This window comes from Lissotriton helveticus, chromosome 7, assembly GCF_964261635.1.
Source record: "Lissotriton helveticus chromosome 7, aLisHel1.1, whole genome shotgun sequence".
NCBI lineage: Eukaryota > Metazoa > Chordata > Amphibia > Caudata > Salamandridae > Lissotriton > Lissotriton helveticus.
Window position 1 is genome coordinate 75,187,183 of NC_136068.1, and position 1,101,037 is coordinate 76,288,219.

General features: G+C 46.7%; 4 protein-coding genes and 3 pseudogenes across 12 annotated transcripts; 1 reads left to right on the plus strand and 6 right to left on the minus strand.

Moving 5' to 3' along the window:
* Positions 1-63,366: 63,366 nt before the first annotated feature.
* Positions 63,367-333,076, minus strand: LOC144768104 (tyrosine-protein phosphatase non-receptor type 6-like). 7 transcript variants are annotated; one of them, XM_078651506.1, is made up of 17 exons: positions 332,994-333,076; positions 312,826-312,903; positions 222,671-222,793; positions 222,392-222,586; positions 203,514-203,694; positions 199,615-199,731; positions 197,163-197,276; positions 195,103-195,199; positions 184,835-184,914; positions 184,352-184,501; positions 97,030-97,161; positions 86,266-86,420; positions 69,670-69,737; positions 68,342-68,493; positions 65,557-65,642; positions 65,229-65,374; positions 63,367-64,163 (listed from the first exon to the last, which is right to left on the minus strand). In XM_078651506.1, the coding sequence occupies exons 2-16, from the start codon at positions 312,858-312,860 to the stop codon at positions 65,251-65,253; spliced, it is 1,809 nt and encodes a 602-aa protein (XP_078507632.1). In that variant the 5' UTR covers positions 312,861-312,903; positions 332,994-333,076; the 3' UTR covers positions 63,367-64,163; positions 65,229-65,250. The 7 variants fall into 7 exon arrangements, with proteins under 7 accessions (XP_078507632.1, XP_078507636.1, XP_078507635.1 ...); XM_078651510.1 differs by lacking the exon at positions 332,994-333,076 and adding an exon at positions 308,266-308,357 and having other exon boundaries at positions 312,826-312,869; XM_078651509.1 differs by lacking the exons at positions 312,826-312,903; positions 332,994-333,076 and adding an exon at positions 308,266-308,462 and having other exon boundaries at positions 222,671-222,808.
* Positions 63,367-912,207, minus strand: LOC144768106 (tyrosine-protein phosphatase non-receptor type 6-like). Of its 3 annotated transcripts, none has more exons than XM_078651512.1 (19): positions 911,757-911,859; positions 831,553-831,603; positions 828,986-829,063; positions 794,370-794,474; positions 731,995-732,117; positions 730,597-730,791; positions 677,789-677,969; positions 661,682-661,798; positions 659,493-659,606; positions 651,271-651,367; positions 639,995-640,074; positions 639,489-639,638; positions 606,746-606,877; positions 573,307-573,461; positions 559,710-559,777; positions 558,670-558,821; positions 557,019-557,104; positions 556,676-556,816; positions 63,367-64,163 (listed from the first exon to the last, which is right to left on the minus strand). In XM_078651512.1, exons 4-18 carry the CDS (start codon positions 794,375-794,377, stop codon positions 556,714-556,716), a joined length of 1,761 nt encoding a protein of 586 aa, XP_078507638.1. In that variant the 5' UTR covers positions 794,378-794,474; positions 828,986-829,063; positions 831,553-831,603; positions 911,757-911,859; the 3' UTR covers positions 63,367-64,163; positions 556,676-556,713. The 3 variants fall into 3 exon arrangements, with proteins under 3 accessions (XP_078507638.1, XP_078507640.1, XP_078507639.1); XM_078651514.1 differs by lacking the exons at positions 63,367-64,163; positions 911,757-911,859 and adding exons at positions 537,898-541,814; positions 911,911-912,061; XM_078651513.1 differs by lacking the exons at positions 63,367-64,163; positions 831,553-831,603; positions 911,757-911,859 and adding exons at positions 537,898-541,814; positions 911,911-912,207.
* Positions 434,511-442,701, minus strand: LOC144768107 (uncharacterized). Its single transcript, XM_078651515.1, has 2 exons — positions 441,065-442,701; positions 434,511-434,829 (listed from the first exon to the last, which is right to left on the minus strand). Exons 1-2 carry the CDS (start codon positions 442,404-442,406, stop codon positions 434,807-434,809), a joined length of 1,365 nt encoding a protein of 454 aa, XP_078507641.1. The 5' UTR covers positions 442,407-442,701; the 3' UTR covers positions 434,511-434,806.
* LOC144771082 (28S ribosomal RNA) lies at positions 857,468-858,452 on the minus strand (annotated as a pseudogene).
* LOC144771042 (28S ribosomal RNA) lies at positions 874,614-877,309 on the minus strand (annotated as a pseudogene).
* A 78,211-nt stretch (positions 912,208-990,418) lies between the features above and the next one.
* Positions 990,419-990,873, plus strand: LOC144766621 (adenosine 5'-monophosphoramidase HINT1 pseudogene; annotated as a pseudogene).
* Positions 990,874-1,023,279: 32,406 nt separating this feature from the next.
* On the minus strand, positions 1,023,280-1,046,048 carry C7H12orf57 (chromosome 7 C12orf57 homolog). The gene is made up of 3 exons (XM_078651516.1): positions 1,045,915-1,046,048; positions 1,028,653-1,028,829; positions 1,023,280-1,023,674 (listed from the first exon to the last, which is right to left on the minus strand). The coding sequence occupies exons 1-3, from the start codon at positions 1,045,988-1,045,990 to the stop codon at positions 1,023,532-1,023,534; spliced, it is 396 nt and encodes a 131-aa protein (XP_078507642.1). The 5' UTR covers positions 1,045,991-1,046,048; the 3' UTR covers positions 1,023,280-1,023,531.
* Positions 1,046,049-1,101,037: the final 54,989 nt, after the last annotated feature.

A 1,101,037-nucleotide genomic window follows, 5' to 3' on the forward strand; every position in this document is an offset into this window, starting at 1 on the left:
CACAAACGTGTTTCTGGTTTTCTCTTCTCCTGGGCCTACGGCTAATACGACCCGGCGGATGCTGCGAACGTTAATCGATTGTTTTGACTTTGCCCAGAGTTTGAGATCGGCATGGTCGTATTTTGGCTGGAAGACGGCAGGTGTCATGGCGGCTGTGGATCGTGACGGACTGCGGTGCTTGATCGGACTCCTTATGCAGGTTCACAGACTGGCTGGGACTTTGACTTTTCCGGGATACGTGCTGGTGCAGTTGGCTGTACTCACTGTGAACATTCGAAGGGGTCAAGGGTGAGACTGCTGTGGATTTCGACTTTAGGGGTGCATGAAGATCGGGGGATCCGCCATTTTGTTGTGGTGGGGCGGTGTCGGACGCCTTCCCTGGGTTTTATTTTCAGTAACTCGCTTCTATAATCGCTAGGCTTAGGACTGGGGCTGTGCGTCGCAGGGGGGGTAAGGGGACCGAGGGCAATTGTGATTATTCTCCTCCTCCGTCTTTTTTCTTTTTCTTATTTTTTCCTTTTTCTATCTTTATATGTTTCCCTTTTCTTGCTATATTTCGGGTTTTTGGAAACTGGGCGATAGGCACGCTGCTAGGGGGGTAGGCCATGGCCATCTGCAGAGGTGCAGGGTGGGGGGGAGGATGGGGTATTATTGTTTTTCCGTTTCTTGTTTCTATGGCCTCTTTTTTCTTCATTAGTTTAACTGGATAGTCTGTTTCTTTTCCTTCTTTCTGGGTTCTGGGATCGGTACAGTAAATTGCCTGATTTGGAATTCTCGACGTTGGACCGTGGGTTTCGCTTATAAGTGTTCCTCGTTATGCCGCTCCGTGTACGGGCAATAGCCGGGTGTGCTTAGGGATTGATTGCATGCGTATACTGACTGCCCGCCTCAAAGATGCCGATAGATATGTTATGTTTGCTTGCTCACACGCCTGATTGTTTTCTATGATCTAGATTCTGTGACTGATCCCACCTTTCTTTCTCGTTTTCTGCTCTTTTTTGTTATTATATTGAAATTCATTCCTTCTAACGGTCAATATCCTGTTTTAAAACTTTTAAATTAACCTCATTCATCCTGTGCAAAGATTCGCGTGTACTGAAACAGTCCTGGTCTCTAATCCTGCTGCCGTGCCTCCGGGATGTTCGGCTGAATAGCTGTGTGCACCCTGTTTATAAATAAAGGTTTTCCCAAAAAAATAAAAAATAAAATAATGGTATTCCATGAAATCGTTTATCTATGAAATCACATACAGCCGTGAAATAGTAAAAATAATGCTAATTATTTACTAATTACTTTAAAATGACAGCTTGTATTTTTAAGTTGTTGAGTTACTCTTAGTCCACAGTGACACAATCATTGGATAATGTCCAATCATCAATCAATCATGGTATTTGTAAAGCGCGCTACTCACCCGTGAGGGTCTAAAAGCGCTGAGAGGGGGGCAGGGGGGGGGGGGGGGTTCGCTACTGCTCGAAGAGCCAGGTCTTGAGGAGTCTTCTGAAGGCGAGTAGGTCTTCGGTCTGCTGTATGTGGGTAGGGAGGGTGTTCCAGGTCTTGGCGGCGAGGTAGGAGAAGGATCTGCCGCCGGAGGTTGTTCGTTGGATGCGGGGTACGGCGGCGAGGGCGAGGCTGGCGGAGCGGAGCTGGTGGGTGGGGGTGTGGAAGCTGAGTCTGCTGTTCAGGTAGGCTGGTCCGGTGTTGTGGATCATCAATTATGTCATTTGAGGAGTCATCAGTGATGACATCAATAATGGCATTTAGCATGTCATGAGTGATGTAGTATGTGAGCCGATAAGAAGAGCATGATGGGGCACTATTATAGTTAATTCATGAAACTATAAATGGCAAATTTCTATGTTTTTTTATTTTTTAAACAGTATTTCTCATCTCATTTCAACACTTAACTATAACAAAACCTTAAGCTTTGATTTTTTTAAGTGCATTTCTGTGAACTCACCTGATTCTTTAAGTCTGAGAGACCAGAAGGGAGCTCTTGCAGTATATCAAATGCATTTCTGCCAGTAGCCTCCTATCCTATTGAGGAACCTCCCCTTCTTCGTGCTTTTCCTCAGAATCTTTGTCTTATTGTGTGTCTATTTTAGGTGTGTCGAGGGAGAAGTTAGCTGATTTCACGTTGCACAAGCGGAATTTTCCTTGAAATTAGATGGGTCTTTACGGTAGACACAATTGTGACCTCATTGTGTAACATTTATAATGAAGGATAGAATTTGGTAACATTTTTTATTAAATATGTGCATCCCCATTGTAGGCCTGGGAGATATATGGTATAATTATAGAAAGAGGAACAATTCCATAAAGGTTTCAGCCCTTCCACACACACCAAGGCCTTTCATGGCAACAAAGGGGCAGATTTACAAGCCCCTTGCGCCACCAGTACATCACTTTTTGTGACATATTGGAGGCGAATTTCCCTTCTCCATAGTTACAAGGAGAGGAAAAGCCACCTGCATGACTTTTCCTGTCCTTGTAAATATGGCCCCTTCACGCGCAGCACTTTGCGTGGAAGGGGCGTTCTATGTGTGTTGCTTTGGGTGTTCCCACACAACACCCATGGAACGAGACACATTTCCAGATTTACAAGGGATCATAAATCTGGAAATGTGTGGCGCAACGAGGAGAAATGTTTTAAGTTCTCCTTTTTTTCCTCTTTCAATGTGTGCTGCATTCTACAGCACGCATTGAAAGAAGAAAATGCCTGTCGTGATTGTTTTTGTGCAGAAAAGGGCTCCTTCCTGCACAAAAACAATCTCCCCACGACGCAGGCATCTTTGCTCCATGGTGCAAGTGTGCCTGCGCTGACGCATGGCTGCAGTTTATGCGCCAGCGCAGGGGTAAGCACAGAGATGCGACATATTGTTGTAAATATGTTACATCCCTGTGCTTCAGAAGTGCCGCAGCGTGGCGCAGCCAAAGAGCTTGCGTTGCCACGCTGCGGCACTTCCTTGTAGATTTGCCCCATAGGGCACTATGAGACACAAGCTCAACACGTCTCGTTTGCCTTTAATCTTAGCACAGGGTAATGCCATGGAGACATGCATGTGAAATTCCAAAGCAGAAAATCGTTGTGTCTGTTTCATCCATGACATAATGTTGTCTCCATTCGCGACATGCCTTACCTCTATCATTAAGTAACGTATTAGCGATGAAGCGGTCTGCGGTCAGATGCTATAAATGGACGATAATGACAATAACAATGACAGCACTAACAACCTGAAGGGCTTGTTGGTAACCTGCATGAGGGATCAGCAGTTTGAAGCAAGATTTATGCACAGACTTTATGAAATCTAATTTGATATCAAATGCCGGTGTCCTGATGAAGCATTTGTCCTTAAGAAGGATCTGTGGGCTCCATTGCTTTTTGAGATCTTGAATTATGGGGTGCAGTCCCAACTTGCCCACGTGGCCATGTTTTGTGATCCTAGGAAAAATTACTTCAGCTCTCCATGGCTCAGTCTATATTGCCTGAAATGAGTGTTTAGAAATTGGATGCTGCTATTAAGTGCTACATCAAACACTACATTAATATTTATTTCTCTTGTCATGTAATGCTTAATTAATGATTTTTAGGGGCTAAAGAGAGCAACAAGGCCCCTGGTGGTGCAGCAGACCCCTTTGGCGTTTGTTTACTGCATGCACTGAACAAGCTGTTTTCCCCCTGTTTTGACCCAGATTTTGTCCCCAAACCCTTACCTCTTTTCAGAACCCCAAGACCTTTGGCAGCTGTGGGAGCCAGCAGCACCTAAGGATTACTGACTAGGGGGCCGACCCTAATCTGATCAATCTTGGGGGCCTTTCACCAACAAGCACCCTGAAAAATGACTTCTTCCTGCCCTGCCTTTCTGTGTCCCTTAAGAGCTCTCTCCAGACCTTTAACAAGCCCTCATATAGCTCACTGAAAACCAGACTTATAGCAAGCCCTATATTCAACCAACAGCAATCTGCTCACACTGTGTACATTCTGACCTAGTATGATTTGATTTGAATAAAATTTATAGAGTGCAACAAATCCCTGTAGGCATCAAGGCGCTGTAATCATGACTGTCCAGTCTACTGGAGACAACTCCAAGTTTTATATAGCCCTTTCTAGCTCTCATTACTGTGTTATAAATGACAGATGTTTCTGTTAGCCAATAAATGGGTGCCGTCATGCAGCCATTTGCACGCCCCCATTGGCACCCTGATGCTCCAATTTAGCAAAACACTGATACTTGCTTTCAACATTTTGTGTCACTCTAATAGCTCCTTGCATCCACCTTGCACTCAGTGCTCCTTGCATCTCCATCTCCATGTCCACTTGTGATCCTGTATGCTGCCCTGGCTTCTCCTCTGAGAAGAAGAGACGGGGCGAGAGAGACCCAAAACCCCAGGCACACATCAACGGCAACGAGAACCGACATATGAGCCATCACACGGCAATCAACCACATGGACTCATTACACGTCTTAATCCGCAAATAAGTTCACAGAGTCCAGAAAGCGGTCATTGTTTGCATGTTTTTTGCATTTCCAAAAGGCACTTCATGTGGCACACAGGACTCTTCCTAAAAGCAGTCTAGCGTGGATGAGTGTGATGAAATCAAGGCAATGTGTTCACAATGCAATGGAAAACAACGCTTCCAGGCAATGTGGAATAAAGTGCAATGTGTAGAATGAGTTCAAGAAGAAAAAATTATTAAAAAACAGTACATTTTAATTATCTTCGTAGATACATTTGTATTTATAGAAACATTAATCCTATGGTACACATTGTGAAATTCCTTAAAAAGACATATTTTTAAACGATTTGATATTGATGAGGATGGTTTCTTCGACACACGTTTCGGCACTGGAGGTGCCTTCGTCAGGAAATACCACCAAACAATTTGAAACTTTGGATGTCACTGGATATATTTAGTAACTGGCGTCAAAATACCGAACCTATACTTGGCAGGTCTATTCTGCTATAAGTATTAAAATCGGGAAGGGAACCGACTCTGAAAAGTGTTTCTGCCGTCTGGGTCCGTGGGTGCTAATTCTTTGGAACCGGCGGCAAACTTGTGGGGCAAGAGAAGCCTCTTATTTTCTATCTTTGTCAGGCTGATTTAACGCCATTCTCAAAAGATGGATGTATGAAACAGGAACCCACATAAGGAAAACCAACGGCACTCTTATTGGACAGGAAAAGCCTCTTATTTTCTATCTATGTGGAGCAAGTTTGGCGGCGCTTTCAAAAAATGGATCCGCAGAACGGGAACCCATGTAAGGGAAAAGGTCCTACGGTCAGGATCTATGGATATTAGATGCTCAAGCGGGGCAGCTAATGTTGGCTCCTGAGATAATCGAGCAAGCTTGAGGTGCAGTGGAAGCTTCCTATTTTCCGTCGACGCAGAGTAGATTTGACACAGGTATTACGATGCCGCATACAACTAAACACCTCTAAGCTGGGTACCTTCAAGCACGAACACCAGTTGAGGTAGGGAAGATGCTTTAGGGCGTGCAGGTGCAGCATGCACATGAACAACCTGGCAGTCACTTTACCAAAATCACCTCCACCAGCACTACTACTAGAAGATGCAAAACATCATCGGCCTGTTGTACACCGATGAGCTGGTCCACCAGTCACTTACAGAACAAGTCCTACGGCAAAGTCTGGCTGCAGACTGGCGCCTGAAAACAAACTATACAAAAACCAAAGTTATGGCCTTCAAGACATCTCCAAAGTAAGGTCCAACCAGTGCCAACTTATGATAAATGCTCAAAGTATCGAACCGAGAACCAACGCCACTGCTTTGGTACTAACATTGAGCAGATCTGAAAAGCCCGGACAAGCCATGATGTACCTTGAGAAGGTAAAGCAGGAGGTTTATGCTCAAGGTCAAGCTCCAAGCTATGAATCTCGAGATGAAGCTTTGGGGATAAACTTTGATTTGTTTGTCACAACAATACTCCAATAGGCCAGTAACAGTATGGGCTCTGAGTGCAGACACAGATGCTTTACATGGCAGGAAACCCGCTCAGGAGAAAACATGCACCCTCAGTTCTGCAAAAAACGTACTGAGGCGCACAAGGATGATCCCAACAATGACAAAGGAAAACAGACATGCATTCCTAGATATCACTGTCGAGAAGTGCACTGAAAATCCTTCCAGTGCAAAGCTCAATAAACCCTAAAATAGGGGACTACAAACCCCCTGATAGTGGAAGATTAGTCTCACCTCAAGAGAAGATGTGAACCTTCCAAAGAAACTGGAAAAGAAGTAGAAGCTTAGCACTTACATCTGCTACCAAAATAAATTAAAAATATGCAACACACTAGGAAATGCAAACACAAGCATAGTACAACATGAGATGTTTTAAACGACTACATAGAAAGTACACCTTAGCACATTATTTATTTACTCTGAAGAACTTAAAAACAGTCAGACATTGATCAAATAGAAGATCAGCAATCGTATGACAGAGTTTGAAGATGGGTGAAATTTACTAACTTGTGGAGGAGTAAAAGACAATGAAGTCTGGGCCTCTCTGGTAACAACGTGCTTACCTCTCACACTACCCCAGATGCGAGGAAACTATGAATTGCCACCAAAGAGCCTTCCCTCCCAGACCAATAACATCCCAAAGCTGACTGACAATGTCCTCCTTGGAGAAGAACCAGAGATAACAGAAGAGTGAGCGACCTACCTGCAACCCTGTGACACCAAGAGAGACAAAAAACTATAATAAATCTAAAAGTGTGATACCAATGAGCCTTCCAAGCTTTGGCAATAATTGTAAACTAATAGGTAACTTCAATAATGCATCCGAAGTATTTTTTGTGTGCAATTTAAGGATAGTGAAGCATGTTGAGGCCACTTTCACGACCTGCTGCTTCATTGATAGATGTTCATCAATTATAAAGCCTAGGTTGTGGACCTGATGCGTGGGCTGGCGTAGTGGACCCATTTCTGTGGGCCAATGTTGAGGACCCCAGAGATCCTTGTTCCTCCCCAGAATTAGCACTTCAGTCTTTTCTCCATTAAGTTTTAGCAGGTTGGCTTGCATCAATCCTGCAATATTCCTTAACCCAGTCTGAAAAGGAGATGATTTGGAGGCCTGTTCTGCACAGAAGGAAAAGATAATCTGGGTGTCATCGGCGAAAAAAAATAGACAACCCAGCTTCCTCTGCAATATCGCCCAAAGACCTGACATAGATATTGAACAATAGAGGGCTAAGAATAGAGCACTGCGGGACACCATAAGGTGATATATGCGTTGTGGAGCTGGCCGTGGAAGAAAAGACTTGGAACGTGCAATCTGTCAAAAAATCGTCCAGCTAACTAAGTGCCAGACCATTAACGCCTATGGACTGTAGAGCATTCAGTAATACGGAATGAGATATTGTGTCGAAAGCGGCACTTAAGTCAAGCAATATAAGGGCCACTATCTCACTTGCATCCAAACGGCTACGCATCATTTCAGTCACTCCAAGAAGAGTCGTTTCTGTTGAATAGCCTGCTCTGAATCCAGACTGTGAAGGGTGCAGAAACGCTTGAGATTCCACGAAGTGCGTTAGTTGTAGGTTAGTATGTTTTTCCAAAATCTTGGAACAAAACTGTAGTAAGGAAATAGGCCGAAAATTGGTTGGTTGTGCCAGGTCCGCATTGGCTTTTTTCAGAAGTGGTAGAACCATGGCATGCTTCCATTCCGATGGAACAGTTGCTTCCTGTAAGGAAGCATTAAGTAGCTTCATATTTAACTTCAGTGACGACAGTTTATTTTTTTTTTTTTTTTTTTTTTTTTAAAAAACCTTTATTGGTCATTAGTATAAAGTACATTGCCTACTACTCCCATCCTCCTCTACAAAGTCAGAAGCAGTGTCATACCAAATAATGATGCTTATGCATATCTAGCAAGGGGTGGACATTTAACACAGCATGCCGCCTACAACCCGTTCGGGCCGGCCGCGTTGCAACTAACCGTGGTCTATTTGGGAGTCCATATTTAATCAGCATAATTACATTGCAGTAGTGTAGGCAAAGGAATCTTGAGGTTACTTTTTCACTTAACTTTCAACTTTCATAACGTCTAAATCACATTAACTTCCCCTGATAGGCCCACCATACACAGTATGTGGTGTGAAGGATCATACAGTATGGAGTACCAGTAAAGTATAACGCAGCAGGATGAAGTGCTAAGTTCTCTTAACGGTATAGAGGCGTACTCCATAGATGTTGTGTATTCTTAGGGGGCGTGTACTTCTTGCCGTCCGAAAAGTTCAATGTTGTGTCGTGCCATAGGTATGTTGTAGGTAGTGTGTCATGTAGTCATACAGGATGTGGAGCAACAGAACTGGGGGGTGTCTGGGAGCATCACGGTCCATGTCTCCCTTGCAGGTTCCGGCTTTAGTGCATGGGTATCATGAAAGGTGTGCTATGTGCTCAGTCATGGGGGGTGGTGAGGGTCGCAGTTTTGAGGAGGGGGGGGACAGGTTTAGCGGGAATGCGCTGGGGTTAGTCTACCGCATTACGCAGGGAAGCGCCACCGAGAGGGGGGGTGACGGCGCGGGCTTTATCATTTGTTCCACCGGCACATTCCTCCTCGGATTCCTCAGTATGTCGTGTGTGGAGTAGATACGCAACCAGGGGGCCCCACAGGTCCTTAGGACGCGAGTTACGTGGTAGCAGCTCAGCGTAGTACTGGAGTTGCTCCTGCCACGTGGTCATGTTATGTAGCCAGTCCTTAAATTTAGGAGCTCTCCCCCTACCCCATCGACATGCCACCTGCCGTTTAGCCAACAGGAGGCTCAGTGCGAAAAAAAGTTTATGCGTTTTTAATGTTGGAATAGCGTGTCCTAGCAGAGCTAATTTGGGACAGGGGTCTGTGGGTATGCCGATCATCGCAGAGACAGCTTCAAACACCTCTATCCAGTAGAGGGCCACAGCACGGCACCTCCATGCTAAGTGCATGAAGTCCGCACCAGGTCTGCCACATCTGAGACAGCGATCATTGTCTCTGAGCCCCAGGCGGTGCAACTTAGCAGGGGTGAAGTAGAGTCTATGCAGGAATTTATAATGTACTAACCGAAGACGAGCGTTTCCTGTCACTGCTTGGGTATGAGAGCAGCTCAGTTCCCATTGTCCGTCCGTCATGGAGCAATCAAGATCCTCATCCCAGTCACGTCTAGCCCTGAGCGGAGGAGGGGATGGAGCTACCCGAACATGTTTATATAGCATAGAGACCACGTGTTTTGGAGCATCCGTCTGAAGTAGGGAATGAAGTGGGGCCATGGTCTCTGGTTCGTCTGGAAAGTTGGGTGTAATGGATTTAATGCTTTGCCGAAGCCGAACATACAGGAAGGTGTCCATGATTGCAGGAGTGTGAACTCCAAAGAACTGCTGTGCAGTGCGAAAGGTACCCTGGAGGTACAGTTCACCCCAGGTATGGATAGCTAGTTTCGCTAGGAGCTTGCGCCCTATTTCTTCCTGTGCAACACTCACACGGGGATCGTTCGCTAGGGCCATCAATGGTGAGTAGAAGAAGTGTACTACCATATGTTTTGCTATACGATTCCAGGCCATGACAGTGCAGTCTACAGTAGTGGGGTCTTTTTCTCCCTTACTGACAGTAGTGTAAAGGTATCCTGAAGGCTGACCCGGTCTCATGTAACCGTCTTCAACCGCCAGGTGGGCCATGAATGGTGGGGGGTGGAACCAATATGACGCAAAGTGCCCCTGGGCACAGTCATAGTATTTGCGTAGGTCGGGGACCTCGAATCCCCCCCTGGTGATAGGGTAGCATCAGCGTCTTCAAACTTAGCCTGGCCTGTTTGCCGCCCCAGATGAGGCGAGACAGTTGTGAGTCGAGGGCGCGGAAAAAACACGAGCCAGGGTGATAGGGTATGTTGGTGAAGAGGTACAATAATTTGGGGAGGACCACCATTTTAATCAGGGATATGCGACCCGCCATGGACAGCGGGAGGTGTATCCATTTAGTTATGGAATCTGTCAGTTTATCTAAGGTAGTTCCATAATTGGCCCTGATAAGAGCCTCGCGGTTTCGGGAGATGGTGATTCCTAAGTATTTGACTTCTTCGGATTCCCACACCAGAGGGTAGTCTAGGGGAAATTTCGTAGTCTTGTCAGTCAAGGGGAACAAGGCCGATTTCGCCCAGTTTATTTGCACTCCCGCTATTGCCCCAAACTTAGTTATCTCCCGAAGCAAGGGATTTAGATTTTCCTGAGGTTTGTTGACATAAAGGGTTATGTCATCTGCGTATAACGCAACCAGCAGTTGTCGTGTCGGGTAAATAAGGGAGCGATGGTTGTGGTGCTGGCGGAGTTTAGCAGCTAGGGGTTCGATGGCAATCGCAAAAAGTATTGGGGACAAGGGGCAGCCCTGCCTGGTTCCCCTACGAATTTCAAATGGAGCAGAACGGGCCCCATTAAGGAGCACCGTTGCTTGGGGTTTATGATACAATAACCGAATCCAGTCAATAAAGTTAAAAGGGACTCCCATCCGTGCGAGTAGTGCAAAAAGGTAGTCCCATTCCAGGGAGTCGAACGCCTTTGTGGCGTCTAGGAATACGGCAGCTGCCTCGCACCGGGGGTTGATATCCTGCAACACTGCGTGGAGGGTGCGTAAGTTATGTGATGTGGAACGGTTAGGAACGAACCCTGCCTGATCTGGTAGTACGAGCCTTTCCATTAGGAGATTGAGACGCGTTGCGAGTATTTTTGCTAAGATCTTACAATCTGTGTTTAACAGGGATAGGGGCCTGTAGGAATCACAGTGTTCTGATGGTTTGCCTGGTTTCAGCAGTGATGTTATTAATGCCTCCCGCATCGTGTGCGGGAGTGAGCCTTCCTCCAGTGCTGCATAGAAGAGTTGTTTCAGTATGGGCGCTAGTATGTGTATGAAGTGTTTATAAAATTCGATCGGCAGGCCATCCGATCCGGGCGCCTTACCAGACTTCATGGCCATGATCGCATCCCTAATCTCATCGAGTTCCAGCTCATGGTGGAGGAATTTCTGTTGGGATGGCCCTAACCAGGCAATGGCGGTATCTTCCAGGTAGTCCTGGAGGTTAATCGTGCCAGTGCTGTGTGAGGCGTAGAGCGATGTGTAGTGGTCAGTTAACACTCGGAGCTGTTCCGGGAGGTCCCTTTGTGGTATGTCATGCCTGTCTAGTAACAAGGGGACATAGTTTCGGTACCGAGGGGTCCTAGTCGCAGCCGCCAGCGCTTTGCCAGGTCTGTCCCCCTCCCCAAAGATCCTAGCAGTGAAGGGCCTCCCCAGGAATTTACATTCTTTCTCTGCCGCCTCCGAGTATTCATTCAGTTTTCCCCTAAGCTGGGCCTGGGTAGCGCCATCCCCACCCCCTCGCGCCAAGTCCCGTTCTAGCAGTTTAATCTCAGTTTCCAGTGTGCGTATGTCTTGTCGCAGTGTCTTTAGAACTCCCCCCCCTTTGGCTATGCATGTCCCCCTAATCGTTACCTTAAAGGCCTCCCACACAGTAGTGAGACTAGAGACTGAGTTGATATTACGTTCGAAGAACTCAGTGACCTCTTGCTCTAGTTCAGCAGCAAAGGCGGTATCAGTGAGGTGTGCGGGGTTAAGGCGCCAGTTTAGGTAAGGGGCTACAGTGATGGGCACTTGCAGTGAGAGAAGGACCGGCGAATGGTCCGAAAATGTTCTCGCCAGGTGTTGTGCTCTGATTAACCATGGGGCCAGTCCTATTGACAAGAATATATAGTCCAATCGGGCCCATGTGGAGTGGAAAGCTGAGTGGTGAGTACCTTGCCTGGCAGAGGGGTGCAGGTGTCGCCACCCATCTACCAAACGGTGATCTCTCACTATTCCCAACAGTGAACGTTGGGTATTCGTGTAATGAGAGGAATGCGGACATGACCTATCCATCTCAGGAATTAAGGCAGTATTGAAGTCTCCTCCTAGCATCACGTGATCAATCCCCAGGGCCTGTATTTTCCCCCACATCGTGAGAAGAGCATTAGGATCATCAGTGTTAGGACCATAATAACATGCAATCAATATCGTATGTGCGTGAAGTTTCCCCCATATCATACAGTAACGACCCTCAGAATCCATCTCAGTCCCGGCAAGAGTGAAATTAGTCCCCCTCCGAACCAGGACCGCCACCCCTCTTGCATAGTTAGAATAGGATGAAAACGCCTTGCACGAGGACCACTTTGAGGCGAACGAAGGGGAACCTTGCGGGAGTAGATGTGTCTCTTGTAGCATGGCAATGGCAATCCCATGTCTGTCCAAATACCCCAGAATCTGTCTTTTCTTCCTCGGGTTATTCAATCCACGTATGTTCCAGGAGACCACATTGAACTGCATGGCTGGTTGCGTTGCAGTTAAATCTCCCATGGTACAATCAGAAAATGTAAATACCTATGGTCTACAACATCTGTGTGTGTATAACGTACGGCAACGAGTGTGTGATACGATCCCGAACTTCTACCGTGACTTGCCCAACATCTAGAATGACTGTCAATGAGCACGTTCAAGTATGCAACATGTTGAAACATTATCCCACCCACACCGGCATCCCCAACCCGCCGGGTATACAGAAACCCTCCCGTTAGAGACATCCCTCCCTCTCCCCAACTCGGTAACAAAAAAAAAGACAAAGTCTCCCCTAGTCTGCAAGCAGAAGGGGTATTTGGGGGTTCGCCCATCGGGGATCTGCTCTAGGGGGCGCCCAACCTGTCCTCCACCTCCTTACTTGCACCCACACGGAGCCAGGCATGCCCCCGGGCTCACTACGTGGGACGGAGGTGGGTGACCGAGCACCAAAAGTTATTTAAACCGGGTCATGTAATTGCCTGAAAGTGTACCTCACCAGGTTACTGAAGTCTTGGTCGTTCTTACTCATCTTGGATGCGGTAGACGCCATTGCAACAGTTCAGTCTTGGTGGTTCATAGGCGATGCGGATCTGGAACGTTGTTTTTCAGCACTTCTCTTTTCTTTGTCTTTCTTGTGCTGCTTGAGGAAATCTTCCACTTGCTGAGGGTTGTGAAAGAAAAGTTGCTTGCCTTGGTAAGAGATTTTTAGTTTCGCCGGATAAAGCATAGCGTATGGCATCTCTTGTTCCTGAAGTTTTTTCTTCACTCCCGCGAACTTCTTTCTAGCCTCCTGTACTGCCGGGGTGAAGTCTGGGAAGAAGGAGAGTGTGGTATTGCCGTATCCCACAGTGCCGATCTCCCTCGCCCGCCTGAGCACCGCATCCCGGTCCCTATAGTTTAGGAATCTCGCGATGATGGGGCGCGGAGGGGCCCCCGTTGGAGGACGCGCGGCCAGGGACCTGTGAGCTCGTTCAACTATTAGGTGCGGGGAGAACGACTCTTTACCAAAGAGCTCGATAACCAGATTCTCGATAAAGACCTCCATTCTTCCTGTGTTTGTGGTCTCCGCCAGGCCCGTGATGCGAACGTTGTTGCGGCGGGACCTCGCTTCTAAATCCTCATTCTTCTCAGCAATGATTTTCAGGAGCTTGTCCATTTGGGACGTATGTCTGCCCGCCGCAGTGGCCCCATCCTCCAGCACAGAGATCCTTTCCTCCGCTTCGTTGAGTCTGGAGTCATGGCTGTCCAATTTGGAGACCACGCTGTCCATTCGGGTGTTGATGTTGTCAATCTTGGAGTCAATCTTGGACAGACTCTGTTGCATATTAATCAGCAAGGTTTTCCATTCTTCGTCTGGGGGGCTACAGGCCCCAGGACTGCCCTCCGGGTCCTGTGTGTTTTTGGAGGGTCGCTTAGTCTCAAAAGGTATTTTGGATTGCTTGGCGTCGTTGCGCCCCATGTCGCGTCTAGGTGTCCGTGAGGTCGACGTGGCGGCTGGGGCCCGGGCGCCTGGAGGAAGCCGCTGGGTCGCTGGCCTTAAAGTTGCTGGAGTTGGGTGGTGTAGCGGCCCCTGCGTGTCCCGCAAGGGTGAGCTCGGGCCTATGCTGCGCGTGGCCCCGAAGTCAGAGCGCGAGTCCGACTGCGGCAGCGGCAATGAGCGCGGATCAGCTTTAGTCTTCCTCGCTACCAGCAACCCAGGCAGGGAAAGGCCGCAGTTTAAAATATGGCGCGAGCTGATACTGTGCACTGTGAGTGGAGGTAGGGTGCAGGCTGCAGCAGTCAATGGTCACAGAAGAGAGGGTAGTGACACAACTGTCTCGTGGCGGATTCCAGTTGGGGAGAGAAGCAAGGCCGCCGGCCGGAGCAGTCACCCGCAGTCCCCGGTCCCAGCGACAATCCGGCAACTCCGCAGGCGGCTAGGGGCTAGTGTACCAGCTGTTCACGTCCTGCGGGCGACACTCTACTAGATAGGGTGTACTTGCGCCTCCTACCTCACAGGTTCAGTCACCCCGTCCGCAGGCTCCGAGAGGCGGGAAGGCCGCAGTTGAAGGGCGGGTAAGCTCCTCTCTCCGTTGGGTGATGCGCCGGCCTCTTCACGAGGGCAGCGAGCCGCGGGGAGGGCAGCGAGTTGTTCGGGGGGGCCGCGATCCAGCAGCGGGAGGGCCGGCACCAAGGCGCAAGTCTCTGGGGCGCTCGGGAACTATGAGGCCGGCCGCGCAGTCCGCTGTGTGATAGGGCTTCAGCCGGTGTACAGTCTCGTTGTCGGGCTGGACAGGCCCCGCAGCCGTTCCCGCCAAGGGATTCAAAAGACGCGCTGCAAAGCTGCCGTCTCCGCACAGGCAGGGCTCACCTCGATCACGCAGGGGTTGGCCAGCTCCGCTGTCGTCTCCCCAGGATGTCCAGTTATGCCAGTAGCCTCCGCAGAGCGCGGGGAATGCCGCCACGACCAGGCCTCAAAGCCCCGGAGTTTCCTGGCTCACGCAGCCGACCAGCCAGCAGGTTGCGGTCCAGCGCCGCAGTCCGGTCCCAGAAGATGGGTCGGTATCTCCTCACCCGCTCAGGCGTTTCGTACGTGTGTACCACCGCCGAGATCAGGGGGCCACAGCGATCCCGGTTCCGAGGTGTCTGGGCAAGTTTTTCCGGTCAGGAAGGTCTGAAGGATGGATTAACGGCTCGTTCCGACGAGAGCCTCACTACAGTGCGGCCATCTTGGTTTGGCGCCACCTAGCGCCCCCCAACTTCAGTGACGACAGTTCTAATTTCTGCAGCAGGGTGACAGGAAGAAGATCTCTGGGAGAGCCAGATTTAAGGCTATCTAGAAGCCGTTTGAAAGATATTATGTCTATAGGTGACCAATTTTCAAATGTATCAATGGGTTCGACAGTGATAATCGAGTTACAGTATTTCTTGATGTGAACAGCTAGTTCTTACTTTGCTGTATTCTGTTGGCTTGCTCCAAATCCAATTTCAAGTGTATTTTTTCCACTTTACTAAGGAAAAATTTAGCAATATCCTCGCATTGTAATTCAGTAAGCTGCGGGGGGGGGGGGCGGATTGACTAGTTGCATCTGACAGTTCTTTAACCCCTTGTGTGCTGTTGACGAGCTCAGCTCGTCATGAGGGACGGTTGAGCTGCCCTCATAATGAGCTGAGCTCGTCACAGCCGTTGGAACGTTCACACGCGGGGATAATTTCCCCGCTGTGCTGAACGTTCTAAAAACGGGTGTGATGTGACAAGCTCAGCTCATCACGAGGGCAGCTCCGCTGTGCCTCATGACGAGCCGAGTTCGTCAACAGCACAGCATCGCCGCGCGTGCCCCCCCCCCCACCCGAAAAGCGGGGGGGAAATACCTCGCAGCCAAGGGGTTAACTAGCTTGAACAGGGTTTTTGAGCTATTCTGGTCATTCATGTTCAAATTGTGCTGCTTAAAATAAGATGTTCTAGTGAACACCTATATCATTAATAATTAGTGCACACCCTTTATCCTACAAACCAGGGAAGTGGCATTGCACACCAAACAATTAGGAATTTTAAAATGCACGAAATACAGTTGTGGGATGGGCAGTAGCAAGCCTTGAATACTGCAACAGACAGAACATCTCGACATGGCTTCGTCCTCAGCTACGCAAATAAATACAGTTTATGCAGTACACGAAAACAAAACCATGAAATAAATCCAATTTAAACTATTTTATGGAAAGGAAAAACACAAGAGAAACATGCATGTAGTAAACTTGTCCATGTAAAAAGCCATATTTTCTTTAGCATCTTTAAAATGAATCTCAGTCTAAGCAGGCTGAGGCCCAGTAAATTAAGTTTGCGGAATAGTTATTTGCATTAAAACACGTGTAAATAAACATTACGTTCCAATCAATAAGAACTCTATGTCAATAGTAACTCTTTCTGCTTAACATTTACTTGTTAATAACCGTTCAGCAGCACAGCATGTGGCATTCATTTGTAGTGAGAATATTATCATAAATTGGGCTCTGGAGGAGAAGAAAAGAAGACCGGAAGAACGAGGAAGGTATACGTTAGACCAGGTCAGAACTATTAGAAAACAGATGAACTCAAAACAATGTAGGGCCTATTTGCAAAGAAGTCACACAGAGCAGCAAGTCACCTTGCTAAATTGCGTAACAGGGAAAGGACAAGAAACTGCCATATTTAAAAGAATATGACGCGTTCCTGTCCTTTCCCATGTGCTGGCGCACAATGGGCTGCCTTGCACCAACGTAGGCACCCTTGCCATGGACGTCTGCAGAAATTGTTTCCCAAGGAGAGGGGGGCATCATATTCTAACGTTATCCATTCTCCAACCCTGTTTGACAATGTCAAAACACGGATAAAGAACCTAGCAGTGAAAATTGATTTTCGCTCAGTATGAGATAGAAAATCTGGCAAATGAAAGGAAAAATGTCCTTTCTTGAGTCCCCTCACCCACAGAAGTTTCCCCAAGGTGAATGCGCAGGGCTGGACCCTGTGTCGTCCTGAAGAAGAGCATTGGGGAAGCTCGAAACATGTTGACTTCTACTAGGGATCCCTGACTCATTGAAACCAGGCACCCTAGAGACCCACCCCGTTTTTAACATATCAACTAGGAGCAAGAATAAAGTTATTTCGCCCACTAGTTAGATATTTTTAACTCACTCCACTCCATATACACCACTGCACCGCACATAGTTCCTCACAAACAGTGCTCCTACGTAATTCCGCAAGTCGTAGCACTCCTCAACCCGCAGCGGGTTGAGATGGCCCCTATGATGAAGCATGTCACCGTGAGGAAACCCCGGTGAGTGAGGGGACTCAAGAAAGGACAATTTTCCTTTCATTTGCCAGATTTTCTGTCTCATACTGAGCGAAAATCAATTTTCATTGCTAGGTTCTTTATCCGAGATTGCGGATTTTGTAGGTCTACATTTAGAACAGGAGGGTGGACCTAGCATATCCTTCTACCTCCCCCCGTTTTTTGATCTTGACAATGTCAAAAGGCAGGGGCACAGTCATTAAAGAGCAAGTGAAAAATCCAGCCCCACCTCCCTTATAGACACCCATGACCAAGGGTGCCAGGGTTGCATGCAGGATTGTTTTTCTGCGGGGAGGGGCACCTTCCTGCACAAAAACAACCCTGAGACGTTTTAATACAGCACACATAGAAAGAGGAAAAAACTAGAAGAAATAGTTATATCTCCTCGTTCTGCCTCTTTTGGGGAGGCTTATCTTTCTGGTGCATTCCCTGATTTACCTGTTCTTGTAAATCTGGGAATGCGTCAAAATCTATGGATGTTGCGTGGGAACACCCATGCAACACCCAAGGTAACACCTTCCAGGCGCAGAGTAATGCAACGCAGACATTTGCGCTGTGTTACATTACTCGAGGTTTATGAAGCCGTGCAGGGCCACGCAAGATGGCTTTGCGTGGCTTCATAGTTCTCTTTTTTATGTTGCATCGCTCTTGCACAACTTTGCATGAAGCAAGAGCAACGCACCTTGGCTTGTAAATATGCAACTAACTGTTCACACTTCTGCCATTTTTGAAATCACAGACTTCCTGTCCCAGCTAAAGATCAACTTTTAATTGGGGGCTCAGAAATCCAAGGGTTCTGTTGCTTCTGCTTATGAGGTGAAAATACACCCCTTTACTAAAATCGCAAAAGTGACCTGTGGAATGTCCTAAGGCTCACCCCTACTCTTATTCAAAACCTACACGGCAGCCCTTTTAACAAACATCAGTAACCACAACATTGAGTCCCACCTATACACCAATGGCAGCCAGATCCAGGTCAAAATGCAGAGAAATCTGGTGTCATGGATAGCCTCATCCATGGGCTAGAATGGATGTGTTTAACCCGGTTATGCCTCAATTATGCAATATTTTGCTATCGGGCCTCACCATGTATATCATCCCCCAACCCTAAACTGCAGAATAAAATCCGGGGATCCTTTTGAACTCTGAGCTCTCATTCATCCCACAAGTTAACAAAAATGTATTTTACAACCTTTGATGTCTCCATGGGATCCCCACTGTCAACACACCATCAATGTGGTCTGACCCTCTGCTCCTTCTAGTGGGTTTATCATTCATAGATTACTGTAATGGACCATATGAAGGACTATAAGCCTACACAACTGTCTTAATCTATAGTGCTAAAAACTAGGCTTTGGTCATCTACAAGTCGGCTCAAAAAGATCACTTCACATCTCCTGCACTGAGCTCACTTAAGTTTCTTCCAGTTAAAAAAGGGATTTGATTGCAAACCTTGTGCTTTGTGCACCCGGCCTTCCACAGTGGGACTTTCTAAAATCAGTCCCACCTGTTAGAGCCCTAACGTCCGACTCCTAGACCCCTCTCTCTGCACAGCCGGGGTTGAGTGGTTTCGCAGAGATCCCTGCATTCACATGGTTCTTCCTTATGCTACCTCTTTGTCTCCTGATATACGTCTAGATACTTTAGTTTAAACGCTTCTGAAGACCCATCTCTTCTGCCAAGCTTATGGACTTGAGTTTTGTCAACCTTTTGGCTGCCCAGCTCCACCTCCCCAGTCCCTTCAACCTGTCCCCAAGCACACAGTAGAAACCACCTGGCACATCGGTAGACACAAAAATAGACCAAACTAGATCAACATTAATGAGACAAAGAGGAAAGTGGACAAAATTGAAGGAAAATTGGAAGTCTGGTTGAGAAAGGGCGGTCTTGAGAGAAGGCAATTGAAGCAGAAACAGAAGGGAGGTGATCCAGTGGAGCGCGGAGAGCAGGACATGCAGAGAGTTAATGTGCACAGTGAGTATTTGCAAACCACAAAGTCTGCTTGTATAGTGATTCTTGGTTGAGAGTGTCACGCGGAGGGCTGGGTATATGCTGCAAGGTGTATGGATTACACTGGGGAGGTATATGTTATCTGTTGCAGTGCCTGTGCCATAGAAGGCCCTGTTCTTGGTCAGCATGGGGGGGTGGGGGTGTTGTCGATTCACTACTGAGAACTCTAGAAGACTCCGCTCTCCAAGCTCTTTCAGGAATGTGATGCCTTATGTGATTTCAGATGTTTCTTCCTGTGGTTGGAGCTACTTTGCATCAAGATTTCCTTAGTCATAATCGTGTCATACGTCAAACTCATACTTTCCATAGAGTGTTGTTCTTGCGCTGGACTCGGGCAGATTCCTCCTCTCCACAGCAGAGGCTGCTCCTTGTCCCTTGCTGTTGAGACCTTTGGACCTTCATCTCTTCCAAGCCGAGACCATCCTCTGTCTCCTGCTGCTTCTGCCCTGGAGGCTCCTGGTGTCCTTCCATGGACATGTCTCTCCAGAGATGACCTCTTGGGGCGCAGTCTTTGCTATTCTTGCGGCCTCCAGCCTCCTGCTCTGCACCTGCCTCCTTAGCAATGTCTTCATCCTGGAGGCTGTCCTCCGCCGGAAGCCGGCCTCACCCCGGGGCATTCCGACCAATGAGTTGGTCATCGGTACTCTCGCCCTGGTCAGCCTCCTCAACGGAGTGGCCAACTTCCTTTGGCTGGTGGTCTACCTCCTTGAACTCTGCCAGCACACCGGAGGATGGATCTACCAAGTTCTGGACTTTGCCAGCATGACTGCCGCCAGTACCAGCTTCTGGTTCACGGCCTGCCTCTCGGCCTTTTACACCCTCAGGATCTCCAGCTTCAGCCCAACCTGCCTCGCCCGCGTCCGGCTACGGGCACCTGCTGCCATGCCGTTCATACTGCTTTTTCTGTTCGTGGCCTGCAGTGCCCTTAGTGGCCCAACTATTGCCTTTGTAAACCTGACACCAGCCAATGGCTCAGACTTGCACTGCGGAGACTACTATGAAATATCTGAAGGCTACGAGGCTTACGTCCTTTCTTTCGCTATCCTGGGCTTCATGCTTCCTCTGGCCGCACTGACTACCTGCAGCATTCTGCTGGTGGTGTCATTATGCCTACACTCCCGTCGCATGGGGGGCCGTCTTGGTGGTTCACGGAATACTGTACACCTTCGTGTTGCCAAAATGGTGCTGGTGCTTCTGGTCTTTTACGCCCTCTGCGTAGTCCTTGTCCAGGTCAGCGACCACCTCTATGTGGCCAGCGGGGGTGGGAGTGTTTGGTTTGTGACCTACAGCTTTGTCCTGCTGGCTTACTCGGCTGGTTGCCCTGTCGCCCTGACCTGGGGGACCGTCCGGCTGCACCACCGCTTCCTGGATCTCTGCAGCCTTTTGGGATGTTGCAAGACCCGGGGACTTCAAGATGGCGTCGTCATCAGTGTTCAGCCCACCCCGCCAAAAGGAGCCGGCAGCCGCAGCACCTGTGATGGCAAACCCATTTTTGTGATGTCTGTGGACTGAAAACCTTGATGATGGTGGCAGATTTTGAAATGTGGTCCCAAGCCCACAACCCGACCCCCACCCCAGGCCTCTGCCAGCATACGAGTAGAGATTGTAGAACCAACCAGGCAAGCCGGGGTTGGGGGGTACTCAGGACCCACCAGTTCCTTGCTAGTATCACGGTTAATGGCAAACTCAACAAGCTGGTGGCAACACAGGGGGGAACAGGAGGACTCCCAAGGCCCCGAAGGCCCTTTCCCGCCTCATCATCAGGTGATCCACGAAAAAATAAAGAAATCATTATGGGAAAATACTTTGAAACAAATTACAAAAAAAATAGTGAAAATTGTTTCTATTAACATTCGGCTGAACCGATGACCCCTTAATTAAGTGGACAATGAAGAAGCTACAGGTCAGCACCCCCAGCCTGACCCTCAACCCAAGCTTATCCTACATCTACATTAGCCCTGGACCCATCCATAATCCTAATGGTTTTTTTTTGTATTCATTATTACTTACAGAAAACAAACCATCATTTTCACTTTGCTTCCTTTTTGGTTCATCTTTATAATCTGTGTTCATTATGGTGTCTTTATTTCGGCATCGAGGTAATTTTACAGGACACAGAAAGCTCTGCAGGCCAGTCAGGGGTGCGTGTGTGTGCGTGGGGGGTGGGGGGGCTGGGGGTTAAGAGGTGGACTCTCTGACCTAGGCCTCAAGCTTAAAGCTGGTCTCAGATCTAGGCGCTCGCAAAATATGTAGCCAATTCACAAAGGTAAACATTTTAGTGTAGCCTGGGGCCTCAACGGCTGGGCATGATCTGGGGTTTTGTGGACTTTTGAGGCGAGCCTGGGCCACTCCTGGGCCCACCTGCCTAGTGCAGTTCTTTCTCCCAATCCTTTTATTATAGTGGACTTGAGGTTTCTGATTGATCCAAATCTGAGCCATGCAGAGACGAAGTGGTCCACTTAATAAAATCAAATCTAAATATGCCGTATAAAGCATGCATGTCTACTGCCTGGCAAGATCCGACCTCTAGTTGCTGTTTGAAGATTCTGCAATTGTAATGTTATGGGGGTGGAAAGCTGCCCAGATGAAAATCGGGGTGGCACGGAATGGGAGTGGAGTCAGAAAAAGCAGACTCCTGAGGGGCAGATCTTTTAGGGTGCAGAGTTAATAATACCCAGTCGATAGACCGCAACTACCTATGTAGAGTTTTTACTGAGCCTCTTCCTAAATAAACTGACGACAAAGAAAATGTGATAGTTAAACTGCTCTACCGTGTTTAATTAGTAACTAAGATACCTTCGTTTAAGATGGTGTAAGACATCTGTATGCAAGTCTGGGACTATAATAATGGTAATATAGCTCGGGGGGTTAATGCACTTGCTACAGAGATCCCTATGGAATCTCTGGTCCCAGGTTTGAAGCCTCATCAGGTCCCTTTAAGGGTGTCCCCTGGCCCATCGAAGGCGACGGGCCAAGCAGAAAGCCACCCTTTGCTCTCTTTTTGTGATGCTTCATTCGGGGTCTAGCTTTCATGTTAGTGGGCAAGGAATTGGCTGCGTTAAGATCCTGGGGGCACTGTGAAATCAGCAGGGGTTGAAGCTGCTGTTCATTAGGGGGCATATGTATCAAGGCCTCACACAGCACAGCAAGTCACTTTGCTGCACTGCGTAACAGAGAAAGGACAGGAATGCGCCCTATCTAACAATGTACAGCGCATTCCTGTCTTTTCGCTGCGCTGGCGCACAATGGGCTGCCTAGTGCCAAAGCAGGTATCCTTGCATCATGCTGCAAGGGGGCCTGCGTTGTAAGCAGGATTGTTTTTGTGCAGGAAAGGACACATTCTTGCATAAAAACAATCCCTGAGGCATTTTCCTATTTCTACCCATAGAAAGAGAAAGTAAGGAGGAAAAATTAAGATATTTCTCCTCGTTACGCCTCCCCTGGAAAGTTGGATAATTTTGAAGCATCCCAGGTCTAGCAGTAATGGTAAATCTGGGAATAAACCAAAATCCATGGGTGGATGTGTGGTTCCACCCATGTTCCACCCACGGAACGCCTCCCTGGGGCAGAGTAATGCAACGCAGCGATTTGCGCTGCGTTGTATTACTCGGGATTTATCAAACCAATGAGGCCCACGCAAGGCGGCCTAGCGTTGCTTGATAAATCCAACTTAGGTTTTGCGTGCCTTGTACCGCTGTGCGTGGAGCACAGGTGACGCAAAACCTACGTAAATATGCCCCTTGATGCACAAATGAGCTGCAGGGGATTCCCGCAGTACTCTATATAACAAGTTATATAGAGTACTGCAGTATAAAAGCTACCCCACATAGTACTTAGAAGAAAAACACAGATGTCATAGAAGCATGCTCGGAACAAATGGTGCCTTCCAAACCGAACAAATTAAAATGCTAAAACAATTAGAACATTAGCAGGCACATGCATCAATATTGCTTTTTGCGATTCCTTAATTGCGAAAAATAAGGAATCGCAATTAAGCAATCGCAAAATGCAATGCATCAAGAAATCGCTAAAAAAATTGCGATTTCTTAATATTCCTTAATTGCGACTCGCAAATTGCGAGTCGCAATTAAGGAATACCTCCCCATTCATTCCTATGGGCCTAGAGGCCCATAGGAATGAATGCGAAGACATTCTCAATTTGCGATTAGCAATTAGCGAATTGCAAATTGAGAATGCGATTTCAAGGGTGCAGGGGTGTACAAAGGACACCCTGTTGCACCCCTGAAATCAATCTGTGCACATATGTTGTGCACACACATGCCCTAAGGGCATGTGTGTGCACAATATGAAACTTTGAAAAATGCACAAAAGTGCATTTTTCAAAGTTTTCGCAAATTACCATGAGGTTCAACCTCATGGTAATTTGCTCCCCCTAATTGCGGAATCGTAATTAGTTTCATGCATTGCATTTAAGGAATCGCAAAATGCGATTCCTTAAATGCAATCGTAATTTGAGAATGTACAAATATTTGCGAATTCTCAAATTGCAAGGGCCTTCACCCTTCATGCATTCCAAAAGCAGATTTTGCAATCGCAAACGGACGATTTTTGCGATTCGCACCGTTTGCGATCGCAAAATCCTTTGATGCATGTGCCTGTAAGATCTTAATAGGTTTCTTTTATTTTCTTTCTGCTGTAAGGCTACTTCCAACTTACTGCACAACATGCAAAGCAAGTTATACAATGATAATGTTTTTTACATACATTTAGCTCTAAATACCACACAGCAGCCCTTTTTATAGGATGCCAATAGTGATGTTATCATTAACCAATTTGGAAGGATGGAAGGCTGAGTCTGCCTGAAAATCGAAAAAGAGATGTTGTATTTTGATTTTGGGTTAATGAAGGAACATTCTTTGAATCATTCAACTTAATTTACATGATCTCCATATGCATGTAGAAGGGGAGCTGCACATCGTCATATAGACCAACACTGCACCTGCTCATGTGATCTATATGTAACATGGAGGATACTGACCTGAACCCCTGCAAGAGCATCTCAGCATTTCATCCTTCTGAGACTGATAAAAAATGTATCACTGGGTCAACTAACAAGAACACTAGTCATTTATATAAGTACAAACAGCTAAATACACTGTAGCATGCACCATATAACCAAACTTTATTATGTATTTGTTTAAAAAAAAAGTCAACGCAAGTTAATGTTACAATGAGCGAATGCTTCAACACAGATTAAAACAAGTCTCAAAAGTACTGAACACATTAGGTAGTGTGCTTTTTAAAAAGAAAACTCATCACAGCGCAAAATATACGTACCTTACCTATTCTTGAATAATCTACAAATCCGTGTGAGGGATGTTGATCATTCAGATTTAGTTAAGGTTGTTGCAGTAGTAGCACTATTATTTGTTTTAATTGTTTTATTTCACTTCATTTGAGATATATATTTAAGTGCTGTAGTATGCAGCCACAGTGCCCTTAACTCCTCTTCGGTTCAGCGAACAATGGCATTTAGGCAGATCTATGAAGCTATGTTTTCCTGAATGAATGCAGTTTCTGTTATGGACAGTTCACTTGATATATTTTAGTTGAATCCAGTAAATGTGACATTGCGCTGTAAATCTACGTTTGTGGCATCAGCAAGGACTCTCCAACCAGCTCTGTCCTGGGCTTTTCTTTCAATCTGACCCCAGGTGTAACCCATCCCATTGAAGTCAGCCTCGAGGCCTCTGCGCTGGGTGTTTCTTGGCCGTGCTCACCTCTTTTTCCTTCTAGGGTTCCAGGTGAGGGCCTGACTGGTGGTGTTTGATGTGGGTTTGTGGTGCGTGTGACCTATCCAGCCCTAATGTTGTTTCATGATTTCTTCATGAGCAGGGAGTTGGAAAGTTTGCTGCCACAGGTCATTGTTGATGATGGTGTTTGGCCAGCGGATTTAAGGATTTTTCTCAGACAAGTGATGATGAAGGTCTGGACTTTGTTGGTGGTGGTCACTGTTGTCCTCCAAGTTTCTGGTCCATTCAGAAGGACCAATTTGATGTTGGTGTTAAAAGGCCTGAGCTTGGTTTGCAGGATTGGAGCACCAGATAGCTGAATGAAAGCAGCGCTTGCGTTGAGGATTCTTGCCTTGACCTCGGCATCTATACCGCCCTGCTTGTCTATGAAACTTCCCAGGTAGGTGAAGGCCTCAACCTCCTCCAGTGCATGGCCTTCAAGAGTGAATGCAGTTGTGCTGGCCATGTTAGCCTTCAGGATCTTAGTGTTTCCCCTATGGACATTGAGGCCACATTTTGCTGATATGGCTGCCACATTGTTGGTCTTCTCTTGCATCTGTAGATGGGTATGGGAGAGCAGGACCAGGTCGTCTGCAAAGTCCAAGTCATTGAGCTGCGTCCAAGATGTCTACTGGAACCCATTTCTTCTCCTTACTGTGGATTTGTTCATGATCCAGTCAATAGCCAGCAGAGAGAGAAAAGGTGAGAGCAACCAACCGTGGCGGACTCCGGTCCTCACTTGGAAGGCTTCCATGAGTTGTCCTCCATGGATTATCTTGCAAGTCATTCCGTCGTAATAGTACCTGATGATTCTTATGAGTTTATCTGGCACACCGTAGTGGCGGAGGAGTTTCCAAAGGGCCTCTGTCCACACTGTTGAATGCCTTCTCATAGTCGATGGAGTTGACATAGAGGGGTGAGTTCCATTCTATTCACTGTTCAATGATGATGAGCAGTGTTGCAATCTTGTCTGTGCAGGATAATCTTTGCAGAATCCAGCTTGTGGGTCTCAAGGCTGAGCATCAACTTGTTCCTTCATTCTGTAAAATCGTAGGTTCAGCTATACTTTGGGCATGATTCACAAAGGTAAACTTGCACTCTTGTGTAAGTTTTCCATTGTTTGCTATTCACAAAGGTATTATACGAGTAGTATCTTTATGACTGCGGAGTCTCAGCACTTAAAAAGATAGGGCTGTCCCAGGAGAATATTTACCAATGTATGATACTAGACCTTAGTGGGGTAATATTTTGTGTGCGGAAATCACTTTATGAGTGCCGATTCATGTTTTGTCAATTACAAAATTGAGTTTACACATGTAAATACAACCATTTATACAAGTTGGTTACATGAAAAGACCTTTGTGACTCTGGACCTCAGTTTGTGTATCTCGGTAAGGTTGCTAATAATGGTAGAAATCGTAATCGCAGAATGCCCGTAAACGAACTCTGGGGAAAAAGCAATCAGAAATGCAACAAAAAAAGTATATTTGTACTCATTTCCCAAAATGGGGTAATGGCATTTTGCGTTTACCCATAGCTGTCTCATTGCTCTGAAGTGCATGCATGAGGGCCGTTGAGGAGGGGGTGAAAGGACTTCATGGGAGAATGATTTACTATTCTTACTCCAACACTCGAAAATGTGGGAAAGGTGTATTTTTGGTCTCTGTGAGTAGAAGCAAGAGTAAAAATAAGAGTGCATCAGTGAGCATGGGCGAGATGCTTCTGAGCATGCAGCAGAGGCTGCAGGGCTTTGATTGGATGGGGAGTTTCAGCAGATGAAAAACCGACCAGTGGTATGTAAAACGTGCAAACACCAGGCCACGTGTGTGTCAAACCCGCATGGCCTGAATAGTGTGCAAGCAGCAGATGGACAAACAGTGACTAGTCAAATACTCCAACCACCAGCCCTGGCTGCCATGTCATGCAAATGGACAATTAATGAGAAAACCATGAAAATGAGAGGAAGGGAAGAGGCGAGTGGCGCTGGCAAACAAATGAGGTCCTATGACACTCCGAAGATGGAGGGGAAGACCACTCAGGGTGTTTTTTGTCTGCCAAGTTTTGTCTGGATTCAAGCAAGGCTGGCTGAAGACGGCTGAAATGCCAGAAACCGGTCCCAGGATGCTTGTTTCCGGTCCAGGGAAGGCGCTGTTCGGGCTGGACTGTTCCCATGAGGCACAGGGTCAGACTGATTTGCATATGGCCATGTCTGAACTGGGGTGGCAGAGTGGACTAAAGAACGGTGATGGATTAAACCCAGATCTGTTGACTGGGTGTGAGTGTTTGATTGGTTCAGATGCTCCATCCATCACCACCCCCCTTTTGTACCGCAAAGTTTTGTCTGATGGCACAAGTGCCAACCTCAGTAAACACTTACGCAGAGGTCTGTGCTAGCCTGATATTTACAGGCTCTGCCAGTAAGATAGATCAGTGGGATAATGTGTTTGTTGAGAGCGCCTGCTGGTCCCTGGCTCTATTCACAGATCGTATCATAAGTAGACACAACTGCCATTTACATGGCTTCTTGGCGCTGTGGGCTATGTCCAGTGCCAGAGTGCTCCCTGTCTCAGTGTTACTGTGCGCCTATACAAGTATTCAGCTCACTCAGAGTGTCTAGTACTCCCTACTTCAATTGCTTCAGAAAAGTGTTGATGAGATGGGGTGTGTCTCCATGACCAAGCTCCTGGCAGTGTGGCCCGGTCCTGATCTATTTGTCTAGCTGGGTTAGATTGGGACCACAATTAGGCCAGGGCAGCACAAAAAATTGGCCCACATTTGCAGGTCACCACATTTCACAAAGCACTGCTTGGTTAGGATCATGGAGTTAATGTTGGCAAACATTTGCAGCAGTAAAAGTATTTAAAGCATATAGGGCCAGTAACTTTTGTCCAGACTGGAAAAAAAGTATTTCACTGCAGCACACCCACATGTGTCCTTTTCTTCAGGGCTATACATGTCTTTCTCACCCTTAGGTCCTGAATATACATCTAAGCTTTAGTTCCGATGGCCCATGCTCAATCTTAGATCCTTGAATGTCCTGTCTACCATCAGGATCTAACGTTTCTGTTTATTTTTAAGGATCCTTACTGCCCTGTGACCAGCAGGTCTCCAGAGGATCATACTCACTCTTAGGTCTTCAGACCTGTCTGCACCCTCCGGGATTAGTGGCCCCTGCTTATAGTAAATCAGCACCAAACCAAGAGACCCTTTGGGGTAGTGGATGAAATCTTGATGCTGTGACACACTAATGCCTCAAGCCTCTAGCTCATCATCAGTTAGATCCCAAATAACCCAGTTACCCTCAGAACCATAAAGTTCATCCTACTGGTGGGTCCAATTGGGCTCTTAATCACACTCAGATCTGTGAGGCTCCTATCCACAGAGAAGTCCTCAGAGGTTACTGCTTTCTCTGATGCGCTTGGGATAAATCTCCCGCTATGGCCCCATGATCGCCCTCCTCCTCCTTAGGCCTTGCAGCTCTTGCTCACTCTGACCCGGACCATTGAGTGCTTTGTAGTCCGGTGAGACCTCTTTTTACCCTGAGCTTCACAGTGGTGCTCTTGTCACCCCAATGCCCTGAGGCACCCGCTCACCACCCGAACTTTAAAACTCCTGGTCCTCACCAAGACCCAACGGCTCCTACTCATGCACACGGGCCCCAGCAAGGGCCATGTTTAAGTTAAGTCCTCAAGACTGCTGCGCAAATCCAATTCTTTGAGGCTTCTACTAACCTTCACTCCCCTGCTTGCTCAACTCATTCTTCGGTCCCCAGCACTCATACAAGGCAAGAGCTGTGATTTTAAGACTGAATAGCAATAGTAAACCTGTGGGTACATATATTACATGCACTGGATGACTGAGGTGCACTGCTAAGGTTATGTGTGAACATTGTTCTTGCAGGTTAAGCGTGAGTGCACTGGTCGTGCAAGATGTACAGGGTAAGGATGAGGTACACTGACACAGTTCTGAGCACATAGTGTACAAACAGGTCATGATGAGGTGTGCTGGTGGAGCTGTGGGTAAGTGCAGGTCACATTTGAGGTGCAATAGAGCTCTGTGTGCACATTGTAGTTAGAGATCAGAGTTGAGGCCCAGTCACAGTGCGGGGTGTGCATGTTATACAAGTGTATCAAGGTTAAGTTGCAGAGGTTGAGCTGGATGAACACAGGGAATGTGCAGGTCAATGTTAATTTACACTGGCACCGCTGTGTGTACTCAGGATGCGTGCTGGTCAGGGACGAGATAGACTGGCACCGCTGTGTGTACTCAGGATATGTGCGGGTCAGGGATCAGGTAGACTGGCACCGCTGTGTGTACTCAGGATTCGTGCTGGTCAGGTAGGAGATAGACTGGCACCGCTGTGCCAGTCAGCTCAGGAGCTGGTCAGGTAGGAGATATTCTGGCACCGCTGTATGTACTCAGGATTCGTGCTGGTCAGGTATGAGATAGACTGGCACCGCTGTGCCAGTCAGCTCAGGTGCTGGTCAGGTATGAGATAGACTGGCAGAGCTGTGTGTACTCAGGATATGTGCGGGTCAGGCATGAGGTAGACTGGCACCGCTGTGTGTACTCAGGATACGTGCGGGTCAGGGATAAGGTAGACTGGCACAGTTGTGTGTACTCAGGATATGTGCGGGTCAGGGATGAGGTAGACTGGCACCACTGTGTGTACTCAGGATATATGCGGGTCAGGGATGAGGTAGACTGGCACCGCTGTGTGTCCTCAGGATATGTGCGGGTCAGGTATGAGATAGACTGGCAGAGCTGTGTGTACTCAGAATATATGCGGGTTAGGGATGAGGTAGACTGGCAGAGCTCTGTGTACTCAGAATACGTGCGGGTCAGGGATGAGGTAGACTGGCACAGCTCTGTGTACTCAGAATACGTGCGGGTCAGGGATGAGGTAGACTGGCACAGCTGTGTGTACTCAGGATATGTGCGGGTCAGGGATGAGGTAGACTGGCACCGCTCTGTGTACTCAGGATATGTGCGGGTCAGGGATGAGGTAGACTGGCAGAGCTGTGTGTACTCAGGATATGTGCGGGTCAGGGATGAGGTAGACTGGCAGAGCTGTGTGTACTCAGGATATGTGCGGGTCAGGGATGAGGTAGACTGGCAGAGCTGTGTGTACTCAGGATATGTGCGGGTCAGGGATGAGGTAGACTGGCAGAGCTGTGTGTACTAAGGATATGTGCGGGTCGGGGATGAGGTAGACTGGCACCGCTCTGTGTACTCAGGATATGTGCGGGTCAGGGATGAGGTAGACTGGCACCGCTCTGTGTACTCAGGATATGTGCGGGTCAGGGATGAGGTAGACTGGCAGAGCTGTGTGTACTCAGGATATGTGCGGGTCAGGGATGAGGTAGACTGGCAGAGCTGTGTGTACTCAGGATATGTGCGGGTCAGGGATGAGGTAGACTGGCAGAGCTGTGTGTACTAAGGATATGTGCGGGTCGGGGATGAGGTAGAATGGCAGAGCTGTGTGTACTCCGGATATGTGCGGGTCAGGTATGAGATAGACTGGCAGAGCTGTGTGTACTCAGGAGACGTGCGGGTCAAGCATGAGGTAGACTGGCACCGCCGTGTGTACTCAGGATATGTGCAGGTCAGGTATGAGCTAGACTGGCATAGTTGCCTGTACTCAGGATATGTGCGGGTCAGGTATGAGATAGACTGGCACAGCTGTGTGTACTCAGGATATGTGCGGGTCAGGTATGAGTTAGACTGGCACAGCTGTGTGTACTCAGGATACCTGCTGGTCAGGTATGAGCTAGACTGGCATAGTTGCAAGTACTCAGGATATGTGCGGGTCAGGTATGAGATAGACTGGCACAGCTGTGTGTACTCAGGATATGTGCGGGTCGGGGATGAGGTAGACTGGCACAGCTGTGTGTACTCAGGATATGTGCGGGTCAGGTATGAGTTAGACTGGCACAGCTGTGTGTACTCAGGATACCTGCTGGTCAGGTATGAGCTAGACTGGCATAGTTGCAAGTACTCAGGATATGTGCGGGTCAGGTATGAGATAGACTGGCACAGCTGTGTGTACTCAGGATACCTGCTGGTCAGGTATGAGCTAGACTGGCATAGTTGCGTGTACTCAGGATACCTGCTGGTCAGGTATGAGATAGACTGGCACAGCTGTGTGTACTCAGGATATGTGCGGGTCGGGGATGAGGTAGACTGGCAGAGCTGTGTGTACTCAGGATACCTGCTGGTCAGGTATGAGATAGACTGGCATAGTTGCGTGTACTCAGGATACCTGCTGGTCAGGTATGAGATAGACTGGCAGAGCTGTGTGTACTCAGGATATGTGCGGGTCGGGGATGAGGTAGACTGGCAGAGCTCTGTGTACTCAGGATACGTGCGAGTCAAGCATGAGGTAGACTGGCACCGCTGTGTGTACTCAGGATATGTGCGGGTCAGGGATGAGGTAGACTGGCACAGCTGTGTGTACTCAGGATACGTGCGGGTCAGGGATAAGGTAGACTGGCACAGCTGTGTGTACTCAGGATACGTGCGGGTCAGGGATGAGGTAGACTGGCACAGCTGTAGGATATGTGCGGGTCAGGGATGAGGTAGACTGGCACCGCTCTGTGTACTCAGGATATGTGCGGGTCAGGTATGAGATAGACTGGCACAGCTGTGTGTACTCAGGATACGTGCGGGTCAGGGATAAGGTAGACTGGCACAGCTGTGTGTACTCAGGATACGTGCGGGTCAGGTATGAGCTAGACTGGCACAGCTGTGTGTACTCAGGATACCTGCTGGTCAGGTATGAGCTAGACTGGCATAGTTGCGTGTACTCAGGATACCTGCTGGTCAGGTATGAGATAGACTGGCAGAGCTGTGTGTACTCAGGATATGTGCGGGTCGGGGATGAGGTAGACTGGCAGAGCTCTGTGTACTCAGGATACGTGCGAGTCAAGCATGAGGTAGACTGGCACCGCTGTGTGTACTCAGGATATGTGCGGGTCAGGGATGAGGTAGACTGGCACAGCTGTGTGTACTCAGGATACGTGCGGGTCAGGGATAAGGTAGACTGGCACAGCTGTGTGTACTCAGGATACGTGCGGGTCAGGGATGAGGTAGACTGGCAGAGCTGTGTGTACTCAGGATACGTGCGGGTCAGGGATGAGGTAGACTGGCACAGCTGTAGGATATGTGCGGGTCAGGGATGAGGTAGACTGGCACAGCTGTGTGTACTCAGGATATGTGCGGGTCAGGGATGAGGTAGACTGGCACAGCTGTGTGTACTCAGGATACGTGCGGGTCAGGGATAAGGTAGACTGGCACAGCTGTGTGTACTCAGGATACCTGCTGGTCAGGTATGAGATAGACTGGCACAGCTGTGTGTACTCAGGATACGTGCGGGTCAGGTATGTGGTAGACTGGCACAGCTGTGTGTACTCAGGATACGTGCGGGTCAGGGATGAGGTAGACTGGCACAGCTGTGTGTACTCAGGATACGTGCGGGTCAGGGATAAGGTAGACTGGCACAGCTGTGTGTACTCAGGATATGTGCGGGTCAGGGATGAGGTAGACTGGCACAGCTGTGTGTACTCAGGATACGTGCGGGTCAGGGATGAGGTAGACTGGCACAGCTGTGTGTACTCAGGATACGTGCGGGTCAGGGATAAGGTAGACTGGCACAGCTGTGTGTACTCAGGATATGTGCGGGTCAGGCATGAGGTAGACTGGCAGAGCTGTGTGTACTCAGGATACGTGCGGGTCAGGGATAAGGTAGACTGGCACAGCTGTGTGTACTCAGGATATGTGCGGGTCAGGGATGAGGTAGACTGGCACAGCTGTGTGTACTCAGGATATGTGCGGGTCAGGGATGAGGTAGACTGGAACCGCTCTGTGTACTCAGGATACATGCTGGTCAGGTATGAGGTAGACTGGCACAGCTGTGTGTACTCAGGATACGTGCGGGTCAGGGATGAGGTAGACTGGCACAGCTGTAGGATATGTGCGGGTCAGGGATGAGGTAGACTGGCAGAGCTGTGTGTACTCAGGATATGTGCGGGTCAGGGATGAGGTAGACTGGAACCGCTCTGTGTACTCAGGATACATGCTGGTCAGGTATGAGGTAGACTGGCACATCTGTATATGCACAAGGGTGTTGCATGTCAGTGGTAAAGGGCACTGGCAAAGGGTACATACTGGATCTAGCTGCATGCCATGTGCACAGGCTTGGCAGAGTTTAGGGTTCCAGGTCAATATAAATGTAAGAGAAGTAGTGCCAATACGGTAATTTGTTAAGAGCATTTGCTCAAACCCATCAATGAAAAAACAGCTCCGAGGACATGTCCTTAACACCCTTATGTTTGTAAACGGTACACAACCCTGCTAACTCTCCCTGGATGCCTCACAAACTGAGATTATACCTAAAATGAGCGCAAGTAGCTGAGCCAGAACCTGCCAAGAGTGAAGTGACTGGGTAGGGTGATCACTTTGACACAGCATTTCACTGTCTCCACATGTCATGGAGAAGGGCTGTAGATGCCTGGCCTCCACCTTGGGGGTGCCCAGGAGTGGACACCTCACAGGGAAAGCCAGGATGGGTTCCACAGCGGTATTCGTACAAGCGCCTTGAGACCCTTGCGGGTGAGTAGTGCGCTATACAAGTATCAATTTACATAGTTTTGCTAAGCAAAATACATTGACCTTAGGAGTAAATCATTTTTTTTATTGTAACACCCTGTATACTTAAACACTTAAACTAAGGGCTCCAAAAATGCACAGAGAGATGAACATAACCAAAGTAAAGAAATACAGAGTGTTATCTCTGAGTTCTCTGTATTGACTTCCCAAAGCAATTGAGATAGTCGAGTGGTGGGAGTGCATGGGCGGGTTGGAAAAAAAAGCAGACCCCGTCACAACCAGGGATCACACTCAGGGGCATATTATCAAGGGCCTTTTTCCCGCGAAAGCGGCAATAATTTCATCGCCCTATTAGCAAGCTGTCGCTAACAACAGTTAGCGACAGTTTGTAGGCGATAGCGAGCGGTTTGGGGCCCGCTTTGCATGTCAGTGATATTTATCGCTAATGACATGCAAAGTGGGTGTACCCAACCTGTTAGCGACTGACAGCAGTCGCTAACGTTGCTATCGCTTATTATCAACGCAGGCACAGCGATAAAAAAATGTGCGCTAAGCGCGAATATCGCCAAAAACTAACGCCTGCTCAGACCACTTCTTAACCTGTATATCCAATGGGAGTTGGATATTCAGGTTAAGTCCCTATTGGCGATAATGCCTGAATATCGCTGGATTCCCAGCGATATTCACGCATTGAGCCGTTATTGCCGGATATTTTATCGCATTTGAGATAAACGTTGCTAATAGCACGTTATCTCTGCGATAAAATTCGGTGATGGGCGGTGCTAAAAAAAATATCGCTAAGCTCATTTAGCGATAAATATCGCTAGTTGTTGATAATATGCCCCTCAGTCTCAAACTGAAAGAATTCCCTCACTCTCTGCTCAATGGACATAATACAATCATGCCAATCCCAGTGGCACCTCGCGTCTGGTCCGGTGTAACAGCACCTAGTTCATATCCTGCAAAGGTATTCACGATCTGATGTCTTCGCTTTTGGGAAGGACCCTGCTGGTTCAATCTGTATGAAAACATGGTATTCACCCTCAGGGGTTACGTTCATCTTGGCAGGATACCAATGAGAAGTCTCCAGGCTTAAATTGATTATGCAGGTCCTTCTTTGTAACCTCCATTCTCTCTCTCCTGTTCTCTGCCGCCTGCTCTTTCGGCTGTAATCCAGAAAAATCTAAATTGGGTCACCACCAAGAATGGTTGTCTTGCCTGGATGACCTTCTGAAAATATGTTCTTTCTCATGGAGTGGAAGTTATTGTTTTTTAAAAGCCTTTATTTAAATAACAGAAAAAACATCAAAGAGTTTAAAGAGGTGTAATAATGCATGGATGTGATACAATTGAAAAAATAAATTCAAAATAAACGACGAAATGCTTTTATGATTTCTAGGGGGAGGAAGTAAAAGGGAGGGGGGAATAAATAAGAGAAACATTACATGTATACCTATAAGAAAACTGTCCTCACAAATTGTAAATAGATACAAATGACCTAGAGATATTATGAACATTAAATCAATAGTAAAATTAGACAATAATAATCTGTAAAAATGAGGAGCAACAGAGAGATAAATATTCATGGTGGTTGGAAATTTTCAGACAATGTACAAACCCTAGATGACATTCAATTCTCAGTATTGTTAGGAAAAGAGGTGAATGGAACCGTCAAAAACGTGCATTAGGAGAAGTAAAGCATTGAGATGTATAGGGATCATCCTATTTATGATGGAATTAGATGCAATCCCACCGAATTTTATATGACAATTTGGATTAACATTTCCAGGTAAAAGCAATTTGTTGAAAGGCAATAGCGAAGAAAAAGGGGTTGAAAGTTCTGCTATGACAGTTCTACGGGATTGCTTACTGCCTCCTGTTTTCTTTTTGGCGAGAAAGGATGTCTTCTTTACTGTATCTCTAGACCCATCCTCTGCAGCACAGTCCTAACAATTTTAAATCCTCTCAATTCTAGTCTTAGTGGTTTCCTTGCCATATTTCTCAGAACCGCACAAACAACTAGGAGGTTTTTAGATGTTCCAGAATTACTAGGCGCACAACCTGGGTGACCGCAAGGTGATGGTGACAATAAGTGATCAGTATAGGCAATGAGGCGAACGGTAACCCTCACAACCGCTCTAGGCAGGACCCCGAGGGATCCACACAGTAACAACAGACAGCAAAGCCCCTGCACTATACAGTTACAATTAATACTTAGTAATAATGGTATCAAATGAAAGTAGTGAAAGTAATTTGAGCACATCAATATAAAGTCTTGGACTTCGAGAATAGATAAGCATGAGTTTGACATATATCAGTACAGAAACGTTCTTTTCTTGATGTAGTATTCCTGTTTATTGTTCCTTTGCATAGGCCAACACGTGTTTCATCGCAGGGAACAGACTGCGAATCTTCAGGGCCTCATATGTGATAGGCACATTGCAGTAAAGAGAGAGCACCCGGTATGGGCATTTCCTGGAAACCAGTATTCAGAGTTCCAAGGAGTATGGGTTCGAGGTTAGCGGGATTCTGGTGAATCAAAATTATTACGTATTCAAATGGTTACCGGGAGGAGAAATAAATGATGGTACCGATTCATCGGCGGATACACCTGGCTGGTACCGGTCTCCCTCTTGTGGTTCCCGGTGCCGTTCACCAAGGAACAATAAACAGGAATACTACATCAAGAAAAGAACGTTTCTGTACTGATATATGTCAAACTCATGCTTATCTATTCTCGAAGTCCAAGATTTTATATTGATGTGCTCAAATTACTTTCACTACTTTCATTTGATACCATTATTACTAAGTATTAATTGTAACTGTATAGTGCAGGGGCTTTGCTGTCTGTTAGAACGAGAACCGCGCAGTCCTTGAATCGCCAGCGTTGCCAGGTCCTCCAGGATTAGCGGTCACGCAGAGGCATTCATTCACTCTCTCCTTGGATGCTGCTGACTCCTAGGGCCTCTCCCACTCCTCCAGTCCTGGGCCACAGAGTTCTGCAGCCACTGGGAGGTGGAGTTCTGGACTTTTTGGTTCCGTCCAGAGGTGTCAGGGACAACACCCGAAGACCCCGGAGTTCAACCTGTCTCGGTGCACAAACAAACAGAAACACGGGCTTCTCGATGGTGGCGTCAAAGACCAAAGGTTTATTACTGCAGGGACACAGAAGTCACAGAAACTACACATGGGCAGTATCTAGGAGCCTGTTCAATTTGTACAAAGAGGGTTGTTCCTTATATACTGAATATTGGGCTTCAGGCAAATTTCTTTACATGTTAGCACATTCCAAAACCTTTGTATCTTAAACAATAAATATTTGGCGTTGCACAGGAATCGTCATCAATATCTGATGTCAAAACATTACGAACGAGGGGTTCCCACTATTCCATCATAATCCCATGTCAACTTCTCATTCAAGACCCGGACCGCCTCATCGTAAATTTCGTTACCTCCCCCTAATAAAGGCCCAGAAGGAAAGGAGCAGAGCCAGGTGCAGAAGATAGAAAAGTAGGATAAGAGATGTTTGTGGGTCGTAAATGGGCACGGCTACCAGTTTCGGCCGCCTAATCATGATCAGACCAACGAACACGAGAACCAGTATAGCAGGACTGGCCTCAGGCTGGGGAGGCAGCTCTTGCCGAGTCATGCTGCCACAGCGTTGCTGGCCTAAGGTGCACGTGTCACTAGCAAGGTGAATTGCCGGCTAAAGCCTACGTGTCCTTAAATGAAAAAGAGGTCATTGCGTGTCCATTGACTATGTGAGGGCAAGGAATACAAAATGGCTTCCTTGTTCTAAGATGGATGCCACGGGTAGAACAGAAATGTGTTCATAACAGGAGTGCTCTTGCTCGTAGCATAGCGAAAACACCAGGATATACTAAATGGATCATTTGCGGTTCATTGATACCAAAATTATGTATTTGCGACTATGTTACAAACACGGGTTAAATCGTCACGGAACCTCAGACCCTCCTTTTGCCCTTACATAGGCAATTACTCAGTCTATGTCAGAATCTAACTCTATGCTCATTAGGTCAGTGACATGTTGTTGCATCATCATCCTGTCTCGTGCCTTTTCTCCTAATGCAGGTGGTTTTCTGAAACAGGTTGCAGCACAGAGGCTACACAAAGCGGGACCACATTGGATAATAAGGCAGCATGAGAACAGAAATACTAGGATGACACCAATGACCATCAGAACCTTCCATCCCCACGCTGATACCAGAGTCCAAAACCACTCCATGAAGGACCAGTTTCCCTTGTCTACGTGTATAGAGTCGGAAATCTTGTGTAGCTTAGAGATCGCTTCATAGACGGTTGGAGCATTATTGGGAATAAAAACACAGCAGCTCGATTGGATCATTCTGCATACCCCACCTCGATCTGCAAGTATTACGTCTAGAACCATACGGTTCTGCAACGTCATGAGACGATCCGCCTGAAGCTCAGCTGTTAAGTTACTAAGGGCACCAGCAGTTTCTGTAATAGTAGATTCAACTACCCGTGTTAGTTGACGTAGATTTCTACTATTGGCCATAGGCCCCCAAAACGGAAGGAAACCTTTGAAGAAGTCTCCAGCTTCCTGACCAGCGGTATCTTCCTTGCTGAAGACACCCCTTGCTACTCTGGTCTTGTGATAATCAGAGGAAGCAGTGTATGTCGGAGGTAACAATCGAGCAATATAACATGAATCTGAGAAGTCAGCAGGCAGCCATGTATACGCTCTGTCTTGACAGATGAAGTAAGTACCCCTAGCAGTAAGGAAGGCAGGGGAGGAGTTAGACGGAAATACGTAAGTCTCAACGCACTCACTCCTCCCTAGCTGAGCTCTCAGATTTCTCCCATTTCCTTGCAAACAGACCTGACCTCGGTGAGGCACGACCCAGACTGAAGTGGAGCTTTTACGCTTGCTTTCTCCCAAACTAAGGCGATACTCGGTAGAGTTCCAACTCAAATACACCCGTAATTCATCTCTAGGGTAAGATGGAGTATTATTGACGTCTTTAATCATGTCAATAATTCCCTGGACTAAAGCTTTGTTGGCTGAGTTGTATTTAGTGGACCGTGGTGGACGCGGAGGATAGGTCTCAAGGGCATATGAAAAAATGGTCTGAAAGGCCTGAAATGATCCATTGTAGCTAAAAGGCAAGACTAGATAGGGAATGCCTTTATCCATAGTGTGAGGTATCAAGCCACACACCCAGCAGTCTGTAGTATTAACTACCAGTTGGTGTTGATGCAAGAGCTGTACAAATGTATTGTTAATAAATTCTGAGCGTCGAGCTTGTTCGTGTTCAGGAAACGAGTGAAAAGAATGCATAGAAGAAACCGTAGAAGTAGTAGGATCAAGGGGAGGTACTGTAGTTACCGGCATAAAAATCAAATGTACACCAAAGATGATTCCACCCACCAACATTATTAAAACAATTAAAAATGTAACTGCACATTGCATTAGAAAGCATTTGCTGTGAAGTATTCTGTACAGTCTATTTCTGCGCACATAAATTACATTCTTTCGTTGCGGCTCAGGAAGCTCCATCTTCTACAATCCGCTCGTGACCACTGATGATGTGTACGTAGATGAAAATGCCTCTATCAGCCCTGGGAGTTCCCAGAACTAACAGAAAGATCGACCTTGTGTCTGACCCCCGCAGATTCAACTAGGCACACAGCCACGACCCTACGGCTACCCAGACGGCAAGGCAAACATTTTTAAAACAACAAAAAATAATAGTAAACTTCCTGGCTGAAGGCAATGTATAGAAAATTCAAATCTGAAAATAGGCAGTTTCCTGCTTTATTTGTCCATATTGCGAGGTCGCAAGTTGTATCTCAGTTTTGCAGGAGCTGTCTGATCTGGAAATAATATATTTTCAGCCGACGCTGCAATGTTCGCGTTTGCAGATGACAAATGTTATTTTGGTGCAGATGGCAAGTGTTCAGGGTTCAAAAGAGCACTTTCAGGAGGAGAGTCAGAGTTTGATGTATCAGTGATCAGTTCTGCATCACTGAAAGGTATGAACCTGGGGACTTGTTCTGTTTCAGATGCACCGATTCCTTTCTTTACCCAGTTGTCGTAAGGAAGTGGCAGAGGCACACGTTTGACATATGTCGTATGGATCCAGTTCTTCCGTCCGGCCACACGAATAGCAGTTCTCGTTGCCAATAAGACTTGGAAAGGGCCGATGAATCTGGGCTGAAGATTTTTCGTTCTTGCAAAATTTCTAATGACTACTTGATCCCCAGGTTTCAGCTGATGACCTGGACTCTCCGGTGGCTTTGGCAATGCATCGAAAACCTGTTGGTGAATAAGGCTCAATTTAGCAGTCAAGTCGAAAAGATAATCAATTAACATTGGGTATTCCAGCTGCTTAAATTCTTTCGGTCTAGGTACCCCCCAAACATTTGCAGGACGACCAAAAATTATTTCATATGGACTAAGCCCTACTCTAGAATGTACAGTTGCTCTTGTTGATAACAAAGCCAAAGGCAGTGCATCTGGCCAGGGCAAACCCGTGGATGCTTGTATCTTAGCAAGTTTCAGTTTAAGGGTGCCATTGTAACCCTCAACTAAACCCGCGGACTGGGGATGATTCGCACTATGAAACTTCTGTCTAATCCCTAGGCCGGCACACACACTCTGCATAACTTTCCCTACGAACTCACTTCCGTTATCTGACCATACAATCCGTGGCATTCCGAATCTGGGGAAGTATTCTTTAAGGAGAATTTTGGCAGTGGACAAAGCAGTATTGTCCTTTAGCGGGTATGCTTCGATCCATCTGGAGAAAGCACAAACTACCACCAGGACGTATTTCAGATTATTACAACGATCCATGTGAATGAAGTCTAGCTGGATCACTTCAAAGGGGCAGGAAGGAGGAGCGAAGTGACCTGCAGGTGTGGGGATTCCCTTGCCAGGATTATGCATCAAGCATACCATACAATTTCTCACCACTCTCTCTGCACACTTACTAATCCCATCATTCTTCCAAACTGAAGCCAACATCTTACAAATCCCTTTAGAACTGATATGCGCTGCTCCATGTGCCATCGTTACTACTGCAAGCACATACGCATCAGGCAACATCCAACGCTGTTGTTCCGACAAGTCAATCCAACACCCACTCAAGTCCAATTTACCCGTGCTCTCTTTCCATGCACGCTTTTCCTCCTCAGTCGCCTCTTTCTGAATTTCTTTCACGCTTTCCACTGTGTCCTCACACATTCCAGACTCAGAAATCCATCTTGCAGACGTTGCAACATACATTCTACTCATCATATTTCTAGCTGTCTGTTTTGCAGTCTCATCAGCAAAAGCATTCCCACGACCAACATCATCCGTGATTGCTTTATGAGCACTGCATTTCACAATCGCAACTTCAGTCGGCAAGGTTAGAGATTCCAACAAGTCATTAACTAGCTGGCCATGTTGAATCTTAGTCCCATGGGACGTAATGAAACCTCTCTCTTTCCACAAACGGCCAAAACTATGGGCCACGCCGAACGCGTACTGACTATCTGTGAACACATTCACTCTCTTTCCCTTAGCTAAAACGCACGCTCTTGTCAGCGCGATCAATTCTGCAGCCTGGGCAGAATTCTGACTCACTCTCGCAGTCCCCACAATCGTACTCAAAGTCGTTACTGCATAGGCAGCAGTCACATCACCATTCTCCAATTTGAAGCAAGACCCGTCAACATACAACGTGCCATCTGGATCTGATAATGGAGTGTCTTTTAAATCAATACGTCCTTTGGTTTCTTCCTCAGTTCTGAAATAACAGTCATGTGGTTCAGAATCACTCGACTCTTGACTAGTCGGCAACAATGTTGCTGGATTCAATACATTGCATCTTTTGATCTGAATATGACTCGCTAACAATGTCAGTTCGTAACCTGATAATCTAGCACTGGTAAGGTGTTGCGTCTTGGTTCGATTCATGAGTGTATCCACAGCATGAGGAACCATAACCACTAGCATGTTGTTCATTACTAAACCAGCAGATTGCCGAATGGAGGCTGCAGCTGCGGCTGTAGCTCTCAAGCAACTAGGCAACGCTCTAGCTACCGGATCTAATGTTGATGAAAAATACGCACAAGGGCGTTGTTTATCACCAAATTTCTGTGTCAAAACACTCAACGCGCAACCTTCTCTCTCATGGACATAGAGCGTGAATGGTTTACTGTAATCGGGTGTACCCAATACAGGAGCTGAACACAGTGCATTTCGTAACTTAGAAAAACTCTCCTGACATTCGGCAGACCATGGCACTGGACTCGGAACATTTTTCCCAGTCAAAGCTACCAATGGTTTCGCCAAAAGAGAAAAATTTGGGATCCATTGCCTACAATATGAGGTAATACCCAAAAAGGCACGTACTTCTCTCTGCGTGCTAGGAACATTCATCTGTGTAATTGCTTTTATTCTCTCTGGGGTCAACTTCCTTCCCTCCTTTGACAAGAGATGACCTAGGTAGGTCACTTCTTGGCAACAGTATTGCATTTTTGAAGGTGACACCTTGTGATTCAAATTTGACAAGTGATGCAATAAGGAAATTGTAGCTGTTTTGCAAGTTTCCTTGTTATCGGCAGCCACTAGAAGATCATCGACATATTGTATTAAAGCAGAACCAGGAGGAAGTACAAATGAGTCTAACTGGCTTTTTAATGCTTGACTGTAGATGGATGGGCTTTCACAATAACCTTGTGGAGCGCGTTTAAACCTGAAGCTTCGTCCTCCTAGAGAGAAACCGAAGATATCTCTGCTTTCCTCGGCTATCGCAATGCTGAAAAAGGCATTTTTCAAGTCGATAACTGAAAACCATGCTGCTGTAGCAGGAATCAACGTTAACAATGCAGTAATGTCTGGAACCACAGGAAACTGTGGAATCACAATTTTATTAACCTCTCTAAGATCAATTACAAATCTATATACTGGAGGTTTTGTTGGGTCAGTTCGTTTCAGAATGGGCAGTACAGGACTATTGCAGACATTACCTCTAGTTTCTTCTATAACGCCTTTCTTGATCAGATCTTGTACTATCAGTAGGAGCGCACGCTCACCTTCACTAGATATTCTGTATTGTGGAATTCGTGGAAATTTTACATTCGCTTTCAAAGTTACTACATATGGTGGAATTTCTAAAAGACCTACATCATTAGGACCAGTCGCCCAAAGAGTATCAGGGAGGGAACGCAGCTCTGGTGGGAGTGCATCCATCGACAAGTACATTGGAGAGATGATTCTTTTACCCAACGTAAGCTGTACTCCTTCTGGAGAACAGTACAATGTCGCATATAGGCGTTTTAACAAGTCTAAACCAAGCAGATTTTCATTACAACCTGTCGTCAAAATCAGGGGTGCTTTCAATTTTCGAGGTCCAACAGAAATAGACAAAGGACCAGAAACAGGGTTGTGAACAGGGGCGCCTGAAAAACCTACTGAAACGTTTGTTGAGCCAGACAAAGGTGCGCCAGGGAGTTTCGCATGTATGATAGAACTTTTTGCTGCACCAGTATCCAACAGAAACGGTTCGACTATACCTGATGTTGCTACTGCGACATAAGGCCCACTCTGATCTACTGGAACTGATACTACTCCCTCTCTTTGTCCATGGCTGTCCTAGTACTCCCTTGGCTGACCTTCCTCACTAGCTTCATAGTAATCTTCAACATGATACTGTTGAGACCTATTCTGTTGGGCAGATTGTCCATTTCGTTGGTCGAAATAATTAGAAGGGCGATCACTTGTCTGTGGAGGCATAGCACCTCTTCCTCGACCTCTAGAGTTCTGCATATAACCACCACAACCTCTTTGAGCTGCCGCAGTATTATTTTGTGCCCGTACCGGACACTCAGTCTTATAATGGCCTTCCATTTTGCAATAAGCACACTGATTCCATTGGTACTGTGGCCTCTGAGAATTATACTCCGTTCTTTGATATGACCCTTGCTGTGTATTGGTCTGATTGGTGCGAGGCGGATATGCTTGCTGTAAAAGAACTTTAGTTTTTAACTCTTTCGTCTTTTTATCTGATTTTTCTTTCTCCTCTTTGTCCCTATTTTCATAGTACTGGGCAGTAGCAAGTATTTGCGCAGTCGTAGAGACAGCCCACGCACTTTCAGAATTCTTTAATTTACCACTAAGTTCTGGCAACAGATTGTGCACAAATTTATCAACAAATAATCTCTGGCATCCTTCTGTGCTCATATCCTGACCACTATGATCCACAAAAGTCTCCTCGAATCTTGTAAAAAAGTCGGAGACGCTTTCGTCTTTCTTCTGTTTGCACGCGGACAATTTGTCCCAGTTAACGCGTAATGCTGGCATTAGGGTTTTCATTAAATCGATTATTCTACCAGGTAAATTAGCAATTAAGGGTTCAGGTTTAGAACCACCTATTTGTTGACCATCCGCTGCAATTATAGCTGCCCAATCACCACCTAGGGCAACTGGATGATTCTCTTTACGAATTTTAGCCCAAATTGGTTGCGGTACTACATTACCAAATAGCAGATCTATGTCAGCTAGATTTAATACACAAGCGTCAACTGTCTGAGCCAACTCTTTGTAATACCCTGCAGGATTTTTACGCGGATCTGGTAAGGCCTGTTTCACTGCTAATACTTCAGCTCGCTTCCATGGAATATGTATCCATACTCTCTGGAATTGGGCCGGAGCGGCTGCAATACCAAGGTTGACATTAGCTTGCACAGCTTCACGCCAAATTGGTGGAACCTCTCTCATTGGATATTGACGATTTTGTTTCGTACTACGTTTCTCTGACTCCCTCGGAGAACGAAGGGATGGGTCAATCCTGTAACTCAAAATCAGTTCCATCGCTTCTTTTATATTTTGTCCAACTATCATACCTGCAGCAAACTCTTTCTGAACATTAATTAATTCTTCTAGATTTGATTCAGGGTCATCCTCTTCCAATTCCTCACGTAGAAGGAAACACATTTCATCGAACACATATCGTTGTGTCGGTTCATTCCATTGCATAAACGTATCTAATACATCTTGTACATTATATCTTCCTACTTTCGAAATCCATCTAAGAGCAGTGGAATCTAATATCCCTCTTTCTTCAGTACTGGGAAGCTGACTACGTCTCTGCACAGAGTCAGAGGTAGGAGTCTTAATCAGAGTTTTATAGAAGGGAGATAGAATGTTAGAGACAGAATCAGTGATTCTTCGACGAACAGAAAGTGGAGTCATAATATTAGCAGAAGCAGTAAATAGAGTAGCAGTTGGAACAGATAGATTAGGAACAGTAGGAGTAGCGGGCAAAACAGCTTGTGAACTAGCAGGTGTGAGCGATACAGGTATAGGTAAAGAAGCCGGCAACCCTGAAAGAGGGGGTGCCGAAGGAACATTAATAGTGACCACAGGAGGTACAGGAACTTGATTCAGAGGAGCGGGAACACCAGGTTGTCCAGCAACCGGTAATTGAACATTCGGTATAGGTGGAGCCGTAGCACCCTGTGCATACGGTGGGGGTGATCGTAACAAGTAAGACAACAGGGGATCCTTTTCAGGGTCCTCTACTATCTTAGCTGTACTTGATGGCAAAGCAGGATAGCACTTGTCTATTGCTAAATTATGCTCTCTATTGGCCACCTCCATCGCTTTCTCAGACTCGTTGAGTTGCAGCTGCTTAGCAGACTGTTCTAAAGTCAACTCTTGCTCTTTCTGTTCTTTCTTCAACTTTTTAATTTCTCTCTGTTTAGATTCTTTTCGCCAATAACGGAAAGAATCAAACATTGCCGGCCGGGCTTTCTTCTTGAACAATTTCGTTTCTAAATTATCAAGAACTTGAGGTTCAAAACTACCATGTAGTGGCCAACTAAGGACACCATCTTTCTTAGTGTAGTGGATCCATACCTCGTTATAAGAGATAGGGCCCACACCAAATTTGCAATATAGATCATAAAGGGGAGTTCCAATCGGAGGAACCAAACACGAGTCCTCCAACTGGGAATCACTGTTGCAACTAAAACAAGACAACATACAATTTTTCCGACTCACCATTTTATAACCCGGAACACAAAACAGACGAAACACAAATTAAAGAAAGGTGCGCACTTGAACCAAGAACTTAGGCCTACCAGAACTGACAAACGTATCGATACCCGAACTGAACTGAATGATTATCGTAACCAGAATAACCAGCGACAATCTTATAAAACCGAACCAAACCAAGAACTAAAAGGATTAGCAAAACAGAAACAACCCTTACGAAGTAACCAACTATCAACCACTTAATACTTAACTGAGGCACTGAAGACGTCACCAAGGAGAAACCCGTCACGTCTCGCCGTACTAAGGACTGCACCTCGGGTCCAAGACAGGGCGACGGTCAAGGCAACGAACCACTGCAGCCGTCTGAACGGGAACCCTCGTGGAAGAGAACGTCGGGCCACTTTTGCGATATGCCGGGATCGATGAAGTGGGGCGCCTCCCTCTGAAATCTTCACACGAAGCTTCTCGAACTCTTCAGGCTTTTGGACCGGTACCGAATGACGTCGCCCCACGTTGGGCGCCAATTGGAGTTCTGGACTTTTTGGTTCCGTCCAGAGGTGTCAGGGACAACACCCGAAGACCCCGGAGTTCAACCTGTCTCGGTGCACAAACAAACAGAAACACGGGCTTCTCGATGGTGGCGTCAAAGACCAAAGGTTTATTACTGCAGGGACACAGAAGTCACAGAAACTACACATGGGCAGTATCTAGGAGCCTGTTCAATTTGTACAAAGAGGGTTGTTCCTTATATACTGAATATTGGGCTTCAGGCAAATTTCTTTACATGTTAGCACATTCCAAAACCTTTGTATCTTAAACAATAAATATTTGGCGTTGCACAGGAATCGTCATCAATATCTGATGTCAAAACATTACGAACGAGGGGTTCCCACTATTCCATCATAATCCCATGTCAACTTCTCATTCAAGACCCGGACCGCCTCATCGTAAATTTCGTTACCTCCCCCTAATAAAGGCCCAGAAGGAAAGGAGCAGAGCCAGGTGCAGAAGATAGAAAAGTAGGATAAGAGATGTTTGTGGGTCGTAAATGGGCACGGCTACCAGTTTCGGCCGCCTAATCATGATCAGACCAACGAACACGAGAACCAGTATAGCAGGACTGGCCTCAGGCTGGGGAGGCAGCTCTTGCCGAGTCATGCTGCCACAGCGTTGCTGGCCTAAGGTGCACGTGTCACTAGCAAGGTGAATTGCCGGCTAAAGCCTACGTGTCCTTAAATGAAAAAGAGGTAATTGCGTGTCCATTGACTATGTGAGTGCAAGGAATACAAAATGGCTTCCTTGTTCTAAGATGGATGCCACGGGTAGAACAGAAATGTGTTCATAACAGGAGTGCTCTTGCTCGTAGCATAGCGAAAACACCAGGATATACTAAATGGATCATTTGCGGTTCATTGATACCAAAATTATGTATTTGCGACTATGTTACAAACACGGGTTAAATCGTCACGGAACCTCAGAGGCGCTGGTGTGCGGTTCCGGGATACCACCTGTCCCTCTTAATTCTAGGTGTAGGTCACTTTTAAGTCAGCCCGGCCCAATGGAGGTCCTCTCTTGTACCCACGCTGGCCCAGCATACTCACTCCTAGGGCCCAGGAGTGCTGGTGCCAGGTTCACAGAGGTTGTTCTCCTCCTGTGTCCAGCAGGTAGGGGGTAGAAAAGCTCATAAAGAGGAATCCCCCAGCACACCTCAACGAGAGCATCTCCTGCCCTCTGAACTCCAGTGGCTTTGGTGGCCCTGGAAAAAGAGGAGTCTGGCCAGACCAATGGGCTGCCAGTGTTTCCTCCGGCGCTTGGCCACCCTGGCCCCCAATATGTTGATTGAAAAGTACATTTGGTGCAATGGGGTCTATGAAAATCTGGTCTGACTGGCAGATGCACAAGTATATCTTGGTGTCATGTGACTCGGCATCTCTCACCCTTAAGAAACTTTTCAGAGGTATCTTTCTTTCAGTAAATGTTTGCACTTCACTTCACACTTTGGTTCATTGTATAGCTCTTCATGCCATTTGTTTCAGTAAAAAAAATTGGAATTAAATATATACCTGCAGTCAGTAAAAGTGTTCCAATGTTTACAAAAAAGTGATATAATTATATACGCACAGATTGTTAAAGAAGCGTGTTTGAGAGGGACTTAAATTGGAAATCAACCTTCCAATTAAAAATAACGAATTTGTTTGAAGATCAAAATTATCAAAAAATACAAGGAAGTCACTTTTATTTGTTTTTCCCCCCCATAAGTGTGCTGTAGATGGTTTGATTAATGTCCGCTGGGAAGCAGGACATGGCACACACCTAGGTCGATCTTACGCTCACCCTGAGCTTTTAAGATTTTCACAGCATATTTTTATTATACTTCAGAGAAGCTCTTCAATCTCAGAGACTGGTGAACGGTGCATTTGCTTAAGTGTCACCTATCCCACCCACATGCAGTTTTATATAGCACGAACTCGGCCCAAAGGCATTGGAGTGCTTTACATGAGCACCAGTTACATTACATACGGTCAGATTCATGTTTTTAGACACAGGGAAATTACGCGATTTGCCTAGAATCACAGGATGTTGAGCTGATGCTGGGACGTGAAAAAAAAATGTCGGCTAAAGCCACGTCCTCCTCCCATCCTCTCCCTGTTCACTGCAGTAATTGACAACTGGCAGGGAAAGGAGACCAGCAGAGACTAATGTATCCCTGCCTGTTCAAGGGAGAGGAGGAGGGCACAAATAAACTGATAAACTTTGCAAGAGTAATCAGTGCACCTAAACTCACAATGTTCGCAACAAAAAGAGACAGAATGTCAGTATTGGTGCAGTTGTGGCTGGCATGGGTGGAGGGGTGCAGGCAAGGGGGGGGGCGGGCGCAGGGTTGCGCAGGAGGGATTATAATTATGAACAAACAAAAAAATCGTACCTTGAGCCCGGGTCCCTCGTCGTCTCTGCTCCTGCTCTCCTGCCTCCGACTCAGGCAGGAAGCCAGGCTCCATCCCCTAAGCCAATCACAATGCTGCAATGCGCTCAGCCAGGGGCTGGAGGGGTGGGCATGTTCTCTAGGCAGGCTGTAATGCACCCTGCATGGAGAAGGGCAGAGTGCGCATGGCTGGCTTGGGTGGCGCGAGAGGGAGGACCAAACAGTCATTGTGCACTTAGGAGTGGTTTAACTTAAGACAAAATCCTAACTTAAGACTACTAAATGCCTTCTGTGATTACCAGAAGTAGTAGGTTTAGGATTTTGTTGTAAGTTAGTTCTGTGAATCAGGCCCACAGTGTTCTGTGTCCCAGTATCAGCGTGTTCTATGTCCCATTATCGGCGTGTTCTATGTCCCGGTATCAGCGTGTTCCATGTCCCAGTATTAGTGATCTATGTCCCAGTATCAGAGTGTTCTATGTCCCAGTATCAGCGTGTTCCATGTCCCAGTATCCGCGTGTTCCTTGTCTCAGTTTCAGCGTGTTCCATGTCCCAGTATCAGCGTGTTACATGTCCCAGTATCAGCGTGTTCCATGTCCCAGTATTAGCGTCTTCCATGTCCCTGTATCAGCGTTCTACTGCCCAGTATCAGTGTATTCCATGTCCCAGTATCAGTGTGTTCCGTGTCCCACTATCAGTGTGTTCCGTGTCCCGGTATCAGCGTGTTCCATGTCCCAGTTTTGGAGTGTTCCGCGTCCCGGTATTAGTGTTCCATGTCCCGGTAGCAGCGTGTTCCACGTCCCGGTATTAGTGTTCCATGTCCCGGTATTCGTGTTCCATGTCCCGGTATCAGCGTGTTCCACGTCCCGGTATCCGCTTGTTCCATGTCCCAGTATCGGCGTGTTCTAATTCCCAGTATCAGAGTGTTCCATGTCCCGGTATCAGTGTGATCCATGTCCCAGTTTCCCTTTTCCCCAAGTTAAAGCAAGTGTGTTTCCTGACTTAATTTGCAGTTATCCCTTTCCCAGTTCTGGTGTATTCCATTTGCCAGTGTTTTCTTTTCTATTGTAGGTCAGATCACTTTCCACAGATCTAAAGAAACCTTCTGGTGAAAGGAAACATCCAGACTTCCCAGAACCAATTTTAACTCAAGGAAATATACACTCACACAGGAAGAAGCACAAACTGCAGGGCCTCTACTGGCAGGAATGACTCCTAAGTAGACTATCTACTGCTATATGCAGGATAGCACCCATGAAGGACAAGGTGGGACTGCCTGGTGCCAAGACCAGACCTGTCCCAGGAAGACACACACAAGTAGCTCACGATTGTCTTAGGATCGATCTCTCGGGCTCTAGCCCTGCCAAGCGTCCTAGGTTCACACGTCACTAGTCGCTTCAGTCCAGGATTTTTCATTGCATTCTTCTGATACCTGTGGGCTGATTTGTGTCCATATAAAAAGCCAGTACTACATGTGCCAGAATGCAAAGTAATCCCTGGCCTGGACCACCTACCCAAGCATAGGCCAGGGGAACTTGACAGCACCCGACCGGCTGGTCTGACAGGTCAGCGCGCAGGCCGATCGTCTGCTGAAACGGTGTTCACTGCTGATTTTCCCGATAATAAAACAAACTTTGCCTGCGGTAAGCTCAAACACAAGCAGTCTTTCAAATGTGCAAGACACTTATACTGCGTGTTTTTACACATTAAAACTGTTCTAATTTGGAAACATGGGGCACATATTATCTTAGCTTTCTAATTCATTGGTGGGGCCCACTTTGGTGCCCGGGTTTATTTTTTTTACCAGTCCGATCCTGACTGCTGCTGTCTGAGGTCTTACGTAAACCGCATAAGTCAGACTAGAACGCCTATGTTACGCAAGGGCGGCACCCATTTACAATCAGCTATATATAATGACACTACTATTAAAACTAAGGATTTTGGGGGCTGGAAAGGGGTTGTATAAGGCAAGGACATGGTTTAGTTAAAGGTGCCTGGAATCTTACAGACATACAGGGCTTACTTTTTTCGCGAGTCACAAGGTCAAAGTAAAAGATTGGCCGGACCTAATGAAGTTAGTCAAGTATGTGTTTTGATGTAAACGCAGCCTTTTTTCGCCATAATTTAGTATTTGTCAATGAAATGCTCGAATAGCAGCCTTTTCACTTGCTAAGACCTTGCTCACATTTTTGTCAATTCATTTGGCAAGAATACGGTTTGTGTTTACATTGGCAGATGCCAGAGCAATCAGGGGGTGTTGGAAGAATTGCATTGCACCCTTGTAATGGAATACCTTTTCCTTTATAGCGCATGTTATAAACGTATTTGACAAAATCGAATTACAATGGCCTTTCAATAAGGAAACAGAGGCGGGAGAAAGAGGGAGGCAGTGAAAAGTGGAGGCATGAGAAAGCAAGGTTGTGTAAGAGCTTTGGAGTCCCTGGCAGAGAATGATGCCAAAACTGAGAAAAACAAGCACGCGTGCACACCTCGCGCTAAAAATAAACAAATTTAAATTGTTTGACGAGGAGAGGAGGAGGCAGCAGGGGGAGGGGAGAGAGGAGGGGGCCTTTACTGGTTTCCCTTGCGGGAGCGAGCAGGAACCATCTGTTAATTACAAACAGATGGTTTCAAAGCACGCTCCGGCAAGGGAATCGCCAAATGTGCACGCGTTGCCATTGAAAGCAATGCAAAGAGTGCACGTTTGTGGGCCAAAAACTAAATCAATTCCTAAAGGTCTCCTCCTATGCAGCGCATGCGCGCTGCGTAGGCGGGACCTAAAAATAGCTTCATCTGTGATGTAAGCAAAATGAAAAGTAGACCTGTGTGATTTCAAATCTCTTTACCCACACAACAAATTTGGGAGAGCGATATTGTAATGTGTTTGTGGTGGAACAACAGCAAAAGAGTAACACAGGAAAAGTGCTAAAGAGAAATAACTAATTTGTACCAGGCCTATGAGGGCATATAGTAGGGTGTCTTTTCTGCCATACAGACAATGCAAAAACATAAATCCAAGTATGCAAGTACACATAAAACTTCAAAACCATAATAACGAGGCTCTACCTCCCACACACAAATCCTGGTGTAGATGGTATGCAGATTCACTCTGATCCAACCGAATGGGTCCCTTCAAGGTTCACAGAAACATTCACGACAACAGCAAAGAACATTGGTCTCCTCCATATCAGTTAAACTTGTAAGATGGTGGATCAATTAAAACCCACCTGGCCATCTTGCAGATACCATCTTGCGGCCACTTGCATCATCAAAAAAGGTTAATTTCCATATCTATATCACCGATACTGAGAATTAGTAAAAAAAACTATGAGGAATATATAAAAAACAGATTCCTTCAAGTGTGCCCTGTGTCCCTTCACCAAACCAATGTAATAACCTAACATGCTTCTGCAACAAAATCACCTCCATAAGAGAAAAGCTAGTTCTATAACTAACATCATTCTGGATAAAGTTTTCTAGTGGAGTAAAGATGACAGCCACCATCCTGTGAGTTTCCACTTGTTGACGACTTGGACAACACCAAAATGTTCTCATGCTTAAAGAATCTGAGAGACTCATCAACCTATGACAATCCATTTTTGCTCCCAGCATTAAACACATCAATGCCTCATTAAACAGGAACTGAAAAATGCTGTCACTGTCACACAGACAAAATGAACTCTGACTCAGAAACTCTATCCAACTACTAAGGCATACAGGCAATGCCAAGTGAAACAGCGATGACTGTGTACCTCGCCTGCATTTGGAAACAACCTTTTCAATCCCCTATAGCTCCTGGCCGACCTAGGCAGTAGAAAGAACCCTAAAAACATCTGAGAGAAACTTCTAGTTCTTGTTAGCCTAAGCTGGCAACGGAGTAAGGTTTATGACATTTGGTCAATATAATGTAAAGTAATACATACAAACATAATGTAATACAAATATAATGTGTTAAAACTTTTTGTTTTGAATTGCAATACAGTATTTGAGATGTCCAGACCTTCAAATCAAATCAAATCTGATGTTTCTGTTAAGCGCGACTACTCACCCGTAAGGGTCTCAAGGCGCTGGGGGTGGGGTGGGGTGGGGGAAGTTTCGTAGGTTCCAGTCCATCAAGAAGGGGGTCTGTCGAAGAGCCAGGTTTTGAGATTTCTTGCGAAGATGGGGAGCAATGTTATCTGTCTGAGCTGGAGCGGAAGGTCGTTCCAGGCACTGGCCGCGAAGAAGGAGAAGGAGCGGCCTCCCGATCTGGTCTTTCTGGTGCGGGGGACCACGGCGGAGGAGAGCTGGGCTGATCGGGGGGTCCTTTGGGGTGCATGGAATTTGAGTCGGCTGTTCGGGTATGCTGGTCCCGTGTTGTGGAGGGAATTGTGAGAGTGGGTTAGAATCTTTAAGGTGACTCTAGCTTCGATGGGGAGCCAGTGGAGTGTGCGCAGGTGCTGGGAGATGTGGCAGTGGCTAGGCAGGTTGAGGACCAGTCTTGCGGCGGCGTTTTTGATGTTCTGTAGCTTGCTTGAGGTTTTTGTTTATTCCGGCATGGTGTGCATTGCCGTAGACGAGCCTGCTGGTGACCAGGGCATGGGTGACGGTCTTTCTGTGTTCGAGTGGGATCCATTTGAAGGTCTTACGTAGGAGGCGGAGGGTGTGAAAGCAGGAGGACAAGACGGAGTTGATCTGGCGGTCCATTTTAAGCTCTGAGTCCAGCATGATTCCCAGGTTGCGTGCGTGGTCCGTGGGGGTGGGCAGGCTTCCGAGGGCGGGGGGCCACCAGGTGTCATTCCAGGTGTCTGGGTTTGGGCCCATGATGAGTACTTCCGTTTTGTTTGTGTTTAGTTGTAGGCAGCTGTTTTTTATCCATTTGGCGACGGCTTCCATGTCTTGTTGAATGTTGTGTCTGGCGGTGTTGGGTTTGTTGGATAGGGGGAGGATGAGTTGGGTGTTGCCTGTGTATGACACAATGTTGAGTCCGTAGGTTCTGACGATGGGGGAGAGCGGAGCCATGTAGACGTTGAAGAGCATAGAGCTGAGTGAGGACCCCTGGGGGACTCCGCAGGTGGTAGGTGTAGGGTCTGAGAGGAAAGGAGGGAGTCTGACCCGCTGCGTTCTGCCGGAGAGGAAGGAGCGGATCCAGTCGAGGGCCTCATCTTGGATCCCTGCTTCGTGGGGTCTGCGTATTAGGGTGCAGTGAGAGACTGTGTCGAACACCGCTGAGAGGTCGAGGACTGCTGTTTCTCCTTTGTCCAGTAAGGTACGGATGTCATCTGTTGTGGCAAGGAGGGCGGTTTCCGTACTGTTGTATTTTCTGAAGCCAGATTGGGAGGAGTCGAGGATGTTGTGCTCTTCGATGAATGTGGCGACTTGGCTGTTGATGGCTTTCTCAATGACTTTCGCTGGGAACGGGAGCAGGGAGATGGGTCTGTAGTTTTTGAGGTCGGTGGGGTCTGCCGAGGGTTTCTTCAGGAGGGGGTTGATCTCAGCGAGTTTCCAGTTGTCAGGGAACGAGGCGGTTGCCATGGATCGGTTGATGGTGGAGCAGAGCATGGGTGCGATGGTGTCGGCGGCTCTGATGAAAATGTGGTGCTGGCAGGGGTCTGTGGGAGCCCCGGAGTGGATTGACTTCATCGTCTTCAGTGTGTCTTCGGTGGTGAGGGCTGTCCAGTTGTCGATCGCTGGCTTCAGGATGTCGGGGGTGGTTGGTGAGGGTTCAGTGTGTTGGTTATCTTCGTCGAAGTTGTCGTAAATGCTCTTGATTTTGTGGTGGAAAAGGGTGCTGAGTTTGTCGCAGAGGTATTGTGAGACCTTGCATTGTATATGCATTTATTTACCTATTAGGCATAAGTCCCATTTCTTAGAGCAGTCCAAATCACTATTCGTACGTCTCACATCTTGGAGCACAACCTCACTTATTTGGTGTGAGTCTCCCCCACACAGTCTCAAAATATATTTGGTGTAACTCCCAGACCTTGAGTGTGAGTTTCAACTCTTGGAGCACATGGTCACTTATTGAGGCCCTCATTACGAGTGGCCAGGTAAATGGTGTGATATTTTCATTGTGAGTAGCCCGGTAAATGGTGTGATAGTTTCATTATGAGTGGCCCGGTAACTGTTGTGATATTTTCATTACGAGTGGCCCAGTAACTGGTTTGATATTTTCATTACGAGTGGCCCAGTAACTGGTGTGATATTTTCATTACGAGTGGCCCAGTAACTGGTGTGATATTTTCATTACGAGTGGCCCAGTAACTGGTGTGATATTTAGCGCATCTAATAAAATCAGATTCCGCTGATTCAGAATTTTAAGGCACATTAAATATCACTGAGTTATGAGTTTTGGGGAATATTATGCAGATTTTGATGCTTACTGCTCCAAAATCCACATGTTCCGATAAATACTAGACATATTTTCCCATATCCCTATCAAGGTAAAAGCTCATGGTAGTGATATGTGCAGTAACAGCAGTTACTACATAGATATATTGCAATTAATAGAGCCTCTAGTAATGGTAGCCCGAGTGGCTGTCTTACATATTGAGCAAAGTCATACTTCTTTAGACTCCTGTAGCTTGGTTTCAGTCACTTAAAGTCCCACGCCTTAGAGCAGACTCTTGCTTATTTTGTGTGAATCCCGTGCTGCGAGTATAGCCTCTCTTACTTTGCGTCAGTCTCACTTCTTGCAGCAGTGTCACCCCTTGTAGTTCTCCGTTGTTCTACTGACTTTCACAGAGTGGTGACTCTGGGACTTTCGTCCAAACCCCCTCACATCTCCCGGATATCTTTGCTGAGAGGTTGCCTTAGTCAGGGGGGCAATGAATGTATCTGTAGAGTGAGGCGAAAGGACAGCTGTAGGATTTCAAGGGACACTTCAGCTTGAAGCCCTCCTAGGAAAAATATAGAATGAATATAGATACTATGGAGTGGTAAAACTCCGATTCTACTGGACTTCTTTGTGATTTTTCACTGACTGACTAAACTTTGTTGGCCAATTGCCTGGTTATGCCATTGAATTCAGGGAGGAATAACATACACTCAATATTACAGATATATATATCTCAGAATTAATTTGAAGTTGTAATGTTAACCACATCAGTGTTTCATCACTAACAGGCACATGCATCAAAAGAAAACCAGTCGCAAACGGGCAGATTCCGGGAATCTGCCGCTTGTGACCCGTATTTTTGCATTTGGGATGCATCATCCCAAATGCAACAAGCATTTGCAATGCAATAGGTCTCGCATTTGTTAAAAGTTAGAGTTGTTGGCATTGAAAATGACAAGGTGTTTTACTTTTTTTTTGCAGTGTAGTAATTATATTTGCATAGTGCTATTGCCATTGGTATAAAAAACAAAAGTAAAAAACAATGTAAAAGGGAAGGAGAAACACCAGGGTTTCTATGGGTTAAGAAACACTATAGGTGCCAGGGGAGGGTAAAGACCAGCCTGTGAAAGAGCAGTTGACATTCCACAGGTGGCACCTGACATGGGGTACGAGAAGCCCCACTGGCTGGAGCTGGTGAAAAAGGCACAAGTCCCTTGGATGGCAGGGGTACTCGCAAATTGCGCATGCAATTTCCCTTTCATTCTATGGGCCTGTAGGCCCTTAGGAATGAATGGGAAGCCATTCCTTATTTGCGACTCGCAATTTGCGAGTCGCAAATAAGGAATGTGTAGGAGTCTCTATTTTTGATTCCTACATGCATAGGCTTTTGCGAGTCCTTAATTGCGATCCCTTAATTATCGCAATTAAGGACTCGCAAAATCCTACCTTGATGCATGTGCCTGCAAGTACCGAAAGCAGGTGATGGTTAATAAGCATCAGTACTGGAAGGACAACTGCTTTGAATGGTAGTCCCTGAGGAAGTCCATCCTAGGTTCCAAATTTCAATATGTTGAGAGTTTGAGGATCTTCAATCATATCAAGCAAGTGACTGAGGGCTAGATGTAGGTAATAGCAAATTACCGAATGGTAAATACCGAATTTTACCGATTCGGTATTTACTAATCGGTAATTGCTATGTAGGAAAAAAATAAATCGGTAAAAATACCGAATCTTACCGAATCAGTATTTGCCATTGATTCCTATGGGCCTTGAAGCCCGTAGGAATCAATAGCAAATACAGATTCGGTAATTACCGAATTGGTAAAAATACCGAATTTCCAAGGGGGACAGGGTGTCACTTTGACACCCTGTTGCACCCCTGTTTCTGGCTTGTGTGCCATGTGACACACATACATGCCTTTAGGGCATGTATGTGTGCCACATGGCATAGGTGTACATGCACAGATGTGCATGTACACAGAGATTCGTAATTTACCACCCAATAGTTTTGGGTGGTAAATAATGAATTTCTAAGGGCCTGTGGCACTGTAAACTGTGCCACCTACATGTTGAATTACAGAATCGGTAAATTTACTGATTCGGTATTTTACCAGTTGTAGCTTGTCCTTTGCAATGCTGTGCGTCACTTTGCAATGTGTCCGATGATGCTTCCAGCTGTGAAGCGAGGCTTCATGTTGCACGGCATTGATTACAATGAAGCACTCAGCAATGTGGTGAGGCCTTGTGGAGATTTGCGGCGACCGTGTTTGGTACTGATTAAGCTTTTGGCTGTGCAGCGAGGTGGAACTGCTGCAGCTTGCAGATGGGATCTGTGTGTCCTGGCCCTGCGAAGATTTGCGTCACTTGGTGTCAGTTCCAATGAAGCCTTCTGTTCATACCGATTCAGAAAAGGGGGTGGTGATGAACAGAGTGCCTGAATTAAGCAGACCACTCTTACCCAGTCCAAAGATCAGGGCTAGATCCATCACCGTTTTTTAGCTCACTGCACCATCCCAGCTCAGAACTTGGCTATATGCAAATTAGTCTGTTCCTGTCCCAGTGCATGATGGGAACAGGGCAAACCAAACTACCAAGCCAATTCTTATACTGGGAAGGAAACAAGCTTCCGGGGACCGGTTTCTGTCCATCACCACCCCCTTGTAGAAATTATTCTGTTCATACCAGCACAGCTGTGTGGGGCCCTGCCACCTGATGGAACCTTCAGTTAGATAGGAAGGATGCCAGCCAAGAGTCCAGGACCTGGGAAAATCTCTTGGGGATCAGCATCTTCTCCAGCACAGGCCAGAAGCAGGGCCAGAAGCAGGGCGCAGGCAGGTCCAATTGGAGTCGTCATATGGGCAGTTGCAGGGCTGGGCTTTAGAATCTTGTTGTGTCCCTGAAGGCCAAAGAGAAGGTCAGCCATCTGACCCTTGAAGTCCTTCTTGGTAGCCTGGGATCAAGGCACACAGGTCCATTCTTCCTACTTTAGACAGCAGGGCCGTCCTTCAAGAAGCAGGACAGTCATTCTTCTGAATCTTCCACAGGACCAGGAGTGTCCTGATTAGTGGCTCTGGAGGTTTAATATTTATACCTGCGCCAGCCTTTATGTAGGGCGTCTCCCTGTCCTTCCTTCAACACTGGTTCTGGAAAGTTCTTCACCTTTGCCCTGTGAGGCTCCAAACTGTTTGGAGTGACAAAAGGCAGGGCAGGCCCAAAAGGCAGGGCAGGCCTGATGTCAGGTTCCTTTGTGTGTGATGTAGGCAAAGCCCTTTGAAGTGTTAGTGAGGATGGGTTTAGCTCCTCCCCAGACATCCTATCAGGATGCCCTATTCTGTTGGTACCTAAACCCCCTTTTGTTTCACTTTCTGGAAGTAATACACAAACCCCAACAGCAGAGCCATTCACAGTCATTTGATCCGAGACACTTGAAGAAAGGCACAGTTAGTTCGTAAAAGTGGCATTTTCAGAATTGCAACTTAAAATCCGATTTTTACCTGCTCCCAATCTAAAGTTAGCACTTATTAAATGTTATAAGGCATCTCAGTATTAGTCATTGGGAGAGACAGGCCTTGTAACAGTGAAAAAACTGTTTAGGGGGTTTTCACTGATAGGACATATAAAACTTAAATACACATGTACTACTTTTTAAATACAATGTAGCCTGCCCTATGAGCCTTCAGGGCCTACCTTAGGGTTTACTTATAAGTATTAGAAAGTAAAAGTTCTGCCTGGCAAAAGGTTTATTTTGCCAGGTTGAAATAGCAGTTTAAAAGTGCACACAGTGGCGGCAGCTGCAGGCCTGAGATGTCTTACAGAGGGTTTCACAAGGAGTTCTGCGGCTCACTAGTAGCACTTAATTTATGGTCCTTAACTACTGGTAGTATCATTTACTAGGGACTTACAAGTAAATTAGATGTGCCAATTCGATGTAGTCCAATCTTTTCATGTTTGAAGGAGAGAGCACAAGCACTTCAACACTTGTTAGCAGTGGGAACATGTTCAGAGTCCTAAAGCCAACATAAATGAATTCAGCAAATAGTAGGGGTGGGGAAGGCAATACGTTTGGGTGGAATACCATGGGAAGAATGTCTGGTATAGCAATCCCTCACCTTTACCCTTTACATGACCCAATTCTAGCACAAATGTTTGTCTGTTTTCAGTATGAACTTTGAAAAATTCCAAATGTCGTTTTCAGCATGCAAATAAACACCCACGACTGCAAGAGATGAACTTGAAAAAGGGGAATGAGTACAGTGGGTCTTTGATTTGATCTTGTGCTCTCCCGCCTGCATTTCTTTAGCCTCCCGCATGGCTTCACAGAACACAATATGATTTCCATGCTTGCTCACACAATTCACTCTTGCTTACCTCTTGCTGCAGATGCAACATGCAAGACACGTCATAGAACACCTTTACATGGGCTGACCACAGGACAAATACAACATATTATCAATGACAGTGAGGGTGCACTAATGAATCTGTTACAAGTGAAGTGATCATTTTTCTTCAATAAATGTCTCTTCTAAACTTTATAAGTATTCTGTATTTCATAAGTAAATAGATTGAATCCAGTGCTGTGAACTGTATACAAATCTTTTTTTTCTTCCCTTCATTAAAAATATTATCTAAAACAGAGTGTGCCCTTGATCCATATTGCCTTACGACATTGATTCTATTGCTTCATCAGGGCACATACTTTAATTAAAATCACTAGGAAGCGTTATTTACGCACTTGAAGGAAAGAAAATAATAATTTCCTTGTTTAAAATGCAAATAATATGAACTGTAACCTTTGAAGATACATTCCTGATATATATTCAAAACAGCAGCCTTAAGTCCTATGAAAGGTAGATAATCAGAATCTCAAAGTTGTGAACACTAATTGGTTGGCGACAAGTGAAACTATAAGAGGTGGCAAATCGGGATTCCCAAAAATGTACATGTATGTTTTGCTTAGTATTTTCATAAATTCTCTTATGTATAAGAGCAAAGGTAATACAACATTAATTGTTGTCTAAAGCAATACTATAAGATGAAAAACTATTAGTGTGATAGCAGCAATGAGTAAAAGATATACTTGCATGCTTATTCAAGTGATATTTTACGTATCTGAAGAGCTCAGATTAAAAATTCTAGAAAATAAAGTATACTTTAAGAAATAATAAACATACCTCTTGTGAGTTTTAGAATTAAAGATGCACAGGTTAAGCATGTCTAAAATAGCCCTGTCACACAGTTCCTGATAAATGTACAGAATGAAATCGTGACTAAATCTATATATAATACCATGAGTACTAATGCATATATTCAGTGAGTATGTATTACTATTGCATAAAATGGTGCGGAAAAGTGGCATAGTAACCTTTCGAGAATAGGGCTCAGCTTAAGTAGTGAATGTGTTCACTATTTATTAGAAATATCTAAAGATGCCGGCCTTCAAAAATACTGCATACAACCAGCCCACACTATGGCATTACTATATACTGAAGAAGAGCTATTACCATTGTGGAAACATGTCTCAAGATGGCAGCCATGATCACCACAATTAGCACATACAGATTTCATAAGGACACCTACCACAAATACCAATACATTTCCTCCAATCATATTTAGTTACGTAAATTAGTGTTGTGCACAATATATCTTTGAAGTCAATACTGTAACTTACTTGGGGAATACTATCACTTACATATTGAAACATCCTTAAGAGGCGGTCCACTTGAGTGATGGATGGTGAAAACTAGTATAAAATCTCATCATAGTTAGAGAAACCTACATGTCTCATCTAATGTGGGTGGATTAAATAATGTCATTATTAGAATTAAAGATCCATATAGGAAACATGTTTAAAATAATCCTATCATATATAAACAGTTCCTGTAGTAGAGAACTACATTATACGTAAATTGATATGTAATATCCATAAGTAGTAAGGGAGATATACACTGGAGTATACAATATTAAAGCATAAAATGGCACAGAAACTCGGCATAGTAACCTTTCAAAGATAGGGCTCAGCCTAAATAGTGAATGTGTTCAATATTTTTGATAAATATCTAAAGATGCTGGCCTTCAAAAATACTGCACAGTATACCCAACACTATAGTACTGGAAAAGTAGAATGTAAACTAAGACAAATGATAATGGTGGGCAAAAGTATTGCAAAAACAAAACAAAACGAAAGTATCTAGAATTGTCAGCCCTCAAAAGTTTGAGGTTTCAAGACAATGATGATAATGTGATGTCAGTATTAAAGGTTAACACATACTCAGTAGCACAATAAAAGAAAGCATCATGATCATCTCAAACGTAAATCAAAAGATACCAGCTCCCGAAATAGGTGGTGTCCTTAATCAATAAATTCAGTATTAGAGAACTAAAATGTGAGTGTAGTCACGTACGAAGAGGAATGGCAAAGTATTGTTGGAAAACGAAGGTTTCAGAACTGACAGTCGTCAAAAGTAAAGGCTCCTTAAACCGAACCCACTGTGTGAAATGTCTAAAAGAGAGCACGATCATGTGAGGTGAAATATAAAAAAAAGCCTTGGTTAGAAGCTGGAATGTACACAGATGGCAGCCATTAAGACAGAAGCATCACTAAATAAATCTCTATGATAAACAAAAGCTGTTTAAATCTAGTCATATACTGAAATTAAAAAAAGTCGAGCCAGTATTTAGGGATGTGTAAGCCAAGGGACGTTTAGCCCACTAGGCAGAAACATGTCGGCCCTATTAGCGACAGTCATTCTTTCCATACTGTCTTTTGCACTGTTCCTGTTGTTTTAGTTAGGGGATGTGCCTTGATTTCAATAAAAAGTAGTTTTGACATATCACCCTATTTTAGATTGACCACGTTTGTGTTATGTTGCACTGTTTTTCACCACTTTCAACCATCACTAACTGGCCAACAACTGGTGGCTCACAACACAATGTGGACCTGATCCAGTACTAACATCTTACTGTGTGGCATGGGGTCTAGATGATCTAAAGACCGGCCTGGTCACAGTGTGGACGATCAAATGATATGACTGATCACTTGGTTTGTTTGATGGTTATCCACAACAAGTTGCTCTAGATTTTGTTGACCAGTCCGTGATTACATTTGCTTCTCACATATGTGGTTCACACTCTGTTACCCTGTTTAGTGGCAATTATAGCACTCACTGACATAGTGTATTTCATGCCAGTTTGGCTAATTTATTTGGCCGTCAGACCTTACTAGTTTTGTTTTGTTTTTCATTTGCTCTTCTCTGTCTGCCCCAAAATGGGCAGCTTTACCTAAAGGATACTAAGCTTCTTAGTAAACCCAGCAGGCCCCATTAGGAAATCAGGATTAGGCTCCCACAAGTCTGTGAATATGACATAGTTACCCTACCGACGATATAGACAGAAGCACCATCAACCTGACTCTGGTCTGCGATGGGTTTCTGTGAAAGAAATCTGGAAGGCACCCAAACCTGCAATAGCTCACAAGGTCATACCAGAAGCAGAATTAGCATTGTACAAATGTCTTTTAACAGAAAATAACATAACATGGACCATTGCACAGCTACACACCAGCATATCTCTCAAATGTTGTCCAGTCATACCAGCCCTCCAACAGCCAACATCCTCCTGAGGTATTGGAGAGGCCTGCCAGAGTCTCCGGACTATGCCATGGACACCTACGGTACAGTGTCATCCGTTAAGTTCACACCCACCACCCTCAATCCAGACACAGTAGCAATCTGTCCTGTTCTGGGCTGATGCACTGTTTCTTCTGTAGCGTCTTCGAGTACACTACGGTCATCAAGGAGCACAACCGCATGTTTCTCTTCGAGAACTGCTCGAGCGCCTGTGCTCGCCTCTCTGTTCCACGCATGGCACTCTGGGGGGCCTGATGTGCTTTACAAATGTAACAAATAGAAAATAAACACACTCAGCCGTCTTCGTTCACTATAGAACAATTCCGAGTACAACCATGAATAAAAACAACTTTTCATAAAAATAAAAAAAATGGCACAAATATGACTTAATGTAGTCATTTCACTTTGCTTTTAAAAAAAAATCTTTGGTAGGCAAGTGCCAACATCACTGTCTCAACCATCTTACATTGCATTCTCCCTTGACCAGTGTAGTTGGTCAGAGCTGCTCAAAACTACATAATTGTGGCCTTATTTTCAGAATGTGCTGTGGAGTGGCTTAAGTCTGACCCCCTATGTCCACCTCAAGAGCTATGTGGTGTGCACACGCTTTTAAGTCTACAAATGTGCTATCTGGCAGTGTGTGGATTCTGGTGCATGGACGCTTGACAAGCCTGAGGTCCTCCTGAGGGTCACCTTCCAGTTTCTATCAACAGCAGCTAATACAATACAATTTTAAAAAACTCAAGTGTCAGCTGGAGGTACGGGTTCTCTAACTTTAATTCAGAGGGACCTTTTGACTTATGGAAGACAACATCTTGACTTGATGGTAAGATGCATGTGTGGGGAGATGGAGAAATGCTACGGCGTCAGTGAATGACCCGGAATCCATACAAAGAAAGGTACTTTGCTATAAAGATGTATTAAGGAACTGGGAGGCAGACCCTACTTTTCTTTTCTGTTACAAAACAAACCAAACTTTATTTAAATTACAGCAAATTGGCCAACGCGCGCAAATTGCGCTTGCACATTGAATGATTACACAGAGATGCAGGTTTTCCTTCCACACATGGGTGATGAGAAGGGCATGTCATTCCAGTGTACTCTGAGAAGATTACCAGGGCATGAGATACTGAGGGGTGTGAGCAGAGAGGTACTCACCATTGGAGGAGGGGATCCCTCATTCAGGGGCAGACTGTAAACATTCTGACAATGGTGCAACCAGTGTGGAAATGGCAAGTATGAAAAACGTTGTGCAATTACATAGAGAGCCACACTGGCTGCAAATGTTGCCAGACAGAAAAAACAACGGTTGTCACCAGTGGTATAAACAAACTGGCCAGCCATTGGTTCGCGCTCTACAAGTCCCATGACTTGGTGATCATCGTTGGGGGCTGCAAGGAGAGCACCATGTTAGGCTCAAAGTGCACAATCGGTCACTGTGAGGCCCATTGATGGCCTGAGGTCCATACAGTCTGAGGGCCTCAGCCCCGAAAGGGGAAGAACGATTGCAGATGGGTGCTGGGGATTCGTAGGGAGCCAGAAGCGCCCTTAGTGGGATGCGTACAGTACATAAGGGCCTTCTCCTGGGGAGAGTGGGGAGGCAGCAGTTTTCCAGGCACAGTTGCTTAGCCAGGAGAAGGAAATATGCGCCAGGGGTATCTGGTATCAAGCCGCTTGGTCAGACAGGAAACACCCAATAGTACTCCGATTCTCCAGAGGCCAGGGCGACTCCTTCACGCCAAGCTGAAAGAAGAGTGGGAGAGGAGAGCCATTACAGATGTGTAGAAGACCAGTATTCAACAGTCCCAATTGGATTACACAAAATTGCTTTACCTAGCAGCTACAGCAAAAATATGAAACCACTTGTAGCATATTAAAACACGGCAGCCCGGCTGATTAACAATATCCCCAGACGACATAACATCTCACCTGTGCCGAATGTGTTGTGTTGGCTTTACATTCCCCAAATTTTTTTTTTTTTTAAGCAATTGAGATATTCCACACAACAGTTTATCAGAACCCTCCAGATTTGTGTCTGCTAAATCTACCTGTGTACGGTCAGACATCTATGTTCCAATGCACGGGATCTTCTTGCTAACCAAATTTAAGGTGACCATGTGTAACAAATTGAAGTCTTTATGTCCAGTATATGTAACAGATTAGATTTATTGAAGATAAGATTCAGGTCAGGTAGATAAAATAGAATAAAGTAGATCCAATAATAGAACACCATGCCTTCTCTTTTACAGCGGAAAAGACTTGGAATGTGTTGTCAGTTTCTTTGCAACAATAGTCATCAATAATTTGCATTAAAAATCTTTCAAAAGCTCCTCTATTTTGCCAATAGTTATGTTGTAGTGCTTCAGGAAATCTATGTTCGATCTTTTTACTTTCTGATGTTATTGTTGCTCCTTTAGCGAAATTAAACTTCGATACCAGTGCAGTTAACAAATAAGATATATCATAACCCAATATCCACATTCAAAAGCCAACTATCAGACTATTTTGGCATACAAGTGGAAGTTTTGCTAGAAATGTCTGGATATGTTTTTTTAAACTCAACAATTAATGGTAAGGAGAAGATTCAGTATATATTCTTTAAACAATGCAAATCAAGCACACAGGCTTACTCTACAAACTCTAGTATGCTCCGCAGAAACCTCTGAAGGTGCACATCAGATTGGGAGATTTGGTCTTTGAGAATCATATATCCCCTTTAGTCAATACTATGTCTTTCTTTATCTTTTCTCCAAATCACCGTCACCATGTGGAGATCAGAATTAAACATTTTCAGAGGAGTGTCCCCACCTTACTTTCTGTTTCTTTGGTGTTATTTCCTCTTCAGTGATCCTTTTTGCTTCTCCTGCTCCGTCGGTTTCTGCTTCTTTGACTTGTCATCTTTCTTCCCCCGCGTGGCATGAAGGTTCTCATAGATCGTGGCCTCATCTTTCTGCCTAAAAATAGGAAAGAGAAGTGGTAGGAACAATCTTAGTGAGAGAAGAGTTGTGATAAATACTGTTGGTGCACAAAGAACCAACATAGAGATACTGAAGAGAAAGTGGGTCATGGGAGAGGGGTACCGGTGTCAGAAGATACCCAAATACGTAATGTGGATAGCGATGCAGCAGTTACTTACTTCGAGGACTTGCGTGTAGCTTTTGTGTGTGTGTTCTTAGCCCCTTGAATTCGCTGGATGTTACCGTACTGAGATTCTGGAGTTTTCTGCAAAACAAAACCATATGAGAAGAGTAAAATTCCAAGGATCATTAAAGCTCCAAAATATGCCCTCTATCATCATGCACAGAGATGGAGGTATGTCTATCTCTCTGTGGAGTTTCATATTGGTTTTGAATGACTATATGCATGCAACAGAATCGTCTCCAATTGCTTTTCACTATACATATCTCAGCGTTTCTCACCATCTGTTTGCACCTCACTGTGATACTGCCTGTGCCCATGTCCCAGTGGTCCCCTCTGTACCCAGTGCTGCTGCTGCCTGTATCCCTCTCACAGGAATGTTTTGTCAGCACCCATCTTGTAGTGGTCCTATTTGTGCCAACATCACGGTAGTTCTGTCATTTCTTTTTCTTTGTGGTTTTATCGTTGCCCATTCTATAATTATTCTTTTGGTGCCCGTCTAACACATATCTTGTCTGAGTCCACCTTGCATGAGTTCTGTTGGCACTGCCTCGCTGTGGTTCGACATTTGCCCTTCTCAGGTTTGTTTTGTCTGCGCGGTCATATAGTGGTCATGAATGTAGATGCCTAGAAGCCTTTCCCTCTGCCGCTACCAATCCCCCAGTAGTTCGCTTAGTATCCATCTCACTGTGTTCTGTCTTTATCCATCTCTCATTGCTCCACTCTGTATCCCTCTACTTCACTGACCTTAGTCATGTCACAGTGCCTCTGGTGGTACCCATCTCTGCACTTCTGGACATCAGCGCCCATCTCATAGTGGTTCTGTCTGCACCAGTCTCAAAGAAGCTCTCTCTATATCCATTTCCCAGTGGTTCACTCTGAACCCACTTCGCAGTGACTCTGTCAGCACCTGGTTCGAAGTGGTTTTCACTGCCCATACTTACCGTACAGAGTTAAATTTATTCCAAGCTCACTGTGAGGCGTGTGCACGTATCAGTCCTGAGATGGTTATGCCTCCAACTAGCTCACATAAGTTTAGCCCATTACCTAGGGGTTAAGTCCATTTAAAGCCATCGCCTAGTAGCTGAGTGTGTCTGTATCAATCTCACAATGGTTTAGGCTGCCTGTACTCATCTCCCAGAGTCTGTTTATCCATAACCATCTCCCAGAGTTTCGGTTTTCTATATTCATCTCCTAGACTCTCAGTTCATCTATACCCATCTTACAGAGTTTCAGTCTATATGTACCCCTCTCTCAGAGCTTCAGTCTATCTATACCCAAAACATAGACTCTCAGTCTATCTATATCCGTCTCCCAGAGTTTGTTTATCTAAACCCATCTCTCAGAGTGTCAGTTTATCTATACCCATATCCCGGAGTTTCAGTCATATGTACCCCTTTCCCAGAGTCTCAGTTTATCCATACCAATCTCCCAGTTTGTTTATATATACCCCTCTCCCAGAGTTTCAGTCTATCTATACCCAAACTCCCAGAGTTTAAGTTTATCTAAACCCATCTCCCAGAGTTTCAGTTGATCTATGCACATATCCCAGAGTTTGAGTCTATCTGTACCCCTTTCCCAGAGTCTCATGTTATCCATACCCTACTCCCAGAGTTTCAGTCCATCTATACCCAAACTCCCAGAGCTTCAGCCTATCTATACCCAAACTCCCAGAGTTTACGTTTATCTAAACTCATCTCCCAGAGTTTCAGTTTATCAATACCCATATCCCAGAGTTTCAGTCTATCTGTACTCCTTTCCCAGAGTTTCCGTTTATCCATACCCTTCTCCTAGAGTTTGTCTATCTATACCCAAACCCCCAGAATTTCAGTCTATCTGTACCCCTCTCCCAGAGATTACGTTTATCTAAACTCATCTCCGAGTTTCAGTTTATCTATACCCATCTCCCAGAGTTTCAGTCTATCTATACCCATCTCCCAGAGTTTCAGTCTGTCTATACCCAAACTCCCAGCGTTTAAGAGTATCTAAACTCATCTCCCAGAGTTTCAGTTTATCTATACCCCTATCCCAGAGTTTCAGTCTATCTGTACCCCTTTCCCAGAGTCTCAGTTTATCAATACCCCTCTCCCAGAGTTTAAGTCTATCTATACCCAAACTCCAAGAGTCTCAGTTTATCCATACCCATCTCCCAGAGTTTGTCTATCAATACCCAAACTCCAAGAGTCTCAGTTTATCCATACCCATCTCCTAGAGTTTCAGTCTATCTATACCCAAACTCCCAGAGTTTCAGTCTATCTGTACCCCTTTCCCAGAGTCTCTGTTTATCCATACCCATCTCCCAGAGTTTCAGTCCATCTATACCCCTCTCCCAGAGTTTCAGTCCATCTATACCCCTCTCCTAGAGTTTCAGTCTATCTATACCCAAACTCCAAGAGTCTGTTTATCCATACCCATCTCCCAGAGTTTCAGTCTATCTATACCCAAACTACAAGAGTATCAGTTTATCCATACCCATCTCCTAGAGTTTCAGTCTCTCTATACCCAAACTCCCAGAGTTTCAGTCTATCTGTACCCCTTTCCCAGAGTCTCAGTTTATCCATACCCATCTCCCAGAGTTTCAGTCTATCTATACCCAAACTCCCAGAGTTTCAGTCTGTTTATACCCATCTCCCAGAGTTTCAGTCTTTCTATAACCATCTCCCAGAGTTTGTCTGTTTATACACATCTCCCAGTGGTTCATTGTCTGAACTCATCTCTCATTGGTTCTGCTGTCACCCAGTCTGCCTCAGAAGTGAATTCTGCTCACTTCACCCCCATGGTACCTGCATGGCCTCGAACTTCTGCTTTTCTGTATCGATGAACTGACTGATCGCCATGTAGATGAACCGGTACTGAGCCTCGGTCTGCACCATTCCAGAACGCTGCTCCCGGACCATCTGGATTGTCTTCTGGATGTCAATGTCACAGTCCAGGCCTGGACGCGGACAGGCAGTATGGAGGAGGCAAAGAAGAAAATAATGAAGTGGGTATCAGGTGTGTGAAACACAGAGATTGGCAATTTTGTTATTTGCAACCTTTGTGAAGTTCTATGAAAAACTTCAACTTCAAGAAAGTTGCAAAGTTTTATGCTTTGCCACATCTGGGTGAAAATTATAACTTTTCCAACAATTTATGTTACAAAACGTAAACTTGCACAAAAAAATTCTGAATGAATTTTTCATCTTGGCTGGATTTGATTAGAGTGAACATTATCTTGCCAAAGATTGATGACAATTATCTCACAAAGTGGAAAAACCTTTACTTGGATGAAGGTGAAGATAAATCAGGACAACTGGCAAAATTTGTGAAGGGCAAAAAATGTGAACTTACTTGCAGGCGGAAAAAATGGGCACTACCGTACTTTAGATCACCTGCTACGTTTATCTTTCCTCATTCTGTGGTCTTAGCAGGGCCGGAATGGCCATAGCGGGCACCGGGCAATCCCCCGGTGCGCCGAATGGGTGGGGGCCGTTTTTGTTACAGGGCCGTTTTTGCAGCATAACTGCAAAATCGGCCGAGCACTTTGCCAGGGCCGGTTGTGGTTCAACCTGGCCTATTATCATAACTTGTGTCCATGAATATGAACCCTTGTATTCAGCCTGAAACAAAAAGTACACACTGCACGACTGTACTGATCATTTATATTGCGCACACAGTTGATTAAGTTGTCCATTTTGGCACTAAATAACATGCATTATTATTAAATAAGTCAATGGTAGTCATTTAATATACTTCTGAAACGATGAATAGTATGTTACATTCTTATCTTTGTGGTAGGTACTCAAACCCCTGAGTTACTATGGAGAAGCAGTTTAAGAGAACATGTCTAGGAGTCCCTTGTCAGTAAAGTATGAAATATTGGTCTTAAGTTAAATGCTATGTTAGTGTAAGCTTCATAGCACAATACATTTTGACTGATAGTGCTGCACAATTTGGAATTTACACTGGCCTATAACACAGCGTTGAAAACTGCTTTAAGAAAAGCAAACCGTGCTGAAAACACAACTCTCGTCTGGCAAGGGTCTCTCAAAATGGTTAAGCAGCACACTTGGACTGATGAGCTTCTCCACTCCTGATGCAGTCTGATTACAGGCAGAAACATGTCAGTTACCTGTGGTGTTGATCATATCCATCAGCATGTCAATCACAATGATGGTGCCCGTCCGGCCAATCCCGGCGCTGCAGGGGAGGGAGTCAAAAGTCAGGGTGTGATGGGAAAGCATTTCAGGTGTAGAGAGGCATAAGAAACAAGCATTTGCAATGCAATAGGTCTCGCATTAATTACGTTTGAGCTATTGGCATTGCTAAATATTGCAACACCAATTGCAACAAAAGTCTATAAATTGTAGGCCAAAAAAATGTGTATTTATTTTTTTAGCAATGGTGGCATGCTGCACTTTAGATGAATATGTTTAAAAGTAAAGTGCGCCATACTGCGATTGCTACAATAGTTAATTGTGGATGCGTTAACAATTGATGTGTGCACTGATGGCTAGTGGTGTGTGTGCCTGTAGAAATTGTGCACTGATGGTTGGTGGTGTGTGTGCCTGGTGGAAGCGTGCACTGACGGCTGGTGGTGTGTGTGCCTGGTGAAAGCGTGCACTGACGGCTGGTTGTGTGTGCCTGGTGAAAGTGTGCACTGGTGGCGTGTGTGCCTGGTGAAAGCGTGCATGGACGGCTGGTGGTGTGTGTGTGCCTGGTGAAAGCGTGCACTGACGTCTGGTGGTGTGTGCCTGGTGGAAGCATGCACTGATGTCTGGTGGTGTTTGTGCCCGGTGAAAGCGTGCACTGACGACTGATGGTGTCTGTGCCTGGTGAAAGTATGCACTGACGGTGTGGTTGTGTGTGTGTTTGTGTGGTTGTATGTGTGGTTGTATATGTGGTTGTGTGTGTGGTTGGTGTGTGTGGTTGTATGTGTGTGTGGTTGTGTGTGTGGTTGTGTGTCTGGTTGTGTGTCTGGTTGTGTGTCTGGTTGTGTGTCTGGTTGTGTGTCTGGTTGTGTGTCTGGTTGTGTGTCTGGTTGTGTGTCTGGTTGTGTGTCTGGTTGTGTGTCTGGTTGTGGTGTGTCTGGTTGTGGTTGTGTGTGTGGTTGTGTGTGTGGTTGTGTGTGTGGTTGTGTGTGGTTGTGTTTGTGGTTGTGTGTGTGGTGTTGTGTGTGTTTGTGTGTGTGGTTGTGTGTGTGGTTGTGTGTGTGGTTGTGTGGTTGTGTGTATGTGTGTGGTTGTGTGTATGTGTGTGGTTGTGTGTGTGGTTGTGTGTGTGTGGTTTTGTGTGTGTGGTTTTGTGTGTGTGGTTTTGTGTGTGTGTGGTTGTGTGTGTGTGTGGTTGTGTGTGTGGTTGTGTGTGTGTGGTTGTGGTTGTGTGTTTGGTTGTGTGTGTGGTTGTGTGTGTGTGTGGTTGTGTGTGTGGCTGTGTGGGGTTGTGGTTGTGTGTGTTGTGTTTGTGTGTGTGGTTGTGTGGGTGTGTGTGTGGTTGTGGGTGTTTGCGGTTGTGTGTGTGGTTGTGTGTGGTTGTGTGTGTGTGGTTGTGTGTGTGTGTGTGTGTGGTTATGTGTGTGCTTTGGTTGTGTGTGCTTGTGTGTGTGTGTGTGGTTGTGTGTGTGTGCGCGTGTGGTTGTGTGTGTGCTTGTGGTTGTGTGTGTGCTTGTGGTTGTGTGTGTGCTTGTGTGTGTGTGTGTGCTTGTGTGTGGTTGTGTGGTTGTGTGTGTGTGGCTGTGTGTGTGTGAGGCAGCCAGCCAGCCTGCACCAGCTGCTGAAGGCAGCTAGTCACTCTGCTTCACTGCACTGGCACGATGAGATGCCATTTGCTGAAGGCAGCCAGTCACCCTGCCTCGTTGCACTGGCATGAGATGCCAGCTGGTGAAGGCAGCCAGTCACCTTGCTTCTCTGCACTGGAATGATGTAGGTTCACAAATGTTATCACTTTATTGCTCCCTGGTGTCCCCTCAAGTCTTTCTTCCATCCCCATCCTCACCATGAGAGACTGAAAGACTGAGATGAAATGAGTGACTGGCTGAGAAAAGGATAGCCTCTGCTGAAAGGAGGGACAGAATGACGAGGGGAGAGATAGCCCGTGTAGTACAGGATGGCAGTACCACTAGAAGACAGTGGCAGGAGGAGTCCACTAAGAAGCCGAAAGCTTCTGGTGAAAGGAGGAACGGAGTGACTCGGATATGGAGACACAGCCCATGGGGAGGGAAATTAGGAGAGACTGAAGGGGTGAAGTGAATGGAGGAGACCGGTAAGAAGCAGAGACTCTAGTGAAGGAAGGGGAAGGGTGACTAGGAGAGCGCAGAGACAGTCTAGAGTGGTGGTGGGGAGTGCCACAAGGATAGACTGAAAGGCTGAGATGAAATAAGTGACCGGGTTAGAAACAGAGAGCCTCTGGTGAAAGGAGGGGCAGGGTTACAAGGAGACAGGAGAGACAGCTGCGAATAACCGGTGGGCAGCATCCCCAAATGCCACCCCCAGCTTCCGAGCCACAGATCATAGAGCTATTGCATTGACATTGTGAACCCACTTTAGCAGCTAGAGCGGGGTGAGGCTCTATATGTACCTCTTCCGTCTGCAACTTGGCAGATAAACGGGTAACATTAACGCAATAAAGGTGAAAAAAGATGGCCTAGTAGTAGAAAAGGGGAAAAAGGATGGATGGCTGAGCTGGTGAAAGAATGGGTTGATAAATGGGTATATGGATGAGTGGGTGCATACAATCATGGATACATTTGTGAGAGGAGGGGTGTATGAGTGGGTGAAAAAATGGATGGATGGATGAATGGGTGGAAGGATGAACACTGAGTGGGCGAAAGATGAATGGGTGGCTAGAAGGATGCATGTGTGGGTGGGTGAAAAATGGATGGTTGGGTGGATAGAATAATGAATGAGTGAGAGGATGGTTGAATAAGTGGGCGAAAGGATGGATAAATGGATGAGAGGATGGTGATATGAGTGGATAAGAGAGTGATTATATGAGTGGGTAAGAGGATGGGTAGATGTGTGGGTGAGAGATGCTTTGCCCTGGACGGTCTGAGCGCGCTGTGGGCCATTAGCAGGAAAGTGGTATTCTGTATTCAGACATTCCAGCAATAAGGAAGCCCGACTCTCCTATGACAACTCGCTGAGAGATGCGTTTCACACATTTTCTTTAAAAACAGTAAAAACGCAGAGGAACAGAAATGGTGACAGGAATAATTTGCTTTTAGTTTGACTTTGACTTGGTATGAAGGCAGGAGGCAATGAATTCTCGGTTTCCGCATCAGTGCTAAAACTCTGGCCCGGCTTCTGGTGGGGAAGGCAGGAAAGTGGCACGCGCTGCGTGGGCACTGCTTGGAGGGGGGGAGGTGGGGGGGGGCACGGTTAGATCAGAAAATCCTATTTTAAAGCCGCTGCTCCAGATAGTACAGCGCAGCGCCGGGTTGTCAGCTGTAAGTAAAACAAGCCTTTGTTGATCACAAACAGTAAATATGTTGGCTCAACACTTCTACCGTGGCAGCAGATGCAGCTTGCGTCTGCAAAACGTTCCTAAGCAAACGGACGGAGGGGTCATAAAACACCCGCCCGCCTCCACTTCAAAAGCAAACCCAAGGAATCTTCTGGTCGAGCAAGGGGAGCCCCAAAACACTTATCTCAAGGAAGCACATTCCTCAAACGCTCGCAAAACAAGTGCACTTTTATCAGAAACTAAAGGTGTTTTGTAAAGTTAAAAAAACAAGCCAGATAGCTGCGCTGCAACTCAAATGGTATCTTGGATGCAGGCTTTGGTAACACTGCAAGACGGCTGTGCTTCTACCTTGCAAAGTTAAATGACTCCTTCCTCCACCGAGACACTGTGCCGTGACCTTTACACTGCCATGGTGAAAGGCTCACGCTTCGAGGCATCTGTTACGCGGGCTAGGTGGTGCTGCTTCCAAAAACTAACATGACGGCATCCAGCAGAGTAGAGGTAAAATCGGGAAAACGCTCCCCCCTCCCCCCCTCCCTCTCTACAAGACAGGGAAACAGAGAGTGAAGCTGTAAGCCCGCACACGTCTGAATGCAGCCAGCAAGTTGCTTGTAAGGTACTCACAGCTGTGAGGCTCCCAGGCTGCTAGTCCGATTCTGTAGTGAACAGAGTACTAGAGACGCTTTTTTGTTTTGAAATTGAAAGGACATGCTTTGAGACATGGGGGAGGGTGAGGGGAGGACTCTATGTGTGTTACTAAAATAACCAGCGCAGCATAGGCAGAGTGCTGTGCTGCTTACGAAAATTTGAAAAATTAGAGTTTGCGAGCGACGCCGAAGAAAACAAAGATGCAGCTCGGCAAACATCAGAGCAAACCCTTTAAGGCAAACACAGGGATTTACAGAGTGGGAGCTCGTCAGTGGCACAGCAGTTAGAGCTGACAACTTGAGAGCTGGGGATCTGTGTTCGAGCCTCTGCACATCCTGCTGATTATGGACAAATCACTTATTCTTTCCCCCTGGCTGCCCTAAATGCACTGTAACCTGGTGTATATTACTCAATCCACTCACTTGTGGAGTAGGGAATGCTGAGTCTGCCTTACTAGATTTGTACCCGTGGCCGAATGAATACTGTATTGTGCCAGCGGCGAGCATTTGCTGGCTGAACCATAGCACATGAGTCTATGTCAGGGATACTGTGTTCTAGTCCTGATTTTCTTTCTACAAAATATTATAACCTAGAGATTTTGTTGAGTTCCATGCATTAAGGTGCGGCGGGAGTTCATGTCCCAGTTTGCCTTCTACTATTAAAGGACATTACATTACAAGGGGGCTGGCAGAGAGAAAGCAAACCAAAGAAACAAGCAGGCACAGCGAGTACATAATTAGGGGGGGAGGAGAAATGCGAGACACGGTCTGGCGGCCGTGAAAAGTGTGAAGCAGGGGGCGGGGGAGCGGATCCCTTTGAAGTGAAGCTTTCGGAGGCAGGCGGCTCGGGGAGAAAATGGTAAGCGCGTGCACGAGCACATGTACCCGATGTAATCCACCTGGTGGTTTCAGAGCTTGGTTTGCCCTCAATACTCTCGTCTATTTATCACTTACGTGATAGAATAGTCGAGACCTAAAAAAGAATGGTGGGGATTAACAGAGAGGCAGAGAAGTAGGAGATGAGAGAAGGCTCAAACCAGAGTTACAAACCAGTTCCGTACTTGCCACTGTCAGCAGCTTTGGGTATCTGCAGTCGAGGCATCATGACAAAGGGACAAAATGGGATCTTCCTTATGCATGGGCATAGAAGGTCATCACAGTGGAACAGGATAGGTTAGTGGTGCAAAGAGTTGCCAAAGGACATAAGATGCTGGCCAGGAAGTTGACTAAAGTTACGTCTACCCCTTTACAAGAAGACTCAAGACTGGTATTTAATAACTCTATGGGGCCACCAGACAAGCTTCGAGCTGATAAACAAATCTGGGATTGGTGAAAGGTAAGAGAGGGGTCCCAGCTTCTCTCAATTGCTGCATCAGTGAGTCCTTTGATCAGAGGTGTGTTCTCACTGGGAGTAGGTGTTACAAGTCAAAGGAAAGAAGAGCTGGGCTCTATACACATGATAGTACATCAGGGGAAACAAGGAAACATTTTCTCATATCACTCACTAGTTTACCTTAAATCAAATTTAAAGTAAGACATTGTTTAGCTGTTAGTTACAACAGTGCGTTAAAGCCAAATGGAGGTTTAATTCCATTAACTCATTATTTTTTTTTGCAGCAAATACTTTTCTGACGCATGATGGTCTTTCCAGGAGAAATGATACTCCCGATACAGTTTTGGAGCCATATCCATTAGCGTATTGTCCCAGTTTGTATTTTTGCATTTGGGATGCATCATCCCAAATGGAAAAATCGCAAATAGAGAATTCGCTAAATTGCGATTGTTTGCATTTAAGGAATCTCAAATTGAGATTCCTTAAATGCAATGCATGAAAGTTACAAAAATAGCGAATTCGCTAATAAGGCACGCAAATTACCACGAAGTACAACTTCATGGTAATTTGCAAAAACTTTGAAAAATGCACTTTTGTGCATATTTCAAAGTTTCATATTGCGCACACACATGCCCTAGGGGCATGTGTGTGCGCAACATATGTGCACAGATCAAAATCAGGGGTGCAACAGGGTGTCCTTTGGACACCCCTGCACCCTTGAACTCGCAATCTCAATTTGCGAATCGCTAATTGCGATTCGCAAATTGAGATTGTCTTCCCATTCATTCCTATGGGCCTCTGGGCCCATAGGAATGAATGGGGAGGTATTCATTAATTGCGACTCGCAATTTGCGAGTCGCAATTAAGGAATTCTAAGGAATCGCTATTTTTGTAGTGATTGCTTGATGCATTCCATTTTGCTATTCCTTATTAGCGATTCCTTATTTTTCGCTAATAAGGAATCGCAAAATGGATGCTTGATGCATCTGGCCCATTGCCTCTAAAATACACTATTTGCTCCAATTTATGAACACATTTTCAAATATTGGCTAAACTGCTTTAGCATTTCACCAATGCACTCAATTATGCTTTTTAAAATGGAGAGTGGACAGAACTGAATTAATCCGGTGAGGTTTTGAAATGATCAATATGTTACAGTCAATTTTTGGGGAGGATATATACCCCAGTCCTATGGAGCCTATTCCACATTTTGGCTGCTTTGCTCACATTATTTTCCTAAGTTCACATATTGGATTTATTGTAGGAAAATTGAGCACAGAACATAGTGCATGTGTTTTTTCTTTAAATAATTGTCAGAACTAAAATATTGCTAACATAAATATTAAGACCTAGATTTCAGTAATATACCTCCACTGGATATATATTTTCTATTATTAACTTCAACGGGGCAAACGTTTTGTAAACTATATTTAGATAACAATATTTTTGTCAGGCTATGGGGCAAAAGTTTTGTAAACCATACTTAGGAAACAATATTTTTGTCAGGCTACATTTAGGCCATGATTGTCTAGTTCTAGACCTCTTTGAATTATCCCCCGCTCAAATCTCAAGTGAAATGTTGGACTTGCATGCTTTGAATTCGTGTATTGTGATAAACAGAAAAGCACTACAGAATACCAGTTTTCGGTCTAAGTTTCTTGGAAGATAACCCCTCAATAATGTACTCTATTAATAAGGTAGCTTGCTTTATTTATCAATTCATGACAGTATTTTTAAGCAGTGCTTAATTTGTAAAAAATAAATAAGTGCCAGGGCTACCGTAAGGAGGTCACTGCAGCTTGCACCACACATTGCCCTGGCATGCTGCTAATGATAGTCACAAAACAGGTACTAACCAACACACTGTGTCACTGTGTGACAATTCCGACTATTTCAGGCCTCCAAAGCTGTAAGAATGGCTTGGGAGGCAGGTGATAGTCATTTTTAATGTATATTGCATTAATAATTAACTGTTGTTATGGTCATCTCTAAATTAGCCAGAAAGCACCACTTTGTGGCAAACTGTCGCAAACTCCGGTGTTGACAATCAAGTCAAGTGCCGAGCACCGGAAACCTCAGGCTCAAATTAAGCACTGTTTTTAAGATTGTTTTATACGAGGGTAGGCATCACACTAAAGAGCTTGAAGACCACTTGGATAACTTGTTACACACTCCATGAACTTGAGAGCTGATAGGTATAAAGGGAAACCGGTGCTGGTGCTTGCAGGTGTCACTTACTTTTGGGGACCGGAACTTATCTTTAATCATCAGATTTTAGCACATAGCAAGTGAGAGAAAGACAGAAAATGGAGAAAGAACAAGGGAGATAAAGATGGAAAGCAGTGACAAAAGCAGAGAGTAGGGTTGAAAAGAACCTGCAGTAGTGAGATAAAACAACAAGAGTTGTAGGGTGGAGGAAGAAAGAGGCATGAGGTCGATTCAAGACTGGGCAGCCTTAGTATTACACAACTACAGCATTTGGCAACGCCAGCGGCAGAGTCCTAATAACATGTTTGGGACCCTATATTTACTATTTTACAAGTTAAGCACCGAAAACAATAAAAGACATAGCTGTCTTGCAGTAATCTTGTGGTTAGCTCCCAGAGGTCGGTGAAGGATTCAATTTTAACCAAACATCTGGTGAAAGCACTATTTCTCTCTATATACAGTAAGCAGTAGTACATACAAACAGAATGGCTGTCAACATAAGCAGTAGATGAACATATAGGGTGAGAGGCAGGAGACACTTTTTAGCCCTGTGTTTCATTAGACAAGAGCAGGCTTGAGTGGCTTATTGCCAGAAGAAAACTTACTGTGCAAGGAAATAAGAGTAAAGATCAAGACTTTAGGGTCATGAAAGGTAAATTATGTACAACTAAAAGACCTAATTTCTGTTAAATTCAGAGAAGAAATGCAAAGGTTGCGAGAAAAATACGTGGGTAGTTGAAGGAGAGACGTAGACAAGAGACTCTCACCCGTGAGGGACGAGAGAGCAGATGTTCAGAAGTTAATGGAAGAGTGGCACATTGGCAAGTTTGTGGGATAGGGAGACATAAAGGAATCTTGTACCAAATGTAGGATGTAAAGAGAAGGAAGATGCGGAAAAAAAGGCGACAGTGAAAGTATGGCATGACCTTTGAGAGAATGTCTGGGCAAGTGCAGGTCCAGAGAGCAGAAGATGACCTGGGGAAACAGCCTTTGCAAAGAAGGCAGAGACACGCATGCCGTTTCCCCCAAGCGGCACAAGGCTTGCCTTAACCACATATATGCCTTAACCACGCTTATACGTGGTTAAGGAACTACACGGTCTATATTCGTGGGCACAGGAAGAGGAAGGATCGGGAGAGGATGCGGACTGGTAAGTGGAACCAGATTTATCCAGTATTATGTGTGTCTTTCATAGATTCACATGCCTGAATCATTCCCCGTCGTCGGAATGGGAGTCCCCGGTATATAAATAACGTAATGTCCTATAGACATATAGAGAAATAGGCCTAGAGGCTTCACATTAGTAACATATCCATGTCCTTTTGTAAAAGGGACCAAACTCTAGAAAAGAGCAAATCAGCTGCCACCTTCCTCTAGAACCCTCCTGGAAGGAGCCTCAGTCCCTCAGATTTTCTACCGCACGTTGTGCTAAGGGAGTCTCCTCTGAGCTCTGCTCAGGTTTGTTTCTTAACAACTGGTTTCCAGTGTTTTGGGATATTTTTCTCCTGTTTCTTCAGTGACTACTTGAGAGTATGGCTGAAACACCAAAAAGGGTCTTTTTAGATCCTGTGGTTCTTGTGGAAAGAAAAGGCTACATATTGATGACCAGCATAAAGACTGCCTGTATTGCCTGTCTCCAGACCATTATGCTAAGGACTGCAAGGTATGTCGTACCTTTTCCACTAAAACCCTCAAGGACAGTGAAGGACGCCTCTTAATTTGGCTCCAGAGGATGAAGGACAGAGACCACCTTGATTCCTCTGAGGAGAGTGAAGGTTCTTCAGTCTCTTCAAAATTATCTCTGAAGAGACCAAGGGTGGCTTCTCCTAGCCCTACGGCTTCTCCTCAAAAGAAGACATCAAAAAAGGCTTCAGAGGTTCTGGCTAAGACAACTTCTGTGAAGGAAGTTCACATCTTCAAGAAGCCGGTTTCGACATCGTCGACGACATCTTCATCGTCGAAGAAAACTGTGTCTGCAGCTTCTTATGTTTCTACATCGACGACGACAGTTTCTACATCAACGGCATCGTCGTCATTATCATCGTCGACGACTACGACCCCATCGTCAACGGCAGGTAAAGCTTTGTCATCGACGATAGCCATCAAGAAAACACCGTCGACGCCGAAGACCCCGTCGACGCTGACCTTGCCATCGACAGCATCGGCGACAACCTCGACGACGATATCGTCGACGTCGACTCCATTGACGAAAGCATCGTCGACGAAGGGCTCGTCGACAAAGACATTGTCGACGAAGGAACCGTCGTCGAAGACATGACTCCACCGACTATGTCAACTGTCGACGCTCCACCGTCGACTATCATACCGTTGACGGGCTCGTCGACGATGATGGATTCTGGCCTACAAGCAACATGCATACGCCTTAAAATCACAAAAAGGGTGCTGACGCCGGCGATAACATCACCGAGCCGGGTCCAACCAATTCCTCCAGCATGTCTCCTCCAGGAGGAAGACTCAGACTAGAGTGACCTGTTCCAAATGGCAACAAGTCCTTCGGAGCTCAACGTGAAGTGTCAGAGTTCAGATGAGGAGGAAGATCAGGAGGAGGTATATTATCAGCCACCTACTCCTATGGTTTGTCTTCCAGCATCCTTAGTTACGGATTTGCGATACCTCATTCAGGATTATAAACAGATGTTTCCAGAGTCTCCGGCTCCTCCGCCTGCCACAGTAACTCCGTCTCCAAGACCACGGCCTCCACCCTTAAATATTCAACCAGAGAAAGTTGATGTACCACATCCTCCAACTTCTGATGAAGAAGGAGAAGAGGAAGACCAGCAAGAAGAGGGTGAGCTGCAGGATATTCAATCTGTGCATGATGACTGGGATGACTACGTCATTCCCTCACCCGCATCTCCAGTGCCCGCGCCCGCGGATTCACCACCACGCGACATTGGAGGGGTCCATAATGTGGTTGAGAGTGCTGCTCAACGTTTTAAGATCGCGATGGTCTCTCAAGAACAAGACTGCTTCTTGCATGACTTCAAAGAACCTCTCAAAAAAGCAGTTAGGTCAATACCTATGATCGATTATCTATGGACCCAGGGGGTTAAGATCATGCAAAACCCCGCCTCTGTATCTCCAGTGATTCCTCAGTTGGACAAGAAGTATAGAGCCCCTGATACTGCACCGGCCTGTTTGACGGGACACTTTCCAAACCGGATTCAGTGGTAACGCAGGCGGCCCAGAAAAACTCCAGGAATCCTTCAGCCCCTTTATCGGCTCCTTCTGATAAGGAAGGAAGAAGATTGGACAACATTGGGAAAAAGTTTTCCTCAATGTCTGTGATGACAGTGAAGGCTGCAAATGCCTTAGCGCTCTTGGGGCGCTATAATAGGCAATTATGGGCAGATATAGCCCCATATCTGTCAGAGTTACCAGATACATCCAAGGAGGAGGTGAAGAAGATTCTGCAAGAGGGTGAAACATCGGTGTCAGAAATTATAGACTGTGCGATGGATATCGCTACGACAGGGTTCTGCCAGTTGGCGGCTGCAGCAGTCTTGCGATGTCAGGGGTGGCTGAAAGCAACTTCGTTCCGCCCTGAGGTGCAAACGAAGATATTGGACATGCCTTATGATGGCCAGTTACTATTCGGCTCCAAAATTGAAGAAGCACTACAGAATATTAAAAAGGACACAGACACTGCCAGAGCTTTGGGTGCTCTCCAGTACAAGAACCAGTCCTTTCGTGAAAATAGAGGAAGAGGACAGTCTTCCTATAGAAGAAATTTCCAATACACGTCTTCATACTCGTCAGGCCAGAGTCGACCCCAATATCAACAGTGCCAACAACCGAATCAGCAATCTTCATATGGCAAGTCGTCCTTTCGGGGTAAAGGACAACGAAAAAACAACGGACGTAGACAATGACATGTTTATTCAGCCAGTCCAGTCTTCATTTCATTCAATAAAAATTGGAGGAAAGATTACCCACTTCTTGAAAAATTGGGAAAAGATTACCACGGACCGTTGGGTCCTTCAATTAGTGCAATTCGGCCATTCTATGGAATTCATGCAAATCCCTCTCCAAACTCCTCCCCGCCCAATGCATCACAAAAATCATCGGCTGCTTCTGCAAGAGATCTCTATTATGCTCCAGAAAGGAGCAATAGAGAAGGTACCTCCATCTCAAAGGGGAAAGGGATTTTATTCCCGCTTCTTTTTAATTCAGAAAAAAGAGAAGAAGTAGAGACCGATTTTGGACCTCAGGGCCCTCAACAAATTCCTGAAGAAGCAGTCGTTTTGCATGGTGATGATCCAGGAGGTCCTACAGCTACTGGAAGAGGAAGATTTTATGACGTCCCTAGAACTTCAGGACACTTACTTCCATATCCAGATTCACAGGAATCACAAAAAATTCTTAAGATTTGCAGTAGCAGGCAGACACTTTCAATTTCACGTCCTCCCCTTCGGGCTCAAGTCTGCACCTCGCATCTTCACGAAATGTCTTGCCCCAGTGGCGGCATACCTCAGGCAGCGCCATCACCAAGTCTTTCCGTATCTGGACGACTGGCTGATCAAGGCTCCATCCTTAGAAGATGTGTCCAGATCTTCCAACGCCTGTTTAAGGCTCTTCGATTGTTTGGGTCTCACGCTCAATCAAGAAAAATCAGTCCTGCAACCTTCTCAGTGCATCAATTTCCTAGGTGCAACCCTGGACACGCGTTCGAAGAAAGCTTTCCCATCCCAAGAGAGGAAGAACAAGCTTATGGCACTAGCTGTTCTAGTGGCATCAAAGAAGGCCTTGACGGTCCGCCTTTTCAAGTCCCTTCTGGGGATGATGTTATTGTGTATCCTCCTGATTCCTCACTGTCATCTTCGGATGCGACCTCTACATGAGGCACTCTCAAAGCAGTCGGTACAATGCACAGGGTCATTCGACGACCTCATAAAAGTGAATCCCAGATAGTCCAAGCCCTGCAATGGTGGATGTCATCTCAAAACCTTTCTCAAGGCTTGACATTCCTACTTCCAGCTGCTCCTCATATTATCACAACAGATGCCTCCTTGGACGGTTGGAGAGCTTTTCTGCAAGAACTGCGGATAAGCGGGAAGTGGTCTTCCTAGGGGAGAGGACTTCATATCAATCTCCTCGAACTGCGGACAGTCTTCCTGGCCATTCAGGCTTTTCTTCCAAGAATCAAGGATTCCCTTGTGCTCGTCCGGACAGACAACACCACGACGATGCACTACCTCAACAAGCAGGGAGGGACGCGCTCACTAACACTCTCTCGCGAGTCGCGGAGAATCTGGAACTGGCTAATCACAAACAAGATATCTCTTCGGGCGGAGTACGCCCCAGGCATGGACAATGTACTCGCCGACTCATTGAGCAGACAGAAGACATCTCACGAGTGGGAACTGGATCAGGAGATCCTCAACCAAATCTTCTCGCGATGGGGCACTCCACAGATCGACCTATTCGCCACAAGATCCAACGCCAAATGCCCACACTTTGCAAGATGGCATCCCCAGTCAGGGTCCCTAGGTATTGCATTTTCGATCGCATGGTGCAACGTCTTTGCGTACGCCTTTCCGCCATTCCCGATGCTTCCCAGAGTCCTCAAGAAACTGAAAGCGGAGCCTTGTACTCTCATTTTATTAGCCCCGACTTGGCCACGGCAACATTGGTTCACGGAACTCCACCGCCTATCTCTGGAGCCACCGACCCGCCTGAAACAGTGTCCATCTCTGCTCACGATGAGCAACAAACAAGTCCAACATCCGAATCTGGCATCTCTCATGTTAGCCACCTGGCTCCTGAGTTCAGAGAGCTTCAGAATTTGAATATTCCACCTGATTGTAGAGCCATCCTAGCTCGAGCACAAGCAGATAGCACCAATAAAACATACTCATTGAAATGGAAGAGGTTTTACGTCTGGTGTAAAAATCGAGGAATACACCCTTTCTCTTCATCTCCGAAACAAGTTTTACCTTATCTTCTCCACTTGGCAACATCAGGCCTTGCTCACTCCTCCATCAGGGTCCACTTGGCTGCAATATCCCGTTACAAGAGATCTTCAGCGGGTCCTTCTCTCTGGTCCACAGACTGATCAAACAATTTTTAAAAGGATTATACAGGACTTTCCCTCCAGTGAAAATGTTGCCTCCTACCTGGCACCTTAATACAGTCCTTAATCAGCTCATGAAGCATCCCTTTGAGCCAGTGCACAGGGCTGACCTGAAATATCTATCTTGGAAGACTTGCGCTCACATCCGCGAGGCGGGTGAGTGAGCTGCAAGCTTTCTCGGTTCAAGATCCTTTTCTGCAATTTAAACAAGACAGAGTGATTTTGCGGACAAATCCGAAGTTTATTCCAAAAGTCCCATCGGATTTCCATCTAAATGAGCCTGTGGTTTTGCTTTCCTTCTTTCCAAATCCCAGTACTGCAGCGGAAAGGTCGTTGCATTCATTGGATCTCAAGCGGTGCTTAACATTTTATATCGACAAGACAAAGGCTTTCAGAAAGTCAAATCAGCTATTTGTGGCTTACAGCACGCCCAGGAAAGGTCTTCCGCTCACTAAACAGAGCATTTCCCGCTGGATCTCTGCAGCTATTTCTTTTTGTCATGAACAAGCAGGACATCCCCTACACCCTAAAGTACAAGCTCATTCTACTAGGGCGATGTCCACATCCATGGCACTTTTTGCAGGTGTGCCTGTCATTGACATTTGCAGAGCGGCAACATGGAAGTCGCCACATACCTTCACTAGGCATTACTGCCTGGACACAGAGCTTATGAAGGATGCTGCGGTGGGACAAGCAGTGCTTCTTCATCTGTTTCACTAGAGGTGAGCCTTCTTTCATCCCTCCATCCTTTTCATGTACGCACATTTCTCTTTGTGTAATTCGATGGTGTTTATTGTTTGCAATTATATGCTCCTGTTAGTCGCTTGATATGTTTTTATCTAATGACTTGCATATACTGCACCATCCGAAATGTGCTTTGTGCATTGCTGGCTACTCTGATTCAGGCATGTGAATCTATGAAAGACACCCATAATACTGGATAAGAAATGCGTTACTTACCTGTAACTGCAGTTATCCAGTATTGGTGTCTCTCATAGATTCACATGCAACCCTCCCGCCTCCCCTGGCTTTGTGCGTACGAAAATCTGAGGGACTGAGGCTCCTTCCAGGGTTCTAGAAGGAGGTGGCAGCTGATTGGCTCTTTTCTAGAGTTTGGTCCCTTTTATAAAAGGACATGGATATGTTACTAATGTGAGGCCTATTGGCCTATTTCTCTATATGTATATAGGACATTACTTTATTTGTATACCGGGGACTCCCATTCCGACGACGGGGAATGATTCAGGCATGTGAATCTATGAAAGAGACCAATACTGGATAACTGCAGTTACAGGTAAGTCACGCATTTCTTTTAGGGGATGGGGAAGTAGTTTTAGTGGTGGGGATGTTTTAGGGGTCAAGGGGGGTGGAGTTCATTATAGGGCAGGGGGGCAGTTTTTAGGGCTCAGGGCAGGGGGGTCTGGGTAGTTTTAGATTTTAAGGGGGGGGGTAGTTTTTAGGGCTCAGGAGAGATTAGGTTGTTTTTAGGGTAGTGGCCAGGGTTTTGGGTCTATGGGGAGTCGGTGGTTTTAGAGTGGGGGTAGTTTTTTAAGGCTCAGGGGGATAGGGTTGTTTATAGAGCAGGGGCATGGTTTTAGGATTCAGGGCAGAGAGGTTGGGGCGTGATCTTTACCACACATACCTTTACTAATCATGCCTTTACCACGATCAGGCTGCGTTGTAGAGGCATGTGTGGTTTAACCATAAATGCCTCCGTCATACAAACAATGACCAGGCAACGGCAGATCAAGCCAGGAAGGAATGACCAGGCGAGGGTAAGTTGAGAGAGGAGAGGATGAGCAGAAGATGGCTGCTCCCAAAAATGGTCAAAAAAGGGCAGTTTCAGTGAGCCGCGGATGACCAGATGAGGTAATTTCTAAAGAATGGAGAATGACCAGACTAAAAGCCATTTAAAAGAGGAGAGGTTCAGAAAAGGACCATGCCGGGTGGGTCCAAACAGAAGAAAGAACATGGAAGCATATGTGTGTGGCCTACAGCCCACAATGTAGAACTCACAGAAATACCATAAGATTTTGTAGGAATGTACGTAAAGTGCCTGGGGAACATTAGGGAAGAAAATAAATAGCATGTCCCCAAAAACAGCAGCAAGGAACTGTTACAGAGGGAGACAGGCAGGAATGTTTGGCTAACTTGAGCTTATAGACTTAGGCCCACGGAGAGAAGTATCCAATAGTTCAGGTAAATGACTAGGGGTGAGGGGAATATTTCATTCCACCTGCAGAATTGGCATAATTTGGCAACTCTACATTACTCTAAATGCCAAATTCTGGCAATCGTCGTTTGACAGAATTTTGTGTATGCAAGGCTCCAGAAATGCGAGCAAGATTTGGCAGTTGCGGTCAGAGGGATGCTTCTCAAGTAGATTAGCGGCCGCTCGACTAGACTTTCTACTCAAGTGGCAGCAAAATCAACGCGAATGGCCGCGCACTCCCACACACTGCATGGTGCCATTGTATTGATTTTTCAGCGCTGCTCGTGCTACTGCCACTAAATTGCAGTGCGAACAGCAAGCTATGCATATTTTCTGCCCATTGGCACATGTCCATGGAATTTTTATGTAACTCTGCGAGTTCCGCCCACCCCTAGTAATGGCTTGCTCTACTGTCACTGTGACATGACATGGTATAGTTGTGATGTTGTTGATGGGAGGATAATTTTTGGCAAATGAAAACACTAGTCTTTGTCTAATCCTTGGTTGTGAATCTCTCCTTTGCACACTTACAAAGAATGTTTGATTGCCAGGCTGTGGCCACAAAGTACTCTGGTGGGTTAGACAGTGTATTAAACAGAGCAGACGAACTGGTAGAAGGAACAACAGTAAAGGCAAAGCGAGTGAGAGAACTGGTTAAAAAGAAGTACTGTAGACAGACTCTGTTCATAAGGGGATGGAGGGGCCAATTGTGGGAAGAAGAATCACAGATACATGTGGGATTGCCTCACCACTGATCCACAGCTGATTAATACCTGCAGTGCACAATAATGGGGCCAGCGTTGGGCTCTTGCTCCTGCACTCGGTTGATCTCATCCAGGAAGCTGAGCACTCCACCAGGCTCTCCCGGCACGCCATGGTCCGGCCAGCTGAGAAACTGGTAGTGCCAAATGTCCCGGACTTCATTTTCCTGAAAAAAATACACGAGCTTTTAGCTACACCACTAGGTTTGTCTTAACTCCTTCGATGCTCATGACGAGCTCAGCTCATCGTGAGCCACGGTGCTCATGACGGACTGCGCTCGTCATGACCGTTGGAACGCTCATACGCTGGGCTAATTCCCCTGCTGTGCGAGCATTCTAAAGTAACCGGTGTGGTCATGACGAGCTGAGCTCGGCATGAGCACACGACCCTCGTGCTGCATGACGAGCTGAGCTCGTCATGAGCAACGGGGCGCTGTGTGCACCCCCCCCCCCCCTCCAGCACAGCGGGGGAATGTGCCCCGCAGAGAAGGGGTTAATACCTCAATGTACATACTCTCTGTCACTCATCTTTGCACTCATGCAACCATTCATCCACTTGCTGACTCAGGGCCTGATTTAGATCTTGGCGGATGGGTTACACCATCACAACAGTGATGGACATCCAGTCATCTGAAATATAAATCCCATTATATCCTATGGGATTTATATATTGGGGCAGGATATCTGTAACCGTTGTGACGGAGTAACCCGTCTGCCGAGATCTAAATCAGGCTCTCGGTCTTGCATTAATCTCCACACACAAAAACTCATACACACAATCTCAACAAGCATATTAAAGAAAAAGTAAAAAGAATAAAAATGGAGAAAAAAAATTATACAGCATAAATATGGTAGAGATGTTCTTGCAATTAACAAAAAGTATAACAAAATGAACATAGCAGACAACGGCAACCTTTGAATGACATTGTGTATAATGATTAATTGGTGTATCAATATATGATGGCTAAAAAATTTAAAAAGAGAAGGAAAGAAAAAAAGGGGACCTATACAAGCAGAAAATACAATACTAAAGGCCTAGCATTGAAGCACACTCAATTTCAAGCCGACGCGCATATGTGATGAGGCAAAAAAAGTCACTCAGATGGCAACCGTGCCAAAGGCTGAAGTGGGCTGACCTACTGCTCCATGCTCTATGCTGTCATTAGCGGAATCAGAATGTGAATGAAACTCAAGCAGACCAATGGCTGAAGAGGGAAGACACAGAGTCCCTCTATGTATTTATATCTATGCATATATTTTAATTATCTTTTTATTACATATCCTGGCATACAGGTATACCCGTCAGGCCTGATCTAAAAGTTCTTTTAATACAAGTACTGCTAAATGCTTCACAAAAAATTACAAATATTATACAACTATAATTGGCAAAACAATACATACCCCCTCCTAACAAGTGTAACACAGATTCTCAAATGCAAAACTGCTATCCCCAGGGCTTGCCAGGGGGGGTGTAACAAACAGAAACATTTGCCTACTATACTAATGTATCAGATTCCATGTAAAAAAAATCCAGTGTACAGTTTTTAATCCAGTGTAATAACAATCCAGCCTTAAAGGTGTACTGTCTTTAGCATCTGTTTTCACTATACAAAGGACAGCCCAACTGGTCTGTAGCCTTAATCAATCACTTGCCACCAACAACAAGCATAATCTTTGCCACCAGACATACGATGAACATGATGAACAAGAGTATAGGGCGGGCAGATGCTCCTAGGAGTGTCATATAATTACAATTATGTACAAAATGACAGATGGCGAAACATTATGCAACCCCTCCTAAGCAGGCCTTGAAAGGAATCTCACAGTGCAGATCTTCTGCTGTGATTGCTTGTCAGAGGGGGCAACCAGGAACAAAACCCATATGGTAATCTTGAGGATTACCTGTAATAAAATACATGCGTGCAGGCTTTACCACGGTTAATCACAACCCACCTTAAACAGACTATTGACTTGATTTTCACAATAAATAAGCCAGGCCTACTGACTGTTTTCACAATGAGCCAATTATTATTATTATTGCAACACAGGGGACAACAGAAGAGAGACTGCTTAGGACTCGAGGCGCAGCGAGTAGGTAAGTGTTTCTTTAAATTTATTTTGGAACCCCCTCACCACCACCCCCCGTAATAACCACCAGCCTCCCCACTCTCGTTCCCTGCCAGCCGCTACTGCGAAGCCCTCTCGAGTAGAACCTGTTAAAGCACCTGTTCTGCTGGCCACATGAGGTCGTCAGCAGCCGCCATGTCAAGCCAGACCTAAAAATACGCTAAAATCAATCGATTCTCTTTATCTTGATCACCATGTCAGTGCCTCGCTTAAATACCATATGTGGCGCAGGCTGACTAATCTGAAGGAGGGGATGTTACGTAAAACAGGTCCAGATGTTACAACAGAAAACTGCTTACAAAGTAGCAAATGTTGGTCCAGTGAATAAAACAAACATCTGCAATCTTTCAAAGATATTTAACATAATTCATAACCCTTTGGGCCACCATACATTGATGTGTGAATGTTAGACTTAAGAGCTTGGTTGGGGAAAAAATAAGCTTGCCTGGTAAGTTTGTTTCTAAACAAACATCTGTAATGCTTGGGAACTTTTTGGGTACAGAAAAGGCAGTTTACGTTGCAGGCTGGTGGTAGCTTTGATTTTCTTGTGAACACCTAGGCCGAACTTGCTGTGTGCTGACATCGAAGCGAGACCCGAGTCGCCTGCCTTTGTTTCTGTCAGCTTTTACCCCAGACTACAGTCATGTGAGATCAGCCCCATGGAGTATTATTCTTTCACCTAATGATATTGACTAGTTGAGTGTAGCCTGCAGCTCCCACCACCGGAACTACTTTAGAACTAGAGCTCCTTTTGTCCATTCCTGCTGGTTTCCTCTGTTGCGTCTCGCTCTAATGCGTGCATGCTGCATGAATTGGCAAATGAATCACAGGCCTATTGGCTTTGCCAAATCCGGTGTAACCAGTAAAACAGCCCAAAGCACTATTAAGCTTTAGTATATATTACCCAACAATTTCTTATAGACCTCTTGTGAAATCCTTTACAGGTAGACAGGTCTTTCAGCCCATTTAGGTTTGGGTTTGTTTTTAAATGTCAATCCCACACAAAGGTCCAGAAAGTTTCCACAGCCCAACTTACAAAAAGCTGGTTATTTTCAACTGCACTGTAGCAAAACTCTGCCTCCAAAGCACTTTAGCCGCAAACTCTACCGTAATCTCCTATGGTATGGTACAACTTTTATACCATATGTACTCGCATCAATAGTTATGTTCTGGGTGACTGAGTAAACATTGCTAAATCAGTTTCCTGCGTTTGTTTCATCTTAAAACTACAAATCTCTTCAAAACTTCCCCATCACTCCTATAACTACCTAAATATTACTACTATATTGTCCAACCATCTCATAATAACAGCCCCATCTTCAGACAAAAAAAATCGCAATCTGTTAATTAAATTCTGCCATACTAGGGGTGTGGCCGGCAGCCGAAGGAAATGGCCGCCGACTAGAGAAGCTCCGGGCTCCGCAGGCTTCCTCTACCATCCGTGCACTTATCTGTAGACGAACCCTTTCACAAAATGGCAGGACAGTGTTGGAATGTGATGGGCTTTGATTAAGCTGTCCACGATTCCGAAGGTCCGAGAATGAATGAAGTTATGTCGTGAGAAGTGACCGAGGCCTACACGACACGCCGAGACCAGGGCCTCGAGTGATCCTTGGGCCCGGAAAGCTGGAAGCGAGCATCTCCCCCCGCTAAGCGCAGCCAAGGTGGTGATAGAGGCGGCAACTATATATGCAGCCCGCCGACGCGACAGGCAGAATAGCTCGCACCTGGTGAAGTTCCGGCCTGATCTGAGAAGGCACCTGGAGCCATGACTGAGACGCTGTGCACCGATCTCAGACAGCGAGGACGTGGCCCGGTTGCAATGCACCGCCAAAGGTATTTCACTGCGCAGGCTTGCGTGGTGGTGAAAGACAGACCCTGACAGCCGGCAATACCATAGACTGCCCAGCTGCGAGTGGGAAAGGCAGCGCGACTCCTGTCGAGGGCAGAGACCCGACGCCAGGCATACTGCAGCTCGTTATCGGCGAGGAGTGGACCCAGTCAGAGCACAGCCTTAATTTTAAATGGGAAACAGGCTAGACTACTAATTGGAACAAGTACAGTGGTTTCCCATACCCCGTGAAGCCAGTATTCACCACTACTAGGCAAGAGTAAATAGTCAACACAAACGTACTCGTGGAGGGTGATATCCACACAATCCCCGAGCAGCGGAGGAGGGGTGCAAGCTTGCCCACAATAGAAGCCAATTAATTACAGCAACCTGGTGATGCAGCCCTTATAAGGAACATATTGACATACAGAGTGGACAGTGGTATAACCTGGGTGTAGGAAACCCGAAAAGCCATGTGTGACTGCTCCTCACACTGGCAGGCAGCAGTGAGTACTACCACCGGCAGATCCACCATCACATTAATTCACTGCACACCGGGGGAAAAATGGGAGGGCGAGGATAGCGCGTCACACACCAAACTAAACTGGACAAATACGCCCGCAATAAATCCAATCAGGACCCAATGGATCACACCACAACTCCTGAAGAAGAACGCAATGCAACAGAGGGGAAGGAAGTCATGCTACAAGATATAATGACTACGCTAAATAAACTGCACACATCCTTAGAGTCCAGAATAGACACTGTCACTACAAAACTTACACTAATCCGTGCAGATTTAAATAAACTGAGCATGAGGGTGGCGGGCGTAGAACAAACAACAACGTCTCTCTGTGCTGACACTACCGCTCTCAATGGGCAAATGAAACACCTAGAAACGGAAAACAAAGTTATGGCTGCAAAACTGGACGATTATGAAGGCTGTTCTCGGTGCAATAACGTTTGAATTGTGGGTGTACCAGAAGGAACAGGAGGGCCTATTCGTAGAGGACCTTATCAAGAACTACTTGCAACCTCTTGGTCTCTCCAATTACTGTTCAGTGGAAAGAGCGCACCGTGTCCTAGGAGGTAGACCTAAGCCAGGTGCGCCCCCCAGGCCCATACTGGCCCGGATTTTTGATTTCGGAGATCGGGACCTCATTCTTTAGACAGCCAGAGTGGCCCCACCGGTACGATACGAACAAAGCACAATCTCCTTCTTCCCTGACTACACAGCCTCAGTAGCAAAACAAAGGCAAAGCTTATTTGCTATAAAGAAATAGCTGCGGAATTGTGAACTCAAATACTCAATGATGTTCCCTGCGAAGTTAAGAGTGGAGGCAGACGGGAAAGTACGGTTCTTTACAACACCGGAGGAGGCACAAGAATGGCTGGAGGGCTGGCGTCAAGTCGCGAACCATGGACGACTAGGGACGGCAAGCCTCAGGTAAGGCACACTCAGAACTGTGAGGGACACTGCACATGAAGGCCCCGACAAAGAGTACTGTACAGATGGAGGCCTACCTCTATTCAGAGGCGAACTGCCTCGGGCACAGCCCGTCGAGATGCAGGACTTACATATGGAACAATACTGAGACGGTCTAACCATTAAACAAAAGGCCTGGAAAACAACGACCAACGGCCAGATGATTGTTGACATCTGATGCTACCCCAGAAACACCTAAAGACACATGCGGGATAGCCGTTATAGGTGAACAATGTAGAGCTGTGGTGTTTTTGACTATACTTCTAGATTGAGGGACAGTTACAAAGATACTATATAACGTAAGAGGATGTCCGGGGAGGGTACTGACGAAGTTTCCCCCCCCTACGAAGATACTGGGAAATGGGTATTTAGACACTCTGCAATGTTGGGGAGGCAGTAGTTCTTAAACCGTCATGCAGGGAGGGGGTTGGGACAAATGTTTAAATTTAACAGTTCTAGTTTAATCTTTCTTTATTCATTGATACGGTTCATGGTACGACTTACGGATACTGAAACGAGACCTATGTCTCGCCACCAGAATCAGGACTCCAATATAGACCAGTCTAATGCCGCACACAGCTACATACCCTAACCAGGCCGCATCCGCACCCACACATTTTCAGCATTTACCACTGATCTCATGGAACGTGAATGGTCTCAGAGATAAATTAAAGAGGGGATTGGTATTACAATATCTTAGGCGTAAGGTGCCTGCGGTAGCTCTGCTACAGACGACCCACCTAGTTGGGACAACTTGTAAAGCCCTCGACAGATGGGGCTTTAAACTGGTAGTCCATTTCAAAGTCACATCAGGATCGCGAGGGATGGAGATCTTAATTAAGAAACAATGCCAACTTATCATCACACATATGCAAACAGAGGAACAGGGTTGGTTTGCGGTCATCACATACCAATGGGAGGGACGCACAATCAACATTGTGATAGTATATATCCCCCCAGCACTTCACTCGCTTGCATTCCCAGCACTTAGTGGGTTTTTACTCCGACTTCCAGAGGGAGAACTAATAATAGGGGGCGACTTTAACGCGACCCTTGATGACACTTTAGACCGAACACCACCCAGGCAACAACATCGAATGCATTCTAATTTGGTGGACTTCCTAGAAACGATAGGCTTAGTCGACATTTGACGTTCACCATTCCCACAAACGCAACAGTATACTTATCACTCCGGCGCACACAACAGCCTCTGGCACCAGCGGACTGTGTGGGGAGATTTGTAGAAATTACATATTTGCCATGGGGCATATTGGATCACTCCCCCCATATCTGTTAAGTATACGCAGAACCCATTCGACACAATGTCGTATATTCCCGATATACCCAGGCTACCTCAAAAACCCCAAGATATGCAAGGGACTGACCGCTGCCACAAAACACTATTTAAGGAAAAACGAACCCTCGCTCTGCTCGCAGATCAGTTTGTGGTAGGCATACAAGACTGTTCTTCGTAGACAGGCCATCTCCTTGATCACAGATCACAAAAGAGAAAAAGCAAGAACAGCGTTTATGCTTGAGCAGGAGATAAGCACATTAGAATCACTCCAGTTTCAAGACCCTTCAGACATAAACACACACCTTCAACTAAAAAAACTAGAATATAAGGAATACCTATGGGAGGAGGCAAAACCCTGATTGACTGCCACAATACATACCATATATGACGTAGGGGATAAAGCCGGCAGGCTCCTGGCCTGGCTTGATAAGTAGGAACGAGCAGACCAATGGGTCGAAGAACTACAACTTGCCACTGGAGAAATTGTAACAGACCCCCAAACAATAGCTGACACACTAGCGCTTCACTGTGCAAGGGTATACACCCCAGTGACCACAGTACAGCAGGAAGAAGCGGAGGCATTCCTCTGAGGCATCCAGCTCCCCACACTCACAGAGGAAGAGACGCTATTACTAGAAACTGAACTCTCAACTGAAAAATTAAAAATAGCAATAGGAAACATAGTCAGGAAAAGCCCTAGGACCTAATGGTATCCCCATAGAGCTAAATAAAAGAAGTGCAACCGCAGTCACCCCACACCTATTAAACATGTATAATGCCTGCCTCGAAACTGGAGTTTCTGGAAAACTACTGCCAATCACTCCAGATCAAATGGCGTGGGATAACATCTCAATATAACCTGGGGCGTGATAAAACTGGCCTACATGCGTCATCCAGGATGCAGGCTCATCTGAGGATAGGTCAAAGAAGTGAGCAGCAAAGCGGACATAAAAAGGTAGAAGATCTCCTTCATGTCCACTAGAGGATGTCCAAGCTACTTTTCCCCATCAGCTTGCACTAAATGTGACTGTGGGGCACAGTACTCAGATATTAACTCAAGTACTGCCCACAAACCTCCACATGACACCTGTGAGAAGTTGGCCTGGTATATGATGTTCACTATTCTAGTGAGCACCTTGCACCAGTCCAAACAACCCTTATGGTGATGGTTGTAAAGTCAACCTTATAGACCAGCTATCCTAGTGGTAGCATGGACAAAAGCAGTCTTAGGCTAAACTCAAGAGGGCATGTGAAGCCAGATGTTTTACCATATGCAAACCTTTTAATACCAAATGAAAGGACACCACACAGGTTATATATTCAAAATATATGTATTTAAATAAATCCCCTTAACTCTTTATGAGCACAGGAGCACATGCGTATAACAAATAACGTATTATAACATACAAAAGTTGCACAAATATGGATAGGCCCTGGTGGCCCCTAAAACCATATACTAAAATAGTGGTATAAGAACCACGTCACGAACAATGGTAAGGCCTAGGGCCTTGGGAATCACTGGGGCTACACTGGACTAACAGCAGTTAGGGAACAGGAGGCCCACAGGATGCGGGTGCAGTGTCTAAATGCACACGCGTGCACCCATAGAAGTCAATGGGTGCGTAAAGTTAGAAAGTTGCAGATTTGGAAGTCTTCCGACTGGACTAGAACTTAACCACTAAAAACTAGGACACTAGGGGTGTAAACCTCTACAGGAGCACCACAGTACTCGCGTTACCTCACCCACGGGAAGCGGGTGCATAGGTGTCAAAGTGCGTCGGGTTTCTTCGTGGAGTTCTATGGAGCCTTGGAGAAAAGATGCTGCAGGCGACCAGGAGAGAAGAGTCCGGTTGGATCCAAGGGTGGATTGAAGATGTAGAGTACCTGAAAGCAGAGGGGACAGAGTCTGGGTCACTAGCCAGTGACCAGGAAGGAACCAGGAAGGAACCAGGCGATGTCGGGTTGCGATCAGGTGATGTCATGAAGCTTGTCTCTGCTGCCACGTGAACCAGGAGGTGTCGTCGACAACCAGGTGGTGGACACGGACTGTCCCACAAAGGCTCTCGCTGTCGGCGGTGTCGGTTCTCGGTTCGGAGTCAACATGCCTTGGCAAATGCAACCCACGCAGGAATCGAAGATGGCTTCTGGATCAGACCAGCAAGGTCTGATGGGCTGCTCCTTTTCAGGGGAGCAAGGGCCAGTCTGGAGCAACCAGACCAGCATTGAAAATTCGAAGGTTCGTCATCACAGAGGCCACTAGCCAACGGGCAAGTGACCAGACAGACGCGTCGAGCAGGAAAATGCAAAAGGGCCCCACGCAGCACTCGGTGAGTACGGAGAGGTGATCTTCGGTGCAAAAGCTGCTCGGGGCTGGGGCTTCTCAATCGCCAATGCAAAGCTTCGAGGGTGCCTCAGGATCTGCACAGAAAGCACTTCGCTGGCTTTCCAAGATGGCCGGTCCCACGTCTCACGTCGCCTCCACGGGTCTCAACTTTGCGGTGGCTGTGGATCGGGCTGTTGGATGTCTGGAAGTCCGGTTCTTGTCGGGCTCTGCCGTTCGAGCTCCGGCAGGAGCAACGATAAAGAAAACCGTTGAGCGCTTGATGGTGCCTGCTTGCACAGGGTGGTCACTCCTTGACCACAAGGGAGATTCTTCAGTCTTCTACGTCGAGTAGGATGTCGAAGGGTCCAGAGTTACGTTTCAAAGTTTCAGTCAGGATTATCTAAAGTCTATGGACACAGCTCCTACCTTTATTCCAAATCAAGGGGCTGGATTACCTGCTAGGTCCCTCCTATGGGTGGGACCCAGGAAGGGGGTGGTTACACCCCTTTCCCTTTGTCCAGTTTCGCACCAGAGCTGGGGCTGGAGTGCCCCAGCACCGGTTTGAACTGGGCTATGCATAGGACACCTTGTGTGCCCCAGGCAGTGTCTGGTTTCATTCAGCCCTCCCTGCCCCAATCCACTATCTCCTGTCTGGGGTGGTGCTAGCACCTCCCTGTGACAGGAAACCTATTGTCCAGGCCTCCCCTGCCGGAGTTTCGGTCAACAGCAGGAGGCCAGACTTGTGTCTGTGGCAGCAGCATCCATTTTGTGATGCTGAGGCTCTGGTTAACTTTAACCAGGATTAAGGTTAGTAACATGTCTTCTCCCTCTAGAAGGGTGGAATGCCACCCCCGTCGCCAGAACTGGCGAGGGGGTAGTATTCCAAAGCATATGACACCTTACACGACATGTTTTGATAAAGCCAAACCAAAGATAGCATCTAACCGCGAGGATTATAATGCACTTAAGAGTATATTGTATGGCAATATCCCAGAACAGCTATAAGGACATGGTTCCGAAAGTTGCAGACAGGCTCAGCTCATGCTAGAGCACCATCTCACATAAAACCAAGCACTCTGCCTTCAGGATTGTTAAGGCCTGCCATAGGAGTGACTTATAGGTGTTTATGTGTCCAGATATAAGGTTAGACATAGGTATACTATATCTAAGCAAGGGGTGATTACACGACCTTGCCCCAGCTGAGTGATCAGCCAGTTGTGTCATTTTGGATGGCCAGCCAGGGGTGGCAAAAGATATGCTGCAGCCCCTGGTAGGCCTTGGATGCACCTATGCCCTGGGTACCTATAGTACTGTACAGGGGCTCATAAGGTGACCCAATCCCAATTGGTGATGTACCTAAAGTACATGGTTGTGAATTTAGAGAGAGAACAGCAGGTCTGTGGGTCTGATTAGCAGGCCCACAGCAACATTAAGTCGAAAACCAGTGAAGCAAAAAGTAAAAAAAGGGGGTGACCATAGGATAGCAGACCCTACTCTCCTACAACACCCCAAACTGAAAACAATATTGGAGATGTGGCTTATGTGCAGAATTGTCCTCTGGAACTTTAACAACTAAGATGAGGTCTCCAGAAGAGGACACTATACCCCAGATTATATCTGCAGATCAAAACACAGGATTGTAGATGGTTCTTTCAGCGATTCATACAAGAGACAGGGTGTACTTTCTTTTGTGAGGCAGGAAGCACACTTACGTCATATAGCAGTGACAGCCGAAGAAGTCGGGTCTTGCAGTCGATGGTTGTGTGTTCTTTCACGTTCTCTACAAGATATGGTCCAAACTCTTTAGTAGTGTCCAGGTCTGGCCAGTAAGGGACACACTTGTTCTGAGAAAAAGAAAAGAGGTAGTCATTAGGAGAAAGTTGGAGGGCTAACAATTAAGTAAGAGAGAGTGAGAGTGTGTGTGTGAGAAGAAAGAGAGGGACAGACAAGAGTGAGGAAGTAAGCGATCAGAAGAGGCATAAATAAAGAGAAGTGTGAAATAAAGAAAAAAAGAAAGTGGGAAAGAGATAAATAGATAAATAAGACAAAAGTGGAGAAAGAAGGAATGAAAGAAAATAATTAAAACGTTTTAAAAAGGACAAATGAAAGTAGAAAAAAAGAGGAAGGTACAACTACAAAAACAGCTGGGTGACCCTTCCATAAAGTGGCCTGCTGCCATGAATGTGGGCAGAAAGAATGTAATTCTACCTAAAGTGCCAGGTTGAGTTCTTCACCAGTGGCACTGTGGTGGGTTTGAAAAAGTGTGACAACAAACAGTACAATAACAAATTACTTATGGGAGTACAGCCCTCAATTGAAATATGTATTTACTCTGCCTGGCGCTTGCATCCTGCATTCTATCCTTAGTGGGTGGAGTGTTCTAATAGCATTGTAGCCCTTCTGCCTTGGGCCACATTGAGGGTAAAGACCTTATCCCTCGTTATAGGGCCTTGTCTGACGACTGAGCCTATAACTCAGGAAGAGGGCCTTTAAGAACTGTTTCAGCCTTGGCGATGGGGAAATAGCACTGAAAGGTCTTTTGCCTTACCAAGTATGGAGCCCGTTTAGTGTCTTTGCCACCATGGCTTGCATGGTGTTGGAAGAGGCAGTTAGGTTTCTGGCTGAAGTAACTGTGTTTGGGCCGGTGAGGGAGGAGATAGCTTGGTTTAGAGCTAACAGAAATCAGTGATGCAGGAACAATTTTCAGAGTGGGTATGCTGCCATCAATGTTACATCACTGAAGTCCTAGCCAAATCCAAGCTTCACACCTTGCATAATTTATTAATTTGAGAGTTTTTTATAGCGCTAGCTAGACCCAAAGGTATCAGAGCGATTTACAACAGTAAATGTTCACATCAAAAAATAACAAGTCTATACAGAGCATCTGAGTAAGACAGCTTTAAAACAGTAAACGTTCACAACATAGATTACTAGTCTATACAGAGCATACGCGTATAGTATAGTAGACATTCATTATAGCGCTAGGTAGGTACATGAGGGAACTCATAAGAGTCATAGTTGAACAATACAACATCAAGTGGTTACAAAGTCAAACAAGTATAACACAAGGACGCATTGAGGAATGGCATTGGGGACAGAACAGGAGACTGAAAGATTCATGTGTCCGCCCTGAAGGAACCGGTCAAACTCCGCAATGTAGTTTTGCCCACGCTTGAGCTGAAGTAGTTGTTGAGGAGTAGAAATTTGAGGTCCCGTGGACAATGCCTGTTAAGGTGTAGCATATGAGCCAGACCCGTCCAGCAGGAGAGTGGCATTGGTGTGGTATGGAGCCAGTGACGCATTTTGAAGAATACTTCCGCAAATCTATTACTTTTACAGACAGCACATTTTATATTGAAATGCTGCCATAATTCGTACAAATGTGCAGTTTTACTGATAATACCACAGTGCGCACACGATAACAAATATCTATTATTTCTATATCACTAAGCGTCTTGATTTGTTTGAATTCTATTAAAATCACACTTCAGGATTACAAAAATTTGAGAATTTCATTTGTGCTTTTCAAACTGCTGATATATTTAGAAATAGTTGTACATTTTATTTGATGGTATTCCCAGCCTACACCCCTTCTTTTTACTCTTCCTGAACCCCAGCGAGGTTATCAAATAGTTTGCCTTACAGAATGTTCTAACTTTGAAGTAAGAAGGAAAAGTGAACACCAATCTCCATGTTAAAAGAAAAAGCAGCAATCTGTCAGAAGACATAGCCGGACATTTGATCTGTCTTTTTAAAATAAAAAGAAAGTTTTTATTGGCATTTCAATCAGCGTACATTTGACATAAATGAATGTTGAAGGGATTTCGTATAGCATGATTGATCTCTGTCTTTGAACACACCACGAGTGGGTTAAGATAAAAACAAAACTTAAAATCTTCTCTATTTTCATTCACTTTTAAAACTCCCACATGGTTATTTTGGGGATGTGCAGCACCTCCAGTAACCCAAATTCCAGCAGCTATGATGGAAATGTCAATCAAAGGTACGCTATAATGTTGTTCAAGGGCAGTTAGTCCAGCGAGTGAACTGTTCTGTCACAAAGTCTGATCGCTAGGGGATTATCCAATGCATGACTTGGGCTCCAGTGTTAAGCGGGAGGTAACAATTAGGCCTGGGCTGAAAACTATGCCACGCTCGCGGAGTGTGTGTAGTTTGCGCAACTACGCGCTATACGAATTGCACATAGCACAGTGCAAAAACGGGTAGCGTAGCTGGCATTTTTTTGCTCGCTCGCGGACCTCAACTTCAAGTTGGCGACCGCGAGCGAGCAAAACCAACATCCCGGCAAGACTTTTTTCTCGTTCGCGATCGGCAACATCAAGATGCCGATCGCGAGCGTGGAAAATAAACCTCCCGACGAGATTCTCAACACGGGGAAGTCAGGTTTCTCATTGCGAGTGGTCGCGTATGCTCGTGACTGCTCGCGATGAGAAACTACCAGTCCGCGTTGAGAAAGCTGCTGCTAGAGTACAAATCTACTCGAGTGGCAGAAAACGACCGCTCGCACTGTGCATGATGCAGTTTGCAATGATTGCACAGTGCGGACCAACATCCGGCACTGTGCAATCATTGCTAACTGCATTTTCCCTACTGCACTACGCACTTCGCGTAGCGTGTGCAGCGCAAAGTGCACTTAGAGTAGCTACGCGTAGCGCTACTACGCGAACTATGCCCAAGGTTAGTGACAATCACCAAAGCATCTGACCTGAAAATTTACGAACACCTTTCCAGATGTCAAAGTATGTCTGCCGATACGTAGCGCCTCCAAGCGGTCTTCTGGAGCCCGGGATGGACTGTACTGCTGAATACCGACCCCCAGAATATCATGGGACAAGAATATTGAGGACAGAATATCGAGGGACAAATATTGAAAGGTAAGTGCATACAGAGAAGCAGAGATATACTATACCTAGCTCCACTTCTACGTACCTTGAAAATATAGGTACTGCGTAGGTACATATATGTGGACTTAGGTATAATAAATCTACACTTACTTTCCAATCTTTTTAGATAGTTTCTTGTTAAAATTGTGCCTCTTTGATAGTCTGGGATGGATATTTAGGGTTCACACTCTAGTGTTGCACAGGTAGGCTGACCTGTGTTCTGAGGCTCACAAAGGTGCAAGGCGGGGAATCCATGACCGGCAAGCCGGATGGAAGGTTCTCCTTACAGGGTAGTCCCTGGCCAGTCTTCTTGAAAAAATGTGCTTTCATCTTAGCTCAAACCTTATAAGGTGAGTCGATCTGGACCAAGGGTTCCGTTTGGTCTTTGCGAATCATCTCATCCACTCCCTTTACTAAAAACGCAGCAAGTGCCCAGTCTCATTTACTTTGAGGGAAATAGCCAGGCACTTCTAGCTGGGCATTATTAAAGAAGCGTTCCCATTCCGAGGCTGTTACATCCTGTCACCTGGCTGGACATGTGCAGTCTCTTGGTTTTCGGAGCCTCAACTAAAATACTATTTACCTTACCAAGCGCGTTTGTTGGCGTTTGGTGCCCTCTTGTGGCCATTTATAGCGCTGACACAAATCTCGGCATATGGTGAGCCTGTTTGATTAATAAATCGAGGGAAAAAACACACACCTGATTCTCAGATCGATTGTTTATTTCCGCGGGATGTCTGTTCACATGATTTTACGTTAAAGGGCTAAGGGTCTGATTAGGAGCTTCGCGGGCAGGGTACTTTGCCAGAAATGTGCTGTGTAAGCATGGCACAAGTCTTATAAAAAGAAGTGGGGGGACTGACAATATGCAAATGACCTCATGACGTCACGTGATGAACGTGTCACGGTGTCTGAAAATTACATGAATGAGTGAAGGTGTGTGTAGACGTAGGAATCAGTGAGTGCGTATGTAGTAACTAGTATTGGTGTGTCAATGGTTTCAGAAATTATACTCTGTATTTAACACTGGGTGAAACAGAGGTTATATTAAAATGTGAGGAGATGCATTGTATTGTCACATGAATGATATCATCAGTGATGTGGTCATTGATGTCAAATGAGATGTCATCAGTGATGTCATCAGTGATGTCATTTGAGATGTCATCAGTGATGTCATCAGTGATGTCACTGACCATGTCATGAATGATGTAATATGTGACATCATCAGCAGTGGATTGCGAGTGCGCGATATATAGTTAGTGCAACTAACTATATATGGAATTTCAATGGTTTTGTGTGGGTAAAATAAGGTTTTTTAAATGCTAATTCCTAACGATATATGGTCTATAACCTATGGTTTTTTCAGTGAATTTTCAAGGTTTTGTAAATGCTAATTCCTAACTATATATGGTCTATAACCTATGGTTTTTTCAGTGAATTTTCAAGGTTTTGTAAATGCTAATTCCTAACTATATATGGTCTATAACCTATGGTTTTTTCAGTGAATTTCAATGGTTTTTTAATAGCAAATATCATAAGCTGTCGAATGTCAAGTACGTGGTAAGTAAAAACATTTTCGTGTTTATGCACACTGATCTGCTTTGAATGCTGCCCCCCCCCCTCATTTCTATTAGGAGTACTCTCTCTTTGCAGATAGTGAAAGGTAGTTAACGCAGGCCTTTGCCCCCGTTGTAATACGTCGTGCCTGCTTCTCTCTCCATTTGATTGATTGTTATCCAAGCATTTACTGTTTTAGAATTGGTTCTCTTTGGTTCATTCTCTATTTACAAACAAACACAGAGTCGCAATACTCTGTTTAGTCTTTGCAGATAACGAAAAATCGTGTAAAAAAACAAAAGGAATCAAGCAAAATCAGCAGGCCACTAATGGGATCTCTTTTTGACCTCGCTAAAATAGAAACATTAAGATCAACCCCTCATGACAAATACGAAACTAGTGAGATGAACTGAACTCCACACCATGATGGCTGCAATACAGCTCGGCTCCGCCACCCACCCCGCCCAAAATAACGATAAAGAGCGGCTGCCATGATTGCTCGCGGAATGGCCACGACGGAGCTACGAAATGGTGGTGCTCTCATGCTAACGCCAGCTTCAGTCTGAAACATCCAGAAACACTGTAGACTACCAATTCGATCAGTTCCAGTAGCGCCCCAATGTAACCCGGTAGAGAAGAACTAGCCCTCCCCTCTTTGACTGATGGTTCTTGTTGCCTGTCCCTTCTGTTGTCATTTAACAGAACTATTTAGCCTGCTGAAAGGGGTTGTGTTCCGACCGCTGGTTGGTGGAGACATTTTGACTATATTCTGGACCTGCGTTGTCGCGTAATGCGTCATATGACGCGCCGCGTTAGCGCATCCGGAAGTCATCCGGGGCGCGACGCGCAGCGCGTAACGTAAGCATAACAGGTCATGTGACTTGTTAATAAAACTTTTCATTGGTTCATTTTACTTTTCTTATTCTAATGATGAAAGGCTTGGTCATATGACCTAAAAATTACGCTTTTTATTACTTCCGAACATTATTTTTTCTTAAATATATGTTATAATGTTCCAGGCTAATGTACTTTCCTGGAAAATTTACAACTGTCCTGCAAGTAAAATATATTCTTTTTTCGAGAAAAAGGGCGTTTCTTCGTCCCATGACGGAGCCGTTGAGCAAAAGAGGGTCGATCTGCTGTCTTAGTCGCCGATACGCCTGAATATGAGATTCTTATCGATCACTTTATGTTGCAGGAGTAGAAAACACAACAGCCCTTGACCATTTATCTTTACTGCGTTCCTGCGTATTATACCTTTTACCCTTCATGTGATTGGTCTGCTTTATTTCACTTGCCTTTTAATGATTCTAAAACAGTGACTATTATTAAAAACTTTACCAATGTATATACTACTACCATGTTTTCTTTTAAAAACCTTTATTGTGAAAATTTCATTATACAAATACGAGCCTATAACCACGTGGGCCGGCCACGGAGCAAACTGTAATCGTATATGATGAGTAGACATTTACACTGTAGAGGAACGTAACGGGCGGGCCATTAGGTTGCAAGAACTAAGGTGTCTAACAGTTGCGGAATCGGTGGACGTACATTTTATAATTAAAATACGACAGGGCCAGTTACAATAAAATTATCTAGATATACATTTGCGGGCAAGTACCATGCGTGACGTTAATTCGAACTTTCAATAGTACAGTAATCAATAACACATCAGAACTTAATATCAATAGGGATGTCGAAATACTCAATCAATTCTCATCCCCGCCCGCCATGTGCTTCAAAATTGCATACGTATCTCGTGATTTCAAGGTTCTGCAACCAGTACACAACAAGGAGTTACGAGTCCCATTTATTCCGGCGCCATTTTGGGCGAGGACGGGCAGGTCCAGGATATAGTCAAAATGTCTCTACCAACCATCGACTATGATGATGTTCATATGCTGTATTTATAGAGTAACACTCATCTGTCCACATGAAATTAATTTGCCACAATCTAAACATGTCATTTTAATCTTTGCAAAGTTCTTCTAAATATTTGGGATCGTTTCCCTTGCCTCTGATGCTGTCAGTGCCACTTCTTTGATGAATGTACTGGCAGGTCGGGGGTTCTCCTCCAAATCTCTCTTTTATGCAGCACTATAATTAATTGGTGCCACCTCTCCATATGGCGATGCATGGTATAGTTACCATAACTATATTTTTTTTCGGTTCCTCTGGAGAGTACATCGTGGCAGATGAAGCGTATAACGTACCGGGCATTTACCTTTTTTTGCATGTAGAGGAAAGGAAAAAAAAATCGAGCGTCCGAGTTCTAAGGTGTCCCAGGGCCATTTTAGTGGACCAGGCCCAAATCCAAAGAACAGGCCGCCATTTTGAGAGTCCTGTTGCAGCCGCCTGTCGCTGTAGCATCAAGAGCGGCCAAAACTCAGCTGAATGGCAACTGAAACGGTAAAGGGGCGCCCCACTACAGCAGACGAGCGTCCACCTAGGAAGGCCCGTTCACGCCGCCTCCCCCCCCCCCTTCGGGCACCCCACGCCGTTATTCGGAGCAGTATTGTAGGATGGCCACACCAGTGCAGCAACTTGCTAGACACCACCTCGGTGGTAACCGAATCTCAGCGCCTTGTGGTGTCTTCTATTCAGAAAACATTGTTGTGCTGCCTTCGACCTATTCGCCGCAAGTGCACACGCAACTCAGCTGCATAGCTTGCTAGACACCACCTCGGTGCTAACCGAATCTCAGCGCCTTGTGGTGTCTTCTATTCCAAAAATATTGTTGCGCTGCCTTTGGCCCCATTCGCACATCGGTCCGCTACTGCCGCCATCTCACAGGCCAACGGGGCGCCCCACGCCGACTTTCAGCATTGTAGGATGGCCACACCAGTGCACCTTACTAGACACCACCTCGGTGCCATCCGGATCTTGGCATCTCAGCGCCTTGTGGTGTCTTCTATTCAGAAAATATTGTTGCGCTGCCTTTGGCCCCATTCGCACATCGGTCCGCTACTGACGCCATCTCACAGGCTAATGGGGCGCCCCACGCCGACTTTTACCATTGTAGGATGGCCACACCAGTGCCACAACTTGCTAGACACCACCTCGGTGCCATCCGGATGTTGGCATCTCAGCGCCTTGTGGTGTCTTCTATTCCGAAAATATTGTTGCGCTGCCTTTGGCCCCATTCGCACATCGGTCCGCTACTGACGCCATCTCACAGGCCAACGGGGCGCCCCACGCCGACTTTCAACATTGTAGGATGGCCACACCAGTGCGGCAACTTACTAGACACCACCTCGGTGCCATCCGGATCTTGGCGCGTTGTGCTGCCTTCGGCCTATTCGCACATCGGTCCGCTACTGACGCGAACTCACAGGCCAACGGGGCGCCCCACGCCGACTTTCAGCATTGTAGGATGGCCACACCAGTGCTGCAACTTGCTGGACACCACCTCGGTGCCATCCGGATCTTGGCGCGTTGTGTTGCCTTCGGCCTATTCACACATCGGTCCGCTACTGACGCCGCCTCACGTGCCAAAACGGGGCGCCCCACGCCGACTTTCAACATTGTAGGATGGCCACACCAGTGCGGCAACTTACTAGACACCACCTCGGTGCCATCCGAATCTTGGCGCGTTGTGCTGCCTTCGGCCTATTCGCACATCGGTCCGCTACTGACGCGAACTCACAGGCCAACGGGGCGCCCCACGCCGACTTTCAGCATTGTAGGATGGCCACACCAGTGCTGCAACTTGCTGGACACCACCTCGGTGCCATCCGGATCTTGGCGCGTTGTGTTGCCTTCGGCCTATTCGCACATCGGTCCGCTACTGACGCCGCCTCACGTGCCAACGTATTTTCTCCGCATTTTATACCCTATGCCGCATAACAGGTCATGTGACTTGTTTATAAAACTTTTCATTGGTTCATTTTACTTTTGGTTTCCTAATGATGGAAGGCTTGATCATATGACCTAAAAATAACACTTTTCATTGGATGAAAACTTTTTTTTTTCCCAAACGATGAAAGCCCCACCTTGTTTCTGGATGTTTCTGACTGAAGCTGGCGTCAGCATGAAAGCACCACCATCTCGTGGCTCCGTCGTGGTCATTCCGCGAGCAATCATGGCAGCCGCTCCCCACCAGAAGCCTGCAGGAGTCGGGGGCCCCCAAAACTTTTGTTGAATCCTCAAGGCGGAGGGGACGCTTTCGAGAATGGGGTCCAAGACCTAGCAGACAGTCGTCCGATTTCCAAGGTGTCCCAGGGCCATTTCAGTGGACCAGGCCCAAAAAGAAAAGAGCCTGCCGCCATTTTGAGAGTCCTGTGGCAGCCGCCTATCGCTGCACCGCAAGAGTGGGCGCAACTCAGCTGAATTGCGGCTTTTCACACAGTGGACCAAAAGCGGACGGAATGGCAACTGAAACGGTAAAGGGGCGCCCCACTACAACAGACGAGACTCCACCTGGAGAGGCCCGTTCACGCCGCCTCCCCCCCCCCCCCCCCCCCGGGGCGCCCCACGCCGTTATTCGGAGCAGCATTGTAGGATACCAAAACCAGTGCGGCAACTTACTGGACATCACCTTGGTGCCATCGTTCTGCTGCCTTGGAACTATTCGCACAACAGTTTGCTACTGATGACCCACCCCCCGCGACGCCCCACGCCGGATGCCGAAATCAGTGCGGCACCCAGGCAACATCACCTGGGTGCCGTCCAGAAATCTGGACATTGTGCTGCGTTGGGACTATTCGCACAGCCGACCGCTACTTCGTTGTTTTTCCCTAAAAATGTTTATATGTTTTTACTGTTTTTGTTTTGTTGTATATATTTATAAGTTATTAAAGTTTTATAATCTTACTACTTTGTTGGAGTGCTATATATTTTTAATGTGACACATAATTGTAAAAACTTTGATGTACAAAGAGTCATCCCTGGAATCTTCCGCTTCAGGCTCGGTCCCCTCCCCAATCACAATACAGGATGGTTTTCAGATAGTAGGAACGCGTGTGCTGTGACGGATCTCATCGAGTGTGGGCCTTGATCTACTATAACTCCTTTGAAGAGGGGTGATTCTTTACAGCTGGGGCCATAAACTACATCTGCAGGGCTAGCTGATAGCCTAGGACCGGCCTGGACAATCGGACACAGAGGAAAAGGAGTGTCAGAGGGTGCGGTAGTGAATAGGGCGAAAGGGAGGTGTCGGGCGGGCACAGGGTGTGATTCTCAGGGAAGAACAGCGCAGATGGGGGGAGGTTTATTACCCATGCATAAGACAGAGAGCGGGGGTGACCAGTGCCTGGGGGAGATGCTTGCGAGGGTGGGGAGCCATGCTAAGGATCGACAGCGTGCAGAGAGTGGGTCTGGTCAAGTCATCTAAAATGGCTGCCGTGCACGACAAAAGTGTGGCATTTGAAAAAAGGCAAGATGGCGCAGACAATGTTTTTCAACACTTCCTGATTTCCTTCGAATCGAACGTTAACAGACGTTGGGGCATATTACCAAAGTTAAGCGATATTTATCCCTAACGATGCTTAGCAACGAATTTTTTACCGCTAAGCATCGTCAGAAATTATCGCAGATAAACCTTGCTATTATCAAGGTTTATCGCAAATGCCATAAAAAACGACCGCAATGCATTAATATCGCTGAAAACTCAGCGATATTCATGCATTACCGACCTAATGCTCTTAGCCATGTTATCCACCTCCCATTGGATAACATGGCTAAGAACTGCTCAGGGCAGGTGGTAGCTTTTGGAGATATTCGCGCTTAGCGCGAATATCTCCAAAAGTTGGTAATAGGAGATAGCGATGTTAGCGACTGTTTCAAGTCGCTAACATCTTGGCATGCCCACTTTGCATGTCATTAGTGATAAATATCACTGACATGCAAAGTGGGGCCCAAGATGGTCGCTATCTCCTACTAGCGGTCGCTAACTGGTGTTAGCAACAGCTAGGTAATACAGAGATAATTTTATCTCCGCGAAGCGGAGCGCTGTTAGATATATATCTTTTTTTGAACGTTAATTTCTCAAAATCCACTGAAGCACATATATTGAGACCTAGCAAAGGCACATCGAGCTACCAGTCCCTACAATTTTGCCAAGTTTCGTGCAAATCCATTCAGCCGTTCGATTATTATTATTATTATTTTTTTTGCCCCGCGGGCCCTTTTAAAACCTCCACATCAAACCTAGGGGGTCAGGGAGGATCTACTATGCCCCCTTATGGTCATTTGCCCCTTCGCTTTGGCCTCCTCTTGTCTCTCGATCCTACCGAGAGACAAGATGGCGGCCGCTACGGACTGTTTGGAATGTTTACAGACGCCGGAGAACCAATCAGCTTCGCAAAGCTCCGTTACGCGAAAAGTACGCGAAGCGGAGCGCTGTTACAGATATATATCTTTTTTTGAACGTTAATTTCTCAAAATCCACTGGAGCACATATATTGAGACCTAGCAAAGGCACATCGGGCTACCAGTCCCTACAATTTTGCCAAGTTTCGTGCAAATCCATTCAGCCGTTCGATTATTATTATTTTTTTTTTTTTTGCCCCGCGGGGCCCTTTTAAAACCTCCACATCAAACCTAGAGGGTCAGGGAGGATCTACTATGCCCCCTTATGGTCATTTGCCCCTTCGCTTTGGCCTCCTCTTGTCTCTCGATCCTACCGAGAGACAAGATGGCGGCCGCTACGGACTGTTTGGAATGTTTACAGACGCCGGAGAACCAATCAGCTTCGCTTCACAAAGCTCCGTAACGCGTAAAGTCCGCGAACCGGAGCGCTGCCTGGTCCGCTGTTACAGATATATATCTTTTTTTGAACGTTAATTTCTCAAAATCCACTGGAGCACATATATTGAGACCTAGCAAAGGCACATCGGGCTACCAGTCCCTACAATTTTGCCAAGTTTCGTGCAAATCCATTCAGCCGTTCGGGCTAAAAGTGATGCCAACCGCCCTATGGAAAACTCAATGTTAAAAACACGTTTTGGGACCCCCCTTTTTTCTCGGCCCCCCCCTTGACGAACCCCCCCCAAATTTTCAGGGGCTGCTCAGAAACAAAATGTTCAATGTTCCTGAAAATTTCAGCCAATTCCGTCCACAAACGCCAAACTTATTAGACATAGAATTTTCAAAAATCCCATAGAGAAAAAATCCTAACTATATATACCTACTGGCTACCGCCAGTAGGTAATATATATATATATATATATATATCTGCAATACCTCGCAGCGCTCCACCAGTGCAGTGAATAACAAGGCATGGACCATCTCTTGTGCAGTATGCTATTTATTATCCAACAAACAGCTCAGTCATGACGCGTTTCGGCCGTCCCTGCGGCCTTGGTCACATGACGATACATAATTTTCAGCCCATTTTTAAAGTGCTAGTGCATCACATGTCAGGAATAGACAATGAAAAAATACTGACGGTTTTAATACCCTTAATGTCTTTGAATTATATTGCCACAATTTCTATCTGTATGAATACAGTAAATCCTTTGTGCAAAAAACATTTCATAATTCACCTCCATTGAGATAAGCTCATTATTACGGGCAGTACCATTGCAAAGTTTATAGAATTCTTATTCTTCTTACATATCCAGTCTATATCCCGTAGCTTAATAGTTCATACTAAATGTGTTTGACATGTGTTTACATAAAAGATGCCTAAATGCAAAACAAAGTGCTCACCACAAAGTGTCTAAGTTATACAAAAACTTTTTAAAAAAAGAGAATTATTTGCTCTTAGTCAATTGCACAGGAGTTTGTATATGCATGCTATAGGTCACGTGCTATCAAACCAACAAGTTTTACTCACATATATAAGAACAAACACATCCCCATATATACAGTCGCCTTACTATCACCTAGAGGTGCCATGTATCCGATTGGAAAACATACACATTGTATCATACATAGAAGGATCCCCTTCTATGATCAAGTTAAAGTGACTTGGTGCAACAGTACAATGAGGGTAAAGTGACTCATGCTTAATGCTTACTAAAAGATTTAATTAATGAAACCTCCAAAAGTATTATACTACTACTGGTGGAGTTTCTACTGATAATTCAATTTCATTGGGGACTTTCGGGGAAGAGGAGTCAGGTATTTCCTAATCTTACAAAAAGGGCAGTATTTCAACAGGAAAAAATCAGTGCAATATACGAATCAATTAATTACATATCACTATTCTATTCATCTGTAAAAACCATGTTTAATGATAAAAACAGATAAAAGAATACTAGCACAATACAAGAACAAATTCAATATATCAGACGAGGATATCGGTGACATAATAAAACCAAACAATCTAAAATACATATGGATAAAACTACCCTAATGTTTAGAGGTCGGCTTATATTAACTGTAGGTCACCTATTGTGAAATGTTGTACACCAGCATATATTCCTAATCCTCTAATAAAAAGGAAAAAGGGGGAAATAAATATACAGTTGGTACAGAATATGTGCAAAATACGCAATTCAATATCCTAATCTAAAAACTTGTTCTAAAAAGGCTTACAGAGTGATACATATCTAATTATTCCATTCTGACAACCCCCGTGGCCTCTGTTTATAAATATGTGTGGAGGTCCTCTGTAGTATTAAGGCCTCCGGGCCACTTAGAGTCGAATTCCAGAATGTAATTTGTTTCAGTTCTTCGCATGTTGGCCTCCCTATCCCCTCCTCTCTTTGTTATCGGGATAGATTCAATTGCATAATATTTTAATCCTTGGGTCTTACTGTTATGACATGCCTCAAAGTGTCTGGCAACTGGATAATTTTGATCTTTGTTCGTTATAGCACGCAAATGTTGCAGGATTCTTTTATGAACCGGCAACTTGGTGCTGCCAACATACTTAAAATGACATTCACATTCTAAAACATATATACAATATTCGGTTTTACATGTAAGCAATTGTTTGATTTCTCGAGTTGCCTTTGGGATGACTGTAGTATATTGCTTAGTGTTCACCCCATGTTGGCATGCCTTACATGCAAAGCATTTGTAGAATCCCCTACTAACAGGTCGGCTGGGCTCTTTTTTCAGGCATTCCTGACTTTTCTTAGTTAAAATTGAGCCCAGGCTCATACCTTTACGATATGTTATTGATGGATTGGCGGGCATCAATTCCCCAATAGTAGGGTCATCTTGTATAAAATGCCAATTGCGTCTAACTATATTCCTTAATTCCCTCTCTTGTTTGGAATAAGTCAGAACTAACCGAACTGTATTGGTGTCTACACTCTGGATTCTTTTATCTTTGGGGGTATATTTGAGGAGATCACTTCTAGCTTTTTGTCGGGACTTTCTAATGGCTGTTTCAACTGTTCTTGTGCTGTAGCCTCTTTCCACAAATCTATTTAAGCTCTCTTGCTGTTTCTTGATCATATCCCTATCATCACTACAAATACGGCGAATGCGAAGCATTTCGCCGTATGGGATTGATTTGATCAGGTGTTGCGGATGGGCGCTTGTCGCATGTAACAGTGTGTTACCAGCTGTCGGTTTTCTAAAAAGGGTAGTACTAAGAACATTACTTTTTTTAAAAACCTGCACATCTAAAAATGTCACCGATTCCTTGCTAATACTAGAAGTAAAATTCAAATTAAGATCATTTGCATTTATTTCCTGTATAAAATTTAAAACACTGTCCTCAGATCCATGCCACACAATAAAAAGATCATCAATAAAACGAAGCCAAGAGACTATGTTGGATGTGCAATAGTGCAAATACTTTCGCCTGAGGACCAGTTCCTCCCACCACCCCATAAAGAGGCACGCATAGCTAGGGGAGAAACTGGCCCCCATGGCTACACCCTGAACCTGTTGGAAAAATTGATCATTAAACATAAAATAATTGTTTTCCAAACAGAATGTAAGCATTTCCAGAAGCATTTTTGTGTGATTAGAGAGTTCCATAGGCCTTCTGCTAAGATAGTATTCACATGCTCGAAGGCCATCCCTATGTTTAATACATGTATATAGGGAACTTACATCCAATGTTACCAGAAGATAGTCCGATTTCCACTCTATGTCGTTTAGTTTCCGCAAAAAATCACTCGTGTCCTGGACATATGAATTTAATGATTTCATGTGTGCCTGTAGAAAATAGTCTATATACTTTGATAAATTTTCCAAAGGTCCACCACATGCCGAGATAATTGGTCTTCCCGGCGGTTCAGTTAAACTCTTGTGGACCTTTGGGATGAAGTATATATATGGGGTCAGTGGGTGATCTTGTTTTATGTACTTGAATTCATCACCACTTAACATCCCTACTCCTTTCCAGGCTACCAGGTTTTTGTTCAGATGCTCCAACATTGTTCTATATTTTTGCGGATTACTTCTTCTGTAACAATTCATATCATTTAACTGTCTATATGCTTCATGGAGGTAACTCGCAATTGGCCATAGCACGATATTTCCTCCCTTGTCAGAGTTGCGAATTACCAGCTCAGCATTCTGTAGTTTTTTTACCAATTGGTTCAGTTTTCTCTCTTGGCTAGTATATTTTTTCTCTCTTTCATTATTTACACGGGCCAGTTTCTTTATTTTCTTCACCACAGCTTCACTGAATGCATCGAGCCCATCACGTGTTGCCAGTGGAATATATTTTGATTTTGGTTTAAACGGAGTGATGGGTTTTCTTTGATCACTTAGGTTCACTCTTTCTTGCGTTCCCATGTTGTCTTCACTCCCCAACTGGCACATATCGTGATACAGTCCCATGTCACTTACTGTCAATTCCCCCTCACCCCCACCTGATATTGGGGGCTCACTAGTTATGCTGGATTGTTTGTGCACAAATTGCTTTTTAAGTTTCAATTTTCGTATATATTGGTATACGTCAGCCCTTGTCCTTGTGTAGCAGAAGTTTGATTCTGGGCAGAAACTAAGGCCTAAACTGAGGAGTTGTTCTTCCGCTCTTGTTAGTGTCACAGAGCTCAAGTTTATTATGGACTTGGATTCCGTTAATTCCGTTGCCGGTGCCTTATTGACCCAATCCCAAAACTCATCCCCCTAAACCCTAAAAACACCCTTGCCACACAAATACCTCTACCCATCCTAAAAACACCCTTGCCACCCAAATACCCTTACCCACCCTAAACCCTAAAAATAGCCTTGCCACCCAAATACCCTTTCCTACCCACCCTAAAAACACCCTTGACCTAAATATGTTACCCACCCTAAACCCTAAAAACACCCTTGCCACCCGCAAACTCCTACCCACCTTAAACTCTAAAAATACCCTTGCAATCTAAATACTCGTACCCACCCTATGCCCTAAAAAATACCCTTGCTACCCAAAATCCCTACCCACCCTACACCCTAAAAATACCTTGCCACCCAAATACCCCTACCCTCCCTAAACCCTAAAAATAACCTGCTACCCAAATACCTTCACCCACTCTAAATGCTAACCATACCCTTGCCACCCGATACCCTCACCCATCCCTAAAACCTAAAAACGCCCTTGCCCTAATATATATACACATATATGCACACATATATATATGTAGTTGGACATCAACCATCAACAGTCAGACGATCCAGCCATACCCCCCCCCCCCCCCGCCACTCCAAAGACAGGCGCAGCCTGAAATCCGGGTGCTAGTGAATATTTACATTTTTATATTTCTCATAGCAACACCTAACATGGAACGCCTACGCGTTTTGGCTTGTGCCTGCAACCGGATATAGATATATATATATATATATAGATATATATATATATCTATATATATATATATATATATACACACACACACAACATATATATTTATATATTATACACTTCCCTGCGAAATACTTACATTTTTGTTGCAAAGGCATAAGTGTAGTAAAAATTTGCAGGGCAAAGACAGGCCTGGTAAAGTCATGTGTGGTAATAAATGCGTGGTAATGGTAATGCGAGGTATTGACCGCGTTGTAAATGCTGTTTCCGCTTGTATGTAGATTTTTCTTAGGTACTTATCGTGCAATTCTGACATGATCCAGATCTCCCAAACCTTCGGTGACCACTCCAAGTCTGTCAACCTGTACTATCATTGAGACAGCCTCAGTCCTGAAGGAACAGAGTGAATGTCCAGGCCCCTGTAAAACAGTTTTTTGACAACTTACATGTTTACTGTCACTAAGCGGGAGGAGTTAGCCGTCGACATCTTTAGGCAGGGAACTGGATGAGGGAATAGTAACCCCAAAGGTCCTAATGTAACAACAACCTCTCCGAGCAATCTTATAATTCAGTACCAATCATTGGAAAAAACCCACAAAAAAGAAATTCGAGAATGGTGGGAAGCGACCTTGTTGCAGAGGTATTTAGAATGCGATAGAATACCCAGAGGTTTCCACATTTTCACAGTCCCATCCTAGGAAAACCCAGACCCGCAACTATTAAAGGAATGGTCAGAACGGGAAACGTCCTTTACAACGGAACTTATACAACAAAGTACCGTTACGACGCAGGTTTAACAACGAAAGTCATTACAACGACTTTCGCTAATAGTTTAATTTACTATCCAACACCTTCCCTACTATCCACGGGAACTGGAGTTGGAATAGTAAATTAAACTATTCACTATCCAGCGCCCCCCAACGCAAGTCGTTGTAACGACTTGCGTTGTAAAACCTGCGTCGTAACGGTACGCGTTGTAAAAGCACGCGTTGTACCGTCATACATCCGGTCGGAACACACTTCAGAGTCAGCAAACGGGATGATAAGAATCCTAATCAAATATGCCTGGAGCGATCGAGACAAACTACTAGAAGAGATAAAAAACGTGAAGAAATGATCAGCAAGGACAAAGATACAAAGCAGAGTGAAGAACTTACGAATTCTATGATGAAACGCTTGAAAGACTATGAAGCCATCATTCGCCGACATAAGCAGACTAAATTGCAAAGAGACGAGCAAGATTATGCTACAGGTCGTATCTTGACTTTTGAACGGAAATCTGATGCCCCCAGAAAATAGATGAGCCAGCAAGGTGCTACCACCGCCTCCAATTGGGAACACATCCACCACAACAACAACAAAGAAACGAAAAACAAGGCGTGGTAAGAAAGGAAGGAGGAGAAGAACGTACTCCGAGTATTACCCCCAGCAGGGGGAGAAGGGGCAAATGGTAGAACCCAGAGAAAAAATGACTATAATTAATCTCTCGAACAGAATACTCACTCGGGATGAAACAAAAGTCTTACAACTGGGCTTAACCGTTTGCCCCAGTTCGGAGTTTGACTATGCACAAACTTGCATTGATCTCTTCAAGTATATCAGTAAATTGAAATTACAAAAGATTTTTGCTACACCCTAAAAAAACAACAGATGGGTTAACCTATGACACGGATGATACAGACCTTCTAAGTGGGCATGACTTGGAAACCTTAATGACACTACAAGCGTTAAAGATTCCTCGAATACCACGGAGGGTGGTGAGGAGAATGCCAATATGGATGCATGTCTAACAGAAGCAGGGATTACACAATCTAGTGGAAAAAGCAACTTGAAACGAAAATCAAGTGTAATTCTACAGATCCCATTTGATGCCATCGACGTTTTCAATGAAGCCATTATCACCAATTTAAAGAATCTGGCGAAGGAAAATGATCATCACAAACGCCATTATAATATCCCGAAAAAGCAATGGCAAGCGATCCAATCACTAAAAGAAGATGACACTCTGGAGATCAAACCCTCCGATAAAGGGGAAATGTTGTGATTTTCAATAAAAATCATTATTACAAGGAAGCCATGAGACAACTTAATGACAGGGAATGCTATTTGCCCATTAAAAGAGTGGAGTATGTGGAGTGTATTAAAACATTTCATCAACACCTGTTAAATTGGAGGGACGAAGGAATGCTGGATCAAGATAAATATTTATTCCTGAACAACCTGTCCTCCAGACCTTTTACCACCTCCCTAAAATCCATAACGACTTGGGTAATCCACCGGGGAGACCAATTGTGGCTTTTATAAACAGTCTTTTGGAGAATACATCAACATATATTGACTCTTTTTTATCGCCCTTGGGCAAAGATTTGTCCTCATATGTACGGGACACTCAGGATTTTCTGAGACTGATTTAGTGCATTGTATGGGAGAAAGATATGTTACTCATCACTCTTGATATAACTAGTTTATATATGTGCATAAATCATGAGCAAGGTATCATCACAGTCAAATGGTTTCTCAATAAGAGATCTCTCAAATTTCAAAAACATAATCTCATACTCTATACTACCCTACTATATTTATATATTATTGTGAGAAGGGACCCGGCGGAGCTTACTCTAGGGCTGGACTACGAGACCCAGACTTCCCTTCGCGAGCAGGACGCTGTCCAATCAGCCACATCCCACAGGAACACCGGACGGCGATACATGCCTCTCCTCTCTTTCCACAGCGAGGGTCAAGGTCAAGAGGAGGAGCTACGGAAGAAGGACCAATGAAAACGGACGCCAACCAGGAAGAGGGGTCGCAGAACGTCGTGGAGGCGGATCCTGAGACGGACCACGCGGAGGACGCCGAATCTCGGAGACGGGTACCGGAGCTGAACGCCGAGAGTCAAGACAGCGTTCCTGAGCGTGACGAAGAGGCGGGGGAGACCGAAGACCGCTGGACGGAGGAGTGGTGGTGTCCCCCGGAGGAGGCTGGAGAGCGTGCCGTGACTCAGGAGAGTTACGGCGGGGCCGGTGAGTGAAACTGGTCCTGGGTACATTGTGGGTTGCTCGCTGTTACGGGAGGTGGGTGGTGGAGCGTATATCGTGGGAGGAGGGTGGAAGTGATTTAAGGGGAAGAAGTGCACAACCGCATGCCTACACGAAACGGACACTAAAAGCAGCAACTTGGTTTTCTCTTAGACTAGTAATTTTGGTCTACCCAGTTGTCTCTGCTACCTTATCTCCTGGAACTTATCCAAGACCTACCCTCCCTCCTTCTCACCGACCATCACGCCCAGACCCTATTCACAACCTGAAACCCCCACTTTTCCCATCTCTTGAGCACTACCCAGATGTAGGAAAAGGGCTAATACCGAACAGACGTACTGACAGCTCCTTTTCTCCTTTCCTCTCGGTACCTCCGGGTAAACCAACGCCACGGAGCCCCCATCGCCCCAGGAGCCACATCCTCAGGCTGAAGAGGGAGAAACAACGCTGAGTACCACGGCCAACCCTTCCAAAAGTAAAGAGACAGCTGCTGCGGGAGGAACATTAGAGCCTATTGTGCAACCTAAGACTGTGACCACTGATAATAAAGGCGCTGTTCGACAATATATTCAGCCTCCGCGTCTGTATATCCGACCTGCCCTCCCACAATTATGCACTGCCCTGTGAAATACTTACATTTTTGTAGTAAAGGCATATGTGTAGTAAAAGTTTGCATGGTAAAGACAGGAGTTGTAAAGTCATATGTGCTGTAATAAATGAGTGGTAATGGTAATGAGAGGTATTGACTGCGTTGTAAATACGGTTTCCCCTTGTATGTCGATTTTTCTTACGTACCTATCGTGAAATTCTGGCATAGATCCAGATCTCCTGAAGCTTGTGAACACTCCTAGTCTGAATGACCCCATATCTAAGCAGACAAGAAAAATCTCACACAGGTGTTTATTCTCAAAGGTCAGCACGGCGACCATATAAATCCTCAGACCGAACATGTGAAGCAAAGGGTAGAAGCATCCTATCTTTGTCAGACATGCTGGTTCAGGCAACACAACAATTGTCAGACATCATCAGAAATCAGTCAGATTGACGTGAATAGTCATAAAAAGATGAATGTACTGCAGTATCCTTTCCCCCGGAATGGCTAGGTGTTCCGGTGCATGGAATGTTGTCGGTCTGTAGAACATGCCTTTTCCTGTATCCCACTAGCATCCGAAGGAAGGATGGGAGGGGACCTGGAGGCTGAGCTGGAATCATCAGTAATTCCTTGTAGGGTTTAGTGTTACATAGGTACTTGAACTGTGTATGTAACTTTTAACACTAATACACTCACTCTATGCTATAACAAAATATGTGAAGAACACTTCTTTCTACCAGCGCAACATACACTAACACTATTAAAAGACAGCCCAGCCCTAATGCAGAGACAATGGTCTGGTGAGCATGTGCTTGTCATGGCCATGCCGCACGCTCATCCCTAGCAGATAGGGCACTCTCTGCGCTTCCTGGCGCTCTCTCAGCCCTGTACCCATAAAATTAGGAAAGGGAGGAAATGTGAGTGTTCTGTAAAGACAAGTTTTTTAAAAATGCCCTCACCCACTAATAGTGGCATGCTTCATCATAGGGCTGCTACAACATCCCTGTGTAGACCAATGTCTGGGATGAGCAAGGGGAAGGGTGAAGACAGTACAACCAAATAAGTTGGGATCCTTGCAGCAAAACACAAAGAGAAAAATAGTAAAGGTGGAACGATAAAACTATCTTAAGGATGTCCTAAACTGTCTTTATTCATGGACTCCCCGGACAGGATTTAAAAGCATTCTACAGACGACAACAACATGCAATCATCCGAGCCCAACACCATATGTCGATCTAATGCTAAGTGTAGTATCTGCAGCTCATATGCCTCGAACATAAAGTTTCCTTAGGAAATATTAATCCAAGTTACAATGACGTTTAAAGTCACACTCTATGTGCATTCACACGGAATTCCAAATTTTACCATGTTTATCACTGAGACTGGCATGCAAGTGGGAGCATCCCTTTGTAGTGTCTGCAATGGAAGGACGCCACCTTCTAATGCCTCTCGCTGCTCCATGTATCCCTGTCAGATAAGTCACTCTCTGCACTTCCTGCTGCTCTCTTATGTCTACTAGATACGTCACTCTCTGACCTTCCTGGCACTCTTTCATCCCTTGTAGATAGAGGACTCTCTGCACTTTCTGCCGCTCTCTTATCCCTAGCAGATAGGTCACTCTCTGAACTTCCTGGCACTCTCTCATCCCTGTCAGATAGGGCACTCTCTGCAATTCCCGCTACTCACGCCTCTCTAGCAGATAAGGCACTCTGTAATTCCTGCTACTCTCTCATCCCTTTTCATATAGGGCACTCTGTAATTGATGCAGCTCTCTCATCCCTTGCAGATCGGACACTCTCTGCAATCCCTGCTGCTCTCTCATCCCTTGCAGATAGGGCACTCTCTGCAATCCCTGCTGCTCTCTCATTCCTTGCAGATAAGGCACTCTCTGCAATTCCTGCTGCTCTCATCCCTTTTCATATAGGGCACTCTGAAATTGATGCAGCTCTCTCATTCCTTGCAGATAGGGCACTCTCTGCAATTCCTGCTGCTCTCATCCCTTTTCATATAGGGCACTCTGAAATTCTTGCTGCTCTCTCATCCCTTTTCATATAGGGCACTCTGTAATTGATGCAGTTCTCTCATTCCTTGCAGATAGGGCACTCTCTGCAATTCCTGCAGCTCTCTCATCCCATGCAGATAGGGCACTCTCTGCAATTCCTGCAGCTCTCATCCCTTGCAGATAGGGCACTCTCTGCAATTCATGCAGCTCTCATCCCTTGCAGATAGGGCACTCTCTGCAATCCCTGCTGCTCTCTCATCCCTTGCAGATAGGGCACTCTCTGCAATTCCCGCTGCTCTCATCCCTTGCAGATAGGGCACTCTCTGCAATTCCTGCTGCTCTCATCCCTTTTCAGATAAGACACTCTCTGCAATTACTGCTGCTCTCTCACCCCTTGCAGATAGGGCACTCTCTGCAATCCCTGCTGCTCTCATCCCTTTTCAGATAGGGCACTCTCTGCAATTCCTGCTGCTCTCTCATCCCTTTTCAGATAGGGCACTCGCTGCAATTCCTGCTGCTCTCTCATCCCATGCAGATAGGGCACTCTCTGCAATCCCTGCTGCTCTCTCACCCCTTGCAGATAGGGCACTCTCTGCAATTCCTGCTGCTCTCTCATCCCTTTTCAGATAGGGTACTCGCTGCAATTCCTGCTGCTCTCTCATCCCTTGCAGATAGGACACTCTCTGCAATTCCTGCTGCTCTCTCGTCTCTAGAAGATAGGACACTCTGCAATCCCTGCTGCTCTCTCATTCCTTGCAGATAGGGCACTCTCTGCAATTCCTGCAGCTCTCATCCCTTGCAGATAGGGCACTCTCTGCAATCCCTGCAGCTCTCTCCTCCCCTGCAGATAGGGCACTCTCTGCAATTCCTGCTTCTCTCTCATCCCTTGCAGATATGGCACTCTCTGCAATTCCTGCAGCTCTCATCCCTTGCAGATATGGCACTCTCTGCAATTCCTGCAGCTCTCATCCCTTGCAGATATGGCACTCTCTGCAATTCCTGCAGCTCTCATCCCTTGCAGATAGGGCACTCTCTGCAATCCCTGCAGCTCTCTCCTCCCCTGCAGATAGGACACTCTCTGCAATTCCTGCTGCTCTCTCATTCCTTGCAGATAGGACACTCTCTGCAATCCCTGCAGCTCTCTCATCCCTTGCAGGTAGGACACTCTCTGCAATTCCTGCAGCTCTCATCCCTTGCAGATATGGCACTCTCTGCAATTCCTGCAGCTCTCATCCCTTGCAGATAGGGCACTCTCTGCAATCCCTGCAGCTCTCTCATCCCCTGCAGATAGGACACTCTCTGCAATTCCTGCTGCTCTCTCATTCCTTGCAGATAGGACACTCTCTGCAATTCCTGCTGCTCTCTCATCCCTTTTCAGATAGGGCACTCGCTGCAATTCCTGCTGCTCTCTCATCCCTTGCAGATAGGACACTCTCTGCAATTCCTGCTGCTCTCTCGTCTCTAGAAGATAGGACACTCTGCAATCCCTGCTGCTCTCTCATTCCTTGCAGATAGGGCACTCTCTGCAATTCCTGCAGCTCTCATCCCTTGCAGATAGGGCACTCTCTGCAATCCCTGCAGCTCTCTCCTCCCCTGCAGATAGGGCACTCTCTGCAATTCCTGCTTCTCTCTCATCCCTTGCAGATATGGCACTCTCTGCAATTCCTGCAGCTCTCATCCCTTGCAGATATGGCACTCTCTGCAATTCCTGCAGCTCTCATCCCTTGCAGATATGGCACTCTCTGCAATTCCTGCAGCTCTCATCCCTTGCAGATAGGGCACTCTCTGCAATCCCTGCAGCTCTCTCATCCCCTGCAGATAGGACACTCTCTGCAATTCCTGCTGCTCTCTCATTCCTTGCAGATAGGACACTCTCTGCAATCCCTGCAGCTCTCTCATCCCTTGCAGGTAGGACACTCTCTGCAATCCCTGCTGCTCTCTCATCCCTTGCAGATAGGACACTCTCTGCAATCCCTGCAGCTCTCTCATCCCCTGCAGATAGGACACTCTCTGCAATCCCTGCAGCTCTCTCATCCCCTGCAGATAGGACACTCTCTGCAATCCCTGCAGCTCTCTTATCCCTTGCAGGTAGGACACTCTCTGCAATCCCTGCAGCTCTCTCATCCCTTGCAGATAGGACACTCTCTGCAATCCCTGCAGCTCTCTCATCCCCTGCAGATAGGACACTCTCTGCAATTCCTGCTGCTCTCTCATCCCCTGCAGATAGGACACTCTCTGCAATCCCTGCAGCTCTCTCATCCCCTGCAGATAGGACACTCTCTGCAATTCCTGCAGCTCTCATCCCCTGCAGACAGGGCACTCTCTGCAATCCCTGCAGCTCTCTCATCCCCTGCAGATAGGACACTCTCTGCAATTCCTGCTGCTCTCTCATTCCTGGCAGATAGACACTCTCTGCAATCCCTGCAGCTCTCTCATCCCCTGCAGATAGGACACTCTCTGCAATTCCTGCAGCTCTCATCCCCTGCAGATAGGACACTCTCTGCAATCCCTGCTGATCTCTCATTCCTTGCAGACAGGGCACTCTCTGCAATCCCTGCTGATCTCTCATCCCCTGCAGATAGGACACTCTCTGCAATTCCTGCTGCTCTCTCATTCCTGGCAGATAGACACTCTCTGCAATCCCTGCAGCTCTCTCATCCCCTGCAGATAGGACACTCTCTGCAATTCCTGCAGCTCTCATCCCCTGCAGATAGGACACTCTCTGCAATCCCTGCTGATCTCTCATTCCTTGCAGATAGGGCACTCTCTGCAATCCCTGCAGCTCTCTCATTCCTTGCAGACAGGGCACTCTCTGCAATCCCTGCTGATCTCTCATTCCTTGCAGATAGGACACTCTCTGCAATTCCTGCTGCTCTCTGATCTCTTGCAGATAGGACACTCTCTGCAATCCCTGCTGATCTCATCCCTTGCAGATAGACACTCTCTGCAATCCCTGCTGCTCTCTCATCCCTTGCAGATAGGACACTCTCTGCAATCCCTGCTGCTCTCTCATCCCATGCAGATAGGGCACTCTCTGCAATTCCTGCTGCTCTCATCCCTTCCAGATAGGACACTCTTCAATTCCTGCTGCTCTCATCCCTTGCAGATAGGACACTCTCTGCAATCCCTGCTGCTCTCTCATCCCTTGCAGATAGGACACTCTCTGCAATCCCTGCTGCTCTCTCATCCCATGCAGATAGGGCACTCTCTGCAATTCCTGCTGCTCTCATCCCTTGCAGATAGGACACTCTCTGCAATTCCTGCTGCTCTCATCCCTTTTCAGATAAGACACTCTCTGCAATTACTGCTGCTCTCTCACCCCTTGCAGATAGGGCACTCTCTGCAATCCCTGCTGCTCTCATCCCTTTTCAGATAGGGCACTCTCTGCAATTCCTGCTGCTCTCTCATCCCTTTTCAGATAGGGCACTCGCTGCAATTCCTGCTGCTCTCTCATCCCATGCAGATAGGGCACTCTCTGCAATCCCTGCTGCTCTCTCACCCCTTGCAGATAGGGCACTCTCTGCAATTCCTGCTGCTCTCTCATCCCTTTTCAGATAGGGCACTCGCTGCAATTCCTGCTGCTCTCTCATCCCTTGCAGATAGGACACTCTCTGCAATTCCTGCTGCTCTCTCGTCTCTAGAAGATAGGACACTCTGCAATCCCTGCTGCTCTCTCATTCCTTGCAGATAGGGCACTCTCTGCAATTCCTGCAGCTCTCATCCCTTGCAGATAGGGCACTCTCTGCAATCCCTGCAGCTCTCTCCTCCCCTGCAGATAGGGCACTCTCTGCAATTCCTGCTTCTCTCTCATCCCTTGCAGATATGGCACTCTCTGCAATTCCTGCAGCTCTCATCCCTTGCAGATATGGCACTCTCTGCAATTCCTGCAGCTCTCATCCCTTGCAGATATGGCACTCTCTGCAATTCCTGCAGCTCTCATCCCTTGCAGATAGGGCACTCTCTGCAATCCCTGCAGCTCTCTCCTCCCCTGCAGATAGGACACTCTCTGCAATTCCTGCTGCTCTCTCATTCCTTGCAGATAGGACACTCTCTGCAATCCCTGCAGCTCTCTCATCCCTTGCAGGTAGGACACTCTCTGCAATTCCTGCAGCTCTCATCCCTTGCAGATATGGCACTCTCTGCAATTCCTGCAGCTCTCATCCCTTGCAGATAGGGCACTCTCTGCAATCCCTGCAGCTCTCTCATCCCCTGCAGATAGGACACTCTCTGCAATTCCTGCTGCTCTCTCATTCCTTGCAGATAGGACACTCTCTGCAATTCCTGCTGCTCTCTCATCCCTTTTCAGATAGGGCACTCGCTGCAATTCCTGCTGCTCTCTCATCCCTTGCAGATAGGACACTCTCTGCAATTCCTGCTGCTCTCTCGTCTCTAGAAGATAGGACACTCTGCAATCCCTGCTGCTCTCTCATTCCTTGCAGATAGGGCACTCTCTGCAATTCCTGCAGCTCTCATCCCTTGCAGATAGGGCACTCTCTGCAATCCCTGCAGCTCTCTCCTCCCCTGCAGATAGGGCACTCTCTGCAATTCCTGCTTCTCTCTCATCCCTTGCAGATATGGCACTCTCTGCAATTCCTGCAGCTCTCATCCCTTGCAGATATGGCACTCTCTGCAATTCCTGCAGCTCTCATCCCTTGCAGATATGGCACTCTCTGCAATTCCTGCAGCTCTCATCCCTTGCAGATAGGGCACTCTCTGCAATCCCTGCAGCTCTCTCATCCCCTGCAGATAGGACACTCTCTGCAATTCCTGCTGCTCTCTCATTCCTTGCAGATAGGACACTCTCTGCAATCCCTGCAGCTCTCTCATCCCTTGCAGGTAGGACACTCTCTGCAATCCCTGCTGCTCTCTCATCCCTTGCAGATAGGACACTCTCTGCACTTCCTGCTGCTCTCTCATCCCCTGCAGATAGGACACTCTCTGCAATCCCTGCAGCTCTCTTATCCCTTGCAGGTAGGACACTCTCTGCAATCCCTGCAGCTCTCTCATCCCCTGCAGATAGGACACTCTCTGCAATCCCTGCAGCTCTCTCATCCCCTGCAGATAGGACACTCTCTGCAATTCCTGCAGCTCTCATCCCCTGCAGATAGGACACTCTCTGCAATCCCTGCTGATCTCTCATTCCTTGCAGATAGGACACTCTCTGCAATTCCTGCTGCTCTCTGATCTCTTGCAGATAGGACACTCTCTGCAATCCCTGCTGATCTCATCCCTTGCAGATAGACACTCTCTGCAATCCCTGCTGCTCTCTCATCCCTTGCAGATAGGACACTCTCTGCAATCCCTGCTGCTCTCTCATCCCATGCAGATAGGGCACTCTCTGCAATCCCTGCTGCTCTCTCATCCCTTGCAGATAGGACACTCTCTGCAATCCCTGCTGCTCTCTCATCCCATGCAGATAGGACACTCTCTGCAATTCCTGCTGCTCTCATCCCTTCCAGATAGGACACTCTTCAATTCCTGCTGCTCTCATCCCTTGCAGATAGGACACTCTCTGCAATCCCTGCTGCTCTCTCATCCCTTGCAGATAGGACACTCTCTGCAATCCCTGCTGCTCTCTCATCCCATGCAGATAGGGCACTCTCTGCAATTCCTGCTGCTCTCATCCCTTGCAGATAGGACACTCTCTGCAATCCCTGCTGCTCTCTCATCCCTTGCAGATAGGACACTCTCTGCAATCCCTGCTGCTCTCTCATCCCTTGCAGATAGGACACTCTCTGCAATCCCTGCTGCTCTCTCATCCCTTGCAGATAGGACACTCTCTGCAATCCCTGCTGCTCTCATCCCATGCAGATAGGGCACTCTCTGCAATTCCTGCTGATCTCTCATCCCTTGCCGATAGGGCACTCTCTGCAATCCCTGCTGCTCTCTCATCCCTTGCAGATAGGACACTCTCTGCAATCCCTGCTGCTCTCATCCCATGCAGATAGGGCACTCTCTGCAATTCCTGCTGATCTCTCATCCCTTGCAGATAGGACACTCTCTGCAATCCCTGCTGCTCTCATTCCTTGCAGATAGGACACTCTCTGCAATCCCTGCTGCTCTCATTCCTTGCAGATAGGACACTCTCTGCAATTCCTGCTGATCTCTCATCCCTTGCAGATAGGACACTCTCTGCAATCCCTGCTGTTCTCTCATCCCTTGCAGATAGGGCACTCTCTGCAAATCCTGCTGTTCTCTCATCCCATGCAGATAGGGCACTCTCTGCAATTCCTGCTGATCTCTCATCCCGTGCAGATAGGGCACTCTCTGCAAATCCTGCTGTTCTCTCATCCCATGCAGATAGGACACTCTCTGCAATTCCTGCTGCTCTCTCATCCCTTGCAGATAGGACACTCTCTGCAAATCCTGCTGTTCTCTCATCCCTTGCAGATAGGGCACTCTCTGTAATCCCTGCTGCTCTCTCATCCCTTGCAGATAGGACACTCTCTGCAATTCCAGCTGATCTCATCCCTTGCCGATAGGACACTCTCTGCAATCCCTGCTGCTCTCATCCCTTGCAGATAGGGCACTCTCTGCAATCCCTGCTGATCTCTCATTCATTGCAGATAGGGCACTCTCTGCAATCCCTGCTGATCTCTCATTCATTGCAGATAAGGCACTCTCTGCAATCCCTGCTGCTCTCTCATCCCTTGCAGATAGGACACTCTCTGCAATCCCTGCTGCTCTCTCATCCCTTGCAGATAAACACTCTCAGCAATTCCTGCTGCTCTCTCATCCCTTGCAGATAGGACACTCTCTGCAATTCCAGCTGATCTCATCCCTTGCAGATAGGACACTCTCTGCAATCCCTGCTGATCTCATCCCTTGCAGATAGGACACTCTCTGCAATCCCTGCTGCTCTCTCATCCCTTGCAGATAGGGCACTCTCTGCAATCCCTGCAGCTCTCTCATCCCCTGCAGATAGGACACTCTCTGCAATCCCTGCTGCTCTTATCCCTTGCAGATAGGACACTCTCTGCAATCCCTGCTGCTCTCATCCCTTGCAGATAGGACACTCTCTGCAATCCCTGCTGCTCTCTCATTCCTTGCAGATAGGAAACTCTCTGCAATCCCAGCTGCTCTCATCCCTTGCAGATAGGACACTCTCTGCAAATCCTGCTGCTCTCTCATCCCTTGCAGGTAGGACACTCTCTGCAATCCCTGCAGCTCTCATCCCCTGCAGACACTCTCTGCAATCCCTGCAGCTCTCTCATCCCCTGCAGATAGGACACTCTCTGCAATCCCTGCAGCTCTCTCATCCCCTGCAGACACTCTCTGCAATTCCTGCTGCTCTCTCATTCCTTGCAGATAGGACACTCTCTGCAATCCCTGCAGCTCTCTCATCCCTTGCAGGTAGGACACTCTCTGCAATCCCTGCAGCTCTCTCATCCCCTGCAGATAGGGCACTCTCTGCAATCCCTGCTGATCTCATCCCTTGCAGATAGGACACTCTCTGCAATCCCTGCTGCTCTCATCCCCTGCAGATAGGACACTCTCTGCAATCCCTGCTGATCTCATCCCTTGCAGATAGGACACTCTCTGCAATTCCTGCAGCTCTCATCCCCTGCAGATAGGACACTCTCTGCAATCCCTGCAGCTCTCATCCCCTGCAGATAGGACACTCTCTGCAATTCCTGCTGCTCTCTCATCCCCTGCAGATAGGGCACTCTCTGCAATTCCTGCAGCTCTCATCCCCTGAAGATAGGACACTCTCTGCAATCCCTGCTGATCTCATTCCTTGCAGACAGGGCACTCTCTGCAATCCCTGCTGATCTCTCATTCCTTGCAGACAGGGCACTCTCTGCAATCCCTGCTGATCTCATCCCTTGCAGATAGGACACTCTCTGCAATCCCTGCTGCTCTTATCCCTTGCAGATAGGACACTCTCTGCAATCCCTGCTGCTCTCATCCCTTGCAGATAGGACACTCTCTGCAATCCCTGCTGCTCTCTCATTCCTTGCAGATAGGAAACTCTCTGCAATCCCAGCTGCTCTCATCCCTTGCAGATAGGACACTCTCTGCAAATCCTGCTGCTCTCTCATCCCTTGCAGGTAGGACACTCTCTGCAATCCCTGCAGCTCTCTCATCCCCTGCAGACACTCTCTGCAATCCCTGCAGCTCTCTCATCCCCTGCAGATAGGACACTCTCTGCAATCCCTGCAGCTCTCTCATCCCCTGCAGACACTCTCTGCAATTCCTGCTGCTCTCTCATTCCTTGCAGATAGGACACTCTCTGCAATCCCTGCAGCTCTCTCATCCCTTGCAGGTAGGACACTCTCTGCAATCCCTGCAGCTCTCTCATCCCCTGCAGATAGGGCACTCTCTGCAATTCCTGCAGCTCTCATCCCCTGCAGATAGGACACTCTCTGCAATCCCTGCAGCTCTCATCCCCTGCAGATAGGACACTCTCTGCAATTCCTGCTGCTCTCTCATCCCCTGCAGATAGGGCACTCTCTGCAATTCCTGCAGCTCTCATCCCCTGAAGATAGGACACTCTCTGCAATCCCTGCTGCTCTCATTCCTTGCAGACAGGGCACTCTCTGCAATCCCTGCTGATCTCTCATTCCTTGCAGACAGGGCACTCTCTGCAATCCCTGCTGATCTCTCATTCCTTGCAGATAGGACACTCTCTGCAATTGCTGCTGCTCTCATCCCTTGCAGATAGGACACTCCATGCAATCCCTGCTGATCTCATCCCTTGCAGATAGACACTCTCTGCAATCCCTGCTGCTCTCTCATCTCTTGCAGATAGGACACTCTCTGCAATCCCTGCTGCTCTCTCATCTCTTGCAGATAGGACACTCTCTGCAATCCCTGCTGCTCTCTCATCCCATGCAGATAGGACACTCTCTGCAATCCCTGCTGCTCTCTCATCCCTTTTCAGATAGGACACTCTCTGCAATCCCTGCTGCTCTCTCATCCCTTGCAGATAGGACACTCTCTGCAATCCCTGCTGCTCTCCCATCCCATGCCGATAGGACACTCTCTGCAATTCCTGCTGCTCTCTCATCTCTTGCAGATAGGACACTCTCTGCAATCCCTGCTGCTCTCTCACCCCATGCAGATAGGACACTCTCTGCAATCCCTGCAGCTCTCTCATCCCCTGCAGGTAGGACACTCTCTGCAATCCCTGCTGCTCTCTCATCCCTTGCAGATAGGACACTCTCTGCAATCCCTGCTGCTCTCTCACCCCTTGCAGATAGGGCACTCTCTGCAATTCATGCTGCTCTCTCATCCCTTGCAGATAGGACACTCTCTGCAATTCCTGCTGATCTCTCATCCTTTGCAGATAGGACACTCTCTGCAATCCCTGCTGCTCTCATCCCTTGCAGATAGGGCACTCTCTGCAATCACTGCTGCTCTCTCATCCCCTGCAGGTAGGACACTCTCTGCAATCCCTGCTGCTCTCTCATCTCTTGCAGATAGGGCACTCTCTGCAATTCCTGCTGCTCTCTCATCCCTTGCAGATAGGACACTCTCTGCAATTCCTGCTGATCTCTCATCCCTTGCAGATAGGGCACTCTCTGCAATTCCTGCAGCTCTCATCCCTTGCAGATAGGGCACTCTCTGCAATCCCTGCTGCTCTCTCATCCTTGCAGATAGGGCACTCTCTGCAGTCCTTGCTGCTCTCATCCCATGCAGATAGGGCACTCTCTGCAATCCCTGCTGCTCTCTCATCCCTTGCAGATAGGGCACTCTCTGCAATCCCTGCAGCTCTCTCATCCCTTGCAGGTAGGACACTCTCTGCAATCCCTGCAGCTCTCATCCCCTGCAGATAGGACACTCTCTGCAATTCCTGCTGCTCTCTCATCCCCTGCAGATAGGACACTCTCTGCAATTCCTGCTGCTCTCTCATTCCTTGCAGACAGGGCACTCTCTGCAATCCCTGCTGATCTCTCATTCCTTGCAGACAGGGCACTCTCTGCAATCCCTGCTGCTCTCATTCCTTGCAGACAGGGCACTCTCTGCAATCCCTGCTGATCTCTCATTCCTTGCAGATAGGGCACTCTCTGCAATCCCTGCTGATCTCTCATTCCTTGCAGATAGGACACTCTCTGCAATTCCTGCTGCTCTCATCCCTTGCAGATAGGACACTCTCTGCAATTCCTGCTGCTCTCTCATCCCTTGCAGATAGGACACTCTCTGCAATTGCTGCTGCTCTCATCCCTTGCAGATAGGACACTCTCTGCAATTGCTGCTGCTCTCATCCCTTGCAGATAGGACACTCTATGCAATCCCTGCTGCTCTCTCATCCCATGCAGATAGGACACTCTCTGCAATCCCTGCTGCTCTCTCATCCCTTGCAGATAGGGCACTCTCTGCAATTCATGCTGCTCTCTCATCCCTTGCAGATAGGACACTCTCTGCAAATCCTGCTGATCTCTCATCCCTTGCAGATAGGGCACTCTATGCAATTCCTGCTGCTCTCTCATCCCTTGCAGATAGGACACTCTATGCAATTCCTGCTGCTCTCTCATCCCTTGCAGATAGGACACTCTCTGCAAATCCTGCTGATCTCTCATCCCTTGCAGATAGGACACTCTCTGCAATCCCTGCTGATCTCATCCCTTGCAGATAGGACACTCCATGCAATCCCTGCTGATCTCATCCCTTGCAGATAGACACTCTCTGCAATCCCTGCTGCTCTCTCATCTCTTGCAGATAGGACACTCTCTGCAATCCCTGCTGCTCTCTCATCCCATGCAGATAGGACACTCTCTGCAATCCCTGCTGCTCTCTCATCCCTTTTCAGATAGGACACTCTCTGCAATTCCTGCTGCTCTCTCATCTCTTGCAGATAGGACACTCTCTGCAATCCCTGCTGCTCTCTCATCCCATGCAGATAGGACACTCTCTGCAATCCCTGCAGCTCTCTCATCCCCTGCAGGTAGGACACTCTCTGCAATCCCTGCTGCTCTCTCATCCCATGCAGATAGGACACTCTCTGCAATCCCTGCCGCTCTCTCATTCCTTGCAGATAGGACACTCTCTGCAATCCCTGCTGCTCTCTCATTCCTTGCAGATAGGACACTCTCTGCAATCCCTGCTGCTCTCTCATCCCGTGCAGGTAGGACACTCTCTGCAATCCCTGCTGCTCTCTCATCCCTTGCAGGTAGGGCACTCTCTGCAATTCATGCTGCTCTCTCATCCCTTGCAGATAGGACACTCTCTGCAATCCCTGCTGCTCTCTCACCCCTTGCAGATAGGGCACTCTCTGCAATTCATGCTGCTCTCTCATCCCTTGCAGATAGGACACTCTCTGCAAATCCTGCTGATCTCTCATCCCTTGCAGATAGGGCACTCTCTGCAATTCATGCTGCTCTCTCATCCCTTGCAGATAGGACACTCTCTGCAAATCCTGCTGATCTCTCATCCCTTGCAGATAGGACACTCTCTGCAATCCCTGCTGATCTCATCCCTTGCAGATAGGACACTCCATGCAATCCCTGCTGCTCTCTCCTCCCTTGCAGGTAGGACACTCTCTGCAATCCCTGCTGCTCTCATCCCTTGCAGATAGGACACTCTCTGCAATTCCTGCTGATCTCTCATCCTTTGCAGATAGGACACTCTCTGCAATCCCTGCTGCTCTCTCGTCCCTTGCAGCTAGGACACTCTCTGCAATCCCTGCTGATCTCATCCCTTGCAGATAGGACACTCTCTGCAATCCCTGCTGCTCTCTCATCCCTTGCAGATAGGACACTCTCTGCAATTGCTGCTGCTCTCATCCCTTGCAGATAGGACACTCTATGCAATCCCTGCTGATCTCATCCCTTGCAGATAGACACTCTCTGCAATCCCTGCTGCTCTCTCATCTCTTGCAGATAGGACACTCTCTGCAATCCCTGCTGCTCTCTCATCCCATGCAGATAGGACACTCTCTGCAATCCCTGCTGCTCTCTCATCCCTTTTCAGATAGGACACTCTCTGCAATTCCTGCTGCTCTCTCATCTCTTGCAGATAGGACACTCTCTGCAATCCCTGCTGCTCTCTCATCCCATGCAGATAGGACACTCTCTGCAATCCCTGCAGCTCTCTCATCCCCTGCAGGTAGGACACTCTCTGCAATTCCTGCTGCTCTCTCATCCCTTGCAGATAGGGCACTCTCTGCAATCCCTGCTGCTCTCTCACCCCTTGCAGATAGGGCACTCTCTGCAATTCATGCTGCTCTCTCATCCCTTGCAGATAGGACACTCTCTGCAATCCCTGCTGATCTCATCCCTTGCAGATAGGACACTCTCTGCAATCCCTGCTGCTCTCATCCCTTGCAGATAGGACACTCTCTGCAATTCCTGCTGATCTCTCATCCTTTGCAGATAGGACACTCTCTGCAATCCCTGCTGCTCTCTCATCCCTTGCAGATAGGACACTCTCTGCAATTCCTGCTGCTCTCTCATCCCTTGCAGATAGGGCACTCTCTGCAATTCCTGCAGCTCTCATCCCCTGCAGATAGGGCACTCTCTGCAATTCCTGCTGATCTCTCATCCCTTGCAGATAGGACACTCTCTGCAATCCCTGCGGCTCTCTCATCTCTAGAAGATAGGACACTCTCTGCAATCCCTGCAGCTCTCTCATCCCCTGCAGATAGGACACTCTCTGCAATCCCTGCTGCTCTCTCATCCCTTGCAGGTAGGACACTCTCTGCAATCCCTGCTGCTCTCTCATCCCTTGCAGATAGGACACTCTCTGCAAATCCTGCTGTTCTCTCATCCCTTGCAGATAGGACACTCTCTGCAAATCCTGCTGATCTCTCATCCCTTGCAGATAGGGCACTCTCTGCAATCCCTGCTGCTCTCTCATCCCTTGCAGATAGGACACTCTCTGCAATCCCTGCTGCTCTCTCATCCCTTGCAGATAGGACACTCTCTGCAATCCCTGCAGCTCTCATTCCTTGCAGACAGGGCACTCTCTGCAATCCCTGCTGATCTCTCATTCCTTGCAGACAGGGCACTCTCTGCAATCCCTGCTGATCTCTCATTCCTTGCAGACAGGGCACTCTCTGCAATCCCTGCTGATCTCTCATTCCTTGCAGATAGGGCACTCTCTGCAATTCCTGCTGCTCTCTGATGTCTTGCAGATAGGACACTCTCTGCAATTGCTGCTGCTCTCATCCCTTGCAGATAGACACTCTCTGCAATCCCTGCTGCTCTCTCATTCCTGGCAGATAGACACTCTCTGCAATCCCTGCTGCTCTCTCATCCCTTGCAGATAGACACTCTCTGCAATTCCTGCTGCTCTCTCATCTCTTGCAGATAGGACACTCTCTGCAATCCCTTCTGCTCTCTCATCCCATGCAGATAGGGCACTCTCTGCAATTCCTGCTGCTCTCTCATCTCTTGCAGATAGGACACTCTCTGCAATCCCTTCTGCTCTCTCATCCCATGCAGATAGGGCACTCTCTGCAATTCCTGCTGCTCTCTCATCTCTTGCAGATAGGACACTCTCTGCAATCCCTGCTGCTCTCTCATCCCTTTTCAGATAGGACACTCTCTGCAATTCCTGCTGCTCTCTCTTCTCTTGCAGATAGGACACTCTCTGCAATCCCTGCTGCTCTCTCATTCCTTGCAGATAGGGCACTCTCTGCAATTCCTGCTGCTCTCTCATCCCTTGCAGATAGGACACTCTCTGCAATCCCTGCTGCTCTCTCATCCCTTGCAGATAGGGCACTCTCTGCAATTCCTGCTGCTCTCTCATTCCTTGCAGATAGGGCACTCTCTGCAATTCCTGCTGCTCTCTCATCCCTTGCAGATAGGACACTCTCTGCAATTCCAGCTGATCTCATCCCTTGCAGATAGGACACTCTCTGCAATCCCTGCTGATCTCATCCCTTTTCAGATAGGGCACTCTCTGCACTTCCTGCTGCTCTCATCCCTTGCAGATAGGACACTCTCTGCAATTCCTGCAGCTCTCTCATCCCTTGCAGATAGGACACTCTCTGCAAATCCTGCTGATCTCTCATCCCTTGCAGATAGGGCACTCTCTGCAATCCCTGCTGCTCTCTCATCCCTTGCAGATAGGACACTCTCTGCAATTCCTGCTGCTCTCTCATCCCTTGCAGATAGGACACTCTCTGCAAATCCTGCTGATCTCCCATCCCTTGCAGATAGGGCACTCTCTGCAATTCCTGCTGCTCTCTCATCCCTTGCAGATAGGACACTCTCTGCAATCCCTGCTGCTCTCATCCCTTGCAGATAGGGCACTCTCTGCAATCCCTGCTGTTCTCTCATCCCTTTTCAGATAGGACACTCTCTGCAATCCCTGCTGTTCTCTCATCCCTTTTCAGATAGGACACTCTCTGCAATCCCTGCTGCTCTCTCATCCCATGCAGATAGGGCACTCTCTGCAAATCCTGCTGATCTCTCATCCCTTGCAGATAGGGCACTCTCTGCAATCCCTGCTGCTCTCTCATCTCTTGCAGATAGGGCACTCTCTGCAATTCCTGCTGCTCTCTCATCCCTTGCAGGTAGGACACTCTCTGCAATCCCTGCTGCTCTCTCATCCCTTGCAGATAGGGCACTCTCTGCAAATCCTGCTGATCTCTCATCCCTTGCAGATAGGGCACTCTCTGCAATCCCTGCTGCTCTCTCATCCCTTGCAGATAGGACACTCTCTGCAATCCCTGCTGCTCTCTCATCCCTTGCAGATAGGGCACTCTCTGCAATCCCTGCTGCTCTCTCATCCCTTGCAGATAGGGCACTCTCTGCAATCCCTGCTGCTCTCTCATCCCATGCAGGTAGGACACTCTCTGCAATCCCTGCTGATCTCTCATTCCTTGCAGATAGGACACTCTCTGCACTTCCTGCTGCTCTCTCATCCCTTGCAGGTAGGACACTCTCTGCAATCCCTGCTGATCTCTCATTCCTTGCAGATAGGACACTCTCTGCAATCCCTGCAGCTCTCTCATCCCCTGCAGATAGGACACTCTCTGCAATCCCTGCAGCTCTCTCATCCCCTGCAGATAGGACACTCTCTGCAATCCCTGCTGCTCTCTCATCCCTTGCAGATAGGACACTCTCTGCAATTCCTGCAGCTCTCATCCCCTGCAGATAGGACACTCTCTGCAATCCCTGCCGCTCTCTCATTCCTTGCAGATAGGACACTCTCTGCAATCCCTGCTGCTCTCTCATTCCTTGCAGATAGGACACTCTCTGCAATCCCTGCTGCTCTCTCATCCCGTGCAGGTAGGACACTCTCTGCAATCCCTGCTGCTCTCTCATCTCTTGCAGATAGGACACTCTCTGCAATTCCTGCTGCTCTCTCATCCCTTGCAGGTAGGACACTCTCTGCAATCCCTGCTGCTCTCTCATCTCTTGCAGATAGGACACTCTCTGCAATCCCTGCTGCTCTCTCATCTCTTGCAGATAGGACACTCTCTGCAATTCCTGCTGCTCTCTCATCCCTTGCAGGTAGGACACTCTCTGCAATCCCTGCTGATCTCTCATTCCTTGCAGATAGGGCACTCTCTGCAATCCCTGCTGCTCTCTCATCTCTTGCAGATAGGGCACTCTCTGCAATCCCTGCTGATCTCTCATTCCTTGCAGATAGGACACTCTCTGCAATTCCTGCAGCTCTCATCCCTTGCAGATAGGGCACTCTCTGCAATCCCTGCTGCTCTCATCACTTGCAGATAGGGCACTCTCTGCACTTCCTGCTGCTCTCTCATCCCTTGCAGATAGGACACTCTCTGCAATCCCTGCAGCTCTCTCATTCCTTGCAGATAGGGCACTCTCTGCAATCCCTGCTGCTCTCTCATTCATTGCAGATAGGGCACTCTCTGCAATCCCTGCTGCTCTCTCATCCCTTGCAGATAGGGCACTCTCTGCAATTCCTGCTGCTCTCCCATCCCTTGCAGATAGGGCACTCTCTGCAATCCCTGCTGCTCTCTCATCCCTTGCAGATAGGACACTCTCTGCAAATCCTGCTGATCTCTCATCCCTTGCAGATAGGGCACTCTCTGCAATCCCTGCTGCTCTCTCATCCCTTGCAGATAGGACACTCTCTGCAATTCCTGCTGCTCTCTCATCCCTTGCAGATAGGACACTCTCTGCAAATCCTGTTGATCTCTCATCCCTTGCAGATAGGGCACTCTCTGCAATTCCTGCTGCTCTCTCATCCCTTGCAGATAGGACACTCTCTGCAATCCCTGCTGCTCTCATCCCTTGCAGAGAGGACACTCTCTGCAATCCCTGCTGCTCTCTCATCCCTTTTCAGATAGGACACTCTCTGCAATCCCTGCTGCTCTCTCATCCCATGCAGATAGGGCACTCTCTGCAAATCCTGCTGATCTCTCATCCCTTGCAGATAGGACACTCCCTGCAATCCCTGCTGCTCTCTCATCCCATGCAGATAGGGCACTCTCTGCAAATCCTGCTGATCTCTCATTCCTTGCAGACAGGGCACTCTCTGTAATCCCTGCTGCTCTCTCATCCCTTGCAGATAGGACACTCTCTGCAAATCCTGCTGCTCTCTCATCCCTTGCAGATAGGACACTCTCTGCAATCCCTGCTGCTCTCTCATCCCTTGCAGATAGGACACTCTCTGCAATTCCTGCTGCTCTCTCATCCCTTGCAGATAGGACACTCTCTGCAAATCCTGTTGATCTCTCATCCCTTGCAGATAGGGCACTCTCTGCAATTCCTGCTGCTCTCTCATCCCTTGCAGATAGGACACTCTCTGCAATCCCTGCTGCTCTCATCCCTTGCAGAGAGGACACTCTCTGCAATCCCTGCTGCTCTCTCATCCCTTTTCAGATAGGACACTCTCTGCAATCCCTGCTGCTCTCTCATCCCATGCAGATAGGGCACTCTCTGCAAATCCTGCTGATCTCTCATCCCTTGCAGATAGGACACTCTCTGCAATCCCTGCTGCTCTCTCATCCCATGCAGATAGGGCACTCTCTGCAAATCCTGCTGATCTCTCATTCCTTGCAGACAGGGCACTCTCTGTAATCCCTGCTGCTCTCTCATCCCTTCCAGATGGGACACTCTCTGCAAATCCTGCTGATCTCTCATCCCTTGCAGATAGGACACTCTCTGCAAATCCTGCTGCTCTCTCATCCCTTGCAGATAGGACACTCTCTGCAATTCCTGCTGCTCTCTCATCCCTTGCAGATAGGGCACTCTCTGCAAATCCTGCTGATCTCTCATCCCTTGCAGATCGGGCACTCTCTGCAATCCCTGCTGCTCTCTCATCCCTTGCAGATAGGGCACTCTCTGCAATCCCTGCTGCTCTCTCATCCCATGCAGTTAGGGCACTCTCTGCAATTCCTGCTGCTCTCTCATCTCTTGCAGATAGGACACTCTCTGCAATTCCTGCTGCTCTCTCATCCCATGCAGATAGGGCACTCTCTGCAATCCCTGCTGCTCTCTCATCCCTTGCAGATAGGGCACTCTCTGCAATCCCTGCTGCTCTCTCATTCATTGCAGATAGGGCACTCTCTGCAATCCCTGCTGCTCTCTCATCCCTTGCAGATAGGACACTCTCTGCAATTCATGCTGCTCTCTCATCCCTTGCAGATAGGACACTCTCTGCAATCCCTGCTGCTCTCTCATCCCTTGCAGATAGGACACTCTCTGCAATCCCTGCTGCTCTCATCCCTTGCAGATAGGACACTCTCTGCAATTCATGCTGCTCTCTCATCCCTTGCAGATAGGGCACTCTCTGCAATCCCTGCTGCTCGCTCATCCCTTGCAGATAGGGCACTCTCTGCAATCCCTGCTGCTCTCTCATCCCTTGCAGATAGGGCACTCTCTGCAATCCCTGCTGCTCTCATCCCTTCCAGATAGGACACTCTCTGCAATTCCTGCTGATCTCTCATCCCTTGCAGATAGGAGACACTCTGCAATCCCTGCAGCTCTCATCCCTTGCAGATAGGACACTCTCTGCAATTCCTGCTGATCTCTCATCCCTTGCAGATAGGACACTCTCTGCAAATCCTGCTGTTCTCTCATCCCTTGCAGATAGGACACTCTCTGCAATTACTGCTGCTCTCATCCCTTGCAGATAGGACACTCTCTGCATTTCCTGCTGCTCTCTCATCCCTTGCAGATAGGACACTCTCTGCAAATCCTGCTGTTCTCTCATCCCTTGCAGATAGGACACTCTCTGCAATTCCTGCTGCTCTCTCATCCCTTGCAGATAGGACACTCTCTGCAATTCCAGCTGTTCTCATCCCTTGCCGATAGGACACTCTCTGCAATCCCTGCTGCTCTCATCCCTTGCAGATAGGGCACTCTCTGCACTTCCTGCTGCTCTCTCATCCCTTGCAGATAGGGCACTCTCTACAATTCCTGCTGCTCTCTCATCTCTTGCAGATAGGACACTCTCTGCAATCCCTGCTGCTCTCTCATCCCTTGCAGATAGACACTCTCAGCAATTCCTGCTGCTCTCTCATCCCTTGCAGATAGGACACTCTCTGCAATTCCTGCTGCTCTCTCATCCCTTGCAGATAGGACACTCTCTGCAATTCCAGCTGATCTCATCCCTTGCCGATAGGACACTCTCTGCAATCCCTGCTGCTCTCATCCCTTGCAGATAGGGCACTCTCTGCACTTCCTGCTGCTCTCTCATCCCTTGCAGATAGGGCACTCTCTACAATTCCTGCTGCTCTCTCATCTCTTGCAGATAGGACACTCTCTGCAATCCCTGCTGATCTCATCCCTTGCAGATAGGACACTCTCTGCAATCCCTGCTGCTCTTATCCCTTGCAGATAGGACACTCTCTGCAATCCCTGCTGCTCTCATCCCTTGCAGATAGGACACTCTCTACAATTCCTGCTGCTCTCTCATCTCTTGCAGATAGGACACTCTCTGCAATCCCTGCTGATCTCATCCCTTGCAGATAGGACACTCTCTGCAATCCCTGCTGCTCTTATCCCTTGCAGATAGGACACCCTCTGCAATCCCTGCTGCTCTCTCATTCCTTGCAGATAGGAAACTCTCTGCAATCCCAGCTGCTCTCATCCCTTGCAGATAGGACACTCTCTGCAAATCCTGCTGCTCTCTCATCCCTTGCAGGTAGGACACTCTCTGCAATCCCTGCAGCTCTCTCATCCCTTGCAGATAGGACACTCTCTGCAATCCCTGCTGCTCTCATCCCTTGCAGATAGGACACTCTCTGCAATCCCTGCTGCTCTCTCATCCCCTGCAGACACTCTCTGCAATTCCTGCTGCTCTCTCATTCCTTGCAGATAGGACACTCTCTGCAATCCCTGCAGCTCTCTCATCCCTTGCAGGTAGGACACTCTCTGCAATCCCTGCAGCTCTCTCATCCCCTGCAGATAGGGCACTCTCTGCAATCCCTGCAGCTCTCATCCCCTGCAGATAGGACACTCTATGCAATCCCTGCAGCTCTCATCCCCTGCAGATAGGACACTCTCTGCAATTCCTGCTGCTCTCTCATCCCCTGCAGATAGGGCACTCTCTGCAATTCCTGCAGCTCTCATCCCCTGCAGATAGGACACTCTCTGCAATTCCTGCTGCTCTCTCATTCCTTGCACACAGGGCACTCTCTGCAATCCCTGCTGATCTCTCATTCCTTGCAGATAGGGCACTCTCTGCAATCCCTGCTGCTCTCATCCCTTGCAGATAGGACACTCTCTGCAATTCCTGCTGCTCTCTCATCTCTTGCAGATAGGACACTCTCTGCAATCCCTGCTGCTCTCTCATCCCTTGCAGCTAGGACACTCTCTGCAATCCCTGCTGCTCTCTCGTCCCTTGCAGCTAGGACACTCTCTGCAATCCCTGCTGCTCTCTCATCCCTTGCAGATAGGACACTCTCTGCAATTGCTGCTGCTCTCATCCCTTGCAGATAGGACACTCTATGCAATCCCTGCTGATCTCATCCCTTGCAGATAGACACTCTCTGCAATCCCTGCTGCTCTCTCATCCCATGCAGATAGGACACTCTCTGCAATCCCTGCTGCTCTCTCATCCCTTTTCAGATAGGACACTCTCTGCAATTCCTGCTGCTCTCTCATCTCTTGCAGATAGGACACTCTCTGCAATCCCTGCTGCTCTCTCATCCCATGCAGATAGGACACTCTCTGCAATCCCTGCAGCTCTCTCATCCCCTGCAGGTAGGACACTCTCTGCAATTCCTGCTGCTCTCTCATCCCTTGCAGATAGGGCACTCTCTGCAATCCCTGCTGCTCTCTCACCCCTTGCAGATAGGGCACTCTCTGCAATTCATGCTGCTCTCTCATCCCTTGCAGATAGGACACTCTCTGCAATCCCTGCTGCTCTCATCCCTTGCAGATAGGACACTCTCTGCAATCCCTGCTGATCTCATCCCTTGCAGATAGCACACTCTCTGCAATCCCTGCTGCTCTCATCCCTTGCAGATAGGACACTCTCTGCAATTCCTGCTGATCTCTCATCCTTTGCAGATAGGACACTCTCTGCAATCCCTGCTGCTCTCATCCCTTGCAGATAGGACACTCTCTGCAATTCCTGCTGATCTCTCATCCCTTGCAGATAGGGCACTCTCTGCAATTCCTGCAGCTCTCATCCCTTGCAGATAGGGCACTCTCTGCAATCCCTGCTGCTCTCTCATCCTTGCAGATAGGGCACTCTCTGCAGTCCCTGCTGCTCTCATCCCATGCAGATAGGGCACTCTCTGCAATTCCTGCTGCTCTCTCATCCCATGCAGATAGGGCACTCTCTGCAATTCCTGCTGCTCTCTCATCCCATGCAGATAGGGCACTCTCTGCAATTCCTGCTGCTCTCTCATCCCTTGCAGATAGGACACTCTCTGCAATCCCTGCTGCTCTCTCATCCCTTTTCAGATAGGACACTCTCTGCAATTCCTGCTGCTCTCTCATCTCTTGCAGATAGGACACTCTCTGCAATCCCTGCGGCTCTCTCATCCCTTGCAGATAGGACACTCTCTGCAATCCCTGCTGCTCTCTCATCTCTAGAAGATAGGACACTCTCTGCAATCCCTGCGGCTCTCTCATCCCTTGCAGATAGGACACTCTCTGCAATCCCTGCTGCTCTCTCATCCCATGCAGATAGGGCACTCTCTGCAATTCCTGCTGCTCTCTCATCTCTTGCAGATAGGACACTCTCTGCAATTCCTGCTGCTCTCTCATCCCTTGCAGATAGGGCACTCTCTGCAAATCCTGCTGCTCTCATCCCTTCCAGATAGGACACTCTCTGCAATCCCTGCTGATCTCATCCCTTGCAGATAGGACACTCTCTGCAATCCCTGCGGCTCTCTCATCCCTTGCAGATAGGACACTCTCTGCAATCCCTGCTGCTCTCTCATCTCTAGAAGATAGGACACTCTCTGCAATCCCTGCGGCTCTCTCATCCCTTGCAGATAGGACACTCTCTGCAATCCCTGCTGCTCTCTCATCCCATGCAGTTAGGGCACTCTCTGCAATTCCTGCTGCTCTCTCATCTCTTGCAGATAGGACACTCTCTGCAATTCCTGCTGCTCTCTCATCCCTTGCAGATAGGGCACTCTCTGCAAATCCTGCTGCTCTCATCCCTTCCAGATAGGACACTCTCTGCAATCCCTGCTGATCTCATCCCTTGCAGATAGGACACTCTCTGCAATCCCTGCGGCTCTCTCATCTCTAGAAGATAGGACACTCTCTGCAATCCCTGCAGCTCTCTCATCCCCTGCAGATAGGACACTCTCTGCAATCCCTGCTGCTCTCTCCTCCCTTGCAGGTAGGACACTCTCTGCAATCCCTGCTGCTCTCTCATCCCTTGCAGATAGGACACTCTCTGCAAATCCTGCTGTTCTCTCATCCCTTGCAGATAGGACACTCTCTGCAATCCCTGCGGCTCTCTCATCTCTAGAAGATAGGACACTCTCTGCAATCCCTGCAGCTCTCTCATCCCCTGCAGATAGGACACTCTCTGCAATCCCTGCTGCTCTCTCATCCCTTGCAGATAGGACACTCTCTGCAAATCCTGCTGTTCTCTCATCCCTTGCAGATAGGACACTCTCTGCAAATCCTGCTGATCTCTCATCCCTTGCAGATAGGGCACTCTCTGCAATCCCTGCTGCTCTCTCATCCCTTGCAGATAGGACACTCTCTGCAATCCCTGCAGCTCTCATTCCTTGCAGACAGGGCACTCTCTGCAATCCCTGCTGATCTCTCATTCCTTGCAGACAGGGCACTCTCTGCAATCCCTGCTGATCTCTCATTCCTTGCAGACAGGGCACTCTCTGCAATCCCTGCTGATCTCTCATTCCTTGCAGATAGGGCACTCTCTGCAATCCCTGCTGCTCTCATCCCTTTTCAGATAGGACACTCTCTGCAATTCCTGCTGCTCTCTGATGTCTTGCAGATAGGACACTCTCTGCAATTGCTGCTGCTCTCCTCCCTTGCAGATAGACACTCTCTGCAATCCCTGCTGCTCTCTCATTCCTGGCAGATAGACACTCTCTGCAATCCCTGCTGCTCTCTCATCCCTTGCAGATAGACACTCTCTGCAATTCCTGCTACTCTCTCATCTCTTGCAGATAGGACACTCTCTGCAATCCCTGCTGCTCTCTCATCCCTTTTCAGATAGGACACTCTCTGCAATTCCTGCTGCTCTCTCGTCTCTTGCAGATAGGACACTCTCTGCAATCCCTGCTGCTCTCTCATCCCATGCAGATAGGGCACTCTCTGCAATTCCTGCTGCTCTCTCATCTCTTGCAGATAGGACACTGTCTGCAATCCCTGCAGCTCTCTCATCCCCTGCAGATAGGACACTCTCTGCAATCCCTGCTGCTCTCTCATCCCTTTTCAGATAGGACACTCTCTGCAATTCCTGCTGCTCTCTCATCTCTTGCAGATGGGACACTCTCTGCAATCCCTGCTGCTCTCTCATCCCATGCAGATAGGGCACTCTCTGCAATTCCTGCTGCTCTCTCATCTCTTGCAGATAGGACACTCTCTGCAATCCCTGCTGCTCTCTCATCCCTTGCAGATAGGACACGCTCTGCAATCCCTGCTGCTCTCCCATCCCATGCCGATAGGGCACTCTCTGCAATTCCTGCTGCTCTCTCATCCCTTTTCAGATAGGACACTCTCTGCAATTCCTGCTGCTCTCTCATCTCTTGCAGATAGGACACTCTCTGCAATCCCTGCTGCTCTCTCATCCCATGCAGATAGGGCACTCTCTGCAATTGCTGCTGCCCTCTCATCTCTTGCAGATAGGACACTCTCTGCAATCCCTGCTGCTCTCTCATCCCTTGCAGATAGGACACTCTCTGCAATCCCTGCTGCTCTCTCATCCCATGCCGATAGGGCACTCTCTGCAATTCCTGCTGCTCTCTCATCTCTTGCAGATAGGACACTCTCTGCAATCCCTGCTGCTCTCTCATCCCTTGCAGATAGGACACTCTCTGCAATCCCTGCTGCTCTCTCATCCCTTGCAGATAGGGCACTCTCTGCAATTCCTGCTGCTCTCTCATTCCTTGTAGATAGGGCACTCTCTGCAATTCCTGCTGCTCTCTCATCCCTTGCAGATAGGACACTCTCTGCAATTCCAGCTGATCTCATCCCTTGCAGATAGGACACTCTCTGCAATTCCTGCAGCTCTCTCATCCCTTGCAGATAGGACACTCTCTGCAAATCCTGCTGATCTCTCATCCCTTGCAGATAGGGCACTCTCTGCAATCCCTGCTGCTCTCTCATCCCTTGCAGATAGGACACTCTCTGCAATTCCTGCTGCTCTCTCATCCCTTGCAGATAGGACACTCTCTGCAAATCCTGCTGATCTCTCATCCCTTGCAGATAGGGCACTCTCTGCAATTCCTGCTGCTCTCTCATCCCTTGCAGATAGGACACTCTCTGCAATCCCTGCTGCTCTCATCCCTTGCAGATAGGACACTCTCTGCAATCCCTGCTGCTCTCTCATCCCTTTTCAGATAGGACACTCTCTGCAATTCCTGCTGCTCTCTCATCTCTTGCAGATAGGGCACTCTCTGCAATTCCTGCTGCTCTCTCATCCCTTGCAGGTAGGACACTCTCTGCAATCCCTGCTGCTCTCTCATCTCTTGCAGATAGGACACTCTCTGCAATCACTGCTGCTCTCTCATCCCTTGCAGATAGGACACTCTCTGCAATCCCTGCTGCTCTCTCATCCCTTGCAGATAGGGCACTCTCTGCAATTCCTGCTGCTCTCTCATTCCTTGCAGATAGGGCACTCTCTGCAATTCCTGCTGCTCTCTCATCCCTTGCAGATAGGACACTCTCTGCAATTCCAGCTGATCTCATCCCTTGCAGATAGGGCACTCTCTGCACTTCCTGCTGCTCTCATCCCTTGCAGATAGGACACTCTCTGCAATTCCTGCAGCTCTCTCATCCCCTGCAGATAGGACACTCTCTGCAAATCCTGCTGTTCTCTCATCCCTTGCAGATAGGACACTCTCTGCAATCCCTGCGGCTCTCTCATCTCTAGAAGATAGGACACTCTCTGCAATCCCTGCAGCTCTCTCATCCCCTGCAGATAGGACACTCTCTGCAATCCCTGCTGCTCTCTCATCCCTTGCAGGTAGGACACTCTCTGCAATCCCTGCTGCTCTCTCATCCCTTGCAGATAGGACACTCTATGCAAATCCTGCTGTTCTCTCATCCCTTGCAGATAGGACACTCTCTGCAATCCCTGCTGCTCTCTCATCCCTTGCAGATAGGACACTCTCTGCAATCCATGCAGCTCTCATTCCTTGCAGACAGGGCACTCTCTGCAATCCCTGCTGATCTCTCATTCCTTGCAGACAGGGCACTCTCTGCAATCCCTGCTGATCTCTCATTCCTTGCAGACAGGGCACTCTCTGCAATCCCTGCTGATCTCTCATTCCTTGCAGATAGGGCACTCTCTGCAATCCCTGCTGCTCTCATCCCTTTTCAGATAGGACACTCTCTGCAATTCCTGCTGCTCTCTGATGTCTTGCAGATAGGACACTCTCTGCAATTGCTGCTGCTCTCCTCCCTTGCAGATAGACACTCTCTGCAATCCCTGCTGCTCTCTCATTCCTGGCAGATAGACACTCTCTGCAATCCCTGCTGCTCTCTCATCCCTTGCAGATAGACACTCTCTGCAATTCCTGCTGCTCTCTCATCTCTTGCAGATAGGACACTCTCTGCAATCCCTTCTGCTCTCTCATCCCATGCAGATAGGACACTCTCTGCAATCCCTGCTGATCTCATCCCTTTTCAGATAGGGCACTCTCTGCACTTCCTGCTGCTCTCATCCCTTGCAGATAGGACACTCTCTGCAATTCCTGCAGCTCTCTCATCCCTTGCAGATAGGACACTCTCTGCAAATCCTGCTGATCTCTCATCCCTTGCAGATAGGGCACTCTCTGCAATCCCTGCTGCTCTCTCATCCCTTGCAGATAGGACACTTTCTGCAATTCCTGCTGCTCTCTCATCCCTTGCAGATAGGACACTCTCTGCAAATCCTGCTGATCTCTCATCCCTTGCAGATAGGGCACTCTCTGCAATTCCTGCTGCTCTCTCATCCCTTGCAGATAGGACACTCTCTGCAATCCCTGCTGCTCTCATCCCTTGCAGATAGGACACTCTCTGCAATCCCTGCTGCTCTCTCATCCCTTTTCAGATAGGACACTCTCTGCAATTCCTGCTGCTCTCTCATCTCTTGCAGATAGGGCACTCTCTGCAATCACTGCTGCTCTCTCATCCCTTGCAGATAGGACACTCTCTGCAATCCCTGCTGCTCTCTCATCCCTTGCAGATAGGGCACTCTCTGCAATTCCTGCTGCTCTCTCATTCCTTGCAGATAGGGCACTCTCTGCAAATCCTGCTGCTCTCTCATCCCTTGCAGATAGGACACTCTCTGCAATTCCAGCTGATCTCATCCCTTGCAGATAGGGCACTCTCTGCACTTCCTGCTGCTCTCATCCCTTGCAGATAGGACACTCTCTGCAATTCCTGCAGCTCTCTCATCCCCTGCAGATAGGACACTCTCTGCAAATCCTGCTGTTCTCTCATCCCTTGCAGATAGGACACTCTCTGCAATCCCTGCGGCTCTCTCATCTCTAGAAGATAGGACACTCTCTGCAATCCCTGCAGCTCTCTCATCCCCTGCAGATAGGACACTCTCTGCAATCCCTGCTGCTCTCTCATCCCTTGCAGGTAGGACACTCTCTGCAATCCCTGCTGATCTCTCATTCCTTGCAGACAGGGCACTCTCTGCAATCCCTGCTGATCTCTCATTCCTTGCAGATAGGGCACTCTCTGCAATCCCTGCTGCTCTCATCCCTTTTCAGATAGGACACTCTCTGCAATTCCTGCTGCTCTCTTATGTCTTGCAGATAGGACACTCTCTGCAATTGCTGCTGCTCTCCTCCCTTGCAGATAGACACTCTCTGCAATCCCTGCTGCTCTCTCATTCCTGGCAGATAGACACTCTCTGCAATCCCTGCTGCTCTCTCATCCCTTGCAGATAGACACTCTCTGCAATTCCTGCTGCTCTCTCATCTCTTGCAGATAGGACACTCTCTGCAATCCCTTCTGCTCTCTCATCCCATGCAGATAGGGCACTCTCTGCAATTCCTGCTGCTCTCATCTCTTGCAGATAGGGCACTCTCTGCAATTCCTGCTGCTCTCTCATCTCTTGCAGATAGGACACTCTCTGCAATCCCTGCTGCTCTCTCATCCCTTTTCAGATAGGACACTCTCTGCAATTCCTGCTGCTCTCTCGTCTCTTGCAGATAGGACACTCTCTGCAATCCCTGCTGCTCTCTCATCCCATGCAGATAGGGCACTCTCTGCAATTCCTGCTGCTCTCTCATCTCTTGCAGATAGGACACTGTCTGCAATCCCTGCAGCTCTCTCATCCCCTGCAGATAGGACACTCTCTGCAATCCCTGCTGCTCTCTCATCCCTTTTCAGATAGGACACTCTCTGCAATTCCTGCTGCTCTCTCATCTCTTGCAGATGGGACACTCTCTGCAATCCCTGCTGCTCTCTCATCCCATGCAGATAGGGCACTCTCTGCAATTCCTGCTGCTCTCTCATCTCTTGCAGATAGGACACTCTCTGCAATCCCTGCTGCTCTCTCATCCCTTGCAGATAGGACACTCTCTGCAATCCCTGCTGCTCTCCCATCCCATGCCGATAGGGCACTCTCTGCAATTCCTGCTGCTCTCTCATCCCTTTTCAGATAGGACACTCTCTGCAATTCCTGCTGCTCTCTCATCTCTTGCAGATAGGACACTCTCTGCAATCCCTGCTGCTCTCTCATCCCATGCAGATAGGGCACTCTCTGCAATTGCTGCTGCCCTCTCATCTCTTGCAGATAGGACACTCTCTGCAATCCCTGCTGCTCTCTCATCCCTTGCAGATAGGACACTCTCTGCAATCCCTGCTGCTCTCTCATCCCATGCCGATAGGGCACTCTCTGCAATTCCTGCTGCTCTCTCATCTCTTGCAGATAGGACACTCTCTGCAATCCCTGCTGCTCTCTCATCCCTTGCAGATAGGACACTCTCTGCAATCCCTGCTGCTCTCTCATCCCTTGCAGATAGGGCACTCTCTGCAATTCCTGCTGCTCTCTCATTCCTTGCAGATAGGGCACTCTCTGCAATTCCTGCTGCTCTCTCATCCCTTGCAGATAGGACACTCTCTGCAATTCCAGCTGATCTCATCCCTTGCAGATAGGACACTCTCTGCAATCCCTGCTGATCTCATCCCTTTTCAGATAGGGCACTCTCTGCACTTCCTGCTGCTCTCATCCCTTGCAGATAGGACACTCTCTGCAATTCCTGCAGCTCTCTCATCCCTTGCAGATAGGACACTCTCTGCAAATCCTGCTGATCTCTCATCCCTTGCAGATAGGGCACTCTCTGCAATCCCTGCTGCTCTCTCATCCCTTGCAGATAGGACACTCTCTGCAATTCCTGCTGCTCTCTCATCCCTTGCAGATAGGACACTCTCTGCAAATCCTGCTGATCTCTCATCCCTTGCAGATAGGGCACTCTCTGCAATTCCTGCTGCTCTCTCATCCCTTGCAGATAGGACACTCTCTGCAATCCCTGCTGCTCTCATCCCTTGCAGATAGGACACTCTCTGCAATCCCTGCTGCTCTCTCATCCCTTTTCAGATAGGACACTCTCTGCAATTCCTGCTGCTCTCTCATCTCTTGCAGATAGGACACTCTCTGCAATCACTGCTGCTCTCTCATCCCTTGCAGATAGGACACTCTCTGCAATCCCTGCTGCTCTCTCATCCCTTGCAGATAGGGCACTCTCTGCAATTCCTGTTGCTCTCTCATTCCTTGCAGATAGGGCACTCTCTGCAATTCCTGCTGCTCTCTCATCCCTTGCAGATAGGACACTCTCTGCAATTCCAGCTGATCTCATCCCTTGCAGATAGGACACTCTCTGCAATCCCTGCTGATCTCATCCCTTTTCAGATAGGGCACTCTCTGCACTTCCTGCTGCTCTCATCCCTTGCAGATAGGACACTCTCTGCAATTCCTGCAGCTCTCTCATCCCTTGCAGATAGGACACTCTCTGCAAATCCTGCTGATCTCTCATCCCTTGCAGATAGGGCACTCTCTGCAATCCCTGCTGCTCTCTCATCCCTTGCAGATAGGACACTCTCTGCAATTCCTGCTGCTCTCTCATCCCTTGCAGATAGGACACTCTCTGCAAATCCTGCTGATCTCCCATCCCTTGCAGATAGGGCACTCTCTGCAATTCCTGCTGCTCTCTCATCCCTTGCAGATAGGACACTCTCTGCAATCCCTGCTGCTCTCATCCCTTGCAGATAGGACACTCTCTGCAATCCCTGCTGTTCTCTCATCCCTTTTCAGATAGGACACTCTCTGCAATCCCTGCTGCTCTCTCATCCCATGCAGATAGGGCACTCTCTGCAAATCCTGCTGATCTCTCATCCCTTGCAGATAGGGCACTCTCTGCAATCCCTGCTGCTCTCTCATCTCTTGCAGATAGGACACTCTCTGCAATTCCTGCTGCTCTCTCATCCCTTGCAGGTAGGACACTCTCTGCAATCCCTGCTGCTCTCTCATCCCTTGCAGATAGGGCACTCTCTGCAAATCCTGCTGATCTCTCATCCCTTGCAGATAGGGCACTCTCTGCAATCCCTGCTGCTCTCTCATCCCTTGCAGATAGGGCACTCTCTGCAATCCCTGCTGCTCTCTCATCCCATGCAGATAGGACACTCTCTGCAATCCCTGCTGATCTCTCATTCCTTGCAGATAGGACACTCTCTGCAATCCCTGCAGCTCTCTCATCCCCTGCAGATAGGACACTCTCTGCAATCCCTGCCGCTCTCTCATTCCTTGCAGATAGGACACTATCTGCAATCCCTGCTGCTCTCTCATTCCTTGCAGATAGGACACTCTCTGCAATCCCTGCTGCTCTCTCATCCCGTGCAGGTAGGACACTCTCTGCAATCCCTGCTGCTCTCTCATCTCTTGCAGATAGGGCACTCTCTGCAATCCCTGCTGCTCTCATCCCTTGCAGATAGGGCACTCTCTGCACTTCCTGCTGCTCTCTCATCCCTTGCAGATAGGACATTCTCTGCAATCCCTGCAGCTCTCTCATTCCTTGCAGATAGGGCACTCTCTGCAATCCCTGCTGCTCTCTCATTCATTGCAGATAGGGCACTCTCTGCAATCCCTGCTGCTCTCTCATCCCTTGCAGATAAGGCACTCTCTGCAATTCCTGCTGCTCTCTCATCCCTTGCAGATAGGGCACTCTCTGCAATCCCTGCTGCTCTCTCATCCCTTTGCAGATAGGGCACTCTCTGCAATCCCTGCTGTTCTCTCATCCCTTGCAGATAGGACACTCTCTGCAATTCCTGCTGTTCTCTCATCCCTTGCAGATAGGACACTCTCTGCAAATCCTGCTGATCTCTCATCCCTTGCAGATAGGGCACTCTCTGCAATCCCTGCTGCTCTCTCATCCCTTGCAGATAGGACACTCTCTGCAATTCCTGCTGCTCTCTCATCCCTTGCAGATAGGACACTCTCTGCAAATCCTGCTGCTCTCTCATCCCTTGCAGATAGGACACTCTCTGCAATCCCTGCTGCTCTCATCCCTTGCAGATAGGACACTCTCTGCAATTCCTGCTGCTCTCTCATCCCCTGCAGATAGGACACTCTCTGCAATCCCTGCTGCTCTCATCCCTTGCAGATAGGACACTCTCTGCAATCCCTGCTGATCTCATCCCTTGCAGATAGGACACTCTCTGCAATTCCTGCTGCTCTCTCATTCCTTGCAGATAGGGCACTCTCTGCAATCCCTGCTGCTCTCATTCCTTGCAGACAGGGCACTCTCTGCAATCCCTGCTGATCTCTCATTCCTTGCAGACAGGGCACTCTCTGCAATCCCTGCTGATCTCTCATTCCTTGCAGATAGGACACTCTCTGCAATCCCTGCTGCTCTCTCATCCCTTGCAGATAGGACACTCTCTGCAATCCCTGCAGCTCTCTCATCTCTTGCAGATAGGGCACTCTCTGCAATCCCTGCTGCTCTCATCCCTTGCAGATAGGACACTCTCTGCAATTCCTGCTGCTCTCTCATCTCTTGCAGATAGGACACTCTCTGCAATCCCTGCTGCTCTCTAATCCCTTGCAGCTAGGACACTCTCTGCAATCCCTGCTGCTCTCTCATCCCTTGCAGATAGGACACTCTCTGCAATTGCTGCTGCTCTCATCCCTTGCAGATAGGACACTCTATGCAATCCCTGCTGATCTCATCCCTTGCAGATAGACACTCTCTGCAATCCCTGCTGCTCTCTCATCTCTTGCAGATAGGACACTCTCTGCAATCCCTGCTGCTCTCTCATCCCATGCAGATAGGACACTCTCTGCAATCCCTGCTGCTCTCTCATCCCTTTTCAGATAGGACACTCTCTGCAATTCCTGCTGCTCTCTCATCTCTTGCAGATAGGACACTCTCTGCAATCCCTGCTGCTCTCTCATCCCATGCAGATAGGACACTCTCTGCAATCCCTGCAGCTCTCTCATCCCCTGCAGGTAGGACACTCTCTGCAATCCCTGCTGCTCTCTCATCCCATGCAGATAGGACACTCTCTGCAATCCCTGCAGCTCTCTCATCCCCTGCAGGTAGGACACTCTCTGCAATTCCTGCTGCTCTCTCATCCCTTGCAGATAGGGCACTCTCTGCAATCCCTGCTGCTCTCTCACCCCTTGCAGATAGGGCACTCTCTGCAATTAATGCTGCTCTCTCATCCCTTGCAGATAGGACACTCTCTGCAATCCCTGCTGATCTCATCCCTTGCAGATAGGACCCTCTCTGCAATCCCTGCTGCTCTCATCCCTTTTCAGATAGGACACTCTCTGCAATCCCTGCTGCTCTCATCCCTTGCAGATAGGACACTCTCTGCAATTCCTGCTGATCTCTCATCCCTTGCAGATAGGGCACTCTCTGCAATTCCTGCAGCTCTCATCCCTTGCAGATAGGGCACTCTCTGCAATCCCTGCTGCTCTCTCATCCCTTGCAGATAGGGCACTCTCTGCAATCCCTGCTGCTCTCTCATCCTTTGCAGATAGGACACTCTCTGCAATCCCTGCTGCTCTCATCCCTTGCAGATAGGACACTCTCTGCAGTTCCTGCTGATCTCTCATCCCTTGCAGATAGGGCACTCTCTGCAATTCCTGCAGCTCTCATCCCTTGCAGATAGGGCACTCTCTGCAATCCCTGCTGCTCTCTCATCCCTTGCAGATAGGGCACTCTCTGCAATCCCTGCTGCTCTCTCATCCCTTGCAGATAGGGCACTCTCTGCAATTCCTGCTGCTCTCTCATCCCATGCAGATAGGGCACTCTCTGCAATTCCTGCTGCTCTCCCATCCCTTGCAGATAGGACACTCTCTGCAATCCCTGCTGCTCTCTCATCTCTTGCAGATAGGACACTCTCTGCAATTCCTGCTGCTCTCTCATCCCTTGCAGATAGGGCACTCTCTGCAAATCCTGCTGCTCTCATCCCTTCCAGATAGGACACTCTCTGCAATCCCTGCGGCTCTCTCATCCCTTGCAGATAGGACACTCTCTGCAATCCCTGCTGCTCTCTCATCCCTTGCAGATAGGACACTCTCTGCAATCCCTGCTGCTCTCTCATCTCTAGAAGATAGGACACTCTCTGCAATCCCTGCGGCTCTCTCATCCCTTGCAGATAGGACACTCTCTGCAATCCCTGCTGCTCTCTCATCCCATGCAGTTAGGGCACTCTCTGCAATTCCTGCTGCTCTCTCATCTCTTGCAGATAGGACACACTCTGCAATTCCTGCTGCTCTCTCATCCCTTGCAGATAGGGCACTCTCTGCAAATCCTGCTGCTCTCATCCCTTCCAGATAGGACACTCTCTGCAATCCCTGCTGATCTCATCCCTTGCAGATAGGACACTCTCTGCAATCCCTGCGGCTCTCTCATCTCTAGAAGATAGGACACTCTCTGCAATCCCTGCAGCTCTCTCATCCCCTGCAGATAGGACACTCTCTGCAATCCCTGCTGCTCTCTCATCCCATGCAGATAGGGCACTCTCTGCAATTCCTGCTGCTCTCTCATCCCTTGCAGATAGGACACTCTCTGCAATCCCTGCTGCTCTCTCATCCCATGCAGATAGGGCACTCTCTGCAATTCCTGCTGCTCTCTCATCTCTTGCAGATAGGACACTGTCTGCAATCCCTGCAGCTCTCTCATCCCCTGCAGATAGGACACTCTCTGCAATTCCTGCTGCTCTCTCATCTCTTGCAGATAGGACACTCTCTGCAATCCCTGCTGCTCTCTCATCCCATGCAGATAGGGCACTCTCTGCAATCCCTGCTGCTCTCTCCTCCCTTGCAGGTAGGACACTCTCTGCAATCCCTGCTGCTCTCTCATCCCTTGCAGATAGGACACTCTCTGCAAATCCTGCTGTTCTCTCATCCCTTGCAGATAGGACACTCTCTGCAATCCCTGCGGCTCTCTCATCTCTAGAAGATAGGACACTCTCTGCAATCCCTGCAGCTCTCTCATCCCCTGCAGATAGGACACTCTCTGCAATCCCTGCTGCTCTCTCATCCCTTGCAGGTAGGACACTCTCTGCAATCCCTGCTGCTCTCTCATCCCTTGCAGATAGGACACTCTCTGCAATCCCTGCTGATCTCATCCCTTGCAGATAGGACACTCTCTGCAATCCCTGCGGCTCTCTCATCCCTTGCAGATAGGACACTCTCTGCAATCCCTGCTGCTCTCTCATCTCTAGAAGATAGGACACTCCTTGCAATCCCTGCGGCTCTCTCATCCCTTGCAGATAGGACACTCTCTGCAATCCCTGCTGCTCTCTCATCTCTAGAAGATAGGACACTCTCTGCAATCCCTGCGGCTCTCTCATCCCTTGCAGATAGGACACTCTCTGCAATCCCTGCTGCTCTCTCATCCCATGCAGATAGGGCACTCTCTGCAATTCCTGCTGCTCTCTCATCTCTTGCAGATAGGACACTCTCTGCAAATCCTGCTGCTCTCATCCCTTGCAGATAGGGCACTCTCTGCAATCCCTGCAGCTCTCTCATCCCCTGCAGATAGGACACTCTCTGCAATCCCTGCTGCTCTCTCCTCCCTTGCAGGTAGGACACTCTCTGCAATCCCTGCTGCTCTCTCATCCCTTGCAGATAGGACACTCTCTGCAAATCCTGCTGTTCTCTCATCCCTTGCAGATAGGACACTCTCTGCAATCCCTGCGGCTCTCTCATCTCTAGAAGATAGGACACTCTCTGCAATCCCTGCAGCTCTCTCATCCCCTGCAGATAGGACACTCTCTGCAATCCCTGCTGCTCTCTCATCCCTTGCAGGTAGGACACTCTCTGCAATCCCTGCTGCTCTCTCATCCCTTGCAGATAGGACACTCTCTGCAAATCCTGCTGTTCTCTCATCCCTTGCAGATAGGACACTCTCTGCAATCCCTGCGGCTCTCTCATCTCTAGAAGATAGGACACTCTCTGCAATCCCTGCAGCTCTCTCATCCCCTGCAGATAGGACACTCTCTGCAATCCCTGCTGCTCTCTCATCCCTTGCAGGTAGGACACTCTCTGCAATCCCTGCTGCTCTCTCATCCCTTGCAGATAGGACACTCTCTGCAAATCCTGCTGTTCTCTCATCCCTTGCAGATAGGACACACTCTGCAAATCCTGCTGATCTCTCATCCCTTGCAGATAGGGCACTCTCTGCAATCCCTGCTGCTCTCTCATCCCTTGCAGATAGGACACTCTCTGCAATCCCTGCTGCTCTCTCATCCCTTGCAGATAGGACACTCTCTGCAATCCCTGCAGCTCTCATTCCTTGCAGACAGGGCACTCTCTGCAATCCCTGCTGATCTCTCATTCCTTGCAGACAGGGCACTCTCTGCAATCCCTGCTGATCTCTCATTCCTTGCAGACAGGGCACTCTCTGCAATCCCTGCTGATCTCTCATTCCTTGCAGATAGGGCACTCTCTGCAATCCCTGCTGCTCTCATCCCTTTTCAGATAGGACACTCTCTGCAATTCCTGCTGCTCTCTGATGTCTTGCAGATAGGACACTCTCTGCAATTGCTGCTGCTCTCATCCCTTGCAGATAGACACTCTCTGCAATCCCTGCTGCTCTCTCATTCCTGGCAGATAGACACTCTCTGCAATCCCTGCTGCTCTCTCATCCCTTGCAGATAGACACTCTCTGCAATTCCTGCTGCTCTCTCATCTCTTGCAGATAGGACACTCTCTGCAATCCCTTCTGCTCTCTCATCCCATGCAGATAGGGCACTCTCTGCAATTCCTGCTGCTCTCTCATCTCTTGCAGATAGGACACTCTCTGCAATCCCTTCTGCTCTCTCATCCCATGCAGATAGGGCACTCTCTGCAATTCCTGCTGCTCTCTCATCTCTTGCAGATAGGACACTCTCTGCAATCCCTGCTGCTCTCTCATCCCTTTTCAGATAGGACACTCTCTGCAATTCCTGCTGCTCTCTCTTCTCTTGCAGATAGGACACTCTCTGCAATCCCTGCTGCTCTCTCATCCCATGCAGATAGGGCACTCTCTGCAATTCCTGCTGCTCTCTCATCTCTTGCAGATAGGACACTGTCTGCAATCCCTGCAGCTCTCTCATCCCCTGCAGATAGGACACTCTCTGCAATTCCTGCTGCTCTCTCATCTCTTGCAGATAGGACACTCTCTGCAATCCCTGCTGCTCTCTCATCCCATGCAGATAGGGCACTCTCTGCAATTCCTGCTGCTCTCTCATCTCTTGCAGATAGGACACTCTCTGCAATCCCTGCTGCTCTCTCATCCCTTGCAGATAGGACACTCTCTGCAATCCCTGCTGCTCTCCCATCCCATGCCGATAGGGCATTCTCTGCAATTCCTGCTGCTCTCTCATCCCTTTTCAGATAGGACACTCTCTGCAATTCCTGCTGCTCTCTCATCTCTTGCAGATAGGACACTCTCTGCAATCCCTGCTGCTCTCTCATCCCATGCATATAGGGCACTCTCTGCAATTGCTGCTGCTCTCTCATCCCTTGCAGATAGGGCACTCTCTGCAATCCCTGCTGCTCTCTCATCCCTTGCAGATAGGGCACTCTCTGCAATTGCTGCTGCTCTCTCATCCCTTGCAGATAGGGCACTCTCTGCAATCCCTGCTGCTCTCTCATCCCTTGCAGATAGGGCACTCTCTGCAATTCCTGCTGCTCTCTCATTCCTTGCAGATAGGGCACTCTCTGCAATTCCTGCTGCTCTCTCATCCCTTGCAGATAGGACACTCTCTGCAATTCCAGCTGATCTCATCCCTTGCAGATAGGGCACTCTCTGCAATCCCTGCTGATCTCATCCCTTTTCAGATAGGGCACTCTCTGCACTTCCTGCTGCTCTCATCCCTTGCAGATAGGACACTCTCTGCAATTCCTGCAGCTCTCTCATCCCTTGCAGATCGGACACTCTCTGCAAATCCTGCTGATCTCTCATCCCTTGCAGATAGGGCACTCTCTGCAATCCCTGCTGCTCTCTCATCCCTTGCAGATAGGACACTCTCTGCAATTCCTGCTGCTCTCTCATCCCTTGCAGATAGGACACTCTCTGCAAATCCTGCTGATCTCTCATCCCTTGCAGATAGGGCACTCTCTGCAATTCCTGCTGCTCTCTCATCCCTTGCAGATAGGACACTCTCTGCAATCCCTGCTGCTCTCATCCCTTGCAGATAGGACACTCTCTGCAATCCCTGCTGCTCTCTCATCCCTTTTCAGATAGGACACTCTCTGCAATTCCTGCTGCTCTCTCATCTCTTGCAGATAGGACACTTTCTGCAATCCCTGCTGCTCTCTCATCCCTTGCAGATAGGACACTCTCTGCAATCCCTGCTGCTCTCTCATCCCTTGCAGATAGGGCACTCTCTGCAATTCCTGCTGCTCTCTCATTCCTTGCAGATAGGGCACTCTCTGCAATTCCTGCTGCTCTCTCATCCCTTGCAGATAGGACACTCTCTGCAATTCCAGCTGATCTCATCCCTTGCAGATAGGACACTCTCTGCAATCCCTGCTGATCTCATCCCTTTTCAGATAGGGCACTCTCTGCACTTCCTGCTGCTCTCATCCCTTGCAGATAGGACACTCTCTGCAATTCCTGCAGCTCTCTCATCCCTTGCAGATAGGACACTCTCTGCAAATCCTGCTGATCTCTCATCCCTTGCAGATAGGGCACTCTCTGCAATCCCTGCTGCTCTCTCATCCCTTGCAGATAGGACACTCTCTGCAATTCCTGCTGCTCTCTCATCCCTTGCAGATAGGACACTCTCTGCAAATCCTGCTGATCTCCCATCCCTTGCAGATAGGGCACTCTCTGCAATTCCTGCTGCTCTCTCATCCCTTGCAGATAGGACACTCTCTGCAATCCATGCTGCTCTCATCCCTTGCAGATAGGACACTCTCTGCAATCCCTGCTGTTCTCTCATCCCTTTTCAGATAGGACACTCTCTGCAATCCCTGCTGCTCTCTCATCCCATGCAGATAGGGCACTCTCTGCAAATCCTGCTGATCTCTCATCCCTTGCAGATAGGGCACTCTCTGCAATCCCTGCTGCTCTCTCATCTCTTGCAGATAGGGCACTCTCTGCAATTCCTGCTGCTCTCTCATCCCTTGCAGGTAGGACACTCTCTGCAATCCCTGCTGCTCTCTCATCCCTTGCAGATAGGGCACTCTCTGCAAATCCTGCTGATCTCTCATCCCTTGCAGATAGGACACTCTCTGCAATCCCTGCTGATCTCTCATTCCTTGCAGACAGGGCACTCTCTGCAATCCCTGCTGATCTCTCATTCCTTGCAGACAGGGCACTCTCTGCAATCCCTGCTGCTCTCTCATCCCTTGCAGATAGGACACTCTCTGCAATCCCTGCTGCTCTCTCATCCCTTGCAGATAGGGCACTCTCTGCAATCCCTGCTGCTCTCTCATCCCTTGCAGATAGGGCACTCTCTGCAATCCCTGCTGCTCTCTCATCCCATGCAGGTAGGACACTCTCTGCAATCCCTGCTGATCTCTCATTCCTTGCAGATAGGACACTCTCTGCAATCCCTGCAGCTCTCTCATCCCTTGCAGATAGGACACTCTCTGCAATCCCTGCTGCTCTCTCATCCCTTGCAGATAGGGCACTCTCTGCAATCCCTGCTGCTCTCTCATCCCTTGCAGATAGGGCACTCTCTGCAATCCCTGCTGCTCTCTCATTCCTTGCAGACAGGGCACTCTCTGCAATCCCTGCTGATCTCTCATTCCTTGCAGACAGGGCACTCTCTGCAATCCCTGCTGCTCTCTCATCCCTTGCAGATAGGACACTCTCTGCAATCCCTGCTGCTCTCTCATCCCTTGCAGATAGGGCACTCTCTGCAATCCCTGCTGCTCTCTCATCCCTTGCAGATAGGGCACTCTCTGCAATCCCTGCTGCTCTCTCATCCCATGCAGGTAGGACACTCTCTGCAATCCCTGCTGATCTCTCATTCCTTGCAGATAGGACACTCTCTGCAATCCCTGCAGCTCTCTCATCCCCTGCAGATAGGACACTCTCTGCAATCCCTGCAGCTCTCTCATCCCCTGCAGATAGGACACTCTCTGCAATCCCTGCTGCTCTCTCATCCCTTGCAGATAGGACACTCTCTGCAATTCCTGCAGCTCTCATCCCCTGCAGATAGGACACTCTCTGCAATCCCTGCCGCTCTCTCATTCCTTGCAGATAGGACACTCTCTGCAATCCCTGCTGCTCTCTCATCCCGTGCAGGTAGGACACTCTCTGCAATCCCTGCTGCTCTCTCATCTCTTGCAGATAGGGCACTCTCTGCAATCCCTGCTGCTCTCATCACTTGCAGATAGGGCACTCTCTGCACTTCCTGCTGCTCTCTCATCCCTTGCAGATAGGACACTCTCTGCAATCCCTGCAGCTCTCTCATTCCTTGCAGATAGGGCACTCTCTGCAATCCCTGCTGCTCTCTCATTCATTGCAGATAGGGCACTCTCTGCAATCCCTGCTGCTCTCTCATCCCTTGCAGATAGGGCACTCTCTGCAATTCCTGCTGCTCTCCCATCCCTTGCAGATAGGGCACTCTCTGCAATCCCTGCTGCTCTCTCATCCCTTGCAGATAGGACACTCTCTGCAAATCCTGCTGATCTCTCATCCCTTGCAGATAGGGCACTCTCTGCAATCCCTGCTGCTCTCTCATCCCTTGCAGATAGGACACTCTCTGCAATTCCTGCTGCTCTCTCATCCCTTGCAGATAGGACACTCTCTGCAAATCCTGTTGATCTCTCATCCCTTGCAGATAGGGCACTCTCTGCAATTCCTGCTGCTCTCTCATCCCTTGCAGATAGGACACTCTCTGCAATCCCTGCTGCTCTCATCCCTTGCAGATAGAACACTCTCTGCAATCCCTGCTGCTCTCTCATCCCTTTTCAGATAGGACACTCTCTGCAATCTCTGCTGCTCTCTCATCCCATGCAGATAGGACACTCTCTGCAAATCCTGCTGATCTCTCATCCCTTGCAGATAGGACACTCTCTGCAATCCCTGCAGCTCTCTCATCTCTTGCAGATAGGGCACTCTCTGTAATCCCTGCTGCTCTCTCATCCCTTGCAGATAGGGCACTCTCTGCAATTCCTGCTGCTCTCTCATCCCTTGCAGGTAGGACACTCTCTGCAATCCCTGCTGCTCTCTCATCCCTTGCAGATAGGGCACTCTCTGCAAATCCTGCTGATCTCTCATCCCTTGCAGATCGGGCACTCTCTGCAATCCCTGCTGCTCTCTCATCCCTTGCAGATAGGGCACTCTCTGCAATCCCTGCTGCTCTCTCATCCCATGCAGTTAGGGCACTCTCTGCAATTCCTGCTGCTCTCTCATCTCTTGCAGATAGGACACTCTCTGCAATTCCTGCTGCTCTCTCATCCCATGCAGATAGGGCACTCTCTGCAATCCCTGCTGCTCTCTCATCCCTTGCAGATAGGGCACTCTCTGCAATCCCTGCTGCTCTCTCATTCATTGCAGATAGGGCACTCTCTGCAATCCCTGCTGCTCTCTCATCCCTTGCAGATAGGACACTCTCTGCAATTCATGCTGCTCTCTCATCCCTTGCAGATAGGACACTCTCTGCAATCCCTGCTGCTCTCTCATCCCTTGCAGATAGGACACTCTCTGCAATCCCTGCTGCTCTCATCCCTTGCAGATAGGACACTCTCTGCAATTCATGCTGCTCTCTCATCCCTTGCAGATAGGGCACTCTCTGCAATCCCTGCTGCTCGCTCATCCCTTGCAGATAGGGCACTCTCTGCAATCCCTGCTGCTCTCTCATCCCTTGCAGATAGGGCACTCTCTGCAATCCCTGCTGCTCTCATCCCTTCCAGATAGGACACTCTCTGCAATCCCTGCAGCTCTCATCCCTTGCAGATAGGACACTCTCTGCAATTCCTGCTGATCTCTCATCCCTTGCAGATAGGACACTCTCTGCAAATCCTGCTGTTCTCTCATCCCTTGCAGATAGGACACTCTCTGCAATTACTGCTGCTCTCATCCCTTGCAGATAGGACACTCTCTGCAATTCCTGCTGCTCTCTCATCCCTTGCAGATAGGACACTCTCTGCAAATCCTGCTGTTCTCTCATCCCTTGCAGATAGGACACTCTCTGCAATTCCTGCTGCTCTCTCATCCCTTGCAGATAGGACACTCTCTGCAATTCCAGCTGTTCTCATCCCTTGCCGATAGGACACTCTCTGCAATCCCTGCTGCTCTCATCCCTTGCAGATAGGGCACTCTCTGCACTTCCTGCTGCTCTCTCATCCCTTGCAGATAGGACACTCTCTGCAATCCCTGCTGCTCTCTCATCCCTTGCAGATAGACACTCTCAGCAATTCCTGCTGCTCTCTCATCCCTTGCAGATAGGACACTCTCTGCAATTCCTGCTGCTCTCTCATCCCTTGCAGATAGGGCACTCTCTGCAATTCCAGCTGTTCTCATTCCTTGCAGATAGGACACTCTCTGCAATTCCAGCTGATCTCATCCCTTGCCGATAGGACACTCTCTGCAATCCCTGCTGCTCTCATCCCTTGCAGATAGGGCACTCTCTGCACTTCCTGCTGCTCTCTCATCCCTTGCAGATAGGACACTCTCTACAATTCCTGCTGCTCTCTCATCTCTTGCAGATAGGACACTCTCTGCAATCCCTGCTGATCTCATCCCTTGCAGATAGGACACTCTCTGCAATCCCTGCTGCTCTTATCCCTTGCAGATAGGACACTCTCTGCAATCCCTGCTGCTCTCATCCCTTGCAGATAGGACACTCTCTGCAATCCCTGCTGCTCTCTCATTCCTTGCAGATAGGAAACTCTCTGCAATCCCAGCTGCTCTCATCCCTTGCAGATAGGACACTCTCTGCAAATCCTGCTGCTCTCTCATCCCTTGCAGGTAGGACACTCTCTGCAATCCCTGCAGCTCTCATCCCTTGCAGATAGGACACTCTCTGCAAATCCTGCTGCTCTCTCATCCCTTGCAGATAGGACCCTCTCTGCAATCCCTGCTGCTCTCATCCCTTGCAGATAGGACACTCTCTGCAATCCCTGCTGATCTCTCATTCCTTGCTGATAGGACACTCTCTGCAATCCCTGCTGATCTCTCATTCCTTGCAGATAGGACACTCTCTGCAATCCCTGCTGCTCTCTCATCCCCTGCAGACACTCTCTGCAATTCCTGCTGCTCTCTCATCCCCTGCAGATAGGGCACTCTCTGCAATTCCTGCAGCTCTCATCCCCTGCAGATAGGACACTCTCTGCAATTCCTGCTGCTCTCTCATTCCTTGCACACAGGGCACTCTCTGCAATCACTGCTGATCTCTCATTCCTTGCAGACAGGGCACTCTCTGCAATCCCTGCTGCTCTCATTCCTTGCAGACAGGGCACTCTCTGCAATCCCTGCTGCTCTCTCATCTCTTGCAGATAGGACACTCTCTGCAATCCCTGCTGCTCTCTCATCCCTTGCAGCTAGGACACTCTCTGCAATCCCTGCTGCTCTCTCGTCCCTTGCAGCTAGGACACTCTCTGCAATCCCTGCTGCTCTCTCATCCCTTGCAGATAGGACACTCTCTGCAATTGCTGCTGCTCTCATCCCTTGCAGATAGGACACTCTATGCAATCCCTGCTGATCTCATCCCTTGCAGATAGACACTCTCTGCAATCCCTGCTGCTCTCTCATCTCTTGCAGATAGGACACTCTCTGCAATCCCTGCTGCTCTCTCATCCCATGCAGATAGGACACTCTCTGCAATCCCTGCTGCTCTCTCATCCCTTTTCAGATAGGACACTCTCTGCAATTCCTGCTGCTCTCTCATCTCTTGCAGATAGGACACTCTCTGCAATCCCTGCTGCTCTCTCATCCCATGCAGATAGGACACTCTCTGCAATCCCTGCAGCTCTCTCATCCCCTGCAGGTAGGACACTCTCTGCAATTCCTGCTGCTCTCTCATCCCTTGCAGATAGGGCACTCTCTGCAATCCCTGCTGCTCTCTCACCCCTTGCAGATAGGGCACTCTCTGCAATTCATGCTGCTCTCTCATCCCTTGCAGATAGGACACTCTCTGCAATCCCTGCTGATCTCATCCCTTGCAGATAGCACACTCTCTGCAATCCCTGCTGCTCTCATCCCTTGCAGATAGGACACTCTCTGCAATTCCTGCTGATCTCTCATCCTTTGCAGATAGGACACTCTCTGCAATCCCTGCTGCTCTCATCCCTTGCAGATAGGACACTCTCTGCAATTCCTGCAGCTCTCATCCCTTGCAGATAGGGCACTCTCTGCAATCCCTGCTGCTCTCTCATCCTTGCAGATAGGGCACTCTCTGCAGTCCCTGCTGCTCTCATCCCATGCAGATAGGGCACTCTCTGCAATTCCTGCTGCTCTCTCATCCCATGCAGATAGGGCACTCTCTGCAATTCCTGCTGCTCTCTCATCCCTTGCAGATAGGACACTCTCTGCAATCCCTGCTGCTCTCTCATCCCTTTTCAGATAGGACACTCTCTGCAATTCCTGCTGCTCTCTCATCTCTTGCAGATAGGACACTCTCTGCAATCCCTGCGGCTCTCTCATCCCTTGCAGATAGGACACTCTCTGCAATCCCTGCTGCTCTCTCATCTCTAGAAGATAGGACACTCTCTGCAATCCCTGCGGCTCTCTCATCCCTTGCAGATAGGACACTCTCTGCAATCCCTGCTGCTCTCTCATCCCATGCAGATAGGGCACTCTCTGCAATTCCTGCTGCTCTCTCATCTCTTGCAGATAGGACACTCTCTGCAATTCCTGCTGCTCTCTCATCCCTTGCAGATAGGGCACTCTCTGCAAATCCTGCTGCTCTCATCCCTTCCAGATAGGACACTCTCTGCAATCCCTGCTGATCTCATCCCTTGCAGATAGGACACTCTCTGCAATCCCTGCGGCTCTCTCATCCCTTGCAGATAGGACACTCTCTGCAATCCCTGCTGCTCTCTCATCTCTAGAAGATAGGACACTCTCTGCAATCCCTGTGGCTCTCTCATCCCTTGCAGATAGGACACTCTCTGCAATCCCTGCTGCTCTCTCATCCCATGCAGTTAGGGCACTCTCTGCAATTCCTGCTGCTCTCTCATCTCTTGCAGATAGGACACTCTCTGCAATTCCTGCTGCTCTCTCATCCCTTGCAGATAGGGCACTCTCTGCAAATCCTGCTGCTCTCATCCCTTCCAGATAGGACACTCTCTGCAATCCCTGCTGATCTCATCCCTTGCAGATAGGACACTCTCTGCAATCCCTGCGGCTCTCTCATCTCTAGAAGATAGGACACTCTCTGCAATCCCTGCAGCTCTCTCATCCCCTGCAGATAGGACACTCTCTGCAATCCCTGCTGCTCTCTCATCCCTTGCAGGTAGGACACTCTCTGCAATCCCTGCTGCTCTCTCATCCCTTGCAGATAGGACACTCTCTGCAAATCCTGCTGTTCTCTCATCCCTTGCAGATAGGACACTCTCTGCAAATCCTGCTGATCTCTCATCCCTTGCAGATAGGGCACTCTCTGCAATCCCTGCTGCTCTCTCATCCCTTGCAGATAGGACACTCTCTGCAATCCCTGCTGCTCTCTCATCCCTTGCAGATAGGACACTCTCTGCAATCCCTGCAGCTCTCATTCCTTGCAGACAGGGCACTCTCTGCAATCCCTGCTGATCTCTCATTCCTTGCAGACAGGGCACTCTCTGCAATCCCTGCTGATCTCTCATTCCTTGCAGACAGGGCACTCTCTGCAATCCCTGCTGATCTCTCATTCCTTGCAGACAGGGCACTCTCTGCAATCCCTGCTGATCTCTCATTCCTTGCAGACAGGGCACTCTCTGCAATCCCTGCTGCTCTCATCCCTTTTCAGATAGGACACTCTCTGCAATTCCTGCTGCTCTCTGATGTCTTGCAGATAGGACACTCTCTGCAATTGCTGCTGCTCTCCTCCCTTGCAGATAGACACTCTCTGCAATCCCTGCTGCTCTCTCATTCCTGGCAGATAGACACTCTCTGCAATCCCTGCTGCTCTCTCATCCCTTGCAGATAGACACTCTCTGCAATTCCTGCTACTCTCTCATCTCTTGCAGATAGGACACTCTCTGCAATCCCTTCTGCTCTCTCATCCCATGCAGATAGGGCACTCTCTGCAATTCCTGCTGCTCTCTCATCTCTTGCAGATAGGACACTCTCTGCAATCCCTTCTGCTCTCTCATCCCATGCAGATAGGGCACTCTCTGCAATTCCTGCTGCTCTCTCATCTCTTGCAGATAGGACACTCTCTGCAATCCCTGCTGCTCTCTCATCCCTTTTCAGATAGGACACTCTCTGCAATTCCTGCTGCTCTCTCGTCTCTTGCAGATAGGACACTCTCTGCAATCCCTGCTGCTCTCTCATCCCATGCAGATAGGGCACTCTCTGCAATTCCTGCTGCTCTCTCATCTCTTGCAGATAGGACACTGTCTGCAATCCCTGCAGCTCTCTCATCCCCTGCAGATAGGACACTCTCTGCAATCCCTGCTGCTCTCTCATCCCTTTTCAGATAGGACACTCTCTGCAATTCCTGCTGCTCTCTCATCTCTTGCAGATGGGACACTCTCTGCAATCCCTGCTGCTCTCTCATCCCATGCAGATAGGGCACTCTCTGCAATTCCTGCTGCTCTCTCATCTCTTGCAGATAGGACACTCTCTGCAATCCCTGCTGCTCTCTCATCCCTTGCAGATAGGACACGCTCTGCAATCCCTGCTGCTCTCCCATCCCATGCCGATAGGGCACTCTCTGCAATTCCTGCTGCTCTCTCATCCCTTTTCAGATAGGACACTCTCTGCAATTCCTGCTGCTCTCTCATCTCTTGCAGATAGGACACTCTCTGCAATCCCTGCTGCTCTCTCATCCCATGCAGATAGGGCACTCTCTGCAATTGCTGCTGCCCTCTCATCTCTTGCAGATAGGACACTCTCTGCAATCCCTGCTGCTCTCTCATCCCTTGCAGATAGGACACTCTCTGCAATCCCTGCTGCTCTCTCATCCCATGCCGATAGGGCACTCTCTGCAATTCCTGCTGCTCTCTCATCTCTTGCAGATAGGACACTCTCTGCAATCCCTGCTGCTCTCTCATCCCTTGCAGATAGGACACTCTCTGCAATCCCTGCTGCTCTCTCATCCCTTGCAGATAGGGCACTCTCTGCAATTCCTGCTGCTCTCTCATTCCTTGCAGATAGGGCACTCTCTGCAATTCCTGCTGCTCTCTCATCCCTTGCAGATAGGACACTCTCTGCAATTCCAGCTGATCTCATCCCTTGCAGATAGGACACTCTCTGCAATCCCTGCTGATCTCATCCCTTTTCAGATAGGGCACTCTCTGCACTTCCTGCTGCTCTCATCCCTTGCAGATAGGACACTCTCTGCAATTCCTGCAGCTCTCTCATCCCTTGCAGATAGGACACTCTCTGCAATTCCTGCTGCTCTCTCATCCCTTGCAGATAGGGCACTCTCTGCAATCCCTGCTGCTCTCTCATCCCTTGCAGATAGGGCACTCTCTGCAATCCCTGCTGCTCTCTCATCCCTTGCAGATAGGGCACTCTCTGCACTTCCTGCTGCTCTCATCCCTTGCAGATAGGACACTCTCTGCAATTCCTGCAGCTCTCTCATCCCTTGCAGATAGGACACTCTCTGCAATTCCTGCTGCTCTCTCATCCCTTGCAGATAGGGCACTCTCTGCAAATCCTGCTGATCTCTCATCCCTTGCAGATAGGGCACTCTCTGCAATCCCTGCTGCTCTCTCATCCCTTGCAGATAGGACACTCTCTGCAATTCCTGCTGCTCTCTCATCCCTTGCAGATAGGGCACTCTCTGCAATCCCTGCTGCTCTCTCATCCCTTGCAGATAGGGCACTCTCTGCAATCCCTGCTGATCTCATCCCTTTTCAGATAGGGCACTCTCTGCACTTCCTGCTGCTCTCATCCCTTGCAGATAGGACACTCTCTGCAATTCCTGCTGCTCTCTCATCCCTTGCAGATAGGACACTCTCTGCAAATCCTGCTGATCTCTCATCCCTTGCAGATAGGGCACTCTCTGCAATTCCTGCTGCTCTCTCATCCCTTGCAGATAGGACACTCTCTGCAATCCCTGCTGCTCTCATCCCTTGCAGATAGGACACTCTCTGCAATCCCTGCTGCTCTCTCATCCCTTTTCAGATAGGACACTCTCTGCAATTCCTGCTGCTCTCTCATCTCTTGCAGATAGGACACTCTCTGCAATCACTGCTGCTCTCTCATCCCTTGCAGATAGGACACTCTCTGCAATCCCTGCTGCTCTCTCATCCCTTGCAGATAGGGCACTCTCTGCAATTCCTGCTGCTCTCTCATTCCTTGCAGATAGGGCACTCTCTGCAATTCCTGCTGCTCTCTCATCCCTTGCAGATAGGACACTCTCTGCAATTCCAGCTGATCTCATCCCTTGCAGATAGGACACTCTCTGCAATCCCTGCTGATCTCATCCCTTTTCAGATAGGGCACTCTCTGCACTTCCTGCTGCTCTCATCCCTTGCAGATAGGACACTCTCTGCAATTCCTGCAGCTCTCTCATCCCCTGCAGATAGGACACTCTCTGCAAATCCTGCTGTTCTCTCATCCCTTGCAGATAGGACACTCTCTGCAATCCCTGCGGCTCTCTCATCTCTAGAAGATAGGACACTCTCTGCAATCCCTGCAGCTCTCTCATCCCCTGCAGATAGGACACTCTCTGCAATCCCTGCTGCTCTCTCATCCCTTGCAGATAGGGCACTCTCTGCAATCCCTGCTGCTCTCTCATCCCTTGCAGATAGGACACTCTCTGCAATCCATGCAGCTCTCATTCCTTGCAGACAGGGCACTCTCTGCAATCCCTGCTGATCTCTCATTCCTTGCAGACAGGGCACTCTCTGCAATCCCTGCTGATCTCTCATTCCTTGCAGACAGGGCACTCTCTGCAATCCCTGCTGATCTCTCATTCCTTGCAGATAGGGCACTCTCTGCAATCCCTGCTGCTCTCATCCCTTTTCAGATAGGACACTCTCTGCAATTCCTGCTGCTCTCTGATGTCTTGCAGATAGGACACTCTCTGCAATTGCTGCTGCTCTCCTCCCTTGCAGATAGACACTCTCTGCAATCCCTGCTGCTCTCTCATTCCTGGCAGATAGACACTCTCTGCAATCCCTGCTGCTCTCTCATCCCTTGCAGATAGACACTCTCTGCAATTCCTGCTGCTCTCTCATCTCTTGCAGATAGGACACTCTCTGCAATCCCTTCTGCTCTCTCATCCCATGCAGATAGGGCACTCTCTGCAATTCCTGCTGCTCTCATCTCTTGCAGATAGGGCACTCTCTGCAATTCCTGCTGCTCTCTCATCTCTTGCAGATAGGACACTCTCTGCAATCCCTGCTGCTCTCTCATCCCTTTTCAGATAGGACACTCTCTGCAATTCCTGCTGCTCTCTCGTCTCTTGCAGATAGGACACTCTCTGCAATCCCTGCTGCTCTCTCATCCCATGCAGATAGGGCACTCTCTGCAATTCCTGCTGCTCTCTCATCTCTTGCAGATAGGACACTGTCTGCAATCCCTGCAGCTCTCTCATCCCCTGCAGATAGGACACTCTCTGCAATCCCTGCTGCTCTCTCATCCCTTTTCAGATAGGACACTCTCTGCAATTCCTGCTGCTCTCTCATCTCTTGCAGATGGGACACTCTCTGCAATCCCTGCTGCTCTCTCATCCCATGCAGATAGGGCACTCTCTGCAATTCCTGCTGCTCTCTCATCTCTTGCAGATAGGACACTCTCTGCAATCCCTGCTGCTCTCTCATCCCTTGCAGATAGGACACTCTCTGCAATCCCTGCTGCTCTCCCATCCCATGCCGATAGGGCACTCTCTGCAATTCCTGCTGCTCTCTCATCCCTTTTCAGATAGGACACTCTCTGCAATTCCTGCTGCTCTCTCATCTCTTGCAGATAGGACACTCTCTGCAATCCCTGCTGCTCTCTCATCCCATGCAGATAGGGCACTCTCTGCAATTGCTGCTGCCCTCTCATCTCTTGCAGATAGGACACTCTCTGCAATCCCTGCTGCTCTCTCATCCCTTGCAGATAGGACACTCTCTGCAATCCCTGCTGCTCTCTCATCCCATGCCGATAGGGCACTCTCTGCAATTCCTGCTGCTCTCTCATCTCTTGCAGATAGGACACTCTCTGCAATCCCTGCTGCTCTCTCATCCCTTGCAGATAGGACACTCTCTGCAATCCCTGCTGCTCTCTCATCCCTTGCAGATAGGGCACTCTCTGCAATTCCTGCTGCTCTCTCATTCCTTGCAGATAGGGCACTCTCTGCAATTCCTGCTGCTCTCTCATTCCTTGCAGATAGGGCACTCTCTGCAATTCCTGCTGCTCTCTCATCCCTTGCAGATAGGACACTCTCTGCAATTCCAGCTGATCTCATCCCTTGCAGATAGGACACTCTCTGCAATCCCTGCTGATCTCATCCCTTTTCAGATAGGGCACTCTCTGCACTTCCTGCTGCTCTCATCCCTTGCAGATAGGACACTCTCTGCAATTCCTGCAGCTCTCTCATCCCTTGCAGATAGGACACTCTCTGCAAATCCTGCTGATCTCTCATCCCTTGCAGATAGGGCACTCTCTGCAATCCCTGCTGCTCTCTCATCCCTTGCAGATAGGACACTCTCTGCAATTCCTGCTGCTCTCTCATCCCTTGCAGATAGGACACTCTCTGCAAATCCTGCTGCTCTCTCATCCCTTTTCAGATAGGACACTCTCTGCAATTCCTGCTGCTCTCTCATCTCTTGCAGATAGGACACTCTCTGCAATCACTGCTGCTCTCTCATCCCTTGCAGATAGGACACTCTCTGCAATCCCTGCTGCTCTCTCATCCCTTGCAGATAGGGCACTCTCTGCAATTCCTGCTGCTCTCTCATTCCTTGCAGATAGGGCACTCTCTGCAATTCCTGCTGCTCTCTCATCCCTTGCAGATAGGACACTCTCTGCAATTCCAGCTGATCTCATCCCTTGCAGATAGGACACTCTCTGCAATCCCTGCTGATCTCATCCCTTTTCAGATAGGGCACTCTCTGCACTTCCTGCTGCTCTCATCCCTTGCAGATAGGACACTCTCTGCAATTCCTGCAGCTCTCTCATCCCTTGCAGATAGGACACTCTCTGCAAATCCTGCTGATCTCTCATCCCTTGCAGATAGGGCACTCTCTGCAATCCCTGCAGCTCTCTCATCCCTTGCAGATAGGACACTCTCTGCAAATCCTGCTGATCTCCCATCCCTTGCAGATAGGGCACTCTCTGCAATTCCTGCTGCTCTCTCATCCCTTGCAGATAGGACACTCTCTGCAATCCCTGCTGCTCTCATCCCTTGCAGATAGGACACTCTCTGCAATCCCTGCTGTTCTCTCATCCCTTTTCAGATAGGACACTCTCTGCAATCCCTGCTGCTCTCTCATCCCATGCAGATAGGGCACTCTCTGCAAATCCTGCTGATCTCTCATCCCTTGCAGATAGGGCACTCTCTGCAATCCCTGCTGCTCTCTCATCTCTTGCAGATAGGACACTCTCTGCAATTCCTGCTGCTCTCTCATCCCTTGCAGGTAGGACACTCTCTGCAATCCCTGCTGCTCTCTCATCCCTTGCAGATAGGGCACTCTCTGCAAATCCTGCTGATCTCTCATCCCTTGCAGATAGGGCACTCTCTGCAATCCCTGCTGCTCTCTCATCCCTTGCAGATAGGGCACTCTCTGCAATCCCTGCTGCTCTCTCATCCCATGCAGATAGGACACTCTCTGCACTTCCTGCTGCTCTCATCCCTTGCAGATAGGACACTCTCTGCAATTCCTGCAGCTCTCTCATCCCTTGCAGATAGGACACTCTCTGCAAATCCTGCTGATCTCTCATCCCTTGCAGATAGGGCACTCTCTGCAATCCCTGCAGCTCTCTCATCCCTTGCAGATAGGACACTCTCTGCAAATCCTGCTGATCTCCCATCCCTTGCAGATAGGGCACTCTCTGCAATTCCTGCTGCTCTCTCATCCCTTGCAGATAGGACACTCTCTGCAATCCCTGCTGCTCTCATCCCTTGCAGATAGGACACTCTCTGCAATCCCTGCTGTTCTCTCATCCCTTTTCAGATAGGACACTCTCTGCAATCCCTGCTGCTCTCTCATCCCATGCAGATAGGGCACTCTCTGCAAATTCTGCTGATCTCTCATCCCTTGCAGATAGGGCACTCTCTGCAATCCCTGCTGCTCTCTCATCTCTTGCAGATAGGACACTCTCTGCAATTCCTGCTGCTCTCTCATCCCTTGCAGGTAGGACACTCTCTGCAATCCCTGCTGCTCTCTCATCCCTTGCAGATAGGGCACTCTCTGCAAATCCTGCTGATCTCTCATCCCTTGCAGATAGGGCACTCTCTGCAATCCCTGCTGCTCTCTCATCCCTTGCAGATAGGGCACTCTCTGCAATCCCTGCTGCTCTCTCATCCCATGCAGATAGGACACTCTCTGCAATCCCTGCTGATCTCTCATTCCTTGCAGATAGGACACTCTCTGCAATCCCTGCAGCTCTCTCATCCCCTGCAGATAGGACACTCTCTGCAATCCCTGCTGCTCTCTCATCCCTTGCAGATAGGACACTCTCTGCAATCCCTGCCGCTCTCTCATTCCTTGCAGATAGGACACTATCTGCAATCCCTGCTGCTCTCTCATTCCTTGCAGATAGGACACTCTCTGCAATCCCTGCTGCTCTCTCATCCCGTGCAGGTAGGACACTCTCTGCAATTCCTGCTGCTCTCTCATTCCTTGCAGATAGGACACTCTCTGCAATCCCTGCTGCTCTCTCATCCCGTGCAGGTAGGACACTCTCTGCAATCCCTGCTGCTCTCTCATCTCTTGCAGATAGGGCACTCTCTGCAATCCCTGCTGCTCTCATCACTTGCAGATAGGGCACTCTCTGCACTTCCTGCTGCTCTCTCATCCCTTGCAGATAGGACACTCTCTGCAATCCCTGCAGCTCTCTCATTCCTTGCAGATAGGGCACTCTCTGCAATCCCTGCTGCTCTCTCATTCATTGCAGATAGGGCACTCTCTGCAATCCCTGCTGCTCTCTCATCCCTTGCAGATAGGGCACTCTCTGCAATTCCTGCTGCTCTCTCATCCCTTGCAGATAGGGCACTCTCTGCAATCCCTGCTGCTCTCTCATCCCTTGCAGATAGGACACTCTCTGCAAATCCTGCTGATCTCTCATCCCTTGCAGATAGGGCACTCTCTGCAATCCCTGCTGCTCTCTCATCCCTTGCAGATAGGACACTCTCTGCAATTCCTGCTGCTCTCTCATCCCTTGCAGATAGGACACTCTCTGCAAATCCTGCTGCTCTCTCATCCCTTGCAGATAGGACACTCTCTGCAATCCCTGCTGCTCTCATCCCTTGCAGATAGGACACTCTCTGCAAATCCTGCTGCTCTCTCATCCCTTGCAGATAGGACACTCTCTGCAAATCCTGCTGCTCTCTCATCCCTTGCAGATAGGACACTCTCTGCAATCCCTGCTGCTCTCATCCCTTGCAGATAGGACACTCTCTGCAATCCCTGCTGCTCTCTCATCCCTTTTCAGAAAGGACACTCTCTGCAATTCCTGCTGCTCTCATCCCTTGCAGATAGGACACTCTCTGCAATCCCTGCTGCTCTCTCATCCCTTTTCAGAAAGGACACTCTCTGCAATTCCTGCTGCTCTCTCATCCCTTGCAGATAGGACACTCTCTGCAATCCCTGCTGATCTCATCCCTTGCAGATAGGGCACTCTCTGCAATCCCTGCTGCTCTCTCATCCCTTGCAGATAGGACACTCTCTGCAATCCCTGCTGCTCTCTCATCCCATGCAGATAGGGCACTCTATGCAATCCCTGCTGCTCTCTCATCCCTTGCAGATAGGACACTCTCTGCAAATCCTGCTGATCTCTCATCTCTTGCAGATAGGACACTCTCTGCAATCCCTGCTGCTCTCTCATCCCTTGCAGATAGGACACTGTCTGCAATCCCTGCAGCTCTCTCATCCCCTGCAGATAGGACACTCTCTGCAATCCCTGCTGCTCTCTCATCCCTTTTCAGATAGGACACTCTCTGCAATTCCTGCTGCTCTCTCATCTCTTGCAGATGGGACACTCTCTGCAATCCCTGCTGCTCTCTCATCCCATGCAGATAGGGCACTCTCTGCAATTCCTGCTGCTCTCTCATCTCTTGCAGATAGGACACTCTCTGCAATCCCTGCTGCTCTCTCATCCCTTGCAGATAGGACACTCTCTGCAATCCCTGCTGCTCTCCCATCCCATGCCGATAGGGCACTCTCTGCAATTCCTGCTGCTCTCTCATCCCTTTTCAGATAGGACACTCTCTGCAATTCCTGCTGCTCTCTCATCTCTTGCAGATAGGACACTCTCTGCAATCCCTGCTGCTCTCTCATCCCATGCAGATAGGGCACTCTCTGCAATTGCTGCTGCCCTCTCATCTCTTGCAGATAGGACACTCTCTGCAATCCCTGCTGCTCTCTCATCCCTTGCAGATAGGACACTCTCTGCAATCCCTGCTGCTCTCTCATCCCATGCCGATAGGGCACTCTCTGCAATTCCTGCTGCTCTCTCATCTCTTGCAGATAGGACACTCTCTGCAATCCCTGCTGCTCTCTCATCCCTTGCAGATAGGACACTCTCTGCAATCCCTGCTGCTCTCTCATCCCTTGCAGATAGGGCACTCTCTGCAATTCCTGCTGCTCTCTCATTCCTTGCAGATAGGGCACTCTCTGCAATTCCTGCTGCTCTCTCATTCCTTGCAGATAGGGCACTCTCTGCAATTCCTGCTGCTCTCTCATCCCTTGCAGATAGGACACTCTCTGCAATTCCAGCTGATCTCATCCCTTGCAGATAGGACACTCTCTGCAATCCCTGCTGATCTCATCCCTTTTCAGATAGGGCACTCTCTGCACTTCCTGCTGCTCTCATCCCTTGCAGATAGGACACTCTCTGCAATTCCTGCAGCTCTCTCATCCCTTGCAGATAGGACACTCTCTGCAAATCCTGCTGATCTCTCATCCCTTGCAGATAGGGCACTCTCTGCAATCCCTGCTGCTCTCTCATCCCTTGCAGATAGGACACTCTCTGCAATTCCTGCTGCTCTCTCATCCCTTGCAGATAGGACACTCTCTGCAAATCCTGCTGCTCTCTCATCCCTTTTCAGATAGGACACTCTCTGCAATTCCTGCTGCTCTCTCATCTCTTGCAGATAGGACACTCTCTGCAATCACTGCTGCTCTCTCATCCCTTGCAGATAGGACACTCTCTGCAATCCCTGCTGCTCTCTCATCCCTTGCAGATAGGGCACTCTCTGCAATTCCTGCTGCTCTCTCATTCCTTGCAGATAGGGCACTCTCTGCAATTCCTGCTGCTCTCTCATCCCTTGCAGATAGGACACTCTCTGCAATTCCAGCTGATCTCATCCCTTGCAGATAGGACACTCTCTGCAATCCCTGCTGATCTCATCCCTTTTCAGATAGGGCACTCTCTGCACTTCCTGCTGCTCTCATCCCTTGCAGATAGGACACTCTCTGCAATTCCTGCAGCTCTCTCATCCCTTGCAGATAGGACACTCTCTGCAAATCCTGCTGATCTCTCATCCCTTGCAGATAGGGCACTCTCTGCAATCCCTGCAGCTCTCTCATCCCTTGCAGATAGGACACTCTCTGCAAATCCTGCTGATCTCCCATCCCTTGCAGATAGGGCACTCTCTGCAATTCCTGCTGCTCTCTCATCCCTTGCAGATAGGACACTCTCTGCAATCCCTGCTGCTCTCATCCCTTGCAGATAGGACACTCTCTGCAATCCCTGCTGTTCTCTCATCCCTTTTCAGATAGGACACTCTCTGCAATCCCTGCTGCTCTCTCATCCCATGCAGATAGGGCACTCTCTGCAAATCCTGCTGATCTCTCATCCCTTGCAGATAGGGCACTCTCTGCAATCCCTGCTGCTCTCTCATCTCTTGCAGATAGGACACTCTCTGCAATTCCTGCTGCTCTCTCATCCCTTGCAGGTAGGACACTCTCTGCAATCCCTGCTGCTCTCTCATCCCTTGCAGATAGGGCACTCTCTGCAAATCCTGCTGATCTCTCATCCCTTGCAGATAGGGCACTCTCTGCAATCCCTGCTGCTCTCTCATCCCTTGCAGATAGGGCACTCTCTGCAATCCCTGCTGCTCTCTCATCCCATGCAGATAGGACACTCTCTGCACTTCCTGCTGCTCTCATCCCTTGCAGATAGGACACTCTCTGCAATTCCTGCAGCTCTCTCATCCCTTGCAGATAGGACACTCTCTGCAAATCCTGCTGATCTCTCATCCCTTGCAGATAGGGCACTCTCTGCAATCCCTGCAGCTCTCTCATCCCTTGCAGATAGGACACTCTCTGCAAATCCTGCTGATCTCCCATCCCTTGCAGATAGGGCACTCTCTGCAATTCCTGCTGCTCTCTCATCCCTTGCAGATAGGACACTCTCTGCAATCCCTGCTGCTCTCATCCCTTGCAGATAGGACACTCTCTGCAATCCCTGCTGTTCTCTCATCCCTTTTCAGATAGGACACTCTCTGCAATCCCTGCTGCTCTCTCATCCCATGCAGATAGGGCACTCTCTGCAAATTCTGCTGATCTCTCATCCCTTGCAGATAGGGCACTCTCTGCAATCCCTGCTGCTCTCTCATCTCTTGCAGATAGGACACTCTCTGCAATTCCTGCTGCTCTCTCATCCCTTGCAGGTAGGACACTCTCTGCAATCCCTGCTGCTCTCTCATCCCTTGCAGATAGGGCACTCTCTGCAAATCCTGCTGATCTCTCATCCCTTGCAGATAGGGCACTCTCTGCAATCCCTGCTGCTCTCTCATCCCTTGCAGATAGGGCACTCTCTGCAATCCCTGCTGCTCTCTCATCCCATGCAGATAGGACACTCTCTGCAATCCCTGCTGATCTCTCATTCCTTGCAGATAGGACACTCTCTGCAATCCCTGCAGCTCTCTCATCCCCTGCAGATAGGACACTCTCTGCAATCCCTGCTGCTCTCTCATCCCTTGCAGATAGGACACTCTCTGCAATCCCTGCCGCTCTCTCATTCCTTGCAGATAGGACACTATCTGCAATCCCTGCTGCTCTCTCATTCCTTGCAGATAGGACACTCTCTGCAATCCCTGCTGCTCTCTCATCCCGTGCAGGTAGGACACTCTCTGCAATCCCTGCTGCTCTCTCATCTCTTGCAGATAGGGCACTCTCTGCAATCCCTGCTGCTCTCATCCCTTGCAGATAGGGCACTCTCTGCACTTCCTGCTGCTCTCTCATCCCTTGCAGATAGGACACTCTCTGCAATCCCTGCAGCTCTCTCATTCCTTGCAGATAGGGCACTCTCTGCAATCCCTGCTGCTCTCTCATTCATTGCAGATAGGGCACTCTCTGCAATCCCTGCTGCTCTCTCATCCCTTGCAGATAGGGCACTCTCTGCAATTCCTGCTGCTCTCTCATCCCTTGCAGATAGGGCACTCTCTGCAATCCCTGCTGCTCTCTCATCCCTTGCAGATAGGACACTCTCTGCAAATCCTGCTGATCTCTCATCCCTTGCAGATAGGGCACTCTCTGCAATCCCTGCTGCTCTCTCATCCCTTGCAGATAGGACACTCTCTGCAATTCCTGCTGCTCTCTCATCCCTTGCAGATAGGACACTCTCTGCAAATCCTGCTGCTCTCTCATCCCTTGCAGATAGGACACTCTCTGCAATCCCTGCTGCTCTCATCCCTTGCAGATAGGACACTCTCTGCAAATCCTGCTGCTCTCTCATCCCTTGCAGATAGGACACTCTCTGCAAATCCTGCTGCTCTCTCATCCCTTGCAGATAGGACACTCTCTGCAATCCCTGCTGCTCTCATCCCTTGCAGATAGGACACTCTCTGCAATCCCTGCTGCTCTCTCATCCCTTTTCAGAAAGGACACTCTCTGCAATTCCTGCTGCTCTCATCCCTTGCAGATAGGACACTCTCTGCAATCCCTGCTGCTCTCTCATCCCTTTTCAGAAAGGACACTCTCTGCAATTCCTGCTGCTCTCTCATCCCTTGCAGATAGGACACTCTCTGCAATCCCTGCTGATCTCATCCCTTGCAGATAGGGCACTCTCTGCAATCCCTGCTGCTCTCTCATCCCTTGCAGATAGGACACTCTCTGCAATCCCTGCTGCTCTCTCATCCCATGCAGATAGGGCACTCTATGCAATCCCTGCTGCTCTCTCATCCCTTGCAGATAGGACACTCTCTGCAAATCCTGCTGATCTCTCATCCCTTGCAGATAGGACACTCTCTGCAATCACTGCAGCTCTCTCATCTCTTGCAGGTAGGGCACTCTCTGTAATCCCTGCTGCTCTCTCATCCCTTGCAGATAGGGCACTCTCTGCAATTCCTGCTGCTCTCTCATCCCTTGCAGGTAGGACACTCTCTGCAATACCTGCTGCTCTCTCATCCCTTGCAGATAGGGCACTCTCTGCAAATCCTGCTGATCTCTCATCCCTTGCAGATAGGGCACTCTCTGCAATCCCTGCTGCTCTCTCATCCCTTGCAGATAGGGCACTCTCTGCAATCCCTGCTGCTCTCTCATCCCATGCAGATAGGACACTCTCTGCAATCCCTGCTGATCTCTCATTCCTTGCAGATAGGACACTCTCTGCAATCCCTGCAGCTCTCTCATCCCCTGCAGATAGGACACTCTCTGCAATCCCTGCTGCTCTCTCATCCCTTGCAGATAGGGCACTCTCTGCAATCCCTGCTGCTCTCTCATCTCTTGCAGATAGGGCACTCTCTGCAATCCCTGCAGCTCTCTCATTCCTTGCAGATAGGACACTCTCTGCAATCCCTGCTGCTCTCTCATTCCTTGCAGATAGGACACTCTCTGCAATCCCTGCTGCTCTCTCATCCCGTGCAGGTAGGACACTCTCTGCAATCCCTGCTGCTCTCTCATCTCTTGCAGATAGGGCACTCTCTGCAATCCCTGCTGCTCTCATCCCTTGCAGATAGGGCACTCTCTGCACTTCCTGCTGCTCTCTCATCCCTTGCAGATAGGACACTCTCTGCAATCCCTGCAGCTCTCTCATTCCTTGCAGATAGGGCACTCTCTGCAATCCCTGCTGCTCTCTCATTCATTGCAGATAGGGCACTCTCTGCAATCCCTGCTGCTCTCTCATCCCTTGCAGATAGGACACTCTCTGCAATCCCTGCTGCTCTCTCATCCCATGCAGATAGGGCACTCTCTGCAATCCCTGCGGCTCTCTCATCCCTTGCAGATAGGGCACTCTCTGCAATCCCTGCTGCTCTCTCATTCATTGCAGATAGGGCACTCTCTGCAATCCCTGCTGCTCTCTCATCCCTTGCAGATAGGACACTCTCTGCAATTCATGCTGCTCTCTCATCCCTTGCAGATAGGACACTCTCTGCAATCCCTGCTGCTCTCTCATCCCTTGCAGATAGGACACTCTCTGCAATCCCTGCTCTCTCATCCCTTGCAGATAGGACACTCTCTGCAAATCCTGCTGATCTCCCATCCCTTGCAGATAGGGCACTCTCTGCAATTCCTGCTGCTCTCTCATCCCTTGCAGATAGGACACTCTCTGCAATCCCTGCTGCTCTCATCCCTTGCAGATAGGACACTCTCTGCAATCCCTGCTGCTCTCTCATCCCTTGCAGATAGGACACTCTCTGCAATCCCTGCTGCTCTCATCCCTTGCAGATAGGACACTCTCTGCAATCCCTGCTGTTCTCTCATCCCTTTTCAGATAGGACACTCTCTGCAATCCCTGCTGCTCTCTCATCCCATGCAGATAGGGCACTCTCTGCAAATCCTGCTGATCTCTCATCCCTTGCAGATAGGGCACTCTCTGCAATCCCTGCTGCTCTCTCATCTCTTGCAGATAGGACACTCTCTGCAATTCCTGCTGCTCTCTCATCCCTTGCAGGTAGGACACTCTCTGCAATCCCTGCTGCTCTCTCATCCCTTGCAGATAGGACACTCTCTGCAATCCCTGCTGATCTCTCATTCCTTGCAGATAGGACACTCTCTGCAATCCCTGCAGCTCTCTCATCCCCTGCAGATAGGACACTCTCTGCAATCCCTGCTGCTCTCTCATCCCTTGCAGATAGGACACTCTCTGCAATCCCTGCCGCTCTCTCATTCCTTGCAGATAGGACACTCTCTGCAATCCCTGCTGCTCTCTCATTCCTTGCAGATAGGACACTCTCTGCAATCCCTGCTGCTCTCTCATCCCGTGCAGGTAGGACACTCTCTGCAATCCCTGCTGCTCTCTCATCTCTTGCAGATAGGGCACTCTCTGCAATCCCTGCTGCTCTCATCCCTTGCAGATAGGGCACTCTCTGCACTTCCTGCTGCTCTCTCATCCCTTGCAGATAGGACACTCTCTGCAATCCCTGCAGCTCTCTCATTCCTTGCAGATAGGGCACTCTCTGCAATCCCTGCTGCTCTCTCATTCATTGCAGATAGGGCACTCTCTGCAATCCCTGCTGCTCTCTCATCCCTTGCAGATAGGGCACTCTCTGCAATTCCTGCTGCTCTCTCATCCCTTGCAGATAGGGCACTCTCTGCAATCCCTGCTGCTCTCTCATCCCTTGCAGATAGGACACTCTCTGCAAATCCTGCTGATCTCTCATCCCTTGCAGATAGGGCACTCTCTGCAATCCCTGCTGCTCTCTCATCCCTTGCAGATAGGACACTCTCTGCAATTCCTGCTGCTCTCTCATCCCTTGCAGATAGGACACTCTCTGCAAATCCTGCTGATCTCTCATCCCTTGCAGATAGGACACTCTCTGCAATCCCTGCTGCTCTCTCATTCATTGCAGATAGGGCACTCTCTGCAATCCCTGCTGCTCTCTCATCCCTTGCAGATAGGGCACTCTCTGCAATTCCTGCTGCTCTCTCATCCCTTGCAGATAGGACACTCTCTGCAATCCCTGCTGCTCTCATCCCTTGCAGATAGGACACTCTCTGCAATCCCTGCTGCTCTCTAATCCCATGCAGATAGGACACTCTCTGCAATCCCTGCTGCTCTCTCATCTCTTGCAGATAGGACACTCTCTGCAATCCCTGCTGATCTCATCCCTTTTCAGAAAGGACACTCTCTGCAATCCCTGCTGCTCTCTCATCCCTTTTCAGAAAGGACACTCTCTGCAATCCCTGCTGCTCTCTCATCCCATGCAGATAGGGCACTCTCTGCAAATCCTGCTGATCTCTCATCCCTTGCAGATAGGACACTCTCTGCAATCACTGCAGCTCTCTCATCTCTTGCAGGTAGGGCACTCTCTGCAATTCCTGCTGCTCTCTCATCCCTTGCAGATAGGACACTCTCTGCAATTCCTGCTGCTCTCTCATCCCTTGCAGATAGGGCACTCTCTGCAATTCCTGCTGCTCTCTCATCCCTTGCAGATAGGACACTCTATGCAATTCCTGCTGCTCTCTCATCCCTTGCAGATAGGACACTCTATGCAATTCCTGCTGCTCTCTCATCTCTTGCAGGTAGGGCACTCTCTGTAATCCCTGCTGCTCTCTCATCCCTTGCAGATAGGGCACTCTCTGCAATTCCTGCTGCTCTCTCATCTCTTGCAGGTAGGACACTCTCTGCAATCCCTGCTGCTCTCTCATCCCTTGCAGATAGGGCACTCTCTGCAAATCCTGCTGATCTCTCATTCATTGCAGATAGGGCACTCTCTGCAATCCCTGCTGCTCTCTCATCCCTTGCAGATAGGACACTCTCTGCAATTCCTGCTGCTCTCTCATCTCTTGCAGATAGGACACTCTCTGCAATCACTGCTGCTCTCTCATCCCTTGCAGATAGGGCACTCTCTGCAATCCCTGCTGCTCTCTCATCCCTTGCAGATAGGGCACTCTCTGCAATCCCTGCTGCTCTCTCATCCCTTGCAGATAGGACACTCTCTGCAATCCCTGCTGCTCTCTCATCCCTTGCAGATAGGGCACTCTCTGCAATCCCTGCTGCTCTCTCATCCCTTGCAGATAGGGCACTCTCTGCAATCCCTGCTGCTCTCTCATCCCTTGCAGATAGGGCACTCTCTGCAATCCCTGCTGCTCTCTCATCCCTTGCAGATAGGACACTCTCTGCAATCCCTGCTGATCTCTCATTCCTTGCAGATAGGACACTCTCTGCAATCCCTGCAGCTCTCTCATACCCTGCAGATAGGACACTCTCTGCAATCCCTGCTGCTCTCTCATCCCTTGCAGATAGGGCACTCTCTGCAATCCCTGCTGCTCTCTCATCTTTTGCAGATAGGGCACTCTCTGCAATCCCTGCAGCTCTCTCATTCCTTGCAGATAGGACACTCTCTGCAATCCCTGCTGCTCTCTCATTCCTTGCAGATAGGACACTCTCTGCAATCCCTGCTGCTCTCTCATCCCATGCAGATAGGACACTCTCTGCAATCCCTGCTGCTCTCTCATCCCTTGCAGGTAGGACACTCTCTGCAATCCCTGCTGCTCTCTCATCTCCTGCAGATAGGACACTCTCTGCAATTCATGCTGCTCTCTCATCCCATGCAGATAGGGCACTCTCTGCAATCCCTGCTGCTCTCTCATCCCTTGCAGATAGGACACTCTCTGCAAATCCTGCTGATCTCTCATCCCTTGCAGATAGGGCACTCTCTGCAATCCCTGCTGCTCTCATCCCTTGCAGATAGGGCACTCTCTGCACTTCCTGCTGCTCTCTCATCCCTTGCAGATAGGACACTCTCTGCAATCCCTGCAGCTCTCTCATTCCTTGCAGATAGGGCACTCTCTGCAATCCCTGCTGCTCTCATCCCTTGCAGATAGGACACTCTCTGCAATCCCTGCAGCTCTCTCATTCCTTGCAGACAGGGCACTCTCTGCAATCCCTGCTGCTCTCTCATTCATTGCAGATAGGGCACTCTCTGCAATCCCTGCTGCTCTCATCCCTTGCAGATAGGGCACTCTCTGCACTTCCTGCTGCTCTCTCATCCCTTGCAGATAGGACACTCTCTGCAATCCCTGCAGCTCTCTCATTCCTTGCAGATAGGGCACTCTCTGCAATCCCTGCTGCTCTCTCATTCATTGCAGATAGGGCACTCTCTGCAATCCCTGCTGCTCTCTCATCCCTTGCAGATAGGACACTCTCTGCAATCCCTGCTGCTCTCTCATCCCTTGCAGATAGGGCACTCTCTGCAATTCCTGCAGCTCTCATCCCCTGCAGATAGGACACTCTCTGCAATCCCTGCAGCTCTCATCCCCTGCAGATAGGACACTCTCTGCAATTCCTGCTGCTCTCTCATCCCCTGCAGATAGGACACTCTCTGCAATTCATGCTGCTCTCTCATCCCTTGCAGATAGGGCACTCTCTGCAATCCCTGCTACTCTCTCATTCATTGCAGATAGGGCACTCTCTGCAATCCCTGCTGCTCTCTCATCCCTTGCAGATAGGACACTCTCTGCAATCCCTGCTGCTCTCTCATCCCTTGCAGATAGGGCACTCTCTGCAATCCCTGCTGCTCTCTCATTCATTGCAGATAGGGCACTCTCTGCAATCCCTGCTGCTCTCTCATCCCTTGCAGATAGGACACTCTCTGCAATTCATGCTGCTCTCTCATCCCTTGCAGATAGGACACTCTCTGCAATCCCTGCTGCTCTCATCCCTTGCAGATAGGACACTCTCTGCAATCCCTGCTGCTCTCTCATCCCTTGCAGATAGGACACTCTCTGCAATCCCTGCTGCTCTCATCCCTTGCAGATAGGACACTCTCTGCAATCCCTGCTGCTCGCTCATCCCTTGCAGATAGGACACTCTCTGCAATCCCTGCTGCTCTCATCCCTTGCAGATAGGACACTCTCTGCAATCCCTGCTGCTCGCTCATCCCTTGCAGATAGGACACTCTCTGCACTTCCTGCTGCTCTCACCCCTTGGAGATAGGGCACTCTCTGCAATCCCTGCTGCTCTCTCATCCCTTGCAGATAGGGCACTCTCTGCAATCCCTGCTGCTCTCTCATTCATTGCAGATAGGGCACTCTCTGCAATCCCTGCTGCTCTCTCATCCCTTGCAGATAGGACACTCTCTGCAATTCATGCTGCTCTCTCATCCCTTGCAGATAGGACACTCTCTGCAATCCCTGCTGCTCTCATCCCTTGCAGATAGGACACTCTCTGCAATCCCTGCTGCTCTCTCATCCCTTGCAGATAGGACACTCTCTGCAATCCCTGCTGCTCTCATCCCTTGCAGATAGGACACTCTCTGCAATCCCTGCTGCTCGCTCATCCCTTGCAGATAGGACACTCTCTGCAATCCCTGCTGCTCGCTCATCCCTTGCAGATAGGACACTCTCTGCAATCCCTGCTGCTCTCATCCCTTGCAGATAGGACACTCTCTGCAATCCCTGCTGCTCTCTCATCCCTTGCAGATAGGACACTCTCTGCAATCCCTGCTGCTCTCATCCCTTGCAGATAGGACACTCTCTGCAATCCCTGCTGCTCGCTCATCCCTTGCAGATAGGACACTCTCTGCAATCCCTGCTGCTCGCTCATCCCTTGCAGATAGGACACTCTCTGCAATTCCTGCTGCTCTCTCATCCCTTGCAGGTAGGACACTCTCTGCATTTCCTGCTGCTCTCTCATCCCGTGCAGATAGGGCACTCTCTGCAATTCCTGCTGCTCTCTCATCCCTTGCAGGTAGGACACTCTCTGCATTTCCTGCTGCTCTCTCATCCCGTGCAGATAGGACACTCTCTGCAATCCCTGCTGCTCTCTCATCCCTTGCAGATAGGACACTCTCTGCAATCCCTGCTGCTCGCTCATCCCTTGCAGATAGGACACTCTCTGCAATCCCTGCTGCTCGCTCATCCCTTGCAGATAGGACACTCTCTGCAATCCCTGCTGCTCTCATCCCTTGCAGATAGGACACTCTCTGCAATCCCTGCTGCTCGCTCATCCCTTGCAGATAGGACACTCTCTGCACTTCCTGCTGCTCTCACCCCTTGGAGATAGGGCACTCTCTGCAATCCCTGCTGCTCTCTCATCCCTTGCAGATAGGGCACTCTCTGCAATCCCTGCTGCTCTCTCATTCATTGCAGATAGGGCACTCTCTGCAATCCCTGCTGCTCTCTCATCCCTTGCAGATAGGACACTCTCTGCAATTCATGCTGCTCTCTCATCCCTTGCAGATAGGACACTCTCTGCAATCCCTGCTGCTCTCATCCCTTGCAGATAGGACACTCTCTGCAATCCCTGCTGCTCTCTCATCCCTTGCAGATAGGACACTCTCTGCAATCCCTGCTGCTCTCATCCCTTGCAGATAGGACACTCTCTGCAATCCCTGCTGCTCGCTCATCCCTTGCAGATAGGACACTCTCTGCAATCCCTGCTGCTCGCTCATCCCTTGCAGATAGGACACTCTCTGCAATCCCTGCTGCTCTCATCCCTTGCAGATAGGACACTCTCTGCAATCCCTGCTGCTCTCTCATCCCTTGCAGATAGGACACTCTCTGCAATCCCTGCTGCTCTCATCCCTTGCAGATAGGACACTCTCTGCAATCCCTGCTGCTCGCTCATCCCTTGCAGATAGGACACTCTCTGCAATCCCTGCTGCTCGCTCATCCCTTGCAGATAGGACACTCTCTGCAATTCCTGCTGCTCTCTCATCCCTTGCAGGTAGGACACTCTCTGCATTTCCTGCTGCTCTCTCATCCCGTGCAGATAGGGCACTCTCTGCAATTCCTGCTGCTCTCTCATCCCTTGCAGGTAGGACACTCTCTGCATTTCCTGCTGCTCTCTCATCCCGTGCAGATAGACACTCATTGTACTTTCTGCCGTTCTCTCATTCCTGGCAGATAGAGCACTCGCTGCACTTCCTGCCGCTCTGCCATAACCTCGGATGAGAGCGTACAATCTGATCACTTACTGTGGGGCGTATGTTGTGAGGGCAGCTCAAGACTGAAATGTGATTTTATTTTGGTATCTGTATCTTTGCACGGAAGTCGAATTTTAAGAAGTTTAAAATAAATGAAACTGTATTTGGGACACAGCATGCGAAAAGAGTCAGAAGCGAGAGAGGGAAGAGACAGAGACACCCACAAGGAGGAAGTGAGGGCGGTGAGAGAGAGAAAGATCCAGAAAGGGGAAGTGAGAGAGAGAGAGTGCGCAATAGACAGGAAGAGAGTACAGGGGCTTTGGACAGGGCAGGAGGCAGGAATAAAGATCTTTTCACAGGAGGTGTAAGACTTACAAATGTAATTATTAATTGATTCACTCAGCCAAAGTGTACAGTAAGAACGAAGGGCCAGCGGGTCAATAAATGATGGGTGGAAGATCAGTCAATGAACCAAATGAATGGATGGTTCAATAGGAGACTGACTGCTATATATGTGGACGGGGTGCTGGCTGGAGACTGCAGGGATATGCAGGTAAAGGAACAGAGGGACAAAGGTATGCAAGGATAGCTGGAAGAAGAAATGCTAGAGGGTTCAGTGGCTGAACGTGCAGATGGGGGTCAGGTCAGCGGGGGTGGAGGGATAGGCAAATAGAGGGAGGGAATATGTAGCTGGGTGAATGAAAGCCAATTTATTGACTCTGCGGGTGAAATAATGATGGTGTGGATGGATGAGTGAATGGATAAATGGATGGATAGAGGGACCGATGGAAGGATGGAACAAGTGAAAACATGAGGGATGAATAGATGGGTGGGTAAAAATATTGATGGAGCAGATAGATAACTAGAAGACAGGATGCACTGTGGGTGGATAGATCTGGTGCTTGATAAGATGGGTAGAGGGTTGACACGTGGTAAGTGGGAGGTGAATAAGGGGTGTGGATATAAGCCTGTGTGAAGGAATAGAGCGAGACATAAATAAATTAATGGAGGGACTGAGAAGCTCGTACATGATCCCATAGATGAATGGAAGAATAAATGGTATGATTGATTGGTGACCAGTGGGCTAGTAGAATGGACAGACGTATTAGTGAATGAATGAATGATTCCACAAAATTACAATGGTTCCAGGTGCTGACTCCCTAGTATCCTAATATTACATATATCTATACCCTTTCTGATAGATATATCTATATCTACATATATATCTATATCTATATCTATATATATATATATATATATGAAATTATCTCAAAGTCTGTATAGTGCAGTGGAGTGAAAGGGATACTTAAGACTGGGGCTCACCCTTCCTTTCTCCACTTCTCGCGTAGTCATTACGATGAGCCGGGAGTTCTCTTGCCATATCATCTGCCAGAAGTCATTGACTGTGGCCAGGAGGCACCCTTGGCAAGCGATGAAGGTCTTGGCATTCTCGTTTGGACTCACCAACCGGTTCTGCAGACACACAAAGACAGAAAGATGTGGATTAATGTCCACTATTGTTTCACCGGTTTCTAAGTGCCTCAAATATTTGAGACGGATAACAAAACGAGGTACTAGATGACAAAGCCCAGGATCACACACAATTGGTCAGGTGGGAAAAATGCATTTAGAATACAATCTGTTGGCCACATCTCGTCCTGAGACTGAGACAGGCGGAGGAAAGCTGAATGTGCTGACACAGGACACCAACAAATGCCTGTTGGACCAGATGGTGTACCTGGTGGGATCAGTTCTTTCTAATCCAGAAGTCGCAATGTCTCAAAGTCGAATATGATCTTCCCTTACCTTGACATAGTTGGCATTGATGTAATCGGATCCTGGAACATTGGGGTCTCCGGATTCAAGGGTAACTCTGGTTTCATCAACTGGGAAAGAAGAATAATAAAAGAAGGGTACAAAGTGAGGAGGAAAGTGTCATCAAAGAGCTGAGGCAACTGGGGCGATCGGTACCTTCTTCCATACACTCTGGGACTGCCCCGCAATAATGTCATACTGGAAGTCAGTCATGAGCACCATCACAAGAGTTAGCGGGAAACCGGTCCCTCCAGAGCCAAAACACTGCATCTTAAATATTTGGGAGGCGACAGATCTTAACTCCACAGCACAGACGTGTGCAACACTGGGAATGATGCTAGCTAAAAGAAACATTGCCCACCTTTGGGGTGGGGCCGCCACACCTACACACATGGAATGGTGTAAAGATATGGACAGGGCCATGGTGGCGGAAAAGACTGTGTATGCACGTAGAGGTTATCCTAAAAAGTGGATCAAATTGTGGGGAGGATGGAAAACTTACAGGGGGGGAATATGTGCATTACCGACAGTGCCTCGTGATCCGGATCTGCCTTAATGTAAAGGACGTTAAACTATAGGCTGCCACAAAAGCACGAAGCAGCATGTGTGAGATGTTATAATAATCTTAACACACGATCTGTACTTTATATGACTGTATGTGTTCAATATTTGCAATGTATACGAACGATGTAACTGTGACTCTTCTGTTCAATAGAAAGAATTTTTAAAAAAAAGAGCTGAGGCAACTGGAAGTAGGATATAGGTTGGACAGAGCCATCGGAAAGAACACAGGACACACACTGTTAACAGGGACCTTTCCTGGAGTCCCTTCCAATATGTTTAGGAGCCCTCCTCAAAGCAGATGAGACATGAATAGGAAGTCTCATTGGTTCAGCTCTAAAGCTGGATAGAGAGTGTCCTATGCATTTTTATGAATATTGATAGACATCCTCAATGTTCATATCAGCATCCTCCGTGGTACTGATGTAGGGGTATGTCAGAGGTCTCCACATTGCTCCTACAACACACATCTGAACTCTCCTCAAGCTCCAATACATATGTATGAGACCTCCTTAATGCTCCAATCAGCTGCGGCCCATCTATACAGGCAGATGTGCCACACCTGCTCACCATTTTGTAGATAATAACAGTGTCTGTCAGACTAAGCAAAGGTCAGTCTGACAGACACTCTTCTTGTTCAGTCAGCCATGAGGAAGACATGCGCTCACTGTGCAGGCTCCTGCTGCCTGTGCTGAACTTCGCCATGTTGAGGATTTCACAGCTCTGTTGGCGTGACCTCCTCAGCTTGGCAAAAGTGCTTTGAGGCCCATCCCTCGTGACGAGGGGGAGTCACTGATTGCCTTGCCAGTCTTAACCCATAAAGTGCCCAGGGCTGATTGTCAATCAGTGATACCTCGTCACATAGTGGGGTGAGGTCAGCATGTCTCACTGACCCCATCCCACTTTGTGACGAGTGAGGGACTGCTGCCTCGTCTCATTGGCTGACCTAAAGTGAGCCAATGAGAGAAGGCAGCAGTCCCAACCCTCCTGGGACCTCAGAGGATGTTCTCTCCAGGAGCTGCAGGGTAGGTACATTGAATGTTTGGTGAGTGTGTGTATACATACATGTATGAATTTGTTGCGAGTGTTGTCAATGCGTGTGTTTGTGACAGCATGGGTGTGAGTGAGTGTATATGTATGTGTGGCCCTCCCGCTTCCCCCTTGCCAAAATTACCGTCCGCCACTGGCTCTAATGCAAAGTCCTCAAATCTGATTACTTGTGTGAGGGTTCATGGCAGGGTCAGACTAGCCTTAAGGCAACATGGCAGTGCATGAAGGGCTGGTCTGACAAGTCAGTTTGTGGGCCACTTTCTGTCTGCTTGAGGGCCATTCTCCAAACCCTGAACTCTGTGCAGTTCTGTCTCCACTTTTTCCCCAGGACCAGTGGATACCAGTGCTTACCAGTACCTTTGGCATGACACTTTCAGAGAACAATGCAGGCCAACCTAAGTGTAATCTTAGAGGTTGCAGGCAGATTGGTGGATGAAGTTATGGGGGTGGGGGGGGTCACAAAAGGTTTACTTCATTAAAAATTAATGCATGGAATCAATGTTAAATAAGAGAACAAAAAGGTTTGGTGAAGGGCCATACCTTATCAGCCCTGGAAGTGTGGAAGGGAAGCAGTAGGCTTTTGATGTTGTTGGCTACATCGAAAGGCTGTCCCCAGGGCACAATGGAGCGGGACACTGGACAAAGGGCACAATCAAAGGCCCTGTCCCTCGCCCAATATTTCTCAAGCACTGTATTAGCACAAACGCTCAAAATCCATCTAGATTTGCTGTTAGAGTTTGCTCTGGGTGTGTTATGGTTTGGTAGTGACAATATCCTGCCAGTTTCAGAGGGTTTTTAACTTGTTATAAGGTTGCTTAACCATAACATTATTTAATACACATTTTATATCGGAATGCTGCATGTTTTCTTAGAATATAGTTTGGCAAATCTGCATAATTTGCTTTTCATCTTTTAGATTTGCCTTTTCTCTTTTAGAGATATGAGAGACGTTTTTTCTGCATATTAAACGCATCATAAATTGGGCTTACTCTAACCTAGGCTTGTTGACTCACCCTAATAACAAAGAGTGTTCCCAGAGACTTTTCACACTCTGGACCTAACCAAGGACATTCCAACTGTCCCAGGCTACTGCTATGCAATGTATCAATTGAACTGCCTGAACAAACGATGAGAACGTGTGCAGACCCAATGTAGTACTACCATGAGAGAAAATACGATGGCATTCTGTAGTAAAATGTTTCTTCTTGCTTGTTCCCTATTGGGGCACATCCTGAAAACCATGCACTCGTGTAGAACACATGAATGACTTTCTCTAAAGTCCTATAAAAGGATATGTAGATTTCTATGTACAGGAGACCCCTTACCCCCAGCTTTAGAAGGCTAATCTTTGCCGGATATCACTTAGAACTGTACTGAGGTCTTTGTACTTATGATTTGGATGCTTTGCCGCTGAACCTACTTATGGCATGTTTGATGTAAACTGCCTATTAATTCTTTATCACTTGCTACCAAGCTTAATCAATTGTCTGAAGGTGAAGGATCCAGTCGGGAAGCACCAAAGTCCGTATCTGGGCAACTCCGCTCCCAGTCCTAGCGTTGGTTCGCCCCATGAGTTGGGATTGCAGGAAAAGTTTACGGGCTGACAGAGGTTACAAAAATACATTTTGTTTGAGAAACAGCATTTCAGAGTTGATGGTTTCTCAAGCCTCTTACAGTTTTCCTGTTGAGGGCAGTTTGTAACGTTCTCGGGTGTGTTCTCAAAGCCCTTGGTGTCGTCTCTGTGCCCATCTAAGTCACAATAACATCTTTTTAGGTCTCGCTGGCGTTGCAGGGCGAAGCCCTGCCGCCAACGAGACTTATAGCCGCCTTCATCCCTGTCAAGGGAGTAACAGCTGTGAACGAGCCCGATACAGACCTGGGCACGAGCCGACCCAGGTCTGTGAACGCGCTTCAAGGTTGAGCAGCTTGTGCACGTTTGTTGGACGTCAGGCGCCGCCAGACCAATTATCCCAGCATGAAACTCTACTTCCTGAGGCCACAAAACCAATTATCCCAGCAGGAGTCTCCACTTCCTCAGGCACTGCAACAATTATCACAGCATGAGACCCACTTATCACAGCATGTCAACAGGCGCCCCAGGCTGCTGGAGCACTCAACTATAATTAATGTGCAGTTGAGTGCTCCAGCAGTGTGGGGTGGCTCTCTGCATGCTGTGATAATTATCACTTTGGGGCCTCATGCTGTGATAATTAGGGCGGCATGCTCTATTTGCAGCACTGAACATTTTCAAAGAAGGCGAAGCAGCGACATTCATTGGAGACACTCACCCTCACTAACCCTCACGCCCTCATCCCCCTCACTCGCCCTCACCCCCTCACACCCCCTGACCCCTCACACACCTCCTCACCCTCACACCCCCTCACTCTCACACACCCTCACATACCCTCACACACCCTCACACACCCTCACACACCCTCACTGACCCTCACTGACCCTCACACACCCTCACACACCCTCACCCTCACACCCCCTCACACCCTCACACCCCCTCACCTTCACACGCCCTCACTCACCCCCTCACCCTCACACCCCTCACCCTCACACCCTCACACCCCTCACACCCTCACACACTCTCACCCTCACACACTCTCACCCTCACACACTCTCACCCTCACACACTCTCACCCTCACACACTCTCACCCTCACACCCCTCACATACCCTCACACACCCTCACACACCCTCACTCACCCTCACTCACCCTCACTCACCCTCACTCACCCTCACTCCCCCTCACTCACCCTCACTCACCCTCACCCTCACACCCTCACCCTCACACCCCCTCACCCTCACACCCTCACCCCCCCTCACCCTCACACCCTCACCCTCACACCCCCTCACCCTCACACCCCCTCACCCTCTCACCCCCTCACCCTCACACACCCTCACTCACCCTCACACACACACACACACACACACCCTCACATACCCTTACCAACATAGCATAACAAAACATAGCATAGCATAACGAAACACAGCATAGCATAGCATAACAAACAAAACCATAGGATAGCAAAAGCACAGCGTAACAAAACAAAGCATAGGATAGCAAAACACAACAAAACATAGCATAGCAAAACACAACAACGCATAGCATAACAAAACAAAGCATAGCAAAACAAAGCATATCATAGTAAAACAACAAAACATAGCATAACATAACACAACAAAACATAGAACAAAACATAGCAGAACAAAACATAGCATAACAAAACATAGCATAACAAAACATAGCATAACAAAACATACCATAACAAAACATAGCATAACAAAACATAGCATAACAAAACAAAACATAGAATAGCATAACAAAACAAACCATAGCATAACATAACATAAAGAATAGCAAAACAAAACATAGCATAGTAAAACAAACCATAGCATAACATAACAAAGAATAGCAAAACAAAACATAGCATAGTAAAACAAAACATAGCATAACATAACACAACAAAACAGCAGAACAAAACAGCAGAACATAAAACATATCAAAGCATAGGATAGCAAAACAAAACATAGCATAGCAAAACATAGCATATCATAGTAAAACAACAAAACATAGCATAACATAACACAACAAACCATAGCATAACAAAACATAGCATAACAAATCATAGCATAACAAATCATAGCATAACAAATCATAGCATAACAAAACATAGCATAACAAAACAGCAGAACATAACAAAACATAGCAAAGCAAAACATAGAATAGCATAACAAAACAAACCATAGCATAACATAGAATAGCATAACAAAACAAAACATAACATAACAAAGAATAGCAAAACATAGCATAGTAAAACAAAAGGAACCATAGCATAGCATAACATAACACAACAAAACAGCAGAACAAAACAGCAGAAAATAACAAAACATAGCAAAACAAAGGATATCATAGCAAAACATAGCATAACATAACTTAAAACATAACATAGCATAGCAAAACATAGAATAGCATAGCATAGGAAAACATAGAATAGCATAACACAACAAAACAGCAGAACATAACAAAACATAGCAAAACAAAGCATAGGATAGCAAAACAAAAAATAGCATAGCAAACCATAGCATATCATAGTAAAACATAGCATAACAAAACACAGCAAAGCATAACACAGCAAAGCATAGGATAGCAAAACACAGCAAAGCATAGGATAGCAAAACACAGCAAAGCATAGGATAGCAAAACACAGCAAAGCATAGGATAGCAAAACACAGCAAAGCGTAGGATAGCAAACCACAGCAAAGCGTAGGATAGCAAAACACAGCAAAGCGTAGGATAGCAAAACACAGCATAACATAGCGCATAACATAGCGCATAACATAGCGCATATAATTAGCGCAACATAGCGCATAACATAGCGCATAACATAGCGCATAACAGCGCATAACATAGCGCATAACATAGCGCATAGCGCATAACATAGCGCGTAACATAGCGCATAGCGCATAACATAGCGCAACACATAGCGCAACACATAGCGCATAGCATAGCGCATAACATAGCGCATAACATAGCGCATAACATAGCGCATAACATAGCGCATAACATAGCGCATAACATAGCGCATAGCCTAGCGCATAGCATAGCGCATAGCATAGCGCATAACATAGCGCATAGCGCAACACATAGCGCATAACATAGCGTATAGTGCATAACATAGCGCATAGCGCATAACATAGCGCATAACATAGCTCATAACATAGCGCATAACTTAGCGCATAACTTAGCGCATAACTTAGCGCATAACTTAGCGCATAACTTAGCGCATAACTTAGCGCATAACTTAGCGCATAACATAGCGCATAACATAGCACAACATAGCGCATAACATAGCGCAACATAGCGCATAACATAGCGCAACATAGCGCATAGCATAGCGCAACATAGCGCATAGCATAGCGCATGACATAGCGCATAGTGCATGACAATGCGCATAACATAGCACATAGCGCATAACATAGCGCATAACATAGCGCATAACATAGCGCATAGCATAGCGCATAGCATAGCGCATAACATAGCGCATAGCACAGCGCATAGCACAGCGCATAGCATAGCGCATAGCATAGCGCATAACATAGCGCATAACAGCGCATAACATAGCGCATAACATAGCGCATAACATAGCGCATAGCGCATAACATAGCGCATAGCGCATAACATAGCGCAACACAGCGGATAACATAGTGTATAGTGCATAACATAGCGCATAGCGCATAACATAGCGCATAACATAGCGCATAACATAGCGCATAACATAGCGCATAACATAGCGCATAGCGCATCACATAGCGCATAGCGCATCACATAGCGCATAGCGCATCACATAGCACATAGCGCATCACATAGCACAACATAGCGCATAACATAGCGCATAACATAGCGCATAACATAGCGCATAACATAGCGCATAACATAGCGCATAACATAGTGCATAACATAGCGCATAACATAGCGCATAGAGCATAGCGCATAGAGCATAACATAGCGCATAACATAGCGCATAGCATAGCGCAACATAGCGCATAGCATAGCGCAACATAGCGCATAGCATAGCGCAACATAGCGCATAGCATAGCGCAACATAGCGCATAGCATAGCGCATAGCGCATAACATAGCGCATAGCGCATGACATAGCGCATAACATAGCGCATACCTAAGCTAACCAAGCATAGCGCATAACCTAACCTAACCAAGCATAGCGCATAACCTAACCTAACCAAGCATAGCGCATAACCTAACCTAACCAAGCATAGCGCATAACCTAACCAAGCATAGCGCATAACCTAACCAAGCATAGAGCATAACCTAACCAAGCATAGAGCATAACCTAACCAAGCATAGAGCATAACCTAACCAAGCATAGAGCATAACCTAACCAAGCATAGAGCATAACCTAACCAAGCATAGAGCATAACCTAACCAAGCATAGCATAGCCTAACCTAACCTAACCAAACATAGCATAACCAAGCATAGCATAGCTTAACAAAACACAACAAAACATAGCATAACATAACAAAACACAACAAAACATAGCATAACAAAACAAAACAAAACATAGCATAACAAAACATAGCATAGCATACCAAACACAACAAAACATAGCATAGCATAACAAAACATAGCAAAACAAAGCATAACACACACCACACACACACAACCACGCACACACAACCACACACAACTATCTGTCTATCGCCCTCACTCTATCTATCGGCCTCACTCTATCTATCGCCCTCACTCTATCTATCGCCCTCACTCTATCTATCGCCCTCACTCTATCTATCGCCCTCACTCTATCTATCGCCCTCACTCTATCGCCCTCACTCTATCTATCGCCCTCACTCTATCTATCACCCTCACTCTATCTATCTATTGCCCTCACTCTATATCTATCTATTGTCCTCACTCTATATCTATCTATTGCCCTCACTCTATCTATCACCCTAACTCTATCTATCTATCGCCCTAACTCTATCTATCTATCGCCCTAACTCTATCTATCTATCGCCCTAACTCTATCTATCTATCGCCCTAACTCTATCTATCTATCGCCCTAACTCTATCTATCGCCCTAACTCTATCTATCTATCGCCCTAACTCTATCTATCTATCGCCCTAACTCTATCTATCTATCGCCCTAACTCTATCTATCTATCGCCCTAACTCTATCTATCAATCTATCAATCTATCGGCCTCACTCTATCTATCGGCCTCACTCTATCTATCGCCCTCACTCTATCTATCGCCCTCACTCTATCTATCGCCCTCACTCTATCTATCGCCCTCACTCTATCTATCGCCCTCTATCTATCTATCTCTATCTATCTAACACCCTCACTCTATCTATCTAACACCCTCACTCTATCTATCTAACACCCTCACTCTATCTATCTAACACCCTCACTCTATCTATCTATCGCCCTCACTCTATCGCCCTCACTCTATCTATCGCAATCACGCTATCTATCGTCCTCACGCTATCTATCGCCCTCACGCTATCTATCTATCGCCCTCACTCTATCTATCTATCGCCCTCACTCTATCTACCCATCGCCCTCACTCTATCTCTATCTATCTATCTATCTATCTATCTATCTATCTATCGCCCTCATTCTATCTATTTATTTAGATACTGATTGCCATCACTCTATCTGTCTAGCTATCTATCGCCCTCACTCCTATCTATCGCCCTCCCTCTATCTATCTATCGCCCTCACTCTATCTATCGCCCTCACTCACTCTATCTATCGCATCACCACAGCATCACTCAGCACCACCACAGCATCACTAAGGGGCACAACAACATCACTATGCGCTACCACAGGATCATTGAATACCACAGCATCACTCAGCACCACCACAGCATCACTAAGGGGCACAACAACATCACTATGCGCTACCACAGGATCATTGAATGCCACAGCATCACTAGTCGCCACCACAACATCACTCAGCGCCACCACAGCATCAATCTGTGCAACCATTCAACAACAACTGGGTCAAATATGATCTCTCAATGTTTCAAGCTTTATTACAAATGTCACAAAAAGAGGTTAGTATTTCACTTCTGTTCTTGGATTTTCGTCACAATAAAATACACTGAACATATTCTTCACAAAAGTTATTTACAAAAGTTTAAGCTATTGCCATTATAAATTACAATAACTTTTATTTAAGTATTAATTATTAAAAAAATTCAAAGCCATTGTTATTTGTAATATCAATACATCTAAGTCACGTGAATACAACACATATTGCATTACAAATGCTATAGGTGTCACGAGTTATAACTATTGGCATTGTAAATGACAAAGCTATTATTTTTGCTATTTTCAAAACCAACACATATATAAAAAATGTGTCATTTACAATACCAATAGCTCAAACTTTCCTAATGCGAGACCTTATGCATTGCAAATGCTTGTTAACTAAATAGTTTCTGAAATGTAGCTTATCCATTCGAGAAACAAGTAATGGAGGCCACAGTGAAAAATCACATGTATTCTCAGCTAGTCAGGTGATTCAGTTCTCGCACCGACATTGCCAATTTGAAAATCACAAAAAGCACTTGATCAATAAAGGGAAAGTTTATGTTTCAAGTTAAGACGCCAACCCTCTATTTTACTTATGTACTCTGTAAGTAGCCCAAAAATGACTGCCCAGGTTTACATCAAACCACAGAAGGATCCCAGGTGGACCGAGCCCTTCGTCTCTGCCACTCTGTGCAGGTTTTGTTGCACTCTTGAGCAAAACTTGTTCTTATTGTTATGAGGCAAAACATCTACTTTTGTCATACCTGCATCCCTTTAACTTCATCCCTCACTGATCAATCTGTTGGAAATGTTAAAAAAAACAACCGGCGTTGGGGTTAAAGTGTACTTTGTAGAACTTAAGTGTACTTTGTAGAACTTAAGTGTACTTTGTAGAACTCCTTGGAGACTCAAAACAAAGGGGACCAAAGTTATAAGGCATTAAAAAATGCTTTTAGCTGATCCATAACTAAAGATCAGCTCTCTGATAGGCACAGGTACATTCAGAGGTCTTACACAGACTCAGATCTCCTACGGGCATAGGTTCAGAGCTCCTCCATGTCTCATAGGTGCCGTCCATACTCACACGGTAGGATGTTCTTGTACCGGTTCTTGCTCTTGTTCTCCGGCCGCTGTCCTTCAGAGCGGTCTCGCAGCTGCTTGGCCTCCTGCTTCTGTAAGGCCTGGAAGCCACCAAGATAAGACAGAATGTGAATTAACTAAGGAGCAAGATGTGATTGGGAAGAGAAGAAGGAAGCAGGATGATAAGAGTGCAGACCAGAGGACAAGAAGTGGATATAGTGAAGGACAGGAAGCAAAAAAATGGAAAGAGGAAGAAATAGCAAAAATACCATCAAAGAACGAAAGGTCAAAAGACACACACACCATGGGCAACCAAAGAAGAGTAAACATAAACCAAAGCTTTAGACAGTCATGGTGTGGATGACGCAGGTGCTGAACCTCAAATCACATCTATTAGAAATGCTGATGTATCTGCAACTTATAGGAAGGATACCTTCTTAACAGATTTCGTTTAGGTTAAAAATGATAGGGCGAAGAGTGGAAAGTTCAGACTGACATGAGAGGGCCAAACAAAAAGAGACAGAGATGAGATCAAGGAGTACTAGATTCGGACAAGGGAGAAGATGGACAAAGAGAGGGAAAAGGTAGGAATGACAGACGAGAGACAGAGTGAGAGAGAGAGTTTGATGAAGAGATTTAGTAAGAGAGCAAGAGCAGTGATATAAAGTCTCTAAGGCCGGACTCCATTTTAAGTAGGTGCTGGCTCCATCTTGGGTAATGGAAGGGGACATTTTCTCAATTTTAGGAAATAGGAGTCACCATTTCTTTCTCAATTCATGCAGAATCATTATCATGTCTGCCCTTAACGCAGATGTTGCCTGGCCTTATCATTACAAGGACCGTGAAAGTGTCAAGGCATTCATACAATGACAGAGGTATCACCTGTTGCGACATCAGTCAGGGACAAGTGTCTAGTTATCACAATGTCAAAGTCAAATCAGAGCAAGCACAGGGATATAGTCAAAACAGTTTAGTCTGAATTATCGTCCATATACCTTATATGTTCTTCAGGTTATCGGTCTGGAATGTACACCTTGAAGCAAATAGCCTATATCAGAAACTCCTGAACTTATGTCAGAAATTCAAATCCTTTATAAGAGATAGTGTAAAAGGACTGCCACTTGAACACTTACCAGCAGAGGTTCTTTGCCCAGATTATCACACCAGATACTGCTGGAGACGGTCTTGACTACCAGCACACAAAGAAGATGCTATATCGCAGCTGATGAAGATAACGAGCTGAGGCCAAGACAAAGAAGGCTGCTGCGGTATGTGCTTTCCTTTTGCAAGCAACACAGCCTTTACACCTCTTTGATAACCACAGTGTTTGCGGTCAACAGGGTATGAAATGTGTTGCTTCTCCCCAATAAAGTCTAGATTACAAGTTCTATTTTCCATGCTCTCCTAAGGTAGAGAGTAGGAGTAGGGTTTACAGTGTTAGTTTTGAAATGGCATTTTAACTATGTTAGAAATGTTCATTTTATGTGCGTTATTCGCAACATGTTTATTTGCTGTTATTATGATATTCTGTGCAGTGATTTTAGATGTGATGAGGAACAGGCTCACCCAGTTGGAATAAATGCTTTTAGTTAAAAGACTATTCTTCTTAGTGCTATTTGTGTGTGTGTGATATTGTAAAGAGTGAAATAGGTTTGTTTACGGTACCAGTGTCCCAGATCCCGGTTTAGGGATTGTAAACAATCCTAAAGCAATGATTTCACATCAACAGTGTATCGGGTGGGGTTCTGCAAGGCTACAATAATCTGTCTTTCACATTCAGCATTGGCGCATTGAACCAAAGTTCACCTGTGTCACCATTGGGTGGGAAAGCAAACCTTGTAGAACCATGTCAGAGTCGTTGTTTAAGCAACAGCAAAAGTTTGGTGGAGTGAGAGAGAATAGGGAAGAGTGTAGAAGGGTAGATGGGGTGAAAAGGGTCAGAGGGAGAGGAAAATGGAGGATAAACAGAGAATGAAGCAAGAGAGAGACAGAGATAGAGAAAAATAGAGCCTGAGAGAGATATTTAGAGACAGAAAGAGAGAGCAAACAGACACTCCAACTTACATCAAACTCTTCCCAGAACCCAGCTTTGGCTGTGTCCGCCACATCAGATTTCTTGTCTAGTACCTTCATCCGGTTCTCAATGTCAGCAGCGTGGATCCTGGTTGCAAAATACGGCTGGAAAGACCCAAGGAGCATGATAGAAGACACAAACCAAACAAAGAGTACTCAGCATTAGAGACAGTGGGCGCGTCTGGATGCTGGCAGTGTTGAATACTGAAAACATCTACAGTAGAGTACAGTAAGGGACACCCATGCACCGACTAGGATTTGGACTATTAAAAGCACACTACCATTATTCAAGAAGGCGAGTGTAAAGGAAAACACATTCACAAGTGGCATAGAATGAACACAATTTAGTAACACCCCAAATTGTGGGTATGTGCAGCAGAACTACCATCCACAAGGAAGTCCTGCCCTATTTGAAGAAGTCCTTCATAACGGTCCTATTTTCCCCTCACACTGGCTACCATTGTCATGAGAAGTGTCATTATAGGGGTAAACCATTGATAAACTCCACCTCACCCATGTGGACACAGTGAAAGTACCTCTCAAAGTGGGTGTTTGTTGTCAGAACCCACACTTGATGGTTGTGATTTTGCGGCATGTTTTATAAATAGGCTATCTGTTTCAATGACACATTGAAATCCGGTCAGCAGCGTCATTCACGGTGACAACATCGCCACGCGAAGGTGGACCAACTATACGGTATTAAGCCACAAGCATGCCTCCATTTTTGAGCTGCGGTCTCATTTTAACCCACCGCAGAATAACAAACAAGTTATTTAGGACCTATAAAGTTTAAAATGTATGCCTTGCAGGTTACTTGAAGCTCTATTGACATGGTTGTAAAATTAAACTAGCTATTTTACCAGGACTGGAGCTTGTGACCTGCAGGTAACAGAATGATACCTGCAACAATATCATGGAATCACCAAACTTTTGTATATAATAGAAATGTGTCACCTGCGCTTGAATGATATTCTGTGCAGCAGAAGCATTAAGCCTCTGAGCTATTTATTTAGAATTCAAAACTGTAGCCAGAGTGCACAGAGATCGCTCTAGCAAATGCCTTAACTTCCAAAGTTATCCTACCACTAGTATACCATGAAGCTTACTGGATACACATAGATCTGATAGCATAGAAAGAAATAGATTAAAATGAGGTCTGTTGTGACCAATTCAGCACACCAGAATGCCTTTACTATTCAAATTTACCCTGGCGTTTTAACAGGTAAAAACATTGCAAAAAAACCATAATGCACAGGCTGTCATGAACGCTGATCCTCACGATGCCACCGCCCTTGACTTGGGCATTCATGACTTCAACCAGGTTCTGCTGCCACCCTCAATTTGTGGGTTTGCAGTAAATTTTTCCATTCCCTGCAGTGACTGTGGTTTTCTCGGATCAGTATGCTGAAAACATTTGCTTTTCTTCTGAGAGATTTCACCGCTCAACCTGAACTGCTCATGACTTAACATAACTGCTATAAATTGATATTTTGCTTTTTATTTTAACTGCACATTAATTTTTCCCAGATTTGGGTCAACTTTCATGGGTAGGAGAGGGGAATCTTCAGAGAAGCAGGAGCAGGGACCTTTGGATTGAAAAGCACATTAGTACTAGAGGAAACCCGATCTACCGGCAAACTCAAACTCTGCTCCATAGTTTTTTTTCAATCTGGTAGTCAAAGACTGAGTCAGAAAAACAATAATTCTATCAGCCCTTGTATCTCTCACGCAACTTCTTCTCAGACTCCATTATGCAACAAGAGATCGATAAATGAGCAAGATGTTGAGGGATGGGAGGTGTGGGGTCTGACCACCTTTGTCTCCTGGATCTTGTCCATCTGAGGAATCCTAAGGCACAGAAAGGGATGACTGCTCTGGGAGTGGAGGGCTAAGTGCGCTCTCAAGACAAGGAAAGGACTGACCATGCTGGGAGTGTATTCCCAAGACATGGAAAGGGCTGGATCTGCTGGGTCTAAAGCCCTCCATCTAAACATAGGAAGGGCTGACTGTGCTGGGACGGTCCCCAACTGTGTATTCCCAAGACATGGAAAGGGCTAAACACCCTGAGAGTGAGAGCTAAGTGTGTTCCCAAGACATGGAAAGGGCTAAACACCCTGAGAGTGAGAGCTAAGTGTGTTCCCAAGACATGGAAAGGGCTAAACACCCAGAGAGTGAGAGCTAAGTGTGTTCCCAAGACATGGAAAGGGCTAAACACCCAGAGAGTGAGAGCTAAGTGTGTTCCCAAGACATGGAAAGGGCTAAACACCCAGAGAGTGAGAGCTAAGTGTGTTCCCAAGACATGGAAAGGGCTAAACACCCTGAGAGTGAGAGCTAAGTGTGTTCCCAAGACATGGAAAGGGCTAAACACCCTGAGAGTGAGAGCTAAGTGTGTTCCCAGGTCATGACGGATTCGGCTTAGCATCATTAACAGCAAAAGTCTTACCTGCTTTATGTAAACCAAAGATCCCGACAACTCCTCAATGTGCGTCTTCTTATAGTGTTCAATGAGGTCGGCCAAAGAATCAAACTTCTCTTTCCCTCCTAGTGTGTATTTTCCATTCTAGGGTAAGAAATAAGATAAGATCACCAAGGGAGCAGATTCCAGTATCCGGCCTGACAGGTGCAAGATTTCTGCCTGGATCCGATGGGGCAGGTAGACAGTAAAGGCAAACCTCTTGGGTCCACCTTTGAATGTGACTGATGTAAGACCTAAAGACCCAGATTTACGGGGGGCTCTCCTGCAATGCAACGTGGCGGTAACTGCATCGTGGATCAACTTTCATGCACAAAAGCTATTGTATGTCTAAATTTGAGGTAAGTGCAGTGTCACAGAGCTCTAACTCTCTGATCACAAATGCCTGGAGGTGTAACTGGGAGAGAACAGAGCACAAACCCATAGCAGTCCACATAAAGCCAAAACTAGCACAACCTGTCTTTGAATAAAATCCTAGTGCTAAAACCAACCAGGCCTCAGCTATGGGAAAGCAAAATATGACATGATATTCCCACATATAACATATAATATCTGCAACATTATGCATTTTACATGGCTTATCCTATGCCTGTTTTCATCAAGAAAGAAGTTGTTTAAGGGAAGTACCACAAGTACAAATCTCATGAAAAATAATGCGGGCTCACTCAGGCTCCTCAACATTCTTGTGCATTTTTGGCTGGGTGAGTGTATGGCACTTAATATCTTTTTAATGTTTGCACAGGTTTTCATGCAGTGCTGTGCAAATATTAGTACAACTGAGCCTCTAAATGAAATCTTTGTGTCTCTGATCACCTGTTCTGTCTCAGCCAGGATCACCTCACAGTCAAGCGTGGGAGTCAAGAGATGCTCAAGTTTTCCAGTAACCGGACTGGCTCTTGGGGAAAGGACAATCGAGACAGGAACAACCTCGGTCTCAACCCTCTAGTCCACTTCCAACTACTGCTGTTAATGGACTATCGCCCATTCCCAACCCAAGAGACGCCGAACCTTTATGGATTACCCCCACAGAGGATTTCCCAAAGACAGAAGGTCGGATTAGAAACAGGACTGGGTGGATTCACCAAACTGATTTCATGGAATTTAGGGCCAGATGTACGACCAAACAGGTTAGCGACACGTTTGCGAATGCTAAAATTGTCATGGCCATGAACCAATACAATTTTGCGAGTCGCACATAAATTGCGACTCGCAAAAAAGTGTTTACAGACTCGCTATTTGGAAGGGGTGTTCCCTTCCAAATAGCGAGTCTCAAACCCATGTAATAATGACTCCTTCCCCTTTGCAAATGCATGCAAAATTATTTTTTAAGGGCAGGGAGTGATCCCAGGGACTATTGCCTGCTCTTAAAAAATTAAACGAAAACGTTTCATTTTTAAAAAAAAAATGCATCCCGTTTTCCTTTAAGGAAAACGGGCTGCATTTAAAAAGGAAAATACTGCTTTATTTAAAAGCAGTCCCATGCATGGTGGTCTGCTAAGCCCAGCAGGCCACCATCCCTGGGAGGGCCTCTCATTCCCAATGGGCTTGCAAACTGCGAGACGCTCATTAATATTAATGAGCCTCGCAATTTGCTACCCCATTGGGAATCGCAAACAGTGTTAAACACACTGTTGTGCATTTGACTTTGTGCCTCTTAATTTGCGACTCGTAATTTGTCGCAAATTGCGAGGCGCAAAATCAAATGGTCATAAATCTGGCACATAGTTTTTTTTATTTTTTTTTTTTATTTCTTTAATGCGCTTTCATGAAGTACAGCAATAACTAACAACAGTCCCACTCAAAGACCCCCACCTCCCCCCGATCTGACCTTGCCGACTTTTGACAAATAAAGTTACATTGCATCTTCTTAACGCCTTCGACGCTCATGACGAGCTCAGCTCGTCATGAGGTACACCTCTCGTACGCTCATGACGAGCTGAGCTCGTCATGAACCGTGGGTTTTTAAAAACTTCAGCGCACAGCGGGAAAATGCGCCGCACGCATGGAGTTAAAAAGGGGTATACACAGCCATTTAGCCAACAACCCGTACCAGGGCAGGCGGCACTTCACCACATCTGTAAATTGTACATTCATTGAGAGACGTTCTGCAAAGTTCGCCACAGCAATACAAAGGCACTTCTTGGGGTCCTATCCCAGCCGCTCCTGCTTGCGGGCTAACCCATAGTCTAGTCTCGTGCGGCTACATCTGAGCCCTCTTTGCCTGCCAAGTAATTTTGATATAAACCCTAGAAGTTCTTAGGTCTACTAGTGGGGGGCTGCAGTTCGCTATAAATTTCTGATTGAGTGCAGCAGTAGAGCATGTCATGCGCCCAGCGTTTTGGTGTTGGCAGCGGGCCTCTCATCCAGCAACAAGCCAGCACTCGGCGGGCCACAAGCAAGCCCATGTCTACTAGTCGTCTAATCGCTCTCGGCATCCCTTAAGCCATACCTGTATAGTCGGGCTGGGGTGTAGTGGTGTAGTACACCCGATTTAGGAATTTAAAATGGACCAGCCTGTGCAGGCTCTTGAGCGATACTTTCTTAGTGTTAGTGCAGCAGTATCGACACGTGTCATCGTCCAGTGCAGTGTCTAAGTCTGTCTGCCAGGCTAATCGAGCCTTAGTGTACGATTGTCGTGTGCTTGCCTGTGTCAGCTTGTATAGGTTGGACAGCAGCTTCCGGGGAGAAGCAGTTTTAATGACATGTGTAAGTTCAGGGACCTCAGCTGGCTCCGCCATGTCACCGCCCAGCAGGTCACGCGGAGCGCACCCTGTGAAATTGGAATCGTGTCAGAAGTGGGGGCGTGTCGCAGGTTCCCAGTGCTTGTGCTTGTTCCCATGTCTTTGTAACTCCATCTACGAATAGATCTCCTGCCGTTTTTATGTTCAATTTATGTAGGGCAGTGACTACTCCCTTTTCCTCAATCGGGGGCAACCATCTGGCCCAGTCCACCCGCATCTCCGGCGAATACAGTAATACTCCGTTTTGCATCTGTAAGAGGCTGTGCCATGCATGATTAGTGGCGGTTATGGAGTCCAGTATGCCTGTTCTGCGATCGGGGGGGCGGAAAATTGTGTGTTGGAGTGAGTCAGGGCTTGCAAAGAGAGTCTCCATGCGAACATGTGGTATGTTCCGGTCCCCATGCAGCCAGGTGTGCAGATTGAACGCCTGGGCTACCCGGTAGTATGCCTCCAGGTCCGGGGATCCAAGCCCCCCAATTGAGTATGGCAAAGTGAGTGTCGTTCACCGGACCCGTGGTTGTCCGCCCGCCCAAGCCAGCTTAGTCATCTGCTGCTTAGCCGTACAAAAAATGATTTGGGAAGGACCATTGGTATAGTCATGAACAGAAACAAAAATCTGGGGAGCACGACCATTTTCATTATTGATATGCGTCCCATTAAGGACAGAGGGAGTTTGCTCCAGGTAAGCACATCATCTTCTAGTTTGCTGACAGCAGTGCCATAGTTGGCTCTGAAGAGAATTTCCGCGTCCGTGTGCAACTGAATCCCCAGATAGCGGACCGAGTCGGTCGTCCACTGGAGAGGGTATTCCATTGGTGTTGGTTGCGTGATTGGCGTCAGTGGAAAAGCCAGCGACTTGGTCCAGTTGACCCTCAGGCCTGAGAGTGCCCCAAATCGGACAACCTCTCTGAGTACTGATGATAGGTTGTTGTCAGGGTCGCGTATATACAACAGGGTGTCATCTCTGGTCCATAGTTTTTAATGGTATCGGGTTGGCATGGCACCAACCAGAAAGGTGGAACAATTAACGACTATAAAGTTGATTATATCCCTGAACAAATACCTGTAAAAGTGTTCTTTTTAATCCAAAGCATACCACCCCTCAATCTTTGATCTGTGACCTATTACCTCACAGAGGATCTTGATGTGGGTAACTTTTTTCTTGGAGTCCTTCATCTCATCCGTCAGGACCGAAATGACAAAGTCGCCCGGCTTGCTGAGGCTCTCTCGAACCAGGAAGGTCCACGACTCTCCCTTTTGCCCCAGAAGTTCCTCTGCTTTTGTGCCAGAGAGGTGCCCATGGTACCACCTGGGAGGCAAAAAAAAATGTTTACATTTATAAGTACCTGTCAATTGTTTTAGGAAATATATTAGCCTACAAGTGTGTTCAAAATGTTTAAATATGACTTTCTATGTATGTGTGCATACATAAAAAACACAAACATATATTTATAGATATATTCACATACTTAAACACGTGCACACGCGCTGTTCACGGATGCGCTTGGTGGATGAACCCAGCCATTTGTAACTGGGGTCCACTATTTGCCAGCCACCATTTAAAATCATTTCTAGAGGTGCCAATGAGGACACAGAAAACGGTGCTGGGCAGGGGGTGAGTCATATACAATTCCATCTCTGCACAAAGGGGCAGTGGCTTTATTATTTACAATAATTCCTTACATTGTTATGCTTTCTAAGATGTTAATTAAAGGAGACCCACTGCACTTAGGGGAACCTCATTAAGAAGACGGGTGGGGCACCCAAACTGTTTCTGCAAATAGAAGCACAGACATTCTATAATCCTTACTGACACCACTTAATTTGTGCCGGTGGTTGCAGGTAGTGTGCAATGCAGTAGATTTTTGGGGGACAAGACTTATTTTCATCCAACGTTGGCTCAGAGCAGGGGAAAGAAATACAAAAACGGGAGAAAGAGACGGAAGGATATAGAGGAAGAGAAAGATGAGAACAGTGACAAACTGAGTAAGCAGATAAAGACACCGGCAGTGTAGGGTGGTGGGAGAAAGAAGCATGAGGTGGAATCGAGATTAGGCAGCCTTGGTGTTCGGCAGGGACGGCATTCGGCAGCAGAGGCGGCAGGCTCCTAAGAAAGACTTTGGACCCCTGCACTTACTTTTTTATTTATGTATTTATTCACAAATTAAACAATGGCTAACGAGCAAACTCACAACTGGCAGTTTTGGACCTGGGGGCAAGTAAACAAAGAAGATGTACCATCCTGGTTTGCCCATGTAGCCGTCCGAGCAGGGACAGCCATGCGCAAACCTTGGCCATCAAACCCATAAAAGCAAGCACTGGCAAACTCAGTAGCTCTGATGTTGGCTGACAGCCATTTGACTTTGTCAATGCTTGTTTTGTTTAGTCATAGTTTTTGCAAAAATATATTGTTAATATTGAGGGAGCTGTAGGCCCTCATCGAACTAAAAAAAAAAAAAAAAAGAAGAAGAATGGCTTTACCCCTTCCAGGATCGTGACGGAACCACTCAGTCACGAGTCACAGACGCACTGTGCTGGTGACGGAGTGGTTCCGTCACTGCGCGGTTGCCCCGCCCACGCTGCAGCAATTCCGTGTCTGTGCGGCAGTTTTAACGAGCGGGCGGGGCCGTGACGGAACCACTCTGTCACAAGCACAGCGCGCCCGTGGCTCGTGACGGAGTGGTTCCGCGACAAGCATGGCGGCGCCGCGCGGCCCCCCTCCTCCCCAGCGCCGCGGCGGAATTACCGCCGCGGCCAAGGGGTTAAAGCAAAAAAAAATTTATATGGCAGGATGTGCTTCTTGTGGAAGGGCAGAATGCTGCCCCAGTGAAATTAGCCAGTTGCTGTAATGGGCTAACACTGCCCCATGCTGTAGTGGGCAGAATAAATATATGAATGATACAACAGACCAATGGATGAAGAGAGCTGGCTGAAATTCCCTATAAGTAAGTTTATTATACATGTCATTTTAGTAAACTCACACAGTCTTGGGTAAAAAGACAATGGAGTCTCTTGTAAACCCACTTTTGTACTACTGCCGTCCACTTATAAGTCCATTTACTACACAGAAAAAAGGCACAAACAGATAAGAAATTACCCAAAGCTGAGAAGCAAATAGGCAATATATGTTCTGGGTCTATTAGTGAAAAAAGTCATGCTGAGGCAGGTATGTGGGGTCTGACGGAGGAAGGGGAGAGTAGGCACAAGACAAGGATTGAATTGTTCAGCCAATGATTTTGTTCAGTGTTTATTGAGCAGAAAGTGGTTGTGAGACAGGGGAGTTAGTCCACAGTCTACGGTATTAAAACAAGTGGTGGTGGCCGCGCATCAAATAACTCTTTCACTCATCATTTATGGGGCAAACTTTAACAATAGGGCAATAATCTGGGTTCAATGGGCCCCTCAAGCACCAGTACCACTGCACGTGCTGCGCAATTCATAGGCATGCATCTGTGCTTCAAGAATACCTCACCAACTTGAAAAGAAGTGGTCACTGAGGCCTCTGGTCTGGACTGGCTGATTTGCATGTGGCTGGATCTTATCGGAGGGTGCATGGTGGGCAAAAAAAACGATGGGTTGAAATGCGGCCCAGAGTAATTACCAGTGGCTGAGTTTAATTCAAGCATTCCACCCATCGCTTGTTTATTTTCTCCTTCACTTTGTATAGAACTTTGTTCGATGTTACGTCATTTCCTGTTGGTCAACTTAGACTATAAATTGGGTATAAGGGTCATTCCAGGTCCCATTTTGATTCTGTAATACTTAGTTGACTGTCACTCTCGATAGTTACTTGATAGAGGAATCAACTAAAGACTTAGAATATGTTGAGCCCCTCTCGATGTGATTTATAAAGAGTGTATGCACCATACTTCGCTCAGTAATAATTTCTTGTGTATTGCACCTCCATGTTACTTCACAAACTTAAAAGCGAAGTTGACCTATGTCCATTTGTACAAAATATATTTCTATACTGGAGCGTGTATATATTTTTGATTATTTGATGTATATTCAAATTATATAGACGCATATTTTTCTTGACGTCTGACTTATACAGAGTTTTTGTTATGATGAATATATTACATTCTCTGTAGTGCAGGTAGCAAAATGATTTAAATTATCTGTTCACCTCTTCTTAAATCTAATAATTTATTTCTGTTTATGAAGTGGTTTCGACTGTTGCAAGACAAATAAGAAAAGAACTAAAAACAATCTTGTAAAGGTCATTCTCCTTTAATTACCAAGCCTATTGCTTTTATTTTCTTATAAAAACATTGTACTAAAGATTTCTAATAATTTTCAATCATTTTGAATGATTTGACAATGGTTTTACACAATTAAAAAAAATATTTTCCGATTGTAATTGGTAGTATTAAATTAATTGGTTCTTCTTTATTAAGTGACATAGATTTCATTTTTATTTCAACTTTCATAATAATTGTAAAGAATATCCTTCTTTACAAATCATGTATACAATTCTTTTAACCCGCAATATTGACTGGATGGTAAATAGGTCACTAATTATTTCAGATGAAAACCTGTTGCTAAAAAAAGATTATTATAAACCGTAAGGCTAACAAATGGAACTATTTCTAAATGTCTTGACATCCCAAAAATTACTGAAGGATTTAAAATTTCCAATGTGCAACTCATTGTTAAGTGTGTTGATTGCAGCTCTATCCTAAAGCGCGCAAATATTAATTAACATGCCCCAACTCTCAAACACATCATCTATGAAACACCACCGTATTTATTTAATTTCCATTTTATAAAATGTGTTCATTTCCAAATTAATTCATGAATTTGTTTGCAAGGGGGCGGCCACGTCTCTATGCATGATTTGTAGATCATATTCAGGCTCCTATCTGAAATAATTATGGTGTAGCTTCAAACATAATCTCCTTTACAGAATTGTGTTATTAGCTCTGTCTAAGGCATGTTGCTGACATTTTGCTTCCACTGCTCACATTCCTTCCTTCTGTGGTTTGCGCCAACAAAACGTTTATCATTGTAGGTACAGAGAACAATATTTTTAAATTCCTCACCTTCAAAGGACTTTAAGTTCAATAAGCAAAATTTGTCATATCTTTTATTACTTTCAGTGTAAATTATAGCAGTTTATGTAGACAAGTGCATATTTTACATCTGGAACAAATACTGAATTAGTCCCAGATAGCATTTCAGAGATGTGTATGATTTTGGAAATATATGTAATATTGGAGCATTTAGCAAGAAACTGTATACATTTTCTATAGTAATTTTCATAATCTATACTGCTTCTTCAGCTTCACACGATAAATGATTAGTAAACTGCTGTAATTCAAATACTGAGTCCCATTCACAGTGTGATTCCACATACGAACCACTTGGAGAATTTCTCTTATCTGTGCACGGTCCCCTGGTGGGTCCATAACAAACATCGAATGACCCTGGCCCATCGGTTTTATTGTCAACATTTTATCTTTGTACAGTTCTTGTATGTTCTTCCATTCACTCCTTTGCATATTCAAAAAAGTTTTGTTGGTGTCAAATAAAATCTATTCATCTCTTTGTGATATTTATTAAGGATTGAAATATATCTTACACTGAATTTGATATTGAACAATATAAAGGTATTCCCTGTTCTCAGTTTCTGTGCAGTTTCTTACATTCCATTAAACTCTTATTTTAAGTAGATGGACATGTGTCTTATGACTGATGTGCATTTAGGTTTTTGAATATCCCCTATTTTATCCCCAGCTTTTATCTAGGCTTTACATTTCCTGTACATTTACGTAAAATGATCATTGCATACTCCAATCAACCATGCAGTCAAATCATCTAATGTTCTATTTCACAAACACTGCAAAACCCACAAAAGCATAGTTGTTTACAAAACAGTCTGCATCACTACTAAAATATGATAACTTCCATACTCCTACATTTCTTTATATTTTACCATTGAGGCAAAAGAGTCAAGACGCCAAGCCCTCAAAATATAACCTGGCTTTGATATTAATATTTGAGGACCAGTTACATAGCACAGACCATACATTGAGCAGGATCTTTGTGCTTCAACAAAAAGTTGTATTAAACACCCACTGGTTTGACAGAACTCAGAAGGATGAAAGTCTCAGTTAGCCATACACAGTACTTGAAGAATTGCCCTGCAGGATAACACACAGATTTCTGTAGGAGGGGCATTTTACTACTCTTTCACTCATTCATGTGTATGGGGTCCCTGCGGTTAGAGGGGTTGGCACGGGGGCTCTCCGGGGCTAGTTCCTGGTGCTGGCGGTTGGGTGTTGTGTACAGCGGGTCACGTGATGGAAAAAGATTTCTGTGAGCTGTTTCAAAACCTCGACAAGATCTCACCACATTTTCCAACCACAAGAGGAAGTGGTACCTCAGACAGGGACGTTCTAGCTATTAATACCATGTGAAACCAGGGCGTGTGATGAAGGTACTGCCGGAAGAGGAGAAAGGGCAGTGAGGGAGGTAAAGGGTGACGGGCTGGCAAATGCCGGGTGAGAGGGCTTTAGGGAGGTGGAGTGTGGCGAGCCAGAAAGATGGAGATGTAGGGAAGAGTAACAAGCCATAGAGAAAGGGCCACAGTGGGACCAGGGTTTTGAGGAATGATGGAGGTAGTGAGTGGGTGCTCGCATAAATGGCCTCATGCACTTCAGAGGATTAAAACTCATTCCCAACTATGTTGTTCTCAGACACTAACAAAGACCCACTCATTCCCAACGGTTTCCATTCTACACGAGTGAGGTCTCTCTTATGCTCCAAATCGCTCCCTGCCCACGTAGGTCTTCCTCATTCCCTTCATCTCCAGCCTCACAAACCCTAATTATATCTCACAATGTTCTCCCATTGCTGCCCTCACACACTCTGAGGCCTCACATGTCCCTCACATGGCTGATGTCATATTTTCTAGTGAGCTTTCACTCATTCTCCACATACCCATTCTCAGACCCTCAAGTGTATTCTCATTTATCGCATCAAGGTGGCTGTGGTTCGGTTCTGGGAACTGCTCTTGACCTGAAACACCCATTCCCTGATGTGGATGCAGTCCAGACATACTCATGGTGGGGGCGGGAGGTGTGCTGCAGCCGCTGAACACACACCAAAGCCTTGGATGTCTATGCTGGTATAGCTGAAGAGCTGGTAGAGGCATCAAATACTGTAGCACAGAAAGCCGTCCTATCAGTAAGACTGCCACAGAATGCCTGCCCACCAGTGGCATAGAATGCCTGCCCACCAGTGGCATAGAATGCCTGCCCATTAGTAAATTGTCACAGGTTTCCTGAACTCAGAAACTGTGTGTCAGAAAGTCTGCTCATCAGTAACTCTGCCATAGAATGCTCACTGTGCCACTGGATTCAAGCTAGCCTGGCTGATGAGGGGTGATGCCTCGAAACTGGTCCTAGGATGCTTGTTTCCGATCCAGGGAGGACCTGACCTGGCAGATAGGCTGGACAGTTCCTATGAGGGGCAGGGTCAAGGCTGATTTGTGTATGGCTGGGTCCAAACTGGGGTGGCATAGTGAGCAAATGAACTATGGATTAAACCCAGATCTCTTGACTAGGGGTGAGTGGTTGAAATGTTTCAGCACTCCGTCCATCATTTTGTTGTGTTTGCTATTACCGAAGGCCTGCCCAGCAGTAGCTGTGTCAAGAATGCTTGAGAATAAGTAACTGTGCCACAGAATGCCTGCCCATGAGTAACTGTACCATGGAAGGCCAGCCCATCAGCTCTATGCCAGGAAATGCCTGCCCAGAAATCCTGTTTGTTAAGTGTCCATCGATAACTGGCCATGGAATGCTTGCCCTTCCAAGTAAGTGCACCACAAGATGCCTGCCCGTGAATAACTGTGTGACCATATGCCTGTACCTCAGTTTCATGCCACACCACTGCTTAATTTGAGCTGGTGGTTTCCGGTGCTCGCCAATAGCACTTAATTGTTAACACAAGCACTTATGACAGTCTGCCAAGTGGTGGCACTGTTTGTCCAATTTAGAGAGGCGCACAACAACAGTTGTTTATTAATTCATTATAGATTAAAAATGACTAATATCTGCTGCTAAAGCCATCCTTAGAGCTTTGGGGTTTGGAATAGACAGAATTGTCACACTTACAGTGATGGTTAGTAGTTGTGTTGATTGTTGATACTGTTATTGGCAATGCTGACAGCGGCAATGGGGGTTGCAAGAGGCAGTGGCCTCCTGACAAGGGCCCTGGAATTTACTTTTTTATAAATTATGCACTGTGCCACAGTGTACCTGTGCTTTAACCAAGTTATCAAATGTCTGCCCATTAACTACTGTACCAAGAGAGCATGATCATGAATAAATGTGCCACTGAATGTATGCCCACCAGTATCTGTGGCACAGACTACATGAATAGAAAGCACTGTGGCACAATACCAATCACTTCCTTGCCAGTTCCAGCGAGCGGGGGAGGCGACACAAAGCCTCCATTTACCTGTTTTCACAGGGATCAGATACGGTGCCAAAGTGCTTGGCATTTCCACAGCTAGTTCCTGTATTTTCTGCGAATAATACCCGTCTGCCCTTGCCTAAAAATACGTCATCGGATGTGGTAATTTCAATGTTATTTTAGCACAGATCCTGCATAACTAGCTCACAGTGTTCAAAAGGTAACCAAAATGAGTTTGGAAGGGCTGTAGCAACAGAGAGTGACAGTGATCCCTGTGTGATGCCCAGGACAGAAGGTCCAAAATCAACCAAATTAGGGACAGCAGAAATCCAAAATGGCTGAAATTATATATTAATGCATTTATTTAGGTTTTTCTTTCACACAGTGTCTGAAAAGTTTCAGCACTCCGTCCATCATCTCCTTGTGTTTGTCTTGTTCACCCTAAGTTGGCAGGGTATGCCCAGACGTGGGTCCCGTGCTCATTTTGCCACTGGTGTAAAGCTAACCTGGCTGATGAAGGGTGTTACCCAGAAACCGGTCCCAGGATGCTTGTTTCCGGTTCAGGGAGGACCTGGCTTGGCAGCTAGGGCTGGACTGTTCCCATGAATGAATGAATACGCACTTGTATAGCGCATGGCTACCCAAGGGCATCCCAGTGCTTCCTGTGACATCAAATCATCCACCACTGATCAAGGAAAGAGAAAAGTCTTCAGCTGCTTCCTGAATCTAAGATGGTCAGATTCAAGGCAGATGAAATCTGGAAGCTGGTTCCAGGATTTGCCCGCGTTATATGAAAACTGCCGGCCTCCAGTCCGTGACCGTTTAATCCTGGGAACTGCAAGCAGTCGTTTGTTATTAGATCTTAAAGTTCTCTTGGTGCAATATAATTGCACCATGGACTAAATCAAGGAGGGACCATTACCAGAGATGGGCTTGTAGACAATACACATTGCCTTAAACCCGATTCTTTCCTGAACAGGAAGCCAATGCAACCGACTAAGCGCCAACTTAGCAGAATTACGTTTAGGGATATTCATTAAAAGGCGGGCTGCGCAATTCCGGACAATCTGTAATCTCTTAATAGTTCCTTGTGGTGCACCCAAGTAGACTGCATTCGCATAGTCCAACCGCGACAAAATGAGGGCTTGAACCAACATACGCCTGGCATCAAATGGGAGAAGAGGAAGGATCTTCCGTTTCAGCCTAAGAAGACCATAGCAGTTAGCAGCGACTTTGCATGCTTGAACAGTAAAGTTCAAGTTGCAATCAAACCAGAGGCCGGACTCCTAATTTGTTTCTTTGGCACAGGGTCAAGACTGATTTGCATATAGCTGGGTCTGAACTGAGGTGGCGAAGTGAGCTAAAGAACAATGATGATGGATTCAATCCAGATCTGTGACTGAGGGCGAGTGTCTGAAAAGTTTCAGCGCTCCGTCCAACATCTCCTTGTGTTTTCTTACACACAAACCAGGGCAAAGAGTTCGCAGTAGAGGGTGTACTTAGGGTCCATCGCACCCAATACGCTGCCAGACCACTGCATCAGCTCTGCCACATCATGGGGGATTACAAGGTCCTGGTGAATCAGATACGTGTAAGGGTTATTTAATTTAAGAAGAAACTAAATCCAATAAGTAAATAAAGGTAAAACAGGGTGATTGCAAGGGGTCACCCCCATAGCCCAAAACGCTTATTGTGGGACACGGGTTCAAGATGATAATAAGACTGACAGACAAGGCCCAGGACCCTTCTCTGTGGTTTGAGGGAGACACAAGAGTACCCAGAACATGTTCTTAGTGTAAGACACATGTGACGTGTTAATAAGACTGAAAGGCCAGGCCCAGGACCCCTTCTCTGTGGTATGAGTGGGACATCCCACTGCCCAGAAGGTGCTCTCTATGGAAGACAAGGGCAGAGGACATGTTCGCTAGGGACGGATGGAATTTTAAATTTAATTGGGAGGAATTTAGTAATTCGCGAATACTCATTTAACGCAGAATTACTAATAAATTCCGCCGCTCCGCCAGCGGCATTAGTCAGCATTGTAATTGTCTTCTAAACAGGACTGGAAGAGAAAGCAGTCTCTCTATTTTGAGCTGTGGCACACAGCTAACGCTATCTCTCAGCCAGACCTAAATATTGTGGCATTACTACTTTTTACATCTAATAAGGGCATAAAGGTACATGTTTTGTGGCACTGAATGCCAAACAATGTAGCATGTGGCCTGTCGAGCTGCTCCCATGAAGAAGTAGTGGGGTGGTGAGAGAAGGGAGGTGAAAAAATAAAATGTAAAAAGTAAAACGTTCACTCACCTCTCAACCGGCTGGCCCGCCACCGCCTCTTTTCCGTCCTCTCCGTCTTTTCCTGGCTTCTGTTCGAACAGGAAGCAGGATAGGCTCCCCAAGCCAGTCAGCCTTGTGATTGGTCTGAGCGCCGTGGTTCGGCGCTCAGATGGGGAATGGGTGCCTGGGCATGTTGTCCTCCCAGGCTGTAACGCAGCCTGGGTGGAGACCATGCAAAGTGCACATGAATGTATGTCCTGCCCCAGAGGGCCGACCAAACATTCATGCGCACTTAGGAGGGTGCCACCACCCCTCCCCGTGCAGCCCAGCCTCGCCCCACAAAACTGCCCAGCACAGAAAAATAAAATGATAAAAACATTGCGTTATTTTCATTTTCATTTTCCTTTTTTGCTATGCTGAAAGGCAGTGGGGCGACGCTCTTCCGCCATAGCCGAGGAGCCGCCTCTGCATGTAGTATGTGGCAGTGCCATAACTTTGCGATTGCTGTGTACTTGCTTGTGGCCGCTGGCTTGAGGCTTTAACTTTCATTTCCAGCAGCGCCAAGGGGGATTTCTTGATGAGATGATGTTGCAGTGTTTCTCAGTGAAGGCGACAGTGTGAACACTTTGACATTTCCACGAGTAAGAAGAAGTGGACTAAATAAAAATGACTTCTGCCCTTTTATATGAAAAAAAATAATAAAAACGCACATTCACTTCCCTTTTAGGCTCGCAGGGCCTCGTCTCTTCTCTCACTGGTGGTAGAGGGCACTTCCCCATTGGCTCCTGACACCCTGTGGCTCAACAGTCCAGTGACGTCATGGAGGGGAAATATAGTAACCGTTAGCCGAAATATTCGTTTTCTGCTCATAGTTCAGTGGCACCGACGCACAGCAAATGTTTCCTGAGCCCCAATGCTGGCAAAGATGGTGGACCTTTCCCCTTTTTGTGAATTGTAAAACAATCTGTAATTGGTGTGCAGAGTGCCCCTCACAGCCTTAGGCCACGGTGCCACTGCACCTACTGCACCATAGATAGCTATGCCGCTGCACTGGCCTCAGCGATCACTCAAGGGATCGCTGTCCTTGTCTGTGATAGTTTAGATCCAGTAACCTGGCGACTAAAGAGGTCTGTAGGCAGGGCACAAGTCCTAAAAAAAAAGTGGGGGGACGCTGTCACCGGAAGTGACATCATAACAGGAAGTGACGTCACGAAAGGTGGCTTTGGCCGGGGGGACGGTGTCCACCCTGTAAAATAGTGGGTGGACACCCGCGTGGTACCCCGACTCGAGCCCTGTCTGTAGGGAACGTCCGGACAGCGGCTATGCGGGCTGCCTTCTCTTCCTGGGGGATTATACGGGATATCTGCCTGCTTGCATTCAGTGCACTCAGTGGGCTGCGCCTCTGTCACTACTGGGTGGGCCTTAGAGAGACCCGCCTCACCAGGCGCTGTATCCTATAAGAGAACTCACTTTTCAAGCAGAAACAACTGCACGAGGTTTCCCTACACTGCTTAATTTGAAAGAAAAAAAAGAGCCAGGGACCTTGTCAGGAGGCCACCACCGTGTGTACCAGCCATTTCCACTAACTGCGCTGCCAATAGACAGTACCAACACAGCTACTAACCATCACACTGCTGCGAGTGTGACATTTCAGACTGTTTGTGACCCCAAAGCAATAAGAATGGCTTGGGCTGCTGGTATTTGTTGTTTTTAATGTATGTGCTTATTGTTGTTTTAATTGCACAAACAGCGCCACCGTGTGGCAACTGTCAGAAGTGCCAGGGTTGACAATTAAGTGCCAGTGCCGAGCACCGGAAACCACAGGCTCAAATTAAGCACTGGTTTCCCATAGAGGCAATAGTGCCATTCAACACTTTCCGAACAGGTGCCAGCGCATGATAGAGGGTCAACCCCCCTCTGCCTCGCCTATGTGTCAGCGGTACCAAGTGCTGTACAATCCTGGTAGGTTAGCTCAGTTGGCTAATGGCCCTGGTGCTGACAGTTATGTGCAGTCTATAGGCAACAGGATTCAATCCACGTAAGGTAGAATTTCCAGCTGAATTCGAACATTATCAACGCACTGCGAGTGGTTCCTGACTTAATAGCGGCAACTAGCGCATTTTTAAAAATTCCTGATTTGGTATTTGATTTACTTTTTATTTTGCTGCATTACCCCCTGTTTTTAACTCCCAGCCCCCCATCTGCATTTTAAATGATTGAAACCCACCGCTGTTCGGCGGGCCCTCTTCCCGGCTTCTGATCGGTCCGTGGCGGCCATATTGGGCGAACCTGGGGACGCCTGTCGGTGTCATCTGTGATATCGCGCGCTTTAGTCGTCAGAAGGACGCTAGAAGGCTTTAAAAGGAGGGAAAATTAGGCGCTCTTTCTTTCCAGCTGAATTCGAACATTATCCACGCACTGCGAGTGGTTCCTGACTTAATAGCGGCCACTAGCGCATTTTTAAAAATTCCTGATTTTGTATTTGATTTACTTTTTATTTTGCTGCATTACCCCCTGTTTTTAACTCCCAACCCCCCACCTGCATTTTAAATGATTGAAACCCACCGCTGTTCGGCGGGCCCTCTTCCCGGCTTCTGATCGGTCCGTGGCGGCCATATTGGGCGAACCTGGGGACGCCTGCCGGTGTCATCTGTGATATCGCGCGCTCTAGTCGTCAGAAGGACGCTAGAAGGCCTTAAAAGGAGGTCATGCTGACGCGCAGCGGATACGCGCAGCGGGGACGCCGGATTTCCGCCGGAGTTACGCCTGAGTTCAGCCCGTCTGCGCCCGTCTGCGCTGAGGACGAGCAGGACGCAGGACACTCTCGGTTATTACCACAGGTAACCCATCACTATTCCCTTTTTGAGATATTAGCTTTTAAGCCATCTCATTTGCCCTGTACTCACAGGTTTTCTCCGGAGGGGATAATGTACTCCTCTATTTGTCATACTTGTAAATCGGCTTTGCTACCCCCGGTCTTTCCTATAAATAGCTCTATGAATGCCTCCTTATCATCTGGGGACACGACAACTAAAATGGGATTCCTGGTTAACGCCAGGTCTCTCATCAAAAACAATATCGCGTTCCATGAGTTCGTTGCGGACAGACAACCGGAATGGATGTTTGTGACAGAAACATGGGCCTCCGAGTCGTCGGGCCACGATCTACTGTTGGCCATTCCTTGAAGGCTTCAAATTGCTACGACAGGACAGACTTAAACGTAGAGGGGGGGGACTTGCCGTTTTATGTAAATCCTCGCTGCCCTGTAAGATAAAATCCTTGTCAGTGGCTTCGGATCCTTTTGAGGCACTCTACTTCTCTATTCTATGTGCCCCGTCTGTTTCCTTCTCCGGTATACTTGTGTATAGACCCCCCGGTCCTAGAGCTGCTTTCAGTGAGGACCTTTTGAGGATCCTGGAACCTTACTTTGGCAAACCCCATCTGACAATACTAGGGGATTTTAATTTCCATTTGGAAAATTTGACGGACACAGATACAGCTGGGTTGTTGGACTCATTTGGAGCATGTGAGTGTACCCAACTGGTGAAGAGCCCGACTCACCGGGCGGGCCACATCTTAGACGGTATATTTACCAATGATTCTAGACTCTCAGTGGGTACTCCGGTGCCTCTAGTTTGGTCAGATCATATGGCCGTACCTTTTTCGTTTGCCTATGCTCCGGCAGAGTTATCTGTCCTAACCACTAGTATCAGTGGTGCGAAAAGGAGTTTTAGGAATATTACCAACGAGGCCCTTGCTCCTTTTATAGAAATGAGGAATTATTTTCCTCTGAGAGATGTGGACGAGGCAGCCGATGGGCTGATCAATTCCATCACCAAAGCTGTTGAGGAACTGGCCCCTCTATCTTATCGATACTCGGCGCGCCAGAAACCCTCTGCCCCATGGTTCACAGAATCACTAAGACTCCTGAGGCAAAATTGTAGAAGACAAGAAAGAAAATGGAGGAAGACCTGGGATCCTATTGAAAGGGAGGCACATAAGCGTCTGTTAAGAGACTATAAAGCGAGTGTCATCTGGGAAAAACAGAAGTTCTTCTCTGATCTCACCACCTCCCTTACATCTTCTAGGGAGCTCTTCAAGATCGTGGACTCCCTCTGTTCCCTTCAGGTGCCTGATCCTGTCGTGGGCTCGCAGGAGCTATGCGACAATATCTCGGAGTTTTTCCATAAGAAAATTGAAGATATATGTCTTGCTTTGGAAACTCAGAGGAATACCTTAGGGGAGCTTTCTCTTCAAACTCTGGTCAATTTAGAATCTCGGCCAAAAGACGCCCCCAAGAGTCTCATTCATTTCCCGCCACTTACCCTTGAAGGGCTTGAGCTCTTGCTGGATCGGACCAAGTCATCATCGCCTCTTGACCCGTGCCCTCTGAAGACCCTGAAGGAATGTAGGGCTTCTCTTCTTCCGCCTCTCCTGGAAGTGATGAACGGAGCCATAACTCAAGGCATCTTTCCATCAGCTTGGAAAAGGGCGATAGTGAAACCTCTTCTTAAGAAGCCCACGCTCGACCCGGAACAGTTGAAGAATTTTAGACCTATCTCACTGTTACCCGCCCCCGCAAAAATGCTTGAATCTCACCTGAGTCTACATCTATCTACCTTTCTGGATTCGTTTGGGTTTCTTGATAATTCCCAGCATGGATTCAGAAAGGCCCACAGTACGGAGTCAGCTCTGACTATGGTTGTGAATAATATCCACATGAAGGTGGACTCAGGCCAGACCACGGTGTTGGTCCTACTGGACCTCACTGCAGCATTTGATACCCTGTCTCCCTCTATGCTAACATCACGCTTGAGGGAGGCAGGGATCGCGGGCCCGGCCTTGAACCTTCTGCACTCTTTTTTACACCTTAGAGAGCAGAGAGTCATGCTTGGTGAATTCCTCTCCCCTGCTAAATCCCTGCAGTACGGGGTGCCACAAGGGTCAGCCTTGAGCCCGACCCTATTCAACATTTATGTGGCCCCCCTTGCGAGGTTAGTAAAATCGCAGGGGATGGAGGTTGTGTCATACGCCGATGACACTCAAATTATGGTGTCACTGGCCCACTCTGCTTCCACCTCCGCCACCAACTTCAGGATCTGCATGCAGACAGTCTCTGACTGGATGATTCAGAATTCCCTGAAGTTGAATGGTGAAAAAACTGAGATCCTGGTCTTTGGCAAGGACCAGGATATTTGGTCTAGTGAGTGGTGGCCGGCAGCTCTGGGAACTTGTCCTTCTTCTTCCCAATCAGCTAGAAATCTTGGCGTAATCTTTGACACTTCACTGTCCATGACTCTTCAGGTCAATCGAACAGTGGCTACCTGTTGGGGGGTCATTAAAATCCTTAAGAGAATTCTTCACTATCTCTCTCCGTCAGCACGTAAGCAGACGGTGGTTGCATTGGTGGGTTCCAGGTTGGATTACTGCAACGCGCTTTATGCAGACTCCAACAAGGGACTCATCCAACGCCTTCAGGTCGTACAGAACGCGGCTGCTCGATTTGTTCTGGCGCTTCCTTATGTATCTTCTGCAAAAGCGGCCAGAAGGAGCTTGCATTGGCTCCCTATACACCTGAGGATCTCTTTTAAGATCTTATGTCTAGCATACAGAGCTCTTGCAGATGGGCCATTGGATCCCCTGGGTTCCCTTTTGACTCGCTACATACCTAGCAGATCCCTCAGATCATCGGAGATGAATCTGCTGGTGGTCCCCCGTGCCAGAAGGGTACGCTGGGGAAGCAGAGCATTTTCCATTGTGGCCCCTAGACTGTGGAATCCCCTTCCCCGGAGATCATGACTCAACCTTCTCTGCCCCTTTTTAAAAAAGCGCTAAAAACCTGGTGTTTTATCAAGGCCTACCCATTGTGAGAGCACATTTTTAAAAGCTGGTTTCTTTATTTGGTTAGGCGCCTTGATGCCCATTGGGCTTAGTAGCGCTATATAAATCTATTTCATATCATATCATAGATCAGCGGGTTAGGTGCCTTCTGCAATGATCTCTGTGTCACCTGCAATGTATGTGTGCGTGAGAACCATAGTCGATGGGTGTCCACGGGTCAAAGTACAAATCCTAGAAGGGCAGACTCAGCGTTTCCATCCAACCACAGCTGATAAAATGTGCGTTATACTTCTGGCAAATGCAACTCCTATCATTCAAGAGGCAATTCCGGGTTTGAGTGTGATGACGTTTTTGAACTGACCTGCCCAATAATGTTGTCAATCAAAATGTCCGGCTGTGCAGAAGAAGAAAGTGCTGGAAATTAAAACAAGTGAATTCAAAACCCTTCCTGATCTGCCCTCACCCTGGACTCGTGTTGTAGGGTTTCTTGCCAGGATAAGAATATGTATTTCAGTGCCCCTCAGAAACCAGGAGCAGTTCTTGCACTCCGTTTTACAAAGGTGCAAAACAACCGAAGTGAACAGGCCGCAGGAGGAGAGGCAAACCTGTGAATTTGGCATCAACACCAACATTTACTTTTGTTAACTTACTAGATTTAGATGTAGATCTCTGTAAAAAGGCTCTGCACCCCCCTCTCACAGAAGGGTGGTAGGCCGGACCATATGCCTAGCTATCTTTCACTATGCTCTGGGCAGTGGTCGTCACACTTTTTAATGCATCACTCCCCCCCCCCCCCCAACCTCTGTGGGGGAAAAAAATTATTGGAGTCCCCCTCAGAATTTTTCACAATTATTTCTATTAAATTAGCAATGTTTAAATATGTCTAGACTTTAAACATTGCAGTTAAGTTCTGTTACAGTTTTAAAAATGCAATCAAATACATGATTGCCAAACATACTATTCTAGTCAGGCAGGCCTTAAAAATGTGTAAAGGTATCCAGAGGGTGATTATTAGAAATGGGGTGGTGGTTTTGAAGAATATTTGGAGTCCCTTCCCTATTGACACATACTCCTAGCCAGGATATAAATGACAAAAGATGTTAGTGATGGCCAATCACAGAGCGGCTTACTGCCGCTTGTTTTTTTTCTGCTTAAAACAAGGCACAGTTATCAGTATCATGCTTCTTTTGGCCAGAGCCAGTTGCTCCCCCCCTTGCCTCCACCCTCGGAACACTTGAGGCCCCCCTAGGGGGGCACCCCCCAGCTACCCCCAGTTTGAAGACCCTGGAACTAGGGTAAGTACAGGCTCGCCGGACCATGGTGGCAGGGAAAATCCCTCATGACACCAAAACACTTTCCAATGATGCTGCAGTAAGACAGGAGCCGAGGGAATGGCTCTTTAGAAATTACTGAACAGGAGGCCTTTCCATAGAGAGATCAGGAACTCTGTGTGCGCTTGTGGGACTCTCAGATACACAGGTACCATCACCAAGCAACTGTTGTGACTTTATCACCGGATCCTCTTCCTGTACTGTGTCGCTCCAAGAAGTCAACTCATCAAAGATAATACATACCAGAAAACACATCACTCCTACATTTAAGAAATATTTATTTGGCCCAGAAGAAGGTGTCATGGAAACATGCCGTAACCCATGATTCTAGGTCTAGGGGACACAGAACATGTGTGGAAAAGATGCGACATGCGACAATATTTTTATGCAATCTGACATTTCCCCTATGCCGCCTGGTCACGGATCTGCTCTTCATTACAGAAGAAAGTCATGAGAGCTGAAGAGTGAGTAGTATCTCGGTGAGAGTGAGTACTATCTCGATAAGAGTGAGTACTATCTCGATACGAGTGAGTACTATCTCGATACGAGTGAGCACTATCTCGATACGAGTGAGCACTATCTCGATACGAGTGAGTACTATCTCGATAAGAGTGAGTACTATCTCGATATGAGCCAAGAACTGCGTTTATTCACGAACTGGCCTGGGGCAAGGAAGACTGAATCAAGTGATCATGTGAGACAGACTGATGTTACATCTAATGCGGAAGTGACGTATTTACTTACAATTACACTTCACATTTAATGCTATACACAGGCAATCCTCTATCTGCGAAACACTATCGACAATTCATCGGTTAAGCCCTGTCTATTTATAGTGCCAACATATGAAATATTATTTGAAAAAAGGGAGCCTGGGATCACCAGAATTGTGACGTGTTTAAAATAAAACTTCAAGCTGTGCAGGCTCTTGATGGTCTTCTTGCGTCCATATTGGGAGTCTCCCAAATATGATAATCTCTTCTGCATTTGAAAGATTATGGCCACTTGCAGCATTACCCACTGACTGACATTTTTCTTTTGATAAGGAAATTATTTACTCATAAAATGTTAAACGGGTTATTGCATAATAGGGTTTACAACCCAACAAGACATCATCAACACATTCCAGAACACCTATTGTTAGTGATTGTTTTTGCAAGATTGGGTTAAGAGACTAGGGGGTAGATGTAGGTTAACCACATCAGCGCGGCGCAGATTCCTGCGCTGTGCTGAACGTTGTAATGAGCCTATGGGCTCATGACGGAACGGTTCCGTCATGAGCACAGCTCAACCGACGCTCATGACGGAACCGTTCCGTCATGAGCGTCGAAGGGGTTAATAGTATTTACCGATTCGTAAATACCGAATTTTACCGATTCGGTATTTACGAATCTGTAAATGCTATGTAGCTAAAAATTCGGTAAAAATTACCGAATCGTTAAGATTCGGTATTTACCGAGTCGGTAATACCGATTCAGTAATTGCCATTCATTCCTATGGGCCTAAAAATCTGTAAATACCGATTGAGTAAAAGGGGGAAAACATTGAAGGGTGGCAGGGTGTCACTTTGACAACCTGTTGCACCCCTCAATTGTTTATGGGTGCACGTGTTGCAGACATACATGCCCTAAGGGCATGTATGTCTGCAACATGGCACTGAAGCAATTTGCATTAAAGTTCTTTTTTTTTCTTTTCGTTATTTACCACCAACTTGTAGTTGGTGGTAAATAACGAATCCTAACATGGGATAAGCACTCATTTAAGTGCTCCCTACATTAGGAATTCGGTAATTTACCGAATCTGTATTTAAGAAATCGGTAATTTACGGATTCCTTAAATTACCGATTCGGTAAATTACCGAATCCTTAATTTCGGCCCCCTACATAAGAAAAGCCTATAACCAGTCGGTAACGGACGAAATTCGTTAATTTCGGCCGTTACCGACCGGTAATGGGCCACCTTCATCTGGCCCAAAACCTTTTACTTTCCACTGGTTGTCCCCTTGAAGCCTGGCTAGAAATATTTAGACTTGGTAGATCTTCGGCTTGGAATGATATGATCTGCTGCTTAACAAGAGCCATGCAGGTCAGGACTAGAGAAGGATTAGGAGTCCTGACCTCACTCGAAGCCACTTACCGCTCGGAGGTTGGGTCGGAGCAGTTCACGGGGTACTTGAGCTCGATCAGGGTGCCATCCTTGTCCTGCAGGCTCCCATACTCCTTCGTGTAGAACTCTAGCAGCTCGGCGAGGGTGGCAAACGTCTCGCCACCATATAGGTCATAATAGTCCCCCGTGTTCTGAATGCGTATGTGGGTAACTGTGTCGCCCACCCTGGGGAGGTGTAAGGAAAGGGTTAGTGGGGAGAGGACATAGCAGCAGGGGAGGTACTGGATAGGAGAGGGACTCATTCCTCACCTCACAGACAAGGAGAAGTCACCCTGGGTTTTCCGGCTTGGTCTGACCAGGAAGCTGCCATGGACCCCTCGGTTCTTCAGTAGCGCCTCAGCATCCAGGCCGCTGATGTCGCGATGAAACCACCTGGACACAAAAATACTAGGGGGAATCAGAGCTTCCAAGAATAAACACTGGATAATTTACAAAGCACTTCCATCAATATTGTTTTTGCTATACTGTATGCTATACAATAGAGATTTAAATAACTTGACAGGCATTGAGGTGGTTAATTCTGTTGTTTACGTTGTTTACACCATCATTACTATTTTTGGGGTTCCAATCATGCTCTGCTGTACCACCACGGTTGTTCACTATACAACACCTTTTTTTGACATGAGTAGAGAGGGGTTGGTGGTTTGTGATTTTGTCTGCCCTCTATACTAATACTATACATCGAGTCGTAGTGAGGAAGTAAAGTTGTAGGAGGGAGCGGGAGAATTAGAAAGAAAACAGGAGGGGAGGAGAGAGAGGGTAGGGTTAGACGCCACCTACTTGCATTACACCTACACCAGTCACTTTTCTTAAAAACTTCTTCAAAAGGTTCACTTCTCAGGTGCTTCCTGAGAGTAGAATAGTTTGGGTTGTGATCTATAGGGGGGTGGGGGGGGCTAAGGCCATTCCAGAATTTCCGACCTAAGGACTCCACAGCTCCACCCCAAGTTTCCTACTTCTTCACTTCTGTTGGGTAATATAGTGATCTCATCTAACATAAGACAAACTGTTGACAATGGTCTTATCAGAGGTGGGTCATCCTCTTAAAACTCGAGCCAGGCTCGAGCCTCAAGGGTGGCACTGTGTCAGCTCGAGATCCCAGCCTATAAGAAGTCGAGCTTTCATGTGGCTTCTTCCTGCCAAACTTGCTCTACCCTCATGCACAGAGGTAAAACAGAACATTAATATCTGGGGTAAAAAGTGGAAAAAATAGATACCCACCCACCGGTGCTATTACATGTTAGCACGCCAAATACCAAGGCTGTGCAGTTTTCAGTTATCGACTACCAGACATTCCCGGCCACTTAATCTCACTCTTGCAGGTTCCTGCTTTCCCATAGTTATGTTTTTTCCCACGTTCTCCTTATTTCCCCTATGTGTGTTTTTCCTTCTCTTGCTCTCAGGGAATGTCTGATGAAGAAAAATAAGGGCTGGTCCCCAAAGATGAGTGCAGGTGGCCCCGGCTCAAATAAAGCACTATAACACTCCAATGTAGATGTTGCCTGGAAACCAAGGTCAGCCTCATCCCTTTAAAGCCATACTCAAGCAATACTTAGTGCATCTGCAAAAACACAAATTGCGAAGAAAAAATATATAGAGTGACCCTAGCTATCTGAGTACTTTAGGGTCTGTACTTCTCTACTTCTGCTGGGTAATATATTGATCCCATCTAACATAGGAGTTTCTGGTATGCTATCAAGGCTTCTTTGAACTAGCTGATACAGGTTCTTGCACTGTAGAACTTCCTGGAATTGTTTAGATCATTAGTACACAAGTAACAAATATTACTACAAAGCAGAAGGACGTAAGGCAAAAGCCAACAATTACAGAAACAAAAACAGAAAGCATTGGCAAAGCCAACAGGTCTCACCTCTGGGACCTATTGGCTTTGCTGTGCAGCATGGCCAAAAAAAGAGGAATAAAACAATAATGCTGCCGTAACAGCGGCATGATTTTGTATGTGAGTGCGTGCGTTGACGTGTGCTCATTAATGTGTCGTTACGCATGCGTGCCTACAAAATGAAGCAGCTGCCATTTTTTCCATTTACAGAACCAAGATGGTAACATTAGGTAAAAAGCAACCTGGACGTTGGGGGTGAGTTTTTGCTGGAGTAAGGAGGGGATGCACACGAGTGAGAGAGCTGCAACACACCTGCACCCTCATGGAGAGCTTACTCAAAAAGAAAAAAAGAGAGTTCCCTAAAAGTGAACGGTGAAAGGATAGAAGCCAGCCAATGAGAGAGATGGTAAAAAGGCTATGATTCAGGATAGGGACAAACACAAGATGTATAAACCAGAGCAAGAAAAGTCACTGAATATGAAGCAAGCAAGAGAGAGCATCAATAAAGCCAATCCGTGGTACGCAATGGCCGGGGTGTAAACCCATGTAAGTTCTTAGTAATCCCACGAAGGGTCTTTTGCAATATAGGTTTGAAGCATAACTTTGGATATTTTGAGCAGAGTGGATCATTAAGGTAAGAAATGTGCTTACCACAGCCTGTTCTGAAGATTGGAAAGACCACAGAGAAAGAAAATATTTAGTATGACATTTTTTGGAGCATTTCAGGCCTTAAGTTAAGTAATTTGTTTATCTCTGCCTATCTAGAATAGAAATCTGGAAAAGTATAGAAACAAATCAGATATTGCCAAGTGATTCCTCTCATAGTGCTTAGTTGGTTTCATTCAAAGCTACCAAACGACCGAGTCACTCACGCATTCTAGAAATAATCACAATACTTTAAATTGATTTATTCGTCCTAAAAATATATTTTACTTCATGCTACAAGTTTTAACAATTATCATTTTATGAATAAAAATTGACAAACATATTACTAGTGTTGATAATAAATTGAGCGCTCAGAGAAGAACAAAAACGTCACCTATGGATATAATGTGAGAGGTACGTGATCAGTTGCATAATTGGTACTAGATAAAATTGTTTAAGTAGAAAATCAGTCCAAAAACGAGCATAGGTAAAGCCAATACATCACACATAGGCCACCAGTCTTTTGGATTTGTCAATGCTTCTTTTGTTTTTTACAGCTTTGACATAATTTATAGTTTGGGAATGCTGTGGGGCTCGCATCAATCTATAAAAAAAAAACATTGTCTAAAAGCAAAAATCTTTTTGGGTCTCAAAAGTATACATTGTTATAGTAGTTCCTGGCACTTAGGGGAACTACTTGTAGGGATGTCCTCCGTTTGAAAGGGCAGAGAGCCGTCACTCACAGTGAATTTAGCCAATGGGTGAAGTGGGCTGACCCATCGCCCTATGCTGTAGCGGGTGGAAGAACAATGTGACGGACACAAAAACAAAACAATGGATGAAGAGGCCTGGCTGAAAGCCCATATAAGTAAGCATATTCTATATTCAATGTTAGTAAAATCAAAAGGTCTTGGCTTACGCCAGAACTAAGTAAGTTATGTTGGACCAGTATAGCTTGATTCTTTTCAAGCTGTTCCTCTATAATTAACTATGTGCAAAGGGGAAGGGAAACCAAATATTCTTATAAGCACTGGGAGATTCTTCACAGGTTCATATTGTGGCCCAATAGGTTCCTCCTAGATAAACTGGGCACCGGTCCTAAAATACAGATGTAACTCCAAAGAACAGGGTTTCAGATGTGAGGGAAATTCTGGGCGCACTACTAGGTTAACGCACAAATGGATGCTTTAAGGCAGAAGGTGCGTGCAGATGAGAGGCAAAACCCTGTAACCCCTCACAATGTGTTTTGAGGACACATCAAGTAACAGATAAACAAAATTCTGCAGCACACTTGTAGAAAAAATTCAAGTAAAAGTGATGTCTCAATGGACATATAGTTCAAAGTTCATGGGCGAAGAAGTAGTCCATCAAAGTATCGTCCCTTCTTTTATTATTCATACATGAGCCAGCCGACACGTGTTTCGTCGCAAGAAACCACACTGTTTCCGCGACTCCTCAGGGTTGTAGGTGGATGATATGTTACCACAGGTCGCGGTGCCGGTGATAATTCCGACCCGGCTCCGCTCAAGACCGGGTAGTGTTGAAAATCGGAAAAGGATTGCACAAGTATGGATCGTAGTTATCTCCAGCAGTACTTTGTAGAAGAACTTGCTGCAGGTCTTATTTTTAGACTATTGATGATGGTCACTTGGTTCGTATCTTCAGAGCGTGAAAAAAGTAGAGACTTGCTTGGTAATAAGTCCCCGGAGTGCGGGGATGATACCGCGTCCACTCTTTCAAGTGCGCGTTTCTGTTCCGGGTGCGGAATACAGATGTGTTTGACTCCTTGCGTTTAAAGGGATTCCTCACGTCGAGGACCTAGTGTTTCGTGTATGCGTGAAAAAAGGGAAGGTAGTTTTGAGGAAAGGACAGTAATTTATGATAGTAAAAGTGCTCTTATGGAAAGCCTTGTTGAACCATACATCTTGGAAAAGGAAAATAAAGTATTAATCAGGGATAGGAGTGATGATCATTGTGGAGTTTCGAACCCATACTGTGTGGGTAAACCTGTTAGAAAAGGCATTTCAGTTGACAGAGGATTGTCTAGAGAAATAATAAACTGTGTTTTAATCTGGTCTATTTGAGATCCAACTTAAAATGCTAGACATGTAAGGTGGGTGTCAGTGAATTGGAAAATAATTGGGAGAGAAGCCGTTCAGCACTCACGCTGCATAAAAACATAATTGTTAACACCTGTCTTTTTAGGACGAATGAATTGATTTACAGTATTGTGATTGTTTTTCTTTCTGGAAAACTTGATTGACACACTTCATGTTTGATTAACAAACTGGGGGGTATACGTTTTTGTTGGTTTGTATGTTACACTGTCTAACTTCCTTTAGTTTTATAAGTACCCAACCCCATTCTGAACTATGACACCAATTTATATGGCATATTATCTCACAAAACACAATAGACATCTTCTGGCACTGGAAACTGCATAGTCATTCTTTTTTAAATCATCTTCTTACGCCAGTAGAGGTTCATCAAACTTCAAAGGTAAAGTTTTACTCTTTTCTGATAAGCTCTAAAGACTTCAAAAGAGACCTTTAAAACTAACAATTTTTCCCAAGCTAAACCCTATTGAGATATGTAGCACCTAGCAAATTAATGAAAATCCTGGCCCAGGACACCAAAGAGCTTTAGAAATAAATATGGGAAAAAAGAGAGTTGTTAGTTAAGTTGGAAAATCTGTTCCCTCTTACTCCCCTAGGTACAAAACCCAACAGTGTCAAGTTAGTTCTTACGTACACCTCTACTGTCACAGCTGATTATACCTGATGAGGGCCATCGTACAATATGAAAGGGGCCGAAACAGTGTCTGTCTGTCTGAGCTGTATCATTAATGTGGTTTTTATTCTAGTCATTCCGTCATTTGACAGAATGTAAATGTACACAATGACCAAGATAACTCACTGTAGCATGTGACCTTTCATGATTTCTGGCTATTGGTTTGCTCTCTTGGTGTTCTCTTTATTTGGTGTTTTAAATATATCGGTATTTGTTTGATTGTCATTCCATGTTCTGTTGGAACGTGTAGTCTGGTTCTCAGAACTTCAAGGGTCATTCCTTGAAGCATCTGGACACTTCCTCTGCTGTGGGTTATTTTTTTCCTTCAATATAATAATTTCTGTTATTCTGTTACTACAACTGGCTTCTTCATTCATGGATCCTTTCCTCACCATCTTTCAACACTGACATAGGTGTACACCTGTGACACCGTTGTGCTATGACAGAAAAAGTTTAAATCGGGCATCTTCCTCTGCTTATTCTATTTTGGCCAGACTCACTCACCAACCTTCTGTTAAAAATATTTGTGAACTTTTCATTCCAAATCCTTTAGCACATCCACAGTGACTCCTGACAAATACCAAGTACTCAAAATCTGCAAAATCATGAGCCACATTTCCTTCCACACAGATAAAGCACTGCTCTCTGCACTTAACTTGAGGAGCAAGTCAGGTAACTGCAATAGCCTACTTGTCGGTGTACTTGTTTTTAAAAACAAAATATTTATTCGTTTTTGGAATCCACCAAGTAAAGTACAACCACCGTCACATTATAACCAACCATTTGACAAATCACATCCCCAAACCATAGTGTGTCTCTCACTTCCCCCATATCTTATTGTTCTTCTGTGGACAGCCTTGTGCAGAATATACAGACTTTCGAGTTGAGCGCCCCAGTCCACTCCTGCAATCCACTCCACCAGGGACGGGGCCCTGGGGGAGTTCCATCTCCGGGCAACATCGCGCTTAGGAACCAATGTGGCAACGCCCACGAGTGTACGGTCAGCCTGGGAGCCGCCAATCTCATCAACCATGCCAAGCAGGAGCCACCCTGGTGGTTAGGCCAAGGTCCCGCGCCAAGACCTCCGAAAGCTCACTTTGGGGGTCATTAGGATGACGGGCGGACTTAGTCCACCCGCCATCCTATCGGAAATCGGGACCGCCCGCCATAAGGGAGGGGGTCCCATGGGAGGTATTAGGATGTGCCCCCCACAGTGGCGGGCACATCCTGTATTTTTAGCATTGTGGCGGGCGATGCTCTCAGCACCGCCCGCCACAATGCTAAAAATGTGGCGGGGAAAATCTGCCGACATCATAATGGGCCCCTTTGTATTCACTGCCAATATGCAGAGATAACTGGGCAGGCCCAGCCACGTGATCAAATTCAGATGCAGCTGGGGAACAGTGGAAACAGCCAGGATGGGGGATCCTGCCAGCACAGTGTAAGAGTAACGAGGTGAGGTACATTATGTGTAAGAGATTTAATGTAATCAGCCGGAGTTGCGTGGAGATAGCCGATGTGTGCGGAGCCAGCCAGGCCTCCTCCAATTTGCCTGTTGGCTTACTTTAATATTTATTACCACCACAGGACGAAGTGCTAAACTTTGCCTTAAGATCTATGTGTAACCTTTGCAGCCATACATCCTACTGTTGCTCCACAAATGGCTGGGTACGAGCAAAGAAATAGGTATTTAAGCACTAAATGGTATATTTCCCAGCTACCTGTCATGAATGCAGAACAGACATAGCTACTGCACAACCCCCACTACTGTGCTGCCTCTGGATTTCTCTTTCCAGTTATTTAGCCCTCCCCTCTGGAAAAGACTACCTCTGACCTGCACTCTATTCCTGCTATTACCACGTCTGAGTTTATTGTGAAGTCTTACCTAAGCTGGTAAATGGCCTTATCTAATCTTCCTTCACCCACTCATGCACTCCTAATGTCTCCATAGAGTCCCCAGGTAAATATCTTGATAGATAGACTAGTAATACCAATCTGTACAGTATTTTCTTTTTTTTTTTTTACGTAATTGTATTTCTAGCTTGACTGTGGTTCTTTGCCACGTACATCATTCTTTTCAAAATGGTGATTTGTTTCCCAACAAACCTTGCAGAAATTGTATGGCAATCTAGCATTTGCAGAAAATAATCTGTAATATGAAGTTTCAAGAAAAAAAGGCTGCACGAGAATACTACGTCGTGTGGAACAGACAGGACTGCAGGTGGTAGAAGGGAGCAACTCTTATGCATATGTAAAGTTGGGACTTGGTGGGACATCTGTATCCGGTGGACGAGGGTAAAAACCAACCTAGACAGTTGCAAGACAGTTAAAGAATGTCAAGGTCATTAATATAGACCTGCACATATATCACCTCTACAATATAGTCTACCACTATATTGTTAATGTAATCATATATAGGGAAGTTTCTACCTGGGAAGAGGAGTTGGCCTAATGGCTAAGGCGGTCGACCTCATATCTGGGGAACTGGGTTCGAGTCTCGGCAATGACACTGAACATCCTGTGATTCTGGGCAAATCACTTAATCTCACCGTGCCTAACAAAAATGAATGTGCCCTTCTGTAAGGAAACTGGTGCTACGTAAAGCGCTCTTATACCCAATAACTGCGGGTCAAGTTTGCGCTATATAAAATAAATAAATAAATAAATAAATATCTAGTATTCTAACTCAACATCTACTTACCTTGAAGATATATTAGTCAGTATTGCAGAGTCAATGCACATGGGTGTCGATATTAACACCTCAATATCGCAGTCCTGGTAGCTTAAATAAAAGTTCACAGTATAGGAGGGAGTGGGGACTTGGAGGGGGTGGGGCTGCATGCCGAGATCTGTATCAAAGGCACCTCTGCCCCTGCCCCCACCAGTCCTTCTCCACCTCCAAAAAAGAATTGCACAGGCTACCGCCAAAGTCCTGATGTGTACTCACACCCCTTAACCTCTTGAGCGCTCATGACGAGGTCAGCTCGTCATGAGCCACGGCGCTCCGGTGCTCGTTACTTGGAACGCTTGCATGCTCGGCTGATTCCCCTGCTGTGCTGAACGTTCCATTGGACCGGGCGCAGTCATGACGAGCTCAGCTCGTCATGAGCACCGGAGCGCCGTGGCTCATGATGAGCTGACCTCGTCATGAGCATGGGGGCGCAGTACGCGCCCCCACCCCCCAGCACAGCGGGGGAATCCCGCCAGCGGCGAAGGGGTTAATGGACATCAGCTGCTTAGATCCTTGAAAGATGAGCTGGGAGCCCTCTCAGTGCAGAGGTTTCCAGCTCACCTTCCCTTCGACCATGTAACAACGGCGCTTCTCCTGGTGACCATGTGAAGGAAGCGGATACGGTGTGGCACACAGTGGCACTGTGTCATCAAACCCCTTAATGGACAACGGCTGCTCAGATCCTCCAAAGATGAGCTAGGTTTCCAGCTAACCCTCCCTTCCGCCATGTGATAATGGCTCTTCAAATGGTAACTATGTGAAGGAAGCCAATATTGTGTGACTTATGGTGGCACCGTGTGAGGTGGCCGGTCTGATATTGAGGCACCCTCCGCTTGGAAGGACCAGCGTAGAACTGAGAAGCAAAGGTGAAGCAGGGGACCATAGTAGATTTGAGAGTCCATCTTACTGCTGGTAATGAAAAGAGGGACACTTATGTAACCACACGTTACTCAGCCACCCATGCCCAGCTCATTTTTAGATGAGCAAATCTGACATACCCACACATAAAGCGCTCCGTTGCAGTGGTGCTGCTGTAGATCTAGTTTAGGGAAATGTATGGAACTGAACTGAAATGTGAACATTATGGAGTGTTAAAGCCAGCAGGAAAAGGCAGGATCTGTTACTATTGTACAAATCACAATTAAGGCCTTTCCTGCAGTACTTTGTAAAGGCATGAACGCCAAGAGTGGGATATAATGTCAGTGTCTGGAAACCCCATCTAGTATCGTGTGTCGGTTTCTGGGGTTCATGCCTGCGCTGTTGTTACAGCTCCGAAGGACGCTACTGAGGAGTTATGTCCCGGTCTGGCGGCCCATCAATAGGGTTGTGCCCAGTTGTGGAGGAGTTATCTGGGGGACAGTGTGCTGAGCCGGGGTTCAGATCTGGAAGACTGGTTACAGTCCTGATGGCCACATGTGAAATTCACAATCCAGTATTTGAGACCAAGCCTGGGGAATTGGTTCAGTTGTGAAGGCGACATCTGAATCACTGCTGCCAGCTCTCACAGTCAATATGTAATAAGTGGGCAACCCAATATACCCCTGAGGGTTCGGGCAAGAGAATGATAGGGTAAAGGTACCTTCAAGGGATTTCACTGATGGCTTTTTATACTAGTTTGTAAATTCAATTCAAGACCCAAATCAATGGTGGTCTATATTCAAACATAAAAATCGTTATTATTCATTGGCATTTTAAACAATCACAATATGTGATCAAATCAGAAAAAGGCAAAAGAACGGGTGTATGTAGAAAAAATATGTATTTTATATGTATTATTAATCAAATAGGGTACTCAGAAAGTAGATCAACAACGTTACAGGAAGTACATAATACAGAAATAAAACAACGTCATTGTAGCAATTGTATGCGCTTTTCTTTGTTGTAATAAATACAGAAGGTTGAAAGAAAAAGCGTAGGTCAACCTACGCTTTTTCTTTCAACCTTCTGTATTTATTACAACAAAGAAGAAAAGCGCATTTATTTTATTTCTGTATTATGTACTTCTTGTAACATTGTTGATACACTTTCTGAGTACCCTATTTGATTAATAATACATAAAAATACATATTTTTTCTACATACACCCGTTCTTTTGCCTTTTTCTGATTTGATCACATATTGTGATTGTTTAAAATTGGAATGAATAATAACGATTTTTATGTTTGAATATAGTTCACCATTGATTTGGGTCTTGAATTGAATATACAAACTAGTATAAAAAACCATCAGTGAAATCCCTTGAAGGTACCTTTACCCTATCAGTTCTCACAGTCAGCACATATGAAATATTTTGACCAATCCTGGAGGCCACATCCGGAGTCCTGTCTCTAAATCTAGCAGCACTTAATGACACATCTGGATGTGTGTGTCCAGTTCGCCAGGTAACATCTGGAGTCCAGTGTCCCTTTGCCACGACCAAGTCCGGTACTGAGAACGGCATCTTGATACTTTGCCCATGTTTAACTCTCCTTGGGAGCAGAGGGTTCATCTAGTGTTTTGTCCCATGTTTCAAGGGCCACATGAGGGAAGGAAATAAAGGCTGATGATGAAGAGTCCATTATCAGAACCGTATAAAAATAAAATGTATAAAGCGTATAAATACGGGGTGGGAGGAGCAGATTGCAGCAGTGGTGTAGCTCTCCATAAGGGCGAACATGGAAGGCTGCTGTTAAATTCAATCAATCAATCAATCAATCACACATTTCTAAAGCGCGCTACATACCCGTGAGGGTCTCAAGGCACTGGGGGGCGGGGGCGCTACTGGTCGAAGAGCCAGGTCTTTAGGAGTCTTCTGAAGGCGAGCAGGTCTTGGGTCTGTCGTAGGCTGTCAGGGAGGGTGTTCCAGGTCTTGGCGGCGAGGTAGGAGAAGGATCTGCTGCCGATGGTGGCTTTCCGGATACGAGGGACTATGGCGAGGGCGAGGTTGGCTGAGCGGAGGCTTCGGGTGGGGGTGTGGAAGCTGAGTCGGTTGTTGAGGTATGTAGGTCCGGTGTTGTGTAGTGCTTTGTGTGCCTGGATGAGGAGGCAGGATCAAATTAAGCTGAAGGGAGACAGGATCCTTACAGCACTACACGAAGACGAAATATGGCACCAGATTGCTACAAATGGATGGCAGGAGGAAGAGAGGTATCCACAGCATCTAATATAGTATTACCTGGAGCTCTAGAAATCCTTGAACCCCAGATGGGCTCATATGAGCCGCAACCAGGAAGTTCACTGCATTGAAATAGGCAAGAAGAATGAGATGGGGGGATTCTTGTCTGTAGGTAAGGGGCAGAAAGTATGGGCGTGTGTGTTTTTATCTGTACGGCAATCTTCCAAGTGGCCAAATGTTCGATGAAGGTCAGCTCCATAAATGATCCATAATGTAGCATCCAGAGAGAACAAGCTCTCGAGGATGCTTGGCACTAGCTCTCTCTACTAACGACAGCGAAACAGTTAAAGCCAGGGGTCTCCAACCTCTTCTGTAATAAGTGCTACTTATGAAATAGTGACACACCAGACAGGATTAAATTAGTGGTTATCTCATGCAAGGTTGTCCGCAGTGACCACTTCAGGGCATCAGGCAGAATTGCCATGAGTAAACAAAAGTGTTATCAATTTCGACTTGCTCTGCCTGGGTAATAGATAACAGCCATAGTTGCAATGCCTGTGGCAACAAGATCATAATATTAGTTATGAGTCTTTCTAACACTGGATGATTTATTACTCAACTGTCAGCCTTAAATAGAGTTTGATAATTAAGTCATTTTCCTCTAAACATTAAAATGCAATTTTTTTCATCTCAAACATACACTTCCAAGTTTGGTATCCGTATATTAATCTACACAAGCTAAACTTCTAATTTAGAAGAGTGGACTGCACACGGGAGAGCTACTTGCAGGTAGGTTGAGAGTTACTAGTAGCTCACGAGCGACTAGTTGGAGAAGTCTGGTTTAAGCCCTCATGCACTCACATCTGGATGGGGGTAGCATCTTGCTCCATAACGTGGAGAAATATATGTAAATTGCTGTAACAAGTCTAGTCATTGAACATTTTAAAAATACATTACTACAGAGGACCTTTCAGTGTGTGCAAAGCTGGAGCTCTGTCTTCTGAAAGAGCATGATTTTCATTTTGGAAACAGCAGTAGAATCGAGTGGGTGCTGCTGCATTCCTCCTTCCAGCACCACTGGAAGACACGCATCTTTAAAACACACTGTCTTGCAACATGTTAAACAGCCCAAGGCTCTCCAGCTAGGTTCACGCTATACAAATACCACGTATATACTTACTTATATAGTAGCCGGGCATTAAACATCATAGTGGCATACAGCGGGTGATCCCTCCAATCTATATTGGATCAATAAGGAAGTCTTCCCAGAGTTGGATTTTGTCCCGGGAGGTGGGAGGTCAGGCAGCAGGTTGGTTCCTGCAGGGACGGGCCCCTGGGGCTCGCTTCTTCAGCCCCTTGCAGGAGCCGCGCGGGCAGACATTTCGCACAGAGCACGTATAAGGGTCTCGAGACGGCCTGTGTGCTCCCAGAGCCGAGCACCAGCAGCGCCGCCACCGAACCCATGGATAGCAGCGTGACCTTTGCACTCGGCGTGATGTACGTGGGACGTTATCACATCGCGCAGAAAGGTCGAAGGTCGAGTTCTTTTATGTAAGGCTTTCAAAGTCAAATTTAGATAAAGGAGGGAGTGTCTAGTTAACATAATATATGGTCAGTCTTAAAGTACCTCATACAGAACCTTCAATATGAGGTGCCACCTTCCCCCAAGGAAGATTAAGGATGCTAGGATTTTATGCTGGTTGCCTTTGCATAGCGCTTTCTACCATTGTTGCGGCATCACGGCGCTTTCCTACTACAGGACGTGTTGACAACATTTGCAAAGCTTAGTGTGGCAAGAAAACGGCATGTTACTTGCAGACAGATCTCTCCTCAGGGCTCTGACTGTGCGGGGCCAGAGAAAGACCGGTCACAAGGAGGGAATCCGAAAAGCGAGCCCTGGCTCAGACTGAGGGGCCTATTCCGATGTCAGACGGACCTGAGTCCGTCCAACATCGGGCAGGAGCTGTAATCGACCGACCTGAGTCCGTCCAACATCGGGCAGGAGCTGTAATCGACCGACCTGAGTCCGTCCAACATCGGGCTGGAGCTGTAACCAACCGACCTGCTGTCATCGGTTACAGCCCTGCTAGTACAATACCACCGAACAGGGTTCAGTCACATTCGTATACCTTACAATGCAAGCATGCTTTCCGACCAGAAAGCATGCGTGCAATGTAGAAAGCAGGGGTGCAGTTCATCGCTGCACGCACCCTGTGGCCGGCACTCCAATGTGCCTGCCACCGGGTGCAGGGGTCAACGGAGGGGCACCATAGGTGCCCCCAGGCTGCCATCCGGCGCCCTCACACCCATGGGGGCCCTGCCGGGGGCCCCCAGAAACAGCTTCCGACTGCCTTTTCGTGCTGGACAGACCGGCACAAAAAGGCAGTGAAAGCTGCCCTCGGTCACACAGAGGCGACCGGGGGAGTACTGGAGGATTTCCGGACTGCGGACAGGCTCTCCGAGCCTGTCATTTGCAATCCGGTAATCCGAGTCGGATTCCTTCCCGACCGAGCCCATCAGAATGGCTCGGTCGGAAGAAATCCGGCCGGCACCGACCGATTCGGTCAGAAGGGTTCGGAGCCCTTCCGGCCAAAAACAGATTCGGCCCCGTAGTGTGTCATTGCCGATGTTGGGGTCTGCAAGCTTCCTTTAGAAATCAATTCCAGGGCAAGTACTGGTCCTGCGACATTAAAAAGCAAACTCAAGTACAACAGTGACGCTGTTTTCTCCTGAAACGTAAATACTGGTGTCACAAACAAAATTGTCATAAGAAAATAATATTTTTTACACATTGCTGTATGAGATGGGGACAATTCAGTTTTTACAGAACGTTGTCAACCCTTGGATTCAATCATTTAACCTACAGTCCACTCAAGCAAATGTCTCTGCAACAGGCACAGTAACCTACTGAGCTATCGTCTATGACTAAACATGCACTGGCAAGGCTTCACGCAAACCCATGCTGCGGGTACTTTAACCGACCGATCTCTTTTAGTAGGATTAGGACCTCTGACCTCCAGGTTAAACAAAGATCTCTGCAACAGGTGTTTAGCTCACTGAGTTATATCAGTCTCCGCTCAGGCTGACTTCCAGCATAATAGTAGGAAGATCTTTGCATGAAAACACCAAAGGGAATTCCCATTTGAAGACGTTTCAAAAAGTCCACAGAAGTTGTTTGCTTTTGAAACAAGTTCCAGCAGTAAGTGCGATACCTCTCAACAAGGTCTTTAACCAGAGCTTACAAGTATACCAGGACTATGCGCGAGTAGACCATTCAGGCAGGTTTTTATATTGCATTCTGGGACTTGGAGTCCTGACTTTAAAATGGGACAAGCAGGACTTCAAGCAAAGCAAAACAGCCATGCTGGATAAGCTACTCATGCATGAACCTGTGAAACTGGACAGCTTTGGTTTTTAACTTCCCTGGACTGCAATGTCAAAGTTCCAAAGCCATGGCCTTATTTACTTGTCCCATTTGGAAATACCCTAGAATGCACAATCACACCCCCATTTCCCAGCATGAGCACACACGCACAAAACACACAAACCGGTAAGTTATTTATTAAACATATATAATGCACCTCAGGCAAAACCATTAGCAATAATACATTTTGCAAGATGCATACAAACTTATGTGCAAACTTCATAGGTCTTTTAATGTAAAGATATCTTTCCAGACACCCCCTTCACCACGGGTTTGTCATGTAGGAATACAAATTCGTAAAGGTAAGAAGATATTATGAAGACGCACCCGTATAATGTTGTTACCCTTTATATCTCAAAGTCATCAGTGTGATGTCGAGATCCATAAAATATACATAGTATATGAGATTTTTTTAATAGTCTGGCTTGACAGCGTAGCTGTCGGCAGACAATTATGTGAGAATCACCAGAAGATAGCCTTTAGCTGTGTCCAACTATTGGGAGCCAGGAGAGCAGGTTTTGATAGGGCAGAAGTTGTGTGCTTCCACAAAAAAGTGCGTGGCCTTCTCATAGCTGTGATCATTGTGTTTATTTATCCAACTTCCAGTGGTTGAACTTTTGGGGCACACACATGTCATTGCAATGCTATTAAAGTGTCTTAGATATCATTTATGGCATTTCTTTCAAGGATAAGCACAGATGGTAGCAGGGCAGTCAACGCATATGGAATTTTAGGTCTGGCTTAACAGTGCATTCATAAGCCAGTCTCCTGCCGGCTTGAATAATATATAAAATAGGTCCCCTTGATATAAAAAGGTAGAAAAAGCATTTTAATTAACTTTTTACCTACTGTAAACCATGTGTCCGCCTTCACGATTAAAGGGCCTATTATGCTAGGAACTCACATTTCAAAACAAGCAAACACAGTGGGACAAAATCAATCAATTTGGGATTAAATAGTTTCCTTGAGTGAAGAGGGTTTGCTGCCTCTAATCTCCTGCCTCCCCAGTCAAGTCTCTGGGAGCGCCAGGTCATAGAGCCAGCACTGTTCAAAGTGGTTGTATGTCACTCTTCCCCCTACCATAATTTCGGCTTTTTAATTACGAAACACCACTATTTCAGACTTATATGATTATGTAATATAATTTTGGATTTCATCATTTGTTTTTTAAATCTTTTTCCTTAACTATTTTTAATGTTATTATTTTTTAAGTGTAATATATTATAAAGTTTAAGGGTAATCCTGAACCCTTAAAGCTCCTTAATCCTAAACACATGCACCCCCTCTACACCCCCAAATCACCTATAATACAAGTCCAAACCGACCACTAAAATCTAAAAAACTCAGCAGAAAAAACAAACACACCCCCACACCCTAAAACAACCTATCAGAGCTGTGTGTGTGTCTATACAAATATGTAAATATACATATATATACTTGAACCACCAGTGTTTTGTAAGCAAGTCGAACTAACCGCTACTTGTTGGGAATATATACATTTATATATGTATTTATATATATTAGATAGAGAGAGAGAGAGACGGATATGGCGCTTTACTTTCAAGAAAGAAAAGGACCTTAATGCATACTAAAACAGAATACTACATACAAACATAAACAAAGTAAAATTAAGTACCCTTGGTGCTGTGGTAGGGCTGTGTCTCTAGGCACTAGTTCTTCTGGTACCACCCCACCCCACTATCCCAGGCGATTCTTCTCTGTGATTAAGCCAATAGCATAATTATGGCTCAGATGCAGATCTCCCCATTTTGTATTTTTCACTCAGTATCTCAGATTTTACTATGTTCAATTCTCATACAGTTCGGTTGCTGAGTTCTTACCACCCGCGGTGGAACAATCCTTTCGGGCAGCCACCCGGCCCGCTCCTTCTGGCTTCTGGGAGGAAGCATACCAACGGATGGAGCTCCCGTTTGTGCCACCGCCTGCCCAACAGATGCTTCTTCAGTGGTCCTGCTGCTGCAATTGTCTCATGATCTTTGCCGGTGGTCGCACAGGCAGGTAGAGTGATTCCTGCAGAAGACTATCACAGAGTAGAACAGGGGGAAGATATTCCAAGATCAGTTTGGCTCCACACACGCCAATCTCCTCATAAGGGTGAGGGTGCTAAATCACAGATCTCGGTCTGAGTCACTTCTTCTGCAGGGTTGGCCGGCTCCTTCCATCGCTCAGAGCAGACACACAGGATTCTAGGTGCTTTAGGTCAGGTAGCCACCTCTTCCAGCAAGAGGTCATCAGATGTAGATCATGTCCCCTCCTCTTTGGGAAGCTGGCTGTCAGACAGGCACCAGGTCTGGTTGCAGAGCATTCACCTGAGTCCTCTGTAGGATACTCCTTTCCCTGGCTATAGGGGTCTTGGACATGACACAACAAGTGGGGTAGAGAGGTCCAACCTTTATACAGTAAAGCAGTCAGGAGCTGTGCTTCCGCTGTCTGCACTTTCAGAACCGGTTTGGAATGCTTCTGCTTCCGCAGGTCCTTTCCAAGCGGTCAGGGCACAGCCTTTGCGTAGAGTGATGCTTTCACAGTAGGGCCGTCTCCAGCCAGGAACACCCAAAAAAAGAGACAACGAGTTGTGAGGAGAAAGAACACCCAACTTTAAAGATGACCGCAGAGATATTTTCTGTCAGCAATAAGAGAAATAGAGAGGCAACAAAAAAGGAAGAGTGTTTGTACACTCTTTCCCGAAATGAGTAAAAGTCCTTCAGTATTGTGCACAATCCACTTTTATTTCATCCTTGGACATATTATTATTAATGAGTTTTGTATCGCGCGTGGTTACCCTTGGGCATCCCAGCGCTTATCCAGAGAGAGCAACCCTAGCAGAGACAACACATTAAGCAGGGAACAGGTAAGTCTTTAAAAGTTTACGAAATCGTAGGATGCCAGTTTCAGAACGCAGGGCAAGCGGAAGGGAATTCCATAGAACTGCCACATTGACGGAGAATCTTCTACCGCCAGTCCTGGCCTTTTTTACTCTCGCGACTTGCAGGAGATGTTGGTGGTCTGAGCGAAGGGCACGGGGGGCCTTGTAAGATTGAACCATACCCCGAAGGATGGGTGGCCCTTTCCCCTGCAGGATTTTGTGGGCCATGCAGAGTGCCTTGAACTTCACCCTCTCTCTGACTGGTAGCCAGTGAAGCGCCTTCAGCGCCGGACGGGCTGATTGCCACCTGGGAAGGTCTGTCAAAAGCCTGGCAGCGGCATTTTGTACTTGCTGCAGTTTGTTCAAAGTTGATTCTGGCGCCCCCAGAAACAGCGCATTGCTGTAATCCAGCCGGGAGATGATGAGCCCCTGGATTAATAGCCTCCTGGTGGCCATTGGGAGGAGGGGTAGGACCTTCCGGGCTGACCGGAGCATGCCAAAACACACGCCTGCGGTCTTTTTGGCGTGTGACTTAAAGGAAAGGTCCTGCTCCAGCCACACCCCCAAGCTCTTAATCTCCTGTTTAGGGGTAGGTGGCACTCCCAGGCAGCTAGGCCAGCTGTTTAGGGGCAGGGAAGGAGAAGAGTTCCCCAACATCATCAGTTCGGTTTTAGAACCGTTGAGTTTAAGGTCTGAATTGCACATCCAGGTAAAGATCTTGGTCAGGCATGCATGCAGCTGATCGGGTTGGTTCGCCGGCTGGGGGAGCCCTACCACCAACTGGGTATCATCAGCGTAGCTGATGATCTTAATTCCCAGTGGAAGTACCACACTCTCCAGCGGGGCCATATAAATGTTGAACAAAGTAGGGCTCAACGATGAGCCCTGTGGCACACCACACTGGAGAGGGAACAATGTTGACTTCTCGAGGCCTTCCCAAACCTCGAATGATCGCTCTTCTAAAAAGGACGCAAGCCATTTCAGAGCCATCCCGGAGACCCCCACCCCCGACAGTCGCTGGAGTAGCACCTGATGGTTTACGGTGTCAAATGCCGCACTGAGGTCCAGGAGGATCACTGCCACCGATCCCCCTGAATCCAAAATGCTCCTGGCATTCTCCACGACTGCCAGCAGGGCGGAGTCCGTCCCCTGACCGGGGCGGAAGCCCATCTGCGAGTCACCCAGGAGGGAGTTGGATTCCAGAAAACCCGATAGGCGCCTATACACGAGTTTTTCCGCCACCTTACTAAGGCCAGGAAGTAAAGAAATGGGCCTAAAGTTCGCAAGGTCGGCGGGGTCTAGGCTGGGCTTCTTCAGGAGGGCCTTAACTACCGCTACTTTCCAACTGGGGGGCACCACACCTTGAGTGAGGGATAGGTTTATAAGATCCGTCACTGGGCCGCCGATGGTAGGGGCTACCTGCTTCAGATATTTCATCGGGGCCGGGTCTCTCGGAGACCCACTCTTCACCGAAGCCAGAGCCCCAAGAACTTCGTCCACAGTGACTGGTCCAAAGGAGACCAGCTCTGCTGTCCTCACCCCGGGCCAAGACCCTAGGTTACCAACCGAGGGTGGCTCCTGGACTAACCGGGGAGGGATGACAAGATGTTTTCTATCTTGAGTTTGAAGAAAGAGGCCAGTTCTAAACATTTCTCACGTGGGTTGTCATAGGAGACCGGAGGTTCCGGGGTCTTCAAGAGTTCTCTGATGACCTTAAATGACTCTTTAGATGAGTTAGAGGAAAGACCTATCCTCTCCTCAAAGAACCTAGATTTTGCTGCCCGGATGGCGGATTTGTAAACATTAAGGGCCGCCCGATATTCTCTCCGGCTCACTTCGCACCAATCCTTCCTCCAGATCCGCTCCCGCCTCTTGCAGCCCTTCCTCAGTGTTCTAAGCTCTGGCGTGTACCAGGGGGCTGATCCCACTCTCCTACCCCTAGTAAGTAGTCTTTTCTTAGGGAGGATATTCTTTGTACAAGATGATCGGACACACAGCCAATGCGTTTCGCCCAAATTGGGCTTCCTCAGAGCAAATGCTCAAAGTATGTTAGTCTTGTGGCGTTTAGTCTATACTTCAACAGCAATCTTATGTGCTGGTAAATTAGAAATCTCCAACACTTCAAATTGCAGAACGTTGTGTGGCCACGATACATAGAGTTACCACAATATGCGTAAAAGTTCCTTTCATGAGTTCATGATCCTCTGAATATCTTCATTCAATTAAAAAACAGCAGTGTGCACTGTGATATGTGTCACTGGCGATATGGGGTAGAATTTCTAACCACGTCCCACACCGAACGCCATGTCTATCATCCAGCCGTTGGTCGAAAGTTTGGAAACCAACGACATGACCGCCAGACTCTAGAACAAGCAATAAGACGTAAGAATAGATTCAATTGGGGAACCAAGACTCAGGACATTGCTTGCTAACAAGAGGTGGAATACAACTATAAAAGACTTATTAGAGAGATAGTTCTATCAACAGGACACCCACATACGACTAATATCCATTGGAGGGTAACAACCTTATAAACCCTGAGGAAGCCCTAGGCATTCAGCCCGCAGGTGGTGAAACACATGTTGACCAAGAGGCAGGGAACTGAAACAGATGCTGAACATTCACTACCAAGATTTCCATCATCAAAATAAAATAATCAATTTGTTGATGAATATGACCTGTATGAAAAAAACAATAGAAGGATATCACCATGAGGAATTGTTTTAATTAAGGAAGAGGTCATAGGAACGCTCATGAGAAAGCACTCCCGAACAACTATTTACAAGTCTTAGAGGTGTATTTGCCCCACCATCATTCTAAGAATGTCTTTTCACCAAAACTAAAACATAGAAATCAGGGCATTATAAAGCATATCTGAGTTTGCCAGGATTTTCTAATGAGTCACAGTTTTTTTTGCGGTACACCTCTCCTAAAACTTTAGCAAAAGTATTTTATTTTAAATTATTTGCCTTTAGAAAGAAGTGTTAGACCAGTGTGCCCTTTATGCCCACTACTTTTTATTATTGCTCTTGGGCCTGTTATTTCTAGGACTACACAAAATAAAGATATTTTAGGTTTCTTGTATTGTATTGTAATTGCATTTATGTAGCGCTTACTATCCCTGACGAGGCGTCAAAGCGCTTTTTCGGCGACTAGCACGCTACTCCGGAGGCCATAAAGGATTAGTGTTGAATTAGTCCAGTGAAATATGAAAATAATTTCAGTGGATATATCAGTCAGTTATTTGGATTCAGATGGATAGCGGAGGGATAGAAGAGGGAAAAAGGTTCGCATTTACATAGCGCTTGTTACCCCTGATGGGGTGTTGAAGCACTTTTTTGGCAAGTAGCACGCTACTCTGGAACCCATAAAGGATTAGTGTTGAATTAGTATAGTGAAATAGTAAAGTAATTTGAGTAATGGATATTAGTATGTTATTTAGATTGAGAAGGATAGCGGAGGGATAGCAAGGGAAAAAAGGTTTGCATTTTTATAGTGCCTGCTACCCCTGATGGGCCTTTGAAGCATTTTTTTCAGCAATTACCACGCTACTCCGCAATCCATAGAGAGTTAGTGGTGAAATTAGTATAGTGAAATATGAAAGTAATTTGAGTGGTGGATATGTAAGTCAGTTATTTGGATTGAGAAGGGAAACAGAGGGATAGTAGAGGGAAAAGGTTGGCATTTATATGGCGCTTGCTACCCCCGACGAGGTGCTGAAGCGCCCCTTTGGTGAGCAGCACCCTACTCCGGAACCTATAAAGTATTAGTATAGTGAAATATGAGGGGACATGTTAGTCTGTTATTTGAAAAGGATAGTGGAGGGAAGGATATAGACTTTTGTTGGGAGGTCATAGCAGTAGGAGGAGGCTTGGGATGAGTAAAAGGGATGTTGAGGGGAAGAGTCAGAGTGAAGGGTTTAGGTAGGCCTGATTTGGGGAACTGGTATAATACAAGAGGTATGAGATGATGCAAGGAGAGGTAGAGTAGGGAAGAGTCTAGAAAGGGGTATTTTGGGGGTCATAGTGGTGGTATGGGGTATGGAATGAATGAGAGAATGGAGTTAGAGGCTATATTGATAGAGGTATAGGGTGAGAAATAGGGTAGTGTGATTCCAAAATAAATTATCAGTATTTGCAAATTATATCCTTCTTCAAATTTCAAATCCATATGTTTCTTTACCAATTTTATGGAAGAAGCCCAAACGTTTTCTCTTTGTGAGGCTAGAAGTGGATTTTGGACAAATCGGAAATATTACCACCTAATACATTTAGTATAAAACAATCCTTTGATTCCTCAGGGTTCTTTTGGAATCTGAAAAAAATGAAATACTCTAGGTAAGGTTCATAAATTCATTTAGGGAACCAGTTAAAATAAATGATTCTGTCACCTCCCATATTATATAAAGTATCCATGATCTCAGTCCAGATTCCTGCAGTACCTTTTTAAAAAAAGGTCCTCTCCAACATGAGGATGAATAGGCAGGATGAGGAGTGAATTTTTCAAATTTTCAATGACATCATAATGCATTTTGGTAAGACGTGTTGTGCAGTGGCTAACATTTGGAAACAACAAACAAAAACCTTTATGGGTCAATATACACGATTCTTTTCTTTTATTTCACGCTTCTCCTTCAAGGAAAGTCTGTCATTTACAAAGAGAACCTCTCATTTAGCCTTCCTGATTATTGCTTTCGCATGTAGACCTTTGTGACCATTCCTGTTTTCTGACACGGAATTGGAAGATGATTTCAAGAATTATTCTATAAGGTATAATAGAAATGTTAAAATCAGAAACAGTACAGGCTTTTGTAGTTAATGGAGGGACAAGGGTCTTAAGTGGATCCATCAATGAATAGCAAAAGGCAAAAGTCCCTCATTCGCGAAAATTCAAGGAATTTTTAATTTTCTGAATTAATTTGGTAAAAAATATAGCAGGTTAGCAGAAATTATTTCTAGATCTCTCCCTATCATTTCATCCAGGATAAATAGTAATAAAAAAGATGAAACAATGCTATAGTTGCCTTCACATCCAAAAGCCTCTTCAATTTATACATCTCTTGGTGTGTCTAATGTAGTCAGATTGAAACAAAAGGCAAAACTGTAATTCGAAGAGAAGGCAGCAGTTACTTGTTCTACAGAATACTGGAACAAAATATGGGTGAAAAATGAGAATTCATCTTATGCTGCTAAAACCACTCAAACTTTACATTTTGCATATATTGGCAGGCTAATACTGGATAGGTTACAAACATGGCTGGACGAGACCAACACCCTTAGTCCATTACAAGCAGGGTTCAGAAAAGGAGTCTCCACAGTCGACCAAATACTACGATTAAGTATTATTTATTGGAAGACAGCACTGATCGAGGGCGGCACTCTTTATGCGGTCTTCGTGGACCTACGTGCCGCCTTCGATTTGGTCCCTAGGGCAAAACTGTGGGAGGTAATGGTCGAGCCCAACACCCTTAGTCCATTACAAGCAGGGTTCAGAAAAGGAGTCTCCACAGTCGACCAAATACTACGATTAAGTATTATTTATTGGAAGACAGCACTGATCGAGGGCGGCACTCTTTATGCGGTCTTCGTGGACCTACGTGCCACCTTCGATTTGGTCCCTAGGGCAAAACTGTGGGAGGTAATGGTCGAGCTGGGCGTCCCGGGAGATATCCTAGAAATCCTAATTAGACTCCATAAAGACAACTATGCCCGAGTTAGATGCGGGAAAGGTGGCAAGCTGACGGACAGGTTTCCCTTTCACAGAGGGGTACGGCAGGGTTGCGTACTAGCCCCGACCCTGTTTTGCCTCTTTGTGAACGGGGTGATAGATCATTTGAGGAGGATTCCCAACATTGACGCACCAAAATTGAACAGCGGCAGGGTGCCCGCGATCATGTTTGCGGACAACACCCTGCTGCTGTCCAAATCGCCAATGGGGTTACAGAGGGTCTTAGATGGCTTCCTAGGCTTCTGCAACGAAAGGGGGCTTGAAATCAACCCCGCAAAGACAACATTTATGATTCTTAACCCTAAGGCCAACAATCGATTAAATCCCCGCCTGGGCACAACATCTCTGGAAAGGGTTTACACAATAGAATATCTTGGAATAACCTTAAACCAGAACTTAACGTGGTCGGCCCACATAACAAAAGCAAGCTCAAAATTAGCTCAGAGGGCGGGAGGCATTACGAGAATTTCTAGGAAATCCCTACTACGCCCGCTGGCACCTGCCATCCACATCTACAAAGCTCAGGCTCGGGGGGGAATCACCTATGGTAGCGAGTTGTGGGGCCACACGTCAACACACACTATCCAGGCCATAGAAAATAAATGTATTAGACAGCTGGTTGCTCTCCCCCCCAAGTACTCCACTTCTCCCATTAAGATTAGATCTGGCTCTGAGACCTATTACGGAAGAATTGGGCCTCAAACCTCTGACCTACTGGCGTCGCCTGTGGAGCAGCCAGGATCTTGGCAACTACAGAGAGGAGCTCCAGGAATTTCTTAAGTTACCGAATGCCACCAAAATTCCTTGGCTACAATATATAAGGAGAATGTGGGAGACTTTGGGAGTGCATGATCTATGGTCAGATCCGGCAAGTGCGTCTGTAAGGATCTCCAGAAAAGCCTTGTCCACTTTCTTTTACAACTTTATGCTGCAAAAAACACTGAATACCACTCGGGAAGGGTCCCTAACCGACCTTTTTTATCAAAATCAAAGACTCATATATCCATGAATGTGTACTAGATGGCATGGCCCCAGCGTTTACACGGAAGATTTTTTTGCAATGGAGGTATGGGTCCCTCCCTCTGAGGTCCTTTACAAAGGCTTGGGGTGGTGGAACAGACACAGGGGCATGCCCGGCTTGTGCGTATAAACTGGAGAGCGACTTGCATGTGGTTCTGTTTTGTGGAGCATATACCAGAATTAGGAGACACTGGCTGGTCCCTCTTTTAAAAAATTTGGGCTTCAGAACATATGCTCCGGCCTATAGAGTCTTAAAAACGGATCTATCTGCTCCAACAGTGTTTGCTATGGCAAAATTCCTGGCTGCAATGTGGCGTGCGCGAGCACGAATAATTACGGATACTACAACCCCGTGAAATACCTCTTCGGCACTTTTATCTTTCTATAGAACTCTATTTTAAAATAGCATATCTGTATAATGCTTTTAATGTGTTTCATATACATTTTAATGTTAAAATTGTTTGCATATATCTTTTATGATCTTTCATGATCGAAATAAAGATTTTTTGAATTGAATTGCATATAATTTGTTGTTAGTTTGTCTTGTTTGTGAATTGAATATTGAGGTTTAAAGTGAATGCTGGTCTTGTAATGAAACGACACGTGACCTGAAGCACGTTATTTACTTGCCCTCACACATATAATGTTTGGATGAGGGTTTGGAATCAAATTAAAAGGATTTTTCAAATGAATGTTCAATTTCAATGCTCGAATATTTACTTAGGAAGTTTGTCTGCTGATTGGTCTGACAGAACGCAGGCTAGTAAGTTAACTGATCTTTTACTAGCAGTTGTATTTTAGCACATAACTAATTGGAAATAGCTGCTGTTAGTTTTAAAGCTTGGTGATATTTTGTATGCTTTAATCACAGGTTAAATAGAGCAAATGTGACACATATACCCCTTGTTATAGATAGAGAGAGAACCTGTGTCTCCTTGTACACAATTTCTTAACAACTCTGTTGGAGAAAAATAAGACCATCTCTCCTGATATATCTCTCCAATATATGTAATTTACATCATTTGAAGTTTATGTTTGCATATCAATAGGTTTTATTTACACTTACGGTTTGTATAATACTGATGTGTTTTTCTTATGCATATAAAGTATTTACAGTTTTAGAGTGATCATTTTCATATACCCTTTCCCTACCTCCTCCCTTACTTCTCTGTTATCTATTAACCTGTCTCTTGTAAGCTTTCTTGTATTACATTGTATTAGAAATGTTATGTTCTGGTGTACATTCTTGCAGACTTGAGTATTTTTATGATGTGATTATTTACTTAGATCTCATATTTTTATAATATGATTTTTGTGGCAAACCAAGATTATTCTTTGAAGGTGTATGTAGTAATATGGGATGTATGACGTTACAACGCAGGCTATTACAACGCTTGCCTTTACAACGCGGTTTTTACATCGCAATCCATTACAACGCATAGTTATTTTGGGTGTTGGATAGTGAATAGTTTAATTTACTATTCCAACTCCAGTCCCCGTGGACACTAGGGAAGGTTATTGGATAGTAAATTAACCTATTCCCTATCCTAGAGCGCCCCCCAGCGCAATGCGTTGTAATGACCGCGTTGTAATGGTAGTGCGTTGTAAAAGTTTCTGCTGCCCCCAAAGAGTGATCAAGTGGTTAATCTCCCTTCGTGCCCAGGTCTCCTCACGCCTAGAGGACTTGGCTTGCCGCAGGAACTCTGCGGTCTCAAGCCGAAACCTCCTGACTAGAGACTTTTAGTTCTGGCTTGATGTTTCATCAAATAAAACAGACTGTTTCTAGCAGTTTGAGTTGAAAAAGGAAGTCACGAATAGTCTGGGAGATGGGGTAGGAAGTTGATAGCTGCAGTTATCCCTTGCGTGGGTGAAGTCTTCACATGCGAAGCTTTACTTTTCAGTGTATATGGATCAGATAGTGCATGCTCGTTCCACCACCATGTGTTCTCAGTCTAGGTCATACAAGGTTGGTCAGATAAGTCTGTGAACTGCTGGTGCTTATTTGTCCAGAAAAAGGTCCTGGCTGGAATGTATGCCACACCCAACGCGCTGTAGTAATGCACCGGCCTTGCCTAAGACTTTCTCAAGGAGGCCAGTAGGACTACAAAAAATGCAAACAGCTCAACAGACAAGCATCTTCAACCCTGCAGCAGACAAGCATCCCACAGAGGGTCCTATCATGACACCCGTGTGTGGAAGTGCACGGTCACAGAAGGTGGGATTGTGCCTGTTTTACTTTACTTTGACCTGTCTACTTTGCAAATGCTAATTTAGCAATTTTACCAGTTTGTTCATGAGCTATAGACAACACAGCTCAGAACCACAGCCATGAAGGAATCCATCTGCCAGTTTATAATTAGATTCCTGCTGTTTGCTGCCCTGATAAGTTTCCCAGTTCCATGAGTGACTAGCTACTCCAGTCCATGGTTTTTTCCCCTTGTATCCTGTGACTTTTAGTCTTGTTTATTCCATTATAAAATCAAGACTTAAAGTCCCTGGGTTGAAAAAAAACCTGGACTGGAGCAGCTCATCATGCATGGACCCTGGGAAAGTTGGCAGCTATATGTTTAGAGCACAAATACAAACTCAGTTTCTCTACAAGTTTGTGCTTGAGCAACAAACAGCCCAGTTCAGAAACACAGAGCAACACAACTGAAAATGAGAGGGTTTCCTAAGAACAAAAGAAGTATCAAAAGACAGAAAGCAGATGATCGTAAGTGGTAGCTCTGAGGGTAGTGAACATATGTTTTGAAAAGAGGGAAATGTGGACATCTGGGGCACCCATCCTGCAGGCCAGGTCATTGTCCAGACAAGTTGATGCCAAGGGTAGAAGATGAACCTGGAACAGACTAAGAAGAGTCGGAAAATACAAGTAACAGGAGTTGCTGTCACTGCACTCAGTTGAGGACAGAAAAGCTCTTCATCATTGAGAAACTTTGTCTCCCACCCAAAGATCTGACATGACTCTGACTCTCCTGGATCCTAGTCTGGACACCCCTGGTGTGGATTTCTTCCATTAGATGGTAGGCACTCTGAGCCTCTCCCACAGCAATTGACCACTTGAACTTTTCCATTTCAAATCACTGATCACAATAAATTAATCAGTCAATGTTGGAAGGTTAGACTCCTGCACTGATCTCCCCATATGCAATATAACCATGTGGTGATGCTAATTTTAAATCTGATTTATGGTGATATCTTTCAACACGCTATTCTATGCATTGGCGAGGTGTGTAGTTCTGGACTACTGCTGGGCAGTTTAAAGGACCAACATCCTCTTGACGATAGTTGGCACCTGAGCTGACCGATGTACAGGAACAGCTTGGTGTGCAAAGTAATCAGGCAGAGGGTCCTACTGAACAGAGCTGGAGGAGACCTTCCTGAAGTGCCTGGTGCATTCTGCTGCTTCTTCTGGAGGCTGCTGAAGGTGGGAGTTCTTAGTGCACATCCTGGGGTGTGCTAGGACTTGCTGGGACAACTGCTCGTCTGCTGCTGATTCAGCTCCCCTCCCAATCCTCCTTTGAAATGGTCCCTCAGCTTCTCCGGCCAGCCTGCAGCACCCAGGACAGATGGTGCTCTCGATTTCAAGACGCGACTCCTACAGTCTTTGGTCTGGATCGTCACCTGTTCGGCATCACCGGCAGAGGGTGAGCGTTGGTGGCCCTGGTGGAGAATCTGGCAATGGTTGGCTCTGTCTATATACAGACAGAATATTTATCTGCCACATCATCACCCTTCCAGAACTAGACAGCAGTAGCACTCCTCTTCCTGTGGGGACAGGAGAGATGTATGATGGGACAGCAGAGTATCTTAGAGAAGGACATAAATCTTTCTCCACTGAGGCGGTAACCAGTTCCTTCAATTCATAAAAAAAGTGTAGACTACCCTAGACAACGTCATATTGTAAGATGACCTCCTACAAAATCTTGATGGGCCTCCTCTGTGTAGATCTCCCAGCCTGCAGTCTACAGGGAGGCAGAGAGAACTACCTGCGAGTTTATTAGATGAACTACCACAGCGAAACTAAACTTGCATTGATGTAACTTGAAACTTGTTCACAATCTTTTGAAGTGAAATGAAAGACTATTGTTATTTATTTATAAAGTTTAATATAGCGTGAGCATGACCCTTGCGAGGTATGACACTATTCTTATATACGCAAAAGCAACAGTTGATGGACAGAATACAGAACAATGTCATACATTCTCCCCAGTACAGAGATCTGGGCCTAAATCCATCGTTTTTTGCTCCCCATGCCATTCCAGTTTGAACCCAGCAATATGCAAATCAGTCTTGACCCTGTGCCCCATGGGAACAGTCCAGCCCGAACTGCCAAGCCAGGTCCTCCCTGGACTGGAAACAAGCATCCTATGACCGGTTTCGGGCTTTCAGCCCTCATCAGCCAGGATAGCTTGACTCCAGTGGCATGGAGAGCATGGGACTCACGTCTGAGCATACCCGTCCCACTCTACCCTGAGTAGGTGAATAGTCATAAAAGCATCATAAACCTTCTATCTCGGGCTGTTTCAGTTATTAAAGGCCCTCTCATATTATAGGAAGGTGAGGCCCTATAACACCCAGTGCAGGACCCAGCAGGCTGTAATATATATTTTTAAGAACAGACACTGTAATTAACTGGACTCCCTCCCTCCCTCTCAAGCAATAAGTGTGCCAATATTTTTGGGTGTGTTGAATTTTTCTTTACAGAATATCTTTTTAAGAGTCCTGTTTTCACCAGAAGAAACGTACACCGTGTGCTGCAGTGACCCCAGGCCTCGTCTTTCCTCTGGAGCCCGCCTTTTCTCTCTGTCATCCCTTTTGAGGTATATGTTTGTTTTAGGGCTTTGTGGCAGAATTTTCCTTTGTGCTGGCAATCCCTCTTCAGAAATCCGTGTTAACCGAGAAGGCTTTTTGTCCCCTGTTCCTCCCTTACGCTTTCTTTGTTGCAAAGGCCGGGTTTCCCCTCAGGTGGAGCCCTTTTCATTTAGCAGCTCTTACATTTCATTTGAGCACATGGTTTTGCTCTACAGAAACCTCACCCCGATGGATTAATAGTTGCTTTGTGGGACTTCCCAAGCTGGAAAATCAAGGTCCAAGTCTGTAATGTTGAAGGCAAGCCTCCAAGTCCCAGGAAAAATAATAAATGTACTGCTGATTAAAAAAGCCTGGCATGGTGGAAGGTGCCACACGTTGTATGGGGGACACTAAGCAGGTACTCTAGTGCTAGGAGGCCCTACAACTGGCAGAAATGTGCTATACAAATGCTGATAAAATGACTCGTTTATGGTGTGAAGCAAGCTGTGTGCAGAATTACACAACAGTGTGCCTGCCACGCACGTTTCAATAACTAGTCTGCTCCATACAAAGACCCAGCTCCAGATTTGATAGCCGAGATGAATGTATTCCTTCGACGTGCTTGATAATAATAATAATAATAATAATAATAATCTTTATTTGGATATAAAATATCCTTAAAGAGAGCACCAGCAACAGTACACGTTATTAAGACGAGAAAAACTAAAATCAATTAGACAACAGTGGTTAAATGCAAATCTTCCAAATTGCGATATGCATAATCTTGTTACATATAGTGATTAAAAAAAAATAAACAGGGTCAGCATAACTTTAAAACATAACAAGTTTGTGGTACTATCAATTAACAATGTTGGGCTTGTAAAAACAGTCTAATATTCGGCGAATGACTACGGGTTATGATAAAATGAGATCAGATCAAAAATAGCAGCCACAGTTCAATGGCAGCGGGTTATGATAAAATGCGATCTGATAAAAAAAACAAGAAAAAAAAACAGTTTTAGCAGCTTAGAAATGGAGTGCAATTTAATTTAAACTATTGCTTACAAAGGAGAAGCATGCGTAAAATTGCGGTATGCAAAGCGTATGTAGGTTGTAAGGCCTATATTTAAAGCTGTGTTTTCGGGGCTTAGAGCTGCAATGATTGCCTGTCTGCATGTCCGGATACCCAACCTATTCCACTCCGTTTTCAATTTGCGCCTTCGACGTGCTTGTGGCTAAAGTTTAGGTCAAATTGATATCTGATAAACAAGCATTGCCAAAGTCAATAGGTCTCGTCTTTGTGACTATTCTTAGCAATGTGGCTAAATAAGAAAATAAAGTGAATTTTTTAAGCATCGGTGGGGAAGCAACACAGAGGGTGTGGATTGAGGGGGGGCACATGAAGGGTGTGGGAGGGTAACATCGAGGGTGCAGGAAGGGAAAGCAACGTGGGCAGTTGGGAAGAGAAGAAATGGGTGGTAGAGATGGGTTCAGGGGAGTGGGAAGAAACATATAGGCCCACATGCATCAAGCATTTTTGTAGTCGCAAACGGTGCGATTCCTTAAAATCGGCCGTTTGCGAATGCAAAAGTGCTTTTTGGGATGCATGAAGCAATTTTAGAATTCGTAAAATTTTTGCGAGTTCTAAAATTGCGGGTGCTTTTAAGAAGTCACAGATGTGCGATTTCTTAAAAGCAATGCATCATTACTTTTAGAAGTGCAAATTCGCAATTAGAGTGCCAAATTTACCGAGTGGTTGAACCACTCGGTAAATTTGGAAAAAGTGTTTAAAATGCTGAAAATGTTTTTTTTTCAACATTCATGTTCCACACACACATGTCCTTAGGACATGTGTGTGTGAAACATGATGCGAAAAATACATTTCAGGGGTGCATGGGGGGGTCCTTTGGACCCCCCCCTGCACCCATGAAATTTTCAAAGTGCCACTCGCAATCTGCTGATGCCTTCCCATTGACTCCTATGGGCCTTTTGGCCCATAGGAATCAATGGGAATTGCGAAAATTAACTTAAGAAATCGGTATTCATTTGGGATTCGGTAAAAATTGCGATTTTTACCGAATCACAAATGAATACCGAAAATAATGATGCATAGCATTTTGCACTTCTTAATTTGCGATTCCTTATTTTTCGCAAATTAGGAAGTGCAAAATGTAACAATGATGCATGTGGGCCATAGGGCCATATTCACAAAGGTAAACTTACACTTTTGTGTAATTTCCGATTGTTTGGTATTCACGAAGGGATTTACGAGTAGTATCTTTACGAGTGCGGAGTCTCCGCACATAAAAAGACGTATCTTTTTATGTGTGGAGACTCCGCACTCGCAAAGATACTACCCGTAAATCCCTTTATGAACAGCAAACTATCGTATACTTACAGAAAGTGTAAGTTTACCTTTGTGAATAAATCCCAGAGAGTGGGGGTGGGGAACAGAAGCAACACAGAGGGTAGGGGGAACAGAACCAACGCAGAGGGTAGGGGGACAGAAGCAACATAGAGGGTGGGGGGACAGAGGCAACACAGAGGGTAGGGGAACAGAACCAACGCAGAGGGTAGGGGGACAGAAGCAACACAGAGGGTAGGGGGACAGAAGCAAAACAGAGGGTAGGGGGACCGAAGCAACATAGAGGGTGGGGGGACAGAAGCAACACAGAGGGTGGGGGGACAGAAGCAACACAGAGGGTGGGGGGACAGAAGCAACACAGAAGGTGGGGGAACAGAAGCAACACAGAGGGTAGGGGGAACAGACCCAACGCAGAGGGTAGGGGGACAGAAGCAACACAGAGGGTAGGGGGACAGAAGCAACATAGAGGGTGGGGGGACAGAGGCAACACAGAGGGTGGGGGAACAGAAGCAACACAGAGGATAGGGGAACAGAAGCAACATAGAGGGTGGGGGGACAGAGGCAACACAGAGGGTGGGGGGACAGAAGCAACACAGAAGGTGGGGGAACAGAAGCAACACAGAGGGTAGGGGGAACAGAACCAACGCAGAGGGTAGGGGGACAGAAGCAACACAGAGGGTAGGGGGACAGAAGCAACATAGAGGGTGGGGGGACAGAGGCAACACAGAGGGTGGGGGAACAGAAGCAACACAGAGGGTAGGGGAACAGAACCAACGCAGAGGGTAGGGGGACAGAAGCAACACAGAGGGTGGGGGGACAGAAGCAACACAGAGGGTAGGGGGACAGAACCAACGCAGAGGGTAGGGGGACAGAAGCAACACAGAGGGTAGGGGGACAGAAGCAACATAGAGGGTGGGGGGACAGAGACAACACAGAGGGTGGGGGGACAGAAGCAACACAGAGGGTAGGGGGACAGAAGCAACACAGAGGGTAGGGGGACAGAAGCAACACAGAGGGTAGGGGGACAGAAGCAACACAGAGGGTGGGGGGACAGAAGCAACACAGAGGGTGGGGGGACAGAAGCAACACAGAGGGTAGGGGGACAGAAGCAACGCAGAGGGTAGGGGGACAGAAGCAACACAGAGGGTAGGGGGACAGAAGCAACACAGAGGGTAGGGGGACAGAGGCAACACAGAGGGTGGGGGAACAGAAGCAACACAGAAGGTGGGGGAACAGAAGCAACACAGAGGGTAGGGGGAACAGAACCAACACAGAGGGTAGGGGGACAGAAGCAACACAGAGGGTAGGGGGACAGAAGCAACATAGAGGGTGGGGGGACAGAGGCAACACAGAGGGTGGGGGAACAGAAGCAACACAGAGGGTAGGGGAACAGAACCAACGCAGAGGGTAGGGGGACAGAAGCAACACAGAGGGTGTGGGGACAGAAGCAACACAGAGGGTAGGGGGACAGAACCAACGCAGAGGGTAGGGGGACAGAAGCAACACAGAGGGTAGGGGGACAGAAGCAACATAGAGGGTGGGGGGACAGAGGCAACACAGAGGGTGGGGGGACAGAAGCAACACAGAGGGTAGGGGGACAGAAGCAACACAGAGGGTAGGGGGACAGAAGCAACATAGAGGGTGGGGGGACAGAGGCAACACAGAGGGTGGGGGGACAGAAGCAACACAGAGGGTAGGGGGACAGAAGCAACGCAGAGGGTAGGGGGACAGAAGCAACATAGAGGGTGGGGGGACAGAGGCAACACAGAGGGTGGGGGAACAGAAGCAACACAGAGGGTAGGGGAACAGAACCAACGCAGAGGGTAGGGGGACAGAAGCAACACAGAGGGTGGGGGGACAGAAGCAACACAGAGGGTAGGGGGACAGAACCAACGCAGAGGGTAGGGGGACAGAAGCAACACAGAGGGTAGGGGGACAGAAGCAACATAGAGGGTGGGGGGACAGAGGCAACACAGAGGGTGGGGGGACAGAAGCAACACAGAGGGTAGGGGGACAGAAGCAACACAGAGGGTAGGGGGACAGAAGCAACACAGAGGGTAGGGGGACAGAAGCAACATAGAGGGTGGGGGGACAGAGGCAACACAGAGGGTGGGGGGACAGAAGCAACACAGAGGGTAGGGGGACAGAAGCAACGCAGAGGGTAGGGGGACAGAAGCAACACAGAGGGTAGGGGGACAGAAGCAACACAGAGGGTAGGGGGACAGAAGCAACACAGAGGGTAGGGGGGGACAGAAGCAACACAGAGGGTAGGGGGACAGAAGCAACACAGAGGGTGGGGGGACAGAAGCAACGCAGAGGGTAGGGGGACAGAAGCAACACAGAGGGTAGGGGGACAGAAGCAACATAGAGGGTGGGGGGACAGAGGCAACACAGAGGGTGGGGGGACAGAAGCAACACAGAGGGTAGGGGGACAGAAGCAACGCAGAGGGTAGGGGGACAGAACCAACGCAGAGGGTAGGGGGACAGAAGCAACACAGAGGGTAGGGGGACAGAAGCAACACAGAGGGTAGGGGAACAGAAGCAACACAGAGGGTGGGGGGACAGAAGCAACGCAGAGGGTAGGGGGACAGAAGCAACGCAGAGGGTAGGGGGACAGAAGCAACACAGAGGGCAGGGGGGACAGAAGCAACACAGAGGGTAGGGGGACAGAACCAACGCAGAGGGTAGGGGGACAGAAGCAACACAGAGGGTAGGGGGACAGAACCAACGCAGAGGGTAGGGGGACAGAAGCAACACAGAGGGTAGGGGGACAGAAGCAACACAGAGGGTGGGGGGACAGAAGCAACAGAGAGGGTAGGGGGACAGAAGCAACGCAGAGGGTAGGGGGACAGAAGCAACACAGAGGGTAGGGGGACAGAAGCAACATAGAGGGTGGGGGGACAGAGGCAACACAGAGGGTGGGGGGACAGAAGCAACACAGAGGGTAGGGGGACAGAAGCAACACAGAGGGTAGGGGGACAGAAGCAACATAGAGGGTGGGGGGACAGAGGCAACACAGAGGGTGGGGGGACAGAAGCAACACAGAGGGTAGGGGGACAGAAGCAACGCAGAGGGTAGGGGGACAGAAGCAACATAGAGGGTGGGGGGACAGAGGCAACACAGAGGGTGGGGGAACAGAAGCAACACAGAGGGTAGGGGAACAGAACCAACGCAGAGGGTAGGGGGACAGAAGCAACACAGAGGGTGGGGGGACAGAAGCAACACAGAGGGTAGGGGGACAGAACCAACGCAGAGGGTAGGGGGACAGAAGCAACACAGAGGGTAGGGGGACAGAAGCAACATAGAGGGTGGGGGGACAGAGGCAACACAGAGGGTGGGGGGACAGAAGCAACACAGAGGGTAGGGGGACAGAAGCAACACAGAGGGTAGGGGGACAGAAGCAACACAGAGGGTAGGGGGACAGAAGCAACATAGAGGGTGGGGGGACAGAGGCAACACAGAGGGTGGGGGGACAGAAGCAACACAGAGGGTAGGGGGACAGAAGCAACGCAGAGGGTAGGGGGACAGAAGCAACACAGAGGGTAGGGGGACAGAAGCAACACAGAGGGTAGGGGGACAGAAGCAACACAGAGGGTAGGGGGGGACAGAAGCAACACAGAGGGTAGGGGGACAGAAGCAACACAGAGGGTGGGGGGACAGAAGCAACGCAGAGGGTAGGGGGACAGAAGCAACACAGAGGGTAGGGGGACAGAAGCAACATAGAGGGTGGGGGGACAGAGGCAACACAGAGGGTGGGGGGACAGAAGCAACACAGAGGGTAGGGGGACAGAAGCAACGCAGAGGGTAGGGGGACAGAACCAACGCAGAGGGTAGGGGGACAGAAGCAACACAGAGGGTAGGGGGACAGAAGCAACACAGAGGGTAGGGGAACAGAAGCAACACAGAGGGTGGGGGGACAGAAGCAACGCAGAGGGTAGGGGGACAGAAGCAACGCAGAGGGTAGGGGGACAGAAGCAACACAGAGGGCAGGGGGGACAGAAGCAACACAGAGGGTAGGGGGACAGAACCAACGCAGAGGGTAGGGGGACAGAAGCAACACAGAGGGTAGGGGGACAGAACCAACGCAGAGGGTAGGGGGACAGAAGCAACACAGAGGGTAGGGGGACAGAAGCAACACAGAGGGTGGGGGGACAGAAGCAACAGAGAGGGTAGGGGGACAGAAGCAACGCAGAGGGTAGGGGGACAGAAGCAACACAGAGGGTAGGGGGGACAGAAGCAACACAGAGCGTGAGGGGACAGAAGCAACACAGAGGGTAGGGGGGACAGAAGCAACACAGAGGGTGGGGGGACAGAAGCAACACAGAGGGTAGGGGGGACAGAAGCAACACAGAGGGTAGGGGGGACAGAAGCAACGCAGAGGGTAGGGGGACAGAAGCAACACAGAGGGTAGGGGGGACAGAAGCAACACAGAGGGTGAGGGGACAGAAGCAACACAGAGGGTAGGGGGGACAGAAGCAACACAGAGGGTGGGGGGACAGAAGCAACACAGAGCGTGAGGGGACAGAAGCAACACAGAGGGTAGGGGGGACAGAAGCAACACAGAGGGTAGGGGGACAGAAGCAACGCAGAGGGTAGGGGGACAGAAGCAACACAGAGGGTAGGGGGGACAGAAGCAACACAGAGCGTGAGGGGACAGAAGCAACACAGAGGGTAGGGGGGACAGAAGCAACACAGAGGGTGGGGGGACAGAAGCAACACAGAGGGTAGGGGGGGCAGAAGCAACACAGAGGGTAGGGGGGACAGAAGCAACGCAGAGGGTAGGGGGACAGAAGCAACACAGAGGGTAGGGGGGACAGAAGCAACACAGAGGGTGAGGGGACAGAAGCAACGCAGAGGGTAGGGGGGACAGAAGCAACACAGAGGGTGGGGGGACAGAAGCAACACAGAGGGCAGGGATGGGAAATAGAAGCAATTGGTGACAAAGAAGGATGGTGCGGATGGGGGAAGCGACATGGAGGGTTGGGAAATGGAAGCAACACAGTGGGTGGATATCTGAAGGAGAATTAATAGGCAATAGAGCGACTTGGAGTGGGTACGGTAGAAGCACACTGGAGAGAAAGCAACGGGGGAGGACACTAAAGCAAGCGCAACATGGAGGTGGGCAAGGTGAAGCACACAGGCGATTGAGAAAACCCCTGAATGCAAGAAGACAGAAAAACCGAAGGGAGACAACTGGAAAACACATGCATTCTCACTGACTGCTTAACAAAAAAGTACTGGTTGAAAAGCAAGCACTGGATGCAATGAAGCCAGCCTATCAAAAGAGATGTGGTAAAGAGGCTATGCTCCATATGACAAACACAAGATTGACAAGCTGTAACATGAATAAGGAGAAGGCAAATGAGAGTGACAGGAAATCCAACCATTGGGCAGGCTCCAAACCCCTTCATATTCATGGTAAGCCCGCAAATTGTTTTTTGCGGAAACCAGCTGCGCTGTTTGTAGGCGTGATGTAAAAAAAGCGATGCACTGTTGTTTTCATTGTAAACCAAAAATTGCATTTCAGTTTGGTACTAAAAACTAGGCATTATTATCTCTCAATACAGTGGTACACATTTTATCAGCCTCAAACGGATCAAAAATGGGGTTTCCACTGTTCAGATTTGATTGTAGGGCGCAGGATACACATACCTGTGCAGAAGGTGCCTAGCCTACTTAGCTATTATACTGGGATCGGAGTATACGACCTGCATTCTTCACGGTTTTCAGCAGCAGGAGCATTAACCACCCAAACTACCGTAATGCTGTTCAAATCTGCCGCTTACAGAACTATGTAAAGATCTGTGCAGCAAGTGGGAGGAAGATCCTTCTCCTGCTTAGCGGCCAAGACCTGGAACTCCCTCCCCACCCACCTCCGTCTTACACAGAACCACCTCTCCTTCAGAAAGCAACTCAAGACCTGGCTGTTCGATCATTAGCGAACCCCTCTCCCTTAAGCGCCTTGAAACCCTCTGGGTGAGTAGCGCGCTATACAAATTTCTTGACTTGACTTGACTTGTATTGGTACACAGAGCTCTAAAGTAGTCATGTGCAATGACCTCCTTGTACCCTTTTATTTGTACTGAACCCTGCAACTTGGAGGTTCTTAGATGCCATTGCAGAAGGGCTGGAGGATAGGCCTTGATGCTTTGCCAACTTATTTGCTTTATGCAAATCTATTTACTACATATATTTATTTGGGGAAGTTTACATGGGATCAGGCCGGCCCCATCGGCATGTTTTCCAGTATGGAAATACTGAACAGCCGAGAGCGTGATAACGCAGGCAAATAGCGCAACAGAGCACGTATTGTGTGGGGCACGCTCGTGATTCCATGACCGCACGCTGAGTCCCGTGGACCAGGAGTGACTGGGAACCAAAACCAGCTCTGGCAAATGCTGTCAACCAGCCCAGTGGCGTAACACATCTTGCGGGGGCTTCCCTGCGAAGTACATGGAGGGGGCCAGGGCCTCGAGTCGGGGTACCACGCGGGTGGACGGCGTCCCCTCACTTATTTTACAAGGTGGACGCCGTCCCCCCTGCCAAACAGCTGGACTTCACCTTTTTGGCCTCTCTGGGACGAGATCGGAGCCACCTTTCATGACGTCACTTCCTGTCGTGATGTCACTTCCGGTGACAGCGTCCCCCCACTTCTTTTTTTAGGACTTGTGCCCTGGAGCGGGCCCGCCATGCTCCGGACCCCAGTCAGAAGTTCTCGGGCCAGGGCCCGCTGCCTGTGCACAGTGCTGGAGGGGGCCCCCTGGAGCTGGGGGCTGCAGGGGCTAATGTTACACCCCTGAACCAGCACTCATACTGCAAATAGTGGGAAGTCTGACCACTGCAACAGGGGATTGGGGGTGGGGGAGGTGAGGGGGGGGGGTCCGGGGAAATTTGTTCCACCAGCATTTTGAAAAAAATTGCAAACATACGTTTTACAACAAATCTTTCATCATAGAACAGTGTCCAATCATTAGTTGGATGTTCGGAGACATGCCTGTATGATCGAATGAATGAATGAATGAATATTTTAGTGGGTGGATGCATTCATTCACGAATGGATGAGAATAAAGACTTAGCTAAGTGGAGTGAATGGTCTCAATGCACTGACCAAAGTATGGGAAGTGGGGGGGGCTCTGATTTTCATTTTAGCTTCTGCATTAACACATCACCATCCCCAAACACTATGACCGCCAACCCTTATGAATATGCATAGCCGTCGCGGTTCCTCCGCTAAGACAAAGGAGCGTCACCCCACATCTTCAAAGCAGTATAAATAAAGGAAAAATAAAATAACTATGAGTTATTATCATTTTATTTTTCCCTTGTTGCGGCAGCTTTGCAGGCAGGCGTGGTTGCTCTGCTGACAGAGCGGGGTAGGAGTCTGCACTCCCTAAGTGCGCATGAATGTTTGTCTGGTCATCTAGGGCTGGCCAAACTGTCTTGCGCACTTTGCATGTGCTCCACCCAGGCTGCACTACAGTATGGGTGGAGATTATGCCCAGGCTCCCGTTTCCCATCTGAGCGCCGAACCACGGCGCTCAGACCATGCATTGCAGCATTGTGATTGGCTCGAGGGAGCCTGGGTGTTTCCTGGGTGATATGTTAATGTTCCGGGAGACACGATGGTGTAGAGAGCGGCGAGATTTGACGAGCAGGTAAGTTTTCTTTTTTTTTTACCCCCGCTCCTCCCCCTGCACCCTCCGCCCTCCCATCCCCGATCTGTGCCAGTCGCCACTGATCCATAGCCCAAATGTATTCAGCACAGTGCACTCATTTCAAGCCTCAAAGAAATAAACACAAAGCATTAGGCTTTGATCTAAAATGGGATAGCGAAAGGGATAACCAGGGGTTGGCTGAATTGCACAACGTGAAACCAGAAAACCTTGCATTAATCCCTGCTTCCAGTTGACTACATGTGTGATCTTAGGCTTTTAACAATGCCTTCTTTTCCTTCATCGTCATGTGAGCGCACCTTTAAAGACATCATTTCAGGGTGTACACTGCACAAAAACAAAAGACTGCAATGTGACTCAATTTATAGTAACACCCAAGGACACATGAGGGGGCACAGACAACTGACTTTCCTCTTGGTTTACTAACAGCACGGCCGTCAGGGCAGTGGGAGCATGTCTAAGTTCATGATTAGAATAACTTGTGATCATTTTCACTTGTAATATACTAAACTGAAATGCTTTGCAAAGGACACGTTATGGATAAATACACTCTTTTGAATTTTGAAGTGTCATATGTACTGGACTCTCTGAGACAGGTAACAGCAGATCCCTCACCCCACTCCCCTGCAGGGGGCAAACGGGGTGGGTCTTATGAGAGGGAAGGAATAACATGTGGGAGAGGAAATCCTAAGCAAGATAAAAACGAAGGAACTGCTAGTGAAGAAAGAGAACGAAATATAAAAAGAAAAGTTATGATGGGGAATTAGCCACTTGAGAAAACAAGGAAAGACTCGGCCTGTGAAGAGAAAACCAAGAAGAGGAATAAGAAATATAAAGATGGAAACAGAGGAAGGAATAGTGTTGGGGGGGTGAAAGAGACAAGGGACAGAGAGAGACAAATTTCGAGAGGAGAATGAGAAGGAAAAGGAAAGGCAGCAGGGAGTGAGAGAGATAAAATAAAAGGATAGATAGAGATTCTGAGAGCATATGGCAGGGCTGTTGAGGTTGAAGGAATGAGAGGGAAGAAGAGAGCATAAAGGAGTTGGAAAAAAGTGAGAGGAAAGTAGGGGGTATGAAAAGAGAGAGAGTAACTGAGATGGAGGGAAAGAAGAAAGGAAAATAAAATTAGGAGTATGATGCAAAGAGAAATATGGAATTTCATGACACCATCTGGGTCAGAAGCCACATTGTCCTTTGATCTATGTCCCAAGACGGGTAAGGTGAGTTCCTGCGATGCCATCCGCAAGCCGAAGGGTTTGTGATGTCATTTCTGGTGGGACCACCTTTATTTTAATTAGTGGTTCTAGAACATGAAAACAAAGTCCTCCCTGTTTTTGGTCCCAGATTATTGAGTAGTGAGAAGGTATGGACCCTGAAAAGATCCAATTCAGGTCAAACAAAAGCAAGAAAGCTTGTCCAAGTGTTGTGCTCATATTACCTGCCAGCGGGAAGTGTCCTCATGTGTGGGGGTACAATGAGCTTAATAACTCAGACCTGAGTCACAAAGCCAATTGTGCTAGTAAACATATGTTATTAGAGCATATGGCTCAATTTATGAGTGCAATGCATTAACAAAAAGATGCATTACAGTGGTAAATCAATTTGCCCCACACATGTTATCCCACAACAGTGTTATATTACTTGCAAGTAAATCTCACATGGGGGGTGGAGAATGGGTGTGTCAAAGGGGTTTCTACCTTGAAAGTTTGCAAGGTTCCCAAGCATGCAAGTTCGCTGGTATTCCCACATTTCTCTCTGATACTTCCCTACCATGGAAAACACCAGTGTTTTTCGGTAAGCAAGCACTAGAGTTGATAACTTTCCAAGTTCTGAGTGGTAACACAGTACTCACAAGCTTCGCGAATGTCTAGGGGAAGACCTAACAGAATGAATATGTCCTCATGTAACGCAATGGATGCTCGTGTAAAGCGCTCTGATACCCGATTCCTTTGTGTCAAGTTTTCGCTATATAAAACTCCGTACAAAAAAAAGGCAGTGCTTAATTTGAGCCAGTGGTTTCCAGTGCTCAGCACTGGCACTTAATCATAAACACTGGCGCTTTTCATGTGCCCAGAAACATTAATTTATGGGGAAACTAAGTGATTTGCCTAGAATCACAGGATATTGAGCCGATGCCAGCTCTGAAGTCAGAAGCTCTGGCCATTATGCTACATACTCTACCCACTTTCATGGTTAGTAGTTATTTCTGTTTTAGGTGGCGCTAACAGGAGAAATGGGCTGGTGCAAGCTGCCCCCCAACTAGAGCCCCAGTAATTATTTTTTAATTTTACAAATTAACCACTGAGGGAAGGTGGATGAATACTTTAACAGTGGAGAAAAGAAAAGCAAAGAAAAAATGTGCCATGGCGCAGCAGCGCTAGCTTTCTACAATGCAGAATCGTAAAATGCGATCAATACCACATTAAAGAAATGCCAATGCAAAAACAGTCACATAATTGTCAATGAAATAGTAATGGAAAGCTGCAATTTCTGCAGCTTTCCAGAAGTATTTGAATACTTGAAAGGTATGAGAATCCGAACAAATCTATAAGCGCAGAGTCATGACTCTTCTGTGAATCAAGCCCTCGGTGTTTGTGATCTGTGTTGCTGCATCACATTGCGGTATATTGTGTACTTAAAACCAGCCATAGGTCAGGTATACATAAAACTTATAGGGATGTACTATTGCTTCTTAGAGACTTTCTAGCATCACGAGAGAAAGTCTCATTATTGAGTGTTGCAGTAGCTTTCAAACTTATGTTTGTGTTGTTGATTATAGAACCCCAGACATTTTGCTGAAGCACATGACCTTAATATAATTTCAAAAATATTGATGGACACAAATATTGTGTCAAAATTATTTTGATGTCAAGAATATCATCAAACTGAATACTGCAAGTCAGAATATAATTCTTAAGAGTTTCAGTTCTTTGGTTTAGTATATTTGTATATAATATTGTTTATTTAAATTGTTTTGCTAGCTGTTATTACTTTTTCTGTTGTAAGTAATTATTATGTTAATGTTAATTGTATGTAATTATATTTTAGTGCAGTTTATTTTTGCTTTAATAATATATAAGAATATTTTTTTATTTGAATATTTATTGCTGGATGTGTTGCTGAGCTTGTAATGAAGTAGGGTGGACATCATTTCAATAAATATTTTATAAATGGCTTATTTATTTTATACTTTTTAAAATTTGATTATTATTTATGTAAGTTATTTCATTTATAAATTTGAATAGATTTTTAAAAAACTCAAATTATTTTAACTGGTGATTGATGAGTCTATTGATTATGCAAACTATTTGTATTTAATACTTTCAGATATATTAATTGCTTCATGATTTAGTATTTTATATAATTATTTTGAGTATTATTTTTAAATTAGGGCATACTATTAATTCTCTTTTGTATTATATTTGTTTTTGTGTGTGTAAGATTTTTAGGGTAATTTGGTTGAAGTATTTCAAATATATATTTCTTAATGTTTTTAATTGGTAAATTCTTTTTATATTATTGTATTTATAATTTCAAGTTTTAATGTTCTTAATTGTTAATCACTTCTATAAAATATATAATGTTAAAAAAAGTTAATTTTGTATCTATATATGTATATATATATATATATATATTTTTGTTCTTTTTTTTTTTTTTTTTTACTTTAGTAGTGGGAATAGTAAAACTGACCCTTTCCAGAGTAAACCACTTTCCCTACTGTTGCTTACATTAGAGTTGGAATAGTAAATCTGACCCATCCAAAGTTCAACTTTTTCACAATTGTTGTTTATTTTGGAGTGAGAATAGTAAATATAGCCGCTCCAGAGTCCAACACTTTTTTCTACTTTTGCTTAAGCTGGTGTGGGGAAAAGTGAATTTGACCGTCTAAGTATTTTTTATTCAAATTAAAAAGAAATATATATATATATATATATATATATATATATATATATATATATATATATATATATATATATATATATGTTTCAGAAAACCTCCGTATATATATATATATATATATATATATATATATATATATATATATATATATATATATATATATATATATATAAATAACAATTTTTTAATTTGCTATTTTAAATTATTTTAGTCTCAAATGTATTTTTTAATGTATCTTTTTATGTTTTTAGATGGATGTTTGTATTCGTTTACACATTTTCAATTTTAGTAATGTTTTTATGTTTATTTTGTATAATTTGTAATGTACTGTGTTTTAATTATTATTATAAACTATTTAATTTTTCAAGTTTAATACTTTTATATATGTCCATATTATGTGTATTATCTTTTTACATTTATTTTAAAGTATATATTTTATTTAATGTTTTCAAGTTATAAAATATATATAATTTCTATATTACATGTATCTATTTTGTATGTAACATTTTAAGCAAAAATATTATTTGAAGGTAATAACATTAAATATTTCAAATTCGATATACTTACCGATTCAATCACAATAACTGGGTTTACTATATTTTTAGTCAATATGTTTGCACTTTGCATCGAATTTATGTAAAGTCGATTGGTAATTGCCTTGATATTTTGTCAATAATATTTAGTATTGCAATATTTTTGTTGTTGATATTAAAGTCATAAAAGATTTAAGCATCAACATTGAAGTTGTGTTAGAGAACAATCCGGGGGTGCACACTTTCTATGCTTCTGTACTACCGCAGTGCATGAAGACAGGGGATGGTAAAACTAGCTTGGATTCAGATCCCCCTCTGGCTTGGTTTATGAATAACAAACATCTTACGCAGCAATTTACCTCAAAATATACACCGCTCAAACAGGAATCCTTTTCCAACATCTGGCGCTAATTATATTGTTGCACTTGTTGGTCTGTGGAAATGCAAATGTGGGTGCATCATTGTTCTGATTAGTTTTTTGTATAGTCTGGTACAGTTCACTTTGATTTTTGCAACTCAATGTTCCACTATCTTACAACTTTAGGATGTTAACAAGGCAACTGCGTGCAGTTCAAAGTGTAGAATATACACCATGCAAATACATATAATCTAACGTAAAAAGACTTATAACTAGTAATAACAATTCTCAGGCAGACCGGGGCTCCAAAGAAAAGAAATCCCAATTCCTCTTTTGAACTTGAACACTGGATGGAATGAGCTATAAAGCAAGCCCACGTCCAAACACTAATAGCTTCCAATCGCTGTTTGATAACAGCATTTTTATTGTAGCAGAACCATCGTTATCACAGTGTGTTTTAGAACATTTGTGTGTGTATGAATGGTGATCCAAAACGAGTTTTATGCAAACAAACATATGACTGTGATCAATATGGCCACTGGGGGAGTGCACATTGGCTAAGGGCAATAATAGGACAGTTAATGTTTGGCAGAATCTTTTGTCAGACTGCGGACAGCCTTAGCTGTCTTCCAGAGCTCATGTCCTCAACATACACCAACATGCAACAGTGGGTTTTGGGTTAGCCATTCTCAGCCACAGGCTTGTTTAGAACTGCCCCCTTCAGTCATTCTTTATTTCAGGTGTCTTTCAAATGTAGGGTGAGTCCTCTGGAGTACTTACTGCACCGTTTTACACTTGATAGGCGTTTTCTCAGGATAACACTAATGAAGCCTGCTCCTGTACAGACTTTAATTTTGCATAGATTTAATGTCATATTCGGCAGATCCCTATGCTGCTCTCTGCATAAAGCTATATGTTTTGCTCACAGAATCTCTGCTGCTCTCCACATGTAGAAGGCATTTGCATGGAGCTGGCAGTCCACACCATGCTTGCAGCTGCATGGGGTGCTGGCTCCAGGCTGTGACTGCAGAGTCTCTGCCACTGCAGCCTAACCAGAGTCTGTCTTAGCCTCACAGGGCAGCTCCTCCATAGCTTCCAATTCTAACATGAAAAGGAATTAATCTTTAAACAGAAACCTCTGGACTAACTAATCAAGAGCTGTTCTCTGGAATGTTGGCACTCTCCAAGTTTCTGTGATGGGTAATATGTATAAATATTAGTGTTCTTCACCTGCTTCTTCCAGAATAAACAGAAGATGCACTCAGAACAAAATACCAACTAATACCCAGCAATGGCATATTTACTTAGCCAACAGAAATGAAGGACAGATCCTTAGACAGGTAAAAGTGAATTGAAACATTTATGTGTTAAAGGCCTGTCCTCTTTATGACCTACGATGCTCATAACAAAAGCACACCCAAGTTTTTTGCAATTGTTCCATTCTGCTTTCGATACAAAAAAAGACTTTTAATGGGGTCTCATTAGGTAAAACTTTCTAGGATCATGAGACCAAGAGGCCATCTTTGTTAGTTTTCACTCCAGGTGCCAGCTGGACCTCTAGTAACTGCCTAATGTACTAAAGACGTGTACCAGGAGGACCTGTGTCTGCAGCCTGGTACAACAAGATCTGGTGACATCTAGTACTGACTTTCTGTATTGGACGTTTATGGAAGAAACTTCAAAGACTTGTGTAAGACTGTGACTCAGGAGGACATTGGGTAATGGCTTGCAGTAATGCATCTTTATGAAAAATCTTCATTTTCTTATGCCCGACACTAGATTAACGTCCAGTAATGGTCTGTCGTACTGCACTCTTGTGAAAGAATCTTCAAGCACTGTTCGTAAATCGTGAGGACTACCTATTGCAGCTTTTGTTTCTGCACCTTTGCAAAAGAGTATCCAGCTATTTAGCAACGTTTTTGTGACCGGTATCATTTCTGGAATTCAAAACAATGTTCCTTCCGATATTCCATCTGAAATCACACTGCACTGGTAAAACTGCACTTCAGGAGCCCAATGACCTCACTCATCAGGAACAGGATTGGGCCATGCTCGGTATGACCTTTGCTAAACGCAATGTTGCTAAGGTGTGGGGGTCAGGCGACACACCTATACTCCGGAACTGGTGTGCGGACATGAATGAGGCGATGATAACTGAGAAGACATTTTTTTTGCATCGTGGATGTCCACGTAAATGGGAGAGGGTGTGGGGAGCATGGAATAAGTTCCGCGGGTATATCTGTGACCCACCTGAAGTTGAAACGGATGATGTGTCCCCTTGATATGGTTGCTTTCCCCGGGGGTTCAGAACACGAGTCGAAAGTAGCATGTATTGTATATGATGAGATGGGTAAGATAAGCGTTCCAAAGCACTGTTTGCAGCCAATCATGATTATATTTGTCAATGTAATGTCTGCCCTGATTTTCAATTTAATAAAAATAAATTTAAAAAAAACTGCACTTCAGATATATTATTTAGAAGTACCAATACAATTCAAGTGAGCTGGCACGAGTGGAGGAAATGAAAGGGAATACATGATGTACGTTAAACGGGAATATAAATATCATTTAATTAAACTGGTATGCTAAACTTTGTAAATTCAAGCTACAGAGGCATAATTTAAAGATAACAAAACAAAAATATATATATATATATATATATAAAAAAATATATATATGGGAATTGTTAATGGCATCAATAGGCTGATTACCAGCAAGGCAATAAACTTTACTAGTCCACCCAGAAAAATGTTTTAAACTTGCTTTATATTAAATACGGTTATTTTCTGAACTGTAAATTACGTATTCAAAAGTTTCGCAATGGCAAACTCATATTCACAATCTAACCAGTCACAAGCAAACAATATCTGAAATGAGGAGTGAAACTTATCGCAACTGTTTCTCAAATCTGCGGTTAAGCTGATCCTGTCCAGCAAATTTAGAAGAAAACAGAGCGATTCACCGACAAACATACAGTAGGAAGTCACTTACATTAAAAGAACGAATGTGAATCTGAAACCGCAGAACTGCTCAAGAAAAATACCTTTGGTAGAGTTGAAGATATTGTCTGATTTGAAAACTCTGAGCCCTGCCCCTCATAAGTTCGATCGCCTCCTTGTGCTTAATAATGACCTCTTAGTGGTTGAGAAAGATTCAGTTAACATTTATTAGCGGGTAGCATTAATCTCCCACAATTTTTGGCTGGTCATTAGGCTTTTTCTAGTGGACACTATTTCCTATGTTTTTTAATTGCACTGACTTGATTTGAACAATACATGATTAACACTTTGGATGTGCAGGATCATCTCTAACCAAGGACTGGAAAAGCCAGTAGAGCTGGACACTTTACAATGAAAAGCTTTGGGGGGCAAAGCAAGTAAGTGAGAAGATGTATTAAGTTTTCTAAGACTGTGTATCTAAAGAGGATTCTTTAGTTTGTTTACAGTCTCAACTATGAGGGAAGGTGATAAAAATTCAAAATTATATCTGAACTCAGTTTGACCCTGTAGATATGCAATTAAAAGTGGGAAATGTCAGTTCTATGTAAGCGTTGGCTAGCTAGCGTGCAAAGTGGTTAAAGGCGGTTGCACCTGCATCACATTGAAATGATGAAATATAGTTAATAAATAAAAAGGGTCAAGTTGGTTGTTTCCCTGGTAGGCAAAAAAAGTGTAAAATAAAATTGAATAACACAATAGAACTATGCAGGTTAGTGGAACAGCTCTTTATGGTTTTGTTGCTGGAAAGAAAAGAATTACTCTTAAGCAAAACTGTTCGTAAACTCTTGAAGTCATTAGCAAGCATCTTAAGTGTAAATAATCATATGCTTCATATGCTTCAGTCAATGATAAAGAAATAACATCATTGTAAGCAGTCGTTCAACTTATGTTAGGATGTTGAAAGTTATCAACAAGTAAAGTGTAAGAAAGCGCGCAAAGTTGCAAGATCAGCTGTTCATGTGGGGTCTTGTTGACCGTACTTTGTAACAACTAAAAACATAATCTAAAATGCCTTTGTTGCTGAGATGATCACAAGTTTAACTGGAAACTCAGAAACAAAGGTTTAGGTGTTCAATCCGCAGTGTACAAAAGATAAACACCATTTAAGCTGTCGGTCTTACTTGTGCTCAGGGAATGTCATTTGGCACGTAGTGGCCGCCCTCTTGAAGTGCCAAGAGAGAGACAGACAAACGAGAATAATGAGACAGCAAATTCTGCCCAGAAACCATTACAGGGTTTGTTTATTCTGTCTTAATATGAGCTCATAGTTTATGAACAAGTATGCAAGTATCCAGGGAAAACAAAAACCAGGAAGGTGTTGCGTCTTTTTCAGAATAAGGTGTCTCAGGGGAAAAAGAAGTAATATCAATGTTAGCTGTGTCTTTTTGTTGGCAATTTCTAAGTGTACCTGCAATAAATACAACTCCTAGATGAAACCTATCATTCACGGAAGCCAAGTGTGCATTTCACTGTCCTTATTAAATTCATATTGGAGAGTTTGTAATCTTGAAATCCATTTGCTTTCTTTTCTGCAAAGGTGTAATTCCTGAACATGCCATTTCTGTTTTGAAACATCTTTTCAAAAGTATGCAAGGAAAGTGTCTTCTGGTGTTCGTGCTTTGTGATGTGGTGTTCACAAAGAGAGTATTATTGATATAGTTTGCAGAGTATTGTATAGGTGACATAGGAGCTGTGAGAGGCCAACTATTATTTAATCAACAATGTGGAAGAATTTCTATAAATGAAAGATTGTGCTATATTCACCTAAAGGTTAGACATTAAACAGTAATTCCAAGCACGGAATCCTTTAGTATAGTCTTTAAATTCTTCTGAAATCGGAACATAAACTTTTGTTTTCACAGTTCTCCTCTGCCATTTGGGGAGGTTTTCATCCTTAAATTACCACACAAGTACATTCATACATACTTTAAGTTACTTTAAAGTCCACCATAGGTGCCCTTGCCCCTGACATAAATTTAATTAAATTACATGTGTTTAACTAATTAAATTAATTAAAATAATTGGTTACCTTATTCTTACACCAATTCTAACCTCCACCTGGGTAAAATAAACTACATCGATGTATACCTATTTAATTATATTCAAATAAGATAAATGTAATCGTATTCTAAACCAAGCCCTTAAATCTAAACAATGTAAAACAAATGAATTTAAAACTGCCTTAAATGGTCTCTTATCCTAGCAATAAATTATTTTAGATAATTAAAAACCTGATTTCAACCCTAATAGGATTTTATATAAAAAAATATTTTTAAATCTGGGTAACTGAGTTTATGAACTTAACAGCTGTTAATAAAGCTATCCAGAGCACTGCCTCGGGCAATGCCCCAGGCCCTGATGGATTTACCAAATACTGGAATTCTGGGGGCCATTTGTGACTAATGTATTTAAAGCAATTGTGGAGGGGGCCCAAATGAATACATTGAGGGAATCCACTTTAGTGCATATATTCAAGAAAGGGAATAGGAATTATCCTACGGGTTATCACCCAATTTCTTTGTTAGATGCCACAGTAAAACCTAGCAGTCCGGTCATCTTGCAAAAGTTGGAAGCTTGGGCAGAAAATAATTTTCTTTTCAAAGGCTCAATATGGTTTCCATTCAGGATTGGGGACCTACGAGCAGGCACTGAACGTATTGCTTACTTCAGGAAAGTATGTCAAGGACAAGAGAGGTTAATTTCACGTGGCGTTTATGGACCTCTCCTCTGCCTTTGATTTCGTGGATAGGGGTAAGTTGTGGTGTCTGATGGAGGCAGCTGGGATGGACCCACCATTGCTGAACGTCATAAGCCTGTTACACTGGGATACCACTACCTAGGTCCACTACAATCAACAAGGCAACTGTACAAAACCTATAATGGTAGCCAGAGGAGTCTGGCAGGGCTTTCTAATGGCAGCTTTTCTGCCCTGAGTTTATGTAGGGATGATACCCCTAGAATCGCCTCTTGACCAGTCCCAGTTCTTTTATATGCGGATGACACAGTTTTAATCTCACAAACAGTATATGGCATCCAGAAAATGTTAAATGGTTTTAATAGTTTAAAAGTAAATCAGCAGAAATAATAGTTTTTTTTACCTGCAGTCCAAAAAAATGTCAAAACAAAACCTTTCTTTATTGGCAAGACACTGATCACTAAAGTTTTATATTTTAATTATCTAGGTAGCCTGTTTGAAGCAAATTTGTAATGGGGTGGCATGACCAGTCAGAGAATACAGAAAATGGGAGTAGTGTGCGAATCTATTTTTATATTTGCAAACAAAATGGGGCATACGTCAATTAAAGAGACGGTCCAGCTATATAAATCCAAATGTCTGGGCATGGGAACATATGGAGTGGGTGTGTGGAGTCATGAAACACCACCTAGAATGCAGACCTTTGAAAACAAGTTTCTTTTTCGGTTACTGGCCATCCCTACATCAGCCCCAAGTGTCATCTCCCATAGTGAACTGGTTATGGTCTATTTGGAAGGCAAAGTTAAAATGGCGCCCCTTTTACTCTGCGTTAACATCTGGTGTACCACACAAGCAGGGTTTCCAAGAGACAATTTAAGCAACTGTCTGACGTCTGACTGTGGACAATAGATACTCTATCCCTCGGCTGGCATATGTTAGGAAAAGCTTTAATGATATGGGTCTGATTAACCTTTGTGATTTTCCAGGGCCCCAAACTAAGGCTATTGTTAAGGAAACATTTATTAGATGAATGAAAAAAATATGAATTGAAAGGTCAAGGCTTTAACCTCAGTTCTTAATTATTTGCCAACTTTCACTACTCCCAGGATCAACCTGGGTGGAAAAACCTGAACATAGATTTTATCTCACGAGGCTCAGGTTACATTCAATTCATTTCTCCAAACTCTGGCTCATGGTTTGAATCTCTTCTGGGTTGCCCATTTAAATAATTTCTCTCCTCAAACGACAGTGCCTTTTTCTTCTTTTTGCACTTTACGTCCTCGTTGAATGAACAAGCACTTTACTTCGCACCAAGAGTAGCTGATTTTTTTTAAATGTCTAAGTATTTCTACAATTTGTTTCTGTCCTTCATTATATTTTATATTTTGTCTGTAATAAAAATGGGGAGGAGGTATGCTTCCTAAGAATATTCATTTTAGCCTTGATTAGATTGTTAATAGTTTTTAAAGGAATGCGAGTCATCATAGGTGCTCATAAAACAATGTTATACTATTTGCTAAATGCATACATAAATAATATTTTATGATGTTTTAAATTTGTTTTAATTGATGTGTGAAGTTTTCTCAATATTTTTTCAATCTGAAACTCTATAATGTACAATATATTTTTAAATCTGTGTTTTTATGGTCATTTGTTATGACTGAATAAAGACTATTGAACTGAAAATAAATCATATTCAGTATTTTTAACTCAAACCTTCACTCGAACCCCAAAGTTCTATGTTATGTATTTACTGTACAAATATAATATAATAAACCAATAGGTAATGTCGTTCTAGCGTTAAATCAGTGACTGGTATTATGTGACCATGAACAATCAATTAGGAGATCAGATGGCCTAAATTATGCTGCAAGGAAATGCAAATTATGCAGCAAGGAAAGACAAATAATGAGAATTATTAAATGATTAAAAACAAATTATGCAAAGCATTATGTGGCTATTTTGACATACTGAAACATGTCGAAATAGCCATGCAATGATAACACAGTGATCCCAATGCTAAACAGAATTTTCATAGGTGTCTTTATAAAGGGTAATCTACAAAGTCAGCAGTTCCTGTTTAGAAATGTTATTGACATGAATTACATTTGTTAGGGCATGAAAGCTCAAGAAAGTAATTTTATAAACCTGGTCCTTCATGTCTCCCAGAATACAAAAAACTGTCTAAAATATATACAATGTTACACTCAGCAGAAAACAAGCGGTCACGTACACAATCCTTGTAATAAAAGATGTTTCTAATTTCAGCGCATTTCAGTTAAATTCTAAAATCTGTTTTTGGATTTTGGGTTACCCTGTGCTTACACCATAGGGCTCTTGGAAACATTGCTTTCCATCATGAAACTACCATGAAAGACAGAATAGAATTGTTCTAATATGCTATTAGTCTCATTAGCAGGCACTTTAGTATTCAAGATATCAGGAACTAGAAAGAGAGGAAGCATGGTTGGGAGCTACTGAAGCCTGAGAGCCCCCTTACAGTAAATGCTACTTTGAGAACAGAGTTTGTGATGCAAACATGAATTTGCATGCATAGTGAAAAAACATATCCATGACAAAAGAAAAATCATTGTTTCCAACCTGATTGAATACCATTGAATCACTAACGCTGTTTGATTCCTGCTGTGGACTGCAGTCCTTCCCCCAGGTGTTCAAGTAGGATTTTTGCATTATTTCAAAACAATTGTCACCTCTGAGTAAATTAATCAATTACTGGAATCTGGCTAGGTTACTATCATGTTGAGTTGCAACCAATATTATGCGATTTGTATCACTTTTATTCAGTTTGAGCTAGACAGTATTTATTTATTAACATCCATAAATTATGCTGCATATGGTGGATTATGTGCCAAGTGAAGCAAAGTCGTATTTGAGCCTAAAAAAGCCACATATGCAGAAATCTGTTTTTTCCAGTGGCACAGGCCTAAATTAATTTTCTTTAAAATATTTTTCATTTGATTTCAATTATATTTAGTCTAAATATAGTTACAAATCTACATTAATACGAATTATTGACAAATTGTATAATGATTTTTGTAACCTTAGTTCTAAATTAAATTTAGCTTAAAAGCACTTTATCTGATGCTTTGGATGAAGTGTTGGTGTAACTCAGTAAACGCAGACAAACTAAAGGTTCTATCGTAGTAATGGCAGGGAAGTAAACCTCACATGAAATATAGAGGCAGAAGTAAAGTTGGACACTTGCTACCCATGAGAGCAAGTCACCATATCCAGTCTAACCTGATCAGCTTATGTGAAAATCCATACCATGGGAAAAAGTAGAGTGTCGCCGCTAATATTCTGAATAAATAGCTTAAGGAAGAAGGAATTAGACCAACGCTTTGATCCATGAACGCTTGTTAAGGCCTTATTCACCACTGTTTTTTTAAGTTACATTTAAAGACAAGACAATTACATTTGAGGATCCTGCAGAGCTTAAGAAATGTATACATATGCAAAAAGGAGAAGACATGGAACTAACTACACCTTGAATTGTTTATATTTAATTGTTTAACATGTGGTTTATCCCTCCTTTTTTTTGCAGGACCCTAACCTCCACTTGTATGGGTGAAGATGTATCTGTTCATTACAGTTATTCAATGTCCACTTTTTGTTCAGATGTGCTGTCTTCCTATTGTATGGTAAGCTCTTATGGTGCCATGTGTTTTAAGTTTTTCTTTTCATTTACTTTGTCTTTCCACTACTTGTTGTTATCATATTTATTTAATCTTTGTGTCTCTACTCTTAGCGATATCTGTTTTCTCGTTCCCCCCTCTCTCTTTCATTATCTATTTTGTTTCCTACTCTCATGACTAAACCTTTTTGGCTTATTCTCATCTCTCTTTTATATGCATACTTGAGGAGCATGTGTTCTCCCCATGCTCCTCTCGCCCCTTATTCATCTTTTCCTTCCCTTACCCTTATTTCTACTCTTTTTTTTCACTGTTATGCAGTAAACTTTTCTGTAAGCAAAATTATTTTTTTTGGTTCTCTATCACTTTTTACCCGGTCTTGATTGGATGACTAAACTTCTATATTCGTTTGAACTTTTTTTTATTTCTTATCAGAAATTTTCTCTCAAAATCCTTTTCAAAACAGCTTTTCTGTTTTCAGGTATTCCTGTGTTCTTGGTTTTCACTTATTTTTTATCAAAACTGTTGTGGTTGGTTATGTTTTTATAGCTATTTCTAGTTCCTTATGTGCTTTTTAATAGTTTTTTGTTTGTCTCTTCAATGAGTGGTCTACTAAATGTTTCTTGGAATGTCAAGGGTATTCGGAATCCAGTTAAAAAGCAAATAGTGCTGTCTCATTTATCAAAATTGAAGTGTCAAGTAGCTTTATTACAAGAAACACATCTTAAAGAACAGGATTTAAACTCTTTGCGCAAACAATGGGTCGGGAATGTTTTTAGCTCCCTAGCCATCAACAACAAGAATGGAGTTTTAATGTTATTTCATAAATCGTTATGCATTCAATTGCTGAACAAAGTTAAAAATGGCTTTTGTTAGAGGTTAAGATAAATAACACCCAGTTTTCTATTTGTAAAGTTTACTGTCCTAATGGTGTAGGTTTCGTTTTCTGGAATAAATTTTCCGCTCTTCTTTCCTCACATGCATCAGAAAATCTCATTGTGGGTGGTGATTGCAATCAGCTTATGGACTCTTTTTAGATCAGAAATCTCAAACCAAATCTATTCCAAACAAAATGCATAAGACCTTCCATAAAGCCATCTCTTCTAAATGGCTGATAGATGTATGGAGAATCTCTCACCCAAATGTTCTAGAGTTCTGTTTTTTCTCCTGTGCACAGAGCCCACTCTAGAATAGATTACATATTTTGCACACAACCCTTTTTGACTCGCGCTGAAATGGGTTCAATACTTATCTCAGATCATGCTCCAGTCATACTTGATTTGGATTATCCTACTCCTATACTCACTTTGCGCAGATGGAGATTTATAGTGCCCTCTTGCTTGATAATCAATTTATAGAGCAGTTTACAGCATTTTCGCAAGACTTTTTTTAATAATAATCCTTCCTCGGACTCACAGATTAATTTTATTTGGGATTCATTTAAGGCAACTGCCCTGGGTTTCATTATTGATTTTGTTGCAAATAATAATAAGTCACTCAAGGAACCGATGCTACTCATTAAACAAATAAAAATAGAACATGAATACTTTTCTTAAAATCACAACGACTCTCTGTCTAGACTCATCAAGGCAAAAATGCTATATAATAAACAGTACTGGGAAAACGCTTGCGATAGCCTGCTTAAGTTTATTTATTTATTTATTTAATTTTGATTTTTAAAATTTTTATTGACAAACAAGCCAAGGTGATTGACAATCTCATTTTGCGAAAATATAATGCAGATACATATCAATATACAAAAAAAAACAAGCTATTAGCATTTCCTATAATCTTTGTTTAGCCACAAATAAGCCCCCAAATGACAGGACAAAAAAAAAAACTCGTAACCCTAGCTGGTCGGTAAAATCATCGTCCCCCCAAAACCTGCTTAAGTTTAATGCTAAAATGTATAGGGGAAAAGGGTTGGCTAACTACCTTAAATTTAAAAAGCAAAAGTCTAAGATTGTTGCTATAACAGATATAGCTGGGGTCAAGCACGTTAGTGACTCCAAAATATTAGAATGCTTCACAGATTACTAATCCACTTAATTTATATACCCCTGAGTCGTCTCCTTCTGTGTACCAGATAGATGCTTTCTTTCAATCTATTCCGAAGTCCTCTGAAAATACTACTGATATTTCCTCTCTGGATATTCCAATTTCTGAGCAAGAAATTTCAAATCCCAACAATCACTTCCCAAAAGATAAAACCCCTGGGTCCGATCGATTTTCTGTGTGCTTCTTTTTACATTTCAAACAATTGTTGGTTCCTAAGCTGCTGCATCTTATTACTCATTTTTTAACTATGGGAAAGACACAGGGTTCCTTTTCTCAGGCAATGCTTTGTCTAATCCCTAATAAAAGACAAAGAACTTTCTCGGTGCAGTAATTACAGACCTATCTCACTGATTAATCTGGATTGTAAAATTTTTGCCAAATTATTGGCACTTCATATTAAGCAGGTAGTCCCTGACTTAACTAATATACATCAATCAGGGTTCGTGAAGGGTCGTTCCATCACGGACAACTCCTGAACCTTCCTTAACATTAGTCATTTGGCTTCCAAGTTGAATTTCCCAGTGGAGGCCATCTCTCTGGATGCAGAAAAAGGCATTCAATCATGTAAAATGGGAGTTCATTTTTGGAGCATTGAGATGGCACGGATTCAGTCCACATATCCTTCATTACATTACGTCATTATATTTCGATCGCTCCACCTCTATCTGGGTAAATGGTCTTCAAACCAGCTATTTTTTCCTCCACAGGGGGACTAGACAAGGTTGTGCTTTGTCTCCACTTTTATTTATCCTATCTCCAGAACACTTCCTGGAACAAAATTCGTCGTTACTCACAATTCACAGGCTTCTAATTTAAAGATATGGACATTAAATTTACTGCTTATGTGGATGATATTTTACATTATTTAACTATGCCAAGCGCATCTATATCTGAGTTTTTCTCATTATTACACAAATATTCTAGTTTCTGAATGTAGACAAATCAGAGGTCCTTCCCCTAAATAAATATTGTCTTCCAGATATGTTTAAGGACACGGGGTTTACATGGAATTCAAAAAGTATAAAATATTTAGGTATCTTATACATGTACAACATTAAAGAAACCATTAAAATTAACCTTAATGAAATCATCACAAAAATTACAGCGTTGATTGAGGGATGGTGCCCGTTATTTCTGTCCTGGTGGGGTAGATTGGCAACTATCAAAATGATGTTGCTACCAAAATTTAATTTTTACTTTTTTTCTTTAACATTATTAACAGTTTCTTGATAAAAAATTTTAAGGAACAATCGCAAGCCCAGAATTTCACTAGCACGTCTTCAACAAAGGATATTGGAGGGGTTAATTTCCCCAATCTTAGGCGATATCACTCTGCCTTTACACTGAAAAAAATTTGGACTTCCCTTCTGGCAAACCCTCAAGTAGCATTAACAACTTGGGGTCAACTTGAATAGGCCCCAATGTACACCATTCTCTTTAAACGCACGGGTTCATATCTATCAACCCCCCCAGGGCCTTTTTCTCACCAATACTTACCCATTCTGTAGCTGTTTTTAAACCTTTAATTGCCTCCTCTGACTCCCATATGGCCATTATTTCACAAACCTAGATTTGGTACAATAAGCACCTAAAATTGAATAATAGAGTTATCTCATGGAAAGAGTGGATTAACAAAGGAATTATTACCATTGGCCATATATTCATAGATGGCTCTCTTATGGATTTTCTGAGATTCAGGAAAAATACAACATATCTTCTTATCATGCTACTCAATCAATCATGTGTTTATTGAGCGTGACTACTCACCTGTAAGGATCTCAAGGTGCTGGGGAGGTGCAGGTTCCAGTCCATCAAGGAGGGGGGTCTGTCGAAATGCAAAGTAAGTTTTGAGGTTTCTCGTGAAGATGGGGAGTGATGTTGTCTGTTTGAGGTGGAGCGATGAGGCTTTCCAGGCTCTGGCCGCGAGGAAGGAGAAGGAGCGGCCTCCTGATCTGGTCTTTCAGGCACGGGGAACCACGGCGTAGGAGAGCTGGGCTGATCGTAGGGTTCTTTGGGGTGAGTGGAAGTTGAGTTGGCTGTTCAGGTATGCAGGTCTGGTGTTGTGGAGGGCTTGTGTGCGTGGGTGAGGATCTTGAAGGTGATTCTAGTCTTGATGGGGAGAAAGTGGAGTGTGTGCAGGTGCTGGGAGATGTGGCAGTGTCTTGGCAGGTTGAGGACCAGTCTTGCGGCCGCCCTCTGAAAGTTTTGTAGCTTGCGGTGAGGTTTTTGTTGCTTCCGGAGTAGTGTGTGTTGCCGTGGTCGAGTCTGCTGGTGACGAGGGCATGAGTGATGGTTTTCTGTGCTCGAGGGAGATCCATTTGAAGGTCTTACATAGAAGGCGGAGGGTGTGGAAGCAGGAGGATGCAACAGAGTTGATCTGGAGGTCCATTTTGAGCTCAGAGTCCAGGATGATTCCAAGGTTGCGTGCGTGGTCCTTGGGGGTGGGTGGGCTTCTGAGGGCGGGGGGCCACCAGGTGTCGTTCCAGGCGTTGAGGTGTGGGCCCATTATGAGTACTTCAATTTTGTCGGTGTTGAGTTGTAGGCAGCTGCTTTTCATCCATTTGGCTACTGTTTCCATGCCTTCTTGGAAGTTGTGTTTGGCTGCGTTGGGTTAGTTGGATAGACAGAGAATGATATGGGCGTTGTCTGCATATGAAACAATGTTGAGTCCGTAGGTTCTGAAGATGGGGGCGAGCGGAGCCAGGTAGACGTTGAAGAGTGTTGGGCTGAGAGAGGACCCCTGGGGGACTCCGCAGGTGGTTGGTGTAGGGTGCGTTCTGCCAGAGAGGAAAGAGTGGATCCAGTCGAGGGCCTTGTCCCGGTTCCCTGCGGCGTGGAGTCTGTGTATTAGGGTGCGGTGAGATACAGTGCCGAAGGTCGCTGAGAAGTCGAGGAGGATGAGGGCTACTGGTTTTCCTTTGTCCAGTAAATAGTGGATATTGTCTGTTGCAGCAAGGGGGGGGCGGTTTCTGTGCTGTGTTTTTTCTGAAACCAGATTGGGACAGGTCGAGGATGTTGTGCTCTTCGATGAAGGTGGCGAGTTGGCTGTTGATGGCTTTCTCGATGACTTCCACTGGGAACGGGAGCAGGGAGATGGGTCTGTAGTTTTTGAGGTCGGTGGGGTGTGCCGAGGGCTTCTTCAGGGAGGAGGGTTGATCTTGGTGTGTTTCCAGTCATTACTTACATCTCAAAACTCTTCTTCCTCTTCTATCTCAGGACTCTACCTCTGTTCCAGGAGGTCAGCCCCCTCCCTTAATTGTATTTTTCCTCTCACATGAGAGCATCTGCTATTTATAAAATTCTGTCCCGTACCTCCGATTTGAGAACTAAGTCCAAGGCGAAGCTCTTGTGGGAATCGGACCTTCACCAAGAGTTCTCGTTTCAGACATGGGACTCCATTTGGGCTAAAATTCATACTTCATCTTGCTCAGAAAGCGCAACACAAACTTTATATACATTTTACAATAGGTTATTCCTGACCCCTATGGACCTTCACAGATTTAAGCTGACCAATATTACAAAATGCTGGTCTTGCTTGCATGATAAGAGTGATTTTCTACACATTTTTTCCTTTGTCCTTTGGTTCTGAAGCTTTGGCTGCTCATATATATGTTAATTGTTATATATTGATTTGTAACGCGCACTGTTAGTCAAGACTGTCCTGGCGCGGAAGAGAGACATATTGTCAGCTGAGAACAGTGGAGCTATAATGCTTGCTGAAATAGATGAGTTTTGAGAAGTTTTTTTAAACTAGTCAGGTTCTGCGTGTGCCTCAGAGCGTCCGGTAAGTTGTTCCACAAGGAGGCAGCTCTAACCGCCAGAGATTGGCCACCTAGACGAACCCTCTTAAACCTAGGAATCACCACGTGTTTGAGGGTGGCCGATCGCAACTGACGTGTTGGCTGGTAGAAGCTATATGGTAGAAGCTGAACAACATTTTGTCCACAAATCTTTCTTTTTATATTTAGTAATTTTTTTAGGAGGTTCTTTCCCCATTTGGCATTCTCAGGGTATGGTAGGAAAGTTTATAGATTTGACTATTGCTATAGCCCTGCAGATCATCACCACGAACTGGAAGGACACTGCTAAAATTTCCTTAACTGGTTTGTTGAATCTAGAATATCATCATCATAGATTGGACCGGGCACATGCTTCCTCTCTTCCTTTATTAATCAAAAAAGATTTATTATGGTCACCACTTACGTCCTTCTTATCCAGGAAATGTGTTCAATCTACATCCATTTTTATCAGTTATGAACCACCATAAATGTTGGAAAAACTTTAATAGGTTAAAACCATTATTTAACCAATGCTGCTGCTACTGATTTTTATATACTCTCCCATCTTCGCTTTCTCCCTCGATCATTTTTCTTCTTTACACAAAAATTTTAAAATGCACTTAGCTTGGTAAAGTGTTTATATGTTTCAATTCAAGCTCTCTGTTTTTTTTAATCTACCAATGTATGCATTATTAATTTTTGCTGGTTTTTCTCTTTCATACTTGTGCTTTTCTTGTTTATACAACTGATGAGTGTTCTTATTTCATTTTTCTATTCATTTTGCTTGGATTGAATTGCTTGAATATTAAGTTTAATTGTTGTATCTATATAATCTTAATAAAGTATTCTAAACTTAGAAAATACTGGTGAGGTATTCAAATATTGCTATTTTCCTCTTTCTTATGTGCAGCCCTTTCAGGCATATTTGTGGGTTTCAACACACATACTAAATAATGTTTGCACGGTTTTCGTAGAAGAATTAGACCATCAATGAGTGAGGCGCTACAGTGGTTTGAGTTGACCATATCTGGTCATCAACAAAAGATTTATTTCTTTCAGTCATTTTGTTTACTTCTCACTTCTAACCAGATACTGGCATGAGAACATGTGTGAAGTATTGTTAAAGATTTTATGTATTGTGTGTGGTTGTGGTCAATGGCTGTTGTTTAACAAGAGTAAATTCTGAAGGATTACTGATACAGTGGATGCTAGACGTGGGCAGTCTTTAAAATGATCTCTCTGTGAGTCTTGGCACAACACAGGGTCATGATATCTTTAGTCAGTTCATTACCTTCAGAAACATAAACACTTCACAGTGTTTCATTTAAGTGGATAACTAACCACACATGTTTACATCCAATCATTCAAATTTATTTTTTATATCGTTTTATGTAACCATTTAAACATACATTGTTACAACTGATTTAAAAAATACATTTCAGTAACATAAAAGGTAAATGAATAATTAAATATTTATACCTTAAAGAAATTCAAAATATTAGTACAACTAATTTCAGCATATCAGATTGAATTCTATCTTCTGATTAAATGAAATAGATTTTATGAGTGACAATCTAGTAAATCTATTATATCTGACCAATAGTGATCAAAGGTCTCAATATCCTCTTTCCACCGCTTACACAATCATTTCGATAAAAGACACCCTGCCATGATTCTGCTACTCCCAAATCTTCAATTGATTAAAGAGAATATGCAATGATTTAATTTCCTAATTTTATTAGGGCATTTTTTTTAAGTCATATTGCAATCAATTGCGATGCCCATGTAGTAACCCATATAAGTTATATTAATTTTATTCTTGCTCACACTCGGACATCAGTATTTTTAGACATTTGATTAATAATGATTATTGAAAACGGTCTTATTGTTCTTTGGAACAAAGAATGAATGGCCTTATATAGAGTTTGGGAGAGAGGAAGCAACACAGTAAATCGCCGATACTCTTGCCGCGCCAAACTCATGGTTCCCCGCACTAGTTAGAAAAGGGGGAAACACTCTGTTTACACTGTTGCAACCTCTGCATTTTCCCTTCAACATCTTCATAAAATTAAATAAGAGTTTGCATCAAAAGTGAGACCCTATATCCTGACAAAATCATCCTCTTCTCAGCCAGAACTAACAATGCAGTGACACAGGGTATCCCCAAACACAACAGGCTCCACACTTTTGCCCACCATGAATAGATGAAAACATACCACCTGTTCAAGAAAATCTTTCACCTTATGTACATATAGCCACCAGCTGCAACCACCACCACCACACCATGCCATGCCCTCAAAGAAAGGAACCGGCCATCTCCATCCACACCAGCCAACAGACCCTTTGTTGCAGGTCACTACCTATTTACCCCAAATGCTGCAACCAGTTTAATGACTGCTACTTTGAGACAGTGTACCCACATTACCCACCTGGCAAGAGGTGTTAGATATGTGACGCAATAAAATGAAATAAACAGTAATGAATCCTAGTAGGCCTCGCTGATGGGGAAGGGTCACTCATGCAATAACTAGTAATGGATGTGAATGATTATTGATTGAGAGTAATGGCAAGCTGTATCCTGTCTAAACGGCACACCTGGACATTACTGAGCTTTCCTTAATTAAAATGCAGAACACTAGCCATAAATGATATATATATAATACTGATTATAAATGATATTGCATCCAACTCATTATAAATGCATTATATCCTATAATAATAATAATAATCCACATTTGTAAAGCGCGAACAATCACCCGTAAGGGTCTCTAGGCGCTGGGGGCCGTCGGGAAGATTAAGCAAGCTATTGCCCAGAGTCACCTGGTGCTGGGCTGACCTGCCGCCAGAGCCGGGGATCGAACCGTGACCCCCAGATTCCAGCGTCAGTCGCCCTGGCCGCGGCGCCACACCTCTCCCTGTGGAGATATGGCATTTGTAATAAGGTGGATGTGATATTCTTCAGGTTTGTGATGAAATAACACATCAGTAGCATCAAAATCAGACACATAAATAGGAATAACGAACATCAGATGGTTTAGGCAGGTTTGACTTCATGAGTGCTCTTACATTTAGTCAGAAGGACCACTGTGAATAGTCACGTGCTGTCAGATTTGGATGGGAGGAAAGATGCAAGCTTAGGGCTGGCGAAACAAGACTGTTCAACCATAATGGATATCTTCTAAAGAGATGGAAAAGTGGACAAGCAAGATCATGGATGAATGTGCAGATCTTCTATGGATTCTGGTTCACCGAGATTTGAGCCAATGCACGATGTGGAGAAGAAAAGGTCTGGTGCCAAACCAAAACCTACAGCTCTGGTGAGCAGAAGCAGGACAAGTCCTCCTAACCAAGCTGTAGGGTTATTCAAGACATACCAAGATGCAGAATTGACTCTGATTTTGCTGGACTCATGGAGGAAGTGTAAAAAGCAGATATCACGGAGTAGAGGCAGGAAGACGGAATGAACATTGAGGTTGACCCCTATTAGTGAAGTGTTATTGCCGCATGTTGATTAAACGTTCCCTCACTAGAAGACTTCTTCTGTGCCCACTTCTTCTCTCTTTTTCATTGAAGCTTTCATCCTTCCTGCTATGATCTCCGACGCTTCTCCCTTTGAAGATGGATCATGGCGCAACAACCTGATACAGGATCAGAGAGGTTACCACCCAACCTTGAAATGATCAGGGCATGGTTCTGAAGGAATAACAGCTGAATCCCTGAACAGCAGCGTAAGACGCAGTTGTTTCTGTGCAAATGACACCCCACGCTTTGTTGTGTTCTGTTGTTGACTTCTGTTTTTCCAAAATCTGCAGGGCCAGAACATTGCAGCCCTTTAGGTAGTCTAGGGGTAACTTTCCAAAAGGCTCTGTGGTTTCCTTCTAGGACCAGAGCCTGATTTAGCTTGTGTAGATGTCCTATCGGTTGTGTGCATGGATATGTTACAAAGTTATGGGAATCAACTAGATTCAATGAATTTACAAAGTACCCATTTCTCCACAGTACCCTGTGGAGAAGTGTGGCTCACTGGATAGAGCGACAGACTCTGAAGCAGAGATCAGGCCAGGGACCAGGGTTCAAGTTCCGACGCGGCAGGGTCTTGGGCTCAATGTCCGCGGACTCGATAATTCTCGCCTCGGCGCCTACTCTAATCATGGGTCCCACGCTGCAACTCTGGGCAATAGCTTGCTTAATCTCCACAACGGCCCCTACAACACTGGGATGCCTGGCTTCACCTTCGAGGTGCCCAGGAGGGGCATCTCACATGGAGAGCCAGGAAGGGTTCCACAGCGTTATACAGCGCCGGGACGCCCCGTTGGGGCAGCTGTGCGCTTTACAAAATACACTACATTTACATTTACATTTACAAGACGACGCATCGGCAAGAACCGAACATGTTCAAAAGTAATGATAAAAAGCAGCGTCTACTCCATGTCTATCACTCAAAAACAGAAGAATGTCCAACCACTGTAGCACAGGACTTCTATGCATGTGACATTTAAAGAACTAACGCTACTGACCACATGTTCTGCAAAGAACCTGTGTCACTCGAGAGGTGACATGTGCGTGATGTGTCTGAGCATCATTCTTTCCACAGGAAAGGGTCCTTTTTAGCAGGTCAGCCCTCTGTTAGCCAATGCGGTGGGAGTCAAGTAACGGGTGAATGCAAAACCATGCATCTGCTGGATGGGTAATTATAATATGGTGAAAAATATAATTTTACACCAACATACAATTATTTTGAAGAAGGACAGAGCTCATTAGTGGTTGGCTAAATATATAGATGGCCTTAGAGCTGTAATTATCATTTGCCACAGTTTGCAAAGTTTTATTGATGACTTTTAAAAGAGCAGCTAATGATATGTACATGCAATGATATACCTCACGACGAGAATCCTGCAAACTGAAAAAAACAAGCCCGCTCCTCGTTCAGAACGCACAATTTTTTCAAAAAAGACAGGGTTTCTATCAATATTGTGTCTAGTTCTCTCTGTCAGTGAGGTTTCCAGGACTATGCATTTCATCGATACCCCTGACGACACCGATCAGTTGGAAGGGAGCATTTCTGCCAAACTGTTACAGGCACCAGAAATACTAATTGTGATATATTTTTAAATGCAGGTCGCATACTAATTCTGATAATTTAAAATTTAGTTATCAAACAATTCAGGTGTATTTTGAAACTAGGTAAATTACTAATTCTGGTATATTTTAGAACTAGGTAATTTACTAATTTTGGTATATTTTTACAAATTAGTAATTTACAAATCTTGCTATATTTTTAGAAGTAGGTAACATACTAATTCTAGTATATTTCTGGAACTACATAACTTACTAAGGGTCTTATTTAGAGTTTGGCAGACAAGGTACTCAGTCAAAATGCACTTCTAATATAGTAGACGGGACATGGGTCACGTTTGTGATGGATTATCCCGTTCACCGGACTCCAAATAAGGTGGTAAATACGATCTGTTTTTAAAACTAAATCTGATATGTTTTGCAGCTAGGTAACTCCTACCCGAGTGGTATATACAGCAGTTTCAGAGAACATATTTGTTGGATTAAATCAAACTAATCTCATGCACAAAACATGCCATAGTGGACACTATTATCATGTATTCTGTACATTTCAGTGTCTGTGGGGAAGGGCTACAGCACACAAGACTTTTTTTTTGATGGTTCAAAGTTTCAAGCACTGCTGTTGAAATCTGAATGTCACAGACAAGAGGTTTGGCACTTGCTGAGCTGATTTGATTTTTCATTCTCTAGTGATCAATAACATCAAGAGAGCAGTTAAGTCAGATACCTATCACTAAAGAGGCAATAGACGGCTCAGTATGCTATGGGCATTATTGTATCTACTAAATTCCCATATTTTATTTATAAAAAAGCTATGTCACTATGAACATTATTTAAGATTTCTAATAGTACTTTAGCAAAATTATTGTACTCGCCAGCAAAGATAAGGACGAAAGAAAAAGCAGGGAAAAGACTCCAACGACTGTAAATGCTTCAAAAGTAAACAGAGTTCACACATTAAATACATAGGGGTCCAGGTCTGCCCCCCATCCCATCGGTAATCGGGACCGCCCGCCATAAGGGCGGGGGTCCCACGGTGGGTATTACGATGCGTCCGCCACTGTGGCGGGCCCATCCTGTATTTTTCTATGCTAAAAATGCACTTTTACATTTGCATAAACAAAGCGGCAGGCACCACGCAGTGCCTGGCGCTTTGTTAATGCAAATGCAGAGGGGTACCACAGGTACCCCCCTGTGTGCACCCCCCACCTCTCCTTCACTCTGGGGCCCCGCAGGGGGCCCCCAGAGTGAAGACCGCATGCCTTTCCGTCGCCGCCACGGAAAGGCATCTCCCTAATCCCATTGTAATATGGCTGGCGGTGTCTAATAGACACCGCCACCATTTTAATCCTTTTCCGCCCCGGCCGCAAGGCGACCGGGCGGAAAAGCAGCGGACGATCTTTCCGTCCGCCGCGGCCCCCCCCGCCATACTAATATGGCGGGGGGATTCGGGAGAGGATGACGGGGGGATTGTCCCTGCCCCTGGCGGGGGCAATCTGCCCGCCATCCTAATGGGCCCCATAGTGTGGACATCTGTGCTCACAAAGTGTACAAGCTGGTGCATTTTTTTTCTTGATGAACAGTAGTACATGCACAACCTACAGCACAACACAAAGGCAATGTTGCAGTTCTAAGAAACCACAGCAATGGAGCACACACCACTAGCCCTTCCTCCGGATCGCCCCTCGGGATTCTGGTACTTGTAGTTCAATAGTGGATCACCCAGGTGGGTGCAAGTCGGTACTTGTTGGACTGATGAATCTCTAGACCCGATACATGTCCCGGGTTTTTGGGTATCGCCCGAGACATGGCTCGGGTTTCGGGATAACTTCCCTCATCAGTAGAGAAATGGTTAGGGGTGGAGGAGAAGGCCGCCAAACAACCGTCAATGGCCTCGATGCCCGAACCGGCACGCAGGGCAGCATCCAGGAGCCCGTCGGCTCAATGCTCAAGGGAGCCAATTGAAAGAAACCACAGCAATGGAGCGCACACCGCTAGCCCTTCCTCCGGATCGCCCCTCGGGATTCTGGTACTTGTAGTTCAATAGTGGATCACCCAGGTGGGTGCAAGTCGGTACTTGTTGGACTGATGAATCTCTAGACCCGATACATGTCCCGGGTTTTTGGGTATCGCCCGAGACATGGCTCGGGTTTCGGGATAACTTCCCTCATCAGTAGAGAAATGGTTAGGGGTGGAGGAGAAGGCCGCCAAACAACCGTCAATGGCCTCGATGCCCGAACCGGCACGCAGGGCAGCATCCAGGAGCCCGTCGGCTCAATGCTCAAGGGAGCCAATTGAAAGAAACCACAGCAATGGAGCGCACACCGCTAGCCCTTCCTCCGGATCGCCCCTCGGGATTCTGGTACTAGTAGTTCAATAGTGGATCACCCAGGTGGGTGCAAGTCGGTACTTGTTGGACTGATGAATCTCTAGACCCGATACATGTCCCGGGTTTTTGGGTATCGCCCGAGACATGGCTCGGGTTTCGGGATAACTTCCCTCATCAGTAGAGAAATGGTTAGGGGTGGAGGAGAAGGCCGCCAAACAACCGTCAATGGCCTCGATGCCCGAACCGGCACGCAGGGCAGCATCCAGGAGCCCGTCGGCTCAATGCTCAAGGGAGCCAATTGAAAGAAACCACAGCAATGGAGCGCACACCGCTAGCCCTTCCTCCGGATCGCCCCTCGGGATTCTGGTACTTGTAGTTCAATAGTGGATCACCCAGGTGGGTGCAAGTCGGTACTTGTTGGACTGATGAATCTCTAGACCCGATACATGTCCCGGATTTTTGGGTATCGCCCGAGACATGGCTCGGGTTTCGGGATAACTTCCCTCATCAGTAGAGAAATGGTTAGGGGTGGAGGAGAAGGCCGCCAAACAACCGTCAATGGCCTCGATGCCCGAACCGGCACGCAGGGCAGCATCCAGGAGCCCGTCGGCTCAATGCTCAAGGGAGCCAATTGAAAGAAACCACAGCAATGGAGCGCACACCGCTAGCCCTTCCTCCGGATCGCCCCTCGGGATTCTGGTACTTGTAGTTCAATAGTGGATCACCCAGGTGGGTGCAAGTCGGTACTTGTTGGACTGATGAATCTCAGTCCAACAAGTACCGACTTGCACCCACCTGGGTGATCCACTATTGAACTACAAGTACCAGAGTCCCGAGGGGCGATCCGGAGGAGGGGCTAGCGGTGTGCGCTCCATTGCGGTGGTTTCTACTAATTGGCTCCATTGAGCTTTGAGCAGACGGGCTCCTGGATGCTGCCCTGCGTGCCGGTTCGGGCATCGAGGCCATTGACGGTTGTTTGGCGGCCTTCTCCTCCACCCCTAACCATTTCTCTACTGATGAGGGAAGTTATCCCGAAACCCGAGCCATGTCTCGGGTGTTACCCAAAAACCCGGGACATGTATCGGGTCTAGAGATTCATCAGTCCAACAAGTACCGACTTGCACCCACCTGGGTGATCCACTATTGAACTACAAGTACCAGAGTCCCGAGGGGCGATCCGGAGGAGGGGCTAGCGGTGTGCGCTCCATTGCGGTGGTTTCTACTAATTGGCTCCATTGAGCTTTGAGCCGACGGGCTCCTGGATGCTGCCCTGCGTGCCGGTTCGGGCATCGAGGCCATTGACGGTTGTTTGGCGGCCTTCTCCTCCACCCCTAACCATTTCTCTACTGATGAGGGAAGTTATCCCGAAACCCGAGCCATGTCTCGGGTGATACCCAAACACCCGGGACATGTATCGGGTCTAGAGATTCATCAGTCCAACAACTACCGACTTGCACCCACCTGGGTGATCCACTATTGAACTACAAGTACCAGAGTCCCGAGGGGCGATCCGGAGGAGGGGCTAGCGGTGTGCGCTCCATTGCGGTGGTTTCTACTAATTGGCTCCATTGAGCTTTGAGCCGACGGGCTCCTGGATGCAGCCCTGCGTGCCGGTTCGGGCATCGAGGCCATTGACGGTTGTTTGGCGGCCTTCTCCTCCACCCCTAACCATTTCTCTACTGATGAGGGAAGTTATCCCGAAACCCGAGCCATGTCTCGGGTGATACCCAAAAACCCGGGACATGTATCGGGTCTAGAGATTCATCAGTCCAACAAGTACCGACTTGCACCCACCTGGGTGATCCACTATTGAACTACAAGTACCAGAGTCCCGAGGGGCGATCCGGAGGAGGGGCTAGCGGTGTGCGCTCCATTGCGGTGGTTTCTACAAATTGGCTCCATTGAGCTTTGAGCCGACGGGCTCCTGGATGCTGCCCTGCGTGCCGGTTCGGGCATCGAGGCCATTGACGGTTGTTTGGCGGCCTTCTCCTCCACCCCTAACCATTTCTCTACTGATGAGGGAAGTTATCCCGAAACCCGAGCCATGTCTCGGGTGATACCCAAAAACCCGGGACATGTATCGGGTCTAGAGATTCATCAGTCCAACAAGTACCGACTTGCATCCACCTGGGTGATCCACTATTGAACTACAAGTACCAGAGTCCCGAGGGGCGATCCGGAGGAGGGGCTAGCGGTGTGCCCTCCATTGCGGTGGTTTCTACTAATTGGCTCCATTGAGCTTTGAGCCGACGGGCTCCTGGATGCTGCCCTGCGTGCCGGTTCGGGCATCGAGGCCATTGGCGGTTGTTTGGCGGCCTTCTCCTCCACCCCTAACCATTTCTCTACTGATGAGGGAAGTTATCCCGAAACCCGAGCCATGTCTCGGGTGATACCCAAAAACCCGGGACATGTATCGGGTCTAGAGATTCATCAGTCCAACAAGTACCGACTTGCACCCACCTGGGTGATCCACTATTGAACTACAAGTACCAGAGTCCCGAGGGGCGATCCGGAGGAGGGGCTAGCGGTGTGCGCTCCATTGCGGTGGTTTCTACTAATTGGCTCCATTGAGCTTTGAGCCGACGGGCTCCTGGATGCTGCCCTGCGTGCCGGTTCGGGCATCGAGGCCATTGACGGTTGTTTGGCGGCCTTCTCCTCCACCCCTAACCATTTCTCTACTGATGAGGGAAGTTATCCCGAAACCCGAGCCATGTCTCGGGTGATACCCAAAAACCCGGGACATGTATCGGGTCTAGAGATTCATCAGTCCAACAAGTACCGACTTGCACCCACCTGGGTGATCCACTATTGAACTACAAGTACCAGAGTCCCGAGGGGCGATCCGGAGGAGGGGCTAGCGGTGTGCGCTCCATTGCGGTGGTTTCTACTAATTGGCTCCATTGAGCTTTGAGCCGACGGGCTCCTGGATGCTGCCCTGTGTGCCGGTTCGGGCATCGAGGCCATTGACGGTTGTTTGGCGGCCTTCTCCTCCACCCCTAACCATTTCTCTACTGATGAGGGAAGTTATCCCGAAACCCGAGCCATGTCTCGGGTGATACCCAAAAACCCGGGACATGTATCGGGTCTAGAGATTCATCAGTCCAACAAGTACCGACTTGCACCCACCTGGGTGATCCACTATTGAACTACAAGTACCAGAGACCCGAGGGGCGATCCGGAGGAGGGGCTAGCGGTGTGCGCTCCATTGCGGTGGTTTCTACTAATTGGCTCCATTGAGCTTTGAGCCGACGGGCTCCTGGATGCTGCCCTGCGTGCCGGTTCGGGCATCGAGGCCATTGACGGTTGTTTGGCGGCCTTCTCCTCCACCCCTAACCATTTCTCTACTGATGAGGGAAGTTATCCCGAAACCCGAGCCATGTCTCGGGTGATACCCAAAAACCCGGGACATGTATCGGGTCTAGAGATTTATCAGTCCAACAAGTACCGACTTGCACCCACCTGGGTGATCCACTATTGAACTACAAGTACCAGAGTCCCGAGGGGCGATCCGGAGGAGGGGCTAGCGGTGTGCGCTCCATTGCGGTGGTTTCTACTAAATGTTGCAGTTCTAGATTTCAAAGACACCCTATGTAATGCACAATCAAGAAATCTCATCAAAGATAAATCTGCCACTGAACTGAACTAAATTTATCTTTCAAGTCTAAGGGCCTAATTATGAGTTTGGCGGTCCTCCCGCGGAGCGCCATGGCAGTACTGCATAGTAGGATCGCCAAACCAGTAGTCAGACCGCCTGCTGGATTCCGACTGAAATCCCGGCTGACAGTGCTGCGGCGGTCCCACAGCGGTGCCCTTCCAAGGCTCAAAGGAGAGCCTTAGAAAGGCACCATCGTTGGACAGCCGCAGCACGTTCTTGCACGGGAAGAAATGCACCATATCGTGCATTTCTTTCTGTACAGGAACTGGGGGTGCAAAAATTCAGCGGGACAATCATGTGCCCCCTGCATGCACCACCGTGCACAGAGCCGACTGGGGGGCCCTGAAAGGCTGCTCACCGACGTGCAAAGGATGGCGATGTGACTACTCGTAATATGCTTGGTGGTGCCTCTGCCGCAGTGCAAGCATATTGCTGCCTCTCACCACTGCAGGAGGGAAACAACCTCTACAACGCAACTTTTACAACGCACTACCATTACAACTAAACTTTTACAACGCAACATCCATTACATGGCATGCCATTACAACGCAACCTTTACAACGCATGACACTACAATGCATACCACTTCAACGCATGTCATTACAACGCATAGCATTACAACACATAACATTATAACGCATAGTACCCTTACACTATCCAACACTTACCCTACTGTTGCACCCCCTGGAGTTAGAATAGTAATTTTTACCCCTAAACTATCCAATACTTACCCTACTGTTTCACTCACTGGAGTTAGAATAGTAATTTTTACCCCTACACTATCCAAGACTTACCCTACTGTTGCACCCCCCTGGAGTTAGGATAGTAATTTTTACCCCTACACTATCCAATACTTACCATACATGCAATGTAATGTTATGCGTTGTAATGGTATGCGTTGTAATGGTATGCGTTGTAAAGGTAGTATGCGTTGTAATGGAATGCGTTGTAAAGGTAGTTTTTAAAAATTCGTTGTAATGGCATGCGTTGTAATGGAATGCATTGTAATGGATGTTGCGTTGTAAAAAATGCGTTGTAAAGGTATGCGTTGTAAAAGGATGCGTTGTAACGTCATACATCCCTGCAGGATCACGGATCCCTAGGCGTTGCAGTGGTCCTGTGGCGGTCCAACTGCCACACTTAGAATGCAGCGGGTGGTGCCGTAGTATGGTGGTGCTCGGACGACCACCACGACTGTGTAATCATTATCAGACCCTAAATGTTTGAAAGCAGGTGTAAATGAAAACATTTTGTATTTCAAAATGTTCTCATTATCATCCATGTTCTTGTATTTATTTTTTGGACCATCAGTTTACTGCTTTTGACACTTATTGACTAGATAATACATAATTTGTCTTCAGGTCTCACTCTGGAAGATAAACACCACTGATAGGAACTATTTTTAATATTATTTCTCTGTAACTTTTCTTTTCAATTCAAGCATATAAGCATCTCTTCTAGTCCACACGAAAATTCACCCAGTAAAGATTGTGAACTTGGCATATTTATGCCTAAAAATACAGCTTTACAAATTATGACTTTAAAAGGATGACTTTGGTTAATTTTATACGATTTTAAGATGTCAATTTTTCATGTTATATTTTGTTCTGTGATCTGCCACACTCACTACAAGGGACGAACTTTCCAGATTTACATACAAAGTGATATTCCCCCTTAGGGGGCTCTTGAAACTGCCTTTCTCTTGTAGGCCACCAGTAATAAAAACAAGCATAATCTGTAGCCAATCATAAGAAAAAGTTTTGCTATGTACAATTGATTGATATGCAGAAATCAAACGATCCACATGCCCTACAGCTCAATTTAGGAATCCACCAAATATGCTGCATTATAATTTTGTATGAATTGAATACTTCGTGTGAGCTCTCACTTCAGCACCTTAATGCAAAATGAATGTGATTCAAATTAGAAATAATGCAAATTTAGGGCAACTCAAATTGTGTGTTTATATGCATATGTGTGTGTGTATGCATGTGCCCCCTCAATAAACAGATTATTCTTTTTTTTATATATATTTGTATTGGTATATTTTCAACAGTACACATTTTGGCATAGTGAACCATAGGCATTATTTGGTGGTAAATACACACAGAGAAGTCAAACATGGTGCATTCATAGATTGGTGTTGAGATTATCCACCACTCATGGGTCGCTTATAAAGTCCTGATCTTATCCTCAGCATGAGTGTAGGATCTCCCCACCTCCTATGTCCCTGTTGCATAATCAGTACTTGAGTTTCATTGGCTTCTCCCCCTATTTCAAATCCATTGTATCTTAACCATGGGCCCCAGATCTTAGAAAATGTCTTTGGGCATCCTCTCGCTTTATAGGTCACCTTTTCTGCCCCCATATACATGTCCATCCCAGTTCGCCACTCTGTCACTTCTGGGGAGGTCGGGGCACCCCAGTATTTAGCTATATCTCGTTTTGCTTCTATCAACCCAAGATTGCAGAGCAGCAGGGTGTGTCTGGGGAAGTCCACCTCTGAGGGTATGCCCAGAAGAGTGATTTTGTCATCTTTGGGGTGTGAAGACCCCACTATCTTGCTGAGCTTTTTTAATATTTTCCCCCAGTATCTTTATATATGTGGGCATTCCCATAGTGTATGTATATGTTCCTATTGCTGTACCGCAGCGTAGGTACTCCGGGGTTGCAGCTCTGCCGATTTTGTGGAGGCAGGACCTACAGAATTATACCCTATGTACTATTTTAAATTGTATTAATCGTAGCCTCAGTTTGATCGCCACCTCTCTTGGGTGCATGGGGAGGCCTACCAGTCTACATCTTCAAGGTTTACCAGGGTGTTTTCTCATTGAGTTCTAAGACCTTTTAAAGTGTCAGGCATATTATTTATGAGTGTCTTATATGTCCAGGAGATTGCTTTCTCCCATGAGGAGCCTTCCTTCCAGCGGGGCATATTCTTGTATTGTAGCTACAACTACCTTCTCTGCTCTCCATGCATGTTTAACTTGTATATATTTGTATCGTTGGTTGGCGGTGAGTTAAAAGAAATCAGGGTCCCTTTCTCTAAGAGGACAGCCAGCTTGGAAATCCCATTTGCATCCAGTTGTCTAAAACCATTCAGTTTCCCCATCTCGGGTATACGGGTGCCTTCCCATATTGGGGTTTCCTTTGTAAGTTTCTTGCCCCATCCCATCTGTCTCCCTGCCCCTTTCCAAGCTTCTATCATTCTCTGGGTTGCCTGTAAAAGTTTCCTGGTGCCTGTGCCTCCGTAGAGGTAGTAAAGGTAAGTGTGAGGTGCAAATTGGCCTCTTTCTAGTGTATATGTTGGGTGATCAGCTGAAAGGTGTCCCCATTCATTGATTACTCTTAAATGTGCAGCCCTGTAGCATGATCTTATGTCTGGGAAGGCTATCCTTCTGCTGTATTGGTTGCGTTGGAGTGTCTGGAGTGCCACCCTCGGATTTCCCCCATCCCATAATAGTGTGCGTATCTGAGTGTCAATTGATTTGAAGATTTACTCCGGTATCTCATAGTTTATGTTTTGGAGGATATACAATAATTTTGGCAGTGTGGTCATTTTGTACATTGCTGCTCTGCCTAGAAGCATCAGTGGCAGCCTTCGCCATCTTTCTACGTCGCTACAAAACTCTGTTTTCACCCTCTGAAAGTTACGTGTCAAGCTAATAGAGTTATTAGTTGTTATGTATATGCCTAGGTATTGGAACCCTTCAGTCTATACGGAAAGTTGTTGTAGGAGTTCTCTTGTGTCTATGGGCCCCCCTGTTGGGTGTAGACTGGACTTGCCCCAGTTAATGGTATAGCCTGTGTGTCGTCCAAATTCTCCAAATATATGTAGAAGAGTCAGGATGGTCATTCATGGTCTGGTGATATATAGCAGGATATCAACTGCGTATAATGAGATTCGTTCATCTCGGTCCGTCCCCTCGTCTGCTAGAAACCCTCTTATGTTTGGGTGGCTCCTAACATGGCAGGCCAATGGCTAGAATCAATGGGGACAATGGGCATCCCTGCCTAGTCCCCCTTTCCACTGGGAATTCAGCCGATACCGCCCCATTAACTCATACCCTTGCCCTCGGTAGGGTATATAGGAGATCAATTCATGCCATAAATTCAGGGCCATTTCCGAATTTCTTCAGTGCCTGTTTCATGAAGGGCCAATGTATGGCATCAAATGCCTTCTCTGTGTCGAGTGCCAGGAGTATATGTCGGTCAGATCGGTCTTTGACCCTATCTAACCAGTTGGACAATTGGCAAAGGTTAAACCTTTTGGGAATAAAGCCCAACTGGTCCGCATGAATGAGGCATGTGATTATTGGTAGAAACTCATCGCCAATATAGTGGCCAGAATGAACCACACTCCATCTTTGGCTCACCAGCTTTGTGAATGACTACCACTGTAGCCATGTAGATCGGGGGGCGGGAGTATCCCCTCTGTCTGTGCTTCCTGGTACATCTTTAGTAGGTGTGGGCTCAACAGGCCGGAGTTTGCCTTATAGAACTCCTGCGGTATTCCGTTGGGTCCCGCGGTCTTCCCTACTGCCTGTCTATCTATTGCCTTTGTGACTTCCTCTAGTGTTAGCCCTGTTTCAAGTGTCCCTATCCTCTTGTGACAGGGTAGGAAGGTCTATAGTACGGAGGTAGCTTTTTATCTATCTGTGTCTCATTTGCAAGATCCCTGGCCTTATAAAAATCTGCGTACTCTTGTGCAGTGGTCAGGACTGGATCTCACTTCTTTATAGAGGCCACCCATATTGTTTCCCTTTCTTTTCTGCCTAGCCATGCCAGGAGTCTCCCGGCCCTATCCCCAGTTTTGTGGAGTCTGTGTTGCGTGTCCAGGAGAAGTGGTTTCACCTCTTTGCGGGCCAGTGCTATATATTTTGCACGTTTGACTGAGATCTGGTGAAGAAGGAACCGTTCTGGTTTGGGGCACCCTCGATTTTCCAATTGCGGCAGTCTGTTTTCCAGGCCCTCAATATCCTGGGTCTCCTTCTTCCTTTTCTGTGCTATAATGTTTTGTGCTCTGTCACGTAGAACTGGTTTAAAGGCCTCGGAAAGGACCACTGTTGAGGACACAGAGCCCTCGTTCTCATGAAAGTACAGTTCTGAGTCATTTTTAATTTCTCTGGCAATTTCTGTGTCCCTCACCTCAGGTCCCAGGCATTAAGTTTCCAGCCCGTCTGTTTCCTGCTAGTTCGCCCTTCTGTTTTGAGCCATAGGGGGAATTATCTCATAAGCCCTGGGCCAAATACTCCACCGGCTGTATCGTCCCTATCTCCCCGGCTGGAGCCACGAGATAGTCTAACCTTGAGAACACCTTATACACCCCAGAGAAATATCAGTAGGCATGTTTAGTGGGGTGGTGTCTGCGCCAAAGATCTATGAGGCCAAGTGTCTGTATGAATCTGGTCAGTAGTGTGTTCCCCCGCTGTCCTTTATTCGCACTTGTGCGATCCATGTAGGGGTCTACTACCTCTTTAAAGTCGCCACCCACTATATGTGTGGAGGAATCAGTTTCCAGTAGGATTCCCGCTACTTTATCCAGGGTTTGTTGCTGCAGTCGCGGGAGGGCATAGACGCTAATTAGCGTGAGCTCCCTTCGCCCCCATGTTCCTTGTACCGCTGCAAAGGCGCCATATGGGTCTACCCAGGTTTTGTGTATATGGAAGGGTGTTGTCTTTCTGATGAGGATAGCTACCCCCGCGAGCCCGATGAGAACCCTGCGTGGGCAAAAGTGGTGTAAGTGCTTCTCCCCAAGCTGGCACAGTGGGTACCGCGGAGATGTGTCTCCTGGAGGAGGACTATGTCGGGTTTCGGTCTTTTAAGATCATTCGTGACCAATCCCCTCTTGATCTTGTGGCCGAGGCCATTGACGTTCCACGTCATTATAGTATAACCTCCCTCATCCTGGGTCTGTGGCGATGTTCCTGTCATGGCTCCTATATGCAGGGAGTCCAAATTGTGGCGAAATCTCCATGTGTGTGCACCCTATGCCTTTGTGTTCCATAATTGCCCATGTATTGCTTTCCCACTGTGCCCTTATGTTGCGTTCCCTCCCCATCTCCTCACTCCCCCACCTCACTCTCTCCGATTGCCCAAGCACTTCCCTTGAAATGTCAACTTGACAACTGTGTCGTAGGTTAAGCTTGAGAAGTCTGTGTGCTTAAAGATTTTGATAGAAAAGGAGACATTTGAGGTGAGCAGATCTAGAGTGTCGCTGGTGTTGAGAGTGCTCTGTACAGGAGCTGCTTTCCACCTAAACTTGAGAACTACCCAGAGTTCTCTGCTTCTTTTTTGCATAATGTATGCGTCACTCTATGCCTGAAAGCGTATTCTTTTGACTTGTACCAGTTAAATACACTTTCATTTTTGGTGGGCACAGGGAAACTAAGGGATTCGCCCAGAATGACAGGATGTTGAGCCGACACCCAGACTCAAACCTTATTCCCCTGCTCCGAAGTCGGCAGCTCTAGCTGTTAGGCCACATCACCTCCCCACTTGTAGGGTTTGTTGATTCTGTGTTCGGCAGCGCTTACAGGAGAAAAGGTCTGGTCGAAGCTGGCTCCTGATGAAAGCCCCAGTACTTCTTTTTTTTTACAAATTAACCACTGGGGTTCCTAGACCCCAAGGACCCTCAGCATCTTAGGGGACTTCATCCCCCAATCACCACTGCACCAGGAGGTGTATTTTCGGAGTGATAGTGAAGGGGGCATTGGCCTCCGGTGACTTGCTGGAGGGTTTTTTTGCAATAAAAAAACATTTTTTTAAAGTAAGGAGCGTTGCATGTCCCCTGGGCCATTTTTGGCGCCAGGGTCTGCATCGAACGGGCCTGGCCTTTTTTCAATGGGTGAAGGGGGTCGTGCGGTCCCCCTCCCTGGGCTGGTTTCTGCCCCGGGGCCCGGCCTTTTCTTTTTATACTTTTTTTTATTTAAAGGGAGGGGAGCCTCGCGGCCCCCTCCCAGTCCGATATCTGCACTGAGGACCCTATTCCCTGAGGCCATGCTTGAGTGTGGGTGTCCTGGACCCACCCAGGGCATCCACTTTTTAAATCTCTGCCGGCTCCACGCCTCCTGTGGGAGCCGGCATTGCTTCTACACATAGGGAGCTGCAAATCTTTCAGTTCTCTATGCGGTGTACCCCAGGGGTCGTCGCTAAGTCCCACTCTATTTAACCTATACGTGGCATTTCTGGCAGCAATAATAAGGGACTGGAGTTTCCTCCCAGTCTCTTATGCGGACGACACACAAATCGTGGTGTCAATTACAAACAATGTCAAAGAGATAGATTTAAGAAATGTATGGAACAAATTATCCAATGGATGCAGGGTAATTGCCTGAAATTGAATGGGTACAAAAGTGAAGTCATGCTGCTGGGGACAGACATGCAAACTTGGTCCCAGGAATGGTGGCCTGATAGCCTGGGCCAGCATCCATCCCGAGTTAATAAGGTCAGAAACCTAGGAATACTCCTGGACACTAAACTGACATATGAGGCACAAACTAATAAATTAGCCTCTTCCATTTGGTACATTCTGAAAATGATCAGGAAACTTTTACCGTTCATTCCCCAGGAGTCGTGCAAAACAGTGGTAACTGCACTGGCTCTGTCTAGGCTGGATTTCAGAAACGCGCAATATGCTGGGATCCAGGTTAAGCAGTTGGCAACACTACAACGTCTACAAAATGCAGAAGCTAGGCTTGTGTTGGACATTCCCAAGTGTGAACCAATAGCGAACAGACGGAGAGCCCTCCACTGGCTCCCAATAGGAAAAAGTGTAAAATTCAAATCCCTCTGTCTGACATACAAAGCCCTCCATGGAATAGGTTGTCAATTCCTGATAAATCATTTGAAATGGTATGAGCCATCTAGGACCTTGAGATCCAGTCATCAAAAATTGATTCAGGTGCCTAGATTTAAACAGGTCCAGTGGGGAGGGAGGAGCACACAGCTAGGACATGGAATATGCTCCCAACGACAATCAAAAACAGCCCTTCGCTACTCTCATTTAGAAAAGAGATAAAAACCTGCCAGTTCACTGCAGGCCTGTAAATACCTAACTGGAAGCTAGCTGGTCTCCTACGTCTACTCAGCGCCAAGACGCCCATGGGCAATAGCGCGCTTTATAAATCATAAATCAAAATCAAATCTAACATGCACCGATGAAACCATGGCAAAATGAATAATAAAAAGCTTTTAAACCCCGGTGGGGTCCCTATGGCACCCACCCCCACCATGTCTGGGGGGGGGGGGGGGGGTTCAGGGTATTCCTACCCTGCCTCCTTTCCTTTTTTTAAAACTTTTTTCTGTAACTCTACTTCAAGCGGAGTCCCAAGATTACTGCCAACACTTCCTGGTTGACTTGTTGGCAGCCAATCAAATTTCAGTAGGGTTTCAGTAGGCTGTTGGGCTCCCAGATATCTATATTTTTTAACTTAAATGTCTCTGAAACTACTGAACGAATTTACACCAAACTGCAAAAAGCACGCTTTCTGAACCAACATATAGCTTTCTGACAAATTTGGTGTAATTCCATTCAGCGGTTTGGAGGGTAGTCGTGTTAAAAAAATGAAAAATCCCCTTAGACATAACATGGGTAAAACACAGCAGCTGAACCAAAATGGGGAAGTTTTGTGAAAATGTTGTGAAGATTCGTCAAGCGGCACCAAAGTTATTGGAAACAAAAATGCTTTTCCTATGCAAATGTTGTACCTAATTATAACTTTATATTTATATCTATCCAGATAGACAGGTAGACAGATAGACAATCAATGGTTCACTATTTTAAACTCAGAAATAAAATAATAAATTAAAAAACACAGAATCACCAAACGTCTCTCAAGAGCGAGAGAAGTTTATTTAATAACACAACTTGTTTAATACTCCTGTAAACTGGCATAATGTGTATTTTAAAGAGGTTGCAAATTATCCTGCAGTTTTATGTAAACAAACATACGTAATCCAAGAAACCCTGAAAGAACACAGAATACAAACTATATGGGTATTGTTGTAAATCCTGAAGTCATGAAAAGACCTTTGAGCATATAGGGGAGTGTGGGAACTGGCCTTGCTTTTACACAGGGAGCTGCTAACATGCACCGGTGAAACAACTGCAAAATTAATAATAAAAAGCTTTTAAACCACGGTGGGGTCCCTATGGCACCCTCCCAACATGTCTGAGGGGGGGAGGGGTCAGGGTATTCCTACCCTGCCTCCTTTCCTTTCTTTTTACTTTTTTCTGGGACTCTCCTTCAAGCTGAGTCTCAAGATGACTGCCAACACTTCCTGGTTGAAGTGTTGGCAGCCAATCAAATTTCAGTAGGGTTTCAGTAGGCTGTTGGGCTCCCAGATATTATTCTTTTTTAACTTAAATATCTCTGAAACTACTGAACAGATTTACACCAAATTACAAAAAGCCCGCTTTCTGGACCAACATCGAGCTTTATGCCAAATTTGGTGTAATTCCGTTCAGATGTTTGGGCGGTAGTCGTGTGAAAAAAATGAAAAATCCCCTTAGACATAACATGGGTAAAACACAGCAGCTGCACCAAAATGGGGAAGTTTTGTGAAAATGTTGTGAAGATTCGTCAAGCGGCGCCAAAGTTATTGGCAAAACAAAAACATTTTCCTAAGGAAACGTTGTACCTAATTATAACTTTATATTTATATCTATATCTAGATAGATAGATAGATAGATAGATAATCAATGGTTCACAATTTTAAACTCAGAAATAAAATAATAAATTAAAAAACACAGAAACACCAAAAGTCTCCTCAGACCTAGAGAAGTATATTTAATAAAACAGCTTGTTTAATACTCCTGTAAAATGGCATAATGTGCATTTTAAAGAGGGTGCAAATTATCCTGCAGTTTTATGTAAACAAACATACGCAATCCAAGAAACTCTGAAAGAACACAGAATACAAACTATATGGATATCGTTGTAAATAAGGCCTTCGAGCATAAGGGGAGTGGCTATGTAAGCCACGCCGGTCAGAGTTGGCAGGCACTGCCATTCTTGTGGATGAACCTGAAACTCGTAAAAAAGCTTACCTCTAAGAACCTAAAAGTGTCTCTGGGTGCTTTTATCACAGAATATCTAAGAAACAATTCAATTGATAACACAGACCTGGTAGTTGAATCATTGTGGAATTAAACTATTTACACAGTAAATATGGCAATATATACTTTTTGGGAGTGCTTTAATCTATCCTAAAAATCAATATTAGCATTGCTATTGGGAGGGTTATACTTGTGAGATTTTGTGTAACGTTTGCATTGTAAATATAGATAACAGATAATAAACTATTGATTTAATATATAATCGTGTCATATCCGCCAGATTCTAAAATAATACAGAAAGGAAGAAAGGCTGTCAAATAGAACAGATACAAGCATCAACCTGTGGATTTAACCAAAAGATAACAACAAAGAACATGAGCACCATTGAAGAACTGAAGGTCCCTTCGGCTCTTCAACCAGTTGAGCATCTGGGTCAAGGCGGCTTATCAAACTGTAGCCAAGTAGCGGACCGCGTATAGTTTGAGTCCAACCCTCTTCCCCCATTTGCCACAGAATCATTTCTAAAATCAGCATCTTCGGCTTGGGGCTCTGCTACAGGTCGGTTAAGTCAGAGGAAGTGCTGGTTTTACAACCGGGAAATGCTGGTTTTGTAGCTGGTAAAAATAACCAGCGATTTTTTATTTTAGATATTCTTAATGGTAAAAAAAAGGGTTCCATAACTAACAAGTATTAAAGTATCCCTTTTTGGAATTGCAGACTAGAATTTTGTTTTAGATTTAGCTCCAAGATTGAACAATGTAGAGAGAAATGTAAGTCTTGTAAAGTGATTGCCAGACAAGAATTTGTATTTTTGGGGGTATAGCAAGGGTCACATGCAACCCTTGAGCATGGTGTACATTGCATCTTTGCCTCGCTCAGCGCATGTGATAATGACAAATAATCATAGATAACATTACTTAAAATACCATGCGGTGCCAAAATCTGCAATCAATTTGGTATTTCAAGAATTTATTTTTAATTTGTTTTTATACCATCTAAGATCTGTCTATTTTTATAATATGGATTTTTTTCTATATTGTAGAGGTTTTAAATAGCCATTCACAATAAAGATATGATTTTTATTATATTTCCTAGTCTTCTGATTCACCATCTGGACTTTTGTTTTGCTTTTCACAGCTATAGGATATATCTTAATTCAAGGCGCAGTGCCTTTGCTATTTTCCCTTCTTTTAAATTCACTTCTGCTATACTTTTTGAACTACACCATACTCATCAGAAATACCTAAATTGGTTTCCTAGCAGGCGGTACATACAAGCAGCTAAGTTGTTTACTTTGAATCATTAAGGCCTGGGTTCTGAGGCAACTACCCAAAAATACGGCAAATTATTTAATGCCCCTGTGTTTCAAATTATGAATAGTGGGAATTAAGCATATGCAGTGTAAATATGTAGACACTATTGCACAGCATGCTGCCTGGCAATGTTACAAACATGTCTGTTCATCCACTCTACAAATGAATCTTAAAGCCAGATGCACTACAACACTGGTCACAAAAACTGGCTCCAAACCCGACCACTATTTTCATGAGAATTGTGCAATATGATGATCAGACCAATGTATCAATAGGATGGTTTTCAAAATGTGGATCTAAGTGAGTCACAGTCTTCCATACTTCATTAATATTCATACGTAGATTGTAAATTAAGACTCACTCTGATAGATAGGTATGATAAGGATGGTGGCTCGCACGGGTCAGCAGACTAGCCTTTAATGAAAAGAAATGTTTTTTCAAAGCAGCCCGCATTACTTGAAGAAAATGGGGATGGTTTTAAAAAATATATATATATTTTTCGAAAAGTTGCTTAGAAAGTTGAACGTGGTATCCTCCTGAAAACTTTATCGACACTCACATAAGGGAAGTGGACCAAAATGGACCCTTCCCTTTTTCCAAAAGGGCTACTACCCCCAACTTGGGAATCGGTCATTTTTCAATGATTTGCGACCAGAATTCCGCTTGCAGAACACTGATGCATAGGACACCGATTCGCAATTTGGATAGGACAACACGATACTTTAAAACTGCAAATGGATTTACAGTCACAATCCCTTATAAGAGTTAGTCAAAGTTTTCTGACTCAAAAAAATTGGATTTGTACATTAGAAAAACCTATGTGGCTCCTCTTTAAAACTAACCTGGTGCTATGTCAAATATCTAAATAATTATCATTTATTTTTTGCAGAAGCTCACATTTCTTAATGAATGCTTAGACATGAAATGAAGTGAGAACTTAATTGACGCACTGTCAAACATTGTGCAGAAGACAATCCCTTGAACAACTTCATAACACTCGAAGAAGAGGACAACTGCTGAAATTCTCCTCTGTAGGGTGGAGGATGTCACATTGCTCAATGAACACAATTTCACAAGACTTTAACCGTACAATAGTGAGCTTGAAGGCGTGTGTTGGCTGTCGCCAGACTCACTGCATCTCTATATGGCAGCTCCCTGGAGGAAGAGTCGAAAACACAATACCTAGGTTCTCCATATCTATGACAGCATGGCTGAGAGGGGAGACCTGGATCTGTCCTGTATTCCCTTATATCTATACAGTTCAATTTCTGGGTGCAACAGGCTGGATGGGACTTAATCCCCCCAAATCTGTACGGTAGGGTGTTTGAGATGGTCAGGCTTGTTGGGGCCTGCGTGCATTGCCAGTAACTATATGGCAGCAAGTATATTTGTATGGCAGCATGTCTGGCAGGGGCACACTTGCTGTGTCTGCATTCACTATCTCTGTGTTGTTGTAATGTATGCTGAGAACAAGCTGGTTGGACCCTGCACATCGTGGTGCATGCTTTTTACTATACCTCGGAGCTATATCACTCCTCAAATGCCGTAAGAAACATAAAATTGACGACAGTCTATTCTAAAAGGACTCTTCTTAAAGACTTCCATTTACTACAGAATCCAAGACATAAGCTTCTGCCATGAAAATTGATAAAACAAAGTTGAAATCGCTTTCTTCAACAAAAACAGCTCTATAATGAAGCCCTGAAGAAGTTCTTTTGGACGAAACGCGTTGGCTACTGACGTTTTTAATTTTAATGGAAGAAGACTGAGAACGTGACTAAAGAGAAAGAAAAAAATCCACATACACCTGAGGAAGAATTTGCATTATTGAGATTGTTCTTTTAACTTCCTGGGTTCTGTGTAGTATGATTACAATTGAATAATACCATTGTCTTTTAAAAAATAGAGTGCTGAGCCACAATAATAGGACCCTGCATTTGTATGTTAGAATGCTGGAGAGAGATAGGTTCCATACACCTCAGTGGCAACGTGCCTCGGAGGCATATGCCGGGATTGCCTTTGATTCCCTGTATCCGTATGGCAGAATGCCTGAAAGAGGAGGTGTCTTATGTTTCTTGATTCTTTGTATCATTGTTACAGCATGTCAGATAGGAGCCTGCAGGAACAACCTCTGATTTCATGCACCTGTGTGGCACCATGAGTGAGAATAGGAGACTGATACGCCACCGGCTTCCATGTATCGATACAGTTCCAGTCTGGAAGGGACAACGGGTGGGATCCTGGGTCTCCTGTATTTTTATGAGCCTCTTCTCGGGCGTGAGAGGTTGAGTAGAACCTGTGTTCCCAGTCACTACCATGCGTGGGGAAGAAAGGTTGCTTGGGCATTAGATTCCTTGTATCTAGATGGGAGCATGACTGGTAGGGTTACACCCTGTGGGAGCTGGAATCCCTGCATCTGCAGAGAGGGACGGGCTGGTTGTGCACCGTATTCTTTGCATTTGAACGGCAGCATGCCTTGGAAGGACAGGGTGAGAAGACTCAAGTCTCAGAGTAAAAGGCTGCCCGGGCGCTAGATTCCTTGTATCTAGGTGGTAACGTAGCTGGCAAGGACCGGCTGTGTGGGCCTTGGGTTCATGCATATGGAGCGGCTGAGAGGGACGGTCTGGTTGTGCACGGTATGTGTTGCATTGTACGGTAGCATGCCTTGGAAGGACAGGTGAGAGGGCTCTGGGCTTCTCCCTTTGATACATGTCTTAGAGGGGAAGGCTGCCTGGGCCCTGAATTCATGCACCTACATCCTTATGCCCATCCCATACCATGCACTAAGACTAACTGAAGGCAGGGGCAGCATCTCATGTCTCTGAAGTCTGTGCCACGCTGCAAAGGCGACCATCTTCCGTATGGTATTGATCTGTCCAGGCCTGGTTGGGTAATGTCGGACATTTTGGGGCCCTCATACCCTGAAAGTCAACATTCCACGCTGGTGTTTTGCCTGAGAAGGGCCCTTCAGATTGAGGAAAAGAACAGTTCTCTTCCACTTGTCCTGATTTCTAACATTCCTCAACAATAGGCAATCCAAAATGTTTGCTTAAAGAGGTCAGCAGAAGTTTTGAAATCTATTGCGACATGCGTCACTTGACGGCCCCTTCACAGGCAACCCAACTTGAAACGCGCCAGGGTGGCAACATTTCTGATGCTGCCCGTTGCAAAACTATTTCCTTTCGCCCGTTGACAGATCTTCGATGAAACGTCTATGACATGTTTATTGGTTCTTTTTTAGTTCCGGTTCTCCAGGACCAGTTGTATTCGCACTGCATGGATGGCGGAAAGGCGTGTTGGGTCCTGGACGCGGTCTATCACATGCTCACTCTCCCTAAATCAGCTCTGCCCACCTCAAGCACGCTTCCAGAGAGCGGGGACCTCTTGCAGAATATGAGGCAACCATCTGGAGTGTAAAACTGCTGCCCACCTTGGGTTGAGACTGCTTCTCGCCCTGCTAGAGTGCCTTCCACGGAGTGAGACTGTCTACCACTGGAAGATTGCAGGTTCCTACTCCATCATATGTATCGCCTTCATTTTGGAGCGTTGCAATGTAACTTCCGCCTCCGCATATATGTTTCCCTACGTTAGTGGTGACCTTTCAAGTATGAATCCTGGTCATTTATCACTGCTGTGGCTGCTACTGTACATTATGCTCTGTGCATTTCCGGTGTTGTGCTCTTCTTGTTTTCTTTTTTTTTGCGTTGTTTTTAATCCTTACTTAGATAACTTTATTTCGGTTTTTAATCCTTACTTAGATAACTTTATTTCGGTTTTTAATCCTCCTTCTCTGCTCTTCGTGATCCGTCAATTATGTATCTACCTGTACATTGCATATGCTATATTAATGCAAAGTCTGAATAAATAAATACAAAAATAGAAAAAAAGATTGGAAGGGCCCACAGTCCAGAATGGACTACGGCTGCCACCATGGCCAGAGCCGTCTGACCACAGTGAGAAGGCCTACTGGCGGGGAAGACTGTATGTGTGCTTTCTTCAAAGTGCTGTCACCTTCTCAGTCAAGAACCTCATCTCATGACTCAAAACAGTCTCACAACTCATGCACCTGCTGTCTGGCGTCTGTTTCATCCTATGAGGCCGCCACCCTGTCCACTGGACAAACTTCTGATCAAAAAACATTGTAGTGGTGGGAACGAGACAGGCCCTATGGGTCCATAGGCCTACAATTGAACTATGGGTCGATAGGCCTACAATTGAACTATGGGTCGATAGGCCTCCAATTGAGACCAAGGCCTGTCTCTCGGGGATTGGCCAAAGATCAGACAACACTACGTCAGCTCTGATGCCACCACGCAGACGGGGTGTCCCCTATGGCAACCAGAACCTTGCACCTGCGACCTTCACACCAACGTTGTTTCTTCTCCCCACAAACACCAGCAGTGCCCCACAGCCGGGCAAACCCCACAGCCCCCTACTGCACCAGTCTTACCTCACCATCCTGCGAAGGGGAGAGCTTCCGGGGGCGCCTCTGGGATGACGTCGAAAAGCACCAGCCGCTGTCTTCCACCGGCGTGAAGTCACCTTTGAGACGGAAAAGCAAACACCTCTTGATGCAGCTGGCAAGAACTGTGCGTCTCCTTCCCTGGCGCCCCTTTTCTACCCAGCAGTACCCCGGCCCCTCGCGCAGTGAGCCGCCTGCCCTCTTCTAGCCGCTACTTCTGTTTTCTCGCTCCCCTCCTGGCTGGTGCGCCCGAGGCTCACAACAACAAGAAAAGACAGAAGAGAAGGAAGGCACGTACAAACACACCCCGGGTGTCTGCCGACCCAAGCCACAGAAGGGGAAGTGCGGGGCAGGCAAATGTGATGATTGCGCTGCTGCGCCCGGGGAGGAGAGACGGAGGCGGCTCCGTCGGAAACCGACCGCTCGCAGGGGGAGCCGGGCTATTTTAGCATCATCTCGCCCAGGGAGGGTGAGGCCGGCGGGCAGAGCAGGAAGCAGAGAGAGACGTGCATGCGGGAAGGACTTGCGCCATGCTGTCCGACACTTCTGCTTCCTAGAGCGCCTAGAAGCAGAAACAGAAGGGGCTGCGAACGTTACGCCACAAGGGGTATTTGCACATAGCCCCTTCCCTCAGTGGCACGAGGTAAACAGCTGATGGCACCCCCTGCAGAACGTGATGAGAAGCCCCCGAGTCTCCCATGCCCCACATATATTCGTTGACCTTGGGTTCAATGCCCCCCTTGAAGGTTGGGGCCCCCTGGAGGGGGCTTCGTCGCGCCCCTGTCTCCCTCTACTTATGCTTTTTGAGTAAAAGTGGGCCCCAGTGTCGAGTGAATAAGGTGGTCATGGGAGCTGCGGTTGACAAGCCCGGCTACTCAGAGAGCAGAGGTCAGAGGTCACCTCAACATTGTTTGTTTCCAATCCAACAATTTAGGGACGTTTTTGCCCCAGGAGGAGACAGATATGACGTCTGACGTCTCAAACTCTCTGTTGTGCTCAGTATCTTGCCCTGTGTTGATAGAATGCCTTCTGATTGAGCAAGAATTCACCTACAATGAAAAGGAATTTCGCCTGTTCCTCAGAAATGTCCCCTAACTCAGAAATGTCCCCCTAACTCATAAAATAAATCCTCAGTCCTAATTTCTTGCCCCCTTAGTGGTCGTCCCTTGCCATACTTAGCGCTCATGAGGCTTTTTAAGGCATGGGCAAAGTGGGTCCTGGACCGGGCCCCTCCCTTTCAGGGGACCCCCTGATTAGAAGCACCTCTAATCTTGCCGTGATGCCCTTGTAGAATTCTTAAACAGATTGTTTTAAATACAGTTTTCCTTTCATTGATTTTTAAAGGGGGTGATGTGTGTGAGTCTGTTACAGACATTTTGCAGCGAAATGTTGTGTTTATGTTTCATGCAACAAACATTAAAAAGTTTATTTTTGGTCTTAACAGAACCTTGCTTATGAGAAATGGGAGGGTGTCACAGAGATTTTTGTGGTAATATTAGTGACCTGCTTCCGTGTTACAATATTGAAAACATAGGGCCAGATGCTTCAACAATCCATTTTGCGAATTCCTAGTTGTGAATTATTGCGATTCGCAATTGGAAAATTGCAAAATGGAATGCATGAGCGTGTGTTTAACACTTTCTGCAATTCCTAGGGGATTGCAAATGACTTACCTCATGAATATTAATGAGGTAGTTCGCAATTTGCGACCCCCTAGAAATCACAAAAATCACAGGGATGGTGGTCTGCTGGGGTCAGCAGACCACCACGTCCGTGATGGCTTTTAAATAAAGCAATTTTTTTGTGTAAAGAAGTCCGTTTTCCTTAACCCCACCGCTGCTGCCGACGTTCAGCGGACGTCGCGTGCACTACCTCGGTAGTGCTGCGCACGTCAGTTGAACGTCGCGGCCCCGCCCCGCAATAGAACGTTCCGTACTAGCGCGGAACATTCAGCGCAGGCAAGGGGTTAAAGGAAAACGGGATGCTTTATGAAAGAGAAAATGAAAACTTTTCCTTTCATTTTCTAAGAGCTGACAGTGGTCCGTGGGACCACTGCCTGCTCTTAGAAAATGCATTTACAAACATTCACAAAGGGGAAGGGGACCCTTGGGGACCCCTTCCCATTTGCAAATTGGTTACCACTTCCTTGAAGTAGGTGGTAAAATGCGAATGCATACCGATGTGATTCGGTATTAGGAAGGGATGCCCTAAACACGGCCCTTCCTAGTAACGAATCGCAAACCCATTTTGCTAAATAGGGATTGCTGTATCAGCCGTTTGCGAAGGCAAAACATGCTTGCTGCATCTGGCCCATAGTCACTATCCCTGAATATTAGATGTAAAAACATTTAGAATTTAGACCAGTGTGTCTGTGCACTGTCAGTGACCTGGCCATACAGGGCATGAAAGAGCTGAAATTGGCTCATAAATTCAAAACTGTTCCAAACAGGGGCCCCCAAAATACGTTTGGCCCAAGGCCTTCAAAATCCTTAAGAAGTCCCTGCTGCTGGAACCTGATTCTCTGATCCCAAGGCCAGTGCAAGTCCAGCAATGATGGGCGCCTTTATGGCTAGGGAGACTTAGAAATCTTTGGGTGGGGAGCACTGTCTGTACCCTCTATGGTGAAGGGCAGGCCAGGCAGGGGCCAAGCTGTCCCCCTCTTACAGCCCTCTGTACCTGTGGTTTTACCAGGTGCACAGCCGCACCCAGTAAACTGATGCTTCCAGACTCAATACATTTGAGTCCGGAAATAAAATGAAATGAATGGGAAAAATACTTATAGAGCACACTTATACTCATCGCTCTTGGCGCTACATCAAAGATAACTTATAAGGGAATTTGCAACTCAAACCAGACAAGGACGTCTCTAAAGAGAAGAACCAGGTCTTGATATATTTTCTAAAAAAGATGCGACTCTACTGTTTTGATCTCCATTGGCAAAGAGTTCCATAGGTTTGCGGTGCTTAGGGAGAAAGCTCCCTCACCCCATCTACTACTTTTGACTCTGATAACCACAACATTTCCCCCATTGGAAGATTCCAAATGTCATGTGGGAACATACCAAGTAAACTTTGTGGCAGTGAAACCCGGTCCCGTCTTGTGGAACAGCTCTGATGCTCATGGGATGGCTCCCAACACTCCAGAATGTCCCATTTGTGTTAAAGAACTGGTCATGGGATGGCTCCCAACACTCCAGAATGTCCCATTTGTGTTAAAGAACTGGTCATGGGATGGCGCCCAATGCTCCAGAATGTCCCATGTGTGTTAAAGAACTGCCCCAGCAGATCCCATCAATCCCCCCTCAGTAATCATGAATTGCCCTCCTCTTCACATACTGCCCTAGAATGCCTCCTCAACTCTCATGAACTGCCCCAGGTCTACGTACCAATTGTATCCAATTAAGTAGCCCTTTTTTCCAGTACTGGGCACAGTTCACAAGGCCTTGATGATAATATTTAGGGCTCCCGGTTTTATGGTATTTATTTTTTTGCCATTTCCATCTGTGTTTATCCATATTTATTTTTTGCTAACTTTATCTGTATTGGTCCATATTTATTTTATGTTTTGTTGAAAAATTAAGCTGAAATTAGTATATTTTCACATTGATTTAACCGATAAATATGTGCTCATGCTTGAATGTCTCACAGGTTTCAGTGCTGTGAACAACTGCAGAAGATAAATCAGTGCACTTATATCAAAATGTGCAAATTTCAGTATCAACCTTCTGCATAGCTACTGCTGTTAAGCTCTTTACTAAAATTCCTTTCTGTTTTTTAACACCCTTATCTATCAATACAGACATCTATTGGCCTGGCAGTCATGGCAGACAGTATTTAAAATTACTCAAAAAGCAACCCAATTTTCGTTAATATCCACAATTAAAAAATAAATACAGACAATAAAATAAATGTTTTCTGTCTGTATTTATCTGTTAAAATAAGTAAAAACGGAAAACAGGGAGCCTTAATAATATTGTACCTAGTTATGGGGTCTCATCTGGGGCAGTGTGTCTGATACTTATGCAGCTGTGGAACTGGTGGTCACTGTGGGCCACACGGGGCAGGTGTCTGGGTTTATGGCTGGCTGCAGCCGAAAAGTACAAAGGAGGGGACGGAAGGGGCAAATGTGGCCCTAAATGTCCGATTCACAACCTTGGAACTGGGGACCCAGTTTAAAGTCCTGGCCTCGGCTCTACATTCTGTGGGTCTAGGCAAATCACCAAATCTACCCATGCAAAAAACACTAATATATGTGAAATGTAATCTGGTGTTTACGTAAAGCGCTCTAATGTCCTCGGGTGTTCCTATTATAGCAAAACTGCAACAACAAAAAACAAAGGAAGGGTGTATTTATAAATCACACCTGAGAACAGAATTTTTAATAACTAGCAGGAAAAGGTTAGGATTAGAAGGGCAGATCAACAACCTAGGCCGGGCAGTTTTACTACCTTTGAATCACAGTGGTTCTCCTTGGCACCCCGCCCCCCCTCGCTGCAGCAACGCACAAACAAGAAGGAACAAGAAGGTGTTTGTTTGTGGAGATTCTCACCTGCTTAGTAACATGTAGTTCAATGTGGGAGGCATCGCTGCCTCATTCAGAGAGAGGTAGAATGGAGACGAGTAATCTCTAAGGGAAACAAAAGAAAAAATATAAAGTAAATGAACCATACCAAAATAAAATGAATGAAATACCCGGTCCTCAAAACCAAGTGGATAAAAGGAGAATACAGACTCCAGGATGTGCAAAGGCAATACGTGATGTATCATTTTCTATTTTCACTATATTATGTCTATTCAGAATTTTGACTGCTGTAACAACACAGTCACACAATATACCTCTGCCTAGCACTAGTTCAACAAAATGTAATCTTGTTTTTCCAGATAATACAAAATTCACCAGGTCAAGTGTCAGCTATGCCTGGTCAAAACTCTCTCCCTCTATAAGTACACTCACTCATCTTGTGGCCATAATCCGACAAGAAAACAGAGTTGGCTGAAACTAATAATCCTTGTAACCAGCAACATCTCTGGGACAAAAAAAGAGCATAAAATGAACAGATTCTGAGAATAAACTTCTCCAAATTGTGCAGATGTGTTAGATTTCCTAACAAGGACTACAGTGTAACCTCAATACCAAACTTCCCAGTTTCCAGTAAAGCTATTATTGTGCTGTGGAGTTCGTAATGACAAACTCCTAGTACCATATACATATACACTTAATGGCATTACTGCACTTACAATGTTAAAGAATTGGCTTAGACACTGTAGAGGTAAAGGGCTCATGCACCTTTAACCTCACCATTGGTATAGTTTACCCAGCTAGAAGGGTGGCTGACCTATGCCAGGGCAGTGGGTTGTAGCCATGGCACACAGGTGTGCCATGTCGACTCCTCACTTTGTTCTGCACCAAAACATGCAGCCTGCAATGGCAGTGTGTGTATGTGTGTGTGTGTGTAAAAGTGTAACCTAAAGAGACTGGCGAGGGCTAAGAAGTTCTTCTGGACATTTATATAAACCTCTTATTGTGTGCAGTGTGAGCTTTGGTGCCGATCCCGTTAAACCTGATCTCGATAGTTTGAGCCTCTGAGAGTCTTTGTCTTCATTCGGGAAGCGGTGTCAATGGTGCTTCACTTTATTTCGAGGCGCCGACTTAATAGTCCAGTGAAACCTTTTGGTGACAGGTGAACTCACTTCCTCAATCAACCTGCTGTGGATCCAGATTTTGAACTGTCCCTGTAGGAAGCTGGCTCTGTATATACTATACCAAAGTGAGGTATGGTGTGCGCAGAGTCCAGTGGAACCCAAAAGGTAGGAATAGGTAAAAGTAGATAGCACCTTACTCTCTATTTGCGGTAGTGTGTGCGAGTAGTAAGGCTTTATAAGAGTGTAGCATTTGTTGTACATATTCAGGTAGCAAATGATGTCACACACTCAAAGACAGAACTCAGACTAATTTGTTTGTATCAAAAATATTATTTAGTTATTTTATTTCTAGAACCAAGCCAAGCCTGGTGCAGGTAAGTGAAATAAATCCTCTGCAAAATCTTATGCAGTGTTTTATAGTTTAATGCAGGTGGTTGACTTACAGGTAAGTCAACAGTTCAGAATTACTTTTTAGTTACTTTACAGATTACTATGAATGTTACATTTCAGATTACTTTTGCTCATCAGTGTGATATGCCTCGATATCACACTGAGATATCTCCTAGACAAAAGGCAAGTAATTCACTTTTAGGACATAGACAGTTTTTTAATGTTCCATACAAACAAACTCCACACTTCGAACAATTTTCAAGGAAAAACAGTCAATGTATTCCTTTGGAGAAAAATTAAGTTAACGGTTTGCAGGTAAGTACTTGTTTGTGGGAGTTGGTATGCTGGGGTTAGAACCAGGGTTCCACCTGGGTCGAGGATGCACTCCCAGAACACCCTCAGTGGCACTAATGTGGTTGTGTGAAGAGTGCTGAGGTCCAATGTTATACAAAAGAGGATAGGGTGACTCCGGTTGGTGGCTGCTCACAAGCAGGCCACAAGGTTGTGGGAGCAAAGCTCCTGGTGTAAGACTCAGGGCAAAGGGGGATCCGAGTTAGCACCCGCAGCGGCGGAGGGGCGGCTGGGTGCAGGGTGCTGTTTTTGCGTTGGGTGCCCTGTTGTTTTTAGTGGGGATTCTCTGGTTGCAAAAAAAACTGCAGGCTCAGGGACGAAGATCTTCTGGAGGTGACCACTGGTTGGAGAGGTACATTGGAATGCCTCGGGATGCTGGGAAACCATCAGCTGGGCCACCCAAGGCCGTAAGACGTTGGGTGCAGGGGTGTCTTTAGGTGTCTGATTTTCTTACCAGCTCTGGTTGCGGTCGTGGGGGGGTCCTCCAGAAAGAGACTGCAGACATTGTTTGGAGTGTCGTGGCAGGTCAGAGATTACCAGATCTCAGGCCAGGAGGTTCGCTGGGGAGACCTCCTCGTGGTGTTGGGCCACTCAAACTCAGGCCGTAGGCATCGGGTGCAGAGTGGTGTAGACTCGGGGTTTTGGGTGGGGTCAAAGTCTGTTGGTGAGCAAATCCGGTGCTCACGGGAGACAAAGTCTTTGGTTTGGAAGGCAGGCGCGGTCCTTTGGGTTCATGAGGCTGCCGGCGGCACGACATACCTGGATTTCACTGTTGCAGGTTTGAGGTGGGGACAGGCCGGTAGCGCTGGGGCCAAGTGAGTGGGCGTCCTCCTCTTCTTAGTTTCAGCACGGATTCTTCTGTCCTTTTTCTTTTCTTCTTGGTCGGTTCTTGTCTGAGGAGGCAAGGTTCGGGATTGCCCCTAAATACTATATTTAGGTGTGTTACAGGTAAGTAAAGGTTGGGACCAATTGGTCCCTTCCTTGGGGTGGGATCACCCCCTATTATGCCCCCCTCCAGTGGGAGGGGGCATATACCGCTCTCTGGTTGGCTGGGTCCCCCCATCTGCAAGATGGCGGGGACTCAGAGTTGTACTTCACCTCGCCTCCTCCACCTGAGGGGTGGGGTTGGCAAAGGTGGGCACAACTCCCTTCCTCACTTGGTTTTCCCACCGATTCTCCTGCCCAAAGTGGGGGTCAGAACCGGTGGGAGCCAGTTGCTGGAATCAGCAAAGGGGTGGGGTAGCTCACAAAGGTGGCAAGCCTTTGACGCTTCCCCTTCATGGACCCAGCCCATCCTGGGGGAGGAGGCTTGGCACCTCGTCCCAGGATGTGCATTGTTCCAGACCCCGAGAGCAGCAAGCTCTCCACCCAAGGGTCAAGAAACATGTCTCTTGGTGGCATCTGGAAAGCAGCCACTCAGCCAGGATAATAGTGTTAGGTCGTTTCTCAGGCAGCAACTCTAAAATGACCTCTGTGTGCATTTTTCATTAAATCACACACTGGCATCAGTGTGGGTTTAATGTGCTGAGAAGCTTAATACCAAACTTCACAGTTATCAGTAAAGCCATTATGGGGCTGTGGAGTTCGTAATGACAAGCTCCCAGCACCATATACTCTTAATGGCAGCACTGCACTTACAATGTTAAAGAATTGGCTTAGACACTGTAGAGGTACAGGGCCCATGCACCTGTAATCTCACAATTGGCATAGTAAACCCAGCTAGTAGGGTGGCTGACCTATGCCAGGGCAGTGGGTTGTAGCCATGGCACACAGGTGTGCCATGTCGACTCTTCAATTGTTCTGCACCAAAACCTGCAGCCTGCAATGGCAGTGTGTGTGTGTGTAAAAGTCCAGGGCCTCTATGGGTGGCACAATAGGTGCTGCAGCCCTTAGAAACCTTCCCTGGCCACAGTACCCATGGTACCTATGGTACCATTTAAAAGGGACTGAACTGTGGCCAAATAGTCCCAATTGGATTTTGTCTCACTGCAGTTTCGGGGAAGAACATAGGCCCTAGGTACCTGTTTGGCAGGAACCCAGGGCACACTCAGTCAAAGTACATCAGCAGTTTGGCAAAAATTGGGGGCAACCATGAAAAAATAGAGCACTTTCTTACAGTCCCATGTGGGGAATCTAGACAATGTGTCACGAGAGACCAGGATTGGTCCCACCCCAGAGACAAAATAAGACAGAAAAGTGGAATGTCCACCTCAGACACTGCACCCAAGAGGAAAAGGCAAAACCCTAGGCCAGAAACCCATACAGGAAGACAATCTCGTTGATTGGATACCTCATATTAAGAGATGAACCTCATTGGTGGGATACTACATCGGAGGAAGAGAATTTCCCAGACTGGTCACATTATAAGAAGAACGAAAATCCTTCACCAGACAACACAGAAGAAAATGGAAAGTCGGCCAGACTAGACTTCCCATCAGAAGAGGATACGACTCCTGAAATGGACACCCCATTAGAAGAGGGCAAAAAGACCCCATACAGGACACTCAAGAAGACATAAAGGCCATCCCAGGATGGTCGCCCAGAATAAGAAAAGCCACTCTTCCACACTGGTCACCGCACAGCAACAGGGAGTTCACTCCCAGGCTGGTCACCTCACCCAGCATAAGAGAAGTCACATTTCTAGACTGCTCACCCCACAACAGCAGGGAGTTCACTTCCAGACTTGGCACCCAGAATAAGAGAAGCCACACTTCTAAACTGGTGACCCCACAACAACAGGGATCTCACTCCCAGGCTGGTCACCCCTGGAAGCAAAGAACACAAACTCCCAGGCACAGAAACTCACAGTCGAGGAAAATGTCCTTTTGGCTGATCACCTGAGAAAGAGAGAAACAATCCCAGACTGCTATCCATGACCAGTTACCTAGAAAAAGAGGCAATTTTACATTGTGCCACACAGTACATCCGTCTGCTCCCATGTTCACTAAAAATTATACAAGGCTCTTTGCAGTTGCATGATGGACAACATAAACCAGATCAGGACAGATATCACCAACATTAACCGAAAATAACCATAGTCAACGAAAGAAAGCAACCCTTAGAACCAACCACTTCCACAACTCACCTTGTCCTTCGAGCACCATCCCAACTCAACGGAGAAAGACCGTAACCACTAAAGAGTCAGGCAAGAAATTACCCCTACTAATGAGTGTACGATATAACACTCTGCTGGGAAAACCATTTCTTATACCTTCACCAATACTTCAGCCATCATCAACTACAGGTAAAAAAAACCATTCTGGACCCGGAAAACCTGGTCATTGATGGACGAACGTTGAGCATAGCTTTCATTGACAATATCCTCGAAATGCCGAAGGACAGACCCCACGGACACTAGCAATCGAGCTATCAGTCTAGAGCACAGTACAATGCATCCACTCATAGATGTGAATGCCTAATTGCTTATGCTGGCGGAGAAGGATGGCAGCCTCAAACTGGTCATGCTGTCCTTGCCAGCTCCCAAGGGTGACTTTGATCACTGGAATTTACAAAACAGACTCAAACCAAAAGGGAATTTCAGAAGCATCCTTGACCGCCTATGTACCCAGGTGGACATCAGATAATATTACTGGGTGATTAAAACTTCATCAAAACCATCACAACAAGCATCATACTATAATGCTAGCCACATTCACCCATTTTCTTTAATTACGCAACAGTTAGAACCCTCAGAATTACGACATGAGACTAGTTGTATGTGACGTCGAAGGCTTTTTCTTCCTATGCATACTTCGCACAAAAACAAGGAAAAATACTGGCTCAAAGAGCCATGCGAGTTGGGTTTATGCACCAAAATGGAAGCTTTTGCAATACTTTAATGTTGTCTCTCCCGTTTTCCGCACTGTTATTTGACATACCTTTCCCTTGTGAGTACTTAGGCCCAAACTATGAGTTTGGCAGTCCATTAGACCACCAAACTAGCGGTTGAGGTGTGGTGGCAGTGGGGACTGCCCCACTGGTGGTCCAACCACCGTATTACAACTACGACCATCGGACCGACATAGGACCACTGCAAACACCAGGGATCCATGATCCCTGGCAGTGGCGTGGTGGTCAGAGGTTCCAATATGCTAGGCGGTGCTGCTGCAACACTGCCAAGCATATTTGGAGTTTGTGGCAGTGAAGAAAAAAAGGGGTCCCTACAGGGCCCCCTGTTGCCTCAGAGCCATGGAATCCATGCAGGGGGGTGCATGGTGTGCCCCCGTCTGCATGCGCCCCCTTTACTGCAGGCATAGACTGCTCCAATTCCAGTGCCTTTTTAATAGGAACGCCAAAGGACCGCCTGCCAGACCACAAGGTAACTCGTAATCTGTCTGGTGGCCGACGGTGAGGTTTGGCGTTGTGGGAGCGGGTCGGTAGCGTGGAAGCCCACTCCCACACCGCCAAACTCATAATCAGGCACTTAGTCATGCACCAGAAAAAAGCGGATGTATGACGGTACAACGCGTGCTTTACAACACGTACCATTACGACGCAGGTTTTACAACGCAAGTCGTTACAACGACTTGCGTTGGGGGGCACTGGATAGTGAATAGTTTAATTTACTATTCCAACTCCAGTCCCCGTGGATAGTAGGGAAGGAGTTGGATAGTAAATTAAACTATTCCCTATCCTGGAGTGCCCCCCAGCACAAGTCGTTGTAACGACTTGCGTTGTAAAAGCTGCGTGGTAACGGTACCACGTTGTAAAAGTTTCGTGGTAAAGGATGTTCCCCGCAAAAAGCTGAACAAGGTTTTCGTTACTGTACAAAAAGCTTGCTTCTGGAGGCGCGACAAGTTGGCAGTACTTATGAGAAAAAGGCACCACCAGAAGCGAGAGAAAAACTACACTTGGGTGTTGAAGTGGAATCAGGAAACTGCGAACAACGTTAAGGTCAATAATCTATGGAAAAATCTGCTTGCGTAATAAAACTTCCACATAGCCAAATATACGACTTACTCAACCGCCACGTACTTATCAGTACACTTTAGAAGGAGGCAGCGAGCTAACACTCCATAGCAAGAATAGCAAAAAGCGGGGGAGGAGCCAAGATGGCGATCGGAACAGTCGCATAAACGCCTCGCTCCGAGATCCCTTCCTCCCCGCCACCTATCCTGTCTTTCATCCTGTTCGGGGTGTTCCGAATTCGGTTACCAAGGAAGAGCCTTCACTTACCGTCTGTTTCCGGGGCTCTGGCGTGCAGTGGTTTCTGCGCTCTGCCCGTGTCGTCTTGCTGGCCTTCCCGGCCCTGACGCCGGGGCCTCGAGTGCAGTGTCTGCCCGGAGGTGTTCGGAGTGCCGGCGGTCCGGAACCGGTGGAGAGACCCGATGGTAGGAGCCTGAGAGCCGCGAGCCGGAAGCGCCGGAGCGGGCCCACCCCCGATGGTGGACCGCCCCGTATGCCCGATTGCCTGCCGGACCGAAGAAGAGAAGCCGCGCTGTCCGGCACCCCTCGGGTGAGAAGCCCGCTCCTGTTGATTGTCCCGCCTGGGATCCGGTGCAGGGCTCCCCCGAGTGTTGTGGGGAGCACGCCCGTTCTTCTGGTGACTCTCCTTTCTCCGCCGAGCGCCATCCGCCGCGGATCGGCTCTGTGTCCTGGGGCCTCCGGCACTCCTGGTGGACTTTGAGGCGGATGCGACAATGGCGGCGGGTGTTGTGCTCAAGATGGCGGATGGCCCCTCGGAGTGTCTTCCTCCTGGAGACAGGGACGTTGCTGCATTTGCTCTCCCCGGACCTCGTTTGATTTGGGCGGCCCCTACACGAAGTGCTGTCTTGCTTGCCCTGGCGACTCTGCAGATCGACCTGTCCTTGAAATGCCGGGACTTGGAATTGCGGATCTCCGCCATGGTTGCTCCGCCATTTTGTGACGCGGTGTCGTCTCCCCGAGTTGGGATTGCTGAGACTCCTCCAGCCGCTGTGCTGGGATCTCCGGCTGAGTGTTCGATTCTGTGGGATCAAGTGGACCCGGTGCCGATGCTGCAGTGTTTCCTACATCCTGATTTCTTTGCTTCATGCTGTACTGCCTGGATTTTGTGCTTGGCCACGTGGATCTTTGGTGTACTTTTGCATTCTGACTGCTGCCGAATTTTCCTGATTGCTTCTTGTTGGCCGGGACGGTGTTTCGTGCAGATCCCACTTGCTTTCCCTGACTGGTATGGACGCACTGTATCATGCTGTTTCTTGGCCGTGCCGGGGTCTGGCAGCTCTGCTCTTCATAGAAGTGGACAGGGGTGATCATGTCTGGGTGCCTGCGGGACTTTCGTTTTGTTAAATGGCATCTCCGGGCCTCATTGTTTGGACAGTTCCTGTTTCCATCCTCTGTGTAGACTTTTCTCAGTATCCTCTTTGACCTCGATTAGTGATCCGTTGTTGCGGGTGGGGAGGTGTTCTGTATTCGATCGCCGGCTCCTCTCTCCCTTTTCTCTTCTTTTCCTTTCTTTCTCTCTCTTTCTCCTTTTTCTTTCTCCGTTATTACTCCCTTTCTCTTCTTCTATATTTCGGGTGACTCTGGGCGACAGGCACGCTGTTTAGTGGGGTAGGCCATAGCCATTACAGTGATGTAGGGTGGGGGGGGGTGTTTGTTATTTTAGTTTGTTGTATTCTATGGTCCTTTTTCGCTTTCTTTCTCGGGGTGGGCTATGTCCCTTTGTTTTTTCTCCTTCGTCTCGTAAGTGTCTGCACTTTCTCCTGTTTCGGGGCGGGAGGGCTGTCTATGTGGCTCCCATTCAACTGTTTGCTATGATTTGTCTTTTGTATTTGAACCCTTTGATGGGCATGGGATGTCTTTGGGCCTCGCCCTACTGCGGTTATTTGACTGATTGTCCCCCCCCTCTTTTTCTGTATATGTTGCATGACGCCCTGGTAGATATGGCTGCTGCCTCCTCTCTAAATCATAAAATGAAACCTTTTTTATCCTGGCGCTTACTGTGTAGCGATTTTATTCCATGTCGATCCTGTATTCTTTTTACCGTATACATTGCTGTTGCTACTCTTTGACTCTCCTGGTTTTGCGGCCGGCCCCTGTGGTTGTAGGCCTGCGCTTGTGCTGATACGTGTCTTTCAATAAAGGTTTAAAAAAAAAAAAAAAATGGAATAGCAAAAAGCAACTCTACTTCCTCCGCGGTACACGATCACCCAACAATGGTCCTTCCCTTAGATAAAACTCACTTTATCACAACAGGGCTCAAAATACTACTTGTTAAATATAAAAAAAGAATAAAAACAGGTTAACCAACACGGGCACTTCTAAGAGACAACACTTCTGTGTTAGACAGAGAAGTGCCCACACCGGAAGCCTGAACCCATTAGAGACAAGTTGGAAAACTCCAGTACTCTACATGTCGGACACTGTAAGACCTGTCCCTGCAGTTGCAAAAGGGCCAGAAAGTAGAATCCAAACTTATCAAGGACATGGACTTCGATTCTCCAAAATGCTACGGTAGAAGAAATGAAATCATGTACCCTTTAACCCCTGATGACATCAACAGGTTGACCCTCTTAGCCCCTCATCTCCTACTATTTACTGCTGAAAGATTAGGGTAGGGGCAATCGTTGAAGATTACAGAAAGTAACAAGCATTGGCAAATCCAATAGGTCTGGCTTTTTGTGCTATCACTCAGGGACGGCTTTGTAGCTGTCGGCGCCCGGTGCGACAATCATTTTTGCCCCCATGAACATCTCCTCGGATGCCCTCATGACCACCAGGCAAAAGTGCCCCTCACCTCTCCATAGCCACTCTCTCACTTTGTTTTAAGACACTAGTAAAGGCTGGATTTACTAATAAGAATGCATATCTACCCAAACAAACACTTTTCAGCAACATTAGGAATAGATAATGAAAGACTGGGGTGGTATGCGTTTTTTGAGGCCGGCATATTAACCCTCTACGCTTCTTTATGGTGAGTCGCAACTGACCCTAGACAAAACTCTGATCTCTCTCTCTAGCAGGAACATTAATCACTAGAGTTATCATGACAACATTTGTAATGCTGCCTGAAAACTGGACACACAGGGAACTCTGCTAAAGGTGTTCTTAAATCGTAAGTTATTGCTAAACACAGCTCTGCCCCCTCCCCAGGTCAGCGCCCAGTGCGGCTGCCTCAGTCGAGACCAAAGTCTTGAAAACAGTCCCCTTTGGGTAAATATCACAATACATCAATTTGCCTCAAACACCCTTTACACACCGGTCAGATGAAAATGAACAAAGAGTAAATGTAATCAAACAAATAAAAAACATATGTAAGAAAGTACAAATGTATTCAGAAAATCATTAAAACCATTAGGAGCACAGTATACAATGTATTCTATCTAATTCTTGTACTCCTTCCGTGACATATGCAATAATGTTAAAAACAATAGAAATTAGAAGAATACCCCAGTCGCACTGCCCTAAAGCGGGCCCTGCTGTTGCTGGTAAACACAGACATGACCAAATGCTGTTTGCAAGAGTTACATACAGATGTTGTTTAGCAGATTAAAGTCAGACCGCTTGGCTTTTCCAATGCTGGGAGAAAAGAGTAAGAAAAGGGTATCGTTTTGGGAACAGAAGGTATATAGGAGAGAAAGAACTGAGTGGGACAAACACTGTGATAACTGTGTACTTTTCCGATTTGAGGAGAGCCCCTCGTGAATTCCAAGGCATACTTCCTAGATGGTGGAATGAAACACCAAACCGACCATATCATGAGATGAGAGAAAGGCCCCTCTGTGTGCAGCCAATGCTTTCTCTAGGTGTAGGATAAAGAAGTCATTAACAGGTCAAGTGAGACCTAAAAAGGCCTTGAATCCTGTGTACTTCCTTTTGCTGCCACTGGCTTCATAACCTGTGAAGCTAGAAGTGGCAAGACTGTGTTAGGGCTATCAAGGGCAGCTGTTATCAAGGGCGTGCCAGGATACCAGCTTCTACCGTGGCATGTGCGTATCTGATGCCCCCTCGTCTTGGGAGCCACAATTTTTCACATGTTCCTAATACTGAATGAACCCCACCATTTAAAATGTAAATAATCAGCACAGCCAGAAAACTAGCGCGTGAAGCAATAAAGATAAATCGGTATTCGAGCTGCTGAGTTCGGTCTTAGACAAAGCCTTCTTGCCAGACATTCAGGGAGCGATGGACGGAGGGCAATCCTGAGACCTGGACCAGTCAGGAGCCTAGCCAGGGCATCATGGGCCTTAATGCAAGCAGGGAAGCTGGGCCTCCCTGATTTTGTAGTACATGCAGCCACTCATTTTGGTGAAGTGGCTTCTCATGCCCCCTGGTGCCACTGCACCTGCTGCACTATTGCCAGCTACACCCAAGGATTATAGTGTGGAAGGCTGACTGTTTAGGGCTCCGCCCATTCTCTAGATGCTCCACCAAGACCAGACTTGAAAAAATGAGCATTCCTGGAAAAAGTGTTTTCCCACCCTCAGTGAAAGCTGCCCCCCAGCCTGCAGCCCACCAAGAAAATGCAAGTGGCAAAAGGGTCTTTCCTGGCCTGGAAGAAGCTCTCAAACATGAAAATATGTTCCTCACCACTGCAGCTATGACAACTATTTATTGATGTATTTTTATTTGCAGTGTTTTTTTATAGCGCCACTTCACCAAGTGGTATTAGAGCCTTACTTTACAACAACAATGACATATTACAAGTCACGATATGTATGCAAATAACAATGTTTACATCCAAACAAGAATCATGAACTAAGAGTGCTCGGTTTTATTTTCACTGGTAACATTTTGTGAAGCCCCCAATTGACATCTTGGACAACTTTCCAGGATTGGCCACGCGGGGAAATGAAAGCTGTGTTTGTGCTCCTTTATAAGTGTCCCTTTGCAGAACTTATCCATGCACGACGGCAGTGCTGCCCAGAAGGAAGCGGAAATCAGTGACGCACGTCTTACGCAGAACCGTTTTATTTAATGTCAGATACGGATGTATGCTACATTGAGCTTTCAGAAGTCTCGGTTTTCATTTGGAGGAGGCAAAGTTTGAAACTTCACAGGCTGCAAAGTTGTCCATACCGTCTTGAGGGTTTAAACATATAATTTTACATTGCACGTTAAAATGAGATTCGCACCGGAAGCTGAGTCTGGTAGCTTCTGGGTCACATTGAGGGTCACAGGAAGGGGATGACTACGTCACTGGTGGCAGCCCATACTGATCCGGACAAAATTCAAGGAGGTTCTCGGAGCCCTCAACAATCAGTTCTGACTCTTCCGGGTTGAGCTTTATCAAACCTAGTTACAGCCAATTATGTGCATGTTTTACTATACTAATTCAACACTAATGCTCTATGGGTCCCCTAGTAGCGGGCTACTCGCCGAAAAAAGCACTTAGACCCTTGTCAGGGATAGTAAGCGCTATACAAATACAATTACAATGCAATACACTACTGGTCTTGGTGGCGGCGGTACTGGTGGTGGTACTCGTGGTGGTGGTACTGGTGGTGTTACTGGTGGAGTTAGTGGTGGTGGTGGTGGTGGTGGTACTAGTGGTGGGACTGGTGGTGGTGCTGGTGGTACTGGTTGTGCTGTGGTGGTACTAGTGGTGGTGGTAGTGGTGGTATTGGTGGTGGTGTTACTGGTGGTTGTTGTGGTACTGGTAGTGGTGTACTAGTGGTACTGCTGATGGTTGTACTGGTGGTGGTGGTACTGGTGGTGGTGGTACTGGTGGTGGTGGTGGTGGTACTGTGGTGGTGGCAGTACTGGGGGTGGTGGCGTTGTTGGTATTGGTAGTGGTACTGGTAGTGGTGGTGGGGGTGGTACTGATAGTGGTGGTGGTGGTACTGGTAGTGATGGTAGTGGTAGTGATGGTACTGTCGTGGTGGTACTGTCTTGGTGGTACTGGTGATGGTAGTACTGGTGATGGTAGTACTGGTGGTGGTACTGTTACTGGTAGTACTGGTAGTGTTACTGGTGGTGGATGTACTGATACTGGTGGTGTTATTGTTGAGTTAGGGGTACTGGTGGTGAGACTGATAGTGGTACTGGTGGTGGTGGTGGTGGTACTGGTTGTACTGGTGATGCTACTGGTGGTACTGGTGGTGGTTGTACTGGTAGTAGTGGTGGTACTGGTGATGGTGTTACTGGTCGTACTGATGGTGGTGGTACTGATGGTGGTGGTACTGGTGGTGGTGGTGGTGGTGGTGGTACTGGTGGTACTGCTGGTGGTTGGTGTGGTACTGGTAGTGGCAGTGGTGGTAGTCCTGGAAGTGGTGGTACTGATAGTTGTGGTAGTGGTGGCAGTGGTAGTAGTGGTACTGGTAGTGGTAGTAGTGGTACTGGTAGTAGTGGTACTGGTGGTGGTGGGGCTGGTGGTAGTGGTAGTGGTGTTGTTGTTGTTAATAAAATAGGCTTTTGAAAACAACCCGTCAGGTGGCTTTAGTACACATGGCATGTAACACAGATGTGTGAGTTACTCGGTATGAGATGCACTCCTTTCTTTTTCAATTTTTCTTGTACTGTTTCAAAGTCACATATTCAACTTATATGGCGTGCTGGCTTTTACCGCGCTCGTCTCATTGCGCTCAAACAATATCTACAAGTACGGTGGTCCCTGGGTCGGAATCACAAAAGCCGCACATTTTTTAGCCAGATTCTGGATTAAATCCAATGAATCGAGTTCATAAATATCTGTCATTTCTTTACAATTTCTCTTGCGTTTAAACCATACTTTTTCTCCAGTTCAATTCATTTTATTCAATCTATTATTTCCATGTTCAAAAAAACACTCAAAAACACTTTTATTTATGTTTTAAAAACAAAAGTAAAAGGCATTGTTATTTGAAACGTCAATAGGTCAAACTTGCATAAATGCGAGACCTATTGCATTGCAAATGCTTATTAGATTAGTGAGAAGAAACGCTCCTTTCGGCCCACGTGTCAAATTAATTAAATAAACAAGCGCGGCCACTAAAGTGAAAGCGGACCGCTGTGCTGGCCGGCTCATGAAGGAGACCGTGTAACGCCACAAGTAAAAGATCCACTCCTCATGGGAGGTAACAAATGTCGACAAGGCGGTAACAAGGAGGGACTAACAAGCCTCATTATCAATCGGAAGCCGCATCTACCAAGGACAATGACACCAGCCAATCAAAAATATGGGTGGAGAGAAGGCGAGGCTTCCACAGGATACTCAACTACTGCATGCCTCGCAGAACAAGCAGCGCGTGAGCGCTGCCGCTAGGCTCAACCTAAAAAACTGCTTTATTTAAAAGCAGTCCCAGACATGGTGGTCTGCTGAAGCCAGCAGGCCACCATCCCTGGAAGTGCCAGCCATTCCCAATGGGGTAACTAATTGTGACAGCCTCATTAATATGCATGAGGCATGCAATTTGCAACCCCATTGGGAATCGCAAACAGTGTCTCAGACTGGCAAATTGGTGTGTCATACATTTGACCTGGAATGTAATCCTTAAGCTGTCTTGAAATGAGGCATAGGCATGAACACCATTGTTGTTTGGTGGCCTTGCTGTCAGGTCCTTGCTATGACCCAGCTGACTAGAATACTGCCAAAGCAAAACCTCACACAAGAAATGGCAAAGGCCCAGCCCACGGCCTTCACTTGGGGACTACTGACTATGAGGTCCTTCCGTACGGGTTGGGACATCCCCCTTTAGCATGGCTCATTTACACGTGCCAAGCATCAGAGTAGCAACTCATGATCTATAAGAAAAAGGTTGTCCGGAGGTCCAAATACATTCCACTGTAACAACAAGTGATCAGCAGTATTGTGGGCAGCTGAAAGATCAAATAGCACTCCACAGTAACGTCCCATGATCAATAACATTAAAGCCCATCGGTGAGGCCAGTAACATTCCACAGTACTACCTCATAATGAATAGCTTAGAGGGCTGCTGATAGGGCCACTAACACTCAACTATCACACCACCCGACGAATGGTATCGAAGACCGTTTATAGGTACAATAACACTCCAACGCATGATCTGGACATCCAATAACACTCATTTGTAACACTAAGAGATCAACAGTATTGAGGGCTACTGATGGGTCCAATAACGCTTCACAGTAACATCCCATGATAAACAGTGCTTAAGACTATTGATCGGTCCAATACCACTCCAGAGTTGCACCCCATGATGAATGGTTCTGATCACTATTGATAGGTAAAATAACACTCCACTGCTACACCCCATGATCACTCTTATTGAAACCCACGATAGGTCCAATAACCATTGATATGTCCAATAACACTTTACAGTAATAGCATTTAAGACTGCCAATAGGTTCAATAACAATCCAAAGTTTCACGGGAAATGATTAATAGTATTGAAGATTATTGATAAATGCAATATCGTTTAACACTAAAACACTCGTATGGAACAGTTCTGTAGTTCATGAATAGGTCGAACAACACTCCACAGTAACACCATCCAAAATCAATACTCTTGTAGGCCACCCAATGGTCCAATAACACAGCGCACTCACACCTCATTATCAATGGTGTCGAAGACCTCCAGCAGAGGCAATACCATTCAACAGTAAGAACCCCTATAAACAACAGCATCAAAGGCTGCTGACAGGTGCAATGACCCTCCACAGTAACGCCCTTTTACCAATAGTATCAAAGATCACCAATCGATTAGATAACCTTCAATATGAATATATCTTAATGAACACTTTTAAAGACAACAGATAGGTCCAATAACACTCCACAGTAACACTGTCCATGATCAATACTATCATAGACCGCCCATAGGTTCACATGTCCAATAACACGGCACATTAACACCACACAATTAATGGTATTAAATACCTCTAGTAGGTGGAATAACGTGACCAGTATGTGCAACAGCATCAAACACCACCGACTGGTCCGAAATCACTCCACCCAAGCCTACTTATCAAACAAACATCCATCTCCCCTCAGAAGATAAACCCAAGCAAATAAAACAAGCCTTGGCAAAGCCAATAGATCTAGGTTCTAAAAGGCTGATCTATTGTCTTTGGCAATGTATTTGTAAATTACACATGTGCACATGAGTATAGACAAATGCACATACATGGATAGCAATCAGGCATGGGTGGTAGAGCGCTTTACAAATATCACTTTCATTTCAATTTTCATTGAGAGGGGGGAATAAAAAGAAAGTGCTTGTGGGAGACAGGAAAAATAGGAGGCGTGAGCAAGAAAACCGATGGAGTGCTGAAAATAAAATAAAGACAGGGCTCGAGTCAGGGTACCACGCAGGTGGAGGTCGTTTTTTGAGTTTTCCAAACTGCATGTAAGAGATGTGTATGCACTACAAAAAGCTCAGATATACAGCCCATATGTCCACTGAAAGAATCTTGATCAAGCCATTGATCACCCAGGACCTATGCAACTCCCTTAATCAATACTTTCTCGACAAAATTGCCACCATTAAATCCAGCATCCCTGTCATAGATCCCTCATTCTCCCCGCCCGCACTTGCTCCCAGCACCTGTTTCCTAGATCACTTCCCACCCCTACAAGCCCTCCTGACCAGGGTAAAATCTGGCTCTCCCTGAGAATGCTGTCCCCCCCACATCCTAAAAAATATATTTTCAGCACTATCCCCTCCGATCTTGACATTTCTGAAAGTGAAAGTGAAAAAGTTTTTTATTGTTTCAGTTAATTAAAACCATAACAATACATTTTATAAAATCAACTACTCATTAAAAATTTCCTTTTGTATGGATAAATTCTCTATTAATTCATTCTAAAACATTCTGAGTTTGGTACAACGCTTTGTTTTTTGAGAACAATTAAGCAATCCATGTAGTTTATAGTTCCAAGAGTTCTGATATTTACATGTTATTAGGTTCAAAAGAGCCCTCTCACAAAACTACCGCAGTTATGTTTTCCTTATGTGGGCAGGGTGCCTGGTTCTGTTTTAACGCTTGGGCGTGAGCCACGAGGAACTTTAATAATAAACAGTTCAAACGGGTGTCTGTTGGGTTCAAAGTTGACATAATCGCCGATCTACGCGTTCTTATGCCTCGTTCGTTCATTGCCTTTTTTAGGAAGACTGCTCGTGCTTGGGCTAAATTCGGGCAGATGCAAACTAGATGGATAAAGTCCTCCTTGCTGCTCCCACATAGTCTACAGATTTTGGGTCCGTCATGCACCCAAATTGGTTGGTCCATAGTTGATGGAAGATTTCCCAGACGGAGCCCCATTAATTTTTGTTTTCTGTAAGCTGGAAATGTAATTGTTAGGTATGGGGCTGCAGTGAGAGTTTTGTAGTTTGATATGACCATCCAAGCGTGTTTTCTCGTGCTGAACGTGGCTTTGTCAAGTTCAGCACGCGAAAACACACCCTCCGATCTTGACATTTCTCAATGCATCACTATCCCAAGGCGCGGTCCCTAAAACCTTCAAAGAGGCAGTCGTTGTACCCCTCTTAAAAAAGCCAGGGGCCGACCCCTCCACTCTATCCAATTACACGCCAATCTCCCTCCTCCCCTACCTGGCTAAGGTATTTTGAGGCTCACGTTACCTCACATCTCTCAAACTTTATCGAGCAATCCAACTTTCTGGACCCCTTCCAAGCAGGATTTCGACCCGCACACTCTACCGAGACAGTCATCAATGCTGTCTTGGACTCCCTCCGCCACAATGCAGATAGAGGAATTCCCCAGGCCTTGGTCCTATTGGACCTCTCGGCAGCGTTTGACACGGTCGATCATAACATCCTCCTCGACCGTGTCAAACAGGCCGGCATCTGCAACTCAGTATAGCTGGATCAGGTCCTTCTTCAGCAACCGTACCCAAGCCGTCTGCCTGGCCCCTTTCTCAGTCCGCAAATTGCACACTTCCTGCGGGGTCCCCCAGGGCTCCTCACTGTCCCCCCTTTTGTTCAATCTCTACATGCTCCCCCTGATTCAGTCCCTCAAAACATCTAAAGCCGTCACCTTCAACTATGCTGACGACCTCCAACTCATCTTCACCATCGACAACTCTTCTGAATCGATCCAGGCGTTTCAGAGCACTATGCTCTACATCCGTCATTGGATGGACTCCAACCAGCTGAAATTAAACCCCGGCAAGACCGAACTGGTCCTTAATGGTAAAAGCCAACTATCTGGGGCCCGCACTATTGGCCACCAGAGCTTGGCTCTCCTCCCACTCCCTCCATCTCGGTCAAAAGCCTGGGGGTATTCATTGACAAAGACCTGTCATTGAAAACCCAAGTGAGCAAAGTTGTGTCCACTTGTTTCTTCCAGCTCCGTAAGATCAGGAAGATAAGCCGGATGCTCACCCAGCCAGCCCTGATCCAGGTGGTGATAGCTCTCGTACTGTCACACCTCGATTACGCCAACTCTATCTATCTGGGCCTCCCTGTCGCCCTCAGTAAGCGCCTTCAGATGGCTCAAAATCAGGCAGCCAGATTGATCCATCGACTGCCACACTGGCAGTCAGCAAGGCCCCTACTAAAACAACGAGTCACATTTAAAACGGCCTGCATCATCTTCAAATCCCTACACGCCCGCAGCCCCCCATTCATCAACGACCTTTTGCCTAGATATACTCCCTCCCGCAACCTCCGGTCCGCTAATCAAAATCTCCTGACCATCCCCCCTTATAAACTCCAACGCCAGGCCGCAGGTTTGCCACTCTTGCCTCCAAACTATGGAACTCCCTTCCCTCAGAAATCCGCTCCGTGAACCAACCTCCTGATATTTAGAAAACAACTTAAAACCTGGCTGTTCACCCAGGCTCATGCTTAATTTTCCCCTACCTCTTTAGCACCTGTCAGTCAGCGCCATGAAACCTCTGGGTGTACGAGCGCTATACAAAACCTTGTTAACATAACATAACTACTGTCCTGCTGATTGACTCTAGAGACTGAAGCACCACGTGGTATCCAGTTTATTGTAGTTTTGTTTCCACAGGCTGGATGTTGTTTTTCTTTTGGATTTTGGGAGGAAGGTAGTGTCCTGCAGGACATGCCTTGCAGGGGCCGCTACCCAGGAGCTGTGCCAGCACCCATCCAACACAGACGTCACCAGTCAGGTGGCCCTGCTGATAAAAGGGGCCGGGCACACGTGCCCTGGGCCAGTTACACCCACCATAACTGTGTGTCCATGCTCTGGGCCAGTTACACCCACCATAACCTTGTGTCCATGCTCTGGGCCAGTTACACCCACCATAACTGTGTGTCCATGCTGTCTTTTTATCTAGTATGTGGCCCTAGGGCCCACTACTTTACAGTGGGTGCCCTTCTGCACCCAATGTTGGCTTTGTTTTGCTACCCAACTGGTGACAGGACCCGGTTTTCCTTCTCCACATGTAATAATGACCAATGGGTCGACACAAAGTCCAAACCTAAGTACATTATTATTGAAAACAACAGGTCTACCTAAAGCTGTCTGTAGCCAAGACCTAGAGACGAGAAACCTCGGGCCCGCTGCTGGGTTGCGGCCGGGCACCTGAAGAGGGTTGGCACCGATGGACTGACAGGGCACTCACTCCCTCCAGATTCACAAAAAGAGCCGAAACGCACCGCTACGTTTCTTTAAAGGCCCTCCACAACCACCACGGTGCCTACAGAGCCAGTAAATATCTCCAGACATCCCCCACAGGCTCACACGCGAGAAAGCGCTTGGAAGCAGGTGCGTTAAAGCGTTATAAAACAAAGTTTACCCGACAGTGAGAGAGCGGATCCCCGAGTCCTTGCCAAGTCATTCACTCTTTAGAAGTCAGCCTGGCAGCCAGGTGAGGGAGGGAGGGAGGACATCCCAGAATTCCTGTCGGGAACGGGCTGTCTCGCCGGCGAGAGACAGGCGTGCCGGGTCTTGCCAGAACGAGTCAGCAGGCTTTTGAGAGACGCAGCGAGAAGAGCGAGTCAACAAAAGGGAGACGTGACAGACAGAGTGACAGAGAAGGAAGGAGAGAGTGCAGAACTAGAGAGAGAGCGCTCAGGAAAGCGCACGCATGGAAGAGAGACGTGGGGAGGCCAAAAGACAAAATGAGGGCGAGAGGGAGAACAGGAAGGGTGAAAGGGGGAGAGGAAACGCGAGTTGGCTCACAAGAGACGAGGGAAAGACAGACAGATTGCCTCAGTGTACGCGCTGGAAACAGTAAACTCTAGAGTGTTAGAGAGAGCAGGAGAAAGGAGAACTAAACGGGCATGTCCGGCCGTATTAGCTGCCAATTCCCGCACACCTTGGTGCCAAGGTACCGCTGCCACGCCCACCCAGGGGGGAGGACCGCCTGCGCCGGTGCCAGAGAGTGGCTCTCCGTTAGCTCCAGTGGGGGCGGAGCCACCAGCCCACCCCTTCCAAGCCTCCCACGTCACCGCTCCCAGCAGCACAGTGTTACCTGCACACCTCCCACAGCACAGGCCGCGGACTGTCGGAGGTACTCACCTGTTGGGATTTGGAGCACCGGGGGTGGCTCTGCGGCCTGAGCCCCGTCGCCGGGACTCTGGTGACCCTTGCAGGTGCTGCTGACCTGGGCAGTGGTGGGAGCACTGCCGACATCCGGGGCATGCAGGAGCTGTGGCTAACGAGGCACTCACTTCCCGTGGTACCACCGACGCCAGAAGGGCGCCCCGGAGCTCCTGCGTCCACAGCAGGTGATGGGGACCCAGGAGGAGAGGCGCAGGGTGCGTGGACCTGCCGGAACGTGTCCACCCGAGGCAGACGCCCAGGCTCGGGCAGGTCGCTGTCGTTTGAGCCCCTCCTGATGGCGGATGGTTCGCTGTGGTGGTGCACGAGAAGCTTAGTAGAGCACCGGTGCCTTTCGGGCGCACCGGTGTCTGTGGTTGCGCATCAGATACTACGGAGGCGCACTGGTGGATAGGGCACGGTACAGGGCTGTAGCTGGTGCAACGGTTGCTGCTGGCGCGCCCTGGACTGTGTTTGCTGCTGGGGCTGCGGGCACAAGTGATTCTGGTGGCGCACTGTTCACTGTGGTGGCCGTGGCTGCGCTGGTGAGTCTGGAGGCGCACGGTGGCTGCTGGCGCACATGTTGACTGGGTTGGCTCACGTTGTCACTGTGGCGCACCGGTGAGTCTGGTGGCGCACGGCGGCTGCTGGGGCACCGGTGAGTGTGGCGGCTGCTGGGATACAGGTGAGTGTGGTGGCGCCCAGATTTAACTGTGGCGGCTACTGGCGCACCGGTGAGTCTGGTGGCGCACGGTGGCTGCTGGCGCACCGGTGAGTCTGGTGGCGCACGGTGGCTGCTGGCGCACCGGTGAGTCTGGTGGCGCACCGGTGAGTCTGGTGGCGCACGGTGGCTGCTGGCGCACCGGTGAGTCTGGTGGCGCACGGTGGCTGCTGGCGCACCGGTGAGTCTGGTGGCGCACCGGTGAGTCTGGTGGCGCACGGTGGCTGCTGGCGCACCGGTGAGTCTGGTGGCGCACGGTGGCTGCTGGTGCACCGGTGAGTCTGGTGGCGCACCGGTGAGTCTGGTGGCGCACCGGTGAGTCTGGTGGCGCACCGGTGAGTCTGGTGGCGCACCGGTGAGTCTGGTGGCGCACGGTGGCTGCTGCACCGGTGAGTCTGGTGGCGCACGGTGGCTGCTGGCGCACCGGTGAGTCTGGTGGCGCACCGGTGAGTCTGGTGGCGCACTGGTGAGTTTGCTGGTGCACCGCTGACTGTGGCGGCTGCTGGCACACCTCTGAGTCTGGATGTGAACCGCTGACTTCGGTGGCGCACCGCTGTGGCGGCTGCTGGCGCACCGGTGAGTCTGGAGGTGCCCAGCGGCTGCTGGAGGGGCACCGGTGAGTCTGGCGGCGCAGGCACTGCCGAGACGTGCGCTCCGCTGTTTGTCCTCCCAGGCCGAGTCCCGCAGGGATTGCTATGGAGATCGGGGGCGGGGGGAGAAGGAGGAGGAAGTTCTCACACACCTGAAGCGAAAGGATAGATGCTAAACCCCGGGGACAAAGGCAGGCTTCTTTTCAGCCGGCTCCTCTCACGCTCCCAGTTAATGAATGATGGGAGCGGAGCGCCGCCGGCTGAACCATAATTATACGTGGCTCGGGAGAGAGAGGCGATCAGAAACCGGCTCCTCTAGGAACACAAACAACTGGCCTGCCTGCTACAGCTCAGCGGGATAATGTGCCAGCTGCAAAGGTAGTATGTTCATTAACTGTAAGGCGAGAGCGTTGACGCACATAAGGTGCGAACTGGCTAATGTGTAGATGTAGAGGTCAGCGTGTCACCTGCACCCATAGCATCCACTCCCAGTCAGATAGCTTCGCGGGTTTATGCACCTGATGCACAGGTTCGGATGTAACCAGCTAGCCAGCAGGCAGAGAGATATTTGTGTGCCTTGTGCAGAGATCTACGTGATGCCTGAGGCACCAGGGATATTGCACAGGGCATTAAATTGACCAGTTGAAGTCATCTATGCATGCAGCCGGAGGCAGCTTTCAGAGCCAAAGCCAGAAGGGTTCTGCAGCCAGATGCACACATTGTATTCTAATTGCATTTACATAGCGCTTACTAACCCTGACGAGGCGTCAAAGCGCTTTTTTGGCGAGTAACACACCACTCTGTGGTAAATAAATAATTAAATACCGGTTCTATTTTTGAATAATCAATAAACGGGTAGCTCAATAAATAAGAGTCAGGATTCGAGGTATCTTGAGTTTGCAGGTTTTAATATAGCATAAAGGACAGGAACAGGACAACCTGCACAGGGAAAGGATGGCAGCTGCCGGGGGCAGGATCTGGATGAGCGCTAACTTTAATAACAGTGCATAACATATATATACTAAAACAATTGCATTACAGTCAATACAGTAGGCGTAGCAGTGGGCGGGGTTCGTAGCAGTCGCGAAAGATAAGGCAGAAAGTAGGTGTAACAAGAGGCGTGTACAGGGCGTATACATAGACATGTGGTGTAAACGTAACAGAATATGTCATGAGTGGGGCGGAAACATGGAGGGGGCTACCTGAGGAGCCGGGACCTTTAACCTAGTGGTGCGCGCAAGCTGGCAATGACGTGTTACTAGGGAGAACTGGGGGCTAGGACTTCTGCACTAGAAGAGGAGACTAAAGTCTGGAGTGTCAGAGCGACATGTACCTAAAGCCTATCTAGTATCTGATGTTTAGAGAACATGTTGATAGAATCCAAAAGTTATCAGGGTAAAGGCTAACAGACTCTAAGACTGGTGCATGCATTATTCTACATGTAGTGCGGGTGCGAGGAATATTCTATGAACATTAATACAGTATTTCTCTTACATGGAGACATAAAGGCTAGACTATGACGGAAACTATTGATGCGATTCAGTAGCTTAGGAATGCAGAGAAGGAGAGCTGGACTGATAACTGGAAGCATAACATAATCTTGGCAGACTGGGAGGCAGAGCCAGGCCGAGCCGGGCACTGTGAGGCAGGAAGTAAGTGAAGGGTCAGGGATACAGGTGGGGGCTGTATCGCTCCTCGGAGAGGGTTCAGGAGACAGGAGCTGAATCTGAATCCGGGCCCTTTTGAGGCCTAGAAACGGGGACTTTTACTGAATTAACGTGCACACTGTGAAATGTGGCAACATAGGTTTACATAGGCCTAATACTCGTAGCTTTCACGAGAACTGGAAACTGGCATACTAAAGTTGGACACAACTATAATTGCGTCTTTAATCGATCATAGGGGAATACATATGCATATTAATCATGCACGTATAACATAAGATGGGGAACACGTAGGCACATATAACATGGCAAAATTTACTTTTCCACATTCCCTCCTTGTGCCCTACGTTTCCATCAGGAAACCTCAATATTCATGATACCATCTATCATTTCATATAGCATCATTTGCTCGTCTCGAATTGTCTTGGAACGGGATTTAGGACTAGGAATACAAGATGTAGCACAAATGCCGCAAATCGCAGGGCCACATTGTATACATAGGCAGCAACTGAATATAATCATTACTGCAATACCTAGAAATGACAATACTTTCCATCCCCAGGCAGAAATTATACTCCAGAGCCAACCGGACCATGTCCAGGTGCCTGGATTCTGGTGTATCTGATGGGCAATTTTATGAAGTCTGGTTATAGCTGAATAAACAGACGGCGCGTTATTAGGAATGAAAATGCAGCAACTAGATCCGATGACTCTACATGCTCCTCCTCTATCGGCCAGTATGACGTCAAGAACGAGAAGATTTTGGAGCACAACAAATCTCATAGCAGATTGCTCTTCGGTTAAATTACCTAGAGCAGAAGTAGTCTCATTCACTACTGCTTCAAGGGTTCTGGTTAACCTACGGATTAACTTAATATTCTGGATAGGTCCTATAAAGAAGAAGAAACCTTTATTGAAGTCTGTATACTGTTCTAGAGTAGTTTCAGTTTGATCGACAATCGGGGACTCGATCTCCCTTCTATGTCTAATGTGTACTAGATGTGTGTTTCTATAATAATCGGATGGGGCTAGAAAAACTGGTGGCAGTAGGAAGGCAATGTAACAAGTTCCATCCCAATCGAGGGGCAGACGAACATATGCGGTCTGACCACAAACAAAATAAGAATGACGTGAGGCTTTGAAAATAGATTTCCCACTGTCACTATACTTGACAATAGTAGTACAATCACTATGTCCTACATGTGCGGAACCATTCTTTCTGACACATAATTCGCCTTTGACTGGTAGTACTGAAATAGCAGGTAGATCCGGAGTAGTATCGGACTGAACATTCAGGACCATAAAATTCGAGGAATAATTACCCAAATCATATACTTCATTTTCTAGATCTAACCCTATTCTATGGGTGAGACCTTGCTTGTCTGGGAAACATGTACTATTCAGAAGGGACATATCAGTTGAGGATGACGTTAACGTGGACCATGCTCCACACGAACCATTATGTGAAAACGGATAAGGAAAGAGTGGCAGAACTCCCTTCGGTGTCTGGAAAGGGGGGAGTCGACCACACACCCAACACTTAGTGGCATTGCTGGTCTGGTGTGAATAGTGTAACATTCTAATAAACGTGTTATTACGCATAGCGATAGGATAGCTCGTGAGGAGGCAGATCACTAAATGTGTGCTCTACTGTAGCATTAGAAAACTTATTTACATGAGAAATTGGAAAACATAAATGTAATGCATAACTTGTGCAGGTAACCATTAAACTCAAAAACATTAGAAAACATAGAATAATGATACATTTGATAGAGTTTTGACTAACTCTCTCACTATGGGGGTCTATCTCATACATGTCAGAAACCTGTCTAACCGTTTCACCCGAGGGGGACTTAGACAATTAAACTGGCTGACTTATTTTACTAGACCTGAGTTTCTTTTTATACTCCTGCTGCGGAGTTTCCTCTAACAGGGGAGGCTTGGATTCAGAGTCAATTTTTAGGCAGTCCTTAGAAATGGAACAGTCCTTTAAAAATGTTTTTTCACGAACTCCATGGAATTTCTTGACGTGGGACAGGTGCACCCAGCCTTTGCGGCCCTCCAACTTCACGGCCGTGCGGGTGGTCAGAAGAACTAGTCTGGGCTCTTTCCAACGAGGTTCCAGCGGACTTGAACGATCAAAGTTCCTTACAAGGACAAGGTTTCCTGGAACGATTTCATGCGGTTTCACCTCGGTATTGTCTGGAAATGCGGCGGCAACCTGTGAACGACAAGAGTGTAGGGCAGACATCAAGGAAGCTAGGTAATCTGTCAGCATATTACTGGAAACGTCGGTAATACTTCGGGGTCTAGGTGTACCCCACATATTTGGGGGGCGGCCGAATACGACCTCGTACGGGGACAGACCTGATCTGGAATGTGCGACCATACGCATGTAAAACAGAGCGACTGGCAGAGCTACTAGCCAGTCTACACCTTTCTCTTTACATACTTTGGCAATTCGGATTTTTAATGTCTGGTTATGTCTCTCTACAAGACCGGCTGCTTCAGGATGGCGCACACAATGGAACTTCCACTGGTACCCTAACAGAAGGGACACATGCTTCATTAGTTCAGATGAGAATGGCTGGCCGTTGTCTGAATACACGACCCTAGGGAGTCCATAACGAGGAAAGAATTCACGAACCAACTGCTTGGCAGTGGTCGCGGCTGTGTAATCTGGGACTGGATATGCTTCTGTCCACCTGGACAAAGCGCATACAACTACAAGGACATACCTGAAACCTCGACATCGCTCCATCTGAATATAATCCATTTGGAGGACTTCAAAAGGGTGGTCAGGAGGCTGGAATCCCCCTTGTTCCACCGGGACACTTTTACCTGGATTAAACTGGCAACATATCGTACAGGTACGGACTTTCTGCTTGGCTGCAGCTCGTAAATGCTTGTTGAACCAAATGTTCTGGATACTGTCTAACATAGCTTTTTCTCCTAAATGTGCAGGACTATGTGCGGTATTGATAATGACTTGAACCATTGAGTCGGGGAGAAACCATGTGGCTTTTCCCTTCGTCAACCATCCCTGATCTGTTTGGACCCCTCCTTGTTCGGACCATTTCTTGATTTCATCGGGAGTAGCATGTGACTGGATATCTATGACATCTTGTGTAGGGTCCTTAACTGTCATACAAGTAGTCTGTTCTGGAGTGAGTGTCAGTGTCGTGTTAACTGGAATGTCTGGAGTCTGAGCTGTAAGCTTGGCTGTTCGGTCTGCTAGATTGTTACCTTGGGAAATAATGTCAGTGACTTTCGTATGTGCTTTGCACTTCATGATAGCGATAGCTGTCGGTAAATGTATTGCATCTAACAGAGCTTGAATGAGAAGACCATGCTGAATCTTGGTTCCATGAGAAGTCATGAAACCTCTCTCTTGCCAGAGCACTCCAAAGTCGTGTACGACTCCGAATGCATAACGTGAATCTGTGTATATGTTTACTTTCAGGTTCTTGGCACGTATGCAGGCTTGGGTCAGAGCGACTAGCTCTGCTGCTTGAGCGGACAGGGTGTCAATACGATGTGTCTCTATAACTTCAGTTTCAGTAGTCACTGCATACGCGGCTACTAGTTCTCCTGTACTTGTTCTCATACATGAACCATCCACATAAAGTGTCAGGTCGGGATCAGGTAATGGAATGTCTGTCAAGTCTTGTCTTGGCTTTGTCATAGTGTTAACAACTTCCACACAGTCATGTGTGGCAGGATTTGAAGTAACTGACGGTAACAGTGTAGCGGGATTCAGAATGTTGCAGCGTCTGATTTCTATGTGTGGCTGGAACAGTGTCAATTCATAACCTGTTAAACGTGCAATTGTCAAGTGCTGAGTCTGTGTTCGGTTTAAAAGAACTTCCACGGAGTGTGGAACTTGTACTGTCAGGGAGTGTCCTAACACTATGGAATCACTTTGTCTGATAGCTAGTGCTGTGGCTGCAACTGACTTGAGGCACGCAGGCAGAGCCTGGGCTACTGGATCTAATGTGCTCGAAAAATAAGCACAAGGCTTGTATTGTCCTGCTTGATCTTGTGTGAGAACAGATAATGCAGTACCATCACGTTCTGTAACAAAAAGTGTAAAAGGCTTACTGTAGTTCGGTGTAGCTAGAACAGGAGCTTGGCATAAAGCTTTCTTTAATTCATTAAAAGCAAGTGTATGTTCCTGGGTCCAAGGGAGGACAGTCGATACGGCTGCCTCCTGTGTCGTTAACTGTATCAGTGGCTTGGCTAGAAATGCATACTGAGGAATCCATTGTCTGCAGTAAGAAGTGAGGCCGATAAAATCTCGTACCTCTTTCTGGGTCTTGGGCTGAGGAAGACTCGCTATTAACTGAATACGGTCAGGTGTCAACTGCCTACCCCTCTTGGACAGTAAGTGTCCTAAGTAGACCACTTGCTGGACACAGAATTGAAGCTTCGAAGGGGACACCTTGTGCCCCATCTCGGCCAGGAAATACAGAACTGTAAGTGACGCACGCTTGCAGTCACGTTCAGAACGGGCTGTGATCAGTAGATCATGGACATACTGGAGCAGGGCAGTATCAGCTGGCATGTGAATATTGTCTAGTTGTCTCTTAAGTGCTTGACTGTAAATGCTAGGACTTTCTGTGAAACCTTGAGGAGCTCGTGTGAATTTATAGCTCCTTCCATTTAAACAGAATCCGAAAAGGAACTGGCTGTCTGGATGAATGGGAACACTGAAAAATGCATTCTTGAGGTCGATGACAGTGAAAAATGTAGCTTCAGAATCAATGGCTGTCAATAGGGAAGAAATATCTGGGACAACTGGGTACTGGGGAATGATACATTTATTAAGTTCTCGAAGGTCAATCACTAATCGATATACTGGAGGTGCATTTGGATCAGTACGTTTCATGACTGGAATGATAGGAGAATTACATACATTGGAGTCAGTTTCTACAACCACTCCTTGAACAATGAGCTCGTCAATAATTTTGGATAAGGCTGCTACAGCCTCAGGTGGCAATCTGTACTGTCTGATTCGTGGCAAAACTATACCTGGTTTCAGAGTCACACGATGAGGTGTGATGTGCATACAACCAACATCAGTTGGACCTTGTGCCCATAGATGCTGGGGGACATTCAGTAATCTTGGATCAAAATCACGTAATACATAGTGACCTTTAAAGTCACGTAAAAACAGACGTACTCCTTCTGGGGAGCAGCATATAATTGCACCTAATTCTTTTAATGTCTTGATGCCTAACAGATTTTCTGGACATGACTTTGTAAGTAACAAATCAGTAGTTCGGGACAATGGACCTACTTCTAGAGAAACTGGTTTCGAAATCTCGTTAACAATTGGCTTTCCTGAAAATCCAAGGGAAACATTTCTAGAGCCTGAGAGCGGAGCCCCTGGAACCTCGTCATGACTGATAGTAGTCCTACTTGCCCCTGTATCAATCAGAAACTTTCTGTCTTTCCCTAATACTTGACTGTGTACATAGGGACCCTCTTGATCTACAGGTATCTCGATGAGAGGCAAGCCTACCTCCCTCTCTAGGCTGTTTCATGAATACTGCTGGTACTCTGGATACTCGGACTGTGCATACTGGTACATCTGCTGTGTAACATGCTGTGTTGCAGCTATAGGCTGCGGTACTGTAACTGTCTGTTGTGCATTCTGTGGTGACTGAGAAGTCTGTGAAACCTGTTCTTGTCTAGGCGGACGTGGTCTTTCTTTAGTCTTACCGGTAGCTATGTTGTGTTTCAGAACTGCACACTCGTTTATAAAATGACCTGGCTGCTTACAATAATTGCAGGTCCCTTTAACAGGAACTGCAGGATGACTGGCTTGATTCGTACCCCTCTTCTGACTGTCTTGAGGAACAGATTGTGCAACTAATACTTTCATTTTCGTGGCTTTCATACGTTTCCTTTCGTGTTCTTGCTCTTCCCTGATTCTATTCTGGTGATACTGGAGCATCTGAAGCATTTGCGACGGAGTATTAGCTTGCCAGGTACTTTCGACTTTCAGGACTCGGTTTTTAACTTGTGGGCTTGAATTCTCGACTAGTTTAGTAACAAAAAGATGAGGGTATGACTCGCTACTTGTTTTCAAACCACTGTTAATAATAAAACATTTCTCGAATCTAGAATAAAAATCACTAGTATCTTCGTCTGGTTTCTGTTTACAGGCTGAGATTGCATCCCAGTCTTCCTTTTTCGTGGCTAGTAATCTTGGCAAAACTTGTATTAACAGTTCAGGCAATTCTTTACATCTATCTCCTAGACCGGTACCTGGTACACGTGTGTTATCTTCAGCTTCTAGAGCTGTCCAATCTATCTTTTTCTCTCCCACCTCCCATTCTTTTTCCTTGAGTTTTTCATATATGCCCGCAGGCAACAGGACCTTTAACATTTTGATGATATCTGGATACGTGTATTCTCCCATACGGAGCATATCTTTTAATTCACGGTGGAACCCTGCTGGATCTTTATCGTGACAGGGAATTAACTTTTTCATCTCTAAGAGTTCCATCTTTGTAATCGGGGTATAAACAAATACTCGTTCTAGATCGCCACCCGTTGTCCTAACTGGGTGTACTTCTCGTAACGGATGCTGTCTGTCTATATAGAATGGTTTACTTTCGGGGGGACAAAATGCGGATTCAGGAACGTTCGGTATTTGTGGCGCTGTTCTAGAATGACACTAATTAAATCGGTACCTAGACCTTTCCATCTATACTGTAGTAACTCGTTTAATACATCATGTAACGGACCTGGATCAGAATGCTGACCCTCATACAGAGTGATGAGGTGCTGGATCATATACATACCCACCAGTCGCTGCTCGGCTGGGGGCAGTTTCAGAAACGATTGTGCCACTATTTCGTCTGGAAAAGTGGTAGAATCAGTAGTCCATCGGACTGCTGATCGGGCTAGTTCTTGTTCATGCATGGTACTAAGTTCACTATAACCGATTCGTGATTTCAGAATGTGATCGGTAGCTTGAAATACTTGTTCTAGAGAACACTGTTCTGGTACTGGAGAAGAAACAGTTTTCTTGTAGTCTAGACGTGAATGTCGGTCGGAAAGTCTAGTTTTACCTACATACGCTATTCTGGAAGGATTCTCGCTGTCTACCTCTTCAGTAGAAGAGTCATTTTCTTTCTCGGTTGCTTGTGTTGCTTCTCGTTTCTCGTGTAACTTTATTATTTCTTTACGGATTTTCTTGTACATACTCTCTATACTAGCTAGTGTCTTGTGCCTTCCCTCGGCTATATGGTCACTCCACCTGGTCAGGACTTTCATTTCTTCTGGATCTTTTCCTGGATAATCTTGTTCTCTTATTAAACAGTTAATTAGAAACTTTAAAATCATGAGCTGAATCTCGACTTTTCTTTGGACCATGGTGTCGCCAATACTTTCTGGATCTCTTCCTGTACGGATGAAATGATATATTCTGTCTAAATAACCTTTCATATTCGGCAGGGTGTCCAAATACTCGGTCACCCTTCTTACACGCAATGAATACAAGACCATATCATCATCGCCTGGGACTGGATCATAACGGCATTCGGTAAGTGCTCGCTTGATATCTGCAACGGACTGAAATTTGGGTGTACGCTGTACCGCTAGCTCATGTAGCGTCATACGTCTGTGTTGAGGCGGGGTACGAGGAGAACCTCCCCCCGCGGCTCCTAAACTGGAATCGTCGGTATGTACTGTACGGGCTGGGAGAGTGACTGATGTAGCGGGTACTTGTACTGTGGGCTGGACCGGGGGTACCGTAACAGGTGCTGTAACGGGTGCCCCGGTGGCTGGAGGAGCAGGAATTACATTATTTACAGGAGCTGGCGGAACAGGATTTGCATACTCTGGGACTGTGTCGTCCAAATAGGACGAGAGAAAAATATCAGCTGCGGTCGGTTTATGACGTAGCTTGGTTGGAACTAATGGTGGCGGGAAATTACTGGATGCCTCTGGGGTTGCTTTTGGCAAGCCCTCGGCAAGAAGAGGGTACATACCCTTAATAAGGGCATTCCTCTGTCTGTCTGACTGTTCTGTTTTAACTCGTTCACCTATTTCGATTAATTCCCTTTCTTGGGCTCTCTCTGAGGATTCTCTACTCAATTCTGCTTTTCTGATTTCTTTTTCGGTTCTTTTATGAGATTCTTTGCGCCATAACTCGATGGCATCTTTCTGTGACTGTCTGGCTTTCTTTTTCCATAATGCTTCTTCTACTCGCATGATGCACTCGGCATCCCATGTGCCTGATACAGGCCATCTATATTTCTCTTCGAGATGTCTGGTATAATCAGACCATAAATCTAGATATATTATGGCACTTAAGCCATGCTTATGATACATAAAATGACCTGGACTGTCCCTAGGCGGGACAGGGACTGCTTCCTCGAGCAGCCCTTTTCTAGTTTTTAACTGACGTAACTTGGAGAACAGAGGCATGATTTAGGCTAGAATACTGAACACAATACAATATACGATAAACACAATAATGACTGAAAAACAAATCATTCATACCACGACATTGAAAACACATTAAATGACATTAAAATAACAGTTCGGACAGAAACATTACCTGGAATACTTGAGAACAGAACACATGAATTTCTCGAGAACGGAACTTACTAGAATTACTAGATGCACTGCTGAAACAGAACGAAACATACCGGTCCCATAAAGAGACACGTCAGGACCCGCATCCACCTAGGTGGACACTTCGTGTTGGATTTGCGTACCCAAACCCACGGACCAGAGACAAATTAATTGACCCTGTCTAGATACTACCCCAGCAACGGTACTCACCGGGCAGCAAGAACGGAAGGCCTCGGACTGGACTGGACTGCTACGACGACGGACTACGAACTTCGGACTTCAGTTACGGGTGGGCCTCCGGATACCTCGGACCTTGGACTCTCGGCTTGGGCTCTGGTCGGGACTCGCCGCGTTCCTCCACCGCCTCGTCTGGATGCTGGACCGCAAGCTCCGTCTCCTCCGTGGGCCTGAGGGATACTTGAAGCAGAAATATCTGCACGTGCACGGTATGGTTCCGTCACGGCTGCAGAGGGTCAGGAGGCCTGCGTGGCTTCTCCGGCGCGTGGGGAAAGGGCAATTCCCTATTCGGGCGCCATTATGTGGTAAATAAATAATTAAATACCGGTTCTATTTTTGAATAATCAATAAACGGGTAGCTCAATAAATAAGTCAGGATTCGAGGTATCTTGAGTTTGCAGGTTTTAATATAGCATAAAGGACAGGAACAGGACAACCTGCACAGGGAAAGGATGGCAGCTGCCGGGGGCAGGATCTGGATGAGCGCTAACTTTAATAACAGTGCATAACATATATATACTAAAACAATTGCATTACAGTCAATACAGTAGGCGTAGCAGTGGGCGGGGTTCGTAGCAGTCGCGAAAGATAAGGCAGAAAGTAGGTGTAACAAGAGGCGTGTACAGGGCGTATACATAGACATGTGGTGTAAACGTAACAGAATATGTCATGAGTGGGGCGGAAACATGGAGGGGGCTACCTGAGGAGCCGGGACCTTTAACCTAGTGGTGCGCGCAAGCTGGCAATGACGTGTTACTAGGGAGAACTGGGGGCTATGACTTCTGCACTAGAAGAGGAGACTAAAGTCTGGAGTGTCAGAGCGACATGTACCTAAAGCCTATCTAGTATCTGATGTTTAGAGAACATGTTGATAGAATCCAAAAGTTATCAGGGTAAAGGCTAACAGACTCTAAGACTGGTGCATGCATTATTCTACATGTAGTGCGGGTGCGAGGAATATTCTATGAACATTAATACAGTATTTCTCTTACATGGAGACATAAAGGCTAGACTATGACGGAAACTATTGATGCGATTCAGTAGCTTAGGAATGCAGAGAAGGAGAGCTGGACTGATAACTGGAAGCATAACATAATCTTGGCAGACTGGGAGGCAGAGCCAGGCCGAGCCGGGCACTGTGAGGCAGGAAGTAAGTGAAGGGTCAGGGATACAGGTGGGGGCTGTATCGCTCCTCGGAGAGGGTTCAGGAGACAGGAGCTGAATCTGAATCCGGGCCCTTTTGAGGCCTAGAAACGGGAACTTTTACTGAATTAACGTGCACACTGTGAAATGTGGCAACATAGGTTTACATAGGCCTAATACTCGTAGCTTTCACGAGAACTGGAAACTGGCATACTAAAGTTGGACACAACTATAATTGCGTCTTTAATCGATCATAGGGGAATACATATGCATATTAATCATGCACGTATAACATAAGATGGGGAACACGTAGGCACATATAACATGGCAAAATTTACTTTTCCACAACTCCAGAACCCAAAAAGGGTTAGTAGTGAATTAGTACAGTGAAATATGAAATTAATTTGATTGGTGGATATGTTAGTCTGTTATTTGGATTGAGAAGGATAGTGGAGGGGTAGAAGAAAAAAAGGTTTGCATTTATATAGCGCTTGCTACCCCTGATGAGGTGTTAAAGTGCTTTTCAGCGAGTAACACGCTACTCTGGAACAAGAAAAGCATCAATGGTGAATTAGTCTATGGAAATCTGAAATTAATTTGAGATGCGACATGTTAGTAGGTTATTTGGATTGAAAAGGATAGTGGAGCGCTGGGCCCCCATTGAACTGTATAAACTTACGTCGGACAAACCTATTTGAAAGGCATGTTTGAAGAATCTGGGGAGGCGGGAATGCTCCCTCGGGAGCAGAGGATTGCCACCGTTGTCACTATCTATACGGAAGGGAAGGCCAAAACAGACTGTGCCTCATATCAGCCCATATCCCTTCTAAATGCAGAACCGAAGATATTAGCCAAACTACTGGCTAACCGCCTGGTGAAAGTGATCAGTGGCCTAGTGCATCCAGCTCTATCTGGCTTTATGCCCCATAGAAATACGTCCCTCAACCTGCGTAGAGTCCACGGGGTGGTGGATAGAGCCCAAACACCTCAAGAACCGGCTGTGATCATGTCACTAGACGCGACCATGGCCTTTGACACAATTGAGTGGCCCTATTTATGGGCAGTCTTAGCAAAGTTCGGATTTGGTCCGTAATATATTCACTAGGTGCATCTTTTATATTCCGAACCGCTGGCTCAAGTAGTTGTAAACAACAAAGTGTCGTCCACTTTTTCGCTTAGTCGGGGTATTCGACAGGGTTGCCCCCTATCCCCTCTTCTTTTCTCCTTGGCTTTGGAACCCTTTGCTGCTTGGATCCGTTGGGATCCGATGATAAGGGGACAGCGATTGTCTCCCGGATGGGAGGACCACATACCTTTTATACGCAGACAACATTCTACTTTATTTGGCCTCACCCAAGAAATCTCTTACAGTAGTACTAGACATCCTTACAATTGTCAGCAGGTTCTCTGGACTCCATCAGCTGGGGTAAATCCCTACTATTTGTCTTGAGCGGTGATCCCCCTGTTCCACCTCAGGACTGTCAAATACAAATCAATACGGCCGGATTTAAATATCTGGGAATTTTTATCTCACTTGATCCCTCGGTTCGTTATGCCCAAAATCTTCTGTCCCCTCTTCGAAGACTCAAAAGCAACATTATTAGCTGGAAGACACTGCCTATCTCACTTCTGGGCAGGGCCGCCCTTTTCAAAATGATGGCCTTACAGCGATTCCTCTATGCCCTACAAAACACCTTAGACCTAGTTTCAGCACATTACTTTAGGGAAATTGAGAGCCTGCAGAGAGACTTATTGTGGGATGGTAGACCCCGAATTGCCCTTAATAAACGAACGCTAAACTGGTAAGACGGGGGCATTAGCCTCCCGGATATCAAGAAATACTATTGGGCATCTCAACTGGCGGCCATTAATCATTGTACATATGGCCGTGCGGATGATCCGAGATACTCTATGGACAGGTGGCTCCTTCCGGGAGGCACCTACGGCAGAGCCTTGTATTCCCGACCTAAAAGATTTGTGTTAACAGGCCCCACTAAACATTCCGTTCAAATTTGGCAAGCCGCCACCAACTCACTTGGTTGGAGACGTAAATTGACGTTGGCCACCCCTCTTTGGGACTCAGAGCAGTTTGGCGAGCTATGGAAAACGAAGGGCTTCGATAGGTGGGACCTGATCGGTATCACGGCTTTCAAGGATATCTGGTCAAAGGAAGGGATCAAGTCCTTCAATATGCTTCAGAGCGAATATGAGCTTGCAAACACCGAGTACTTTCGCTATGCACAGGTCTGACGAATATGAGCTTGCAAACACAGAGTACTTTCGCTATGCATAGGTCTCACACTCACTCCAATCGTGGCTGCCGATGGGCTCCAACCCACCGGAGGCCTCTCCCCTAGAAGACATAATTCTAGACGGTCACCTGCCTGACAAAACAATTTCACTAATATACAAAAAATTGATAAACCACATGACAGACCCTCTACAGACATTGCAGGATAAGTGGATGCAGGATGGGATAGAATTAGATGACGAGGATTGGCAAGTGGCAATGTCTTCCCCTAAAGAGGTGGCTATTCCGGCACGCTTGCAACTGGTACAGCTTAAAATCCTTCATAGGATCTATATCACAGGGCCCTGGTTGGTACATAAGATGTGGTCTGACACAGGCGACTGTAAAAGGGGTTGCTATTATTTACAACAAGCGGTAGCTTGTCTCCTTTCTGGTGAAGAATTGGCTTGGTAGTTTGGTCTGCCCTGTTCCCATGATGCACTGGGCCAGGGACAGACTAATTTGCATATAGCCAGGTTCTGAGCTGGGATGGGGCAGTGAGCTAAATAACGGTGATGGATCAAGCCCTGATCTTTGGACTGGGTAAGAGTGGTCTGCTTAATTCAGACACTCTGTTCATCACCACCCCCTTTTCTGAATCGTAAAAGGGGTTGCGGCCTCACCGGAACATTCATGCACACCATCTGGGAATGCACACATATTATAGCCTTATAGCCCGCCGTAGAGGGCTATACCGGCTATTAAAGGCCCTCTCCAGCGTTAAAGGCCCCGAGCCGAAGGCGAGGGCCTTTAACAAGGGAGAGGGACTTTAATAGCGTATAGCCCATCTACGAAGGGCTATAAGGCTATTAGAACATTCTGTCACTAGAGGACAGAATGTTCTAACAAAAAAACAAAGCCTTTTGGAAGCGTGAGGGGATTGGAATCCCCTCAGGCTCCCTAAAGCCTTTGTTCACAGCCAGAGCTTTGAACAAAGAAACATTGGAATGTTGGAGCTCCAGGCTTATACCAGCCGTTATAAGCCCAGAGCCCTCCATTGTTTTCAATGGAGCTCCCAACATTCCAATGTTCTAATAGCTCTTACTGGCTCCAAATTCACACCACAATGAATGAGGTGTTATGTGCATCTCTCCGGCCGGAGGCACGACGATGTATTCTAAATATTTGGGAGCCCACAGACCTGAACACTTTCCAGACGCAATGGGTTACTCCGGGGTTCATGTTGGCCAAACAAAACATCGCTCAACTGTGGGGGGCAACACGTCCGCCTACCCTAGACGCCTGGGAGAATGACCTTGATTGGTGCATGTTTAGAGAAAAAACGGTATATCTGGCAAGGGGGTGTGCTAGGAAGTGGTCTCGTATCTGGAATCCATGGAATGCATATAGAGGGTAGATTTGTATACCACCTCCAAGTGTTGAACATGATGATCCCGTGTCACCATGATATTCCTCTCTATGATGAAGTCGGTGTATCCATTCACCCATACATGCTGTAGTGTGTTCTCTGTGCGACCCTCCGCACTGTACTGCGTAGCCGATGTGTGTTTCAATAAAAAGATTTATAAAAAAAAAGAAAAGGATAGTGGAGGGAGGGAAGGGTTTCCATTTATATAGCGCTTGCGTTCTTGATGAGGTGTTGTAGTACTTTTTGGCGAGTAGCATGCTACTCTGGAACCCAAAAGGAATAGTGGGGAATTAGTATAGGGAAATATGAAATTAATTTGATTTGAGTGGTGGACATGTGAGTCTGTTATTTTGATTGTAAAAAGAATAGTGGGGCCACAGATAATGCCAATGCAGGGTAGTGGGCTGGAATCTTTCTAAAATACCTTAGTGGGATAAAGTACCTACGGCAGCAGTTTGACAGCAACCTGCAGATCACTGGTTTGTGTCCAAGTGAGACAACTCATCAAGTCAGAGTTCTGCTGAAGATCCCTGCCAATAACCTGCGTGTACCAGATGACTTTGCCAGTAATGTAGCTGAGTGGGTTAATGTGCCTGCTGCAGAGAGCAACCTGAAAGGTCAGTTTCAAATCTAAGTACATTTAATCTGTGGATTAACTGCTTTGCTGCTGATGGCTGTATCCGACTTGTGCAACAGCTCAGTGAGTTATTGTGACCCCTGCAAAGTTCAGTGAGGTGTCAGTAGGCCACAGGCTCCATTAACAGCAGGACAGATGTGACACGAAGTCATAGGTAGGACTTACCAGCATCACGAGGAGATATACTGCAGATGTTAACTGGGACACCACACACCAGACCTATGGTCGAAAGTTGGTCTCCGAAGCCTTCTTCACATTCTGGGAGACATTGCTCAAAGGAGGTGGTGTGAAGGCTGAACCTATATACAGTTTAGCAGATTTATCAGCAGAGGCCATTGAAATTTTGCGATTTTGCAACTATCCCGTTTCCCCGGATAAATATGAATTTGCCGCAGCTGCCAAATAATCCATCATCTGCTGCAATAATCTGCAGAAAAATGTTTCTAGTTCAAATGGATCAAAAGTGCTAAAACGGGGCAACACGTAGCTGAGCAGTAAAAGGCCCTTCGCAAAGGTTAACTGGTCAACTTTCTATTGGTTATTTCTCTATTTGGGTATCAAAGTGGTACAAATGAGGTAAAACCCTAGCCCAGATAGTGTTTACATGTGTAAGACTGGCAAATACAAAAGCAAAGCATGCTGCATTAGGCTGCATGTTTGCCTTTTCTTGCTGGATAATTTAGTCAACCCTACCACATAATTTGATCTTCCCTTGTCGCATAATTCCAGTGGCTCTGGTTATCGGTCACAATAAGGTTGTAATGTCCTGCCAGGGTTTCTTCTTTGTGAAAAGAACATCACTTAACACATTGACTGCAGTAAATAGTAGAGCGAAGCAATGGAAGTCATCAACATAGAGGCACAATATTCAACAAAATAACAAAGTAGATGAGCCGCAAACATATCACCGAACACCTCCGGAAATTCCACTGGCTCCCAGTCAACAAAATAATCACTTTCAAGCTCCTCACGCAAGCCTACTAAGCCCTGCAAGATGCAGGACCTGCAAACCTCAACCACCGCCTCACATTCCACGTACCCACCAGACACCTCCGCTCCGCGCGGCTGGCCCTGGCCACCGTCCCTCAAATCCACAAGACTAGAACCAGAGGCAGATCATTCTCCCGCCTCGCCTCCAAGACCTGGAACACCCTGCCCATTAACCTCAAGAAATCACCCTCACTGACACAATTCAAGAAGGACCTCAAGATGTGGCTGTTCGATTAAACTCCAACCCTCAGACGGATCAGCAGCCGTCCCCCGAGACCCTCACGGGTGAGTAGCCTCGCTTTACAAACCCTGATTGATTGAATGAATACGAGTAGCAGCCCAGGGCACCCAAATCACAATCAAAATATGATCATCTCGATCACTAGCTAGGGTGGCATCTCTTTCTGGGTCTTTTTTTTTTTTTTTTTTTTCTTTTTCTTCACCTCATATTTGCGAGAGAGTAGATAAAAAGGTTATTTGGGAGAATTGACGGTCCTTCCAGGATGTATGCCTTCAATACTCGATGTGTTGTCAAATCCGAGCTTTTATTTGGAACCAGTCAACATACTCCATTATACCTTTATCCATCACAATAATTCCAACGTTCCTGAAGTGAGCTAGCTGTATAGCTACTCGGCAGATTACCGATCTTGCCTGGAAATTATTGTCTCCGCTTTAATCATTGGTAAACAAAAAGAAAAGAAAAAAAAAAAAGATAAAAGAGAAGAGCAAAAAAGAAAGAAGGAAAAAAGAGGAGAGAGAAGGCGATGATGTGTCTGATGAGTGGAGGAGAAAAAGACAAGGAATCTTGGTCATCAACTAGAGATAATAAAGTTTTCCCATATCTCCCAGAACTGTGATCTTTTAGTACGTTTCCCTTTCCTATCTAGTCTAGATACTTTAATGACAGAATTTAGCCAGTCCTCATGGGACGGAGGTACTGGTTTTACCCAATTTATGCAGATCTCTCTTCGTGCTAATAGTATCAAGACAAAAATTAGGCTTTCTTGAGGTTTACTTAACCTTAGGGCATCTGTTTGAATCCCAAAAATAATTAGAGACGTACTTACAGTTATTGATGTCCCCAATACCGCCGATAAAGTCTTACTAATCTCTTGCCAGTAACATAAGAGAGCCGGGCATCGATGGAACATATGAATGTCATCCGCCTTATTTTCACCACATTTACTGCATGCTTTTACTGCTGCACCTTTAAATTTCGATAGTCTTTTTGGCGTCCAGTACGCTCTATGGATTGAGAGTAGATGATTTCTTTTTAAAGCTGCCGATTTCACAGATGCCCAGCATTTTTCCGAGGATTTTTTCCAAATCACATTCAAGTCAATATCTTTATTAGGGAATTCTTTTCTCCAAATTTTTTCTGATATTGATACATTTTCATCTCCAGCTTCAATTAGCGCCCAATACCATTTTGACACTTCTTTTCTTATTGTGGATTCCTTGACCACCTCTTCCTCAAAGTTCCCCTTATTTGTTGCTTCTTTTGGTATGGTCTTAGCCCAGCTATTCAGTTGATAATATTTAAATTTCGAAATCTTCCCTTCTGTAATTGTGTGCAGATGTTCCCAAGATATTAAGGTGTTTTCAGATAGAAGTTGTCCCCATTTTTCAAATCCTAGTTGTCTGATTGGTCTTGCTAATACATCTTTTAAACACTCCGGTGTCCCAGGTGAATCCCATATTGGGGCCATATTGCTGTAATATGGGATCTTCACTACGTTTCTAATCTGAGTCCACAATTTGACCGCATTATTTAAGATCTTTAGTTTTACTTTCTTGAAAAATTTTGGATGGCCAAATTTAAAAAGAAAATAATCTTCACCATTTGTAAGATGTTGGAAGAAGTTTGGGTATATACAGTGTTTATTTAGCAACATCCTGAAATTTTTAAACTGAAAAGCTCTATAATATTCAAACACATCTGGGCTTGCTATGCCGCCTTGTTCCTTTCTTTTTCTAAGTTTGTTCCAAGCAATTCTTATGCTTTTCTCCGACCAAATAAAGCTGGATATTTCTCCTTGTATTTTTTTAAGAGCTGCTTTTTTAAACTCTAACGGAATGGCATTAAACAAATATGTAAATTTAGGCATGATTGTCATTTTGACTGCGTTTGATTTGCCTAGAAAGTTTAGAGGTAAACCGGACCAGATTTTAAAAAGTCTTCTCATTTCTTTTACTACAATATTTAAGTTTAGTTGTGGTATTTTCTCCAGATCTTTGATTAGCGTAATTCCTAGATATTTTATTTTTTCCTTTGAAAAGACTGGTTTTGAGATGCTGTTCCAACTCATTGCCTCTGTCTTGCTATTATTTATCAAATATCCTGAGACCTTGCCAAAGTTGGTTATTATTTCATTGATGGCCTTTTCTGAGGAGTTGTAATTATCCGTAAACACCATAAGGTCATCTGCATATAGTGCTACTTTCTTTGTCCAATTCCGGTATTTAAATGGTGTTATTTGTCTATGATTTCTGATCGCACAGGCTAGTGGTTCAATATATATATTGAAGAGCAATGGGGAGAGGGGGCAACCTTGCCTCGTGCCCCTCTGGATAATAATATTATTTGTCAATTTTCCATTCACTATTATTTTTGCTCTGGGGTTCGCATAAATTTCCCTCACCATGTGGCTGAACTTACTCCCTAGATTGTTTTTTTCTATGATGTTGTTTAAGAAGGCCCAATTCACACGGTCAAAGGCTTTCGCCGCATCATATGTTATAACTGTAAGAGGTACTTTCTGGGTCTTTCCAGACACAGTCTCTAACTCAGGACTTTCGTTTGAAACCCCATTGCATTCTGGGATTTGATATATTGTATCCATTGGACTTATTATATGATCATCTCGATCACTAGCTAGGGTGGCATCTCTTTCTGGGTCTTTCCAGACACAGTCTCTAACTCAGGACTTTCGTTTGAAACCCCATTGCATTCTGGGATTTGATATATTGTATCCATTGGACTTATTATACTAACACACCCAAAACAAAGATTTGTCGGTCAAAAAAAGTTCATGACTGGAGACAGAGTCCATAATGACCTGTATCACTATCACTAGTTGATCGTGGTCACTGCACCATTTGTATTATTCCTCCAAATTAATGATCTTGCACTATTTAGGGATACATATTACTTCAGATCCAGACCTTTTTCAACAATACAAGACGAGCCCCACTGGAAATCACTCCCATTTTCCCTCCAATCCATGGTGGCCCTTTTTAAAATGATGTCCTTACCCTGAATTCTTTATGTATGGCAAAACACTCCTTTTGAGGTGCCGAGCTCCTACTTTACGGCTATTGAAGCAGAGGTGTGTGCACTGGTATGGATGGGGGCGGGGGGTTGGGTACCATGTATATCCTTCTCCATACTTACTAGAGGATGGTTCGATGGGAGGGATAGCAGTGCCCGACATCCATAAATATTATTGGGTATCTCAACTCACAGTAATCAATGGGTGGGTGTTTCTCTGAATGTTGGAACCGGTGGTCCGAATGGACAGGGCAGTGATGGGGCGACAGAGCTACCTAAGAGCTCTATATTGTGATAAAATGCTAAATGAATGGCCAGATCCTACTCAGTAGATAATACAGATCTGGAGCAAGATAGCGAAGTTCTTAGGGTGGAGAAACACTATCACCCAGACACAGTCCGACACTCTTTGCAGGATCAGCCGGGATTTAAAAAATGGATCTCCAGGGTTGGAGACCTGTGGAAATGAGGGATGATTATTCCATGGCCGAGTTGCAACAAGAATATCAAATGAAACAGACGGAAGTCTACTGCTATTTGCAGATGCAACATGTCCTGCAAGCAGTCCTTCCGGAGGGGGTAGAATTGCCCGAATCCTCACCTCTAGAGGACAGACTTCTCACTGGCTTTATGCCACAGAAGACGATTTCACTCCCCTATAAAAAGCTCATCTACACACCAGATGGTATGCAACAGTTAAAAGGGAATTGGGAGAGTGATGTGGCCGTTGCCCGGTGGAGCTGTCCTATGCAGCTATTGAGGAGTCAGGCTCTGGTTCACCCCCTCGGCTGTCACCTACCCAGCCGGACATCGGACATTGTTTTTAAGGGGTTCTTCACAGCTTTGTCTGTCTTTCACCTCAACCGCTTTGTTACCCCTGAACTACTGTCCCCCTTCTGGTCTGCCTGACTCTATCTACATCTCTTTCCCCTGTTTACCTTTCCCCCTCTACCTGCCATTCCCCATGAGACGCGTTTCTTGGATATGCAACGCACAAATAACGTATGTTACTGTATAATCCCATGTTTTTTCCCCTATGCCTATAGCTGTAACTGAGCTAATTAGTGTAACCGTATCTCACTAATCCTCATGTAAAGTGCTCATATACCTCCGGGTCTAGCCAGCGCTATATAAAACTCTGAAAATAAATAAATGTGGGGATTTTTAATGAAGGTGAATGGGAAGAGGCCAGGGTATTTCCTCATGAGATTGCTATCTGGTCGGGCTTTCGCTTGATTCAGCTGCAAATCTTACACCGTTCGTACTAAGCAAGGACCACTATGGTTCGAATGGAGCAATCAGGAGATGATCAGTGTTTAAAGGGCTGACAGACAAGCACGTTTAACCAGATCCTTTGCAAAGGCACGCATATACGGATGTATGTCAGTACAACGCGATCTTTTAGATCGCGGTACTTAACAACGCGGTTATTACAACGCAAGTCGTTACAACGACTTGCGTTGGAGGGTGCGGATTGAGGAATATTATAATTTTCTATTCCAACACCAGTCCACGTAACAGTAGGGAAGGTGTTGGAATATAAAATTACAATATTCCTTAACCAGCAGCGCCATCCAGCGCAAGTCGTAGTAACGACTTGCGTTGTAATGGCAGTGTGGTAAAGGTCGTGCGGTGTAAACACCGCGTTGTAAATGACGTGTACCGGATATACACACCTATTGGGCTGAGGTAATGGATTGTTTAAGGTCGATTGAGCCACCAGACATCGAGGCCTGGAAACGGGATCTAGATTGGTGCTTGTTAGAGAAAGGGTCATTTAAGAAAGTAGAGGCTGCCCTCGGAAATAGGAGAAAGTCTGAAGAGGCTGAAATGCCCATAGGGGCAACATTTGCGACTATGGACAATCTGGAAATGCGCACGATTCTAATGAATGATGTGTGACTCTGGGACGTGCTCAGCGGTGTGAATGAAGAACAATTTGATATTACAAACTGTACTAGTGCCTGCTAAGAATTTTGTGTTTAATGTTTCTAATAAAAAGATTTAAAAAAAAATATTTTGTGCACCTGCTACTAGCAGCAATTGTTAGGTATTTTCAAGCAGCAAAATTAAAACTTGTGGCTTAGTCTGAACTGACATGGCATGTGGGTGAAAAACTATGGACTCGAGTTCAGTCCAATGATTGCCAGTGGCTGAGATTAATGTAAGCCTTCCATCCATCACCTTGCTGTTGTTGCAGTTGACACCCTAAGTGCGACAGGTATGCCCGTTTTTTGGAGCATTAAGAATTATTCTCAACATTGATAACTTACATTTTTTCACTTTTTGAATTCATTTATGTAAATAGCACCCGTGGGATTTTATAACTGAGCACTCGGTATGTACATGACGGATGAGTTGTGAATAAAGCAAGGAGGATGTCAGAATGGTTCCCGCTTGTTTTAACCCTTTCCGTGCTGATGACGGAACCGCTCTGTCATCAGCTGCGGTTGCGCTGAGCTGATGACGGCGCGGTTCCGTCATGGCCCGCCCAACGCGCCTGCGCGGCGCTGATTTCGTGCCTGCGCAGTGCGTTCTATTAAGCGGGCAGGGCCATGACGGAACCGCTCCGTCATGAGCACAGCTCAACCGCGGCTGGTGACGGAGCGGTTCCGTCACCAGCATGGGCCCGCCGCGCGCCCCCCGCCCCCTTAGCGCAGCGGCGAGCGGTTCCGTCATCCGCATTGAAAGAGTTAAAAAACTGTTGTTCCAGCCTCATGAGGAGATTTTCTCCCCAGCTTTAATTGTACCTAGTTTGGGTTATTATTTGGAGCCACTGTCTTTGCTAGAGTCCTACGGGAATAAAAATAAATGTATCACATATAATAAAATAGAGCAAATGACTGTTTCCAAGAGGAAATGTAGCCATATAAGTGTATTCTTATGTACATTTTATATTTTCAGATTCACAGTTTCCCCACTTTCCCCCCCCCCCCGTGGTTCATCGTCGCCCTGACGAAGGTGTGGCCTGGTTGGATCTGTATACCGAAACGCGTGTCGGCGTGGTTCCTGCGGGCAACAGGATTGTCTATGCATCTTCAATCCCTTCTGTTGTCGTTTGTTGCCCAGCATCCCTTTGTTTTCTGAATTGTATTTCATCTTTATCGATTCATGTAATGGCGTCTATGTATCAGTGGGAGTTTGTCTGTTTTGATTTGTGAAAGAATGATGGTATGTGTGTGTTTAGAGTATGTTGAAGAGTGAATTTGAGAGTGATGTGGGTTGTGTGGGACTGTATATGTAGCATTGAACCATATATGTTTTAATGGACATTTGTAAGATGAATTAATATTTATTTGTATGTTGTGATATCAACTTATGAGACTTTGAAATAATATATATATAAATAAATAATAAATGTGTATATAAAAAGTATACTATTTTTGCTTGTAATTTGGGCTCTAGAAGACAGTTACGGCTCCATTGGTTACCCAGGATCCCTGTGCAGGACCTTATCTTAAATCCCTAGGCAGGGTTTCTTGTTCTAATTTTTCTGATACTTTCTCCCTTGCTAACCTGCCTATATCTCTGCCCGTTGGGAGGCCTACTTCTATTTTGATGCCCAGATGTGGGTCTCGTGCTCACTGGGCCACTGGACCCGAGCTACACCCGACGGAAGAGCTCCAATCAGGGCAAAACCTGTCCTGGGTTGCTTGTGTTCTGTTCTGGGGCGACCTGGCCTGGTAGTACAGGCTGGACTGCTCCCACTGGGGCAAGGTCAAAACTGATTTGCATATGGCTGGTTTCAAACTGAGGTGTTCGGGTGGGAGGAAAACGATGGATTGGGATGCGGCCGAGGGATTGCCAGTGGCTGAGATTAACTGAAGCATCCTATCCATCACTTTGTTGTTGCAGTGCTGCCTGGCCAGCTCATGTTGCATTTCAACAAGAATTTAGCCAACTTTGAACTAGTTCCTGCAAGTTTCTCACTGGATGCCTTATTGGCCGCTGGTTGTGTGGTTTCTATCTAGGTAGGAATAGTTGAGTGTGGATTTTTGCACTAGTAGTTGGTTTTCAAGATCCCTTATCTGTACATTAGGCATTCCCTCTATAATATCGCAGGCATGATTTGTAATCCTTGCTTTCCTCGATTTTAGTTCCAAATTGTGTGTATATATATATATTTTTTTTTTAACCCCTTCCATGCTGATGACGGCCCCAAGCCGTCATGCATCACGGTGCTCGTGTGCTGATGACGGCTGGGGGCCGTCATGAACCTGCCCACTTTTAAAAACGGCCGCAAGGGCGCAGAATCGCGGCCGCGCCCAAGGGGTTAAACAACATTTGGATAATCTGGGTGCTAGCACAGCATTGACTGCTGGTGGAAGTTGATCACATGGGACTCTGAGCTCCACTGGACAGCAGGTAACATGTCTGTGTTGCAGTAAGATAACTCAGTGGGTTGAGGAGCCTGTACAGTGATGGGTCTGTAAACAGTAGGTCAGTAGTTCCAGTCCTAGTAAGAGTCAGATAGTCATTCCCCCTTAGTTGATGAAACGACCACCAATGATGTATGCAGTGTGAACATCCGATATTTGCAGGACTCTAGACCCGCAGAGAGAAGCTCTGGTGCTCCATGGAAACACAGAACTGCAGGTGAGGGGTGGGTGGGGGCGAGGAGGGAAGGGGGGTGAGTCGAAGGGAGGGAAAGCAGAGACACGTGGAAGAGAAGTTATAGAAAGTGAGAAGAGTGACCGCACTGATAAGGTTCTTCAGTGCTGATAGCTGTGCACGTTATACAATATTTATTGTTGCCACTTGATAAGTGCCCTACACAATCTTATCTGTCGCTTGCCACACGCAGAGTTTTTTTTCTTTTTATCACCAAACTCAATGGCAATCATTTGATTGACCTTGGAGGGACAAAGGCGGAAACAGGTGCTTTATTATGCTCCTGAGCGACACCACTGGGACTAGAAGCTGTGACCTACAGTTTACACACAGATCTGAGACAGGTGCATTAACATCTGGAGCTACCATACTGGGATTGGAACCTGAACCTGCACCTGCCCGATACACAGACCTCTGTAGAAGCCCCACTGAGCTTTCTTCCTGGGATTCCAATAGGTGAACTACAGGATGAACATATTTTTGTTCAAGGCGCATTAACCCCCCTGAGCTGCCTTCCTGGGATAGGAACCTGTGGTGAGAAGTGATGGACTACTTCTCTATTAATCTGAGGGACAGTAATCAGTGACTGCATGGCAGAGAAACCTTAGGGCGGATTTAAGGCATCACAGCAAGCTACATTGCAGTTCTGCGGAAGAGAGCAGGACAGCACCATATCTACAAAGCCAGGGGTTCTTAACGTGTGGTCCAGTGACCCCTGGAGTCTCGTGACATCTACTGAGGAGGGGTCCATGACTTTTTCGATAATAAAAGAATATTAGCAGATTGATGAAGTGCATATAACTAAAGAAGCAAAATGTACACTTGAAAATTTTAAAGCTGTGAATGTGAAGGAAGTAGAAATCGGAGACTAAAAAGTAAGTTGGTATCTTCGGACTGATTCATGGAAGCAGTGCACGTGCATCAAACAGAAGACAGTACGGTCAATCTATGGCCTCAATTGAATTTAGAAAAGCTCCAACCTCCTAATTATAATATAACCTTATAGCCTGCCGTAGCGGGCTATACTGGCTATTAAAGGACCGCTCCAGCGTTCAAGGCCAGAGCCGAAGGTGAAGGCCTTTAACAAGGGAGAGGGACTTTAATAGCGGTACAGCCCAACTACGAAGGGCTATAAGGCTATTAGAACATTCTGCCACTAGAGAGCAGAATGTTCTAACAAAAATAACAAAGGCTTCAGGGTAGCCGTTGGCCACAGCTGTGAATAAAGAAACATTGGAATGTTAGAGCTCCGGGCTTATACCGGCCATTATAAGCCCGGAGCACTCCATTGTTTTCAATGGAGTTCCCAACATTCCAATGTTCTAATTATTTTGAAAAAATTTCGCATTTGTTTGATGAATGCTTGTTTCCGTAATTTTATGTATTGTTTTGCAGTTCATATCATCGAAACTGCTGAGGCTAGGGTCTCCGGATTCCAATATGACTCCGCGGGTCTCCGAATTCTAATAATGCCTAAGCGGGGTCCCTGGATTCCAAAAATGATTTAGTAGGGGGCGGGGTCCCAGGATCCCAGTAATGACATAATGGGGGGCCACAGAAATCAAAAGGTTAAGAACCACTGTACTATAGCCTTATAGCCCGCCGTAGAGGGCTATACCAGCTATTAAAGGCCCTCTCCAGCGTTAAAGGCCCCGAACCGAAGGCGAGGGCCTTTAACAAGGGAGAGGGACTTTAAAAGCGGTATAGCCCATCTACGAAGGGCTATAAGGCTATTAGAACATTCTGTCACTAGAGGACAGAATGTTCTAACAAAAAAAACAAAGCCTTTTGGAAGCGTGAGAGGATTGGAATCCCCTCAGGCTCCCTGAAGCCTTTGTTCACAGCCAGAGCTGTGAACAAAGAAACATTGGAATGTTTGAGCTCCAGGCTTATACCAGCCATTATAACCCTGGAGCACTCCATTGTTTTCAATGGAGCTCCCAACATTCGAATGTTCTAATATAGCCTTCTAGCCCGCCGTAGCGGGCTATACCGCTATTAAAGGCCTGCTGAATCGTTAAAGGCCCGAGCCGAAGGCGAGGGACTTTAACGAAACAGCAGGACTTTAATAGCCGTATAGCCCTGCTACGAAGGGCTATAAGGCTATTAGAACATTCTGCCACTAGAGGGCAGAATGTTCTAACAAATTAAACAAAGGGTTCACGAAGCTCGAGGGGATATAAATCCCCTCGAACTTCGAGAAGCCTTTGTAGAACATTGGAATGTTGCTCTGCTGGCCTTTACCGGCCCGTAGGAGCAGGGAGCACTCCATTGTCTGCAATGGAGCTCCCAACATTCCAATGTTCTAATAAGCTATATCGCTGCTGCTCACTTCTGAAGGGCTGACTTTCTGGCCGCCCCGCGCCACGCACACACCTTTCTACGATAGTGCAACAGTGTCTGTGTGAATCTACCATATGTTTTTTACTGGAAGTGGCCCCTTCTAACACAGGCATCCATCCTGTATAAAATACTGTGCCTAGATGTTCTTTAAACTTTTCCCACTTTGTGTGTGTGCTGGACAGTACAGCACACATAAAAAGTTGAAAAGGTTTGGAGAAAAGACAACTTTTCTTCTTAGCGTCTGCTTTGAGAAGGTGTGTTTTTAGGCAAATGTAAGTAGATAGAGCTTAGTATCAAAAACTAAGGTGGTTGCAGGGGAATGCCCATGTACCACTTATAGAACACCCCCTCGATGCAAAGCAGAGCAGCAAAATCCTTTGTGCTACGTTTAGGCACATTTCTGCCAAATAAATCCCAAATCAACACTTTGCGTCGCTTTTGGTGACTATGCACCAGAGCAGAGTTGATTAATCTGGCCCAACGAGTGGGTGGATTCATAATAGCCATCGCGGCAGAGCCATACACCTCAAGGATCTGGTGCAATTAAACGAAGGGCGAGAGTTATCAACACTGCACTGGGGCAAAGTCTCTAAAAGTGCCGCAAACAGGGAAACGGTGTTTATTTGTTAATTACTTTCCAGGGCAAAACCTTATTTGGTGCATGAAATCGGCCAAAAGGTAAGGAGCAGCAGCGCATTATTTTGGGCCAACGGGGCACCCTTGGATAGATGGACATTACCTTCCATGGTTTTTGTCGTAAAGTTCTGTCTCCTGACATTTGTAGATCAGGCTTCGCGCCCAAAAAGTTTTGCCTCCTTGAGGCAGTCATTGAATGTTTTTATTTCTCCAAACTTTTTTAACTTTGTATGTGTGCTGCACTGTAAAACTCATTTAAAATCTTTGAAAAGTTTTAAAGAAAATCTTAGCATAGTTTTTTGAACTAGAAGGCTACCCTTCCAGAACAAAATGAATGTGAGACATCAGGCACACACTTGCATTATTGCGAAAAGGTGTGTTCAAGGCTCTGTGCAGCCTTAAAAAGCATCTTCAGTACTAAGGAAGAGAGACACTGTGTCTTAGCCAAGTAAATCTCCCCAAAGAGTCTTTGAGAAAAGGAAGTCTGCAGAGCTGCCATATTTTCTGTGTCAAGATGTTTGACGTAGAGGAGGCGAGGCAGCGAATGCTCGAGCTTGAAGAATGGCTCAGCTCGAGATTCTGTGGGAATCTCGAGCCTATAACGAGCAGAGCTTTCATGTGGTTTCTGCCTGCCAGCCTGGATGGGGGCGTTACGGCCAGGGCTGCCAACTTTGGAACTGGGGACCCAGAGCGTCGGCGTTGCCTCAACATCCTGCGATTCTGGACATATCACTTAGGGCCATATGTATCAAGATACCCATTTGCGATTCTCAAATAGCGATTTTTAAGAAATCGCTATTTGAGAATCGCAAATGGGTATGTATGTACAAAATCGCATTTTTTTGCGATTCCTTAGATTTCCTTAATTGCGATTAGCAAATTGCGAATCGCAATTAAGGAATACTTTCCCATTCATTTCTATGGGCCAGGAGGCCCATAGGAATGAATGGGAAGTTATTCTCAATTTGCGATTCGCAATTTGCTAATCACAAATTGAGAATAATTTCAAGGGTGCAGGGGTGTCCAAAGGACACCCTGTTGCACCCCTGAAATATGCATGGGTGCACATGTGGCGCACATACATGCCCTAAGGGCATGTATGTGCGTCACATGGCACTTTGAAAAATGCAAAAATGTGCATTTTTCAAGGAATTCGCAACTTACCACCAACTAGAAGTTGGTGGTAATGTGCGATTCCTTAAGGGCATTTTGCTATTTTTTTTTGCTACATACATTGCATTTAAGGAATCGCAAAGTTTGTGATTCCTTAAATGCAATTGCAAAATAAGGAATCGCAAATTTTGCGATTCCTTATTTTGCACCAGTTTTGCTTCATACATTCCATTTAGCAAATTCGCATTCGCAAAGGCCAAAATTCTGCGAATTTCGGCCTTTGCGGTTGCGAATTTGCATGCTACATAGGGCCTTTAATCTCTACATGCCTATAAAAATAATTGTGTGACTCTTTGTGATGTCCAATCCAATCCAAAGATTCTTTATTTCGGTCTTTTAGACCATAAAAGATACAATAAATATTTCCGCATTTAAAACATCACTATTATAAAAACACATTACTTAAAAATACTTTTCATTAGTAGTCCAGACGTGAATAAGAGTTACATTACAGTTCATATCAATGTTCAGGCTTTTAGTAGTTTTTTTCCTTATCTGCCACATGGCCATTATGAATTTAGCAACTGCAAAGACTATGTGGGGCAGAGTACTCGTTTTCAATATTCTGTACGCATACAAGTAACTCCTAAATCCCAAGTTCCTACATAATGGCACTAGCCAATATTTCCTTGGTCTGTTATAAGCTGGGCAAAAAAACAGAACATGTATTTCCTCCTCATCATAATTACTACACCCTGGACAGATTTTGTCGTCCCTCTTTAGCCATTTACAAGTAAAGGTTTTGATAGGCAGAGTGCCTAACCTCCATTGAATAAACAATTTTCTTGCTAAAATGGGAAAAATAATATCCATAAAACCTTCAAATTGGTAAGAATTTATGGATTCCAGAAATTGATCAGTTAAAATGCCGTTGTTGGGTGCAGACACCAAAGAAGCTAGACTTTTCTCCTTGTATATTTCCACCAGTCTTTTGCGAGAAATCCTTTGGCAGCCTTGTTCAGGAGCCTCCCATAACTCAGGGAGTCTCATGCAATACAGTTCTTTCTTTATAAAAGCCAGCCATGGGATTCTATCACGCTGGTTCAAGTTCATTACATGGATGAGGTCTTGTCTATAGTGTGCGAGCTCACTGGTGGTCCAGAGCCTATGCCAAAATCTTAATGGCTTTGACTCCAAATCTTCAGCAATAGAAGGGAGACCCACATCTAATCTTAAAGGGAGCAAGGGTGTGCCACGGGGGAGAGCCAGAAGACGTCTGAGGAAATTATTTTCTACACTGACAAGTTCTGTCCCTGCTTTATACCCCCATAACTCACTACCATAGGATGCAGCCGCTTTGGCTTGAGTTTTATACATTTCTACTGCCGGCCTAATGGGTTTAAAAGTAGAGGTGTGTGCAACCTTCAAAATTGCGCCTGACAGTTGGGACAGCTTTAGCCGGGATCTTGCTATTTGGGGGTCCCAGGATAAATTCTCATGTAGGGTTACCCCCAAATACTGGAAAGTTTTTACCCTTTCCAGACTAGCTGAACCCAATATTGGGTTAGGTCTAGTTTTAGGGGAAGGATTGAATATCATGAATTTGGTCTTCTCTGTATTGATCTCTAGACCATGTTGTCTACAGAAAAGACCAAATCCATCTAGAATCCGTTGGATCCCCATCGGGGATTTGGAAAGCAGGAGGGTATCATCGGCGAACATGATAGCCGGTACCCTCCTGCCTGCCAAGAAGGGAGCGTCATTGTCCCTGACATTGTCGAGATGGGATATGACACTGTTAACAAAAAGGCAAAACAGGGTTGGCGCCAAGACGCAACCCTGCCTTACCCCTCTGAGAACAGGGAACCTTGATGACAACGCTCCATCCCTCCCACACCTAACCTGTGCATAATTACTATCGTGAAGCCTGATTATGGCATGCAGTAGATGGGTAGGAACACCCAGCTCCTTTAAGACCTCCCATAATTTCTTGCGAGGGACCAGGTCAAAGGCTGACCTCAGGTCCAAGAACACCATGTACAGCCTCCCCCCCTCGATCCTCACCGTTTTCCAGTATAGGAGGACGAGGCGGAAAATCTGGTCCATGGTGGACGTGTTTTTCCTGAAGCCAGCCTGGAGGGGACTCAGAATTTCATTAACCTCCATCCACTCTAGAAGGTGGTCCAGGAGAAGGCGAGAAAATAGTTTTTGGGGGACATCTATGAGGCTGATCGGCCTGTAGTTGGCTGGGAGCAGAGGAGAACCCTTTTTAAAAATAGGCACTATCTCCGCCCCCAGCCAAGTACGGGGGATCTCCATACCTCCCGTGATTCTGGACATATCACTTAGAGCCATATGTATCAAGATACCCATTTGCGATTCTCAAATAGCGATTTTTAAGAAATCGCTATTTGAGAATCGCAAATGGGTATGTATGTACAAAATCGCATTTTTTTGCGATTCCTTAGAATTCCTTAATTGCGATTAGCAAATTGCGAATCGCAATTAAGGAATACTTTCCCATTCATTTCTATGGGCCAGGAGGCCCATAGGAATGAATGGGAAGTTATTCCCAATTTGCGATTCGCAATTTGCTAATCACAAACTGAGAATAATTTCAAGGGTGCAGGGGTGTCCAAAGGACACCCTGTTGCACCCCTGAAATATGCATGGGTGCACATGTGGCGCACATACATGCCCTAAGGGCATGTATGTGCGTCACATGGCACTTTGAAAAATGCAAAAATGTGCATTTTTCAAGGAATTCGCAACTTACCACCAACTAGAAGTTGGTGGTAATGTGCGATTCCTTAAGGGCATTTTGCTATTTTTTTTTGCTACATACATTGCATTTAAGGAATCGCAAAGTTTGTGATTCCTTAAATGCAATTGCAAAATAAGGAATCGCAAATTTTGCGATTCCTTATTTTGCACCAGTTTTGCTTCATACATTCCATTTAGCAAATTCGCATTCGCAAAGGCCAAAATTCTGCGAATTTCGGCCTTTGCGGTTGCGAATTTGCATGCTACATAGGGCCTTTAATCTCTACATGCCTATAAAAATAATTGTGTGACTCTTTGTGATGTCATCAGTGCTTAAGTAAAGCGTTCCAATACCTGCAGGTTGAGGTTGCGCTATACGTTTCAGTTCCTTTCCATCTATGCCTGTGTTATTAGCGCCAAGACGCCCCTCAAGGGGAAGGTGTGCTTCATAAATACAATTGTTAATTTATGTTAAGCTGCATAACATCCCGGTGTGGCGAGCCACTCCTACAAACATCTGCCAGGATGGAGAGTCCTCATCAGAAAGCTCCTTTGCTTCTAACAATTCTTTTAGATAGCATTTCAGTTTCTAAGCACTGTATAATGTGTTACTCTTACGCTGTATAATGATACTCACTTCACCGACTTCGAAAGGATAAAAGGCAGAGTTGGTCTCGCTAGGATTCAAACTAGTGACTACTGCAGATGTCAGCTTTTAACTCACTGAGCCATCTTGGCAGCATCCGGTGGACTAGATGTTGTCTGTAGCTGCTTCTTCACATACATCGGCGTGTTTGACCCATGGGCGTCCGCAGGGGGGGGCAAGGAGGGGCGCTTGCCCCCCCCCCCCCCCTGGAGCACCCCTCCTTGCCCCCCTGCCAGGGCCGGCTCTAGAGTGGTGTGACCGGTGCATCACACCGGGTGCTGGCTTCCTGGGGGCGCCTGTTTACAACTTAATTATGATTTAAAAAGCACCTGTTGCATGTTCCTTTCCTCCTGGAATTACAGGGCCTCACAAAAATGTCAAGATAACTCCTGTGATTAATGTTCTTCCTAGCCAGAGATCAGAGTTTTGTGTAGTTGAGTTTTTTGATGTATGTGAAGGTAGTACAGAGGGTTAATATGCCTACTGCAAAGAACGTGTACCAAGTAGATTAAAGAGTGCATTTAATGTAAATAGATCAGCAGGTTACTGCTTTTAAAAGAGCCATCCTTTTCTTACTTGCAATTGATAACTTATAGTCCTAATATAGAATAGTGAGGTATTAACTTTCATCCTAGAAGTGCATACACTCTTGACCTCTTGGTTCTCAAGGTCACCGCTGGTTTATAGCGCACCGGCAGGCTTTCGAGTGAGACGCTGTTGATGCCAGTTTAAGCTGCATTAAACCTGCTTCAAAGAAGGTGGCTCTCACGAGGCACAGCTCATAGAAGGAAACTCCCACAAAAAAGCAATGTGTACAGCACCCGAGGCACCATTCACCCCCCCCTACAGGCTCTTGAAAAACACAACGATGGAAAAATGACTTTCTGCTCGCGCGTGCCGAGGTGGGGTAAATTCAGAGTGCCAGGAAAACCTGTATGCCTCACCAGGGGTGTTAATAACAAATGCGCCTGCAAGGGGATTTGTTTATTAGAAATTAATCACAGAATATAGACCTGGTTTCTTCTTGTAAATTCTGGTCTATTCAACCTAATTGGCATCTGTTAAAGATTCTTGGGGCCAGATGTAGGTAGGCATTTACCGGTCGGTAACGGCCGGATTCGGCCGTTACCGACCGGTAAATGCAATTTGAGATGTAGGGCCCTGTATTTTACAGACTCGGTAAATTTACCGATTATGTAAAATACAGAGTCGGTATTTATACGGAATCGGGAAAATTGATATGTAGGTGGGACTCTTCTGAGTCCCACAAGCATTAAAAAATCGGTATTTTACCATCAAATACTATTTGATGGTAAAATACCGATTCTGGTGTGCTTGCACATGTGTGCATGCACACCTATGCCATATGACAGGCAGACCTGCCCTTAGGGCAGGTATGCCTGCCACATGGCACCCGAGCCTCTTTTGGGGGTGCCAGAGGGTGTCAAAGTGACACCCCCTGCACCCTTGTGACAATCGGTATTTACCGATGCGGTAAATACCGACCGGTAAATGCCCAATCATTCCTATGGGCTTCAAAGCCCATAGGAATGAATGGGCATTTACCGTCGGTATTTACCGCATCGGTAAATACCGAATGTTTCCGAATCGGTAAATGCACATCTGTATTTACCTACATCTCGGTACTTTTATTTTACCACTTCTTAAATACCGAGTCGGTATGATGCGGTATTTAAGAGGTGGTAAAATAAAATTTACCTACATCTGGCCCTTAGTGTCTTAGTATTAAAGACTCAAAAAATTAATTAAATTAGATGCATAAAAGAGCTACACGGGAAATTTGTTTCATAGAAAATTAATTCTTTATATTATTTTCTTAAAGGGTATTGTTCAGCATTAAAAATTAATCATACAAAAAATTACAAATGAATAGGAATCAGATAAATCAATCCATTAATCCATCTGTATTACAGTCCAATCTGTTCAGAATTTTTAACAGCGACTCCTATGTTACAACAAAAAGAGATGTCACTGTTCAAATTTAATCAAAACCAAAAAAAGATATGGACAATAAATATGACAGATTTTGAGTCTTTAATACTAAGACACTAAGAATCTTTAACAGATGCCAATTAGGTTGAATAGACCAAAATGTACAAGAAGAAACCAGGTCTATATTCTGTGATTAATTTCTATTAAACAAATCCCCTTGCAGGCGCATTTGTTATTAACATATATTAGCCCAAGCTCGCAAGGGTTTATTGGGTCACCCACTTCTTTTGACTATATCACCAGAGGTGTGGCATACAAACCTAGGGGACAAACAGGCCATGATCACAGGTTGCCAAAGGGCTATTTAGGTCAAACATACCGCCTTGCCACCACTGACTTAGTACTAGAGTGGTATATTGAATATTTTCCTATCCAAGACCTGCTCCTTGAAGCTTTCCTGAGGGGTATGGCTGTGCAAAAATTTCGTCCGTTTTTAAACAAGCATTGCAACGCAATACGGCTTGCATTTTCTAGAGTTTAAGCTATTGGCATTGTAAATGACAATGCCTTTTATTTATCTGATTTGTTTAAGCCCGGGCGGCGGAGGCGTAGTGCTTCTGCGCGGAGTTCCACGGAGTTGGAAGTCCGTGGAATTCTGCTGTGCTCCGCTCCCTCGCCCCTCCCAAAGTAATTATAATGTTTTTAAAAAGGTACTTACCTACTGTGGCTGCCTCCTCCTCGCCATGCCTGCTCTCCTTCCTCGTCCTCACAGTCCTTCTTCCTAAATAACCCCTACGTTGTACGTCTTGCGCATGAGCACATGCAAGACGTACAACGTAGGGGGTTATCTTAGAAGAAGGATGGCGGGGAAGGAGAGGCAGCCATGGCAGGTAAGTGCCTTTCTTTAAACATAATTTCTTTGCAAGGGTCCAGCTAACGCCGCTCCGCCACAGAGTTGGAGTTTTGCCTAAGCTCCGCATTTACAGCGGGACACAGAGTAGACAAAACTCCGGAAACTCTGCTGGCGGAGTGGAGTTACCCAGCTGGGGTTGGTTTTGATAATTAACACATAAATAAAAGGAATTGCTATTTACAATGCTAATAGCTCAAACTCTTGTAAATGCAAGACCTATTTCACTTCAAAGAAGCAGCCGCCATTGTCCCGGGCTGCTTGGAAAGTGAAAGCGCACATGGCACGCTGAATGTTGCAGGAAAGCATGTCGTGCCTGCAGTAGGGTAAACTCATTAAAGAAAATCGTACTTACAGACTAAATAAGACGTACCGTGTAACAACAGAAGTAAAAGGCACAGTCCTCATAGGAGGTTACAAATAAAGACAAGGCGGTACTAAGGAGGGACTAACAAGCCTATTAACGAATCAGAAGCCAGCATTTACAAAGGACAATGAGACAAGCCAATGATAAATATGGGCGGAGAGTGGGCGGAGCTTCAAGTCCATACTCTAATACAGCATGCCTCGCAGAGCAGTGCATGAGCTGGCCAGACTCGGCCTAAAAACATTTGCTGGGTTGCACTTTTAGGCAAATGCTCTGTATTTCGGGTTCACATTTCTCCTGTATATGTGTGCACTGTTTATATGAATATTATGAAACCAAATCGGGCTGCAACGTGAGCAGATTGGAAGGGCCCTGTAATGTCACATTAGAATGTTCACTGCAGGTTGACAGGAGACTGTGATGTTTCTGCAGAATGCTCATCACAGGCAAACAGACAGGTCTTGTGATGTTACACTGCGGCCAGACAGGAGTCCGTGAAGTCACAACAGAATGCTCTGTCACAGTAAAATGATTAATGCAGGCTCACTGGCAGGAGCTTGTGATGTCACACAGGCTAGCAAGAATCAGCCTATCATGTCACAACAGAATGCCGTGTCACTTAGAATGTTCAATGCAGGCTAGCAGGGGTCTGAGATGTCACAATAGAAAGTTCACTGCAAGCTGACAGGTAAAAGTGATCTCACAACAGAATGCTTACCCAGGTTGAAATGTGGAGCTAATGATGTTATAATAGAATGTTTATCTCGGACTGACAGAGGTGACTTTGTGATGTCACAATAGAATGATCTGTAGGCTGATAGGTCAGAGGAGAAGTCGCAACAGAATGTTCACCACAGGCTGACAGGTACGAATAAGCCTGTAGTGTTACAATAGTAAGTTCCCTGCAGGCTGACAAGATGGGATCCTAATATGGTACAATAGAAAGTTCACTGCAGGTAGCTAGGTAGGAGTGATGTCACAACATAATGCTTACTGCAGGCTGAAAGGAGCAACCAATGATGTCACAATAGAATGTTCACTGCAGGATAAGAGATAGGAGCTGGTGAGCATACAACAGTTTGTTCACCAGAGTGAAAGGTAGAAAGGAGCATGTGGTGTTACAATGGAATGTTCATTGCAGGCTGACTGAGTGTGATGTCACAATGGGATGTTCACTGCAGAATGATAGGTTATAGCTGGTGATGTCACATCATAATATTCACCATAGGCTAACAGGAAGAAACTGGTGATGTCACAATGGAATATTGACTGTAGGCTGATGGGTAGGAGCTGGTGGTGTCACCACAGAATGTTCACCACAGGTTGACCATAGGAGCTGTGGCGTCACAGTGGAATATTCACTGCAGGTTGGCCGGCAGTAGGAAGGAGCCGGTGGTGTCACAAGTAATGCTCACTGTAGGCTGACAGGGACTTGTGATGTCACAATAGAATATTCACCGAGGGAGTGAATGGTAGTTGAAGTCTGGCTATTGAAGTAGTAGGTCATGCAGGGATAGTCAGCTTGGCCGTCAACTCCTGCCCTTGAGGAAAGTTCTGGGCTTTCATTTCATTGCTCAAACTAATCGGGCTGTTTTAAGTTTTAGCGAAAGAAATAGCTGATTAACGAGTGGGAATGGAAGGGCCTGCATAAGTGTAGAAACAGAGGGGGTACCTCCACCAGTTTCTGTTAGACACTCAAAGCGTTTTGAATGACGTCCTGTTTCCTGGAGCACCTTGTGGCTGTGACCTGAGTGGAAGGAGTGAGCGGCTGTTTTCAGTGTGAAGCAGAGATGACCAGATCACCCAATAATAACTCACCCAGGTCATCTGACAAAAGACCTATGTGGAGGTCACTTAAATGTATGGAACCACCAGATATCCTGAGGTTTTAGAAGCCCAACTGTTTGGAATCCAAAGAAAAGTGTGGCTTGGGATAAAGACCCTGCAGAGAATCTTCACCGACAGATCACTTTAGCCAGCCTGTGCCATCCCTGGTCCACCCAATATATTCAGGCTGCCTGTATTTGCCACGTTTCAGATCTGGAGATGCACAGGTCCCCTCTCCACTGGTGGTCTGATTCTTGAACAGTTTTTTAAAATTGTTTTTATTTGTGCTGACATCCACATATATCCTATCTAGCTAAGTTCGCTTATATATACAACATCATATATAAGTACAGCCGTAATGTCGACATCAGTGCTTTCCAAGAACAGAATAACGTACCAGAATACAACATAATGTGCTATCTCCTCACTATACTCCCCAGCATTCACCCACCCACACCTCAATGTCTACAATGCGTTTAAAACATATGGTATTATACACGCTAACATCGCTATCAACCCTCATTTTCTATAGCTATTGTCATCGGGGTAGGAGGCTCTAGATAAAGACCCCGGTAGTCCGCCCATCTCTGCCAGATTTTTTGAGTGTTTCTGTGGGCATCCTCTTGCTTTAAATATAGGTACTTCCATGCCCAATCAAAAAGTCTATAGCCATTTCCATACGCACAGCGGAGGGCGGTAGGAGTAGCCTTCCATAGTCTGACAATGTCGCGTTTCGCCAAAGTGAGGCCCAAGAACAGTAAGTGTTGTTTATATCTATTGCCCCCAATCTCATCTGTGATGTGTAATAAAACTAATCTCAGTGACATGGTGAGATCCCAGTCCAACACTTCAGAGAGGCACGTTATGACCCCCCTCCAAAACCTAGTGAGCGCATCACACAGCCAGATTGTGAGCATAAAGGTAGCGTCACTGTTGCCACATCGTAGACATGTAGGAGATGCTATTAGGCCAGCCCGCCAAAGCGTGCACCTGGTAAAGTATACAAGATGTAAGTATCTGAACTGGATAAGGCGCAGATGTGAGGCGATAGCTGTGCCCCGTGAGGACTCCAGGGCCTCAGTCCAGTTGTCATCATCCAGCGGGCCCAGATCCTCCTGCCAGGTCCCTCGCAGGGTGCCAACAGTGGTGGAGCTATTAGTAACTAGAGATTGGTAAATCTTAGTGATTTTATGGTCACATAGGTCTCCCATAAGCACTTTACCTTGGAATGGGTTAAATTCGGGGAGGGTCTCGAGGTTTGTAATGTATGGGGACAGAGCATGTTGAAATTGAAGGTATTTATAGAGGGTGTGGCATAGCAAATTCTCTTTGTTGCTCCTGAAAAGATTTGAGAGACCGGCCATGCAATACCACTCCCAGTGTGGATATGCCAATAGCGTTCCATCCTCGAAATCCGGTCAGTGTGGCCAACTGAGGCAGGAGGCCATTATGCCACAGAGGAGTTTCTCTTATCCGACAACTCCACTATCCCATGCAACGCAACAACTGCCTCAAGACCCCGAACACCACACCTGTCATGGGCGGTAGGGCCCGAAGCGCCGATCCGGTGTATAAGTATGTATGGAGAGACGTGTCACCCATCAACAAGCGTTCCACTGCACATGCAGAGTCATTTCTGTCACCGTACCATCATTCATTCAGCACCAGGAGATGGGATGCTGCATGCTATGATTGAATATTTGCAGTTGCAATGCCCTCGCAATAAGTAGACTGGAAACCTGTTTGTTGAGCTACTCGGGCAGAGGCTCCACATGAATTGGTAGAATATCGCGTTCATATGCCAGAAACAGGCGGACGCGTGCGGGTATGGGTCATTCTGCAATTGGTACAAAAGATGCAGGAGAGATACCATCTTGAAGATGGCAGACTGTCCAAATATTTACAGTGGCAAATGTGACCAGGACTCCACCTCTTCTTTCACTTGTATCGATAGCGGGGCGAGATTACATTCCCACGATGCAGGCTGGGAAGCGGACAGAAAGACGCCTAGATATTTTGGTCAAGTTTGTGGCCACATGCCCAGATGGCTTACTCCCCAAAACGTAGTGTTTACATATTGCTGATATCAAACGTATATCAGACACAAGATGCAACCACCTCTTGGATGATAAGAAATCATTTTAGTCCATTTTCATTTAGAAGTTTTATTAAGTTCATGTAGGTAAAAACACGGTAACTCCATTGTACAAATGCGTGTATTATGCCGAAGCCTTTAAATACAGCATGTCGAATCCCCGTGCTTCATATAGATGCGTTTAACCCAATGCATTTCGGCCCTACGGCCTTGGTCAGGGGTACATCTGCAGTAAAGAATAAACATTGTATCAAGAATTGATTTTGGTGTCACTAAATACACTAATTCAATTAATACCATTAACGGTGTTAACATAATATGCCATCCCCGAACAAAATAATTGCTCTCCAAATAAAACAATTTTCTCGTTGTACTCGAGCTACAAAATAAACTATTAGTTTGAACCCATCCCATTTAAGCCATTGTGGATTGTTAAACCCTCGTACGGCACAACACGTGTGCTACATTGTAACCAACTCCTACCTTCAGCAGCCACATTCAAAAACATTTGTGTTGCGCTCCCATTGAGCCAATTTGAAAAAAGCTCTTACACACTCTACCTCCCACTACGGCTTATGTTCCCGATGTCACACCCCCTGTTGTCACGTGTTTGTATTTCAGAACATAAACGAAATACTTAAATAAAATACTTAAACGAAATACTTAAATACACAACTCAACCATGCTTGTAAAATAATACATTTGTATCAACATAATTCAATCAGAATTCCCAATATCAGTTCGAGATGTTGCTCATTCGATGTGGGTAAGTGAATGTCCATGCAAATTTTAATCAGGTACATTTCGGTGCTGGGTCGGTTTTGGACATCAAGTTTACAAAACATAAATGAGTGCGACCCGCACACATATTTTCTCAAAGGTTATCCGATGTAATCATTTCGGGTGCTATCCTGATAAGTGCTATGTCCTGAAGCTCTCTGGGAGACGTAGTCTTTACATATTGCTGATATCAAACGTATATCAGACACAAGATGCAACCACCTTTTGGATGATAAGAAATCATCGTAATCCATTTTTAGTCCATTTTCATTTAGAAGTTTTATTAAGTTCATGTAGGTAAAAACACGGTAACTCCATTGTACAAATGCGTGTATCATGCCAAAGCCTTTAAATACAGCATGTCGAATCCCCATGCTTCATATAGAGGCGTTTAACCCAGTGCATTTCGGCCCTATGGCCTTCGTCAGGGGTACATCTGCAGTAAAGAATAAACATTGTATCAAGAATTGATTTTGGTGTCACTAAATACACTAATTCAATTAATACCATTAATGGTGTTAACATAATATGCCATCCCCGAATAAAATAATTGCTCTCCAAATAAAACTATTTTACGGTGCGAATCGCATTTTTCGGCCGTTTGCGAATGCAATTTCCTGATTTGGGATGCACCAACCCTTTTTAGAAATTCGCAATTTAAGAAAGTGCACAATTGCGATTTCTTAAATTGCGAATGCATTTAAGGAATCTCAATTTGAGATTCTTTAAATGCAATTCGTCATACTTTTTTAAATTGCGAATTTTGAAATTAGAAATGCAAATTACCATGAAGTAGACCTTCATGGTAATTTGCGAAAATCTAGAAAAAGGCTTTTAAATGGATTGTCTTTTGGACACCCCTGCACCCTTGAAATTGCATTCTCAATTTGCGAATTCACAATGATGAATTGCAAATTGAGAATGCCCTCCCATTCATTCCTATGGGCCTCTAGGCCCATAGGAATGAATGTGTAGAAATTCCTTAATTGCGATTCTCAATTAGAGAATCGCAATTAAGGAAAATTACCGAATCGCTTAAAAAAAAGCGAATTATTCATGCATTGCCGTTTGCGAATCCTTAATTCCTTAATTTTCGCAATTAAGGATTCGCAAACGGCAACATTGATGCATGTGGCCGTAAGCCTTAGATAAACGAATGGCACAGACCAATAAGGAGTAGTCAGTGCTTAATTTGAAAGAAAAAAATCAAAGTGCCAGGGCCCTTCTCTAAAACCACTGCAGGCAGATCCACCCATATACCCTGCCAGTGCTGCCAATGACAGTACCAACACAACTACTAACCATCTCATTCCTACAAGTGTGACAATTTAGACATTTTCAGGTCACACAAAGCTATAATAATGGCGTGAGAGGTAGGTGCTATTCATTGTCAATGTAAATAAACATGGTTGTTGTGCTTCTTTCAAAATTAAACAGACAGCACCACCATGTGTCAGACTCACTAGTGCCGGTGCTGGCAAATGAAATGCCGATGCTGAGCACCGGGAACCACCGGCTCAAATTAAGCACTGTTGCAGACTATCACATACATGATACTCTTGCCTCCAGTTTCTACACACAGTTCTTATGATCAGCTGAACCTATTGATCCCTTACAGGTGAGGCATGGGCACATAACCTTATCAGCACTTAGACAATAATACTTTTCTTGCATGTGTGCCACCTATAATCAAGATCGGGCTGGGATAGAAAAGAAGCCCAGGCACCAAAATACTAGTGCCCCAAAAAAGTGACCCCAATTGTAAATCGAGCAACTGTGAGCTTTCTAGGACCTGCTGCCTGGGTGCTGCGTCAAGGGGTGGTGTGTTGCATGCATCTGTGCTTGCTGCAGGCAGTGTTTGTGGTGGGAAACATCCTTTACGACGCAACTTTTACCACGCAGTGCCTTTACAACGCAGGTTTTTCAACGCAAGTCATTACAACGAATTGCGCTGGGGGGAGCTCTAGGATAGGTAATAGTTTAATTTACTATCCAACACCTTCCCTACTATCCACGGGGACTGGAGTTGGAATAGTACATTAAACTATTCACTATCCAGCACCCCTCAACGCAAGTCGTTGTAACGACTTGCGTTGAAAAACCTGCGTTGTAAAGGCATGCGTAGTAAAAGCATGCGTTGTAACAACGTACATCCGTTTGTGGTAATAGTCAGGAGTGCAATTCACCATGTCCCTTCCTTATAAAGATAATAATAACATTAACACAGCCCTGATCTTCCACCCACAAAGTGTGACTGCCCACAACATGTCAAGGATGGACGACCACTGTGGCAGAATAGCCAGACGTGTTTCAGGAACACCACAATATGTCAACAATAGGTCACTACTATGGCAAGAGCAGCCAGAAGTTAACACGAACAGCCACACTGTGCCAAGGATGGCCACTTTTATACCATTTATAGCCAGACTGTGGTTCTGAAAATCTGGACCCTGTTGTTATCCCGATATCGAGGTCCAATACCCGTGTCACAAAACATCAACATACCATGACGAATTTAGTATCGACAAACCGATAATGACTAGGACATCATCCCTATGCATTTGCGTCATGATCGGAGGTTGCCAACACCCCTAAATCATAGTTTCCGTTCCGACCCTTTAAGCTCCATTTTGTAAGCAGCATCCATCTTGTGCCTTGCCCTCATGATAAGTCAATTAAAGGTCGAGCTTGATCCAAAAGGACACGTCCACCTTCCCTGACTTCCCCCTGACCTGTCCCAACTGACTCCACTGCCTTCAGCCAGACCTGTTTGGGCAGCTCCTCGCCCAGTGGCCGAATACGATAGCATCAATGCATAACATTCCACAAACCATTCACTACATACAGACCATGCTTTCTGCAAACATGCACCTGTCCACGTTCCTTGTTTATGGCCAGTTTTATGACTAGGAGGTGCCCTTCTTTATTGAGGTTTCATCGATATCTGATGGGAGTTCCGGGCCTAACTGGGTAATCTATCAACGAACTGGACATCTAAAATGTGGGCTTGCTTACATGACTTCGCTCTTTGTATTATTGTAGAAATATGTGTATAGCCATATCATAAACTCAAGAATTCTTGCTCGAAGCTATTATTTTTGTATATAAGGAGAAGGCTGGTTCTGTAAAAACGAACAGTCTCCCGAGAACCTACTATCCGTGTGGTGTACTTCTGGGACACGTGTTACTTGGTAGCTACCAATAAAACTTGATCTTTGACTGCGACTAGAAGACTCCGTGTTTCTGTGGTCCGGAACAAGGGAGAACTCAGAGGTCTTCGGGTGTTATCCCCTGGCACCAACGGGTTCCTAAAAACCCGTTACCTCAGTTGGCGCCCAACTCGGGGCGATATCAAGCGGCGACGGTCCAAGCCAGATGTTCGTGAGGAGCTTCGTGTGAAAATTCCAGAGGACGGCCAGCCACTCCAGCGACCCCTGTATGTCGACGTGGTTCCGAAGGTCTTTGCTGCGAGGTTCCCCACGTCCCGACGGCTACGAAGGACTGCTGCCCTGACTATCGCCTTGTTTTGGACCCAGTGATCCTTGGTAGAGCGAAACGATAGACGAGTCTTCTAGCGACGTCACAGATCTTCAAATACTTCAGTTAAGTATAAGTGGAGCGTCTCCCAGTCCTTAGTTTGTCCTTAGTTTTTGGTATCCTTGAGATACGCTTTGATTTGGTACTTGCAAGCCCCAAAGCCGAAGGACTCGTGTATTCACGAGAAGTATCGTAATAGATCATCCCTTGAAGTTTGAAGCTAGACTAGTGAGCAAAGATGCCTGGTTTTAGCAGACTTGGAAACTTGTTTTGTCTTGGTTGTAGTAAGGACTCCCGATTAGAGGATTCTTGTCCGGTTCCTCCAATTGGAACTCCAACATATGAGCTCTATGTAAAGCACGGCGTAGGTCCTATCACATATAATGAAGCATGGATAAAATACACCCGCAAGGATGGTGTTTTAAAATGGCCCCAATATGGTAGTTTTGATCCAGAAATATTAGATCACCTAGAGGTCAAATTGTTCAAGAAGAAAGCCCGGCCGGCGATGTTTGACTCTTTTCGCTTATGGCGCAAAGAAGCCAAACAGAAAGAAATAAAATTAGCAAAAAAGAATAAAAGAGGAATGTCAATGGTACAAGCTGCCATTGCATACAGAGATAACGAGGAAGAGCAGGAAAGCGAACAAACACTTAGGAGAAAGAAACTAGCAGTAGATAAATGTTACCCGATGCTACCAAATAAGGGACAAGGTCAAGAGGAAAGATCCGAGAAAGATCCATTAATGTCCCACTTATTAAATTCGCCACCACCCTATGCACAAAATGCCACAGCACCTCCGCAACCTTTAGTTGCACCTCTGGTAGCTGTTATACCGGCTCCTTCACAGCACCCACCAGCTGTTCTTCAGCTGGCTCCTGTTTCTCTGGTGCAGCCTCCTCAAGGCTCACCGATCACATCTACTTCTCCTACTGTTCCTTCTACAACTTCGCCTAGCGCACCTTCTATTTTCTCTGATACTCGTTCTACGAATGTTTCTGTTTCTGCTCTGCGTGACTCTGTTCTACCACCAGTTATTCCTCCACTTTCGCCTTCCGTCTGGCATAAAATGGCCAGCATTGTTACTAACTTTCCTTCACCACTTTTTCGGTCGCCTAAAACGACCCCTAATACGGAACGAAGACAATTACGAAGCCAAATGCCTGATTATCAGGAAAGGGAGTCATTGAATAAGTTAGCACGGAATTGGGCTATGGATACAGCGAGATATGATGTAGAGTCTGTCATGAACGTCTTCCGTCAATGGGATGAACCAACGCAAAGATACGTCTTTGAGCAGATGTGTGTTTTTCTGTGTGAGGATTTGGAAGATAATGGTCAGAAGAGCAACCAGCAAGAGTTGTGTAGTGTACGATTTAAATTTGGGGAGGGTATGATCGTAGGTCCCGATGTTGAAAAAGCAGTTGAGATATTATTATCACATCGAAGTACGGGTGGTAATTCTGGGTCATCATCTGAATGTGGTACATCTAGTAGGAAAAGAGCGAGACAGTACCCCATGAGAGAGGTTCCTCCGGTTTGGAGGGAAGGCGATGCAAATGCAGTACCGCCAATTCCGCCTCATTTCCAGCGTGTATGGGTACATGTCCCCTGGAAAAGATCCGAAGTTTTAGCACTCAAGCAGACACTACCCGATCCCCGTAAAAACCCGACTGGGTATTATAAGGAGTTGTCGCAAACTGCAAGCTCATGTATAATGAATTTAGCGGATGTAGACATGTTGTTTGGGAACGTTGTTCCCCATCCTTTATGTAGTAAAATCCGTCATACGGATCATGACCAAGAATTAGGTGACTCGTGGGCGAACATTACAACTACAGATGCTAGACAAGTCAGTGGTTTTAAACCTGAGCCGTTAATAGCTGAACTTCCCAGTAGAATTATAGTGTACATGAAGACAATAATGCCTGAAGTACGCGTAAACTGGGACAAACTCTCTGCGTGCAAGCAAAAGAAAGATGAGAATGTGTCTGACTTTTTCACAAGATTTGAGGAAACTTTCACCGACCATAGTGGTCAGGATATGGCTACCGAGGGTGGCCAAAGATTGTTCGTAGACAAATTTGTACATAATTTGCTTCCTGAACTGTGTACTAAACTAAAAGATTCAGAAAGTGCTTGGGCTGTCTCTACGTCAGCGCAGATTTTAGCAACAGCCCAGTACTATGAAAATAGGCGCAAAGACGAGCTAGATAAGGCAGACAAAAAGACGAAAGATTTAAAAACTAAAGTTCTTCTCCAGCAGGCCTATCCGCCTCGTATGGCTAGTCAGCCCAATTATCAGCAACAACAGCAGTATTCGAGAAACGCGCAAGGAAACGAGTTTCCCCATCAGCGTGTTCCGTATGGCCCGAATCAATGTGCGTATTGCAAGGAAGAGGGTCACTTCAAAAGTAATGGTCCGGCTCTTGCGCGACGCTTGAACGGTGTTTCAGGTGTAAGGGGAAGAGGTGTTCAACATGCCCCTAGAGGTAGGGGTCGTGGAAATTTCTCCCAGAACACAGTTTCTTTTCCGCCTCAGAATTCCATGAATAGCTTTGACCAACAGAATAATGCATCGTCTAAGTCAGCTCAGTACTATGCTGACGACTATTACACCGAACACGAAAATGAGGGTAACGATTGCTAGGACAGCCATGGACAAAGAGAGGGAGTTGTTTCAGTTCCAGTAGATCAGAATGGACCTTATGTCGAGGTAATTACATCAGGAGTGTCAGAGCCATTTCTGCTGGATACTGGTGCTACAAAAAGTTCTATTATGCACTCGAAACTTCCTGGCGCACCTTTGTCTGGCGAAATGAATGTCTCAGTAGGTTTCTCTGGCGCCCCTGTTAGAAATCCGATCTCTAGTCCTATATTACTTTCTGTTGGCCCATGCGAGTTGGAAGCACCCCTCATTCTTACGACAGGTTGCGGTGAAAATTTGTTAGGTTTGGATTTGCTAAAAAGGTTATATGCGACTCTATACTCTTCCCCCTTGGGAGTACAACTTACTTTAGGTAAGAAAGCCATTTCTCCAATGTATTTGTCAAAGGAAAATATTCCAACTGAATTGTTATCACTTCCTGATATACTTTGGGCTAATGGTTCTAATGATGTCGGTCGTTTGGAGATAGCACCGTATGTCATAACTTTGAAAGCCAACGTTAGGTTGCCACGTATTCCCCAATACAAAATATCTAGCGAATGCGAAAAGGCGTTGTTAACGATCGTTTATGATCTGATCGATAAAGATGTTATCGAAGAAACAACAGGTAACGTTTGTAACAGTCCAGTTTTGCCAGTCTTAAAACGTACTGATCCTTCACAGCCCCCTGTGTATAGGTTTGTGATTGACCTCAGAGAAGTAAATAAGGTAGTTATCCCACAGTTTCCAGTTGTCCCCGACATTACTGCTTTATTGACAATGGTTCCAGCTTCAGCAGCTTGGTTCTCGGTGATTGACCTGAAGAACGCTTTCTTCAGCATCCCGATTGCTGAAGAGAGTAGAGACCTTTTCGGCTTCAATTTAGGAGGACGAAGCTTCCGCTTCAAGTGCGCTCCTCAAGGCTACTGCGAAAGCCCATCAATATTCAGTCAGGCTCTGAAAACACAACTAGACACAATTGTGCTGCCAGATGGGTCAACTCTGATTCAGTACGTAGACGATCTGCTGATCGCTGCAGACACTGAAGAAATTTGCAAGCAAGCCACGTTGTCATTATTGCATCACTTATGTGACATGAAGCACAAAGTCTCTCTTTCCAAACTACAATTTTGTCGACAAGACGTAACCTACTTAGGTCATATCTTATCGAAGGAGGGAAGGAGACTGACACCAGAAAGAATACAGGCAATCGCAGAACTAAGTGCCCCAAGGACACAGAGAGAGGTTCGAGCCTTCTTGGGCATTACATCGTACTGTAGACAATGGATACCGAATTTCTCACTACTAGCTAAACCCTTGCTGGCACTACTCTGCAAAGACACACCCAATCCTATGCCCTGGTCTGAAGATTGTCAGACGAGTTTCCACGAGTTGCGTGATGCATTATGTTCGGCTCCTGTGTTGGGAAACCCCAACTACAGTAAGCCTTTTACATTATATGTCCACGAAAAGGAAGGTTGTGCATTATCAGTCTTAACGCAATACTTTGGGGACAAACAGCGCCCATGCGCGTATTTTTCAGCAACTCTAGATCCTGTGGCTAAAGCCCTTCCAAGTTGTCTGAGAGCAACCGCAGCAGCAGCTGTCTGCATTCGACAGTCTGCTGGATTAGTCATGAATAATACTCTGATCGTTATGGTTCCGCATGCAGTAGACATTTTGCTAAACAGGACAAAGACACAACATCTTACTAGCGCTCGACTATCCAGTTACGAACTTACACTGCTAGCAAGTCACATCCACATAAAGAGGTGTGATACACTCAACCCCGCTACGCTACTTCCCATCCCGACAGAAACAGACACAGACAAGATTGATAACCATGACTGCTGCTGTAGGACAGAAGAAGAGACAAAAGGGAGAGTAGACTTACAGGACACTCCCCTTCCCGAATGCAACGATACTTTATGGGTTGATGGTTCATACTTCAAGTTGCCGAATGGTGATACGACTACAGCATATGCCGTAACGACATTACACACCATTATAGAGACCGCGCGTATTTCCCACAATTCTGCACAAGCCGCAGAACTTATTGCACTTACCAGAGCATGTGTGTTGGCGAAAGGAAAGCGAGTGAATGTGTACACTGACAGCCAATACGCCTTTGGTGTGGCTCACAGTTTTGGGAGATTGTGGCGTGAACGTGGGTTCTTTACGTCACATGGTGCGAAGATACAACATGGTCAGCTAGTTAATGAGCTCCTTGAGTCACTGACCTTGCCACTACAAGTTACCATCATAAAATGCAGTGCACACAAACAGATTCAAGATGATGTTGGCCGCGGGAATGCATTTGCAGACGAGGTTGCGAAAGAAACTGCAAGGAACACAATGAGTCGAATGTATGTTGTGGGTCCCGCTAGATGGATTGCTGATGTGGGAATGTGTGAGGACACCATTGACAGCGTGAAATCGATACAAGCCGAGGCCACTGAGAACGAGGTGAATGAATGGAGAGAAAGCACAGGTAGATTAGAAGCGAATGGTTGTTGGGTCGAACTATCAGAACACCAGCGATGGCTATTACCTAATGCATACGTACTTGCAGTAGTAACGATGGCTCACGGAATTGCGCACATCAGTTCGAAAGGAATATGTAAACTATTGGCCCCAGTATGGCAGAATAGTAATATCCCAAAATATGCAGAGAATGTGGTCAGAAAGTGTATGGTGTGTTTGAAGTACAATCCCGGTAGGGGAACCCCAACTCCAGCTGGTCATTTTGCGCCTCCAACGTACCCGTTCGAGGTTTTGCAGCTCGATTTCATCCACATGGAGAGGTGCAACAATCTGAAGTATGTGCTCGTCGTTGTTTGCGCCTTCTCCAGGTGGGTGGAAGCGTACCCCCTTAAGGACAATACCGCCTTATCAACTGCCAAAGCCCTTGTCAAAGAGTTCTTCCCGAGATTCGGTATGCCTAGAATTGTCTGGAGTGATAACGGAAGTGAATTCGTAGGATACGTGATGAAGAGAGTGTGTGAGTGTCTAGGCATACACCAAAAATTCCACGCTGCAAATCACCCCCAATCAGCTGGATTAGTAGAGTGCTACAATGGCACTTTAAAACTCAAACTAGCCAAGATCCAAGCCAGTACAGGTCTTAAATGGCCCGACGCCTTGCCTCTAGCACTCTTGTCAACCAGAATGACTGTGCATTCCAGATTAGGACTTAGCCCCCACGAAATAGTGTTTGGCCGCCCAGCCAACGTCTGGGGCGTGCCAAGGCCAAAGAAACTCAGCGAAATAGAACACCCCGTACTGCTTGACTATTTGTGCGAATTAACAACTAAATTACGTGTTTTACACCAACAGGTTCACAGTTCCTCTCCGCCAGCCTCTGACGATCCAGGCCACCTCATCGAACCCGGCACGTGGGTCCTGGTGCGGAATTTCCAGCGCACCAACAACGGACAGCCGAGGTGGACCGGACCACACCTGGTGCTTCTTTCCACGAGATCAACTGTTCGGGTGGAAGGCAAAAAGAACTGGGTACATGGGACCCATTGTAAACGGGTCCCTCTACCCCTTCCATACGACCGGTGGGTCAATAAAGGACTTGCCGACTCCGAGACAGAATCGGTACCTCGCTTCATCCCTTTCAGCGATGCACGTTTGAAAGAAACTAGTACCGAAAAGGAGAGTGATCATATTTTACAAGGACTTGTGTCACCGTCTATGCAATTAGACACTACCGAACCCGAGACATTGTTTGAAGACCACACCGTACCTGGGAAACGACGGTACAACCTAAGGTCTAGACAAAGAGACTAATAAAAATGCAAACTAATGTGAATTTCTTTTCCCCTAAGAACTATTTTTGATTTTTCAACTCTCTCGTCCCAGGGAACTTGCTCATTTTTGATTTTCGAACCGCCATCCGGTTCTGCTGCTAGGGTCGCGGTTGAAGTCTGGGGAGTGCAACTGGGGAAGTTTTAGGTCCACGGTTCTGGTTGGTCCACGGGAGTTACCCCGGACTGAACAGAGCGCGCTCCCTGGCAGAATCAATCTACCACCGCGGGCAGCAACTAGAGGATGGAGTTTCCTAGGGTAGAGAGACCTATCAGACTCACGAACTTTGAAAAACAGTTATGCACGATACTGTCCAAAAGAAGATTCCTGATAATATGTGTTTTAATGTCATGTAGCATAGTTGTGTTTTTGACTGGTTATACTCTATTCGTATTTAAAGTTACCTTTTTGAATGACACCCAGCCACCACCTCCTCCTACTATTTCTCCACACTACTTTCACCCTCTACCTGAACACGAGTCTGCCCGAAGACTCGAATTTGTAAATAACTCTTTCATTCAACTTCTACACCAACACCAGTCCATAATGAACACCTCGAACTGTTGGATATGCGGACTCATGCCACACACAACCGATAAGGGGATCCCATACTTCATTCTGCCATTCAGTTATTATGGTTCTCTGTGGGCTTTCCAGACCATGTTCCTATTCGCCCTAGAACCATACCCGACCCATTCCATTGAAAGCGATTCCAGTAACAAGGCACTAATTGCAGGGATAAGAAATATGAGTAGGGATATCGACACATATCTGACAATCCCCAAAGATGAACTCAGTCCCTACCCCCGTTGGAACGTGACCAAACATGGGGTTTACCTGATCAAGAGCCAGGCAGCAAAGAAATCCCGCCCAGTTTGGGTAGTGCCCCACCGAGGTCATTTATGTTTACAGGGTATTGGTAGGGATCCCACGGCACAGTTAGGAAAGAGCATTTGCACAGAAACATATGTGTTCGCTTCCCGAACTTCCCCTATATTCTTAGCAGCCAAAGGCACGTATTTCGTCTGCCACGACCAAGCCTACACATGGTTGCCCCCTGAATTCTCAGGTACATGTTTCATCTCATTTCTGCTGCCTCTCACCTACACGGCCAGAGCAGATTACCATCGGACAAGGACAGCTAGGGGTGTCGTGAGTAAAGACGACACCGCAGGTCAGGAATTCGCTGACTTCGCCAAAGGTTTTCTGCCATTTTGGGGTCCTATGGTGAACAGCAGGAATATTCGTCAGTTATCGAGGATAGTTGAATCCACCGTGATTACAACGGCCGAAGCCCTTGGCAATTTGACAACCGAGCTTCAGTGGGATCGACTTATGACCCTTCAGAACCGAATTGCCCTAGATATCATACTCGCCGATCGTGGTGGTGTGTGTAGAGTCATCCAATCCAGTTGTTGTATATTCATCCCTGATAATGCGCCGACAGTATACCAGGCCATCTCTAAACTACATGAAATATCTGGTTCCCTTCACGTTGAGAAAGGGGATTGGTCCTTGCTGGGGTGGTTCTGGGAACTGATCACCGGCTGGGGATGGAAAACACTGATCTTCATTGGGATGATCTTAGCACTTCTGTTTATGTTCTGCCTATGTGTACAGTGCGCTCCTGCACTATGTGGCCTCTGTGCTACTTCGTGTGTATGGAAGCCTGTGTCAAGGGACGAACGGAGTAACAGAATGATGCTACAGCAGCATCTCCACGAATTTCTTCATACCGATTTGGACTCAGATTAACGTGAGTTATTGCCTTACATAAGGGCAAAAGGAGGGTCTGTGGTTCTGAAAATCTGGACCCTGTTGTTATCCCGGTATCGAGGTCCAATACCCGTGTCACAAAACATCAACATACCATGACGAATTTAGTATCGACGAACCGATAATGACTAGGACATCATCCCTATGCATTTGCGTCATGATCGGAGGTTGCCAACACCCCTAAATCATAGTTTCCGTTCCGACCCTTTAAGCTCCATTTTGTAAGCAGCATCCATCTTGTGCCTTGCCCTCATGATAAGTCAATTAAAGGTCGAGCTTGATCCAAAAGGACACGTCCACCTTCCCTGACTTCCCCCTGACCTGTCCCAACTGACTCCACTGCCTTCAGCCAGACCTGTTTGGGCAGCTCCTCGCCCAGTGGCCGAATACGATAGCATCAATGCATAACATTCCACAAACCATTCACTACATACAGACCATGCTTTCTGCAAACATGCACCTGTCCACGTTCCTTGTTTATGGCCAGTTTTATGACTAGGAGGTGCCCTTCTTTATTGAGGTTTCATCGATATCTGATGGGAGTTCCGGGCCTAACTGGGTAATCTATCAACGAACTGGACATCTAAAATGTGGGCTTGCTTACATGACTTCGCTCTTTGTATTATTGTAGAAATATGTGTATAGCCATATCATAAACTCAAGAATTCTTGCTCGAAGCTATTATTTTTGTATATAAGGAGAAGGCTGGTTCTGTAAAAACTAACAGTCTCCCGAGAACCTACTATCCGTGTGGTGTACTTCTGGGACACGTGTTACTTGGTAGCTACCAATAAAACTTGATCTTTGACTGCGACTAGAAGACTCCGTGTTTCTGTGGTCCGGAACAAGGGAGAACTCAGAGGTCTTCGGGTGTTATCCCCTGGCACCAACGGGTTCCTAAAAACCCGTTACCTCAAGACATTCACCAACAGTACCCATAATACATCAAGGACCAGCCCCTATTTTGACAGGAAAAGCCAGAATGTGGTCAGAAACAGCCAAAACATGTCACACATGGGCAATATGATGCCAGCTACAGCTAGGCATGTATTTCACAAGTTAGCTTGCAACAGGCGTGTCCCAATTGTCAATGCTGAATTATAATGGAAATGAACAACATGCCTTTGGCAGTTTTGTATCTCAAGAAACCAAAAAAGAACAGGAATTTAAAACTGAGGAAACTGACGGGAGAACGGGTTTATTCCACCGAAACTATTGAAAAAGTGCACACAATTGCCACTACTGGAAAAAAACTATCACTGAAAGAGCTAAAAGCGGTGTTTTCCCAACTTAGCATAAGTTCACGTAAAGCAGGAACGTGATAGATAGTGCCTCTCGGTCTCTACTGATCACATCGAACAAATCGAATATACCAAGTGACAAATTTTGTACATTTACAATGCCGAGACTTTGGTTCTGTTGCCATTCAAAAAGCGTTGATTTTCTAGGCATTTTTAACAAAAGCACACAGCGCTCAGACACATCACCTATGTAATCACTCATTAAATGTAGTCGGATTGTATTGGCCAACTAGAGCCAGTTGTTTGAGGTGAGTAACAAAAGTTAACTACAACATTACAATAAATCCTAAATGAGAAAAGTCTCTAATGTATCAGATGGCTGCTGAGAATTTGAGAAATACTTTAAGGTTTACATTTTTTAAAACACATTTTATTAGGGTTTTATAAAAATACAACCAGTTTCCAAGGTCATCAATTAACAATTTGCTGTTCAACAAAGTCCAGCCAGATATACAGAGCAGAAGATGGAACACATGCACCAGGGTGTCTCTAGCTCATCACAAATAGAGTGGTGAATGAAGTGCACCAAAAGTGAAATATTAACAAATAAATCAAACAACAGAACAGAAATCAAGGCTAAGAGAGTAGGGGTAATGGGAGTACACAAACTGAGGGAGGGAGACAAGGAACAATCATCTTCTGGCGCTTCCCACATGTATTCCAATTGACATAAGCATTGGCATAGCCAATAGGTCTCGCCTTTGGGACCTTATAAGCTTTTAGGTATGCAGCACATTATCCTATGTATTGTGTTGCTAGGTATTCAATACAAATAAAAATCACTTTTTTTTTAAACTCTTTTTATTAAGGAAAACAAGAGGAGGCATTACATATATAAGGTGTCATACAGTACAGTAATAGGCGAGGGGATGCAGCCATGCAGATAAACAACTTTAAAGGAACATGTGACGTCATCGTAGTTACGCATATGAAGAAGGATAAACAATGTGATAGACGATCTAGTCCAACTCCCATCCGCAAGACCCATCCACCCAAGATATAGGATATAGAGCCAATGTAGACACCCAGATGAATAAGGAATCAGTGAAGGATAAACAACCCGCCTCTCGTAAAAAGAAGAAAGAAAGAAAAAGGCCATAGAACAAAACAAAGCCAAAATAATAAACCCCCCTTAACCCCCCACCCTGCACCCCTGCAATGGCTACGGCCTAACCCCACTAGCAGCGTGCCTGTCGCCCAAGAACTTACCCTAAAAGAAGGAAAAGAAGCGGAGGAGGAGAAATCAAACACACCCCCGGTCTCCCTTACCCCCCGCCAGAAGCGACCACCCCGAAACATAGTCAAGACAGTATGTAGCAAAATATACAGACCAACCGGGGGAGTTTAGCAAAAACCACCCAACTCCCACAACGTTATAGGTTACAATCCCGGCATCGAATCAAGGTATTTTATCAAACCCAAGCAGTCAAGTTCAACCCTGGCCAGTCCGGTTTTTCGTGAGAGCCCTTTTCACCCGAACCACCATCTCAATGGAAAAATCAGAGCGTTCATAAAAGTCCAAGTCAGTGCAGTAGGATCGAAAACAGGATAAAAGTTCACGATGTCCACAAATCAAGCGAGGAAAGGTGTCCAAGGATAGCGAATCTCTCCAATAGTCACTGAGGAACTTGTTACGGCACATAAGACTGTCCATGTCTATATTGGGCGGCATCAGGATCGAGCAGGAGAAGCTGGCGATAGTCACAGGCTTGCTAGCTGTTATTTGGGAACCGACAAAGCACATTAAATATGGCTTCCGCACGGGGTCCTCAACCTCAAGCGTACACTGCTCCGCGGGTACCACAGCTTGCTGAAAACCTACCGGAGGGTCGTCGTCCGGTCTCAGACAGATATCGTCCACTGTTACAGTCAGTTTCTGGAATATGGCGGTGACCTGCGAGTGGAGCGCCCCAATGGCGGCCATTACGGCCTGCAGCGATGGCGTGCCTTCCGTCCGCTCCATCCCCTCTCGCGAAGTGACAGAGCAGGACTTGAACCCTGGAGGTCGACTACTCCGGGGTAACAGGCCCACGCGAAGCCGATGACAACAGTGGGCGTTCTCCGTCTTGCAATATCGACACCCCCGCCGCTAGCGAGGGCCCAAGCCCGTCCACCCCGGGAGGCTAGCAGAGTCTCCGGCCGTCGGACCCCCGACCACAGCAACCGGTGCGTCACGCTGCTGTGTCCTCGGTGTAAACCGTACACAGTGTCGCCATCCAAAACAAGCAGATTATGTCACACTTCGGGAGACCGGACGCCGCCCAGGTCCCGCGGCCGATGTTGTTCAACTCTAACCCGGATGGGCTAGAAATCGAGGCCCCGGCTTCCACGCCGAGTTAGGCCGAGAATGGAAACACGGCGTATCTTCATCATCCGATAAGATGAAAATCTCGGGATTGCACCTTTAGAATCAGAAACACCTCATGAACATGGGAGTCTGGTGCGAGTTCAGGATCGATGTCAGGATATACGAGCTGCTGGCGGAGGTCGGCGGAGCCGGGAGCTTACGCGGCCATATTGATTGCTAGCGTAGCTCCTCCAATAAAAATCACTTTTAAATATGTGCTAGAGCTGACCCATTTACTAATACTTAAGTAAACAAATACAGAAATTGCCCGTTACAAAAGAATAAATATAATTTTGTCTCCAGTTAATTTCATAACATTAAGCCCCAGGACTTTACAGACTCTTGACAACAACAAAGGGGAAGAGCACTAGTACTTCAGCATGGGTCAGCGGTGGTAAAGTGTACAGAATCCTAAGGCGAGCAAAAACAAAGTCAGCAAAAACAGGAGGGTGGGAGGCAAAAAGTCTGAGGAAACCACGCCAAGAATGACAGGTCTAACAACTATAAGCATGGAAAATTAGAACAATTGAATGGTTGTGCATTCTTCGCTAAGTTCTTGAGCAAATTTAGCTGATCCTTTGAGCAAACAGGTAATTAAAATTGATGCAATACAATTCTCCGCTATTTGAAACTGTGCCTCTATCTATCTGAATTTCAATCAGTCTGATAATGCGCAGGTTAAAGTACCATCTGAGATAAGACATCATTTTTAAAGCAGCGCCACTCCCGCTATCCTTGACAGGCTCAGCAAACAATGCAAAGTGAACTCACCTGCACACAGGGCAGCTGCTTCTAGCCTGAACCATGCCGGCCACACCTTGGGAGAGATCGTCCATGAAGGCGCCACCTGCTCCATCTGGTTGGATTTCTTCACAGAGCCTGTGACCCTGGACAGTGGCCACAACTTCTGCCATCCATGTATCTCAAAATGCGCGGCCGATCCGTTTGCAAACTTCTTGTGTCCGCAGTGCAAGCGACCCCCGACCAGGCGACGCTGAGACCCAACGTACAGCTGGGCACCCTGGTGGACCGGCTGAAGCGCCTCAGCCTCCAGCAGGCCCCAGAGGGCAGCCACTTCCGGTGCCACAAGCACAAGAGGCTGAAGCTCTTCTGAAGGGACGACCAGAGGGCAATCTGCGTGGTGTGCAGCCTGTCTCGCGAGCACAGGTCCTACACGGCTGTGCCCGTGGCGGAAGCGGCGCAGGAGTTCAAGGTACACCGCAATGCACTGGTATTGTCTGGGTGTTGACAAAAGGAAAATGCTCACCAAGCTTGCACCAGACACTTCGTTTACACATATAAATTAAAAAATGAAAGATAATGAAGGCGTCAGCAAGCGCGGTCCCTAAAGTGAAAGCGGACCACGCTGCAAATAACAAACAAAGACATGGTGAACATGGTGGGAAGGGGGGTGGGAGCGAAGTGAACTCGGCGGGAAGGGGGCAGGAACAAAGTACAACAGGAAATTAGGAAACAAGCCCACACAAACCAACAGTGCGGCCACTAAAGTGAAAGTGACTGCGCTGTGTTTAATTAGTAACCTGATCCACGACGAGGGAGGAATGCAGTTGCCAGCCTGTGCGACGCTGCTCGCTCCCAAGAGCAAAAGCAGTGGGAGTGGACCTTTGGAGGAGAGGTGGGACATGCACCCGCCTTTGGCCGTTTGCGCACTTCCATTATTACAAGACACGAGCAAAGGCCACTCCAATATGTGGGAGGAGTCCGACCCACACAGAGTTTGGAGTTGTCACAAGAAGCCTCCCATAGAGTAGCGCATGCGCGCTGCGCTAGGCTCGACCTAAAAATGACTTTTAATCAACCAGTATTATGTAGTGTGGGAAGAAGTAAAGATTAGGCCTGTGGGATCACCATTGTGTCAAGTGGGGAAGTAAGGAGTAGGTCTAAGATATCCCGTCAGTCATGACATTATCTAGGTAAGGGTGCACACCTCATTGTATTAGAGGCTGGGATCAAATACATTGTGTGCATCCCTACAAAGGTGGGGGATTAGTATTCGCTTATGGTAAAACCTGTGTAGGGTGTGGGGCATTTGTGAGCTAATCAGTAGATCTCACTGATTTCACATCATGGTCTTGGTACTGGCACTGTGGATTTTCGAAGCAGTGACGGAGAGATGCAACAAGAAAGTGCATGCTTGAAGAGTGTCCAATGGCTCATGGTGTCTGGGATCAGCTAAGCTCCCTAGCCTCTTCCGAGAGCATAAGAGGTTTCCAAATGGGTCTGAAAACTGCCCACTTGGTACACATCTTTTAAATCATGCGTTCAAGTAGGGCTATCTACATGCTTTCAGACCGCCATTCATCATGTGTGGCACCATGGGTATCTCCAGTGCATCAGCATACAGGTTTTAGCGATAGCTAGTGATATTGCAAGCCACCTATGTACTGGTAAGCTTTTTATGTCAGATATACCATGCAAGAGTGTCAAATGGGTCGCATAGGGTACCTGAAAGTCGCAATAGCAAACATAGAATTCCCTACAACAGTCCAGTACAGCATCATGGTGTGGCACCTCCACATTATATGACACGCGATAAGCCCTTTTGAGAACACCTCCAACACTTTTAGTGTCGCGAGGGGCCGGCCCAATGCAATTGTGAAGAGACCAATACAAACTGTAACGTATCATCAAGAGAAATTGAGCCTGGCTTCCTTGGACAATTTGTCATGTGAGAAATGAGAAGGTCTATTCCTCTTTCGAGCCGTCACTTTGTGGCATTGCTTGCCAGAACAATATACTACTTTTCCCACATTTCTAGTGAAGTAGATGACAATGAGCACCCCACATAGGCCAAAGACTACTCCAGCTATTAACCCCCCCACTAAGTACTGACATATTGTAAAATAGGTAGTGTGTAAGGTAATAGGCTCCAGCCCAAACCTTTATTTTGCTCTCCAAGAATGGTTTTCAAGGAACTCACTTGTGGAACTCAATTGTGATGTTGTTCCTGGTCTCGGAAATTAGAGGGCACTGGTTGTCTTTCACCGTTTTCTCAAGTCCCCTATCAGCCATTATTCCAAAGTATTTCAACCCCTTAGGTCCCAAAGGCATGGAGTGGTCCTATCAGTCTTGTGTCATGGGCAATACTTCAGGCGTACTGAAGTTTATTTTAAACCCCAAGTAGGACGAGGAGCGTACAATGAGTGGGAAGTGGTCAGTGGGTATATCTGAGGCGGAGACTGTAAGTAGTGTAGTGTCGTGTGATCATATACAGCAGGACTCTTCTGGTTCTCGACGGACTCCTTACAAAGTTACGTAATCAGTTGGGAGGTATTTGGGTGTGGTCAATAAAGTTTGACGTATTTCGTTCAGTTAATGGTTGCATGCCGAAGAATAAAGACGTGTGCTACAGAGCTCAGTGTGTGGCGTAATCATTTGTGTGCTCCAGAGCTGGAGTGGATGCGACAAGTAGGATATAGTCTGCATAAAGAATAGGTTGTATTTGACCGTCCCCCAGCTCTGCCCTCTCAAGTGTGCGACAGAGGTATCCTCCCTCCACCTGCTTTATCTGAACCAACATAAATATCCAGTATATCATTCATCCAGTCTTTGGCCTGCCCAAGAAGGTCTGACAATTAGGAAAGACACAAGTGGTCCCTGTGGGGGCCTTGACTTCTAAGCAATAGGTACAAAAACTCTAGCAAGAGAGAGACTGTATTTCATTGCACCGACCTACTGACGGTGAACTCAAAAACATACTTGATTCATTTTGCGGCACCACTCATGGCTCAAGGGTGTTTTCGCTCTATAGCACTTTGTCGCTGTACCAATCTACTGACGGTGAACTCAAAAACATACTTGATTCATTTTGCGGCACCACTCATGGCTCAAGGGTGTTTTCGGTCTATAGCACTTTGTCGCTGTACCAATCTACTGACAGCGAACTCAAAGATGCATGATTGATTCAATTGGCGACACCACTAAAGCTACAAGGGTATTTCTCCGCCTAACTCAACTTGTCGGTGATTGATTTTTTCAGTTATAGCTTGTTTCTATAGAGGTATTACGATACCATGTAAACAACTGGGGTGGCTCTCCGCCTACAACACTTTGCGGTGTTTCGTAGTAGATGAATGATGGATCACTACCACTAGAAAGAACTCTTCTAACTTCACAAAGGATTTGACAGTGTTGAAGCCATACCGTATTGGAATTTAGCTCAGTAGAAGCACCGTACCACACCGGATAATTTTTTTGAGGCAATCCGAGCCACATGGATCTCCAGATAGTGTTGGTCTATTACTGCAGCCGCTTTACAATTCAGACCCCAGCCATGATGATGTTTTCTCAAAAAACCATTGAGCACATCTTCGTTGTGGGAATTTGTGTCACAATTTTCTGGTGCCTCCTTTGTATACTTCTGTCCTGACGATGACCCTTATCTAAATAATTTGGGGCAGATTTATGAAGGCCTTGCGCCGCCGGTGCGTCATTTTTAACATGGGAAAAAGTGACGCACCGGCGGCGCAAGGCCTTCATAAATCTGCCCCTATGTATTTTGGGTCGAAATGGCGGCATCTATCACAGAGGACAGTTTTTTAATTTGTCTTAGAATTTCAACACTCCTACACGCAGTGTCGATTGTTGCATCGTGTTACCCTTATTACCTGTATATATCTGCATTCTGCATAGCACTTGCACAGTCCATTCACTTCATCACTTGCACTGCGCTGTCACATGATTAGGAGCACCTGGTGTGTTTGATTAATTTTCTGTACTAGAAACCAAGTTCTTGTTACAAATAAGAGAGTTTATTTGTGACTTACTAAATGTGTAAATCTCAGTCTAAACATATCAACTGAAGGTTTTTCTCCATATTGCCATGGAAGTCCTATGCCGTTTTAACACATACCCAGTCAGTCAATTTCTACTCATGGTGGTATTACTACCATTGGTGTATAGATCCAGACCAGTCTTAGCTTTTTCATTGTTCATTTTTATTTCTCCATGGTATGTGAGGTTGTTTTGCCCCTTCCCTTCGGAATCCAGGGGTCCTTTTGTTTCCAACACACCACCCACGACAGGGTATTATTTAACAGTTTTTCTGATTGGTCATTAATTGGTTGGCTAGATTGTTTACTTACTAGTTCTATTACACATATATAGTGGGTGACTACAGGGGAGACACCTCCCAACCCCACTCTGAACCTTGAAGCTAATATGCACCCCACAATAGGCTTCGTGGTCACCGATTTTATTAGCCAACAGTACTTTCACTTGCATGTAAATTTACACTGCTGTTATCTTACAGTTACTGTTAATATACATGGATCATCCACTTTTTATAGAGGTTTGTAATGCCCACGAGTGGGGTGAGATGGTTTGTTGGTACAAGGGAAAACACAAATTGTGTTAGGTTTTGTTTTAATCCTCTAAGGTTTTAAAATGCTACTCCCTAAAAGGCTCAGGGCTGGTGATTATTAACAAACATGTATGAGAGTGTTAAGCCTAATTTTTCAGCATGCCACACATTCATAGGTTAGACTATATTGCGGCCTGAAACGGCAGAGCTATTCTCGGCTCACATCCAGACGTCATTAAAGAGTTGGACACCATCTTTTGGGTCTGGGGGGCCAGATGCAGAAGCATTTTCACTGGTGGTCGTTGGGCCCTAGACTAATTAAATCTCAACATAACTTGTCCAGAGCTATTGGCGGGATCGTTCGCAATCAAAACACTTGCACTTCACAAGTTGTACTGCTGCATTTTACTCTGGATGGACAACATTTCATCCAGTCCGCTACATAAACAAGCTGGACGGTACCAAGTCCTAATAGACAAAGCAAAGAGCTTCCAGCAGAATTGCCTCAAACACCGCATTTCGGTGAGAGCAGAGTATATCACAGTATGGAGCAATGTAGTAGCCAACTTGAACTCGAGACACCTTTGGGACTTAAGCTATTGAAAACGGAATCCCTCCATCTTACGAACTCTCCGAACTCGATAGGATTTATGCAACACAGATCTGTTTGCGTCTCGCATAACCAAACTGTTGAAGAAGTTCTTCTTTTGAAGGCCAGACCCGATGGGCGTTGCCAAGGATGCGTTTCTCAAGAATTGGCACGGCCCTATACAGTAGGCCTTTTCTCTCTTCCTGAGGATTTCCAGGGTGTCGGCTCAGGTCTGAAACCAGAGAGCCAGATTGATACTGGCGATACTACTCTGAAGAGCACTTCCTGAGACTCTCCTATCCACCTTCTCATGCTGCCGGATCTTTTGGCAGATTCAGCAGGACTTCAACATCCTCTGATCTTGTAGAACCTCTTGCACCTCCTGGCCTGAGAAACTTCTGGAGATGCTGGCTCCTGCCAGGCTTATCAGAACAACCTGAGGGTTTCGTCACTTAATCCTGGTTTGCCTCCACTCACAAGAGATACTCTTCAGCTTGGCGAAGATGGCTGGGTTGGTGTGACAAATGAAGTCTGGATCCCTTGGGGCTCCTGGTTACCTTTGTTATTAACGTTCTAGTGAAACTAGCTTCTAGTGGGCTGGCTTACACCTAGGTGAACAACTAACGATCAACTTTTTCAGCCGGTCACACATTAGTAAGTGGGAAGCATCCTCTGGTAAGTAGAAATGTAAGGTATATGGCTTGCTAACTCCCCTCAACCCAAATATAGTCATTTGTGGGACGTGAACATTGTGTTAAATTTCCTTTAGAAGTGACCTGCTAATGTAGAGCTAAACAAGAAACAACGTTCTGCGAAGGTAACTATGCTTCTTTGCCTATTCTCCTGCAGGAGGGTATCAGATGTTTAAGCCCTGGACTTAGCAAGTAGGCATTGTATTCCAGAAGGGGTTATGTTTCAACCGTGAAAGAGAACTAAAACATTTTCGAAGCAAATCTCATTTCCTAGCTTCCCTGACAACCCAAAATTGTGTATTAACCAAGGCTTAAAAGAGTGCGATGATCACACTAGAGAGTTCAGGCAATACACTGGTGTCTAACTGCTTATCGCTCTTCAAAACCTGTTTCATGCAGTTTCTTCCGCCACACTAGCAAGATGACCATTAGTTGTAATTGGGTAACCCAGTGACCCTCAGAACCTGGGTCCTAAAGCTTAAACAAAAACAGTGGTTCTGTGGGGGGTGAAGCAATTTCTTTGTTTTTATGTACTTAAAGTAAATTCTGTATCCGCATTGAATGTACAGTACACAATGACACACTACCTATGTGCTGTGCTGAACTCCTCTGGATAGTCGTGCAAACAGTTCTGACTCTTGGGCATCGTTTCGGGAGGACATTTTGCTTGGCTCAGTTTAGACTGTTCAAGTCCAATTGAGACATATGGTTACGTTTCAGCATGGAAGCAGATGATGCAAAGAAAGAGGGATCAAAATGGTGTCAAGACGATGATGTAATAAACTGTCCCTTCTGTTGTCCTTCGGCACCCTTAGGCTGGCAGTTTCTGCTTTGATCCTGTCGTGTCTCGATTATGGTAACGCTCTATATCACGGTCTACCAAAAAATCTTCTGGACAGGCTTCGGGTGGTAATGAACGATGGGGCGAGATTAATCTTCAAAAAACCCGGACATACACCAGCCACGCCCTTATTGCAGAACTTACATTGGCTCCCGATCTTACAGAGAACTACATTTAAAAGTCTTTGTATTGTGCATAAGGCTGTTCATGGCTCAGCCCCTAGTTACATTAAGGATCGATTGACTAATTATTGCCCGAGTAGGGCCCTCCGGTCGGCTGATGCCTGTAACTTGGCCTGCCACTGGTACAACCGTTTGTCCTTGGGTGGGCGAGCCTTCTCGACCAAACCCCCTCAGGCATGGAACCGCCTCCCCATCGAACTTCGTAAGGAAACGAATCTCCTCCGCTTTAGGAAGAGTTTGAAAACTGTACTGTTCTTAGCGGCATGGGGATCACTCTGAACAACTCACTTCGTTCTCAACCAGTACTGGACGTCAGCTGATAGCGCTTAGAGACCTCTGGGTGATAACGCGCTTTATAAATCCATATTAACATAACAAGGAATGATGAGAAATGTAGTTTATGTTAAAAGTTTAATTTGATTGGCTACTGTGAGAAACTACTTTATTAAACAGCAAAGAAAGAAAGCATTATACTTGCCTCCGAGTCCTAATAAAATTGAAAATTCTAGAGTAGATAGCTAGAATTTTTATTTATTGAGTATACCATAGTAAATGTTGAATAATATTTATATTGGGCTGATATATTGATTTTTAGCACAAAAAGTCAATGACCCATACAGCTCTCTTCTCTTTTAAATCTTTATTCGGTAAATAAAATCACCATAAAAGAATACAAATGCAAAATGATAAAATCAATTTCATGAATAACAATAAAAACAGACAATAAAATTACTCATAAGAACAAGGAACACATAAAACAATTATTCGGGTCTTGTTTGCCTAGACGCCCAGATAGGTCGTAAAAAAGATAAAACAGTACAAGTCACATGCTCGGTGGGAAGCATCTGAAGATACAAGGCAGGCCTGGCTTGTTTAAAGTGTAATGATTTCAGCAAGGGGATTAAAAAAACGCTTCCTCTGCCAACTGAAGTAAGAGCAAAGCATTATAAAATGGAGCAAATCCTGCGGAAACACGTTGTCGGGTGCCCTTTCCTCACCCACCCATGCCTGGAAGCCAAAAAATAATGCAATTGATTAAACCTGAACCTGACAAATAAAAACCTGTCGTGCTGTGAGTGAACTAAGCTCAGGTATGACTCCATCCCCTGTACACATTTTAGAAGCATATGGACTCTGACTGCTGGCTTCTGGAGTTCTAAACTTTCTCTCTCCAAACGGGGAACTTACCCCCAGATTCATCAAAGTCATGTTTTGCGAGTCCTTAATAGCGAATTTTAAGGATTCGCTATTAAAGACTCGCAAAACAGGATGCATGTAGAAATCACAATATTTTTAGCGATTTCTTCTGATTCCTTATTTGCGATTCGCTAATTGCTAATCGCAAATAAGGAATGGCTTACCCATTCATTCCTATGGGCCTAAAGGCCCATAGGAATGAATGGGGAGTCATTCCTTATTTGCGATTAGCAATTAGCGAATCGCAAATAAGGAAGCAATATCAAGGGTGCTAGGGTGTCCAAAGGATGTGATGACATAAAAGCAGGCCAGAGTCCTCAGAAAAAAAGGCCAGTTTCAACGCACCACAAAAGGGAGCTGTCCCCGTTTCACAGGCTTGACAAAGCTCCTCCCAGGCTGTAAGTTAGGTCTACCCACCTTTAACTCGTTGCATGCTGCAGCGATTCTGCGCCTGTGCGGCAAAATTGCGAGTGGGCGGGTTTATGACGGCCCCCAGCCATCATCAGCACACAAGTGCCGTAGTGCATAACGGATGGGGGCCATCATCAGCATGCAAGGGGTTAGAGACAACTTGTAAGCCCGCCTGCAATTTCTAATCAACTGCCCGTCCCTCGGGGACTGCTTCAGGGCTGCCTTCAAATAAAGCAGAGTTCTCAAACAGTCCCCGTCAACCATTTTGGAATTTGTGACACCCGAGTACTAGTGATTGTGACCGCCAATGTTTACAAACCCTCCAAACTATGCTTACATAAGCTTCCAACACCTCCCCCCACCCGCATCGCTATCTAGACAGGTATTAAAATCATGCAGGCATGAAGAAAAAAAGAGATGTCGGTAGATGCTGATGGTCCACCGGACCCCCATTCAACCATCTCTCTTTGTCAACAACGGACAAGCTCATGAGGGCATCCCTTGACTGTGGTTTTGGGCCCAAGGCAATGTCCGGGGTTAGAGATAATGGATTGTGGTCACTGAAAGGGCTAAAATAAAAAGTATATTTAAATGAGAGATGAGCATGTATAATGGAGCAGAAACAAATACAAAAATCTATAAGCGAACCACTGCCCCTCCCTTCACAAGATGGGCAAATTGCGGGGTTCAGGAATTCACCAATTTCTCCCTAGTGAAGACCAGGTTGTGAGTATCTAAGAGCTCATTTAAATCCTGCCCCGCCTGTGAGTGAACAAAATGTAAACCTTCGTTCAGCCAACAACTACCAGTGGAGGCACCACCCTCTGGGGAAGATTACATAAATGACAATTAAAATTGCTAACAAGGGCGATTTGCGGTTGGCCATCACCCATCGCTGATATGGAGCTCAATGCGCAATCCAGGGGAGGGACTCCGGAGGGCTCAGAGCGTCCTCCCTTGATGTTATTGAAAATTAATTAAAACCATTGGAGAAAAATGCACTGAGGCTGAGAGTCGTAGACCCAGCAATGTGCGACTTTGCCAATTGAAGTCCAAGATATGCCCACCAACTCTAGTTTAACAAAGCGTAATTTAGCGCCCCTTGGCTTTACCGGCCGTTGATGGCACTGCAGGTACAAAATACATAGTGTATACCTCCAAAAAAAAGCTATTATGAATTGCCCAGGTTTCTTGAAGACAGATTATGTTGAAGGGTTCGACGTAAATCACCCACCTAGGGTCACTAAACTTAGAAGCAAGGCCTGCAATCTTATAGGACAGCAACATAAGACCCTTCGGTTGCTGAGAGGAAACTGTTGGAAGGGCACCATGGATTTCTTGAGACTGGGAAGATTAAGATTGGTCCAGTCAATCGAAGTACTCCAATCCACTCAAGGGGCAAAATCTATTGGCAATGGATATCGGGGGGTGGCCTAGAAGCATGAAGGTTATTAACTGGCAGGACCTCCTAAACGATCAGAGAAGGTGTGACGCTCAAGCGAAACTGTCTCGTCAGTAGAAAAATCCCAGGGGCGACTATCCTTAGTTGGCCTAATGACAATCCATCATAGGAATGAATGGCAATTACCGAATCACTAAATACCGATTCGGTAATTACCGAAACTTACCGATTCGGTAATTTTTTAAGAAAAATTACCTACATCCCATTTGCCTGTTCTTAAATACCGAATCGGTATGATTCGGTATTTAAGAATCGGTAATCTGGGATAACCTACATCTGGCCCCTAGTCTTAAAAATGCAGGGCACAGTGCTATGGCAGACATGACAACCACTGTCATCCCCAAGCTCACTCGGGAGAACTCCAAGGCCAAAACGTTTGCACAGAGAAGGAATTTGGCTGTGTACTGAAAAGGAAGGGCTCATTAAAATTCTGAAACTTTAACCAAGAAGAGACCTAAGAAGAACTGAAAGAGGAAGCGTGTTTAACCCATGTGGTTTGATTCTGATATTCAGAGATAGCACGTGGATATCAGTAAACTGTACAGAACTCTGGGAAAGCTCAATAAATATTCGCCATAGGGCTTTTCAGAAATACAAGACACAGACAAAGAAAATAATCAAAATGTAGAAACAATCATTCTAAAGTTGCATGCAGCAACTAAATCATGACGAACAATACAACAAAGTTTTGGACAGCGGTTACACTGGATAGAAGCGGTTCAACCGAAGGTAATGTTACCAGGTCTATTACTGGCAAAGAATGGTACACTTGTATTTCAGACGTTTATAAGATCTCTCGTAACTATTCTTTAGATGCCCACTGATTTGCTCCATTTAAAATAATAAGACCTACGACCATTGATTATGTACTTGAAGTAATTAATACAAAATAAATCTACTACTACTACGAGTCCATGTGACATTTTAGCTTACTCAAACGCTTTATAGTGAGCGAAGATTCTCCGCTGTTTAAAATATGTATGTACAATCAGAATATTCCCAAAGCTAGGAGAGGATTTCGTGCATTATCAACGTTATGTCCAGAAACAAATCTTTTTAAATGAACTAATGTTTTGGGTTGATGGTAAGGGTGAAACCATAAATCCGATTCCATCTGGTATTGCCCACGAAGCACAATGCAATGATTAGCACTCGTGGTAAAGTCATTGCATAGGTCTGTGCATTGTTTTTTCGTGAACTTTATCAAGGCTATCGAATGCCTGGTCAATGAAAGATGTTGGTTCCCCTTTACGCTTGTATAAAGCTATGCTTCAGTGGTGAGCTCGAACAAGACTTGAACATGAGCCAGAAGCTGCCTTACTTTCTCCAGGTTAGCTTGGGCGGTATTTTAGCCAATCCAAAGCTGTGATATAGGCTTGGAATGATACAATGACATTACTTAGCTTGGCATCGATAGCAGTTACCAAACCTAAATGGTGAATGGATTTGCCAGTCTTCTAGGTCAGGGTGCATAGCATTGGGCAATTCCCGACATTACACATTCTTTGAGAAAAACAGACATTTGAGGTGGACAATTCTGGTACAAAAATAGAAGTTTGAGGTGGCAGTTTTGGATTGTTGGTGGCGTTCATTCTACGTGTGCTCATATACAGGAGCCGCTCTCCTCCTAATGGCTCGATAAAACCCTGAGCTCTTTGTTGGTCTTCTGCATAATTTAAGTGAGACTCTAAGCTTGGGGTGAGCAGCCATCACAATGCGGGTATTACCATGCGCTGCCATTACGACGCTGCTTTTACAACGCAAGTCGTATCAATGACTTGCGCTGGAGGGCGCTGTTGGAAAAGGAATAGTTTAATTTTCTATTCCAACACCTTCTCTACTGTAACGTGGGCTGGAGTTGGAATAGAAAATTAAACTATTCCACTATCCAGCGCTTACAGCACAAGTCGTTGTAACGACTTGCGTTGTAAAAACAGCGTCGTAATCGCACGCGGGGTAAAAGCCCGCGTTGTAATGTCATACAACCAAGCTTAGGTTTGGCTAAGGACAGCACACTGGTGAGATCCCCCAACATTGTTTCCCCAGTCAGTGGTTCTTTACCTGTTTTGAGGAACAGAGGAAGACAACCTGTGTACGATTATGGGAGGGGCCATGAAGTCATGGAGGAAGGACTAATCCCAGAAGCAAAGCTGTATTGGCCTTCATTGGTACACCTACAACACGCAGGCCTTTATCCTATATCTTATTAGGTCTCTCCTACCAGACAGCGCGATCTACAGCCCACCTGTTCAACGTTCAAAAATACTTTATTTGGATAGGACAATATCCCTAAAGCACATCACATATGACAAATTAAAAGCACATATTCATATTCACAGTCAGACAATTTCAATAACATTGGTCAGAAATACACAATATTTTAAAACATGTGCAGCAGGTTTTTAAGAGTCCATGCGATCAAGACAATCTTCATGGGTTACGCATCGTTTTACGAGCCCATACAGCAGTCCTCAAAAAGGTGCCAAAGCGAAAGACTAACTTATCTTCCAATTTGAGTATGCTCCTGTATGCATTTACTAAATGAATAGGCAGGGTTTAAAAAAAAAAAAAACGGTATTAACGGTATTAAAAGCCATTTTGCATATTTTGTATAAAACCTGCACAACAATAAGAAATGTAAAATTGTTTGACCACTCTGTCCATCGCACGGACAAGGCAGAGAGTCAAGATTTGCATTATACCAACGAGGGAAACAGAGCAAGAATTTTACAGTGCTGGCCCTTAAATGGAAGGGAAGACCCCTCTTCCAGTGGCATATGGGCAAAGTGAGCTAACTAGGCAGGGGTACCCGGTGTGCTTGATGGTCATTGTAGTGTTGTTGCGCAGGAAACACGACACTTATTTATCTTTGGTTTGGACGTTATTCTCCTTCCTTCAGCTCTCCTGCTCATGCTCTGACTGACTCCCCGCGCCTTCACTCCTCCTCTTCCCTTCTAGTTCGCCTGTCTGAGTATCCCTTCATCTTCTCCTTTTTCAGTCAGTCTCTTGCTGCTAATTCTTAGTGCTCAGAGTCTTGAGACATGTCACTGACTGTGTCTTCCCAAGATGGTATTCTTGTGCACATTGTGTGACCCAGCATTAGTGTTGCCGGACATTTGCCTGTGGTAGTATGCTGTGTGGTTCGATATGCTCGTAATACCTCATTTAAAGCCACTTGCACATCAAATTTGGGCAGTTCTGCCTGTTGGACAGTCTTCTTTAGAGTGGCCATAAATCTTTCCACCATTCCATTGGCCTGTGGCCACAAGGGAGTAAGCTTCCGGTGTCTGAAGTTCAGGTGATTGGCAATCGCAGCAAATTCTTGCCCATTGAATGGTGGGCCATTATCTGTTTTAACTATCTTTGGTATGCCCCATGCTGCGAAAACCTCATCCAGTACAGGTATAGTGGAGGCAGCTTTGGTTGACGCTATGATATGCGCAATTGGGAACCGTGAGTATTCGTCCATTATGACCAGGATATACTTGCCAGATTGTAACGGACCAAAGAAGTCCACTGCGACATGATGCCACACACCATCCGGCAGTTCAGACATTTGGAGAGGCGCAGGTGGATCCTCTTGACTCACTAGCTGACACTGTGGGCAGTCTTTCAGTGTAAGTTCAACCATCTGAGAAAGCGTTGGGAACCAGACACGCTCCCGCAGCGCCCTCTTCGTGGCAACAACACCTCTGTGCCCTTCATGCGGTTGAAGATTCCTTGACTCAGCTGTTTCGGAATGATGATTCGTTTGTCCCTTAGTATAAGACCATCTGAGGTGATGGACAGTTCATCCTTTACATGTCTGAAAGAGGACAGCTCATGACTGTCGATATGTTAACTCTGTCCGGATTCCTCCAGATGTCTCCAGCTGTTTGTCTGAATGCGCTGTTTTATATTTCATAGTGTGGCATCTTCATGGGTAGCGTCAAGGATGGCCTCCAAAGGGACTGCGGGTGGTCTGGCTTGAGTCACCACAAAATGGATGTATTCCTCAGCTACCGAGGGGTTGGATGTGGACGTTGCCTTGGGATGTCTGGACATATAGTCAGCTGGATTTGCAGCTTTTCCCGGTTTGTGGATGATGGTGTAAGATTGCTATTGAATGCGGAAACCCGAACGCTCTATTCTGGGTGGAATCTTGGCTCGGGGATTTCCGAAGATGGTTATCAGGGCCTGGTGGTCCGTGATAAGTGTTTTCCGTAAATAAAGATGTGAAAATATTCGCAGGCACAGACTACCGCCAGGCTTTCCTTTTCAGGCGGAGAGTATGCTCTCTCTGTGATTGTGAGACTCAAACTGGCATATGCTACAATATACCTCTGATCACTCTCTCTGTCATATTGAGCTAATATAGCTCCAAGTCCTACTGGAATCGCATCCACAGTGATTTCAGTTTTCCTTCTAGGATTGAAATATGCAAGGTTGTTGGCAGATTCAACCGCGGCTTTGATGGCGTGAAAGGCTTGATCACATCTCGTGGTCCATTGAAAAGGGTGTCCTTGTTTGGTCAGCTTTCTCAGAGGGTAATGATGGTGACATAATCCTTGATGCACCGTGCACAGTAGCTTGCCATGCCTAAAAATGAACGCACATCTCCAGCGTCTCACGGCCTGGGGGTATCATTCAAAGCAGCAATTTTTTCCAGATGAGGTTTCATTCCTGTGCCTGAGAAGATGTGTCTGAAGAATTTCAGTGTGGATTTGAGAAATTCGCATTTGTCTTTGATTAAAGTGAGAGTGGCATCCAACAGAGCATGACAGACTCGGTCGAGCGCCGTGTCATGTTCTTGCAGTGTTGCTCCATAGACGAGGATGTCATCACTGTAGTGTAGAGTGTTGAGAATGTGGTGAATTACCTCCCTGATGGCCTCCTGAAAAATCTCAGTGGCAGATGAAACCCCAAAACTGAGTCTTTTGTACCTGAACAGGCCTTGATGAGTCGAGAATGTGGTGATATATCTCGATTTCTCGTGGAGTTCCAGCTGGTGATAGCCCTTGTTAAGGTCTAGTTTGGAGAATATTTGCGCACCATTGAGTGACGCAATCATGTTGCTAATGTGAGGCCCTGGGTGCCGTTCTCTTTCAATGGCGGTGTTGGGTGCTCTTATATCTACACAGAGACGCACTTTGCCAGGTGAGCCATTTTTGGGAACTACGACCACTGAAGAGACCCAGGGAGTGGGTCCTGATGTCCTCTCAATGATGTCAGTCTGGATAAGATCCTGCAGTTCCTCCTCTACAGACTGTTGAAGGTGAAACAACATTTTTCTGTGATGTTGTGCTATGGGAGTCACATGTTCATTTATATGCAGTCGAACCTGACAATGAGCCATCTTTCCAAGTCCGGTGAATAACTTTTGAAACTTGTGAACTATGTCAGGTTCATCATCAACTTTATACAAAATGTCAACTAGTCGAAGTCGTTCCTCCGTGGGCAAGTTAAGAAGACAATCTGCTTCAGGACCATTAATGACATGAATGCGGGCCGGAATAGTCCTGTCTTTGTATGTGAGATTAGTCGGAAATTGTCCCAAACACGGAAGAGGTTCCTTTGACATCCATGTGTACACTCGCATGGCAGCTTTATGCAAGTATGGTGGTGAATTAAATTTCTTGTATTCTGCAACTGAAATATAGTTGAGAGATGCTCCACTGTGCAGAACAAACTTGGCTAAGTGTGTGTCCATTTTATGGTCTAATCGCGGGTATTTCTTCAGCCGGTCCGGATCCGTGACCATGCAGACATACTCATCACTGTCTTGTGATATTGGTGACAGCGACCTTGACTCACGCGATTGAGATCAACGGGATTGATATGTCCCATGAGAATGACGGCTGGACTGTGAAGAACCAGTGGAAGAATCTCTGCGGTCCCACACCGCTTTGGCATGATAGTGAGTGGTGGATTGTCTGTAAATGTCTCGGTGAGTGTCTTTGCAAGGTGCTCCGCAAACGTTCTCAAAGTGGTTGTCCCTGCCATACTTCCTGCATTTTTGGCATAATGCAGGGCAGGTCTCCGTGTGAGGGAAGTCATATCCACAGCGATAGCATTTAAGTTGGTGCTCCTGTCTTTTGTCAGTCCGACTAGTACTGCGATGACGATGACTTGTATAATGAGACTGCACTTTGGATCTGTATGATCGTTGTTTGCAGAGGAAGACCTTTTGGTGTTGCGAGATTGGAGCCTAAATGCTTGTTCACATTTTTCGCCTCTTCCAGCTTCCATTCTCTTGGCATGTTCTTCTGCCTGATCATGTACTCGCGCCATTTCTTTGATCTCATCCAGAGAGTAGCTTTTCTTTAGTAGACGTCTGCGTAATGACTCAGACTGGCATCCTTCTATGATTCGCAGGCGAAGGGTGTCTTCCATCGTGAAGGAGTCAAATTCACAGTAGCGAGCCAAGCGTCGAAGTCGCGTAATGAAAGTACTCATGGGCTAATCTTTTTCTTGAGATGCCAGGTTGAATGTGTACCTTTCATAATCAATGTTCCGTTTGTGAAGACATTTTTTGTTTATTGCGTCACGCATATGACGAAGCAGCGTCAGCCGGAAGTTCCTTTATAATCTGACCAACGTCTTTCCCAATTAAATTGCGTACTGCAATCATTTGCTGCTCCTCCTCAGTCACATGTGACCCTTTCATGAAATCTTCAAAGTCCTCTAGCCATTCGTGCCAGCAAAGGCCCATGCCTCCCCACGATATGAGAACTAGGGGTTCCGGCGGGCGTAGACAAGGGACTCCAAGCATGCCAAGTCTGTGCCAACCCATTTATGCTGTGGACGTAGGTGACTCTGGCCTGGTGCTGGCACTAGCAGAGGCATGACTCTGTCTTGATGTGGGCGATTCAGACATCGTATGTGAATATGCAAAAGACGGTTAAACAACTACTTTGTAGTGAACAGTCTAACTGTTGCAAATTTCATGGCTGTAATGTTGTGAAACGTGCCTTCACTCCTCCTCTTCCGTCCTAGTTCTCCTCCCACCTCCTGTGCTGGTCCTAGCGCCCAGCACGTTTCACAACATTACAGCCATGAAATTTGCAACAGTTAACTTCTTAGATTCCCTCTTCAGTCTTTCTGTGCTATAAATCATGTATAGTGCCATCCTAAGGGCAGTCTCAGTTGTATTTGGACTTGAAAGCAGCCTGCCATGATTAACACTACTTAGGCTCTGGTTCGCCCTGGCAAGCCACGGGATATCCATCCCTTTCTCACAACTAATGCAGTCGACTATTATCTCTCTTGTGAGGGAAGCTGCTGGATTTTTCCACGCCAGACTAAAGCGTGGCGGGCCCTTATGAAATACCGAATGTAGCTTAATTTCAATTCACTATGGCACACATACTGAGAGGTGGAGATCGGTGCACCCTATAGTTTCCGACAGAATCTATTTTCCTCTCGCTGGATGCTGTGGCTTTAAACAATGCCCCACACCTCTGCGCCATAGGTAACTGTGGGTATGCACTGGGATTTAAAAAAATAAGTAAAATGCTAAAATAGCCCCGGTTTCTTTGGCCGAGGGAGGCTAAGAATAGAGATGGGGGCCCTTGAGAACTTGTTCTCACAAAACACATTTTCAGACCAGGTGCCGTTCGCAGCAAAAACCAACCCAAGATATGAAACAGTGCTAGTGCATTTTAATTTTTGGTTGCCCACAGATATGGAATTTAATCAATATTTTCTTGGCCCGCAAGACATTATAAAGGATTTCTTAAAATCGGTGCATAATTCTAAACTGGCCATAAAATCAACAAATCCCTGCACTAAAGTGCATAGAGCATTGGGTGTGCGACCCATTAAAACTGCGTCATTGGCATATAATAACACAGGAAGTATTTTGCCATTCACTCTGGGAACATCATTAGTGAGTGTAATCAATGATTTGTGCAAATTATTAATATAAATATTAAAAAGAAGAGGGGCTAAGACGCACCCATGCCCAACCGCTCTGCTTACTTTGATATTGTTGGAAACCTCACCCCCGCCACTGATCCTAATCTGGGCCTTTAAGTCTTTGTGCAGGTATGCCAAAAAATGCACCAATGCCTCATCCAAGCCATACGCTAAAAGAATGAACCATAAGCGTGACCTGTTAACAAAATCAAAAGCAGAGGTTAGGTCCACAAAGGCCAGATATATTGGCGATCGCTGAGCTATGGTGTATTGTCCAATGATTAAATTAAGATTTATGCATTGTGTCAGGGGTGTGGAATTTTCTAAAATATCTACTTGTCCATGGGGCAGGTTGCTTCATAAATCTACTTGTCCTGTAACAAAATCCACTTGTCCCTTTGGTGCCATGTTGTGCGGCGACAAATTATGGCAGCAATCTCATTATATAAGAACTCTTATGCAGCCTCTCTGATTATGCCAGGGCTCATACCATACTAGTGTTTCAATACTAGCAATCCCTTTATGTTTCTACGTTTCCGCAGATCTACATACTGGGACTGAAGGTAGTGGTAAACAATAGTTCCAGGGTTTAAATGTCCTTTTGAGTCTATGCAAACCTACTAACTTGCATGTTTTAAGGGTTTTCAACAACTCTTCTCTAATCTTTTCCTATACTGAGAAATGTTGAAAATTTACTCCTGACAATGGCAGATGTAAACCTTCTTCCAGAGTTGGGAAAAAATTGGTTCGAGTGAAAATAAACTTGCAAACAGTCAGGTGTTCGCATGAGTAAATCTATACATGCATATTTGCTCAGGCTAAAATGCAGTTCACAAATATTTTCTAGGAGTACTATTTCTTGCCCTACTGCTGTAAATTCTTGTGAATTCACAAAAGCCATATAGCTGCCCTTAATGCAATGACATATACCAAGGGTGCACTTTTGAGACTTTCTTTGATAATTGGGCCCCTAATTTGGTCTGGCTTTACCCATGACCTTTTGTGTTTATTAAAATTCTCTCTCTGTATCGGCTGGCTTCACGTGAGTGACAGCATTGTGCTCTTTCACAAGGAGCATATCGGCACACAAAGTAGTTTTGTTCAGTGCCAGTAACTAATGTGGCAGTGTGTGCTTTTTTTGAGACCAAAAACAATTTTTGCTTTTGCCAATGTTTGTTATATTGGTGAGGGTCTGGCAGCTCTCACATCAATAAGGTTTTACAAAAACCATGCCAAAACAAGTCACTTATTGCCAAAACTAAAAAGCTGACTACCATTTCAGACCAACTGGCTTTGCCAATGCTTGTTTATTTTTTTCCCCAAAATCTTATTGAAACTGGTTACACTGATTTTCTAATATGAATATTTTGGGGAAATACTAGCATGTATCAACACATTTTACAACATGATGCTGAAAAGAACTGGTAATTGAAATTTTACACTAGTTTAGGAAAAACATTTTTTTCCTACTTTCATTTTTTAGGAACATTTTATATTAAAAGCAAATAATCATTAATCTTGCTTTCAAGCTTCTGCAACTATTTGCATCTAATCAGAGAGCATTCTGGGAGCATTATGCATAGCCTCATATTGCTAAACTTTGAAACCTTGTGTCCACAATTTTATACTGGAACCATTGTCAGTAGTGCAGTCAGAACTTACATTTACTGAGAGCGCTCAGCCTAATAATAAAGGCTCTCAATTAATGAACCATAAATACAAGTTTGAACAGCATGAACATATGTACACAAATATTAACTTAACTGCACACATTGCCCTTCCATGAGCCTTTATGTGGTACTGCAAACTGGCAGCCAAAGGGTTTGAGCAGCTGGGGGTTGGGCCTGCTTGTCCCAAGGACAAAATGCACATTAAAACGTGTTGCCCTTGACCCCAAACAATATGTCCTGGGCGTCGGGCTATAGGAATTCCACATCCCTGATTGTTCATTTGTGCCTACTTTGCTCCTAAATCCCAGCTGACATGATTCTAAAATACGATTTTCCTCGGTCCAATTTAGGATCTTATTATATAAAACTCTGCCTAAAATTTTCAAGGGATTGTCAACTGGGTTGAGAGCGATCACCATTTTTAAAAATCGGAACAATGAGCTTGGTAGCGGAAATTAGTTAAATTATTAAAAACGTTTAACAAGAGTGGCGCCCAAAAGTCAGGTTTATGTTGATGAAAGGAGGAGTCACCTACCTCGTGACTGGAAAAGACTTCTTCGGAAAAAAAAAAAGTGCAAACATCCAGACCCAACCACTAGATGGCGATCTATGCATAGCATATGATCTACAGCTCATATGCCTCGAACATGATTTTCCCATGTTTTATTTGTTTTGTTGCAGCTTATCTGGGTTAGTAACTGTCCTGTTGCCCTCAAATCTTTATCAGCAGCCCAAAATGTGTTCCCATTTTTTAGGCAAGCGGCATTGGCTAATGCATCCCAGCGATCTTTTAGTATTTCTTCCATCCTTTTAGCAATCGCTAGCTTATACTTCTGCCTTAACAATGTAACAAGTGGATCACACCTCGGACTGGTCAACAGGGCTTTGCGTAGCTGTCTATTGGCCTCCGAGCACTCACGGTTAAACCATCTGGGTCCGCGTTGTGCAACAGTGGTAGGATTCAATAGTAAGGATTTATTAGCCTCACAAAGTTTAATAAAAGTGCTAATTGCCTCACAGTGGAGATCCTGTGCTAATAAACAAGAATTGCTAAGGTTCAAGTTGTCCTTTGCCATCATGCAGAACAATTCAGTGTTGTTGACACCCCACCAGGCCAGTCTTAAATAGTCAGTGGAGGGTAATAGGTTCCTGGCACCACATTCTGTATTAAATGTTGGCCTGGGAGATAGTCTCAGCACTGTTTTAATCGGATTATGATCCCCAAGGGTTGTGGCGATAACTTCAGCTTTCCATAAACAATCCTCTCGGGCAGGGGAAAAAAAAACATTCAATGGTGGAAGCACAACCCCTCCCTCTAAACGTCGGCTCAGGGGGGTTGTTATCATTTGTTATGGAAGCAATTTCCATAGCATTGATTAAATTGTGATTATTCAAATGTTCCACTAATTCCTCACCCCTACGGCAGATTTGTCCTCTGCTACATGGCCATTCGCTGGTCCTATTGTAGGGTAATTTGGCATTGAAGTCGCCTCCCAAGCAGATACCTGCTATTTTGGTAAATTTGTTGTGATGCTTTAGGGTGGCAAAAAATTCAAATAGATTAATAACATTTCCATTGGTGCCGAGTGGAAGTCATTGTTGTAAAAATTAATTAGGTAATGAGAAACACCGCTTTTATACAACAAAACCTGAAAATTGTCACTTTTGGTACATAAGGCCGTAACGCTACCACCTGTTGCGATGTTTACCCAGATCGATAAGCTTTGCGCGCCAGAACGGCAAACGTTAACTGAATTCGAGCTTCGTAAGGCAACCATTTGAGAGGCTTAAGGATTGGGGATATGAGCTAATTTCATTTGGGACCTTGGACCAGTCTGGCCGCAGCGTTCAGTGATGCCCTTGGTGGAGCCAGGGTGTATTTGGGAAGGCCACAGAGCGTAGAGCTGCCGTAGTCTAGCCTCGGCAGGACCAATGCTTGTACCACCTGTTTGAAGTCCTTTTAAAGAAGGAATGGCTTGATATTTCTAAGTGTCCTCATCAAATGGTTAGCTTGATATGTAGTTCTTAGGTTGCCCAGGTCTCTTGAAACATGAGGATATTTTGCTGTCTTATCAATTTTAGCCAATCCGGTTGCTGCAACGTGGACTGAAGGCCAGCCACATTCCAGCCCAAGATACTCAGATCTGAATTGGCTAAAACCTTAGTTGGAGCATGTGGGCCATCGGTCTCAATGACAGGTGGGGGGAATACAAGCCCATGGACAGTATTAAGAGATTCCAGTGGTGACAGAAGTCATTTCTTGGTGTCTAATTCAGACAAGGCCAAAAACATGTTGTGTGTGGTAGGGAAGGGAGACTCATTTATAGAAGGACCAAAGCTCGGTTTATAAAAATAGCCCAGCGATAGTGAGCAGATATTGGTGCTGTTAGTTGTTCTCAATAGGGATCTCACCATAGATAGTCTACGAAAATTAATCACAATGCAATCTCCTATGTTCTTAGGAGCTGTGCCAACCACCCGACTGAGTGCCATAATGATCTCATTCATATCTGACATGTGAAACCTCCTATTCTTTGATAGTCAATCCACGCATTTACTGCGCAGAGGGACCCAGGACTCCTTCTGATCCCTCTTAAGAGTTGGTACACCTGCCAGCACCAACACATAAGGACAAGCGGCCGGTGGGAAGCCCAAAACGTCTGGGTTTGGCCTCTGGGGATTTCTACTCAAAGTGTCCGATACGTTGCTACTTGGTTTAACTGGCATTAACTCTGATTGTACACCATCTGGTTTATTAATGCAACCTGCAGTAAAATTGGAAGGCACGATTGTGACGGATTCATCTGTAGATGATAAACCATTACTATTTGGGAGAAGATGTAGTGCTACATTCACCTTGGGTTGAAAACATTCCTTAACTTGTCTCCAAGTGGTGCGTGTACCACTAGCCAGAAGACTAGTGGGGGAAGGGGGTGGCAGTAGCAGTAGGAAGTTGGTTATCAATGGGAGAAGTACTAGGGATAACAATGGGCCACAATTTGTACAGTTTCCAACGGTTGACTAGACTTTTCCATGGATGTGTCCAGGTGATCTAAGTGTTCCAAAAGTGATGTAAGTTTTGTATCAAACAACTTGTTGATTCGCTTTGACACAGTATCAGTGACAATTTTAACAAAGGAGTCCCCCAAAACCCCCATGGTCAGATGCCCCCTCAGTCTGTGTGCAGATGGAGAGGCACGGCTTCCCATTTAACACTGCCTCAGGGATACCGGTACTTGAAGATGGCTGCATCCATGCAGACATACAGGTGCAGGAAGAGCCAGTTCAGTGGGGGTTGTTTTCTTTTGGTGCAAACGGGCCTCCCACTCTTCCTCTTGCATTTAACGGCCGGGATTCCCATGGTTGTTGGTGTCTGTACTTTGCTTAGGCTCAACTGTGTCACACCCACTTCGGCTCCCACTAGCTGGCAGGGTTTTATTAGAGCCAATCCTATGGAGCTGTGGGGAATGCAATACAGTAACAGGTCCTGGTTCAGATGCAGGGTCGGTTGGGGCCCCTCTAGGATGGACACTGTTCAGTAAGCCCTCGTTACCCAGAGACAAGCGGTGCTCCGTCAATTCAATCTCGCCTGATACAATGTTAACCACTGTTTCAAGCATACTATTAATGCTGCTGGCAATAGGGCGTGCGGATGATGTCCCAATACGCTTTCCCATTGTGAGTGTTCGAGGTCAGTTCTTAGCAGTTATAATTACTTTGATGGTCCCAATAAATTGATGCTGACAAACACTCACCTCATGCTTTTTGATGGATGTCGCTTGTAACTTGAAAGGGGGGTGGCCCTACCCTGCCTTTTGCTGTCGCAGACCGGCCCGCCCTTCGCCCAGGCACGGCCTGGCACGCCCGCGTACCGCGCAGTGAGAGCCCCGCAGTGCTTTATGCGCCTCCAGCGTGAGAAAGGCTTGTCGGCGCCTCCTGGCACATTGTGCTCTGGGAGCTGTAGTCCCCCGGGACCAGTGGCAGGCTGGCTATGTGGCTCTGCGGACTCCCACCTGTTACTTAACATTGATAGGCTTTACATTCACTCTTGCTTCTTGTTCAGTGGTTCTTCTTGCCCTGTCTTGTGTTTTCCCTCCTCTGGGGCATGGCCTCTATCCCAGCTCTCTGGTAGGTTGTCCTTTCTATACTTTCACTGCTCTCTTTTAGGTAACTCCTTTTTTAGGTCTCACCTGAGCCAGCGCATGCGCTACCCTGGCGAGACATTTAGTGAGTGGGCTTTAAAAAGTCGACCACAGCTTTTTGTGTGGACTAGAGCGTGCGGTTACGCACACAGTTACGAGCAGTGGCGTCATCTGGCTTTCCTCTCTCGTCATGGCTCATTAAGTTCATCGCTTGCAGGCACTCTTACAGCCCGCGATCGCTTTCACTTTGGCGGCCGCGTCACTTTCATGGCCGTGCAGCTAATGCTTGTTTTTCCTTTGCATTCAAGTGTCTGTGGTCCTGTTTACTGCCAAACTTTAATTACCAAAATTCAAAGGCAAAAACCTGCCAGGATCAGATACTCACGCATGGACTAGGAACAATTGAGAGCTCTGGGAAATTAAATCTAGGGAATTTACATACACAAATGTGTATAACAAACATGGTGTGCTCCAAAAGTACATCAGCTGTGAAGAATGATGCTTTAATAAGTTGTAGTGTTGTTGTTAGCTTCAAAGTCTACCCTGTTCGGCCTCTCCGGCGCCTTCAGCAGCGGCTGTTACTCCATTCCACTCTCAGGCTCTCGCAGGGCTGCTCTCCTTAAGCGGTAGTGTATGTCCGAGTACACTATGGACTGCAGCCGAAGGCCGTGAAATATCAGTGTGCTGTCCCTTTCTTTTAAAACTCGAGCTGGGCTAAAGTGAAGACAATAGAGGTCATTATAGGCCTTCCACTTCCCTGCGATTCATCACATGAGGCCACACATTTTACAACACATTTAGCAAGCTCTGTTTATTCGCTTTAGAGCAAAGTGTAGCTCCACGTTTGTCATGGGGCTTGAGCAAAGTTCCTAGAAAAATAGGGCCCTGAGGTTAGACAGCTGCTCACTGGGATTTGATTTAATAGAATCATTCAACAGGGTGGAGCTGTTATATAAATTACTTTAAGAATGTTTTGTATTAGTGGGAAGTGCAGGCACTATTGAATCCCGAACGGCTTTTTTTTTTAATTATACAGCACAAACTCGACTTGAATGTATTGGAGTGCTTACAAGAGCACCAGTTAGATTACACAAGGACACATTGTTTTTATTTTAGTTCTCGCATTAATGAAAGTTTGAGCTATTGGCATTGCATTATTTTCTGCAACACCAAGAGCTCAAACTTTCAGTAATGCGAGACCTATTGCATCGCAAATGCTTGTTCTTTTTGGTGAAGCATTCCATGAGAGTGCATGTGTTTTCTAGCTTTCTCCTTTTTGTGCCTCCCTCTGCTCTCCCACACCATGCTAATGCTCCCTCCCTAATCTGCTTCTCCCCTCGCAAACAACCCCCAATGCTACTGTTCCTTTCTTCCTTATATGCATCGCCTTCTGCAACCCCCAGCAATCTGTGTTGCTCTCGCAGTCATGTGCTTTTCTGCCCCGAGTTGCTCTCCCTCACAAGATTCTCCTGCTCATGTGCTTCCCACACCTGCAAAACACGCCTCTCCTGGTGCTCTCACCCTCATGCGCTTGCACTCCTGCTAGCCCCCTGAGCTCCATGTCTCTAGTGTGCTTCTCCCCCTGCCCCTGCGCTCTGTGTTGCTCTCTCTGTTATTTCCCCCTCCACAAACTCTACTCCGTTCCCCTTGCTCCATAATACTCTCTCCCTTGAGTGCTTCTGCCGCCAAAAAGCACCCATATTTGGCGCATTGCTCTATCCCTTATGTACTTCCCCCGTCCAATGATCCGAGTTGCTCTCTCCCTTGTATGCTTCCCCGCTTTTGCAACACACCAGTGATCCTGGCTGCTCTCGCCATCGTTTTCACTCCCCGCATCCTGTTGCTCTGTCCCTCATGTGCTCTGACCCCGCCCCAAAAGAGCACAGGCAACAGGACTAGATACAAAAGGCGAGACCTATTGACTTTGCCATTTGTTTTTTATGGTTTTTTTTAATGTGCAAACACATTTTATTCACTGGGGTGGATTCCAGAGCTCCTATTTATCCACCCCCCCCTGTTTTTGTTTTTACAACAGTGGCTCCTCCACCTTTTTACCCCGCTTGCTACCTCCTATTTTATATAATGAGAGGATGCCCTTCAACCACCACCCCCTTTTGTACCGCTTTTGCCCTTCAACCACCCCCACTCCTCATGACACTATTTTGTTCCTTTGCTTTTTATTGCTTTAATCCCAGCTGCACAAGCTGCGATAACTTCCTGCGTCAACGTGCAGTAAGAGAAGACCGCAGTGCGGAAGAATTTGTGTAAAAAAGTCAGCATGCCCACACAAAGTCTTCTGGAATGTATGCAACGTATGCCACACGTTGTACATACTAGGATGTCTAGTGACACCTAATCGCACTGAAAAGTGAAACATACTTGGGTATCAGCCTGCTTATTTTTCAACAGGTTACCCACAATCATGTCAGCATTTCTACGATATTTGATGGCAATGCAGTACTATGCAAATCTCTGATATCATAAAATATTAGGACCAAGCAGGATACAAACTGTATTATTACTGCGAAATGTCAAAGTCATACAATCAGTATGAGATTATCTATTGGTTTCAAGATTTGTATTGGGTTTACTCCTATTACCAGCCATCACAGTTCAGCACAGCAGTGGGAATGAATAGCAATGGCATTTAAAGTAATAGTTTAATTCTTGTATTTCTTGAAGGAATTTTGAAAATAAGCTACTCCCATAAACTTGTGCAATGTGTCATAATCTCTGTCCACAGGATGAGTCTTACAGGGCTGGTTGGCTCACTGTATTTACACTTACAATGACCGGTCCAAATTAGTTACAGCAATGGGCAATGCAGAGCACTTTTGGACAAATCAAGGACATGTGATGCACCAGCTACTCCTTTCTCTGCAATTCACATCTCATAAAACCAACCTTATAATGTTCTCATAGTTTACAGCCAAGATTTAAAGGGGTGCAGTCTTGCGGCCTTGAGTTCCAAAAGTCAATCCATAAAGCATGCAAGACCGGGGGGGCACATCTATGTGAACAATGCTGATATAAAAGTGCTAACACTCATTGATTAAATGCATGCAGGTAATCTCCTACAATATGTCAAGCGACTCATTTAATTCTTCTATATCAACATCCTTAGTGACGAGGCCTTGTCAGGCAGTTGGGAACCACTCAAGTCTGGCAGTCCTCAGCCCGAGGGCCTCTGCCCACCTAGTATGTCTCCTGCTAAGGACATGGGGCCATATGTATGAAGCTCAAATGGGTTCGCAAACGCCGAAATTCGCAGAATTTTGGCGTTTGCGAACTCATTTTCGCTAAATGGAATGTATGTAGCAAATTTGGGTGTAAAATAAGGAATCGCAAATTTGCGATTCTTATTTTGCGATTGCATTTAACCCCTTGCATGCTCATGACGGAACGGTTCCGTCATCAGCGTCGGTGCTCCGGTGCTGATGACGGAACATTTCCGTCATGAGCCAATACGGTTTTAAACCCTTCAGCACTGCAGCGAAATTCGCGCAGCACTGAAGGGGTTAAGGAATCGCAAACTTTGCGATTCCTTAAATGCAATGTATGAAGCACCCAAGTTGTGCACCTTCTCATTAAGAAATCGCAAATTACCACCAACTTAAAGTTGGTGGTAATTTGCGATTTCAAACACAAAAGCACTTTTTTGCCCCTAGGGCATGTATGTGCGCCATATGCGCACACATGTGACTTTCAGGGGTGCATCAGGGTGTCCTTATGACACCCTTACACCCTTGAAATTATTCTCAAATTGCGAATCGTAAATTGAGAATACCTTCACATTCATTCCTATGGGCCTCCTGGCCCATAGTAATGAATGGGAAATTATTCCTTAATTGCGATTCGCAATTTGCTAATCGCAAATAAGAAATTTTAAGAAATTGCAAAAACAAATGCGAATTTCTACAAACATACCAATTTGCAAATCTCAAATAGCTATTTGAGATTCGCAAATCTGGATGTTGATACATCTGCCCCTAAATGATGTCCAAACTAATTTACCTGTTAACAGTTGACAGGCTTTCAGAGACTCACTTTTGCACCTTCTGCCACCTGCCTGGATCTGTAGGCAGTTGACCAAGTAGACACGCATATGAATATATAAAAGCCATTCTGCAGAACGCCTCCCAAATTGATTAAGAACTGCCCCTGAACACCTAATGATGCATGATAACAGACAGCCTAGCTGGTTAATAGCACTAGGCCTATGCGGCCAACTCTCCCCTTTAACGTCATTGTGGTTGGTCACCAACAATCCCGACACGGCTTCTGGTTTGAAGATCATACTTTGGACTTGAATGAACCAAGGAACTATCTTGACTGAGGTGCACAGCTGACTAACAGGTAGATGCATCAAGCATTTTTGCGAGCGCAAACGGTGCGAATCACAAAATTCGGCCGTTTGTGCCCGCAAAATGGCATTTGAGAGGCATCAATGGTTTATGCACTCGCAATTCAAGAAATCGCAAATAATTGGGATTTCTCAAATTGCGATTGCATTTAAGGAATCGCAATTTGCGATTCCTTAAATGCAATGCATGAACCATTCCTAGATTGCGAATTCGCAATCTGGGGCCGCTATTTACCGCTAAGTCAAACTTCGTGGTAAACAGCGAAAACTTAGAAATATGCACTTTAGTGCATTTTTCTAAGTTGTATGTTACACACACACACATGTCCTTGGGACATGTGTGTGCGCAACACCAGTGAACATTAGCAACCCTGGCACCCTTGAAATTGCGGCACATTTGCGATTAGCTAATTGCAAATAAGGAATGACTCCCTATTCATTCCTATGGGCCTTTAGGCCCATAGGAATGAATGGGAAAGCTTTCCTTATTTGCGATTAGCAATTAGCTAATCGCAAATTAGGAATCAGTAGGAATCGCAAATAATATTGCGATTCCTACATGCATCCCGTTTTGCGAGTCTTTAATAGCGAATCCTTAAAATTCGCTATTAAGGACTCGCAAAACATTACTTTGATGAATCTGGGGGATAATGTTTTAATATATTAGAATATTACATAAAAAGTAAGAATATAAAACCACAGCATAACAAAAAACAGACAAACACTCCAAGTTTAGCCCCATGCTAAAAGATTGGGCCAATTCCAGCTCAGACAGATCAAAGTAGTTCGATAGGAGCACAGTTAGAGTTCATGTGACAGTTCTGAGTACATATCACGTCCACTTTTCAGTACTAGGACATAAGTGTTAGCAGTCCGTTGTTTCATGGTGTAGAAATGGCAGTACCTCCTTGAGGGGGTATTGTCATGGGTGACAGGAACAATGGGGCATATGTAGGTAATTTCCATTTTGCGATTCCCAAATAGCGATTTTTAAGGAATTGCTATTTGAGAATAGCAAAATGGAATGTAGGTAAAAATTCAATTTTTTTTGCGAATATTTAACATTCCTTAAATGCGATTAGCAAATTGCGAATCGCAATTAAGGAATGAGTGTCCCATTCATTCCTATGGGCCCCATTCATTGAATGGGGATACATTCTCAAATTGCGATTTTCTGTGTGAAAATCGCAATTTGAGAATCGCAATTCCAAGGGTGGCAGGGTGTCCAAAGGACACCTGTTGCACCCCTGGAATGTGCTTGTAAGCACATGTGGCACAAATACATGCCCTAAGGGCATGTCTGTGCGCCACATGGCACTTTGAATTTAAAACAAAAATGCATTTTTGAAGGAAATCGCAAAATACCATCTACTTGAAGTAGGTGGTATTTTGCGAATCCCTATGCAAAAATCGCAATTTTTAAAGCACCCCTACATAGCATTTAAGGAATCGCAAAATTGCGATTCCTTAAATGCTATAAGCAAAATAAGGAATCGCAATTTTTGCGATTCCTTATTTTGCTAAGTGGCACTTACATATCAAAACGCGGTTTGCGATTCGCAAACGCCGGAATTCGCTGAATTTCGGCGTTTTACGAATCGCAAACGGCTACCTACATATGCCCCATAGACTTTAGTTTGACGGACATAGCTGAGATCTCTGGGTCCTGTGACTCATAGGACTTGATCAAAGGAGCAAACTTCAAGACGCCTACAAAAGGAAAAGAGAAACAAAGGAGCCAGTGAGGGTGCTTGGAGGTGGAAATAACAGAGCATTTTCAATTGACCGAGCTATCTCTTGTTCCTTCTGGTGTTGCAGAGGCAGAAAACTAAATTCACAAGTACACAATAGGTACAGTACAGGTAACAGGAGTGTTCACAAATAAACAGGTACAACATTGGCAGCAGGGGTGCACGGTTTCCCAAAAACACAAAGTAAGCACAGTACGAACAGCAGCACGGCAAACCTCCCTCACGTACAAGGAAAAATAGATCTGTACTTTTAATTGCCAAACCCAGGCAAATCCGATTCGTACATCTCTCAGAACTTGAATAAATTACCATTCTAAAACATATACTACAATACTGGAAGCATCAGCTTGATACTAAGATTAGGATCAGACTATATTGTTTGTGGGGAGATAGCTATGACGGAAGAAATGTTGGTTATGGGTTTTTTTTAGTTTTTATTTCCACAATCTATGTTTAGGCATGGAGGGGCCTCTCAAGCTTCCCACAAGAACGGTTTTCTTGTTCAGTAACCTAGAGGTTGCATCCAATACTCATGGTGGGGAACATCGTTTACAACGCGGTATTTACACCGCGTTGCCCTTACAACGATGCCATTACAACGCAAGTCGTTACTACGACTTGCGCTGGATGGTGCTGTTGTATAAGGAATATTGTAATTTTATATTCCAACACCTTCCCTACTGTTACGTGGACTGGTGTTGGAATATAAAATTATAATATTCCACAATCCACGCCCTCCAATAATGGCAGCGTTGTCATGTACCGCGAGCTAAAAGATCGCGTTGTACTGACATACATCCCTCATGGTGTCCGCCAACAGACAGTGCTGGTCCAATCACCTACCTGCTCCCGGTGTAAACCCTTCTGTACAGGTCACTGTCTACGTGACTTCAAGTGAGTCCATTAACCCGTCTGTACATTAGTTAAAATACAGCTACTTCGTTTCTGACCACAGAAAAACCCCTTCTTCCTTAACAGTCTTCCAGTGCCTTGGTTTAGATACATTTCTAACCTCAATTATGATTGGGGCTCCCGGTTTTATGGCATTTGTTTTTTTAACATTTCCGTCTGTATTTATCCATATTTATTTTTTGGCCATCTTATTGGTATTTATCCATATTTATTTTGTGCTTTGAGAATAAACAAGTCATAAAAAGGTATATTTCCACATTTACTTAACTAAAAAACTTGCAGCCACATTTTGCTGGTTGTCGCGTTTTAACAAATTTACCGGCCAAATATAGTGAAGTATTACACCCACTGGTAAATATAACCATTATAATACAAATATATATTAACATAGGCAGGTATTTAGGGGGGCGTGGCTAAGGCACCAATGGCGGAGGTCGCCTGAGCGCTCGGCTCCGCGATCGAGCCGCATTAATCCTGCCTAAAGGCTCCAGGGGCTCCCCGATCCTACACCGGGAGACAGAGTGGGGGCACCGAGCGGAGAGCCGCGACCGGAGAGCTGCGGCGACGTGAGAGGAGAAGGAGCGGAGCCTGATTGAGCGGTCGTGGAGCGAGCTGCGCCGATTCCATCATGGCGCCCGCTCTGATCCGGAGGTATTCGAGTGCCCGGCGGCCCTCGTGGGTTGAAGATCGGGGGAATCCTGCTCTCCACTCCGCGTTCCTTGCGGGGCACAACGGGAGCCGGCCGCCTGGATTGCCGACGGCCCAGAGCGCTCTGAGGACATCACCGATTGCGGTGGCCGACCGGCGGGACCCCCGGGGCACTGCGGGACGAAGGAGCTGGGAAAACCCTACTGCGCCCCCGCGGGGCCTGGGATGGCTCTGATCCCGCTGCCTGAAACCCTGCGCCCGCTAAAGAACTAGCGACCAGGCCTGGGCTGGAGTGCGGTGAGAGAGAGAGTGGAGGGCTCGAGCTGATCGCCGAGAGCACGTGGACCGGCGGGGCTGGAGAGAGTGGCCCGCGTTCTAGGATGGCGGCGGAGGTGGCTTGAGGCTGAGGTGGTGCCTGACGGCGAAGGGAGTCCTGTGAGGAGCCCGTCTCCCATTCACGGCTGCATCTTACCTTGGTGGGGGCCAGGTTCTGACCCCTGCATGGCTGGACGTTGCGGAGACAGTTCTATACACGGATACAGAGAGCCCTGAGCCACGTGGACATAGAGGTGGCTTCACTCTTGGCGTCCCTGTAGAAGCTGATTGCTGGCGGGCCCCCTGTCCTGAATGATGAGACCCGAACGGGATGCCCATTGATTGCTCGGCCTGAGCCAGAAAAAGGCCGTGTTGCTCCTGGCTGCTGCGTAGGCGCTGGCTGGAGGTTCGCGCCGGTGTTGGTCCTGGGACGTGAGCCGGCAGGGAGCCGACCGAGTGCTGGGCGGCGCCACTTCTTGAGACACCAGTCTGTCTTGCGGCTGGTACTTGGGACCGCCATGGGTAAACCGAGGGGCGCTAAGGGGAATGCGCAGGCCACCTCCGACACGGAACTTTCGGACAGGGGTGACCAGCTTGACCCGGAGAGGCCGACTGACCCGCATCTTCAGCGGCAATTGGACAAGATCTTGGCGGCCATAACGGATACGAGGTCGGCACTCCAACAAGACATTGCCCAGGTGGTGACGGGCCTGGGCTTACTTAGGGCTGACCATGGCAAGCTCTCGGACAGGGTCAAGGAAGTAGAGGACTCGGTTGGAACCTTAGAACCGGCGCAAAAGACATTGGCTGTTGTCATGAAGGATGCACTGACTCGAATAGATGCTCTGGAGAGGAGGGCGGAGGACGCAGAGGGGCGTAATAGGAGGAACAACATCCGCGTAGTGGGCCTACCGGAAAAAGTTGAAGATGGCGACATGGTGACCTATCTAGAAAACTGGCTCAAGACGGAAGTGGCGCCCGAGGGGCTTTCCTCCTTCTACACTCTGGAGCGGGCGCACAGAGTTCCGTCCAGGCCGCCTCAACAGGGACGCCCGCCGCGCCCAGTGGTGGCGAGATTGTTGCATTTCCGCGACAGGGACCTGCTCCTCAATAACGCCAGAAGGAACGGGCCATACCAGGTGGACAACAGCAAGGTGAATATTTTCCCGGATTACACCTATGAGACTCAGCACCAGCGGTCCTCCTTCTTGGCAATTAAACGCGAACTGCGCAACGAGAGTATTCAATATTCATTGCTCTCCCAGCGAGGCTCCGCATCATCCTTAATGGCAAGACCAAATTCTTTGACACCCCTGATGAGGCGTGTAGCTGGCTGGAACTATATAGGGCTGGCAAGGATGGACCTGGTTCTTCTTTCCAAGCTGTCTCAGAGGTTGGACTGCAACGGAGATCTAAGAGGGTCCGCAATCGTCGAGGTGGTTTTGGCTGTCCTTCGAATGTGGTGACAACGGCGGAACGGCGTGGAGTGCTCGAGATGTTATCCAGCATATCGGGTTCTCAGGGAGGACCAGTGACCGAAGAACCGGAGCCTGGAGGTGGTGGAGAACACTTAGACACGGAGGACTCTCAGGCTGATAGTGTGACCCTTCCTGTGGTCACCCCAAATACAGCGGAAGAACTGCTTGATGGCCGGGGTGAGCTTGGGTGAGTCATTCCTGGCGGGGTTGGGAGAGCTGTGCTACGTAGAGTTAAAACCCCGGATGAGACTGTTGGACAATTGGTTGATACTTGGGTTGGGGACAAGCCCAGAATTTGCGCATGTACCTTATGGCTTGATCGCTACTAGGTGGCCTGAGTACGGGAGGGCCCTCCAGTCGGTGCTTGGCCCCTCCTTTGCCCCTAAGGCATACCTGCGGTGGCTACCGTCAGGTTAGTTCTCTAGTTCTTGAACACGGTTTGGATGGGAACTGGGGGGCAATCTCTGGGTCCTGTTCTGGGGGGGGGGGGGAAGTCATGGTTGGGGGTTCAATTGTTCTGTTGAAGGGGGGGGACGTCATCGGTGCAGAGCGATTATTGTATCTTATCCTGTTCGAGCGAGTTGGGGGGGGACACACCGCAACGCAATGGGGCAATGGCTGAACTATCTAATCTGAAATGCATTACTTGGAATGTACGCGGGCTGCACACTATGTCCAGGCGTCACAAGGTACACGCTTACCTGAAGCGTAGGGGTGTTCAGATTGCGCTGTTACAGGAAACGCACCTCACGAAGGCGGAGGGTTTGGCCCTACAGCGTAGATGGAGGGGACAAATCTATAACACCACATAGTCGGCTTATGCTAGGGGCGCGCTGATTTGGGTGCGGGCCGGGGTTCCCCTTCAGGTGACGAAACACACGGTTGACCCAGAGGGGAGGTTTGTCGCTATTGCGGGTAAATTAGGGGGGAGGGAGCTGAACATTTGTAGCATTTATGCGCCCAATGTGGACCAAGTAGCCTTCTTCGCAACGCTTTCGGGATCACTGGCCCATTACCTGACGCGGCCGCTTCTGATTGGGGGCGACTTCAATTCGGTGGTGGATGTGGATCTCAATAGATCTCATCCTTCCCTGGTGAATTCGCCTACATACCGAGTGGCCAAGGGTAGATTGGACTGGCAGACTAAATGGGGACTGACAGACATATGGCGAGCCCAACACCCATACGCCCAGGACTACTCCCACTTCTCTGGAATGCACGAGCTGCATGTGCGGCTGGATGCTCTGTTGGGGTCGGTGGACCTGGTGTCCGCGGCTGTGAGATCCGAGTATTTAACAAGGACTATCTCCGACCACAACCCTCTGCTGGCCGACCTTCGGTGGCTCCCGGGAGGTTGCGCCCTGAGCTGTTAGAGGACCAGGTATTTCGGACTGAACTATAGGACAGGATCACTACCTACTTCGCGGAAAATGAGGGTACGACTGCGGCTAGGGCCACCGAGTGGGACGCCTTCAAGGTGGTTATGAGGGGCTACTGCATAGCTAAGAAGGTGGGGATACGCCGAGTCCTCTTAGAGGACCTTGACAAAGCAGACCAGACTCTTCAAGAGCTGGAGCTGAGACGCCCCGGCAGACCGGAGCTCCAGGAGCGGGTAGCGGCCGCGAGGGAGGCGGTTGCAGTGGAGGTTGAAAGGCTGCGCAGTTTTGATTACAAGGCCTACCTCACTAGATCGCTCGCGGAGGGCGACAAATCGGGAGCGCTCTTGGCCTGGCTGTCTAACCCCACGAGACGAACCTCTCCCACGGTAGCCATGCGCGACGCAGTGGGAGTGGAGGTCTACACCCAGCCGGAGATCCTGGACTGCCTCACGAACTACTATGGGGAATTGTATCAGAGTAGGGAGGACGGGGATGCTGACCCCATTAACACCTTCCTGCGGGATCTGCCTATCCCTACCCTGGAGCCCGAACACGCTAAGGCGTTGGGGAGAGAGGTGGAGCTGGGGGAGATCCGCAGCGCCATCAAGCGGATGGCACGCAACAAAACTCCGGGTCTCGATGGACTCCCGGTTGAGTTTTACGCTACCTACATGGACCTCCTAGCCCCGTGCCTGCTGCTGATCTACAAAGAGGCGAAGCACCTGGGATACCTCCCGAGCTCGATGCGCGAAGCCCTAGTGGTACCCCTGCTTAAACAGGGAGGCCAATGATCCGGCGTCCTATAGGCCGCTATCGATGCTCATGGTAGATTATAAGATACTGAGCAGCATCCTAGCGTCGAGATTGTTGGGGCACATGGGCTCCTTGGTACACAGAGACCAAGCGGAGTTTATCCCCAAGCGTAACACCACCATGAACATCCGTCGTCTGCTTCGCCTGCTTGAGGATAGCCACGAGGAGGCTTCCCAGCCCATGATTCTATCGATAGACCTGGAGAAGGCTTTTGATAGCTTGGAATGGGACTACCTCCATAGAGTGCTTGGTTCGTTTGGATTGGGGGAATGTTTCTTGCGCTGAACCGCGGTGCTCTATGCCTCGGCGGTGGCGAGAGTGAGATCGGGTCCGCTGATCTCCCGGCAATACTCGGTGGAGCGCGGCACGAGACAGGGTTGTTCACTGTCTCCTCTACTGTTCGCACTGGCAGTGGAGCCCCTGGCGCTATCGCTTCGCACCGGGGCCCACTACAGAGGACTGCGCACCATATTGGGGCAACAGTTCATTTCCCTTTATGCTGATGACCTGCTGTTGTTCCTGGAAGATGCTGGGGAAGCACTGGCAGCCGCCGATGCGGTACTCACGTCTTTTGGTGCGTTGTCGGGTCTAAGGGTGAACTGGTCGAAGACTTGCTTGTTCCCGGTTCGTAATGGAGAACCCCAGCCTGACACGACTAGGGCGATTCGTTGGGCGCCCAGTTGTTTTAAATATCTGGGAGTCTATATTTACCACTCCCCCGCTGCTGTCCTAGAGGGCAACATATCTCGTTGCGTCCGGGCATTGAAGGGCAGCATGTCATTCTGGGCTACTCTACCGCTGTCGGTGGCGGGACGAATAGCGCTGCTCAAGATGGTGGCGCTTCCCCGACTCCTTTATTATTTCAGAACGTTACCGATATGGATTCCACCGGCTGAATTCAGGAACTTAAAATCACTCATAGTTGCATTCCTCTGGGGATCAGGCCGCCGCAGGGTGGCGCTTCAGACGCTTATGAGGCCAAAAGCGGAGGGGGGATTGGCAGTCCCAGATTTTGAGACGTACTACCTAGCTGCCCAACTACAGATTTACACTCAGGAGGTGGCGAGGGAATTCCGAGGACCGGAGGAGGAGAGAGGCCTGGGTGTACCCCGACACGTTCTCTCTTACATCGCGTTGCGGCAGAAGATAGCAGTGAGGGACCTTACGCAGGAGGAACGCACTATTAGAATGTGTTGGAATCGTGCTCAGCGCAAGCTGGGAATAGGCCACCCATACGCCCCCGAGATCCCACTGGGAATGCTTACTGCGCTCCCCCACGGCGGCGATTGGTCCCAATTGCGTACCTGGGAGGAAGCGGGTATACAGGTCATGGGAGACCTATATGAGGATGGAGTACTCTTACCCTTCCAGACACTGTTGGACCGCTTCGACATCTCCCGAGGTGACTTCCTACTGCACGCGGCGGTCACGAGAGCGCTGAAAACACATTGGCCGACCGGCCTTGAGGAACCGCCGTTGTCCTTGACATGCCAATATGTGATGATGGCAGCCGGAACGGTCAAAGCCGTAACGTGCTTATACACTAGGATGACCCAGGAGCAGATGACTCCACTGGAGGCGCTTAAGGTCAAATGGGAGACGGACATAGGGAGGCACATTCCGGAGTCCACATGGGTTCAGCTGATGCGCCGGGCCTGGAAGAGCATGCGCAACGCTAGGTTCCAATTGGTCCACTTTTACATTCTGCACCGTGCATACCTCACCCCGGAGAAGATACGGAAGTACTTCGCCTCTGACACTGCGGCTTGCCCGAGGTGCCGGACAATCGGAGCGGACCTGGCCCACATGTTATGGTCTTGCTCTGCCTTGTCCTCTTACTGGACGATGGTGGGGGACACCCTCAAAGAGGTAACGGGCGAACTAGATACAGCCTAGTTCCCCTTTCTCAATGTTCTTCTACCCTCAAAGCTGCATTCCCCGATAATTAGAAAACTACATTAAACCCACAAATCACTCCCATCTCAAAACCATACAATACAAGGCCATCCAGCTAGCTATAGACTGAATTCGCAATAGCCATATCTACAATCAGAGTTTACAAAATTCCACTAAACCACATCAGAACAATCGAATCCACTGCCACAAGAGAACACCAAAGAACACCCGCGTAGCTAGGGGGGTGCGGTCCGCCCCAGGCGGCACATTTTTGGAGGCGGCCGGCACTGACTGACTGGAGGCCGAGGCCCGTTGCGGCCGCGGCGGGCTCTAGCACAGACTGGTGCCTTGTCATTTGGCTGTGTACCGTCACCGTGCACCCGGCCGATCCGGGCCCCAGGCAGCACAAAGTTTTCTTGCCAGGCTCAGACTAGTAAGAGAAAGTAAAAGATCTCAGTGCCTTGGTGCTCTGCTACAATGTAACAAATCTGCAGTGACTCGTTGCGTGTGCAGATGGGCAGCTCTGTGGCGCCACCGGGGTCGGATGTGACCTCACGTCCGTTCTGGAACTGAAAGTGAGGCTGGAGAAGAAGTGGCGGGGCCGGGGTCGGACTAGATGTGCCGCCTGTGTCGTCGGTCCGACCACTGACTGGTCAGCATCATGGCCTCGCGGCATCATGTTAGTGTGCTTGAGGGCGAGGCATGAATGATCATCGCCGAGTCTGCTGGCGTTCCGTCCGCCGCGGCCGCCGACCGGGCCCCTGCGCACAGAGACTTAGTTACCGGTCATGTAAGTTGCGAGTTTCATTTTAGTATGAATTAAACCCTAATTTATTTGGAGCCTATCTGTACTGCTCACTGTACTCAGGATTCCGGCATTCCTGCAGTTTTACTTTTGCTCATTTTCCTAGCCGAGCAGATATAGCATGACGAGATAAAAGTAGAAGTAGTGGGGGGGCGCAAGGGGGGGTCGGGTCTCCAGTGGGCAATGATGGCAGGAGGGAGGCACAGTGTTGCCTTCGCTGTGCTTCAGGGAGCCGATGGAAAGGAGGACGCAGTCAGACCTCAGCTGTGGGCCGATCTGCACCAGCCGCGTTGTATCGGGGCAGATGCTGCAAGAAGCATTCCCAGGCAGCAATGCCATTCGCCCCCCAGCTGAGTGAGTCCTAGGTGGTATGAGAGGGGGGTGGGGTGGGTTGCACTCGCTGGCTGTCCAGCAGGGTTGGCGGCAGAAGCCGATGACTCAAAGGTCAAGGCGTAACCCGATAGCTCCATAGTGCGGTGAGTGGTGTTCGCTGCAGGCAGGCACAATGAGAATAGCAGCCGAGGGTTCCAGTACAGTACTGCAATGTGGGGCACACTTCTGGTGCTTGAGTGTCTCTAGCATATATTGCAGTATTACACCTCTAATTGTACTTTGTACTCTTTTGTAACCTGCACACTTGTCACTTTTTCCTCCTGTAATGCACTGTTTGCTGCCTCATGAATTTTGTTTGCTCACAATTGTCACTTTTACCTCGTAACTTAAAGTCAGCATTTGTAATTTGTTCACTTTTAATTTTCTCCTCATGTATCATTACTGGTCCTATTGTGAAGCGCTCTGATGCTTCGGGTAAAGTCCGCGCTATATAAAAACCGCATAAATAAATAAATAGCCTCTGCCTCAGGCTCACTTGCGGCCCCTGTCGCCATGAGGCCTCCGAGGTGTTGCCGAGCAGTGCGTGCTTCCCTTGATGTAACAGGGCTGTCAGGACAGCCAGGAAGTGAGGTGGACCGGCATCGACTTAATCCCACGGTGCAGATGGGATCCGATAGCATGTGAATCAAGCATTTAGCATGCAGGGCCACCAGAGTTTACAGACAGTCTTTTAAAGCATTATCAACCAAATTCTATAATCACTGAAAACTTGAAACACAGACAGAAGACACACCAAATATTCTTTAAGTTGTCCAGCAATACTCTGTCATGAATACAGAGCAAATTAATGAAATTACAAAATCCACCGTGGGAATATCGGCCTTAATTTCAACCTGGGCTACCCTGGACACTTTGATGAATACGTTGTGTAGCTAACGAGCCAATACATCATTTTAATTAGGTCTGCCTACTGAAGTTCCAAACTTTCTCAAGGTTATGCATCTCTGCAAAGTTTTTGTCAGGCAGCCAGCCTGCCACTGACTTTAGTAGTGTTGTTACCTTTGTCAGGTTAAAGGAGGGAGCACTAGTGTTAATGCCCTTCCATTTCTGGTGCTCTGCGGCAGTTTCAAGAACTTCTTGGAGTTTCTTGTTGCTCAAATTGCTATAATTTCTCATATTTATAAGTTTCCCTCGTTTTCATTGCATGATTTTGCTCGCCAGAAAGTGTCACTCATAGTCGTTGAAATGTCACCCATAATTTCACTAAAATTATGAAAATGTCACACATGGCAATCTGAAACCTTGGCAGCTATGTACAGATAATAGTATTTAGGGAATATTCTCCACTTCCAGCTAATCTAGTCTCACTTGGACTCACTCTTCGTTCTGTAGACCCTGTTATAGTAGATGATAGAAAACATTCCCTTTAGTAAATTACACTGCTGCTGTTTTTCCGCGACGCAGTTGAATTGCTGAGCTAAATTCTCCTGGTATTTTCACTCCTGGAATTCTATAGGAACCCCACCACTTTTATATATTAGCAGCTTGCCAGTGGTTGCAATTAACATCCTGTGATTCTGGGCAAATCATTTGATCTCACAGTGCCTATAAAAAGCAAAACAACCATTGGCATAGCCAATAGGTCACGTATTTCGCCAGAGCTATTGGCTTTGCCAATGACCGTGTCATGTATGTGCATGTAACTTGCATGATCGAGGTAACTGTTAGCAGCAATACTACGTGTCTCTCGGAGACTCGGCATCTTTCAAGTGCGCACCGTCCTTTTTCCCCAGCAAAGGAGGGGGCGGCAATCTGAGGGGTAGCCCCGGACGCCACAAGCTCTAGCTACGCCCCTGCCAAAGAAGCAGCAAAACCATACTCTCTCAGTTTTGCAAACACACAGTACAAACGGTAACGTATCATTTATCTGGCTCAAGTATCCATGCATAGGGATACTTGGGCCAGATTGCCCCTCAGATTACGGTTTGCAGGCATCCCAAACTATACCCAAAGCAGTAGTGTCTTCAGTGCTAGAACTAAAATGCGTAATTGTGTGCATACATCCACAATATTGTCGATCAAAAAGCAGACTCCATCCAAATATCGATTACCAACTGGGAACTCTCTGACCTAAGGAAAAGCTTGAGTTACTTGTAATACAAGTGGGTTATGATGTGAAACAAGGCGAAGATGTAAGGGCATGGGCAGCTAGGAGCAAAGGTGTTAAGCAATCAATAACATCCGGAAACACTAATTATGAGGTGCTGAGTAGCACGTATAACAGGCAGGGCTCGAAAATTCCACTCGACCGCTCGCATAGTCGAGATAAATGTAACTAGGTCGAGCTGTTTTTAGGTCCTACTCGCCCTTTCTGGCAATTAGGAAAATAAACCAACTTTTGTCCTCTGTCTGTGAAAACTGAGCAAATGTGACAAGATAACAAGATTTAAAGGCATTTTATTGCTCACAAAGTTAATGAGCAATAAAGATGCCTTTAAATATTGTTATCTTGTCACATTTGCTCCGCTTTCAGAGACGGCGGTCAAGTAGGTTGCAGTTAGGTCGAGGACATTTTTTAAGGTACTAGTACTGCAGGACTAGTACCATTTTTGGGATTTTTCAAGCCCTGACAGGTGCAAGGGTTTGATAAGTATGCCAATCATCCACTAATCTCTAGGCTTCCATTAAATGTAAACTAGCAGATCAGGGCGCATTCTACTTCTAATACACCTGCTTGATGTGCCTCGCGGGTGGGTTGTCCCTGGGTAGCTTTAACAAAGCATGATCATAAGGCAGCCAAACATAGCTGCATATCATCATTTCATAGCTGAAAGATCCTAGATTCAGGACATCACAAGGCAGCATTAACTGAATTCAAAGACAACAAAAGCAACATTTAACAATGCTCACTGTCAACTTTAACAGCCTTGTGACATTGCAATGCAGCTTTGCTAGAGTTCGAAGACCTCACAGGGTACAGCTATCCCTGCTCGGTGACATCAGCACACACCATTAATAATACATTGACATCAAAATGGAGTTTCAATAAAGTTCGATTACATTACAAGAAAACTTTTACAGCTTTGGATGACATTAAAACAGAGTTTATGACACATCAAAGAGGTTTTAACTATATTTAATTAAATCAGAGTACGTATTTTAACATTGCACAGAGACAAAAGTGGGCAGTATTAATTGTGCAGTAAAATCTAATGTGTGGTTACCAGGGCAAACCATCATCAGTATATAACAATAAAAATAATAACCTGGTTAAACAAAGCGTGTGGCATCCCCACAGAGCACATCCAACATTGGGATCATTTACTGAAGTGTAATAAAGTATCACAAAGTCGTACCGTAATACAACTGCGAGGGTACCACTTAAGGGCAGTGTTCATTAAGAGAGAGAGATGTTAAGCAAGCATACTGAATACCATAAACTGCTCACCTGTCTCTCATACTTCATCATTCAACCCGCTGCTTCCATAACGCAATGATCCTACCTCGGTGCTCATCATTCATGGCAGGGAACCATTTCTCACATCAAATCAAATCAAAGGCAACTTACTTCCAACCACACACCATGCAAGGTGTAGTGTGCCTAGCAAACTCAAGATGATGGACGGAGCGCTGAAACTTTTCAGACACTCACCCCGAGTCACAGATCTGGGTTGAATCCATCATTGTTCTTTAGCTCACTTCACTACCCCAGTTCAGACACAGCTATATGCAAATCAGTCTTGACCCTGTGCCTCATGGGAGCAGTCCAACCCGAACTGCCAAGCCAGGTCATCCCTGGACCGGAAACAAGCATCCTAGGACCGGTTTCGGGGCAAAACAGAGTGCCATCTGTTGAAAATGGAAGATACACAGGCCAGGTGTATAAACAGGATATCTTTATTGTAGCTTAGTTCCAGGATAGATGAGTAGTATAAGATAAGAAGGTAAAGTGTAGCTCCACCAGGAGCAGCCTCCCTGCTGCTCAGCCTGCATGAACAGTAGGGAAGAGACCAGAACTAGTTTATGACACCATCCATGAAGGCCAGCGCTTCAGCCCCCCATATAGAAGCGCGAAACAAATGCTGCAATAAAATACAATGACCCATGACATCTCAACAAGTGGGCCACACCGAAAGAGAAAGGGGCGTATTTTCCTGCTACCTCGTCCATTCAGATTTCAAGAAAAGATCTCAATAAGGTGAGAATATTCTGGAAAACTTGCGAATTTATAATTAATGTTGGATAGTTTTAAATGTGGCAGCAGTAGCAGGCCCTAGACCTACCCCTGTGTGCCTTACACACACCCAGACCTACCTTTCGCCTGCTCCACAGTCAGCGACACCGTCTGCGCCGAGCCCGTGGATGTCATCTGCCTCTGCAAGCTGGACATGCTGCTGCCTTGGTGGGACCCCGCTCTAGAGAACAGCCTTCTCTCTTCGGTAACACACGCGTGGGTGTCTCTCTCGGTTTCTCCCCCTCGCCCTCGGCCTTCTTTTTCGTGTCACAGTTGTACCGTATGACGTGTCTCCCCCTCGCGGATGGTATGCCCCAACGGTCGTTATTCAGTGTATTGTTGTGGGCTGGGCACACCTCTCTTTCTACAGAGCCCAATACTTTTGTTTTCGCTGATTGGCTGTTCTCCCGCTGCCGACGATCGGCGTCGCAGGGTTCATAAAGGGGCGGCCGGTGCGTGAGGTGGAAACATGCTGACAATTCTGCAAACTCAATTGACCGCTACCCGCGGCACATCACTGAGCTGACCTTGTGATACACCCTCAACTGTCACAAAGCGTCACACATCAATAAGACAACCTAAACAGCGACTAAATAATTCAAAATGAATGTGGAGTAATGAGGCTACTGCCTCGGTATCCAAAAACTCACCACTGTAACAAGGAATCTGACAGACGAAAACAAGACAGACGACGAGGCGGCTCCTTCACACTGCCCCATGCAGGCTGGAATTCCTCTGCGATGTGTCGCGCAAACACACCCAGAAGCTTCCAGTTCCGTGGCATTTCACCGTGCAACTATTATTATTGCATACTAATTCACAAAAAATAGAAAATTTGAGTAGGAGGGTAATATCTCCTCTTTGAAAAAAACTGTAGTTTCTTACAACGGAAATATTTCTCAGTGAAGGAGACCACTACATACCAAAAACTATGATTTCCGAGGTGTAATTCGTTGTCTCATACTGCAAAGGCCAAATAAATAGTAACCGAGCAACGGATCCTTACAAGATGGTCACCAGGTTCGTTCTGTCTCGGAGACAGCGACGCCATGTCAGTCTATAATTATAGTTCTCCCTTTGTTTCCATTACACCGCACCCAACCAGTCCTACGTCTTTGAAGAATCAAAAATTTGCCAGCATTCGCGCCAAGAATTTTCAATTCTATTAAGGACACGGAGGCAAGGATGATGCTTTCTCTCTCTTTACTGCACAAAACAGCAGCCAATAAAAACATTTTTTACAACAACAGTAACATTCCCAGAATGCTTAGCATGCCTTCCATAACAACCATAGAAACTAGCCCTATATAAGTCTCTTGCCCAGCGAGCACTTCCTCTTTCTTTGCCCAGCGAGCAGAGTCCAAACTTAAATGATCATATCCACAGAAGCGAAGTAGAATAAAGTTGAACAGGAATCATGAAACCAAAACTTCCATCTTGAGCTCGGACACCGATGACCAAGTCGTCCAAGAAACACTCTGCTTGTAATCACTCGCCTTTCTGATCAGCACCTGAAATAGAAGCGAGACTCGTAATATTTGTCACACCCACAGTGAGGGTAACATGGCATTAACAATATTACATGCAATGTGGGCGGGATAATCCTCGCCTCTTTGTCCTTAATAGAATTGAAAATTCTTGGTGCGAATGCTGGCAAATTTTTGATTCTATTACAGGACCGGAGGCTTCGGATTATGCTAGTTTAGCGCTTATCCAACACCACAGAAGCAACATCGCCCACAGGTTTGTAGTAAAACTGTTTAAATGTCGAACTAGACGACCAATCAGCCGCTCTCATGATATCATGGATACTAGTTCCAAGCATAAAAGATTTGGAGGCCATAGCGCCTCTGACAGAATGCCAGCCAAACAAAGCTATGTCAATGCCCGCCTCTGACATAACAAATCTGAGCCACCTGGCAATCGTAGCAGAGGTAACAGGCTTGAAGGGCTTTTGTAAAGATATCAACAGCGTTGAGCAACCCACCGGTCTGAGAGGCCGGGTACATTCTTCATATGCCTTGAGGCACTTCACCACACATAGTTTAGAATTTGAAGGAAAAGCATTGTAATCAATGGGCCTAAAGAAAGTTTTTGTATGAGCCGTGATAACAAAGGAAACACCCTCCGGAGAGAAAATTCTGCCCTCCAGGTCCAAGACTCTAATGTCAGAAACCCGTCTGCAAGACGACAAACACAGGAGCATAGCTAATTTAGCAGATAATTGTTTTCTAGACAATAATGCATTCTCAGGCCATGTATCAAACAGAGTCAATACCTTAGAAACATCCCATAAAGATGAATACTTAGCCTTAGGTGGGTTTGCGACACGAATTCCTATGAGAAGTTTACAAACCATCGGCTGCATGCCTACCGGTCTGCCATCGATCTGTGTATGTCCTGCTGAGATGGCAGACCGGAAGTTATTGACCGACCTGTAGGACAAACCGTCAGCTGCCTTACTGGAAAGAAAATTCACTATGCGGGAAAGGCCTGCCTCCACCGGATCCAGATGCCTCTCCAGGCACCAACCATACCAAGCCCACCATGCGGAGGAATAACGTTTCCTTGTGGAAGGGGCTCATGCTTGCTGGATGAACTCCGCAGCTTCCTTCGAAAATCCCGGCAACGACCATTGTTGCCGGAAAGCCTCCAAGCCATCAGGTGCAGTTGCCCCTCTAGCACTAGAGGGTGACGCTCGCCTTGAGGGTCCTTGAGCATCGTCGGAAAAGACGGAAGAAGGAGAGGAAGGTCGCACGCCAGTTACAGGAGAACCGGGAACCAAGGTTGCGACTTCCAGATCGAAGTTATCAATACCAACTCCGCCGATTGTAGGGAGATCTGATTGGCCACTCTGGGAATCAGAAGAAAGGGTGGAAAGGCATAGTTGAGGGACGTTGACCAATCCTGAGAAAATGCATCCGTGGCCCTCGCCAGCGGGTCCGGTCTCCAACTGAAGAACGCCTCCAGTTGACTGTTCAGTCTGGACGCAAACAGGTCTATGTGGCATGGACCCCAAATCGATTGAGTCATTTGGAAGAGCGATGGAGGAAGTTTCCAATCGCTGGAGTCTTTTAAATGACGAGAATTCCAGTCCGCAATCGTATTTTCCTTGCCCGGGAGATACTCTGCCACCACTGTTATCTGATGAGCCAGGCAATAGTGCCAGATGTCCTTGGCTATCTCCGCCAAGATCGGAGATCTAGTGCCCCCCCAGCTTGTTTATATAACGTACCACGGAGATGTTGTCCATCCGCAGTAGAATACAGCAGGAAACCCTCTTGGGGGGAAACGTGCGGATCGCAAATGATCCCGCAAGAAGTTCGAGACAGTTGATATGTAATTCTAGTTCTTGAGATGACCATCTGCCCCCTGTCGTCATCGTCCCACACCGGGTTCCCTAGCCCGACTGACTGGCATCCGATTCTATCACGATCTCCGGGTAAGACCCGAAGATTGCTCGCCCGTTCCAAGCTTTTACATGGGCTAACCACCATATGATCTCCTCTCGGGCGTCCTCCGTAAGGGGAATCATGTCCGAGTAAGAGAGCCCTTTCTGGAGATGCCGTATTTTCAGGCGCTGCAGGGCCCAGTAATGAAGGGGGTCTGGGAATATCGCCTGTATGGAGGAGGCCAGAAGGCCCAACAATCGCGCAATCGCTCTGAGAGACATCTGTTGAGATTCTAGCGTCTTCCGAAGTTCTCTTTTGAGATCCTTCAGCTTGTGCTTGGGCAGGAGCAACTGCGCCGACTGAGAATCGATCACAAACCCCAGAAATTCTAAGGATTGGGTTGGGGTTAACACCGATTTCTTCCTGTTGATCACGAATCCCAAATTCTCGAACAGAGACATCGTTTTGCGAAGATGTTGGGAGGCTAGTTCCTCGGAAGCCGCCATGATCAGGATATCGTCAAGATATATTATCAGACGAATTCCCTGCTCCTTGAGGAGTGCCATGACCGGTTTCATCAGCTTGGTGAAACACCAAGGAGCTGAGGAAAGACCGAAAGGCAGGACCAAATATTCCAGTTGTAAGAAATGGGGTTACCCAAATCTTCAAGGGGGTAGCATGGAACCAAGCAGGCAGGCCAAACTTCGAGGACATGTGAAGCACTCACGCAGTACCTACAGAGGACACACCAGGCACACCACAAAAGAGGCAGGACACCAGTTTGAGTTGGAAAATTAAGAAGTTTAGTATCTCCAACCTGCAAAGCAAAAAATGCATAACAGTGGTATCATCACATGGCGCCAACTGGCACCAGTGCCAAGTGTATCAAGGGGGATTATTTAACATGGGAAATAAGGGCTGAGTCTGTAAGTCCATATCTGAAAATAAAGATGATTAAATTAACATTCAACATGGGGCCAATTTGGCGGGGCCCACTCAGGCTCTCATCCTTAGAGGTAGGCTGAAATTGTAAAATCCAACATTAGCATACATACATAACCTGTATTATAACTCCAACACGACCCCTGTAAGGGAAAACATCAGGGCATCATAGCACATAATAGACAGGAGCACCTGTAACACATCCGCAAGGCTTGCTCCTTAACAGGGGATGAGACTAGGGGCCTGGAACAGCATGTCAGGCCAGCCTCGGGGCACACCTGCAATAAAGGGCACCACCCGGTCTACTCCATCATCCCTGTGGGTATATCACAACAGCCTAAATGCATTTAACATTCGGCACACACCTTAGCAGGTTAATCCGCCTACAAGGAACACTAGGCACAGAAGCGCATCGCACCTGGGCAGGTAACCAGAAAATACCAGGCCGGAATAAAACTACTTATGCCAGGGTAAAACACTTCCTTCAGCAGGAATAAGCAGTGAATTACATGGAGAAATAACACTTCGGTCAATGTAAAGCATTTCATCAGATGTAGAACATTACCCATTTTACATGACGGCAGGCATAGGCCTAAATCATGGGCCAGGACACCTGCAATACAACATCAAGGCTCACTCTATAGCCTGGAGCCTAACCCTGGGCCTGGAACATCACGTCAGGCAGGAGCTCCTGTCACTTAAGCACCTTAGGAGAAACAACAACGTAGGGGGCAAAACACGGGCCCGGAATAGCATATCTGGCCAGCACCGGGTCACATCGGGCACACACCTGTAAAGGAAAAGTCACATTCACCTGCCCGGTGGGCACAAAAGCCTTATCTATAAAATCACCTTGGCAGTACATAACAGTAGTATCCATCATAGGCAGGGGCGCAGTAACCTAAGCACCCAGCATTGACATAAGGTGTGGCCGTGACTCGGGGGGGCATCGATAATTCCTTGGGGGACCCTATGGGCTAGTTATCGGCCTCCTACAACTGGCACCGTCTACTAGGGCCACTGACTCCACTGGGGCCCAACGTTGCAGGTGCCCACTGCCAGACGGGGCACCTGGGAAGTTAGTATGGTCCTTGGGGCGGGCACCGACCATATGCCCCGACACACCCCCAACCCACGATGCGGCTGAGTCCCCACTCACCGGAAGACCTGCGGTGGATGGTGAGGCTCCGGCTCCTCTGGGGTCTCACTAGATTCGGGGGTGGGGCCAGGCACCGATTCTGTGCCTCGACGCTCCCTCTCCCTCTGCAGCTGCTCTGTGCGGGTCTTTACCTGGGCCCCTATTCGACACAGGGGGCCCAGGGTTTCCAAACGGCCTCCGCGCTGCACAATCGGGGCTCCCTCTTCCTCACGGGAGCCCCGCAGGCACTCTACTCCTCCGGCCGGCTTCACTTCCTCTGTGGCCGCGGGGCTGGCACCGACAGTGTGCCCCGGCCCCGCCTCTTCCACCGGCCCCTCTCTCCGGGGGCACAGACCGGCGGGGTGGGCTCCCGCTCCAGTCACTCTTGCTTCGGGGCTCCCCCTCGATCACGGGGGCCCCGCACCGGCGCTTCACCTGGGTCCCCCTCCTACCTCACGAGGACCCGGGGCTTTGATTCCGCTTCCTCCTGCCTTCCCGGCCGACAGCCAATCCCTGCACGGCGTTGGCGGGCCGATGACGCGGCCTGGCCCCCGTCACGTGATGCGGGTCAGGAAGGCTTCAGGGCCTAACGCGGCCCCCTCTTCACTTCGGCGGCCCTCTCCTGGCACCGGGGGCCGCCGCAACGGTATTCACGACAAAGGGGGTCCCATCAAGGCGGCGCCGGGCCGCGGCGGTGATTTTCGCCAAATTACAACCGGCGCAAGGCAGCGCCAACACTCCTCGGGCTGCGGCGGTGATATCGGCGGCTATAAGGGGTAGGCTCCCTTTTTAATTAATTAATTATATGGCGGACAGCGCGCCAAAACAAGGGTAGGCTCCTCAGCGCGATTCTCCTCAGCAGGATGGCGCTATTCACAGCGCACTGCTCCTCCCTCTGCCCACAACCTCAGCTCCTTCCTCAGGCCACGCAGAAGGGGCAGGAAATTAACTCTTCCTCAGCGCTTCGCCAGTATAGCGCTTGACAGGCAGGCTTTACAGCACTAGGGGGCCACAACAGTCCCAGGGCCCAGCGCTTTCACAGGGCCTCACAGCACCTCAGTCAGCAACAGTTCTTTTGGGGGCACAATCTTCCCCATGGTGCTTCAAAGGGGCCACAGCTTCTCAAGGGGGTAGACAGTCCCACTCCTCACCTCCTGGGCGCTTCTTCCTCGCAGCGCTGCCGTAATTCCCGGGCCCCACAGTGTCAGGGACCTGGGTAGGGGCCCTCCCTTGTCAGGGGCCCAGGGGACAGCAGAGTAGGGGGTTTTAGGGGTGCAGGGCCCAGCTCACAGGCCCATGTGGCGGTAGCTCCTCGCAGCAGGCCCCCTCTCTTCCTTGTCCCAGCGCTGACTGACTCTCTGGTGGCACATCCCCCTTACTTATACCCTCCTCCCAGGCAGTGCCAGAACCTTCTAGAATGTTGGCAAAGCTGGCCTAAACTGGCTCAAGGGGAGGGGTTGAGCACCCTGGGTGCCAGGCTTTCCCTCCAAAAGCTAGGGGTAGCTGGGTAATAATAACTAGACCGCTGACCTATGGCAGTTTAGTGGCAAAACCCATGGCCATGGCATCCATTTTAAACATAGGACATTTCAGCCAGGTGCATTTTACAATGGAGGGTATTTACAAGTGCTCACACCATTACATAGCATTACAATTTAACAACATCACACCACTCATGGCCTATACAGGTTTAATCCCATGGGGGAGACATTCCAAATTAGGGGGGCAAAAGCGAAAAATTTCAGGGGGAAAAGGCCAAGTCCAACACCAGTCGTCTGCCTTGCCAGAGGAATTGCAAGAATCGCCGATGAGGGGGAAAAATCGGAACTGCCAAGTAGGCGTCCTTGAGGTCCAGGCGGGCAAGCCAGTCCCCTTGCCTCAAAATGTCCGCCAAAAGGTGGATCCACTTCATCTTGAAATGCCTATAGAGGACGAAGCCGGTGAACCCTTTCAGATTGAGAACTAAGCGATAGCCGCCGCCTCTTTTCTGGACCAAGAAGACGTTGCTGCAGAAACCGCCTGGTTTGCCTTCACAGTAGGCTACCGCGTGATTTTTCAGCAATTCTTCTATCTCTTGATCTATAAAATTCATGTCTAGTTGGGAAAAATACAAGGGAGGGGAGGAGTGTCCTGCACTGGGTTTTGATAAAACTCTATGTGGAATCCCGCCACTGTCTGCAGAACCCAAGAATCCTGTGTAATTTGAGACCAATTGTGTAGAAAGTGCCGGATGCGACCCCCCAGAGGATAGGAGAACAAAGGTGTTGGACTCACCTGCAGTAAGTTGTGGCTGGAAGTTATCCCTTTGGCCGCCACGACGAAATCTGCCTCTGAATTGGCGCCTGGAGGGGTAGAAGGTTCCGCCTCTGGTGGTGTCCTGAAAGTCCCCTCTGCCGCTGCCATATCCACCTCTCTGTGGGCCCTGGGAATAGGAAAGGCCTGGCGAGCGGCCCCTGCCTCGCCAGGCCCTTCCAGAAAGGCCAGTCTGGAAAACCTTCCGAAGATTGGTTTGGGCCTTATCAAGTGAAGTAAAGGTCCCCACGTACTTGGAGACGTCCTTCACGAACTTGTCCCCGAACAGCAAACCCTCAGCCAAAGGGCCTGGCTCGGCAGATGCCAGCTCCGCAAGGTTGCTGTCCATCCTCATGAGTAAGGAATTCCTACGCTCGGATGAAATAGCACAGTTGGCATTCCCTACGAAACAAATGGAGCGTTGAGCCCATCCCGCCAGGATGTCGGGGTCTATGAGCGCACCCGTTTCCTTGGCAACCAGAGCCAATTCCAGGATCTTCGCCAGCGGACCAACGGTGTCCAAGAGCTTATCTTGGCACCTGCGCCAAGCTCTGTCGATCCCCTTCTTCGGGTCTTTGTGAAATTTCTTAAGGAACGCCAGCATGTTCGGATCTATCTTCGGCGTCTCCGCCACCCTGTTTGGGACATCCGGGCGAGGACACTCCGAGAGTAGCCTGCTCCTGACCTCCCTATCAAAGCTACGCCTGAGGTTCTGCTGGAGGTAGCCGGCAACCTCAGGGGGAGGGGCCCAATCGGAGGAACGCGGGTGGACAATGTCCGCCGAGTTGAAATCAAAAGGTGATGTAGATTGGTACGCCGGCGCTACCTGGGAACCCCCACAGCGCTTTTTGGCTTTCTTCTTCTTGGGGGACTCTGTCTTACTAGTGGAGTCTGTGTCAGTGTCTGTGTCCGTGTCTGTGGTGGTATACACCATGGTGGAAGACGATTGACTAGGGCCCGCCACCATGTATTGATGGTCACTAGCGGGCGGAGGGGGCAACTTAGTCAACGCCGGAGCGTGAGGCCAATTAGAAGAAGAGATGCTAGCAGAGGTTGTAGCAGAGGTAGCACCAGAAGAGGCTGGGGAAGGCTCAGGTAGCATGCCATGCCTCTTCGCAAATTGCTCAAGTTGCGCTATAATCGGTCTTAGTGCGACAGCCAGCGCCTTGTTCACCATCTTGGGGACCGCCACCTCAACTGCCCTACTTACAGACTGCTGCACAGATGCGTCCAACGCATCCACTAGGTTATCCTCCAGAGGCGTAACTTGCGTCTCCTCGTAGTACCCGTATTGATCTTCCTCGCAGTAGGCCCAGTTTTCCATCGTGCAATTGAAAAGGCAGTGCCAGATATATAGAAAGCTTGAACCAATCCAAGCAATCCCAAAGGGATTAATCAAGGGGGAACCACCCTACGTGCAAGAATATGGGTAGATCAGAAAAATGCTCCTCAGCAAAGCTGCAGACAGTCACCAGCCAAATATCATTTTAAAAGCTTGCCCCCAGCTTTGGCCTGACTCCAATATTATAACCAGCCCTTGGAAGGCGTCAGCAACGGGACCGCAGGACAACCTGTCACCTAAACTACTGGTCACCTTGAAGCTCGTTTGAAAAACGAGCGCGAGGAAAAGAAATCGGGGCTTGGGCTGCACGCAGCCCAAAAGGAGCCCAAAAGAAGCCCAAAAGGAGCCCAATTGGGCTGCGTGCACCCGGCTGGTGATCGGCAATCAGCAACGCGGGCCTGAATGAGGGGAGGGGACTGGAGAAACGGGGAAAACCGCCGTCGGGCGGAGGCGCGCGGGGACAGGGATTCTCGCGCTGACCTTGCCGCGCGCCACCGCTCGAGGGCAGGCCAGCGCGGGGAAGTTAAACGCTCTGAAGCGTTCCTCACACGAACCCACGGTCAGTTCACAAGCTGCACGGCAGCGCAATAGCGCGGACAGTCACCAGAGATCAAATAACATTAAAATACACCAAGCATAAGCAGCGCTCCATGACCAGACAGAACAAAAGAAGCCCTTAATATTGGCTGCGAGCAGCAAAGAAAGAGGAAGTGCTCGCTGGGCAGGAGACTGCTATAGGGCTAGTCTCTATGATTGTTATGGAAGGCATGCTAAGCATTCTGGGTAAAACTAGCTTGCATTTATATCCGAGAAAACACTCAAAACTCACTTCTGCAATAGTCTTCGCATGCATGCTTTGCTTCTGGATAAACCCATTGACTATTCGTCTTGTGAGTATTCTGGTGTTCAGTCCTACTTTTATGAGTAATGTTTAGCTACGTTACTGTCCAGTACTCTGACATTATTAGTATCGGGAACTCACGAATTCATTATTAGGTGATATGAAGCCTGTGTGTGTTAGAGGTGTGATTATTGTCATTAACCACTTATGTGAGTAATTTTTTTTGTTATGAGTTAATAATACTGTCTCTGAGTTTTAGTGCCGTGATTCACATTTAATGAACGAGTTCTATGGCAGAGGTTATCGCTGCTGTGGGTATTTCTGTCATTGAGCACTGGAGTATTGTGCACTGTAATACAGCATAGTTATAATGGTAGTTGTCTATCATTGAACAGTTGTGGGGACACTGCCTTTTTGTTGTGCTGAGAAATTATCTGAGATTTAATTTCAGAATAGTAAACGCATAACTATCTGCTATCCCGTATTGCCCTTTTCCTAATTGTGTGATCTTGTGCATGGTTTATTATGTCACAGAGTGGAATGCTCCTCCTCTGGCTTCCACGTTCACTTTTGCCAGGGTATTAGACTGCGAGGCTGAGCAAGAAAGTCACTAGCCTCGCAGTGGGGCATATACAGGTCTCTACCTATATTTGAAGTAAAGAAACTGAAGCAACCTGCTATCTGCGTGACACAGAATTGAACCCTGGTTGATGCATTGGAGATTAGTGACATGTATTTGAAGTGCTACGAAGTCTCGGCCTCTTGCAGCACTATAAATATGCATGTCATTATTTTTAACTTGTATAACACAAGGTGAAAGAAAGGCTGTAATAACAATGTGCACTAATATCTAGGGACTATTTAGGGGTTGGCAGGGGCATAACTACACCCCCTCTACCCTCGGAGTGCTACTGGGCTCCTGGCTCCCAGTATGGAAAGTGGCGCCTTAGCAGATACATGCATTTACGATTGTGTCTGCTGTGTTAAATGTTCAGCATTTTCTCTAGTCAGTGAGTTCTCGAACAGAAATGAAAAACAAAGTTATCTTCTCTTTCAGTTTGACCAGTCTCAGAGAATCCCGATTTAGGGTATAATCTCTTAGTTGCACTTGCTATGCTATGAGCTTTGTTTTTTAGGCTATTGCGTGCTCATGAATGATCAAATCAATGACATCTTCAGAGCAGCATCAGTGCCTGCCTGCCTTTTGCTTCTGAAACTGCAGGCACACAGTCTGTTAGTGCCCTTCCATTTCTGGTGCTTTGTAGTCATTTAAGATCTTTTTAGAGGTCCTCGTTACTCAAATGAGTGTAATTATTGATATTTATATGTAGTTTCCCTCATGTTCACTGCATGATTTTGCGTGCGAGAAAGTGTCACTCATAGTTGTTGAAATGTCACTCATAATTGCAATGAAATTATGAAAATGTCACACACAGCAATCTGAAACCTTGGCAGCTATGAATCCCGAAACGCAATTTCAGTAGAACAAAAAGGCAGCAGCCACGGACTCACCTTTAAATCCTGTTCTACGGACAGAATCAGACACAACATCACTACTGTAAAACTCCAGACTGAAAAGGCGAGAAAGTGAACAGAAGAGTTCAAGCTTCAAAATACTCTCACTTTCGGTTTTGAGAGCAACCAATGACAGCAGTCAGGATGATGTTAACCTTTTAGGAAATGGGTATTTATATTTGCGAGAGAGCACGTAGGCAACGGTTCTTGGCGCTACACTAAACCACAACGCAGCTCAAATATAATGGCATGCTAATGCAGCCAGGGGAAAGAGAATATGTATTAAAGAGGCGCGTTTCAAACTTCAGCTCGTTCCTAACATGGAGATGATGTTTTCAGGGGCTTAGTCTGGTCAGTAAGATCATTTGGGGGAACAATACAGTGTAAAAGCTCACAACAGACATACGTATTGCAAACCCACATAGGTCGACAATCTCGTCACTGTAATTGTGACATTAACAATCTACAGAGTATTTAATCCTGGCCCCCTGGTGCCACGGTCGGTGATCAGCAGCTGTAGTAATCGAGTAATCGAGTGAGAGGGCAGCTGGCCCCCCCTGCAGTGATGCTTAAGTCTGAGAGCCGCGCTGGCGCCGCACCATTCCTGGCAGAGTGCAGAGAGAGATACATTGTAGCGCTCTCAGCCACAGAGCTGAGAGCAGTCTGCCTGTTACCGGTTTAGGAACTCGAAGCAGGCGCACCTCTCTCGGAGCAGCAGAGAGAGCCCGGGCACAGCCTGGCGCCGCTGGTGGCGCGCCTGGCAGCAGGTGGCAATTATGCGTGACAATGCATTTCAGTGCGGTGATGCGGATCACCGCACTGAAATGCGTGAGTGTCACACCTGTTGCAAATGTTTTTATTGGCTCCTGTTTTGTGCAGTAAAGAGAGAGAAAGCATAATCCGAAACCTCCGGTCCTGTAATGGAATTCACACTGAGCCAAAGTCCTGTCTCCAGCCGTTCACAGCCTTGGGCAGTGGGAGTCTAGTGCTCTCTAAAGGCTCCAACCCTAGTTAACCCCTTCGATGCTCATGACGGAACGGTTCCGTCATGAGCGTCGGTTGGCCTGTGCTCATGACAGAACTGTTCCGTAATGAGCCCGTTGGCTCATTAGAACCTTCAGCACAGCGCGAAAATTCGCGCCGCGCTGAAGCGGTTAATCACAGCCCCAACTTTAATAAGTGATCCCCACCTCTTGCTATACCTGCTTATTGTCTTTGGGAATCTGACTGAATAAAAACATTTCCAGCTAGTGCATGAAGAATTTCAGATTCTATTAAGGATACAGAAGCTAGGATTTACATCTCTTTATTTACTGCTGAAAAGCACAGCAGCCAATCAAATCATTAAAAGAAATAATAACTACATTTTCCATGAATCTCTGCTCATTATCCTTACCGTTCCACCAATCACGATCTATCCGACCGTATAAATCCTCATGGGACCTCAGTCCTTCCTCTTTGAAAAGCCAGAACAGCTTCAACACCTGACACCAACATGGAAACCAGGAACAACTCCAAACCATCGAACAACAGACAAAATCGAATTTGGCTTCCAGGAAAAACCGATCCCTCAGCTGCCATTCTGTAATTCAAAATCCATAACGGTCTGTGCCCAGAAGTTCCTCACTCTGGTTTGTTATCCATGCCTATCAACAAGAAAACCATAGTGGTAAAATCCCATCTCTATCATAGACAATCATAAACATAGAATGGGCTAAGAAATGTTATGTTATCTATACTACTATTATAAAGGAAGAACTTTGAACCTTTGAGGCGGGTAAACTCGGGAACCACAGCGCCAATCCACACACCCGATACATCGTAGAAATTTTCAGGGTGTGCAGATGGACATAGGCTATATAAATTAAAAAAATATACGTTATTTAAAAAATTTACGAGAAAAAAAAGTAGTCCCATGGAAGTAGCGCCGGCCGTGACGTGCGTGCTGACGTCAGTGCTGTGCCTCTGCTGTGCCTCTGCGCCGTAATTATTAATGACGTGTTGTTGGTTCCTGCAGAGACCGGGAGCTCCGTTTGAATGTATGCAGTACTCATGGCGCAAGAAGAATGTGTAGGACACGTTAATGATTTGTAGATCCAGTCATCTAACCACTCATTGCTCTTACCTGACCCAACACTACAAGAATGGGAGTAGAGCACATGAGTTTTGCTTCTAGGAAAAGACGTGCTTCGCTGTTCTTTTTCCAAAACTCGGGTACGGTTCGTAGCTAGGCCTCCCTCTGCACACCTCTTTTCGCGTTTTGGGGGGTCTGAGGAGAGTCTTCCTGTGCAAGTGCTTATAATCATGGTCACTGCACTCATGCTATTTTCGTGTCGTTTGCCACATTTGCCACATTATCCATCAACTGCTGCATAATCTGAAGATTTTAACAAAAAGAATGTTTTGTTTGTAGCTCACACCGATCAACAGTGACTAAAAGTGTGGTTACAAGTTGCAGTAATGGAAGGCCCCTCACAAAGTTTGACTGGTCACCTTTCTCTTGAATATTGCTATATCAGGGTGTTAAACTTTTATTAATGAAGTAAAACCGACGCGCAGACAGTGTTAAGAATTGTAATAACGAAGTAATACTATCACAAAATGCGATGCATTATGCTGCATAGTTTGCCTTTTCTTGCCATCAAATGAAGTCAACTCTGAGGCATGATCGTCCCCGCCACATAGTTCAATTAACCCATATTATAATTAACTGGTTCTGCCCTGGGCCTAATGAATTAGTACCCCTCAGGCAGCTGTGCGCATGTTTAAATGTATGAACATTTATGTCCCACTTGCTCCCCGGACATTTTGATTTCCAGCAGCAATCGGGGCGAAGAAAACATTTTCATGGTCGAAATTCACTGTCCAGGTGTACACTATAGCACTGTGTGATCTTCATAATGCCCGTCTGTAGCAGCAGAGGTGTTACCGCTCTTTCCTGTCACTTTTCTGTGTGTCGGGGTTATACTGCAAACCACAGACTCTAACATGCAGTCACAGCTGTTGCTCGCCCCCCTGCTGCAACTGAGCAGGAAGGACTAATCTCTTTAGCCCACAACACAATTACACCGAGAGGAAAGCCAGTGGCGTAGTGCAAAATGATTGCCCCCCCTACAGAATGTGATATGGTACACCCGAGTCTCCCATATCGATATCGAGATCGTCATTAGTCTTTAGGCTGCATGGGGCCACCCATTGAAGAATTTTTGGCACACTGGAAGTGACAGTCGCTCATTCCCAAAGCATTATTATATATGGCACTCAGTTGAGGGCCTTTGGAGAATCTGCTCAACCCCTTACAGGAGATTGTGGGAGAGAAAATAATGCCAACTTATTTTTATTTAGCTATCCATACCACCATTTTGTCATTTTAAAGTGCTGTTATCAATGAGTTCTTCTTTCCACAGATTTGATGGTTCTCAGTTGACTGTCCTCGGAAGGATGGAAGGTTGTGTTGGCCTTGGTAGGATTCAAACTTATGGCGTGTAGTCTGGAACAGGCATTAGCAGTGATTATTTAACTAATAGAGACAAATTTCCTACTAAATGAGGTAGAAAACAGAGGAAGGGGAAGCAAGATTTCAAAGAATACTGGCGTGGAAATCTATACTACTATTATAAAGGAAGAACTTTAAACCTTTGAGGTGGGTAAACTCGGGAACCACAGCGCCAATCCACACACCCGATACATCGTTGAAATTGTCAGGGTGTGCAGATGGACATAGGCGATATAAATGTAAAAAATATACGTTATTTAAAAAATTTACGAGAGAAAAAAAGTAGTCCCATGGAAGTAGCGCCGGCCGCGACGTGCGTGCTGACATCAGGAGCGCGGGGAGGAGCGACGTCCAGGAGCGCGAGGAGGAGCGGCGGACATGAGCGCGGGGAGGAGCAGCGGACAGGCGGGGAGGAGAGGTGAGGAGCGGCGGACAGGCTGGGAGGAGCGGCGGACAGGCGGGGAGGAGAGGGGAGGAGCGGCGGACCGGTGAACTCAGGAGCGCGGGGAGGTGCGGCGGATGAGGTAAGGCTCCCGGGGACCCACGGACAATGTCGGGGCGGGCGGGGGCCCTGAAGCCAAGGTCGGGACGGGCTGACACTCCGAGGGACCCACGGACAATGTCGGGGCAGGCGGGGGCCGGGGCCAGGGGGGGCCCTGAAGCCTGATTGCTCCCGGACAAGGTCGGGACGGGCTGCTAGTATGTTATAATGACTGATAGAGAAACAGAGAAGGTTTAAGATCCTACATCTGCCCAGCCCGGATCTTGGCAACATGAAAAACAGAAACAGTTGGCTGGACAGGACTATTAACGCACAAACTATTAATTTGCAGGCACGTAATCAATTTGTACCACGTGGCCACTGGATTTGTATTCCAAACACATTTATTTGTCTTTTTAAACTAGAATTCCCAAGAGTTTCAAAAACAAGGGCACAAACAAGAAATCATCAGAACAGTTGGTTCATGTACACAGTATCTACAAATATACAAATATACAACAGTGCAACATATCCAGCGATGAATCAAGCAAAACTAATCATGACACACCAAAGGGATAATGAACAATCTACAGTGAAACAATTAAATTGCAATTATTTACAGTGCATAATTAGTGCATAAACAAAGAAAAGACAACCAGTCCTAAGAACTCAAAAACCAGGGGACAGGCGGTAAGCAGGTGGAAAGTGGTGCCTGCCTGTCTCCCAAAGCCTGTGGCCGAATAGGTCTGTGGGGTTGCACTGCTAGGGTCCAAAGTCAGGAAATAATTTATATCCTAGCGGCACCCTTTAAGAATTGCCACAGGGTGGAAGTGTCGACGCGTTTCGAACCTGGGTGTTGTAGGTTCTCTTCAGGACAGGGACTGGGGACGGTGATTCTGCACAGGGGCACAAAGACTGCCGGAGTGTTGGTAACTCTCAACGCACAATTAATTCTGTGGAGGGCATGTTCACAAGCTGAAACCTCAGTGCCCGCCGCGCGGTGCACACTCGTGATGATGGGCGACTCACATAATTTTAGCGCAGGTTACGTGAACTGAGTGAGAGGTTAAATCACGTGAGCGCCCGGTAGCTGAATCGAATTCAAGTCAGACCGGCGGTATCATTTACACCGCGGTCGGTCGTGTAAAGGGAATCAATCGGTCACTCCTGCCTGGAGTCTTTACAGCAGGACCCTGGATGAAAACATTGGCGCCCCGCTAGTCCTTCGGGCAGTTGTAAGCCTGAGCAACCGGGGGCTGGCTTTGCAACGCTCCGTCCCTAAAAAGGCGTGAGTAAAGGTATGGACTGGTGGTACATGGTATTTAAGGGGGATAATCCACACATAAATGGTAGCACCAATTGGGTAGGCCGCTGTGCAGTTTGGCCTAATTAGGCGGCAGGGCACATTAGGTTAGTCACTTTGAATGTGAGAAATCTAGCGCTGGGAAACCTGACTAGGTAGCCATGTGCTCTATCAGTCATTATGAAAAACAGTTGGCTGGACAGGACTATTAACGCACAAACTATTAATTTGCAGGCACGTAATCAATTTGTACCACGTGGCCACTGGATTTGTATTCCAAACACATTTATTTGTCTTTTTAAACTAGAATTCCCAAGAGTTTCAAAAACAAGGGCACAAGAAATCATCAGAACAGTTGGTTCATGTACACAGTATCTACAAATATACAAATATACAACAGTGCAACATATCCAGCGATGAATCAAGCAAAACTAATCATGACACACCAAAGGGATAATGAACAATCTACAGTGAAACAATTAAATTGCAATTATTTACAGTGCATAATTAGTGCATAAACAAAGAAAAGACAACCAGTCCTAAGAACTCAAAAACCAGGGGACAGGCGGTAAGCAGGTGGAAAGTGGTGCCTGCCTGTCTCCCAAAGCCTGTGGCCGAATAGGTCTGTGGGGTTGCACTGCTAGGGTCCAAAGTCAGGAAATAATTTATATCCTAGCGGCACCCTTTAAGAATTGCCACAGGGTGGAAGTGTCGACGCGTTTCGAACCTGGGTGTTGTAGGTTCTCTTCAGGACAGGAACTGGGGACGGTGATTCTGCACAGGGGCACAAAGACTGCTGGAGTGTTGGTAACTCTCAACGCACATAATTTTAGCGCAGGTTATGTGAACTGAGTGAGAGGTTAAATCATGTGAGCGCCCGGTAGCTGAATCGAATTCAAGTCAGACCGGCGGTATCATTTACACCGCGGTCGGTCGTGTAAAGGGAATCAATCGGTCACTCCTGCCTGGAGTGACCGATTGATTCCCTTTACACGACCGACCGCGGTGTAAATGATACCGCTGGTCTGACTTGAATTCGATTCAGCTACCGGGCGCTCACGTGATTTAACCTCTCACTCAGTTCACGTAACCTGCGCTAAAATTATGTGAGTCGCCCATCATCACGAGTGTGCACCGCGCGGCGGGCACTGAGGTTTCAGCTTGTGAACATGCCCTCCACAGAATTAATTGTGCGTTGAGAGTTACCAACACTCCGGCAGTCTTTGTGCCCCTGTGCAGAATCACCGTCCCCAGTCCCTGTCCTGAAGAGAACCTACAACACCCAGGTTCGAAACGCGTCGACACTTCCACCCTGTGGCAATTCTTAAAGGGTGCCGCTAGGATATAAATTATTTCCTGACTTTGGACCCTAGCAGTGCAACCCCACAGACCTATTCGGCCACAGGCTTTGGGAGACAGGCAGGCACCACTTTCCACCTGCTTACCGCCTGTCCCCTGGTTTTTGAGTTCTTAGGACTGGTTGTCTTTTCTTTGTTTATGCACTAATTATGCACTGTAAATAATTGCAATTTAATTGTTTCACTGTAGATTGTTCATTATCCCTTTGGTGTGTCATGATTAGTTTTGCTTGATTCATCGCTGGATATGTTGCACTGTTGTATATTTGTATATTTGTAGATACTGTGTACATGAACCAACTGTTCTGATGATTTCTTGTTTGTGCCCTTGTTTTTGAAACTCTTGAGAATTCTAGTTTAAAAAGACAAATAAATGTGTTTGGAATACAAATCCAGTGGCCACGTGGTACAAATTGATTACGTGCCTGCAAATTAATAGTTTGTGCGTTAATAGTCCTGTCCAGCCAACTGTTTTTCATAATGACTGATAGAGCACATGGCTACCTAGTCAGGTTTCCCAGCGCTAGATTTCTCACATTCAAAGTGACTAACCTAATGTGCCCTGCCGCCTAATTAGGCCAAACTGCATAGCGGCTTACCCAATTGGTGCTACCATTTATGTGTGGATTATCCCCCTTAAATACCATGTACCACCAGTCCATACCTTTACTCACGCCTTTTTTAGGGACGGAGCGTTGCAAAGCCAGCACCCGGTTGCTCAGGCTTACAACTGCCCGAAGGACTAGCGGGGCGCCAATGTTTTCATCCAGGGTCCTGCTGTAAAGACTCATGGGGTTTGGCATAAGGCACCCCTCTGTGCTCCTGAAAGGGTACCCCCCCCCCCTTTGTACTAACCAGCCTCCGGATCGCCCTGTAATTCCGCCAATGCCCAGGATGTGGCCGGCGTGATATCCTGGGCCCCCCCACCATGGCATGTTCCACCAATCGCGATCTATCCGACTGCAACCTGCTGCTAGTCCTTCTACGTAGACCATTTCCTTCTCCACATCTGACAGGTGTGCCCTGTCCCTTTCGGGGTACCATGTGGTGTTACACGAAAGAGGCCAGCCCTTATTTTATATTGAATTTGAGTTGAATCATGCTTCTTGAATTGTCAGCCTTTGAGCTCCAAACCCATATTTCTCAACAGTATAGGAGCCACTGCACACTTCTGGCATGACAAATTAACGCAACCCACCCGGCTGAATGGCTTTTGAAAGTTTTTTTTTTTTTGCTTAAATGCAGGATCCGTTACCCATACTCTCATGTCTACGGGTGCACATCTTTTATAGGAATGGCTAAGGGACAGCTTCTTTAAAACCCCACTCTATTTACACCGTTTCCTGCCAATGCACCCTTCTGCTCCTATATGGGCAAATGAAACGCCAGTAGCAATTCGAATCCCACCGCCCTACCATCCTAATGCGATTGGGGGAGTGGAGGGGGGAGTTGTCTGTACCCCTAGATGCTGCTTTATTACATGGCCATATTGACTGCAAACAGTGAAAGTGGCCTAACCCCATAATCTGGCAGCTAGGACTACAGCATGCAACTACCTAAATAATATTTTGAACAATCGAAAAACAATTTACAAATAGTTTCATTAACTCATTTAATATGTTTTTAGACCATCAACATATTTTATGTATTTTTCATTAACCATGAATATACATATATCAATCACTATTTTACATTCATTCTACAAATGACCACATTTCTTTGAGCACCCAATGCATTTCGGGACACACTTGTCCCTTCGTCAGGGGTTCCTGTGTAACAGAAATGAAAAAGGAAACAATTTTATAAGATGCCAAATACTTTTCCGGATATTGCAATGAGGACTTTTTATATTTTTAGATTTGTTAGTGAGGGCTCACAAGGCTCCAAAAATATTGAGTCATCGAGAGTCATCATGGTGAGAATCATTGAATATATTCAAACAAACTTGATGTTTGTGATTATTAGGTAACTGTAAACATAGGTGTGTACTGTGTACATTTAAACCATTAATCTTTGCAATGAATTTCTCAAAGATATGATCCTTGAAAGATGATTAATGAACTCAGTTTTATGGAATTTGTATTAAATTCTTCTCAAAAAAGTGTTTGGCATCTTATAAAATTGTTTCCTTTTTCATTTCTGTTACACAGGAACCCCTGACGAAGGGACAAGAGTGTCCCGAAATGCATTGGGTGCTCAAAGAAATGTGGTCATTTGTAGAATGAATGTAAAATAGTGATTGATATATGTATATTCATGGTTAATGAAAAATACATAAAATATGTTGATGGTCTAAAAACATATTAAATGAGTTAATGAAAACTATTTGTAAATTGTTTTTCGATTGTTCAAAATATTATTTAGGTAGTTGCATGCTGTAGTCCTAGCTGCCAGATTATGGGGTTAGGCCACTTTCACTGTTTACTTCAATGCTTAGCAGGCATTAATACAGCATAGCACACATAGCGCTTTAAAACAGATTAAATTGATCAACCGAGTGCGACCTCCACCCACATTCATTGACATATTGACTGCAAGCCTGTCATCATCTGAATGCGATCTTTCGATGCAGTGTCGCCATGCTAAATGTACCCACCCTGGCGCGATTCATCCAGTTCCATACCTCTGCTAATGTATCCCCTAATGCAGACAGTGGATGGAAAAGCTTTAGGGATGGGGGCAGGAGGAGAACAATATGTACAGATACCTGTTCTTTCTTGGTTAATGGGAATGGCAACGTATTTGAATGGTTGTAACCTTTGTGCTCTAACCCGGTGTTTCCCAGCTTTGAAACCACAGCACACAAGTTAGGTAACAAACTTGGGCAGCTCACCTAGCTGCAATTGCGATAAGGCGAGCAAAATTCAGCTTAAACGAAGCAACTAGTCACACGCACTGGTTTACGGAGTGCACAATTTCTGCTGACCTGACCAGATCTTTGCACAGACAGTTTTATAGGTAAAACTATGTCAAACAAATGAATAGTCAGGCCACGTCAGTGATGGCGGGAACCAGAAGGTGCTAGACAGAACAAGGTAGCGAGTGTTTGTCTAGGAATAGCTCCACTAAGGAGCAAGGGCCCTCACACACCCAGAGGGGTGTCATGCTCCATCATAGGGCAGCTCCTTGTTGGGCTGGCGCTGCAATGCCCAACGGGCCCTGCAGGGGGCTCTTTGCCAGCGGTCTTCTCGGTTTTGCCATCCTGAAGCTTGATGGTGTTATATAAGGGTGCCTATGTGTAGTGAGTAGAGATGGGATTGTGTGGTGTGATTTAAAAATGGCTCCTGGATTCTCCAAAACAGTTTATTCGAGGAGTACCTGGACCAAGAGTAAAAACAGAGTAGAAAGTCATGAACTGAAAGGGAAGAATTAAACCTGTCCCTCTCTATTTACAATATTGCTGGGCCGGGGATATGGGATCCCCAGGGCCGAAATCAGACCGTGGAGGGTGGGGTATGCATGCCCCCCCATAAAACAGTGGTGGGCCTCAGGGGATGACTCTCACGGCCTAAAACGGTCCGGGAAGCGGGGGTCACATACCCCACTCCACTTAAAAAAATGCAGAGGGATCGGATCAGGGGCCAAAATCAGCCCAGGGAGGGGGACACAATCCCCCCTCGACTGCAAAATGGGCTTGGCCCATGAAAATTGTGTCCCTGGTGGCAGGGCTTGTGGCCAACCCCCCGCTGTGCATGGCCAAAGGCTGTGCACGGTGTGGGGTTGGCTGTATGCAGTGGGTTGGCCGCAGGCAACCCCTCGTACCACACAGCCAAAGGCCGTGCACGGGCAGCGGTTGGGTCAATGTATGGTAATTAAATATTACTTCACGTTTATTAAACCCTAGAAATTCACTGACAAAAACAAAGGTTACAGGGATGTTACAGTTAGGAAACATCATTAAAAAAACATAGAAATTCACTAAAAAAAACAAAGGTTACAGGGACGTTACAGTTAGGAAATAACATTTTAAAAAACCTTAGAAATTCACTTAAAACCAAAGGTTACAGAGAAGTTATAGTTAGGTTCAGATTTTACACACACAAATCATAGAAACTCAGAAGCTATAGTTAGAGTAATGTCAAGTAACTATAACTTGTGAAATAAGGTAACTATAATTCGTGCCCTCGCCATGCACTGCTAATTACCCCACATATTACATCACTCGTGGCATCTTCTCGGACATCATTGATATTATCACTGCACCATTTGCTGCAAAACTAGATGAGAAAACTGTGCATGGCGGGGGCGCGAGTTATGGTTACCTTAGGGCATGAGTTGAATTTACTTGAGATAAGTCTAACTATAACTGCTGAACACAAGGTGATTCAGTCTAATGCTGATCTTTAGAGCCCATGCTTTGACAGATGGCCAATCAGCGAGGGATGGGTGACAGTATCAAAAGCCGCAGATAAATCATACAAGATGAGGGTGACAACAAATTGTCACCCGCCACATGATGACGCTCATGGCCAGATCCATATATATTGACACCATCGCACCCTATGCCGTAAACCAGCTTGAGAAGGGTCCAAAGAGAAAACATAAATGCCCAAATTGCATTTAAAAAAGCAGACGCCTAATGATCTTTAGCAACAAAAAAAGTAATAAATAGCCTCATCAGTGAGGTATGTAAAATGTGAAGTAGACCTGTGTCATTTCAAATCTATTTACCCACATAACAAACATGGGAGAGCGATATTGTAATGTATTTGTGGTGAAACAACAGTGAAAGAGTAACACAAGAAAAGTTCTAAAGAGAAATAACTAATTCATAAATGTGTTCAGTATTTTGGTGACACCCCTTGCAAGCACAATTAACATCTAGAGGGCAAATTTCCTGTAAGCCAGGGGACATTCATGCCTTTTTTTTCAACAGTATACTGGGCCAAGAAAACCCATGAAAATTAACATTCTGCTTCTTTTTGGCAAACGTTATTTTAAGAAAAACAAAATCAATCAATCTAACATGAAGACCGGTAAGTATGCCAACATAGACAGTAACTGAACGCAGCATGGCTTTGTAAACACAATCAAACAGCACCTGTTCCCTCATTGAGCCTAGATCAGCTAAGTCTTCAGCATGGCACCCCTGAATTTAACACCTGCTATAAGGAATTCTACCTGTGACTTGATCACAAATGACTACCCGCAGTCGAACACTCACAGTCCAGGTTTACCGGTGCCTCTTCTTCAATCATTTTTTTTTTCAAAATAATTTTTATTGCGGAACTGACACTCAGCCATTTAGCCCACAACCCGGGGGTCGGGCGGCAATTTAGACACTTCGTATACATGCAGGCCCAGCAAAGCCCAATGCGGATAGTTATTGCCCTGTGGCCAGTCGCGCTTTTACTTTATTATGAGTAAGAAAAACCTAAGATATACTAACCCCTGAAATCAAAGCAGCCTCCCTCCCCCCTCTCCCCTGATGCAGCCTAGTCCACCCAACAAGTCAAGGGCAAGATGATACAAATGTAGGATCAAGTGTTCATGATATGAGCAGTGTGTGTTGTCCGTGCATCAACCCCCACCCCCCACCCCCCCGCCATTAGCGCAGCAGCAGTTCAGCTATACATGTAGGAGGAAACTACCTGGAGTGTGAAGGAGTACACGATTAGTCTATCACATTACTGGGGCGCAGGAAGTTCTGCAGCGTCGCTGTCCGTGTCGCTGGGGGAATTGTGATCCCGCAGGGCTTGTACCAGTGTTTCCTATGCCTGCGCAGCGTCCAGCGCCTTTTCATTCTGTTGTCGCCTCGCCAGCTGATAACGCAGGGTGCTCTCTCCCTCTGCCCATTTAAGGAACTCAGCGCGCCATTTAGTGCCCGTTGGACCAACCCGTGCCTTCCAGCGACGCGTTATTTCCTGTTTCGCCAGGATGAGACCCATATCTATAAACTTGCTGGTCACCCGCGTCTTAGGGGTATGCGGGAACCAGTGCAGAAGCGCCACTGCAATGTCGAACTGGAGGGTACGTCCCGTTACCTCTGTAAGGGTGTCCCCAATCGTCGTCCAGTAAGAGGCCAAGGCAGAACAAGACCACAACATGTGGGCCAGGTCCGCTCCGATCGTCCAACATCTAGGGCAAGCCGCGGTGTCAGATGCAAAGTATTTCCGGATTTTCTCCGGGGTGAGATATGCTCGGTGCAGAATATAAAAGTGAACCAATTGGAACCTAGCGTTCCGCGAGCTCTTCCAGGCCCGACGCAGCAGCTGGGCCCATGTGGTCTCCGGGATGGGTTTCCCTATGTCCGTCTCCCATTTATCCTTAAGCGCCTCCAAGGGAGTCAGCTGCTCCTGGGTCATCCTAGAATATAAGCACGTTACGGCTTTGACCGTCCCAGCTGCCATCATCACATATTGGCATGTCAAGGACAACGGTGGCTCCTCCAACCGGGACCGCCAGTGCGCCTGCAGCGCCCTTATGACCGCCGCATGAAGCAGGAAGTCCCCTCTGGAGATGTCAAATCGATCCAATAGCGTCTGGAAGGGTAGGAGCGTTCCATCTTCATACAGGTCCCCCATGACCTGAATACCCGCCTCCTCCCAGGTGCGTAACTGGGACCAATCGCCACCATGGGGGAGCGCGGTAAGCATTCCCAGTGGGATCTCGGGGGCGTATGGGTGGACTACTCCCAACCTGCGCTGAACACGATTCCAACACAGTCTAATGGTGCGCTCCTCCTGCGTGAGGTCCCCCACCGCCAGCCTCTGCCGTAACGCAATATAGGAGAGGACGTGCCGGGGGACACCTAGGCCTCTCCTCTCCTCCGGTCCCCGAAACTCTCTCGCCACCTCTTGAGTGTAAACCTGTAGCTGGGCAGCTAAGTAATACGTCTCAAAATCTGGGACCGCCAGCCCACCTTCCGCCTTTGGCCTCATAAGGGTCTGAAGCGCCACCCTGCGGCGGCCCAACCCCCAAAGGAACGTGATCACAAGTGATTTCAAGTGCCGTAATTCAGCTGGCGGAATCCATATCGGTAACGTTCTGAAGTAATAAAGGAGTCGGGGGAGCGCCACCATTTTGAGCAGCGCAATTCGTCCTGCCACCGACAGCGGCAGGGTAGCCCAGAAGGACATGTTGCCCTTCAATGCCCGGATGCAACAAGATATGTTGCCCTCCAGGACATCTGCGGGTGAGTGATAAATATGGACTCCCAGGTACTTGAAGCAGCTGGGCGCCCATCGGATCTCCCTCTTCGTGGTAGGCCGGGGCTCTCCGTTACGCACCGGAAACAAGCAAGTTTTCGACCAGTTCACCCGCAGGCCCAATAACACCCCGAAAGACGTGAGTACTGCATCGGCGGCGGCCAATGCCTCTTCAGCATCTTCCAAAAATAACAATAGGTCATCCGCATAGAGGGAAATGAACTGCTGCCCCATCACGGTACGTAGCCCTCCGTAGTGGGCACCGGTGCGAAACGACATCGCCAGGGGCTCCACTGCCAGTGCAAACAGCAGAGGAGACAGCGAACAACCCTGTCTCGTGCCGCGCTCTACCGAGTATTGCCGGGAGACCAACGGACCCGATTTCACTCTCGCCACCGCCGAGGCGTAAAGCACCGCGGTCCAGCGCAAGAACCCCTCCCCCAATCCGAACGCCCCTAACACCCTATGGAGGTAGACCCATTCTAGGCTATCAAAAGCCTTCTCCAGGTCTATCGAGAGAATCATGGGTTGGGAGGCCTCAACATGGCTATCCTCAAGCAGGCGAAGCAGACGGCGGATGTTCATGGTGGTGTTGCGCTTGGGGATAAACCCCGCTTGGTCGTCGTGTACCAAGGAGCCCATGTGCCCCAACAATCTCGACGCCAGTATGCTACTCAGTATCTTGTAATCTACCGTGAGCATCGATAGCGGTCTATAGGATGCCGGGTCATTAGTCTCCCTGCCTGGTTTGGGCAGAGGTACCACCAGGGCTTCTCGCATCGATCCCGGGAGGTATCCCAGGTGCATTGCCTCTTTGTAGATCAGCAGCAAGGGCGGGGCGAGGAGGTCCAGGTAGGTGGCATAAAACTCAACCGGGAGTCCGTCCAGGCCTGGGGTTTTGTTGCGTGCCATGGCGCTGCGGATCTCTCCCAGCTCCACCTCCCTCCCCAATGCCTTGGCACTCTCGGGTTCTAGGACAGGGATAGGTAATTCCTGTAGGAAAGTGTCAATGAGGTCAACATCCCCGTCTGCCCTACTTCGGTATAGTACCTCGTAGTAGTTCGTAAAACAGTCCATGATCTCCGGTTGGGAGTAGACCTCCACTCCCGCCGCTTTGCGCATGGCCACCGTGGGAGAGGAACGCCTCGTAGGATTAGCCAGCCAGGCCAAGAGCGCCCCCGATTTATCGCCCTCCGCTAACGATCTAGTGAGAAAGGTCTTGTAATCGAAGCTACGCAGCCTTTCAACCTCCACTGCTACCGCCTCTCTCGCGGCCGCCATCTGCTCCCCGAGTTCGGGTCTGCCGGGGCGCCTTAGCTCCAGATCTCGAAGGGTCCGGTCTGCCTTGTCTAGGTCCTCTAAGAGGACCCGGCGCACTCCCACCTTCGTAGCTATGCAGTTGCCCCTGACAACCACCTTGAAGGCATCCCATTCGGTGGCCCTAGCATCAGTCGAACCCTCGTTGTCTCCGAAGTAAGTGGTGATCCTATCCTCCAGTCCAGTCCGAAATACCTGATCCTCTAATAATTCGGGCCTCAATCTCCACGTAGGGACACATGGTGTGCTCGGGAGCCACCTAAGGTCGGCCAGCAGAGGGTTGTGGTCGGAGATGGTCCTCGTCAGATATTCGGATCTTACAGCCGCGGACATCACGGCCGCCGACCCCAACAGAGCGTCCAGTCGCACATGCAACTCGTGCAGTCCAGAGTAATAAGAATAGTCCCGGGCATGGGGGTGGTGGGCGCGCCATATGTTTGACAGTCCCCATTCAGCCTGCCATTTCAGCCTACCCTTAGCCACTCGATGTGTGGGCGAGGTATCCAGGGGGGATGGGATCTATCGAGATCCACATCCGCCACCGAATTGAAGTCACCCCCAATCAAGAGCGGTCCCGTCATGTAGTGGGCCAGCGATCCCGAGAGCGACGCAAAGAAGGCCAGCTGGTCCGTATTGGGCGCATAGACACTGCAAATGTTCAGCTCTCTACCCCCCAATTTACCCGTAATAGCGACAAACCTCCCCTCGGGATCTATCGTGTGTTTCGTCACCTGCAGTGGAACCCCAGCACGCACCCTGCCTCTTCTCCAATCATTGTGGACTTTTGTACCCTAAGAGTACCTGAAGAGGGTAAATCCTCGGTGCACTTATCTATCATCCCTAAAACACCTTGGGCCAGATGTATCAAGCAAATTCGCATTCACAAAGGCCAACATTCGAAGAATTTCGGCCTTTGCGAATGCGAATTTGCTAAATGGAATGTATGAAGCAAAATCTGGTGCAAAATAAGGAATCGCAAAATTTGCGATTCCTTATTTTGCAATTGCATTTAAGGAATCGCAAATTTAGCGATTCCTTAAATGCAATGTATGTAGCAAAAAAAATTAGCAAAATGCTCTTGAGGAATCGCAAATTACCACCAACTTCTAGTTGGTGGTAAGTTGCGAATTCCTGGAAAAATGCACATTTTTGCATTTTTCAAAGTGCCATGTGACGCACATACATGCCCTTGGGGCATATATGTGCGCCACATTTGCACCCATGCATATTTCAGGGTGCAACAGGGTGTCCTTTGGACACCCCTGCACCCTTGAAATTATTCTCAATTTGCGATTAGCAAATTGCGAATCGCAAATTGAGAATAACTTCCCATTCATTCCTATGGGCCTCCTGGCCCATAGAAATGAATGGGAAATTATTCCTTAATTGCGATTAGCAATTTGCTAATCGCAATGAAGGAATTTTCAGTAATCGCAAACAAATAGTGAATTTCTACATACATCCCAATTTCCAATTCCCAAATACCGATTTCTAAAAAATCGCTATTTGGGAATCGCAAATGATGGTAATGATACATCTGTCCCTGAGTTACCTTGGAGGGAGACCTCCCGGACCTCACCAACACACCCTTCCAAGCTCAAAACGGGATATCAATTGGAACAGATTTGACAGGCGGGCTGATAACCATTCCAGACACATAAAAAGGATATTCTTTCATAATATGGACTGCCTGTGCTTGACTGCCTCAACCACCCTGTCCTCCTGATCCCAGAAACTCCATATCACAAACTATCAGTCCATTTCCTGGTCAGATCTCATCCTGGTCAACTTCCATATCAGACCAGTACCAGGCCTCTGAGGGTATATAGTAGGGTTTCTTTTCTGCCATACAGACATTGCAAAAACATAAATACAGATACACACAAAACTTCAAAAACATAATAACTGGGCTCTTCCCCCTCCACACAAATGCTGGTATAGATGGTATCTAGATTCACTCTGACTCCCAACCAAATGGGTCCCTTCAAGGGTCACAGAAACATTGCTGACAACAGAGAAGAACATTGGTCTCCTCCCTATGAGTCAACTAGGTGGGGGCATGAAAGATGGTGGATCAATTAATATTCACCCAGCTATCTTGCAGATACCATCTTGCGGCCACTTGCATTAGAGCAAAAAAGGTTAATTTCCATATTTTAATTACCAATACTGAGAATTAGTCAAAAACTATTCAGAATCTATAACATACTAGATTCCTCCAAGCCTATTTAATAACTTAACATGCTTCTGCAACAAAATCACCTTCATAAGAAAAAACCTAGTTCTATAACTAATATTATTCTTGATCAAGTATTGTAGTGGAGTAAAGAGGACAGCCATTATCCTGTGAGTTTACACTTGTTGAAGACAATTTCTCATGCTTCAAAAAATCTGAGAGACTCTTCAACCTATGCCAATCCATCTTTGCTCCCATCATTAAACACATTTGTGCCTCACTAATCAGGACCTGAAAAATGCTGTCACTGTCACACAGGCAAAAAGAAATCTCTGACTCAGAAACTTTATCCAACTACTAAGACATTCAGGCTATGCCAAGCATTGTAGGGGCCCTAGAAACAGGGATGGCCATGTACCTCCCCTGGATTTGGAAACAACCGTTTCAATCATTTCTAGCTGCCTCTCCTACCTCAGCGGCAGATAAAACCCTAAAAACATCTGAGATCTAGTTGTTGTTGACCTAGGCTGGCAAAGACGTAAGGTTTAAGACATTCTGGAAAACATGTTTTGTTAAAACATTTAATTATACATTGCAATATAGTATTTGAGATGCCAACCTCATGCAATGTATATGCACTTATTTACTTACCAGGCATAAGTCCCACTTCTTTGAGCCCAGTCTAAATCACTATTCTTAAGTCTCACATCTTGCAACGCAGTCTCATTTTTTTGGTGCGAGCCTTCCCCTCACACCCACCAAAATATCACTCATTTGGTGTGACTCTCAGACCCTGGGAAAGAGTCACACTCATTAAGTGTGAGTTTCAATTCTTGGAGCACATGGTCACTTATTGAGGCCCTCATTACGAGTGGCCCGGTAACTGGTGTGATATTTTCATTATGAGTGGCCCGGTAACTGGTGTGCTATTTATTGCATCTGATAAATTCCAATTCTGCTGAGGCAGAATTTTGAGGTACAATTAATCCCACACAGTTATGAGTTTTGGGGAATAATATGAAGATATTGATGCTTACTGCTCCAAAATCCATGTTTCGGTAAATACTGGACATTTTTCTCCATATCCCTATCAAGGTAAAAGCTCCTAATTGTGATATGTGCAGTAACAGCAGTTACTACATATATTGCAATGAACAGAGCCACTCATGATGGGGTCTTGAGTGGCTGGCTTACATCTTGACATACCTCTTTAGACTCCTGTAGCTTAGTTTCAGTCACTTAAAGTCCCACACCTTAGAGCAGACTCTTGATTATTTTGTGTGAATCTCGTGCCAGGAGTGTAGTATTTCCACTTTGTGTGAATCTCATTCCCTGGAGCAGTGTCACTCCTTGCAGTGGTTGTATGTTGCAACCACGCAATCCCCAACCATGTGTGCATTTACAACAAATTTAGTGGTAATGGCATATTTGGTAAATGCATATGCATGATTAAGGTTTTGCCCTAGCTCCGCCCTAAGTCCTAAAATGCAGCCACCTGCCCCGAGTACGACCCCAGGCCTAAAACACCCCAGCCCCCCACCCTGAATCCTAAAAGGGAACCCCAGCCGTAGATATGAACCCCACCCCAGCCCTAAAAACACCACAGCACCCCCCGTCCTGAGCCCTAAAACAAGGCCCCAGCCTTTTTCAATCCACCCTGACCCCTCCCCCTGAGGACTAAAACCTTCACCTCCAGACCTAAAAACACCTCAACCCGCCTTCCTAAAACCATCCCCCCCACCCATATGCTACGGAATGGGCAAGTGAGTTCCAGCATACGGTTCCTGCAAAGAAGAGGTCCGGAGTGAGGACGTTGCGTTAGGTAAGTTTTATATATTTATTTATATATATATATATATATATATATATATATATATATATATATATATATACGAATGTATGTCTGTCTGGCCCTTATGCATTACTACACCATTCATCCAATTGCCATGAAACTTTGGGAAATTGTTGAGTACACTCCTGCGAAGGTTTCTGGCATAAAAAGTTTTTAAATATCTGCCCCCCAGGGCCCTCATAATCTTACGAACACTGATAAAGGTTTACAGTTTCCAGTGCAACTCGCTTTTGCAATGACCATCAACAAAGCATAAGGACAATCGCTGCAAGTGTGTGGACTAGATTTGGAGAATCCGTGCTTCTCACATGGACAACTGTATGTCCAGCTCACGCGTCGGAAAACCTTCTGATTTATTCGTGTACGCACCAGACGGAAAAACAAAAAATATTGTGTATCCACAAGCACTCGAATAAATAAATAGAATTAAAACGACACTTTGAAATGCAATAAAAATAACACAATGTAAATTGAATGTTATCATAACAAGTTTCCTTGAATTTCCTTTCTTCTGAGATCGCAGCAACGCGCGACGGGTAAGCTAGTTGTTTATAATATTTAGCGCATGTTCCCTCCTCGTAGAAGCCAGCCATCACTGATTATTAAAGTTATATATCAGAATTCATTTGGACTTGTAATGTTAACTCTGTTTCATCACTGAGTGCCAAATGCAGTTGATGGTTATAAGCATTAGAACTGGAAAGACAACCACTATGAATGGTAGTCCCCGAGAAGCCCCATCCTAGCCTCCAAATGTCATTATTTTGAGAGTTTGAGGATCTTCAATCATATCCATCAAGTGTCTGTGCATAAGGTAAATGGCAGAACCATCTATTCCTGGTTCACATCCTACCTAACATGTCTAGTTTGACTTTTCTATCTTTCTGACTTCCCTTCCATTGAGTGTGAGATCCTACAGCGCTCAGCCCCTCAACAATCCTTTTTAACATCCACATGATTCCGCTAATGTGCTTCTTGGATAGGACCATCGCGTGCCCCATCTATGCTGATGACCCCAGACCTACTTCAAATAGAGGAGGGATCCTCATGGAGCAGCAAACTGCCTAAAATATGTCCAACATTAGATGAAGCTCTGTTGGTTCTCCTTCGAAGAGCAGAAAACAGAGATCCTGCTCTGCAGCATAGTTGATCCCAGTAAGAAATTGGGTTATTGGTTGAGAGGGATGGAAGCTCCACTCAGACAACAGCCACAATCCTTGTCAAGGTGAACCACAAAATGTCGCAAAAATAGCCTGTGCTTAAACCTCTGGTAGCTTGGTACAAAAGCAGTCAAGCAATGTGTAACGTATTTATGCAGCTCAGAAACAGTAAGAATGTGAAAACACAACATAACGAAAATTCCACAACAATATAAAAAAATAGAATACATTTTAATAAATACAATGATACCAGAATGACAAAAATCTAAATAGTAGAATAGGAGATATTGAACTTTCAAATGTTAGGTCAAAATAGAGCCAAAAGTCACCAAGCGCCAGCTGTGGGTCTCTGGCTGTGCTGGACAGGGACAAAGTCACAAGTTCAGGCCGACTGCAATGGAGTGCAGGCTGGCAAAAGACTGAGTTTGGCCCACTCAGAGTTATACCTTGTCCTTTGCGAGGCTGTGTGTCATTCTACATTGGTTCAGATAGGGCTTCTGTGTTGCACGGCATTGATTACAATAAAGCTCTCAGCTGTGCGGTGAGGCTTTGTGGGGATTTGCAGCGACCGTCTTCGGTTCTGATTAAGCTTTCGGCTGGGCAGCAAGCCTTCGCGTTCCTCAGTGTTGGAACCGGTGCACCTTGCAGATGGGATCTGTGTGGTCTGGCCCTGCTAGAACTGGAGTCACTTGGTGTCAGTTCTAATTAAGCCTTCTATTCATATTTGCCCAGCTGTGTGGGGCCCTGCAAACCGATGGAACCTTCAGTTAGACAGGAAGACGTTCTGATGCCAGCCTAGAGTCCAGGGCCTGGGGGAAACTCTTGGGAATCAGGACTCTCTCCAGCAAAGGGCCAGAAGCAGGGCTCAGGCAGGTCCAGTTGGAGTCATCATCCGGGCAGTTGCAGGGCTGGCTTCTACAATCTTGTTGTGTCTCTTAAGGCCAAAGAGAAGGTCAGTCATCTGACCCTTGAAGTCCTTCTTGGTAGCCTGGGATCAAGGCAAGCAGGTCCATTCTTCCTCCATTAGACAGCAGGGCCGTCCTTCAAGAAGCAGGGCAGTCATTCTCCTGAATCTTCCACAGGCCCAGGAGTGTTCTGATGAGTGGCTCTTGTGGTCCAATATTTATACCTGTGCAAGCCTTATGTAGGGCGTCTCCTTGTCCTTCCCCAACACTGCTTCTTTAAAGTTCTTCCCCTTTGCCTTGTGAGGGCTCCAAACGGTGTGGGGAGACAAAAGGCAGGGCAGGCCTCGTGCTAGGTTCTTTTGTGTGTGACGTAGGCAAAGCCCTTGGAAGTGTATGTAAGGATGGGTACAGCTCCTCCCTAGACATCCTATCAGGATGCCCCATTCTGTTCACACCTAAGCCCACTTTGTGTCACTTTCTGGAAGTAATACACAAACCCCAACAGCAGAGCCATTCACAGTAATTTGATCCAAGGTCAGATAAGTGACAATTAAAAACTCCATTGATATCAGCAAGGCACAAACTGTTTTCAGGGGTATAAACCGTGCATGGGGAGCATATACGTAAAAAAAGTGTTACAGGCCATGACAGACACAATGTTGGGACTCGTTTAATAAAGAATGGGCAATAGAAGCATGTGTAGCCATTTTGGGGAATAGTAGTTTCCATGACTGGGGCAGGAATATGAGCAGCTCTCTCTCTAGCTGTGGGGCAAGAAAAGTTCAGATTATGTAAAGATTCGATATGCGCTGGGGCTAGCTTCTGCCCCCTCACCAATTGTTCCCATTACATATTTAAGGCGAAAGGCACTCTGCATGTTGGGGAGGTGGGGGGTTACTACTACCCTAGCAGGGTCGCAGGGAAGGGGGTGTTGGGTAATTTGTTTAAGCTGTTTACATTTTTTGTTTATATGTACGTTGTTGCTCAAGCTGAATATAGTCGGTGCATGACGCATGCCAGTGAGAGTCGGATGAGGGTGGGGGGATGGTTTGGGGCCAACGATCTCAACCATGATTGAATCAGGGGGTGACGCTAATATCTGTGTTTGGATCTGGAATATCTATGGCTTGGAAACAAGATCAAAAGAACATTGATCCTCCAGTACATAAAGGGACACTCCCCAGATATAGTAATGATACAGAAGCGCATCTTGGAGGTAGCCGTTACAAGGCTCTTGACCGTTTTGGATATCGTTTGATAGCACACTCTGGGTACACATCCTACCCAAGGGGAGTGGGAATTCTGATGTGAAACACGCTGCCCTTTACGATTGACAATATCTGGTCTGATGACGGAGGCTGCTGTGTGGCGGCAGTGGGCAAATGGGAGGGAAGAACATCTGTGTTGTGCTCGTTCTATGTCCCGTCGAGGCTGCAGGCGGTGATCTTCCCCAAGGTAAATGCCATTCTGGCTGGGCTTCCCATGGGCACTCTCCTGATCAGGGGAGACGCAAATGCGGTCTTGGACCTAGACCTGGACCGGTCCACTGCACAGGCGAACCAGAAAAGAGCAGGCTCTCACAGGATTCGCGACGGGCATGGGTCTGACCGACCTCTGGCGGACGTATAATCCTCCAGCTAGACAATATACTTATTATTCAGCAAGTCATGCCTCCTTCTCGAGAATCAATTACTTGTTCACGTGATTGCAGTGTGAGTGACTGTGCTTCCCCAGTAATCGAGGCGAGGGGCATTTTTGATCATTCACCGGTGAGTATCCAGTTTCAGGGGCCAACGACTAACAGAGCACAGTTCCCTAAGATAGATCCCTGGAAATTTCGAGATCCCCAAATCAAAGATAAACTCCGTGAGTGAATGGATCTATATTTCTGTGAAAATGCAGGCTCGGTGGAGTCCCATCAAACCCGTAGGAGGTGTACAAGGCTGTACTTAGGGGTCAGAGCCAGGCAATTATAGGAGGCCAGAAAATAGAGGAAGCTTTACAAATAAAGACGCTGGAATGTAAAATAAAGCGCATAGAAAGGGAGGCTACGTCAGGTGGGAACCTAGTCAGGCACCACGAACTGACCTGACGTCAAAGAGAATTGAGGGCATTGGCAGACAGCGAGGCGAGAGCCTATGCGTTGGCGACGCAGCACCAGCTGTACGACGTGGGCGATAAAGCAACTAAACTGCTGGCCTGGCTTGATAAGCGGGATCGGGAGAGGTCATGGGTGGTCAACATCTGAGATGAAGCTGATTCATTGCATACGTCCAATCTAGAGGTAGCGGAAGCCAATGCTTCATATTATGAGGGCCTATATGCACCGGTATGCACTAGATCGGAGAGGGACTGCGATCTATTGCGGGAAATTAGGCTGCCGACCCTCTCGGAGGAATCAAGAAAGGCCTTAGACGCTGACCTTACGGCTGAGGAGCTGTCGGAGGCGCCGGGCTCCCTGAAACCAGGGAAAGCGGTTAGTCCAAATGGCCTTCCACTCGAACTGTATAAATGCCTTGTGTCTAGAATAACAGCACCATTACACAACATGTTCGTAGAGGCGCAAGAAGAGGGCCAGCTGCCCGTAGATCAGCGAGCTGCATCCATTACAGTCATACATAAGGCGGGTAAGCCGCTGGACAAATGCAACTCATACAGGCCAATTTCTCTGCTCAATGTGGAAGCAAAATTCCTGGCCAAAGTCTTGACCAAGCAGTTAGTGCCAATCATAACACATATGGTCCACATAGACCAATCCAAATTTATGCCACTCAGAAGCACTCACCACAACCTATGACGGTTGTATGGCGTCCTCCATCTGACTAAAGACCCAGCCTTACAGCAGATGTTGTTGATGGCGCTGGATGCCTCAATGGCCTTTGACAGCATAGTGTGGCCATATTTGTTTGAGGTCCTTACAAAATTGGGTTTCGGTCCCATTTTTTGCAGTTGGGTAAAGCTCCTATACCGCAGCCCGCTGGCTCAAGTTCAAGTTAACGGAGTGTTGTCTAGAACGTTCCAGGTGACAAGAGGCACAAACCAGGGCTGGCCCTTGTCGCCCCTTCTATTCGCTTTGACTCTGGAGCCATTGGCACATTGGCTCAAAATGGACCCGATGATCTTGGGCATACCAACGCCAGGGGGCTGGGGGAGCGAATATCGTTATATGCTTACAATATTATCCTATATCTATCACAACTGTACTTCTCGATAGCGCGAGTACTACATATATTCAAATTGTTTGGCAGCTTCGGGGTTCCCCATAAATTGGGCGAAGTCAGTGATCTTCCCTATGTGAGGCCCCCGCGATTGCTAGTGAAATGTCGGGCCCGATCGTGACAGATGGTTTTAAATACATAGGAGTGTACATTACCCTGAGATCGCCAGGCTTTTCAGGCAAGGAATCTTACTCCCCAATTGGAGAAGCTTCACACTGATGTACAGCATTCGGGAGCTTTGCCGCTGTCCCTGATGGGCAGAGCGGCGATGTACAAGATGATGGCTCTGCCACATCTCCTATACATCATACAGAACTCCCCTGATCCAATTCCCTCGACAAATTTTCCCCGAGTGGTGCAAGAAGTTCGGACACTGTTGTGGCAGGGTGGCGCACCTGGAATAGCACTATGCAAGCTGCAGAAAGGAGTTTATGACGACGGTCTCCCTGTTCCGGACATTAAGCTATATTATTTAGCCTCACAACTATTGGTCATAAACAACTGGGTGTTCGCGGATCGAGGCGAGCCTGTCTACAGAGTGGATAGAGAAGCAATGCTATGAGGGAACTGCAAGTCACATATCTATGCCAAGAAGGTGTGACCCACATGGCCTTGTCACACTGCAACAGTTGTGGCATGTTGGAAGGAAGCAAACAAAATGCTGGGATGGCGGGGCAGATTGACAAGCATGACACCCATGTGGGTTGGGGATCAGTTAAAAGAGATGGCAACATTGAGGAGCTTCAGGAGCTGGCAGACAATAGGAATAGAGAGGTTAGGAGATGTGTGGCGAATTGATGAGCCTCTGTTGTCCAAAGACATACAGAAGGAAAACAGCCTAACCATGGCCCATAAATTCCCGTACTTGATGCTCATGCATGCTTTGCGAAGTCACATACAGTGAGGTGAGGTCCTTCCAGATCACTTCCCCCTAGAAGACAGACTCCTGGCAGACCCCATCCCTGAAAAAGCTACATCCACAATTTATCGTAAACTCATGAATAATATGCCAGACCCTCTGACTGCCCTCGGACAGCCTTTGTCGATGATCTGGACAATATAGATGAGGAGGAGTGGACGGAGGCCCTCCAGGGCTCCAGAGAAATAGCAATACGGTCAAGATTCCGGTTGGTACAACTCAAGGTGCTGCATCGTACATATTATCCTCTCACCAAGTTGTTCAAATGGAGGAGGGTGCTGACGCCGCTTTGCGCCAGGGGAGGGCTCATTCTTCCATATCCTATGGGAATGTCCCAAGATGTGCCTTTCTGGCATGAGATCACAAGCACAATGGCAAAAGTATGCAATGTAGAGGTTGCTCTAGAAGCACAGGGGCGTCTTCTATTGATTAAAGGGGAAGTGGAAAGACCCAAGTATATTAATATTTGGCTGACATTGGCGTCTGGCTTTGTGAAGCAAAATATTGCTAGTCTTTGGGGAGCGTCTCAGCCGCCATCGGTGGCCAAGTGGGGAAAAGATTTGGACTGGTGCCAGCGACCAGAAGAAACTGTGTACAAGAGTAGGGGCTGCATTAAGAAATGGGAGAAGGTTTGGTCGCAATTGCACAAATATAGAGGGAGATAAGACACTTAAGAGCCCAGGTTACATTTATGTGTTCATAGATAAATCTACTGATTTAATATATGTGTAAAGTTGATGCTATGGGCATAAGCCTTTACTGTGGACCTTCGAGTGTTTGGGAGCACAGATTGCTGCCCAAGCACCCACTGGATGTATCACCGGTGTGCGAGCTGTGTTGACATGCATGGTTAATCATGCAAAGTATGTATTTATCTTGAGCTTGTTTAATAATAAAAAAAAGATTTAAAAAAAAAGAATTGCAACTTAAAATCCGACTTCACCATTTAAAAGGGTTTTAAATGACAATTAATTTGAATGAAAACAGTATATTTGTACCTACCCCCAATCTAAAGTTAGCACTTTTTAAATGCTATAAGGCAACTTAGTGTTAGTCAATGGGAGAGACAAGCCTTGCAACTGTGAAAAACCTGCTTAGGGTTTTTTTACTGCCTGGACATGTAAAACTTAAATACACATGTTCTACTTTTTAAATACAATGTACCCTGCCCTAGGAGCATTTAGGGACTACATTAGCGTTGACTTGTAAGTATTAAAAAGTAAAGTTTTGGCCTGGCAAACGGTTTATTTTGCAAGGTCGAAATGGCAGTTTAAAACTGCACACACAGGGTGCAGCAGCAGGCCTGAGATGTCTTATAGTGGGTGGCACAATAAGTCCTGCGGCTCACTAGTAGCATTTCATTTATGGGCCTTGGGTACTAGTAGTACCATTTACTAGGGACTTACAAGTAAATTAAATGTGCCAATTAGGTGTAATCCGATTGTATCATGTTTGAAGGAGAGAGCAAAAGAACTTCAGCACTTCTTAGCAGTGGGAACATGTGCAGAGTCCTTAAGCCAACATAAACAAATTCAGCAAATAGCAGGAGTGGGCGTGGCAAAACGTTGACCTGAATACCATGCCAAGAATGTCTGGTATAACAATCCCTCACCTTTACCATTTACATGACCCAATTCTAGCACAAATGTTTGTCTGTTCTCAGTATGACCTTTGCAAAAATCCAAATGTTGTGTTCAGCGTGCAAATAAGCACCTAGGACTGGAAGAGATGAACTTGAAAAAGAGAAATGAGTACAGTGGGTCTTTGAATTGATCTTGTTCTGTCCCTCCTGCATTCTTTTAGCCTCCCACGTGGCTTCATAGAACACAATATTAATTTCCAAGCTTGCTCACAGAATTCACTCTTCCTTACCTCTTGCTACAGATGCAACATACAAGACGCATGACACAGAACACCTTTACATGCACTGATCAGAGGACAAATATGACATTATCAACGACATTGAGGGTGCACTAATGAATTTGTTACAAGTGAAGTGATACATTCTTTTCAACAAATGTCCCTTCTAAACTTTAGATGCACTCAGTCTTTCAAAAATAAATAAATTGAAGCTAGTGCTGTGAACTATATACGATTCTTTATTTTATTTTCGTCCCTTCGTTAAAAATATTATCTAAACTAGAGTGTGCCTTTGATCCATATTGCATTATGACATTGATTCTATTGCCTCATCAGGGCATATACTTTAATTAAAATCACTAGAAAGGGTTCTTTACACACTAGAGAGAAAGCAAATAATAATTTCCTTAAAAATGCAAATATTAGGAATTGTAACCCTATGAAGATACACACTTGATATATATTCTAAACGGCAGTCGCAAGTCCTATGAAATGTAGTTAATCAGAATCTCTAAGTTGTCAACACTAATTTGTTGGCAACAAGTGAAACTGTAAGGTAGGAAATCTTGATTCCCAAAAATGTACATGTATGTTATGCACAGTATTTGCATAGATTACCTTATGTATAAGAGAAAACGTAATCCAACATTAATTGATATCTAAAGCAATACTATAAGATGAAAACTATTAGTGTGATAGCAGCAATGAGTATATTGTATAAAGGTATGCTCATTCAAGTAATATTTTTCTTAACTGAAGAGATCTGATTTAAATTTTTTGAAAATAAAGTATATATTAAGAAATAACAAACATACCTCTTGAGGGTTTTTAGAATTAAAGATGCACAGGTTAATCATGTCTAAAATAACCCTGTCACACATAAGCACTTCCTGATAAAAGTACAGAAAGAAATTATGACCAAATCTATATGTAATATTCGTGAGCAGTAATGGATATATAAAGTGAGTACATATTACTAATGTATAAAATGGTGTGGAAAAGCGGCATAGTAACTTTCAAGAATAGGGCTCAGTTTAAGAAGTAAATGTGTTTAATATTTATTAGAAATATCTAAAGTTACCGGCCTTCAAAAATACTGCATTGAAAGCTTGCAATGTGGCATTACCATATACCGAATGAGTAAGCATAGCTATTACCATTATGGAAACATGTTTCAAGATGGCAGCTATGATCGCCACAATCAGCAAATACAGATTCTATGATTTTGTGAATCCAGAAATACAGCAGAAACAATATGAAGTGGTGAAGAATGGCATACGTATTGCCAGGAGGTTGTAAGTGTCTACAGATGGAGATCAGTGAGGCTGCATTTTCCTTCCAAAGAGGACTCAATCATAGACAAGCACTAAGTGATGGTTATTCAGTAAGATTGAAATGATTTAACAAGGCTAATATCAAGGACGTCTACCACAACTACCCATACATTTCCTCATATCACACCTTTGGTTATAAAAACTAGTGTTGTGCATAATACATCTTTGAAGACAATACAGTGACTTACTTGGTAATACTATAAGTTATAAGTTGGAACATCCTTAAGAGGCGGTCCACCTGAGTGATGGATGATGAAAACTAGTATACAATCTCATCATAGTTAGAGAAATCTAAATGTCTCACCTAATAAGACTTGATTAAATAGTGAGTATTAGAATTAAAGATGCATATAGTAAGCATGTTTAAAATTATCCTCTCTTATATAAACAGTTCTTGTAGTAGAGAAAGAACTTTTAAATAAATTGATATATAATATCCATAAGTAGTAATGGAGATATCCAATGAGTACATAATATTAAAGAATACACTGGTGCAGAAAATTGGCATAGTAACCTTACAAGAAAAGAGCTCAGCCTAAATAGTGAATGTGTTCAATAATTATTAAAAATATCTAAAGATGCTGGCCTTCGAAAATACAGCACAGAATACCCGGCACTATAGTACTGGAAAACTAGAATGTAAACTAACACACAAACGATGATGGTGGGTAAAAGTATTGCAAAAAAAACCTAAGCTATCTTAAAATGTCAGCCCTCAAAAGTGTGAGGTTTCCAGACAAAGATGATAATGTGATGTCAGCATTAAAGGTTAACACATACTCTGTAGCACAATAAAAGAAAAGAGTCATGATAATCCCAAACGTAAATCCAAAGTTTACAACCGTACCGACAGAGAAGCGCTTCAACATCCATCAGGGGTAACACGTGCTTTATGAATGCAAACCTTTCTTCCCCTTTTATCCCTCCTCTATGCTTCTCACTCCAAATAACTGACTAATATCCACCAATGAAATTACTTTCATATTTCACCATATTAATTCACCACTAATCCTTTATGGGCTTCCTGAATAGCGTGTTTCAACACCCCATCAGGGGTAACAAGTGCTATATAAATACAAACCTTTTTTTTCCTCTATCCTTCTGCTATCACTCCAAACCCAAATAACTGACTAACCTATCCACAAGTTAGAATGTATTTGCATGTTTCACTATACTAATTCAACAGTAACCCTCCATGGGTCCCGGAGTAGCGTGCTACCCGCCGAAAAAGCGCTTTGACGCCTCGTCAGGGGTAGTAAGCGTGATATAAATACAATACAATACAATACCTGAATGGCCATACTTGGTCTGCAACCAGTACAAGAGGGCTGTAGGGAACACTGAGATAATACCCAAAAGCACTGCACATTACCCCTTGAGAAAGACAACTCACAAGTGGCAGAAGATGCAGCTGAACTGCTGATCCATGCCAAAACATAGAGCAGAACTGTTTATATAATTAGATGGCAAAAAACCAGATGTACTTTTGATCGCAGAGACTTGGCTGCCGGAGGACTCCATGCCAGATGTGGCCATGGCACTCCCACAAGGCTATGTTATCGCAAGATGCGACCGCGAAGACTGGAGGGGTGAAAGGGGTAGTGTAGGAACTGGGGTCACCGAGTCTGCAGCAGGTGCCAATATTCTTAGCACCCACCCATTCTTCAATGTTACAGCCGTGTGGGAGGCATACTTTCAGCCATATATACCTGGCCCCGTATAATCGGGTATTTTGGCCAAATCGTATCTGCCAGGACTTTGCAATGGCTCCAGCTGAAGCGAATGTCTCACGAGGGGCACGTGGAGCCCGAAGGGCAGTAAAGACCCGTGCTGAGCATGGACCAGAAGCGGATAAGGCAACAACTGGGGAACCTGCATCTGTGCCTTCGACAGTCTCACAAGTTGGTCACCCTATCCTGAAGCTGCTAAGAACCGGCGCAGCCCGAGACCTTGTTGAAGCTATCTCTAAGGAACTGGCACCAGGGGAAGAGTCCCATTTGGTGGAAATGTTTATTTATTTATTTGTTGGAATTATAAGGCGCTCAGCTACCCAACAAGGGTTTCCTGGCGCCATAGCGGACAGGGCGCAAAAACACATGCAGCAGAAATAGGGGTTATTGGTCAAAAAGCCAGGTCTTAAGGCTTCTGCGAAAGTGGATATAGTCAGTTTCATTATGGATGTTCAAAGGCAGGGAATTCCAGAGGGAAGGGCCTAGGTAGGAAAACGATTTACCCCCAATTCTGGAGAGTTTAACCCTGGGTACAACAAAGTAGCCCTGGTTTCTTGATCTTAGATGACGAGAAGGCAGCAGCCCAACCATAGTGCCTACTACATCTCTTCCGCCTACGTCTTGGCCACAGGACCAGTGCCAGTGTCAGGACCACGAGCAAGCACCCTTTACTATTGTGCGGCCGCTGGAGGTCATACCGCTTTCTGACTTGGTTCCAGCGTTCCCCATTCTGACATCGGCTGATGAATTACCCGGGGGCAGCTCTGTACCAACTATTTAAGATGCTTCCGCAGAGGGTGTGCAGGACAACTGACAACCTATAAATGTAACCACTGTCCCTGAAATACCACATCTGTCTTGGTTGCATAACAATGATGCAGACTTGCCAAGCTATGCTCCCAGAGAGATCTCAGACGAGGACTCACCAGGTGAATCTAATCCTGGAATGCTAAGTGGCAATCCTAAGCCAGGGATGACCTTAAAAGATGCAGCTTCAAGTGACCACCTACTTGCTCATGACTGCTCTCAGACTGCAACTGTGCAACCTGGTCAGCCCATGGACAATGTGTTGCCTACTGTACAAGGAGTGGTGACTTTGGCTCTAGGGGTCTGTCTTCTATTAATCAGGACAAAACAATGTTGTCCGGGGGGGGGGAAAGAAAAGGTCCATGGATCAGGTTACTCCCACTGTACATGCAGTAGGTAAACAGTTGAGAGAGCGTCAGCATGGCAAATCAGGTGAACAGCTCGCCAAGAGCAGTAAGCTGAGCAAATGGGTAACTTCTAAGGGAGGAGTCAAATTGATTATATCCCGGCTGTCTCCTACGCTCCCTAGGGCAGAAGTTGAAAAATACGGCTCTCAACAACAAGCACCACAGGTTCCTTACTCGGTAAACAGTCAAAATATCGACTACAAAATATCGAATGGACATAATATCGAGTTTTAAATATAGAATGGACAAAATATCGACTAGACAGAATATAGACATCAAAAATGTCGTTTTTAAGGTAAGTAATGTAATATCAAATGTTAAAAATATAGACAGTTAAAATATCGAAGTTTATAATATAGGTTATTAAAATTATCGCATTTTTAATAATATCGAATTTTTTATAGTTTTTTATGTTATTATATGTGTGGAAAGTGTGTATTTATGTTATAATTTCTTTTAATTAATGACATTTGTTTTTTTAATTTTTGCGTAATTTAATTCTGTAGCGGGTTGTTGGTTTATAGGGGAATAGGGTGGGAAGTAATTTAATTATAATTAATTAAATATGTAAATTTATTTATTGGTATTCATTTTTAATTAATTGTTAATTAATTTATATTTGTTAATAATTAAATGTTAATTGGCAATTAATTTTAATTAATTGATTATTGCTAATTATGTTAATTTTACTAATTTATTTTCTGTAGTGGTTGTGGGTTTATAGGGGAATTGGGTGGGAGGTAATTCATTTATAATTAATTAAATAAATCAATTTATTTAATTGTATTTAATTTGAATTAATTGCTAATTAATTTTTAAATGTTAAATTATTATTTGTTAATTTGTAATTAATTTGTATTAATAGGTAAATAATTGTAATAATTAATTTTAATTTGTAATTTTAAGTGATTAATTATTATATTATATTACATTGGTAATTACTTTTAATTAATTTTTTTATAGATATTAATTTATATTTATTGAAATAATATATGAAGTATTTAATTTTCCTACTATTGCACTCTCTGGAGTGGGAATAGTAATTTTTACCACTATGCTATCCAACGCTTTCCCTACTGTTGCACTCATTGGAGTGGGAATAGTAATTTTCACCCCTACGCTATCCAACGCTTTCTCTACTGTTGCACTCACTGGAGTGGGAATAGTAATTTTTACCCCTACGCTAATCAACGCTTTCCCTACTGTTGCACTCTTTAGAGTGGGAATAGTAGTTTTAACCCCTACGCTATCCAATGCTTTCCCAACTGTTGCACTATTTGGAGTGGGAATAGTAATTTTTACCCCTACGCTATCCAACGCTTTCCCTACTGTTGCACTCTTTGGAGTTGGAATAGTAATTTTTACCCCTACGCTATCCAAGGCTTTCCCTACTGTTGCACCCACTGGAGTGGGAATATTAATTTTTACCCCTACGCTATCCAACGCTTTCCCTACTGTTGCAACCACTGGAGTGGGAATAGTAAATTTTACCCCTACGCTATCCAACGCTTTCTCTTCTGTTGCACCCACAGGAGTGGGAATAGTAAATTTTACCCCTACGCTATCCAACGCTTTCCCTACTGTTGCGCCCACTGGAGTGGGAATAGTAATTTTAACCCCTACGCTATCCAACGCTTTCCCTACTATTGCACCCACTGGAGTGGGAATAGTAATTTTAACCCCTATGCTATCCAACGCTTTCCCTACTGTTGCACCCACTGGAGTGGGAATAGTAATTTTTACCCCTACGCTATCCAATGCTTTCCCTACTGTTGCACTCACTGGAGTGGGAATAGTAATTTTTACCCCTACGCTATCCAACGCTTTCCCTACTGTTGCACTCTTTGGAGTGGGAATAGTAATTTTAACCCCTCGCTATCCAACACTTTCCCTACTGTTGCACTATTTGGAGTGGGAATAGTAATTTTTACCCCTACGCTATCCAACGGTTTCCCTACTGTTGCACTCACTGGAGTGGGAATAGTAATTTTAACCCCTACGCTATCTAACGCTTTCCCTACTGTTGCACTATTTTGATTGGGAATAGTAATTTTTACCCCTACGCTATCCAACGCTTTCCCTACTGTTGCACTCTTTGGAGTTGGAATAGTAATTTTTACCCCTACACTATCCAACGCTTTCCCCACTGTTGCACCCACTGGAGTGGGAATAGTAATTTTTACCTCTACGATATCCAACGCTTTCCCTACTGTTGCACACACTGGAGTGGGAATAGTAATTTTTAACCCTACACTATCCAACACTTTCCCTACTGTTGCACTCTCTGGATTGGGAATAGTATTTTTTACACTTCTGCTATCGTACGGTAATAATATTGGATATTTTTTAATTATATTATGTTACTATATATATATATATATATGTTTTAACAAATATGATTGTAACATTTTTTTATAACTTTCATTAATTATTTAATTATTATAAGTTAATTTAAGTATTTTTAAGTATATTTTAGTATTTAATTTTTACTAATAATTTAATTTAACACTGTTTTGAATAAAGTCGATATTTTTATAAACTATATTTTTGTAAACGATATTTTGTACTCGATATTTTTGTACTTACCTGTTTGTAGATACAAACTCGATATTCTGTCTGTCGATATTTTGTCATAGATATATTTGTTAGTCGATATTCTGTCCGTCGATATTATGTCAGTGATCCTCCTTACTCCTGGCATATATTCTCCACTCTCATCTCCAGCTCTCCTTCAGATAATTTGTCGGAGAATTTATCTAATCAATCTCTTCCGCTTATGACTAAGGGGGTGCATATGGAGGAGAGCCATCTTGAAGATCAGTTATGTAGGTCCTACAATCTCAAAGTGCTGAGGCACAAGCCTATTACAGCCATGCAAGGCCCAGGCAAGAGCAGATAACTTACAGATGCAAACGTCACTTGAAGAGATTGCTGGGCAGATTAACAACCTCACAACCGATGTCGCAGACTTGCAGTAGAGGATTGTTCGCAATGAGGAATTAGTAACGACAACAGCTGAGTCTATCGAGAATCATGAGGGTTTCCTGAAATCTCTTCAAGTTAAGATGGAGAATATAGGGGCGTGACTTACACCCCAAACAAGATGGCTGTGTAGCTACTGAGCTCCGCGCCACCGTTCCTAACGTGATTTCTCTTCAGGAAGAAAATCCTTATTACAAGAAATGGACGCTGGATATCTTTTCTACATAAAGCGGTGAGCCCTTCAATCACTTTAAATGCCGCTTTCACCGAATTTTGACTATTTTTGACGGCGCGACTCTGCTTAACGGCCACCATTTTGTTTTCTTTTCATCGCGCACACCGTGCTTCAAGATGGCTCCTCTTGGCTCAGTTTTCCTCTCATGAGTCATAACTACTGTTTACTTCATTGTGCACAACAAATGAGACTCTTTATCTATGGAAGCATTGTACTTTTGCTTTGTCTCTTGGCATGTGAATACTGCAGTTTGCCTTCTTTGAGAACAGCCACCATTTTGTGCTCCACTCGATGCATTCTATGAGGTGAATACTCACTAAACATAATACTGCTTTTCATGTTTTTGTGGTTCCATGGCTTTTTTGAGCTACATCACATTTCCATGAAGGAGGCTTTCTAAATTTCAACGGTTTTGGAACTTGTGTATAGTATGACTATTACAGTAATTTAAGGTTTTAAAGAATCAGTCCTTAAGAGTTTAGTTTGATATTCACTAAACTCCACCATACTTTTATGGGGAGATTGAGGAATCTTAAGCTTACTGCTTCTGCCAAAGTTACCGAATGTTCAGATTTAGACTCCAACTCCAACTTTATTGAAATGGAGGACCTTTCTGCTCAGAAACCTTTTCATTCTTAAGACACCATTCCAAAAACGCAGCTTTCAAGAAAATAACCTGCAATTTCTACCAAACGGCCAAAAAAGAACTCCTTCTTCAGTGCATCCTTTTTCAGACTCCAGGGATATAATCCTTGAAGAGATTTGTGCCCTGAAACCCTACATAGAGGAAACTAATAACACTATAGAATTTCTAAATGATAAATGACCTTAATTCAATTTACAAGTGCTCATTGTGGAACAAAGAACAGAGTCTCTTGAAGCTTCTTGCTCTCGTATTTCAGTTCTAGAGTCAGAAATATCTCTACTCAAGAAACAGGCGGAGGATTTGAAAAATCAAAATCGCAGGAACAATCTTAGACTTTATGGTCTCCCTGAAAATATTGAAGGTTCCAACCCAACCGTCTTTTTTCACTAATTTTTGCCTAAGCTCCTGGACTTACCTGCTACTCCTTCTCTTAACATTCAAAGGGCTCATAGACTTGATCCTGAATTTTCTGCAAACCATGTGGTGTCATCATGCATTTTCTGCAATACACCGACCTTCTTCGAGTCCTGTCTGCTGTCAAGTCCAAAACATTTTTGGGGGGGAATGTCACCTTCTATTTGTTTCTCAAGATGTAGCTAAAATTACAGCAGATCATCGGAAGAAGTTTCTTGATCTATGTCCTCAACTACGTTCAATTAACGCCAGATTTGGACTTCTTCATCCTTGTCTCTTCAAGGTTACATATAAGGAGAAGACTACAAAATTTTAAGATCAAGCGGTGCTTCAAGATTTCCTTCATCATCATGAATCTAATGTCATGCATACTTCAAAACCTGCATAATTATTATATTTGCCTCATGTTGTGTAGTTGTTTTCTTGTCTTGGTTACATATTGAGTGTTGTTTCGCTTATATTTTCGTAATGCTCTAGTACTGTTTTTCGTTCCATATATTTCTCATATATCTCTTTCTCTCCAATGGTATTACTTTTTTCATTATTAATTTTGCTTCCTTTCATATGCAGGTGTTTTATTCCTACAATTTCGTTACTTATCTGATCTTCCTGTTCGCTGAAGTTTTTGATTGTGGTCCCTTGGGAGTGCGGTGGAGCTTCGCTGCTGTCGCCGTCACCTTGTGGTGTAGTCACTCCCCATTCGTTTTGTATCTGTAGGTATGTTTTTCAGTCGTCTTTTGTATGACTTGTAATGTCTCTTTGTTCTCTATCTTCTCCTTTCTCTTTTTGTTTTCTCTTACATGGTTCCTTTGTTACAATTTTTTCTCTTTTTTACTTTATTTATTTATCTCTTTCATCTCCCATGTCCTCTTTTCTAAAACAATTGCCCTATCTCTTTTGCCTTTTTTCCCTACATATTTCTCAATCAATTTTAATTCCTGTTCTTGTAAACATAATGCCTGTTCATACTTTTCTATTTAAGTTACATTTCGGGTCACAACCTGGAATATTAAAGGATTAAACAATCAAGGCACAGGAGTAATCTCACCTAGCTAAGTTAAAAAACTGATATTGCTTTACTCCTAGAATCTCATATTACTGAAGATGAAGCTTCAAACCTGAAGAGATGTTGGGTGGGACATGTGTTTAACTCTTCAACTATGGGTAAGAAAAACTGAGTTTTGATTTTATGTCACAAAAAATGACATGTTTGCATTGTTCAACAAGAAGCTGATACTGAAGGTCATTGGGTTATTGTTAAAATTTGTATGGATAAGATTCCTTTAGTTATTTTTAATGTAAATGCCCCTACTTTCGTCAATAAGGTTTTTTGGACTAATGTATCTGATAAATTACTTACATTTGATGATGACTATATTATATTTGACGGTGATTGTAATCAAGTCTTTGACCCCATTTTAGATAGACAGTCTAGAAATACATTTCTTCCCTCTACAATGCATTCACAATTTACATCCACAATATGTCTCAAAGCATTGGTGGACATTTGGAGACTCTGCCATCCAGACCTTAGATAATATAGTTGTTATTCGGCCTCACATCATTCACAATCCCGTATTGATTATCTTTTCCTGAGTAAGTCCCTGGCCCAACATGCCATTCAATCTTAAATTGGTTCTATCGTCATCTCAGACCACGCCCCTGTATGTACTTGTAGATATTGATCTTATCCCTTTTTTCTTTACCCAGGAAGATGGCGTTTCAATCATTCCCTACTCCTTGATCCTATTTTTTGTCAAAACTTCAATTCCTTTGCCTCTGAGTTCGTTACTATCAATAATACCCCCAGATTCTCCCTTTGTTATGGTGTGGGATTCCGTTAAGGCTGCTGCCAGAGATGTTTTCATAAATTTTGTTTCACAAAAAATCCATAGAAGCCCAATCCTCTCAACTACTTAATAAAATTAAAGAATTAGAATATACATATTATCTTTCAAATAATGAGTCCTCTTTGATACATTTTATTGACGCTAAACTTACATTTAATATACTATCTACTGATGCTGCCTCTAATTATTTATTGAAAAGTAGTTCCTTCTACTATGGAGGCCAAAACAAAATAGGAAAACTACAGGCTAACTATTTAAAAGTAAGGAAAGAAAGGAAATAGAATCTCTGCAAGGTCGTGCCGGTACTCCTATCTTCAAAGATAAAGATGTTTTGAATAAATTTGTCTAATTTTATAATGATTTATACACTCCTGAAGCACTGCCAGAACAGGCCGATCTTCTCTCCTATTTTCAATCCATTCCTTCTCCTCCATCGAGTCACATTGATTTTGAACCTTTGGAAATTTCTTTAGCAGACATTTCCCACACTGTTTCGGTGTTGCGTCGTCGGAAAGCACCTGGTCCAGATGGTTTTACCATTGAATTTTATATTCACTTTACGAAAATCCTTTTGCCAAATCTTTTACTTCAATTTCAAACTTTTTCTGACAATGGCTCTTCTCAGAGCACGTTTCAAGAGGCATTCATTTGCTTAATTCATAAGGAAAATAAGGATCATTCTCTTTGTAAGAACTATCATCCTATTTCTTTGGTCAACACAGATTATAAGATCTTTGCAAAGATTCTGGTACTTCGTATTGATCCTAGTCTACCCGACCCCATTGGCCCTGAACAATCAGGTTTCGTTAAGGGGAGACTTGCATCTGACAACTCGCGAGTCCTTTTTAATGTTTTAAGCAAAGCTTCTTCCTTGGATCACCCTATTGCCTCGATTACCTTAGACTCTGAGAAAGCTTTTGATAGAATTGGTTGGGATTTTATGTTTCCATGCTTTAAAATGGGCTGGTTTTCCTTCTAAATTAATTGATTAATGGCTTTAATTTCTTTATTATACTCAGGTCCCCAAGCTTCAATATTTGTCAACTGTATGACTTCAGACTACTTTTCATTGCGTAGGGGAGTACAACAGGGATGTCCCTTATCTCCTTTATTATTTGTTATAGTTTTGGAACCTTTTTTAACTAAAATTAGACAGGATGATCATATTTCTGGATTTAATTTTGGTCCTCATCAGGTTAAAATGTCAGTTTACGCTGATGACATTCTTTTATACTGTTCTAATCCTGAATACTCTCTTACTCCTTTTTTCAACAGGTGACCTTCTTCTCTAAAATCTCTGGTTATCGTCTCAACGCTGAAAAATTTGAAATTTTCCTTTAAATGTTTTGTGTCTAAAACATCTTTTTGAGTATTCTGGGTTGTCTTGGCAACCACTTAAAATCAAATATCTGGGTTTATGGTTCGCTCCTTTATTATCTGAAATGTTAAAGCTAAACTTTGATTATATTATTAACAAATTGAACGACACTATTACTTGCTGGCATCACCTCTTTCTATCTTGGTGGGGTTGTTTAGACTCAATTAAGATGATGCTCTCTTATATTATATATTATCTCCATGATTCCTATTCATATTCTTAAGTATTACTTTAATAAAATGGATTCTACTTTAATAAAATTGTTATGGAAGGGTAAACTTTCTTGTATAGCCTTGTCCTCTTTAAAGAAGGACAGACCTAATAGAGGTCTTAGGTTGCCTCACTTTAAAACATACCATTCGACTTTTTCATTAATACAAGTTACTCGATGGATATCTACGGATCTTCTTTTATATCCCCCTCTTTGGTTTAAAATGGAGAACTTTTTTATTGCTCCTTTTGACTTTCAGGAAATCTTAACCTTCACTTCCAACACTGCTTTTTTGCACTCTCCTATCATTTCCCATTCCCATAAACATTTGGTCCCTATACAACTTTCATCATATCCCTCTAATAGTTCCTTTCATCAACAATCTATTTGGCATAATAAATCATTACGGATTTGTAATCGTACTATATACAGGAAATCTTGTCATTCTAGAGGTTTAAGTTTAAGTTAGATAACCAACCCCCTACTTTTTCTAATCTCCAATTTCAATTTTCCCTACCTCGTCCTCTAGATCACAATATACCAATCTTTATCCTTCTCTCAACCAATATCTCAAAAATCTACATAGTACTAATGATCTTTCCTATTTTGTACAGAAACGTATTCACAATATTTGACAATTCCCCCTCAGCATCCACTATATACAAATCATTGCAGCTTCCCCCGGACAGACACAAAACAAAGGTTGAAGTGAAAAGGGTTTTTCATAGGAGTTGCCAATTACTACTTGGGATAGAATGTGGTCCCAAATTCATAAAACCTCTCGGGCTACAAACACCACACAAACCCTTTTCTTTCATTTATCATCAAGTATTATTTTCCCCTCTGTCTTTAGCATCTTTTTCATCAAAAATCCCCTCTACCCTACTGCTGACTTAAAACATATGTTGTTTGAATGTCCTCCAATTCATCAATTTTGGAAACTAGTCTGGTCCCAAATTAAGAACTTTACATAATATGCCTATTATCTTTAATTGTTCTACATTAATTACATTTTGCTTTATCCCCCTTCCCCTTTTTCCTCATTGCTTTATATAATGCATTTTATCTTTTGTATACAGCGTGATAATTATATCATTATATATTTCTACTTTATTTAATCAGCTTTATGTTAAACAGGTTTCGTTATATCATTATATTGCTGTTCTTGCTTTTTTGTTATTCTTTAATAAACTCAAACTTAAAAAAAAAAAAGATGGAAGATATGGAAAATTGACATAGGCGAAACAATCAGAGAATCTTTGGGATACCGGAAGGCAAAGAGGGCTCTGACCCTCGGCAATATATGGTTCAATTGTGCATGAAGGCTTTTCCTGATTTAAGTGACTTGGATTGAGATTCACAAATACAACATGCTCATTGGCTTCCTCTTAATCGTAATGTCTTCGGTACTAAAATAACACAACCCGACCTATGTTGATATACATTGGGAACATCCTCCTCATTCAAGCCATCTATCTTACTGCTCGACCTAAGTCACCAGTGGTAATCGATAATTTGTCTATTTTTGCTCGCTCTGACTTATGTAGATCCACAATGGACCGGAGATGGAAGCTGCAGCAGTTTATTGGTTCATTTAAAGCAGCAGGTGCTCAAGCCTTTTTTCAGGAACCTGCCCGCTTCAAAATTATGAAAGACGGTCGATCCCGAATGTGTTATTCTGAAGAGGATGGGCCCAGGTCTTAGCCTGGGTCAAAAGGGCGAATACTCATATGTCACTATCTAATAATGTATGAAATGATAATATAATATAATGGCACTAAAGTTCTGCTCTGTCTCTTTCATCTCTATTTTTACTTCCTTGTTTTTCTGGCTTATGCCGTTCTACTATTCTGTTATTTTTCAAACTATGATTTTTGATGTATGGGTGGGTGGGGGTCACGGAGTGGACAGGGTTGGGGCTCTTCTGGGTTGTTTTCCATCAACGGCTCTAGAACAGGGGGATTTCTTCCCTATGGCACAAGGGGGTGTGGTTTTTTTTGTGGGTGGTGGTACTTGCAGTGGGCATTAGCCTCCAAATTAATGCCACAGATGGCTCCATCCAGTTCATTCAGGCTAATCAGCCCACATGCACAGGGTGGGTGAGAGAATTAGGTCATGATAGGTTGAATTGAAACCTGATTTATATTGATGTTTTTGTATATCTGGGGCTCACAATAGAATATCCAAATACAGGAACTCAGATTCTGTTATTTTTTTTAGATGGCTAAGATTAAATGTATGTGTTGGAATGTGTCAGGGATCAATGCAGGGTCCAAGCAACAACTGGTAGGGGAAGAAATTACACATCATTTGCTTGGCGTACAAAGACAGGGCCCTACTTAAGGATCTAGGGTACGATATGATTGCTTGTACAGCACAGTCTGTAGCTATTCGAAGGGTGGCAATGCTCTTTCCCCTAAAAAGTTTCAGGGCCGGGTATTAAAGACTGCAGCGGATTCTAGGGGGGATGGCGTTTAGTACAGCTGCTGTTATATTCTGTTACATTAGTATTTTGTGTTGTTTATGGTCCAAATATTGATGACCCTGAAATATTTGATACACTTTCTCTGGAATTATTGAGCTGGGCGGGGGAATTGGTTTAAATGGGTGACTTTAATTATGTGATGAATTATAGCATAGATTCTACTAATCATAGGGCCACTTTGCGTAAACCCAGAATTAGGCTTTCCTTGAATGACCTAACTAATCTATATGGCATCTGTGATGCCTGGCAGACTCTATAGCCAATAGATCCTGGTTATACATATTATTCACATCCTCACAAACAATACTCAAGAATTGATATGGTCTTTATTAAGCATATGTGGCTTGAAACTATGGAAATATCAGTATGTCCAAGGATAGTCTCATACCACAACCCAATTTATTTCCAATTCTCTCTGGATGGAAATTGTGATGGGCCTAGTATTCCTAGGTTTATGTTTCCCTGCCACTCACTGACTAACAAGAATTCTATTAATCTTATTTCGGGGACTCTTCAGTAGTTTTTTTTACTACTAATAGAGGGTCAGCCTTGCCATCAATAGTATGGGACACTAAAACACAGAACTGGGGGAAGAGATTTCTCCTACATCGCGGCCAAGACCAGAAATGATCTCCCTGTGAACATCAGACGCGCCCGACCCTGCACACGTTCAGGAAGGACCTCAAGACCTGGCTCTTTGACTGATCCGGAGCTGCCCCCCCAATGCCTTGAGACCCTCATGGGTGAGTAGCAAGCTTTACAAACCCATGATTGATTGATTGATTGTGCTGGGAGTTTGTCATTACGAACTCCATAACACCATAATGGCTACACTGAAAACTGAGAAGTTTTGTATCAAACTTCTCAGCACATTAAACCCACACTGATGCCAGTGTGGGATTTAATGAAAAATGCACACAGAGGGCATCTTAGAGATGCCCCATGAAAACTAACCTACCACTAGTGTCCAGGCTGTGTGGCTGCTTTCAGCTGCCACCAGCAGACATGTTTCTGGATCCCTGGGTCAAGAGCCTGCTCCTCTCTGGGGCCTGAAACAATGCACATCCTGCGACGAGGTGCCAAACCTCCTCCACCAGGATGGGCAGTGTTCACAAAGGGGAAGCTTCAAAGGCTTGCCACCTTTGTGAGCTTCCCCAGGCCACTTGCTGCTTTCAGCAACTGGTCCCCACTGGTTCTGACCCCCACTTTGGGCGGGAGAACCGGCGAGAAAAACAAGTGAGGAAGAGGTGCGCCTACCTCTGCAACAAGAAAAGAAGAAGGACCGAACAGTCTTGCAGCAGCTAACAAGAGGAAGACGCGCACTGACTTGGTCCCAGCCCTATCGGCCTGTCTCCCCCTTGAACCTGCTCCTGCAAAATCCTGGTGTGTCCTGTAGCCAGCAACCTCGAAAACCCGGAGGACCTGCCTACCTTCACCTACAAAGACCCTGTCTCCTGTGTTTATCTGCAACTTCTGGCTCAGGCCGGACATCGCAGATCCGCCCCACCCTGCACCAGCTGTCCACGACCCGACCTCTAGTGGGCAAACACCACGAGTAGGTCACCCCGGCGATACTGACCCTAGATCCAGCAACCCCTGACTTGCCTCAAACCTCTAGCTAACGCCTGCAGTCTAAATCCAGAAGGTCCCCTAACCGCGACCAGGAGCTGGTAAGAAGTTCTGACCCCAAAAGGTACCTGTTCACCCCACAGCCTTGTGTGCCCAAACCAATGGTGCCTAACTATCCCCTAACTTCGCAACTCGAATGCAGAAGACCTTCGTCCCCGAGCCTGCATTGCCTTTGCAAACCGGAGGTTCCCCATTGAAACCAACAGGGCGCCCGACGACGAAACAGTACCCTGCACCCGGCCGCCCTAGTGCCGCTGAGGGTGCACCTTTGGTGCTTCTTTGTTTCCCCATTTGCTCCCACAACCCAGTGGCCTCCATGCCAGCATCCACTAACCGGAGGCCTCCTAGCCCCCATTGGATAACATTTGGGCCTCAGCACACTGCACCCGGCCGCCCTAATGCCGCTGAGAGTGTAACGAAAGTGCATCCTTGACCCTGGGGGAATGCTGGTTCTAACTCCAGAAGATCAACTCCAAAGACCGATTACTTACCTGGTAACTGTTCACTTAATTTCTCTCCATAGGAATCCTGACTGTTTTTCTCTGAAAATATTTCTAAGTTTAGAGTTGATTTGTATGGAAATCTGAAAAATAACAATTGTGCAAAACTGATTTTAATTACCTATTCTCTAGGAAATGTCCCAGTGTGATATCTAGGCATATCACACTGAGTAGAAAAAGTAATCTGAAAAATAATCTCAAAATGAACGTAAACGTAATTTACCTGTAATTTTCATTGCAAAATCGATACAAAGTATATATACAGCATTTCACAGTATTGCATTACCAATAATTCAAACTGTAACCATTTCAAAGTACATTTACAATTGCATTTCAAACTGTATATTTACTGCAAAGTATTTATCAACTTACCTGTGCCAGGTTTGCTTGGTTCTAGGAAATAAAATATCTAAAAGAATATTTGTATACAAAACCACTTGGTCTGAAGTTCAGTCTTTGAGTGTGTGAAATCATTTGCTGATTGAGTGGGTACATCAAATGCTTAACATTGTCCTCTGATACTGCCTTACTGCTCGACCACACTACCACAAATAGAGAGTGAGGTGTATCTAACTTTACCTCTGCCTACCTTTGGGGATCCACTGGACTCTGTTCACACTATACCTCACTTTGGTTTAGTATATACAGAGCAAGCTTCCTACACTCTTTCTTTTACTCACACATACATGCACACATATACACACACTCTCAAGCACACACACTCACATATACATACACATTATTTAAAAGCATTTATTACTTACCTTGCTGTCTATGTAGGTCCCTTTTGCTGCTGAGCCTTTCAGCTTCGGACAATTAAAACTGAAACATCAAACCTGCGGAGTCGCAGATTCGAGTTTTCAGTCTATGCTCATTCACCCCACCCTTTCCCAACTCTAGGACAAGCTCGGAAAGGGTGGGATGACTTGCGGATTGATGTGTGGCCTCAGGCACTGCAGGGCTTCAGCCTGCAACACCTGTGTCTAACTTTATCTGTGACGCTTTACCACGTCACAGATTGGGAGGCACTAAGGAATGCCAAGGGCCTCAGGCCAGAGCTGAGGGGTTCAACAGCTGCAGATAATCTCTGATGGCTGGCGCAGGTGCCTTTATGTGCCTGCACCAGGCATGGTCTCTAACAGGCTGCCTTAACCATTTCTTTTTATACCAAAGTGAATAAAAGATTATTATTCACTCTTGGTATAATAAGGGGTGTGGGCATGGCGCTGTAGCCCTAAAGGACCCCCTTTCCTGTTGGGTGCATATAATTAACAGAGGGCACTGTGGAAAGTAGTGTACACTCATCAAGGGCCCTCCAGTGATATCTTTCTTCAGGAGCAACTTAGTAGAAACACTGCCTCAACTGGCAATGGTAAGAGGATGGAAGGCCTGTGACACTCCAGTGGTGCCAGGCAGCAATCTGAGAGGTACTCATACACCCAGTGTGCCTACTAAGAATAAACACCTGATGCTCGGGAGGTACAGAAATTATAGCAAGGTTAGAGCCGGCTAGTAAACAGCTTTGCAGGGAGAGTGTAGGCAGCAGATATGCCTCAGCTATTATTACAGCAGTAAAAATGCATGTAACCCCTACCCAGATGCAGGAGTCATGGAGGCCTCACGGACAGAATCCCGCGGTGAGAGTCCTGCAGAGAAGGTGAACAAGCGACGAGGAGTGTATACTATCGAAGCACTCAGATACATGCCGATATTTTAGAAAAGGAAAGTGGGAGGTTTTTAAAAAAAAAACATGAGAATGTTTTTCTCTCATTGACTTCTAATGAGGCTTGTATCATGTCTATTGTCATGTGTGGGTCTTGCAAGTGTGCTGCTGCAGGATCAGATATCAGAAATGTGAATATACATTTTTTTCTGTACCTGTCAGGAGCACAGAGAAAGTGCTGTGGCAGGCAGAGAGAATGTGGCAAACATGGTATCCGACTCTCACAAGAGCTGTCCCTGGCGGCAGAATCCCTAAGTTTTGCCTTTTTGGACATCCACGCTGAGCATACTGTGATATCTAACGCCATATTTGAATTCTAAAAATAAAATGACAATGATCACAATGTATAGTGTAATAAACAGTTAAGGCTGGCTGAAGGAGTCGCACACGACATTGGACCACTTGGCAGCTTTTTCAAAATTTAGACACCAGACAGAGGGGGCATTATGGTACTTTATCGCTCGAGTACAGTTGACATTTCCTCTGTACCCAAGAACGAAATGGTTATAGACCGGTACAAATGGAATCCCACACGTCCAGGGTTACAGGCCATGTTTCTTCAAGCTCTTAATCCGCACTGACACATACATTCCAACAGACTTGGAGACTCCCAATTTGGAAGCCAAAAATGGGTTTATTTTAGGTGTCGCCATTCTGAAATTGCCTCATATTCATTACAAGTCAATGGGGAAGAAACATTTGCTCGATTTGTGTTTTCAAAATCTCCCTCTTTGCTGTTCTAAAACGTTTGCATGTATGTAACATGCCCATATTTTTACTCTCCCCACTTGTCAAAAGTACTTCGAGGTTGGCAAACACTCACCAAGTATTCGAGGACTACTATAGAGTAGTAAACCCTCATCTCTTCTATTAGTTGGAGAGTATTGCTTATGTGCCGCTCATCAGTTTCGGGAACCAGCACAGACCGGTCCTTTTCTCTGATGTGAGCAGCAGTCACTGCAACAGGTGAAGTATATTCATTTTTGCTCTGGGCAGGCCAGGGATAGCTGGTGTGACTGAGGCTCACACTCAAGGTTTTTTTTAGGACTTGGCTAGACAGTGCATGCGCTGTTTCGAAGAGGCTGCTGTATTGAATAAGTGGGCCTCAGCCCACCCACATGGTTCCCATTTGCTCACTCCATTGTCTGTCTCATGTTCTATGTCACCATTGGTCCCTGGCAAGCATGGTAATAACCTCTTTTAGTGTTTAGCCCTCCCCAGAGCATGGACCAGTACTTAAAAACAACCACTGCTCCCGGTTTTACGAGCACTTTTGGACCTCGTTTTTTTCTTCTTCAGCACTTTACAGAGAGCTCATGCTTTTACAAGCCCTGTCTCTTCCCACCGGCTGTTATGCCCTGTACACTGATAACCCCCTCCCCCAACTCTGTCACTGATTTTCCATTTGTTACACTTTCCCTGTTTCCCGCACCTCCCTCCTTTCACTGCTTGTTCCCTTGCACCTCCTCTAATGCTGGGATCTGTCGAGAGAAGGGAGGTATGTCCAAGCCTAGGAATAATGTATCATTGTTGGTATATTTTCTTTAGATGTGATCCTGGACCAGAATCTGCTTTGGATAATGGACTGCAATGATACTTATTGTGCATTTTTTTAAATATATGCATTGGATTTGAAGGATCTCCATACTCTCTGCTCATTCGAGGTGTGTTAGCAGACATGGAAACTAAACAAGCATTTGCAATGCAATAGGTCTCGCATTTACGCAAGTTTAATCTAGTAGTATTGTAAATTACATGCCTTTCATTTATGTTTTAAAAACAAAAACAAAAATAAAAGGCATTGTCATTTGCAAGGTCAATAGCTCAAACTTGCGTAAATGCGAGACCTATTGCATTGCAAATGCTTGCTTGAAATGGGAGAAAAGTTTTTATTGCATGGCTCAGATTTGGGCTTGCCTTAGGATCAAGTAAAACAAGAAGGAATGAGCCCTTACCCGTCTCGGAGGCCATGGCTGTGTCCAGGGGAAAGCGAAAGCACGGCATGCGCGCGTTGAGGGAGCCAAGTCAGCACACATCTGCTGTCCCTTGTACTAACGCTGCCAGCCGTGCGCGTGCACATGTCCTGTTTCCTTTTGCCCATTTACAAATCAGGCTAGTTTTGAAATTGTAATGGCAAGCTGAATGGGTATTATGTACAGTATGGGAAAGTGCATGCCTTTGTGTTTGCTGCAGGCAATGCTTGTTGTAATATCAGGGGAATCAACAGTAAAAACCAGTCAACCTGGCCTTAAAACAGGCACAAACTTCTAAAAAAAAGAAAAAAAGTCCCATACACTGATCTTTCAGACCAGTCCTAAAGGCCAGTCCGACCCTGTTGTACACTGCTCGTGCACTGTCACAGACTGGGCAATAGTGCACTAGCTCCTTCTACATGTATTGGTGCATTCAACGTAACTTAAGTTGCCACACTACAGTCACACCTGGCATGTAATAGTTGCTGCCTAATAAACCATAATTCAACTCACTGGTGCCCCCACGCGGTTGTCAGCATCGCCTCATGGATTGGGACACCTTGTACATCGTGCTCGTAGTCCTGAATTGGATTTCTACCACTTGTAGATTGGAACTCTTGAACTCTAAAAAGTACACAAACCTATTTTTTTGTTTGAGCCGTACTCCCTCGTTTGTATATCATTTCAAAATAGAAAAGAAAGATGAATATCTAAATTAAGTGCTGTGTGTTAGGCTGTTTAGGAAAGTATTATTTGTATACAATAGGGATATACTGACAGTAAACCCATTTATATAGCTTACTCCAGAACCTATATTTTGTCTTTGGCTGCAAAATAAGTGGCTATTACTTGTTATCTCGATCTGGAATGCAAAGCAAATGTAGTAGCTGCTTACTGAACCATGCTGGAATCCCAATAGCACTTACAAAAGTTTAGAAAGCGCTATGCCATCAAAGGCAATGCAATAGAGTAAATTGCACCGCTAAGCATATGGCTGATGAAAAACTTTAAGCGTCATTTATCCATCTTCTAATAAAATATATATACATACATACTTTCCTTGTGTTGGCAGTCCATTCTAGTTGGAAAACTGAAACATGTTTGGTTTCAGGTGTCAGTAGATCGAGGTGACGAGTGTCACAATACAGGACCTGAACCTACATTTCAGCCCCGGCGCAATTTTGAGAGATGAGCAGAGTGCTGCCGCGTTCGCATGTCACGGACAAACATTCCGAGATATGTCTCATAGGCACGTCTTTGTGTCAGAAGCCAATAGCAAGAGACGGCACGCAGCACGAAAGCATGCCATGCGCGCGTTGAGGGAGCCGAGCAGTATGCATGCACATCTCCTGTCCTGCGCGCTTTGAGGGAGCCGAGCCCGCGCACATCTGCTGTCCCTTGTACTGACACAGGGAGGCGGGGCCTAATGGAGACAAGGTGGACACCAACCCCACTTCCAGAGGACACTGACACAAAACAATAAGTCTTGTGAAGGCGGAGCAACGCATGCGCTGCAACGCAGGCAAGACCTAAATTGAGGTGCAATAAAGCATTTCTCCTCCTTTCACCTGCTTTCCCCAGGTCTTAATTTTGGCACTGCTTTTTTTATATGCCACCCTTGTAAACAGGGGGCAGCGTCAAAATCAATAGGTAGGTGCGTGGAACGCCCACCACAACACCCATTGCCCTCCCCTTTCACGCTAAATACAGTGTGAGGGGTCCCTTAATTACAAAGCAGCGTTAAGCCATGTTAAGTGGCTTAATGCTGCCTTGTAAATAGGGCGAGGCCCTTATCGCCATCACATCATCACTGAAAATTACGCTGTGTGGCGATAGGGGCTTGTAAACATGCCACGTAGTTTGGTGTGCGTGCAAATCATACAATACCTATCCCTGGCACTACTGCTGATAGAACAAGGCCAATGGAAGTACCAATGGGTGAGGCAGACTGGCCTCTAAGATCCTGTGACCTCAGTGACAGAGTCACTGTTGCTCTTGGGTGTGCTGCTTCGGCTCACACACAAGTGTGGGTTGTGGTGGACAGGTCTTAAAGGTTAACCCACACCTGCCACTGCTAGGTTCCACCTGCTGGTGCTAAGACACGAGGGCTTCTGTGGTACAGCGAGGTCTTCTAAAGTCAAGCACGGGAATGTGCTCTCACAAGACAGTGGACTGGTCATAAAGGCTGAACCTGGTTCCTCAGTTTCAAATTCGGCAGCTTTGGCCATAGTGTCACATCCTCTTCCCCACTGAACACCATACTGCCCCACAGAGAGAAACTCATACTGCCTTCAGCTACAACCCAATTGTGCCCCGCTATAAACACCTGGATGCGACTCAATTCAAATTATGCTCTAGGCAAGAGTATTATGCTGCATGAAAAAAAAGTACCACCATCCTGGAAAAAGCAAACATTTAGGGAATGCAAGATTAAGTAAAGCATGTGAAATGTAAGCAGGAACAACATGGTTACCTTTTCCTTTTTACACTCATCATTCAGACATAAATTAGTGTTTTTGCCTGGAAGGGACCCATTTCAATGTCCATTGTTTATATCATTACAAAACATAAGCAGTATGGTTTAAAAAGACCACTTTCCTGAACACAGAGCTGTGGTACACATTTTAGAAACTAAAATAAGGACAACAGCTGATTAGGATCACATTGAACGTTTTTCACTTCACAGACCATTACAAAGGTGGCTGAAAAAGATACCACTACAAGACCGCAAATATAGTTCTTAGGTATCATGTCATTACAGGTTCTATTATTTATTTATTTATAAAAGGCATCAATCATCCCAAGGGATATCACAGCGCTGGATAGCGAGCGGTCGTAGCTGGGCTGCTGGCGGGGAGGAGAATCAAGTGGGTGTTAGTCCTTAGGGATCAGATAAGTTTTTGTTTTTTCTGGAACGCTAGGTAATTGGTCGCTGGATAGCGAGAGGTCTAAGGGGAGTTCATTCCATTTCTTAGCCGCCAGGTATGAGAAAGAGCGCCCTCCTGTCCTCACTTTCTTGATACGCTTTGTCCTGGCCAGTGCTTGATGGAGTGACCATAGGCTCCTTGTGGGGACATAAAATTCAATTTTTTACTGTAGTCTTCTTGGACCACTTTGGGGCAGCGCTTTATGTGCATGGCTGAGTAGTTTGAATACTGCTCTTTGTCGCATAGGTAACCAGTGAAGATTTTTCATGCAAATTGATGCTGAGCCCTGTCTGCTTTTATTGCACACTAGATTGACAGCAGCATTTTGAAGCACTTGTAGCAGCGTGAATAGGAGCTCGGTCATGCCTACAAATAAGGCGTTTCCATAACCCAGCTGACTTATAAGCAGAGCCTGTGTAACAGTTCTTCTGCAGTCCAGTGGGATCCAGGGGAAGAGGCGGGTTAGCAGTTTCAGAGTCACAAAGCCCTTTCAACATAGGGCCCGCACATGGTCCTTCATGGAAAGGGTGTTATCAATGAGGATGCCCAGGTTTCTTGCACATTGCTTGGGAGCTGGAGCTTCTCCAAGAGTTTGGGGCCACCATGTGGTGTCCCAGATTAAGGGCCCGATTAGGATTGCGGTGAATCCGCATCCTCCGGGCCGGCGGAAGCCACCGCCGGACCGGAGGATGCGGATTCACCGCTGCGGTGAGAGAAAAGACCCCCCGCCAGATTAGGATGGCAGGGGGGTCATCTGCAGACGGGGAGACCGTCCGCCACTTTTCCGCCGCGGTCCCGCGGCGAAACAGCTCTAATATGGTGGCGGTGTCTATCAGACACCGCCAGCCATATTAGGATGCATGGGGAAACATGCTTTTCCACGGCGGGTTTTCCCCCGTGGAAAAGCATGTGCTCTTTGGCATTTTGGGGCCCGTTGCGGGCCCCCAGGGTGTCGGGGGGTGGGGGGTGCACATGGGGTGTACCTATGGTACCCCCCAGCATTTACGTGCACAAAGCGGCAGGCACCGCGCGGTGCCTGCCACTTTGTGCATGTAAATGTTAAACATGCATTTTTAACCTTGCGGCGGGTGCTGCTTCAAGCAGCATCCGCCGCAAGGTTAAAGATACAGGATGTGACCGCCAGGATGGCGGTCACATCCTAATTGCACTGGAGGGACCGCCGCTGCCCCTGCGGACGGTCCCTCCACCTCGGGGGTGGCGGACCGACGCAGGTCCGTCCGCCATCTTAATAAGCCCCTAAGTTGGCACCTCCAAAGATCCGGATTTCTGATTTCCCTGCATTCAGTTCCAGTCAATGCTCTGACATCCATTGTGCCATCTCTGAGAGGCAGTTGTGCAGGTTTATTTTGGTAACCTCGGGTCTTTCCTCTAGGGCTACCATCAGCTGTGTGTCATCCGCATAGGAGCAAATGCGGAGTCCTCATTTTCTGCTAATTTTCGCCAAAGATGACACATAGGCGTTGAATAGTGTGAGACTTAGAGATGCCCCCTGCGGGACACCACAGCTGATGGTGCTAGGTTTGGATAGGAAATGGACCTAGTTGAACTGTTTGAGTTCTATTATTTAGAAATGAGCTGAGCCATTCCAAAGCTTTAGAATGGATTCCCTTTTCATAAAGACTGTCCAGCAGTCTGTTGTGTGAGACCGCGTCGAACGCTGCCGACAGGTCCAACAATATCAGGGCTACAGCTCCTCCCTGGTCGGTCCGTGATCTGATATTATCCAGTACTGCCAGCAGCATTGTCTCTGTGCTGTTGGTAGCCCAGAAGCCAGTTTGCTGAGGGGTCTAGTAGATCATTGGACTCTAGGTAGTTTGATAATTGTCTATTCGCCAACCTCTCTAGAACTTTAGAGAGGTATGGGAGTTGAGAGATTAGCCAATAGTTTTCAGGGTTAAGAACGTCTGTTTCTGCTCTTTTCAGCAGGGGGGTCACTACCGCCTGTTTCCAGATATCAGGAAAGGTGGCAGCGTTAAGAGAGTTGTTGAGGAGCTGCGTGACGTGGGGGCATAGGACTGCAGCAATCTGGGTAAAGATAAAGTGGTGGCAAGAGTCTAGAGGGGATCCTGACTTCACTTGACCCAGTGCTTTTAAGACCTCGGTCTCTGTAAGGGGGGAGAAATTACTCATCTTTGTTGGAGCTTCTGGGTGTGAAGTCCAGTGATCCCAGTCATTTGAATCTGTTTTCATAATTGGATTAAAGGTGGAATATATTTTGCTTATTTTCTCTGAGAAGAAGTTGCTAATTTTTTCACAAGCTTCTTCTGAAGGGGGCAGTGTTTGGGACATTGCATCTTTGTTACTGAGTTCCTTAACTATTTTATATAGCTCCTTTGTTGAGTTACAATTGTCATTGATTCGTTGTGCAAAGTACTTCTTCTTTGCCATTCTTATGGTATGGTGGTAGGTCTTAAGTTCAGAATGGTACCGTAATCTGTCTATAAGCTTTGGTGTCAAAGCATCTACTTTTATTTTCTTCAGAAGGTCTCAAAAACGGCTTCCAAATTGCTTATTTATTTGAATAGGTGCACACTACAGGACTCTGCTAGCCTCTCACCACTTTCTGACTATTTAACTCATTAATGGGGGCTGTGGTCTACACTTCTCTAGCTCATAGCTAGTGCTGATTAGCTGGGCTAGTGAGCATCTTTGAAAGAACTGCTAGCCCTCGTTGCTATTGAGCACCAGAGAGCTAATGGCATGTTTTTGGAACTTTCACCCTTATCAGTGTTTCTTCAACACTCTCCGCTCCCTGACTGACTACACTGCTTACCTCCCTTTTCCAGAATCCACTCACTTGTACCCACTAGGCATGACCTATTTGCTTTGCCCAGAGCACGAAGAAAGTGCCATAGCCAGCAGAGAGCGTGACACAAATGTGCACTGGCCTGCAGGAAGAGAAGGTTACTGGCACTGGTAGGGGATACTTTGAGCCACACATAAACTGTGCCTCTCCGGGGAAGCCCACAGAGGAATCGCGGTTTTCTCTGCAGGAATCGGGAGGCAGGAGACTAGCCTTGAAATCGGTGGTCTCCCGCCAGAATCGGGAGGGGTGGCACGGATGCTGGTTCATAGGGTTGGATAGGCTACCGGGCTGGTGGCTGTGCTGCTGGATGTGCTGCCGAGCTGGGGGCTGATTTCACTGCAGTGCGGGCTGATTTTGTTGATGGGGACCTGCGTGTGCTTCGAAATAAACAAAGCAAAACGAATGTTGTTCAGCACACGCAGGTCCCCATCAACGAAATCAGCCCCCAGCTCGGCAGCACACCAAAACGCCCGGTAGCCAGTCCAGCCCTGCTGGTTCAGCTTGCAGCCCCTGTGTTTAGCCAGGATGCAGGCTCAGATGCAAATTGCGCACCACCTTGTTACAGAGCGCTGATCTGATGATGCCGAGGGGTCTATCTGCATCACTTTCAGCATTTAAAGGCACACTACTTTCAGGGCCTTATTAGAAGTGTGGTAACAGCTTGCACGGCTAGGAGCAGGATAGAAATCATGCAGCAATGAAGCCTCGTACAGTCAGCACTTTCCAGAGCGCCAGTAGAGATCCGAAGGGCAGCTCGTACCAACTCCGTACATGGGCCGGCTGACCAACAAGCGAGAAAAAGGAAAAGGGAACCCAACTCACTAAGGAAACTGGGTGGGCAAATTATTGTTAGAAACAGTGGTTCCTGTGGAATAATAGAATCAATATTGCAAGGTGCACAATCGCAATGGAAGGGTTAAAATGATGTCAGAGGGCTTAAGTTTGATACAATCATATTTTTGATTTTACATACAAAATGCTATATACAATGAAAAATAATACTGTGCGTAGTGTCCCCAGTGAGAACCAGGAACCTAAAATATTGGTGACATAATTGTGACAGAATTTTACAAGGTTTCCAAGGCTTTAAAAAAAAGTCTACCATTTAGCAACTCGATACATAATATACACCAGCTATATACAATAATACGCGCTGTTAATGGTTCGCAAGGCTCACAAGGGGAGAGTGGACCCTGCTGGGCACGCTGAGTAGAAGCTCGGTGTTCTCACCATCCGTGCATCCGGGCTCATGGCCGCAGACGCTGTCACCACCGCAGTCTCACTCAACCAAAAATATGCATCCCTGGGGGGGGCAGCAGTGGCTCCTCACTACGATGCAGCAGTGACACTCAGATAGATCTCAGGTGGGTGGCGCCGATGGACACCTAAGAGCATCGCAACCCCTGCTGCAGTACTTCGCAGCCGTGGGAAGTGCAGTTCTCATTACAGTTTATAGGACATGCGCCGAGTCAAAGGGGCAGTAAAAGGCAGCTTTAATGTATTGCAATTTTATATAGCGCAAACATTACCCGAGGGTGTCAGAGCGCTTTACAAAAGAACCAGTTGCGATACATAAGGACTTTGGATTACATGAGTTACATAAGAGATATAAACAGGAAAAATTGCAAATGTATAAGTTGTAAAGTCACTCAAGGAAGAGATACAAACAGATAAACTCTACAATCACTTAGGAATGGTAATGGATGCATCAAACACGGAGCAAGCCTGGCTAGGCCCACCTCACTCCTCCAGCCGCTGATGGCAATGGTCATCAGTGCTCCACACCAAGTGGTGATAATGGGCAAGGACACTCCAGGCTTTCCCTGCCGTTCATAAATGTGAGCGGAGCTCGTGGTATGGGTGAATGCATGGGCTACAGCGCCAAAGGCCTTCAACAGGATCCGCCTCACCCAATAGCACGCCGGAACTCTACCTTCCCTGCGTCAAAAAGTGGCGTCAGAGGAGACCACTCTGATTGGCTGTCAGTGTCATGTGCTTTTCAGTATGTGTTATACACACAATTCATATCCAATTTCAGTGATGCCCATATTCATTACAAGAACAGTGTTATTTGCCTCACTGTTATTTATATCAATTTCAAGAGTTCTCATATTTAAACCATACTGTAATGTTAATATTTTGTATTTATTTTTAAATTAGCTTTTGTGTTATATCAACTCTACATAAAACAGTACACTTGCCTACAGTAAATGACAACACCTTAACACTTGGGGCAGCATATATTTTAATAGGTTAACAGTCCAGCAGTATCCCTCTTTACTCAGATTTTTTTTTACACATCAGGACGGCACCTCCAAAGCACAGTGATATTCATCAAAGCTGAAATGGGGCCGAATTGGCTCTTCGGATACTATTAATTTGGAGCTCATGTCCTGTAATCAGTGTTTACACATTCCCATCATGCCTCCATCCAGCACCCATTTTACTCTTTGGGCTTACACCACTGTTTGGGGACTCCACATCCTAGCTGCCATCGCTCCAGGAGGCGCGCGCCTGCATCTGTGGCCAGGGGAGGTGCTTGTCTAACGCTTAAAGCATCCACAAACTCCCACAGCGCGGGCCACGGTCAGGCATGTCCTTACCCCTGATAGAGCCCGGAGGAGGCTGGGCCCACCCTCAGTCATCGTGATGCTGGGGTCCCTCTATTATTGTACTGGAGAGCTGAATAGCGTGGAGGTGTTATCGTGTTTGGATATAGCTCTACCCTGGTTGCTATACCGTGGATACTGCGTCTCACGATCTTGAGGTTTTGATAACGCCAAATTACAATGGGCAAACGCAAACCCCAGGAGGTTCAGGCAAAAGCACCTTTTCCCTCTAAGACTACCAGCATTGATAAAATGTTGCAGAGGGCTATAGGTATAATTTCCACAGAAATAGCCCTGGCTGAGAGAACATTGTCTCTGGGAGTCCCAAACGATTCAAGCTTGGACAGCTCCTTATCATACAGCCCAACTGGTACAAGTGCAGTGGACCATTTGAGGTTGGGTAACAACCAAGCCAGTGATGAGGAGGCAAATTCAGGCCCTAATCCAACAGGGACATGCCTGAAAGTTACACCTTTGACCTTGTTGAGCCACCAAACCGCTTAAATAGCAGAACACCTCTCAGTCCCCTCTAGCCCCTGCTAGCCCATATGCTGCCTCGAACATTATTGACCCTTATAATTCCAGCCTAGAGGGGGCCATGCTTGCACCTCCTTGGACTGTGGACATCATAGAGTCCTATTTGGGAAAAATTAAAGACTATCTACACAAAGAACTTTCCTCATTGACAGTGCAGTTGGAGGCCATCCAAAAGGTGTATCGATTGCATTTTATCCCAGAAAAAGCAAGTTGTATGTTCAATACCAGTAGCAGGGGATCGTGCCAAGGTTTTGACCTCCAACTGGCAACTCAAACTGGTTAAGGACTCTAGCACCAGCCACACAACCACTTTACCTAGAGATGCTGTAATTAGCCATGGTAAAGGGACTGAGGTTGTGGGTACTTTGCACACATCAAAGCGTTAGGAGTTAATAAGGCCTTGTTGTCCTTTAACACTAGAGCTGCGGGGATACAGCCACCCATGCTAAATACCCCAGTATCCATACAGTGGCAAACAGTGACCGATCTCACCACAGCATCTTGCCCCTATGTACTTGTTTTGTTAGGAGTTCCTAAGTTGAATGTGAATCAATGAATCAGACGGAGGGCCAGGACGAGTTAACTAATAAATGTTTAAATTGGCTGGCCAACAGAGGAAGTTCCCCTATTACATGTCTAATGAGATTTTGCTCACATGGAGAGTGGGATGGTTGGTGTCGGGACCCAAGGATCATTGTAGTGATTGTATGATTATACATTTCAGATCCCCCTGGAGGACAGAGTCTATGGTTGGGTTATTACAGCTGGGGTATGTTTTATAAACCATCTTGTTTTAGGGAATGTGATCATTTTGCAAAAAAAAGGTTATGTCTTCTCATTGGCCCTGTAAGGACTCCCATTAAGCATGTGATGAGGCCTGTTGCTTTTACAGTTCCCGCCTCAAATCGTTTTCATGCCCTGGGTGCAGCGACTATCCCCTGACAAGAACGGTTCTCCCTGATCGGGCTCTCCAATAGGGAAGGGCAGGAGAACTATCCAAGGTGATAGGGCACACAACAATGACAAGGGTGAGTTACGGTTTGATGTCACAAGCTTGGCTCTTGACAACAGGTCGGTCAAATTATGGAGATTTCTGACAAAAAGGCTCCAAATGATCTCAAAGTTATGAATCTTCTTACAAGAAGGTCAAGGTCCTTTTGAGGGATTAGTGCGTCCTTAACAACAATCCAAGGCTACAGAAGCCCTGGACCCTCATCCTTCTTCCCTCATTCTCCCTTCATTCTCCCTCACCGTTTCCCCTAGTTGCTCATTCTATATCTCTTGGATTTCACCTTTTCTTTTCACTTTGCGTGATAAATGCAATTGACAAATGATGATGTCTTAAAATGTTCACCACCCTGTCTATTTTAGGGCAATCAAATACCTCACACCACATGCCTCTGTACTTATTCCTCATTCCTTATCACTCATCCCTATTTCCAATTTCCTTTGTCCTCACAGCTTAGTGATCATCCCTCATTCATCAAACCTCCATTCTTAACCCCAATTCTTCACATGTCACCATTCAATTATTATTTATCAGTTCTAGTTTCTCACTCCTATCCCACTCTCTTCTACCTTTACCCCGCAGACCTCACTCTTTATCTCTCGTTCATCATCTCTCAATACATACATTCTTTTCATTTTCAACTCTTTATTGTTTATGCCTTACTTCAGAATTCTCCTCCCTCAATCTTCATCTCCCATTCCTCAATTCTTATTCTGACCTAATTGCTCTTCATTCCTTGCTTCCTGTCCCTAAGGCCTCATTTCTCATTTTTCACTTCTCTTTCTTCATCCTGAGACCTTCACTTCTCTTCTTTCCTTCCTCATACCTCATCGCTTACACCTTACGTCTCATGCCAGATTCCTTGTCCCACACTCTTTGCATTTTTCACTGCTCGGGCCTTAACCCTCAGTCATCATCTCTCACCTCTTAACCCTCACACCTCATACTTTACCTCTCTTCTCTCACTGCTTGTCCTACACTGCTCTCTCACTGTTCATCCTTTATCATCACTCAATAACCTTTCACAACTCTGTCTAAATTTCTCACTCTTTAACTCTCATCCCTTACTCCTCATTCCTCACCCCTTATCCATCATCCTTGGTGTTGTATTCTTACTCTTCAGTCTTCATTTCATTGCTCAGCCTTCACTATTTACTAATCCCTCACTTCCCACTTTTCACTACTCATCTCTCGCTCCTCATTCCTCATGCAGTACTCCTCATCTCGCATTACTTTCTCTTCACGCCTTAGTCTCATTTCTTATCCCCATCCATCACCCCTTCATTTCTGATTTATCTTTCACCACTCTTCCCTAACATTTCATCCCCAAACTGTGCATATAGTGTCTGTGATGCATTATTGAGTGCTGTATTCCTTTTAACATTTCTAGGTCTTGCATAACGCTTGCACTGACTCTTTGAGACATGCTGTATTCAGAATATGGCTTGACATCCTGCCCATGTTCTGGCTATGTACTTAATTGGCTCCTTTGAGTGTCTTTTTGAATTGTTTTTGTGTTCATTGGTTAATTTGTTTCCAAGTCCCCCCTTATTACCTCCTTTTCTCCTGTTGTAGCCTCCCACGAGGACTGCCCCTGTTGTATGTGTTTTTACTCTGGATGTTGTCTTTACAGTGACAAATGTTTGCTTTCCTATCAAAGTCTTTGATAGAAAAGCAGTCATTTGAGGTGACCAAATTTAGAGTGTCACTGGTATCGAGAGGGCTCTATACAGGAGCTGCTTTCCACCTAAACCTGAGAACTACCTAGAGTTCTCAGCTTCTCTTTTGCATAATTTATGTGTCATACTAAGGCTGACAGGATATTGTTTTGACTTATTCTGGGTGCTCCCTTGTGTCTGGACAAAGCTATACCTCTCCGAAGAGCTCTAATGAGAGCGAAACACGTCAGGGGTTGCTTTTCATTCATTTCAGGTTGGCTTGGTTGGTATTTTACCATTTCAAAGCTGTAATACTGTGCCTGGAGTGGTAAAGGGCTTTTGTCATTTTATTGCTTGGCTTGGATAGCACTGTGCTAGTCCTACGCTTAAAACCTTTGCTGTAGAAATTGCAAAAGACTTTGTCCCTTTCTATCTCGGCGTGGATGGCACTGTGCTAATCCTACGCTTTAAGACTTTGATAGCGAAGCAGACATTTGAGGTGATCAAATTTAGAGTGTTGCTGAGGGTGCTCTATACAGGAGAGAGAGAGAGAGAGAGAGAGAGAGAGAGAGAGAGAGTGTGTGTGTGTGTGTGTGTGTGTGTAAGACCTATAGATATGTGTGTGCACACTCTTATATGTATATATTTATATAAGTATGCACATATATGTGTGTGAGAAACCTATATTGGGTGCTGTCTTGTGTCTGGACGAAGCTATCTCTCTGGAGAGCTCTAATAAGAGCTAAACATTTGTTGAGCCGGCCGGAGGAGCTATTCCATTGCTTATCCGTACTTCCTTGGGGGATTTTTCCTACCTCTCTCCTGGATTTGCTGTGGCTGCAGACAACCTTGATTGGGCTAGTGGGGGGCCTGGGCAGTGTCGCTGAGAGGCTATCTGCTGGGGGGGTCCCGGGGTGTGGTATGCCAGCCGTGCCTCACCCATGTGGCTCTGTCGCTGCTGTTCCGTGCGGCCCCACCCCCCTCCAATGCTACTTACCCACCTATCCTGCCTCTCAGCAGTCCAGCCCTCCCCCTCATGTTGCTTAACAGTTGCCGCACTGCTGCAAGCGGAAGGCGCCTGGACCACGCCCAGCGGCACAGACCCTAGTTCTGGGACCATCCACCGCTATGACACCAACACCCTCCATGCCCTCAACACCAGACTGCCACACTCCTTGCTGCTGGGCATCTCCAATTGACACCCAGGGCCCTTTTACCTGCCACAACTGCAGCTGCAACTTTGCCTGCCACCAGCCCCACCCACCACATGGCAGACTAATACTGGACCTGGCCGCCTCAGCTGTATCCTGTTCAACACACGCTCCCTCCAAAAAAATGCAGAGGAGATCTGAGCCATACTCTACTCCATCGACCCAGACATTACCTTCCTCATGGAAACCTGGGTGAACTCCCTCTCTGCCCTGGACATCGCCATCGCCATCGCCATCCCGGATAAGTACAAGATAATTTACAAGGACTGCATCAATAAACCGGGTGGAGGCGTCCCCATCGTACACAAAAGTACCCTCCGCCTCAACACCCACTCGGACGACCACTTGACTAACATGGAGACCAACCCAACCACCACCCTTTGTTGCACCCTCATCTACAGACCCCCCCGTCCCCTGACTACCCTTCAGCGACTCCATCATTGACTTCATTGCACCACACACTCTGAACTCCACAGACTAAATCCTCCTCGGCGACATCAACATTCACTTGGACAACCCCAACAACAAGAACACATTGTCCCTGCTGGAGGACCTCACCACGGTCAGACTCAAACAACGGGTCACCTCCCCAACCCACTCAGCAAGACACATGCTCAACCCCATCTTCTACGCCAATGGCAACATCACCTTTAGCCACACCTGTGAGATCCTTTGGACCGACCACCGCTGCATCTAAACACACCGTACTCCGCTGCGCCCACTGCTACCCTTGCAGTAATTAGAACAAGGTCACAAAGAAGCTCACCACCTCCCTCAACAAAACCCCTCCTTCGACATCTGCGGACACCAATACCTCAGCACGCAACCACCACCGATGGATCTCCAACTGCGCAGACACACAGGCTCCCCTCAAGAAAAGCCCTGGCAAGTGATACTCCAAAAAGCTAGCTGGTTCTCTCCCGCCCTTCATGAGTCCAGACGCACCTGTAGATGACTTGAGAAGAGACGAAGGAGCAGCAAGACCCCGGAGGACCACTCAGCCTTCAAATCCGCTGTCACCGCCACATCATTAGAACAAATAAAGCTGCCCTACAAGAAAGGATCAACACCAACACACTCAGTAGCAAAGACATTTTCGCCATGGTTAAATAATTCGCCAAACCCAGCACAGAGACAGCAGACATACCACCCTCCCAAGACCTCTGTAATATCCGCAGCACCTTCTTCCACTGCAAGATTAAGTAGATCTACGACAGCTTCAACAGCCTCAATACCCAAGACCCTCTCACCCCTCCGGCAACCACGACACCAGACCCCAGCAGACCCTGCTCTGTTGGACTACCCTTATTGCTGAGAACACCCTCAAGATCATGAAGAGCATTCTTTCTGGAGCCCCCTCGGACCCATGCCTGAACTAAATCTACAACAGATCTGCCACCTTCATTGCCCCGAACTCTGCTGCACTATCAACTGCTCCATCAACTCCGACACTTCCTGAAAGACTGGAAACACTCAGAGATCAACCCCTTGCTGAGGAAACCCTCTGCTGACTCGAAGGACCTCAAGAACGTCGGACTCATCTCTCTGCTCCCTTTCCTAGCTAAGGTCATCCAGAAGGCAATCAATGCCCAACTTTGAGTTCATTGAAGAGAATCACATCCTGGACCTCTCCCAATACGCCTTCCGAAGCAACCACAGCACACAGACCTCACCCTTCGCAGCCACAGATGACGTCTGCACCTTCCTCGAGCTCGGCAAAGCTGCAGCACTGATTCTCCAGGACATCCACCCACCTTCGACACCATCTTCCACTACACCCTATGTACAAGACTCCACAAAGCTGGCATCTGTGACAAATCCCTGGAATGTATCCGCTTCTTCCTCACTGACAAAACACAGAGAGTCAGACTACCACTGTTACACTCTGAATCCACAGAGATCAGCTGCAGAGTGCCTCAGGGCTCCTCCCTGAGCCCCACTCTCTTCAACATCTACATGTGCCTGCTCACAGCCATCGTCAGGAACCATAAACTCAACATCTTTGCCTACGCCCACGATACTCAGCTGATCCTCCCCCTCACCAACAAACTCACAGTCGCCAAGAACAACTTAAATGACAGGATGAAGGATGTTGCCATCTGGATGAAGGACAGCTGCCTCAAGCTCAACTCAGAGAAGACTGAAATCCTCATCCTGGTCTCCGCCCCCTCTGCCTGGGACGAATCGTGGTGGCCCACAGATCTTGGACCCCCCCCTCACCCACAGATCATGCACAAAACCTCGGCATCATTCTGGACTCCTCGCTCACCATGAACCATCAGATCAACGCAGTCTCATCATTCTGCTTCCTCATGCTACACCTGCTCGTCCCCACCGAGTCCAGAAAGATGGTCACTCACACAGTCATTAGCAGCAGACTCGACTACGGCAACACACTCTAAGCCGGCATCAATCAGAAACTCCTCAAGAAACTGCAGAACATTCAGAACGACTCTGCCAGACTCATCCTCAATATCCCCCGCCGCAGCCACATCACCAGGCACCTTAGGGACCTCCACTAGTCCCAGTCAACAAAAGAATCAACTTCAAGCTCCTTACACACACCTATAAAGCCCTACATGACGTGGGACTTGTGTACCTTAGCCATCGCCTCGCATTCCACTCATCCACCAGAGACCTTCTGCTCTGCCCAACTGGCCCAAGCCACGTATCTGTAAGACCACGGCCGGAGGAAGATCCTTCTCCTACCTCGCAGCAAGACCTGAAACGCCCTGCATCTCCACCTCAGGCAATCATCATCACTGCCTCGATTCAGACAAGACCTCAAGACCTGGCTCTTCGACTGAACCACAGTACCTTCGACTGACCCCCCCCCCAGCGCCTTGAGACCCTTATGGGTGAGTTGTTGCGCTTTACAAGTCACATGATTGACTCATCTGTCAAGGGCTGCTTTTATTGAATACAAAGTTGTGATACAGTGCCTGGAGTGGTTAAATGCTTTGGTTATTTTATATCTCGGAATGGATGGCACTAGCTAATCCTATGTTTAAAGACTTTGCTGCAAAAATGACAAAAGGCTTAGGGTTTGATTACGAATTTGGCAGTCTGATGGACCGCCAAACCCGCGGTGGCAGTGTGGCTACCAGTGGTACAACTGCAGTATTGCGAGTTTGATGGTCAGATCGCCATAGGACTGCTTTTACCACAGGGATCCACGATCCCTGGCAGTCTTGCAGCGGTCTGAGGCCCGCAATATGCTGGTGGTGCCGCTGTGGCACTGCCAAGCATATTAAAAATTTCCTCACCACTACAGTTTTCATGGCAGTAAGCCCACCATGAAAAGTGTGGTGATGAGGAAACTAAGGGGGCCAGGGGATGCATGCAGGGGGGCACATGGTTTGCACCCCTGTCTGTATGCATCCCCTGTTCCAGCACAACATGGACTTCAAAGTCCATGTTGTGCTGGAACGCGCTGTGGCGGTTACACATCACTGCCTTTCTAAGGCTCACATATGAGTCTTTGATAGGCATCGCTGTGGGCCGGCCAGCTGCCGCAAGACTCCTGACCTGTATTCCAATCGGAATATGGCAGGCGGCTAGACTACGGGTTTGGCAGTCTTGGAGCGTTGCGCTCGCGTGCAGCCCGCTTCAAGACTGCCAAACTCGTAATCACTTTCTAACTTGGAGTGGATCGAACTGTACAAATCCTATGCTTAAAAATGTTGCTAGATAAAATTGACATTTGAGGTGAGCAGATTCAGTGGTGTTGTAGAGTGCTCCATAGAAAGCAGCTGAACTCCATAAAGACTGTGCCCTGCTTCCTCTTTTGCATAATTTGGACGGCACCCTAATCCTGAAACGATAAAGATATATACATATGTGTGCACACCCATGTACATGGATATATTTTGTAACTATATATAAATTTACGTGTGAGGGTTTTTTATTTTTACAAGAGCCCCTTTTTTATTCCTTACCTCCCTTTACCTCTACACAATTCCTAAACCCTAAAATCACAATTTCCTCTCTTTACCTCTGCCCAACCCTAAAACCAAAAATTATTCTTACCTCCCTTTAACTCTAACCATCTCTAAACCCTAAAATCATCCTTACCTCCCTTTATCTCTATGCGCACGTAAAATAAATTATGTTATTTACAAAAATACTTACCGATGTGATAAGTACAGTGAGACAAATGTAGAGTACTTACCTGCGTTCCAAATGGAAACATGTAATGGATGCATGGTAAAGGCTGGCTCCATGTTTAATATTCTGTTAAATGTGTGTTATATTACGTTTTGTTAATTCACTTTAGTCCTTATCATATTCTTTCAGACTATGTAATATTAATTTCTATATGTAATACTAATTTTAAAGTAAATCAACATATGTTCATTGCAAGCCATATTCATTTCAACAGGGGTCATATTCATTTAAATATGGCTTGTCTTCATTTCGATGTGTGCTTATTAATTTCAAAGCATTCTACATTTATCTCAAATAGTTTCATATTCATTTCATAAAATGCCATATTCATTTTAATAAATGTCATATTCATTTTGTTTCAAAATCTTTTTATTGAGTTTGTAACATTACATAGCAGAATATTGTAATCTCAACAAGTACATTATGTAGGCCAAGAGTTACAGGTATCCTCTAGATATATTTAGCTTGTTGCCAAGGTCTTAGCCCCATACTTGACTGTACTGAAGTATCCCGGTCTACTCCTTTCGCATTATGAATCGCATCATTCGTCAGACTGCCTTGCAATGGGACCTTTGCTACACATCACCTGTGGGTCCAATCTCACCTTGAAGCCCTAAAAGGGGCAAATCTACAATAATCTACAGTAAAAGAAATAGAAAGAACAACTATGTAATAACCAAACTAATGTATCATGGTGTCTATGTTGCAAAGTGGGCGGAGTGGTGGGGTAATTCCGTGGACAGGGCTTTGGGCCAACTCTTTCTCCCTGTGTGCTCTCCTAAAATTCGCCCCCATTAGTTAAATGTGAAAGAGGTGAAGTGGTCGGAGTCTGGGGCCGCATGCAAATAGGGGCAACCCTTCTGACAGATATTCCACTAGTTGAGACCAGATGTAATCGAAACCTTTTCTTGAACCCTCTGTTATATCTGTTAACCGTTCCAGGGCTAACGCTCGCCACAATCTAGCGCGCCATTGCGTGATGGACGGGGCCTCTGCCCTTTTTCATGCTGCAGCAATCGCCATTTTGGCAGCTCCCAGGCACGATCACATGATGGAGCGGTCTCCACATGTTTGCAGCTTCAGGTTTGGGTTTCGGATCCCCAAGAGAGTGTGGTCAATGGGTCCAAGATGGGGGTACTCCAGGATCAGTTTGAGCTGTGAGAAAATCTCCTTCCAGAATGGTTGAATAGAGGGGCAGTCCCACCAGATGTGACGGAAATCTCCCAAGAGCCTACATCTCCTCCAGTACCTATCCGTGGAGTTAGGGAATATTTTATGCAATTTCTGGGGATGCAAGTACTCATAATACGTAATTATATAATGGGCCTCTCTCAAGTGCAAAGAATGGTTGTATTTGGCTACATCTTTGTATAAGGTGGTCCATGGTTTCTCCTCTAGTGGCCTAGAAAGAGAAGAATCCCAGAATGTCTTGTGTCTCAGTGTCGAGTGTGGTCTCAGCGCCCTATGAGGGAGTACCCAAAGGTAATAGTCGCCATAGTGGATGCCCCTGATTGTGCGAATTTCTCTATTTCTCTATTGGGAGCAGGTCTTTGGTCGCGAAAGCCGCACCTGAGGATGTTGTACCCAATGTTTGAGCTGTGTGTAGTGGAAGTCCTCTGTGGATTGTAACTGGAATGTTTTGGTGCACTCTTCAAACACCAAGAGTTCCCCGTGTTTGTAAAGGTGGGAGATCACAAGGCAGCCCCCTACTCTCCATTGTTTAAAGGGACCATCTTGTAATGCCGGAGGGAACTCTGGGTTGAAATGAATGAGAGTGTATGGCGAGGGGAAGGTTGTCAGGGATAATGTTTTTGTGAGAAGGTCCCAGATCCGCAAAGTAGTTGCTGTGGGGTTGCTGACGTGTTTGGGGGTCTACACTGCTTCTTTAGCCATAAAAGATCCCAGATGGTCCTGCCTGTTATTTGACGTCCATGTGGAGCTAGTGTTTTTCGGATTCCCTAAGGGACCATTCTGTCAGCACACTGACCTGGGCCCTATAATATCCCCGGAAGTCCGGGAGGGATAAGCCTCCCTCATCCCTCGAACTGGTCAAAACTCAGTAAGAAAGTCGTGTTCTTTGACCCTGCCATATAAACTTAGTAATCAATTTTTTCAGAGCTGTAAATAGTTCATTGTCCACCGGGATTGGAAGGCCCTGAAAGAGGTAAAGTAGCCTGGGGAGGCATTCATCTTAATTGCATTGATCCTCCCAATCCAGGAGACAAAGGCAGTTCTCCACCTGTTTAGATCTGCTTTAATTTGCAGCAGCTAAGGTGGGTAGTTGGCTTTATAGAGGGCAGCAAGTTTTGGAGTGAGCTTGACCCCCAGGTACGTGATGTCTTTGCCTGTACAGCAGAAAAGGGAAGTCTCCTTTATTCGGCACAGTACTTCACCCTGCAGGGTTAAGTTGAGCACAAATAATTTTGAGAGGTTCACCTTAAAGCCGGAGACTACTTCAAAGCGGTCAAGCTCTGCCCAAATGGCAGGGACCGAGCCCAGCGGGTCGGTAAGGGAAGTAGACATCATCCGCAAAGAGGGAAATCCTATGGTCGTCAGTACCAAATGTGACCTCTTTTATATTTGGGTTTGCCCTGATCCACTCCGCCAGTGGCTTGATGCTGAGAGCAAAGAGCATTGGGGACAGAGGGCAGCCATGGAGAGAAGGGCCGCGGAAATGTCCTTTTTTTGTACCTTCTCTATTATGCAAGTTATTTTTCGAAGATTGTCGTGGGTTTGCCGTCCCTAAATGAACCCCGACTGATTGGGATCAATCACAGAAGGGAGAAGATTTTTAAGATGGTTGGCCAGTATTTTAGAGTACAGTTTTGCACCTAGATTTACGAGAGCTACGGACCTGTAAGAGACGCATGCCTTGGGGTCCTTCCCCGGTTTGGGAATAACAATGACCCCATGGAATCGGTCACCGGTTGAGAACTGGATATGTCGTTAAAAAGGGACTACAGATGAGGAGTCAGCTCAGGAGCAAAGGTATGATAGAATTGAGCATTTAGCCAGTCTAGGCCAGGAGCCTTCTGTAGCTTTAAAGCGTCTATCGCTTTCTGAACCTCTTCCCCGGTGGAGGGGCAACTAAGTTCTTCATTAGAGTGGGAAGAAATCTGAGGCAGGTTGAGAGGTGCCAGGTAGCTCTCCTGGTTCTCCTGGATTGTTTAGGGGGACACTCATTTGTACATATATATTTTTGTGGGTTATGTTATGTGTTTTATTTGTGTATTGATTTCATATATGTGTGAACAATTGTATTGAGTGGTTTGTTTCCACTGTTGATGAACACTACTGCGGTTTCAAAAAATAAGATATATTCATGATGAACAACAGTCATCCGAGAGAGAGTAATTAAATGTACTCAACTCAAGTTCAGTTTGTTGTATTCATTCCTTTGATACCATTTTTTGTGTGTTTATCATGTAGCTCTCCTGGGCCTGGGGTTCTAGGGAATTGGCTGTGTAGAGAGTGCGATAAAAAATTCTAAAGGCATTTGCTTTACCCTCCTTGACAAGATGGGATATGCCCGCATTGTCCACTATTTGTTTGATATATTCTTTTTCTTGCTTCGCCTGCAGCTGCCGCGCCAGGACCGTACCTATTTTGTTGCTGCTTTCGTAGCCATGCACCTGGAGCCTTAGAATAGATTTCTCTGCCCTATTAGTGTATATGGCCTTTAGTTTACCTTTTAGAGACATGACCTTGCAGAGAGTTTGGGTCGACGGATGCTCCTGGTGCGCTTTTTATGCACTTTGTAGTTCCCCTTCTAACAGAAGTCTCTCCCCCCTCTGCTGGTTTCTAAGGGTATTATTTACAACAAGGGGTGGTGATGGACAGAGTCTCTGAATTAAGCAGAGTACTCTCACCCAGTCAAGAGATCAGGGCTAGATCCAACACCGTTTTTTAGCTCATTGCACCATCCCAGTTTCAGAACCTGGCTGTATGCAAATTAGTCTGTCCCTGGCCCAGTGCATCATGGGAACAGGGCAGACCAGACTACAAAAGCCAATTCGGAAGGAAACAAGCTTCCGGGGACCGGTTTCTGGCATTACAGCCGTCTTCGGCCAGGCTTGCTTGACTCCTGATGGTGCAATGAGCAAGGGACTCACATCTGAGTATACCCTTCCACGCTTAGGGTGGACAAAATTATTTACAAGGGGTTGCTAACTCTATGCACTTGCCCCTAATAACCGCCTTAACCCGTTGACCGCGGCGGAATTCTCTATGCACTTGCCCCTAATAACCGCCTTAACCCGTTGACCGCGGCGAAAATTCCGCCATGGTGCGGGTGATTTATTACTGGGCGTGTTTCGAATGGCCCCCGGCCGTCCTCCGCACACACCCACCGTGACGTCGGACGGCCGCAAAGGGTTAAAGGCGTCCCAGTAGTTTGCATACGATGTGAGGGCAGAGTCATAGTTATTAAAATACTCTATAATTGCTTTCCTAAGTTCGTCTCTGAGGAATCTATCGCTGCAGAGGCAGTTGGGGAAGTACCATCTTCTGTGTTTTGACTGTTGGGCTGGCCAGGTTAGGACTACCTCTAGGGGGGCATGATCTGAGAGGCAGACCTAGTGGAACCTACTTTCCGAAATTGTGTGAAGATGGGATTGGCTGAGAAAGATGTTGTCTATTCTAGAGTAGGTTCTATGAGAATGGTAGAAAAGATAATAGTCCCTTGTTGTGGGGTGTGTTTCCCTCCATGAATCTAGTTGTCCAAAACGTTGAAGGGAAGTTTTAAGGGTCTTGCTGAATGTCCCACCTGGAGTACTGTGCGGTTGAGTGGTGTCAAATGTCAGGTCCCAAATGAAGTTGAAGTCCACCATCAGTAAAATGTCCCCATATGCAATCCCCTCTAGTGTAGGTAAAAATGCCTCCAGGAAATCTAGTTGCCCTTAGTTAGGTGCATATATCGTAGCATTGGTCCATGATTGGCCCCTGAGCTCCCCCCGGACCATCAGAAAGCGCCCTGCTGTGTCTGTTTTAGTACCTTGGTGATTAAAGGGGACCAAGGTGTGGAAAAGAAGAGCCACACCGTTCTGTTTCTTGGGGGCCGAGAATCCAAAAATCTGCGGTTAACGTTTGTGTTTCAGCTAAGCCTCTTCACTTTTCTTTAAATGGGTTTATTCTAGTGCAGCTATCGTAATCTGATGATCAGTTAAAAAATTCTATAGGCTTTGCCTTTTGTTAGGGGAGTGAAGACCCCTGACGTTCTAGGAAAGACAGTTAAACGTCAGTTGTCATTTTATGCCCCCCCCCTTCCGTAATGTCTCCCTCAAACTTCCCCTGGCCCAAATATCTCTCCACCCCTCCTCCCCCACCTGCGGCTCCATTAGAGTCATCCATTGTATGAGCACCATGATACAAAAAACCTGGAACAAACGAACAATAACTGTGAGTTGTGGGGACTTCCATCCCAGAGGAAGGCCACACCATGTTGAACTCCAGGGGCGGGCCTATTTACGCTCCCAGGAACCCCTTTACCAATTAGATAGGGCACTTGTGTGTTGGCTGTGTAGCAATATCAATAACCCGTAAACCTTAATTTTTACAGGAGCAAGAAAAGAAGAAAAAAAAATGCAGAGAATCTATCTGAGCAGGGGTCTTGGCACTCAAAATGACAGTCATAGGGCCATTCACCCCTTGATCCACCCATCGAGAGTTCTGACGCCCTCAAGACTTCAGTCGGATGCTTTCTTATTCCCTCGTCCCGTCGTCCACCAAGTGCCGCCACTGCGTCATTCCTTTTGCTGAACTCCTTCGCCATCCCTCAAAGTAGTCGCTCGTGTCAGGGAAGGGAGTCTGATTCCCAGAAGGCCAGTCGCTTCTTCCATTTCTGTGTAGTGGAGATGTTTATTGTCCATTTGGAAGGCGATGCCGAAGGGGTAGGTCCAGCGATATCGTATTTGACGTTCTTACAGAGCTTCTGTGATTGGCCAGAAGAAAACAAGTTACTTACCTGTAACTTTGGTTCCCCAGTATTGGTAACTTTCATAGATTCCCATGCTTTGTATTATTCCCCCATAGTCAGCCTGGGAGCCTTGTTAAATAAAAAATACCATAGCAGTATGTACAAAAGAGAAAGTAAGGCCTAGGCCTCATCTAATTGTGTAGCCTATTTCCTTCTTTGTGTAAAAGAGACCAAAAGTTTGCAACAACCAATCAGATTAGCCTCACCCCATAGAACCCTCAGGAGAGAGCCTCAGAGCCTCAGATTTTCAAACAGTAACCACTCTTGCTGAAGGCTGAGCTTTCCCCAGGTAAGAGGGTGAGCGCATGGGAACCTATGAAAGTTACCAATACTGGGGAACCAAAGTTACAGGTAAGTAACTTGTTTTCTTGCCCCAGTATTGGAACTTTCATAGATTCCCATGCTTTGTATCAGAGTAGCTACCAGTAAAATACTCATACACATTTTGTTACCAGCGTATCACAACATTTCAGCATAAATATACTCATGTATCTTGTAACAGTACATGTAGAAAACGTATGCGATAAAAAATGTGCAATCATAGGAAGGAGGGATAGAAGGGAAAGCTCACCTCTCATTGGAACAGATTCCTCAGTACAGCTTGTCCTACTGCCGCTTCTCTCTTCATGAAAGAGTCTAGGCAGTAATGTTTTGTGAAGGTGTGGGCGCTGCTCCATGTGGCCGCTCTACAAATGTCCTTTATAGGGACACCAGCAAAGAGAGCTGCTGAAGACGAGACGGATCTTGTGGAGTGAGCTCGAACCTGTCTGCGGTGGCTTTCCTGCCGTTTTGTGGCAGTAATCAATTGCACTTGTAATCCAGCGTGAAATGCCTTGCTTCGAGAGAGGAAGTCCTTTCCGGGGTGCACTAAAAGCCACAAATAGTTGAGATGATTTCCTAAAATCTTTTGTTAGTTCAAGATAAAATTTGAGACATCTTTGGACTTCCAAGGAATGAAGAGAACACTCTGCTGGCGTTGTAGGACGAGGAAAAAATTATTTGAGAACTACTGGTTCATTCAAATGGAAATCTGAAGGGACCTTCGGTATACATTTTGCATTGGTCCTTAAAACATAGAGTCCTTCCTAAACTGCAGAAACGGTTCCAGGATGGAGAGAGCTTGCAACTCTCCTACTCTCCTAGCTGAGGTAAGAGCCAGGAGGAGAGCGAATTTCCATGATAAGAATTTTAGATCCACCCTGTGAATTGGCTCGAATGGAGGTCTCAGTAGATGAGCCAGCACCAAATTAAGATTCCAGGATGGAGGTGGCGGCCACATTGGTGGAAAGACTCTGAAAAGACCTTTCAAGGATTGCTTGATAACTCTAGCTGACCAAAGCGATGGACCCGCCGATGACCTTCTGAACCTTGAAATAGCCGCCAGATGAACTTTGATGGAAGAATGAGAAAGGCCTGATTTAGCCAGCGATAGAATGTAAGGCAGTATCTGGTGAGGAGCTGAAGAGAATGGATGGATGTGCTCCCTTTCACACCACAGGCAGAAGCGCTTCCATTTAGCACGGTAAGTCTTATTCGTACTTGGTGCACGAGCTTGAGATAAAATGTCTTTACACTCTTGAGGAATATCTAGAGAGTGAAATTCTCTGTACTCAGGAGCCAGGCTTTCAAATGGAGAGAGCTCGGATCTGGATGAACCACCTGTCCCCGGGACATTGTCCACAGAGATGGGATGAGACAAAGGTGATAAGGATGATCTTGGGACAGTAGGAGGAGTTCCGTGTACCAGAACTGGCGAGGCCTCACCGGTGCTATTAAGATCATCCTGCAAGGTTCTATCTTTAACTTCCTGAGAAGCAGTGGAATTAGGGGAATTGGAGGAAAGGCGTAACAAAATGCGCCTAACCAAGACATCGAAAGTGCATTCCCCAGCGATCCCTGATGGTGATGTCTGCTTGCATAGAATCGGCATTTCCTGTTTTCTGGAGTTGCGAACAAGTCTATTCAGATTTAAATACTTTATTCGACAACATTGTCATAAAAGCATAAATCCCTAATCTAAACAGAATAAATACTACACTAATATTTTTTTAAAAAGCAGGATAAAAAACATATTAAATATCATACATTTTGTACTTTGTTGACGAATAACTCAGTATATAAAATTTGTACTTTGTAATAATCGAGTCACAGCACAGGGTCTTTGCAGGTTACGTTTGTCATTATAGATAATAAATTACAGTTTTAAAGTGCGCATTCGGATTATCCAGGCCCACCCCATATATTTGGCTACAGCGATTGCAAGATTGGGGGCACAGTTTGATTTTAAAATCCTTATCGCCTCTAAATATTTCCTTGTCCCCATATTCCTGCAAACCGGTTTTAACCATCTGCTTCTTGGGGCAGCATATAATGGGCAGACAAACAAAAAATGTGGGATGTCCTCTACATGAGTTTTACAATAAAAGCAAGTATTTACATTACCGGGGGACCATTTAACCGTGAAGGCATTGAGGGGTAAGGAACCAATTCTGAATTGGAAATACAATTTCCTATCTAGGGGTTTAGCGATCAGGTCCCAGTACTGTTCAAGTTTTGGAATAGTTTTAAAATCCAAGAACTGGGATGTCAACACAGACAGTTGGTTGGAAATCAATACAGTATTATTTACCATGTCCCAGTAAATTATTTTCAATACAGTCTTGGATGGAAAGACATATGGGTCTACTGCAGTCCACAAATGCTCAAGATGCAGTTTTTGCAGCAATTTTCTTACTTCTTTGAGCCAGGGTATTTTATGGAACCTGTCAGAATTAACAACATCCATAAGGGCAGCTGCATAGTGACTCAATTCAGGTGTGGTTTTTACACGCCTCCAATATAGGAGGGGACGCAGTCTGGCCGTATCCTCGATCTTTTTCCTCCCGAGATCATATTGAAGCGGGGTCAAGGGAGTACTTTGGGGGACACCAATTATTCGTCGAAGAAATTTATTTTCTGCAACTACTAGTGAGCTGAAATTGGTGAAACCCCATAGTTCTGATCCATAAAGACAGGCGCCCAACACTTTCATACTGTAAATCTCCATTATTGGCTGGATAGGTCTTGTAAATGAAGATTTGTGTTTTTGGGCTATTGCCCCTGCCAGCTGGTTAAACTTTAGCACCACAGAGTCCATATGAGATTTCCAGTTCATGTTGGAATTTAAAGAGATACCTAGATAGGTAAAAGCATTCACTTCCTCTAATGAAGACCCATTATAATTCATTTTCCCCTTAAATTTCTTAGCAGGATTCAGGTTCATGAACTTAGTTTTCGTTGTATTTATTTCCAAGCCCCGAATCCGACAGAAATCACCAAAAGCGTTTATTGTCTTTTGCAATCCGCTGGGGGTCCGCGAGACCAGCAAAGTGTCATCTGCAAACATTAATACTGGAACTCGCTCCCCATCTAGTAAAGTAAAGTAAAGTAAAGTCCACATTTGTAAAGCGCACAATCACCCGTAAGGGTCTCTAGGCGCTGGGGGGCCGTCGGGAAGATTAAGCGAGCTATTGCCCAGAGTCACATGGTGCTGGGCTTACCTGCCGCCGGGGATCGAACCGTGGTCCCCAGATTCCAGCGTCAGTCGCCCTGGCCGCGGCGCCACACCTCTTAGTAATGGGGCATCTGTTTGGAATGGCTTCAAAAAGTCAACTATGCCATTAATATAGAGGGAGAATAAGGTGGGGGCCAGAACACAGCCCTGTCTTACTCCTCTATCCACAAGGAAAGATTCCGTGACATCTCCCTGGGCACCCCATCTAATTCGGGCATAGTTGTTCTCGTGCATCCTCACAAGTAAAGTCAGCAATTCAGGGCTTATTCCTAGATCCCGTAGGACGATCCAAAGCTTTTGTCGGGGAACTAAATCAAACGCTGACTTCAGGTCAACGAAAACAGCAAATAATGGTCCATTTAACAGGGTTACATTTTTCCAGTAGATAGTTAAAAAATGGAATACTTGGTCGACAGAGCTAGTTAATGGGCGAAAACCAGCTTGGTACGGGGAAAGGATATCCTTATCGTCTATCCAGGCTTGTATTTTATTTTGTACCATCCTGCCCATCAGTTTTTGTGCACAGTCAATAAGGCTGATGGGCCTGTAGTTATTTGGTAAAGCCTTGTCCCCTTTTTTAAAGACCGGTATTATTTCCGCTCCTTTCCATGTTGCTGTGATTGCAACTCCTTGTGCAATGGCGTTACCAAGCCATACAAAATATTTGCACCAGTTGGCCCTGTCCGATAAAAACACATCCGCCGGTATTCCATCAATTCCTGGCGCCCTGCCTCTGGTTACTCCATCCATTGCCTCATTTACGTCTTTCAATGTAAATAATTCATGGGTATAAAATATCCTTGCTGGAGGGAATTCAGTTTCGGGAGGCAAATTGTCTGCATATTGTGGTTTAAAAAAGTCCACCCAAGCCTCCTTTGCTACGTGGTTTTTCGGGCAGTCTGCTATTCCCCCAGAGCCCCACTTTAAAATGGACCAAAACTCTTTCTGATGTTTATCAGCACATGCTTTCTTCAGGTCTAGCCATATATTCTCATCCCACAATTTCTTTGCCCTAGTTTGTGTCTTTCTATATTCATCCCTGGCCTTTAGGACTCCTATTTTAGACCTCAGTGCTACACTGAGGTTTTGTCGCGCTATTCTACAGGGATGGTCATACCACCCTTTTTTTATTGGAGGTCTGGTACCCTTCCTTTGCTTAGTTTTTTTAAAGAATAGCTTCTGTATATTAGCAAAAAACTTTGGCTGTGACTCTTCAATCAATTGGTTAAAATTCGTTTCATTAATTAGAATCTGGAGTCTGGTTACCTCTTCAGTAACTATCCCCTCTAGGGCCTGCATATCCCCCGGTTTGTCTACCAAGGTTGCCCATTTAATATGACGGAGATTGTTAGATGTAACAACATCTAATGTCGTGAGATCCCTATCCCGATTGGTTGAGTTTCCACTTTGTTCCAGATTAAAGAGCAAGCACAATGGATTGTGATCGCTCTCCAATCTTGGAATCACCTGCATATCTACCACTTTATACCAGTCTCTGACGTCTATGAGGATATAATCTATCCTACTACTAGACCTTATGTTATCAAAGGTATGCTTACCCTGTAGATCAGAGAAGGTACGTCCATTTAATGCCCTCAGTCCCCTAGACAGACATAAACTCTTGACCTGTATTGCTACTTCCGTCCACTTTTTTACCAGCGGGAGATCCAATTGGGGGATTCCCCATTTGGTGTCTTCCTCTTGGGCCAAATCATTGTCCTCACATCCTAGGGGTTCAAATGTTGTGTTCAGGTCTCCCCCCACCAGGATAGTATACTGCGTAGGTAAAGTCTCTAGGTCATCATCTAATGCGCCTATCACATCGGAGGTTACGCCCCCTTGGGTTCCCCTGGCATAGATGTTATATAAGGCCAGGTTATGGCCATCAGCCCAGGTGAGCACTAAAGAAAGTAGATCGCTGTTAATAATATGACTCTGTCTGATCGTGCATTGTAAGGATTGGCTTATCCATATGATTAGACCCCCAAATGGCCGCCCCTTAATATTCTTTTTCGCCGGTACATAGAAATTTAAAAAGCCCTGGCGAAAGACTGGTGCCAATGACCATGTTTCCTGTAATATAATAACATCATGGCGGTCAATGAATTCGCACCATTCAGGAGTCTCTAGTTTATGGTGGATACCCGCTATGTTCCATGAGATCAATTTGAGACTACCTTTCAATTCAGTAATCCCCTCTTGTAAAAATACGCTCTGGTTAAGGGGGAGCAAGGGGGATGGGGGAGTAATTTCCCCATTGTTATTATTTGCATAGGTAATTAGTGGAGTGTGCACTGCTATGCTAGGTGTGTCATTTCTACGATCGGGATTCTTATCCTCACGGCAATTTATTTCTAAATTCTATGGCAGGACCGGAGGCTCAGATTATGCTTTTCTTTCTTCGCATTTATTACAAATTTGAAAACACAGCAGCCTTAGAAAAGCTCATAATGCAGAGAAATGCTTCAAAACCAACAATAAAGCATTTTTGTCATATAACTCAAGGAAAACAATGTCTCTGGGACTACAACTCCCATTACGATAATATAACAGTCCGAAACGGAGTCCTTCCTCTATGTCCACAATCCATAGATAGGCAGTCCTTTCTCCCTGTTCCTCCTCTTTCTTCGCTGCTTCCGCAGCCAGTTAAGTGTTTTTTCTTTCCCTCTCTCAGTTGTTGCTGTTAAGGGATTTGTACAGTATTTATGCACTGTAATGTTAATTTTTGGGGCTATGGGTCTCTGGTGTTAATACTTTCATTTCAGAGCCCCATTCAGGTCGCGGAAGCGCCGTTTCGCTTCCTTCGCGACTGTCCCCGGTGTGTGTGTTGCGGTGCACAGTCAACCGCTAGGGGGCGCGGCCGCGTCTCGTTGGTCTCCAGCGCGGGTTTCTCCTCACAGAGGAGCCGCGCTGAGGAGACCAACCGCCGCGGAGCCGAGCCCTCTAATCTGCCTCATAAAACGCCCGTATACCGGGTCTGTACCATCTTGCCCCATATGTGAACGCCCCGGTGGGGGTCTGTATTGCGGTGTTCTACCGCGTTAACGCCGACTTGGCAGGTTTGCACTCGTGTTGTATTGGTGTGGCAGTGCGCGGTGAGGCAGTTGACCTGGTCCCCCTGGGGTGGGTCTGCGCACTGGGGGTTGTGAGTGCACCCTAATTTTGCCAGTCCCTGGCAACCAAAACTGTTGCAGTCCTCCTGTCTGCCCTAAATTCTCAGTGACACCCAAGCTATTGGGTAGAGTGTAAACCCCCTAAAGCTTCCTGTGTGCAGCATGGAGGACGACTATTATGGGGGTGATTCTCAATCCTATCTGCAGGATGAGGAATTCTACCAAGCAGTAGACAGCTCCATCTACCGCTGCGTGACAGAGGTGGTAGCCCCTATGGAGGAGCGTCTTTCGGCGCGCATAGTTGAGGAATGCGCCAAGTTAGCTCAGGCGCAGTCGGAAATCCCTTATGCCCTCCCAGGTTCATCAGGTGAGGGCCCCCCTGCTCCTAAGAAACCCTGCAAAGGGGGGTTGTCGGAGGGTGCTCAGGGGGTGGACAAGGGTGCCTTTGAGCATCTGCGTGACGCATTTTTGGCTAAGGCGACCGGGTCCCCACCTGACCAGCCTGCGGCCCCCGCCTCGGTGGTGGCTACTGGGACTGCCCCTTCGTCTCCGAGGGACTCCCAGGATTCGGAAGGGGACGAGGAATCGGTGCGTTCCTGGCGACCTTCGAGCTCGGCCACTGAGTTACCGCGGGACAGCTCAGGTATGCTGGACCCGGATGAAATCATGCATCCGCGGTCCGCGGCCTGGGCCCCGGGTGACAAGGTGGCAAAGTTCGTGGCTAGTCGGTTGCGCAAGCCTCTGGAGCAGGAAGCCAGGGGATGTCTCCGTGGGGAATGTCCTAGGCCCACCTTGGAAGGGAAAGTTGCCATGACACCGGATTTAGATGCAAAGATGGCAACGTTTCTGGCAAAGTTTATGAAGGATCCGCGTAGGGGCATTGACAGATCCTGGCGGTCGTGCCAAGACAAGATGCTCGACGCAGTAGGGCCCATTACTAAGATCCTAGACATGGCGGAGGAGGCTAAAGTTACTGGTTCCGCCATCGACCCCGACGTCTTGTCAAATTGGGCGCAGAGGGTAATTGTTTTCTTGGGCAATGCCAACTGCGCCCTTTCCACCGAACGGCGGAGGTCTTTCCTAATTAAGCTAGATCCTAAGTTAGGAGACTTAGCCTCTTCGGAGGCAGGAGCGGTTGCCCAAGGTGGTCTCTTCGGAGAACCGTTCATTAAAGAGTTAGGGAAGTTCGTGTCTACCTTCACGTCCCTTGACAGAGCTCAGTCCAGTATCAAACGCGTGTTCCAGCAGCGTTTCTCTCAAGGGGCCGGTCGCGGTAGGGGCCGCGGGACCGGCCGTGGCGGGCAGAATGCCGGCAACAGAGGGCAAGGCTCCGGGCGAGGTCAGTACGACACCTCAGCCAACTTCAACTCCTTCTATCCTACAAGAGGGCAGCGTTTCGGAGGTCGAGGCTTCAGAAGGAACTCCAACGCTTCCAACACACACGGTGAGTGTTATCCCCGCAGAGCAGGTTCAGATTGGCGGCCGACTAGCGGCCTTTCGGAGGGCGTGGGTAGAACTTACGGCGGATGCTTGGGTGCTGCAAACTATCCGCGGGTTTCATATCGAATTCTACGATCAACCTTTTCAGGAATACGCCCCGCGCCCTATAACCTTTTCAGTGGCCGATGCCCAGTTGATAGACGAAGAGGTCGCGGAACTTCTCCGCAAAAGGGCCGTTCGCCAATCAACTCGGCACCCGTCGGGCTTCCTCAGCAATCTTTTCCTAGTGGACAAACCAGGCGGAGGTCGTCGTCCGGTGATCAATCTCAAAGAATTCAATGGGTGGTTGGTCTATCATCATTTCAAAATGGAGGGAATTCATCTCCTTCGAGATATCCTCCTTCCACGGGATTGGTTTGTACGGTTGGATCTCAAGGATGCTTATCTTGTGGTTCCAATCTACCCTCCTCATCGTCGCTTCCTCCAGTTCCTTTGGCGGGAACAGGTGTTCGAATTCACGGCTCTTCCGTTCGGCCTATCCTCGGCCCCGTGGTGTTTCACCAAAGTGTTACATCCCGTGGTGGAGTTCTTGCGAGCGCAGGGAATTCGCCTAATCGTCTATCTAGACGACATTTTACTGATGGCGCAATGTCCACGCAGCTTGCTTTCTCAGCTGGACCGGACGGTCGACCTGCTCCAAGAGCTCGGTTTTGTCATCAATGGAGACAAGTCGGTTCTCGTACCCTCTCAGAAGGTAGAATTTTTGGGGTTTGTCATAGACTCCGTCGATGCTTCCCTGAGTCTTCCATCCCGGAAGATGTCCAAGATCAAGCACGTCTTGCGACAGACAATTACGAGGTCTCACACGTCGTTGCGTCAAGTTGCCAGAGTGGTGGGCCTGCTATCGTCCTCGATTCAGGCCATCTTTCCGGGCCCTCTGCACTACAGGGCTCTCCAGCGCCTCAAAGCTTATCATTTACGCAGGGGCGTGTCCTACGACCAAATGGTTCCCCTATCGGAAGAGGTCAAGGAAGAAATGTTGTGGTGGCTTACCCACATGGAAGCCTGGAATGGTCGGGCAATTTTCGGATCTTCCCCAGGCCTCGTCATCGAATCCGATGCCAGCAGAGTCGGTTGGGGAGCGCGCTGTGGGGATTTTTCGACAGGCGGCACTTGGTCCTTGGAGGAACAGAAGTTGCATATCAACTGTCTAGAGCTTCTGGCGGGCTCCTTTGCAGTACGCTGCTGGACCAGGGACTCGGTGAAGTCGTTCGTACTATTGAAAATGGACAATGTTTCGGCAGTGCGGTATGTGAACCACCTGGGGGGCGCGAGGTCCCGTGCACTGGCGAATTTGGCAAAGCAGTTCTGGGATTACTGTCTAGAACATCACGTATCGGTGACGGCGGAGTACCTGCCGGGTCAGGCCAACCAGGTGTCAGACTGGCACTCCAGGTACCTTCGAGATTCAAGTCTGTGGATGTTGGATGTCCAGGTCTTTCGCTGGCTCAACGGGCTGTGGGGTCCTTTCTCACTGGACCTGTTTGCGTCCCGCTTGGATCACCAACTTCCGAGATTCTTCAGTTGGAGGCCGGATCCGCTGGCAGAGGCCACGGATGCGTTTCTCCAGGACTGGAGCAAGGAGAAGCCCTTTGCGTTTCCACCTTTTTCGATGGTGATGCGAACAGCGGCGCAGGTTCGCCGGCAGGAAGTGGAGCTGGTGTTGGTGACGCCGCTCTGGAGGTACCAAGTCTGGTTTCCAGTTCTTCTGGAACTTTCCTGGGATTCTCCAATCCTACTCCCCCGGTTTCCTCACCTGCTCCTCAACCCGGATCGGGATCCTCATCCTCTCATCGTTCAGGGCTCTCTCCGCCTCATGGCATGGAGGCTTTCAGGAGACGTTGGTCGCTCCCGGGCCTTTCGAGATCAGCTGAAGGTCTGTTATCCAAGGCCTGGGCTGCCAGTACAACGAAGCGCTACAAATCCGCTTGGTCTAAGTGGGTGCGTTGGTGTCTTCGACGGAGTTTGGATCCCTTGGTCGCAGGGCTCGTACCCGTGCTGAATTATTTGGCGGAATTGGCCGTGGGTGGTTTTGCCTACCGCACGATTAATGCTGTGCGTTCAGCTATATCGGCGGCGCATCACCCAGTTGACGGTGCTCCGATCGGAGTACACCCTTTTGTATGCCGACTTTTGCGGGGCGTCCGATTAGCGTTGCCACCGGAGCCCCGGTACTCAGTCCTTTGGGACGTCAATTTGGTTTTGAATCTTTTTCTGTCCTGGCAACCTAACAGGTACCTATCGATCAAGGAACTCTCGGCGAAACTGGCTATGTTGCTATGCTTGGTGTCCTGCCGGAGAGTGTCGGATGTGCGTGCTCTAGATGTCTCAGCACGCGTGTTCTCACCAGATGGTGTCACATTCACAATTGGTCGCCGCACAAAGTCGGCTTCTAGAACGATTTCGTATCCGGCTTTCGTGGATGTCCCGAAGCTATGTGTTGTTCAGTGTCTGAAAGCTTATGAAGATATGACTTGGGACATTCGCCCTCCGGGCGAGAGACAATTGTTAATTGCCTTGCGTAAACCACACCATGCGGTCTCTTCCCCCACCATAGCCAGGTGGGTGCGTTGGGTCATGCAAGAGGCAGGTATTGATACTAAACGTTTCGGAGCTCACTCTGCCAGAGGGGCCATGGCCTCTAAGGCTTTCTCTGCAGGATCTCGTTTAGAGGATTTGATGCGGGCCGCGGACTGGTCCTCCGATTCCACCTTTAAGAGGTTTTATTTTAAGCCGGTGGTGGATATTGCAAGTTTGGTGGTAAGTAAGCTTTGAACTAGCATAATCTGAGCCTCCGGTCCTGCCATAGAATCGAAATTTGCCTAGCATTTGTAACGGTAAGTTTCAATTCTATTAAGGACACGGAGGCGAGGATTATCCCACCCGGTATATCGTCAAGCGACACCCCCCCGTATGGCAGTAAGTAACCAGGTTTTGAAGTTTTTCATCATGGTTAAATCTGAACCTTGCATAGTTGATTCAATTGTGAAATCCTGAATTGTCCGTTACGGCGCTGACGCAGTTCTGTTTCTTCTGTTAGGAAATGATGGTTCCAAGCCAGACCAATGAACTGATGGCGTAACTTGCGCAAAGAAAGAGGAGGAACAGGGAGAAAGGACTGCCTATCTATGGATTGTGGACATAGAGGAAGGACTCCGTTTCGGACTGTTATATTATCGTAATGGGAGTTGTAGTCCCAGAGACATTGTTTTCCTTGAGTTATATGACAAAAAATGCTTTATTGTTGGTTTTGAAACATTTCTCTGCATTATGAGCTTTTCTAAGGCTGCTGTGTTTTCAAATTTGTAATAAATGCGAAGAAAGAAAAGCATAATCCTCGCCTCCGTGTCCTTAATAGAATTGAAACTTACCGTTACAAATGCTAGGCAAATTTCGATTCATTTGGACACTATCAATTCCAAAGTTAACTTCTACAACCTTGTCTTTTCCTAAGCTCCTTGGTTCTTCCCGTCAATCACATTCACTTAGACCCGAAAGGGCCGAGAACCTATTTTCAGTCTGGATGCCCCAATTATTTCTATTTCCAGGGATTTTGGTTTTTCTTAGTACAGGGTTCCACTTGGTTTTCAGCATTGTTGGATTTAAGATGTTACCTTTTTTTGTATAAAAGAAATCCAACGTTAGTGGCACTATTTCAGTAGATCTACGCTGAGGGGGGTATATATTAGCTAGAATGTTTGGCAAAACTTCAGGGTCTGAGAAGTGCAGCACCACACAATCCCCCTTAAATTTTTTGATACTACCCCCGATCCATTCAACTCTTCTAGCTTTAACTACTTCCTGTGCCAACTGGTCCCTGCCTCCCGGATTAAAAGCCATGTTCTTTGATAACCAATGGAATGATTTGTTTATCAAAGAAGGAATGTTCTCTACTTGCCCTGGTTCCAGTTGAGGGACATTTGCTAGGACCAGTATTAATGGGGAAGCCTCCACAATTAATTCAACGGGCCCCTTTTCTAGGTTGTCATCTTCTTTTCTACCTCTAAAACTCGGCCCTGCAGGGTCTTCTTTACTGATGTGTAGATCTGGATCTCTCAGATCCCCCCCCCCCCTGGAGCTGGTCTCCTCATGGTGTTCCGGGGAGGGTTTGCAAGTAGGTCTGACCCCAGGACAGTTTGTACAGTTTTTGGATCGGCTCTAGGGGTTTTTGGCAAGGGGGTTTTCGTTTTATCTTCTAATGATTTTTGCAAGAGTGCCCCCAGCCTGTTCACCTCTTCTGTGAGCTGGTCTATTTTGGTTAGGAGCGGTTTGGTTACAGTTTTAATTTTGTTATCTACGGCATTAAGCAACTTCTTAAATTGATCTGCGTCCAAGTAGACCTTCCCTCCTGTATTACCCCTTGTATCATCTCCACTATTTCCTTGCGGAGAAGCATCAATACGCTTTTTACTTGATCGGAGGCCACCCCGTTTAGACATATTCTCCCCCCCCCCCTTTGTTACTCTCGGAGCTGGGACCGGTGTAGGGGCCTCCTCTTCTACAGTAATAGTGTCAATGTCTTGCATGCTCTCAGGAGCTGGTTCGGCGATGACTACTAAAAGCTGTGTCAATGAATTGTTATCTGGGGTCTGAAACACCTCATTACTAATATCAAGAGTGGGGGTAGGTAAGGGCGTATTATCGATAAGCAAGTCTGGCGAGTAACTCAATCCCAGTGAAGATCTCCTGTCATAATTAATTTTGGTAACTTTCTGAACCATATAATTGTCTATGGTATTAATAGGGACTGCAGATGGTTTGGTTTTAGACATGTTTAAAGCAACTTTTCCAGGCCGTGGTGTGGTAGTTCAGTGTAGTATCCCAGGCACATACAGAAATTTTTAGGAGATTATAGCTTACTTGGATATTTTTGCACAGCGTTCTGGGCCCTGCCCCTGCCTCTTCCTGCCGATGAGGGCCGTAAAGGGCCCGCCCTTTGCCCGGGCTTAGCCCCGGTCGTCCCGCTCGCGTCCCGCGAGGCGGGGGTGTCAGGGAATTTATTGCGCCTCCTGGCGCGTTCTCCCCGCGTTTGTCGTCACCTCCTGCGCGCCGCCGCGTGGCCTGCCGGGTGTTGTAGTCCCCGGAGCGGCGGCGCGGTGTTTGTGGGCTTCGTGACTCTTGGCGGTGGCGGCTGGTACCTGTGGCAGCTTTCGTTGACTCTCGGCAGTGGCGGCGGTAAGTTAGGCTCCCCCGCTCTGCCGGGGTGTCAGGGAATTTATTGCGCCTCCTGGCGCGTTCTCCCCACGTTTGTCGTCACCTCCTGCGCGCCGCCGCGTGGCCTGCCGGGTGTTGTAGTCCCCGGAGCGGCGGCGCGGTGTTTGTGGGCTTCGTGACTCTTGGCTGTGGCGGCTGGTACCTGTGGCAGCTTTCGTTGACTCTCGGCAGTGGCGGCGGTAAGTTAGGCTCCCCCGCTCTGCCGGGGTGTCAGGGAATTTATTGCGCCTCCTGGCGCGTTCTCCCCGCGTTTGTCGTCACCTCCTGCGCGCCGCCGCGTGGCCTGCCGGGTGTTGTAGTCCCCGGAGCGGCGGCGCGGTGTTTGTGGGCTTCGTGACTCTTGGCGGTGGTGGCTGGTACCTGTGGCAGCTTTCGTTGACTCTCGGCAGTGGCGGCGGTAAGTTAGGCTCCCCCGCTCTGCCGGGGTGTCAGGGAATTTATTGCGCCTCCTGGCATGTTCTCCCCGCGTTTGTCGTCACCTCCTGCGCGCCGCCGCGTGGCCTGCCGGGTGTTGTAGTCCCCGGAGCGGCGGCGCGGTGTTTGTGGGCTTCGTGACTCTTGGCGGTGGCGGCTGGTACCTGTGGCAGCTTTCGTTGACTCTCGACAGTGGCGGCGGTAAGTTAGTCTATTGTTGGAGTACCCCAACGCCAAAACACTTTTTCCAGGGTGTCCTGATCTAATTCCCACTCGTGACAGGTAGATTTCAGACGACTTAGGGTGTCTGCTGCTGTGTTGAGCGTGCCTGGTAGGTTCTCTGCTGAAAGTACTACATTGTGGAGAATCGCCCATTCCCATATTTCCTGGGCCTCTTTTGAGAGGAGAAGGGATCTTGTTTCTCCCTGTTTGTTTATGTAATGCATGGCCGTAGTGTTGTCCGTCCTGACCAGCACAATTGCATCTTGAATCCTCGGATTGAAAGCCTGCAAGGCCAGGCGAATTGCTCTGAGTTCCAAGAGATTTATATGAAGATGAAGCTCTTCTGTATTCCAGTGATTGCTCACCTGGAGATCTGGTAAGACCGCGCCCCAGCCTTCCATTAAGGCATCTGTGGTTAGAATCAGAGGGGATGGAAGGATCCTGAACGAAAGACCTCTTGAGGTATTTTTCTTGACAGCCCACCAACCTGCTGCTTTTCTTATGAGAGGAGTGTCCTTTATCTTGTCCTCGAAAGAGCCTTCCACCTGGCGCCATTGCATGTCTAATTGCTCCTGCAAGGGACGCATTCTTAGTCTGCAATGCGGAACTAATGGTATGCAGGATGATATCAATCCTAGAAAAGATTTGTAGAGACAAACTGATAGGGATCTTCTCCTCTGTATTGGACTGCAGAGGAGAGTAGTTTGTTCTGCCTTTCCTCTGAGGGGAAGGCTTTGCAATTCTTTGTGTCTAGAATGGAACCCAGGAACTTGACCCTCCTGGATGGAACAGTGACTGACTTGTCCTTGTTGAGACATAGACCCAGGTTTTTGAAAAGATGGATGCAAGTTTCGACTGCTCTTGACGCTGTCTGAGAAGATGGAGCCTTGATTAACCAATCGTCTAGGTAAGGGAAAACCTCCAGCGATTGTTTCCTTAAGAACGCCACTACCGGGGCCAATACCTTTATGAAAATCCACGGAGCAGATCGGAGCCCGAAGGGCAGGACTTTGAACTGAAAGTGGCTCTTGGCTACTGTGAAGCGTAGAAACTTTCTGTGAGCTGGGTGGATCGGAATGTGGAAATATGCGTCCTGGAGATCCAGAGTCGCCATGTAATCCCCAGGATTTAGAAGACGCAAGACGTCCTGAAGAGAGACCATTCGAAAGGAGAGTTTTATGGGAGAGGTGTTGAGCTCCCTCAGGTCTAAGATTGGGCGCCACTTGTCTTCCATCTTCTGAATAAGGAAAAATCTGGAATAGAACCCTTTTCCTTTTTGAGTGGGTGGCACAGGTTCTATCGCTCCAAATTAAAAGTGACTTAATACCAATGTTGTCTATGTACCTCCCCGTGGAGGTACATGTAGTGGTCAATTTATATGAAGGGCGATACCTCTGAGGATACCACTTATATATATAAAATTTCTCTCCACTAATACAGAGCGGGGCCTCCATTTCCTGAGCTGTTGCCAGGAGAGGTGAGGCTTACTCCCAAGAATCTTTGGGTGAGTAAAAATTATTCTTTTTAAATTAATGTTACCCATTATCACTGTTAAGGTAGAGTTTGAAGCGTAACTAACATGGTTTGAACTATAGGCATGTTGTGCTTGTGTTAGATACTGTTATATATGTGTTTTGAATTTTTCAGGAAAGAATCCTTTGAAAAACTGGAAGTACCGACGCAGTGAGTAACTAGCGGGCGGCACAATATCCAGTATTATATTTTGGTAACATTTATTTTGATTCTTTGATCATATGTACGTTATTGCAGTAGTGTATCCTAATAGGTCCTGATGAAAGCCTGGTAGGGGAGATGCCCCTGCATGGCAGAAACATGTTGACCATGATACCAACTATATAGGACAGTCATTATTTCAGACTGCTATACACTTTCTTTTTAATCTTGACACCATGATTTACCCCGAATAAAGATTTCCCCACATCATGGTAGCCAATTTTAACTAGCACTTGTTTTTGATCTTTGATTACACTTTTCTTCACTGCAATTTGTTTTCCCACACCATTATACCCACGCATAGTACTTTGGGTCGGATCCATCTTGGGTGGTCTTGGAGAATTGGGTATAAACACACACAATACCATCAGGTGTGTCTCCTTATCTGGACCATGACCTTACCAAATCCCAGATGATGAGGCTCGGCCATATGGGTGGGCTGATGGGATTCATTTCCTCCTATTCCTACACATGTAGGTTCTAACACTTATACACTTGCTTTTACAAAAATTCTTTTGCTCAATCTTCAGGGTTTAATACAGACTGCCACCAGTCTTTATTTCTTGTGACAGGTTCTATCGCTCCCTTGGTGAGCAGATGAGAGACTTCGAGACGGAGAAGTTGTAGATGTTTTGATTCTGTGGCGCGAGGGACTCTTGGAGGTGGTCAATTTTGGAATTCCAATGTATGGCCAAATTGAATGATCTGTAGGACCCACTGATCTGTTGTTATGATCCTCCAGCAATCGAGAACATTTGTAATCCTTTCCACTATCTTTGAAACAAGAGGAGAAGGAACAGTAGGCAGAGCCTGGAAGCCGCTATTGGCGTTTAGAGGTGTCCCTCCCTTGACGCCCTTGTCTACCTCTAGAAGATTGGCGAGAGAAAGAAGCCGATTGATTTTGCCGCTGAGAATACGGAGGCTTATAAAATTGCGAGGAATGCGAATAGGAGGAGTATCGCTGCTGATAGACTCCCCTGTATGTAGAGAATCCCTTGCCTCTTGCTCCCCGGAAAGGAACTTTTCGGTATTGGAGCGTGCCTAAGGACTTCGCCGTTTCGGTGTCTTTTTTAATGTCCTGTAGGGCATCATCCACATGCTTACCAAATAACATGTCTCCGTCAAATGACAAATCCAGAATTTTGTTCTGCACCTCCGGCCGAAACCAGGTACATCTCAGCCAACCCTGAAGCCTCAAGACTGCTGATCCCGCTAGGGCCCGGAAAGCCATTGTAGCAATAGCCATTGCCCAATCTATAATTTCCGCTGATGACGTTTTACCCTATTTTTCTTGCCTCTAACTTGGCACTCTCTGGAAGTTGATTGATAAAAGGAGAGAGATCGCATCACATTTGGCGGTCGTATCGTCCCAAAATTGCAAGAGCGTTCGAAGCCCGAACCAAGAGGCTAGACATCGAAGAGAATCTCTTGCTAACATTATCTAATCGTCTGCCTTCCTTATCTGGCGGTGCCGTTAGAGGTGCTGCAGGGTTCCTTGACTTCCTTTGTGCTGCTTGGGAAATGACAGAGTCCGGTTTAGGTTGACCAATTAGACATGCAGGACTGGCATCCGGGGCCTTATATTTCTTTTCCAGCCGCGGTAGAACCAGAGTCACAGTAGCAGGAGACTGCATCACCTTCTTGCCCTCATTCCAAACATGCTCCACAATTGGTATGGAACGGATCGACTTTTTATAGGGCTCTTTGAAGTCGTAGAGAAAACAGTCTGACTGCATGACAGGAACTGAAAGGCCAAATCTTTTTGATGCCCTCTCCATAAGATTATGGAAACCCCCTATGTCCACTGGAGGCGAATCTACAGGGTCCGGAGAAGGAGATGCCGGGTCAGGGATAACATAGTCGTCCCATTCAGTGTCAGGGTTTTGAACCTGCACTCTATCTTGGTCTGCATCAGAAGAGTCATCATCATTATCAGGCACTGTGATTACATCATGTCCTTCAGTCCCAGGCTGTTCCCCTTGTTTCTGAGAGGTTGATGCCACAGGAATAGGTAAAGACTGCTGAGGCAGCGGCGGAGGAGGTGGAACGACTTCTGAGGTCTGAGATGGGAACCTCTTTTTATAATCTAGTAACATCAACTGTAAATCGGTTATCAATGAAGATGGCATGGCCACCATATCCTGGCCAGATGCTCGCTGATGCGTATCTTGAGGAGTGAATTGAGACTCTGAATGATGTTGATCCAGAAAATAATCGTCAGAATCTGAGTCCTGGTACTTTACTTGAAGCTGTGAAGGACTATATGCATCCCCATACGGACTTTCGTCTTCATCCGAATATTCCTCATCCAACAGAAGAGGTGGAGGCAAAGGTGTTACCCTACGGGGTGATGCTTTAGAAGACAAGGGTCCTTAGCTTATCAGAATTGAGAGTGTCAATGAAATATAGGCCATAAAAGGAGGCTATATTTATCCTCTGTCCAGCCGGACAGGGTATTTATTTAAACACGATGAAAAACATTTGTATAAATGATTTTTAGCCACAGTCCTGTACCTTACTCAAGAAGGACAAACAACAAATAAAGAAAATTTCACAGGCAAAAAAAGGAGAGAGCAATGCTGGCCACTTTTAAGTCAATGTTCAATTAAAGTATTTGCCAGTCAGCGCTAGACACAACTAGAATAAAACACAATGGCTAGGTTGTGAAAGCACTACAAGAAGTCGACGTTTCGATCCCTTTTCGCTCTAATTACATGGGATCATCATCAGGACTAAGATTGACAACATTTGCCTGCCTGTAATTGTAATACAACCGCCCAATTTTGGGCTCTTAGTTTCAGGGGCGTGTGGCGTGCCCGCCTGTCAGTCCGTGTGCAGTGTGAATCACAGCAGCGGACGGACAGGACATCGCTCCCCCGTCCCCCAGAACACCAACTGCATCGTAGTCATTGCACTATCAAGACGCAGCGTTGGTACTCCATCTCAATCGCAGTTCCCGCGTACTGGGTGTACCTATAGGACATCGCTCCCCCGGCTCCCGGAACACCAACTGCAACGTAGTTAATATACTACTAAGACGCAGCACTGGCAACCCTCAGAAACCTGCAGTTCAATTCTTACTGGTTGTACGCAGGACAGTGTACCACAGAAAAATTGGTGGCATACACAAGGACCTTTCAGTCTAATCTCAATTGTGGGGACCCCTTGATCCGGACAATTCAGGGAGAACAATCAGACCTTGATATCACTATAACCGTGCTGTCAGCCCTCCGTGTAGGCAGGCACGCCACACGCCCCTGAAACTAAGAGCCCAAAATTGGGCGGTTGTATTACAATTACAGGCAGGCAAATGTTGTCAATCTTAGTCCTGATGATGATCCCATGTAATTAGAGCGAAAAGGGATCGAAACGCCGACTTCTTGTAGTGCTTTCACAACCTAGCCATTGTGTTTTATTCTAGTTGTGTCTAGCGCTGACTGGCACATACTTTAATTGAACATTGACTTAAAAGTGGCCAGCATTGCTCTCTCCTTTTTTTGCCTGTGAAATGTTCTTTCTTATTTGTTGTTTGTCCTTCTTGAGTAAGGTACAGGACTGTGCCTAAAAATCATTTATACAAATGTTTTTCATCGTGTTTAAATAAATACCCTGTCCGGCTGGACAGAGGATAAATATAGTCTCCTATTATGGCCTATATTTCATTGACACTCTCGATTCTGATAAGCTAAGGACCCTTGTCTTCTAAAGCATAATTCCCCACGGTCCTCAGCCAACTGTTTGGGTTCCCTTGTTATATTAAGAGAAAGAGAAAGACCCTACGGGGTGATGTCATTTCCAGCGTAATCAGTCTTTTCTTTATACAAATCCTCACTTTCTGGATCGTCGACGGTGTCATCGACGAGGGGATCGTCATCGTCACTGGAGCAAGTACTGTCGTCGACGGAGGAACAGCCGTCCACGGAGGGCTGATCCCTCATAATCGTCGTCCTCGTCGTCGATGCCATCGTCGACAACATTACCATCGACGGCGAGATTGAAGGCCTCGTCAACGAACTCAAAGCAGGAACTGTCGACGTTCAAGTCATCGTCGACGATGTCGTCGGCGAAACTCTCGTCGACGGGCCCATCGACGGAGTTGCAATTGAAGGCAATGGAGATTTTGTCATCGTCGCCGATGTACCTGAGGAGATTGTCGTCGACGGACGGATTTTCTTCTCTCCTTTTGCTTACTGAGGAGTACTTGAAGGTTTTTTGAACACCTTTTCTTTCTCTGAAGGTGAAGAAGCCACAGAAAGGGTTTGACTTGCCTTTTTTACAGATGGCCCCTCAGGAAGAAGTCCCCCTTTCTCCTTTGAATGGTGAGGAGATTTTTTGGGACTAAGCCTTTTAGACCTTTCAGAGGTCTTTTGAGAGGCCTTAGCAGGAGGTTCCGCAGATGTAGAGGGGAAGACCTACCTCTTTTTCTCGACCTCCTTGAAGAAGTAGCTGAGGAGGAGTCCTCACTGTCACTGGACAAAACCTCTTTCCGAGACTTCATTTTCTGCATCCAAGTCAGAAGTCTTCCTTCCCGGTCTCTCAGAGTGTTTGTTGAGAAGGTTCTGCAGATCTTACACTCAGTGGCTATGTGGTCTGGGTATAAGCAATAAATACAATCTTTATGCTTATCTTCCACATAAAGTCTTTTCTTTGAGCAAGTCGCACAGGCTTTGAATAAAGCTTTCTTTTCAGACATCCTGAAGAGAAAAAAGAGTTGTAGAAATCCAACTGAAGAGAAAACTGAGCAGAGCTCAGAGGAGACTCCCTTAGCACAATGTGCAGTAGAAAATCTGAGGCTCTCTCCTGAGGGTTCTATGGGGTGAGGCTAATCTGATTGGTTGTTGCAAACTTTTGGTCTCTTTTACACAAAGAGGGAAATAGGCTACAAAATGAGATGAGGCCTAGGCCTTACTTTCTCTTTTGTACATACTGATATGGTATTTTTTATTTACCGAGGCTCTCAGGCTGATGACGGGGGAATGATACAAAGCATGGGAATCTATGAAAGTTCCAATACTGGGGCAACTGCTGTCATCGCACTAAAATGGCCTGAGCCACGTCCTGGAAGAGTGAGCATGATACATTTTGGAATGATATCTTGTCCATGTTTCTTGCTTTTTGCAGGACCAGTTCTTTCGTTTTGAAGGAGCTGAATTTCGCAAAAACATCTTGTGGTCTACCGCTGTTCTCGGACAGCCTTGGCTCCACGCTATGTACCCACTTAGTTGCACTGCAGGGCTTCCTCTCTGAAAACGGTGGAGAAGAGGCCTATCATGAACGCATCCAGATCGGGCCCTCGCATCCCTCTTCCAGGCCCCTGACCCTTATGTTGTCCCGACGAGAGCGATTCTCTAAGAATTCGCATCTGACGGCAGAAGCTTGTAGCTGACCGCGAAGTGCCACAGTGCACTCCTCAGGGGGCTTCACCTGATCTTCCAGATTCTGGCATTTCGCTTCCAGGTCTAAGGTGCGAGTTCCCACAGAGTCTACATCGGCCTGCAGAGCCACCAACTTCACCCTCATCTCTGCTTCAAACACATCGGAGGAGGCATCTATGTCTGATTAGCTTCTTTCTGGAGTCTCTGAGGGACGCCAGCAATTGTTGGCAGACTTTTTGGGTTGCATATGGGTGCAGGGCGTCTGGTCAGCTCGGAGCCACCCTCCCACCCATGAGCGAACCAAGAGCAAGCAACCCAGCGCAAAGTCCCACCACCGACAATGCATCTGTTGCCCCAGGTGAGATGATTTCTCCCCATGGGGTACCAACCGGGTTCCCAAAGGCCACCTCGAGGGCTTCAATCGTCTGCAATTCTTATTCTTACCTATCTCCTGGGGGCTTCTTAGATGAAGGGATGACTGGGGGGGGGGGGGGTTCGTCCCCACTCACACCAGAAATTACGCAATTCGGGGTCTTTTCCTGCTGCCCCTTATAGTCCCTCATACCTGATCGAGATTGCACTGAGAGATGCCGGCGCCATCTTGAGGTCAGACATTTGAAATGGACAGCCTGACACCCAGCTCTTCTGTCCAAATGATGAGATGGCCGGGAGGGGGGGGGGGAATCAGTGCTCACCACCTTTCCTCGTTGAGCAGATTGGGGATTTTTTCCTTCTGCGCCTTAGGTTCCCCTATGCCCTACCGAGGGCACGCTGTGGGGCGCCGGCGCCAGCTTAAAGTCAGGCACTAGGGATGGAATGCCAGGCGCCCAGTCCATCTTTCCCTGCCCTTGAACTGCTCCTGGGGGCCAGCTACCGGTTAGGGGGAAGCCCAGACGCTTGCCTCCTACTAGCGGTAACCCAGTCTTCACCGCACTGGCCTCCCCTCTCGGTAAATGCTGGGGACAGACTCCTGTCACCCCCAGTGGGGACCGTGTGGGCGGCGCTCTGCTCACCTCCAGTTCTGCTCGCTGTCTCCACCATTCGAACGGGACATCGGTGGGCCTCTCCCACTATTACGGGTGCAGACCACTGGCCGCCGCCATTTTAGGTTGCTCGGCAACACCTCAGGAGCCTCTCGTCTGGCCTTCGGCGCCGGCCATCTACCAGCATCCAGAGGCTCACAACTGCTGTTCAGTGCCCCCGCAGCCCTTGTCGTTGCATAGGCTGGGGCCGGTGCCAGGTATTGTCACTACTTTTGCGAGCCTGGGACGGAGCTGTTCTGAATCACGTTCGAGCTGCCATGCTGTTTGGCCACGCCCCCGTCATATCTATTTTGATGTGGCCATATTAATTTCAACAGGTGTCATATTCATTTCAAAGTGGTTCATAGTCATCTTAACTTGTGTCATATTCCTTTCAATGAATGTCATATTAATTTCAATAGATGTCAGATTCACCTTAACACCGGTCAGAATAATTTTAACATGGGTCACATCCATTTCAACATAGGACATATTAATTTCAATGCATAAAATATTCATTTTGATGTATATCATATTAATTTCAAAGCATAACATTAATTTTGACAAGTTTAATTTTATTTTAGTATTGGTCATATTCATTTTAAGGCATTTTGAATCAATTTCAATGGGGGCTCATGTTCATTTCAATGCATGTCCTATTTATATTAGCATATTCCTTTCAATGGATGTCTCATTTAAAATAATACATTTTACATTCATTTAACATGAATCATATCCATTTCAACACATATCGTAATCATGTCAATGTGTATCAAATTACTTTCAAAGCAAGCTGTATTCCTTTTCATAAATGTCATATTCATTTTGATGTTACTATTATTCATTTTAATACATGTTAAATTTATTTCAATGGACCTCATTCATTTCAACTAATTTCATATTCATTTTAACATGTTTTAGATTTGTTTCAATCAATGTTATATTTATTTCAATAGAAGTTATATTCATATTAACACTTGCCATATTCATGTCAAGATGCAACTTATCCATTTTAACATTTATCCTTAATTTAAATAATACCATATTAATTTCAATGCACGCCATATTAATTTTGACAAATGGCATGTGAATTTCAGCTTTGTTCATACTCATTTTAAGGCATGTCAAATTCAGTTCAATGGGGCTTATATTAATTTCAACACAAGCCATATTCATTTGAAATGATCTCCCAGACATTATTCCTATTGGCAATCGAACCTTTCCTTCACCACATACGAAACAATGAGGGCATCTCGGGAATCCCCTTTAAAGAATGTACAATAAAACTAACTGCCTATGCGGAAGTCGTTCTGGTTGTCTCGGGAAAAGGTGAGGAGGCTATACCGGCCCTCATGTCTACTATTAACGAGTTTTCGAAGGTATCGGGGTATAAATTAAACAATGACAAAACGGAGGTTAAATTGTTAAATAATCTGGGAAATAAGGAAGTACTGGGGGACTCTGGTCTAACTTGGCAGCCGGACTGCTTTAAGTATCTGGGGTTGGACTTTGAAAAGGACTTAATTTCTACATTACGCATTAACGAAAACTTGACCCTAAAGAAAATTTCCAAACTACTAGATGGGTGGTCTCCTAAGTACCTATCATGGTGGGGTAGGGCCGAAACCCCGAAAATAATGGTGACTCTACTGGTAAATTACCTGGCAAGTATGTTGCCGATGACTTTTTCGGATGACTTTTTAAACAGGGTTGACAAGCTTTTTGGTACCTTCCTGTGGCAGGGGATGAAACCCAGTATATCAATGAAGAAGCTACAGCTATCTAAAGAAAAAGGCGGCCTGGGTCTCCCCAGCTTCAGAAATTATCAAACTGCGTTCCTGTGGTTGGATGTTGAGAAATCCCTCATTGATAATGTTCTCCTTCCTGCCCTACTCACTATGGATCTCTCCCACCTTCCTCACTCTAAATACATTTTATTAAACACAAGACGTGCTCTCTTAAGGCTAGATCAATCCCACAAAACCGACTTGAAAATTTAAAAAACTACCTTGGTAGCCTTGTGGCGGAACCCCTCACTTAAGATTGAAGGAAAACCCCTCCAATGGGAATATTGGTCCAAGAAAGGTGTCAATTTGGTGAGTGACCTATATGATGGGATACACCCTTTATCGTTCTCCTCGCTCCAGTCCCTACATAATCTTGCACCAATAGATTTGTATGATTTATTTAAACTAAAAGTCCTCTTATCAACACGCTCTCTTAAACCCTATGATCCCTGGCTTAAGACCCATATAACACGTATCATGGCGGCTGGTCATTTTGTCTCGAAAGCATATAAACTTCTCCTCCCTCTACCTAGAAAGGCCCACAGGCGGAGTGAGATTCGATGGGAGTCGGAACCCAACTCTAAAGGCTTGATGTTTGACTGGGATACTATTCATACCACTGCTTTCTCGAACAAAGTCTCTCCAATATTATCCCAAACCAAATACATGTTACTAAACAGAACGTACTGGACGCCGGATAGGCTTTTTAAACTCCACCTGAGAGATAGCCCTAAGTGTTGGAACTGTGACTCAGCTGTAGGGGATTTGGCCCATATGCTTTTTAACTGTCCCTCCCTGAAAACATACTGGGAGAAAATCTTTGATTGCATAGAACATATTTTCAGTTTCAAACCGGCAAGGGAATTAGTTTATGTCCTACTGGGTGTCCTAGACCCGAACCTAGTTAATGCACATGACCGCCAATTGCTTGACCTACTGCTCACCGTGACCTGTAAAGTAGTCTCATGTAAATGGAAGAGCGCCTCTGAGGTGTCCTTTAAAATATGGCAAGAATTGTTATCCTTTCTAGGAGGAGCTGACAACCCTGCGCTGCATTCCTCCCCATGGCGCGCATCCCATGAGAAGCTTTGGAAATCTCTTGATGCATCATCATTCTCATTTGATCCTCCGTGATGTGCTATGGTTATGTGTAATATTTTTTAGTAAAGTGGAGTTTACGTATTATATACTTTGTAGTGTAAATTGGTGTGGCACATGGGTGGAATCACCATCCCTAACGGAAGTCATTGTCGAATGAGTACACGGAATGTTGGATCCAACTGGAAATTGGAAATCCAGGGACTTGGACAAGGACATATATGTATATGTAGCATTGTATATGTAGCACTTGTTTTAGATTCGGACTTTACATTCGGACCTCATGGTATGAGTTTTTATGTAACGCCACAAAACTGTGTATTACCCTGCCTTAATTTGCTATGATTTTGTTATGATCTTGTATGTAACTCATTTCATGTATTGGAGATCTTGTGTCTTTTATTTTACATTTTCTTTTTTTCTTCCTTTTTTTCTATTCCTTTTTCAATAAAAATGATTTGAATACAAAAAAAAGAAATGATCTATTGATTTCTGTATATCTCATATTCATTGCAATCTACTTGATATTCATTTCAACTCAATTTATATTAATTGCAACATGTGTTATGTTAATTTCAGTTTATGTTATTACAATGTTTTTCAGAATATAACATTCATTTTAGTAGCTTATATTCATTTATATCAGTCTTATTCATTTTAATTTATTTCATATTCGTCTTGGCACATGTCAGTCATTTCAAGGAATGTCCCATTCTTTTTGAAGTATATTGTATTTGTTTCACTGATTGCTATATTTTTTAGTGTGAGGGCCATATTAATTAAAGTATCATTGATGTATATTTCAATATATCTCTTATTCAATTCAGAGTGTATGTTATTCATATTAATCACTAAGTAGTATATTCACTCTGCCAGGTTTCATATTTGTTTTGGTTCAGGTCAGATTCACTCTGCCAGGTATCGTATTTCCCTTGACAGATATTACATTCATTCTGGTGTGTTTAATAATAATTTGCATCACAATATGCATCTCAAAAGGTGTTGTATATGGGGATCTGTAATTTTGACATGAACAGCTTCCCATAGTGGGGATCCCTCATTCAGGGGCAGACTGTAAACATTCTGACAATGGTGCGACCAGTGTGGAAATGGCAAGCATGAAAAACGTTGTGCATCGACAGAGTGCCACACTGGCTGCAAATGATGGGAGAGCGAAAAAACGATTGCCACCAGTGGAATGAATAAATTGGCCAGCCATTGGTCCACGCTCTACAGTTCACATGACTTGGTGATCATCGTTGAAGGATGCAAGGAGAGTACCATGCAAGGCTCGAAGTCCACAATCGGTCACTGTTAGCAGGAGGTCCATACAGACAAAGGGCCTCGGCCCCGAAATGGGAACGAGCATTGCAGAGGGTGCCAGGGATTCTTAAGGAGCCAGAAGTGCCCTTAGTGGGATGGGTACAGTGCATGGGGCCTTCTCCTGTGGAGAGTGGGGATGCAGCAGGTTTCCTGGCGTAGTTGCTTAGCTAGGAGAAGGAAGTGTGCACCAGGAGTATCTGGTAGAGGAAACACCCAATAGTACTCCAATGCTCCAGAGGCCAGGGCGACTCCGTCACGCCAAGCTGAAAGAAGAGTGGGAGAGGAGAGCCATTACAAATGTGTAGAGGACCAGTATTCAACAGTCCCAATTGGATTACGCAAAGTTGCTTAACCTGGTAGCTCCAGTAAAAATATGAAACTACTTTCAGAGTATTCAAAACTCGACAGCCCGGCTGATTAGTAATATCCCCAGATGACATCACATCTCACCTGTGCCGAATGAGTTGCATTGGCTCTCCACTCAGATAATGGTCATTTTTAAAGCAATGGAGATAGTCCACACAACAGTTTATCAGAGCCTTCCAGATTTTTTGTCTGCTAAATCTACCTGCGTAAGGTCAGTCATCTACGTTCCAATGCACCGGATCTTCTTGCTAACCAAATTTAAGGTGACCATGCCTTCTCTGTTACAGCGGCAAAGACTTAGAATGTGTTGTCAGTTTCTTTTCAACAACATTCATCTCTAATTCGCATTAGGAATCTTCCAAAATCTCATCTATTTTACCAGTAGTTATGTTGTAGTGCTTCAGAAAATCTATGTTCACATTTTTTGCTTTCAGATGTTATTGTTGGTTCTTTAGGGAAATTAAACTTCGATAAGGGTGCAATTAACAAATACTCTATAGCATAACCTAATATCCACATTCAAAATCCAATTATCAGACTATTTTGGCATGCAAGTGGAAGTTTTGCTTGAAGTGTCTGGATATGTTTATTTAAACTCAACAGCTGGTGGGAAGGAGAAGATTCAATATATAACAAAACAAATGAAGTACACTCTACACATTCTAGTATGCTCTGCAGAAACCCCTGATGGTGCACAATAGATAGGGAGATTTGGCGTCTGAGAATCATATATCCCCTTTAGTCAATACTTTATCTTTCTTTCCCTTTTCTTCAAATCAGCGTCAACATGTGGAGATCAGAAATGGATTTTTTTAGAGGAAACCACCCACCTTACGTTCAGTTGTTTTGCCGTTATTTCCTCTTCAGTGATCCTTTTTGCTTCTCCTGCTTCAGCCCTGTTCCTGCCGCCACTTTGCAGCCTGTCTGGGGGGACCCCAAGTCCCAGGATTCCTGCTCTCCCAGAAGGGAGGAGCGTGCCTGACATCTCGCGATAAAAATCGCTTCAGACTCCCACAGCGTGGGCCGCTGCTTCAGCCCGGTTCCTGACGCCACTATGCTGCCTGTCTGGGGGACTCCAAGTCCCAGGATTCCTGCTCTCCCAGGAGGGAGGAGCATGCCTGACATCTCACGCTAAAAAGCACTCCAGACTCCCCAGTGAGAGACACGCCCGGGCCAAGGGCGGGCCAGTCCTTACCAGGAAGAGGCAGGGCAGGGCCACCCCCCTTTCATCTGGTCTACAGACTAGGGACTAGGGACTATGTCACTACCTATTTGGTCACACCCTGTCAGGTACTGTTCAATTGTGAGGCTACCCTGCCTAATTAGGACTCCAAACATTGAACTCATTGTCCTAATATATCTTATGGTTGTGGTTGCATGCGAGGAAATTAAGTTTAACTTCTGTCTACTGTTAATATTGAGTCCCTGTATATTCTTGGCTTGGTTGGACGGTCCTTAATTCTTAAAAAACTTAAATCCTTTAAGAATGGGGAAAAGAAAAATCATGGAGGGAAGTGGAGGTGGGGTTGGAGAAAGCATCTGGAAAGATAATAAGGGGGGGAAAGGCCAGGAAGACACAGAAACAGAAACACCCAGGCAGTAACTGCGTTATGGATCGGATAGACACACTTATTAGTGAGTGTGAGGGCATTTTAGAGGGTGATTATATCCACAAAGGCTGATAGTATTGATGTATCCCAACGCCCCGGGCACTCTTCCAACCGCAGCCCAGGATGTCAGCCAACTATTCCAGCCATGTTCCATAAGCCTGCTAGAGGAGGAATCCCTGCAATCCAATTGGATGGTACTTCAGATACAGGGTAGGGAAGTCAGGTTCCCAGCAAGCTCATATGTGATAACTTTCAATCGTTGGGAGCTGATATCGCCAGTACCAATAGATTTTCTCCCCTAGCAGATTCAATCGAGTTTGTTAGGGTGGACACCCAGTTGAACACTTCTCCCTCTCTGCCCCCCAGATGGATGTATGACGTTACAACGCAGGCTATTACAACGCCTGCCTTTACATCGCGGTTTTTAAATCGCAATCCATTACAACGCATAGCGCTTTGGGGTATTGGATAGTGAATAGTTTAATTTACTATTCCAACTCCAGTCCCCGTGGACACTAGGGAAGGTGTTGGATAGTAAATTAAACTTATTCCCTATCCTAGAGCGCCCCCCAGCGCAATTCGTTGTAATGGTTTGCGTTGTAATGACCGCGTTGTAATGGTAGTGGGTTGTAAAAGTTTCGTTGTAAAGGTTGTTCACCCCCCCAGATCCCCTCATTTGCCTAGCTACAATTAGGCACTAGTCTTTCCACCGAACCCCAGGAAATGCATCGTCTTATTAACAGCCTTAGGTTGGAAGTAGTGTCTATGCGAACAATGATTGAGGATCTAACTTCTATGGTCAAACTCTTATTACAAAAGGACTCTGCTCATCCAGAGATTATAAATCCCAATTCAAGAGAGTCAGGTAAATCACCCCACACGCAAGACAGATACTGTAGACAAGGGCTCCTGTAATAAGGTTTCCAACCGGTCCGTCTCCCCTGTCACATCTCAAAAGAAAGCGACCCCTCTTGTGTGGCCAAATCGCCCAAATGAGACTAGTTTAAACCCGGCAGCAGCGCAAACCTGCACCAGACCCTCCCCTTTGCCCAGGACAGTAAATCTCCTACATAGTCCTCATCAGCAAAGGATTAATTTTCCCAGTCTCAACCCGTTTCAGGCTTCTACAATCTATATGGTTAATGTACCTAAATACGATGATAGTAACGGCAAGGAAAGTGCAGATTCCCTGACCAACAAAGCAATACACTGGATTCGTTATGTTAGGGGATGCCATTCAGTCATTCACGAAGATATCATTAGAGCACTTAGGCTTACTTCCCGAGTTCATCCACTAGATTGTATTGAGCTCACGTTAAAGGGACAAGACCACACTGAAAATCTCCTTGCCCTGGAATTTGGTACATCCTCTCCAGATAACTCTTCCATCCAGTAAAGGCATTTTCCACCCATTAACCCTTATGGGGGTTCACCTGGGCAACCACCCTCTTGTTTAGCAGGATCCTCTTCCTTGGAGGCTAATGATTGACTGCTGAACAAGTTTCAAAATCATCTGGGACCCCAGGTCAATTCTCCATCTTGTAGAGAAAGATAAGTTACTTACCTGTAATCCTAGTTCTCTTCCAGGGGTATCCTCATCAAAGTCATAAACACTGAATATTCCCGCCCATGTGCGGGACCCCGGAAACATTATAAAAATATATATGTAAAAAACACATATATCTAACTCCACATATATGTATGTACATATATTATTTTTCTCATACCAATGCATCCCCAAAAAAGAGGCTAACACAATGTAAAACCTTGTACATGTACTGCAATTATAAAGGAAACAAATAACACATTACATCAAATATACTTTGAATTTTGTGTTTTAATGAGTAAAACCACTCATAACTCCTGAAAATTGCTCATAAAAAGACATTGTTAGTCTCAGGCTGCATTGAAAAGCAATAACATAGAAAATGAAAGCATTTTCAACCAAAAAACTGGCACTGTGCCTTTAAGGCAGCCATGAATCCAGGCTTCCCATCATGCCTCAGGGGTGACAGTTAGGTCAGTTGTTCTTTGCATAACCCTGATGTCAGGGCTAAATACACATATGAAAACGTACAGCTCTCATTTACCTGGGGAGGCGGGTGGGTTGCTTATGACTTTGATGAGGATACCCCTGGAAGAGAACTAGGATTACAGGTAAGTAACTTATCCTTCTCTTCCAGGGGATCCTCATCAATAGTCATAAGCACTGAATAGAATAGCAAGCCCAACAACCACCTGCAGGTAAATGAGAAGTACATCTTCTACCTTAAAAGACCCAACATCACAGCCTAGCCTGGCTGCTAAACAGATTCCGCAAGGAGGCTCGGCCTACCTGGGTATCTGCTCTTGTGTCAGAATCAAGACAATAATGTCTGGTAAATGTATGGACGGACCGCCAGGTCGCCGCCTTTCAGCTCTCAGACATGGGCACATTATTGAGAAAAGCCGCAGTCGCAGCTCTTCCCCTGTTGGAATGCGCCTTGGGAGAAAAACCCAGGGGTTTTTGCGCTAGCTGGTAAGCAAGCTTAATACATGAAACGATCCATCTGGAAATGGAACGCTTCGAGGCAGAATGGCCTGTCCTGATCGATCCATAGTTAATGAAAAGATGATCAGAATGACGAATCACTTTAGACCTGTCAAGATAGAATTTTAAAACCCTTTTTAGGTCTAAAGAATGTAGAGCCCTCTCAGCTGGAGTAGAGGGGTTGGGAAAAAAAGTGGGCAGAGAAATGATCTGATTTACATGAAAATCTGACACCACTTTAGGCAGAAAAGATGGATGCGTCCGTAGCACCACCCTATTCAAATGGAACACCGTATAGGGTTCTGATGCACAGAGGGCTTGAATCTCGCTCACTCTGCGAGCCGACGTGATAGCCACCAAAAAAGCCGCTTTCCATGAAAGATGTTGTAAAGTGGCTTTGTGAATGGGTTCAAAGGGAGGACCCATTAACTTTGATAGCACCAAGTTCAACTCCCAGGGTGGAGAAGGAGGACGCACTGGAGGGTATACTTTTTTCAACCCTTGCAGGAAGTCTTTGACAGATGCTAGCTGGAAAAAAGAGGTTTGAGAAGGTGACCGCCTATAAGCCGTTATGGCCGCTAGGTGCACCTTGATGGAATTAAACTTCAAACCTGCTTTATCTAAATACAACAAATAAGGAAGAACTGCTTCTTCTTGACATTTGATAGGATCATGACTATTCTGTATACACCACATATAAAATCTCTTCCACTTGCATGCATACGAATGTCTGGTGGAAGGACGCCTTGCCTCTTTCAGAATGAACATGCAGTCCTCTGGCAACCCTAGATGGCCGTATTGGATGACCTCAGGAGCCATGCTGCCAAGCTCAGCGACGGAAGGTTGGGATGGAAGATCCTCCCGTCCATCTTGGACAACAGGTCCGGCCTGCATGGCAGCCTCTTGTGAGGTGTCACTGACAGATGAAGCAGGTCCGTGTACCACCATTGCCTTGGCCAATCGGGAGCAATCAGAATCATCGTTGTGCACGAGTGCGTTAGCTTGCTCACCACCTTCGGAATCAACGGGAGAGGTGGAAAGGCGTACACAAATTCCTTTGACCAGTCGATCAAAAGAGCATTCCCTCTCGAGCCTGGCCGGTGGAATCTGGAGGCGAAGCTTCGGCATTTGACGTTTTGATCGTCCGCGAACAAGTCTATGGAGGGACGACCCCAGGATTGAAAAAGTTCCTCCACCACTTCGTCGTGAAGAACCCAGTCTTCTTTGTCGTCGAAGTGACGGCTTAGAGCGTCTGCCCTCACGTTTTGTTCTCCTGGAAGGTGAACCGCCGTGACAGATAGCCCTCGAGCTAGAAGCCAATGCCAGATCCTCTGCGCTTCCAACAACAACGTCCGAGAGCGCTTCCCCCCCTGCTTGTTCAAGTAGTACATCGTGGTGGTGTTGTCCGTCTGTACTAGCACCAATGACTCTTGGATCGAGGGGAGGAACGCTTTGAGAGCCAGGTGTACTGCTCTCAGCTCCAGCATGTTGATATGGTAAGTGCTTTCCTTGTGTGACCACTGACCTTGAACCTGCAGGGGACCCATGTGCGCACCCCAGCCCAGAAGGGAGGCGTCCGTGATCAGTGTTTGTGTAGGGGGAGGTTGATGGAACAGGATTCCCACCTGCATATTCTGAGCTTTTGTCCACCACGGAATAGACGCTCGAGCTGCGTCTGAGATAGTGATGTGGTCATCCCAGTGAGCAGATTGCTAATCCCACTTGTCCTCTAGATCCTGTTGAAGAGGACGCATGCGGAGTCTGGCATTCGGAACCAGGAAGATGCAAGACGCCATCGACCCTAGCAGGGAGGCAATACTGCGTACCTTCTGAGTATTGCTGCGAAGAATCAGCTGACATTTCTGGGCGATTGATGATTGTCTCTCCTCCGAAGAAAACACTTTTCCTGTTTCGGAGTCTAGCAGAGCACCAAGGAAGTGAATCCTCTGGGTGGGCTGAATGACTGATTTCCCGAAGTTGACATGTAGCCCTAGTCTCTGGCAGAGCTGTATGCAAGTCTGGAACCGATTCCTTACATTGACTGGGGAAGGACCTTTCACCAGCCAATGATCCAAGTATGGATACACGAAGACCCCTCTGCGACGTAGTGCAGCTGCGACCACCGCCACGCACTTCGTGAACACCCGAGGGGCCGACTTTAATCCAAACGGCAGGACTTTGAACTGAAAGTGAGAGGTCCCCACCCTGAACCGAAGAAATCTTCTGTGACTGGGATGTATTGGGACATGGAAATAAGCATCTTGAAGGTCCAGCGAACACATCCAATCTCCCTTCCTGAGATGTGGATATATTTGGTGAAGCGCCAACATGCGGAATCTTTCCTTTTTGACATGCAGATTTAGCGTTCGCAAGTCCAGTATGGGCCTGTATTCTGCCTTCTGTCCTTTTTTCTTGACCAGAAAATAACGGAAGTACACCCCTTTTCCCCTCTGAGAGACCGGAACTCTCTCGATAGCTGACTTTTCGAGCAGAGTGGTGACTTCTTTTTGCAGCAGGTGAAGTTGATGATTTGATGTTGACATTGGGGGAACTGGTGAAGGCTGACGACTGAAACGAAGACAGTACCCATTCTGAAGCGTAGCAAACACCCATCTGTCTTTTGTGAGGCTTTGCCACTCTTTCAAATGTTTTGACAGGCTTCCCCCCCACTGGAGTGGTCCACGGCGCTGGGGTAAGAGACGACTCATTGCTTGGCTTGAGCCTTGCCGGTGTTGTTGCCTTGGTGCTGATTATTTCCCTTGTAATTGCGCTTGCCTTTATACTGGGACTTTTGCTGCCCCTGCTGATCTTGGTTCTTCTGCCAGTTCGGGGTTTGAACCCGCTGTTTTGTAGAGCCCTTGTTGAAGGAGCGAAATTTCTTCTTGAACTCTTTCTTTTTCTCAAGACCCACCGCCTTGAGAGTTTCCAGCTCTGCCTTCATGCGCTGCATTTCCTCGTCTGCACTTGTGCCAAACATTGAAGCACCTGAAAAAGGTAAGTTCAATATACGTGCTTGGGCTTCTGGTTTTAAAGCCGTTAGGCGCAACCATGATGACCTTCTTGCTGTTACCCCATGAGCATACCCATGAGCTGCTAGGGTAGCTCCATCCGCTGCGGCACTTATCACCTGGTTGGAGACTTGACTGCCTTCCAGGAGGATTTCCACAAAGTCCTTACGGTCCTCTGCTGGGAGTTTCTCCACAAAACTTTGCAGAGAATGCCACAGGGAGCGGTCATAACGCCCCAGGAGGGCTTCCGCATTAGCAACCTTGAGAAAAGACGCCGATGTATTGCAGACCCGCCTTCCCCACGAGTCTTGCATCTTACTGCCTTTATCCGGAGGAACAGTGGAGGATGAGGCAACTGCATTGGACGTCCTCGCCGCCGCAATAATCACTGAGTCCGGGGGAGGATCAGCTCTGAGGAATAGCGGATCGTCCTCTGGAGATTTGTACTTTTTAAGAATCCTTGCCGGAGCCGCTTTGACCGTCGCTGGGGTTAAGAAGACGTCCATAACTGGCTCAATAATCCCCGGCACCGAAGGCAGAAGAGGTTTGGGTGCAGACCTATGTTGCAGTGTTTCAAATATTATAGAGGTCTTGATCTGCGGAGCTTTTAAGGCAACTCCCAGCTTAAGTGCTCCCCTACCCAGTACGTCCTAAAAAGTGAAGATATCATCGATTGGAGATACCCTTGTTGAAGGAGAGTCTGTCAGGGTAGGAGAGTAGTCTCTGTGAGAGCGGGTCGAGGAAGAAGTAGAAGGAGTTCTTCGGTCTCTCCTTGTGCTTCTTGAGCGTGAACTACGCCTGTCGGTTCCCACTCTGGAGCGCGATCGTTCCCTTTGACGAACTGGGGAGCGCGATCTTTCCCTCTGGCGAACTGGAGAGCGTGATCTTTCCCTCTGGTGCGATCTTTCTCTCTGGTGAACTGGGGAACGTGATCTTTCCCTCTGGCGTACTGGAGAGCGTGATCTTTCTCTCTGGCGAACTGGGGAACGTGAGCTTTCTTTCTGGCGAACTGGAGAGTGTGACCTTTCTTTCTGCCTCACCGGAGAGCGTGACCGTTCTCTAGGCCTAGAGAGCGGTTGCTGCAACCGATACGCTGTCTCCTTGTCCGGAGCCCAGTGATGCAGTGGCTTGTACCATCTCGGGGAAAGCCTGACAGTAGGTGATGGAGGCGTTGCATCCTTTTGCGAATGCCTGGATTCCTCGCTGCCCGACTGAAAAATAATCACGTCCGGGCCAGAGTCCGAACCTGAGCCAGCCGCAGACTTTGAGCAACCACGAGAGTCCCTCTGTTCCGGAGACCTCTTCCGCTTGGCAGCGTGACTGTCACTCGCTTGCGAACTGTGGTCATGCTCCGCAGCTGAGGCAGACCCAGACGACCTTATAGACTGCTGTGTCTGAGGTTGGACCACTGGAGTTCCCTGCCTCGAACTCCGAGGAGGTGAAGTCCGCACCGGCTTCTCCAACGTCGAACTTTGCTCAACTTTCGTCGGCGAGTTCCCTGCCGACGCTTGTGAATGCCTCGATGTCGAGCGTCGATGGTGCGACGCCGACGGAGGAAGCTTCGACGTCGAACTACCATGGTCCTTCGACGACTATGTATGCCTCGACGTCGAATGCCGATGGGTCGTCAACGGAGAATCCCTCAACGTCGAACGCCGATGACCTGGCGATGACTAAGGATGCTTCGAGGTCGATCTCTTCCTCGACGTCGAAGGCCGATGACCTGACGACGACGGGTGATGCCTCGACGTCGATCGCCGATGACCTGGCGACGACGGAGGATGCTTCGACATCGAGCGTCTATAGCCAGACGGCGACGGAGGCTGCCTCGACGCCGAGCGCCCATGACTAGGCGTTGGCGGAGGCTTCGACGTCGAAAACTCTACCTGAGCCTTCGACGACGGAAGTCTAGACGTTTAGCCGCCCTGCTTCAACGGAGACCTAGATTCAGAAAAGGGGGTGGTGATGGACAGAGTATTCTGAATTAAGCAGAACACTCCTACCCAGTCAACAGATCAGGGCTTGATCCATCACCGTTTTTTAGCTCACTGCACCATCCCAGTTCAGAACCTGGCTACATGCAAATTAGTCTGTCCCTGGCCCAGTGCATCATGGGAACAGGGCAGACCAAACTACCAAGCCAATTCTTTCCTGGAAAGGAAACAAGCTTCCGGGGACCGGTTTCTGGCATTTCAGCCGTCGTCGGCCCGGCTTGCTTGAATCCTGGTGGTGCAGTGAGCAAGGGACTCATGTCTGAGCATACCCTTCCACACTTGTAGTAGCCAAAACGATTCAGAAACGGGGGTGGTGATGGACAGAGTATTCTGAATTAAGCAGAACACTCTGGGCCAGGGACGGACTAATTTGCATATAGCCAGGTTCTGAACTGGGATGGTGCAGTGAGCTAAAAAACGGTGATGGATCAAGCCCTGATCTGTTGACTGGGTAGGAGTGTTCTGCTTAATTCAGATACTCTGTCCATCACCACCCCCTTTTTGAATCGTTTTGGCCACCACAAGTGTGGAAGGGTATGCTCAGATGTGAGTCCCTTGCTCACTGCACCATCAGGATTCAAGCAAGTCGGGCCGAAGACGGATGTAATGCCAGAAACCGGTCCCCGGAAGCTTGTTTCCTTTCCAGTAAAGAATTGGCTTGGTAGTTTGGTCTGCCCTGTTCCCATGATGCACTGGGCCAGGGACGGACTAATTTGCATATAGCCAGGTTCTGAACTGGGATGGTGCAGTGAGCTAAAAAACCTGATGGATCAAGCCCTGATCTGTTGACTGGGTAGGAGTGTTCTGCTTAATTCAGATACTCTGTCCATCACCACCCCCTTTTTGAATCAACGGAGACCTCGACGTTGCACTCGACGCTGCGCATCGCCCGGTTGACGGCAGCGGAGTCCTGACTTTCGACGCTGAAGACTTCACCTTCTTCGTCGTTGGAGACCTCGACGCCGATCCCGACGCCGAAGGAGAGCAGGTCGGAACTTTCTTCGACGTCGACCGCTTCATAAGTCTCTTTGGAGACCTACCTCTCTCAGAAAGTCCATAAATCCTGCTTCTTTCTCTGTCCTTGAGAGTTCTGGATGACAAGGACTGGCAGCAGACACAAGATGCTACCTCATGAGAGTCAGGTAGACAGCGAATACACACAGGATGTGTATCAGACCAAGCCTTCTTATGCCCACAGGCAGAGCAGGTGTCAAAAAGAGCCTTAGGCATTTCTGACAAAAAATCAACCTTTTTTGAGCCCAAAAAAGGTATAACTATCTCTCTAAGGTAAAAAACCGTCGAGTGAGATCAAAAATTTTAAGAAAACACCAAGTAATTCTGACAGAAAGTCAAAAAAAGGTGAGAGATGTTAACCAGGGTCCTGACAGAAGGAGCCGGAAAGAACAACTGACCTAACTGTCACCCCTGAGGCATGATGGGAAGCCTGGATTCATGGCTGCCTTAAACGCACAGTGCCAGTTTTTTGGTTGAAAATGCTTTCATTTTCTATGTTATTGCTTTTCAATGCAGCCTGAGACTAACAATGTCTTTTTATGAGCAATTTTCAGGAGTTATGAGTGGTTTTACTCATTAAAACACAAAATTCAAAGTATATTTGATTTAATGTGTTATTTGTTTCCTTTATAATTGCAGTACATGTACAAGGTTTTACATTGTGTTAGCCTCTTTTTTGGGGCTGCATTGGTATGAGAAAAATAATATATGTACATACATATATGTGGAGTTAGATATATGTGTTTTTTACATATATATTTTTATATTGTTTCCGGGGTCCCGCACATGGGCGGGAATATTCAGTGCTTATGACTATTGATGAGGATTCCCTGGAAGAGAACCTTCCCCTCATATCTCTTTTACCAGTCAGCTCCCATGTATCACTTGCGATGTGGCTCCAAGAAATATATTGACAAAGTCTCCTTTGCAGAAAGGGTCGGGGTCTCTAGTGGTGATCTACCCAATACCCCTGAGGGGCAAGGACCAGGCTTTAATTCCTCATCTGGGTTATCTATGATGTCTTGGAATATAGTTGGGTTGAGGACAAAGGTCACATCTCCAGATTGGCACACCTTCATCGAGTATTTTGACATCGGTCTTTTACAGGAAACCTGGACGATGGATCCTTTCTAACATACAGGCAACCTAAATTATCATATACCAGCTACTAGTGGGGGAAAAGGCCGACCCTCAGGAGGTTTATTAATCTTGGTTCGTCAAGCTATTGGCTTTGTTGTACAGGTACTCCAGTCTCAGAGCAAGGATATTATAATTCGTTGAAGTGGGGCCAGAAAGAGAGAGTTGACATCAACAATGTTTTCGTGAGGGGGTCGAATGGGAAAAAGTCGGAAGTTATATTGGCTCTCGACTTTTTAATAGACCAGTATTCCAGGGGCTCTAGTGTCATAATTGCTGGTGATTTTAATATGTCTTTTGAGCCTCTTACAAATGAGAAATGTAATTTCTCTGATGAGGAAGATGACCAGTGGGGCATCCCAAAATTAGAACTGGCTCCCATTAAAAAATGGTCAGACGTGGCAATCCAACTAATTTCCTTCTGCTTGGAGAAAGGCCCAAGGACGGCAAACGGTAGGTCTTCGTCCGATAGACACGGGGCTTGTACATTTAACAACGGTCACAGTGCCAGTCGCATTGACTATTTATTGACCAACTTACAGCTATGGTATGCGCTTAGGGACATGGTTGATAGAGAGCAGTTAGAGAGTGACCACAACCCCCTGTGTGCAGTTTTTGATCTATTGTTGCAGATCGAATTATTCTGCCTGGCACTGAATTATTCACTTTGGATTTGGCCCCCACCAATGACATGAGACGATTAAAATGGGTTAATATACTTGAGAAATCTGACGTCCTTCAAAACATCTCCCTAGACACTAATAGTGTAATTGTTGATATGGAAGCACTCGTGGCCAATCCTGTAACTTCTGAGTCTGTAATTGGAATCCATGACAAATTATTTGCCCGGCTCTGCACTTACTTTATAAGCAATAGGAAACTAGGGGTACTCACCCTAAGAAAACCTGCAAATGGTTTAACGATGATTGCAAAGAGGCGCGTAGATCCTTAGGGGACGCAACTAGAGAAGGGGACCCCAGTGAAGTACGACCTGCAAGGCAAACCTACAAGAGATCTCAGTAGAAGGCCTTGAAAATATGGGATGAGAACAGATGGCAGGACCTCAAACAGGCATGCGAAAGCAAAAGTGCTAAACAATTTTGGAATATTGCAAAGTGGGACAGAGGTGGTCAGCCATCTCAGCCACAAAACCATGCAAGTCAGGACCAATGGGTCACTCATTTTAAATTGCAATATGCCAGTAGTCTAGATGATAGTGAGGTGGTAGAGCCTCCATATTCTTACTGTCACGGTCCGGCTTTTGACGAGGCAGACGTCAGCCTTGCGCTGGGAGCTATAATGGGAGGTAAAGCACCGGGCCCTGATGGGATCCCAGCTGACATATTTCTCTCTGATCAGCCCAAATGGTATCGGTATATTATGTTACTGGCAAATTAAATTGCCAAAGGGGCTCCAGTCTCAGATTCATGGAAAGGGGCTAGATAATCCCAGTCTTCATAAAGGGGGACAAATCTCACCCTGGAAACTACAGGCCAATTAGCCTAATAGATTCCCTCCAAACGATTATGGGACGGCTTGTCTTAAATAAGGTCCAGGATTGGGTAGACGAGCAGGGTATTCTATCTCCACTTCTGGCAGGCTTCCAGGCTCCTACCAGTAGTATTGATCAGGTATTTAGTTTCATTTTGCTATATTGGAAGACGGTGGTTCTGGACAAGGGCAGCTTATATGCTGCCTTTGTGGACCTTAAGCCAGCCTTCGACCTCGTCTCCCGTAAAAAATTATGGGTAGTACTGCGAGAGATGGGGATTCTACCCGAATTATTGTCTCTCATTGTCAGACTTCATGAAGGTAACTATGCCAAAATTAGATAGAGCCTACTGGGTAATGTTCCAAATCCCTTTCCTGCAGAAAATGTTGTGTAGCAAGGTTGATAATGGCACCAACACTCTTTTCTCTGTTCATCAACGGGATTGCAAAATTTCTGGAAGTTACCCCTACTGATGCCCCTGCTTTAGCCGGTGTTAGAGTCCCCTTTTTAATGTTCGCAGATGGCACGTTGATTATCGCTAAAACACCGAGCGGCCTCCAACAAGCCCTGTCACTCTTTGAAGAGTTTTGCCACCTACGGGGCCTGGAAATCAATGTGTCAAAAACAAAATTTATGTATTTTAATCCCCATAGATCATTCAGAGGAGGCATAGTGCTGAATAAGCGGCCCTTAGAACAGGTAACCGATTTCACATATCTGGGGGTTATCATGCAGAAGAACATGAGGTGGAACCGGCAACTTGACATGGCCACGTTGAAGCAATGACAACTGGCTGGAACCCTGCAAACTGAGTTCAATGCATCCCTTACAAAACCAGTTAGCCCAGTCCTGCAAATATATAATATGAAAGTTGTCAATTCCGCTTTATATGGGGTGGAGCTCTGGGGGTTTGAGAATCTCTCTAAATTAACCACAGCAGAAAATAGGTTATTGGGTAAAATTACTAACCTTCCACAAAGCACCCCAGTACGCCCATTGCTTTATGACTTAGGTAGGAAGGCGTTGGCCGATATAGCCAGACTGCGCCCCTTACTATATTGGCGGAGAATCTGGTCAAAACGGTAATTGGCATCTTATGTTGGAGGCCTTAAGGACCTAATTAGGCCAGACTGCCACAACAAAATAAAATGCCTGCAGGAAGTCAGAGACACCTTAACAAGTATTGGTGTGGTAACACTATGGGAGAACCCAGCGAGTACCCAGTTGCCCCCTAAAGCGTTTTTGAAAGGAATGTATTGGGACTGGGTGACCCGTAAGACCTATAGGAATAGTGACTCTTCTTCACTCACTGGGCACTTTTTAGATGTAAAGTCATCTCCAAAGCTGGAACTATACTGGGATATCATAACCAAGTCACATGATAGGGAGTTACACTTCCAATTCAGGGTAGGTTTATTACCAGTAAGGTCGCTTAAAGCAGGATGGGATTTACTAGGTGACATATCTTGTCCCATCTGCCATGCCCAATTGGAGTCCGTGGCTCACTTGCTGTTTGTCTGCCCAGCTTACACCGCTCCGCGCTGAATGTGGCTGTCTTCAATCTGCAGATCCCTGGGCACTAGAAGGAATGACGTTGCGCTAAGATTACTGCGCTCGGAAACATTAACATCTAACGTCATTGACTTTGCAAAATATTTGGGATGGGCCATTAGATCTCAGGCAATTTCTGCAGGGTAAAGGACTGTAATTGTTTTTAGTCTTCCTATTTGAACTTCAGATCAGACCCTCCGTTTATCAGATGTGAGGAGTTTGTATGGTAAGGGTCTGACATGATGCTAATGTATTTATCTGTAACCATGCGGCAAACAGTACAATGAACTGTAAATGTACCTAGGATTTTAAGATATTTTACACTCTGGTGTTTTAACTGTTTTATTGGATTTTATTGTTCTAACGGACAGTTTGAAATTATTTTTGTCACATATGGGTCTATGACCATTCCTTGTACTTGCTTTGATGATATATCTGTCGTTTAGAGCAAATAGGACTACTACTGCTTCTCCTGCTCAGTCGATTCCTGCTTCTTTGACTCGTCATCTTTCTTCCCCCGCGTGGCATGGAGGTTCTCATAGATCGTGGCCTCATCTTTCTGCCTAAAAATAGGAAAGACAAGTGGCAGGAACAATGTTAGTGAGGGAGGAGTTGTGATAAATACTGTTGGTGCACAAAGGAGCAACATAGAGATACTGAAGAGAAAGTGGTCCATAGGAGAGGGGCACAGGTGACAGAAGATACACAAATATTTAATGTGGATAGTGATGCAGGAGTTACTTAAGCGAAGCAGGAGCTACTTACTTCGAGGACTTGCGTGTAGCTTCTGTGTATATGTTCTTAGCCCCTTGAATTCGCTGGATGTTACCGTACTTAGATTCTGTAGTTTTCTGGAAAACAAAACCATATAAGGAGAAGAGTAAAACTCCAAGGATCATTAAAGCTCCATAATATGCCCCCTATCATCATGCATAGAGATTGAGGTATGTCTATCTCCCTGTGGAGTTTCATATTGGTTCTGATTGACTATATGTGTGTGCAGCAAAATATTCTCAAATTGCTTTTCACTATACACATCTCAGTGTTTCTCACCATCTGTTCGCACATCACTGTGGTCCTGCCTGTTCCCATGTCCCAGTGGTCCCCTCTGTACTCAGTGCTGCCTTTATCCCTCTCACAGGAATGTTTTGTCTGCAACCATCTTGTATTGGTGCTATTTGTGCCCATATCACAGTGGTTCTATCATTTCTTTTTCTTTGTGGTTTTATCGTTGCCCATTCTATAAATATTCTCTTGGTGCCCGTCTAACAGATATCTTGTCTGAGTCCACCTTGCATAAGTTCTGTTGACACTGCCTCACTGTGGTTTGACGTTTGTCCTTCTTAGGTTTGTTTTGTCTGCGCGGTCATATAGTGGACATGAAGCCCTTCCCTCAGCCTCTACTAATCCCACAGTAATTTGCTTAGTATCCATCTCACTGTGTTCTGTCTTTACCCATCTCCCATTGGTTCACTCTGTATCCCTCTACTTCACTGCCCGTAGTCATGTCAGTGCCTCTGGTGGTACCCATCTCTGCACTTCTCAACATCAGCACCCATCTCATAGTGGTTCTGTCTGCACCAGTCTCAAAGTAACTCTCTCTATATCCATTTTCCATTGCTTCACTCTGCACCCACTTCGCAGTGACTCTGTCTGCACCTGGCTCGAAGTGGTTTTCACTGCCCATACTTACCTCACAGTGTTTAATTTACTCCAAGCTCACTGTGGTGTATGCACGTATCAGTCCTTAAATGGTTCTGCCTCCAACTAGCTCACATAAGTCTAGCCCATGCCCATTCCCTCGGGGTTAAATCCGTTTATAACCATCACCTAGTAGCTGAGTATGTCTGTATCAATCTCACAACGGTTTAGGTTGCCTGTACCCATCTCCAAGATTTTCAGTTGATCTATACCCATCTGCCAGAGTTTCAGGTTTCTATACTCATCTTCCAGAGTTTCAGGTTTCTATACCCATCTGCCAGAGTTTCAGGTTTCTATACCCATCTGCCAGAGTTTCAGGTTTCTATACTCATCTTCCAGAGTTTCAGGTTTCTATACCCATCTGCCAGAGTTTCAGGTTTCTATACCCATCTGCCAGAGTTTGTCTGTTTATACCCATCTCCCAGAGTTTGTCTGTTTATACCCATCTCCCAGAGTTTCATCGGTGTATACCCATCTTCCAGAGTTTCGTCGGTTTATACCCATCTCCCAGAGTTTCATCGGTGTATACCCATCTTCCAGAGTTTCATCGGTTTATACCCATCTCCCAGAGTTTCATCGGTTTATACCCATCTTCCAGAGTTTGTCTGTTTATACCCATCTCCCAGTGGTTCATTGTCTGTACTCATCTCTCATTGGTTCTGCTGTCACCCAGTCAGCCTCAGTAGTGAATTCTGCTCACTTCAGCCCATGGTACCTGCATGGCCTCGAGCTTCTGCTTTTCGGTGTCGATGAACTGACTGATCGCCATGTAGATGAACCGGTATTGAGCCTCGGTCTGCACCATTCCAGAACGCTGCTCCCGGACCATCTGGATTGTCTTCTGGATGTCAATGTCACAGTCCAGGCCTGGACGCGGACAGGCAGAATGTAGGAGGCAAAGAAAGAAATGATGCAGTGGGCATCAGGTGTGTGAAACACAGAGATTGGCTTGCGATGAAGCTTTGAAAGAGCCTACAACATCAGAGGTGAGTACAATTTTGTTATTTGCAACATTTGTGGAGTACTATGAAAAACTTCAACTTCAAGAAAGTTGCAAAGTTTTATGTTTTGCCACATTTGGGTGAAGGGCAAAAACTTGCAGGCCGAACTTTAGATCACCAGCTAAGTTTTTCTTTCCACATTCTGTGGTCTTAGGCATATAGTTAAACATTAAACTTAAAACCTGGCTTTTTATCATAACTCGTGTGCATGAATATGAACCCTTGTATTCGGCCTGCACACAAAGTACACACTGCACAACTGTACTGATCATTTATATTGCGCACACAGTTGATTTAAATGTTCTATTTGGGCACTAAATAACATGCCTAATCATTAAATAAGTCAATGGTAGTCCTTTAATAGACTTCTGAAATGATGAACAGTATGTTACATTCTTATCTGTGTAGCAGGTACTCAACCCCCTGAGTTACTATGGAGAATAACGCAAGAAGCAGTTTAAGAGAACATGTCTGAGTCCCTTGTCAGTAAAGTATGAAATATTGGTCTTAAGTTAAAAGCTATGTTAGAGTAAGCCTCATAGCACAATACATTTTGACTGATAGTGCTGCACAATTTGGAATTTACACTGGCCTATGCCACAGCATTGAAAACAGCTTTAAGAAAAGCAAACAGAGCTGAAAACACAACTCTCTTTTGGCAAGGGTCTTTCAAAATGGTCAAGCAGCACACTTGGACTGATGAGCTGCTCAACTCCTGATGCAGTCTGATTACAGGCAGAAACATGTCAGTTACCTGTGGTGTTGATCATATCCATCAGCATGTCAATCACAATGATGGTGCCCGTCCGGCCAATCCCAGCGCTGCAGGGGAGGGAGTCAAAAGTCAGGGTGTGATGGGAAAGCATTTCAGGTGTAGAGAGGCATAAGAAAAAAAGAATGGTGGGGATTAACAGAGAGGCAGAGAAGTATGACATGAAAGAAGGCTCAAGCCAGAGTTACAAACTATTTCCATACTTGCCACTGTCAGCAGCTTTGGGTATCTGTAGTGGAGGCATCATGACAAAGGGACGAAACAGGAGCTTCCTTATGCATGTGGCAAAGAAGGTCATCACAATGGAACAGGATAGGTTAGTGGTGCAAAGAGTTCGTCCGCGACCGACCGGGACTAGGGGCTACACCCCCTATCGGTTCTACCCCAACTCTGCCCATACCTATCCGTTACTCGCGCAGTGAGCTGCTAGCCATTAACAAAGTCAATACGAATACAAAAACTCATCTGTGCACCCAAACTGGCCCTGGCTCTTCCTATGGACCCATTTCCTGCCTGGCCTGCCGTTGGTCTAGCATGGGTCAAACCCCAACAGACCATCTCACAATCATCGGGAAAAACCAAAACTTTCTGGCACTGAAATGTCTATACTTTAACGCCAGATCCCTACCTAAACATGCCCTGGACATCTGGGATCTACTGATATCAAAGGCCCCAGACCTGGTTTTCATTACCGAAACCTGGCTATCTGAAACCAGTGCTCCAGACCTAGCAAATGCCCTTCCTCCTAATTACAAAATTATTACACAAGACAGACCGGGCAAAAAAAAAGGTGGCGGAGTCGCTGTGATCTTTAGGGATCACCTAACGTGCCTCGCCGAACCTACAACTGTCTATACCGAACATCAGAACCTACCTTTCAAAGTACTTTTTGAAGGCCTTACCATTATAGCCGGAGCGGTCGATATAACCCCCCAGGGCAACAAGCTAGCTTAAGCGCCAAACTACTGAACCAACTGCTACCACTTTGTCTGAAAAACAAAAACTATATGGTAGTCGGCGATTTCAACATCCCTTATGAAAAAGCGGATGCCCCTGGATCTTCCCAATTTGAATACGACATGGGAATTTTACAAATAAAGCAGTGGATAGTGGGCCCCACACATTCAGCTGGCCATACCTTAGACCTACTATTCACCAACATTGAGTCGACCGATATTAAAGAAATCCTACCCCTATCCTGGTCCGACCACTCCATGGTATCTTTCTCATTTAAACGTCCCGGTAAACCTCTGAAGCCCAGAACTACCCCACCCATGTCCAGCAGAGCCTGGAGGCTAATTAATGAATCAAACTTTCAAAACTATATTCTTGAGACAGCCACCACACCGGCGGATGATTCTCCCGTCTGTAAAGACGCCGCTCTATTAGATGCCGGAATCCGGCAAACGCTAGACAAACTAGCCCCCATGCGGGAATCGAGGAAAAAAACCACAAACGAGAAATGGTACACCCCTCACCTCAAGAAACTCAAAAAGGAATGCCAAAAAAATGAACATCTATGGAGACAGATGAAAGATAGTGAAGCAAGAGCAAACTATATTACCAAACGGAAACAATACATCTCGGCCATTAAAGATGCAAAAAAGGCGTATTTTACTCAACGCATTCATGAGAACAGCAACTCAGCAAAAGAACTGTCCAGAATAGTGAAGGAGCTTAGCAAACCATCCAGCACCTCACAAACCCTCACCCCCTCAACCGAGGCTTGTGAGCGCATCAGCACTTTCTTTTCCGACAAAATTAATAGAATATACTCCACCTTCACTCCCCTAAATACCCCTAGCAAGTCGGACAACCCTGGCGAGCACATAATGACATCAGAGAGACGCAACAACCAATTAGACTTAGGCAATACACCTCGTCTAATTAGTTTTCAACTACTCTCTGAGGAGGAGGTATTAGCGCTACTGAGCACAGTCAAATCCGGATCCCCCTCGGACCCCTGCCCCCACTTCGTGTTTTCCAAAATCGCACCCACGCTCTGCCCCCTTGTCACCCAACTCTTCAACAAGTCGCTAACCACCGCTACCTTCCCTGAGGCCTGGAAACACGCCTCCGTGACCCCCCTCTTGAAGAAAGCAGGATCCGACATTTCTAATCCAGAGAACTACAGACCTATCTCCCAGCTTCCCTATCTCTCCAAAGCCTTGGAGAAGTCGGTCAATATACAACTGACCCGGTATCTGGAAGATAACTCTCTCCTGGATCCATCTCAAACCGGCTTCAGAGCTAACAATAGCACCGAGGCAACGTTGCTGGCAGTGTCGGACAGTATCAGATGCTCCACTGATCAAGGGTGATCGGTGGCACTGATACTGCTTGACCTGTCAGCGGCGTTTGATACGGTTTCCCACGACTGCCTGCTAAACACACTCCTGAGTAAATGAGTGCAATCAACAGCACTGATCTGGATTCAATCCTTCCTGAGCAATCGTACCCAGGCAGTGCATATGGGTCAGTTCCACTCAAAACCCAACACCATAGGCTGTGGGGTCCCCCAGGGGGCCTCTTTGAGCCCCACTCTCTTCAATGTCTATATTTCATCACTGGCCGACATTGGAAGGAAGTGGGGCATTGGCATATGCTCTTATGCTGATGATACACAGCTGATGGTGGCAATGGATGAAGGGCCTGAGACAACAAAGAAAAAGCTTCACGACTGTCTCTCCGAGATGGCCCAATGGATGCACAACCACTGCCTAAAATTAAAAGCCGGCAAATCGGAGATTCTCTTGTTCGGGGGAGCCAAACTCATATGGGACGCCACATGGTGGCCACCCACACTAGGACTGGCCCCCACTCCAAAACAACACGCGAGAAACTTGGGGATCATCATGGACGACGACCTGTCCATGAAGGACCACGTCCGATCACTCTGGGGCAAGGGTTTTGCCATACTCAAACTTCTCTCAAAGATATTCCCCTGGATACCCCTGGATTGCAGACGCTCAGTCACCCAGGCCCTACTGGTTAGCCGCCTGGACTATGGCAACGCATTATTCGAAGGGATGAACAAACAACTCTTCTCCCGCCTTCAGGTCTTGCAAAACCAGGCGGCCAAACTGGTCTGTAATAAAGGCAAGCGAGACTCGGCATCGGAATGCCTAAAGAAACTTCATTGGCTACCGATGCGCCAGAGAGCTGCCTTTAAACTACTAAGTCACACGCACAGAGCTCTTCACAAAACTGGCCCCACAATTCTCCAACGGAGGATCGACTTCTACGTTCCCAACAGGAATCTACGATCAAGTCAATCAGCTCTGGTCAAACCTAAGCGTATTTACAAAGTCAGAACAGGTGGCCGCGCCTTTTCCTACCTGGCAGCCAGAAGATGGAATGACCTACCTTCCGACCTTAGACACACCACAAACTATCTTCAGTTTCGACAAAAACTGAAAACCCACCTTTTCCCTAAAACATAACCCTTCCCTAAAACATAACCCCCCAGCAATGCCTCAGTAGTCTCTCTTGGTTCATAGCGCCGTGATATCCCTTGGGATGAGTGTCGCGCTTTATAAATACCGAAATAATAATAATAATAATAGTTGCCAAAGGACATAAGATGCTGGCCAGGAAGTTGACTAAAGTTACGTCTACCCCTTTACAAGAAGACTCAAGACTGGTATTTAATAACTCTCTGGGGCCACCAGACAAGCTTCGAGCTGATAAACAAATCTGGGATTGGTGAAAGGTAAGAGAGGGGTCCCAGCTTTCTCTCAATTGCTGCATCAGTAGGACCTTTGATCAGAGGTGTGTTCTCACTGGGAGGAGGTGTTACAAGTCAAGGGAAAGAAGAGCTGGGCTCTGTACACATGTATGTACACCAGGGGAAACAAAGAAACATTTTCTCATATCACTCACTAGTTTACCTTAACTCAAATTTATAGTAAGACATTGCTTAGCTATTAGTTACAACAGTGTGTTTAAGCCAAATGGAATTCTCATTCCATTAACTCATTATTTCTTTTTGCAGCAAATACTTTTCTGACGCATGATGATCTTTCCTGGAGAAATGATATTCTCGATAGATACAGTTTTAGAACCACATCCATTCGCGTATTGTAGAACCGCATTGGACACATATGGATTTTTAGCCAGGGCTGTAAAATACACTATTTGCTCCAATTTATGAACACATTTCTAAATAATGGCTAAACTGCTTCAGCATTTCACCAATGCACTCACTTATGCTTTTCAAAAGTAAAACTGGACAGAACGGAACTAATCAGGTGATATTTTTAAATTTTCAATATGTTACAGTCAATAAGTATATATATATATATATATATATATATATATATACACATACACACACACACACACACACCCACACCCCTGTCCTCTGGAGTCTCTTCAACATTTTGGCTCCTTTGCTCACATTATTTTTTCAAATTTGACATATTGGATTTATTGTAGGAAAAAATGAGCACAGAATATAGTACATGTGTTTTTTCTTTAAATAATTCAAAGTCAGAACTAAAATATTGCTAGGATAAATATGAAGATCCAGATTTCAGTAATATAACTCCATTGGATATATATTTTCCATTATTAACTTCAATGGAACGATGGTTTTGTAAACTATATTTTGGAAACAATATTGTCAGACAATATTTCGGCCATGATAGTCTAGTTCTAGACCTCTTTGAATTAGCCCCCGCTCAAATCTCAAGTGAAATGTTGGACTTGCATGCTTTGCATACGTGTGCTGTGATAAACAAACGCACTACAGATATCCGTTTTCGATCTACCTTTCTTGGAAGATAACCCCTCAATAATGTCCCCTACTGGTAAATCAGCTTGCTTTATTTACCAATTCATGATAGTAGTTTTAAGCTGTGCTTAATTTATTTAAAAAAAGATGAAGTGCCAGGGCTCTCGTCAGGGGGCCATTGTAGCTTGCACCACAAATTGCCCCTGCCAGCGCTGCCAATTATAGTCACAACACAGCTACTAAGCATCGCACTCCTACAAGTGTGACAGTTCAGACTATTTCAGACCCCCAAAGCTGTAAGAATGGCTTGGACGGCAGGTGATAGTATTTTTAATGTATATTGAATTATTAATTAACTGTTATTATAGTCATCTCTAAATTAGCCAGAGAGCGCCACTTAGTGGCAAACTGTCGCAAGCTCCGGTATTGACAATTAAGTGCCGGTGCTGAGCACCGGAAACCACTGGCGCAAATTAAGCACTGTTTTTAAGCCATTTGGGGAGCCCATCCATATTATTTTATGAGGGTAGACATCACACTGAAAAGCTTAAAGATCACTTGGATAACTTGTTGCACATGCCATGAACTGCTGATAGTTATAAAGGGAAACTGGTGCTTTATTGGTGCTGGTGCTTGCAGGTTTCACGTAATTTTGGGGACCGGAACTTTTCTTTAATCATCAGATTTTGGCCCATAGCAAGTGAGAAAAACACACAGACAATGAAAAAAGAATAAGGAACATAAAAATGGAAAGCAGTGACAAAAGCAGAAAGTAGGGGTGAAAAGAACCTGCAAGAGTGAGATAAAAAGACAGGAGGTGTAGGGAGGATGAAGAAAGTGGCATGTGTTGGATTCAAGACTAGGCAGCCTTAGTATTCCGCAACCACAGCATTTGGTAGCACCGGCGTCGGAGTCCTAATAAAAGGTTTGGGACCCTATATCTACTATTTTACAAGTTAAGCTTGAAAACAATAAAAGACATTGGGCCGGATGTAGGTAAAAGTCATTTACCGATTTTAAAATACCGATTTTTACCGATTCGGTATTCTGAAATCGGAAAATGATATGTAGAGAAAAAAAATCGGTAAAATACCGATTCGGTAACATTCGGTATCGTGTGTCGACAGTTACCGAATCGGTATTGACCGATTCGGTAATGGCAATACAACCGTATGGGCCAAAAGGCCCATAGGAATGCATTGGCAAAACCGAATCGGTATCTACCGAATCGGGAAATACCGATTCGGTAAATACCGAATCGGTAAACACGTGATCGGCAAACAAGGAAGTGAAACTAATGAAAGCAGCCAATGAGGTGGAAGCACCCTCCCCCACCCTAGCAGGGAGTGGCAACCCAGGCAGGTGCAACTCATCAGAACTTTCTGGAGAGGCAGCCAGAGCTGAGCAGTGGGAGTGAGCAGCAGAGAGAGTGTTAGGAGAACTGTGAATACATTGGAAATGGAAAGCAACTCTGAGAGCCAGAAGGCAGACAGAAAGCGCAAGGTGAAGTTCAGCAGCATGGAGCTGCAAGTATTGGTGGAGGAGGTGGTGAGGGTCCACAGGCAGCTGTATGGGAGGCTGTCCCTCACAGTCCCTGACTCTACAAAGAGGAAACTGTGGAGTGCCATCAGTGGAAGGGTCAATGCTGTCGGTGTGACCCCCAGGACCGTGGATGACCTCAAGAAGAGGTTCTATGATATCCGGAGCCTCACCAAGAGGAAATTGGCGGAGATCAACAAGCAGGCAGGACTGACCGGTGGCGGCAGGAACCCCGCGCCCCCCCTCACTGAACTGGAGGAACTGGTGTCCACAACGACTGAGAGGGAGAGTGTGGTTGGAGTTGGGGACATGGACAGCTCATCCAGAGCCAAAGCAAAAGGTAAGAAGCATGCACAGCATGACACACCCTACCAGACACCTCCCCATTGGCCCCCATGTACAGCCAAACCCCAGTCCAGTACTGCTAGCAATACAAATGAGCAATGCATGATGGAAAATGTAGACAGCTAATGTAGGAACATTTAACAGTGCACATAAAACTGCAATGCACCTTAAGAAAGAATCAGAGTAACGAAAATGACATGTGCAATGCATTTATTGTAGTGACAGGAAGACATTTCCACTCAGTTGACAAATGCTACTTTATTCCTAGGGGCGCCATCAGGTAGTGGAGCAGCAGCTGCACAAGTGTCAGCACCAGCAACAGCGGGCAGTGCGGTGGCAGGGACAAGCAGCATGGATGACTCGCAGGAGGTGGAGGACAGCAGTGCCATGACTAATGAGGATGACTCAGGACATGCCCTCTTATTTGGCCACTCCCCCCAATTGTCACAATCCCCAACATTGCAGTTCTCACCAGAGAACTCACCCACACGGTCCCAGCCAGCACCTGCCACAGCTCCAGCCAGGAGGAGTATTGTGGCCCCATTGTCCATCATGGAGGGAGCTGCGGGTCAGCCACCAGCACCCACACCTGTGACACCTGTGGCACAGCAGGCCACCCAGCAGACCAGCACTGATCGCCGCCGTCCACGCACTTCCAGCAGTGCTAATCCATCACGGGAGGGCAGCGTCTTCCAAGGGCTTGAGGGGAACATGGTCCGAATCCAGCAGATGCAGGCCAAGTCCATCCTCGCTTGCCACCGGCAATTGCGACAACATAACCTGCAGATGGGGGAGTTGACGAGGGAATTGTTGATTTAGTGGCAAGTAAGCGGGAAATTGGTACAGGAATGGGTCGAATGACAACTGCCATGACAGCTGTGTGCCAAGATGGACCAGCATGAGCACATAAGGCGCAGGGATGCCCGAGTACAAAACCGGGCAATTACCCGGCTTGCCGCAGCAACAGCCCTGCTATGCCGCCGAGGGGCTAATATGGAGGAGTGCCTCACTCAAAACACTGCGGAGGTGACCAGGGGCATGGCCCGCATCACCAGTGCCATGGAGACACTCATCATTTCCAACGCAGTGGTGAATTCTGCTCTGGACGTGGCTGAGGCTGGGGACAGCAGCAGCCGCAGAAGTCCAGCCAGCGCAGTGTCCGAGCCGCGCCGGAGCTCCAGGCGCTCCGCAGAGGCAGCCGGACATGCAGAAGGGGGGAGCCGCATCCCAGTGGGTCTGCAAAGCGCAGCAAGAAATGACACTGCCAGTGTGGGTGAGGCAACCTGGCCCATTTCCTGTCCCCACATTGTAGTTAATCTTTACATTTGTTGCACATCAGTGCTGTTACGTAGTCCCAAAGATTAAAATTTACAGTTCTTCACATCCATAACGTGTCTGTGCATCTGTACTCACTCAGAAATAGTTGTCTGTTATCTCCTCACGTCTGAACCTGCCATCAGTTGGTGTAGCGACTCCGGCAGGTTGTGTTTGTGGCACAGCAATGCCATCGTCAGGGTCCTCGTAGTCAGATAGCTCTACCTCTGTGCCCTTCTTGACCGCAAGGTTGTGCAACATTGCACAGCCAGCTATTATCTTGCAGCAGGTGATGGGGGTATATTGCCTTGCACCTCCGCTCTTGTGCAGGCATCTGAACCTGCTCTTCCAGATGCCGAAGGTCCGTTCTACTACATTCCGTGTGCTTTTGTGCGCACGGTTATACCTCCTTTGGCTGGGTGTTGAGGGGTTGAGGTATGGGGTAAGAATGAACGAGCGGAGGGCATATGCACTGTCGCCTAGAAGGAAAAGGGGTAACATTACTCACATGCATACATGTACTTCACACTGCTATTTAGGTTATGGGGGTCTGACACTGTGTCTTACCTAGGAGGTATCCTTCACCGAATTCCCCTGCCGTCAGCCGTGCATAAATTCCGCTATTTTGAAAGATGTAGGAGTCATGGGTACTCCCTGGAAATTTTGCTACCACGTCAGTGATGACACACTTAGCATTACAAATCACCTGCACATTTATGGTGTGCCGTGACTTCCGATTGCGGTATACGTATTCCGTGTCAGCAGGGGGGCAAATCGGAATGTGTGTGTCATCTATGCAGCCAATGATGTGGGGGAATCCTGCCATCTGGTAGAAGTCTGCTTTTGTCTGTACCAGTTCTGCCTGGGTTGCAGGGAAGGAAATGTATTGGTCCATCCTTTGTATCATGGCGTCAAGGAACTTGTGGAAGAACCTTGACAGGCTGCTCTGGGTCACCCCTCCTACCGCAGCTACTGCACTTTGATAGCTGCCAGACGCAAGCAGGTGTAGGCTGCATAGCACCTGCACGTGCACTGGGATTGCGTGTGCCCTTGGGGTGGTGTGCTGCAACAGGGGTTGGAGGTCCCTAATGAGCTCTAAGATGGTCTCTGGGTCCAGCCTGTACCTCTGTTGGATCTCTGCATCTGTCTGCATGAACAGGGTGATCCGCTGTCTATACACCTGCTCCTGTCTCAGCCATTCCCTCTCTCCATCCTGCTGTAGCCGTAGCTGTCTTGCTATGACATAAAATGCCGCCATGGTGCAAGAAGAATTGCATTTTGGGTCCATTTTTATAGGTTGCACCTGGTTACCACCTGATTCCAATCTATGGTAACTACCGATTCTTAAATACCGAATTTGACGCTAATTCGGTATTTCAGAGCTTTCCTACATCTCAATCTTCAGTTTTTCACACAGATTCGGATTTATACCGAATCGGTAATTTTACCGATTCGATGACTTTACCGAATCGTTTTTTTTCCCGAATCTGTGTTGTTTCCGATCCGGTATTCTACCGATTCGGCGATTTTGCCGAATCCCTATTTTTACCGATTCGGTATATTTACCGATATCTGTGTAATTTCCGAATCGGTATTCTAACGAATCGGTAACTTTTCCGATTTGGTATTGTCACCGATTTGGGCGGTTTTCGGACTGCTACATCCCGATGGCTCGATACCGATCGGTAACGGCCGAAAATACCGATTTTCGGCCGTTACCGACCGACCTACATCGGGCCCATTGTGTCTTGCAGACATCTTGTGGTGAGCTCCCGGGGTTGGAGAAGGGTTAGGATCGGAAGGGGTTGCAAGCGACAGAGTTCAATTTTAACCAAACATCTGGGAAAAGCACTGTTTCTCTCTATAGACAGTAAGCAGTGGTACATACAAACAGAATGGATCCCAACATAAGAAGAAGATGAACACACGGGGTGAGAGGCAGGAGATACTTTTAAGGCCTGTGTTTTATTAGACAAGAGCAGGGTTGAAGAATAAAGGTTATTTTTATGAAAGGAAATAAGAGTAAAGATCAGGGTTCTCCATGTGAGATTTTTTGCAAATCCCCATTTAGATAAATGTAGTTATCTTGAAATCTGGCATGGATCCGGTCCTCCAGCACCGACTTTAAAGAACCCCGGTACAGATCAAGACTCTAGATGCATGAAAGGCAAATAACGAGCAGACGCTGTATAACTGAAAGACCTAACTTCTGTTAAGTGCAGAGAAAAAATTGAAAAGTTGGGGGGAAAATAATTGGCAAGATGAAGGACAGGCGTGGAAGAAGAGACTACCACTCAAGTGTGGCAAGAGAGCAGATGCTCAGGAGTTAATGGAAGGGATGCAACTTGGCAAATTAGGGGAATAGGGAGACATAAAGAAATATTGTACCATATGTAGGATAGAGAGAAGTAAAATGCGGAAAACCAGGCTACAGTGAAAGCATGGCATGACTTTGAAGAGATTGACCCGGCAAGGGCAGGTCCAGAGAGCAGAAGATGGTTGTTCCCAAGGATAATCAAGAAAGGGCAGTTCCAGTGAGCAGTGGAAGACCACATGAGGTAATTTCTAAAGAATAGAGAATGACCTGGCAGATCAAGCGAGGAAAGGACGACTAGGCAAGGGCAGGTCCAGAGAGGAGAGGATGAGCAGAAGATGGCTGTCCCCAAGGATAATCAAGAAAGGGCAGTTTCAGTGTGCCATGGATGACCACATGATGGATGACCACAGAGACTGCCATCCTAAATGTCATAGATGATATGCAAAAATCACTGGACAAGAACCGCTGCTGTCTACTCATACTCCTGGACCTTTCGGCGGCCTTTGACACGGTCGACCACAAACTACTCATCAACACTCTCACAGATAGGGTAGGTGCCAATGGGGTGGTTGCACAGTGGTTCACCTCCTTTCTACAAAACCGATCTCAAAAAATAAAAATAGGAAACGTCACGTCCGACCTACACCCTATAACTAGAGGTGTCCCCCAAGGGTCAGTGCTATCACCCGCACTATTCAACATCTACATGGAGCCACTCACCATCATCCTCAAACAAGCCAACATTCCCTTCCATCTCTATGCCGACGACACCCAGATATACCTAGAAACCTCCTCCCTAGCAGACATGCAAAGACTAAACATCACCCTAAGAGAAGTATAAGAGTGGCTGTCCCGCAACCATCTGAAACTAAATTAAAACAAAACGGAAATTCTTCTCCTAGCCAGCAAGGAAAAGACCCCGCAAATCACGGAATGGTTAAAGGCTATTGATGCTCTAGACTGCACTCTCATCCCAGCAGACTCAGTGAAGTCATTGGGTATCACTCTGGACCCTAACTTGGATATGATGAAACACATCAAGAGCACCGCAAAAGGTGCCTTCTTCAACCTAAAGCTATTAAGTAAAATCAAACCCTTCATCCCACCAACTGACCTCAAACAAGCCTCGCAGTCCCTTGTCCTATCCAGATTAGACTATGGGATCGCCACCCTCACAGGCACGGCTAAACTACACCTGGCCCCACTTAGAACAACACTAAATGCAGCAGCCAGAATGGTGTCGGGAGTGAAGAAATATGAACACATCACTCCCGCGCTAGCTGAACTCAAGTGGCTCCCAGTAGAAATGCGAGCTAATTTCAGAACCGCCTGCCTCACACACAAAGCTCTACACACTGGCAAACCCACCTATCTAGCTGCCAAACTCAAGAAAGCGGGACAGACAAGAAACCTCAGAAGCACTAACTCTCTGCTTCTCATCCCTCCGAAAACCTGCAAACAAAAGACTCTATCTAGGTCCTTCACCGGAAATGCACCCAAAATCTCGAATGTCATTCCCATACATATTAGGACGAACTCTTCCTACAGAGCCTTCAAGAGCCAGCTCAAAACGCTCTTCCTCAATCAAATCCTCACAAAGTAAAAACGGATCCTCTTTAACTCACGACCTCAAGACAAAAGACCCAGAAACTACGTCAAAGCGGATTAACGAACCTCCTTAGACCTTGGACTCACTATTTACCTGGGCACTCTTGGTGTAATAATCTGTGTATAACAATGTAATCTGTTTATAACAATGTTGTAAAGCGCTCCGATACAGCCGGGTCTGGCTAGCGCTATAGAAAACTCAAAAAAAAAAAAAAAAAGTAATTTCTAAAGAACAGAGAATGACCTGACAAAAGGACATTCCAGAGAGGAGAGGATGCTCGGAAAAGGGGAGATTCAGAGGAGGACCACGACAGGCAGGTCCAAAGAGCAGAGACAACATGGAAGCATCTGTGTGTGGCCTAGAGCCCACATTGTCGAAACCACAGAAATATCTTAAAATTGTGTAGGAATGTACGTAAAGTGCCAGGAGAACATTAAAGACGAAAATACATGGCATTTCCTCACAAACCGAAAAAACAGCAAGAAACCCATACAGAGGGAGACAGGCAACAGGGGTTAATTTGTAAAAAACAAATAGGTGCCAGGGCTCTCGGCAGGAGAGGCTTGCACCAGCTCATTTCTCCGGTTAGTGCCAACTAAAACAGAACCAACTACTCATCATGTAAGTGGGGGGGAGTGTGGCGAAATGGCCAGTGCTGCCAACTTCGATGCTTGGGATCCAGGTTCGAGTCTCAGCTTTGGCTCAACATCCTGTGATTCTGGGCAAATCACCTAATCTCCACATACCTAACATAAATGAATGTGTCCTTAACTGGTACTCAAAAGCACCGGTGTTGATGAGTAAATGCCGGTGCTGAGCACTGGAAACCACACACTCAAAACAAGCACTGACAAGCAGGATTGGTGGCTCACATGAGCTTATACACTTTGGTCCATGGAAAGAAGTGTCCAATAGTCAGATAACTACAAGTGGTGGGAGGAATGTTTCATTCCACCTGCGGAACTGGCGGATTTTGGAGACTCCATGTTACTCTTGTAAAGCAGAGTTCTGGCCAAATTCCACCAATCGCCGTGTGACAGAATTTTATTCGTGCAAGGTTTCAGAAAGGCGAGCAAGATTTGGTGTTCCCTAGCTCCATTTTCTAAAGTGAGCAGTAGCGGTCAGAGAGCTGCTTTTCAAGTAGATTTGCTGCCGCTAGAGTACATTTGCTACTCAAGCAGCAGCAAAATAAACTTGAAAGGTCGTGTGCTCTTGCACACAGCATGGTGCTGTTTGTGCTGATTTTTCAGCACTGTTGCTAAATTGTAGTGCAAACAGCAAGATATTCATATTTTCTGCGAGTTCCGCCCACCCCTAGCAATGACTTGCTTTTCTGACACTGTAACATGCCACGGTATAGATGTTATGTTGCTGATGGGATAAGATTTGGAAAATGTTGGTCGGTGCTGTAAAACACTAGTCTCTGTCTAATCATTGGTTGTGAATTTTTGCAGGTAATCTCTCCTTTGCACACTTACAAGGAATGTTTGATTGTCAGACTGTGGCCATGAAGTACTCTGGTGAGTTAAACAGTGTATTAAACAGAGCAGGCAAACTGGCAGAAGGAACCACAGCAAAGGCAAAGCAAGTGAGAGAACTGGTGAAAAAGAAGTACCGTAGACAGACTCTGTTCATAGGGGGATGGAGGGGCCAAGTGAGGGAAGAAGAATCACAGATACATGTGGGCTTGCCTCACCACTGATCCACAGCCAATGTATACCTGCCGTGCACAATGATGGGGCCAGCGCTGGGCTCTTGCTGCTGCACTCGGTTGATCTCCTCCAGGAAGCTGAGCACCCCACCAGGCTCCCCTGGCACGCCATGGTCCGGCCAGCTGAGAAACTGGTAGTGCCAAATGTCCCGGACTTCTTTTTCCTGGAATAAAAAAAACACATATGCTTTTAGCTACACGACTAGGTTTGTCTTAATTCCTCAATGTACATGCTCTCTGCCACTCATCTTTGCACTCATGCAACCATGCATCCACCTGCTGACTTAGGGCCTGATTTAGATCTCGGCAGACGGTGTTGTGGGTATAATTCCTCTCACACATGCCCGCCTTAAGCACTAGTTAAAAAACATCAGAAAAGTGTGATTATTCCAGAATTCTACACACAGTTGTGAGGATGCCCATAATAACCATTATAAATGTACAATAAAAGGTGCACATTACTATTATTGTGTGGCTGCACACTCTGTTATTTGGGAAGGAGTAGTTTCTGTCCTGTAACTCCAGTTCTGTAGTAGGGTATCTCTGTTATAGTCATAATCTAGTGAATAGTCCCGCCCATGTGCGTGGACCCCGGAGCAATCAAAAATAATCTCTTAAGGTGTCGAAAAATGCAGAACTGCACAGACACTTAAGAGAGAATTAAAGACAGATAATGCAGCCTATATCCACAGGCTACACTGTCCAGTACTTCAACTAGAAATTCCACCATAAATCCACAAACAGCAAAGCCTGTCCAGATTTCCCTGGCTTTACCAGCAAAAACCCTCTGGAATGATAGAGAGGAAGACATGGACAGACAAGCCCCATAGGCTGCCATTATATGGCTCAGAACAGGATACTGTGCCTTTAAGAGAACTTTCCAGAACTCCACAGTATCCCAGATGCACTGCAGGTCCCTTTTACTTTCAGTTCTTTTTGAAGGCGTAACACGCCAGACCTGTAGCATTTCTTACATGAATATCTCTCTCCACCGGGAAAGAGGGCGGGCGCTTAAAACTATAAAAGAGATACCCCTACTACAGAACTGGAGTTACAGGACAGAAACTACTGCTTCTGTAGTACATGTAGGAGAGTAGGGTCTGCAATCCTATGATCACCCCAGATTTTTGCTTTTTGCTTCACTGGTTTACGACTTTCCCTGGCTGTGGGCCTGCTAATCAGACCCACAGCCTAGCTGTTCTCTCTATTCCAAATTGTACCCTGGTACTGAATTGGCACTGGGCCCTCTCTTGAGTCCCTGTAACCAGGGCAGAGGTGCACCCAGAGGTCTCCCAGGGGCTGCAGCATGTATTATGCCACCCCTGGGGCGACTACCTAAAACAGACACAACTGGCTGCTTGACAGCTGGGGCAAGGTGGTGTACACACCCTTTGCTATAGATATAGTATTCCTATATCTAACCCTAAAATGGACACATATATTCCTATCAGTCACTCCTATGGCAGGCCTTATCAATCCTGAAGGCAGAGTGCTTGGAATTATGTGAAATGGTGCTCTGGCATGAGCTGAGCCCGTTTGCAGCTTGCGGAACCAAGTCTAATAGCTGTTCCATGATAACGCTATACCATATACTCTTAAGTGCATTATTTACCTCGCGGTCATATGCTAACTTTGGTATAGCATTATCAAAACATGTCGAGTAAGGTGTCATACGATTTGGAATACTAACCCCTCGCCAATTCTGGCGACGGGGTTAGCATTCCACCCTTCTAGAGGGACACGACATGTTGGTAACCTGTAACCCCGGTTAAAGTCAGACATAGCCTCGGCATCCACAAAATGGATGCTGCCACCGAGACACAAGTCTGCCCTCCTGCTGCTGGGAGTCCTTCCAGCAACGGAGGCAAGGACAAAGGGTTTCCTGTCAGGGGCGGTGCCAGCACCATCCCAGACAGGATTTTGTGTATCCCAGGTAGGCAGGGCTTTAGAGGAAGGTGACTGCAAGTGGCACCCCGGTGCTCACTGTGCATAGGCCGGCTCAAACCAGTTCTGGGGGCACACCAGCCCCTGAGCTGGGGAGAGACCGGACAAAGGAGAGGGGTGTAACCACCCCCCTCCTAGTCCCACCCATAGGGCAGGACTTAGTCGCGTGCCAGCCCCTTTTCTCAGGATAAAGGTAGGAGCGGGCCCCCTTCCAGATCAGATCATCTTTGAATCCTGAAACTACTTTCCACGAAAGGAACTAAAGACTTCTTCTTAAGATTTCTCCCTTGTGGCTAAGGAGTAGTCACCCTGCACCCGCAGGCACCATCCAAGCATCGCGGTTTGCTGTAAGTCTCTCCTCCGGATCAAGACTGCCCAGCTCGACGAGAACCGGCTTCCCTGGCACCTCTGACCTCTACCTGCATCATCAGCCCAGCTGAGATTCGTGGGTGTGACGAGACCTCGAGGGACCGGCCATCTTCAAGACTGCACGACGCTTGCCCAGCACGACCGCCGAGGGACCCTCGAGTGAGTGCTTTGGGGTAAGAGAAGCCCCAACCCCAAGCAGCACGAGCACCGAAGTTTAGCCCCCCAGCATCTTCCAGATCTGCGTGTGGACCTTTTGCTTCTGCGCTGCTTGCCACGTTGTCCGGTCACTTGCCCGTTGGCTAGTGACCCTCCAGACGACGTCCTACGTTTGTTTCATCGCTGGTCTAGCTCCTCTGGACTGGCCCTTGTCTCCTCTTGAAGGGGAACTTCCTCGGACCCTCCTGGTCCACTCCAGACGCCATTTTGTGTCCGCTGGGCTTGCCTTAGCCAAGGCTTGTTGCCTCCTTCACCGGATCCAGCCTCGCCAGCAGCAGACATCCGACGTGGGACAGCTCACAGACCTCCAGCCTGGTCGACATCCTCGCCCTGGTCCGTGCAGCAGCAGAATCCAGTGTCACCTCTTCACCTGGCTGAGTGACCTCGTCCGGTGCCATCCTGGTGCCCACCTAATCACTGGCTAGTGATTCAGAACTTGGTCCCTTCTGCTTACAGGTATCCTTCTTCACCGATCCAGTCCTTGGATCAGCCCGGAACATCTTCACTGGTCGACTGCCAGCAACTTTTACTTCAGGCTCCTGGTTCGTCAACGAGGATTCCCGACGACACTTGAACCCTATGCAGCCGCAGCCCCTGGGCTAGGTAAACCGAGTACCACGGTGCTCCAGCGTAGAACCACTCTCTAAGGGTCTAGATCCACTTTCGTTTTTGACCTACCTAGTCGGGTTCGCCCGAGAACACTAACTTTGCATTTACTAGCCTCCATAGACTTTGTTCCGCATCCCGCGTGAGAGTGCACACTCTGCACCCGATCCCCCTAGGCCTCCTGCTAGTAATCTGAAGGTTCAGTAGTACAGTCCTAGCGATCCCAAAGCCTCTGAGAATAGTTACTTACCTGCTAGTAATTCGCATTCCACTTTCATAGTATATGGTTTGTCGTGCCCCTCGGGCATTTGTGTAAATTGTGCGACTTTCAGTATTTCTTCAAGAGTTTTGTATTGTGCTTAGCACCCTGTCCTCATAAAGAGTCCAGGGTTGTTGTGTTATAAATAAATATCCTTTTATTTTCATAACAACGTGTGTGGTGTCCTTTCACTTGGTGTTCAAGGGGTATATGTGATGGTAAAACAGCTGGCTTAACACGCCCTCTAGAGTTTAGCCTTAGACTGCTCTTGTCCATGCTACTAGGATAGCTGGTCTAAAAAGGTTGACTTACAACCAATCATCAATAAGGGTTGTTTGGACTGATACAGAGTGCTCACTAGAATAGTGAACATTATATATCAGACCAACTTCTCACATTGGTCAGCAGCGGTTGGGATTTGAGCTTGCTGTTGTTTTACCACACGTATCCTAAGAATATCATTTGAAAGATCACATAAGTACCAAGGTACATATAACTTAGCTTAGAATACTCTGAGTTCTACTGAACCAGCTGTTGTAGTTCAACAGGGCCTAGCACACCCTGACTACAACTCTTAGCAAGGGATCAGTAGGCAAACAAATAGTGTAGGTAAGTGCACCACTTACACCACACTAGAAGCATGCCTACCCATGGAGAGTCTTCAGAGACTCCCCTAGTGGCTAGTGACCCTCCACAGGTCATCTCAAGATATGCAGCCCTCAGTTTCCAGGAGATGAGACAAGTGTGTACCTCCAGGAAATTGAAACAGGGTTCTAACCCTAACATTCCCTTTCTGTTAGGTCTCTTAGAGACATATGATGCTAGGAAAGCTTCTCATACAGATGGGAACATGCCAGCCTTAGAGGGTACCCTTGGTGATCCAGACCTCCTTGATACTGAAAATGTGGTTGAGGAGGAGGAAGAAGAGGAGACCTCTGGGGATGAGGCAGACAAAGGTCCTGAGCTAGTCAGCAGACTTACTAGGGCCAACTTAGACCTACATAGGGAAGGATCTGGGGGACCCCCAGTACTGACCCTAATGAGGCCTAACCTTGGAGTTAGAAGAGATAGATCTCCTTCTAGGGACTCCAATAGATCTGTGCACTCTCATGCCTCTTCTCAAGGGAGAATGACTTCCCCTCAGAGAAGAGAACATGAAGCAAGGATGAAACAGGCTAATCTGAGGATCCAGACGGAAGCTTGCCTTTGCTAGAGATCTCAACAGTTGAGTGGGGTAGTCCCCACTGGTGGCAGCAATATCCCTAGAGATAAGGAAAGGAGTTTAGACACTAAACACCTGAGTAAGATAGTGCCCCCCTTTAAACAAGGGGATGACATCCACAAATGGATGGTTGCTCTGGAGAGGGCCTGCACTGTCCAGTGCATCCCCCAGAGTCAGTGGGCAGCTATATTGTGGCTCTCCTTTGAAGGCAAAGGTAGAGATAAGCTCCTCACTACTAGAGTTGAGGATGCTAACAATTACCAAGTCCTGAAGAATACACTGGTTGATGGGTTTGGCTTAACCACTGAGCAGTACAGGTTGCTGTTCAGGGATACCCAGAAAATTCAGTCTCAGGATTGGTCTGACTTTGTGGATTGTGCCACTAAGGTTTTGGAAGGCTGGTTGCTGGGCAGTAAGGTTACTGATTATACAGGGTTGTACAATCTGATCATGAGAGAGCAGATTTTAACTAACTGTCAGAACCAATTGTTGCATCAGCACCTTGTTGACTCAGATCTGACCTCTCCCCAAGAATTGGGAAAGAAGGCAGACAGATGGGTCAGAACAAGGGTCAAGCAGAACCAGACTCAGAACCAGGGTGGTCAGAAGAAAGCAGACCAAAAGGGTAGCAACAAGAATGAGCAAAATGACCAGAAGTCTTCGACAGGTCCCCAACAGAACAAAGAGGGTGGGGGCCAGGCTTCACAGCAGAAAAAGAAGACTCAAGAAGGCCAGTCAAAAAGGTGGTGCCAATACTGCAAAAGTAAGACTCACTGGTTTAGTGAGTGCACCAAGAAAGGAGGACAAACTCCTGCCACTACAGCCCCTAAGGCAACTGCACCCCCTAGCACAGTCAGTAGTGGTAGTGTACCTCCCAAGGGATTAGTTGGGTTAACCTTGGGTACTGAGGGGTGTGACAACTTAGTTGGCACCCTCACTCAGGCTGTCCTTGTCTGTACAGGGGATATGGATATATCCCCTGATGTCAGTCCCAATACTTTGGGCAAATACAGGCAGACACCTTTAATAAATGGCAAAATGGCTCAGGCCTATAGGGACACTTGTGCCAGTGTCACAATGGTGACACCTAACTTTGTGGGCCCTGGACAGATCATGCCAGGTACAGATTTCCTGGTGACCAATGTCAGCAACGTCACTACCAGTCATTGTATGGCGATTGTTGCTTTCTCCTGGGGAGGGGTAAGTGGCCAAAAGAAAGTTGTGGTTAGTTCAGACCTCCCAGTGGATTGTTTGTTGGGCAATGATTTGGAGTCATCACTATGGTCAGAAGTGGAGCAGAGGTCTCACATGGAGATGTTAGGCTTGCCAGCAAATGTGCTTGCTGTGACTAGGTCACAGGCAAGAAGATGCCCCACTGAACAGGTGCTGGATCCTGGAACAATGGACCAGACACCTCCCAAGAAGAAGAGCAGTAGGGTTAAGGCATTGCCTTCCCCCTTGGCCCAGGTTGAGGATCAAGTCTCTGAGGAGGCTGACCTGAAAGAGCTGAGGGAAACTGAGCCTAAAGAGCTTGAACTTGATCAAGTTGAGTTTCTGGGCTCAGGGGGACCCTCCAGAGAAGACCTGGGGAAGGCACAGTTAGACTGCCCTTCCCTTGAACCCCTCAGACAGCAGGCTGCTGCTGAGGCTGCAGGGAACGCCACAGGTGCCCACAGGGTATACTGGGAAGATGGACTCCTGTACTCTGAGTCAAGAGACCCCAAACCTGGTACAACCAGGAGGCTGATCATCCCCTTGTCTCAGAGAGGTTTCCTCCTCACCTTGGCCCATGAGATTCCCCTTGCAGGACACTTAGGCCAGACAAAGACTTGGGACAGACTTGTCTCACACTTTCACTGGCCTCACATGAGTGAAGATACCAAGGAGTTTTGTCGCTCCTGTGTCACTTGCCAAGCCAGTGGTAAGTCAGGTGGCACAACAAAGGCCCCCTTATACCACTACCTGTGGTGGGGGTACCCTTTGAAAGAGTGGGGATTGACATTGTTGGTCCAATGGAACCCCAGACAGTATCAGGGCACAAGTTTATACTGGTGATAGTGGACCATGCCACCAGGTATCCTGAAGCTATTCCACTTAGGACCACTACAGCACCTGTAGTGGCAAGGGCCCTAGTTGGAGTGTTCTCCAGAGTGGGCTTCCCTAAGGAGGTTGTCTCTGACAGAGGTACAAACTTCATGTCAGGATATCTGACTGCAATGTGGAAGGAATGTGGTGTCAACTAAAAATTCACTACACCCTATCATCCACAGTGCAATGGGCTTGTTGAAAGGTTCAACAGGACCCTCAAAGGGATGATTCATGGACTACCTGAAAAGCTCAGGCGTAGATGGGATGTCCTGATACCCTGCCTCTTGTTTGCTTACAGAGAGGTCCCACAGAAGGGGGTTGGCTACCGCCCTTTTGAACTTCTGTATGGGCATCCTGTAAGAGGACCCCTGTGTTTGGTGAAGGAAGGATGGGAGAGACCTCTCAAAAAGCCTGCAACCAACATAGTGGACTATGTCCTTGGTCTCCGCTCCAGGATGGCTGAGTATATGGAAAAGGCTTCTAAAAACATTGAGGCAAGCCAAGAACTCCAAAAAGCTTGGCATGACCAAAAGGCTGTCCTGACTGTGTACAAGCCTGGACAGAAGGTGTGGGTGCTGGAGCCAGTGGCCCCAGCAGCACTCAAAGACAAATGGTCTGGGCCCCACACAATCATTGAGCAGAAGGGAGAGGTCACCTACCTGGTGGACCTTGGAACTCCCAGGAGCCCCCTCAGGGTGCTCCATGTGAATAGGCTCAAGGCATATGTCGACAGGAAGGACATGAGCTTGCTCATGGCCACAGATGAGGGACAGGAGGAGGAGAGTGACCCTCTCCCAGACCTGCTCACTCAGAATCCTGATGATGGGTCAGTAGATGGTGTTGTCTTTTGTGGCAGCCTCTCTGAACATCAACAGAAGGATTGTAAACTAGTTCTTCAATCCATCAGACATATGTTCTCTCTGACACCCAGCCAAACTGATTGGTGTACCCATGAAGTTGACACTGGAGACAGTCTGCCTGTCAAGAGTAAAATCTACAGACAGCCTGATCATGTCAGAGACTGCATCAAAACAGAAGTGCAGAAAATGTTGGAGTTGGGAGTCATTGAACCCTCAGATAGCCCTTGGGCTAGTCCAGTAGTTCTAGTGCCAAAGCCTCACACCCAGGGTGGTAAGAAAGAGATGAGGTTTTGCGTAGACTACAGAGGTCTCAATGCAGTCACTAAGACTGATGCCCACCCAATACCAAGAGCAGATGAACTTATAGACAGATTGGCTTCTGCCAATTACTTAAGTACATTTGACCTGACAGCTGGGTATTGGCAAATCAGGTTAGCTGAGGAGGCCAAGCCCAAGACAGCATTTTCTACCCCTGGTGGGCATTATCAGTTTGTGGTAATGCCCTTTGGTTTGAAAAATGCACCTGCCACCTTCCAAAGGCTGGTGAATCAAGTTCTCACTGGGTTGGATGACTTCTGTGCAGCATATCTTGATGATATAGCTGTCTTTAGCTCCACCTGGGAGGATCACCTGGTCCACCTGAGGAAAGTGTTAGAGGCACTGCAAAAGGCAGGCCTCACTATCAAGGCTACTAAGTGCCAGATAGGGCAGACACAGGTTGTATACCTGGGCCACCTTGTAGGTGGAGGCCAGGTTCAGCCATTGGAGAGCAAGATACAGGCCATCAAGGACTGGGCTCCTCCAACCACCCAGACTCAGGTTCGAGCTTTCTTGGGCCTGACTGGTTATTACAGGAAATTTGTCAGAAATTATGGATCAATTGTGACTCCACTTAATGAACTGACAAGTAAAAAGATGCCAAAGAAAGTTCAGTGGACAGCAGGCTGTCAGAAGGCATTCAATGACCTAAAGCAGGCCATGTGCACAGCACCTATCCTAAAGAGTCCAGACTTCTCCAAACCATTCATTGTCCAAACAGATGCTTCTGAGTTGGGTGTGGGAGCTGTTCTATCTCAGCTGAATTTTGATGGTAACGACCAGCCCATTGCTTTTATTAGCAGAAGGCTGACCCCCAGAGAGAAAAATTGGTCAGCTATTGAGAGGGAGGCCTTTGCTGTGGTTTGGGCCCTGAAGAAGTTGAGGTCATACTTGTTTGGCACTCGCTTCAAGATTCAGACCGACCATAAGCCCCTCTTGTGGCTAAATCAGATGAAGGGTGAAAACCCCAAACTGCTTAGGTGGTCCATTTCCCTACAGGGGATGGATTTTACAGTGGAGCATACACCTGGTACTGATCATGGCAATGCTGATGGGCTCGCCAGGTATTTCCACTTAGAGCAAGAAGACTCACCTGGTCAAGGTTAGCTTATTGTCCCAAAGTTTGGGGGGGGTCATGTAGGAGAGTAGGGTCTGCAATCCTATGATCACCCCAGATTTTTGCTTTTTGCTTCACTGGTTTACGACTTTCCTTGGCTGTGGGCCTGCTAATCAGACCCACAGCCTAGCTGTTCTCTCTATTCCAAATTGTACCCAGGTACTGAATTGGCACTGGGCCCTCTCTTGAGTCCCTGTAACCAGGGCAGAGGTGCACCCAGAGGTCTCCCAGGGGCTGCAGCATGTATTATGCCACCCCTGGGGCGACTACCTAAAACAGACACAACTGGCTGCTTGACAGCTGGGGCAAGGTGGTGTACACACCCTTTGCTATAAATATAGTATTCCTATATCTAACCCTAAAATGGACACATATATTCCTATCAGTCACTCCTATGGCAGGCCTTATCAATCCTGAAGGCAGAGTGCTTGGAATAATGTGAAATGGTGCTCTGGCATGAGCTGAGCCCGTTTGCAGCTTGCGGAATCAAGTCTAATAGCTGTTCCATGATAACGCTATACCATATACTCTTAAGTGCATTATGTACCTCGCGGTCATATGCTAACTTTGGTATAGCATTATCAAAACATGTCGAGTAAGGTGTCATACGATTTGGAATACTAACCCCTCGCCAATTCTGGCGACGGGGTTAGCATTCCACCCTTCTAGAGGGACACGACATGTTGGAAACCTGTAACCCCGGTTAAAGTCAGACATAGCCTCGGCATCCACAAAATGGATGCTGCCACCGAGACACAAGTCTGCCCTCCTGCTGCTGGGAGTCCTTCCAGCAACGGAGGCAAGGACAAAGGGTTTCCTGTCAGGGGCGGTGCCAGCACCATCCCAGACAGGATTTTGTATATCCCAGGTAGGCAGGGCTTTAGAGGAAGGTGACTGCAAGTGGCACCCCGGTGCTCACTGTGCATAGGCCGGCTCAAACCAGTTCTGGGGGCACACCAGCCCCTGAGCTGGGGAGAGACCGGACAAAGGAGAGGGGTGTAACCACCCCCCTCCTAGTCCCACCCATAGGGCAGGACTTAGTCGCGTGCCAGCCCCTTTTCTCAGGATAAAGGTAGGAGCGGGCCCCCTTCCAGATCAGATCATCTTTGAATCCTGAAACTACTTTCCACGAAAGGAACTCAAGACTTCTTCTTAAGCTTTCTCCCTTGTGACTAAGGAGTAGTCACCCTGCACCCGCAGGCACCATCCAAGCATCGCGGTTTGCTGTAAGTCTCTCCTCCGGATCAAGACTGCCCAGCTCGACGAGAACCGGCTTCCCTGGCACCTCTGACCTCTACCTGCATCATCAGCCCAGCTGAGATTCGTGGGTGTGACGAGACCTCGAGGGACCGGCCATCTTCAAGACTGCACGACGCTTGCCCAGCACGACCGCCGAGGGACCCTCGAGTGAGTGCTTTGGGGTAAGAGAAGCCCCAACCCCAAGCAGCACGAGCACCGAAGTTTAGCCCTCCACCATCCTCCAGATCTGCGTGGGGCCCTTTTGCTTCTGCGCTGCTTGCCACGTTGTCCGGTCACTTGCCCGTTTGCTAGTGACCCTCCAGACGACGTCCTACGTTTGTTTCACCGCTGGTCTAACTCCTCTGGACTGGCCCTTGTCTCCTCTTGAAGGGGAACTTCCTCGGACCCTTCTGGTCCACTCCAGATGCCATTTTGTGTCACCACGTGGGCTTGCCTTAGCCAAGGCTTGTTGCCTCCTTCACCGGATCCAGCCTCGCCAGCAGCAGACATCCGACGTGGGACAGCTCACAGACCTCCAGCCTGGTCGACATCCTCGCCCTGGTCCGTGCAGCAGCAGAATCCAGTGTCACCTCTTCACCTGGCTGAGTGACCTCGTCCGGTGCCATCCTGGTGCCCACCTAATCACTGGCTAGTGATTCAGAACTTGGTCCCCTCTGCTTACAGGTATCCTTCTTCACCGATCCAGTCCTTGGATCAGCCCGGAACATCTTCACTGGTCGCCTGCCAGCAACTTTTACTTCAGGCTCCTGGTTCGTCAACGAGGATTCCCGACGACACTTGAACCCTATGCAGCCGCAGCCCCTGGGCTAGGTAAACCGAGTACCACGGTGCTCCAGCGTAGAACCACTCTCTAAGGGTCTAGATCCACTTTCGTTTTTGACCTACCTAGTCGGGTTCGCCCGAGAACACTAACTTTGCATTTACTAGCCTCCATAGACTTTGTTCCGCATCCCGCGTGAGAGTGCACACTCTGCACCCGATCCCCCTAGGCCTCCTGCTAGTAATCTGAAGGTTCAGTAGTACAGTCCTAGCGATCCCAAAGCCTCTGAGAATAGTTACTTACCTGCTAGTAATTCGCATTCCACTTTCATAGTATATGGTTTGTCGTGCCCCTCGGGCATTTGTGTAAATTGTGCGACTTTCAGTATTTCTTCAAGAGTTTTGTATTGTGCTTAGCACCTTGTCCTCATAAAGAGTCCAGGGTTGTTGTGTTATAAATAAATATCCTTTTATTTTCATAACAACTTGTGTGGTGTCCTTTCACTTGGTGTTCAAGGGGTATATGTGATGGTAAAACAGCTGGCTTAACACGCCCTCTAGAGTTTAGCCTTAGACTGCTCTTGTCCATGCTACTAGGATAGCTGGTCTAAAAAGGTTGACTTACAACCAATCATCAATAAGGGTTGTTTGGACTGATACAGAGTGCTCACTAGAATAGTGAACATTATATATCAGGCCAACTTCTCACAGGGGATATCTCTGTGTATAGTCATAATCTAGTGAATAGAATGGCAAGCCCATCCCCACACCAAAGCGGCGGTGGAGAAAAGAGAAATAACACCACTACTGTGAGAACAGATTTTGCAGCGAAGCCTGCCCAACCTGAGCGTCTGCCCTGGCATCAGTGTCCAGGCAGTAATGTTTAGCAAAGGTATGGACCGACTTCCAAGTGGCCGCCTTGCAGATTTCTGCAATTGGAACATTACGGAGCAAAGCAGTCGTGGCAGCTTTGCCCCTGGTGGAATGAGCCTTAGGTTTACCCCCTAAGGTCTTACCAGCTTTTTGGTAACACAACTGTATACAGGACACAATCCACCTAGAAATGGACTGTTTAGAGGTCGCAAGACCCGTCCTAACTGATCCATAATTGATAAACAATTGGTCTGACCTACGAATATCCTTGGTTTTATCCACACCCTCCTGACATCCAGGGAATGCAGGGACCTTTCCGCTGGAGAGGAAGGATTCTGAAAAAACGTAGGTAAAGTTATGATCTGGTTAACATGGAAATCAGATATAACCTTTGGAAGAAATTTAGGGAGAGTACGCATAACAACCTTAGCAGCATGAAATACAGTATAAGGTTTTTGGCAACACAAAGCCTGAATTTCACTCACTCTGCGGTCCGATGTAATGGCCACGAGGAACGCCGCCTTCCAGGACAGGTGCTGCAACGAAGCCTTATGAATAGGTTCAAAAGGCTCCTTCATCAATCTGGACAGCACCACGTTCAATTCCCATGAAGGCGAAGGAAGCCGGACAGGAGGGAACACTTTCTTCAAGACTTCCAAAAACTCTTTGATCACAGGGATCTGAAAGAAGGAAGTCTGTGAAGGGCCTTTCCTGTAGGCAGTCAATGCAGCCAGATGAACCTTAATGGAATGGACATTAAGGCCAGACTGCGCCAGATGTAGAAGATATGGAAGGATGACATCTTCCTTACATGTCGTCGGGTCATAGTTCTTGGACTTGCACCAGATGCAAAACCTCTTCCACTTGTAAGCATAAGAAGTCCTAGTGGCAGGTCGCTTAGCCTCCTTCAGTATGTCCATGCAATCTTCTGGGAGATTCAGATGGCCATATTGCACTATCTCAGGAGCCATGCCGCCAAACTCAAAGACGAGAGGTTGGGGTGCAACATCTGCCCCCCCGAACTTCGTGAGAAGGTCCGGCCTGCAGGGCAGCCGCATGTGAGGAAGGAGAGACCGGTGAAGCAGGTCCGTGAACCACCACTGTCTGGGCCATTCCGGGGCAATCAGTATCATCCGTGCCCTGGACTGGGACAGCTTGATGAGAACCGTCGGAATCAGGGGAATGGGTGGAAAAGCGTTCAGAAAGCTGTTCGACCAGTTGATCGATAACGCATTCCCCAGCGTCCCCGGCTGGTAGTACCTGGAGGCGAAGTCTCGGCATTTGCTGTTTTCGGCGGTGGCAAACAGATCTACGTCTGGAGTCCCCCACCTTGCGAAGACTTCTCCTAGTACTTCGTCGTTTATGACCCATTCGTGGTTTTCCTGAATCAGTCTGCTCAGTGCGTCTGCCTGAACATTCTGCACACCTGGTAGATGGGTAGCCGTTATCGTCAGTCCTCTGGCTAGAAGCCAGATCGCCTGCGCCTCCTGCGACAGGGTGCGCGATCTCGAGCCCCCCTGCTTGTTGAGGTAATACATCGTGGTCGTATTGTCCGTTTGCACAAGCAGAGAGTTGGTCTGGAAGGACGGAAGAAAGGCATTCAGCGCCAAGTGAACAGCTCTGAGTTCCAGGAAATTGATGTGGTACGTGGACTCCGTCTGGGACCACGTCCCCTGAATCTGTAAGTCTCCGGAGTGCGCCCCCCAGCCGTGGAGAGATGCATCCATCACGATAGTCTTCGTGGGAATGTCCTTGTGGAAGGGAACCCCTCTCAGGAGATTCTCCGCCGAACACCACCACTTCAGCGACTGAAGCGCATGCAGAGACAGTCGTATCCTGTCGTCCCAAGATTCTTTCCTCTGATCCCACTGATCCTCCAAGCACTCCTGCAATGGTCTCATGAGCAGCCGTGCGTGTGGCGTGAGGAAGATACAAGAGGCCATCGATCCCAGTAGAGAAGACACCGTCCTCACTGTTGTAGAAGGAGTGGTCATAAGAGCCTGAGCCTTTCGAAGGAGTGATAATCGTCGCTCCTCCGAAGGAGATACGCTTACTGACAGCGTATTGATGGAGGCTCCCAAGTACTGTATGCACTGGACCGGAGTCGGGACAGACTTGGACATGCTGATGTGCAACCCCAGCTTGTTCAAGAGAACGCACGTCTTCTGGAATTGCGCTTGAGCTTCCGAGAAGGAGGAGGCCTTGATCAACCAATCGTCCAGGTACGGGTAGACAAACACCTTGTTCTTCCTTCGGTGTGAGGCTACCATTGCCATGCACTTCGAGAATGTTCTGGGTGCAGACTTCAGTCCGAATGGCAGCACTGTGTACTGATAATGATTGGCGCCGACTTGGAATCACAGGAACTTCCTGTGTTTGTGTGCAATGGGCACATGGAAGTACGCATCCTGTAGGTCTATAGCACATAACCAGTCTCCCTGTTGCAGCTGAGGATAAATCTGATGCAACGACAGCATGCAAAACTTCTCTCTGCGAATCCACTTGTTCGCTTGTCGCAAATCCAGAATGGGCCTGAACTCGTTCTTGTCCTTCTTGCGAACCAGGAAGAACCGGGAGTACAGACCTCTTCCTCTTTGAGACAGAGGTACATCTTCTATCGCCCTTTTCCTTAACTGGATATCGGCTTCCGCCTGGAGCTCGCGCAGTTGGAACTGCGAGCTGACCGGTGGAATTGATGGAGGCGGGCTGGTGAACCGAAGACTGTATCCATTGCAAACAATATTCAGCACCCACTTGTCCTGAGTAATTTTTCTCTACTCTGCCAGAAAAAATTGAACGCTTCCCCCCCACCGGAGCGGGTAACGGATGTAGGGGAAGTAACCGCTCAGGGTCGAGACCCGGCTGCGCCCTTGTTTGCTGTAGAGGACTGCTGACCTCCTCTACCCTTCTGGCGCTTCTGGAAGGGCCTCCGGAACTGCTGCTGTTGTTGCTGCTGCTGTCCCGAAGCCTGTCCTCGCCCTCTGCCCTGTGCCCTGAACCGTCTCTGGAACGGGCGGTAGGCCTTCTTTTCTTTGGGCTTCTCCAAGCCCACCGCCGTCAGAGTCTCGACCTCCGCCTTCATGCGGGCCATCTCATCATCCGCATGTTTTCCGAACAGGGTTTCCCCCGAGAAGGGCAGATTAGCCACTCGCTGCTCGGCCTCCGGCTTGAGTGACGTGAGCCTGAGCCAAGCGTGGCGTCTCTGGTTGATCCCATGGCAATACCCATGGGCCGCCAAAAGAGAGACATCAGCGGCCGCGATGATGACCTGGTTCGAAACCAGCATCCCTTCCTTCTGGATCTCCAGGAAATCCTCCCTCTTATCTCGTGGCAGGAGTTCCGTGAACTGCTGGAGGGATTCCCACAGGGCACGATTATAACGTCCCAGCAAAGCCGCATCGCTAGAGGCCTTCATGGTCGTAGATGCCGTCCCAAGGCCTTCCTGCCAGCTGAGTCAATCCATCGGCTCTCCTTATTAGGAGGCACGGTAGAAGACGGAGAGGTAGAGTGTTGTTTCCTGGCTGTCGTCACTATAACGGAGTCCGGAATCGGGTCTATCCGCAGAAAAGCCGGGTCGGAATCCGGAGCCCTGTACTTCTTCAGAAGCCAGGATGGAGCGGCTTCTCCGCAGCTCCTCCGCAGGCTCTACCAATCCTGGTACGAGCAGTAGTAAAGGACGAGACAAATGCTTCTTATGCAACGTCTCAAAGATCACGGACGTCATAGGTGTAGGAGCCGTCACCTTGATTCCCAATTTTGCTGCACCCCTCAGGAGGACATCCTGGAACGTGCTGATATCGTCCACAGGAGACACTCTTGTCCCCGGGGAGTCTGACAAAGTCGGGGAGTAGGACCGGGTCCTGGAAGAGTCCGTGCCGGACCGTGATCAGCGCCTCCCGTGGCGCCGTCTTGACCTCGTGGAGGATCTGTGACGACTGCGCGATCTCCCACTCCGTCCGGAGCGGGATCGCGACCTCCTTGGCTTCGGTCGCCCTGCCGGTTCGACCGGGGCGGGTGACTTTGGCTTGACTGGGGCCCTCGGCCGAGGGGTCCCCTTAGGAGGAGTCGGAAATCCTGGCAATGAACCTGTCCTCGGAGGAATCGGAGGAGGCTTCTCAGCCGGCAGCTGAGGTTGAGGCTGAGGCTGAGGTTGAGGAGGAGGAGGAGAAAGTGGCGGAAGTGGAGGCGGGGTGGGAGCCCGCGGAGGAAGTCCTCTCAGTAACGGAGGAGGAGCAGGAGGAGTAACTGTCTTCGGCCTAGCAGGGGTATACACAACAGAGTACACCGAGCCCGGTGACCCGCCCTTCTTACTAGGCTGGGACTTTGGAGAGTCTCCCAAAGGCACTTGACGCCTGTCAGACTGACTCCTGGCGCCAGAACTCCTTCTGCGCCTTCTCGGCGTCGAAGAACGGCGACCCGACGGCGAACGTCGGCCCCTCGACGGCGAGCTTAGTTTCCTCGACGGCGAGCGCCTATCCCTTGACGGAGAATGTCTTCGCCTCGACGGCGATCTCCTTCGCCTCGACGGCGACCTCCTTCGCCTCGACGGCGACCTTCTCCTCGATGTAAAGGATCCCCTCGTCGACGACCTTCTCCTCTTCGCCGACGTCGAACGGCGGTGTCACCTCGACGGCGAGCACCGACGCCGGGCCTCTCGACGTCGATACCTCGACGACGACTCCGACGACGACGAAATCGTCACAGGAGATCTCGACGGCGGCCTATTCAGTTCCCTCGACGTCAAACGTCGACGCCGCTTCGACCCAGGGCCCTGGGGAGACGGGGAACAGACTGCAGTCATCCCTCTCGACGCCATAGTCGGTGCAATCGACACAGACGGAGAATGGGGACGCTTGCTGGTCTTCCTGCCCCTGGGGAGCCTCCCAGAGGCCTCAGCATGGGCAGATGAAATTCCTCCAGACCCACCTTGTGCCTTCAGTCTTCTGTCTTCGAGGCCCTGAAGCCTGATCTTCATCCTATCCCTCAGGGTCCTGCTAGAGAAACCCTGGCAGATGTCACACTCCTCTGGGACATGGGATGAAGAAAGGCAGATGATACACACCTCGTGTGGGTCAGACTTGGCCTTCTTCCTGGAGCACTCCGGGCATTTGTCGAATAATGCAGGCATATTAGACAATAAAAGAGTGCACCAAAAGACAAACAGGAAGAAACACCAAAGTACTTCAAGAAAAGCACTCAAGTAACTTGAAAAAAGTGAAAAAATCACCAATAAACCCTTGAAAAGGGAGAGCTCAATGCTCCAGGGTCCTGCTTGCAGGAGCCGGAAAAAAGAAGTGTAACTAAAAGGGACCTGCAGTGCATTCTGGGATACTGTGAAGTTCTGGAAAGTTCTCTTAAAGGCACAGTATCCTGTTCTGAGCCACATACTGGCAGCCTATGGAGCTGGTCTGTCCATGTCTTCCTCTCTATCATTCCAGAGGGTTTTTGCTGGTAAAGCAAGGGAAATCTGGACAGGCTTTGCTGTTTGTGGATTTTTGGTGGAATTTCTAGTTGAAGTACTGGACAGTGTAGCCTGTGGATATAGGCTGCATTATCTGTCTTTAATTCTCCCTTAAGTGTCTGTGCAGTTCTGCATTTTTCGACACCTTAAGAGATTATGTTTGATTGCTCCGGGGTCCACGCACATGGGCGGGACTATTCACTAGATTATGACTATACACAGAGATCCCCTACTACAGAACATGAGAAACATTCATGCAAGTACTCATTGACAATCTCTGACACGTGGATACTGGTAAAACGTGTCACTTAGCAAGTATGCTACTGTCAACTGCCTCGGGACGTCTCCACACGTGTAAACTGGCACTAACACATGTCAACCGGCACAACGTGTATTCAAATACCAAACGTGTATGTCAATACCTGCGGTACAGCGAGGGTATTTAAACCGCTCCCCCCTGTACTCGCCGCTTGGCCTGGTTTCCCCCAGCACTTACCTGACTCCAGTTCCTTGCAGCAGCCGGTCTCCTCTCCCCTACTCCAGGCACTTACTTGACTCCAGTTCCATGCAGCAGCAGGCGGTCTCCTCTCCCCTTTCCAGGCACTTACCTGACTCCAGTTCCATGCAGCAGCCGGTCTCCTCTGCCCTACTCCAGGCACTTACCTGACTCCAGTTCTTTGCAGCAGCCGGTCTCCTCTCCCCTTCTCCAGGCACTTACCAGACATCCAGTTCCTTGCAGCAGCCGGTCTCGTCTCCCCTTCTCCAGGCACTTACCTGACTCCAGGTCCTTGCAGCAGCCGGTCTCCTCTTCCCTTCTCGAGGCACTTACCTGACTCCAGTTCCTTGCAGCAGCCGGTCTCCTCTTTCCTTATCCAGGCACTTACCTGACTCTAGTTCCTTGCAGCAGCCGGTTTCCTCTCCCCTTCTCCAGGCACTTACCCGACTCCAGTTCCTTGCAGCAGCCGGTCTCCTCTCCCCTTCTCTAGGCACTTACCTGACTCCAGTTCCTTGCACCAGCCGGTCTCCTCTCCTCTTCTCCAGGCACTTACCTGACTCCAGTTCCTTGCAGCAGCCGGTCTCCTCTCCCCTTCTCCAGGCACTTACCTGAATCCAGTTCCTTGCAGCAGCCGTCACCTCTCCCGTCTCCTCTTTCCTTCTTCAGGCACTTACCTGAATCCAGTTCCTTGCAGCAGCCGGTCTCCTCTCTGGTCTCCTCTTTCCTTCTTCAGGCACTTACCTGACTCTAGTTCCTTGCAGCAGTCTGTCTCCTCTCCCCTTCTCCAGGCACTTACCTGACTCCAGTTCCTTGCAGCAGCTGGTCTCCTCTCCCCTTCTCCAGGCACTTACCTGACTCCAGTTCCTTGCAGCAGCCGTCACCTCTCCCCTACTCCAGGCACTTACTTGACTCCAGTTCCTTGCAGCGGCTGGTCTCCTCTCCCCTTCTCCAGGCACTTACCTGACTCCAGTTCCTTGCAGCAGCCGGTCTCGTCTCCCTTTCTCCAGGCACTTCCCTGACTCCAGTTGCTTGCAGCAGCCGGTCTCCTCTCCCCTTCTCCAGGCACTTACTTGACTCCAGTTGCTTGCAGCAGCCGGTCTTGTCTCCCTTTCTCCAGGCACTTACCTGACTCCAGTTCCTTGCAGCAGCCGTCACCTCTCCCCTACTCCAGCCACTTACTTGACTCCAGTTGCTTGTAGCAGCCGTCACCTCTCCCCTACTCCAGGCACTTACTTGACTCCAGTTCCTTGCAGCAGCCGGTCTCCTCTTCCCTTCTCGAGGCACTTACCTGACTCCAGTTCCTTGCAGCAGCCGGTCTCCTCTTTCCTTATCCAGGCACTTACCTGACTCCAGTTCCTTGCAGCAGCCGGTCTCCTGTCCCCTTCTCCAGGCACTTACCTGGCTCCAGTTCCTTGCAGCAGCCAGTCTCCTCTCCCCTTCTCTAGGCACTTACCTGACTCCAGTTCCTTGCAGCAGCCGGTCTCCTGTCCCCTTCTCTAGGCACTTACCTGACTCCAGTTCCTTGCAGCAGCCGGTCTCTTCTCTCCTTCTCCAGTCACTTGACTCCAGTTCTTTGCAGCAGCCGGTCTCGTCGCCCCTTCTCGAGGCACTTACCTAACTCCAGGTCCTTGCAGCAGCCGGTCTCCTCTCCCCTTCTCCAGGCACTTACCTGACTCCAGTTCCTTGCAGCAGCCGGTCTCCTCTCCCCTTCTCCAGGCACTTACCTGACTCCAGTTCCTTGCAGCAGCCTGTCTCCTCTCCCCTTCTTCAGGCACTTACCTGACTCCAGTTCCTTGCAGCAGCTGGTCTCCTCTCCCCTACTCTAAGCACTTACCTGACTCCAGTTCCTTGCAGCAGCAGGTCTCCTCTCCCCTTCTCTAGTCCTTACCTGACTCCAGTTCCTTGCAGCAGCCAGTCTCCTCTCCCCTTCTCTAGGCACTTACCTGACTCCAGTTCCTTGCAGCAGCCGGTCTCCTGTCCCCTTCTCCAGGCACTTACCTGACTCCAGTTCCTTGCAGCAGCTGGTCTCCTCTCCCCTTCTCCAGGCACTTACCTGGCTCCAGTTCCTTGCAGCAGCCGGTCTCTTCTCTCCTTCTCCAGTCACTTGACTCCAGTTCTTTGCAGCAGCCGGTCTCGTCGCCCCTTCTCGAGGCACTTACCTAACTCCAGGTCCTTGCAGCAGCCGGTCTCCTCGACCCTTCTCCAGGCACTTACCTGAATCCAGTTCCTTGCAGCAGCCGGTCTCCTCTCCCCTTCTCCAGGCACTTACCTGACTCCAGTTCCTTGCAGCAGCCGGTCTCCTCTTCCCTTCTCCAGGCACTTACCTGAATCCAGTTCCTTGCAGCAGCCGGTCTCCTCTCCCCTTCTCCAGGCCCTTACCTGAATCCAGTTCCTTGCAGCAGCCGGTCTCCTCTCCCCTTCTCCAGGCACTTACCTGACTCCAGTTCCTTGCAGAAGCCGGTCTCTTCTTCCCTTCTCCAGGCACTTACCTGAATCCAGTTCCTTGCAGCAGCCGGTCTCCTCTCTGGTCTCCTCTTTCCTTCTTCAGGCACTTACCTGACTCTAGTTCCTTGGCAGCAGCCGGTCTCCTCTCCCCTTCTCAAGGCACTTACCTGACTCCAGTTCCTTGCAGCAGCCGGTCTCCTCTTCACTTCTCCAGGCACTTACCTGACTCCAGTTCCTTGCAGCAGCCGGTCTCCTCTCCCCTTCTCCAGGCACTTACCTGACTCCAGTTCCTTGCAGCAGCTGGTCTCCTCTCCCCTTCTCCAGGCACTTACCTGACTCCAGTTCCTTGCAGCAGCCGGTCTCCTCTCCCCTTCTCCAGGCACTTACCTGACTCCAGTTCCTTGCAGCAGCCGTCACCTCTCCCCTACTCCAGGCACTTACCTGACTCCAGTTCCTTGCAGCAGCCGGTCTCCTCTCCGCTACTCCAGGCACTTACCTGACTCCAGTTCCTTGCAGCAGCCGGTCTCCTCTCCCCTACTCCAGGCACTTACCTGACTCCAGTTCCTTGCAGAAGCCGGTCTCCTCTCCCCTACTCCAGGCACTTACTTGACTCTAGTTCCAGCCCCTACTCCAGGCACTTACCTGACTCCAGTTCCTTGCAGCAGCCGGTCTCCTCTCCCCTACTCCTGGCACTTACCTGACTCCAGTTCCTTGCAGCAGCCGTCACCTCTCCCCTACTCCAGGCACTTACTTGACTCCAGTTCCTTGCAGCAGCCGTCACCTCTTCCCTACTCCAGGCACTTACTTGACTCCAGTTCCTTGCAGCAGCCGTCACCTCTCCCCTACTCCAGGCACTTACCTAACTCCAGTTCCTTGCAGCAGCCGGTCTCCTCTGCCCTACTCCAGGCACTTACCTGACTCCAGGTCCTTGCAGCAGCCGTCACCTCTCCCCTACTCCAGGCACTTACTTGACTCCAGTTTCTTGCAGCAGCCGGTCTCCTCTCCCCTTCTCCAGGCACTTACCTGACTCCAGTTCCTTGCAGCAGCCGGTCTCCTCTCCCCTTCTCCAGGCACTTACCTGACTCCAGTTCCTTGCAGCAGCCGGTCTCGTCTCCCCTTCTCCAGGCACTTACCTGACTCCAGTTCCTTGCAGCAGCCGGTCCCCTCTCCCCTACTCCAGGCACTTACCTGACTCCAGTTCCTTGCAGCAGCCGGTCTCCTCTCCCCTACTCCAGGCACTTACCTGACTCCAGTTCCTTGCAGCAGCCGTCACCTCTCCCCTACTCCAGGCACTTACTTGACACCAGTTCCTTGCAGCAGCCGGTCTCCTCTCCCCTACTCCAGGCACTTACCTGACTCCAGTTCCTTGCAGCAGCCGGTCTCCTCTCCCCTACTCCAGGCACTTACCTGACTCCAGTTCCTTGCAGCAGCCGTCACCTCTTCCCTACTCCAGGCACTTACTTGACTCCAGTTCCTTGCAGCAGCCGTCACCTCTCCCCTACTCCAGGCACTTACCTGACTCCAGTTCCTTGCAGCAGCCGGTCTCCTCTCCCCTACTCCAGGCACTTACCTGACTCCAGTTCCTTGCAGCAGCCGTCACCTCTCCCCAATTTCAGGCCCTTATCTGACTCCAGTTCCTTGCAGCAGCCGGTCTCCTCTCCCCTTCTCCAGGCACTTACCTGACTCCAGTTCCTTGCAGCAGCTGGTCTCCTCGCCCCTACTCCAGGCACTTACCTGACTCCAGTTCCTTGCAGCAGCCGTCACCTCTCCCCTACTCCAGGCACTTACCTGACTCCAGTTCCTTGCAGCAGCCGGTCTCCTCTCCCCTTCTCCAGGCACTTACCTGACTCCAGTTCCTTGCAGCAGCTGGTCTCCTCTCCCCTTCTCCAGGCACTTACCTGACTCCAGTTCCTTGCAGCAGCTGGTCTCCTCTCCCCTTCTCCAGGCACTTACCTGACTCCAGTTCCTTGCAGCAGCTGGTCTCCTCGCCCCTACTCCAGGCACTTACCTGACTCCAGTTCCTTGCAGCAGCCGGTCTCCTCTCCCCTACTCCAGGCACTTACCTGACTCCAGTTCCTTGCAGCAGCCGGTCTCCTCTCCCCTTCTCCAGGCACTTACCTGACTCCAGTTCCTTGCAGCAGCCTGTCTCCTCTCCCCTTCTCCAGGCACTTACCTGACTCCAGTTCCTTGCAGCAGCCTGTCTCCTCTCCCCTACTCTAAGCACTTACCTGACTCCAGTTCCGTGCAGCAGCCGTCACCTCTCCCCTACTCCAGGCACTTACCTGACTCCAGTTCCTTGCAGCAGCCGTCACCTCTCCCCTACTCCAGGCACTTACCTGACTCCAGTTCCTTGCAGCAGCCGGTCTCCTCTCCCCTTCTCCAGGCACTTACCTGACTCCAGTTCCGTGCAGCAGCCGTCACCTCTCCCCTACTCCAGGCACTTACCTGACTCCAGTTCCTTGCAGCAGCCTGTCTCCTCTCCCCTTCTTCAGGCACTTACCTGACTCCAGTTCCGTGCAGCAGCCGTCACCTCTCCCCTACTCCAGGCACTTACCTGACTCCAGTTCCTTGCAGCAGCCGTCACCTCTCCCCTACTCCAGGCACTTACCTGACTCCAGTTCCTTGCAGCAGCCGGTCTCCTCTCCCCTTCTCCAGGCACTTACCTGACTCCAGTTCCGTGCAGCAGCCGTCACCTCTCCCCTACTCCAGGCACTTACCTGACTCCAGTTCCTTGCAGCAGCTGGTCTCCTCTCCCCTTCTCCAGGCACTTACCTGACTCCAGTTCCTTGCAGCAGCTGGTCTCCTCGCCCCTACTCCAGGCACTTACCTGACTCCAGTTCCTTGCAGCAGCCGTCACCTCTCCCCTACTCCAGGCACTTACCTGACTCCAGTTCCTTGCAGCAGCCGGTCTCCTCTCCCCTACTCCAGGCACTTACCTGACTCCAGTTCCTTGCAGCAGCCGGTCTCCTCTCCCCTACTCCAGGCACTTACCTGACTCCAGTTCCTTGCAGCAGCCTGTCTCCTCTCCCCTTCTTCAGGCACTTACCTGACTCCAGTTCCTTGCAGCAGCTGGTCTCCTCTCCCCTTCTCCAGGCACTTACCTGACTCCAGTTCCTTGCAGCAGCTGGTCTCCTCGCCCCTACTCTAAGCACTTACCTGACTCCAGTTCCTTGCAGCAGCTGGTCTCCTCTCCCCTACTCTAAACACTTACCTGACTCCAGTTCCTTGCAGCAGCCGTCACCTCTCCCCTACTCCAGGCACTTACCTGACTCCAGTTCCTTGCAGCAGCCAGTCTCCTCTCCCCTTCTCTAGGCACTTACCTGACTCCAGTTCCTTGCAGCAGCCGGTCTCCTCGCCCCTACTCCAGGCACTTACCTGACTCCAGTTCCTTGCAGCAGCCGTCACCTCTCCCCTTCTCCAGGCACTTACCTGACTCCAGTTCCTTGCAGCAGCCGTCACCTCTCCCCTACTCCAGGCACTTACTTGACTCTAGTTCCTTGCAGCAGCCGTCACCTCTCCCCTACTCCAGGCACTTACTTGACTCCAGTTTCTTGCAGCAGCTGGTCTCCTCTCCCCTACTCCAGGCACTTACCTGACTCCAGTTCCTTGCAGCAGCTGGTCTCCTCTCCCCTTCTCCAGGCACTTACCTGACTCCAGTTCCTTGCAGCAGCCGTCACCTCTCCCCTTCTCCAGGCACTTACCTGACTCCAGTTCCTTGCAGCAGCCGGTCTCCTCTCCTCTTCTCCAGGCACTTACCTGACTCCAGTTCCTTGCAGCAGCCGGTCTCCTCTCCCCTACTCTAAGCACTTACCTGACTCCAGTTCCTTGCAGCAGCCGGTCTCCTCTCCCCTACTCCAGGCACTTACCTGACTCCAGTTCCTTGCAGCAGCCGGTCTCCTCTCCCCTACTCTAAGCACTTACCTGACTCCAGTTCCTTGCAGCAGCCGGTCTCCTCTCCCCTACTCCAGGCACTTACCTGACTCCAGTTCCTTGCAGCAGCTGGTCTCCTCTCCCCTTCTCCAGGCACTTACCTGACTCCAGTTCCTTGCAGCAGCCGTCACCTCTCCCCTTCTCCAGGCACTTACCTGACTCCAGTTCCTTGCAGCAGCCGGTCTCCTCTCCTCTTCTCCAGGCACTTACCTGACTCCAGTTCCTTGCAGCAGCCGGTCTCCTCTCCCCTACTCTAAGCACTTACCTGACTCCAGTTCCTTGCAGCAGCCGGTCTCCTCTCCCCTACTCCAGGCACTTACCTGACTCCAGTTCCTTGCAGCAGCTGGTCTCCTCTCCCCTTCTCCAGGCACTTACCTGACTCCAGTTCCTTGCAGCAGCCGTCACCTCTCCCCTTCTCCAGGCACTTACCTGACTCCAGTTCCTTGCAGCAGCCGGTCTCCTCTCCCCTTCTCCAGGCACTTACCTGACTCCAGTTGCTTGCAGCAACCGGTCTCCTCTCCCCTACTCCAGGCACTTACCTGACTCCAGTTCCTTGCAGCAGCTGGTCTCCTCTCCCCTTCTCCAGGCACTTACCTGACTCCAGTTCCTTGCAGCAGCCGGTCTCCTCTCCCCTACTCCAGGCACTTACCTGACTCCAGTTCCTTGCAGCAGCCGGTCTCCTCTCCCCTTCTCCAGGCACTTACCTGACTCCAGTTCCTTGCAGCAGCCGGTCTCCTCTCCTCTTCTCCAGGCACTTACCTGACTCCAGTTCCTTGCAGCAGCCGGTCTCCTCTCCCCTACTCCAGGCACTTACCTGACTCCAGTTCCTTGCAGCAGCCGGTCTCCTCTCCCCTTCTCCAGGCACTTACCTGACTCCAGTTGCTTGCAGCAACCGGTCTCCTCTCCCCTACTCCAGGCACTTACCTGACTCCAGTTCCTTGCAGCAGCTGGTCTCCTCTCCCCTTCTCCAGGCACTTACCTGACTCCAGTTCCTTGCAGCAGCCGGTCTCCTCTCCCCTACTCCAGGCACTTACCTGACTCCAGTTCCTTGCAGCAGCCGGTCTCCTCTCCCCTACTCCAGGCACTTACCTGACTCCAGTTCCTTGCAGCAGCCGTCACCTCTCCCCTACTCCAGGCACTTACCTGACTCCAGTTCCTTGCAGCAGCCGTCACCTCTCCCCTACTCCAGGCACTTACCTGACTCCAGTTCCTTGCAGCAGCCGTCACCTCTCCCCTACTCCAGGCACTTACCTGACTCCAGTTCCTTGCAGCAGCCGTCACCTCTCCCCTTCTCCAGGCACTTACCTGACTCCAGTTCCTTGCAGCAGCCGTCTCCTCTCCCCTTCTCCAGGCACTTACCTGACTCCAGTTCCTTGCAGCAGCCGTCACCTCTCCCCTACTCCAGGCACTTACCTGACTCCAGTTCCGTGCAGCAGCTGGTCTCCTCTCCCCTTCTCCAGGCACTTACCTGACTCCAGTTCCTTGCAGCAGCCGTCACCTCTCCCCTACTCCAGGCCCTTACCTGACTCCAGTTCCGTGCAGCAGCCTGTCTCCTCTCCCCTACTCCTGGCACTTACCTGACTCCAGTTCCTTGCAGCAGCCGTCACCTCTCCCCTTCTCCAGGCACTTACCTGAATCCAGTTCCTTGCAGCAGCCGGTCTCCTCTCCCCTTCTCCAGGCACTTACCTGACTCCAGTTCCGTGCAGCAGCTGGTCTCCTCTCCCCTTCTCCAGGCACTTACCTGACTCCAGTTCCTTGCAGCAGCCGTCACCTCTCCCCTACTCCAGGCCCTTACCTGACTTCAGTTCCGTGCAGCAGCCGTCACATCTCCCCTACTCCAGGCACTTACCTGACTCCAGTTCCTTGCAGCAGCCGGTCTCCTCTCTGGTCTCCTCTTTCCTTCTTCAGGCACTTACCTGACTCCAGTTCCTTGCAGCAGCCGTCTCCTCTCCCCTACTCCAGGCACTTACCTGACTCCAGTTCCTTGCAGCAGCCGGTCTCCTCTCCCCTTCTCCAGGCACTTACCTGACTCCAGTTCCTTGCAGCAGCCGTCTCCTCTCCCCTACTCCAGGCACTTACCTGACTCCAGTTCCTTGCAGCAGCCGGTCTCCTCTCTGGTCTCCTCTTTCCTTCTTCAGGCACTTACCTGACTCCAGTTCCTTGCAGCAGCCGTCTCCTCTCCCCTACTCCAGGCACTTACCTGACTCCAGTTCCGTGCAGCAGCCGTCACATCTCCCCTACTTCAGGCACTTACCTGACTCCAGTTCCTAGCAGAAGCCAGTCTCCTCTCCCCTACTCTGGAGTTCTTACAGACATAATTAGGTCTGCATATTGGTTTGATGTTTGGGGTCGTGTGGCCCAGGGCAGTCTATTCTGCTGAGCGACTCGGGTATGATTGCACACTGACTTGCCTCTCCTCATTTCCCATGCTCTCCTTAACATTACTTCTTTACACATGTTAGGTCGCAATATACAGGCCTTATTATGCCTGTAAGAACTCCAGAGGCTCCCAGCGCAATACACTGGAGAAAATGGACTATGCTACAGTTAACTGATGAAAAATAGTTAAAGAACTTACAAGGTACGCATCTGTTATGGGTTATCTGGCTTTGAGCCATTGAGCATGAAGCTTGATGGTGTTTGTCTGTCAATAACTGTCACGCTGTTAGTTCCCAGAGGATCTGGGGAATTATCATCCCCAAGGTAGAACAACCTTGAGAACAGGTGAGTGCCTCTCTAACAGACAGGTGACTCCATCACAACAATGAAGGATATCTCATCAGCTGAAATATAAATCTGATTTTATCCTGTGGGATTTATATTTTGGTGGACAGGATAGCCGTCTCTGTTGTGACGAGTAACCCGACTGCTGAGATCTAAATCATGCCGAGTCTAGCATTCATTCACCCACAACAACACATACACACAATCTCAACAAGCATATTAAAGATATGCAAAAATAATAAAAATAGAAAACAATTATACAGCATAAATGTAGTAGAAATGTGGTTGCAATTACGAGTAAGTATAACAAAATTAGCAGCCAGTGTCAGCCTTTGAATGGTATTATGTATTATAATTAGTTAGTGTACCAATTTACGATGGCAAAAAAAACTGATTAAAAGGAAAAAAGAGGACCTGATTAAAAGGAAAAAAGAGGACCTAAAAAGCAGAAAAGGAAGGCCTAGCACTGAAGCACACCCAATTTCAAGCAGATGCACACATGTGACCAGGCAAGAAAACGGTGCTCAGAGGGAAGTAGAGCCATAGGCTGATGTGGGCTGACCCACTGCCCATGTTACATGCTGTCTCTAGCGAAATCAGAATGTGAATGACACTCAAGCAGGCCAATGGCTGTGTCCCTCTATGTAGTTATATGTATGCATATATTTTTATGATTTTTTATATTACAGATCCTGGCATACAAGTAAACCCGTCAGGCCTGATCATTTTAATACAAGTACCGCTAAATGCTTCACATAAAATTACAAATAATATTAAATTATCATTGGCAAAACAATATGCAACCCCTTCTAAGAAGCGTAACACGGATTCTAAAATGCAAAACTGCTATCCCCAGGGCTTGCCAGAAGGGTGTAACAAACACAGAAACATTTGACTACTATACTAATGTATCAGATTCCATGTAACAAAATTCCGGTGTACGTTTTTAATACAGTGTAGATACACTCCAGCCTTAAAGGTGTACTGTCTTTAGCATCTGTTTTCACTATATATAGGACAGCCCAACAGGACTCTAGCCTTTGTCATTCACTTGCCACCAGGAACAAGCATAATCTTTACCACAAGGCAACTATGAGACATATGAGGAACATGATGATGAACAAGATTTATAGAGCACGCAGATGCTCCTAGGAGTGTCATATAATTACAAATATGTACAAAATTACAGTTGGCAAAACATAATGAAACCCCTTCTTAGCAGGCCTCGGAAGGAATATCACTGTGCAGGTCTGCGGTGAGCGTTTGTCTGTGGGTGTAACCAAGAACAAAACCCTTATGGTAATCTTTGAGATTACCTGTAATAAAATACACGTGCACCGGCTTTACCACAGTTAATAACAATCCACCTTATAAGGACTACTGACTTGATTTTCACAATAAATAAGCCAGGCCTACTGACTGATTTCACAATAAGCAAATCAGGCCTGTATAATTTATAAATGGCTTGTCACCATAACAAACGTAGGCCTACTGTATTGAGCACAACCTTACACACAAGGCAGCTCTGAGGCACACCATCCTCAAATAAAAATTAGTAAAAAAATTACATTTGGCAAAAATATACACAACCTCTCCTAAGAGGGCCTAATAAGAACTATCACAGTGCAAATCTCCTGTTCCTAGGCCTTGCCTACTAAGTCTGTGAGATTCCATGTAACCAAAAAACACTGCCTACCGGCATTAACATAGGTACTATTAATCTACACTTAAAGACCTATTGACATTAACACATGATTTTCACACAAAAAATAAGTTGGGGACTTTGCGTTAAACTTTCATAATAAGCAGATCAGAAATATGGCATCTGAGTTAACTTTGGCTTACAAACCGCTCAGGCCTTTAGTCTTTGTCAGTGGCATGTCAAAAATACCCAAGTCCAGTCTGTTGTATTGACCATGAGCTTTCCCATAAGTGAACCACTGGTATACAGTTCGAAAATTACAACCATATACAAGATTACTGTTGGCAACACAAGCCATACCTCTTCCTGAGTGGGCCTAACAAGAATCCTCAGTGCAAATCTTCTAACCCCAGGGTTTGTCAGCGAGGGTAAGCAACCCCAATAGCCTTGCCTACTATGTCAGTTTGCGAGATTGCTTGCAACAAAATACCATATACAGGCTTTTCCACATTGTAATAGCAATCCAGCCATTCAGGCCTGTTGACTTCAACACGTCTTCACGATAAATAACATGGATCTACTGCGTTTACCATAACTTTTCATAATAGCAGGTCAGACCATGGTATCTCATGCACAGCATCATTCGCTTGTCATCATAACCAATTCATGTCTACAGTACTGAGTACAAGCTTTCCAACAAAGCACAAAGAATGTTTTTCCGCAGAAGCACACAACCTCTACCCAATCAAATGCTAACAGAATCAACATGTAGGAGGAGCCGAAGCCCTCTAGCGTAGTGCTTATTAAAGCGCTTGTTCTGTTGGCCGCATGAGGTCATCAACAGCTGCCCTGTCAAGCCAGATCTAAAAATGCCCTAAAATAAATTGATATCTATCTTGATCTCCATTACAGTGCCTGGCTTAAATACCATATGTGTCAAAGACCAACTTAGCTGAAAGAGGGGATGTTACGTACAATAGGTCCAGATTTTACAACAGAAAACTGCTTATAAAGTAGCAAATGTTGGTCCAGTAAATAAAACAAACTTCTGCAATCTTTCAAAGATATTTAATATAATACATAACCCTTTGGGCAACACATTAATGTGTGGATGTGAGACTTAAGAACTTGGTTGGGGAAAAAAATAAGCTTGCCAGGTAAGTTTGCTTCTTAACCAACATCTGTAATGCCTGGGAACTTTTTAGGTACAGAAAATACAGTTTACGTTGCAGGCTGGTGGTAGTTTTGATTTTATTTTATTGTGAAACCCTAGGCCCAACTAGCTGTGTGCCTATTTTTTAAAAACGGGGATAGACAGGACCCTGGATGTTATAGGCCTATTTCTCTACTTGATGGTGTAACAAAAGTATTAGGCAGAATAATTTTGGAACGCTTGCAGGATTGGGCAGAGGAGAACTCTGTTCTGTCCGACCTGCAGTTCGGTTTTCGTGCTGGCCTCGGAACGATAGAGCAGGGGATAAATCTGTCAATCCTAGTAGGGAAATACACTAGGGCCAAACAGGGGAATCTATCCTTAGCATTTGTGGATCTCACAGCTGCATTTGATTGCGTGATTCACAGTAAACTCTGGTCTATTTTAGAAGACATGGGGGTGAGATTCAGATTATTTATTTTCGTAAGCGTTTTTACAATGACGCCAAAGCACACGTGCGCTGTGGCTTCAAGGGGGAATGCTCTGCTACTTTTTCGATTAAGAGCGGAACCAGGCAAGGATGTGTCCTGGCTCCGTTTCTTTTTACCCTTTATATTAATGGCCTAGGGGATGCCCTCCTTGAAGACAACAAAGATTTCCCATACGTGGCAGGATGTCCAATACCAGCGCTCCTATATGCGTATGATGCTGTGCTGATGTCCCGCACTCAGGTTGGCTTGCAGAGGGTCCTAGACAGTTTCTCTCGGTTTATGGAAAATCTTGGCCTGAGAGTAAACTCCTCAAAGACATTTATCATGCGTTGTGGCCGTGGAATTAAGAGATTTAAAGATATGTTTGTTGCAGGACAGAAGATAGGGGCAACTAAGAGTTTCTCTTATTTGGAAATCCTTTTTGCCCATAATGACACTTGGGTACAGGCAGTTACAGCTAAAAAGTTGGTACTCCTAAGGACAACGTCTGCCCTGATCACCTTTGCTAGAAAGCTGGGAAAAAGGCCACCAGAAGAGCTTATTAAGATCTATAAGGCAAGGTGTGTTTCACCCACAATATACGGGGCAGGAATTTGGGGGTTTGCTGACCTGCTCCCAATCCAACGCATAGGAAACTCTTTTTTAAGATATATTTTATCACTCCCGAATAGTACCTCATCCTGCATATGTCATGCAGAGTTGGGACTACCCTTCATTTCTGATTTAATAAAGCTTGAACCGGTACTTCTCTGGCACAGATTATGGACCAAAGAAGAGGCCAAATGAAATCTTATCAGATGCTTTAAAATTGGAAGGGGTTTTGAAAATTCCATGGATAAAATATGTCAAAAATGTCTTCAAAGACCTTGGGCACCTTGGATATTTCACTAACCCTTTGTCTATTCAGCAAATATCAAGGAAGGAATTCAGAAAGGAGGGTCTACTCTTGTTGGATTCTATTCGAATGTCATCAGAGATATTGAAGCCTACTGTACTCCACAATCATTTGATCTTAACTACTTTTAACATCCAACCCTATTTAACTTTTGTACCCGGAGTTTACGATAGATTTTTATTGACAAGATTTAGGTTGAAGGTATTTCACAGACTAGTCACCCTGCCTAAAATGAACGACTGGTCCTCAAACCTCCAACTATGCCCCTGTGACAATAGCTCTAACCAATCTACCATCCATGTCATACTGTTTTGTAAATGTTATACCTTTTTAAGGAGATTCTACATGGTACCGGTTTTAAAAATGATTGGGCTTTGACAATGCAGACCCGCCCTATTTGTATCACAACAGCTTGAAGATGTACTCAGCACATTTAAAATAGTGACTTACTTAAAGAAAGTCTAGAGACAGAGGAATTCTATGATTATTTAGAGCTTTATTCTGGATATAATATAGGTGAATTTAATAATGTTTTAACTTAATAATGTACTAGGAACTTTGTCTATATAAAATTATCAAGATGATATTTTTTATGTGCTTATACTATGCATAGATATTTTTTAGCATCACAGATTATTAATTGTTGCATTTTCTAACTTGATACAATAAGAACATTTCTCTTTTTAAAATGTAAATCATGTAATGGTGTATTTTCTTTTCTTTGTGCTTTTATGATTGTTTTATGAAGCAACCGAATAAAGCATTCTTGACTGACTGACTGTGTGCTGACATCGAAGCGAGACTAGAGTGGCCTGTCTTTGTTTCTGTCGGGTTTTACCCCAGACCACAGTCATGTGAGATCAGCCCCATGGAGTATTAATCTTTCACCTAATGATATTGGCTATTTGACTGTATCCCGCAGCTTCCTCCACAGTGCTTGCACTGAACTGCATGAGGAACTACTTTAGAACTAAAGCTCCTTTTGTCCATTCCTGCTGGTTTCCTCTGTTGCGTCTCGCTCTACTGCGTGTATGCAGCATGAATTGGCAAATGAATCGCAGGCCTATTGGCTTTGCCAAATCCGGTGTAACCAGTAAAACAGCCCAAAGCACTATTAAGCTTTAGTATATATTACCCAACAAATTCTTACAGAACTCTTGTGAAATCCTTTACAGGTGGACACCTCTTTCTGCACAATTAGGTTTGGGTTGGTTTTTAAATGTAAATCCCACACAAAGGTCCAGAATGTTTCTACAGCCCAACTTACAAATAGCTGGTTTATTTTCAACTGCACTGTAGCAAAACTCTGCCGCCAAAGGACTTTAGCCACAAACTCTACGATAATCTCCTATTCTCCCTCAGATGGTATGGTACAACTTTTATACCATATGTACTCGCATCAATTGTTGTGCCCTAAGTGACTGATTAAACATTGCTAAAGCTGTTTTCTGAGTTTGTTTTATCTTCAAACTACAAAACTCTTTATAACTTTCTCAGCATTCCTCTGACCACCTAAACATTACTACTTTATCACTTAACCATCTCATAATAACAGTCCCATCTGAAAATAAAAATCACAATTTGTTAATTATATTCTGCCATACTGAGAAATAATAACAATGGTTCTCTGCCTGCACTCACTAACCCCTACTTGGGTTTTACACCCTTGAATCTGCCCACAGGGTGAAGACATTCAACAGAATCTTTGCTGAATTAACGCTTCTTGCTCCCCCGATCAGGAAGCCCTCTTGGAAACCATGGACTTGCGGAACCCACTGAGCAACTGGATCATCACTTTCAGGAAAACTACTGCCAATCCCTCCAGATCAAATGGCATGGGATAACATCTCAATATAACCTGGGGCGTGATAAAACTGGCCTACAGGCGTCATCCAGGATGCAGGCTCATCTGAGGATAGGTCAAAGACGAATCCAAAGAAGTGAGCTGCATAGCAGACATAAAAACGTAGAGCATCTCCTTCATGTCCATTAGAGGATGTCCAAGCTACTTTTCCCCATCACCTTGCACTAAATATGACATCCAGAAGTGGGCACAGTACTCCACATATCAACTTGGGTGCTGCCTACAAACCTCCAGACGAAGCCCCAAACTGAAAACAATATTGCGGATGTGGCTTATGTACTGAAATGTCCTCTGGAACTGTAACAACCAAGATGAGGTCTCCAGAAGTGGACATTGACTCCAGATGATCTCTCCATACATGGACACAGGATTGTAGATGGTTCTTTCAGCGATGGATACAATATTTCAGCAAGAGACAGGGTGTACTTTCTTTTGTGAGGCAGGAAGCACACTTACGTCATATAGCAGTGACAGCCGAAAAAGTCGGGTCGTGCAGTCGATGGTTGTGTGTTCTTTCACGTTCTCTACAAGATATGGTCCAAACTCTTTAGTACTGTTCAGGTCTGGCCAGTAAGGTAAACACTTGTTCTGAGAAAAAGAAAAGAGGTAGTCATTAGGAGAAAATTGGCGAGCTAGAAATTAAGTGAGAGAGAGAGAGAGAGAGAGAGAGAGAGAGAGAGAGAGAGAGAGAGAGAGAGAGAGAGAGACAATAGTGAGGAAGTAAGCGATCAGAAGCGGCATAAATAAAGAAAAGTGTTAAATAAAGAAAAAAAGAAAGTGGGAAAGAGAGAAATAGAATAACAAGCCAAAAGTGGAGAAAGAAGGAATGAAAGAAAAGAATGAAAAAGTTTTTAGAAAAAGAACAAATGAAAGAAGAAAAAGAGGAATAGACAACTACAGAAACAGCTGGGTGACACTTCCAGAGAGTGGCATGCTGCCATGAATGTGGGCAAAACGATGTCATTCTACCTAAGGTGCCAGGTTCAGTGCTTCACAAGTGGCACTGGGGTGAGTGTGAAAAAAATTTGACAACAAACAGTACAATAAAAAATTACTTATGGGAGTACAGCAAGAGGTGCTGCCCTCAATTGAAATATTTATTTACTCTGCCTGGCGCTTGCATCCTGCGTTCTATCCTTAGTGGGTGGAGTGTTCTAATAGCATTGTAGCCCTTCTGCCTTGTGCCACATTGAGAGTAAAGACCTTCTCCCTCTTTATAGGCCCTCCTCTGCGGATTGAGCCTATAACTCAGGAAGAGGGCCTTTAAGAACTGTTTTAGCCTTGGCGATGCGGAAATAGCACTGAAAGGTCTTTTGCCTTACTAAGTATGGAGCCCTTTGCCTGCATTTGCCACCATGGCTTGTAAGATGTTGGAAGAGGGCGGTTAGGTTTCTGGCTGAATAAACTGTGTTTGGGCCTAGCACGGTTGGGCAGGCGCAAGTGAAGAGATAGTTTGGTTTAGAGCTAATAGAAATCAGTGATGCAGGAACAATTTTTAGAATGGGTATGCTGCCATCAATGTTACATCACTGAAGTCATAGCCAAATCCAAGTTTCACACCTTGATTAATTTATTTGAGAGTCTTATATAGTGCTAGCCAAAGGTATCAGAGCGCTTTACAACAGTAAATGTTCACATCAAAGATAACACGTCTATACAGAGCATCTGAGTCAGAGCGCTTTAAAACAGTAAACGTTCACAACATAGATAACAAGTATAAAAGAAATTCATTGTGAGGAGAGTCATAAGATTCATAGTTGAACAATGCAACATCAAGTGGCTTCAAAGTCACACAAGTATAACACAAGGACGCATTGAGGAATGTCATCGGGGACAGAACAGGAGACTGAAAGATTCATGTGTCCGTCCTGAAGGAACCGGTCAAAGACAGAAGCCTAGAAAGGCTTGTGCACGTGTTGTAGTAGTTGTTGAGGAATAGAAATGTAAGGTCCCGGGGACATCGCCTGTTAAGGTATAGCATATGAGCCAGACCTGTCCAGCAGGAGAGTGGTATTGGTGTGGTGTGGTGTGGAGCCAGTGATGCTTTTTGAATAATACTTTCCCAAATCTATTACTTTTGCGGACAGCACATTTTCTATTTAAATGCTGTCATAATTCGTACAAATGTGCAGTTTTACTGATAATACCATAGAGCGCAGAAGATAATGTGAGAAAATTAGGTTCCAACAAATATTTTTTAATTTGTATATCACTAAGCATCTTGATTTGTTTTGATTGTATTAAAATCTGTGATTTCATCACACTTCAGAATTACAAAAATTTGAGAATTTCTTTTGTGCTTTTCGAATTGCTGATATATTTAGAAATATGTGTACAGTTTATTTGCAGGTATTTCTATCCTACACTCTTTCTTTTCACACTTTCCTGTACTCAGCAAGATTATCAAATAGTTCACCTTACAAAACGCTCTAACTTTGAAGTTAGGAAGAAAAGTAAACACCAATCTACATGTTAATAAGCAGCAATCTGTCAGAAGACATAGCCTGACATTTAATCTCTGTCTTTGAACACACCACGAATGGGTTAAGATAAAAACAAAACTTAATATCTTCCATAATGATCATTCACTCTTAGAACTCCCACATGCTTATTTTGGGATTGCTGCAGCACTCCCAGTAGCCCAACTTCCGGTAGCTATCATGGTAATGTCAATGAGAGGTGCGCTATAATGTTCTTCAAGGGTAGTTAGTCCAGCGCCTGAACCGCTCTATCCCAGGGTTCTGATCCCCGGGACTATGCAAGGAGAGAAATCCATGACAGGCAAGCCGAAAGGAAAGTTCTCCTTACAGGCTAGTCCCTGGACAGTCTTCTTGGAAAAATGTGCTTTCATCTAAGCTCAAACGTTATAAGGTGAGTCGATCTGGACCAAGGGTTCCATTGGCTCTTTCCAAATCATCTCATCCACTCCCTTTACTTCAACGCAGCAGGCGCCCAGTCTCGTGTACTTTGAGGTAAATAGCCAAGCACTTCTAGCAGGGCAGTTATTAACCTCTTCCATGCTGATGACGAGCTGAGCTCGTCATGAGCGTAACCTGCCGTACGCGGATGACGAGCTGAGCTCGTCATGTAACGCGGTAATTTGAAAATTGCCGCGCACAGCGGGAAAACCGCTAGCGGTGATGCGGTTAAAGACGCGTTCCCATTCAGAGGCTGTTACATCCGGCTAGGCATGTGCAGTCCCTTTATTTTCGGAGCATCAGCCAAAAGACTTAGGGCCATATGTAGGAAGCCAAATTGTGATCACAAACGCTGACATTTTCAGAATTTCATCGTTTGCGATCGCAATTTGGACAGTATGCAAAATTAGCGATTCCCTATTTTGCGAATGCCTTTAAGGAATCCCAAATTGGGATTCCTTAAATGCAATGTAGGAAGCACCCAAGTTGTGCGATTTTGGCTTAAGGAATCGCAAATTACCACCAACTTTAGGTTGGTGGTAATATGAGATTTCTTTGAAAAATGCACTTTTTTTGCATTTTTCAAACTGCCATGTGGCGCACATACTACACCCTTAACGCATGTATGTATGGCACATGTGCACACATGCTTATTTCAGGGGTGCAATAGGGTGTCCTATTGACACCCTTGCAACCTTGAAATTGCATTCTTAATTTTTTGTGATTCTCTAATTGGGAATCGCAAATTGAGAATGTCTTCCCGTTCATTCCTATGGGCCTTCTACCCATAGAAATGAATGGGAAGGTATTCCTTATTTGCAAATCTCAATTTGCAATTCTAAAATAAGGAATATGTAGGATTCTCAAAATATTTTGCAAATCCTACCTACATTGCGTTTTGCGATTCTCTAATTGCGATTTCCTAAAAATCGCAATTTGAGAATCGCAATAACCGTTTCACCTACGTATGGCCCTTATTCCCATACCAAGCTCGTTTGTTGCTGTTTGGTGCCCTCTTGTGGCCATTTGAAGCGATGACACGTCTGTGGCATACGATGAGCCTGATTTTTAGATCTGTTTATATTAGGTTTCGCCCTGGGCGTTGCAACTGCGTAGCAGTTGCTCCGCCCACGGCGAAACCTCATGATCCTACATATCGACTTTGGTTCCACCTCTGTCTCCCATTGGCTAGCTCCATAAATGGAGGCTAGCCATTGGGAGACAGAGGCTGTCAATCACGCTTTCTGGTGAAAACGCGATTCGGGGGCGTTTCTGGGACTTTTTTTAAGTCCCGCCCCTTTGTCCCGGGCCGCGCTGTCATTGGCTGCCGGCCCGGGACACCCCCGTGATGTCATTCCCCGGGCCGCGCTGTGATTGGCTGGCCGGCCCGGGGCCTGACTTGTTTGCATTTGTATATGGCGTTAAGTGAACCCGAATGTATTGGAGCCCTTTACATGAGCACCATTTAAATTACACAAAATCACATTCACTGTTTTTTTAGGCCTGGGAAGATTACGTGATTTGCCCAGAATCACAGGATGTTGAGGCGACTCGGGGACTCGAATTTGGTTCCTCGGTTCCAGAGTCGAGAGCAGCATCCTCTCCTGTAGTAGGTAAATACCTTATTGATACAATTTCTTTTACAATCAGATTTACTTCCGAGCAGTCAGTGAGTACCAATTTTCTGGCAACCAAAACAATGAATTATGTAGCCAACAGTTTTTCAAGCAGCTTTGTTGACAGTTCAAATTAAAATCTTCATTAAATGTTTGATTTATGCACGTGCAACTTTGCCATCATTTAATCTGCTATCAAATGACAGATGGCGAGTGTGCTCCGGTACTTCAGAGTGGAAAGTCATAAGGCCTGACATTCCACACTGGATGAAGGAGAGAGAAGACGAAATTGTAAAAAGACTTATCTCTAAAGAGTTATCTCTAAGATCTCTCATTCCACCGGCCTCCTCGGAGTACTTCGCAGCAATCCCTGCTCTGTCAGCGTCCTGGCCCCGTTCTCTCCATCACACCCACCCACTCCACTTCTATTTCCCTCGGCTCTTCCGCTCCCCGAGACTGTCCATGAAAGCGTGTTCCAGCCTCCAGGCAATATTGCCACTTATTCATTCGGAGCGCCACACAATAACAAACGTTTAAAAAAATACATACAAATGTTTAGAATGGAAATTAACAGATAAGCCGTGTATACAGGTAATTCATCAAATATAACATTCTGGCGACTTTGAAGCTGGGGAAACAGTTTTGAGTCTCGGCGTCGCCTGAGCAGCTTGTGATTCTGGGCAAATCACTTAATCTCCCCGCGCCTACCCCCTCCCCCCTTCGCCCCCCAAAATAAATGAATGTGTCCTTCCTTGTGTTACGTAACTGGTGCTCATGTAAAGCGCTCCATTAACGTCTGGTCGAGTTAGCGCTATATAAAACTGCAAATAACAAATAAATAATCGTCTTGTAGGTCTGGTGTGTTACTCGGGTGCTCCGGAGCTCAAAGGCACAAAGCCAATTAGCATAGGACAGAAACGTATGCTCAAAACTGATATGTAAGTCCTATTGCACTGTCTACGTTTAGGATGTTTCTGATCGCATTATTCTATTTTTTTATGCTTGTCCCGTGTTTAATGTCTGCCTCATTTAAGCACATAGTTGGCATTTCCGTTCTGTGTGCTTCCCAGAATACAGAGTTCCCCAATTTCAGCAAGTAAGTACTTAAACAGAATCGCACTTACATTTCAAAATAGTTGCATCTTAAGCAGTGCTAGCCTCTTTGCTGCTAGCCAAAGATGCAGTCTTAATTTAGTCAAATACTCAGGACTTGAAATGGAAAAATAGAAGTAGCACTGCAAATACTTGCAATTAATTCGTGTGAATTTTCTCTGTCTTTGCTTATGCTGGTTTGTTTGTGCACAGACATTTTTTTCTGGTTGTACCCCTTTATATATTTGCTAGCAAACCATACATGTTGCCACCACTTCCTTTCTTTTAAATATTTTTTTTGAAAATTATTTCTCATGTGTTAACTATAAACTTTTACGAAGGTTAACAAAGTTTCTTTCTTTTTGTTGACTCACCCCAGACAATTTCAGCCCATCTCCTGTTTCCTGAACCACTAAAGATAGCAATTATGTAAATCGGTCTTGACTCCACAGTGGGCGGTCATTTGAAGACTGAAAGTTCAACCACACACTTCTCTGACATGCAAACAGCTGTCAAACAAAACATCATTTCCACATCTCCGCGAATGATTGGAAAGCGGATTGCCTCCTGAGTCCCGCCAGTTGCTCGATTGCATTTCATGCTTCAGGAACCCTTGGCAGCTTATATGGAACACGAGCTGGTTTTAAACGGATTTGTTAGCTCGTGTCAACACAACTTAAAGTAAACGGGAAAACTAAATGTGCCATGCAAGGCCTTATGACGGACGTTCTAGCCATAAGCGATAAATGGTACACACCTGCATGGTCATTTTATCGCAGCGGCCCCTTTAAAATCTGACCTGTTATCAGAACAAAACAAATTGTAAATTAAAACAACATGCTGTTTCTTTGTTTTCTCTTATTCTCTCTGTCTCTTGTATCTTACTACTTAGAGTAGGTTTTAATGTAGAGAGGGTATCTTCTTTTATCAGGGCTGCCAAAGACATTTTGGATGTGTGGGGTCAGTTACAAGTTTATGGCGAGGCCCTCTTAACCTATTTTCCGCAGATATATAGCGGGTCACTTCTTTGTTAAAATGTCACTCTTTTTTTTAAATTTTACTAAATTAAGTTTGCACCTACTTTCGCCTGCACCCGTAGGAAGGCGAGAGGTACTTCAGGGTTTCCCTGCAAATTACTGAAGCACAAAAGCGATAGTACAGAGAAGAGAACAAAAAGCCTTAGAAAAAGAAACATGAAAACACACAAAGTAACAAATCCGCTCCCACTCCAATATATCACCCCTCCCCTACACAGCATCTAGCTTTGGGTGGCATCTTATTCTGCCAGTGTTTTCCTCCTAGGCGCTTGTCTTGCTTGCAGTTACATTTGATTACATCTCCTGAAATCAAAGGGAGAGGTCTGAGATATCTTGGACCTGTTACTTTTCTATACTCTTTAAATAAATTGGCCAATATGGGACCCCAATCAGTTTCATATACCCCTCTCCGGAAGCTAGTCATAGTTTTTTTTCTAAGTCAGGAGCTCCCACGTCAAAAAATCTACTCCTGCAAGACAGCTATTTTTTAAGCTCCCTCTCTCACCAGTATTTCATTCAGTGCTGCGTCCGGTACCATGGAGTATCAGTTGTTGCCATGAATGCATTTTCTGTGTGTAATACACAACTTTAACCTTTACAACGTGTTTTATTACTATGCGGTTCTTTACCACACAACTGATATATATTTATGTAATATACATATATTCATTGAAAAAAACAAAGGTTAAAGTAAGTAAAATTTTATTCGATCAATTGTATGACCATAGCAAGGTAAAAACAATAAAAAAACATCACAGTTGGTGGATATGATCAATTTCCTCATAAAAAGAATCTAAACAAGCATTTGCAATGCAATAGGTCTCGCATTAAGAAAGTTTGAGCTATTGGTATTGTAAATGACACATTTTTAGGTTTCGCCTGGCGTCCGCTGCGCAGCAGCGTTCACGCAGGCGAAATCTGTTGATCTACACTATGTGGCTATGTCCCGCCTTTGTCTACCATTGGCTAGCTTCATAAATGGAGGCTAGCCATTGGAAGACATTGTTGTCCGTCACTCTTTCCCCCTCAGGACGCGAATCGGGGGCGTTCCCATGTCTTTTTTTAAGTCCCGCCCCCTTTTTTTCGTCACCCGCCCCTTTTTTCTTCACGGCATTTCGTTTTGGTGTTTATTACGCGTCTTAGAGGTAAACCGTGTTTATAATTTATTTTTAGTAACTTTTTTTTTTTTTTAGAGTTAAGCTATTTTGACTCTTCTTTTAATGTTTTTTAGGCTTTCTGTGTCCCGTCGTGCCTGGCTGTCGTTTCCGTTTCCCGTCGTGCATGTATTCCTTTGCCCGGTATCATTACGCGTCTTAGAGGTAAGCCATGTTTATTCCCGTAGTGCCTGGCTGTTGTGTACATATTAGTTTAGTGTTTATTACATTGAAGACTTGCTGTTTTCATCGAAACTGCTGTTTGTTTACTTTTGGGGGAATGTACCGCATTTTAGAACATCAGTGTCGGACACGTTTTTAAATTAATTACAGGCAACCGCCATCTTTATCGCAGTTCGGAGACTTGCTGTTTTCACCGAAACTGCTGTTCGTTTACTTTTGGGGGAATGTACCGCATTTTAGAACCTCAGTGTCGGACACATTTTTAAATTAATTACAGGCAACCGCCATCTTTATCACAGTTCGGAGACTTGCTGTTTTCATCGAAACTGCTGTTCGTTTACTTTTGGGGGAATGTACCGCATTTTAGAACCTCAGTGTCGGACACGTTTTTAAATTAATTACAGGCAAAAATGACATTTACTCATCAGTTTTCAAACATAAAAAAAAAAATTTGTCATGGAGATTGTCAATAGCTCTAACTTTTTGAAAGGCGAAACCGTTGCATTGTAAATGCTTGTTAGGTCTTGCCTAACCTATCGCTTGCGATGGTGTGGCCAGACCTTAAGTAAGAAGGGCTTCAAGAAATGCTACCCCAAAAATGCGCTGGCTACAGCTTGCAGTGCATGTGAGCGGGCGCGCGCACCTCTTGTGTGCTTTCCCCAGCGATCACTTTCCCTGCTGGCATTCCCCACTCCCTTCTCGCCCAGTCATTCTTGTCACCTTGGCGTGCACTCACCCCTCCTTTCTCCCCTTTCGGCTGCTTTGATGTTCTTGTCTCAGTGAGCTGCGTTTTTAGGGCAGCGCCAACCCGCCCTCCCTCCCTCTCCCCTCTTACTCGTGCCCCTCGAAGGATCACAAAAATTATTTGGCCTCTTTTCTCCCCTTTCGGCCGCTTTGATGACCATGTTTCTCCTTCACCCGCATTCGCTGTGCCGGTTCCATAGTGAAGAGCACATTCAATTTCAAGCATCGGGTCTTATAAATAAACCTTATCAGGCATAAGCATTGCTCTGTTGCTTTAGTTCCCACCCCCTCCACACACACAGGAAAGTTAAACATCGAGGACATTTTATGTCACATGGGCAAACCATAGTTAATAAAGGGCAGCTGGTAAAGAAATACCAGGCATGACACGTTCTAGAATGTACGAGAGGCTACTTTCCTTCAAAAGAAAGAATTCACTTGAAAAAACAGTGACACAGGCATGCACACATGCACTCTCTCTCTCTTTCTCACACACACACAGGCTCACATGCACGCTCTCTCGCACACACACGCTTTCAATCATTCACACACACAGACACGCACATTCTCTCACTCACACACACACACGCACAAACACATGCACTCTTTCTCTAACACACACCCACGCACGGACACATGCACGCTCTCGCTCTCTCACACGCATGCACGCACACATGCACGCCTCTCTCTCCCTCTCTCACACACACCACACATGTCCACGCGCACGCTCTTTCTCTCTCTCCCCCTCTCTCTCGCGCACACACACAGGCACTGACGCACACATGCATTCTCTCTCTTTCTTTGGTGAGTAGTGCCGAAGCACCATTGATTCCTGCTACGCATGGTAAGTCATTCATCAGTGCTTTTGTTATGATACAAGGACCCCTTGCTCCCTTCCAGGCCTCTAGCAGTGGTGGCGTGGGGGGGGGTGGGGGGTAGTTACAGTTAAGACCTTCATTGGTGCTTTTAGCTTCACTGTGGTATGATACAAGGACCCCTTTGCTCCCTTTCAGGCCTCCAGCACTAGTGGCGTGGTGGTGGCAGTGTGCAGTGCCGAAGCACTTTTGACTTCTACTATGCACGGTAAGGCATTTATTGGTGCTCACTGCTTTCAATAGGGCCATGGTTCGACAGCAGGCAGGCCTTTGCTCCCTGTCAAGTCTCCAGCAGTGGTGGTGCATCATTCATTCCAGCTGCTCAGGGCTGGTGCCTGTTATTGATTTTCCTGCAGCTGCGGAGTCAGCAGTGGGTGCGGTTGTGAAAGGCTAGGGTGGTGTGTGTGCGTTCCCTCACACCTTTTCCTGCTCTACTCCACGATCCCCGCTTGTCCCTCGTGTGTATATTACAGAGGTCCAAAAAACACAGCATTTGAAATACCTAAAACACGGAAAGATTGCTTGAGAACCGGTGCCGCCTTTATTCTCATTGATTGGATATACCCGCTCTCCCTACAACTCTCTCTCTTTCATGCCCACAAGCTCTCTCTCTTCCTCTCTCACACACGCATGCACGCACACATGCACGCTCTCTCTCACACACACACACACAGGCACACATGCACGCTCTCCCGCACTCACAAACACACACATACTCACACATGCAGGCTCTGCTCTCTTTTTCTCCCCCTATCACATACACTCATGCACACATGCACGCTCTCTCAAACACACACACACACAGAGGCACGCACACATGCACATTCTCTCTCACACACACACGCACAAACACATGCACTCTCTTTCACACACACCCACGCACAGACACATGCATGCTCTCGCTCTCTCACACACAGACATACAAACACCCACGCACACGCCCTTTCTCTCTCGCCCTCGCACACACACACATGTATTCTCTCTCTTTCTTTGGTGTGTAGTGCCGAAGCACCATTGATTCCTGCTAAGCACAGTAAGTAATTCATTGGTGCTTTTATTATGATACAAGGACCTCTTGCTCCGTGCCAGGCCTCCAGCACTGGTGTCGTGGTGGGGGTAGTGCGTGGTGTGCAGTGCCGAAGCACCATTGACTTCTGCTATTTACAGTAAGACCTTCACTGTTGCTTTTATCTTGACTGTGGTATGATATAAGGACCTCTTTGCTCCTTTTCAGGTCCCCAGCACTGGTCGCGTGGTGGTGGCAGTGTGCAGTGCCAAAGCACTTTTGACTTCTGCTATGCATGCTAAGGTATTCACGAGCGTGGCAGTGCCTAATCTGAACACCTTCACTTTGTCCCTTGGAGTACAGAAACACTGCTGTGAATAGTCACAATATGTTTGTGAGTACAACCACACACACACACACACACACAACCAACCACACACAACCACACAACCACACACACAACCACATACACAACCACAACCACACACACAACCACACAAACACAACCACACACACAACCACACCATCAGTGCACACTTTCACCAGGCACAGACACCATCAGTCGTCAGTGCACGCTTTCACCGGGCACAAACACCACCAGCCGTCATTGCACGCTTCCACCAAGTAGACACCACCAGACGTCGGTGCACGCTTTCACCAGGCACACACACACCACCAGCCTTCAGTTCAGGCTTTCACCAGGTACACACCACCAGCCATCAGTGCACGCTTTCACCAGGTACACACACCACTAGCCGTCAGTGCACGCTTCCACCAGACACACACACCACCAGCCGGCAGTCCACACTTCCACCAGGCACACACACCACCAGCCATCAGTGCACACATCAATTGTTAACGCATCCACAATTAACTATTGTAGCAATCGCAGTATGGCACACTTTACTTTTAAACTTATTAATCTAAAGCGCAGCATACCACCATTGCTACAAAAATAAATTCACATTTTTTTGTCCTACAATTTATAGACTTTTGTTGCAATTGGTGTTGCAATATTTAGCAATGCCAATAGCTCAAACTTAATTAATGTGAGACCTATTGCATTGCAAATTCTTGTTTACGCGGGATGTCTGTTCACTTGATTTTACATTAAAGGGCTAAGGGTCTGATTTGGAGCTTAGCGGACAGGGTACTTTGCCACAAATGTAAGTACCTGTCCGTCAAACCCTCAGGTCACATGCCTTTCAGAACCACGACAGATTGTCAAGAGTACACTATGGACATACCTTCCCTTTAGGTTTCTTGTATGTGGTTGTATGACAGACCCATGCATGCCATTACCACGCGTGCCCTTACAATGCGTCTGTTAAAAGGCATATGCCATTACCACCCAAAATTTTACCACACATATGCTTTTACCACATTTGTCTTTACAACCACAAAGTAAGTATTTTGCAGTTAAGTATAAAGGCTTTATATATATGTATATACACGCATACATATGTGTGTGTGGTGTGTGTGTGTGTATATAAGTATATATATATATATATATATATATAAAATTTACAAAATATTATTGCTTTATTGACCCCAATCCCTAAACTCAACCCCCCAACCCTAAAATCACCCTTGCCACCCAAATACCCTAACCCACCCTAAACCCTACAAATACCCTTGCCACCCCAACACCCCACCCACGCTTTAAACACTATTGCCACCCAAATACCCCTACCCACCCTAAACGCTAAAAATACCCTTGCCACCCAAATACCTTTTCCACCCTGAACCCTAAAAACACCCATGCCACCAAAACCCCCTACCGACCCTAAAAATACCCTTGCCACCCAAATACTCTTACCGATCCTAAACCCTAAAAATACCCTTTCCAACCAAAATCCCACCCACCCTAAAAATATCCTTCCAACCCAGATACCTTCACCAACTCTAAACCCTAAACGCACTAGTTACTACTTGTGTAACAATATATCTGTAAGAGACATTAGTTAGTATTAGATTCCTTACCTTAGAATATCCCCAGGTATCAGATCAGACTGGATCCGGAATTTTTTTGCGTAGCAGTACCCTTGCGCGTCGGTAGGCGTCGTCTGCGGCTCCGCGTCCATTGTCGGCGTCGTGGGCGCCATGATGACGTCGTCGGAGTACTTAGACGCCGCCTCCGTGTGCTGACGTCCGTTCTTAGACACAGCTTTTCCGCGCCAGAAGCGCTGAGCCATGCCAAAAACCAACACTGGTGCCATTGAAACTAGGGCCCTGAAGGGGATAACCCTAACCCTAAATATCGGTTCGCAGAACGGGGAGGATGGGTGGGTCGGTAAGGAATCTAATACTAACTAATGTCTCTTACAGATATATCGTTACACAAGTAGTAACTTGGGCATCTGAAAGAGACACGTTAGTATTGGATTCCTTACCTTAGAATAGATACCCCAGCAATACCAACCCCAGTGGTGGGTCTGCGAACCAATAATCACACCCGAAAGTCTTGGAGGACAGAACTGCCAAAGAAGCCATCCCTCCGGACTTGGCTGTCCAGGCAGTAGTGTCTTGCAAACGTGTGCAGCGATGCCCACGTAGCTGCCTGACAGATGTCTTGTAAGGGCACTCCCCGGCCCAGGGCAGTTGTAGTCGCCGTGGCTCGGGTGGAATGAGCCCGCAATCCAACAGGGGGCTCCTTTCTAGCCAAGGAGTAACATGCCTGGATACACAAGATGATCCACCGGGAGATGGTCCTCTTGTGCACCGCTTTCCCCTTCTTAGCGCCCACGTAACCAACAAAGAGTTGGTCATCCACCCGGAACTGGCGTGTGGGATCCAAATAGAATGAGAGCGCACGTTTTGGGTCCAGACGGTGGAGCCGCTCTTTCTCTTTAGAGGGATGCAGTGGCGGAAAGAAGGTTGGCAAGGTGATAGACTGCCCGATGTGGAAGGCCGTGACAGCCTTGGGCAGGAAAGATGGCTTAGTACGCAGCACCACTTTGTCTGGATGGACAGAAAGGGAAGGTGGAGTACAAGAAAGGGCCTGGAGCTCACTCACTCTCCTGGCAGAGGTGATGGCAACCAGGAAAGCAGTCTTCAGAGTAAGAAGGCGGAGAGGACAGTTGTGAAGTGGCTCAAAGGGAGCGCACATCAGAAAAGTAAGAACAAGGTTCAAGTCCCACTGAGGCATCACAAACTGAACAGGAAGGAACATGTGTGTGATGCCCTTAAGAAATCTATTGACAATGGGGGACTTGAACAAAGAAGGTTGATCAGGCAGCCTGAGAAAGGCTGAAAGGGCAGAAAGGTAGCCCTTGATAGTGCCCAGAGCAGAGCCCTGCTGGGCAAGAGAAAGAAGGAAGAGGAGAACCTCCGAAAGGGGGGCAGAGAGAGGATCCACAGCCTTTGCTGTGCACCATGCCACAAATCTGTTCCACCTGCAGGCATATACCGTTTTTGTGGAGGGACGCCTGGCTGCCAGAATGACATTACAGACTTCAGGAGGCAAGTCAAATGGCCTCAACTGTCGCCGCTCAATCTCCAAGCATGGAGGTGGAGACTGGACAGGTTCGGGTGGAGGACCGTCCCCTGCTGCTGCGACAGAAGGTCCTCCCGAAGAGGCAGACGAACCGGGGGACCGACTGACATACTGAGTAGCTCTGGATACCAGTGCATTCGTGCCCAGTCCGGAGCCACAAGGATGACTTGGGCCCGGTCGCGCTTGATCTTCTTCAGCACTCTGGGCAGAAGTGGTATAGGCGGAAAGGCGTACAATAGACCGCAGCTCCACTCGCGATGAAAAGCGTCGCCGAGCAAGTGCCGCCTTGGAAATTCCAACGCGCAGAACTGATGACATTACGCGCTCTCTTCGGTGGCGAATAGATCTAACCAAGGCTCTCCCCATTGCTGAAAGAGGCCTTGCGCCACGTCCGAGTTCAGACGCCATTCGTGATCCATCATGCACCGACGGCTGAGCTCGTCCGCCCTGGCGTTCAGAGAACCTGCCAGGTGTGAAGCCACCAGGGTCACGCCCTGGCGTTCCAGCCATTGCCAGAGGCGCAGAGCCTCCTGGCAAAGGGTCCACGACCCCACCCCGCCCTGTTTGTTACAGTACCACATGGCGGTGGTGTTGTCCGTGAACACCTGCACTACACTCCCCCGGACAGAGGGGAGGAATGCCTTCATTGCTAGACGAATCGCCCGCAACTCCAACAGGTTGATGTGGAGGCGGGTCTCCGCCGGAGATCAGAGGCCTCTGATCTCCGCCTCTCCTATGTGGCCTCCCCAGCCTTGGAGGGACGCGTCCGTCACAACTACGTGCTCCGGTTGGGGAAGGGAGAGGCATCTGCCGCTGACCCAATCGCGGTCCATGAGCCACCACTGCAGCTGTCTCGCAGTGCCCTCCGAGATCAGGACGTGGTCGGTCAGGTTGCCCTGATGCTGGGCCCACTGAAACTTCATGTCCCACTGCAGAGCCCGCATCCGCCACCTGGCGTGATGCACCAGTAGGATGCAGGAGGCCATCAGCCCCAGAAGCCGCAGCGTCAACCTGACCGAGACCCGGGATAAAGGCTGAAACATGGGAATCAGAGCCTGAATATCCCGGACCCGCTGTTCGGGTGGATAAACCCGAAACCACGCCGAGTCGAGAACCGTTCCGACGAAGAGGAGCTTCTGAGAGGGGCACAGGTGTGACTTTGGCACATTGATGGAGAACCCCAGCTGGTGCAAGAGATCTGCCGTAGTCTGGAGGTGGCTGACGATTGTCTGGGGCGAGCCCGCCTTCAACAACCAGTCGTCGAGGTAGGGGAAGACTGAAACCCCCAACCTGCGCAGATGAGCTGCGACCACCGCCATCACCTTTGTGAAAACCCGTGGGGCGCTGGTAAGGCCGAAGGGGAGCACGGTGTACTGAAAGTGCTCGTGGCCTACCGTGAACCGCAGGTAACACCGGTGGGCCGGCAGGACCGGGATGTGGAAATATGCGTCCTGCAAGTCCAACGCTACCATCCAGTCTCCTGGGCCCAGGGCAGCTAGGACCTGAGCCAAAGTCAGCATCTTGAACTTCTCCTTCCGGAGGAAGCCGTTGACATTCCTTAGATCCAAGATAGGGTGTAGGCCCCCTTTGCTCTTCTTGGGTACCACAAGCAGTGGGAGTAGCAACCACACCCTACTTCTGGCCCAGGAACGCGTTCGATGGCCCCCTTGGCCAAGAGGGCCGTAACTTCCTCCCGCAGAAGTCGCAAATGATCCCCCGAGACACGGTGGTACTGCGGTGGCATGGCTGGAGGGGTCGCCTCGAAAGGGCAGGAGTAGCCCCTTCGGACGATTTACAGCACCCACCTGTCCGAAGTGATGGAGCGCCAGTGGAGGAGGTGATGGCGAACCCTGCCCCCCACTGGCGTCGAATGGGCCTGAAAACTCGGAGGATTTTGAGGCAGATGCTGCGGGGGGCTAGTGTGGACTGGCCTAGCCGGTGTCCCCCGGCACCGCCACACCGTTACCACATCCGCGACCGCGTTGAGGTTGGTTCTGCGGCCTGTGGCTAGCTGGACGTGTGGGGGCGCCCCTTCCTTGGCCACAAAAGGGACGAAAGGCGGAAGTCTGCTGGCGTTGGCCGAGGCCCAAGGCATTGGCCAAAGCCCTGGAGTCCTTGAAACGCTCCAGCGCGCTGTCTGCCTTGTCGCCAAAGAGGCGACGGTCATCAGAGAGCATCATCGCCCGAAAAGTTGGCGGACCTCAGCCAGGTGTGGCGGCGAACCGCCACCATCGTTGCAATCGCCCTGCTAGCGAGTCTGTGGTATCCAGTCCACACTGAATAGAATATCTTGCTGCATCCCTTCCCTCCGCAAGGACCTGGGTAAGCTTTGCCTGGACCTCCACCGGGCACTGCGGCAGCACTTCCGCAACCGTATCCCACAAAGAGTGGGAGTAACGGCCCAAAAGGCAGGCAGTGTTGACAGACCACAACCCCAAACTCAGTGAGGAGAACAGCTTCTTACCAAACTGGTCATGCCTTTTGGATTCCTGATCCGGAGGGGCGGTCGGGAATGCGGTCTGGGAAGTTGAGGCCTGGATCACCAAGCTCTCAGGGGTCGGGTGAACGGACGGGAAACTGGGCTGGCCCGGAGCCGGGCGGTGGCGTCGGGCCACGTTCCGATCTACAGGGAGGCCTGTAGAGGGCTTGGACCAGGTGCCCAACAGAACGTCAGTGAGGGCTTCGTTGAACGGCAGGAGAGGCTCCGAGGAGCTTGCCTGCGGTTTGAGGACCTCAGTGAGGAGGTTAGTCCTCAGGGCCGCGACTGGGAGCTCAAGAGCCAAGGCTTGACAGCCCTAGTCAACACCATGCTATAAGCAGCCCCCTCCTCTGTAGCCACGGTGGGAGGGGAGACAAAACTAGTGTCGGGTGAAGTGTCCAGACCACTGGCCTCCCCCAGTTCGTCTGCCCAGTCCTGGCTTAAATGGTACAACAGTACCAGAGGGTCCTCAGACCCCTCCCCATCCCCCTCATCATCCATCTCTTGAAGGTCAGGAATACATTTTAGAGCCGGCTCGTCGGTGAAGGGCTCACCAATCAGCGTCAAAGACGGCGCCAGTCGGCGCCGGTCTGACGCTGGATTCGGGGATCGGGGACAACGCCGCCGGAGGACGGCGCCGGGGGCGACACCCTTGGTGACGATGTCGGCGGAGGGGTCGTAAGGTCGACCGGCATAGTCACGGATACAGGCCTGGATCCTGAGTAACCCTGCGGCATATGGACTAAAGTCAACGACGGTGCCGGTGCCGAAGCCGCCGGCCCGATTGGGTTCCCAGACAGGTCCGCGGGGCCCGAAGGCGCCTCGGCGGGACCCGACTGAGGGAAGCACGACCTCATGGCCGTGAGGAAGGCACTGATCTCCTCCGGCATCGCGTTCAGCCCAGGGACCGGCGGGTGTGGAGCTGAACGCGGCGCTTGCGGCTCCGGTGGAGCCGCGTGGGCGTGTCACCCGAACCCCCGGCTGCGCCGCACGAGCATCGGGGGGAATCAGAAGAGCGATGTCGCTTCTTCGACTTCTTGTGCCTCGACTTACCTGAGGACTTGGGGCCCCGACGAGTGGTGTCGACTCGCCGAGCTGTAATGACTGTCGCCCCATGTCCGGTCCCTCGACCTCCTCCTGAACCGGGACCTTGAGCGCCACGGGACCGACTGCCGGATCTCGAGGCGCTTACAGGACTGCTCCCGCCTAGCCTTCGACGACGAGGCCCGGCAGTCGGGGCACAACTTGTCATCATGGTTGGCCCAGAGGCAATAAAGGCACCGACGGTGGGGGTCGGTAACCAACATCAGTCGGCTACAGTCGTCTTAGGGTTTGAACCCGGGCATCGCTACCGGCACCGGAGTCGAGAATCGACTCGAGAAGATCCAAAATAGATCGAAAAAAGTTAGTCAAAAAGTGACTAGGTGTACTGCTCTTCCCTAATCTCCGCCTGCTGGCGCGGAAAAAAGAAGAATTGACATCAGCGCGCGACGGCGGTGTCTAAGTACTCCGACGACGTCATCCCGGAGACCACAGCGCCGACGACGGATGCGGAGCCGCAGACGACGCCTACCGACACGCAGGGGTACTGCTACGCAAAATTTTCTGGATCCAGTCTGACGCCAGGGGATATTCTAAGGTAAGGAATCTAACACTAACCTGTTTCTTTCAGATGTGAAATTCTGACATTGATCCAGATCTCCTGAACCTTCAGTGAACACTCCCAGTCTGAATGACCCCATATCTAAGCAGACAAGAAAAACCTCACACAGGTCTTTATTCTTAATGGTGAGCACAGCGACCATATAAATCCTCAGAATGAACATGTGAAGCAAAGGGTAGAAGCATCCTACCTTTGCCCGACATGCTGTTTCAGGCAACACAACAATTGTCAGACATCATCAAAAAATCTGTCAGATTGTCGTGAATAGTCATAAAAAGATGAATGTACTGCAGTGTCCTGTCCCCCGGAATGGCTCAGTGTTCCGGTGCATGGAATGTTGTCGGTCTGTAGAACGTGCCTTTTCCAGTATCCCACTAGCGTCTGATGGAAGGATCAGAGAGGACCTGGAGTCTGAGCTGGAATCATCAGTAATTCCTTGTAGGGTTTAGTGTTACATAAGTACTGGAACCATGTGTGTAACTTGTAACACTAATACACTCACTCTATGCTGTAACACAATGTGGGAAGAACACTTCTTTCTACTAGTGCAACATACACTAAAACTATCAAAAGACAGCCCAGCCCTAATGCAGATACAATGGTCTGGTGAGCATCCGCTTTTCATGGTATTGCCGCACGCTCATCCCTAGCAGATAGGCATCAGCTTCCACCTTGTCATTACAGAATTGGCTATTGGCAACAGGTGGGTGGTGGGAGTCAGGGGAGGAATCCACGTTATATGAAGACTTTAAAGTGACGTTTGTGTATCTCGTAGAGGCATCGTTTATCATTAATTTGTTCAATAGATTTATAATAACAAGTAGAGCGCTTCATGTTACTGTTTTGTTGCTCCTAAGCACAGTAAAAAAGAGGTGTTAGTTTTACATAATTATTTATACTCGACCATATCATCCTCCAAATGATAAAAGGCTGTTTGCTTTACCAAATTCAAATTTAATTTTACTCACATGTTTAAGGCAAAGCCTGTTTCATCTAGGTGGTAACTATATGTGGGAGTTGATTTGTGCACCTCTTTATTTGGTGTTACCACCCATTTGTCTGAATCTGTTGCAATGGGGAGTCGTCATATATAGAGTTCTGGAATGGTAGCAAAGCTAGAAAACAGAAAAGGCAGAGGCTGGTTTTGTAGGTTTTAGGCTTGAGATTTGGTAGGGTTCCCGGAGTCTAGGGCTCAGGGCGCATTTGAGGTTGGTGCATATTGGAGTTGCTTGAAAATGCACCATTTGCCCACTTTTTCTTCAAAGTTTTCCCTGAACCCCCGTAGGTGAAGTACGGCAATTGTTATTTTATAATATATATAAATATATAAATATATAAATTGTGTTACTTTTCCCCGATGTGGCTTCTGCTCTTTTCTTCGGGAGGAGTACTTTGCATACTTGTTACGCGTTTTCCAGAAGCGCGCTACAGAAACCCCCCCTTCACAAGTTGGCCTGGAGTCTCTGGCCCCTGCTCCGGCAAGACATTTCCTTCAAGTTATTGAATATCTCCAGGTCCGCCTTCAGCACGAGTGAATTATAGCGGTACAGCGAGGTTATTAACCTCTGCCTGGGCGGGATGAAATGCGTTACTTACCTGTAACTGCAGTTATCCAGTATTGGTGTCTTTCATAGATTCACATGCCTGAATCATTCCCCATCGTCGAGACGGGAGTCTCCGGTACATAGAAAAGTAATGTCCTATAGACATACATAGAGAATAGTAGGCCTAAAGGCCTCACCTTAGTAACATATCCATGTCCTTTTGTAAAAAGGACCAAACTCTAAACAAGAGCCAATCAGCTATCACCTCCCTCTAGAACCTTCCTGGCAGGAGCCTCAGTCCCTCAGATTTTCGTACGCACTAAGCTAAGTAGGCGTGACACTGAGAGAGTTAGGTGAGTCCTTCCAGGGGAGGCGGGAGGGTTGCATGTGAATCTATGAAAGACACCACTACTGGATAACTGCAGTTACAGGTAAGTAACGCATTTCTTATCCAGTATTATGGGTGTCTTTCATAGATTCACATGCCTGAATCAGAGTAGCAAGCAATGCAGAGTGCACATTTCTGATGTAACAGCATATACTATTCCTTAGATAATACACATCATGCGAGCATGAACCATCATTAGACATCCACAACAAGTATTAGTAAAGAAATGTGCATACCAGAGTAGGATGGAGGGACGGAGGAAGGCTCACCTTACTGAAATATATATTTGAACACTGCTTGTCCCACTGCTGCATCATTCATCAGCTCCGTATCCAGGCAGTAGTGCCTAGTGAATGTATGCGGCGACTTCCATGTTGCCGCCCTGCAAATGCCAATGACTGGCGCCACTGCAAAGAGAGCCATAGAAGTGGACATAGCTCTCGTGGAGTGCGCTCTCACTTTGGAATGCAATGGCTGTCCAGCTTGGTCATGACAGAAAGCAATGGCTGCAGAAATCCATCTGGAGATGCTCTGCTTGGTAAGTTGTAGACCTTTCCTAGGTCTGCTGTAAGCTGCGAATAGCTGGTTAGATTTCCTGAATGTTTTCGTTTTGCCAATGTAAAACTTCAAGCATTGTTGAGATCCGAAGAATGCAGCGATCTTTCAGTTGCCATGCTTGGGTTTGGAAAGAAGGAACGCAGAACCACCGGTTCATTTAGGTGGAAGTCCGACGGGACTTTTGGGATAAACCTAGGATTGGTTCTCAGGATTACTCTGTCGTTTTTAAAACTGTAGAAAATGATCCTGGATTGAAAACGCCTGTAGCTCACTGACCCTCCTTGCAGACGTGAGCGCCAGGAGGAGTGCTGTTGTCCACGAGACATACTTCAGGTCAGCTCTGTGTACTGGTTCGAACGGATGTTTCATGAGCTGGTTAAGAACCCCATAGAGATGCCAGGCAGGTGGCAACACACTTACTGGCGGGAAAGATCTGTATAATCCTTTTAGAAATTGCTTAATCGACCTGCTTGACCAAAGAGATTGACTCGTTGAAGTTCTTTTATAACGAGACATTGCTGCTAAGTGTACTTTAATGGAGGAGTGGGCTAGGCCCTACTGTGCCAGATGTAATAGAGAAGGTAAGATTTGCTCCGGTGAGGAGGAGAAAAGCCGAATGCTTTGATCTGCACACCAAACACAAAAGCGCTTCTATTTCAGGGAATTCGTTTTGGTCGTTCTATCCGCCCTTGCTCTGGCAAGAATGTCCCTACCGTCTTGTGGAATATTCAGATTGTGGAACTCTCGGAACTCAGGAGCCCGGTAGCTAACCTGAGAGACTTCAGATCCAGATGTCGTTCATTGTGAGCAGAGATGGATACTGCCGCAGGTGGATCGGCGGCTCCAGGGATAGACGGTGGAGCTCTGAACTAATGTTGCCTCGGCCAAGTTGGGGCTATTAAAATTAGAGTACAAGGCTCCACCGAAATTTTCCTGAGGACTCTGGGAAGCCTCGGGAATGGCAGAAAGGCGTACGCAAAGACGTTGCGCCATGCGATGGAAAATGCATTCCCTAGAGACCCTGACTGGGGATGCCAACTTGCGAAATGTGGGCATTTGGCGTTCATTCTCGTCACAAAGAGATAGATTTGCGGCGTGTCCCATCTGGAGAAGATCTGGTCAATAATTTGTTGATCTAGCTCCCACTTGTGTGACTATGTTTTCTGCCTGCTCAATGCGTCGGCGAGAACATTGTCCGCGCCTGGGACATATTCCGCCCTTAGGGTTACATTGTGGAGTATGAGCCAATTCCAGATTTATTTGCGACTCGCGAGAGAGTGTCAGCGAGCGTGTCCCTCCCTGTTTGTTGAGGTAGTGCATAGTCGTGGTGTTGTCTGTCCGGACGAGCACCAGGGAATGTTTGATTCTTGGCAGGAAAACATGAAGGGCCAGGAAGACTGCCAGCAATTCAAGCAGATTGATATGTAGTTTCTTCTCCATAGGAGACCACTACCCGCTTATCTGTAGCTCTTGCAGAAAAGCTCCCCAGCCTTCCAAGGAGGCGCCTGTTGTGACAATATGAGGAGCAGCCCGAAGCAGGAATGACAAGCCTTGAGACAGGTTTTGAGATGACATCCACCATTGCAGGGCTCCGACCATCTGAGGATTCACTTGTATGTGGCCTTCGAATGACCCTGTGCATTGGACCCACTGCTTTGAGAGCGCCTCCTGTAGATTCCTCATTCGTAGTCGACAGTGAGGAATCATGAGGATACACGCTGACATCATCCCCAGGAGGGATTTGAAGAGGCGGACTGTCAAGACTTTCTTCGAGGCTACTATAGCAGCTAGTGCAAGGGGCTTGTTCATCCTCACTCTGGATGGGAAAGCTTCTGCTGACCGTGTGTCCAGGGTTGCACCTAGGAAACTGATGCACTGAGAAGATTGTAGGACCGATTTTTCCTGATTGAGGGTGAGACCCAAGCAATCGAAAAGCTTTAAACAGGCGTTGGAAGACCTAGACACGTCTTCTAAGGATGAAGCCTTGACCAGCCAGTCATTCAGATACGGAAAGACTTGGTGATGGCACTGTCTGAGATATGCCGCCACCGTGGTACGACATTTCGTGAATATGCGCGGTGCAGACTTGAGCCCGAAGGGCAGAACGCGAAACTGCAAGTGTCTGCCCGCTACTGTAAATCGCAAGTACCTTTTTGTGGTTCCTGTGAATTGGGATATGGAAGTAAGCGTCCTGTGTGTCTACGGACGCCCTAAAATCCTGCTCTTACAGTAGTTGCAAGACCTCCTGGATCATTACCATGCGAAACAACTGCTTCTTAGGAATTTGTTGAGGGCCCTGAGGTCCAAGACTGGTCTCCACTTCTTGTCTTTTTTCTGGATCAAAATAAGCGGGGATAAAACCCTTTTCCCCTCCGAGATGGAGGTACTCTCTCTATTGCTCCTATCTGCAGCATAACCGAGATCTGTCATAGAAGCAGCCGTAGATTTTTGTCATTTCCGCTGTCCTTTACCCTGAAAGGACGACCTCCCAAAAGAGGATTACTTGTTTTGCTGTTGTTGGCGCGGTTGGTATTGCGGTCTACTCTGGCCTGAAGAGCAGGAAGACTTGTATTGATAATTCTCTGTAGGAAGACTGTCCTCTTCCTCTATTTCTACTAAAGGACTGGTTCTTATACTGAAGAGTGCCCAAAGCTCTCGCAGTGTCTGCTTCGTCAAGTTTTTGTGCCAAATAGTTACTGGCTATCATATGGCATGTCCAAAATCTTTGTTTGCACCTCAGGACTGAAAGAGGTTGCCGTTAGCCATCCTTGGAGCCGCAAGACTGCTGCTCCAGCCAACTGGCGGAACTCTGTCATAGCGATATCCATCGCGCAGTCTATAGTTTCGGACGCCGATGCTTCACCATCTAGCAGAATCCTCTTTACTTCCTCTTTGGATGAATCTGGCAATTCCGACAGGTATGGGGCTATGTGTGTCCACAATTGTCCATGATAGCGTCCCAAGAGCGCTAGAGCGTTCACGGCCTTTACCGTCATTGCCGACATTGAGGAAAACCTGTTCCCAATGTTGTCCACTCTTTTTCCCTCCTTATCAGGAGGAAGCGACAAAGGGGCCCGAAGGATTCCTGGAGTTCTTCTGGGCTGCCTGTGTCACTACGGAGTCCGACTTAGGATGTCCTGTTAAACACGCCGGTGTTGTATCTGGCGCCCTATACTTCTTATCCAACTGAGGGATCACTGGTGATACATAGGAGGGGTTCTGCATGACCCTTACCCCTTCTGACAATAGGTAATCGATAATCGGTATTGACCTTACTGCCTTCTTGAGAGGTTCTTTGAAGTCATACAAGAAGCAGGCCTGTTCTTGAGAGGTCATTGAGATCTTAAAACGTTGAGCAGCCCTCTCTACCACATTATAAGAGATTCCAGAATTGGCAGATTTTCCCTCGTCGACGAGCCTGTCGACGAGATCGCCGTCATAGACTATGCCGCCGTAGACGAGCAGTCATAGATGAGGCCGTCGTAGACGACGCCATAGACGATCCATCGTAGACAAGGCCGCCGACGCCGTCGTAGACTAGCCTTTGTAGATGAGGCCGTCATAGATGAGGCCGTCATAGATGAGGCCGTCGTAGACGAGGCCATCATAGACGAGGCCATCGTAGACGAGGCCATCATAGACGAGGCCATTCTAGACTAGGTCCTTGTTGACGCCGTAGACAGGCCGTCATAGACGAGCAGTCGTAGACGGGCCATCGAAGATGAGCCTTCATAGATGAGGCCATCGTAGACGAGGCCATCGTCGATGCCGTAGATTGGTCGTCGTAGACGAGCAGTCATAGACTATCAGTCATAGACGAGGCCGTCGTCGATGCTCTCGTCGTCGACGTACTCATCGTCGTCGACGCTCTCGTTGTCGTCGACGATCCTCCTCGTCGACGATCCTCGTCCTCGTCGTCGAGGCTCCTCGATGTCGACGCTCTCGTCGTCGACGCTCTCGTTGTCGACGCTCTCGTCGTAGACGAGCCGTCGTAGATGAGACATTGTAGATGAGCCATCGTAGACGAGGCCATCGTCCACGCCGTAGACAGGCAGTCGTAGACGAGTAGTCGTAGATGAGCCATCGTAGATGAGCCCATCATAGACGAGGCCATCATAGACGAGGCCATCGTAGACGAGGAGGCTGTAATAGGCAATGATGAGGGTTTTTTCGTCGACGATCCTGTTGACGATGTTGGCTTCTAAGTCTTTACCTCAGGAGGTATAGAAGACGCCTTTCTGAAGGGTCCCATGACCAGAGGAGGTGATTTTGACGGCTCAGAAGACGTCTTTTTTATAAGATTTTTCTCCAAAAGCAAGTCCTTTACTCTCCTTTTCCACAGAGTGAGGATATTTTGAAGGACTGCGCCCATAAGACCCATGAGTGGTCTTTTTGAGGGCCTTCTCAGGACGTTCCCCTGAGGAATGAGTCTGAGGAGATTCTCTTCTCTTTTGAGGTCTCCTAGACGTTGAGGGCAACGCCTCATCACAGTAACTGGAGAAAATAAAAAACCTCCTTTCTGGACTTAGCCATATTAAAAGTCGCCCTTCACGACCTCTCAAAAAACTTACTTGAGAAAGTGCGACATACCTTGCAGTCTTTGGCCTGCGGTATAGACAGTAAATGCGGTCAGTGTGAGGAACAGAGCAGAGCAACCTCTTGGAACAAGAAGCACAGGCTCTAAAATAATATTCTTTCTTCTCCTTACCAGACCTTCTTTAAAGAATGTATTTGAAGATAATCCATAGTAGAAAAGCAAAGTTATTTAATGAAGTGAAAAAAAAAACACAGAATCTGAGCAGAGCTCAGAGGAGACTCCCTTAGCACAACGTGCGGTAGAAAATCTGAGGGACTGAGGATCCTGCCAGGAACTTCTAGAGGGAGGTGATAGCTGATTGGCTCTTGTTTAGAGTTTAGTCCTTTTTACAAAAGGACATGGATATGTTACTAAGGTGAGGCCTTTAGGCCTACTATTCTCTATGTATGTCTATAGGACATTACTTTTCTATGTACCGGAGACTCCCGTCTCGACGACGGGGAATGATTCAGGCATGTGAATCTATGAAAGACACCCATAATACTGGATAAGCATGGTTCTTTCTGCCCCCGTGATGTGAAACCCGTGCCCAGGGCTGAAGAGGTTAAAGGGGACTCGAGGTGGCTTCGTGCAGTTTCTTTCACCAGGGCCACTGGTATGCTGTGCAGAGTACCCGGCCATCTGCTGACTACTTGGACTATTCTTAGTACAACCCTGGGCAGCACCTACCTGGGAGCCACTGGTGTATCCTGGGAATTTGAGTTCTGGATCCATCCAGGACCGAGATCAACGTCAGTGATTTCAGCTGCTGAGGGGCGGAGCGGACATCGCACCTATCACAGTGCAGCCAGGTACATTTAGAGCAACAGCCCCATTGATTGCCCAAGACTCACCACGACGCTGATGAAGGCCAGAACAGGCCGAAATGCATTCGCCAAAAAGAAATAAATAAATGGTGTTACCTTTCCCCGATGTGGCTTCTGCTCTTTTCTTCGGGAGGAGTACTTTGTGTGTGTATATATATATATATATATATATATATATATATATATATATATATATATATATATATATATATATATATATATATATATATATATATATATATATATATATATATATATATATATATATATATATATATATATATATATATATATATATATATATATATATATATATATATATATATATATATATATATATATATATATATATATATATATATATATATATATATATATATATATATATATATATATATATATATATATATATATATGGAATATGCTACTTACCAGTATGCATCTGTTCTTGGCATGTAGGGCTGCTGACATTTATATCTGTGCATAGATCGCCGCCTAGTGTTGGGTCCGGATGATTGCACATTGTTGTCCTGAAAGAGTCTTCGAAGTATCACGAGATAGGTGGCTCCTCCCTTGGACCACAGTGCGCATGGGCATCCTCTCCATCTTCAGATTGTTTTTCGCCATTGTGGAAGAGATGGAGTGTAATACAGCAAGTGATGACCATGCCTGAGAATGATTCTGAGTGCTACAGCTACGACAGGCACCGGGGAGGAGGGTGGGCGATATAAATGTCAGCAGTCCTACATGCCAAGAACAGATGCATACTGGTAAGTAGCATATTCCGTTGGAGGCATGTGGGCTGCTGAATTTATATCTGTGCATAGAATAAATAGCAGTATCCTCCTTAGCGGTGGTTGCCCGTGCCAGCTGCAGCAGTCTGAAAAAGAGTTCTGATAACAGCCTGACCTACAGCAGCTTGTTGTTTGGAGTGTACATCCATGCAGTAGTGTTTGGTGAATGTGTGTATGGTGTTCCATGTGGCTGCTCTACATATATCCTCTAGAGGAATGTTACCTAGGAAAGCCATGGATGCCCCTAACTTGCGTGTGGAATGCGCTCTTGGGGGAACTGTTAATGTGCCTTTAGCTTTCTGATAACAGATTTGTATGCACTTAACAATCCATCTGGCTATACCTGACTTGAAAATGGGGTTGCCTTTGTGTTGTGGAGAGAAGGCAACAAACAGTTGCTTAGTTTTCCTGAAATCCTTCGTCCTGTCTATGTAATACAGGAGAGCTCTTTTAACATCTAGCGTGTGCAGTGCTCTGTCTGCCACCGAGTCTGGATTTGGGAAGAAAACGGGCCGTTCCATGGTTTGGTTAATGTGGAACTGCGACACCATCTTAGGCATGAATTTCGGGTTGGTACGCAGCACCACCCGATTAGCATGAATCTGTATGAATGGCTCTTGAATAGTTAGGGCTTGAAGCTCACTAACTCTCCTTAGGGATGTGATTGCCACTAGAAAAGCCACTTTCCATGTCAGAAACTGTATCTCACAAGAGTGAAGAGGTTCAAAGGGTGGTCCCATTAGTCTGGTGAGAACTATGTTCAGATTCCAGGCAGGTGAAGGAGGGTGTCTGGGAGGAATCACTCTTTTGAGTCCTTCCATAAAAGCTTTAATGGCTGGCACTCTAAAAAGAGAAAGATGCTGTCTGTTTTGAAGATAAGCTGCCATTGCGGCAAAATGTATCCTAATGGAACTATATGCCAGATTGCATCTGTATAGGTGCAACAAATAACATATAATGTTTTGCGTGGATGCATCTAGCGGATTTATGTCATTATTAGAACAGTAAATGACAAATCGCTTCCATTTGGCCGCATAGCATGCCCTGGTTGTAGGTCTTCTTGCCTCCATGATGATGTTTATACAGTCAGGGGGCAGAATGAGGTAGCCAAACTCTATGACCTCAGAAGCCATATTGCAAGGCTCAACTGTTGCGGATCTGGGTGCTGAATGTCTCCACGGTTCTGAGTGAGGAGACTGGGCTTGAGTCGCAGCCGTTGGTGAGGCACCACTGAAAGTTCGCTTGCCGTGCCCACGTTGGAGCAACTAGGATGAGCGTCATGGAGTGCTGCCGCAGTTTGCGTGCCATTAGCGGTATGAGCGGTGCTGGAGGAAAAGCGTAGGCAAATCTGCCTGACCAGTTCATCCATATCGCATTGCCCTGAGACTGCGGGTGTGGGAACCTGGCGGCGAAGGTTTGGCATTTTGCGTTTTCCTTTGTGGCGAATAGGTCTATCTCTGGATGACCCCACTGCTGGAAATATGGTTGGAGCACTGAGGGGTGTATCTCCCACTCGTGCATCTGGTGGCTGTGCCTGCTGAGCAGGTCCGCCATCTGGTTGTCTTTGCCTGGGAGATGTTCTGCCATGAGGAACATGTTCCTTTGAATGGCCCACTTCCACATGCTCTGGGCTAGATGAGACAATTGTGGAGAGTGCGTGCCTCCCTGCTTCTGGATGTAATACATGGCAGTCATGTTGTCCGTCCGGATCAGCGCGACTTTGTTGCACAGATGCAGTCTGAAGGCCTTCATTGCCATGAAAATCGCCATGAGCTCTAACAGGTTGATATGCATCTTTTGCTGCTGCGCTGTCCATAGTCCCTGCACTGTATAATGGAGGACATGCGCTCCCCAACCCTGGAGAGATGCGTCCGTTGTCAGCACTATCTGTGGTACGGTCGTCCCCTGCAAAGGTTTTGTGTGTTCCACCAATGCAGAGAGTTGTATGCACGACCGGTCACCAACACTAGGTCTTTCAGATGTCCTTGAGCCTGGTTCCACTGTCGTGCCAAGCACTCCTGAAGCGGACTCATGTGTAGCCTTGCGTGAGGGACTATAAAGATGCAGGAGGCCATCATACCCATCAGCTGCATGAATACCTGCACTGGGAGCGAGTGTTGGGGCCTGAATTTTTGAATGAGCAATTGCATGCTGTTGACTCTGGCAGAGTTTGGGTGCGCTGTCGCTGTTAGAGTGTTGATTGTCGCACCCAGGTACTGTTGTACATGTGCGGGTTGAAGGTGTGATTTTGGGTAATTTAGTGAAAATCCTAGACTGTGTAGGAGGTGAATTGTGCGGGACATGTGGCTGGCACATTGCTGGGCTGACTTTGCCTGAACAAGCCAGTCGTCCAGATAAGGATAGACATGGATGTGTTGTCTCCGAAGGTGCGCCGCCACTGTCGCTAAGCACTTGGTGAACACCCTGGGGGCAGTAGTGACCCCGAAAGGCAGGACCTTGAACTGGTAATGCTGGTTGTTTATGGTGAACCTGAGATATTTCCTGTGTCCTGGGTGAATGGGAATGTGGAACTATGCGTCTTTTAGGTCTAGGGTTGCTAGGAAGTCCCCCTGACTGAGCAATGGTAGAACTTGATGTAAAGTCAGCATGTGAAAATGTTCTGTCAAGATGTACTGGTTCAGGGGTCTGAGGCCCAGAATAGGCCTGAGAGACCCGTCCTTTTTTGGGATTAAGAAGTACAGTGAGTACACCCCTGTACCCTGCTGATTTAAAGGCACGAGTTCTATGGCCCCTTTTTGCAGCATGCAGAGTACTTCTTGCTGCAATAAGTGCATGTGCTCTGCGGACATAGGATGGTGCCTTGGGGGTATGTTGGGTGGAGTGGAGGTCAGTTCTAGACAATAGCTGTATTGGATAAGGTCTCTCACCCACCTGTCTGTGGTTATGCCTTCCCAGACTGGCAGGAACTGCTGAAGTCTTCCCCCGACTGGTGTTATATGGTCGGGGGGCAGTGACAAGACGTCACTGTTTATTGGTGGCGGAGGATCTGGCATTATTATTTCCGCGTCCTCTGCCTTTGGTGCTGTTCCCACGATAGCCACCCCTATTGTTCTTGTTATAGGTGGTCTGCGTGCCCCCTCTGTTATATTGGGCTTGATGTGATGCTTGACCTCTGGAGGCTCCCCTTTTACCGGAGCGACGAAAGGAACCGCCCCTGAACTGTTGTGACTGCAGGGCCCCCATGGATTTTGCTGTCTCAGTGTCTTTTTTAATGGTGGCCCTGCGTCGATTCGAGCTGTCAGTGCGCAACAGGTACGCCTTTCTGCTTTGACGCGACGTGCTCTTTCGGGTCAGGTGCACTTTTCGACTCGAAGGCCTTGCTGGATATCGGCGCCGAGGCTGGAAGTTTCGGATCGACAGTCTTCCTAGCCTTGAGTCCTTTGCCAGTTTCGCCATCTTTGGGCGTGGACGTCGACAGCGTCAGCGCGACGTGCCTGATGGCAGAGACAGGCTTCGGCATCCCGTGTTTCGGGTCGATGCCCCCTTGTGACCCCGAAGGGTTGATGACACTTTTCAAGGGTTGTGTCTACATCAGGGCCAAAGAGAAAATCAGGGTTAACCGGCTGGTTGAGTAAAGTAGTTTGTATCTCCGGCTTAAAACCAGAGATGCGTAGCCAGGCATGCCTTCTAAGCATCACACTTGTGTTTATGGCCCTAGCTGCCGTGTCTGCTGCATCTAGCGCACACTTGATGGACGCATTTGAAATTAATTTCCCCTCCTGTATCAGCATTTCTGCTCCCTCCTTATAAGCCTCAGGCAGGTGTTGTAGTAGCTGCTCTAACGTGTCGTAGTGCGCCCTATCATATCTGGCAAATAGGGCCTGTGTATTGGAGATCCTCCAAATATTTGCTGCTTGAGCCGCTACTCGCTTGCCAGATGCTTCAAAGATTTTGGATTCTTTGTCCGGAGGGGGAGCATCACCACTGGTTTGAGAGTTTGCCCTTTTACGAGCATTAGCCACCACGAGGGTGTCCAACGGGAGCTGGCCTTTGATGTACGTAGGGTCCACAGGTGCAGGCCGGTACTTCTTTTCAATCCTTGGGTTTACAACCCGTGCCCTTGTGGTCTCCTTGAAGATGTCAGTAGCGTGTTTAAGGACACCCTTCAGCATAGGCAATGTTTTTACTGATCTTTCTGAAGTCAAGAAAGTATCAAACAAAAAGTCCTCCTCTACTGGGTCAGCATGCATGTCCACATCATGGTTTTTGGCTGCCCTTTCAATCAAAGCGTTAAACGCAGCAGTATCTTCAGTAGGCGAGGTTTTGATGGTATAGGACTGAGTGTCAGGTGTGGTGTGTGGCTCACCAGGGTCAACAGGGTCAGTCCAGGTCTGCTGTTCATCCTGATCTGTGTCAGCAAGATAATTGAACTCATCTTCATTGTATCCCTCCCCTATATCCTCATAGGTGCGTGTGGGCGAATAGGAATAGTCTTGTTCATAGGACTCCACAGGCTCAGAAAAAACAGGTGAGGTTGCCGAGTCTCTTTTCCTTTTCAGAGGGATTTTGTATGACTCCAAAGGAGTTTCTGGAACTATTTTCCGTTTGTAAATGGTGAGTCTACCAGAATCCGAGTCGATGAACAGTTTTGACTGATTGTCATAGGAGGGTGCTTGGAACATCACATCCTCCTCAGCGGACTGAGTCCTTGAAACTACCGCCACTTTCTTGGTAGTGCCGGTGCCCTTTTGTGGCTCGAAGGTTTTTGGTCGAGCGGTCGGGGGCAGTCCATATTTAATAGGTTGTGTAAGCAGTGGAGACGAACCGACCTTTTTTGAGGGTGTTGCAGTCTTCGATCCAACCAACTTTGTAGGATCACTGGGCTGCTTGCGGCCCTGCGTCGATTCGAGCTGTCAGTGCGCAACAGGTACGCCTTTCTGCTTCGACGCGACGTGCTCTTTCGGGTCAGGTGCACTTTTCGACTCGAAGGCCTTGCTGGATATCGGCACCGAGGCTGGAAGTTTCGGATCGACAGTCTTCCTAGCCTTGAGTCCTTTGCCAGTTTCGCCATCTTTGGGCGTGGACGTCGACAGCGTCAGCGCGACGTGCCTGATGGCAGAGACAGGCTTCGGCATCCCGTGTTTCGGGTCGACGCCCCCTTGTGACCCCGAAGGGTTGATGACACTTTTAGATTGGGTTGGAGCCGACGAATCCGAGGCGGTCGATCCGAGGACTGGCTTCAGCAGTTTCGGTTTCGATACAGTTGCTGTCGGTTTCGGTTTTGCCGCTGAAAGTGGCTGATTGACCGATGGCTCTGTAGAAGTATTCTTAGCCGGGCCTGGACGCGGGGCTATAGAATGCGGGTAAAGATCTTGGCTAAGGCCTTCCGGCGATGCCTCGACCGGAGCCTTAGAGAGTATAGTGTCAGTATTGGGCCCCGCGATTGCGGATGGGCCTTGCTCATCGCTTGAGTCGTCATCGACGGCTCCAATGACTTCTGCGTCGTCTCCTACCTCGACGATGTCTTCCTCATGGACGTAGTCTTGTTCTTCGTCCACACTATAGTGTGAGTCATGCTCCGATGCAGGGTCCGACTGCTGGTCAGGATCCTCCTGATCGACGCCCTCGATGTCGTCTGCCTCGAAGATATTTTCTGGTTCTGGCGCTGTTTGCTGGGCCGACTGCCGCGCGGCGCGTCGAAGCCGAAGTGTTTTCTTTGACCGGAACTTGGAACAGGCCATGCAGCTGGCCTCGTCGTGGTCCGGGGATAGGCACTTATTGCACACCGGGTGCACATCAATGTGAGGGTGTTTGGAGTTGCAGACGGGGCATCTCTTGAACGGGCTCTGTTCCATCGTCGACGCTCGTCGGGGCCTAGATGTCGAAAAAGGCAATACGGCCTTCGACGTCCTGTTTGAAGAACTGGATGAAGTACTGGGCACGAACGAGAGACAATACCGACGCCCCGAAAACCTTTTGGCCTCGCGAAAAGTGTTTTAAGTATATTCCGAACTTGAGTCAAGAAAGTACATCGGAACCCAATGGCGGAAAAAAACAATCTGAAGATGTAGTCCAAGGGAGGAGCCACCTATCTCGTGATACTCTTTCAGGACAACAATGTGCAATCATCCGGACCCAACACTAGGCGGCGATCTATGCACAGATATAAATTCAGCAGCCCACATGCCTCGAACATATATACATATATATATATATATATATATATATATATATATATATATATATATATCAAAGCCTGTCCAGTGGAGACTTATGATTGGGACTCACCCTGCCTTTCTCCACTTCTCGCGTAATCATTACGATGAGCCGAGAGTTCTCTTGCCACACCATCTGCCAGAATTCATTGACTGTGTCGGCGAGGCACCCTTGGCAAGCGATGAAGGTCTTGGCATACTCGTCTGGACTCACCAACCGGTTCTGCAGACACAGAAAGACAGACAATGCCCATTATTGATATGGAACTCAATACTAGAGTTTCACCTGTTTCTAAGTGCCCCAAATATTTGAGACGGATAACAAAACGAGGTACCAGATGACAAAGCCCAGGATCACACACAACTGGTCAAGTGGGAAAAATGCATTTAGAATTCAGATCTGTTGGCCACATCTCCTCCTGAGACGGAGACAGATGGACGGACAGGTGGAGGAAAGCTGAAAGTGCTGAAACAGGACGTCAACTGATGCCTCTTGGAGCCGATGGTGCACCCGGTGGGATCAGTTCTTTCCAATCCAGCAGTCGCAATGTCTCAGCGACTACAATGATCTTCCCTTACCTTGACATAGTTGGCATTGATGTAACCGGATCCTGGAACCTTGGGGTCTCCGGATTCAAGGATAACTCTGGTTTCATCAACTGAGAAAGAGGAAAAATAAAAGAAGGGTACAAAGTGAGGAGGAAAGTGTCAGTCAGGAGGCGAGGCAACTGGAACTAGGACCCAGGGTGGACAGAGGCATCAGAAAGAACACAGGACACACTATTAACAACGACCTTTCCTGGAGTCCCTCACAATATGTTTAGGAGCTCTCGTCAAAGCAGATCTCATTGGCGCAGCTATAAAGCTGGATAAAGAGTGTCCTAGGTGTTTTTATGCACATCTGATAGACATCCTCAATGATAGACATCCTTGTATCGGCATCCTCCTTGGTACTGACGTAGGGGTATGTCAGAGGTCTCCACATTGCTCCTACAACCTACTTCTGAGCTCTCCTCAAGTTCAAAATTACATGTATGAGACCACCTTAATCAGCTGTGGCCCGTCCATACGGGCAGAAAATCCTCACCTTTTTGCGGAGAATAACAGTGTGTCAGGCTAAGCAAAGGTCATCCTGACAGACACCCTTTTGTTCAGGCAGCGAGGAGCTAGACATGTGCTCACTGCGTAGGCTCCTGGCTGCCTGTGCTGAAATTTGCCAGGTTGAGGACTTTACAGCTCTGTTGGCGTGCCCTCTTCAGCCTGGCAAAAGTGCCCCGAGGCCCTCCCCCTCATGACAAGGGGGAACATCACTGATTGCCCCGACAGTTTTAAGCCATGAAGTGCCCAGGGTCGATTGACAATCAGTGACACCTCGTCACACGGTGGGGTGGGGTAAGCATGTCTCACTGACCTCATCCCAATCTGTGACAAGTGAGGAAATGCTGCTTCGTCTCATTGGCCAGTGAGAGAAGGCTGCAGTCCCAACCCTCCTGGGACCTTCGAGGATGTTCTCTACAGGAGCTGAAGGGCAGGTAAATTTTATGTTTTTGAATGTTTGGTGCGTGTTTGTGTTTATGCATTTATGTATGAATTTGTTGTGAGTGAGTGTTGTCAATGCGTGTGTGTGTGTGAACGTTTGTGACTGCATGGGTCTGAGTGTATATGTGTGTCTGGCCCTCCCTTCCCCCTGCAAAATTACTGTCTGACACTGGCTCTAATACAATTTCCCCAAATCTGATTACTTGTGTGAGGGTGTTAATGGCAGGGTTGGACAAGCCTATAAAGCAATATGGCAATGGCTGAAGGGCTGGTCTGACAAGTCAGTTTGAGTGCTGCTTTTTGTCTGCTTGAGGGCCTGTTTTATGGTCTGACTGGTCTTCTGTACTATGGTTTTCTCAGATTTTACCATACACATTGCCTGCAGCAAGCACAAATGCATGCAGTCTCCCACACATTGTAAAACACTTTCACAAACTGTCTTTACAAGCTCAAAACTTGCCTGATTAGCAAATGTGGGCTACTTTTCTAGCTATCTGATTCGCTAATGGGAGTCACTTTCATTTCGGGGGCGCCCAGTCTGAGGATCTTCAATGCATGATGATCAGGTGGAGATAATCCAGATTACTTCAGCTTGCAGAAATGTTCTCAAGTGTATTTAGTTAGTTTGTGACCTCACACTAGGATTCAGGGCATACCAGAAACTGAGGCTCTAGCCACTTTATTCCTCCTTCTATATTCTATCAATGTCAACACTCATTGAGTGATCAGATGTGCAGCTGTTGAGTGTAACATTATGTTGGGTCACAACTCAGTGCTAATACCTGTCGTTTGCCTCAGTTGGCCTTGAGTATGGTGCAGTGAAAGCAGAAGACGGTATAAATGCCTCGATTGCATACTGTATTCCAATTCCGTTTTCTTCATCTTCCTTGTCCTAGTCCTTCGGCACACCTTTCCTCCCACTCATGGTTTATGGCTGTGTTTTGATACTCTGGTAGTAACATAGGAAGAGTTGGTGACCACAGCCTTCCATGTTCCTCCCCGTGCAGTCTTGAGTTACTAAAATAAGGTGCATGTACGCCCTTTATGCAGGTGACCTACTGATATTTTTGACAGACCCTGAGGCCTCTGGACCTTGTACGCTCCAAATTCTCTAGATTTTTTGGGAACCATCAGGACTCTTCATTAACACAGCCACATCTACGATCTACGATCAACTCCTACCCCTGGGACCTAGTCTCGGCTGCAGACATTCAGGTGACTACACAGGGTTTCCCTACTGGGGAGTCTTCATCACGCCTACTGCTCGAGACCTAGAAGGACAACATACAACTATAAATTGATGATTTGATTACAGATATCAAAACGTGGTCGGTCCTCCCAATGTCACTCTTAGGCCAACCAGCCATTTTTAAAATGGTGTCCCTCATATTAACTGCAGAACTACCGGCAGGACATACCAAGTACCCTCTTTGATAGGGTTAACAAGGTGCACCGCAGATTTCTATGGAACGAGGCCCTTCCACCCATAGGCTTGACTAAATGTTTTAAGTCTGCGTTCAACGTGGCATCACAGCAGCTGATATCGAAACATAATATAAGGCACCACATATAATCATAATAAATGAATAGCTGCAAGATTCCTGGGATGACCCTGCATATGCAGTACAAAAACGGGCACTCAGGGTACCCCAAGGCTTCGAACTATTATGTGGCAATCTACAACACCATTCCTCCCGCAGGTGGCTAGAGTTGTCCTCAAACTGTGGAGGTCTACCATGCGTCATATAGGGAGGCACAAAGAGCTGATTGAGCAGACTCCCCTATGGTTGGGCATGGTTCTGGCCCAGGTGGATGTTTTTTTTTGTTTTTCAACTTATTTTGATTGCTCATTTGAAATCAAGAGCAAACAGTCAAACAAAAGCATATTGTTACAACACCAGAACATGCTCGCTCCGCTTTTGACTGCATTCTTCCTGCATTTACAACAGACCGCACACCCAACATAAATCTTCGAATGCAGCTCACTGCTCTTGACACCCGCCTGATCTCCAGTATGATGACCCCAGGTGGCCGGCCTTGAGGACTTCGGAGAATGGGACCTCATTAGAATCTCTATACTAGGGGATGTAATGGAGGAAGTTACCCTTAAATTCTACCAAACCTGTAGGAAGGTAGATCCCTGACTATGGTTGCCCCCAACTTTTTGCCTGGTGTTTTGCTGGTTTTCTGACTTAGTTGACCTGGGACCCTGCTATTCAGGGCCCCAGGCCTACTGCTCTCTCTGTAAAATGGATTCCATGTACCTTAGGTACATATCTAAATTGGATACTGAGTCACCTTATCAGTCCCTGTACAGTGTACCTTAGGTACCCAGGGCATAGGTGTACCCAGGGCCTACCAGGGGCTGCAGCATGTATTATGCCACCCCTGGCTGGCCATCCAAATCTGACACAACTGGCTGCTTGACAGCTGGGGCAAGGTGGTGTAATCACCCTTTGCTTTAGATATAGTATACCTATATCTAACCCTAAAATGGACACACAGATCTCCTATCAGTCACTCCTATGGCAGGCCTTAACAATCCTGAAGGCAGAGTGCTTGGAATCGTGTGAGATGGTGCTCTGGCATGAGCTGAGCCTGTCTGCGGCTTTCGGGATCTATCCCTTAGCCGTTTCCATGATATCGCATACCATATACTCTTAAGTGCATTATAATCCTCGCGGTTATATGCCAACTCTGGTATCGCTTTATCAAAACATGTCGAGTAAGGTGTCATACGAATTGGAATACTAACCCCTCGCCAATTCTGGCGACGGGGTTAGCATTCCACCCTTCTAGAGGGACACGACATGTATGTAACCCCTAACCCCGGTTAAAGTCAGACAGAGCCTTAGCATCCACAAAATGGATGCTGCCACCGAGACACAAGTCTGCCCTCCTGCTGCTGGGAGTCCTCCCAGAGCAGGAGATAAGGACAAAGGGTTTCCTGCCAGGGGCGGTGCCAGCACCGTCCCAGACAGGATTTTGTGTATTGTAGGTAGGCAGGGCTTCAGAGGAAGGTGACTGCACGTGGCACCCCGGTGCTCACTGTGCATAGGCTGGCTTGCACCAGTTCCAGGGACACTCCAGACCCTGTGCTGGGGAAAAGCCCGCCAAGGAAGTGGGTGTAACCACCCCCCTCCTGGTCCCACCCATAGGGCAGGACCTAGTCGCGTGCCAGCCCCCTTTTCCCAGATAAAGGTAGGGACTGGCCCCCTTCCACAGCAGATCATCTTTGGAATCAAGATACCACTTTCCACGAAAGGACTTCACGATTTCTTCCTCAAGATTCTCCCTTGTGGCTAAGGAGTAGTCACCCTGCATCCGCAGGCACCATCTAAGAACACTGCGGTCTGCTGCACGTCCTTCCTCCGGAATCCGACTGCCCAGCTCGACGAGACCCGGCTTCCCTGGCACCTCTGACCTCTACCCACCTCTACAGCACAGCTGAGAACCGTGGGTGCGACGAGAACTCGAGGGACCGCCCATCGCCAAGACTGCACGACTTCTGCACAGCAAGCCCACCGAGTAATTTCCTGGTGAGTGCTTTGAGGTCCGAGAAGCCCCCACCCTGAGCAGCTCCAACACCGAAGAGCAGCCCCCCAGCATCTCCACGATCGGCGTGGGGCCCTTCTGCTTTTTGCTGCTCACCGCGTTGTTTGGCTACTAGCCCGCTGGCTTGTGGCCTTCCGAACGACGCCCGACGACAACACTGCTGCTGGTCTGGTTGCTCCAGACTGGCCCTTGCTTCCCTCCATCGGAGAAGTACCCTGGACCCTCCTGGTCCGGCTAAGACGCCATTTTAGGTCCACCGCGTGGGCCTTGCATTTGCCAAGACTTGTTGCCCAATCCTGGGTCCAGCGACGTCGACAGCAAGAACCTTCGTGGGACAGCTCGCACCTCCATCCTGGTCGCCGACAACGCCTCCTGGTCCGAGAGACTGCAGAGCCCAGCAGCGCCCACTCACCTGACTGCGGTGACTTCGCCCGGTGCCATCCTGGTGCCCACTTAATCACTGGCTAGTGATTCAAGAACTTGGTCCCCTCTGCTTTCAGGTTTTCTTCTTCCTTGATCCAGGCTTGGATCCATCGAACTTTTCTTCACTGGTCGCCTGCCAGCAACTTCCTTCTTCCGGGCTCCTGGTCCGGCACGAGGATTCCCAACGTCTTTTCAGACCTATGCAGCTGCAGCCCCTGGGCTAGGTAACTTCGGCATTTCGGTGCCCCAGCATAGCCTCACTATCCAAGGGTCAGGATCCACTGTCGTTTTCTCCCTACCAGGTCGGGTTCGCCCGTGAACACTAACTTTGTGAAATCTAGCCTCCATAGACTTTGTCCCGCATCCCGCGTGAGAGTGCACACTCTGCACCCGAGTCCCCTAGGCCTCCTAGAAGTAATCTAACGATTCTATAGTCAAGTCCTAGCGAGTCCAAAGCCTATTAGTACTGTACTTACCTGCTAGTAATTTCGCATTCCACTTTTAGAGTATATGGTTTTTCGTGCCCCTCGGGCATTTGTGTATAACGTGCTAACTTAAGTATTTTCATAAGAGTTTTGTTGTGTGCTTAGCACCCTGTCCTCATAAAGAGTACAGGGTTGTTGTGATTCTAATAAATACATTGTTTATTTTCATAACACTTGTGTGGTGTCCTTTCACTGGGTGTTCAAGGGGTAATGTGATGGTAAAACAGCTGGCTTAACACGCCCTCTAGAGTCTTAGCCTTAGACTGCTCGTATCCATGCTACTAGGATAGCTGGTCTATAAGGTTGACTTACAACCAATCATCAATAAGGGTTGTTTGGACTGATATATAGTGATCACTAGAATAGTGAACACTGCACATCAGGCCAACTTCTCACAAAACCCTACAACCAGAATTTAAACACTAAAGCAGCAATTCTTACTCTACTTACAACTCCGACATGCTTTGACCCCCTACATCATCATTAGGCAAGTATTACCGGAACTCATGGCAGAGCTGCAAATGGTGGCTTTGGGGGACCACGGGGTATCATAGATCACCTGTAGGATAATACACCACACACCTGATTCCTTTGGGGTCCCGCGCTCTGCCGACTAGGCCTGCTCACTGATGAAGTGAACAGGCGCCAGAGCCGCCCGCAAAAATCGACAATCTCTACCAGGTTCAGACTAGTGCAACTAAACTGCCTTCATAGGGTTCACTTTACTAGACACAGATTATGGCATATGGGCGGATAGCCTCCCCTGACTGTCTCCGATGACTGGCACCCAACGGCAACCTGCTTCATACCACTTGGAGCAATCCCAGAATATGCCCACTCTGGAGACAGGTGATTTCTTTTTTGCAGGAAGTGCTGTGGTGGTCCATACCATATGATCCCAGGCTAACCCTTCTACACCTAAACACGACCATTAGTGGGTACAGAGAAAACAAACAATATCCCAACTGGTATTATTGGAAAGACAAATAAATACATATTCATCAAGCATTATGAGAACAGAAAACAGAGACTCGATAAATTTTTTGAATGTGCTCATGGCATCAAGACAAATTGTACTTGGTGCTCAAAGTGTGCAAGTGACATACATAGTGGCGACGCAAGTGACAATTGTGATCAGCATAAACGGCGCATGGTGAATGGTGCTTGGATATATACAGTGGAAAATGGAAAACAGTGTGGCTCCAAATGAATCGTTAAGCATGAGTTTTCAGTTGTGTTGACTGTAATTAGGATGGACCACACTGGGGGATGCGCCTTTTATTGCGCTGAGCAGTCAGCGCAATAAAAGGCGCACTGTATGTCACTTGCACACTTTGAGCACCAAGTACAATTTGGGTTGTGTTGTTATTTGTCTACCTACAGTGCTGTTAAAACTGTAAATTGCCCTACTATTTCTATCTATTACATGATGCCATGAGCACATTCAAAACACGTATTGAGTCTCCTTAATTCTGTTCTCATAATGCTTGATGCATATGTATTTATTTGTCTTTCCAATAATACCAGTTGGGATATTGCTTGTTTTCTCTGATTATCTACCCCAATCCCAAACGTGGTTGATGGGGTCATTCTCTTGTAGTATTTTACAACATTGGTGGGTACTGTCATATATTAACACTAATTTGATTGGTACTCACAGTAGCTAAACAGGATTTTGCCCGTCATCAGAAAAACAAAGTAAAATTCTCCTTTTCCTCTGCTCGGTTGATCAGAGGGAAAGGGGAATGGAATTTTGTATGAGTATGGAGAAGACAGTTTATGAAGTTAGTGGAGGCCCCAGGAAATAACTTAAAATATGGGGCGAGAAAAGTATACTGGGAGAGAAGGGCACAGGGAGCAGGTGGGGTCGGATGGCATGCGCCTTTATTTCTTTAGTCTTCGCTTTCTTTCTTTTCATGTGTATGCTTCCAGTAATGAAAACATCACTAAAATGTGTTATAAGCCTGTGCAGGTGACCCATGCCATTTCATAATGGATGGGGATGTGGAATGAGAGAAAGGATTGGACTGAAAGGGTTCAAGTAGGCCCAATTAAGCAGCACACAATCATTTTGAGTAAAACGTCGACAAGTTCCCTAATTGAGTTCATATAGAAATATATATGACTTGTAAAATAATAACATACATACATTTCCAAGACTGCTGTCATTTAGGAGTAACAATATGTAAATATGTGCAAGAATGAAAACAATTTGCTAATAACCAGCAACACTCACTATTTTAATGAGATGCATGAGGTTGATAGCGAGCATTTGGATCTGGAGGAGCCACGTCACTGGCGATGCTGCTGTCACCTCCCCCCAGTGGCTGGCGATGGTGCTGCTGGCCTCCCCCTGACGTAGACTGAACAGGACTGCGGGGGGTGACGCAGATCACTGCACTGCAGGAGCCACCGGCAGTCTACTCACCGCCACTGGCGCTGCCAGGTACTTCAACGGGTCTGAAGGAGGGTGGCAGCGAGCAGCAGCGATGCTCCGACTCCAATCACAGCTCGCTGTCCCGCCACAGGAGACTCCTCCTCTTTCACAGGAACAGCTAATGTATCCGTAGCATGCGCAGTACCATCCTGCATGATGCCTAGACCGTATTGCATAGACCATGTTGTGTGACACACCTACAGGCGGCAGCCGACAGACTAACGTGTTACGACACACCGTCTGGAAAGCACTGCCCTAAGGGATGCAGCTTTTTAGTTATTTAAATATTTTTTTCTCTAGCTTATGGTCTTTTTATTTTTTGTATTCTGAACACCATGCCTAAAGAACTTCACATCTTGTTTTCAAAATGTGTGCACATATGGATCTGAAGCAGATTCTATGCTGAAAACTTTGAAAAATATTTGAATTGAATTGGATGAAGAAGTACACTTGCAGTTGGTCTTTCCAGCAAGTACTGGGGCAAAGGGGTTGAATGAAGATGGTCATATGCACAAAAGCTGTATGAAAGCTGTGTGCTATTGGTTCTGCAGTAGGAAGTTATGGGGGGTCACAAAAGGTGTACTTTATTAGAAATTAATACATGGAATTAATGTTAAATAAGAGAACTAAAAGGTTTGGCGGAGGGCCATGCCCCATCAGCCCTGGAATTGTGGATGGGCAGCGGTAGGGTGTACTCAATACTGGTTTGCCACATCAAAAGTCTGTCCCCAGGCACAATGGTGCAGGACACAATAAAGGGCACAACCACAAGGACATGGCCCTCGGCCAATACTTCCCAATCACAGTCTTATCACAAGCGCTCCAAATCCATGTATATTTTTTGTTAGAGTTTGTCTCTGGGTGTGTTATGGTTTGGTAGTGACAATATCCTGCCACTTTTAGCTGTTTTTAATTTTTATAAGGTTGATTAACCATAACATTTTTAAATGTACATTTTATATCAGAATGCTTCATGTTTTCTTAGAATATAGTTTGGCAACTCTGCATAATTAGCTTTTTCATCTTTTAGATTTGCCGTTTCTCTATTAGAGGTGTGAGAGCTTATTTCTCTGTATATTAAACACATTACAAATTGGGCGTGTTGTGTTTACAACTATTCTTCATCTTGCACCAACGTCACAAACTATCACGTATAAACGTTGTTCTTCTTGTTCCAAATAAAGAATTGCGAGGCTATCCCTAATAACAGAGAATGTTCCCAGAGACCGGTCTCCCTCTGGACCTAACCAAGTACATGCTAACTGTCTCAGGCTAGTGCTACACAATCTATCAATTGGATTGCCTGAATAAACTGTGACAACCTCTGCAGACCTAATCTAGTACTATCACGAGAGAAACTTCAAATGTATTCTGAGGAAAAATGTTTCTTCTTGCTGGTTCCCTATTGGTGCATATCCTGAGAACCATACACTCATGTAGAACCTATGAATGTCTTTGTCTAAAGTCCTATGAAAGGACATGTTGATTTCTATGTACAGGAGACCCCTTTGCCCCACCTTTAGAAGGCTAATCTTTGCCGGATTTCACTTAGAACTGTACCGAGTTCTTTGAACTTGTGATTTGTATGCTTTCCCGCTGAACCTACGTATGGCATGTTTGATGTAAATCTGCCTATTATTTCTTCATAGAAAGCTTTGAAACGAGTATCCCTTTGTCTGTCATTCTTAAAAGAATGTTTATCGCTTGCTACCGAGCTTAATCAATTGTCTGAAGGTGAGGAGTCCAGTAGGAAAAAAAACAAAGTCCATATCTGGGCTACTCCACTCCTAGTCCTAGCAGTTGGCGCGCCCGTGAGCGGGTTTTCAGGATAAGTGTTCGTGCTGACAGAGGCTCAAAAAATGATATTTTGTTTGAGAAACAGCATTTCAGAGTTGATTGTTTCTCAAGCCTCTTAACAGTTTCCTGTTGAGGGCAAATTGTAACGTTCTCAGGTGTGTTCTCAAAGCCCCTTAAGATGGTAACCCCCTTGCCCTTCTAAGTTCGAATAACATCTTTTATATAAATAGTTTCTGAAATCTAGCCTATTCATTCGAGAACTAAGTAATGGAGGGCACAGCGAAAAATCACATGTATTCTCAGCTAGTCAGGTGATTCGGTTCTTGCACCAACATTGCCATTTTGAAAATCACAAAAAGCACTTGAGCAATCAAGGGAAAGTTTGTGTTTAAAAATATAGGGGCAGATGTATCATCCGTTTTTTTTGTCGCAAACGCTGCGATTCGCAAAATAGCAGCGTTTGCGAGAAAAAAAACGGGATTTGGAATGTATCATGCAAAAAGCCTCGCAATATTAAAGAATCGCAAATTTTGCGATTCCTTAATATTGCGAGGCTTTTAAGAAATGGCAAATTGCGATTTCTTAATTGAAATGTATTAAGCATTTCAGTGTTGCGATTTTTTTACTAAGAATTCGCAAATTACCACCAACTTGTAGTTGGTGGTAATTGGCGAATTCTTTTCAAAATGCACTTTTTTTAAATTCTAAAGGTGCCATATGACACTCATACATATGTGCGCCATATGCGCACACATGTCAAATTCAGGGGTGCAGCAGGGTGTCCTTAAGACACCCTTGCACCCTTGAAATTATTCTCAATTTGCGATTAGCAAATTGCTAATCGCAAATTGAGAATAATTTCACATTCATTCCTATGGGCCTCCTGGCACATAGAAATGAATGGGAAATTATTCCTTAATTGCGATTAGCAATTTGCTAATCGCAATTAAGGAATTTTAAGAAATCGCTAAAAAATAGCGAATTTCTACATACATACCAGTTTGCACTTCTCAAATAGCGATTCCTTAAAAATCTCTATTTGAGAATCGCAAAATGGTATATTGATACATCTGCCCCTTAGTTATCTAATCAGTTCTGAAGCTGAACCATACAGATGGCGCTAAAGTTAAGATGTCAACTCTCTATTGTACTTATTTACTCTGTAGATAGCTCAAAAATGACTGCCCAGGTTTACATCAAACTAAAAAAAGATCCCAGGTGGAACGAGCCCTTCGTCTCTGCCACTCTGTGCAGATTTTGTTGCAATCTTGAGTGAAACGTATTCTTATAATTATGAGGGGAAAATCAACTTTTGTCACACCTGCACCCATTTTAGTTTCATCCCTCATTGTCCAATCTGTTTGAAATTTGCAAAAAATGACCAGCGTTGATTAAAAGTGGACTTTGTAAAACTTATGTGTACTTTGTAGAACAACTTGGAGACTAAAAACAAAGGGCACCAAAGCTATAAGGCATTACATAGCACTTTTCGCGGATCCATAACTACAGATCCGCTCTCTGATAGGTACAGGTACATTCAGAGGTCTTACACAGACTCAGATCTCCTACGGGCATAGGTTCAGAGCTCCTCCATGTCTATAGGTGCCGTCCATACTCACAGGGTAGGATGTTCTTGTACCGGTTCTTGCGCTTGTTCTTCAGCCGCTGTCCTTCAGAGTGGTCTCGCAGCTGCTTGGCCTCCTGCTTCTGTAAGGCCTGGAAGCCACCAAGATGAGGCAGAATGTGAATTAACCAAGGAGCAGGAAATGTGATGGGGCAAGAGAAGAAGGAAGTGAGCGATAAGAGGACAGACTAGAGGACGAGAAGTGGATATAGTGAAGGATAGGGAGCGACAAAGGGAAAGAGGAAGAAATAGTAAAAATACCATCAAAAAAATAAACATTTAAAGAGACACATACCATGGGCAACCAAAGAAGAGCAAACATACACCAGGGCTTTAGACAGTCATGGCGTGGATGACTCAGGTGCTAACCCTTAAATCACATCTATAAGAAATGCTGATCTATGTGCAACTGTTGGAACTGATACCTCAACAGAATTAGCTTAGGACCAAAAGCAATGGGGTGATGGGTGCAAAGTGCAGATGGACATGAGAGGGCCAGACGAAAAGAGACAGCAATGAGCTCAAGGAAAAACTAGATTAGGAGAAGGGAGAGTGACGAACAGAGATACAGAGAGGGGAAAGACAGGAATAACAGATGAGAGGGAGAGAGAGTTAGGAGGAGAGAGAGTAAAAGAGCAAGAGCAGTGATGTAAAGTCCCTAATGTTCGACGCCATTTTAAGAATGCTCCCGTCTCCATCTTGAGTTATGGGAGTAGCTATTTTCTCAATATTAGGTCATGGGCGTCACCATTTTTTCCCAATTTATGCGGAATCATTATCATGACGATCCTTAACGCAGATGTTGTCTGATCGTATCATTATAAGGACTGTGAAATTGTCAAGTCATTCAAGCAATGACATAGATATCACACCTTATGCGACACCAGTCAGGGACAAGTGTCTAGTTATCAAAATTTCAAGGTCAAATAAGAGCACGCACGGAGATATAGTCGAAACAGAATAGTCTGAATTGTTGTCCATTTACCTTTTAGGATCATCAGGATATGTCTGGAATGTACACCTTGATGCAAATAGCCTATGTCAGAAACTCCTGAACTTATGTACGAAATCCAATCCTTTATAAGAGATAGTATAAAAGGACTGCCACTTGACCATTTGCTTGTCAGGAAAGGTTTTCTGCCCAGATTATCGCACCAGATAATGCTGGAGCCGATGCTGACTGCTGCTAGAGCACCAAGAAGTTGCAGTTCAGTTCATTAGTCTTTATTTCGAATAAAATTCATAAAAGACCACAGAATAAAAACATTTTCAACATATCAACATTTTTACATTTCACAGTGGAACCCCAGGTATAAAAAGAATTTGCCATCAGGCAATATACAAACATTAAAAAGGCAAAAAAAAAAAAAAAAAAAAGGGTTACAAGTTCTTTGCGCGAATCAGCCACATCCACCCCAAAAATTTAGCAACACAGATCACAGATTTTTCAGTACGCATGTCACGTAATTTCAGCAGGGCTGTACGATTCCCCTCACAATTTAAGGTTTTACAAATTGGTTTCAACCATTTTAGTCGGGGCAATCGATATGCTGGGCAAGCAAAAAACAGATGGCCAATACTTTCAACCTGGTCAGGACAATAAGGGCATTTGATGCTTGAATTCTTTGCCCACTTTGCAGTAAAGGAATTGATCGGCAAAGTGCCCACCCGAAACTGATGATACAGCTTACGGTCGAGGGTTTTGCATATCAAATCCCAATAGGGCTCAAGGGACGGTATTATCTTGTGTGTTAAAAACAGTCCCGTTAGGCTATTTTCTGATGAAAGGGAGACCATTACAGATTTCTTTGCAGCCCAAAATAGCTCTTTAAATTCCGCTTTAGAAGGGAACCTAGAACATTCGGGATGTAGCCATAATTCGGGGAGGCCCATAGAATGCAAAATTTGTTTGACCTCCCGCACCCAAGGAATTTTCTGGGCACCCCACGATGATCTAATCTCGCCCAGTTCGTGAGCGAAAAGACTAAGCTCTTGGGTCGTCCAGAGGCGTCGCCAAAGAGCAGCAAGACGATACTGTGCCATCTCATCCAGGGGTCTGCAGCCTAAGTCCAAAAGCAATGGTTTTATGGGTGTCGATTGAGGAAGCCCCACTAGGTTCCGAAAGAACCTGTTCTGTGCTATGGTTAGTGCTGACAAGCCTTTGTAGCCCCATATGTCCGCGCCATACAGGGTAGCTGCATTAACCTTGGCCTCATAGATTTTTAACGCTGGTGTAATGCGTTTGGTCAAGGTTTTTTTCTGTTCCTTCAGCAAGCATCCTGTGAGGCGAACAAATTTAAGAATTTTAACCTCCAACTGGGGGTTCCAAGTAAGTTGATGGTCAAGGGTCACGCCCAAATAGGTCATGACTTTGACCTGTTCGATTGGGACACCTCCTAATAAAAATGAACTTTTGATTTGTTTATTTTTGTTAAAAACCATAAATTTAGTTTTTTCAGCGTTAATCTGAAGGTCATTTTCTGTGCAAAATTCTGCAAATCTATTTAGAGCTGCTTGTACGCCACTCCGAGTCTTGGAGAGGAGCAGGGTGTCATCTGTGAATATTAACATGGGGTACTTTGATCCCCCCAGGGTGGGAGCGTCTGTTTGTGTTTCGCTAAAGAAAGCAACCACCCGATTAATAAACAGGAGAAACAGGGTGGGGGCCAGCACGCAACCCTGCCGGACCCCACGTTCCACAGGGAAGCTAGCGGTCACCTGACCCTGTTTCCCCCATCTTACTCGGGCAAAGTTATCCTCATGTAAGCGCCTAACCAGCTCTAATAGTTCAGGTGGAAAGCCCATGAGTCTAAGGGCATCCCAAAGTTTAGCCCTGGGAACCAAGTCGAATGCCGACCTAAGATCGACAAAGGCGGCGTAGATGACACCGCCGCCCAAAAAGACCACCTTCCAATACAGCATGGTTAGACGAAACACCTGATCTAGGGTGCTGGTGCCTGATCTGAACCCTGCTTGCATGGGGGAGAGTATATTGTTCTGCTCAATCCACCCCTGTATTCTAGCTAGGGCCATTCTTGATACCACTTTCTGTATGGTATCAATCAGGCTAATGGGGCGATAGTTTTTCGGTGAAGATCGATCCCCTTTCTTGTAGACTGGAAGTATTTCAGCCCCTTTCCAGGATTGTGGTACCCTTGCCCCTGCTGCAATAGAATTTGCTAAAGTTGTTATGTAAGGGACCCACAGTTCTAAATTCAGTTTAAAAAGGTCTGCTGGTACTGCATCTATACCTGGGGCTTTCCCAGACTGGATTAAGCCTAAGGCATGTTCAGTATCCGAGGTACAAAAGGTAAGCCTATCCCCATAAATTACTGGTATGGTCCCCGCTACGGACTCACCTGCCAGCTGGACGATATTAGGATCTTTAAATTGAGAGGAAAAAAATTCCACCCAATCAACAGCGGGAACATGATTTTCAGGTGTAAGTGAATCGGAGCCCCTGCCCTATCTGACTAACTCCCAAAGCTTAATTTGGTTGGACGACTCACAGGCTTTAAGGAGTTCAAGCCAGTACGAATCATCCCATTCCCTTTTAGCTTCCCAAATGATATGTTTGTAGGCCTGTCTCGCTATCCTAATGTCTGGAGTGTTTCTAGATTTAACAGCAGCAATTAAAATGCTGTGGGCTTCTCTACAATTTTTGTTATACCAACCCTTGGGTTGCTTCACTTTCTGTTTTCTACATGGCCTAGTGAGCAGTTCCCTAATGGCCACAAAACATGCCTCATGGAGATCAACAATAATGGGCTTTGCCCTGTCATTAGATGATAATGCACTCATCTTATCTCTAGTATCTAAGACCAGTTCTTCTATTTGACAGACAAGCTCCTGATCAGCTATGACCCTCGACCATTTGACCCGTCTTCTGTTGTCACTCAAGACTAGGTCTGATGTGATACAGGCTGTTTCTGCCAGGGGGAGCCCTAGACCCGGGACCTTAAGTACAAGTGAAAGTGGGTTGTGGTCGCTCTCTGGCCTTGTTTCTATTGACATATCCACTACAGTATCCCAGGAGTCAATGTTGACCAATATATAGTCAATGCGATTCGCACTAAACCCATTATTAAATGTTGGTTTACCCGCCTTGTCAGATAGGCTACGGCCGTTCACCGCCCGGAACCCCCATTCCAGGCAGAGTCCGAGCCAGTGGAGGGCAGCCTCCGTACCCCTGACTCCCTTAGTTATTGCTAGCGGGGGAATATTCCAGACAACATCATCATCCATCCCTACGTCCTTAACAAAATTCAGGATGGGTTCGAATGAGCAGTTCAGGTCACCGGCCACTAAAACGAGCTGGTCACTTTTGTGCTCATTTAGGAGGTCTTCCAAGTCATTAAGGATAGGTTGCTTTTTACCACCCTGACAACCTCGGGCATAGATATTAATTAGAACAATATCCTTACAATTATCCTTGCTTAAGGATAAACAAAGGAGATCAGGGTTCTTCACCAGGATTTCCCTAACGCTGAAACCAAGTAAGTTTTTTATCCATATGGTTAAACCACCCGAAGCCCTACCCCTGGGGCCCTGCAATGCAGGTTTATAAAAATTTAGGAAGCCTACTCTATACAGGGGATCAACTGACCAGGTTTCCTGGAAAGCGATGATATCATGTGTAGAAATGTAATCAACCCAATCATCGTTATCCAGGCGACCCCTTAAACCTGCTATGTTCCAAGAGGCCATTTTAATTTCATTAACTGGATTACTAGGGCTAGGAGTCTCAGATTGTTCCAGAACTCCTAACTCAGCCGGAATTGAATTATAAACAGTGTCCAGTGTTAATCGTAGGCCTGAAGGCGACATGGAACAAGCCATACTGGGTAGTGCCTGGGGGGGCGGAATGAGATCTACTGGATGTTTTAAAGCATCCACCCCCCCAAGTCAATCGACCTCATCCAAGCAGCCAAACATATTTGATGTAGGAACACCTTGCCACCTGGTTCTCTGGGTAAGCCCACCATTCCCAATTACTCTGTGCCTGGGCTTTTGGATTGTCGTCCAAGACCCTCCCATTCCAAGCTGCCGTCGAGGAGGATAGAAAAAGGTGAGAGGTCTAACAACGACTGAATGGTCGTCTTCACAAGGGGCCCATAAACAAAGACGCTGTGCTGTAAGGGGGTCAGCAAATGACACCACTATACAGTCACCAGTAATGGATTTGTGAGTGGGTCCAACCCATGGTACTCTTCGCACCATTAAAACCTGACTTCTTTGGTGACTAGGTAGCTGTCTATTCTTGTTTAGCCAATGAGTGACCTTATTTTTAAGAGACCAAAGATTCTCTTTTGTTTGTGGGTCAAGAGTAGGTACACCAGCTAATACGATGACATATGGACTGGCCTCTGGTGGTAGATCGATATAACCACCACGAAAATTCGGTCGGCTAGATTCTAAGGATGGCAGATTCCTATTAGTCATTTGGTTAGGCTGTTGTACAACAGATTGGGGCCTGGGTTTAAAACGTGCTACATTTCGTTGAGAACTAGTTTGAGCCATAGCATTAGATAGTGTTGTATTTTTGGCAGGGCAAGCTTGTTGTCTGGGTTTGGGTGGTAATGGATCCTGAGACGGGAGACAGACGCTAGGATTGGAAGTAGTAATAGCGCTATCCCCAACTATTGTGCGAGGTTTTGGTACAGGTTTGGGTCTTGGGAGTAGGGGGGCCGGGGGATCTGACTCAAATGGCTGGGAAATTGAGCCCTCACCCTGTGAAAGCCTAGCTTCCATTTGCTTAAGACTAAAGCTAGCCAGTGTAACTATAGTCCTGTCCATTTCTAGCAAATGGTTTTCCATTCTGGAAAGTCTAAGTTCCAGGGGGGCAAGTAGCTTTTTAAGTGTGTCCCAAACAGTTTGTAAGAATGCCTCGTCCCCCCTCCTATCCCCCTCTACCACACTCAATCTACCCTCATTTGACCCTTCCTTATTCTTGTCTTGGAAAATTACCACTTGGGGATCAAACTCAACACCACTTTGAACAAGGCTGATGTCACTGCCTAGTACAGCTGTGGTGGTTTTATCTTTTACTTCCCCAAACCCAAGTGTGCCCAATGGTCGTCGACTATTAAAAAACTGAGATCTCGCAATTTTAGCCTTTTTGCGAGCAAAGGTAGACCTAGCCAGACTTTTTTTCCGCTGTAGGGCAACCTTTCTAGCATTAACAGCAATCTTGGGCATGACAATTTTTACTGGAGAGCTTATCCCAGCCACATAAGTAAGTGGTACAGGCTCCTCCATAGGGGTTAGAATAGGAAATGTGGGTGGCGAGTGGTGTATATCAGCCACTGCAAGCAAGGGACAAGGTCCCGATATACGCTCGGGGGTTAGCGCTAAGGCCAGCTTTCCTATGGATGATTTCTTGGAAAAAGCAATATCTAGAGACAATTTACGCGCAGCGTCTAGTTCTAGGGAAACCCTGTGCTGCATTTTATTGATTTCCGCGTCAATGGCCAAATTGGTCTTCGTGAGGAAGTCATCCAGGGTCCCACTGGGTTTTTTAAGGCCCTTGGCAGTTTTGCTACGACTGCCCCGTGAACACATCATAAAAACAACAGGGAACAAGGGCACAAAGGAATTAACGCAAGTAAAAACAAAGTTAATATAAAAACCCAAGGGATATGGCCCAGCCCAGACCTCTCAGACCTCGAACGGCCTCAAACGGCCCGCTCTTAGCCCGGTCTTTGCCCCGGGCTGCGTCCCGCGCTGCGGGAAACAAACACTGTTTATAGTAGTTGGTAAAGGGCGGGGGGCGGAGCTACAGGGAGAGCGGACCGGAAGGTGGGCTCGGTCTCGCAGGGACACCTGGGTCAGGTAGTCCCTGCACGCTCGCAGCCCTGTAGCCTTGCTGGTCCCACAGTCCAATCCAAAGTGCCCCCACGACAACAGGCAGAGTCGGCACAAGTCCCAAGACGAAGCGGCACCCGCGGAGCGGGTGCGGCGAGCTTCTCCAACAAGGGCAGAATGTGAGCGCGAGTCCAACAGAGCGCTAACAGCAAAACGGGTGTCCCAAGGGTCAGGGGCTGCTCCAGGTGATTTTAACAGCCCACCGATGGGCGGGGGGCGGAGCTACAGGGAGAGCGGACCGAAGGTGGGCTCGGTCTCGCAGGGACACCTGGGTCAGGTAGTCCCTGCACGCTCGCAGCCCTGTAGCCTTGCTGGTCCCACATCCAATCCAAAGTGCCCCCACGACAACAGGCAGAGTCGGCACAAGTCCCAAGACGAAGCGGCACCCGCGGAGCGGGTGCGGCGAGCTTCTCCAACAAGGGCAGCAGGTGAGCGCGAGTCCAACAGAGCGCTAACAGCAAAACGGGGTCAAGAAGTTGCTATATCGCAGCTAATGCAGATAGTGAACAGAGGCCAAGAGAAAGGACGCTGCTTTGGCGTATGTTTTCCTTTCGCATGCAACACTGCCTTCACGCCTCTTTGTGCGTTGTTTCTCCCCACGAAAGTCTAGATCGCAAGTTCTATTTTCCATGCTTTCCTAGGGCAGTGCATAGAAGTAGGGTTTAGGGTGTTTCGTTTTTAAATGGCATTTTAACTATGTTAGAAATGTTCATTTTCATTTGTGTTGTTTGCAACGTGCTTATTTGCTGTTTTTATGATATTCTGTGTGGTGATTTTAGAGTGCTGAGAAACAGGATAGCCCTGTTGGAATAAATGCTTTTAGTTAAAAGTTTCCATTCTTCTTAATGCCATTTGTGTGTGTGATATTATAAAGAGTGAAATAGGGTTGTTTTCGGGACCACAGTGTCCCAGGTCCTGCTTTAGGGATTGTAAGTAACTCCAAAGCAAAGACTCCACTTCAAAAGTGTATTGGGTGGGGTTCTGTGCAACTACATAATCGGTCTTTCACGTTCAGCATTGGTGCATTGAACCAAAGTTCAGCAGTGGCACCCTTGGGTGGGAAAGCAAACCTTGTAGAACTATGCCAGAGTTTTAGTTTAAGCAACAGCAGGAGTTTGGTGGAGTTAGAGAGAGAATAGGGAAGAGTGTAATAGGGTAGATGGGGATGAAAAAGGTTAGAGGGAGAGGAAAAGGGAGGATAAACAGAGAAGGAAGAGAAAGACCGAGAAAGAAGAGAGACAGACAAGTAGAGCAAGACGACAAGTGAGAGAGACATTAAGACAGAGAGAGACAGAAAAAGAGAGCCAGAGAGAGAGAGAGTAAACAAGAGAGTAAACAGACATTCCATCTTACATCAAACTCTTCCCAGAACCCAGAATTGTCTGTGTCCGCCACCTCAGATTTCTTGTCTAGCACCTTCATCCGGTTTTCAATGTCAGCAGCATGGAACCTGGTCGCAAAGTACGGCTGGAAATAGAGACAAGCATGAACCAAACAAAGAGTACTCAGTATTATAGACAGTGATAGCTGGCGGTGCCGAATACTGGAGACATACACAGTAGGGCACAACCATGCACCAACTAGGGTCTGGACCACTAAAAGAACACTACACAGTATTTATTCCGAAGCACATTGAACCATTATTCCAGTAGACAAGAGTAAAGGAAACTCACATTCACAAGTCATCAGCACAGAATGAACACTATTTAGTAGGAGCCCAGATTCTGGGTCTGTACAGCGGAATAACCATCCACCAGGGTGTCAAGAAAGCCCTGCCCTATTTGAAGAAGTCCATCATAGCGGTGCCATTTTCCCCCAGACTGGCTACCATTGCCATGGGAAGTGCCATATTATGGTAAAGCCCATTGAGAAATTCCACATCAGCCAGTAATAGAAGTTGCCCCAGTCTATGTGGACACAGTGAATGTACTTCTCAAAGTGGGGGTACATTGTCAGAACCCACATGGCATGTACACTTCACCTGCTGGTTGTGATTTCGCGGCATGTTGTAGAAATATGCCATGCGCTTCAAAGACCAATTGAAATCCTGCTCGTGGCGTCTTTCAGGGTGACAACATCACTGGTGGACTAGTTATCCTGAATTAGGCACATGCATGCCACCATTTCTGGCTAAGGTCCCCTATTAATCCACCACAGAATAACAAACCAGTTATTTAAAACCTGTAAAGTTTCTAATGTATGCCTTGTAGGTGACTTGAGGCTCTATTGAAATGGTTGTAAAATTAAACTAGCTATTTAACAGGACTGTAACTTGTGACCCCAAGTAACAGAATATCTGCTACAAAATCATGAAATCACTGAACTCTTATATAAAATGTAAATCTGTCACCTGTGCTTGTATGCTATGCTGTGCAGCTGGAACTTTAATCCTCTGAGATATTGCTTTAAAATTCAAAGCTGTGACCAAAGTCCAAATTACTTAAACTCCAGAGTTATCCTACCACTCCTATACCATGAAGCTTACTGGATACACATACATCTGCTAGACGAGCCAGAAATTCCAGTTTCCCTTTGTGGTTTTGTTGGCAAAATACTTTGTAAAAAAACACATATTGCACAGGCTGGCATGAACGCTGTTCCTCATGATGCCACCCTTCTTGACTTAGCCATTCATGACTTCACCCAGGTTCTGCTGGCACCCTCAATTGTGGGTTCCCACTATAGTTTCCCACTTCTCGCAGTGAGTGGGGTTCCCTTGGATCAGTATGCGCAAACATTTGCTTTTTTCTGAGAGCTTTCACTGCTCAAGCAGAGCTGCTAGAAATCGTTATGTTGCTTTTTATTATGACTCCACATCCATTTCCCCCAGATTTGTGTCCATTTTCATAGGTATGAGAGGGGAACCTACAGAGAAGCTAGAGCAGGGACTAAACCCGTTAGTACCAGAGGAAACCCAAACTATTGGCTAACACAAACTTGATTCCATTGTTCGTTTTTTCTCAATCTGGTAGTCAAAGACTGAGTCAACAAGCCAACCCCTCCCTTCCCTTGCTGGCTGCCCAGCTATGCAAGTCACACTCAGCCTCTTTCGAGCCAGGTCTGACTACTAAGAAGCAGCTCATCACTGGAGAATGCAAAGGTAAAACAGATTATTGTTTGGAGGAGGCATTAAAGACAGGTGCTTGGCATCAGCCCCTACCCGACCAGATAGGGAAAACATAAAATTGCTGCCGAAAAACTGTAATTCCATCAGCCCTTATATCTCTCATGCAACTTCTTCTCAGACTCAATTATGCAACAAGAGACCGATAAATTAGCAAGATGTTGAGAGATGGGTGGTGTGGGGTCTGACCACCTTTGTCTCCTGGATCTTGTCCATCTGAGGAATCCTAAGACACAGAAAGGGATGACTGCTCTGGGAGTGGAGGGCTAAGTGCGCTCTCAAGACAAGGAAAGGACTGACCATGCTGGGAGTGTATTCCCAAGACATGGAAAGGGCTGGGTCTGCTGGGTCTAAAGCCCTCAATCTAAACATAGAAAGGGCTGACTGTGCTTAGCTTCATTAACAGCAAAAGTCTTACCTGCTTTATGTAAACCAAAGATCCCGACAACTCCTCAATGTGCGTCTTCTTATAGTGTTCAATGAGGTCGGCCAAAGAATGAAACTTCTCATTCCCTCCTAGTGTGTATTTTCCATTCTAGGGTAAGAAATAAGATAAGATCATCAAGGGAGCCGATTCCAGTATCCTGCCTGAAAGTCGCAAGATTTCTGCCTGGATCCGATGGGGCAGATACACTGTAAAGGCAAACCTCTTGGGTCCACCTTTAAATGTGACTGATGTAAGACCTAAAGAGCTCTGGACCAGATTTACGGGGGGCTCTCGTGCAATGCAACGTGGTGGGAACTGCAGCGTGGGCCAACTTTCATGCACAAAAGCTATTTTATGCCTAAAGATGATATGAGTGCAGCGTCAAGGAGCTCCAACCCTCTGATCACAAATGCCTGGAGGTGTAAGTGGGATAGAACAGTGCACAAACCCACAGCAGTCCACATAAAGCCATAACTAGCACTACCAGTCTTTGCATAAAATACTAGTGCTAAAATAAACCAGGTCCAAACTTTAGGAAAAGAAAATAAGACATGATATTCCGACATATAACATATAATATCTGCAACATTATGCATTTTACACGGCTTATCCTATGCCTGTTTTCATCAAGAAAGAATTTGTTTAAGGGATGTACCACGAGTACAAATCTCATGAAAAATAATGCGGGCTCACTCAGGCTCCTCAACATTTTTGTGCATGCTTGGCTGGGTGAGTGTATGGCACTTAGTGCCATATGTAGGTAAATACCATTTACCGATTCTAAAATACCGAATTTTACCGATTCGGTATTTTAGAATCGGTAAATGGTATGTAGCTAATGATTCGGTAAATTTTACCGAATCGGTATTTGGGGGAGAACTTACAAGTGTGGCAGGGTGTCACATTGACACCCTGTTGTACCCCTGAATGGTGCATGGGTGCACATGTGGCACACATACATGCCCTAAGGGCATGTATGTCTGCCACATTGCACTGTTAAAAAAGCACAAAATTGCTTTTTTAACGGTTTTCGTTATTTACCACCAACTTGTAGTTGGTGGTAAATAACAAATCCTTGTATGTGAAGAGCACTCACTTGAGTGCTCCCTACATTAAGGATTCGGTAATTTACCGAATCAGTATTTAAGAATTCGGTAATTTACCGATTCCTTAAATTACTGATTCGGTAAATTACCGAATCCTTAAATTAGGCCCCTACATCTCAAATGCCTAATACCGGTTGGTAACGGCCGAAATTCGGTCATTTCAAGTTCAAGTTCAAGAATTTATATAGCGCACTACTCACCCAGAAGGTCTCAAGGCGCTTGGGGAGGGGGTTAATTATTTATCGAATAGCCAGGTTTTAAGTTCTTTTCTGAAGGAGATATGGTTCTGTGTAAGGCGGAGGTGAGTGGGAAGTGAGTTCCAGGTCTTGGCCGCCAAGTAGGAGAAGGATCTACCTCCCAATGGTGGATCTTTGGATACGCAGCACTGCGGCGAGGGCTTGATTGGAGGATCTTAGTTGGCGGGAGGGTGTGTAGAAGGACAGTCGAGTGTTGAGGCATTCGGGTCCTAGTTTGTAGAGGGCCTTGTGTGCGTGGGTGAGGAGACGGAACGTTATTCTCTTGTTGACGGGGAGCCAGTGGAGGTCTTTCAGGTGGCCGGTAATGTGGTCTTGGCGAGGGATGTCCAAGATGAGTCTCGCTGATGCGTTGGAGTTTTTTCTGTAATTTGGCTGTGATTCCGGCGTTGAGGGTGTTTCCGTAGTCTAGTCGACTCGTGACCAGTGCGTGGGTGACAGTCTTTCTTGTTTCGGAGGGGATCCAGCGGAATATTTTTTTGAGCATACGAAGTACGTTGAAGCAGGAGGATGAGACGGCGTTGACTTGTCTGGTCATCGAGAGTGAGGAGTCCAGGATGAAGCCAAGGTTACGTGCGTGGTCTGTGGGTATGGGTGCTGTGCCCAGAGCCGAAGGCCACCATGAGTCGTCCCAGGCAGAGGGGGATGATCCTAGGATGAGCACCTCCGTTTTGTCTGAGTTAAGTTTTAGGCGGCTGTTTTTCATCCATTCGGCTACTTCTTTCATGCCTTCGTGAAGATTGGTTTTGGCGGTGTTAGGGTCTTTGGTGAGGGAAAGGATCAACTGGGTGTCGTCAGCGTAGGAGATGATGTTAAGGTTGTGTTGACGCGCGATGGATGCGAGTGGACTCATGTAAACGTTGAAGAGCGTGGGACTGAGTGATGATCCTTGTGGTACACCACAGATGACTTCGGTGGCCTCTGATTTGAATGGGGGAAGTCGGACTCTCTGAGTTCTCCCAGTTAGGAACGAGATGATCCAGTCCAAGGCTTTCCCTTGTATGCCGATGTTGCTGAGGAGTTGTATGAGGGTGCTATGACAGACTGTGTCGAAGGCGGCAGAGAGGTCGAGTAGGATGAGGGCCACTGTTTCTCCGTTGTCCAGTAGTGTTCGGATATCGTCTGTAGCTGCGATGAGGGCTGTTTCGGTGCTGTGTTTGGCTCAAAAGCCGGACTGTGAGGGATCGAGGGAGTTGTTGGATTCAAGGAAGGCGGCGAGCTGGCTATTGACGGCCTTCTCAATGACTTTGGCAGGGAATGGGAGGAGGGATACGGGGCGGTAGTTTTTAAGTTCAGAAGGGTCTGCGGTGGGTTTTTTAGGAGGGCGCTGACTTCGGCGTGTTTCCAGCTTTCTGGGAAGGTGGCAGAGTTGAAGGAGCAGTTGATGACATCACGGAGATGGGGTGCGATGATGGAGTCTGCTTTGTTGAAGATGTGGTGGGGACAGGGGTCGGTTGGCGAGCCAGAGTGGATGGAGTTCATTAGTTCGGATGGTGTCATCAATGGTGATTGGGTTCCAGGTGCTGAGGTTTTTAGAGGGCGGTTTAGGTTCGGAGGGGGGTGGAGAGGGTTGATCGTTGGAAGTGTTCTCGAAGCTGTTATGTATGTCGGCAATTTTGTTGTAGAAGAAGGAGGATAACGAATCGCAGAGGTCTTGGGAGGGGGTGATGTTGTTTGAGGCTGCGGTGGGGTTGGTGAATTCTTTGACGATGTTGAATAGTTCCTTGCTGTTATGGGCGTTGTTGTCGAGTCGATCCTTGAATGCTGATTTCTTGGTGGATCGAATCAGTTGGTGGTGTTTGCGGGAGGCTGCCTTGAAGGTGGACATATTGTCGGTGGTTGGGTTTTTTCTCCATTTTTTCTCGAGAGTACGGCATAGCTTCTTGGATTTCTTAAGGTCGTCGTTGAACCAGGGGGCCTTTTTGCTGTCCTGTTTGTTGTGATGGTTTTTCAAGGGTGCTAGTTCATCAGCGCTGTGAGTGATCCATTGTTTGAGTTTGGTGGCAGCTTGGTTTGGGTCCGATGAGAGGGCGGGTGGGTTTTGGTTGAGCGATGTGAGGAGTTGGTCGGTGGTGATTTTGTTCCAGTTTCTTCGAGGAATAGGTAGTGGGGGGTTGTGGGTCGAGGTGGTTTTGTAGCTGAAGTGAACACAACTGTGGTCCGTCCAATGGAGAGCTGTGGTGCGATCGAAGGAAATGTATTTGCTGGAGGTGAAGATTGGGTCGAGTGTATGTCCGGCTGGGGGTGTCAACAAGTTGTTTGAGTCCGAGATTGGCCATGTTGTCAAGAAGGGTGGTGGTGTTGCTGTCGTTTTTCTTTTCCAGGTGAAAGTTGAGATCTCCTAGTAGAATGTAGTTCTCGGAGGCGAGGGCATGTGGGCTGATGAAGTCAGTGATGTCTTCGCTGAATTGTTTACGGGTTCCTGGGGGCCTGTAGATGAGGGTACCTCTAAGTGTGGTCCTAGGGTCGGTGTGGATCTGGAAGTGGAGGTGTTCGGCGGTTGTAAGGTTATCGTCGAAGCTGGTCGTGATTTTGATGTTGTTCTTGTGGACGATGGCGATGCCTTCTCCAGTTTGATTGGTGCGGTCTTTTCGGGTGATCTTGTAAGTGTCTGGGATGGCTATGGCGATGTCGGGTGTTGATGATGCGTTCATCCAGGTTTCTGTAAGGAAGGCGATGTCTGGAGAAGCAGTGTCGAGTAGGTCCCAAAGTTCAGTTGCGTGTCTGTGGATCGAGCGGGTGTTCAGCAGGATGCACTTCAGATGGTTAGAGTCGGAGCTGGGTTTGGGGGTAGTGGAAATGGGTTGGATCTTGATGCTGGTAAATTTGCAGGAATGGCAGGCAAAAGGACCGTGGGTACGTCCTGGGGCGGCTTCGAAACACTTTAGTGAGCGTTCGGGGTTAAGGGCTAGGAGGGTCGAGGTGTCATACGTTAAGCGGGAGGAGTGGGGGTTGCGGGGGCTAGGGGGTGTGGCGCTGGGCGCGGTCCAGGCGCGGACCGGCGCAGACGGGCTTACCTTTGGCGCACCTTCGGCGCGCATGGGGCGCGATCGCTGCGCGTGAACGATGCGCGTAAGAGCATCTGTCATATATGGATGGTGGAGGGGGAGGGGCGAGGGGGGGTCAGCTGGAAGGCGGGAGCGGGGTGGAGATCAGGGCAGGGAGGCACAAACAATAACAAACAAAATGGCGGCAATCCGATAATGCTACAGGACTGGGGTCCGATCGGCAGTGCCTCGAAAACAAATGGCAGTGGAGTCGGCACAATCAGGCAAAGGAAATCTGCAGGCAGCGCAACAGCACAAGTCAAAAAGTTGCAGTCTAGCGCTACGTTCAAATGTGCCTCCGCTATTATTATTTATTAATAGGCAGGCGGAGCAAACTCTCGCTGTCAAGTTAAATGAATAGTTATGCAGTCAATCAATTTAGATAATAATAATAATAATAAAGGGGTTTGTAAAGCGCCTGGTGACGCCATCCCGGCGTATCCCCGCGCTATGGAGAGAGTAGCAGGAACAGGAGCAGCCGACCTAGAGGGTGAACAAATGTGTTTTTAAAAGTTTCCTGAAAATTGTTTCAGTCTTGGCTAACCTAATTTCAATAGGAAGGGTGTTCCATTGGTTTGCTGCCAACACACGAAAGGAGCGACCTCCCATTCTGGCCTTTTTTACACGAGGAACTTTAAGAAGACCCATACCCATAGAGCGAAGTGCTCTGTGGGGCAGATAAGGGATGGCGAGATCCTTCAAGTATTCAGGGGCTTTCACAGATGTTATCCTATAACAAATTAAAAGTGCTTTAAAGAGGATCCTTTTCTTTATAGGAAGCCAGTGAAGGGCAGCCAAAGTAGGCTTGGATGCCGTTCTTTTGGGGAGTCTAAGAACTAACCGTGCTGCCGTGTTTTGAAGCACCTGGAGCCTTCTTATGTTCTTCTCAGTTGTCCCTAGTAACAACACGTTAGCGTAGTCAATGCGGGATGTAACTAACGCTTGGGTCATGATGCGTCTAGCCTCTAGAGGCAGAAGGTCCAGAGTGCGGTTTAGGGTCTTCATTACCCCAAAGCATTTCCCTACTAGTTTGTCAACGTGACTCTCAAAAGAGAGTTTGGGATCAACCCAGACCCCCAGGTTCTTAGCCTCCTTGCAAGGGATAGGCAGAGGGCCTAGACAAGGAGGCCACCATTCCTGAGTCCAGCTCGCACCATTACCCCCTATCACTAGAACCTCAGTTTTAGAGCCATTGAGCTTCAGGCAATGTTGGTTCATCCAGCCTGCAAGCTCTTGCATGCAGGTTTTAAAGTTGGCCGCTGCTAACGTGGGTGTCTGTGACAAGGAGATGAGCAGCTGCGTGTCATCGGCATAAGATACTAATTCTATGCCGTAAGACTGGACCACATCTGCCAACGGAGCCATATAAAGGTTGAACAGGGTGGGACTCAGGGCAGAGCCCTGAGGCACCCCCTGTTCTAAGGCTATGCTGTTAGAGAGAAACATGCCTCTCTGAACCTGAAAACTACGGTCAGAGAGGAAGGCTTTGAGCCATCCCAGTGCCGCCTTGGTGACCCCAGCACTGCTCAGACACTGTAGCAAGATGGAATGTGCCACAGTGTCAAACGCAGCGCTGAGGTCCAGCATAATAAGTGCCATTGTGTTACCTTCATCTGCTCCGATCCGCAGAGTTTCAGTCGCTCTCAGAAGGGCAGTCTCAGTCGAGTAGTTCTTTCGGAAACCAGATTGAGAGCTATGAAACACATTATTAGACTCTAAATGATCCATAAGTTGTGTATTTGCAAGTTTTTCAATCACTTTCGCAAGATAAGGTAAGAGAGAAATTGGTCGGAGGTTCTCCAGTATATCCTGGCTTACATTAGGTTTCTTTTTTATTGGCAAAACTATTGCTTTCTTCCAATCTCCCGGAAGGTAGGCCGAGGAGAAAGAAAGTTGGATAATGTGTCTAAAATAGGGCTCCAGTACTTCTAAGCTGGCATTAAGTACTTTTGGAGGGGCCGGATCACGGGGGGAGCCTGATTTGACACTTTTACAGACATTGACCAATATTTCCGAAGAAGGAACCAGAAAGCTGGTCAGATCCGATTCCATCGAACAGGCCTCTCTACTTTTTTTTTTTTTTTAACAGTTTATTTTTGTTGTTGCTATCACATGTTATACATTTGACCACAATCATTCTGTAGAGCAGCGTCAACATTCAGCTGTCTACGATTAACAGAGCAACTTTTTATTTTTTCCCCCCCCAACATAAAACTTGCTACTTCACGGGTTGCATTGATTGAGCTCGCACTGTAGGCTATTGCAGCATTGGTGTGTATACATTCGTTCATCAGCCCTAAAGCCAGTCTCTAATAATATCATTCACTCTTCTAGGCCTGTCCCCCAGTTCCCGGGGTCATTCTGTGTCTCGGGGTCCTCCTCCTCCCCCTTCATTGCACCAGATCCTCCTCGTCCCCTGAACTATCCCCATCCTCCTCTTCAGGCAAAGGTTCACAAATGTCCCCCCTGTATGTGTTCCATGGTATCCAAATTCTGTTCCATTTACGTGGATTATGTCTCTGCTGATATACTGCCCTCTCTGTCACCATGAGCATGTCCATATTCCTGCACCACTGCGCTAGTGTCGGTGCCTCTAGTGCTCCCCAATTTTTCGCGATATCTCGCTTCGCCATCATTACGCCAATGACCACCCACCCCTTTGCATTCATTGTTAAATCTGTTGGGCCCCATACATTCAGGAGACAAATTCTGGGGTCAGGCGTGAACGGGTTCTGGAGGGCTTGACCGATCGTGCGTGTGACACGCCTCCAGTAGTCCTGTATGATTGGGCAAGTCCATATAGTGTGGAACAGTGTACCCTCCTCTCCACATTCCCTCAGGCAATACGGGTGTTCTGCTCTGTGTATTTTGTATAGTGTAGTGCGTGTGTAGTAGACCCTATGCAGTACTTTGAGTTGGACCAGCCTGAATCGGGTGGAGATGCCCGCCTCTCTGGGCGACGCCAGGGCTGCGTTCCATTCTGCCTCATCCAGGTCTCCTACCTCATCCACCCAGTATCCCTTCAGCCTTTCAAGGGGATCCGGTAAGTTGTTCATCAGTTTGCGGTAAGTGAGGGAGGTTGCACCGGATTCCATGTAGTCCGTAAGCAATCGGTCCTCTAACGGGGCTGATTCCGGAAGCGTCACCCCTGGCTCTAATACCGACAAGAGCGCGTGTCTAATCTGTATGTACCTATATGTTTCGGTCACTTCTAGGTTATATTGCTCCCTCAGGGTTGCAAAGGAGAGCACTCCATCCCTTGTCCATAGGTCGCCCACCGTAGAGATCCCAATGGTATCCCATTGGTCAAACCCTTTTGAGCTGCGCAGGTTGCCGAGGGCTTTGGCGTCCCACAGTGGCGTAAGGTTAGTGATCACTCCCTCCCACGCCAGCCGTCTTTGCGCCTTGTGCCAGATGGCTACTGTGTGTTTGGTAGGTCCCACTAACTTTCTCACTAGTCCTTTGTCGTAGAGTGGTGCCAGAAGGGTGGATGTGCCCAGCTGGTGCCTATCCGCCTCATATGCCGGATCGTCATGTGCCGCGTGGACCCATTGGTTGATCACCTTGAGGTGAGCGGCCCAGTAGTACAATTCGAGGTTAGGGAGGGCTATTCCCCCACTGTACCAGTCTCTGGTTAATTTCAATTGCGCCACCCTCGCCGGTTTGTCACCCCACAGGAGGCTGGATAATTGCGCCGCCACGTGGCGGAAGAGCGATGCGGGGACCATCGCCGGCATGTTTTCCAGGATATAAAGGAAGCGTGGCAGCGCCATCATCTTGAAGAGCGCTGCTCTACCTAATAGTTTTAAGGGGAGATTTTTCCAGTGACGCACATCCGCCTTTAGCCTGTCCAGCTGGGGCTTGAGATTCAGGTCAACAAAGGTTGAGTGGTCCTTCGTGATCCATATCCCTAGGTATTTAAAGGAGAGGCGTTCTACGAGCAATTGGCAATCTTCAGGCAACGCTGGCAGGTCGCCCTGCACCATGAAGATTATGGACTTGGACCAGTTAAGTTTATACCCTGAGGCTGTACCGTGGGTTTCGCACAGTGCCAGTAGGACCGGGATGCCGTTCGTGAGGTCCATGAGGTAGACGAGCATGTCGTCGGCGTATAGTGAGACTCTATCTTCCCAACCGCCTCCCCAACTTACGCCTTTCAGCAGGTGGGTAGTTCTAATAACTGTGGCCAGGGGCTCTAGTACGAGGGCGAACAGTAGTGGCGAGAGTGGGCACCCCTGTCTCGTGCCCCGCGCCAGCGAAAACTCCCGAGATACGTGTCCATTTGCGGTTACCCTCGCCACGGGCTCGGTATACAGTAGTCTGACCCATGATATGAACACCGGGCCAATACCCATGTGTTCCAGGACCGCAAAGAGATAGCGCCACTCCACCATGTCAAACGCCATTTTGGCATCTAGTGACAGTACCGCCGCTGGTTCCTCTAACCGCGGGGCTCTGGCCAGCACCCCGTGCAGCCGTCTCAGGTTCAGCGCCGTACTCCGGTGCGGCATGAAGCCCGACTGGTCCGGGTGTATCAAATGCGTCAGGTGAGGCAGGAGCCTGGTGGCCAATAGTTTCGCCAGGATTTTATTCTCAGCGTTAAGGAGGGAGATCGGGCGGTACGATCCGCAGTCCTCAGGGGGCTTGCCGGGCTTGGGTATCGCGACTATCGTAGCCGTGCGTTGGTCAGGGGGCAGTCGTCCCTTTTCCCGACACTCCTGGAACATATCAAGCAATGGTATGGATAACGTTTCGGACATACTTTTGTACCATTCTATCGGCACACCATTGGGGCCTAGTGCTTTCCCCGGGTGCAGTGCTGTTATGGCTATCTGTATTTCTTCCGCTGTCAGGTCGGATTCAAGCTCGTCTCGTTGGTCGGGGGTGAGAGTGCGGATCGGTACTCCTATGAGCGAGCTCTCCGCCATCTCCCGCGTGACCTCATACTCAGGGGTGTACACGTATTGGAAGTGGTCTGCCAGGAGTTCCACTATTGTTGCCGGGCTAGAATGCAACTCCCCATTAGGGTCTTTCAGCTGGAGTATGGCCCTATGACCTCCCCGCGCTTTCTCCAACCATGCCAGGAGCTTCCCTGCTTTGTCGCCCATGTCGTATACCCTACTCATAGTTGCTGACATATGTTCCCTTACTCTGTGGCGCAGAAAGTCGGTATGGCGCTGCTGGGCCAATCGGAGCGCGTGTTGTGTGTCCCCAGTTGGGTTCCCTTCGTGGTCCTGTGTTGCCTTGTCAAGTTGTCCCTCCAGACCTATCAGTTCCTGACGCCGTGTGCGCTTGTACTGCGCTATCACCGAGATCGCCTGCCCGCGGAGTACCGTCTTATAGGCCTCCCAGAGGACCGTAGGCGATTCCACTGAACCTACATTTTCGTCGAGATATGATCGCGTACTTCTCTTCAAGGCCTTGGCGATGCCAGGCTCTCCGAGGTACCCCGGGTAGATAGGGAAGATACGCCTACGGGTTCTTTCCGGACTGGAGAGAGTCAGTGTTAGCGGGGAGTGATCGGAGACCCCTCGCGGTCTAATCTGAGAGTCAGTGAAAGTGAGGAGACTCCCTTCCAATGTCATTAGATAATCAATCCGCGACAGGCTGTCGTGAACTGCCGAGTAATATGTGTATTGCCGGTCTACTGGGTGGAGTCGCCTCCATATGTCCACTAAGCCCTGTGCCTCCATGAAGTCCTGCAATTTGGAGTGTGCCTGTGTTTGTGTACGCGTTGGGTGTCTATCTAGGGAGTCTTGCGCCACTGCATTAAAATCCCCGCCCAGCACAAGGGCCCCCTCCGGAAGGTCTAATAGGAATCTACCTAGTTCCATGAAGGCTATAGTGTGTAGTGCCGGTGGGATGTATACTGATACTATGTTAAGTGGTTTTCCCTCCCATTGTCCATGTACCGCTGCGAATCGGCCCTGTGTGTCCATTGCAACTGATTGGAGTATAAACCTGGATGAGCGGTGAATCAGTATCCCGGTGCCCCGGGACCCCTTCGTGAACTCTGAGTGGGCCACCATGCTATAGCCCTTCCTGTCCAGGGCCTTTGTGGCCGTGCCTGTGAGGTGTGTTTCTTGCAGTAGGACCAGGTCGGGATTTAGTCTTTTTATACTTTGCAGAACCAGCCCTCGCTTAATCTTGTCGCCCAGACCTCTCACGTTCCAGGACATGAGGCTCAACAGCGATTCCCGCCCTACATCAGTGCCCTCCCCCATCGTGTTCGTGTATGCGGACTGAGAAATCATGCGCAAGGAGGACCAGGAGGTCCGTATAGTGACTCTGCGTGCAGCATCCTGACCTTAACATTCTGTGCCCATGCGCCCCTTCGTAGCAATTTTGACCCCGTGTAGAAATTAAGAACCATAACCCCATCCTACCCCCAACTCCCCCCCTCCCTGCCCCCCTGCTCAACGGACTTACAACTGCCCGCCCCCCCAACTCAGCAGAGTGCTTGAACCCAACCCATAACATAGTACTTGCTCGCTGGGGTGAAGGCTTCTCCGAGGTCGGCGGCCCCCTCCTTGGCCGCGGAGGCCCTCAGCCCAGTGTCCAGGGCGGCATTCTCGGGCCGCGGCAATTTCAGTTCAAATGTACAGTATCCGGGGATCACTGTTCTTCGTCATCGCCCCCCTCCTGAGTTTCTTGCAATGGCGAAAGTGGCTCCGCCTCGGCACCATTTGATTGCAGGCCTTGCTGTGATCCACCATTACGATTTTTGGTTTGTCTGTTGGAGCGACGGGGGAGGCCTGTCGTCCGCCAACCCTCCAGCCAATCCTGTGCCACCTCCCGGGTGTCAAAAAACCAAGTCTTATTGTCGGCTACTACCCGAAGTTTTGCTGGGAAGAGCATTGAATAAGGGATCTCTCTGGCTCTTAGTTCTTTTTTGACCTCGAAAAAAGTTCTCCTTCTCCTCGCAACCTCCGCCGTGTAGTCTGGAAAAAATGCTAGCGTGGCGTTCTGAATTTTAATGGGGGGTGAGGTTCTTGCCGCCTGTAATATGGCATCTCGGTCTCTAAAATTAAAGAGTCGTGCTATAATCGGCCTGGGGTTAGCACCCGTTTGTCGGCGCCCTCCAGGGACTCTGTGCGCCCTCTCCACTGTGAAAAAATTGGAGAGTCCCTTAGGTTGTAGGTGCTGTTTGATTAAGTTCTCCACATATAGGTCCATCGACCTCGTGTCTTCCGATTCTGGCACACCAATTATACGGATGTTGTTCCGTCTCGAGCGTCCTTCCTGGTCATCAAGCTTGTCTCTCAGCTCCCTATTCTCTTTCGAGAGACGATCCATATTAGTCTGTAGCTCCGACACATCTTCCACCAAGGCTTTTGTCACGATTTCCATCGTGTTCACTTTCTCCGTCATCTTGTGGAAGTCTGCCCGAATCAGCGTGATTTCGGCCGAGATTGACCCCACTGTGGCCTGCACCTGTGTGAGGGCCCGCATGACATCGTCCAGGGTAGCCTTCTTGCTCCCCGTCGCCTCCACTGTCTTGCCCACCTGTGTCCTGGCATCTGGCGGGGGTGTGGCGGGCTTCTCGTATGCGAAGCGGGCAAGGCGGGACTGCGTCGTGTTGTTCTTCGGCCCCTTTCCAGCCATTTTGTTCGTGGAGCCGTGCCCCTTACTCTCCTCCGGGGCAGCCCCTCTTCACACCAGTTTCCCGGACTCACACAGCGCGCAGTCCACTCTCGGTCGTGACCCTCAGGGCCCTGGTATGGCACCTCCGGCTCGCCTCCGGCCTTGTTACGTGGCGCCGTGGGGCCCCTCTGTTCAGCTATATGCGAGGCCGCTGGACTGCACTCTGCCCAACCTCGTGGTATCGACGGGTTGCGGGCCGCGGAGATGCCCCCTCAATAGCTGCTGCGCCGAGAGCGGTCTTGTTAATCCTCAGTCTTTTTCCCCTGCCGCTGTTGCAGTGTTTACCCCTCTCCCAGTCACCTCGGCCCCTGCCCGGGGGTAGTATTCCACTTAGTGTCTCAAAAGGGCCCCTGTGCCCGCTTGTGATTGTATTGCGCTCCTACACAGGGGGGGGGGTCTGTGAGCCGTGTAGCGCTGTACCAGGCGGGGCTCCGCTGTGCAACGACGGTATCTACGTGTCCTCAGCGCTGCCTGCGCCAGTTCTGTGTGCAGGCCTTTGTCTTTGCCCCCTGTCGCAGCTGCCGGGGAGAGGGCGTCACGCTTAGTTGTATAATGGCCCTCGTGTCCTCTCGTGCGTGCAGTATGCCGGAGCCGTGGGTCGCTGTTTCGGGTGGCTTGTTGTCGCGTAGCGACGGTACCTGCTTTCCCTCGGCGATGTCAGCACCAGATCTGTTGTGCATGGGGACCCGGCCGGGTCCCCAAGATGGCGGGCACCGTTTCAGGTTCTTCCCCTCCGCACGTCCGTGCCTGATTCCTCCGGTCGCCTGATCCGTCTTCCGCCACTCAGCGCGGGGGCCCCCGGGGTCCCGCTCGGGGCTTTTGATGCCTGGACAGTTCTGCAGGATGTCGGGGATTCTCCCTCTCCGTAGGTGTCGCGGGCGGGCGCTTCCGGCGGCCCTCCGCCCAGATCGGCTCACTTCCTGCCGGCTCTTCGTCCAGGCCAGTATCCGGCTCGGGATCCCCTCCGGGGCCTGCTCGGGGTCAGTGATATCTCGGCTCCCCGTTCACGGATTTTCTTTCCGCTTGGCCGTACCTCTGCCGCCCGGTCCTGGGCGTCAGTACCTTCCCGCTTGGGACATAATTGTCTCGGATATCTAGTCGGATTTCGTTGGAGGCCGCTTCAGCCGCGGAGCTCTCCCTCTAGGCAGCCACCATCATCGGCTGCTGGCCACGCCCCCCAGGCCTCTCTACTTTTACCAAGATCAGGGTTAGCAGTCAAATTGCCAGAGAAGTTGGCATAGATGTCCGTTATTTTCCCGGAAAAATACTTAGCAATGTTGTTGCAAGTTTCCACCGAGTCATTAGAGGGCACATTATCATTTGAGAGTACAGAGATCTCCTTAAAGATTTTAAAAGTTCCTTAGAGGAGTTCTCTGCCTCACCAATACGATTTTTGTAATGTACGGCTTTGGAGATCCGTATTGCTTTGTAATACTCCCTTTGCATTTTTTTATATTGTGCTTTAATCACAGGGCAGAAGTTGACATGCCATTCACGTTCCAACTTCTTGCAAGCAGATTTAGATAATTGAAGTTCAGGAGTATACCACAAAGTGGTTTTCCTCGCGTTTTTGGTGTTTCTCTCAGCGCGAATAGGGGCCGTTTTATCAAGTGCTCCTAGAATACGGTTTTGTAAATGACTGTAGGCAGTTTCACAGTCATTGCCTCCTAATGGTCCTCCTATTGTAAGTAGTTCGTTAAAAGTAGACTGCGAAAAACGTTTCCATTTCCGCCGCTGATACCGCTGCTCAGAGTCTTTTTTAGACTCAGCCTCTGATGTCTGGATCAGAAACGGAATAATGGAATGATCGGACCAGGGAACCGGAATCGGAGTGGAGGATTGTACTCCAGAGTGGTTTCCAAAGATGGGGTCTAAGAGGTGCCCTAGTCTGTGAGTGGGGTCCTGATTGATGAGATCTAATTGTAGGGAGCGGAGATTGGACCTAATGTCCCTCGCTTCCATATCCAAAGGATCATCAAAATGAGCATTCATATCACCAAGCACAAAAAATTGCTTTTTCCTAATCGCTTGGTGAGCAGTGACCTCCGTCAGACTGGAAATAAAATCGTACATCCTGCCAGGGGGTCTGTACACAAGAATGCCTGAGAGGGATGTTTGAGGTCCTATGCTGATAGTGAAGGCACCAGCTTCACAGTGATCAATAGTCAAGGGCACTAGGGAGCACTGCATAGGCGTTCTAGTGGCGATAGCAATCCCCCCTCCCCTGCCATCCTTCCTGTCCAATCTAGCAAGGGAATAGCCAGGGGGCATGGTCTCTATAATGTCGGGATCAGAAGAATCACCTAGCCACGTCTCGGTAAAGAACATAATGTCAAAATCCTCGTCCTCAAGTAGGTGGTAAATTTGAGTACTATGTTTACTGAGCGAGCGGCAGTTTACCAATCCTGCCTTAGTCTGCCTATTAGCAGGAGCCTTCCTAGATGGATTAGAGGGCTTAAATGAGCACAGAGGACAATCATGTAAGGATAGCGCCTCCATAGTGTGTTTGCAGTTTAGGGAGACCTCAGGGCGGAGAGCTAGCAGCTCCCTTCTATCATACCGTAGCATGAGAGGTGATGTGCGACCAGAGTCCATAGCCCCGCGCCCCGTCCTGTCGCGGACGGGCGCAGACGGGCTGGACTTTGGCTCGACTTCGGCTCGCTTCCGGCGCGCCCGCTGCACGCGTCCGCTGCGCGGTCGCGGTCCTCCACACATTTATGGGAGGGGTAGGGGCGACTAGAGCGCAGATCTTGCAGCCCTGAGCCCGGAAGTGTTGGGCTCCTCCTCCACCCTCCGCAACAAACGCCCAAGATGGACGCGGCGGACCGGGGCGGGAGTTAGACAGTCACAGTACCCAAAACAACTAATGTCAGATGCAGCAGTTTAGCAGGCTGAGGCAGTGCAAGGCGTGAAACGCTACGATACCGGTGAGAGGTGAGGAGCAGCGTGTGGAGTGGCCGCTTCTGCTGGTAGCAGGACGGTCACAGCGCATCTGCGGCGGAGCGGCCTAGTCAGTATCCGTGGGAGGGGGGGTCAGCTGGGAGGCGGGAGCGGGGTGGAGATCAGGGCAGGGAGGCACAAACAATAACAAACAAAATGGCGGCAATCCGATAATGCTACAGGACTGGGGTCCGATCGGCAGTGCCTCGAAAACAAATGGCAGTGGAGTCGGCACAATCAGGCAAAGGAAATCTGCAGGCAGCGCAACAGCACAAGTCAAAAAGTTGCAGTCTAGCGCTACGTTCAAATGTGCCTCCGCTAATATTATTTATTAATAGGCAGGCGGGGCAAACTCTCGCTGTCAAGTTAAATGAATAGTTATGCAGACAATCAATTTAGATGCAGCAGTTTAGCAGGCTGAGGCAGTGCAAGGCGTGAAACGCTACGATACCGGTGAGAGGTGAGGAGCAGCGTGTGGAGCGGCCGCTTCTGCTGGTAGCAGGACGGTCACCGACCGTCAGTTACCAGTTCGGCAGTTACCGACCGGTATTGGGCTACCTACATCGGGCCCTAAATATCTTTTTAATGTTTGCACGGTTTTCATGCAGAGCTGTGCAAACATTAGTACAACTGATCCTCTAAATGAAATATTCATGTCTCTGATCACCTGTTCGGTTCTCACCCAGGATCAACCTTACAGTCAAGTGTGGGAGTCAAAAGATGCTTGAGTTTTCCAGTAACCTGACTGGCTCGTGAAGAAAGGACAATCGAGACAGGAACAACCTCGGTCTCAATCCTCTAGTCCACTTCCAACTACTGCTGTTAATGGACTATCGCCCATTCCCACCCCAAGAGAACCGTCACGGATTCCCCCACAGAGGATTTCCCAAAGACAGAAGGTCAGATTGCAAACAGGACTGGGTGGATTCACCAAACTGATTTCATGGAATATAGATTTTAATGGTGTTGGGGTGGAATGCCACCGACCAGAAAAGTGGATCAATTAAAGACGATAAAGTTGATTATATCCCTGATTAAATACCTCTAAAAGTGTTCCTTTTAATCCAAAGAATGCCACCCCTCAATCTTTGATCTGTGACCTATTACCTCACAGAGGATCTTGATGTGGGTAACTTTTTTCTTGGAGTTCTTCATCTCATCCGTCAGGACCGAAATGACAAAGTCGCCCGGCTTGCTGAGGCTCTCTCGAACCAGGAAAGTCCACGACTCTCCCTTTTGCACCAGAAGTTCCTCTGCTTTTGTGCCAGAGATGGGCCCATGATACCACCTGGGAAGCAAAAAAAATGTGGTTATTGAATAAACAGGGCATATAGAAAGGGCCCACGTCCTGGCTTCATATGTCCTTGCACCCCCTTCAATCCCACCACCACAGCCTGTGAACGTAGCCAGGCTGCAACGAAGGAAAATACAAATGGTAAAAATAGACACTGCCTCTTGGCACACACATTAATATTTACAAGAACCTTTTAACTGTTTTAGGGAATATATTAGCCTACAGGTGTGCTCAAAATGTTTAAAATGACTTTCTATGTATGTGTGCATATATAAAAAATACAAATATATATTTACAGATATATTCACGTACTCAAACACAAACACATGCGCTGTTCATGGTTGCGCTTCATGGACGAGCCCAGCCATTTGTAACTGGGGTCCATTGTGTGCCCGCCACCCTTAAAAATAATTTTGAGACGTGCCATAGAGGACACAGACAATGGTTCTGGGGAGGGGGTGGGTCATATGTATTCCACCTCCGCACAAAGGGGCAGTGCATAATGACTTACAATAATCACTTACATTGTTATGTTTTCTAAGATGTTAATTAAAGGAGACTCACTGCATCTACGGGAACCCCATTAAGCAGAAAGTGGAGCATCTAAGCTGTTTCTGCAACGAGAAGCATCGCTATTCGATACTCCTTACTGGCACTACTTAATTTGTGCCGGTGGTTGTGGGTAGTGTGCAATGCAATTGATTTTTGGGGGACGAGACTTATTTTCATCCAACGTTGGATCACAGCAGGAGAAAGAAATTCAAAAACAGGAGAAAGAGAGGAAGGAACGGGAGGAAGAGAAAGATGAGAACAGTGACAAAGTGAGTAAGCAGATAAAGACACTGGAAGTGTAGGGCGGTGGAAGAAAGAAGCATGAGGTGGAATCAAGATTAGGCAGCTTAAGTGTTCGGCAGAGCCATTTGGCAGCAGAGGCGGAATGCTCCTAAGAAAGACTTTGGGCCCCTGCACATATTTGTTTATTGATGTATTTATTTACAAATTACTTTAAATTACCATGTGTGTTTCATTTTCTTATAAAAAAAAGAGTGTGTTAAAGATTTCTAAGGATTTTCAATAATTTTGAACGATTTGACAATTGTTTCATATAATTTAAAAATAAAAAAGTCGGATTGTATTTGGTACTATTAAATCAATTGGTTCTTCAATAAGTTCAATAGATTTCATTTTAATTTCAAAGTTCATAATATTTATACTGAATATCCTTCTTTACAAAACATATATACAATTCTTTTAACTCTCAATATTGACTGAATAGTAAATAGGTCAGTAATGATTTCAGATGAAAACCGGTTGCTAAAAAAGATTATTATAATCCACAGGGTTAACAAATGGAACTATTTCTAAATGTCTAATACTTTTTGTTACTTTGACATCTAAAAAGTACCTGGTGGTTTCCAAATTTCCAAGGTGCAACTCATTGTAAAGTGCCCTGATTCCAGCTATTACCAAAAAGCTTGCAAAGATTAACGAACTTGCTCCAAATCGCAAACACCTCATCTCTGAAACACCACCATATTTGTTAATTTTCATTTTATGAAATGTGCTCACTTTCAAATGAATATGTTTGCAAGGGTGGCGGCCACGTTACTATGCATGATTTGTAGATAATATTAGAATCCTATCTGAAATAATTATGGTGTAGCTTTGAACGTAATTGCCTTAACAGAAATGTTTGAATAGCTCTGTTTAAGGCATGTTGTGGAAGTTTTGCTTCCACTGCTCACATTTCTTCCTCCGGTGGTACGCGCCAACAAAACTTCTATCATTGCATGTAAAGAGAACAGTATTTTTATATTCCTCTCCTAAGGACTTTAACTTTAATTTAAAAAAAAAATTGTCATATCTTTTATTACTATCAGTAGAGATAATAGCAGTAGATGTAGAAAACTGCATATTTCACATCTGGGACAAATGCTGAATTTGTCCCAGATAGTATTCCAGAGATTTGTATGATTTTGGAAATATACATGAGATTTGTATGATTTTGGAAATATGCATAATAGTGCAGCATTTGGCAAGTTGGTTAAATAGTCTATAGTAATTTTTATATGGTATACTGCTTCCTCAACTTCACACGATAATTGTTTATTAAACTGTTGTCATTCAAAGATTGTGTCACATTCACCTTGTAATCCCACATATGAACCACTGGGAGAATTTCTCTAATCTGTGCACTGTACCATTGTGCATCCATACAAACATCGAATGACCCTCACCCACCGGTTTTATGGTCAATGTTTTATCTTTGTACAGTTTTTGTATGTTCTTCCATTCACTCCTTTGAATATTCAAAAACGTTTTGTTGGTGTCAAGTCAAGTCAAGTCGGAAATTTGTATAGGGCACTACTCACCCAGAGGGTCTCAAGGCGCTTAAGGGGGGGGGGGGTTCGCTACTGATCGAACAGCCATGTTTTGAGTTGTTTTCTGAAGGAGAGGTGGTTCTGTGTGAGACGGAGGTGGGTGGGGAGGGTGTTCCATGTCTTGGCCGCCAGGTAGGAGAAGGATTTTCCTCCCATGGTGGCCCTTCGGATGCGTGGAATCGTGGCGAGGGCTTGGTTGGACGATCGTAGTTGGCGGGTGGGGGTGTAAAAGGTCAGGCGAGTGTTGAGGTACTTGGGTCCTAGGTCATGGAGAGCTTTGTGTGCATGGGTGAGGAGATGGAACGTGATTCTCTTGTTGACGGGGAGCCAGTGCAGGTCTCTCAGGTGACCGGATATGTGGTTATGGCGAAGTATGTCTAGATGAGTCGAGCGTAGGCGTTCTGAATGCGTTAAAGTCTTTTCTGCAGTTTGGCTGTGGTTCCGGCATAGAGGGTATTTCCGTAGTCCAGTCGGATGGTAACGAGTGCTTGGGTGACTGTCTTTCTTGTTTCGGTCGGGATCCAACGGAAGATCTTTTGGAGCATGCGTAGGATGTTAAAACATGATGATGAGACGGCATTGACTTGTCTGGTCATCGAGAGGGAGGAGTCTAGGATGAATCCCAAGTTGCGAGCATGGTCCGTTGGTTTGGGTGCGATGCCCAGTGCCGGGGGCCACCATGAATCGTCCCAGGCAGAGGGGGATGATCCTAGAAGGAGGACTTCCGTCTTGTCAGAGTTCAGTTTTAGGTGGCTGTTCTTCATCCATTCGGCTACGTCTTTCATCCCTTCGTGTAGGTTGGTTTTGGCGGTGGTTGGGTCTTTGGTGAGCGAGAGGATCAGCTGGGTGTCGTCTGCGTAAGAGATGATGTTGAGGTTGTGTTGGCGTGCGATGGGTGCGAGGGGACTCATGTAGACATTGAAGAGAGTGGGGCTGAGTGATGATCCTTGTGGAACGCCGCATATGACTTCGGTGGCCTCTGATCTGAAAGGGGGAGGCGGACTCTCTGGGTTCTTCCGGCGAGGAACGAGATGATCCAATCCAATGCTTTGTCTTGTATCCCGACGTTCTTGAGGCGTTGTACAAGTGTGCGGTGGCAGACTGTGTTGAATGCTGCGGAGAGGTCCAGGAGGATGAGGGCCGCTGTTTCCCCGTTGTTGAGCAGTGTTCGGATGTTGTCTGTGGCTGCAATGAGGGCGGTCTCGGTGCTGTGGTTGGCTCGGAAGCCGGACTGTGAGGGGTCGAGGGAACTGTTAGACTCAAGGAATGCGGCGAGCTGACTGTTGACGGTCTTCTCTATGACTTTGGCGGGAAACGGGAGGAGCGAGATGGGGCGATAGTTCTTAAGTTTGGTGGGGTCAGCTGTGGGTTTTTTCAGGAGGGCGCTGAGCTCGGCATGTTTCCAGCTATCCGGGATGGTAGAGGTGTTGAAGGAGCAGTTGATGATGTCCCGGAGTTGGGGTGCTATGACGGAGTCGGCCTTGTTGAAGATGTGATGGGGGCTTGGGTCGGTTGGCGATTCGGAGTGGATGGAGTTCATCAAGCGGATGGTGTCATCGGTGCTGATCGGGGTCCAGGCTCGGAGGGTGGTGGTGGGGGGCTTTAGTTCAGTGGTGAGGGGAGTAGGCTGGTCTCCAAAGCTGTTATGTATGTCTGCGATCTTGTTGTGGAAGAACGAGGCTAGAGAGTCGCAGAGGTCTTGAGAGGGAGTGATGTCGTTGTTGACGGCGCTGGGATTGGTGAGTTTTTTGACAATCCTGAAGAGTTCCTTGCTGTTGTGAGCGCTGTTGTCCAGTCGATCCTTGAACGCTGATTTCTTGGTGGTGCGGATCAGCTGGTGGTGTTTGCGGGTGGCGTTTTTGAGGGTGGTCATGTTGTCAGTGGTTGGGTTTCTTCGCCAGGCTTTCTCGAGGGTGCGGCAATTCTTTTTGGAGTTCTTGAGGTCGTCGTTGAACCAGGGGGCTTTTTTGCTTCCTGGTTTGTAGGGACGGTTTTTCAAGGGTGCTAGTTCGTCGGCGCAGTGGGAGATCCACTGTGCGAGATTGATAGCTGCTTGATTTGGGTCCGTTGATATGGCGGGAGGGTTTTGGTTCAGAGATGTGGTGAGTTGGTTGGTGGTGATTTTGTTCCAGCTTCTGCCGGGAACTTGTTGCGGGTGGTGGTGGGTCGTGGTCTTTCTGAAGCTAAAGTGGACGCAGCTGTGGTCAGTCCAGTGGAGTCCCGTGACGTGATTAAAGGAGATGTGCTTGCTGGAGGAGAAGATTGGGTCGAGCGTGTGTACGGCGTAGTGGGTGGGGGTGTTCACCAATTGTTTGAGTCCGAGATTGGCGAGGTTATCTAGCAGGGTGGTGGTGGTGTTGTTGTCGTCGTTGTTTTCCAGGTGGAAGTTGAGGTCCCCTAGGAGAATGTAGTCATCGGAGGGGAGGGCGTGTGGGCTGACAAAGTAAGCAATGTCTTCGCTGAATTGTGTGCGGGGTCCTGGGGGTCTGTAGATGAGGGTGCCTCTGAGTGTGGTCTTGGGGTCGGTGTGTATCTGGAAGTGGAGGTGTTCGGTGGCTATGGGGGTGTCGTCAGAGTTAGTCGAGATGCGGATGGTGTTCTTGTGGACTATGGCGATGCCTCCTCCTGTTTGGTTGATGCGGTCCCTTCGGATGATCTTGTATCCGTCCGGGATGGCTATGGCGATGTCGCGTGCTGATGAGGCGTTCATCCAGGCTTCCGTGAGAAAGGCGACGTCCGGTGAAGTGGTGTCGAGTAGGTTCCATAGTTCAATGGCGTGTCTGTGGACCGAGCGGGTGTTGAGCAGGATGCACTGCAGGTGGTTGTTGTTGGAGCTCTGTTTGGCGTTTGTGGTTGTAGTGTGGGTCCTGATGCAGCAGAACTTGCAGGATTGGCAGGTGAAGGGTCCATGGGTACTTCCTGGGGCGGCCCGGTGACAGTCATGGGGGCGGCCGGTGTTGAGTGCGGTGAGGGTGGCGGCGTCGTACGTTCGGCGGGAGGGATGGGCTCTGCGGGGGCCAGGGGGTCTGGCACTGGGCGCGGTTCGGGCGTAGACGGGCTTACCTTTGGCGCGTCTTCGGCGCGCATAAGGCGCGCCCGCTGCGCGTATGCCGCTCTGACATAAGTGGATAATGGAGGGGGCAGAGCGAGGGAGGAGCAGCTGGGAGGCGGGAGCGGGGTGGCGAGTGGGAAGGGGATCTGTTGAAGATGCTGTAGGGAGCGGGGGGGCCGCAGGGGAGCAGCGGCAGGGAGCTGGGAGAGGGGAGAGGGGAGGAGATATGGGCTGGGTCAACAAAATGGCACCAAACAACAACAAAACAATGCAGGGCGAGATCGGGGGCACAGTCTGGCACAGATACTGGTTAAACAGTCTCAATATGATACGATATCACAGTCAGGCACAAATACGATACCACACGCTATCACAGGATGCAGGCGAGATCGGGGGCACAGAATACGATATTACAGGAAGCAGGCGAGGTCGGGGGCACAGACTGGCAGAGATAGATCTCAAAGCAGATGCGAGGACGGCCAGGAGCGGGTGGAGCGACCGGTTCTGACTGGGTCAGGACGGTCACAGCTCTTCACCGCTTGGGTCCTTCCTTATGATCCAGTGGGAGGGAGGAGCAGCTGGGAGGCGGGAGCGGGGTGGCTCGTGGGGAGGGGATCTGTTGAAGATGCTGTAGGGAGCGGGGGTGGGCCGCAGGGGAGCAGCGGCAGGGAGCGGGGAGGAGAGACGGGCTGGGTCAACAAAATGGCACCAAACAACAACAAAACAATGCAGGGCGAGATCGGGGGCACAGCCTGGCACAGATACTGGTTAAAGCAGTCTCAATATGATACAATATCACAGTCAGGCACAAATACGATACCACACGCTATCACAGGATGCAGGCGAGATTGGGGGCACAGAATACGATATTACAGGAAGCAGGCGAGGTCGGGGGCACAGATTGGCAGAGATAGATCTCAAAGCAGATGCGAGGACGGCCAGGAGCGGGTGGAGCGACCGGTTCTGACTGGGTCAGGACGGTGTAAAATAAAATATATTAATCTCTTTGTGATATTTATTAAAGATTCAAATATATCCGACACTGAATTTGATTTAAAACAATTAAAAGTATTCTTTGGTCTCAGTTTCTGTGTAGTAACTTTCATTCCATTAAAATCTTTATTTAATGCGCCAATTAACCATGCAGTCAAATCATCTAATGTTCTATTTCACAGACATTACTAAACCCACAAAAGCATTGTTGTTTACAAAGCAGTCTGCATTACTACTAGAATATGATAACATACATACTGCTAGGTTTTGTTATACTATACCATTGAGGCAAAAGAGCCAAGACGGCAAGCGCCCAAAATATGACCAGGATTTAATATTCATATTTGTAACTACTTATATAGCACAGACCATACATTGATCTTGGTGCTTCAACAAAAGGTTGTATTAATCCCTCACTGCTTTGATAGACCTAAGAATGGTGAAAGTCTCAATTAGCCATACTCAATACTTGAAGAATTGCTGTTCAGGATAACACACAGATATCTGTAGCAGGTGCATTTTACTACTCTTTTAATCATTCATGTATTTGGAGTCCCCGTAGCTCGAGTGGTTTGCACGGGGCTTGCTGATGCCAGTCCCTGGTGCTAGCAGTTGGATGTTCTGTACAGCGGGTCACGTGATGAAAACAGATTTCTGTGAGCTGTTTCAAAACATCAACATGATTGATAGAGCGTCACGATATTCTGAAGTTTGTAGGGACGCATTATAATCACAGCTAGTCTGCACCCACATGTATTCTGAGTTAGACTAAAATTAATCATTAGAGAATGTGACATAATAATAAAAATTGTATGTGTAATGTTAGAAAATTAGTTTGTGTTAATAGAAAGGATAAACCAACTTTTAAATGTAATTGCCTATTGCAAGTGCTTCATGAATCAGTTGATATGTAATGTAATGTAATGTAATGTATTAGATTTAACTGTGAACCATAAAAGTCTGCACGTGTAGAGATGCCTAAATGTGCCTTAAAGTATAGAAATGTAATGCTTATTAATGTGTATTCTATGGAGTGTAAAGGCCTAAAATGAGTATTTAAGTTTTGCAATGGAAAGGCCTCTTTGTGGTTTCTTATGTTAGCTGAATCGAGTAGGCCTGACATTTTTTTTTCCTTGGGAAGGCTCTCAGTTGAAGCAGTCAGCAGATTTGCGCGCACAAGGTTGATTTGTTCACATGCTTTCTGTTGCAGGTGCAAGGACATCTTTCTCGTTAGTTAGACTGATGCTCTTTGTTTTAGGAGTTAGGTATGGAGGAGACATGTTACAATGTTACACTGGAATTTGATAATTGGAAGCTCGCTGGAGAAGTCTGAGACCTAAGAACAACTCAACCATTCTTGGACGAAGCACAAGTTGGGAAAAATCACCTGCCGAAGATGTCCATCCCAAGGAGGTGGTTTGGGGCGTGTTCTTTGAGTTGACTGTTTTGTATTAGGGACAGAACCCCGAGGGAGGAGAGGCAGGCGAAGTAGAGAGGGCAGATGAGAGCAGAGAGCCGTTAGAGGGTAAGAGAAGGGATCGATTCTTAGAATGAGTTTTAGTTTTGGCTTCTGACCCTTTCCAACATGAGTGTACTTCTTAGGAAGCCTTCACGAGCTGACATCTTTTTCTGGATCTTGCCTGGGAGATGCTAAGTAGGGATGTCACCTTAGTGGTAGTGTAGGGATAGACTTAACTGATTAATTTTCCTTTTGTAACTGATGAAGACAAACTTGGTTATCGGAGAAGTTGTTGCTAATTTATTTTTTGTTGAATTGCTTATTCTTTTCACATTGCTCAGAATTAGGTTGATTCGTAGAATGAATTATGTACTAGTGCCCATGTATTTCTTTAACCTCGTCATGAGGTGCATGTATGTCCAGTTATTTTTGGCTTTGTAATTAATCTTTAAATTTGAATTCCAGAGTCAGTGGTCTTTTCCGAGTCTAAATTGATTAGTTCACATTGATGGTAGTGAAAATATTGGCTTTCTTCCCTCTACACTTCCAGCAGATCAAAAGGTCCTGATGGTAAGATAAGATAAGAATCCGGCGCTACCAGTTGGTAGCAGAGTAGGATGGTTATCTCTGGAGTGAGGGGAGATTTAGAGGAGGGTAGTCATTGAGTCCACATAGCCGTAGGAGCCCACGGTAATGGTTATTCGGCGGATCGCGAGCGGAGGACGATGGATGAAAATCGACGGAGAGTGACGGTCTGCGGAAGCAGCAGTCCGTGGGAGAGTTAGTATGAACAGGGTTGTGTGTCTGTTAGATTGCTGTGTTGTTTGATTGTGTGATGTCTTGCGGCATTGGTATGAGAGTCGAGTGATTGTGGTTTCGGGCCGAACGCGTGCAGTCCATTAGATTTGATTTGATATCCCGGGATAAGAGATTGTGGTGTAGAAGACACCCAGAGTTGAAATTGTCTGACCAGAGATTATGGGAGTCATGAGACGTTGTTGACTGACCCACTGGTGATAGGGAAACTTGTGTGTGAGTGCATGAGTAACCAACACAGGTCGTGGGCTACTGTATGTGTACTATTGAGTGAGTGGATCCTATCGATTAAGTACATGACTGTCCAACCGTTCGTGGGCAGATAGTCTGAGGCAGCTGTCCGGTCGTTTCGCGGACAGACGGTTGCTAGAGTTGAGGTCGACAATTGTGAGAGAATGTCCGGTCGTTTGGTGGACAGACAGTCAGAGAAGTGACTGTTCAGTCGTTTCACGGACAAACAGTTATTTTAGAGTATGAAAGAGACGTGTGTGTCTTCAAGAGTCGAATTGTAAAGGAGGGGAACTGCTGCAAGCGGAGGAAGAGTGGCGTCACAAAGTGCCGCGCTGCGATAGGTCGGTTAGTGTGAAGCCGCGCTGGGATTGGTGGATTGTCATCAGGAAGTAGAGTGAATAGGAGTGAAAAGAAAACATTGTTTTCGTTATGAACTGTTTTAAAGTTTTACGAGATATGTGCTGGGGAGATAGACGGGTGGTTACTAGAGGGGGAGAAGAGGCTCCACCCGAGGATCCCCCCAGACCATTACATGGCTAAGAATGTGGGATTGCACACTATACTTTGGCTTGAAAATTGGCATAAAATGACTGAAGGAAAGGAGGAATTGACTTTTCCCTGTTATGGTACTTTCAGGTTGGAAGTGTTGTACCAATTGAAAACAGTGATGTATTCCTTACGTTTATTACCCAGACCAACAAAGTTTGAGGCGCTACATGCATGGATCAGAGCAGCTCATTTTTATTTATTTTTTGCAGAGTTTTATATAGCGCGAACTAGACCCGAACCGAATCAGGTATCAGAGCGCTTTACATATTTTTCCAGTTGTTACATTTTTTTTTTTTTTTAAGTTTTCCTGTTACTTTCATTTTTTAGGCACGGGGAGATTAAGTGATTTGCCCAGAATCACAGGAGGGTTTGGCGTCGTTACCGAGACTCGAACCCAGATCCCCAGGTCCGAGGTCGAGCGCCCTAGCCGTTAGGCCAACTCCTCTCCCCAAAGCTCATGACAGGAAGGGAGAACGAAGTCAGGAAAGGGTGAAATAATTGATTAGGGCATTTCAAGATGCGCAGTGGGATGTGTTGGAAAAGAGATAATGAGTAGAAACCATAGAGGGGGATAGGCTATTCCCGTAGATCGTGAAGGTGGGAGACACCCACAAGAAGCAAAGAGTCAAAGGCGATTATAGTGACACAGATGACAGCTTGTTGGAAAGGCTACTAGCAGAAAGGCCACCTCCATACAATCCAGATTCAGTAGAAGGAAAGACAGGGACCGCAGAGGGAATTGGGGGGATCGCAGATTCAACCTAGTGCGACTGTGGTTGGGAAAATCTCCACAGGAACAGAAGGGATGGGAACCCCGCAGGTACAGAAACTCATGGAGTTGTAGGTGACGCGAAGCTGCCAGATGCTCTCACAGTACCGGTTACCATTGGCCCCATAGTGTCAGTATATGATCCAGAGCAAGTGAGACATGAGAGTTTGGCACAGTCAGTTACAGGAAAAGGAACGGGCTCTGGAGGGAATGGCAGAGTGATTGGAATAGCACACCTAAAGAGACCCATAGAATCAAGTACGCCACTGCCAGCCACTGCAGGCTCGTCAAGAGGACGGGTAGATGTAAGGACGGTAAGACCAAGATCCTTGGCCGATTCAAGATCCGACCTCAGGGTGTGGGAACCACCAGTGAGGAATCAGAATGACGGAGTGACAGGAGGATGAGATTGAGGGTAGTGCGGAAGTCCGCCAGCCTTAGGGAATGTAGCAGAAGAGTACAGATGTGGAAACCAGACAGTGAGAATGGGGAATCGAGCAGAATGTCTAGTCGAGGGACTTTGAAAGTGGCTATAAGTGTAAAAATGTTGGATGTAGCGAGGTTGAAAGCTGAGGTAGATGAGATAATTAATGGAAATTTGCCTTTGGAAAGAGTGGAACTGTACGAACCTGACGAGTTGCTGTTTGTAGTGAAAGATGTGACTCGCAATGCAAGATCGGCACATGAGAAATTAACAGACTTGCGAAAAGATATGAGGTAGATCTGTACAAAACAAAGATGTTGCAGGGAAGTCACAGGTTGCAGCAGAGTGACCAAGAACTGAAACAGAAAAGGGTCATAGGTTTAGAGCACATATTCAAGAGTTGATCATAGGGATACGCGCACGGAGCATGCTTGATAAGTGGGAGGAAATATGTTCCAAGAAGAAGAGCACTAAGAGACGCCACCTCCGGGAGGGGGAATGGTAGGAGTGGAGAATTACCCTTTGTGAGAGGTATCCAATGGAGGGTATGTGCATGTACCTTGGAGTAGAGGTTATTTGGCAGCATTTACAAATGAATTTCCCTAGCTGAGGGAGAAGCCTGTCAGGTGGTACAAACAGGTTGATCGGTTTGTTAAAATCTCCAAAGTGTTGTGGATTGACCTGAACACATTCTTTGACATTGTAGTACCGGCCGACTTGTGGGCTGCTTGTAAGGTTGCGGATGATTGGCCTTCCTCTGAACCAGATAGGGATCCCGTTACGAATGGTCCTTCACCTATTGTCATGAGAAAGTTTGAGCAGGAAATAACATGGCTGAAGTCTAAGATATCACCACGGGATATTGATTGGGTTAAGATAGATCAAAATATTCAGGAACCGAAGAAAACCGTGCATGAGTATTATGAGAGGCTCTTACAGGCCTTTAAGCAGTACAGTGGGCTAGACACCTTAGACCCCAAAGATATGGGACTATTTGTTTCCAAATTTGTCTTGGGTTTGAGACCAGAAATTAGTTTCATGATTCAGCATCATCTGATCTGCTGGCAGAACAAGTCAGTGGACGAAATATTGCGATATAACAGGTACTACAGTGATAAGGTAGACTCGAAAAACACAGGAAGCTTAAGGACAAGTTGATGTTGGTTCAAATGCAAACTGTTCATAGGGAACTCCAGGCAGAGGCGAGTGGAGGGACGCTAGGCAAGAGACAGGGGAACTATCAGGGAGAAGCTCAAAACGTGCAGGGCCAAGGAAAGGGAAAACCTGTAGACCCCAAGACAGGGGAGGATGTGGCGCCACTGAAAAAGACCAACGCATGTCACCTTTGTCACAAAATCGGGCATTGGAAACGCAAGTGTAGGTGGAACCCAGCTAATCAGGTCCAGCAAGAAGAGGAGATGGTGCAGGTGCCTGAGGTCTTGAAATTGGTGACGAAACCCAGGTCCATGCAAGGGGGGACATTGGAACCGCAGGTGCAAGTTACACAACCTCTGAGAATTCCGCAGGGACTTAGGAAGTTCCAGCAGATGCCCCTTTTTGAGAGTTTTGAGGAGTACAGCTCAGACCAGTTGAAATGAGGGTGCCTGAGGGGGGAGGAAGACTGCACTCTTGGGGCAGTTTTAGAGGTAGACCAGAGGGGACCGTTTGTAGAGGCGGATGTTGACGGTCATCCTACCACTTATTGGTTGATACTGGTTCTACTGTAAGAACTGCAGTAGTTCCCAACCTAAACCTCTCTGGACAATCAATCAAAGTTGTAGGAGTGGCAAATAAGAAAATGACAAACCCATTGACTGAGCCGGTTCCTGTGAGGATAGGGACCTTTTGAGATCAACACCAGTTCGTGGTGTGCGACTCAAGTCCAGTCTGCCTGTTGGTACAATTGAGCATAAACAAGATGTCTCGTCCTATCTATTGCACCCCTAAGGGAGTGGAATTGCAGACCAATGATGATGATGCCACATTTAAAGTTGCAAATCAGCATTTGTGCATAGAGATGTATCCTCTGCTGATGGTGGACGAGCTTCCACTTGATTTGAGAGACTCTGTCTCAGTGGATGTGTGGGATTTTACAGGAGAAGAAATTGGACTGATCAAGGGTGTTGAGCCAGTTAAGATCCAGGTCAAGCAAAATGTTGAGTTCCCAAGAACACCCCAGTACAATTGGTCACATGAGACAATCGCCGGGATTAAACCTGTAATCGAGTCCATGATCAAGCAAGGAATTCTGAAGGAGATAATGGGCAATCCATGTAATTCACCAATTATGGGATTACAGAAACCGAGTGGGAAATTCAGAATCGTACAAGACCTGTGAAAGGTCAACACGATTGTCGTTCCATGTTGTCCAGTGGTACCGAATCCTTAAGTGATACTATTTCAGATTCCATGCAAGGCAGGGTGGTTAATGGTAATTGATTTGTGTCAAGCATTCTTTTCGATACCTCTTCATGATGAAAGCCAATTTTTATTTGATTTCTGGCTGGAAGACCGTGTGTTAACGTGGTGTCGTGTCCCTCAAGGGTATACAGAGAGTCCATTGATCTTTAATCAGATCTTTTTTGGTGTTGCGGCAGAACTCTGTTCTCGTGCAATACATCGACGACCTCCTGGTCGAGTCAGAGACGGAGGACGCTTGCAGAATCGACACCATCGCCTTACTGAACCATTTGGTAGAGAATGGACACAAGGTTTCCCCAAATAGGTTGCAGTACTGTTTGAGTGAAGTATAGTACTTGGGACATCGAATAGAAAAAGGCAAGAGGAAGGTGTCACCAGATCGAATTGAAGCCATCATGAATATGGCTGTACCTACCACTCAGAGGGAGGACAGAATGTTTTTAGGGATGGTTGACTATTGTCGCCAATGGGTTCCTAGTTTGTCCTTGAAGGCAAAGCCTTAGCAGAGACTGACGCACAAGGATGTGACTGATCCGGTACCATGGGATAACAACTGTTTGATGGCTTTCTTAGACCCGAGAGAGAGCTTGTGTCATGCTCCAGGAATGCCTGATTACAACAAGCCTTTTTCATTCTTCTGTTGTGAGCGAGAAGGTTGCGCATTATCAGTTCTGACTCAGAATCATGGAGGTGTCCTTAGACCAGTTGCCTATTTCTTAGCTACATTAGATTCAGTAGCTTCAGCATTGCTCGGATGTCTCAAATCCATTGCTGCAACTGGTGTCAACATCGAGAGGTGTGAAAGCATTGTTATGGGTCATCTTTTGATTGTGTATGTTCCGCATTCTTTTGAATTGTTGATGACAAGGACTAAGACCCAGCACCTGACGAACAACAGACTCACACGCTACGAACAAGTCATACTTGCTGCGGAGAATGTAACTCAGAGAAGGTGTTCTGTTTTAAATCCAGCTACATTGATGCCTTTGCCAAATATAAATGATGAAGATTGTGAAGACCATGACTGTCTCAATGTGACTGAACTTTGCACCAAACCGAGACCTAACATTGTTGATGAATCTCTGCCTGACCCTGATGAAATTTTCTTTGTAGATGGTTCATGATTAAGAGACAATGTTGGTTAGTTGAGAGCAGTGTTTGCTATATGTACCATCACAGGAGTGGTTGAAGCTGCTTGTTTAGAAGGGGTATACTCTGCACAAGTGGCCGAAATCATTGCTTTGACTTGCGCCTGTTTGGCGGCTGATCAGATTCGAATCACCATCTACACCGATAGCCAGTATGGGTTCGGTCTGGTTCATGATTTCGGACAGCTATGGTCTCAGAGCGGTTATAAGACATCATCTGGTTCTCCCATCAGGAATGGACAATATCTTAGACTACTGTTGGAAGCATTACAACGTCCTAAGGAAATTGCAGTTGTGACATGTACAGCACATGGAAGGGGAACAGATTTTGTTTCTCTCTGCAATAAGTATGCTGATGAAGTTGCACATTTCTGTGCTGAACAAGGGTGTATATTTACTGGAGAATACACAGGAGAGAGCAAGAGAGAACCAAACTCAACACGATGTTAGTCATGGTAGACACTTGGGGTGCGCTCAAGCGCCAGCAGGGCGAAGTTTCAGAGCAAGAGAAGGAGCTATTGATTAAATCAGGAGGTGAGAAGGGGGATGTTGACATTTGGGTCTCAAGTGATGGCCGAGCAGTGTTACCGGATAACTTCTCAAGTCTGATGGCGAGGCAGATTCATGGTTCTGTACATCTTGGAAGGGATGCGATAGTGCGAGTGCTCAGACAGACGTGGTAAAATCCACAATTTCGTGGAGTTGCTGAAGCTGTGTGTCCGAGGTGTGTTACTTGCCAACAAATGAATGCTGGAAAGAAAACGGTGGTTATGCTGAGTCATATTGGGAGGTCGGGGGGACCCTTCAATAGGATGCAGTTGGATTTTATTGAAATGCCGAAGTGCAATGGATTGAGGTACATTCTAGTGGTGGTGTGTGTGTTTTGACGATGGGTGGAAGCTTATCCAACACGAAGGTGTGACACCCTCACTGTAGCAAAACTGTTATTGAGAGAGCTGATTCCTAGGTTCGGTTTTCCAACCTCTTTGGAGTCGGACAGAGGAACACACTTCCACAGCGAGATCATGAAGTTACTTTGCACTGCTTTAAGCGTTGATCAGAGACTACATTGTTGCTATCGACCAGAGGCTTCTGGGATAGTGGAGCAGATTAATAGAACCTTGAAAGCAAAGATGGCGAAAGTATGTTCGTCTACATCTCTGAAATGGCCTGATGTATTGACTATGGCGCTGATGAGTGTTCGGAGTGTCCCAGATAGAAGAACTGGTCTTTCCCCACATGTGATCCTAATGGGGAGGGCAATGCGGTTGCCAGCGATACCAGCCACAGCTTTGATAAACATTACTGATGACTTAGTCCTTGACTGCTGCAAAGGATTGGCTGATGTGGTCCGTTCTATGTCTCAGCAGGTGCAGGCTGCAGCTGTTTCCGCTTCAAATGATCTTTGCCACGACCTGTGTCCAGGGGATTGGGTGCTTGTCCCGAAGCACGTGAGGAAAAGCTGCCTGGAAGCTCGGTGGCGAGGCCCTTACCAGATGATACTGGTAACGAACACAGCAGTGAAGTGTGGAAGATTGCCAAACTGGGTGCACCCTTCTCACACTCGCAGAGTTTCAGCACCCTTGGAAGAAGCAGCACCTCACCCGAATGGAAATCCAGCTGTTGCGGCAGGACCACAAGAGAGGACGAGCCAAGCTCTAAGGGTGGCTGACAAAGCTAAATGTTCACCAGGCTGAGCTGAGGGGGGGGGGGGTTGCGCTATCCAGAACCCGGAAATTGACTGAGGAAGAAAGCCAGTCAGGGAGTGATCCAGAGTCAGACTCAGCAGGAAGAAGTGGTGTGCAGAGTGACCAAGAGGGGCTAAAAGCACAGAAGAAGGCGTGGCCCGGGAGGCAGAGAAGGCTGAATCTGCAACTGGCTCCCGAGAGAGATCTTGCCCCTGTGTCTGAGGTCTCTGAATCAAAGGAGAGCGACGAAGAGCAGAATCAAAGCCTGAAGAGGTCCCGAAGGCCAAGGGTGCCTTGTCAGAGATACGCTGCCCCGGAGTGGACTTAAGCAGTAACTGATGCCGGGAGTATTGAGTTCCGGAAGGCTGAGGTCAGTGAGTTTGGTCAGCAGGAATCCGCTACTGAATATCAGGGTGGTATTGCTGGTGCCCAGTCTTGAAATCGAAGGGAAGCTGACTATCACAGTTCCAAATCCTCCAGTCTTGAGCTAGGTGCGACTCCTGATTCTACACAGGCTAGTTTTCCCGACATTTGGATTTGAAGCATCAACTCATGTACTGGTAACTGTTCATCTTGAAATTTTGCAACATGTTTTAGCTGAAATAGGATCTGAACTCATCGTAGAGTGTCAATGAACTGTGTTTTGTAAATAAGTGTTTAAAGAAGATAACCTAGGCCCGAGTGGAAGAAGAACAATTGGGGACTTTCCGTAGAAGAAGAAAGAGGGTTAAGGAAGTCTTCTGTGAACTGTGTAAATAAGGAAGAAAACAAGTTACTTACCTGTAACTTTGGTTCCCCAGTATTGGTAACTTTCATAGATTCCCATGCTTTTGTATCATTCCCCGTCGTCGGAATGGGAGTCTCGGTAACAAAATAACATAGCAGTAGGTACAAAAGAGAAAGAAAAAGGCCTAGGCCTCATTCTCTTTTGTAGCATATCCTCCTCTTTTTGGAAAAGAGACCAAACTAAGCATCAGCCAATCAGAAGAGCCTCACCCCATAGAACCCTCCTGAAGGAACCTCAGAGCCTCAGATTTTTGTAGCCGTTGTGTAACAGTCATCATATCTGCTGAAGGCTGAGCTTTCCTCGGGGAGGTGGGTGGGCGCATGGGAATCTATGAAAGTTACCAATACTGGGGAACCAAAGTTACAGGTAAGTAACTTGTTTTCTTGCCCCACTATTGGAACTTTCATAGATTTCCATGCTTTTGTATCAGAGTAGCAAGCAGTCAGCAATAAACACATTTTGTGGTATAAATATACATTGCAATAGCCATCATTACATGAAGATACAAAATGTGCAGAAAAAAGGAAGGTGGGATAGAAAGGAAAGCTCACCAATTAGTGGAAGAGGCTCCACAGGACTGCCTGGCCCACAGCTGTGTCCTCCTGTGTCAAGGATTCCAAGCAGTAATGCTTTGTAAAGGTGTGCACGCTGCTCCAAGTCGCAGCCCTGCAAATGTCTCTGATGCGCACTCCTGCAAAGAGAGCTGTTGAAGAAGCCACCGATCTTGTGGAATGTGCTCTAATTCTGCCGGTCAGCGGCTTACCTGCTGTCGAATGGCAATGGAGAATGGCACTGGAAATCCATCTTGCAATACTAAGGCCCAGACGCAGCACGTCTGTACCGAGAAATCGCTGCCAAGTGAACTTTTATGGATGAAGGGGCCAGCCCCGTCTTAGCTAAGGAGAAAAGATAAGGCAGAAGTTGATGAGGTTGAGAAGAGAAAGGATTAACACCTTCTTTCCTGCACCAAATGCAAAATCTTTTCCAATCTTTTCTTATTCGTGGAAGGAGCTCTAGCATGGGAGAGAACCTCTCCTATTTCATTTGAAATGGGAAGGTTCATGAACTCTCGCTGCTCAAGAGCCATGCTGTCAGGTGCAATGAAGCTGGATCCGGATGCCAAATTTGCCCCTCGGACATTGTGAGAAGATCCAGAATGGTTCGCGAGGGAAGAGGAGGAACAAGCGACAACAGATGGAGTTCCGTGAACCAGAACTGTCTCGGCCAAGCAGGGGCTATCAAGATCATCTTGCATGGCTCCACTTTGATTTTCCTGATAAGTCTCGGGATCATTGGAATGGGGGGAAAGGCATAAAGAAATGTCCCTGATTAGGCTATCAAAAGAGCAGTCCCAAATGATCCTTGATGGTGAAGCCTGCTTGCATAAAACCGGCATTTCTTGTTGGCCGGTGTGGCAAATAGATCTATTGCAGGCTTGCCCCACTGTTGGAAAACCTTGTCCAGAACCCGCTGGTTCAGTTCCCACTCGTGACTGACTGAGGATAGCCTGCTTAGTCTGTCGGCATTTTAGTTTAAGATCCCTGGCAGATGTTCCGCCTGCAGTGAAATACTGTGAAGGATCGCCCATTCCCAGATTTCTTGAGCTTCCTGAGATAACGGGAGAGACCTGGTTCCTCCTTCCTTGTTTATGTAATGCATTGCCATGGTGTTGTCCGTCCGGATGAGAACCTTCGAACCTTCTAGTCGAGGGAGAAAAGCTTGAAGAGCCAGTTTGATTGCCCTGAGTTCCAAGAGATTGATGTGACGCAGACGGTTCTGAGGTGACCAATGTCCACTGACATGCAGATCCTGCAGTACTGCCCCCCAGCCGTCCAATGATGCATCCGTCGTCAAAACCTGAGGAGTCGGATCGCTTACGAAGGATAGACCTTGGGACAAGTTCTCCTGCTTTGTCCACCACAAGGCAGCTTTTCTTATTACTGAGGTGATAGTCACTTTGTCGTCGAACGAACCGTGAATCTGTCTCCACTGGATGTACAGCTGCTCCTGAAGAGGACGCATCCTCAATCTGCAGTGTGGAATTAGAGGAATGCATGAAGAAATCACTCCTAGAAGAGATTTGTAACGGCGTACTGAAAGACACCTTCTTCTTCTTAAGGCTAGCGCCATGGTTTGTAATTTTCCCTGCCTCTCCAAGGTTGGGAAAGCTTTTTTGAGATTCGAGTCCAAAATGGCCCCCAGGAAGCGAGCAGTCCTGGACGGAACCAGAGATGACTTCTCCTTGTTTAGAGTGAGATTCAAATTCTGAAACAGGTTTGTGCATGCATTGATCGCTTCCCTCGTGGCCTCCCTGGACGGAGCCTTCAGCAACCAGTCGTCCAGGTAAGGGAAGACTTGAAAGTGATTCTTCCGTAGAAACGCTACCACTGGTGCCAGCACCTTGGTGAAGATTCTTGGGGCTGAGCGAAGACCAAAGGATAAAACTCTGAATTGAAAGTGGCTCTTGGATACTGTAAATCGTAGAAACCTTCTGTGTGCTGGGTGAATCGGTATGTGAAAGTACGCATCTTCTAGATCAAGCGTGGCCATGAAATCCCCTGGATTGAAGAGACGTAGTATGTCTTGAAGTGAGACCATCCGGAAAGATAGGGAGATGAGATAGGTGTTGAGCTCCCTGAGATCTAAAATGGGGCGCCATTTCTCTAGCGTCTTCCTTATCAGGAAGAACCTGGAATAGAATCCTTCTCCTCTTTGGGCGGAGAGGACCGACTCTATAGCACCTTTCAGGAGCATCTGATGAACTTCGAGCCACAGAAGACGCAGATGTTTCGATGGAATGGCAGCCGGGGGCTTGGATGGTGGGATTTGCATAAATTCCAAAGAATGGCCCTTTTGAATGATGTTTAGCACCCAACGGTCTGATGTTATCTTGGACCAATTCTGAAGGTATTGAGACACCCTGCCTCCTACTGATGATCTTGCGGAGGGGGGCACAGTAGGAAGAGCCAGGAGGCCGCTATTGTCTCTTGGAAGTTTCACGTCCTTGGCGAGTTTGCCTTCCTCTATTATTAGGTCTTGAGAAATTCGAGGACTGGCCTTGTCTTTGCTGATAAGGCTGGTGGTACTGTTGTGAACCTGAGCAATACGATGAGTACCTTTGCTGCTGGTAAGAGCCTCTGTACATGGTACTCTTGCCTCTGGAACCACTGAATGGAGCTTTACGGTACTGAAGCGTACCCAGAGACCTAGCCGTCTCAGTGTCTTTTTTAATATCCTGGAGAGTGTCATCTATCAACTTTCCAAACAATGCCTCTCCATCGAAAGATCCAGGATCTTATTCTGGATTTCGGGTCTGAACCAAGTCGCCTCGAGCCATCCCTGGCGACGAAGGACTGCAGCACCAGCCAATGAACGAAAAGCTGTTGTGGCGATGTCCATGGCACAGTCTATAATTTCAATTGACGTTGCTTCCCCTTCTTGTAAAATCTTCTTCGCCTCTGTTTTTGATTCTGGAGGAAGTTGATCCAAATGTGGCGAAACGTCACACCATAGTTGGCGATCATACCTGCCCAATATAGCCAAGGCATTCGCTGCTCGCACCAAAAGACTAGCCCTTGAAGAGAACCTCTTCCCGGCGTTGTATAACCTCCTGCCTTCTTTATTTGGAGGAGTTGTTAAAGGAGCTGAAGGGTTGCGTGACTTCCTTTGTGCCGCTTGCGAAATTACCGAGTCCGGTTTTGGGTGTCCCGTCAAAGACGCCGGACCATCCTCAGGTGCTTTGTATTTTTTGTCGAGGCGCGGTAGTACAGGGACCACCGTCGCTGGATTCTTCATTGCCTTAAGGCCTTCATCCCAAACATGTTGGACAATAGGGATAGATCTAGTAGTCTTTTTATAAGGCTCTTTAAAGTCATAAAAAAATTCAGTGGTAACAGAAGGCATTGGTAGTTTGAATCTGCCAGCCGCTATCTCCATCAGCTTATGGAACCCCCCTATATCCGCTGGCGGGGAGTCCACCGGATCCGGGCATGGTGAAGCTGGGTCTGGGATGACATACTCGTCCCATTCTACACCTTGATCAGGTCTGCCATCAAAGTCTTGATCCTCATCCGAGGAATCATCATGAGAGTCCAGTGGTATCGAAGATACCTGTGGAACCGGTGTCTGAGGCTGAGATGTCACCTTAGCCGGCAATTCTGGAGAAACAACTGTAGGAGCAGCAGGGACAGGCAGGGCTTGCATAGTCGGAACAGCCGCAGGCTGTGAACAATAGATTTGTAATCCTGCAGCATGTTGTGGAGATCCTGCAAGAGAGAAGATGGTACAGACACCATGTCTTGCCTCACATACTGTTGTGGCTGGCAGAATGATGATACCCACAATCCTGCTGGTACTCCCCTTCGGAATCCGTCTCCTGGCATTTAACCAGAAGCTGAGATGGACTGTTTGTATAACCATATGAGTCCTGATCCTCATCCTCTGATTCGTCATCATCCTCCTCTAACAGCAGAGCTGGAGGCAAGGGGGTAACTCTCCTAGGAGACGTCATGTCACGTGTAATTCTTCTCATAGAAATAGTAATTCTTTCCATCGACGCTCCTGCTGTCGTCATCGTCAATGTTGTCGTCGAAGCCCTCAATGCCGATACTGTCGACGTCGCCACCGTCGACGAACTCCTCGTCGTCGCTGCCGTCGTCGATATCATCGTTGACGTTGCTGACACTGCCGTTGACGACTCCATCCTCGTCGACGATCCCGTCGACGTCGATTGTACCGTGGACGAGCCCGTCGACAGTACCATTTTAAGCTTAGGCTTCAGCGCCTTCATCTGCGTCGTCGACGACTTGGAGCTTCTGTCAGACTTCCCAGAAGACTGAGAAGGTCTTTTGAAGGCTGGATCAGTCTTTATCCCAGAAGAAGGTGTAGATGGTCCTTCCCTCTTCTTTTCACCATGGTGAGGAGATTCGACCGGACCCTGGCTCTCAGACTCTCTGGGGGTCTTTTTTGAGGCCTTAGATAGACGCTCCATAGAAGGAGAAGGGGAAACCCCACCCCTTTTGACTGACCTTCTTGTAGATGAGGCTGAAGAAGAGTCTTCACTGTCACTGGAGACTGTGTCTTTTCTGGACTTCAACTTCTGGAGCCAGGTAAGAAGCCTACCCTCACGATCCCGGAGGGTCTTGGTAGAAAAGGTGCAGCAGATCTTGCAGTCCGCAGCCTTATGATCAGGATAGAAGCAATAAATACAATCTTTATGCTTATCCTCAACAAACAATCTTTTCTTGCCACAGGTGGAACATGGCTTGAAAAGGGCCTTCTTCTTCTGCTTATCAGACATACTGGAAGGGACAGCCAACAAATCCGAAGAGAAATCTTGAAGAAAACTTCAGAAAAGAGTAGAAATTGAGCAGAGCTCAAAGGAGACTCCCTAAGCACAACGTGTGGTAGAAAATCTGAGGCTCAGATGTTACTTCAGGAGAGTTCTATGGGGTGAGGCTCTTCTGATTGGCTGATGCTTAGTTCGGTCTCTTTTACAAAAAGAGGCGGATATGCTACAAAAGGGAATGAGGCCAAGGCCTTTTTCTTTCTCTTTTGTACCTACTGCTATGTTATTTTGTTACCGAGACTCCCATTCCGACGACGGGGAATGATACATGGGAATCTATGAAAGTTCCAATACTGGGGCAACAAAAAGTGCTGAAAGTGGGGATTTCCAGCTCAGCAAGAAGCAGTGTTTGGACTGGTTAAGCCGCAACTTGTGGTGGAGACAAAGACTCTAAGTGTTGGTTGTTAAACTCAAACCTGACAGCGAGAATGGAGGCTGGAAATCCAAACCGTAGGTCTAAATGTATGATAGCCACACTCATAGTAGGAGTGATAGTTTCAATAGTGATAGTTATCATAGTGTCAGTTGCTATTTTGCATGAGATAGAAGTGGGAGGGGTGAAAGGAACACCTACACCTAACACAGAAAGAGGGCATTATATGAGCTGAAAAGACTTTGCTAGATGAAAATAGTCATAAATTGAATGTAGATGTGTCTAGAGGTGACTTTAAGCTTAATGCATATGCCAAGCTGCTATATGAGTATGTTGAGGCAATGAATGCGAAAGATTGTTATGTGTGTATGCAGTTGCCTGACTCAGTGGACGAGGGTATCAATTATCACCATCTTCCACTGACTTATGGCATCACGTGTAGCTTGTTGCTTAGTATATTTTATGGGAGAGGCTTTATGAGTACTTTTTTCCAAATTATGATGCAGTGCTTTCAGAGGTACCAGCCTACAAGCACTTGCATAAGTATGATTATTACAAGCAGGAGGATAGAATTGAGAAGTACTTCATACCAGATCCAACGCTAGACACCTCTTATGCCCATAGACATAATTTGACCTGTTCACCAACAGGTGTAGAGAAGAAATTTGTAGATCAAATAGAAGATAGATATAGACAACTAACCCAAAGACGTTATACCGGAGATAGTCCAGTAGATTGGACAGATGAAGAGAGAGCTCACAGAGCAAAGGGAAGTTATGGCCCTATAGTATTGGATTTGGTGCAGAAGGGGAAGTTGCGTTTGAAACGTGTACAGACTTATTATGATAAGATCGATGTAGGACAAAGCTTGTGTGATCATGTTTTTACTATGGAAGCGTCTGTAAAAGACTTTCTCCAAGGTACGGTGCAAGTGGTGCCAACAGTATATTATGTGGGTGGAAAAAATGCTTATGTGAGATTGCCTGCTAATTGGTATGGTACATGTTATTTGGGTATGATCTTTCCTAAAATCTACCATGCAGACGATTTAGAACTGATGGAAGGTGAAAAGCATTCTAGAACGAAGAGAAATGCTAGTGCAGGAGCAGTGATTGAGATCTTTTCGGAGCGGTAATACAAGGTTTGGGAGTGATTTTGAATGATGTGAAGATAAGAAAGTTAGCGACTGTTGTGGATCGATTATCGACAAAAACAGCTAAGTCATTGATACTCGTTGAAAGAGAGATGTTGTCGATAAGGACGATGGTGACGCAGAACCGTCTTGCTTTAGATATCTTATTGGCAAAAGAGGGCGGAGACTGTAAAATGTTGAAAGTTCAAGAGTGCGATACTTATATACCAGATAATAGCAAGGATCTGGAGAAATATACAAGTAACATCACTGTGATCCATCATGAGATTGAGGATATGGCTGAGGAAGGAGTTTGGGAAAAGGTTGGTAAAGGGTTTGGAAAGGTGGGAAGCTGATTTGCGAATTTGGGGAAGGTATCATTGGATATATTCTGAAGCCTATCATTATCATTGTGGTTTGTGTGGTTTATTTGTGAGGATTTACCAGAGCTTACCAGTACTACATGGCGAATCAGGTTGAAAGATTCCTTAGAGAGCAGGAGATGAGGATGGCTAGATTGCAGGACATGTAAGTAAGAGCCCAGGGAAGCCCTGGACTGCTAGAAGCACAGCTGTTGGGCATTAAGCCTTTAGAAACTCAATAAAGTTTTAGCTCCTTTTTTATATATAAACAGTATTCAACATACACATTTATTGGTCAATAGATAACCTCATTTATCATGAACAATTAACGTAAAAAAATACATCAGTAAACGTTCGTATTCAATGTTGCACAAAAACACATGAAAATATTATCACATCATATTTTCAATTCATGTAAGTTTGTAATAACCACAACTCAATGATTGTTATTCAAAATTAATATCCAACGTCCCAATGCATTTCGGGTTACATAATGAACCCTTCGTCAGGGGATTAATAATATGCAATCAAAGGTACAGTATTTCATAGGTTGATGGTCTCTTGAAGTGTAGGTTCAACAGGATCTAAAAAACAGCAACATACCAAACTGTATTGTGTTCTCACATATATACAACAATATATCACAAAATACTCAGGAGTAACACCGAGGGAAAAATACCAAAAAGACAAACCACCAAGAGAAAAAAACCAGTGTCTCAAAAGTCGGTCAATTAGTGTTAAATGCAAGGTGAACTTTATCAAAATGACGTTTCAACCATTTTATCAGAAAAGATGTGGAGTCTGAGATAGAGCGCTCACAAAGTTGAGGAGAAACCCAACTCAAATCATCGTGAAAGAGAAAGAGAGCATGCTAGTGACGATTTTACAAAGTGAAAAATAATCCAAGTGTTGTAACTAATAGTCTGTCACCCCTCGAATGTTAGAATGGCTACATGAACGTAAACAATACGTACAGTATTAAACAGCTCCGTGAATGACCAATATGAACCAATAATCCAGCGCAAATGCCGTTGTCGTTACCAAACCCTACACAAAAAGTTAACGAAAACCGTTTTAGCTAAAGTTACTGTGAATTACGAGTGGAAGCTAAGTGGGAGTGTCGGTTGCTAGCTTACCGCCAAATCCAGGCGAAAAAATGCGCAGTTCGGAAATAGTTTCACAGGAACATTCTGTGTGCGAGAAGGAATATAAATCTAGTAGTGAGCGTTAAAACTAATGGTCAAAAGCCTAACCGTATTGAACTGTAGTGATGGGGCAAGTAAACCAACCTTCCGCCTCCAGCGTCGACACCCTAAGTGAATCCAATGTTGCGAGTCCGCCCATCTGGTCACGTGGTGCGGAACTCGCCGAATAAATGCAGCAATACTAAACACTAAAAGTGGACTTCTGTCAACAGACGTAGTGTATCACCTCCGTTCACCGTGTTTCTAGTGCGTGAAAAAAGCCGTATGCAGCAGTAGTACTGTAAACGCTCCTTGTGTTTACCTGATAGAGTATCAGAGTACTCTTTTATGTGTGAGTCGCTCTTTAGTCACTTACTCCCCTGATTCAGCTCTGGGTAATTTATTTTGAATTTATTATTTATTATTAGTTCACTTTCAGTCTTCATACGGACGCTTTTATAGCAACGTAGTTCTCCTGCTGCATACGGCTTTTTTCACGCACTAGAAACACGGTGAACGGAGGTGATACACTACGTCTGTTGACAGAAGTCCACTTTTAGTGTTTAGTATTGCTGCATTTATTCGGCGAGTTCCGCACCACGTGACCAGATGGGCGGACTCGCAACATTGGATTCACTTAGGGTGTCGACGTTGGAGGCGGAAGGTTGGTTTACTTGCCCCATCACTACAGTTCAATACGGTTAGGCTTTTGACCATTAGTTTTAACACTCACTACTAGATTTATATTCCTTCTCGCACACAGAATGTTCCTGTGAAACTATTTCCGAACTGCGCATTTTTTCGCCTGGATTTGGCGGTAAGCTAGCAACCGACACTCCCACTTAGCTTCCACTCGTAATTCACAGTAACTTTAGCTAAAACGGTTCTCGTTAACTTTTTGTGTAGGGTTTGGTAACGACAACGGCATTTGCGCTGGATTATTGGTTCATATTGGTCATTCACGGAGCTGTTTAATACTGTACGTATTGTTTACGTTCATGTAGCCATTCTAACATTCGAGGGGTGACAGACTATTAGTTACAACACTTGGATTATTTTTCACTTTGTAAAATCGTCACTAGCATGCTCTCTTTCTCTTTCACGATGATTTGAGTTGGGTTTCTCCTCAACTTTGTGAGCGCTCTATCTCAGACTCCACATCTTTTCTGATAAAATAGTTGAAACGTCATTTTGATAAAGTTCACCTTGCATTTAACACTAATTGACCGACTTTTGAGACACTGGTTTTTTTCTCTTGGTGGTTTGTCTTTTTGGTATTTTTCCCTCGGTGTTACTCCTGAGTATTTTGTGATATATTGTTGTATATATGTGAGAACACAATACAGTTTGGTATGTTGCTGTTTTTTAGATCCTGTTGAACCTACACTTCAAGAGACCATCAACCTATGAAATACTGTACCTTTGATTGCATATTATTAATCCCCTGACGAAGGGTTCATTATGTAACCCGAAATGCATTGGGACGTTGGATATTAATTTTGAATAACAATCATTGAGTTGTGGTTATTACAAACTTACATGAATTGAAAATATGATGTGATAATATTTTCATGTGTTTTTGTGCAACATTGAATACGAACGCTTACTGATGTATTTTTTTACGTTAATTGTTCATGATAAATGAGGTTATCTATTGACCAATAAATGTGTATGTTGAATACTGTTTATATATAAAAAAGGAGCTAAAACTTTATTGAGTTTCTAAAGGCTTAATGCCCAACAGCTGTGCTTCTAGCAGTCCAGGGCTTCCCTGGGCTCTTACTTACATGTCTTTTAATTAGGAGGGAGTTAGGCACACATCCCTCACTCTAGACAGCACGCTAAGATTTTTCAAAGCATATACAACCCTATCTTCACAATCGATCACGGTTGTGCAGATCCACCCTTAATAAAGATTTTCATACCCACAGTGCCACTTAGTGGATCAGCACCCAAGAGCAATTATGTCCTGGCAGGATATTTCGAATCTCACCACGAATCAGGCAGAAACAAAAGTTTACTCACCAGAAGAAGCGGAAGTAATTTATGCATTAGTCAAGGAAGTTAGGAAATATGGCACATCTACAGGAACTACGATGCAGCAATTGAAACAACTGGAATATCTAATGAGAAAAGAAGTGAACCAAAGATTACACGCAACCACCTTGATAGAATATCATAAAGTCAAGCGTATACCCCGAGGCTTGAGGGTTGCTCTTCGCCCGATGCTCTTTAAATATAACAAATCTTTTATGGCTCGCTGGAACGCGATTCTGAACAAATGTTCTCTCGATTTGATTTTGCTTATAATAGAAGAGATATCGTCACTCTTAGGAGAACTATTGTTTGACATTAACAAACTAAAGAATGAAATCAGTAACCGTATGGAGCATGAGAACTGGAATCAAGTTCTGGACAAGATAAACAAAAATCTGGATACGCATGCAAAGGAAGTGCATGAAAGGAAGATACGCAAGTTCCGACGGGACACGATCGATTACAAATTGGACGAGGTTTACACCTGGGCCGAAAAATATGCACAAAAGAGGGTCTTCAAAAAACCAGGTGCCACGTCGTCTGAAGAGAGTATAGTACCGGATGAGGACCTCTCACTGCAGAGGCCAGCTGCCACTTTGACACAAGTCACAGCTCCAATCGTAGATACAACAGCTACTACTTCGACAAGCAGTGGTCCTTTTTTAGGGGAGGGCCCCATGACCAAAATTCCACCCGACAAAACGCCAACACTACCAGACGAAACACAAGGCGTGGAAAAACCCAAGGCACAAAAAGAGCAGGGAAGGCCACAGCGGATTGTGAAGAAGTGAATTCTTTGGTCATCAACATTTCATCAAAACAGCTAACCTCGGAAGAGATAAAGGTGCTTAATAAAGGAACCTCTTTTGTCCCATCCTACATGTCAAATGCCTTAGAGACGGAGGTAGCCCTCTTTAAATTCATGCGTAAACTGAGATTAAGGTGGTTTTTTAACATCAACCCCAGTCAAGAAGAATTAACAATGGAACAGAAAAAATTCAGACCAAAAAGCAGATTTTTGTCACCAGTCTCCCATAAGACACTTGACACCTTTGAGTCTCTTGTTAAAAAGGATTTGGAAACAATCAAATATGGTCTTAAACAACATCAAAATTTGAGTCCTAAGGAGCGTCGCATTCTAAATAAGCTGAGACAAGATCCCTCGGTAACATTTCATCCAGCAGATAAGGGAGGAGCTCTAGTGGTACTTGACACTGACTTTTACAACAAGTGTGTACTCGAACACATACAAGACAGAGACACTTACCTTCCTTTGGAACTAGATCCAACAAATGAACTGTTGAGGTTACTGGACGAGTTTCTGTCTAGAGCTTTAGAATCAGGCATCATAGACGAGAACACCAAGAAGTTTCTTTTCAACTCTAGACCAAAGGTACCGACCCTATACATGCTACCGAAGGTGCACAAGCACAAAACTCAACCACCATTTCGACCTATAGTAGCAGGGTGTGGTTCCATTCACGAGTCTCTGGGATATTATCTTGACTTTTATCTACAACCGTTGGTCCAATCCTGGGAGACATATGTTAACACCTTCGCCGCTCAGCACATTCCCCTGCTGTGCTGGGGGTATGGGGGATTCAGTGCATTCATGACGAGCTGGGCTCGTCATGAGCGTGTGAGCGCCCTGCTTCATGACGAGCCCAGCTCGTCATGAGCGTGGAAGGGGTTAAAGACACAACCGACTGTTTACAAAAATTGGAATCACAGAAACATCTTTTTGAGAATGACATTTGGCTTTGCACAATTGATGTAGTCGCACTATATACCTCAATAGCACACAAGGAAGGATTGGAGGCAATAGAATGGCGATTGTTACACTCAGAAATTGACCACGAAAAAGCAGTTTTTCTTCTAGAATTACTACATTTTGCACTTTATAACAACTATTTCACGTGGCAGGATAACTTTTTTATTCAGCGCACAGGGACAGCGATGGGTTTTCCAGGAGCACCGTCATATGCAAATACCTTCATGGCTCATTTTGAGGATCAACACATAATATCAAATTTGATGTGGAAGAGACATGCAGCAGTTTTTTTGAGGTATATTGATGATATCTTAGTTATTTGGACAGGCACGAGAGAATCACTGGAAGAAAGTATTTGTAAATTGAATGAACTGAATCCCCGGATCCAGTTCACACACAGCATTGAAAAAGAGAAGATCCATTTTTTGGATATTGAAATAAGTAAAACAACAACAGGGTTATCCACGTCTGTATACAGGAAGCCAACAGATGTTAATAATGCGTTGCTTTTCACGAGCGCACACCCATACAGTCTGAAAAAACATCTTCCGATCTCACAAATGATGCGAATCAAGAGGATCACATCAGATGAGGACCAATGTAAGGAAGATATTCAAAAACAGATTCAACAATACAAAGAGCGTGGTTATCCAGATCAAATACTCAGAGAAGCTGTCCAGATTACGTCAGGAAAAACTCGTGATGAACTTCTGACATCTTAAGAAAAATTACCCATGAGACGAGAGGTATTTGTACTCAAGAATTCAACGCAAGCCACACAGATCAAGACAATAATCAGGAATCGCTGGGAACTAATTGAAAATGAACCTGATTTCGCAACAGTTTTTCATGGTAGTCCCCTTTTTGCACACACCAGAACCAAGAATTTAAGGGAATTTCTGAAATCCCCAAAACACACTGGAAGACAAAGAGAAAAGGGCATGCTGAAATGTTATAATTGTGGACAATGTGGTAACGTTATCACAGGTGATCAATTTATGCATCCGCAGACGGGTGTAAGCATCAAATTAAGACATAATGCAGATTGCAATACGGAAGGAGTAATATATGCGATCAAGTGCCCCTGTGGACTGGTTTACGTGGGACGTACCAGTCGGAAAATAAAGACACGAATAGAAGAGCACAAAAGTCGAATTAGGAATCGCAACACAAACTCCTCATTGGCCAGACACTGGGTAGAAGCCAAACACACTATTCCCCAACTTAGGTACACAGTCCTAGAACGTATAGAGCGCTCCCCGGGAATGGACTTGAACACACTTCTAGCCAGAAGGGAAACACATTGGATAAAATTCTTAGGAACCGTTATTCCCAAAGGTTTAAATGATCATTACGAATTATTGTGTTTTCTGTAATTATACATGTGAAGGTTTTCTAGATTGTAAGGGGGAACACTGAGTCTTATCACACAATTATTTATTTTAGTTCCTTCTCAATTATTTATTTTTTCTCTGCACTGTTCTATTTTCCTTTCATTTTTCAGCACTTTTGATCCGGTGTAGTATTACAGCATGTATTCTCTGTAGTACTGTAAACGCTCCTTGTGTTTACCTGATAGAGTATCAGAGTACTCTTTTATGTGTGAGTCGCTCTTTAGTCACTTACTCCCCTGATTCAGCTCTGGGTAATTTATTTTGAATTTATTATTTATTATTAGTTCACTTTCAGTCTTCATACGGACGCTTTTATAGCAACGTAGTTCTCCTGCTGCATACGGCTTTTTTCACGCACTAGAAACACGGTGAACGGAGGTGATACACTACGTCTGTTGACAGAAGTCCACTTTTAGTGTTTAGTATTGCTGCATTTATTCGGCGAGTTCCGCACCACGTGACCAGATGGGCGGACTCGCAACATTGGATTCACTTAGGGTGTCGACGCTGGAGGCGGAAGGTTGGTTTACTTGCCCCATCACTACAGTTCAATACGGTTAGGCTTTTGACCATTAGTTTTAACACTCACTACTAGATTTATATTCCTTCTCGCACACAGAATGTTCCTGTGAAACTATTTCCGAACTGCGCATTTTTTCGCCTGGATTTGGCGGTAAGCTAGCAACCGACACTCCCACTTAGCTTCCACTCGTAATTCACAGTAACTTTAGCTAAAACGGTTTTCGTTAACTTTTTGTGTAGGGTTTGGTAACGACAACGGCATTTGCGTTGGATTATTGGTTCATATTGGTCATTCACGGAGCTGTTTAATACTGTACGTATTGTTTACGTTCATGTAGCCATTCTAACATTCGAGGGGTGACAGACTGTTAGTTACAACACTTGGATTATTTTTCACTTTGTAAAATCGTCACTAGCATGCTCTCTTTCTCTTTCACAATGATTTGAGTTGGGTTTCTCCTCAACTTTGTGAGCGCTCTATCTCAGACTCCACATCTTTTCTGATAAAATAGTTGAAACGTCATTTTGATAAAGTTCACCTTGCATTTAACACTAATTGACCGACTTTTGAGACACTGTTTTTTTTCTCTTGGTGGTTTGTCTTTTTGGTATTTTTCCCTCTGTGTTACTCCGGAGTATTTTGTGATATATTGTTGTATATATGTGAGAACACAATACAGTTTGGTATGTTGCTGTTTTTTAGATCCTGTTGAACCTACACTTCAAGAGACCATCAACCTATGAAATACTGTACCTTTGATTGCATATTATTAATCCCCTGACGAAGGGTTCATTATGTAACCCGAAATGCATTGGGACGTTGGATATTAATTTTGAATAACAATCATTGAGTTGTGGTTATTACAAACTTACATGAATTGAAAATATGATGTGATAATATTTTCATGTGTTTTTGTGCAACATTGAATACGAACGTTTACTGATGTATTTTTTTACGTTAATTGTTCATGATAAATGAGGTTATCTATTGACCAATAAATGTGTATGTTGAATACTGTTTATATATAAAAAAGGAGCTAAAACTTTATTGAGTTTCTAAAGGCTTAATGCCCAACAGCTGTGCTTCTAGCAGTCCAGGGCTTCCCTGGGCTCTTACTTACATGTCTTTTAATTAGGAGGGAGTTAGGCACACATCCCTCACTCTAGACAGCACGCTAAGATTTTTCAAAGCATATACAACCCTATCTTCACAATCGATCACGGTTGTGCAGATCCACCCTTAATAAAGATTTTCATACCCACAGTGCCACTTAGTGGATCAGCACCCAAGAGCAATTATGTCCTGGCAGGATATTTCGAATCTCACCACGAATCAGGCAGAAACAAAAGTTTACTCACCAGAAGAAGCGGAAGTAATTTATGCATTAGTCAAGGAAGTTAGGGAATATGGCACATCTACAGGAACTACGATGCAGCAATTGAAACAACTGGAATATCTAATGAGAAAAGAAGTGAATCAAAGATTACACGCAACCACCTTGATAGAATATCATAAAGTCAAGCGTATACCCCGAGGCTTGAGGGTTGCTCTTCGCCCGATGCTCTTTAAATATAACAAATCTTTTATGGCTCGCTGGAACGCGATTCTGAACAAATGTTCTCTCGATTTGATTTTGCTTATAATAGAAGAGATATCGTCACTCTTAGGAGAACTATTGTTTGACATTAACAAACTAAAGAATGAAATCAGTAACCGTATGGAGCATGAGAACTGGAATCAAGTTCTGGACAAGATAAACAAAAATCTGGATACGCATGCAAAGGAAGTGCATGAAAGGAAGATACGCAAGTTCCGACGGGACACGATCGATTACAAATTGGACGAGGTTTACACCTGGGCCGAAAAATATGCACAAAAGAGGGTCTTCAAAAAACCAGGTGCCACGTCGTCCGAAGAGAGTATAGTACCGGATGAGGACCTCTCACTGCAGAGGCCAGCTGCCACTTTGACACAAGTCACAGCTCCAATCGTAGATACAACAGCTACTACTTCGACAAGCAGTGGTCCTTTTTTAGGGGAGGGCCCCATGACCAAAATTCCACCCGACAAAACGCCAACACTACCAGACGAAACACAAGGCGTGGAAAAACCCAAGGCACAAAAAGAGCAGGGAAGGCCACAGCGGATTGTGAAGAAGTGAATTCTTTGGTCATCAACATTTCATCAAAACAGCTAACCTCGGAAGAGATAAAGGTGCTTAATAAAGGAACCTCTTTTGTCCCATCCTACATGTCAAATGCCTTAGAGACGGAGGTAGCCCTCTTTAAATTCATGCGTAAACTGAGATTAAGGTGGTTTTTTAACATCAACCCCAGTCAAGAAGAATTAACAATGGAACAGAAAAAATTCAGACCAAAAAGCAGATTTTTGTCACCAGTCTCCCATAAGACACTTGACACCTTTGAGTCTCTTGTTAAAAAGGATTTGGAAACAATCAAATATGGTCTTAAACAACATCAAAATTTGAGTCCTAAGGAGCGTCGCATTCTAAATAAGCTGAGACAAGATCCCTCGGTAACATTTCATCCAGCAGATAAGGGAGGAGCTCTAGTGGTACTTGACACTGACTTTTACAACAAGTGTGTACTCGAACACATACAAGACAGAGACACTTACCTTCCTTTGGAACTAGATCCAACAAATGAACTGTTGAGGTTACTGGACGAGTTTTTGTCTAGAGCTTTAGAATCAGGCATCATAGACGAGAACACCAAGAAGTTTCTTTTCAACTCTACACCAAAGGTACCGACCCTATACATGCTACCGAAGGTGCACAAGCACAAAACTCAACCACCATTTCGACCTATAGTAGCAGGGTGTGGTTCCATTCACGAGTCTCTGGGATATTATCTTGACTTTTATCTACAACCGTTGGTCCAATCCTGGGAGACATATGTTAAAGACACAACCGACTGTTTACAAAAATTGGAATCACAGAAACATCTTTTTGAGAATGACATTTGGCTTTGCACAATTGATGTAGTCGCACTATATACCTCAATAGCACACAAGGAAGGATTGGAGGCAATAGAATGGCGATTGTTACACTCAGAAATTGACCACGAAAAAGCAGTTTTTCTTCTAGAATTACTACATTTTGCACTTTATAACAACTATTTCACGTGGCAGGATAACTTTTTTATTCAGCGCACAGGGACCGCGATGGGTTTTCCAGGAGCACCGTCATATGCAAATACCTTCATGGCTCATTTTGAGGATCAACACATAATATCAAATTTGATGTGGAAGAGACATGCAGCAGTTTTTTTGAGGTATATTGATGATATCTTAGTTATTTGGACAGGCACGAGAGAATCACTGGAAGAAAGTATTTGTAAATTGAATGAACTGAATCCCCGGATCCAGTTCACACACAGCATTGAAAAAGAGAAGATCCATTTTTTGGATATTGAAATAAGTAAAACAACAACAGGGTTATCCACGTCTGTATACAGGAAGCCAACAGATGTTAATAATGCGTTGCTTTTCACGAGCGCACACCCATACAGTCTGAAAAAACATCTTCCGATCTCACAAATGATGCGAATCAAGAGGATCACATCAGATGAGGACCAATGTAAGGAAGATATTCAAAAACAGATTCAACAATACAAAGAGCGTGGTTATCCAGATCAAATACTCAGAGAAGCTGTCCAGATTATGTCAGGAAAAACTCGTGATGAACTTCTGACATCTAAAGAAAAATTACCCATGAGACGAGAGGTATTTGTACTCAAGAATTCAACGCAAGCCACACAGATCAAGACAATAATCAGGAATCGCTGGGAACTAATTGAAAATGAACCTGATTTCGCAACAGTTTTTCATGGTAGTCCCCTTTTTGCACACACCAGAACCAAGAATTTAAGGGAATTTCTGAAATCCCCAAAACACACTGGAAGACAAAGAGAAAAGGGCATGCTGAAATATTATAATTGTGGACAATGTGGTAACGTTATCACAGGTGATCAATTTATGCATCCGCAGACGGGTGTAAGCATCAAATTAAGACATAATGCAGATTGCAATACGGAAGGAGTAATATATGCGATCAAGTGCCCCTGTGGACTGGTTTACGTGGGACGTACCAGTCGGAAAATAAAGACACGAATAGTAGAGCACAAAAGTCGAATTAGGAATTGCAACACAAACTCCTCATTGGCCAGACACTGGGTAGAAGCCAAACACACTATTCCCCAACTTAGGTACACAGTCCTAGAACGTATAGAGCGCTCCCCGGGAATGGACTTGAACACACTTCTAGCCAGAAGGGAAACACATTGGATAACATTCTTAGGAACCGTTATTCCCAAAGGTTTAAATGATCATTACGAATTATTGTGTTTTCTGTAATTATACATGTGAAGGTTTTCTAGATTGTAAGGGGGAACACTGAGTCTTATCACACAATTATTTATTTTAGTTCCTTCTCAATTATTTATTTTTTCTCTGCACTGTTCTATTTTCCTTTCATTTTTCAGCACTTTTGATCCGGTGTAGTATTACAGCATGTATTCTCTGTAGTACTGTAAACGCTCCTTGTGTTTACCTGATAGAGTATCAGAGTACTCTTTTATGTGTGAGTCGCTCTTTAGTCACTTACTCCCCTGATTCAGCTCTGGGTAATTTATTTTGAATTTATTATTTATTATTAGTTCACTTTCAGTCTTCATACGGACGCTTTTATAGCAACGTAGTTCTCCTGCTGCATACGGCTTTTTTCACGCACTAGAAACACGGTGAACGGAGGTGATACACTACGTCTGTTGACAGAAGTCCACTTTTAGTGTTTAGTATTGCTGCATTTATTCGGCGAGTTCCGCACCACGTGACCAGATGGGCGGACTCGCAACATTGGATTCACTTAGGGTGTCGACGCTGGAGGCGGAAGGTTGGTTTACTTGCCCCATCACTACAGTTCAATACGGTTAGGCTTTTGACCATTAGTTTTAACACTCACTACTAGATTTATATTCCTTCTCGCACACAGAATGTTCCTGTGAAACTATTTCCGAACTGCGCATTTTTTCGCCTGGATTTGGCGGTAAGCTAGCAACCGACACTCCCACTTAGCTTCCACTCGTAATTCACAGTAACTTTAGCTAAAACGGTTTTCGTAAACTTTTTGTGTAGGGTTTGGTAACGACAACGGCATTTGCGCTGGATTATTGGTTCATATTGGTCATTCACGGAGCTGTTTAATACTGTACGTATTGTTTACGTTCATGTAGCCATTCTAACATTCGAGGGGTGACAGACTATTAGTTACAACACTTGGAATATTTTTCACTTTGTAAAATCGTCACTAGCATGCTCTCTTTCTCTTTCACGATGATTTGAGTTGGGTTTCTCCTCAACTTTGTGAGCGCTCTATCTCAGACTCCACATCTTTTATGATAAAATAGTTGAAACGTCATTTTGATAAAGTTCACCGTGCATTTAACACTAATTGACCGACTTTTGAGACACTGGTTTTTTTCTCTTGGTGGTTTGTCTTTTTGGTATTTTTCCCTCGGTGTTACTCCTGAGTATTTTGTGATATATTGTTGTATATATGTGAGAACACAATACAGTTTGGTATGTTGCTGTTTTTTAGATCCTGTTGAACCTACACTTCAAGAGACCATCAACCTATGAAATACTGTACCTTTGATTGCATATTATTAATCCCCTGACGAAGGGTTCATTATGTAACCCGAAATGCATTGGGACGTTGGATATTAATTTTGAATAACAATCATTGAGTTGTGGTTATTACAAACTTACATGAATTGAAAATATGATGTGATAATATTTTCATGTGTTTTTGTGCAACATTGAATACGAACGTTTACTGATGTATTTTTTTACGTTAATTGTTCATGATAAATGAGGTTATCTATTGACCAATAAATGTGTATGTTGAATACTGTTTATATATAAAAAAGGAGCTAAAACTTTATTGAGTTTCTAAAGGCTTAATGCCCAACAGCTGTGCTTCTAGCAGTCCAGGGCTTCCCTGGGCTCTTACTTACATGTCTTTTAATTAGGAGGGAGTTAGGCACACATCCCTCACTCTAGACAGCACGCTAAGATTTTTCAAAGCATATACAACCCTATCTTCACAATCGATCACGGTTGTGCAGATCCACCCTTAATATAGATTGCAGGACAGTCATTATCAGAATATTATGAATCTAGAGAAGTTCAGACAGCTACAAGTTCTGTTTAGCTCGGTTCTTTCTCCAGGGTATTGTGATTGAGGTGATGACACTAGTCATCAAAGGGGGGAACTGATAGATCGTCACGATATTCTGAAGTTTATAGGGGCGTATTATAATCACAGCTAGTCCGCACCCACATGTATTCTGCGTTAGACTAAAATAAATCATTAGAAAATGTGACATAATAATGAAATTGTATGTGTAATGTAAGAAAATGTGCTTGTGTTAAGAGAGAGGGTAAACCAACATTTGAATGTAATTGCCTATTGCAAGTGCTTTATGAATCAGTTCATATGTAATGTAATGCATTAGATTTAACTGTGCACCATAAAAATCTGCACGTGTAGAGATGCCTAAATGTGCCTTAAAGTATAGAAATGTAATGCTTATTAATGTGTATTCTTTAGAGTGTAAATGCCTAAAATGAGTATTTACATTTTGCAATGGAAAGGCCTCTTTGTGGTTTCTTATGTTAGCTGAATCGAGTAGGCCTGAAGTTGATTTTTTCCTGGGAAGGCTCTCATTTGAAGCAGTCAGCAGATTTGCGCGTGCAAGGTTGATTTGTTCACATGCTTTCTGTTGCAGGAGCAAGGACATTTTTCTTGTTCGCTAGCTGATGCTCTTTGTTTTAGGAGTTGGGTATGGAGGAGACATATTACAATGTTACACTGGAATTTGATTGGAATTTGTTAATTGGAAGCTGCCTGGAGAAGCCTGAGACCCAAGGACAACCCAGCCGTTCTTGGACGAATCACAAGATGTGGAAAATCCCCTGCAGTAGATGTCCATCCCAAAGAGGTGTTTTGGGCGTGTTCTTTGAGTTGACTGTTTTGTATTAGGGACAAAACCCAGAGGGAGGAGAGGCAGACGAGGTAGAGAGGGCAGATGAGAGCAGAGAGCCGTTAGGAGGGTAAGATAAGGGATTGATTCTTAGAATGAGTTTTAGTTTTGGCTTCTGACCCTTTCCAACGTGAGTGTACTTCTTAGGAAGTCTTCATGAGCTGACACCTTTTTCTCGATCTTGCCTGGGAGATGCTAAGTAGGGATGTCACCTTAGTGGTAGTGTAGGGATAGATTTAACGGATAAGGGCATTACGGTACATGTTTTGTGGCACTGAGCGCCAAACAATGTGGCATGTAGCCAGCCGCGGCTGCTTCCGCGAAGCAGTAGTGGCACGGGGAGAGGGAAAGAAAAAAGAAATTAAAAAAGTTGACTTACCTCTCGGACGTCCTCTCCGTCCTCCTACTGGCTTCTGTTAGAAAAGGAAGCAGGATGGGGTCCCCTAAGCCAATCACAACGCTGCAATGCAGCGTTGTGATTGGTCTGAGCACTGTGGTTTGTGCTCAGATGGGGAATGGGTGCCTGGGCATGTTGCCCTCCCAGGCTGTAATGCAGGCTGGATGGAGAACATGCAAAGTGCACATGAATGTTTGTCCTGCACCAGAGGCAGGGGCGGATTGGCACTGCGGGCATTCGGGAATCGGCCGAAGGGCCACTGTTTCAGTGCCCTCTGTGGGCCGTTTTTTTTCTCCCCTTTCCCAGTCCACAGAGAGTGCTCTCTGCTGCCTGCTCTCTGTCGACTGGGAAATGGGAGAAAAAAACGGCCCATAGCACGGAGACAGAGACAGAAATGAACGCACTTCACTGTGCAGGCCATACAGTGATTATCAGCTGTGGCCTCTACTGCACCCCCTGCCCTGCAAAGCAATCACGCTGAGGGTGGCTGGGGAGGGGGTGATTGTTTACAAGAATCGGCCTCCCTGGGGGCCAGGTGTTTCTCAGGCCTTTTGAGCCATTTTCACCATGGCCCCCCTGGGGCCCACGCCGCCTGGGAAACAGTGATAGTCTTAACACCTCGCCCACAGCCCCTCACATTCAGGGCACAGTGGGCGAGGAAGAATGGGTCTGGCTGTGGGGGCCAGGTGATGTTTTGAAAGCGCACAATCTTCACCTTAGCCCCCCCCTCCCCCGTGCAAGAAGTTTAAAAAAAAGGGTTATAGTTCTTTCTCGGTGTCATTTTAGAACTGATGCATTTTCAATATTACATTCAAGGAAGTCATGGCTGCAGCTTTTCTATTTTATGCAACTAACAACCATTGACAAAACCTATAGTTCTGGCTTGTTGTAGGTGTAACATTACTTGCTGTATTATATGTCTGAACGCAATGACAGAAGCAGCAAAATACCAGTCGGGCGGCACAGTATGCCAAGCACAGATTTGTAGCTTAGGTGTTTTAAGCTGCGCCCATAATTACATTGAACACCCCCTTTGGAGAGACCCCTCAGTTTTGTCATCCCACTTAAAGCCCTGGAAACAACACCATGTCACAGACACCTCAGGGCCTGGCACTGTGCATCATGCATGACTTCCAAGGTTTCAGATTGACTATGTGCAGGGTCATCTTGAACGCCTCCCTTTGCTTTAGGAACTACAGCGAGGGGTGAGTTCCTGATGAGTCTCTTCTGTCTGCAACGCTGCTTACAAAGGCTCAGCTCACAATTATTGGGAAAAGGTGGGTGAGAGAGTAAGTGTAGGGATGGCTGGATGGATCAGTGAAAGGGTGAATGGATGAATGAAAGGGTGAATGGATGGATGATGAGAGAGAATGGGTGGATGGATGAGTGAAATGATGGATGGATTGATTAATTGATAAGTGAAAGTGTGAATGGATGAACAGATGTGTGAAAGGGTGGCCGTAAGGATGGATGAGTGAGTGAAAGGGAGGGTACATGGGCAAAAGATTGGATAGATGAGTGAAGGAGTGAAAGGATGGATGGATGAATGGATGATTGAAAGGATGGATGAGTGATAGGGTCAATGGATGGATGCATGAGTGGATGAGTAGATGGATAGTTGGGTGGATGGAAGGAAGGATGGATGGCTAAGTGAAAGGGTCGATGGAGAGAGAAAGGGAGAATGGATGGCTGAAAGGGTGAATAGGTGGAAGGATGAGTGACTGGGTGGATGGATAAGAAAGTGAAAGGATGGCTGGATAGGTGAGAGGGCAAATGGCTAGATGGATGAGTGAAGAGATGAATTGAGTGAAAGGGTGGATGGAGAGAAAAAGTGAGGATGGATGTGTGGATGACTGAAAGGGTGAATGTGTCTAAGGGTGAGTGACTGGGTGGATGGATGAGTAAGTGAAAGGGTGGCTGGATGGGTGAAAGGGTAAATGGATGGATGAGTGAATGGATGGATGGGTGGAAGAGTGGATGAATGGGTGGATAATGGGTGGATGAGTAAAAGGGTGGATGGAGGGATGGATGAGTGAAATGATGGATGGAAGAATACATGATGGATAGGTTTGCAAATGGTTGAATATGTTTGGATCTGGATTAGCGGCATCTTATGTTTGCCACTTTACATCTCACAATGACTATCCAAGCAGATCTTACCGACCATTTCTCTCACCAAACATGCCTGCTCAGAACCATGAATTGTAAACAAAATATCAGACTGGACAACCCAGTGCTGTAACCATATATATAGATTATTATCATATGAAATATCACAAAAAGACCTGCACAGTTGATCAAAGCTGCGTGCATACCGAAAAACCGTGAAGCACACGATTGGTTCAACCTGATATAAACTTATTTTGACTAGTGCTTAAATGGTTGTCTATTTACTTACTTACATAATAATGCGCAACCTCCTCTGATGGGTCTGTAAAACGTACCTTTTGTCCAGAAGGTTTGTTCTGAATTGTAACCCTTTGTCCTGAATTTTTACACTCCCCATCCTGAATTTGCACCCATGCCAGTTGGTCACCCTAGCCTGACACTCCCATACAGAACTACAGAGTGTTCACCCTGCCTTTTCTATTTGGTTACTCTTGTAACCAGATGCACCACACTGCCAAGCTCTAACTCAAGAGGGGCCATCTAATCCCCTTGGCATCCCACTCTCCACAGGGCTGACCAAAGTAGGCTGAGTAAAGCTAGTAGCTAAGTACTCAAAGCTACATCGAGTGTGACTCAATTGTCATCCCACCGAATCCAGAAAATACTGCACTAGACTCAGTTCAGTAGGTCTTCCTCAAAGGTTTACTTGACTTGCCACATCCAGCACCCAGAAATGCAATGTGTTGCTAGCCGATCCCTTCCTCTGAAGCAAGAAGGAACCGGTAGGAACCATTTTGTTTACCATTTCTTTGCACAATTTACTGATTCATTTGTGTGCCAGTTAATAATGTAACTTTATTTTAAAGGCCTCATCCAAAATGCAGACAAGGGGCATATTTCTCTATATGCAAAACATATTAATTAGTAAGTTTTGGTTCGTTTTTGTTTGTAGTGTGTAGGTCTGACTGCACTCTATTTTAGGTCCTAGGCCAGAATGTGGCAACATGTTTGTGTGTTGATTTCAGGACATGTCTAAGACTTTATGTAATGTGATTTCTCAAAAGAGAGCTGTTTAGCCTCATTCTATGCTAGGCCTTGTTCGAGGCCTAAGCAAAATTTGCAAACTTGGCACTTCTTTCTCTGTGCAGAAGAATTAACTTTTCTAGCATGTTCAGGTTAGAATTCCTTTTTGCAGATTTTATATCATTTTCATGGTTAATTGAGTAATCCTCAGTCTCCTCATGGCCCAGACTTGAAGGCAGCAACAGATGTGAATAAAACTGTGTTTTTTGTATATAGACATCACTTGCTGGCTGTGAAATAAATGTATGACTAGATTGTACAGATACATTTTTTCAGCATTCTTTACACCCCAGACTGCCTTTTCCTCATTTGTGAATTCTTACTTTTGTTATTACATGTTCTGTTCCCAGAGATTCCAGTCTTACCCTTTCTCCTTGACTTTGTACTAGATTTCTGATTTATGTGATGATTAGCTGGTTGGGAAAGAGTATCTAACGACCTTGTGCAGGGCGTTAAGACTGCATGTAAGTATTCAGTTATCAGACCTGCAGTGCTCCTAGTCTTTACCAATGTTACTTGCTCTGTAAGCTTTAAAAGGCTTAATTTACTAAATATTTCTCTACGAATTAGACCTCAAAGAGTAACCAAATAGTGTTTCATGAAAGGGCACGCCCCTTGAATGTGGGCACGCCCCTTAACTGTAGGCCATGCCCCTTAAATGTATGCCACGCCCCTTGAACGTGGGCCACTTTTTTCGTCAGTGCCCGGGCCAAATTGTGATCCCAATCCGACCCTGACCAGAGGGCCGACAAAACATTCATGCGCACTTAGGAGGATGCCACCACCCCTCTCCGTGCAACCTAGCCCCGCGCCACAAAACGGCCCCGGCACAGAAAAATAAAAGGTTAATAACACCGCCTTATTTTCATTTTATTTTTGCTGTGCTGACAGGCAGTGGGGAGACGCTCCTCCGCCATAGCCGAGGAGCCGCCCCTGCATGTAGCATGTGGCAGTGTCATAACTTTACGATTGCTGTGTACTTGCTTGTGGCCGCTGGCTTGAGGCTTTAACTTTCATTTCAAGCAGCGCCAAGGGGGATTTCTTGATGAGATGATGCTGCAGTGTTTCTCCGTGAAGGCGACTGTGTGAACACTTTAACATTTCCAAGAGTAAGAAGAAGTGGACTAAATAAGAATGACTTATGCACTTTTATATAAAAAAAATAATAAAAAAGCACATTCACTTCCCTTTCAGGCTCACAGGGCCTCGTCTCTTCCCTCAATGGTGGTAGAGGGCACTTCCCCATTGGCTCCCGACACCTTGAGATCTAGTGACATCATGAAAGGGCCTCAATGCGACATTTATTCATTTTAAGCACATAGTTCAGTGGCACAGTTGCACAGCAAACATTTCCTGGGCCCCAATGCTAGCAAAGATGATGGCCCCTCCCCCTTTTTGTGAATAGTAAAACAATCTATAGTTGGTGTGCAGAGGGCTCCTCACAGCCTTAGGCCACGGTGCCACTGCACCTACTGTACAACAGCTAGCTATGCGCTGCACTGTCATAAGCGATCACTCAAGGGATCGGTGTCCTGGTCTCTGATTGTTCAGATCCAGTAACACAGCGACTAAAGAGGTCTGCAGGGAATGTTTGCAGGGAATGTCCGGACAGCGGCTTTGTGGGCTGTTTTTTTTTCCTGGGGGATTATATGCAATATCTGGCATGGCTGCTTGCGTTCAGTGCACTCAGTGGGCTGCGCCTCTGTCACTACTGGGTGGGTCTTAGAGAGACCCGCCTCACCAGGTGCTGAGTCCTTCCACTACAAGCAAAGCCCTGCGGCCCAGTGCTTAGTTTGAAACAAAATAAGTGCCAGGACCCTCGTCAGGAGGCCACCACGGCTTGCACCACTCTTTACCACTGACAGCGCTGCCAATGACAGTACCTACACAACTACTAACCATCACACTGCTGCAAGTGTGACATTTCAGACTGTTCGAGGCCCGCAGAGCTATAAGAATGGCTGGGGCGGATGGTATTACTTGTTTTTAATGTATGTTGAATTCATAAACAACTATTGTTCTGCTGATCTTTTAATTGCGCACACAGCGCCAACATATGGCAGCTGTCATAAGCACCAGTGTTGACAATTAAGTGCCAGTGCTGAGCACCTGAAATAACCAGCTCAAATTAAGCACTGGTTTCCCACAGAGGCCATAGTGTCGTTCAACACTTTCCAAACAGTCCAGCATGGTAGAGGATCACGCCCCCCCTGCAATGCGTCAGCGGTACAAAATGCTGTACAATCCTGGTTGGTTAGCTCAGTTGGCCAATGGGCCTGGTGATGGGGGTTGTGTGCAGTCTACAGGGAACAAGATTCAATTCAGCTAAGGTAGATCAGTGGGTTAGGTACCTTCTGCAATGGTCTCTGTGTCACCTGCAATCTATGTGTGTGTGTAAGAACGAGATCTTGACAGATGTCCAGGGGTCAAAGTACAAATCCTGGAAGGGCAGACTCAGCGTTTCCATCCAACCACCAAAGTTGATAAAATAAGTGTTATACTGCTGGCTGATGTAACTCCTATCATTCAAGAGGCAATTCCGGGGTCGGCTGTAACAAAGTATAGAATATTGACGTAAAAAATATCGGCGTCAAAAATATCGAGGCCGAAATTTCGATGTCAAGAATATCGAAGTCCTATCTACATTATGGTAAGTACAAAAATATTGAGCGAAAAAATATTGTTGTCAAAAATATCGTTTTTTTAAAATGTTAAAATCTACTGTAAAATATATGTATACTACATATACTTTAAATAAACCGTTAAAAATATGTTTAAAATTTTAATACATATAGGGGTCGATTCCGATTCGGGAAAAAACGCTCCAAATAGCCATTCGGAGCGTTTTTCCCGTACGAATCGTACCCTGCAATGTCCCGCGTAAGTACGTCGAAGTACGATTCGTACCAGGAGCCGGACTCTGTACGAATCGTACAGAGACCGTACGACTCAAATCCCCGTACGAGTCTCCGTCGGAACCCGCTGTACGCGACATCTGTACGGCTCGCGGCTGGTTTATACGACTCAGCAAGTACGATACGTGTCGGGTACGCACCATACGACCCTTTTTGAACGGGAGCTGAAAACAGCCGTAAAAGCTGAGTTCGTACCGAAACAGGTACGGAACGCCCCCCCCCTCGGGTACGGTGCGTACCCCCATGATCACAGGGGTACGCCCCGTATACCCAGCGTACATGGGGTACGGTCCGTATCCCCCATGATCGCAGGGGTACGCACTGTATACCCAGCGTACATGGGGTACGGTGCGTACCCCATGTATGCTGGGTGTACGGTCGAGTGATGACTGTGATCCTCGAAGGAATCTGTACTTTGGGTCCACTGTTTGGTCAGGGCCTCCTGAAGGGGGCGCATTCTGAGCCGACAGTGAGGGATGAGTAGTATGCAGGAAGACATCATCCCTAGAAGAGATTTGAAAATCCGTACTTTGATGGTTTGTTTTGAAGATACTGCGGTAGCTAGAGTCATCAGTTTGTGTTTTCTTTCTTGAGATGGGAAGGCTTTGGAGGAAATGGTGTTTATAGTGGCCCCCAGGAATGTTATAATCCTGGTGGGTTGTAAAGTAGATTTCTCGAAGTTGAGAGTCAAACCTAGGTTCCGGAAAATATCGAGACAGGCGTTGGAAGACAGCTGCGCGTCTGTGAGAGACGGTGCTTTCACCAGCCAGTCGTCCAGGTAGGGGAAGACCTGGTGATTTTGTTGTCTCAGGAAAGCTGCCACAGGAGCCAGGCACTTTGTAAAAATGCGTGGCGCTGATTTGAGGCCGAACGGGAGGACACAGAATTGGTAGTGGAGACCTGCTACTTCGAATCGTAGGAATTTTTTGTGTCGTTTGTGTATTGGGACATGGTAATATGCATCTTGCAGGTCCAAAGACGTCATATAGTCTCCTTCCTCTAGGGAACCTAAGATTTCCTGGATAGTCACCATTCGAAACGATTGGCTTTTCAGGAAGGCATTGAGCGCCCTGAGATCTAGAATGGGCCTCCATTTCTTCTTTTTCTGCTGGATTAAAAAGAAGCGGGAATAAAATCCCTTTCCCTTTTGAGCTGATGGGGCTCGCTCTATTGCTCCCTTTTTTATCATGGAAGAGATTTCCTTTAGTAACATACAAAGGTGTTTGTGATGATGTTTGTGAGGAGGAGTTAACGGTGGGATGGAGTTGAATTCCAAGGTGTGACCGTGTTGGATTAATTGTAGTACCCACCGATCTGTCGTAATCGATTTCCAATTGTGGAGGAAATGTGTCAATTTGCCTCCAATTTTGAGCGGACAGGACGGTGGGGGGACTGGCTGCGGGAAATGGTCATTGTCGTCCGCCAGCCGTTTTCTTTTGAGATTTGCCCCTGAAGTTCGATCTCCCGTAGGAGGTCTGACGACCTTGTTGTTGCTGTCGCTGCGGATATTGTGAGCGATTTTGATTGTATGAGTATGTGGATTTTCCTTGATAGGATCCTCTGTATGTGGATTGTCCTCTTCCTCGGTGCCCTCGAAAGGACTGGTTTCTGAATTGTAAAGTCCCGAGAGCCCTTGCAGTGTCGGTGTCTTTCTTGATCGTCTGCAAGGCTTCATCTATTTTTGCTCCAAATAGTTGTTGTCCGTCATAGGGCATATCTACAACTTTGGTTTGGACCTCTTGTCTGAAGGATGTCGCCTTGAGCCATCCTTGTCTGCGCAGAACTGCGGCGCCTGCCAGCTGTCTGAAGCCTGTCATGGCGACATCGACAGCTGAATCTATGATTTCCGATGCTGACATTTGACCTTCATGAAGGAGTGCCTGGACCTCATCCTTCAAGTTATCAGGTACATGCGTTAGATATGGAGCGATATCTTCCCATAGTTGTCTATTGTATCTGCCTAGCAGAGCAATGGCGTTGGCCACTTTGACCGTCATGGCTGACGTTGTGGAGAAGCGTTTGCCTATGCCATCCAATTTCCTGCCCTCCTTGTCTGGTGGTGCTGACAGTGGCGAGGATGGGTTTCTGGAGTTCTTCTGGGCGGCTTGAGTGACGACCAAATCTGGTTTAGGATGTGAATTAAAGCAAGTGGGTGCCGTTGACGGAGCCCTATACTTTTTATCCAGTTTAGGTACCACTATTGACACAGATGCAGTTGTTTGCATGAGCTGTAGACCCTGTTCCCAGATGTGATCTATTATGGGAATGGACCTTGCCTCTTTCTTTATAGGATCTTTAAAGTCATATAAGAAACAATCCGTTACTTTTGTTTCCATTGTCATGTGAAATCTAGTGGCCGCTCTCTCTATTAAATTGTGGAATCCGCCGATATCCACTGGTGGAGAGTCTGACGTGCTGGGTTCCGGTTTGGCCGGAGAATGAGCAACGTAATCTTCGTCATCTCTGTTTTGAGAGAGGTCATCTCTAACCTCACCTTCCTCAGGAGGTTCGTCGTCCTCATCAGAGGATTGGATGTTGTGAACCTGTTCACTATTTTGAGGAATAACCAAAGGCGTTGGTCTTGTCCTTGGTGATCTTTGCGGCATTGAAGATTCCTGAGAGTTGTCTTTTGAAGGGGTCGCTGACGATTCTGGGAATCGTTTTTTGTAGTCTGTGATCAAGAATTGAAGATCAGTGACTATCTCAGCCGGCAAGACGATCATTGGAGTGACTCGAGTATGTACTTGAGCCTGAACAGTTTCCTCTGTAAAAATAACATCATCTCCGTCATCGTCAGTACTCTGGCATTTGACATTGAGATCTGACGGACTAGTAGCTTGTTCAAATTGTTCATCATCCGATTCGTCATCTTGTAGTATGCGAGAAGGGAGCAGTGTTTGAACCCTACTGGGTGATGTTAAATCGGGCGTAATAGGGAGTTTGGTGACCTTTTTTGATGGAACTAACTCCGCTTTTTTCCATGGCGTCGACGATGTCGTCGTCGTCGACGAGGTCGTCGTTGGTGTCGTCGACGGTATCGACGTCGATCGTTTTTCAAGCGTCGACCGTTCCTTCGCCGATGAAGCGGTCGTCGACGGAGTGGGCGTCGACGGTGCGGCCGTCGACGATGCCTTCGTCGACGGTGCCTTCGTCGTCGTCGATGTGGTCGTCGACGGTACTTTCGCCGTCGTCGATGTGGCCGTCGACGGCACTTTCGTCGTCGGCGGCGTAGTAGCCGTCAGCGGTGCATTTGTCGTCGACGGTGCTCCTACCGTCGTCGGTGTTTTCGTCGACGATGCGGTTGGCGTCGACTGAATTCTCATCGACGATTTTGTCGACGTCGACAGTGATGACGACGGAGTTTTGACAAACGACTGCTGCTTTTTAATAAGTACAATCGACGATATTGGCTTACCCATCGTCGACGAGTGGGTAGTCGTCGTCGTTGAAGTCAAGGCTGACGACGCCACCGTCGTCGAGACTGTCGTCGTCGATGTGGAGACATAGTTAGTTTTTCTTGAAGAGGACGTCGTGGAAGTAGTCGACGAGGACTGCGATGGCTTTCTGAAGGTTGCAGCATCCTTCACAGACGTGTCAGATCTTGCCTCAGAAGACTTTGAAGCAGTCTTTTTGTGAGGGACGTCTGAATGGCCAGGGGAAGCCTCCCTTGGCCTTTTCAAGGACAGTTTCGAAGAAACTGAAGCCATTTCACTGCCCTCCGAGGAGAGCACCTCATCATCTCTGGTTTTGAGTCTGTTTAACCAGAGGAGCAGTCTTCCTTCTCTGTCCTTAAGTGTTTTGGTAGAGAATGTTCTACATACCCTGCAGTCTTTTGCTGTATGGTCAGGGTAGAGGCAGTAGAGGCAAGTCTCATGCTTGTCGTCGACGTGCAGTCTCTTCTTGCCACAAGAAGAACAGGCTCTAAAGAGTCCTTTTTTCTGTTGTTCAGTCATAGTTGAAGTATAATCCAAGTTTTTTGAAGAAAAGGAGAGAAATTGAAGAAACCTGAGGAGAGCTCAGGTGGGGACTCCCTAGCACAACGTGCGGTAGAAAATCTGAGAGACTGAGGCTCCTGGCAGGAAGGTTCTAGAGGGAGGTGGTAGCTGATTGGCTACCTTTAGGAATTTGGTCCTTTTTACAAAAGGACATAGATAGGCTACTAAGGCAAGGCCCTTAGGCCTATTTTTCTCTATGTATGTCTATAGGACATTACTTTTCTATTACCGGGGCTCCCATCTCGACGACGGGGAATGATTCAGGCATGTGAATCTATGAAAGACACCCATAATACTGGATAAAGTGTTGGATAGCGTAGAGGTTAAAATTACTATTCCAACTCCAGAGAGTGCAACAGCAGGGAAAGTGTTGGATAGCCAAGGTAAAAAACATTTTTTTTTAAAATAATTTAATTATTAAATAACAATAAATTACCAAAATACCAATAAATAATTACTTAAAAATTATAGCCAGTTAATAATTAACAATTAAATTGATAAATACAATTAAATACTAATTATTAATTAATTACCAAATACTAATTCAATAAAAAATAATTAATTTTCAATACCAAAAAACAATAAATATCAACAAATATTTAGCAATTAATAATTAACAATACATTATTAATAAATACCAATAAATACCAATAAATAATAATTCATCACAATTAATTACCAATTATTAATTAATGAACAATAAATTATTATCCGAAATATAAAAATGTTAATTATTAAAAATGTATTGCCAATTAATAATTAATTATCAATACATTACTTATCAATACTCAACAATAAAATAAATAATTACTTAATTACAATTAAATTACTTCTCACCCTATTGCCCTATAAACTCACAACACAATAAATTAATACACTTAATATAATTACCAATGAATCAATTCACAAAAATTAATTACCAATTAATATTTAACATACAATTAATTATCTATACCAATAAATGCAAATAAGTAATTACTTAATTACAATTAAATTACTTCCCACCCTATTCCCCTATAAACCCACAATCTGCTACAGGACTAAAACACAAAATTTACTTTAAAGATAAATTACGAACTTCTAAAAGTGTCATATATATATTCTAAAACTAGTACAATAATTAACAAAAAATATAAACACATATATAAAATACATAACACTAATATAAATATCGATATTAGTAACATTGATATTTTTGCTATTGATATTACTAACTTCGATATTGACAAAAACGATATTTCTTACCTTCAGGTCGAGATTCTGAGTGTCGATATTCTTGATTTCGAAATTGAATCCCTATGATATTTCCAACTAGATATTATTGTAGTTCGAAAATAAAAAATCGATATTTAGACTGTTTACCCTGCCGAATAATGTCTTCAATCAAAATGTCAAGCTGTTCAGAACAAAAAACTGCTGGAAATTAAAACAAGTAATATTAAAGCCCTCCCTGTTCTGCCCTCATCCTGGACTCGTGTTGTAGGGTTTCTTGTTAGAACAAGAATATGTATTTCAGTGCCCCCCAGGAGCAGTTCTTGCACTCCGTTTTAAAAAGGTGCAAAACAACCGAAGTGAACAGGCCGCAGGAGAGGCAAACCTGTTAATTTAGGTGTCAACACCCACATTTACTTTTGTTAACTTTTACTAGATTTAAATGCCTGTAAATATTCGCTGCACCACTCTCCCACAGAAGGGTGGTAGGACGGACCACATGACTAGCTATCTCTCACTAAGCTCCAAGCACTAGGGCAGTGGTATTCACACTTTTTAGTGCTCCCCCGCCCCCAGTGGAAAAAATAATCATTGGGCCCCCTCAGAATTTTTCACAATTATTCCATTAAATTGACAATGATTAACTATGCCTAGGCTTATTTAAACATTGCACTGAAGTTCAGTTACCATTTTAAAAATGCAATTAAATGCATGTTCTCCAAACATGCTCTTCTGGTCAGGCAGGCCTTACTAACATGTAAAAATATCCACAGTGTGATTATTAGACATGGGAGTGCCTTCCGACACCTTCTTCCAGTCATGATATAAATGACAAGATGTTGGTGATGGCTCACTACAGAGCGGCTTACTGCTGCGTGGTTTTTTCTTCTTAAAAAACAGTTATCAGCATAATGCTTCTTTTGGTCAGAGCCTCCTCCGACAGGATCACTTGAGTCCCTCAGTTTGAAGACCCCTGCACTAGGGTAAGCACAGGCTCACCTGACCATGAAATGGTGGCAGCACAGATCACTCATGACACCAAAACACTTTCCACTAATGTTACAGTAAGTCAGTAGTTGAGAGAATGGCTCATTTACAAATTACTTAACAGGATTCCTTTTAATACAAGAATCAGTAACTCTTGTGCGCTCGTGGGACTGCCAGAAGGGTGTCCAGAGGCGGAGGTTACAACAGCAACCGTCACCACAGGTATCATCAGTAACTGTTGTGACTTTATCACTGGATCCTCTACTCAACAAGGATAACAAATGCCAAAAACACATCACTTCTGCATCTAAGAAATATGTATTGGGTCCAGAAGAAGGTGTTATGGAAACATGCCCTAATGAACAATTTTATGTCTCGGGGACACAGAATATGTTTGAAAAGATGAGACATTATTTTATGCAATCTGACATTTCCCCTACGCCGCCTGGTCACAAAATTGCTCTTCACTACAGAAGAAAGTCGTGAGAGCTGAAGAGTGAGTGGTATCTTGGTGAGAGTGAGTACTATCCTGAAAAGAGTGAGTACTATCTCAATATGAGCAAAGAACGGAAGAATTGCATTCATGCACAAACTTGCCTGGGGAATGGACGATTGAATCAAGAGATCATGGGGTCCATTATGATGTCGGGCGGATTGCCCCTGCCAGGCTGGCGGTGGCTTCCACCCGACATCCGCATTCGTTTTCCCCCTGCCATATTAGTATGGCGGGGGGGGGACCTCGGCGGACGGAATAATATGGTGGCGGTGTCTATCAGACACCGCCAGCCATATTATGATGGGCAATTGTGGATGCCTTTCTGTGGCGGCAATGCATGCGGAGAATCCCTGCGGGGGCCCGTTGCAGGCCCCCAGGGACTCCAGGGGGTGCACATGGGGAGTACCTATGGTACCCCCCAGCAGTTTAATGCACAGCATGGCAGACACCGCGCGTGCCTGCCATGCTGTGCATGGAATTGCACAGCATGCTTTCCTGCCATTGTGGCGGGCGGTGCTGAGTGCACCGCCCGCCACAATGGTAGGCATGCGGGATGCGCCCGCCACTGTGGCGGGCGCATCCTAATGCTGCCGACGGGACCCCCACCCTTATGGCGGGCGGTCCCTAGTACCACGAGTGTCCGCCCGCCTGCCATCCTAATGGGCCCCCATGTGAGACAGACTCCTGATATTTCTTCTAATTTGGAAGTGACGTCTTTACTTACAATTAAACTTCACATTTAATGCTACACACAGGCAATCCATTATCTGCTAAACACTTTTGACAATGCTTCGGTTAAGGCCTTTCTATTTGTAGTGACAAAAAATGAACAATTATTTGTAAAAAGGGAGCAAGGAATTAAAAGTCTCACAACTGTGATGTGTCTTTAAAATAAAACTTCAAGCTCTGCAGGCCCTTGCGGGTCTTCCTGTGTTCATACTGGGACTCCCAAACATCGTGCTCTGATACCCTTCGGGTTTTTGTTAGCGCTTTACAAAACTTTAAAAATAAAAATAAAATAAATCTGATGGCCTCTTCTGCATTTGATAGATTATGGCCACCTGGAGACTCACCCACTGACTGACATTTTTCTTTTGGCATGGAAGGTATTTAGTCATAAAATGTTAAAGGGATCGTTTCATAACAGGGTGTACAACCCAAACAGACATCAAACAAAGACACATTCTGGAACCCCTTATTATTGATCAATGTCTATGATTGAAACTTCCGTGAGAGGACAAACTTTTTACTTTGCTGGCTGCCTCCTTGAAGCCTCAGCTGGAAATATTTAGGGCCCGATTTAGATCGTAGCGGACGGGTTACTACATCACAGCATCTGCCGAAATATAAACGCCATTATATCCTTAGGGATTTATATCAGCAGACAGGATATCCGTCACAGTTGTGACAGAATAACCCATCCACCAAGATCTAAATCAGGCCCTTAGACTTTGAAGATCTTTGGTTTTTATGGTGTGCTCTCTAACGAGGTCCAAATAGGTCAGGAGCTAGAGCCACTTACCGCTCTGAGGTTGGGTCGGAGCAGTTCACGGGGTACTTGAGCTCGATGAGGGTGCCATCCTTGTCCTGCAGGTTCCCATACTCCTTTGTGTAGAACTCCAGCAGCTCGGCGAGGGTGGCAAACTTCTCGCCGTCATACAGGTCATAATAGTCCCCCGTGTTCTGGATGCGTATGTGAGTAACTCTGTTGCCCACCCTGGGAGGTGAAAGGAAAGGGTTAGTGGGGAGAGGACTTAGCAGCAGGGGAGGGACTGGATAGGAGAGGGCCTCAAATCAAATCAAATCAAAGGAAACTTTATTCGGTGTATATCAACCATAAAAGTGCATTACAACATACAGTACATTCTACAATTATCTGTGAATAGTATAAAATTACAGCAGAAAAACTGAAAACATTACATACATTAATTCATTCATTGGTCCAAACACAATCGCAGTTTAAGAGCCAGTTTTAAAAATTCAAGAACTTGAAGGACACTATTACTGTGTAGCAATTGTAAATATAAAAAGGCTGGTCGTATCTGGTTAAAATTCTTTTTTTTTAAAAGAGCAATTAAAAAGCGTTTACGAGGGAATTCATAAAATCTGCATAAAAACATAAAATGCATCATGTCCTGTGGAGACTTTCCGTCGCAGCCACAGGGTGATACATTTTTGCTGAAGCTCTCCTTTTTAGGTCTAATAAGCAGATGTTGAAACAGGTTAAATCTAAATCTTGTTAGCATAAATTTATCGTGGGTACTGAAAGTGCCGAGTAGATAAGGCTCTGTTGTCAAACATGTTTTAACCATGATAAATTTCCTTACACTAACTTTTTGTAACTCAGCGGCCTCCCTCTCAGCCTTCTTACGCTGGAGAAACACCTGCTTGACTAGATCAATGTCCGCCTTTACAATTCTTGACGGACATTCCAACAAGTCAGGGCGACCCATTTCAGTGAAACATGTTTTTAGATAATTCAGCCAGGGAGTGCCCGGCGCGTTCTCAAGGGCCATAAAGTCATTAACAATTAGATGTGTTAGGGGAATTTCTTCACATAACCACATTTTCAGCCAGCATAGCAGAGGTCGTAGGGACAGGATATCGCTCAAATACCCCACTCCTAGTTCCTCATGGACCACAAAACGAATTCTCTGTGGTCTGAAGTTGTTCCCCAGCCAAATAGCCCCAAAGCTCACTCCCATATGCTGCTGTAGCAACAGATTATGCGTCATATAATTTGATCATAGCAGCCACAGGCTTTTTTCCAAGCTTTGAAGCAAAATTAAAAATGGAAGAATTAACCTTAGTCACATCACTTTTTTTCTTAGCCAGTTGCGGGGCCCAAGATAATTTGGAGTCAAAGAGTACTCCTAGGTAGGAGAATGTATTAGAGAATGGAGAGGGCCTCCTTCCTCACCTCACAGACAAGGTAAAGTCACCCTGGGTTTTCCGGCTTGGTCTGACGAGGAAGCTGCCATGGACCCCTCGGTTCTTCAGGAGCGCCTCAGCATCCAGGCCGCTGATGTCGCGATGAAACCACCTGGAAACAAAAATACCAGGGGGAATCAGAGCGTCCAAAAATAAACACTGTATAATTTACAAAGCACTTCTACCAAGTTTGTTGTTGCTATGCTGTTTGCGATACAACAGAAATTTAAATAACTAGACAGGCATTGGAGTGGTTCATTCATTTATTTTGTTGACATTTTGCACACCATCGTTACTATTCTAAGGGTTCCAATCATGCTCTGCTGGACCCCCCGGTTCACCTTATACAGCAACTTTTTTGACATGAGCAGCGAGGGGCTGGTGGTGTGTGGTTTGTCTGCCCTCGTTGGCTTCAGTTCTATGAATAACTTGCACAATGAAGTGCAGCCACCTTGTATGAGGCAGGTCAGACATGTTGCACCTGTAGTATCTGCTTCAAACCTGTTGCCTATGTTACAATGTGTCTTTGTTAATGTGGCCCCAGGCAGATCTAACATGTTAGAAACAGAACTTCACACATGTAAACATGTATTTTTATATCTTTGTAGTGGCAGGTCCAAACCTTGTCAGGTTTTGAACCATTCCAGATATTATGTTTGATCTTCTGAATATGAGATTGGATTTTTGTACACTTCATTCACAGGGAAGTTAAGTGGAGGGCCTAAATATAATATTTTGTCCAACCAATAGAGTGTCTTTCCAGAAAGAGTGGCGAGGATTGTTATTTCAATTTCATGGGAACTTGCGGTAGGGCAGGGTTTTACTCTTATAACCTTACTTAACTATAATGGCAGTTTAACCTTTGTTTTTTCAGTGAATTTCTGGAGATTTCTGATCATATTTGTGCACTAAGATAACTTTAACTTGCGCCCCTGCCATGCACAGTTTCCTCATCAATAATTGCAAAACACAGCCTTTGCACACTATAGAGGTCTTTGTGGAGAGGCCAGTCCCTCACCCAACCCTACTATGCACTGCCTATACCGTGCTGAATGACATGCACGGTGCAGTCAGTTGTCTGCAGAGGAATTTGACGTAGGGTCAACCCCCATGTGCGCACAGCTAAAGTCTATTCTGTGGTGCAGGGTCGGACGCCTGTGGTCCTTGGCTAGGCCCTGGGGCCAACCTTATGCCGCATCGGGCCAAAGGCTGTGCATGGCGGGGGTTGGTTTCTGACTTGGAGTTGACATACTAATTAAATATCTTATTTACCTGATATAATTATAGCTGGTAAATTTAAGTGTGCTTTTTTGTTGAAAATGTCACATTTCAACATACATTGTAACCTATGTATAATGTGACTTTAACCTTGGGGTTTTTCAGTGAATTTTCGAATTTTTTGTTTAATGTAAAGTAAGATATATATATATGTGAAAAGTCAAAACAGGGTCCTTCTGGGATCCATACACCCGAGTCAGGTGGCGCACATGATTCGGCGGACCACACAAGGTTTTTCGGGAAGGAGGCGACCGAAAAAATTAGATAATCTGTTTTATCAGCCCACTTCATGCAATTATGTTCTTTATTGGCACTAGACCGAAAGAATTATCTATTCCTGCAATATTACATAAAGAATGAATTGCCTTACAATACTCAATGTATGATAAGATACACGTAATTATGTTAGGCACTTGACCTTTACAAATGTTTATCAATTCTGTAATTCTTTTTGTATCATCGCATTACATGAAATGTTATGCTTACCTGGGATTTCCCGAGGTATAGCTAACTTATGGGCTTTGGTAGGCATGTTTGCTTCACTTTTGTTTCAATGGCGCTCCAATTGAGCATAAGTCAAAGTCAAAAATTTTTATTGCATAATTAATTACAATTATTACAAATTTGCATAATAAAATAACAAATGCAAGTTAATACCATTTCTTAAATTGATGCTTCTCAAGATCAGATACTGTTAAAAGTGATGCAGATTAAAAAACAATAGAAGGAACTTCCTCGGGCACTAATCAGTCTATCTCCGGGTCTCTTTTTCTTTTCCCACTATGCGACCCTGGAGTAACGGTTTCCCTGCTGGTCTTTCATCACGATAATCCCCCTGCTCACATTCTCTTAAGCACTGCCAGAAATTTGACTCCCCGGCAAATCAAAATTGAGGAGGAACCTCCCAACCAGCTTGTGACTGCATGTCTGCATGAGCGAATGTTCATCTCTTCAAAAATAGATTTCAAATATTGTCGTCTCTGTCCTATCAGTACCAGACATACACAGAAAAAATGGGCTAAAGTTTTATATTTATATCCACAGAGTCGAAATTGCTCCGACTGATAGGTGTGTTTCCAAGAGGGTAGTAAGTCTTTTGAGACATGCATGCCCATCCTATAGTCTGTGAAAGCTTTTTTTAAATTACCATTGAAATGGGATGTAAGATATGCAAGAGGTTTTAGTGTTGTAAAAGAGTTAATGATGGTCCAACCGTGACGACGATTTGCAAGGGAATGTTTATCCTCCAAAAAGGATTTCCTTTTCGCTGCCCCGTTGGCTAGTCTGCTTAGGGTTGATTTGTCTGTCCCAGCTTTCCAGGCTAGTTCCAGGTTCAGATTTTCCACGCAGTGTTTCAGGTACTTCCCCCATGTGTTTCCAGGATCATTCTCCGCCCGATGTTTGATTTCTTCCCAACTAAGCCAGTCCATTGTATCTGGATCTGCGGATCGAAGTTTGTTACAGATTTTCACGAAGCCGCTCATGCTCCGGAAACGCTGATTTTGCAGTCCAAATTCAAGCCTGACTTGGGAAACTGAGGCGGATTTTGGGAGATTGAAGACCGCTTTATAGATTTTAATCTGTAGGTCGTTTAGAAAATCGGCCTCCTTGCCACACCAAGTAACTAGGCCATAGGATAAGGTGGGCAGAATTTGAGCTGCCATGACTTTTAAAAGGTGCTTGTGGTTTGGGCAGTCCATTTTTCCTTTCAAAGATCGATACGCAAAAATCAGATTTTGGGCTTTTGCTTGAATTACTGCTTTATGCTCCTTATGATTTCCACCTTTTGATATTGTTATTCCCAGGTATTTGTATGACTTTTGTCCTTCTACTATATCCCCCTTTGCCGTCCATTTGTATTTAAGTTTTTGCGGATCTACTAGGCGTACCACTTTTGTTTTGTCTTTGTTTAATTCCAGTCGTTCCCGATCCAAGTAAGATGACAATTTGTTAATGGCTCTTTGTAGGCCGATAGGTGTTTTACTCAACAGAACTATGTCATCTGCATATTGCAAAAAATATATTGGGTTGTTAGCCAAAAATGGAGGATGATTTTCTGCCGATTCCAAAGCACTTGAGAGGTCAGAAAGAAAAAGGTTGAACAGGGTAGGGGCTAGTACACATCCTTGTTTTAAACCTTGATGCGTAGGAATGCTCCTGGTTGTACTGCCCCCTTTACCCAGTTTCACTCTTGCCCAGGTGTTCCGCTATAGGGCTATTATAGCTTGTAAAAGTTGGTTTGGCAGGCCCCAGCTCTTTAATTTACCCCACAAGCGCTCTCTGTTCACTCGGTCAAAAGCAGACTTGATATCGATGAAGCAGGCATACAGCCGGGCTCCCTTGGCTGCCGCGCTGTCCATTAGGAGTGACAGACAAGTTAAGTTTGTTATTGTCCCCATTCCTTGCCTGAAGCCAGTTTGATATTTGGGAATTATCTTGGTTACTCCTAGCCAGGCTTGTAGCTCAAGTAATAAGCAGGAGGCATAGAGCTTAGCCTCCACATCAATTAAGGATATCAGTCTGTAATTTGTTGGATTGCGATGATCTCCGTGCTTGAATATCGGGTGGATAATATTTCCTTTCCAAGATGTGGGAACGTCTGCTTGTTTATTATATATGTGGTTAAATAAGAGAGTTAAAGTCTCTAGCCACAGGTCTTGATCGTGCTTAAAGATAGCATTTGGCAGCCCATTCGGGCCTGCGGCTCCTTCTGGCTTCAATCTTGATATAATCGACCTTAAATCTTTTTTGTTTATTAGATCGGCCAACTCAATTTCCCCCTTTGTGTCTTCCTTGAGCTCCGGTCTTTCCTTATAGTTAGTTCCATTCTGTTTGTCCACAACTTCCTGTATTGCCCATAAACTTTTCTCGGAGACTTGCTCTATTTCTCTGTATAAAGATTGCACATGGCGGGTCCAAGTATCTGCTCCGACTCCTGCTTCCTGTTGGAGATTTGTTCTTTGATTTAGATCATTTATGATTCCCCAGAAGTCACGACTATTAGGTTGTTTTCCCGCAATTAGGAGTTTGTTCCAAATGTTTTCTTTATACGTGGCCTTTGCGACCCTCACGGCCTTTCTGTAGATGCTCCTTGCTTCCCTTAGGTTAGATTTGTTTGTCACTGTCCCCGCTATCTTATTTTTTTGACTGGCAAGTGCTCGTACCTCCTTTGCAACCTTTCTTTTTTTAGCACTTAGGTCCATATTAAACCAGGGCTCCTTCTTACAATTGGCACTACTCTGGTTCCACGTCCTTGCTGGAAACTTTTGCAGAAGATCCAGTATCATTTTCTCCCAGTTTAAGACTCGGTCTTCCTCCTTTTGGATCCCTAGATTAACCAGCTGGGCTTTCACGAAGGCCTCAATTCTGCCCAACCCTTCACCACGCCACTTTAGTTTTTTTAGAGTAAACTTAGAAGCGTGGCATAGAAGGGAGGTCATTCTTGGCGCGTTGGTTGGTGAGATGTTCAAGCTTATTGTTTGGGGGAAGTGATCACTTTCAACTCGTGGTACTATTTTGAATAGATCAATGTATGGAAGTAGTTCGTCGCTTACAATAGTGTAGTCAATTGTGGAGTTAACCCTGCCACTCAAATAAGTGACACCTGCAGGCATGTCTCCCATTATGTTGCCGTTCAGGATTGACAGACCTGCTTCTTTTAGACTGGCCGCTAGATTTTTTCCACGGCTGGTTACTGACGTCTTCGCCATCTCCATATTTTCTCCTGAAAGGACACTGTGAAATCCCCAGAAATAAACAAAGGACAATGTGAATAGGATCTTTGCATTACTTTAATTAATGCCAGTAAGCTTGCATGTTTCTCCTTTTGTGACTTTCTGTCTGGGTGGATATAGACATTAAATAGTATAAATTGCCACAATTGAGTCCCGGATGGGGCAGATTCTGAAATTCTGGTCACTTGAACTCAATTTAAACCCACGTCCAGCTCTTCTGATACCCAATTGTATCTTTGGGCTATATAGGTCGATAAGCCACCACGAGAATGCCCAAAGGCTGAGAGGCGTTCCGCAAATATGTAGAGTTCTTTAAAACCTGGGATTGAAGTTTGAATTAATTTCCATGACTCCTGGATTAAAATTATGTCTTGTTGTTGAAAAAAGCCCAGCGTTGCATGATCATGCGCCATTTCTTGGAAGCCATGCACGTTCCATGAACAAACTGAAACGCTACTTGGCTTTTTTACCTTCTGAGGGGGCTTCTTATTATACATTCCCTGGTTTGAGTCAAGGTTAGGTAGATTTATTACTCAGGACCCTGGGTATCCAAGACCAGTCCGTGTTGTCAGAGATGTAATGACCTGGTACTTGCAGGATGTTTGACGCGGGGGACCTAGAAAGTACTGGCGAGGAGGCCCGAGCACCTCGCAGACAAGTGATTGGGCGTCCTGTATTTTCCTTTCCCTTTTTTTGGTGCAGGTACTGTTTTGCAAGGGGTAGGGATACCTTAGGTGCGTGTGTTTTATGATGGAAATTCCCCATGGGTCAAACTGAGATCTTGCCGAGTATATCTTTTCAGTTAAGTCTTTTGAGGCCCAGGTTGTAACAGTAGCATAAATGGTACTTCTTTACTCCATTACAAGATGGCGGTATTTCTGCCTCGCATACATGCCTGATTTATTATTATTTTTTTTTTGAAGACGTTTATTAAAGCTCAAGGGTGCATTACATATAGCAAAGCCTACAACCGAGCGGGCCGGCCGCAAAGGAACCGTAAATCGTGAGGGTGCAATGCTGCATATGAGGGCGTGTCATTGCGCCCCAGTTGTCCCCGGTACATTAAGTCATAAATGACATAGTCCCATTGCCAGAAATCAAGAAAAGAATAGGTCCATAAATGACGTCTTATTTTTCAGTGTTTCTAGAACTAAGCCATGAATACAGCAAACTAAACAAAACAGTTCGTATCGGCATGTTTCAACTTTCCTATCGTGACTTCCCCACATCAAGTCCGTCCCAGTCGCGCAGTGTAGATAGGAGACACCTCTGAACAGTGTGGTATGTGTCGATGATGTTACAGTACGGCAGGGGGTCATTGGTGTACATGTGCAAGTGTCTTCGGGCCTAAAGTGGGACAGCTCCTTCGGGGCCATGGTGTTTCGCCGGTCGCCGGCCTGATCAACGGAGCATGTAGCGGTCAGGTGTAGTGGCCTCGCTGTCAGTGTATCAAGCGGCGTCTACGCCTGTGGTCGCCACCTGGGGCGCCGTTGACGGTTTCTACCCACCGTAACATGGGGGGTTGGAAAGGCCACCACCAGTGAGCAGGGATCCGATACTACAAACATGTGAACAAATATGAGAAAGGGGGTGGGGGGGGGGGGGGGGGGGGTAGAGTGCGCTTGCGGGGGCAGTGCCGGCAGTTCTGTGCTGTGGGCGTTTTGCTGGGCGATGACCGCCAGTGGGCGCCTGCGTGGGCGTCGGACCGTGCCTGAAGCCTGCACGCTGAGTAAGCCATGTCTGTGTCGGGGGGTGGGGGGGGCGCCGCCGCGGGTGATGGTCCCTGCAATAGAGTTGGAGCCCTCGTGGCTCACCGCCGGTGTCGCCCATCCTACGTGAGCCCCCTGACAGCGCCCTCCCCCTGCAGGGACCCCAGGAAGCCATCCCAGAGCTGTGCGATCGGGAACTGCCGCAGACCCGCTATCTCCTCCCTGCGAAGCGCCGTGCCCTCCGCCCCGGCCCAGTTAGTAAAGGATGTGAACCAGTGTTTCGGGGTAGGCGGTTCTCGCCGTTTCCAATGCCTTGTAAGCAAGCGCTTGGCCGTGATGAGGCCCAGGTCCCAGAACCGTGCCTGTGGTTTGTTCAGTTTGGTTCTTTTGTAGAGTCCAAGAATGCACGCCTCCCACGTGTCCGGCAAACCCGGGCCCGTGCTGTGATTCAGGAGTGAAGTCACCTCCCCCCAGTACGCGGTCAGGGTTGGGCAGTGCCAAAGCATGTGTATGATATCCGCACCCAGCAGGTCACATCTGGGACAAACGGCAGTGTCAATCGCGAAGTATCTGTTTATTCTATCCGGCGTTAGGTATGCCTGGTGCAGTATGTACAGTTGAATGACACGAAAGCGGGAATTGCGGGGGACGTTCACGGGACTGGCTAGGACCAGGTTCCACTCCTTGTCCGTCCATTCCCTCCCTCGGTACGCCGCCCATTTAGCCCTGATCTGTGTTGTGGGTTTTTGCGTGTGGATGAGAAGCGCCTGTGCTAACCAATGCGTGATGTGTGCGCCCCTGCCCATTACATGTAGATATTGGAGCAGGTGATGTACCGGCGGCTCATCCCGGACGTCTCCCCAGGAGTCAGTGTATGCCCGCAGTACCGACGCATGGAGTAGGAATTGCCCAGCCGGCAGTCCCGTGGTTTCCGACAGTTCCGCAAATGGGAGGAGGGCCCCGTCAGCATACAGGTCGCCCATGGTCTCTACTCCGGCTGTGACCCAGCAGTCTAGATTGCGCTGCGTGACCATCCCACTCCTCCTGGGGGTGCCCAGCAGGGGGAGGGCAGGAGCATATGGTGTGGCAGTTCGTGTCAGCTTCAGGCTCCGGAGAAAGCATTTGCGGGCCACGGCCAAATGCAAGGGTAGAGGACGGGGTCCTTTGGTTAATGGATGAAACAGGGCGCAAACCCGGGGGTGGGTCCATTGGTGGTCCGCAGTGGCCGTGTCGTCTAGGTGCGTATCGCTGAGCCAGTACGTCACCCATTGGAGCTGGGCAGCCAGGTAGTACAGCTCCATGTTGGGGACGGCCAATCCACCCTCCGCAGTCGGGGAGTACAGTTTAGCCAGCGCCACTCGTGGTCGCCCCGCGTTCCAGATCAAGCCGCGAAGCATCGATTCCAGGTCGCGGAATATCCGTGCAGGGACATACGTAGGGATATTCGCGAAGTGATAGAGTAACCTGGGGAGCGCTATCATTTTGGAGAGAGCTATTCGGCTGGGCACGTTCAGCGGCAAAGTTTTCCAGAAGGACATCTGGGCCCGCAGGGAGGAAATGGCGCGCACCAGGTTGCCCTCCAGTATGTCCTGTGGGTCTCTGTAGATGTGCAGCCCCAGGTATTTAAACGTGGTCGGGTACCAAGCAAGCCGGGCCCCTCCAAGGTGCACATCACATTCCTCCTGGTCGCGGCTGAACGAGTATACTCCGGACTTGGCCCAGTTGACCCTGAGGCCCGATACGTCCGCGAAGGTTCGGAAGATATCCGATAGCTCGGCCGGTACCGCGGTGAGGTCCCGCACATAAAGCAGCAGGTCGTCTGCATAAAGTGAGACCGTGTGTGTTCCGTCAGCCAATGGGATCCCCCATTCCGCACCCCTGTCCCGCAGCAGAGCCGCTAGTGGTTCAATGGCCAGCGAGAAAAGGAGGGGCGACAGGGGGCAACCTTGCCTGGTGCCTCTGCGCACTCTGATCTGCTCCGACAACAGCCCGCCCGTCCTCACTCGGACACTGGGCCTCTGGTAGAGCAGCCCAACCATGTCAGCAAAGGCATCTCCCACCTCGAATCTGTCCAAGACTGCCCCCAGGTATGGCCATTCAACTGAATCGAAGGCCTTCTCCAGGTCTAGGACCAGACACCCCGATCTAGGCCAATGTGTCAAGGCTGCTTCCTGAATCCGGAAGAGGCGGCGTAGGTTACGAGACGTGCTCCGCGCCGGCATGAAGCCGTTTTGATCCTCGTGTACCAGGGTTGGTACCTCCAGGGCCAAGCGGCGGGCCAGGAGGGAGGTGAATATTTTATAATCGGTATTCAGCATGGCCAACGGCCTATAGGATCCCATGAGCGCGCCATCCCTGCCCGGTTTCAACAGCGAGACGAGGTTTGCCTCGTTGAGTGAGTCCGGGAGTGCGGATTCCTCCATCGCAGTGCGGTATAATTTGAGCAGCTCCGGAACCAGCACGTCCGAGCACGCCTTAAAGAATTCGGCGGGTAGCCCATCCGGGCCAGGCGATTTGCCGTTGGACAGTGCGAAGATGGCCTCGCGCATTTCGTCCGGAGAGAAGGGCGCCCCCAGGGCGTCCTGCTGCGAGCCGATAAGGGAGGGCAGTGGGACACCCGCCAGGTATTCTGCTATGTAGGGCGCAGAGACCCTCAGGTGCGACTGGTATAGGGCCTGATAGTGCCCCACAAACGCTCGATGGATCCTGCCTTGGGTGTACACTAGCTCTCCCTCAGCCGTGCGGATGACGGATACTGGCTCCGTGCGTTCCTCCTGCCTGACTAACCAGGCCAATAGCCTACCGGGCTTGTCACCGTGTTGATGTACCCGCGCCGAATGGGCCGCAAAGTTGACGTGCCGCAGCCGTTCCAGTAGTGTTTCGTGCTCCGCCCGGGCCGCCCGCAGCCGGTCTCCTGCGCCCCCCACCGCCTCTTGTTCCCCACCAAGTAGGTCCGCTTCCACCCTGCGCAAGTCCTCTTCCAACTTCCACCGTATGCCTCCCTGGGTGCTCAAGCAGTGTCCCCTTACCACCACCTTGAATGCGTCCCACTCTACTCTCGGGGAGGATGCTGTATCTGAGTTGTCAGTGAAGTATTGTGCTACGCAGGCCTGCAGGGAGTCTCTAAAGGGGGCATCTAGCAGTAATGCAGGTTGCAGTCGCCATGTGGGGATAGGTGGGCGCGGGCGCTCCCAGGCCAAGTGTAGTGTATGGGGGTTGTGGTCCGAGTGCGTCCGACCCAGGTACTGGGAGTCAGTGATGTGCGGCAGCAGTTCCGTGGACACCATATACCTATCAAGGCGTACGTGTAACTTATGCGCTCCCGAGAAATAGGAGTACACCTGAGCGTCAGGATTGTGTGCACGCCATGCATCCCTCAGGTCCCACTGTGCTGCCCACTGTGTGAGTGCTCTCGTGGCCCCCTGGGATGTTGCCTCCGGCCTAGGCGGGACCGAGCGGTCCAACACAGGGTCTAGCACCGTGTTGTAGTCGCCTCCCAGTATCCATGGGACGCCGTGCCAGGGCGCCAATTTCTCCGAGATGCGCGCTAGGAAGGTGCCCTGATCTGTGTTCGGCGCGTAAATGGACGCCAGGACCACTGGTTGCCCGTCTATGCGACCCTTCACTAGGACATACCTCCCCTCCGCATCCAAGTGTACCTCTGACATTACGAAGGGAGTGCCCGGCTTCACCCACAGCAGTGCTCCGCGGGCATACGAGGAGTACTCGGTGGCGTACAGTTGTCCCCTCCATCTTCGCCTCAGCGCTGTCACCTCCGCCCCACTCAGGTGTGTTTCCTGCAATAGCGCGACCTGCACGTTCTGCCTTTTCAAGTAGGAGTAGATCTGATACCTGCGCGCGGGAGTGTGCATACCTCTAATGTTCCATGTACATATTTTTACGGTAGACATTGTGGCAATATACATCCCTCCCTGACATACCCAACAGGGGCGGCTCCACCAATTGACCCAGCAGCGGCCCTCCCAGCTTTCCCGTTCCCACCCCTCGCAGCACACTCAGCAAAGTTCAGGAAGACATTAGGACAGGGAAAAAAAACAATGAAGAACAACAACCAACAGCGGGCTATCCCCACTAAAATACCAAAAGGGCAGTGGCGGAACGGGCCACCGTCCATGCTCTCAAGGGAGAGGAACAGTTTTACTTATCTAAGGGGCAGTGCGTGCTAAGCACAAGTTCGGCAAAAAAGGATATATAGTCTGTTAGGGGAAGCAGGTCTCCTCCCTGAGCCACACGATACAGGGTGTTAGTGGCCGCCCACCACAGTCCAACACTCCGAGCAACCCATCGTTCGTGTAGCCAGGTGCGGGTGTGTGCTGACTGACCACCCCTGTATGTCCCGCCCTGCTTACCATCAGTGCCACAAGGGCATTACTCACTGTTCCAGGTGTCCACTGTCCAGTCAGCTGGCGGGGGGGGGGGGGGGGGGGGGGGGTGGGGGGGGAGACGGCCCCAGCGGCGGCGGGCGCCAGTCGCGCATCATCGTCCAGCCGACCTCCGCCAGCCCTCTCATCGTTCCGGCAAGATCAAAAACAAACGGTGCCTCCAGAATCAGTGGACCAAGTCAGAGGTTTGCGGCGTGACTATAGGTAGTTCCACCGAGATTTGTGAGTTCGGGATCCCATATATGGCCTCGTCGTCGTCACTTGGTACCGGCGGTTGGCCGTCCTCCTGGGCTGTCTCTTGGGAGGGTGAGTTGCTCATTCGAGAAACCGCCTGTAATGCATCGCGTTGTTCTCGGAGCATCTGGTCCAGTGGGGGAGAGTGTCGCGCCCCCTCCTCCCCGCGTTGGGACTGTTGGGTCCTGTGTCTGCGGCGGCATCGCGGTCCTCGTAGCCTGGTCCTCGTCTCGCCCCCTCGAGAGTGTTTGGGTGCCGTGTCCGTGCCCCCGTCCAGCCACTCACTGGCCTCCACAGGCGTGCTAAAGAAGTAAGTGTTATCCCCTGCCACCACTCTCAGCTTGGCAGGGAATAGGAGGGAGTACTTGAGGCCCGCGGTGCGCAACCTCCTCTTCACTTCCATGAAGTCGTGTCTCTGGCGCTGTACCTGGAGGGTGTAATCGGGGAAGAACATGATCGACGCATTATCTATGCGTACCTCACCCAATCGCCGGACCTCTCGCAGCACCGTGTCTCTGTCTCTGTAATTCAGTATCCTGAAGAGTAGCGGCCTCGGGTTGGCGCCGGTGGTGTAGGGCCGCGTTGGCACCCGATGAGCGCGTTCCACAACAAAGTGAGGCGACAGCGAACCCTCGGGCAGTAGTGTCCGCAGCCAGTCTTCCACATGTTGGGCCGGGCGGGCCCCCTCCCATTTTTCAGGAACCCCCACAAGGCGGATGTTATTGCGCCTCGCCCTCCCTTCTGCGTCCTCAGCCCTGTCCTCCAGGAACTCCACTCTGTTCAGGAGGTCCTGCAGTTGCCTGTCTGCCTGAGTGACTTTGGGCTCGATCTCCTTCACTGCGCCTTCCAGGGTCTTGGTTCGGTCGGACAATTTCCTGTGGTCGTCGCGCAGGAGGGTCAGGTCCACTGCGACCCCATCGATTTTGGACTCCAGGGAGGTTCTAGTTTGCTGGAGGGACTGTTCCATTCGTTCCACCGCTGCCAGCACGCTGTCAAGCCTCGAAGCCAGTTGCTCGGCGGCCATTTTGTGGAGCGGTCTGCCCGCTTTCCCTTTCGGCAGGGCCCCACCAGTCCCGGTGCGGGTCCGCACTCCCCCGGACATGTGCGGGTGGCGCCCGTCCGGCAGGGTAGTCCCCGGTGCCTCTCCAGTGATGGCGTCCCCGGATGCGCTGCACTCTCGGGTGTGGAACTCTGCGAGTGTCGGCTATTCCCTCGGATTAGGCCGTCGTTGTTGCCCCCGTGGGGGGGGGGGGGGGGAGGGGAGGGGGTCCCCCAGGGGGTGTTTCGCCTTGTCGCCCCACCACACCGGCCCGAATGTTGCAATGGCTGAGGGGGCGTATGTGACACGCACGCCCGTGCGAGCTGGGCAGGTTGGTCTGGGCCCTGGCCACACTTCACTCATGCCTCACTGCCACTCCGGTAGCCTTCGCCTCCCCGGGGGGGGGGTCCGCCGGTGCTCCCCCCGTGTGTCCACAGTGTGAGGGGTGGAGAGACGGCCGCTCAGCTCTCGAAGGTGACGCAGCCCCCCGGACAGGGTCCCAGGCCCTCAGCGTCTAGTGCGGGGGCTGCCGCCTCTTGCCGGCCCCTCGACGTCCGCCTCAGCGCGGCGGGCTCCCTGGGTGGCGCCGGTTGCTATGTGGTCCCTCCGGGGGGGGGCCGTCCGCTGTTTGGGGCAACCGCCCTCCCCTGCCTTCCCCCCCGGGTCGACCACTGCCCCGCCACTCCTCACCTCGGTCCAGGGCGGGCCGCGCTTGGGGTCCTCGGCGCGAACGGGGGACGCCTGGTCTCCCCGCAGTCTGGGCTCGTCCCTCGCTGGCCACAGTAGTGCAGGGCGTCTTCCGGACCACCGGCGGGTCCACCCGACAAGGCAGCGGGCAGCTCGCGGGGTCCGGGCAGCTCGGAGAAGGTGGGCCGTCGGGCCTGTTCCCTGGGCCCAAGCCCCGGTCTCCCTTGATTGTGTCGCCGGCCTGGGAGCGCCTCGCCCCGCAAGAGGGCTGTGGGAGAGGTCGGGGTAGGGTCCGTCGGTGCTCGGACACAAAAGTCCTCCAGATGCGCCTCGGCGGGTTCCGGGGGGGTCCGCTCAAGGTTTCGGGCGGCCCCGGTCAGTATTGCCGGATAATTGGCTCAGGGAAGGGGAGCCGGTAGCGGAGCTCTACCCAAGAGCGTCCGTCGCCATTGCGTGCTTAGCCACGCCCCCCCTCGCATACATGCCTGATGTTTATACACTTTTTAAGTTACCTCTTCTAGGTTTACTTTACTGTGTTTGCATATCAAGCCACTCTCTCATGGGTGGTTCGCATGTGATCAAGACGCAACTCGTGTCGAAACGCGTAGCGTGGTAATTGGAAATAAACCCTTTTGCTGAAAAGATTCCCGAGTGCGCAATTTCTTTGCTGTGAAGCGACCTGGGATATTATATATATATATATATATATATATATATATATACCATCGACCCAATCGTGCCGGTACAGTGCCTTCTGGGAGTTGGAGTCCGGCATTGTAACGAACTCCAACAGGATGTGTCGACTCCATTAGGGGGAGGAGCGCCAGGTGCTGGAACATTGATTTCTACAGGAAGGAACATTTCGTGACAGGACATGCTGCTTTGTTGGGCGCTGAGGAAGGCTACAAATGCCGAAATGCATTCGCCGCCATTGCAGAAGTGAGGAATAAACCAGCTGTTTGACCTGAAATCCCCTTGGCCTCCGCGTTCTTCTTTTCGAGGGATGGTTTGTCGATATATATATATATATATATATATATATTCACTCAAAAAACCATAGGTTTCAGGCCTTATATAGTTAGGAATTAGCTTATAAAAAACCTTTGAAATTCACTCAAAAAACTATAAGTTTTAGGGGTGTCATAGTTAGCTGGACATTTCTCTCATACAAAACCATTGAAATTGCTCCTAAATAGTTAGTTGTACTAACTATATTTCGCGCACCCGCAATCCACTGCTGATGATGTCACATATTAGATCATTCATGACATGGTCAGTGATATCACTGATGACATCTCAAATGACATCACTGATTACATTAATGATGACATCATCCAAGTGACAATCACATACACCTAATTCCTAACTATATAAGGCCTGAAACCTTTGGTTTTTTCAGTGAATTTGCAAGGTTTTTTAAATGCTAATTCCTAACTATATAAGGCCTGAAACCTATGGTTTTTTCAGTGAATTTGCAAGGTTTTTTAAATGCTAATTCGTAACTATGGGGCCGATCAGGATGGCGGACAGACCTGCATCCGTCCGCCACCCCAGAGGTGGAGGGACCGTCCGTAGGGGCAGCGGCGGTCGCACCGTGCAAATTAGGATGTGACCCCCACCCTGGCAGTCACATCCTGTATGTTTAACATTGCGGCGGGTGCTGCTTGAAGCAGCACCCGCCGCAATGTTAAAACTGCATGTTTTACATTTACATGTACAAAGCGGCAGGCACCGCGCGGTGCCTGCCACTTTGTGCATGTAAATGTTGGGGGGTACCATAGGTACCACCCATGTGCACCCCCCACCCCCTGACACCCTGGGGTCCCGCAACGGGCCCCCAAACACCAATGTCTACATGCTTTTCCACGGCGGAAAAGTCGCCGCGGAAAAGCATGTGTCCGTGCACATCCTAATTTGGCTGACGGTGTCTTGCAGACACCGTCACCAAAGAGCCCTACACACCCTGAGGATCAGCGGCAGACGGACCAGCCGTCCGCCGCTGGTCCCACCGTAATCCCACCGCCATCCTAATCTGGCGGTGGGTGTTGTCTGTGGCCGCGGCGGTCAATCCGCATCCTCCAGGCCGGCGGTGGCTTCCGCCGGCCCGGGGGATGCGGATTACCCGCCATCCTAATCGGCCCCAAAATAAGGCCTGAAACCTATGGTTTTTTAAGTGAATTTGCAAGTTTTTTTTAATTCTAATTCCTAACTATATAAGGCCTGAAACCTATGGTTTTTTCATTTAATTTCAAAAGTTTTTTAAATGACAATTTTTAAATGTATTAGTTGTTATTTATAATGATTTACTACGTTTTTGCAGGCAGGTGTTCAGAGGGCACGCCCCCTTTTTACAACGTTCTGCAGCGCAACCCCTGGCGCGTTTGCAGAGGAGGAACTAATTCTCCTTGCATACTGGGGGTCCCTGGGGGGCAACTAGCCCACCAGGAGCCTCCAGTATAAGCCAGGGAGCTGCATTACAGAGAGGTGTAATGAGGCCACACCCTTTTTTACACCTCTCTGCAACGCAGCCCCCGGGCGTGTTTGCAGAGGGGGAACTAGTTCCCCTTGCATACTGCGGGTCCCTGGGGGCCAACTAGCCCACCTGGAACCTGCAGTATGCGCCAGGAGGCTGCATTGCAGAGAGGTCTAATGAGGCCCCACCCTTTTTTACACCTCTCTGCAGCGCAACCCCTGGCATGTTTGCAGAATAGGAACTAATTCCCCTTGCATTCTGGGGGTCCCTGGGGGCCAAGTAGCCCACCAGGAGCCTCCAGTATGCGCCAAGGGGCTGCGTTGCTTTGCCCCGGGGGCGGCGGTCCCCGGGGTAGTGTGAGGGGGATTGTGGACCCCCCACACTTCTTTATTACTATGCCGCCGCGATTTGGTCCCCCCCGGGGGGTAATTTTTAAAAAACAGACCAGGTTTTTAAAAAAAATGTGGGCCTTTTTTGTCCTTTTGGGACCACCTGGGCAGGCCTAGGGGGTCAGGGTGTATCTACCCTGCCCTCTTTTTGTGTTCTTCACGTTTGTTTTTCTGCTTTCCTGTGCCTCGGTCTATCTACACACACACATATATATGCATATATATGCATTTATATATATGTATGAGTATATATATATATATATATATATATATATATATATGAGTATATATATATATATATATATGACAAAGAAGAGACCAGACTTGGGAGGCCACGCACTTGGTAGGGCTCTTTACTCCAATAAGGCAACAAAGCTCGAACACTGTAAAAGCACAAATGTTTATCATGCCGGTGAGTTTCTCCTTACGCGTTTCGGGCGTCCCTGCGCCCTTGATCACAGGACTCTGGCAAAGTGGAGGGCAGAATGCCGTTCCTCCAGCTAATAAATGTTCTACCCCGCCCGGGGGCGTGGCTGCAGTTTGCATGCTGGTAGTTGGAGTTCTACTGATAGTATAGTACTTGCATAAAAACGGCTGCTTGCTCCACAGTAAAACAGTATATTCACCTTGGTAGGTATTTGTTAATTCTGCAGTTGTGGCAATGTTCGTAATCCCGGAGGCAAGAGGGATCCAGCCAAGCTCCATGCTGCGCTGTAAGGTGAGGCGCTGGACACCGCTGTGTGCGCGGGGGGGCCTCCCGCGACCCTGGCAGGCCGCAATTCAATATGACAAAGAAGAGACCAGACTTGGGAGGCCACGCACTTGGTAGGGCTCTTTACTCCAATAAGGCAACAAAGCTCGAACACTGTAAAAGCACAAATGTTTATCATGCCGGTGAGTTTCTCCTTACGCGTTTCGGGCGTCCCTGCGCCCTTGATCACAGGACTCTGGCAAAGTGGAGGGCAGAATGCCGTTCCTCCAGCTAATACATTTTCTACCCCGCCCGGGGGCGTGGCTGCAGTTTGCATGCTGGTAGTTGGAGTTCTACTGATAGTATAGTACTTGCATAAAAACGGCTGCTTGCTCCACAGTAAAACAGTATATTCACCTTGGTAGGTATTTGTTAATTCTGCAGTTGTGGCAATGTTCGTAATCCCGGAGGCAAGAGGGATCCAGCCAAGCTCCATGCTGCGCTGTAAGGTGAGGCGCTGGACACCGCTGTGTGCGCGGGGGGGCCTCCCGCGACCCTGGCAGGCCGCAATTCAATATGACAAAGAAGAGACCAGACTTGGGAGGCCACGCACTTGGTAGGGCTCTTTACTCCAATAAGGCAACAAAGCTCGAACATTGCCACAACTGCAGAATTAACAAATACCTACCAAGGTGAATATACTGTTTTACTGTGGAGCAAGCAGCCGTTTTTATGCAAGTACTATACTACCAGTAGAACTCCAACTACCAGCATGCAAACTGCAGCCACGCCCCCGGGCGGGGTAGAAAATTTATTAGCTGGAGGAACGGCATTCTGCCCTCCACTTTGCCAGAGTCCTGTGATCAAGGGCGCAGGGACGCCCGAAACGCGTAAGGAGAAACTCACCGGCATGATAAACATTTGTGCTTTTACAGTGGCCATCTTGGGAGACTGCATGTCAGAATTTTTTAATGAAATACAAGAGGATTTGAGAAGTCACATCAAAATGTGCCCTAATTTTTCTTTCTGCAGCACTAATCATACTTTCTATGGCAAAATGCACCCCCTCATTTTGTTCCTTTTTAAATTAAATGTTTTAATCACTTTATTCCAATCAAGATGGCTTCAGGTGTGCCATACCTTTGTAATAAGTAGGACTGTTAGCGCTCTAGTTGTTCTTTAGAACACTCTGGGAAGCTGCAGTAGAACACAAAGGAATCAACTGACAGGCTCTGTCCTTGTTGGATGTACATGTTTTACTGAGAATGTCAGACTTCATTCTCACATGACTGAGAAAGATAAATTGAATTTACAGAAAATATGCTTTCAGTTTAGCTTATAGATCCCCTTCCAAACCACTGTGGGAAAAGCATGAGATAATAGTTTTCTTTCAAACATGATTCATGATATCCGAGCAAAAGGCTTTTTCACATGGTAAAATCACCTTTTGCAAAGTTTGATGTAATTCCATTCAGCGGTTCGGGCTGTAGCCTTGTCAGACCGTCATATGGAAATTAACATGGGGAAAACACGTTTTGGGACCCCCCTTTTTTCCTCGGCCCCCACTTCACGAATCCCCCCGAAACTTGCAGGGAAGGAGCGGAGCTGGCCAAAATTTTGGAAAATTACACGCAAATTCCTCCACCGGCGCAAAAGTTATTCCCAATAGAATGTTGCGGATTTCCTATGGTAGCTAGGTCCTAACTATATATACCTACTGGCTATCGCCAGTAGGTAATATATATATGTAGATGTATATCTATATATCTATATCTATATATCTATATCTATATATATATATATGAACAATTGTTACTTACCTGTAAACAGGTGGTTTTCCAGTATTGGTGTCTTTCATAGATTCACATGCTTGAATATTCCCCGTCGTCGAAGTGGGAGTCCCACGGTATATAAAAATAGCAATAATGCTAATATAACATAAAGGATAACATCATATATAATAAAATAGAGATAATACATACTGTAAAACCTCTACAATGGTAACTTCCATAGGAAGACATTATAAAGAGAAAAACTAATTTGTAACATATCAGTGTCATTCTGTTAGTCCAAACTGCAGCCAATCAGGCTCAAGCACCCTCTAGAACCTTCTCCTCAGAAGCTCAAGCCCTGAGGGGAGGAAGGGTGGGTCGCATGTGAATCTATGAAAGACACCAATACTGGAGAACCACCTGTTTACAGGTAAGTAACAATTGTTCATCTCCAGTATTAGGGGTGTCTTTCATAGATTCACATGCTTGAATAGAATAGATAGCAGTAACTCCTTAGAACTGGGATTGCTAATAGATTCTTAAAATGAAGGCAAGCATATAGCAATCACAGAAAGAAAAGGAGGAGGGAACAGAGGCTCACCTTATTTAAAGAGATGGCGAAGCACTGCTTGCCCCACTGCGGTATCCGCTTCGTTGATGGAATCCAAACAGTAATGTCTGGTAAAGGTGTGCCTACTTGACCATGTTGCCGCCCGGCAAATCTGGTGTAGAGGCACTCCAGCAAACAAGGCGGTGGAGGACGCCATCGCTCTCGTCGAATGCGCCTTTACTGGACACTGTAAAGGCTTGCCAGCTTGTTGGTGACAGAAGGATATGGCTGCTGAGAGCCACCTTGCAAGTGTTTGTTTCGTCACTGAATGTCCCCTCCGCATCCTTCCATATGCCACAAAAAGTTGATCGGATTTGCGGAAAGGGGTAGTCCTTGAAATGTAAAACTTTAGACAACTTCTGATGTCTAAAGAATGAAGTCGTTGTTCTGCCGGTGATTTTGGATCCGGGAAAAAAGTCTTTAAGAAGACAGGTTCGTTCAGATGGAAATCAGTAGGCACTTTTGGCAAAAACGAGGGATTGGTACGAAGAGACACTCCATCGGGCTTAAATTGCAAATATGGAGGCTTGATTGTGAAAGCGTGAAGATCGCTTACACGACGAGAAGATGTTAGGGCCAAAAGCAATACAACCTTCCAGGTAAGAAATTTGGTGTCTGCCCTGTGAATTGGCTCAAAAGGAGGCTTCATGAGCTGTGACAATACCACGTTGAGCTGCCATGCTGGAGGAGGGCGTCTAATAGGAGGAAACTTTCTGAAGAGACCTTTAAAGAATTGTCGGATTATTCTGGATGAGCAGAGAGACATCGAACCATCGTGTCTAAAACGCGAAATAGCTGCCAGAAAGACTCTCAAGGTGGCATGAGAGAGACCAGACTGAGCAAGGCTCAGAAAGAAAGGCAAAAGCTGCTCCGGAGCAGAAGTGAGTGGATGGATATCTGATGCAGCGCACCAATGACAAAAACGTTTCCACTTTAGCTTGTACGTTTTGATGGTTGATGAAGCTCTAGCAGAAGCCAGAATGTCTCTGCATTCCTGGGGCATATCTAAGTTTGCGAATTCGAGGTATTCAGGTTCCATGCCCATAACTGAAGTGTGGTCGGGTCTGGATGGCAAATTTGACCCTCGTCCATTGACAGGAGATCTGGACGTGGATGCAGATGAATGGGAGCGCATTGGGATAACAGAAGAAGTTCTGAGAACCAAGCCTGTCTGGGCCAACGAGGGGCGATCAGTATCAAGTGGCAGGGTTGCCTGCGCATCTTCCACAACGTTCTCGGTACCAACGGTATTGGAGGAAATGCATAGGCGAACAGGCCGCTCCAATCCATGAGAAGGGCATTTCCGCTGGACTCTGGATGGGGATGCCAGCTCGCAAAGGCGGGGCACTTCTGATTCAGTGGAGTGGCAAAAAGGTCTATCATGGGATGACCCCAACGGCGGAAGACCATGTCCAGAGTAGTCTGATGAAGTTCCCACTCGTGGGTCGATGACGTGGACCTGCTCAACGAATCCGCTAGGATGTTTGAAACCCCCGGCATATGGACCGCCGTCAAGGAAATTTGATGACGAAGAGCCCAATTCCAGATCCTTTGAGCTAGCCGAGACAATGGCTGAGATCTTGTGCCGCCCTGTTTGTTCATGTAGTGCATGCTGGTTGTGTTGTCCGTTTGAACCAGCACGGACTCCCCTTGCACTACGGGCAAAAAGGATCTGAGAGCAAGGAAAATCGCCATCAACTCCAGTCTGTTGATATGCCAGGTTCGTTGTGTCGCCGTCCACTTGCCCTTGATTGAAAGGTCCAGGAGATGAGCACCCCAACCCTCCATGGACGCATCTGTAGTCAGTGTTAGATCCGGAGAATGGGCCAGAAACGAAACTCCTTCGTCCAGGTTGGATGGTTCTTTCCACCAAAGCAGACTGTCCTTCATGTGAGACGAGACTCGCACTAGGTCGTTGAAGGACCCTAACACTTGGCGCCATTGCAGGTCTAGTTCTTCCTGTATAGGACGAGTGCGTAGCCTGCAGTTCGGGAGCAGAGCGATGCAGGACGACGCCATCCCCAGAAATGACTTCAACGTCCGCACAGAAACTGACTGTTTTGAACGGATGGTGGTGACCAGACGTTCTATCTTCCTCTGTCGTTCTTGGGAGATGAAGGCTTTTGATAGGCTCGTGTCTAGAATTGCTCCCAGGAAGTTTCTCCTTTGCAATGGTGCAAAATGTGACTTCTCCATGTTGATGGTCAACCCCAGTGACTCGAATGTCTGCAGGCAGAGACTTGTGTCGTGAGCCAGCTGTAGAGGGGATGGAGATTTTAGAAGGCAATCGTCTAGATAAGGAAAGATTTGCACTCCCTGAAGACGTAGATAAGCCATGACAGGTGCCAAGACCTTCGTGAAAACACGAGGTGCCGATCGCAGGCCAAAAGGCAGCACCTTGAACTGGTAATGCATATTGCCCACTTTGAACCTCAGAAATTGGCGATGGTGTTGGAGAATCGGCACATGAAAATAGGTGTCTTGTAGATCTATTGTTGTTAGGAAATCTCCGCTGCAGAGAAGCCGCAAGACTTCCGATAACGTCAGCATGCGGAAAGATTGTTGTTTCAGAAAGAAATTGAGTGCCCTCAAATCCAGTATGGGCCGCCACTCTCCTGTCTTCTTGGCAATGAGGAAAAAACGCGAGTAGAAACCTGTCCCTTGTTGAGATATAGGAACCACTTCGACTGCACCTTTTAGTATTAGAAGACGAACTTGATGTTGCAATTCCCTGAAATGGGGAGGTGGCGGGCCTGATGGTGGAGAATGTGAAGGAAACTCTGTGAACTCCAAGGCATGACCCTTGCGAACAATGTCTAATACCCATTGGTCCGATGTTATCAGAGACCATTGGGAATAAAACTGCGAGATTCTCCCTCCAACTCCTTGCGCAACTTGAGAGTCATTGACGTTTGTTGGTGGAACCCCTATAATTTGACTTTCCTCTATAGGGTTTCGACTGTGGCTGGCGATTAGACTGTTGGTTGGAGTAACGCTGATTTCCTTGATTGTACTGGCGGTACTGAGTGTGTCCTCCTCGAAAAGTGGTTGAAGACGAGCCTCGTCCACGTGCGCCACGAAAGGGCTGCTTTTTAAATTGCAAGGATCCTAGCGATTTTGCTGTATCGGTGTCTTTCTTTATTGACTCAAGCGCTTCATCAATGTGAGCGCCGAAGAGAGACTCACCGTCATATGGCATGTCGAGTATCTTCGACTGGACCTCCTGTCGAAATGAAGTGGATTTAAGCCAACCCTGACGGCGGAGCGCCGCAGCACTGGCAAGGATACGAAAACCAGTACTTGCCACGTCAATCGCACAGTCGATCATTTCTTCTGATGCCCTCATGCCATCCTGAAGGATCTGTTGCGCCTCTGCTCTGGACGCTTCCGGTATCAGCGAAACCAGTGCAGAAATATCCGACCACATTTGCCGGTCGAAACGACCCAAAATGGGCAATGCATTTGCAGCACGAACGGACGTAGACGACATGGTCGAAAAAAATTTCCCAATTGCGTCCAAACGTCGACCCTTTCGATCAGGCGGAGCGGTGATAGGAGTCGCCGGGTTACGGGACCGTCGCTGCGCTGCCTGTGTGACCACTGAATCTGGCTTAGGATGCGAGAGCAAACAAGCGGGGGAACCAGCCGGAGCTTTATATTTCTTTTCCAGGCGAGGGACTTGTGCAGGCAAGGAGTTAGGAGCATGCATGATCTTTATACCCTCTTTCCATACAAATTCTGTAATAGGTATGGTGTGAATTTGTTTGTACGGTTGGTTTTTGAAATCATAGAGAAAACAGTCTTCCTGTCATTGTGCTCTCGGTAATTTAAAGCGGTCCGCCGCTTTATTCATCAGCACATGGAAGCTTGCGATGTCAACCGGAGGTGAATCACCAGCATCTGCTTGCTGAGGAGAGGGTGTCTGTATCCGATAGTCATCGAATTCCGCCATATTTGGGTCCTGTTCCTCATCAGTATCCTGGGGTACTTCCCCTTCTTCTCTGTCCGACTCCTCCTCCTCTTGCGCAACAGGTTGCGGATTCGTGGGGATAGGAGGACGGGGTCGCTCTGGTTGAACAGTCTGCTCCGAAGAATGCTGATGGTTTGTAGGGCCTGGTGTGTCCGATGGAGCGGGGCCTGGTGTACCCTGAGGGGTTGGCGGATATCTTCGATTATAGTCGTCCAGCATATGCTGGAGGTTAGAAAACAAAGATACTGGAAATGTTGCCATAGGAACCTGTACATATTGTTCGTCCTGGTGGTCAACTTCCTCCTCCTCCTCGCCCTCAGAACTTGTGTCCTGACATTTAATTATTAATTCCGATGGACTATGTGCATCGTCAAGGACATCGTCGTCCCCAATAGATTCCGTTTCGTGATCAGTAGCCATCATTGGTGATGGTAGCTGGAGAGTAGGAGGTGGCAAGTGGAGAGTAGATTCCTTGCCAGAGGCCATGGAAGGCAGAGGCACTAGAGGCATAGTGGCGAAAGAACCCACTCCTGACGTGGATCCTGCATGTTCCGGCCGTGATCCCTGTGAAACTGCCGCAGCTGTAGCTGTCGCCGTCGATGAGGCAGTTGTTTCCACGGCGGGCGTCGACGATGTAGCAGTAGACGTCGACGAGCGTTTAGGCTCTACCGTCGACGGAATCTTCATCGACGGAATCTTCGTCGACGGTACCTTCGTCGTCGGTACCTTCGTCGACGGTACCTTCGTCGACGGTACCTTCGTCGACGGAATCTTCGTCGACGGAACCGTCGTCATCTTCTTCGTCGACGAAGCCGTCGTCGACGAGCTGGTTGACGGAGCGGTCAGCGTCGACGGGACCTTTGTCGACGATGAACTCTTCGACGTCGACGAGGATTTCTTCGTCGACGGTAATTTCGTCGCCGACGAGACAATCGGGATCGTCGACGAGACAGAGGAGATAGAAGCTCTCGTCGACGTAGAAGACGTCGACATAACCATCGTCGACGACGAGGAAGCAGACGTCGTCGTCACTGAAGTCGTCGACGAAGACACCACAGCCAATCTCGTTGATGGAACGGTCGTCGACGAGCCCGTCGACGACCGCGGTGTCAGAAGTGTTACAACACTTATAGAGGCTGGAAATGACGCCTGAGAGCCAGGTCTCGTGGGCGTAGACACAGAAAACATAGGAGCTGTTGGTTGAACTTGTGCCACTGTTGAAGCCATCTTTTTCTTCTTCAAAAAAGGAGAAGGTAATTCCTGAACACTTCCACGCTTGGAAGCAACAGTAGAACAGCCTGACTGGAAACTTTCTGCGTCTGACAAAACATCCTCTTTATCCTGGAGGCGCTTCAACCATAGAAGAAGACGACCTTCCCTGTCTCTGAGAGTCTTAGCTGGAAAAGCTCTACAGAATTTACAGTCATCCACCTTGTGTTCAGGATACAAACAGTAAATACACTTTTGGTGGGGGTCCTTCTCAAACAAACGTAGCTTCCCACAGGAAGAGCAAGGTCTAAACAAAGACTTCTTACTTGACATCTTGTAGAAAAACAACTGAAGTGAAAAACTTGAAGAAAACTGAGCAGAGCTCAGGGAGACTCCCTTCACACGACGTGCGGTAGAAAATCTGAGGGCTTGAGCTTCTGAGGAGAAGGTTCTAGAGGGTGCTTGAGCCTGATTGGCTGCAGTTTGGACTAACATAATGACACTGATATGTTACAAATGAGTTTTTCTCTTTATAATGTCTTCCTATGGAAGTTACCATTGTAGAGGTTTTACAGTATGTATTATCTCCATTTTATTATATATGATGTTATCATTTATGTTATATTAGCATTATTGCTATTTTTATATACCGTGGGACTCCCACTTCGACGACGGGGAATATTCAAGCATGTGAATCTATGAAAGACACCCCTAATACTGGAGAAATATATATATATATATATATATATATATATATATATATATATATATTTATTTTTTTCACTGAAAAATGATATATAGATATATATTACCTACTGGCGGTCGCCAGTAGGTAGTTATAGTTAGGACCTAGTTTCCATAGGAAACTAGTTTTTTGTTTTCCCAAAAACTTTATATTATTAAACAACAAGGGAGCCCAATTAAAGTCAACTAGGAACTTTGGGAGTTAATTTTTCCAAACAACAGTGGTCTCCAAAGAAGGAATTGTGTAAACAATAAATATAGACTAAATCGTAGCTAAATTAAAGTGGACATGTCCAGCCGGACAGAGGTCAATTCTTTACTTTTGGCAATGTAAAAAATATAAACAACATAACAATGCAGCAAAAGTGGGCAGGTAGAGTATACAACAAGGGGGAAACAGAAAGGGCTCAGGCAATGGTAAGGTTTGGTACACACAAGGGATAAACAGTGTTACAAAACAAATCACACCTCTATGTTTCGCTCACAGGTACGCCGGTTTTTATAATGTTTTTCATAAATGTTCCCTATAACGTTTTGCTTATATGCCTATGGGTTGTGTGCGCCGGTAATATTCTTCAATGTTGCGGATGTAGAATTAGCATACTGTGAATACGACTAACACCAACCAGTGATCGGTTAGTTTGTAGATTGAGCGCCTGAACACAGACATCTGGATGTGGATTGGTCAGCATATGTATCCAACTTTTGTGCCAGTAAATTACAGGGCTAATAATGGTTATCAATCGATATTGAGACTATGTTTTTTGGGTTATGTCCATTTTTGATAACTGGCTCAAGAAATAATGAATGTGATAACCTACTATGTTGATACTCTTCACCCAATTAGTGCATGAGATGCCCCCAAATAAAAAACTCACTCCACCCTAACTAGTTCACGATAAGCGGTGGATGTTTTTATATGAGCCCCCCGAACCATTGGCTCTCTGGTTGTCTCTTGACGCCAAATCACATTAACCTTGCAAACCCTCAAGATGGAATTTACATCATCATGATGCCAAGGTCATCCTGCTCGGGCCTCCCTTAGTACAGTACCGTAACTCCTACTGCTCGCGCTATCCTGGCAATAAGAACCTGCCTCCCCACCACATCCTATTAGGTCACTTGCACTACTGGAAATAATTCACAGAAAATTGCATGTCCTCCTTTTGAGTCGCATGCTGTGTCGTCTTCACTTATTACCCTGAATATACTATACAATCCTTAACCTTGCGCTCTTTGTATTTTCCCCCCTTAACTTGCTCCCCCAGGCATTTGAGGGTCTAATTACACAAACATAATATGTTTGTCCTGATGATGATTCGCTCATTTCTTCGCTTGATCGAAACGTCATCGACACTGTAAAAGCACTGTATATGCCAAAAACGACTGTTTATTTTGCTGTAAAGGTGTATTTTGCGATTTGTTTTGTACCACTGTGTATCCCTTGTGTGTAACAAACTTTACCATTGCCTGAGCCCTTTCTGTTTCCCTGTTTCCCCCTTGTTTTGTACTCTACCTGCTTAGTAGGGCACAGGCTTGTGCCCCACTTTTTGCATTGTTGTGTTGTTAATATTTTTTACTTTGCCAAAAGTAAAGAATTTACCTCTGTCCAGGTGTACATGTCCCCTTTAATATAGCTACGATTGAGTCTATATTTATTGTTTACACAATTCCTTCTTTGGGGACCACTGTTGTTTAGAAAAATTGCCCAAAACCTTGGCTCTGGTTGACGAATCTTCGCGAAAGTCTGAAATTATGGCCGCTCGGTCAGCTTCTATCCTGAAAGTTTCGGGGTGATTCACCAAGCGGGGGCAGAGAAAAAATGGGAGTCCCAAACGTGTTTTCTCCATGTTATTTCCCATAGGAAACTAGAGACACGACTACAGCCCGAACTGCTGAACGGAATTACACCAAGTTTGGCAAAAAGGTAGCTCTTGGTTCAGAAAGAGACTTTTTTTTTAAAGTGGTGTAAATCCGTTCAGTAGTTGCTGAGAAAATCTAAAATAAACATTTCGATATCTAGAGGCATGGAGGATCCGCGGACCCTTCAGACCACGAGCTGCATTCTAATTGGCTGTCAACACTCCAAACCAGGAAGTGCTGGCAGCCATCCTGTGCCTCGGTAGTACTGAGGCACAAGAAAACAGTAAAACAAACGCGCAAAACAAGAAAAGGGGGCAGGGTAGAAACACCCTGACCCCCTAGGCCTGCTCAGGGGGTTCCACAAGGACCCCCTAGGGCCCAAAACAGCATTTTTATTTTAAAACAATTAGCCGAATTAGTGCTGGGTGCGCGAATCCGGCCCAAATTTTTTTTTAAACTAAGCACGGTCTACCGCGCTTTGTTTAATTGAAGCCCCCGGGTGGGCCAGGTCCCGGGAGCAGTAAACAAATGTGTGGGGGGGGCGATCCCCCCCACACTGCCCTGGGGACCTCTACCCCCGGGGCTTTTCATAAATATTTGTGGGGGGCTTGTTATTTAATAAGCGGGGGGCACACGGACTCCCCCGCTGCCCCGGGGACCCCCCCCTGGTTTTAAAAAAAAATCAAAATACCTGTGTAGGGGACTCGCCACCTCCCCGGGGCACTAATATTTAAATGTAGGGGTCCGTAACGGACCCTCGAGCCCCGGGAACCACCACTCCATGGCGCTTTGTCGATGTTGGGAGGAGCCAGTGATGGCCCTGGGGGCCGCCACCCCCCAGGGCTGTATCCTGCAGTGTCCTGGGTGCCCACCACCCCCGGACACTGCAGTTTGCAATGACAGGGCCGGAGCCGTGCGACTCCCGCCCTGTCATTGCAAACTGCTTTGCTTCATTGAAGCGAGAGCAGCGAAACCTGCTCTCGCTTCAATGAAGCGAAGCAGAATTGCTTTTCCGCACGGGAAGCTGCATGTCAGCAGCTCCCCATGTAGAAAAGCAATGCCAGCTCTCGTAGGAGACGGGGAGTCGGCTGGGTCCATGGGGGCATTGGGGCTCCCCCCACTGTCTCCAATGGAGAGAGCCAGCCCCGGAGGATGGGAACCCCGGGGCTAGAAGTTGCCTGGGAGAGGGGCCACGCAGCCCCCCCTCCCTTAAAAAAAAAAAAAAAGGCAGTCCGGCCACAGGGGATGGTGTCCCCGGGGCAAAAAGAAGCCTCAGGAGGGGGGCCACGCAGCCCTCATCCTTTGTAAAAAAAAAAAAATAGGCCGCATGGATCCTTCCATTCTGAAATTTAAAAAAAAAAGAGAAATAAGGGGTCCGGCCCAGGGGGATTGGGTCCCCAGGGCCCCAAAAAAAAGAAGGGAAGGGGGGGCCACAAAGCCCCCTTCTATAAAATAATTTAAAAAAATTGTAAGCTGCCATCGCGCCGGAGGCCCATCCCCCTCCCAGCAACACTATGCAAACGCGCCCTGTGGCGCGTTTTAAGTTGGAGAATTAATTCCCCTACAATCCTCAGGGTCTCTGGGGGTCAACTAGCCCACCAGGTACCTCCAGTTAGCGCCACAGAGCTGCGCTGCAGAGAGGTGGTCTGAGGCCACACCCCTTTTTACACCTCTCTGCAACGCAGCTCTGTGGCGCTTACTGGAGGTACCTGGTGGGCTAGTTGGACACCAGGGACCCTCAGGATTGAAGGGAACTTTATCCCCCAACTCAAAAGGCGCAACAGGGTGCATTTGCACAGTGGTGAAGGGAGGGGGCGGGGCCTGATGTGACGTGTGTAAACAGGCCCTGTGGCGCTTTTTAAGTTGGGGAATTAATTCCCCTTCAATCCTGAGGGTCCCTGGTGGCTAACTAGCCCACCAGGTACCGCCAGTAGGCGCCACAGGGTTGCATTGCAGAGAGGTGTAAAAAGGGGCGTTGCCTCAGACCACCTCTCTGCAACACAGCCCTGTGGCGCTAACTGGAGGTACCTGGTGGGCTAGTTGGACCCCAGGGACCCTCAGAATTGAAGGGGATTTAATCCCCCAACTTAAAACGCACCACGGGACGTGTTTGCACAGTGGTGAAGGGAGAGGCGGGGCCTGAGGTGACATGTGTGCAAACACGCCCTGTGGCGCGTTTTAAGTTCGGGAATTAATTCCTCTTCAATCCTGAGGTCCCTGGGGGCCAACTAGCCCACAAGGTACCTCCAGTAAGTGCCACTGCGCTGCGTTGCAAAGAGGTGGGCCAGGCCACGCCCCTTTTTACACCTCTCTGCAACGCAGCTCTTTGGCGCTTAGGGAAGGTATCGGCTGGGCAGGTTGGACACCAGGGAGCGTCAGGATTCAAGGGGAGTTAATCTCCCAACTTAAAATGGCCACAAGGCGTGTTTGCACACGTCTGTCACCTCAGGCCCCTCCCTTCACCACTGTGAAAACACGCCCCGTAGTGCGTTTTAAGAGGTAGTTTTAATCCCCCTGCCCTATTATGTAATAGGGCCTTACAGAGGAGGTCATGCTAACCTCAGGGGTACCCCAACACATTGTGTTCCCTAGTGTATATAGGTGTTTTCGCTGTATTCTAAGTGTCTTTTAGCATAGCACTGGCTCTAGGCCTGGTTAGTCAGTCAGTTACCATCAGTACCCGTCTGAAAAAGTTGTGGGCACAGGATAATTTTGCAACAAGGCCTCTTTCTGCTCCTCTGTTGGTTCGTTCTGCACATGTCTTGCGTCTTCCTGCAGTTTTCTTCGTCTTTGTGAACTTCTGTTGCTTCTTTCTGCATTTCTTGTGCTTCTTTATGTGCGTTTTTTCTTCTTTCATCACATGTCCTACCTCTGTAGGAATAGTAAGAAACTAGCATTTAAAAAACCTTTAAAATTCACTTAAAAAACCATAGTTTTCAGGCACGTTATAGTTAGAAATTAGCATTTAAAAAAACCTTAGAAATCCACTGAAAAAACCATAGGTGTTAGTTGGCGTTATAGTTAGTTGGACATTTCACTCGTACAAAGCCCTAGAAATTCCCCCATTATAGTTAGTTCAGCTAACTATAACTCGCGCCCCCGCAATGCACTGCTGATGACGTCACATATTACATTTCTCATGACATGGTCAGTGACATAACTCATGACATCACTCATGACATCTCAAATTACATCATTGATGACATCATCCTTGTGATAGAGTGGCAGACCTCCTCTCACCCTAATATAACCTTTGATACACACACTCTAAAATACAAAATACCATTTTCAAAACAATGGACACACCAATACCAGTTACAACATACCCATTCACTAATTCCAAGATCTACACACACATCCACTCATTCTCCAAAAGTCCTATACAGTCACTCAGATATGCACTCACTCATCATATGTACTCATACACCTATACATACACTTACACACCGCCACTCACTCAGAGTTACTCACACAATTAGTCACACATGCAAAGAAAGTATCAAACATCCATTTACTTGCATATACAGTTATACACACACCACCGCAGTTACTTCTACAGAAACGAACACATACTTACTCTCTTAAACAATCACTCATTGAAACACATACTCATTGATACAGGTACTCTTCCAATCTCTCACTCTCAAATATACTCGCTTACATACACCAATACTCACATATACTAGTTTAAAACACATGTAGTTACTCATAAACACACTACTGAGACATTCACTCACCAACAGACCCATACACACACTCATACAGTCCTGCACACATATTGTCTTCAACACATACAAACAGTGACTCACCCATTCATGCATCTATTCACAAAGTAATACCCCCAAAGAACCACACAGACACTCAGACACTCATACTGGTACTCAAAAAAAACAACTAATAACCTATATAGACACTCATGTAGCTACTCACCAACCCATGCTGCCACTTATACACAAAGTGAGATACTGATACAGATATTTACACATTTAAAGATTACTCCCTTACCCATGTATTCACTAAGATACACTTAATCAACCAGTTATACAGTTTCACACAAACAAAATCATCCGTTTAAACACCTATATACCCACTTATTCTTCCATCGACCTTGACATATACATATATAAAACATATTTAAACTTCACAAAAACACACATTCACTGGATGACGTCATCAGTGATGTCATTTGAGATGTTATCAGTGATGTCATGAGTAATGTCATCAGTGATGTCACTGACCATGTCATGAGTGATTTAATATGTGACGGCATCAGCAGTGAATTGCGGGGGCGCGAGTTATAGTCAGCTGAACTAACTATAACAGGGGAGATTCTATGGTTTTGAATGAGTGAAATGTCTAACTAACTCTCCTGAAACCTATGGTTTTTTCAGTGATTTTCTAAGGTTTTTTAAATTCTAACTATAACGTGCCTGAAACCTATGTTTTTTAAAGTGAATATATACATATACATATGGGGAGAGGAGTTGGCCAAACGGCTAGGGGGGTCAACCTCGAACCTGGTGCTATGTAAAGCACTCTGATACCCGATACTTTTGGGTCAAGTTTGTGCTATATAAAACTCTATAAAAAGAAAAAGAATATATATATATATAAATCCGTTGATCAGGGTTGAGAGGGGCATCATGACTCACTCAAGATTCCTTCCAGCACTCAACAATGGTAATAAAAAGCATACTAAACTCTGCATATCAACACACATTCTCAAATTACTTCATATTTTACTATACTAATTTTCAACACCTCCTTTATGGGTTCCGGAGTGGCGTGCTACTCGCCAGAAAAGCGCTTCAACACCCATCAGGGGTAACAAGCGCTATATAAATACAAACCTTTTTTCCTCCTCTATCCTTCTGCTATCATTCCAAATCCAAATAACTGACTGACCTATCCACCACTTAAAATGTACAAGCATGTTTCACTATACTAATTCAACACTAATCCTCCATGTGTCCAGGAGTAGCGTGCTACTCGCCGAAAAAACGATTCGACACCTCGTCGGGGGTAGTAAGCACTATATAAATGCAATTACAATACAATACATACTAATACTACAGATGCAAATGCATAGATCTGCAGCAAAATAATTCCATGGCATAAATCATAAATATAGATGCATAGTGTGTGAAATGATGTTCATTACCGCTAACGCAGGATGAGCATCATGACTTCTTTTCTCATGTGCCACGATCGCACTCAACAATGGTACTACATTTCTCATCAAACCTGTGTTTAGTCACAAACTTGCAGAGAAAAATTCCATCAGTACAGCTATACAGCTTATCAGCATAAAACAGAATCAGAAAGTTTCCTGCTTCCAACAGGCAGCATCTCTTATTGACACACCCAAGTGTATATATATTTTTTAAGGGTTTCAATAAACCTTCAATTTCACCAGTTGGCCACTGCAGAACACGTGTAATTCAGTGTATGAACAAGTTACAGAGGGAAACTATTCTGAGGTCTGAATAATCGTGGAGTTTGGATGGTTATGTCGTGAAATGGTAGATTTTAGATGCATGAATCAACATTTCGGGTCCGATATAGAATATGAAGGATAGAGTAAATAAGGGTAGTGAAAGAATTTACGTCTGCCACGATGCCTGTGCTCCGTCTGCCAAAGTGAGAGCCACTGCCAACCAGGAAGTGAACTCTATGGTTGTGTATGAACCACCATCACGCCGGTTCATACACAGCTGTTGAAAGGTTTGGTGTGTGTCCTTCTTTGGTGATGGGCACTTACACCAAACCTTTGAAAGTTAAAAAATTTCCAAAAGTAAACTCCCATAGTAGGAGTTTGTTTTTGGAACATGTAAAACTAATTAACGCTGCTATAGGAATTTTCGCCTATCGTGTGGGGGTATTTTTTTAAAACATTTTAACTTGTTACAGAGAGAAAAAAAACATCCTACCGTCCACTCTTAATTGGGTGGATTGTTTGATGGCTTACCTCTGACAGCCCGTACACTGTGAGGCCGTTGGAGGAATATGTCAGCGATGAAGCCGGAGCAGAGTCTGTTGATCGAACCAGATACATTATGTTGATACAACAAACCATAAATCAGGTGGGCGGACCAAGAGTTTGGCTAAGAGGGTAGTCCATAGATGTTACAACAGAGTTCCCTCTCATCCAAACTATAAATTGGGTCACAGTTAGGAAGTAAAGCAGTAGGAGGGAGCATAAGAATTTGGAAGAAAACAGGAGTAGAGAGAGAGGGTAGGGTTAGAGGTCACCTACTGACATCACACCTACACCACAGTCACTTTACTTAAAACCTTCTTCAAAAGGTTCCCTTTTCAGGTGCCTCCTGAGGGTAAAATAGTTTGGTTTGTGATCTGTGGAGGGGGTTAAAGCCATTCTAGAATTTCCGACCTTGGGATCCACATTTACACCCCAACTTCTCTTCTTCTGTTGGGTAATATATTGATCTCATCTAACATTAGATACAATGTTGACAATCTTAACAGATGTGTGTCATCCTCTTAAAACAAAAGCCAGGCTCGAGCCTGAAGCGTGAAGCTCGAGGTCCCTGCCCATAATAAGTCGAGCTTTCATGTGGGTTCTGCCTGTCAACCTTGCTCTACCCTCATGCACAAAGAGGGAAAACAGAGCATTAACATTGGAGTTAAAAAGGTGAAAAAAATACACACCCATCCACTGGTGCTTTTACATGTTAGCACGGCAAATACCAAGGCTGTGCAGTTTTCAATCAACCTCATGGCTCCTTAGTCGACTACCAGACATTCCCTGCCACCTTATCTCACTCTTGCAGGTTCCTGCTTTCCCATAGTTATGTTTTTTCCCACGTTCTCCTTATTACCCCTATGCGTGTTTTCCTTCTCCTGCTCTCAGGGAATGTCTGATGAAGAAAAATAAGTGCTGGTCCCCAAAGATGAGTGCTGGTGGTCCCACCGGCTCAAATAAAGCATTGGCTCACTGAAATGTGATGTTGCCTGGAAACTAATGTCAGCTTCATCCCTTTAAGCCATACTTAAGCGATACTTGTTGCATCAGAAAAAACACAGATTGGTAAAACACAAAAGATTTCGAAGGACCCTAGCTATCTGAGTACTTTAGGCTCTGACTTTTCTCTACATCTGCTGAGTAATATATTGATTCCATCTAACATATGAGTTTCTGGTGTGAAATAATGTCTTGTTTGAACTAGCGGTTGGTTCTTGCACTTTGGAACTTCCTAGAATTATTTAGATCATTATTACAAAAGCAACAAATATTACTATAAAGCAGAAGGCCGTAAGCCAAAAGCCAACAATTACAGAAACAAAAACAGAAAGCATTGAAAAAGCCAACAGGTCTCACCTCTGGGACCTACTGCCTTTGCTGTGCAGCATGGCCAAAAGAAAAACAAAACAAAAAATTACTGATAAAACTAAAATTCTGCCATAGCAGCGGCATGATTTTGTATGTGAGTGCGTGCGTTGACGTGTGCTCATAAAATGAGTCGTTATGCATGCGTGCCTACAAAATGAAGCTGAGATTGGGATGATTTTTTGCTATGGTTAGGAGGGGAAGCACACGAGTGAGAGAGCTTTAAAACACCTGCACCCTTATGGAGTGCTAACTCAAAAAGACAAATAGAGTGCCCTGAAAGTGAATAGTGAAAGGATAGAAGCCAGCTAATGAGAGATGGTAAAAAGGCTATGATCCAGGATAGGGACAAACACAAGATGTATAACCCAGGGCAAGAAAAGCCACTGAATATGAAGCACGCAAGAGAGAGCATCAATAAAGCCAATCAGTGGTACGCAATGGCCGGGCTGTAAGCCCTCGTAAATTCTTAGTAATCCCACGAAGGGTCTTTTGCAATATAGGTTTGAAGCATAAAGTTGGATATTTTGAGCAGAGCGGATCATTAAGGTAGGAAATGTGCTTAACACAGCCTGTTCTGAAGATTGGAAAGACCACAGAGAAAAAAAAATATTTAGTCTGACATTATTTTCAGCATTTTAGGGCATAGGTCAAGTAATTTGTTTGCCTCTACCTACCTAGAAAATAAATCAGTAAAAGTATGGAAAAACAAATCAGATTTCGCAAAGTAATTCCTCTCATAGTGCTTAATTAGTTGCAATCAAAGTTGCCAAATAAGCGAGTCTCTCATACATTCTAAAAATAATCACAATACTTTAAATTGATTCATTTGTCCTAAAAACATATTTTACTTTATGGTACAAGCGTTAACAATTATTATTTTATGAAGAAGAATGGACAAACATATTACTGGTGTTAATAATATATTGAAAGCTCAGAGAAAAAAAAAAACATTGCCCATGGAAAGAATGTGAGAGTTAGGTGATCTATTGCATAATTGGTACTAGATAAAATTGTTTAATAGAACATCAGTCCAAAAACAAGAATAGGTATATCCAATAGATCACACGTAGGACCCCAGTCTTTTGGCTTGGTCATTGCTTCTTTTGTTCTGCACAGTTTTCAAAAATATTTAATTGTTGGGAAAGCTACAGGGCTCGCATCAATCTAAAACAAAATAAACAAAAAACATTGGCTAAAAACAAAAATGTTTTTTGGTCTCAAAAAGTATACACTGTTATAGGAGTTCCTGGCAGTTAAGGGAACTACTTTGTGTGCGGATATCCTCCTTTTGAAATGGCAGAAAGAGTTTAGTCAATGGCTGCAGTAAGCTGATCCACCCACTACAGCATGCAGCATAGGTGATGGAAAGAAGATGCGACGGACACAAAACAACACAACAAAGGATGAAGAGGCCTGGCTGAAAGTCCGTTTAAGTAAGCATATTTTATATACTATGTTAGTAAAATCAAAAGGTCTTGGCTTATGACAGAACTAAGTAAGGGATGTCGGATCAGAATAGCTTGATTGTTTTCAAGCTGTTTTTCTATAATTCACTATGTGCCAAGGGGAAGGGAAACCAAATATTCTGATGAGCACTGGGAGATTCTTCATGAGTTCATGTTGTTCACCAATAGGTTCCTCTTAGATAAACTGGACACTGGTCCTAAAATACAGTTTACGTTTACGCCGAGAGTGGGACATGATGTCGGTACCTGGAAACTCCATCTTCAAACGTGTGTTCATTTCTGGGGTTCATGCCTGCGCTGTTGTTACAGCTCCTAAGGTCTCAACTGAAGAATTATGTCCAGGTCTGGTGGCCCCATCAATAGGGTAATGCCCAGCTGTGGAGGTGATATCTGTGGGACAGTGTGCAGTTCCAGGGTTTGAATCTGGAAGACTGGTTGCAGTCCTGATGGCCACATCAGAAATTCTCCATCCAGTATTTGGGACCAAGCCTGGAGAATTGGTTGTGAAGGCGACATGTGGATCACTTCTGCCAGTTCTCTTTTTTTAATTTTATTTTAATATCTTTTAATATTTTTCCACAAAAAGTGCAAAAGCAGCAAATAGTCAAAATACATAGGAGTACGTTCCAAAAGCAATAATTCATATAGATTAATCATTGTTATAAAACCAGTGTAATTCATTGACCAATGAAAACATTAGTGCAAAGGTTTAAAAGGTTATAGGCTTATACAGACTATAAACAGAGAGCTGAATTCATTTGGGTTGCATTAATCATAAATACCAATACATCTAGAAAAACAACAACAGCATACCGATAGGCATAAGACACTGCATAAGGTGGCGCATATATCAAGAATTTAACATAAATACAAAATCATGCATTCATTCAGTAGGTGAGTAGAGTAGCCCAAGCAGTTAATGGTCCCCAGATCCGTTTGCCTTTAACCCTTCCCTTTCTGCCTCTCCGTTCATAAAGTGCTCTTTCAAAATTGTAAATGTGCAAAAATTGACCTTTCCACTGTTGGAAGGTCGGGGTGAAGGATCAAGCCAAGCTGAGGCTACACAGAGTCTGAGGACCGACATTGGTATAAAAATAAGCTTTTCTCTAGTTTTCCCTTCTTGCTCTGTTAAGCCAAGTAACATAAGGTGAGGTGACAAACGGACATCCTCTTTCAATACATGCCACAAAAAGCCACATATTTCTCGTCCGATCAGTTCTATACTAGGACATGTGGAGAATATATGAACCAGATCCACACTATGTACCTTACACTGGAAACACTGGGTCCCATCCACTCCTCCCCATTTTACAATTTTCGCAGGTGTTATGTATAGATCAAAAAGAGTTTTAAAATGCTGTGACCGCAGGTTGGCAGAACACAGTACAGAATCCACTATTTCTAGTGATTTCCAAAAACAGGAGTCCAATCGATGAACCAGAAGCCCTTATTAACAATTCGATTAGTGGTGCCTGCGCAAAGCCCGCAGTGCTGCTAGCTTTTTTGAGAAGAAAGTCTCTCAGCTGTAAAAACTTGAAGAAGTCCCGGGGGCGATATTAAATCTTTCCCCAACTACTTCCAAATATGCTCTATGGTCCCCAGCCAAGAGGTCTCCTATCCAATAAAGGCCCCCTTTTTCCCCACCTTGCCAGACACTCATCTTGTAAATCCTTGGAGGCTGATCATTTCCAATCAAGGGGGTATACAGACTAAACCTACCCACCTCAAGTTTTTTCCATATGCCTGCCCAGATACGGAAAGCAGCGATTCAGATCTCAAACCATGTCTTTTTTAAATAACTTGATTAATAACATTTCAAGAGGCAGCCATTAGCCCGTACTCCAATCAGGATTTCGAAAATTGACGGGACATAGCTGGGGTCATCTCCTTGCCTCGCCTTGATACCAAAAAGAGGCTCGTAATATTGGAGAGCTGCGGCAAGGTAGTATAGCCTGAAGTGAGGAAGCTCCTATCCCCTCTATCCCTAGGAAGCGACACAAATGCATTGGCTCTCCTAGTCCTGCCATAATACAAGATAAATCTAGCCACCTTTCTCTCGATTTGCCTGAACCAATCATTATGTATTTCCATGGGGATCGTACGGAAGATAAACAGCAATTTGGGCAGGATCATCATTTTAATTAAATTAGCCACCCCCACCCCCCACAATCCTGCTGTCAGAGACTATGGTAAATCAATCAGGATCTGTTTTTTCGCTTTATTCAGTGAACAACCCAATTGGGTCCTGAAATTTTCCTCAATTTCCACTGCACGCCGCGCTCTTTCAGGATCGGAGGTAATTATAGCCACATCATCGGCATACGCCAGTAGCTTAGTATCCCAACCCTATATGCTAACAGGGATAATGTCGGTGGAGACCTCCAGCCGTCTAAGGAGGGGATCTATATATAATGCGAATAATAGGGGTGAGGACGGACACTCCTACCAATTGAAAAGGTCTCAGATTCTTCCCCCATTATTCGCATTCGCACTATAGGGTTAGCATACAAGACCTGTACTGCTTTAATAAAAGAGACCCCCTAGGCCGTTGGCTTCCAAGAGCCTCCATAGATAGCTCCAAGACACCCTGTCAAAAGCCTTCTAAGGAGGGGTGAGGGTTGGTGGGGGGACTGGGTGGCCAAGACTCCGATGGGGTAAGACGCTCTTAGCGTCTGTTCCGTGTCCCGGGCACACGAAGGAGCTGGGAGCCCTCGGGGGACAGTTGAACTCTGCTCTGGGGTGAGTGAGGCCCCCACTCCTCCTTGACCGCCTTGGTGCCCTCTGGATCCAGTGCCTTGTCCGCCATCTTGGCTCAGACCCCGACGGAACCGGGAACAACATTGTGGCCCTTGGACCTTGCGGGGACGACCTGGTGGTGGATTCACTCCCTGGAGGCCGCCCACGAGGAGTTGGGGGTTGCGGACAGGACTCCAACCACTACTTGAGCCCTTCTGGCTAATCCGGCCCCGGCTGGTGATTGGTGTAGCCTCTCGGCCCTGCGGCCTACCTGGGGGAAGCTCTCTTAACTGGAGACTGGGGCCTGTGTCCAATCGGACCCTATCTTTGCCCCCCGCATTCACCTACATCAGGGAGGGAGCACTGGGGACCGGACTCCTCCCTTGCGAGTGCCAGTGCAGACCTGCTAGTCTGACATTGGGGGCTTCCCGTTCTAGAACCTGCTTTCGCCCAGAGTGGTCTAAGGTGCCTTCCCCCGGGAGCAGATTCGGAAGCCAAGTGACACCTAACAGCAGACTAAACAAGATATTATCCACCATCTTCAGTCAATCGGCAGGGCCTGGTGGGCTCTCAGCCGGCTTTTGGCACTCTTTCACCTGCAGCGTCTTAAATATGTTTCTACATCTCCTGGAACACTTTGAACCTTTGGCCTACGAGAGTTGAGTTCAAACCTTTTTGTGAGTGTTATCATTTGGGTTCACTCTCTGATCTATTAGTATGGTTAACTATCACGAAGGTTCTCTTTCGCCTGGCTTAGTACGCCTCCGAACATGGCATTGTAATCTGAAGGTTCAGGACTTTCAGGGGGACCAATGAGCCTTATTCCCCGTTACCATAGAATGGTCCGGACAGAGTGGTGGTGACCACTGATAAGATACTGTTGGCACCGGTGGGGATGCATCTGTAGATCTTGCGGAGCATGCAGAGGGTGTTGAAGCAGGAGGATGAAATGGCGTTGACTTGCTGGGTCATTGATAGCGATGAGTCTAGGATGAACCCCAGGTTGCGTCCGTGGTCGGTGGGTGTCGGTGCGGCTCCCCGGGTGGTCGGCCACCAGGAGTCATCCCAGGCGGATGGGGTGGAGCGGAGGATGAGGACTTGTCTGAGTTCAGTTTCAGGCTGCTGTTCTTCATCCATTGGGCGGCAGTCTTCATTCCTTTGTGGAGGTTGGTTTTGGTGGTGGTGGGGGCCTTGCTGAGGAAAAGGATCAGCTGTGTGTCATCGGTGTATGAGATGATGTTGAGGTCGTGCGATCGGACGATGTCGGTGACATGGATTGTCAATGGATGACAGGCTGGAGTGAGGTATCCAAAATATCCAATATTGTTTTACCTGGGGCTCTAGAAATTCTTGCGCCCCAGATGGGGTCATATGAACTGCAACCAGGTAGTACGCGCCTTCACTGTACTGAAACGGGAAAGTAGAATGGGATCAGGGAATTCTTGTCTGTAGGTATGGGACAGACAGTATGGGCTTGTGTGTCCTTATCTGTATGGAAATCTTTCAAGAGGCCAAATGTTCGATGAAGGTCAGCTTCATAAATGCTCCATAATGTAGCATCCACAGAGAATATACCCTCAAGGATGTTTGGAACCAGCTCTCTCTATAAACAACAAAGAAACAGTTCAAGCCCACATGCTCTCACATCTGGATGGGGGTACCATCTGGCTCCAAGGCGTCCAAGCTTCAAAATGGCCTCCTTTAAAGTTATCCTACGTATCAGTGCACACCTCATCAAGAGCATGGAGAAAATGTCCACATCGCACCCACCTTAAAGGAATCCACTGCCTCACCTCGCTGAACCTACCGAATTTAAGACCAGCTTCTCCCGCACCCGCCTGGCTGACAAGCCCAACACCTCTGTCGGCTCTTGATACACCCAGGCCCAGTAAGGGATCAGACTGGAGAGGAAGACGTGCACGAAAAATCTAGGCAACAGGATTTCTGATCTACGCACCGAAACTCTGGAATAACCCTTCTACTGTTTAAGAAAAACTGTAGACACCAGAGGTGCTGGAACAATTTTCAGAGTGCGGATGCTGGCCTTTCGTGCCTCAGGAGTAAGCAATGCCTGTGACACTGTGCAGTTGAGTACAGCAAAGTACCCAAGCCTGCCCAGGGGGGTAGGTGGAGAAATGTTTGGAAAATGGGGTAAGAAGCCCAAATTATCGAACATTTTCAAATACTTAAATTACTACAGGAAATCTTGCAATGTATGCAATGCTGGAGCTCTGTCTTCTGAAAGATCCCCGTTTTCATTTTGGAAACTGTAATAGCATCGAGTGGGTGCTACTGCACAGCACCACTGGTAATCACACTCCTCTCTTTAAAATACACTACCTTGTAACATGTTAAAGGGTCCATCTACACTCTGGAAGCCAAGCATCGCCTGCCATTATTCGCTCCCTGGCTGGATCTTTTCCCTCTATCCCATAAGGCACTCTGTGCCAGGTTCAGGCTACAAATATATACTTACATAAATAGCCGGGCATGATAACATATCGGCACAGAGATGGTGTTCCTGATCTATGTGGATCAATAAGGAAGTCCCAGGGTTGGATTTTGTCCCCGGAGCAGGTTGTGGGTAGACGGGGGCCCCTGCGGCACGCGCTGGCAGACATGTCGTACAGAGCACAGATAAGGGTCTCGAGATGGCCCTTCTGCTCCCAGAGCCGAGCACCGGCAGCGCCGCCACCGAATCCATGGATAGAACGTGACCTTTGCACTCGGCGTGGTGTACGTGGGGCGCGCGGACGCGTTATCACATCGCGCAGAAAGGTCGAAGGCCGCGTTCTTTAATGCACTCACACGGCAAAGACTTTCAAAGTCACTTTTAGATAAAGGAGGGAGTGCCTAGTTAATATAATATATGGTCAGTCTTGAAGCAGCTCATACAGAGCCTTTCAGTATCAGGTGCCAGGTTCCCTCAGGGAAGAGATGCGAGGATGTTATGCTGTTTGCCTCTGCACAGCACTTTCTACCATTGTTCTGGCATCACGGCGCTTTCCTACTACAGGACGTGTTGACACCGTGTGCAAAGCCTAGTGCGGCAAGATGAACACTACAAGCAGATCCCTGCGCTCCTCAGGGCTCTGACTGTGTGCGGGGCCAGAGAAAGACAGGTCACAAGGTGGGAATCCCAAAAGCGAGCCCTGGCTCAGACTGAGTGTGTCACTGCGGATGTAGGGATCAGCAAACTGCTTTTAGAAATCAACTCCGGGGCAAGTGCTGGTCCTCTGCGCAATACAAATCAAACTCAAGTACATCAGTGATGCTGTTTTCTCCTGAGTACCGATGTCACAAGAAAATCCTCTTTTTTACACATTGCTATATGAAATGGGGACAATTCAGTTTTTATAGAACGTTGGCAACACTTGACTATCCTATTGGGATTCAACATTCAAACATGCAACCTTTCGTTCACACACAAGTCTCTGCAACAGGCACAGCGACCTACTGAGATATCTTGCTATGACTAAACATGTACCCACAACGCAACCCCATGCTGCTGGAACATTAACCGACCGACCTCTTTTACTAGGATTAGAACCTCTGACTACCAGATTAAACAAAGATCTCTCCATCAGGTGCTTAACTCACTGAGTTATATCAGTCTCCACTCAGGCTGACTTCCAGCATATTAGTAGGAAGATTTGTACATAGAAAACCAAAGAGCATTTCCATTTGAAGACGTTTCAAAAAGTTCATAGAAGTTGTTTGCTTCTGGAGCCAGTCCCAGCAGTAACACCACACAACAAGGTCTCTTTAACCAGAGCTTACAAGTGTAAAAGATCTATGCGTGAGTAGATCATCCAGACCATGTGTTTATATTGCATTAGCAATAATACATTTTGCAAGATCCATACAAAGTTATGTATGAACTTCTAAGGTCTTTTGATGTAACGATGTCTTTCCAGACACCCCCTTCAACACAAGTATGTCATGTAATGTGGAAACACCAATTCATGAAGGTAAGAAGAGATTACTTTAACCGCATGCATGCGGCCGCTATTTTCGCGCTGTGCGGCTTTTTGCGAAAAGCCGCGTTACATGACGAGCTGAGCTCGTCATGAGCATGCGAGCGGCGCAACTCATGACGAGCTCAGCTTGTCATGCGCATGGAAGGGGTTAAGAGGCTGCACCCTTTTAATTTTGTTTCACTTTATATCTTAAACACATCAGTGTGATGTCGGCGATACATAAAACATGCATGGTATATGAGATTTGTGGTCATTCTGTTTTTTTATTTAATAGTCTGGCTTGACAGCGTAGCTCTCGCCAGACAATTATGTGAGAATCACCAGGAGAGGGCCTTTAGCTCCACCCACCTATTTGGAGCCAGGAGAGCAAGTTTTGATATGGCAGAAGTTGTGTGCTTCCACAAAAAAGTGCTTGCCAACCTGTGGTTGAACTTTTAGGGTCACACACATGCCATTGCAATGCTACTAAAGTGTCTTAGATAACTATGGGCCAGATGTAGGAAGCCTAATTCCGGTCGGTAACAGCCGAAATTACCGAATTTCAGCCGTTACCGACCGGAATTAGGCTTTTCAGATGTAGGTGGCCAAATAGTAGGATTCGGTAATTTACCGAATCGGTAATTTAAGGAATCGGTAAATTACCGAATTCTTAACATACTGATTCGGTAAATTACCGAAACCTTAATGTAGAGAGCACTCAAGTGAGCGCTTTTTACATTTAAGGATTAATTATTTACCACCAACTATTAGTTGGTGGTAAATAACGAATACCTTTGAAAATGCAAATCTGTGCATTTTCAACAGTGCATATATGTGGCACACATATATGCCTTTAGGGCATGTTTGTGTGCCACATGTGCACACAAGCACTTTTCAGGGGTGCAACAGGGTGTCAATGTGACACCCTGCCACCCTTGAATGTTTCCCTATTTTACCGAATCGGTAAATACCAATTCGGTAAATACCGAATCGAACCGATTCGGTAATACTTACTGAATTTTTATCTACATTGCGTTTACAGATTCTAAAATACCGAATCGGTAAAATGCGGTATTTTAGAATCGGTAAATTTTCATTACCTACCTCTAGCCCTATATCATTTATGGTGTTTCTTCCAAGGAGAAGTACAGATGGTAGAATGGCAGTCAACGCATATGGAATTTTAGGTCTGGCGTAACAGTGCATTCAAAAGCCAGACCTATTACCATTGCCCTCTGAAACAGTCTTCTGCCTGCTTGAGTAATATATAAAATACGTCCCCCCAGATACAAAAACGTAGAAAACGCATTTAGATATAACTTTCACCTACTGTAAACCATATGTGTCCACCTCACAAGTAATAGGCTTATAATGCTAGGAACTCATATTTCAAAACAAGCAGACACGCTGGGAACAAACCAATCAAGATGGGATGAAATAGTTTCCTTGAGGGAAGAGGGTTTGCTGCCTCTAATCTCCGGCCTCCCCAGTCAAGTCTCTGGGTGAGCCAGGTTATAGTGCCAGCACTTTTCAAAGTGGGTTGTATGTCACTATTTTCCCTACGATAATTTAGGATTTTTAATTTCGAAACACCTTAATTTCAGACTAATATGATTATGTAATATCATTTCAGAGGTCATCATTTGTTTTTTTAACTTTTTCATTAACTATATATTATAAAGTATAAGTGTAACCCGGATCCTCTAAAGCTACTTAATTCTAAACACATGCACATCCCTAAACCCCCAAAAAACCTATAAAACAAGTCCAAACCGACCACTAAATCCTAAAAAAGTCTTATAAAAACACAAGCACATTCCCAAACCCTAAAACAACCTATCAGTTGTGTGCGTGTATATATACAAATCTATAAATATATATTTATGTACGTATTTATATACATTTATATATGTATTTATATACATTTATATATGTATTTATATATATATATATGTATTTATATATGTATTTATATATATATATATATATATATATATATATATATATATATATATATATATATATGAGACAGAGGGTCAGAGACATGGGGCCTTACATTCAAGAAAGAAAAGGACTTTAATTCATACTAGAACAGAATAGTACACACAAACATAAGCAATGTAAAATTAAGGGCCCTTGGTGCTGTGGTAGGGCTGTGCCTCTATCCACTAGTTCTCTCTGGTACCACAGCACCCCTATGGAATCTTCTCTGTGATTAAGCCAATAGCATAATCATGGCTCAGATGGATGGATGGATTGATGGGTTTTTATATAGCGCAATATCACCGCCAGGTCTCAAAGCGCTTTGCATTGGGAACCCGTCCTGGTTTTTCCCTGTGAGATAGCCCCTACTGGGTATCCCCAAGGTGAAAGCCAGGCATCCCGCCGCGGGGGGCCGTAGTGGAGATTAAGCAAGCTATTGCCCAGAGTTGCAGAGTGTGAACCTGTGATTCGAGTAGGCATCGAAGCGAGAATTACCGAGTCCGTGGACATTTTGGGCTCAAGACCCTGTCGCGTCGGGAATTGAACCCTGGTCCCGGGTCTGATCTCAGCGTCCGGGTCTGCCTTCTCTAACCAGTGAGCCACACTTCTCCATGCAGATCTCCCCTTTTTGTATTTTTCACTCAGTATCTCAGAGTTCAATATATTAAATCCCCATACACTTTGGTTGCTAAGTTCTTACCAACCACGGTGGAACAGTCCTTTCAGGCAGCCACCCAGCTTCCTCTCAGCATGGCCGTTCCTTCCGGCTTCTGGGAGGAAGCATACCAACGGATGGAGCTCCCGTTTGTGCCACCGCCTGCCCAACAGATGCTTCTTCAGTGGTCCTGCTGCTGTAAATTTCTCATGATCTTTGCCGGTGTTCGCACGGGCAGGGAGAGTGATGCCTACAGAAGACGTTATCACAGACCGGATCAGGGGACAGATACCCCAAGATCAGTGTGGCTTCACACAGGCCAATCTCCTCATAAGGGTGCAAAAACACAGATCTCGATTTGAGTCACTACTCCTGCAGGGCTGGCCAGCTCCTTCCATCGCTCAGAGCAGACAAACAGGATTCTAGGTGCTTTAGGTCAGGTATCCATCTCTTCCAGCTAGAGGTCATCAGACTCACGTCATGTCCCCCATCCTTTGGGAAGCTGGCTGTCAGACAGGCACCAGGTCTGGTTGCAGAGTAGTTCTCTGAGTACTCTGTAGGACACTTCTTTCTTTGGCTATAGAGGTCTTTGACATGGAACAACAAGTGGGGTACTGACCTCCGGCGCATGTGCAGAGTTCAGACGCTTCCACCGCAAAGAAGCTTCGCCGCCGCCGCCGCCCGCCCGCCGGAGTCCACCAGAGCCAGAGAGCCGTTTGTGCCAAGACCCTTGAGACCCTTGACAACCCCTTGACACCCTTGTGACAGCCTTGTGGTTACCGGGGGGCAGCTTCCAGGTGCAGGGGCCCGCCCCCGTAAGCAAAGTCGGAACGGCGGGAGCGGCCCGAGAGAGGCGGGCGGGCGTGGCAGGTGCAGCGGGAGCAGGAGCCGTAGTAGCAATCTCGGCGAAATCGGCGACGAATCAGCGGGAACGGCCCGAGGAGCGGCGGGAGCCGTGGCAAGCAGTTCAGGGGGCCAAGCGGTGGAGTTGCTAATCATACCTGGGGACAAGCGAGTAAGGCTAGCAAGGTAAGAGGCGGCGGCCGGAGGGGGAAAGCAAGCGCGGCAGCCGTTAGAGGTGGCCGCAAAGTAAGAGCCGGGGGTGGACACAGAGTGGCCGGCTGACTAGGTTCTCCCAGCCAGAGTGCCCCCCGTGTGCTCCGCTTGCTCCGTTTTCCACCTCCCCCGCAGACTGCCAGTTGCAGAGGCAAGCCCTCATTTTGTCTTCAGGCCAGCCCTCAACGCTACCCTTCACACACTGATGGTCATCGCTTGCCAGGAGGGAGGCTAAACGCACAGCGTGTTTGGAGAGGGTAAATCACCCATAACACAAAGGGTGCCGTACCACGCCGTGGAAAAGTTTTCAAGCTCAGCCACAACAATCAACATAACCCACTAACCAAAAGTTACATAGTTACATAGTTACAATAATCCACGCATCCCAGCCCACGCATCCTACTCCAAAGTCGAAGGACTCACGAGGAAAAGTCACGGCTAGGAACCAATCACAGCTCTGTCCAAAACCTGACTCATTCACCCCGACCATTGAGAATACATTCGGTCAATCTGACCGGCTGGCAGTATTAATTTGCTGAGAAGCTGAAAAGCTCGGCCACGACTAAACATAAACACAACGGGCCGAGAAACGGAGTTTTCAAAAAAAGGGGCGAAGACATCAGTTCAGGTCCAAGACCAAAACCCTGGGTCGTTCAAATGAGATCGGGAACAGTCCGCCAAGCGGCAATAGGCAAAAAAACAAACAAAAAAACGAAATCAAAAAAATCCAACGAGGAGACTCCACACCTTAATAAAACAATAAAGGAATCAAGTACAAGGGAGAGGCTGGTCTCAGCACCAACCCCAACTACAACAACGCCAAGCCCGAAAAACAAAACAGGGATCCGTAAATTCTTCTTCTTAAAGGACCCAATGGCGGCATTATACGCTTCCACCGCTGAAATTGCTCAGCTACCAAGCCCAATTCTCCCTGGTAACCCAAAAGTTTCCCCCTTACAGTCACACGTAAACCCGAATAATGAACCTCAAGGGGATCACCTCCCGAAAAAAGGCACGGCAAGTTTAAATTCGGGAAAGCTTGTAACTACAACAGCTCAGGTGTACCAGACAACGCCCACTACGCCCATTACGCTCACCTCAACATTTTTAAGCAAATTCAAAGTGACTGCTAAAAAATCTAATACTCATGTACTTGAGCAAGGTAATAACATCATACAAGATGGGGAGCATGACACCCCCAAGGAGAAAACGAGAGAAATGAAAAAATATAATGACAGCACCGCAGCTCTCAACGCAGCTCCGGACGGCCAGACAAAAGCCATGGGATCCAAGAAGGAAAAACCTTTAGCAGACCCAAATGAAGAAGGTCTTCTAAGAAAAAATGGGACAAAAGACGAAACATCATTTCCAACAACCCAGGCAGCGACAACGAAAGAAGCTACCGCCAAATCATTTTCCATGTTAAATGATTCGAACTTGGTGGAAATCCTGGAAAAATTGGAATCCAGCAGTCAGGAAAAAACACTCCCAGGAAAGGATCCACAATTAGACTCAAGTAAAAAAACTCCAAAGAGTAGTTCCAAAATAGCGGCATCTACCCCCCTAAGCTCACTATGCAAGCCAGTCCTCCAGTATCCTATACTAGTTGAGGACTCGCATAGCTCTATAAAACCTAAGCATCCAAACTTTTCACCACCAATAACCATTTCATCAGTCAGTAGGATAGACATCGGGTCAGAGGTCTCGGCAAAGCTTAACGAAGAATTTTTCCACACACAATGGACCCAAACCCTGATAACCACACTGGAACAAGCAATAAGGGTTCTGAATTTCCAGTCAGACAAAATGGATGTCCAAATAGACCTCGTAAATCTAATTGCCAGCCACATATCGGGCATAAACAGCAAAATGGACATAATAACATCCCTACTAACACGCAGTGGAGACATGGATCAGCGAACAGAATACAATAAACAATCTTCGAATTGTTGCTGTGGCTCAATTATAGAGAAATTAGTAACCCTCCCTGAAATCCTAAACGATATCCTGGGGGTAGTAAAACAATCCTGCAACAGCAAACAGCAAAATAAATTGCAAAAAACAGCCGACTCAGAGGAAGAAACAAATCTCACCAACTTAGTAATAGAGGAAACTAGCAGCGTCAACAACCAAACAAAGAAAGTGGAGCCCCAAGCCCAACAGGATTTAACGGACCTCCAATCAGAAGCCCCACAGCCCACCCTGAAGCAAGAGGTGGTCGCAAAACCGACAAAACGGGAAAGAAAGCGTGCAAGGAAGGCCCGGCTCAAATATAACAAACAGCCAAGCCCAGCTCTGAAAAAAATATTCCCTTTATTTATTACAAATCCATCGCAAGGGAAAAAGAATAACCACGCCCCCCGTGGCGTTGCACAACTGGAAACAGATCTTTCAAATGCCCCCCAGGCCTCCAATGAACCACAACAAAGTACTACGCCCCCCCAGATACTTCAAAAGGCAGATCAAATCCTCTACACAGTCACAGGATCCTCTCCAGAGGGTAAAGCAGGCCAGAAAACTACTCAGGAAGCGTTGCAATCTCAAAATAATGAAGTAAAAGAAAAAGGAGAAGGACGAGGGAAAACAATTCAGTCGTCAAGCAAAGGAGAATCCAGGTGTAATAGAGATTCAAGCACAGATACACAGGAGCACCCCAAAGAGGAAAGGAAAAAAGGGCCAGAACCGGCAATTCGAAACATCTCCCCAGCTAAGAAGCTTCGGGCAATAACAACCTCTCAGGCTGAAATCCTTATCAACCCAATAGAGATCACATTAACTGGCACTGCTCGCCACTGTAAACTCCAACATCAGGATCTAGAGCTGGTGCCATCAGGGAAAAAAGCTATCAGAAAATCGGGAACGAGGGGATGTAACACGAGGGAATGGAACATGAGGGAGGCAAATGCAACAGCAAAAGAGCAAGATCCACAACCCAAAAAGGCCACCTCATTAACAACAACCCCTGAAGCCGTAAGCAAGGAAACTTTACCCCCCCAGCCATAGTGACCATAACCAGTTAGAGGGGTTTGAATCGAAATTGACATTCGTTCCCGAATATATGACCAAAGGAAAACAAGATATCCTAAACAGAGGGAACCTGTTGAGGCTATTTAACGAAATTCCGGAACTAAAAGGAATTCGCTCTCAAGATCTAATCGTAGTAGAATTTAAACAATCACCAAGGACGGGAATCGAAGAGACCCTGACAACCTGGTCCTCAAAGGAAGTGGTGGATAAAATATACTCAAAGAACGCTAGGTTTCTAGCCTGGGGAATTACGCTGAAGGTCCATGAACGCCCCAGGTATCCCCACCCCCTCCTCAAAAATCTAAAAGAAGTGGACTTACCAGGGAAAAATCCTAACACATGCGTGCGCGGTGCACGCTCCAATTCGCCTCCCATCCCCTTCAATGAGAACAGGCTGAACAAAAAGGGAAGTCCCGGAAAAACAGAGGGAAGTTCTCAGGAAAATAGGGATTGGTCCTGGGTCTCTAAAACATTAAACAACAAACATACCTAACGCAGAAACGAAAAGAGCATCAGGAAAATGGAGGAGGACACCCGATATGGAAAAAGTTTGTTCAGCTTACGTCACGTTCTGCTCATGGAATGTCCATGGGTTCAAAGATATGGGGCAGGACCATGAAACACTAGCGTTCCTCATTCATCACGACATAATCCTGCTCCAGGAAACGTGGAATCTGTCTCCAACCTCAATTCCCGGATTCATAGAATTCCACATTCTGGCAGAAAAATTTTCGAGCTTCGGGCACCCAAGAGGGGGCCTTTCAACTTACATAACACAAAATCTGGACTGGTCAACCGAGGAATTGGACACGGGGACCAATTGGGTCCAAGTGACCAAATTAAATGGCAATCAGTCGTCTGATGAAAGTAAGAGGCAACTACTAATAATCAACGTTTATATCCATCCTGAAAGAAAAAACCAGAATGAAAAATACACAACCCTAACAAATTTAATAAAATCCCTGCAGAAAAGTCATCAGCACTGCCAAATGGTTATTTCAGGTGACTTCAATTGCAACCTCATAGCGAACTCCCTGCACAAAAGTAAAAGGCAAGACAATCTGGGAGCCAGAACACTTGTGGACGAACTAGAACCTCTCGGTCTGACAATCTTGAACGGGAAAATCACGGGTGACATTCCAGCGGCCGCTACATTTTTGAGCGGAAAAGTGTCCTCAACAATAGATTTTTTCATTATCAGCAACAATCTGCTTTCACAAATCGACACCTTTAAAATTACTTCACGGGTCGAAAGTGACCACCTGCCCCTTATTGCAAGAATGACCTCCAAAGAAAAGCTTGCCCAAAAAATTAAGTCCATAGGACAATATCCCGAAAAGTTTAGCCTCCGAAAACTAAAATGGCAGGGAGTAGTGTCACAAGCCATTCAGGAGACAGCCAGGGAATACTTGGACAAACAGGACCCACAAGCAGAAGTTGATTGCATCAAAACTTGGGAACAGCTGGCCCAGCTACTAGTCCAAAGGTTCCCAGCCACATTAGGACGGACTTCAAGGAAGGTGACCAAAAGAGAGCCCTGGTTCACTAATGAGCTGCAAGATCAAAAAAGAGGGCTCGCTAGAGAGGTACGACGACAATCACGAGCAGCAAACAAAGGAAGTAAAATTAAAAATTGGAAGCTGTGCCTATTAAGGATCAATTATAGGAGGAACCTGAGCAGAGCAAAAATAGAGTACAAGGGGGCAATCTGGACACAATTACTGCATGCAAGCAAAAAGCCCAATAGTAGCGACTTCTGGGGCATAATAAACAAATTATCAACTGGCCCAACATTACAGCAAGAAGCGGGAATCAGTCAAGAATTATGGGTTCACCATGTGAAAACTCTGTACAGTGACACAGCATCAGGCCCTGTAGAACGGCCCAGAGGGCAGCTTCCTGTTCAAGTGGAAATGCAACTAGTTCCCAACCCGCACAATTTGGGAGGACGAGTAACAAGTCCTGAGGCAGTTAGTAAAGAGCCGAACAATTTGACCAGCGCAAAGGAACTAAGAGGTCATATTTTAAAACTCAAATCCAAGGGAGCGGCAGGTCCAAATGGCCTCCCCAACGCTATCTTCAAGAATTACCCAGATTTCTGGTCCACCCACCTTACTCCCATCTTCAATGAGATCTACACACAGTCCAAAGTCCCAGCTTCTTGGAAAGGGAATATCATCCACCCAATATATAAAAAGGGCGACCATCGCAAGCCAGGTAATTACAGACTGATCTCGCTGATCGATGTGGAGGCCAAGCTGTACGCTTCTTGTCTGTTAGCCCAGCTCCAAGATTGGATGGAGGAGAAGAACATAATCCCCAAGTTCCAGACGGGCTTCAGGCAAGGGATGGGCACCTCAACCAACCTAGCCACCCTAGCACTCTTAACTGAAAAAGCGTTAAGAAAGAAATCCCGACTCTTTGCATGCTTCGTGGACATCAAAGCCGCATTCGACCGAGTAGGCAGGAGTCTTCTCTGGAACAAACTTAAGGGCTGGGGCTTGCCAGGAGAAATGCTTAACGCCATAACAGCCCTTTACACGGAAACCTGGGCTAGAGTAAAGCTGGGCGACGGGTGTAGTACAACCCCAAGCATTTTTACGCAGCGAGGACTGAAACAAGGATGCGTTCTAGCTCCTAGCCTCTTTAATTTGTTTCTTTCAGACATCGCACAGTACATAGAAAAAGCCGATTGTCACCCTCCGAACATGGCCAACGAGTCAGTCGCCATCCTACAACATGCAGACGACATCGTCTTGTTGAGCCACACTCCCATTGGCTTACAGAGATCAATAAACAACTTAGCATCCTACTTGGATCAGGAACAACTGGAGCTAAACAAAGAAAAAACAAAAATTGTTCGCTTAGTGGATCCCAAAAAAACAAAGTTTAAATGGTCGGTAAACGGGGTAACTGTGGAAGAGCAGCGCTCATATAAATATCTTGGCATAATAATTGAACAGGGCACATCTCACAAGGAACACAAACTGGCTCCAAAAGCCAAAGCCCAATCACTAATTTATGCTTACAGACTTCTTCGTAAAAAACTAGACTGCCCGAACTACACTCATCTGCTAAAAGTCATGGCCGCACAAATCCAGCCCAGCCTATCGTACGGTTTAGTCACCTGGTGTGGAAAAGACGCAAACTTATTGAATGAGCTCCAGACAAGGATTTACAAGGCTGTTTTTGAGCTACCAAAATCTGCTTCTCCTTCTCAGGTTCGATTGGAATTTGGCTTACAGCACCAGAAATACCGGGTAATGAGTAGCTTCGTCAAACTTTGTTATAAATTCCGCTGTTCCAACCCGGACACGCTGAACAAACTATGCTGGGACAAAATTAAGCATCAGATGATCCTAGAAACACCAAGCTCATGGGGAAGCTTTTTGAGAACAGCTCTGACCGAGCTGGAACTACAAACATCGTGGGAAAACGGGGAAGATAGAGTAGGCTTCGGCAAAGCCGTAAACGCAGCAGCCAAAAAGAAATCCCTGCTGGCTGACAAAAAAGCAATCACCAAGCGCCGGCATGGGTGGACAGTCATCAACTCATACAGAACCCTAAGGCCCCAAAATTATCTATCTGCTCACTTCAGCTTGCAACTAAAAAAGAGCTTTATAAACTTCCGCATGAGCGTGCATGACTCAAAAGACCTGCACCCAACTTGGAAAAAGCCCTATCAATCTGCAAACTGTCGACTATGTGGTTTTAAATCAGAGTCTGTAACCCACTTATTATGTGCTTGTCCAGCAGTCCTGGAACAGAGGAGACAGTACCTAAAATTCATCTTCAACGATTTGAACATTCGTTCATGCAGACAAGCAGTGACAAGCTGGCTGGAAGGCGCTTCCATTATCCTGGTCTGCAGGGGCGTCAAATTCATGACAATGGTCAGAAACCATTTACGGCAAGCTGATGGAGAATAAAAGAAATAAGCAGAATCAACGTCACCTTTCAACAGCCGACCAATAACATTAACGAACGGTCAGCATGCTTTCCAGCGTCTAGCAGCAGGTCGCAAAGAGTGGTGCACGAATATTAAAATTTGGAACACTGGGGCTTACACTATACAATTACCTTTTCCAAAAGGTCCCCAAACGCTTAATAAAAAGTAACAATTCCCTTTTATAATCATGGAACCATGTCAAAATTAGGTGTATTTATAAATGTAATGATATTTTTACTACGTTTTAATGGGCATTGGGGGGGTTTGTAATGATTTTAATTAATCAAACAATAAACTTATTACTCTTACTCTCTTAAACAAGTGGGGTAGAGAGATCCAACTTTTATAAAGTGAAGGAGGCGGGATCTGTGCATCCACAATCCGCATTTTCAGAACCGGTTTGGGATGGTTCTTGTTGGACTTGGCCTTTTCCCCCAAAATTCTTCGCTTTTGCCCCCCTAATTTAAGATGTCTCCCCCATGGGATTAAACCTGTATAGGCCATGAGTGGTGTGAGACACCTTGTTAATATGGAATGTTATGTAATGGTGTGAGCACTTGTAAATTTCCCCATTTAAAAAATGCACCTGACTAAAATGTACTGTGTTTAAAATGGATGCCATGGCCATGGGTTTGCCACTCGACTGCCATAGGTCAGCGGTCTAGTTATTATTACCCAGCTACCCCTAGCTTTTGGAGGGAAAGCCTGGCACCCAGGGTGCTCAACCCCTCCCCTTGAGCCAGTTTAGGCCAGCTTTGCCAACATTCTAGAAGGTTCTGGCACTGCCTGGGAGGAGGGTATAAGTAAGGGGGATGTGCCACCAGAGAGTCAGTCAGCGCTGGGACAAGAAAGAGAGGGGACCTGCTACCGCCACATGGGCCTGTGAGCTGGGCCCTGCACCCCTAAAACCCTCTACTCTACTGTCCCCTGGGCCCCTTACAGAGGAGGGCCCCTACCCAGGTCACTGACGCTGTTTGGACCGGGTACCACGCCAGCACTGCATGAAGAAGCGCCCAGGAGGTGAGGAGTGTGCCCCTGAGGAGCTGTTGTGGGACTATCTGCCCCCTCAGGGTGAAGCTGTGGCCCCTGTGGAAGTGCTGGGTCGTGAGGAGCTGCTCGGGGAGGATTGTGCCCCGAGGGACTGTGGCATGGTAAAGTACTGTGCCCTGTGACTGGTGTGGCCCCCGAAGTGCTGTTGGCCCTGAGAACTGTGTGGGTCGAGTGAGGAGCGGTGTGCTGTGAATAGCGCCATATAAATAATTAAATAAAGGGAGCCTACCCCTTATTGCCGCCGATATCACCGCCGCAGCCCGAGGAGTGTTGGCGCTGCCTTGCGCCGGTGGTAAATTGTTGAAAATCACCGCCGCGGCCCGGCGCTGTCGTGGGGACCCCCCACCGTTGTGGATATCGTCGTGGCGGCCCCGGAGCCAGGAGAGGGCCGCAGATGTGAAGAGAGGGCCGCGCTAGGCCCTGAAGCCGGCCTGACCCGCATCACGTGGCTGGGGCGCCGGTGACGTCTTCCGCCACGCCCCCAGCCACGCCACGCACGGATTGGCCCAGCGGCCGCGCCCCCTGAAGGCTGCGCAGCGATTGGCTGCCGGCCGGGAGACCAGATTCGAAGCCCCGGGTCCCCGTGAGGTAGGAGGGGGACCCGGGTGAAGAGCCGGTGCGGGGCCCCCGTGGTCGAGGGGGAGCCCCGAAGCGAGAGCGACCGGAGCGGGAGGCCACCTCGCCGGTCTGTGCCCCGTGGACTGGGGCCGGTGCCGGGAAGACGTGCTGTTGAGGGAGGCAGGCCGGGCACACTGTCGGTGCCTGCCCCGCCGCCGGATCCGCGGAGAATGGAGGCGGCTGCCTGAAGCCGCCGGTGAAGGCGGAGACAGCGCCCCCACGAGCTGCCAGTCGGGCAGCCAGGAGAAGCGACGCAAGTACTGTACGGCAGGGGCCTCGAGGCACATTGCCGGTGCCTGCCCCCACCGCCAAGGAGACCCCAGAGGAGCCGGAGCCCCTCCATCCACCGCAGGTCTACCGGTGAGTGGGGACTCAGCCGCATTGTGGGTTGGGGGTGTGTCGGGGCATATGGTCGGTGCCCGCCCCAAGGACCATAATAACTTCCCAGGTGCCCCGTCTGGCAGTGGGCACCTGCAACGTTGGGCCCCAGTGGAGTCAGTGTTCCCAGTAGGCTGTGCCAGTTGTAGGAGGCCGATAACTAGCCCATAGGGTCCCCCAAGGAATTATCGATGCCCCCCTGAGTCACGGCCACACCTTATGTCAATGCTGGGTGCTTAGGTTACTGCGCCCCTGCCTATGATTGATACTACTATTATGTACTGCCTAGGTGATTTTATAGATAAGGCTTGTGTGCCCACCGGGCAGATGAATGTGACTTTTCCTTTGCAGGTGGGTGCCCGATGTGCCCCGGTGCTGGCCAGATATGCTATTCCGGGCCCGTGTTATGCCCCTAGGTTGTTGTTTCCCCTAAGAGGCTTAATTGACAGGAGCTCCTGCCTGACGTGATGTTCCAGGCCCAGGGTTAGGCTCCAGGCTATAGAGTGAGCCTTGATGTTGTATTGCAGGTGTCCTGGCCCATGATTTAATCCTATGCCTGCCGTCATGTAAAATGGGTAATGTTCTACATCTGGTGAAATGCTTTACATTGACCGAAATGTTATTTCTCCATGTAATTCACTGCTTACTCCTTCTGAAGAAGTGTTTTACCCTGGCATAAGTGCTATGATGCCCTGATGTTTTTCTTTACAGGGGTCGTGTTGGAGTTATAATGCAGGTTATGAATGCATGCCAATGTTGGATCTTACAATTTCAGTCTATCCCTAAGGATGAGAGCCTGAGTTGGCCCCGCCAAATTGGCCCCAGGTTCAATGTTAATTTAGTCACATTTTTATATTTCAGATGGACTTACAGACTCAGCCCTTACGTCCCATGTAAATAATTCCCCCTTTGATACACTTGGCTCTGGTGCCAGTAGGCCCCATGTTGTGAAACCACTGATATGCATTTTTGCTTTGCAGGTTGGAGATACTAAACTTCTTAATTTTCCAACTCAAACTGGTGTCCTGCCTCTTTTGTGGTGTGCCTGGTGTGTCGTCTGTTGGTACTGCGTGAGTGCTTCACATGTCCTCGAAGTTTGGCCTGCCCGCTTGGTTCCGTGCTACCCCCTTGGAGATTTGAGTAACCCCATTTCTTACAGTTCTGCTTTCACATTTTCTGTCCATGGAACAGCCTTTGCGTAGAGTGATGCTTTGGCAGCAGGGTTGTCTCCAGCCTAGAGCACCCCAAAAAGAGAGACCATGAGTTGTGAGGAGACCTGTTGCAAAACTATTTCCCTTTGCCCGTTGACAGATCTTAGATAAAACATCTATAACAGGCTTCCCCAACAAGTAGCTTGTGAGCTACCTATAAGTAGCTCTCCTCTGTGCAGCCCAGAGTACTAAATTAGAAGTGTTTGCTAGGTTGAATTAACATATGTATATTGAAATTGAAAAGATTGTATTTGAGATAAAAATGCGCATATTTTAATAACTCATAGGCTGATGATTTGAAACAAAATGATAGACTTTATGAAATCTATTTTAAGATGATATTTGAATGATATATCATGTAGCATCAAGATGACTTATGAGGCATATTATTACTTTAGTACAAGGTGTATTGCAGCTATGGCTGTTATGCATTGTCCATGTGGATGCATTCCAAATTGAAAAAGCCTTTCTTTATATTACGATGGCAGCCCTGTCTGTGGCACAGAATTGGTCACTGCTGACCAGAGACGCAGACCCTCTCTGCAGAGACACTGCGACCCCACTCCTCCCTGTTTGTTGATGTACCACATCGCGGTCGTGTTGTCCGTCAGGACCTGGATCGAACGACCGCAAAGGGAAGGGAAGGGAGGAAGGCCTTGAGCGCCAAACGTATCGCCTGCAATTCTAGAAGGTTGATGTGAAGCAACCTTTCCTCTGGAGACCAAAGACCCTTGACCTCCAGATCCCCCAGATGAGCACCCCACCCTAGAGTGGATGCATCCGTTATCACTGTGGCCACTGGAGGAGGCAACTGAAAAGGCTTCCCCTGAGACAGGTTGCCTTCCACGCCCCACCAAGACAGATCCGCCGCAGCTTCTCTGGAGATCCTCACTGACTCCCTGAGATCTCCGTTGTGCTGATACCACTACCTGCGGAGGCACCACTGGAGCGCCCTCATGTGCCAGCGTGCATGGTTGACCAACAGAATGCAAGAAGCCATCAGACCGAGCAGGCGAAGGACCTTCAGGACTGGAACGACCGCTCCATTGTAAAATAAAGGAATCATCTCCTGTATGTCGCGAATCCTTTGAGGGGGAGGGAATGCACGACATACAGTTGTGTCCAGTACAGCACCTATGAACAGGTTGCGCTGGGAGGGCACCAGCTGAGACTTGGGTACGTTTATCGAAAAACTCAACCTGTACAACAACTGGGTTGTCTCCTGCAGATGATGGAGCACTCTCTCTGACGACTCCGCTTTGATCAGCCAGTCGTCCAAATAAGGGAATACAGGAATCCCTGATCTTCTGAGATGCGCCGCCACCACTGCCATCACCTTGGTGAAGACTCGAGGCGCAGTAGTAAGACCAAACGGAAGGACCGCAAACTGATAGTGCTGCGATCCCACCGTAAAACGGAGATACTTCTTGTGCGACTTCAGGAATGGGATATGAAAATAAGCATCCTGTAAGTCGAGCGACACCATCCAGTCTTCTTCCAGCAGAGCCTGAAGAACCTGAGCAAGGGTGAGCATCTTGAACTTCTCCTGCTTCAGATAAAAATTCAAGATCCTGAGATCCAGGATTGGACGAAGCCTGCCATCCTTCTTGGGTATCAGGAAATACCGGGAGTAGCATCCCTGACCCCTTTCCTGCTCTGGGACCACCTCTATCGCACCCTTCTTCAATAGAGTAAGAACTTCCTCCTGAAGAAGCAACAGATGTTCCTCTGAGCAAAATCCTTGGCAAGGAGGGTAATTGGGAGGGAACTCCCGAAAGGGAAGGGCATACCCATTTTCTACGAGATTGAGAACCCAAAGATCTGATGTAACCGATTCCCAATCCCGTAGAAAGTGGGTAAGCCGGCCCCCCACCGGACCCACATGATCCTGAATGGCGGATCTAGGGCTGCTTTTCCGTGGCTGGGGGGTTGGAGGAGGTGGAGGAGGAAGAGGCCTGACGCCCTCGAGGACGTGCCCTTTGCTTTCCCCTGTACGACCTATACAAGGTATTTTGCTGCTGCTGCTGTTGTTGTTGCTGCTGCTGACCTTGTCTAAATGTACGAAAGGAAGAGTGACCAAAACCTATGAATTTCATGGCCGTAGAACCTCTGACTTGAAGACCAAGAGATCTAGCAGTTGCCCTGCTATCCTTGAACCTCTCCAAGGCTGTGTCTGCCTTTTTGCCAAAGAGTCCTTCACCATCGAAAGGCAGATCCAACAAAGCCGACTGTACATCAGCCGAAAAATCAGATGATTTCAACCAAGCTGAACGCCTTGTGGCAACCGCCATGCCCATGGTTCTTGCCACAGAATCCGCAGTATCGAGGCCGCTTTGGATGACCTGACGAGCTGCCGCTTGAGTGTCAGATAAAACATCCTCAAAGTCATTTCTGCTCTCTTCTGGAATCTTAGGGATCAATGAACGCATAGAGTCCATAAGTGCATGTACATATCTACCCATAAGGCAAGTGGCATTAGTTGATTTTAATGCCATACTTGCAGAAGAAAAGGTCTTTTTGGCCACTTGATCCTGCTTTCTAGCTTCTTTGTCGCCAGGCACCTGCGGAAAAGCGCCAACCGACTTCTTAGAACATGCTGCCTGAATCACCAAACTCTCAGGAGAAGGGTGAGATGACAAAAAGGCAGGATCTTCAGGAGCCACTCTATACCTCCTAGCCACACCTTTCGAAACTGCAGGAGCAGAAAAAGGTTTCTTCCATACTTCCATAATGGGCTCAGTTAAAGCATCATTAAAAGGGAGCAAAGGTTCCACAGCAGAGTTCGGAGAATGAAGAACCTCAGTTAGCAAATTTGACTTAAATTCGACAGTAGGCAAAGTTAAACCTAAAAGTCCCGCTGCCTTTCTCATAACCACATGATATGGCTGAACATCCTTAGAGGGTGCATCAGGGCCTGATGGTAAAGCCCACTCTGGAGAAAATTCAAGACCACTCGCCTCTGCCAGGTCCTCAAAATAACTCCCATCCAGCTCACCTTCTTCTAAGTCGAAATGAGACTCACAATACCTCTGTTCTTCTAGGAGACGTTGAGCCTCTCTCCTAGACCTCTGCTTAACGCGGAGTGCAGCCGGATCCACTGCCGAATCCGACGGCGCTGGAGCCGACGTCGGAATCGAATCCGAAGGCTTAGAAGGATGTTCCATAGACTTGCTTGGAGCAGACGACTCCGGAGCCGGAGTCGTCGACTTCGGTCGAGCCGGCGTCGATATCGGCGTCGACCTCGGTGGAGCCTGGTACTGCCACAGCGAGGTCGGGCTGGCATATACGGCATGAAAGGTGCCGGGGCATATGAGTGAGGTACACCCAAATTAAATGCCATCGGACCCATGCGACCCGAAGGCGCTCCAGAGTGGTACCATGATCTTGAGAAAACACCATACATAGCGTTTAGAAACGCAGAAGGGTCCTGACCTGGAGCCGGAAAAGGTGGATGCTCAGGTTGACCTCGAGGTAGATTTGAATCTGTTTCAATAACAGGAGTCGAAGTCTCTTCCTCAACAGGAACTCCACCGACGTCTTCAGGAGTCGGAGATGGATCCGGAGATGGAGCCGGAGTCGGATCGGGAACCGGAGTCGGAGAATGAACTAGCGACTCCGAAGGTGAGGCCTCACCTTCCTGATCCGATACTTGTGGAGGAATTACCTTAGACTTCATCCTATTGGGAGATTTCGACCTTGAGCCAGACTTATCATCCGCATGACGTCGGGACTCATGCCTCCTCTTCTTATGTTTTTTACGAGAGCTGGAAGCGTGATCAGACGAAGACTTCGAAGCCGACGCCTCTCGAGACTCCGATCTGGATCTAGACTTCGACCTCTTCGAGTGTTTTGAAGATCTTCTAACTTTATCCGCCTTCAGCTCGGCCACAAGAAGCTTAGACTCTCTTTCTCGCAGAGCCTTCGGATTCATCTTTTGACATGATGAACATCCATCAACGTCGTGGTCAGAGCTCAGACACCAAATACAGTCTTGGTGTGGGTCCGTAACAGACATCATCTTTCCACATTCTCTACAGGGTTTAAAACCCGTTTTCTTTGTCGACATGACAACCGAGTAAAAAGGTCAGAGAATGGAGAATCGAAGAAATATAGCAACAAAGTTACTAGAAGCTACAGAGTATCCCGAAACCGTTAGCGTCGACGACGCGGAACAAAGGGAACTGATGTTATCACGCCGGCGTGGGCCTATTGTAGGCGTCGGTGATGTCAGCAGAGTCGCGAGCGATGTCGTGTCTCTATGACGTCAGAGTCCACGTCGGCGCGAGGCTACAAAAATAATTTCCGAATGTTGCTGACGCAAGGGGATATTCACAAGGTGAGGAATCCACACGGCAGATGTATCTATCAGAATGGGTCAGACTGATTTGCATAAAGCCATGTCTGAACTGGGGTGGCTGAGTGAACTAAAGAATGGTGATGGATTAAACCCAGATCAGTTGACTGGGGGTGAGTGTTTGATTTGTTCAAACGCTCCGTCCATCATCCCCTTTTGTATCGCTTTGTTCGCCCTAAGTGTCGCAGGGTATGCTCAGACGTGAGTCCCTTGTTCACTTGGCCACTGGATTCAAGATAGCCTGGCTGATGAGGATTATGAATCCGAAACCGGTCCCAGGATGCTTGTTTCCGGTCCAGGGAAGACATGGCTTGGCAGTTCGGGCTGGACTGTTCCCATGAGGCAACAGGGTCAGACTGATTTGCATATAGCCATGTCTGAACTGGGGTGGCTGAGTGAACTAAAGAATGGTGATGGATTAAACCCAGATCAGTTGACTGAGGGTGAGTGTTTGATTTGTTCAAACGCTCCGTCCATCATCCCCTTTTGTATCGCTTTGTTCGCCCTAAGTGTGGCAGGGTATGCTCAGACGTGAGTCCCTTGTTCACTTGGCCACTGGATTCAAGATAGCCTGGCTGATGAGGATTATGAATCCGAAACCGGTCCCAGGATGCTTGTTTCCGGTCCAGGGAAGACATGGCTTGGCAGTTCGGGCTGGACTGTTCCCATGAGGCAACCGGGTCAGACTGATTTGCATATAGCCATGTCTGAACTGGGGTGGCTGAGTGAACTAAAGAATGGTGATGGATTAAACCTAGATCAGTTGACTGGGGGTGAGTGTTTGATTTGTTCAAACGCTCCGTCCATCATCCCCTTTTGTATCGCTTTGTTCGCCCTAAGTGTGGCAGGGTATGCTCAGACGTGAGTCCCTTGTTCACTTGGCCACTGGATTCAAGATAGCCTGGCTGATGAGGATTATGAATCCGACACTGGTCCCAAGATGCTTGTTTCCGGTCCAGGAAAGACATGGCTTGGCAGTTCGGGCTGGACTGTTCCCATGAGGCAACAGGGTTAGACTGATTTGCATATAGCCATGTCTGAACTGGGGTGGCCTAGTGAACTAAAGAATGGTGATGGATTAAACCCAGATCAGTTGACTGGGGGTGAGTGTTTGATTTGTTCAAACGCTCCGTCCATCATCCCCTTTTGTATCGCACTGTCTTCCTAGGGGCAGAACAGTGGTCCATGGGTTGAGACTGCTTCTCGTCCTGCTAGAGTGCCTTCCACAGAGTGAGACTGTCTACCACTAGAACATTGACGGGAACCACAGTCCAGGGATGGACAACGACTACCATGGCCAGAGCTGTCTGACCACAGTGAGGTCTACAGATGGGAAGACTTTATCCAGTTTGTTTTATACTGTTTCTTCAAAGTGCTCTCACCTCCTCAGTCAAAAACCCCATCTTGTGAATCCAGACAGTCTCACAACAGCTGTCTAGGGTCTGTTTTATCATGTGAGGCTGCCACCCAGTCCACTGGACAAACTTCTGATTAAAAAATATTCTAGCGGTAGGAGCGAGACAGGCCCTGTGGGTCAATACACCTACAACTGACACGAAGGCCTATCTCTAGGGGATTAGCCAAAGATCAAAGACAACACTACATCAGCTCTGATGTCACAAATCAGACAATGTGTCCCCTATGTCACCCAGAACCTTGTTGAACCTGGGACCCTCACACCAACGTTGTTGTTACTTCTCCCCACAAACACCAGCAGTGCCCCAGAGTGAGGCAAACCCTACAGCCCACAACTGCATCTGACCTACCTCACCATCCTGCAAAGGAGAGAGCTTCCGGAGGCGCCTCTGGGGTGACGTAGGCAGACAACGTTGAAAAGCACCAGCCGCTGTGTTCCACTGGGGTGAAGTCACCTTTGAAACAGAAAAGGAAACACCTCTTGATGCAGTTGGCAAAAACTGTGGGTCTCTAACCTCTCTCAGGCGGCGAGTTGCCTCCTCTTCCCTTAGCCATTTTTCCAACTACGCCCATTCCCCTTTAAACACACCATGAACAACTTGCTTGGTGCCCAAAAAGGTTGCAGTTTATTAAACCCTTCAACATTTATACATTTACTTTCTCATGGTCATACATAACATTCTGTTGCCTCATTTAACGGTTTGCCATCATAGCTCATTAAGTCTGTTTTTGCTCATTACCTGCTTTCAGACAGATCATCTTCTGGGGAGAGGCCCAAATACCACAGCCACTGTTGCCAAGGGGTTAGGCTTCAACTTGCTACCGACTTGGCGGGTGTCTGTCCAGACTCTACTGGGTCGCAGGTGCTGTCCCGCTTGCCTTCAACGCCATCTTGGCCCCTCCCTGCTCCTCCGGGCCCCTGCCGTGTGGCATCCCAAAGAGCCCATGTGAGCACCTCATCTATCCAGCCTGCAGCTGAGTTCTACCTCTTGCTCCTTTGGTACCCCTGCCGTGAGTCATCCCAAGGGCCCTGCGGGAGCCTTCCATCTACTCTCTCTGTGGCTACTGGTCACTATTGGCTCCCTCAGTGCCCCTGCCGTGAGGCATCCCTTAGACACTGCATGAGCCTTCCATTTACTTCTAGCAATTTCTCTTCCTTTGCTATTGATGGAGCGAGGTTCAGAATAATATTTTGTTCTGACTCGCAAAGTTAAACTTCCATAATATAACCGTATTAATGAGTTTGAAATGAAATATACTAATCAACTTAGTTTAAAAATGCATACACGACACAAGGGACTAATTCATGTGCTTTATGTTGCAAACTGCAGGTTTGTGAAAAATAATAAATTAACCTTGTCTATTGTCTTTGTCAGTATTAAATGCGGCTGTTTAATTAATGGCATGTGCTTATTTTGTGTGCTTATGTTATGTCTTTCCGTCTTTATGTGGCATTAGCTCATGGAGGATTCTTTGCAACCTAAAAGAAGAAAAGTAAATATAAATGCTGCTCTATGTGCTTCAGCTTCAGCTAGGTAACATTGATTAATAGGTTAATATTTTGCAAAGGGGGTGGGTAACAGAATAAGTCTTAATTCTTTAATTAATTATTGTCTTGTGTTTGTTTAAATATTAGTTTTCGAATGGGCCTAAGAAATGGCTGGCAGTGCTGGAGAGAATGAGAAAACTTGACCTGAGTGAAGATCTCACTCATGCGCAGAAAAGAAGAGCTTTTTGCTGAACAATCAATATTTAATATAGAAGCCGTTTTGGTCGAGTTGAATGTGTTCTTGGAGAAAAAAACAAGGACAGGAAGTTCGAATTGCCTGCCAAGATTAGGAAGTAAAGTTTTGTGCTTGGGCGAATGTAACATTTTCGAGGAAGCCGAAAGGATGGAGAATCTAAGAACAATAGGGGCTTATGATGAAGCCCGGACTTGGCCAGGAGTGAATGACCTAATGGTGGACTGACCGGACTCAGCCAATGACAAGTTTGGATTTTCAGAGAAGAATGCAAAGATTAGTTACTTTAGCTAGTCAGAAAGGGATACAAATTGTGCTCATGGGCAGGAGGGCGTTCTTCTCGCTTTCCGATTCCAGAAGGGCGTGACGTGCTGATGGACTTTTGGTGCACGTAAGGATAGTAGGCCTTAATGACTATTTCTTTTTAGATTAAAAAGAAATAAAGTCCCTAAACAAAAGGATGCTTACTCAGTCGTAGTACCGCCTCGCCACAGTGTGGAAAAGTATATTTTGCCATGTTCTGTGTCCCTACGCGTCCTCCATCATATGTTATCTGTGCATGATTAATATGCATATGTATTCCCTATGTTCGATTAAAGACGCAATTACAGTTGTGTCCACCTCTAGTATGTCAGTTTCCAGTTCTCGTGAATACTACGAATATCAGGCCTATGTAAAGTTACGTTGCCACGTTTCTCAGTGTGCACGTTATTTCATTGTAAAGTCCCCGTTTCTAGGCCTCAAAAGGGCCCGGACACCAGATTCAGCTCATGTCTTCTGAGCCTCGCTGAGGAGCGATACAGCCCCCACCTGTATCCTCGACCCTTCACTTACTTCCTGCCTCGCAGTGCCCGGCTCAGCCTGGCTCTGCCTCTGAGTCTGCCAAGAGTATGTTATGATTCCAGTTATCAGTTCAGCCCTCCTTCTCTGCATTCCTAAAGCTACTGAATCGCATCAATAGTTTCCGTCATTGTCTAGCCTTCACGTCTCCACGTTAGAGAAATACTGCATTTAATGGTCATTTAATATTCTTCATCACGCACTACATGTAGAATAATGCATGCACCATTCTTAGAGTCTGTTAGCCTTTACCCCGATAACTTTTGGATCCTATCAACATGTTCTCTAAACATCAGATACTAGATACTGCTTAGGTACATGTCGCCCTGACTCTCCAGACTCCAGTCTCTGCTCCTAGCACAGAGTTCGTAGCCCCCAGCTTCTTCTAGTAACACGTCATTGCCAGTTTGCGCGCACCATTAGGTCAGAGGTCCCGGCTCCTTAGGTAGCCCCCTCCATGTTTCCGCCCCATTTATGACATATTCTGTTACGTTTGCATCACATGTCTATGTATACGCCCCTGTTACACCTACTTTCACCCTTATCTTTCGCGACTGCTATTGACCACACCCACTGTTCCGCCTATCGTATGTATTGTAATGCAACTGTTTTAGTATATATGATCATGTCTTGTTATTTAATGTTACGCCGATTCCGATCCTGCCCCCGGCAGCGCTGCCATCCTATTCCTGTGCAGGTTGTCCTGTTCCTGTCCTTATGCTGTATTAAACCTGCAAAACTCCTACTACCTCGAATCTTGACTCTTATTTATTGAGCTATCTGTTATTCATTTATCCATTCAAAAATAGAGGTATTATTTATTTATTTACCACATAATGGCGCCCGAATAGGGACTTGCCCTTTCCCCACGCGCCGGTGAAGCCACGCCGGCCCCCTGACCCTCTGCAGCCGTGACGGAACCATACCGTGCAGATATTTCTGCTTCAAGTATCCCTCAGGCCCACGGAGGAGACGGAGGAGGCGGTCCAGCATCCAGACGAGGCGGTGGAGGAACGCGGCGAGTCCCGACCAGAGCCCAAGCCGAGAGTCCAAGGTCCGAGGTATCCGGAGGCCCACCCGTAACAGAAGTCCGAAGTTCGTCCGTCCGGCGTCGAAGCAGTCCAGTCCAGTCCGAGGCCTTCCGTTCTTGCTGCCCGGTGAGTACCGTTGCTGGGGTAGTATCTAGACAGGGTCAATCTAATTGACTCTGGTCCGTGGGTTGGTGGTACACAGACCCACAAACGAAGTGTCCACTTCGGTGGATGCGGGTCCTGACGTGTCTCTGTATGAGACCGGTAAGTTTCGTACTGTTTCAGCAGTGCATCTAGTTTCTGTTCTAAGTCAGTTCTGTTCTCGAGAAAATTCATGTATTCTGTCTCCCGTATTCCAGGTAGTATTCTGTTCGAACTGTTATTCTGAATGTTATTCATGTATTCCAATGTCGTGGTATGAGTGTGAAGTAATTATCGTGTTTATTGTGTATTGTGTTGTGTCCAGATTATAGCTCAGTCATGCCGCTATTTTCAAAACTGCGTCAGTTAAAAACCAGAAAAGGTCTGCTAGAAGCAGCAGTTCCTGTCCCGCCTAGGGACAGTCCAGGTCATTTTATGTATCAAAAGCATGGCATAAGTGCCATACTATATCTAGATTTATGGGTAGAGTATACCAAACAGTTAGAAGAAAAGTATAGATGGCCTGTATCAGGCACATGGGATGCCGAGTGCATCATGAGAGTAGAAGAAGCATTATGGAAAAAGAAAGCCAGACAGTCACAGAAAGATGCCATTGAGTTATGGCGCAAAGAATCCCATAAAAGAACTGAAAAAGAAATCAGAAAGTCAGAATTAAGTAGAGAATCCTTAGAACGAGCCCAAGAAAGGGAATTAATCGAGATAGGTGAACGAGTCAAAACCGAACAGTCAGACAGACAGAGGCATGCTCTTATTAAGGGTATGTATCCTCTTCTTGCCGAGGGCTTGCCAAAAGCAACCCCGGAGGCATCCAGTAATTTTCCGCCACCATTAGTTCCGCTCAAGCTACGTCACAAACCGACCGCAGCTGATATTTTTATTTCGTCCTATTTGGACGACACAGTCCCAGAATATGCAAATCCCGCTCCGCCAGTCCCTGTAAATCAGGCACTTCCCGCTCCTCCAGACACCGGAGTACCTGTTACGGTACCCCCGGTCCAGCCCGCCATACAAGTCCAGCCTACATTTCCATTTCCCACTCTGCCAGGACGAAGAGCATCAGTAGACGACTCTAGTTTAGGGGCCGCAGGGGGAGGTCCTCCTCAAACCCCGCCGCCACACAAGCGTTTAACGTTAGCCGAATTACATGCACAAGCGTCACAGCGTACGCCCAGATATCAATCTGTTGCAGAAATAAGAAAAGCCCTTACCGAATGTGGCTATGATCCAGTCCCAGGCGAGGATAGTATGGTTTTATATTCATTACGCGTGAGAAAGGTGACCGAGTATCTAGTCACCCTACCAGATATGAAAGAAGATCTAGACAGAATATATCGTTTCATCCGTACAGGGAATGATCCAGAAAGTATTAGTGACGTCATGTGCCAAAGAAAAGTTGAAGTCCAGCTCATGATATTAAAGTTTCTGATCAATTGTCTAATAAGAGAACAAGATTATCCGACCAAAGATCGAGCCGAAATGAAAGTCCTGACAAGGTGGAGTGATAATATAGCCGAGGGTAAGCATAAGACCATCAGTAGTATAGAGAGTATGTACAAGAAGATTCGTAAAGAAATAATAAGGGTACACGAACAACGCAAAGAAGCACAAGTAAGCGAGAAAGAAAATGACTCTTCTACAGAAGAGGTAGAGGACGAGAATCCCGCCAGAATAGCGTATGTAGGAAAATCTAGATTTCCAGATCGCCATTTACGTCTAGAACACAAGTCAATTTTTCATCATCCAGCAGCAGAACAAGGTTCTCTGGAACAAGTATTTCAAGCTACCGATCATATTCTGAAATCACGAATCGGTTACAGCGAGTTAAGTACTATGCATGAACAAGAACTAGTCCGATCAGCAGTCCGATGGATTACTGATTCTACCACTTTTCCAGACGAAATAGTGGCACAAATGTTTCTGAAATTGCCCCCAGCCGAGCAACGACTGGTGGGTATGTATATGATCCAGCACCTCATTACATTGTATGAGGGTCAACATTCTGATCCAGGTCCGTTACACGATGTCCTGAACGAGTTACTCCAGTATAGATGGAAAGGTTTAGGTACCGATTTAATTAGTGTCATTCTAGAACAGCGCCACAAATACAGAACGTTTCTGAACCCACATTTTGTTCATGTCTCACCCCCAGAAAGTAAACCCTTTTACATAGACAGACAGAATCCGTTACGAGAAGTACATCCAATTAAGACAGACGGTGGTGAAATGCAACGAGTGTTTGTTTACACCCCTATCACAAAGATGGAACTCTTAGAGATGAAAAAGTTAATTCCCTGTCATGATAAAGATCCAGCAGGGTTCCACCGAGAATTAAAAGACATGCTCCGTATGGGAGAATACACGTATCCAGATATTATTAAAATGTTAAAGGTCCTGTTGCCCGCAGGGGTATATGAGAAACTCAAGGAAAAAGAATGGGAGGTGGGAGAGAAAAAGATCGATTGGGCAGTTCTAGAAGCTGAAGATAAGGCACGAGTACCAGGTACCGGTCTTGGAGATAAATGTAAAGAATTACCTGAACTGTTAATACAAGTTTTGCCCAGACTATTAGCAACTAAAAAGGAAGACTGGGATGCAATCTCAGCCTGTAAACAGAAACAAGACGAAGACACTAGTGATTTTTACTCTAGATTTGAAAAATGTTTTACCATAAACAGTGGCCTCAAGACGAGTAGCGAGTCATACCCTCATCTTTTTGTTACTAAACTAGTCGAGAATTCAAGTCCACAAATTAAAAACCGAGTTTTGAAAGTCGAAAGTACCTGGCAAGCTAATACCCCGTCCCAGATGTTACAGATGCTTCAATATCACCAGAATAGAATCAGAGAAGAACAAGATCACGAGAGAAAACGTATGAAAGACACGAAAATGAAAGTACTAGTTGCACAATCCGTTCCTCAAGATAGTCAGAAGAGGGGTCCAAATCAAGCCAGTCATCCTGCAGCTCCCGTTAAAGGAAACTGCAATTATTGTAAACAGCCAGGTCATTTTATAAACGAGTGTGCAGTTCTGAAACACAACATAGCTACCGGTAAGACTAAAGAAAGACCACGTCCGCCGAGACAAGAACAAGTTACACAGACTCCTCAGTCACAGAATGCACCACAGACAGTTACAGCACCGCAGCCTATCGCTGCAACACAGCATGTTACAAAGCAGATGTACCAGTATGCACAGTCTGAGTATCCAGAGTATCAGCCATATTCATGAAACAGCCTAGAGAGGGAGGTAGGCTTGCCTCTCATCGAGATACCTGTAGATCAAGAAGGTCCCTATGTTCACAGTCAAGTATTAGGGAAAGATAGGAAGTTTTTGATTGATACAGGGGCAAGTAGGACCACTATAAGTCACGCCGAAGTTCCAGGGGCTCCGCTCTCAGGCTCAAGAAATGTTTCCCTTGGATTTTCAGGAAAACCTATTGTAAATGAAATATCAAAGCCAGTTACTCTAGAAGTAGGTCCATTGTCCCGCACTACTGATCTGTTACTTACTAAGTCATGTCCAGAGAATCTATTAGGCATTAAGACACTGAAAGAGTTAGGTGCAGTTATATGCTGTTCCCCAGAGGGAATACGATTGTTCCTACGTGACTTCAAGGGTCACTATGTATTACGAGATTTTGATCCGAGATTGTCTAATGTTCCACAGCATCTATGGGCGCAAGGTCCAACTGATGTTGGCTTTATGCAAATCACACCCCATTGTGTGACTCTCAAACCAGGTGTAGTGTTACCACGAATAAGACAGTACAGATTGCCACCTGAGGCTGTAGCAGCCTTATCCAAAATTATTGACGAGCTCATGGCTCAAGGAGTAGTTGTAGAAACTGACTCCAATGTATGCAATTCTCCGATCATTCCTGTTATGAAACGTACTGATCCAAATGCACCTCCAGTATATCGTTTAGTGATTAATCTCCGAGAACTTAATAAATGTATTATTCCCCAGTATCCAGTTGTCCCAGATATCTCTTCCCTATTGACAGCCATTGATTCCGAAGCCTCATTTTTTACAGTCATAGATCTCAAGAACGCATTTTTTAGTGTCCCCATTCATCCAGACAGCCAGTTTCTTTTCGGATTTTGTTTAAATGGAAGGAGCTATATGTTCACACGCGCTCCTCAAGGTTTCACAGAAAGTCCTAGTATTTACAGTCAAGCACTCAAGAGACAACTAGACAACATTCACATGCCAACTGACACTGCCCTGCTCCAGTATGTCGATGATCTCCTGATCACAGCCCGTTCTGAACGTGCTTGCGAGCGAGCATCCCTTACAGTCTTGTATTTCCTAGCAGAGATGGGACACAAGGTGTCCCCTTCGAAGCTTCAATTCTGTGTCCAGCAAGTGGTCTACTTAGGACACTTACTGTCCAAGAGGGGTAGGCAGTTGACACCAGACCGAATCCAGTTAATAGCGAGTCTTCCTCAGCCCAAGACCCAGAAGGAGGTACGTGCTTTTATTGGCCTTACTTCTTATTGCAGACAATGGATTCCTCAGTATGCATTTCTAGCCAAGCCACTGATACAGTTAACGACACAGGAGGCAGCCGTATCGACTGTCCTCCCTTGGACATCTGAACATACACTCAGTTTCAATGAGTTAAAGAAAGCCCTATGTCAAGCCCCAGTTCTAGCAACACCGAACTACAGTAAGTCTTTTACACTTTTCGTCACAGAACGCGAAGGTACAGCATTATCTGTCCTCACACAAGATCAAGCAGGACAATACAAGCCCTGTGCTTATTTTTCGAGCACATTAGATCCTGTAGCCCAGGCTCTGCCTGCGTGCCTCAAGTCAGTTGCAGCCACAGCACTAGCTATCAGACAAAGTGATTCCATAGTATTAGGACACTCCCTGACAGTACAAGTTCCACACTCCGTGGAAGTTCTTTTAAACCGAACACAAACTCAGCACTTGACAATTGCACGTTTAACAGGTTATGAATTGACACTGTTCCAGCCACACATAGAAATCAGACGCTGCAACGTTTTAAATCCTGCTACATTGTTACCATCAGTTACTTCGAATTCTGCCACACACGACTGTGTGGAAGTAGTTAACATCATGACAAAGCCAAGACAAGATCTGACAGATATTCCATTACCAGATCCCGACCTGACACTTTATGTGGATGGTTCATGCATGAGAACTAGTACAGGAGAACTAGTAGCCGCATATGCAGTGACTACTGACACTGAAGTTATTGAAACACACCGCATTGACACCCTGTCTGCTCAAGCAGCAGAGCTAGTTGCTCTGACTCAAGCCTGCATACACGCCAAGAACCTGAAAGTTAATGTTTACACGGATTCACGTTACGCATTTGGAGTTGTACACGACTTCGGAGTGCTCTGGCAGGAGAGAGGTTTCATGACTTCTCATGGAACCAAGATTCAGCATGGTCTCCTTATTCAAGCTCTGTTAGATGCAATACATTTACCGACATCCATTGCTATCATGAAGTGCAAAGCACATACGAAAGTTACTGACACTATTTCTCAAGGTAATGATCTAGCAGATCGCACAGCCAAGCTTACAGCTCAGACTCCAGACATTCCAGTTAATAAGACACCGATACCTACTCCAGATCCGACTACATGCATGACAGTTAAAGACCCTACTCAAGATGTCATAGATATCCAGTTACATGCTACTCCCGATGAAATCAAGAAATGGTCCGAACAAGGAGGGGTACAGACAGATCAAGGATGGTTAACGAAGGGTAGAGCCACATGGTTTCTCCCCGACTCTATGGTTCAAGTCATTATTAATACCGCACATAGTCCAGCACATTTAGGAGAAAAAGCCATGTTAGACAGTATCCAGAACCTTTGGTTCAACAAGCATTTACGAGCTGCAGCCAAGCAGAAAGTCCGTACCTGTATGATATGTTGTCAGTTTAATCCAGGTAAAAGTGTCCCGGTGGAACAAGGTGGATTCCAGCCCCCTGACCACCCTTTTGAAGTCCTCCAGATGGATTACATTCAGATGGAGCGATGTCGAGGTTTCAAGTATGTCCTTGTAGTTGTATGCGCTTTGTCCAGGTGGACGGAGGCATATCCAGTCCCAGATTACACAGCCGCGACCACTGCCAAGCAGTTGGTTCGTGAATTCTTCCCCCGCTATGGACTCCCTAGAGTCGTATATTCTGACAACGGCCAGCCATTCTCATCTGAACTCATGAAGCATGTGTCCCTTTTGTTAGGGTACCAGTGGAAGTTCCATTGTGTACGCCATCCTGAAGCCGCCGGTCTCGTAGAGAGACATAATCAGACCCTGAAAATTCGAATTGCAAAGGTTTGTCAAGAGAAAGGTGTGGACTGGCTAGTAGCTCTGCCAGTCGCCCTGTTCTATATGCGCATGGTCGCACATTCCAGATCAGGTCTGTCCCCGTATGAGGTCGTTTTCGGCCGCCCCCCTAACATGTGGGGTACTCCTAGACCCCGAAGTATTACCGATGTTTCAAGTAATATGCTGACAGATTACCTAGCTTCCTTGATGTCTGCCCTCAACTCTTGTCGTTCACAGGTTGCCGCCGCATTTCCAGACAATACCGAGGTGGCACCGCATGAAATCGTTCCCGGATCCATGGTCCTAGTGCGAAATTTCGATCGTTCAAGTCCGCTGGAGCCTCGCTGGAAGGAGCCCCGACAGGTCCTCCTGGCCACCCGTACAGCCGTGAAGTTGGAGGGACGCAAAGGCTGGGTGCATCTTTCGCATATTAAAAATTTTTATGGACTGACACCTGTCTCAAAGAACATTTCTGAGGATTCTAAAGACTGCCAAAGTACTATTCTTAAGGACTGTCCCGCAAAAGACATTGCTACGAACCCTTCCCAGTTAGAGACAACTCCGCAACAGGAGTATAAGCTTAAGTTAAGATCTAGTAAAATAAGTCAGCCAGTTTGATTGTCTAAGTCCTCCCCTAGGTGAAACGGTTAGACCGGTTTCTGACATGTATAAAATAGACCCCCATAGTGAGAGAGTTAGTCAAAACTCAATCCGATGTATCGTTTTTCTATGTTTCATATTATTTCTCAGCGTTATGATTTCCTGCACCAGTTATGCATTTTACTTGTATTTTCCAGTTTCTCATGTAAATAAGTCTGCCAATGCTACAGTAGAGCACACGTTTAGTGATCTGCCTCCTCATGAACTCTCTTACCGTCTCGCTATGCGTAACAATTCTTTCATCCGCATGTTACATTATTCACACCAGACCAGCAATGCCACTAATTGTTGGGTGTGTGGTCGACTCCCCCCTTTCCAGACACCGAAGGGAGTTCTGCCACTCTTTCCTTATCCATTTTCACATAATGGTTCGTGTGGAGCATGGTCCACGTTAACGTCATCCTCAACAGATATGTCTTTTCTTAACAGTACATGTTTCCCAGAAAAGCAAGGTCTTCCCCACAGAACAGGGTTAGATCTAGAAAATGAAGTTTACAATTTAGGTAATTATTCTTCGAATTTCATGGTCCTGAATGTTCAGTCTGATTCCACTCCAGACTTACCTGCTATTTCAGTATTACCAGTCAAAGGCGAATTATGTGTCCGAAGTAATGGTTCCGTACATGTAGGACATAGCGATTGTACTACTATTGTCAAATATAGTGACAGTGGGAAATCTATTTTCAAAGCTTCACGTCATTCTTATTTTATTTGTGGTCAAACCGCATATGTTCGTCTGCCCCTCGATTGGGAGGGAACCTGTTACATTGCCTTCCTACTGCCACCTGTTTTCCTAGCCCCATCTGATTATCATAGAAACACCCATCTAGTACACCTTAGACATAGAAGGGAGATTGAGTCCCCAATTGTCGATTATACTGAAACTGCTCTAGAACAGTATACAGATTTCAATAGAGGTTTCTTCTTCTTTATAGGACCTATCCAGAATAGTAAGCTAATTCGTAGGTTAACCAGAACCCTTGAAGCTGTAGTAAATGAGACTGCCTCTGCTCTAGGTAACTTAACTGAAGAGCAATCTGCTATGAGATTTGTCGTTTTACAGAATCGTCTCGTCCTTGACGTCATATTGGCCGATAGGGGCGGGGCCTGTAGAGTCATCGGATCTAGTTGCTGCATTTTCATTCCAAATAACGCGCCGTCTGTTTATTCAGCTATAACCAGACTCCATAAAATTGCCCATCTGTTACACCAAGATCCAGGCACCTGGACATGGTCCGGTTGGTTCTGGAATATAATTTCCGCTTGGGGATGGAAAGTCTTGTCCTTTCTAGGTATTGCAGTAGCGATCATATTCAGCTGCTGCCTCTGTATACAATGTGGCCCTGCGATTTGCGGCATTTGTGCTACCTCTTGTATTCCTAGTCCCAAGCCCCGTTCTAAAACCCGTTCCCAGAAAATTCGAGACGAGCAAATGATACTGTATGAAATGATAGATGGTATCATGAATATTGATGTTTCCTGATGGAAACGTAGTGACAAGGAGGGAATGTGGAAAAGTAAATTTTGCCATGTTCTGTGTCCCTACGCGTCCTCCATCATATGTTATCTGTGCATGATTAATATGCATATGTATTCCCTATGTTCGATTAAAGACGCAATTACAGTTGTGTCCACCTCTAGTATGTCAGTTTCCAGTTCTCGTGAATACTACGAATATCAGGCCTATGTAAAGTTACGTTGCCACGTTTCTCAGTGTGCACGTTATTTCATTGTAAAGTCCCCGTTTCTAGGCCTCAAAAGGGCCCGGACACCAGATTCAGCTCATGTCTTCTGAGCCTCGCTGAGGAGCGATACAGCCCCCACCTGTATCCTCGACCCTTCACTTACTTCCTGCCTCGCAGTGCCCGGCTCAGCCTGGCTCTGCCTCTGAGTCTGCCAAGAGTATGTTATGATTCCAGTTATCAGTTCAGCCCTCCTTCTCTGCATTCCTAAAGCTACTGAATCGCATCAATAGTTTCCGTCATTGTCTAGCCTTCACGTCTCCACGTTAGAGAAATACTGCATTTAATGGTCATTTAATATTCTTCATCACGCACTACATGTAGAATAATGCATGCACCATTCTTAGAGTCTGTTAGCCTTTACCCCGATAACTTTTGGATCCTATCAACATGTTCTCTAAACATCAGATACTAGATACTGCTTAGGTACATGTCGCCCTGACTCTCCAGACTCCAGTCTCTGCTCCTAGCACAGAGTTCGTAGCCCCCAGCTTCTTCTAGTAACACGTCATTGCCAGTTTGCGCGCACCATTAGGTCAGAGGTCCCGGCTCCTTAGGTAGCCCCCTCCATGTTTCCGCCCCATTTATGACATATTCTGTTACGTTTGCATCACATGTCTATGTATACGCCCCTGTTACACCTACTTTCACCCTTATCTTTCGCGACTGCTATTGACCACACCCACTGTTCCGCCTATCGTATGTATTGTAATGCAACTGTTTTAGTATATATGATCATGTCTTGTTATTTAATGTTACGCCGATTCCGATCCTGCCCCCGGCAGCGCTGCCATCCTATTCCTGTGCAGGTTGTCCTGTTCCTGTCCTTATGCTGTATTAAACCTGCAAAACTCCTACTACCTCGAATCTTGACTCTTATTTATTGAGCTATCTGTTATTCATTTATCCATTCAAAAATAGAGGTATTATTTATTTATTTACCACAACAGTAATACCATAGGAGGCAGTGCACGACCTACAAATAACCTTGAGACCAAATTAGAATTACCCTTAGCTCTATAAATATAAGGGTTATAAGTAACGTCAGTTTTGAACCTCTGTGTAAATCCCATTTTTTTTATCTTATTCACCCTGTCCCTTTTTGGTTTAGAGGGTATCTTCTTTTTTGTTTTGTATTTCTTTTTAGATGAAGCGAGTTTTAGACAGGGAAAATAGAACTTAGGTTTGGGGAACTGATTATTTGCTTTAATTCATGCTAATTGATGATTCCTTAAAATGTCAGTCTAATATGCCTTTACCTCATTTAATGCTGCTTAATTGCTTATAAAATAATGATTTATTAAAGAAGATGCTTTTCTTTGAAGAATAAAATTAATAAATTAGATTTTGAAACGACAAGCTGGTCTTGTTTATTCATGGTCTAGTTACCATCAGTTGATCCATTTACCTAAGTAACTTAATTAAAATATTATTTGCGTAAAAAACCATGGTAAGAGATGATAAACTGCAGATGTATATAAATGTGTAAATAGTTTGTGAATACGTTTTGATTAATTAGGTCACATGATTCAGTTGCCCAAAAATTGTCTCGTTGGTTTATGGGCCTTACGAGTGATTTATGATTAATGGTAAGTATTATGGTGTTGGGTAGCGTTGTTGAGACAGTTTTTCTATAGGGGCGCTGCATCAATTTCTTGGTAGCAGAGGATGGTTACTATGGTAACGGACATGCTACATGGTAGTTACATAGGATCGATGTTTTAACATATGTCGAGTTTGTAAAGTTGTTATATGTAGTCGAAAGGTTCTTTCCAGCAGTGTGAAAATTCCTAGTTGTGCCGGCATAAGAGTAGTGTAACAAGTGAAGTTACACAGTGCATTTGTTCTGTTTCAAAATAGTGGTATTGACATATATCACTAGTGGTGTGGACGTACAGCACAAGTATAGGGAGTCTAGGTGTGCTAGGTAGAATGTATAGTGAGGATTGTCTATGAAATCGTAGCTTTCGAGTATAGGGACTTGGAGCCTGTTTTAAAACTTACTGTGAAAAGAGTAGTAGAATTTATCAAAGCTTGAGTGAAGGGTAAGGTAGTGACGTCTATTCTTACTGGTGAGTGTAGATTTCTATGGTTGGTTAAAGTGCTACCAAGATTTATGTATGCTTGTTTAGGGTTTTCTTTGTTTGAATGTGCGAAAAGGATTTTGTAATTACGTTTGAGTTAAACTTTGAATTGTCACTTTATGTGCATCCAGAGGGAAAGGAGTTCGTTATTACCTGATAGAAGGGTAGAATAGTTTTACTTTATCAACGAATGAATATTGTGTGGGAATAGCGTCGTCTATTTCACACAAATGAATACTTGAGTGACTGTAAAAGCTATTACTTTATTTTAGTGAAACAGACAAATGGTTTGTTTTTCTGGAGTTACTAATTGAAATTGATTGAAAAGTTTTGTTTAAAACGGCGCTGTGAAAATATTTTGTAAAGGAGGGGTGAGCTCTAGGAGTGAGAGACGAGAAGCTGCAGCGGCAGTGTACGGCATAGGGTCCGCGCTGCAATTGGCTAACTTACGTCACAGCAAGCGCACTGATTGGCTCACGTGACTAAGACGAGCTGACAGCTGATTGGCTTATCATGAAAGCTGTGTTTCTATTGGTTGAGCAAGGTGGTGACGTAGCTTCACCTGATTGGCTTGTTAGTGAGTTTCGCGCACGGATTGGCTGGTGCAGCGGAATACCAACTTCCTTGTTACGATCTTTATTGAAGTAAAAGAAACAGATTTAAAACATGGATTATTATTATATTAAGCAGAAAAAGAAACTTTCATGGATTCAGAAATTGAAAAATAAATTGAAATCTGACAAGAAAATTGAAAAGCGAGGTGGAAAATTACTTCATAAGTACAAGACACCTGCAGCTTATATGGAAGGTGAATTTGGTTATCATACTTGCCTTTGGTTTGAAAATTGGATGGATTATACCAAGGATGATGGTGTTTTAGCGTGGCTGGAAGATGGTTCTTTCAACATTAAGGTTATGAAAAATGTAAGAGACAAGATGATGACTCTTGAACCAAAGCCTAGACCTACACAATTTGAGGCTTTAGCAGAATGGCAGGATGAGATGTTCCAATTGGTACGGGCGAGCAAAGGTATAGCAAAAGGTACTAGATTAGGCATTGATCGAGAAACTAATGAGGATATAATGCGTCGATGGAGACGTAATGCATGTGATGGTGTGTACCCAGTAAGAGTGATGGTTACAGAAGTATCCGGTCAAAAGAATTGTCAAAAGAAAAATAATAACGCTGAAGAAAGTGAATTAGAGGATGCAGTTTTAGAAGAAATTTATAATGTAAAACGGAAAAAGCCTCCTCCTTATGAGCCAGTTTGTACATTGTCTTCCCCGATGATTCCTCCAAGAACTACTCCAAGTGCACTTCCTAGAGAAATTATTAATGAGGTATCACCTAGATTACTCCCGAATAATGCAAAAACTACTGAAAGAGTAGAAACCAGAACTAATTCTAGCATAGCTGGTGAAAACAGAAATTATGTTGAAACACCAGTTCGCAGAAATGAAACCCTAAAAAATGTAATGAGAACAGAAGGTTCTGGGGATATGCCAAATACTTCAGAATATTTTCGAACAAAAGAAGAATTAATACAGCAGTTAACTAAAAGCATGGAAGCGGTAACAGTACCAGTAACGATTGGTCCTGTTCAACCAGTATTTGATAAAAGAGAAGTTAGACACTCAGCTTTAACTATTCCATTAAATGCAGAAATTTAGAAAGTGGCTGAAAAATTGTATTGAGATTTGTCAGAAATTCACCGAGAAAAAACAAGGATGCCTGATTTAACTTTTAATCAAAGTTCGATATGTAGAACACCAACAGGTGCAGAATCTGATGGTGAATCGCCAGAAAAGAGCGTAAATAAAATAGATTTAACACATACTCCGCAAACCCTCCAGCTCTGGGTATGCCAGACTATGAGAAGGGATTTGAACTGTATTGCAGTGAAAGGGAAGGTTGTGCATTATCAGTTCTAATACAAAGACATGGAAAACTGAGAAAGCCAATTGCATATTTCTCAGCAGTTCTTGATCCTGTTGCAAAAGCATTACCAGGCTGCTTAAAAGCAGAAGCTGCAACAAGTGTAAGCCTTGAACAGAGTGAAGGAATTATAACGGGGTTTCCTGTAAAAGTTTATGTACCACATTCTGTTGAAATTATTCTTACCAGAAGCAAAACACAGCATTTGACAAGTAATAGGTTAACAAAATATGAAAAAAGTATTTTGGGATCAGATAATGTCTCGATAGCAAGGTGTGTGAATTTAAATAATTCCACATTGTTGCCTGATGGAACTATAACAGATATCAGGAACGAGAATGACATTGATCACGAATGCTTAGATGTTTTAGAATATTGTACTAAACCCAGACAGGACATTAAAGATGTTCCATTGCCAGAGTCAGATTTTGTTTTGTTGATGGTTCATGCTTGAGAACAGATGAAGGTGTTTTGAGAGCAGCATATTCTGTTTGCACAGTTGCAGATGTAGTGGAGGCTGCCTGTCTCGAAGGAATTCGTTCAGCTCAAGTAGCAGAATTGATTGCTTTGATTCGAGCCTGTGAAAGAGCAAAAGAATTGAGAATTACCATAGTGACTGATAGTCAGTATGGGTATGGCGTAGTCCATGACTATGGTCAGCTCTGGTCTCAAAGAGGTTATTTAACTTCTGCGGGATCACCAATAAGAAATGCGAAATTGATCAAGAGATTGATCGATGGCATTCAGCTACCAGAGAAAATTGCTGTTGTGAAATGTGCAGCACATAAAAAGGGCAATGATTATATAACTAAAGGTAATGCCTATGCAGATGAGATTGCAAAACACTGTGCAATGAACAATTTTTCAATCAATCGGGAAAAAGACAATGAACATGTTTTGAATTCACTTATGCTAACATCTGTAGTTGAGACATGGCAAGGAGTGAAAGATTTACAAGATGAGGCAGATGATGAGGAAAAAGACTCATGGTGAGCAGGTTGCAGACAGCGAGAAGAAGATGAGATTTGTGAATTTGTGAGGGTATTTATAGAGCGCAACGGTCGCTCCGGAAGGAGCATCTTGGCGCTAAATTTCCCGGTAGAGGATCAGATCATTTCCTAGAGGGAGAAGAAGTTATATGGCGGCTTTGATGTAGTCATCCTTGAGGCTATAGATCCAGGTTTTTAGCGATTTTCTAAATTGTTTTTCATGGGTTTGGAATCTCAGATTTTTGGGCATGAGGTTCCAGGCTTTAGAGGCCAAGTGGTGTAAGGTTTTGCCACCTTTTGTCTTCATATTGAATCTGGCAGGGAGGATGAGATTGTCATGAGAGGAACGCAGAGATCTGGACGGGTTGTAGTGGGGGAAGCGTTTGGTAAGGTATAATGGGCCGGAGCTATTGAAAGCCCGGAAGGCGACAAGCAGCATCTTAAAGAATACTCTCTTGTGAAGTGAGAGCCAGTGCAGGGATCTTGAAGCAGCGGAGAGGGACGATTTCCTGGGCAGCTTTAGGACAAGTCTGGCTGCGGTGTGAAGAACACTTTGGAGCTTGTTGAGTGTAGCCTTTTTAGCTCCAGCAAGGAGACCATTACAATAATCCAAGCGTGAGATTATTAGGGCCACTGCTACCGTTTTCCTAGAGTCAAGCGGTAAAAAGTCAAAGAATTTTTTCAGGGACTTAATAATTCCAAAACATCGGCCCGCTACGGTCCTGACGTGATGGTCAAAAGATAGATCGGTGTCAAACAGGACGCCGAGGTTCCTTGCAGTGGTTACGGTCTGGGGAGGTGCAGCAGAGTTTTCTGGCCACCAGAGGTTTACAAAGATGACAGACCAGTAATGCCAAATAGCATGATTGCTGACATGGCTCGAATGTATCATGGTCCAGGTCATATTGGTAGAGATTAAATGATTAGGTTGTTTAGGCAAACATGGTTCAATCAAAAGTTCAGAATAATTGCAGAATATTTTTGTCAGAGATGCTTAACCTGTCAACAAATGAACCCAAACAGAAAAACAGTTGTGAGCATGGGAACCATAGGACGGGAGGGTGGTCCTTTCACTAGACTACAAATGGATTTCATTGACATGCCACCCCACAACAAGTTAAGATATGTACTTGTGATAATCTGTTTGTTTTCAAGATGGGTGGAAGCGTTCCCAACAGGTCACAATGATTCAGTTACTGTTGCAAAATTGCTTTTAAGGGAAATCATACCTAGGTACGTTTTTCCAGTGACTGTTGAAACTGATCGAGGCACACATTTTGAAAACAGACTATTGCAAATGATTTGTGAAGAATTAAATATAAAACAGAAGCTGCATTGTGCCTACAGACCAGAAGCATCAGGTGTTGTTGAGCAAATAAATGGTACAATCAAGAATAGGATAGCTAAAATGTGTTTAGCTACAGGAGTAAAGTGGACTGATGCACTTCCACTTGTTTTGATGTCTTTGAGAAGTACTCCTGATAAAAAGACAGGTCTAAGCCCTCATGATATTGTCATGGGTAGGGTCATGAGACAAGCATTTGCACCAATTGGAAAATTAATGAGTATAAATGATAGCGTCATTTTGGAATAATGTAGGAACCTTTCTGACGTCGTGACTTCTGTGTTCCATCAGGTGGGAACTGATGTAATTACAAGAGACAAGGAAAAAGCTCATGATCTGTTACCAGGAGACTGGGTGAGGATAAAAATACACCGGAGAAGAAATTGTCTAGTATCCAGGTGGCAAAAAGCAAGACAGGTGATTCTTGTCACAACAAATGCAGTAAAGTGCAAAGGATTGAAGAGGTGGATTCATGCTAGTCACACCATTGGTGTGCCAACATCTGAAAATCGTGACGAAGGTGACACTACAACTGATTCAGATTCTGAAGAAGAACGTGAAAGAAATCAAGATCGTGAAGATCCACAAGAAGGTCGACATCTGGAAAGTTCAATTGAGAATAAGTCATTGAATGAAGATACTGAAGAAATTGTGATACTAGAATAAGAAGATGATGAAAATCTGCTAGAAAAAGAAGCAGAAGAGTGTGATCAGGTGGAGATTAAAAATGAGGAGAATATTGAAAAGCAGATTGAAAGCTCTGAAGGCAGGAACGGAATTCCTGAAACTGGAAAGTTGGAAGTTATTGCAGAAGAAGAAGAAGACGAAGTTCCGAGTACCAGCTATAAAGATGATGTTCCTAACAGAGTGAAACTGCCGAGTAAAGAAGAGCCTAGATTTAGAATTGAAATTTCAGAAACGGAAACAGATGATAGTGATGAAGATTCCGAAATAAGAAATTTCTTTGAAAAGAGCTTGGAGAGCAGAGTGTAACACATCTGAACCAAAGAAGAAATTGCCAAGAAAAGGTGATAACTGGCCTAATGAAAATGATGGACTAAAATTCAAATTGGTGAACAGATCAAAAGAGCAGGTGAACGAAGTCTCTAGTCAGAAAAGTGACCCTGATAAGAAAATTCAAGCAGGAAAGAAAATAGAAGTCATTAGTAGTAGAGCAAAAAGAGTTGTAAAGCCTAACGAGAAGTGCAAGTCTCCTGAATGGACATGCATAATCATCCCACCTGTGGTGGAGGTGAATAGTAGTAGTCAAGAAGATTTAAATGACACAAGTGGTAATGATTAAAGTAGTATCTGTAAAATTTTGAGGATTTGTCTTTGGCATAAGGCTGAAGAAATTGTGTTAGGTGACACAAGGTCGAAGAAATTGTGTTAGCTGAAAAATACATTTGATGTAAGACGCAAGGTCGAAGAAAAGCTGTTAGAAAGTAGGGTTTTATTAAAAAAAAAAAAAAATTTAAAAACGGGGGTATATTTCGTGATTTTTAAATTTTGATTTTGATTTTTGATTTTTCTTGTAAGGCTCTTGCTATCGAGTAAAGATGCCTTATATTAACAATAACTCGAGATGTTCAATCTTTAGGAGATGTAAAATGTCTTTAATTTGTGGGGTTTTAATAATCTTGGTCTGGTTATTTTAGTTGTCATTTTCCCTTTTGGAATTGACAAGGAAGTGTACAAAGTTAACATGACAAGCAAAGCTATGGCTAAACAAGATAATCATGGTACAGCAGGCAAAACTAACAGAGTTATTGATCATAAGCCAGAGATCCACCAAGATAGATCTGTTGGTGATTTTTCTAGTAATACTTTTTCAAGACTTCTTTCTGAATATGTTAGAGTCATGTATGTTAAAGACTGTTATATTTGTGTGAAATTACCAGCCTCTGTTTCTGAGGGGATGACCTATAACATGCTTCCCCTTACTTATGGCATTACATGCAGCGTAATAGCTAGTCTGTTTTATCAAACAGGTCGTTTAGAGTACTATTATTCTAATTACGATGAGATTTTTGCAAATTTAAAGGTTGACAAAAGCTTGAATAAGCATAAACAAGCTAAACTGATGAGGGAATTTTTCATTGAAACAAATGAACTAACATATGAATATGCTTTTAGAAACAACTTAACTTGCAAATTGAGAGCTGAGGAGAAGTCTTGCTTGAATTTAGTTGAAGAGAGAAGAGCGATTTATAAAAGAAATGAAATGCTGAAACAAACCAAATCTACGTTTTGGCAAATTGAGGATGAAAAGCTTAATGGTAGATCATCAGAAAATTTTGCTATTCACATAGATAAACCAGTTAACGGAAAGCTTTGCATTAGAAGAGACAACACGCTTTTTGACAATTACTTTGTGGGTGCTAGCCAATGTGAGGATACTTATTAAATGTTGGGTGGATGGGGATTTAAAGGTGGCAAAGATCCAAATTTTCCTGGAATTTATTTTGTATGTGGGGACAAGGCTTACTACAATCTCCCAGACCACTGGTATGGGACTTGTTACGTTGGTTTAGTTTTCCCAAAGAATTTTCATGTAGACAGAAATGAAAACGGTTCATTTGAAATTAGCAATCATCTGAGTAGATTTAAAAGAGAAAGTTTTTCAGAAATTTTGGGAGATATTTTTTGTGCAGTAATACCTTTTGTGGGTATAACCCTAAATGAAGTTAAAATCAGAAAATTGTCCACATTTGTTGATAGATTGTCCACTGACACTGTTGGTGACCGTCCTGACTTGCTCAGAAGCGGTCGCTCCTCACGCTCCCTGGCCAGCTGGGTATTTGGTATCGTAGCGCTATTCTGATCACTGCCGCTTTGAATTAATTATATGTGCATTGCTCGCATTGACGATATAGTAGCGCCATACTGCTCACTGCCGCTTTTATCATTTGTGCTTCACTCTCATTGACTGCATTATAGCTATTTGCATTGCTCGCTTTGCCTATTTAAAATATATGTGCCTGATTGTGCCGGTGCTATTGGACATAGCATAGCGATATTAGAGACTGTGCCCCAATCTCGTCCAGTTTTGCTTTTGTTTGTGCTGCCATCTTGTTGTTGTGCCTCCTAGCCCATCCCTCCACCCCGTTCCCGCCTCCCAGCTGCTCCTCCCTCGCTCCGCCCCCTCCACCATCCACTTATGTCAGAGCAACATACGCGCAGCGTGCGCGCCCTATGCGCGCCGAAGGTGCGCCAAAGGTAAGCCCGTCTACGCCCGTCCGCGCCCGGACCGCGCCCAGCGCCAGACCCTCTGGCCCCCGCAAAGTCCACTCCACCCACATAACATATGACTCCGCAACCCTCACTGCACTCAACTCCAACCGTCTCCCAGACTGCTACCAAGCCGCCCCTGGACACACCCATGGACCCTTCATCTGCCACTCCTGCAGGTTCAACTGTATCAGGACCCACACTAAATCCACAAACGCCAAACAGAGCTCCGACACTAACCACTTGAAGTGCATCCTGCTCAACACCCGATCTGTCCACAAACACGCCACTGAACTTTGGAACCTACTAGACACCAATACGCCGGACATCGCCTTTCTTACAGAAACTTGGATGAACGCCTCATCAGCGCCCGACATCGCCACAGCCATCCCGGACGGATACAAGATCATTCAAAAAGACCGCATCAACCAAACAGGAGGAGGCATAGCCATCGTCCATAAGAACACCATCCGCATCACAACCAGCTCCGACGACAACCTCACAGCAGCCGAACACCTTCACTCCCAGATTCACACCGACCCTAATACCACACTCAGAGGCACCCTCATCTACAGACCACCAGGACCTCGCACACAATTCAGCGAAGACATCACCGATTTCATCAGCCCACACGCCCTCCCCTCCGAGGACTACATTCTACTAGGGGATCTCAACTTCCACCTGGAAAAAAACAACGACAGCAACACCACCTCCTTTCTGGACAACCTCGCTAATCTCGGACTCAAACAACTGGTAAACACCCCTACCCACCTCGCCGGTCACACGCTCGACCCAATCTTCTCCTCCAGCAAACACATCTTCTTCAATCATGCCACAGAACTCCATTGGACAGACCACTGCTGGGTCCATTTCAACTACAATAAGACCACGACCCACCACCACCCACAACAAATTCCCCGTAGAAACTGGAACAAAGTTACCACCGACCAGCTCACCACATCGCTTTACCAAAACCCTCCCGCCAAATCACTGGACCCAAATACAGCAGTCATCAATCTCGCACAATGGATCACACACAGCGCCAACGAATTAGCACCCTTGAAAAACTATCAAAACAAGCCAGTTATCAAAAAAGCCCCTTGGTTCAATGACGAACTTAAGAAATTCAAAAAGATCTGCCGCACCTTCGAGAAAGCCTGGCGAAAAAACCCAACCACAGACAACATGACCGCCCTCAAGAACGCCACCCGCAAACACCATCTGATGATCCGATCCACCAAGAAATCGGCATTCAAGGATCGACTCGACAACAACGCCCACAACAGCAAGGAACTCTTCAACATCGTCAAAGAGTTTACCAACCCCAGCGCCGGCACCAATGACATCACTCCCTCTCAAGACCTCTGCGACTCTCTAGCCTCATTCTTCCACAGCAAAATCGCAGACATACACAACAACTTTGGCGACCAGTCCACCCCCCTCACCTCCACCGAACCGAAGCCCCCCACCACCACCCTTAACGCCTGGAACCCAATCAGCACAGAAGACACCATCCGCTTGATGAACTCCATCCTTTCCGGATCACCAACCGACCCATGCCCCCACCACATCTTCAACAAGGCCGACTCCATCATCGCTCCCCATCTCCGAGACATAATCAACTGTTCCCTCAACACCGCTATCTTCCCAGAAAGCTGGAAACATGCCGAACTCAGTGCTTTACTGAATAAACCGTATCAAAGCTAAAAGTCCCAATTAGATGGACAGTAAAGAATATGTCCAATTATAATAATACTCATAGGTGGTATATTACTTAAGACAGCATGCCAACAAATGGGCGGGAGAGGTAAAGGTACAGTAAGGTGTATAAAGTATAGAACACTATCACAATTGGGACAATAATGGATCTGTACAAATTACCAGCAAAATTCCAAATTATAATGACAGACAAAATAACAATATATGTTTGGTAAAAACTCTGATATACAATTTATTCATACACTCAATTTATAATTCATTATACAAATCACAATGTTAAAAACATATCACAATAAACAATTATTATAAAAATTGCAAGATAAAAAAGAATCAAAGAGTCGACGCGGCGTTTCGGTTTTCTTTTTGTACACCTTCCTCAGGACTGATTCTAAACAGTTAAAAGAACACAGAGTTACCATCCATTTCTTCATTTGTATAATTAATAAGATCGTATATCTTTATCACATATTGTCCCACATTGTCCCACTGGTTAGGTGTAACTTCTATGATCTCATTTTTATTTATGATCAGTATCTTTAAAAACACATATTCTTACACCCATTTTCTTACTGTTGCTTAACACAAAATCATATTCTCCTATTATTTATATACAACATGTACATATCGACCACTTGGGCACTACGTTTCTTATTCTATACACACCTATACACCATTGGACTAGTTTACCTCTCCCTTGGGCCTTATGTCCCATGCTGCCAGCCCCATTGTAACACTATTATGTAGTCTACAGCACGCCTACCTTCTTCCAGATGGAGATCATATCTCTACTGGAGAGTGCTGATTCAAATGCGTTTCTATAGGCTTTCGTATGCTTGACCCATCACGGGATGCTTTGCTGGATGTGCAAGTATATGTTGTCTCTAAATAAAAAGACAACAATTCTTATATAATTCTATATTTTGGATCCTTTAATGTTGATCTTGCATGTCGCTACTGTATGTTAGGCAGAGGATTACATAATTACATACCTCACGGATAAGGAGTTGTCTCAATGTTCCTTATTGTTGTAATCTACATCTATTGGTAGTCATCAGGATATTTCTATAGACATGAAAAGCAAAAACAAATTTTTACCCTTAATTTAAAATAATCTAAAAAATTTTTAGTGTTCATATCTAGATCCTTATATTTCAAAAAACAGATTGGTGCTGCTTGTACCTGTGACTAAGATGAATGATTGCCGGATTTGTCTGCCAGGAGGAGCCACCGTTTTTATGACCACTGTGGATGATAATGTTCCTGAGGGATTACAATTTATGCCTTAATTAACATACCCATGGTTACCTGGATTAGAATCTCATTTTGTACTAATCTCTTACTCACCATACAAGTTAGGTAAAAATTCCCTGCCGTGTCAAACCGCTTTCAATTAGGTTTTTTTTTTTATATATGAGAGATCCTTAACCAAACTCGGGCTGGCCTCGTGGGTTTGTCGTTACCTGTAGAGGTAATTCAAAAGATATATCTTATGACCGCTTGTGGCTATATGGCCAACACATAACAACTTTCACTACTTGCCTAAACATTGTGCTTGGCTTTCGTTATACGAGAAAAACCTTATCAGTAAGTTTCCGTTTCGCCACCACAATTTAAGTTAAGGGGCTTCACTTTTTATTATTTCAATTAAGACGTCTTGTTAACTAGCAGTTAGCGTAGCGTAGCGTTATATTATGGCTCACCACCCCATAGGGGCTAGCTAATAACATAGCGAGTCACAGCCCATTCATAAAACTTACCCTCTTCCTTTAAGTCGGCCTCCCTGCTCCTATATCCTGGCAGTCCGCCCTCCTGTACTACACTCGATATATGGTGAACAGAACAGAACTGATTTTGCCGCTCTTCCGGGTTTATATACGTCCCCCTTGTCAATTGGGTGCAACTTTCCTGACCTTCCATTGGTTCAAATCTACCCATTCTGAAACCCGTTACTATGGTGAACTAACGCATTTCCATGTTTTTTCACGTCTTCCTATTGGGTATTCACAATTATCTTGTTTACCTCATTGGTTCTTAGATCTAATGCGTTTCTATGACGATACTAGCTTCAGGTTATAGCGGACTGCATCGCCACCACGGCGCGTTGTTTATCTGATTTTCCATTCTATTATTATCGTTACAGGAATCATTTCCACCGTTATGTCTAATTATCAATACTATTATTTATTTGAGCCCCCTTTAGCTCGTGGTATTATACAATATTTACTCTATTTATATTCGGGCCTCATAACTCTTCGTATGGCTGGAAGTTTACCATATTCCTATTCTATTTTTAATAAAGATACCCTGACTCAGTGCTATATTTCCTGGAGCACCCTTGGAACCAGATGTTTTTTAATGTTAATTAAAGGAGTCACGTTTGCTATTGCTATTATTACAGGTACCCTCCTCATTGGCCTGTCTCATGTTCCTGTCTGGATCTCTTAAGTTTACTTAATGATTTTTTCCCAGTCTTCTCTTGAGTTCAACCCACATCTTACACTATTCAGGGTAGACATATAAAATTGTTCCGTTCTTTTCCTCTTATCATCCTGATTCCCACCTCTCTTACTGCCTGTTATTTTTTCTAGTCCGCACCATTTTAGATCATCAATTGCATGTCCTGCTAATCTCCAGTGTTCAGTAAGAGGTGCACCTGTTTTATTTGTTCTGAGGGCTGATCGGTGCTCATTTAATCGCAGCCTTATTTCCCTAGATGTCCCACCTACGTATGATTTATGACAGGGACATTGGATCAAATACATTTTTTGTCCTGCAATTCATGAAACTTTTGATGTATACTGATTTATCATTAACTGCAATCTTGTTGCCCTTAATGATACTAGTACAGTTTACGCACCCTAAGCAAGGGTGTGTGCCCGTTGGTAAGGGGTTGCCATCCACTGTCATCTGCAGATTTTTAGGCATTTCTCTATACGTGTGGACTAGAGAATTTCTGATGGTTTTATTTCTCCTATATGAGAACATTGGTTTTGGGATGGGCATGTGTGTTTTGTCCGCTATCAGATGCCAATTTCTGTTTATAATATTCGTAACCTTATGGCTGACCTGTGAAAAATTTGTTACAAACATAATAGGTTGTGAACTCTTCCGACTCTCCTCTTTTAGAACGAATTTTTTTTCTCTATTAAAATATTTCGCCCGTTTATAGGCGTGCCTCACCATCCTTTTGGGGTAGCCTCTCTCTAAGAATTTAATTTTAAGGGTACTTGCATGTGTGTCATAGTCCTGCATTGAGGTGCAATTTCTTCTTAACCGAAGAAATTGTCCAAATGGGATGTTATTCTTCTGTGATGCCGGATGGTTGCTCTCGTAGTGCAGCATACTATTCCTATCTGTGGGTTTTGTGTATAATTCCACAGTCAGGTGGCCCTCTGTTTGCTTGATAATAATGTCAAGGAATTCCACTTGGTGTTTACTCATATGTGATGTGAATTTGAGGTTCACATCCCCCAAATTAAGCCAAAGTAGGAACTCTTGTAGAGTGTCCGTCTCTACTTACTGAAGAAACCCACAGCAGACCCGACGGAACTTAAAAACTACCGCCCCATCTCGCTCCTCCCTTTCCCTGCCAAGGTCATAGAAAAGACCAACAATCAGCTCGCCGCTTTCCTCGAGTCGAACGGCTCCCTCAACCCATCTCAGTCCAGCTTCAGAGCCAAACAAAGCACTGAAACCGCCCTCATCGCAGCCACAGACGACATTCGAACACTACTTGACAACGGAGAAACAGCTGCCCTCATCCTACTGGACCTCTCCGCAGCGTTCAACACGGTCTGCCACAGCACCCTCATAAAATGCCTCAGCTACTTCGGGATACAAGGAAAAGCACTGGACTGGATCACCTCGTTCCTCACCGGGAGAACTCAGAGGGTCCGCCTTCCCCCTTTCAGATCAGAGGCCACTGAAGTCATTTGCGGCGTAACTCAAGGATCTTCGCTCAGCCCCACCCTCTTTAACGTCTACATGAGCCCCCTCGCATCCATCGCGCGCCAACACAACCTCAACATCATCTCCTACGCTGACGACACACAGCTTATCCTCTCCCTCACCAAAGACCCAACCACCGCCAAAACCAACCTACACGAAGGGATGAAAGACGTAGCCGAGTGGATGAAGAACAGCCGTCTAAAACTAAATTCAGACAAGACGGAAGTCCTCATACTAGGATCATCCCCCTCTTCCTGGGACGACTCATGGTGGCCTCCGGCCCTGGGCAGCGCACCCAAACCCACGGACCACGCACGCAACCTGGGCTTCATCCTGGACTCCTCCCTCTCGATGACCAAACAAGTCAACGCCGTCTCATCATCATGCTTTAACATCCTACGTATGCTCAAAAAGATCTTCCGTTGGATCCCCACGGAAACAAGAAAGACGGTCACCCATGCTCTAGTCACAAGCCGACTGGACTACGGAAACACCCTTTACGCCGGAACTACAGCCAAACTACAGAAAAAACTCCAACGAATTCAGAACGCCGCCGCCAGACTCATCCTTGACATCCCCCGCAACAATCACATATCCGGTCACCTAAGAGACCTCCACTGGCTTCCCGTCAACAAGAGAATAACGTTCCGTCTCCTCACCCACGCACACAAAGCCCTCTACGACCTAGGACCCAAATACCTCAACACGCGCCTGACTTTCTACTCCCCCATCGCCAACTACGATCGTCCAATCAAGCCCTCGCCGCAATTCCACGCATCCAAAGAACCACCAAGGGGGGGGGGGGGGGGGGAGATCTTTCTCCTACTTAGCGGCCAAAACGTGGAATTCCCCTCCCCCCCCACCTCCGCCTTACACAAAACCACCTATCCTTCAGAAAACAACTCAAAACTTGGATATTTGATAAATAATATACCCTCCCTCAAGCGCCTTGAGACCCTCTGGGTGAGTAGTGCGCTATACAAATTTTAACTTGACTTGACTTGACTTGACTTGACTGCTGGTGGTTTCCAGTTAGTGGGTACTGAAATTATTGCCATGAGAACCATGGTTATGCACAATAGTCTTGCCCTTGACATTCTGCTAGCAAAAGAGGGAGGAGTTTGTGGAATATTACATGCCCAGCATTGCTGCACATATATTCCTATATTTACAACAAGGGGTGGTGATGGACAGAGTCTCTGAATTAAGCAGAATACTCTCACCCAGTCAAGAGATCAGGGCTGGATCCAACACCGTTATTTAGCACATATATTCCTGACAAGAGCAAGAATATTGAGATGTACATTAAAAACATTACAGAGATTCATTCAGAAGTTGTTCCTTTAGAAGATGAAGACTTTACAGAACGTTTGAGCAAAAGATTTGCAGCAATCAAAACCTGGTTTCAAGAGATAGGTAGTTCAATTTTGGGCAAAATAATGACTCCTTTACTAGTTATAGTTTTTGTGATACTTTTGTTGAAAATTAGTTGTATGCTACACAAGAGAAAGAAATACCTAAGGGAAAAGAAGAGGATTTATAAGCTCAGAAAGGAACAAGAGAAGGAAATAGAATTCGAAGAGTTTCACAGATCACAGTACAAGAGTTACAAGCAGACAGCAGAGTGGAAACTTTAGAAATACTAATACAGTGAAAGACAAAACATGTTCGAAGGGTTAACATTTTTGCTAAAATTTTTGGTATAGTTTGGTGATTTTGAAATCACCAGATGAGGGAGTTGATGGAGCGAGGTTCAGAATAATATTTTGTTCTGACTCGCAAAGTTAAACTTCCATAATATAACCATATTAATGAGTTTGAAATTAAATATACTAATCAACTTAGTTTAAAAATGCATACACGACACAAGGGACTAATTCATGTGCTTTATGTTGCAAACTGCAGGTTTGTGAAAAATAATAAATTAACCTTGTCTATTAAATGTGGCTGTTTAATTAATGGCATGTGCTTATTTTGTGTGCTTATGTTATGTCTTTTCGTCTTTATGTGGCATTAGCTCATGGAGGATTCTTTGCAACCTAAAAGAAGAAAAGTAAATATAAATGCTGCTCTATGTGCTTCAGCTAGGTAACATTGATTAATACTGAACTCTCCCAGTATGCACGGGCCTTCCTCGATGTGAGAGACTCAGATAAGGCTCACAAAATATCATGGATGAGGGAGGTAAAAACAATATACAAGGCTATGGGATTATCTCCGCTTTGGGACGATCTGGTAGGGAATCTTTTTCCATCTAGGAAAATATTTCGAGACCTGTACTGGAACATGCTTGAGACAAATAGATTTGGCCGCTGTATTGAACCATCTTTTACGGCAGATTTCTTACAACTTAAGCATTCTCCGGCCCTCGAGGCTTATTGGGACTGGATTACTATCCCGGGGGACAGGAAGAAATATCATCAGATCAGGGTGGGGTCGTTACCACTAAATGCCCTCACAGCAAAATGGCGTGGGGGACAAGGATCGGCCTGTCCCTTCTGCCCCGATCAGCGGGAAGGCATTGGGCATGTTCTCTTTGCCTGCTCAGAATACAAGGTGCCTAGGAGATCCTGGTTAAAACCTATTTGTGTACAGTTAGGTCTCAAAACGGGTGGTGAGGCTGTCAGGATCTTACGGACTGACAGCTCTCAAGCCGTAGTCGTAGCTAAATTTCTTCATTGGATGTGGATAATTCGGGCCCGGAAAATGAGCCTACAGAAATCTTGGCCTATGTTACATGAGATTGTTAAGAGTACCTAATGAGTAATGTATCTAGTGATGCATTTTTTATATACCTCTCTCTTAATGAATGTAATGAATTATATGTTTATGTTTCTTTTTCGTTTTTTAACACAATTCATTTAATGATTGTAACATATGGGCTCAATGTTTGGCGATAGGCCAACAATATCTGTCAATTGAGTATGGAACAATGAACTGTGGATTTTATTAGCTGCCAATGAAAGGCAATTTAAAAAAAAAATATGTAATTTAATTTGCAAAAGTTTTTTTCTTTTTGAAAATGGTCATGGTTGTAACTGTCTTTTATGATTGAAAAAAATCGAAATAAAGACTTTTTGATTTGATTTGAACATTGATTAATGGGTTAATAGTTAGCAAAGGGGGTGGGTAACAGAATAAGTCTTAATTCTTTAATTAATTATTGTCTTGTGTTTGTTTAAATATTAGTTTTCGAATGGGCCTAAGAAATGGCTGACAGTGCTGGAGAGAATGAGAAAACTTGACCAGAGTGAAGATCTCACTCATGCGCAGAAAAGAAGAGCTTTTTGCTGAACAATCAACATTTAATATAGAAGCCGTTGTGGTCGAGTTGAATGTGTTCTTGGAGAAAAAACCAAGGACAGAAAGTTTGAATTGCCTGCCAATATTAGGAAGTAAAGTTTTGTGCTTGGGCGAATGTAACATTTTCGAGGAAGCCGAAAGGATGGAGAATCTAAGAACAATAGGGGCTTATGATGAGGCCCGGACTTGGTCAGGAGTGAATGACCTAATGGTGGACTGACAGGACTCAGCCAATGACAAGTTTGGATTTTCAGAGAAGAATGCAAAGATTAGTTACTTTAGCTAGTCAGAAAGGTATAAAAATTGTTCTCATGGGCAGGAGGGCGTTCTTCTCGCTTTCCGATTCCAGAAGGGCGTGACATGCTGATGGACTTTTGGCGCACGTAAGGATAGTAGGCCTTAATGACTATTTCTTTTTAGATGAAGCGAGTTTTAGACAGGGAAAATAGAACTTAGGGTTTGGGAAACTGATTATTTGCTTTAATTCATGCTAATTGATGATTCCTTAAAATGTCAGTCTAATATGCCTTTACCTCATTTAATGCTGCTGAATTGCTAATAAAATAATGATTTATTAAAGAAGATGGTTTTCTTTGAAGAATAAAATTAATAAATTAGATTTTGAAACGACAAGCTGGTTTATTCATGGTCTAGTTACCATCAGTTGATCCATTTACCTAAGTGACTTAATTAAAATATTATTTGCGTAAAAACCATGGTAAGAGATGATAAACTGCAGATGTATATAAATATGTAAATAGTTTGTGAATAGGTTCTGATTAATTAGGTCACATGATTCAGTTGCCCAAAAAGTCTTGTTGGTTTATGGGCCTATCGAGTGATTTATGATTAATGGTAAGTATTATGGTGTTGGGTAGCGTTCTTGAGACAGTTTTTCTATAGGGGCGCTGCATCACTATCCTTCTAGGTTGTCTTCTGCCACGCTACCTATGGTCTCACCGATCGGAGGGAGCTCCCCCATTGCTCCACTATGCTCACCCACCGTTTATGAGAAACCCATTTGCTCTAGCACCCCCACAGTGTTTAGTAGGAACATATCCATCCCTACCTCTGTTAGGTGCAAGCCATCCTCCAGGTGGAAGCTTGGCGACCTAAGATTTATGAAGCTGTGCTTTACGAAGCCCCAGCCGTTAGCCCTACATATCTTTGTCAAAGTAATGTTTAGCTTGTGTCTGGATCTTTCCTCCGCTCCCAGGTCTATCGCCCCCCCTCCAGGACTTCCGCACTATTTTTTCCGAGAAGATTATTTCGGCGGGGCGCACCAGTTTTGACATTGCAGCAAGGCCTGCCTGCATTGTCATTAGCAGGGCCCTCCTACCTAGAGTGGCCAAGTCATTACCTCCCAGGTGAACTATCACCGTGTCCGGTTTGCCACCTCTCCCTAGTGCTTCTTGCACTGCGCGTAGCAGTGGGCCCCATTTAATTCCAGACCAACCCATCCAGACTACCTCAGTGTTCCGCATCCAAATCCTACCGAATTCACTTTTGGCCGTTGCCCACTGTTGCGCCTGTGTGATGTAAGAATGTCCCACAAACCATACCGTTCTGCGCCGCTTGGTCGGACCTATACAGCGGGAGGGGGAGAAAAGCCGGACTCAGTATAAGGCGGGGCATATGTACCATTTAAATGTGCCAGATGCCCAACGCCCAATCCCCTTGATTTGCCCACTGCCCATGCCCAGCTCAGGAGCCGGGGTTGCAGCTCGATCGTGAATGAATGGGATCCGAAAGCCCTGGCTTGGAGCCCCGCTGCCCCCAGAGCCTCCTCATCACTGCTATCAATTGGAAATGGCTAAGGAATGACCCAGGTTCATGTTTGAAGAGCGGCCTATTTCTGGGTTCTACAGTTGCCATGTATCTCCGTACCAGGCATACCGGACAGCATGATGCCTCCTTCATGCAATGCAGTCTGGCCCACTTCCCTTTGCCTGCTTGGTCCATCTTCGACCTATAACCTCAATGTTCGTGAATGCCCCTTTCAGTGTTTGTGAATTACCAATGCAGTGCTCGTGAATTTTCCTTCCCGGTGATCAAGTATTTCCCCACTCAGGTCCTCATTACAAGGTTCCCATAAAACTCCATGGGGAAATACTAGAATGACAGATTTTGGGTAGTAGCCACCAGTGAATTAGCTGGGATTAAGAGTTAAAGTCCCTAAAATGCGGAATAACCTGCTGGGACCTGATTCACTGATCCCATGGCCAGTGTGAGTCCAGGAATGATGGGGGAGCCTTTATGGCTAGGAAGACTTAGAAATCTTTGGGGAGGAGCACTGTCTGTGCCCTCTTATGGTGATAGGGAGGCCTGGTACGGGCCAAGCTGTCCCTCCCCTTACAGCCCCCAGCACTCTGTACCTGTGGTTTTACCAGGTGCACAGTCGCAGTAAACTAAGTCTGGTGTTATCAGACTCAGTAGTTTTGGGTCAGGAAAGAAAATTAAATTGAAAAATTCTTATAGAGTACTCTTATACCCAGCGGAGGCTTGGCGCTACATAAAAGACAGCCTATAAGGGAAACCGCGACTCAAACAAGACAAGGACGTCTCTAAAGAGAAGAGCCAGGTCTTGATATATTTTCTAAACAAGATGTGACTATTTACTGTTTTGATCTCCATTGGCAAAGAGTTCATAAGTTTGCCGTGAGTAGGGAGAAAGCTCTTCTACCCCATCTACTGCTTTTGACTCTAAGAACCACAACATTTCCCCCATTGGAACCTCCCAAATGTCGTGTAAGAATTTACCAAGTAAACTTTGCTGCAATAAAACCCGTCCAGTTTTGTGGAATACTCTGATGCTCATGGGATGGCTCCCAGCACTCGAGAATGTCCCATGTGTATTATTGAACTGCCCTAGCCGATCCCATCAATTTCCCCCTCAGTATTCATGAATTGCCCTTCTCTGCACATACTGCCCTAGAATTCCTCCTCAGCTCTCATGAACATGCCTCAGGTCTGTATGTGCCAATTGTGTATTTGGAATAGGACACTTTACCCGCACACTTTTACACCGCATGCCAATACCCTGCATTTTTTATACCACAAAACATTTTACAACGCAGGGCTTTACAACGCAATCGATTACAAAGCATTCTCCATTACAACGCAATTTACTATTCTAACTCCACCAGGTGTTACTTTGGGGAATGCGTTGTAATAGTTTGCATTGTAAAGCCCTACATTGTAAAAGATTTTGCGGAGTCAAAAATGTGAGGTAATGGCATGCGGAGTAACGTATGCAGGGTAAAGGATGTTTCCGGTGTATTTGTATGAATTAAGTAGCCCTTTTCTCCAGTACTGTGCCCAGTTCACAAGGCCTTGTTGATAATATTGTACCTAGTTATGGGGTCTCATCTGGGGCAGTGTGTCCCATACCTTAGCAGTAGTGGACCTGGGGGTCGTTGTGGTCCACATGGGACAGGTGTCTGGGTCTATGGCTGACTGCAATCGAAACGTTCAAAGAGATGGACGGATGGGGTAAATGTGGCCCTAACTGTCAAATGAACAATCTTGGAACTGGGTACCCAAGTTCAAGTCCAGACTTGGCTCAACATTCAGTGAGTCCAGGCAAATCACCAAATCTCTCCATGCAAAAAAACACAAATAAATGTGAAATGTAATCTGGTGTTTAGGTAAAGCGCTCTACTGTCCTTGGGTGTTCCCAATATAGAAAACCTGCTAAAAAACAAAAAAAACAAAGGATGGGTGGATTTAAAAATCACACCTGAGAATAGAATCTTTAAGAACTGTTGAGAAAAGATTAGGGTTAGAGGGGCAGACCAACAGTCTAAGCCAGGCAGGTTTACTACCTTTGACTCACACTGGTTATCCTTGGCACCCTACCCCTCACTGCAGCAACACAGAAACAAGAAGGAACAATAAGGTGTTCGTTTGTAGAATTTCTCACCTGCTTAGTAACATGTAGTTCAATGTGGGAGGCATCACTGCCTCATTCAGAAAGAAGTAGAATGGAGACGAGTAATCTCTAAGGGAAACAAAAGAAAAAATATAAAGTAAATGAACCATACCAAAATAAAATGAATGAAATGACCGGTCCTCAAAACCAAGTGGATAAAAGGAGAATACAGACTCCAACACGTTCAAAGGCATTACGTGATGTACCATGTTTTATTTTCACTATATTATGTCTATTCTGACTTGTGACGGTTGTAACAACACAGTCACACAATATACCTCTGGCTAGCACTAGTTCACAAAATGTGGTTTTTTTTTCCAGATACTACAAAAGTCACCAGGTCAAGTGTCAGCTGTGCCTGGTCAAAATCCTGTCAGTCTGTAAATACACTCCTTCATATTGTGGCTACAAATCTGACAAGAACACAGAGTTGGCTGAAACTAATAATCGTTGTAACCAGCAACATCTCTGGGACATAAAAAAAAAGATTCTGAGAATAAACTTCTCCAACTTGTGCCAATTTGTGGTCTACAATGTATCCTAAGAGTAGAGGTAGACTAATCATGAGGCGGGGGAGGGCTAAGAATTTCTTCTGGACATGCATATGAACCTCTTATTTTGTGCACGGAGAGTGAGCTTTGGCGGGTGCCGTTTATAGCCGTGCCACTCCAGTTAAACCTGATCTGGATACTTTGAGCCTCTGAGAGTGTTTGTCTTAATTTGGGGTGAAAATTACAAAAAACACAGTTGATGGACAGAATGTAGAACAATGTCATACATTCACCCCAGTACAAGGATCTGGGCCTAAATCCATCGTTTTTTTCACTCCACACCACCCTGGGTTAGACACTGGCTATATGCAAATCAGCTCTGACCCTTTGCCTCATGGGAAAAGTCCAGTCCGAACTGCCAAGCCCTGTCTTTCCCAGACCGGAATCAAGCATCCAAGGACCGGTTTCTGGCTATCAGCCTTCATTCAGCATGGATAGCTTGACTCCAGTGGTGTGGAGAGCCTGGGACTCACGTCTGAGCATACCCAGCCCACTCGGGGTGAAAATTACAAAAAACACAGTTGATGGACAGAATGTAGAACAATGTCATACATTCACCCCAGTACAAGGATCTGGGCCTAAATCCATCGTTTTTTTCACTCCACACCACCCTGGGTTAGACACTGGCTATATGCAAATCAGCTCTGACCCTTTGCCTCATGGGAAAAGTCCAGTCCGAACTGCCAAGCCCTGTCTTTCCCAGACCGGAACCAAGCATCCAAGGACCGGTTTCTGGCTATCAGCCTTCATTCAGCCTGGATAGCTTGACTCCAGTGGTGTGGAGAGCCTGGGACTCACGTCTGAGCATACCCAGCCCACTCGGGGTGAAAATTACAAAAAACACAGTTGATGGACAGAATGTAGAACAATGTCATACATTCACCCCAGTACAAGGATCTGGGCCTAAATCCATCGTTTTTTTCACTCCACACCACCCTGGGTTAGACACTGGCTATATGCAAATCAGCTCTGACCCTTTGCCTCATGGGAAAAGTCCAGTCCGAACTGCCAAGCCCTGTCTTTCCCAGACCGGAATCAAGCATCCAAGGACCGGTTTCTGGCTATCAGCCTTCATTCAGCCTGGATAGCTTGACTCCAGTGGTGTGGAGAGCCTGGGACTCACGTCTGAGCATACCCAGCCCACTCGGGGTGAAAATTACAAAAAACACAGTTGATGGACAGAATGTAGAACAATGTCATACATTCACCCCAGTACAAGGATCTGGGCCTAAATCCATCGTTTTTTTCACTCCACACCACCCTGGGTTAGACACTGGCTATATGCAAATCAGCTCTGACCCTTTGCCTCATGGGAAAAGTCCAGTCCGAACTGCCGGGCCGGTCCTCGGATGCTTGTTTCCGTTCTGGGAAGGACATGGCTTTTGTAGTTCGGACTGGACTGTTCCCATGGGGCACAGGGTCAGCGCTGATTTGCATATCGCCATTGTCTAACCCAGGGTGGTGTGGAGTGGAAAAACGATGGATTTGGGCCCAGATCTTTTGACTGGGGTGAATGTGTGACATTGATCCACATTCTGTCCATCATTGTTGTTTTTGCAGTGGCCTGTCTTAATTTGGGGAGCAATGTCCTAGGAGCTTCTCTTTATCGCAAGGCGCTAGCGGTTCATGAGACCTTTTGGTGACAGTTGATCTCACTTCCTCAATCAACCTGCTGGATACAGAATTTGAACAGCCCAGGCTGTGAATCCAGATGAAGTGTCACGAGAGACCAGAATTGATACCACCCCAGAGAACAAGCATTTACAATGCAACGGTTTCGCCTTTGGAAAAGTTAGAGCTATTGGCATTGTAAATGACAACATTTTTATTTATGTGTTGGCTTTGACAACATAAATAAATGGCAATGTCATTTACAAAGCCAATAGCCTAATCTCTCGCAAATGGTAGAATTGGTAGACAATTAAAGTGGGGTTTAAGAACAGATATAGTCGTATTCTGAACATGTATGTTTTCTTTATGTGAATATTTTCAGAATAAATATTTTACCTTTTGGAATGGGTTTTAGCATCGCACACGTAAACAACGATTTTTCAGTATCTATGAACGTAAAGAAAACAACCAGGAAGAAGAAATAGGACTACAAGTTATACATTTTTCTTCATTGCATCATCCGGGTTTCTCACTGAGTAGAAAGACATAAAAATACTTTTAGGAGCTATTATAGACGCAAAGAAACTAGAATATTGCTTAGTCTGGAGAGGATGTCCTCATTACAGAAAAACCTCCATCTGAGCCAAACATCACAGTCTCTGATAGCGTTGGATGTGATGACCTCCCACATTCATCTACCCCTTGGTAACAAATATTATATTGTCTCATGATAGCGCCTTCTGGAATAGCGCATTAACTCATCAAATTCGTGTTACCGGAAAGCTCTGAATGACATTAGATGGAGTTAAGAAAGGCCTGGTACGTCAGTGTTCACTCTACTGTTTACTGTGCACCACGATGCACTTCCGAGGAGTACCCCTGGAGTAAAGATGCCTGGGAGTGCCATTTAGTGTAACTCGTATTCTGAATTGCAATAAATGTGTTTTACAAAAACAGCCTCACTCCTTCATCGCACGTTCCAGTTTACAGGGGTACATTACAACATTGCACACACATACACCCCCACCATCCCACATTAGAAACTCTTGAACCCAAAGGGATGTTCTAAATGTTCTGCCCATGAAATATCATTGCAGTTTGGTTTCAACACAGTGTTCGCGCGGCCATGCTGTGGACAGTACAGATATAGCACAGAAACTCGCCCCGCCGGTGAACAGGGCTTTCTCTGAATGATTGAGTGAGAGCACGGACCCCAGCACCCCACGTCCTGCGGACTCTTGCATTGTGCACGCATTTGGGGGGGGTGGAGGTAGTCACAGATGTAACAGCACTTTAAGATGATTGCGTCTCTTAACACCTGTCTGGTTGATTCCTAAAGTGTCGTTTTCCAAGAGGGACGCCTCTTCCTCCAGTCTCCTTTGCTCACAGTCAGACCCGTCGTTACCTCTTGGCGCAGCAGCACCCCCCCTCTCCCCCCCCCAAACCCGCTCTTCAGCCTGTTTATCGATCCCGTGTCGCCCTCCTCATAAATGATCGCCCTCCAGGCAATGAAAGTGCTGTTCCTAGAGCCCAGGCACCGGCCCTTCTTTGTGGTGAGTTCGGAGGGCTGGTTAAGAAGCAGCAGATATATTTATGTTATCAGCACATAAGTGCAAGACACACCCGGACATTATCTGTGTTTAAAGTGCACATTAGCCAGGGACACATGATTAGGAACCAGAGTCCCACCTTGGTAGCCCAACCCGTGAGTGAAGCACCTAGCGGAAAGATGGTCTCTATGTCGGCTTTCACTTCCAGTTATTTGTTCTCCGGTGCAAGGTATGCACGAGAGGCGGCACAGTGAGTGTAGACAAGATACGTCGCTCGATTGTAAAGCGCTGTGACACCTCTGGGTACAGTGTGAGGCTATATAAAATGACATAAAGAATAAATAAACGTGACCTCTTGCTGCACATACTCATTGCAAAGGATGGCTTTGTGCAGGGCGCGACAAGACGCCCTGGGCCCTAATGCACACGCGCACAAGCAGTGGTTCAGACACTCGGCCGGGCATTGAGAAGCCTGCATTATTTTTTAGTAAAGACAATCAATTCACAATGCACGGACAGCGGGAGGGGGGGCAGGAAAGGCACGGACAGCGGGAGGGGGGTGGGAAAGGCACGGACAGCGGGAGGGGGGGGCAGGAAAGGCACGGACAGTGGGAGGGGGGGCGGGAAAGGCACGGACAGTGGGAGGGGGGGCGGGAAAGGCACGGACAGCGGGAGGGGGGGGCGGGAACGGCATACGGCAAGAAAGGCAAAGCAGAAGGCAAGAAAAATAACTCACCTGGACTTCTTCCGGCGGCGGTCGGCCTGCAATGACCAAAACAAACCTCCCCCCCCCAAAAAAAAATAGGAACCGCCCACCACCGCAATGACGTTGTCAAAGGGGCAGGATGAGAAAAAAATCGCCGGGAACGCCCACCAATCGCCTCGCACAATGACGGACGCCTCTCTCTTCCAATGGCTAGCCTCCATTTATGGAGCTAGCCAATGGAAGACAGAGGCGGAACGAAGCCCACATATTATTCTCATAAGATTTCGCCTGCGCCGAAAAGCTGCGCGGCGCAGCTTTCGACGAGGCGAAACCTAAAAAAGAAGAGACAGAAAAGTGGGACGTCCACCCATACAATGAGAACAACTCGTTAATTGGATACCTCATATTAAGAGATGACCCTCACTGGTGGGATACTACAATGGAGGAAAATAAATTCCCAGACTGGGCACATCATAAGAAGAAAAAAATCCCCAACCAGACACCTCAGAAGAAAATGAAAAGACTCCCAGACTGTACGCCCCATTAGAAGAGGAAGAGACTCCCAGACTGGGCATCCCATTAGAAGAGGATGAGACTCCCAGACTGGACACCCCATTAGAAGAGGAAGAGACTCCTAGACTGAAAACACCAATAGACAAGGAAGAGACTCCCAGACAGGACAGCCCATCAGAAGATGAAGAGACTCCCAGACTGGACACCTCTTCAGAAGAGGAAGAGACTCTCAGACAGGACACCCCATCAGAAGAGGAAAAGACTCCCAGACTGGACACCCCATCAGAAGAGGAAGAGACTCCCAGACTGGACACCCCATCAGAAGAAGAAGAGACTTCCAGACTGGACACCCCATCGGAAGAGACTCCCAGACTGGACACCCCATTAGCAGAGGAAGAGACTCCCAGACTCGACATCCCATTAGAAGAGGAAGAGGCTTCCAGACTGGACACCCCATTACAAGAGGATAAGACTCTGAGACTGGACACCCCATTAGAAGAGGAAGAGACTCCCATACTGGGCACCCCCTCAGAAGAGGAGTAGACCCCCAGACTGGACACCTCATTAGAAGAGGAAGAGACTCCCAGACTGGACACCCCATCAGAAGAGGAAAAGACTCCTAGAATGGACACCCCATTTGAAGAGGGGAAAAAGACCCCATACAGGACACTCGAGAAGATGTAAAGTCCATCCCAGGCTGGTGACCCAGAATAGGAAAAGCTACTCTTCCAAACTGGTCACCGCACAACAACAGAGAGTTCACTCCCAGGCTGGCCACCTCACCCAGTATAAGAGAAGCCACACTCCTATACTGGTCACCCCACAACAGCAGGGAGTTCCCTCCCAGACTGGTCACCCAGAATAAGAGAAGCCACACTTCCAGACTTGTCACCCCACAACAACAGGGAGTTCACTCCCAGGCTGGTCACCCGCAATAAAAGAAGCCAAACTTCTAGAATGGTCATCCCACAACAATATGGAGTTCACTCTCAGGCTGGTCACCCCTGGAGGCAGAAAACACAAACTCCCAAGCACAGAAACCCACAGTCCAGGATAATTTACTTTTGTCTGCTTACCTGGGAAAGGAAATTTTACATTGTGCCACACAGTACAACTGTCTGCTCCCATGTTCACTAAAATTATACACCTTTTGCAGTTACATGATGGACAACATATCAGGACAGACATTAACAACTCAACAAGAGTGTATATCCCTAAAGATATGGTGAAAGAGTTTTATAAAAATTATGACATTGGGCAGTGGTTCAAGGCCTATGAAGGAGCCATGTCCTCCCACCGGGTCCTTGAGAAGGATTGGGGAGCGGGGTTGTGGGGGCGGTTCCTTAGTGAGGGGCGGGATACCTTGTTGGACTTGCCCTCTGAAGTCCACAATTCTTCTAGCCACATGTAAGATGCATTGATGTCCAGGTATGGGTTGACCCCTGAACTGTATAGACAGAGGATCAGGAATTGCAAAAAGTTAGAGGGCAGTACCTGCGTAGAATATGTCATTTTTTTATTGACAATGTGCAATATTTTGGTTTCGAGGGTTTGGGTTTTAATTATATGTCCTATTGTTCATTTACAGTTACCCCTGACGAAAGGCCCTGATGGGCCCGAATTGCATTGGGTTATATTAAACTGCTTTTGACGAACGTTGCCTTTTTACGTGTTCTTTGAAGAGGTTCGGATGGCCTACTTGGACATGAGAAATGTTGGAAATTGCATTTCCATGCATGGAAAGCTGAAAGTTTAAAAGTCACAGTAGTGGAAAAAACATGGTATAAAAGGAGTTTAAATTAATTAATAAGGATGAGTAATCAAGCGTATCTGCAACTGTGGTAAAGGCTGTCGCCACTGGTTTTGGGGCAATAAGTAGCCTCAATTTGACGTTGTTTAGCTCATTAAGTGCAGTTTGGGCTTGGCATGTCACCAGTGAGCACGCCAGATGATGAATCAGGTGGCTTAAATTTGCATTATATATTGAGAACAATCAGAGTGCAACCCGCTTATGTATGATGTTGACTTTTTTCTGCAGAACATTGGATGGTTGGGTGAAGGGTAGCAAAGTGAATGATTTTAAGGCGCTCTTTGATTTAATTGCATGGGAGAACTTGACAAGTAATTATTTACCAGAGCTACGCAAGCACCTGATTGATATTTGGCTGACTAACCCTAGGAGGCTTGCTGAGGAGGCGGACCGCTGGTTGAGAACACGGGTCCACAAGGTTCACGTGGGAGACTCCGCCAAGTGTGGGCAGGGTCTCCAGCAGAAGAGTGGGAGGGTCAAGGGTAAAAAGAGGAAGTTCCAGAGAGGGCCCCAAAGTAATTCCCAAGGGAACTGAGGGAAATGTTCCCAGCCTCCCCCTGAGAAGAAGCAAGGGCCCCCCAACAGGTAAACCTGTTCAAAGAGGGCCTGTGACCGGTTTTAAGTGTGGCTTAGTGGGTCATGGTTAATGGGATCCCAAATGTCCCCAGTTTGGAAAGACATTACCCACTGGTGCAGCAACCCAGCATTTGGCTAGTGTAGCCCTGGGGGAGGAGATGGGTGCCCAAGGTGGGGGCCCCTAGTCTCTTTAGGAGACTGTGAGTTGGTCCCCAGGACCCAGCTGCCCGATAACACTAAGAAGTACAGGCAGTGGGTGACCATCAATGGCCAAAAGGTGGAGGCTCTGAGAGACACTCGAGTCAGTGTGACAGCTGCAGTTGTTGGCTGGTGTCTGAGGAGCAGGTTGTCCCCAACGCATTTTACTCAGTTGTTGCCGTTGGTAACACAGAGAGCCACTGCAAGGTAGCTCAGGTTCCCTTTGAGTGTGGGGGGGTCTCTGGGACTCTTCAAGTGGCTGTGAGGCCAGCCATGCCTGTTGATAGTCTGTTGGGTAACAAATCGGAGAGCTCCCCTTGGGCTAAGGTAGAGCGAAGTGCTCATTTAGAGATGTTGGGTCTGCCTGAGTGGGCATGCATGACCACTCGGTGTATGTCACCTAGAAAGGGTGTTCAAGAGAACATGGAGCCTGAAAGAGTGTGCCAGGTACCTACCTGCCTTGAAGAGAAGAGGCGGGGCATGGGAAACCCGTCCCACGGTCCAGGAGGAGGCAGACCTTGAGTGGGATGCCCTGGAAACTACAGGGGAACAAGTGGCTGAACTGGGGCACCTGCCTGAGCTGACCCATTGGCAGCAGGAAGAAGGACCCTCCAGGGAAGAGTTCTGTGAGGAGCAGAACAAGTGCCCTTCTCTTCTGGGTTTGCTGCAACCCAGGCAGCAGGTGATCAGTTCGGGTCACATTGGATCTACTGGGTGAATGGTCTCCTGTATAGTGAGCCTAAGGTGCTGGTGGTACCCCAGCGCTTCAGAGCCTTCCTACTGGGGCTGGCTCATGATGTGCCATTGGCAGGACATTTGGGGCAGGACAAGACCTTTGAGAGGCTTGTCACCCACTTTTATTGGCCCAAATGCACAAGAGTTCAGACACTCATTGCAGGACCTGTCAGACTTGCCAGGCAAGTAGAAAGAGTAGGAGGAAGCAAACGACTCCTCTCCAGCCATTCCCTGTGGTCAGAACCCCCTTTGAACAGGTGGGTATTGACATTGTGGGGCCACTGGACCCCAAGACAGCCATGGGCTACAGGTTCATCCTGGTCTTGGTGGATCATGCCACCCGGTACCCGGAAGCCATCCCTCTCAGGACAGTGACGGCCTCCGTGGTGAGACGGGCACTGATGGGAATTCTCTCACGTGTGGGGTTCCCTAGAGAGGTGGTGTCTGACCAAGGTACAAACTTCATTTCCAAGTATATGAAGTCCCTGTGGCAGGTGTGCGGTGTGACATACAAGTTCACCACTCCTTACCACCCCCAAGGTAATGGGTTGGTTGAAAGGTTCAACCAGACCCTCAAGGGCATGATTATGGGTCTGGAAGAACCCATGAGGCGTAAGAGGGACGTCTTCTTACCATGCCATCTCTTTGCATACCGTGAGGTGCCACAGAAATCTCTAGGGTTCAGCCCCTTTGAGCTTCTCTACGGTCACCCAGTGAGAAGACCTCTGAGTTTGGTCAAGGAAGGCTGAGAGCAATCTCCCAGGAAACCTCCCCAGGATGTTTATAGTTACATGCTGGCCTTCAGGAACCAGACTAGACGTTTCAGGCAACTCGCTGAGGCGAATTTGGAAGCCAACCAGGAGGAGATGAAGCGGTTGTACGACCAGAATGCCACTCTGGTTGAGCTTCAGCCTGGTCAGAAAGTGTGTGTCATGGCCCCAGTGGAGCCATGTGCGCTCCAGGATAAGTGGACCAGACCATTTGAGGTGGTGGAGCACAAAAGTCCTGTCACCCACTTGGTGGACTTGCGGTCTCCCAGGAACCCCTTGCGGGTCCTGCATGTCAACCGCCTGAAGTCCCACTTAGAGAGGTCCGAAGAGGCGGCAAGATGGCGGCGGCGCACTAGACCGCTGTGAGACAGCTCCCAAGCCAGCGCTTGGAAACGGCAGAGAGACGGCAAAGAGACGGAGATGTCTTGTCCACTAATGAATTAATGGATGTAAAGGACTTACCCCTCGTCTTGCTGTTACTTTTCACTCCCAAATGATGATTCCGGAGAGATGTCTGGGAATAAAGTAGAGAGCCGACTTTTGATGGCTACACCGGACCCGACTGCCTTACAACTCCGCTTTTCATTTTGCACCTCATTGATCGGGATACTTGTGCTGAGATTGATTGCCCGTATCCAGACCGGAGAGGCGACGACACAAAAGAAGCAAGCTAACCCCTCAGGGCTAGTCCAACCGACTTGGCTCTCTGACGCAGCTCCACCTTCACGGAGTAACTCTTGCGACATGGCGCCGAAAAACGCCGCTACGATAGCTGCCGCTGCGGCCAAGACCAGAGCGGCGAAGCAGGCTCTCCGGGATAGAGAGCTGATGGCAAAACGAGGCGGCGCACGATTGGAAGGGAGCGGTGATTTTGCTGTGATTTTGCTGAATCCGATATATTAATTGGTAAATCGGCAAAAGGCTCCAGACAACAGCCTAACATGCCCGTAGCTGGTCCCTCAGTAATCGAACTGCTCCAGAAGACTCCCGCTCCCGCCTCTGCGTCTGCTCCGGTCCCGGCCCCTTCAATTCAGGTATCGGCAGATCTACCAACAACTCTGAATGTCTGGAGTGCTATTCCAGGATCTACAGCGACATCAAGTGGGCAAATCCAGAATGGCAAACCCGGGAATATGGAAACAGAGGACACTAGTGCAAATACCTCAGCGAATGTAGAAAAAACCTCTACGATACACAAGGATTCTATGGCTGCAGTGGCAGGAATACTAGACTTTAATGTTGGAGCAGACCCTAACGCTGGAGTACAAGGTATGGAGAACCATTCCTCATGTGATACTCTTGCTTTTTCTACTGTCTCGATAGCCTTATCAACATCACCGACACAGACTACACCGGTAGCCCTACCAGCGCTAGTACCAGTAACATTACTTAAACCTATACCAACGGTTTCTAATACTCCTGTGATTGTGGTTGAACAGGATGGTCAAATGTCGCAGTATGAGCTCAACCAGGCTATATGCAATGCTCCAAAGAGCGATTTGCGGACACTAGAGGCGAGAGACATCTCAAAAAATCTGGAGAACTTGCTGGAGGTCCCTGATGGCAGTGAGAAACCCGAAGAAGACGAGATAACCCCTGATCCTACTGATACTGACAAGGATCCCTCTGATTTTTATTCAATATCGGAAGGGATAGAAGATGCAAGATGGTCAGACGACTCTGAGCTCGATATTGAAACTAACACTGGGTCCGAGACGGAAAGTGACCACGAGGTGAGAACTGCCGAATCCAGGGAAAATAAGAGAACTACCTTACGGAAGAAAAGGGCACTGGGATTAACATGGGACTACTCTCCCTCTATGGCACTGGGCTCTCAAGAACATGCCACTGGCTCACGCCCGATGCAACGGAGCTCCTCATATCAACAAGATGCTACGCTCTCCACGGTGATGGATACAGTCCTCCAGGCTATCGCCTCCCATCGAGAGGAAACATCAAGGGATGGACGTAAGGCGCAATTAGCTCTACACAAGGTACAGGGCGTAGTACGTAAATTATCAAAATCAGTCAATACCTTCAACATTAGAATGACAGAGATGGAGGACCGTATAGTCATCAATGAGGCAGAGGCTACAGCCACACAGGAACAGGTTGAATTACATGAAGCGGAGCTAAGTGATGTCAGATGGAAGCTCGAGGACATGGAAAATCGCCTCCGACGTAATAACTTACGCGTCCTTGGAATACCTGAAAATATCGAAGGTACTGATATCCGAGCTTTTATCATCCAACTCTTTAAAGACACACTTCCTGAGCTCTCTTCATGGAACTGGGAATTGGAGGTGCAACGGGTGCATAGAACCCCATTTACCTTAAAATCCACCAAAAACGGAACCTATCCACGAGCAGTCCTGGTATATTTTGGAAACTTTCTTCTCCGACAAGCCATTTCAGATAGAGCCAGGCCAGAAGCTCGACGGACTAGGGATTCTATCTCCTATTTTGTGAGACCGGACTTCTGCCACACTACGGTGGAAAGGAGGTGGCGCCTTCGACAGCTTATCAAACCTTTTATGGAGAAGAAAGCACAAGTCTACCTTAATAATCCAGCCAAATTGAAAGTTCTATACAACGGTCAGACCAAATTTTTCACCTCCGAAATAAAAGCCAAAGAGTTTCTAGACAGTCTGACCTAATGGCTTAATAGTGATAAAACTTAGTAAAGATGACTTTTTGCTGGCCACTGGCTGGGATATGGAGAAGACAAGAAGGCTGGAAACTCGGATACTGGACTGGAGAGTAGTGGGAGGGGAAAAGAGAGCGTATGAGACATTATTTAGACTATATATTTGGATATGTTAGGTCAATTCGTCTCCTTCTCTCTCTCTATTTTTTTTTTTCGTCTCTCTTTTTGGCTGTTTTTTTTCTATGTGTATTTTCAGCCTAGGTCTGGTTTGGGAGTGTCTCTCCATCACTAAAGACTCTCATAGAGTCTAATTGCCTCACTGTGCGGCAGAGCTGGGCCTTCTGAGAGACTGCGTGTCGCTGGGAGCTGGAAGCACGACTCAAGACGAAGAAGCGCGTTGCCGCCGCAGCAGCTGCCGTGGCATCACCGGAGAAGCATGCCGCCGCTGCGGCTGTCGCCATCGCATCACCTGAAGCACCTCGCATCACTGGAGAAGGGTGTCGCCGTCGCTGACGCATCACCTCCCCCTGAGTACGGAACCAACGCACCCTCGTTCTTGCGTGTAAGGAACCGACGCATCACCTTCCCTGCAACTCTTTTGATGTATAGCGTTACGCATCTAAAGGTACATTGAACATAAATTGTCGCATTTATCATCTTAAGAGAACTAAGCTATTTCAACCATTTTTAAAGGACAGTATTGTGGATTTTTGTCGTTTATGTCATTTATGGACTTGTGTTAATTCTATATAAAAGATACCTATTTTCATAATACAACCTGTGTGGCGTCCCTTTGTAGTGTTGTCACTATATTACTGAATGTGTTCACAAATGCTTTACACACTGCCTCTGTGATAAGCCTGTCTGCTCGTGCCAAGCTACCCAGGGGGTGAGCAGGAGTTATTTTAGGAGTGTACTCCCTTACCCTGACAAGACGCAATGGTGTCTATTTGGTCAAAGGCACCTACCTCTGCCAACTAGAGACTCCCAAATCTAACAGTATGCATTTGTGCACAAAAAGCTTGCGTCTGAAGGCGTGACACAGTTGGCACTAATTGAAGCGAGAGAAAAACTTCACTTGGGTGTAGATGAAGGGGAATCGGGAAACTTTGACCAACTTAAAGGTCAATAATCTATGGAAAACTCTGCTTGTGTAATAAAAACTCTGCATAGCCAGATATACGACTTCCTCAACGGCCATGTATTTATCAGTAAACTTTAGACTGATGCATCTAGCTGATACTCAATAGCAAAAAAAGCTAAAAGCAACTCTACTTCCTCAGCAGTACACCATCAGCCAACAATGGTCCTTTTCTTGGATAAAACCTACGTTGTCACAACAACAGACCTGCTAAATATGAAAGAAAAGAATAAACCAGGTTAAGTAACACTGACACTTCTAAATGACAACACTTCTGAGTGAAACAAAGAAGTCCCCACATCAGAAGCCTGAATGCACTAGAGAAGCCCAGTTGAAAAACTACAATATTCACACGTAGGACACCGTAAGAACTGTCCCTGCAGTTGCAAAACGCCCAGAACATGGAACCCAGACTCATCAAGAACATGGACTTCGATTCACCAAAATGCTACGGTAGCAATAGTGAAATCATGTACCCTTTAACCCCTGATGATGTCAACAAGTTGACCCTCTTAGCCCCTCATCTCCTCCTATTTACAGCTGAAAGATTAGGGCAGGGGCAATCGTTGAAGTAACAGAACGTCACAAGCACTGGCAAATACAATAGGTCTGTCTTTAATGTACTATTGCTTAGGGCTGGCTGTAGAGCTCTTGGCGCCTAGTGCGACAATCATTTTTACCCCCCCCCCCCGATCACCTCCTCGGATTCCCTCACAACCACCAGGCAAAAGTGCCCCTTATCTCTCCATAGCCCTCTCTCAAATCTCAAATACATTGAATTTGTTTTAAGACACTAGTAAAGGCTGAATTTACTCATAAGAATGCATATCTACCCAAAGAAACACTTTTAACCAACATTAGGAATAGATAATGAAAGACTGGGGTGGTATGCGTTCTTTGTGGCAGGTCTATTAACCCTCTACGCTACTTTATGGAGAGTCAAAACGGACCCTAGACAAAAAGCTGATCTCTCTCCCTAGCAGGAACATAAATCACAAGAGTTATCTTGGCATTTTTAATGCTGTCTGAAAACTGTACACACAAGGAACTCTGTTGAAGGGGTTTTTAAAATTGTACGCTATTGCTAAAAACATGTGGTATCCAGTTTATTGTAGTTTTGTTTCCACAGGATGGACTTTGCTGTTTTTCTTTTGGATTTCGGAGGAATGTAGTGTCCTGCAGGACAGGCCACTCAGTGGCCGTTCCATAGGAGCCGTGCTAACACCCATCCAACACAGACGTCACCAGTCAGGTGACCCTGCTGATAAAAGGTGCCTTGCACACGTGCCCTCGACCAGTTACACCCACCATAACCTTGTGTCCTTGCTGTCTTTTTCAGCCTAGGGCCCACTACTTTACATTGAGTGCCCTTCTGTACCCAAATATGGCAGTGTTTTGCTACCCAACTGGTGACAGGACCTGTTTTTCTTCTCTACCTGCAATCATGACCAATGGGTTGACACAAAGTCCAAACCAAAGTATATTATTATTAATAACAATAGGTCTACTTAAAGCTATCTGTAGCCAAGACCTAAAGACGAGAAACCTCAGATCCGCTACTCAGTTGCGGCCAGGTACCCTACGAGGGTTGGCACTGATGAACTGACAGGGCACTCACTCCCTCCAAATTCACAAAAAAGAGCCAAAACACACTACCACGTTTCTATAAAGGCCCTCCACGATAATAAACAACCACCATGGTGCCTACAGAGCCAGTAAATATCTCCGGACATCCCTCACAAACTCCAACATGAGAAAGCGTTTGGAACCAGGTGCGTTAAAACGTTATAAATCACAGTTTTCCTGACAGTGAAAGAGTTAATCCCAGAGTCCTTGCCAAGTCATTCACTCTTTAGAAGTCAGCCTGGCAGCCAGGTGAGGTAGGGAGGACATCCCAGAATTCCTGTCAGAAAAGGGCTGTCTTGCTGGTGAGAGACGCGCGTGCCGGGTCTTGCCAGAACGAGTCAGCAGGCTTTTGAGAGACACAGCGAGAGAGGGAGACAACAGAATTGGGACATGAGGCGTGAAAGGCAGAGTGAGAGAGAAGGAAGGAGAGAGCACAGAACTAGAGAGGAAGACAGAGAGCTCAAGAAAGTGCACACATGAAAGAGCCATAGAGAGGCCAAAAGAGAGTGGCTCTCCGTTAACTCCAGTGGGGGCTGAGAAACCAGCCCACCTCTTCCAAGCCTCCCATGTCACCGCTCCTAGCTCCCCGTCATCACAGTGTAACCACCCACAGCACAGGCCGTGTACTGTCGGGGGTACTCACCTGTTGGGATTTGGGGTGCTGGCCTGCCAATGCAGCCTTGGCCTTCTCATCAGGAGTAGGGACCCTGGTGAGACCCTAGCAGGTGCTGCTGACCTGAGCAGTGGTGGGAGCACTGCCGACATCCGGGCCAGACAGGAGCTGTGACTAACAAGGCACTCACTTCCCGTGGCACTACCTGACAGCAGAAGGCCATTCCTGGCAGTGCCAGGAGGAACTGCACACAGTGATGGTTGGTGACCCAGGAGGCAGAGATGCAGGGTGTGTGAACCTGCTGGAACTTGTTCATCTGAGGCAGACTCCTAGCCTCTGGCAGGTCGCTGTCGTTTAAACTAGGGGTGGGCAGAGAACTCTGCTCTGCCAGCGGAGTGTGCAGAAATTTACCTACTCCGCATACCGCTGAGAACGCGAAGTATAGGGCAAAACTCCTATTCCGCAGCAGAGCTCAAAGCACAGGGCCCGGCCCCAGTCCCAGCTTCCAAACCCTAGGCCAGGCCGTGGAGAGGCTCCCCAGGCCCAGATGGACTCACATCCCCAGGGCCCAGATCCTCAGCTGGCTTGCAGTACGGGGGCCCCGCATCCCTGGCCCACCGGATGGAGCTCAAGCCCGGGGCCTAGTCCTAGCGTTCAAACCCTACCCAGGCTGGGGAGAGCCTCACCGGGTTCCGATGGGACACCATCCCCAGCGCCCAGACTCTCGGCTGGCTTGATGGATGGGAGCTCCCGCACTTCAGGACCCACCGGACAGAGCCCAAGCCCCGGGCCCGATCCCAGCTTCAGAAGCCGATAGACCCCTGTCCCCAGCGCCCGGACCCTCTGCTTGCTTGCAGGACGGGGGCTCGCGCACCCCGGGGCCCATCGAACTGAGCCCAAGCCCCGGTCCCAGCTTCTGAACCCTAGCCAGGCCGGGGAAAGCCTCCCCCGGCCCCCTGTCCCCAGTGCCCGGACCCTTGGCTGGCTTGCAGAACGAGGGGCTGCAACACCCCTCAGCCTGCCAGACGGAGCTTAAGCCCCGGACTCTGCTTCCGAACCCAGCCAGGCAGGGCTAGAGCCTCCCCAGGCCCCGATGGACCCCATCTCCAACTCCCACATCCTCGGCTGGCTTGCAGGACCGGGGGAACCTGCACCCCAGGGCCCGCCGAACGGAACTCAAGCCCCAGGCCTGGTGCTTGCTACCGTACCCAGCCAAGCCGGTGAGAGCCTCCCCAGACCCCAGTGGACCCCCCTGGGCAGCGCAGGACATCGGCAAGTTGCTGCCATCCCAGACTGGGCCCAGGCATCCGCTGCTCAGGGCTTCTCCAAGCTCTCCAAGTGCTCCAGCTCGACCCCCGTTTCACGTAGGGGTGTCCTCCTGCCGCTACTTGCCCCGGAGACAGCGGGAAGCTAGGCAGTCCTCCCTGCTCTGCAACCAGCCTGGCTACTGACTGTCCCCCCAACACCCAGACCCTTGGGCGTCAGGGTGCTGACTCGGGCGGGTGTGCCTTCCACCTTCCCGGAGCCAGGAACCAAGGAGGGTTAAACCCAGGCCACGTCCTCCCCCCACCGGCCTGCCCATGGAACCCATTTCTCTAGACTATTAAGCCCTTACAGAACCCTAGGAAAGGACAACAGTTGGAGTCAGCCGGGCCAGTAGGCCAACCATCTGGTCACCTAGCCCACAGGGCCATCTGGTCACCCGGCCCGCAAGGCCATCTGGTCACCCGGCCTGCAGGGCTATCTGGTTGCCCAGCCCACCTGGGTGCAGCCAGGTGACCAGATGGCCCCGTGACCAGAAAACACACTACCAATTTTCTATAAAGGCCCTCCACGATAATAAACAACCACCATGGTGCCTACAGAGCCAGTAAATATCTCTGGATATCCCCCACAGACTCACACGTGAGAAAGCGCTTGGACCCAGGTGCATTAAAACATTATAAAACACAGTTTTCCTGACAGTGAAAGAGCTAATCCCAGAGTCCTTGCCAAGTCATTCACTCTTTAGAAGTCAGCCTGGCAGCCGGGTGAGGTAGGGAGGACATCCCAGAATTCCTGTCAGAAACGGGCTGTCTCGCTGGTGAGAGACACGCGTGCTGGGTCTTGCCAGAACGAGTCAGCAGGCTTTTGAGAGACACAGTGAGAGAGGGAGACAACAGAATGGGGACGTGAGGCATGAAAGGCAGAGTGAGAGAGAAGGAAGGAGAGAGCACAGAACTAAAGAGGAAGACAGAGCGCTCAAGAAAGTGCACACATGAAAGTGCCATAGAGAGGCCAAAAGAGAGTGGCTCTCCGTTAACTCCAGTGGGGGCTGAGAAACCAGCCCACCTCTTCCAAGCCTCCCATGTCACCGCTCCTAGCTCCCCGTCATCACAGTGTAACCACCCACAGCACAGGCCGTGTACTGTCGGGGGTACTCACCTGTTGGGATTTGGAGCGCTGGCCTGCCAATGCAGCCTCGGCCTTGTCATCAGGAGTAGGGACCCTGGTGAGACCCTAGCAGGTGCTGCTGACCTGAGTAGTGGTGGGAGCACTGCCGACATCCGGGCCAGACAGTAGCTGTGACTAACAAGGCACTCACTTCCTGTGGTACTACCTGACAGCAGAAGGCCTTCCCTGGCAGTGCCAGGAGGAACTCCTGCGTCCACAGCACACAGTGATGGTTGGTGACCCAGGAGGGAAAGATGCAGGGTGTGTGAACCTGCTGGAACTTGTTCATCTGAGGCAGACTCCTAGCCTCTGGTATGTCGCTGTCGTTTAAACTAGGGCGGGCAGAGAACTCCGCTCTGCCAGCAGAGTGTGCGGAAATTTGCCTACTCCGCGCTCCGCTGAGAATGCGGAGTATGGTTGACCCCAACTTTTTGCCTGGTGTTTTGCTGGTTTTCTGACTTAGTTGACCTGGGGCCCTGCTATTCAGGACCCCAGGCCTACTGCTCTCTCTGTAAAATGGATTCCATGTACCTTAGGTACATATCTAATTGGATACTGAGTCACCTTATCAGTCCCTGTACAGTGTACCTTAGGTACCCAGGGCATAGGTGTACACAGGGCCTACCAGGGGCAGCAGCATGTATTGTGCCACCCCTGGCTGGCCATCCAAATCTGACACAACTGGCTGCTTGACAGCTGGGGCAAGGTGGTGTAATCACCCTTTGCTTTAGATATAGTATACCTATATCTAACCCTAAAATGGACACACAGATCTCCTATCAGTCACTCCTATGGCAGGCCTTAACAATCCTGAAGGCAGAGTGCTTGGAATCGTGTGAGATGGTGCTCTGGCATGAGCTGAGCCTGTCTGCGGCTTTCGGGATCTATCCCTTAGCTGTTTCCATGATATCGCATACCATATACTCTTAAGTGCATTATAATCCTCGCGGTTATATGCCAACTCTGGTATCGCTTTATCAAAACATGTCGAGTAAGGTGTCATACGAATTGGAATACTAACCCCTCGCCAATTCTGGCGACGGGGTTAGCATTCCACCCTTCTAGAGGGACACGACATGTATGTAACCCCTAACCCCGGTTAAAGTCAAACAGAGCCTCAGCTCCACAAAATGGATGCTGCCACCGAGACACAAGTCTGCCCTCCTGCTGCTGGGAGTCCTCCCAGAGCAGGAGATAAGGACAAAGGGTTTCCTGCCAGGGGCGGTGCCAGCACCGTCCCAGACAGGATTTTGTGTATCCTAGGTAGGCAGGGCATCAGAGGAAGGTGACTGCAAGGGGCACCCCGGTGCTCACTATGCATAGGCCGGCTTGAACCAGTTCCAGGGACACTCCAGACCCTGAGCTGGGGAAAAGCCCGCCAAGGAAGTGGGTGTAACCACCCCCCTCCTGGTCCCACCCATAGGGCAGGACCTAGTCGCGTGCCAGCCCCCTTTTCCCAGATAAAGGTAGGAGCAGGCCCCCTTCCAAATTAGATCATCTTTGGAATCAAGACACGACTTTCTGCGAAAGGACTTCAAGATTTCCTTCTTCAAGATTCTCCCTTGTGACTAAGGAGTAGTCACCCTGCATCCGCAGGCACCATCGCAAGAACACTGCGGTCTGCTGTAAGTCTTTCCTCCGGAATCCGACTGCCCAGCTCGACAAGACCCGGCTTCCCTGGCACCTCCGACCTCTACTCACCTCTACAGCCAAGCTGAGAACCGTGAGTGCGACGAGACCTCAAGGGACCGACTATTGCCAAGACTGCACGACTTCTGCACAGCAAGCCCGCCGAGTAATCTCCTGGCGAGTGCTTTGGGGTCCGAGAAGCCCCGACCCTGAGCAGCTCCAGCACCGAAGAGCAGCCCCCCAGCATCTCCACGATCGGCGTGGGGCCCTTCTGCTTTTTGCTGCTCACCGCGTTGTTTGGCTACTAGCCCGCTGGCTTGTGGCCTTCTGAACGACGCCCGACGACATCACTGCTGCTGGTCTGGTTGCTCCAGACTGGCCCTTGCTCCCTTCCAGAAGAGGAGCACCCCGGACCCTCCTGGTCCACTCAAGACGCCATTTTGAGTCCACCGCGTGGGCTTGAATTAGCCAAGGCTTTGTTGCCCAATCCTGGGTACTTCGACGCCGACAGCTTCATCCATCGTGGGACAGCTCGCCTCTCCATCCTGGTCGCCGACAACGCCTCCTGGTCCGTGAGATCTGCAGAGCACAGCGTCGCCCACTCACCTAGTCGAGGTGACTACCATCCGGTGCCCTCCTGGTGCCCACTGACTACTGGCTAGTAGTCACGAACTTGGTCCCCTCTGCTTTCAGGTGTCATCCATCTTCAAGATCCAGGCTTGGATCACTTCGAACTCTCTTCACTGGTCGCCTACCAGCATCTTTCTTCCAGGCTCCTGGTCCGTCAACGAGGATTCCCGACGTCTTTTGAGACATATGCAGCTGCAGCCCCTGGGCTAGGTAACTTCGGCATTTCGGTGCCCCAGCATAGCCTCACTATCCAAGGGTCAGGATCCACTGTCGTTTTCTCCCTACCAGGTCGGGTTCGCCCGTGAACACTAACTTTAACTTTACTAGCTACCATAGACTTTGTCCCGCATCCCGCGTGAGAGTGCACACTCTGCACCCGAGTCCCCTAGGCCTCCTAGAAGTAATCTAACGATTCCATAGTCAAGTCCTAGCGATTCCAAAGCCTATTAGTACTGTACTTACCTGCTAGTAATTTCGCATTCCACTTTTAGAGTATATGGTTTTTCGTGCCCCTCGGGCATTTGTATATACTGTGCTAACTTAAGTATTTTCGTAAGAGTTTTGTTGTGTGCCTAGCACCCTGTCCTCATAAAGAGTACAGGGTTGTTGTGATTCTAATAAATACACTGTTTATTTTCATAACACTTGTGTGGTGTCCTTTCACTGGGTGTTCAAGAGGTAATGTGATGGTAAAACAGCTGGCTTAACACGCCCTCTAGAGTCTTAGCCTTAGACTGCTCGTATCCATGCTACTAGGATAGCTGGTCTATAAGGTTGACTTACAACCAATCATAAATAAGGGTTGTTTGGACTGATATATAGTGATCACTAGAATAGTGAACACTGCACATCAGGCCAACTTCTCACATTGGTGAGCAGCGGTTGGGATTTGAGCTTGCTGTCGTTTTACCACACATATCCTAAGAATATCTTGTGAAAGATCACATAAGTACTAAAGGTACATATAACTTAGCTTAGAATACTCTGAGTTCTACTGAACCAGCTGTTGTAGCTCCTAGGGCCTAGCACACCCTAAACTACAACTCTAGCAAGGGATCAGTAGGCAAACATATAGTGTAGGTAAGTGCACCACTTACACCTCACTAGAAAAGCATGTCTAACCATGGAGAGTCCACTGAGACTCCCCTGGTAAGTGTAGACCCTCCACAGGTCACTTCAAGATATGCAGCTCTCAGTTTCCAGGAGATGAGACAAGTCTGTACCTCCAGGAAACTGAAGCAGGGGTCTAACCCCACCATTCCCTTTCTGATAGGTCTCTTAGAGACATATGATGCCAGAAAGATTTCTCAGTTACATGAGAATATGCCAGCCTTAGAGGAAACCTCTGGGGATCCAGACCTCCCCAACACTGCCAATGCAGTTGAGGAGGAGGATCAAGAGGAACTCTCTGGGGATGAGGTAGACAAAGGTCTTGAGGTAGTCAGAAGGCTAACTAGGGCCAACTTAGACCTACTTGGGGAAGGATCTGGGGGACCCCCAGTACTGACCCTAATGAGGCCTAACCTTGGAGTTAGGAGAGATAGATCTCCTTCTAGGGACTCCATTAGATCTCTGCACTCTAATGCCTCTTCTCAGGGGAGAAGGAACTCTCCCTAGAGGAGATTGACTTCCCCTCAGAGAAGAGAGCATGAAGCAAGCATGAGACAAGCTAAACTGAGGATTGAAAGGGAAGAACTTGCCCTGGCCAAAGAGAAGCTTGCCTTTGCTAGAGAGCAGCAGATGAGTGGGTTAGCTCCCACTGGTGGCAGCAATCTCCCAAGAGATGGAGAGAAGGGTTTAGATACTAAACACCTGACTAAGATAGTGCCCCCCTTTAAACAAGGGGATGACATCCAGAAATGGATGGCTGCTTTGGAGAGGGCCTGCACTGTGCAGTGCATTCCCCGAAGTCAGTGGGCAGCTATACTGTGGCTCTCCTTTGATGGTAAAGGTAGAGATAAGCTCCTCACTACAAGAGTGGAGGATGCTAATGATTACCAGGTCCTGAAAAATGCATTGGTTGATGGGTTTGGCTTAACCACTGAGCAGTACAGGTTGCTGTTCAGAGACACCCAGAAAACTCAGTCTCAGGACTGGTCTGACTTTGTTGATTGTGCCACTAAGGCTTTGGAAGGCTGGCTACTGGGTAGCAAGGTTACTGACTTCCCAGGATTGTATAATCTTATCATGAGAGAGCAAGTCTTAAATAATTGTCAGAACCAGTTATTACACCAGCACCTGGTAGACTCTGATCTGACCTCTCCACAAGAATTGGGTAAGTGGGCAGACAAATGGGTCAGAACCAGGATTAGGCCCAAGAACCAAGGTGGTGACCAGAAAAAGGAATCAACCAAGCCTCAAGAGAAGGGTGGGAATAAATCTACAGATCAAATCACATCAGGGCCCCAAAAATCCTCTGAGGGGGGTGGGTCCCAGAATCCTTCCAATAACCAGAAGAAACCTTATTGTTATCCCTGTAAACAGGTGGGTCATTTAAAAACTGACAGCAGTTGCCCAAAGAATAACAATAAGGAAAACATACCCCCAAGTAACATTCCCAAACCTCCTGTTACTACTAGTAGTAATCCCCCAGGTGGTGGGAGTGCCCCCAAGAATTTGGGTGCATTTACTTTGGGAGTTCCTGGGGACTCTGGCCTAACCAGGTCCCCAAACTCAGATACTCTTGTCTGTGAGACTGGCATGGGGTTTGCCAACTTCACAACTTGTCCCAACACTTTGGGTAAGTACAGACAGGAGCCCCTCATCAATGGAATGAAAGTTGAGGCCTACAGAGACACAGGGGCTAGCATCACCATGGTGACTGAGAGTCTAGTCCCCTCAAGGCAACTTTTACCTGGTGCCGCATACCAGGTGGTAAACATTGATGGAGTGAAGAAAACTCATCCCATGGCAGTAGTAAATCTCAGCTGGGGAAGTGTCACTGGCCCCAAGAGAGTGGCAGAGTCATCCAACTTGCCTGTAGATTGCCTACTGGGGAATGATTTAGAGACCTCAGCCTGGGCTGAGGTAGAGCAAGAAACCGATTCTAGAATGGTAAACCCCCATGGTAAGGTTAGTGGGGCAGTGTTAGCCACAGCCCCAGTCCAAGATGTCCTCCCTGAACAGGTCAGGAGGGTTGTGCCAGTCACAACCCAATCTCAGACAACTTCCTTCCCAGAACAGGTTGTCAAGGCTGTAATGGTAACAGCCCACACCCAAACTGAGCCCCCTCCTGAAAAGGTTGGGAGAGTTGTGATGGCCACAGCTCAAACTCAGACAGATGATAGTGTTGTGAAGCCTGAAACTATGGATCACTCCACTCAGACAGAGAGCATTGAGGAGGAAGAGAAATCTCCCTCCCACCAGACTTTAGGAAAAGATCAGCCTCCTCAGGGAACTGATCTGACCCCTTGTGAAGAAACTGCCACAGAGGTAGTCAGGCCTAGCCTGGCAGAACCCCTGATGTCAGTGGACCCTTCCAAGGTGGGACCCAGTCTGGAGCAGGTAACCTGCCCCTCTCTACCCTGCCTCAGTCAGCCCAGGGCTGTAGAGGTCAGGGAGGCCAGTGTTGGACCCCAAAGGGCCCCCTGTCCAAAAGAATTCCCCAATCAGCAGATTAAGGGCACTGAAGCTAGTAATCCTAGCCAAGTGAAAATAAAACACACTCCTGAGGGATCCCCCTTAAAATTAGTTAGGGACCTCCCACAGATGGACACTGTTGGGCACAGCCAAACTTGGGACCTGAGGGCCCCAGACCTGACCTGTCCCTCCAGTAAGCCAAACAGAGGGACCCAGCCTCCAGCTTTAGGTAGCCAGAGGTTGACCCTGAGAGCCCAAAACAACTCAGTCTTGGAAAGAAAGGCCTCTATGGTGGAAAATGATTGGAGGAAGCTGAGCCCAAAATTAGTGGAGCCTCACTTCAGTACTCCATTTCAGCACCAGCCTTTTACTTTGCCAAAACACTCCACAGGTAGAGATTCCCTATGGTGGAGACCCTCAGATACCCTTAGGGTGAGGGATTGCTTAGTGGACCATGACATAGGGGGTAACCATGCCAGTGCTGGTACTTCCTTATATGGCCACTCAGGCAATATAGGCTTACCTGGCAAGGATAGCCTTATCTCCTTTCGTTTGGGGGGGGGTTATGTAGGAAGGTAGATCCCTGACTATGGTTGCCCCCAACTTTTTGCCTGGTGTTTTGCTGGTTTTCTGACTTAGTTGACCTGGGGCCCTGCTATTCAGGACCCCAGGCCTACTGCTCTCTCTGTAAAATGGATTCCATGTACCTTAGGTACATATCTAATTGGATACTGAGTCACCTTATCAGTCCCTGTACAGTGTACCTTAGGTACCCAGGGCATAGGTGTACACAGGGCCTACCAGGGGCTGCAGCATGTATTGTGCCACCCCTGGCTGGCCATCCAAATCTGACACAACTGGCTGCTTGACAGCTGGGGCAAGGTGGTGTAATCACCCTTTGCTTTAGATATAGTATACCTATATCTAACCCTAAAATGGACACACAGATCTCCTATCAGTCACTCCTATGGCAGGCCTTAACAATCCTGAAAGCAGAGTGCTTGGAATCGTGTGAGATGGTGCTCTGGCATGAGCTGAGCCTGTCTGCGGCTTTCGGGATCTATCCCTTAGCCGTTTCCATGATATCGCATACCATATACTCTTAAGTGCATTATAATCCTCGCGGTTATATGCCAACTCTGGTATCGCTTTATCAAAACATGTCGAGTAAGGTGTCATACGAATTGGAATACTAACCCCTCGCCAATTCTGGCGACGGGGTTAGCATTCCACCCTTCTAGAGGGACACGACATGTATGTAACCCCTAACCCCGGTTAAAGTCAAACAGAGCCTCAGCTCCACAAAATGGATGCTGCCACCGAGACACAAGTCTGCCCTCCTGCTGCTGGGAGTCCTCCCAGAGCAGGAGATAAGGACAAAGGGTTTCCTGCCAGGGGCGGTGCCAGCACCGTCCCAGACAGGATTTTGTGTATCCTAGGTAGACAGGGCTTCAGAGGAAGGTGACTGCAAGTGGCACCCCGGTGCTCACTATGCATAGGCCGGCTTGAACCAGTTCCAGGGACACTCCAGACCCTGAGCTGGGGAAAAGCCCGCCAAGGAAGTGGGTGTAACCACCCCCCTCCTGGTCCCACCCATAGGGCAGGACCTAGTCGCGTGCCAGCCCCCTTTTCCCAGATAAAGGTAGGAGCAGGCCCCCTTCCAAATGAGATCATCTTTGGAATCAAGACACGACTTTCTGCGAAAGGACTTCAAGATTTCCTTCTTCAAGATTCTCCCTTGTGACTAAGGAGTAGTCACCCTGCATCCGCAGGGACCATCGCAAGAACACTGCGGTCTGCTGTAAGTCCTTCCTCCGGAATCCGACTGCCCAGCTCGACAAGACCCGGCTTCCCTGGCACCTCAGACCTCTACTCACCTCTACAGCCAAGCTGAGAACCGTGAGTGCGACGAGACCTCAAGGGACCGACTATTGCCAAGACTGCACGACTTCTGCACAGCAAGCCCGCCGAGTAATCTCCTGGCGAGTGCTTTGGGGTCCGAGAAGCCCCGACCCTGAGCAGCTCCAGCACCGAAGAGCAGCCCCCCAGCATCTCCACGATCGGCGTGGGGCCCTTCTGCTTTTTGCTGCTCACCGCGTTGTTTGGCTACTAGCCCGCTGGCTTGTGGCCTTCTGAACGACGCCCGACGACATCACTGCTGCTGGTCTGGTTGCTCCAGGCTGGCCCTTGCTCCCTTCCAGAAGAGGAGCACCCCGGACCCTCCTGGTCCACTCAAGACGCCATTTTGAGTCCACCGCGTGGGCTTGAATTAGCCAAGGCTTTGTTGCCCAATCCTGGGTACTTCGACGCCGACAGCTTCATCCATCGTGGGACAGCTCGCCTCTCCATCCTGGTCGCCGACAACGCCTCCTGGTCCGTGAGATCTGCAGAGCACAGCGTCGCCCACTCACCTAGTCGAGGTGACTACCATCCGGTGCCCTCCTGGTGCCCACTGACTACTGGCTAGTAGTCACGAACTTGGTCCCCTCTGCTTTCAGGTGTCATCCATCTTCAAGATCCAGGCTTGGATCACTTCGAACTCTCTTCACTGGTCGCCTGCCAGCATCTTTCTTCCAGGCTCCTGGTCCGTCAACGAGGATTCCCGACGTCTTTTGAGACATATGCAGCTGCAGCCCCTGGGCTAGGTAACTTCGGCATTTCGGTGCCCCAGCATAGCCTCACTATCCAAGGGTCAGGATCCACTGTCGTTTTCTCCCTACCAGGTCGGGTTCGCCCGTGAACACTAACTTTAACTTTACTAGCTACCATAGACTTTGTCCCGCATCCCGCGTGAGAGTGCACACTCTGCACCCGAGTCCCCTAGGCCTCCTAGAAGTAATCTAACGATTCCATAGTCAAGTCCTAGCGATTCCAAAGCCTATTAGTACTGTACTTATCTGCTAGTAATTTCGCATTCCACTTTTAGAGTATATGGTTTTTCGTGCCCCTCGGGCATTTGTATATACTGTGCTAACTTAAGTATTTTCGTAAGAGTTTTGTTGTGTGCCTAGCACCCTGTCCTCATAAAGAGTACAGGGTTGTTGTGATTCTAATAAATACACTGTTTATTTTCATAACACTTGTGTGGTGTCCTTTCACTGGGTGTTCAAGAGGTAATGTGATGGTAAAACAGCTGGCTTAACACGCCCTCTAGAGTCTTAGCCTTTGACTGCTCGTATCCATGCTACTAGGATAGCTGGTCTATAAGGTTGACTTACAACCAATCATAAATAAGGGTTGTTTGGACTGATATATAGTGATCACTAGAATAGTGAACACTGCACATCAGGCCAACTTCTCACAGTGAATCTGCTGGAACTTGTTCATCTGAGGCAGACTCCTAGCCTCTGGTAGGTCGCTGTCGTTTAAACTAGGGCGGGCAGAGAACTCCGCTCTGCCAGCAGAGTGTGCGGAAATTTGCCTACTCCGCGCTCCGCTGAGAATGCGGAGTATAGGGCAAAACTTCTATTCCGCAGCAGAGCTCAAGCCCAGGGCCCGGTCCCAGTCCCAGCTTCCAAGCCCTAGGCCAGGCCGTGGAGAGGCTCCCCAGGTCCAGATGGACTCACATCCCCAGGGCCCAGATCCTCAGCTGGCTAGCAGTACGGGGGCTCCCGCACCCCTGGGCCCACCGGATGGAGCTCAAGCCCGGGTCCTAGCCATGCGTTCAAACCCTACCCAGGCTGGGGAGAGCCTCACCGGGCCCCGATGGGACACCATCCCCAGTGCCCAGACTCTCGGCTGGCTTGATGGATGGGAGCTCCAGCACTCCAGGGCCCGCCGGACAGAGCCCAAGCCCCATGCCCGATCCCAGCTTCAGAAGCCAATAGACCCCTGTCTCCAGCGCCCGGACACTCGGCTTGCTTGCAGGACGGGGGCTCGCACACCCCAGGGCCCGCCGGACAGAGCCCAAGCCCCGGTCCCAGCTTCTGAACCCTAGCCAGGCTGGGGATAGCCTCCCCGGGCCCCCTGTCCCCAGTGCCCGGACCCTTGGCTGGCTTGCAGACCGAGGGGCTGTAGCACCCCTCAGCCTGCCAGGCCCCGATGGACCCCCATCCCCAGCTCCCACACCCTCGGCTGGCTTGCAGGACCGGGGGCAACCCAGGGCCCGCCGAACCGAGCTCAAGCCCCAGGCCTGGTGCTTGCTACCGTACCCAGCCAGGCCGGGGAGAGCCTCCCCAGACCCAGTGGACCTCCCTGGGCAGCGCAGGACATCGGCAAGTTGCTGCCATCCCAGACTGGGCCCAGGCGTCCGCTGCTCAGGGCTTCTCCAAGCTCTCCAAGTGCGCCAGCTCGACCCCCCCTTTCAGGTAGGGCTGTCCTCCTGCCGCTACTTGCCCCGGAGACAGCGGGGAGCTAGGAAGTCCTCCCTGCTCTGCAACCACCCTAGCCTAGCTACTGATTGTCCCCCCAACACCCAGACCCTTGGGCTTCAGGGTGCTGACTCGGGCGGGTGTGCCTTCCACCTTCCCTGAGCCCGGGGGCAGGAACCAAGGAGGGTTAAGCCCAGGCCACGTCCTCTCCACACCGGCCTGCCCATGGAACCCATTTCTCTCGACTATTAAGCCCTTACAGAACCCTAGGGAAGGACAACAGTTGGAGTCAGCCGGGCCAGTAGGCCAACCATCTGGTCCCCTAGCCCACAGGGCCATCTGGTCACCCGGCCCGCAAGGCCATCTGGTCACCCGGCCTGCAGGGCTATCTGGTTGCCCAGCCTGCATGGGTGCAGCCAGGTGACCAGATGGCCCCGGACGACCCAGCCCCCAGATGGCCTGAGACAGCCGGACCCAGTCGCCCTTGCAGTCCGACGAAGGCGAGGGTGGCCAGGCGCTCCAAGGCACCTGCTCGGTGGGCTCCTTCCCCGCTGCTCACCTCCCTGCTCGACTTGCCTCGGAGCAGTGGGAAGGGGGGGCCCCACCAGGGCCAGCCCATCTGGTCACCCTGCTGAACTGCAAGGGATGGTGGACCCCGTCCCCGCACCCCGGTGGGGCTGGGACGGGAGAGGGAGGCCCCCGGCAGGAGGGCATGTGGTGGAGGTGGCCTCACGCATGCCCACATTGCCCCCTCCGCGTCCCTCCCGCTGGCCTGGCATCAGAGGGACCCACCCCCCGGGTGTGGTAGAGGAGGGCGTCTGTGGGCACCCACACACAAAGAGAGAAAAGCTTTGCTCAGAGGATGACTTTCAGTAGATCGCAGCAAGGTAGCTGCTCGGCTACTTACGAAACCCTGACACAGAATCAGGTCGTCAACAAATGATTTAGCACCGGGTGCCCCACGAACATGCAGTGCACTAAGGGCGATGGAGTCGGCCCCTTCGTCCGCGCTCCAGTCCCTAAGCGAGCAGCTCTATGCACGGGCCCCCGAAAGAGGCCAGCTAGCCCAGGCCAACCGAGGCTCCACGGCACTGCGGTATCGGTACGGTTTAGGGGGGATTCTGACTTAGAGCCATTCAGTCATAATCCCACAGATGGTAGCTTCACCCCATTGGCTCCTCAGCCAAGCACATACACCAAATGTCTGAACCTGCAGTTCCTCTAGTACTGAGCAGTCTTACTATTGCAATAAAACATCATCAGTAGGGTAAAACTAACCTGGCTCACGACGGTCTAAACCCAGCTCACATTCCCGATAAGTAGGTGAACAATCCAATGCTTGGTGAATTCTGTTTCACAATGATAGGAAGAGCCGACATCGAAGGATCAAAAAGCGTCGTCGCTATGAAAGCTTGGCCGCCACAAACCAATTATCCCTGTGGTAACTTTTCTGACACCTTCTGCTTGAAACACAAAAAGTCAGAAGGATCGTGAGGCACCACTTTCACGGTCTGTATTCAAAATCAAGATCAAGCGAGCTTTTGCCCTTCTGCTCTGTGGGAGGTTTCTGTCCTCCCTGAGGTTGCCTTAGGACACCTGCGCTATAGTAACGCGCCAGTCAAACTCCCCACCTGCCACTGTCCCCGGAGCGGGTTGCGCGCTTGGAGCCAGAAGCGAGAGCCCCATGGGGCTCGCCCCCGCCTCACCGGGTAAGTGAAAAAACGATGAGTAGTGGTATTCACTGGCGACAAGGGACTTACACTTATCCTACAACTCGCATGTCTCTTCACAGTGGCAGACTCACTGGGATATTCTTTCCCTGCTGATTCTACCACGCCCGTTGCCTTGGCTGTGGTTTTGCTAGATAGTAGGTAGGGACATTGGGAATCTCGTTCATCCATGTGCGTCACTAATTAGATGACGAGGCATTTGGCTATTTCTGTACCACCTCGCAGTGGCTCATTTCTGGGTTATTATGCTGCCCATCAGCGTCAAATCGGTTTTGCTTCCAACAATACAACATTCTTTCGCTCCGGAGTACAGCCACACTGAACGCTGTCCTCACTGGAACTGGGATCACGTATAGGCCAGAGATAGTACACCCTGCAGTACTATTCCAACAATTTAAAATTGTCGAAGAACAGTCCTGAGAAATTAAAGTATGATTAGCAGGACATCAATAATCAATGTGTGGTAATTAAGTGTATGAAATTATTTGAGACCTCTTCATCATTCAAGACATTTCAATAAGTATGATGTACACAAATATATCTAAATTGTTATAAGCACACATCTATGAAAATACACATCTACAAATTGCACATCTAACTAGAAAATGTACATCTATAAAATTCAAAAAATTCACATCTATACTAGATCTTGTGTCAACTATAAACTAATATGTTAAAACAATATGCTTTATTAGGGTGACATGTGTGCTGCAAGAAAGTGTACATCTCAGTATAAGTTTGATACTCAATTGTCCATGAATACTTGGCACATTTTAAGAGTGTCCATTAAAGTAGTCAGGCAAACATTTTTCTTGAATGGGAATGACATTTGCAGACCTAGATCAGCCAGAACAACATCATTACATTGAGGCCAAATACCACGACATCCAACGATAAAGCCATGAAATTTTAGTGTTACATTTGGTGAGATCTTTGATTTGCTGTGACAGATACTGAAAGTATTTCACTTTACTCTCAAACGCTAATTCAAGGGAATTCTGTGAGTTTTCATAATAAATTTAACCATCAATCACTACAGCTGTATAATTTTTGATAAACACTACATCTGGTTTTCGTAGTTCACCTTGATTATTCTTAACATGAGGTTCCCTGTATGCCATCCAACCACACCTTTTTGCTTTATCAATGAGCAATTCCAGAATTGTATTATGTCTTTTTAACCTAATGGCCTTGGGTTTAGGACATTCGCCTAAAATATGTGAAATCGTTTCGCAAACATCATTACAATACCTACATGTAGCAATTGTACGATTTCTTCCCCTAGTGATGGTTTCTCTAGTATATAAAACATTTGCTTTTAACATCAGTGCAGCTATGTATTGATTTTCTTTCATTTTGTTATGCTTGTTGATCCAGAAGTTTGAGATTGGATTACTTGCTAAGTATTTTATACCATCACCTTGGACAGGGAGATTTGCCCATTTCTCAAATTCTTATTTTCTGCAATCATATGTTGCTAACAAATTCAAATCATAACTCAGAAACCTACTGTCTAAAATGTTAAGTTTGTGCGTTTTGATGATATACATTTTTTCATTTATTACTTCTCCTGCATACATGAATGAATGAGATATGTACAGATCTGGAGCTGCCCTGAGATACAATAAACTATTGACTTTATTAAGACCAATTGTTGTACATAGTTTTGGTATACTGAGGCCTCCAAATGACCTTTTCGATTATAGGCGACCATCACATGTGTATGCAGGAAGGTGTAGAAAATGTTTGACATACTTTTTTATTGTTTGATCCAGAACATTTAAGGTTTTAGCGTCTGTTCCTGTCATTTCTAATTTAAATGAATGACAGTTTAGGGACCACGTACTGACACAAAATTTCTATTTTCTGATTGGGCTTAAGTGGTAGATTATCAAGTTTTTGAGCCCAATTAACAAGAAACTCATTAATTTTGTTGTTGCTTGTATGGCCAGTGTGTGGATCAAAGTTCAATCCGAGGTATCTCTCACTTTCTCCTGGATGAATGTTTTCAATATTTTCTTTTTCAAACTGCCATGGTTTACAGTTATTAATTAGGATTTTATATTTATCGTTACTGATATAAAATCCATGTGTCTTTTTCACATTAAGTTTTAAACCTGTTGTTTTACTGAACTTTTCAATGATTTTCAGATTTGTACTCATTCCTTCCCATGTGCTGCTGAGCACAGCGATGTCATTGGCAAAGGCGAGAGCCGTGATTTGCTCAATAAGATCATCTGATCCGAATGTTAAGCTCTTGCCGTTTTTCTGAAGATCACAGATCAGAGAATCCATGGCAATGTTAAATAGCAGTGGGGATAAAGAGTCACCTTGTTTAACCCCAGATTTCATTGTTATTTCAGGAGTTGCTTCGTTGTTCTTTTCCTTGAACAATGTTGTTGAGTCAGTGTACAAGTCTTTTATGATGTCTCTGATGTATGATGGAACTCTGTGCCTTGCGAGACGCTGTATAATGTGACCATGGCTGACAGAGTGGAAGGCTTTTGAGATATCTGTGAACACTACTGCTAATGAGTGACTGTTTTTTGTGCCCCTTTTATGATATTTTCCAGGAGAGTCAGGTTCTCGAGACAACCTCTCACCTTCATGAAGCCTTTTTGTCTCCTATTCAATTCAACAAAAAATTAGAGTCTTTTAGTTAGTATTTTTGTGAATAACTTCATGAATGCAGTACCGATGGTAATTGGATGCCAATTACTGTTTTTTTTTAAGTTCACTAATTGGTACATTCTTGGGTATCAATATTGACCGGTTCTGTTTGATACTTTCTTGTACTCTCCTTATCAATAACCAAGACGATAAAATTCTGGGCAGCAGTCTTGGTTGCCTGCTGTGTACTTTATACAAGTCATTCGGACCAATCTTATCAGGTCCCACTGCTTTCTTTAAATCAGAATCATCAAAGGCATTAGTTATTTCGAGCAGTGTAATTTCTTTACATAAATTTCTAATTTCCCCTTCATCCGGTATCCGATCAATCGGCATGAATTTGGGGTTGTTTTTGTTTTCTTTTTCAATTAAGCTATTGTAGTATTGAAACATTTCATCAGCACTGATTAAACAAGTGGCATCTTCTGCCCCATCAGTGATTATCCTGGCAATTTTCTTTTTGTCTTTTTTAAACATTGCCTGGTATTCTTTATAGCCGCCCTTTGCCTTTGCATAATTTTTCTTGTGTGTCCAATTAACTATTCCATTTTTCTTGTCTTTCTTTGTTATCTTGTTTTCCACTGAGGCATTCTGGTGCTCATCTTGAGCAGAGTTCATAGGCTCATTATTGAATTCACTTGCTGGTTCACTTGCTGGTACAGGACTTTTATCAGTGGTGCTTTCTGAGATATAAGTCACTATCTCATCCATCAGATCCATAGCCTCATCGTGTTGCTCTACGTTTTGGGTGTACTTCTTGATTTCTGTGATGCTATCTTCCAGCTCGTCAAAGTTCTTGATTTTTTTGGGCACGTTTGCGATTGATAAAGTCTCTGCGCTTTTCTGTTGTTACTTCCACTGTAACCTCTGGTTCATCGCAAGAGCCATTTTCCAAAGATTTGATGCTTGCAGTACATCTTTTGCAGATTTTTTGCTCTTATCTTCTATCTCTTCTTTTTTCTGCAATTTGTTTTCTGTTTTGATTGTCAAAATGTGGAACCATCAGCGCATTAATTTTTCTCTTGTTTTCATACACGTTTTCCAATTCTGCTATTAGTATTTCTTCCTCTGACCATAATTTTGATAGTTTGCTGCTTGCTAGAGCTGATTATGTGCTCTTGGATGCGCATGCCAAGCATTTTGTAAAACACCAATCTTTGTTCCAAATCTGAGGTCACAGAAGCTGTACAGGAATGGCAACTCTCCTTTTTGAGGTCTTCCTTTACTTTTGGCATAATGGCATGCAATATTGTGGTATTCGGCTTCTTTGTCACATTTTGAGCAATATGTTTTAAGATAGAATTTGTGCTTGTTAGAGACATGTTTTCTCAATTCTTTCAAAGTTCCTAATATGTCTCCACACAAGTCACATTTATACTTTTCATTTGGGTATTTCCAATAAGTAGCCTCACCCTCACACACACTCTCACCCTCACACACCCTCACACACCCCCTCTCCCTCACACCCTCACCCACGCCCTCCACACCCCCTCACCCTCACACACCCCCTCCACACCCTTTCACCCTCACACCCCTCACCCTCACACACTCTCACCCTCCCTCGCTCGCACCCCCGTCACCCTCACCCTGTCACCCTCACCCTCCCTCAAACACCCTCAGTCACCCTCACACACCCTCTCACCCTCACACCCCCCCTCACCCTCTCACACACCCTCTCACACACCCTCACCCGTCACCCTCACCCTCCCTTACAACCCCACACCCTCTACCTCACACACCCTAACACCCCCTCACTCTCATACCCCCTCCCCCTCACAACCTCTCACCCTCACACACCCCTCACACACCCTCACCCTCACCCTCACACCCCCACATCCGCACTCCACCTCCCCCTCACACCCCCTCACCCTCACACACCCTCCCCCTCACCCTCATACGCCCTCACACCCCCTCACCCTCACACCCCTTCACCCTCACACACCCTCACACCCCTTCACCCTCACCCTCACACCCCCTCACCCACCCTCACCCTCAACCACCCTAACACACCCTCCCACACCCTCACCCTCTCACCCTCACACACCCTCACTAACCCTCACTCACCCTCACACCCTCACACCCCCTCACCTTCACTCCCCCACACCCCCACACCCTCACACCCTCACTCACACCCCCTCACCCTTACACCCCCTCACCCTCACACACCCTCACCCTCACACCCACTCACCATCACACCCCTTCACCCTCACACACACTCACCCTCACTCACCCTCACCCACACACACACCTTCACCAGCATAGCATAACAAAACATAGCATAACAAAACACAGCATAGCATAACATAACAAAAAAGCATAGGATAGCAAAACATAGCATAGCATAACAAAACAAAGCATAGGATAGCAAAACAAAACATAGCATAACAAAACAAAACATAGCATAGCAAAACACAACATAGCATAGCATAACAAAACACAACAAAACATAGCATAGCATAACAATACATAGCATAACAAAACAAAGCATAGCATAACATAAAGCGTAGCAAAACAAAACATAGCATAGTATAACAAAACAGCACAGCATAACAAAACACAACAAAACAGCACAGCATAACAAAACACAACAAAACATAGCATAACATAACAAAACAGCATAACATAACAAAACGTAGCATAACATAACAAAACATAGCATAACATAACAAAACATAGCATAACATAACAAAACATAGCATAACAAAACATAGCAAAACACATCAAAGCGTAGCATAACAAAATACAACAAAACATAGCATATATAACAAACCATAGCATAGCAAAACATAGCATAGCATAACAAAACACAACATAGCATAACAAAACAAAGCGTAGCATAGCATAGCATAACAAACATAGCATAACAAACATAGCATAACAAAACATAGCATAGCAAAACAAAGCATAGCATAATAAAAGACAACAGAACATAGCATAGCATAACAAAACATAGCATAACAAAACATAGCAAAACACAACAAAACATAACATAGCAAAAAAAACATATAATAGCATAGCAATACATAGCATACCAAACACAACAAAACATAGCATAACAAAACATAGCATAGCAAAATAAAGCATAGCATAATAAAACACAACAAAACATAGCATAACAAAACATAGCATAGCATAGCAAAACAGCATAGCATAACAAATCAAAACATAGGAGAGCAAAACAAAACATAGCATAGCATACATCAACACTCCGCACCACCACAGCATCACTCAGGGGCACCACAACATCACTATGCACTACCACAGCGTCACTGAACGCCACAGCATCACTCGTTCCTCATCACATCACTCAGCGCCACCACAGCATCAATCTGTGCAACCATTCAACAACACCTGGTTCAAATATGTTCTCTCAATGTTTCAAGCTTTATTACAAATGTAACAAAAAGATGTTAATATTTCACGTCTGTTCTTGGATTTTCCTCACAAAATACACTGAACATAATCTTCACAAAAGATATTTACAAAACTTTAAGCTATTGCCATTATAAATTACAATAACTGTTATTTAAGTATTAATTATTGGAAAAAAATTAAAAGCCATTGTTATTTGTAATATCAATACATGTAAGTCATGTAAATACAACACATATTGCATTACAAATGCTATAGGTGTCACATTTGCGAACGTTATAACTATTGGCATTGTAAATGACAAAGCTATAAATTTAGCTGTTTTCAAAAACAAAACATAAATAAAAAATGTGTCTTTTACAATACCAATAGCTCAAACTTTCCTAATGCGGGACCTATTGCTTTGCAAATGCTTGTTTTGTATAGTCACTTTTCTTTGTTATTACATCTTTGCTGACCTCGTACACATCGGGAAGATTTTCAAAGTTTGTTGTACCAATGTCATTCTTGGCTGAGGAGGCCACAAACTAGATTGATTTTCTGAGGTCTACTGTTGTGTCTTCTTCTGCTACAGAGGGGGAACTAGGGCCTATATCGTGACCTGAATCATTGTTGCTTGTTGCATTGTTTGAAGCGGGTGCTGGTTTGTCAAATTCGGTGAGGAGGTTAATGATTTCTGGAAAAGACAGCACCTCCTTACGCCATCTTAACAGGGTTTTTATTCTCCAGGAACTACCCCATCAGGAATTGGGTTTCTTTGCTTTGCCATTTCTCACTATCACGCTCACCGCCATGACAGAACCGTGTTTGGCCTGTCTCTATAGACTTCTCTACGTAGAGTCTAGCACTACAAAGGCAGTTACCGGCTGGACCACTGGGAGGTACAGGCCACTACAGCTGAGAATGGCGGGACCGCTGGGAGGTAAAGGCCACTACAACTGAGAATAGGTTAAGAGAGTCATAGTTACTCCCGTGCTTCACTGAAGTTCTTCACTTTGACATTCAGAGAACTGGGCAGAAATCACATTGTTATAATCAAGGGGGGGGAAAGGATCACTTGTCCTGCTTAAACCTTGGGTTTCACAAGTAGAGGAACTGGTATCTCCCAATCAAATATAACTCTCATACACGTGTACTTAGGATGGTTCTTTCTTAGCGGTATATACTGGGTACCCGCTTTTTTACACGTGCGTGCGTAATCATTGAGTTATTTTTTGTATTGTGCACCCTCCACCAGGAGGTATTGCCTTTGGTTTAAGGCAGTAGTGATCGTGAATAGTAGGGGAGGGGTTGTGGTGACGGTGTAGTTAAAAAATCCGGACAGCCAGACTGAGAGAGTTTTAATAGGTCTGGATTCGGAAATGATTTAAAAATTAATGGTGCACTTTTTGAAATTGTTAGGGGTTCAAGTGCATTTCGTATCTAAAAAGAGGTCAACATGTTTCAGCCTTTGGTAGTCAGAGGATCTTAGGCTTTCGTCAGGACCAATAAGGGTGAATAAATAGTGATTAAAGCAAAAATTGTGAGAAGAGAAAAGGTAAATTAACCTGATCCTTCGTTATTCAAGGTTTCATTGTACCTGAGAAAAAAGACATACACAAACGACAACAAAAGGGAGATAGGGGATGGGAAAACACATAATATGTACAGTAGTGCCTTTCAATTATTAAGGAACTCATGAATAGCAATGCTTTAGCTCATACTCAATTCAGGCGTCAACTCTTCCTTTTTCATGCTTCGATAGTGGCAGGGACTAGGACTGTAATATGGTGCCCATAATTTTACCAAGGTACATTCTCTGTGCGTGGTTTATAGTGAGGACTATTGTTTGTGGTTGGTTCATAATATCATTCATGCTCCATTCACACCATGCTTTCTGTCGCATATCAATCGTGTGGTAATAGTCTTAAAATCACGTGCCCATGTGATGGTCAGATTGATGTCTATAAACCGGTTTTGCTTAGTGCGATGTGCACAATGACTAATAATGAGTTATCACTCGAGTGATTCTGAATTCATGCTCTAATGGTGGTCGCATTAGGTATGCGATGCTTCGTTGTGAAATGCGTCGCTCGTAAATGTAATTTCGCCCAAAGGCTTGTCGGCGTTTTTGCGTACCTTGTTTCAGATGAAGAATTACTTCATCGGGGAAGGAGGCGGCTCGAGAGAGGTTACTAAGGAAGTATTGAGAAAAGAATGTTACAAAGGGTCGTCAATACTTGCGGTTTGTCGGTCTCATGTCCCAGGCTCGGTGCGCCTCGTTATACCTGAGTGCCTTCTTGCTCGGTCTGCGCCGCATGTGCTGGCTCTGCCTCTCGTCCCCCGGAACTACAGTGAGATGCGGTTCCGGGTGGACTTTAACTCCAAGTGGATAGAAAAGGAAGAGTTACTTCCCGCTTTCTTAAGGAGTTATTAAGAATATGTAAAAAAGTGGCTTTAATTTATTATAATTGTTTATCACATTGATTGTGATCCAGTAATTATAAAAAACGGGTTTGAAATTTAATCGAGTGATTTCAAAGTCCTGTTTTGTTCTATAGTTGTATAGAACCAGCTGGTCGGGGGCAATGTCATCAGGATAATTCTAATCTGTCGTATTCATTGACTAATTAAAGATTGTGTTGATTTCTCTCATTCTGCGGAGGATTCCGCAGTGGGGCATGAGTGTGGCCGATGTTGGTTGAAACATCTGAATGGATACTTTTGGCAAGTGTCGACAGGCAATAGATATGTTGATTGGGACAAACAACTTTAGTGCTCACTTGGGGTACTCTTGGTGTGGTGGGGCTTATGTTATTTTTATATTTCATTTGTTGAGGGAAAGCCACGGAACGGAATCATTAAGGCCCTGGGTATCTGTTTTGAGCCTATGGACCCAACGTTGTTCCTTTTCAAAAAGTATTCTCGTTGCATTTCTGTCTACTATGTCTAGACTTTCTAAAATTACCCAGTGTAAGTCATTCACTGTGTGTTGCTTTTCCTTGTAATGTGACGACATCTTTGTCGTGGTTCTTTTGCAGTTCACATTACTCCTGTGTTCACACAGTCTTTGCTTCGCTTTTCGACAGCTCATCCCAATATATCGCATGTCGCAAGGACATGTGATCATATACACGACATGGCTAGTGTTACAGTTCGTGTGTTTCTTTAATTTCCATAGGAAATTTGGGAGTAATTGCAATTCTTTTGTAGGTTCTGTGGTTGCACACATTACACAGGACCCGCATGGGTAGTGGCCGGTGATTGGGGGGTTATTCCAAAGTCCTGGTTGTTGTTTTTTCTTCTTTGGGGGTGGTCGTGTGTGGACCAGGAGGTCTTTAATGTTACTGCTCCTTTTATTTGCGAATCTGGGTTTTGACCAGGTCAGGGTATTGGATGTTATAATCCTCCAATTTCGGTTAATGATTTTCTTTACCTGGTTTGTGATTGGGCTATATGTTGTAACGCAGGTGGTCCTTTCATCAATCTGTTTTGGGTGGCTTTCAAGGAGAGATTCTCTCGGTTGGTTTCTAGCTCGCTTGGCACAGGAATTGATAATTCTCTTGGGGTAGTCTCTGGCTGTGAGTTTGGCACAGAGATCATTTGCTTGCAGTTTATAATCCTTTATAGAGCTGCAATTTCTCCTCAGTCGCAGAAATTGACTGTATGGGAGATTCTCTCTCAGAGGGCGTGGGTGGAAACTGTTGAAGGACAACAAGCTATTTTTAGCAGTAGGTTTAAAATATGTTCTCGTTTTTAGAGTGTTTCCTTCAGCAAAAACAGTTATGTCTAGGAAATCCAGGCTTTGTGAATGAGATGTGTAGGTGAAGTTGAGACATTCATCTTGTGTGTTCAACCACCTATGGAATTCCATCAGAGACTCTGTGTCTCCTTCCCAAATTAGCAGTATATCGTCAATATACCTTTTCCAAAAGAGTATATGACGAAGATAGGGATTATGTGCATTTTGGACGTAAGTCTGTTCGAAGGTACTCACGTAAAGTCCCGCCACACTTGGAGCAAAGACACTGCCCATAGATGTCCCATGTTGCTGAAGATAGAGAGTGTCTTTATATTGAAAAAAGTTTTCCATCAAGGCCATCCTGCAGCACTCCAAAACAAAATGTCTTGGTGTTCGATGGTGCCATTCATTGTTGAACAGAATGGATTCAAGCGTCTCTAAAGTCTTCTGTTGTGGTAGGCTCGTGTAGAGGCTCTCCACGTCTAAACCTACTAAGAGCATACTGGTTGTTGAGTAGTCAAAATTCTCCAGTTTGTTGATCAAATCTCGTGTGTCCTTTAAGTAGGTCGGTGTGGTTTGCACCAGTGGTCTCAGGTATTGGTCTGCGAATTGCGACAATGGCTCTAGGATGGAATTTATTCCTGACACAATGGGCCTCCCAGGAGGGGGCATTTTGTTTTTGTGTGTCTTGGGTAGAGAATAGAAATAAGGCGTGACTGGATCTTTCGTTATCAGATAGTCCGCTTCTTTTTTGGACACCCAGTTGTTGCACTCTGCCTCTTCAGTCATTAAGGCTATTGTCCTTTGTAGACGTGGTGTTGGGTCAGTTGTGATGATTTGGTAGTATTTTCGATCTGCGAGTAGGGTCAAGCATTGGTGGTCATATCCTTCTGCTGATAGTAGGACTATGCCTCCGCCTTTGTCCGCAGGCTTAATGACTATGTCTTGATTGTTCTTCAATTCGTTTAAAGCGATATTTTCAGCTTTAGTTAGGTTCTGGAATGGTTTTGGGGGGTGTTGATTCAGTTCCTCAACCTCCTTCATGATTGCTTGTTCGAAGGTACTGATCTCGATGGGTACCTGCGAATTGAGTGGACAAAATGACGACTTGTTTCTTAGAGTTGTATCTCCTTCTTGGGGTTGTTGTTCTCCTTTGAAAAACGCTTTCAATTTTAGGGTGCGGCAGAAATTTGCAAGCTCGCACTTAGTTCTGAAGATGTCTGTTTTTGGTGTCGGCACATAGCCTAGTCCTTTGTTGAGAACACTGATTTGGTTCTCTGTCAATTCTTGTCCTGTTAGATTGACTATCAGACTGTCGGGCCTTGATTTGTGTTGGCTTTGGTGACACTCCGTGTTTGGACCTGTCGTGTCTGGTCGGACCAGGTTATTCCTTTCTGTCTGGACCTTCGGTTGTTCTGGCCATTCCCTAAAAAAGGACGGCCTTGTTGGTAGTTTTGAACACCCTGTGGGGGCATTTGGTGGTTCATGGGTATCGGAAAATAAGGGTTCGGCCACCCTTGGAACTGGGGGTTGAATGGGTGAAACGGTATCCCTTGTCCACTGTTGTGGTAGAAAGGGGGGCGCCATTGGTTGTTACGACCTCTTTGTTGTCCCCTTCTGTTCCTAAAGTTGCCTCGGCCTCGTGGTGTAGTATCATCCCCACTCTGGTTTGAGCTGTTGTCTGATGACATACTGTTGGTGTCAGAGTTGTCATTTGATTTGTAGTCTTTACTACTGTATGGGTGAATGCGTTCCAAGGAGAATCTTTTTAACTCTTTAGCAAGTTTCTGTAATTTTGTCTGGGTTAGGTATTCTTGGGTGTCTTTCATTTCTTTGTTTATCTCATCAAGGCGGGTTTTGTAGATAGTGATGTTGATTGTGTTGTTCATTTTCGTTTCCAGAATCTCGATCTTGATTGCAAGTTCATCCGTCAATCTAGTTGCGGTTTTGATTATAAGTACTAAATAGTCTCTGGTACATTTCCAGGATATGGAGGACCAATCCTTTCTGAACGCAAGATCTTACAAAAAAATGCGTGGTGCATTCGTCACCCAAAGGCCTTTGGGTGCAGCGTTGACTCGGAGGTATTCGGTCATGATTATGCCATGTACTGCCGTTCGTACTTGTTCCTTCTTGACCTCTGTTAATTCGTCCCATTCCGCTGTCGAAGAAAGAGTCTGGTTGAGGTCACCTTCCATGAGTAGAGGCGGTCTTGCCAGGATTTCATCGATCTCCTCAGTTGTGTAACTGAGACCAAAGCTTCCTGCCATTGTTGCAATTCTTGCTAGGCAGTTTGATGTCACAGGCTAGTGGTGCCTATGAGATGTGTCTCCCACAGCTGCACGCTGCTTGATGCGTATAATCAGGAGGGTTGGGAGGTAGAGAGAAGATCCTTTCAGTCTCCGGAGTTAACTCATTATAATCAAGGGGGGGGGAAGGATCACTTGTCCTGCTTAAACCTTGGGTTTCACAAGTAGAGGAACTGGTATCTCCCAATCAAATATAACTCTCATACACGTGTACTTAGGATGGTTCTTTCTTAGCGGTATATACTGGGTACCCGCTTTTTTACACGTGCGTGCGTAATCATTGAGTTATTTTTTGTATTGTGCACCCTCCACCAGGAGGTATTGCCTTTGGTTTAAGGCAGTAGTGATCGTGAATAGTAGGGGAGGGGTTGTGGTGACGGTGTAGTTAAAAAATCCGGACAGCCAGACTGAGAGAGTTTTAATAGGTCTGGATTCGGAAATGATTTAAAAATTAATGGTGCACTTTTTGAAATTGTTAGGGGTTCAAGTGCATTTCGTATCTAAAAAGAGGTCAACATGTTTCAGCCTTTGGTAGTCAGAGGATCTTAGGCTTTCGTCAGGACCAATAAGGGTGAATAAATAGTGATTAAAGCAAAAATTGTGAGAAGAGAAAAGGTAAATTAACCTGATCCTTCGTTATTCAAGGTTCAATCAAGACATAGTCATTAAGCCTGCGGACAAAGGCGGAGGCATAGTCCTACTATCAGCAGAAGGATATGACCACCAATGCTTGACCCTACTCGCAGATCGAAAATACTACCAAATCATCACAACTGACCCAACACCACGTCTACAAAGGACAATAGCCTTAATGACTGAAGAGGCAGAGTGCAACAACTGGGTGTCCAAAAAAGAAGCGGACTATCTGATAACGAAAGATCCAGTCACGCCTTATTTCTATTCTCTACCCAAGACACACAAAAACAAAATGCCCCCTCCTGGGAGGCCCATTGTGTCAGGAATAAATTCCATCCTAGAGCCATTGTCGCAATTCGCAGACCAATACCTGAGACCACTGGTGCAAACCACACCGACCTACTTAAAGGACACACGAGATTTGATCAACAAACTGGAGAATTTTGACTACTCAACAACCAGTATGCTCTTAGTAGGTTTAGACGTGGAGAGCCTCTACACGAGCCTACCACAACAGAAGACTTTAGAGACGCTTGAATCCATTCTGTTCAACAATGAATGGCACCATCGAACACCAAGACATTTTGTTTTGGAGTGCTGCAGGATGGCCTTGATGGAAAACTTTTTTCAATATAAAGACACTCTCTATCTTCAGCAACATGGGACATCTATGGGCAGTGTCTTTGCTCCAAGTGTGGCGGGACTTTACGTGAGTACCTTCGAACAGACTTACGTCCAAAATGCACATAATCCCTATCTTCGTCATATACTCTTTTGGAAAAGGTATATTGACGATATACTGCTAATTTGGGAAGGAGACACAGAGTCTCTGATGGAATTCCATAGGTGGTTGAACACACAAGATGAATGTCTCAACTTCACCTACACATCTCATTCACAAAGCCTGGATTTCCTAGACATAACTGTTTTTGCTGAAGGAAACACTCTAAAAACGAGAACATATTTTAAACCTACTGCTAAAAATAGCTTGTTGTCCTTCAACAGTTTCCACCCACGCCCTCTGAGAGAGAATCTCCCATACAGTCAATTTCTGCGACTGAGGAGAAATTGCAGCTCTATAAAGGATTATAAACTGCAAGCAAATGATCTCTGTGCCAAACTCACAGCCAGAGACTACCCCAAGAGAATTATCAATTCCTGTGCCAAGCGAGCTAGAAACCAACCGAGAGAATCTCTCCTTGAAAGCCACCCAAAACAGATTGATGAAAGGACCACCTGCGTTACAACATATAGCCCAATCACAAACCAGGTAAAGAAAATCATTAACCGAAATTGGAGGATTATAACATCCAATACCCTGACCTGGTCAAAACCCAGATTCGCAAATAAAAGGAGCAGTAACATTAAAGACCTCCTGGTCCACACACGACCACCCCCAAAGAAGAAAAAACAACAACCAGGACTTTGGAATAACCCCCCAATCACCGGCCACTACCCATGCGGGTCCTGTGTAATGTGTGCAACCACAGAACCTACAAAAGAATTGCAATTACTCCCAAATTTCCTATGGAAATTAAAGAAACACACGAACTGTAACACTAGCCATGTCGTGTATATGATCACATGTCCTTGCGACATGCGATATATTGGGATGAGCTGTCGAAAAGCGAAGCAAAGACTGTGTGAACACAGGAGTAATGTGAACTGCAAAAGAACCACGACAAAGATGTCGTCACATTACAAGGAAAAGCAACACACAGTGAATGACTTACACTGGGTAATTTTAGAAAGTCTAGACATAGTAGACAGAAATGCAACGAGAATACTTTTTGAAAAGGAACAACGTTGGGTCCATAGGCTCAAAACAGATACCCAGGGCCTTAATGATTCCGTTCCGTGGCTTTCCCTCAACAAATGAAATATAAAAATAACATAAGCCCCACCACACCAAGAGTACCCCAAGTGAGCACTAAAGTTGTTTGTCCCAATCAACATATCTATTGCCTGTCGACACTTGCCAAAAGTATCCATTCAGATGTTTCAACCAACATCGGCCACACTCATGCCCCACTGCGGAATCCTCCGTAGAATGAGAGAAATCAACACAATCTTTAATTAGTCAATGAATACGACAGATTAGAATTATCCTGATGACATTGCCCCCGACCAGCTGGTTCTATACAACTATAGAACAAAACAGGACTTTGAAATCACTCGATTAAATTTCAAACCCGTTTTTTATAATTACTGGATCACAATCAATGTGATAAACAATTAGAATAAATTAAAGCCACTTTTTTACATATTCTTAATAACTCCTTAAGAAAGCGGGAAGTAACTCTTCCTTTTCTATCCACTTGGAGTTAAAGTCCACCCGGAACCGCATCTCACTGTAGTTCCGGGGGACGAGAGGCAGAGCCAGCACATGCGGCGCAGACCGAGCAAGAAGGCACTCAGGTATAACGAGGCGCACCGAGCCTGGGACATGAGACCGACAAACCGCAAGTATTGACGACCCTTTGTAACATTCTTTTCTCAATACTTCCTTAGTAACCTCTCTCGAGCCGCCTCCTTCCCCGATGAAGTAATTCTTCATCTAAAACAAGGTACGCAAAAACGCCGACAAGCCTTTGGGCGAAATTACATTTACGAGCGACGCATTTCACAACGAAGCATCGCATACCTAATGCGACCACCATTAGTGCATGAATTCAGAATCACTCGAGTGATAACTCATTATTAGTCATTGTGCACATCGCACTAAGCAAAACCGGTTTATAGACATCAATCTGACCATCACATGGGCACGTGATTTTAAGACTATTACCACACGATTAATATGCAACAGAAAGCATGGTGTGAATGGAGCATGAATGATATTATGAACCAACCACAAACAATAGTCCTCACTATAAACCACGCACAGAGAATGTACATTGGTAAAATTATGGGCACCATATTACAGTCCTAGTCCCTGCCACTATCGAAGCATGAAAAAGGAAGAGTTGACGCCTGAATTGAGTATGAGCTAAAGCATTGCTATTCATGAGTTCCTTAATAATTGAAAGGCACTACTGTACATATTATGTGTTTTCCCATCCCCTATCTCCCTTTTGTTGTCGTTTGTGTATGTCTTTTTTCTCAGGTACAATGAAACCTTGAATAACGAAGGATCAGGTTAATTTACCTTTTCTCTTCTCACAATTTTTGCTTTAATCACTATTTAATTACCCTTATTGGTCCTGACGAAAGCCTAAGATCCTCTGACTACCAAAGGCTGAAACATGTTGACCTCTTTTTAGATACGAAATGCACTTGAACCCCTAACAATTTCAAAAAGTGCACCATTAATTTTTAAATCATTTCCGAATCCAGACCTATTAAAACTCTCTCAGTCTGGCTGTCCGGATTTTTTAACTACACCGTCACCACAACCCCTCCCCTACTATTCACGATCACTACTGCCTTAAACCAAAGGCAATACCTCCTGGTGGAGGGTGCACAATACAAAAAATAACTCAATGATTACGCACGCACGTGTAAAAAAGCGGGTACCCAGTATATACCGCTAAGAAAGAACCATCCTAAGTACACGTGTATGAGAGTTATATTTGATTGGGAGATACCAGTTCCTCTACTTGTGAAACCCAAGGTTTAAGCAGGACAAGTGATCCTTTCCCCCCCCTTGATTATAATGAGTTAACTCCGGAGACTGAAAGGATCTTCTCTCTACCTCCCTACCCTCCTGATTATAAGAAATCACATTGTGTCAACACCCACCTCGGGCCTTCGCAATGCATTGTTTTAACTAAACAGTCGGATTCCCCTGGTCCACACCAGTTCTAAGTCAGCTGCTAGGCACTGGCCGAGGCAGAACGCTGGCCCCGCACCCCCAGGGAGGGGGCACGGGTAGAGGCGGCCACCGTAGCTGGGGCGATCCAAAGGGAGGGCCCAGTTGGCGTTCAGAGTCGCCGTCGCCCTTGAGGGCAGCGCCTCGTCCAGCTGCAGCATGCGCACAGCACCGCATGTCGCCCCAGCCCGACCTACCCAGCCATTAGAGCCTAACCTTATTACGAAGTTACAGATCTGACTTGCCGACTTTCCTTACCAACATTGTTCCAATATGCCAGATGCTGTTCACCTTGGAGACCTGCTGCGGATATGGGCATGGCCCGCCGCGAGATTTACACCATCTCCCCCAGATTTGCAAGGACAAACGAGAGCTCACCGGATACCGCCGGAACTGCGACGCTTTCCAAAGATCAGGACCCTCTCTCGGGGCGAACCCCTTCCAGGGTGCTCTGTCCTTCACAAAAAAAAGAAAACTCTCTCCGGGACTCCAGCTGGCTTCTTTGGGATCGTTTGCGTTACCGCACAGGATGCAGCAAGGGTGCCTGTATCCACCACTCCGGGTTCGGGGATCTGAACTAGACTCCCTTTTGATCGGACAAGGGCAACGGAGGCCATCGCCAATCACTTCTGAATGGCGTTCGCCCATCGCTTAGGACCGACTGACCCATGTTCAACTGCTGTTCACATGGAACCCTTCTTCACTTTGGCCTTCAAGCGTTCTCGTTTAACTATTTGTTACTGCCACCAAGATCTGCACCTGCGTCTGCTCCACCCGGGCCCTCGCTGCAGGCTTCCGTGCTCACTGCAGCGGTCCTCCTACTCATCGCGGATTAGCCCTCGCGGCTCTCAGTCGCTCCAGCGCCATTCGTTTTCAGGGCTAGTTGATTTGGCAGGTGAATTGTTGCATACTCCTTAGCGGATTCCGTCTTCCATTATCACCGTCCTGCTGTCTATATCAATCAACACCTTTTCTGAGGTCTGATGAGCATCGGCATCGGGCACCTTAACCCGGCGTTCAGTACATCCCGCAGGGCCAGTTCTGCTTACCAAAATTGGCCCACTAGGCACTCGCATTCCATGCTCCACACCAGCGAGCCAGGCTTCTTACCCATTTAAAGTTTGAGAATAGGTTGACATCGTTTCGGCCCCAAGACTTCTAATCATTCACTTTACCAGATAAAACTGGGGGCTCCAAGTGCCAGCTATCCTGAGGGAAACTTCGGAGGGAACCAGCTACTAGATGGTTTGATTAGTCTTTCGCCCCTATTACCAGGTCGGACAATCGATTCGCACATCAGGACTGCTACGGACCTCCACCAGAATTTCCTCTGGTTTCGCCCTGCTCAGGCATAGTTCAACAACTTTTGGGTCCTATCACTCACGCTCCTGCTCCACCTCCCCGTCGAGTGGGCGAGACAGGCCTGTGGCGCACCCACCGCTGGATGTGCGGCTGGATGCCGCCTCAGCCGGCGCACACGCCGGCCCTCACCTTCATTGCACCACAGGGTTTCGCTCCGCCCTCCGACTCGCGTACGTGTTGGACTCCTTGGCCTGTATTTCAAGACGGGTCGGGTGGGACCTGGCATCGCCGCAAACCGCTGGCGCCCAGCAAGGGCATCCCCACCAGCGAGCCCAACACGGTCGGGCGCACTGAGCTCAGTCCACCCCAGTCGACAGCAGCGGGCCCTGTCCCCCCCTTCCCTGCCCCGCGCGCCCTAGGGGTGGCCGGGAGTGGGGACCCGGGGGAGGGCATCAAGGCGGTTGAATCTCCCTTGGCCCCGCTGACATGGCAAATCTTCTGCCAGGGGGGCTGTAACACCCTCTGCTGGTACGCAGGGGCACCTGCCACCCTGATGCCTTGCCAGCCGACCCGGAGCAAGTCATGGCGCACCACCACAGAGGAAATGCACCCTGCCGGGGCCCTGTAGGGACCGGCCCTGGCCCCGCAGAGGGGATCTGGACTCCCAGGGCACCGACCTTCCCGCCATGTTGAATCCTGCGAGCTGACTGCATGGACCCCACCCGTTTACCTCTCAACGGTTTCACGCCCTCATGAACTCTCTCTTTCAAAGTTCTTCTCAACTTTCCCTTATGGTACTTGTTGGCTATCGGTCTCGTGCCCATATTTATGCGCTTTGGGCTGCATTCCCAAGCAACGCAACTCCAAGAAGACATGATCCCGGAGTGCCAGGGGCCGCTACCAGCCTAACACCATCCGCGGGGTGAAACTCGATCAGAAGGACTTGGGCTCCCTGAGCGACGCCGAGGAGTCGATCTTCTGTACGTCACATTTCCGGCACCCATTGGCAGGTGTGTATTTAGCGCTGGGCTCTTCCCTCTTCACTCTCTGTTACTGGGGGAATCCTGGTTAGTTTATTTTCCTCCGCTTAGTATTATGCTTACATTCAGCAGGTCGCCACGTCTGATCGGAGGTCATAGTCAGAAAAAATGTCAAAGCATTGAGGTAGCCGCCAAGAATGCGTCCCAGTGGCGCGCGACCTCTTTCCCCGGATTGGATCTGGAGGGGGTTTGCCCTCCCCGGGAAGCCGGACGAGGAAGTGGGTGCCCAAGGCATGTGCACGCGAGCAGCCAGTGGGACACCACAGATAGCAACACCGGTTCTCACATCTGTCATTAATGCTGCAATTCAGGTCGGTCGCCCAGACTCTTAGGCCTTGTCGATCATTGTCTTGATATTTAAAAAGGGAGACCGGGACAGTACCCTTTGCTACAGGCCCATTTCTCTTCTGGACTCTGTGGTAAAGGTGGTGGGTCGCATTGTTCTGGGTAGACTTGAATCTAGGGCCAATGAAAATAACTTTTTAAGTGACATTCAATGTGGCTTCCGCCCAGGCTGTTCCACCGTGGAACAATGTTTAAATCTGTACATGGTTCTGACTAAGCATACTGTGGCGCGTTCCAGCACCATATACCTAGCCATTCTGGACCTATCCCAAGCGTTTGATTGTGTCAATAGATCTCAGCTATGGCAGTTGATGTATACCATTGGCATTGAAAGTAACATTATCTTATTTCACAAGGACCTTCGTCGAGACTCAAGGGCGGCTGTTCGCTATATAAAAGACATGAAAGTGACCCGGCTAATAAACATTAAGAGAGGGGTACGCCAGGGGTGCATACTAGAACCCTTCCTTTTTAACTTGTATATTAACTCTCTAGAGAAGGCCCTTTTGGCCACAAAAGCCGATTGTCCCCAGGTAGGCAAGCGCAGTCTGCCAGTCCTACTATATGTGGACGACGCGGTCCTCATGGCGAGGACAGCAAGGGGCCTACAACTTTTATGGAGTTCCTTTCCTCACTTTATGGAGGACCTGGACCTGACGATTAATCACTCAAAATTGTATATTATGCAGGTGGGACCTCGTTCACCAAAGCAGTTTACCTTCAAACTAGGATCACCACCAATACCCAAGACTAACGTCTTTTCCTATTTGGGGCTTTTGTTTGATGACTCCTTGAGCTGGTCCCTCTTGCTTACTCAGAAGAAAGTGGAAATATTGAAATCTTCTGCAGCTGTTTAGGTCGAGGACAGTAGGCTGCGCTTGCGCAGTTCGGTCCGAAGATTTAATGTTTTTCTTAGAATAGGGCTTGACCTGCCCCTCTTCTCCATTGGCTGGCCTCGTAAATGCTGGCCAGCCATTGGAGGAGAGGGGCGTCACTCAGTTCAAGCCCCGTCTTTTTCGGATTTGGGGGTGTGTTTTTTGCAGTTTTTAACTCTGTGACGTCGTTTGTCACTCAACTGCAAAACGACACCCCCGAATCCAAAAATGGCAGCGCTTTTCTAATGCCATTTTGCCCCGACCGCCGCCACAAGAAGTCGCCGAGTCCTCGCCCCAGCCGGTGAGTGCTTGCTTTTCTGCCATCCCTGTTCCTCGTTCCGCTCGCTGCTCGGCCCCCCCATCCCCCTGTTTCTCGCCCGCTCCCTATTTACATTAGGATATCTGTAGCGCGAACTGAGCCTGTAGCAGTCATAAGTGATACACATTACAGAGCACAACAACTTTTTTTATTTTAAAACTATCGTATATTTAACGCAAACTTTCCAATGTCTTTCTCTTGGCAATGTCGGAGGCTACACTTTATTTTCCAGTTACTAATTTGCAGTTGTATCTTGTTTGATACCCTGGAAACATATCTTGCTCTGTTGTAAAGTGCTCTAAAGCCCATGAGCCAAGTCCACGCTATAGAAAACTGCGACTAAACAAATAAAATAAATAGCAGAGCATCGCAGCGCCTTGTTGTTATGTTGAGGCGCCTGAATGTGAGGCGGAGCCAGACATTCAACAATGGCCTGGGTGTGGGGGTTTTGCAATCAGCCCCTCTCCACGAGGAGGATAAGGGGACATTGTCCTGATGGTGACAGAGGCGGGCCCTCACCCCAGGGGTGGAGGGGAGAAACGACTCTAGCTCCAGAGATGTCCCCTCCCTGTGGGGTGTGAAGAGCCCCCTTACTGGTTCAGAGGGCTCTGCGTGCTCCCCTCCGACGAGCAGCTGTGAGCGGCAGGCTAGGTGAAGGGGCCCGCACCCCAGGAGCCAGGGAGATCAGTGAACTTCCACCCCTTCTGGACGCCCCCCCCCCAAAACTTCCCTTATCACACAAGTGACCAAAAGGGAAGCACACGCAGCCTGTATTCCCGGTTAAAACTCTTCTGCAAAGAGATGCAGCCAAGAGACCCGACCCCCGCGAAGGCATCCAAGCAGAGGGGGGGCCTGAATGGAATTCTGTTCACTCTGGCAACATCCAGCCGGGTCCAGTGCACATATACTGCTCTCAATGCTCTGTGTGTAAAACCTGCGGCACCAGCCAATCTCGGTGCCGGCGCCGACCCCGGTTTTTCTGTGCCTGTCATCCCGGTTTTTCTGTGCCTCTCTTCCCACGGTTTTTCTGTGCCTCTGTTCCCTGCTTGTCATCCCGGTTTTTCTGTGCCTCTGTTCCCTGCTTGTCATCCCGGTTTTTCTGTGCCTCTGTTCCCCCAGTTTTTCTGTGTCTCTGTTCCCTGCTTGTCCTCCCGGTTTTTCTGTGCCTCTGTTCCCTGCTTGTCCTCCCGGTTTTTCTGTGCCTCTGTTCCCTGCTTGTCCTCCCGATTTTTCTGTGCCTCTGTTCCCCCGGTTTTTCTGTGCCTCTGTTCCCTGCTTGTCATCCCGGTTTTTCTGTGCCTCTGTTCCCTGCTTGTCATCCCGGATTTTCTGTGCCTCTGTTCCCCCGGTTTTTCCGTGCCTCTGTTCCCTGCTTATTTATGTTGGGTATGCTGGCCCAACGAACCGTGCACTATCCACTTGGTGCCAAGCACCTGAGCCTATTTCATTTTTCAACAAATAATAAACCTTATGTATTGTCAATTATTTGTGTTTATTTCGTGCTAGCTTATCTCTTTTGCTCATGAAAATATTAACTTAGTATTCCATTTCAATAACTGATATTATGTTCACAGTCACAAACAACAATAACATTTCAATTCATGTTATGCTTTACAATGCTATACATTATACATTCTTTGCAAAAGTGCCCAATGCATTTCGGCACTGCCAATGTGCCTTCATCAGGGGCGGATCTGTAAAAAACGAACAAAATAACCATGTAATTGCTACTTTTAGAATGCTCATGGGTTTTGTTGTGTGTCTTGTGTGTTCTCATACCTGTATACGTCGTGTTCAATGTTTGAACCTGTGTGTGAAAATATATATCTCTTTTTAATCCTATTGCCAAGCCATTTCCAAACAATCAAGCCACACCTTCAGTACTCAAATCAAATCAAAGTTTCCAAAGTTAGCTTACCACCAATGTTGTACGGTCTAACGCTTCCTAAACAACAAAAAAGACAACGTATTTAGTGTGCTCCTTGTAGCTACTAAGCAACTCCTCGTGTATGAGACTGTTCATATGTAATAGTCGTCATACCTGTATATCCAGCGCTGTAGTGTTCTGTAAAATATAATCACAGACCACATATCCAATGTTAGTCCTAATAAATCGTTAACTAGCTCATAATGTCTCAGCAACTTACGAATATCCATTCCCGCGTACCTGATTAATTGGACTGTTCAACGTTCTCTGCAAGAAGTAAAAACAAAATCCTCTGTCAATTACTATGACCAGCGTGGTCATTGCTAATCCTCTAGCGATGTTACCAACAATGACCCTTACCTAATATCCAAAACTTCCTCTCCGTTACGAATCACCTCCTGTTCTGTACGAAAAAATATTTCAACCGCTCAATCCCGCGCTCTACATTTATTTGCCTCCTACGCTGCTAAGTTCATTGACACAAACAATACACTACCGGGCTGCTGACCTGCGACGCTACTAGGTTCATTGACACAAACAATGCACTACCGGGCTGCAAACCAGCGATATGTGGGCGCCATCTTATATTGGGGCTTCTTATCTTTAACTCTATTACCACAAGCTCCGTTTCAAAGTGTTAAGAACTTATCTACATTATCCAAGTGTTATGTTGCGTCTGTGATTTTATGTACTCTGATGCTTACAATTTTGTGTGTCTGTATGTATTATGAGGTATGTCAATTTATGTATTCAGCATTGTGTCAAATTTCACAAAAAAACATGTTCAACCAATACAATAATTTCAAAATTAAATTCCCAATTGCAACTAAAATTTATCATTCCTAATACTACTGCTGAATTACGAATTGTATCAAATGTTTACTAATTCATCTGCGAATATTAAACCCGAACATCATGTTATTTTGGATAATTAAACTCATGCCTGTGCTTAATTGCGTTTTGAGTTCATGCGACAGTTTATGGAGGTAACTTTATGATTTAACGCACCCCTTCTCTTTATTGTGTTCTGGATTCATGCGGCAGTCTATCAAGAAGTTATTTTCCTACATGCAGTGTCAAATTCTCATAAATAACAAGATAAATCATATTTATCGTTGAGTCCAATAGGAGCCATTGTTTGCAAGTTTTTGATCCAGAATAATTCCCTTTGCAACAATCTTTGACTGTTATTGATCCCTGCTTTTATTTGTACTTGCTCAATGACAAGAAATCGTAGTTGGGAAATTGTATGAACTGTGTCCCTCCAATGTACTGCTAAGGGCGATGTTAAATTTAAGTTGCGAATTCTGCTCTTGTGCTCTGTGATTCGAATTTGTATCTTACGTTCCGTTTTGCCCACGTAGAGCTTGCCACACGGGCACTTGATTCCATACACTACGTTAGCTGAGTTGCAATCACTATTGTGTCTCAAGTCTATAATCCTTCCTGTTGTGGGATGGGTGATTTTATTACCCAGCATTACATTTTTGCAATGCATGCAATTCATGCAGCGACTCATTCCTTTGTACGATGTTGTTGGTGGTGTTGATAGTTTCCGCTTCAGTCTTTCCCGCAAATGTTGACCCCTGGTATATGCATGTACCGGTAAGTCTCTGAATAATCCTTTAAAGTCTGGTTCGTTCATTAGGAGTTCCCATCTGGTGTTAATTATTCTTTTGATTTCTTTTGACTGGGTGGTATATTTCGTTACAAAGACCATTTTCTCTTTGGTAGTTCTTTGTTTGGGTTTCAACAAATCAGCTCTGTTTAACGCAACCACTGCTGCTATACTCTTGTCTAGCTCCTTTCGAGGATATCCTCTGGCTTCATATTTGATCGCCTGTTGTTGAATGGTGCTTGTTGATACCTGATGATCAGAACATATTCTTTTTATCCTTATGAATTGGGATTTTGGAAGATTTTGAATCAGACTTCTGGGATGAAAACTGGTGTATCCTAACGCATTGTTCTTATCCGTCGGTTTTGTGTACAACTGTGTTGTGAAGCTTGATTTGTCTTTGGTTATTCTCACATCCAAGAAGTCCATTGTTTCTGAATCTATTTTGTGTGTGAATTTGATCCTGGGGTTAATCGAATTCATCATCGAGATATAACCTTTCAAGGTGTTCTTTGGTGCTACTCCAGATCAAAAAAATGTCGTCTATGAAACGACAGTACATTTTCACATATTTCCAATCTTCCAAGTTCATGATATTTTCAGCTTCAAACTGTGCCATAAATATATTAGCATAGGCCGGCGCTCCCGCAAATCCCATGGATGTTCCAGTCAACTGAGCATAGTGTTGTTCATTCCAAGTAAAATAACTGTTGTGTAAACAAAACTTTAAAAGTTGTAACAGAAATACTTTGTGTGTTGGCAATTCTCCCATTTTCAATAGAGCCCATTCTGTGGATTAAAGGCCTGCTTTATGTGGAATCGACGTGTAAAGAGACACCACGTCTATGGTACATAAGATCCATTCTGGCTGAAAATCCTGTTATGTCCATGTTAATTTGTTGAGAAAATCCGTGGTATCGCGTATATATGATCCCCAATTCTGAACGAACTGCTGTAGAAAATGATCTAGAAACCGGCAGAGGGGATCAAACAATGACCCACACCCCGACACGATTGGTCTGAATGGTGGATTTGTTAGATGCTTGTGCACCTTAGGAAACATATATAATTTTGGAGTTCTGGGATACTTAGTTGTCAAATACGCTCTTACTTTTTGATCGATCCAATGTTCGTCTTCTGCTGTTTGCAGTAGGTCATTCAACATTTTTTGTAATTTAACAGTGGGATCCGATGGCAATTGTAAATAAGTGTCTTGATCTGAAACATGTTGGTCAACTTTGAATTTATAGAATTGTGCGTCCATTACCACTAGGGCTCCCCCTTTGTCTGCTGGTTGAATCATTATCTCCATGTTGTTTGATAAGTTATGCAAGGTGGTCCTTTCTCGTTTTGTCAGATTGTTGTGCTTAGGTTTATTGTAATCCAGTTTCTGTAGATCCTTTTTAACCATTATCTCAAAAGTATCTAACATTTTGTGTGAGATAGGGGGTTGAAACACACTTTTTGGTTTGAATTTCTCAAGTTGGCCATTTGAGGCGGTATTCATAGGTTCAAGTGGTTCCACTATGTTAGTAAAATAATGTCGTAGCCTGAGTGTTCTCATGAACCGAAAGAAGGCTCCCTCGGTCTCCATTTCATTAGTTTGTGTGGTAGGTACATATGTAAGACCTTTGTTAAGCACTGCTAGTTGTTGATTAGTAAGTTTAGTGGAGGATATGTTTATGATCAAATCACTTTCCTTCCGCTCCGTAGGGCCTTTCCTGCCTCTTCCTCTCCTTGTTTTGCATTTTCCATTGTTGTTATTAACTGCTGCGTGGGTGGTCGATCTTGATCTTGTACCTGTGACAAAAAAGGTGCACTTCCTCTGCTTGTAGATTGTTCTGCTATTTCTAATGTGACTGATGCTCCCTCTGTAGAGACCCGAACCGGTCCTCGCCGTATTGATGTTTCTTTATCCGTGACTATACTTTCCTCGGATGAGTGTGTTGTCAATGTGTTTTTTTTTTTAACAAATTGTCGTCGGGCATAAATGTCGGCCCAAGTATAAACTTCATTTAGCTTGTAGTCTATGGTGTCACGTTTATACTTGCGCAGTTTTCCCTCTTGTAATTCCTTTTCATATTTATCCAGTTTCTGATTGATCCCTTCTAAATTGATCCTCCAAGTATCTGCCTCCATTCTCATTTCCAATTCTGTTTTTAAATTAAATATCTCCTCCTCAAGATCTTGAATTGTTTTTGGCTAATTCTTCGTTTGGACTCAACGATAAATATGATTTATCTTGTTATTTATGAGAATTTGACACTGCATGTAGGAAAATAACTTCTTGATAGACTGCCGCATGAATCCAGAACACAATAAAGAGAAGGGGTGCGTTAAATCATAAAGTTACCTCCATAAACTGTCGCATGAACTCAAAACGCAATTAAGCACAGGCATGAGTTTAATTATCCAAAATAACATGATGTTCGGGTTTAATATTCGCAGATGAATTAGTAAACATTTGATACAATTCGTAAATTCAAGCAGTAGTATTAGGAATGATACTTTTTAGTTGCAATTGGAATTTTCATTTGAAAATTATTGTATTGGTTGAACATGTTTTTTTGTGAAATTTGACACAATGCTGAATACATAAATTGACATACCGACACAAAATTGTAAGCATCAGAGTACATAAAATCACAGACGCAACATAACACTTGGATAATGTAGATAAGTTCTTAACACTTTGAAACGGAGCTTGTAGTAATAGAGTTAAAGATAAGAAGCCCCAATATAAGATGGCGCCCACATATCGCTGGTTTGCAGCCCGGTAGTGCATTGTTTGTGTCAATGAACCTAGTAGCGTCGCAGGTCAGCAGCCCGGTAGTGTATTGTTTGTGTCAATGAACTAAGCAGCCTAGGAGGCAAATAAATGTAGAGCGCGGGATTGAGCGATTGAAATATTTTTTCGTACAGAACAGGAGGTGATGCGTAACGTAGAGGAAGTTTTGGATATTAGGTAAGGGTCGTTGTTGGTAACATCGCTAGAGGATTAGCAATGACCAGGCTGGTCATAATAATTGACAGAGGATTTTGTTTTTACTTCTTGCAGAGAACGTTGAACAGTCCAATTAATCAGGTACGCGGGAATGGATATTCGTAAGTTGCTGAGACATTATGAGCTAGTTCACGATTTATTAGGACTAACATTGGATATGTGGTCTGTGATTATATTTTACAGAACACTACAGCGCTGGATATACAGGTATGACGACTATTACATATGAACAGTCTCATACACGAGGAGTTGCTTAGTAGCTACAAGGAGCACACTAAATACGTTGTCTTTTTTGTTGTTCAGGGAGCGTTAGACCGTACAACATTGGTGGTAAGCTAACTTGGAAACTTTGATTTGATTTGAGTACTGAAGGTGTGGCTTGATTGTTTGGCAATGGCTGGCAATAGGATTAAAAAGAGATATATATTTTCACACACAGGTTCGAACATTGAACACGACGTATACAGGTATGAGAACACACAAGACACACAACAAAACCCATGAGCATTCTAAAAGTAGCAATTACATGGTTATTTTGTTTGTTTTTTACAGATCCGCCCCTGATGAAGGCACATTGGCAGTGCCGAAATGCATTGGGCACTTTTGCAAAGAATGTATAATGTATAGCATTGTAAAGCATAACATGATTTGAAATGTTATTGTTGTTTGTGACTGTGAACATAATATCAGTTATTGAAATGGAATACTAAGTTAATATTTTCATGAGCAAAAGAGATAAGCCTAACACGAAATAAACACAAATAATTGAGAATACATAAGGTTTATTATTTGTTGAAAAATGAAAAAATAGGCTCAGGTGCTTGGCAACCAAGTGGATAGTGCACGGTTCGTTGGGCCAGCATACCCTAAGCTTTTCACAACAAGGGACTGACAAACCCGGGTAACCGTAGCACCATTTGAGAAGATTTATAACATCGTATAACGGAGTGCTCCCTAACCCCTGATTAAATATCTGTTCCCTGCTTGTCATCCCGGTTTTTCTGTGCCTCTGTTCCCTGCTTGTCATCCGGTTTTTCTGTGCCTCTGTTCCCCCGTTTTTTCTGTGCCTCTGTTCCCTGCTTGTCATCCCGGTTTTCTGTGCCTCTGTTCCCTGCTTGTCATCCGGTTTTCTGTGCCTCTGTTCCCTGCTTGTCATCCCAATTTTTCTGTGGCTCTGTCTGTGTGCGTGGTTCTGTCTGTGTGCGCCCGCGTGGCTCCGTCTGTGTGCGCCCGCGTGGCTCCGTCTGTGTGCGCCCGCGTGGCTCCGTCTGTGTGCGCCCGCGTGGCTCCGTCTGTGTGCGCCCGCGTGGCTCCGTCTGTGTGCGCCCGCGTGGCTCCGTCTGTGTGCGCCCGCGTGGCTCCGTCTGTGAGTGTGCGTGTGTGTGTCTCCGTCTGTGTGTGTTGCGCCCGCGTGGCTCCGTCTGTGAGTGTGCGCCCGCGTGGCTCCGTCTGTGAGTGTGCGCCCGCGTGGCTCCGTCTGTGAGTGTGCGCCCGCGTGGCTCGCGTCTGTGAGTGTGCGCCCGCGTGGCTCCGTCTGTGAGTGTGCGCGCGTGTGCGCGCGCGTGTGTGTGTGTGCGTGGGGGGGGCGCGCGCCTCCGTCTGGGGGGGGGGGGGGGGGCGCGCGCCTCCGTCTGGGGGGGGGGGGCGCGCGCCTCGTCTGGGGGGGGGGGGCGCGCGCTCCGTCTGGGGGGGGGGGGCGCGCGCCTCCGTCTGGGGGGGGGGGGCGCGCGCTCCGTCTGGGGGGGGGGGCGCGCGGCTCCGTCTGGGGGGGGGGGCGCGCGCGGCCTCCGTCTGGGGGGGGGGGCGCGCGCGGCTCCGTCTGGGGGGGGGGGCGCGCGCGGCTCCGTCTGGGGGGGGGGCGCGCGCGGCCTCCGTCTGGGGGGGGGGGGCGCGCGCGGCTCCGTCTGGGGGGGGCGCGCGCGGCTCCGTCTGGGGGGGGGGGCGCGCGGCTCCGTCTGGGGGGGGGGCGCGCGGCTCCGTCTGGGGGGGGGGCGCGCGCGGCTCCGTCTGGGGGGGGGGGCGCGCGCGGCTCCGTCTGGGGGGGGGGCGCGCGCGGCTCCGTCTGGGGGGGGGGGCGCGCGCGGCTCCGTCTGGGGGGGGGGGCGCGCGCGGCTCCGTCTGGGGGGGGGGGCGCGCGCGGCTCCGTCTGGGGGGGGGGGCGCGCGCGGCTCCGTCTGGGGGGGGGGGCTCGCGCGGCTCCGTCTGGGGGGGGGGCGCGCGCGGCTCCGTCTGGGGGGGGGGCTCGCGCGGCTCCGTCTGGGGGGGGGCGCTCGCGCGGCTCCGTCTGGGGGGGGGCGCGCGCGGCTCCGTCTGGGGGGGGGGCGCTCGCGCGGCTCCGTCTGGGGGGGGCGCTCGCGCGGCTCCGTCTGGGGGGGGGCGCTCGCGCGGCTCCGTCTGGGGGGGGGCGCTCGCGCGGCTCCGTCTGGGGGGGGGCGCTCGCGCGGCTCCGTCTGGGGGGGGCGCTCGCGCGGCTCCGTCTGGGGGGGGGCGCCGCGCGGCTCCGTCTGGGGGGGGCGCTCGCGCGGCTCCGTCTGGGGGGGGGCGCTCGCGCGGCTCCGTCTGGGGGGGGGCGCTCGCGCGGCTCCGTCTGGGGGGGGGCGCTCGCGCGGCTCCGTCTGGGGGGGGCGCTCGCGCGGCTCCGTCTGGGGGGGGGCGCTCGCGCGGCTCCGTCTGGGGGGGGGCGCTCGCGCGGCTCCGTCTGGGGGGGGGCGCTCGCGCGGCTCCGTCTGGGGGGGGCGCTCGCGCGGCTCCGTCTGGGGGTGCGCTCGCGCGGCTCCGTCTGGGGGTGCGCTCGCGCGGCTCCGTCTGGGGGTGCGCTCGCGCGGGCTCGTCTGGGGGTGCGCTCGCGCGGCTCCGTCTGGGGGTGCGCTCGCGCGGCTCCGTCTGGGGGTGCGCTCGCGCGGCTCCGTCTGGGGGTGCGCTCGCGCGGCTCCGTCTGGGGTGCGCTCGCGCGGCTCCGTCTGGGGGTGCGCTCGCGCGGCTCCGTCTGGGGGTGCGCTCGCGCGGCTCCGTCTGGGGGTGCGCTCGCGCGGCTCCGTCTGGGGGTGCGCTCGCGCGGCTCCGTCTGGGGGTGCGCTCGCGCGGCTCCGTCTGGGGGTGCGCTCGCGCGGCTCCGTCTGGGGGTGCGCTCGCGCGGCTCCGTCTGGGGGTGCGCTCGCGCGGCTCCGTCTGGGGGTGCGCTCGCGCGGCTCCGTCTGGGGGTGCGCTCGCGCGGCTCCGTCTGGGGGTGCGCTCGCGCGGCTCCGTCTGGGGGTGCGCTCGCGCGGCTCCGTCTGGGGGTGCGCTCGCGCGGCTCCGTCTGGGGGTGCGCTCGCGCGGCTCCGTCTGGGGGTGCGCTCGCGCGGCTCCGTCTGGGGGTGCGCTCGCGCGGCTCCGTCTGGGGGTGCGCTCGCGCGGCTCCGTCTGGGGTGCGCTCGCGCGGCTCCGTCTGGGGGTGCGCTCGCGCGGCTCCGTCTGGGGGTGCGCTCGCGCGGCTCCGTCTGGGGGTGCGCTCGCGCGGCTCCGTCTGGGGGTGCGCTCGCGCGGCTCCGTCTGGGGGTGCGCTCGCGCGGCTCCGTCTGGGGGTGCGCTCGCGCGGCTCCGTCTGGGGGTGCGCTCGCGCGGCTCCGTCTGGGGGTGCGCTCGCGCGGCTCCGTCTGGGGGTGCGCTCGCGCGGCTCCGTCTGGGGGTGCGCTCGCGCGGCTCCGTCTGGGGGTGCGCTCGCGCGGCTCCGTCTGGGGGTGCGCTCGCGCGGCTCCGTCTGGGGGTGCGCTCGCGCGGCTCCGTCTGGGGTGCGCTCGCGCGGGGTGCGCTCGCGGCTCCGTCTGGGGGTGCGCTCGCGCGGCTCCGTCTGGGGGTGCGCTCGCGCGGCTCCGTCTGGGGGTGCGCTCGCGCGGCTCCGTCTGGGGGTGCGCCGCGCGGCTCCGTCTGGGGGTGCGCTCGCGCGGCTCCGTCTGGGGGTGCGCTCGCGCGGCTCCGTCTGGGGGTGCGCGCGCGGCTCCGTCTGGGGGTGCGCTCGCGCGGCTCCGTCTGGGGTGCGCTCGGCGGCTCCGTCTGGGGGTGCGCTCGCGCGGCTCCGTCTGGGGGTGCGCTCGCGCGGCTCCGTCTGGGGGTGCGCTCGCGCGGCTCCGTCTGGGGTGCGCTCGCGCGGCTCCGTCTGGGGGTGCGCTCGCGCGGCTCCGTCTGGGGGTGCGCTCGCGCGGCTCCGTCTGGGGTGCGCTCGCGCGGCTCCGTCTGGGGGTGCGCTCGCGCGGCTCCGTCTGGGGGTGCGCTCGCGCGGCTCCGTCTGGGGGTGCGCTCGCGCGGCTCCGTCTGGGGTGCGCTCGCGCGGCTCCGTCTGGGGGTGCGCTCGCGCGGCCTCGGGTCTGGGGGTGCGCTCGCGCGGCTCCGTCTGGGGTGCGCTCGCGCGGCTCCGTCTGGGGGTGCGCTCGCGCGGCTCCGTCTGGGGGTGCGCTCGCGCGGCTCCGTCTGGGGGTGCGCTCGCGCGGCTCCGTCTGGGGGTGCGCTCGCGCGGCTCCGTCTGGGGTGCGCTCGCGCGGCTCCGTCTGGGGGTGCGCTCGCGCGGCTCCGTCTGGGGGTGCGCTCGCGCGGCTCCGTCTGGGGGTGCGCTCGCGCGGCTCCGTCTGGGGGTGCGCTCGCGCGGCTCCGTCTGGGGGTGCGCTCGCGCGGCTCCGTCTGGGGGTGCGCTCGCGCGGCTCCGTCTGGGGGTGCGCTCGCGCGGCTCCGTCTGGGGGTGCGCTCGCGCGGCTCCGTCTGGGGGTGCGCTCGCGCGGCTCCGTCTGGGGGTGCGCTCGCGCGGCTCCGTCTGGGGGTGCGCTCGCGCGGCTCCGTCTGGGGGTGCGCTCGCGCGGCTCCGTCTGGGGGTGCGCTCGCGCGGCTCCGTCTGGGGGTGCGCTCGCGCGGCTCCGTCTGGGGGTGCGCTCGCGCGCGGCTCCGTCTGGGGGTGCGCTCGCGCGGCTCCGTCTGGGGGTGCGCTCGCGCGGCTCCGTCTGGGGGTGCGCTCGCGCGGCTCCGTCTGGGGGTGCGCTCGCGCGGCTCCGTCTGGGGGTTGCGCTCGCGCGGCTCCGTCTGGGGGTGCGCTCGCGCGGCTCCGTCTGGGGTGCGCTCCGCGCGGCTCCGTCTGGGGGTGCGCTCGCGCGGCTCCGTCTGGGGGTGCGCTCGCGCGGCTCCGTGGGGGCGCTCGCGCCGGGCTCGCCTGGGGGTGGCGCGCGCGGCTCCGTCTGGGGTGCGCTCGCGCGGCTCCGTCTGGGGGTGCGCTCGCGCGGCTCCGTCTGGGGGTGCGCTCGCGCGGCTCCGTCTGGGGGGTGCGCTCGCGCGGCTCCGTCTGGGGGTGCGCTCGCGCGGCTCCGTCTGGGGGTGCGCTCGCGCGGCTCCGTCTGGGGTGCGCTCGCGCGGCTCCGTCTGGGGGTGCGCTCGCGCGGCTCCGTCTGGGGGTGCGCTCGCGCGGCTCCGTCTGGGGGTGCGCTCGCGCGGCTCCGTCTGGGGGTGCTCGCGGCTCCGTCTGGGGGTGCGCTCGCGCGGCTCCCGTCTGGGGGTGCGCTCGCGCGGCTCCGTCTGGGGTGCGCTCGCGCGGCTCCGTCTGGGGGTGCGCTCGCGCGGCTCCGTCTGGGGGTGCGCTCGCGCGGCTCCGTCTGGGGGTGCGCTCGCGCGGCTCCGTCTGGGGTGCGCGCGCGCGGCTCCGTCTGGGGGTGCGCTCGCGCGGCTCCGTCTGGGGGTGCGCTCGCGCGGCTCCGTCTGGGGGTGCGCTCGCGCGGCTCCGTCTGGGGTGCGCTCGCGCGGCTCCGTCTGGGGTGCGCTCGCGCGGCTCCGTCTGGGTGCGCGCGCGCGCTCGTCTGGGTGCGCTCGCGCGGCTCCGTCTGGGTGCGCGGCGGCTCCGTCTGGGTGCGCTCGCGCGGCTCCGTCTGGGTGCGCTCGCGCGGCCGCGCGCGGCGTCTGGGTGCGCTCGCGCGGCTCCGTCTGGGTGCGCTCGCGCGGCTCGTCTGGGTGCGCTCGCGCGGCTCCGTCTGGGTGCGCTCGCGCGGCTCCGTCTGGGTGCGCGCGCGCGGCTCCGTCTGGGTGCGCGCGCGCGGCTCCGTCTGGGTGCGCGCGCGCGGCTCCGTCTGGGTGCGCGCGCGCGGCTCCGTCTGGGTGCGCGCGCGCGGCTCCGTCTGGGTGCGCGCGCGCGGCTCCGTCTGGGTGCGCGCGCGCGGCTCCGTCTGGGTGCGCGCGCGCGGCTCCGTCTGGGTGCGCGCGCGCGGCTCCGTCTGGGTGCGCGCGCGCGGCTCCGTCTGGGTGCGCGCGCGGCTCCGTCTGGGTGCGCGCGGCGGCTCCGTCTGGGTGCGCGCGGCTCCGTCTGGGTGCGCGCGGCTCCGTCTGGGTGCGCGCGGCTCCGTCTGGGTGCGCGCGGCTCCGTCTGGGTGCGCGCGGCTCCGTCTGGGTGCGCGCGGCTCCGTCTGGGTGCGCGCGGCTCCGTCTGTGGGTGCGCGCGGCTCCGTCTGGGTGCGCGCGGCTCCGTCTGGGTGCGCGCGGCTCCGTCTGGGTGCGCGCGCGGCTCCGTCTGTGTGCGCGCGCGGCTCCGTCTGTGTGCGCGCGTGGCTCCGTCTGTGTGCGCGCGTGGCTCCGTCTGTGTGCGCGCGTGGCTCCGTCTGTGTGCGCGCGTGGCTCCGTCTGTGTGCGCGCGCGGCTCCGTCTGTGTGCGCGCGCGGCTCCGTCTGTGTGCGCGCGCGGCTCCGTCTGTGTGCGCGCGCGGCTCCGTCTGTGTGCGCGCGTGGCTCCGTCTGTGTGCGCGCGTGGCTCCGTCTGTGTGCGCGCGTGGCTCCGTCTGTGTGCGCGCGTGGCTCCGTCTGTGTGCGCGCGTGGCTCCGTCTGTGTGCGCGCGTGGCTCCGTCTGTGTGCGCGCGTGGCTCCGTCTGTGTGCGCGCGTGGCTCTGTCTGTGTGCGCGCGTGGCTCTGTCTGTGTGCGCGCGTGGCTCTGTCTGTGTGCGCGCGTGGCTCTGTCTGTGTGCGCGCGTGGCTCTGTCTGTGTGCGCGCGTGGCTCTGTCTGTGTGCGCGCGTGGCTCTGTCTGTGTGCGCGCGCGTGGCTCTGTCTGTGTGCGCGCGTGGCTCTGTCTGTGTGCGCGCGTGGCTCTGTCTGTGTGTGCGCGTGGCTCTGTCTGTGTGTGCGCGTGGCTCTGTCTGTGTGCGCGCGTGGCTCTGTCTGTGTGCGCGCGTGGCTCTGTCTGTGTGCGCGCGTGGCTCTGTCTGTGTGCGCGCGTGGCTCTGTCTGTGTGCGCGCGTGGCTCTGTCTGTGTGCGCGCGTGGCTCTGTCTGTGTGCGCGCGTGGCTCTGTCTGTGTGCGTGGCTTTGTGTGCGCGCGCGTGGCTCTGTGTGCGCGCGCGTGGCTCTGTGTGTGCGCGCGTGGCTCTGTGTGTGCGCGCGTGGCTCTGTGTGTGTGGGCATGTGGCTCTGTCTGTGTGTGTGCCTGGCTCTGTGTGTGTGTGCGTGGCTCTGTGTGTGTGTGCGTGGCTCTGTGTGTGTGTGCGTGGCTCTGTGTGTGTGAGCGTGGCTCTGTGTGTGTGAGCGTGGCTCTGTGTGTGTGTGTGTGCGTGGCTCTGTGTGTGTGTGTGTGCGTGGCTCTGTGTGTGTGTGTGTGTCTCTCTGTGTGTGTGCGCGGCTCTGTCTGTGTGTGTGTTCGCGGCTCTGTCTGTGTGTGTGTTCGCGGCTCTGTATGTGTGTGTGTGGGTGGCTTTGTGTGTGTGTCTCTGTGTGTGGGTGCAAATGCAATAGGTCTCGCATTTGCGAGCGATTAAGCTTTTGGCATTGTAAATGACAATGCCATTTATTTATATGTTTTAAAAACAAAAACATAAATAAAAATGTCATGAGCATTGCAAATAGCTCTAACTTTAAGAATGCTGACAACATTGCATTGTAAATGCTTATTTTAACTTTGCCACTAGAGTGGGAGGAAAACCAATAGGGGCACTATTGAACATTTACCAAGCAAAATGTATTTCAAAGGCCAGTTACGGGAGCGAGACCACGGGCTATATTGGGGTTGGGCCCTGCAAATCGCCGAAAACTCTTTCCTGCGACGGGCCCTTTCTGTGCCGCCAAGCATTTCTTCGTACATTGTGCATGAAGAACTTGGGATGCCTTTCCTCTCAGATGAATTGGCTTTTCGTCCCGTGGCATTATGGCTCAGGATTTGGGCCAAGCAGGAAAATACACTTAGTAAACACATCTTAAAGGACTGTCTTTCGCTTGACCATCTTTCGCGTATTCGATGGCTTCAGTAAATAAAAGTAGGCCTTTTGAGGCTAGGCAGAGCAGAACTATTCACCAATCCGGAGAATATATGTAAGAGGGACTATGCATGGGCCAAAGAGTTTTTCAAGAAGGAGCCATTGCGAAAGAGAGGAAGTAGAGCTGTGCAAGTCCAGTGTGCATAGTGACATTATGTTAAAAACCACAGAACCATATCTTTTATGGCTCAAAAGCATTTATGATCTTTTTCACTATCTCTTGGCTCAACCGCGTTGCCCCGAAGCGGTCGCTCACCCACGCTCCCTTCCTTGCTGCTTTGATCGTGTGCCTCATCGCTGCCTGCCTCCCTGCTGCCGGGACCCGTCCTGGTATCGTAGCTTGCACAGTGCGATTAGGAAGAATTTGCATAGATTTGCCGAATTAAGCGCAACGTAGCCAGCGCATTTAAATATAGAAATTTCATCTGCTCATTGGCATAGTGCACGTTGGCGCTGCTTTGTAGGAAATAATATTGCCGCACACTGTTAATTAATTCATTGCCGGTCCTCGGCTGTGCCCCGCTTCGTTTTCAGTAAGAATCAGCCATCTTGTTGTTGTTGTTGTGTCCACCCCTGACCCGTGTCTCCTCCCCGCTACCGCCTCCCAGCTCACCCTCCCTCGCCCCCGCCCCCTCCACTACCCACATATGACAGAGGCCCTTGCGCGCAGCGTTCACGAGCAGCGGTCGGGCGCCATGCGCGCCGAAGGTGCCCCAAAGGTAAGCCCGTCTACGCCCGTCCGCGCCTGGACCGCGCCCAGCGCCAAACCCCCTGGTCCCTGCCGCTCCAAACCCTCTAGAATCTCCTATGATGCCGCAACTCTCCTCGCCCTCAACCCCGGACGCACACCCCAATGCTGCGAGGCCACCCCAGGACGTACCCACGGCCCATTCGCCTGCCTCTCCTGCAAGTTCAACTGCTTCAGGACCCTCACCAATCCCACGTCCTCCAAACACAATTCCGACTCTATCCGCCTAAAATGCATCCTGCTCAACACCCGCTCGGTCCACAGACACGCAACAGAACTCTGGGACCTAATCGACTCTGCGTCACCTGACATCGCCTTCCTTACTGAAACATGGATGAACACATCATCAGCTCCCGACATCGCCATAGCCATACCGGACACTTACAAGATAATCCGCAAAGACCGCACCAATCAAACAGGAGGAGGCATCGCCATCATCCACAGGAACACCATCAAAATCACAACCAGCTCCGAAGACAATCTTGCAACCGCCGAACATCTCCACTTTCAGATCCACACCGACCCCAGAACCACACTGAGAGGCACCCTCATCTACAGGCCTCCAGGTACCCGCACCCAATTCAGCGATGACATCACGGACTTCGTCAGCCCACACGCCCTAACTTCCGAGAACTACATTCTTCTAGGAGACCTCAACTACCACCTTGAAAACAAACACGACAGCAACACCACCACCCTTCTGGACAACCTGGCCAATCTCGGACTCAAACAACTCGTTGACACCCCCACCCATGTAGCCGGACACACACTCGATCCTATCTTCACATCCAGCAAGCACATCTCCTTCGATCGCACCACAGCTCTCCACTGGACGGACCACAGCTGCGTTCACTTCAGCTACAAAACCTCCCTAACCCATAATCGCCGTCAACCTATTCCTCGGAGAAACTGGAACAAAATCACCTCCGACCAACTCCTCACATCACTCAACCAAAACCCTCCCACCCTCTCATTGGACCCAAACCAAGCGGCCACCAAACTCAAGCAATGGATCACCTTCAGTGCTGACGAATTAGCACCCCAGAAAAAGCACCAGATCAATTCAACTAGCAAAAAGGCTCCCTGGTTCAATGATGACCTTAAAAAATCCAAGAAGCTATGCCGCACTCTGGAGAAGATTTGGAGAAAAAACCCAACCTCAGACAACATGGCCTCCCTCAAGTCAGCCACCCGCAAACACCACCAACTGATTCGATCCGCTAAGAAATCAGCATTCAAGGTTCGTCTCGACAACAACACTCATAACAGCAAGGAACTCTTCAACATCGTCAAAGAATTCACCAACCCCACCGCAGCCTCTACCGACATCACTCCCTCCCAAGACCTCTGCGACGCGTTATCCTCCTTCTTCTACAACAAAATTGCCGACATCCACAACAGCTTTGAGAATTCTCCGAGCGATCAACCCTCCCAACCCCCCTCAGATCCTACTCCGCCAACTAACAACCTCAGCGCTTGGAACCCAATTACCACGGAAGACACCATTCGCCTCATGAACTCAATCCACTCTGGCTCGCCCACTGACCCTTGCCCCCACCACATCTTCAACAAAGCTGACTCCATCATCGCACCCCATCTCCGTGATATCTTCAACTGCTCGTTCAACTCTGCCACCTTCCCAGAAAGCTGGAAACACGCCAAACTCAGCGCCCTTTTGAAGAAACCCACAGCAGACCCCTCTGAACTTAAAAACTACCGACCCATATCCCTCCTCCCATTCCCGGCCAAAGTCATCGAGAAAGCCGTCAACAGCCAGCTCGCCGCCTTCCTTGAATCCAACAACTCCCTTGATCCATCTCAATCTGGATTTCGAGCCAAACACAGCACCGAAACCGCCCTCATTGCAGCGACCAACGACATCCGAGCACTCCTGGACAACGGAGAAACAGTGACCCTCATCCTACTCGACCTTTCCGCCGCTTTCGACACAGTCTGCCACAGCACCCTTATACATCGCCTCAGCAACCTCGGCATACAAGGAAAAGCCTTGGACTGGATCATCTCATTCCTCGCTGGGAGAACCCAAAGAGTCCGACTTCCCCCATTCTACTCAAAGGCCACCGAAGTCATCTGCGGCGTACCTCAAGGATCCTCACTCAGTCCCACCCTCTTCAACGTCTACATGAGTCCTCTCGCCTCCATCGCGCGCCAACACAACCTCAACATCATCTCCTACGCCGACGACACCCAGCTAATCCTCTCCCTCACGAAAGACCCCAACACCGCCAAAACCAATCTTCACGAAGGCATGAAAGAAGTAGCCGAATGGATGAAACATAGCCGCCTAAAACTCAACTCAGACAAAACAGAGGTACTCATCCTAGGATCTTCCCCCTCAGCTTGGGACGACTCCTGGTGTCCTTCCGCGCTGGGCGCAGCACCCACACCCACAGACCATGCACGTAACCTTGGCTTCATCCTAGACTCCTCTCTCTCGATGTCCAGACAAGTCAACGCCGTCTCGTCCTCCTGCTTCAACGTACTTCGCATTCTCAAAAAGATCTTCCGCTGGATCCCCCTCGAGACAAGAAAGACTGTCACCCACGCACTGGTCACGAGTCGACTAGACTATGGTAACACACTTTACGCCGGAATCACAGCAAAATTACAGAAAAAACTCCAGCGCATCCAAAACGCATCAGCGAGACTCATTCTAGACATCCCGCGCCAAGATCACATCACCGGACATCTAATAGACCTCCACTGGCTTCCCGTTAACAAAAGAATTACTTTCCGCCTTCTCACCCACGCACACAAAGCCCTCTACAATCTAGGACCCGAATGCCTCAACACTCGACTGTCCTTCTACAAACCCACCCGCCAACTTAGATCGTCCAATCATGCCCTCGCCGCAGTCCCGCGCATCCGGAAATCCACCATGGGTGGCAGATCCTTCTCCTTCCTGGCTGCCAAGACCTGGAACTCACTCCCCACACACCTCCGCCTTACTCAGAACCACATCTCCTTCAGAAAAGAACTTAAAACCTGGCTTTTCGACAAATAATGTACCCCTTCCCCTAGCGCCTTGAGACCCTCTGGGTGAGTAGTGCGCTTTACAAATGCTTGAACTTGAACTTGAACAGAGGTCAGTGTCTCATGCCCTGTGGCTGCGACGGAGAGTCTTCTCAGGACATGATGCACTTTTTAATGTTCTGCAGTTTTTATGATCTTCCCAGAAAATTATTTATTATCCCTACCCTGAAAAAGGCTGGTTTCAGGAGGGTTAGATCAGTTTTAATCTTTTTACAACTTCTTTCTATCGATATTGTTTTGTACACTCTTAATTTTTTAAGGACAGTCCTAAGACTCAGGTCAAGTTGTGATTCATTTCTGCACATTAGTCTATGTATTTTAGTTATAAACCCAGTGTAATTTGATGTATTAGCAGTTGTTAACCTGAATTATGTAATCGCGTACTCTCCGGAATCGAACCCCGATTCCCCGTTACCCGTGGTCACCATGGTAGGCACAGAAAGTACCATCGAAAGTTGATAGGGCAGACATCCTAATGTATCGTCGCAGTCACTGGGACGAGCGATCGGCCTGAAGTTATCTAGAGTCACCAAAGTGGCCGGGCGAGCCCGGATTGGTCTTGGTCTGATAAATGCACGCATCCCGGGAGGTCAGCGCTCGTGGGCGTGTATTAGCTCTAGAATTACCTGAGTTATCCAAGTAACAGATGGAGTGATCAAAGGACCCATAACTGATTTAATGAGCCATTCGCAGTTTCACTGTACCAGCCGTGTGTACTTGCACGTGCATGGCTTAATCTTTGAGGCAAGCATATGCTACTGGCAGGATCAACCAGGTAGCCGCACCTGACAGAGTGGGGTTTGGGAGCCAGTGCCAGTCTACCCGACCGACAAACTTTGCACACCCCTCCCTCTCGGGACCCTTTTAGGGGAAGGAGCCTGCCAGCATGGGCCAGAGGGTTCCCTGGAGGGGTGGACAGGTGCGGTCGCACGGGCACCGGCGGTTCCAGCCATCTTCCCGGAATGAGAGGCGGGCAGAAGCACAGCCCGAGCAAGACGCAAGGGTGCTGGAGCCTGGCGGTGGTGGCACCCCTCGGAACGGTCGTTACGAGTTGCTGCGGAAATGCGCAGTGCAGAGAGAGGTGACGGAGTGGCGTGCAGGGCATTCGGACTTGCCATGCAGCAGCGTCCAGGGCCTGGCGCCACCCGACCCCTTCGGCTCGGGTTGGACCACTGGGGGGCGCGAGCTACCGGGGCCGCTCAGCCTTCTGCTGGGTCAAGAGAAGGGCCAGGCGGCAGGCCCTAAAGTCAGAAGGTCCATGCGGGGTGGAAACTCTTTGCTTGAAATGACAGCCAAGGCTGGCCAAGCCATCCCTAAACGGACCGAGCATGCCCAATCGATCAGAATACAGCCGGGGCTTACCCCTGGCAGGCTGCCCTGCGTGGGCGATGCCGGCTTCACTTACCCGCCCGCTCGTGGGGCAGGCAAGCTCGGAGGAATATCCTATCGGGAGGGCTGGGAGGAAGGTGATAAACCAGGCCCATGGGGGTCCTTGGGAGGGCCTGGGTCCTGACTTCCACTGTCTCAGATTCGCCAGACCTCACAGGGGGTCTGATTGACCCTCTCCCTAGTAATACGATGGAAAAATACCCCCCTTTCTCGTAATCTTTGCGCACCGAGTGACGGAGGGGACCCAAGCCCCAACCTCCTGGAGCCCTCGCTGCGATCAGGGAGGTAAATGAGCCCTCATCGGGACTTTCAGGGAAGCCCGGCCATCTGGCTGCCCCATTGGAAAGTATTGCATGCGACCAGATGGCCGAGGGGGAAAAGGCGCGACCAGATGGCCGAACCCGGATTACGCCCATCAGCTCGGGGTCTCTGCTTCCCGGGGTCTAATCAGAGCCCTTAGCTGGGTATCGGGCACGGAGCTGCGAGGGGGGCCCCTGACGGAACTCTGACCCGGTGTCTGCCGGCACCTTGACTCGCAGGCGAAGCAGGGGAGGCCGGCCCTGGCCCGATGGACCCCCGTGACGGTCCGCTCGCCGCAGGCTCCCGCACCCCAGGGCCCGCCGGAGCCCAGACCCCGGAATCGGTCCCAGCATCTGAACCCAGCCAGGCCAGGGAGGGGGTGAGCCTCCCCGGGCACAAGGGACCCCTGTCCCGGGCAAAAGGACACTCAGCAGGCCACAGGACGGAGCTCCTGCACCCAGGCCCAGTCCCTGCTTATCAACCTAGCCGGGGGGGATCAGGCAGCCTGCCGGGCACGAGGGACCCCCGTTCCGGGCACACAGACCCTCGGCTGGCCACAGGACATGTACTCGAGCACCCGGGGGTCCACCGGAGCCTGGGCACAGGGCCCCGTTTCTGTTGAGGCGGGTGGCAGAGCAGAGCAGATTTCCACAGAGTTTTTTCATAATTCCGTGGAACTCTGTGTAGTGGCACTACGCCAGTTCCGCCCAGGGTTAGTTTGAGCCCGCCCTGATGGCAGATGGTCCGCTGTGGTGGTACATGAGTTGAGAGGCTTAGTAGGGTACCGGTGCCTTTGGTACATACCAGTGTCTGTGGTTTCGCATCAGAAACTGCAGAGGCGCACTGGTCGATGGGGGACAGTAGAGGGCTGTAGCTGTTGCAACAGTTGCTGCTGGCACACCGTAGACTATGTTTGCTGCTGGGGCTGCGGGCACCGGTGAGTCTGGTGGCGCACTGTTCACTGTGCTGGCGCACCGCTTAGCTGTGGCGGCTGCTGGTGCAACATGGTGGCTGCTGGCGCACCTGTGGCGACTGCTGGCTCACCTGTGGCAGCTGCTGGCGCACCGGTGAGTGTGGCGGCTGCTGGCGCACCGGTGAGTGTGGCGGCTGTTGGTGCACCGGTGAGTGTGGTGGCTGCTGGTGCACCGGTGAGTGTGACGGCTGATGGCGCACCGCTTAGCTGTGGCGGCTGCTGGTGCACTGGTGCCGCACCTGTGGTAGCTGCTGGCTCATCTGTGGCAGCTGCTGGCTCACCGATGAGTGTTGGGGCTGCTGGCTCACCGGCGAGTGTGGTGGCTGCTGGCTCACCGGTGAGTGTGGCAGCTACTGGCTCACCGGTGTGTGGCGGCTGCTGGCGCACCTGTGGCAGCTGCTGGGTGACCGGTGAGTGTGGCGGCTGCTGGGTCACCGGTGAGTGTGGCGGCTGCTGGCTCACCGGTGAGTGTGGCGGCTGCTGGCTCACCGGTGAGTGTGGCGGCTGCTAGCGCACCGGTGAGTGTGGCGGCTGCTAGCGCACCGGTGAGTGTGGCGGCTGCTAGCGCACCGGTGAGTGTGGCGGCTGCTAGCGCACCGGTGAGTGTGGCGGTTGCTAGCGCACCGGTGAGTGTGGCGGCTGCTGGCACAACGGCGAGTGTGGTGACTGCTGGCGCACCGGTGAGTGTGACTACTGCTGGCGCACCGGTGTGTGGCGGATGCTGGCGCACCTGTGGCGGCTACTGGCTCACCTGTGGCAGCTGCTGGCTCACTGGTGAGTGTGGCGGCTGCTAGCGCACCGGTGAGTGCGGTGGCTGCTAGCGCACCGGTGAGTGTGGCGGCTGCTGGCACAACGGCGAGTGTGGTGACTGCTGGCGCACTGGTGAGTGTGGCTGCTGCTGGCGCACCGGTGTGTGGCAGATGCTGGCGCACCTGTGGTGGCTGATGGCTCACCTGTGGCAGCTGCTGTCTCACTGTTGAGTGTGGCGGCTGCTGGCGCACCAGTGATTGTGGCGGCTGCTTGAGCACCGGTGAGTGTGGTGGCTGCTGGCGCACCCGTGAGTTTGGCAGCTGCGGGGGCACCGGTGAATGTGGCAGCTGCGGGGGCACCGGTGAATGTGGCAGCTGCTGGGGCACCGGTAAGTGTGGCAGCTGCTGGCTCACCTGTGGCAGCTGCTGGCTCACCGGTGAGGGTGGCGGCTGCTGGCTCACCGGTAAGGGTGGCGGCTGCTGGCGCACCGATGAGTGTGGCGGCTGCTGGCGCACCGGTGAGTGTGGCAGCTGCTGGCGCACCGGTGAGTGTGGCAGCTGCGGGGGCACCGGTGAGTGTGGCAGCTGCTGGGGCACCGGTGAGTGTGGCAGCTGCGGGGGCACCGGTGAGTGTGGCAGCTGCTGGGGCACCAGTGAGTGTGGTGGCTGCTGGCGCACCGGCGACCTTTGACCCTGCTTTCAGGCCAGGTCGCTCCCCCCTACCGCGTCAGCACGCCCTGCCAGTGCTGTGTCCCTGTGATTCCTGGTGGCCCAGAGATCTTATTTTTGCCTCCTCTTACTTCCCATTGTACTGTATTCCCATTGTACTGCATTTACTGACTGCACTTTTGTATTTCCTTCCTGCTCCTTTTTCGCTCTGTACCCGCCCCACTGTTGCTTTCTCCCCCGCCGTTGCTCCTTCGTTCCCCGCCGCTGCGTCCCCTGCGGCCCCGCCTCTGACCCCGATTGGTCCCCGCTCCATCCTCCCTGCTACCCCTCCCTCCCTCGACCCCTACATAATGCATGCCGCGCCGCGCCTAAGGCAAGCCCGTCTGAGCCTGTCTGTGCCTGGACCGCGCCCTGCGCCAGAACCCCTGGCCCACACCGTAGACAGGCCACCCGACTGAGGTACGACTCCGCCGCCCTCAACACCGGGCGACCACCCGCCTGCTACCGAGCCACCCCGAAGCACACCCACGGACCCTTCACCTGTCAAGCCTGCAAATTCACCTGCCTCCGAACCCACTCCCCGCACACCGAACGCAGCAACGACAACAATAACCACCTCAAGTGCATCCTCCTCAACACCCGCTCCGTCCACAAGCACGCCGTCGAACTCTGGGACCTCCTCGACACAACAGCACCAGACGTCGCCTTCCTCGCGGAAACCTGGATGAACCCCTCATCGGCCCCGACATCGCCATCCCGGACGGCTACAAGCTCACCCGAAAGGACCGCGGCAACCAAACTGGAGGAGGAATCGCCATCATCTACAGGAACACCATCAACATCACGGCCAATGCCGAAGACACTCTCCGCCGCCGAACACCTGCACTTCCAGATTCACACCGACCCCAAGACCACCCTTAGAGGAACGCTCATCTACAGACCCCCGCGCACACAATTCTGCGAAACCATCACCGACTTCATCAGCCCGCACGCCCTAGCCTCACCAGAATACATCCTCCTAGGGGACCTGAACTTCCATCTGGAGAACAACGACAACAACACCAACACCCTGCTCGACAACCTTGCCAAGCTCGGACTCTAACAACTGGTGAACACCCCCACCCACATCGCTGGGCACACGCTCGACCCCATCTTCTCCGCCAGCAACCACGTCTCCTTCAGCCACTCGACCGAACCACACTGGACCGACCACAGATGCATCTACTTCACCTTCAAAAAGGCTACATCCCACCACAGCACACAACAAATCCCCCGAAGACGCTGGAGCAAAATCACCACAGACCAACTCCTCGCATCACTTAGCAAGAACCCGCCAACCGACATCGCCGACACCAACGACGCAGCCCACAATCTCACACAGTGGATCACCAACTGCGCCGATGACCTCGCCCCAATGAAGAACCACCCAGGCAAGACCGGCAACAGGAAAACCCAGTGGTTCACAGACGCCCTCAAAGACTCAAAGAAATCCTGCCGATCCCTCGAAAAAACCTGCCGCCACAAGCGAACTACAGAAAACATGATAGCCCTCAAGAACGCCACCCGCGAACACCAACAGCTGATCCGCACCACCAAAAGGACATCATTCAAAGAGCGACTAGACAACAACACCCACAACAGCAAGGAACTCTTCAACGTCGTCAAAGAGCTCTCCAACCCCAGCGCCAGCAACAATGACATCACACCGTCACAAGAACTCTGCAACTCCCTCGCCACGTTCTTCCACCGGAAGATCACAGATATACACAACAGCTTCGGACCCCAGACTTTGCCTCCAGTCACCGAACTAGCGACCCTCACCACCACCCTCAGCGCCTGGACCATCATCAGCACTGAAGACACCACCAACATCATGAACTCCATCCACTCTGGCTCCCCCTCTGACCCATGCCCCCACCACATCTTCAACAAAGCCGACACCATCATCGCACCCCATCTCCGGAACATCAAACATCTCGTTCGCGTCAGCCATCTTCCCCGAGAACTGGAAGCAGGCAGAAATCAACGCCCTTCTGAAGAAACCCACAGCGGACCCCAAAGACCTCAAGAACTTCCGCCCCATATCTCTTCTTCCCTTCCAGGCCAAAGTCTTCGAGAAGACCGTCAATAAACAGCTGACTGCTTTCCTCGAGGCTAACAACTCGCTCGACCCGTCCCAGTCCGGATTCCGAGCCAACCACAGCACCGAGACCGCCCTCATCGCAGTCACCGACGACATCAGGACCCTGATGGACAACGGAGAAACAACCACCCTCATCCTCCTAGACCTCTCAGCCGCTTTCGATACCGTCTGCCATTGCACCCTAACAGCCCGCCTCTTCAACATGGAGATCCAAGGAAAGGCCCTGGACTGGATCACCTCGTTCCTCACTGACAGAACCCAGAGAGTCTGCCTCCCTCCCTTCCGATCAGCGGCCACCGAGATAGTCTGCGGCGTACGCCAAGGCTCCTCGCTCAGCCCGACCCTCTTCAATATCTACATGAGCCCCCTCGCCGCCATCGCACGTAAACACAACATCAACATCGTCTCCTACGCCGACACCCAGCTCATAGTCTCCATCACCAAAGACCTAGCCACCGCCAAAACCAACCTCCAGGAAGGAATGAAAGACGTCGCAGAATGGAGGAAGCTCAGTCGCCTGAAGCTGAATTCTGACAAGACGGAGGTCCTCATCCTTGGACAATCCCCATTCGCCTGGGACGACTCCTGGTGGCCCACAGCACTAGGCTCCGCGCCAACACCATCGGACCACGCACGCAACCTGGGTTTCATCTTGGACTCCTCCCTCTCGATGACCAAGCAAGTCAACGCAGTCTCGTCCTCTTGCTTCAACAACAACAAGATCCCTATACCTGGGGCGATTAATACATTTCAAAGACATGAGTATACATCACTTCAGATTTTATTTTTAACATACCGAAGTAGACCCCTGCTATCTATTGCAGTGTGGTAAATCCTCTAATGTCTAATTGTCCCCACTTAATCTATTGTTCCAAAAAATTAATTACTGAGGTCTCAATACAAACAGTGTCCAGGGTGATGTCCAACAAATGTCTGCCTTCTTTACTGGCAGTACATCTATCCACACTTAACCACATGTGCACAAACCTTAAAAGGAAAAAATGTGTGGTGGAGAGGAAGGCACCTCACGGGCGAACAACCCTCGGGGATGTTGGCAGATGTTACCAACTCAAAGCCCCTTTCTCATCATCGGTTGCCTTTCAATCCGAAAAGAAAACAAAATGGGTGCAACACATAAACTGAAATGCGTGTGCAGGTGCAAAATAAAGAGTATCACAACATTAACTCATAACGGACAGAGTGACATAAAATCAACAGCCACACCCACTCAATTACTTTATTCTTAGATTCAGTGTGAGCTGATGAGTTAAAAGAGAGGTTGGTAGCTTAATATCGCCTACCAGTACCTGATACCGACATGTTTCACTGCCCCAACAATTTCGGCAGATTCATCAGGGTATTCAACACTCGGTCACTGCACCAATTTTTTTGAACATCCTTTCTGGACACTGTTGGGTTGAGACACAAATAAAAACCAGAGACATGCCCAGTAGTCAATATGGATTCATAGGTTTCCACATTAGAGTAATGGTTGCAAATATCCTTATAGTTATGTAATTATACAGTAATCATTATAATTACCCCAGGCCAGCATGGGCAACTCATACCGGCTGACCGAATCACACTTAGACTCGTTTAAAAACGATTGCACTGTCAATCTATAGGAAATGAAAAAGGATAGTATGGAACAATCAGACCTTATACAATGAAACTGCACATCAGCGCTAATTTCTATCGTGTTTTGTATCAGAGTCTTGAGGACATGGGGCCCATGGCAACCTTAACTGCGCATTTTAACCGAAAAGCGCAGGCAGATTGGAGCCCCACAATCACATACATCGTTCCGCCGAAGTTACCTTTTAACAACGTGTAGGGCGCAGTGCATCAGAACATAGAGCGCCTCGTTCTATAACTTCAGCCCTAGCTGCGTAGTAACATTACATGAACTGACTGCTCGTTTGTCAAAGAAGCTACATGTATCCATCTACCAGCCCCCACTCCTCACCGTACGTTATGGCACCAGGACCGTATCTCATCCCAGGAACCCCGCGTTCTTGCCGGCATCTGTTTTTAAAGGTTACCGGCAAAGTCCGGTCACAAGCTGAATCGCGCATGCGCACATGGGGACGCTACAGTGTGGAATAGTAGCGCCATTTTGGAATGGCTTAATCCATCGTCTACTCATTATAATTAGTAGCCCTAATGTCAGCAAGCCCCTACCCTCGGCCAAACTGTTAATATGTTAATATTTTAATATTTTAATATGTGTAGGCTATAGCGGCGCCCAACTGCCTGCATGTATGTATAGATGATGTATTTGCCAAAATGTCCATACGGTGGTCATCTAGGTATAGATCATCAATTCATAGCGCCATCTTAGAGTGGGGCCATTCAACATTTCTATTTACTGTATAATCTAAAATGTTGCGCTATCTCATTAATGGGTACTCTAAATGATCCTCATTACAATCGCTACCACGACAGACATTGGTACTAGGCACACCGCGCACCCCTTCAAGAAATAAGACCAGGAGCTGGGGCCAAGGCGGGGGTGTATATCCATATCCAATTGAGTCAAGATTCCTCCTTGGTTACTACCAGTCTAGTCAGAGAACAGTGTCTAGAACACAGGTATTAGCCCAATGGCAGTGGTTTAGATGTTATAACAAGAGTGACAGGGATGGGTTCATCATGAGGCAGGGTCTAGGTGGTATCCCGCTCTCTCTCATTAGCGCATACCGTGATCCATTAACATACAGGTCCAACCATGACAGAGCATACCAGACGTATTTCTGGGCAGAAACAACCGCCCTTAGAGGTGACGGTTGGTCAACAAGGAGCACATACCAAAAAATGGGTTAGGGGTCTTTTTGGGTGTTTTAGGGGACATACCAAAAAATGGGTAAGGGGTGTTTTTTCTCAACTGGCCCTTAGAGGTCTATTTCACTCGATTCCACTCAAGGATTTCGTTCAGGCCTACACTGTCACTGCGTTCTCTATATATCCATCTAGCTTCCTTGCTGAGCAACGCTGTTTCCATATTCTGTGGGTTGCCTTTTATTACCTCCAGCACAGTCCATGTGAAATCATGTTTTTCTTTGTGGCAGTGTTGTACCAACTTGGTGGTCAGTTTGCCCGCCCTGATCGTGCTAAGGTGTTCCTGAATGCGCACCTTGATTTTTCTCGTGGTGAGGCCAATGTATTGGAGGCCACAGCAACATAGCAGTCTATATACCACATTCGTGGTGTTGCAGTTGCTAAAGTGGTTAAAAAACCACACTTTCCCTGTACTCAAGGTCACACTATTGCTTTTTTTGGTGAGGGGGCAGACCGAACATGTCCCACAGGGATAGTGTCCCTTGGGCAAAGTAGTCAGATCTCTCTTGTGTGGTGCCGGGGTACGGGTATGGACTAGTTTGTCTTTAAGGTTAGTTGCTCTCTTAAAGGCAAATCTAGGTGGCGGCATACGAAAGTCTTTTGTGGATAGTAAGTCCCAGTGTTTCCTGATCGACTGCCTAATTTTTGTTGCCATGGGGTCAAAAGTCATAACCACCGGAAGGCAGTCTCTTTTCTCTTTGCTTGTGTGTTCCAGTAGGGCACTCCTGGGTGTATTCAGAGCCCTTTTTCTAGCGTTCTTCACGACTTTACTGGGGTAATTGCGCTGCACGAGTTTAGTTGTAAGATCTTGTGCTTGCTCCAGAAAACCACTCGTACTGGAGCAGTTCCTCCTGTACCTCAGGAATTGGCCCACAGGGAGGTTGTCGCGGAGGGCTCTGGGGTGGTATGAATTATACAGGAGGAGTGAATTCCTGTCTGTTGGCTTTTGGTGTACTCTGGTGTTCAGACCACCCTCCAAACCTGTCTCAATAACTAGGTCCAGATAGACCGCACTGGTGCGGCTGTAGGTCCACGTGAATTTAAGGCTCTCATCTTGCGAGTTGAGCCATCTCAGGAAATCCCCTAGAGATTATTCAGTGCCCGCCCAGATACAGAGCACATCGTCTATATATCGCTTCCAGAGGCAAATGTGCCGCTGGAAGGGGTTGGTATCAGGATAGACGATGTGCTCCTCAAATCTACCTACATAAATACATGCCAGGCTGGGGGCCATTGTCGCCCCCATCGATGTTCCAGAGGTTTGCAGGTAGATCTGGTCCTTGTATCCAAAGTAGTTCCTTGTAAGCGCAAGCTCAACACATTCCATGACGAATGATTGGGGCGCATCATAGGGCCACTCGAGGTCCCCCAGTGCGCGTGCTGCTGCCACCAGCGTTGCGTCCTGGGGGATACTCGTGTACAGGGACTCAATATCGATGGTTACAAGGAACTGGTTATTTGAGTCGTACGGGGTCTTTTCTAAGATGTTCAATATATCGGTGGTGTCCTTAATAAAGGACCGTTGGTTAATCACCGACTCCCGCAGGAAGTAATCCGCAAACTGTGAAAGTGGCTCCAACACAGATTGTATCCCCGACACGATGGGCCTGCCGGGCGGGGGGCGGGTCGGCTTATGAATCTTTGGTAAGATATAGAAAGCTGGAGTCCTGGGGGTGTTATTCACCAGGAACTCCGCTTCTTTTACCGAGATCCATTTGTTGGTTTTGGCTTTATTGACCATTTCTCTTATGGTTTCGAGCAATTGATCCACCGGATCTTTACTCAGGGGTTTGTAGTTGGAACGGACATTCAATAGACGGAGCACCTCTGTCTCGTAATCCTGAGTATTAAGGACCACCACCGCACCCCCTTTATCAGCTGACTTGATTGTCAACGAACGGTTTTTCTCTAGGCCTCTCACTGCCTCCCAGTCCTCTTTAGACATATTAGAGTGATGAGAGTGTTCCTGGGATTTCTCAAAGTTCTCTATATCATTCAGGACTTTTTCCTCGAAGACAGACACTTCAGGGCCCACAGCGGATCCAATAGGACAGAAAGTCGACGGTTTCTTCAGGTTGGTACCTCGGAACGAATTGATGTCTTGTTCCTTCTCTTTTTGAGCGAAGAATTTCTTGAGCTTGATTTTCCTCAATGTTTCGTGAAACTCCACGCGACATTTGAACGAGTCATGTTTTGGGGTGGGGACAAACCCCAGCCCTTTGTTGAGTACTCTTTCTTCACTAGCTGTCAAAATGTGATCTGAAAGGTTGACTACGATGCTCTCGTTTAATTGTCCGTTCGTCCCCGACTGCGGGTCACTCTGGGTGAGAATGTCTGCCATTGGGGTGTCGAGCTGCCTCTCCCTCTGCCTCGCCCTGTGGCGCCCCTCCCCCTGTTGTGGTTGGATCTCTGTCCCTGCTCTAAAAAAGCACGTAGTAGTAAACCCAAATCTTCGGTCTGGCGGTTTTGCTGATTGAACCGCACCCTACTATTTTGCTGGGGTTCCTCCTCTTCCTCACTCGAGGTGTTATCAAATGTCCAGTTGTTAGGTGTACGTCTCTGCTGTTGTCTCCCTCCCCTACCTCTGTATCTGCTATTTGTGTTCTGCTGGGCAGGTGCTTGTTGATAGTATTCTTCCTTCACGTAAGGGAATGCCCACTCGTGAGTATACCTTTCTAAGTTCTTTGTCAAACCTTTTATCTTCTGGTTGACCATATAGTTTTTATACTCAACAAGGTCGTCCTGGATTTTTTGCAAGTGCTCCTTGCTGTCCACTAGCGTGGTGTCTTTTGAGATCTTCTCTTCCAAGTCGAGGATCTCTTTCAAGAGCTCCTCGCTCAGTCGCTGAGCAGTGCTGATGATAAGGATGAGCCAGTCCCTCGTGCACTTATTGGCAATGAAACTCCAATCCGTGCGGAATTTTTCGTCATCCAGGAAAATGCGTGGCTCAATCCTGACTATGAGGCTTGGTGGTGCTACTCCCGCCGTGTAATACTCTGTCATCAATGCACCATGCAATGCTATTCGGACCTGTTTTTTCTTTAATGTGGAAAGTTTCTCCCACTCTTCTCTCACAGATACGGATCCCCGTAATGGAGCCCCTAGCATCAACGAGGGGCCTGACAGAATCGCAGAGATCTGCTCTTCCGAGAAGGCCAGGCAGTTCTTATCCATTTATATCAGCACTATCAAAACACCCCAGAAGGTTTAAAAACCAAGCAGCGTATCCTCCGGGTGGGGACAGGGAAATAATTCTACCCAAGAGGAAGTGGAGGGGTAGTTCTGTATATGTGCAACCAACCCCAACCAGGGGAAACGGCAAGGCCACAAGGACCGAGCTACTGACTATCTCATTGGCACGTCTCTAAAGTTAAAAAGTTTTAATTTTTAGGCTCTCACGGCTGAGCCGCCGTTCAACACATACAATAACACAAAGGAGCCAAGAGGGATCTGGAAAGGTATATAAGGGATCGCCCTCCACTCTAAACAGTCAAACAACAACAAGATCCCTATACCTGGGGCGATTAATACATTTCAAAGACATGAGTATACATCACTTCAGATTTTATTTTTAACATACCGAAGTAGACCCCTGCTATCTATTGCAGTGTGGTAAATCCTCTAATGTCTAATTGTCCCCACTTAATCTATTGTTCCAAAAAATTAATTACTGAGGTCTCAATACAAACAGTGTCCAGGGTGATGTCCAACAAATGTCTGCCTTCTTTACTGGCAGTACATCTATCCACACTTAACCACATGTGCACAAACCTTAAAAGGAAAAAATGTGTGGTGGAGAGGAAGGCACCTCACGGGCGAACAACCCTCGGGGATGTTGGCAGATGTTACCAACTCAAAGCCCCTTTCTCATCATCGGTTGCCTTTCAATCCGAAAAGGTATTGGTATTGGTATTGAGACCTCAGTAATTAATTTTTTGGAACAATAGATTAAGTGGGGACAATTAGACATTAGAGGATTTACCACACTGCAATAGATAGCAGGGGTCTACTTCGGTATGTTAAAAATAAAATCTGAAGTGATGTATACTCATGTCTTTGAAATGTATTAATCGCCCCAGGTATAGGGATCTTGTTGTTGTTTGACTATTTAGAGTGGAGGGCGATCCCTTATATACCTTTCCAGATCCCTCTTGGCTCCTTTGTGTTATTGTATGCTCTTGCTTCAACACCCTGCGCATGCTCCGAAAAATCTTCAGATGGATCCCCACTGACACCAGAAAGACCGTCACCCAGGCCCTCGTCACCAGCCGACTGGACTTCGGAAACTCCCTTTACACAGGAACCACCGCTAAACTTCAGAAACGATTACAACGCATACAGAACGCCTCCGCACGGACTCATCCTCGACATCCCGCGCCACAGCCACTTATCCGCCCACCTGAGAAACCTGCACTGGCTCCCCGTCAACAAGAGGATCACATTCAGGCTCCTCACCCGCGCACACAAAGCGCTCCACAACATGGGCCCCGAATACCTCAACAACCGCCTCTCGTTCAACACCCCCACCCGCCAGCTCAGCTCCGCCAGCCTCGCCCTCGCTACCGTCCCACGGATTCGCAGAACCACCACCGGAGGAAGATCGTTCTCCTGCCCTGGCAGCCAAAACATGGAACTCCCTCCCCGCACACCTACGAATGACCCAGGACCATCTCACCTTCAGGAAACACCTCAAGACCTGGCTTTTCGAGCAATAGCAGCACCCCCCCCCCCCCTCCCCCAGCGCCTTGAGACCCTCACGGGTGAGTAGCGAGCTCTATAAATGTCTTGATTGATTGATTGAGTGTGGCGGCTGCTGGCGCACCAGTGAGTGTGGCGGCTGCTGGCTCACCGGTGAGTGCGGAGGTGCGTGGTGGCAGCGGGCGCACCGGTGAGTGTGGCGGCGGCTGGCGCACCGGTGAATGTGGCGGTTGCTGGCGCACCGGTGAGTGTGGCGACTGCTGCTGGTGCACCGGTGAGTGTGGCGGCTGCTGGTGCACCGGTGAGTGTGGCGGCTGCTGGTGCACCGGTGAGTGTGGCGGCTACTGGCGCACCGGTGAGTGTGGCGGCTGCTGGCGCACCGGTGAGTGTGGCGGCTGCTGGTGCACCGGTGAGTGTGGCGGCTGCTGGTGCACCGGTGAGTGTAGTGGCTGCTGGCGCACCGGTAAGTCTGATCGCGCACGAGGGCTGCTGGCTCACTGTTGACTGTGTCGCCTGCTGGCGCACCAGTGACTCTGGTGGTATATGGTGTCTGCGGGGGTACAGGCGAGTGTGGCGGCTGCTGGCTCACCAGTGAGTGTGGAGGTGCACAGTGGCTGCGGGCGCACCGGTGAGTGCGGCGGCTGCTGGCTCACCTGTGAGTCTGGATTCGAAGCTTTGACTTAGTTGGCGCACAGCTGTGGCGGCTGCTGGCGCACCAGTGACTCTGGTGGTACATGGTGTCTGCTGGGGCACCGGTGAGTGCGGCGGCTGCTGGGGTACAGGCGAGTGTGGCGGCTGCTGGCTCACCTGTGAGTCTGGATTCGAAGCTTTGACTTAGTTGGCGCACAGCTGTGGTGGCTGCTGGCGCACCCGGCGAGTGTGGCGGCGCAGGCACTGCTGAGACTTGCGCTCCGCTGTTTGTCCTCCCAGGTCGAGTCCGGCAGGGATTGCTATGGAGATCGGGCGCGGGGGGGGGGGGGGGGGGGGGGGGGGGGGGAGGGGGGAGGAGGAAGTTCTCACACACCTGAAGTAAAGGATAGACTCTAAACCTCGGGGACAGAGGTAGGCTTTTTTTCAGCCGGCTCCTCTCACAGTCCCAGTTAATGAATGATGGGAGAGGAGCGCCGCTGAAATATAAATTATACGTGGCTCGGGAGAGAGAGACGATCAGAAACCGGCTCCTCTAGGAACACAAACACCTGGCCTGCATGCTGCAGCTCAGCGGGATAATGTGCCAACTGCAGAGGTAGGATTTATAAGCCGTAAAGGGAGAGCGTCGACGCAAATAAGGAGCGAACTGGGAAATGTGCAGATGTAGAGGTCAGCGTGTCACCTGCACCCATAGCATTCACTCCCAGTCAGATAGCTTCGCGGGTTCATGCAGCTGCTGCACAGGTTCGTATGTAACCAACTAGCCAGGTGTGCGTCCCTGCAGGCAGATAGATATTTGTGTACCTTGTGCAGAGATCTCCGTGAAGCCTGCGTCACAAGTCATGCACCAGGAACAGGGGGTTAAAAGGACCAGTTGAATACATCTGTGCATGCAGCCGGTGTCAGCTTTCAGAGCCAAAGGCAGAAGGGTTCTGCAGCCAAATGCGCCGATGATAATGCAAACGCAGGGTAGTGGGCTACAATCTCCCTAAGATACCTTAGTGGGATAAAGTACCTACGGCAGCAGTCTGACAGCAACCTGGTTTGTGTCCAAGTGAGACCACGCACTGAGTCGGAGTTCTGCTGAAGATTTCTGCCAATAACCTGCATGTACCAGATGACTTTGCCAGTAATCGAGCTGAGTGGGTTAATGTGCCTGCTGCAGACATTTGTGTGCAGCCTGCATGTCAGTTTCAAATCTGGGTACATTTAGTGTGTGGGTTAACTGCTTTGCTGCTGATGGCTGTATCTGACTTGTGCAACAGCTCAGGGAGTTATTGTGACTCCTGCACAGTTCAGTGAGGTGTCTGTAGGCCACAGGCTCCATTAACAGCAGGACAGATGTGACAACGTCATGGGCAGGACTTACCAGCATCACGAGGAGATATACTGCAAATGTTAACTGGGACACCACACACCAGGCCTATGGTCGAAAGTTGGTCTCCGAAGCCTTCTTCACATGCTGAGAAACCTTGCTCAAAGGAGGTGGTGTGAAGGCTGTGCCTATATGCAATTTAGTACAGTTATCAGAGGGGCCAATCGAATTTTGCGATGTTGCAGCTGTAGCGTTTTCCCGCATGTTAAGAATTTGCTGCAGTTGTCACATATTCCATCATCGGCTGCAATACTCTCCAGATTTCCGCCCAAAAAAATTCTAGTTCAAAATTAAATGGATGAAAAGTTCTAAAACGAAGCAACACGTGGCTGAGCAGTAAAAGGCCCTTCGCAAAGGTTAACTGGAGGACTTTCTATTTGTTATTTCTGTATTTGGGTATCAAAGTGGTAATAATGAAGCAAAACGGGGCCAAGATGGCAAGCGGGTAAGACATGTTTCTTTCGTCTCCCTGCTCCCGAGCGCCCAATCTGGCCAAGATCAGAGCGGTATTCCCTCAAAGTAACGCATCACTGAGGGATACAAAAATGGCCGGACATTTTGGGGTATCATTAATAAACTGACAAAGGGCAACCTTCTAAGACAAGAGGCAGGAATTGGAGAAAATAAGTGGATCCAGCATATCAAAAACATGTTTATTGACAGGGAGGATGAACAAAAGTGGCATCGCAAAAAAGAGTGCGAAATATGTGCCAGAAACTCGGAGCATGCGAAAACTATTTTAGGAACACGAGAAATTCCGCAAAAAGATATGAGGAAGCCATCTCAGGACAATGTAAATTGGACCAAAGATAACATTGGTAACAGGCCAACCATACCATAAAAAAAATCAGTAGATACAGTCCTAGTCCCAGACACCCTTGTAACAGTTGAACGGCTACAAGGAATAATAAAACGCCTGAAAACAGAGGGTGCAATGGGCTCCCAAACGCCATTTTTAAATATTCCCCTGAGTTCTGGGCAGAATACTTAACACCACTTTTTAATTCACTCTACAGCCAGAACTAAATTCCCAAGTCTTGGAATGGGAGTATAATACACCCTATTTTCAAGCAAAGCGATCATAACGAGCCGGGGAACTATAGGCTGATATCGCTGATGGACGTGGAGGCGAAACTATACGGGTCATGTTTATTGCTACTCCTTCAAGACTGGATGGAGGACACAAATATAATACCCATGTTCCAAACGGGTTTCCGGCCAAGGACAGGCACACTGACAAACCCGACAACCCGGGCTCTCCTGAAGCAAAAAGCAGAAACAAAGAAGACCAGATTGTTTGGGTGTTTTATAGACCTGCGAGCTGCTTTTGCCAGGGTGAACCGAAACAGACTATGGGAAAAATTAAGATCATGGGGACTACCGAAGAACCTCCTGGAGGCAATAATAAGCATGTATAGTGACACCTGGGCAAGAGTTAAATTGGGAGACGGTAGCAGCATTACGGCCGAAATTAGCACGAAACAGGGCTTAAACAAGGCTGCGTCCTGGCCCCCAGTTTATTCAATCTTTACATGGCAGATATTGTCAGACACATGCAGGTGGGGGAAGGACATCCACCGTACTTGGCAAAAACCCCAATTCCCTTCCTGCAGTACGCTGACGATATTGTTGTTCTGAGTCAAACCCCAATAGGCCTCCAAAGAATGATCAACAACCTAGTAACCTACTTGGAGCACGAAAGTTTGGAACTAAATAAAGAGAAAACCAAAGTGGTCCGCCTAGTAGACCCAAAAAAAACGGCATTTAAATGGTAAGCAAATAGTACCCTAATAAAGGAGGAAGTATCCTATAAGTACCTAGGTCTAAAACTGGGGCGAGGCCCAGCCAACAAAGAACACAAAATAGATCTAAAGGCAAAATTACATTCCTTTATCTATGCATTCCGGCAATTACAGAATAAATTAAGTTGTCCAAATTATACACACCTGCTTAATGTGATGAAATCGCAAACCTTACCCACCTTGTCATACGCATTAGTCACCTGGTGCGGCAAAGAGGCGGGGTTGTTAAACAGCCTACAAACAAAGACATACAAGGCGGCTTTAAACCTCCCAAAATCAGCCTCACCAGCACAGGTTCGCCTAGAATTTGGCCTGCTGAACCAGAAGTTTCGCAGCATGGGTACTTTTGCGAAACTTTGTCACAAAGTACGTCTGTCAGAGGAAGGCTCATTGGATAGCCTGTGTTGGGAAGAAATCGAAATCCAGCAGAAACAGCATACGCCATGCAGTTGGGGAGATTTCTTGACCCAATCCTTGAGTTGCATAGGAATCCAATCGACATGGGATTCGATGCCAGACAGAACCATTTTCGACAAAATAGCAAACAATGCTGTCAAATGGAAATCCTATTTGGAAGACAAATCATTAATCTTGAAGCGACGACATGGGTGGACAGTGATAAATTCATATTCCGGGATAATGCCGCAGCCTTATTTAGAAAGTCAATATAATATGAGACTAAAACAAAGATATATAGAACATCGGCTGGGCTTACAGCTTTCAAAGGACTGGTTACCATCCTGGAAAGGTAGTTACACGGACCCTCATTGTCGCCTATGCGGTTATCAAAATGAAACATTAACCCACCTGCTATGTGTTTGCCCAGCTCTTATGGACTTAAGGAGGCGGCTTTTAAAAAATATTTTTTAATAAATTGAACATTCGAACATGCAGGCAAGCAGTAATTCGATGGTTGGATGGATCGTCCCCCACGTTGGCTTGTAGGGGGGGTTAAATACATGAGGAAAGCACAATCTCTCCTACGACAAGCGGAAGTTGGGGAGACAAGAGAAGTTGAAAACGCTAAACCCAACACTTGATAGACAAAGCTTAGCATTTTTATTAAAAAGCGCAGGAAAAAGTGCACACTTGAGAAGATCGGCCAAGTAAGAAGAACACAACCGAAATTAAATAATTGAGAACTTGATAATTTTATGGACTATTCAAATCAATATGGTAAAACTCATGCACATTTTTTTTTTTTAACGAATGATTGTCTAATGTATTTTTTGTAATAATTTTTAATAATTGGAAACAATAAATATTGACTTGACTTGACACTGGGGGAGGCACATGCCTTGCCCCGACTGGACATGCAAGGAACTGAAAATCGGGGCTAGGGAGGGCCCGTCTCCAGGTGAGTGAGGGCTCCGGGACGATGCGAGGCGGGTGCATGAAAATGTCGGACGAACTCGACTGGGCCCGTTGAGGCTGCTCTTCACACCAGATCTCCCTTGAGGCACATAACGGCCCAGCTGCGACGGACCGGAGACCATCTGCGTGCAGAGGGGGGGGCGGTGATAGGCACGCCAGGAGCCGGGGCCCACAGGCAGGACAAGATGCTCCGGCACGGGAGGGGCCCACATCAGCGCGACTGCAATCGCTGGAGCAGCCACGGACGGCCAACAATAGCAGCGGGCCCATAGGAGCATAAACAGGCTAGGGCCTGAAACGGAGCGCACAACTAGGCTAGCCAACACATTGTCACGCCAGGAGCTGGACACCCAGGAACACAAGTGAGAGGCTGGGAAACTTGACGAGGAGCAGCGGAGGCAGAAAGAGAGCAACTCTAGAGGGCCTGCTGTCAGGGAGAAAGACCGGGCTCATCCTTACAGGGTCCAGTCTCTGAGACTCCCCTGGGGCGAACAGAAAAGTGGGAGGACGCAGCAAGCTACGACCCGAAAGCGCCAGAGGCAAGAGAGCACACTCAGGAGGCAGGAATACTCTGGCAGTCACCAGACCGGCAAGAAAAAAGGCCAAATCGCAGGGCCTTCGGGGAGGACTATTGCATCTAGGCCCTCCACATGGGAGCACGCAACAGCCCCTCAAGTGAGCCATTGAAGGGGGAAAGTGGAGCAAACTCCTGGAGAGGACGAGAGCGAGTGTCCTCTAAGGCCCCACAGGGATAAACACCAGACAGGAGAACCTGACAGCGGGCCTGCGCCTTTAGAGACAGCACGGAAGACGATTAAAGAGCGGACGCCCTGGGTGAAAGATATCAACTGGGGAAAGGACTCACACCCCTCTGCGACAGGAAGAATCGGACAGGAGAGGTGGTGGGAGACCCTACGGCCATGACCTCAGTATGGGGCAAGAAAGACCGAAATCTGAAGGAGATGCTGACCAAGCTCCCGCCGTCAAGTGGCGGAGAGGGGAGACTCTCCCCAACAACACAAGTTGGGCAGGACACAGATCTCACCGAAGCCCCGGTTACCCACTCCTTTTTGGAGACGCTCTTCAGCCCATTGAGAGAAGACATCCAGATGCTGAAAGGGGAAATAGGGAGGGAGATGAAAGAAAGTGAGGTGAGACATTGATGCCGTGGGAGAGCGTGTGGCCTCCATCGAAGACAAAGAGAAAGCCCGGGAGGAGGAAGTAGAACAACTGCAGCAGGAGGTTCTAGACCTCCAGGCGCACACAGAAGACCTGGAGAATCGCTCTTGGCCAAACCACATCAGTGTTAAGGGAGTTCCACCCAAAGAAGGAGGCCTGGACATCACACAATACTTACAAGGCCTCTTGAGGAGTGTACTGGCTGCCCCACGGACTTAGACATTAAAATAAACAAGGCACACAGAGCGGGCCTCCCGCATCGAGCGCTGGCACCCGGGCCGGATATCCTGGCTTACATACCAGATTTCCAACTAAAAGAGCACATACTACGAGCAGCCAGGGATAAGCAACCCCCAAGGTACCAAGACCATCCCATCACCCTCAAGAGCTGGCCCTAATAACCCTCCAAAAGCGGAAAGAGTTTCATGCGGCAGACAAGCACCTTCGGAACCAAGGAGTAACATACTCTTGGGGTCATCCATTCCGGCTAATCTTTAAGTGGCAGGACAAATTGCATCAACTCCAATCCATGCAGAACACTTGCCGGGTGCTGGGCATCAAGATTCCACATCAGGAGGAGGAGGAGAGCCGACAGATCAAGACCCCCCCCGAGACAGATGGTAAAAGGTCACCGGAAGGCGAAGCACAGAGCGAGCCATAAGACCAGACCCCATGACTATGGCGCAAGAAAGACAGGCGGTGCTAGAGACGCTGTCTAGGGGAATATCCCCCCATGAAGACACCCTGAATATTTGAGGGACAGATAAGATTGGGGGACACACCCTACTGATAAGCTCCACCTACGCACTGAACACAGATCAGGAGAAATTTCTGAAATCGGCCATCTCCGAGGTCATGCACAGGTAAGAACGAAAGACAATCATAGGGGGGATCTGAATATAGTAATGGATGATACAAAAGACAGGTCAGGTAATCGATACTCACAGACGGGGGAGATATCACACGAAGGCAGAGAGTGGCTCTAGTCCATGAGCTTGGTGGACTTGTGAAGGGAGGCACACCCTCAAACATCACAATTTTCATACTACTCTCTCGCACATAAGACATATGTACGGCTGGATCACATGCTGGGCACGGTGGAGATCAACAAGATGGTGGGGGAGGTTGACATCTCTCCGGCTGCATTTTCCTATCACGATGCAGTGACTGTTTCTCTTCAGTTGCCGAAGCATCGGAGACAACAGGGGGGCTGGAGACTGAGGAAAAATATGCTCCACAAAGAAGCGCTGGTGGTGAGAGGGGAATTCTATGCGACCTCAACGGTGGAGACTAAAGAGCGCAAGGAAAACAGGGCAGACCTCACAGCGTAGGTACTGGAGTTAGAAAGGGTGCACAGCCGGACAGGGGTGCCTAGGATCTGGCGGCAACTGAAAGCGACGCGGGCACAATTAGTGAGGTTGGACCTCGACAGAGCCGAGTATGCAGTGCTGAGACTAAAACATTCTTACTATAGCAGCGGGGATAGAACGGGACGCATGCTGGCAGGTAAACTTAGAGCGAGGAATCAACAGATGCGGGTAGACAATAGAGAATAACAAGGGGAGGGTCAAAATATTCACAGGCATTCTGGCGGCGAGACTGAGTCCGATGATGACACAGACCAATTGTGGGATTTATCCAAAATCGTCAAGGAGGGGATAACAAAACGGATCCTCCACTTGATAGACAACGCCCACTGTACGAACATGAATGCTCTGCTGTTGACAGTCGAAACAGAGAAAGCATTCTATCGGGTCGACTGGGGTTTCCTAGAACGCACACTGATCTACTTTGGGTTAGGGGAACGTTTTAGAGCGTGGATAGCGAGCTGCTATAGCTCCCCTACTGCCTCTATAAGGGTCAACGGGATCTCATCTTTTCCCTTCCCCATTCAACGGGGCACTGGGCAGAGGTGTCCGCTGTCGCCTTATACATTGAGTCGTTGGAGCATAGGGTATAGGATAATCCGGACATCAGTGGCATACCATTTCGAGGGGAAAGACATGCAATAAGCCTTTACACTCTCGACACACTGGCCTCATTAGAAATCCCCAAGGGTCAGGCCCGGCGTTTTTGGGGGAGCTGGGGGTCTTTGGAGGGGTCTTCGGTTTTAAAGTCAACGTTGGGAAGTCACAGATGTTAAATCTAGCTGGGGCACGGCTAGACTGATGGAGGGAGATCGGTTCTCGGGGATCCAAGTAACAGATTCGATCCCGTACTTAGGGATCGAATTGGCTCTGTCCGTCCAACAAAGGATCACCATGAATTATGACAAACTCGCCAGACAGATCACAAAAGATCTAAATGCATGGAAGCACCACCAGCTGTCACTAATGGGTCACGTGGCCGCAATCAAAATGTCAGCCCCACGAAAGCACTACATCTGTTCTAGACGCTACCGGACAAGCCAACGAGAGGGACACTCAATGCATTACAGGATATGCTTCAATTCGTATGGGCAGGGGTGAGACCACGCATGCGTAGGGAAGTGGGATATCTGAGGGCAGAAGAGGGAGGGTTAGGGATTCCGAACCTAGCGGAGTACTATAGAGCAGCTCAACTGAGATACCTGGTTGAATGGAATCGAGAAGAGTCCGAAAAGCGGTGGCTGTTCCAAGACAGAGCGCTGGCTCAGATCTCTCTGTGAAAGGTTCCTTTTTTTGAAAAAGACCGATAGGCCGCAAGGTCTACTGGGGTCCCCTATTAACAGAGCAGTGATGAGCGCATAGGCGGAGGTGGCTACGAGAAGAGCGTTTAAGTCTTTCCCCTCCCCGATGATGCCCTTGCTCGAGAATAAGGAATTTTCCCCGGGTATGGACGGCAAGGCTTACAGAGCTTGGCAAGCCATGCCTTGTAAAGCAGCAGGCCACCTGTTTGATGCGGACGGGATTATTCCCTTCTCACAACTATGGCAAGATTACACACTCCCAGAGACAGAAAAGTATATGCAGGTCAGACACTGGCTCCTACACCCTGACAGACATCCAAAAGTCAATAGAAAACTGACAAAATACAAAAAAAGGCTGGTCACAAAGGTATGGGATAAAAAGTTGATTTCCGAGCTATGCGTCATGCAGCGCATGCCGGCTCCCACAGAGCCTCTCGAGGAAGGAATGGGGAGATATCTGTTATAGGGCCAAACATACAGCGAGAACCACTGCTAGTAAAGAAACAGCCTTCAAGATAGTTACATACTGGTATCTGACACCTGCGCGCCTCAACCAGGGGAATCCAGACCGTAGCCCTACCTGCTGGCGGTGGTGTGGGAAGGAAGGGACTTTGCTACACTTGTTATGGGACTTCCCGGTCTGTCCAATTATTGGCCTCAAATCTTGGATGAAATTGATGGGCAGTTCGAAACACAGATTCCAAGATTCACAGCCTTCGTGTAATTAGAATTGCCCAACCCTCTAACATTTCTACTGAAGTCCTGCAGAGGAATACAGATGGGCTTAGCTCTGGGGACTACGCTTCCCAATATTTTAACGCATTGGGGCAGGCAAACGACACCCACTCACACAGGTTGGTTCCGTAAATTGTGGTACATATTGGGGATGGACCGCATTCAGGCCTCCCTCACTGGCTCGGTGTCCGGATTTAAAGAGGTTTGGAGGCCCTTCTTGTCCCTGTTGTCCACCAAATTCAATGAGATTACGTGTCCAAAGTACCTCCGCCTCCTTCATCTAACAGCAACGGAGTACGCTACGGAAGTAAAGTGAAATCTGATAGTGTCTGTTAGACCTGTAGGCCCTTTGGGTGGTCCCTCCTTTTATTATTTATTTTTGTCCCCTTTTTGCCCCTCAAACTTTTTATTTTGGATGTCCACTGGAATTTTTCAGGTGTTGACTTAGGGGTTAGGAGCTGTTTGCCCTCATAGTCTTTTTCCTGAGGCCTAGGTGCCTTCCTGACTGAATTTACAAGACCCACAAAATGGTGGTCAGTAATTGCCATAACTGACACTTCAGGAGAAGGGGCCCATAGGGTATCATAGGGGGGCTCTAGAACCTTCCAGCTGGTTCTAGTGACCTGAGGCTAGCCTATAAAAGGCCAGGGACAGGGCAGCCATTTTGGAGAGTCCAGTGAGCTGTGGTGATAACTGGTCAGGAAAGGAGTGAGGCGATCTTGTGGGGAGGAAAGCGCACTGAGGAAGGGGAGATCGTCTTCTGAGCCGGCGGCCTCTTCAAGTGACGTGCCCCCCACTCCTCGACCAAGCCCTGTTGTGTGGGGACTGACCCCTACCCCTGACGCTATACAAGTGTTCCAAGTCTATCCCTTGTATGCGGTGAAAAGCTGTCATATGTGGCATCACCACATAAGAGCAAACGTGATTGAGGATCCACTCACTGCGATAGAGGCACTGTGGAGCTGTGGAGGAGTGCCCTGGCGGTAGCGTGACCAACAGCTGTGGGAGCGCGTGCCTGTCGTGGGTGAAGCCCATCGGACTTGTGAGGAAAGATCTAGCAGATAAAGCACAGCGGAGGCGAGCGACCTCTCCAGCTGTCCTCACCGCGTCGGAAGGGGAGAAGAAGCCGACGGAGGCCGGCTGTGGGCGGAGTCCGGAAATCCTGCCGAGCCGGTGAGGAGAAACCCCCCCGGAAGAAGAAGACGGAGGCCAGCTGTGGGCGGAGACCTGACTTCCTCGGAGTCTGCGAAGGAAGAACCCCGGGAGGGCGGGGTGCTGGCCTGAGGAACGGTGAAGCCAACGCGGTACCAGCGCGGTAAGCCCGCATAGTGGAAACCAAGCGGGGGCAATCCGTTGGCAGAGGAGCCTTCCCCGGTTCAGGGAACTGCACGTGCCCAGCCGAAGGACAGGCAACCAGGACCTATCATCGACAGTAAGGAGTGCCATCAGTGGGGCGGGAGAAGGAGGCGGAATCCCGACCTCGGCCCCCATCTTGACTCGCATTAACCTCAGGTGCCTAGCTACTGTAGGGCCAACACCTCCCGAGTACCGCTAAGCAGAGGGAGGCGCTTTCGAGTGGGAGAGAGAGGGAACTTGTCCCATTAACTGAATCTGTTCCAGGCAGGAAACCGGGGCTAATCAAAAGACCTAGGAGGTGGTGAAAAGAGGGGGGGATAAAGGAATTCGAGTGCCTTTATTCAACCAATGCGGGAAGGAGGGTTCAGAGTGACCCTGAGCTTTTCAGTAACCTAAGAAAGTGCCTCATAGAAGTGTAACTGATGTTGGGACAAGATAGACTGTCCCTTACTGAATAGCCAACGAGGGATCTTGGTCAGGGGATCATTGAGGGGAATGAGACTGTCGCTATTATGAGCCTCATACTGTAGATGATTACTCTGCTTGTTGAAATGCAGATATCCCTGTTCTTTTAAGCTAGGTTGTTGAAGAGCAAGCGGGGTTCACTTGGCAAAGAGGGTATCCTGCTGAAAATAACAAACCTGAGATTCTAAATGTAGAGAATGATATATATACTGTTGAGCTGAAACCCTTTTATCCATTTTATAAAGTGTAATCATTTGATTGTCTATGTATTGGAACGCTACAGGCTAAAGATCAGAGAACTTATTTTTATAAAACAGCTCGTATTTTTCCTAAGACTGGTGTAGTGTCTTTCTTTTCTAGTGGATGGACGTTGTGTTGCTGAAGGGTGTGACGCAAACTTTACACATGTACTTTTGGAGATAGGCCTTCCTACTCTGTGCCAAGCTACCCTATGTAGACTGGTAACCCCAGGTCCAACATAATTGGTGTCCAGCGGTGGGATCAGAACTGTGTTTGCGTCCACTCTAAAGTAACAAAGTGTACTCCACAGGCCTACACCTGGAGTTTTCTCCTTTCGGACTCCCTAATTATATTTTTGTTTTTCCAAATTTACTCCTGGTGGTGGGTGGAGGTAGCTTCTAAAGTGTCCTCTAAATTAAGTCCTTCCGGGTGGTTGTCCCTAACACTCTTTGGCAAAAATGGAATTCGCACTGGAGGAGTTAGAAACCTATACTGTGGCTCAACTCCGAGAATTTTGTCAAAATATGGGAGTGTTCTTTAAGCGTGGTGCTAAGAAGGGGGAGCTTCAAACCAGCTTAAGGGCATGGGTGGCAGCTCACCCAGATGGGAAGGAGGAGGAGGAGGCAGAGCGGGACACGGTCATCGGGATAGATGTGTTGTACCAGCCTGAGAGGGAGAACCTACTGACAGGTCCCAAAACACTCTCAAGGGAGGGCAGCAGTGTTTCCGTGAGAAGCTTGACTGAAGCCGAACTAGCGGATAGGAGGGAGGAGTGACAGTTAAGATGGGAGTTGGCAAAATTGGAGAAGGCAAGGGAAGAGAGTAGGCTAGCTCACGAGTTGAGCCTCAGAGAATTAGACTTTAAGGCCCTGCAAGTAGGGACTTCCAATTCTCAGAATGGTGGCAGCGAACCAAAGGATGTGACCAGGGAACCCAGACCCTATTTACCGAAGGACGTAGTCGCCAGCTACAGTACAGGGGATGACATCGCCAAGTGGCTGGCTGCCTATGAGGTCTCCTTAAGAGCCCATGGGATACTGGAGAAACACTGGGGGGGTGGCTTGTATAAGTACATGCCTCCTGCAGGGAGGGACACATTATTGGCCCTAGAGCAGGAAGAGCAGACCCACTACCCCACCATGAAAGTGGCGCTAATAAGGAAGTTTGGACTGACCCCAGAGAAGTATCATCGACGGGCACGACAAGGAAAGGATCTCCTCCTCCTGTTGCATAATCGGTACGCGGCAATTTATTTCCCGCCTTACTTCCCGGATTTTTCCGTGGACCAGCCGTTCTCCTACGATTGCTATTGGGTGCAGTTGATACATGAAGAAAAGCATGTGAGTCGCCCCTTCAATCAATCGCGCACCGAGTTGCGGGCGCTCCGCCCCATGACACCTCTGCTACTTAATACAGAATATTCACTTGATCTACAGTCTACCTTCACTCGTGCAGCCTTTGTGCTGGCTGAGCAGATAAGATCTCATCCAGTCCCTGTCCTGAGGAGAACCTACACTATTCACGGTTCGAAATGCGTTGACACCCAGCCTGTGACAAGAAAGAAGGGTGCAGCTAGGGACTAACTAATACCACACTGTGGGCCCTTGCTGTCAATCTTAAAAATATTCCATCACAGGTGTTGTGAGACAGGCAGGCAAGCTTATTCCACCTTTAGATCCGCCTGTCCACTGGTATTCTAGTCAAAGGACTGGTTTTTTCCCTTGTAAATATTGTTCTCTGTGTAAAGATTGTTTGTCGCAATCAGTTTGTAATGTAATTGGTTTGAAGCTTTTGTGTTGGTGTTGTGAAATCTTGAGTATTTACCTTAAATGTTTGTATATTTGTATATATTGTACACATAACTGTATGTTTTTGAACTGACTGTTTTGACAGAAATTTCCCTTGATGTCATGTGTTTGATGAACTAATGAAAATCGATTATAAATGAAAATAAATTCGTTTGTAATATATAACTGTTGGCCATGCAGTACATATTGTCTGGGTGTGTCCTGATCTCCTTTGAAATAATCCTGATCAGCCATTTTGTTCTGTTTATCAATTGTTGAGATCCAGGCTGGTCAGCTGTAGGATCCAATACCTTCATTTGTATACAGTACAGCCTAGAGAAGTATCGGCAGAAGTTCAGGGGTAGTCACAAATTAGGCACACAGAATTGGGTGGATTTCTTGGACTATGCAAAGAAGGCATAGAGGGTTGGGTGCAAGGCAGCGAGGTAGGAGACTATGAGGGGTTGTACGACCTTATTCTCAAGGAGCACCTACTTGAGAAATGTTTTCCCGAGCTGCGTCAACACCTGGTGGACAGCAAGCTGACCAATCCCCGGAAGCTTGCAGAGGAGGCGGACATCTGGGCAAGTACCCGGGTGTCCTCGAAGGGGACTGGAGGGGAACCCCAAAGGGCCGGACAGGGCACCCCCCAGAAGAAAGAGGGGGGAGATAAAAAGCGGGAGCTCTCCAAAGGTCCCCAAAACAGTTTCCAGGGAAAAGGAACAGGGTTCATACCGCAGGCTAACCCGCCCAGAAACCCTCATCCTGGCCAAAGTCAGCAGCCAAGGGTTGTCCGCTGCTTTGAGTGTGGTGGTATTGGACACTATAAGGGAGATGTCAAGTGCCAAAGAGACCACCCCTCCCACCGGAGGAAAAGCCCCGGGAGTAGCTAGTGTAGTGCTCGGGGAGGAATTGCCCTTAGATAAGGGGCGTGAGTGGGGGGGTGTCACCTTAGTGTCCCTGGGAGATCGGGAGATGGTTCCTAAGATCCAGGTGCCCTCAAATACTGTAAAGTATGGGCAGTGGGTCACCATCAATGGCCAAAGAGGGGAGGCTCTGAGAGACAAAGGAGCCAGTATGACTATGGTAAGGAGTCAACTGGTGTCTCCAGAGCAGGTGATTCCACATGTACAGAGAAAATCCAACGGTGGTGATGGACGGAGCGTTGACAATACGAACACTCACCCCATGTCAACTGATCTGGGTTTAATCCATCACTGTTCTTTAGCTCACTCCGCCACCCCAGTTCAGACATGGCCATATGCAAATCAGTCTGACCCTATGCCTCATGGGAACAGTCCAGCCCGAACTGCCAAGCCATGTCTTCCCTGGACCGGAATCAAGCTTCCCAGGACCGGTTTCTGGCATTACAGCCGTCTTCAGCCGGGCTTGCTTGACTCCAGTGGCAAAGTGAGCAAGGGACTCACGTCTGAGCATACCCTGCCAACTTAGGGCAAACAAAGAAAAACCAAAGGTGGTGATGGACGGAGCGTTGACAATACAAACACTCACCCCCAGTCAACTGATCTGGGTTTAATCCATCACCGTTCTTTAGCTCACTCCGCCACCCCAGTTCAGACATGGCCATATGCAAATCAGTCTGACCCTGTGCCTCATGGGACCAGTCCAGCCCGAACTGCCAAGCCATGTCTTCCCTGGACCGGAATCAAGCTTCCCAGGACCGGTTTCTGGCATTACAGCCGTCTTCAGCCGGGCATGCTTGACTCCAGTGGCAAAGTGAGCAAGGGACTCACGTCTGAGCATACCCTGCCAACTTAGGGCAAACAAAGAAAAACCAAAGGTGGTGATGGACGGAGCGTTGACAATACAAACACTCACCCCCAGTTAACTGATCTGGGTGTAATGCCAGAAACCGGTCCTGGGAAGCTTGATTCCGGTCCAGGGAAGACATTGCTTGGCAGTTCGGGCTGGACTGTTCCCATGAGGCACAGGGTCAGACTGATTTGCATATGGCCATATCTGAACTGGGGTGGCGGAGTGAGCTAAAGAACGGTGATGGATTAAACCCAGATCAGTTGACTGGGGGTGAGTGTTTGTATTGTCAACGCTCCATCCATCACCACCTTTGGTTTTTCTTGATTCCACATGTACTCCACCCCGCCGCGATGGCTGACGGCAGATTGGGCCACTATCCTGTGGCCGAGGTTCCCTTTGAGTGGGAAGGGGTTGCAGGTTCACTTCGAGTTGCCGTAAGCCCTGCCGTGCCAGTCGATTGTCTGTTGGGAAATGACATGGAGCACAATGCTTGGAAGGAGGTGGAATACCGGACTCATTTGGAGATGCTGGGTACACCTGACTGGGCCTGTGCTAGCACAAGGTCCGCGACTACCCGGAGGGTGAGTTCGCCTGGGCTGGAGCCTGGAACAATGGCCCAGCCGCTGCCAAAAAGGGGAAGAACCGAGGACAGGAGAAGCCTGCTTCGGCTTCCACGCCCCATGAGACAGATCGGCCACCTGCGGTGGTGGACCAGGAGTCCGGGGAGGGGGAAGATGTCTCCCTGGAGGACTTACCTATCCCTGCTGAGTGGCATGTGGAAGGAGGGCCTACCAGGGAGGAATTGTGTAAGGGCCAGAAGGAGTGCCCTACCCTTGAGGGACTGAGGCGACAGGCCGAAGCCCAGGCAGCAGGGAACGTTGCTGGGAACTACCATATTTACTGGGAGGACGGACTCCTCTACAGTGAACCAAAGGTACCTTTGACCGGTTCATCACGGGCCTTGGTAGTCCCTCAACGGTATCGAGCCTTTCTTTTAGAACTGGCTCATGAAATTCCCTTGGCAGGACACTTAGGACAGGACAAGACCTTTGCCCGTCTTGTCCCCCACTTTTACTGGCCTCAGATGAAAGTGGCATCTGACACATACTGTCGACGTGTGTATCCTGCCAAGCCAGTGGGAAAACAGGGGTGAAGCTGAAAGCTCCCCTGGAACCACTTCCTGTCGTTAGCACCCCCTTTGAAAGGGTGGGCATCGACATTGTGGGGCCATTGGATCCACCAACTACAGCTGGTCACAGGTTTATCCTGGTTCTGGTGGATCACGCCACACGGTACCCAGAGGCAATTCCTCTGAGGACTGTCACTGCACCTGTAGTGGCTAGGGCCCTGATGGGGATCTTTACCCGAGTGGGTTTCCCCAAGGAGGTTGTGTCCGACAGGGGGACCAACTTCATGTCAGCGTACATGCGGGCTATGTGGAAGGAGTGTGGAGTTACCTACCGGTTTATCACTCCTTATCACCCTCAGACCAATGGTCTGGTGGAAAGGTTCAACAAGACCTTGAAAGGCATGATAAGGAGTCTGCCTGAAAGCCTGCGGAGGAAATGGAACGTCCTCCTACCCTGTTTGCTGTTTTCCTACAGGGAAGTGCCACAGAAAGGAGTGGGCTTCAGCCCCTTCGAGCTTCTGTATGGGCACCCTGTGCGTGGACCTCTCAGCCTGGTGAAGGACGGATGGGAAAAGTCTCCCAAGAAGCTTCCCCAGGATGTGGTGAGCTACATGCTGGCTTTCCGGAGCCAAATGGCAAAGTTGTGGAAGCAAGCTTCTAACAACTTGGAAGCCAGCCAAGCAGTGATGAAAGAGTGGTATGACCACAACGCTCACCCTGTGGAGTTGGAGCCTGGCCAGAAAGTGTGGGTGATGGAACCTGGAGAGCTAAGTGCCCTCCAAGATCGCTGGACAGGCCCCTTTGAGGTGATGGAGAAGAAGGGTAAGGCCACCTACCTGGTGGATCTTAAGACCCCTCGACAGCCCCTACGGGTGCTGCATGCCAATCGCCTCAAACCCCACCATGAGAGGCCCGAGGTCATCTTGATGATGGTGACTGATAGAGCAGAGGAAGCGGAAAGCGAGCCTCTCCCTGATCTTTTTTCGTCTCAGGAAAAGGATGGGTCGGTGGAGGGAGTGATTCTCTCCCCATCCCTAACTCCTGAGCAGCGAGAGGACTGCCGCCAGGTATTGGAGTAGTACTCCTCGTTGTTCTCCCTTGTTCCGGGAAGGACCCACCTGTGTACCCATGATGTGGACACAGGAGACAGCCCACCAGTGAAGTCTAAGACCTACCGGCTGTCAGACAAGGTGAAGGCCAGCATCCACGGTGAGGTAACCAAGATGCTGGAGCTAGGAGTCATTGAACCTTCTAGCAGCCCCTGGTCCAGTCCGGTGGTTCTAGTACCAAAAGCTGCCCCACCGGGCACCACTCCAGAACTGAGGTTCTGTGTGGATTACCGGGGACTGAACTCAGTGACCAAGACTGATGCGCATCCGATCGCTAGGGCGGATGAACTTATTGACCGGCTGGGAGCTGCCCAATACCTGAGTACCTTTGACCTTACTTCCGGGTACTGGCAGATCTCCCTTACAGATGGAGCAAAGAAGAGGTCAGCCTTCTCCACGCCTGAGGGCCACTACCAGTTCTGTGTGATGCCCTTTGGGCTCAAGAACGCCCCTGCCACTTTTCAGCGGCTGGTGAACCAGGTCCTCTCTGAAATGGAGGCTTTCTCCGCTGCTTATCTGGATGACATTGCCGTCTTCAGCAGCAGTTGGGAGGACCATTTGTGTCACTTACAAGCTGTTCTCCAGGCCCTGAAACAGGCTGGCTTAACAATCAAGGCCAGTAAATGTCAGATCGGGCAGGGGTCAGTTGTGTACCAAGGCCACTTGGTGGGCAGGGGAGCGGTGCAGCCCCTCCAGGCAAAGATTGAGGCAATCATGGCCTGGGAGCCCCCCAAGACCCAAACTGAGGTCCGAGCTTTCCTGGGCCTCACAGGTTACTACCGTCGCTTTGTGAAGGGGTATGGCACTATTGTGGCTCCCCTCACTGAGCTCACCTCCAAGAAACAACCTCGACGGGTAGTCTGGAAGGAGGCTTGTCAGCGAGCCTTTGGAAAGTTGAAACAGGCAATGTGTGCAGCACCGGTCCTGAGGGCCCCAGATTTCTCCAAAGAGTTCATTGTCCAGACAGATGCATCAGAGCATGGCATTGGGACAGTGTTATCGCAACTCAATGATGAGGGTCTGGATCAACCTGTTGTCTTTCTGTCTAGGAGACTGCTTCCCCGGGAACAGAAGTGGAGTGCAATTGAGCGGGAAGCTTTTGCAGTGGTATGGGCTCTGAAGAAGTTGCGGCCATACTGGTTTGGCTCGCACTTCCTGGTTCAGACCGACCATCGACCCCTTCGTTGGCTGATGCAAATGAAGGGGGAGAACCCCAAGTTGTTGAGATGGTCCATCTCCCTACAGGGAATGGACTTCCGGGTGGAACATCGGCCTGGAGTGGACCACGCCAATGCAGACGGTCTCTCTAGGTATTTCCGCCTTAGTGATGAGGACTCCCAAGGGGTTGGGTAGCTCTCCCCACTTTCAGCTGGGGGGGACGCGTGTTAGACCTGTAGGCCCTTTGGGTGGTCCCTCCTTTTATTATTTATTTTTGTCCCCTTTTTGCCCCTCAAACTTTTTATTTTTGATGTCCACTGGAATTTTTCAGGTGTTGACTTAAGGGTTAGGAGCTCTTTGCCCTCATAGTCTTTTTCCTGAGCCCTAGGTGCCTTCCTGACAGAATTTACAAGACCCACAAAATGGTGGTCAGTAACTGCCATAACTGACACTTCAGGAGAAGGGGCCCATAGGGTATCATAGGGGGCCTCTAGAACCTTCCAGCTGGTTCTAGTGACCTGAGGCTAGCCTATAAAAGGCCAGGGACAGGGCAGCCATTTTGGAGAGTCCAGTGAGCTGTGGTGATAACTGGTCAGGAAAGGAGTGAGGCGATCTTGTGGGGAGGAAAGCGCACTGAGGAAGGGGAGATCGTCTTCTGAGCCGGCGGCCTCTTCAAGTGACGTGCCCCCCCACTCCTCGACCAAGCCCTGTTGTGTGGGGACTGACCCCTACCCCTGACGTTATACAAGTGTTCAAAGTCTATCCCTTGTATGCGGTGAAAAGCTGTCATATGTGGCATCACTACATAAGAGAAAACGTGATTGAGGATCCACTCACTGCGATAGAGGCACTGTGGAGCCGTGGAGGAGTGCCCTGGCGGTAGCGTGACCAACAGCTGTGGGAGCGCGTGCCTGTCGTGGGTGAAGCCCATCGGACTTTTGAGGGAAGATCTAGCAGATAAAGCACAGCGGAGGCGAGCGACCTCTCCAGCTGTCCTCACCGCGTCGGAAGGGGAGGAGAAGCCGACGGAGGCCGGCTGTGGGCGGAGTCCGGAAATCCTGCCGAGCCAGTGAGGAGAAACCCCCCCGGAAGAAGAAGACGGAGGCCAGCTGTGGGCGGAGACCTGACTTCCTCTGAGTCTGCGAAGGAAGAACCCCGGGAGGGCGGGGTGCTGGCCTGAGGAACGGTGAAGCCAACGCGGTACCAGCGCGGTAAGCTGGCATCGTGGAAACCAAGCGGGGGCAATCCGTTGGCAGCGGAGCCTTCCCCGGTTCAGGGAACTGCACGTGCCCAGCCGAAGGACAGGCAACCAGGACCTATCATCGACAGTAAGGAGTGCCATCAGTGGGGCGGGATAAGGAGGCGGAATCCCGACCTCGGCCCCCATCTTGACTCGCATTAACCTCAGGTGCCTAGCTACTGTAGGGCCAACACCTCCCGAGTACCGCTAAGCAGAGGGAGGCGCTTTCGAGTGGGAGAGAGAGGGAACTTGTCCCATTAACTGAATCTGTTCCAGGCAGGAAACCGGGGCTAATCAAAAGACCTAAGAGGTGGTGAAAAGAGGGGGGGATAAAGGAATTAGAGTGCCTTTATTCAACTCATGCGGGAAGGAGGGTTCAGAGTGACCCTGAGCTTTTTAGTAACCTAAGAAAGTGCCTCATAGAAGTGTAACTGATGTTGGGACAAGATAGAGTGTCCCTTACTGTATAGCCAACGAGGGATCTTGGTCAGGGGATCATTGAGGGGAATGAGACTGTCGCTATTATGTGCCTCATACTGTAGATGATTACTCTGCTTGTTGAAATGCAGATATCCCTGTTCTTTTAAGCTAGGTTGTTGAAGAGCAAGCGGGGTTCACTTGGCAAAGAGGGTATCCTGCTGAAAATAACAAACCTGAGATTCTAAATGTAGAGAATGATATATATACTGTTGAGCTGAAACCCTTTTATCCATTTTATAAAGTGTAATCATTTGATTGTCTATGTATTGGAACGCTACAGGCTAAAGATCAGAGAACTTATTTTTATAAAACAGCTCGTATTTTTCCTAAGACTGGTGTAGTGTCTTTCTTTTCTAGTGGATGGACGTTGTGTTGCTGAAGGGTGTGACGCAAACTTTACACATGTACTTTTGGAGATAGGCCTTCCTACTCTGTGCCAAGCTACCCCATGTAGACTGGTAACCCCAGGTCCAACATAATTGGTGTCCAGCGGTGGGATCAGAACTGTGTTTGTGTCCACTCTAAAGTAATAAAGTGTACTCCACAGGCCTACACCTGGAGTTTTCTCCTTGCGGACTCCCTAATTATATTTTTGTTTTTCCAAATTTACTCCTGGTGGTGGGTGGAGGTAGCTTCTAAAGTGTCCTCTAAATTAATTCCTTCTAGGTGGTTGTCCCTAACACTCTTTGGCAAAAATGGAATTCGCACTGGAGGAGTTAGAAACCTATACTGTGGCTCAACTCCGAGAATTTTGTCAAAATATGGGAGTGTTCTTTAAGCGTGGTGCTAAGAAGGGGGAGTTTCAAACCAGCTTGAGGGCATGGGTGGCAGCTCACCCAGATGGGAAGGAGGAGGAGGAGGCAGAGCGTGACACGGTCATCGGGATAGATGTGTTGTACCAGCCTGAGAGGGAGAACCTACTGACAGGTCCCAGAACACTCTCAAGGGAGGGCAGCAGTGTTTCCGTGAGAAGCTTGACTGAAGCCGAACTAGCGGATAGGAGGGAGGAGAGACAGTTAAGATGGGAGTTGGCAAAATTGGAGAAGGCAAGGGAAGAGAGTAGGCTAGCTCACGAGTTGAGCCTAAGAGAATTAGACTTTAAGGCCCTGCAAGTAGGGACTTCCAATTCTCAGAATGGTGGCAGCGAACCAAAGGATGTGACCAGGGAACCCAGACCCTATTTACCGAAGGACGTAGTCGCCAACTACAGTACAGGGGATGACATCGCCAAGTGGCTGGCTGCCTATGAGGTCTCCTTAAGAGCCCATGGGATACTGGAGAAACACTGGGGGGGTGGCTTGTATAAGTGCATGCCTCCTGCAGGGAGGGACACATTATTGGCCCTAGAGCAGGAAGAGCAGACCCACTACCCCACCATGAAAGTGGCGCTAATAAGGAAGTTTGGACTGACCCCAGAGAAGTATTGGCAGAAGTTCAGGGGTAGTCACAAATTAGGCACACAGAATTGGGTGGATTTCTTGGACTATGCAAAGAAGGCATTAGAGGGTTGGGTGCAAGGCAGCGAGGTAGGAGACTATGAGGGGTTGTACGACCTTATTCTCAAGGAGCACCTACTCGAGAAATGTTTTCCCGAGCTGCGTCAACACCTGGTGGACAGCAAGCTGACCAACCCCCGGAAGCTTGCAGAGGAGGCGGACATCTGGGCAAGTACCCGGGTGTCCTCGAAGGGGACTGGAGGGGAATCCCAAAGGGCCGGACAGGGCCCCCCCCTAGAAGGAAGAGGGGGGAGATAAAAAGCGGAAGTTCTCCAAAGGTCCCCAAAACAGTTTCCAGGAAAAGGGAACAGGATTCATACCGAAGGCTAACCCGCCCAGAAACCCTCATCCTGGCCAAAGTCAGCAGCCAAGGGTTGTCCACTGCTTTGAGTGTGGTGGTATTGGACACTATAAGGGAGATGTCAAGTGCCCAAAGAGACGACCCCCTCCCACCGGAGGAAAAGCCCCGGGAGTAGCTAGTGTAGTGCTCGGGGAGGAATTGCCCTTAGATAAGGGGGGTGAGTGGGGGGGTGTCACCTTAGTGTACCTGGGAGATCGGGAGATGGTTCCTAAGATCCAGGTGCCCTCAAATACTGTGAAGTATGGGCAGTGGGTCACCATCAATGGCCAAAGAGGGGAGGCTCTGAGAGACAAAGGAGCCAGTATGACTATGGTAAGGAGTCAACTGGTGTCTCCAGAGCAGGCGATTCCACATGTACAGAGAAAATCCAAAGGTGGTGATGGACGGAGCGTTGACAATACAAACACTCACCCTCAGTCAACTGATCTGGGTTTAATCCATCACCGTTCTTTAGCTCACTCCGCCACCCCAGTTCAGACATGACCATATGCAAATCAGTCTGACCCTGTGCCTCATGGGAACAGTCCAGCCCGAACTGCCAAGCCATGTCTTCCCTGGACCGGAATCAAGCTTCCCAGGACCGGTTTCTGGCATTACAGCCGTCTTCAGCCGGGCTTGCTTGACTCCAGTGGGAAAGTGAGCAAGGGACTCACGTCTGAGCATACCCTGCCAACTTAGGGCAAACAAAGAAAAACCAAAGGTGGTGATGGACGGAGCGTTGACAATACAAACACTCACCCCCAGTCAACTGATCTGGGTTTAATCCATCACGTTCTTTAGCTCACCCCGCCACCCCAGTTCAGACATGGCCATATGCAAATCAGTCTGACCCTGTGCCTCATGGGAACAGTCCAGCCCGAACTGCCAAGCCATGTCTTCCCCGGACCGGAATCAAGCTTCCCAGGACCGGTTTCTGGCATTACAGCCGTCTTCAGCCGGGCTTGCTTGACTCCAGTGGCAAAGTGAGCAAGGGACTCACGTCTGAGCATACCCTGCCAACTTAGGGCAAACAAAGAAAAACCAAAGGTGGTGATGGACGGAGCGTTGACAATACAAACACTCACCCCCAGTCAACTGATCTGGGTTTAATCCATCACCGTTCTTTAGCTCACTCCGCCACCCCAGTTCAGACATGGCCATATGCAAATCAGTCTGACCCTGTGACTCATGGGAACAGTCCAGCCCGAACTGCCAAGCCATGTCTTCCCTGGACCGGAATCAAGCTTCCCAGGACCAGTTTCTGGCATTACAGCCGTCTTCAGCCGGGCTTGCTTGACTCCAGTGGCAAAGTGAGCAAGGGACTCACGTCTGAGCATACCCTGCCAACTTAGGGCAAACAAAGAAAAACCAAAGGTGGTGATGGACGGAGCGTTGACAATACAAACACTCACCCCCAGTTAACTGATCTGGGTGTAATGCCAGAAACCGGTCCTGGGAAGCTTGATTCCGGTCCAGGGAAGACATGGCTTGGCAGTTCGGGCTGGACTGTTCCCATGAGGCACAGGGTCAGACTGATTTGCATATGGCCATGTCTGAACTGGGGTGGCGGAGTGAGCTAAAGAACGGTGATGGATTAAACCCAGATCAGTTGACTGGGGGTGAGTGTTTGTATTGTCAACGCTCCGTCCATCACCACCTTTGGTTTTTCTTTGTTCGCCCTAAGTTGGCAGGGTATGCTCAGACGTGAGTCCCTTGCTCATTTTGCCACTGGAGTCAAGCAAGCCCGGCTGAAGACGGATGTAATGCCAGAAACCGGTCCTGGGAAGCTTGATTCCGGTCCAGGGAAGACACGGCTTGGCAGTTCGGGCTGGTCTGGACTGTTCCCATGAGGCACAAGGTCAGACTGATTTGCATATGGCCATGTCTGAACTGGGGTGGCGGAGTGAGCTAAAGAACGGTGATGGATTAAACCCAGATCAGTTGACTGGGGGTGAGTGTTTGTATTGTCAACGCTCCGTCCATCACCACCTTTGGTTTTTCTTGATTCCACATGTACTCCACCCCGCCGCGATGGCTGACGGCAGATTGGGCCACTATCCTGTGGCCGAGGTTCCCTTTGAGTGGGAAGGGGTTGCAGGTTCACTTCGAGTTGCCGTAAGCCCTGCCGTGCCAGTCGATTGTCTGTTGGGAAATGACATGGAGCACAATGCTTGGAAGGAGGTGGAATACCGGACTCATTCGGAGATGCTGGGTACACCTGACTGGGCCTGTGCTAGCACAAGGTCCGCGACTACCCGGAGGGGGAGTTCGCCTGGGCTGGAGCCTGGAACAATGGCCCAGCCGCTGCCAAAAAGGGGAAGAACCGAGAACAGGAGAAGCCTGCTTCGGCTTCCACGCCCCATGAGACAGATCGGCCACCTGCGGTGGTGGACCAGGAGTCCGTGGAGGGGGAAGATGTCTCCCTGGAGGACTTACCTATCCCTGCTGAGTGGCATGTGGAAGGAGGGCCTACCAGGGAGGAATTGTGTAAGGGCCAGAAGGAGTGCCCTACCCTTGAGGGACTGAGGCGACAGGCGAAGCCCAGGCAGCAGGGAACGTTGCTGGGAACTACCATATTTACTGGGAGGACGGACTCCTCTACAGTGAACCAAAGGTACCTTTGCCCGGTTCATCACGGGCCTTGGTAGTCCCTCAACGGTATCGAGCCTTTCTTTTAGAACTGGCTCATGAAATTCCCTTGGCAGGACACTTAGGACAGGACAAGACCTTTGCCCGGCTTGTCCCCCACTTTTACTGGCCTCAGATGAAAGTGGCATCTGACACATACTGTCGGACGTGTGTATCCTGCCAAGCCAGTGGGAAAACAGGGGTGAAGCTGAAAGCTCCCCTGGAACCACTTCCTGTCGTTAGCACCCCCTTTGAAAGGGTGGGCATCGACATTGTGGGGCCATTGGATCCACCAACTACAGCTGGTCACAGGTTTATCCTGGTTCTGGTGGATCACGCCACACGGTACCCAGAGGCAATTCTTCTGAGGACTGTCACTGCACCTGTAGTGGCTAGGGCCCTGATGGGGATCTTTAACGGAGTGGGTTTCCCCAAGGAAGTTGTGTCCGACAGGGGGACCAACTTCATGTCAGCGTACATGCCGGCTATGTGGAAGGAGTGTGGAGTTACCTACCGGTTTACCACTCCTTATCACCCCCAGACCAATGGTCTGGTGGAAAGGTTCAACAAGACCTTGAAAGGCATGATAAGGAGTCCGCCTGAAAGCCTGCGGAGGAAATGGGACGTCCTCCTACCCTGTTTGCTGTTTTCCTACAGGGAAGTGCCACAGAAAGGAGTGGGCTTCAGCCCCTTCGAGCTTCTGTATGGGCACCCTGTGCGTGGACCTCTCAGCCTGGTGAAGGACGGATGGGAAAAGTCTCCCAAGAAGCTTCCCCAGGATGTGGTGAGCTACATGCTGGCTTTCCGGAGCCAAATGGCAAAGTTGTGGAAGCAAGCTTCTGACAACTTGGAAGCCAGCCAAGCAGTGATGAAAGAGTGGTATGACCACAACGCTCACCCTGTAGAGTTGGAGCCTGGCCAAAAAGTGTGGGTGATGGAACCTGGAGAGCTAAGTGCCCTCCAAGATCGCTGGACAGGCCCCTTGGAGGTGATGGAAAAGAAGGGTAAGGCCACCTACCTGGTGGATCTTAAGACCCCTCGACAGCCCCTAAGGGTGCTGCATGCCAATCGCCTCAAACCCCACCATGAGAGGCCCGAGGTCATCTTGATGATGGTGACTGATGGAGCAGAGGAAGCGGAAAGCGAGCCTCTCCCTGATCTTTTTTCGTCTCAGGAAAAGGATGGGTCGGTGGAGGGAGTGATTCTCTCCCCATCCCTAACTCCTGAGCAGCGAGAGGACTGCCGCCAGGTATTGGAGCAGTACTCCTCGTTGTTCTCCCTTTTACCGGTAAGGACCCACCTGTGTACCCATGATGTGGACACAGGAGACAGCCCACCAGTGAAGTCTAAGACCTACCGGCTGTCAGACAAGGTAAAGGCCAGCATCCACGGTGAGGTAACCAAGATGCTGGAGCTAGGAGTCATTGAACCTTCTAGCAGCCCTGGTCCAGTCCGGTGGTTCTAGTACCAAAAGCTGCCCCACCGGGCACCAGTCCAGAACTGAGGTTCTGTGTGGATTACCGGGGACTGAACTCGGTGACCAAGACTGATGCACATCCGATCCCTAGGGCGGATGAACTTATTGACCGGCTCGGAGCTGCCCAATACCTGAGTACCTTTGACCTTACTTCCGGGTACTGGCAGATCTCCCTTACAGATGGAGCAAAGAAGAGGTCAGCCTTCTCCATGCCCGAGGGCCACTACCAGTTCTGTGTGATGCCCTTTGGGCTCAAGAACGCCCCTGCCACTTTTCAGCGGCTGGTGAACCAGGTCCTCTCTGGAATGGAAGCTTTCTCCGCTGCTTATCTGGTTGACATTGCCGTCTTCAGCAGCAGTTGGGAGGACCATTTGTGTCACTTACAAGCTGTTTTCCAGGCCCTGAAACAGGCTGGCTTAACAATCAAGGCCAGTAAATGTCAGATCGGGCAGGGGTCGGTTGTGTACCTAGGCCACTTGGTGGGCAGGGGAGCGGTGCAGCCCCTCCAGGCAAAGATTGAGGCAATCATGGCCTGGGAGCCCCCCAAGACCCAAACTGAGGTCCGAGCTTTCCTGGTTACTACCGTCGCTTTGTGAAGGGGTATGGCACTATTGTGGCTCCCCTCACTGAGCTCACCTCCAAGAAACAACCTCGACGGGTAGTCTGGACGGAGGCTTGTCAGCGAGCCTTTGGAAAGTTGAAACAGGCAATGTGTGCAGCACCGGTCCTGAGGGCCCCAGATTTCTCCAAGGAGTTCATTGTCCAGACAGATGCATCAGAGCATGGCATTGGGGCAGTGTTATCGCAACTCAATGAAGAGGGTCTGGATCAACCTGTTGTCTTTCTGTCTAGGAGACTGCTTCCCCGGGAACAGAAGTGGAGTGCAATTGAGCGGGAAGCTTTTGCAGTGGTATGGGCTCTGAAGAAGTTGCGGCCATACTTGTTTGGCTCGCACTTCCTGGTTCAGACCGACCATCGACCCCTTCATTGGCTGATGCAAATGAAGGGGGAGAATCCCAAGTTGTTGAGATGGTCCATCTCCCTACAGGGAATGGACTTCCGGGTGGAACATCGGCCTGGAGTGGACCACGCCAATGCAGACGGTCTCTCTAGGTATTTCCGCCTTAGTGACGAGGACTCCCAAGGGGTTGGGTAGCTCTCCCCACTTTCAGCTGGGGGGGACGCGTGTTAGACCTGTAGGCCCTTTGGGTGGTCCCTCCTTTTATTATTTATTTTTGTCCCCTTTTTGCCCCTCAAACTTTTTATTTTTGATGTCCACTGGAATTTTTCAGGTGTTGACTTAGGGGTTAGGAGCTCTTTGCCCTCAGTCTTTTTCCTGAGGCCTAGGTGCCTTCCTGACTGAATTTACAAGACCCACAAAATGGTGGTCAGTAACTGCCATAACTGACACTTCAGGAGAAGGGGCCCATAGGGTATCATAGGGGGCCTCTAGAACCTTCCAGCTGGTTCTAGTGACCTGAGGCTAGCCTATAAAAGGCCAGGGACAGGGCAGCCATTTTGGAGAGTCCAGTGAGCTGTGGTGATAACTGGTCAGGAAAGGAGTGAGGCGATCTTGTGGGGAGGAAAGCGCACTGAGGAAGGGGAGATCGTCTTCTGAGCCGGCGGCCTCTTCAAGTGACGTGCCCCCCACTCCTCGACCAAGCCCTGTTGTGTGGGGACTGACCCCTACCCCTGACGCTATACAAGTGTTCAAAGTCTATCCCTTGTATGCGGTGAAAAGCTGTCATATGTGGCATCACTACATAAGAGCAAACGTGATTGAGGATCCACTCACTGCGATAGAGGCACTGTGGAGCCGTGGAGGAGTGCCCTGGCGGTAGTGTGACCAACAGCTGTGGGACCGCGTGCCTGTCGTGGGTGAAGCCCATCGGACTTGTGAGGAAAGATCTAGGAGATAAAGCACAGCGGAGGCGAGCGACCTCTCCAGCTGTCCTCACCGCGTTGGAAGGGGAGGAGAAGCCGACGGAGGCCGGCTGTGGGCGGAGTCCGGAAATCCTGCCGAGCCGGTGAGGAGAAACCCCCCCGGAAGAAGAAGACGGAGGCCAGCTGTGGGCGGAGACCTGACTTCCTCGGAGTCTGCGAAGGAAGAACCCCGTGAGGGCGGGGTGCTGGCCTGAGGAACGGTGAAGCCAACGAGGTACCAGCGCGGTAAGCTGGCATCGTGGAAACCAAGCGGGGGCAATCCGTTGGCAGCGGAGCCTTTCCCGGTTCAGGGAACTGCACGTGCCCAGCCGAAGGACAGGCAACCAGGACCTATCACCGACAGTAAGGAGTGCCATCAGTGGGGCGGGAGAAGGAGGCGGAATCCCAACCTCGGCCCCCATCTTGACTCGCATTAACCTCAGGTGCCTAGCTACTGTAGGGCCAACACCTCCCGAGTACCGCTAAGCAGAGGGAGACGCTTTCGAGTGGGAGAGAGAGGGAACTTGTCCCATTAACTGAATCTGTTCCAGGCAGGAAAACGGGGCTAATCAAAAGACCTAAGAGGTGGTGAAAAGAGGGGGGGGATAAAGGAATTCGAGTGCCTTTATTCAACCAATGCGGGAAGGAGGGTTCAGAGTGACCCTGAGCTTTTTAGTAACCTAAGAAAGTGCCTCATAGAAGTGTAACTGATGTTGGGACAAGATAGAGTGTCCCTTACTGTATAGCCAACGAGGGATCTTGGTCAGGGGATCATTGAGGGGAATGAGACTGTCGCTATTATGTGCCTCATACTGTAGATGATTACTCTGCTTGTTGAAATGCAGATATCCCTGTTCTTTTAAGCTAGGTTGTTGAAGAGCAAGCGGGGTTCACTTGGCAAAGAGGGTATCCTGCTGAAAATAACAAACCTGAGATTCTAAATGTAGAGAATGATATATATACTGTTGAGCTGAAACCCTTTTATCCATTTTATAAAGTGTAATCATTTGATTGTCTATGTATTGGAACGCTACAGGCTAAAGATCAGAGAACTTATTTTTATAAAACAGCTCGTATTTTTCCTAAGACTGGTGTAGTGTCTTTCTTTTCTAGTGGATGGACGTTGTGTTGCTGAAGGGTGTGACGCAAACTTTACACATGTACCTTTGGAGATAGGCCTTCCTACTCTGTGCCAAGCTACCCTATGTAGACTGGTAACCCGAGGTCCAACAGTGTCCAATCTCTTCACAATGGCGTCACCATGGAAAGAGGAAATATGCATACCAGTGGAGGGGAGGGAGAAGGGGGGATGGGATTTTACTGTTTCATTTTATGGAGGTAAGTTCTCACCCTCCTTACGTTAAGCCTATTTATGTTTCAGCGTACAGACTGCCTCGCATGCACCGGGTGAAATATATTGATAATGCGGGTCACAGTAGAGCTGATTTTTCTAGAAATGTACCACTGCTTAATTGTTCACTTCGAATTATACAGCAGAGCTACAATTGTATGCACAAGGAAAATGCTAATAAAAAAAGAGTTAAACCTAATGAGGTAAAACTTTTGCCCAAATAGTGTTTACATGTGTAAGACTGGCAAAATAATAAGGTAATACAAAAGCAAAACGTACTGCATTAGGCTGAATATTTGCCTTTTATTGCTGGATAATTTAGTTAACCCTACCACATAATTTGGTCTTCCCAGGCCACAGAATTCTAGTGGCTCTGGTGAGCAGTCACAATAAAGTTGTAATGTCCTGCCAGGGTTCTCACTTTGTAAAAAGAACATCACTAAACACCTTGATTGCAGTAAATAGTAGAGTCAAGCAATGGAAGTCATCAACATACCAGCACATACTTCAACAATATAAAAAAGTAGATGAGCTGCAACCATATCACCGAACAGCTCAGAGAACTCCACTGGCTCCCAGTCAACAAAAGAATCACTTTCAAGTTCCTCACGCAAGCCTACTAAGCCCTGCACGATGCAGGACCTGCAAACGTCAACCACCGCCTCACATTCCACGTACCCACCAGACACCTCCGCTCCGCACGGCTGGCCCTGGCCACCGTCCCTCAGATCCACAAGACTAGAACCAGAGGCAGATCCTTCTCCCGCCTCGCCTCCAAGACCTGGAACACCCTGCCTCTCCAACTCAGTTAAGCCCTGTCGCAGACTCATTTCAGGGAGGATCTCAAGACCTGGCTCTTCGATTAAACTCCAACGCTCAGACGGATTAGCAGCCGCCCCACCATCGCCTTGAGACCCTCACAGGCGAGTAACCTCGCTTTACATGCCATGATTGATTGATTGAATACAAGTAGCAGCTTAGGGCACCAAAATCTAAATATGATCATCTCGATCACTAGCTAGAGTGACACCTCTTTCCAGGACCTTCCGGATACCGTCTCCAACTCAGAACTTTCGTTTGAAAGCCGAATGCATTCTGGGTGTTTCGTCTTGTATTGTATCAGTTAGACCAATTAGACAAACACACTTAAAAACAATGATTTGTAGGTGAAAAGTTCATGACTGGCGAGAGAGTTCATAATGACCTGAAACACTATCACTAGCTAATCGTGGTCACTGCACCATTTGTATTATTCCTCAAAAATAATTATCTCACAATATTTAGGGATAAATATTACTTCAGATCCAAACCTTTTTTTACAACGTAACCTGGTAGCGTTGCTCGATAGGCTACGGCAAGATGTACGCCATCCGATATTTGCAGGCCCATAAACCCGTAGAGAGAAGCTCAAGTGCTCCAAAGAAACATAGTACTGCGGGGGGTGAAGGGAAGGAGGATAAGAGGAAGGAAGGGAAAGCTGAGACAAGTGGAAGAGAAATGATTGAAAGTAAGAAGAGTGACAGCACTGATAAGGTTGTTTAGTGCGGATAGATGTGCACGTAATACAATATTTATTGTTGCCACTTGATAAGTGCCCTACCCAAACTTATCTGTCACTTTCCACAAGGAGAGAGTTTTTTTTCTTTTTATCACCAAACTCAATGGCAATCATTTTATTGACCTTTGGAGGGACAAAGGCGGAAATGGGAGCTTTATTATGCTCCTGAGCGACATCACTGGGTCTAGACGCTGTGACGTACAGTTTACACACAGATCTGAGACAGGTGCATTAACATCTGTAACTACCTTACTGGGATTGGAACCCAAACCTGCCTGATACACAGACCTCTGTAGGAGCCTCACTGAGCTTTCTTCTTGGGATCCCAACAGGTGAACTACAGGATTAAATATTTTTGCTCATTAACCTCCTGAGCTGCCTTCCTGAGATAGAAACCTGTGGTGAGAAGAGATGAACTACTGCTCTATTAATATGAGGCACAGTAATCAGTAACTGCGTGGCAGAGAAACCATGGGGCAGGTTTAACACATCACAGCAAGCTACATTGCAGTTCTGCATAAGAGGAATGGAGCAGAAAAGCACCATATCTTCTGAGTCAGTGGTTCCTAACATATGGTCCAGAGACCCTTGGAGGTCCGTGACATCTACTGTGGAGGGGTCCATGAGTCCTCAGAAAATAAAATAATGTTAACAGATCGATAAACTGGCTATAAATAAAGAAGATTTTTAAAACGTGCTGTAAATGAAGGAATTTGAAATCAGAGACTAAAAGAACAAGTTATTTACCTTCGGTAACACTTTTTTCTGGTGGATACAGTATCAGCCTGTGGATTCCTCACCTTTTGAATACCCCCTGAGCCAGCATTTCTAAATTCTTTCCTAGCTCTCCCACATTGACGAGAACGTCCCAATAGGTAGGCTCCGCTCGCGACACCGTATGACGTCATCGGAGCCATAAAAGGACCTCGTTGGCGTGCTGACGTCAGTTCCACCCATTTTGTTCCATCCATTTTGTTCCGTGCCACCGAGGCAAACGGGCGGACCGACACATTTTCAAATATATACATAGCATATCAAATATATACACATATATAAAATCACAAATGCATAATCAATAAAGGCATAGAGAAATAGCAAGTGAAAAAGCATTTCTCATTATTAAAATATAAACATGATTAAAATAAAACATTTTTTGGTAGAAACAAGTTGACAACGGGGAGGCGGGCGGGACAGTGAGGAATCCACAGGCAGATACTGTATCCACCAGAAAAAGCATTACAGAAGGTGAGTAACTTTACAAAAAGAAGACAGGTAACAGGGTAAAGAGGGCGCACTGCAAGAAGTTAGGCAAAAAGTACAATTTGCACAAATCACAACAGGTTCTCTAAGGCAAGACAGGGAAGGTTACCTCACTCCCCCAAAATCCCTTGAACAAAAGTTCTGGGTATTCAAAATTCAAAATTTCTTGCCGAGCACTCAGATTGAAATTATCCTTATTTCAGAGTTCAATCTAATATTATTGAAATTGCAAGTCCATCTTCAATCCAATTCAAAATCAAACACCAAAGTCCTTTAGTAAACGTGATGATTTCAATCCAATTCCAAATCAAACACCAAAGTCCTTTTAGTAAACGAAATGTCGATCCTTTTTATTTAAGGGCTTCAAATTTCTCAAGTCAAAAACACACTCTGCAGCCAACACGTGTTTCGTTGGGCATCAGTCAAATGCCTAATCAACTTCCTCAGGGCTATAATCAGTGGTTCTTGTTTTTATAAAGTAGAAATTCGTAAAAGTTGAAACTGAATCTTCCCGATTTTTCAACACCCGGTTGTCAAGTTCCCATCCATTGTATTCGTTCTTCCAATATTCAAGGTGCCAGTATCAGGTTTCTCAGCACAGTCCTAGCGTGTTCGGGTTTCTCTGCACAGTCTTTCCGTGTTCGGGTAGCTGGCTGAAAGGTAAGTAACTTGTTCTTCTGATGGATACTTCTGCCTGTGGATTCCTCACCTTTTGAATAGACTCCCAAAGCCGTACCTCTCCTGGAGGAGGGTGTCCACCTGACTAGACCAAAAAATCCTGTAAAACAGAACAAGCAAAATAGCCATCCCTCCAAACCTCAGAGTCCAAGCAGTAATGCTTTGCAAAGGTGTGGAGGGAGGCCCAAGTTACTGCTTTACAGATATCAAGAACAGGAACACCTCTAGCCAAAGCAGAAGTAGTAGACTTAGCTCTGGTGGAATAAGCTCCGATACCTTCAGGAGGGTCCTTCTTGGCCAGGGCGTAGCAAATCTTGATGCACAAGATAATCCACCTGGAAAGAGTCCTCTTGTGCACAGCCTTGCCTTTCATCTCCCCAACATAGCCCACAAAGAGCTGATCGTCCAGCCTCAGATCTCTTGTCCGATCCAAATAAAAGATAACAGCTCTCTTAGGGTCCAAATGATGCACTCTTTTCTCCTCCTTGGAAGGGTGAAGGGGAGGATAGAAGGTGGGTAAAGTAATGGACTGTCCCATATGAAAAGGGGTAACCACCTTTGGAAGAAAAGCAGCCCTGGTCCTTAGAACCAACTTATCCGCATGAATGGTCGGGAAAGGAGGTTTCGAACTAAGAGCCTGAAGCTCACTTACCCTCCTAGCTGAGGTAATGGCAATCAAGAAAACCGTTTAAAAAAGAAAGAAGCCTCAATGGGCAAGTATGAAGAGGCTCAAATGGAGAACCCATTAAAAAGGTAAGAACGAGATTCAAATCCCACTGAGGTATAATAAAAGGTGATGGAGGGAACTTATTTGTAAGGCCTTTAATGAACCTCATTTTTTTTGTTTGAATATTTTTATTATTGCATTTTTAATATTAGGTTACATGAATGCTACAAACGGGATAAGATACAACAGCAATCAGGCTAGTGCAAGTACCATTTGTTATACACATTTCTCATGCCCGAGCAAATGGAAAATGAAATATGACAAACGCATCCAGTAATTTACGTAAGGAGATCTATAAACAACAACAGTCCAGCACAATAGACACCAGTACCACATATGCCCTGTAAGGTAAATAAACTGAGTTAGGCATCCTTCACCGAAACCATACAGTGCCGGCGCTAGGCAAGGCTTGTACTAGCCAGCAGGCACTCCTCCAGCAAGGTAGTGCTGGCATCTTACTGTCAACAGGTACTGCCTCGGGTAGAAGATGCGTCGGAGCATATGTATTCTGGACGTTAAGAGCGTTCCCGTGTGTCAGGGAGCGGCTATCTCATTATAATCTCCCTGTTCATGGTATCGTGCCATCTGTTTATCAACCAAATGAAGCACACTCACCTCTGGGAACCCTGGTGTGGTAGCGCAGTATGTTCCGCGGTTGCGGACTCTGAATGAAGCCCAGGGGGAGTCCTAACTGACGCAACATTCAATATCCCAGTCTGAGAACGATAAATCCGAACCAAAACTCAGTAAAACAGGAACCGAACAAGATGCAAATAAAAACAGATCAAAAATCAAATGCGTGTGTAGGGTGCGCGTTCTGCCGACCGTGGTGTGAACAGGCCAGTGTAAGTGCGAGCTGCCGCAGCGGGGGGGAGGGGAAAGGGGGGGAAGGGGGTAAGGGGAAAACGCTGTCAATGCAATAACATCCAGTATCACGTGGATATAACCATGCGACCGCGTGGAACCGATAGCTGTGTCTTTCAAAGGGCGCAGGCGTGGGGGCGCCGTCGAAGTAGGTCTCTTGTCCCGTGCCATTCCAGGGTCGGGGGAATGAAGGGGAAGCGTGTCTAAGTAATGCCTCTCTGCAAACACACCCGGTGAAAAGCGGCCAGGATATCATCCCAGGCCTGAGCTATAGGGTATTTACGAAGACCTGCAGTCTCCTCCCTGTGTAAAGCTACGCTCTCAGCTCTTGTCCAGTTGTCAAATGAATGGCGTCAATATATAGCCTGTGGGGGTTCTCCATTTTTCCAACGCTTGGTAATGAGCCATTTCGCAGTTATGAGTCCAAGGTCCCATAACCTGGCCGGGACTTTCGTCAGCTTTGTCTGCCTGTAAAGGCCCAAAAGACAAGCCTCCCATGTGTGTGGCAGTCCACCTCCCGCCCCTGCCGCCAGTGTAGTCGAAACCACTGTCCAACAGCTATGCAGGGAAGGGCAGGCCCAAAGCATGTGTTAAAGGTCCGCACCTATTAATCCGCATCTAGGACAGGACGTTGTCGTCAGCCCAAAATAGCGGTTTATCTTGTCTGGGGATAGATATGCCAGATGTATAATATAATATTGGATAATTTTAAATCGAGAGTTGTGCGGGACGTCGAGCGTTCCGGCTAGTGCTCTATCCCACTCTTTGTCAGTCCAGTCCCGCCCCCTGTTCCTAGTCCACTTATCTCGCAAGCGCTGTGAGGAAAATTGTGTATGCATGTGTAAGGCCTCGCTAGCCAGTGCACCAAGTGGGACCCATTCCCCATCACGTGTAGATATTGTATCAGTAGATGAGGTGATAATTCCACTGCAAGGTCACCCCAAGCTTCTGTAAGTATGCGTGTAAGCGCTGCATGTGTGAGGAATTGACCTGCCGGAATCCCCGTGGCAGCAGCCAGTGTCTCGAACGGGATTAGCGCGCCTTCATCGTACAGGTTGCCCAACGTGTCTATGTCAGCCTGCAGCCAGCTGCCCAGCGCTGCTTCCGCGAGCACCCCATCTCCCCAGGGCGTCCCCAACAAGGGCAGATTAGGGGCATATGGCTTGATGCTGCTTGTAAGCTTTAGGCTGCGTATATAGCATTTCTGCGCCACCGCCAGGTGTATCTGTATAGGGAAACGGGACTTGGACAGCGGATGAAAAAGCTCATGCACCTGAGCAGCAGATAAAACCGTCGCATCTGTGGCAGTATCATTCAGGTTTTTCCCACTCAACCAGTATGCTACCCACTGCAATTGTGCAGCTAAGTAGTATAATTCGTGGTTCGATACAGCCAGCCCACCAGTCTCCACCGACGCATACAGGGTGCGTAGTGCGACTCTGGGTCGTCCCGTGTTCCAGACCAACCGTCTGCTTAGAGTCTCCTGTTCACGAAATATACGAACCGGGACATAAACCGGCATATTTGCGTAAAAGTACAATAATTTGGGCAGCACCACCATTTTCGTCAGAGTAATACGAGCCGGGACATTTAGTGGGAGAGAGTTCCAGAACGCCACCTGTGCAGTGAGTGAAGAGATCGCCCGTACTAGATTCCCTTCCAGTACATCAACAGGGTCTCAATAGATAAACAACCCTAAATAGCGGAACGTGGTAGGATACCACACAAGCCGTTTTCCCATAACAGCAATATCACACTCTTGTGTGGCAGCATTAAAGGGATAGACTCCCGATTTCGCCCAATTGACCTGAAGCCCCGACATGTCGCCAAATTCACGAAAAATGTTAGTGAGTGCCGGTGGGAAGCAGGTCAAGTCATTGACATAGAGCAGCAGATCGTCTGCGTATAGTGACACCGAATGTATCCCGTCCGCCAGCCGTATACCTCAATTTTCACCTGAAGCACGCAGTCGAGCCACTAGCGGTTCCATCATAAGGGCGAATATAAGAGGGGAGAGGGGACACCCCTGTCTAGTACCTCTGCGTATCCTAATCGGGTCAGAGATGAGTCTGCCCGTTCGGACGCGCCCTATGGGTCTCTGATATAGGAGCACCACCAATTGTTTAAAGCCCTCCCCCAAGTCATATTTACCCAACACCGACATAAGGTAAGGCCACTCTACAGAGTCGAATGCCTTTTCCAGATCAAGCACCAAGCACCCTGAATTGGGCCACCGGAGCATGGCCTGACTCTGCACTCGAAATAGTCGTCTGATATTATAGGACGTGCTGCGCGTAGGTACAAAACCGTTTTGATCAATGTGGACAAGAATGGGCACCAATGGTGCCAGTCTCTGTGCCAGCGTGGACGCCAGGAGCTTATAGTCTGTGTTGAGGATTGCTAGGGGACGGTACGATCCCAGATTGGTCCCGTCCCTGCCCGGTTTCAAAAGCGATATAAGATTCGCCTCATTTAGTGTGGGAGGAAGGGCAGAATCACGAACAGCCACCGCAAACATGTGCAGTAGTTCCGGAATCAATAGGATGGAAAAGGCCTTATAAAACTCTGCGGGTAATCCGTCGGGACCCGGGATTTGCCATTTGAAAGAGAGAATATGGCCGTTCTAAGCTCTTCCGATGTCAGGGGCGCTCCAAGATCGTCCCGTTGTGCATCGGTAACAGCCGGCAAAGGCAGGGGAAATAAATATGCCGAAATCTGCTCGTCAGTAACCTGTATGCGAGAATGATAGAGGTCCTCATAGTGTTTCGTGAAGGCATTGTGTATGGCTTGTTGTGTGTATACTGTGGTGTTCGGGGCCGTAGTTATGGACATCACCCGGGTGGTATGGGTTTCACGCTTGATCAACCAAGATAGCAGTTTGCCAGGCTTGTCCCCAGAAGTATGTGAGTGTGCTGCGTAGTTCAGGTGCTTCAGCCTGTCCAGCAGTGTTGTGTGGCGTTCTCTGTTTGCCAACAAACCCGTGTCGTCACCCTCAATCGCCTCACGCTCCCCATCCAGCCGTGCAGATTCAACTCGAGCGAGCTCCCCCTCAATCTGCCTACGCATCCCTGCTTGTGTACCCAGGCAGTGGCCCCTAACGACCGCCTTGAAAGCGTCCCACTCCAGCTGCGGAGAGGAGGTGGTGTCAGTGTTCTCCTCGAAATATTGCAGGAGACGGGTTTCAAGTGCCCCTCTAAACGGGGCGTCCAGGAGAAGGTCCGGTTGGAGGCGCAAGACAGGCGCCGGTGGATGCGGACGCTCCCAGGCCAAAGTCTAAAGTATGGGGATTGAGATCAGAGTGGGTGCGGCCTAAATAGCAGGAATCTACCACTTGGGGGAGCAGATCGCTCGTCAGCATGTACCTGTCCAATCTAACGTGGAGTGTGTGTGCCCCAGAGTAATACGAGTACGTCTTCGTGTAAGGGTTGCGCATTCTCCAGCCATCATGAAGATCCCATTGTCCAGCCCAATCCGTGAGCGCTCTCATAGCCCCACTCACCGGCGCACTGGCTAAGGGGGGAAATGACCGATCCAGGGCAACATCTAGTACACAGGTATAGACTCCCCCTAACAGAAACGGCATTCCGTGCCATGCCGCGAGCACTGCCGACAGTCGCTCGAAAAAGCGAGATTGTTCAGTATTAGGGGCATAAAGGGAGGCCAGGACGATGGGCTGTCCATCTAGGGAACCCTGTATTACTACATATCTGCCTTCAGTGTCTACCATGCAATGGGAGAGCGCAAAGGGAACCCCGGGTCGTACCCAAATCAGTGCTCCCCGCGCATAAGCTGAATATCCCGTAGCATAAATTTGTACCCTCCATTTGCGTCGGAGCGTCAGTGTCTCCGTAGCAGTCAGATGCGTCTCCTGTAACAGCGCTATTTGGATGTGTTGTCTCTTAAGATAAGAATAGATTTGGTAACGGCGGGATGGCGTATGCATCGTTCCAAGTGCAGAATTTAACCATAGTCATAATTGCCACTCAATCTCAGCGTAACCGTTACCCACCCGCCTCCATCGGCCCACAGCCGCGTACGACCACCCACACAGGCACAGAAATCTGCAATAGATCGCCACCCGCACCCATCACACAATAATAAAAGGGAAACAAAATACATAAAAGCGAATGATCCTGAAAACAATAGGAACAACAATGCAATACCAAAAGGTCGACAGCAGAACATGTTATCGTCCCATCGGGGGAGGAGGCTGAAAGGGGTATCTTTGAGACAGGTTGCCCTGCACACTCCACCAAGCCAGCTTCGCTGCAGCTTCTCTGGAGATTCTGATCCTCTCCCCGAGATCTCCGTTGGGCTGACACCACTGCCTGCGGAGGCACCACTGGAGTGCACTCATATGCCAGCATGCATGGTTGACCAACAGAATGCAGGAAGCGAACAGACCGAGCAGGCGAAGAACCTTCAGGACTGGAACAACAGCGCAGAACTAAAGGAATAATTTCCTGAATGTCGAGAATCTTCTGCGGAGGAGGGTAAGCTCGACACACAGAAGTGTCTAGTATTGCCCCTATGAACAGGTTGCGCTGAGAAGGCACCAGGTGAGATTTGGGTACATTTAACGAGAAACCCAATTTGAACAACAGATGAGCTGTTACCTGCAAGTGGCGCGAAACCAACTCTGGAGACTCCGCTTTCAACAGCCAGTCCTCCAGGTAGGGGAAAACAGGAACCCCTGACCTTCTGAGATGAGCTGCTACCACCCCCATCACCTTTGTAAAAGCTTGAGGTGCAGAAGTAAGACTGAACGGAAGAATCGCAAACTGATAATGGGGAGACGCTGTGCAGACACACGCTTTGCTTGCCGCCACTGACCCGAAGACTTCACTGCCCAGAGAGCCGCGGGGGCCGCCTGGAGACCGCCCCGCCCCTCCTCTCTGCACCGGGCCGTTTTAAAAGCTCCTTGCGTCTCTCGCTTCGCGGGAGACGCTGCGCAGACACACGCTTTGCTTGCCTGCAACTGACCCGAGGACTTCACTGTCTAGAGAGCCGCGGGGGCCGCCTGGAGACTGCCCCGCCCCTCCTCTCTGCGCCGGGCCGTTTTAAAAGTTCCTTGCGTCTCCCGCTTCGCGGGATACGCTGCGCAGACACGCGCTTTGCTTGCCGACACTGACCCGAGGACTTCACTGCCCAGAGAGCCCCGGGGCCGCCTGGAGACCGCCCGACCCTCCTCTCTGCAACGGACCAGAAGTATTTAGTGAAGCATTCACCTACGCTGCGCGGACGCGCGCCGGTCGAAGCCCGGTCCAAGGGCGGGACCGTTTGAGGCCGTTAAAGAACGGTAGAGGACGGGACGGGCCCCTCCCTAACATTTTGCCAAGAGGTTAGTGTGAAGCCAAATAATTGTTATGAAATATATTTGTAGCTATCGTATCCTACAGCAAGTTAAAAGCAAGGTTGTGACTGTACTTGCAAAACTTGTAATTGATATAATGGCATCACCTCCGGGGAGAGGAAGAAAATCGTTGGCTAGCGGCTCCATAGTGGGAACCTTGGACCCTTTTCTCATAAGAGCGTCAACAATCCTAGAAAATGAAATTGTTCAGACAGAAAAAAGACTGTCTTTGGGTATCGCATTGGAAAAGCCCTCCTCATTGGGTTTACTGGCACAGGCACGTTCACTGGTGTATTCTCAAACTTTAGAATCTAGCCTAGCAAGAAGTGGTCACGGGGGGGGGGAAGGAAATTGTGCTCTTCAGCGCGAAGAAAGCCACCTTTGGCTTCCAGCATCTGATGAAGCAAATCTTAATTGTAGAACCGTACTGAGGCAACCTAATAGTACAAATACAGGATTAATGGCCCAGTGTATTACGACACGGTCTGCATCTAACGCTAAGCAGGCCTTGCCCAGCCAATCCATTGATCAAGATCCCATGAATAAAAGTTCCAAAAGGAAACGAAGGGGAGCTATTGCTAAAGGGAATAATCCAAAGACCCGGAAAATCAACGCAGTAAACAGGAATGTGACATCGCCAGCGCATCTGGGATCAGATACGGACTGTCCCACTAATGATGTAATAACTTTGCCTCCGTCTCCCAATGAAGAGCAACCTGTGGAAATGGGGAGGGACTTTTGGACAAAACTGGAATCCATCTTCCAAAAAACATGTCTCCCTATCTATGATAGGTTAGACATAATTGAGAGCAGGCTAGCATGTCTCGAATTATCACATGCTTCGGCTCAGGCACGGACCATGTCTCGGCCCAAAGGCCCTAGTAATTGCCAGGCAATCAACAAACCTATTGACAAACTCATTGTTAAACCTGTGGACGTTGTAGCTGTTGTTGTTCCTCAGCACACTCCCCCCTTATCGTGTTTGGGAGCCCAGGTTGTACCTAGTCAACTCCCGCAGAATGGTGGGGGTGGGAGGAGGGAGGTTACAAGGGAGGCATCACACATTACCCAGTTAAATTAGGATGCTCCCCGAATGCCATTGGTTAAAAAGCTTCCTTGTATTGATCTCCCCCCCGGAATCCATCCCTTATGTGGTGGTACTTGCAGGGGTCAATCCACTGAGACAGGACAAAAGGGAGGAGTATAGCGATCTGAAGAACAAGTGCATTCATTGGCTCAATTCTAATGACCCCTTCCCCCGAATGTATCTGCCGAAATTTTGTTTGCTAGGCGTGTCGACTGGGTGGGCTCTCAAAGCAAGTCTATTGAGGGGGATTGCATAATTATTCATTTTAGGGACAGAAAGGCCGCTGAATAAATTTGTGACTGGTATGAGGCAAACCCAGGAACCTCATTACGCTCCCTACCCCTTACCTTTTTCTATTGTGCACCACAACAGCACATTTTACACAACTCATTGACAAGGGGCTTAGAATATCGTGCTAATAACGAGGGGGGGATAAGGTTCCACAACGGCTTTGACAGATTTTCTGGGTTGGATGATTGCGATTGACAGTTTTCCCTGCCCAGACCTGGGGCTCACCATCTAGAACTTACTCAGTGTACAAAAAGCAGGCGAACTGATCTACTTGTGGGCAGTGCCAAATGTGATGATGATACTCCAGCAGCTAGCTATAATAATAGGACAGTTGAATTAGAAAATAGCGTCCTATTACTAGCAGGTGTAGAGAGCCAAATAAATTTGCCTAGGAGGGCACTAGTTCTGACTCTTCCTTCTATCCCCGATAAGAGGGATATCCAGTATGATCTCACACCCAGGGTGGACACCGTTCTAAGGAACCATTCGGGCTCTGATAATGGGGAAAGCCGGTGTGTCTTTTTGGAAAGACTAAAATCCGCTGGTGGGTTATCCCAAGGTAACGGGACAACCTCGATGTTATCTTTGAATTTAGCGGGTTTGAGCTCAAAATTAGTCTCACCTGAGTGGTCGGATTTCATTGAAAAATTTAACATATGCCTCTTTCAGGAGACATGGTCAGTAGATCCTGTCTTCCATGTTGGCTATCTTAACTTTTGTGTTCCAGCATTGAAAAAAGACAGGGGTCGCCCAGCTGGGGGATTAATCATATGGGTGAGACAAGATCTAGGGTGTAAAATCAAGCAGAGCCCAGTATGCAATAATGATATCTTAGCAGTAAAAGTGAGTACTCCGTTAGGAGTATGTCTAGAAATCTTTAATGTCTATGCACGAGGTCACCCAGGGGGGACAAAATCTGGAGTTGTAACTGGTTTGGAAGAATTGATAGTGACCTTGCCCCGAATACCTTGTCTCTTGTAGCGGGGGACTTTAACACAACCTTTGAGCCCCTAGGATATGACGACTATCAGCTTACGGAAGAGGACGATTCTAGGTGGGGCATTCCGGCCCTTGAGGTAGTTCCAATAAAAAAGTGGAAAGAGGCAGCAATCCAGCTGAAAGGAATGTGCGTGGGCAATCATCTGAGGGCAGCTAATGGGCGTACCGTATCAGATAAGTTAGGTAGGAACACTTTTGACAACGGCCTTAGGTCTAGCCGTATTGATTACTTGCTTGTTCACCTAAGGCTATGGCCCTATCTTATAGACATGGAGGTTACTAATCGCATTGAGAGTGACCATCACCCACTCACCTCCATTTTTAACTTGTCCCTCGCCGAGGGTGCACCATCTACCCAGGGAGCATTAGAGCCCGACCATGTTTAGCCAACGACATGCACCATTTAAAATGGAGCAGAGTCGTTGAAAATCCCGAAATAGTAGCTGCAATTAACAAAGATGTAACCAACGCACTGTTAGTGCTGGGCTCTGCTACTGTTAGTATGGAAACCAGCCCTAACGTGACTGACATCCATACTAAACTTTTCGAAAGCCTAAACACCTTTTCTTGTAAGCCCAAAGCAGGAAGGGCCTTAAGGGGAAGTAAACTGGAGGGATGGTACAATTCAGCTTGCCGAAAAGCTCGGGTTAGTCTTGGCAGTGCCTTAAAGACAAAAGACATATCTATAGTAAGGTCAGCACGGGCCTGCTATAGGAAAGCAAAGCTGGAGGCAAAAAAGAGTTGGGATGAAGAGAAGTGGAGAGATCTTAAAGGTGCTTGTGCGGCCAAGAATCCCAAGTTGTTCTGGGACATATTCAAATGGGATAGGGGAGGTCGTCCTGATCGCCCACAGAATAATGTGGCTCAACATGCCTGGGTTGACTATTTCAAGCCACAGTATGCAAGGAGTAGGGACGATGAGTCTTATGAACTGCTTCCCCATACCTACTACGAAGGGGTGGTTTTCACCCCAACAGATGTTGATAGAGCGCTGGATGCAGTGACCGGGGGTAGAGCACCGGGCATGGATGGCATTCCAGCAGACGTTTTTGTTAATGACAAACAAACCTGGCGACATTATATTGTGCATATTGCTAATGCAATTGCCCGGGGTGTGGAAAAGTAAATTTTGCCATGTTCTGTGTCCCTACGTGTCATCCATCATATGTTATGTGTGCATGATTAAATATGCATATGCATTCCCCATGTTCGATTAATGACGCAATTACAGTTGTGTCCACCTCTAGTATGCCAGTTTCCAGTTCTCGTGAATACTACGAATATCAGGCCTATGTAAAGATACGTTGCCACGTTTCTCAGTGTGCACGTTATTCTATTATAAAGTCCCCGTTTCTAGGCCTCAAAAGGGCCTGGACACCAGATTCAGCTCCTGTCTCCTGAAGCCTCGCTGAGGAGCGATACAGCCCCCACCTGTATCCTCGACCCTTCACTTACTTCCTGCCTCGCAGTGCCCGGTTCAGCCTGGCTCAGTCTCTGAGTCTGCCAAGAATATGTTATGATTCCAGTTATCAGTTCAGTCCTCCTTCTCTGCATTCCTAAGCTACTGAACTGCATCAATAGTTTCCGTCATTGTCTAGCCTTCACGTCTCCACGTTAGAGAAATACTGCATTTAATGGTCATTTAATATTCTTCATCACGCACTACATGTAGAATAATGCATGGTCCAGTCTTAGAATCAAGTCAGCCTTTCCTCTCCTAATTTCTAGTTTATATCAACATGTTCTCTAAACATCAGATACTAGATACTGTTTAGGTACATGTCGCCCTGACTCTCCAGACTTCAGTCTCTGCTCCTAGCACAGAGTTCATAGCCCCCAGCTTCTCCTAGTGATACGTCATTGCCAGTTTGCGCGCACCATCAGGTTAGCGGTCCCGGCTCCTTAGGTAGCCCCCTCCATGGTTTCCGCCCCATTCATGACATATTCTGTTACGTTTGCATCACATGTCTATGTATACGCCCAGTTACACCTACTTTCGCCCTTATCTTTCGCGACTGCTACGCGTCACGCCTTCTGCTCCACCCACTGCTACGCCTACTGCAATGTAATGCTATGTGTTTGCGTTATGTATATATGCTCATGTATTGTTATTAAAAGTCAGCGCGCTCATCCCAGATCCAGCCCCAGCAGCTGCTGGGCCCTGTCATCCTATTCCTATGCAGGTTGTCCTGTTCCTGTCCTTATGCTGTATTAAACCTGCAAAACTCCTACTACCTCGAATCTTGACTCTTATTTATTGAGCTATCTGTTATGATATATGTCTAGTCAAAAAGAGAGGTATTATTTATTTATTTACCACATAATGGCGCCCGAACAGGGACTTGCCCTTTCCCCACGCGTCGGTGAAGCCACGCCGACCCCCTGACCCTCTGCAGTCGTGACGGAACTCTTCTGTGCACCGGCAGATATTTCTGCTTCAAGTATCCCTCAGGCCCACGGAGGAGACGGAGGAGGCGGTCCAGCATCCAAACGAGACGGTGGAGGAACGCGGCGAGTCCCGACCAGAGCCCAAGCCAAGAGTCCAAGGTCCGAGGTATCCGGAGGCCCACCCGTAACTGAAGTCCGAAGTTCGTCGTCCGTCGTCGTAGCAGTCCAGTCCAGTCCGAGGCTTTCCGTTCTTGCTGCCCGGTGAGTACCATTACTGGGGTAGTATCTAGACAGGGTCAATCTAAATTGACTCTGGTCCGTGGGTTGGTGGTACACAGACTCACAAACGAAGTGTTCATCTAGGTGGATACGGGTCTTGATGCGTCCCTTTACGGGACCGGTATGTTCCGTACTGTTTCAGCAGTGCATCCAGTAACTCTAGTCTGTTCCGTTCTCGAGAAATTCTTGTGTTTCTGTTCTCAGTATTTCCAGGTAATATTCTGTCCGAACTGTTATGTTATGATGTTGTTCAATGTATTTCCAATGTCGTGGTATGCCTGAATTGTTCTCCAAATTGTTATTGTTCCTCGTGTATTGTATTGTGTTCCGATTCAAGTTTACAATGTCTCTCTTTTCGAGATTACGTCAGCTAAAAACTAGAAAAGGTTTGTTAGAAGAAGCAGTTCCTGTTCCGCCGAGGGACAGTCCAGGTCATTTTATGTATCAGAAGCATGGCATAAGCGCCATACTGTATCTAGATTTATGGGTAGAGTATACCAAACAGTTAGAAGAAAAGTATAGATGGCCCGTATCGGGTACATGGGATGCCGAGTGCATCATGCGAGTAGAAGAGGCATTATGGAAAAAGAAAGCCAGACAGTCACAGAAAGATGCCATCGAGTTATGGCGTAAAGAAGCTCATAAAAGAACTGAAAAAGAAATCAGAAAGTCAGAATTAAGTAGAGAATCCTTAGAACGAGCACAAGAAAAAGAACTAATCGAGATTGGTGAACAAGTCAAAGCCGAACAGTCAGACAGACAGAGGCATGCCCTTATTAGGGGTATGTATCCTCTCTTTGCCGAGGGCTTGCCAAAAGCGACCCCAGAGGCATCCAGTAATTTCCCGCCACCATTAGTTCCGACCAAGCTACGTCACAAACAGACCGCAGCTGATATTTTCATTTCGTCCTATTTGGACGACACAGTCCCAGAATATGCAAATCCTGTTCGCGCTCCACCGGTCCCTGTAAATCAGGCACTTCCCGCTCCTCCAGACACCGGAGTACCTGTTACGGTACCCCCGGTCCAGTCCGTCATACAAGTCCAGCCTGCATTTCCATTTCCCACTCTGCCAGGACGAAGAGCCTCAGTAGACGACTCCAGTTTAGGGGCCGCAGGGGGAGGTACTCCTCAAACCCCGCCGCCACACAAGCGTTTAACGACAGCCGAATTACATGCACAAGCGTCACAGCGTACGCCTAGACATCAGACTGTAGCAGAAATAAGAAGATCCCTTGCCGAATGCGGCTATGATCCAGTCCCAGGCGAGGATAATATGGTTTTATATTCATTCCGCGTAAGAAAGGTTGCAGAGTATCTAGTCACCTTACCGAATATGAAAGAAGATCTAGACAGAATATATCGTTTCATCCGTACAGGGGATGATCCAGAAAGTATTAGCGAGGCCATGTCTCAAAGGAAAGCCGAGATCCAGCTCATGATATTAAAGTTTCTGATCAATTGTCTAATAAGAGAACAAGATTACCCGTCTAAAGATCCGGCTGAAATGAAAACCCTGACAAGGTGGAGTGATAATATAGCCGAGGGTAAGCACAAGACCGTCGGTGCTATGGAGAGTATGTACAAGAAAATCCGTAGAGAAATAATAAAATTACACGAACAGCGTAAAGCAGCACAAGTAAGCGAGAAAGAAAGTAACTCTGATACTGAAGAGGTAGAGGACGAGAATCCCGCCAGAATAGCGTATGTAGGAAAATCTAGATTTCCAGATCGCCATTTACGCCTAGAACACAAGTCTACTTTCCATCATCCAGCACCAGAACAAGGTTCACTAGAACAAGTATTCCAAGCTACCGATCACATTCTGAAATCACGAATCGGTTACAGTGAGTTAAGTACCATGCATGAACAAGAACTAGCCCGATCAGCAGTCCGATGGATTACTGATTCTACCACTTTTCCAGACGAAATAGTGGCACAAATGTTTCTGAAAATGCCCCCAGCCGAGCAACGACTGGTGGGTATGTATATGATTCAGCACCTCATTACTTTGTATGAGGGTCAACACTCTGATCCAGGCCCGTTGCATGATATCCTGAACGAGTTACTCCAGTATAGATGGAAAGGTCTAGGTACCGACTTAATTAGTGTCATTCTAGAACAGCGTCACAAATATAGGACGTTTTTGAACCCGCATTTTGTTCATGTCTCACCCCCAGAAAGTAAACCATTTTACATGGAGAGACAGAATCCGTTACGAGAAGTCCACCCAGTTAAAGGAACGGGTGGCGAAATGCAGCGAGTGTTTGTTTACACTCCGATTACAAAGATGGAACTCCTCGAGATGAAGAAATTAATTCCCTGTCATGACAAAGATCCAGCAGGGTTCCATAGAGAATTAAAAGACATGCTCCGTATGGGAGAATACACATACCCAGATATAATTAAAATGTTAAAGGTTCTGCTGCCCGCAGGGGTGTATGAAAAGCTCAAGGAAAAAGAATGGGAGGTGGGAGAGAAAAAGATCGATTGGGCAGTTCTAGAAGCCGAAGACAAGGCACGAGTACCAGGTACCGGCCTTGGAGATAAATGTAAAGAATTACCAGAATTATTGATACAAGTTTTACCCAGATTATTGACAACTAGAAAAGAAGACTGGGATGCAATCTCAGCCTGTAAACAAAAGCAAGATGAGGATATTAGTGATTTTTATTCTAGATTTGAAAAATGTTTTAGCATCAACAGTGGCCTCAAGACAAGTAGTGAGTCATACCCTCACCTTTTTGTTACTAAATTAGTCGAGAATTCAAGTCCACAAATTAAAAATCGAGTTTTGAAAGTCGAAAGTACCTGGCAAGCTAATACCCCGTCCCAGATGTTGCAGATGCTTCAGTATCACCAGAATAGAATCAGAGAAGAGCAAGAACACGAGAGAAAACGTATGAAAGACACGAAAATGAAAGTACTAGTTGCACAATCTGTTCCTCAAGACAGTCAGAAGAGGGGTCCGAATCAAGCCAGTCATCCTGCAGCTCCCGTTAAAGGGAATTGCAATTATTGTAAACAGCCAGGTCATTTTATAAATGAGTGTGCAGTTCTGAAACACAACATAGCTACTGGTAAGACTAAAGAAAGACCACGTCCGCCTAGACAAGAACAAGTTTCACAGATTCCTCAGCCACAGAATGCACCACAGACAGTTACCGCACCGCAGCCTATTGCTGCAACACAGCATGTTACATCGCAGATGTACCAGTATGCACAGTCTGAGTATCCAGAGTACCAGCAGTATTCATGAAACAGCCTAGAGAGGGAGGTAGGCTTGCCTCTCATCGAGATACCTGTAGATCAAGAAGGTCCCTATGTTCACAGTCAAGTATTAGGGAAAGACAGAAAGTTTTTGATCGATACAGGGGCAAGTAGGACCACAATTAGTCACGCCGAAGTTCCAGGGGCTCCGCTCTCAGGCTCAAGAAATGTTTCCCTTGGATTTTCAGGAAAACCTATCGTAAATGAGATTTCAAAGCCAGTTACTCTAGAAGTAGGTCCATTGTCCCGCACTACTGATCTGTTACTTACTAAGTCATGTCCAGAAAACCTATTAGGCATTAAAACACTGAAAGAGTTAGGTGCAGTTATATGCTGTTCCCCAGAGGGAATACGATTGTTCCTACGTGACTTCAAGGGTCACTATGTATTACGAGATTTTGATTCAAGACTGTCTAATGTTCCGCAGCACTTATGGGCGCAAGGTCCAACTGATGTAGGTTACATGCAAATCACACCCTATCGTGTGACTCTCAAGCCAGGTGTAGTGTTACCACGAATCAGACAGTACAGATTGCCACCTGAGGCTGTAGCAGCCTTATCCAAAATTATTGACGAGCTCATGGCTCAAGGAGTGGTTGTAGAAACTGACTCCAATGTATGTAATTCTCCGATCATTCCAGTCATGAAACGTACTGATCCAAATGCACCCCCAGTATATCGATTAGTGATTGACCTACGAGAGCTTAATAAATGTATTATTCCGCAGTACCCAGTTGTCCCAGACATCTCTTCCCTATTGACGGCCATTGATTCCGAAGCCACGTTCTTCACTGTCATAGACCTCAAGAACGCATTTTTCAGTGTTCCTATTCATCCAGACAGCCAGTTTCTTTTCGGATTTTGTTTAAATGGAAGGAGCTATATGTTCACACGAGCTCCTCAAGGTTTCACAGAAAGTCCTAGTATTTACAGTCAAGCACTCAAGAGACAACTAGACAACATTCACATGCCAACTGACACTGCCCTGCTCCAGTATGTCGATGATCTACTGATCACAGCCCGTTCTGAACGTGCATGCGAGCGAGCATCCCTTACAGTTTTGTATTTCCTAGCCGAGATGGGGCACAAGGTGTCCCCTTCTAAGCTTCAATTCTGTGTCCAGCAAGTGGTATACTTAGGACACTTACTGTCCAAGAGGGGTAGGCAGTTGACACCAGACCGTATCCAGTTAATAGCGAGTCTTCCTCAGCCCAAGACCCAGAAGGAGGTACGTGCTTTTATCGGCCTTACTTCTTACTGCAGACAATGGATTCCTCAGTATGCATTTCTAGCCAAGCCACTGATACAGTTAACGACACAGGAGGCAGCCGTATCGACTGTCCTCCCTTGGACATCTGAACATACACTTAGTTTCAATGAGTTAAAGAAAGCCCTATGCCAAGCTCCAGTTCTAGCGACACCGAACTACAGTAAGCCTTTTACACTTTTCGTCACTGAACGCGAAGGTACAGCATTATCTGTTCTCACACAAGATCAAGCAGGACAATACAAGCCCTGTGCTTATTTTTCGAGCACATTAGATCCTGTAGCCCAGGCTCTGCCTGCGTGCCTCAAGTCAGTTGCAGCCACAGCCCTAGCTATCAGACAAAGTGATTCCATAGTCTTAGGACATACCTTGACAGTACAAGTTCCACATGCCGTGGAAGTTCTTTTAAACCGAACACAAACTCAGCACTTGACAATTGCACGTTTAACAGGTTATGAATTGACACTGTTCCAGCCACACATAGAAATCAGACGCTGCAACATTTTAAATCCTGCTACACTGTTACCATCAGTTAATTCAAATTCTGCCACACATGACTGTGTGGAAGTAGTTAACATTACGACTAAGCCAAGACAAGATCTGACAGATATTCCGTTACCAGATCCCGACCTGACACTTTATGTGGATGGTTCATGTATGAGAACAAGTACAGGAGAACTAGTCGCCGCGTATGCAGTGACTACTGACACCGAAGTTATTGAAACACACCGTATTGATACCCTGTCCGCTCAAGCAGCAGAGCTAGTTGCTCTGACACAAGCCTGTATACATGCCAAGAACCAGAGAGTTAATGTTTACACAGATTCACGCTACGCATTCAGAGTCGTACACGACTTCGGAGTGCTCTGGCAGGAGAGAGGTTTCATGACTTCTCATGGAACCAAGATTCAGCATGGTCTCCTTATTCAAGCTCTGTTAGATGCCATACATTTACCGACATCTATCGCTATCATGAAGTGCAAAGCACATACGAAAGTTACTGACATTATTTCCCAAGGTAATGATCTAGCAGATCGCACAGCCAAGCTTACAGCACAGACTCTAGACATTCCAGTTAATCAGACACATACTCCAGATCCGACTACATGTATGACAGTTAAGGACCCTACACAAGATGTCATAGATATCCAGTTACATGCTACTCCTGAAGAAATCAAGAAATGGTCCGAACAAGGAGGGGTCCAGACAGATCAAGGATGGTTAACAAAGGGTAGAGCCACATGGTTTCTCCCCGACTCTATGGTTCAAGTCATTATTAATACCGCACATAGTCCAGCACATTTAGGAGAAAAAGCTATGTTAGACAGTATCCAGAACATTTGGTTTAACAAGCATTTACGAGCTGCAGCCAAGCAGAAAGTCCGTACCTGTATGATATGTTGTCAGTTTAATCCAGGTAAAAGTGTCCCGGTGGAACAAGGTGGATTCCAGCCCCCTGACCACCCTTTTGAGGTCCTCCAGATGGATTATATTCAGATGGAGCGATGTCGAGGTTTCAAGTATGTCCTTGTAGTTGTATGCGCTTTGTCCAGGTGGACAGAAGCATATCCAGTTCCAGATTACACAGCCGCGACCACTGCCAAGCAGTTGGTTCGTGAGTTCTTCCCTCGTTATGGACTCCCTAGAGTCGTATATTCTGATAACGGCCAGCCATTCTCATCTGAACTCATGAAGCATGTCTCCCTGTTATTAGGGTACCAGTGGAAGTTTCATTGTGTACGCCATCCTGAAGCAGCCGGTCTCGTAGAGAGACATAACCAGACCCTGAAAATCCGTATTGCAAAAGTGTGTAAAGAAAAAGGTGTGGACTGGCTAGTAGCTCTGCCAGTCGCTTTGTTTTATATGCGCATGGTCGCACATTCCAGATCAGGTCTGTCCCCGTATGAGGTCGTTTTCGGCCGCCCCCCTAATATGTGGGGTACTCCTAGACCCCGAAGTATTACCGATGTTTCAAGTAATATGCTGACAGATTACCTAGCTTCCTTGATGTCTGCCCTCAACTCATGTCGTTCACAGGTTGCTGCCGCATTTCCAGACAATACCGAGGTGGCACCGCATGAAATCGTTCCAGGATCCATGGTGATGGTCCGCAACTTTGACAGATCAAGTCCGCTGGAGCCTCGTTGGAAAGAGCCCCGACAGGTCCTCCTCACCACCCGTACAGCCGTGAAGTTGGAAGGACGCAAAGGCTGGGTACACCTTTCTCATGTCAAACTTTTTAATGGACTGAAACCCGTCTTAAAGGACATTTCCCAGGATTTGAAGGATTGCCAAAGCATTGTTCTCAAGGACTGTCCCGCAAAAGACATTGCTACAACCCCTCCCCTGTTAGAGAAAACTCCGCAACAGGAGTACAAGCTAAAACTCCGGTCTAGTAAAATAAGTCAGTCAGTTTGATTGTCTAAGTCCTCCCCTAGGTGAAACGGTTAGACTGTTTCTGACATGTATAAAATAGACCCCCATAGTGAGAGAGTTAGTCAAAACTCAATCCGATGTATCGTTTTTCTATGTTTCATATTGTTTTTCAGCCTTATGATTTCCTGCACCAGTTATGCATTTTTCTTGTATCTTCCAGTTCCTCATGTAAATAAGTCTGCTAATGCTACAGTAGAGCACACGTTTAGTGATCTGCCTCCTCATGAACTCTCTTACCGCCTCGCTATGCGAAATAACTCATTTATCCGCATGTTACATTACTCACACCAGTCCAGCAATACCACTAATTGTTGGGTGTGTGGTCGACTCCCCCCTTTCCAGACACCGAAGGGAGTTCTGCCACTTTTTCCTTATCCATTCTCACATAATGGTTCGTGTGGAGCATGGTCCACGTTAACGTCATCCTCAACAGATATATCTTTTCTTAACAGTACATGTTTTCCAGACAAGCAAGGTCTTCCCCACAGAACAGGGTTAGATCTAGAAAATGAAGTGTATAATTTAGGTAATTATTCGTCGAATTTTATGGTCCTGAATGTTCAGTCTGATACTACTCCAGACTTACCTGCTATTTCAGTACTGCCAGTCAGAGGTGAATTATGTGTCCGAAATTATGGTTCCATACACGTAGGACATAGTGATTGTACTACTATTGTCAAGTATAGTGACAGTGGGAAATCTATTTTCAAAGCTTCACGTCATTCTTATTTTATTTGTGGTCAAACCGCATATGTTCGTCTGCCCCTCGATTGGGAGGGAACCTGTTACATTGCCTTCCTACTGCCACCAGTTTTCCTAGCCCCACCTGATTATCATAGAAACACACATCTAGTACACATTAGACATAGAAGGGAGTCCCCAATTGTCGATTATACTGAAACTGCTCTAGAACAGTATACAGATTTCAACAGAGGTTTCTTCTTCTTTATAGGACCTATCCAGAATAGTAAACTGATCCGTAGGTTAACCAGAACCCTCGAAGCTGTAGTAAATGAGACTGCCTCTGCTCTAGGTAACTTAACCGAAGAGCAATCTGCTATGAGATTTGTCGTTTTACAGAATCGTCTCGTCCTTGACGTCATACTGGCCGATAGGGGCGGGGCCTGTAGAGTCATCGGATCTAGTTGCTGCATTTTCATTCCAAATAACGCGCCGTCTGTTTATTCAGCTATAACCAGACTCCATAAAATTGCCCATCTGATACACCAAGATCCAGGCACCTGGACATGGTCCGGTTGGTTCTGGAATATAATTTCCGCATGGGGATGGAAAATATTGTCCTTTCTAGGTATTGCAGTAGCGATCGTATTCAGCTGCTGTCTCTGTATACAATGTGGCCCTGCGATTTGCGGCATTTGTGCTACCTCTTGTATTCCTAGTCCCAAGCCCCGTTCTAAATCCCGTTCCGGGATAATTCGAGACGAGCAAATGATACTGTATGAAATGATAAATGGTATCATGAATATTGATGTTTCCTGATGGAAACGTAGTGACAAGGAGGGAATGTGGAAAAGTAAATTTTGCCATGTTCTGTGTCCCTACGTGTCATCCATCATATGTTATGTGTGCATGATTAAATATGCATATGCATTCCCCATGTTCGATTAATGACGCAATTACAGTTGTGTCCACCTCTAGTATGCCAGTTTCCAGTTCTCGTGAATACTACGAATATCAGGCCTATGTAAAGATACGTTGCCACGTTTCTCAGTGTGCACGTTATTCTATTATAAAGTCCCCGTTTCTAGGCCTCAAAAGGGCCTGGACACCAGATTCAGCTCCTGTCTCCTGAAGCCTCGCTGAGGAGCGATACAGCCCCCACCTGTATCCTCGACCCTTCACTTACTTCCTGCCTCGCAGTGCCCGGTTCAGCCTGGCTCAGTCTCTGAGTCTGCCAAGAATATGTTATGATTCCAGTTATCAGTTCAGTCCTCCTTCTCTGCATTCCTAAGCTACTGAACTGCATCAATAGTTTCCGTCATTGTCTAGCCTTCACGTCTCCACGTTAGAGAAATACTGCATTTAATGGTCATTTAATATTCTTCATCACGCACTACATGTAGAATAATGCATGGTCCAGTCTTAGAATCAAGTCAGCCTTTCCTCTCCTAATTTCTAGTTTATATCAACATGTTCTCTAAACATCAGATACTAGATACTGTTTAGGTACATGTCGCCCTGACTCTCCAGACTTCAGTCTCTGCTCCTAGCACAGAGTTCATAGCCCCCAGCTTCTCCTAGTGATACGTCATTGCCAGTTTGCGCGCACCATCAGGTTAGAGGTCCCGGCTCCTTAGGTAGCCCCCTCCATGGTTTCCGCCCCATTCATGACATATTCTGTTACGTTTGCATCACATGTCTATGTATACGCCCAGTTACACCTACTTTCGCCCTTATCTTTCGCGACTGCTACGCGTCACGCCTTCTGCTCCACCCACTGCTACGCCTACTGCAATGTAATGCTATGTGTTTGCGTTATGTATATATGCTCATGTATTGTTATTAAAAGTCAGCGCGCTCATCCCAGATCCAGCCCCAGCAGCTGCTGGGCCCTGTCATCCTATTCCTATGCAGGTTGTCCTGTTCCTGTCCTTATGCTGTATTAAACCTGCAAAACTCCTACTACCTCGAATCTTGACTCTTATTTATTGAGCTATCTGTTATGATATATGTCTAGTCAAAAAGAGAGGTATTATTTATTTATTTACCACAGGGGAGCAGATGTCTCACACTCTTGGAAGGGTGCGGAAATCGTCCCAGTATTCAAAAAGGGCGACAATTCATTAGCTGGCAATTACAGGCCAATCAGCTTAATAGATTCGGTGCGGAAGGTCATGGGCCGACTGGTTCGGTACAAGATCCAGACATGGATAGAGGACCACGATATCCTGAGTCCCATGCAGGCCGGTTTACGATGCCGAACCAGTACAATAGACCAAGTCTTTCGTTTCATCACTTTGTACTGAAGGACGGTGGTCTTAGGAAAGGGAGCCCTTTACGCGGTATTTGTCGATTTAAGGGCAGCTTTCGACTTAGTCCCGCAAGAAAAGCTATGGCAGGTCCTGAGAGAAATGGGGATGGCTCCAGAGCTGCTGTCCCTAATCATCCGCTTACACGAGGGCAACTTTGCACGGGTCCGGTGGGGGGGTAGGGGAGAGGTGACGGAAGACTTCCCTGTTGACAGGGGTGTTTGACAGGGATGCGTCCTGGCGCCTACCCTGTTCTCACTCTTTGTTAATGGGGTGGTCGACTTTCTATCCCTGACCCCCACGGACGCTCCGGTGCTGGCAGGGTTACATATTCCAATCCTTATGTTCGCGGATGACACCCTAATAATCTCCAAGACCCCAAGTGGTCTACAAAAAGCCCTCCTTCGATTTGAAGAATTTTGCAAATTACGTGGCCTGGAAGTAAACACAGCTAAAACCAAGTTTATGTCATTTAATGAACATAAGTCCTTCAGGGGTAATGTGTTTATGGATAGTTTGCCCCTGGAACAGGTTGATTCCTTCACATATTTGGGCGTTACCCTACAGAAGGATATGCGATGGAACTGCCAACTTGATCGGGCTGTTCTGACGCATAAGCAGCAAGCAGGAATCCTTCTAACTAAGTTTAAAACCTCCTCGACAAAACCTATTAGCCCAGTCTTAGACATCTATGGGATGAAGGTCCTAAGCTCAGCCCTATACGGGGCAGAGCTATGGGGGTTTGAGAACCTGAAATGCTTGATTGTTTTGGAGAATGCGTTTTTACGCAAAGTAACAAGTCTCCCTCAAAGCACCCCCCTAAGACCGCTACTGCTGGATCTTGGCAAGAAGCCCGTGGTACACCTAGCGAATCTTCGCCCTTTGCTGTATTGGCGGAGGCTATAGTGCACAGAGGAACTAGCACACTATACTAGAGGTCTCATGGATGTCATAAGATCTGACATTCCAAAAAATAACATGGTTAAAGGAAATTAGATCCCTTCTAGGGAAGCTTGGGTTGTTAGAGCTTTGGAATGATCCTTCGAATGCGGTGTTCCCTTTGAAGGAAAAAATGAAAGAAAGGTACTGGGAAATGGTATTCATATCAGAAACCTCTCACGGTCTCTCAACCCACCTTACAGGTCGTTTCCTCGAACTCAAGTCCCGTCCAGTTTTGGAAAGATATTGGTAATTGATTGAGAAAGCTTATGACCCTAAATTGTATTTTCAATTAAGGGTGGGTTCTCTTCCAACCCGGGAGTTTACCTGAAGATGGGGAGGTTCTAGTAACGACAAATGCAGCAAGTGCAAAGAACAACGTGAAACTGTGGGTCACATATTATTTTTTTGCCCCATGTACACTGCACCCCGTAATGTCTGGATAAAGCCGATTTGTAGGGCAATGGGCATTAGGAGACACGCAGTAGCCTTGTGAATACTCTGCTCAGATCCAGTGCCTCCAATTGCTATAGCTGTCGCAAAGTTCTTAAGCTGGGCCTGGCGAATCCGTTTGAACATATTGCACCAAGGTTCCAATGAGTGACCACCTATCATATCTAATGTTTATCAGGACTTGTTGCTGCAATATGGTCTGCCTATTAGAATTAAGCTATGCGTCTCCTTATAAAATGCAAGATTTGAATCTTTGTATTATTATACTTGTGAAATGAATTAATGGTCGTTTCTAAAAATAGTAATTTTAAAGGTGATTTTATGGAATCTTTTAAATTCGATGGTTATAGAATAATTTAATTGTATCTTAAAATTTTAGATATTTAAAAATTTGGTTTTTAAATGTATTTGTACAATGTGCTTTTATGACCTAACTGTCGAATAAAGTTTCATGATGATGATGATAATGTTGCGACCCTACCGTGAACCGGAGATACTTCCGATGCGACCTCAGGATGGGAAGATGAAAATACGCATCCTGTAGATCGATGGACACCATCCAGTCTTCCTGTTGCAGGGCAAGGAGAACCTGAGACAAGGTCAACATTTTGAGCTTCTCCTGTCTGAGGTAAAGGTTCAAAATCCTGAGGTCCAAGATTGATCTTCAGCGACCATCCTTTTTGGGGATCAGGAAATACCGGGAGTAGCAACCCTGACCCCTTTCCTGCTCCGGAATCACCTCTATCGCACCTTTCTGTAGCAAGGTAAGAACCTCCTGCTGTAAAAGTAGTAAGTGGGCCTCTGAGCACCAACCGTGACGAGGAGGGTAAGGAGGAGGAAACTCCAAAAAGGGAAGGGCGTACCGATTCTCTACAAGATTCAAGACCAAACGATCGGAAGTGATCAGTCTCCATTCTTGTAGAAAGTGAGACACCCGGCCTCCAACCATACCAACATGTTCTAAGATGGGGGATCTAGAACTGCTTTGCTGATGTACCAACGGTGGCGGAAGGGGAAGTAGAGTAAGAGGAGGAGGATTGTTGTCGAGCTGCTCCCCCGAGGCCTCTTTTATTCTTCCCTCTGTACGACTTGTACAAGGGATTCTGCTGTTGCTGGCTCTGTTGAGATTTCTGGCGGCCACGAAAGGAAGCAGATCTCCCAAATCCACGATACCGCTTGTAGACGCATCCTCTGGACTGCACCTGGAGGCCCAGAGACCTTGCAGTAGCCCTGCTGTCCTTAAAACACTCCAAGGCTGAGTCTGCCTTTGAACCAAAGAGTTTTGACCCTTCAAAGGGCAAATCCAGCAAAGTCGCTTGAACATCAGATGAGAAACCAGACGACCAAAACCAAACCTGCCTCCTTGCAGCCACAGAAGACCCCATCACACGAGCCACAGAGCCAGCAGTGTCTAGGCCAGAGTGAATCACCTGACGTGCCGTAGCCTGCGAATCAGAAAGGACTTCCAAGAAATTAGCCCAATCCTCCTCCGGCAACTTAGGAGCTAGCTGCATGACTGAGTCCATCAAAGCATGGATATACCTCCCAAGAAGACAGGTTGCATTAGTGGATTTAAGAGCCATACTTGCAGAAGAGAAGACATTTTTAGCCGCCTCCTCCATTTTTTAGAATCCCTATCACCAAGAATGGCCGTAGCCTGCGAATCAGAAAGGACTTCCAAGAAATTAGCCCAATCCTCCTCAGGCAACTTAGGAGCTAGCTGCATGACTGAGTCCATCAAAGCATGGATATACTTCCCAAGAAGACAGGTTGCATTAGTGGATTTAAGAGCCATACTTGCAGAAGAGAAGACCTTTTTAGCCGCCTCCTCCATTTTTTAGAATCCCTATCACCAAGAATGGTGGGGAAAGAACCAGAAGATTGCTTCGAACAAGAAGCCTGGACAACCAAACTTTCCGGTGTAGGATGTGAAGATAAAAAAGCCGGATCCCCAGGAGCGGGCCTGTACCTTCTAGAGATGGAACGAGAAACCGCAGGAGCAGATAAAGGCTTCTGCCACACCACCATAATTGGTTCCGTCAAAGCATCCGTAAAGGGAAGCAACGGTTCAGAAGTTGAAGATGTATTAAGAACCTCCCTAAGAATATTAGATTTCACCTCAGCTGAGGGAAGCTGTAGACCAAGCAAATTAGCAGTCTTTCTTATTACCACATGATAAGGAGCAATGTCTTGCACAACCCCAGCATTTGCAGATGGGAGATTATACTCGGGAGAAGTATCCAAGCCACTAGCCTCATGAAGGCCCTCAAACTCATCCATAGAATCAACAATCTCTCCTTCCTCCTGATTCATTGCATATTCCTCCTCTTCAAGGAGCCTCTGCGCCTCTTTCCTAGAGCGTTGTTTAAGAATCGGCATCAGTGAAGCTTCGAACCTCGACGTCAAATCGAAGTCGAGGCGGCACCCACTCAACAGCCGAAGGAGTCCGAGGAGCCCGAGTAAAGGACCTCGGCGCCAGGAAATGCCAAGCCGGAGTCGACGGCAAGAATGGTATAAAGGGTGCTTGAGGATAGAATTGAAGAACACACAACTTAAAGCCCAAATTACGCACGGGCCTGAAGGCGCACCGGATGGAGCAGAGGCCCTGGCAAACATGCCAAACATCGCATTAAGAAAATGCGAAGAATCTGACCCAGGAGCAGGAAAAGCAGGATATGGATCCGTACCTTCCGGAGGTCGAACCGGAGGCTGCAGAGCCGGGGACTGCGCCCTCACAGGTGAAGCCACCCGGCCTGGAGACGACTCCCTAGGCGCCGGAGATATCACTAGAGCCTGTGAGTCTTCATGCATCGAAGTGCCTTTCGAAGCCGGAGACCCCGGAACCGGACATGGAATTGGCGTCACCCGAGGAGATGAAGATGGAGAAGGACCTTTCTTCTAGGCCGCTCAGCCCGAGTCAGCAATCTCGACCTCGAAGCCCTGGCCTTCGAAGAACAGTTCAGAGAGCCATGTCTCCTCTTAGATTGCTTATATTTTTTCGACTTTGAAGTATGGGAAGATGAAGACTTCGCCCTCTTTTGACCCCTCTTATTCTTTTTGGCTTTGGCCATAAACAGCTTAGCTTCACGCTTCTTATTAGCCTTGGGATTCATTTTCTTGCAGCTTCGACATTTTTCGACGTAATGATCCAAAGATAAGCACCAAAGGCAATCTTCATGCGGGTCCGTGATCGACATATGCTTGCCACACTCTCTGCAGGGTTTAAATCTGGTCTTCCTGGAAGTAGCCATCAGAAACCAACAAGCGATACAACGTTTTCTTCAAAGAAAATTGAGAGCCCCTAGAAAAACCGTTAAGCGTCGATGGTGCGGAAAAAAGGTGACTGGTGCAGCACGCAGACAAAGCCCTTTAATGGCTCCGATGACGTCATACAGTGTCGCGAGCGGAGCCTACCTATTGTGATGTCCTCGTCAACGTGGGAGAGCTAGGAAAGAATTTCCAGCGGAATGCTGGCGCAGGGGGTATTCAAAAGGTGAGGAATCCACAGGCAGAAGTATCCATCAGAAATTAATTTTATGTTATTAGATTGAATCATGGAAGCAGTGTAAGCGCATCAAAGGGAATATAGTATGGACAATCTTTGGCCTCAATTCAGGGATGTGGAATTCCAATAGCCCGACGCCCAGGACATATTGTTTGGGGTCAAGGGCATCAAGTTTTCATGTGTATTTTGTCCTTGGGACAAGTAGGCCCAACCCCCTGCAGCACAAACCCTTTTCGCTGCCAGTTTGCAGTACCACATTATGGATCAGGGAAGGGCACTTTCTACAGTTAAGGTAATATTTTTGTCCCTATGTTAATGATGTTCAAACTTGTATTTATGGTTCATTAATTGAAAGCCTACATTATTTGGGTGAGCGCTCTAAGTAAATGCTGTAAGCTCTGACTTCACTACTGACAGTGGTACAGGTAAAAAAAAAGTGTACACACGTTTTCAAAGTTTAGCAATATGAGGCTATGCATAATGCTCCCAGAATGCTCTCTGATTTGATGAAAATATTTGCAGGAGTTTGAAAGCAAGAATGATTCTTTGCTCTCAAAATAAAATGTTCAGAAAAAAATGAAAGCACGAAAAAAAAAACAATTTGCTAAACTATTGTAAAATTTCAGGTACCATTTCTTTGCATCATTATTTAGCAACATGTATTGATGCATGCTAGTATTTCCCAAAAATATTCCGAATGTAAAATCAGTGAAACCAGTTTCAATAAGATTATGGGAAAGAAAACGTTTATGTCTGCCACTGTCAGGAGTACATTTCCAAAATTTCTCAGTATGGGAAAAGATTAGAGAAGAGTTGTTAAAAACTCAAACATGTAAGTTAGTAAGTTTGCACAGACTCGAAAGGGCATTCTAACCCTGGAACTATTGATTACCACTACCTTCAGCCCCAGTATGTAGTTCTGCGGCTATGTGGCACCATAAGGGGATTGCAAGTATTCAAACACTACTATGGTATGAGCTGTGGCATAATCAGAAAGGCTATGTCAGAGCTCTTGTATAATAAGATTGCTGTCATAACTTGTTGCCGCACTACATGGCACCGAAGGGACAAATGGATTTTCCGACAGGACAGGTAGATTTACTAAGCTACCTGCCCCATGGAAAAGTAGATATTTTATTAAATTCCACACCCCAGAATTTGAATTTAGAAAAGCTCCAACGTTCCCATAAAATTTATTTTTTAATTTGTGAATTTATTCGATGAATGCTTGTTTCCATAATTTTATGGATTGCTTTGCAGTTCAAATCATTAAAATTGCTCAGGCTAGGATCCCCGGATTCCAATAATGACTCAGTAGGTCTCCGGATTACAATAATGACTCAGCAGGGGTCCCTGGATTCCAATAATGATTCAGGGGGATGGGTGGGGGGTCCCAGGATTCCAGTAATGATTAAATGGGGATCCACGGAAGTCAAAAGTTTAAAAACCAGTGTACTAAGCTAAACCGTTGCTGCTCAATTCTCAAGAGCTGACTTTCTGGTGGCCCAGCGCCACGCACACACCTTTCTACGATAGTGCAACAGCGTCTGTGTGAATCTACTGTATGTTTTATACTGGAAGTGGAACCTTCTTACTAGGGTAAACTTCAAATACGAATTACTATGCCTAGACACACTTTAAACTGTTCCCACTTTGTATGTGTGCTGGGCAGTACAGCACACATGGAGAGTAAGAAAGGTTTGGAGATAGGAAAAAAACACTTTTTCTTTGCGCCTGCCTTGAAAAGTTTTATTTTTACGCACAAAGGCCTGTCTGCAAATGTTATCAGACAGAGTTTAGTGTCAAAAACCAAGGTGGTTGCAGGGGTATGCCCATGTACCACTTATAGAACAACTCCTCGATGCAAAGCAGAGCAGCAAAATACATTATGTTAATTTTCGGCAACTTTCTGGTATATAAATCCCAAATCAACACTCTGCGTCGCTTTTGGTGACTATGCACGACAGCAGAGTAGAATAATAGCCATTGCAGCAGATCCATACACCTCCAGGGTCTGGTGCAATCAGACGAATGGCCAGATTCATCAACACTTTGTGCAGGTGCAAAGTCTCTAAAAGTGACACAAACAGGGAAAAAGTGTTTATTTGTTAATTACTTTCCAGGGCAAAACATTACTTGGTGCATGAAATCGGCCGAAAGTAAGGCAAAGCAGTGCGTTATTTTGTGCCAACGGGCACCCATGGATAGGTGGACATTACCGTCTATGGTTCTTGGCGCAAAGCACCGTCCCCTAACATTTGTAGATAAAGCTTTGCGGCAAAAAAATATTGCCTCCTCGAGGAAGTCATTAACTTGGATAAATGTTTTTATTTCTCCAAACTTTAACTTTGCATGTATATGCACTGTAAAACATATACAGGAAAGGCTGCAGTAACGTTACTTACCAGGCCTCCAGGTGAAAGCGTTTGTCACGCTCCAGCACACGGCCACAGCAGACGATCTTCTGATTAATGTACGACCCACATGGCATGAAGGGCGGAACGTAGCATACGCCCCCAGCGTGCCCCTTGATGCGGCGCAATTGCGTTCACATGGCATGAAGGCCAGACACACGCCCCCAGCGTTTCTCATACCCCCAGCACACGCCCACAGCCCACGATGTGATGGCCGTACCACACGCCCCCCGCGCTAGTCACGCCCCCAGCCCACGTCCACAGCAGAACGCAGACACGCCCACAAGGGACTACTTTGCTGGCACGGTTCTTTTACCTTTTAAATGTATAGAGGAGTTGGCCTAACGGCTAAGGCGCTCGACCTCGGGCCTGGGGATCTGGGTTCGAGTCTTGGTAACGACGCCAAACATCCTGTGATTCTGGGCAAATCACTTAATCTCCCTGTGCCTAACAAAAATGAATGTGTGTCCTCATGTAATGTAACTGGTGCTATGTAAAGCACTCTGATACCTGATTCAGTTCGGGTCAAGTTCGCGCTATATAAAACTCTGCAAAAAAAAAAATATATATATGGTGGCCGTCTGCATAGCCTATGTCCTTCTGCTGCTACTGCCCTTTCCAACGCTGTATTGGGTGTTGTGATTGGTGCTGTGGTTACTGCGATTACCCGCCTCAAAGGTTTGGGCTCTCTCTTTATAATATTAGTATATGGATTTATTTATTATATATAATACTCTCTAAACACATACAAATATCTCCTAGCCGGAGATACACACACTATACTTTGCAAAGAAATGCAGTAACTAGCACAGAATACACAGTGGGTCCTGGGGGGACCAAACCATATACTAAGAAAGTGGTAAAAGAACCACGACTCGGGTCAAGACAATGTTGTGAGGATGTAAAAATGCTGGGGACCCAAGGAACCACCCATGGTGAGTAACTAGGATCCCCACAGAAAGCGTGTGCTGTGTGGGAACACGACCGCATGCTCCCTACAACTCAACGTGTAAGTTGCGGTTGGATTTTTAAAGATTAAGGACCCTTCCCAGTGGTCCCTGAAAAAACCCAGTGGAATACAGAAAGTTGGAGAGCCATCCCACTTCTGGATACCCTAGTACCCACATTACTATGCTGTGAATTGCTACACGAGCGCTGGTCGCGCTGACACCTAGCTCGGACAACTGCTATTTTTAAAACTCCCTTTGTCTATTTCTGTTGTTTAGGTTCTTTAACCCTTGTTTTTAATCGCCGCTCCACTGGGCTTCTGTCCCCTTACCCGCATTTAATTTAGGAAAACACACTGCCTTTTGGTGGGTCCGGGTTCCGGGGCTGACTCATTTGCGGGCGACATCTTTGATTGGGGTGAGTGTCTGTGTGCGCGGGCGCCATCTTGGAGCGTCCCGACGCTCGAGTGGATGTGGGAGAAGCCTATTTAAGGCGGACTTGATCTTTTCAGGCTTCCTGTGAATTGCTACACGAGCGCTGGTCGCGCTGACACCTAGCTCGGACAACTGCTATTTTTAAAACTCCCTTTGTCTATTTCTGTTGTTTAGGTTCTTTAACCCTTGTTTTTAATCGCCGCTCCACTGGGCTTCTGTCCCCTTACCCGCATTTAATTTAGGAAAACACACCGCCTTTTGGTGGGTCCGGGTTCCGGGGCTGACTCATTTGCGGGCGACATCTTTGATTGGGGTGAGTGTCTGTGTGCGCGGGCGCCATCTTGGAGCGTCCCGACGCTCGAGTGGATGTGGGAGACGCCTATTTAAGGCGGACTTGATCTTTTCAGGCTTCCTGTGAATTGCTACACGAGCGCTGGTCGCGCTGACACCTAGCTCGGACAACTGCTATTTTTAAAACTCCCTTTGTCTATTTCTGTTGTTTAGGTTCTTTAACCCTTGTTTTTAATCGCCGCTCCACTGGGCTTCTGTCCCCTTACCCGCATTTAATTTAGGAAAACACACCGCCTTTTGGTGGGTCCGGGTTCCGGGGCTGACTCATTTGCGGGCGACATCTTTGATTGGGGTGAGTGTCTGTGTGCGCGGGCGCCATCTTGGAGCGTCCCGACGCTCGAGTGGATGTGGGAGACGCCTATTTAAGGCGGACTTGATCTTTTCAGGCTTCCTGTGAATTGCTACACGAGCGCTGGTCGCGCTGACACCTAGCTCGGACAACTGCTATTTTTAAAACTCCCTTTGTCTATTTCTGTTGTTTAGGTTCTTTAACCCTTGTTTTTAATCGCCGCTCCACTGGGCTTCTGTCCCCTTACCCGCATTTAATTTAGGAAAACACACCGCCTTTTGGTGGGTCCGGGTTCCGGGGCTGACTCATTTGCGGGCGACATCTTTGATTGGGGTGAGTGTCTGTGTGCGCGGGCGCCATCTTGGAGCGTCCCGACGCTCGAGTGGATGTGGGAGACGCCTATTTAAAGTCGTCCTTTCCCGCGCAGCGGGATCGCGCAGCGGGACGCCGTCGCGTGGCCGGAGTCGTGCCAGAGTCCTGCCCGTCTGCGCCCGTCAGCGTCCCGGAGGCGTACGAGGCGCTGGGCAGGACTGGGCCATCTCTTCGGTATTCTTACTTCTGTATGTGAGCAATATGCTCCACTACTCAGGATCTGAACTCCGCTCCTGGCAGCATATAAATGGCTCCTGCCGCACGGTGTTTCCTGCCCGCCACAAGGGCAAGCAGTGCTGCCCAGAGTGTGGCTGGCGCCCGCAGAAACATCTGGTCGGTGCGCCGCAGAAGGCAGCGGTCGGCGTAAAACATCTGGGCCTGCTGCTTAATACTAGATCTCTTGGTCGGCATGCTCTGGACATATTCGATCTGTTAGAGTCAGAAAAACCTTTATTTTTGATGCTCACCGAGACGTGCCTCGGCGAGGCGTCCAATCCAGATATCGCCACCGCTATTCCGCCTGAGTATAATATCTTCAGGCAGGATAGGCCAAAGGGGCGTGGAGGTGGAGTTGCACTAATAGTGAACAAAATGGCCACCTGTACCATCATCCCCTCGGACGCGATTAAGGATTGCGAATCCCTCGCCTTTGCCATTATCCTCTCTCCACACCAATCGTTGAAGGGTCTTCTAGTTTATCGGCCGCCAGGGCCCACGGGCTCTTTCTTTGAAGAGTTTCAGTCGGTGACCTCCTCTTTGCTACTCACGGCAGAGCATTGTATTGTTGCCGGGGACTTTAATGTCCATATGGACGTGGTAACGGATGCTGATGCGATTAAGATGCTGGACGTCACAGCCCCTCTGGGCCTGGTTCCCTATCATGTTGGACCGACCCATGAGAAGGGACATACCCTAGATCTGACCTTTTCTACGACTCCCATAGAGATGCTGGCTCCTATTCAGGTGCTTTGGTCTGATCATAGGTTGGTGAAATTTTATTTCCCGGAAGTTAGGAAGCCTTCCGCTGCCCCCCGGCAGACTTCCGTGGGATTCAGGGCACTTCACCGGGTCACTCCGGAATTGCTGGCTCAGTCCTGTGTGGACCATCCCTGTGCGCTAACGGGGGTCTTAGAGGAGGATGTGGAGCGAGTGCAGGTCTGGCTTTCAGAGAGACTTAATGACCTGGCGCCTCTGAAACCCCTCCGCAAACCTGAAAAAGGGGCATCTGCCCCTTGGTTTACGGCAGCATTGGCGGCCTCTCGTCGGCAATGCAAGGTAGCAGAAAGAGCATGGCGCGTGAAATACGACGCAACGGCGAAACTCGCCTACAGGTCTTTGGTTAAAGCCTATCACCGGAACATCCTCTCGGAGAAGAAGGCCTACTTCGCGAGAAAAATTGACGCTGCCTCCAATTCCTGTAAGGAGCTTTTCGCCATTGTGCGGGAGTTTACAACCTCACGCGAGGCACCAACTCAGGCCCCCCCTCCTGCGCCGTGGGTCAGGGCGATGGCGGACTTTTTCACATCGAAGATCCAACGGATCCAGGACTCCTTCCCTGTGCTGGAGCCTGAGATGCCCGATCGGGTGGAGAATACCGCTGTTACCCTGCCTAACGCCGGTGTGGCCCTGGCAGCCTTCCCGCCTCTCTCGATGGCTGCGTCATTTGACCTGATGGCTGGGCTTAAATCTGGCTCCCCTCGGGATGCCTGCCCCGCTAAATTTCTGGCTAAAATGGCAGCTGTCATTAATCCACTTGTGAACCCCCTGTTGAACTGCTCTCTTGTACAGGGTGTGGTTCCCCAGGCCTGGAAGCAGGCAATGATTATTCCCCTGCTTAAAAAGCCTGGTTTGGATGCGGAGGTGTTGGCGAATTATAGACCTATCTCGCTCCTACCGGCCTTCGCGAAGGTCATTGAAAAGCACGTGCATAAGGTGCTTGCCGAGTATTTGGAGTCCCACGATCTACTGCACCCTACCCAGTCAGGTTTCCGCGCCAATCTTAGCACCGAAACAGCTCTCCTGGAAGTCTCGGAGGCGATAAAGGAGGTGCTGGATTCGGGTGGAAGAGCGATGCTAGTGATGTTAGATCTGTCGGCGGCCTTTGACACCGTCCCCCATGAGGGTCTTCTTGGAAGACTCGCAGAGATTGGTCTCCGGGGGACGGTGCTCCAGTGGTTTTGATCTTTTCTGGCTGGCCGTCGACAAACGGTCTGGGCTTCTGCTTGCTCCGCCGAGATGTCGCCATTGGGTGTCGGAGTTCCTCAGGGCTCAGTACTGAGCCCTACTCTTTTTAACATCTTCATGACCCCTCTGGCGGCACTGGCGGAGTCTTTCGGGGCTCAGATCGTTTCCTACGCCGATGACACCCAGCTCCTCTTCACCTGTGAGAGGGGGGCGGACTTTGATGGAGGTAGGATCCAGGGTTGCCTTGAGGCTGTGTTTCAGTGGTTCCAACATCACAGCCTCAAGTGCAACTCGGATAAATCCGAGGTCCTCTTTTTTGGATGCAGCTCAGATCCGGACTGGAAAGTGTGGTGGCCTGAGAACATGTTTCCACCAGCAAGTTCGTCCCAGGTGGCAAAAAACCTTGGGATCAAGATCGACAATGGCCTCTCACTACGCTCACAGGTAATTGGGCTCACTGGCACCTGCTTTGGACTGCTCCGGATGTTACGCAAGTTCCTTCCCCTGTTATCGGAGGAACACAGGAAGATCACAGTTCAGGCGTTTATAGGTTCGAGAATTGACTATTCCAACGTCCTATATCTCGGCCTGCCAGAATACCTGCTCCAACGGTTACAGGTTGTCCAGAACTCGGCAGCACGCGCCATTTATGGACTTTCTCGCCGTGCTAGAGCCTCGGGTCTCCTGGAGGCTCTGCACTGGCTTCCTGTCCGGAAGCGGATAATTTTTAAGACCCTTACTCTGGCATACAAAGCCATGCATTCCTCCGGAGCAAAATACCTTCAGAAAAGGCTATCATTCTATTACCCTGCCAGGCCGCTCAGGTCAGGAGCCTTGTTTCTTGCTACGGTTCCCCGTGTCAAGAGAGCCCGCATCGGAGGCCGTTCTTTTAAACTATTAGCGCCCCAGCTGTGGAATAAACTGCCTGTGTCCCTGCGCAGTTCCCCTAACCTGTTAACATTTAGGAAGGGGCTCAAAACTTGGCTTTTTTCCTCTTAGTTCCTGGCCCTATTAGGTTTCTTTCTCTCTGTTTTTATTTTTTCTCTTTCTTGTTGTGTTATGAGATTGTGTGCAATTCAAAGCGTCGGGACACTCTTCTGAGTAGCCGTACGCTATATAAAACCCCGGGATAACATAACATAACATAACTATGGAAGCCGGGTGCATGAGTGTGAAGTGGTGTCAGAAACCGCTTTGAACACAATGGAGGACTTCAGGAAAGTGCAGCTGCTGAGGAAGGAGAAAGTGTCAGGTGGAATCCGAAGGTGGATTCCAGTTGAGAGGTGCCTGCAAGCAAAGGGGACAGAGACTATTTCACTCAGGAGTGACCGGGAGACTTGAAAGAAGAAAGAAGAATGCCCTCCGATGTCGGGTGTTGCAGGAGAGTTGACAATGACCTTGACTATGCAGCAGTGAGTACCAGGCGACGCCGAGGAAGACCAGGAGCCGTGCACCAGCTTTCCCACGCTGGATGTCGAGTGCTAAGGGTTTGGTATTGCCCTCGAGATGCCTTGCTAACCCCTAAAGTAAGAGAGAAAACTGAAAGAATAGCCTGCGTAACTACCTTTTCTCCTATTTCTAACAAAATTAGGAAATCCATTCTGAAACATTGGCCTACATTAAATGCAGGCCCAATATATCTGGAGAGACCTGTTTTTGCTTTTAAGAAAAGCAAAAACTTAAAAGACCATCTAGTAAGGGCTGCCCTCCCTTCCCCCATGTTTACTACCACAATTGAATCGAACTGGGGTCTTCCACCTACCCTAGGTCACGTAAAGTGTGGTTGTTGCACGGTTTGTGAGTTCACGATTGAATCAAGGAATTTCAGCCACAATGGTGTGACGGTACCTTTGAAGAGCTTTACAAATTGCAATAGCCATAATGTTATTTATGCAATTTTATGCCCAAGCCCAAAAATGTATGTTGGGCAAACTACCCAGAAGGCAAAGACTCGGATATGTCAGCATCGAAGCCGTATCAGGTGTGGCACACAGAATGCACCACTGGTGGATCACTTTCTGGAACAAAGACACTCCGCAGATGACATCAAGTGGATAATCCTGAAGACTGTTAAACTTCCACCAAGGGGTGGTAACTTGGCCCAACTGCTCAACCGCGAAGAACTAAAGAGCATCATTCAGTTTGACACTATCCACAGTGGACTAAATAGGAATGAGGACTGGACTACCCTTCTATAGTTCCAACGAGATACAAAGACTGTATTCTGTTCCTGGCTCAACTAAAAGGAATATGAATCTGAAACTGGGACTTCTACATAATTGCAAACCGTGACAATTCATGTTTTGTTCTGACCGAAATTGTCCACACCATGATTCTAAGGAAAGCTTTGATATGTATATTAATAAGCTTGCTTATTGTATATAAGAATTGTTTCTGCACAATCAATTGTAAATATAAGTCACTTTGGGTGTTCACAAAAAACCCCTCCCTTCAGCTGCACAAATGCCCCGATTTGAGGTACTGCCTCCACATCAAATGTACAAATGCCCAGTTTTCAGGCACTGCCTCTACATCACTGAGTAAAATGCCGCATAAAATACACTGGTCGGTACTGCCTCCACATCAAATGTACAAATGACCAGTTTTTAGGCTCTGCCTCTACATCACTGAGGAAAATGCGCTGGTCGTTACTGCCTCCACGTCAAATATACAAATGCCCAGTTTTTAGGCACTGCCTCTATATCACTGAGTAAAATGCCGCAGAAAATGCGCTGGTCTGTAATATGTAACGAAAAACTCCAAATATTGTACAAAAGGTAACGGTAAAAAACCCCAAATACTGTACAACCAGCCACTCCAGTATGGCGGCGTAAATGATTCTATGAAGCCGGCTATGATTTTTTCGGACCCCTATCACGTGACCTAGTATCTCCACACACGTGATCTACGAATTGCCCAATAAGCAGCGAACAGTCTTCCAACACGGAAGCAATCCTGCTGATCACAACGCGCCACCGATGCACGCAAAGCCACCGGTACCTCGAGGTAAGCCTCTGACTACTCGTGAGTTAGAGTTCACAAAGTCCGATATTTTCCGCTAAGAACGTTATTCTGTTCCACTACAGGAGACCTTTAATTTTCGGGCCCTCACGGAGGATACCAGCGCCGATTTTTGAATTGCAGTATGAACTATTTCTACTGCAGCTAAGTATGTTTTTCTTTTTAACACCCACGGCGCTCACAATTTAAAATAGATTAAATCGTATCTCACTCCTGCCCTTCTCTCCACTCCACACATATCGGAATTCCGTAATGTAAAAGGGAGATCAGAATTTATCGATAGTGGGTCCCAGTCAATACCCACCACAAATCAACACAATTGCCGTAGGTACAATCAATGAAATGTCACTGAATTCAATTGCAACTCAGTTCTTTTAGTGACTTCTGTTTGAACTCAATTCTTTCAGATCTCCTGTCTAGAAGTTATTTTGTGTACAGAAAATCCTTTTAAAGCGCGAAATACTGGGACTAGTATTACAAATCCCGAGGGATTAGATTCCAAGGTAAAAGTGTGCTGCGTACAATCATTTCGCTAACAGCCCCAGCTGAACACCCTTTTAACTCTGGCTCTAATTCTGTACTTACAGTCCAACCCGGACTCAAAAATTGGCGCCACAACCTGAACCGCATCCTTGCTGTGCGTAATTGAAGTCCAGCTCGGAATTCCAACCTCCAAACATGGTAAATGATTGAACCGTTTGCCAGTCCTGGTTTTAACTGAGAAATTAATAACTTTATAGTACCAGTAACAATGTGGCTCTCCCACCTTCTGCCAACAGGATGTCGTGTTATTTCCTTAATTATTGAAGACACCCAACAAAGAACAAAAAACCTCAATAACAGATACAATTCTGGTATGTGATATCCACAGCGCATGCTAGACACCTTCCCTAACTATGCTACACTCCCATCGCTTTTTATGTAAATCACAACCCACTCTCGGCCCAATTCTCCAGCACGGCTACCACGTCACCACCACGACCTCACCTCTTCCTAGAAGTATAGGTCACATCACAAAGAAACCCCTCGGGATACCACCAAACGGTCAAAAAAGATTCTTCACATGAACTGCACGGAATGCACACGAAATGCACTGCGATTCCGAATTCAGTAACTGGCGAGCATAAACTGTACATGTCCTTTTCACTGATTATACTTCTGTTTTGTCTTTTTCCCTTCTAATTCTTCCCATAACAGGCGGTTTTATGTTAAAAGGTTATATTCAGGCAAAAGTTTTGATTAAGAAAGTCCTGAAGATGATCCCTTTATAATTGAGCTTGGGATCGAAACGTCCGTCGACTGCTTTAAGAGTGTCCCATATTCGTAATTTATTGCATTAGAGTATGGTTGTCTAACTCCAGGTCACACTGTTGATTTAAATTTATGTCAGTGGCCTGCTATCTCACTTTGTTTGCCTGATATTGTCTGCACTTACTGTCCTCTTTACTTCTTCCTTTGTGTATGGCACAGGACTGTGCCTTACAGTAACCTTGATGTCTTTGGTTACCTGTTTTATTCATACATCTAGACAGATTATCACTTGAATAAAGATACCCTGCCCGGCTGGGCAAGGGATTTTATATACTATATAGTAGCCCATTGTGGTCTATATATTATTTTGCTAAAACTATTTTGTTTATGCTTGGGACCACTTGTTTTCCTTGAAATAAAGGGTTTGGTGTCCGGCAGGAGCACCAACAAGCCTTGGCAAATGCAACCAACGCAGAAGTCTAAGAAGGTGCAATGTCGGGACCAGCAATGTCGGGACCAGCAAGGTCCTGGGGACTCACCACAAGCAGGGGAGTAAGGGCAGGCCCTGAGAAATCAGGGGAGCCCAAATGAAACAAAGATAACCCTCAACAGGACCCACAGGCCGGAGACACTGGAGTCGCAAGAGGACCTCGAGCAGCCAGAAGTTAACATGAACAGCCACACTTTGCCAAGGATGGACACTTTTATACCATTTATAGCCTTTAAGTCACCAACAGTAGCCATAATATATCAAGGACCAGCCACTATTTTGACAGGAATAACCAGAATGTGGTCAGAAACAGCCAAAACATGTCACATATGGGCAATATTGGGCCAGCTATAGTTAGACATTTATTTTATAAGTTAGCTTACACCTGGCGTGTTCCAATCGTCAATGCTGAATTATAAATGGAAGCAAACAACATGCCTTTGACAGTTTTGTATCTCAAGAAACCGGAAAAGAACAGGAAGATTAAACTGAGCAAACTGACAAGGGAGCATGTTTATTTCACCAAAACTATTGAAATAGAACATAAAATTGTCACAAATAAAAAAAACTAGCTCTAAGAGAGCGGAAAGCGGTGTTTTCTCAACTGATCATAAGTTCAGGCAAAGCAGGGATGGGATAGATTGTGCCTCGCTGTTTCTACTTATCAGAATTTCGAACAACTCAAATATACCAAATGACAAATTTTGTAGATTTACAATGCCGAGCCTTTCCTGTTTTTGTTGGCTTCCAAAAAGCGTTGCATTTTCTAGGCTTCTTTAACAAAAGCACACAACGCTCAGACGCATCACCTATGTAATCACTAATTCAATTTAAATAGTGTTGAATTGTGTTGGGCAACTAGAGCCAGTTGTTTGAGGTGACCAACAAATGTTAACTACAAAATGACAATAAATCCCGAATGAGAAAAGTCTCTGCTGTATCACATGGCTGCTCAGAATGTGAGAAATACTTAAAAGTTTAATTTAAAAAAACTAATTTTATTAGGGTTTTATAATAACGCAACCAATTAGCAATTTGCTGCTCAACAAAGTTCAGCCACATATATAGAGTAGAAAATAAAAAGCATTTACTAGGGTGCTTTCTAGCTCATCGCGGATAGTGGTGAATAAAGAGCACCAAAAGTGGAATATTAAAAAATAAATCAAGCAACAGAACAGAAATCAAGGCTAAGAGAGTAGGGATAACAGGAGTACATAAAGTGAGGGAGGGAGACAGGGACCAATAATTTTCTGGCTCTTTCCCCGTGTATTCCAATTGACCAAATTACTTTTTATCAACCAATATTATGTTGTGTGGGATGAAGGAAAGATTAGGCTTTTGGGATCCCGTTGTGATTTGAGGGGTGAAGTAAGGAGAAGGGCTAAGAGATCCAGTCAGTCATGACATTATCTAGGTAAGGGTGCATACCTCATTTTATTAGAGGCTGTGGTCGAATACGTTCTGTGTATCCCTACAAAGGCAGGGGCAGGGAGGGACTAGTATTCACTTCTGGTAAAACCTGTGTAGGGTGTGGGCCATTAGTGAACTAAGTAGTAGATCTCACAGATGTGGATGTATGTCAGTACAACACATTCTTTTTGATCGCGATACTTTACAACGCGGTTTTCACAACGCAAGTCATTACAACGACTTGCGTTAGAGGGTGCTGGATTGAGGATTAATTTAATTTTCTATTCCAACTCCAGCCCACGTAACAGTAGGGAAGGTGTTGGAATAGAAAATCAAACTATTCCTTAACCAAGAGCGCCATCCAGCGCAAGTCGTTGTAATGACTTGCGTTGTAATGGCTGCGTCGTAAAGGTCGCGCGGTGTAAACACCGCTTTGTAAAGGATGTTTCCCCACTGATTTCACATCATGGTCTTGGTACTGGCACAGTGGATATTCGAAGCAGTGCAGGAGAAATGCGATAATCAAGCGCATGCTTGAAGAGTGTGCCAGAGCTCCCGGGTCTGGGATCATCTATGTTCCCTAGCCTGTTCCGAGAGCATAAGAGGTGCCCAAATGTGTCTGAAGACTGCCCACTTGGTATGCATTTTTAAAACATACGTTCATGTGAGGTTATCTACATGCGTTCAGACCGCCATTCTTCATGTGTGGGCACCACAGGATTCCTCCAGTGCATCAGGGCACAAGCTGTAGCAGTAGCCAGTGATGTTGCAAGCCGTTTATGTACTGGTAAGCTCTGTATAACAGATACACCATGAGTCAAATGGGTCACGTGGAGAACCTGAAAGTCATAAAAGCAGACAGTATTCCCTACAGCAGTCCAGCACAGCATCAATGTGTGGCAACTCCACAGTATATGATGCAAGAGCAGACCTTTTGAGAGCAAGTCCAACACTTTTAGTGTTGCAAGGGGCCGGCCCAATGCAAATGAGCAGAGACCAATACCAACTGTGAATTATCTTCAAGAGAACCGGAGCCTGTCGTCCTTGATCAATTTGTCATGTGAGAAATAAGAAGGCCTAGTCCTCTTTGAAGTTGTCACTTTGTGGCATTGCTTGCCAGAACAATATACTACTTTTCCCACATTTTTAGTGAAGTAGCTGTCAATGAGCACCCCACAGAGGCCAAAGACTACTCTAGCTATTAACCTCCCCAATAAGAACTGACATATTGTAAAATATTTGGTGTGTAATGTAATCAGCTCCAACAACAACCATTTCTGGAGACAATGAGAGAGCATGCGAAACAGCCAGGTATGAGTGAGCTGTAGCTGAAACTCTGGGGTAAGTCTAAAGACTTCAGAGCCCTCATCCAATAATTGATCCACTGGTAAAATTGCCTTTTCCTTCGACTTCATCAATTGGATCGTAGTGCCGCCTTACAGGATTCCTACATTATCCCAAATTGTTGAGGCTGATGGAGCAGGGGGTCTACTCCAAGCTTCTTGTGAACATATTGCCAAGTAGTAATCATTGCACTAAGTATAGCATTATCTACATCAGGCAAAAGAGTTCTATGCCAGCATAATAGGACTAAACTTTGCCCACAGTGGAGTCATTCTTCCAGTGGTCCGGCACAGCAAGATCAACAGTCTGGTATCGCCATGATGGCGGCCGGCTGCGATAGTTGGTATGCCTGATTATAGAAGCTAACATGTGATACTCCGAGGGGCCCAGATGTAGGGCATGCAAGGAGTTTGCAGGGTTTCAGCATTGGACATATTCCATCACTTATGAAGGCTTTAATTTCAGCAGTGATACAGAGTAGAATGGATTTGAGGCTCGATAAAGAGAGCATTTTGTATAAAAAGTGGTTACGGGGGCCACAACTATTCTGATCACCTTTATTTTGCCCTCCAAGAATGGCTTTTGATGGACCTCAATTGTGACGTTTCTGGTCATGGAAATTAGAGGTCACTGGTTGTCTTCCATCATTTTCTCAAGTCCCCCATTAGCCATATTCCAAAGTATTTCAACCCTTTAGGTGCCAAATGCATTGAGTGGTCCTATCAGTCTTGTGCCATGGGCAGTACTTCGGATGCACTGAAGTTTATTTTAAACCCCAAGAAGTATGAGGAGCGTACAATGAGTGAAAGTGGTCAGTGGTATATCTGAGGCGGAGACTGTAAGTAGTGTAGTGTCATGTGATCATGTGCAGCAGGACTCTTGTGGTCCTTGATGGACTCCCCACAAAGTTACGTAATTAGCTGGGAGGTATTTGGTGTGTCTGGGTGTGATCAATAAAGTCTATGACGTATTGCGCTCAGTTAATGGTTGCATGCCGAAGAATAAAGACATGTGTTCAGTGTGGGGTGTAATCATTTGTGTGCATTAGAGCGGAGGTGGCAGCGACAAGTAGGATATTGTTTGCATAAAGAATAGATTTTACTTGACCAACTCCCAGTTCTGCCCTCTCAAGTGTGCAAAAGAGGTCCTGCTTTATCTAAATCGGTTGAAATATTCAGTATATCAACCATACAGTCTTTGGCCAGCCCAAGAAGTTCTGACAATTAGTAAAGACAGAAGTGGTCCCTGTGGGGGCCTTGACTTCCACAGTAATAGGTACAAAAACCCTACTGAGACTGTTTTTCATTGCACCAATATAGGGACAGTGAACTCGAAAACATACTTAATTCATTTTGCAACAATACTCATGACTCAAGGGTTTTTTCAGCCTATAGCACTTTGTTGCTGTACCTCTCTACTGACAGTGAACTCAAAGATGGATGATTGATTCAATTGGTGAAACCACTAAAGCTACAAGGGTATTTCTCCGCCTACCGCGTGTTCTCGGCGATGTGTTTGTTCAGTTACAACTTCGTTTCTATAGAGGTGTTATGATACCAAGTTAACAACTAGGGTGGCTCTCCGCCTACCACACTTTGCGGTGTTTCGTAGTAGAAGAATGACAGGTCGCTACCACTAGAAAGAACTCTTCTAATTTCACAGAGGATTGAACAGTGTTGAAGCCAAACTCCACTGGCATTTAGCCCAGTGGAAGCACCGTACCACGCCGGATCATTTGTTTTAGACCATCCGAACCACACAGATCTCCAGATAGTGTTGGTCTCTTACCGCAACCGCTTTACAATTCAGACCCCAGCCATGATGATGTTTTCTCAAAAGACCATTTAACACATCTTCATTGTGGGATTTATGCCACAATTTTCTGGTGCCTCCTTTGTATACTTCTGTCTTGACGATGCCCCTTATCTAAATAATTTGTATTGTGAGTCGAAATGGCGACAACTATCACAGAGGACAGTTTTTTAATTTGACTTAGGATTTTAACACTCCTACACGCAATGTTGATTATTACATCATGTTTTCCTCATTTCAACTGATGGTTTTTGTACCTATTGCCATGGAAGTCATGGCCTACACTTCCCCCAAAGGGACCACTTGAGTCTTTACTAATTGTAGTAGTTGCTTGTGATAGACATTCTTCTTTTCTACTACGTTACATGTAGAATACTTCTGCCGTACGCCATTTTAACAATTTAACACTTACCTCATCAGTTAATTTCTACTCATGGTGTTATTACTACCACTGGCGTATAGATCCTGACCAATCTTAGCTTTTTCATTGTTCGCTTTTATTTCTCCATGGTATGCAAGGTTGTTTTGCCCCTTCCATTTGGAATTCAGGGGTCCTTTTTTTTCAACACACCACCCAAGACGTTCAGTGTATTATATAACAGTTTTTTGGATTGGTCATCAGTTGGTTGGCTAGGTTGTTTACATGCTATTTCCTACAATATATTTAGTGTGTGACTGCAGGCGAGAAGACTCTGAACCTTGAAGCTAATATGCACCCCACATTAGGCTACATTGTCACCGATTTTATTGGCCAACAGTGCTTTCACTTGCATGTAAATTTACACTGCTTTTATCTTACAGTTACTGTTAATATACATGTATCACTCACTTTTTATAGAGGTTTGTAAGGGACACGAGTGGGGTGAGTATGCTGAAATGGTTTGTTGGTACCAGGAAATACACAAATTGTGTAAAGTTTTGTTTTAATACTCTAAGGTTTTAAAATATTGGTTTATGCTACTCCCTACAGGGCTCAGGGCTGATGATTATTAACAAACATGTATGTGAGCATTAAGCCTCATTTTTTTGTATGCCTAATATTCATAGGTTACACCATATTGCGGCCTGAAAAGGCAGAGCCATTTTCGGCTCACATCCAGACATCTTTTGGGGCTGGGGGCCAGATGCCGAAGCATTTCCACTGGTGGCACCAGACTAATTAAATCTCCACATAAATTATCTAGAGCTACTAGCGTTATCGCTTGCAATAAAAACACTTGCACCTTACAAGTCGCACTGCTGCTACTCTGGATGGACAACATCTCATCCAGTCTGCGGCATAAATAAGCTGGGCGGTACCTAATCGCAAGTCCCAATAGACATAGCAAAGAGCTTTTAGCTGTTTTGCCTCAAACACCGCATTTCTATGGGAGCAGAGTACATCACAGGATGAAGCAATGTAGTAACCAACTTGTACTCGAGACTCCTTCGGGACTCGAACTATTGAAAACTGAATCCCTCAGTCTTCCAAACTCTCCAGACTATAGGGTTTATGCAACACAGACGTTTGCTTCTCGCCTATCCACCCAGTTGAAGAAGTTCTTCTTTTGGAGGCCAGACCCGATGGCCTTCTCCAGAACAGGCACAGCCCTATACCGTAGGCCTTCCCTCTCTACTTGAGGATTCCCAGAGTGTCGGCTCAGGTCTGAAACGAGAGGAATTGATACTGATGACACCGCTCTGGAGAGCATAGTTGTGGTTTCCTGTACTTCTAGAGATTTCCTGTGACTCTCCTATCTGCTTTCTCATGATCCCAGATATTTTGGCAGATTCAGCAGGACATCAACATCCTCTAATCTTGCAGAACCTCTTGCACCCCCTGGTATGGGAAATTTCAGGAGATGCTGGCTCATCAGAACAACCTGAGAGTTTCATCGCTCAATCCTGGTTTGCCTCCACTCACAAGACATACTTTTCAGCTTGATGAATAACAATCAGTTATTTCAGTGGTCACACATTAGTACGCGGGAATCCAATTGGTAAGCATCCTCTGGTAAGCAGAGTTATGTAAGGTATCTGGCTGGCTAACCCCCCTCAGACCAAATATAGTCATAATGGGACATGAATATTGTGTTAAATTTCCTTTAGAAATGGCCTGCTAATTTAGAGCTTAACAAGAAACAACTTTCTGCAAAGCTAACTATGCTTCTTAGCCTCTTCAATTTTCCCCAATTTTGCATGCTTTAATTAAAGCAATCAATTCGGCTATTTTATGCAGACTTGACTCCAGGTAAATAGGATGCTTCGACTATTTCAGCCAATGTACAAACAGCATAAGCAGCACTAAACGCTCCTTCCTCGTGCCTCATGCACGAGCCATCTAAAAATAGTTTATTTTCACAATTGTTCAGGGGCTCTTCCTGTATGTCTGGGTGAGGTTTGGTACAATATTCAGTAACATCTAGGCAGTCATGTTCAACATTATCCCTCACTTCTTCTCCAGGCACATCAGGTAATAAGGTGGCTGGATTCAGAACTGTACACCTGATTACTGTTAAGTTTTCTGCTCCCAAAATAATTCTTTCATATTATGTCGTTCTACATGGGGTAAGATACTGAGTTCTTGTTCTGGTCAAAAGAATTTCCACTGAATTAGGGACATATACTTTCACAGGATGTCCCATTACAATAGATTCACTTTATTCAAGACTTGCGCACGCAGCAGCCACTGCTTTCAAACAACCAGGTAATGCCGAAGCTACAGGGTCCAAAGTAGCAGAAAAATATGCCACTGGGTGTCGCATCAAACCATGTCTCTTGGTTAGCACTGATAGCGCACAATTCTCTCGTTCGCAACAGAATAATTCAAATTCTTTCGTATAATCGGGCATTCCAAGAGCAGGGGCTTCGCATAGATAATTTATTAACTTTACAAAAGCTAGCGCGTGTTACTGAATGGTCGGTGACAGGGAGCAAGTAGCATGTGTGACGAGATTAGTAAAGCCCAGGCCGCCCAGCCTGGGGGTGATACAATCTTTGGTAAGATTATCCGCAAGGAGATTCCTGCAAAGATCATACACAAGGACAGTCAGTGCATCACCTTCCATGATATCGCGCCACAAGCCCCGATCCACTTTCTAGTCGTTCCAAAGAAACCCATCATCAGAATATCTGATGCAGCACCTGAGGATGAAGCCCTTCTTGGACATTTAATGATTGTTGCTGCGAAGTGTGCTGCTGAATTGGGAGTAACCAATGGCTACCGACTGGTGTTGAATGAAGGTCCTGATGGCGGGCAGTCCGTATATCACATTCATATCCATCTTCTTGCTGGCCATCAATTGGGCTGGCCTCCAGGCAAAAAAGAGTGTCTTATCAATGCCTTAAAGCCCATGTTACTCCTGAGAGTCTAATGTTTGCCTCATGTTAAGTGATGTATGTTTCTCTTCAGGAATAAAACTACAGATACACCTAAAATGCAAACAAGGATTTTTGGCCCTTCCTTGGATTCCTTGACAATGTGCACTTACAGGAATTGCAAAGTCTAAGCTGAAGTGATTGACTTGTTAAATATAAACATTTTTGAAAACCAAAAATAAACAAATAAATAAATAAACTTTACAAAAGCTTCCATGCTTTCACTGTCCCATTCTACAGGATCTTTTGCTGGTTTTCTTGTCATTAGTATCAATGGTTTAGCCAGGAAGGAAAAGCCCACAATCCATTACCTACAATATCCTACAACACCAAGAAACATTCTGATTTCTTTCTGGGTCTGAGGTAACTGCATCTGATTTATTATTTTAATCCTTTCAGGTGTCACTTTCCTCACTCCTCCTTATAATTGCTCTCCCAAATATTTACCTCTGTTTTGATAAAATTGTAGTTTTTCTGGTGACACCTTATGCCCTCCATCGGCCAAATGGTTTATCAATGCAATAGAATCTAGGACACAGTCTTCTCGTGTTTTTGAGGCGACTAATCATCTATATATTGGACCAAAACTGAACTTCTGGGCATCACTAATGTTTCTAGACACTTTTTCAAAATCTGATTAAAGATTGAAGGGCTTTCTGTGTACCCTTGAGGAACTCGATTCCACACATAGATACGATTTTCAAATTTAAATGAAAAGAGATATTGACTGGGTGTAACGGAATGGAGAAAAATGCATGACACAAATCAATTACTGGGAACCATCCTATATTCCATGGTATTTGATACAGTATTGCTGCTAGGTTCGGCACTTCAGGACAACAAGGACACCGCTCCTTGCCCTGTTAATACCGTGAAAAGTCTTGGCGTCACCATTTCTTGTGACCTTTCAATGAGGCCCCAAATTAACGCGGTTACCTCGGCCTGTTTCTATCATTTTAGGAGAATTGGGAAAATCCGAAGGTATCTCTCTCCGGAGGCCCTCATTCTAGTCATCATGGCCCTGGTCACCTCACATATCGACTACGCCAACTGTCTGTACGTGGGGATCCCTGCATACCACCTCCACCGGCTCCAGCTGGTGCAAAACCAGGCTGCCAGATTGGTCTTCCAACAACCGAAATCCCAGCACGTTTCACCTTTATTGGAAAGACTTCACTGGCTCCCGGTAGCGTACCGCTGTACTTTCAAAATGGGTTGTACTGTCTTTAAAACTCTATCCACTCTTGCTCCTGTTTTTATTTTTCTCAGTCTCCATCCCTATGCTCCCTCACGATACCTTAGGTCCTCTGCTCAAAATCTTCTGATCACCCCTAGGTTTAAACGTAAGAAACATGGTGGTGCTTGTTTCTCTTTTCTTGCCCCCTCCACTTGGAACTCCTTTCCCCTCTCTATTCATCTTGCTCCGGACTATATCACTTTTCGCAAATTGCTGAAAACTCACCTGTTCCGTCTTGCTTATGACTAGCCTGTGTCACCCCTCAAGCCTCTCCCACTTGTCTTTGAGCACCATGAAACCAATTGGTGTACGTGCGCGGTAACAAGCACTTTTAACATAACATATTTTGTTTATTTTTCTTAGGTCCTGCATTATCCGAGATTTCCCGTTAGGTTTCTTAATGCCAATTATGGGCGAATTACTAGGACTGCTCATTATTTCTTTTAAAAAATACCTTGTTGAATCATTCGTTCTATTTCTGCTATGACATCCGATTTAATTTCTGGGCCCATTTTACACTGTCTCGTATTTGGAAAAATAGCACCTTCTTTTACGGTCACTTTTACTGGGTCTACACCTGCCATCAACCCTACTTCTTTTCCTTTGAAATCCCACACTTCTGGGTTCACTGTCAGCTTTAATTTGTCAGGTAGGACCTCCTTTGTCATCACTGAATACATTTCATCTACCGCCGTACCGTGTTTTGCTAGCATTAATTTGTAAATACCATCTTCATCAAGGGTTTGAATTGTCACACCATCCGGTGTACAATAGATTGCACAGTTCATCTTACATAGTATATCTCTGCCTAACAAATTTACAGGACTGGAGTCACTGACCACACATTTGTGCATTTCTTTCGTTACCAATGCACACCTCCATGGGTTCTGTGACTGGAGTTCTAATCGGTCTATTAGAAACACCAACTACTTGGATGGCTTCACGATTTCTCCTGTTCTCACAGTAGAACGGATAGCACCAGTATCCAATAAAAAGATAATATATTTTCCTTCTACTTTTCCATCAATATATGGACCTGACTGATCTACCGGTAAGGATGCGCCAAGTACGCATTTCTCTTCCCCCCCTTCTCAGGCACCGTCATAATTCATAATCCGATTAATTCCTGTTCTGTAAAAGAAATTGTGAAGTTACTGAATTTAGCTTACCACTTTCTCCTTGAAATCCAGCGTCCACACTGTACTTTGCTCTGTTCACAAAATTTTGCATAGGAGCAGGTGGTAACTGACTCTGGATTTACAGCCAGTTGTGGTTTACCCAATATCACCTCATTCAGCGTCTGTGGATTTAAATTTTGATTTCGGCCTTTATTAGTTTGAATATTTTTACACTCGTTTTTCCAATGCCCCAATTTTCCACAACCATAACAAGGAAACTTTTTCTTTGCTTCTTCTCTACTCATTTTTCCTCAGGTATTTCCCCCATTATTTTCATTCTGTCCTGATCCTCTATTTTGTTATTTATTTTAAGTTCTGCCAATTTTACTTGTGCCCACATTACTTTTTCTTCTAACTTTTTTTGTCTATTATCTATCTCATCTCGACAGTATTTTTTACATACTTTAAGACTTCATCTATGGGTTTTCCTTGCCAACAGAACATGTGTGTTTGGATCATCTGACAAATCTCAGGTCTTAATCCGGATACAAATCGATATACAAAATGTCCCATATCTTTGTCACCAATATTCTCGAAACCACTATATCGCTTGAATACCTGTAACAGACGCTCATAGTATGCATGTACAGTCTCATTTATTTCTTGTGTAGTTCTGTCTATTTTTATCCAATCTGTCGCTTTTGGGGGAATTTTCCTTTTCAAGAAAGTAATCACCTGGTTATATTTCCTCATTACTTCTTCTGAAGGTGCACCTGTTTTCTCATCTCTTGTGTATTCATCACTAGGTCAATCAACTGTGATTTTACATTCTGTCCATAAATCAGCAGGTACCACTATGTCAAACAGACCATCCAAATATTTCAATAAAACTTTAGAAACTTTCACAAACCTTTCAACCTGTCTGTACCATTCAACTGGTTTTGCTCTTAATTTTGGGATTATCATTTGTAAACGATAAAATATCTTGCCTAGTCCATGGAACATGTACATTTCCTCCTCATGGGACATAGTCTTTTTAGGTTCTCTTGATAAATTTTCTGATGCAGTTTTGTTTGCCGGAGCTTCCTCCTTTTTCTTAGTCCACCTTGTTTTCCACCCGTCTAATTCACCCCATTTTTGTGAAATTGTCATTAGTTCTTTAATCTGTAATTTCCTTCCTGACACATTCATATTTTCTAAATCTTTGTCCGTAAATTCCGCTCTGTAAAGGTTCTGCACTACTTTGGATTTCCCTATTTCAATTCCCATATCTGAAGCAAACTGTTAATTTCTCATGAAATATTTTTACATTTCTGGTTATACTTCTATGTATGAATAATAATTATTCTTCACAGTACGTATTTAGTCTGTCAATTCCCACATTACCAGCTATCGTTTCTTCTAATTCTACCTTTAATTTATAAATGTCCAAAATCTTTGGTTGTGGAACTTCTTTGTCCATTCCCTGTACCATCCTTTCTAATTCTTCTGGTGACACAATTGTAGCATTTTTAGTTCCTGTGGAGGTTTCCATTCGTATTTCTTTTGAACAACTAGGTGTAACTCTTCTCGGGGTTTCATTTATCTGTGCTCTTATTGGTAGAGCCATTAGTGATATTACTGATTCACATTCACAAGCTTGATCTCAATTATTACGTTCTCTTTCCTTGGTTCTATTATAGGAGTGGCTATAACTGGTGTGTTTGTACCGCTTCTTTTATCCCCACATAGTGGGACAGCAGGACCTATAGTCACTGGTATGGTTAATGCTTCAGGGTGTACACTCAATTGGTTTATTTTCTAGATTAGTTCATCTTTGTTTCTAATTATCGCTTCTCTTTCTTTTTCCTGTAATATTCTTTCATTTAATGAATCATGCAACATTCTGGGAACTAATGGGATCTCTAAGGAAGGAGCACTCAGTATATTTCTATTGGGTTCTTCCTGATATGGTGGAGGATTCTTTGTTAAAATATCTTCCATAAACTCATCTTCTGATTCTCCACAGCCTGCTATATTTTTAGTCTTCCTAGTACACTTGCCTCCGGACTGCTCCTCTGACATTAATACAGGATACAGTCCTTCTGAAACGATTGCTTGTCGCCATTGTTTCATCTGATCTTCACATGTATCATTCATTCCTTTAGGATAGAACCTTCTATAACCCCTAGTTCTTCTCGATCTGTCTCGATCAAAGGCCTCCATTTCCCATTCTTCCAAAGCTTCTTACTGAGTTCATCTAGGTCTGGGCTCTAGCTCATTCATTTTTGTCCTTAAATTCTGAAGAATTTTCCCATTAAATGTACCATTTTCTGGGAAAGCTAACATTCCGTCACCTTTTGTATATTCAATCCAATTTTCTAACCATATGCCGGTATGACAACCTCTTTCCATCATCATAAATGAGGCAGCAGTTTTTGGTGGTGGGATAAGAATCCCTTCTCTAGTTTTCATGGGTTTATCTTTCTTGAAGTAATTTTTGATTATATGCATAAACATTTTTCTTTTCTCTCCATACATTTAAGGAATAAATCCTCTTATGTATTCTTGTCTAGCAAAACATAATTAGCTTCTATCTGGCCGATTCCCTATTAAAGTTGGATCGTATTTCTACATATAATATCTATTATTACTGCTTCTACTTTAGTACCCAATTAATCTTTTTGTTTAGACTCAGGGTTCTCCAATCTTATTGCATCTTTTATCTAATCAAGCTCTAGTTTGTAAAATTCGGTTAGCCAATACTAGTGCGGCTCTAATGTGATGTCAGTATTCACTCCTCACAATTGACCCCTCCTTTACAATCCTTCGTAAATCACACACCAGCTGTTTCGACCAATCCCAGCGTGGACAAATCCCAGCGCGGCACTCTGACGTCAGCGCAACTCCAGCAGCTGACCCTCCCTTTACAAGGTAATACAAAACTTATTTCCTTTTACATTTTTCACCCCAATTTTTTTCACTAATAACAACTAGAACATTTGCTACTCTGTCACTCTTTATAAACCAAAGATTCTTTCACTACGAGTAAAACCTTTCCGCTTATCCCTCGTGCACTGCAAGTAAAACTTTTCCGTTTACCCTTTATTCAAGCTTAGTAGAACCTGTTACTCTTCCATTGTTACCCTTTCTAGGTGGTATAACACAAAACTTTCACCAGCGAACTCCTTGCTAACAATTACTTTCACTTATTCCCAACTTAATTTCTAGAACTGACGAGTAACCTCACTGCAGTGCGATTTCCATTCATCACCCGCTATACACTTCCGGGAATTTGCGGACAACATAAAACAATATACAAACGGGTTTCTTATTACATAAATCTATAACCAATAATTAACAACTAATCAATAATATAAACATACTTCTGCTACCAGTAAACTGATACAGTGGGACACCAACCTGTCGACAATCACTAAATACTCATTCATGCCCATACACCACACACACAATCTGGTCGATGAAACCCCACTGGGGATCAATTTTAGGGCTAAATCCGTTTACCTCTCAGCCTTGAGCCTATTTAATACTAAGCCCTTCTCTTTACAAATGGATCTTTATTAGTTGATTATGATTGGTAATTATGACATTAATGCGTTTACCTGTTCATTAATAACCACAGACTCGTATAAGATTTAAAGGTTTTATCTGAATTTTCTTTTAGTAAATCAAAGACAAGTTACAGTGTTAACTACATCACTCTGAAGAGGTAAGATTTGATTTACCTAAATTAATTATAAAGTTTAATGACAAGTACCTCAGGAAGAGAGGATAGAGAGAAAGGGTACATTGACACAATACACAGATTTATATTCACCTAGGACGGTGCAAGCTCGGACCCCTCTGGGCAAGAGTTATTGACCCCTTAGAAAGTTCAGGTGATAGGTTCAGGACAGTAATAGGACAGGTAGCCTCTTCTGGATTCGACGCCTGTGTCTCAGCCCTCTCTGATACTAATTTCCTCCTCGAATCTTCCGCACTCTTTTTCTAATTCTATTACCTCCTCGATTCTTCTGCGATCTTCTTTCTAATTTTATTTGTTGGAAAATTCTAAGTCTGCTTCTTTAGGTATTTCGATCAGCAATCGGACAGCATCTCTATCTCTCAGCGTTCTGGCAGCAAATGTGCATTCTAATCTAACTAACTACTCCAATTATACCTTTTTAGTGGCATGTTCTACCCCTTAATGTTTCAACCTAATTTCTGATTGGACAAGCAGAGGGAATGATCATCACACCATGCTAAGTTTAACACTTTTTCTTAAGACCTTGGTCTTATGTTCCCGCCCATTTTTGGTTCTCTCAAGCTTGATTTCCCACCCATGTTCATAATGCATTATCAACAATGTATACAGTTTGTACAGTTGTGCATTGAGTCTTCTGGACGTTCAGCTGGTTCCCAGGACATGTAGCAAGGGTGTCCTTGATCGGGTTCCAAGACGTGAGCTCATGACTCCGGAGTTGTCTCTACCGCGCATGCGGATGTGTGTCACATGAGTTTCAGCCCTTAGCTCTCTTTAAGGCCCAAATACGAACTAACAGAGAAGTCAAAAAGACAAGATGTTAGATTCAAATAAAATGATTTCACTGTATACCACTCATCTCTACTATAATCCCATTTAATTAAAAAGACTATTGATGCATTAGCACTTAGTATAGAACGAGATTTAGTTTCAGCAGAGCAGAACGTAAGCTGCCATTTTAACGGTCATTGCGCAGAAACAAAGCTTTCCCTTCAAGCGTTAAGACGTCATGTATTCGATGCATGCGCAATGCATTTTCCTGCCTTAGCAGCCATCTTTAGTTGCACTCAGGTTACGTGTTAGTAAAACACATAGACAAGCTTCCTCCTTTTGTAATCAGTGTAAAAACGTTGTGTAAAATTAGTATTACAGACATTATTAATAATTTATTACTAGGTTATATGAGAGGATTATGTCTGAGCAAGTTGCTTATTTGGGAAACCTTGCTCCAGCACGTCATTGATTATTGCAATCAAATTCTCTTAATGGTATGGAGATTATGAGTATTTCTCTGTTTCCTTCTAAGTAATTACCAGAAGCAGGAATAAAAGAGGGTAGATGGACTAACTATGTGCTGTGCTGAACACCTCTGGATAGTCGTGCAAACAGTTCCGGCTCTTGGGCATCGTTTCTGGAGGACATTGTGCTTGGTTCATTTTAGACTGTGGAGTCCAACTGAGACATATAGTTTTGTGTCTGCATGGAAGCAGATGAGGCAAAGAAAGAGGGTTAAAAAAATATGTTAAAAGTTTAATTTGATTGGCTCCTGTGAAAAACCACTTTAATAAACAGCAAAGCAAGAAAGCATAATCCTTGCCTCCGAGTCCTTACTAAAATTGAAAATTCTCAACTAGATAGCTAAAATGTTTATTTTTTGAGTATACCTTAGTGAATGTTGAATAATATTTATATTTGGCTGATATATTGTTTCTTATCATAAAAACGGCAATGATCCAAACATCCTTCTCTTTTAAATCTTTATTCAGATCCAAAATGATGAAATCAATTTTATGAATAACAATAAAAACAGACAATAAAATTAGTCATCAGAACAAGGAACACATAAAACAATTAATTGGGTCTTGTTTTCCTAGAAGCGCAGACAGCTCGTAAAAAAGATAAAACAGTAAAAGTCACATGCTCGGTGATACAACAAGGCGGGTCTGACTGGTTTAAAGTGCAACGATTTCAGCAAGGGCATTAAGAAAACGCTTCCTCTGCCAACTGAAGTAAGAGCGACACGTTATAAAATGGAGCCAATCCTGCTGAGACACATTGTCGCAGTCACATGGTGCCCTTACCTCAGGCCGAAACCACCCACGAGGGAAAGCCAGAAAATAATGCAATCGATTAAACCTAAACCTGACCAGTAAAAACCTGTCATGCTGTGAGCATACCAAGCCCAGGTAAGGCTCCATCCCCTGTACAGTTCTTTAGAAGCATATGGCCCCTAACTGCTGGCTTTTGGAGTTCTAAATGTTCGCTCTCCAAACAGGAGCGTTCCAGGAACAATCTTTTGACACTCCCAAACTCTTTGGCAGAGAGAGATATTAGATTCATAAACATATTAGGTCTACCTAAAGAGAAAAAGGATGCCTTAACATGAGCAAACCAGGGTATACTAGTTACCCAGTCCAAAGACAGACAATCCTCAAGAATCAACCGATTTAGCTTCAGCTCCTCCCTGTCCAGTTCTTAATCCAGGGACAGGCTTAAGGAGATTAGTTCCGCATGCACAGATAAAGGCAGGGTGGACTGGGGGACCAGGGCCAACCTGTGCAGAAAGTTGTTCTCCATAGTCTGAATCTGATCCACCTTAACATACCCCCAAACCTCACTGCAATAGCGCATCTGTGCAATACTTTGCCTTATAGATGTTTAAAAGATCCCTTTGTGCCCTGGACCCAAGCCTATGTGCAAAATAAAATTACGAACGCTGATCTTTTGGCATCCACCAGGGGTTTCCAACAATTATTACCGTCAAATAAAACTCCCAAACAAGAGAAGGCCTTAACTTTGCACAAAGTAAAATTGGATACATTGAAAGTCTTACTGCTTCATGATTTGAGACCCACTACCATTAAATAGGACTTTGAAAAATTAACCGAGAGGTCCAGGAGTCCCATAAAAGACACATACTTGGCTAGCAACAAGCCCAACCCCTGTATGGTCTGAACCATCAGGACCGTGTCGTCCACAAATGGCAAAACGGGGAGAACTCTGTTCCCGATCTTAGGGCAGTTGGCTGACACTGATAGGAGCGCGGACTCTAACCTGTTCACTTGAGAAAAAGGCAGAGGCTGATGAGTGCAAATCAGCTAATAATGCTACAATGCTAACATTCACCCCAATCTCGCGGAGCATAGCCGACAATTTCGCTCGTTTCACCCTGTCAAAAGTGTACGTCAGGTCCATAAATGTGAGTTGCAGAGATTCAGACCGAGCCACCGTATATTTGTTGATAATTTAATGGAGGTTCAGGCATTGATCTGCAGTCAACCTCCCCACCCCAAATCCATACTGGACGTCTCTCAAAAGGTTATTTTCTTCTGCCCAGTCACACAGCCTATTTAAAATTGCCCTCCCTAGGACTTTAACCGTAGCATCCAATAAAGAAATTGGTCAAAAACACTGTGGATATTCTTGGTCTCCCTTCTGAAAAATGCGGGCCATCACAGCAATGAACTAGGAGGGGAACAGCCCCTCCAGTGCAGAAGCATTCAAGACCTGCATTAATAAGGGGCTCAAACCTCTATGTTAGCTTTGAACAGTTCTAGTGGTATACTGTCTGGGCCCGGGGACTTGTTTCTGGACAGGGCAAGAATTCCGTGTTGAATTTCATATAATGTGAAAATCACCGGGTTACCAGTCTTGACAAGTGCCTCGTGGGTTTTATTGCCCCCTTCAGCACCATGGTTATAGATACCCTCAAAATGAGCCGTCCACTGTTGCTTCGGGACGTGATGACATAAAAGCAAGCCAGAGCCGTCACGAAAACAAGGCCAGGCCAGTTTACAACCCTCCAGAAAAGAGAGCTATCCCCTTTTCACAGGCTTGACAAATCTCCTCCCAGTATGACACCTCTAAGTTATGTCTACACACCTTTTGAGCCAACTTGTAAGCCCACCAGCAATTTCTAATCAATTGCCTGTCCCTCGGGGACTGCTTCATGATTGCCTTCAAATGATGCACAGTTCCCCGTCAAACCATTTTGGAGTTTGTGACACCAGAGTACCAGTGGTTGTGACCGTCAAAAGTTTACAAACCCCCCCAAAGTATACCTTCGTAAGATTCCAACAGCTCCCCCCCGCATCGCTATCCCGACAGGTATTAAAATCATGCAGGCAGGAAGCAAAAAGAGAAGTTTGCAGATGCTGATGGTCCACCTGAGCCCAATTCAACCTTCACTTGTCAACAACGGATAAACTCATGAGGGCACCTCTTTAGTGTGGTTTTGGGCCCAAGGCAATGTCAGGGTTAGGGATACCGGAGTGTGGTCTCTGAAAGGGCTGCAAATAATATTAAAATGAGAGATGAGCATTTATAACGGTGCTGAAACAAATATAAAATCAATAAGTGGACCACTGCCTGCCCTTCACAAGATGGGCAAATTGTGGGGTTCAGGGAATTCACCAATTTCTCCATAGTGAAGATCAGATTGTGAGTATCTAAGAGCTCATTTATTTCCTGCCCTTCCTGGGAGTGAACAAAATGTAAACCTTCGTTCAATCAACAATTAACAGTGGAGGCGCCACCCTCTAGAAGAAGATTACATAAGTGACAGTTAAAATCGCAAACAAGGGCAATTTCCGGTAGGCCATCACCGATATGGAGCTCAAGACGCAATCCAGGTGCGGGACGCAAAAGGGCTCAAAGCGCCCCTCCCTTGCTAGAAATTAATTAAAACCGTTGGAGAATATCCAGGCAATGATAGTCGTACACCCAGCCATATACGAGCTTGCCAATTGAGGTCCAAGATATGCCCACTCAACTCAATTTTAACAAGCGTAATTAAGCCCCCCTTGACCCTGCTAGCTGATGGTGGCTCTGCAGGTACAAAATAGGTCATGTATCTCTCCAGAGAAAAGCTATTATCAATTGCTCAGGTTTCTTGAAGACAGATTATGTGGAAGGGTTTGACATAAGACACCTAGCTAGGGTCACTACACTTATAAGAAAGACCTGCAATATAGGACAGCAACATAAGACACTTTTACTGAGAGGAAACTGTTGGAAGGGTTTTCTTGAGGCTGGGAAGATTCAGATTGGTCCAGTCCAACGCAGCACTCCAATCCACTCAAGGGGAGAAATTGAGTAGTTTCTTACCTGTAACTCCATTTCTGTAGTAGGGTTATCTCTGTTATAGTCCTAATCATGTGAATAGTCACGCCCATGTGCGTGGACCCCAGAGCAATGAAATAGTCTCATAAGTTGTCCTCTTCTGCAGTCCTGCATAGACACAAGAGAAAATCAAAGACACATAATGCTACCTGACATTAACAAGGCTACACTGGCCAGTACTTCATCCTGAAGTGAAAAAGGATAGCCTGATAACACTGAAATTTAGACATTTTACTAAGTTTCACACATAGAGAAACTCCCCTTCACAAAAATCCTTTGTCATGATAGAGAGTAAGGGTTGGACAGACAAGCCCCATAGGCTGCCATTATGTGTCTTTAAATGGATACTGTGCCTTTAAGGAACCCCCCAGAGACCCTGGGTATCCCATGATGCACAGCCAAACGCTAGTTACTTTCAGTTCTTTTTGAAGGTGTATAAAGCCAGGCCTGTAGCATTCAGGATATTATAGTTTCATCCACCGGGGAGGAGGGCGGGTTGCTTAGGACTATAACAGAGATACCCCTACTACAGAACTGGAGTTGCAGGTAAGAGACTACTCCTTCTGTAGTAGGGGATCTCTGTGTATAGTCCTAATCATGTGAATAGAATGGCAAGCCCATCCCAAACAAACCAAACCCAGCGGTGGAAGAAACAGACAGCACCACTACTGTGCAAATAGATTTCTCAGCGAAGCATCTGAGCATCTGCCCTGGCATCAGAGTCCAGGCAGTAGTGTTTAGCAAAGGTATGGACTGACTTCCAAGTGGCAGCCCTACAGATGCCTGCAATGGGGACATTGCACAGTAAAGCCGCTGAAGCAGCTTTGCCTTCGGTAGAGTGAGCCTTAGGCTTACCCCCTAGAGTCTTGTTAGCTTTCTGGTAGCACAGTTGAACACAGGACACAATCCACCTAGAGATGGACTGTTTAGAGGTGGCAAGACCAGTCCTGACCGATCCATAATTAACAAACAATTGATCCTATCAACGAATCTCCTTGGTCTTATCTAAGCAGAATTTCAACACCCTTCTCACATCAAAGGAATGAAGGGACCTCTCCGCTGGAGAGGAAGGATGCTGAAAAAACGTGGGCAAAGTGATCGTTTGATTCACATGGAAATCTGACACCACCTTAGGAAGAAACGTAGGGTGAGTTCTCATGACAACTTTAGATGCATGAAATATCATATAAGGCTCTTGGCAACAGAGCTTGGATCTCACTCACCCTGCGAGCCGATGTTATAGCTACAAGGAAAGCTGCCTTCCAGGATAGATGCTGCAGAGAAGATTTATGAATAGGCTCAAAATGGTCCTTCATTAGTCTAGACAGCAACACATTAAGCTCCCACGGAGGCGAAGGACGCCTAATGGGAGGGAACACCTTCTTTAAACCTTCCAGAAAATCTTTGATGACTGGGATTTAGAAAAGGTACGTTTGCGAAGAGCATTTCCTATACGCAGTTAAAGCTGCTAGGTGTACCTTAATGGAATGAAAGTTAAGGCCAGATTGAGCCAAATGTAGTAAGTACGGGAGGATGGCATCTTCCTTGCAGGATGTAGGGTCTGCACCCCTTAGACGTGCACCAAATGCAGAATCTCTTCCATTTGTATGCATAGGAAGTCCTTGTAGATAGTCTTTTCGCCTCTTTTAATATATCCACGCAGTTCTGAGGCAGATTTAAATGTCCATACTGCACTAGCTCTGAAACCATGCTGCCAAACTCAGCGATGAGAGGTTTGGATGCACCATCTGTCCTCCAAACTTCGCGACAAGGTCTGGCCGACACTGAAGTCGAAGATGTGGCAGGAGAAACCGGTGTAGGAGATCGGTGAACCACCACTGCCGAGGCCATTCCGTAGCAATGAGGATCATCCTGGCCTGGGACTGGGACAGCTTGATCAACACGGTCGGGATCAAGGGAATGGGTGGAAAAGCGTAGAGAAAGCTGTTCGACCAATTGATCCACAGTGCATTCCCCAGCGTCCCCGGTTGGTAAAACCTGGAGGCGAAGTCTCGGCATTTGCTATTTTATGTTGTGGCAAACAGATCGATTTCTGGAGTGCCCCATCTTGAGAAGATGTCTCAACACCTCGTTGTTTAAGACCCACTCGTGATTTTCTTGAAGGAGCATGCTGAGTGCCTCTGCCTAAGCATTCTGCACACCTGGCAGATGAGTCGCCGTGATCATCAGTCCTCTGGCCAGCAGCCAGTTCGCCCTTTTTAGGTCTCGCCTGTCAATGCGCATGCGCATTGAGCTTGCGAGACTATAGCGTCTTAAACAGACTTTACCTAACTGGGCGATTTGGTGCTGTGCCCGTGGCTTTTAGGTCAATGCGCAAGCACATTGACCTAAAATGCGCGTGCACATCATCAAATCGCCGTCTGTTCCCTCAGCCGCACTCCTCCCACACCTTTGAAGTGAAGCTTAGCTTCACTTCAAAGGCATCCGCTCCCCCCGCCCCCTGCTTCACACGTCTCACGGCCGCAAGGCCGTCTCGTATTTCTCCTCCCTCCCTCGCCTCCCAAGTGAATGCCATGCAACTGTGGGACACTCTGTTTTTGAGAATCCAGTGACTGCCTGGTTGCCATTAACTTCACTTGAGAGCACAAGCCCAGAAGAAGCACAAAACTTGTAGGATAATCGTGCTCTGACACTACAGGTTCTGTTGCTGGCTACCTTGACCAAAGCCTGGACCTGATGACATCAACTCGTGTTAGTCTTTCTTCTTGCAATGGCCATTTCCATTCACCACAGGCTGATTTGTATTCCCCAACTAGCACAATCCGTGTGGAGCGTGCTTTGTTTTTCATCTGCTCTGATTAGTGTGCATTTTCCGCGATTACCGCAGAATATGTTTTGCTTCGTGCTAGTCTCCCTCCCATGACCCTTGTTGGGTTTCTGGCGCCTTCGCCCAAGGGTGGGCGTCTGCTGGCTGCACCCTGCACCCTGCTCGTGGGCACCCAGCCCTTGTGTTTATTCAGCTATAAATACAAACAGGGAAGGACAGGGGCAGATTCATCGATCGCACAATGGTTAGGATCGATAAACTGTGCAGGTCGATAAATGCAGATCTGCTTTTTGTACGGCCACCAGACCATGTAGATCACCATCGCCTCGCCGCCCCCTCCCCCTTCATCCCCCGTCACTGCTTTCTTTCTGGGTGGTACCCCTAGGGATGAACAGAGGCGTTGCACGGATATAATTGCTTCAATTTAGAGCAGGGCATGTCTTTTACATCGTGAATTCACGGATTTGCCGATTGTCATGAAAAGTTCATTTTATAATTCAATAAAACATTACCTACAAAAAAGTGATGGCTGTCTGAACATAGAGCTCGGTATTTACTCACATCATCCAGTCATAATAGAGGAACAATTGATAACTTTAGAACAGCTAAAAAGACTTCCAGATCAGCCTTTACCTTCCGTAGGTTCTGTGGTGATGGAATGTATGACGTTACGCATACATTCACAACGCATACCATCACAATGTCTTTTAAAACCGACTGCCCCCTCCTCCTGCTTTCCTCTGTTTCTAAAACAAACCGCCTCCCCCCTCACCCCCCCCCCCAGCCGAATCCACTTTCCTGTTAAAGAAATGCCATAGCTGCTTGAAGCTTTTTCTATATCTGGTGCTCTCAGAGTGTACTTTACGTATTTATTTTTCTAGCAGAGAGAAGTACACCGAAGGGCACATGTACGTTTCACAGAATTCATAAGTGTATACTCCTGTCAAATGTCAATACTGTGGTCTTGCGTGCAGCTGCATTAAACCGATTTGCATATTCTGTGGCCAGCACGCCTGTGTTCATTCACCTTTGTTTTAGGATTCAAGTTATACTTTCTTATTTCGCTGTGATCTTGTGTTTTTTTGGTAACTAAATAATGGTATTAATTACTACCAAACGCTCTCATTTTAGCAAATACCTCGCACATATTCAAACGTAAATCTCGCCATTTGCATGGAAATGTTTGCTCCAAAGACATAGCCCACTGCGTTGTTTTGCAAGGACTGGAACTTGTTACCTTATTCACAACCTTCGGTATCAATCAGGCAAGTTAACTGTAAGCTGTGTCTGAGGTCTGTGGCACAAAGGCCCCTGCTGCTTCACACTACGGCCCGTGTCTCTCCCCCATCGCCGCTCTCCCCAATCCGCCCCCTGCTGCGGCCGTTTCGCATTTCTCCTCCCCCCTCCCCACAGCAATGCCCTCCGTCTTGTTCGTCTTACTGTTTTTGTTTTTTTGATAACTAAATAATGGTATTAATTACTACCAAACGCTCTCATTTTAGAAAATACCTCGCACATATTCAAACGTAAATCTCGCCATTTGCATGGAGATGTTTGCTCCAAAGACATAGCCCACTGCGTTATTTTGCAAGGACTGGAACTTGTTACCTGCAATTACAACAAGAACTCCTGCTATAAACAAATTAACCCTCTGTGGTATCTTCTCTAAATTCAGTGATCGCTTCAGGTTATTCACAACCCTCGGTATCAATTGCCATTATAAATTACAATAACTTTTTATTTAAGTATTAATTATAAAAAAATAAAGGCCATTGTTATTTGTAATATGAATACATATAAGTCACGTAAATAAAACATATTGCATTACAAATGCTATAGGTGTCACATTTGCAAAAGTTATAACTATTGGCATTGTAAATGACAAAGCTATCAATTTAGCTATTTTAAAAACCAACACATAAATAAAATATGTGTCATTTACAAGACCAATAGCTCCAACTTTTCTAATGCGAGACCTATTGCATTTCCAATGCTTGTTCTTAACAGGGTATCGGCCTCCCCTTGAAGTTCGCTCAACAGGTATTGTGAACGAACTGGTGGAATAGATGGAGGAGGACTGACGAAACGTAGACAGTATCCATTGCGAACAATATTCAGCACCTAATTGTCCGGAGTTATTTTTCTCCACTCTGCCAGGTAATTTTGAATGCTGCCCCCCACCGGAGCGGGTAACAGAAGAGGGGGAAGTAATCCCTCAGGGCTTAGAACCAGCGGGGCCCTTGTTCCCCGAGGTGGACTGCTGGTTGCCCCTGCCTCTCTGACGTCCCTGAAAGGGCTGCCTCTGAAACTGCTGCTGCTGTTATCCGCCCTGGCGTCCCGGTCAGCGTTGGGAAGAGTCTCGCCGTTGGTAGGGGCAGAAACTCTTACGCGGTTCCTTAGGCTTCTCCAAGCCAACAGCCTTGAGGGTCTCAACTTCTGCCTTCATACGAGCCATTTCCTCGTCCGCATGGGAACCAGAGTGTGGAACCCCAGAAAGGCAGGTTAGCGATACGTTGCTGGGCCTCCGGTTTCAGGGAGGTGAGACGCAACCATGAATGGCGTTGCAGAGTCACACCATGACAATATCCATGGGCTGCCAGGAGAGAGGTGTCCGCAGCCGCACTGATGATCTGATTAGAGGCCATCAGACCTTCATTGAGAACCTCCTGAAAGTCCTCGCGTTTGTCTCTAGGCAGGAGTTCCACAAACTGTTCAAGAGACTCCCACAAGGAGTGGTCATACCGGCCCAAGAGAGCAGTCGAGCTTGCTGCCTTCATTGAAGTAGCTGCAGTCTTTTCGCCGCGCAGAATCAAGTCTACGGCTTTCCTTGTCCGGTGGAACTGTGGTCGAAGTGGCCGCAGCGTGCTGCTTCTTCGCCGCCACCAATACAACTGAGTCCGGAGGGGAATTCACCCGCAGGAATGCAGGGTCCGAGTCCAGGGGCCTGTATTTCTTTTGAAGTCGTGAGGGAGCCGACTTCACTGAGGCAGGCGTCAGGAACAACTCTATCGCCGGTTCCTCCAAACCCGGCACTAAAGGAAGCAGAGGACGAGAGATTTGCTTCCGTGGTAGTGTCTCAAAGATCACTGACGTGGAAGGGGCAGGCACAGACAGTGCAATGCCCAGTTTTGCTGCTCCCCTTACCAGAACCTCCTGAAACGTGATAATGTCATCGACCGGTGACACCCTCGGAGGTGGAGAATCCGACAGAGTCGGCGGGTATCTTCCTGCACTAGAGAACTCCGTGTGCCTAGTATACTTTGAACGTGATCGCTCGTGACGATGGCGACGGCGGGATCATGTCGCAGAACGGTGCCGGCTGCGAGAGCGATGTCTTGACCGGGATCGAGATCTTGGTCTTCTTGGCACCGCCGGGACCACTGGCATAGGTGGAGCCACCAGAGGCCGAGGAAGCGGCTGCGGCGGTGTCGGCAGACATGGAAAAGAAGGAGGAGTAGGCATCAGAGGTTGCAGCGGCGACTGACAAGGAGCCACAGGCTGAGCTGATTTACCCTCCTCCGCATGCGGGCAGGCCTCGAAGAGGAAGCTCTAGAAGCAGTGCCCCTTGACGGTGAACGTCGACGCGTCTTGATCTTGAACTCTCAGACGTGGAGATGCGGACCACTGAGGGTGCAGGCTTCTCGACGACGAGCTCCGATGGCTTCTCAACGTCTACTTTCTTCTCGACGTCGACCTCCGTCTAGACGTCATTGATCTGCTCGTTTTTTTTGGTTTGTTTTTTTAAACAATTTTTTATTATTTTCCATCATCAATCAGTTACAGTACACCATTGCATCCGCTTTCGGTTACCCCTACCCGCCTCCCTGCTCACATTTCCACGCCCTTGTGCCATCCTCATCATACATAGCGTTATTCAATAGTATACTTTGTAACCACCCCTGTGTGTAACTTGAAGCCTTTCCCCCTCCCTCCCGTTTCCCTCCCTCCCCGGTGTGTCGCGCATTGGTCATCCTGTTCAACCTGTAGTTTGCATCTGTACTTCTGTGTAGCTATTCCTAATGTGTGCCTGTGAGGGGTTTGCCGTTTCTAGTAGCTTTGTATTAGTCCTCTTCCTGAGTGTTATCAGCTAGAGCCTGCACCATCATTTCCCAGGCGCGTGCCGTGTCTAAGTCCTTTTCCTTTTTCGAACGTTTCGCCTGTTGAAATCTAAGCGCACTCTCGCTGCTGGCCCACTTTTGCATCTCCGCTTTCCACCTCTCGCTACGGGGCCCCTCCTTTGCCTTCCAGTGCCTCGTTATTTCCCTTTTAGCTAACAATAGTCCTAGGTCCATAAATGTACTAGTTAGCTTTGTTTTAGGTGTATGTGAAAACCAGTCATTGATCTTCCCGTTGACGGCGACATGCGCGTCGACGACTAGCGCCGATGTCTCCTGGACTCAGATGGACGACGATGATGTGTCGACGTCGTCTGTGAAGTCCTCGATGTCCACCTCGTCCGAGGTCTCGCGTCGTTCCCTCGACGTTGATCTTAGACGTCGTTGAGACCCAGAGCCCTGGGACGACGGGGAGCATATGGTAGTCAAGCCTGGCCTCGGCGTCGTCGCCTTCGACGTCGCTCGGAACCTGCATAGTTTCTGAGCCTTCTTTCGACTGGGGCGCTCCCCAGAGGCCGACGCATGGGTTGTAGAAGTGGAAAGGCTCTATTTATGCCCAGATGTCCCACCTGCAGCCTGTGGTCTTATCTGCTCCAGCCTTGAAGACGAATCTTCTCCCTGTCACGCAAGGTCCTCCTGGAGAATGACTTGCATATGACACAGGATTCAGGAACATGGAAGACAGAGTATACAAACCCTGTGAGAGTACGAATGGCCTTCTTCCTGCCACATTCTGGGTACTTGCCAAATAAAGATGGCATTTTGAGCAGAAAAAAGTGTCTAAACTGCCCCAAAAGACAGCAAAGGGAAGATAAAGGCCTCAGACGTTGAGTGAAACACTCAAATGATCAACAATTTGAAAAAATACCACTAAAGTTAGAGCTCAATGCTCCACGGTCCTGCTAGCAGGAGCCGGAAAAAAGAACTGAAAGTAACTAGCCTTTGGCTGTGCATCATGGGATACCGAGGGTTTCTGGAGGGTTCCTTAAAGGCACAGTATCCATTTACAGACACATAATGGCAGCCTATGGGGCTTGTCTGTCCAACTCTTCCTCTCTATCATGCATTTTTTTCTTTGATTTTCTCTTAAGTGTCTGTACAGGACTGCAGAGTGGACAACTTAAGAGACTATTTCGATTGCTCCGGGGTCCACGCACATGGGCGGGACTATTCACATGATTATGACTATATACAGAGATCCCCTACTACAGAACTATTGGCAATGGCTTTCGGGGGATGGCCTAGTAGCAAGATGGTGTTAACTGGGAAGGAACCCTACCAGAGGAGTGAAAGTGCGACACACTAGCTAAACTGCCTAGACTGTAGAAAAATCCCAGGGGCAGGCCGACTATCCCTAGTGGGCCTAATGTAAATCGAGGGGAGGCGGCAAGGAGTACATTGGCTATCCAGGCATTATTAAAATTAACCACTACACAGTCTCCCGACCACGGTTTCCTATCACTGCCTATCCATCTTAATATTCGTGCCATAATAATAGTAAAAGAGATGTGAGCTGATCCAGTGCATCACCTTCTTTTTAAGTTTGTGGTAGGGAACAGGGGGCACATTCCACAGGACCATGACAAGGTATTGCTTCTCAGGGCAAATTTAGCACACCTCCAGGATTTATAGGAGACACTGGGCCCCATCTCCCCCGATTCGTTTAGAGGGCATGGGGGGGGGGGGGCATCAATACTGCGAGAGCTATGAGTTACTTCCACAAGCCCTTACTTTGGAACTAATTGGGAGGACTCCGACGCTGCACCACTAGGTTCAAGGGGTGCCGTAGGCCCCCTCCATTGGTTCACCTACCCCCGCAGCTCTTCTGATGTTCCTGATTTGGGCAAGGCTGAAAATAATTCAGAGATCCTGTCTTCAATGTGGGCGTCTCAACAGGATTGGGTCCAACTTGTTATTTAGCAATGTCTTGAGGTCCCTAATCGAAACACGTCTTCTACTGGATCTTCCCAAGCGCTCCAGTGTCAGGCAACACTTGCGTTACTTACACTGGATGCCAGTTAAAGCCAGGATTATGTTTAAGGCTGTGACCATTGCTCATGCTGCACTTTACAAGTACGGCCCTGCCTATCTCAGGAAATGTTTTCAGTTCTATATCCCCGGCAGGTGTCTTCGTTCCTCGAATATGCTTTTAGCATCTGTTCCCAGGTTTCGTCTGAAAAGTAAGGGTGGCATCTCTCTGTCCTACCTTGCAGCAACTTACTGGAATTTCCTGCCTCTGGATCTGCGTAAGCTCAAGAATCCTTCTCAGTTTAGGAAAAAGCTCAAAACTTTCTTGTTCCACCGGGAAACAGGTTCCACTTGAGCCCCATTGCTGTCTGCTTAATGTATGGGGCCCGACAGACCTCACCCACGCAGAACGCATATGGGCCACGACTGGCATGACAATAGCCAAACGAAACATAGCGCAGAAGTAGGGAGCGGGAACATTGCCAACGATCACACAGTGGTACAAAGACATGAATATGGCCATGGTGGAGGACCAAACGTCTTTTGTAAAAAAGGAAATGCCCTCGCAAGTGGGCTAGGGTGTGGGAAAAGTGGAACACCCACAGAGGGGACATCTGTGCCCCTCCAGAAGATGAGACCGACTCGGATGAAGACACGTAGGGTTGTGAAACTATATATGTATTGATGGAATATTATCTACCAAAGTGACTGTAAAGGAATGACATTGTGATTATACAAGGGTGTGGGAAAAGTGGAACACCCACAGAGGGGACATCTGTGCCCCTCCAGAAGATGAGACCGACTCGGATGAAGACACGTAGGGTTGTGAAACTATATATGTATTGATGGAATATTATCTACCAAAGTGACTGTAAAGGAATGACATTGTGATTATACAATAATACATGCAGATCTGTATTGTTATGTTACATATCTTTATAAATAAAAATATATTTTTTTAAACTTTCTTATTCATTTATGATGATGATGATGATGAAAAAGCTTTATTCGAGTTATACACTCATAAAAGCACACACATATAAAACTGCACATTTAAAAAAACTCTAAACATACATTAACACTTGATTTCTAGATTAAAATACACAGTATAGACACATAAAATATTCACCAAAAAGTTAATATAAGCTTTCTCATAAGGTACATGAGCTAAATGCAAGTTAAAAAGCAGAATCGCCCACAATGTGGACCATGACCAAAGTTAAACAATCAAAACTTATTACGTGCATTTAGCAACATATTATAACTAAAATTCATAATTATCTCCCTCAAAATATTTAGCAGTGCAATTCATACGAGCATATAAGCAAGAAAACGAGATTCAAAGCCTATTCGGAGATAGGAACCTCCGCCTTATGGACCAGGCCCACCCCAGGTATTTTGCCGTTCCTATTACTATAGGCAATTCGGTCGAGGAACAAATAATTCTCAGCCCCTCGACACCACTTAAGACACCAAGGTACCTGCAAACAGGTGCCAACCACAGTTTTCTTGGATTTACATAGGCCTCACACAGGAATAGAAAATGTGCTATACTTTCATTGGGGGCGCCACATGTCGGGCAACACGAACTACTATTGGATCCCCAGTTAGACGTCAATGACCTCAGGGGGAGGGAACCTGCCCTTAGCTGGAAAAATAATTTCCTGTCTAGTGGAACAGTTAAAGTGTCCCAATACAGTTCTAGTGCAGGTCTTGTTTTAATTTCCATAAACCTACCCCCCATAGATTCTGGGGTCGCACTCCTCCAAAACTTCTGGTCAATGTGATCCCAATATATAGCTTTTATAGTTGTTTTGCTAGGGAATACTTCCCCAGAGGGATTTTCCCACAGTTTGGATAGGCCGAGCTCGGCCAGAACGTCCCTGAGCTTTTTTAGCCATGTAATTTTATGGAAAACATCTGATTTAACTAGGGCAGAAAACCCCTCGGCATAGTGTCTAATTTCTGGGGTCGTCCACAACCGTCTCCAGTAAAGGATAGGCCTTAAGCGGGCACGATCACGGAGCGATCTTCTTCCTAAATCCAGGCCTAGTGGTATTAGCGGGGTACTTTGGGGAAGACTAGTTATCCCTCTCAAAAACCTGTTCTCAGATCTTTGGAGCGTATCAAACCTCTCAAAGCCCCAGACTTCAGCTCCGTAAAGGGCTGCGCCCAAGGCTTTGGCGTCGTATACCATGAGAACAGGTTTAATGGGCCTGGTTTTAGATTTTGCTTGTTCCACTCGAAGCGCTCCCGAAATCTGCTGATGTTTCAAAACCGCCTTCTCAATATGTCTTGTCCAACCAAGTTTACTTGATATCTCCACCCCTAGGTAAGTAAAAACATTTACTACCTCTAGTCTAATACTGTTCAGAGATACCCTAGGTTGGACTTGACGCTTTTGCCCAAAGACCATCAGCTTAGTTTTGTTTACATTGACTTCAAGACCCCGTTCCTTACAAAACATATCGAATATATTCAAGGCTCGCTGGAGTCCTACCGGGGTTTTGGACACAATCAGGGTATCGTCGGCGAACATCAGGATCGGAACCCTGATGCCCGCCAGCGAAGGTGCGTCGACCCTCTCATCCAACATCCTATCGACAATACCATTGATGAACAAGGAGAACAGCAGGGGTGCCATGGCACAACCCTGACGTACCCCCCGCTCAACGGGGAAATTGATGGAAGATTCCCCGTTCCTTCCCCACTGGACTTTAGCGAAGTTGCTTTCGTGGAGACGCATTATTAATGTGAGTAGTTCGAGTGGAACCCCTATGTTGCTCAAAACACCCCACAGCTTGCTCCTGGGCACCAGATCGAAGGCAGCCCTCAGATCTACAAATGCTACATAAAGGCTGCCTTCACCAAGGAGTACAGTCCCCCACCGTAGCATAGTGAAGCGAAAGATTTGGTCGACCGTGCTGGTTGCACGTCTAAATCCTGCCTGGTAGGGGGATAAGGCATTGTTTTCATCTACCCAGGACATAAGTTTGTCGACCACCATCTTACCCACCACTTTCTGGATAGTGGCCAGCAAACTTATGGGTCTATAATTTGCCGGTAGCGACCGATCGCCTTTCTTAAAGATCGGAATTATAATTGCCCCCTTCCAGACATCCGGGATTTTTGCCCCTTTTGCAAGGGCATTTCCGAGCACAGTCGCATATTTTGCCCACCGAACCTTATCATGCTTGAAAATGTCTGAGGGAATTCCATCCAGCCCTGGAGCTTTCCCCCCCCGCAGTAATGAAATTACGAGTTCTGCATCTTTAGTTGAGAATAGGTCTCCCTTGGAAAATACCACAGGGATTGGTTCAATGTCCATTATATCCCTATTCTCCGGATACTGGGGTTGGAAATACTCAACCCATGAGGCTTCGTTAACATTATTATCGGGGTTGTTTGGCGTACCACCTCTGCCCCATTTCATAATTTTCCAAAAGAGTCTTGAGTCTTTTTGTCCAGAGGCCTCAAGTAACTCCTCCCAATATTCCTCGTCCCACAGCTTCTTAGCCTTGCGAATATTCTCCTTATATTGTTTCCTAGCAGTGCTAATCAAAGCCTTATCCCTGCTTTTGATTGCCCTGCCCAGCTCCAATCTAGTTGCCCTGCACTGCTTGTTAAACCACCTTGCCAGTTTGATAGGTGGATTTCTATTTGCCTTAACAGATTTGATAAAATACGGTCTTATCAAAAGAAAGAATGCGTCGTGGATGTCTGCTATTAAAGAGGAACCCGGTATTACAGGGTATACTGATTCCATGGCTGTAATAGCATTATCCACCTCCAGATTAATGTGCTCTATAGTGGCTAAATTGGCCAACACATTTGGCCATTTCACCCTTCTTGAATCGTTTGCTATAACAGGTACAATTTCGCTACCTGACACTAGGTGGACAGGCGCAGCCCTCCACCATGAGTGGGTAACACTGAGTGGGTTGTGATCACTTTCTATTCTCGCCACTATCTCCATATCACCCAGGCCACACCATAGCTCAAGACTACAAATGACATAGTCGATCCTACTCTTACTAGGCCCATTGTCGAATGAGCAATTTCCTCCTAGGTCACTTTTTGTCCTGCCATTAAGGGCCCTCAAGCCATATTCCAGACATAACGAATTCAACAACAGTACATCCTTAGTCCAGCGCTTCACTGGTGGTAAGTTTAGGGTTGGTACGCCCCATAAAGCATCCTCCTCTTGGCCTATAGGATGTTCAGTGTTTTCCAAAGGCTCGAAAGTCCTATTCAGGTCACCTGCCACAACCACTCTATTACCAAGAGAGTTGGATTCAAGGGAGGTTGATAGAACATCGAGGGTGGGGGAATTCCCAGCACTTATCCCCCTAGCATAAATGTTATAGATATCTATCACACCGCCCTGTCCTAGTGTAAACCTCAGTAATTGTATATCCTTACAGCCTAGATCAATAAATTTTATTTTAACTTGGGAATTCTGCTTGACCCAGGCTGTTAAGCCTCCCGCAGGCCTGCCCCTAGGACCCCGAGTTGCTGGTATACAAAAATTTAAATAACCTGGCAGGTAGATTGGATCACAAGCCCATGTTTCCTGGAATAGGCACATTTCAAACCCATTGACAAAATCTAACCAATCTTGAGACAACAATCTGGAGGCCAAACCTGCTATGTTCCATGAAAGAAACCTCCCCGTAGTATCGTCTTTGCCTGTCCCCCTTTCGGTAACTACCATGACCGGTGAATTAGTCAAGATCTCACAGTCACCGCCCTCTCCCATAGCAATATTTACACATTTGGCCACATTGGCGTCATTTGTACCAAAACAGAAATGCGGACCAGGATCACCCCCCCAATCGTCCTGGCAAACCCTATTGCCCCCCCTCATACTTCCACAATCCCTATCTGGGACCCCTTCTACTAAATTACACATTGCATCCCCCTTAGGTAACAAAGTTGACTCCACAACAATTTCCCTGTCCATTTGGACAACTGAGTCAAAGAGTTCAACTGAATTCCGTCAGCATCCCCATCTCATGTACCCTGCTCCACCATCAAAGTTATATACCTGGTTATAACCATCATGTGAACGCGAGAAGGGGGCAGGGAAAGAGCTGACCTCTACCCAAGGAGGCAGACTAGTTCTCAGTGACTCATTCCCCCCCGGATAAGATGACACAGATCTAGGATAGAAAAAAGTCAAATCCACAACGCCAATCCCACCAATGCTAATATTCCATCCAGGTTTCGTGATTAACCCTACTACCCTTGGGTCTTGGAAGTTAATTATAATACACTCACCCCCCTGCTTTTTCAGAGTGTTCCCAATCCAATTGACCCTTCTAACCCCAATGATCAGGCCGTCCACATCTCCTGGCAGGGGTCTATTGACCCGCAGCCAATGCATGGCTTTATTTTTTAACATATCATATGTTTCCCTTTGACCATCCGGTAGGGGTGGGACATTGGTGAGAATGGCCACATATGGATAAGAATCAGGGGTAAGTTGAACCGGGGGAATCCGAATTAAAGGTTTGTTAACATATGATTTTGGTAGGCAGCGTTCTGGGGCAGCAAGACTCGAGGGAGCACTATTTCCCACAGCCATACTAGCATTATTTCCACCGGCTGTGGGGTTACCATTCCTTACATAACCGCCCCTATTTACTATCTGAGAGACAGGCGGCCCATTTAATCCATCAACATTCTTACCTAGATTTTTATCTGTGTCTATCAGTGTACCCTGGTCACGGTCCATAGTAGTTGGTAAAAGTGAACTATTTTTATTAGCCACGGGGGCACAGTTTTTAATGCCATCCTTAGTACTTTTGGCCGTTGCGCTAATACAGCTGGTGTTAGTTCGCCCAGAGCAACTATTGTTTACAGGAGGTAGGGGTACTGCTATATTTTTTTTGTTCTGTCCCTGTTTCTGCTGAGTATTATTCATTTATGCTTTGGTTCCCTCTGACTTTTGGGCTCGTGCTGGGACATTCTATTGAGTAGATGTGCACGCTACAAATTTCTTTAACATAACATTAAAGAGAGCCCGTCTCCTCTCCAAATGAATTGGAAATAAGAGAGGCCGCCAGCAAAGACTCCTGAGGGGGCTGGGTAGATGCACAGGCCTACCTTTTCTGTCTTAGACTGATAGCTGCTGTGATAAGGATTATAAGTCTGTTCGTTCCCGGGGGTGCCCCCCAGTGATTTTCCTTCCAGTCCCCCATAGGACCAATGTCCTTGGGAGGTCCAACCAAACTGCTACAGGCGGGTGGCCCAAGGGGGCGGGGTGTAAGGGGAGTCCCTGTCCAGCGAGAGCCTTCTCTCAACAAGTTGGATGGAGGAAACCTTCTATGGATGACACACAAGGAGCGGCTGAATGGGACAGGGGTTTGGTGGGGGGCCTTTCTTTCTGTTTATTGTTGCAACACCCTTCAGCACTATTTAGCCAAATTCACAAATTGGGTAGCAACAGAGTTAAGCCAAGCAGGGACGTCAATAAGGCAACCTCGCGGAACAGTCAGGAAAAACAGTCACAGGCACAGGACGGTAAATCCCGGAAAACAAAATATACCTTGATCTTGACCTCATTCTGGGAAGAATGTCAGAGCAGAGCAGATACCCTCCAAGCTGCTCATTGAGGGACGAGCCAAAGGGGGTGGCCCCATCCCACCTCTTCCTGCCACTGACAGGTCCGTTCTTTGCCCGGGCACAAGCCCACACAAGTCCTGTGCTTCGGAAGCCTTGCCAGGTTTAAGTAGTGCACCTCCTGTCGCACACACGACACAGGCGGCTTCCTGCCGAGATCGACTCTGAGGGTTAAGATACGCCGCCTTCTTCAGTTCAAATGGCTCTCGCGCTGCAGGAGCCCTGCTGGTTTAATTAGTGTGCCTCCACGCTCTGATGCTTAAGGACCATCCCCTCCTTCTGTTCAAATGGCTCCAATATCTTACTTTTCCCATTTAGCCTTAAAAATGCAGGGCACAGCGGTATGGCAGACATGAAAACTGCAGTCATCCCCAAGCTCATTCAGGAGAACTCCAAGGTCAAAATGTTTGTACAGAGAAGAAATATGGCTGCGTACTGAAAAGGAAGGTCTAATTAAAATGATGTAACTTTAACTAAGAATAGACCTAAGAAGAACTGAAAGGGGGAGCATGTTTAACCTATGTGGTTTGATTCTGATATTCAGAGATAGCACGTGGATATCAGTAAACTGTACAGAACTCCGGGAAAGCTCAATAAATATTCACCATAGAGCTTTTCAGAAATACAAGACACAGACAACGAAAATAATTAAAATGTAGAAACAGTCATTCTAAAGTTACCTGCCACAACTAAATCATGCAATCATGACGAATAATACAACAATGTTTTAGACAGTGCAGTGGTTACACTGGATAGAAGCGCTTAAACTGAAGGTAACGTTAACAGGTCTATTACTGGCGAAGAATGGTACACTTGTATTTCAGACCTTTATGAGATCTCTCGTAACTATTCTTTAGATGCCCACTGAAATGCTCAATTTAAAATAATAAGACCTACGGTCATTAATTATGTACTTTAACTAATTCATGAAAATGTATCTACTACTACGAGGGTTGTATGTTTTTTCAACGAACTCCGTTGTAACGCATGCCTTTACCACGCATGCGTTACAACGGAATGCTATTTACACGCCTATCTTTTTCCACGTATTTTAGCGTGGGGACGTCATAAGTAAAAAAAAAAACGGCCGTTTCCTTCCTCTGCGATGCCGATTGCCTGCACATCACGTCTAAAGGTAAGTGGTTTTTTTGGGGGGGGGGGGGGGGGGGGAGCCCCCCCCCAACCCCCCTTTTTTATATGTACCCTTTACCACACATGCCTTTACTACGTACCTCGTAGTAAAAGTATGCGTGGTAAAGGCTGTCGTTGTAACCACGTATGCGTTGTAATGCATGCGTGGTTAAAGTTTTCGTTGAAACGGCCTCGTTGTAGTGGCCGTTTCCCACTACGAGTCCCTGTGACATATTTGCCAACTTACTTAAAACAAAGGTATAGTGAGCTAAGATTCTCTTTTCCACAGTTTATAAGATTTATGTACACTTACATTTCCAGAGATAGGAGAGGATGTTGTGTGTTATCAATGATATGCCCAGAAGCAAATATATTCAGGAAGATCATTTTAAATGAACTAATGTTTTGGGTTGATGGCAAGGGTGAAAAGATAAATCCGATTCCATCTGGTATTGCCCACAAAGCACAATGCAATGATTAGCACTGGTGGCAAAATCATTGCGTAGGGGTGAGGTCTGTGCATTGTTTTTTCGTGAACTTTATCAAGGCTATTGGATGCCTCTTCAATGAAAGATGGAGTTTGCTCTAGGCCCGTAGCTGCCATTAGTTTCCAAACCGAGATGTCTACTTGTTGATAGTAGGGCGATGATAGCATAGGATTTGCAAGGCCTATCAGTGAGACTAAAGTGACAACGTTCGATTTTCATTCCAGGCACTGGCTAATTCTATGCCTAAAAGGTCTGTTAGAAATACAGGCACTTGCGGTGGGCATTGAAGAGTACTGTTGGTTCCCTTTTACGCTTATATAAAGCTATGCTTCAGTGATGAGCTCAAACAAGACGAACATAAGCCAGAAGCTGCCTTACTTTCTCCAGGTTAGCTTGGGTGGTATTTTAGCAAATCCAAAGCTGCGATATAGCCCTGGAATAGTACAATGACAATATTTAGCTTGGCATCGATAGCAGTTACCAATCCTAAATTGTGAAGGGATTTACCAGCCTTCTAGGTCAGGGTGCATAGCTTTGGGCAATTCCCAACATTATAAATTCTTTTAGAAAACCAGACATTTGAGGTGGACAATTCTGCTACAAAAACAGAAGTTTGAGGTGGCAGTTTTAGATTTCTGGTTTCGTTCGCCCTACGTGTGCACATATACAGGAGCCACTCTCCTCCTAATGGCTCAATAAAGCCCAGAGCTCCTTTTAGGTCTTCCGCATAATTTAAGTGGGACTCTAAGGAAGGGTTTGGCTAAGGACAGTACACTGGTGAGATCCCCCAACATTGTTTCCCCAGTCAGTGGTTCTTTACCTGTTTTTCTCCCACCTCATCACCTACTTTATTTTTAGGTCTCGGCTATGCAGCGCGCATGCGCTGCGTAGGAGACCTTTAGCTGTTCAGCTCTTTTTCGAAGCATATACTTGTGCTTGTGGAGGCATACACCTTGCGGGAGCGTGCAGGGGCGCACCACAAGCAAGAGTATGTGCTTCCAAAAAGAGCAGACTGCTCTCACCAGCGCACGCGTGCACACCACTCGCGGGCTAATGAACTTTCACGATTGTGTTTCAGTGCTTGTTATTTTAAAAGTATCGTTTCAGTTCAGACTGCAAATACCAGTCCAGCCTCCACGGTCTTGGCAATTCACATTTTTGGGCGACAGTAAGTATAATCGTCAAGAATTCCATAATTACTGCAGTTTAGAATTACGTAATTTTATACAGCCGGCATTCTGTTCAGGGCAGGTCCTGGGAGCTGGATGGGAAGGTTGCACCAGACTCGTGCTTCTGAAGAGACAGCAGGGCCGGGGCGCAGTCAGTCACATGTCATACACGTTCAGGGGTGCAACCCAGGTACATACGTAGCAACGTTTGTTCCAGCATGCAACTGTTTTAAGACAGTCTTTCTAATATCGAAAAGGTTGGTTTATTCACCCACACCTTTCTGCAGAAATGGTGAATATTGCGCAACGTCAAATCACATCTGTGAGAGTTCACTAGTGAAAATAGCATGGATTTCAGAGGTAGTTGAGCATCTAAGACTTCCGCTCAAAAAAGTCCTTCAAAAGAAAATGGCTTAATCGGAGTGTTCCTAATGTGTTTTTGGCGGAGTAAATTACTAAAAAAGTTTATGACACACCTCCGGGTCAACAGGATATTGCTGCCACCCCCACAAGTACAAAACGTCACATAGCATCAGCAGCAAACTGCCATCCAAGCACCATGAAATCCCTTCATTCGCCTAATATACACACCAATGCGTCATAAATTATTGCTTCTCTGTCTCACATTTGTTACAATCAGGGCCATGTTTTTTGCCTATTTTTGGTGATGTAACAAGACAGCTGCGTGTACTGGTCTTTGTGCAGCAGAACGTGTCTTCTGTCCTCACTGCTCATTTGCTATACTAGAGCGCCTTAAGGCGAAGACCTGTACTGTAAGCGCTATATAACAATGTTCATGGAAGATCTTGGGAGGGTGCATTTATTTGTATTTAGCAAGCAGGGAGATTGTTGACTTGAGTGCCCGGTCCGGGGGTCCTTTATAGGTCTAACACACAGGGCAGGTTAACAAGCCTGTCCCTAATGTAGTTGTCGCCCCCTTTTATCACAGGGTACGGATAACTTTTCTTCATAAAGAGAGTAGCACAGTAAATACAATTTTCAAGTCATTTTGATAGACAATTATATACGCATCAAACTTGTTTTTTCAGTATGACAATCTCGTATTCAATATTATGCTGTCCCCTTGCTTACTAATGGAAGCTAACACGGATGCTCAAATCTTTTATTATTGAGCGGGACGTATATGCGACATCGTGGATGTTAAGGGAGTATTCACTGTCAAAGATGGCCGCTCTAAACAATATTTGCAAGAAAGATTGTCATCTTCTATCTCCACGATTTCTACTTAAGTTCGACAGTCATGGCCTTCCATCTTCGTCACGTGACTCATTCTGTTCACTTGCCGACTGAATTATTACCCAGGGCAATACGTTCAATGGACCGCGAGTGACTTTGTTTTGTCCAATCATGAGTAAACAAGCATTGGCATAGCCAATAAGTCTCACCTTTGGGACTTTATAAGTGTTTAGTCATTCAACAGGTGATGTTGCAACAAGGATATTTTGCTGCATAACTAAATACTTATAAGGTCCCAAAAGCGAGACCTATTGGCTATGTCAATGCTTGTTTGAGTTTCGTTCCTTTGCTTTTTATTGCTGTTCCATTTACTAATCCCACCTGCACAGGCTGCGGTAGCTTACCACTTCAACATGGAGTAAGAGAAGACACCAGTGCGGATAAATTCATGTAAAAAAGTCAGCATGCCCACACAAAGTCTTCAGGAATGTATGCTATGGTATGAGAGACATTTGTACATACTAGGATTGTAGTAACACCTAATTGCACTGAAAAGTAAAACATACTTGGGTATCAGCCTGCTTATTTTTCAACAGGTTACCCACAATCATGTCAGCATTACTACGATATTTAATGGCAATGCAGTACTATGCAAATCTCTGATATCATAAAATATTAGGACCAAGCAGGATACAAACTGCATTATTACTGCGAAATATCAAAGTCATACAATCAGTATGAGATTATCTATTGGTTTCAAGATCTGTATTGGGTTTACTCTTATTACCAGCTATCACAGTTCAGCACAGCAGTGGGAATGAATAGCAATTGCATTTAAAGTAATAGTTAAATTCTTGTATTTCTTGAAGGAATTTTGAAAATAAGTTTCTCCCATAAACTTGTGCAATGTGTCATAATCTCTGTCCACAGGATGAGTCTTACAGGGCTGGATGGCTCACTGTATTTACACTTACAATGACCGGTCCAAATTAGTTACAGCAATGGGCAATGCAGAGCACTTTTGGACAAATCAAGGACATGTGATGCAACAGCTACTCCTTTCTCTGAAATTCACATCTCATAAAACCAACCTTATAATGTTCTCATAGTTTACAGTCAAGATTTAAAGGGGTGCAGTCTTGCGACCTTGAGTTCCAAAAGTCAATCCATAAAGCATCGAAAGACCGGGGGACCCATCTATGTGAACAATGCTGATATAAAAGTGCTAACACTCATTGATTAAATGCATGCAGGTAATCTCCTACAATATGTCAAGCGACTCATTTCATTCTTCTATATCAACATTTTTAGTGACAAAGTCATTTCCAGGCAGTTGGGGACCACTCAAAGCTGGCAGTCCTCAGCCAGAGGGCTCTGCCCACCTAGTATGCCTCCTGCCAAGGACTAAATGACGCCCATAGTAATTAACCGGTTCACAGGCTCTCGAACACTCACTTTTGCACCTCTTGCCACCTGCCTGGATCTTGTAGGCAGTTAAAGTAGACACGCATATGAACATAAAAGCCATTCTGCAGAATGCATCCCAATTTGATTAAAAACTGCCCCTGACTACTTCATGATGCATGATAACAGACAGCTGGATAATAACACTAAGCTATTCGGCCAACTCTCCTCTTTAACATCATTGTGGCTGGTCATCAACAATCCAGACACAGCTTCTGGTTTGAAGATCATACTTTGGACTTCAAAGAACTATCTTGACAGAGGAACACATCTGACTTAATGTTTTAATATTTTAGAATATTACATAAAAAGTAAGAATATAAAACCACAGCATAACAAGAAACAAACAAACACTCCAAGTTTAGCCCCATGCTAAAAGAATGGTCCAATTCCAGCTCAGACACAGCAAAATAGTTCGATAGCACAATTAGAGTTCATGTGACAGTTCTCAGTACACATCACGTCCGCTTTTCAGTACTAGGACATAAGTTTAGCTGTCCGTTGTTTCAGGATGTAGAAATGGCAGTACCTCCTTGAGGGGGCACCGTCATAGGTGGCAGGAACATAGACTTTAGTTTGGCAGACATAGCTGCGATCTCGGGGTCCTGAGACTCATAGGACTTGATCAAACGAGCAAACTTCAAGACGCCTACAAAAGGAAAAGAGAAACAGACAAAGGAGCCAGTGAGGGTGCTTGGAGGTGGAAATAACAGAGCATTTTCAATTGACCGGGCTAACTCTTGTTCCTTCTGAGAAGCTGCTTCTGGTGTTGCAGAAGCAGAAAACTAAATTCACAAGTACACAATAGGTACAGTACAGGTAACAGGAGTGTTCAAAAATAAACTGGTACAACACTTGCAGCAGCAGCGCATAGTTTCCCAAAAACAAAGAATAGGCTCAGCACAAACAGCAGCATGGCAAGCCTCCCTCATGTACAAGAAAACCTGTTCTGTACTGTTAATTGCTAAATCCAGGCAAGTCCTATTCTTACATCTCTCAGAACTTAAATAAATTACCATTCTAAAGCATTCTACAATACTGGAAGCATCTACTTGAAACCAAGATAAGGAGCAGGACTTATTGTTTGTGGGGAGATGTTTATGACGGATGATATTTTGGTAATGAGTGTTTTTTAGTTTTTATTTCCACATTCCATGTTTATTCGTGGGGTGGCCCAAGAAAGGTTATCTTGTTCAGTAACCTAGACGTTGCATCCAATCCTAATGGTGCATGCCAAACGACAGTGCTGGTCCCTCCTTCAGACTCCGTGTAAAGCCTTCTGTAGAGGTCTTTGTCGACATGACTTCAAGTGAGCCCATTCACCCTACTGTACTTTAGTTACAATTAGGGCTCAGGGTTTTATGGTATTTATTTTTTTGCCATTTCCGTCTGTATTTATCCATATTTATTTTTTGGGCATTTTATCTGTATTTATCCACATTTATTTTTGCCACAAGCAGAAGACGACGCTGCAGCTAGTATTTTTCCACATTTAAATTGACAATGCACACGTGCACTCGGTTGTTATTGGTCAACACAATACATTCATCTGAAAACTTTGCCATTCCCAGAATGTCCCAAATACGCTTAAAAGTGCCATCACCACCCATTTGTCTCAAAGCCTTTCAGTTTCTATCATCGGCACAGAGTGCTACATCCTCTCCCCGACTGAATACCATACTGCCCCACTGAGAGAAACTCACACTGCCTTCAGCTACAACCCAATTGTGCCCCGCTATAAACACCTGGAAGCAACTCAATTCAAACTATGCACCAGACAAGATTAATTTTCTGCCTGAAAAAAGTAACAATATTCTTGGAAAAAAAAAAACACCCACAGGCAATACAACTTAAAGCTTTTACACTCATTATTCAGAAATCTGAGGACATGAAAAGAAAAGTAGCGCTTTACTGGCAAACTCTGTAAGGTGGTGCTAATGTGTTTGGGTGTGAATAAAACAAATCAGGCCACTTTGCGACTACTCTGTCATGTTTTATTTAGTTATGTATTTATTGTTTGTATTTTAAAACCTTTTTCTCTCCTCCTGAGGCCACGTTTTGGAATAGAAAAAAGTCAGAAAAAGACATTTGCAAGAAAGTGTTTCCTCTTTTTTGGGATCCATTTCACTGGGGAATGAATTACGGTAAAGAGGAAAGAATAGTCACAGTTTTTTTGCAAGTGAGCAGGAGCGTGACATAAAGAGAGAATAAGAGGATGAAAAGGGGAGGGGGGCAACGAAAGTGGACACTGCCCGGGTCTTGTCTGAGCAAGAAGGAAGAGACAGCAACGGTTATGGGCTTTGCCGTCTCGTCACAAATTCTGCAAATACTCCAGTCACTGGCGTAGCAAGGATTTGAAGAGTTTGTGGTCGGACTGTTCTTGCAGCACACGTACCCAGTGTACTGCTCTGCAGTCCGGCCACAAACTTGACAATCATTACACTGACGTAGCTAAGCTGTGCCGCCGCACAGCAGGGGAAGGTGTGGGGGGTGGAGGGGGGGGGGGGGGAGCTGGCATCCGATTCCTGCTTTACCCGCCCCCAAAACTGCACACGCTACTGACTCCATCCCCCGCACTTACCTTGGTTTTGAAATGGCTGGCCAGAGTTCACTCGAGGGACGGGCGGAGCCCCGGACATTGCTGGGGCAGTTTACAAAAAGCCAACAGGAGCTCAAAAAAGCCCCTCATTGGAAGAAATTTCCAACAAAACTGAAGCTGGTGTTTCGAGTTACTGGAGGCAACCACAGCCCTAAAATAAGGAAGAGGGCGTGGCAAGGAAACTCTGCTGAAGCAATGCAGCGCGGCAACATGTGCTACTATTTTCCCGTTTTTATATATAAATACAAAGGAAAACTTGTTTTCCGTCTGTATTTCTATGTAAAAATCAGTTTAAACGGAAAACAGGGAGCCCTAGTTCCAATACAGCTACTTCGTTATGACCATAGAGAAACACCCCTCCTTCCTCAACAGTCTTCCAGTGCCTTGGTTTAGATACATTTCTAAACCCAATTATGATCTTGAACAAATCTCTTCATCCCTCTGTGTCTCAGTCAAAAAAGGGATTTGTGTTAACATGGTGAGTCCTTTCTCTTTCTAGCCCGGAATGTGCGATCTCAGAGACGTCCCTTCGTCTCAGTCTGACCACAACTTTACAGCACGCTCTCGGTGTGACTTCAGGTAATTCTCTTACCTGCCATGTTGCAGTCTAACAGTAGTTCTACAACTACCTGACAGATGTTAGTCAAGGGCCTCAGTCTAACCCCAGCTCCAACAATGACTACTGGTGAGACTAGAGATAGGTTTCTTCACCATCTCATGCCTTGCCTTAGCACGCAGATGATGAAAGGAAAGCAGAGCAAATCAAAACATTCACCCCCAATCAAGCGATCTGGGTTAAATCCATTGTTCTTTTGCTCACAATGCCACCCCAGTTTAGTCCCAGCCATATGCAAATCAGTCTTGAACCTGTGGCTCATGGGAACAGTCCAGCCCTAACTGCCAAGCCTGGTCCTCCCTGGGTCGGAAACAAGCATCCTGAGATCGGTTTGGGGGCATCACCCCTCATCAGCCAGGCTAGCTTGAATCCAGTGGCATAGTGAGCCTGGGATACACGTCTGGGCATACCCGGTGCACTTATGGCGAGAAAGACAAAGGCACACAGATGATGGATGGAATGCAGAGCAAATCAAACATTCACCCCCAGTCGAGAGATCTGGGTTAAATTCATCGTTCTTTTGCCCACACCAGCCTAGTTTAGACACAGCCATATGCATAGCTGCCAAGGTTTCACATTGCTATGTGTGACATTTTTATAATTTCAGTGCTATTAGGAGTGACATTTCCACGACAATGAGTGACCTTTTCTCGTGAGCAAAATCAAGCAATGAAGACGAGGGAAACAAATATTAGAAATTGGCTACGCAACCTATAAAACTAGTTATCATTGGGAAAAGAATTTTTTCTGTTTCCACCGACAGATGCTTTCAGCTTCATTTCCTTGTACAACAAAGGTTTATTAGGGGACCAACGGGATGTCTGTGTAAGGCAACACAGCAACCTAGAGCTAGAGCCCACAAAGGAAATAAGAGCATCTACTTAAAGCATCTGGTCCTGGAGAAGGGAGGTGCCCGACTGCCCCTATGGGTGTGACTGGACAGCAACAGCATCCATTTTTGGGAAAGAACTGTGCTGATTTGGAGACCCTGCAATCTGTGCGCAGCAACGAATGCACCATCGGTAAGTGGGAAGGCGACGCTGCTGTGTGTGGGCCTGTAACACTTTCCTGTGCTTGTGAGAAATATATTCCCAAGATTCATGCATGACTCTTTGGGCCAGGCCTACTTTATTAGCCCTGGTGCATGCACGATGGTGGGGGGCGGCGCAATCAACTGTGCTGATGAACTCTTCATATTCAAAAGGAGTTTTGCGCTAGAAATTCATAAAAGTGAAAATCTTAATAGTTCATGAAAGCGGGTGTAAAAGGCCGATAGTGCAAACCCGTAGGAATCCACACAAAGTCAGATCAGTGTGACGCGAAGTAGCATGTCGTGGCTTTGTGTGATAGGACAGAAGCAAATTAAAACATGTGCAAACTGTGGACAGGCAAGGGTAGTGGGGACTGATTTTCCGGCTCGTGATTCGAGAATTTATTTTCCATGAGTGGCGTAGTGTTCGCCTACACCAAACAAAAGTTTGTCTGAGCCCTAACAAACAGAGGGCATAAAGTGAGTTTGTGTTTACTCACGGTCATCCAGCAGACTCTGAATGTTGCCTGAGAGTCAGAGCGCACCCTCATCTGCCGCATTAAGCAGCACAGAGGTTGCGTGTGAATCACACAGTGTGACACTCTGGCTGGCACAGACGCCGTAAGGAAAACCAGACATGGCGCCTCAAGTGCCAATCAGACACCATCATGGTCATATAATGGGTGGCTCCGTGCCAGAAAAAAAACAGGTAAGTCGCCACATCCGGATCCACTAAACGTAGTCACTGCCGGGTCGTCATTGCATTGGTTAACAACACACAGCGGATCTGAAATGAGAGGACGTGGTAGTGGGCCTGCAGCACCAAAGAGTAAACATCTCTGTGTTGACTGATGTCGTAGTACGTTTGTAACTGAAATATTTTATCAAAAAGGTGTGCTGCAGTGTATTTCAGACAGCAGGGGAGGCAGCACGGAGGAAACTCAAGCCACATGGAGTTTCCTGCTTGAATGTAGCTCTTTGTCCAGCGCTCCTCGTGTGGGTAGTCTGGGTGCTACAAATGCGTGACAATGCATTTTAAGGCGGGGATGCGGACATCACACCTAAAATGCATTAATCTAACGCCCGATGCGTGGTACTTGGCAGGGCTGCATATGCAAATCAGTCTTGAACCTGCATAGGGAGCAAAAAAACGATAGATTTAGGCCCAGATATCTGTACTGGGGTGAATGTATGACATTGTTCTGCATTCTGTCCATCAATTGTTGTTTTTGCATTTAGCACTGATCTGCAGCAGACTCTGGGCGTTACCCAAGACATTTCTTTAGATTAACGTATATTAGTTTAACCCAGTTCTAGGTCTAACGAGTGCTAGGTCTTGCCCCTGAATCTCTGGACCGTCTGCATGACCTTCAATCACTTACCTTCACCATCGTTGGTGAAGCCATAGGCCTTGATAACCTCTTGCTGGATCTGCGTAGCTACAGGAAGCACAAACTGAAGCATCTTCCCCATGTCATTGCAAGCATTGTCACGGGCCTCGTCCATGCGCAGGGTGTTCTCCGGGGAACTGAATGCCTTCATCACCTCCACAAGGACCACTGCAAAGCGGGGACAAAAAGATTACATTCAAACGAAGGTAAAGTCTGAAGATCATGCAGAGTCGGTATGTAAAGAGCAGGCAGGGAAAATGCAGAATGAAATGTCTGGGAGTCCTGATCTGCTACCTATCAATAAGGAGGAGCCACTCAACTGCACAGACAATATTCAATGGCATCAAATGCCAGATTTTACATAGGTTGAGGACATCACAGATTGGCTTTAGCAGAACCCGATATATCACTGGGAAACTTTAATAGATCTAGGTTATATCGCTGAACAGTTCAAATCAGATTTAACAATCTATGTAGCACAGTCCTTTAAAAGGGTCTAATCAACTCACAACAAAGTTTTAAAAGTTATAACTATTGCATTTGAGAAGTTTATCTGCGGTACTTGTCTGCACTTGGCAGTCAGCTCCTCTCTGCATAGCCTCCATCCAAGATACAACTGCCCCAAACCATTGCTCTCTCACTGTCACACATATCTCACAGCTCCAAACTAGTCAGTCATCCTTTCCTTCAACCAATGTGCTTCACCTATCTACTGCACTACCATAACCTCTCCAACAGACCCCCCATCTTCATTCAAGTATTCCCTGCCTCTAAAAAAGGTTTCTGGTGTTCAGTCTGGTTGCGCTTCTCCTTAAATACGGCCTGACTTGTTGACATAATTTTCACCTCCGCTACAAGGACGAAATGCAAATCTCGCTCTGCTTTCCATCATTCTCTCACACCCCTGCTCCTGTCACAGACTGCCTCACAGTTATTTGTAAAACTCCATGCATGCTACTACTGCATTTTCTAAAGCTGAACTCCTCAATGTTGCGGACTCCTCTGCTTCATTAACTCTTTAGTTCCCCCAGACCTTACAGCCCCATTTCTTTCACGCTTGAACGGGACTCTTTAAATCTCTGCCATAAAAAGAGCATGCTAAGTAACTCTGGATGTGGTTTAGGGCATTCTTCACCATTACAAACTACTACAGCTACCACCCAACACTCTTCAAGTGCTGACCATCTGAAACGGTTGGTCCCAAAACCACTTCAAAAGAGGCAAAACCCCCATCAATACCATGACAGCAAAACTAACCTTTTACACGACCCTCCCAGTCATCCTAACAAAGAACTATATTTCCTACCTCAACAAACTCAGAACATGCCATTCTTAATTCCATTTACTCTGTTCAGAAACACTCCCATCAGTTCTTACTGCCAGAACCACAAACTGCTCAACCTGGTTTTCAATGCAGTTCCGAGTATTACTCCTCCATCCATCTCACAGACAGTCCAACTACACATTTCAATAAATCTGCAGCCTTTCACCCACCATGGCCTTTTTCTTCTCAAAACCCCACATTCATCACCCAGAGTACAATCTTTCAGTCCTACTCCACTTACACAATTTCACCAATTACATACAGCCTATTCCCCCTTTCTCATTGTTCATCTACCCTCAAAGCTACATTCCCCCGATAACTGGAAAACTACCTTAAACCCACAAATAACTCCCATCTTAAAACCATACAATACAGGGCCATCCAACTAGCTGCAGACTGAATCATAATAGCCATATCTACAATCAGAGTTTACAAAATTCCACGAAACCACATCACAACAATTGAGTCCACCGCCACAAAAGAACACCAAATAAGCAGCAAAACCATACTCTCAGTTTATCAAATACACAGTACAAACGGTAACGTATCATTTGTCTGGCTCAAGTATCTATGCATAGGGATACTTGAGCCAGATTGCCCCTCAGATTATGGGTTGCAGGCAACCCAAACTATACCCAAAGCACTGACTAGTGCCTTCAATGTTAGAACTAAAATATGCAATTTTGTACATGCATCCACAATATTGTCGATCGAAAAGTAGAGTCCCTTCAAATACCCATCTACAAGTGGAAACCCTCTGACCTAAAGAAAAGCTTGAGATACTTGTAATACAAGTTGGTTATGATTAAGGCTCCCTGTTTTCCGTTTTTACAGATAAATACAGACAAAAAAACATTTTTTTGTCTGTTTATTTTTTATTGTGGATAAAAACAGAAATTGAATTCTTTTTAGAGTGATTCTGAAGGCTGTCAGTCATGATTGCTTGGCCAATAGCTGTGCGAATTGACAAGTTAGGGGTTAAAAAAAAGGGATTTCTAGTAGAGGCTTAAACAGCAGAAGATCTGCACAACCGTGATACTAAAATGTTCATGTTTTCATATCAGTGCACTGATTAATCATCTGTGGGTTTTCATATAATTGACACCTATTAGGCATTTAAGCATGAATGCACATTTACCGGGTACATAAATGTGGAAATAAAGTAGTTTCATCTTCATTTTTTCACAAAACCCAAAATAAATGTGTATAAATACAGATAACATTAGCAAAAAATAAATATGGATAAATGCAGACGGAAATGTCCCAAAAATAAATACTGTAAATAGGGAGCCTTAGTTATGAGCTTTTTATGTCTGTATTTACTTTTTAATGTGGATAAAAGCAAAAATTGTGCTGCTTTTTGAGTAATTCTAAATGCTGTCTGCCATGACTGCCAGGCCAATAGCTGTGTAGATTGGTAGGCGAGGGGGCTAAAAAAAAGAATGGAATTTTAGATAGGAGGCTTTAAACGGAGTAGATAAGTGCAAAGTTGATACTGAAGCTTGCATATTTTCTTATACGTGCATTGATATATCTTCTGTGGGTGTTTACAGCATTGAAACGGTAGGCATTCAAGCATGAGTGCATATTTACAGGTAAAATAAATGTGGAAATATAAAAATTTCACCGTCATTTTTAAATAAAAATCCAAAATAAATATGGATAAATACAGATAAAATAAGCTAAAAATAAATATGGATAAATACAGATAAAATAAGCTAAAAATAAATACGGATAAATACAGACGGAAATGTCCAAAAAATACCATAAAACCGGGATTCCTAGTTATGATGTGAAACAATCCACAGATGTAAGTGCATGGGCAGCGGTCTTGAGCAATCAATATCATCCGGAAACACTAATTATGAGGTGCTGAGTAGCAAATATAACAGGTGCAAGGGTTCGATAAGTAGACCTTTACAGTCAACTAATGCCAAACTGATTAGCATCACAAGAATTAGGAAAATGAAATGGGGAGGAAGGAGTTTCATCAATAGCACTGCTATGCTATGAAAATCGCTCCCACTGTATCTTAGGACTATACCCACTCCTCTTGCCCTTAGAAGGGAATTGAACACTTGGCTGTTTAGAAATCAGTAATGCACCAGCTTAGTAACTCACTGTCAGCAATCGCCAAGACACCTTCAGGTAGACGCACACTATAGAAATGTATTCAACATAACATAAGTATGCCAACATAAGTATGCCAATCATCACTAATCCCTAGGATTCCACAATATGTAAACTAGCAGATCATGGCGCATTCTACTTCCAATACACCTGCTTGATGTGTCAAAGGTTGGTTGTCCCTGGGTAGCTTTAACAAAGCATGATCATAAGGCAGCCATTCATAGCTGCATATTATCGTCTCGTAGCTGAAAGATCATAGATGTATGACATCACAAGGCAGCATTAACCGAGTTCAATGACAACACAAGCAACATTTAACAATACTCACTGTCAACTTTAACAGCCCGGTGACATTGCAATGCAGCTTCAATAGAGTTCAAAAACATCACAGGGTACAGCTATCATTGCTCGGTGACATCAGCACACACCATTGATAATACATTGACATTAAAGTGGAGTTTCAATAAAGTTTGATTACATTTTTAAAAAACTGTACAGCTTTATATGACATTAAAACAGAGTCAACAGGGACATGTTGGCAGAACTTCAATGGAGGTTTACGACACATCAAAGAGGTTTTAACTATATTTAATTAAATCAGAGTACCTATTTTAAGATTGCACAGAGACAAAAGTGGGCAGTATTAATTGTGCAGTAAAATCAAAGGTGTGGTTACCAAGGCAAAACAACATCAGTATATAAGAATAAAAATAGTAACCTGGTCGAACAAAGCGTGTGGCATCACCTCAGAAAACATCCAACATTGGGATCATTTATTGAAGTGTAATAAAGTATCACAAAGTCATACCGTAAAACGACTGTGAGGGTACCACTTAAGGGCAGTGTTCATTAGGAGAGGTGTTATGCCAGTATACCAAATACCATAAACTGCTCACCTGCCTCTCATACTTCATCATTCACCCTACTGCATCCCATAACACAATAATCCTGCCTCAGTGCTCATCGTGCATGGCAGGGAACCACTTCTCACATTGAATCAAAACAAAGACAACATCCTTCCAACCACACACCATGCAAGGTGCAGTATGCCAAGCAAACACAAGGAGATGATGGACAGAGCTCTGGAACTATTCAGACACTCACCCCCAGTCACAGATCTGGGTTGAATCCATCATCGTTCTTTAGCTCAATTCGCCACCCCAGTTCAGATTCAGCCACATCAAATCAGTCATGACCCTGTTCCTCATGGGCAGTCCAGCCTGAACTGCCAAGCCAGGTCTTCCCTGGACCAGAAGCAAGCATCCTGGGACCAGTTTGGGGGTAACACCTCATCAGCCAGGCTAGCTTGAATCCAGTAGCAAAGTGAGCAAGGGACCCACGTCTGGGCATACCCTGCCAACTTCGGGCGAACAAAGCAAGCACAAGGAGATGATAGACGGAGCGCTGAAACTTTTCAGACGCTCACCCCCAGTCACAGATCTGGGTTGAATCTATCATCGTTCTTTAACTCACTTCACCACCCCAGTTCAGACCCAGCCATATGCAAATGAGGCATGACCCTGTTCCTCATGGCGCTGGAGTCACAGAATTAACCTCTACCGACTCAAACCCTCAGAGTGGCAGTAGAAGGCACTGAAGGAGTGCCTTTTCCAACTCAGAAGCATGAAAGAGGCCACTGGTCATTGCTGGGTGGGTCACCACACCCTCCTCTTGAAGGTATGTGAGTAAATAAAGAGACAGGGAAGATATATGAGAATAAAACACTTGCTGCCTTCTATATGAAGATTCTGCAAGTCACGAGTTCTGCGACCATAGAGCTACCTTGTGATGTCCTCTGTGTATGGCAGGAGGCATTATATTATTTATAGGTTTGTTTCATACTCCATCACCCCCCCCCTATAAACCCCATCCACAGAGTTGCCTCAAGCACCTTCTTATAACAGACATCCTCTGGTCGCAGGCAAGGAGAATAAACGTAAAATCTGTAGTGTGAGCGAACAGGCCACTGATCGGTTTACACTTTGTTGCAAGCACATACTTTAAGACGATTTCAATGTATGGTAATGTGAAGATATATTCTTGTTTTCTTGGTGAATTAAGGAAGTGTAATGAATAAGTCATCTTCGATAAAGGACCTCCTTAACTCTCTACACCCCCCCTCTCTCTCTACACCCCCTCTCTCTCGCTCTACGCCCACCTCTCTCTCTACGCCCCCCTCTCTCTCTACGCCCCCCTCTCACTGCCTCAATTGGCTTCCCATGGAAGGGAGATTTATTTATAAACTGGCCTGCATCACACACAAAACCCTTCACTCTCCTGCCCCCAACTACCTAAATAACAAACTGATAAGAGCAGGTCAATCCAGAACGCTGAGAAGCTCCAACTCTCTCCTTATTCCTCCGAAAATGAAAGAAAAAAAAAACACCCAATACCGATCGTTTTCTGGCAACGCTCCCAGGATATGGAACGCTCTCCCTGGAGTCCTCAGATGCAACCCCTCCTTCTCCTGTTTCAAAAGGGACCTGAAACTCCATCTCCTAAACAAATACTTTCAGGACCAACGTCAACTTACCTAGACTACTATATACGAGTTGTCTCGTCTCTCCCTGGACATTCAAGGATAGTGGGTGACCGGACTATGTCATTCTCACTTGTTTCTTTTATTGCTCTCTCCCCCTCTGCTGCACTACATATTTATTTCGCATGCTGTATTTTTAGGTCTCGTGTGGCATACTGCGCACATACATGCGCAGTCAAGCTCGCGCGATTTTATGTTTTAGAGTGTACTTCACTAGCTAGGGTTAAGCCCCGCCCCTCTTCTTCATTGGCTGGCCTCCTAAACGGTGGCCAGCCATTGGAGAAGAGGTCCTAGTGACGTTCTTCTTTCTCTTTAAGCCCAGTCCTTTTCAGACTGGGTTCCTTGACTTACTGCTGAAGTAAAAGGTTTCTTATCTTCTTTATGGGTCCAGATGGCCCCATAAAGAAGATAAGGAACCTTTTACCACAGCAGGAAGTCGGGCCACCCAGTCTGCAAGGGTCGGGGCTTAGAGAGAAAGACGTCCACGCAAAGATACACTCCCTCCAACCTTCAGAAGGACTTCACTTCACCTTTGATGTATGTGTACAAATTTAGATTGATATGTTCTAACTTCCTTGTGAAGCGCTCTATTAAATCACAAAAATCAATATAACACTCACCCGCGTGGCCCCATCGTACCGATTGCCTCGGACCGACAGCTATAGCAACGGTGCGCTGCCGTGACGCATTCACGGCACTAGGCTGCATCACTGCTCGGCGCGCACAGAACAAAACTGGGCTTCTTTAGAATTGCAGTCCTTTTACAAAACGGCCCCACCTCCCGAGAGCGGGTGGGCTGAACCTTGGCTGTGCGGGAGCGCTCGGTACTGAATAACTAATCTGTTCAGCGTTGTCAACTGTGGGCCCGAAATCAAGCCTGTTCGTCCGTGTGACAGACTTCAAGCCAGCAGGAAGACAACTGTGACTGGCACGAGAAGCAATCTCAGTCTGTCTTCTTTCAAACCCAGCTTCGCAGCAGCCTCCCTGTTACTTTCCCCTGATCAGAGCCACGCGGCCTCCACCTATGTCACGGGACGTCATCTCCTGCTGCCCTCGGTCTCGTCTGCACTCGCTGATGGTCGGGTCTCAGACATCCCCTCCCGCTTCATGGCCCGCCTAGCCGTGAGCCACCGCCGCGAGTGTTCCCGTGCATTCAGGCCCAACACCACCCAGCCATAGGTGCTTCACACCCCCTGTGAGTGCTTCTCTGTACGTTTGCCGACACGCACCGCTCACCTCTCCTGCGCCGCCCTGGAGCCTTCACGTCAGACCTGCGCTGGGACAGCAGAGGGTGAAATTGACCAGCCGGGAAGAGCTGCCTCGCAGAGCTAAATTCACCAAGTTATGGAGCTGGGGTTGGGCCCACCGAATTGCTACACTGGGCTCCTCACCCCTCACGATTAGAGAATGTGGCTTGACTGTTTTCACAGGCGCTCCTGGTTGCTGCCTGCCAGGGTCCTGGCGTATGCTCCCTGAGATGCTTCTTAAATGAAGGGGCCTTATGCACCTGTTATTTCAATGTTTGCCCTCTTAAAAACAATGTTACAAAATATACAGGGTAGTATTTAAACGTGTTTTGCTCTTCCCAATGCCTTTTGTTCCAACACTAGAGTTCTCTTATGAGGCAGCAATTGTATGCACAAATCGCACACTGTAGCGTAATGAATTGAATGAGTGTTCAAGCTTTGATTAGCACGAGTTGCATGGGCTCCACTGTGATTCAGTGAGTGGAAGTTGCTACCGGCGTGTAGACTTGATTTTCTCTTGCAAAACAAGGTGATCTCAGTGACAGAAGCCGGGTGGTCTCCGATGTGTGTGTGTGTGTGTGTGTGTGTGTGTGTGTGTGTGTGTGTGTGTGTGTGTGTGTGTGTGTGTGTGTGTGTGGCTCTGTGCGTGTGTGGCTCTGTGCGTGTGTGCAAATGCAATAGGTCTCGTATTTGCGAGGGATTAAGCTATTGGCATTGTAAATGACAATGCCATTTATTTATCTGTTTTCGAAACCAACACATAAATAAAAAGTTTGTCATTTACAATGCCAATAGCTCTAACTTTTGCAAAGGCGAGACCGTTGCATTGTAAATGCTTGTTTTCTTTGGTTTGCTTCCTTACTGCCGGCCTACTATGTAATGTAATGTCCTTCTGCTGTTTACTGTGTGTATGTAAAGCGCTCTGATACCTACGGGTTAAGCTAGCGCTATATAATACTTTAAAAATAACACCCCCCCCCTTTCTACACCCCCCCTCTCTCTCTCTACACCCCCTCTCCCTCTCTCTACTCCCCCCTCTATCTATATATCGCACTCACTCCATATATCGCACTCACTCCATATATCGCACTCACTCCATCTTTATATCGCACTCGCTCAACACCACCACAGCATCACTCAGGGGCATCACAACATCACTATGCGCCACCACAGCATCACTTTGCGCCACCACAGCATCACTTTGCGCCACCACAGCATCACTTTGCGCCACCACAGCATCACTTTGCGCCACAACAGCATCACTTTGCGCCACAACAGCATCACTTTGCGCCACAACAGCATCACTTTGCGCCACAACAGCATCACTTTGCGCCACCACAGCATCACTTTGCGCCACCACAGCATCACTTTGCGCCACACCACAGCATCACTTTGCGCCACCACAGCATCACTTTGCGCCACCACAGCATCACTCGTTGCCACCACAGCATCACTCGTTGCCACCACAGCATCACTCGTCGCCACCACAGCATCACTCGTCGCCACAACATCACTCAGCGCCACCACAGCATCACTCGTCGCCACAACATCACTCGTCGCCACTACAGCATCAATCTGTGCAACCATTCAACAACAACTGGTTCAAATATGTTCTCTCAATGTTTCAAGCTTTATTACAAATGTCACAAAAAGATGTTAATATTTCACTTCTGTTCTTGGATTTTCGTCACAATAAAATACACTGAACATATTCTTCACAAAAGTTATTTACAAAAGTTTAAACTATTGCCATTATAAATTACAATAACTTTTATTTAAGTATTAATTATTAAAAAAATAAAAGCCATTCTTATTTGTAATATCAATACATCTAAGTGACGTAAATACAACACATATTGCATTACAAATGCTATAGGTGTCACATTTGCTAAAGTTAAAACTATTGGCATTGTAAATGACAAAGCTATTAATTTAGCTATTTTCAAAACCAACACATAAATACAAAATGTGTAATTTACAATACCAATAGCTCAAACTTTCCTAATGCGAGACCTATTGCATTGCAAATGTTTTTTCTAATTTGCCTCCCCGAGCTTATACATTGATGTTAATGGAAAAATAATTTTGTACAAATGACCTGTACCAACTATTGCTCTCAATTGATGAAATGATACTGTGTTGACACCACGATCTCATCAACTGGCCATTCGTGGTTTTCAGTGATATCAACTTTATAGTTGAGGGGGCCATTATAAGAAATGTTTATGTTCAGAGCTTGTTGAATTTATTATTATTTTTTTTTTTTTAAATATATTTTATTTTAGATTTCAAAAGAAAGCACACATTACAGAATAAGTACAAAATTTTGCCTCCTACATTTGTTCGCCACACAATATTGCCGGGAGCTTTAGATCAACTACATTTAAGCACCGAAGGGGGGGGGCCAAAACAACATAATATCATATTATAACATTTCAAAGAAACACAATCATAAAAAGAAAAAAACAAACTGAAAAGAAAAGACAAATTAGCAAATTGGCAAAATGGATCATCCTATTCCTGTTCTCCATTTCTCCAATGGTCCCCATATTTTAATACCTCGAGCTCTCCCTACCCTACCCTTCCTTGCATATATATATTTCTCTAAATTATGTATAGCAATGAGATTTGATAACCACACTTGCATGGTTGGTCTGTGTGAACGGGTGTGTTGTATGTTGGTTGCGGCTGTTTTCATTACTATGTATTAATCTTTATATATTTATATTTATTGTGATCAATATAATAAATGTGATGTCATCGATTTGACACTTTTGTGTCCCATGTTGTGGAGGGGCAGTTACTTGTATGTGTGTATACCTATCAGCAGGACACAAGTCCTAAAAACAGAAGTGGGGCGACGCTGTCACCGTAAGTGACGTCACAACAGGAAGTGACGTCACAAAAGGTGGCTTGCACCATCGGGCTCATTGCCTCCCCTCGCTCACCCCTTAGATGCGATTGCATCTGAGAAATCAGCTCGTGAGCAGCGTGCTGTCAGCTTCAAGCTCCTTGTCCCAGAGAGGCCAAAGAGTGAAGTTCAGCAGTTTGGCAGGGGGGGACGGTGTCCACCCGGTAAAATAAGTGGGGGGCCGCCGTCCATTCGCGTGGTACCCCGACTCAAACCCTGCCTATCAGTGACTAGAAGAAGGAAAGTGAATAGATAGAATTAACCTCACCATCCTTCTCCTCCTCTAATTTAGAACAATGTTAGAATATGCAAATATTTAGTACTTTTAATCAATGAGCTCACCAAAATCCAAGAAAATGCTACAGACAAGAAGACACTTATGTAGTAAAAGACACTATGGGACTACAAACCCACGTGTATAATAACGAAACAATAAGGTAAGACTAATAAAGTAATCCCTCTGATAGGAATAAATTGCTTTCTAAAATGGATAAAGACTACAGAGAATTAAGAAGATAAGAACTAAAAAACAAATTCCTACCTATATGTGTAAAATAGACGAAGAGAATGAGACCCATAACTAGCCCTATAAAAAAAAAAAAAAAGGACCGTTAAACCAATGGGACTCAAAACCCAAGACCTAAATCTGTCCCAAAAACTAGAGACTATGAATGTGAAACAGGAAAATTAAAACCAAAGACTATGGTAATGTGCTCCTCTAATGAGAAGACACTGACGTAACCAAGAAAAACGCCACCCCTGTCTTAAGGGACACTAAAAGGACTCATACCCTAGTGTAACGTTAGCTAGGTGGGACTGACACCCCCTAAAAAAATTTGGCATGTACCAGAGTAATGGGACTAAAACCCATTCTAAAGTGCTTCTCACATAAGAAGACTGTGACGTAGTCAAAAACGCCACTTCTCTTTTAAGATATTATGACTCAAGAACATCTTTTACATACCACATTTTGGCGACGATTGGACATCTTCAAAGAACCTACTACGTGCAAAAGAAGATTAAAGAACCTACAGCGTGCAAAAGAAAATTACATTATATCTACAACGTACTCAAAGATAAATAAGAAATAAAATAAGGAACATAAAGGATGCAGAAATCAATTATTCATAAAGAAAAGGAACCTCGACTACAAAAGAAAACAACCTCACAACCTTCAAGTAAGCCTCTGTTATATTTCTATTTTAAACCTCTCATTGACAATTATTTTACTTATAATTACACTAACAACGCCTTGCCAGACCCCACCAGTGTCCGTTAATATCCGGACAGCCTGTTCCCTAAGGCGTCATTGTTAAAGTAATGAGAAGAAAAGCATATTTCTAAATTACAGTCTGAAATAGCATATTTGAGTAGCAGAGCATTACTAAAAGCGAATGACATTTTCTCAGCTCGAGATTAAGTTTGAAAGGGTTGTTTCAGTCGAATACTAAATAAAAGTCAGCGTTTTCCTGCTGCCTGACGTGTTTAAACTCTACTCAGTTTTCTGACATTTGCGCAACTTAACTGGATTACCATCCTATTTATGCATATTTGTGAGCTTATTTATGCATATTTGTGACTTTGAGACCACTGTGATCTGTGTTGTGTTTGAAACGAAGCTGTTAGCATCTGAGAAACGAGTTTGACCCACAATGTCACTAGTTAACCCCATACCGAGACTACAATTCAATTTATTTCTTGTGAGAAGATGTGACACAGTGAAGATTCAAGAAACTGTCACGTAGCTATTTGAAAGGGTGAACTTGGCTCGCGCTCGCGCTCCTCACCTCTTTGAAAGCAAACAGCCAGCTCATGATGACATCTTCGAACCTTCGTGACTTCTGGTGATTAGTCATACGTCAACCTTTGACCCATGAAGGTCTTCAAGTGCGTCACTGCGCAACGTCGAGCAGTTTTTTTTTCTTTTCTTTATTGAATTCTACAGCACAACGTATTATAAGTACAGCGTGTGGTACTGTTTCGACTCTCTACATGTGACAGAGTTCTCACTGTCAACCTGACGCCAACGGAAAGAACAGCTGCTCACATTTCAGTTCGGTGAGTTATTCTTATTCCTGACCCAAGAACCTCTTTTATACCACATTTTGGCGACGATTGGACATCTTCAAAGACCCTACAGCGTGCGAAAGAAGATTAAAGAACCTACAGCGTGCAAAAGAGAATTAAAATATATCTACAGCGTACTCAAGGATAAATAAAGAATAAAATAAAGAAATTAAAGGATACAGAAATCCATTATTTATAAAGAAAAGGAACCGGAACCACAAAAGAAAACAACCTCACGACCTTCAAGTAAGCCTCTGTTCATATTTCTATTTAAAACTCTCATTGACTTTTAAACTTTATTTATATTACAAGTAACGCCTTGCCTGGCCCCACCAGTGTCCGTTACTATCCGGACAGCCTGTACCCAAGGCGTCTAATTATCTTTTGGAAAAGTATTGAGAGGAATTTAGGCGAGGAATGAAGATTTATCGAGTCATGTTTTATGAATGAAGCCCTGGTGTGAAGGTTCGTGTAACCCTACAGCGTTTGAACTTTTTCTGCAGATTTTAGCTTCTCAGAACAATTGCTGTGGAAATTTCGTAGTGACAAAGACAAAAAAAAAACAAGGAAATACTTTAATTAAAAAGGTGATTTGGTGGTCTCAAAGTCACAAATATGCATAAATAAGCTCACAAATATGCATAAATAGGATGGTAATCCAGTTAAGTTGCGCAAATGTCAGAAAACTGAGTAGAGTTTAAACACGTCAGGCAGCAGGAAAACGCTGACTTTTATTTAGTATTCGACTGAAACAACCCTTTCAAACTTAATCTCGAGCTGAGAAAATGTCATTCGCTTTTAGTAATGCTCGGCTACTCAAATATGCTATTTCAGACTGTAATTTAGAAATATGCTTTTCTTCTCATTACGTTAACAATGACGCCTTAGGGAACAGGCTGTCCGGATATTAACGGACACTGGTGGGGTCTGGCAAGGCGTTGTTAGTGTAATTATAAGTAAAATAATTGTCAATGAGAGGTTTAAAATAGAAATATAACAGAGGCTTACTTGAAGGTTGTGAGGTTGTTTTCTTTTGTAGTCGAGGTTCCTTTTCTTTATGAATAATTGATTTCTGTATCCTATAGGTTCCTTATTTTATTTCTTATTTATCTTTGAGTACGTTGTAGATATAATTTAATTTTCTTTTGCACGCTGTAGGTTCTTTAATCTTCTTTTGCACGTAGTAGGTTCTTTGAAGATGTCCAATCGTCGCCAAAATGGGATACACTTTCTTTCATAAAAACAGACTTAAGATACCCAATCACATTTTCAGTGGTTATGTTTTTCATGAATTCAACACACAACCATTGTGAACACACATCCACTAAAACAGTCGCAAACCGACAATCAGCAGACAAGTAGTCCATGGGACCAATAAAGTCCAAACAAACTTTGCTCCAAGGTAGATCTTCACAGCTGGAAATCGACCCTAAGGGACGTGAATGCACCTTTAATCTCTTTTCACTCTCTTTGCACATCAAGCAGTCCTCAACCCATCGCCTTACATCATCATCTAGACCTGGCCACCAGAAGTTAGTCTTGAGACGTTTGCTAGTCATGCTCTGACCAAGGTGACCTTCATGGGCTAGAGTAAACAACCTCTTCTTCAAGGGATTGGGAGGTACAAACCGTTCACCTCGCAAGACAAAATCATCAGAACTACCTACACTGAGCTCTTCCTGTACCTTTACAAAACTACGTAAAGAAGGTTTAACGTCACCTTCACGTTTCCACCCCAGGCGAATGGCAATAATCAGTTCTGCAAAATCTGAATCAGCTAAAACAGCTCGATGCCACTCCTCTCTAGAGATGGAACTAAAACCATTTGAACAAGCATCATTAAAACCAGCAACTAAGCACACAGTCTCATCATCAAAGTCACAGCACTCTTCACAATCAACAGGGAGGCGAGACAAGCAATCCGCTTGAACATTCTTCCAACCAGAGATGTGCTGTAATGAAAAATCATACTCTTGTAGCTTTGCGGCAAACCTCATGAGGCAAGGAGAACCTTTGCTGGCACCCCCGGGTGAAAGTATTTTGAGGAGAGGCTTGTGATCTGTTCTTAGTGAAAAGTGCGTGCCCCATACTCTTCCTAATAATGGTCAAAAGCAAGAAATATACAAGAAGTTAATGAAAAAAAACCACAGGAGAAAGAATACCAGACGTCTCCGGCACCCTAAGTATAGTGAAAAAGAATCCGCCAAAACATATGTGAACCAGCACGAAGAGTAAAGGCAGGAGACTAAACACCAAATTACAGGAAAATAGAAAGTTCAAGAAGAAATTGAATACATGAATGAAGGAATTTACTTATCCAACATTCACTTAACCCGGAAACAATCAGTGGAATACATTAGTCACATTTACTAACAGTAAAAAGTATAAACTCACTCATCAATTACTCAACACTAAATGCTAATAACGTAACACGTAAACGACCTGCAGGAATTACACGTGTAGAAATTATATGAAAAGGATGTATTCATCTTACATACATATCATATTGGGGATGTTCTCACCCTTAAAGTATAAATAGGGATACATCTACCCTTCATAAATATCATGTCAAGGGATACACTCACCCTTTTCGAATTTCAAGAATTTAAAGGGATATATTTATCCTAAAACAAGTTGCAGGGATACACTCACCCAGGGATGCAACTATAACTTAACGGGGTTTACAAGAAAGTGCACATGAATTGTTAACATGTTACACAGATTTCTATGCAAGCCTTTTCCTGTATATTGTGCATCTGAATTTATAGTGATAACACTTATGGTTATGATATATTCAATTTTCACGGGTTTGGGTTTCCTTGTAATCCCCGTTACATTCAAGTGCATGAAATTCACGGGTTAAGTATTTCAGTGTCACAATTAGCGTACATATTCGAAGTGAAATCATCTTTAAATGGTATTATGAACAGTGGAGTGTGACATGTTTTGTTGCTGCTCGTAATTGAACTGGTGCTGTAATGATACTGAGAGCAACCCACTCACTTTACAAATGAAATAATACCTGCCGATCTCAGGTTGACAAGGAGCTGCAAGAGTGTTTAAAAAAAATTATAAATAAATACAGCTACAGGGAAGATTTATAAATAAATCACTTTTAGTGGAGAGCGAAAGACTATTAAAGAAATGGCTTACTGACTTTGAATATCGTTCATAAACTGTTTTCTGATGAGGGCAAATCAACCTTCTTGTAAATATGGAATTTAAAATTTATAGACAACTTTACAGTCACATATGGAAGTTGCAGTCTACATTTTGGTTGAGCGCTATGATGTTCTGCAGCTTCAAATTAGCCTCAAAAAGATGTTAAAGGAAGTTACTAACGATATTATTATCAGATTATTTATAGAAGTTCTTGCCATCTGCTTAAACTTTGTGAAAGAAAACATCGGAAGTACTCGTAAAAATGATTTATAGAGACATGGAAACCATGAAAGCCTTTCAGAATCTGCTATTCGTTAATTTAACTCTGACATTTAGGAACATTTTAAAATGAAAAGTGAACCTCCTATTAAAGTGAAAAATGAAGACAAGCTTTAAGAATGTATTACTTTGACACGTCTGTAGAAATCACACGCAACTTGTTATTTCAACTTAATCAGCTGTAACATTGAATCCGACTCGAGCCAGAGTCACCCTTTTCAAAGAAAATCTAAGTTATCTTCAACGTGTGCCCTGCCGTCTATACAAGTAAAGTGACAGTTGGTTTATTAGAGCAGAAAGTTCCTAACATCTTTTATATACAACATTTTGGCGACTTCTGGACATCCTCAAAGAACCTACAGCGTGCAAAAGAAGAATAAAGAACCTACAGTATCTAAAAGAAGATTAAAATATAACTTACTCGAGGATAAATGAGGATTAAATTGTGAAACTTAAAATATACTGGAATTTGTTCTACATTAAGGAAAGGAACCGGAACTTCAAAGGAAAAACGACCTTCAACATTCAAGTAAGCCTCTGTTTAATTTCTATTTTAAACCTCTCATTAACTATTACTTTTCTTATATCACAAAAGACGCCTTGCCTGGCCCCACCAGTGTCCGTTAATATCCGGACAGCCTGTTCCCTAAGGCGTCATTGTTACAGTAATGAGAAGAAAAGCATATTTCTAAATTACAGTCTGAAATAGCATATTTTAAAAAAAAAAAAAAAAAAAAAAAAAAAAAAGAGAACATTACTGAAAGCGAGTCACATTTCCCAACTCAAACACTACTTAAATCGAATAAATAAACAAGCATTGTGAGACATTTACATGGATGAAAGAACTACCTCGGAGGGCTTAAGGGTCATGATTTATGTGTGAAGCCGGAGTTTGAAAGTCAGCGTTTTCCTGCTGCCTGACGTGTTTAAACTCTACTCAGTTTTCTGACATTTGGTTCTTTAATCTTCTTTTGCACGCTGTAGGTTCTTTGAAGATGTCCAAAAGTCGCCAAAATATGGTATATAAATGATGTTCTTGAGTCATAGTATATTTCATGTAGCTTTATTCATGGATAGTTACAGGTCCAGTTCTTAAGATAATTAATAAGAGACCCCACCAGGAGTGACCTCCTTGTCACTCAGCCTGCCTCCAACTGTCAGTAGGCTTAGGCAATCACTAAAACATTCTATGATGTCACCTGGTAAACATACAGTGACATCAAGAAAGTATCAAGGAAATGCAAACCTGGGGAAAAGAGACAAAGTCCATGTACAACATACGGCAGTGGGGGTTTTCTGGACCGGAAACAAGCATCCTGGGACCAACACCGCGTGCCATCCATGAAGGCAAGCGCTTCAGCGCCCTATATAAAAGCGCTAAACAAATGCTGCAATAAAATATAACGACACATGACATCTCAACAAGTGGGCCACACCGAAAGGGGCGATTTTTCCTGCTACCTCGTCCATTCATAAAGGGGATAATATTCTGGAATACTTGCGGATGAAGAATTAATGTTGATCAGTATAAGATGCGGCAGCAATAGCAAGCCCTAGACCTACCCCTGTGTGCCTTACACCCACCCGGACCTACCTTTCGCCTGCTCCACGGTCAGCGACACCGTCTGCGCCGAGCCCGTGGATGTCATCTGCCTCTGCAGGCTTGACATGCTGCTGCCTTGGCGGGACCCCGCTCCAGAGAACAGCCCTCTCTTCGGTAACACACGCGTGGGTGTCTCTCTCGGGTTCTCCCCCTCGGCCTTCTTTTGAGTGTAACAGTTGTACCTATGACGTTTCTCCCCGTCGCGGATGGTATGCCCCAACGGTCGTTATTTTCAGTGTATTGCTGTCGGTTGTGTACACCTCTCTGCAGTGCCCACTACTTTCGTTTTCTCTGATTGGCTGTTCTCCCGCTGCCAACGATCGACGTCGCAGGGTTCAGAGAGGGGCGGCCTGTGCGTGAGGAGCCGTTCATCACACTGCCCCCCTGCAGGCAAGAGTCCCTCTGCCATCTAAGGATGTATCGCGCAAACACACTGAGATGCGTCCGCATCCGTGGCATTTCTTCATGTAACAATTACTATTGCATACTACTACATGGAAAATAGTAAATATCAGTAAGACGGCTATATCACCTATTTGAAAGAAATGGTGTTTTCTTTCAGCGGAAATAATATTCAGTCAACAAATATGCCACGTACCAAAAAACGACGGTTTCTGGGGTGCAATTCGTTGCAACACGCTGAAATGTCCTCATAAGTTGTAATAGTGTGATGAATCCTTACAAGATGGTGACCAGGTTCCTTCAGCTTGTGAGACATCGACGCCACGCCAGGCAATAGTCCTCTTTTTGTTTCCATTGCGCCGTACCTAACCAGTGCTCCTCTTTGAAGTCTTCAGACTGAGCCAGTGTCCTGCCACCAGCCAGTCAAGGTCTTGGACAAGGGAACCTGGTGCTATCTAAAAGATCCAAACCTAGTCAAACACAGCCCCAACTTTGATACTTGATCCCCACCCCTTGCTATATCAGCTTAATGGCTTTGGAAAGCTAATTGAATAAAAATATTTCTAACTAGCACACAAGAATTGTTCAGTCCACGGAGGCTTCATATTATGCTTCTCTTTCTTTACTGACGCAAATACAGCAGCCAATAAACTTTAAACAGCATAACCTGAAGGACAGAACCTCTTTGTATTCACCAATCACATCGCCCCCCCCCCCATAGGTATAAATGTCCAGGAAACCATTGTCTCTCCACTTTCTTTGCTGCTGCAGCAGCGAGTTAAGTACATGCAACATTACTTTTCATTGGGTTAATTGCATATGGTTATTGTTGATGATTCATGGTAATATTGTGTCAGATGGTGGACGTAAAGCATATTGGGCAAGTAACATTGAGTAAACTTGCATTTTAAAGCACAAAGATTGGACCAATAACATTGTCTCAAACTTCCCAGGGTATAAAGAGTATTTTAAAAGATGAGGAGTCTTTCCAAACATATTTGGAAAAGTAGGGCCACATTGTGTGCATTAATCCAAGATGGGGTACTATATTTGCTTGGCACCTGTTAGGCTTGCATTTACAATAGAAGAAATGTAATAACAATTCCTGGAATGGAAAGGGGAGAGCGTGAAATGGTTGATTCAGTTTTAGCCAAAGTGGGGCAACTTGAGTGGGCCATTCACTGCAGGTAAATTTTTACAATTTCCAATGAGCACATTAAAACTCTTCATTAATCTTATTACCTCTTCCCCCTGAGCACATAATCATAATTTTTCTTACTAATCAATAGAGCAAAGCTATTTTTCAGTGAGCACGTTTTCATTAGATGCGCTGCCAATTTTCAGAGTGCTCACTTTTGTACCATTTCTAGCGATCAACTTATTTACACCAATCACATAGCACTTTCCATTGAGACTGGTACCATTTGAGTAGCATGTTACTACCATTTGTTGCTGGACACATTTTCACGAAGCCGCTCAAGCAACCTTCTAAAGAGATCATCTATGAGGAGCTCAATAGAAAGTGTCACTGTTGGGTTCAGAATAACAATGGGTCATGATTGCTGATTGCAAATTAATGAATAATTAATTGTGTATTAGTTATTAATTTATTATTAATAATTTCATTGATTATTAATGATGTAAACTGTATAAGCCGGGAGATCGCTACCACTTGTATATTTTACCTGTGTTTCCTGCTGATCTTAAAAGCACTCTGCACCCAGGCTTCACTGGACTCTGTCCAAAACATACAGCACAGCTACCCTCGCGCTGATAGCGGGCTCACAAAAACGAGCACGGCGCCATTACCGGCGTGCTGATAGGCCACGCCCCCTGGAGGCCACGCCCCCTCCTTCCTCCCTACGAAAGTATGTGTCAATCCCGTACGCGCAGCGGACGGGCGCAGCGGGCGCGCCGTCAGCGCGCCGAAGGCGCGCCAAAGGCAAGCCCGTCTGGGCCCGTCCGGGCCCAGACGGCCTCAGGCCTAGTCACTCTGCCCAACTCACGGGAATGTATCACTTACACCCGAGATGCACTGCTCGCCCGGAACCCTATAAAACATCCTCAGTGCAAATATATTCTCAAGGAAGACACCCCCTTCGAAGGCTGCAGCCTTTGTAACATACCCGAGCACACAGAAGATTCCCAAGGACTCCGCCTTGGCCTTCTGAACTGCAGATCCTTAGCAAAACACGCTCACGAAACATACCTGCTCATCCAGGACCGGATGTTAGATATTTTGTTCTTGACTGAAACATGGCTGACCCCACACACTGACTTCGACATGGTCAATGCAACACCCCCCGGTTACCAAATCTGCGCCCTTAATAGACCAATCGGGAGAGGTGGTGGCCTAGCCATAATCCACAAAAACCATCTTAAATGCAGAATAGAAGATGGAACCATCAAAGACTGTGAAAATTGTAACTTCACTATTCAGATCTCGCATTCTATCTCCCTCTCGGGAGTTTTAGTATACCGGCCGCCGGGCGCACTAGGAGAATTCTCCAGTACCCTGATGGATTACATCTCACTAAAAACAATTTCAGTCTCGAACTTCCTCCTCCTAGGGGATTTTAACCTACACTTTCTGGATCCCGCGGACAATGCCGCATCCAACCTACTCGCCGACTTGAACACGGCCGATCTCCACCTCCAAAATACTAAAGCCACCCACGAGAAAGGCCATCTCCTGGATCCTATTCTCACCAATGTTAAGAACATAAAGACCCTGGACCCAACCCCTTTGCCTTGGACAGACCACATGCTGATCCCTATGCACTGGTCAATCAATCCCACCACTGTCACTAAACAGAAAACGAGGATATGCACCAGACGATGGTATAAGCTAGTACCAGAGGAATGGGAATCCATGCTTCGGGAAACCATGAGTCCCCTGCCCACGGACCCCAACTCCGCTGACAGAGAATTTAACGACTGGCTAGTCCTTCCCCTAGACAGTCTCGTTCCCCTTAACAGTACCCTAAGACACGTCAAACGGTCCACTCCCGCTCCCTGGTACACACCCGCTCTCAACACCCTCAAGAAAGAGTGCAAAAAGTCTGAACGTTCTTGGAGGAGAAACAAATCGACACCGGAGAAAAGTGCGTACCAGTCATCCTTGAAAGCATACAAACGAGCCCTCCGCGACGCAAAAAGTGCCTTTTATGAGGAAAAAATAAAGGGTTCCTCCTGCTCAGCTAAGGAGACATTTTCCATCCTTAAAGAGCTCCTCCATGTCCCTGACCCCCCACAGACACCCATGGACCCCAAAGCAGCGGAGGAAAAATGCGTAAAGCTGGCCGTCTTCTTTGACGAAAAAATCAAAAGAATCATCACCTCCCTTCCTGTCACTAAACCCGACAGCATAATAAAATCCAAGGAGCCATCGCCGACACCCAACAAGCCACATCTTGCGGCACTCGGCCCAGTCACAGAAGAGGAAGTGATGGCCGCACTCATTTCAACCAAGAGTGGAGCCCCCAGTGCCTGTACGGCTCGTCAAAACCATCTCTCAGGCAATAGTCCCTCAATTGACAGCCCTTATTAACACCTCACTGGCACTGGGAGAAGTCCCCTCGAACTGGAAAGAGGCTATCGTCAAAGGACTCCTTAAAAAACCATCGCTAGATCCTGCCGACCTATCCAACTATAGACCCATCTCACTCCTCCCTTGGATAGGCAAGGTGGCAGAAAAATTAGCAAATAAGAAATTATCACACTTTCTGGAGTCAAACCATCTCCTCAATGACTCCCAGACGGGCTTCAGACCAGGTCAGGGCACGGACACCGCCCTCCTGGCAGCTGTAGAAAAGACCAGGGAAATTATCGACACAGGAGGATCAGTGGCAGTGGTCCTCCTGGACCTGAGTGCGGCCTTCGACACGGTCAGTCACCAGGTCCTGACTCACCGTCTCGATAATATCGGGGTGAAAGACAGGGCACTAAAATGGCTCTCATCCTTTCTCTCCCGACGCTCCTTCCAAGTATGGGAAGGTGAAAGCCGCTCCCCCTCCATTTCCCTCCAGTGTGGCGTGCCTCAGGGCTCATCCCTGAGCCCCACGCTGTTTAACGTGTATATGGCCCCACTGGAGGAACTAGTGTCACCTTTTGGAGTATCTATAGTCAGCTACGCCGACGACACTCAGTTGGTGGTAACGCTCTCCCACCCCAGGCTAGAGCCCTCCAATCTCCACGACTGTCTAGCCAGTGTACATCAGTGGATGAGCAACTCTGCCTTGAAGCTAAACGGCTCCAAGACAGAGATCCTGCTCCTAGGGCATAACACCACGAGCCTCCCCCCGAACATCTGGCCCGCCTGCATGGGTGAACCCCCCACCCCCAAGACTGAGGTCAAGAGTCTCGGAGTATGGCTAGAGACTGATCTCTCCTTTAGGACTCAGGCAAGAAAGACGGCCGGCATCTGCTACGGACTACTGAGATCATGCAGGAAGGTACTCCCCCTACTACCCTTTCAATCGCGCCTCCTGCTGATACAGGGCCTAATTTTATCGAGGCTGGATTACTGCAACGCTATATACCTAGGATCCCCAGAGGCCTCGCTCCAAACTCTTCAAAAAGCCCAAAATGCCGCAGCCCGACTCCTCACAAACACCCCGGCAAGAACATCTGCCAAGCCCGCCCTGAGGACGCTGCATTGGCTCCCTATTAGGGAAAGAGTAACCTTCAAGGCCCTATGTCTGGCCCCCAAGGTACTGCACAATGCTGGCCCTCCTATCCTTCGGAACTGGATCACTCCTTACCGACCCACCAGAGCGCTCCGCTCCGAACATGGGAACTTCATCACGGTCCCCAAGGTGAGGAAGGCCCGGTTCGGTGGCCGCCGCTTCTCGGTCAATACGGGGAAAAAATGGAACACACTGCCCCTGAGCCTCAGAACAGAACCAAACCTTCTGAGGTTTAGGAAGGCCCTCAAAACCCTACTCTTCCCCTGAGCCATCCATCCCACTCCCGACTATCTTCCACTGGTGGTAATAGGTTCAGCGCTGGGATACCCCTGGGGGTGACTACGCGCTTTAGAAATCTATAAAATAAAATAAATAAATAATAATTCTATTTTTACTTACATTTTAGGTGCAGGATGCTGGGTTTGTAGAGGTAAAGAGTGATAATTTAATTAAGTAATAATTAATTACCAATTCATTATTAACGTATTATTAATGTAATTGATTATTAATTATGTAAATTGAGTAATAATTATATTTGGTAATGACCATATTAAGGCCAATTTTCAGTAAGCAAGTTGTACATTTCCAGTGAGCTCACCGTTACCATTTGTCAGTAAGTACTATGAAACTCGTTTTTACAGATAAAGGTAGAAGGAAAAAGAAATGGACCTGTGTAGAAAAAGCTAGATGTATGTACAAGTGTGGAATAAATGGTCATTTTCTCCCATGCTCCAATGGGGTTAGGGGGGCCTGGAAATGCAGAGCCCAATGAAACTTCTGAGATGTGAAAATGGCTTGCTTAGGAGCCCTTGCCACTACGTTTGTTTCATTATAATGTAATATTTTCTGAATGCTTTACTAGCAGAGTTTCACACATTTTTATCCAAACAAAAACCATATCAGTTTTCTGTTGCTTTTCCCATAAGACTAATACAGTGTGTTTACGTAACACACTGGGCCTGATTTGGATAGTCAGAATGGTTTAAACTCCGACCGCCATATTACAAAGAAGGTGGTTGGAGTTTAAAATGGCCGGTTAATCTGACTCGGTTCTGACGGGCTCAAAGAGCCCGTTGGCCAGTCGAAAGGGCCTCATAATCCCTAACGGACAGCGTTTCCGCCGTCAGGATTAGGATGTCACTTTCCGACAGCAGTTCCATGTCGACCTTTCTGACATGGAACTGCTGTTGGAAAGTGTCTCTGGGGGCTCCTAGCAGGTCCCCTTTGCCCCTGGCCCTCCAGTAGTGGCCCTGGGGGGCACATATGGTGCCCCGTGCCCCCCTTCACACAGTGAGGTGCCTGTCACATGGTGCAGGGATGTGCAAAACTTAAATTTTTCTTGTGCTGCATTGGTTTCCGCCTGTCGCACAAGCTCCCATAGAGAAATGGGAGTGTGTGACCGCACCATGTGTGGTTCCATCCTAATTCGATGTGCGGAACTGCTGACCTATTATCGGGCGTTTCCCTCACTGTAACGGCGTCTGCCCGACATTGTAATGAGGGGTACTGTCTTTTAATTTCTGCTATAATTTTCAATATTATTTGAACAAAAGATTGAAAATGCACATACATCTATGTTTAAGACATTGGGCTTCATTGTTCAGTGTTTAAAAACATCTGGCTTAGAATTGTGGTAACATTGCCTTCTGACTCGAAGAAATGCACACACCTGCATCTATTTGAGAAATTAACTGGGTTCCTAGCACTGGAGTGTGGCTCAGATTTGCGTTCAGTTTCCAGGTTGCAGAAGTGTTTTAATTATATTCTGCAAATTATTTCCTGTACACAGTTGTGAGGACCATCTGCTGATGGGAATAAGATTTAGGATTCCAATGCTAATTGCCAATCTTCCACACCAAGAGAGACCGTGACCACACATTGTAGAATGTACTTGGAATCCAATACTCTCCACTGGGGAAAATGGCTCAGTGGATCAAGAAAGAGAAAAGCCAGCCACTTCCCCTGATGGAATGGTTGCCTCTGGTATTTGGACAGAATATCGAATTGTAAATATCGGGAGACCGAGCTATCGGAAAATAAATATTGTGATTCAAGAATATAGTTTTTTTCATGTAAGTAATATCATTAAGAATATTGTTGTTAATATTGTTTTCAACAATATAGTTGTAAAAAAGATCATTTATTAATTATCTTAATGTGTTTAAGTTCACAAAAATAATTTTATGTGTTATTATTGTTCATATAATTGTTAATAATATTTGTAAATATAGTCTGTAATCTAAGTGCTTTATAACTTTAAATGTGTTGGCTAATAGTAATTAATAGTGGCATAGCGGGTTGCTAGATTTATTGGGGCATAGGGTAGGAAGGTAATTAAGTAATAATTAATGAGGAATTAACTATGAATTTATTATTAACAATTTAATTGATTCTTAATAATGTCAATTGTGTAATAATTATAATTGTAGTTATATCTTAGGTCTGGGCTGCTGAGTTTGTAGGGGTATAGGCAGTGATTAATTTGTAAAAACATAAGTGCGAGGGCCTTCGTCAGGAGGCCACTGCAGCTTGCCCCACACATTGCTCGTGCCTTAGCTGCTAATGGCAGTAGCAACACAATTACTAATCATCACACTCTTACTAGTGTGACAATTCAGCCTACTCTAGGCCCCCAAATCTATAAGAATGGCTTGGGCGGCAGTCAATAGTCATTTTTAGCAGTGCCACAATGTGGAAGCACTGATGTTGACAATGAAGTGCCGGTGCTAAGCACCGGAAATCACTGGCTCAAATTAAGCATTGGGTATAGGGTTAGAAGTTAATTTAGTAATAAATAATTACCAATTAATTATTAATTTATTATTAAGAATGACATTGATTATTAATGATGTAAATTATTTAATAATTCTATTTTAAATTCTATTTTAAGTGTGGGCTGCTGGCCATGTAGGGGTAAATGGTAGGAAGTAATTAACTACTAATTCCTTAACAGTTAATTCTTATTTTAAATATTAATTATTTATTTGAATATTAATTATGTAAATTGCGTAATAACTTTATAGTTCAGATGTGGGCTGTTGGGTTTGTAGAGATATAGGGTGGAAAGTAAATTAAGTAATAATTAGTTAACAACTAATTAATTATTAACTATGTAATAGATAATTATTTAAGTACATATGTAATACTGATTTATTTTAGTTGCGAGTTGCTAGGTTTGTAGGGGTTTTGGGTGGGATGTTAATTAACTAATACTTAATAATCGTTAATTAGTTAATTGATTATCCATTCTGTAAATTGTGTTATACTTATTTATTATATTTATATTCTAAGAGTGGGCTGCTAGGTTTGTATGGTTATAGTTGGGAAATTAATTAAGTAATACATAAAAACGAATATTGATAATTATATATTAAATTGTTTAATAATCACGTAAATTGTTTACTTGTTTTTTTTTGTTTTTATTTATCCTATTTTTGGGTCAAATAATAATGTTCATATTAAGAGTTTTATATTTGTTCTAAATTGATAAGGTTATTCAAATAAGTAATGTGTTTGAAGTGTAGTACTTTTCCTACTGTTACTTAGACTGGAGTGGGACTAGTAGTTTTAATACCTCCAAAGTCAATACTGTATGCCAGACCAGAGTGGGATTAGTTAATCTTACCCCTCCAAAGTCCAACACATTCCCTACTGCTGCACAGACTGGAGTGGGAAGATTACATTTAACCCCACCTAAGTTTAACAGTTTCCCTACTGTTGCACAGACTGGAGTGGGAATAGTAAATCTAACCCCTCTGAGGTCCAATGCTTTTACTACTATTGCACACTGAAATAATTTACTATTCCCACTTCATCTGCTTCTCTTCAAGGATTCCTTGGGATCGTCAAATAATGTCCTTCCTGGGTTAAGGGTCACTGTCTGCACACCTGCCTGCACCAAAACCTCAACCCATAGAAGAAGGTAGACAAGTGGTGCTACAGCAATGCAGGCTCAGGCTCCTGTATCCTTCCTTCTCAATAGCCATATCTTTCATACCAGAACTCTAAAGTTTCTCAGTTCCAGGGGTGATGTGTTCATTCAGTCCTACATTTTGTCCTATATTTTGTTTTACTTCTGGGACTTTTAGTCTTATTTAATAAAGGATTCAACTGGACTGAAAACCCCACCATGGACTGAAACCAAGCACTAGTAAAGCTAGTAGGTCTCGCCTTTCGGACCTAATAACTACATAAATGTGTTTTGGCAATGAAGTTCAGCAGCAGGAACGAAATGTGTGATACAGCGGTTGCTACTTGAAGCCACTTCATTTCGTAAGCGAACACATGGGTGAAAATATATGTGAGCACATGAGCATTGTGACGAAAGCAAGCATGCATCACAATGCATGCACATACATACAAAAAGAGGCAAACTCCAGTTTTTAAAGGTAAGGATCAAAAATAGATCGATAAATATAAAAAATGAATTTAGAGTAGCACAAAATCGCTTTTTTGTATGGCAGAAGAGGCAACAACAATTTGGTAGCACACTCTCCAATGAAATGTCCCAAAAATTAGAAATGAAAAATAGAACCAGCAGGGGTACAGAGAAGCGAGTGTGGGGGGAGCAACGGGGTGTGGGTTGGAGAAACAAAAACGAAAATAAAGCGGGGTAGGGGTGAAAAGCAGTACACGAGGCAGAGAGCAACAGAGTGCAGGGTGGTGAAGAAGCACACAAGAAACAGAGAGCAGCACCCAAGGGCGAGAGCAACAAAAAGCGTGAGCTGAAAAACATGCACTCGCAAGGAGTGCTTAACCAAAAGAAACAAGCATTTGCAATGCAATAGGTCTCGCATTAGGAAAGTTTGAGCTATTGGTTTTGTAAATGTCAATTTTTTTTATTTATGTGTTTGTTTTGAAAATAGCTAAATTAATAGCTTTGTCATTTACAATGCCAATAGTTATAACTTTCGCAAATGTGACACCTATAGCATTTGTAATCCAACCTTCCTGGATACTACTGAATAGGATTCACCCCTTAGCATTGCAAAACACAACCAAAACAATATTAAAAAACCACTCTGACGATGCTTCATATACAGTAAAGCATTGGCTATATTAACGTAAAGGGTGTGAATGGTTGAATAAAAATACAAAAACAAAATCTTAAAATGCAAGGTGCAATGTGTAGTAGGTGACAGGGACTACCTAATATTTAATAAACATACAAATTTAAAAGCAAACACAGAGTGTGGAACCTGCAAACTTTAGGAAAGTGGCTGGCACCAGCGTGGTGAGAGTTACATAGGGGTTTATTTTTCAGTATAAATATGTGCAAATGCACCAGGACATGGTGTCCCCTATGTTTTACTTTACCATTTTAAGATGGTTAGACACCCATCTTGGAGAGCAGCGAGGTAGGACCTGTCTTAGCTGCGTGTAAAATAAATAAATAAATAACACATAGGAGGGGCACAGGATGCAATAAACTTTGGGGAGTCACGGTGCCACATGTAGAGAGTAGGGGGTAGATGTGAAGTGTGAGTAGCAGACAGGGGAGAGAGTAAGAAGAAACATGCACTAAAGGGTGTTGGATTTAAAATACATTAAAAATCCGGGGTTTACTAGGACATCGCCTCAAAAAAAGTTTGTCAAGTACTGTGTTTTTCCCTAATTTGCAGAGGTTTGCAACGAAACCTTTTGTGCTGACTTTGCTAACAATCCCGATGAGAATGCCCACTTAGTCCAGATTCTCTCCTTTATAGCCCCCAAATACCTGTGTATCTGTTAAATAGGGGGATGCAATATTTAAGAATTATTGCTCACGCTACACGAAGGAACTGCTATAAAAACAAGACCTATATTTGAGGTTATGAAACAGTTTGCAGCACAGATTGCTAAGAAATCATGCAGTCTAAAATCATATGCAATATTTTAGAAGTCAGCGGAACACGCATATCCTTTGCTACCACTCTCCATGACCATACTCTGTTTAGCTGTATGGTGGTCCTGCACACATGTTACTTGCCAATGGAATATTTTTGTCAATTTGTATATCATTTGGGCCTATCATTTCACATGTGAATGTGCCCTACTTAGCAGGCTGCAGCAACTCGAGAGGTTCTAACATGAAAAGTCCACAGCAAAAAAAAAAAGGCATGGGGAGACAGATCGCTGAAACAATAGACAAGTGGAAAGAGGGGGATGTGCAAATATGGAGAAGAGATGGGGACAGACAGACAGACAGATAGATAGACAGACAGACAGACAGGAGAAGCAAGAGGTGTAAAAGAGCAGCACAGCGAGAGACAGACAGATAGAAAGAGAGGCGAGTGCTGCAGATATAAAGTGACAGGCAGAATGACAGAGGCTGGATACATGGGGTGGCAGGCAGATAGAGACTGGGAAAGGTAAGCGACAGAGACATAAAAAGAAATACAGACAGAGAAAGACCGTTAAAGCGAGAGTAACAGAGCGATGGGCGCGCTCACAGAGACACAGATACAGGCAGGGGTCTTGTCTGTCCACACCCTCCAGCAGGGCAGTGGCATACGCCAGCCGTGCACGTCTCAGGCTGTAGCCCGTCCGGGGGGGCGCTTCCACATACCACCCGGCAGTGGGTAGCATACGTGCTCCTTCCGTGGAGCCTCCCGCCCCTCGTCCGTTCTGAGTGTCCCTGCTTCTCTCGACCATGGTTCCCAACTCAGTGGTACTCATTTTATCAGCCACGGAAATGTACAAAAACGGAGGAGGATGTCAAAATATTAGACCTGTAGGTTTCAATGTCATACATTGGTTAATGTAACTAGTAATAGTTAAAGTTAATTTACCTGGGCTGTACAGAAGAGGGCCGGGACACTCACTGCCTTATTGATTACTCCGTGGTTCCTGTTAGGCGGGAGTCGGAACTGGGGCACAACACTGCGTGGCGTGCACAATCCCGGGCGGAAGTCAGGCAGGCCGGGGGCGGGACATCAACACACACCGGAAGCCCAGGCAGGAGCCTACCCAGCACTGTGACGTGTGGGCAGGAGGAGAAGGGCGGCTGGCGCTAGCGGGGCTCCCGTGAGGTGAGAGAGCCCCGCACCGAAGGAAGAGACCGCCGCCGCCTGCAACGAGCCCTCGCCTGGAGAGGAGTACCGGTAAGTAGGGGCCTTTGCTGAGCTGCGAGGGCGGAGGTGTGTGTGCGCGTGCGGGGGGGGGCTCTGTATGTGTGTGAGCGTGCGTGTGTGTATGTGTCTTGGAGTCTGTGTGTATGCGTGTGTGTGTATGCGTGTGTGTGTTTAAAAGAGACCGATGACTGTGGGGGGGAGGGTGTGTGTGTGAGCGAGCGAGTGTCTTTCTGTCTGTGTGTGTATATGCTCGCGCATGTGTGCCAACTTCAAGAAATCGGAACCGGGGATGTGCACGGCGTGGCGCGAGGCTGGACGTGCGCGTTTGCGCACCCAAATCCGCACGGCAAAGCTCGTAACACCCTCTTGTCCCTAATTCCCCCGAGACGGCTAGCTATACGTCTCCAGCTGGACGCATCCTTCAGATGCTATTCCAGCGAGACCTAAAAAGTAGTTCCCTAAAAGTGAGCTGTGGAAGAATACAAATCAGCCAGTCAAAAGGAAGGTAAAGAGGGTTTGCTCCAAGGTAGGGACAAACACAAGGTAGATGAGATGGGGCATGGGAAGTTATTGAATAAGAAGCAAGCAAATAACAGTGACAATAAAGCCAACAAATGACAAGCAATGGGCGAGCTGAAAGCTCATTGTAAGTCCTGGGAAGCCCACAATAGAACTTTGCCAAACAGACACCTTGTGCTTTTTGGTAGGCAAGACCGATACGTTTAATGTCATAGGTAATGTCGGCTTTGGCCCAGACCCCACACCTTTCAAGGTGCCCTCTAGTTCTGCTTTTGTATTAAAGTTTTAAATAATAAAGTTTACTTTGTTTTTTATAGTCAGCCCAGGCTGCCCAGCCAATCTGACCCCTACCTGTGAGATAGTGAGGGTTAAATAAAAATACCTATTAGATTCGGGTTAGATTAGCTAGCGCTTAACATTTCAACGTGCACAGCCCAATTGCGCAAGCTTTTGCCTTTATACAGTTACTACCAATTACTGTGCAGTAAGGATTGGCATTGTGTGCTCCCTCTGTGACTGCATAGTTATTTTTAATCTACTGCCAGACTAGTGCAATCACAGCCTTGCACCACATGACTCCGAATACTAGTTCCACGCAGCAGAGGCAGTAAGCAAAAGGGATGTATGTCACTACAACGCATGCTTTTACAATGCATGCCATTAGGACGCAGGTTTTACAGCGCAATTCGTTACAACGACTTGCGTTGGGGGGCGCTGGATAGCGAATAGTTTAATTTACTATTCCAACTCCAGTCACCGTGGATAGTAGGGAAGGTGTTGGATAGTAATTAAACTATTCCCTATCCTAGAGCGCCCTCCAGCGCAATTCGTTGTAATAACTTGCGTTGTAAAAGTTGCATCGTAATGGTAGTGCGTTGTAAAAGTTGCGTTGTAAAGGATGTTTCCCAAGCAAAAGCACCAATCAGCACCATGTACCTGAATGATGGTGACCGACAAACTACACCACAGATTCTGGGTAGAAGGCTTGGTCGGACCACTAGTCTTACTGATTTTCTGGTGCAGTCCGACTGGAGACTGCTTGCACCAAGGCAGGGTGCCAGGGTAGGCCATGAGGGTGCGCCACATGTTAATGTGCAGTGCAGAGCAGCGTTATATGCTCATTACTTGCCTGCACAGTCCATGTGAAGCCACCTCTGGGCCAGAGCAATCAGAGCATTTATTTATTTGTTTATTTATTTGAAAGGTTTTATATAGCGCTGGCTAGACCCGGAGGTATCAGAGCGCTTTACATGTGTGAAAAACAAGATTACAAGAGTTGCTCAAAACAAAAATGTAATAGCACAATAAATAACAACAAACGTTCGGTTGAGGTCTAATAAACAGAGAACAAAGCAAGTGCAGATACATTTACTTATAAAGTGGCGGGGGAGAGATTAAGGGCTGAGCTGTGGGTGAGGTAGAAATCTTGAAGGAGGTGAAAGGCGGGGGGACGACAGATTGGGATGGGGTGGTCAGTCGGGAGGGACGTTTTAAGGGCGAGGAGGGAAGGGAGGTGGTAGTTGGATCGAGGAGAGGGATGGGGGAGGCGGAGAGGTGAAGGGTGGGGAAGTGAGGAGGGTAGAGTCAGAGGAGGTCCAGGACTGGTTAAGTACCCCAATATTTGCCAAGGAGGTGCCGTTTAAGGTCTTTTTTGAAGGTATTGTAGATGGGGTTGCAGCGCAGTTCCTTTGGGAGGGCATTCCATACGGTCGGCACATTTCCAGAGAAGGAGCGAGACTGAGTGGTTTTCTTTTTGAATAATGGGGGGATGAGGAGTATAGTGCTAACTGACTCAGAATCCCTGTTCCTCGCACAGCAGGGACTAGACTGCATGACGCACATGCCTTCCATGTGTGCAGAACCAAGAGATCAGTAACCAGTCCACTGCACCACACGCAGCAGGCGTGTTTCACGCCACTAGTCTTTCTGCTCTCAGGTGCCGGCCAGCCAGAGTGAAACTGTTTGTTGTAGGGTTGTGCACAGATGTAGGCTGGCCAATGAAGAGGGTTGTAAATGATCCCACCATAGTTACAGAGGTCGCGAATGAGATACAAATGTCTAATAAAATAGGAGTTGTTTTGAGCTGGGGCCCCAAATTATGTTTTGCCCTGGGCCCCCAAACTCCTTAAGATATCCCTGAGGTCAGACCAAAAAACCTGGTCTGGATGAGTTACTCCTGCACATAACTGGGGAACTTGAGAGCTCTGCAGTGGTAAACAGCGTTTACAACGAATCTTTTACCCTGCAGGGAATCACAACGCGGTGGTTACAACGACCGCGTTGTGATTCCGCATACCATTACTCCGCAAGTCTGAACAAAGACTTGCGGAGGGGGGGGAGAGGTGTTGGGTGTAAAATCCAACACCTTCCTAGTGTCCGCACAGACTGGAGTTGGAATAGTAAATTATACTATTCCAACTTCCAGCGCCCCCCTCCGCAAGTCGTTGTTCCGACTTGCGGAGTAATGGTATGTGGAATCACAACGCGGTCGTTGTAACGACCGCGTTGTAATTCCCTGCGGGGTGAAAGAATGCGGGATTTAAAGGTATATTCATCTGCTGTGTATATCCCTACAATGAGCTGTTAGAGTCCAGCCACTCCAGCGCAGGGCTAGGGACAATGCTAGTTACCAGGTACTCATTGTCGAGATAAAAGCTCAAAACAGCACATTGAATAAAAACACACATGGACTGGAAGTAATGGCCAGTGTCTAGATTAATCCTCCCATCACTTTTTTTCTCAGCAAAGCAAAAGAGCAAAAATCTCAACAGAACGTCTTGGGATATAACTATATGGGACAAAACATGTTTGGTTCGCAAAGCAAAATCTCTTAAATTTACTAGCATGAGCATACTATAGTGACAATGTTATAGAGACTATGAAATAAATAAAAGAATATGATATACCAGCATTGCTGCTACCAATACATTTAAAATCAGGTGAGAAAAGAATCTTCTCCGATCTGCTCTCCCAAGCTTTGATCCTGTCAAAATAATTATTCCATCTGTCAGCTTATTCAGCTACATAACAACACCAATCTGTAATTATCTTGCTCAATTCTTCTTTAACAAGATGAATGTAATATGTGACATCATCCAGGTGTATAAAAAACCTATGATTGATAACCTTTTTATTACAACTCACAACATTCAAACTGTGATTACTTTAAACTCTTTTATCAAAACTTGGCTTTTTTTTAAAACTAATAACTTCTATTTTCTCATTTTTGTTATTTTACCCGCTTTTGTGCCATGAAGCTTAGTGTATCTGCACTCTACAAATAAATATAGCCCAATATATCATTTTTTTTCTCAACACTTGTATGCAACAAAAGGGAGGCAGCACTGGTAAAACTGGAGATCATATAGGTTAAGTGTATTAAGGAAGTGGAAAACTGGAAGTTTAGATATTTCACTGGTCAATATATGCCATCAACACAACCCAGGTCATATGCTTGGTACAATAAGTTATATTTTGTGCACTTTCACTCAGTCATTTCTAGTAAAATTATGTGAAATGTCTTTTAGTAGAACATGAATGATTAGTTACTTCTTCACACAAAGCAGATCTTTGTTAAACTGATGTGGCTATGTGCTATTTGAAAGGAAAACAATTCAAGGAAAGGTATAACTAACTAACTAACTATATGCAATCTGGACAGTCACTGTGCAACTAACTAATAACAGTTAGCAGACAGGAAAGTGACAAGAAAAAGTATTTTTAGAATGTCAGATGTGATGAAAAGAAACCGTAGACCTCTCCTTCTCTGGGCCTTGAAATGCTTAACCAAGGTTGAGAGAAGCAAAGGGAGGAAGGGCCCTCCCCTGGGCCTTGCACATGCGGTCCAGCAGCGCGAGGCCAAGGCATGGCCCTGCCTGGAGCCTTGCAGCACTTGCCCATGTCTGTGAGGCTCAAGGGAGTGACAGCCTTCTCCTGGGGTTCACACCCATGGTCCACCGCTGCGAGGCTCAGGAAGGGCCCTTCCTCCCCTTGTCCCCGCAGTTCTGGATCATGGCTGAAGCCCTTGATGACAAGTCAATCCTTAACTTCTAAAAATGAAGAAGTGAAGAACAGACTCTACCCTCATCCATCCAATCCTTAGGCCTCCCTAACCAGAACAGCAGTTGCCTTTCCATTACCACATCGCAGGACACTTGGGACCCAATTATGAGTTTGGCAGTGGGTCTGCCCCGCCACCACACTGCCAAACCCGTGATGAGGCCGCCTGCCAGATTAGAAATTTCCTCCTGTGTCACAGGCTTTTTTTGGTGCTACCATGGCAGGGCCTCTAAAAACGGGCACCGCCATGGGAATGCCCAAAACAGTTCCTGCACAGCATGGACTGAAAAGTCCAAGTTAAAACCTCTCAGCAAAATGAGAATGACGCGAGAAACCGACACAGACATAACAGACCCGACTCAAGGCCTCCAGACCCAACTACCAAACCAATAGTGCATTTTAGAGGTGGCACACCTCAAACACCCCTGTGGAAGTTAACCCCTAGCCCATACCACCTAGACCTACTGTTCGTATTGGAAATTCATGACTATGGTCACGTACAACACAACAGCCTAGATTCCCTGCCCGGGGATCACTTATTTTTAAATGTATTTTGACTGCACACCCTCTGCTACAAGAAGCCTTCATGGTAGAGTTGCCAAATCGGTGCGTGAGGATAGGCCTCGCCTTTTATAAATCATTTTATAGTAACTGATGGCTGATGTACTAAGCCAAAGTCGCAAATAGCAGATGGCGCGAAGGCAGATTAATAGGTCGAGCCAAGCCAGAGCAGAACCATTGGTCTGGCTTGGCTCTAAGAGCCCATGCACTGCCTGAGTCTTGCAAACAGTTGGCATGGATATCTTGCAACGAACATGATGCAAAAATATGATACAATCTATGTTAAATTCAAAAAAGTGTATTCCTTTAACACGGAAGGGTTTTCCTTTATACATCTGATTTGATCACTGCATAGACAGACAGTTATTAAAAGTTATAGTTTTTAGAAACATTTGTGGCTTGCCCCCACTAACGACAATGCGATTAGTAAACTAATCCCTGAACATGGGCTTGATTCTAATTATTGACAAAGCAACATTATAGTATATTTAATCAAACAAGAGAAGTGCTTCTACAGCGCACATCCTGAACTCAAGTATTTAAAAAAGAGCTTATAGGTGATAATAAAGAAAAAGTAAGCTCTCTGAAATAAATTATTTGCCCGGAATCACACAATTTGGCAAGCAGGGAAGCCGCTATTGATTCCTGGTTATCTGATTTCACATTTTGAAATCCAGCTCTCTCTCTCTCTCTCTCTCTCTCTCTCTCTCTCTCTCTCGTGCCATTGCCCCTCCCCCTTCTCTTCCCACTGCCCCCATTGTTTACATCAAAGGTCACTGTTTTTCTTTCAGTCTTGGCTCATGACAATGAAAATCAGAGAAAGAGAGTTCTGACCCGATCCATGGTCTCCAGACTCAACTACCAAGTCAAGAATGCATTTATTTTTGGGGTCTCACACCCCAAACAAGCCCCCAGAAGGTACGCCCCTGATTAAGCGTGTACTTCAATTATGGTCCTCTTGGAGTATCCACACATCTCAGCGGTTGCAGAATGTCGCTACTGCCTGCATTGAGAAACCTACCATTCACGTTGGAAGCTGCCAGTTGGGTAGAACATCTACTCTAACGGCAGAAAGAACCGGCGCCCTCTTGCACTGCACGTGGTGCAGTTGGTACTGATTTTAAAGTGCGGAACAAACACCTGGTGCTAAAAATCCGCATGAATGGCACAGCATGATGCACTCTGCCGCTTGCGGAACTTCTCATAGCGTGGCAGAGTTTTTTTGTCATTTCACATTTGACCGGGACTTTCACCAGATCCTCACCAGTTGACAAACAGCTAATTCTTTAGAACCTAGATTCTCTGGCTCCCTGAAGCTTGTGTCATTTGTGGCAAGTAGTTCTACAAGGACAGCATAAATAAACATACACATTTATATTTCTAGGTCTGCTGATGGCCTGGACACCAAGCAAGCAGCGCCCATGGACTCAGGACCTCTCCACTCTGGTCCCCATGTCTCCTTCAGAAGTCCAGATGAAGTACAATTGCTGGCTGGATGTGGCCAGTTTCTATCCTTGTGCCAGGAGCCACAACCAAGCAAAGCAGACACTTTGTTGAAAACATTCAATCACTCCTCTGGCCAAGACAGATTGTATACTCCTTAACTACCTTTCTGAAAGGCTTTCTGTATGACAGGAGGAGAAGCTGGTATTCACTGAGCCGGACATGTTTATTGACATTGACCGAAACATCCTGGGCGCTAGATGCTCACTATTACACCAAAAGGCGAACTCAGCTACTAGGACATGCAGAAGAGGACAGTTACATGTTGGCTTCCATGTCCACAGGGAGATTGAAGACACACTGGAGTAAAGTCTCCATTATGTGCAGGCTTTGTAAAGAATGTAAAATTGCTTGAATTAAGGGCATTTTACAAAATACTGAGGGCACATTTTTAATTCGAGCTGCTCAGGCAGAGACAAGAGAGAACACTTTAAAACACGGAGGGGCCAATTCACAGAACTAACTTAAGACAAAATCCTAAACTTACTACTTTTGGTATTCACAGATGTTAGGATTTTGTCTTAAGTTTGACTTAAGACAGACTTAAGACAGACTTAAGACAAACTTAAGACAGACTTAAGACAGACTTAAGACAAACTTAAGACAGACTTAAGACAAAATCCTAACTTAAGTCTGTCTTAAGTCTGTCTTGAGTCTGTCTTAAGTTTGTCTTAAGCCTGTCTTAAGTCTGTCTTAAATCTGTCTTAAGTCTGTCTTAAGTTTGTCTTAAAACAAACTTTAGACAAAATCCTAACTGCTGTGAATACCAAAAGTAGTAAGTTTAGGATGTTGTCTGAAGTTAGTTCTCTGAATCGGGCCCCCAATGTACAATAAAATGCAAATAGATTTGAGTCCTAGTCACGTCAACTTTAAAAGCTTTGTTATCTCAAACACAGCTATATTATTTGCGACCTATTCATGTTACCTAAACACACATAATGTATTCTAAATTAATTTCTGCATCTAGGATCATCAGTAACAATATAACGTTGTAAGAGGGAGCACTAGGTTCCAACAGTTAGGCACTGGTGTAAAGTTTGGGTGCACCCCTTGCCAACGCAAACCTACGCTCTGCTGTCAAGTGTCAGGAAAACAAGGATCACCTCCAATGGTCCCACAGACTGTCAAGTGTAATGACAAAACAAGCATTTGCAATGCAATAGGTCTCGCATTTTTGGAGTTGGAGCTATTGACATTGTAAATGGCAATATTTTTCAGGTATGTTTTTTAAGTGCAGTGATAATTTAAAGAAACTAGGCTATTGCTGGTGTTTGTAGACTGGAATACTAAAGTATTGCTGCCCTGAAATCTGTGCTCAGAAGGGATACCTATTAAAAACAAGCGAGGATCAGCAACACTCTCTATTTTTAATTTAGCACGCACTTTAGCTGCAGTAAAAAAGCATGGAAAGCAATGCCAGGGGCATAAACTTAGAACCGCTGCTTTCTCCTGGACTGTGGCCATTGGGGTATCCAGCAGTGAGCTCTGCATAGGTTGCACAAGTGTCTCTCCTCCGCCTTAGGAGCACCCCTTCAGAGTGTGCAGGTTACATTGGAATAGAGCAGCAGAAGTGGATGATTTTACTACTCCCAACATTTCAGTTCTCGGCTGGAGGAGGCGTTGCCGTCTGATGTCATCTTGGCAGTTTATGACTATGCGGTGTGCTTATTAGAGCAGTGACTCAGCTCTGGTTTAAACTGTTATCTATTAATAAATAAAACAGGCTGGGGGAAGGTGGGGTGGCGAGAGACCCGTGTTTTCCAATAAAAAAGTTACATTTATTAAAAATAATTCAAACAAAATACTACGTGCACAGAAAAGGGAGAGGAGGAATGACGTAGGAGGTCGGCAACACAGCTCACAGGGGCGGGGAGAGGGGTGGGGGGGCTGGAGCAAAGTCAACACGGACAATCTGTGAGGCTGAGAGCAGAGTTTAGAATGCAAGTGGGGGCAAAGCCATACCACCTCAAGGCGGCATCGGAAGGCTCGTTGTTAGGGGGAAGGTGGGGCAGTCCAAGTCCCGTGTATTTTAAAGAAAAAAAGTATTATCTCCGGCTGCCACCCTGCACAGACAGCGAGCGCCTCCCGCCCGAGGTAGAGGATGCAGGGGACTCTGGCACTTCCGCTGCTGGCTGGACGCAAGCACACATGCGCACTTCAGAACTAGAGATGGTGTAAAAAAAAAACAAGGCGCACAATGCCCTGTGACCGCAGCTCTGTAGTAATGCTGACCAGCATTTTACAGCCATCGCGCGAGATGTTTTATGTGCGCGGAGGGAAGCCGGATGGGGGTGGGAGAGCCTGGGGCGTGAATGCGAGCGAGGAGGGAAGCCGGATGGGGGTGGGAGAGCCTGGGGCGTGAATGCGAGCGAGGAGGGAAGCCGGATGGGGGTGGGAGAGCCTGGGGCGTGAACGCGAGCGAGGAGGGAAGCCGGATGGGGGTGGGAGAGCCTGGGGCGTGAATGCGAGCGAGGAGGGAAGCCGGATGGGGGTGGGAGAGCCTGGAGCGTGAATGCGAGCGAGGGGAGGCAGGCAGATTAGGGAGATGCGAGTGCTTGTGTGGTCACGTGACCCGCTTTTGTGGCCACGTGACGTCACATGCACTGTGAAGAAACCGCAGTGGTTTCACTAGACGATCGAGCACTTGAATTCTCGATCCCTCAATGCGCTTGCGCGCATTGTAGGTCACGAGACCTAAAAAAGGAACCACTGATTTGGGTCTCTGCAATTATGAGTTACCAGATAATGTTCTGTGACCAATGAAGGGACTAAAATGTTTGGCCTGCATAATTTGGAACAGTTATGCTAAAATACGCCAGGCGGAAGGCACAATCATGCATTGAGTGTGCCGCTAGGAGGAGGAGCTACGCTAGCAACCAAGATGGCCGCGTAAGCTCCCGGCTCCGCCAGCAGCTCGTATATCCTGCTATCAATCCTGAATTCGCACCAGACTCCCGGGTTCATGAAGTGTTGCTGCCTCTAAAGGAGTGATCCCGAGCTTTTTATCTTGTCGGACGCCCAAGATACGTCGTGTTCCTATTCTCGGCCTAACATCGTGTGTAAGCCGGGGCCTCGATTTCTAGCCTATCCGGGTTGGAGTTGATCAACAACGGCCGCCGGACCTGGACTGAGCCGGTCCCCCGCAGTGCACCGTAAACTGTTTGTTGGATGCTGACACCGGGGACGGTCTACACCGTGGAGACACAGTGTATCGCACCGGTTGCCGTGTTTTGGGGGTCCGGTGCCCGGAGACCCTGCTGCCCTCCCGGGGTTGCCGGCCGGGGCCCTCGCTGCCGGCGAAGGTGTCGATCTTGAACGACGTGGAGCGCCCATTGTTGCCATCGGATTCGCGTGGCCTGTTACCCCGGAGAAGCCGGCCTCCGGGGTTCGAAGCCTGCTCTGCCTCTTCGCGAGAGGAGATGGGGCGGACGGAAGGCACGCCATCACTACAGGCCGTCATGGCCGCCATTGAGGCGCTCCATTCCCATTCCGCCGCTGTATTCCGGACACTGATCGTACGAGTGGACGGTATCTTGGGGCCGGAGCGCGACTCTCCGTTATGTCCTGATATGGCTGTGGTACCGGCGGCGCAATGTACACCTGAGATCGAGGATCCCGAGCAGAACCCGGATTTTCTGTGCTTCGTCGGCCCCCACTTTACAGCCAGCAAGCCCGTGATTGTTGCCAGCGTTCCCTGTTCGATCCTGCTCCCGCCTTGTACAGATATGGACGGTATTCTGGGCCGTCACAAGTTCCTCAGTGACTGTTGGAGAGCTTTGTTACTTCTGGACACTTTCCCTCGCTTGTTTTGTGGATATTGTGAACTTATATCCGGTCATCGATCCTGCAACACTGATGTGGACTTTAACAAACGTTCTGCCCTTTCCTTTGAGATGATGGCTCGCGTGGAAAAGACTCTCACGAAATACCGTACCGGCCAGGGCTGAACTTGAGGGCTTGGGTTTGATTAAATGGCTTGATTCATTGCCGGGATTGTTACATGTAAAGTGATGGGAGTTGGGTGGTGCTTTGCTACACTCCCCCGATTGGTTTGTATATTTCGCTATATGCTGGTTGGATTATATCTCGGGGTGGTCGCTGCTGGCGGGGGGTTTAGGAGGCCGGGGGTGTATTTGCTTTTACGACATGCCCTCCTCCAACTTTTTCCCTTCCTTGGGGTTAGTTTAGTGGGCGACAGGCACCCTGCTAGTGGGTTAGGTCGTAGCCATCTGCAGGGGTGCAGGGTGGGGGGAGGTGTTTTTTTTTTTTCCTTTCTTTTGTTCTATGACCTTCTTTTTCCCTTTTCCCTTCTTCGCAAGAGATGTGGCATATTCTCCTGATCTTTTATTCCCCACATCCGGGTGTCGAGTCTCCGATTTTCACATCCTGTGTTTTGGGTGGGCGGGTTCCGGTGATATTCGCTTAAGGTCCTCTGTCCCGTATTGTTCTATCCCAGCTCTAGGCTGGTGTTGATGTCTTTTGGATGCCGCTAATTGTTGTGTTTTTTGTTCCAAATTGATTTGCCCGTTCCCCACTACGATATGTTCCATCACATGATGCCCGATGTATATATGTCTACTCTTGTGTTATAATTAATAAAAAATAAATATTAATAAAAGAGTGTGCCGCTAAATGATGCCACTTGAGTGGATGGATGGTGATGCTCAACCGCGACGTCTGAACCCTCAGAAGATGAGATATTCATTGATTCCCTTGCTGGTGACTGGAAGAGAAGCCATCACTCTATGGCCAAGGGCAGAGTCAACATCAAGATCATGGTACATACTAACAAATGAGTCTTCATGAATACGCTGGCAGATGAGCAGCTCGGCAAGCCGGGGCAGAGAAAGAACTTGGCGCTCCTTGGCAACAAATATATGCCAATGGCATATCTTCTCTAGGCCATTGACTCACACGCTTGGACCTGCATTCCGACACTGGGAATCCAATGCGAAGGCAAAATATTAGAGACCGTGCAAAGGACGGCTAAGTTTGTGGCCTGCTGCACAACTGAACACCTGCAGTTTGGTTGTGGTCCAGCATCTTCAGGTTCTAACACTTGCTCGCTGCCTGGTTTTGGAGCTGATGCACAATGTTGAGTTAAGTTGGGAGAAAAACTCAATTCTTACTGTGGTGGACCAAGAAAAACATCCAATGTATGTGTGTTAAAATATTGACTTTGTTAGATAAGATAGCTTCCAAGAACTTAATAGAGTGCCTCCGCTTAAACCTAAGAAATATAAAATAGTGGGACATAAGGGCCTTTCCTGATTGAACATTGTAATCAATAAAGATGTCTAATCTGACAATAACAATATTTGTGATGCAAAGGGCTTTATTTGGGATAGAAAGAAACCAAAGATGGCAAGAAGACCTGCCTATGAAGCCCCGAAGAGGGAGGGATGTGCATCCCTAACCTGGTCAATTATTACCAGGCATCCCAGATTCCATAAATCATAGAGTAGTACAGAGCAGTAACAGAAATGTGTTGGAGTATTATTAATCAATTAATAGCTGATATGCATAGTTGGATGGAAGCATGGCTGCCCTGGTCACAAAAGTCATGGGAATCACACTCATCAACCACCACCAAGGTCACCCTGGTACCCTGGAAAAAGGGGGCTGCTGCAATAGGACTTACCCCCTTCCCCCATTGGCACCAATCATAAATATCCCAGATTTTTCCCCAGCGATGAAAGAAGACTTCACCAAATGGGAGAAAATAGGTTGCCTCTAGAGGTCAGAATGTTCTCATTTGTAAAACAAAGGCCTAATGGAACCCGAGGGGGTCGAAATCCCCTCGGGCTCCGTGATGCCTTTTGTTCACAACAACAGCTGTGAACAAACATTGGAATGTTGGAGCTCAGGGCTTCTACCAGCCATTAGAGGCTCAGAATACTCCATTGTTTTCAATGAAGCTTCCAACATTCCAATGTTCTGATTGGTATTATACACAAGCAAGAGTGTACAAATCGAACCCCCCTCAAAGACAGCAGATTTTATTTTGTTTTTCTAAATTTAATTTATCAGTAACTCAGATACAGTTACATTTATTTATTTATTTATTTATTTATTTATTGTTTTCTATTGTGCGAACAAGACCCAAAGTTTGGGTGTCAGAGAGCTTTACATTTCAACTATCTTCGGTAATGGCAGATATCAAATTCTTTCACGTTAAGAGAATGTCTATATATTCCACTAACATTGGCATATACTTATCCATACATAAAACAAATATAATGAAGAATAATAGAAATCATTAGATTACATTCAAGATTGTTGTGTTGTAAGCAAGTTTAAAATAAGACCACTCCTGAGTTCTTCTATATCCAAGCGGGTTATAGCATAGTTAGGTTGTTCACATATATCTGTGTATTGGTCGAGGTATCTGTCCATAGACAACATCAATGTTGGTGGACGAAGGGGCTAACTGTACCCACCCTAGTTGAGGCTAGCAATTCGAGCTCAATCAATGACAGTAGCTTGATTCGAGAGGTGATCATTTTCTTTGTTCTGTGACTAGCAGAGCAGTAATCTTTTTTACAATAGCTTACTTGAACAGCTGAGTTTAGGATCGGCGGGTTGACAGTACATTTCCATAAAGACTTAGTCGTCCTTGTTGATTGTCATGGGAGAAATGTAAGTGGGACAGTAAGTGTACTTCTATCATCAAAAAACTTACCTTTTCTAAAAAACAAACATCATCCATAGTTCAATCAATATTTCTTTTTGCTCAGTATGTCATAGTCTTTATCCTCCTCTACAAAGTATTACTACACATTACCTTTCAGTGTAATAATGTACCAATTTCCCAAACACCTATTAAGTATTCATTCTATATTCGACATGGACAGTTCTAAAGATGAACTAGGGTTGCATATTCCTGATCTGTGAAGTGTTGTAGATGTGTGTCCCAGTCCTACACTATGCAAAATAAACAATTGATGAACGAAATGCTGGACAATGCAAAAATTAACCTCCAGTCACAAGGATCTGGGTTTAATCCATCATTCTTTTGCTCACCACCCCACCCCAGTTTGGACCCAGCCATATGCAAATCATTCTTGACCGTGTTCCTTGTGGGGACAGTCCTGCCCGAACTGCCAAGCCAGGTCCTCCCTGGACTGAAAACTAGCATTCCTGGGACCGGTTTCAGGGCATCAGCCTTCATCAGCCAGGCTAGCTTGAATCATGTGGTGTAGTGAGCACAGGACCCATGTCTGGGCATACCCTTCCCACTTAGGGTGACAGATGCAAAAGTAACAATTGATGGACGGAATGCTGGACTAAGCAGGCATTCACCCCCAGTCACAAGGATCTGAGTTTAATCCATCATTCTTTTCCTCTCCACATCACCCCAGTACACTATACTACACTATAGTAGCATCACCCATTTTTTGAATATGTTTGAATTGGCACACATTTTCTCAAATCTAGTCATTTTTTCTATGGGTTACACTAATTTGTTTTTTCACGGCATAGATAGGCCATAACTTTGACCACCATATATTCATTGGTAGGGAGGGGTGCAATTTTCAGCTATGCACTATAACAAGGCTTGCCACTGGGATCATGTGGTTAAAAGTTTGCCTGTCATAGTGGTGAGTGTGTCTCTGAGTCATCGCCAGTATCACACAGGACAGGATAAGTGGGTTACGCTTCTGTTTTTTTTTCATGTTATGGATTTAATGTATGTTATTATCTCGTTTCAGATTGTGTGTATTTCTCAAGGGCCATAGCATGTGTGCTATTGTCCCTTTCCGGTAACATCCCTTCCAACAGGTGTCAGAGGGTCTGAACATAGCTGGAGTTAAATATCACCTCATCAGGACTTTATAACAATTTTCGTTATGTTGACTGGAAATGGAAGAAATCTGCCATAGTCCAAGTGTTAAGCTATGTTTCTTAGTTTATTTTAATTCCATCTTTTGTTTCCCTTTTTCACTGCATATGTGGGTTTGGGTGCTTCTTCTAAATTACTTCAATGTCTCTAAGGCATGGTTATTCCCTTCTTTGTATTATGTTGCTTTAATAAAGATTCAGTGATCGTTAAGTCTCAAGTCACTGCTTGCTTTTTGTCTCTCCGCCCTGCCCACTGAATTGCCTGATTATATTTATCCCCATATTTGTAGGAATAGTTATATTGAAGGCTTTGTCATAGATACTCCTAGAGTTGCTTCACTATTTCCCAGTCATGTTATGTAACCTTTCTCTCCATCCCTGGGGCAAAATCTTGATTATATAGTATAGGGAACATTGTAATGGGTAGGTAGTCATATCTCCTCTTTTATCGACCGCTTTCCAGTGTAGTAGGGGGTATTGGCGGAGAGTAATACATTTTTTCATCCCTGATTCTGATGGGATCCATCTTAAAATTTCCAGTGGCTTAATGAAGATACTTGTTCCACTTTTACCCAAAGTTTTGGCTGTTGACAATAGAAAGATCTATTTGGAGTCTAAGTTGTGTGGATTGATTATATTGCTCCATAAAAGGGACGGCCAGACCCGCTCCTTGTTTTTACATTTGAATAATATTGTTTTCTATACTCGGGAGTCCATCCTTTCCCATGTAAATGCAATAAATCTTACTTGGATCCCTTTAATGTGGAGAAGTGTGGCTCACTGGTTAGAGGATTGGTTTATAAGTAGGGGGGTTACCCAATCATAGTCACTGGGACCTGGGTTGAATAGTTACAGAGAAGAGGGGGTCCCAGTGTGGACACAAACAACAATTGACACAATTCGCAAAATTCAATGAATTAATCAGAAAACAAACGTTGGATCCACAGAGTTTTATTCACTGAGGGATCGAGAGTAATGAATACACAAACAATTGAATAGCTGTATTAAAGGTTATACAGTGCCCCGGGAGGGAGGAAGGAAGTGATAAAAGTGAGGATAAGGTAGTGGCGGGATTGTGTGACAGTAAAATCAAACATTTGAAATTGCGTAGAGCTGTGATTTGTCTAACAGCAAATGCCAAAACGGCTAATAGTAAAAATTATTGGTAGGCATATTCCACATGGTATAATAGATATACAAAGTTCAGGCGTGGAATTGCCACAGAAAGAACAACAGTCGACGTTTCGACCCTCTTATCAATGCAGGGAAGGTTGAGATCCTTGCTGTGGGGTCTTCATCAGGACCAGGGGTTGGGGCAGGTAACCTAATGTATAAAGGGAGAGTAAACTAAAATTACAAATAGAGGGGTACAATTCCTGCCTCTTAAATTATCACAATGGTAGTGGGTATAAAGAAGCTAATTGTTATAGACTCTAGTTGAGGTTGTTATTAGAATAAAGTATATATAACGTGATATTTGGCTACTAAACAATTTAGTCGCTATAAATACGGTAATGTGAAACAATAATTACTGCAAAGATTACAATGGTATTGACCGCATTGGTAAAGAAGGACAGTATAGTCTGACTAATGACTGATTAAAAGAAGGACTCGGGTATCGAGATACAAAATAGGGCACGGTGCAGGGAGGTGAAACATGGCACACAGCTAACGTGAAACAATGGTTAACTAATAAGGCCAGCGCGTCAGGATATTGTCTCACAGGCAAACATACTAGCGACTGATTCAAAGAAGGACTCGGGTATCGAGAAGCATGGCACAAAGCTAACGTGACAAAGTGGTTAACTAATGTATCACGGGCAAACATACCACACGGTTAGCTGTACTCCAGGGGGTCAGAAATTGATTGAGGCGTCGTCAAAGTATGGCGGCACCTAAGTAGTAATCATAAAACTTCATGAGGGACTGAGACAAGCCGATGCGGTAATGGTGATTTTAACACAAAGAACGAGGCTTACCGATCGTTGAGCGAGCCACTTGTTCGGTGCTCTTTGGGTAAGGGACGTCCCGGGGAATGAATCCAAGGTTAATTTACTGGAACAAGACAGGAAAAAGGGAATGACCTGCAGTTCAAAGATAACCGCTAAGTAATAACTGTCAGATACGGAGTAATACTCACTGGGGTTGAACTAATCACGGTGCTCGGTACGGGAGAGTGTAACGCGAGCTCAGTTTCCTGAATACTAAAGTAACCATGGTGATAAAGTCACATGGTCTGGTGGCAGACAATGAAGCACGAAAACAGACTCGGTCTCGGGGGAGTTGTCTTAGGAACATTAAATTGCCCCAAATGTTTCAAAGTATAGAGCGCGTGGTAAATGAAAATGAATAAAGTTCAAGATTTCAAGTACAATAAATTAAAAATCACAGAGGATGATTGGCATGGCGTACCTCTCTAGCATGAGGGTAAAGGCACATTGCGCCAGTCAGACATAAGGTTATCACAGCCAGTTCATAGTCATTGACACTAAAGCACATTGGGTAAGAAATACTGATATTGAGACACGCATGAGTCAGATGGAAGGTGCATACAACATCAAAGATTAATTAGTATGGCGTACCTCTCGAACATGAGGGTAGAGCACATCGCAGAGTTATATTGGTCTACATGTCATACAGTACTTGATGATATTTAAAGGGGCGATGTTAAGGCAATACCATTGGGCTTCATGATATCTCGGTAAAAGATCAACCCACCCAGGGCGAGAGTGACAAATGAATAAGCTTCATCATGGCAGGGTGGCTAATTGAGAGAATGAACTGTCATGTTCATTTAGGCCTGTGGTGATTGAATCAAAGAAATAGATCCACTTAAGTTCCCGGGTGTTGAGAATGTCTGAGATATTACCACCTCGTGGTCCTAAGGTTGCTTTTTCAATGACAACCCACCTTAAACTTTCAGGGGGATGAGAGTGCAACTTAAAATGGTCTACTAGTGGTGCACCAAGTGTCTCGCAGCGGATCCTGCTCATGTGTTGTAAGATACGATCTCTGGCTTTTTGTTGCGTTTGGCCAATGTAGATTTTTTGGCAAGGGCAGATGATGGCATAAATGATGTTGTTCGAATTGCAGTTGCTAAAGGATTTTAGCTTGACTGTTAGATGGTGATGTTGGAATTCTTTGGTTTGGATTACAGAGTCACAAGCTTTACAGTTCCCACATTTGAAATGACCAGTGACAGGTGGCAGGTTCCACAAGGAGGTGATAGTGGGTTGGGTCTCAGAGGATAGAAAGGAGCAAACCACATGGTCCTTTATACTCTTTGCCTTCTTGAATGCATGCAGTGGTGTCTCAGGTTGTTGGATATCCTCGGATACCAAATGCCAATGTTGATTAATGATACGTTTAATCTTGTTGCTTTTGGTATTAAAGGTAGTGACACACACGATGCGACTGTCTTGCTGGTTGGTCTTGTCTTGGGGTGATAATAATTCCTCACGCGGATAGAACCAGGCACGTTTACGTGCTTTCTTAATCAGACGTCTCGGGTAACCCCGGCTGAGCAGTCGACTGGAAAGCTCCTCTGATTCGGAGAAATAATGATCTTTATTGGAGCAGTTTCTACGTATTCTTAGAAACTGCCCGAAGGGCAGATTGTCGCGAAGTGCTCGCGGATGGTGACTGCTGTAGGCTAGGAGAGAGTTTCTTTCGGTCTGTTTGCGGAACAATTTTGTACATAGTGAGCCAGCTTGATGAAAAATGGTGACATCAAGGAAATCAATAGTGTCACTGTTGGACTGGATCGTAAATTTGACATATTGAGATTGTTGATTCAGCCAAGTGAAGAAACCACTTAGAGTGTCTTGATTGCCATTCCAGATTATTAAAATATCATCAATATACCTCATCCAGAGGCCAATGTGGTCTCTGAATGGGTTGGATTGATTCAAGACTGAATCGTCTTCGAAAGCTGCCATATATAATATGGCTACATCCGGAGCAAAGGGGGCCCCCATTGCTACGCCGGATGTTTGCAGGTAGAATTTGTTGTCGAATAGGAAAAAATTGCGAGTCATCGCTATTCTCAGTAAGGCAACAATAAATTCTGAAGGGACTTGTACCGGTGCAGGGCGTTTTTGAAGGCATCGTGCAACCACTGTTAGTGCTTCTTGTTGTGGGATGCAAGTATATAACGAGACCACATCACATGTTGCAAGTCTCTGGATTGTAGGGTCATAAGCTATACTTTCCACGAGGTTGATAGTGTGCATTGTGTCTCGTAAATACGATGGAGTGGATTCAGCCAGAGGTTTAAGGAAAAAGTCTATATATTTCCCTAGTGGTTCCAAAATGGATCCACATCCGGAAACAATGGGGCGGCCAGGTGGCTTAGTCGGGTTCTTGTGGATCTTCGGCAAGGTATACAGTGTTGCCAGGCGGGGATGTTTGTTGTTCAAAAACAAAAATTCATTCTCGGATAGAACTCCTAAATCAAGGCCAGCCTGGGTCACTTCCAAGATTTCAAGTGCAACGGAATTGGTCGGATCGGATCTGAGTAGTTGATAGCATGAGTCGTCTTGTAGTTGCCGTAGGATTTCAGCTTTGTAGGCGGATGAATCTTGCACTACAATAGCGCCACCCTTGTCAGCGGGTTTGATCACGACTTGACGGTTATTTGCCAAAGTCTGTAGAGCTGTCTTCTCTAGTATGCTGGTGTTGTGTTTTACAAAGGTTCTGCCATGGAGGACTCGTTGGACATCATGCCAAACCACCGCTTCATATGCTAAAATCTGGTTGGACATGCTACTAGCATATGGGACAAAGGTTGATGGAGGTCGAAAGCCTGTGACGGATGACTTTGGTTGTGTTTCAGTGTTGCGAAAGAAGTATTTTAGTCGAATCTTTCGAAAGAATTTGTAAAGTTCGGTTCGAATAATGAAATTGTCTGGTTTATGAGTGGGAACGTAAGACAGTCCTTTGCTCAATACTTGAACTTCAACATTACTGAGTGATTGTTGAGATATGTTCACCACTGGGTTTGAGGTGACGTTGATTTCTACCAGCGGTAAGTTTTGTTCCGTGTGACCCTCTCGCCGTGCTGTTCGGGTTGGAAGCGAACTTGCTTCTGTGCTTGGCCCCGTCCGGCGTCCCAATTGGTCTGGTTGTGTTGTGGATACCCGAGTCCTTCTTTGAATCAGTCGCTAGTATGTTTGCCTGTGAGACAATATCCTGACGCGCTGGCCTTATTAGTTAACCATTGTGTCACGTTAGCTGTGTGCCATGTTTCACCTCCCTGCACCGTGCCCTATTTTGTATCTCGATACCCGAGTCCTTCTTTTAATCAGTCATTAGTCAGACTATACTGTCCTTCTTTACCAATGCGGTCAATACCATTGTAATCTTTGCAGTAATTATTGTTTCACATTACCGTATTTATAGCGACTAAATTGTTTAGTAGCCAAATATCACGTTATATATACTTTATTCTAATAACAACCTCAACTAGAGTCTATAACAATTAGCTTCTTTATACCCACTACCATTGTGATAATTTAAGAGGCAGGAATTGTACCCCTCTATTTGTAATTTTAGTTTACTCTCCCTTTATACATTAGGTTACCTGCCCCAACCCCTGGTCCTGATGAAGACCCCACAGCAAGGATCTCAACCTTCCCTGCATTGATAAGAGGGTCGAAACGTCGACTGTTGTTCTTTCTGTGGCAATTCCACGCCTGAACTTTGTATATCTATTATACCATGTGGAATATGCCAACCAATAATTTTTACTATTAGCCGTTTTGGCATTTGCTGTTAGACAAATCACAGCTCTACGCAATTTCAAATGTTTGATTTTACTGTCACACAATCCCGCCACTACCTTATCCTCACTTTTATCACTTCCTTCCTCCCTCCCGAGGCACTGTATAACCTTTAATACAGCTATTCAATTGTTTGTGTATTCATTACTCTCGATCCCTCAGTGAATAAAACTCTGTGGATCCAACGTTTGTTTTCTGATTAATTCATTGAATTTTGCGAATTGTGTCAATTGTTGTTTGTGTCCACACTGGGACCCCCTCTTCACTGGTTAGAGGAGGCAGACCTGGAAGCAGAGGTCAGCCCGGGACCAGGGTTCAATTCTCGGCTCGACGGGGTCTTGAGTCCTAAAATGTCCATGGACTCGACAATTCTCGCTCCGGTGTCTACTCGATTCACGGGTTCACACTCTGCGACTCTGGGCAATAGCTTGCTTAATCTCCACAACGGCCCCTCGCGGCGGGATGCCTGGCTTTCACCTTGCGGATACCCTGCCGGGGTTATCTCACAGGGGAATACCAGGACGGGTTCCCTAAGCAAGCGCTTAGAAACCGCTTGGTGATTTTGCGCTATATAAATTCCTGTACATTTACATTTACATTTACAATGCCATCTGGGGAATTTCAGCAGTGACGTTCTAGAATAATAGGGTAAGATAAGTATAAAAATCCTTTTTATACTGGCCAGTTCGCAACACAAAAAATGTCTAGTTTGTCCCAGCAATATAAGTCCTTCAATAAAGTAACTAACTAAGATGGAATAGTGGCATCATATATTTTATTCCTAAGTACTATGGGGAGAATGGGTGGGGGGCTGAGGTCAGGTCAAACGCATAGTCAGTGTTAGTGAGGCTTCTGGTATTGACAGCGCAATACACAAAGAGTAATTTATTTTGAATCTTAATATCAAAGAGAATTCTTCAAGCTCTTGAATCAAAGTGAGCAGGGAGTGTTACAGATGTGTACTGAAGCATAAAATGCCATACACAATTAAGGCAACTTAATGAGTTTCAACTCCAGTCTTTACTCCAGTGATGTCCATATTACAGTTAATTTTTGTGTCAGAGGCTCTATTGCAAAAGTGAAAAAGGGCAGCCTTGGCAAACACCTCTAGAGAGAGTTATCAGTGTGCTTTATATGTAATTAACTTTGATAGTAGTTGATGGTCTTACATTTCTGGCTAATATGTTTTTTCTGATCTTCATGCCTAGCTTAGTTTTTACTAGTATTTTTTGTAGGACTCCCCATTATATCCAAACAAATGCCTTTTTCACATCTTGTGAGAGAAAGAGCACATGTGTGTTTTGCTTCACAATGTTATCACTTAAATGTAGTGTTAGTTGGATATTGCCCAGTTTCTGCCTGTCTTTCTTGAATGACTCAGCTGGATATCTCATCAAGGGTCACATGTTGTCAAAATGCGGTTTACATATTTTGTGTATAATTTAACATCTGTATCCTAAATGGCTATAGACCTGTAGGATTTGCAAGCAGATGGATCTTTACGAGATTTTAAATCAAACTAATTTTTTAATTTGTCATGGTCTTCGTGCCTTCACCTGTTTCCACAAATGAATTGAATAATTGGATCAAGGGCTCAGAGATTCTTGAATGTTGTATAAAAAGATGCATAAGGCCATCTGGGCAGGGAGCCTGGGTATTTGGGTTGCTTTGTGATTGCATCTAAGTCCTCCTGTGGGGTTATAGGGTCTTCTATTGATAATTCCAGGAATATAACGTTGGCTAATATTGTTTTCGTGTATCTCACAACTGGATTACAGAAAGCTATTTAATTCACATATAACTGTCTAGTGGGAAAAGCTTCTTTCCATTCTAAGTCATATGTAATTGTCACAGGGCATAGTCTTTGGTAATTGAGGTCCTCTTGAGCTTGAGGGTATTAAGCAATTGACCGAGCACAAAAAAAGGGTCATCTTAAATGAGTTCCTAGGGAGTTCAGCAGAATGTGTAGGATGTCTTATCTAAGTTATGGAACCTCCAGATGTCAATAAAATGTAGGTCCTGTATTCCATTTACTAAAAAAAGGGGTGGGGATCTTATTCTTCTATTGATGCCTGATGGATCCACTTCCAGGTCCAATACCATGTTGAAGTCACCGCTAGGTATCACACTACCTTGTATATTATCTAAAAGAAATCGGAAGTGTTTCTCACCAGATATTTCCTTGTTATCCTTTGGGCCCTAAATGTAGTATAGGGTAGCAGGTCGGCTTTCAAGTTTCATTTTAATATTCCTTATTTATCCCTATATATGCAGTCCACCTTGAATTACAGTCCTTTTCTAGATATTCTTGTCACTCATTTGGACTTGGAGGGTCTCGTGGAGTGGAATTATCATGATTAAAGGGGGTGAGTGTAATTTGCATATTTCATTTGATAGTAGGTAGGTGTCTTGTGAGAAGGCAATGGCTATTTCTTCAGAATTTAGCATTTAGCTATTTACACAATGTTTTTATTGAATTGGGAAGTTTAATCTGTATATATTTAACATGAGTATGTTAAATAAATGATTCATGTGTCAAAGCTAGGGTATTCACATCATTTTGTTGTCTCAGTAATTGTGTACTCTACCATGTTCCTGGTGTTATGCAAAGTTTCCTCATCTTCCACGTGTCACTTATGATACGCAGGTTTTATCTGTACGTGATTGTAATTGGAGAGTTTCTTGGGTGTGGGTTCAATAAACCTGGACAATGTGATCAAAGTAATTGGGTATAGGAAGTCTGAATCAGTCATTTGTGGTGCGTTCTGAGTTTGGGGCAATGACGGTAGGGGAAGCTACCGGTTGTATGCTGGGGACTGACAGGGCTGTCATTAGCAATTACTCATTTGGGACATTTTGACAACTATCCCAAATGTTTATTGTTTTTACTAATATCGTACTTATCATGGTACTCAGAATTGGATTCGTAGCAGAACTTTATTTGGAAAGATGACTTTTAGAAGAATATCTTTCTTTATCACTTGCAAGTGTTATAAGAGAATGTTGCTTATTGTGCAATCACAGTATTTCTTCCCTTTCCTTTCTTCAGTTCATTTCTCCTCACCATCCTGCCCTTGTGAATTATCTTCATTTTTGCTTCTTGTAATGAGTTTTGTTTGTTTCCTCTTTTTCTGAATCTTGAAAATAAATTACATGATTACATTAATATCTGTGAGACATACTGTATTTTGTGGGATGTAGTTGTGGCTAAACAAGGGACTAGATTATCCACACAACTTTACACACAAACTACATATAAGCATACGTACCTTCATTACAAAAATATTGTAAATAAAGCATGTACTGTCAATTAATTGTTCGGTGATAAATATATCTAAAATAACCACTGTACAGTACTGATTTTGAATTAGATTGAAAAGTTAGTTCATTACAGCTCCTGTAAAAACTTGGAGAAGTGAGAGACCTTGAAAATGGATTGGTGCTGACAAATTTACATGACTGATGTTAAGAATGATGAGAAGGAACTTTTGAATGTCATAATATGAATGCCCCTCTGGAAATGAAATTAGCATGAACATGTGCACACAACATGAAAAAAATCAAGTGTTTCTGACATTTATTAATTCAAATAAAAGGATCTTTTTGCCAGGGTGACTTAAAAGTGCCATCTGTTTGCCTTGGAACACACATTTGAAATATAAAGACAAATGAAAAGGGAACCCTCAATATCAGTAGTAGATGGTAACAGATGACTCTTTGTCTCCTTGCTCCCAAATATAGGGCTGTCCATCTCCCCTCTCCTCTTCCACGCCAAAACTGTAGAGAAGGCTTTCCAATTGCATCTTTCAGACTTTCTTTAAACAAATGTGCGATTTGGCATCTCTCAGTCTGGTTTTCGGCCATCCTATAGCACTGAATTGGCTCTAATAACTGTAACAGATGATCTCAGACTTATCCTGGACCAAGGTGGCTCTGCCCGCTGGTTCTTCTTGATCTCTCTGCTGCCTTTGATACAGTGTTGAACACTCTACCTCTCACATGTCTTTCCAACTTTGGCATTGGAGAAAGGCTTTGAAATGCATCTGGTCTTTCCTTACTGGCAGGACACAGAAGGTATCATGCCTTCCTTTTCTGTCTTATGAGAATGGAAATCAATGTGGAGTACCACAAGGATAGTCCCTTCACCCCACATTGTTTAACTTCTACGTGTCCCGTCTTGCAATCCTATTTAGATCTTTTGACTTTAGCATAGCATCCTATGCGGATGACTCACAGAATGTTGTCTCCATTAAAAAAGATGTCGCTATCACCCAAGCCTGACCTCTGCAAATAGCTAGTGTGACTCAGTGGATGAAGCAGAATTGCCTAAAGCTCAATGCTGATAAGACCAATCTCTTATTACTGGGCAACACTTCACCCTTCTGGGCACCCATCTGCTCGACGTCGGAGCTGGGTCCCACTCCCTGAACCTGTTGGTCAACTCGAAAGCTGGGTGTTCTTCTAGATGACACATCACCTCCTCTGATCACACATCAAAGGGAGCTGCTATTTGTTTTATGCTCCTACAATTATCATGCAAATTTTAGCATATGCTCACCTTCTCCCTGCAAAAAATGGTTATTCAGGTATTCAGTCTGTCAAGTTAGATGGTACAAACTCCTTATAATTGGGAAATCCTGGATATCTTTGGAACAGGCTTCAGATCATCCTAAAGGCTGCTGCAAGACTTCTTCTTAAAATTCCTACTTGAGCCCCCATCTCCGGTCATTGACAAAGTTTGCACTGTCTGCCTATTGACAAACATCCTACTTTCCAAGCACTGTGTATTATTCACTGCTTTCTTCACAACCAGAGATTATCTTAACTTAGACAAAAATTTGCTTAGCACCGTCTCTCACTCCATTCACTTGAGCAACCAATCTCTTCTTTCTCTTTCCACCTTTGAGTCCTATAGACTAGAGGAAAGATATTTCCTGCAGTGACATAGCTTCAGGAGAGGTGTTTGGGATGTTACACACCCCTTAATAAATGTATTATTTAATTAAGATTTGGGAACAGGAGCGTTCAGTTGGTATGGTAAGATGTCTGTTCAATTTCACATGGGATTTTTAAATTCTCACTCAGACAAACACCCACACACACACACTCTCGTCTCTGCTTTGAAGGTCTTAAAACATGGTTATTTAACAAAATGCTATTTTAAATACCCTCACAATCCACACTTCTTTCCCTGTCCACTGGCCAGGCTTCAGTCCAGTCTGGAGGCAGTGAAGCATCCCGACACAAGCTTGTTACACTCCTTACCAGTGCTCTTATTACAAATAGGATACACTGTTTCTGTTTGCTCTGTGGGGCACCTTCAAATGGATGCACCGAGTAAAGGCTGGGACACTATGCAGTATACAATTAAGGTGCTGTCCACAGTGCAGCTACAATCTTGCTTGTTCCATGGGGACAGTGTATTGTATTGTATTCTATTGTAATTGCATTTATATAACGCTTACTACCCCTGAAGAGGCGTCAAAGCGCTTTTTCGGTGAGTAGCACGCTACTCGAGATCTGTCATCTACAGAATACCCCAGGGTCGATTTGATGCTCAAACATGGGTCCACTTCTTGACCGTCTACATTCTATTAGTGTAACAAAACAGAATGTTGATGTGATCAAGCAAGGGAAGGAAGGGAACACAAGGAAGGAGACCTAAAGGAAATCGACACATTGGTTCACTTCATAGCACATAAAATATATATTGGCCCCGAGCCAGTTTCAAAAGTAAGCTGACATGGGGGAACTTTTTGCCGAAAATATAAGAAAATATTGGAACAGCTTGGACAATGTTCAACAGGATTTTAATCACCGCCCACCGGAGGGTTATAAACAAGCAACAGTCGTCGGAACCTCGTGTCCCACAATGCAGCGCAAAAATAAGTCCCACAATGCAGCGCAAAAGGAAATAGTTAAAAAAGATACCAGCGGAGGAAGTGAAATAATGCTAAAACATCGGACCGGGGAACGCACGTCATGTTTTTTCAGGTGCAGGACACATCTTGAAAAAGTTTCCAGGAAGAAACGAAACGCGTCGAAAAAGTCCTAATCCTGTTGCCCAAATAAAATAAACGGCTTTAAATTGGAAACGAAGTTCCGTGTGCGACTCAATTTCTCTTCTCATGGGGAGATAGTTTGGACATGTATATCGGCGTGGTTCTGCCGAAGAGTTAACGCACCACCAGAAGAGCGCCCATGCTCTCCAAATCGGACCGACGTGTTGGAGTTGACAAGACTGATGGGGAGAAAGGTGCCGCCGAGGACTGGACCTCGGTATTGGCCCCGAGCCAGTTTCAAAAGTAAGCTGACATGGGGGAACTTTTTGCCGAAAATATAAGAAAATATTGGAACAGCTTGGACAATGTTCAACAGGATTTTAATCACCGCCCACCGGAGGGTTATAAACAAGCAACAGTCGTCGGAACCTCGTGTCCCACAATGCAGCGCAAAAATAAGTCCCACAATGCAGCGCAAAAGGAAATAGTTAAAAAAGATACCAGCGGAGGAAGTGAAATAATGCTAAAACATCGGACCGGGGAACGCATGTCATGTTTTTTCAGGTGCAGGACACATCTTGAAAAAGTTTCCAGGAAGAAACGAAACGCATCGAAAAAGTCCTAATCCTGTTGCCCAAATAAAATAAACGGCTTTAAATTGGAAACGAAGTTCCGTGTGCGACTCAATTTCTCTTCTCATGGGGAGATAGTTTGGACATGTATATCGGCGTGGTTCTGCCGAAGAGTTAACGCACCACCAGAAGAGCGCCCATACTCTCCAAATCGGACCGACGTGTTGGAGTTGACAAGACTGATGGGGAGAAAGGTGCCGCCGAGGACTGGACCTCGGTATTGGCCCCGAGCCAGTTTCAAAAGTAAGCTGACATGGGGGAACTTTTTGCCGAAAATATAAGAAAATATTGGAACAGCTTGGACAATGTTCAACAGGATTTTAATCACCGCCCACCGGAGGGTTATAAACAAGCAACAGTCGTCGGAACCTCGTGTCCCACAATGCAGCGCAAAAATAAGTCCCACAATGCAGCGCAAAAGGAAATAGTTAAAAAAGATACCAGCGGAGGAAGTGAAATAATGCTAAAACATCGGACCGGGGAACGCACGTCATGTTTTTTCAGGTGCAGGACACATCTTGAAAAAGTTTCCAGGAAGAAACGAAACGCGTCGAAAAAGTCCTAATCCTGTTGCCCAAATAAAATAAACGGCTTTAAATTGGAAACGAAGTTCCGTGTGCGACTCAATTTCTCTTCTCATGGGGAGATAGTTTGGACATATATATATATATATATATATATATATATATATATATATATATATATATATATATATATATATATATATATATATATATATATATATATATATATGAAGCCACTCTCTCCAGCTTAACAGAAGTTGTCTCCCCTCCGTTAATGAAGATGACCAGAGACACAGCGGAAGTTGGCAGGTAAAATTTATTTTAGGAACAGAGGCAGAACCGGTTTCGGCTGGTGCCTTCTTCAGCTGCCTAGTCCATACGCAGTGTTGACCCACACAGGGATTATTTGAAGGCTCCTCCTCACAGTGGAAGGTGGGGCTCACCTGCATTGAATATATACACATATACATATACATATATATATATATATATATATAACTTTTCACATTTGTCCAAGATGAGGCTCACTCACATCAGATAAAGTAACTTTGCAATCCACCAGAATCTGCGCATCACTTCATTTTTATTCTTTTGCCCAACGCGTTTCAGATACTCCAATCCTTGATTACGGGCTGACGATAAATGAACAAAAAGGTCAATCTTAGGGACTCTCTTTAAATAACAGAGAATTTAAACGCGTTGGGCAAAAGAATAAAAATGAAGTGATGTGCAGATTCTGGTGGATTGCAAAGTTACTTTATCTGATGTGAGTGAGCCTCGTCTTGGACAAATGTGAAAAGTTATATATATATATATATATACATACATATACATATAACTGAGAGGTTTTTACTAAGAGGATATGCTCCTGCAATACTGAATCAGGCGAAGAAAAAAGTGGACAGCATACAAAGAGAGACATTGTTGAAACTTGATGTAGTGAAAATCAAAGAAAAGAAGGAACACACACAGGATCAAATACGAATGATTACTGGGTATAATGCCTACCAGGCGTAAGTGAGAGATAGCCTGTGTAGACATTGGTAAATAGTAAAGCAGGATCCAGTGTTACAAGGCAAAGTGTCGAGAAGACCAACGATAACATTCAATAAGGTAAAATCAATGAGGGAGGATTTATTCAAGACAAACCCGGAAGCAAGGAAAGGGGGAGGGGGTTGGTTGAAGGTCAGCCAAGGCTTCCACAAATGCCATAAATGTAAGGCTTGTAGATATGGCAAAAACGAACAACAGGTCTTATCACCCCTACTAAACAGCCCATGGAAAATAAGAGCCCCACTTAGCTGCAAGAGTGAATATGTTGTCTACTTTTTAAGGTGTGTGTGTCCAAAAATATACGTTGGAAGTACTATTCACATGGTTCATATCCGTATCTTACAACATTTAAGGGCAATAAAAAATAATTATAAGAACTATGTGGTAACCCGCCACATTAATGAAGAACACAAAGGAAATGTTAATGATCTTGTCTATTTTGCAATAGATCAAGTTCCTAAAAACCTGAGAAGTGGAGACAGGGAGAGAAAACTCCGTAAATTGGAATCTAAGTATATACTCCTGTTTAAGATTCCTAATGGATTGAATGTAGAAGAAGATTTACATGTACACTTAGTGTAATTTTGAGTTCCATTTAAAATTTTAATGAAGTATGTTGATTTTAAGAATCAGAGGAAGGAAGAAAAGTAAGTATTTAATACGTAATTTGAGAATCAAAGTCAAAGCCAAGTAGTACTAGGTAGTGCTAAAGATATTAAAAATGTGCTTTGAATAAAGTAAAGAACCAAATGAGTTTTATTGTAGTGAGGACAACAATTTAAGTGTTTTATCGAATTTATGCTATATATTACTATTGTGTGAATAGTACTGTGTGCACTTGCACTTTATTTACTGCACTAGCGATATTTACACATGATCATAAGATAACACTTATGAACAGCATTGGCACTTTGTTGATCTATCTATAACATAGCTATAATAGCATAATTGCACTTTATTTGCATATTTGCACATGAAATCTAATGTACTGTAAAGCACTTTTCCAAATTTGCACATGATATCTTATGTACTGTGAAGCCCTTACGTGCAGATCCACACCGACCCCCAAACCACCCTCAGAGGAACACTCATCTACAGACCCCCGGGCCCACGGACACAATTCAGCGAAACCATCGCCGACTTCATCAGCCCTCACGCCTTAGCCTCACCAGAGTACATCCTCCTAGGGGACTTGAACTTCCACCTGGAGAAAAACAACGACAACAACACCACCACCCTGCTTGCCAACCTTGCCAACCTCGGACTCAAGCAACTCGTGGACACGCCCACCCACCTCGCCGGCCACACGCTCGACCCCATCTTCTCTGCCAGCAACCACGTCTCCTTTAGCCACTCCACCGGACTACACTGGACCGACCACAGCTGCATCCACTTCACCTTCAAGAAAACCACCTCCCACCACCAGACGCTACAGATCCCCCGCAGATGCTGGAGCAAAGTCACCACAGACCAGCTAACCACATCTCTGAGCCAGAACCCACCTGTCGACACCCCTGACACCAACGACGCAGCACACAATCTCGCACAGTGGATCACCAACTGCGCCGACGACCTCGTTCCACTGAAGAAACCCCCAGGCAAGACTACCAACAGAAAAACCTCATGGTTCACAGACGCCCTCAAAATCGCAAAGAAATCATGCCGAACCCTCGAAAAAGCTTGGCGCCACAAAGGGACATCAGTAAACATGACAGCCCTCAAGAGCGCCACCCGCAAATACCACCAGATGATCCGCACCACCAAAAGGACATCGTTCAAAGAGCGGCTGGCCAACAGCACCCACAACAGCAAGGAACTCTTCACCATCGTCAAAGAGCTCTCCAACCCCAGCGCCAGCAACAACGACATCACACCGTCGCAAGACCTCTGCAACTCCCTCGCCACATTCTTCCACCGCAAGATCGCAGATATACACGACAGCTTCGGACCCCAGACTCCGCCTCCAGCCACTAAACCAACGACCCCCACCACCAGCCTCAGCGCATGGAACCCCATCATCACTGAAGACACCACCCGGGTCATGAACCTCATCCACTCCGGCTCCGCCTCTGACCCATGCCCTCATCATATCTTCAACAAAGCCGACACCATCATTGCACCCCACCTCCGGAACGTCATTAACAGCTCCTTCAGGTCAGCCACCTTCCCTGGAAACACGCAGAAATCAACGCCCTTCTGAAGAAACCAACAGCGGACCCCAAAGACCTCAAGAACTTCCGCCCCATCTCTCTGCTCCCCTTCCCGGCCAAAGTCATCGAGAAGACAGTCAATAAACAGCTGACTGCATTCCTCAAAGAAAACAACTCGCTCGACCCATCCCAATCCGGATTTCGAGCCAACCACAGCACCAAGACGGCCCTCATCGCAGCCACCGATGACATCAGAACACTGATGGACAACGGAGAGACAGCGGCTCTCATCCTCCTGGACCTCTCGGCAGCCTTTGACATCGTCTGCCACCGCACCCTAATAAGGAAAGGCCCTGGACTGGATCACATCGTTCCTCTCCGACAGAACCCAGAAAGTCCGCCTTCCGCTCAGAGGCCACCAAAATCATCGGCGGCATACCCCAGGGCTCCTCACTCAGCCCAACCTTCTTCAATATGTACATGAGCCCCCTCGCCACCATCGCACGCAAACACAACATCAACATCATCTCCTACGCCAACGACACCCAACTGATACTCTCCCTCACCAAAGACCCTCTCACCGCCAAAGCCAACTTCCAGGACGGAATGAAAGATGTCGCAGAATGGATGAAGCACAGCCGTCTGAAGCTCAACTCGTACAAGACGGAGGTCCTCATCCTCGGACAATCCCCATCCGCTTAGGACGACTCCTGGTGGCCCACGACACTGGGCACCACACCGACACCCACGGACCACGCACGCAACCTGGGATTCATCCTGGACTCCTCCCTCACGATGACCAAGCAAGTCAACGCAGTCTTGTCCTCATGTTTGAACACCCGGCGCATGCTCCGAAAGATCTTCCGGTGGATCCCCACCGAAACCAGAAAGACGATCACCCAGGCCCTCGTCACCAGCCGACTGGACTACGGGACCGCCCTATACACAGGAACCACAGCCAAACTTCAGAAACGCCTTCAACGCATACAGAAGGCCTCCGCACGACTCATCCTCGACACCCCTCGCCACAGCCACATATCCGCCCACCTGAGAAACCTGCACTGGCTCCCCGTCAGCAAGAGGATCACGTTCAGGCTGCTCACCCACGCACACGAAGCGCTCCACAACATGGGCCCCGAATACCTCAACAACCGCCTCTCGTTCTACACCCCCACCCGCCAGCTCCGCTCCACCAGCCTCGCCCTCGCCACCGTCCCACGGATTCGCAGAACCACCACCGGAGGAAGATTATTTTCCTACCTGGCAGCCAAAACATGGAACTCCCTCCCCGCACACCTACGACTGACCCAGGACCACCTCACCTTCAGGAAACACCTCAAGACCTGGTTATTCGAGCAACAGCGGCACCCCCCCCCCTCTCCCTTCAGCGCCTTGAGACCCTCACGGGTGAGTAACGCGCTCCACAAATGTATTGATTGATTGATTGATTGCACTTTATTGGTCTTTAAGATAATCTTTGTGCTCTTGATATGTACTAAAAAGAAAATATTTGGTTGATTGGCAGAGACCGAGATGGAAAGTGATTTCAATTAAGGGCACTGGCCCCATACCTTGTTGTGCAAAAGAACACTGAGACCACCATCAAATGAAAATATTAGTACAATTTGGATTGGATGAGCTGATTTTGGGAATACCATCAAAAGACATTGGGAGGATATGGTTGCTTCACTGAGATTCCGAGCTAACCATAGTACGGAGTCTGCCTTGCTAACAGTCACAGAACATCTAAGGGCTTCTTTGGACATGGGCGCAACCTCTATCCTGGTCTTGCTGGATTTGAGTGCGGCCTTTGACACGGTCTCCCACAAGATACTACTTGTGAGGCTGTGGGAGATCGGAGTCAGGGAATCGGCCCTGGATTGGTTCGCGTCATTTCTATCTGACCGTTCCTTCCAGGTGCATGCCCCGCCGTACTCATCCAGCAGGTTCCCTCTTGAATGTGGGGCGCCCCAAGGGTCTGCGCTCAGTCCCACATTGTTCAATGTGTACGTCCGCTCCCTGGCCTTGATGGCCCGGGAACGTAAGATTCAGTTAATATCATATGCGGACGATACGCAGCTCATTTTCTTTTTTTTTTGAAACTTTTTTATTGATTTTATAAACACAAACAACTTGCAAGGAACAAAGAGAAAGAGAAGACATCAGTACAGACAATGTTGCCCTATGTGGTGTGGGGGCGGGAGAGGTCAACCATGTAGCATAATGTTCATCAAAAAAGAGTCTCGTATGGGGGGGCAGAAGGAGCAAAATGCAATCCAGTATACAGTAGCAAGTGGAGGAGCCATCGGGTTATGGGGACGCAGGTACAACATCTGGGTCTGGGAGAGGGGGGGGTACATATATCACCACGGTAAGTGTTCCACTGGGTCCATATCTTCCCCCATTTTCGGGGCGTACCACGAGAAATATATACAGTTTTTTCCCTGAACATGCACCAATCCACGTTCTGAACCCATTTCCGAATCCCGGGTGGTTCCGGTGCACCCCACAATTGCGCAATGTCCCTTTTGGCAATCATGTTGCCTAAGGTCACCCATCGAAGCTGCGATACTGAGTAGTCATTCGGTTCCCAGACATTCAGCAGGCATCTCCTGGCCTCCGGCATCGATCGCACACCCGTAACCTCACCCATCACCTCATGCACACGAGTCCAGAATCGCACTATCTCAGGGCATTCCCAAATGATATGCAGAAATGTGCCCAGGAGACCGCAGCCACGCCGGTACAAACCATCCACAGAAAAACCCATATGTACCAGGCGGGGACCAGTTACATACACTCTATGTAGGATTTTAAGCTGCACAAATCTAAGGCGCGCCTGGATGGCCACCTCTTTAGGGGAGGAGATCGCCGCCTGCCAATCCTTGTCGTCTAGCTCTAGCCCGTCACCAGTCCAGACCTCTCGAAGACGAAACAGGAGATCGGACCTGGAGTTGATTAGCTTTTTATAAATAAGCGAAATCGTACTATCAGGAACATGGCCGTCCAGTACCCTATCCTCAAGCGGGGACGCTTCCGGTATCTCCACTCCCGAAGGGAAGACCGAGAGTACCGCGTGACGAACCTGCGCATAGCGAAAAAATCCGCGATCGCTCAGAGCGTACTCGGTCTTCAATTCCTCAAACGTCTTCATTCTCCCTTTGGTCCAAACGTCATTAATCCTACTGATACCTATCAAGTCCCACCTGTCAAACCCCTTCGATTGCCAGAGAGATCCAAGTCTATCGGATGCATACAGAGGGGTGGCACGAGTCAATTTATCAATCCACCCAAGCGCCATGGAGGCATGTCTCCACACCTGGACAGCCGTCCTAGTGGGGCCCGTCACATTTCGAGGGGTGGGTCTAGAGTAGAGGGCTCTATTATAGTCCCCCCCTGGCAATAGCCATTTGTCCATCTCGAAGGCCGGACTTGGCGAAGGGCCGTACATGCAATGATTTATCGCCCCCAATTGAGACGCCCAATAATAGCGACGGATATCAGGTAAAGCAATTCCTCCGTCGTACCACGGGAGCGTCAGTTTAGCGATGGCGATTCGGGATCTACCACCCCACACTAGTTGTCTCTGTAGGCTCTCAATCTCACGGAAATATTTAGCCGGGACTACGTCAAGTGTGTTCTGCAATGCGTAGAGGAAGCGGGCAGCGACATCATCTTAAACAATGCCGCTCTACCCAGGGGAGAGAGAGGGAGTTTCCCCCAAGCAACAACATCTGCACGAAGGCGCTGAAGAGGGGGCAACAAATTCCGGTCAAACCGCAGTTCAGGCTTCAGAGTGACAAAAATGCCTAGGTATTTGAATCCATCTCGCGCAATCGCGATGGGACAGCCACTGGGCAGAAGAGGAGTGTCTCCCGACAGGACGTATATACAGGACTTCGACCAATTAATGACAAGACCCGAGTTTTTACGAAAGGACGTTAAGACATCAAACAGTACAATGAGGGATTTACGGGGCGATGTGAGATACAGCAGAATATCATCCGCATAAAGAGATACACGGTCCTCAAACTCCGAATTCCATCTAATGCCCTTCAGGGACGGTTCCCACCTCAACCAGGCCGCCAGCGGCTCCAACGCAAGAGCAAACAACAAGGGGGACAGAGGACAGCCCTGTCGCGTACCTCTGCCCAGTGCAAATGGAGCAGAGACCCGACCATTGACCACCACCTGAGCCATGGGAGCGGTGTAAAGCAACTTGACCCACCGAACGAATTCCGGACCGAAACCAAATTTGGCAAGAACCGCCCACAGATACGGCCATTCTATTGTATCAAACGCCATCGTAGCGTCCAAGGACGCCAAGATGGCGGGCTTACGTAGCGTCTCGGCTCGCGCCAAGACGCCATGCAACCTTCGGAGGTTAAGCGCCGTGCTGCGATGCGGTATAAAGCCGGATTGATCAGGGTGAACTAGGTCCCCAATGACAGTCGCCAAACGCGTCGCCAGCAGTTTGGCCAGTATTTTAGGCTCCGCATTAATCAACGAAATGGGTCTAAAAGAGGCACAGCGATCCCGAGGTTTCCCATCCTTGTGGATGACGACTATAGAAGCCAGTCTCTGGTCCGGTGGGAGGGAGCCCATCTCCAAAGACTCGAGAAACATCGAGCGTAGGTGTGGGGCCAGCTTGTCCGGGCACAGTTTATACAGTTCAATGGGAAGTCCATTAGGGCCCGATGCCTTGCCGGATCGGGCCGAACGGATAGCAGCGGCAATCTCCTCCACAGTAGGCGGCACATCCAGAGCATCCCTATCAATGTCAGACAATCGGGGAAGTGCAATATCCCGCAATAGCAGGTGGGAATCCTGCTCAGATCGATCAGACACCGGGGAGTACACCTCGCGGAAGTAATCGGCAAAACATGTAACAACATCAGCAGGGTCAGTATAACACTCTCCAGTCTCAGCAACAAGCACAGGGACAACTCGACTTGCATTCTCCCTCTTATCCAGCCAAGCAAGCAGCTTCCCAGCTTTATCACCCACATCATACAAGCGGCCCTGCTGTTCCCTTCCCATTTCCTTAGCAGCTTCCGTAACCAAAGCTCTGTAGTCATGTTGCTTCAACTCCAATAGGTGTAGCCCCTCAGCAGTGACCCCAGATTCCAAGCTCCCCTCCAGGGCCGTGACCTCTCCCTCAAGGCGAACCACCTCAGCACGGTTAGCCCACTTCACGCCACCAATCAACGAGAGGGCCTGGCCACGAATGACAGTTTTGTAAGCCTCCCAGAGCATACTTGGGGGGGAAACAGAGCCAACATTCTCCGCAAAATAACAATCGTGCGTTTTAACCAGCTCAGCCCGGACCCTGGGATCCCGCAAATACCAGGGGTTAATCGGAGCCACACGGCCCGCCGAACCCCGTCGTGCATCAACCACCAGCCAAAGCGGAGAATGGTCCGAGATACCCCTCGCCAGATGTTTAACTTCCCGTGTGATGGATGCATGGGCTGAAGGCAGTAGAATATGATCCAACCTCGAGAGACTACCATGAGCACCAGAATGATAGGTATATTGCGACTGCCCCGGGTGAAGCAAGCGCCAGCAGTCAGTTAGCCCCAGCGTCTCTAGAAAGTCACTTAACCAAGTCTGGGCCTTCGGCAGTTCCCGGGGAGGGTGACGGTCACACATCCCCGAGACCACTGCGTTAAAATCACCCCCAACCAAAAGCAAACCCTCGGGGAGACCCAGAATAAGTCCACTCAAGTCAGCAAATGTGGTGGCTTGGAGGCCCGGGGGCACGTATACAGAAATCAGAATAACAACCTTCCCTTCCCAACGCCCCACAATGGCGGCGTATCGTCCCTTATCAACCAGTATGACATCATCAATGGCCAAGGGGAGGGAGGTCCGAACCAGAATGCCCGCCCCTCTGGATCCCGAGGTGAAATCCGAGTGCGCCACAAGGCGATAACCACGCCTGTTCAGAGCATAGCACTTATTGCCAAGCAAATGAGTCTCCTGCAGTAAGACAACATCAGGAGACAAACGTTTCAGCAATTGCAACACCACCCTCCTCTTGATCCCATCCCCCAACCCATTTACGTTCCAACACAGTATCTGAAGTCCCCTACCCCCATCCCCGAATTCAGCCCCCCCCGCCCCACATCCGAAGCAACTTCAAAAAACAGGAGTTTGTCTTTCCTCTGCCCTGCAAAGAACAATAAAATTCAAACCAACATCCCCGTTTCCCCAACAGTGCCCAAACAACTTCACCCCCCACCCCGCACCCCTGCTGAAGACCAAAAAGCCCCATAAACTTGCAGTGTGCCTGTCGCCCAACCACCCAACTAGTCTACGAAAAGAAAACCCAGGAGGAGAAAGGACCCGCTCACCCCCCACCCACCCCCAAAAGGACTATTACTTGCAAACATTAATGTCACGGCATTAGCACAGAACAAAATCAACCATAAGGGAACGGGGGTCGAAGTCGATATCTACTCCTGCTCCATTGGGCCACCCTCCGACCGATCCGATTTTCCAGAGCCCTCAGAATGTTCTTGATCCGTGGGCAGCGAGTCAAGCCAGTCACTCACGACCCCAGGATGGTCGAAGAAAAAAGTGCGATCATTATGGACCACCCGCAGACGGGCCGGGAAGAGCATGGCATACTTCATAGATCTTTCCCTGAGTCTCTTCTTGACCCCTTGAAACCCCAGCCTCTGTTTCTGGACCTGTTGTGTAAAGTCTGGATAGAAGCTGACCGTAGAGTTCTCAAAGGCAATGGGACCAGATTGTCTCGAAGCCTGCAGGATAGCGTCTCTGTCCCGGAAATTAAAGATCCTCGCTATGATGGGACGTGGGTCAGCACCCGATTTAGGCGTGCCGCCAGGGATCCTATGTGCACGCTCGACAGCGAAAAACTTACTATGACCCTTGGGTGCCAAGTGATTCAGCACCAGGTCTTCCACCAATAAGTCTGTCGAGGCAGCAGTCGATGATTCCGGAACCCCAATCAGGCGAATGTTGTTGCGCCTGGCACGGCTTTCAAAGTCCTCTAGACGCCCAGAGAAATAATCGTTAGCCTTCCGCAAGTTCCCGACTTCAGCTTGTAAGTCGGAGACGTCAGTGACCAGGCTAGAGGTCTTGAAATCCAGGGATTTAACCCTTTCGTTTGTCTTCGCCAAGTCCGCCCTGATTAAATTGACATCTATCGACACAGTATCCAGTTTGAGAGTCAAGGCCTCATATTGTTGCCCCAACGAAGCCTTCATTCCGGAAATGGCGCCCATGACATCCCGCAACGAGAGCTCTTCCTCAATCGATGAGTCCTCCGGGATTGTCGTCGAGGGTTTAGATGCAGCACCCGGCGATCCTTTAGTAAGGGTGTACCGGTCCATAACGTTCGTCTGCAAAGCACTCCCTCGAACGCCCGGTTTGGTCTTGCGCCTCTCACTCTCCGGCTTGGTGGCCATCTTAGATCCTGGACCCTTAAGGGTCGCCTGTTGTCGGGGGAAAATGGTTACTGCGGTGGCATATGGAGGACCAAGAGGGATGAAGGTGGTGACAGTCTCAGAGCTGGAAGTTACGACGGATCAGCGTCAGAAGCGGAGAGACCAAAAAGTAAAAGCACTTCTGGCTTGCCGCATAGCTGACAAAGTCAGGCTGGTCTCTGGACAGGAATCGAAACCAAAAGCGTTTGCCAAGCCCAGGCGAGTCCAGCAATCCGTTGTTGTTCACTCACTGAACGGCCGGCCAGACAAGATAGCCCGGGGCGTCACCATGGAGCAGGCCAGAAAACTGCGGCGATCTGTAACTCTGGACCCCGAAGTCCAAATAAAGTTTTGAGAACAGATAAATGATCAGCGTAGCTTCGCCAATAAACACCCGTCGTCCAAACCAGGATAAAGTACAGGATAGTCGGTGGAGGTGGCGAGGGTCCGGGAGCCCTGTGCTCACGCGACCATCTTGGGTGCGCGCGAAGCTCCTCCTCCACGCAGCTCATTTTCAACTTTTCAAACAACAATGTGGTAGACCAAAACAAATTCCAAGAAGATATCCTGGCAATATCAAGGTGGTTATCTAACAACTGTCTCCAGCTAAACTCCTACAAAACAGAGGTACTTTTAATTGGCAATGGAACGCAAACATGGGATGAGCACTGGTGGCCTTCTGCGCTGGGACCAGCTCCCATACCAAAGGAGTCAGTAAAAAATCTGGGGGTGGTGCTAGATAACCTACTCAATTTGGAGTCTCATGCAAAGAAAGTGGCGGGTATGTTCTACGGGCGCCTCCGCTCTCTCAAACCTATTTTGGGTTTCTTCGAGCCCCCTACCCGTCAGATTATAGTCCAGGCATCAGTTCTATCCCACCTGGATTATTGTAATGCTCTCATGCTAGGCTCCAACATGACGGTGATTAATAGGATGCAAAGAGCACAGAATGCTGCAGCTCGCGTTCTGTTTGCCCTACCTAAAACTTGTCACATCTCCCCTTTTCTTCGACGACTGCACTGGCTGCCGATACAGCAACGTATTCATTTTAAGACCCTCTGCCTGACCCATAAAATCTTGCATAGCACTGGCCCACAAACTTTGCAAGGACTTTGTTCCTTTTATACCCCCACGCGCGCACTGCGCTCAGCGGACCTCTTTCTAGCTTGCACTGTCAGGATTCGGAGGAATAGAGCCGGTGGCCGCTCCTTCAGGTATTTGGCACCCAAGCTTTGGAACTCCATCCCCCCAAAAGCCCGGGCTACTTCAAATCACCTGCAATTCCGAAAACTGATAAAAACTTGGCTGTTTGCGTCCATCTAGTACATCCTCCAACGCACTAGCCTTTGATATGTCCGCAGCGCTGGGACGCCCAGTTGCTGGGGTAGCCATGCGCTATACAAGTTTACATAACATAACATAACTTAACATTTTATCAAAAGAAAGCAACTGAATGTCGATAGTGAACTTTTAACTATGCAGTAATAGTGGAAGTTAATTCCTGGTAAATTTACAGGAATATTTGAATTAATTTGTTTAAAGCACATTCAAATTGTTTTTTATGCATTGTGTCTTTGTAGTGATGTTTTAACTACTTGAGTAATGAAGTGGTCTTAGTAATGCACTATCATAGCGTATATATATATCGATTTTCAGGTAAATTAAAATTTTATTTTCACAACACCATCGTGAAGACAAGGAGGATGGTCAAAGCGTTTCGGCGATTGCCTTCAACTGGACATAGATATATATATTTCAACCACTCCCGACTCGGACTCCGACAGGATTGAGCTTTGCCATTAAGCTTGGTTTATTTTTATCCGCTTGACGCGTTTCGGCACACCTGCCTTTTTCACAATGGGCAGTATCATAAAATCTAGAGTTTTAAACAGAGGATTACAAATCACATGATTATTTCCAGATAGATATGTATAGTCTTTCTTCCATATCGGCCGGCGCTACTTTGGGGGGACTATTTTTTTTTTTTATTAATTTTTTTAAATAAGTTTTTTTTTTAAGGTTTATATAGCCTATAACCATCTACACACCCTGCCGATTTCTACGGTGTATCGGGTGTGTAGATTGGCGCAGTGGTTCCCGCGTTTACTTGCCTCAAAGCCTGCAAGTTTCTCCTTTATTATAGTAGTATAGATGTAACAAAAAGATGTTAATATGTCACTTCTGTTCTTGGATTTTCGTCACAATAAAATACACTGAACATAATCTTCACAAACGTTATTTACAAAACTTTAAGCTATTGCCATTATAAATTACAATAACTTTTATTTAAGTATTAATTATTGCAAAGAAATTAAAAGCCATTGTTATTTGTAATATCAATACATGTAAGTCACGTAAATGCAACACATATTGCATTACCAATGCTATAGGTGTCACATTTGTGAAAGGTATAACTATTGGCATTGTAAATGACAAAGCTATTAATTTAGCTATTTTCAAATACAAAACATAAATACAAAATTTGTAATTTATAATACCAATAGCCCAAACTTTCCCAATGCGAGACCTATTGCATTGCAAATGCTTGTTTCTAACACTTCCCTGCCACGCACACACAAATACTCTGCCTTATTAACCCTTCGCATCATACACTGCCTCTGTGTCAGGGGCGGCTGGTGACATTTGAAGGTGGTGGAGCGTAAACTAATTTGCATATTGCACCACAGCGAGCGAGCGCAGCGAGCGAGCCCGAGCCACCTTGCATCCATCCATACATCATTCATGCATCCACCCATCCATCCACCCACCCATCCTGCATCCATACATCATTCATTCATGCATCCAACCATCCATCCATCATGCATCCACCCATCATGCATGCATCCATGCATCCATGCATCCATCCATACATCATTCATGCATCCACCCACCCATCCTGCATCCATACATCATTCATTCATGCATCCACCCATCCATCCACCCACCCACCCACCCATCCTGCATCCATACATCATTCATTCATGCATCCACCCATCCATCATGCATCCACCCATCATGCATGCATCCATGCATCCATCCATACATCATTCATGCATCCACCCATCCATCTACCCACCCATCCTGCATCCATACATCATTCATTCATGCATCCACCCATCCATCCATCATGCATCCACCCATCATGCATGCATCCATCCATACATCATTCATGCATCCACCCATCCATCCACCCACCCATCCTGCATCCATACATCATTCATTCATGCATCCACCCATCCATCCATCCACCCACCCATCCTGCATCCATTCATCATTCATGCATCCACCCATCCATCCATCATGCATCCACCCATCATGCATGCATCCATGCATCCATCCATACATCATTCATGCATCCACCCATCCACCCACCCACCCATCCTGCATCCATACATCATTCATTCATGCATCCACCCATCCATTCACCCACCCATCCTGCATCCATACATCATTCATTCATGCATCCACCCATCCATCCATCCATCCACCCACCCATCCTGCATCCATACATCATTCATTCATGCATCCACCCATCCATCCACCCACCCATCCTGCATCCATACATCATTCATTCATGCATCCACCCATCCATCATGCATGCATCCATGCATCCATCCATACATCATTCATGCATCCACCCACCCTGCATCCATACATCATTCATTCATGCATCCAGCCATCCATGAGAAGAGTTCGAACCTGAAGCCAGTCGCATCGGGTGGCCGATCCTCTCGGCTCTCCTTAATTGCTTTCTACAGATCTTAGAGTTCTTTTGCCGCACCCGCACTCCACGAGCTAGCGTCAGGCGACAGGCGTCAGCTTCATTCCATCACACCATTGCGCAGCTCCACTATTGTATCTCCACTGTCACAGCGATGACACGCCGGAGACACGTGAGTCTGTGTGAATCTTGCCGCAGGATTAGCAGTTACCGCGGCGACGGCTGTGACAGTGATGTGGCAGTGAAGAAGGACGGAGGAGGGTAGAGGAGAGTGGCGAGTGGCGGGTGGCGGGTGGCGGGTGGTAGTTTTTCGTGGTATTACAAACAGCAGCAATAAGCAATAAGCGGAGAAAAGAAAAGAGATAAGACTGAAGCCCCTTAGTGCTCGCTGAGCACCTCGCACCCACCACGCCTCACCTCTCCTCCTAGTTGATTACAGATCGCAGGTTACAGACGCAGGTTACAGGTGCAGGTTGCGTGTAGTAGTAGGCAGGCAGCAGATCGCAGATCGATGGACTACGGATCAAGTTTTCAGCCGAGACTTTCAGAGTCTATGAGTTATAGTTATAGTCTATAGTCTATAGGCTATAGGTCATCTGTAGACTGTAGACTGCAGGCACTGCTTCACCACAGCAACATATTGTAGTTTCAAACTTAAGCCCACAGTGTGCAGATGACCTTACACACAACTGCAATTCCCAGAATGACTTCTTTTGTTCAGGGACAGAACAGGACGGACACTGTTCTGACACAGAGTCTTCTGGTAGCTGTGGCTGCGTACAGTCCTCCTGTTGCTTCTAAGCGCTGTGCAGTCCCCCCGAAGCCCCCTCCTCGAGCAGCTGTGTTGCTCAGACTGGGAAGGAGAGACTTTGATGTTCTCTGCACGGGCTTATTTCCTCGGGTGTAATTGCAGCCGCTGAGCGCGGCAACAGGCGGTTTAATTAGTGAGATATAATTCAGCACTTGCCGCACTAATTGATGACAGCTATAAAGTGCTGTTAGCAGGCTGGGGGCAGGGAGAGGCGATGGGGTAAATAGACAATGCGAGGAAAGAGGGATATGGGGAGGCAAAGAGGGAGGGGGGAGAGAAGAGCCGAGGAGAGGTAGATACAGAAAAGGAGAAAAAGGATAGAGCGAAGGGAGGCATAATGAAAGCACCGCCTCAGTAACTT

What these genes read in the sequence shown, in the direction of transcription:
- LOC144768106 (XM_078651512.1), bottom strand. An exon ending in TCCGACCCAACCTCAGAGCG is followed by an intron (nt 677,970 to 730,596) that starts GTAAGTGGCTCT and finishes TTTGCTTCCCAG; the next exon opens with GTGGTATCATGGGCCCATCT. An exon ending in AGAAGCTCGAGGCCATGCAG is followed by an intron (nt 557,105 to 558,669) that starts GTACCATGGGCT and finishes TTTGTTTTCCAG; the next exon opens with AAAACTACAGAATCTAAGTA.
- C7H12orf57 (XM_078651516.1), bottom strand. Translation starts at nt 1,045,990, where the DNA reads ATGTCAAGCCTGCAGAGGCAGATGACATCCACGGGCTCGGCGCAGACG. An exon ending in GACCGTGGAGCAGGCGAAAG is followed by an intron (nt 1,028,830 to 1,045,914) that starts GTAGGTCCGGGT and finishes CCCGCTTTGCAG; the next exon opens with TGGTCCTTGTGGAGGTGATG. An exon ending in CTTCACCAACGATGGTGAAG is followed by an intron (nt 1,023,675 to 1,028,652) that starts GTAAGTGATTGA and finishes TTCCTTTTGTAG; the next exon opens with GCGTCTTGAAGTTTGCTCGT.
- LOC144768104 (XM_078651505.1), bottom strand. Translation starts at nt 234,729, where the DNA reads ATGATGTTTAATGCCCGGCTACTATATAA. An exon ending in AATGCCCGGCTACTATATAA is followed by an intron (nt 222,809 to 234,700) that starts GTAAGTATATAC and finishes GATTCCCCCTAG; the next exon opens with TATTTTTGTGTCCAGGTGGT. An exon ending in GGCTGTCACTGCTATATGAC is followed by an intron (nt 86,421 to 97,029) that starts GTAAGTGTGCTT and finishes TATTTTTTTCAG; the next exon opens with GAAAATGAAGTCCGGGACAT.
- LOC144768107 (XM_078651515.1), bottom strand. Translation starts at nt 442,406, where the DNA reads ATGGAAAACTGGGCCTACTGCGAGGAAGATCAATACGGGTACTACGAG. An exon ending in CCAGCCACAACTTACTGCAG is followed by an intron (nt 434,830 to 441,064) that starts GTGAGTCCAACA and finishes CTTCTATTTCAG; the next exon opens with GTGCTGATCAGAAAGGCGAG.